The sequence below is a fragment of the Cheilinus undulatus genome, linkage group 3 (genome assembly GCF_018320785.1).
Source record: "Cheilinus undulatus linkage group 3, ASM1832078v1, whole genome shotgun sequence".
In the NCBI taxonomy this organism is placed as follows: domain Eukaryota; kingdom Metazoa; phylum Chordata; class Actinopteri; order Labriformes; family Labridae; genus Cheilinus; species Cheilinus undulatus.
In genome coordinates this window covers 47,815,079-48,810,338 of record NC_054867.1, presented here as the reverse complement: position 1 = coordinate 48,810,338, position 995,260 = coordinate 47,815,079, and the positions used below count along the sequence as shown (strand labels likewise).

The 995,260-nt window shown below is 39.5% G+C and overlaps 5 protein-coding genes across 7 annotated transcripts; 3 read left to right on the top strand and 2 right to left on the bottom strand.

The window, feature by feature from the left end:
- Positions 1-362,150: 362,150 nt before the first annotated feature.
- igsf21a (immunoglobin superfamily, member 21a) lies at positions 362,151-883,190 on the top strand. Of its 3 annotated transcripts, XM_041783290.1 has the most exons (11): positions 362,151-362,188; positions 372,691-372,813; positions 548,810-548,922; positions 669,066-669,187; positions 694,952-695,070; positions 785,658-785,773; positions 821,087-821,570; positions 847,483-847,583; positions 858,737-858,929; positions 866,407-866,445; positions 882,125-883,190. In XM_041783290.1, the coding sequence occupies exons 4-11, from the start codon at positions 669,114-669,116 to the stop codon at positions 882,199-882,201; spliced, it is 1,203 nt and encodes a 400-aa protein (XP_041639224.1). In that variant the 5' UTR covers positions 362,151-362,188; positions 372,691-372,813; positions 548,810-548,922; positions 669,066-669,113; the 3' UTR covers positions 882,202-883,190. The 3 variants fall into 3 exon arrangements, with proteins under 3 accessions (XP_041639224.1, XP_041639222.1, XP_041639221.1); XM_041783288.1 differs by lacking the exons at positions 362,151-362,188; positions 372,691-372,813 and adding an exon at positions 384,240-384,427 and having other exon boundaries at positions 847,483-847,568; XM_041783287.1 differs by lacking the exons at positions 362,151-362,188; positions 372,691-372,813 and adding an exon at positions 384,240-384,427.
- An 11,224-nt stretch (positions 883,191-894,414) lies between these two features.
- On the top strand, positions 894,415-897,385 carry klhdc7a (kelch domain containing 7A). The gene has a single exon (XM_041783692.1). It carries the CDS (start codon positions 894,415-894,417, stop codon positions 896,662-896,664), a length of 2,250 nt encoding a protein of 749 aa, XP_041639626.1. The 3' UTR covers positions 896,665-897,385.
- A 10,287-nt stretch (positions 897,386-907,672) lies between these two features.
- On the bottom strand, positions 907,673-916,747 carry c3h1orf158 (chromosome 3 C1orf158 homolog). Its single transcript, XM_041783612.1, has 4 exons — positions 916,637-916,747; positions 912,271-912,381; positions 911,734-911,908; positions 907,673-907,944 (listed from the first exon to the last, which is right to left on the bottom strand). Exons 1-4 carry the CDS (start codon positions 916,745-916,747, stop codon positions 907,673-907,675), a joined length of 669 nt encoding a protein of 222 aa, XP_041639546.1.
- Positions 916,748-917,265: 518 nt separating this feature from the next.
- aadacl4 (arylacetamide deacetylase-like 4) lies at positions 917,266-935,174 on the bottom strand. The gene is given in 5 exon segments (XM_041783610.1): positions 917,266-917,487; positions 920,732-921,173; positions 921,175-921,211; positions 921,318-921,377; positions 934,982-935,174. Coding segments are annotated over 5 exon segments (954 nt in total).
- A 6,385-nt stretch (positions 935,175-941,559) lies between these two features.
- dhrs3b (dehydrogenase/reductase (SDR family) member 3b) lies at positions 941,560-958,984 on the top strand. Its single transcript, XM_041783777.1, has 6 exons — positions 941,560-942,269; positions 953,757-953,900; positions 955,429-955,548; positions 956,006-956,244; positions 958,282-958,407; positions 958,501-958,984. Exons 1-6 carry the CDS (start codon positions 942,075-942,077, stop codon positions 958,583-958,585), a joined length of 909 nt encoding a protein of 302 aa, XP_041639711.1. The 5' UTR covers positions 941,560-942,074; the 3' UTR covers positions 958,586-958,984.
- Positions 958,985-995,260: the final 36,276 nt, after the last annotated feature.

Here is a 995,260-nt window from a genome sequence, read left to right as displayed (position 1 = left end):
GTTTGCTCTCACTTTTAGATGAGAGCTGCACAGCTTATTGAAGTGTCATAATCCTAATATTGCAGAAGTGCAGAATCCAAACAGGAGAAGAAGCATTTAAAAAAAAAAAAGTCAGGGTCAAATGTTTGACAAGACAGTAAAATCGTGAAGTACTGACGTGCTTCAGAGAAGCCTTGGGCAACAAGTTTGTTCAAAAAGCAAAGTAATAGTCCTCAAAACTCCTACATATCTCACATCTTCATGACTTTATCATTTTGGTCTCTGAAAATGGTGATCCAAGAAAAGTTAAATATACAGAAGCCCTAAGAGGACATGCATACGTCAGTTTACACTGTTGTAAAGTACCTTTCAGTTGTTTTCTCAACTTTTTTTATTCTGCTGCCTTTGGATTACAAGCTTGATTTCCTGCATTTACAAGTTAATTTAAGCCATATTTTAAAAATCTTGAAAAGAGCCAGTATTTTTTTCCCAGGACCCAATGTCAGAAAAACAACTGAAATGTACTTGTTTTCATACAAAAACTAATTGAAATGTTATCAGAACCTAATAATGAAGAGTGCAAAATCGACAAAGCAGAGGAAGCAGTTTTTAAAATCAGGGTCAAATGTTTGACAAGAAAAAAAAATCATGCAGTGCTGAAGTGTTGCAGAGAAACCTTGGGCAACAACTCGTGTTCTCTGGATTTGAAAAGAAATATATTTGCTTTAAAACATCTAAATATTTCACACTGGCATGATTTGGATCAAATCTGCTGATGCAAAAACAGTGGAAGCTCTGAGAGGGCAAGCACCCATCTGTTTATCGCTTAGTCAGTGTGGTTGTTTTTTGGAGATTTCAACTCATTTATTCTGTAACACTGAGGTAACTAGTTGTTTTTTCAGCACACACACGGATAAGTTAAATCAAGTTGGAAAATCACAAGAAATTAGCTCATTATCTTTTAAAGCAAGCCTTGTTATCCACACTTAACAAGACAAGTGAGTCAGAATGTCAAGAGAACAACTTGAATTTGCTTGTTTTCACAGGAAACTGTAATCTTGCAGAGCTGATGAACTGGCATGATTCCATGTCTGTCATGAGGCACACTTTTTTCTGCAAAGCTTCAATCTGAAATCTTTGTTCCTGGTAAAAATGATTGGACTAATCAGAGTTTAAGAAGAATGAGGCAGTAGCTATGGACGTGGTTAAGTTGTACTGTAAGCTTGTAAACAATGGTGGACAGTGAAGCATTGCTGGGTTGCAACTAGACACATTTTCTTTATTAAAAAAGAACAAAGAACCACACTGAAAGCTTCTCTTGATGGAAAATAGTTTTTTTCTTTCAGCTTGAATGGTTTCTTTAAGAGTTTATTATACTAACTGGCTCCACTGACGGTGAACAGTGGTAATAGTTTGCACACACAGGACATGCCGACTAGATCTTATGTTCTGTTGGCGTAATGAATCTCACAGACTCAACATTCATCCAGTCACCCTCTGAGAAGGATCTGCCCGTGCATGGGCTGTTGCCCAGATAGATGTGGAATATATCTCATCCAATGGATATGTAAAACAGTCTCTGTGGCGGGTCGGGTTAGGGAACTGGAAAACTCAGTGAAATTGTATCATAATTCCAATATTGTTGAGTACCAGTGTTAATTTTGGCAGCTATTTTTAATGTTAGTCTTAGTTTTAGTCTTTAAATGAAATGCATTTTAGTTTTAGTCACATTTTAGTCATTTCTATCCTTTTTAGTTTTAGTCTAGTTTTAGTTGACAAAAACTCAAAACATTTTAGTCTAGTTTTAGTCCATAAAAAGTCCTCACATTTTAGTCCTTACTTTTAGTCCAAGCATTTCTCTCTGTCAAACTCATTACAGGTCAATCAGAGCAACAGCTAAAAATGATGTGGACCTTGTGGGTGGATAAAACTCATGCAGAGGCTGTTCAAGACTCATCCTTTCCTCAATAAAGGAATGTGCTCCAGTTGTGATAAAACTGCCTTGAAACTATGGCTACATATGAGCTAACTGCTACACAAGAGGCGACCATTACTACCTGCTTCCAGTACAGCTAACCCGACCTGTGGCTACTGCCTTGTTCTACTTACTGATTGGTCAGGTCTCTTCTCAGACCTAGCACTGTAGTTTCAAACTGGGGCTTTGAAAGATGGATTTGCCTGATGACAGACGTGGAATCTGGTTATCCCAACTGCAGTCCATCTGACAGCAAATCAAGTGTTGCAGAGGGCAACAAATCCTGTTCTGCAGTGGGGGGTAAAAGGACATTTTTGTTTTCTTTAGGATCCTAAAATAATCCACATCCACACCCTAGCTACGCATCCTAAAGGCACAAGGATTCCAGATTGGATGCTTGCTGTCCACACAGCTTACACTAAATATCTACATCTTTGACCAGAATGTAAGATGTAGCATTTTTATTTTGATAATGGAGAAACAGAAGCGAAGAGTTTTGTCCTAATGAGCAGAAAGAAGAAAGGAAGAAAGAAACCAGCTTTGCTTTCATGAAAAAATCATTAATGCAACACAGTTCCCCCACGAGTTAAAAAAGCATGTTTGGGGAAAAAAAGTTAAAGAAAATCAAGAAAATCAACCTTCTTTGGCCAAATTTAATCAGGCGACAAATAAGAAAACAGAAAGCAGGTGTTGGGGTGGAAACGTTGCAACTTTTCACCCCATGCTGTTATGTGCTGTGTTGCTTGCAGACTGTTAGTACACCATTTAAAAGAAATCAGTGATGCTGCTGATGCTTACTTCAATCATATGCTGTTAGGACGAGCAACCATGCACCTTATTTAGTACAGTTTTCCTGCAAAAACAAGCTGATTACATTTGTTTCCTTAAGATCCCAGCTTGGTTTTTTTGTTTTAAGCTGGGGTTTTTTTGTGTGAGAACTTAGCTTGTCATAGGAAAATTAGCATAATTATTCACCTATTCTGGGATAAATAAGTGGAGATATCCTTGCTATTGCAGCAAAATAAAGCACAATAAATGCATGTCTTCTAAGGCAAGGGTTGTCAACCTTTTCAGCACATGACCCCCAAAATAAAGGTGCCAGAGACCGGGGACCCCCACTGTACCTGAAGGTGGTTGAAAACAGCCATGCACATTCAAGAATAGTCATGTGCAGACAAGGCTGTCCATAAGGGGGGATAAAAGGGGAGGTTTCTGGGACCCAGTCAAACTGGGGGCCATGGAGGTCAACAAAACCATGCTCCATTGTGAAATTAAAAGGATACTTTAACATTTTGGCAAATTCATCCATTGCCATAATCCCTATAGTCTGAGTAATAGGTTCGTTACCTTTAGTTGTCCGCGCAAGCTATTTTTAGATCAGCGCTGCTGAGTTCGGAGCTGCTGTGTCAACTCAATGGAGACAGGTGGTATTTTTGGCTTCCCCTCATCAAACTCATCAAATACACAATCCAACAACTCCAAAACGCTCTCGTGGACAAGTTGTGACCTGCACATTTACCATTCAAGCTATGAATTTGCCAAAATGTTGAAGTATACCTTTAAGATGTGAAAACCATATTTTATATTTGACCTGAATAATAATAACTCTTATCAACAAACACATCATTCTTTAAATTCAATAAATTTTGTTAAAAACATAATTAAAATGGGTTAAAAATTCCTAAAATTGGTTAATAATGGCAAAAATGTTGGAAAAGGTGGTGAAATTGGATTTTTAAAGAACATAAATGGGTTGAAAGTGGCAAAAATTAGATAAAAGTGGCAAAAAACAGGCACAAAACGGTTAAAGGGGAATAAAAAAGGGCTGAAATGGCGTTAAAGTACAAAAATAATGGTTGAAATTAGGTGGAATGGGATGGAAATTTGATATAACCTGGTAAAAATGGGTTAACTGGTTAAAATGGGCAAAAAAGTGGGGTAAAAAGTGGTTGATAGAGGCAATAATGGGTAACCAGAGGCAACAATAGGCAGAAAGTGGCAAGAATTAGTTTAGATGTGGGTGAAAAAATGGACAAAAAAAGGGTTTTAAGTGGCAAATATGTGCTGTAATTTGCAAAATTGGTGTTAAAAAGTGATGAAAAAGAGTTAAAATGTGCTAAAATTGGTGTAAAGTGGCAACAGTATGATTCAAAAAATATTCTTTGTTTTTTTAGGGTATCTGGTGACCCTCTCTCGGTGTCTCATGACCCCCAAGGGGGTCACGACCCCAAGGTTGAGAACCCCTGCTGTAAGGGCTTCCGTGGATCTCTCACTGAATCCTATGACATTTATATATGTGTTAGAATAATCTTTTTCCCGCACATATAATGCATCCCTTATGCAGGTCATTGAAAGTTTACATACTTCTCTTGAACCACATTAACTAAAACAAAAGAACATTTTCTTCTCACTCTGCAGATGTACTGTTCTTCAGAGAGAGTTTTTTCCCAAATGAACCCTACTGTCTCTGAGCTGGAATGCGAGGCATTCAGTTGTACTTGGTGTATTATCGTCAAGTGTTTGCTTCATAACTTTTGATTCAAAATTAAATCAATTAGCATTGGCAGGCTCTTAAAAATAAACTATTGACATTGGCATCGCTCATCCATCTTTCCAGACAAAGAAAGAAGAACATATTTCAGCAAGCTAACACAGTAGGTGGAGGCCACACAAGTATCCGGCTCCGCACACAGCTTTGTGGGTTTTCAATAAAGCAAGCAATGCTGAAGGTTATTGTATATCATTTTTCTCCACTTCTATTTCTACTTAGCCCTTCCACCACACACGGATTCTCATCTTATCCCTTCATCACGGATGAAGCTGAAAGTTCATGTTTAGTACTTCCCTCAGGCGCATTCATGTTTATTTTCCCTTTTTCTTCTCCTCTTCACAACTGAATCTCAAAAGCATTTAAATATCTGCCGTCTGCCAGAATCAGAAAAAAAGGCTGATTTAAACTGTCCTTGAAAAGCTGTCATCTAAATGTAAATCTCAATGTCATGTATGAAATGTGTACTCGTATTCATGTGAGATTCAATGCTGCTGGGAGCTCAACGGTCACTGTGGAGGTTTTTCATTCAGCCTAAACCAACACATGAACGGGCTGCTGCTTCCACAGACTGACGAAATAAACTTGAATGATTCACAAAAAGATGACAAAGCTCAGAAACCTGCTAACCATTGAGACGTATCCTGTAAGTTTGGTGATCTTTGGTGGACTTTGACTCATTTCATTGGCTTACACTTCATGTGTACAGGTATTAAACATGCACTGAATATTAATGCTCCTAAATGAACGTACTGTACTACTAATGTCAACTGTAACTGTGCTAATTAAACTTTTATTCCCTTTTGTAAAGAGGGCTCTGCTACAGTGTTGATGTTTTCAATCAGGCTCTGTGAGGTCCAACTTTTACATTTATTTTCCTGAGGATGTTTTATAAAATTAATCTGAGTCTTATCACTTACAAAAGCATGAAATATCAGCTTATAGCTGAAATCTCTCTTTGGCAGCACTTTTCACCCCCAGGTTTTCAATTAAACATACAATGTTATACAGAAAAGCCATGCTAGTTATTTAAGGAATGTGTAACAGTGCAATGAATTATGGTACATGAGGTACAACCCCAATTCCAAAAAAGTTGGGGTGCTGGGTAAAATGTAAATTAAAAACAAAACGCAATAAATTTCAAATCTCTTAAACCATATTTTATTGACAATAAAACAAACACAGCACATCAGATGTTGAAATTGAGACATTTTTGTATTTAAAGTCAGCAATCAATCTGAAACAAGTATGGACAGGGCCAACTTTACCATTATGTAGCATCCCCTGTTCTTTTACCGACAGTCTGTGGTGTGCTGCCCAAACCATAAGAACTAATGCAACCCTATACCATCAGAGATGCAGGCTTTAGAACTGTGCAGAGTTGTAGTACTCGAGTCCAGGACTCGAACTAGAGTCCGACCTGAATCCTGATTTGGAGAACTCATGGCTCGACTTGATGACTTGAGGATGAAGAGGAGAACTTGGACCTTTTTTGCTAAAGACTATTTTATTCTGTAATATTTGTTGTTTTTGTGTGAGAAAACCCTCATAACTGATCAGTGTTCACGCAGCACCCAGTGTACATACACCTGCATGCACGTTCACGTGAGTCTAACCTGCTGTCTGTGAAAACAACCAGAGGAGAAAGAGCAGGAGGAGCCGGGGAGCCTGGATAACAGAGAGAGGAGCTGATAGGTTGATAGGTAGCTTAAACTTTTGTCTCTTCTCTGTATTCCCGCAGCAATCTTTACAAGAAATCACACTAAAATGCAGCCAGCCTACCTTTGAATTGCAGAAAATCTCCATCAGCTGTTCAGACTAGTCACATTAGCTGCTGTTGCTGCAGTACAGTAATCCTCCTCAGTCTTGGGCAGAGTGATAAAAAACTCTTTAACCTTGTAGTGGGATCTGTTAGTTAAAAATATCAATCCAATGTTGAAATCTGCGTCAACATCAGTGAGATAATGCTGGTTAGTGAGCTAAACAAGGTGACATACGGAAAAACTATGATGCATTTAATGACAACTCAGACTTCAGAGTATCGAAGGGGGGACGAAGTTAAGACATTTTCAGTCATTTTAAAGTAGGAATATTTAGTATAAGATAGATGTAAAGCATGACTTCAGTTCGGTAAAACGTCTCATTTTTCCACCCTAAATATACAAATAATCCTGTTAATATAACTAATATTATAGATGAAGAGTGTAACAGCTCCTGTAGCCCTTTAGAATAGAAATTTGAAGAAATTCATAAATTAATGAAACACAGCAGTGCAGCCCACCTGAAAAAGCTGGAGTGGCTTGAAAAAATCAGATGATTTAATTTAATTTGGCTCTAGGTTTTAGGTACTGGGGACTCGTCTAAGACTCGAACACTAGGGACTGGGGACTCAGCTCGGACTCGAGGTTTCGTGACTCGACTACAACACTGGAACTGTGCACTGACAAAAGGCTGGATGGTCCCTCTTTTCTTTAGTCTGCAAGACCAATGTCCATAGTTTCTCAAAAGAATTTAAAGTTCTTATTTTTCTGACCACAGAACAGTTTTCCATGTTGCTTCAGTCCTTTTTTTAACGAGCTTTGGTCCAGAGAAGACAGTGGTGTTTCTCAATTCCTGTTCTTCTTTGCATGTTACAGCTTGTGAACTGTGTTGACAGATCATGATTTCTAAAAGTGTTTCAGGTACAAACTGCAGATCATATCCAATCACATAAGGATCAAGAATTATGAATTAAACCTCTCAAAGTAAACTTAATCAAATTTTAAAACCTAGATATATTCAGCATAGAGAAACAACCCGTCAGTCATCATAAAATGTATGAATATTTCTGTATTTCCACTTCACAATGCAGAGAGTCTACATGTAATCATGAAAACATTTTGTTTTATTGCAACACATCTGCAACAGTTGTTTCCCTTACTGAATTAGAGGTTCATTATGGCCACAAGTATCACTATTGCTGAAGTTCATGCATAATTTTAGATGGGATTTTTTGCAAGAGAAAATGTGCAGAAAGTTGATTTTCTTTGCCAACATATTGCATCTTCCAATACAATTCCGCTTTTAAATATTCCCATAGTCTGGATAATCTTTAACTTTCTCAAATGTTGGCGTCACTTTAAAGACCCTGCAAAGTGAAATCCAAAGTTTTTGTCTTAACACTAGATATGTTGGGATATGGTTGCTGTAAACATGTGAACACACTGAGATCTACATGTGACTGAATTTTGGATTTAGACTGTAAGAAAGTTTTTCACCTCTTTCCTGGCTTGGTTTATTTTGGGCGGGGCCAATATGTGGTCTCATGATGTCATAGGCCCACAGTGGGGATAAAGTCCGCCCCTCTAACACTACAATATAAAATCACAGCGCAGTTCATCTCAGTACAGTCTGTTGTTAGCTGATGTCACTGTCTTTACTGAAAGTTAACAATCAGTTAGATGTGGGGTTTTTTTTTTTCTTTTTTCATTGTGAGGTAAATTTGCCAAATCTGTCAGCCACAGTGGCCTATGGGTCATTGAAAGTATCATAACAGAGATTTGAGCCAGAAAACAGACTTTGTCTCTTCTTCTGAGGTTGACAAAAGGTCAAGATACAGGCTGATGGCGTGAGTGCTTACCTCAATTCAGATTGTAACTTTTTTTTTTTAATTGAGAGGATCTTATTTCTCCTGAGTGGGTGTGGCTCCAGCTCATTCAACAGACACGCCCACACCATCCTGGAGCCTCATTTTTCATGATTTTGGTGCTTAATTTCATAAATTTAGAGATGTTTTATTTGACTGAAATTTGACCTGGGGGTTCATAAAACAGTGAACTGTCATACAACAAACCTAAATACAACTTCATTTTCAATTTACGGGGTCTTTAAGGAAAGTCATAAAGTTTCAGGAAAATAAAAGGTGATTTAGGTGAGTTTTGTTGTTAAGGATTTGCTAGGATTATTTTTAATTTTTAAATTTGCAACTAAACTAAGATGACAATTATATTGGCACCCACAATTATAGTGATTTCTTGATTTATAACAGCCTGATTGATTATCGCAGGAAATAGCAGCACTGATAGCATTCCAGGTGTGTAGCCAGGACTCCCTGATGGGGCTCCCAAAAATCCTTAAATTGATTGTTTGTTTCCTTTTCAAGCCACTAACTAGCCATGTGAGCACACTCAATCACTCAGACTATCTTAACCTACATGAGATTGGTTTTACAAACTTTAATATCCTTTAATATCCACATATCCTTTCTATATATAGCCCTCAGTGTAAAAAGTTAGGATACCGCTGCTGTAAGACAACATAAGGGTTAGGAACAGGCCTTTTTAAAACTTTAAACTTCCACTTTTATACTGTCAGACTTCTGGAAACAAACTGCTCAGCCTCTTTGGTACATTTTTTATGTAACACGTCTTTACTTGTCTTACAAGCTTACTCAGAAATAGAGACATCTTCAAATATGACTCATCTTTTTTTATTTGCTTCCAGTTTATGCTGCTGCGTCATAAAACGCTGCTCTGGTTTGGTTTTACTCTGCGACACTCTGTGATACTCGTGGTTCTTTTCTGTGACTCAGCAACACAAACTCCTGTCTGTGATGTATTATTTGGATTATCTGCTCACTCTTTCTGTGTTTGGATATTCATATTCAATGGGCTTATCTCTATGTCTGCTGGAAGCCGGAGCCTAAAAAAACATGAGTCTCTTTGTTGAGTGAAAATAAGAATAGAGGTAGAGTGGAGCCTTTTATAAAGAGCAGCTCCATCCACAGACGGTCCCTGAAGAGGTTACTCTGTCAGTCAGACGGCCGTGTCTCTCTGTCACTGTGAATGGGATATCTGTGTATCAGCGCAGTATTAATGCACAGCGCACTGGAGGACAGGTACAATCTGGCTGCCTTTCACATCATCTGCATAAAGTCCGCTGAGCTTTAATCGTATCCTGATGCCGGGGCTGAGGTCTGGTTTCAGCTGTCTGGAGGAAACCAGGTCTCAGCTGTACTCTAGCTGCTGATACCTATCACCTCCAGTCATTAAACCAGACAAGTCAATGGAATTTTTTCATTACTGAGCTGCTTGTTACAACCCCAATTCCCAAAAAGTTGGAGCGCTGTGAAAAATGTAAAAAGGAGAGAATGCACTGATTGTCAAATCTCATAACCTGACATTATATTCACAATAGAACATAATCAACATATCGGATGTTGAAACTGAGACATTTAACCATTTAATGAAAAAGATTTTTACCTAATTTTTAAATTAGATGACAGAACACATCTCAAAAAAGCTGGGACAGGGCCATGTTTACCATTGTGTAGGATCCTTTCTTTTAGCAAGTCTGTAAATGAGGAGACCAGTTGGTGGTGTTTTGGGAGAGGAATGTTGTCCCATTCTTGTCTGATGGAGGATTCTAGCTGCTCAACAGTACTGGGTCTTCTTTGCTGTATATTTCATTTATGTCGTATAAGGACTGGACTTCAGGTAGGCCAGCTCAGCACCTTGATTCTTCGACTGTGAAGCCATGATTTAGGTTTAGCATTGACATGCTGAAATATGCCATGCCTTCCCTGAAAGAGATGTCTGGGTGAGAGCATATGTTGTCCTTAAACCTCTATAAACTTTTCAGCGTTAATAGAGCCTCTCCAGATGTGTAAGCTGCTCATGTCAGAGGCACTAAAAAACACCATTGAGAGATGGAGGCTTTTGGGCTGTGCACTGATATAAAGCAGCATCTTTAGACCACTGGCCACTGCATCCATAGTTTCCAAAAAGAAATTTAAATTTTGATTCATATGACCACGAAACAGTTCTCCATTTTGCCTAAGTGAATTTTAAATGAGCTTTGGCCCAGAGAAGACGGCAGTGTATAAAGACCCTTTAAAGTGAAAGTAAATCAGTATTTAGGTTGTATGACAAGTTCACTGAGTCATGAACCACCATGTCAAATTTCAGTCAAATAAAACATCTCTAAGTTTTTAAGATTGAGCCTCAAAACCATGAAAACTGAGGCAGTAAAATCTGCTCCAGGATTATGTGGGCATGTCTACTGAATGAGATGAAGCCACGCCCACTCAGGAGAAATAAGATCCTCTCAGATTGAAAAACGCTACAATCTGAATGGAGGAAATCTCCCACACCAGTATCCTGCCCCTTGAACTTTTGTTGACCTCAGAAGAAGACACAAAGTCCATTTTCTGGCTCAAATCTCTGTTATGATACTTTCAATGATCCATAGGCCACTGCGGCTGACAGATTTGGCAAATTTACCTCACGATGAAAAAAAAAAACAGCATTTAACCGACTGTTAACTTTCAATAAAGGCAGTGACATCAGCTAACAACAGACTGTACTGAGATGAACTGCTCTGTGATTTTATATTGTAGTGTTGGAGGGGCGGGGTTATTCTGCACTGTGGGCTTGTGACATCATGAGCCCACATATTGGCCCCGCCCACATTAAACCCAGCCAGGAAAGAGGTGAAAAACTTTCTAACAGTCTAAATCCAGAATTCAGTCACATGTAGCTCTCAGTGCTCTCAGGGTCTTTAAGGATCATGTTCCTGTGACTTTTGGTGATGAGTGTAGGATATTCAAAGTTTTTACAATGTGATGTTGAGGAACATTTTTCTGAAATAGTTCCAGAATTTTAAGACCCAGTTTTTCACAGTTGGTGAACTTTTGCCTATCTTTACAATTTAGACACTCTGCCTCTCTAAAATGTTCCTTTTATACCCAGTCATATCACTGACCTGTTGTCAATTAACCTAATTAGCTTCAAAATGCTCTTCAAGCTGTTTTTCATTTGTACCACTTTTCTGGACTTTTATTACCCCATCCCACCTTTTTTGAGATGGTTTGCTGCCATTAATTCCAGAGCTGAAATTTTCATGAAATCACAAAATTTCAGTTTCAGCATCTAATATGTTGTTTATGTTATTTTGTGAATAAATTATGGGTTTGTGGCATTTTTAATTCATTGCATTTCGTTTTTCTTTTTACTTTTTACACAGCACCACAACTTTAAAGTGGTCTTTGGTTTCTCCCCTGTCATAACTGTTAAAACAATAGCAGGGACAATGGGAATGTTGGTGATTAAAGGTCACAAAAAAAAAAAACACTTTTCAAGGCTTTTCTATCAAAAATATGTGCCCCTGGCCTGTCCACAATCCCCCGAAGAATCAGAAAAATCACCCCCATCCCTTTCGCCACCTTTCAGAAAATGTGTGCTGAAACAAGCTGTTCTCAGATTTTCCCCTCATGATGTCATGTGGGGAGTTAGCACCGCCCCCAGGTTTGGTTGGCTCTCCCTTGTTGGAAGAAAGTCCTGCCCCTCTGAGAGAAGAATCAGGACAGCCACATCTATTTCCTGAGAGAGGTGTGGTCAGAGGCGGAGTCAGGCTGCTCAGTAACATTTAAAGCCACAGACACAGAAACAGCTTGTTCTGAGCAGGGCTGAAACAGAGGGGTTTTTAGACATGCAATACTGGAGTACAAGTAACAAATGTCAAAGGCATGTTTCTGGGACTTCTGGGACCAATATAAACTTATCTTGAAGGGGTAAAATATGTGACCTTTAAGTAGGTTGCAGAAGCCAATATCTAATTTTTCAGTTGTGGAAAAGTGGCGCTGATGAAGCCAAAGCTATTCTATTTTCAACTGAGAGTGCATCAGAGTAGAAACTAAAAATAGCTGTTACTGAGGCTGTTTTATAGGAAGCTGAATGCTATAAATGCTGAACTGTGCTGGTTTTGTACAGAAAACACATTCTGCCAGTACACAAAATAAATGAAATGACAAAAAAAAAAGTGGATTCAGGCCCTAAGTTGGCATTTTAAAAAGTTGATGATATCCAGATCTGGATCAATTCATATTTTCACTTTATTGAACATCCTTTAGAAACAAGGCCTCCTTTTATTAATCATAACATTAATAATAAAGTGGACTACTGCTTATAAATTACAGACTTACTCAGTTTTAACATGTCATTTTGGTTTTTTTGTTGCTCCCTGTTTTCTTTTGTTAGTCGTCACTCCTGTCTGAGGCTTTACTTCCTGCATGCCCACACCTTAACTGTTCCCACCTGTGTTTGATTACCCTCACCCTTTCAGAGCAAATGTCTTCTGCTGCCTTCAAATGGAACATCTAAAGTTCATGTGAGGAAGAGATGAACTCAAAGCTCTGTTAAGACTTAAGCCTGCAATGTTGTGAATACTAGAAGAGGGTACATTCATATGCTCTCTTCTCAGGAATACAATAAACATGACTGTGCTCAAAGGCATCATTTTTGCTCCTTTCAGTAAGAAAACATGAAAACAAAAGACAAGAGCTGATTACCAACTCACAAACAATGGGACACATACTGAAAAATACCAGAATTATATGGAAATTTGGACAGCATTGAGCAGAAAACAAGGGAAACTGCATGAATGCAAAGAGTGTCATCCAAGTTCCTTCCCACAAGTGCCTCTTCAGCTTCTATGGACCCTGTCTGGTTTTGGATGTTTATTTCACCTCCACTTTGGACTACTTCATGAAGGTAAGCTCATTTAAAAACATCTAAAATAACCAGCTCTACAATAAGTCTGCTTTGGGCTCTCTCAGTTGTGTCTCTTTTTTGCTACTGCAACAAAAAAAAAAAAAACATTTTTTTCCTCTTAGTGCGAGTTTATTCATGAAATTTCCCTTTCCAGCCGTGCAGCCCTTAACAGTGTTTAACAAACACACAATTGTGCTTCTTAATTGTGTTTTGGCTGTGTCCCCTCTCTCTGCAGAGGTCACAGTATTCAGTTTATTTTTTCATGTCTTGCTTTCTCAGGGGCTTTTATTTGCGGCAAGTTTACTTGCAACACTCCATTCAAATACAAAGCAATTCAGAGCATGTTTGATTTATGACATTATAAATGTTCAGAGCATTTGCGATGACATATTAAATGCAAGGTATATAGAAATATTAGATAAAATAGAGGGGAATATGTCAAAAGGCAAAGATGAGATAAAAGTAAAGCAATCAAAAGAGAAATATTTAACACGATCCTTGTTTAAACTGTACTCTACTTTGATATTTAAGTCTATGTCCTGCAAAAAATGCAGCACTGCTACATTAATGTGGACCGAAATCATGACTCAGAGATATGAGACAGATTCAATGTGCTTCCTCTGTCTATGTTTCATATTGTTATATATCCAGAAATATGCAGGAGCGCATGTACAAAATGACTCACAGTATTTCCAATCTTTAGAAGTTCATAGTTAGTTACTTTCTCAGTGTGAATAATCTAAATTAGAAGACACTTTTTTCATGCTTTTATTTTGTAATTTGGACTGGTGCACTAACATTAGGCCCAGTCACTTCATACTGCGCTGAAGCACAGCTGTCCCTTCTCTCTCATGCAGCCGGTGTATGGGAAACTTCCATGTTTCTTCTGAGATGAAGGCTCTCTTTTACAGAAGTTTTGTTGAATCTGTTTTAACCTTTGTATTGTTGCATGGTTTGGAAACCTGAACATGGACAATAAGAATTGTCTTAGTAGTCGTGTTAAAACTGCTGGAAAAATCTCAGGAAGACATCAGGCCGGGGTAATGTCCATCTATAACAGACAGGTCCTGAGGAGGGCTCATGCAATTCTGGATTGTCCTTATCATCCAATTCAGAGCAAGTTTGAGCTTTTAGGATGCCTATGAGAAGCACTAAAAGACTACAGGTCTCGTTTACCCCCAGTGCAATTAGCCCTCAGGTTGTGCTTGTTCTTCTTGCACGATTATTGCTCATTTGCACAACCCCACATTGCACTTTTGCAATATTTGGTAGTAATTTTCCATTTTTGGTATGAGCCCCAGACTGAACTTTTGTTGGTGTTTTTGTGTATGTGTATGGTGTTTCTTATATTGTATTGTTTTTTATTATGTGTGACTGTTAGGCTTTAACTGGGTCTTATTCTCACTGCTGATGTTGGCCTTGTGTACCTTGTCTTTTGTGTGCTCCTGCTGCAACACAAATTTCCCTTGGTGGGACAATAAAGAGATTCTGATTCTTCAGTCCTCCACTCAGCTGCAGTTATAATAACCCAAGCCCAATCAGACCTTAGCATGGATATGTCATGACATGTAATGTGATTAGTGGAGAAATAACGAGCCAACATGACAGTAACTTTACTCACCTTGTGTCATTAAGGTCAGATACAGCTCTGTAACACTGCAGGTATATATAGGTTTTCTGAGGGCGCTGGTTTGGCTTGGCTGGTAGAGCAGGCGCCCTTGGGCAGAGCTGATGGACTTGGTGCGCTGGTCGCAGGATCAATTCCCTGTCTTAGCACATGTTTGGTGAGTGCCTTCCTCTTCTCTCTCTCCCCATGTGTCATGTGTCTCTTCAACCGTCCTGTCAAATAAGGGCAAATTCCCCCAAAAAATATTCCTTTAAAAAAGAGATTTTCAAGTGCAGTGGTGTCCAAACTTTTCCCACAGAAATATAGGATGGTGAGGCTCATTTTCCTTGCCTTGAGGATATTTAAGTTACTAAGACTAATCCAATGTAAGCTAACGCATGCTTAGTGACTAAGTACACTGATGGCTGACAAGCAAATAGACGGTCGTTTTCAGGAACCAATCAGATTTCAGGGGGTCCTGTTTGGTCCTGGCTACCATTGGCTTGTAATGTTAATGGTGCTGCTATTTGCTGTGGTGATACATCAAGATGTTATTAATCAAGATACACTATATTCCCAAAAGTATTCACTCATCCATCCAAATAATTGAATCAGGTGTCCCAATCACTTCCATGGCCACAGGTGTATAAAATCAAGCAACTAGGCATGCAGACTGTTTCTACAAACATTTGTGAAAGAATGGGTCGCTCTCAGGAGCTCAGTGAATTCCAGCGTGGTACTGTGATAGGATGCCACCTGTTCAACAAGTCCCGTCATGAAATTTCCTCTCTCCTAAATATTCCACAGTCAACTGTCAGTGGTATTATAACAAAGTGGAAGCGACTGGGTACAACCGCAACTCAGCCACGAAGTGGTAGGCCAGGTAAAATGACAGAGCAGGGTCAGCGGATGCTGAGGCACATAGTGCACTGAGGTCGCCAACTTTCTACAGAGTCAATCGCTACGGACCTCCAAACTTCAAGAACAGTGCGTAGAGAGCTTCATGGGATGGGCTTCCATGGCCGAGCAGCTGCATCCAAGCCATACATCACCAAGTGTAATGCAAAGTGTCGGATGCAGTGGTGTACAGCACGCCACCGCTGGACTCCAGAGCAGTGGAGACTAGTTCTCTGGAGTGATGAATCGCGCTTCTCCATCTGGCAATCTGATGGACGAGTCTGGGTTTGGGGGTTGCCAGAAGAATGGTACTTGTCTGACTGCATTGTGCCAAGTGTAAAGTTTGGTGGAGGGGGGATTATGGTGTTGGGTTGTTTTTGGAGCTCTGAATGCTTCAGCATACCAAGAGATTTTGGACAATTCCATGCTCTCAACTTTGTGGGAACAGTTTGGGGATGGCCCCTTCCTGTTCCAACATGACTGTGCACCAGTGCACAAAGCAAGATCCATAAAGACATGGATGAGAGAGTTTGGTGTGGATGAACTTGACTGGCCTGCACAGAGTCCTGACCTCAACCTGATAGAACACCTTTGGGATGAATTAGTGCGAAAACTGAGAGCCAGCTTTAGCTTCTGCCTACATCCTTTCGGTTAGCTCGGAAATTTAGAAATTGCACCCTGATCCTGTATATTGCTTTATTTGTGCAAGTGAACTGAAATAAATTTCATTCATTTATTCATTCATTCAGCTCCCTTCGTATGTACATAATTCTTTTATTTTGAAAAACTCCCAGCACACTTCCACCATACATGAATCCAGTCACTTGTAGGAGTTTTATTGAGGTAAAATGGAGGAATGACTGCAGGGAGACAAAACCAGCAGCAAACTCGTGTCTCGTGTTTGAAAGCTGCTATGGCAGCAACAGCTGCAAACAGAAAAAATGTCTGAAAACGGTTTCTGCATAGCAACGGCGGCACTGTGACTTCACACCGCCAGCGCAGACCCCAAAATATCTATCCAACAAGATGAACTTGTCTGATCATGCAGGGTTCCTTTTAAGTAGTTTATACAAAGGTCTTTTGCTAAGAAAGCATGCATAGGCCTTTTTTTGTTTTTTGTTTTTTCAGTGAAACAAAATCTATGTTGTGTGTCATTTTTTCTTCTCTCTTGGGTCCTGTGTGGGGGGGGGGCTCCACTTGTCTCAGGTATGATCAGGGGTGGCTCCAAGGAAAAATGGTTGGAAAACACTGGTTTAGACTAGCTTGTGTGAGTGCACCCTTGAGCTAAGGGTACTTCACTTCCTGCTTTGAGTAAAACTATTGCTTTTACTTTGAAAGAAAAAAGAACATCTTGTAGGTAATTAGCCTAAGAGGAAAAAATAACTTTCTGTGGTTAGAAAAGGTAGTGAAAATATCTGTGAAGAATGAGATTTTTAAACCCAAATGAGACATCTACAACTGGAGATGGGATTTATGGCTCTTTGAAGGGAGCCGGATCTTGTGGATCAGTTCCTTTCAAAGAGCCGTTCAAAAAAGTGGCTCTTTTTTATCTTTCTGGGAAATATTCACTGGAAGGAATGATAGGATATGATTTGAGTCAGAATCATTCAAACATAGACATCCCACAAATATATAATCATATATAAATCACTAAAAGCATGCTTAAGAAATGTAGTATTCAAGAGAAAAATATGGATACCACATACTGCAGTAGTTCTGTACTGTTAGTGTTGCATACATTTATGTAGTACACCTGAGTGATTTTAGAGAAAACATTTCACACAAGAATATTTTGATGGAAAAACTCAATACTTTTACAAAACAATATTTCAAGTATTAGAAAAATGTACATCCAGCCTACTGGTACTACTAGTATTAACACTGCAGTGGACTGGTGACCTGTCCTGGAGTGCAGATAGCTGCTTTGTAAAAAAGTTGAACCCTGCAGAGGACTCCTGAACAGTTCTTGGGTGTACTGTCGTCTCACTTTGTGGAGTAGCAAAGGAGGAGCTTGTGTGTGCATCTGTGTGAAACATAGGGATAAAAAATGAACGGCTCACAACTGTGACGCAGTTTCCGTCGTTTGTGTTAAAGAGCCGTTCAAAAGATTCGGCATGTTCACAAACGTCACATCTTTAATAGCAACGCCATCACTGAGTGCAGAAAGATGCTAGAGTAAACAGTATCCAGCTGCTCCCCTGCTACTGCAGCTTAACTACGGTGTGCCTAAAGGTACAAAATAGGGCAGGATTAATATAATTTAAACATTATTGCTGTATTTATTTCTGTCAGTCACACTGTGATTAACGTGGTGATGCTGACAGCCCTAAGTAAATTTAAAATACATCAAAATCATAAATAAAAAACATTTTACTCAAGGTTTCTGTCCGTAAGTGAGATGCATTTAAAACAAAAAGTAAAAGAGAAAAGGGGATGGATTAAAATACTGCGTTTTGTTTGGGATCACTTTGCAGTGAAATAGAAAAAGACAAAATAAAACTAGACAAGAAGTGTTTGAAGTTATTAAGAGCAGCAGTAAATATAAATGTCTAAGACTTTTTGACCAATGTTGAAAAAAGGAAAAAGATTGATTCAGATCTGTTTGAAGCTTCAAAGGTAAAGACAGAAGACGTCGGAGAAGAAAGTCTTTGAAATATCCTTTTAATTGATTCTTTTCTGTCAATTCCTGGCAGAGTGTAGTCTCCGTGTAGAGTATTAGAGCCAAACGCCGTGGTTAAATGATCACCTCTGAGACTCGCTTTTGTCACCTCCTTTATGCCTCTTCACCTTGATTCTAGTTGGAGTGCCAGCAGCTTTTGCACTCACTGGCATGTTAGGGAGACAAGCAGGATTGTAAAGAGCTGGCTTAAACTGTGAATGAAAACACGCTGGGGAGAGACAGCATCCATCCACTCCTCTTCACCTGCATTTAACCCTCTGTCTTACCCTGCGTCTACTTTCTGTTCCAGCGTGTGTCAAAGAGCTCCACGTGGAGTGAAAATGCTCCATCCATCATTGGAGGAAATGAAGCGGTGAGCTGTTTTACTCATGACCAACCATCAGGTCAACGTGTGCTGCTACTCTTTCACCTTAACGTTACACGCATAGCCTTTTCTTCCTCCCAGCTCCATACGGAGCAGTCAGGGCACATAAAGACCCCCATGCTGGGCTGACAATGTCACATAGAGGAGAAAAAGGCAAGTGGAGGGTGCAGGGGAGGCTATACATCCACTCGATTTAGCTTCAGGAGTAACCGACAGAAAGTTAACAGGAAAGGTCAGCGCTAAAGGGAAGTAAAACTAATTGTTTGGGTGTCAGATGGAAGTTCAGGTGTGCAGAACAAAGAAGAAAGTCTGAGTGAGAGCAGCCATTTGTGGCTAAAAGTGGCTTTTGAAGGCAGTAATTTAGGATCGTCAAACTTAAACATTGCCTATAACTGCCTATCAACCTTGTGAGAGAGAGGGGAAGCTGTGAGGCTATAGCCTTACAGGCTAGCCAAACACATGCACCCTGCTGGCTTATAGGCAAATCAGCCTGCTCCTAATGCATGGCTTCTTCAGTCACATGACCAGCGCAGAGGCCTGGAGGGGGGAACTCTAGGAATATTACAGCTAGTCAAGGCCGCCCATGGGGGGGGGGGTTAAAGGGAGAGCGTTCTGTGGCCCAGCCAAACAGAGGGCCCATGGAGGTCAGGTAAATCATGGTCCATCCTAAGTTAAGCTAAGATGACAATATTTTATATTTAACCTGAATAATAACCCCTTATATCAAAGCAAAAAAGTGTTTTTTTTTTGTTTTGTATTGTTTTTTTTTTATTTATGCTGTAGTACAATAAAGCCTTTTTGAAAATGTAAACTCCTTTCCTTGAAACAGAATTAGCTATTTACTGTCGATTGGCACACTGAAGTAAATGATTAGGAAAGTAATGTCAGACTTCATAGCAATATTTACTCTGCTGCTAGACTTCTCACCTGCACCAGACCCTGGCAACACGCCACTCCAACCCTTATCCACCTTCAGGTCCCACATCAACAACAAAATCCTCCTCCTCACATAGAAATCTCTCCATGCCCAGGCTCCTCAGTACCTTTATGATCTCCTCCATCCATACACACAATCTCGCAGACACTGGTCTACTTTCCATACCCTTAACCAAACTCCGAACCTACAGAGCCTTCAGTACTGCAGCCCCCACCTTCTGGAACACTCTGCCTGCAGACATCCATAACGCTCCATCTTTGGACATTTTCAAAAAACATCTCAAGCACCACCTGTCCACCACAGTCTACAGTCTTCACCAAACCACCCTCTACATTCATTCTGTTCCTCACAAAGTCCATGTCTTATGTGTTCTTGTAAAGCATCCTTGGGTTTCTAGAAAGGTGCTATATAAATTCAAGATATTATCAGCTCTTTTTTTGGACAAGAACAAAATAAGTCTTAAAAGAGACAAAAATGGATTAAAAGTGGCAAGAAGGGGCAAACATGGCATAAGGTGGCAACAAGAAATTGCAGAAATATGCAAAAAGTGGCAAAAATAAGAAAAAAATGTTTAGAAGTGGTGAAAATGTGCAGAAATGTGTAAGAGCAGTGGCAAATCATGCATCAAGTGGCAAAAACAGGTTGAAAAGTGGCAAAAATGGGCAACAAAGGGGAAAAATAAGCGAAAAGTGATTAAAAAAGGGCAAAAAACCCAGCAGAAAATCAGTAAATTGGGCAAAAAGTGGCAAAAAGATTCAGCAGAAATTGGAGTAAAGTGGCAAATGACAAAAAAGTTCCAAAAATGGCATATTTGGGGGAAAAAGTGGCAAAGATCTACAAAACTGGTGACCTGACACACCAGATTGATTTTTTATTTTTTTTTTATTTGATTAGGACAGTGCACATCAATCAACATTTTTGCAATCCACGTCAATATAAATATGCTGGAATTAGAACAATAGCTAAATTTCATCCCACATCCATCTGGTAAACCTCCCCTAGACAGCGTTTGAGAAAGGGCAGAGCCTTTGGAAAGAAAAAAAACTCGGAGGGTGATTGGATGAAGGTTCTGTCTGTCACATCTTTATGGGCCAATCAACAAAACACGTGACGTAGCTCCATAGAGAACCACATAACGTGAACTATGGTGACTGTAGACATGTCAGTACCCAACTTTTGTCGTTTTTGAAAAAAAAAAAAAGAAAAACAAAAGAAAACAAATCACTGCTGTTCTTTGTTCTTCTTTTAACAAAGAAATGTCGTCATGTTCTGAAAAAAATTTGGCTCTAGCAGCATCAACATTAATGTCTTCCACCATAATTGCACCGGCCTCTTGTTGCTGCTTGCTTATGTCACAACTCCGCCCACCTGAAATTACTGCCCCTCATCACTGATTGGTCCTGTCACTTTCTAACCGGGCCCAAACGGTTCAGACGGGAGCTTTGCAAGATGGATTTGCCGGTGAGAAACAAGGAAACGGGTGTATCCATCTGCTCCAAACGCTGTGTATGAGTGGTTTACCAGATGGATGTGTGAAACAAATCCATCTGGCGTGTCAGGTTAATCAAATCATCAATAAATTAAAAACTGGGAGGGCCCATTCACTCGGTTTTTCAGGGGTCCAGCCATTTCTGTGGGCAGACCTGCAGCTAGTATTGACTGCTGCATGGAGCGGTTGCACTCTGCTTCTCCACATCTTCAAAATGACACTTCTACATCACCTGAAAACTGGAGAAAAACTGAAACATTAAATCATTCTGCAAGTTTTTGTCATGTTGGACCCACATTGCATGCATATCTGTAACTAAATACGTACTTTTAAACATGTTTTATTGTCTTGTCTTTTTGTTCAGTATGATTTTTTTTTTGTTGTTGTTATTTAGGGCCTAAAATGTTTAATCAACAAATTTGAGTGGTTAAAATGATCAGAAATCTGGGTCGCAATTTCTTTTAGGTGGTTGTGGTGGGCAGAGTTGCTGCTTTAGGGTATTTTACTGTAGCTGGTTTTAGAGCAAAAGGAAAGGATAATAGACATGTAGCAGCAGCAGCAGCAGCCAAGTTTACAGTTTATTTTAAAGCCAGCAGTTAAAGGAGCAGCATTTCAGTTCAATCTGATTTACAGTGCTGATGAACTTCAGACTATATACACTCCATGCTTCTCTGACTCAAAGACACCAGAGTATTAACTGTAGGTGATCATATCAGTGACATCAGTGCTAATTCTGATGTTCTGATCATGTGTGTGATCATCGCCATTGTTAGCAGGTCTGCAGTCGCCTCTAAACCATGCACGTACCAACTACCTTGGTTGAGACATTCTTTGCAGGGCCTTGCAAGGTTATCAAAATGTGTCTAATAAAAAGCAGAACTAATGGAAATGCAGCCGGAATGCACTTCGCTGCAAGTCTCCAGTTTACACGATCACTTATTAATTCATAATTTTTTGAGAATGTGCATAGCAGACATGCAAGCCATCATGCAAGCAAGCAAGTATACCTCCAACCTTAAACACGGAGCAGCTCTCTTTAAATCAACTCCAGGCTGCATATTTAAAAATGTAACATAAATCCAAACAAGCACTGATGTTTGTATTATTAAATGCAGTGATGTCTCCTCCAGTCTTGCATTGATTCAGTCTGATATGCATAATACAAAAAAAATTGCCTCCTCTGCCATTAATATGCCTCCTCGTTCTCTGTGGATGTGTATAATCTAGGCTTTGTTTACTTGTACTCTTTTCAGTTTCGCTGCGAGCTCCAATTTACCCAAAGTTTTTGGCTTGTAGATGTTATCCTGGGAGCACCCAATACACAAACCGGCATCCAGCTACACAATCAGACTCACACGGCAACAGGAAGCTCCTGAACGGGCGTGTAGGACTCCGCTGAGAGCTGAGGATGTAATACAGATCTGATAGAGCGGTGCTGAGTGTGCTTGTACCTGGGTCAGCTGAAGAACACATCCTTACCTTGAAGCAAAATGACAAAATGAGACAGTGGAATGCTTCGCAAAGCAAGACTTAAACAGTATAGGGTATAAATATGAGCGCTTCTTCTGCTGGGACTTCACAAACCCCTTTTCCTTAAACCTTTCTATAGATATTTTCTGCCAATTAACCCTGCTCCAGGAGAGATTTGCCTATCTCCAGCCCCAGCTCCGCGCCTGTGCAGCTAGCGGCGTCACTCTGCTGATGTCTCAGGTATAATTTGCATGCCTCGGTCAAGGCTAAACTGAAGCGGATGAAGCGTTGCGGTTTGAAGGTCTCCCTGCTTTATCAGCTTTCCCCCTAAAAGCCGGGCATATTTGCATTGCTTTTCATTTCCTCAGGCTCGGCGGCACGAACGATAAAGGAAGAAGAGCACACTGTACAAACCTGGCTTAACAAAGGCAGGCAGCAGCTAATGATTTGCATACGGAGAAAGCAGGGATAAGGCCCACACAGGAGCTGCCTGGGATGTTATTATCGCTCTCCATCAATGCTGGGAGCTGATGCCTGTCAACATCCAGAGAGGGCCGTGTGCTGGGTCTCACCTCGGTGTCAGATGTAGCTGTCTCCCCCGGCAAAGTCAGTCCCACATGCACTAAATGATCTATATTTCACAAGAGGATATTGTTTTCGAGTAGAGATGCCCTGGCTGATCGGGAATCAAACATTAGAGGCCAGTTTATATTAAAAATTCATGATCGGCACATCAGAATTAATGCTTTAAGAGCAGTGTAGAGTGAACTGCCAGCCAATAAGTAGTAAATAAAACAGCACTGTGAAACAAATTAAACAGAAATGTAGCATCTTTGGCTGTTGGCTGACTTCATGCAACCTACCTTGGTAGAATCAAGTGATGCTGCTGTGACGTATCTTATCAGCTGGTCTTTTACAGGTTTGATCATCCTATCTTAACAGGACGACCACGCCCCTTTCTTCTTGAGAAATCCCATTGTAATTAATTCTAAGGACAACTGGGCATGTGAAAAGGGGGCTAAGAGGCTCACATATTACCCATACCTGGCATGCTATCATCAAGAAGCTGCCATGTAGCAGGGGGCATGGTTGTCCTGTCATAATTAAGGCCCCTTCCACACGGAGATGAATTCAGGAGTATAGGAAAAAGTTTTTTGTCGCATCGACGTTTCATCCACACGGAAGAGGCGATTTGGGTGACTGTAAACGATACTTTTTGAAAATGGGTCCCAGAGTGCACAAATCCGTAAACTACGACCATTTCGTCTCTGTGTGGACAGCCAATCGCATCTTTCTTGAAAGGATTATGACACACATTGTGTAGCTCTCTTAACCCTTTAAGCGCCAAACTTGCAGAATTGAGACAAGCAACATTGCTGAATTAAACATGCTCTAGCTGCAAATATGGTGCCTTATGTTGTTACAACTTTACACCAGGACATGGCAGACATGAGTAACTTCAATCCCAGCAGTATTTGAGGGTGTGTTTCTATTCAAAGTTTTGGATAGAGAGAGAGTTTTGAAAGACCTACCCCCAGTCGAGGAGACAAGGAAGCGGTGGTTGTAGTCGGAGCGCAATGGAGAGGAAGAGAAGGAATTGTAGCGAGAATACTCACAATGCTGGGAGGAATAGGGGAATATTCAACCTCTGACATGACGTTCAGGCGTCTGGTGATGGTCAAAACACCGCGAATAGTGACTGAGATAGGGAATGAATAACTCAGCAGAGGTAGGGGAAAACGCACAGCCAATAGCGGTGAGGGCCGCCATTTGATGTCAGACTATTTAAATTAGATGAGTGAATTTACTCCCATCACAAACTTTGGGTCATACTGAAGATTTTTCTCATTTACAGTATGCCTTTATCTCTAACCACTTTCAAGCTACAGCCTTTTGAAATCTTGATATCAAAATTGAATATTTTCTTGAAAAAACTCGCCAAAGAATTAAGATGCCTGCGCCGGTCCGACCAAAACAACAATAGAGGAATACAGGGTTGTGTTTTTGCTGCAGAGGCTGCTGAGCTTGTTATGGTTTTTACAGCAAAATCTGATGTTCCTTTACCACCACCATGAAACACATGCGCACACCATATGTTTTTTAATCCAACCTGGAGAACAACCATAAGGGCAACTAGAAGAAAGTTTATGTCAGTTTTCTGTGATTTTCATCTCTCTTCAGTGCATTTCCATAGCAGCTTTACAGCGCCATATACAGGCTTGGTATATGCACTAGAGCGTTTTCAGTCTTTTTCAGAGGTTCTATGCCTACGTGGATATTTCTTCAAACGATCCCATCTTTACAGAAAACATTTTCAAAACGAAACGGCAAGATATCGTTTTTGTCTCCGTGTGGACGGGGCCTAGGACAGATGGGATTACTATACCTGTGTAAGATCAGCTGATAACACATGGTGCTAATTTCACGTGACTCTTCTGGAAAGACTGTGGGAAAATAGCAGTCAAAACATGTCAGCATGACCAAAAATGGCTACTTGTCAATTCACAAAAAAATTTAGATTTTGTGCAGACAGTAAGAACTAGTTTGTAGGGTCATCAAGAGGTGAGAGTTGTTCGTTTAATATGCATGCAGTCATTTAAACTCTAATTCTATGGACAGCTTTAAAAATAGAACCTCACAAAGCCAACGGATGCACCAGATACCATGTTTGTCATCAGGTAGATCCTTCTTGCAAAGCTTCAAGCAGAAGCATTGAAGCCAGAACTGAGAATGACTGGACCAATCAGCATCATTTATAGAGAGGGAAGTGTTACAGACGGGGTTTAGCTGTGCTGCAAACTGGTAAACAAAGCGTTAAGCTCGTATGTAGAAGTGGCAGTTTTATCAGAACTAGACATTTCTTTGTGAAAAAAAAAGAGCAGTGGAAAAGGTGTTCTTACTCGTCTACCGACCAGCTTGGCATGGTTTTAAAACAGGCTCCACTGATGGTGGGGACCAATTACTGCAGCCTGTAAAGCTCTAATATTGTAGTGTGGTTGAAATTTCTAAAATGACAAGGAAATTAAGACACCAACAACCATCGGCAGGACACAGTTCTGGGTTTTAATTTACACCTGCAGGTGGACACACCAACCATGACCACAAAGTGGCCATGGCAGAACGTGCGATCTAGGTCCAGTCCTCTTTTATATCCCTTCACATGCTTAAAAAACAACTTACCAAACAGATAATGAAACAAACTTTGTTCCATATATAACCTAAAAAAAAAAAAAAACTCCAGTGAAAGGGTCCGTTTTAGCCTAACGTGTCTGAACACAAATACAAGCCATAAATATGATGTTATTGACCGCCCTGAGGACCCAAGAGGTGAAGACCCGATCAGACATTGTGTCTCATAGCCCTCAAGACAAGGTAAAGGTTTAGGTTGGGTAAATACAAGGTTACAAGTTTAAAACATAATTTTCCATCACAGTAGTTAACTCCCAGTTGGTCCAGTCATCCTCCAAAATTGTTCTGCCCTTTTCAAACACCAACTATGAGCCGTTTCCCAGATTGATGTGAAATATACACTCTATGTGAAATACACTACCAAGGTCAGCACTCCACTCGTTCCATAGCTAAGGAGTGCCCTAACTTCCTCTGGCATTAATGTTGGCACAAAAACTGTGCGGCGGGAGCTTCATGGAATCACCTCATATCTCACCTCATATCACCAAGTCCAATGCCAAGCATCGGATGGAGAAGTGTTAAGAACACCCACACTGAACTGTAGCAAGGTACAAACGTGTTTTGTGGAGTGACGAATCCCACTGCTCAGTTTGGCAGTCAGATGGGGGAGTCTGGGTTTTGCTGTGAGAGTGTTACCTGCCTGACTGCATTATGCCAGCTGTGAAGTTTGGTGGAGGAGGGATAATGGTATGGGACTTTTTTTGGACTGGGGCCAGTGACAAGCTCTTAATGCTTCAGCATACCAAGACATTTGGACAATGCTATGCTTTCAACTTTGTGGCAATAGTTTGGTGAAGTCCCGTTTCTATTCCAACTTGACAGTGCACTAGTGCACAAAGCAAGGACTACACATGGTTTGATGAGTCTGGTGTGGAAGATCTGGACTGGCCGGTCCAGAGCCTTAAGCTCAACCCCATAAAGAACCTTTGGGATAAACTGGAATGGAGATTGCAATCCAGGCTTTCTCTTCCAACATCAGTGCCTGATTTTATAAATGCTCTGCAGCACGGGCGTCAAACTCAAGGCCCGGGGGCCAGATCTGGCCCGTGGAACAGTTAAATCCGACCCGTAAAATCATCTCATATTTCTGTTATAACTGGCCCATCAGTATGAGGTCTGCAGATTTTCTCAGGTATAAAAATGTAAACTTTTCCTTGATGATTTAAGATATCCTTGTTAAGTCATAAAATCTGAAAAAGGAGTGAAAATATTTAAATAAGAAGTCAGAAATTTGGGAAAAGAAATTAATTTGGGTTTTAATTTCACGTTTTCAATTTAGCATCTCACAATTAGGACTCAAACTTAGGATTTTGACTTTTAATTTCATACTTTGAGCATTTCAACTCAAAGTTTTGACTTCTCATATAATATTTTGAGCTTTAAGATTCATATTTCTACATTTTTAAGTCATATTTTGACCTTTACAACCAATTATTTTGTATTTTACCCCATATTTTCAACTCCAGACCTTGACTGCACAATGCCGTAGTTTGACCTTTCACACTCACAATTTAAAATTTTGAATCATATTTTGACTTTTAATTTCATGATTACAAATTTTATTTCATATTTTGACCTTTCCAACTCATGATTTTGACCTTTCTAATATATTTGCCATTAAAAAAACATTATTTTTCAATTTCAATTTCATGTTTTGACCTTTTTGAACTATAAAATTTACTTTTCTCAGATTGTGAGCCTTTAACCTTATCTTTATACCTTTTTAAATTTCAACATCATTTAAAATTAGTGCTAAGTTTTTTCATATTTTATTACTGGTCAAACAAGGTTTACAGTTTATGGTTAAAAAGGTGACCCTGTTAGGCCCTCAGGTTCATCCTGAATCCAGAATCCGGCCCCTGCTGTGATTGAGTTTGACACCCCTGCTCTACAAAATGAATGGGCTCAAATTTCCACAGAAACATTCCATAGTCTTGTGCAAAGCCCCAAGAAGAGGCTGTTCTAGTCATTCCGCTGTGACAAAATACAACCAGTAACAGATTTCACGCAGATGATCTGTACTGCTGTAGTGCATTACTATGTTCCAGTTCACTAAACTGGTAGATCTGAGGACTAAACTCCTCTGTTGCTCGTTCATCTCTCTAAGCCATCAATCTCACACTTCCTCCTGTCTGTTACAAAACTCTCTCTGCTGCTCACTGATATGTTTTATTTACAACCTTTTAATCATGCAACAGATTAATGAAAAATTAAACAGTGTACATTATTCACCTTGTCCCCTGGGAGAAGGGTCTGCTTAATGGCATGACACCATGCCTGCATTGAATAGTTATCATCTGGTACTGCATTTATCTCCATGTCCATCTATTTGTTTTCATTTTTAGCCTTTAAAATAAATGCAGCCTGCAGGATATCTATAATTCCTTCTTATTCTGCGCATTCCTGCGGCTGTGATATTATTTTTTTGCAGTCTGTAAAATCACAAAAGGTGTAGTGAGCTGGGGAGTTTTATAGGCAATTTCCTGCAAACACATTCTATATAATGTCTCAGAAGCTGCACCCTTATCCTCCACATCTTATTTACTGTTGTATGTGTAAATATGCCAGTTTTACATGCTCTTCACTTCCCTCTGTCCTTCACTGTTTCATTTTCTGCGACTGTTTGGGCCTTTGAAGGGTGACCTTCAATTCATATATCTATTGCTATAACTCTCTGCTACTATCTCAGCGGGGCCTCAATGCTGAAGATAAAATTTTCTTTTTATGTCTCGCAGTGAATCAAGTGACTTCATGCCAACGTTTCTCTTCACTATTCAAACAAAATGAGAGCGTTAGCATGCAGGTCCGCTCCCTCTGCTTTCTGCATTCCTGTTGAATTTGGATGTTAGCCAGGGAACATTTCAGAGAAGTGTTGAATGCTGCTCTAACCTGGCTGCATTTCACCAGAGGAGCATAATTTGTCTTGAATCATTTTCAGAAAAAGAAAAAAACATGCATCTCATCTTTGCTTTCTCTCTCCTGCTGTTTGACTTGCTGATGCAAGGCTTGCATCACCTGCAAACGAGGATTCACAGGAACGCTGAACAATATTCACTTTCACTCTGTTAGATTTCTAATGTCTGTCTCTACTCACTGAAGTTTGGTCCAACTTGATGTTGAGCCCACTCCCTCTCTTTGCTCTACCCCAGCCTTTAATACTGCAGCTATTTTAGTTTAATCTTAGTATTTAGATGCAAATCCTTATCAGTTGCATTTCAACAGGGGTGCAGATTTTTCAGAGAACTCATCCATTTTAATCATATGAAGTTCTTCACAAAAAAGCAGGTGGCTTACCTGATAAGACCCACTTCAGCTCTGCTCTGGATTTAGGCTGACCTATAGGTAGTCGGAGACTGCATTTTCAACGTGACTACCACCATCGATGGGACTCAGAAGTCTCCTTCAGTAATCAGTAGGGGATGTTTGAGCCTTTAGGGTTAGGGGTTCTCAAACTTTTTGGTGCTAAGGACCCCTTACAGGGCAGAAACTTTTCCAAGGACCCCCACATAACCCTCACGCTGATTAAACATGTTAACTGCTATTTTCATTGCCCTTTTGTTGGAAAAAAAAAGTTTTGTCCTTAAACTCTGCATGCTTTGTTATCAGATGACGCTTTAACTTGGTGGGCTTCATGGCTTCATTTGCAAACACAGTCACACAACACATTTTGGTTTTCTGTCACTGTTCTCAATAAATCCAAACTAGAGATGGTGTCATCATATTTTCTCAGTTTATCTGGTTTGGGCCTAGCATCACTTTACGAAGTGGATGCGCTCTAATATTTATCTATTGTTTCTAGCAAAGTGACTGATGTGTGGCAAGTGATAGATTTATGTGATATCTCACAATCATATTTGAGTTTTTATGGGTCCAAAGCTAACTTATGTATGAGTCATTGGTTTAGTATGGTTGTTTCATGGTGCTGTGGTCCCTATATATGTATTTATTTGCTTTTTAATGGCATGGCATTACTTTAACAATTTATTTAGGATTATTTTGCGGACCCCCAGGCTGTGGCTCATGGACCCTGTTTGAAAACCACTGCTTTAGGCTCCGTCCACACGGAGACGAAAAATATATATTGCCAATTAGTTTTGAAAAAGTTTTCTGTAAAGACGGGATCCTTTCCAGAAATATCCGCGTAAGCATGGAACCACTGAAAATGCTGTAGTGCATATGTCAAGCCTGCATGTGGCACCGTATTGCTGCCACAGAAATGGACTAAAAGAGAGAAGAAGATCACAGAAAATGGACACAAACTTTCTTCTAGTTGCCCTTCTGGTTGTTCTCCACCTTGTATTTAAGAACATAAGGTAAATGCGTTTTGCGGTGGTGGTAAAGGAGCATCAGATTTTGCTGTAAAAGCCATAACAAGCTCAGTAGCTTCTGCAGCCATTGTTGTTTTGGCCAGACCCGCCCAGACGTCTTGAGAGAGCTACGCTATGTGTGACGTAATTGTTTCAAGAAAGATGCGTTGGCCGAGCTACATAGAGACGAAACAGTAGTCGTTCACAGATTTGTGCACCCTGGGACCCGTTAGCATAAAGTAGTATTTAGAGTCATCCAAAACACTGTTTCCATGTGGATTAAATGTCGATACAACAAAAAACTTTTGCGTATACTCCTGAATTCGTCTCCATGTGGACGGGGCCTTAGGTAGAGTCAAGCAATCAGGCATTTGCAGGAACAATTTCCCATTTCAGCTGCTGCTGTCATGATAAAATCATCAGATGCATTTGGCTGAAATCATCAGCTAACAGTTATTTATTGAACCATAACATCAGGATTGTTACGTCCATGCACTGAGGACAGTTTTGAAGAGACAGAGGTCAGATGTTTTTCTGTCCACTGGTAGGAGCTGAGCTGATGTTAATCTTAATCAGCCCTTTCCAATCCTGCAGTGATTGAAACATTTTTCCATCTACCAAAACTCAACTGGAAGAAATGACCCAGGGCGGCCGGAGCGAATGGGCAGTTGTCTGTTGAGTAAGTTATTTATCTGGATGCATATCACACAGTGTATAACCATTCTATAGTATAAACAAATTATGTATCACTCTTCAGCTTGTTGCCGCAACATTTCACAATACATGTATAAACCATGATAATGTTAGATGATGCACATTACTCTGCAAACTTTTTCAAACTTTCTGCTACGTCCAGCCGATGATACTCCAGGTGAAATCAAGTAACTACAGCACTGCCTGAGGTGCTCACTGTGCCACTCAGCCCAGTGGTTTACTCGGAAAGTAGTTCAGAGTATTTGCTTCATGTGTCGTAATGTTACAGAATTATACGTTATTATTTCATAGCGTGGTGAATGTGCGTGTCACAGCTTGTCCACGAGAGCGTTTTGGAGTTGTTGGATTGTGTATTTGATGAGTTTAATGAGAGGAAGCAAAAAATACCGTCTGTCTCCATAGCGTTAGCTGAGCAGCTGGTTTATCAGTCCCCCCAGATCTAAAAACAGCTTGCACCAACAACTAAAGCAAACAAACCTATTACTAAGACTTTAGGGATTATGGCAATGGGCGAATTTGCCTAAATGTTGAAGTATCCCTTTAAGCACATGTATTTGAATATAGTACAGTCCCTGTTGGTGTAATGGTCAGGCAGCCAAATGCCTTTGTCCATATAGTGTATTCTGCTGACATGGCAGTAGTTAAAGTTTGTCGACCAACTTTATTAGACCTGCACTTTTAAGCTTGTGGCCTTCATCAGCTTGCAGATAAATCAGTGACTGTGTCCCTCCTCAGTGCTGATGAGTTTGATCACAGCTCAGTGGTGACAGAGCATGCTGACTACTGTAGGTCTTCTCTTCTTATTATGAATGTCTCAGAGACAATAGGAATGGTGTTGGATTTCAGGAAATATCTCATCTTCCCTGTCACTATCAGCAACCAGACTGTTGAGGTGCAGCTCTATAAATACCTGGGCAGCATCACTGACAACAAATTAGCTTTGGAACTTCAAGCAGATGCCGAGTGTAAAAAAGAAAGCCCATCAGCACTTTTTACAGAAACTCTGAAACATGTTGACAACACTTTTATGAAAACGTTTTATTCTTGTTTTATCAAATCTGTTCTCTTTTATCACATGGTACAAGTCCTTCAACATTAAAATTATCACTACAAAGTTCTGTTAAACTTTGTGGGAAACTTGCAGGTTCAGTGCTGAATGATTTGACTTAACTGTACAAAGAGAGGACTATTAAGAACGCCCAGTCAGTCTCTGATCAGTTATCCTTTGTATTTTGAGTTGAAACTGCTCCCATCTGGTTGAAATCCAGTCTTCAGTTTACAGCACAGAAAGAAATAAAAAGTCCCTCCTGCAACAGTTTTCCTTTTGAAAACAGAATAATATAATAAACTGTAAGCTTGCTCTACAGTAATTTATTACAGCTTTATTCTTTTAATTTTTTGTTGCATCTGTTTATTGGCCTGGTGGATGAATAGTCTGCAAATCAAATTGCTAGTGTTGCACCCAAGACCACAGTATGCAAGACCAAGACTTGCACAAGACCAGAGTTCACCAAGACCAAGACTTTTAGGGTGGAGACCGAGACGAGACCAAGACCATAAAAATCTACTTCAAAAACCATGACAAGGTTGAACAGTTAAAATGGATTCTTGCTTTCATTTTAGTTTCCTTTTTAATAAATCTGACAGATGAAAATAAAGTGTCTGCAACTATTTCAAAGCACAACATACAAAAATCTCAAATCTTAACAAATTTGTTCAACTAACTTCTTGTAAAAAATAAATCCTTGTATGTATTTAAAAGCAACTGACAAGTCCGCAATCATTTAAAATACCTGAAAAGGAGACGTTTATCTAGATTTGTCAGGTGAATGAGGCCTAAAGTAAGTGCTCAGATGTATTTCTGACTAGAAATAAGATGGACTGATGTCAGAGTTTTTGCAGGTGAAGCTATTTGTTGGTCTAGCAAGTGCTTCTCCTTATCACATTAATGAAGTTGAAGAACAACAGATCAGCACTGGTCTGGACCGGCCTTGATTGAAAATCCAGAGTTTGGCCAATCCGAGACTGAGAGAAGTCTGTGTAAAAATGCTCTTAAGTCTGAGATGAGACCAAGACATTCAATATGTGGTCTTGAGACCGGTCTCAGTCTGACCTGTGAGTAGGTTACTAACTTCTTCCTTTATCTTCTGTTATATTTTCTGATGGATATCCACATAATACATGGGCAAACCACGGCGTTTACAGTATGAGGGAGGGGTCAGGGGGTTGAGCAAGCGAGAAGAACATAGTAGGTAGGTAGTAACTCACAAGTCACCCAGTTTAATCAGTGGCTCTCAAATGGTCTAGCCTTAGGACCCACCAATATTTCTGATGACAGATCACAACCCAGTCTCACCAGTTTGCGTACAAATAACACAACATTGCACTCCCAAAAGAACGTGCAATGCATACACAAAACTCCAATTTTGCATGCAGTTGATACGCATACTCCTTGGATCTATTTTAATGGCCAGCAGACGCTCTCAGATCCATGCTTCACACTTGGAGCATCATGACGTCACCGGAGACGCTTAGGCTGCCCGCTTTCTCTGGAGCTGCGAGAGCACGTCATCGCTAACCCGGTAAGCATAAAAAACCACTGTTTTAAACTGTTAATGAAGTGAAAGACTTCACAAGTCCAGTTATTTAAATGCTTTTCCGTCCTGTAGCATGGTAGCATGTCCGTTGAGATAAATGTTTGCAAAACACTGGGCTGTCATAGCTAGCATTCGTGAATGTCAACTTCTTCATTCAAATGCTTCATTATCATTTCAGAAAACCCTGTTTTCAATATTTTTCACCCTGGAATTAAGCCAACAAGCTACATGAATACTTGTCTCTATAAGTCATTTAATTGGGTGCAAAACAGCATTGAGGGGAAGGAGATGTGCTTTGGAACAAGTCTTTAAGAGTATTTATTTTTACTCAGAGTTAAGGAACTACGTCTCCCACAGTCCTTTGCGATTTCATTGACGAATACTAGACGATATTTCAACGCTACCCTTTCAAAATGTGCATGGGGTTCTTTGTATGCATATTTTTATTGAATCTTGTATCTTGTGTATGAATAGTGGCTTTTCACAGCAGCAGATTTCGCGAGGGTCATAAACATTACCATGGCAGCAGCAGGCTCTGGCTATCAAAGACGTTGATATGGTGAATAGGATTGTGGGTAGCATAGTATCTTCTTCCCAGGAGACCAAGTAATTCATGTCTATGTTAAAACGAGGTTATCATATGAATTTGTTTGTTCCACATGAGGATATACCATCTTTCCCCACCCAAAAGAATTTTACTGACATAAGATATGTTTGAACTTGGTTCCAAAGCAATACCATGACAGCAAAAGTGTAGTTTTGTGTTGAGCATTTAGGTTCATTGTACAAATCACTGACTGCGATTGGCATTTTGCTCTCTTACACAGCAGATTGGCATCCCATTGGGTACTTTCTTTTTTGTACATAACACTTCTTGCCTGACAGACAGGTTCCTCTTGAAAAGTTATTTTGCATTTGTTTTTTAGAAATAACACACTGTAACAATGCTACAGATTGGACTCTGATTTTATCTATGATGGCGTTTCCCAGCTGTGGTCACTTTGATAATTCAAATCATTTTTGTTTTGATTTCTAAATTAAAGAAAATGTAATCACCCATACGAGTGTATGTAGAATTAGACTTGGTATGAAATGTCTGTGGTGAAATGTATGACCCCGATACAATATTCCAACACTGACATTCATATATTCTGCTGTAACTATGTAGGAATGGTTAGTTTGAGTGAGCGCTGATTCAAACATAACAGAGAAGTAAATTGAAAGCATTTGTAGTAGATTATGGATGATTGTCTGTCAACTGATCTATCCATCTTGCATATATTTGATAGAACCCTAAACCTAACAATGCTGAATCTTTGTTTAATCCTGTCATACTGTTACTCACTCTGTGTTTCTCATGTACTCAGTGTGGTAAACTTCTTGATCTGAAGTTGAGGCAATTCAGAGAAAAGGCTAGTGAATGGGCTCAAAAGGTGAAATCCTCAAGAAACCAGGCCAAAGTATTTGATAATTCTGCTCTCATGGTGAGTAACATTTTATCTGTCTCTTTTTCTCAGTCATGGCAGATTCTTGTTAGACAAAATTGCAGATATGCAACATTTGATATACATTTAACAGGGTAACAACAACTTAAGTAAAGTTATATATTAATGTGCTGTTACCAAATCAAATGCCTTTGCAACACCTAAGACAATAGTGAGTTCTCATTCTATAAATATCAAAACAATTCATTGAATTTTAGCCTGTATTTCTTTTTTTGATGCACTGATCATGTGATAGAGTTGCTAGTAATCCCTTGATTTAGGGGCTAATTATCTTTCAGAGAGAAATTTTAAGTACACATGCCTTAAATGACATAAGTGGTGTTTCAGTGATAGGTCACATTGATATAAACATAACTCAAGTAGAGCCTGATCGATTGATCGGCGGGCCGATTATAGCGTATCACAGATTAATCAACATCAGCCAATATATAGCTGATATATTAACCCTTGGAACTCACGCAGCACAGATCCATGAAAGCTCTCTGTTGTGCCTTTCAAATCATGTCTTCCAAGCATTCGTAGCTCTTACAGAACACTTTCTAGTGAGCCCAGAACTTGGCTGACTTTCCGGAGTCTCTGAGGATGGTGTTGTCCTATACAACAATATGTGACACTGTTTATTAAAACGCTGATACCTTTTGAACTGTAAGTCATAGAAACTCACTCTTTTTTTTCCTCTGAAAGCTGGCCATGTTGCCATTCGTTTGCTACCACTGATATCTCTGTAGTTCTAAAGTTCGCCGTTGTTGTGAGCCTGGGACTTTGGTGACTTTTTGGGGTCTTTGGAGATTGAATCCACCCTGTTACAGCCGATAATAAGCGTCTTTTTATCCATTTTTAATCCATTTGCGATCATGTAGCTACTTTGACTTTCTTCAGTGGGCAGCCATATTTGTTGACATACAAAGCATTGTGGGAGTTGTAGTTGACCAGCTGGGTCTCTACTGCTTAGAGTAGAGACGCAGGAGTCGAGAATAAACAATGATAAATCCAACTGTTAGTTCACATGTCCACCATTATCTAATATAAGACTACTGTACAGCATTTTAAAGTCTGAGTTGCATCTTTGTGAAATAAACAAAGATAATATAAATATAAGAATTTGTGTTCATGTACAGTATATATCCTGTGTATGTCAATGTTCTTCTTTCATATGTCGGCTGATATATCGGATATCGGCGTTTTGGGCTCCAATATCAGTATCGACATCGGCCCCAAAAATCCCATATCGGTCGGGCTCTAATCTCAAGCAGAGGGGACTATAAAATATTTGTTAAAGACAAGAGTGAAGCTTGTACTAAAATTTTTTGCCAGATATATATATCATAAACACGGTGTCATAGAATTTACCTATAATTTCTATTATGCTCTCTTTTTTTGGAGGTTGAAAAACTGAAGGCACTGGGTTACTTTCCCCTGCTGCTATGGGGAAAGTACACTCCCCTCAAAAAACGATGGACCGCCCAGCTTCAGTGCCCTTTTGAGCTGCCAGTTGTTGGCCAGGCAGTCCTTGAGAGAATACTATGCCTTTTTGAGGGCTTGTTAGAAGGTAGATTGTCATTTCACAATATCATTGTATTCTAAGTTGTATAAAATATTTATTCTCTGTTGCTTAACTATCCAGATAGATGTGTATGATTTCTTTATCTGCTTAAGTGTCTCTTTTTACTTCTCTCATCTGGACCTCATACTATAACTTACCTGTCTTATTGTCTTCTGGCCCTTTTTAAAACATGTAATCCAGAAAGGGAGGAAAGGGGACGGGAAGAGAGGACATCAAATGGTAATCAGGCAGGAAGTGAAATGGGTGGAGAGACCCAAAGTTACAAAGTTACTTCACCAGAAAACAATCATCAACAATAAGACAGAATGTAAATTCACCATAATAAATGAATGGAAACTGTGCATAAAAGGCAATTACAATGTCAATAAAAAAGAAGCTCACAGTTTAAGTAGTCATTTAAAAAATACTGAGTTGTCGAGACATCCATATACCACAGCCAGCTCCTTTGTTCAGAGAGAATAGCACAGGTAATCTGTCTGCCTTTTAATTACATTAGGGCCCAAGAAACTGTTTAAAAATTAAGTTTGAAATGGAAAAGGTAGAGAAAAACCCCCCCTTCTCTAATTATTTCACCTATCGATGTAGCACAGGCGCAAGTAGATTGTGCATCTTTCAGCAGTTTTTTATGAATTCTACCAATTGTTTTAACATATATCTGCTGCTATATTCTTTAGAAGGACAGGCCAAGTATTCATCGATACTTTATTTTTGTTTGTTTGTTTTTGGCATGTTTAAAATCAATAAATTTGTGATTAAATGCAGTTCATGAAGTCAGCACGACTTAGGTTGGTTAAGTTTAGATTTACCTAGTTTAGTTTGCTTTTACCATTTTTTTGCACTGCTGTTGGATCTGTTTATTTAGGAGCTGTCATCCGCAGTGAGAACAAGTTATGCTAGATCGGGTGTTTATTACTGGAATTTTCTCCACAGGGTAAATGACTGTACGCCATATAAACAACCAACAAAGCAGGACTTACCACGAGTTAAAACAGCATGAAAAGATGGTATATCCCCATGTAGAACACACAAATTCATGTGATAATCTCGTTTTAACATAGACATGAATTACTCGGTCTCCTGGGAAGAAGGTACTATGCTACCCACAATCCTACATGCCAAATCAACGTCTTTGATAGACAGAGCCTGCTGTTGGCATGGTAATGTTTATGACCCTCGCGAAATCCGCGGCTGTGAAAAGCCACTATTCATACACAAGTTAAAATGAATAACGTCATCATTTTTGATATTTGCACTTCAATAAAGAAAAGCATAAAAAGGGCCCCATGCACATTTTGAAAGGGTAGCGCTGAAATATCGTCTGGTATTCATCAATGAAATCACAAAGGATTGTGGGAGACGTAGTTCCTTAACTTTGAGTAAAAATAAATACTCTGACAGACTTGTTCCTAAGCACATCTCCCCCCTTTCAATGCCGTTTTTGCGCCAAATTAAATGACGTATAGTCACAAGTATTTATGTAGCTTGCTGGCTTAATTCCAGGGTGAAAAATATTGAAAAAAGGATTTTCCGAAATGCTAATGGAGCATTTGAATGAAGAAGTTGACATTTGCGACTGCTAGCTATGTTAGCTATGACAGCCAAGTGTTTTGCAAACATTTATCTCAACAGACATGCCATCATGCTACAGGACGGAAAAGCATTTAAATAACTGGACTTGTGCAGTCTTTCACTTCCTTAACAATTTAAAAGAGTATTTTTTTTTTTTTATGGTTACCGGGTTATCGATGACATGCTCTCGCAGCTCCAGAGAAAGCGGGCAGCCTGAGCGTCTCGGGTGACGTCATGATGCTCCAAGCGTGAAGCATGGATCTGAGGGCATCTGCTGGCCGTTAAAATAGATGCAATGTGTATATGCATATCAACTGCATGCAAATTGTAGTTTTGTGTATTTTTGGGAGTGCAATGTCATATTTGTACGCAAACTGGTGAGACTGGGTTGCAGATCAAGACCTAAATTTTCAAAAATTGTCAACAATCAACATTTTTTAGTAAAATGTTGCACTTGAGATCTTGGATGGAACTGAATTTGTAACAGGAAAAAGACACAGTACAAAACTGACATGTTTTACATCCCCTTTCCCCATGATAATGTGCAAATTTTAGCCAATTTTCTAGTGATCTTGAGGAATTATTTCATTAACAGGGTAAAAGCAGCTTGCAAAAAATGAAAAAATGGAGATAAATGAGTTGAAATATTATTAAAACTTTTAAATTTACCCATTTTCACAATAAAACAGAGTAAAAATAAAAGGTATGGATGCATGTTCTTCATAGATGCCCACACCATTTTTTCAGACACTGAAAACTGCTGTGCAACCCACTTTTGAGTCCTGACCCACATCTTGAGAACCACTGATTTAAATGACATGGACTATTATGATTATTTGCATGAAATTTAACCTGTTTGGGGAAAAAATATTGGTGTCTGTGTGCACACATGAGCAACATGGGCGTAAGTTTCTTTTTAAAAACAAAGAAATTCGTACGTAGAAAACAGACTCAGTGTACTAAGGGAAACCACCACCTCTTTGATACCAAAATGCAACCAAACGGCCAAAAATTATCTATCAAATCCTTTTGAAAAATGGAGCAGTCTAGATTTGAGATGAGACAAAAATATGATGGAGAAAAGAGATGGAGACATTTCTTTCAAAATGTTAGCACATCATTGACTTTTTGCCACACATTTACCTCCAGGCACCCATATGCAACTCATTAGAAATGGCTTTGCAACCCACTTTTCGGTCCTAACCCACCAGTTTGGAATAAAGGATTTAGAAAATCTGTTTGGGGCATTGACACCTGCACAAAAAAACGTAAACACCAGTAACCTCACACAAAGGAGAAATAGGCACACAGTGTGATGTTACAAGCCCAAAACAATATTTTCTTATATATATGGTAGCAGATTTCAATAAGGTGAAATTTCAGTGACCTATAACTACATCTGCATGAGGAAAAAAGGCCAAAATGCACAGAAAAAGCTCAGAAATACCCGTCTGTGTGGAAGAGGCATACGTATCAGGTACATTCACCTCCTACGTATAAATCAGGCCTTATTTCCCTTTTCTGTCTCTTGTTCTCTCCGCTGTCTCGCCTGGAGGAGGGGATCTACAGTATCTCTTGGTACCATTGTACCCACTGTGACAGATGAAGGCTATTAAAAAGCATTTTCATTGTATTATGGTAAATAAAGCAGGCATGTTTTGTATAGTATTACTGTTCCCAAGACAGTGCAGTGACTGGAAGAGGAAGCCATAGAAGTATCTCTTCATGGTTTTACTGTCCTGTGTACTATATCAGGCTGTAGTTATAGAGCTTTTTCACAGATCTACGCTCTCCCATTTGTTGGTTTGATTGCAGCCGTGCGTTCAGGGTGAAGTATGAAAAAGTCTTTGACAGCAGCTCATCAGGCCTGATTTCCAATCTGCTAAAAAGGAAGTGTGACTGAGTAATGGACTTTTTCCACACAGCATCAGCGCTGACAACCGCACACTCGCAGCAGTTAAGATTCTTAGTTTTTCAGAAGGTATAGAAAATCAATATCCTCTGTGGCAGGTATGATATTTATTCAAAAAGCACTCCTCTCGCTTGATAAAAAAAGAGAGGGGGTTTGGCTTTGCAGAAAGCTTGGCAGCTTAGAGGCTGTCTGTTTTATGGGCTGGACATTCACAGTAACCAACAATGACAGTTTCTATTTTTATACTTTGAGTCCTCCAAGAGAGATCCTGAAATCCAACTGTCACCGCGCTCGGCTGGCACACGAGATGTTCTTGTTTAAATTCCAGGAAAATATTTTGATCTGGCATGAGTTCTCAAAATAATTAGCTGCATATGATTGCACATTGGGTTTATGTGCATGTTTTTTTTTTTTTTGAACATCGCAGGGCCTGAAAATTAAGTAAAGCGTTCACAAACTCTGAACTGAAAGGACATCGATGCTTTATTTATCGTGTTTTCTAGGACACACTTGCAGAGGAAACAGGTGACCGTGTTCATAAAACATGCTGCAGTCACTTGGATGATTCAACCTTCAAATGATGGCCATCACATACGGCACCATGGGGAATTTATAGCAACGCTTGCATGTCATAGGAGCGTTGGTCGTGTGAAAGCAAAAGGGCAATGACAGGAGGGGAAAAAACAAGCGCAAGGAGTCTAAACTTTAAAATATGTATTACTTGTTGAGGACAAGGAACGTTTAGAAAAAAAAAACTTGTGGTTTTTGATCGTTTTCCTATAATGAGAGTTAAATGAATGGCTGAGATTTAACATTTTTGGAAGGGTGCATGCTTTTGCTTACATGGATTTTCATTACCAGACAATGACGACGTCAGCTCAGTAAGTGGGGACTCAGTTTGGAAACCATTGCTCTGTTGGTTCAGGTGGCTCAGACCAAGTCTGGAATTTGTCTGCTTGCTGAAGAGGTGCCAGTTTACTCCCTGAGCACTGCTGAGATAACTTTAGCAATGCAACCAACCCCAAAGTAGTGGTGGGAGTACGAAACTTACAAAGTAATGACAGTTTCATGTTTTGATTTCTCTACAAAGTATCAATGCCGAATGAGTACTTTAAAATATGTCTTGCCACACGTCTTTAAACTCTTCTCAATCAATGAGGCCTCTTTCAAAATTGTAAGAAAAGAAAAAAAATAAGTTTTTACTAAAGACCCTGTAAAATTAAATCCAAAATTTGTCTAAACACACTAAATATGTTGGAATATGGTTGCTGCAACCATGTGAAAACATTAAGATCTACATGTGACTGAATTTTGGATTGAGACTGTTAGAAAGTTTTTCATGTCTTTCCTGGCTTGGTTTAATGTGGGCGGGGCCAATATGTGGGCTCATGATGTCACGAGCCCACACATTGGCCCCGCCCCTCTAACTCAACAATGTAAAGTCATAGAGCGGTTCATCTCAGTTCTGTCGTTTGTTAGCTGATGTCACTGCCTTTATTGAAAGTTAACAATCAGTTAAATACCGGGTTTTTCTTCATTGTGAGGTAAATTTGTCAAATCTATCAGCCACAGTGGTCTATGGATCATTTAAAGTATCATAACAGAGATTTGAGTCAGAAAATGGACTTTGTCTTTTCTTCTGAGGTCAACAAAAGGCCAAGAGGCAGGCTAATGGTGTGAGTGCTTTCCTCAATTCAGACTGTAGCTTTTTTTTTTTTTTTTTTTTTTTGAGAGGATTGAATTGACAGAACGGTTCAGACAGGAGCTTTGTAAGATGGATTCGCCAGTGAGAAACAAGGAAACGGGCGTATCCATCTGCTTTGCAAGGTTAGAAATCAAGTGAGTTTTTTTGTCCAATGTACAGAGATACAAAAATCTATCCAATAAGCTGAATTTGTCTGATCATGCAGGGTTCCTTTAAAGATTATCAATTAGAGAAGGAAAGTTTACTCTAGAAGCCATGAATACGTCAGGACATATTTTAGAAGCCATTTAAAAAACATTTAGAATAGGATCCAGTGCATTAAAATATACAAATGTTCCAGATTTAGCAACTGCTGCATTCAGCAAAACACATTATTTGAACTCATAGGTCACTGCAACTTCTTCAGTATTATTTGTAATAAACAATGCAAAATGACAGCAATACATGGATGTAACTTTGTTTACCCTCTACTGTTTCTGTTCTGCTCTAAATATCTTTATTTCTTGATCAGTCTCATTTGTAAACTATAAGAATTTTTTATTCATTTTTTCACCTTGGTGAGCTGAGGTGTCACAGATATCCTCCCACTCGTCTTCACCTCTGAAGGAGACTCCTTGGCCTTTGTGCTCTTGGAACACTCGGAGGAGAAGGTCACACTCGGAATAAAGAAGCAGCACTGAGTCAGTGCTTTGAATGCTTAAACAGTTGGATATACTGTAGTTTTGTTTGCTGAAGTACAAGCAAAAGCTTACAGACATGGCCTTCACTTGGACCCTTTAGTATAATGAGGGAGTTTTTAAAACCCTTTTAATGTAAGACCAGCTGTCAGCTTTATAGAAATAGCCCTTTGGTTCTGCTTTTGCTGTTGAGACATAAACACAATAAATCCTAAGAGCAAACGTATCTTCGAAACATTTTTGAGGCTTTTGTTTGGAAACAGATGGGACCGACTGGTTGTTTCTCATTGCTCGAGGTAGTTGTCACATTCAACATCAAAACGAGCCAAACAGACAAAAAAAACAACGGCTATTCAAGCGATTATGTTGCCTTCACAGTCTGAAGTGTTTCTCTGTTTGCAACACTCGGTGTGATGTGTGGTTTTTGTGTGCGTCTCATCCCTAATGGAGGATTATCCCGTTGGCATTTGTAGAAAGTTGAACTAAACAGTTCAGAGCGCTGGTGTGCGAGCATCACTGAGCATCCACGGGGGTCCTAGCACGCATGGAAAAAATTAGACGGCAAAAAAGAATTGACTCCATTTCCTGAAGGGCTTTCATTGTGAAATCAAGCAGCCAGGTGGCAGAAGGTAGACGTAATCTTAAACAGTCAAAACGCCGGAGACAGAATGTGTAAACACTTCATATTTGTTGGTGTGTCTCAGGTTTTAATGCTCAAACAAGATGAAAAGCTCAGCAAGAGGCTGTCAGGGACGGTTAAAGTGTTTCAGAAACATTATTTAAGACTCACAGCAGACAGGAAACCGATACTGAAGATGGGAATGCACACGCAGAACAAGCTGTAGTGAATAATATCTTTATTTTACAGCAGTTATTTCAAAAGTTAGATCTGGTGTCCTCTGGGGGTGATTATTATTTTGATGGATGGATTAATCATGGGCATTATGGGTAAAATGTCAAGTCTGAAATATCACATCACAGTTTGAAATGTTGACAACCTCCCGACTTTTCATCAATAACTCAAAAATTCTTGAAACTTTCTGGGTAAACAAGAAGTCAACCCAGCTTCAGTAATGTGATCCAGGACTGCTGTTCTGAATCAGTGCATGGGCGACTACAGAGAGCAAACAAAAACCGGTGAATTAAACAGTACTATGTAATTGTTAGTAAATATGCATTACAAAATCACATTAAGCCAAATGTACACTGCATCTTTTTAAAACCTTACCCAACATTTTTAATGTGAGAGGCTCCAATTTGTGCACTGTCAAACAGGACATCAGAGTAAGCATGCTAAATGTGGCAAGGTGTTAGCAACCTGCTACAGTAACTGATATGTAAACAAGTTAACCTGGCTAACTGTTAGCATCCTGTAACATTCATTTAAAAATAGGTACGCTAAATGTTGCAACCTGCTAAATGTGTCTGTTAGCTACCTGCTACATTAACTGATGTGTAAACAAGCCAAATGTGGCTAGCTGTTAGCCACCTGCTACATTCAAAAATAAGGCTAGTCAGCTAACTGCAACATGTCTTGATGTGACAACAAAACAAATGTGACTAGCTGTTAGCTACCTGCTACATCCATCTGAGAGTAGAAAAGTTAATTGTGCCTCACTGTTCACAACTTGCTACATATAGCTTGCTGTTAGCTACCTGTTGCATCCTTGGATGAGTAAACAAGCTAAATAATGCCAGTTTTACTTACCATCCAGGAAGGGGGGCAGCTAAATGTAGCTATAGTTATAAGCTACCTGCTACATTAACTTATGAGTAAACAAGCTAAATATGGCAAGTTGTTAGCTACCTGCTACATCCATTATTGAGTAAATGGGCAAAACTTCACTGGCCATCATCTCCCTGTCACATCCATTGAAGAGTAAACATGCTCTACATGGCTAGCTTTTAGACGCTCCTACTTCCATTAATAAATGTACACCAAGCGGCAACCTCCGGTCCTAAAAAATGAAGCCAACGAAGTGCCAAAAACTGCTATACCGCGACTGTCCGCTTGAGGCTGGCTGCAGGAAAACCAGAAGTTCCGTCTGCACACATAAAACAGCCGGTTTTGAGACTCAACCTGGTTTACAGCCTGGTTCAAAACACCAAACGTGTCTCATTAGCTAGCGTCTTATTGTGCTCCCGCTGTAAAGGGGGAGGAATTTTTTTGTACCAAGATCGTTTGGCTGATATTAAGGATGAAAGCTGATTGGCGCGTCTCATTTGAATGACAACTCGGCAGGCAGAGGCTCTGTTTCTGTCAACCAGAATGCTAGCTAGCAGGCTGACAGGAAGTCGCGCTTAGTGGGCGGGTGTTATGTTCGGCTGAGACCGCGATTTCAATATGGAAGCCTCCACAAATGGGCTTCAAAAGCCGTTTTGGCCCGCCTATTGTAAGCAGACGACAGACGTCACACAGGGTTTGTCCAATTCTTTCTAGTCTATGATGTACACGATAAATATGGCTAGCTACCACTCATTAATGACTTAAGCTTTTTTTTTTTTAGCTACCATCCAGTGGCTAAATGTGGCTAATGGTTAGCTACCATCTATGGATGAGTAAAAGAAACCGTAGCTACCTTACTCATCCATTAGTGAGTAAGCTAAATGGGGCTTCCTGTTATCTACCTGTTGCATCCTCTCATGAGTACAAACAAAATTTGGCTAGTTGTCACACTTTCAAGCCTCGTCCTTTATTCAGTGTTGGGAGTAAAGGTAAAATTTGCCATTCAAATTCTCCATTGAAATTTCTTAAAATCTCTCTATCTACAGTCTTAATCCAGAAACCAGGCTAACATTTGATTCAGTGCAAAAGCAGCACAAAGTAAATGAAGAAAAAGATAACGGTACACAACTGTGCATATTATTCCTTTTTTTCCCCAGGATGTCGGATGTACCGTCTTACTACATTTATCTTGTAGTGTTTACAGTTTAAATGGTTAAGTTGTAATATTTGGTGGTTTGCATATTGCTTCATACTGTCATGAAATTTATTGTGGTCGTCAACAGCCGAGTCATTGTTTGTGGACATGATAAACATTTCCTTGGTTAGGCCTACACCAGACTCCTCTGTTCAGAGATGTAACTGTGACACTCTAGGATTCTGGGTACTGTTGTATCCTTGGCCAAGCAAATTAACTGTATTTTTTATTTATTTTTTTTAATTAGTTGATATTGAATTATCTTTTGTCAGCTACAGGAGCACAGTTTCTTTCTCGGGTAGCTTTTAGTAAGCCTATTTTGGATATTTCTGGCATAATTGTTAATCAAATCCACTATGGAGAAATTGGGTGAATTGGATTTTTTCTTGCAGAACCACAATGTTGAGCTTTGTATTTTCACCTAGAAATGGGTGGAGCATCATTTGGGCAAAATACCTGTAGGGCTTGCTCTCATCAATACCAGGTGAGGGCCATGCCTCACAATATGCCACAAATAAAATACTGTGTTGGTTTACTTAAATAGCACCCAGATGTTGTTCCTCAAGGCTAGTCTCAATCTGTAGAACCATATAGTGAAGATGCTGTTTTCAAGAGGTGTTTTGGTGGTTATGAATATGGTGCCTGGAGTTTTTGGCTTGACTAGGTGTGCCTTGGCAAAAAAAAAGTATGTCTATGCTTTACTCATATTTTGTGGGTCAGTATAAACTTTGCACACCCAAATTTCTGTAAAGAAAACGTTAAAAAGTGTTTCTTTTCATATTAAAGTTTTACCTCTCTCATTCTTGGAAGACATCACAACACATTTTAGCAGCAATACATCAAGGACACTCATTTAGAACATTTTCCAATAACCTCAAGTAACAAACTTTCCTGCTCTCTAAATATTGAATAACTCAATGCATACAATGTCAAAGTATTACTTTGAAGATTTTTCTTCACAGCAATCTGACACTGATGACACTTTCACCACAGGCATATAAAAACTTCTGATTAACTGACTAAAATCTATATCTTTATCTGCACGTTTTTCAACAAAATATACAATCATTTACAAAGCTCCACTGTCCAATACAACCACCTCTTTAGTCGTTTATCCTCAGTAGTCCTATAAAGTAGCTACACCTACACAAAATCCTCCACACTGCCTACAGAGCTGTCTGCAGACCTGCTCCTGCTCTGCCCTGTGTAACTATGACGTGTATTATTGGTGAAACATCATTACAGAGCTGCACTATCTCACACTGACTGTCAGCACAGGTTTCTTCACACTTTGCAGCTCCAGGAATAATGTCTGTGTTCAACAGTCTTTTCTCATCTGTTCCTCATTTTGTTCAATATAATCACATCTGGGTAAACTGTGTGGGTGACTGCAGACTAACCATAGATGGCTCTACAGTCATGATCACTTTATATTCAAAGCCGTCTCAGTATGTACAGTATGGTGACTGTATGATGCATGTAGCATGTTTGATCCTTCCTCTCTATAGGAAGACGTGTTATCACGTTGGTTATTTACATTTCTCTGCAGCCATGATATCTACATCTAAATAAGGTTGCAGTGCCCTCATTGGAAAGCTGTTGCCCTTTAATGTCTCATAATATCCTTGAAAGGCAAATGTACACACAGTGCTAATAAAAACAGCCCTCACAGCAGGTGCTGCAGCCTTGTTTCCTGCATCAAAGTGCTAAAAGAAACACATCTTTGTTCTTCACATGTTCTGAATCCTCTGAGCTCAAATCAATCGAGGTTGCGTGATTTGTGTTAACATAATTTTCCTTCATCTTAAGGTTCATGCTCAGTGCACGCTCGTGATTCTTCGCTGACCTCTCCTTGCACTGTTTGTTGATCATATAATTCAGATGTTTTTTTTTTTTTTGCATACAGTATTTCTTGTCTGTTTGATCTGTGAGGCAATCATATGAAAGATATAAGCATACATGGAGAATTGATTTCCATGCTTTGTCACATGAATATATTCAGTTATCACATAATGTTATTTTGCTCTCGTCCTCAATGTCATTTTGATCTGAAAGAAAATTAGTTCAGTGGAATAAAACAGAATAAGAGCTTTTACATTTAGAATGAAACTGAGGTTGCATACATGATGTCAATCAATGCATGGTGAGTAAGGATGGTGAAGTAAATGCCTCCATGTCTGAGTCATTCCACATAGTCAAGGCTGTACCTACCACTGAGGTCATGACCCTAATCATAGTTTTGACTAGGGCTGAACGATTTGGGAAAATAATTTAATTGCGATTTTTTTTTTTTTTTACTCAATATTGTGACTGATTTAATATGCAATTATTTCTTAAGTTCCTCATGTCATGCATTTTATAGCAAAACAAGCAATAATTCTTTCTTTACTATAAAAAGAAAATATTAGTTTAAACAAGGTGGAACATTTTTTTTTTTTTAAATATCAAACTTTTCTTCTACATAAACAATGAAAAAACACAAAATTTATACTGTCTTGTGGTTTCTGCTCTTGCATTGCGGCATCATGAGCAGCCAGCAAGGTGGTGAGCTGTCCAGCATGTTGTCCTTTCCATGAGACGAATAAATCAGCACGGACTGCGACGTGTTGCCATGGCTACACAGACGTGAAGCGAGGTACCGACATGTATTTGAATGTATTAAATCACATATAAATCGGTACATCATTACAGTACATCACAAGTTGGTCCGCTTTGCTTTCACACCTCTAACGAACTGCACCAGGGTTCGTTTGGAAGCGGACCGAGACCCCCTGTTTTCAAGTGGACCAGAATCTGCTTGTTTGGTCCACACCAGAGTTCTTGTGAGCCTTCACACCACTCCAAATGAACCGGACTATCCGGGGAAATGGACCAGAGTTTGTTTAGAGCGGACCAAACAGCTCTGGTGTGAATGTCTCTTAAAGTCATCTAATGTTCATCCAGCCTTGGTGAGATGGTTTTGAATGGTAGACAAAAAGACAGCTGAAAACAAGGAGACCTAGCAAGGAGTCCATGCAATTGATGTTTTGGCATTTGTGATTGTTGGCACTTTAGTGAGGACATAAACCCGCATTTAAAGCTGACCTTTGATCTGGATTCAGCAGGTTTCTCTCTCAGGCTCTCCTCTCCTCCCTCTTCATCAATGTTTGGCCTCACAGTTGAAAATAACCAGGTCCTGGCTGGGCATTGTCTGTAAAACGCTGTAATTTTAATCAACAACCACTGTGAAAACTAGAGGTATAGGAGTGACTGGTAGCTGTTTGTGTTATTACAGAATCCAGGGAGGTATAATAATTGAAGGTTTTCCTCAGATGTAATGTTAGTGGTTATATATTGATCCAAAAGACACAAAAGAATCTTCAAAACTCACTACAACATAATGAACACATCACATTTTCTAAAGAGGATTTAAAGTTTTTTTTTCTTTGTGTTTCAGTCATTATTGATGCTATTTCCCCTCTAAATAAACACATCTCTTTATGATTTAATGATTTATATTAAGCTTTGGAGGGAAAACATTCCATCCAGGCCTTATTTAAGGAGACGATATAATAGATCACGTGGAATATATGATAAAATAAAATCAAACATGAAGTCAGATTTTATATGTTGTGAAATTGGGATTATTTGGAGTAGTGTGGTAAAACTGGACCCCAGAATGTTAGGTGTACTGCAGGGGTGATTTTGCAACCACTTTAGGGGCGGTCAGCTCGAGTTAAACACAGCTAATAAAGGCCACAATACTTTACTATGTTAGATTAATAACATAAGGTTTCTTTCTGTCTATATTCAGGCTGATAAAACAAACTATCATCACAAAAGAAAACATTTAATTCAGATGTACTGCTCTGTGCGGGGAAACAGAGAAACAGAGTACTCAGCAGTTTCACTAAATACAGTCAGTTTAATCTTCACCAGCTGTATACTACAGTGATTTACACATTAATGCATCAATAGACCTAATTATGATGGGCTACAATAATAAAGCGCTCTTCTCTAATGACTCATCCAGCACAATGGAAGCTTTTATGCCTACCTCATTTTTGGATATATTGGTGCATGATTTTATCATTAAGTTTTGTAAGCATGTATATAATTCCACATTCATGGAAACCAGCCATGCAAAGCATTTTGGAAGAGTAGGACTTTTCTTGGAAGGTGACTGGATGATTGTTAGGGGGCAGCCAGACCAGAAAGACAAAATTAGGTAGTAGGCATTTGCAGCTCCGGTTTTAATCAGAGCTCAATAGACGGTTGCTGTTGTATTTTATGGACGTTGGAGTTTGTTTGTGGATCAAAGTCATGCCAGTGCTGGTCGGGAGAAGTGCAAAGACACCTCTTCCAAGTTAAGATTTCATTGTGGCCCTGTGCCCTTATTCAATAAAGAACTGTGGTCTAGTTCTGATATAACTTCCGCATTTCTACAGCTACATCCGAGCTAATTGCTCCATCAGAAGCCATTGTATTTATCAGTTTACAGTACAACATGGCCAGTGACTATCGCAAACTCATGCCAAACAGGTTGGGCGAAACCATCTTTTTCATCCTGAAAAGCTGCAGTGCAGTTCCTGCTCTTAATTTATAATGAAATGTCGTCCAGTTCTGATAAAACTGGCCCTATACTACAGCTACATCTGAGCTTATCACTATACCAGTGACAGCCATTGCTGTTGGCTTCAAGTACAACTAAACCTCACCATAGGTACCGCCTCATTCTCTTCAAATGATGCTGATTGGACAGGTCCACTTTCATGCCTGTTGCAAATGTTTCATCTTTGCAAGATGGGTTGGCCTAACGACAGTCATGAAATTGGGCCATTCCATCTGCTTTGCAAAGTATTTACCTGAATGTGACGCTACTTTGTGAAGGTTACTACTCCAAAGTAAAATATAACAAGCCCTGTCTTTTGCAACCTCTGTTTTTTCTGCCATTTATAAAAGAAAAATTGTGATTTCCTCTGCATCAGATCAGGAATGGGACCATATGCAAGTTCAGCATGTTGCCATGTTAAACTTTGCCCTGTACTTCTCTGGCCTGCACCAGGCCCATGCCTCATCTCTCCAGGTATCCTTCCAGCTGACCCCTCCATGGTGCATGTGGCTGCCCCCGAGGTCTGGTCCAGCCCACTGCATTCTGGCAACCATTTATGCAAAGAGCTGGATCAGGTCTAGGAAAGCAAGGGCAAGGTGCCCTTAGAAGTGCAGCAGCTGCTCCTGTATCCAGCAGCTGACCCTTACAATCCCCGCTCTCTGTAGCAGGTCAACATTGGACACATGGCTTTGCCAGCAATACAACAGTTGAGTCCAGCCGACATCTCTGGCCTTCAGGCCTCACAAGAGCACAGTAAGACCAGGAGAACCAAGGACAGAAAGACTCTGACTTTTGTCTGCACGCTCAGATCCTCTGCATCCTGATATGAAATATTCAGAATTTAGTGTCTTACCTGTTTTAAAGTGGTGAAAAAACAGACAAGATTACCCCAGCAAAGGTGATATCAGAAGAAAACTGCTGAGTTACTTTATTTTCAGGATGAGGGTTAAATCAGGTGAGCTAATGATAAACACGTCAGGCTCTACTTATCTCCACCAATCACCAGTATTAATGCTGTGAAAGATTTGAATGCAGATTTGAAGCTGCAACAATTTCCCAAACAGATTATCCACTTACTAAACGTCTGACAAATGCTCCACAAACACTCATGAATACTTTTGTACCAGCACATATTTTGTTTTGTGTGCAGTAATTTTCACCACGGCGTCTTTAAAAATAGTTTCACCCCTGCGTTGAGCAGTGAAAGGTATGCAGCTGACACTCAATATTTTAATGACACATTAGACAGAAAGTAGAATTTGAATTGCGTGTCGCAGCGTAGGTTTTTTTTTTGTCTGCACCTGTTCTGAGAGGGTGCGAGCAATCAAAGCACATTCAAACATCTTTTTGATATGTGAGATGGCGCAGAGGACTTGGGGTTCGGTTCCCACAGGCGGAGTAAAGCACCTTTGAGCCCTAATGATGTAAACTGGTGGGAAAGAGAACAGTCTGCAGGGGCATCAACATTAAATTGCTCTTTCAGAGAGACTGCGCTCTCCTGCTGTTCTCATGCTGCAGGAGAAAGCTGCAGCCGGCTCGCCTCTTCACGTGTCACGGCGATGATAATTAGAAATCACTTGGGTGCGTTTTGGTTTGGAGAAGGCCCAAATCAAACCAGCAGACGACATGCATGTGCTGCTCATGTTTGTGGTCACACTGGCTCCAGAAATGAGGCATGAAGAGAGCGGAGTTTCACAACATGCAGCTCACAAACATATATACACATATGCTCCAGTGCACCTGTTGACTACTGATTTTTCACTCTGAATCTCTCTCTTATATTTACATGGGCACACACAAGGCTACCTATAGCCAAGTTGGGCCCTTAGCAGAATTTTTTGCAAACAGCAAGCCTTGGCACACAACATGGAAAATATATAGCCACACACTCTGTATAAAACACAAACTCTTAGGCCCTGAATCATCCAAACAAGTTTTTATTTTCTAAATCTTTGCAGCCCTTTGTTTGTTTATACTTTGCATAAGCTGCCAGCAGCATGATGAGGTGTTGAGTGCTGCATGTTGGAAGTTAACATGTCACTGATTAACAGCCTAATCTCTGTCTATCTAAATTACAAAGAAAAACTGCCTGAAGTTGTTGCAGATGTCTGTCTTTGTACAGCGGCAAATCTGGTCTTCTTGAAATGTCCCTGGGCTTATCAGACACTGAAGGCTGAATATTTTTTTCACAGTTTGTCTCCTTTTCTACAAGCTCTCCTCGGGGTTGCTGTCTGTCCTCCCTTCACTGTCAGGATATTTTTTGGTTTTGCTTTAACATAGACATCTTCTTAGATCGATGGTCAGTGAAGCTTACATTAAAATGGAGACCAAAGAAAGAATCCAAGTCTGGCTGCATGCCAACCTGGAAGCATGAAGACACATGTTGCAACTGAGATGCTGTGATGACGCAGAAAGAGGACAGATGGGGACTCAAACATGTCAACCCTTTGGTGTTGAAGGTAAAGATTGATGCCAGAGTTTCTCCTAGACTTCTTGTCCCCAAGTACTATAGAATTCTGTCCATTTAGAACAACTACCAGACATTTGCTTTAGATAGCCATATGTGACCAATAACCTGCATTTAACAGCAATAAAACATAAAAATAGAAACATTGTGATACAGCTTCAAGTCCGTGCTGAAGTGGGGCTGGAGACGCATTTTTTCAATCCCAACTTGACCCCAGACCAGAACAGTAGAAACTGACACAGCAGTAAACCAGAGTTCTTGTTACTCTCTTACTACAACATGTTTATTTATTCATACTACAGCCCTGCAAGAGAATATTTTCTTAATCCCACTCCCGCTGGATTTCTGACCATCACCATCAACTCCTGCAGCCCATGCTGTCCAACCATGCAAACACACCCACAACAGGTCTGCCTAATTCTGCCTGCATCGTGCATGGATTCTGACTTTCCATGTTGAATATTCAGAATAACAGACAGTGCGTTTAATTAAAAGTATTGCAATATCAATGTGTTCACTCAAGCACCATCTTAAAAAGGTTTCCTCCCTGGATGAAGAATAACTCCAAGAAACCATCCACAACAGCCATGTGTAACGGTGCCACACATGGATTAAAAAAAAAAGAAAAAAAAAAAAGCAGCTAAGGCCGGTCACACACACTACAGGATTTTAAGCATGATTCGGGGGAAGATTTGCCTCCTCTGACAATCATGGGGGCATATCCCGAGAGGAGCCTCGTTGCAAATGACTGTTTGTCTGAGTAGTCTGCATTTGTGTGGTGTCAACATGATTGTTTTACTGCTCCGAATCGCATCGTAGCCTTCATATGACTTCATATGAGCTCAACAGCTCTGCATGCCGATTTATACATGCACAGGTAGGCCAACAAAAAAATAAGAGGAGCATTAAAGCTGTGCTTATTTACAAAGTTTTAGGGCTGCACTTTACTGTGGAGCTTTAACAAAGCATTACACTGTTTGGCTGCACAGAGACACATATTCAAACATGTTTAGGTAGCACTATCAATTACTACTGACAAATAGCAGCAAATAAACTGTGATTTCTAACACCAATGTGTGACACATCTCCTTGTTAAATAGTAGCACAGAGAGAGCTTACTTTAATCAGGGATCATGGAACAGGTGTATCATCTCATCCAGGTTTGCCAAATACATTTCCTTGTGGGTGTGTTGCAACAAAGTCCGGCTATTTGCCAGCTTTTTCGCTTTTTCTCTCAGTTGTAAAGAAAAAAAAACAGACTCATGAGCCTGGTGTACAGTGGTTTCCGTCTGTTAGCATCTGTCTGAGAGCAAAGGCTATCTTCTCTTGGGCATTGTGGCAGAGTAAGCGTATGTGTGGATGATTTTTTTATGGCACCAGTTTTGAACCAGTACACTCGAGAAGTCTTCTGAGAGGTAGTAAGGACATTGGAGCAATGATATGGTGTTCAAATCAAGACATCCAGACAGACAAGCCGACAATTATAGTAGTAAGATTACTGAACCTTAGAAATAACTGCATTGTACATTATTTTATTTGTTCATGTAAGGGGTCTAAACAAACATAATGAGCTGTTCCTTACACACATGCAGTCAGTTGAACTATATACATCTACATTTAACACATACACAGCAACAGCTCCTAGCTTCACATTAGCACCATTAGCTCCAAGTTAGACCATTAGCACTTTAGCTGCTACCATAACATTGCAGCTTACAACAGCAAAACACCATCTTCCACTGAAAACACAAACAAGTCATCCTAACAAATAACATACCAGCGCTCCATTGACTAGAGACCATTATACACTCTGCATTTTTTAATCAAAATTAAGTCCTAACATCAGTTGTCCCATATAAGACTCATAAACTGATTATCTCAACTGTAACTGTCACTAAAATGGTAAAGTCCAACCATCATGGTTTCTTTGGAGTATTCCAAAAGAAATACAAAAGTGGTCACCATGGCTAGTTCAGAAAACTCCTCCTCTCATCGATGGCTCTTAAAAAAACTATTCCTGCTGATTAGCCTGGATGGCCCCTTGCAGAGTTTTCAGTGGCTTCAAACTTTTTCAGAGACAGATTCTGTTTGACGCCATCAACGCTGATCATGTAAATATTCACCACCTAAATTTGCCCAATCGAAGTTACAGAGATAAAAACCCCCCAGAACCCCACAGGATGTAGGTTGTAGTAAGATTAATTTGAGTTCATATATAATGTGTAATAATTCACTATTTACTTGGTAATTTGCATATTTTTTGCCACATATTTTGGCTGTTATTGTCTTTATCTGCCAGACATAGACCCATGAAACTGGCCAAAGTCCATTGTATCCCAGCTTGTGAAAACTCTGATTAATTCAGTATTTCTTTTGAATATAACCAGTTCAAGAAGAAGGAGAAAAAGGTACCAAACCAGTGGGGCCAGTTTTCAAAATGAGCAGGGGCAGGAAGCTACTAAGCATTTGGGAAAATAAGACAGAATAAATAAAATGAAATTTCAGATTCACACCGTCTATGCTGTTACTGTGCATCTCTTTTTCTAAGAATGCAACTATGTTTCCATTACCGTCATGTGAATAGACCCTACTGTAATGCAGTTGCTGGCATTTTAAGTAAAGCAACAAGTAAGTGCTTTTTATACAGTTTTTCTGAAATTGTTACACTATTGTTGAATTAGAGAGGTAACAACATACACAGCTAGTCTTTGTGAATTGTTGTGAAAGTACAACAATGGTGATCAGTCTCCAAATGAGGCTAACATTAAGGATGCAACCCCTTAAATGGGACACAGCTGCTGAAATTTGATGTAAAATCCTTGAAGACGGTATTAGCTGTAAATTGTAGGCTTATGTTTGACTTGTTTTTGAGCCTCAGAGCATCGTTACCCACAGAAAGAACTGGATCCAAAACATATGCATATAGAGGATCTATGGCTGACGGTACAGTGGGGTGTGATCTGACCGATTTTCAACCTTTTTTATCAAGACTCAAAAGCCAAAACAAATCATTGCAGAATGACTCACCTGATGGGACACAGGGCATCCTAATACATGTAAACACACTTAGCACATCACTGTGAACAAACAATCTTTGTTCATCAGTATTGCATGCACTGAGGAAAACCCTGCCTTGATTTTCTGTATCCACCATCAGTGAAGTGAAAATATGTAATCATTTCAAAAGTTTGTGCATGTTAATTACATTTGTGCATGCATAAAATGCCTGTGCTTTAAAACAAAAATCCATGCATATGTTTTTCCTCCAAATAAAAGCTGACAGGGATTTTCAAGCCAAACAATCAAGTCTGTTACCCTGACAAAGCGTCTTTGTCAGTTTTTGCTGTACATTGTAAAGCTTGGTGATTACACTGTTTTAATCGGATTAAAAGCTGCTCAGTGCTACAGAACGCTGTGCAGTTTAAATTCTGTAGTCTGTGAATAATGCAATGTTTAATGAAAGCTTAATTGAGACTACATTTGAAGAGCTGCTTGCATGTTCCTGATTGACAGTAGAAATTAGATTGACACTGAAGAGAAAACAGCATTGCACACCCAGTTTGACTGCACACAATGGGGGGATTGGGGGGTCTTCTCCTGGATTGGGATGATTATGTAGATGCAACATATATACACATTAAAGACCATGCTATCTTGATCCTGCATGCTTTGCCACCAATATTTGTTGCTGTAGCAGAGATGTCACCACCCAGTACAAAGAAACACCTTACATACGTACTGGGCATTCATTCAAAGAAACATGCAGTCTTTACAGTGCAAGAGTGTTTCTTCCTCTCTTTGGAAGTGAATTCCTTCTTCACTGAATCAGAGGGTTTGTTCTTGCAGCTAACTGGTAACTGTCGGTGCTGATGTCTTAGAATAACCTCAGCCAAATGCTTTCACTACAAAAGCATCTTTAGTAACCGTGTTTGTGTGTTGTGTTAAGGTTCTTTTACCTTCAGCTTTTATCAAGCTCATTTCTTACATTCAACCCTCTTAAGTGACTGATATCTCATTTACATTGTGTGTTTTGCTGCTGAATTTCTGATTTTTTAACAAGCAAAGTCTGATATGTTTTATGAGTGTAGCTACTCATTTGCACAGTAAACGACTCATGCATGGATGCATCTTAAAGAGAAAAAATTCTGAAGAATTATCCATCCAAAGATTTTTTTGGTCTGAATCTGAATCTGAATGAGCATTTAAGGTATTTCATTGTTCAAAGTAGGGGTTCTCCATGGGTCTCAGCTCAAGACCGACCAAGTTTTAACCTTCATAGGTCTAAGCACTCACCGGTGCTGTTTCCGCTATGTTTTTATCAATATTGTTGTCATTTTACATCATAGAAATGCAGTTCAAACACTTATGTGAAAGGGAGAATCTCACCTTTCACTTCTGCCTTCATTTGCCATCCCATGTGATTCGCAGCTGGAGTTACAGAGCCAATAAGAGAGGATGAATCCTTTGTCTGCCAACTTGTGCATTCATAGTTGGTTGAATCCTTCTTTTGCCAACCAGTTGACACTATGGAATCCCTAAGGCCCTCCCTATCACAGTTTTTGCAGGAGAGGTAAGGTGAGAGACATGAGTGAGAGGAGGCATCTTACCTGGTCTAAGGACAAAAAGAACTGGACTGTTGCTCAGTGCTACAAAGTCCTCTTTTCAGATGAAAGTTAATTTTGCATATCATTTGTAAATCGAGTTCCCAGAGTCTGGAGGAAGAGAGGAGAGGCACATAATCCATGTCTCTTGGGTCCAGTGTAAAGTTTCCACAGTCAGTGGCAGTTACTTGGCACTGGTACTTGGGGGGATTGAGGACAGGCCAGGGGTGCATATTTTTCTTAGAAAAACCTGAAAAAATGTATTTTGCAAAATATGTCCCTTTTAAATTATAGTTAGTTTTTCCTTAACTTTAATAAACTTGCTTTGAACACATTTATGACAGGATATGGTAGAAAAGCTGTTAAAGAGGTCCTGCCGTCCTCTTAAAACCAGCAGCATCACTGCACACAGGACGAAGGGTTACCTGGCCATGGTAGAGTGTCATGTAAATGATAAATGGGCTGTTGTTTGCAAGTGTGCTCTGATATCAAGTCACCACTGTAGACATATTGTGAATGCTAGTGTTGATACAGGTACTAAAGTTGTCACTTTCTACATGAATCCCCAGAATGCATCGTTATGTTAAATGTAAATGGGGCCATAGTGTCTTCTGGTTGGTTATGATCCAAAGCAACCAGTGCGATTTTTCTGTCTCATAGTGATCACATTATCAGAGCATGAAATTTCATTATGTGTTGATCCAATCTCCCAGAGAAAGTCCAAATTAGAAACAAAGCATCCCTGATCATTTATCGTCCAGGATGTTGAGCCTTTCCCGTGCAGCACCGGAGCATTTCTCTGTCACAGCTCTCTGCATATTGGTACAAACCCCCTCCATCCCACAATGCACTGCCAAAATACAGTCACTTTACTGATGTGTACTGTGGATTTACACTGGAGAATTTATCACCTGACTAGATATCTTTGCATTATTCATTGAGCAGCGAGTGAGACAGCAATCTGAATGCAGACGACGTGGTGTTCGCACTCAGAGCTATATGACAGCGCTGTCTTCTCAACGCCCTTGTTAAAACTCCGCTTTGGGTAACAGGAGGCAAAGACAACCCGTAGCCTCATTACAGCCGCTGCTGCATTTGTTGAACACTAACAGTGGAGAAAAATGTGAACTGTCATTTTAATGCCCTTTGCAAGAGTTTCTCATTCATTTACAAGTAAAGTCAGCATGGTGAAACTTCAGCTCAACAGCCCTTTTGGAAATGAAAACATGTTTCAGTGCAATAACAATGTAGACAGTACCCACACATAAGGTACATAAATTTAACCGTTTGTTAGTCCATCATAAACCAATGCTCTGAGTTTAATGCCCAAAACTTCATGCAATAAAGACGGGCTACATGCTTTTTTTCCTTCTTTAATAAATGTGAAATATTAGAGCTTTTAAAGCAGGCCTGATGTGTTCTTCATTCTCTCTACCTAATTCTTCATTCACCACGTCTGTTTTACAAATGAGCTAAGCTTGTTGTTAATAGTCTCTTCTCTTGAAGTGTCACAGAAACATGTCTTACTAAACTACATGCTGGTAATCTTTCTGAGAGGGGATGTAAAACTCCCCTGCTGCCAAGATTTTCTGTCACATTTGACCAAAAAACAAATCCAAATCCAGGTTTCTTCTTCTACATAACGACAAAGCCTGCTCTCTGAATCAGCAGTTAGATAGCTGCTTTACATTGATGCAACACAACAGATTAATCTTTGCAAAACAGAGCGATAAATCCCATGTGATTTGGTGATGCACTAATGGTTGTCTACATCAGGGGTTCTCAACCTTTTCAGCCTGCAACCCCCAAAATAAAGATGCCGCAGACCTGGGACCCACGCTGTACCTGAAGGTGGCTGAACAGCCCTGCACAATCAAGAATAGTCATGTGCAAACAAGGCTGTCCAAAAGTGGGATAAATGGGAGAGCTTTCTGTGGCCCAGCCAAACTGGGGGCCCATGGAGGTCAGCAAAAATCATGGTCCATTGTATCGTTAAGCTGTGACATCCTGAAAAATTACCACTCTTATAAAAGAAATATATGTTTTAATCATTTGTGTACTAAATAACCTTTTTAAAAATGTAAATCCCTTTTGTTAAAAAAAGGATTTAAATGGGTTAAAAATTGCTAAAATGGGTTAATATTGCAAAAAATGGAGGAAAATGTGGTAAAAGTGGGTTTAAAAGTGGCAAAAATGGATTAGAAGTGGCAATAATTATATGAAAATGGCAGAAAAAAAATGGAAAAAAGGCACATACATAGTGGTAAAAGTGAGTTAAACAGTGGCTGAAATGGCTTTAAACTGGCAAAAAAGTGTGAAAATGTGTGAAAGGGATAACTGAGAAAGAAGACATAGGCAGATATTGGCAGAATTTGGTTAGACTGGCAAAATGGGCATATCAAATAGTGAAATATGGTTAAAATAGGAAAAATTGGGCATAAAAAGTAGTTAAAATGGGTTAATAGTGGCAATAATGGGTCAACAGAGGCAGCATTAGACTTAAGTTGCAAGAATTGGTTTAGAAGTATCAAAAACAGGAAGAAATAGCATGGTGGAAAGGGTTTAAATTAATGAAATAGTTGTTACATGACAAAAACATGTGAAAATGAATGGGAAAGAATGATGAAAAGGGGTTGGAATTTGGCAAAAATGGTTTAGAGAGGCAGCAGTGTAATTTAAAAAAAATATTCTTGTTTTTTTTTAGTGCATCTGGAAACTCTAAGTTTCTCACGACCCCGAAAGGGGTCCTGACCCCAAGGTTAAGGACCACTGGTCTACATGGCCGATACTAGGGCTGTAGTCAACCACAGAGAAACTTGGTTGGCTGAAATTACACCCATACGATGACCAGGTGATTTGCTGTTGTAAAACACAACCTAAATTCCCAAAAAGTTGGGCTGCTGTGTAGAATATAAATAAAAGCAGAACTTAACGATTTACAAATCTCAAAAACCTATATTTTATTCACAACAGACACACATAACATATCAGATGTTGAAACTGAGACATTTTACCATTTCATGAATAACATTAGCTAATTTTGAATTTGATGGCAACAACACATCTCAAAAAAATAGGGACAGGGCCATGTTTACAGTTGTGTAGCATCCCCTCTTCTTTTAACAACAGTCTGTAAATGTCTGGGAAGGGAGGAGACCACCTGCTGGAGTTTTGGGAGAGTAATGTTGTCCCATTCTTGTCTAGCTGCTCAACAATCCTGGGTCCTCTTTGCTGGATTTTTTTGTTTTATGACATGCCAAATTATTTCTATTTGTGAAAGGTCTGGACAACAGCCATGCTGTTGTGATGGATGCTGCATGTGGTTTAGCGTTGTCTTGCTGAAATATGTTAGGTCTTCCTTGAAAGAGATGTTGTCTGGATCAGAGCATATGTTGCTCCAAAACTTCTTAGCATTGATAGTTCCTTTCCAGATGTGTAAACTGCTCACACCATAGGCTCTAATGCAACCCCATACAATCAGAGATGCAGGATTTTGAACTGTAACTTGATAACGAGCTGGATGATCCCTCTCTTTGTTAGCTGGCAGGACAAATTGCCAGAGTTTCCAAAGAGAAATTTAAATTTTGATTCATCTGACCACAGAACAGTTTTCCATTTGGCTGCAGTTAAATGAGCTCTGGCCCAGAGAAGACAGTGGCGTTTCTTGATGGTGTTCACATATAGCTTCTTCTTTGCATGATACAGCTATGACTTTCATTTGTGGATGGCATGATGAACTGTGTTGACAGACAATGGATTCTGGAAAAGTTCCTGAGCTCATGCAGTGATTTCCAGAAGAAAATCAAGCCTGATTTAAATACAGTGCAGCCTGAGGTCCTGAAGATCACAAGTTTCCAATGTGACCTATGGCTTTGTTCCTGGCACACAGAGATTTCTCCAGATTCTCTGAATCTTTTGATGGTGGGATGTTCAAAAACTCTTCAATTTCATTTTAAGGAACATTTTTCTGAATGTGAACCACAAATTTTAGATGATGCCTCCCTTAAATGCTCCTTTTATACCCATTCCTGTATGGGTATAAATATATTCCTGTTACTGACTTGTTGCCAATTGACATATTTATTTGCAAGGTATCCTCATTAGTACCACTTACTTTTCCAGCCTTTTGTTGCCCTGTCCCTAGTTTTCTGAGATGTGTTGCTGCAATCAAATTCGAAACAAACTTATATTTTTCATGAAATGGTGACATGTCTCAGTTTTAACATCTGATATGTTTTTATGTTCTAATGTAAATGAAATTTGAATTTATGAGATCTGCAACTTATTGAATTCTGTTTTTATTTGCATTTAACACAGTGCACAAACTTTTTTTGTTGGGGTTGTATAATGAAGACCCAGCACATTTCCATAATCGCCAGGTGTTCTTGTTGCCCCCTCCTGTATTTTACAACTATCAGTGCAGGATGAAAATTTGACCACTGTTTTGGCTTGAATTACATTTAATCTTGCAAAGCTGATGATTGGCCAGATTCCATGTCTGTCATCAGGCCGATCCTTCTTCAAAGCTTCAGCTGGAAACATCTGTTCCCAGACCAGTTAGCATCATTTGAGGAGAAAGAGGCAGAAGTTATAGATGTGGTTTAGTTAAATGGACTGCAAGCTTGTAACAATGGTGCATGGTGCATGGATGCAGCAACTGACCCAAAGCAATGTACTGACATGAAAGGGCTGCCTGATACGTTTGAATTATGAGGTGTACTCCTAAACCTAATAATCCATGTTTTTGTGGCTCTGAGTGGTTTGGAATCAATGTGACAGAGTGTCGCCCAATCACCATTTTTTAAGGTTGTATGTATGAGGTGTTGCTTCCATGTGAGGTTAGTCTTAAAACTCCACATGGTGAAAACAAATGGTACTTAAGAGAAAGTACACAGCTCATGTGGACTTTGCAGAAGCATTGAGACTGTTTTAAAGGAGGGCAGTTTAACCTGATCCCCTACAGGACATCCTCCATAACAGTTTGTGCCCATTTTATCTCAAATATTTGTTACAGTAGCGCAGATGTCATCAACCAGAACGTTAAAAGAAAACATGGAGTTCAGTTTGGTCACTTTCTGTTCTGAGTGTTCCTCTCTTTGGAAGTGAATTCCTTCTTCACTGAATCAGATGGTTTGTTCTTGCAGCTAACTGGTAACTGGTGGTGCTGATGTCTTAGAATAACATCCAAATGCTTTTAGTCCCTACAAAAGCATCTTTTGTAAGTGCATTCATGTTGTTTTTGTTTTCCTCTTCAGCTTTCATCGAGCTCATTTCTCACAACTAAAGCCACTTAAGTGACTGATATCTTTTTCACTTAGTGTGTTTTTTTCTGCAGAACTGATGCTTTTTGAGTGTGGCAAAGTCGTACGTGTTACAGAGTGTGGCTCCACATCTGCTGTGGCAATGACTCATTCATAGTTAAACCTTCTGGAAAATTTTCCATCCAAAGACATTTAGATGACTGATTCTGAATGAGAATTTTAGGTATGGCATTGTTCAAAGCCATGCATCGCCACTGGTCTCTGCTCAGGACCCACCCACCATCTGAGAACCACTGCTTTAAAGTTTCTCAGAAATATGTAATCCTTCCTGCATTTCTTTATTTCTTCTTAGTATTTGATATAATCACACAGTAAGAATCTGATTAAAGTTTTGCCCCCAAATTTACAGTGATTATAAAATGTAATGATGCTCAGCCACTGGATGCTTAAAGATTAACTTTATCCCCAGGTTTGAGTCCAACAGCATCATTTGATAAATGCTCAAAATGGGCGAGTGGAGGGTAGTGGGTGATGAGCCAATGAATCCCCTTTTTTATCCCAAACAGTGTTATTATTAACGCCTGCACTGATGTGTGTCATCCAGCCAATCCTAAATCCAAAAGAGTTAAATACAGCACCTTGGCACTCTAGCTCAGTTATTACATGTACCATTGAAGGCAGATGATGAGGCACTGAGAGCTGTGTTTCTCAGAGGAAGACATTCATCCAGGCCATGCTTGATTCAAAACAAATGGCTCCATTGATTGGCTTTTTTCCATGTTAAGTCTACTGCATATGCTACATCAGTGTAGCTAGCTAGCTGATGGAGGCTACCTTTCCTATACAGAACTAAAACAGGTTTTTCCTTACATTTAGACCATTAAAATACAGTGCAAAAGCATCAAAATTCCATCCATCCATGTCAACCCAGACGTTCCTCTCCCCAGCAACATTTTCCAGTTTCTCCTGAGGGATTCCTTGTCGCTCCCTGGTCACATGGGATATAGAAACCTTCTAGCAAGTTCTTGATCTGCCTGTGGGTCTCCTCCCATTTGGACGTTCCTGAAAGACCTCAGGGAAGTGACCAGGACTGATCAGATGCCTGAACCAATTCAACTGGCTCCTTCTGACACAAAGGAGCAGCAACTCTACTTCAAGATCCCTCCGGATGTCCAAGCTTCTCACCAGATCTCTAAAGCTGAGCCCAGACACCCTTCTGAGGAATCTCATTTCCACCACTTGAACCCGCGATCGCATTCTTTCGTTCATTACCCATGACTATAGGTAAGTGTATGACCATAGATATAGCGACCTCTAGCAGGAACTGGGAGTAGTAATATCTTATAATTTCTATTTCTAATCTGAAGAGATTTCTTGCCAAACATACCAGTAGGAATCTGACATTTCAGAGCGCTTGATGAGCTCCTGTCTCTTACAGCCTCCATTCATGCACAGTAGTGGATTAGATTGATCATGTTAGTACATACAACCTCCTGAGACCTAGCGTGGGATTTAGGGGTACCATACGCTCATGTCCAGATAGATAAATGCTGATCTCTGCTAGGAATGACCTTACAACCACCTTTCTTTTGTATGCGCCTTTAACAGTCTGTCTCCATCACTGCCATCTTCCATGTTTTTGCTGGGCATTAGACTCCCACCTCCACTGATTCTGTTTCCTGAAGGCTCAGAACTGAGATGTGGCGCTCCAGAATGACATCAGAGTTGCATTCAATACATCTGGCTGTTCAGATTGCTGTTTAGACCAGATATGTGCCTGATTTAGGTGCACAAAGGAAGATGGCCTGGATCTGATGTAAAAATGACATATTCAGTGTGACTGTTTACGCTGTCAGTAAAAAATCAGAAATGAGCCACATATGAGCCATAAAATCAATTCAATTTGGACCACTTTGCCAAGACACACAGATTTATAAATATTTCTCTTTATTAGCAGTTATTAATTAGCAGTTATTGCTGACATTTATATTTGCAGTGTGGGTGTTCTGGGATCCCTCTGCCCTTCCACAAGCCTACAAGCATGAAGCAGGAACAGCACATGTTCCTGGTCTTCCTGTGCAGATAAAGAAAGCCCAAGGCAGTGAGACAAGCGGCGAAAAACCCAGATCAGAGCAGGCATCAATGACATGGATTAAGTAAGAAGCAGGATAAAGGAGGAGCCGGGGTGGTGGAGGGTTGCAAAAGAAAATGTCTTGAAGAGGAGGCAGAAAAGTGAGCCAGGCTAGGGCAGTTTAAATAAGGCACATTTGCCGATAACAGGTTTACCTCCAATTTCCACATACAGTGAACGCCGCAAACTGCTGCGAATCGTACTGCGGAGCACATCGCTCCCTCCCTAGACTATCAGAGCATTTCCACAGCCAGCGCTCCAGACCGGCAGCAGCACGTGCCTGGACTGACATTACGCTCTGCTTCGTTGGAGATACGCTGCAGGTCTATTTTCAGCACCGGTCACTACCAAACTGCGTCAATACCTGTCAATCAGAAAGCTCCAGAAGAAGAAGTCACAAGCGTAGAATATCCGGTTCTTTCAAAATAAAACACAATGCACAGACTCCCAATTGCAAATCTGCACTATATCAACATTACCGTAACATACTATAACATCTCATCCTGTAGCAAGAACAAAGGGTCACCAAAGGTCAGTGGGTCACAGAGCTACAACGGCGCCATTGACAAGGTAAAGTTAACTTTGAGGGATATTTAGCCAAAGAATTTTGCCTAACACCACAGATCCTTTAAGCAAACATTAACCTTTTAACTTCCTAATGTACTAACCCAATGGCGGAAGCAATGATATTGTGGACTTATACCAGAAAAGATGATAAATTAACCCCAAAAGGTTAAAAAAGGGCCGCTATTGACATACTATTCCTGCGTGAACTCACAGTTCTCTCATGATCTCCGCCTGCTGATCAGGACTGCGCGCTGCGGCGCAGAGCTCTAGACTCACCTCCAGTGGGCGAGGTCGCTCGCCTTTAGTTGAGCCAGACCCACAACGCTTTGGTGTGCACTACAGTCGTCCTATGTGGAAATTGCGGGTTCGATGTAACTCGGCTGCCTGCCAGCTGATGAGGGCTTGCGTAAGATCAGACAATCTCAATTATATGGCAGCGCTTGACTCTGTAGCCTGCCTGAACTTATGCTATACGCTAGAAACTTGAGTTACTTTTAACTACACTGTGAATATAGCCTTAGTGGTTTTGTCTGCCTGCTCAATGTAGCGAGGCTGTTGCCCTCAAAGCTGGTGGTCAGGGTTTAAACCTGCCCTGTGGATCCTTTTCCACGTATCATTCCCCACTCTCACTCTCTCACCAATTATCGACACCATCCACTGTGATAACAGCAAAGGCCCTGAAAGTAAATCTTAGAGATAACTGTTACCACAGTCCCATCATATCATTTTATTCCTGCTTTAAGTCTTCTGACACAGTAAAGTGAATTTGAAGAGATGGTGGATATGATCAAGAGAGAAAAATGGGTCATCATGGTGCAGAAATACCTGCAATACCTGTATATTTGTCAAAAAAAAAGAAGCCATTGGTGCCATTTTATTTTCAATCTAATTTTAAATGCAAGCTGTTGTTGTGTCTAGTGTGACTTTCATTGCTCTTGTTGTTGTCATCTCCCTGAGTAAAAGCTCACTATCTTATCATGTCCAAATTAAAGCTATCAGACAAGTGAAGTCATCACGTTTTATCAGCAGTGACAGTCGGTGTAACGAGTCGTCTACAGAACTTATCTTGTTTGAATAACTGTCTCATTATACCTTTGCCGTCTTCCCGGGGGATTCAAGGCTAAAGACTCGTATACATCAGTGAAGAATCAGCCGTCTCTTGCAGTCTTGTTAAAATATAATTGGCTATTCTTGTAAGCTCTATTCATACACTCGCTCTCACTGTACCACCACAGTACCCACTGCCCTCCCAGAGAGCCTGACACACTAACCTTTTCATAGCTGTCTCTAAATGGCAAAAGATCAAAAAATAGAAGGAGTCAGTGAGCAGTCCACCCCTGGGTCTGATTTATATTTTCTCTTTCTAAGTAGATTCCTCTAACCAGAAAATCCATGTTGGGCAATGATACAGTTAAACCAAGAGAGTCAAGTTTAATATGTCTGTCTGAAATAGAAGCAATTGACTAAATGTTGTATTTAATTACAAGAAAACCAATTTAACTGTGACTGGAAATAAACGTGATGGACCCAGTGGAGCTGTAGTGTTTATAATGAATAACTGTCAAGGAACCACCTCAGGGAAATATGGAGCTTAATGGCTGTAGCAGTGCAAGTCCTCCATTTGTTAGAGCAAACACTTTTTTGAAGCTTTGATCCTTTTGTTTGACAGCACTTTGTAAATGATATGACAATGTGTTGCAAGTGGAAATGCAGGGCTGTCAAGACTATTTGTTCCCAAAATCGAGGCTAAAAGAGGAACAGGACTAGCACACACATCAATGGGGGCATGTTTAGAAATGCTTAGTCATAGATCTGGGATCACATTGAGTGAAGTTTTGCTGTTATTTGGTGTAATTAATGCAAAAGTGTCAGAATGAACGAAGATTGCTATGTGCTTGGAAAATGGCGATAATCAGTCTTTAATAGTCAATAAAAATATGTGATGAAGGTTTGTTACATAATAAAAGGCTGTATTATTAACCCCTAGATCAAGTTAAAACAATGAAAAGATGATTTTTTCTCCTAATATTGTACTTTCATAGTGTGATTTTTTTTTTTTTTCAGAAAGCTGAGTAGCTTTCCCTATGTCCTATGTCCTGATACTGCTCTTTCAAAATAAATGTCTTTCACCAACATAAGTGGGGATTTTAACTGTGCCAGCTGTGCTGGAAATACACCGCTCAACAAAGGAAAGGGAACACATAATCATCACAATGTAACTCCAAGTCAGTCACACTTCCTGGATATCAACCTATCCTGTTAGGAAGTGGGATTGTGAATCAATTTCACCTGCTGTTGTGCAAATGGGAAAGACAGCACCGTGCAGCCTGATTGGCATTTGCCAGAGAACACCAGAATTGGCAGATTCACCATTGGCACCCTGTGCTCTTTACAGATGAGAGCAGGCTCACAATGAGCACGTAATCGATGTGAGAGAATCTGGAGATGCCGTGGAGAACATTCTGCTGCCTGCAACATTCTCCAGCATGACCATCACTTTGGCCAGTGATGGTCTGGGGGCAGCATATCCTTGGAGGGCCGCACAGACCTCCATGTGCCCACCACAAGTACCCCGTCTGCCATTAGGTACCGGGATGAGGTCCTCTGACTATATGCTGATGCAGTGGGTCCTGGGTTTCTTCTGTGTGTCAGCAGTTCCTGCCTGATGAAGGCATTGATGCTATGGACTGGCCTGCCCTTTCCCCAGACCTGAATCCAATCAATCACCTTTGGGACTTCATGTCTCGTTCCTTCCACCGCCACCACATCGCAACACAGACTGTCCAGAAGTTGGCTGATGACCTGATGCAGGTCTCTCTGTACCTCCGTACCAGGACTAAAATGTGACCAAACCAATATGTAACCATGTTTTGGAATATGTTGAAGTTAAAATATTAGGGTTAAATGATTTAACAAAGAAAGCAGTAGAAAATGTTAAAAATGAACTGAAACAACAAGGGTCATTAAGGGCAACCCACAACCTTAGGCATCCCTTTAAACAACTACACACAACATATCCTTAGGGGACATTTTCTGCACCTACTTTAAATGCTAAAATTCAAGATTTATAATTTTTTTAAATATTTTTTTTGTTATCACTTCCAGCTCTGATCATGACATAGCAAATCTTCAGTCATTTTCAGGATTTTACGTGTTTTAAACCCTTAAATGCCAGTTTGTTCAATTTTCAATTCAGGAGGAGATATTTTCCATATAAAAAAATGCTAAGTGGATTTTTTTTTCATTATTATCATCAAAGACAGTCACAAGTCATCAATTACCACCAACATTGAGTTTTATGCATTTGAATTTTTTGTGCAGTGTCCAGAAATTGGTGGAAATTATGCAAAAGATGGACCCCTAGGAAACATTTTGACCCCTACTTTATATGGTTATATTCATCTTTGCTTTTTGTTTTTTAAATTGATCAATTGATTTTTTTGTAATCACCTCCAGTTCTAATCATAACATTGCTTGAAATTCCTGACACTCTAAACTTTTGACTTCCTGTTTGGAGATTTCTGACCAATGGGTTTTGATGAGGTTTGGCAGTGCTGGCACTGAACATAGACCTGCAGCGTATCCCCAACTAAGCACATTGGAGTGGCGCTTCAGAGATGCAGTTTCTCATATCCAACATGCAAAACACAAGTTCATATTAGTTCATAGAGCTATAATGAATCCCACTGTAAGTGTGTCTTTGAGGTGCCCTACGGATACACACTTGGCCCAAAAAGGACATTGGCGCCATCTAGTGGTTTGGAGTGAAAATTGCAATCTAAGGTCCCCATTCAAAATTGCAACACAGATAATGGCGGCAACAGTGATACATGGTATTGTAAATTTGCAATCAAAATAAGCAATTATAATGGATTTAAATAGGCAAGTTTTGTCCCCAAAGGACGCCAATGTGAGTATTTCTTTCTATGCACGATACCAAACAGGTCAACATAATGATTTGGCTTGTAAAATGAAAAACAAGCAAAAATACACATCTTTGTGCAGTTTCATGCCAATCGCTAACCTGACACGCCAGATGGATTTGTGAAACACATCTATCTGGGAAAGCTTCCATGGGAAATGTTTTAGAAAAGGCCGAGAATTTGAAAAAAACTCAGAGTGTGATTGGGTGAACGTTCTGTCTGTCACATCTCTATCAGAGCAACAAAACATGTGATGTAGCTGCTATAGAGCTGCGCATGCGCAGCTACTGAGGAATAATGTAAAACATGGCGACTATAGACATGTAAGTACTCGACTTTTGTCATTTTTGAAAAGAAAATAACTCACTGCTGTTCTTTGTTCTTCTTTTAATGAAGAAATGTTGTCAAGTTCTGATAAAACTGGCGCTTTAGCAACATCCACGCTAATCTCTTCCTCCATAACGGCACCAGCTCTTGCTGCTGCTTGTTTACGTCACGACACTACTGCGCCTGAAAGTACTGCCCCTCGTTGCTGATTGATCCTGTCACTTTCTAACCAGGCCCAAACTGTTTTAGAGGGGAGCTTTGCAAGATGGATTTGCCAGTGAAAAACAAGGAAATGGGCGTATCCATCTGCTTTGCAAGGTTAGCCAATTGCATCAACAGAACACATATTGGATCAAGAATTCCAAAACAGAATACATAAAAATGTGCTTAGGTATACCTAAGGATTAAAAATGTTCATTGCAGCTGCAAAACTCAGCAACAAATCCACCAAAACGGTCCAACAGGATTAGAACAGATTTTGATATTTGCCCTATTTTTGCTTATCATCTTTACCATGTTTGCTAGCCTAAACATTTTGGTTTTGTTAATAAGGAAATAAATGATAGATTGTGCTAAAATGTTAAATTATATTTTCAAGGCCCACTTGGTTTTCAAACCCCGCTAATTAGAATTGGATCAGCTTTATTTTTAGCAGGTTACAAATATGAGAAAAATGTTTTGGTGTTTTAAATATTGCAAACCACAGAAGATATAAAAAAAGTATTAGTAGAAGAAGAGATGGGGCTAGTAAGTGCAAAATATGTGCAAAATAAGAAATAAAAACACTACAATTTTCTAGGGAGCAGCAGGATGATGCAAGTGGTATAGTAATACGGACAGTGGCAGGATAAACAAGACTATTAATAGTAATGCTTAAATCTGAATGAAGGGCTTAAAAATGACTTTTTTATACCTCTTAAACTTTGAATCATCAAGGCTCATTGGACTTAACAGTGTGAACTGTCTTCAACATCGTGCCATCAACATCATAATCCACATAAACAGACGCAGAGGAGGATAAATTTCACAAGAGTAAATAAATTAAAAAAGCAAAGCGAGCCCAGGCTCAGTACCTGGTGTGTATCAGCTGAATGACAAGCCAGCTTCTGTTTCCAGAACACCCGTAGTTTGAGTGAGGCCTGGAGAAGATCAGCAGATTGTTCTTTTCTTTTGTTGGATCATTATGACAGCTGTGGTCCCAGGCTGTTCATGGAGAGGCTGACTGACAGGCTGAGCGCTGCGGAGCTGACAGGCTTGGCACGTCTATTGGCAGATACAGATGTCACATGCAGCACAGGTCCAGCTCGCAGCTGGGAACGGAGAACAGAACGGTCATCACCGGAGGGCGGGGAGAGACGCAGGGCAGCCGAACGAAAAACACACAAACTACTTGCTGATCTGAAAGTGAAGTTGGAAAAATTTGGCTCATTTAATTTGACAGGCAGAGATGTACTGTCCTTAAGAATTAAAAAAAGAATAAATGTTAGTAAAAAACAGCTTTTAGCTTCAGGAATAGGAATGGCATTAATTAAACAGCATGATAGAGAGGATAAACACAGGGATGATTAAAATGGACAGAGATAAATAAGGTATTAGCACAATTAAAAAAGAAAATCAACATTTTATTCCCAAATCTCAGCATGAGTTAGGGCTTGTGTCCACAGTCAATACTTCTTCTGCTTGGCAGTTCCCACAACCTCAGATTTTGGGTTTATTGTTGCCAAGTTACAAAAGTTAACTCTTGCTTCTTAGTGGTATTGGGAAGGTTTTCTCCAATAAATAAATAGCTCTGTAAGCTTAAAATTTTCCTTTATTAACAAAAGTATCTCCATGGAAACACTGAAATGATGTAAAGGAATCATGTACAAGTCTTAGCAGCGGCTCTTTGCCTGGATCAGTTTCAACCATTCTTCTTGAGAAATTTGACATCATTCTTGTTTTTTATTTCTCAGTGAAGCAGAAGTGACAAGTATGGCAGTGTTCCAACAGTTGAATTTTATCAACGCGGAGAACCGTAGGAGCAGTGCCGAAAACCGGACTGACACCGAGGGTGGTTTTGAAAACATGATGTACTGCCAGTGCATCATGTATGCAAGTGGTTTGGCAAAAAATTTGTACAAACTTATGTTATCACTATAACTATATAACACACTGAACATGTAGTGATAATTCACGCAAGCCAAGTGCAGCCATTTCATTAAGCAATTTCAATGTTAATTTTGTCGACTAAAATTATGACTAAAAATGTTTGTTGATGGACTTTTTTCCATGACAAAAACTCCACTAAAACTAACAAAACTAGATCAGTGATGACTAAAACTGATGAAAAACTGTGTTTAGTTTTCATCAAGATGACTAAAACTAAACTAAAACGTAATGTAGTTTTTGTCGGACATTCAAAATCTGTGATATTTCTTCACCATGGGTAAATCTATCAAAATATAATGCTGCTGTATCTATTCTGCCTCTCAGCTGTAGAAAGCAGGGACCCCAGGTTTAGCAGGATGTGTAGAACACACTACCATGATTTGGTACCAGATTTAGGCAAGAAAATAAATGCTTGGACTAAAAGTAAGGACTAAAATGTGAGGACTTTTTATAGACTAAAACTAGACTAAAATGTTTTGGGTTTTTGTTGACTAAAACTACACTAAAAGTAAAGGGACAGAAATAACTAAAATGTTACTAAAACTTAAATGCATTTCAATTAAAGGCTAAAACTAAGACTAAAATTAAAAATAGCTGCCAAAATTAACACTGATGCAAGCCCTCATCAGCTGATTCATGCTAAGCTTCCTATTGGCTTAATGCACTCAAGCTGCTTTGGCTGCATACTCTTTGCTGCTCCCTCTGCAAGCTACTTTTGCAACCCTCCTCCACCCCAGCTCCTCCACTATGCTACATCTGACTGATTCAATGCCATTGTGGTGTCATTGATGCCTGCTCTATGCTAGGCTGCTTCTCTCCCTACCTCGGGCTTTCCTTGTAGGAAGGAAGGGCAGGAATGTGTGTTGTTCCTGCTTGATGCTTTCCACAAAGCCTTGTGGAAGGGCAGGGGGATCCTGGGACAGCCAAAACCATCAAATAAACTGTAAATAATGTCAATAAATGCAGAAAAGCTGCTGCTAAAATAAAATTGTTATAATTGGGAAGTACGTATAATTCTCGATTAAGTGGTCCTAACTAAACTAGAGATACTGTTACACGTATTAAAGAGGTTATTCTGATAGAAATGGATATAGGGTGCCTCGAGATTTTGGGCTGATCTGAAAAGTTTGAAGCTGTTTTAACATGAAGAAATTAAAATGAAACATGGAAACAATCAGAAAATAACTGAATTAATACGGAATAATCATTTAGATGACTTCTGCGTATCAGGGGCCTGGTTGCAGTGGCAGCAGGCTTGGCCAGTCAATCCAGACATTTCAAGCGTCATTTTCCAGCTCATAGATGATAGCCAAAGCTTTGATGCAAAATAGTGCCAAACACCGAGGCTTTCTAACGTCGCAAAGCAGATGGATACGCCCGTTTCCATGTTTCTCTGGCAAATCCATCTTGCAGAGCTCCCATCGGAACCATTTGGGCCCAGTTAGAAAGTGACAGGACCAATTAGTGTTGAGGGGCAGTACTTTCAGGCGCAGCGGAGTCGTGATGTAAGCAAGCAGCGATAAGAAGCCGGTGCAATTATGGCGGAAGAGATTAGCATGGATGCTGCTAAAGCGTCAGTTTATCAGAACTTGATGACATTTCTTTGTCAAAAGAAGAACGAAGAACAGCAATGAGTTGTTTTCTTTTCAAAAATGACAAAAGTCGTGTACTGACATGTCTACAGTTGCCATGGTTCGCGTTATGCAGCTCTTTATGGAGTTTACTCCTCGGTAAGGGTGCAGCTTGGCTACGTCACATGTTTTGTTGCTTTGACTGGCCCATAAAGATGTGACACACAGAATGTTCATCCAATCACCCTCTGAGAATTTTTTCAAAGGCTCTGCCCTTTTCCAAACACTGTCTATGAGAGGCTTACCGGATAGATGTGTGAAACAAATCCATCTGGTGTGACAGGTGAAGCTTTCTGGATAAAAAACAAATTGCTTAAAAAATTGTTAGTCTTGCATAGAACTGAACTATTCTTGTTTTTTTCCCCAATTTTTACCTTTAACTTGATAAATTAAGTGGAGCAGCTGTACCTCATCTGTATAATCCAACTCCCCTGCTGGTATGGCCAGCGAGTCTTAAAGTGGCACTGCTCACTGAACTCACTGGTGGCTAATTCCTCTACTATTGCCTCAAATGACCCAACGTCAAAAACACTGAACTATCCCTTTAATGGGATCATGTTCTGGCAGTAGCAGCAGCAATAAACCTGGAAATTATACAGTAGCCTAAAAGATGAGTTAGATCCACATTTCCTCTGTAATTGGCACTGTATTTGTGAAGCTGGTATCATAAGTCCCGCCCCTTCTTGATTATGATTGGTCAGTAAGAGAAAAGTGGCATTGGCAAGTGCAACAAAAGCTGACCTGTTTTCCATTGTGAGCGTGCATAAAAAACAGCTGACCGTTAGGGGTTTTTTAGTACTCAGGTCATTAAAAATCAGTGGTTTTACTTTTGCTTCCTTTATAAATACCTGCTATGGACACAGACTCTATGAAGTGGTTTCTAATTCAATCTAAACCTTCACAGCTTGACTGATTTATCTTGCATGCTGCAGAAAAGCACCATCTCATACACTGCACTATAAACAAGCCTGCACCTGTTTGCTTTAACATACCCTCTCTAACAAGATGTCACACCACCCATGTGTCAATGCTAGAAATGTATAGAGATGTTAATTAGACCCAAGAATGGCACACCAATAATCAGGCATGTAATAGAGGGGATGTAAAAGCTGTCTCAGTGTTGCCCGACTCATGTGACCTAATTAGATGTGACAAAGTTCAGCATCTCTTGGGGGAAGGATTAAGAACACATTGTGGAATGCGGGCCGTTTGGACAAAATCGATTATGACACTAATCCTTGATGAATAATGAATATGGTCATTTACCAAGAACGCTGTGGGGGGAAGTTCATTGTGCGATGATAAAACGATGCTTGGAGAGGTAAGCTGGAGAACAGCAACTGCTAATACATGGAGGAAATGATAGAGACCTTCTCTGTGATGATAATGTGCCGGGCCCTCAGGCACCTGCTTAAAACCTTTTCAACCACGGGTGAAAAGGCCAATCCAGAAAGCCATTTAACTAATACATCGGAATCAGTGTGAAATACCTGATGCGAAATAGTCAGTGACACAGGTAAGTTACCCGGTCCTCCGGGAGGATATAAACTCACTTCCCTCAAGCTGTGGTGCTTAAATAATTTAACACATAAAAGACTACGTGAGGGATGTGTTGACTGAAAATCAATTGGATGTCCACAGCCTCATATGTCTTTTTCCAGGCTTTGGCACCGGCACTTCTTTAAAAAGGTGCAATAGGTTTTTCCCTGCAGGGGCTCTTCTACAAAAGAACTTCAGGAATCTAGTGCATACCGGCAGTATACTCCGCACAATATTTGAAACATTCAGACATCACTGAGACTCGAGATCATTCTGTTATGCCAGTCATTAAAAATTCATCCTCAGCTGTGAAAAAAACGGAGGTAATAGAGATATCAGCGAGTGCCTAACAATCATCCAGCAGTGACAGTTTCCAACAAGAATTTAAATTCCAACAAAGTGAGCTCTAAACTTTTGTTTTGTACAATACTGGCAAATCCTGTAGGATTGTAATTATGGAATCGAAAGTCATTTGAGAACAATGCTATTTTGGATCTTTACAGTCCCTTTAGACGCTTCAACAGCCTCATTATAATCCTAAAAGTCATAGAGACTCTGCTGTTGGGACACAAGTCTCTGAGCAAAACAGAAACAAGTAGCCACAATCATAATCCTGAGAGTGATGAAGCACTTTTCTGTTGAAGATGGGCTGTCTGTCCAAATATGGACCAAAATATTATAACTCATTTCCCTTTTTTCTCTTTGTTTTGCAGAAAGTTGTTGGGATTAAAAGTAGATTTATTATTGTATTGGGTTGATTCTAACTTTTGCATTAATTCTTTATATGGACAAAAGTATTTGGCCACCAGACCTCTACGCCAACATGGACTGTAATGACATTGCATTCAAATACATGTACTTTAGTATGGAGTTGATCCCCTTTTTGAAGCTATAACAGCCTCTACTCTTTTTGCAAGGCATTCCACAAGATTTTGGAGTGCTCTGTGGGAATTTGTGCCCACTCATTCTGCAGAGCATTTATGAGGTCAGGCTCTGATGTTGGATGAGGAGGCCTGGCTTCTGACCTACATTGTAGTTCATTCCAAATGTGCTTAATGGGGCTGAGATAAGGGCTCTTGAGGCAATTCAAGTTCTTCAACACAAAACTCATCAAACCATGTCTTTATAGTCCTTGCTTTGTGCACTGGGGCACAAACTGTATAGCATTATCCAAAATGTCTTGCTATGTTGAAGCATTAAAATTGCCCATCACTGGAGGTAAGAGGCCTAAGCCAAACACGGAAGACAGCCCCATTCCATTATCCTTCCTAGACCTAGACTCATTTGTCACTCCACAGAACACGTTTTCACTGCTCCACAGTCCAGTGTTGGTGTGCTTTGCACCACTCCATCTGACGCGTGGCATTCAGCTGCTTCGCTATGGACACCCATTCCATAAAGCTTCTGCTGCACAGTTTTTGCATTTACATTAATGCCAGTAGAATTTCAGAACCCAGCGTGTTGGCGACTTGTAGCGACTTGTGCCACGTTGCTTAGCAGTGTTAGCTTTGTGATTTTACAGTCTTCCACTGTTCCTAAACACTTCCATCCATTTCTATTCCGCTTATCTGGGGGGCAGGGGTGGGGGTGGGGGTCTGGGCAGGGCTGACATATAGAGACAGACAAACAGGCACGCTCACATTCACACCAACGGCCAATTCAGAGTCACCAATTAATCTAATGAGCATGTTTTTGGTGTTGGGAGGAAACCGGAGTACCCTGGGAGAACTCATGCATGCACGGGAGAACATGCAAACTCCGCACAGAAAGGCCCTGACCGGGAAGCAAACCCAGGACTTTCTTGCTGTAAGGCAACAGCGCTAACCCCTGCGCTGCGGTGCAGCCCTCTAAATGCTTCCATTTTCTAATAATATCACTTACAGTTGACTGTGGAATATCCAGGAGAGTTGAAATTTCACCAACTGTCTTATTGCAAAGGGGGCATCCATCAAACTGCCACACTTGAACTCTTCAGAAAACAGACAAGGCAGTAATGTTAAACTTTACTGAAAGGTTGTTGGCATTGACTTGAGTGGCCATCAGGCCATCCTGGGAAACCCTCAGCATCTCTGTCATGCAGAGTTCAGACTCCACCAGGGATGAGATTTACTTACATCAAAAGGTCCAAATTGAACAGATATCAGAAGTAATTTGTTTGGTTATCAATCACCAAACGCATGAATATCAGCCAATCACCACTACCAGTCATATTTTTTGTTCAGATATGTCAGCTGGTTTAGTGTTTGGTCAGTCAGTTAGGTTTTGTAGTGCTCTCAGACCTCCTACTAGTGAAAGCCTGATAAAAGAAGCACAAAAGCCATCCTTATTCAGTCAGCAGCATGCTTTTACTTCCTTTGTTCAACAGAGCAGTACAAAAACCTCCCAGGGATCAATGCAACAAGTATCCCACAGTAAGGACAACTGAATTACACACTGTGATGATTTATTCATTAGATGTGTTCATTTACAAGAATTAACACAATTATTAATAGGATGACAACATTATTAAGCCTAGTCAGTGGGCTTAACAGTGCAAATAGTCTAATAAATAAGAAGCAATAGGTCTCAGAACATTAACTTTAATGCATTATGCAACTGGTGTAATTATTTTCTATTGCTGACAAAACAAATTTCCCCTCCAAACAACTGGATTTATGTCAGCTTCTCACCAAAACCTTCTTGAAATTACATTTGAACACATCATGAAGACTTTCCTGCATCTAACAGGAATTTTACTGGACATTAAACACATCATAATTTACACTATTGTTAGCAAGCTTGCTTGCAGTAAGTGTAAGTTATCTAACAGGCTTTAATCCCCTATGTGAACTCAGATTTCAACTCTAGATTGATGTTTTTAACAAAAGGGAGTAAAAACAAAGTCTAGGCTATTTTAAAAGCTACTCTAAGTGGAGGACTGAGCAACAACAGGAGAAGAGAGTATTAACCAGGTGATAACGGTGACTCCCAGCATTATTGACAGTACTTTCAATCATGTAGTTCAATAAATATATTGAATGATCAGGACTGGCTGTCAATCATGACCCACTAAAATGGCTCTGTGATCCACCTTTGGCTTGAAAACCACTGCTCAAGCCTATATAAAATACACATGAATTACTCTGATTAATATCATGGTAAAGGAATTGATTTTGTCGTTATCAATGTTGTATTAAAGTATTCAACTAAAAGGTATGTAGACCTGTAAGGATGAGGTGAATTTCACTAAAAGGGCACATATTTTACCCCTAGAAAAGCAGTTTATTTTGGTCTCAGAGGTCCCCAAAACATACCTGTGAAGTCTGTTGCTGAAAAAACACTCCTGTATAGGATTTTTGTTTGTCTAAAAACCACCTCTGTCTCAGCCGGGTTCATAACGAGCTTTTTTTGTGTCTGTGGCTTTAAATGTTACTGAGCTGACTGACTCCGCCCCTTACTCCACCCCTCTTGGGAAATGGATGTGGCTAAATGGATGTGGCTATCCTGATCCTCCTCTCATCTGGCAGCTGAGTGGAGGATCAGGAGAGGAAGGTGGAACTTTCTCCCAAACAGAGATGGCCAACTGGACCTGGGGGCGGGGCTAACTCCCCACATGACATCCTGAGGGGAAAATCTGAGAACAGCTTGTTTCAGCACACATTTTCTGAAAGGGGGGCTCTGGTAATTGAGTGGATTGTGGACAGGCCAGAAGCACATATTTTTGTTAGAAAAGCCTGAAAAAGGGATTTTTGCATAATATGTCCCCTTTATTTTCGCTTTTTATAGAGTCTATCCTTGTTGGGTTGGACTCTTTATCCTGATTTTGATTTTCTAAATACAGTCATTATGCATTTTACATAATATCTCCACCCGAGAAGCATGAAAAAACTAGCTGCTGATATTTCCAGAGGTCTCTTTTGATATTGAAAGGGTTGGTTACAGCTAAGACTGTGGCTGCCACATTAGTTGCTTGCATAAATTGGGGCTGGGTCTGTTGATGTTGGTGACTAAGAGTCACAGAGTAGAGGTTGGATGAGTGGTTTCTCATCTACTTTGAGGTTTTTAGAATTAGCGGCATGGTTTCCAGAAAGAATGAAAAAATTTGATTTATCTGACAACAGAACAGTTTTCCATTTTGCCTCACCCCATTTTAAATGAGCTTTGGCGTAAAGAAGACAGCAGCATATGGCTTCTTCTTTGCATGATGCAGATGTGACTTGCAGTTGTGGATGACACGTCTGACTGTGTTGACAGTCAATGACTTCTGAAAGTGTTCCTCAGACCATGCAATGATTTCCAGTAAAGAATCATGCCTGTTTTTATTGCAGTGCTGCCTGAGGCCCTGAAGATCACAAGCATCCAGAATGGCCTTCAGCCTTGTCCCTTAGACTTCTGTAGATTCTCTCAATCTTGTGATAATATTATGCACTGTAAATGATGGGATATTCAAAGTCTTTAAAGTTATCTTGTGGTTGTTTGTGTTGTTTATCCAAGTGTCAGACAAATAAAGTCTTGCTGTGAGGTTTATCGTTCTCACAGAAGCCCAGAAAGTCTATCCTCCAGTTTCATGGTGAGGCTCTTGTGTTAAGCGTGTCTTAGCATAAATATCATGTTTTTGAGTCTGCCATGGCAGCTCTACCTTGCTAGCTCACACAGGGTTTATCATCTATTCAGCTACATGTAGGAGCTTGTGCGTGGGAGTCTGGATTGTCATTTCACCTCGACTAGATGTGGTTAGAAAAATATACACTACTTTAAGTTTGCTATTTTGTGTCCTTTACTTACTTCCTAGAAGCAAGTTTGAGAAGTACCATACACTTTGAGCTTCTTTAGTATAAACATCTCTGATGAAGCACTCGTCAAGAATCCCACTTTGTTCATTCAACAGCTAAATAATTGCCAAGCACTCACTCCTCTCCAACACCAGCTCTTTGTCAAAAGACGGTCACTTCTGCCTCTTAAACAAACATGGTGACAGCCAAAGGCTTTTAAATGATCCTCCATGGACATATTTTTGACGTTACATTGACTACGTCCATTATTTCTACAGTCTACGTTGTTAACCCAAGAATCAAACCCGCATTATATCATGTCTAGAAAACTGACGTGGAGTAATGACACAGAAATGCACCATGCTCTCCTGTTTGTGTTTCTCCCTCTCTCTTTCCCTACACTCAACTCTGAAGATTCATGGATACAGCAGCTTTAGCTAGATCACTCAATTTGTAACAGCGCCAGGGCCAAACTTCTGATTTATGAACAGTCAAGGGTCTACAAGAAACCATTAACTATAGGGAGTACACAGGAGCGAGACGTATATAAATGACATTAAAATGCAAGATTATAACTCTCAGTAATTTCAGGGTTCTCAGATGATTTTGCAGGTATGAAAAATAGTCATAGCTCAGAAGACCTTGGTCTATAAGTAAATTGCGGTTTAATGCACATGGACTGTACAAATCAATTATTTAGTAAGAAATTAAAATGTGGCCCACACTAAAAATAGACACTGTTTTGATGGTAAAAATACAGTAAATGAATACAAACATTCCCATCTATATACAAAATGTATTTAACATAACCACACAGGAGCAAGGACAACCAGCATGGGCCTTCTGCATATGAAGACATTGTCTGCAAGTGATCCAGAATGCTGCAGTGCATCTGATCCTCAACCAACCCAGGACAGCAAATGTCACAGCACAATCCATCTCTCTCTACTGGTTTCCAGTTGGAGCTTGCATCAAATTCAAAACCTCACTTTTTGCTGAAAAGGCATGGCTTATGTAACGTTCTGCATCACAAACTTTATATAAAAGGTAGAATGTTGCTGCCTCTAACCAACTTCACCTTTCAGAGACCACTCCATCCTCTCCTGCACCTGCACTGGCTCCGCTCTGAAACTGGTAGGACCACCACGGTCCACCGCCACACAACAGCCTGCTTCAGGGGACTCTGGAGGGGAAAAAATCCTCCACCTCAAAAGATCTCTCTGAGGCAGCAGTGCTGCGGGACTCTGTCACTTTCTGGCAAGGGGACGTCATCTGGACAATCCCATCCTTTTCTCCTCCCAGTAGCACTAACAAACTGCCCACTTTCTGTGCATTTTTTGAATTCCTGAAGTGGGCGAAGTTAGCTCTGAGCTGGATGTTTACTTACACTTTGATAGGTTGTTTGCAATCATGTGATTCCGAATGCCTGATTGGGGTCCGGAAGTGAGGAGTGGCCATTAGAAATTGATGGGAACAGAGAAAAGTTAGCACTTTACATGCAGGTTCTTTTAGAGCTGCAGGTGCTGTTAACACCAGAAAATATCTACATACACTGAGATCCAACCCTTAACAAATGAGTTAATTTTTTCCTCAGTTTTACTCATTTACCTGGTGTGAAGGTCATGGATATTTAAAATAACTCAGGCCTACAAACCTTCTAGCTCAGAGGTCAGTTTACATTCTCAGACGTCCTTTTTGACAAAGGTCTGGGATATAGTTTTATCAAACCTATAACTTAATTCAGTCCAGTTCATAAAAAAACTAAATTGTAATCAGCAATATTTTAAGGAACTAGTGGCATTAATGAAATTTTAATAAAACAATACAAACAAAATATCCAGTAACTTTAATTTTACTTTAATCAGTCTGTTTCCGATATCTGCTGCATGGATGTATTTCACATTCATCTGGGAAAGCTTCCAGAGAAAGTGTTTGGGAAGGGCGGGACTTTTCAAAAAAATTCTCTAAAGGTAAATGGAGGAACGTTCTCTCTGTCATATTCATGACAGGCCAATCAGAGCAACAAGACAAACTCACGGCATGCGCTACTCTTTAGCTGATAGGTTACCACTGCCATGGCAGGAGCCATAGGACACACCAAACCTCACCCCTAATGATCGCAAACCCATGCTGGAGGCAGGCCAGGAGAAGAGTGAAAAACATCTTTCACATCATAAAAAGCTTTCAGAGCTGTTTTGATTCTTCATTTCATACAGAAACATGGTCCAGTTCTAGTGAAACTGGAGCTATGCTAAAGCTACATACGAGCTAATCACCACAGTGGAGGCAGCCATTGCAAGCAGCTGTGAGTAAAACTAAACCTCGCCAATGGTGCAGCATACTGTAGGGCTCTGAAAGTATAGTCAGTCAGTCACGTACAGATCTACGTGTAGAGCTGACCCCAGCGTCGGCAAAAGAATCCTCACTTTGTCATCAAGCTTGCTTTTAATTGAAATGTTGATGTAGCCAAATAAGCTTTGTGGGGTGATTCACAAAGTAATCATGTACTGTTCATAAATGAGCCTGTTCTACAAAACAGCTCTTTAGCTAGCTCCCACTGGAATGCAAGTTTCCTTTCTGCCAGGCTTTGTAGTTATTTATTCCGCATTTAAAAAGCCAAACTGGCACCAAAGGACGAGCAGTTTGGGAGCCAAAAACCAGCTCTACTGAGCTGAGCCAAAAAGTCCAGATCTCTTAAAAGTGATGGATTTCCTGTAGCTACGAGAAAGACTGGACGGACATCAGCTGAGAAAAAAAAACAAGGGTTAGGTCTGAATTTAGTGTGCTAAACCATGGCAACCATCGCTTTGTGGAAACGGACTATACAGGAGCGTGTCTGACACCACCTGTCCAGGCTTTAGATTTTCCCTTTCTTCAGCCATTGCTCCATGAGTTTAAAAAAAAAAAAGAAAGTTTGCCTGAATATTTCACAAATTTCAGGACACAAAAGTTGCTTAAGAATATATTTTTCTTCTATGCAGAGCTCACTACTTGCCCCCCATATGGAGTTCCCTGCTGCTGCCTGGTGTCATCTGCAAAGAACCAATTGTTTATTTTGATTTGATCATGCAGGGAGTTTAATAGGATTCTGTTTGTGATTCTGAGGTACAGTTAGATCAACCAGGACACACTGTCTGCCATACTGTTAGTTTACAGTGTTTTGAACACCTCACTGAAATGATGCACACTCTGATGAGTTCCAGTGATGTTGTCTTGTTGTATGTGCACTCATAAAGAAGGTCTTGACCAATTAGAAACCTCAGTCAGAAACATCAGTTGTGTAATGTACTGTGTTTGACCTGATTTTATCACTGCTTGTTTGTTTTCAGACTGGGAATTGCAAAGCAGGCTTATGAGAATCTCTGAGAGTGTTTATGAAATACACCAGGCTTAACTTTGGTTTGTTGGTTTTGATTCAATTCCATGAGTTTGGACAGAAACATTTCACAGAGCAAAAAATCCGTTTTGCAAAGACACCAAAACTCAGCGAGGCGTGCTTTCAGGGCCTGGGAAGTTCCACAACGTCAAAGCGCTGATCCAAGCATTTCCATCTCAACAATGGTTGTAGTAATTTAAATGATTTGACAGGTACATCCTCTCTCCTGACAGACTCGGGGCTATTACAAAGAGCCTCTGATTCACATATGGGCTGAGTAAAGACAGTTTTACCTGCTTCAGAAGCACACAATCCTTCCCCATTCAGGTACTTTCTCCCTGATTCTGCTGTTGAAGCCACAATGAGGATTCTGCTCATGAAAGGAGGCACAGATACTAGAACAGATGCTCACACAAAAACACCGCTTCCTGGTTCAGCCAGCTGCTTAATGAAAATACTATGTTGACCCAAGGATTTACATAACATATTGCAGTTGTCAGGTAAAAATCTGTCATCTGGTATGAATTAAATAGAAGGAAAACTGCTGTAGATTGTGCTCGTACCTCTAAAAAAACAGTGTCTCTTTGCAGTTATACCTGACTATAGCTCGTTAACAAGATAGGGGTATGCTTAAGCTTGCAGCCGATCCACTCCATGCAATACTGATCCTCGTTTGCTTGATGGGAAATAAGAATATTCAAAAGTTGGGGAGAAGTTTCCAATTTTCCAAAATTTCATGAGACCCAATGTTGCATGCTACTAGATAAAGATGTTGCTACATATAATATGTACATAGCCAGGATTTTTTTTTTTAATTACCTTAGCAGGTAACAGTTTTCCCTATTACCATTAGTAGATGTACAGGAAGGTGGAATCCCCTGCTGGGCATTGCTGGCAGTCGCACCGGAGGAGGTGCTTTTGTCACTGCACAGTTTCTGCAAAACAACAGCTGCAGGGTTGTCAGCCAGGAACCACCATTCACCATCATTTCACTCCTTTAATCCTGGAACATCACCTGGTGGCGCAGTGGTGACAGGGACGTCTCCCTGTCACCCCCTGTAGCTGATAGGTGTTTCCCCCTGCGGCTGTTGTCAGGGTTAGTTGTTCTTTCCCCAGACTTGTCTTTCCTCCTCAACCAGAGCCAAAAGCTCCCCTTCTCTGCCTCCTCTGCTAGCTCTTTGGTTGCCTTCTTTAGGTTCCCTCCGATCACTCCTGCTTCCCTCAAAAGGCATGTGGTTGACAGCCCCACGTAGCCTTGGCATTCAACTTCCACTGGATAGATGGTAGTCTTTCAGCCAGCCCCCCGGCACTCAGGAGCCAGCTCTGAGTACTTGGTCTTCTTGTGATTGCTGGTATTGTGAGCTCAATGAGGAGCATGGATTTTACCTTGGTGGACCACACCACTATGTCATGGTGACGAGACGTAGCAGTGATTTTGACCGGGAAATGAAGCTGCCTGTTGAGGACGACTCTCGTGTCCCACTCCTAGTCGGGGGGAAAAGCCAACATGTCTCTCTTGGCGTGATGTTTCTCCCCCCACCTTCTGTGAAGAAGCTAATGTGGTTGTTGTTCTCTCCTAGTGGTAATCCTATGCTCTCCTGTCGACGCCCCTCCAGCAGCTCGACTAGCTTTCTCAGGACCTGGTTGTGGCGCCAACTGTAGCATCCCTGGGAGAGCGCAATCTTACAGCCTGTCAAGGCATTAGGGCTGTTGCAGAGTGTGCAGCATTCCCCACTCCCAAACCACTGGGGAAGGTTTCGAGGACAGGGAAGGGTGTCATATGTTGAGCAGATGAGAAGCTGAGCCTTGCCTGTGGGATCTTCCACAGGTCTGCCCAACTGATGTTTCGGCTGACAACTGCCTCCTAGGTTGTCCATAATCAGAATTACTGCAACTGCAGCCAGGACTCACCATACAGAGACCACAACATCATTTGAATGTGGAGTTGAACTGGATGCATAATTCCAATCTAGCTGTGTCTTTTGGTGGCTCTTTGTTTTATAAGTACCACAAACAATTTCTCACCAGAAGCAGCTATGTTTATTTTCAGAAATTCAACCAAGATTACATTGAACTATTGCCAGTTAAGCTCTCATAAGGAGACACTTCAGAGAGTGCCAGGCCCTCTTGTGCACAGTGCTGGTCTTTTCCTCATGCTTAGGAAAGTTGGATAAAGTACAAGACTATTGTACTCAAGTTAAAGTGCAGTTACTCTAGTTAAAATGTAAGAAGTAGAAGTAAAAGTACTGGTCTATAACTCTACTCAAGTAACAGTAAAACGTTAAACGTTAAAGTTAAATTTATATTGAGTTAAATTTGACACTCTTCAAGCATCTATATTGGTCCAGACTTCATATAGTTAAACTACACTGCACAATAGGCAACATCTAAACACAGCTAAACTTATATTAAAAACATCTAAACACTCACAAATACACCCAAGAGGAAACTCTCCGCTAACATCCCACCAGTTTTAAAATGGCAGTGGGCTGAACTTAACTTTGCAAAGCAGATGGTTACACCCGTTTCCGTGTTTCTCACTGGCGAATCCATCTTGCAAAGCTCCCGTCTGAACTGTTTGAGCCTGGTTAGAAAGTGACAGGACCAATCAGTCAGAATGGAGTTAAAATTACACTTTGGGAGTTAAATGAACTCTGACTCATTCAACCCTTAGATATCAACAATACAGTTTTTGTTGTTTTGGGATGTAATGTGCAAACATTCTCTTTCTACATGTACTTTTTTAGCTGATGCACAGTTACTCTGGATAAAACTTAGTTGAAAAGCATGTCAAAGTACTGATTTTGAAGTCTCAAAAAGTACAAGTTCCAAAAAGAAGAAAAATACTCATTAACAGTAATTTCAGTAAACGTAATTTCAATCAGGAGAAACTTGATGATCATAGGAGCTTGACTCAGACACCAGTGAAATGGCCTGGAGGTGGCGATGAAGGGATATAGGATGTCCTGAAGGAGCTGAACCTGGACACCGATGACATGAAATGGAGGTAGCTGGGAGGAGGAGGGTTGCTGCAGTTGTCCAGAAACAACTGAGTGTGGAGGAGAGAGAATAGATTTTGAAACATGACTGCTGCAGGATGATTGGATCGAGAGAGGACGTGGCTGAAAGGGATTGGCAAAGAGATGGAGTGAGTAGACGCCCACATCAGCTGATTACCAGAGCGGGACACCTGAGTGATTACTAATGAATGAAAGGATGAATGGAGATGAAACAATCTGGTCAGTCTGTCCTCAAAACAGAAACCCAAGAGCAAAGCAGTAAAAAGGTAACTTTTAAAAGTACAGTCCCTCATATCCCTCAATGTTTTAGCTTTATTTAAAATATATACAAATGTTATAGCTGAAAATCTATCCATGCAGTTACTGCAATATAAAAAGTACTTTGCAGAAATTTAAGGCATGTTTGGACAACAACTGCGGCTGAAAAAAGGCATGTAAAGGCGAGGGCACCATCCAGCAGGAAGGAGCATTGATGCACCCCTGGTCACACTCTGGATGTCCTTGCATATTACCAAGAGTATGGGAAAATAATCTGTTGAAAAAATAAAGTTCACACCTTAAGGACAGAGTCAGTGTCAACTGAAAAAGTTGGCTGAGGTTTTAGTCACTCTTTAGACTGCCTTCAACGCCAAGAAAAACTGTATTCATCTGGCAATAAATGGTTAAAAAATGCTGACTGTTCCTGACTGAAAGCCTACTCTCTGCTGTGCTACAGTTGTGTACTGGTGATATTTCAGGGAGACAGAACTCCAGCTTGTTAAGAATTGCATAAAGTGGAAGAGATGATTACTACCCATCTCAGTGGACTAGATGAGCTGTTATCTTGCAGCAGTCTTCTTTTGGTTGCAGTGCTGCTAGAAACCAAACTGCATAGAGTCACATGGACTAAAAATGTCATCTGCTCTGTCAGATAACTATGTAAAGCAACAGGTATCAAACTCAAGGCCCGGGGGCCAAATCTGGCCTGTGGGACGATTTTTATCTGCCCCGCAAGATCATGTCATATTTGTATTATAACTGGCCCACCAGTATGAGGTCTGCAGATTTCTGCGCATTATTTCAAATATCCTTGTTAAGCCATAAAAATCTAAAAAGTAAAGAGTAACAAAGATTTCATAAAAAGTCAAGAATGTGGAAAGAAAAATAATTTGTGTTTTATTTCATATTTTCAATTTTGTATCTCAAGATTATGACTCAAATTTATCATTTTAAATTTTCCTTTCATACTTTGACCTTTTCAACTCATAATTTGGACTTTATATGTCAGATTTTTATGTTTAAAATTTCCATTTTTAAACATTAAGGCATATTTTGATTCTTTCAATTCCTTACTTTAGCTTTTTAATTCTATATTTTGACTTTTAAACATATGGTTTCATTTTTTTCTCTCATATTTTGCCATTTTATATTAATATTTTTCACTGTTTAGAACAAATTTTGACCTTTTACACTCCCAATTTTGAATTTAAGTCATATTTTTAACTTTTTAATTCATCATTTTGAATTCTAGCTCATATTTTGACATTTTCAACTCCTAATTTTGGCTTTTTAGTCAAATATTTTGAACTGTCACACTCACAATTTAAAATTTTAAGTCATATTTTGACTTTTAAACTTATGATTTCAAATGTGAATTCATATCCTGACCCTTCAAACTTATGATTTCAACTTTCTCCTAGTAAATTTGCTCTTTTACAACATTTATTTCTATTTTTTAATATCGTGTTATCGTGTAATAATTTTTTACTTTTTAAATTTCCAAATGATTTATCATCAGTGCTGTTTTTCATATTTTATAATTAGTGAAAATGAGGTTGACATCTATGGTTAAATGTTGACCCTGTTAGGCCCTCAGGTAAGACCTGAATCCAGAATCCAGCCCCTGCTGTGATTGAGTTTGACACCCTTGATGTAGAGTATGCAGTGTAATTCTGCTTTTTTACCGGATCTGTAGCTCTCTAAAATATGGTGTAAAATCAACCTCCTCATGATGTATATTCAGCTATGACTAATACACACAGTCCTACACCCACACCTTCTATTCAGCACAGGTGCATTGGTTAAGGTCTAAGGAAAAAGGGGCATCATGTCTTTCAAATGTGCATGAGTGCACATATGAAGGACTCCACAAATGAGACAGACAATAGCTTCAGGCCCAATATAAAGACCTTGGACTTCTCACAGACGTCCTGTGTATGTTCTCTTTTTGAGGGATGTTTAATTTTTCTGTATAACTAGAAACACAAGTGCAGACCTCGAATTTTGCAGGAACTGTGCAGTGACAAAAACAGCGTGTTTCTGAGAGTTTTTCAAGGGTTATAGGGATTTTCACGTAGCTTTAACATTTGCAAAACCAAAAGGCCTATTCTATAGCTATTATTCCTCATTTTCCAGGGATCTTGTCCTTCTACACATGCTTAGTTTAATGTGCTTGTATAGTTTTCAGAATTTTTGTGCCCAGTGTCCAGTTTGGCTTATCGTTGGGCACCTTTTTTATTTTTCTGTAGAGTTTTAAGTGGCCATAGGGTAGTGGGTTGGTACGTATTGCTCACATCTTGTCCTGGTTAGGAGGTTTGTGTGGCAACTAAATCAGAAAAAGTGTTATTTTCTGCTCAGTCTCAGAGCCCAGTCAGATGATGCTTCAGCACAGCAAATTCATAAAATGCAAAACTGGACACAACTGGATTGGTTCTTGAAATGCTGTACAGTCAGTGCATTTCAATTCTTTTGTTGTCCAAATGGATGGGTATCATAGGGACAACCAAATCCTAGGGTTGTAGTACTCAAGACTGGTCTTGGTCTCCAGACCGGCATGCCAGACCACCTATGCATGCAGTCTGAGCTGTCAAATTCAAACTGTACCCAGTACGCACTTAGCTGTGTCCACACAAAGCATTAAGGACCTTAACATAGTATTTCAGCACCAAGAGTATGTTAAAGGTGGACCAGGTAAGATGTTCCAAGAGTGAATCTTCGGATCTTCATGATTCTTCTCCATGGAGAGTAATACCCGTGTCCCTAAATCAACTTCCATACATCATCATCCTCGCCTTCTTCCTCCTCTGATGTTTCCCCGTAATGCCAAGATGTAGATCCAGTGTGAGTAGAGCTGGGAATATACATTCCCAATTCTAGACCAAAGGGAAGATGGAGTGAGGGATGAATGATGAATCAAAGTCAAATCTCTTGATATGATTTGGCTTTATATGTGGAGTCTTGATGTTCCTCTTGGATTCAACTAAAGCTGGATAACAAAATGCAGCTTCTTCTTGTACATGGAGAGACTGTAAAGTGATTTAAATGTGAGGTGAACCAATCATCTCAGATTTTCATCTTTATGACTGCTTTTTTTTTTCAGAGAGCTTAAAAATAAAAGTATGAGCCAAATCTTTATGATTATAGCCAGAGTCCTTGTAATTTATTTTCTCTGGTGTTTGTTATCATATCAACAAAAATTCTGAGTCATCCACCCACATGAATTTGCTTGATGAATATGCATTAAAGAGTCCTCAGATGCTGGGCAAAGTGTGCATATTTCACAGGGCACTTCTCATTTTGTTCTCAAGTTATGTTACATTTGCATCACTGGAGACGGAGGTACAATTATCCTTTTGATTCAGCAGCACAGGAGTGGGCTGTGTAATGGGAGGTATTGTTCCGTTTTACCATTCATTGTTTTGTCTTAATGCTGGTCTCTTCTTCTTCAGAGTCCAACATGAATTTGCTTCAGGTAATCACAAACTATTCTCTTGGTATTTTTAAGTAAGTTAAAAATGCATCAGTGTGCACGTAAACACAGAGTTGTGTATAACGGAGTGGGCTTTTTAGAGTGTTAGTGGTGGTTATTGATTCTGCAGGGGAAGTTAAGAGATTTAACACATTGACTTTACCTTAGGCTCAAATTAATATTTTCACTTGTACTCAAACGAGGAGTTGTGTAATACCCACCGGTGATATTGTCTCATGTCAGCTGCTGATTTACTTACTAAAAAGTGCATGTTCATTGGTTGTACATTTAAATGGCCTGTACTTCTCTGTTACCCTCCTTTGAGCTGAATTTAAGCCACATAAGTGGGGATGGAATGTACAAATAACCAGAAAGAGCGCTTCAAATAACACAGAAAAGCAGTGATTCAAACAAACACGGATGTTTAAGTGAAGCAGCAGTGGTCTGAGGAGGAAACAAGCAGTCTTGTGGGCCTTAGATATGGCAAAGAGAGCCAGTTGGAGCTACACCATATGGTGTTGCCTTCCCTTTTGCAGCTATAACAGCCTCCAAATTTTCTTGGAAGGCTTTCCAAAAGAATTTGGAGTGTCTCTTTGTGCCCATTCATTCTGTAGAGCATTTACACTATATTGCTTAAAGTATTCCCTCACCTGTCTTGACTCGCATATGAACTTAAGTGACATCCCATTCTAATCCATAGGGTTTAATATGATGTCAGTCCACCCTTTGCTGCTGTAACAGCTTCAACTCTTCTGGGAAGACTTTCCACAAGGTTTACGAGTGTGTTTATGGGAATATTTGACCATTCTTCCAGAAGAAAATATTTGTGAGGTCACACACTGATGTTGGACGAGAAGGCCTGGCTCTCAGTCTCCGCTCTACCAGCACAAAAATAGTAGCTATGGACACAGTTAACTGCCATTGAAGTTAACATCTTTGTGTAGTTTTATAGTTTGACCCACGTCCCATCTGTTAATATAGAGGAGACAGGATTTATGACATTTCCTCCAACCAGTCAGCAGGGAGAGCTCTATATCTTCTAACTTTACTTCCAGGCGACTGTTTCTCCGTCAGCCTTGATAAACAGTGGATGTCGTGTACAGCCTCAGCCAATAATCATTAAGCTTTTATACAGCGTCAGTTACAACAATAACACACTCCAGGCTATAAAAGTTGTGTTGCCATGTCATTCCATTTGTTGAACCCGTCGACCTCTTGGAGATGTGATCTGATCTCTTAATGCACGGGCTTAAACAACCTATGAATATTTAAAATATGGTAGCACGTAGAGTCTTGGAATGAGGCATATGGTTAAATTATGCATCCTTGAGTGGTGATCTCATTAGCCCCCGGGAGGTCCCTCTAAATAGTCCACAGGCCTTCATTTAGAGACTATTGAAAGGAAATAGCTTCTGAGACCTTGCTAATGGGTCACAACCTGACGAAAGGAACCTGATAATGGCACAATAGTCGCATAATGAAATCAAATTAGAGGCCTCTGTCTCTTATTGTACTGTCTGCTTCAAACTGCAGGCTAAGCATCCATCTGTAAGTGATTCATAACAGCTCTTTATGAGTCATCCCCCCAAAGATGGTGTGTAATAAAGACTGCTGAGGAGAATAAAAGTGTTTGATCACGCATCCGTCCGGTGGCATGACAGTCTAATCCAATAAGAGCTCCTTAAGGAGGTCACGCTGAAAACTTCAGGCTACGCGCCGACAACACAGGAAAAATTATGGACGGTTATTTCCCTTATTCACCATTACAGTTATGACTACTGTTACAGCGAAGAAGATATGTCACTCCATAACTGGTAGGAAATTTAATCTCCAGATGAACAGCATGACCCGCCTTTGGGGGATGCTGACATGAACAATCTTTATGATGTAATAAGCAGCAAGAATCCTCACGTCTGCCCTAATAAATACTTGTTCCTGTGTTGGCTGTTGCACTGGAACAAAGCCTCTGATTCTAGGGAAGACCACACGCTACAAGCTCAGGGAAAAACACCAGTGTTTAGTGGATGTGTGGGGTTCCTTGGGGAGCACCATAACTCGTAACAGTGCCACCATCCATGCGTCTCTGCACTCAGGGGGTGGACGCCTGGTGTGATATACACCTTCACATTAGCCTCTGACAAGAAGGGGTTGTTTTTGATGGAGTGCAGTTGTTTGGTGACAGCCTCCTCCCTCATGAAGAATATTTACACAGCCACAAGTGGAGGGCTGTAAATAAATTGGCTTGTGCTCGACCACAAAGTCACCAGACTCTTTCTTTCTTCCCAGGTCAGCCAACATGACAGTGTATATTCTCCATTTTTACAGCCATGGACACTGTGTAACAAGTAAATAAAGACAGAATGCAATGCTTTGCAAAACCCATTTTTGATGGCATCACACATCTCAAAAAAGTAGCCACAGACAACAAAAGGCTGGAAAAGTAAAAGTCATGGTGAAAAAATAGCTAGAGGAGCAGTTTGTAACTAAGTAGGTTAATTAGCAACAGGTTAGAAACACAACTGTGTATAAAAGGAGCATTTTAGACAGACAGAGTCTCTCAGAAGTAAAGATGAGCAGTGGTTAAGGAGTGCCCCATGTATGCGGGCGGCCCAGGTTCAAGTCCAGCCTGTGGCTCATTTCCAGCATGTCTCTCCCCCACTCTTTCAACCCTGTTGCCGATATCCTGTCCTCCTCAACACAGTAAATTTACCTGAGTAAATTCTACTCAAACTGAGTAAAATTTTACTCTGAAAAATATAACGTTTAGTCCCAGTCTATTTGGAGTAAAATTCACTCTGCTTGAAGAATAATGTTTTCAGAATTGTTTTTACTCCAAAACGTGTTTTTATTTAACTCTAAATGATGATTATGTACTCCATGATGAACAAAATAAAAACAACTCTACAGCAATTGCACTCCCTACAGACTAATACAGACCTTAGTTTACTCATTATAGAGCTTTTTTCTTAATACTAAGTGATATTTAGTCCTTTCAGAACTGTTTTTCATTCCTTTTAGAAATGTTTCCCACTCATTACGGAACAATTTCTACTCCATTTACAATTGGGTAACACTTATGTAGAACTGTATCTTATTCTAAATAGATTAATCTTCTTGTATGTAACGAGCTAGATTCTCTCTTAATAGATAATTCTGCCTTTCCACCTACAAAGGGCATGACATCAAAGGAGGTCTTGTTTTGCTTATACATATTTGACATCGTGTTCTAATATTACAGAAACAATTGTGATGAACATGACAAGGACCCAGGAGCAGAGCACGAGATGAGGTAGTAAGGTTAAAGAAGTTTATTTGACAACAACAGTGCAAATGATGGTGAGCTGGCTGGCTAGTAGGCAGAATCACTGGCAGAGAGAGACGGAGACACTGCAAAAACAAAAGGACAAAATGGAATTAAACAATGCAAAAAAGACTCTGAAAAATCACTAGAGTATCAAAGCTTGAAGAGGAGCCAGGTTACCTGATTAGAAGCTGTAGTACACAGGCGTCTGAAGGATCATCACCAGGTGAGGATATCTTGATTGCAATGGATTATCTGCAGTTGGGACAGCTAACAAGCTGCAGCCGTGACCATCCATGACACCAGCTGAGCTGAAACTTACGTGGGTGTGTTTGAAGTTTTACTACAGCAGAATTTACTCTGTTTTTTTACTCCAACTCTGGCAGTGGCTGGTGATAAATACACTCAGAAAAGAGTCAGTTTTACTATTTTTAATAAAATATTCTTCACTCTGGAAAAATTACTCGCCAGATTTTCCTGTGTATGAAATAAAATGCCCAAAATGTATCTTTAAAAAATAATGGGCAGAGGTAGAGGTAAAACTACAAAATCTATGTCTAGAAATTGTTAAAAAATGTTCCTGAAAGAAAATTTGCAAAGACATTAAATAAATCATCAAAAGCTTCAGAGAATCCAGAGAAATCTTTGTGCAATGGTCAAGGCTGATGGTCAATTACTGGATGCTTGTGATCTTTGGGCCCTCAGACAGCACTGCTTTAAGAGCAGGCTGCCATGGCAGATTCAAAAACATGATATTTATGCTTAGACACAAGAGCCTCACCATGAAACTGGAGGATAGACCTCTTGGGCTTCTGTGAGAACAATAAACCTCACAGCAAGACTTTATTTGTCTGATACTTGGATAAACAACAAAAACAACCACAAGATAACTTTAAAGACTTTAAATGTCCCATTATTTTTAGTGCATAATATCATCACAAGATTGAGAGAATCTACAGGAATCTAGGGGTCAAGGCTGAAGGTCAGTCTTGGATGCTTGTGATCTTCAGGGCCTCAGGCAGCACTGCATTAAAAACAGGCATGATTCTGTACTGGAAATCATTGCATGGGCTCAGAAACACTTCCAGAAATCATCGTCTGACTACACAGTTAGCCGTGTCATCTACAAATGCACGTGGAAGCTGCATCAGGCAAAGAAGGAGCCATATGTAAACATGATCCAGAAATGCTGTGATCTTCTCTGGGCCAAATCTCATTTAAAATGTACTAAAGCAGAATTGAAAAATGTTTTGGGGTCAGATTGATCAAATAAGAGGAAATAGGAGGGGCGCATCCAGGTTGTTATCAGTGCACGATTTGAAAGTCTGCATCTCTGCTGGAATGGGATTGCATAAGTGACTAAGGCGTAGGCAGCTTACACATCTGGAAAAGAACTATGTGCTAAAAAAACATATAGAGGTTTGAGAGCAACATACATTATGTTGCCAAAAGTATTCACTCACCCATCCAAATCATTGAAATCAGTAGTTCCAATCACTTCCATGGCCACAGGTGTAGAAAATCAAGCACCTAGGCATGCATACTGTTGCTACAAACATTTGTGAAAGAATGGGTGCCTCTCAGGAGCTCAGTGAATTTCAGGGTGGCACTGTGATAGGATGCCACCTGTGCAACAAGTCCCGTTATGAAATTTCCTCCCTCCTAAATATTCCACAGTCAACTGTCAGTGGTGTTATACAAAGTGGAAGCCATTGGGAATGACAGCAACTCAGCCACAAAGTGGTAGGACATGTAAAATGATGGAGTAGGGTCAGCTGATGCCTAGGCGCATAGTATGCAGAGGTCGCCAACTTTCTACAGAGTCAATCACTACAGACCTCCAAACTTCATGTGGTCTTCAGATTAGCTCACGAACAGTGCGCAATGAGCTTCATGGAATGGGTTTCCATGGCCGAGCAGCTGCATCCAAGCCATACATCACCAAGTGCAATGCAAGGCGTTGGATGCCGTGGTGTAAAGCACACCACTGGACTCTTGAGTAGTGGAGACGCATTCTCTGGAGTGACCAATCGCACTTCTCCGTCTGGCAGGGGAGGGGGGATTATGGTGTGGGGTTGTTTCTCAGGAGCTGGGCTTGGCCCCTTAGTTCCAGTGAAAGGAACTCCGAATGCTTCAGCATTCCAAGAGATTTTGGACAATTCCATGCTCCCAACTTTGCACAAACAGTTTGGGGATGGCCCCTTCCTGTTCCAACATGACTGTGCACCAGTGCACAAAGCAAGGTCCATAAAGACATGGATGAGAGAGTTTGGTGTGGATGAACTTGACTGACCTACACAGAGTCCTGACTTCAACCCGATAGAACACTTTTGGGATGAATTAGACAGGAGACTGAAAGCCAGTCTCCAAGACAGTTAGTGAACAACTTTCCTCTCCCAAACAAGGAACTGGTCACTTCAGTACCCAGACATTTAAAGACTGGTTTTATAAGAGCGGCTGCTATACTATTGTAAACATGGACCTGTCCCTACTTTTTTGAGATGTGTTGCTGCCATCAAATATTTTTCATAAAATGGTAAAATATTTCAGTTTTAACATCTGATATGTTTTCTTTAGTTGTGAAGAAGATATGGGGTTGACAATTGTCGCCTTCTGTTTTATGTACATTTTACACTGTGCCCAAACTTTTTTGGAATCTGGGTTGTTTGTACCTAATGTGGATCAATTACATTCATCGTTGTGCAGAAAAAGAAACGCAGTTTAGCATATTTATGGCTCTCTCAGCTTGACTCCAGCTTGTACTTGTTGCAGAGCCCAGTTTGCTTTAACAAAACAACCTCACGCTGTGTTACCATCTCTTTTCCAATAAATGTGTCTGTGGCTGCTCAGAAAGTTTCTGCAGCCTGTCAGAAGTCAGAGTCGACACGTTTTCAAAAGTGGAAGCAGCTGATGTGTATGTGGGCGGCTGTTCATCAGACATCTTTGGATAAGATGAACAAGTGAGCAAAATGCCTTGAGCTACGGGGAGAACTTGCCAAATAGTAGATGCTCTGGTAAAAAAAAATCAACAACCCTTCTGTTTCTGTGGCACTGTTGAGCACTGGTGCAAAGTTTCTATGATAGTGAGAGACCACAAGAGATAAATTGAGACATTTTGAATCTTTTTTATGTTTCTCTTTTTAAATCATTTTAAATGAATTATGTCTTCTCTGTTCTGAGCAGTTTCAAGCCAGAGTGCTGGGTTTTTTTTTCACGTCAGTTACAATTGTTTTGCGCCCTTCCTGGGTGCGAATGTACTCTACTCCTCCCTCCTCTGCTTTCACATTAGGTAAATCATTCTGCCACCAAGGATACATATGCTACAATTAACCTGTTGACAGTTGGTTCCTAACCTGGGGTCCAGGAACCCCCAGGGAGTCTTAGTGGGGGGTGCAAGGCTTTGTCTGCTCCGAGGCTGCCAAAACTAGATTTTCAAATATTGATTAAAACCATTAAAAGGATGCACAGAGTCCTGACCTCAACCTGATAGAACACCTTTGGGATGAATTAGACAGGAGACTGAGAGCCAGGCCTTCCCGTCTAACATCAGTGGGTGACTTCACAAATGCACTTCTGGAAGAATGGTCAACAGTTCCCATAAACACACTACTAAACCTTGTGTAAAAGCCTTCCCAGAAGAGTGGAAGCTGTTATAGCTGCAAAGGGTGAACCGATGTTATATGGATTAAGAATGGGATATCATTTAAGTTCATACGCGAGTCAAAGCAGGTGAGCGAATACATTTGGCAATATAGTGTATATCATTAATGTCATTGTGCCACTCAACATTCATTAACATTAACAATAACCCCCCAGAAGCATTCACTCACCCATCCAAATCATTGAAATCAGGTGTTCCAATCACTTCCATGGCCACAGGTGTAGAAAATCAAGCACCTAGGCATGCAGACTGTTGCTACAAATATTTGTGAAAGAATGGGTGCCTCTCAGGAGCTCAGTGAATTCCAGCATGGTTCTGTGATAGGATACCATCTATGCAGCAAGTCCCGTCATGAAATGTCCTCGCTCCTAAATATTCCACAGTCAACTGTCAGTGGTGTTAAAACAAAGTGGAAGCCATTGGGAATGACAACAACTCAGCCACAAAGTGGTAGGACATGTAAAATGATGGAGTGGGGTCAGCTGATGCCTAGATGCATAGTGTGCAGAGGTCGCCAACTTTCTGCAGAGTCAATCACTACAGACCTCCAAACTTCATGTGGCCTTCAGATTAGCTCAAGAACAGTGCGCAATGAGCTTCATGGAATGGGTTTCCATGGCCGAGCAGCTGCATCCAAGCCATACGTCACCAAGTGCAATGCAAAGTGTTGGATGCAGTGGCGTAAAGCACGCCTTTTAATGCAAACTGCTCGGCCATGGAAACCCATTCCATGAAGCTCATTGCGCACTGTTCGTGAGCTAATCTGAAGGCCACATGAAGTTTGGAGGTCTGTAGCGATTGACTCTGCAGAAAGTTGGCGACCTCTGCACACTATGTGCCTAGGCATCAGCTGACCCTACTCCATCATTTTACATGTCCTACCACTTTGTGGCTGAGTTGCTGTCATTCCCAATGGCTTCCACTTTGTATAACACCACTGACAGTTGACTGTGGAATATTAAGGAGGGAGGAAATTTCATGACGGGACTTGTTGCACAGGTGGCATCCTATCACAGTGCCACGCTGGAATTCACTGAGCTCCTGAGAGCGACCCATTCTTTCTCAAATGTTTGTAGCAACAGTCTGCATGCCTAGGTGCTTGATTTTTTACACCTGTGGCCATGGAAGTGATTGGAACACCTGATTTCAATGATTTGGATGGGTGAGTGAATACTTTTGGCAACATAGTGTATCATAAAAAATATAAGAAAATATATTTACATCTTTACAACAAGCCTCCAGCTCTTTTTCTAATGAGTAACATCTGAAGGATAAGGTTTTGTATTGGATGATAAGAGAAGTAAAACAGTCTTTATCAAGCAAAATTATGTGAGAAGTAGTGCCCCCCCAACTAAACCCTAGTGCAGGGGTCACCACCTGTTTTCTTTTTAGCTTTGTCTTGACCAACGCTGTGGGGACTGGACATTGAAATAAACTTAAACAAGAAAACACAAAACAATATTTCTGTTTGGTTTAGTTCCAAAATTGATGAAACTTTAAGCCTTAAACAATGAGATAAGTCCCAATCATCTATACTGCAGCCAGCCACGGGGGGGATATTTTAGCTACATATTTCTGGAGCCCTCTTGATGTCTTCCACTCAGTTTGATTCTGATATACAGTGTCTTAAATGCCCAAAACACATGCAGGAAATAGATTTGCTGTGAAGGTTCAGGAAAATTCAATTAATATAATAATATATATGTGTTTAACATGCTAAATGACAGAAATACCAGTGTGCTTCTGGCTGCCAGGTTGAAGGTTTTAGTTGAACCTCATGAAAAAATCTAAACATTTGCGTGCCATATTTTGCCCTCTTTAATTTTCTGAATTTAATAATCATCGGATGGGAAGCCGTGGGGGTCCTGATGTGGCCCCAAGGCCTCCAATTGATGATAATAGCCTTTCTGCTACAGCCATATACTTGTAGCATATTTTGGGAAATAACCACATCTATTCATGCAGTCTCTTTCTCCCTGTATAAATTTAAATACCTACCATGTTTGCATGTGTAGATTTTAATGAAAATATGATGCTCTTCATAATGCTGCCTTCTCCAGAGAGGATATGAAGCCAGTTGATAAAGCAGAGATATGACACACATCAATAAAACATTCTCTACTTAATAAATCAGATCTACATGTCACTTCAACTGCAGTATCTCAACGTACTGTTTAAATGTTGTCTCTGATATTTCTCTGGAGATTTATGCATAATTCTTATCTGAAATCTTGCTCAAACTAAAAATTGGCATGAAAATAATTAAAGATTTTTTATGTACTTCCCTTTGAACAGTCAAATTTAATTTCTGTTTATGACATCTGTCATAGCCCTGGATTTTTCTTTTCAATTTTGTCGGGAACACAGTGTTATTAATATTGTATGACGGCAATTTGAATTCCCCACTGCCATGGTATTCCAATAAAATAAGCTTCATATTGCTAAAACTGTGAGGATTAAAAAGCTGGTGCTCGAGGCGTTCTGAGTTTCCTGCTTTACATCTGATCGCTGCATTGAGGACGTTTGTGCTGGTTAGATGGTTTTAAAGCTGCTGGCTCAATGTGATAAAATATGCAGTGGCATGAGACATTTTATTGAACTCTGCTTGCTTTTTGCACAATTTGGTAGGGACAGTTGTTCAAACTGTTATCAACTGTCATTTACCCCTATCAGATTGATTGGCTTTATTATTTCATAAGATTTCACACTTAACATGCAAAACGAGTTAGCTTACTCACTGATGAAAACCTTCAATGATTAAAGATCATATAAGAAAAAGAATGGAAACAAACACAAGACAGGAAAAATAATAAATAAAAGCGTTCTTTGTTGGGGCCTAAATGCAATAAAGGAAATAAATGAAGCTCTGTACACAATAACAAACGTGGTTAATTGATTCAAAAGCATGGAAGGCATATTTGCAATAATTATATAGGATTGAAATGATTATAACTCATATTTACAGAGAGGCTCTCCACACACCAGATGACTCTAGACCAGATTCGGTGCCCACATTGATCCAGGAGGCATGTCCAGATTCAAGACTTGTTGAGTGAGATCATTTCAGTGCTCTTTATCACCTCAGAGCCTCCTTGAGTCAACAATCTAAGTCAGTGATCCAAGTTCTCTACAGCTTACATTTATAAAGTACATATAGGGATGAACAAAGAGGATGGATGGATGGATTGATGGATGGATGGGTGGATGGATGGATGGATGAAGGATGGATGGATGGATGGATGGATGGATGGATGAAGGATGGATGGATGGATGAAGGATGGATGGATGGATGGATGGATGGATGGATGGATAAATGAAAAGATGCATAAATGGATGGATGGATAGATGGAAAGATACACCGATGGATGGATAGATGGATGGATGAATAGATGGATGGATGATGGATTGATGGATGGATAGATGAAAAGAGGCATGGATGGATGTATAGATGGATGGATAGATGGATGGATGGATGGATGGATGGATGGATGGATGCTGGATGGATGGAAAGATGAACCGATGGATGGATAGATGGATGAATGGATAAATGAAAAGATGGATGGATGGATGGATGGATTAATGAAAAGGTGGATAGATAGATGAATGGATGAATGGATTGATTGATTGACTGATCAATGAACGGATGGATGGATAGCTGGTCAGACATATGCATAAATCGAGACCGATTCAAGAGACCGAAATACCAGGAGCCCAAAACAAAATCTTTATTAAATACTCTAACCATCCATCCATCCATCCATCCAACTTCTTCCTTGTATTTTGGATCGAGTCACAGGGGTAGCAAGCTCAGCAAGTCCACCCAGACATCCCTTTCCCCACTTTCCAACTCTTTCTGGGGGATCCAGTTGGTTACACTGCTGACTTTGCTGTGGGAGATTGATGATTCGAATCCCAGTCAGTCCATGGTCAATGTCCAGCTTGGGCCCTTGGGCAAAGTTCATAACTCCTGAAACATCTGTCTACCTGTCAGATGTAAGTCACTTTGGATAAAAGTGTCATTGTAACACTCAAAAAACAAACCAGACTATCCAGGGAAGAAGGACCAGATTTAATTTAAAGCAGACCAAACAGCTTTGGTGTGAATGTGCCCTTTATCTATCATTAATGAATTGGGGACAGTGTTGTGAAACAGACGTTGTGGACCCAAAAATATCTCTACTGTGGACACAGACCCTTAAACTGTCATTTTGCACTCATACACAGTCTGGGATTGAGTTTTCTTTTGTTGGAAATTGGATTACATTTAAAACTTAACATTATATTTAATGGGAATGCTGCTGGTGAATGTTCAAAATGGTCATAAACTTGTTTACCAGAAAGTTCAATAATATGCTGAGGAGCAGTTTGACAATAATAATCAGGCTGTAAAACCGACATCAAGTCTGAATTTTGATTGCAGCATTAATGCAGCGAGTCAATGAGGCCAAATGCTTGTTTGTGTGTTTGTGCAGCAGCAACGGTGGATTTGTTATTGTCATCATCACTATCTAACTCTTATTAATCAGAGGGAAAATTTCCCTAAAAGGCTTACTGTAGGCCTCCACTATCAGTACAATGATTTTAATAGACCGCACTATCTTCTAATCTTTCAAATCAGAGCGGTTCTCAAATGAGGATGGTAAAAACAAACATGTTCTCCTTCTGCACCCCCAAACAGTAATGTTTATTTAAAAGCCCACACAGAAGTCTAGGAGAGGAACCTTTATGTAAAAACAGTGAGATAGTAGAGATGATGGGAGCCTCACTGTGTCTGCATTAGAGTTTGTGTTTACCTGATAAAACAGTGGTCCACATTTTCCTTGCCTTGACTGAAGAGTTTGGGCTGTTTCTCCCAAAGCTTAAAGCAAAATTTCACGCCAGGTGTGATGTGGTGATATCAAGAGTAATATATGTATGTGCTGTTTCTGCAGGAAGCAGCAGAGTATTCAGTTTGAGTGTTTACAGCGTATAAATTGAGGGGAATAATCTGAGTTTCCTGACATAAATTGTGATTCACTTTGCTTCTTCACCAGCAGCTGTGCTCTCTCTCTCTCTCTCTGTTTCTGTTATGCAATAAAACGTCCCGCTGCCTGTCAGAGCTGTCGTAGACGGGGGCATTTAGAGTGGTCACCCTGAAAGTACATTCTTAAATGAAACACTCCTCTGTCTGAAGTGTCCATGCTTTTTTCTTACTTAGACAGTGGCGCTGTCTTGTGTGAAGCATATCTCCCAAACAGAAGTTCCACAGTCCTTAATTAAACACAGCATTACTTCTGGGGTTGGGTGTGTGTGTGCGTGTGTGTGTGTGTGTGGGGTAATGTGCTGACAATCACACACTGTTTACTTCAATCAGCCAGGTTCACTTGTGCTACTGTGCACATTGTAATTAAACTCTGCCTGGACTCAGAGTAGAGAAGACATCTGTTCATTCAGAAGTTACTCACAGAGCAGGAAGATGCTGTGAAATATTCACATCAGTGAGCGTTGAATTATAAAGCATATATAATCAATGTTTAATCAGAGGATTGCAATATGTTTGAGATTTTGAAGGTGGAACTTGCATTAACATTCTTGCTCTCTGTGGCAGCTTTATGGAGAAGCATCCAGTGGATGATGCATATCGATGCATTTTCATTCCAAGCTGTCAAACACCAGAGAACTTCCAGTCCTGATTGGCTCATCCAGCCTCTGAAGATCTCTTCCTAAAGGTATGGTGGCCTTTGAAGTCAAAATACAACATTTCAGGAACCTAAACTTGAAGCCAACATTACTGGCGGCATATACAATTTTCCAACCTTTTAACACAGTACTATATGGTCTCAATCAAGGGTGGGCAACTGGTGGCCCGGGGGCCACATGCCACCCCCCTTGTCTCCATATGTGGCCCAAGACCAATTTCTCGTATCAGCAAATGAAATCATCAACCATAAAGTCTATCAACCTGCACAGCAGCATGCACAATTTTAAAATATATTTGGTAACACCTAATTTTTGTGGTAATACTGTGGCAATTATTTGGTAATTAGGTGGTATTTCACCCTAACCCCTATCTCTGATGGGAGGTTGATTTTATAATTGTGGGATTTTAAATGGGATATTTCTAGAGTTTAATGGGATTTAATGGGATCACTGGGAATGTATTTGTAAATTTGGGGGATTTTTTATTTATTATTTATTTATTTATTTATTTGTTATTTTCAGGAATTTGGGTCAATTTTTTAAAGACATTTAAAAAAAAAATGTAAATTAAGGATTGCTGATAAAGTTTCATTGAAACATTTTGGGATTATTTGATCAAATTTTGTGCTGTTATTTTATTGAAAAATTAAAGAATTTTTAACATAAATTTTAGCTAGTTTCTTTGAAATTTAAGGGAATTTGTGTTGTTACTGAACTTCATTTTTGATGAAAATTAAATCCCCATCAAAATCTGAGATTCTAACGTATTAGGTCCAAATCAATCCAAATAAGTAGGAGAAACAAAAAATGCATTCCAAACAAAAGCTCAGGTCACAGGAGGTTGAAGTGTAGGATCCTTACAACTCTAGCTTGGACGTTATCTCTACAGCAGCAATTGTCAACTGGTGGGACGGGGGCCTCATCAGGTCCCCAAAAGCTTCCCATCCAGCCACCTAGAACTTGTTTGATTTTAGAATAAGTGAGGGGAGAAAAGATGTTGTGGTTTATAGGCTCTCTGATGTCTTTATACCAACAGCTATCAAATCAATCATCCAAAAAATGAACATTAAAACTGTTTAACCAGGAATGACTTTACATTTGATCTGTTTTTACAGGACTTAACATGATGCATGATTAACACAAACTTATCAGTCTAATCCTAATTAAATCTGCAGTTTTCTGAGTCAACTGTCTAATTTAAGCCAAAATATCTCAATCGCCCCCTTGAGGCCGGCTACAGTATAGGTACTAGGGACTGATCTCACTGATGACTCAAAGTTACAATTTATTTTAAAGGAAATATAAATACTAGTAGAATAATAATTAATAATAGACATAGATAGTCATAGATAGTTAATAGACCAAAAGTTTTTATCTGACACCTGTACGACTCTAGTGGAAGACTCCTGCTCTACAGTAAAGAACAGCTGCTGTTGTGATTTCAGTGCAGGACAGGTTTAATATCCAAAATCACCATGTATTGATATATGTATGTATGTGTGGTATCTAGAGGCTATGGCAAATACACAGCCCTAACCAAGACTCTGCTTTTCAAGTGGTCTCAGTACTGTTGTTTGGTCTGCAGGGTTTGATTTGAAGCTTTCACACTAACTGTACTAACTTCAAAACTGACACGTTTATTTCAATCAGACCAATTAGAAGTGAAAAAATCCTGGCTGCTGCACTTCCTGTGAATGTGACACACCTTGACATGCGTTAAGGTGCAAGGACCTGTTCGTTTATCTTTCATTTATCTTTCTTTTACCCATTATATGTATTGTCCTCTGGGCTTTTACAGTAGTCAGTTCTGCTGTACTTATGGTTGGCTGAATAAATGTCTTTGACTGCTGACTGCAAAACAAATCCCTCTCCCACAGGGATTACAAAGACAACCTTGTACCTTGAACTTTGAATACAAGAGCATCAGATAGTGACAATAAACACCAGCCCCAATAGAGCAATGTTAAATATGCAAACAAAATCACTCACCCTTAAATAGCTGATTATTCAGTCTCACTGTGTAATGTGCATCGTAAAACCTCAGACAAACACTGTACATCTGCTGAATGCGTCGTAAACAAAAGACAAGCCTTTCTAAGCAATAACGCCACCAATATTCCATATATTTCTTTTCATAGGCCAACAGATAAACGGCAATCTAGTGCTTTCAGTGCAAAGAATGGGCTTTGGATGACGGGACCACATGGTGAGCTTGTCTTCATCTGGCCCAGCAGGGGTGCCACTGGCCGTCCTTCCTCATTCTCTGAACCCTCGTCAGAGCGCCACTTATCTGCTCACCCAGAGTGGAGGCTGGCTTCTGTTTAGGTTCATCCTCTCCGTCCCCTCACGCTATTCCTCGGCATTCCTTTTGTGAAGATGAGGGCAGGCTAATACCTGTGCTATTTTGCAATGCTCAGGAGCATCTTATCACTCGCAGGCAAAAAAATCCCTGGCCCTAGGAAGGGAGCAGCAAGGCCAGTGTTGTTGGGAAGGGGCTTGGGCTGTGCTAACCAGTGGCAGGGAGGCAGTCTTATCTCGGTGTGAGCAGCCATGGCTCCCTCCCTATCCGTCTAAACTCCACACAAGCCTCTCAGATTAACAGCACCCGTCTCCTCCCTGCACGCTCACACATGCACAGCCCTCATCCTCCTCCCTCGCTCCCCGGCGCCCTTGAACAGACATCATTATGGTGATTATTACTGTTTATCAGCCTGATGTATGCAGAACAAAGCTTTGGCCTGTTCAGGACTAGCTTTGTTCTGTTTTTTGTGTTCATCGGTTCATGGCTTTGTCATGGAGAGAACAAGGAGGCCTATCAAGTATGTGTTAACAGGCCTTATGGGGAGGAGGCTTCTGTTGGACAATGAGATGTACAACAACCTTGATTTAAAACGGCTTACTGTTTTACCTTTATCCCTACTGTGAGTCAAAGCTTTAGCGGAAAGCTTCCTGTTCTGAGTTGCCCCACCATTATGGATACATGAAAATGCTTCCAAATATAGTAAACCTTTGTTGTTCAGGTTCTGAAAACACAAAAAGACAGTGGGAGACTTTCTGAAACATTTTGTACAGGCACAGAATTATCGACAAACTGTCTTGCTATCCCTAGCAGCTTTCTAGAAGCCTCAGATATGTAGAATAATAACAAGCCTTACCCTCAAATCCACGGTATCCATGTGTGCCGCAATCCATCTGCTCCATGGTTTTAGTCCACCTGACAGCACGCGCCCACGCCTACTGGGTCTCTGAAGCAGAGCACAGCAAAGCCCAGAGCAGCTGGATCACAAGTTCACAAGCTCACACAAGAATACAAAGAACATACAAACCAAAATTCAAAAAAAGTTGGGACAATGTGAAAAATATGGATTAAAATGGAATACAGTGATTTGTAAATCAGTGTCAATGTATTTTCAATTAAAACAGCATTAATTTTAGATTTAAGCTAAATTAATTTTTGATAATATACACTAATTCTGAGTTTGATGCATGCAAAATGTTCCAAAAAAGTTGTGTCAGGCAAAAGAAAATACTAAAATTAAAAAAAAAAAAAAAAAAAAAAAAAAAATGGAATACTATGGAACGCCAGAAACACCTAGGACTGAGTGCACCATCTGGTCCAATGCCTGGACTAACGTCACATCCAAATTAGACCGTGTGCACAACCTGGACTTAAGCTCTGTTTGAGTTACACCTGAGTGTTACCTTAATGTCTGTTTTAGACTGGCAGCATGTTTTACTTCATGCAGCTGCAGGTCGTCATGACAGCATGCACAATCTAGGTTTTCATATGGTGTTGGCCGTGATTTCCTGCCGTCACAGCCCTGTCTTTCGTCACAGGTTTAGGGGTGTTTCACATCTGAAAGTCCAGGCCAAGGTCTGGACCAAAGTTTATGTTTTTATTCCATTGTTTTTATTTAGTTTGGTTGGTTTTGGTTTCACTGTGTAATTATTGTAATTGGACTAATAGACTTTACATGACAAACCTACGCGATATCGTCATCTACTACGTAGTTTGTGTGTCTTTATAGTTTACATTGATTGGTGAGTTAGCTGGTGGGCAGCTGATGTCAGAACGGGGATAATGCATAGTCTGTATGTAAAAAAAAATTAATGAAATAGTTATTCCGCCTTCCAATTATTGATTTACTACCACCAACAGCATCAACTAAAAGATCCTGTAAAGTGAAATTTAAAATTTTTGTCTTGCACACTAGATATGTTGAAATATGGTTGCTGTAAACATATGAAAACACTAGGATCTAGAGTGCCATGAAAAGTATTTGCCCCCTTTCTGATTTCTGAGTTTTTTGCAAGTAAATAGAAATTGCAGTGTCTGAATGATTATTTAATTTTGTAAGGGGGAAAAAAAAATCCAAACCTGTCTGGCCCTATGTGAAAATATAATTTGCCCCCTGAACCTAATAACGTTGTGGCACAGAATTGTTTTAACTCAGCCATATTGGGGCGTTTTCCAGCATGAACTGCCCGTTTAAGGTCACACCACACAGCATCTCAGTTGGATTTAAGTCCAGACCCTGACTGGCCCTCTCCAAAACCTTAATTTTTTTTTTTTGAGCCATTCTGAGGTGGACTTGGTGGTATTTCGGGTTGTTGTCCTGCTGCATAACCCAAGAACCCTTGAGCTTGAGGGCACAAACTGATGACCAGATGTTCACTCTCAGGATTTTATGGTAGACAGCAGAATTCATTGTTCCATCGATCACAGCAAGTGGTCCAGATCCTGAAGCAGCAAAGCAGCCCCAGACCAGCACACTGACACCACCATGTTTGACTGTTGGCAGGATGTTCTTTTTATCAAATGCTGTGTTATTCTTATACCAGATGTAACGGGCCACACACCTTCCAAATAGTTCAACTTTTGTCTCGTCAGTCCACAGAATATTTCTCCAAAAGTCTTGGGGATCATCAGGTTGTTTCTTGACATATGTGAGATGAGCCTTTGTGCTCTTATTGGTCAGCAGTGGTTTTGACCTTAGAACTCTCCCATGGGTGCCATTTTTGCCCAGTGTCTTTCTTATGGTTGAGTCATGAACTTTGACCTTCACTGAGGCCAGTGAGGCCTGCAGTTCTTTGGATGTCATTCTTTTGTGACCTCCTGGATGAGTCGTCTTTGCACTCTTGGAGTCATTTTGGTTGGCTGACCACTCCTGTGAAGGTCACCACTGTTCCCAGTTTTCTCCATTTGTGGGTAATGACTCTGACCATGGTTTGCTGGAATCCCAAAGCCTTGGAAATGGCTTTGTGACCTTTTCCAGACTGATAGATATCAATCACTTTGTTTCTCATTTGTTCTTGAATTTTGTTGGATTGTGGCATGATGCGTTTCTTTTTTGAGATCTTGTAGCCTACTTCACTTTCCAAAAACTGTGGTTAATCACAGTTAACTCATGATTTAACAAGGGGGGGCAAATACTTTTTCACACAGGGCCAGATAGGTTTGGATTTTGTTCCCCCGTTGAAAAATTAAATAAGCATTCTAACACTGCATTTTGTATTTACTTGGGTTGTCTCTGTGTAATCTAAAAATTGGTTTGATGAGCCGAAACATTTAAGTGTGATAAACATGCAAAAACATCAGGAATCAGAAATGGGGCAAATACTTTTTCACGGCACTGTACATATCTAATAAAACAAAGTTTATATGGCCCTCTTTTTACTATAACTCGGTCAACTTTAGCCAAGAACCAAATGCAGCTTGGAGGAAAAATAGGCGAGCCCTCTATTGTCTAGATTCAATGCACAGGCATGTGATACAAGTCAAGTGCTGCAGCTAAAATGCACATCATGCTATAGTCTGAAATGGGCTTTATGCCTAGGATAGAGAATGCACAACTTTTAATAAGTTGGACTCAATCAATGTAATATGAATGGAGAACACTCAGCAATGGTTAGAAAATGTAGCCTTGAAAGAACATGATGACAGACACTGCTTCGTTAATACAGCCGGTTCCAGAAACATTCCATAGCTAAGTGGGTAAACTGCTAGCAGGTGATACTACAATCGGGTAGAAAAGGAGCACTTCTGAAAGGCTCAGTCATTCACATTATATACTTACACAAGGTTCTCCACTTTTGAAAGACTGCATGGGAAAATAGTGATGGACAGCATTCTTCAACATTCAGCTAGAAGTAATTTAGAGGCGTACCATCTGCAGTCCATGATATTAAAATATTCAGAGACTATGGAGAAATGTGTGCACTTAAGAGGCAAGGCTGAAAAGCAACACTTAAAGGCAGTGCCCTTCATTTCCTCATGTGACTATGCATTAATAACCGGCATCATTTATCTGGCATGTAATGATACCTGTTAGTTTCTGTTTCGTATTTAGAGGTGCTTAGTTGACCAAGAATCACAGTCTGCTTCTTTAATAAGCCTTAAGACAAGTGAGTCATCAGCTAAAGCCCACAATTAATTAGAAAGACCTGTTATAATGAACATGCAAAGCCATTCCTTCACTCATCCTTTGTCAAAGCTGCAGACAAAGCAGGGCAAGGCCTGGAACAAAGGTGGTAAAATGCCCCCTAACCTCCCAGCAGAATAAGCTGAAATGTATTTTTTTGTCCTCTTTTACATCTGTATCCATATGCTTTCTTCCACTACTCGTCTGTTAACAATTCTACACTGACTGTGTTTGTTAAAAGCACTTTATAAATAAATCTGGTTGGTCTTGAATTGACTTGATGTGCTTACAGCTCCCAAAACACTGCACGCATGTTGGAAAATCCATTTTTCATTTTTGAGAAATCAGATTTGGGTTTTCATTACTCAGTTATTCTCCACTGAAACTTAACCTCGGGCCCGTCTGTCATCAGTATGCGAGGTGCTTTCCGGGAAGCCTGATACACTGGATTTCCCCTGTCCAAAGCACTAAAATATGCAATTACGTATTTATTGCTGGAGGAGAAAATGTGTGCCAAAGGTTAAGGATGTATATTTAATGTAGAGTGTCTACTCACCTTCCTGGCCTGCTTCTTTTGTTTGGATTCTGTCTGGAGAAAGAAACTTTGAAGAAAGCAGGGTTAATTTCTGAAGACAAACATGCATCTTAATTAAATTGAAGACATTGTTCAAAGCGTACTGTCTGCAGAATTAAGTTGCAGTGCATTTAAAATGTGGAAGTCAAATATACGTGAAAGGGAGGGAAATGGTTTAATTAAATCCCTATAGTTGTCATTAGCATGCGGCCTGCTGCAGCCCTGGTCACAGATTACATATGATGTGCTAAAAAGCTGACGAGCACTTTTATTCAAAAGTTATTAACTTTTTAAGCACCCAATTACGTCTGCTGGATTGCGGGCACACAACTTCTAATCTTCTAAGGCAACTTTGGCTTAGGATCATTGTCCCTCTGAAGTATGGCCAATTAAGCCGTGTAGGGGCTGACAGAGGAAACACAGAGCATGTAATGTCAATAAGATGCTATTTGTCCCTCTTAGACTTAGCATACAGAGATATACCTTCACTCAGTTCAAGACAATTTACATGCACAGAAAAGAGGGGGATGCACTGGCACCATCGCACAATTAGCAAAAGTGATTATTCAGCTTTCCTGTCAGCTTCCTGTGAGGCACAATGCATGAAAGCGTATCAGAGCACAAACAGTGGAGGTGTTTTCCACACACTATCAAAGCTTTCCTATCATAGCACGGTGGATAAAAGATAAAGGGAGAGCGAGATTCACCTGGAGAAAAGGAAAGGGTTTGTTTTTGAGCTGCCTCTGCAGAACTCTATACGGTACACTCTCTCATCTGTCCTTGTACTTATCTTTGGACTACACTTTATTTACTCACTCTGTTCACAGCTTTCGCATTTCTCAATTCCTCCAAGCTCTTTAAAAAACATGGAATATCCTTTTGTTCTTAGTGAGAGGAATGTGCAGACTTATGGTAAAAGACTGATATTTGAAACAAGACTATTTTTTTTGTCTTTTATATACCCACTGAGTTCTGACATAGTGTGCAGAGCTTTCATAGAAAAACAGAAGATGCAGCTCAAACACTAGGAAAAGAAAAGCATTTAACTCAACAACATAAAAAAAGCCAATAACTGTATACATTCAAAACTAGGGATGTCCTGATCATGCGACTGGTTGCTAGACCAAAACTATCATAAATTGTGTTTTATAGCAGATGGTGCAGCAGTTGATCAGTCAAGTGTTTCCCAACCATTTTTCCCTGAACTCTAAGAAAAGCAGAGCACCCCCAGGACACAAGAGAGAGGAAAAAGTGACACATTGCTGCAAAAAAATCAGCATAGATTTTAATTGTTTCAATGGTAAAACCCTAAACATGGCCTATGCATGCTATTCTTATCAAAAGACCTCTGTATAAACTACTTAATAACTGCTTTATCATGGTTTTAGTCATCCATCTAGCCCAGACTTCCCTCTCCCCAGCTACGTTGTCAAGCTCTTCCTGTGGGATCCCAAGGCTGTCCCAGGCCAGCAGGGAGACATAGTCTCTCTAGCGTGTCCTGGATCATCCCCGGGGCATCCTCCCGGTGGGGCCTGCCCAGAACACCTCACCAGGGAGGCGTCCAGGAGGTATCCAGACCAGATACCCGGAGCCACCTCATCTGACTCCTGTCAGTTTGTTTGTTTGTTTATTTGGATCCACTATTAGATACAGCAAATATGCAGTAGCTATTCTTCCTGGGGTCCTCATACTACATTTTCAAACAATATTTTCATCTTAGGGCACATTGACACCAGAGCTGTTTGGTCCGCTTTAAACGAACTCTGGTCTGTTTCCCCGGATAGTCTGGTTCACTTGGAGTGCTGTGATAGCTCACTAAATTCCATGCCACGATTGCTCTAAAATGAACCGTTCCTTTTATCAAATTTGTTCTGCACGAAGGCAGCTGAAATCTACCCTCTGATGCCTGCCGAGTACAATACTGATGTTCATCAGAAAATAACATAATAACGCCACACAGATCTGCCTGTCGATCTCCTGCTCCACTCTTCCCTCACTCATGAACAAGAACCTACATACATACTTGAACCCCTCCACTGCTTCTTGTGTTGTGCTTTGTTTGATGTAAAGCACTTTGTGACCTCTGTCTGTGAAAAGTGCTCTATAAATAAAGTTTACTTACTTACTTACTAACACCACTTCGGGTAGGACCTCATTGCCAACCTGGAGAGGGCATTCCACCTTTTTCCAAGTCAATATTTGCAAATGTAATTTGGCAGCCACACAGCCTCGCACTCCTCCAACCCTGCAAACATGTGGCAAGAATCAGAAAAATCTAGTGTGTAGCTTGCTTGACTGAGACTGATTCTGTTCGCTCCTTTGGCTTATTTGTGACTGTTGACGAATCTAAACTGAAGCAAATCACTCATGCCAATCCGCATCAAGATCCTGGTGTCGTATTCCACATACATCACCAGAGGATCTCTAAAGGACTAGCATGAGGGGAAATTGAAGAAAATGGAGAAGAAACTTGTGGTGTCTGTCTGTGGCTACCCCAAGCTATACAACACAATGTGCCTGTTCTACCGGCACAGAATACAAGGAGCTAACTTGGAGGAAAGTGAGTCAGGAGGTCGGATTTCAGCCATCTACTACCTTCAGTTTTGAGAATTCCACAGCAGATACAAAACGGCAGTTTTCTGAATGTAGTAAAGCTCAGCCATGTTTGACACCTGACTGAAATGCCAGATGTAGGAGAAGGAAGCCCCTCCCCTCTTGTGTGCACTTTGATGTGCAATTGGACTGAGTTATTCCCATGGATTTTAAAAAAATTAATCTAGTAAACTCCCTATATTTGGGCGTTCAGATAAGCATAAATAGGTGATTGTTTGTGTCTGGTGTGGACACATTAGTACGCCAACATTGTCTCTAAAATATCCCCATCAAAACAGATCAGAGTTTGTCTAACTGGTCACTTCTTCTGCCCTCTAAAAAGCCTTTGAGTCAGCAGCTAGATATACCAGATGCAAGGATAAAATGTATTGGACAGAGCAGATAAACATTGGTAATATCTGCTGATATCTGCTTTTACCACATCATTAAGCTGATGCAAGTAAACAGAGCTGATACCGATGTTAAACCAACGCGTCCATGCACCCCTGTTTGCATGCATGGTCTTTGCAGTGCATGTCCAGGCTCCCTGGATTCCTTTCATGAAGTAACAAAGTCTAGAGTAGGTTCATTTGTGCTTATTCTGTTGAGTTTTTGATTGTGCCATTGGCGAGTCCATTAGAAAATTAACATATTTGTCGTCTATAAATGAAATTAAATAATGCAAATGAAGTCCTCAAGTCTGCACACACGCTGCTCCTCCACCAACCATAGGTGATTGGTTTTGTTGATTCATGGCTAAAAATTCTGACATATGGATAACATAATTTCTCTGAAAACTGGCCAATAATAATAGCTGCTGATCATTCGGGGCATCTCTACTTTATACACCAGGGTTTCTTGTTTGCTCTGCTCCAGGAAACACAGCACAAACACACTGTGAGCAGCTTTCTCCAGAGGTCGGTCTCAGTATTTGTCATCTCATTGGAATTCCGTGAGCCAGGTAGCAGAGGGAGCTCATGGTGTGAAATTGTCATTGCACTGACTGCAGAGGACTTGAGGAACGTGGGTCAGTTGCTGACCAAATGAAAGCATATAGTTCAATCCTCTACCGCCTCCCAGGGTGGATGTCTCAGCGGCAAACACTTCCCTGCCAGGAGACGGTGCAGCACGGCTGTTCTAAGATGTTGTGGCTTATGTTAGGATCTATACAGGAGCGTGTTGTGACATCTTTCTCAACTTTTTAACCTGGCTGCTGTGGAAGAAAGTCCAAAACGCTTCCATTGATTTTGCCTTCAGACTGACGTAGGAAACTCTCCAACTGGCTGAATGGACTGACTCGAGGCAAGACCACCTGGTATAACACAGACCTCATACACATCATAATGAATAGGTTTATGCTTCAAGATTAAAGGTACAATACACAACAGTTTAACCTCCAAAGACCCTGCATCCACATATGAGGACATTACATTTTGGCTTTTCTACATTATAGCAATCATTTTTGGTATTAGAATTGTTGTAATCATTGATCAAAATGTCCATTCAAGTTGGAAGTTATCAAAGTATTTTTATTGAAATTAAGAGGATATGCTTGTATATTTTGGAGGGTTTCATGGCTTTAAATTATGCATTTTCATGGGAATATGGGAAAATTATTACCACATTTTTGGAAAGTTTGATTGGGAATTTGGGCTTCAGGATTGTCCTTTGAATTTTTTAGCATTTTTCTTAGAAAACTTGAGGGGGTTTGAAAATGTCTAGAATTTGCCAAGAAATTGAAGGGGGAATTTACTTTAATATTTGGGGAATTTGCTTGAAATTTTCAGGAATTTGCATGGAATTCTTTTATTGGAATTTTTTAGGCTTTATGAGGAATTTTCACTCACAGATTTGAGTACTTTTGAAAGAAATGTTTGGGTATTTTAAAAATATGTTTAAAGTTTTCAAAGACATTTTTTTTTTTAAATTCTGGAATATTTGAGGGTTTTGGAAAGGAAAATTTCCAAGAAATTCCCTTTCAGTGAAGAGACTGATATTTTAACTTATTTGACCGTATTTGTCCCAAATAAGTGGGAGAAAATAAAAATGCTCTCCAAACAAAGGCTCCAGTCTCAGGAGGTTGAACATCAATAAAGCAGAAAGCATGTTTCTTTCCATTGCTATCGCAGGGTAACAGTGCAATTTAAACAAACAAGAAATACCTTTGCTAATATCTTCCTAAAACAGACATTTTTCAAATAACAAATTCAGCTACTGCAGTCTTAAATGTCTCATGTATTGGCTTATATAGAGCCATCCCTCCTGCTCACACACACACCTGACAGCAGAGCAGGGAGTGATTATTGGGCTGAACAAATTCTGCCATAAAAGTTCATTACAAAACAAGACTTTGGCTCAGTTTGCACTCTTTCCCTCAAAACTCTGGAATAGTCTCATTACACCGACTCCAGTATGGACAGGATATGTATGACAGCAAGTGAGCGCTGCAGCAGGATGAAGCATGGCTTTTTTCTCCTGCCAGCCTGTTCCTATTTTCCTCTCTGTTGCACGCTTGAGATTGGAGAGGAACAAAAAGGGAGGGAGATGATAAGGCATCAGGAGTGTTGGACAGGAAGATGTTGCTTGGTTTTCTTTCCCTTTTGTCACTCAACAGAGCTTGCTAGCTTGCTAACTCCTGTGATTCAAAGTTCTGCTCTGACTTGTAGAGGGACCCAACTACAGTCAAGATGGCCGACATGGGCGTCGCTATACATCCAATCCATGTCGGAAGTCCCAAACGGAAGTTTCTTGTTGGTGTTGGACTCAGCTGCCAGTGTTTGTCAGTCTTTTTTGCACCTCAGCCTAACCCTTGGTGCTGGATCTCAAATATTCGCCTTCCCCACTGCCTTACCCTGAACCTAACCACTCGGGTTTTAATGCCTAAGCCTAACCTTAGACGTACAGACTTCTGGTTGAGACTTCCCGTATGTATTGGATGTATGTCGGCCATCTTGTCTGCAGCAAGGTACTCTTGCTGACTTGTGTCAGCACAGAGGCAGAACTATTCATCTCACAGATGTCCACTGCTTGTCAATACAAGACGCCACAGTTCTGTTTGTCTGCACTGAAAAACTAGAAAAGCACTCGGAGAGCGCAGACCTCCGCCATTAGCCCTATCTCCCAATAGTAAAGAATCCTTTAAAAAATTCCTGGATCCAGACAGTGATCTGGATCACTCCCAAAATCTAATCACTTCTTCCTTATGCAATTTCTGACATTTACTGAAAATTTCATCAAAATCCATCCATAACTTTTTGAGTTATGGTGCTAACTAACAAACAAACTAACAAACCCCGCCGATATCATAACCTCCTTGGTGGAGTTAATAAAAAGGGGCACTTGTCACATTTCAAACAGGGCAAAACTGAAATTGACAGAGCAGAGACATGTATTTTTAACCTACATTTTCTGCATATTCCACCTGCCTCTGCTTAATTTTCTCACAATTCAGTGCCTGTCTAGTCCAGTGGTTTCAATCTTTTTTACCAAAGCCATACCGAAGATAAAGCCAAAATTTCAAGGCACGCCAAAGCCTAGCTAAACAAAATAGCCTGTTACAGTTAACCAAGTGTATAACATTAGTTCAGGCAAGCCCCGGGGTCAAGTGCAGCCATATAACTGAGATCATCTTATCTCACACAGGCCCTCATCAGCTGACAGCAAGCTGATTCATACTAAGCACACTATTGGCAAATTGCACTCATGCTGCCATAGTTTAACTGCTATATTTTGTGGCTCTCTTTAAAGCCCGCCTCCTCCCCAGCTCCTCCTCTATTCTGCCTCTGACTTTATCAGTGTCATAACTGCCAGTAAAGAAAAACTACTTCTAACCGCATGTGTTTCTTGACAAAGTGGTCCTAGCAGTCCAGTCAACCCTAAAATTCAACATGCAGCACATCGACTGGAGCCGTGGAAACATTCTTTGGAGTGACAAATCATGCTTCTCTGTTGGAGTCAAATGGGTGAGTCTGAGTTTGGCGGATGGTGGGAAAACATTTCCTGCCTGTCTTCATTGTGCCGACTGTGGAGTTTTGTGGAAGAAGGATAATGGTATGGGGATGTTTGTCAGGGTTTGGGCTAGACCTCTTATCTCCAGTGAGGGCCAATCTTAATGCTTCAGCATGCCAAGACATTTTAGACAATGCTATGCTTCCAATTTTGTGGCAACAGTTAGGGGAAGGTCCCTTTCTATTTCAGCATGATTGTGCCCAAGTTCACAAAGCAAGGGCTCTAAAGACATGGTTTGATGAGTTTGACCTTATAAATGCTCTACGGCTGTGATACTCAACACGTGGCTCTTGAGCCACATGGGGCTCTTTTGTGATGATTTGTGGCTCTCGTATGTCTTAATTTGAAATATTATTCTCCCAGAAAACCTTAAAAGGGGAAACTTTGACCTTAGAATTCATCCATTGCAAGTCACATTAATCAGTTTGTTTCCCACACTTATGCAGTAGGTTTTAGTCGTCAAACTTAATTGTCAACCTTTACTTTTTCTTTGTATATTTCCATTGTCCTTATTTGCAATTTTTTGTCCCTTTTTTTACATTTGTGTCACTTTTCATCAATTTCTTCTATGTTTATCCCATTTTTTGCCCTTTTTCATCAGTTTTAGCCACTTTTCAATCCTGCTTCTTTGCAATAGTTTGCCCATTTAAGCTGCCTTTTGCTAACCTGACCTGACGTGCCAGATGGATGTGTTTCACACATCCATCTCGGAAACGTTTGAGAAAAGGCAGAGGCTTTAAAAAAATCTCAGAGTGTGATTGGATGAACGTTCTGTCACATCTCTACGGGCCAATCAGAGCAACAAAACAGGTGACGTAGCCGCTATCGAGCTGCGCGTGCCCAGCAACCGAGGAATAACGCGAAACATATCGACTATAGACATGTAAGTACTCGACTGTTATCGTTTATGAAAAGAAAACAACTCAGTGCTGTTCTTTGTTCTTCTTTTAAGGAAGAAATGTTGTCAAGTTCTGATAAAATTAGCACTTCAGCAGCATCCATGCTAAGCCCTTCCGCCATAATTGCACCAGCCTCTTGTTGCTGCTTGCTTACGTTACCACTCTGCCTTGCCTGAAAGTACTGCCCCTCATGGCTGATTGGTCCTGTCACTTTCTAACCAGGCCCAAATGGTTCAGATGGGAGCTTTGCAAGATGGATTCGCCAGTGAAAAACAAGGAAAGAGGCATATCCATCTGCTTTGCAAGGATAGCCTTTTGCCACTACATACCACTTTTCCTCCATTTCCCACTGTTTTTACAGTTTTTTTTTAACTTATTTTAGTCACTTTTCACTCATTTTTTGCCACTTTTTGACCACTTGTAACTCAAATTTTTGCCACTTTTCACCCAGTTTTGTCCATTGTATGCCTCTTGTACCCCTTCCCCTTGTGGCTCTTGCAAGGGCATTTTCAACAATTTGTCTCTTTGGTTGAGCAGGGTTGAGTAACATTGCTCTACGGAATGAATGCATCGGACAAATTCTCACAGAAACATGTCTCCTTCCAAGAAAAGTGGAGGCTTTTGTAGCTGCAAAAGGGGGGCAACTCCATTTAAAAGTACATGTATTTGAACACCATGTCATTACAATCCGTACTGGGGTAATGGTTGGACAGTCAAACATGTTTGTCCATATAGTGTATCCACCTTCCTCAGTTTGTCATTGTACCTAGAAAACCAGCCTTCCCCAGTGTTTGGCCTTAATTTTTGGACCTCTTCTTCGTCGTGCTTGACCTTGGCTTTCTTTGTGGACTCTTGATTTCATGCCTAGCCTCGGCTTTGTTTGCCTAAATTGGATTTCTTTTCCAGGTTTCTACCTTGCACTGGCACATACAACATGGGCTGCCTTGGCTCCGTCTGCCTTTTATCATTGCCTGCTTTGCAACTGAGTGTTTTGAACAGCTCTGTAATCACAGCCTGCATCTGGGTTTTCTGTTTCTGTTGGAGGGTAGTTGTTAGGCCTTTCTGTAAAAGCCTTGAATACTACCAAGTGAAGCATGTATACCACCAGCAGTCATGCTCTACAGTTTGGGAATTACTGACCTAGAAAATGCTCATGATTGTCTTCCACTTAAACGCACAGCTACAGTATTAAGGCAAAATTCAGCAAATCCTTTATGTTTTCTTCTTCTGACCTTACAGGAAAGCATTCAAGGCTGCTATTTCCTGTGAAAGCCCAGTGAGTATGTTGTAGAGGCCTTGTCACACGTATCTGCCTTCATTGTAACTGCAGAATAGTGGTCACAACTTTTCTACTTTCTTCATCCCACAGCTCACACTTTAGCGCTGATTTGAAATAACACAGTGCTGGGTTTGTTGAAAGATCCTGGTGCCACGAAGACACTTAAATCCCCGAGTAAGCTACAGTAGCAACCAGGCCTGACAGCAAATCTTGGACTTAAAGCTGACGTGAAAGTGAACAGCCCTCACCCGAGCCCATGGTTTGACAAAACTATATTTGCTTTTAATCTTCTTATTGAGTCTGACGCCGGGCTTTTAAAAGACCAATTGAAAAAATGTAAATCACATACAAATGAGGAGTAATTCTGAATTTCTCAGCCCGCTTGTCCCTCAGTGACCATATCCAATTTTCAGACTTATATTATCAGGCTTGGTGAAGTGGTCAGCATAGTAAAAGGAGCTAATATCTGCCAGACCAGCTGCTCTGCCAGGGCAGGGGAAAGCTTGAATAACAGTCTGCTCTGTTACCCCATTTAAATGGACAGACTGGAGCTAATTTTAAATAAAGTCTAATTACGGACATGCTTTTGAAACGGAGAGAAACATAAGCTGCGGCTACCATCCAGCAGCAATTATTCTGACGCATAAAAAGGAGTGAAACAGACTGCCGAGTGCATTAATCTTTCTTCTAACTTTCTATGAAGTCAAAGTTTAAGGGTCATATAATTATTTCTCCCCTTTGAATTCTTATCGTGTACGCCGTGTGACTGTGAAACAATGATTTCAAAGCGTGTGCGTGTCCCTCATCATAAAGAACTGTCAAGGAAAGACCAACCTCCTGTCTAGTACATCCAAAATTAAATATTGAACCACTGAAATGGGAATAATTCATATATATATGATTTATATAATGTATTCTGCTCGGTGAAACGCTGGCTGATTAGGCTTTCATCTCCTCCATGCAGGTTTCACTTGAAGAAAGACACAAAGGAGGAGACTAACAGTAGATGGGATGTACAGCAGCTAAGACAAACAGTGCACTTTTGATTGTATTTTGACATCTGATTGAAGGTTATCACAACTCTTGCTTATTTAAATTCCCTGACCTTCCACCCAGCAGATGCGCCTCCCTGGCCTGTCAGTCCTCTGGCTCGCTGAAGTAGGATGCGGGGGTGGTGTTGTTATCCTTTGCTCTCACACTGCAAAGTCCTTGCACCTCAAAGGCTTCTGGAAATGTTAAGGGTGAATGCAGCAGTGCTGTGCTTGAAGAAGTATCGGCCATTGTAAACCATAAGATATAGGAGCAGCCATATGATCCTTGTGCGGAAAGTGCTGTAATGTGGTTAGACTAATGGTGTTATGGCTAAAGTAGAGATGATCATTAGCCTTCAGATCCATCTTCTAGAGTGCTCTGAGACCGGAGACAGACCTTTGGAGCATTCATTTCTATTCTTAATGTGTTTCCGATTCAACAGTTGTTCTCAAGAACTTTGAGAATGTACATCATAGTCCGAAAATTAAAATGTTTATCATTAAGTCTATCAAATGGTCAGCTCTGTTCCAGAGAAAGATGTTCATATGCTACAGCAAATAACACTTATGTTAAAGATATATAGCACACAGTATTTCTTCATTGAAATATCAACATTTAGCACAAAAAGTAAGGAAATGTGTGTTTGGTAGAGTATTTCTTTGTGCTTCTTAGCTCTTACACCATTAGAATGCCTGTTTATTTCCCTTTTAAATGGTGCCACATTTGTAAGGAACATGCATTCATGGGATGAGCAGCAGAGCTGACTATGTAGGTTGTGCCCAGAAAAATTGTGCCAGACCTTCTCTGCCAGTACCAAACAGCTTATTCTGCTGTTGACTCTTGTTTTGAGAGTTTTGTCGAGCTTTGGCATCATTGGATGCAATCCCAGTTATATCCCAGAGATGCCAAGATGAGATTCTGCAACCAGGGGCAATCCCATATCTCCACAGCCTTCTAGATCAGGGGTTCTCAATGTTGGGGTCGGGATCCCACTGGGGGTCTTGAGACACTGAGAGGGGGTCTCCAGATGCCTTAAAAAAAACCAAAACAATTTTGAATTACACTGTTCCCACTTTACACCAATTTTTGCCTAATTTTAACACATTTTTGAAACTAAAAACCCATTTTCTGTCAATGTTAAACCCTTCCCACCACTTTTTTTCTGCCTGTTTTTGCCACCTCTAACCCAAATCTTGTAACCCTCTGCCTATTGTTGGCTCTGTTGACACATTATTACTAATATTAACCCCTCTTACCACTTTTTAAGCCACATTTCACAAGTTGATATTCAGATTTTGCCAATTTCTGCCTATTTCTGCCTCTGCTAACCCTTTTTGACAATTTATATAAATTTTAATCCCATTTCACCAAATTTCCACCTATTTTTGCCACTCTAACCCCATTTCAGCCATTTTTTAATCCGTTTTTACCACTTACTCTAACCATTTTTGCCACTTTAACCCATTTTGCCATTTTTGGTTATTTGTTGCCACTTTTATGTCATTTTTTTGCATTTTGAACCCATTTCTGCTACTTTTAAAATCTAACTTCACCACCTTAAGGTACAGTGAGGTCTCCGGTCTCTGGCACATTTATTTTGAAATCACCGGCTGAAAAGGTTGAGAACCCCTGTCCTAGATCATTGGTTACCAACCTGGAGTCTGGACCCCCCCCCCCCCCAGGGGGGGCATCAAAGATCTTAGGGGGGGCGCAAGACTTTGTCTGATCTGAGGCTGCCATAATTTGATTTGCAAATATTGACCATAACCATGATAAAGCAGTTATTAAGTAGTTTATACAAAGGTCTTTTAAAAAGAAAAGCACACACAGGCCTTTTTAAGGGTTTTTATCAATAAAACAATTAAAATCAATGTCATTTTTGATGGCAGTGTGTCACATTTCCTTCTCTCTTGAGTTCTGGGGGGGCTCCACTTGTATTAGATAAATAAAGGGGGGGCTTCAAGAAAAAATGGTTGGGAAACACTGTCCTAGGTGACTCCAAGCTGAAGTCTAGGTGTGCTGTGGGATTTGTATAACCATACGGTGTTACTACAATTATATGACTCTCATTACTCTACTATGTTTCAGAGAGGCTATTTTGTACGATTATGGATGTGGTGTGCCTTGAGATTTTGACTTGATCTTAAGTGTGCCTTTGGCAAAAAATGGTTGAAAACCACTGCTCTACAGAATGAATAGGCAAGATTCCAACAAAAATACTCAAAATCTTGTGGAAAGCCTTCCAAGAAGACTGGAGGCTGTGATAGCTGCAAAAGGGGGACCAACTTCATATTAAAGTGATATGCATTTATTTAAATTAGTGCTGTCAATTGATTAAAAAAATGATGACATCACTATGCTGTGATTAATCATGATTAATCTCAGCATTTCTATAGTTTTAATACTTTTTAGATTTTTAAACGTTCTTATTATCAAGTGTTTGATTTCATCATTTTAACTTTATGTACAGCACTTTGAAAGTGCTTTTTATCTATGAATATTATCCATGAATTAACATTTAAAATACTACTATTGTATTTTTGTTTGAGATAAATTAGCACATGTATGGTGTTTAAACTTACAAATATTAAACAAACTAGAGTTTTTAAACTTGTTTGTGGTTTGTAAATCAGAGTATCCAAGCAATAATATTTATAAACTGCAAACGAGCCCAGCAGACAAACACATCAGGTACAAAATAACTTCTGCTGTAAAGTGAATGATCAGGTGTGCTGTTACCCCGAGGTAGCTGAAGTAGCTGACTGATGTCCAGTGGTCTCTCGTCAGTGTAATGTAGCTCGGGCCAGCTGCTCCACTTTAGTTGCCTTTTTAGCTGTCATACAATTCACTGATTCTTGTGACAGTAGGTGTTCTGTGGTACGCGTCATCCAAGGCGACACGGATGATGTTTTGAAGCCCCTTGTCATCAACGATGTCGATGGTGTGCAGTCTCTGGCAACCCATTAGCCATTGCGTTAATCAGCTTAGATGTTGTTGTTTTGGGGACAAATCTGGGTCTGTTGGACTGCACTGGTTTAGCTTGGCGTTATGGCTTGATCCCGTGTTGTTGTTAGCATCTTTACTAGCATTAGCAATATTAGCCATCATGGCTTGATCCCGTGTTGTTAGTGTCTTTGCTAACATTAGCAAAGATGCGTTTTGCCCGCAGGTAGTACTTCAGACTTGTTGTGCTTCACTGTAAAGACAGTTCATCACCGTAGTATGTACACACAACTCATCCAGACTTCCATTAGGCAGCTTTCTAAATCGAAATTTGCCGTGAAGCAGACCTGGGTCTGTCTCCTCACTCATCACTGCTGGCTGTGTTTGACCCGCCTTTAACCTTTTCACCCCAGAGACATAAAGATATGCACAGGAGGACTACAGGAGGAAGTTGTGGTCAAACTTAATCATTTGATTAAACTGAGTTATTATTTTTTTAACACGTTATGCTTTCTAGATTAATCAAGAGCGTTAATGTGTTTATATTAACAGGCCTAATTTAAATACAATATCATGGCAGTCCTTGTTGGTGTAACAGTAAGGCAGCCAAATATTTTTGTCCATGCAGTGTGTCCCATGCAATGGACAGTAAAGCATTCAATCTGGTGTGTCTGGTTATTCATACCCATCCATATGCACTCAAATGCCAGTGATGCAGCAGTGGGAGCAGTTTTGGGTTGTGTGTCTTACCCAAAGAAACATTGACATCAACTGACTTTATGAGCTGGAGATCAAACCCCTGACCTTCTGGTTGACTAACAACCGATTCCATCCACTGAACCACAGTTGCCCAAATTGCCAAGGGTCAAAGCTGAACCCAGGCTGCCCACTTTAGGGACTATAAATTGGGCATGAGACGTGACAGCTCTGGTGTCTGGCTCTGTTTTCTGTCACTCAATTCAAATCTTCCCTCACCTTTCTATGGAGAAACTCTATAAAGTCATGCCAGTAAAGTCTACTTTCTCGGCTGATAAGTGCTTCCAGTGGTGCCCTGCTGTGTTTTAAAAGCTCTCATAACTGCTTGACTTTGATTGTTCTCTGTGATTTTGCGACTTAACTAGCTGTTACTTCCTTTAGGAGCTTTTAGAAACACGTTCCTCTGTGGCATCGCTGCCGCTCCAGCTGTATGTATCGACTAGAAAAATAAACCGTGACCTCTGTTAAAAAGAAAGGTCAGAATCCCAAATGCTCTTTCCCAAAAGGCGTCCTGTCAGCCGCTATCACAAACAGTATTAACCCAGCTTGGTGGCACTCCTGCGGAAATCCCACCAGCAATTTCCACCATCTAAATGAACTGTCATTCTCTTGTCATAGTTAACTCTAACTGATTCTCAGCCGCTAATCTCCTTAGCAGATATCCCGAAAGGACACCGAGATAAAAAATGAAGAGGAGAAATCTCGTGGAATGATTTCATAACAAATTCACATTAAGGTCATTTGGCAGTCATTGTGGCTCATCCCTGAAGGGTTAAGGCTCTTGACAGTAATGTTATTCATCATTCTGCGGCGTCTTTAATGGACATGTTGACATAATCTGCATTAACCGAGGATTTTAAATGTACTGAGCGGTTAAGTGGTGGACAGTGACGGCCACATTCCTTCGCTATTCAACTGCCATTCAACTTTAATGCTCTGGTCTGCTCTTCTGTGCTGCTCATCGCTAACTTGCTTAACAGTTTAAAATGTCCAATTACACAGTTGGATGACCATTATGACTACATAAGCGGGGGACATGACCAAGCCATTGAAATTGGTTTTGCTGAGAGAAATAATCTAAAATCCAAATGGCATTATGCAAATGATGATAAATATTAAGACAAAGACAGAGATGCTGGAGTTCTTGAGCTGAAAACAGAATAAATCAACTGTAGAGCATGTGAGATGAAATCCCTCGGAGCACGCAGCAGCTTCACACAAACTTTCTCTTTTTTCCTTCTTTTGGCTGTCACAATCATTCAGGCTCTTTGTCGAGCTTATTTTCATCGCCATATCTTGTCAGGAGTCTATTCATCACAGTCCACATCTGTGCCATGTGTGATTGATGCATGTGTTTGATGGCAGCCAACTGCAAAACACCTACATCAACAGTGAGGCTGCTCTTCACAGATCGCCTCCTCTTTTTTCGTCCTGTCTGTGTTTTTTTGCTTGCACAAGCAGTCTCTCCTTTTTTCCCCTCACCTGCCTGCATCAGTCATATCAGAGCAGCCTCAATCTTGTGATGGCTCTGTAAATAATATCCTTTCACACAGGTAAACAACGCCCCCACCCAGGACCAAGCCTATTATTTCTTTTGTAAACTGTTTTTCATTTTGTACGACTCCTGCTGAAGTTCAGTTTGCTTTTTGTTTGTTTTTGCATGTTTTTTCCAGAAAGAGAGGGACATATAATCACAGTGAAGCTTCCTCTGTGACAGCTGTGGTTGGATTTTTTTTCCACCACATATTACACGTCCTTTTGTGCACAGGTGGTAGATGGTAAAAGTACATGATTCATTACAGATGCCATGTTATACAAAAGAGTCCTGTCACATGGTTTACTTTCTGAAGCATTTTAACCCCTTAAAGCCTGTTGTATCATATATTTTAGATATATACTTTTATGATACTGCTATCTAATCAATATGATCATAAATGACTAAAAAACCTTCTGAATACTATATATATATATATGTGTGTGTGTGTGTGTGTGTGGGTGGGGGTGTGTGTGTGTGTGTGTGTTAGATTTTATGGAAATTTAGATTTTTTTTTGTTTCATTACAAATTGAAATAAATATTTCAGTTCCAAAAACGTTAAATTTTCTGGCTATATTTTGTGTTTTTAGGCTTTAATGGGCTAAAGGAACAGTGTTTAATATTTAGCCTAGTAGCATTTAGTAGAACAAACATGATGAAAATGAAATGTGATATTCCTCTTCAGGGCTATAAATTAAGTGACACCTCAACTGAATATCCACTGATCCCTCCATCCATTCATCCATCCATTCATTCATCCAACTACCCTTCCTTTCCTCCATCCATCCATCCATCCATCCACCCATTCATACATCCATCCATCCATCCATCCATCCATCCACTCATTCATCCAACTACCCTTCCTTCCCTCCATCCATCCATCATCCATCCATCCCTTTTTCCTTCCTTCCTCCTTCCTTTCTTCCTTTCTTCCTTCCTTCCTTCCATGTGGGCCATGGTAGCCAGCTACCTGGCTCACATTGAAGGTCCATTTAGAACTTTAAAGGGCCTTCTTTCCTCTGTCTTATTAATGCCTAATGGCTGTCCCCATCTCCCTGACCCCAGACATTTAGAATCACATGGTTGCAAACAACCGATCCTTTACAAAGCCAAAATGGATGGGCTTTTACAAAGTTTAGAGCCAGTAAAGTATTTGCCAATACAGAAATGAAATAATTGGACTGAATTAAATCTCCAGCCAGGGTGTCAACAGGTCTATATTTGCTTTAAAAACTCAGATTTTTGAAAAGATGTGGTTAAGACTTTCAAGGCCTCTATAGCCAGCCTCAAACAGACACTTGAGGAGGGGAATTTATCCATACTGGCTTCAATTTTCAACACCAGACAATGCTGCTTTGTGAACCCTCTTGAGAGAATGTAATTCAGTTTATCCTCTTCTAAAATTCAGTACAGACTTTAACATTTCAGACAAATTGAGTGGCTAAAAGTATTAAAGTTACAGGCTACTTAAGCAGAGATTGTTGGTGAAGTGTCAACTAAACTGTTGTTAATTTTAAACCTCATTTTTCCAACCAAGTTGTGCTGTGTTTTGCCATGCAAACATTTTCTGTGCTTCCTAGAGGGACACTGTAAAATTCCCAGGCATTTTCCTGTATTATGGGTGTAAGACTTGCTAGGATATAATATATTGATATATTGGCCCAGTTTCTGCAGTCTCACACAAAAACTCAGGCTTTGTTTAACTACCTGGGACTTGCAACAACCAAGCCATTTATTTAAACATACCTTGTGGTGGTATATCAGTTGTAGTGGAGAACTGCAAGTTGAGTCAAACCAGCCAGGCACACAGCTGTGAACATCTAACAGCAGCTCTGACACAGGGAGAATGAATTGAGGGTCTTTGGTCAGTGAGTGTGTAGGTGAGCATGGCTTGGCTTATAAAGTCAGTAGGAGCAAGCAGAAAAAAATGGGTAAAATATATGTCATTTACTGTTAAAAATTCCCTCTGTTAGGTTAGGCTACTTATTGATCTGCCCCAGTGTCCAGAAAGTCGAGCTGATTCAATCAACACTGCTCAAAAGTACCTGCATTTGGCTGGTGGTGGGTGATAATTTCCTACCCGGCCCATATCCAAGGCCACCCATAAAGGGGGATAAAGGGGAGAGCTCTCTGGGGCCCAGCCAAATGGGGGGCCCATGGTGGTCAGGAAAATTATGGTAAATTGTAAAGTTAATCTGTGAATATTAATTTTACATCTCATCAAGGCAACAAAAATACAGTTGTATTCATTTATGCTGCAGTACAATATTACCTTTTTCAAAATGGAAACTCTTTTACTTAAAGCAGAATTCCCCTTTTTTTTGGTAATATTAACAATGCGGATGAGCGAACTGAACTAAACCATTTGGAAAGTAATGTCAGACTTCATAACTTAAAATGGTAAAAAGCTGGTAGAAAGAGGTAAAAATGGCTACAGAGTGTTAAAAATGAGTGATTAAGTGGTGAGAGTGGTTAGAGATGCAAAAAAAATGGTCAAAATGGGCAAAAATAAGATAAATCAGCAAATATTGTTTAAAAAGGAAAAAGTGGCAAAAAAAGGGGAGAAGCAGCTAAAAAATGACAAAATGGGTTAAAAGCTGCAAAACTGGCATAAATAAGTGATTACAAGTGGTCACAGGGTGGCAAGACTTGGTTACAAATGACAAAAAATTGGTTAGAAGATGAAACAAAGGAGAAAGTGGCACATTAGGTTCCAGAAAGAAAAAAGGGGAAGAAATTGGCAGAAAATTGGTGAAAAGTGTTTAAAAGTACCAAAAGTGGGTTGGGGGGAGAAAAAAGTTTAAAAACAGCTTCAAAAATACTCTAGAAGTGGCAAAAAAAGATGAAAAGCAGTTTAAAAGTGGCAAAAATAGGTTAAAGGTGGCCCAAATTGCCAAAAATAAATAGTGAACAATGGTTAGAGTGGAACAAACTGGTGAAAAGGGGCAAAAGATAGATAAAGCAGCAAATATGGGTTAAGAAAGGGAAAAAAATATCAAAAATGGCCAGCAAAAATTGTGAAAAATGGCTAAAAAAATGGCAAAAATGGGTTTAAAGTTTCTATAAAGAAGTAAAGTGGGCAGCTAAAGTATTGATAGGGGTTATACTTAGCAAAAGTTGACATCAGCTGTAAAAATGGGATTAATGTGGCCAAAATTGCCAAAAATAAATAGTGAAAAATTGTTAGAATGGCACAAATTACCTAAAAGGGGCAAAAGATAGATAAAGCAGCAAATATGGGTTAAGGAGGGGAAAAATGTCAAAAAAAGCCCCTGCAAAAATGGTGAAAATTGTTAAAAAGTGGCAAAAATGGGTTTAAAGTTTCTACAAAGAGGCAAAATGAGCAGCTAAAGTGGTGATGAGGGTTAAATATGGCTAAACTTGGTCTAAGCGGCAAAAATGGGTTTAATCTGGAAACAAATGTGGTAAAATGGGGGGGAAACAGTTATTTAAAGGGGTTAAAAAGTGTCATGAAAAGATCATTTGAACGTCAGAACTCAAGTTTGACGCACCTTTCTGCTCCAGAATGAAGCAACTATTAGCCACGATGCTAGCACCAATGTTGCTGATCAAACACACATGCATTCATATCATCTATGAATCACAACTGGGAGGGCACATTCACTGGTATTTCAGGGGCCCAGCACATTCTGAGACAGGCCTCCCCACATCTAAAGGGATTCTGAAATAACAGAACCAGGGAATATACAGCTATATTAACATTTTCTATCCAAAATTTTGCCAGTGCATCATTTTGCCAACTTTTTCCACAGGATATTGGGTGTCTCCTTCCTGCTATGTATTCAGTTTTTTGGCTCCAACTGAAGCTGCATCTTCTTCTACAGTTCGTTGAGGCTCTTTGTGCTTTATTCTGGGAGGTTAAAAAAGGTCATCTTGTGCTGATCGCTCTAACACCTGTAAAGCCCACATAAATACATCCTAAGCCTAAATCTTACGTTCCATCCTGCAGAGATATCTGCAGATTCTAACACCTGGTCCAGGTGCTGATAAGACGTTGTTACAGAGCTGCAATAAGTAAAACTTTAACCGCTTCACAGCACAAAATGATCTTAAAACATCTCTGGAGGTTGGATTGATCAATACCAATGACACAATGATTGCGCTGAGGATTTCAAAACTCACTTTCCTGGCCTGTGCTTTGTAGCAAACTCGCTTACCAGCTCATTTTTTTTGGAACAAAATGTCAATGCCAGACGAACTTGCAGCGCTGGACAATTTCTTCTCTAATTAGCTCTCTACTTTATCTGAAAATATTTGCTTTTGTTTGTCAGTTACAGTTAGTGGTGCCAGAGACCTGTCAGTGTCATTGCTCCTCTCTTTCATTGACAGAGGGTGATGATCACTGAGCATTTTTAACCTAATTAATTAAACCTTAATTACAGCGTGTCATCTTATCCCACTTAAGCTTAACATGAACGTCCTATCAGTGACAGAGCTGGATTTCTTCCTGCAGTGTTTGTGTCTCCCTTCAGCTGCTCAGACTCATCTCACCTGTCCTTGCATCAGATATCATTCAAGCACAAATGCATTTTTTTTTCATGTCCTATTAGTGACAAAAGTGTTCCTCAATGAAGGATCTCATTAAAAGACATTTGACAGCCGCTTCCTCCCTGTGGGCTGTGAGGAAAGTCTGTGAGCAAGGATATGGTATCAGTAACATTCACTGTCATACCAGAGCACAAAGGCTGTTTGTACTCAGAAAGCAATCCAAGTTTTGAAAGACTTTCAATGCAGCCCGAGAAAGTTTATTTATCATAAAGTTTGCTACGCCCGAGTGATCTAACTGGATGAGAGGCATCCTATGAGTGCTGCTTTAGAGTAAAACATCACAGGGGCATTTTACAACAGTTTCAAAGAAATCCTTTATTTCTAAAGGTGTAATAGTAGGTGTCTTGTAATGATGGCTGCCTTCACAGAGCTGCCATGCGAAGCAAGGCATGCAGTGGAAATGCTTGATGTGATGTGATGGACTGGAAGCTACTGTTCTGTCGTACCTCAGTCATGTTCTGTGCTGCTTAGCTGTGATTGGCCATTATTATACTCTGCCATCAATTCCCCCCCAGTAATGTGTGACTTCACCCCGCACCCCCTGACCCCCATAAAGGTGTGGCTTCACTAGACATTTCCAGGCTGGGTAGAGACATGCTGCTTACCTCTGCCCAGTGCGTGTTACTGGTTCCAGAATGCTTTAAGCATAGCTTGCAGCAGCATTCATTTTGGCAGCAAATTTAGAACCCAAATTTCCAAAAAGTTGGGGCAGTGTGTCAAATGTAAATCAAACAGATGATTAACAAATCTCATAACCCATATTTCATTTACAATAGAACATAAAACAACATATTGGGTGCTAACACTGAAACATTTTACCATTTCATGATTACCCTTTCAAACCTACCATTGTGCAAGTCCGCCAGGACATATTCTTACATTTTTACATACTGTAGTGCAATTTTTGGGAATATTTTTATTTGCTTTGCATCAATATAACCCTTATATCCAAAGTTTTAATAATATGTATTGTGTCTTAACTACTACAATAAATTGCTTAAAAGTGCAATAAATTTAAAAAAAAAAAAAATGGAAATCATTTTTGTTTTTTTTCACATATATTTTATCCATCCATCCATTCATTTTCTATACCGCTTATTCCGTTCTGGGTCATGGGGGGGGGGGGGGGGGGGGTGCTATCCCAGCTGTCATCGGGCGACAGGCGGGATACACCCTGGAGTGGTCGCCAGTCAATCACAGGGCTGACATATAGAGACAGACAACCAGGCATGCTCACATTCACACCTACGGGCAATTTAGAGTCACCAAAATGTCTATGGGGGATTTAAAAAGTGCATTTTCTTCTGGAACCAGAGAAAGCAAAAAAGTGGGCATGCACTGTTGAGCTCTATTTTTTTTTATACATCATTTTAACCTCCACACAACTGACTAGCTCTGCAGTCCATTTTTAAAAATCACAAAACATGCATCTACACAATTAAAGGACTAGATTTAACAATATCACTTCAACAAAACCCCTTACAGCCTGTTTTTCCTGCCCAACCATCCTATTTCAACTGTCTGATGATTGTTTCCTTCCCAGAGGCATGTAACCAAGGAGGTAGCTCTAGTCTGAGTCTGACACCAGTATAACTGCAATCATCAGTGTATGTATCTTAGCAAATCTAAAACTGGAAAGAAGACATGGTATCAGGACATCTTGAGTTTGCAATAAAAATGGTGAAATAAGGCAGCAGAGATGCAGCATGCTGTGTTACAGTATATTTTATGGATTAGTCTCTACAGTGGGATTCAAGAGTGCATGCAGACTCTGTCCACTCACCCCACTTGACCTTCTCCCACAGGGACTCTTCAGTAAAACAAATGATGAGCATCTGCCTTCCAGTCTGTGTGAGAGGCAGAGATATGAACTCTTCAGGCATCATGGATTGGTGCTGGATTTTACCTGGGGGGGTAAAAGAAACCCCTCGAGACCCTCTTAGCCCCAGTCCTGATCCAACAGATACTAAAGCAAATTCGACTCAAGTGTTCTGACCTTGTTTGGATGATTCCCTGGTTACCTCAGAAATATTCAGGTGCACACAAAGTAGGGCAAGGACCAAATCTCACTATATTCATCCTCCCTGTTTGCACATTTCTATTTATACAGTTTATTAATGCTGCAGGTTTCACAAAACAAATAAACAAACCTTCAATTAGAGAGCAGCACACCTGAATACAGTGAGTTGACCTCCTTAATAATTCCTTTTTTACTCCTCATAATCCCACATGAGTGTCTAATTTACTCCAACATTAAGCAGTACTGTATGTTTATACACGGTAGGAAGCTAAAGCATTATTTTGCCATAATAAGACTGAAGGCCAGAATATTGCACATCAGAGGCTCGGTGAATTCATCCTAAATCATGCATTAGACGCAGTAGGGGCCTCTTAATTTATTTACCAGGGAGAACTGCTGGTTATTCATCTTTCTATCACAGACAATACAGAGTGAAAAACGCTCTGAATAATTCTGAGTGCTAGAAAAGAGAATGAGATTTATTTCCCATCGGTCAATAGGAATATTATCTTTCCACAGAGAAAGGAAAGCTGCCAGTTTCATCAGCAAACACTGAAATGAAGGGAAATCACTGTATCTCCTTTCTGTGGGTGACAGTTTATCTGACGGCTTCATTTGTTTCATTGTAACGCAATTCAGTGTAGATTATAGTCAAATAATAATGTCACCTTCTTTTTAGCAAACATTTGTTTGAGGGATAGCCTTTTGAGATGAGTTATCTTGTTTACAAAGGGTCTTGGCACAAAAATACGGACAAACATGACAAGACTGTAATATTCTCAACAACAGAGAGCTTTGTGGCTCTTTATGGGGAATCAGTTATGTTCATTTGACCTGCCAGATTTAGCAGTGTCATGACATATGATTCATATTTTTGCTGGTATGTTACTCCAATTGTGCTCAGTTTTTTTTTTTTTTTTTTTAATTGAAGAAAATATAATGCTATATCTTTTAATAACATACTGTCCCCCCCAAATCACCTTGCAGGCCAAAGGAAATCTGCTCACTGGTTATTCTGTATGAAACACCTGATATAAAACATTACTGTTATACCATCAAGCTTGTGTCCCTAATGGGAGATGTGCCTGTGAGTGTGTATGTAGAAAATATCATTCCTGCTAATCAATCACATAAACAACATAGGTAAAAATAATGAAAAAAAAAAAAGTAACAATGATACAAACGGCTCTTAAACGAGATCCTGCTCTTCTCGTGCGCAGAAAACAACCGGCTCGTTCATGAATGACCCATCACCAAACTTTCCAGAACATTGTCGCCCAGTAGAAATTTTAGTGGAATCATTAAAGTCTATCAGGCAGGGGCACCACAGGGCCCCAAATGTGGGCTAGGGGACCGGGTAAGCAACATGCATGAAAATTGGTACAAATATGTATCATGATTAGACAAAAAAAAAAAAAAGAGTCTCTTTGGACTTTTCTGTAAAACGTACAGGAAGTGCACTGCAGACAGCTAAATGTCAAGTTTTGGCATTTTTAGGGGATCCACGAGTTTCATATTTTAATGAACTAGTCCTACAGATTTCATTTGATTGACTTCAGGTTTTTTTTTAGCTCATACTAGACAACCTGGAGATCTAAGGTGCTGCGAGCTGTGAGTTTTCACCACAGGGCGATGCCAAAGACTTATCACACATTGGTCTTGAATACTTTCATACATATCATGACTTTGTCAAAGCATCCCCTTCTTGCAATTGAATATTTCTCCTCTGATTTTTTTTTTTTTAATACCACCCACCCCCACCCCCAAACCTATCAGTCTAGGCTTATGATTTTTGGTCTTCGTATGGATCATCATAAGACCTACAGAAAAGCCTCTTGGAGCCATGCCCATATCCCAACAGGAATCCAACCACCTTCATCTCAATTTCAAAATAAGGCATTTTCAAAGAGTGCCAAATGACTTTAACCTATTATAACTTTAACAAACAATATTCTCTGATCTTCTGCTCTTTCTTGCCAGTCAGCAGCATCATACTAAAAAAATAACAAAATAAAGGTTTACAAAAGGCATGACAAGACAGTAACGTTCACAAACACAGAAAGCTGTCCTAACCATGTGCCCTACCTAAGGAAAAGTACTCAATGAAGACACCCCTAAACCCAGTAAGGCCTTTGCTATAGGCCCCCACAAGTCAACTGACCAACGGTCTGCAAAAAAGCCAGAACTTCATCTAGATTTTAAATTGGGAACTCCACTGCAGTTTTGTTCAGTTTCTCCTATGACACCACAGAGGGCTGAATACTGAGCTCCATCATTTCTGTGCCGCCCTCTCCATGCTGGTTCTCACTGCCCACCATACCAACAAGCAGTTCCTCTTTGTCTCTTCTTTTCTTCTATTAGGCCATCACAGCCCAAACAACACTGCCACATTTAGCAGGGCTCTGTACACTCCAGGTAGTGAAGATGCTGATATCTACCCTCATGGACCCTAATTTCCCCAACAAACAAAGCAACTATTCATTTGACAGGAGAAAGTACTGCAAACACAGGAGAAGAGAAAAACGAGACAAAGAAAAGACAAACAAGAGAGCCTGGATAGAGGATTAGAAATGCAGAGCCATGGTGAGAGACCATGACTGGGTTTTGGCTGCTGCTCTACTTCCCCTTTCTCCTTTGCTCTCATTAGAGATGTGAGGAGAGAAAAAAGATACCTAGTAAATATGTAGTTTTGGACTACCTTTATTTTATCCTCCAATTACAGCATTATTCCATTTCACGTGAGTACCAAACTCTGTCCCTGTACTCCCCGCTCTCAGATCTTGCTCTACATCCCACTACTGGAAAAACCCTTTCCATCCTTGATTCTTTTAAGTGTTTTAAACTTAAGCCGTGCGTACACTGTGCGATTTCAAGCCGACCGTACGACGGTCGTGGCAGAATGTCATCTCACACTGTGCATCTGAATCGTTGATGACGCACGACCATCGCCCACGAGTTGTGTGTTCACACTGTGGGATCCGATGGTCATGCACGACCTGATTGCTCACACTGTGCGACTGAAATCGGGACAGACTGTGACAGAAACCCACGGAGTTTCCTTTTTAAAAAGACTCACACACTCAGGGTGAAGTGTCTCCATTCATTTTCTCTCTCTCCCCCCTCTATCTCTCTCGCTCTCTCTCCCTCTCCTGCTATCTCTCCCCATCCCACACACACAAACATCATCACCTCAGGTCCATGGAGAGGAATATTTCCTGCTTGTTTATTTCCTTTATCATAACGAGGGTGCATCAGAAAGTCATTCCAGCCGTTGTCATGGTAATTTAGGATGTTGTCTGGCCGTTTACAAAGGAAAACAACCCCCAGAGTTCTTTATTCTGCTCACGTTTCTGCTCTGACTGTGAAGTGTCTGGAGTCGTACGACCAAAATATCAAACATGCCAGAAATCCTCCCGACCAGTCGGAAGCAGGTTGTGCGGTCCTACGACGGGCTGTGGTCAGCCGACGTACGCCCCTGTACACGGCACGAGAAACGATGCCCGATCCAACTGAGAGTCGCATGACTCCAAAGGGAGGCCTGCGACTCCAAATTCGTGGCTGAATTGCAGGGAAATCGCAGAGTGTCCATCAGGCTTTACGTTATCTTGAGAGGGTTAAAAAAAAATAAGACTAGAAAAACATTACAGGACTTTAATAAAGCTCTCCCAACCCTCCCTCATCCGTCAGCCTGCCTAGAATTACAGAACAGTATTCAGGGACTGTGTGCCTTGAAGAGATGCACACTGATGTCCGTGATGAAGGTAAGAGGTTACTGAGATTAGGGAAGGCTCTGAAATTCTAAAAGCATGAAGTTATTTGAGTGGTTAATATTGTTTAAACCCTTCTCAAGGTCTATAAGCAGCACCTGTGAGGATTTTATTGAGATGAGATTGTAATGTCAGTGATAAGTTTTAGAGCTATGTTTGTAGAAAATCCAGATCTGAAACCAGGTTGTTGTGGAGCTCATAAATGTACTCATTATTCCCTAAGATGTAATCTTCACATGCAGCACAGCTTTATAAGTTTTCCAACTTTTTCCTCCTTATTCATTACAAACACAACTCAATATTTGCTAAATGTAAATTAAAATCTCCATGTAATCATAAGGAAAAAAATGTATTGAGGATGTTTGGTTCCTGTCCTGGAGCAACACTTGCAGCAAAGCTATAAAATGTAGAGTTAAAGTCCAGAGAGGATTTTTTAGCCCAAAGCTTCCCTTAAAACATCAGCTACATTAAGTTTTAACAAGATGGAAAATTTTTAGCTAATGACGCCCTTAGTGTTCATTAAATCCAATTACATCCCAGACCATGCTTTATAAAAATGTGTTTAAAAGAATAAATAACGCAGTGATGATCTTTTTAGGCAGTTTTACCATCCATCAAAAAGATAGTTTTTTTGCAAATCTAGGAAAACTAGATAACCATCCTTCGCTGCACCAATGACACCAATTCACTTTATAATGCTTCTCCAGCATCTATTTTATTCTTCAAGCTCCTGTGACAAGCTTTTAACTTTTTATGCACATCACTTCTGCTGCATGATGGCTGTCAGAGTAGAAATTATGCTTCAAAACCCATTTAGAGTTTTCCATGTTGGGGGTTGCAGAGTGATTGGATATTTTAGGGCACAAAATATTGAGTATCAATATTCAGGATAAATTCATCAAATGGCTAAAATGCTCTGCACCAAAATTCACGCAATAGAAAGTTCCTCTATACACCTGTAACTGGTTTCATTTCGTCAAACACTGTAGATTCAAATTCACCATTGTAATTTGTATGCTGCTTTCCTCTCTATTATTTATCTAATTTTTACTATTTTATAATTACCCACACCAATGAAATCGGCAGGGGTTATGCAAAGAGTTCCGTATCTTTGTTCATTTCTTTGTTTGCTTGTATGTGTACAAGATAACTCGGGAACGGTAAGTCGGAGCTTCACCAAACTTTCACGGAATATTGGGATAATGACAGGGAAGAATCCATTAGATTTTGGTGATGATCTACGCAACCGTTCAGTTTTTCTCGCACTTCAAATTTTGAACACCATAGTAATCAATGGGAGCGTGAGTTCCTTGGTGGTGCTGTTTAGGCGTGGGTCTGCCGCCTCAGACGGCCATTCTAGTTGATTCTACTTTTTATCTTATCAGAGTGGCCCTTTAGTCTTTGCCTTATGTGCATTCACATTTTCATAGAGCACTTTGGATTGCATTTCTTTCACAAAATGCTCTTTGCAGACAACACTTACCACTTAAAAAAATTATTCATCCTAAAGATTCTATACCTGAGAGGGTCTAAGGGTCTGTGTCCAGTGACTTCACTTTAAAATCCGTTTTACGTTCCAGAAATGCACTCCTGTGTTCGCAGTGCTTAGGACCAAAGTCCAGTCACTTTGGCATCATTTTACTATTTGAATGACTTTCTGCAGACCTATGGAGCAGTCAACCTGTGGGAAAAGGTGGCCAGCTAAATGTGTCTAAAGCCTTCCAACCCCTCAACCACAACAGAAGTTGCTATTGACCAAAAATATCAGGATGTTTTGGTTCAAGGAACTTTTATTCAAGTAACTAAGGGTGCTTTCACATTAGGCCAAGTTGTTTCGAACCACGCTGCGACGCGTAGGAGCAGAGTTACAAAGGCTGAGACGATTAGAATGTCCACAATAAGAATTTATTACAAAGACAAATTTAAAAACCCCTCGACCCCACAATCTTTATGGTGGTTCAGCTCCTGAGATGTCCTCTTGTCGCTGGTGGTCTTCCCCAGTCCCTTAAGGGAGGTGAAACAAGACGTCAGACACTTTTCTCTTTTATTTAAATAATAACACACTCTAAGCACAGCAACTTCCCTAAATCGCTGCATTTACAAGTTTACTGTGTTAAATTAACGAACACACTGTGGTTCTGTGTTGTGCCTGAAAATAGTGTCTGTTTAGTTCTAAAACACACCACCTTAAAGAAGCAAACCACCACAAAAAACCCTAAAATACCCCTAAATCAATTAAAAGCTGCTAAGATAAAAGAAAACGGAGATAACAGAGGTCCAATAATAAAAGCAATGAAAAAGGTCCCTTATGCTAATTAAAACAGTGCCTGAGTAATTAATGCTAAGAGTCCATGCAAAAAGGTCCAGTGAGGGTACTTAACTGAAAGAGGGGTGCATCGCAACCACACCCCTCTGTCATCCAACGTTGCTTCCCCTCACGTCTGTCCATCAGCTCTTATCCAAGCGGCCGACCTCGTGGCAGCCCCACGGCGAGTCCCGACGCTGGCTCTCCTCTCACCGAACTCGCAGACAGCTCCCGGCTGCTGCACTTCAGGGCTGTTGGGTCTTCTCAGGCTCAGGGTGGCTCCTCGTGTTGCTGCTGCACTCACCCACGCTCCCCCTCTGCTCCGTGTCTGCTGCGCTGCTGGCCTTTTCAGTGGTGTGCGCCCTGACTGCGCACACCACACCGGTCTCCAGTTAGTCATTAGAGGGATACTTCAGGGGCAGTCGGAAATGTCACTACACTAAAAACACTTGATAAAAACACAGCACGGATAAAAAACTAAAAAACCGACCCCGTCACACAGTGACTCCCAAAGTTGGAATCATGGCCCCTAGCAAGGACCTGAGGTGATGATGGAGGCTCAGCAAAGCTAGTAACAATACAAACCATTTTGAGCAGCAAAGCACTGCAAACTTTGTAAGAGAAATTCCAGGTTAAATCAGGGCTAACACCCAAATTCCACACACTTTGTTTTGCACATCCATAGCTAACAGCTTGCCCTGCACAGTCCGGAGAAAATCACCCCCTTTCTGGTAAATCTCTACAATACCACTTCACACGCTCTGGAAGGTCACTGGCACATCCCTGTGTCGGCCGCTGCCAAACCACATCAGTCTATGTAGATCTGGTGAACTTCAAAACACAACACAATGCATGGAGTCCTGGTAGTGATCTCATCCTGTGGCACAAGCTACAGGTCAATGGTCATTTCATGTGAAACCACACTTACTTCCTTTGTAGGGAATAAAAATCTTTACTTTCAAATGTCTCACCTATGGTGGATGGTATTAAAAGAATGATGAATCAACCCCAGAAAGGCTAAATATTTGTTTGCATACACCTCCCATGGGTGTGGGTCATTAGGGTTGATGGCGAGAGCTCCAGCTCACTTCTGGCTTGGTGCTAGTGCTTGGGACTTCCTGGCTAATCAGCAGTAATAGTGTGGGAAGAGCCATCGATGAGAGGGGGACTGGAGAGAACTATCAACAGTGACCATGCTTGTCTTTCATTGGGACTACTCCAAATAAACCATGTTGGTTGGATTTAATGTTTTAGCATGGGTTAACAGTTGAAATCATCAGTTTATCAGGACTAACACTGGGCAATTTACAGTAAGATTAAATGTTTATTTGTAATGCAGAGTTTTAATGTGGGGTCTTGTTAACAGATGGTTAGTTATCTGACTGGATGGTTGGTACTTTTGGTGATGAATGGTCTTTGGCTGTTGTAAGCTCTTAAGTTATTATAGCTGCTTATGTGCTAATGGTGCTAACATAAGGCTGAGTGTTGGTGTTTATGTGTTAAATGTAAATGTGTATTGTGTGTAAGGAAAAGCTCACACGTTTCAAAATGTTTAATAAACTTTCACATAGACTATTAGAATAATGTCTTTCTGCTGTCGTTTCCAAGGTCTGGCCATAAATGATATGTGTCTAACAGGTTGTAATAACAGGGTTTTACTCTGGTTTACCAACAGAATCGGTTTCTACTGTCTCTGTCTTGTCTCAGTTTTGGTAAGAAAAATGTGTCCCCAGTCCCATTTTAGCACAGTCATGAAATTGTACCACAGTGTTTCTGTTGTTATATGCTTTATTGCTGTTAGATGCAGGCTATTGCTCAAAAATGGCTATTTAGAGAAAATGTTCGGTAGTTGTTCTAAATGGCTGAAATTCTAGAGTACTTCTCATACATACTTCTCACTAATACCTGCTTGCATTGATGCTAATGCACCGTGCTCCTACAGCTGCTGGCAAAGCTTAACCCCCTCCACCCCAGCCTCCTCCTTTATAGCATAAAGCTTGTTGGACACTCATATTGAGATTCATGCTACTATGGATTAATAGCTTTTGAACTAATTTGAATGCACTTAGTATGCATTGTCATAAAAGTATGCACCATATGGGGGTTTCTACCTGCACTCCGTGGAAAGTCAAAGCATTCTGCTTGTCTAAACTAGGGAACATCTTTCTCATGATGAGACTCTCATGATTATTCCATCCAAGGAAGAATCTTAACTGTGTCCATTCACGGTCTGCAGTCTAAACAGATAAAGCCTTGACTCCTTCCCTAGCTTATGTAAAATTATGAGCTTATTGAGGATGGTAGTGCAACTTTGCACAAGGCTGTTGCTCATGTCAACAATCAGACACAAAGACACCTTTATGCTTTAATATGATGGTGGATGAAAGTGATGCACGGTCCAAAGAGCTGTCAGTGTTACCACTGCTCAGCTTAATGAGAATTATTATTCCCACTATTACTTTATTATTGAGCTTTTATAAGGCAGTATAGTAAATTACTCACTTTGTATTATTAAAGGTAGATTCTTAAATACATGTGGGGTGTTTTTTTTTTTTACAGCCAGCAGCCAAGCTCTTCTTGTTTGTACATACTATAAGAAAAAGTTTCCTAAGTATAAAGTAGCTCTGCAGATAAAGGTCAAGAGATCCCTGCCTGTTGAACCACCAAAGACCTTCTAGCTGTATGCATCCTTTAAATGTTAGAACAGGTCAGGGATATGATAGCCAAAGAATAAGCATATCAGAGACACTGGCTGCTGCTTTTCAATAGAAGCTGAGCATAAAATAAGTTTAGAAAGAAGACATTTAACCAAGCTTTCTCTACCATGTAAGCAGGAACTCTCTGACCACTGAAAGACTGCTCAGTAGCACTGATATTAAACAAATATATGTCCTTGGAAAAGAATCCTCTGACTATAGATGGCAGTCTTAACAATGGACAGAAAATAAAAAGTGAATGCAAGCAGAAATTTATCTTTTCCTCCTGTGCCAAATAGTGCAGGATTTAAAATACAAAAGGTTCATCTTATTTGCAAATAGTTCTGTTTTCCTATGGACAATCACATTACAGTAGCTGCTTTGCATCCCAGATAAAGCGTTTGCTTTCTCTTGTCTGGAAGAGAATAAATTTAAATATGAATCTATTACACAGCATCATAAAACTCCTGCTTCATTATTCACCTATGGTAAAGCAGTTTGTAGCTGAGTTCAGTCCTATATTCAAAGGAAAAGGGACTTAAAGTGACAGAGAATGAGGATTATACATATGTAATTATAATTCTAATGCCACAGTCAGCGAACATATTCATGAATATCAAAACGCCTCAACAAAGCAGTTATTCTTTCAGGGCACCGCTACAGAGCAGCTATTGTGCAAATCTAGTGACCCGTTTAAAGCTGCAGGAAATAAAGTTTACAAAGCCAACATGGATTAAAGTGCACATGTAGTCTGAGATGATTACAGGAGACAGAAAAGCAAATAAGACTTGCACAAACTGAAGAGTCTGGGCTCAGATATGTTCTTTTCTTTTTTTTGGTTAATTGTGGCAATTACATCCCAGCTGTCACTGGACAATAGGCAAGCTTCACTCTGGGCTGGTTGCAAGTCAATCGCAAGGCTGACATATAGAGACAAACAACCACACTCACATAGAGGCAATTTAGAGCCACCAATTAACCTAGCGAGCATGTCTTTAGTCTGTGGGAGGAAGTACTTGGAGAGAACCAATGCATGCATGGTGAGAACATGCAAACTACACACAGAAAGGACCTTGCCAGGATTCGAACCAGAACCCTTCTTGCTGTGAAGCAACAGTGCTAACACCTGCTCAGCTGCAATACACCCTAGAATTTTAAATGCAAATCTCTATCGAATATGCCTGCAAATCAATGCATCGTTTCAGCATAAATGATGCTGTTCCATATTTGAAAAAGCTAATTTACAACTAATATTGTTTAATACTTTTGTTCTCAAAGTGTCCTCATCATTCTTAAACCTTTCTCAAAGATCTACCATTTTCTCTTGTCGCCTAAAATAAGGGCAGAAGCCATGAGATGTTCATTTTTTAAAGCTTCATGGGTGCTGTAGGATTTAACAGCACTATTGTAAAAGAAAACAAGGACATTAAAAGCAAAATGTGGAGTTTACAGACATATTTCTAGCTAATGCAGCTGAAGGAGGTTGGCGTGCCTTGCCCCCAGAGCTTTGGGGCACAGATTTGCACCCCCAAGCCCTTAAAGTACATCACACATAAGCACCTACGAATGAAACCTCTCCGCAGGGATAGTACTCTTGACGCTGCAGCTGTTAGATGAGCTGCACGTCACATCAAGGTGGCGGGCAAAGCCCTTGGGACACCTGCTGCTGGATGAGGAGAAATCCCTGCGCAACAGGCATTGATCAGGAAGGTTGAGAGTTGCTGGAGGTGCTTAGGTGTCATCAACTGGTTCGCAACTGTTTCAGCTCAACTGAATACTTTGTACCAGTCAAAAAGATTTTGGGCTTCTCAAAAAAGCCCTGTGAGCCTACCTCTCTCTCCACCTGTGTGGACGAGAATACACCCAACATGCCCGTAGATCATGCCTATCTAACTAGACTAAATCACAGTCCTGCAGTCTTTGTTTTTCGATGCAAAGTTACAATTTCAAGGAGGTACATTTCAGCAATTTATGTACGCCTCTTTGTACAGTCAAGGGTTCTGCAGACCTACAGTGTAAGCTACGGCGCAGCATCAGTGCAGAATCCTAAGTCATGCTTTACTCTGTGCTCTCAAGCTGAAAAAGGACAGTCCTGTGCACAGGAAGATGATGAGCTAGGAGGAAAAGGAGAATGGAGCAAACAAGAGCAACTCTAAGAGTAAAAGGAGGAGAGAAACTGGGATCCTCACCTTTATATTAAAAAGTACCAGACCATCTCCACCTGTGGAAGAAGAGTCAAGCCTTCAACAGCCTCACACTGATTAAACTGCTGTATAGAATATTTAAATACCTTTATTTAAAGTTATTTTAACTCATAATGAGGCAAGACTTTTCCCTTGGAAACTGGAAAGTTTGGGTGTAATGTCTTATTGGCCTACAAAGGCATTGCGCCGGTTCACCTTTAAACACTGCTTTATTTTTTCATGGATCATTGCTATTGGTCATCGTTAACATGTTTGAGTGAGTTTTACAAAACTCAAACCAATAAAAAGTGTCAGAAGACTGCTGACAATTACCACTTATTGTTAAATTATTAGAACAATACAGAATTTTTCTTTCATTTCCCAGAAAAGTGGTGATTTTGGAAATTTGAGAGTATGGATACATGCACAAACAGCACTAATGCAAATATATATATATACCAGTTTTACCTTAAAGGACTGCATAATGACTCACTTGAATATGCATACACAGCACCAGTAAACAGAGATGATGCAGCATGGATAGGGTACATGCAACACTCTGAGTGTTTTGTTGATTGGACAGTGTCTTTTTGAGACTGTTTTTGGCTCAGGTTTAGAGGGAACAGAAGCTGTGCAATCGCTCTGATTTGGGCCCTATATTTTTCCAACACAATTCAACAGACAGTAGGCTAGAGGTCACAGGATGGCTGTGAGCAGAGCCGCAGGTAACAAATATTCAGTTTCTTGGAGGAGCTGAGCTTGTATAGTAACAAAATTCCTCCAGTGTCCATTACTCATAAGGTCCTGAAGACATCTCTGTGTTAGATCAGTAGCATTGGTGCTGGCATCCTAGCAAACAGACGCTCCATGTTGGAACTGAAAAGTATGTCATGCTGTTATTTGGGTTCTCATGTTGAAATTACTTATTTGAGAAACTCTTTTAACCTTTTTCCACCTCTGTTTCTGTCCATTTTTTTCCAAGTTTTTTTTTCCCATTTTTTTCTCAATTTTTTTTCAACTTTTTTAACGGCTTTTCACAATTTTCCAAACACTTTTTGCTTTTCTTGTCCCATTCTTGCCACTTTTTAACCACCTTCACAATTGTTCCACCCATTTTGCCTCTTATTGCTTCTCTTGGCCCCTTTTTTTCCTCTTTTGTCCAGTTTTGGCCACTTCTTGACAACTTTTCAATGTTTTTCCCAACCAGTTTTGCTTTTCTTGCCTTTCTTGGACCATTTTCGCCACATTTCAACCTATTTTTGCCACTTTTTATACCTTTCCCACCATTTTCCAACCCCTTTTGTTTTTCTTGACCCATTCTTGCCACTTTTTAACAACTTTTCATCATATTCCCACCCAGTTTTGCACTTTTTTTGTCTTTCTTGGACCATTTTTGCATATTTTGCCACTTCTTAACTGCTTTTCACAATTTTTCCCACCAATTTTTTGCACCTTTTTGCCTTTCTTGACCCATTTTTCCACTCTAATCCAATTTCTGCCACTTTTTAACAAGTTTTCACCATTTTCTAACCCATAATTTGACACTATTTGCACCCATTTTTGCCCCCCCTTTTTTTTTTTTTTTTTTACAAATTTTAGCAAGTTCTTGACCCCTTTCCATCATTTTTATGCCCCTTTTTGCCCCCTTTTCCCCCATTTTATTGCCTTCTCTAATCCATGATTGCTTTTTTTTTCCAAGTACATCAAGTTATTTTTTTTCAGTTATAACTTTATTCTCTGACATCCTGATGTTTGTGCATCTCATGGCTTAGCTATTAAGTCTGACATTACGTTCCAAATATTTTAGTAGATTTGCCCATCCAAACTGTTAACATTAGCAAAAAGAAAAAAAAAAAAAAAAAAAAAAAGGTAAAATGGTTTAAGAAAAGGGGGTTACATTTTGAATTAGGTTAAATTATACCCCAGCAAAAATAAAGTTTTTTGTTTGTTTCTTTGATAAGGGCGGTTATTTTTCAGGTTAAATAAAGATATGGTTATCACAGCATACATTTTCAATGGACCATGATTTTCCTGGCAACTGTGGACTCCAGAAAGCTCTCCCCTTTGACCCCTTTATGGGCAGCCTTGATAACAGCAGCTCAGTATCACTCACTATTTAGCTTTCTTTTTTTGTTCTTTAACAGCAGTTCAAAAATGCTCTGCAATACTGCAGACTCACAGGAGAAGTAGATGATGACAGCTAAAAGGTTAATGACATAAATTTGATCCTGATAATCTAATAATCCTCCAGCCTAATTAAAAGGCATTTGATCTTACAGCAAATAAGAAGGGGAGAATTTGAAAAGGTATAACTGGTTTCAACATCCTGTGGTGGCTGTAATAAATGATGTAACACATGTTCAGATGAATAAGCAAAGTCACTCAGAGACTCAGAAACCATCCGTTTAGACATTTAGGTCAGACGCATGCTAACTAAAGTCTCAGAGAGAAGTGCTCAGTGTGAAAAAGTCGGCTTGACTTTATTGGTTTAATTAGTCGTTCTTAATGCTATTGACCCGCTCTGTGATGTTAAATAGCTACAGAGCTGCATTAAACAATGTGATGAAACAGCAACAGGGTTGGAGAGACACTGCCAGGTCAATGGATCGCGGGCTGGGGGAGTGAGTGGGAGTGTAATTAGCACTGTGTTGGTAATTTTGCATGCTGTGTGGACATCAATCTAGTTCTGTAATCTAATTACACTTGAAATTGATGGTCACCTTGATTCCTTTCAAGTGTTTTTAACTTGTGGAGCTATCATGATGTGTAGTAGCGAAAGGTGTTACTGTTTATGGAGATCAAGGTTTGGTCTGTACTTCAGTTTAGGGGTCACAGATTGCAGTGAGTTTAATTCAGCAGGAATAAAAAGCAATTAAAGGTCCTAGATATACATTTTTCTGATATTTTTAAATAATAAAAGTCAAAGTTACTGCATTTATTCAAGAGCAATCTTCTGAATCTGAACTACTTAATTTTTTAACATCTTTGTCTCAATTTTGAACTTTTTACCAGACTTTTGTCTGCATCTTTTTTTAACATTCATTTTTTTCATCAGTGTTGCAGATTTAAAACAGAATATGTTAGTCCCATCTTTCAACATTTCTAAAGCATTTTTCTCCACAGTTGTCTGCATCCTTTTAACAACGACAGTCTTGAATTTTGCAGATTTATTTGATATTTGAAACAAAAAGGCAGCATAAAAAAGTGACTGTCTTATCTTAAATCCTAAATTTACAGCCTGTTTGAGGGGTTTAACTCCAGCTTAATCCTTCATGGAAACCATCAGAAAGAGGCGGTTGGATGCAAAACAAATACGACTTAACACAATGTGCATCACTGCAGAATTGTGGGTAAATCATTTTCATTTATGCTTCTGGCAATAAACTAATTGTCATTATTGAACTTTTATCATGCTCCGCTCTGCTTTACAAGGAGTCTGAGTCCTTACAGTGAGTGTAGCTGATGTAGGATTGAAGCTAAATTGAGAAGAAAGGCTTTTCATGAAAAATGTCCCGTACCTGTTGCTTCACATCAGAGGCCATGAGTGAGATGCAGCCCTGGATGGTGTTGGACCAGGGACCAGATCCAGGTTTGCAGCAGCATCTTTTGCCATCTTTACTGACATCATATCTTTAGCAGCAGGAAGGAGTAATGCTTAGATATGTTTTGGGATTTTTTCTCTCTTCCATGCATTGAATATGATTTGGTTGCTTTGGTACTTACAGTGCTCATCTGCTTTTTCTGTGACATCCTAACAGCAGCTGATTGATAAGGGCCTTAGCCATACAGATTGGCATTATGGATCATATATTGGCTTTAAATATCAGCAAAATGCACAAATGTATCATCAGGTATACAGCTCTAAGAAAAAGAACCATCCCCTTTCCTGTTTTTTTTTTCTTTCTGTATGTTTTTGCACATTTCCCACACTTAAATGTTTCAGATTATCAAACTGATTTTATTATCAGACAAAGATAACCCCTAAATATACAAATGCATCTTTTTAGTGATTATTTCATTTATTAGGAGGATAAAGCCACACATAGTGGCTTTAGTGCCATCTAAAGAAATTCAAGAACAGATGAAAAACGATATTATTGCCACTCATCAGTCTTGAAAGGGTTGTCATTTCCAAGGCTTTGGGACCCTAGCACACCATGATGAGAGCCATCATCCACAAATAGAGAAAACTTGAAGCAGTGGTGCACTTTCCCAGGAGTGGCCGGTTAACCAAAAGGACTCCTAGAGCGCATACAAAATAACCCATAACAACATGTAAAGACCTGCAGGCCTCACTTGCCCCATTAAGATCAGAGTTCTTGATTCAACAATTAGAAAGAGGCTGGGCAAAAATGGCATCCAAGGGAGAGTCCCAAGGCCAAGAAGGAACACAAAGGCTGGTCTCATAGTTGACTAAAAACATCCTGATGATCCCAAAGACTTTTGGAAAAATATTCTTTGGACTGACGAGACAGAAGTTGAACTTTTTGGAAAGTCTGTGTCCTGTTACATGTAGAGTAAATCTAACAGAATAAAACTTACAATAATAATTCACAAACTGGATTCTGTATTTACTCATGTTATCTTTGTATGATAATATTTACATGATAATCTGGGACATTGAAGTGTGACAGAGAGGGAAAGAAAAAGAAATCAGGATTGCGGCTAATACTTTTTCAAAGCACTGTAACTGGTTGTCTGTTAAACTTCCAGACTGTCCACCTTCAAGCTCCTCTTTAAGCTACACCTGAAATTGATTGTCTTTGAAGATGAGACACCTGGAATTTTCACATCTAAAAAGAGTGTATAGACCGATGTTGGCTAAAATTCATCCATCCGTGCATCCATCCATCCATCCATCCATCCATCCATCCATCCATCCACGCATCCATGCATCTATACATCCATACATACATACATCTATGCTACCATCCATCCATCCATCCATCCATCCATCCATCCATCAATCCATCTATCCATCCATCAATCCATCTATCCATCCAAGCATCCATCCATCCATGCATCTATACATCCATCCATGCTTATCCAGTGTTCGGTCACAATGGCAGCAGGCTAAGCAAATCCACCCAGACATCTCTCTCCCGAGCAACATTGTCCAGCTCCTCCTGGGGGATACCAAGGCATTCCCAGGCCAGATAAGATGTATAATCCCTCCAGCCAGTTCTGGGTCTGCATAGAAGGTTGTGCATAGAAGACCTCCACAGATAGGCATCCAGAAAGCATCCTAATCAGATGCCTGAACCACCATTGTCCGAGCTCCTTGCCCTATCTCTGAGACTGAGCCCAGCCACCCTCCTGAGGAACCTTATTTCAATTGCTTTAACTCCGCAATATTATTCTTTCGGTCATTACCCACAGTTCATGACCATACGTGAGGGTTGGGATGGCTCAGCTTCCTCTTCACCATGTTGCTTTGGTACAACGTCCTCGATACCGCAAATGCTGCACCTATCTGCCTGTCAATCACGCAGTACCTTCTACCCTCACTCTTGAACAAGAGGGAGCAACCCACTGTTATCCAGCAGAGAGCCATGGCCTCTGACTTGTTGCATAGTCTGACATGGGGCCATTGCAAAAAAAAAAAAAAAAAAAATATATATATATATATAATGAGTTGTGATCCAATCAGAACCAGACTTGTGACCTCAGCCATGGCTGGTAGACTTAGCAAATTTACCCAGCATAGCACAAAAACACATTTAGTAGGGGGTAAATTTCCACCCCTGGTGGAAACTGCCATGTGTGACTGCCTTTTCTCCCCCCAGATGTATTAGCTGTACAACTGCATGCACCAAGCTGTGACGCCTGAATGTTGCCAAACACCGTCACAGCCCTGGTAATGACAAATGTTTATGCATCCTTTCTGCTGCAGGGCACTGACCTTAGAGGACGCAGATTCACTAACAGGAAGCAAAACGAGACGCAATTGTCAAAGAAAATTAAGTTATCCAATGTGAAGTTATCCATGAGTCTGAGCAGCATTCAGATTCTCAGCTAACCCAAGATCCTCTCATTTCTGCATACCTCAACTCAAGTCTATAGCATTTCCATCTACTGCAGCCCATGCATTTAAATAGGATATTTAACTGAACTGCTGCAGCATTTTGGTATATATGGTGGTCACTTGTACAATTCAGGAAAGTCAACCACACATTTTTAGCCGCGGGATATCACATTTTAATATATTTATGCCTGATTCTAAGTGCATATCATGTGTCAGTGAAATACTGTATATCTCATAGGGAGGAAGTAGAAATATGTTTAATCTATAGCTGCATTTAAGGGAAACCTGCAGAATAAGCTGCTTCTGATTCATACAATGCAAAGCTTACAGGCAGCAACCTTTATTCTGTCCCGTCTTGGTCTATGTTGTTAAAAATGTCCTTGATTAGGCACTTAGTCTCTAAATGAACGCAGAACAAAATACTTGATATTGTAGGTAGCCAATTACCTGTAATTTGTTGTTGAGTGCTGCAGAACACCCTCAGGGTTTAAGGTCGTGCTCTTCAGTCGTCTGGTAGAAAAAGCCTGGATACAGTTTGACAGCTGCAGGAAAAAGAAAAATACCTCACAGGCACCATGGAGCCGTGACTGAGCAGAGGAAATTACTTTTTACTAATACCCAGCTTGGACAAAAGCAGACAGAGCACAGTTAGATTTGGTTACACATCTGGGATCTCAGTCTGGGTGGGTTTGACATTGTGTAAACTTGTGACATTTCCCCCAGGCCGTATGCTCCTCACAGTACATTCATTTTAACAACTTACCCTAACTTTTCACATGATACATTTTCATCATCGGATTGAACCAGACGGTTTTATTGTTTCATAGTTTATTTGCAGACATATTGATTCAGCAAGTATGGAGCAGAAATGTAAAACTTTTGGACTCGGTTGAGCCTTGCAGCTGCAGGGTGGATCAATGATGGAGAGGTTATTTTTTTAAGATGACAGCCATGAACAGAGCTGTATTTTATATCTGAAGGGTTACTTAGAGTGCAAACAAGAATCTGACACAGTTTGACATCATGTTCATCAAATAATCGTTCACAGAGTTGAATCAAACATGAACTAATCTGTTCTGATCAGTTTTAACACCCTGCTGTTGAGTTTGTTACCCACGCAGACTGTAAATTATGCACATGCATTAACAGAATCCTATCGACATGCACTTTATATAAGAGATGTCATAGTGAGCGTTGGACGTCTGTGCATTGCTCAAGAGCACCTCACACCAAGGAAGTGAACCTGCACCTCCCTAATCTGGTATGTCAGATAAACTGTTTCAAATAACCATTGCATGGTAAATATTTCACATCTGTCCTGGCAGCAGGCAAGAATAGAAAGGGCTGATGCTTTTAAAAATCATGGAAGATGACTGGATAAGTGATCAGTCAGTTACATTCACTGTGAGCCCACCAGAACAACAAAATCTATGACGTACCAGGCTGGCACATTAACCAAAGAGTACATAATGTGAGTTTGACAGGCAGCGTTCAAATCAAATCAAAGGGTGCAGTGGCATACCATAGTGGCATGTCATAAGTGTTGCCAGGCAACCAGATCAGTTGGCGGCAAGAAAGATGCTCATACTGTACGCTGAAACCTATGACAACAAAGAAGATGAATAGTCCAGGACACCTTTGAGAGAAAGAAAGGAAATATCCATCAAGACAAACAGAAAAAATGGAAAAGATCTCAGTCTCAACTACAACTCTTGGCAAGCTTGAAAGCTAACAGCAGGAGAGGTACGCAAGAGACCGGAGCGAAAAGAAAGAACTAGACCTGTTGAGCTCCAGTAAAGGTGATGTGTTTGAATGCTGCAGAAACCCTGGAACAAATGCTGAGAAGCAGTGATGAAGATGACACAGCTTCGTTTTGGTGAATTTATTTATTTATTTTTTTAAGATTAATTTTGGGCCTTTTCATGCCTTTATTTGATAGAGGAAAGGCAGTGGATAGACTCAGAAACAGAGAGGGGAGAGACATGCGGTGAAGGGCCACAGGCCAGATTTGAACCCAGGCTGCCTGCGTAGATGGGTAGCGCCTTAAACCACTTGACCACCTGCATGCACCCTGTTTTGGTGAAAATTGAATGACTGACAACATCTATGCTCCAAAAAATGATATGAAAAATTGTCATTTTAGACACGTTTTCTGCACTTACCTTTAATTTTGTTCATACTTTCTATTACCTTTTTGTAGCTTAGACTTTGGCATACCTATTTCGAGCACCAAAACAATTCGTCCACATGAGTGGAGGTGTGTTCGCACAGGAGAATCAGAAATTTTCAAAGATTGAATTCCAAAATTCAGCATTTAGGCTAATTTAACTCTTTACACAGTCCTCTAGGACAAAATGGGCCTCAGCACACATGCAGCTGAGATTTTCCTGAAAATTCTGAAAATACCGTTAGACCTCAGAGGGTTAAAGAACAAATTCTTTCGGAACCAATCTGAGCCAATACCATGTCTTTCCTCTTAACTAACTTGATTTTCTTGCCCCCATGGGCCCGTGCACATGTGAGGCCCCTCTTGACTTCAGCCTTGGCATTATTCTATCCCTGAGCTTAATAACAGCTAATGGCCACTGTGGTCATATTCAGTCTTCGGCTAAATAAGTAGTACCAATAATGTTTGTCTTCATGATTTGAGTATTTAGTGTAGCTGTTGGTGGTTGTTTTACAGGTGGTGACAGAGGTTGGTCATGTTTTCTCAGGAAGTCACAACTTTTCTGCAAGTGTTTCACAGTACTTGTTTGTGACGGTTTATCTCTTATTATCCAAACAGTCCCAAATAGCAGTGGAGATATTCCTTTCACCAGCCTTTCCTTACTTGTCTCTCCTTTCTCATCTATCATGGTAGATAAAGCCTCTTTCATACCTCCACCAACCAATAGATTCTCCCCCAGGGTTTGGACTATGGGGTCAGTGTCTTTTCTGGCAGATCCATTTCCTGGTTGAAACCAGACTCAAAAAATGGAGAATCTCTTGTTATTACGTTTTTTTCGTTGTTGACCAAAAAAGGAAAATAAAAGGAAGAATGAGCCATTATTCTGTTTTTCCATTTTTGGCCAAAAATGAAACAAACAAACATACAAACAAAAAAACGGAAAAATGAGCTATTATTCCTTTTTTTTTTTTTTTTTTTTTTTTTTTTTACCACAAATTGAAAAGATGGAAAAACGAGTTGTTTTTCCCTTTTTTTATATTGGTCACAAAACAGAAGAACAAAAAATATTAAAAAAAAAAAGGTTCAAATTTTTGTTTTTTCAATTCAGTTATTTTTTTTCTTCATTTAATTAAATACTTTAAGGAAAAGTTCAAGAGCCATCTATTGTGTTTTACATTATTATAATAGGCCAAAATGCTCTTATATACAATGTATGATAAAAAATGCAAATTGTAAATGTATCAGCGATTTAAGGGACTGTGATGTTATTACCTTTAATTATCTTTTATTCTCATTTCATGTATATATACAGTGCTTAACAAATTTATTAGACCACCTGTCTCAGAGACCATCCAGCATCATGAGGTGCTTTAATGCAGACTTGTTCATTTTCAGTGAGCTCTCCACGTTTTACCATTTTGAACAGGAATGAGGAATTTCAAACTGAATTCACCTTTTTATACCCAAATGTGAGCCGGCTCCCTGGGCCTCTCTGAAAAGTCATTCAACATTCGTAACATTCAACCACTAAAACTAATTTTTCTGTTCAGAAATGCAAGTAAATAACTATAATTTGACATATTAATCAAGAAATATTAATGTGCTTTACTATTTTTTCACTTTTTACGTAAATCAGTTAATTTGAACATTCATGGATAACAATAATAATGATATTTTAGCATTAAAAATATCATTTTAGTTAAAGATCTTCTACATATTGATATATTAACCATTGCAGAAACATAAAAAATGATTTTGGTAATTACCAGTGCTGTTAATTTAGGGCAGCTGTGGCATAAACCTTACTTTGGGTGGTGGTCTAATAAATTTGTTAAGCACTGTATAGATAGATAGATAGATAGATAGATGGATAGATGGATAGATAGAATACTATTATCATACTGTAAAACAAAATAGATGCCTCTTGTTTGACATAGAGGCTTTTATTTGAAAGGCTCACCTTTCCCAGTAGGTCACATGTTTTCTTTTTCCTCAAGTATTTCATTTAATGAAAAAAATAAAATAAAATAACGGAATTAAAAAAGAAAAAAAAGGGACCCCTTTTTTAAAAAAAAAATGTTATTTTTTTTTCCATTTTTGGTCAAAAACAAACAAAAAATAAAAAAATGGAAAACCAAGCTGTTTATCCCAGATTTTTGAGTCTAGTTTCAACCAGGAAATGGATCTGCCAGAAAAGACGCTGACCCTATGGGACAGAACCAGACTAGTCCAGTTAAATGTTGTTATGGAGTTGTGGCAGCAGGTTGACTTCACTGTGCATGTAAATTTATGATCAAACTGCACCCAGTTACATGGTGCAGTATGTTCACCAGCCCTACTCTGATTGGCTGGGGCATCCAGGGTTTCATCTGATTGTGCATTTTCATAGTGACGGTTAAAATGTGCTTAATCATCCAGCTTTATTGTTATAAAACACTAGAAGGGAGACGATATATGATGGCAGTGCAAATCTTTGGTATTGACTTACACATAACTTTGAGGAGTTGACACCACTAAAACAGCAGGACAGAGAGTTGGCACACTTCACCAAAAAGTTGCAGATCGTAGAGAAAGTGCCAGGCACCACTCGTTATGCAGGAGAGACCGTGGACTTCCTATGCTGCCTGAAATGTGGCAGAGAAAAGGAAAGCAGAAGGGCTGGTTGGTCTGTATGCCCTCACACTGGCCTGCTTAATGCTTAATCAGCCACCCAGGGTGACAGACTCAGCTTCAACAGACGCTGTCACACTGGGCTGTGAAGAGCTGGCATGACTGTCTCAAGTCTCTCACACACATTAAAAAAAGAAAAGCTCTGGAGCACCAGGCGGACACACTGAATCACCTTTTAGCTGAGTCTATGTGGAAAAGAACATGGTGTACATTCAGCTGGAATATGACAACCCCAAGGCTGATCTGATAGAAGAGCCCACTGTCATTCTTCAGTTAGACGTAATAAAAGAGGTAAAAAGGAGTCCTGAAATGGGGGTGGATTTTCAGCTAGTACAGATCCTCGGCTTCTAAGAACCACCTGTTAAAGAGCAATGATCTTACTCTAAAGCAGTGGGCCTGAGCCTTTCCTTCCTCTGGAGTACAGCAACAAAAATAAACTTTACTGCAGCCCCTGTTCAGAAATGTTACTTTCTTCCAGGATAACATTTTGCAATATTAGATATATAATGGTTACAGAACATTAAGTAATGAAAAGCAGGATGCAGGGTTGGGGCTACACTAACTCTAGCATAAGTTCCCAACCTGGGGTCCAGACAACACTAATGGGTGTGCCAAAGATCTAAGGGGGGCGTTGGGCCTTGTCTGCTCTGAAATGGTCAAAAGTAGAGGTGCATATGTTTAAAGAAAAATTACGATGCAAAACATAATTTACAGTAGTGTATCAGAGCCACCCTAAACAATAAAAACAAAGATCAATCATTTTTTTGGGGGCAAAAAAAAAAAACAAAAAAAACATCCAAATTTGAATCTGTCGTATAGATATAGAAACTGATCTTAGTCTTAGACTGAGTCAGTGAGAATAGGTTGTTTGCAATCATGTGATCCTAAATGTCCATCGGGGAGCAGGAAGTAGGGGCCAGCCATAAGGTATAAATGACAACAAAAGAAGGTTAGGACTCTGACGCTCTAGATCGAGCTTGTCCCCTGCAAATATCATCCCAAAATTTCAAAACAATGATTTTTTTCCCCACACTTTAACTGATTTACTTGGCATGGAGGTGAACAATGTCGCAGTTAGCGCACCCGCAATTTCCATATCTGCACCGCACTCCCCAGTGCCATGGTTTTGCTCCGACCACAGGGAAGTGACTTCACACACTGGAAGTATGTCTAGAGCACAGATCACAGGAGATCTGCAAGTTCATGCAGGAATAGTACGTCAACAGCAGATTAGTTTACCTTTTTGGCATTAATTTATCATCCCTTCTGGTATGAGTCCATGACATTATTGCTACACCATGGGTGAGCACATTAGGAAGTTTAAAGGTTAATGCTGAAGTAAGGCTGTGTGGTTTTATGTTTTTTTTTTTTTGGCTACATTTCCTCAGAAGTTAACTTTTCCTTGTCAGTGGCGCTGCTCTGTGACCCACTGACCTCCTGATGACTCTTTGTTCTCGCAGGATGAGATGTAATGTTGATACAGTGATGATTTACGACCGAGAGTCTGTATATTGTGTTTTATTTTGAAAGTACCGGATACTCTACACCAGGGCTATTCAATTACAAATTCAACTGGGCCAAATTTAAATCAAGAAATGTAGCTGGGCTGGACATGTTTGGCCCCCCCGTAAGCAGCTGGTAATGTCAAATTTGGAACCAATACAGATCAAACTGATAAAAAATATGCACTTTTATTCATAGTCTCAGTTTTAAATTTGGCAACATGACAAAAGCACATCAAAAAGTACATAAAATCCCAACAACAGAGCTGTATTTGAACATAACCTGAGGTAGTAGAAATGTTTGTTTCACTTGAATATAAATAAAATAAATAGAATGAAAAAATAAAATGATATTCTGTGAATATTTTTTTTCCCACATCTTACCCAGACATATCTTGAAGTGCATAAAATCTAAATTTGCACAGTTGTAGCCACAGTTGAAAAGGACATGTTTTATACTTGGTTTTTGGGGCTACTTCTGTAAGCATCACTAGCCACGCTTCAAAACAACGCAGTGCATTATAGGTAGGCTGTTGCTAGGCTATGCAGAGTGTTGCTTTTATGGTCTGAAATACTGTGGGAATTTATGAAATCTGGCAAAACAGGTTGCCCTCTGCATCTCTGGCATGACCAGACTGGGCCACTCGGGGATTGGTTCCGGGCTGCATGTAGCCCCCGGGCTTCTAATTGAATAGGCCTGCTCTACACTTTTGACTTCCTGTTTGGAGCTTTCTGATTGATGGGGATTGATGTGGTTTGGACGTGGGAGGCACTGAAAATAGACCTGCAGGTTATCTCCAGTAATGTGCAGCAGAGTGGCACTTCAGGGACGTGCTGATGCCAGACTGCAGTGCAGGCAGTGGAACACCACTGACTAACTAGAGAGGGCATGATTTGCTCTGCAGTACAATTAGCCAGAGGATCGCAGCACAGCCGCTGTATGGGGGAATTGCGGGTTAGACTCACAGACTGCCTCACGTCATCTAGCCAGAGGAAGGGAGACAGGAGACTATAGAGGAGTCTAGTTCTGAGCTAAGAGGCTAGATGAGCCTCTTTAACACATGAAAGATTTCTAATTTTGTCATAAACATGATTTTATTTGAAATGATGATGTATTATCACCCAATAAACCATGTGGCGTAAGGGACTGATTGATGATGTTTCACTCATAAACAAGCCTGTGCTACAAAACAGCTCTGTAATGTGAGCCACAGTAGCTAGCTACCACTTGAGTGCCAGTTTCCTTTCCTCCATCCTTTTTCATTATTTTATCCACGTTTAAAAAAAGCCAAACTGGTACTAAATGAAGAGCTGTTTGGGAGCCAAACAACCAACTCTACTGAGCTGATCCTAATGATCTGGATATCTTAAGAAACAGATTTCCAATCACAACAAGCAAAACTGGCAGCTCATCAGCTAAAAAATCTTGCAATATATAATTTTAGAAGACAATCTTACCTTTGAAATACTGTCTAAGTAGAACTTAAAGGAGCAACACGTCACTAGAGAGCTTCTAATGGCTCTGGAGTTGTGGATAGATGCCAGAGCTAGTTAACAGCTATTAATCAACAGGGATCATACTATTGAGCAAAACTATAAACTACCAGGACAAAGAAAATGCCATCAAAACAAAGAAAGTCTCACAAAAGCATCTAAGATAACCAAAACAATTCTCCAAAGACTCAATCAAAGAGGTGGCTCAGCTCTAGATGTACCGCTCGCTTGCCTCCAGCCCCTGCAGGACCTTGGCGGCACAGGCCACAGTTGGGATTATTGGGGGCTGGCACAAACAGGGGAACCAGGGATTAAAGAACACCATCTCAAGGATTTGGACCACTGTCATCGACCACACAAGAGTACGGGGATCATACACCACAGCTGCAAGAAAATCCAGGATAAACAGAGCTAGCAGAGCGTCACGGAGAACAGGGTGAATGAGACAGAGATGTCAGACAGATTCAGAGTCAGAAGACAAGCACAAAGATGCAATTTGATATTATAATGACACTGTTTTCCAAAGCATATGGGTCATATCAATCCAAAGTCAGCAGAGAATCACAAAAAAATGGATCAGTCCTCTGATTGCATTGCTTTCTCTCACCGCTGGTGTTTTCCCTCTCTCACAGCAGATTAACAGATAGGGCCTTGATATTTCTGTGGAAACAAGCACAGTTATGCAGCTAAGTGCAATTTGCTCTTGTGTGAAGGAGATGTCAGAACCTCAGCTTTCTACTGTGAGAGTTTTTCTCTCACACTCAATTCCATCCACATACAGATTACGAGCTGGAAGGAGAGAGGGCAGCTCTTTTTCAAGTTTCTAGACTCTACAGAGATAAATGTCTGTTGCAGTCCCATTGTCAGTAACACAATTTTCTCTCTAGATTAAAAGTGGCTCATTTGTAGGCTATCAGAACCACGGTCAGCGCCATGACTGTGAAAGTTCTGTGACAATCACCTGAGAGCAGAGGAGCTGTCCATTTCACTGTGTTGCTGAAATGATCACAGCCATTAAATTTACAACAACCCTGCTTCTATTGGACACAGAAAAGGAGATTATAAGTTCAGAAGAAAGCTACTTATCAATTAACATCACCACAAGCCAGCGGCATGCAGAGTTCACACAAAATAAAGCACATACATTCAGTGAAACAGGCCATTGTAAAACAGTCCATACTGTCCATACTAAAATTGCATGTGCCCTGAACAAAAAAAGTATGTGCCAAAAATAATTCAGAGTAATGAAACATTATGCATGCAAATCTTAAAGCAATGTGCTCTTTATAAATCCTAATCCGCCCCCTGTTTTACCCTTGACACGCCTACATTCAACCATAAACAGCCCATGAGAAGCTTTTTATGAATAAAAATGGATAGAAAAGAGCCGACAGATGACAAGTTTTCATCCATGAACAATGACAGTAGAAATTATACTAAAACATACAAGACACATTTGATTTTAAACTGTCAGTGGAACATAAAAGAGTCTGTCTATCCTTGTTCAGAACTTTTTTTTTCTCCATTGTCAGCTTTTCTATCACTCATTGACTCGCTCCATCTATCCGTGTTCTTGTCAGCAGGCTGTACCCAGCAAACTCCTGAGTGTTTTTGTGTTGATGAGCCAACCTAGTCTCAATAAAGGAACTGATTGGTTGAGTAACATCACTTGTTGCTAGTGCTTGTAAAAAGACAAGAAAAGCTGCACCATTTAAATTAGACTACTTTTGAAATTTGAATAGCAGGCCTGTTTGAATGGGAAACAGGTTGTTATTTGGGTGTTTATTAAAGAAATCAAACATGCTAAAACTAGCGCTGCTTAAAGAGGGTGTTAGTTCCATTGATTTCACAATAATAGTGCAATAAAATATAATAATATATTTTGTGGTCCTCTAATTTTTATTGTCCAAAGGATGAGTACCATCCAGAGATGATTGATCCATCCCTGCAGAGGGAAAATATACAAGCAGTGTCCGTCTGTATCAGTTATGTTCTGCCTTTGCACTGAAGCAGAACCGGCCACGTCCACATAACAATGCATAGTAGAAATGATTCTTTTCAACAAATCTGTAAGATGTTTACATACAAGTTTCTGCCATTTGTATGCCTATGCTGGACTAGATAGTGTTTTACATCTAGCCCCGACTCAGAGACCAGGGATGGACAACTTTGGTTAGCAAAAGGGCCACATAAATCTCATTATTTTACCAAAGGGCCCAATTGTTACAAATTGTAAGATACTTTCAATTCAACTGCTTTAATTACTAAAATGAATAATGAAAGGAAATACAGTGCTTAACAAATTTATTAGACCACCTGTCATATTTGTCTCAAAGACCATCCAGCATCATGAAGTGCTTTAATGCAGACTCTTTCATTTTCAGTGAGCTCTCCACATTTTACCATTTTGAACAGGAATGAGGAATTTCTGAAAACTGAATTCACCCAAATTTGAGCCGGCTCACTAGGCTTCTCCGAGAAGTCAGAAATTAATCAAGCATAACATTCAACTAGGGCTGGACAATTAATCCAAATTTGATTGCGATTTCAATTTTGGCTTCTCACGATCATAAAAACATTATAATCAAAGAAAAATGATTAATGTGCCGCGCAGCGTGTATGCAAGTTCCTACACTGTAAAAGCATCGTGAATGCACCTGTGTTGCGTGTGCAGCTGCAGCAAGTGTGTGACATATGTGGATCAATAATATGAGGAGCAAGCGATTAAAAACATGACAGAATGGCAGCCTTTGGTTGAGAAGAAGGGTAGGACATGGTAGGACAATTTGCATTTGCAATTTGCAAATTTTACAGGAATGCATGTAGATTGGGTATTTGATTTTATTTATTGTTTTTTTATTGCTATTATTTAATATATTATTGTTATTTTATTTGTTACTAATTTATTTTTCATTGTTCTTTTAAGTTGTGGTTCAATAAATACTCAAGTTTTGAAATCACTGAATAATCGTGTTTATTGATTGTGATTTCAATATCAATCAAAATAATCATGATTATTATTTTTGCCATAATCATCCAGCCCTACATTCAATCACTAAAACTAATTTTTCTGTTCAGGAATGCAAGTAAATAACTATAATTTGGCATAATTATCAAGAAATAATAATGTGCTTTACTATTTTTTCAGTTTTTTTGTAAATCAGTTTATTTGAAAATTCATGGATAACAATAATAATTATTTAGCATTAAAAATATCATTTGGGTTAAAGATCTTCTACATATTGGTGTATTAACCATTGCAGAAACATAAAAAATGATTTTGGAAATTACCAATGCTGTTAATTTAGGGCAGCTGTGGCATAAACCTTACTTTGGATAGGGTTAGGGTTGTCTAATAAATTTGTTAAGCACTGTATATTTAGCTTTCATTTTAATTTATGATACCAACATTTTAATTTTAAACTCTGTTGAAAAAAAATCAATTACATGAGCTAAAAAGAATGAAATCAGTTTGAAACTTCTTTTTCAATGCAGATATATTTTACATGCAGAGCGATTTTTCATAAATACATAGTGATACATGTAGAAATGTTTTACAGACACAATTACAGCCAATAAAATCTTCTTTTTTAAAAGAGCTAATCATATACCAGCAATCAAAGATTTCAAGTGAAATGTTTCTATTTTCCATATTTTCATGGAGATTTTGTCATGTTTCCAACATCACAATAATCACAATATTTATTGGTATTTGAAACTGACTCTGGGGCCTGTAGCGCCACATTGTGTAATAACGCCCCATTATGTAATAACCCTAACCATAGCACTTAGTGTGGGCTCCAAGGTATGCCCTACCCAACTACCTTGCCCTAACTCTAACTGCTTAGTGACTAATGCCTAAACCTAACCCCCTTTCAGGGCTCTAGACTAAATGCCTAACCTTAACCCTTAGGACTTAAGGTGGGCTACAGGGTATACCCTACTACCTTGCCCTCACCCTAAGCGCTTAGTGGCTTACAAAATACGTCGTTATTACATGATGAATTGAAAATGTATTATATTATTACATAATGCGGCGTTGTTACGTAATGTGGTGCTACAGGGCCACTATGAGTGAGGTGGAGGGACAAATAGGCCACCAGGCCAGCAGTTGCCACACCTGTGCTGAGGTTCATCTTTAATTTCAAAGCCTCCACCCATCACTGTTTGTTGTATGAATGTGTTGGATGATCCTCTTTGTCCAGAAGGTAGACTAATACTTTAGCATATTCTGAGTTCCAAGTCTATTCTCAAGCTACTTCATCCATGTCTTCTGACTTGCATCTATCAGCGAGCACAGTAACTCAATATCTTCTGTCCCTTTTGTCTTGTCTGTTTCAAAAGGTTAGAACTGAATGTAGGGAAATATTTATTCAAGTTTGTTGATCACTTTTGCCTGCAGTGACGAGCAAAATGACTTGACCTGACACCCAATGATCTGTTCTCATTGGACACTTCTGTAGAAGGAAGATAAATGACATCCAAAATGTCTCCAAATGCATTTCATTGCTCTTGAATGATGATGCTCATTGGTCCAAACCCAAAAAGTCCTGGTTAAATAAAGGTTAAGTGAGTACACCTGCTTAAACCCTTCACCACACCTCTGGTTCTGTTGATGTTTGTGCTTTGTAAATTATACTGTTATTATATGGCTTACTAGTGCAGGTTTCATGGACAGATAGACTCGGTAATCCTTTAGTGAATTCCCCCTTGGTGTATTTTAACTGTAGACCATGTTGGCACATGCCCAGTTTTGAGAGTGAGCTGAGATAAATGCAAAGCACTGTACTGCTGTGGCACCAGTGAGATATACTACACCAGCTCAAATTGTTGTCCTGTTAAAAAAAAAAAAAAAAAAAAATCAATACGAGTTTTGGTGCTTTTTATAGTTTTCCTTAACCTTGCCTTTCCAGAACCTTTTCAACCTTGGCTAAGGAAAAGTTTGACTAGAAGATATATATTAACTTGTTTCTGTACTGTGCTAGTCCAGGTGTTTTTTGCCTTTTTTTAAATGAAACTTTTCTCCAACTATGACACTTATTTGTAGTTATTTCTCAGTATATTTCCTATTTTCAGCATTTTCTTTAGCACCTCTGGCAGCGGCGTAACTCCCTGAGCTCTTACTAGTTCAGCTCATGTCACTAGATTTGTTTCCTTCCTCGTGAGAGTGGACATTGTTTTAGCTCTGTGTTACAGATCTTTTTGTTCAGGCTCCAACATCGGGCTCAGAGGAGCAGTCTGTGCTCTCACTCATTTAATTATGCCCATGTGATGTACTGGCTGAGAGCTACACCTCGCCTGGCTTCCCTAATCTGATGGCAAATAAGGCTGACATCCATCTCACCATGTCAGAAATAGTAATGGCCACACTTTCTCTTCTCTCTTTGGTCTACATTGATGCAAGACAGCCATTCAGCCTCCCCTCCCCTCTCATCCCTCCTTCACCCTCCCCATTCATCACAGGAAGTCCCAACAGATGAGATCGCTGAACAGTGGGTGTGAATGGTGATGTGCACTTTCTCCTTCTGGTAAAGAAAGCCCTCTGCTATTGGGAGTCAGAGCCCGGCTCCAAAAGGACTCTGTCATTGGGACAGACATTTTAATTGGACCATTAACTTCTGGAAGAAGTCTACTAGATATCTTGATAAACCGCCTTTTTCTCCACTATCCTAAACTCAAACGGGGGCCTTCACACACCTCTGACAACATCTTCATACGCACCATTTCCACCTATTACTGTCTGAGGCTTTTCTCCCCAGAGCATCACACTGGCCCTCTTTCAGCCCTTGTGGCTCAATAAAAGAGATGAGAAAAGATTGGCGAAGATTATTGTGAAAAGGGGACAATGCAGTGAGACTACACTTCTTACAAACCCCTCCTCCGATCCCATTATGTGTTCTCATGCTCTTTAAAGAGTCAGTGAGAAAAATACACACCTAAATCTCACATACTGGCTGGAATACAATTATACAGAAGGCAGCTATTGTTGAATCCTATCTGCAAGTATAAGGATATGAGAGGAGGTTTGCATCTTTAGACAACATTCATAACAATACTGCACTCTTTGTGCACTAATACAATTAATAGAATGATACTAAAGGTAGAGAGGATCTTACTTAGGCAAAAATGAAATACCAGAGATGATAAATGTAGTCCAAAGTTTTGCACCAAAATATATAACAAGGCCAAAGGGATACATGCAGGTTTGGGAGAAAACTAAAAAAAACGATTAAAAACTAGGGCTGCTGCAAGAGTGTGTTAATTTTGATTGCACAAAAAAAGTGCAAATAAGAATATAATAATGTACATTTTTGTGGTCGTCTAATTTTCATTGTATGCATCTAAAGCCGGGTGTACACTGTGCGATTTTCCTGGGATTCAGCCACGAATTTAGAGTTGAACGACTCACTTTGAAGTTGGCCCGACTTTCAGTCGGATCGGGCGTCGTTTGTCATGCTGTGTACAGGGGGGTACGATTGCCGACCACAGCCCGAGTATGACCTGACGACCTGCTGATTTGTGTGTATGGCATAGAGAGAGGTAGCGGGAGAGAGTAGAGAGAGTGGGAGAGATAGAGGGGGGAGAGAGAGAGAATATGACTGGAGACACTTCACCCTGAGTGTGTGACACTTTTACAAAGTAAAACTCCACGGGTTTCTGTCACAGTCCGTCCTAACTTCAGTCACACAGTGCGAGCACTCAGGTGGCGCACGACCGTCGGATCATACAGTGTGAGCACACAACGTGTGCAATGGTTGTGCATCGTAAGCGATTCAGTTGTACAGTATGAGATGATGTTGTTAAAGAGCCAGCAGTGAAAACGAAGCGTTTCAGACGCCAGTATGAGAAACATGAGGCGTTTTTAGAGCAGTAAACCATGTGAAGATACTACGTGGGTATCAAAGAGATGTGTAAAGCCTTGGAAAAAGGCATAATACCCCCACTTTAAGTTTCATAATACAACAGAAAAGTACAATATTTACCTTAAAAAGGGAATATTAGCAGTGAGTAAAGAAGCAGGAAAAACACATGACTGCCTTCTTCACCCGTCTGTATTAAGTGAAGAAACAGAGCGCGAACTCTCCTCACTGCAGCCCCTAGGCTGAAGCAATAGGTCACAGAAAAGTCAACGCATATAAACAGAGATCTAAATGAACTTTAACCATTCTTTTCTTATCAACACTAACAAAATAAACTTAAGACAAACACTAGTGCACATAAACAACTGAAAATTAAACAATTTCTGCTGAAAAAGGGTAAAACTATGACAAATGCGGTACAGGAAAAAGAGATGAATGATTAGTTATGCCTGCCATATACAACCTCTCACAGTGATATTCACGATTGTTGTATGGTCACCTTGAAATCGCACAGTGTATATGGATGAGGATGAGTACCATGCGGAGATGAATGATGCATCACTCCTCCTCCACCTGTGCATTCAGAAAGTATCCAGACCACCTTCACTTCGTTTTATTCTGTTTCAGCCTGATGCTACAGTTAAAAAAAAAAAAAAAAAAATTCTAATTGATCTATACTCAGTCCCCCATCATGTCAAAGTGAAAAAAAGAATTTAAGAAATTTTGGCAAATTTATGACCAATGAAAAAAATGAAATAATACATAGAAATAAGTATTTAGACCCTTTGCAATGCACTTGAAATCTCGCCCAGTTTCCTCCCATTTCTCTGGATCTTTTTGAGATGTTTCTACACCTTGATTGAAGTCCACTTCTGGTGAATGAAATTGACTGGACAGGAGAGGCTTCTGTCTAGCCACTCTGCCATAAGCCCAGGTTGGTGGAAGGCTGCAGTGATGGTTGTTCTTCTGAAAATTTGCCCCATCTCCACACAGGATCTCTGCAGCTCAGTCAGAGTGACCATCAGGTTCTTGGTCACCTTTCTTATTAAGGTCCTTCTCCAGTGATTTCTTAGTTTGACCAGGCGCTCAACTATTGGAAGAGTCCTGGTTGTACCAAACTTCTTCCATTTGAGAATTATGGAGGCCACTGTGCTCTTGGGAAACGTCAGTGCAGCAGAACTTTCCTGTACCTGTCAACAACCCTGTCTCTGAGCAGTTCCTTTGACCTCATGGCTTGGTCTTTGCTCTAATATGTATTGTCAGCTATGAGGCTTTCTATAGAGAGGTGTGTGCCTTTGCAAATGATGTCCAATCAGTTTAATTTACTGCAGGTGGACTCCAATTAAGGTGCAGAAACATCTCAGAAAAATCCAGAGAACTGAGACAAACCTGAGCTAAAGTTCAAGTGTTTTTGCAAAGAGTATGAATATTGATATCAATGTGATATTTCAGTTTTCCAAAATTTTATACAATTGCAAATATTTAAAAACTTTTTAAAAACTCATTTTTTCATGATGGGGTACTGAGAGTAGACTAATGAAAAAATAAAAATTGCGTGTAAAGCAGTAGTTCATGCAGGCCACGGAGCCACGCACAGCCAGATCAGCTGATCTCACACAAGCCCTTATCAGCTGATGGCCAGCTGATTTGATCCAAGCATGCTATTGGTGACTTGCTCTCAGGTTGCCATATTTAAATTGCTCTAGCCTGGCTACACTTTGCCCTTCCCTCTGCAAGCTGCTTTTGGTAACCCTCCTCCACCCCAGCTCCTTCTCAAAACTTATGCTCACATGTGTTGCAAAAGCAGAAAGTGACACATTTGGTATCATCCAATAAGTTATTTCATGTAAATGTATGGGATGTGAGTGTACCTGTTTTGATTTTGAAACCTTTTTTTCTGTAGTGCATAAAGGCTTCATCATACAGTGAAATATTACTGCCAGTTCACATAAATCTCTAATCCAGTTTATACACAATTCTTAAACTGATTCCTCGTGCCTCTGATTAATTTGCCATGATAGATGCTTTTATTTTATTGCCAAATGATGGTAAAAGATACAGTCATATGCCAGCTGCTCTTCTGTTATGCCAGAAATATTTTCACAGAAGAGGTGTTAATTTGTTAAGCAGATAAAACCACGCCACTCCTCAACATACTTCACAGTCCTGTGGACTTCCAATCAGTCCGAAGAAAACAAAAGAATGAACAAAACTTATCTTCCAGGACTTTAAAACACTGCCACACAGCAAGCAATGAAAGTAAGGAGGGGGAGTAGCAGAGAAAGTACCAATTCTCCAGACCTATTGAAAATAACTCTGGCCAGACGGATGAGGAGAGAATGAAAATAGAAGCATACAATAGAGGAAAGACTTTGGTTTCTTTCTCTCGCCTGTGATCAGTAATCACTGAGGCAGACAGGAGAGAGTAATCTCAGAGAGGGTTCAACAATTCTGCCCATCCTGAGATTACATTATTTTCCCAAATTGCAAGTGAAGCCTCTCAATCCACCAGCCAATGAATCAACAGTGAAGCAGGAGGGAGAGAGCAGCGTGTGGTGTCGTCTAAGACGAGGCATGTGTGAGGCATCCCATTAAGGAGAGAAAACAACTGGGAATAGCAAAGCAGTGCAGCGGCAGCGACACATAATTTCACAGAAGTCTATTGAACCGTTTCTTCGGAGGAATTGTAATCTCTGGGAAATAAATATGTGATGGGAAGGTGTCGAAAACGTACATCTAATCTAAAAATGTTTATTCTGACAGCTGCAACTCAAATGACTGACATGGCAAACTTTGTTTTTGAAGCTCTACAGTGGAATTAAAACAGATTGTGATTAAAAATAAATAGATCTACATGGATCTAACAGCTGGACATCAGTGTCCTTGAGCAGGATTTACCTGTTGACCTGTGTCATCTCTTTGCCTTATGATGGAGTAGAATTTTAAGGTCATTTTCACATCTATAGTTCTGTTGATCTGCTGAATCATGGACCAAATTGTTACATTTTTGCATAATTGCATCAATTTTGGTCTGAGACTTTTACCAGCAGACCAAAATGTGTGACACCCCTGACACTGACCAAAATAAACTTGTCTTAAAGGGATAAAATATGTGACCTTTAACAATCTAAGGCAGCTTCAAGAGAAGCGAATGCGCAAGTCATTTTGTCTTGTCGCTCTGATTGGCTCATCATAAATGTGACAGGAAATTCCTCCAATCACCTTATGAGAAGTTTCTGAAAAGTCCTGCCCTTCCCAAACACTTTCTGTTGGAGCTTCACCACATGAAAGTGGAATACATCCATTAGTGATGGGAAGTTCAGCTCTTTTCAGAGAGCCGGCTCTTTTGGCTCAGCTCCCAAAGAAGAGCCAGCTCTTTCGACTCCTGAACGGCTCTTTATTTAGGATTTTTTGTAGCCCTATATTTTACCTTAATTTTGCAAAAAGTAATGGTTAGTGTGTTGAAAACCCTTTTGCATTCAGTGTTTTTATGAGAAGCCTTGTAATTGCCTAATTTTGTACATTTGTTCTGTTACAAAACCATTCTTAGGTTTAGCATTTAAACTCCACTGGTTCGGGTTAGAATTAACGCCGAGCAGATGTAGACGCATGTTTGTGCAGTACAAATTGGGTTTCCGGGACGGATCAGGTAGCTACACCCCCCCCTCTGTTTTCACATAATGGTATAATCCTTTATCCTCACATGTGATTGGCCACATGGCTGCCATGCTGGCCAATCAAAACAAAGTTCTGACCAGAGCTGGGGCTGAGCACTATGAGAGCTAAGCAGTGAAAGGAAAAAAAAACAAACAAACTGTGAGCCGGCTCTCACTCTATGCGAGCCGGCTCTTCTGATTCACTACAAAGCATTGGCTCTCAGAGCCGCAGCTTTGGCTCATGACCCATCACTAACATCCATGCAATGGATATTTGAAACAGTCCATCTGGCATGTCAGCTTTACTGTATTTATCTTTGCTATGTCAGTCTTGCAATATGGATGCTGAAAGCTAGGTTGTCACAGGACACTATAGGGGGTCGAGGAATGCTTTACAAATAAAAAGGACAGATCTAAAATGAGTAAAATAGGTATATTTACTCATTATTGTAAAAAATATATCCTTAAAGTTAGTTCACTTTAAAATTTTACAAAATAAATAAGTGAGTTTTGTGCTTAAATGAAGTAATGCGCACAAAAATGTGAATTTGTATTCTGTCCAGAGTGTATTTGCACTGGATTATGGGGTAAAAAGTTGTTTGAAATGGTCCTGGTGTCAGTGCATTTTTTAACTGCTCCTGATCCAGTCAGGCGCTCACGTTCTGGAAGCAAATACATTAAATTTAAATGAGTTTTAATTCAAACAAAAATAATAATACTGTTTGAGTCATGCCAAAAAGCCATATTGATTTTTATGAGTTAGTTGAAAGCCTGGTGAGTCTCATGCAGATTCTGAGAGGTACTTAGAGCTTTTATGAAACACCAGTATCAAAGCCTTGGTCATAACACAGTGGGAAGAAGAACAGGCTGACCAAGATCACTCCTGTTCATTATGGGTCAGCTAACAAACACTGCCTTACCACCAAATAAAGCCACTAAAGCACCAAATCTGCTGCTAAAAATAGTCTCTAAAAGCACCACTTTCCTCTCTCTGAGTAATGTTTGCTGAAATATTCAGTGCCGAGCTGTTTTGGGAAATTACAAAGCCTTGACGAGAAAAGGAAATATACGTCCCCTCTTTTGTCTTCAGTGGATACAAATGGGCTCGAGGCTGAAAGCTGCAGACTGAGAGTGGGACACAAAGTCTGATACATTGTTTATTTTGATGCTTTCTGGGGATTTACAACAACAAAGATGGAGAATATCATCAGATTTATTTTTTTTAAATCAAAACCTGATGTCACTGTGTGCAATCTTACTTAAGTTCATTACTAAAACAGCAGAGGGAGTTCGTTAACCAATCAGATCGAGCTATTTACACGATTGCCAAATGGGTGCATTCATCCTAACGCTTACGTTAGCCCACATCCGCCATGAGGTTTGGTTTTATTTCAGTTGGGAGTCAGTGCATTGTGTCATTCTTTGAAATGGCCAGATGCTTTGCATGTTCTTCCTCCTGTTCAGATCTGCTCTGGGGCTGCAGAGGGAGCAATCCCTGGTACCCCTGGTAAATCAAAGAAGGCTGTGAAAGTGTCCTGTTGGATGCCTGCCAAATGGAAAACATTTGTCAAAGTTCCCTCTTTGGTGCTTTCTTAGTGAGATCACTTGGCAAAGCTAATTTGGTGCACTCTTAGCCGGCAAATTTAACTAAGTGGCCCTTCCAGTACGTTGTGAATAGGCAGAATTTAACAAAGTTCCATGGTGCCCTCTTAGTTTGCAGAGTTTGACAAAGTGCCCACCTTGGTGACTGTTTAGTGAGGTAGTTTGACGAAGCTATCATTGGTGTCCTCTTAGCAGGCAAAATTTGACAAAGTGGCCCTTTCAGTGCCTTCTTCGTTGGCAAAATTGGACAAAATTCCCTCTTTGGTGCCTTCTTAGTGGGCAGAATTCAAAAAAGTTCCCTCTTTGGTGCCCTCTTAGTTTGCAGAGTTTGACAAAGTGCCCACTTTGGTGCCTTCTTAGTGGGCAGAATTTGAAAAAATTCTCTCTTTGGTGCCCTCTTAGTGAGATAATTACCTCCACCAAGGAGGTTATGTGATCGGTGGGTTTGTTAGTTTGTTAGCAACATAACTCTAAAAGTTGCAGACGTATTTTGATGAAATTTTCAGGAAATGTCAGAAATGGCATCAGGAAGAACTGATTAGATTTTGGGACTGATCCAGATCACCGTCTGGATTCAGGAACTTTTTTAAGGATTCTGTATTATTGGGAGATAGGGCTAATGGCGGAGGTCTGTGCTGTTACTACTTTACACCAGAAGATGGCGGACATGAGTAACTTCAATCCTAGCAGCATTTTGGGTGTGTTTCTATTCAAAGTTTTGGTAGTTTATAGAGTTTGAAAGACGCACACCCGGTCGAGGAGACGAGTCGGAGCGTAACAGAGAGAAAGACAGCGAATTGTAGAATACTCACAATGCTGGGAGGAATAGAGGACTATTCACTCAATGTGATGACTTCCAGTCGTCCAGTGAGACCATGGGTGAGACTGTCAGTGTATCTGTTGGCACCAGCAGACAATGCTTCCACCATGACTGTCCACCAGTAGCGAAGCCAATGCTTTTGCTCACAGTGTTTCCACCCCACCGGGGAGGGAGTAATCGGCGAATGCTGGTGGGGGGCACATGGAAGTTGAGCACCACAGGATTCTAGAAATTCCAAAATAAAAGCATTAAAAAGGAAAAAACCTCTTAGCTTTATTTTATTTTAACTTTTAATCTTTTCCTGTGAAGTGTAAATGTGTCAAGGGGTCATTTTGTACATGCACTCCTGCTTATTTATTTAGGTATAATAATGTGAAACTCTGTTTCAGAGAATAAACAACTGTCTCCAACCTCATGGTTTCAGACCACACTGGTGCAGCTCTCATTTAAATAAACTCAAAGTCTTTTAGTCATCTTAAATACATTTCATTTCTGTGGATTCTTAAATCAATGCACTTGCAAGGACTGGCCCACATTTTCAATATGAACATTAAAGGTTTTTTTGAAAGGCAGAATAATTCCATTTTTGCTATTAATCTCAATTAACAATCAAAATTCAGCGATCTATTTTAATTTAAAAAGTTCTAGTCGGGCAGACCTACTTAAAATGATACAAAACACATACTATATCTTTTAATACAGCAGCTCTAAAATTTTTAAAGGTAACTTCCATTTAAAGGAATCAATTTCAGCTCAGATCCTCGGGGATGACAGGCTTAAACCAGCATGTTTGGTTGGTAAATCAATGAGTCTGAACCACCAAAGGAAAAGAAGCCACAGTACTATTGATTGTGAAAATCTGTGACACCTTTCACAATCCCTGCAGAGCCTAAAGCACATCTCACTGTGAGGCCTGTTAAAACCATCCAATCAGCTCATGCAGGAGACCCTTCTGGTTCTCATATCCTCTTTGTAATTAACTCAAAGCCAGCGCCATAACAATACGCTGGTCAGCTTTTAATATTCAAAGAGACTGGACTAAAATGAACCATGCTGAGGGCAAATATGTATTTGCATAATTAACATAATTACAGTTTCTGTTTTATATGCAGTGATTTGTTCTTTAAATTACAATCATGATGGACTTTGTGTGCAGACAGACAGTAAAATCCCTCATACAACTCCACACGCAGAAAAAAATGGAGCAGTGCATGTACAACCTGAGGCTGTTTTTATAAATAAGTGCAAATTTAATATGGATGCCATTTTCTGTGTTCATTATTGGAGCCTCTGATTAATGAAAATGACTACCCTAATTCAGCAAAACATCCCCAGAGGCAGAAGGGTTGAAAATAAGTAAACATATTTCTAAGACTTGATAAAACCAATTAACATTTGGCAGATTTTAGTCTCTGAGTGAAGCACCTTTGAGATTTCCAATGGTATACAGTAAGAAGACTGTCAAGATTTAACTGGTAGTAAAACTGTATGGGGTGAACAGTAGATCTCTCGATTCCAAAATGAATCAAATGGAACCTGTTTAGACTGAGATTACTAAAAATAAAGGCAGTTAAAAGGTGCTTTGATTCCAAATAAAGCCGATTTTGACATGCAGGTTAAGAAAACTGTAGTTAGTGTGTGTTTGTCTGTATCATTACCCTTTAAATTTAAAACAGGTTCTCTGCTATGCAAATCTACTCCACAGAATATTGGTCCCTCTCTTGCCAATCTTTGCAGTCCCACTGCACATGCTCCAGTCTGTCTTCTGCACATGCCAGGAGCGCCACTCCGCTCTGCTTCGCCGGAGATGCATGTTGATAGAGTGGATCAGCCCAAACATGATTAAAAATGCACAGAAAATCTGGTTAATCTCAAAAAATGACACAATGTACAGACTCCTGACTGTAAATCTCATAATTATCCCAACATCACGTCTCATCATGTGGCATAAGTCAAAGGTGAGCATTTGGACAAAGGTTTAAAAGCAGGGCCTGAGTGGGATTCATTTTCAGCCGTGGAGTTTCACAGCTCAGACCTGCCCACTTTAATTCACAACCTTTCAGCAAAGTTATTCAATTGCACATTAAGAATATTAGTTACATTAATGTTCAATTAAGCAAGGCATGTATATTTGTATAGTAACTTTCAGCAGCAAGACATTTCAGAACGCTTTACACACTGACAAAGGGAAAAAGACACATTAGAAACATTTGAAAAGTAAAAAACATGATAAAAACAGCAAATAAAACCCACAACAGATAAAAACAAAGATCATAACGTGATTTGGATATTATTTATTTATTTATTTTTCTAAGCATTGAAGTTTACTTTTGGCATTCAGGTAGAGATCTTCTCCAACCAGTTTAAGCATGTGTAATTGTTCACACTGTAGGACAGGGGTGTCAAACTCAAGGCTCGGGGGCCAAATCCAGTCTGTGGAATGGTTGAATCCGGCCCGAAATATTATAACACATTTCTGTTATAACTGGCCCATCAGTATGAGGTCTACAGATTCCCTCAAGTATAGATATGTAAACTTATCCTAGATGATTTAAGAGATCCTTGTTAAGTCATAAAATATGAAAAAGTAAGGAGTAAAAATAAATCAATAAAAAGTCAGGAATGTGGGAAAATAAATGTATTTGTGTTTTTATTTCATATTTTCAATTTTGCATCTCAAACTTAGTATTTTTACTTTTTATTTTGTACTTTGAGCATTTCAACTCATAATTTTGACTTCTTTTATTTTTAGACTTTAGATTCATAATTTTAAATTTTAAGTCATATTTTGACCTTATTAACTAATTATTTTGTATTTTATCTAATATTTTCAACTCCAGACTTTGACTTTATGATCCCATGGTTTGATCTTTTAGACTCACAATTAAAAATAATTGAGCGATTTTGACTTTAAATTTCATGAGTACAAATTTTATTTTATTATTTTGACCTTTTAAACCCACGATTTTGACTTTCTTTCTTGTACATTTGCCTTTTAAAAACATTGTTTTTCAATTTTCAATTTCATGTTTTGACCTTTCTGAACTAATAAATTTACTTTTCTCAGATATTGTGCCATTTAACTTATCGTTTTAAGTTTTCAAATTTCAAAATCAGTGTTTAATTTTTTTCTTCATATTTTTTACTGGTGAAATAAGGTTGACAGTTTTTGGTTAAAAAGGTGACCCTGTTAGGCCCTCAGGTTAGACCTGAATCCAGGATCCACCCCCTGCTGTTATTGAGTTTGATACCCCTGCTATAGGACAACAGCTAGCCCTGGCTTAGTGTGTTATCAACAGCAACAATCACACTGAGCTCTATACTGGGGCCTGCTACTGCTGCTGATACAAACATTCAGTTTAAAACTGTAAGAAATACTTTTTCAAGTTAATGAAAGCCATTTCCCACAATTAGAAATGAGTAAAATCTATATTTTTATTTCACAAGTAGTTTCATCATCATGACCTTCTATGCCACTTGACGTCTAAGTACAGGTTTCATAATTGTACGAGTCTTTCACTGTCTTCCCCCTCATAACTTTTTTCCAATTATTTCTTAGTCAAGCAAGCTTTACTGTACTGTTTTTTTACATTAGCATTGACTAAATCCTACCTTTCCATTCTTGTGGCTTGTTCTCATTAGTGGTGAAGGCTCCTCTTTTCAGCAGCAGACTGGTGGAGGGGCTGCAGCTGCAGAGGTGATGTTTAACATTTCATTCTTGTCACACAGCTATTTGCATAGAGCTTATTTGTACTTGTACATTGTCTCACGTGAGCTTCTAAAGCTCTGTGTTTTTTAGTTTAACTTTTCCATTAACTTTGCTCTAGTTATTATCCATCTGCCTTTCTTCATTGAGAACTCCATGACTGTCTTGGGTCGGAGGGATCAACCAGTGACATGGTAAACGTGGAACCAATGTAACGGTTTTGTTTCCAGTCAGAAGGATGACGACAGTCCGCTCAGCTCAACCAACTGCATGGAGAGAGAGAGTGAGGGGAGACAAAACTCGAACAATAATTGTTCCTGCCTGTGTCCATCCTAGCTAGTGTAGCCTGTTTAATGCCACTTTACGGCAACCCTACCGGCCCTGAAAGCAGCCCAGCCCACCAGGAACTCTCCCTGTTCTCCAGATTAGCCACTCCAGTAGTCATAAAGGTGACACGATGCCATGGATGACGAAAAGTTGATTTTTTTTAGGTGAAAAACCACTGGATAACCACAGATTCAGTTTAAAAGGCATACACCTGTAAACTTTTCAATGTACTCATCCATGGTAGAAGCAAAACATTAAAGGATGATATTAAAGTGAAAATAAAATCAACTTTGTAAAGGTGAAGAAATCCATTCTTTACTTAGTAATCCTGCTTAAACCAGTGGTTCTTCTGATTTTGTGATCTCTTGTCTCCAGCTGCTCAGAGCTGTACTTCTTTGATCAAAGCTCCAGTATTTCATCCAGTAGGGGATGTGGTCTATGGCAGGAAACCACTGCGTGCCAGGAACATGGTGCAGGCGGGGTGGGATTTTGGGGTTCGTTCCCAACCTGTGGTCCAGGCGCCATTGAAGTAAGGATCTCTGGGGTGCGAGGCTCTGACTGTTCTGCATAATTTAAACAGTCTGACCAAAATCAACATAGCAAACCCCACTGAATAGTTCAAGAAAAGATATTTTGATAGGAAGTGTTTGTGGGTCTGTTCTATTGCGATCCATCACCGGAAACTAATGGAACTGCTAGTTTCATTCTTTCCGTGTAAAAGTAGAGACAAGTAAATGTGATTGTTTTATTGTTATTGACAGATATGCCACATACAGTGAGTGGTATTGATGAAAACTGCTGGAGTGGCCTGCAGAGAAGCAGCAGGCATAAAATGTGCTGATCCATAGTGTTCAACTCATTTCAAATGGGCTGCATTAACATTACCAGTGATAAAATACAAAATTAAGAACGATGACAGAATAACAAAAAATATGTTGACTAAAACGGAACTGAAAACAAAGATTTGAAATGTTCAATTTGTTCTCAAAATAAATGTGGATAACTAAAAAACTAAGAATTTAACAGGAAAACATGTAAAAAGTTGATGATAGATCATTGGTACTATAAACACACTGACCACTTTATTAGGTACACCTGTCCAGCTGCTTATAACCACACATGCTGCTTCTTTCTTTGGGAATCCTTAAAAGAGATTTCTATATGTTCATGATTATATTTCTGGTTAAATAATACTAACAGATGATTAAATAAAATATTTAATCAGCCAATCAAAAAGCATCCAATGTTTTGGTATGTAGTCATGAAGAAATGACTTGCATCCCATGTCTCTTGAATATAATATGCCTTGTTTTTTGTGGATTTAGAAGTAGTCCCAGACCTGCCCTCTAAAGGACTGTTCAAAATCTCTTAAAATGCTCTGAGGACAGATGATTAGAAGAGAGAAACTACACCTGTTTTCACATTTAACCCATTTTTTTTACACTTTTAGCAAATTTTGGCTATTTTAACCCTTACCACCACTTAAGTCACCCATTTAGCCCCTTTCTGCCACATTTAACCCCTTTTTAACTGCTTTTCACCATTATTATCACATATTTTTACATTTTTTTCCCTTTCTTAACCCATATTTGCCGCTTTATCCTTTATTTTTTTTGCCTTTTAACCATTTGTTGCCACTCTATAACACTTTCCACCACTTAACTATGCCAATTTTTGCAACCTTTAGCCCATTTTGCCACATTTTAACTGCTTTTTACCATTTTTACCATTGTTTTTTGGCACCTAAGCAAATTTGTGATACATTTTAACTGCTTTTTACCAATTTTACCACCCATTCTTGCCACTTTTAGCTTTTTTTTTTTTTTTTTTTTTTTTACCACTTTTAGGACATTTTTCCCTCACAACTCATTTTTTAACCACATTTCACAAATTCTACTGGCCATTTTTGCCATCTTTTCCTTTTTTAACACATATTTGCTGATTAATCCCTTACTTGCCTCCTTTTAACTTATTTTGGACACCCTTTAAGTTCTCATATTACTTATTTATGCCAATTTTTAACACTTTTTACCCATTTATGTTTCTTTTTAACTGCTTTTTGCCTTTTTTAACACTGTCAATTTTGCCTTTTTCAGCCAAATTTTTGGCACTTTTAATATGTTTTTTACCAATCTTAACCTTTCCTTTTGCAATTATTTCATACAGTTTTCCCTTTAGAGCTGCCTGGGTTTTGTTCTACTTTATTATCTGGTATCCTGAGGTTTGTTTACATCTTGGCTTAGCTACGAAGTCTGACATTACTTTCTAAATGTTTAGTTCAGTGTGCCCATCCACATTTTTAACATAAAAAAGGTAATTCTGTTTTAAGAAAATGGGTTTACAATTTAAAAAAGGCAATACTGTACTGCGGCATTTTTAAATTAAATTAATATTTTGTTGCTTTGACAGGAGTGGTTATCTTGGTTGACTGGTTATCTGTCTGGTTAAATGTAAAGTATGATTTTCACAGATTATCGAGGACTATTATCTTTCCTCTTTATCCCCCCTTGTGGGCAGCCTTGCGCTATGGCACCTCAATTGGAGCACACAATAGCATGAACATTATGGTATTAAAACAAGTATTGCATTCATTTCTGAGCTTATTTCCATCCACATAGAACAGATTGACCAGAACAGGAACAAGAGCACATAAAGCCACATGAACTCATATTTATGTAATCTTGTGAGCTCTCATCTCCAGCTGCACAGGGCTGTGCTTCACTATGCTATACTAAAAAAATCATAGGACTGTATCAGAATCAGCCAGTCTATCACAAATGATCAATATCAGCAGCAATAAACGTAATCAGGGCATCCGTAGCACATTGAGAAAATAATAATCATTAAGAAGCATGGTTCAAAATGTCATTATAAAGACTATTAGGCTCATTCTTTTAATCGGACTTGAACTCCTTGGCCTGGCAGTGTTTACCTCACATATAGGCATCTAAACAAATGAGCTTTGCGGTGACCTTCATTGTAATTGGAGTTCAGCATCAAGTAAATGGTGTGAAAAGTTGGTTGTGATCCTGTCTTAATGCACAACTGACCACAATAAGTCACCCTGATTGCATTTTAATGCTGTGTGGAAAGAACAACACCATTAATGGTCCTGTGCTGGCACATGGTACCGGACGTTGACAGAGACGTATCTCGCCCGGCGAGGAGACGAGTCAATCAGTGCCGGAGCCAGTGCCAAGTGCTCGTTGTCGTGTTTTTTGTCTCCGCTGGAAGGGTCACACTCATCATGCTTCGCACTAATACATCCCGTCCCTCACGTCCCCTAATAGCTCACACCTTGACCGTGTCAGCTGATCCGCACCTGTGACTCATCCTCTGCATATGTCGCACCAACAGCTGCTGCCTCACTACAGTGTAATTGCTGCCCTGGACTTTATGTTTAAAGAGGAGGTTAGAACAATGAGTGTAATCTCAGCAGCCTCGTTTTGCAAAATGACCTAAATAGATCCACCGGGGATTGATAGGGGTGTTGATCGATTCCACTGACTCACTGATTACTTCAGCACATTCTCAGACTGCTGATTTCCACAACTCATTTTCCAGCACCTTTTAAAATTTGAAGACACTCTTATCAAAGGCACTTATGAGATGAGATAAATGCTGAAAATTAGCATGTTATTAAAACAGCTGATACCAGGAAATGAGAGCCAGAGATTACTTAAGGACACCAGAAACCTCACCCACTTTACACCTCTTAGTCTCAGGATTTTTTAGATCTTGGTACACAGTAAGAATACAAGATGGATGGATTGATTACATGTGTTATGTGTCTAAAGAGAGACAGGAATTCTCCACGGTCCAGACTCAACCAGCAAACACAATTTAATAGGAAAGTTGGAAAAAATGATTCATGTCAAAATCTCAAATTAGCATTTCTGCGATACTAAATAGATTCATAATGTCCATAAATCAACATTTCTAAATGCACTTCATCCATCTAGCATTTTCAACAGCGGTCAGTGAGACCATAGCAATTCATGCACCATCTTAAACTTGGAGGGCCTTCATAAACTTGGTCCCATCTCCACACAGGATCTATGGAGCTCAGTCAGAGTGGCCGTCAGGTTCTTGGTCACCTCTCTTCGGAAGACCCTTCTCCCAGCTCAGCTTGGCTGTGCGACCAGCTCTTAGAAGAGTCCTGGTTGTGCCAACCTTCTTCCATTTTATGGAATTATGGAGGCTACTGAGCTCTTGGAAACCATCAGTGCAGCATAATTTTTTTTTTTTTTTTTTTGTAGCCTTCACCAAATCTGTGCAACAATCCTGTCACTGAGCTCTTCAGTCAGTTCCTTTGACCCCATGACTTGGTTTTTGCTCTGATACGCATTGTCAGCTGTGAGTCGTGGGCCTTTCTAAATCAAGTCCAATCCATTTAATTAACCACAGATCTAGTCCAATCAAGGTGTACAAACATCTTTGCTAAGACTGAGAAAAATTACAGGAACTCGAGCTAAATTTTGAGTGGTTAAGTAAAGGGTCTGAGCGATTATGTCAATGTGCTATTTCAGTTTTACATTTCTAACAAATTTGCAAAAATTTCTAAAATTCTGTTTTCACCTTTTCATGATGGGGGACTGAGTGTTCATTTATGGGAAAAAAATCAACTGTATCATCAGGCTGCAACATAAAAATGAAAAACTTTAGGGGATCTAAGTACTCTGAATGCACTGAACATTTATCATGCCTGAGTCCACCTGTTGAAGTAGACTTTGGTCAGGTTGCAGCTGAAACCAGACTTTGGGGTAACGTGTCCCAAACCAGGGCTCGAATCCCTACTGTTTACCGTCCTTAAGCCTGTTTTAGACTGAGACACACATCTTGACCATGACATGGCTGGATTTGTTCTCTTGTAAACAAATTTGGGCACATGGCTCCTATGTATGTGTAAGGCATGGGGTCTTTTCTATTTTTTTTCCATGCTCCATGCACTATTATGGACCAAAAGAAATGGGAAAATTATAAATGGAGAGATGTACGATATTTACCCAGTTGTAGCACACATGCACGTCCAGCTTGGTAGAATAAGTTGACAATATGTGTCTTGATGACCCAGATGAAGGCTGCAAGCTTAATAAAATGCCTCTGTGTCATAAGGTCGTTCAATAAACCTCTACTTTTATTGAATCTTTCTGTTTTCACACCGGTAAAATATGTCACAGGAAAGATAAACACAGCATGATTGCACCTGTTTGGTGCTTTTCAAAGTAAAAGCCCATTTCAGCATTTTCTTTAGAGAGGCTCCCTTCATTTGTAGAGAATGCTTTTATTCTGAATAGCTCCTATCACATTTCCACTATACACTGAATAAAGTCATTTGTTGGGGAATGTATGAAAGAAAAACATATGAAGATTGACAGGACTTTGACAGCAGGAAGATGAGGCTAACACGCAGCAAGGTCACGCCAAGTGTGAGAACCGCACCAGCAGGAGCAGAAGCGGACAAACACGGGCGGCAAAACACACGGCCAATCTGAAACAGCCTTTGCACACCAAGTCTGCATTTTTTGTGCCTGAAAATTTTCACACACACACACACACAAAAAACAAAACAAAACAAAATCAGTCTCAACTTATGTTAATCATGCTTCCTTGCTGGCCCTATAACCTTTGTCTATCTTTTTTCTTTTTTTTTGAACAGGTTGTTTGCCTTTTTCATATCAGTCCAAGTCATTCAATTGGATGACTGCTTAACCGCACACCCCTGGTTTCCCTCACACTGAAACCTCACTTTAAACACTGTGATTTGCACGTGTATTATGTGGATCTAAACCATGGAAAATAATCAGTAGTGTGCCAAAATTTGTACTCACAGCCATATGAGAGCGACTGACTAAGAGAGTTGTTCTCCATCTCTCCAACTTGGCACAGCACTGCATGATGCATAAGCTTGTGCCATATGACGATCTCTGTCAGCATGAATGGTCCCAGTATGTTTTTTTTCCAATGGGTGTAAGAGCCACAGAATCATTTAAGTTTTTTTTTTTTTTTACTTTCCAATATAAAAACATTTGGTACAGTCTACAAATTTCTGCAGTTAATAAAAATAAAACACATCAGACTCAAACTTTCCAAAGGTGTGCAGTGTGCAAAGGCCTTTAGAGTAAACGTCGATGCCATGTGTGCAGTTTAATCACAACAAGCAAAGTTCACAGCAGCTTTAAGAACACATTTAATCAGCACTTCTATTAACTTGCTTGACATTCACTTTCACTGGAGTTTGCACAATTCCTGAGTAAATGAGTCTGTTGAAAGAAATAGTATATCCATAAAATCTTTGTCTTATTGTGCAGAACATTTAAAGCAGTGTTACTCAACCCTGCTCAACTAAAGAGCCAAATTGTAGGAAAATACCTTTGCAAGAGCCACAATGTAAGTGGTGAAAAGTGGCAAAAGGGGTTCAGGTAGCAATGAAAATAAGTAAAAGGAGGCAAATATGGCAAAAAAAAAAAAAAAGGTCAAAAATGGGGGAAAGCGCCAATAAAAAATAAGTTAAAGATGGCAAAATGGCAAAAAACTAGCAAAACAGTGGCAAAAATGAGTAAAAAGGGGTGAAGGTGGGCAGAAAGTGACACAAATGGATGAGGAGTGAAAAAAATGAGCTACAGGTGGGTGGCACAAGTGGTTGAAAGGTGGCAAACATGTAGCAAAAAATTAGTAAAAAGTGATTTTAATGGATAAAAATCAGCAAAAGGGTGGCAAAAATGGAAATGGGAAAGAAACAGCAGAGTGGTAACCCAACACGAACCTTTAATACTAAGTGTTTGGGAAAGGGCAGAGGCACTGAAAAAAACACTCAGAGTGAGATTGGATGAACGCTCTCTCTGTCACATCTTTACGGGCCAATCACAGCAACAAAACACGTTACGTAGCCACTAACGAGGTGCATGTGCGCAGCTACTGCGTGAACCATGGCGACTGTAGACATGTCAGTACACGACTCTTGTTGTTTTTGAAAAGAAAACAACTCACTGCAGTTTTTTGTTCTTCTTTTAATGCAGAAATGTCATAAAGTTCTGATAAAACTGACACTTTAGTAGCATCCACATTAAGCTCTTCTGCCATAATTGCATTGGCCTCTTGATGCTGCTTGCGTACGTCATGACTCCGCCCTGCCTGAAAGTACTGCCCCTCAACACTGATTGGCCCTGTCACTTTCTAACCGGGCCTAAACTGTTCAGACGGGAGCTTTGCAAGATGGATTCGCCATTGAGAAACACTGAAAGGGGTGTATCCATCTGCTTTGCAAGGTTAGCAGAGTGGCAAGAATGGGGAAAAAATTGCAAATAGGAAAAAGCAATATAAAAGTGGCAAAAATGGGATAAAAGCAGCAAAGAATGTTTGACAAAATGGGCAAAAAGCAGCAGAAACTGCAAAAACTGCAAACAGCAACAAGCAGGATAAAGTGGTTAAAATGAGATAAAAGTGACAAAAACAGGCTAAAAGCAGCAAAATTGACTGAAAGTGAAAAGGGGCAAGATGATATAAATAAGGGCAATGGGAAAATACAGACAAAAAAATAAAGGTTGATGATCGAGTTTGACAATTAAAGCCTACTTTAGGTATAAGTGTGGGAAACAGACTGATTAATGTGATTTGCAATTTCTGAGGTGAAAGCTTCCCTTTTTAAGGTTTTCTGGGTGAATAATATTTCAAATTAAGACATAAAAGAGTCACAAATCATCAAAAAAGAGCCACATGTGGCCCAAGAGTCACGCGTTGAGTAACACTAATCTAAAGAATTCTGAAAGCTAGTTTGATAGTAGCTAACGACACCAGTGTTATACGGAAATTGTTTGAGTAGCTTGCATAAGCCATTATTGACTTTTTGTGAATGATTACCAAGACACTAAACTTTGATATCGCTCTTGCATATTTACTTTTTCAAGCTGATTTCCAGGTATTTTAGTACCTTCCTAAACTCAAAACTCATAGAGGATGTGTCGGTTTGATTGTTTTCACTTGGTGCAACTGTGCCCTGAACTTGTGTTCAGCAAGTTCTGAATTTGCTCACAGCAACTTTTCTAACCTCGGAGGTCAAAGTCCAGTTCGTGCTTCTCAGCTTGCAGAGGTGAAGTCTGCAGAGTTGACGAAAGGTCGCCGTAGACCTAGGGTTCTGATAGTGGTTGGAGCCTATAGCTTCCACTCCTGAGCAGAGAGTGACGAAGCTTTTCTAACTGTAGCTCTGCATGGGCCGGGCTGCACAAGTCATCAGTCTCACAGGTGCAAAGTGGAGAGGGTGGGCACGGTCCAGACTGGGACTGAGAGCTGAGTGATGGGTAACTGCAGCGAAGCTGTGCCACTGAGGAGAGCCATCTATTAACGTCAGCCCTGCCAAATGGTCTGATGGAAGAACAGTTCAGCTGGGGAGCCTTTGATTTCAGAGCAAATTTAACATCACATTAACTATTTTAACCACACTGCAGCTTGTTTTAAATGATCACTGTATTAGTGCAGGAAGCTTTACTGAGAAGAGGCCCTCATTCACTCATATATTCTTAGTTTTTTTCTTAAATTTGTTCTGAAGAGGTCTAATGATGAGGTGAGACTTTAATCTCTTATGATGATCATATTAGGTGAGCGCAGATAAAACAGTGTCTTACCTGGACTGATGAACTAGACTACATGGTGGTGACTGACCAATCATGCCTGATCTGATTACATTAAAAGGAACGCCCAAAATTGAGAGTGTGAATAAACTATGTAACTTTATCATGAATGATGCACTGGTTTGATGCCAATACTCCCTCACCAGGTCGCTGCTATTTCTTGCCAGTATTTCTCTCTTCACTTTGTTGTAGCTGCTCTACAGCACATCACAAAAGCAGGGATGTTTACTGCCAGAACTCAACAGGCTTTTCCCCTCTCTCGTAGTTCAATCTTGCACTAACTTCATAATTCTTCTTTTGCTTTTTTTTTTGCAAAAGTAGAGCACTCTGTGATCTCTTCAGTCAATGCCACTGAAATAGCCAGACACATGTGTGAAGGCAGAAATAAAAATCCAACATGCTAGACTTCCTCAGCAAATCCAAAGAAGAAACTGCAGCACACGAATCACCTTTTGTACATTCCTGGTCCTCTCTGTGAGCACAGACCTCCACCTGTGGAGTAGCTGAAGCACAAGAGACTCATGTTAGACTTTCTGTCAGGAAGGTTGGGAGGTGTTGTGAAACACTAGACAGAATAAAACAAGCAATTCTGAAAGCAGAAGGGTCCCTACATCTGTTTGCTTCATTTATTATAGATTATTAGGACTGTCAAAATTAATCGCATTAATTGTGATTAACCAGGATCCACAGTCAGTAGAGTATTTTTAAAAATCATGAATAATCACATGTTTTATTGTCCCTTTCAGCATGCTTTGGTTAAGCCTTTAAAAATCAATTTTGATGCATTATTCTTCAGGGGTATTTCCTTATTTTTTTAAGTTAGGTAACATGAGGCACTTGGCGATAGTTGTACTATTATCCTCCAGTGATTTCAGAGAGCGTTGCCTCAAAATGCAGGACAGTCTAGAAGAAGCTAGGCCAGGAGTGTCAAACTCAATCACAGCAGGGACCGGACTCTGAGTTTAAGGTCTAGGCTGAGGGCCTAACAGGGTCAAAATTTAACCATAAACTGTCAACCTCCTTTTTAAAAGTTAGAAATGATTACAGAAAATAGAATTAATGATAAATGATTTTGAGATTTAAAAATGTCTGAATTATAAGTTTAAGAGGTCAAAATCTGAGATTAAAATTCAAACTAAGTAGTTCAAAAGGTCAAAATGCAAAAGTAAAAGTTAACATTATGTTTTCAACAGGCACAGATATGAGATAGAGAGAAATCATAAGTTCTATGTCAAATGTCAAAACATGTGTTAAAGGTCACAGATTATGCCCCCCCCCCCCACCTTTCTCCACCTTCAGAAAATGTGTGCTGCTCTTAGATTTTTTTCCCCTCATGATGTCATGTGGGGAGTTAGCACCGCCCCCAGTTGGCTCTACCTGCTTGGAAGAAAGTTCCATCCCTCCACTCCTGATCCTCCTCAGAAGAGCCACATCCATTTCAGGGGCGGAGTCAAACTGCTCAGTAACATTTAAAGCCACAGACACAGTTGGTTTTTAGACATGCAAAAATTTAATAATGGAGTGTTTTTTTTTTTCAGCAACAACCCTTCCAGGCATGTTTTGGGGACCAACATAAACTTGTCTTAAAAGGGTGAAATATGTGACCTTTAAATAGTCAAAATCAAGAGTTTAAAAGGTCAAAATATGAGATGAAATGTTTAATTGTTAGTCTCAGGTCAAAATCTGACATAAAAGTCAGCATCAAGAGTTTAAAAGATCAAAATATTAGAAAAAAAAGTTCAATTGTGAGTCTATGTGGTCAAAATCTGAGATAAAAGTAAAAATCAGGAGTTTAAAAGTTCAAAATCTGAGATAAATATTGAAATCAGGAGTTTGACAGGTTAACCGATTAAATGTTAAGTTGTGAGTTTTAAAGGTCAAAATGTGGTATTTAAAGTTATTGTTAAGCGTTTTAAAGGTCAGATGTAAGTTACATGTTAAATTGTGTATCTAAAGGGCAAAGGTATGAAGTAGAGTCAAAGATTAAGTTATAATTATGAGATTCAAAATTAATAAACTGAAATGAAAAAAACTAATGTATTCACCCTCATTCCTTACTTTTTTTTTAATCAAGCACATTTCTAATCATCAAGTTTAAGTGTACATTTTTCTATTGGAGGAAATCTGCAGGCCTCATACTGGTGGGCCAGTTATAATAAAAATATCATGCGATCTTGCAGGCCGGTTATGAGTGTATGATGGGCCGGATTTGGCCCCCAGCCTTGAGTTTGCCACCCTTGAGCTGGGCAGTAAAGAACCACAGACGAGGATAGCTGCTCCACGTAATTTAGGGAGTTTGAAATTAAAATGGGCCAAAAAACAACAATGGCTGAATTAAGTTACATTGAAAATGTGTTAATGATTTTATTTTCCCACCCAGAAATCTTCCTTTCTTTGGTTCCCAAGTTTGGTTCGCTTTGTATTTCTCCACTAGATATGTGCACCTTGTTTGAATATGTTCATTTTAGCTACTTCCAGTGCATGTCAACTTTTGCAGATCTGCCCAAACAGGAAGTGGTCAAAATGGGCATTAAATGAACAGAAAATCAGTCTCTGACAGGCTAAGTAGCGAGACCCCATGAGTTGATGGAAAAAATGGCACTAAAGGATGCTGCGGACCCTGAGGAAACTTCTCCTTTGCTGAGACAAGAAAACTTTATCAGAATCTTCTTAAAAACTTCATCAGTGGGTTTTAGGGACAAATTACATCCTCTGAAGAGTCGTTGAATGAAGCCAGCAGTCATTAAAGCTAAAACGACAGAGTGAGAGTGATAGAAATACAGACTTTTTTTTGTTGCAACATAAAGAGTTATCTCCCTCAGCAATTTTAGACATCAATACCTCTGTCCGTCCAAGTTTGTGCTGGAACTATGCTGACTGCAACAGATGAAGATTGAAGTGATTTTCTCTACAGGATTCATTATTTGTGATGACAGCGTGAGCTGACAAGTGAATCTGAAGTTACAGCAGGCTTTAGATTTCTACTGACATGTTCTTATCCTGCTTCCTGTAGCTTACATACATGACAGATAATTACTCTTCCTCCACTATGAAGCCTAAAGGAGACAGAAAAACCAATCAGGGGCTTTTTGGAGGGAGAAATAAAGAAGAGCTGTCACTGAGATTAGTTTAAAACATTCTACCTATGCAAATATGGTATACCTCCAGGTTTCCTCAAACTCATTGATATGATAGTTTAGGCATGATTGGCTGTGCATTTCTTTCTTTTCATTTGCCGGCATTGAAATAGATGAGAAACAAGTGATGGAGATTTGTAAGGTTTTGGGTGTCCAAAAGTGACATTTTCTTGATTTTCTTTGCTTTTCTCACTCACCTGAGTTTGTTAGCTCATTTACGTAGTGTACATAGTACTGCATTGATAATATCCACATCCATGATTGAAAGATTGTGCTTTCACCTGTGTCGACACCTGAGGAAAACTCTATTTATCACCGTGAGTGGTTTACTGATGAAACTTTGAGTCAACCGCACCTGCACCATGCTCTTCTTTTGATTCACTGTTGACAAGTAGCATTGTGGGCTCATTGGGTGACCTGAATAATACCTACCCTGTCACATATGTTACAGACCATTCAATAATATTAGCTTTCATCCATGTCTAATTATGCTATATTAATATAAATCAGAAACTCCCTTTATAATGTCGGCTCTTGTGTTTTTTTTTTTTTTGTATTGCATTGAAGTATTCTTTTTAAAGTGATGTATAAAAAAACAAATCAGCGCTGCTCCTGATGATGATCAGGTCTGCCCACAGAATTGACTGTGCCCCTGGGAAACCCAAAGAATGGGCTCTCCCCAGTTTTGATTTAATGATGATATCAATGCATGCGTGTTGGATTTATAGCATTGCTGCTAGCATCCAGGCTAACCATTATCTCATTTATTTGTGCTGCTTTTTAACCACTTTCACCACTTTTAACATCCATTATTGCCACATTTTTTTAAAGAGTAACCCATTTTGCTGCTTTTTTGCCATTTTTTAAACCATTTTTTTTTGCCCATATTTGCCACCTTTCTATTTGCAACTTGCAAACATGAACTTCTTGAAATAATGACTCAAATTCCCAATGGCTCAAGGACTTTTTTTTTCATAAAAATGTAAATATGTTATAAAATAATTGTCACATAATGCTTTTTTAAAAAAATCCTCAGCCCCAAACACATGGGAGAACAAGTTTGTGCAAAAAAGCTCTTAGTCATTGATATTTGCTGTGTTTAAAATAAAAATATTTTAGAGTTTTAATTTCTGGTTAGTCTTTTCTTTGTCTTTATAGTCCCATAGCTTTCTTAAGACTCATGTGACATTACTGCAGCACACATGTTCTTAAAGCCCAGGTAGTCCTGAAGGAAATGATGTTTAGAGCTTGACTGTGCACCACAGGGTTGAGGTTTAACAAGCTTTAAAAGACAAAAAAGTCCAGGTGAGACCTAATGGTTTAAAAATAGCTGAGGTCTCAGAGGGTTAATGTAATGGCATTACTAAGCTAGCATGTTACACTTCTGTGTTACAGACAAATGTAATCTGATTACAGCAAAGTGTTACTTCATACAGCATTACACCCAACACTGTTGACTATAATGCTGTCCACAGTGTATAAATATTTCTTATTAATGACACTTCCAGAGCGGAGAGTTGTTAACGGATGTAGCATAGCCCATAAGGACCCACCATGGCACAGGTGTCACATGACCTTTAAATGTCCTGTAAGAGACCTTTCATGGCTTTCTTCTTGACTAATCAAGTCCCTGATTGAAACACACTGAACATTCTGATGTGGTCATGTGATTGGTTGAATAATTTTAAAGTGGAACAAATTAAATAGGTGTAGATAAAAGTGGCATAACTTGTGAAAGCAGTGGTGAAAAGGGTTAAAAAGAGGCAACAATAGGATTAAAATGGCAACAAAAAATATTTGAGAAATGCAACAAGAGAAAAGATGAGAGGAAAATTGTGAAAAGTAGTTAAAAGTGACAAAAATGGGTTGAAGAGGTAAAACAGGTAGAAAAAAAGCCAGATAAACTTGTTTAAAAAAAGGCAAAAATGAGTTTAAAGTGGGAAAAAAATGGCAAAATGTAAAATACTGTTGCAGAATTTTTTTTAAATAGACAAAAATGGGGAAAAGTGACAAAAACGGGTTACAGAAAGGCAAAAAAGGGTGCCAAAATGGTAAAAAGCTGTTAAAAAGTGTCAAAAAGGTTATAAAGTGGAAAAAAATTTGCAAAAATTGGCTAGATGAAGCAGGAAAATGGGGTTTAAACATGAATTAAAAGTAGAAAAAATGGGCATAGAGTGGAGAAAAAGTGGCATAAATGAACAGAAACAGTGTTGAAAAGGGGTTAAAAAGCCATGTCATCAATGTCATCAATAATTCATGACTGTGGAGGGCCCATTCACCAGGTTTTGTTTTAAAAAAAAAAAAAGCCCCTGAAAATGATTTTAGTTGTTAAATCTAATTGATTTTGATTTATGCCGTATAAATACAAATGAAAAGATCAAAGTATGTAACTTTGCAACCAAGACTGGAAATTAAATGTTTTTTTCAATTATAGATGATAATAAATTAACCACTAAAGCCCAACGTGACATATAAGTAACATTTTCTATCCTTGACATTGGAGAGAGGTGTATTTTCGTGTTGTTCGTGGTCTACTGAGTCTGTGTAATACCCTGTCAGAATTTTGCTATGAGGAGGAATGGTGTGGGCACTTATGGGATGGACAGTTAGCATCCAGTACTGTGAAACGCTGAGTGATATCTAACCTCACATGCTTAGATAGATTTCCTTTGGGATCAATAAAGTAACAGTCTAATGTTATTTATCAGGATCATGGTGTTACCTCCAGAAGTGAAGCAGCAGGAATTAGCAGACATTTTTGCCCATTCTTAATTGAACTAAGCACATAAGAGTGGTCTTTAATGTCCCTTCACCACTGATGATCATCCAGATAGATTAACCTTTTGCATATGTTTATCAAAAGAGCTTTTGAAGCTTTGAATTCTGCTCTTAATGACCTTATTTAACACTGAACTTAGTAAAAATGCTCTTTGATCTCCCAGTGACTCTAGAAATAAAGGCATTCATAACTACAGGAGACTTTAAAATGTTTTTGTTTTTTATGCACAGAGCTGTGGTTCAAATCTTCCATTGTTTTGTTGAGAACATGACTAACTACTCTCTTTGTTCATATTGATCTCTCTTCTGTATGTAGGGCCTTGTTTTTTCATGTTTTTTCTCCTATATTGAAAAAAATAAACAGACAAAGCTCTGAGAGGCTCTTTAAGGTGAACACTTCATTGTCTTCATATATAAAGTCTATAATAATCCCAGACGAAGCTGTAGCCTCCCACAAGCATTACAAGACCCACTTACAGCACATTAATGCTCTGAAATACAGAGCACTGTGTGCTCCATAAATACAGGATTGTGTACACAAACAAAAGCGGTTCTTTCTGAGAAACTCTTACCCTCATGCACACTTGTGCTCTTCTTCTGTCCTTGAAGGACAGTAGATAATGTTTACCTGATTTAAACTACTAAAAGTGTTTGGAAAATATAGCCACATTTCAAAATGAGTCTCAAAAACACACAGTTCAGATTCAAGCCTCTACAAATCTAATTACTGAAGCCTGAGAACAGTCCTCCTGTGATTTTGTGATCAAATAACCAAGTCTGCTCAACCTGAGACCGGCACTTCTTTCCAACCACTAATCAGAGTAAACCAAAAAATTAAATTCACAAATGATGCCAAGCTGGAGAATTAGATGAATCATACCAAAACTCTAACTTGATTTCCATTGTGTTCAGAACCAGGATTAGGATTTGGCACAGTCTTTATGAAGACATGGACTTAGTGACCACAGAGACGGATTATTACCGGGCTGAGATGTAGCCAAGACAAACCTCTACAGCAGGAGTCATCAACTACATTTGTACAAGGGCCAGTTTTTCCCTAAACAGGTACTTTGGGGACCGAACCTTCCCATAAACCAAAGACATTTCTAAAGTGGTTAGTCAACATATTAAATATATATATATTTTTCTTTCAAATGTTTGTAATTTTAAGGCTTTAACAGTGAGATCAGTCCCTATATCCCAGCCAGCCACAAGGGGGCAACTGAGATATTTTAGCTGAATATTTCTATAGCTGTTCTGGGTCTACCCCAGGGTCTCCTTCCAGTTTGACACACCAGGAAGACCTCCACTGAGAGGTGACCAGAAGGCCTTCTGACCAGATGCCAAAAGGACCTCAACCGGCTCCTTTTGAGGTGAAAGAGTAGCAGCTGTACTTTGAGATCTCTCAAGATATCAGAGTTGCTCACCCTGTCTCTATGGCTGAACCCAAACACCCTCCGGACGAATCGCATGTCGACCACCTGAACTCACAATCTTTTTCTTCCGGTCTTTACCCAAAAGCTCATGACCATAGGTGGGCATCGGAAACGAAGATCGGCATGTAAATGCAAAGTTTTACCTTCCAGCTCAGCTCCCTCTACACCACAATGGCACAGTATAATATCTGCAATACTGCCGGTGCTGCACCAATCCAAACCTGTCAAATAAACAAAGGGCCAAAAAAATGGCCGACACTGTGGGCATTTTTTGCGCTCAGGACACTGAAGACTGAAAATTCTGGACTTCATTGGTTTTGTATTGAACATGTGCGCTACCAGTGGAGAAAAACAGCAGCCATGGACACAGGCTCTAATTGGTATTTGGATTCAAGATGTTCTTAATGCAGCCTTTGAATTGAATTGACATTGTAGTGTCTATAAGAGGGTAGAGGAGTGAGTGGGGAAGAATAATAGTCTGAATAAGAGACAATAGCTGTGTGTTTGAGAATCGGGATAATGATTAGACACCGGTGTGATCTGAGACAAAACAAGAGTGTCTGTGAGAGGATGACAGTGTGTGTGAAGAGAAAATAATTGCATGTTTGACAAAGTAGGATCATCTAAGAGAGGGACAATGATTGTGTGTTTGAGAAATTATGATGGTTTATGTGAGGGGGAGTTGTATTGTGTCTGAGAGGGTATAATTAAAAAGGAAGCTTGTTTGATCAGACAGCAAGACAGTATGTTCCCATGCTTTCATTGACTCGAAACTTTGAAAACAAAGCCTTTATACCTGAGCAGCCATACTGGGGACAAATTCATATAAGCAGTTTAAGAGAGACAATATTTGATTCAATAAATCCTCCCACCATCTAAAATGGCCACTCTCATTGCCATACATCTCATGCTCTACTGCTCTATCATTTGTTTGTTTTTGGTTTGGGACTTCTGAGAAATGCCTGCATGTGTTGGAGGGATGTTGCATGGATACAGATGGCAAATTGGCCCAGTGACCTTCATGAATGTCTGAAGAGGTCTGACTCAGATATCTTTAAAACTAGTCCAGGGGCAGGGGAAAGATTATCTCCATGCACCTGCATCATTAGAACACAATGAATATATAAAGTCGTATTTTCTTTTTCCGCAACTTTACATCCATTTTTGACAATATGAATTCTGGCCAGTATTAACCCGTTTTGACACTTTTAACTGCTTTAGCCATTTTGGCACGATGAGCCATTTTTGGCCATTTAAACTTGTTGACATTTTTATCCCACTTTTGCCTGTATTTTCCATTTTTAACCTACAACTGTGACTTTTAAACTGCTTTCACACCCTTTAAGCCAGTTTTTCTGCCACTCTACATTTATTTTGCCACTATTGGCCCATTTTTGCAACTCTTGTCCCATTTTTGCCACTTTTTTACAACTTTGCATCATTTTTACCACCTATTTTGCCCTTTTCCTTTACTGACCCATACTAATTGCTGTATTGTTAGCACTTAAAACCCCTTTCTGACACTCTTTTGTACACTCATGCCTGCTTTTCACCAATTGTACCAAATGTACTGGCCTGTTTTTACCACCTGTACCCAGTTTTCCCACTTTATAGCCTTAGTGCCATGTTTAACCCATTCTTGCCACTCTTTCACCACTTTCCACCATTGTTTCTCCAAATGTTGCCCCTTTGAACCCATTGTGCCATTTTTTCTTTATTCTCTACCCAATTTATTGTTTATTCCTTAAAGTTTTTTTCAATTCACTCAGACAGAATGTTCATCCAATCACACTCACAATTTTCCAGTGGAAAAACACAGAAACAGGCGAATCCATCTGCTTTACGAGGGTAAAACAGATGGATAAATTCCACAAAATCTATTTTCTTCAACCTTTTATAACTTGAGCATTTCTCATTTTATTTTAACTTTTCCAAGACTCTTCAGCTGTTTCTTCTCCTTTCAGCCGTCTTTAATGCTTCTTTTGCTGTTTATACTTTTTCAACTATTTGACTTTTTCTAAAAACTTTTGAACATTATTTTTAATAGGGAAACTCTTCAAATCCTCTTGAATTCCCCCAACGTCTAAGGCTTATAACTCTAGCTTACCTCATCGTACAGACTTCATTCATGCAGACAAACTCGTCAGCTATGATTTGCATTAATGATGTCATGGAACTATTAAAACTAACAACTTACATGACATTTTTGGCTGTTACTTATACTTTAACAGCTATCTAAGGCAGTGTTTTCCAACCTAATCTCAGCATCCCCACACTTTTTGTACAAGAAAAGGCCTTTTTATCTAGTTATTTAACTTACAGAATGACTGAAAAGTAAGTCCCTCCTCCCAGCCAACTTGTCTGACAAAAGGAAGCTTGGCAGTGAATTAAACAGTGGAAAAAAGGCACTATTTTATCTCTCTGACGAGAGACTACTGGACATGATAATAATAAAATACATTTTTTATTCAAAAGTGCTTTCAAAGTGCTCTACATAAAGTGAAAATAATGAAAAACACTTGATAGACATTTAAAAATCTAAAACTAAAAACTAAAGAAATGCTGCAATTAATCATGATTAATCACAGCATAGTGATGTGATTAACTTGATCATTTTTTTTCATCAATTGACAGCACTAGTCTCTAACCTTAAGCTCATCATTTATTTTCTTTACCTCAGTCTGATGCGTTCCATGTGCTTATCCAAACCTGGGATCGCTGCTGTTTACAGATCTACAGATCTGTAGATGCAGCAGCTACAGATGGATTGGGTTTTGACAGATTTACCCAAAGTGGAGACATATCATGGATTTGGAATTTCTAACCAAAATTGAATTAAATTTAACTCATGATTTAGTCTCCCTGACAAAAAAACAGAACTTTCTTTTTAGAGTTTTTAATCATCAAATATCTATTTATATCTAGTCGTAGTCTTATCTTCATCACAGACAAAGGCAGTTGTACATTTTTATGCACAGTTTTAGTCGACAGAATTTCCACTGGTTTCACACCACACACCAGAAGACTAAACCAGTTAATTCTCTCATTCTACTGTATGATCTAGTGTTCTCTTCAACATTCTTTTAATGATCATAGACGTAAGACTGATGTTAGTCGATGAAGCAGAGGCGGGCTTACAGCAGCAAATCCCTAATGTCCATAGTCAGGGCAATAGAGAGTTTGGTATTTGCTAGAGCAACCATGCTCAATAAAAGCAATGATGAAACAGAAAGTTTTCACCTTGAAATAAGAGATAAATACCACAGGATCACATTTATAACGATGTATTTTGATGACTAAAAATGCTAATTAAATGGAACTTATCTGACTTTGGTTGTAGATAAGAAGTTCTTCAAGTTCACTCTGTGCCTGTCTGCTCCATCCAGATAACAATATGATTTTCTGAAGAGTTATCTCTCCTTTAGTCAAACTATTGTTTCCTATCTTCAGTCTGATTGGTTTGGTCGAGTCAGCCCGTCGAGACCAGAAATACTACTGGCCAGGCAATTAAACTCTGCACCATGCAGTGATAACTTATTGGAATGATGACTGGAGTTCAAGCCATCAAATATGAAACGCAAAACTCACAAAAGTTTAGTATTTTCAAATAAACATACAATTTATTTACTTTTCTAAAGTTCTCATCTGTGTCAACAATGATGTCTGAGAAAAGCTTTATTTGGGATGTACCAGAAAAAATGGGCTTTTGCTGTCCTGGCAGAAAACCACCAAGACTAAGGCTTAGAGCAATGACCAAGCTCATGCCAAAGTAAAAATCTTCTTAAAAAGCAAGACAATAAAACAAAACATTGATTGAAATGGATGGCATGTGATCAGTGTCAAAGCTAAGTCTTACATAATGGGTGTTTTCAGGAAATTAGGACTCCAAATATAGCTTTTACCAGAATTGTTAAGAGCCAAGTCCAATATCACGTCAAGCTCTTCAGCCAGCTTGACCATTCGAGTGGATATGTGAAGCACGTCTAGTGGTTTGTCAGTTGAATTTAGGGTCAGTGAAATGAAACCATCCAGTACTAATGACCTGTTTATACTGAACCTGAATATTTGCTTTCAATTCAGGAAGGGATTTTGCCCTCATTTAGTGCTGGTATGTTTAGATGCTCAGATAGAGGAAAAGAGTTATGGTTACAGTTTCCTGCTTAATTATGGCCTGGTCAAGTGCGTTGAAACCTCCCTAGACTTCATATTGATATCTCAAGCCAAACAGCTTAATGCCAGTTCAACTTCACTTCAAATTATCTCTAGACTTTTATCTGCTTCATTAATCTTGAAGTGAGGAAGCAACAGACCACATCTGGCCATGAAACTGTCAGCTAATTGTTCAAATGCTTAGGAACTCCTGATAATGGAGGTATGGAGGATGAAATGGTTGTAACTCCTAAACGGTAAGGGCTATATTTTTGTGAAACCCTTTAAATTTAAGCTGAAAATCTACACTTAAATCCCAAGGTTTTCAACCCATTATTTTTGTATCTGGTTTTGGTTAATCAAATGTTTTTGTATCAGAGACCATGTTCAAAATCACATAGGCCTAAGTGCCAAGAAGGTGTCTATTTTCTCGACCGAAAATGTGACTAAAATATTCGTCCATTCATTTTAAATTTGGTAGACTAAACATTTCAGGCAAGAATGGACTATGACAAGCTTAAAATGGATCTTTGGTGATAAAATCTCTGATGAAATGTTAGTTTAGTTGTTGAGAGACTAAAATGAGACTGAAATGTGGATTGTCAAGACATTCAAAATCCATATTTCTTCTCTATGTATATAAGCTATGTCTGTATTTTCATCAGTGCATTTTAAACCAATCAAAGTATTGATAGTGTATCATAATGAGTGTTTTACATTGGGCTGATTAAATTGGTTCAAAGTTCATAAACGTGTGAACTAAAAGTAAATGTAAGGACTTTTAACTGAAATTTGATTCAAATATTTTAAGGTTTCGTCAACTAAAACTTGACTAAAATGATAAAAGTCAAACATGACTACAATGTGACATAATTTGTATTATTTATTTATATTATTATTTGTTTATTTGTAATGGACCATGTACAGTAAAAAACATAAATATTTCCATTTGATGCATTGTACCAGAGTTAGCTTAAAGCTAATTTACATCTGCAGTCTCTTGGTACTAGCTTCCAAAATAAACACTGTCATCGACTACACTTTTTCACTCAGGCAGACTGGACTGAAAATAGAACTTTGATCATAAAAACTCTAAAGAAATGCACATTTTTATAAAAGACAATAAGACTGAAATGTTATTGCTAGACTGTCAAGGGTTCACAATCAATGATATCTAGCCACTGTACATATAATTGGTAAAAAGACAGGCAGAGATTTGTTAGAGAGCATCGAAGGTATGTCAGTATTTTCCTCTGAATATTCAAAGGTCTGCTAGTGCATAATGAGTGTTGTACATTTATTCATTTATTTTTTTATTTTACAGAAAGTCGTATACGATTGGGAAAAAATAAGATACCCTAAAAGTAATGACTAAAATGCAAGGATCTTTTTGGGGTCTAAATCTAGACTAAAACTAGTTATGTGTCAACTTAATCAACACTAAAACTAAAGATTTTTGCGCCTCCTTTTTGGTCCATCATGCCATTTTGCAATTGAATGCAGTGCATGCTGGAAAATTGATCATACCCTTTGATTTCAAATGTGGTCCTGAAAAATCTTCATTTCAAGTGCTATGTCGCCCTTGGCCTGTAGTCCTAGCCCTCGATTCAAAAGAGAATTGGGACCGCCTTTCACCTGACGTAAATGCATGAAAACCAAGGGGAAGGGCAAAGATAAAGGGCTAAGGGGTAGAAACAGGATTGACCCTAGGTCAGGTACAAACAAATCTTTGACCTGTTTAATTGATTGATATAAAAGACCAAAAATCTTACCATCAACAGCCCATTAATGAGTGTTTTACATTAATATGAACTTAACCACATGGCTATGTTATTGATTAAGAGTGGACTAAAATGTTTTGAATTTGCATCGACTAAAACTTGATTAAAACTAAAAGGCATTTCAATCTAAAGACTAATACTAAATTATAAATAGCTGCCAAAATACACACAGTATCAAGACGATAGGAATCATACCAGAGTTTACTTACTAGTTAACTTTTCAGTGGTGGTATTTGCTCAACTGCATTAAAGCCTCACTACGAGACCTTTAGAATAAACTTTTAGGCCAAAACAAATTTTCTTTCACATGCTGAAGACGTGACTCAACTCTGCCCAAGTCAAGGTGGACCTAAAGTTCAGTTAAGACGGCATTTCCAGTATGGCAGCAGCCATAGTTAGACTTCAAAACAACTTCAGGAACAAATGGATGACATCACTGAGAGTCTGTCCATGTTTTGTACCTTTTTATGTCTTTTATGGAGCAGCCCTATATAATCATTTTTTAAAATTGTATTACTTCGATTCTGAAATGTGCTGCATAAACTATTCCTGATTTGAAGCACATGTGGCCAGACCCACTTAGACAGAAAATTGAAAGCAAACACATCCAACACCAAAAAAACCTGTCATGTACCTATGATTCTGTGTTCAAGTACATAATTTCCATTCAATCTGTTCATAAGATCAATGCTTTATGAATATGCTGAAGAATTTTTGTATTCCATTGGCTTGTAATGCAGCGTCTGAGTTCTGGTAATGGTCTGATTGGCACTGCTAGTTCTGTATGCGTCAACCTAAGTAGAACATGCAGCTTCACATTATTTAAATGGCTTTCTGGAACAGGAAGAATGCTTTATGGCCCTGAAAATATCTGCTTTCAGTACCACTGCTGCACATAAATCTAAATTACAGTTTGTCACAGGGAAATGCATGCAATACGAGAGATGCCTATGTAAGTATTATTTACGTTTTGGTGCCTTGTTAGACTTGTGGATCAGAATGTTGAAGTGTTAATGGAGTGGGAGGTGAACGCAGGCTGAGGCTGGACTATGCAGTTATGAGCAGTCAGCATTAGTATTGCTTAAGGGGAAACTGAAAATAGCTAATACTGCTGAAAAATATAAAACATTGTTTATTGAGTGACTCTTTTTTTTCCCTTCATTTTCATCCTGCCTTACAAACCCAGGCTTGCCCAGGAAGACTATTGTGGGTTTTATTTTTGAGATATTCTCCCAAGGGGTGCAGAGGAGGTGGTTTGGAGGACTGAAGGAAAATGAAAAATGCTAGCTTCTATGTACTTTATGAGATTTTTTTAAAACCAGGGTTGAAAAAATAAACAAATAAAGGAGCCTTATGGGTAGTCATGAGTTAAGGGTTGGGAGAGAGAATCACAGAGGTCAGGGCCTTGCTTTATCCACAGGTTATGTAACTCATCAGTGTTACTGTAAATGTGTATGAATACAAGCATATTGTAGGAATTAATTTATGTATAATCTACAAGGCTTTTGCCTTCTGTGCCTGCAATCCTAATTTAACATTTAATACTTTAAATGACTCAGATCTGTGATACTGCAGCTCATCCTCTTCACTTCATCGTCTTCCTGTTCTCTGCTATCAAGGATCTGAAGCCTCTTTCATTGAGGCTGACAATGGTTTATAAATCTTGCCCTTTTAGATCAATCCTTGCAGTTCCACTGCACATGATCCAATCCATCTCCAGTGAATAGTAGAAGTGCCACGCCACTCTGCTCCTCTCAAAATACGCCTATGTCTACTTTTGGCTGATGCTCAACAGTCACAGAGTGTCAGAAAATACAACTTTAATGAAAGGGGACATATTATGCAAAAAGTATTTTTCAGGCTTTTCTAACAAAAATATGTGCCCCGGCCTGTCCACAATCCCCCCAAAGTACCAGAAATACACCCCCCCCCCACCACCCTTTCAGGAAATGTGTGCCAAAACAAGCCATTCTCAGATTTTCCCCTAATGATGTGGGGAGTTAGCACCGCCCCCAGGTTTGGCTGGCCCTCTCCGCTTGGAAGAAAGTTCTCCTCTCCTGATCCTCCGGCTGAGAGGAGGATCATGAGAGCTACATCCATTAAGCCACATCTATTTCCTTACAGGGGTGCAGTCAGGGGCGGAGTCAGACAGCTCAGTAAGATTTGAAGCCATGGAACAGAGGGGATTTTAGACACGCAAAAATTAATACTGGAGGGTTTTTTCAGGAACAAACTTCCCAGGCATGTTTTTGGGACCTCTGAGACCGATATAAATGTGTCTTAATGGGGTAATATATGTGACCTTTAAACAAGCACCTTAGCCCTGCTTAATGTAAAATATCACGCACTGTCTCTTACTGCTTTAATGTATCTTAAATACTGTAAGAAAGCTCACTGTGGTAAAATAAATGCCTCACTTCAAATGCATGCATATTTGCCCATATAAATCCACTTACCATACTAAAACATTCCTAGTAAATTATCTACTCACTGTAACTCAATGCTGCACAAAGGCTTTATGTGGTAAAATGCCTCACCTCATATGTACGTTGCACTAATCAACTATCCTAAATTTTCTTATCTCCTTCATGTAAATCTTCCCACATCCTTGCATTAATACTCTGATCTTGTCTAGTCAGCATCCTTGCACCCTTTGCCCACCCTAAAACCATACTATCAATGTTCTTAGACTTGTATATTGTGGAAATAATAGCATCAAAAGCTTGTACATATTTAAATCTTAATTTTAAAACTTTTTTAAATTTATCTTTGCATTTAAAGTTTAATCACTGTACTGGAGTCAAATTCCTTGTTGCGTAAGCGTGCTTGGCCAATAACGCTGACTCTGATGCTGCCGAATGAAATGAAAGTTGCCCTGCTGTTGCCTGACTCACTGACATCCAGTGATCCCCTGGTTAATGTGACGAATTTCCACTTCTCAGGGTTTTCATTAAGTTGCTTTCCCTGTGTAAACGACTAAGTTAAGATTAAAAAGCTGCTGCAAAAATGCATTAAAAGATACAATATGTAGAATTGCTGCACTGATCGATATCTATATCTATCCATCTACATATACACTATATTGCCAAAAGTATTCAGTCACCTATCCAAATCATTGAAATCAGGTGTTCCAATCACTTCCATGGCCACAAGTGCATAAAATCAAGCACCCAGGCATGCAGACTGTTTCTACGAACATTTGTGAAAGAATGGGTCACTCTCAGGAGCTCGGTGAATTCCAGCGTGGTACTGTGATAGGATGCCACCTGTGCAACAAGTCCAGTGGTGAAATTTCCTCGCTCCTAAAGATTCCACAGTCAACTGTCAGTGGTATAACAAAGCGGAAGCGATTAGGAACAACAGCAACTCAGCAACGAAGTGGTAGGCCATGTAAATTGACGGACCGGGGTCAGCGGATGCTGAGGCGCATAGTGCGCAGAGGTCGGCAACTTTCTACAGAGTCAATCACTACAGACCTCCAAACTTCATGTGGCCTTCAGATTAGCTCAAGAACAGTGTGTAGAGAGCTTCATGGAATGGGTTTCCATGGCCGAGCAGCTGCATCCAAGCCATACATCACCAAGTGCAATGCAAAGCTTCGGTTGCAGTGGTGTAAAGCACGTCACCACTGGACTTAAGAGCAGTAAAGATGCGTTCTCTGAAGTAAATTGCACTTCTCCATCTGGCAATCTGATGGACGAGTCTGGGTCTGGCGGTTGCCAGGAGAACGGTACTTGTCTGACTGCACTGTGCCAAGTGTAAAGTTTGGTGGAGGGGGGATTATGGTGTGGGGTTGTTTTCAGGAGCTGGTCGTGGCCCTTTAGTTCCAGTGAAAGGGACTCTGAATGCTTCAGCATACCAAGAGATTTTGGACAATTCCATGCTCCCAACTTTGTGGGAACAGTTTGGGGATGGCCCCTTCCTGTTCCAACATGACTGTGCACCAGTGCACAAAGCAAGGTCCATAAAGACATGGATGAGAGAGTTTGGTGTAGATGAACTTGACTGGCCTGCACAGAGTCCTGACTCCACTGAGCCTTTGGAATGAATCAGAGCAGAAAGATCAGAGTCAGGCCCTCTTGGCCAACATCAGTGTGTGACCTTACAAATGCGCTTCTGGAGGAATGGTCAAAAATTCCCATAAACACACTCCTGAACCTCGTGGAAAGCCTTCCCAGAAGAACTGAAGCTGTTATAGCTGTAAAGGGTGAACTGGCATCATATTAAACCCTATGGATTAAGAATGGGATGTCACTTAGGTTCATATGCGAGTCAAGGCAGGTGAGCGAATACTTTTGGCAACATTGTGTACATATATATATATATATATATATATATAATCAAAATCTTCTGATTGACATGTTTATGTGATGCATTTCTGATCTGATCAGGCTTTTTTCCTGTTATTTGTTTCCATGGAAACCTATAATTTTGAATACACCTCTAGCAGTCTTGACTCTATTTTGATGTGTCCTTCTTCGTGTCATAAACCAGTCTGTAACTGTTCTGATCAAAGCTCTTTCTAATTCAATGTGCAGAAACTCCCTCTGAAAAGGCATTTTGATTATATAGCAGTGGCCTGAATAATTCAAGGTCTTGAAAACACAAATGGATTCTCTGACCAGCTTCTTCAACCTGTTTCATTCAGTAAATTCTCCAGAGAGCAATAGAAAAAAAGAATAATTGAAAAGAAGAGAAAAAAGACGATGTTGAGCACGCTGATTAGCTCTCCCCCACTGTGAGTCTGTCTGTGTGAAATAAACTTAAACATATACGTCCTGGCTCTCTGTGAAGCTCCTTTATACAGAAGAGAAACCTTCAAGTTAGAGGGAAAAATAACATGTTTTTCTTGGATGTTTGTGGCTCATTACACTTAAGCCTGGGGACAGTAATCTATGAGATTACAAATAAGTGGGCTCTACTGCTGGAAGGCAGGATCTGTGCATTTTTGCGTGGGGAGAGGGAATTTGGCAGGCTGCTGTCAAGCCAGTGGATCAAAGTCCTTTTCCCACTGCAGTGGCTCATCACAACAACCCAGACTGAAGGAGAGAGAGAGGGAGAGAAGGGGGAGAGAGATCTGGAGGAAGAAAGCTTACGCCACTCATGGTTGGCTTAGTGAGCACACTTGCTTCACATTTGAGATCCAAGCCCATACTGAGCAGAGCTCAATAAAGCACTCAAGTCAGCAGGGGAGACTAGATGTGCTGTCAGTGTCAGTACATCCAAATGGCTTGTGACAGTGACACATGAGCGAATACAGAAGCAATGCCTTCATGCAAAATATGAAAAGGTTGTCAACATTTGGAAATGTTATAGTTCTAAAAAACCTGAACCAGCTTCAATGATTTTTCACATGAAGGAAATTGTAATAGACCGTACTGATGTTGGCATACTGTAGAATTCACCATGAATATATGTGGCTGTGATGTTCCTCTGATGTGCTCAGGAAGAGAAGCTTGCATAATTCTAAAATGTTGTAGAGCTGTGTTCCAGGTTTGCAGATCCGAACTAAAGAACTGACAACTCTTCAACTCTCCGCTGCGTCTGTTTCAGTAGAAACTGTAAAGGCTAGAGGAAGTGGAATCTACAGGGAAACTGGGCCCACTGAAATCCAAACCACACTATGTTAAGTCCATAAGGTAGCCTACCTTTGACTGTATTTGGCAGTGTTGGAAGAGTAGCAGCTTTATCATAACCTGGAAGGGGTAAAATGCTTTACATATGTCACCGTTTGGTTCCTAAAATCTCGATTACAAGGGAGTCTTAGCCAAGACAGCAGCACAATACAATCCACACATCCAGGTACACCTCATAAAATTAGAATATCATAAAAAAGTTCAACACTTTTTGTCACTCATTTCACAAAGTGAAACTTATATATTATATAGACTCATTACACATAGAGTGAAATATTTCAAGCCTTTATTTCTTGAAATGTTGATAATTATGGCTTACAGATAAAAAAAAAATTACCCAAAATTCAGTGTCTCAGAAAATTAAAATATTACATAAGATCAATTTAAAAAAGGATATAATAAAGAAGAAATGTCAGGCTTCTGTTCATTTCTATGTGCTCAATACTCAGTTGGGCCTCTTTTTGCATGAATTACTGCATCAGTGTGGTGTGGCATGGAGGCGATCAGCCTGTGGCACTGCTCAGGTGTAATGGAAGCCCAGGTTGCTTTGATAGTGGCCTTCAGGTCATTTGCATTGTTGTGTCTGGTGTCTCTCATCTTCCTCTTGACAATACCCCATAGATTCTCTATGGGGTTCAGGTCAGGTGAGTTTACTGGCCAATCAAGCCCAGTAACACCATGGTCATTGAACCAGCTTTTGGTACCTTTGGCAGTGTGGGCAGGTGCCAAATCCTGCTGAAAAATGAAATCAGCATCTCCATAAAGCTTGTCAGCAGAAGGAAGCATGAAGTGCTATAAAATGTCCTGGTAGCTGGCTGCATGGACTGTGGACTTCAGAAAACACAATGGACCAACAGATGCCATGGCAGCCTAAATCCTCACTGACTGTGGAAACTTCACACTGGACTTCAAGCAACGTGGATTCTGTGCCTCTCCACTCTTCCTCCAGACTCTGGGACCTTGATTTCCAAATGATATGTAAAATGTACTTTCATCTGAAAAGAGGACTTTGGACCACTGAGCAGCAGTCCAGTTCTTTTTCTCCAGATCCCAGGTAAGACGCTTCTGACGTTGTCTCTGCCACATTTGTAGCCCTCGTTTAAGATTCATCTGTGTGAAGCAGCTCTTGATGCGCTGACTCCAGCCTCAGTCCACTCCTTGTGAAGCTCCCCCAAATTCTTGAATGGATTTTGCTGACAATCCTCTCAAGGCTGCGGTTCTCCCCTATGCTGCTGCACCTTTTCCTACCACACTTTTTCTTTCCACTCAACTTTCTATGAATATGCTTGGATACAGAACTCTGTGAACAACCAGCTTCTTTAGCAATGACCTTTTGTGGCTTACCCTCCTTGTGGAGGGTGTCAAACACTGCCTTCTGGACATCTGTCAAGTCTGCAGTCTTCCCCATGATTGTGTAGCGTACTGAACCAGACTGAGAGACCATTTAAAGGCTCAGGAAACCTTTGCAGGTGTTTGGAGTTAAACAGCTGATTAGGGTGTGACACCATGACTTTCCCATATTGACCTTTTTCACAATATTCTAATTTTCTGAGACACTGGATTTTGGGTTTTCATGATCTGTAAGCCATAATCATCAACCTTTCAAGAAACAAAGGCTTGAAATATTTCACTCTATGTGTAATGAGTCTATATAATATATGGGTTTCACTTTCTGAATGAGAGACAAAAATTCAACTTTTTCATGATATTCTATTCTGGAGCTGTGGGACAAAAACACAAAAACAGGTTTTATTAACCTCTTGGACATTTCTGCCCAATAGGTTTAACTTTTAAATACATTATTTATATTTAAAAATGCATAAATAACACCATTTCTTTCCAATAATTGTATTGATTAAATCTTTTCTCCAACTTCAGCCCTGTCAAAAACGACTAAATATTTGAATATTTAGGGGGTTTTAATCCTTTAAATGCCAATTTGACTGCAAGAAGTAGTGGTTGTTTTTTTTAATTGAAATATTTAAATATTTCTTTTTTAAAAACACAATACATTTCAGGTGGCTGAGATATTATTCTCAAGCTCGGTCCTGGATATGTCAAAGATCAGCAACAGAATGTATTTCCATGCATTATCAGTTTTTATGTTGGATTTAACACTTTACCCTCCAAGAAGCCAGAATGGTTTGTCCAAAACTACCAAAGTTGGCAGCAGGGTTGTGGTTTGTGTTTTAAAGCAGCTGTGACAGCAGTAGTCTATTCAGGCGCCTCTGTTCATTAACATTGTGGGAGAGCAACTGTTTTGGTGTAAGCATGAACAAAGTACAATTGCGTCTGGCACACAATACAGGATAATTGTACTGATTTTTGGCCCTTTTCCCCTCTTTCCAACAAAGTCTCCAAAGGCCCAATTACTGGATGGTTGTAAAGTTTATCTTAACATGTTGTGTGGGTTATGAGTGATCTTTCCCTCTCCACTCTGCTCAAAAGACAGGCCAGCGAGAGATCGTAAATAGTAGGCATGTTCAATATTTAGATCAGAATTTCTATTTGGTGGGCTGAGCACTTCAGACAGCCAGGATGAAGTCACCTGAGAGTAAAGGTGAGAACATTAATATTGCAATACATGTCCCCCTAGAATTATTTCATATATGTCAGTAATCAATTTATAATCAAGGGAAGGAAAGCCGTTGTATAGGCACCTTGAGATGTGCAACCAACAGTATTACAATATCATGGCAGCGTTTGTGCTCCTATTTAAGCTTGACGTCAGAGGAAGCAGCTCTCTGAATAAGGAAGCTGGTTGCTCTCAGTGTTGCAGTAAAGAATGAGTACTTTAAGGGACAGTAGCCTATAGAAAAATAAAATGTTCCCCTGTGCTACTGTGTCAGATTTTTCATCTAATATGACTCACATTCTCTCTTGAAGGGAGTACTCTTGTAATCCATGTGCTCTCCATCCTACTGCAGCGGCTGCTGTGCTCCCTGACTATTTTTCTTTTCCTAGTTGAACCAAGAAGTGCATGTAAGCATAAAATGTTCTGTCTGGCTACAGGCATTTTTCATGTGACTTGATATCTCTGGACATTAGAATAATGCCACAGCCTGAGAAGGAAAGCAGATTTGTGCAGACAAAAAGGGAACTTCAATTAAAACCGGCTTTGGGATTACTACCGTTACGATCGAGGTGCCCTTGAGCAACTTCCTTTATCCCTGATTGGCTCGCTGGAGCTACACAGTGGTCAGCCTCAATCCTTTGCAAATGGCGGTTTGATGCGTGCTGATTATTCAGCTTCAACTCCTAATCGAAAGAAAGTGAGACGAGCCGGATGAGAAACATCCAGCACAGAAGAGTTGGTAATAATGCAGGAGAAAATGATAGTCTCCCTTGAACACCACAAAGATACATGTTTAAACACGTTTCTTTAACATGGATATTTGGACATTCAGTCTAGAGTTGAGTAATTTTAGCAGTGCCTATCACTGAAAGGGAAATCTCCAGCTCATTCTCTTCCTCTGTCTCTTCCAGCATTCATTATTAATCAGAGAATGTTCTTTTTGGTTTCATAATCGCTTTGATAATCAAGGTTGCTGATGGGAGGGCACACATGCAAAATTGATAGTTTGAGCGTGGCCTACTCAAGGGACAAAAGTGTTAATTAATTAAGCAGTAAGGTGAAAGGAAAGCACCAGGGCTGTGCTCAGAATTCTGGAGCACACCTGGGAATTCACCAGAGGACCCCGCCCCCCCAGATGCATCAGTCATAATGCGTAATCAGCATTCACCACCAGAGTAATTCAAGTGTCTTATATACTGTTTTTCCTATTATTACCAAGTGCAGTGTGCTTTAAAACCTTAACATCAAAACAACGCCTTTTGGGCGTCTTTCAGAAACGAAGACAAATCTACACACAGTAGCCATTTAGGGGAAAAGAAACCATTCTTAACTAGATCTTCACAGTAGGAAGGGATGGTGCCTATAAAATGTATTCATCCTCTTGAATGTTTCGACCTTTTAATGATTTTGTAAACCAATCATGGTAAATATAATTTGGCTTTTTAGACAGTGAAAACAGATTTCTTCAAAGTAATATCAATCAAATATAAAATATGTGATTAAAAAATAAATGACTGCATAAATATTCACCCCCTTTATGTGACTGCATTCAACAGAGGTCCAACCAGTTGGTGCTAGTATTCTCACAATTAGTGAAATGGAGATCACCTGAGTGCAGTGAAAGTGTCTCAAGTGATTATAGCACCATTGTGTGGAAGGTCCAGTCACTATTTAATAAGTATGACTGGCTACCATTACACCATGAAGACAAAAAAACAAATATTGCAAATATTGACTCAAACCATGATAAAGCAGATATTAAGTGGTTTATACAACAGTCTTTAGATACGAAAAGCATGCATATGCCTCTTTTTAGGGTTTTATCTGTGAAATTATTAAAATATATGTTGATTTTTGGCAGCAGTGTGTCACTTTTTCTTCTCTCTTGGGTCGAGGGGGGGGGCTCCACTTTTCTTAGGTACATGTAGGGGAGGCTCCAAGAAAAAATGGTTTAGAAACACTGAGTTAGGGATGGATAAAATAAAAAATAATAAAATCCAAAGCACCAAACATCCCCTGGATGTCAGTTAAATCTATCAGCAAGAAGTGGAAGGAATATGTGTAAGTCTGCTTAGATCAGGCCGTCTTCACAACTGAGTGACCATGCAACAAGGAGACAAGTAAGAGCGGTCACCAAGACACCTATGACTACTCTGAAGGAGTTCCAAGCTTCAGCAGCTGAGACAGGAGAGACTTTGAATGCAAGAACTATTTCCTGGGTTCCTTACCTGTCAAAGCTTTATGGGAGAGTAGCAAAGAGAAAGGGACTGTTGAAGAAAACTCAGATTGAATCTCAACTAGAGCTCAGAAATGCATGTGGGAGACTCCATGGTTATGTGGTAGAAAGTTCTTTGGTCTTATGAGACCACTTTGATGTTTTTTAGCCATCAGTTTGTTTGGCTGACACCAAACACTGGACATCATCACAAACACACCATCCCCACTGTGAAGCAGGTTGGTGGCAGCATCATGCTGTGGGGATGCTTACTGGCACCTGGATTTTTTTTTTTTTTTTTTTTTTTTCCAGCAAGAGAATGACCAAACGTATACAGCAAAAGCAGCACAAAAATGGATTTACGACAATAAGGTAAATGTTGTGTAGTGGCTGAGTCAAAGCCCAGTCCTCTATCCAAAAGAGAATTTGGATACCAACGTTCCAGTTAGAATCACCTAAAGCCTAAGAGGAGAGAAAGCTGAAACTTGGGTTTTATTCCTATTGCATGCCAAACACACCTGTGTGTAATCACACTACTTTATCGAACCTGTTCTTTTGTGGTTTGCAAAGATGCCTTATTTGCTCTCAAAACAATTGACCTGGTAGCCTACTGACACTGGCTTCCATAGACTTTGAGTAGAAAGGATAAAAAACCTCCTTTCACTTTGTATGACTTACAATGAGCTGCAAAAGAAATGCAAAAGAAGGTTACAGGAATGTAAAAAGAAGGCTTTCATAAATTCTTGCTGGCAGTAATCTTTTCTACAAGCATACTTGCAATCATTGAAAACATTGCAGCAAAGAAAACCATAATAGAAAGAAGACATTTCATCTTCACCTCAAGGAAAAAATGCTTTAAGCTAAGCAGCAGAAAACTGCTTTGCTAGTTTAAATCTGCTGATAAGGTTTGAGACATGAAATGAACCTGAAAATGCAAACCCATACACATAAAACTTAAATGCCTTTTTCATCCGTTCAATCAATAACTTCTCAGGTTTTCATGTCAGATTAATTTTACTTATTAGTCACATGAAAAGGCTTCTGTTATAACCTGACATGCCAGATGGATTTGTTCCACACATTCATCTGGAAAACCTTCCATAGACGGTGTTTGGGAAAGGGCAGAGCCTTTGAGGAAAAACTCAGAGGGTGTAAGATGAACGCTCTATTACATCTTTAGAGGCCAATCAGAGCAACAAAACACGTGACGTAGCAGCTACCAAGGTGCACCCCTACCGAGGAGTAAACTCCATAGAGAACTGCATAACATGAACCATGACAACTGAAGACATGTCAGTACATGACTTTTGTCATTTTTGAAAAGAAAGCTACTCAATGCTGTTCTTTGTTCTTATTTTAACAAAGAAATGTCATCAAGTGCTGATAAAACTGGCACTGGAAGCATCCACGCTAATGTTTTCTGCCATAATTGCACCAGTTCTTGTCACTGCTTGCTTATGTCATGACTCCACCACACCTGAAAGTACTGCCCCTCAATTTATCCTGTCACTTTCTAACCGGGCCCAAACTGTTCAGATGGGAGCTTTGCAGGATGGATTCACCATCGAGAAACACGGAAACGGGCGAATCCATCTGATTTGCAAGGTTACTTCTGTTGAGGAGTGTGTCCAATCAAAATTAAGTTAAACAGACTCAAAACACATGCAGAGAATCTTTCTTACAAATAGACAAAAAGACTGTTCTTCTCGTGAATAATGTGGATTTGAATTTGAAGTTAACACATTATACTTGTGCTCTATTTAGGATACATGATCTGTGAATCAATCCCTAAATCCAGTTTGCCCTTCAAGGGATATTTTGGTATTTTTCAATTTGGGCTGTGTCAGGTACATGGCATTATTAACAGCATCAGTCTGTGTTTCCTTTATAAGCAGAACCCACTGCACGCACATGTAAGTAAGCTAGGCTACACAGCAATACAGACAGGCATCGCTGTATCGCCTAGCTAACTTACACTAGGTCCATCCATCCATTTTCTATACCGGTCATCCTGTTGGCAGTCTCGGGGGGCTGGAGCCTATCCCAGCTGTCAATGGGCGAGTGGTGGTCCCCAGTCAATTGCAGGGCTGACATATGACAACCAGGCATGCTTATACTCACACCTACGGCCAATTTAGAGTAATCAGTCTACCTAACAAGCATGTCTTTGGTAGTGGAAGGAAGCCAGAGTTCCCAGAGAGAACCCTCGCATGCTCAGGGAGAACATGCAAACTCCGCACAGAAAGGCCCTGACCAGGTAGCGAACCAGGGACCTTCTGCTGTGAGGCAACAGCGCTAACCCCTGCACTGCGATGCAGCCCTATACACTAGGTCAAAAATAATATTGTGTATTGTCATTTCCAGATCAGCTGTTTGGGCCTGTGGGCTACAGCAGATACAACAGCAACAAACTATACTAAGAGTAGTAATTTCTGCTCAGTTTTCCTCCTCAACAGCTGACATATGGTCTCCATAAAGTAAACATATACATAGAGAAGTGGAGCCAAGTTGAGGTGTCCTGATTGGGCCTATCAAGCTTTGATGGATTGGGCTGTTGCTCTACCTTCCCGTACTCCCATTTTCTTGTAGGAAGACTTTTTAAGAAAATAACATGAAAATATAACATACAGGGGGGGTTGTATTTTTAAAAATTCAAAACTTTTTTGAACAAAAATCCAGAAAATGTCTGCCTCTCTGCTCAATGTGTCAATTAGGGAGACGCTACTGTCCATATTTCTGATCAGAAAGCAAACTCACAGTGTTACCTTTACAAACCAAAACAACTCCATTACTTGGGGCAGTGAAATACATTATTCTGTTCACCTCAGAAAACTCCATAAAGAAACTCTTCTTATCAGGAATACCTTTCTATCTGACAGCCTTAAGAAGTAAAAAGAGACAGAATGCAAACTCAACACACCCAGGAGTTTTGATCAAAAGTTTTTTGTTAACTGGACAAACAAACTAAACCTTGTAACGTGCTGTTTGCTCTGCTTAACTCCTCTTCTACTGCACCTGCTGTTCTGGCATCAAGGTGTAAATTACATTCAGCTAATGGCCTCAGATGAAAAATTTGGAGGTGGGCGTTTGGCGTAAGAGGCGACAGTTGGAGTCACAACTGACAATGATGATGTGGCAAGGACAGCGGGGGTAAACTGTTAAAAAACAGCAAGAGGTCAGAACACATACAGCCTACACAGCCTCTAAAAGCCTGGCTGATGTATTTCATGAACAGTGGGAGAGACGCCTGTGGGCCCAAACAGATAAAGAAAACCGTGAGATTGCACCAAACGTGTGATCGATGGAAGAGAAGCCAATTTCAAGGGTGCTGTCAATGCCCTGAAAAGTATTCTGCATGCAGCTATTTTATGAATAAAAGAGGAAAGAGGCTGTGAACACAACAAAATCCAGGACAGAGGAAGTTATCTGCAAGCTCAGGATGCTATGATAATAAAACAAAAACTCAGACTTAAGTTCATGCTGAGGTATAGGGTCCAGCTGGGGTTTTATATACAGCAGCATCAGACATAGACCTTTCCACCTCTGCAAGATTATACCTGCTCAAAACAACATCAGGCTGGATGTCCTTGGTCAGGAAAATACCAAATAATACACACATTTGAGGAGACGGCGAGCAAAAGTTCAGGGAGTCTGGTGAACCCAGCGTCCTCAACGAATCCAGGTAGTCCAGTAAAGTTGAAATTGAGTGGAAATGACTGAATATTGTGTTGAAACAGTCACTTAACTTTTATGCAATAACAGTGACATTAGCTTATGAAATTAAAACACAATGAATTTCTTTTCTCACATTCTTCTTATTAAAATATTTTTACTCCTTACTTTTTAAGATTTTATGACCGAACAAGGATATCATAAATCATCAAGGATACGTTCACATTTTTATACTTGAGGAAATCTGCAGACCTCATACTGATGGGCCAGTTATAACAGAAAAATGAGATCCTCCTGCGGGCCGGATTTAACTGTTCCATGGGCCGGATTTGGCCCCCAGGCCTTGAGTTTGACACCTGTGTGTTAGATGCTGTGTAATATGGCAACACTACAATAATTTTCTCAAAAATTACCCGAATAAAATCAGTGGTTAAAAAAAAAAAAAAAAAGTAGCAGTAGGCTTACACAAAAAAGCTAAAAAGAGTAGTAATAGTAGGCGGGGCAATGGCCTGCAGTGGCTGTGACCGCAAGGAGTGCTGAGTGTCCCTTATTTTTATGCAGAAAAGTTGGCAACCCTAATAGTAAGATACAGGTTTATAGGCTTTTGTTTCCTGTGCTTCCTCAGAACAACAGCTTGGACCCTCCCTGCAACCTTTCAAAGTATAAGCAAGGAGTTATATGGTTTTTCATGCTGCCAACATTTGCTAAAAAATGCTTGGATTGTTGACCTGTGTCCTTTTATAGCTTGAACAGTTCGGTGTTTGTGAGTCAAACTTAAATGGGTCTCTCATCCAATTGAGGATATAAACTGCTATGATCTCAGACTGAATGCAGGAATAACGTTTAGACTGTAAGGTGATGGTTTCAGAGTTCAAGTGTGTCCATACATCTTTACAGACCTGTTGAGTCCACTTGAAATGGTCTCCACTCAATCATGGTCACAAATACCACACACGAAATGTGCAGTTTGTTCGAGGCTAAAGATGCACTCGACTGTCTTCATGAAGAAGTTTAAAGGTCCAAGAACTCTGATACTTTTTTATTTACAGGTTATAAATTCAGTGTCCTGATTTGGTGCACAGCAGTTGAAAGCAGAATGAAATAGAGGATGGAGAGGGCCGTTCAAGGCGTTTTCAGAGTCGCCCAAAAAATCCAAAAGAAGTTTGAAGCAGGAAATAAAAGGTTTCAGCTTATACAGATGGAAGGGAAAAACATGTCAGTGGAACTGCTTCTCAAATGTTTGTAGTGAATGATAAAAGATGAATAGTTCTCTTGGTACGCATGTACTTTTATACTAAAGGAAAACAGGTTCCACTGCTCCATATCAGTGTGTAAGGCAGCTAAAAGTTTTCCCATCTCACTCCCTAAAAGAAAAGAGAAAGATTAAACCAGAAAAACTCACAACCATGACAAGTAAACAGCACACAAATGTGTTTCAAGTAGTACGGTGGAGGGGTTGTAAACAGAGTCTATACATACTGGTTCTACAGCCACTGATCCATGCCAGAAACAAGAAGACTGTTCAGGCATAAGGGGTTCTCTCATACCTGGATTTATTGGAGGGATGTTCTGTCCTATTTTGCCTAGTTCATTTGGATATACACTAATAATAATAATAATAAGATCAATAATAATAATAGAAATGATAATATTAATAATAATAATAATAATAATACATTTTATTTGGAGGCGCCTTTGAAGTCACCCAAGGTCACCTTACATAAAGTAAAAGCATAATAAAACATAATTAAAACATCAATAAAGACAAGTGAAGTGCACAGTGTGCAGTTAGAGGGAATATGCCAGTTTGAACAGGTGGGTTTTGAGTTGGGATTTGAATGAAGTGATGGAGTCTGACTGTCTGTGTGGGGGGAGGGAGTTTCAGAGTCTGGGTGCTGAGCAGCTGAAGGCTCGGGCACCCATGGTACTGAGGCGTGACGTGGGGATGGTTAGTAGTCCAGCAGAGGTTGAGCGGAGGGTGCTGGAGGGAGTGTATTCATGAAGGAGGTCGCAGAGGTAAGTGGGGGCTAGGTTGTGGAGAGCTTTATAGGTGAGGAGAAGGTTTTTATAGCGGGTGCGGTATTGTACGGGGAGCCAGTGAAGTTGAATGAGAACAGGGGTGATGTGGTCAGAGGATTTGGTGCAGGTAATGATCCGGGTGGCCGAGTTCTGAATGATTTGCAGTCTGTTAATGAGTTTGGCGGGGAGGGCGTTGCAGTAGTCAAGGTGGGATGTGACAAGTGAGTGAACCAGTATTTCAGTGCTGGATTGGGATAGTGATGGGCGGAGTCTGGAGATGTTGTGGAGGTGGAGGAAAGCAGTCTGGGTGATGTTTTGGATATGAGGTGCAAATGAGAGGGTGCTGTCCAAAATGACGCTGAGGCTCTTGACTCGGGGGGAGAAGGGTACAGGGAATCCGTCAGTGACGATGGGTGGAGCTGGGGTGTGTTGTAATTTGATGAGGGTGGATTTGGAGCCGATGAGCAGGGCCTTGGTTTTATTGCTGTTAAGATTCAGGGAGTTCCTGCTCATCCAGCTCCAGATGTCTTCCAGTCAGATGATGAGGGAGGTGGGAGGGAAGGCAGCGGTGGGTTTGGTGGAGATGTTTTTTAGACAAAAGTATTCATATGCCTGACTGTTACACCACCAAGGACTCTGCTGACATTGTATTCAAATATATCTACTTCATATGGAATTGCCCGCCTTTTAGAGCTATAACACCTTCAACTCTTCTTGTAGGTTTTCCACAAGATGTTGGAGTGTTTCTGTGGGAATTTGTGCCCATTCATTCTGTAGTGCATTTATGAGGACAGGCACTGACATTGGACAAAAAGGCCTGGGTTGCAATCTCCATTCCAGTTCATCCCAAAGATGCTCAATGGGGTTGAGTTCTGTGGAGCAATTACTGTTGCAAAACTATTTGCAAATGTGCACAAAGATCTGTACACATATTAAATGTGCAGATAGATTTGCAATTGTGTGCACTAATCCACAAATGTGTGCACAAATCCACAAATGTGAGCAATAATCTGCAAATGCATGCACAAATCTGCAAATGTGTATACAAATCTGCAAATGTGTATACAAATCTGCAAAAGCATCTACATATCTGCAAATGTGTGCAAAGATGTGCAAATATGCAAAAAGGTTTGTATATTAAAAGGTTTGAAAATTTGTTCGAAGATCTGCAAATGCATGCACAAATCTCCAAATGTGCAGACCAGTTGGTAACTGTGGACCCAGGAAACTTATTCTTTCTTGCTTTAATACTCTGTACAATTTTATTTATTTATTTTTTTTTACATATTTGCAAATCTTTGCACACAGTTTAGATCTGTAAGCACATTAGTGCACATATTTGCAGATTTATCTATACTTTTCCAGATTTGTGTACAGATCTTTGTGCACATTTAGAAATAGTTTTGCAACAATAATAGCTCCAAAGAGTTCAGGGATCTTCAGGTGACTCAAGTTCTTCCACACCAAACTCACCAAAGCATGTCTTTATAGTTCTTTCTTTGTGCACTGGGGCACAGCCATATTGGAATGGAAAAGGGCCTTCCTCAAACTGTTGCCACAAAGTGGGAAGCATAGCATTGTCCAAAATATCTCAGTATATCGTTGAGATAAGGGGCCTTGCCCAAACCCTGACAAACAGCCCTATACCATTATCACATCTCCACCAAACTTCACAGTCAGCATAATGCAGTGAGGCTGGTGACGTTCTCCTGGCAACCGCCAAAACCCAGACTCACCTACCGACTGCATTATTTAATTAAGTTACCTTTTCTTAACCAGGAAAACCTACCCTAGATCAAAACCTTGGTCAGTACATTCCTCTTCATTCACAAGTTAAAGCTCATTGTTCTTTTACACAGCAGCCCAGCTTCACATAAAGAATCAGTTAAAAAAGTAGCTCAAGAGTTGTCTTTAGAGATGCAGTCACATGAGGACAAAATTAGCAGGGATGAGTTTGAATTCTTTTTCCTTGGGGTCCTATAGAAAAGGCAAAAAATCGTCTGTAAGTTTCCACAGCTGCTCTAAGTCTTACGAGGACAACATAGTCTTACTCCTCCCAGCTTAAATAACACAGTAGAGTCTGTATCATCATTCTGTGGGATTTACTCATCCGCTGCATATACTCTTAACTGATATAAATGCCTGATTATGGGTTGCCTCTGCGACTACAGCACAAAATGGCCATGAACTCAGAGTTAGAGGTGCTTATTTGCATAAGTCTCTCACAAATTAGTATTCCAGCACTCCCAACGTCAAGAGAAAGTCTCTCAGTATCATGCAGTGCAATTATGTTTGCATAAACATTTAAAGTGTTTGTAGTGTAGGATGGCTACCCACTGTATATGGCAGGAAAATGCTGCAAGGCATAAATAAGGACCCACTAATGTTGCCAGAATATTAGGATTAGGATATTTTGATTAGATGTCAATTTAGAAATATTAATGTGACAGAGTGTGGGCTAATTTAAGCACTCAAAAGTCAAACGGAAGAAGATTAACTCTGTAATTTGCAGATTTGACTTGATGGTTAGACATGGCATTTTTTTTCCTTTAAATTCATAAATATAGGCTTTAATGGTGATTGTAATGAAAGAGTTGGTGGTTTGATTCCAGCTCCTGCTGACCATATGTCCAAGTGTCATTGTGTAGACTGAACCCTCATGGCTCCCTGTGGCATTAACATCAGTCTGTGACTGTGTTTGAACAGAATCAATTCATACCAACAGGCACTTGACACAGCATGGGCTAAACAATGACTCAAATGTTTGCTGCTGTTTTTATTCACCTTTCTGCACCTGTGAGAACCCACTGCTTGGCCACAGATCCCTGAAAAAGAGACTATTATCTCATCCTGTGAACTTTTTTTTCTCTCTTTTCAGCTTAGTTGCATTTGCATTGGACCTCCTCTGCCATTTTTAAAGACTTTCCTCCAGTACAGATGCACCCAAGAGTCACTTTATTGACACCTCAAGTAGATGCAGTTTCACTGGACCTTAAAACACTTTATGTAGTATCCTTTGCCAGGAGACTCTGAGTGTGTGCAAATGGGTACATTTGTTGGGGTATAATATGCTCTGAGTGGTCTAGAGACAACTAAATCCCTGTAAGTACAGTCCACATACCATTAACTAAACAGGATTGTTCTGTCTTTGCTTCTTTCAGACCAAATTGGGGTACACATAATAATCAGGTCAAATTAGGGCCACATTACTGCCCTCCCAACCACAGACAACAAATACATGATTATCTGATTATCTTGCCAGAAATTCCTGTGGTGTGAGCTTTGTTGAGAGTGATTTTACCCTCTTAGATATACTCAGAGGACGATCGAAGACAGCTGAACCCCACTGTATGAATTGCTGTACAGAACAATAACAAATCAGGAAGCTAGCTGACTGAAAAAGGAAGTACAACTAGCACAGCCACGATAAATGTGAAGCATAAAGTCAGATGGACGTCTGAAATACAAGAGAAACTTGTAGATTTTTGGCGAAAGCATGAGTTTTTATTTAACTTGTCCTGTAAAACATAGGCTACCAATTTAAACTGACAAGAGAGTAGTTGTACCAAATTTGTTGCTACTTTTGTCCTATTTTGGTGGATTTTGGTGTTGGTGACAGCTCACAGTAGCCCAGTGGTTCCCAAAATTTTGTTGTCTGGCCTCCCTTTGGCAGATGAAAATATTTTCGGGCCCCCCTACCCCTCACTGTACATATCGACACCTGTAAATGTACAACGAACACACTTGCATTTACAACTCTTGCACACAAATTTCTTTATTTTAATTTACCACAACATAAAACCTTAAAATTTTGATTTTTAAAATAGACTCTGAAATTGTACAGTAACAAACATCTTTAAGATTTACAAGTACAGTAGTAATATCAGTGACTACTATGGGTATTTTTGGTGCTACAGATCTCTTGAGTCTTGGATGCACCTGTGAGACTGACAATCTCAGGCCGTTTTCAATGTCCAGCTTTGATTTTTGTTTTTTTGTCTTAATTGCAGCAACAGCAGAAAAACCGCTGTCTCACACAGGTAGGATGTTGCAAATGGAAAGAGTGTGGCCAAGGCTCTCATTGACATTGTTAAATCTGAGGTGGTATCAACAGGGTATGGAGGGGAAAAGGGTACTAATTACCCGGGCCCACAGAAGGAAGGGGCACTTGAGGAGCCTGCAATGAAAAGTGCGTTTATATCTATTTTTTTCTTAGTAATTAGTGTCATTATTGAATTGAAAGCAACAAAATGAGTGGGTCAACAGACTGATATTTGTATCAAATAGAGTTAAATAAATACTGGGGGGGCCTCAACTCTGCCCTTGAAAATATACAGATGGTATAGCCCAGTAATGTAAGTAAATTCAATTTAACCACAGTAAAAATATTGCTCATAAATAGGAAAATTATGCTTAAAAATACATTAACATGTATAAATATTTATAAAAAATGATGCAACATTTGTTGCTTGGCTAGCCAGTTAAGGGGGGGCCTGCCTAATATTCTTTCTAGGGGCCCAAAATCCCTAGCTACTACCCCGGGTATCAATGACATGCTCCTATTCAGCAGTGCTGAAGTCATCAGCTTGTGTTGCTTAAACCTTCCTTGCAGCGCCCCCTATCATGACCGCGTGCCCCCATTGGGGGGTCCACGGCCCGCTTTGGGAGCCACTGCAGTAGCCTGTGCTGAGTTTGGAAAATAAAGCCCGTGCAAAGTGAGTGAAGGTTTCGTAACTTCATAATGGCAGGACACAATATGGTATATCGTATTTCCAGAGCCTTGGCTTTTTCTTAAAATGTTTCAACAAGGTGTTGGAAACATTCCTTAGAGATTTGATATGTTGTGAGTTCAGAGATGGTATTCTGCATACTGTGGTTATAACCAGTGGTTGAGTTACTGTTGCCTGTCTATCATCTCGAACCAGTCTGCCCATTCTCCTCTGACATCAGCAAGGCATTGTTAGGCTATGGTATAATGATTGTGTCATATTCACATAGGTTCCTAAAGGTTTTAACTTTGACTTTTCCTTTTAATTGATTAATTTGAAGGTAGAAAATAAAACAAAGTGGTCAAATACCTATTTTAGCCATACTGGACCACAGTGGTATAGCACAGAACTTTTAACTTCACTATCCGGAGCCATCTGCCATCAGAAAAATAGCTGTCTGTTGAATATTGTAAACCGCTGACTGTGCATACCTCATAAAAATGAACAAAGTGATCATTTCTTTGTACTAAATGCTGATTAATAAGCAGTATATGATTTCAAGTCATTTTACTGCTAATTTGATGCACTGGCTGCTTCTCTGTGGCCACCTGTGGAGAATGTGCTAATGAGCAGATGTTACGGTGTACCCAGGTGATGTTGGGACAGTACAGTATGTGTGTGTTAACACACTGCTTGAATAAAATTGGCCTCCAACTGCTGTGATGTCCCGGGCCTTGTGATTAATTGATGTATGACTAACAAAGCCTTCAGCCTCAGGTCCCATGAAGCTCAGCTCACGGTGCTGCTCGCTGTTTATTAGAGCGTTTCTGCTGATCAAGGAAATCAGGCTGGAACAGAGGATTCGGTTACGGTAACTTAGGTGCAGTTTGCCTCTTTTATTATCAGAAAGGGTGGCAGTGGCAGTGGCTGAATACACAGGAATATGTAAGAACTACACTTTCTTAAAAAAAAAAAGCTTTAAAATATTCTAAAGACGTTTTTTTGTGGCAAAGTTTCTTCAAGTTTTTATGAGAAAGTAAGAAACTTTTGAATATACTTTTGAAACCCTGTTGTCATAGTTATCAGCTAATTTCAGAACATTTCTTAGTATTCTTTATTGTCAGTTTTGATATTAAGCCAAGACTCCTAGAAAAGAGTTGAAATGGAAAGCCATGGCTTCCTTGCTGAACTCAATCTGTGACAGATTTAAGTTATATAAAGCAGGCTACAGCATCTTTTTAAAACTTCAGACTATGAATATCTTTGAGGAAATGCATGAAACTACATTTTTTGGCAGTGCTCACAATGAATTATATCAAATATATATGTTTATTGAGGAAACAACCTCCATATTCAAAACAAACCCTGCAAAGCAGATGGATTTGACTGAATGAATGTCTGTGATCAAGTGGGTTCATCTTACAAAGCTTGTAGCTCAGGGGTATTCAAAATGTGGGAATGTAACTTCTCTATACACACAATGGCCACTTTATTAGGTACACCTTGGACCACCTTTTGCCTTCAGAACTGCCTTAAATCTTTGTGGCATAGTGTGTTGGAAACATTGCTCAGAGATTTTGGTCCATATTGACATGATGGAATCACGCAGTTGATCGCACATCCATGATTCCAATCTCACATTGCACCACATGTTGTAGCTGAAACTGTGGCTCATTAACCTGACACACCAGATGCATTTGTTCCACACATCTATCTAAACCTCTCATAGACAGCGTTTAGGAAAGGGCAGAGCTTTTGAAAAAAAAAGAAAACTCAGAGAGTGATTGAATGAATGCTCTGTCTGTCACATCTTTACGGGCCAATTAGAGCAACAAAACACATGATGTAGCCCCTACCGAGCAGTAAACTCCATAAAGGACTGCATAATGCGAACCACGTCCACAGTAAACATGTCAGTACACAACTTTTGCCGTGTTTGAAAAGAAAACAACTCAGTGCTGTTCTTTGTTCTTCTTTTAACGAAGAAATGTCATCAAGTTTTGATAAAACTGGTGCTTTAGCAGCATCCACGTTAATCTCCACCGCCATAATTGCACCGGCCTCTTATTGCTGCTTGATTACGTCACGACTCCGCTGCACCTGAAAGTACTGCCCCCCAATGCTGATTGGTCCTGTCACTTTCTAACCATGCCCAGACTGTTCAGCAAGATGGATTCACCAGTGAGAAATACAGAAACAGGTGTATCCAGCTGGTTTGCAAGGTTATGTAACCAGTGGTTATTTGAGTAGCTGTTGTCTTTCTATCATCTTGAACGAGTCTGTCCATTCTCCTCTGATCTCCGTTTTTTAACAGCGTCCGGATGTGAGGGCAGAGAAGCTTGAAGATATTACCACTGCTAAATGAAGTTTTTGTTTTAAAAAAACTAAGTTCAGGAACTAAGACCATGCCTCTGCCTTATCCAATTTCTGCTGCCCAACATATATAAGCACGCCTCACTCATTCATATGCCTCTGACTCTGCTTTCACATGAGCTGCCACTTGAACACCAGAAACACACCCCCCTTTAACATCAACCAGAAGCTCGACAGCGCTGATATTGATCAAATATCATCTCCTGCCAGGATCCTGATCATTGTCTTCTCAAAACAACTTTGCATTACTTCATACAAACGTCACTGCAACTTCGGTTCCACTCTGCTCGTCCACAGTCCTCAGAAGTTCCAGGCTTGCACCCGGTCGGACACACCGCCTTCTCCAGCCCCCGGCAACCATTCATGATTGGCAGATCCATGCCGTCCATCAGCACGAGGTTACAAACCAGCCACCAGAGACCGATTTACTGGCCTCTCGACAAGCATACACCAGAATCGGCTCTTGACCCTCAACCTCATTCCTTCGCCCGTCTACACTTAACCTCATCCCTCCATTACCTTACCATTTCATCATTTCAGTATTAAACTACTCAATTTGACTAGCGTGGTCTTTGTTAGTAAATACATTTTAAAGACTATACACAGATGGGTAGAAGTAGAGAACACTGATGATAAATGTGTTTTTTTTCTAGACTGTGATTCTTCACTGACATACATGAGTCAGAATTTTGCACAGGTAACCACTGCCCCGGCTTTTTATTAGAAATGGTTTTGCAGCACTTCATAAATCATAAGTATGATACATTGCTTTAAAAGACATTTTAACTGCATATTATGTTGTATTTCCTTTTAATTTTTCAAATCCGGAGAATATGGCCTGCTTCTGTTTATATCATTAAACCTAACCTGTACCGAACCATGACCCCAAAACCGAGGTACGGACTGAACCATGACCTCCACTTTTTATCCATGTTGGTGACCCATAACATACAGGAGCTGCCCACCCCTCAGACATCCCAAGTCCGCCACTTCTGAGGACTATTTGTTTTGACCAGATACTGGTGTCCATCTCTTAGAGGCTCCGTACATCAGCACAGCTATTTTTACCTGGAGGATTGTTTATGGGAATGTCTCTTTTAGTGATATACCAAACTTGTCCATATGGATTTGAGGCTCACATCATCCAGCTATACCTCACTGTGCTGATCCTCTGACAAGCTGCGGGTCTTATGGCTGTGCTGAACTTATTGATTCAGTTTCTCTGTGTGGAGGTTCTCAGGCCCTTCCCTGCTGAAGCTGTTCCAAAAGGTCAGAGCCCTTCAAGATATATAAAATCCCAACACTGCAACAAAAAAGGCCAAACCATTTCACATTCAGCAGTATGGAAAAGTTTCTAACTTTTCACCTGAGTAGCTGCTCTCAAGGAAAAACAAGGATCATAATGTTGTTTTCATACTTATTTGCCTTTTTGCACTTGTGTTTTTCACACAGTCGCAACGCTGTCACTCATTTGATTCCTTGGCAGTAATTTATAGCATCGTTCCTGCACTGATTCATCATTATATGTCATATTTATTTATTTATTTCTGCAAAAGTCATAAAGAACTGCCTTCAAAGAGGAATGATCCGAGCATCTCTGTGGCATCTGCAGTCTGGAATGACTGTTTGGTGACGGAGGTGGGAAGCAGGATTGATTTAATGCATGTAAGACTCCACAAAGGAATCAATACGCTCACCGCAAACCACGACTGACTCAACAGCACATGCCAACCACCTCTGAGCAGAGCTGGGAGCAGATGTCGGCTCACTTTATTATAGTCCCTCTGTGCAGACATGATCTCGGAGTGCCGCATTTTAGTTCAGCACATCACCTGCCTGTAGGACACTCGCTCAACTCCTCCCCAGTTATGTCTGAATATTATTACTGAAGTGGCTGGTGAACACCACACTCCCCCCGACAATTTTATTGCTGTCAAGCTCCAGTAAGTGTCAAGCTAAGCTCGTTCTGTGGGCGTGTGGTGAGCAGAGGCTCACCTTCACTACATGCTTGGAGAAATATCACAGATAATCAGATAGCTTTTTTCAGGACCTACCTTCACATATAACCCTCTTTCTGTTCATGTGATGACTATATTTCTTTAATGGCTCATTTCATTGCTCTGTGTATGAAGAATCATATATATTGTATTAAAACCATCAATATAAATAGGATTTCCGTTGATTAAGTTTTATATCTGCCCCCATATGACTGGAGAAAAATCAAATAACATCTCTGAACTTTAGAAGGGTGCCTGCTGGTGTCAAAATGTTTTGCATTTAGCTGAAACTTTAAAAAATGAAAAATTATTCTCTTCAGACATGAGTTTTAATGTAATTCGTTTGTCAATTACTTGAATATTTATAAGAACATTAGCTGAGAGCATGCCACAGTTGTGTTTTGACGATGAAGTGCTAATTATTACTAATGTGAATAAATACATGTCAAAATGATTTTCTTTCAAAAGATGGGGAAAAAACACACAGCATGAAACCAGGAATGAAAGCAAAAAGTAACAGACATGAAGTTCATAAAAGAGACTTTACAGTGCATTCAGGAAGTAATCAGACACTTTTGACTGTTTTTAGTTTTGTTACATCACCTCTGATGCTACAGAATTATATATGTTCATGGACATTTGTAAATGTGGCACGCCATTTAGGAAATAAAATATCTACTATATATAGATCTGAAACAAAATATACTGAATGATGGTTGAAAACACTGACTGCAACTCTAGAGAAACTGAATGCAACTCTGAATATTTTTGATGCAACTCTGGATATATTGAATGCAACCCTGAATATATTGGATGCAACTTTGAATATATTGGATGCAACTCTGAAAATGCTGAACGCAACTGAATATTTTTGATGCGACTCTGATTATATTGAATGCAACTCTAAATATATTGAATGTGAATCTGAATACATTTGATGCAACTTTAAATATATTGGATGCAACTCTGAGAACGCTGAATGCAACTCTGGATATATTGAATGCAACTCTAAATATACTGAATTAAACTCTGAATATATTGAATGTGACTCTAAATATATATGATGCAACTTTGAATAGATTGAATGCAACTCTGAGTAAATTAAATGCAACTTTGAGAATGCTGAATGCAACTCAGAGAATACTGACTGCAGATATACTGAATGCAGCTTCTAATATATTATATGTAACTCTTAATATATTGGATGCAATTTTGAGAAATTTATTGGATGCAACTCTGAGAATACTGAATACAACTCTGAATATATTGTATGCAACTCTGAATATACTAAATGCAACCCTGAATATACTAGATGCAACTTTGAATATACTGAATGCAACTCTGGATATATTGAATGCAACCCTGAATATATTGAATGCAACTCTGAGTATATGAAATGCAACTCTGATCATATTTTTGCCACCAGTTTACACGGTCACTGGTTGAACTGTAACACCAGTCTTTGTGCATCCCTATTAAACCGATACACTGTCAGTGTCACATTCATAAATTCAGTAAAAATGTTGCAGATAAAAGGAGTGCTTATGGTGTGATCAGCCTGAGCTGATCTGGTGTTACTATTGATTATTGATGTTTATATTTTCTAAGTCCTGATCTCAGAATTAACCTCACAGTAATCTCCTCCATTGTTGTGGTTTACTTCATTCACACCAGGTGGATGTGTACCTCCTGAGCTCTCTTGTGCACCTTCTAAAGGGTCCCTCCAGTCACAATTAAGCAAGTATATTTACAAGATCGTTCATGGTGCAATTGCAAGGGGAACAGTGACTATATCTCAGGCCTTAAGCATTCACTTGTGTTACCCATATGTCTAGCTGCCTCTGTTGGACTCCATAATGAAATCATGCTTTTGTATATATAAAGTCATGGATGAAATCTTGATATTTTATGTAACCTTGAAAAAAAGCTTAATTGCTTCAGGTCTATGCTGGTTTAAATTAAACAGACAGAACATCATGAACCAAGCCACAAATTAACGTGGAACTGTTCAAAGCTTTTAGTGCTGGAATCTGTGCAGACATGCCAATCCAAATACCCACACATCTTTGTGCCTATATGTTCAGGTTATAAGGCAATGAGGTACAGTATTACAATAACCGCAGGGGGAAAGTCTTTCATGTCTGATGTTATAGGATTTTGATTTAAGAATGGAGTGGAGCTAGGATGCTCAAAGTACTCTGAACAAAGGAGGAAAAACATAAGAAAAAGAGCCATTTCTTTTACAAATGCACTGCTGAAATGTATGTGTGCTTTCATCCGTTTTCAGAGTGCATGTTTCACAGAGCATAGTACCTTCTGTACCTTTCCTTCCTCATCATTACCGCTCCATTTGGGCATTTCTCTGCTCTCCTCTCTTTAAATACGTGCATTCATTATCTGTTTTTTGCTCTGGCCAAAAACAGCCCATCAACCATTTTGCAGAACAGAGAATCCCCTGAGCCGGAGCTACGTTTACTAATTGCTGAAGATTTAAGGCTAATGATGAGGATTTTTGCTCTGGAGCCCTGTCAGATCTATTTCCTTCACTTGCCAGCAGATTCTTGGTATATCACTGTACTTGTTCCAACTTTCTGTGAGACTTCTAACTCTGTGAAGTACTGCTACAAGACCACGTCTGCTTTTTCCACCAATGTTTCATTCAGCTCGTAACCAAAGGAGGAAGCAAATGTTATCAGCTCTAAATTGAAGGACAGAGCAGTTTTTAGATTGCATGTGGTGAGCCATTCCCTTTTACAATGTTTCATTTGTTTTATATGACAGATATCCTGAAAATGAAAATAACCCATAAGAGTCCACAGATATTTCTCCTGATAGGAAGATTATGGGGGGCATGACACTGACACAGTGGACCTAATACAGCACATTTCTGACATGTTTTTAACGCTAGAACTGCTGTGGATCACTACATACCTAGAACAGCCAATGGGTCAAATTTACCTGTCATTAACGTGCCTTGATTTTCATAAATAGCACTGATCGATGACTGTTAGTTAACGACTGACATTGAACAGCTTATAAACCACAGATAGGAAACTAGATCACTGTTGGAAGATGATCCATCACCTTGAAAATCGTCTTTGGACTGATTGCTAATCCCAAAACTTCCTCATCATCCAAAGCACTGAGATGACCTTTTGACATTTATCAATGGTAAATGTCTTTTGTATCCATGTTGAAGGCTGATCTATGAACTTCTGATCTTCTGATTAGGCATTGCTGCAATAGAGAGATGGTATTTTCATTGTGGCATCTATTTATTGCTGGTGTGAAATAAAACAGTGGGAAATCAAGGCTTTCTTATGGGGTAAATTTGACCTGCACGGCGGTTCTAAATGTCCATCTTAAAAAATCAAGTTTAGGCAAAGATTTTTTTTTTTTTTTTTTTTTTTTAATGACACCAGGTGCTATTTAACAAACCTTTAGGAAAAGTCAAAGACTGACAGCCTTTAAAACTGTATACACATCAAGTAAGATACTATTTAAGAACAGCCTAGGGTAAATTTTACCTGTTGGCAGCTCTAGTGACACCTACTATATCCAATGTCAAAGATATGAAATGTTACATGTTTGTCACATTGGTTTTTATAGTTAATATACTATTATAATAATCTATTATTGGAAAATACATTTACTTTTTAGTCTTGACCGCCCAGTGACACAATTTAATCTTTTTATTTGTATAGCCTACAGTATATGTCAAACTCAATTAGACTTTAAAGGAAAAATCTTTTTCATTTTTTTCCTCAACACGAATTCCCAGTAAATTCCTCCAAACCTCAGTCAGAATTCATTAAGGAGGGGGTATTATACTTTTCCGATTTTAAAACATAAATGTAAAGTCACAATGTTGGGTGTCCATACTTCACATGTGCAAATTTTCAAACCGCAAGATAAACGTACGTGGCAGAAATCTTGGAATTAGAGTGTAAACTGATGACAACAGTTCGTTGGGAATCTCTCTGAGGTCTCTCCGAGATCTTCCCTTCTCTTATGAGATGAAATTAAAAATCACAAGTTTAAAAAGTCAAGATATGAAATCAAATTTAAAATCATGAGTTTAAAAGGTCAAGATATGAGATAAAATTCCAAATAATGAGTTTCAGTCACAATTGTGAGATGCAAAATTGAAACTCTGAAATGAAAACACATATTCATTTGTTTTTCCACATTCTTTATGTAATTATTTTGACTCTTTTTCAAATTTGAATGCCATATATGGCCCCAGGGCCTTGAGTTTGACAGCCCTGCAGTTGAACAATCCAAAATGACACAACAGTTTTAAATGCAAAACAGTGGAATTTCAAAATGCAATGAAGAAGATGTGATTAATCACAAAAGAAAATGTTCAGTGGTTCGACAGCTTTGATTTTTTTTAGACATTTTCTCTGTTTTAAGTCTCGTTAGATTAAGAGATGAAGGCTGTGCCTGTCTCTCTCAAAGCAGCAGCTGTTACTCCCTTCTCTCTGCTAGTGCCATGATCCTGAAGTTCAGTGAAGGATCTGATGATAGACACTTTCCACATTGCCAGATTTGTCAAAATTAAAGTTTCTGCTTCTTATTTTCATTGATGACTTTTACTTTGAAGAGCAATATCGGGGGATAGGGTGGGTTTCAGCAGGAACTTAACAAATCAAATGTCTCAAATATGAGAGAAACAGAACTTCACAGGTGAAGATCTATTTTTATTCAGCAGCATGAAAGTCAGTTGAATCACATGTGAGATCTGACTTCTTGCTGTTAAAGCCCAGAGTGAATGTGAATATATGACACAACATTCATGTAAAACAGCTTCCTTCATTTCAGCCTGAATCACAGAATGACGCTCGTCTCCACTGAGTCACACATATCAACTTTACCCGGATGCAACAAGCTATTTTGTGCCATTTTCTGGCTGTAATTTCTGAGCAGTTGCTCTGCAGGACTGTGGAACCACAAACACATTATGCTGCCTGAAGCAACGAGCGTGTTGTCAGAAAATTTAGCGGGTATTTTTATGTCTTTCTCATTAAATAATTAACTTCAAACAATAACTTCAAAATAAGTGCAACCTGTGGTTTGAACAAAGTGACATGCAAAGCCCTTAAAAATCTCCTAAAATCCATTAACAGGGATGTACCATGACTGCAGCGTTACTCCTGACTTTTATATTTTAAGGCAGTGATGTTTGTTTGCATAAACTGTTGCTGCGTAGTTCTAAAAATAGAGCACATTCTCCTTAAATGCAGTCGAGTGATTTCAGTGCAAAACAGGGAAATATTTAGGCTGAGCGGTTAAGTGTTTACTGGCCTTTGCTCTTCTTTCAGCCATAGATCTTCTGCCAACGTTTCCAGCCATCCTCCATCTTCTGTGCCAGCTCATCAAGCCCCAAGTGACCAGCTCGCTCTGTAGAACCATTCAGTGGATACACACTGCCAACGGGAAGAATTTGCTGTGATTTCTAGTTGGGGCTGCTATTAGGTAAGGTTTTTACTTTCCTCCTAACATCTGCTTTTCATAAATAGAGAACGTTGTAATAGGGATGCATAAATTAACTGATGTAGTGATGACCCGGCTTTTGAGTATCATTTCTTTTCAGAGGCAGTGCCTTAACACTGTCATAACACCTTTAGATATTCATATTGTTTCTACAGTAGAGTGATGGTTATGTGGGTTCACTGTGTTGCATGCTGTTGCAGAAATGCAAGTGAGCACGTTACATCTGCATGGAATTGATTATGCATACAAACACTGCTGGTCACTTTGTTCCCTTGTTATGCCTCATGTGCATTCATATTTTTAATAGTAAAATGGTTATTGAGTTGTTAAGGCTCTGCTGTACTGCATGTACTTGTTCTAACTTTGAAAGAAGAAGCTGGTACTTACATTTATATGTAGCCTGAAAAGAGAAAAAAATAAATAAATAATAGAGTGGCACTCAGCTTGGTGTCCCATGCTTATCAAAAGGCTTTACCATATCAGTCTTATTATGGAAGAAAGGCCAAGCTGTGATGCTTTGTGTCCAGGAGGAGAATGATGGAGCGTGGGGGCATTTTGAGTACACCAAGATTAACTATTGAGTCATTTAAATCTGCAAAATCAATTTGTTGAATCACCACCTTACAGTTAGAACTCCATAATAGGTGAAACTATCGTGCTACAACGGTTGCAATTTACCCGCAATTTCCACATCTGCACCGCACTGACGTACCTAAACAGCAGGAAGAGATCACGGGAGAGCTGCGAGTCCACACAGGAATAGTATGTCAACAGCAGACCATTTTACCTTTTGGAGTTAATTTATCATCCATTCCAGTAAAAGTCCATGATATTATTGCCTTCACCATTGGGTGAGTACATTAGGAAGTTAAAAGGTTCATGTTTGCTTAAAGGATCTGTGGTTTTGTGAAAAATTCTTTGGCTAAATGTCCTCAAAAGTTAACCTTTTTCCTCGTCCATGGTGCCGTTGTAGCTCCGTGATCCACTGACCTCTCAGTGACCCTTTGCTCTCACTGCAGGATGAAACTTAACTTTGATATAGTGATGATTTATGATCAACAGTCCATGCATTTTGTATTGTATCTTTAAAGAACCGGATATTCTATGCTTGAGCAGGCATCAGTGACAACAGAGTGACATTGATTAATGCAGATATAGCGTAAAGGAGGAGCTGGGGTGGAGGAGGAATGCAAAAAATCTGCTTGCAGAGGGAGCAAGCATAGTGCAGTTTAAATATGGCAGCATGAGTGCATACCTGGCGAACCAGCTGGCTATCAGCTGATGAGGGCTTACGTGAGATCAGCTGATCTCAATCCTATCTGTGGCCTGCCTGAATTTATGCAATATGCTTGTTCTGTAAATCCACATTACGCCCCATCCTGTTGCTTAAGAGAAAAGTCATCAGTTGGTCAGAACACAACATGATGGACAAAGAGAAGTTAATCTTTGAGGATTTTGAAGACACTTCACATTCTATGAAGATAAAATAAAACTTTTAATTATCTAAGGTGTTCTCCCATAATAAAAGTTAAAAACATATAAGGAAAGGGAAAAATATTGAAATGAACAGCACATCAACCCCCAGTGAGGCAATTTACACAATCCTCTCACCATGGATTCAATGTTCCCAATGCTACTGTTTGCCATGTTTGGTTCTTCCTCTGTCTCATACTTTACACATGCATGGATACAAGAGAACAGCAGGAACATTTGATTTCAGCCAAGAGTTGTTGTCGTACTGTGACATATGTCTGAAGCCTTTGTGTTGTAGTGAATATTTCTTTCCTGCTGGTCATTCACTCTCCTTGTTTACTATGACATCTTTTTCTTGTTTCATTGTCTTCTGTTCCACAAATGTGTGCATGTTTGTTTGTTCCATGTTTGACCCATGTGTGTTCCTTTTTGCTCACGTTATCTACTCTATATTTATGGGAAAACTGAAGGCTTCGCCATTGCAAGGGCTGTTTGTGCTTTTATGTATGTATTGTCCATGCTTTTAGCAGCCCACCATGAAAAAGCTGTCTGAAAAACCCTCCTCGTAACAATGGAGGAGTGCCTTTTCATCTAATTTATGGCATTGTGTGTGTTTCTTCAAAGAGCATCTTCACCATATTTGTCCAAACTTCTGAGCACTCTAGACTCTTTTGTCTTCCCTGGTCTGTTGGAGGAACAAATTCCCCAGAGGTTGGGGGTTTGGGTCACTAATTAACTGTTGAAGTATCCTCTGTCGGCTGCAGTGATGCTCCACAGGGACGATGTCTCTGGTGGTTTGTCTGACAGGAGATAAGATGAGATGTACTTTTGATGGTATTTCTCATTTCAAGAGTCAGTCAATTTTGCCCAAAGGTGGATTCTGCTGATTTATTTCTGATAACAAAGGCCCAATTTCACATTTTATCTCGATATAAGATATTTATCTGAACTCTTAAGGTTGACATGGCTCAAATTTCAAATCTATATCATGCCTTAAATATATTTTAGTCAGGGCAACTTTGCCAAGAAACACATTGGATTTTTGGCTATAAATATTTCTTTATTGGCAGTTATTAATTTGCATTTGTGGTCGTTATTTATTTTTGTTGGTGTGGTGTGTCATATAAAAAATGAACCATATTCTTATTTCTTTAGCCACTTTACTACTTTGAAGATGGTTTTAAGGGGGATGGGTTAGCAAAGTAAGGTTGTGTGATGCTCCCGGTTTCCAAGCATCTTGCTTGACTTTTACTACAAATCATTATCGGATCAGTGTTTTGTGATGAGGCATTAAAACCCCTGGGTAAACTGTGAAGCGTTCCAAGGTCAATAAGAGGAACCTACAGGGTTTGTGGCCCCACACAAAAAGATACAACTGAGGAGCTGGCTTAAAATAGTGTTGATATGTATGTTGTAAAATCACCCTAGAATACAGTAGCACTTAGGCTTTGGCCTTGTTTGCATTCAACCACTGAGGCAGCTCCTAATCAGTGGTTGAGTTGATTTTCTTTTATTTTTATTTTTCTATCCGTCACATGCAGTCCTCACATGCCAAAGTATCCGTGGACAAGAAGATTAGTTTATATTGAAAGACACTTTGCGCAGCGTCTTTGGCCTGGGTTTGCATCTGGTGTGACTGAGATAATGTGAAATGCAGTTTAAAAGCACGTTGAGTATTTAGAAGCTTATTAAAGTGGTTTCAATAGTTGTATGCATGTAAACTTGTAAACAGTCCAAGGGCCAATGTTATATGGCATATACAGAGTACCGTAAGAGGTTGTTACGGTGTAACCTATGGGGTTAGAGGTCTGAACAAAAGAAAAAGCAACCTTAAGGGAATATTCATGGCTTGATATTTTAGAACATTCAGCTGGTAAACATGTTTTCAAAATGGTATGCATGCAGTAAATGGTTTGAAAGCCCCATAAAATAGAGGTTGTATCGGCTTCAGCCTCAAAAAAATGGGTAATGTGGATAAAACCGACAAGAATGGATAAAAATATATTTGAATAAAAGATTTTGAGATTCTAAATTCTAAAATCCAACCACTTTTGTCAGTTTAGTTTAGTTTCAGTTTTTATGGTGATAAAAACTTAAAAATTGTTGAGTCTGTAGCAAAATTTAGGACTTTTTAAACATGAACATTTCAGGTTTTTCCACCTACTTTGACAGCATATTGAACTCTTCAATTCAGAGTATGTTTTATTGTTAATCTAGACTTTCGTTAACCTTGCAAAGCACATGGATACGCCCGTTTCCTTGTTTTTCACTGGCACATTCATCTTGCAAAGCTCCCATCTGAACCGTTTAGGCCCTGTTAGAAAGTAACAGGACCAATCAGCGATGAGGGGCAGTACGAGTCGTGACATAAGCAAGCAGCAGCAAGAGCTGGTGCAGTTATGGAGGAAGAGATTAGCGTGGATGCTGCTAAAGCGCCAGTTTTATAAGAACTTGATGACATTTCTTAGTTAAAAGAAGAACAAAGAACAGCAGTGAGTTCTTTTCTTCTCAAACACGACAAAAGTTGTGTACTTACATGTCTATAGTCGCCATGTTTCACGTTATTCCTCAGTAGCTGCACATGCACAGCTTGATTGCAGCTACGTCACGTGTTTTATTGCTCTGATTGGCTCTTAGAGATGTGACAGACAGATGTTCACCCAGTCACACTCCGAGCTTTTATCAAAGCCTCTGCCTTTTCTCAAAACAGTTCCTATTGAAGCTTTCCCAGATAGATGTGTGAAACAAATCCATCTGGCGTGTCAGGTTAGACTTTCGTATCTCAAAAATGTATTTTTTTCCATTAAAAAACAAACAAACAAACAAACAAAAAAAACACTTTTCCTCTCAAAATAATAGATCATCTATTTTTTTATCCATCTTCATGGCCCTAATTTTTGGTAGTACAATATGTTTCTAATCACGATTCTAAAAAGACATATATATACATCTTATTTTGACAACATCAGAGCAGACAGGACCACAGGTTGGGAACCACTACTTTAAGGGAAGACCTTTAACTTTAGCTTAAATGTTCACTTTTACTGAAGGATAAAATGAGTAGACCTTAACCTTGCAAAGCTCCTGTCTGAACCGTTTGGGCCTGGCTAGAGAGTGACAGGACCAAACAGCACTGAGCAGCAGAGTCATGAGGTAAACAAGCAGCAACAAGAGGCCGGTGCAATTATGGCAGTAGAGATTAGCATGGATGCTGCTAAAGCATCAGTTTTATCAGAGCTTGATGACATTTCTTTTCTAAAAGAAGAACAAAGAACAGCAGTGAGTTGTTGTCATTTCTTGCCATGGTTTGTGTTATGCAGTTCTCTATGGAGTTTACTCATTGGTAGCGGTGCACCTCAATTTGGGACTATGATGTCATGTGTTTTGTTGCTCTGATTGGCTCATAAAGATGTGACAGATGTAATGTTCATCCAATCACTCTCTGAGTTTTTTTTTCAAAGCCTTTGCCCTTTCTAAAACACCGTCTATGAGAGGTTTACCAGATAGATGTGTTTCACACATCCATCTGGCGTGTCAGGTTTAGTAGACCAAGGAAGTCCAAAAAACAACTCTTGACCCAAAACTTTACTTTCACTGTCATGCAATTATATATCTCTGAGAAGGCATATAATGCCAGGCAGTAGTTCTAGTTGTCATATTATTAGACATTTTAGTCAAAGGTTGTTCGAATGCTGTTTTGTAAGAGTGTAAACAACTTTTAGTTCCTCTGTATATGAATGGTGCTCCTATAAATAAACCTGTCTTGCCTAGCTTTGCTTCAAACTAGCTTTGATTGGATGGCTGCATCCAAACAACACATGAAGGAATAAATAAACCAGACACAGTTCTATTTTCCTTGTCTCAAATGCAATTTAAAGCAGCTGAGACTTGCTTGTCAAAGAGTCACACAACACACGATATCCTCTGAAATTCAAATCAAGTCGGTGGCAGTTGAGGCTCTCACATGTGATTTTGTTCTGTTACCAATGCTTTCCTGTACAGAAGAATGACTAAACTTCACATTCTGATCCTTTCCCACGTTTGTGCACATTCTGAAGCAGCGGACCACAGCTCCCATCTGTCCTGCATACCTTAATCTTACTTTCTAAGAGGTTTATTCAGCTAAAAATAGAAAAGGTATATTTTGCTGAGACAATGCGGTCCCCGAGCCGTCTGTTTCAGGGTGGATTTTTATTTGTCCATCCATGATTTGGCTCTGAGTGTGTGGATATGCATTTGATGATTGCGCCAAATGTTTGCCTGTAAGATTGTTTGTTGCATGGCTTTGTTGTTCGTTAGCTCAGACTCAAAGACAAAAATCTTCCAAAGAGCAAAGAAAATCTTTTCCTGCCATCCTTGGCCACCGGCTAAATAACACAAATAAAAGCTGATTTGTTTTTTAGTTTCAGTGAGTGCATTCAGGTCTTTTGGACTTTGCACAAGTTATTGTTTACCAGCCCCATGGATATAAATAGACAGAAATAAAGAGGTTTCTAACTTAGAACTAAATAATAGTTACTTTTGGTTTCAGATATGTTTGGCATTTAAGATAATTAAAAAAGAAGAAATTAGACTTTAATTAACTATTATGCATGGACAGACCCCTTAAAAAGCAGAAGGATTTTTAAAATTACTTAAAGATAACCCAAGTAAATACAAAATGCAGTTTTTAAATAATTTCATTTTTAAAGGGTAAAAGCAACCCATACCTTCCTTCACTGCAAAAAAAATGGGTGCCTTGATATAAGATAAGAACACTAAATCTGAAAACAAAGGTACTCAAAACTAGTGAAATTATCTGTCCATGCAGCAAGATAATTTGACTTGATAATCTACAGTCGAAATAAGTTAGTTGGCAGAACCCTTCAAAAAGCTAAAAATAAGCAGAAAATGCAGGTTTTAAGCTGAAATTGAATAAAACTGAACTTCCTGCGGCCTAAAAATAAGTGAAATATACTCAATATAAGCAAATATATTTTTAATATTTCAACCTAACATGTATGTTTTTGGTGGTGGGAGGAACTTGGAGTACCAGCAGAGAACCCACACATGCACAGGATGCCATGGATGCCAGACTCCACACAGAAAGGCCCTGACTGGGAAGCGAACCAGGGACATTCTTGTTGTGAGGCAACAGTGCTAACCCCTGTACCACCGTGCAAGCCCAGTCCATGTTAAAACTAAACCATAAAACTTAAACCCAGTCCATATTTTTAGACCATACATCATAATGCTTCGACTGAAATCACAACCAGGATGGCAAGTATGATAACTGTCACCATTTATGAAACTGTCAGCACAATCAACAGTCAGTCAGGGTTGCTGCACATTCTAACAAATCAGTCTGACAACATTCAAGACCTTTTTATGGCTCAAACAAAGTCATTTAACAGAACTTTTGCACCGCAGAGCAAATGGCAATCATCATACAAAAAATAGGTTCTTAATGCCAAGGAAGACAAGACAATCAAAAGAAAAAAAGATTGAATAAAAATTAAAATAAGGCTCTGTTATCTCTTAACCATCTCAGTTCTACACCAACATTTTTCAGTGAAAGTATCTTTTGAAATTCAGGCCACTGTAAAATAATAATTAGACCTAAGATCAACCTGGTGAGTGATTTAAGCAAATAACACAGAAAAACATGGAATAGCAAGCAATCATACTTTCTATTGATGCTTTTTTTGCGATTCCTAAATCAAACAACTTGAGTTTGTTACTGAATCTTGAAACAAGATCTATTTTGATGAGACTGTGAGTGAGAGAACTAATGTAGCTTTCTTTAAGAGTTACTTAGTTTAAGGACCTTGATTGATGCTTGATTATACTTAAAAGTTAGACACTTAAAATAAGAAATTCACTTTTAAAACAAGAAAAGTTATCTAAAACATCTTAATCTAAGTTTTTAATCTTGGTAAGCACCAAATAATTTGCAGTGTTGGCCTATCTGACAAAGCATTTGCCCCTTAAGTTTAATGACTTGTTGTGCAACCCTTGGTGCTAACAACTGCAAGCGAGCGTTTGCTATAATAAAGTCTTTCACATCGCTGTGGAGGAATTTTGGCCCACACTTCTTTGCAGATTTGTTTTGATTCAGCTAAATCTGAGTGTTTTTCGGCCTGTTTAAGGTCATGCCACAGCCCATCAATCAGATTTAAGTCCAGACTTTGACTGGGCCACTCCAAAACCTTCATTTTTTTTTTTTAAAGTCACTCAGAGGTGGACTTGCTGGTGTGTTTTGGATCATTGTCCTGCTGCAGATACCAAATGCATAGCTATCCATCTCTGATGAGTGTTTAACTCCCAAACCGTATCATTCCTCTGTTGAGTCTGGAGCTTTGAACCAGAAAATTCAACCATGTCCCTGGAAAATCAGTGTGCCAGAACTATGCCACAGTCCACCAAGCCTTACCAGTCCAATTTAGGCTTTGGGAGGTGTTGTTGTTGGCACATTGGCTTGTTTCCTTAACTCACTGTTTAGTTTTACAAGGTTTAATGGAAATTCAGTTGTCAATAAAGCAAGACACATACTGGAAACTGACAGAATATGACAAAGAGGGACAGAGAGTAAGCATATAAACAAAGAAAAATCATACCATTCACCATATTTGCATTGCTGCTACATCTTCCTGAGGATGAGAGGCTAAAGTGCTGTTGTTTTAAATCTGCACACTGTATGATAGCCATAGAGTTTGACAAATTGTTGAACAGCAACTTGGAATGCAGTAAAAATCCAAAGGGACATTGTATTATCTACCTTTTTCCTGGGGGCTCTATCTTGATACGATTATGGGTGGAACTTCTTATGATGCAGCAGGAGAGGGGAACATTTTTCTCCCAGTGGCTAAAGATTGGTCGGCTGTTCTGAAAGAAATTCACCCTCAATTTAGAATATACTGCTTCATTTTTGTGATCAGATGTTGACGTTTAAGTAATACTTCCTGGAATGCCAGATACCCATCATGCTGTCTGCATGAAGCTAAAATTGAGTCTTTATCAGGGGTGTTAAAATGATCTCTTCCCTGTGAGACTGCATCAGGGATTTGATTCGTCTAAAATTCATTTTTAGATATTTTTTGGACTGAAATATCTATATTAGATTGAAAAGTGACTATTCTTTTGTTATAGTACAAAAATGTGTAGACCTGTTAGGCCAAAATTGAGGCTGAGGTAAGGCAGGGATGTGGTGAGTTAGTCTCCCTGAGGGATGAGGGATTGACACAACCCCAGGAGTGCTCTAGATATCCTTGCAGAAGCATGGGAAAAAAAATAATATGTCGAAAAAAATTACAACGTCCGCAACTTCAGAGCAGAGTAAGGGGTGGATGTGGCGAATAAGCACAACCTCAGGTACTGTCCTGGGGTTGGTGGGGTTGCCATGAGCACCTGGTTATGCTGTGCATGTCCCCAGGGCCTTAACATGGCCAGCAGTCTCTGGGCATATTACCAGGTCTGAAAAGGCCTGGGTAAATGAGATGCCGTTGAGCTTGACCTTGGCTATCAAGTGAAATACATGTGTATCGACGTGTGTCAACTTGACTCTGGCCATCACCCCTCGCATCTCCAGCCTCAGGTTTTGGCCCCAAAGTAAATCCTTAGCACCCTACACAGATAAAACGTATGCACAGGACTGTGCATATTTCTTTTAATCAAAAATGTCCAAATGTTTTCAAAGTCGGAGAAGTTCTTCATTTTTATCATTGTAATAGGACATGTCTTGCTACTGAGGCTGCCGTCAGTTGCAAACTAACCAAAGTCACCTCCGTAACATAGCAAAGCATTTACGGTGACTTACTACAGCACAGATATTTACTAAACAGACCACTGTTGTTTTGTTTTCATTTATAAATTTCTCACAATAAGGGAAGGATTATTAATGCTTCAAGAGGCTTGTTATGTTCATTTTAGGATAATTTAGAGCACCAAACAGATGCAGTTAGGAACCTGTATGGATTAAACTGGTCCCCAATGAGGTGTTTTTATTTATTTACCTGAACGACCAATCGATTGGTTGGTGCTGAGGTGCAATTTTGGTCGACCAAGTTTTTCTTTGATTGACTCCAGGCCTAGAAATAAATACACTGAAATAAAATTATACAAATAAAAACAAAGTGAAGAAAATACAAGCCACCATAATGCTGAATCAGGGGGCATGTCAGAATCACATGTCACAATAAACCCACATTTTAAGTAGGACTCTTTGTATTCTCTTTTAAATGCCATGTTCATTTTCTTAGCAGTGGTAGGCTCTACTTCTGGTTTCTCAATGAGCCTTTTTCCCTTTTTCCCCATCAATGTTTGCTTCCAACTCTTTGAAGATCACTTTTGGGCTTAATTTTTTGGGTATCATATGACCCACAAGAATCTTGATATGTGTCAAGAGGTCAAAGGGCACACATGGATGATGGAACAGAAAAGAATCTGGTCTTTTTTTTTTTCTTTTTAAATAAATGGTCTTTCAGCCTCTGAAAGTCAATGAAGTAGAGATAGAATGAGTAATCTTTTCTTTTTGGGAGGCTGGTACCAAATAACCCACTGACTGGTACCAGTCCATGGCCCGGTGGTTGGGGATCACTGCAGTACAGAATCATGCCTTATTAAATGTAGTGCTGCTTGAGGGCCTAAAGATCATGGGCATCCAGTTTTGACTTTGGCCTTGTCTCTTTTGCAAAGCGACGTCTCCACATTCTTCTTTTGATGATACAGTAGATAGTGGGATATTCAGTTTTTAAATAAAATATGGGCTTATAATATAATTTGAAAACGGGGTTGTAAACCTGATGGGAGATCAGAAGTCTGTTGAGATATTTGAACTGATGTAAACTACCAGGATTGTTTTGGTCATTATTCCTTGATTCCTGTTGGTACCACTTTTTAGCTACAGGGCAATATCACTGATAGGACAGGCCCATGTATGCTGCCCAAACTAAATGTATATGGATAGAGACTGAGCTTTCTGTCCATACTCTGCATTTATTTAGTCCGTCTTTCATTGCTTAACACTGCTCCCAAGAACACTTGGGGGCAGTGCTAAGCTAAGTCATTAACAGACAGAGAATAATTTGGAAAATGGCAGAGCTTTACTCAATGTCTCTGTGGGAATACTTCCAAATATTGTGTTTTTTTAAACTACACGTATCTATGTGTCTATCTATAAACATGTAACACAGTGGGTTAACTTACTTTTAATGGCAGAGTCAGAGTGTAACAGGTAACTTTTAAAGGCACTGGCTCAGTACCAGGTGGTTTGGCTTAAAAATTCAAGTGCTAGTTTAATCAAATGAGTGTATGAATTTCGTACACCAAAAAACACATTCTTAAATCTCTCAGTGCTTAAGCCTTTGCAAATCTGATTTCAGTTTATTCAGTCACCTCAGGCCCAGACTGTTTGGAACAGGGGGCTGTCAGCTCAGCGGATGGTGTTGCTCCACTGCTGTTGCAGAGAATTTCTCAATTTTCAATCTAGCGCGGGGTTATTGGCACCTGCCCTTGTCGCTCATCTTCCACATGATGCACTGACTAATCTAGCGTCCCCTTCCCTACCTGCAAATGTGTTTAGTGAAGGGCAGATAAGAGCTGTCACATACAAAATCTATTTTTCTCCCCACCTCACCTTACTGGTAATGTCCCAGCTGATGTAATAGCCACAGCTGATGGCGAGACATGTACGGGTGGAGGGAAGTTAATAGATCTTCCAATCTTACTGCAAACCTTGAACTAACTGATTTAGAATTGGGATGCCAATCCTGAGGGGTATTTGCATATTGGTACACTCAGATGATCTGATGTTCACTTTGTTGTTTGGACAATCTGATGCAAATTTAACTTTTAGAAGCTACCTCATTTAGCACATTTCAATATATGATGTGTTAAATTTGCACATATTGTTTTATTACTGTATAACTTGTTGAACTTACTCTTTGTCGAGCACATCTTTAACCACAGTGAAGTTGTGACATTTAATATTAAATTTCACTGATGCTAGAAAACAAGAGAAATCCCTCTGATTGAAGTCAGCTGACCAATCAGAGAGCTGATAAGGTCAATTAAGCAAACTGCAGATTGAATCTGCACACTCATACTTATTTCAATGTATGCAACAGGTTCTTTACCTTTCATTAAAAAAAATCTGCCTACAGCACCGTTAAGTATTTCTGTTGATCCGTTGAGAGGGTTTAATGAAACTCCTTTCTAGCCATCCTTTTGTGTTTCTCTCCCAGAATGAGTACAACCAATTCAAGTAAGAATAAAGAGGTTCTGTAGTTATGTCAAGTTAGTTTTAATCAACGCTAAAAGCTGACCTTTAAAAATTCATTCATTAGGCAACTGTCATTGATTAACACACTTGAAAACGGATTTGGGAGGCCACTCGAAAATTAACAATGCAAAGTGCAGCATGTTGAGCTCTAATGATATTTGTCAATGCCAGAAGTGGAATTTTGTAGAATGAAAGAAAAACAGTCTAAATGATATCCTTTCCATTCTGGGATTCACTTCAGCATTTAAAACCAAAGCATAAAAGAAGTAAAGGAACAAATATCCTTTATATTGAGTAACAGTATGATGATAAAGGCCTTGGATCCAAACTCTTATTTAACTGAGGCATTTATGTTGTCCAGGTTTAACATCTATCTTTAAAATGGTCTGATTTATGACTATTGTGAAAATACAGACTAGCTGAAAGCCTTATTCAGTATGAGCCTCAGCAGAGTTGTCCTTGGAAGAGTTTGCTTTATTTTGCTGTAATGCACTTTTATCTCCTTCTCCAAATGTAAAAAAAAAAAAAACACTTTGCCTGAATTCAACATTTATTTAACATAAATATTTCTGTTTTTAACCTCTTTGCAACCTATTTCAGTACACACAAACCCTAGTTCCAAAAAAGTTAGGACAGTGACGTTAAAGATGCAGTGTGTAATGTTTAGCTTAGTAGCATTTAGTAAAACAAACAAACTTGGTTAAATGAAACGTGATGTCTATAGGTAGGTCTATCCTAATTAGTGCTTATCCACCTGAAAAAATGTGTTTTATTTTTATATTAACTCAGAATAAGCAATCTATTCATACATGGGGAGGGTCCCCTCCACGGATGCCGCCATCTTGAATTTTTGCATTTTGCATGTTTCTATGGCGCCACAGAAGCGCTAGAAGCTTTTTTTTTTTTTTTTTAAATCCACTGGTTGCCATGGTTTTCACCAGAGAAACATGCAAAATGCAAATATTTCAAGATGGCGTCGCCCATGGAGGGGACCCTCCCCCTGTATGAGTAGATTGCTTATTCTGAGTTAATATAAAAATAAAACACATTTTTTCAGGTGGATAAACACTAATTGGGATAGACCTACCTATAGACATCATGTTTCATTTAACCAAGTTTGTTTGTTTTACTAAATGCTACTAGGCTAAATATTACACACTGCACCTTTAAATGTGAAATAAAAAAATACAGTGAATTGCAAACCCATTTCAACCAATGAAATAAGTTTTTTTTTTTTTTTTCAAACTGATATGCTTTTTTGTTATTATTTAAATATACATACTGAGTTTGATGCCTGCAACATGTTCCAAAAAAGTTGAGATGGGAGCAAGAAAGGACTGGAAAAGTTGTTGAACGGTAAAAAACACCTGAGACATTCAAGTAAAGGTTAACTGGCAAAAGGTGATAGTACCTAACCTTGCAAAGCAGATGGATACACCCATTTCTGAGTTTCTCTCTGGCAAATCTATCTTGCAAAGATCCCATCAGAACAGTTTGGGCAAGGTTAGCAAGTGACAGGACCAATCAGCGATGAGGGGCAATACTTTCGGGCACGGCAGAGTGGTGATGTAAGCAAGCAGCAACAAGAGGCCGGTGCAATTATGGCAGAAAAGATTAGCGTGGATGCTGCTAAAGCACCAGTTTTATCAGCACTTGACGACATTCTTCATTAAAAGAAGAATAAAGAACAGCAGTGAGTTGTTTTCTTTTCAAAAATGGCAAAAGTCAAGTACTGACATGTCTACAGTTGCTAGGATTCGTGTTATGCAGTTCTCTATGGATTTTCTCGGTAGCGGCTACGTCACGTGTTTTGTTGCTCTGACTGGCCTGTAAAGATATGATAAACAGAACGTTCATCCAATCACCCTCCGAGGATTTTTCAAAGCCTCTGCCCTTTCTGCCCAAACGCTTAGTATTCAAGGTTTTCTGGCGCGTCAGGTTAGATAGTACCAGGATTTGGTTTAAAAGGAGCTCTCCTGAAAGGCTCAGGAAAAATAGGCCAATAGTTTGGGTTGCATTGAATTTTACCATCTGTCATCCAAAAAATACCATCCAAAGAGTCGCAGAATCTTGAGAAATCTCAGCACATATGGGGCAAGGCCGAAAACCAACATTACATACCTGTGCCCTTCGATCCCTCAGGTGGCACTGCATTGACATCCAACATCATTCTGTGATGGATGTCCTAACATGGGCTCAGGAACACTTCAGAAAAACATTGTCAGTTAACACAGTACATCACTGCATCTATACATGAAAGTTTAGACTCTACCATGCAAAGTGAAAGCATGTATGAAAAATATAAAGAAGCCCTGCAGATTTTTCTGAGCCAGAGCTGATCTGAGATGGACTGACCTCAAGTGGAAAATTGTGCTGAGGTCTAATAAGTCCACATTTCAAATTGTTTTTGAAAATAATGGCCATCCGGGCTGAAGAAAGGTTCAGATTGCTGCATTCGGGCTGGAGCCAGCCTCAAATGTGGAGGTGCCCTTTTAAAGCTGTATCATGCAAAGACAAAGACATATGTGAACACACCACTGACTTGTCTGGGCCAAAGCTTAATAAAAATGGATTGAGGGAAATGTAAAACTGTCCTGTGCTCAGAAGAATCAAACTTTTCAAATCTTTTTGGGAACCATGGTCACCGTCTCGTGTGGACTAAAGAGGAGAGGGACCATCTAGCTCGGTGGTTCTGAAATGGTCCAGCCTCAGGACCCACCAGTCTGTCTTACAAGAGATCGCAACCCAAGTTTGATAAAAAATTCTTTCCCCATCATTATGTGTACATTTTTGCCCATTTTTTTTTTTTTTTTTTTTTTTTTTTTTTTTTTTTAATAGAGAACTTGTGAAATTACTTCATTCTCATAGGTAGCCATTTATTTTGAGGAGGGGAGATAAATTAGTTGAAATATTAATCAAAAATTAAAATTTACCCAATTTCACAGTAAAACAAGATAAGGTGAAAGGTATCCATGCATGTCCAATAGGGACTTCAGGACTTTTATCACCATTTTTTTTTTCAGACACCTAGTCGTGACCCACTGAAAACTGCTCTGTGACCACTTTATGGCCCTGACCCACCAGTTGAGAACCACTGATCTAGCTTGTTATCAGTGCACTGCTCAAAAGCCTGCATCTCTGATGGTACAGGGTTACATAAGTGCCTGTGGTGTGGGCAGCTTCCACATTCGGAAAGGCAATATCAATGCTGAAAAGTAGATAGAGGTTTTTGAGCAATGTCTCTTTCAGGGAGGCCGTTGTTTATTTCTGCAAGACAATTCCTCTCCCAAAACTCCATCAACTGGTCTCCTCACTTCCCAGATATTTATGTTCACTTAATCCCAGCTTGTAACTTTCATAAAATGGTAAAAGTCAGTTTCAACGTCAGATGTGCTGTTGTGAAGAAAATATGGGTTTATGAGATTTGCTAATCGTACACTGTGCCCCAGCTATTTTGGAATTAGGATTATACATGTTGATCTCCCTTCTAAATGTCTTTTTTCATTTACTCAATCATCAGTCCAAAAATTAACTGACCTTTTCCATATTAAATCTCCTCGTGCTTTACCATTGGAATTGGTATGACTATTATTCCTGCCCAGATGCCAAAATTGGTCATTCCATCTTAACAACAGATGATAAAAGTAAAGTCATTCAAAGAGAAGTGAACCAGGCACCCTACTACTTCATATCTATGCTTCTGATGATCCCTGATAACTGTTTAATAAAATGATCAAAACCAAATCAGCTAAACATTTGATAAAAGGAGCCAGAAACTCAGGCACAAACTTACCATCTGCTCATTATTCAAGACTGCAATTCAATTTAGCATTCTATCTGCAGAACCGGATTGCTTTATCTGACAGTCACTTTAAATGATACTTTGAATCATTTACTTCCTGTGATTTATTATTCTCAGAGAAGCCTGATCTTCTCCAAAAACCTTGCAGATAAAATGAAAAACTTGGTTTAGGCAGCATTAATACATGTAGATGTCTACCCTTATCCACATCAGCAAGCTGGATAAATACAGCCCAGCTATAAATCTGTTTTAAAGGGAACATACGTATGAAGCATTTGAGCAAACACTCAAATTATTTAGATGTCTCAGATTTCAACAGGTTTTCATCATCCAGCATGGTCTGCTCCAACACATACAGAACATGAATAACGTACATGTCAGTGTGGCTGTGCAGTGATTCATGGTCTTAAAATAGAATTTATACAAGAACACAACCAGTAAATAAACGGCCTCCACAGTAGAGTTAGCTAAATATAACCCATTCATATGTGTGGCTATTCAGCTGATACACTCCTCTGTTGTATGTGCAGTGAAGGATCTAACAGTAGTAGGTATTGCATGTTCAGAGAGGTTTATAACTCTCCACATTTAAGTGAGAATGAGCTGCAGAAGCATGGAGACTGTGCAGTTTTCCACCTCCATCCAGGAAATCTGAGAGTGTTATTTCAGGGACGTTCTGAGCATTCAGGCCAAAGATATGCTTACTGGTTCACATTACATTTGTTGAGAGCTCTGCTCTCATCTTAAAGTTGATTCCTGACGCAGCAATGCTTTTCACTTGCCGGAGAAACCATGGAAGAACATTAATGGACTAACATCTGCTCACCTCTGGACCTAGTTGGACAATGGCCTCTAACCACACACCATGATCACAAGTAGACTTTCATGTTCATTTAAGCACTGTTTCTGTTATTGGTCCTGCTAATGTGCTGTTGATTTACTTTGCTGTGTCCATTTATATCCAAGAGTGTGCCTTCATCTATGCAAACACCAGTGTGACTGCCATAGAACTACAGACTGGCCACTGGTTTTCTGTGTGGTAAAGTGATCATACTGAGTCCATAGCTACAGTCCTCTCCAAAAGTATTGGAGCAGTGGGCCCAATTCCCTTGTTTGTGTCACTGTAGACTAAAAACATTTGGGTTTGACATCTAAAGCTGAATATGAGCTTGAGATCAACATTTCAGCTTTTATTTCCAAGTATTTACATCTTGATCTGATGCACAACTCAAGAGATCTTTATTTGTAACAGAACACCACCTTTTTAGGTGAGCAACAGTTTTCGAAGTGATAGACTTAAAATAGATTAAAGTGAACAAAACTTGATATTTAGTTTCAAATCCTTTTCTTGCATTAACTGCATCGAGCCCACTGACATCGCCAAACTTTTAGGTTCTTCTTTTGTGATGCTTTACCAGGCTTTCACCACAGCCTCTTTCAGTTGTTGTTTTATTTGAGATGCATGCTCTACAGTAGGGTTTTCAAAGTGTGAGGCAGGCCTCCCCTGGGGGGCGCCACAGAGCTTCAGGGGAGGTGCAGAACCATAAACCTGAAAAAAGGGGATTTGCATTGCTGACCTCTGCTGCACATCAAGCAAAATGGATAGACTTATAGTTACTATAGGGACTATGCTATAGAGCAGTGTTTCTCAACCAACACTTTGAAAACCCCTGCTCTACAGGGTTCAAGTCTGGAGATTGACTTGGCCAGTCCAAAACTTTCCACTTCTCGCCTCTGATGAACTCCTGTGTTTTTTTGGTAGTGTGTTTTGGGTCGTTATCTTTCTGCATGGTGAAGGATCTCCCAATCAGTTCCGTTGCATCTTTCTTTAAACTTGCAAACACAATGTTTCTGTAGACTTCTGAGTTCATTTCTGCTGCCATCATGTGTTGCATCATCAATGAAGATTAATGAGCCCGTTCCAGAAGAGGCCGTAAGTACAAGCCATGACATTACCTCCACTGTGTGTCACAGATGAGCTTGTTTGTTTGGGATTTGTTTGTTTAGCCTTTCCATCACTTTGGTAAAGGTTCATCTTTGTCAGTCCATAAAACTTTGTTCAGAATGTTTGAGGGTGATCTCTGTACTTTTTGGCCAATTCCAGCCTAGCCTTCCTGTTCTTCTTGCTAATGAGTGGTTAGCATTTTCTGGTGTAGCCTCTGTACTTTTTTTTCCATGAAGTCCTCTGTGAAGAGTAGATGGTGATACCTTCACTCCTGCCCTCTGGAGGTTGGTGCTGATGTCACTAACGGTTGTTTTAGAGTCTTTCTACACAATGTTTCTGTCGTCAGCTAATGTTTACCTTGGTCTACCCATTCAGCAACTGCTACTGAGTACACCAGTGGTTTCTTTCTTCTTCAGGACTTTCCTAATGGTTGTACTGGCTATGGTCAATGTTTGTGCGGTGACTCTGATTGATTTTCCATCTTCTCTCAGCTTCACAATCGCTTGATTTTTAACCATAGATAGCTCTCTGTTTTTTTATATCGTTTACACCTCTAACTATAAATACAGTCTGCACAGACAAAACCCAAATCTGAAACTGAGCGTAGACATTTATTTTTTGTGTGAATAATCAATGTAATAGGACACATCCGGGCAACAAAACACACCTGTCAGCCACATGTTCCAATACTTTTGCTCACATGGAAAATGGGTGGGTTCAAACAAATAATGATATCTTCAAAGTGGTCCAGATCCAGACGTAAACACCTGGAAATAAAAGCTGGAATGTTATTTTTTTTTCTCGTTTTTGTATTTGATGTCAAACCCAAATGTTTTTAGTCTACAGCAAAAATGAAGTAATTGGGCCCACTGTTCTAATACTTTTGGAGGGGACTGTATGAGCTAGATTTTCTTTTAATTTCTTTTTATCTTTAATATCACACGTGAAGCCACATGTGATTTGGCCATCTTGACCCCCCCCCGCTATCTCCTTTTTTTGATTGTCATTGATTCTGTTAGATCCTGTTTTGTTGAATAAATTTTATTATATATTTAAAGAGAAGTCGTTCATGATGATTGCACATACACAGTGTAATAATTTGCTGGTTGAGATGGTCAGCGTACAATTTTACACCTTCAATTTATTTAAATGCAAATATTTATTAATCATTGATAATTTTAGTATTTAAGATTTAACTCTGAGACTTATCTTTGCTCCTTCTCGGTTGTTGTTGCTGTCTCCAGGGTGTTGCCCCATTAATGTTCATTTTGAGGAATTATTTTGTCCATTTATATTATTAATTGTAATAAGCATAATTATGTAACTTTAATAACTAGAAAAGCACTCAGAGAGTGCAGACCTTATCTCTCAATAGTGAAGAATCCTTTAAAAACATTCTTGGATTCAGACAGTGATCCGGATCACTCCCAAAATCTAATTCACCAATTACTCCCTTCACAGTGGGGTGGAGACATGGTGAGGCAAAGCATTGGCTTTGCTATGGGTGGACTGTCATGGTGGAAGCATTGCCTGCCGGTGCCAACAGATGCACTGACAGTCTCACCCATGAGCTCACTGGACGACTGAAAGTCATGGCACAGGGTGAATATTCCTCTATTCCTCCCAGCATTGTGAGTATTCTCGCTACAATTCGCTGTCTTTCTCTCTGTTACGCTCTGACTCATCTCTCTGTGTGGGCGTGCGTCTTTTAAACTCTATAAACTCCAAAACTTTGAATAGAAACACCATTAGCCCTATCTCCCAATAGTAAAGAATCCTTTAAAAAATTCCTGGATCCAGACGCTGATCCAGATCACTCCCAAAATATAATCAGTTATTCCTCATGCCATTTCTGATATTTTCTGAAAATTTCATGAAAATCCATCCATGACTTTTTGAGTTATGTTGCTGACAAACGAACAAACCCACCTGATCACAGAACCTCCTTGGCGGAGGTAAAAACCTAAATTTAGCCTTACAGCTCTGTTCTTGTTACTTTTACAGGTGTTAACATCAGTTTGTAAAACAGACTTCCCCTCTCCCAGTCGCTCTGAAAGACATTTCTTTTTGTGCAGTGACAGCAACAGTCACAACATCATAACAACATAGAAAATTGTAGAATTGGATTATCACTTCCTCTTTAAAACTTTCTGCCATTGCTGCTAGGCTGATCGCACATCTCCTCTGCCTCCACACTGCCTCTACCACACATGTGCGTGCCATATGTCACGTCTGTGTTGCGGTAGTTTTTGAGGACATGAACAGCCGGCATGTCAAACCGATGATGCCAGCCGTGATGTGTCCACATCCAAATAACAGCAAGTTTATCTCCAGCCTTTGTGACCTTCCACGACATGTTCAGACTCTAAATTTAGTTCCAGGGACATAATTTGTCCTTAAAGTCTGTGCTCTTTGAAAATGACCGATAAATCTACAATGGCACCACCCACCTCTCTCTGAAAGGTTTCCTTCCTGTGCAATGTATCATCTTTTTCTTCGAATGGATGATTTTGACAAAAGTAGGGGGAAAGCTGCCACAAAATGGTTGTATTCATACTGCTGGGTATCCCAGCAGGCTTTGAGCTGCAAATTGGACAGTTGTTATATTTGCTATATTCAATGAAATAAGGCTTTTTTTTTTTCTTTTTTTTGTCTGTCTTTTTGCTTTCAGTATGTGGAAATCTAACAGGTATTAATCTGTGATGAAAATGCAAACTACTGAAGGCTTAATATAAATAACTGAGGGTTGCTGTAGTCCTGTTTTATGATATCTCCGCAACCATGCACCCTACTCATCAACCAAGCTCTCAACCTGTGAGCTGCTGATGGCAACCTGTTCTTTCTATCCAGTTGTTCCTGGGACTGAAAGCTTTGTTAGAGAATACAGAACTTGTTTTCCTTCTTCCTGCACCTCATACCAGCACTTTTAATGCACCATAAACCTAAACAAAACTGAAGGCCACAGATGATAAACCTTTACATGATGAAGTGACTGGATCTTTTTTTATATTTGCAAGAATCATAATGAAGCTACAGTATATGTTAACATAATGTAACTTGAAGCACAGGTGGTGTGGCCATCCAAATTCTCATTCTTGAACCATTGCACATGTTTTTATCACATTTATTTATAGAGACAATAAAATGAGTAAGAGTTGGGATACTGACTATTGTAAAACAGTGTTTATCCTTTTTCTGGGATTTGATAATGCACTATTTTGCACGCAGCACTAATATATCACAGATATGGACACCATTATGACTGTCACTGTTTTTACTGTATTAAATAAAAGCATATAATTCAGTGCAGCATTTATAGAGCAGTTTTTAACCATTGTTTCAGATTGTTTTGAGGTTTAAGCACTGTGTGGTGCTGGACTTTTTGTACACCTAAAGTAGGACATATATTTGTTCAGCATGGCCTCAAAGTCACTGTAGCTTTCCTTTATTCATAGTGGCAGTAAACAACTTTAGCTGTCCAGTTAAATGCATGCCCATCTCCATTACTGTCCAGTCACATCAGCTGTTTATGTTCTCAGAGGTCAGATGTACCCACAGATCAATAGATGTACCAAAAAAAAACTTAAGGTTGAATCAGTTACGGTTTTATAAATCTAAATACACAGCAGGACACTCAGGAACTGCGAAAGAGCACACAGAATGTTTCACTAAATCACTTCTGAAAAAAGTTTAAAGGAATATTTCAGTCTTACACTGTTTTTGGTGCAGCATTAGCCATACAGCAGGCACTGAATCTGACCGTTACGGTGAAGGGGGAGCTGAAAGCTTTCTGTTTACAGTACAAGTCAATCTTCGTTCTAACCCTCACCCATAGGCATGAGCTTTAGGTAGTGACTGAAAGACTGAGATCATGGCTGAAATGAGATTCCTCAGGAGTGTGGCTGAGCTCAGCCTTTCAGAGAGGGTGAGAGCTGGAGGAGAGCTGCTGCTCCTCCACATCAAAAGGAGCCACTTGGTGGTTCAGGGGTCTGACCAGGATGTCTAATGGTGGCTTTTTAAATATACATTTTTGTTTTTTTATGCCTTTATTTTAGAGAGGAGGACAGGGGATAGAGTCAGAAACAGGGACATAAGAATGGGGGTAAGATATGCAAGAAAGAGGCTGTAGGCAAAACTTAAACCTGGGCCATTTTTAACCCATTTTTGCTCTTTTTTGCAATCTTTTTGCCAATTTCTTGAATTTTTTTCATACATTTGTGCCACTCTATGTCCACTTTGGCCTCAGTTTGGCATCTTTTAACCATTTTTTTTCTGCTTTTGTCCTTTTTGGCCAACTTTTTTTTTCCACTTTAACTCATATTTGGCATTTAAGACCATTTTTGCCACATTAAACCCATTTTTGCAACTGTTTTGCAACATAACCATTTCTACGAGCTTTTTAACACTTTTATCTAATGTTTGCCACATTATGCCAATTTTTGCCACTGTCTTGCAACGTCATAACAATTTTACCTCACTTCTTTGGAATGTTCTGCCATTTTTTGTGCCTTATTTTGACCATTTTTGCCCCTGTTTTGCAACAGTATGACACCTTTTGCTATCTTTGTGGCACTTTTAGCCATTTCTGCCACATCAAGCCATTTTTTTGTCACTGTCTTGCAACATAACAGCCATTTTTGCTCCCTTTTTGGCACTTTCATTCAGTTTTTGGCCTGTACGCCTATTTTTGCCACTGCCTTGCAACATTAGGGCAATTTTTTGTAACTGTTTTGGCACCTTTATCCTTTTCTTGCCATATTTTCACCTATTTTCATCCACTCAACCCCACTTTTGCCAATCTTTGCTGCTTTGTACCAATTCACCCCTTCTTTGCCCTTTATAACCCATTTTTGTTGCTTTTTGCTCCGTTGCAACCTCAACTCTACTTTAAGCAAGGTTTCTGATTTACATGTTTTGCTGCTGTTGAATGCAGGTTTTTAGTCACATGGCTATCAAAAACAAGCGTCCAGTAGTTGTTCTGAAAGGCTGGAAGACAAACAGTCGTTCTGGTCAAAGACTAAAAGGTCTAGCAGAAACTCTGGTCTTCAGTCAGTTTTGCTTTACAAAGGATGAGACGCCACCACACTTTAATGGCAACGTTACATTTTCCAATTTCTTCCAGGGCTCATCAATAAATTGGCTTTTTTTTTTTTTTTGGTAGTATGTCAGTATACAGGGAGGCAAAAAAAATGTTGGTAAATGTATGGTTTGCTTGGCAACAGCCCTGTTTTGGTCAAGTTCTGGAGCCAAAGGTGCTACTGAGGCCAAATGGATGATTAAATAGACCAAAATCAACCACCTGTTTTTACATTCTTATGTTGCTGTATACTGCTTAGAGAACTGTTGTCAAGGGAGTGTTGTCATGTATGAGCAAGTTGATTGAGTCAGGAGGTGGCGATTGGTGGTGCAGGTGGGGATGGCCAAGCCTGGAGATGAAGACAGAGTAAACAGGAAATACATGGTAAGAAAAAACTGAAGGAGCACGGTGGCAAAGGAGCAAAAACCTGAAGCCAAGGCCTGAGCCGTGACAAGCCACACCAATGACTGTGCTAATTGCTATGTTTATCGTTAAGCACTTCAGACTCCTTCTCTTTGAAATCTCCCTAAAAAACAAAGCTGTATTGTTTACTCTTGTTTTGTGGATGTTTCAGAGTGGAACAGAAACAGAGTATGACTCCAGTCGATTGTCTCTATTGCTACCAACACTAACTAAATGTCACAGAGTCAGGATGATGAGCCCAGCTTGTTGTCTGAGCCAAGCACCCTGCTGTGAACACAAGAGCCACTTGACATCTTCCTCAAACGCTCTCCTGGACACAAATATTAGACTGTCAGTGGGATATACATTACACCACTTTATAAATATTTATCTAACCTGCAGATGAGTGTGTTTGGAGCTTTGTCCACACTTTGGTGGGATTCAAATGGATAAAAAGACATTAAAGTGATGTAGTCTTTTGTGTTTCTTCATTTGCAAGCCTGAAATATACATTTCTCTTTTAACAATTCATGAGCAGAAGCCTATTTTTATCCTTAAGAGCTAATGGTCATGACTACATTGACAATAACAGCACTCAGACAAAAGTCTGGCACATTTTAGAAGCACATTATAACATAATATAAAGGACTATTATCTGAGCTAGACTTTACTGGAAAGCCTGATACTATTCTCATCCATGCAAACAAACAGAAGCACATCCCAATTCATCTTCTAGACGACGACTGACGCCGTGTATTTGCTATATCAAACATCCAGAGTCCTCCTGCCTCCTAGCATCTAATTACTGACACAAATCATCCGGAGATAATGCATTCCCTTTTGCGATTAGTATGTAATTGACAATAATGCTATACCTACCATGGGATGCTGTGGCTCTTACAAGATGTCTGCATTTGTCAATAATGATCTGAGCTGACGGTAAACACGAATCAGCAGGGGCTCATATGCAATGAGGCTGCTTGCACTGTAATCTTATGGAGGTGGAATGGCTATTTTCTCCATTACAGTCAAGCTAATGCAGATTTTATGAATGTAGCATAATGTCAGCTGGATGTAAAGAGTCACATATAGACTCTGAGATATTTTCATCTTCAGCAGGGTTGAATTATATCTGTTACATATATCATCAACACAGCTTCTGATTTCTCTATGTTTTCACACTAGTGACAGCCAAGGCCAGAGACACCGTGTTCTCCAGTTTGCCTTTTTTCCAAGAATGCTTTCAGAGATGTTCCTCACAGATGTCCACTCTGACTCAGGAATTTACTCACTAGATTTTAAAACTCACAAAGAAATGTCAAGGTCTTTTGCCTCAGCTACATCCTTTGCTGGTGAATGAAATATCTCAAGGATGCTTTAAGGTAACTGTTCAACCTTTTCTTAAATGTGTTCTCGGACTCAAGGGTAAACTGATTCCATGTTTCTCACAGGTGAATCCATCTTCCAAAGCTCCCATCTGAACCGTTTGGGCCTGGTTAGAAAGCGACAGGACCAATCAGCGTTGAGAGGCAGTACTTTTGGGGACGGCAGTCTTGATGTAAGCAAGCAGCGACAAGAGGCCGGTGCAATTATGGTGGAAGGGCTTGGATGCTGCTAAAGCGCCTGTTTTATCAGAACTTGATGGCATTTCTTAGGGCGCTTTCACATTAGGCCCAGTTGTTTCGAACCGTGCCGCAACCCCGCAAAGGAGGAGAAAGAAGAAGAAGCTACCATGGCATCCACTGGGGTCATGACCTGAGCAAATATTATTTTTGTTTTGACCGAGCAAAAAGGCCATCCTGCAGCTGTGGATGATTTAAAATCATTTTTTAAGATGCTGGCAACTTCGCTCTTCATATGTGCACATCTACATGCAGTTCAGAGGATTACATGGGCTCATGCTGCGCAGATACAGCGGTTTTTGAGGTGACAGGAGACTTTTATGGCCTTTGCCCCTCCTCTCACTGACTCCAACTTGTGTTCATCTGTAAGGTGAGTCACAACAGACCGTTTATTGACTGGATTCTGATGATTTCTGCCCTTTATTGAGGAAAAACGTGAACAAACTGCCGCACTGTGGAAGGAAGTTTAGTTTTTACGATGATGTCATAAAGCTGATAGATGTCCCGTATCCGAGCACAGTTGCATTCACATCTCATCCGAACCGTGCCAGAGTCCACTTGAATCGCACCGAGACCAACTCCCCAAGTGGGCCTGGTGCCCGGATGTGGTTTGTTTGCATTCACACTACCCAAACGAACTGGACTGTGGGCTCAAGTGCACTCAGATCTGGGACTGGGCCCCAAATGTGAAAGCCGCCTGAGTTAAAAGAAGAACAAAGAACAGCAGTGAATTATTTTCTTTTGAAAAAAACAACAAAAGTCCTGTACTGACATGCCAACAGTCGCCATGTTTCACCTTATTCCTTGGTAGCTGCGCACGTGCACCTCGATAGCGGCTACATCACGTGTTTTGACCAATCATCTCAAAGAATTTGGTTTACACTTTGCACAATGTCCACTCTGACTCAAGAATTATCTGAATGTATTATGGAACAAAGCCAAGATTCAAAAATTAATTGAGGGATTTGTTGTCAAAAATGTGCTGCAAACTCTGACTCAGAGTTGAGGGTGAACTGCTCAAAACTTGGCGGTCTTGGGTCACAAAGTTGTAGTTACCCTGTACCTTATGTAGCTTCTTCTGAGCTTTACTTTTTTGAGCCATCACTGTACTTTCACTGTCTGTCAATCACACACGTTGCCTGGTGGTTCTAGTTTCCTTCTGTGCTGCACATTCAGCTTGAGCCGACCTCATTTGAAATTGTTGTCCCTCATTACGCCGCTTGCCGTTCTGTGTGCTATACAGCAGGTGCATCAATATTCAATTCCTTATTACCCTCAAAGTCAACAGCTCAAAGGTTGAGTCACTTTTGGTTTATGTGATAGGAAGGCACCCATCATAAATAATTTCTTCAGTCACACCTTCCAATGAAGGATTTATTCCTCAGGCTGGAGGGAATATGAAGAACAGTTTGTAAAAGAACATAATTCATATAGCACTTTTTAAAAAACATGGTTAACAAATGGTGAGGATGCAGACAAGACAGAAAAGCTGTGGACAAGATGAATGTGTCAGTAACCTATGCAATTTAAAAAAAAAATGATAAAAATAATGAAGAATCAATATAAAGTAAGTACAAAGCATAGCTAAATATGAATGCAGGATGCTGGAGGAAGTTTATGAAAGGAAAAAGCTTAGATATACAATACAATAACTTTATCTATCCCCAGAGGGAAATTCAGTTGTCTGGAGTCTCATCTGTTTATGGAAGAATTATATAGGGAGATATGAAGTGGATGATCCATGTTCCTCAGAATGGCCTCCACCTTCTTCATTGTGTGTCTCTCCACCTCATCCTCCAATGAGTTCAACTTGATTCTGACCACAGAGCCAGCTTTTTTCACCAGTTTGTTCAGATGCCTTGCATCCTTGTGTTTTACACCGCCTCCCCAGCAGACTGCAGCATAAAACAGAACACTTGCCACCACAGACTGATAAAACATCTGCAGCATCTTACTGCAGATGTCTATTGATGGGAGTCTTCTCAGGCAAAAGAGGCGGCTCTGCCCCTTTTTGTGGATGAATTCTAGGTTTTTAGACCAGTCCAACTTATTATCCTATTATGTACACCTAAATATTTATACGATGTCACCACCTCGATGTCCACACCACAAGTGTTCACTGGTTGAAGAGGGGATTTGGATCTGCAGAAATCTATGATCATTTCCTTTGTCTTTGAGGTGTTGAGTAGCAGGCAGTTTTTGTGACTCCAGTCACTGAAGGAACTTATCAGATTCCTGTATTCGGCTTCTTGTCCATTTCTGATACATGCCACGATAGCAGTGTCATCAGAGTATTTCTGGATGTGGCATGACTCAGTGCTGTATTTGAAGTCTGATGTATACAGTGTGAACAGGAATGGAGCCAGGACTGTCCCTTGTGGAGCCCCTGTACTACTCAATAATGTCCCAGAAACACAGTTCCCCATCCTGACAAACTGTGGCCTTCCTGTCAGGTAATCTGTGATCCAAGAAACACAGGAACGATCCACTCCCATCTGCGTGAGCTTGTCTTTGAGTATGGTGGGTTTGATGGAGTTGAATGCATTTGAAAAATCAAAGAACATGATTCTCACATAAACTCCAGGTTCCTCCAGATGAAGCAGGGCACAGTGAAGCATGAAGAGGATGGCATCATCCACTCCAATGTGTTCTTTGTATGCAAACTGCTGGGAATGCAAACAAAGAACACACTGGAGTGGATGCTGCTAAAGTGCCGGTTTTATCAGAACTCGACGACATTTCTTCATTGAAAGAAGAACAAAGAACAGCAGTGAGTTGTTTTCTTCTCAAAAACGACAAGTCGAGTACTTACATGTCTAGTCGCCATGTTTCGCGTTATTCCTCAGTGGCTGTGCACGCGCAGCTTGATAGCTGCTGTGTTACGTGTTTTATTGCTCTGATTGGCTCTTAGAGATGTGACAGACAGAATGTTTATCCAATCATACTCCGAGTGTTTTTTCAAATCCTCTGCCTTTTCCCAAACTTTTCCTTTTGAAGCTTTCCCATGTCAGGTTAGCATTGACCTGCTATTCTTCTACTTCACTGATGTGATAATAAGGAGAAGTACTTGCTAAAACAGCACACAGCTTGTCTCGTTCTCGACTCAGTTTGGACCCCCAAAAGTCTTGGTCTTGTTTTGGTCCTGGTACACCCTGGTCTTGGGCAACACTATAACACTAGAAAAAGTTGCAAAAAGATGTTGCAGAAAGGATCAAAAATGATGCAAATGGATGAAAAAAATGCAAAAACAGGATTAAAGTGGAAAAAAAAAAACTCCTAAGGCAAATGGCACAAATGGACAAAAAGTGGCAAAAAATTAGAGGAAGCAGCAAATAGTGGCAAAAACAGACCAAAAGTTGCAAAAGGATGGACAAAAACATGGCAAATGGGGTAAAAAAAGTTGCAAAAAAAAAAAAAAATGCAAATATGGGCAAAAGTGGTAAAGAAAGTGTCAGAAATGGGTGGAAATAGGGCAAAAATAGAATTTAAGTGACAGGAAATGGAAAAAGTGGTGAAAGGGGTTAGAATGTACCAAAAACAAATATTTCCAACATCAAAACCCCAAACTAGCTTGACACACCTTTCAGCTTCAAAATGAAGTTACTGTTAGCCAGGATGCTAGCACCAATGCTACTGATCCAACACATGCATTGATATCATTTATAAATCAAAAAGGGTGAGGTACCATTCTTTTTATTTTTCAGGGGCCCAGCCAAATCTGTGGGCGGGCCTAGACAGAGAGGCACTACCCAGCTCCACTTTGCACTTTTATCAATAAAACCCACACCATAGGAGGTTTATATACTAAATAACATGTCACAGTTTTCTTTATGAGCATAGTTTTTAGACATGATGAGGGAGCTGGTCTACAGTGTGAACCATCTCATAGCCATGGGTGGCAGCACTGTCATGTAACAGTGTACAAAGAGTATCAGCAGTCTAGACATGATGCATGAATACTTCTGATTGAATCACTAAATGATACAGACAGGAAAAGACAACTTTTTAACAAGGAGGTCTAGTTTTGGGTGGAAGAAATTGAATTATTATTTGGTAATGCTATCACATTGATCATTATTTCAAGCAGGCATAAATAAGCTTCTCTGACAATTTCATTTTTTAAAGTGTATCGACAAAATGACTAAAAAATGACCATAGAAAGCAGAAGACAAACTCTGCCTGCCATAATTCAATACTGATGACTCCAAGCAACCAAAACAAGCTCTTCAGTCTGCATCTTTGACAGCATTATCTTGGCGTTATCATATTTTATGCCTCTTCTCAAAGATCGGGAGGGATGTAAAGCTGACAGACAAAGAGCAAGCGGAGGTCAATCACCATGCTCCAGTTATTTAGTTGGCGAGATCTATTTGTTTGCATGATTTGGAAATATTCAGTGACAAAAGGCACACATCAAAGACAGAAGCAGTTTAAGCGTGTTATGTAAAGTAAATAGAGCAGAGAGAGAGAGATGCAATGTTGCACGCAAAGCTTATTCAATAATAGGATCAGTTTGTTTGTTAAAATGTAGACAAAAATCAAAGACACCAGCGGTGTTTAATTTCAGATGTTTGTGATCGGCATTTTTGGTTATGCTCCTCTGTGGGGCTGATTAGCAATCAAAATTTAGTTTCACAAGAAATTGGCATTGATCTCTCCCAGAAAGAAAAAAAAAAAAAACCCAGACATAATTGATTTTCTTTCAAAACTCTGAAAGAAACACAACTTTCTTTTGTCCATGGCATTGAATCCAGAAGCTGTTTCCAATCACTGTGCACATCTTGGCACACTGTCTGCTCATTGCAGTGTTTTCCTTTCCTTCCAGTGCATATCCCATGGTGCTTTAAAATGCTTTCTATATCTGGACTGAAAAACAGCCTTAAAGTTGGTCTGAATCCATACAGTAAATAGAAATTTAAAATGCTACCAACAAACAGTCCTCTGTAATTACATCCAAGTTTAATGTACATCAATACAGTATCCAGTTTAAAGAAAAAGCACCGTTTTAATTAAACACGAGTACTTAAGCCTCCATTTTTTGGACTAAACCCTAAAGACACACAGTCACACTTTAGTGAGAGTTGCTCAATAAACCATACGGAGCCCTGCTGGAGAATAATGACATTTTAACTCTGCAAATGTGTACTATAATAACTGGGCCAAAGCCAAAGCTTGTCTGTTTGAATGCAACCATTAGCTTAGGCTTAAAGCTGAGCAAGCACAAAAGCATGGCTGCTTTACTTTGTAGTCCAAATACTTCATGTAAATACTGAAAAGCACAGCTGAATTGCCCAGAAAGTATTTGTTGTCTTTGAAATCCAACAAAAAAAAAAAAAAAAAAAAAAAAAAAAAACATTTCTTAGAAAAACTCTGCATGTGCAATAAAGCTTTAGGACTATGGAGTCTTTAATCCAGAACCATCACAGCCTTTATGAATACAGATGTAACGACTGTAGCCAGTCAAATTCCCACCATGAAGCGTCTTTTTATCCAAAGCATTACATTAAAGCCAAGTACTATAACGACAGTTAATTTAGGCCGAGGTCACTCTGCTAGAGTCGGTTATTTTTGTACCGCTAAGTGTTGCAAACTGAAAAAAAGCCCTGTGCAGGTCAGAAGGACAACCTGATTCTACCCGGAGCAGAGCACATGGCACCAGTTAGCAAAGTAACAGAGGAATGAAAAACCTTCCTTTTACCAGCCAGAAACCTTGCACACAACTGACTCGAGTGTCAACATCCTCGGTACAAAGTTGAAGGTGATGCACGAGTTTCCACTTGAGGCTGTAGCTAAAGCCCCCAAACACAACCATGTTCAAATGTCAGCTTTGACAGCAGAACTAAACATGTTTAAAGTCTACTTCTTACAACACATTTGGTCTGAATTGCTCCTGTCTTTATGGGTACGAGCTGTATGGAGTATATTTTTACAGATTCACTGTTTTTGATTGTTTAAAGGCTTAAAGGAGCAGAGACAAACTACAGCAGAGCTGATGGAAGCACTCTCACTGACTAAAACTGAAGCCTATCTGCTCCTTTGCTGAGATGGAGCAGAGATGGACAAAACGTGAATCTGGTGAAATTCAGAGGTGAGAAAACCCACACAGTGTGTACATTAGTGTTGCAGTAGAGGAGAGTGGGGTGAGTTGTGCCAGTTTTTACTCAAAGTGACTTTAAAGTTAGGCCATGATAGTAATGCCTCCAACTTAAGTATGTACACATATTTCAGGATGTGGTGCATCCCTGAGAACAATAACCTTGGATCTGAAATAAACTGTTTAAGAAATACAGCTTTCAGAAAAAAAGTGGTCTCTTGGCACAACTTACCCCCCGGTGGGGGATAAGTTGTGCCTTTGGGGAGAACACATTGGGGTAAATTGTGCCAGTGATTACTGAAGATTATTGAAGTAAAACAGAACATTTTAATGTCATAAACTATAATGCTATATAAAAGCAAGACAAATTCAATACAAAATTACTCATTTAAGTTTTATTTAGATATCATCACCCTATTAAACTAATGGAATAAGTCATATTTTCTAGTTTATGGGAAAATACAAAAAACTTAAAGATATTTGTGAATCATTCAATACAGTGATTTAGACCAATTTCTGATCATCTCATTGTGACTTACGCCGCTTCAAAACTGAATAAAACTGCTCTTTAATAACATAGTGCAAACTCAAAACTGAAATCAGTGTTAGCTAAATTAAACAAATGGCAGGTAAATCAAACACTGATGAGGCATGCCCATCTCCTCACTTCTCCAGCTGTTTTTGGCCCTTCTTTGTTATGGACTAGATGGTTCTAGATGTGTACGTCTCGGTGTGTGGTTGTGTGGATTTGTTAGGGTGGCTGTTTCGGGGTGTGTGGGTCTGCATGTGTGGGTCTGGATTTGTGGGTACTTGGGTCTGGTTGTGTGGGTGTCAGGGTTTGGATGTGTCTTTGGGTCTGGGTTTATGGATGTGCTACTGGCACAACTTAACCCAGGCCCTTTGGCACAAATCACCCCAGCCCCAGTATTTTGGAGAAAACTAGTATGATCCAGCAGTTTAGAGCTAACATCATGCTAACTGTATAGACTCATTGTGTAGCCTAATAAAGCACTAAAACATGTGTGAAACATTTTCAAACTTGTCTATAATTGTTAAGACATAACAATCAAAAAACCTTGATCATTGAAATTTTACTTTGAAAGGCAAAAAACAGTTTTTTGAGCTAAAATGTGCTTACATCTCATGCCATGTGTCTCCCTTTTATGCAGGATGAGTAAAATGGATAGCTCTTCAAAAATATGTGGTCACATGACCAAATTCTTCTATAGTCTTCTATAAACAAGGGGTGGCACAACTTCCCCTTTGGCACAAATCCCCCCACTCTCCCCTACTCGAGAACAGTCTTGGTCTTGAGATCGGTCTCAAGACCACATTTTGAATGTCTTGGTCTTGTCTCAGACTTTAACTTGGACTTGTCCTCGTCTTGGACTGGCCAGACTTGTGATTTCCCATCAAGACCGATCTTGTTGGCTAGAGTCCTGTGGACCTTAAACTTGTGAATAATATGTGCAGCTGTAGTCAGAAGAACATCAAGCTGCTTGGAGATGGTCTAACAGCCTTTTACCTTTAATGTGCTTGTCTATCATTTTCTTCCTAATCCACTGGGACAACTGTCTCCGTAGCTTTCAGTGGCCCATGTTCAGTGTGTACACTCATCAGGCCAGGCCAGTTTTGTAAGTTAGTTTAGTTAAAAAAAAATTGATAAACCACAATTCAAAAGCAAAGTCTGATTTTCATTCGCTACCGAGGAATAACACGAACCATGTTGACTGTAGACGTGTCAGTACATGACTTTTGCCGTTTTTGAAAAGAAAACAACTCACTGCTGTTCTTTGTTTTTCTTGTAACTAAAAAATGTTGTCAAGTTCTGATAAAACTAGTGCTTTAGCAGCATCCACGCTAATCTCTTCCGCCATAACGGCACCAGCCTCTTGCTGCTGCTTGCGTACGTCACGACTCTGTCGTGCCCGAAAGTACTGCCCCTCAACGCTAATTGGTCCTGTCACTTTCTAACCGGGCCCAAACTTTTCAGACGGGAGCTCTGCAAGATGGATTCGCGAGTGAGAAACACGGAAACGGGCGTATCAATCTGCTTTGCAAGGTTAACCTTTGTCAGTTTCAAGTTGTTTCAGTGACCGTTGTTGATTTTTCTTTCTTTAATGGAAGGATTCAAACAAGTTTGTCCTGGTGTGTATACCTTTAATTGGGTGAATTTTACCAGCTTTTCTTTTGAGAATCTGATACACAGTAGCCTACCACTTTTAGCTTTTTAATCAGTAAGTGCTGAATCATGATTCAAACATTCTACCATTTGACAGCCCTTGCATCAATTGATGCATCAAAAATCATTAGCTGAATCTATAAATAATCCAGCCCCTATCTCTTGAAAACTCCCGGTGCTCCTTCTGGGCTCAGCTCCTGAGTATTCTGTCTGTCAGGTAGTGTCGGAGAGCAGCCAGTTACCAGCTGCACTGACATGACAGATCGGCACAGAGAGAGTGTAAAATGTCAGATTATGGAGATCACATCATTGTCATGTCTACAATTTTCCTAACATCTCTCTACAGGTGTAACAGCATTCAAATGATGGATTGATCATTACATGGACAGTTTGTTAAACCTGAGCATTATACAGATTCTGAGATGTACTGACACAAGCCCTCTGTTGTTTTCCAATGAATCTTCTCCTCTAATAAAAGCCAACATATCACTCTGTAGAAACATAGCTTATTCACTCTCAGTTCATGTCCCCCTGAGTGGCTGAGCGAGGCCGAGGCAAAGATTCAGCCTTGGACTGGACTCTGTAACAAGCTGTGCAAGGAGCTGATACAACCTGCCGTCAGTGGGGAATTAAGTTGCTTCTCATAGTGTATTTCCAACTCATTCACTGCTCTTGGTAACCACACATTCACTTCCTACTGTTTCACACCTCTCTGGGAGCACATTTTAATCAGTACAAGCACATTTTCTGCAGCAGTGACAGTGAAAAAGGAAGCGAGCACGCTGCCTCTTATTATACTGCCCTTTTGCATTTTAAACATTTGCTTATTCAAGTGTTAAAAGCCAGAGAGAGAAAGCGCGGCTCTTAGTACAATAGCAGTTGTAGAGGACCATTCGACCCTTTGTCAAGCCTCACCTTCCTTGCTCAAAAGGTTGCTGAGTTTCTATCCATTTGAAACAATTGAGCATACCTCAAGATCTGGCTAAATTGAATTCATGTTAAGTAAATTGACTTCTTTTAAAAATCTTGCCTCAGTTCAAGAATAAAGACAAATATAAAGCGTATGAGCAATATCTCAAAGCCTCTTAAGGCTTGTAAAAATCAATTAAAATGTTGATGTCAGATGCTAATGCTAACATTAGCAGATCAACAAAGTCCTTGTTTTACAGACACATTAAAGAAATGTTACTGATCTTCCTTAGTATGCCAGCTTTTATGTTAAGTTGTAAATTGATGTCAATGCTACTAAGCCATTGTTACAGATCAGCAGTGCCAGTATTACATTATGCTAACATTAAAATCCATATAAAATTAGTTAGTTTAATCCTTTCCCTTACAACCCCGTCTGGATGAGAGGATGAAAACTGACCGATGAATGTGTTTCTTATGTGCCTGACCCTGGATCAATACTGTTGCTGTCTGACAAGCAAAGGGCAGTACATTTTTCATCATTTAAGCTTGGGTGAATTCTAATTTTTAAATATGGGTTAGTTCACTTTACTTAACTATCATGCCTGGGTCATTTTCTACTGTAAATCAGAGTTCTAGTGCTATATAGTGAAAATGCAGTCATATTCTGCTTAGTTTTACATGATATTTGGTGGCTGGACTCAGAAAAGTCTGTTGGACAGCACTGTATTGTTCTTTTAGGAAAAAAACTCCAACAGCATGAATCTTCTATCTACTCTCATTTATTTTTCAAAATAATTAAATGAACAAGTAAAACAGGCTAAAGCACAAACGGTGGTGACCAAAGCTGTCAATTTCCTTACAGTGTACAGCAGTGGGAAACCTTTCCTGCCCTCCATGAACTGAACTACAGAGTCAAGGATATTTTTTACTTTTAACCTTTGTTTTAGGGAACAGGATGAAAAATATTACAGGACTTTGATAAGAATATCTTGAGTCACACTTCTAGACACCCCAGGCACACCTTTCAGCAGAGTTTCCCCACAATGCACTAAAAAGACATAACTGAAAAGAGCACAGCAGCAGATAGCGGACACATCAGAGCGCTACGGGGTTAAATTAAAACCTTTTTTGTATATAGTTTGATTGAGTTAGCTACATAATCAGTAATGTCATCACAAGAAGTTTCCAGGGGTGTAAATACCAAGAGTGCTCAAAGAAAGCCAATTGAATTCAACAAGAACTGTATTTATCACAAACAGCTAGTGTCCACACCTGTGTGCAATTCCAGTGTACCAGCCACTTCCTGAGTCAAGACAGCAACGAGGGCAAGTGGTCTGTGCAGGAGCAAAATCCATTTGCAGAAAACACCGAGAACAGGAGGGATGGATGGAGGGAGGCAGTCTTAAAATCACTACTCTCTACTGTTTCCAGACACATCAAACATTTCCACAAAGCTTTTGGTTTTGTTTAGAACTTAATATAAAAATGCTGCTGGGACTTTTTACCCAAATGTTTGGTGTTGAAAAATGTCAAACCACAAAAGCATTTGGTTTCTGTTTTCTTGCCTGACTTATTTAAATGTACCATCAGCTCTGTCCAAAAGCAGCTACTGTCTATATGTAAAGTTTGCAATTACTGATTACTGAAAATTAGTCATTTAAATAGTCTGTGCCATCTAAAGAGAGAAAATGTAGAAATACAAGTCAGTAAGTCTAATGGAAAATGCATATATTGAATGTTCTCCTTTAAAAAAGTCTACATGAAGAATCTTTGACTAATACAGTGAGTCATTTTCAAAGTTTTTGGAGCAATTCAAATGGCTGAAGCTTTGTGCTTTTGGAGATTCACTTGTACACTCCAGTTCTTTATCCACCTTCTTTCTGGGGGCTTTTTTGTAGATTTGATTACTGCTGTAACTTCCAGTGATGCAGCAGACATCTAAAAAATACATAACTCTTAGTGGTTCATCCTTGTTGCTTACCACCGCCGGCAGCTACTTTAGAAAGAATTCATTCTCAATTTGGCAAATACTGCTTTACTTTTAAAAATCAGATGTTCAGCTAAGTTATATTTGAAGTTCTTGTACAGGTTGTGCTGCTTGAGGTTGTATGAATAACAAAGCTACATTTTTCTCTATAACTATGGTAATGTTTTAAAAATGCTGTTCTCTACGTGGCGGCATCAGTGATTCACTTCTCCTGAAATTAGTCCAGAATAGGTTGTTTGCAGCCGTGTGATCCTGATGACGCACAAATGTCAGAAGTGGGCAGGAAGTGAAGGAGTGGTTATGAATCAACAAGAACGCAGGGAAGTTGATGCAATAAAGCTCTTAATAGACCTGTATGCTGTAGTTATCAGAAGTTTTCTACATACCTTGGTTTGATCTCTGCACTTAAAAAGTGACTTTTCCAATGGGTTAGCAGATTTACCTGGCATGGAGGTGATCAAAATTAAGAGACCAAGCCCATTTTTTTTCTGAAATCAGCATCTCTACATGTATGACAGCCATTCCATTCCAGTGTCTGTTAAATTCCAACACAAGCTGACCTCATTCTACGTAATGAGGCACTGATTAGGTGATCACCTGAACCAAATCTTTTTTAATGAGGTAAAGTATAAAAACCACTGCTGTGGTCATCTTTATCCTCTTGCAGTAGGACCAGCTGGATGGTACAACACAGTGCTATTAGTGCCTCAAAAGTAATTGGAATAAAAGAATAACCATCCACCATGCCAAAACAGTTGAACAGAAAAGTTTTGAGTGAGGACAAGCAGGGTTCAATTCTGGCTTTACTGGCAGAGTGTTAGGGCGTATTCACACCAGAGCTGTTTGGTTCCCTTGAAACGAACTGTAGTCTGTTTTCTCAGAGAGTCCGGTTGGTTTGGAGTGGTGTGAAAGCTCACACGAACTCTGGTGGCGGATTCTGGTCCGCTTGAAAACAGGTGGTCTCGGTCCGCTTCCAAACAAACCCTGGTTCGTTTCCTTTGAGGTGTGACAACAAAGTGGACCAACTTGTGAACCAAAGGCAGGAAGTGGTATAAACTGTAATGATATACATATTTAAATGTGATTAAATAAATTCAAATACATTTTGTTTCCTTGCTTGGCGTCTGTGTAGCCATAGAAGCACTTTGTAGTCCGTGCTGATTTTTTTTGTCTCATGTAAAGAACAACATGCTGGACAGCTCAACGCCTTGCTGGCTGCTCATAATGCCCCAATGCAAAAGCAGAAACCCCAAGACAGTGTAAATTCGGTCCTTTTTCATTGTTTATGTGGAAAAAAAGTCGGACGGAGAAGACCAAAGGACCAAAGGAAAGTGCAACAATGCTTCCAAAACGGACTGAGTCCCCCGGACTATCAGGTGTGAAAATGACCTTACAGTGAGTGTTGGGTTGCTTCCATCCTTAAAATTTCTTGGACGGCTGTTTAAAAGAACAAGGTCAAGCAGCAGACACTGGGGACAGCAAAGCTACAGACGGCAGAGTGCGAAAACGACTCTCCAGTGACCGGGATGACCATCAACTAATTCGAATGTCACTCAGCAACCTTAGGATGACATCAAGTGACCTTCAAAAAGAACAGCAAATGGTAACTTGAGTGAAGTGCTCGATGAGAACAGTGCAGAACAGGCTCCTAGGGGCAGGGCTTGAGTCATGTAGAGTTAGAAAAAATCCCTAGAGCCAGGCTGAGGTTTGCGAAAGACTAAAAGGACTGGACCATAGAGGTCATCTTCTCTGATTAGTCCAGTTTTTAACCCTGAATTTCCATATACAGCGTGTGCGCCGCGGCATGCTGCAGAACGCCGGTGAATCGAACTGCGGAGCACTTCGCTCCCTCTCTAGTCTATCAGAGCATTTCCATAGCCGGCGCTTCAGACTGGCAGCGGCGCGTGCCTGGAGCGCCACTCCACTCCGCTTCGTTTCAAATACGCTGCAGGTCTATTTCAGTGCCGGCCACTGTCAAACCTCGTAAATTCACCGTTGTTCAGAAAGCACCAACCATGGAAGTCACAAGAGTAGAACATCCGGTTCTTTCAAAATAAAACACAATGCACGGACTCCCGACCGCAAATCATCACTATATCAACATTACGTCTCATCCTGCAGCGAGAGCAAAGGGTCATCGAGAGGTCAGTGGGTCACAGAGCTACAGTGGCACCTTTGATGAGGAACAGTTACGTTTTGGGGATACTTAGCCAAAGAATTTTGCATAAAACCACAGATCCTAGAAGCAAACATGAACCTTTTAACTTCCTAATGTACTCACTCAATTGAAGAAGCAATAATATCATGGACTTATACTGGAAAGGATGATAAATTAACCCCAAAATGTAAAATAGTCCGCTGTTGACATGCTATTCCTGCGTGAACTCACAGTTCTCCCGTGATCTTTTCCTGATGATCAGGGCTGCGCGGCGCGGCGTGGCGTGGCGCAGCGCTCTAGATTCGCTTCCGGTGAGTGAGGTCACTCGCCTTCGGTCGGAGCAAACCCGCGGCCCTTCGGTGTGCGGTGCGCACGCTGTATATAGAAATTCGGGGTAACTTTGCCCAACACCTGGTCATCTAATTGTTAGACAGAGATCTGGAGAGGCCTACAAGTCACAGTGCCTCACACCCACTGTGAAATTGGGTGGAGGGTTGCTGATGATCTGGGGGGCTTCAGTAAGGCTGGAATTGGGCAGATTCGTCTTTGCGAAGGATGCATGAACCAAGCCACGTACGCCACATAGATTATCATGGGAGAAAATTTGTTTCCCTCTGCTCTGACGATGTTGCCCAACTCTTGGGACTAGCTATCAGCAGGACAATGCTCCATGACACACCGTTAAATCAATCAAGGTGTGGATGAAGGACCACCAGATCAAGACTCTGTCCTGGCCAGCCCAATCTCCAGATCTGAACCCCATTGAAAACCTCTGGAATGTAATCAAGATGGTCACAAGCCATCAAACGAGGCCAAGCTGCTTGAATTGTTGCGTCAGGAGTGGCATAAGGTCACCAAACAGCAATGTGAAAGACTGGCAGAGAGCACGCCACAATGCACGAAAGCTGTGATTAAAAACCAGGGTTATTCCACCAAATATTAATTTCCGAACTCCTCCTAAGTTAAAACATTAGTATTGTGTTTTTTTTATAGATGAGTTTGAACTTTATTTCTTTGCATTTTTGGACATCCAAAAAAACTGCATCTTTTTTGTTGTTTTGACCAATTTTAATTTTTGCAAACAAATGCTCTAAATCAGTGGTTCTCAAATGGTGTGCCAAGGCCCACTAGTGTGCCTTAAGGCAAGTCCAAGTGTGCCGCGGGAATTTGTACCAAACGTTATTACTACAACTTTATGGCAAGTACTGTAACCAGGCCTGCCCACAGATCTGGACCCCTGAAAAACCCCAGAGAATGGGACCTCCACAGTTGTGATTTACTGACAGTGTAAGTGCATGTGTGTTGGATCATTAGCATTGATGATAGCATCTTGGCTAACAGTTACCTCATTAAGAGCTAAAAAGCATGGCAAACTATTGTTGGCACCCATTGCTACCTATTTTGCCACTATTTTGACAACTTCAACCATTTTGCTGGTTTTTTCTTTTTTTTTCCAATTTGCCACTTCTTATTACTACTTTTGACCATTTTTGCCACTTTTTGGAACTTTTTGCCAAATCTAACCCATTTTTGCCACTTTTCATGCAATTTTGCTATTGTTTGGTCATTTCTTGCCATCATTTTTAACCCTTTTTTACCACCTTTTAACCACTTGAACCCTTTTTTGCCACTTTTCAGCCACTTATGATTTATTTTGCCACCTTATTGATACTTTCAACCCATTTATGCAACCTTTTGCCAACTTTTGCCCACTTTTGCCTTTGTTTGACCATGTTATTGGCCCAGTTTTGCCCTTTTTTAATCACTTTTAACCCATTTTTACCACCTTTTTACAACCTTTGACCCTTATAGACCACTTGTAACCCATTTTTGCCACTATTTTGACACTTTCAACAACTTTCTGCCAATTTTCATGCAATTTATCTATTGTTTAGTCATTTCTTGCCATCACTTGTAACCCCTTTTTACCACCTTTTAGCCACTTGAACCCTTTTCTACCACTTGTGATCTATTTTCCCACTTTATTGACACTTTCAACCCATTTATGCCATCTTTTTGCCAACTTTTGCCTTCGATTGACCATGTTTTTAGCCCAATTTTGCCATTTTTAATCACGTGTAACCCATTTTTGCCGCTATTTTGACACTTTCAACAACTTTTTTTTGCCAATTTCAACCCATTGTTTGGCTACTGTTTACCTACTTCTGCCATCTCCATGATCCCCCAGTCTAACCCCCAGAAAGCTCTCTCCTTTTTCTCCCCTTATAGGCCACCTTGTTTTAAAAAGTCTATCTTGTATCGATTTAAATATGGTGTGCCTTGAGATTTTGGCTTAACGTTAGGTGTGCCTTGGGTGAAAAAGTTTGAAAACCACTGCTCTAAATGACAATATTTGTATTTGAACTTTGGTAGAAATGTTGTCAGTAGTTGACAGAATGAAACAAAACTCTTCATTTCATTCAAACACCTACTTGTAAATAGTAAAATCAAAGAAACTGATAACTTTGCACTGGTCTCTTTATTTTTTCCAGAGCTGTATTTCTTTGGGTCAGTCCCATTTCTACCCCCTAGCTCTTATCTTACCTTTCCCCTTGGTTTTGCGTGATGGTGTAGTAATTAACATGTTTGGTGAAGTACTTCATGTGTGGGGTCTTGCATTAAAAGCTCGGTTAAGATTTCTAAATCCCTTGAAGTGCCAGGCTTTACCTGCTCACTCTGACTGCATCCTCTTCATGTTTTCTTAACAGCCATATTCTAATGGCTCCTGATGTTTGCCACTCATGGTAGACATTTCTGATGGACAGTTGTGTTGCGGTAAAGATGGCAGCTCAGCCTCCTTTCTTTGAGGAGATCACTGAAGAGAACAAATGGCACACGTTTTACCTTGGCTGACAGATTTTGTCAGACATGACGGACAGGCTGCTGCGGGAGACCTGTGCATCACCTCATTGATTTCTCTCTGCGTTAACCCTTTCCTCACTGCCTCCACCTTGATATAATTGCTTGAGCGGGAGTTCTCTCTCTTCCATCCTCTTCATTTTGCTCTGTTTTTTACAGTGTATGGAGCTCATATACACTCAGTCAGGACACTGGACCTGTGTAATTACTGCCCTGGGCTAGTTTATCCCTCTGCTCTCCCACTGTACCATCACTTGAATGATTGGAGCCGCAGGGGGGATCACCAATGTAACAGGTCATTACTCATAAAGGTCTGGACTTGCAATACAGAGTCAAACCTCTACACAGTGGAAAAACGCTTTTGCTTCAATAAAGGAACATGGATTGCTTATCTGAAGCGGTGGCAGGCCCATGGATCATTCTGCTGTGTATCGCTTCAAGTGGCTTTAACTTGCTGGAAGGATTGCTTTGTGTGTGACCGCAAGACCCAGCATGGCTGATAGAAGGGCTAAAAATAAAACTGCATACATTTAATGGTTAGTTAAAGGCTGATGATTCTTGAAAACAGGCTGATATCAGAGCATGAAACACCCCTGAACACTGTGTGTAGTTTTCGTCATTAAACATACTGCATAATCCTACATTTCAGGGGAAATTTGCTGTAGAATTCCTACCATTGATGGGGTTTTTCCACCAGTTTATCAGTTACCCTGGTTCGAAGGTTGCTGAAGGTGGCTGATGACCAAATCAAGAGCTAATGAAATGAGGAAATCCATCTGGAAATGGATAGATTACCCACAATACTGGCAGAAATTCCATTAACATCTGGCAAAGGCATGCTGCAACCCAAAGTGTGAGCCAAAGACATTTGGCATGAAGTCTAAAGTGCCAGAAGTGAAATAGGTGACACATTCATTTTATTTTTGTTTGTTTTTTTTATTTTTACTTTGGCATTTTTTCCTTAACTGAGGGGGATTTTGACAGGATGTCTTTTTTTAAAGCAGAACCTGTGCCAACATTTGTGACAGACAAAATGTTTGTGTGAAAAGACTCAGGGGGTATTCATGCTGATGTTGTTTGATTACCTTGTTTTGTTACAACATGTGCAGAGAATTCATGTTTTCATGCCTCAGCTACCATTATGTTATCAATCAATACAGCAATCAATAGCATTTGTTCAGGCGGGCTTGAAGAGGCTAAACATCTCTTGACATGAAGTGTGCTGCATACAGTCTGTGAATAGTTGGGTTTCCATTCAACACTTTTGAAGGATAATCATTGTGTTTCAATAGCATCCAATATATACCAGCTTTATTTTGAAGTCTGGACTGAACTAAGTTTATTTTTAAGTAGCACCTTATCACACCTAAAACGGTGAAGACTACACTCATCGTTATTGGCTGGGCCTCAGGCCTTGTACTGTACATTACTGATGGTGTAGGCCCAGGCTCCATTGTTTAAAAAAAAAAAAAAAAAAAAAAAAAGCCCTTGCATTCTTGTATTATCTTGTTTTGAGACATTTTTTCAAAGCAGTTCCTGTTTGCAGCGACACAGAGGGCCAAATCACAGATTACATTATGAGCTATTCAGGCCGTCTCTCCAGGATCTCAGTGTAATGACATGCACAGCATTCATGACAAACGGCATAACAGCCTGCCATTGATTGTCACAGCCTGTCACAGTGCACTGTGGCAAAACAATATGGTGGCTAACATGCAAAGCTAGCAGTAGAAATGGTCAGAAATTGATTTAAAAATGAATAAAAAGAAATTCGGTGTTGGAGTTTTTGGTTTGGATTTAATATTCGAATACCCTGGAAAGTCACCCAAGTTCCAGGCTCTCTAAAAAAGCTTCCATAAGGAATTTGAAGGCATGGATAGCACCACTGGGCAGCCCTCCCCCCCTCAGATTTGGCTGGGCCCCTGAAAACTCCAGTGAATGGGCCCTCCCTAGTTGTGATTTATGGACATATAAATGTCATGTGTGTTGGATCAGCGGCATTGGTGCTAGCATCCTGGCTAACAGTTACTTCATTTTGGAGCTGAAAAGCGTGTCGTGGTGTTATTGGGTTCTGATTTTGAAATGACTTATTTATACCACTCTTTAAACCCTTTTTATCTCAGTTTCAGTCCATTTTCTCAAGTTTTTCTCATGTTTGATGTTTTTTCCACATTTAAACATTTTTGCTGCTTTTTCCACCGAGCTTCCACTCATTTTTCTTCCTTTTGGCTTTCCTTACCCATACCTGCCACTTTTTTAACTATTTTTCACCATTTTTCCACCCCTTTTGCCACCATCCCACCCATTTTTCCTACTTTTGTCCCATTTCAGCCACTTTTGAACCACTTCACCATTTTCCCAGCAGATTTTGCCTTTTATTTGCTTTACTTGGCACAATTTGCCACTTTTTAACTGCTTTCACAATATTTCTGCCCATTTTTTGCCTTTCTTGATCTTTTTTCCACTTTGATCCAATTTTTAACCACCTTTTAACCCCTTTTCACTAATTTCCAAAACATTACTTGGTGCTTTTAGCATTTCTTGACCCATTTTTGCCTCTTTTTACCTATTTCTGCCACCTGTTAACCACTTTTCATCATTTCCCTGCAATTTCCCTGTACATTAGAAAGAAAGAAAAAAGAAAGAAAGAAAAGGTTTACATTTTGCTAAATTGTACTACAACAGAAATAAAGTTCATTTATTGTTTATTTGATGAGTGGTTATTATTTAGGTTAAATACAAAATGTGTTTATCACAGCTTAGCTTTACAAAGGACCGTGGTTTTCTTGGCTTTCATGGGCCTCCCATTTGACTGGGCCCCAGAAAGCTCTCCCCTTTATCCCCCTTTATGGGCAGCTTTGCTACTGGGGTGGCACAATGGCAGGCTGCAAAAGTAAAAAAGTAAGTGGCTAAGATTCATGGTGCTAAAGTTGTTGAACTTAAATAACCTGTGTTTCTTGCCATATTTGACAATGTCAGTCTGACAGAGTTAATGGTGTGTCTTTTAAGTGTTGGGGGAAAAGATCTCATATTTCACTGTAAAGAAAATATGGTAAAAAATCACCATGTAGAGTTACAGTGTCAGAAGTAAGTGCTTTCCAAACTTTGCAGGGATAATGGTATGATCATGTTAGCATTAAGACATGGCTAGTTGATGATCAGCAGGCTTTTGGTTTAGTAGTAGGAAAATATGTCTTGTTTTATTGTGAAATGAAGATTAGCAAGAAGATTAAACACTTCAACTAGAGTCACAGCCTATAGAAGCTGAGTAGCCCTAAAGGTCTGAGCCTATAATCCTTCCTGAGTATGAGAGATTTCATAGTGAAACAGTGTCAGACCAGACCAGCTACACACAATCATTATTATTGTTTTCATTAATATAGATATTTAGACAGGAGCCAATGCTTGGATGAAAATAAGTTAAATACAGCCAGTGGAGAAAGGAAATAATGAGAGGTCCTTTAGATAAATACCCTGAGCTGATAGCGACAGCTCAGATGCCACATGTTTTTCTGGCCTGGCCTTGGAGTATCCCTGAGACCACTTTGTAGAGATGCATTATTGGTAACATTGCCTGCTCTGGGTCTGCATATTGAAAGGAAACAATACCTGTCAAAGGAGTCTAAGAAGGAACCGGTCAGTCTTATCAAGCTCCCCTCTCAAAGAGGTTTCCCCTCTCAAAGAGATGTCCAAGGATTTGCATTCATTTATACAAAGGCCAACACTTTCAAAGGCTTCTCTGAAGTGAGAGGCACTGCTGGATATTACTGGTTTAATTTTTTTTTTTTTTAACAGAATTCAGACCTCCGCATTTAAAGCAGAAACTCTTTCAGCAGCAAGAGAACCACAACTGGATCTTTACAAAGCAGGTTCAACAATATGAAGACCTGCTGGATGAACTGGGAGTCAAAGACATTCCATTATCCAAGACCAGTTTTGCTGGAGTAGATGAAGTGGATCTGTCATGTGTAAAGGAAACAGCTGCAGAGACAATCTCTGCCGCCTTCGATGCAGGAGGAACATTCAGTCCAAGAACGGTCACATTCAAAGAAAAGTGACAGAGAAGTGATTGGATTTATGGTTGCTCAGAAAAAGCCTCTGTTAAGATCTCTGACAAAGGCTGCATAAACAGTGACCTTTTCCTGGAGTGGGCCCAGTGCTTTGTTGAACAGCTGCAAAGAGATGATCCAAGGCCACATGTCCTTCTGTTGGATGGCCATAGCAATCATGTCAGCAGTCTAGACTTCATACAACAGATGAAAGGCAAGAATGGACATGAGACTTGCCTTCTAGCCTGCTGACAAAGCATTCTTCAAAGTTTGAAGCACAGCTGGTACAAAGAGAGAGATAAGTGGACCCAAAGGAGAGTTCACTACAGAGTTCATTTCTTGTTTTACCAAGTCTGGGACAGGACTGTATCAGTTCCAAATGCCCAGGCTGAATTCCAGGGTGCAGGGATGTTTCTTGTGATAACATCAATCCTGATGGCGCGTATGCACCCAGCATGACAACAGAGAAGGTCATACCACCTACAATCAAGCTTTCCATGGTAGATTTACAAGTCATGACTTTGGCTGAAGATGTGGTCTCTGAAGCAGGGGTTGTGGTCACATTGGGGACCATTTATTCTCTTTTTACTCTCAAAGAGACCTCGTACTAGGAGCAAGGATAACCCTTAACTTCCTCCAGGTTAAATACTCTGGCCTGTCCTCTCCATCCCTATTTTTGTGGTTTTTCCCTCCTCTGTCTGGCTGCAGCACACCTGAGTGGAATATGCAATCGGAGTGGAGGAGGGTATTAAAGAAGAGCATAACCCCTAAAATACACCAGATACGTTTTCAGTCTCCACTCCAACACAGTCACGGAGCAGATAGGTTTTAGTTTTAGCCAACGAGAATGCTTCCACCAGCTCCGCTGCACTGCATCTCTGCTCCAGCAGAGGTTCGTTAGTCTGGAGCGCTCTGCAGCAGGTATGCTGGACTTCTATTTCTGCCGGAGAAAACCTCCGCATAAAGTCTGCAAGGAGCAGATTGAATGGGGTAGGAAGTGTCGCCGAAACCAAATTAAAATATCTGGTTAAATTTCAAAATGGGGCGTAGCAGAGCTCGCAGTCAACAGGTCAGGAGAAAAAAGAAGAGCATTTATTTAGAAAGAGTTACTGACCCATGATAGAAGCAGAAAAGTCTACATGAAAGGACAAAACAGAGACAAATCAAAGCAAGTTTATCTTATTCATGCAGTTCAGAACAATGGCTTCACATGTGTTTGTTATGTTTCATGGCACTTCAGTAGTTTGTACTCGCATGGCCAGGTGTGATTCTGTAACTACCACAAAACTCCTCGGTCCTGCGGGTGTTGCAGGTCTAGCAGTCCAGCGGTGATGCGCCGTGCTGCACTGCAAACGCAGCCAACACTCTCTCAGCAGCCTTGAATCTCTTCTCTTATGCACCTTTTGCTTCTCTCAGTTATTTCTTTATGTTCTTATGCATGTTTACATTCTGGTTTGGTTGTCTGTCAATCCTTTCTTCTTTTATGCCAGCATCTTCAGCCCCTTTTGTTTCTTTGAGAATGTTTTCCATTAATTACATTTTTATTTAACATATAAAAAGTTTGAAATTTTCTTTCATTCTCAGTCAGTGGTGTCTCTTATCCCTTCATTGTTTGAGCTTTGAGTAATTAGTTAATGCACAGGATACAAATTCCTCCATCATTATAAGAAATTTAACAATAAATCTGAAACATCACTTTCTTATTCATTAAATACAGCTCATGGAGTGCACACCATCACACTGCCTCCACCAATGGATGTTACTCTATTGGTGCAGCAATCAGCATAGTATTCTCTGCATCTTCTTCACACTTTAACCCTACGATTCTGCTGCCACAGACAGAATCTGTACTCATCGCTGAACATAATGTACGCCCACATGTTCGCGTTTAAGTGCACGTGTTGCCAACACCATTGCAAACTAGTCTGACAGTGCAGGGCAGTCATGCCAGGCCTCCTGGCAGCCCTATGACACTAAACATTGGCTGGGTGCTGTCTGTTCTGGATTGCCTGGGCAGAGAGCCATCAGCCATATCATCCTGCAAACTGCAAATCTGTAGAGGACAGCCTACGATTCAAGCCCTCACCATGGGCTGTCAAAAAAACACCAAACAAGAGTCAATGGTAGAATAAGTTGTTTGGCACTGGCAGAGAAGATTTGGCAATTTGTTAACGTTCAACCCACATACTCAGCTCTGCTGCTCATCCCACAAATGCATCGTCCTTATACAGGTACATCTCAAAAAATTAGAATATCATGAAAAAGTTCAAAATTTTTTTGTCACTCATTTCAGAAAGTGAAACCCATATATTATATAGACTCATTAAACATAGAGTGAAATATTTCAAGCCTTTGTTTCTTGAAATGTTGGTTATTGCTTACAGATAATGAAAACTCAAAATTTAGTGTCTCAGAAAATAAGAATATTACATAAGATCAATAAAAAAATAAATGTTTTAAACAGAAATGTCAGGCTTCTGAAAAATATATTTACTTCTATGCACTCAATACTTGGTTGGACCTCCTTTTGCGTGAATTACTGCAACAATGTGGCGTGGCATGGAGGCAATCAGCCTGTGGCACTGCTCAGGTGTAATGGAAGCCCAGGTTGCTTTGATAGCAGCCTTCAGGTCATTTGCATTGTTGAGTCTGGTCTCTCTCATCTTCCTCTTGACAATACCCCATAGATTTTCTGTGGTGTTCAGGTCAGGCCAGTTTGCATGCCAATCAAGCACAGTAATACCATGGTCATTGTACCAGCTTTTGGTACCTTTGGCATTGTGGGCAGGTGCCAAGTCCTGCTGGAAAATGAAATCAGCATCTCCATAAAGCTTGTCAGCAGAAGGAAGCATGAAGGTCTCTAAAATGTCCTGGTAGATGGCTGCGTTGACTGTGGACTTCAGAAAACACAGTGGACCAACACCAGTGCCTCTCCACTCTTCCTCCAGACTCTGGGACCTTGATTTTCAAATGATATGCAAAATATACTTTCATCTGAAAAGAGGACTTTGGACCACTGAGCAACAGTCCAGTTCTTTTTCTCCACAGCCCAGGTAAGACGCTTCTGACGTTGTCTCTGGTTCAGGAGTGGCTTTACTTGAGGAATGCCACATTTGTAGCCCATGTCTAGGATTCGTCTGTGCGTAGTGGCTCTTGATGCGCTGACTCCAGCCTCAGTCCACTCCTTGTGAAGCTCCCCCAAATTCTTGAATGGATTTTGCTAACAATCCTCTCAAGGCTGCAGTTCTCCCTTATGCTGCTGCACCTTTTCCTACCACACTTTTTCCTTCCACTCAACTTTCTATGAATATGCTTGGATACAGAACTCTGTGAACAACCAGCTTCTTTAGCAATGACCCTTTGTGGCTTACCCTCCTTGTGGAGGGTGTCGATGACTGTCTTCTGGACATCGGTCAAGTCTGCAGTCTTCCCCATGATTGTGTAGCCTACTGACCCAGACTGAGAGACCATTTAAAGGCTCAGGAAACCTTTGCAGGTGTTTGGAGTTAATTAGCTGATTAGTGTGTGACACCATGACTTTCCAATATTGAACTTTTTCCACAATATTCTAATTTTCTGAGACACTGAATTTTGGGTTTTCATTATCTGTAAGCCATAATCATCAACATTTCAAGAAATAAAGGCTTGAAATATTTCACTCTATGTGTATTGAGTCTATATAATATATGGGTTTCACTTTCTGAATGAGTGACAAAAAATATTGAACTTTTTCACAATATTCTAATTTTTTGAGATGTACATGTAAATGCGACACCTTTCTCCCTGACCCACCACTGTACTTTCACTGTCTGGTTATTGTGAACCTCATGGAGGAATATAGCTGGGTGGAAACTCTAGACTAGTGATAGAATATTACATTTTTCTGAGGGCTTACTGGAGTTGTCTGTTTACATTAGTTGCATGATTAAATGCAGACAATGTGATCCTCTCCCACACAAGTCAGACTGCATTTCTGTTCCACATATTAAAAAATGTAACTGTATAATGACACAGTTCAGCAATGCATATTTAAACAGTCACAACATGTAATGGAAAAAGACACAGGAGGCATGTGATAACCACATCTAATTATGTGTGGCCCTGTAGAAATATTTGCATTGTCTTGTTTCATAAATTAATTTCATCACCTGTCACATTTTATCAAGACGTAAAGTCACACAGTCCATCAGCCATCTAGGTTACACACCCAACCTCCATTTGGTTTATGATGATGCAAATGCTTGCAAGCATAACAAGATTAATTCAGTTGCAAGATGCTCATTTTACAACATGTCATAACCTTTTCAATAGACTTTGAAATATTCATGAAAGAGCACAATAGCTTGAAAAGCAAATGACATGTTCTGTGAATGAGCATACAATAATTTTAACAGGTAAAGCAGGAAATGGCAGAAATTAAGATGACATTTTGAATGCTGCAACCATTAGTAATTAGAGCAAGGAGAGCTTCGTTAAAGGACATGGCCAAGGGGAACCCCATTAAGGACCTCTTTTAATCTAAGTTTCTCCATTTTAAGGCTATTGTTGCTTGTTTTTTTGTCTGGATTAGACATGTTGGTTGTTTGTGCAAAATTGGTCCATATTTTTCAGCTCCAATAAAACATATTCACCCTCTTGCACATCTGGACACTACCATTTTCTCCATTTTTTGAAAAACTGCTCAAGCTCTATCAGGTTGCACAGGGATCAGGCGTGAACATCCTTTTTCAAGTTCAACCACAAATTCTCTGTTGGATTGAGGTCTGGGCTTTGTATATTCACCTTGTTGTCTTCAAACCATTCCTCTGTAGCTTTTGCTGTATACTTCAGGTCATCGTCTTACTAGAAAATAAACCTTCTCCCAAGCTGTAAAAAAAAGATTGTCTTTTCCTGTTTTTTACCACGTTCATTTTACCCTCAACCTTTCCAAGCCTTCCAGGGCTGATTGCCAAGAAGCATCCCCACAGCATGATCGTGCTTCATGGTGGGGATGGTGTGTTTGTGGTGATGTGCAGTGATTGTAAAACAAAGTCTCCTGTGGCCAAAAAGCACCATTTTGGTCTCATCATATCAAATAACGTTCTTTCACTTGAACATGGAGTCTCCCACATGCCTTTTAGCAATGTCTAGTCAAGGCTTAAGTTAATTAAGCTTTCCTCAACAGCAGCTTTTTCTTTGCCACTCTCCCATAAAGCTTTGACTGGTGAAGAACTCAGACAACAGTCGTAAGCAGAGTCTCTCCCATCTCAGCTGCAGAGTCTTGGTGGTTTCTCACTAGTCTCCTTCTTGCACGGCAACTCAGTTGTGAGTTGTGAGGATGGCCTGATCTCAGTAGATGTGCCATATTGCTGCAGTTTCTTGATGATGGATTTATCTGCACTCTGGGGGATGTTCAGTGCCTTGTCCATTTTTTTTCAGTATCCATTCCAACTTTTCTCTGAGTTGCTTGGCATGTTCTTTTGTCTTCACGGTGTAATGGCAGCCAGGAATACTGATTAGCCAGTGACAGGACCTTGGGGCACATCCAGTTGACTCAGGTGATCCCCATTATACTAACTGTCAGAGTGCTAACACTAATTTGCTAGACCTCTGTTGATTTAGGTCAGTCACTTTAAATAGGGTGATTATTATGCAGTCACTTATATTACCTGACATATTTTTGTTTAATGGACATTATTTTATACAACTCTGTTTTTACTTTGACATTAAAGAAGTTTTACTGTTTTTTTTTTTTTAAATAACAATAGAGCTAAATTATATTGACCATGATTGTTTTTTTTTTAAATCAAAGAAAGGTGAATACTTTTTATAGGCACTGTACAACCAATAAGTTAGAACTTACATATGTGGAGCGCACCTCATGTACAGCCCAGGTTGAAATCCGACCCCCACTCTCATCCCTGTTTTCGAGTCTATCCACTGTCCTCTATCTAATAAAGGCACAAAATGCCTAAAAAATAATCTTAAAGAAATAATAATAATAATAATTTACACATTTACCTATCATTACCGTGCTGAAGACTGTTCTAATCTGAGAGAGTATAGCCCCTCAGCCTTTTTAAGACTTAGTTTTGGGCTTTTGAATGCTTTAATTCAAGTAGGAAACTGAGATTAGAGATGGCAATGTCATGCGGGAAGGGAACTTCACTGGTGGCCCTCTTGCAAATGTTGAGGAACCTTGTGTTTTTTTTTTTAATGATTTTGACCAGGGCTGCTAATGGCTTCTCTTTCTACAGTCCAAAGACATGTTCTTTAGGTCAATTACTGACTCTGGATTGCCAGTGAGTGCAAATGTGAGTGTGAATGGCTGTCTGTATCTGTATATCAGCCCTGTAATTGACTGTCGACTTGTCTAGAAGGAAGCCAATCTCACAGCCAGTGACAGCTGGAATCACCTCCAGTCCTCTTTGACCTGTAAGAAGATAAGAGGCGTGGGCGATTTCTGAAAGTTCTATTTTAGCACGTGTTGCAAATGTAAGACATCAAATAGTCCCTGGAAGACATTGTGTATAAACAACACTTAGCAATTCCTGGAAGTGACTGAATTTTAATGTAAATTAAGCTAAAGTGACTATAGGAGCATCACTGATGTAGAATACGTAGTCATCTGCATAGCGCTTAAATTAAATGGTGGTCTCAGAACTGAGCCTGAGGCATTCCATGTATAAAATTTCATCTGTTAGAGTAATTGTGGGAAAAGTGACAAACTCCATCCATCCTGCCTATACTTTTTGGGATAGTAGGGGGCTGGACCAAGTCCCTGTCATCAAGCAGAAAGCTGCTATTTCTACATTCAATCATTGTGAACTGTTTATATTCACCCCCCTGTAGCACATTGGTTTAATCTCATTGCTGAATATTATATCCCTTGAATTATCAACTATAAGTGTTGCAGTGTTTTGGCAACTAAAGACACCCTCTCTCTTTACAGCTGTCAAAAACATCACTGAGTTTTCTGTTTTTCTTCACAGGTCACAAAGTGAAATCACGTTCCTAGGAGTGATAACAGCTCATTTAAAACATGCCTCACACTGGCACATTCTCACATGTTTTGCTTCACCCTGTCAAACTAATGAAACACTTCAGGAAAGTGGACTGTCTGCTCTCCTACAAAAAAGAAGGGGAAACAGACTGTTGAATGCCACTAATGTTCAATAGTGCCATGACTAGAAATACTTTACTGGCTTCCTGTAGCTACGCCATCTGCGTGCAACTTCTCATCTTCCACTTAACATTACATTTTTAATCTATGCGCTCATTCACTCAATACCTTGTGGTTTAATGAGACTCTCAAGTGTGAATCCAAGAAAAGTTACTCTCAGATGAGCACTGGCATCAATAAGTGTCCCTCCGGCCATGGACACCGTTCATATCTGCCAACATTTAGGTTTCAAAAAATAGCATCACTTTAAGCCCCACCGTGGGATTGGGGGTGGTTGAAGGGATGTAGCTCAATGCCAAACTTGTGCAGATGGGAGCTGGTATGATAGGTCACATAATTTTTGCCCCTGTAATATGGAGTATAATCCAGCTGTGAATGCTTTGTATGGTGACTGTGACGCATGGCAGTAAAATGAAAATTGTTCAGTCTAGCTCTGCCAGCATTTGTAGGCTTTTTTTGTGTGGAATGCTCCTGTCCTTAAAATTTGGGCTAATTTACTGCTGTATCCAGCTTTCATCTCATCCTGCAGTCATGCACTCACCCCATGAATCACACTGATGGTTACTGAGAGCAAGGTTGCCCGAAAAGGGAGGAAAGGGAGCAATTTCTGGAGCCCAGCCACATGCAGGGCCCATGGGTCAGCAAAAACACAGTTTATTGCAACATTAGGCTATGATATTTATAAAACAAATATAGCATGTTTCAACTGAACTAAACCACAATGCCAGGAAGGGAAGGAGAAGAAACGAAGGTAACTGTACCTCCAATACTGAACCAAATACCAACACGTGTTGATATTAATAGATCACATCTGGGGAAGGCCTGGGCTGGGATTTTCATGGCCAGGCAATTCTTGAGGGCAGACCTGGTGGGTAGCAGTTGTATGCAATTGTAGATCACATGTAAACTATATTGCCAAAAGTATTTGCTCAACTGCCTTGACTGGCATATAAACTTAAGTGACATCCCATTCTTAATCCATAGGGTTTAATATGATGCCAGTTCACCCTTTACAGATATAACAGCTCCAACTCTTCTTGGAAGGCTTTCCACAAGGTTTAGGAGTGTGTTTTGGGGAATTTTTGACCATTCTTCCAGAAGTGCATTTGTGAGGTCACACGCTGATGCTGGACGAGAAGGCCTGGCTCTCAGTCTCCGCTCTTATTCATCCCAAAGGTGTTCTATCAGGTTGAGGTCAGGACTCTGTGCAGGCCAGTCAAGTTCATCCACACCAAACTCTCTCATCCATGTCTTTATGGACCTTGCTTTGTGCACTGGTGCACAGTCATGTAGGAACAGGAAGGGGCCATCCCCAAACTGTTCCCACAAAGTTGGGAGCATGGAATTGTCCAAAATCTCTTGGTATGCCAAAGCATTCAGAGTTCCTTTCACTGGAACTAAGGGGCCAAGCCAAGCTCCTGAATAACAAGCCCACACTATAATCTCCCCTCCACCAAACTTTACACTTGGCACAATGCAGTCAGACAAGTACCGTTCTCCTGGCAACCCGCCAAACCCAGACTCGTCCATCAGATTGCCAGATGGAGAAACTTGATTCATCAATCCAGAGAACGCATCTCCATTGCTCTAGAGTCCAGTGGCAGCGTGCTTTACACCATTGCATCTGAAGCTTTGCATTGCACTTGGTGATGTATGGCTTAGATGCAGCTGCTCGGCCATGGAAATCCATTCCATGAAGCTCTCTACGCACTGTTCTTCAGCTAATCTGAAGGCCACATGGAGATCTGTAGTGATTGACAGAAAGTTGGTGACTTCTGCGCACTATGCAACTCAGCATCTGCTGACCCCACTCTGTCATTTTACATGGCCTACCATTTCGTTCGTTCCCAAGGCAAAACAGAAAAAATCTCTAAAGATGATTGGACGAATGTTCTGTTTGTCTCGTTCAACACCAATCAGAGTGAAGAGTCATATGATGTAGCAGACATATGCAGCTCCTGAGTGAACCAGCCACGATAGCAGCTATGGTCACTAACTGTAACTGGAGCCTCCATATTATTCAAAGGGCGTCACATTTGCCCATTTTCCCTACTCAATTTAAACTGGTTTCTCTATGATAATATTACTATGAGATTTAGCATCTAGAAGTTACCCCAGAAACGTATAGATAGGGATTGTCTAGATCAGTGGTTCTCAAACTTTTCCATATCTTTCCAAAATAAAGGTGCCAGAGACCAGGGATCCCCACAGCCATGCAAAATTAAGGATAGTCAGACAAGGCTGTCCATAAAGGGGGATAAATGGGAGAGCTTTCTGGGACCAGTCAAATGGGGGGCCCATGGAAGCCAGGAAAACCATGGTCCATTGTAAAGTTAAGCTGTGATACCCATATTTTATATTTAGCCTGAATAACACCCACTCTTATCAAATAAACAATCATCTTTATTTATTCATGTGTGTAGGAAATAGCCTTCTTAAAAATGTCAAAAAAGAATGAAAATGGTTTGAAAATTGCTAAAAATGATTTAATCATGGCAAAAAATGTTGGAAAAGGTGGTGAAGTTGAATTTTTAAATTAGCAGAAATGGGTTAGAAGTGGCAAAAATGGACATAAACAGTAGTAAAAGGGAGTTAACATTTGACTGAAAAGGCTTTAAATGGGCAAAAACAGATGGAAATTTGATGAAATCTGATGAAGCATTGATATAAACTGGCAAAATAAGTGAGAAAGAAAAATAGGCAGATATTGGCAGAAATTGGTTAAACTACCAAAATTGTGCATATCAAATGGTGAAATGTGGTTAAATTGTGTGTTAAAAGGGTTTAATAGTGGCAATAATGGGTCAACAGAGGCAACATGAAGCTTAAGTTGCCAAGAATTGGTTTAGAAGTGGAAAACAACAGGCAGAAAAAACTGAGAGGAGTTTAAAACTAACAAAAATAGGCTTTAAATGACAAAAATTTGTTAAAATTGGTGGGAAAAAAATGATGAAAAGGGGTAAAAATTGACAAAAATGGTGTGAAGTGGCGACAGTGTAATTAAAAAATATATTCTTAGTTTTTTGGGGGAATCTGGAGACCCCTTCTCAATGTCTTGCAACCCCCAAGGGGGTCCCGACCCCAACGCTGAGAACCACTGGTCGAGACAACAAAATTAATCACATCTGCACATCAGACAATGTTGCTTAAAAACATCACAACCTTTTGTGATGTACCACTCTTTCAAATCCAGGAATAATTATTGAGACAGCCTACCTTGATCTATCCTCTTGTACCTTTGTGCCTTTACTGAGACATTCACACAGAGAAATGCTGAGGTCATGTCAGAACTTTCAGTACTTCTATGATTATGCCTTTTTCACATTGAATCTGAATGTAGCCTTCACCTGTCGCTGTTTTGACTTGTCATTGCAAGCATCCTCTTTATGCAACTTAACTTTATATGAGACTAAGGAAACAATGATGAGAGGCAGAGCGCTGAGCATGGCAAACAGCCTTGTGCAGGGGGAAGAGGTACAGTGTGAACTTGTGTCTGAGTATACAGGTGAATCTCAAAGAAGAATATCATGAAAAAGGTGTTTAATTTTATTTAAATAAAGAAGAGAAGCTTCCATTTATTCTAAATTCATCATCATAAGGTAAAATATTTCAAGACTTCCACCCATTTTCTTCCACTTATCTGGACCGAGTCACGATGGCAGCAGGCTAAGCAAGTGAACCCAGACATCTCTCTTCCCAGCAACATTTTCCAGCTCCTCCTTAGAGACATTCCCAGGCCAGATAATATATAACCCCTCCAACCAGTCCTGGGTCTACCCCCGGAGCCCAAGGTGATTAGGAGGCATCTTGTTCAGATGCTGATGGTGCATTACGTCTTCAGTACCGCAGATGCTGCACCAATCCACTTGTTGATCTCGTGATCAACAGGCAACAGGCATAAAACTACCCTCACCCATGAACAAGACCCCAAGGCACTTAAACTCCTTCACCTGGGGCAAAGACACTCTCCCCATTTGGAGGGAGACATCCACCATTTTGCAGCAAGACATTTTCTTCTTTTAATCTTGATGAAAAATCAACTATCTAAAAATAGCGCAATATCACAAAAAAAGATTTATAACACAGAGATGTTGACCTGGAGAATCTGTACATTTATGCATTCAGTAATTGGTTGAAGTTTCCATCCATGGGACGTGTCATGGAGCCAATCAGTCTGAGGTGTTATGAAGCTGATGTTGAATTGTCTCCTTTTCCGTTTGACAATTCCCCAGAGATTCCCGAATGGTTCAAGTCATACCAGTCGACTGGTGGCAAAACAGTTTTTGGTAGTTTTGGCCTCACTGTGGACAGGTGCCAAGTCCTGCTGGAAAAGGAAATCAGAATCTCATTAAAGCTTCTCAGCAGATGGATAAATGACGGTCTCTAAAATCTCCTGGTAGACAGCTGACAGTGTTGACTCTGGACTTGCACAGTGGACCAACAGCAGTAGAGGACATGGCACCCCAAACCATCACTGGCTGCTGACATCTCTGTTGCTTGTGCATTTTTATCACCACACTTGTCTCCTCTTCCAGTCAGCTTTCCATGAGTATTCTTTGACAGAGTCTGAGAACAGCCTGCCCTTTCAGCAGTGTCCTTCTGTGGCTTACCCTCCTTGTGGAGGATGACTATGATTGTCCTCTGGACATTCGTCATATCAGCAGTCTTCCTCATGATTGTTGTTGTGTGAACTGAGCCCAAGTAAGAGTTAAGGTTCATAAAACTGAACAAAGGAGCTTAAACAACTTTAAAAGGACTTAATACCGTTAATCTGCATGAAAACAAACAGATTAAGGTACTTTATAGACTCCCAGAATGCCTGATTGGGATTTTTAAATTATGGTAGAACTCTCACTCTCAGTTGTTGTAGTGATTTTGTGTCAGCAGAGTTTGTTTTTCTTTTATGCTTATAGCCAGTGGATCATCCTGAAACATCTGCTCTTTAATGATCAAATCACACATCCAGGCTCTTTTTTTCCTCTTTCTGTGAAATAAAACTTGAACTTTCAAAGGTAGACAGAAATATAAAAATGAAAGCCTTTGGGTGATTTGTATAATAATTAGTTTAATTCATTTGTTTTATGTGCTTTCAGACATTTCCAGTGAATACCAGCAGTGATATCTATTATTTAATTAGCTGAACCATTAGGTCTCATAAATGAAAGATGATTGCTCTCATGAATATCTGATTATGTTGAGATTTTAGCCAAACATGCATTGATAATAGTCCTGAATCTCATTCTTGAATCTGTTTATTCTATCACATATTTTCTGATCTCCATGATCAGTTTCTTTTATTTTACCACATGATCAGTATTCGTTGTAAAATTGCTAACTCTTGAATGTAGTTCTCTATCAATATGTTTATTTCTCAGCCCGTTATGACATTATAAAGAGAATACAGTGGGAAATATCTTTCCGAAAATTCAGAAAACATGGACATGAAAAAAGAACTAGAGAGCAATAACAGAAAATAAATTGCTGAGGTTTCAGATTCCCTTAATTGTTGAGCTGAATGAAGTAATACAAACAGAACATTGTGAGCTTTTAAAGAATATTGTTCTTTTCAGTCATAACACTGTTTTTCTTTGCTTTGAATTAAACCACAGTGTTTCCCAAGCTTTCAGATTCCAACAATAAAGTTATAAAATATAAAAAAGTCATGAAAGTTAGTCTGAAATATCTGCTACGTTTTGCAGTCTTGCAGAGAATGAAGCAATGATTACATCTCACATCTTTCTGTTTACAAGGTTCATTCGTTGACTAATAATTGTCTCTCAGTGTTGTTATTGTTCTCTGGGGTTTGTTTGTACGGCAGGGGTGTCCAAATGCAACCCACAGTCCATTTTTGATTGGCCCTCAGCAAATTCTAAACATTAAATGAAGTATGGCCTGCATTTGAACATGAAGCTTGACTGTATTGTACTTCTTCAACTCAGCACAAGGCAGAGCTACCATGCTATTTCTGTAAACAAACATTTTGACAAGAAAACTTTATTGATTTGAGTTTTTTGTGACTAAATGAAGACAACACTGTAACTGAAAAACATATTGGCAACCAACATAATAACAATATTTTGAAATAATAATGCCCTGCTGTATTATGAAGGCTTATAGCAGTACTGATGGTGTTTTAGGGGAAGAACCAGTAGTAGCCAGGGCCAACCAGGGCCCCCTGAAATCTGACTGGCCTTCCTAAAATCCTTAAGATGACTATGGCTATTTGCCTTGTCAGACATTAACTAGCCATTTAAGGATACCCAATAACTAAGCATATCTTAACCATAATAAGATTGGTTTACTAACTTTTCAATCTTAAGGATAAGGCATATGAAGGTGGCCCCACCATCCTTGTATATTTCCCTATGTGGCCCCCAGTGGAAAAAGTCTGGACACCCCTGGTGTACAAGATTGTCTGTAAATTCAGATAAAGCTGAGATTGTAGATTCTTACAAAGAAAAATTACTCCCTCTTTCAAGTGTTTTCTTTTTAGATAATTACATTACAGTGGTCTGGTGTTGCAATTTTTCTGTACTGCTGGTGAACAAATGAAATATGGACTTCTGCCGGCAGATAAATCTTTTATTTCTTGCAAGAAAGGTCGATCAGCACACACACGAGCAGTCAATATACAGCAAAAACTTCCAACATGGGGAGACTTAAACATTTTTAGTTAAGGACCACCCCTAAGTAATACCTCCTGCCCCCTTTGTCTTCTGTGGGAACCTTCACCGATACAGGGCTTTGTTTTCAGGCGGGGGGTTTATGAGGTCTGGACATCACACAGAAGGACCTTTAGATTCAGTCATTAAAAGGTTTCACACCTCCACAGGAAGACACCCAGGAGGCATCCTGATCAGATGCCCAAACCACTTCAACTGGCTCCTTTCCATGTGAAGGAGCAGCGGATCTACTTAGAGATCCTTACAGATGTCCGAGCTCCTCACCCTATCCCTCAGGCTTAGCCAAGCCGTCCGTCTAAGGCTCCGTCCACATGTAAACAGATTCAGGAGTATACGCAAAAGTTTTTTTATCGTATCGGTGTTTCATCCACATGGACACGGCGTTTTGGGTGACTGTAAATGATACTTTTTGAAACCGGGTCCCAGAGTGCACAAATCCGTAAATGACTAGCGTTTCGTCTCTTTCTTGAAACAATTACATCACACATAGTGTAGCTCTCTTAAGACGCCTGCTCGGGTCCAGCCAAAACAACAATGGCGGATTACAGGGTTGTGTTTATGCTGCAGAAGCTACTGAGCTTATTATGGCTTTTATGGCAAAATCTGATGCTTTTTTACCACCATCGCGAAACACACACATCATATGTTCTTAAGTCCAATGCGGGCTCAGTGGTTCTGTGCTAACGCGAGTATTTCCTGAAACGATCCTATCTTTGCTTACTCTCCTGGTAAAATAAAGGTTAAAGGTCACATATTTTACCCTTTTCAAACAGGTTTATGCTGGTCTCAGAGGTCCTCAAAACATGCCTGTGAAGTTTGTTGCTGAAAATACTCCAGTTTTGGATTTTTGTGCATCTAGAAACCCCTCTGTTTCAGCCCTGCTCAAAAGCTGTTTGTTTCTGTAGCTTTAAATGTTAATGAGCTGTCTGACTCCGCCCCTGACCATGCCCCTCTTAGGAAATGGATGTAGCTTAATGAGTGTGGCTCTCCTGATCCTCCTCTCAGCTGGCAGCTGAGAGGAGGATATATATGACAGGAAATGACAGGATAAAGAAGACTGATGAAGAAGACTGGAATGATAGATACGATCAGCATGGGTATATTTTACATGCAAAGAAGCAATTCAACACATCAAATGACCTGACATGATACAAAAGTGTAAGTCAACACAGCAGACATCATGAAGTGTGTTGCTCCGCTGTTGCATGTCTTCTATGTTACACTGCACCAGTGCATCCAGAGTGGATGGGCGTGGTAGCCTTTGTGTATGTATGTGATTCGAAAGATAAGCAGGAAGTAGCTCAAATTAAAGATAATTTCATGTGTTTTAAAAGCAGATCTGCTCCCCATCTGTCAGAGACACTTGATAAACATGTCACTTTATCTGTCTGAGAAGCGGTTCTGCTCCACTAATGACAGTTGCGAGCGTTTTCGCCTCAGCTGGCTCTGTAATTAACCATTTGATTTTCAGGTGCTCCGCTGCAGCATCAATGCTAAATCTGCAGCCATATCTTGACTCATAGGAGAGTAACGGAGGCGTGCCCTTCAGTCAGCATGAGCAGTTTAAGTGTTTATTATGGACCAATTACCGGCTAGTTCTGTTGTCATTAACAGCACTTAATACGCACATGTCGTGTTTATGATTCTCACTGTAATTAAGTGTAATTTAAAGGGTCTTCAGAGAGAGTACTAGTGAGTTACTGGAAACAGCAGTGCAAAGAGGAGAAAGGTTGTGGATGTGAGGCTGTGTTTTTAGTGATACGATGGGCTGAGGAGTGTAATTTAAATTTACAAGTCAAACACTTCCAATTATCCATGAGGATGTCCTAAATTCATGGGCAAAACATTACAACACATGGGATTTGAGATGTATTCTCTAACAGTTTTTATTCCAGGGTGGTGCTGACTTACATGAAAGGCAAATTTATTTATGTGGCACATTTCTGCAACAAGATGATTCACAGCTTTACACAAGACATCAAGACAAAGGAGGGAATAAAACATCATAAGAAAACATTTTAAAAAGTTAATATAGTCGCCAAAGGAGTAGTTCAAATAAAGATATAGAGAAAAAAAAAAACATCTAACAGAGATGCTAAAATATCAGTTTTAAGAGAGTTAAAGGGTGTTATAAGAAAATGGATAAATGACTGTTTTATGGCTACACACTAGAGCACTGGTTCTCAACTGCTGGGTCAGGACCCAAAGGTGGGTCATGGAGAAGTTTTCATCGGGTTGTGGGCCTGGCCCTGGAAAAAAGTGTGGCAGAAATGATGTGAACACAATCTCGCTCACAGAATTGCCTGGGCCCCTGAAAAACCCAGCGAATAGGCCTACCCTAGATGTGTTTTATTGATTCACACAACAGCATTAGCAAATGTCGTGTGTGTGGGATCAGTAACTTTTGCTTCTGTAGTGTACCAGTTACCTAATTTTGGAGCTTAAAAGTGTGTGAAACATTTAAAATAATTTTAAGTTTCTCTTTGTTCTTTTGGAAAGCATCACCTGAACCCTCTTCAGTGTCTCTTGACCCCTTGGGGGTCCCGACTCCCACTATGGGAACCACTGGGCTTAAGGGTCATTGAGGCAACATGCCACCATGGACAAAAAGTAAATTTTGGAGGTGGAACACCATATGATTGTATGATACCTATAGGCCAGGGTCACCCACTGCATTTGAACAAGGGCCAGCTTTGTCCTACTTGGGAACTTTGGGGGCTGCATTTTCAAATAGACAAAAGAAATGTTGTTCCAATTAACATTTTTTTTTTTGTTTGAATATTTTGGGTTTTTTTCTTTTATTTTGAATGTATGTGATATCATACATATATGTGAACAGTGACATGAGTCCCTAAAATGCAGCCAGCCCCAAGGGGGCGATTGAGATGTATTAGCTGAATATTTCATGTTGTCAGTCGATGTGTTTGATGCTAGTATGCTGTGTAGTGACAAGTGAAAAACACAGGCAGAAAAATTGCACTCCCAAATTGCCTGAACTCAAAAGTCCCCATAGAAAATGTTTTTTATCAAGACTGGATTGATAAATATGTGCCTCACATGCATCACATTAACAGCTATAGAGCACAGGTGTCAAACTCAAGGCTCAGGGGCCAAGTCTGGCCAGTGGAACAGTTAAATCCTGCCGGCAAGATGATCTCATATTTCTATTATTACTGGCCCATCAGTTTGAGGTCTGCAGATTTCCTCATGTATAAAAATGTGAACTTTTCCTTGATAATTCAAGATATCCTTAAGTCACAGAATCTGATAAAGTAAGGAGTAAAACTATTAAGATATGAAGTCAGGAGTTTCGGGAAAGAAATTAAATTGTGTTTTAATTTCACATTTTCAATTTTACATCTTACAATAACTTAAACTTAGGGTTTTGACTTTTAATTTCATACTTCATAGCATTTCAACTCATAATTTTGACTTCTCATATTATATTTTGAGCTTTAAGATTTATAATTCTACATTTTAAATCATATGTTGACCTTTTAAACCAATTACTTTGTATTTTACCTCATATTTTCAACTACAAACTTTGACTTCATAATCCCATAGTTTGACCTTTTAGACTCAAATCTTATTTTTTTTTTAATTTTAAATCATATTTTGACTTTTGATTTCATAATTACAAATTAAATGTCATATCTTGACTTTATAAACTCATGATTTTGACCTTCTTTCTAATATATTTGCCATTAAAAACATTATTTTTCAATTCAATTTCATGTTTGGACCTTTTTGGACTAATAAATGTACTTTTCACAGATTGTGAGCCTTCAAACATATTTTTTAAAACTTTTTAAATGTCAAAATCTTTTATCATCAGTGCTAAGTTTTTTTTTTTTTTCTCTTCAAATTTTATCACTGGTGAAATGAGGTTGACAGTTTATGGTTAAAAAGATGCGGCTGTTAGGCCCTCAGGTTAGACCTGAATCCAGAATCCGGCCCCTGCTGTGATTGGGTTTGACACCTCTGCTGTAGAGCGTGTCAGTGTTCTGGGGGCCATATAGGAAGGTCTGGGGGGACTGATGTGGCCCCCGGGCCACCAGTTGATGATCACTGACATAGTTTTTTCTAGAAATAGATAATCTGCACCACACTTGCAACATCACAGGTATGGAATATGAAGAATTTGCAGGTTATGGTGGGGAAAGCTCAGATCTAATCGAGGGCTGTAAAAAGTAGGGATGAACCAATGCATCCATTCAGCATCTGTAAAATCAGCTCTGTTGACAAACATCAGCTCATTTGCTAAAAATAAGGCATGAACAGCTGATCTGTTTTGTCAATTTAATCTTGGTGTCTAGTACAACTTGTACACCTTAATGCTGATTTGATCAGGCAAAAGAAGTGACCTGTTGTGTAAATTCTGATCTGTCTTTGTAGTCATTAGACAGAAGTGGTGAAAAAAAACATCATTGTAATGTGAAAAACGTTAACTTTAGCATGAGCAGGGGTGATAGTATTCCGGCACCGTGCCAGATTTCCGGCGTGGCTGTGTTTGCCTGCTATGAAAAAAAAAACTACTTTTGTGAGCTTGTTTATGCGGGACAGCCTGATGTCAAGTCCCAAGTCAATAAAGATAACTGACACTGTCCATCAACCACACTAGGCCAACTAGCGAATCAGAAGTACAGCGGAGGCAGGTCTTGCAGAAGACAAAGTTTAGGTTGATTTCCTGCTCTGCCGTTCAGAGAATCTACCGCTGATGAATCCCTACCGGTGTTGCCAGCGTAGCAACTTTATCGCTATATTTTGCGAGTTTTCAGACCATCTAGCGACTCTTTTTAAAAAAAGTGACTAGCGACGAATCTAGCGACTGTTTCTGGTGTTACTGAGACTTTTGGAGACTCTGACGTGAAAGCACACATCATTTTTGCTCCGTGGGTGGTGCCGTGCGGCCCCTCCCCGTCCAACAGCACTCACAGGCAGCCCAATCCTCGCGCAGCGTCCCCCTCAGCTTCAGTCGTAGCAGCAGATGCTCACGCCTCTACGTCCAGACTGCAAATTAACCACGCTGTGAAGGCCCCATGACTGTTTCTTCTATTGTCTCTTTTTGGTTAATTGAAAATTGTTAATGAAGACTATGTGTGTGTGTATATATATATATATATATATATATAAACAAATTATAAGTGGTATGGTCAAAAATGTTAATGTTTCACTGGGATTTGGTGTAGGCTTTTAAGTGGACCATAAGGTTTAAACTAAACCAAACATAAGAAAACTAACTTTCTAAGAAAAATAGAACAGTAAATAGAATAATAAACTAAAAATAAAAATTAAAGTAACTCTGCCAGAGTATCTCTACAGTCATTTTTGCCTGTCCCAAGCCCAGATAAAGGAGGAGGGTTGGAATTGTGATGTTTTAAAAACAAGAATCAACAGAAGCCAGTTCATTTGTAGTTCTACACATATTAAAGTTCTGTTAACTCACTTTTTTCTTTCTCTCCTGGGGTTTTTCCTCTCTCCTGCAGCGTCCTTTACAATTAAATGCATACTGCTGATTATGCAAATTAGGCGGTTACGTCATTAAGCGACCATTAACTTTTACTGTATTGCAGTCAGATCCAGTACTTTTGTCGCTATTGGCCTTCCTATATATACGTCCCACACCTGGGAAAAGTTCAGGCTCAGGATTTTTTTTCACCATCAGCCATAAATGAGTATGCATCCTGAATTTCCTAATCAGTTTATTTCTAGTTCCACAACTGTGATGACACCACTCACAGGAGGTATATTTGAACAAATACTTGTTTGGACCAGGGTTTAATAAAGTCTGAGTGCAGCCAGCCTTAATTACTTTAAAAACATTGGAAACAGTGACATAGGGGACAGTTTTAACTGTTGTTAAACCACAAGAACACCCACCTGCCAAATGTAGTAATGATTTCACAGTGGTGTATCCACAGATGTTAGATCTCACAGAAACATGCATGATCAAATGTGACTTCAGAAGAAAAAGCACGCATGGAGGGCCATTAATGTCATAGCAGTTGGTTTCATTTCACAAGCTGGACTTCTTTTCCAGTATTCCACTTGGCTCAGGGCACAGTTGTGTTGTGTTGATGTTTGCTGCCATGTTTGTGAGCAGTAAAATTACACCCATCTGGAACTGTAAATATCAAACATGTTTGATAAACATGGCAAATCGAGGCTCAAATCGCCTTTGTGTGGAGCCAGCCCAAAGAGGACAGCAGACAGTGATGCTTATTTTTCATAATCACATAAAAAAGAAAAGCATGACTGCCAGCACTATTTGTTTTAATCCAAGGAAGAAATGAAGTTATGATTGTTTAGTTTTCTGGAAAATAAAGTTAAGACTGAAAGGGATGCAGACATGTTTTGTGTCTTTTGCACAAGTATGCAGGGCTCTACTTATCTAACTGACTGAAAGATAATATTCTTACAGACAGTAAAATAAAGCATACATTAAGTAAGTTTAAAAGTCAGTTTTGGTCATCATGGTCTCATGTTTGGACACAGAGTGGCGCTCTTTAAGCTGATGAGGCTTAACTCGACGTGGCTGTGTCCTGATGCTACGCTGTCCCACTTTCATGGATGGCCTTAATCTCTGCCCTTAGCTGAGGCAGATTAATCCCGACAGTGCTGACATTATCTCCTGTTCTACACAGTGACACTGGACACAGGAGGAACTCCCTACATCCTCACTTCTCTAAGCCCCAACATCACCTCTGATGCCACACGGATCCTGATCCGGGGCCGAAGAAAAGCCACGAGCGTTGGTCACAACTGTACATCACTAAGCTGTATTTACTCACAGTCCATTAACGCTGCTTTACACAAGTATTTAAATCACAAGTGGCAGAGCGTGACTCCAACACGTGAAGTATTTATGATTTAAGACATAATAAACTATGTATTGTACGGATTATTGTGAGGGATGTTGTCGGACTTTTGAACGTCATTGTTTCCTTTTAGAGTAATGACTCTGCAATTACTCATATAAACATCATAAATATGTCAGACGGAGGCTATAAATGGAATTTACTGCAGAGCCTGATTTATGTTGTGGTGGAACAAGTATTCAGATCTGGTACATAGTAAGGGCAGAAAGACTGAGAGTACTCAGGTACAAGTAGAAGTCTCATAATTCCTGTTAAATCTTTGTGGATCAAATATAAGCTAAAAAATCTGTGTGAATTAAATGTTATTATTCACTTTGAAGCATATCATTGTAACTGTATAAATACCTAAGTGCTGCTGTTACAATGGGGTTATTTGACTTTTTTCATAATCTCCAAAGTAAACATATAGAAAACTTTGAAATCAAGTCCTTTATTATTAATATTACTAGGTATATATGTGCTGCATGTTGGTTGTGTCTCCCTATGGTCACAGCTCTGTCTTCTTCAAAGGTTTTACCTCAATAAATCTCCCTCTGAGGGTCTTGATTTATAGCCAAATCGAGCCAGTAAAATTCAGAATAAAATCATTCTGTCCAAATGAGGCAAGTTGCTCCACAGAAATGCTTAACAGGGCTTTAAAAGCACTAACCCAAAGTGTACTCATACTCTGTTTATCGTGCCTGTGACACATTTTACCAATGTGGAAACAGAAAACTTCACCAATAGTTGAAGTTTGGAGAAGAATTTCATCAGTCTGACAGCCCTGGCTTGTGAAACTTGCAGGCCTGGCGTGCAGACGGCCTTGCCAGGTTAGGTGGCTCAACATGTACGCAGGAGGTCTGGGTTCAAGTCCAGCCTGTGGCTCCTTTCCCCTCTCTCATCCCTGTTTGTGATTCTATCTAGGCTACTGTCCTTCTCAATAAACAAAGGCCCAAAAGTTCTAAAATAAACCTTAAAAAAGAGCATGAAGTACTTGCCAAGTCTGAAACAGGTAGACCCCTTGGAGGACAAGTAAGTGTAATATTTGATGATGTAGTGTGGATCCCCATCTAAATATATCACATTGTATTGTACTGAATAGTACCCTAGTGTGGTGGAGCTGTGAAAGATGAACTGATTTCGATGACAGTCACATCCATCTGGACAAGCTCTGACCTTCAACATTCATCCCAGACCCAAAGACAGTTCTGACTTGTATTAATTTTGTCAACAAAAACTATGACTAAAGATGTTCGTCGACAGCTGTTTTTTCCATGAGAAAAACTCGGCTAAGACCAGACTAAAATGTAATTCAGTTTTTGTCAGATATTCAAAATCCATGATATTTCTCCACTGTGGGTAAATCTGTCAAAAAACAATGCATCTGTATCTCCTCTGCCTCTCAGCTGCAGAGAACACACTACCATGAATTGGTACCAGATTCAGACAAGAGAATAAATGCTTGGACTAAAAGTTTAGACTTAAATGTGAGGACTTTTTATGGACTAAAACTAGACTAACATGTTTTGGAGTTTTCTTAGACAAAAGCTAGACTAAAACTAAAACACATTTTATATAAAGACTAAGACTGAGACTAAAATTAAAAATAGTTGTCATAATGAATACTGGCTCTGACCAATCAGTGTCATTTGAGGAGAATGAGGTGGTAGCTAAGGGCAGGGTTCATTTCTATTGGAAACTGATGACAATGGCTGCCACTGATGTAGCCATAGCGAAGCAGCAGTTTTATCAGAACAGGGCCGCATTTCTTTATGAATTCAAAGAACAGCCCTGTTTTGTTTTGTTGTCTCTCTTGTCCCTTTCCTCTCCTTGCTTTTCCCCAATCCCTACTCCTCCGACTAGCCCTTTCCAACCCTAGCACAGCTTTGGCAGAGGGCTGTCAACATGAGTCTGGCTCTGCTTGACACTTTTGTCGCCACTGCAACGGGGCTAACTGCTAGTGCTGTGCTCATGGTTATTAGTGCACAACAGAGATTAGACCTGCCCTCTTTGTAAAGACTCTTGGGACAACTTTGGTTATAAAATGGGACTATACAAAGATTAATAATGCAGATAACTAATTTATATTTTTAGATTACTTTGGTATGAGGTAAATATCCTTTGGATGATAAACAAGTGTATTTTGTCATATCATTTTGGATCATACAGTTTCATTGTGTTATATGGTGTACTATTGTTTCATATCATAATGTTACTGTGGTAGAACTGTGGCTGTATGGAAAGTTGTCATTGTTTTGTGCTACTCTGTTTATATTATTTTCCACACCTCGTTACTTACGATGGTATCAACTGGCATCACACTGTGTTGTGTTATGTGGTGTCCTGCAGGGGACTTCATGATTTAACTTAAGCTCAGTACTTTTATAAAGTACTCGATCACTGTCATGGGCTTTTCCTTCCTTAAACTCACTACCTTGACCTTTACACCGAGCAGTCAAACAACAGAGTGCATGTCAATGTCTGATTAAAGGCACTGCTCGGTAAATATTTACCACCTTGTGCGACTTGTACGATCACTGCTGTGGCTAAAAACATTGGACGTAAGGGTCCTGCTGGTGCACTCTGACAAACATTTTCCATTAATTATCTTTGTAATTTATAAGCCAGGAGCTGTTTGATGTAGCGTGACAGATTATCATAATAATGATTGAGCACGGTGGATGGCAGCACACTGAAACTATCTTTTATCACAAGACTGAAGGCTCGTCTTCTTCATTTGGCACTCGCCTATAGGAAAGGCAACCTTCCTCATTGTTTCAGCATCGCTGAGGAACAGTATCTCAAGTGCAAATGGTTAGAGATAATACAGCGCTGGACTCAAGGCCTTGAAGAGAGCTCGGATGAAAAACATGAGGAAATAAAGCTTTTCAACACCTAATTCAAAGAAAATGAGAGTGAAAGACATCAGAGAGCACAAGGAGGATTGTGGAATATAGACCCAATGGAATATTTTCATAATTATTGTAAAATACATGCACAAAACTAGCTCGACTGCAAATGACACCATAGTCATCAGGTGAGATTGATGGTGAAATCAGTGTAATGATTGAAACATTAAAGTCTGCACACAACTATTCTTGCATATGCATGGCTGTAACAATGCTTTAACCACCTTCAGGGACTGTTGGGGTCACAGGCTGAAAAGAATGAGGCTCTGTCTGCCCTGAGGTTGTTAAAACTAGATTTTCTCATATTAACAGAAAACATGGTATAACATACATAATTCATACAATGATTGTTGGGTTAACTTATTTATATTGGTTTTACACTAAAAAGAATGAACATTTATGTTAATTTTGGCCACAGCAAGGGCTGACAACATGAGCCTGGTCTGCTTGACATCTCTACACATTAAAAGGAAGTTTTTTGTTTCTGCTGTTACCATACTAAATACTGCTAATGCTGGGTCCATGGTGGTTAACGTAGGCCACAATAGAGAGTAGACCTGCCCTCTTTGTATAGTAGTGTCTTGAGATAACTTTGGTTATGAATTGGCATTACACATACATTGATTAATTGCTTGATGTAGCTTAGTTAGCTTTAGCTACATAGCTATTTTATGCAAATAAAATATGGGTTTATGAGATTTGCAAAACTGTAAAAGGTGAACAGTCTTCAGCTATGTCACCTACATAGTTTAGATTACATAGGTTTTTTTGGCTTTAGACATGTAGCTGCATTACCTATGTAGCTTATGTTGCAACTGCTGCTTCATTAGCTATAGCCTTGGCTACATTAGCTGTGTTTTCATAGAGAGCAAGATTTTTTTTTCCTGTTTGTAGACTAGTTGGCTTTCCTTTTTTAACATTTTGTAATCCAGTATTCCTGGTCAGTTTTTGGACTTTTAACTTTTGGTATCCTAACTTTAACCGGAAGTTTGATCCGATTTTCTTTTGAAAGTTGTAGCATGTGTTTCTGTCCTGACAGAGGTGGCTTCTCACAGTAGTTCTTAGAGCAGTGCTATGCAGCCAGACTGTCTTACATATTGATGATAAAGGATTTTTTTCCCCAGTACATGTAGTTGGTATAGTTAAATGTCATTGCATCTTCTAACTAGTGGCTATTTTACATAGAATACTTTGCCTGATGTTGACCATAAGTGTTCATAACTATAGAGTATTGAGCAATTACTGACTGATACCAAGTTTTGGGCATCCAAATTAGTAGTTTTCAAGTGCTTGAGCCTCATGACGCCCATGACTACTCCCTTAATGAAAAATTTAAGACTAAGGCTGAATCCCAATTCTCCCCTTAACCCTCAATTTTACCCTCAAGCTCAACCCTCAGTCTTAACTCGCCCCTCAAAATCTAGTGTAAGGGCCATCTCGCGACTTAGAAATAGGATACCCCTTAATAGCAGTTACGATTTCAGACTGTAGAGGGCAGTAATGTGCCAAAACTGCATAGTCTGTTGATTCAGAGGAAGAAGAAGAACGAGAATGTGTTGGTATTCAATCAAATAATGTATAAACACCACAAACACGGACACATTCAGCTGAAAGTCACCGTACAACACAGCCATTAGCTAACGTGAAACACCAGTTGTAACTAGTAGGCTTGTCCGTGACGACACGGTTACCGGCTCACGATGGTAAAAATAAAAGTAAATGTTATGCTACAAAAAGGCAAATAATTCATAAAATAACACTGAACTAAGATATTGGAGTGGTTTTTGTAATTTTTTAGATCTCTATTAACAAAGAAATTTACATTTGTAGCTCAATTTCTTCCCCGCATTCGCCGCCATCTTTCTTTGAGTGATAACCGCCAATACCAATGGAGCTCCAGGAACATCTCAAAATTGAGGGAGATAAAGCCCTCAAACTCGCCCCTCAACTGAACTCTCTGGAGAACTAGGACAGCTTTCGCACTTCGGGGGAACGTGCATTTTGAGACTGAGGGGTAAGATTGAGGGTTAAGGGGAGAATTGGCACCATGACAGCCCAAATTTCTGAACAATTTCAACCAATCAGATGTATTCAAAGGAAGATTGTGGAAATTGGAACTCAGAGGGTAAAAACCACATGATAAAGAAGAGAATGGAACAAACTAGACATTTTTTTACAACTCTTCATAGACATTTTGACACTGTTGTTTACAAGGCACACATTCACAACCCTCTGAAAACTACTTCACCATCCACTTTTGGATCCCTATTACCACATGCAAACCTCTGATCTAAATGGATGACAGCTTGTGTCACCAGTCAAAAAAATGACAAATAAATTGATCGTTATTAAGCTGTAATTATGGATCCAGTGTACTGCAGTTATTCTCCATCTAATATTTTATTCATCATATCAGAGACAGCCTCTTGTCAAACATCCCAAGTTACCAAATGCTGTACATATTTTTATTTCCGAGTAATGCACAAGTAAATGTCCAACCAGGTAGGTAATACATGTGCAGTTAGATACAGCCGAGAGCGATATCAATACAAATGGTTACAGTTGAGCTAAAACACCAAAGCTTACAGCAATGGAAGAACATTAGTCTATGAATACCAGGTTAGATTTACAAACTGTCATGTGGATAAACAAATATTTATTTATGAGAGAAGGTCATCATGACAGTTTCCATTTCCATCACTGCTCCTCTATAGTGGGATTTGTTGGCTAACAGGATCATATCAACTAAAAAGCTTATTTTCAGGACAGAAAATGGTCTGCAGCATCAAAATTGACTAGAATTGCTTTCACACCTTCCCACGCTGGAGCATTTCCATTTGCATCATTTTTGGATCAGGCACAAGCAAAGTGTGTGTTTTTTTTTCTCCATCACTTGTTTTGTGATTATGCATGCAGTGCCTGAAGAGCTCATATGCTGGGTGTGATGTGCAAGATATTTGAGATATTTGTATCGTCACGTTCCCCTGGTAAACAATATAAAGGTCATATAGTACAGAATCTGTGATGCGTGGATCACAACATTTGTCATGGTGTCTGGCTCTGAAGGCGGCATCGGAGCATTCATTTGGTTCAATTGTCAAAGAATACAGTGAGGGTCAGGGGTTAGTGTAAAATGTTTCAGGCAGTTAGAGTCCTACTTCTGCTAACTGCCTCCTACTCAGTCCCCTTGGAGGTGGGGTTGTTAGTATACTCACCATTTATTTGAATTTAAATCCACAGTTTGTTAATTCTGCTGCCGGGAAGCTCTCAATCAAAACAGCAAGTGTAGTACAGCTGGCACTGAAGGTAGTGAGGCATCATGGGAGGGATTCGCCAAACTGCAAACCACCCTGAAAACTGATTTTTTTTTCTTATAACCAAACATTTCTATAACTCCAAAAATGTTATTCTACATTATGACTCACAGCACTGCTCTTATTAAGTAATCTTACGTGCTTTCAAGCAATTAGATGAATCTAATCAAATACAGGTGTTCGGATAAATTAACTGCAATTAAATGTAAATGCAAATGGTCGGATGGAAAACCTTAATAAACAAAAACAAAAAGCAATGTAAACACTGCAGGACATAAACTATATATTGTGCATTTAAAGGCTCATTTGTGTCCTTTGTTTGAAAGACATGCAGATGGATCTTTCTGTCAGTATTCTACCTTATTTTCATCCACATTTCATCCATTCTCTCAGTGGTTACAGATATAAATCAAATGTTGCAATAGATTATTTGCAGTTGAAATCACTTTCCAGTAGAAAAACTCCTGTTGGGTGGTAAGTAGTGATTTTAACAAAGAGAAAGTCTATCAGAAGGCCATGTATTCAGCTGTTTATGACTGGGCCAAGCAAAGAGCAGAAAAAGAAACACTCTTAATTCTTAAGCTGTGTTTGAGCCCCAAAAGTAGTGAAATAAACAGATTCTTTCTTTAAAGTTTACATATTTTACCCCTTTGAGACAACTTTAGATCGGTCTCAGAGGTCCCCAAAACACGCCTGTGAAGTTTGTTGCTGAAAAAAACACTCCAGTATTGGATTTTTGCATGCAGCTGAGACGAGAATCAGGAAAGGAGGGCGAAACTTTCTTCCAAGCTGGGAGGGTCAACCAAATCTGGGGGCGGTGCTAAGTCCCCCCATGACATCATGAGGGGAAAATCTGAAAACAGTCTGTTTCGGCACACATTCTCTGAAAGTTCGAGAAATATTTTTCTGATTCTTGGTGGGATTGTGGACAGGCCAGGGGCACATGATTTGTTAGAAAAGGCTGAAAAAATGTGTATTTTGCTTAATATGTAACCTTTAAGATAAAAATCTCACAGAGACAGCAGGTGGAAGTAATTCAAAAAGCCTTAATCTGAAGACTGGCTGATACAAACAATGCTTGTTTATTGTCCGTTTCCATAAAGCAGTATGGTTCGGTTGTTTAGCTTATTAAATTCTGATTTTGCCCATGTTTCCTCAGCTGATTTCAATCTCACCAACCTCCAGCCTCTCTTGTTGTGGTTCTCTTTTAAGAGAACCCGGTCATTTGGTTCAGCTCAGAAGAGCTGGTTGTTTGGCTTTCAAACAACTCCTCATTTGGTACCAGTTTGGGTTGGAGGAAAGGAAACTGGAACTCAAACAGGAGCTAGCTACAAGTATTCACTTTAAAGATATGTTTAAGGCTCATTGTAAACAGCACATCTTTACTTGGTCTCTTACCCCAGTGTTTCCCAACCAGTTTCCATGGAGCCTGTAATGTAACTTTGGCTTCTTTGTCTCGTCTCTTTCCCATGCACCCCCCACTGTTGCTTTTCTGTGGAGCCTGCCGGGGTGTTGACTCTCTCGGTGACATGTATGGAGATACACAAACACGGGGAAACGATAGGGCTAGGAAGGTGTCGACTTTACTGCATATGTAAATACAAGCAACAAAAGGTGACTATGCTAGTTTCTGAGTAAGTGTTAAACATGGAGCCCATGACTGAATCAAAGGGTGCTTTTGTCTTTTAAATTGTGATGTCCAGACCGCCTGGAAACAAACCCTTGTCCGGATGTGGATTCTTCTCAGATAGAGAGGTGTCAAACATACCTTGGGGAGGGGGCACTGCCCAAGCATAAATGTTCTAGTCTCCCCATGTTTGGGCTCTTGTCTCTTGCTGTCTTCTGGCTTGCTCTCTCTCTCTTCTCTCTCTTCTGTTTTCTCTTTCTCACTCTCTTTTGGTCTTCTCTCTTTCTCTCTCTCTTTCTGTTTCTGCTGCATACTGACTGCTCGTGTGTGTGTTGATTGACCTTCTTGCAAGAATAAACCTTTTTGTCAGCCGGCAGATGTCTAATATTTCATTTGTTCACCAGCAACAGAGAAAAATTTCAACAACAAGCCTGGGCATTGACTGATGGCCATAGGCTCTTACTGGACTCTTTTGTGACAACCTCTCTTAAAGGTACAATGTGTAGAATTTGGCATTTTAACGACATCTAGCATTCAGATTTTAGAATGAGCTGATCTGTTACCAAAACGTCACGTCACTAAGCGATAAGAGCCTGTGAAGACCAAAAAGGATCATGAGCCGGACATCATTTCCAGCAGTGACGAGGTGAGGGTTTATTCATTCATTTTTGTAACCATTATTTTTATTGATTATAGGTCAGTCTTCTTCTCCACCTGCCTTCCAGGTAGCTTTCAGGACCGGCGGGCAGGTTCGTATTTAAAAATCACGATTTGCTCTTTAAGTCCCCAAAACGTTGCTGTAGACAACATGGCAGTTCGTTATGTCAGCCTCCGTGAGGGCGACCCGTGGTAATGTAAATTTAAAAAGCTTTTTTCTAATTTTGTAAAAAGAAAACGAAAGTTTAAAGGGGATGATTGTGCACTTATTTTAACATACTTCACATAGATATATAAACATTATATCCCACGTACACCATTTCTGTTCAGCGAAATGCAGCCAAATTCTACACATTGTACCTTCAAACATATCTTTGGGCATCATTGGCAAGACCAATCTAATACTAATCTGCTCAGGAGAACAGGGATGGGTCAACTGCTTGATATGGGAATGCCAGCTGCGTTTTTACAGGTACCCGGTAAGCTTTCCCACTCTGATCCTGGTGCCCAGGACCCAGTGGACTGGTCCGGATGCCAGGGGCAACCACATGCATTGTGGTGGGGGCAGCTGGGAGGATACCTGGAGAGATGGGGCATAGGCCTGGCATAGGCCTGGGGGATGGCCATCAGGGAGTCCAGAGCAGTACAGGACCAAGGTCAAGGCAGGAAAGTGCCAATGTTCCCATACCTGATCTTACTTGCATGTGGCAATACCCTTCCCAAGACTTGATGTAGCACAAAAATTACTGTATTCCTTGCCGTAAACCTTACAACTTGCAAAATCAAAATTTCCAAATTTTGCATGAACCGACAGATTCAAAGACTTCATTCGAATTTTGAGACAGTTGTATTGTGAATATAGATACAAAGTACCTGGACATGGTTTAGGTCCATATGGACCCCAGGTGTACAGATTAATTAGTCCTGGTGAGTGTACTTGTGAGGGTTTAGGTGACAGAGTAGGGAGGGGCTGAACATCCTTCATTAATTAAAACAGTGTTTTTCAGCTGTCATATTATTTCTGTCACCAATTCATGGCAGTTGTTTATTATGCACAACAAATCTTATGCACACCCCTACCAGGTAAAAGAAATGAAATTCCTTTCACTAAATTTAGCCAAACAAAGTAAAAGAAAGTCTATTCACTCAGATAAAAATAGGTTTTCTCTTCCAGTGCTGCCAAAATTAGATTCATTGAATTCTCTGGTATAATCATAATGACAAAATCTCATTCTACTTTCAATTTCTTTGCAAATACAATTCAATTATGAATCTTGTTTGTGGAGGCAGAAATAGGAAAATATTGAAACCAATTTAATTGATAGCTTTGTTATCATGTCTTCACTTAAAAAATGCCTGCTGTACACACAACTCTCTAACTGGATGGACCAAATATCAATTTATATTCAAACACAACAAATAAATATATGTGTTATTAGCTGCTTGTTGAAGTAAAGTTGACATTTGAAGAGGGAAATGGTGAAGACAGAGGGCAGTTCAGACTCACAGAAGGAGAAAAAGGGCAGCTATTGACCTGTAGATTAATAAATAAACACATCTTTCTTGAATGGTTTCAGTGTTTTTTTATTTGTGCTGCAAGGCCAAATATCAATCTGATCCAGGGCTTTTTCATTCAAAAGTCAGCAGAGGGGGAAGGGCACATATGCTCTTTTGTGATATCTATCTAAGCGGCCATATGGAGTAGACCTTAAACCATCCTTCACCAGCGGCAGGCTGTGGGTAATGAAGACACTCATCCCCGGAGGAGCTTCCATCTTTGCTGTCCTGTCTGAGAGCGAATCACAAACACAGCTGAAGGACGCACCCACATCACCTCCCAGCCACACGACCGCTGCTGTCACTGGACTGAGAGATAACTGGCTTTACCAAGCCTGTCCTTTATGTGAATGTCAAAGTGGCCATGCAGGGGGCATGACACACCAGCGAGAGCCAGTGTAGTCTGCTACCAGCCCTTCCTCAGAGGAGGCGAAGGTTGTGCACTTCACCTCCGTAACTGTTATATCCCTGCCACATGCAGAGAGTGAGAGTGAAACAGAGATGTCTTAGTCTGCAAGAAAACAAATCCTGCATCTGAGGCTTCTCCTTATTGTAAAGCCTCAGGGATCAGTAATCCACAGCACAGCCTTTTAACTGTGATCTGCCAAGGCACATCTTAGAGCGATGGAATAAACGGTTTATGTTCTAACCATCTAACCATGTCATTTAGGTAAAAGGGAATAAAAAGAGGACTGATAATCAGTTAAAGACCAGCAGTTAATTCCCTTCAATTTTAACTTAAATTTAAAATCTGTTAAAAGTCCCAGACAGTCAGAGGGTTTCTTACATGACTATTCCTGGCATTCATCAACAGAAATGACCAAGGCCTGTGATTCTCAAAGTATTTCAAGATCTAGCAAACACAGCAGACACAACCTTCACATCCGTCTGACCATCTGTGTTTGTACAGACAAACTAAGCTTGCAAAGCCGACGGACTGCCAGATTCTATGTCTGTCGTCAGGCAGATCCACCTCGCCAGAGTCAAACTGATGCATTTGTTCTCAGTCAGAGCATAACCAGAGTATTCAGCATCAGAAAGAGGCAATAGCTGCAGGTATGGTTGTGTTAAAGAAAGTGCAAGTCTGTAAACAATGGCAGTCAGTGAAGAGATAAGGACAGACCTCTAGTGGTAGTTCCATCTGGACTGGACGACGTTTCTTTATAACAGAAGAGCAAGGAACCTCCCTGAAAGCTTTCATTGGAGGGTTTCAGAAAGTTAACCAACTGGCTCCACTGACAGTTAACAATCCTTTGTTATCATTATAGGGGATGCTTGTCTAGCTTGTGATATGTAGTTTATTTCTTGGTTGCGGCACCTTACATCATATGCATTTCTTTCTCTGACCGACTCCTAATGAGAACATTCATTGGCAACACCCTCCATTTTTGCAAGGTTCTGCCCTTTCCAGACTCTGCCCATGTTGCCCAGATGGATGTGAAATCTATCCCATGCTATGGACAAGTGAAACAGTCTAGACAATCTAGACAATCTAGACCATGATGCTTTTTCAAAAAATAATTAAAAGGGGGCCCCTTTTTTTTTTCAGATCTTTTAATTTGTTCTCTTGTTGAAATTAAATATTTGAGGAAAAGGAAATAATGTGTCCCATTGGGAAAGATGAGCATTTCAAATCAAAACAAGAAAACAGAATAATGGAATTGAAAGAAAAAAAAAACAAGAAAACATTAAAATGGCTCTTTTTATTCAATTACAAAAAAAGTCTATAATTTTTTTCTTTTTTTTCACATTTCTGTCAAAAAAAAAAAAAAAAAAAAAAGACTTGCCCAATTTTTGAGTCTGATTTCAATCAGGAAATGGAGCTGCCAGAAAATGTGAGTTTATCTTGTGTACATGAGATAGCAAATACTAAAGCCATGTCAAATACTTTTTAATGTGTGTAACTGGCTTCAGCTGAGTAGCTGCTAGTACCAATGTTAGAAAAGAAAAGAGGCCTTTAAATTCTGAATCACCTTTAGATTAATGGACAGTGTTTCATGACGTTAGTAATGAGTCATTTTCAAGTGCAGCTGTTGAGGTTGCTGAGTGACGCCAAGAGATAATCCTCCACAGGCCATGCTGTCTCTTTTTATTTGGACCTTGTGGTGTGAACAGGATATGAAAGCTGAGCTCTATGTAGGTAACCTTGCAAAGCAGATAGCTTTTCCCCATGGTGCTGTTTGAGCTATAGACACTTATCCCTCGCAGTTCTTCTGATCTCGAGCTCAGGTTGTTGGTGTTGACTCAGAGTGCTCTGTGAGCAGCAACGCTGTATGTCACTTCATCTAAATTCCTCTGCACAGCCAAGTAAGCCACCAGAGATGGAGTCAGACTTCAGTGGATGAAATTAATTGCTTAACCTCTGCAAAATCAGCTGCCAATAAATTACACAGGGAAGTGACTGATCATAAACATACACTTCATAACAGCAGAGGTGGGTTTGTCATTCCTAAACAAAGAGCTCAGTAAAATGTCTCTGCAATTAAATGCAGCATGGCTGAAACTCGCAGCTGTGTGTTTAAGTACACTGCAGCTGTAGCTGTAATATAACTCCCTGCAGTGAGACATCCATACACCCACTCTCTGACAAAAGGCACTATTTAATTGTTGGCAGTTTGCTGACTTATAGCTGCCAGAAAAGTGTCTATATTCTGCTTTCCTTTCAGTTGTGGATGGAAAAATATATACTTTCAAGTCCAATTGTTGGGATGTTTCAGATTAATCACCACACATTGAACATAAATGTCCAAAATGTTCAGATTAATGTTGCAGAATGACTCCAAGTCTACTTTGTTAAGTTTTGACACAAATACACTTGGTTTAATTGTAGGAACAGGTGCAAGAGTATGTGAGGGATGTAAACAGTCTTAATGATTCCACTTGGCACCATTAGACCTAATTTGCTCATATTTACTACTTTGATCAAGAAAATATTATTTATAATGAGCCCTTATTTGTTTCCAGTAGGAACGCCCTCTGCTGGAGCCCCTGCAGACTTGAATGCCAGTTTGCATTATCCTGCATCCAGGGGTGGACTGGCAACGTGGCATACCGGGCAATTGCCTGATAACCAATGCACCTTGGGGCCGATGCAATTTATTTAGAGCAGGGTCAGCGGCCCATTGGTTGTTTCCTTTATAATGACAGTTGACTGGTCTAATCATGTCTTCCACTAAATGTTCTTATAAGAGTGGTGTAGGAATGAGTCCAAAAATGCGAAAGTAAGTTAGCATTTTAGCACTTCCGGTTTCCTTGTCTGACAGTCTATGGGATTTTTGAATGAGTGTTCGATTAAATGCCTGAAATAAGAGTTTAACGTTTTATCCTACAACATAAAATACAGCTGAAACGTGCCCCACCTTTGAATTGTACATCTTTTCACGTCTTAATAAAGACAATTGCTAAAAGACAGCTAACAAGGACCACAGTGTTTGTCGGGATGACTACCTTAGTGTGTAATTTTTTACCCACAAAAGTTTTTTGCCACTTTTACTGCATAAAGTTTTTAACTAATATCAATTCTTGTCATACCTCCATAATTGTCATTCCTTTTCAATTTTCCAACCCTTCAAATGCCAGTTAGTTTACACAATACACTTGATGATAAACACCTTAAAATGAAAAGTCTCTATATTCTAAGTGCTACTGGTTTTTCATGTGTTATCAGTAGCACAGTCTGAGATATGTAACTGATTAACAGACAAATGAATAATAGTGTATTGTTATTTTTGTGCAGGAAAAGCAAAGTAGCTAAAACTCAAACTCAGCGTGTTCGTGGACAAAAATGGCCACCTCCTGTTTGCAACTTAATATATATTAAAATATTTTTCCACTTCCACCTGCTTAATTTTTTAGATTTGCATTAGTCCTCATCATGAAAACTAAAATTTCATAAGAATTCAGAATTTTAACCCTTCAAGATCACATAGGCTAATGCTAATGATTTATAAAGGGAGAAAAGCATAAAATCACTATTTTTTTATTTTTTTTTACTAAATAATACATTGTAATGGTTGGTTGGTGGTTTTAGGTAGAGAGGCTAGCATCATTAGCCGAAGCTCCAGGATAGCAGGTTAGCTCAGACAAGCAAGAGGACAGTATGGGGATTTTCACACGGTGCTTTATTCTACAACTGAAAACAGACCATACAATGCCAGGTCTCCACAGCGCTATATATGGACTACTCATACATGAGAAGTAAAATATAGACATAACCTTAACCAACTCATCACGTAGTTCTGGGAGTCCTCTTTACTGTTACTGACTGTTGCAACATGAACCTGATTTATTTTTTAACCATCATTGCAGCTAGATTTATGTCACTAATTTGTGATGTCAATTAATTTATTGCATCGTTACGTTTTTGTGCAGTGACAGAAAAACAGAAAAACTCCCACTCAGCGTGTTCATGGACAAAAATGGCCACCTCCTGTTTGCTGCTGCAAAATGTTGCACAAATACTATATACTGCTACTGCCACTGCTTAATTTATTTAATTTGGCATCAGTCCTGATAATGGAGTCCAAAATTGTAGTTTCAGAATTTGAACCCTTAAAATACCAGTTAGATTACATATTATCACTAACTTTTCAGGAACAAAAGAGAAAGTTGTCAATTTTTCACCATATAATTGATCCAAAAATGTATTTTCATTTTATTTGAGAAACAAAGCAGAACTTTTTTACTTTAAACAAGAAAAACTTTTATTTTTGTAGAGAACAAGAGAACTACAACAGTATACAGTATTGGCACCCCTGAAATTTTTCCAGAAATACACCATTTCTCCCAGAAATTGTTGCAGTCTCAAATGTTTTTGGTATACACATGTTTATTTCTTTTATGTACATAGGAGCAACACAAAAAAACAGAAAAAAAAGCCAAAATTGACATAATTTTACACAAAACTCAGAAATGGGCTGGATAAAATTGTTGGCACCCTCAACTTAATATTTGGTAGAACACCCTTGGGAAAAAAATTGTTGAAACCAACGGCTTCCTATAACCATCAACAAGCTTCTTACACCTCTCAACTGAAATTTTGGACCACTCTTCTTCTGCAAACTGCACCAGGTCTCTCAGATTTGAATGGTGGCTTTTTGCAACAGCAATTTTGAGATCTCTCCATAGGTTTTCAATGGGATTTAGATCTGGACTCATTTCTGGCCACTACAGAACTCTCCAGCGCTTTTTCTCCAACCATTTCTTGGTGTTTTTTGAGGTTTGTTTGGGGTTGTTGTCCTGCTGGAACACCCATGACCTCTGACGCAGACCCAGCTTTCTGACACTAGGCCCTACATTGCGGCCCAAAATCTTTTGATAGTCTGTGGATTTCATGATTCTTTGCACACAGTCAAGGCACCCAGTGCCAGAGGCAGCAAAAAAAAAAAAAACATCCTTGAACCTCCTCCATGTTTGACTGTAGGTACTGTGTTCTTTTCTCTGTAGGTCTCATTCCATTTTCTGTAAACAGTAGATGACCTGCTTTTCCAGAAAGCTCTACCTTAGTCTCATCTGTCCACAAAATGTTCTCCCAGAAGGATTGAGGCTTACTCAGGTACATTTTTGCAAACTCCAGTCTGGCTTTTTTATGTCTCTTTGTCAGCAGTGGGGTTCTCCTTGGTCTCCTGCCATAGCGCTTCATCTCATTCAGATGATGATGGTATGGTCCCAGCTGACACTTTTGCACCCTGAGTCTGCAGGACAGCCTGAATTTGTGTGGAAGTTGACTGAGGATGTTTATCCACCATTCCAACTATCCTGCGTTGCATTCTTTTGTCAATTTTTCTCTTCCGTCCACGTCCAGGGAGATTAGCCACAGCTCCATGGGTTATAAACTTCTTGATTATATTACCCACAGTGGACAAAGGAATTTCAAGATCTCTGGAGATGGTCTTGTAACCTTGAGACTGTTCATATTTTTCCACAGTTTTGCTTCTTAAGTCCTCAGACAATTCTGGGCTCTTCTTTCTCTTCTCCATGCTTGATGTGACACACACAGGCACACAACACAAAGCTTGAGTCAACTTTTAGACATTCTAACTGGCTTCAGGTGTGATTTCTACATTGCCAGCACGAGTTACTGCCACAGATGAGTTAAAACACTTCTGAGTAGATTCACTTGGAGTTCAGCGTGGGTAACACAACCATGAAAAGCCATCATCAATGGTGTGTATAGATACAACTATTCACCATGGAAACAAAATGTCCAAGTACTTAACCTTCACAAACTAGAAATCCTCTGTGCTTGTTTAGAGAAAAGGAAGTAAGCTTTAAGAGGGATGATGTAAAGCCCATTAGGGCTGCATAAAAGACAGGATGATTTCAAGGTAAATTTATGATATTCAGAGATTTATGTAAGACATTTAAGAGACTAAAGTCTTACATTGTGAAAGCTAAGTTGTACATTTTCAAGATTTAAGTGATAAATGAATTACTTTATAATTTTGGTCAATGTTAGATGTGATATTTTGAAGCAAGGTAGTTTATATTACGCCTAGTTAGGTAATTTAAGCCGATAGATCGGTCATAAGCTATATTGCTTTCAAAATCAGTTAATGCCTCATGATCTCTTTCAGTTTGAACAGGTTCTATTAGAATCTTCATGGTTTTGTTTTATTTCGTAAATTCATCTATCATCTACTCTTGAAGCTTTAACTAATTAGATTTTCTTTAGAGGACAAGACTTGTGTACTAGTTTTATCCTCAGCATGTTTGTTTATACATTAATGGCATCACCTTTATCCTGTTTTGTTAATTGATGGAGCTAGTTTAAAACTTCATTTACCAATATAAATGTAACTCTAATAGTGCAACCCCTTCATACGTGCTCTTTGACAAAAGAACGTCATGCTCAACAAAATTATGGGGTGTTGTCTTGAGACTTTCTATTTATATAAAGGATATGGAGTTTTTGTAGAGGCAATGTGAATAATCGGCCTAATAAGAAGTGAGTGAATGAAAGAATGCAAAAATGAAACCATGTTTCTGGCTCTGTCAGAGGGAGGAGACAGGGAGTTTACTGAGGAAAACCTGCTTCTTATCAAGTTAGCATTGCAGAATCTACAGTGTTACAATGTCATTTAGATGCTTTTGTCCAAAGCAATGCACATTTGAGACTAAGCACAACACAAGTAAAGATCTAGAGAAGAGGAAACAACATTAGTAGTGCCACAAAGTCCCTTTGGATGCAGGTGCTGCCATGCAGTTTTGACAGTAATGCACAAAGTGTATAAAATATTTTTTTTAATAAACATCAGCAAATATCAACCAAGTTTTCTCACCTTGTGAAACAGGTCTGACTCAGCCCTCATTCTTGGGTTTCCTCTGTTGGGAATCAGCCATGTGGTGGATTTCATGAACAAAGATTAGGCCTACATTGCCGTTTTGAGGCCTGAGCTTTAGTAGTTTTGTAGGTAAAGTTCAGACAAAGAATGAGAAAGCCTGTGAGACTCATTTTCCCAGTATGCTTTGCAGAACATCCCCTCCCTGGTCGGAGAAAACCTAAGATTCTGCAGGGGGTCCACAGATGACAATAAAAGCCAGTGTGACCCCCCACCCCCCCACTGCCATCCAAGCAGCAGAGATCAGTTCTCTTCCGCTGATGCACTGTGTTCCTAGCTTTAGCTCAAGTTTAGTCCAGTCAGCAATCAGCTGGTTGCATATAAGAGTTTCTTTACTTCATCTGATGCATTCTGGACAGGAGTGCTGCTGAAAGCCCTCGAGTATCCATCTTCCTTTCTGTTCTATAATAATGAGAGAACTACCATGCACTCTGATCCTGGTTTTGTTTGAATTCTTGGTGTCATGTAAGCCCATTTGGGCTGGGCATATGATTGTATGTATGACATAATAATAAATTAAAAACTTCAAAACTTCAAACTTCCAAAGAAGGACACAGAAGTCTTCTTTCACCTTAGAAGGACAATACATTCCCTGCCTAAACCTGAAGCTGAATCTTGATGCCACAAGTCTTTTAACTTGCTGGAACCGTGGACTAACAATAATGGACTGACCTGATCTCACTTCTGAATCTGTCAGACATCAGGCTCTAATCTTGATCTTGATCACAAGTAGGAGGCTTTGATCTGAGCAGAACTAGCTATTGAAACCAATGGGTGGAGATACCATGTGACCAGAAGGTCTGTAACTGTGATGTTGCATGGGAAACAGATGCCTCATGGACTGCAAAAATGTATGGTTTCAGAAATAGACACACCAAAACCAAAGCACTGGGTTGGCTTATTTATATTTTGTATGTTGGTAGATAGTCTGGATACCAAAATCTATGTGCAGAAATACTGGAAAAGTGGGTTTTGTTGGTTATTTCTCCTTTAACAAATGGGAAATAAAAAAAACTACACCATGCTCTGTTTCTAAACAGAAAAGGTAAAAACTCATCAGAAAATGATCAAATCTTATTTCCCTTGACTTCTCCATATAAAAGCTCCTTCAGCCGTATTCACTCGATATGGTTAGAGAGGTTTCAGGCTTCATCCGTGCAGCTCTGAACATCACCGCTGACTTAACAATCCATCAAATGAGGGAAATAAAAATAAGCACATCAGTTCACTTCGACACTCGTATTCATGCTAACAACACGCTGCGTGGATGAATGCTGATGAAAATGGGAGCAGTCACACTTGACTGCAGCTGCTTCACATCAGCTCAGTATTGGCTCGGCTTTGGCTGGCCTTCCTATATTCCCACCGTCATTCAGTCAATTTTTTTAAGGCTGTCGCCGGTTTAAAGTAACTGAAGCGATGGTGAAGTAAAAGAGTGGAGGGAGAAGCAAAGATTACAGTAATACTCTGCTGAGAGTCATTTAGAGGAGCTGGAGTATATTCATGGTAAGTGAGGCTGTAAAATCCTCTGACTTCTGCTGACCCCTCTGTCTGCCGATAAATATTTCAAAGTAAGGGCCCTTGAGGTCAACTCCAAAGTATGTATGAATTTACATTGGTTGTGACAGAGTTATGGAGCTCTAACACTCAGCAGCTTCATTGCAGTGTACTGCTGTAGCACTGAGTATGTAATTAGTCAAATGTAATACATGTATTGTCTGTTAAGAGCAGAGAAAACCCTTCTATGCTTTAAAACCATAAAAATGCTAACAGAGTACATTGTTTAATTCTTTATACCTCCATTTGAAATGCAGAGGGGGTCTGTGATCTGCAAAAGGGTCTTAATTTGACCAGTTGAAATCTATTGCTCCTGCCTTTACACACATAATGACTTACATTTTTGCTCACTGTTGCATGACTTTAAATCTCACTGAGGAATATTAACCATTGACTCTCCATTTTTCTGGTACAGGGGCATGTCCAAGTGGGGTCTGGATGGTATCTCTCTCCTCAAATCTGATTGGCTGACCCATTATAGATGGAACTGAAATTCAAACTGACATGAAGCATCTTTTATGGCATATCAGTGAAGCATATCTTCTTCTGTGCCTTATAATGTGACATTTGGAGAAACAGCATTTCTGTGTTTTCTTTATTGTATTCATTAATCGTCACAGTATCTTATATAAACTAAAATGTTCATAAGAATAATGTAAAATTTCAACTAATGAAAATATCCAAATTAAAAATCAGATTCAATTGAAATGAAGAATTGAAGGAAGAAAAATATTCCTTAAAATATACAACACCTATACCAAAAACTGTTTAAAAGGAACCCTGCATGATCAGACACATTCTCCTTATTGGATAGATATTTGTATCTCTCATATTTAAACTGAACTAAAAACCTTACTAGATATCTGCATTTTGAGTAAATTTGAGAGCATGAACTCACCAGGAAGTTGGCATGTTTTGGTCTGTATTGGTCATGTGACGTCACATAGCCAGAGCGCTCCTCGCCATTCCTATGCAGTAACCGCTGTTTCAGACTGGCAGCCAGTGTTAGGGCTTCATCTCAGAGATGCTGCACGTCTCACGCACAGAGAATTTTGAGATTTAAGGGTCTTGTAGATTTTTTATGTACACCAAGAGTGGTTATCGATCAAACTAGACCAAAAAAATAGATAAAAACACAGAGCCATATTTGCCTTGTTCTAGCAAATATGTACATCCACATCGGTAGAATATGTTTGAAATCTGATACTTGATGACCCTGATGAATGCCATGAGCTGAAATGTGTCTATTATTAAAGCTGATCTCCAGATTTCTACTATTTATGAAGCTTTCTGTTTCTACATGGTACAAAATGTTGTAGGTAAAGACAAACACTACATAAAACACTTGTGGTTTGCACTTTTCAAAGTAAAAGTCTGCTTTATCTTTTTTTTAGAGGAAACTCCCTTTGTTTATAATAATGCTTTTATTTTGAAAAGCTCACCGAACACTTCCACTTTACACTGAATCAAGTCACTTGTAGGGAGCTTTATTGAGGTAAAACTCAGGAAGAATGGCAGGGAGACAAAGCCAACTTGCAGAAAACTCACACCTGGAGTGAAAGCTGTGACAGTTTGTGCAGCAGATTTAAGCAGTAAAACATGCAGCCAGTCCAAAACAGGTTACTGCATAGGAACGGTGAAGAGCACCCTGGAAAAGTGACGTCACACTGCTAGTGTGGACCAAAACATGGCAGCCTCCTGGTGGGTTTATAAGTTCAAATTTACTCAAAATCATAGACTGTAGAACATATTGGACAAAGCCTGTGTGATGTTAGCCATCTGCCTCCATATTGAAATTGCTGTCTCAACCAAACTTTGGATCAACCTAACAGCCCGCCCACTGAGCTGGACTTCCTGTCAGCTAGCTAGCCTGGTTGACAGAAGCATCCCTCCATCTCCCTGCACATGTGAATATTTGTTATTGATTTTGCCTTTGCACCGATAAACTACACTGATGTCTTGACAGAAACATTCCTCTGTTAGTCAGTGTTGTAACATGTGCAGCTGTGTGCTGAGTCTACAGAGGAAATGACCTTGCTCTCTATTCAGATTAACATTAAAACCTTGCATGTACACGACTTTACGACAGAAACAAACCCATTCCACAGTTTTAAAGACACATTACTCCAAAGAGCCGAGCCTCCTGAGGGTGGAAACACGAACACAAGGTAAATGGCATCTTTCATTTTACGAGCCCACCTTGAATTAATCCCATTTAAGGGTTTAGCTACACTGTGCACAGCAGTATTCACTCAAACTAATCCATATCACGCCCACATTTTCCAGCTCACAGAGGCCTGTGTGCAGACAAGCACACACATAGAAGCTGTCACACCCACCCTCACACACACATAGGCTTTCTTACAGGTGAATTTCTCTGATGTAACCACAACTTAGGGATGGGAAGAGAAAATTAACACAACATATGGCTGCTTTCCAGTAGTGCAGGGCTGGAGAGGGACTCATTTTTACCCCTGGGGTTTAGTGGCTCAGACCAGCCCACTTTAGTTCACAACCCTTTATTGGAGATGTATAATGTTAGACTTATGCATAGGGATATAGAACACAGAAATACTGCGCTCTTCTTTTTTAGCCTAGTCATTTATTCTGAATGTTATGTAAAAATAAAATATCCACCAATCAGAGATTTGCTCAAGATCTAGAATTAACCTTGTCTTTCTTAAAGCATGGCTGATAATATACTTCTCCTTGATCCTTATGCGGTGAGTGGAGCCTGTATAAGCTACTGTGTTTACTGTCACTCTACGCTTCCTCTTAAACCAGCCCAGCCCTCTGGGAATCTCCCTGATTCTGCAGGACTCAGGCCTACAGTAGCATGACTTTATAAGCAGGTAAAAGGTAATCGCCAGGACCGTATCTGTCATGGAATTTACACCTAATAACAACACCCTCCCAATGGTCCTTACAAACCTAGTCGCACAGCATGCTTCACCTGGACATTACAACATTAAAACATGCCAGCAAAGACTGCTTCCTTCCTCTTTTTATTCTCTCCGCATGAATATTCAGCACTGGAGTCTTAGATGTATCTTCAGTGGGCAGGAAGACACAGGTGGATAAGAATCTGTACATGAAACACAAATGAATGAAAGAGTAGCGTGACTGTCTCTGGGGCTCTACCCCCCCCCCCCCCCCCCAGCATCAACAAGGCCTCGGGGCAAACAGAGCGAGAGCTGAAGACTCGAGGAGTGCAAAGGAAGCTAAGAGGCACTCAGTAAATACTCAAGGTTAGGTTTCATCTCATCCCTTAAACATACATTCCCTCTGAATATAGAGTGGCTGCTGTTGTTACACAAGTCCTCTTCTGAACACTATCAGAGTCATGCATTGTACAACAGTAATCTATTATTAACTGTTAAAGCCGCCATGCTGCATTGATACATGTTATCATTTTCCTCTCTACCACACTTATTAATATTAAAGTGATTTTATAGAGAGCTTCTGTGGGAACTTTTCAGCTTGTTGTGAACAAAACTGTAGAAATGCTGGATGAAGCCTGACTGATGTCAGTTATTTGCTAACTGAGAGGGGCTTTTGAGTCCAAATTGCAATGGCTACCATCGTGAAAATGCTGTTTTAAGCTCTTAGATTAGCCTAGAAAGAAAGAGGAGCAGAGTCCTGATTTAAACAAAACAGATGGGAAATAATTAGAATTTTAAAAACCCTGTTAAGTGTTTGTCCATAAAAGTCTGTTAAAGTTGTCTAAGTCTGGATAAGGACAGTCAAATGGCAAATAGCAGTAGCAAAAATTGATCAAAAGTGGCAAAAAAATACTCAATAAGGAAAAGAGAAAGGTTAAAAGAGGCAAAAATAGTTAAATGTAGCAAAAGAAGTGGCAGAAATGGGTAACAGGCTGCAAAACAGTGGCAAAAATGAGCAAAGAATGGCCTAAAACAGGTTAAAGGGAAGGAATAGAGCAAAAACCTGCAAAAAATGGTGTAAAAGTGACTGAAAGAAATGGTAAGTATGGGTTGAAAGTGGTCAAAAAGCAGCAAAAATAAGCAAAGAGTTTTAAAATGTCAAAAATGGTTTGAAAGTGGCAAAATGGCTTAAAAGTAGCAAAAAAGTGGCAAAATGAAACGAAGCCTGCAAGTTAGTTCTGCCAGTAATCTCAAGCACAATCATTCACACCTGACATGCATCTTAATCAAATCACATGACTCACATCCTCCTTAAGTAGTGGGCTATTTAAGCTGCGAGGTTTCCTTTCTCTTCCTCTGCTGCATCGCTGCGCCTGGACTAACGCTGTGCATCCCTCCTCCACCCCAGCATCCACCTGCTGGCTCCAACTGGGGGTTAAAGCTGTTATATTATCATTCCTCAAATTCTGTATGTAAAATCGTTGGAGCCTGGCACCAAACATAATATGTTGCATAATAAATGGTTAAACAAACTTCTACCAGAGATTATTGGCTAAAATGGGCATCAAGTGGCAAACAGAGGTTGAAAAATGGGCAACATCTTGCAAGAATGAGCAAAGAGTGTCAAAAATAGGTTAAAAGTGACAAAATATGGCAAAAACCTGCATAGTTGGGTTAAAAGCAACAAAAAGAAGTGGCAAGAATTGCTAACAAATAGCAAAAGGTGGCAAAAATATATAAAAGTGGCAAAATGGAGTTGCAAAAAGGGTTGTGAGTGGAAAGAAAAGCTTCAAAAAGGGCAGTTAAGATGTTTAACATGTCAAAAATGGGTTGAAGGTAGCAATGACAGTGGCAAAAATGGGTTAAAAGTGAGAAATAGAAGTGGATAAAATGTGCAACAATTGGCAAAATGAGTGGTGTTGCAAAAGTAGGTTCAAAGTGGCAAACTAGAGCAAAAAATGGCAAAGAAGGTTAAAAACATTGCAAAAGAAGTGGCAAGAATTGGTAACATTTGCTTTATTTTTGAAGCTTCAGCGGGGGTTTAAAAAACGTAAAAGCACCCTATTCCATCTGACAGTTCACTATGAACACATGCAAAAGAGAACAAGAACATGCAACCCGTGAAAAAGTTGAAGAATGGCCTGAAATGTGTACTTTTATTACTGGATTTTATCCAGAAGCAGGACATTTTGGCTACTTCTCCAACAGTAGAAAACCCCCTATCTAGCCTGCTTCCCCTAGTATTAGAAGAAGTGCCAGCCAGTTCCCATCCAGGGTTGTCAAATAGCAGCGCTTTGTCAAAACACTCCAGCATTTTATCCACAGAGTATTCTTCTGAGTGTCATTCAGGCACACATTGCACCACCTGTTGAATTTCACAGGATAAGCACCTGTTTGAGTAAGTTTCGGCAACAGGAAGCTATGTGTTTAAGGAAAACACGGTCGGGTAGGTTTTACAAAACACAGCATTTTGTTCTGGATTCAAACAGGAACTGAAGCAATGTCTCCTGGATGAAGGGCGGATGAAAAGGAAAGAAGCACAACAATCACAGCAAATCAATTTTAACTCCTCCAGCTCATACATGTACAGCCCACTCTCTCTCCACAGTTTTAGTTTCCTATTTTGTTTATTTTCAGTATAAAAAACCATCACCATCCTTTAAAACCCATCTCCAGCCATGTTTTTACTCTAAAGGTACATTTGTGAGAGAAGTTTTCATAGTCAGAACTCTGGGATTTGTTTGTGTTTGCTGTACTTCTCTGGTCATTTTACTGCCAGGTAGCGTTGTTTTCAAGACCACAATTCCAAGATCAAGACTGTTCTCGAGTACTACAACACTACTGCTAGGGATTCCACTTTGAGGCCTTGTCCACACGTGGATGAGTACTTTTGAAAAAGGTTTGTTTCGGCCTTTCATACGGACACAAATGGAATTTTAGGCCACTGGAAATGCTCCTTTTGGAAACTCCTTTCAGTATGGAGATTTTCAGAAACTCAGTTGGAAGTGTTAATGGGAGAAACAAAGCTCTGGCCTCGTAACGTCTCACTGAGTGCTGAGTTCTCTATTTGATGCCACTGTTATGTATTGTTCTCAACTCTGTTATAACTGAGGACTTGGCTAAATGTGCTGGTGTTAACATTACTTACTGGTCTTTCTCAATTTCAATTTCAGTTTCAATTTGCTTTATTGGCATGAACAGATCAGTTGCTGCCAAAGCAGCGTAAAAAAAAAAAAAAAAAAGCATTAGATATTTATACAGAATATAAATTTGCATAATAATTCCAAAAATAATAAATGTGTAATGAAATATATCTGATTATTAGATAAAACTATAAGACTAAAAAAATAAAAATAAAAATAAAGAATGTATAAATAAATAAATGAATGAATAAATAAATACATAAATAAAATTACTACTACTATTATTACTATCTCTACCACTATGTTTATGAACAGAGATGCCTGAATGGATTACGGAGGACAATGCCGCTTCATACAAGACTGTGAAGACACAAATGCCACCACCAGCGTTGGCGGTTTTGCCAAGACCCAGTTCAGGTTGGTGGTATTTCCTTGATAATGAAATGGTCATGGCACAGGAAGAGACAATTTCATGTCAAGAACATGGTTGTTGTCTCTGAGTGAGCTGCTTCCCATGAACAGTGAAGGATGGTTACTGTTGGCATTGAAGTGTCTTTAAGGCATATAACGGTGTTGTAGCATTTTCATGTGTATGAAGATGTTTTTTACAACATAGCGTGAGTGAATGATACTTCTTATCACTATAAAACAGAGTAAAATAAACAGTAGGGTTGCATGTTTTTCATAGACTTTTGAAACCTTTTTTTCCAGACACACATCCTCGACCCGCTGAAAACTACTCCGTGATCCACTTTTGGCTCCTGACCCACCATTTGAGAAACACTGGCCTAGACCGAACCCTGAAAAAACAGCCCCTTACCATTATCCCTCTTCCACCAAACTTTACAGTTGGCACAATGCAGTCTGGCAGGTAATGTTCTACCAGCATCCACCAACCCTGACTCACCCATCTGACTGCCAAACAGAGAAGAGTGATTCATCATTCCTCAGAACATCACCTACTTGACTGTGGAATATCCAGCAGGGATGACTTTTCAAAAACTGTTTTATTGCAAAGATGGCATCCATCACAGTAGCACACGTGAAGTCACTGAGCTCTTTAGAACATTGAACTTTTTCCCTTCTCCAACTCAACATACAACTCAATTTGGTGGTAGATTAGCTTGCTAACTTACATCTTGGAGCGCCCTTCATTGGTTTGTACATTGACTGGCTTTACAAAATTGCATTGTTAACACAAAAGGATGTTCTTGATAAAGGTTGTGTTTTGGTCATGTTTATTGCCTCTGATTGCTTTAATCAGACTTTTTCCATCAGTCCGACACATTAGCAGAGATTCTCTAACTGTTTGGTAACTATCTGCATTTAGAGTGCATTTCCTTTATGGTTGGACGTTTCCATGGTTTCCATGGTTCCATGGTGAAGAATACCCCGTTTATCTATGTCCAATGTAAGGGCAGCCAGTGTTCATTTTTGACATCTTGGGAATAAGCCATCAGGACTCTGGACTCCCTCCCTGTGCTGCCCCCTCTCTTATCTGACACTAAGAGAGGGCACAGACTAGTGAACAATAAATGCACCTGGACTTTCTCAGCATGCGTGCCAGTGCTGAAGCAACCACTGAAGTACATCCTGTTCTGTCTGTGGAGACAGTCTGTCTCATTTATACAAGAAAAACACAAAAACTAAAACGGTGTTGAGTCTCACAGATTCTATAATCCATTAGTGAGACAAAGCCTGACCCGACATGGATGCTTAATGTGCTAAATGAAATTAAGTTGATGTTTCGTTTTGTAACTTTTCTCTGACATAACATCCAAACATTTATTCTGTGCTGACTTATAGTGCTGTCTGGTGCTCTGACATTTTAGCCATAACTTCTTCTGTCTGGTTGTTCAGACAGAGGCTCTGCCGTCTTGAATCACTCCTTTGTGGCTGCTGTTCCTGTTCTGCCTCTGTGTTCTCTCCTTTCTTCAGATACAGGCCTGCCCACAGACATGGCTGAGCCCCTGAAAAACCTGAAGAATGGGCCCTCCCCAGCTGTGATTTATTGACGATATCAGTAAATCGACCAGTAAATGAAAAGTGTGTTGAGCTATTATTGGGTTTTGATGGTACATATTCGCAATACTTTAAGACCCATGTTTATCCCTGTCTCCTTTTTGCCATTTTCTGCCTGTCCTATGGTTATTCCATTCTTGCCTTTTGTTGCCTATTTTTGACACTTTTGTTTTTGTGCTTTTGACAATTTTTTCTCCATCATGCCTCTCAGCCTTTCTTACCTCCAATTTCCACATACAGCAAACAGCGCGAACTGCTGGTGAATCGTACTGCGGCGCACATCGCTCCCTCTGTAGTCTATCAGCATTTCCACAGCTGGCACTCCAGACTGGCAGCAGCACGTGTCTGAACCGACATATCACTCCGCTTCATTCAAGATACGCTTCAAGTCCATTTGCAGCACCGGCCACTGCCAAACCGCGTCAATACCCGTCGATCAGAAACCTTCAGAAGAAGAAGAAGAAGTCGAAAGCATTCTAGACCTGCTTCCAGTGGGTGAGGTCACTCGCCTCCGCCCGTGGCGCTTTGGTGCATGGTGCAGTCGGCCCATATGGAAATTGCGGGTCAGCCCATTTTTGCTTCTTATAACATTTTTGCCTATTTTTGACACTTTTTAACCACTTTTCACCTATTTTTTTCCTCCAACCATTTTTCTCCACTTTCTCAAACCATGTTTCTGCTGTTATACCAGCTTTGCTGTTTTATCCAATTTCACCTTTTTTTTTTTGATTACTGAATTGCCTCTCTTAGTCCATTTTTGCTGCTGCTGCCTGTTTTTGCCTGAATCAACATTTCTTTTTTTCTGCTCATTCTTGCCACTTTTTGCAACTCAAATTTTTTTGCCACTTTTTAACCGCTTTTCACCATTTTGTCCCACCGTTTTTTTTTCACTCTTTTGTCTTTCTTTGCCTATTGTTGCTGCTGTTTTTCCATTTTTGATATTTTTTAAATGATTTTTGCCACCTTCAACCTATTTTTGCCCCACGCCCCCTTTTCAACTACTTTTCACCATTTTTCCTCCTGTTTGCCTTTCTTAGCCCTTTATTGCCCCCTTTTTAACCTTCCATCACTTTAATTTTTGCCATTTTTTCTGCCAGTTGTTTTTCCCACTTTTAGCACATTCATGCCAGTTTTCAGCTTTTGATTTGGCACTTTTTAATTATTAAATCAATTTTACCTTACAGTTATTTCACTTCCTTCTACTTTATCCTATTGCATCTTGACTTTTTTTTCACATCATCATTAGCTTTAGTCTGACATGACTTTACTAATGGCCTATCCACGTTATTATTACCAAAAAAGGTAATTTTGTTTTATGAAATGGGGTTTTCATTTTCAAAAAGGCTATACTGTACTACAGCATGCATATAAATACATGAATTTTTTTTTTATTCTTTGATAAGATTTTTTTTTTTATCTTTCTTGGCAGGTTAAATATAAAATATGATTGTCAGAACTTTGGGCTACAATGGACCAAGATTTTCCTGACTTCCATGGGATCCATTTGGCTGTGCCAAAGAAAGCTCTCCCCTTAACCCTACCTTGTGGGCGGCATTGTGCAGAAACAAATGTTTGTTGCTTGTGTCCTCTTCCATCGCACATTATATTGCCAAAAGTATTCACTCACCCATCCAAATAATTGAAATCAGGTGTTTCAATTACTTCCATGGCCACAGGTGCATAAAATCAAGCACCTAGGCATGCAGACTGTTTTAACAAACATTTGTGAAAGAATGGGTCGCTCTCAGGAGCTCAGAGAATTCCAGCATGGTACTGTGATAGGACACCACCTGTGCAACAAGTCCAGTTGTGAAATTTCCTCACTCCTAAATTTTCAGCAGTCAACTGTCAGTGGTAACAAAGTGGAAATGATTGGGAACGACAGCAACTCAGCCACCAAGTGGTAGGCCACATAAAATGACAGAGGGGGGTCAGCAGATGCTGAGGTGCACAGTGTGCAGAGGTCTCCAACTTTCTGCAGAGTCAATCGCTACAGACCTCCAAACTTCATGTGGCCTTCAGATTAGCTCAAGAACAGTGTGTAGAGATCTTCATGGAATAGGTTTCCATAGCAGTGGTGTAAAGCACGCCGCCACTGGGCTCTAGAGCAGTGGAGGCGTGTCATCTGGAGTGATTAATCACTTTTCTCCATCTGGCAATCTGATGGATGAGTCTAGGTTTGGCGGTTGCCAGGAGAACGATACTTGTCTGACTGCATTGTGCCAAGTGTAAAGTTTGGTGGAGGGGGGATTATAATATGGGGTTGTTTTTCAGGAGCTGGGCTTGGCCCCTTAGTTCCAGTGAAAGGAACTCTGAATGCTTCCACGTACCAAGAGATTTTGGACAATTCCATGCTCCGAACTTTGTGGGAACAGTTTGGGGATGGCCCCTTCCTGTTCCAACATGACTGTGCACCAGTGGACAAAGCAAGGTCCATAAAGACATGGATGAGAGAGTTTGGTGTGGATGAACTTGACTGGCCTGCACAGAGTCCTGACCTCAACCTGTTAGAACACCTTTGGGATGAATTAGAGCAGACACTGAGAGCCAGGCCTTCTCGTCCAACGTCAGTATGTGACCTCAAAAATGGGCTATTGTAAGAATGGTCAAAAATTCCCATAAACACACTCCTAAACCTTGTGGAAAGCATTCCCAGAAGAGCTGAAGCTGTTACAGCTGCAAAGGGTGGACTGACATCATATTAAACCCTGTGGATTAAGAATGGGATGTCACTTAAGTTTATATGCGAGTCAAGGCAGGTGAGCGAATACATTTGGCAATATAGTGTAACTTCTATTGAAGCCAAACTGCTAGAAGTCTGCTGAAGCAACGTAGCACCCAGAAGCAACACAGCTTAACTCAGATGGTTTTCTTCTGTGCAGCTGGCGTAAAGAACAATAATCCCTCCCTTATTGCAAGTGAGTACAAAAACAGGCTGTTCTGAAGCCTTTAGGATTAATCAACTCTGACTTCTTAAACCACGATTAGCTGAGACGTGGAAAAACCTCCTCATTGCTAGTTTTACCTGTGCGGCAACAACAACACTTTCAGCTGTGGTTGAAACATAAAACATAAAGCATAATCAACAGTAAAGGCTTTAGATTATGATTATTTGTCATTTCTGCACAAGTAAATGTATTTGTTTCAGGTCTTCCTCTGTGCGCTTATACTGTTGTAATCAGAAGGTAAAAATGCTACAAATGTAGGCTTTTTAATCATAATTCACAACTCTTCAGTGCACAGCAGACAGTAGATACTGATTATCGATCTGAGTGAATCATTGATTTTGAATCAAAAGATGACCCCAAATTTAGATTAAAACACAAATCAGGAGATATTAAAATATTTACAACTCTAATTCATATGTCGGGTACCAAACAGTTTCAGAGACCACATAAACATATAAGACCCCAGAGAAATACATAAATTAATGCATAGAAACTTGGACAGAACCAACCACATCAACAGAGCCAAATGCCAAATACACCTCCACACCTGTCAAACACTTTTAAACAAAAAAACCAGCACAATCTTTCCTCAAAATACTACAAATTTGAGGACATCTGGGAACAGACTGTGCCTTAAACCCATCAAACAGGCAGCATCCTCCCACACTGATGAAAGGCTTTTAATACAAACTGAGCCAGGTAAAACAGTGCTCAGACAGGTATTGAGGTCTATATTTATCGGACATTGAAATAAATCAGAACACTTGAGAAAAAAAAAAGCCAGTTAAAAATCGGCTTGGTTAAAAATGGAATAGTGCTACAGATGGTAAAAAAATCAAACTCAAACTGACCTTTATGTTTAAAAAGCGACTCATAGCGGTGATAGTTTATTTTCTGAGATATATAAGAGATCTTCCAGGTTACATTCTTGTCCAAGGATTCTTTCTTTCAGTCTTGAAATATTTATTTTTTGTGTGTGCTGCAGTTCACTGCCCTCTCTCATAGGTTTGACATAAGCTTTAAATGCATTGTACTAAAGGAAGGGAATGATTTAGAGACAAATTATTCTTATTGTTACTCTGACAGTTTTCAACACGAGCCTGCGAATGAGTTTAAGTACTTGATGACTGTTCATACGTCTGCAATTCCATTACTTTTTTTCCACCTTCAATTGAATTCCAGTAATGGCACATTGAACGCCATTGAAAAGACACTAAGTGTGCCATGAAACGCCTTTAATGTCGAGATGGATCAGGCAATTAGCCATTGAATCTCACAGCGTGCTATTCAGATTCACTAGAGAGAAATCAAAATGGAGTGTGTCAGAAAACACCATCATTTAATGCCACAGCCTACCTCACTATTCTGCAAAGCGGTAAATCCACTTACAGAGCACAGATCATCACACATCCTCTACTGTGTGCTGAAGGGAGGCAGAGGACGGGTTACATGTGGATGTTACACTTACTGTTTTATAAAAGGACAGAAATGTAGCATTTCATTCAGGCAGGTGTTGTTAATCCAGTTTAACAGTTTGTAATCCAAGCATCTGTAAATAAAGAACGGGTTCTCTGAACCAAACACGCTGCTATACTAAAAAAAGAGAACATCTATAGGGGTGATGCTCAGGTTTCCAACCCTGTCTTATTAGACAGAACATCCTGTATTTAGAATGAAACTGAACCATCCTAAATGAGATGTGTCTTGTCCAAAATATCCATCTTAACTTAAATGTAAAGATCAGATCTGAGACAGTCACAAACCAGTCATGCAATGATCATGTCCGTGAACCAGCACCTGTAATTCAACAACAGTCTCCTTTACAGCATCAGATCTAAGTACTGTAATAAGTTTTGTTCATGGACTTTCTTGTTTAGTAGGATTGTGGCTAAGGATGCAAGATACTGGATTTTGCTGATATCTGATATGCTGGTAACTCCAATCTCATTTTTATAGGTACAAACAAAGTTCTGCCTCAGACTCCATTTCGCTCGCCTTGTAAAGCCGGTTACACACTGCCGCGCGGTAACTACCCTGAAAACCACCTCCCTACTGGAGGAATCCCCCGAAATGCCAAGCGTTTTTTAAAGCGGCTGCTGCTGCCACGGTATGAGGCAGCAATGATGTAGAGGTGCTTCAGTGAACGTCACACCAGAGCCCGCCCACAAGTCCATCACAACCCCCCCCCCGCCAAAAACACGTAGAGTACCTCACAATCTCTGTATATTAATAAGCATAATATACTATAAAATGTAGGGAAAAATACAGTTCTGTCATCAAAATAATCCCCCCTAGAAAATACAATGGTTGGTTCCACAGTTTTTCTTCTGGTTGTCTTTGTACTGCGGTAGAGCCATGTTGTAGAGCTCAGGATATTCTGACACCAACATTATGAGCTCCTCCATTGTTTGCTTTGACTCGCGAAGCCTGCTATTTCCGGGTTCTCTCCCTCCTTTGATGTGATTGGCTGCTGCCAGGCAGCTGCCGCCAGAAAATTGAGCACGCTGAACTGCAAGGTTCTACCGCCAGAACTTGACTGGAGGCGGTGAGTTACCGTGCGGTGGTGTGTAACCGGCTTAAGGTGAACTAAGGGTTAGGAAATGGTTTCTGAACATTAAACCATTATTTTTAAACAAAATCAAAGATTTAATTGGACTATAGTTCAAATTTAAAATCATTATTTTCTCTTGTTTTCAGCAGTGCCTGGTTTTAATTTTGCACCACATGATGGGGAGTGACTCTTTGCCCCAAGTGAGGCAGTTCAAGTATCTCGGGATTCATGAGTGAGGGTAGAATGGACCATGAGATCACCAGGCGGATTGGTGCATCAGCAGTTTTGCAGGTGCTGTGCCATTGTGGTGATGAGGGAGCTGAGCCAGAAGGAAGAGATTTTGATTTAACAGTTGACCTATGTTCTAACCTGCATCTATAGTGATGGACTCTAGGTACTGGCCAAAAGACTGAGATCTTGGATACAAGTGGTCGAAATGAGATTCCTCAGTACAGTGTCTGAGCTCAGCCTTAAGCTGAGATTTTCTTCCATATATTGACCACAACTGGGCAATGTCTGCACCAGTCTGCACAAGTTGGAGACAGCATGGCTAGTTGCTACAAAAACCTTCCAGTGTGTGAGGTGTGACGATGCAAATCTGGAAGTGTGTGAGGGGAACAGAGCCAAACTAACCTCAGTCACAGTCAATATCATGTTAGAATGTTTTTAACCGAATCTGGACGCAATCGGATAGTTTGATCTGATTACCGACCCAACTGCAAACACGTTATGCCAACAGCCAATGAAAAACAGGATGGGACACAGGGAATACTGTCAGAAGATAACAGGAAGTAATGGGAATCCCAAAACAGTGGTGGTGAACTGTGAGAGAGGGAGAGTGGCAGTTAAGCATGATTGCAAAGCCATGTAATCCGTGTTTGTTTACTTCTTCTTACTCTTCTCTTTCCTCTTCTTATTGGTTGTTGGCAAACAACAAATTGATGCATTACCGCCACCAACTGGTATGGTTGTTTACCATTTTGACTGTCACCCTCACAAGAGTTTGTGTGACAGTTTGATGTGTCCAACTGACTTTAATAATTTTGTCCAATCATGTAGTCTGTGATCCCTCATCAGCTGTTGCTGAGGGTGTGATCCCCACTCTTTCAGTCGTCATACAAAAACCTGTTGAAACCAGTCTGTTGGTGCATACTTCTAGTGTGTCCCCAGCTTGAGAGATAAGGGGAGGAGCTTGGACATCCAGAGTTGTCTTGAAGTAGAGCTGCTGCTCCTTCACATTGAAAGGAGCCGGTTGATGTGGTTGGGGCATCTGATCAGGATACCACCTGGCTGCCTCCCTGTGGAGGTGCTCCAGATAGTCCAACAAGGAGGAGACTTCTAACCTTGCAAAGCAGATGGATACGCCTGTTTTCATGTTTCTCATTGGTGAATCCATCTTGCAAAGCTCCTGTCTGAACCGTTTGGGCCCAGTTAGAAAGTGACAGAACCAATCAGCATCAAGGGGCAGTACTTTTGGTCACGGCATAGTCGTGAAGTACAGGCCAGTGCAATTATGGCAGAAGAGCTTAGCGTGAATGCTGCTGAAGCTTTTTTCAGAACTTGATGACATTTCTTCTTTAAAAGAAGAACAAAGAACAGCAGTAAGTTGTTTTCTTTTCAAAAACAACAATAGTTGTGAACTAAAATGTCTACAGTTGCCGTGGTTTGTGTTATGCAGCTCTCTATGGAGTTTACTCCTTTGTGGTGGTGAACATTGTTTTGGGTTTGCATCTCATGTTTTGTTGCTCTGATTGGCCTGTAATGATGTACAGACAGAACGTTCATCCAATCCCCCTCAAGTTTTTTTTCAAAGGCTCTGCCCTTTCCCAAACACTGTGTATGAGAGGTTTACAGGCATGCCAGGTTAGTGGACTAATAAGATGATAGCTGAACGTTTTGGAAGGTGTGTATTCCTTTACACAGCACTCTGTATAAAAAAATGTTATACCAGCGGTCAAACATGGTGGTAGTGGGATGGTCTGGGGCTGCTTTGCTGCTTCAGGACCTGGACGGCTTTCCATAATTAATGGAACCACGAATCCTGCTCTCTACCAGAAAATCTTAAAGGAGAATGTACAGCCATTCATGACCTCAAGCTCAAACACGTTTGGGTTTTGCAGCAGGACAATGATCCAAAAAACACCAGCAAGTCCACCTCCAATGACTTAAAAAAAAAAAATCAAGGTTTTGGAGTGGCCCAGTCAAAAAGATGCTGGAGTATGACCTTAAACAGGCCACTCATGTGGCTGAATGAAAACAATTCTGCAAAGACAAGTGGGCCAAAATTCCTCCACAGGGATGTGAAAGACTCCTTGCCAGTTGTTGCAAATGCTTGCTTGCAGTTGTTGCTGCCAAGAATGGCACAACCAGTCATTAGGTGCAATGACTTTTCACATTGGGCCAGGTAGGTTTGGAAGGCTTTATTCCCTTTATAAATGAAATCATAAATTAAAAACCACATTTTGTATTTACTGGAGCTATCTTTGTTTAATTTCAAATTCTGATCTGAAACATTTAAGTGTGAAAAATGTGAAAAAAAGTAGAGCAATCAGGAAAGGAGTAAATATTTTTCACAAGTGTACACTCACTTGCAAAGTCCAAATAAACATCTTAAAAATAAGGTTTGAGTTTCGTCTTACATGATAAAAAAAAATAGTCAACACAGCAGGACAAAATGTATTAATTGTCTTGAAATGAGATGTCTGCAGCTAAACAATGACATGTCATTGCAAGACCATAAACAAATATGTTTTCTGCTATATGGGCAGGTTTTGTTTCATCATAAGCAATTTGAGCATTTTTTTTTTTTTTTTTTTTTTTTTTTTTTGCTTTTATGCCTTAAAATGAGATGTTTTTCTGGAGTTGTCAGGAAAATGTGGCATGGAATAATTATAATGCTACACCTTTAAATGAAATGAGACAAATCCCCTTGCTAAGTTGTGTCTTTATGCAGTACATTTCATGTAATTACATCATGATATACTTTCTTAAACTCTTATTGAAAGTCCTTGTGCAAAGGCGTTGCATGATGAAACCACAACATTACAAAGTCTCTTTATTTGGAGCCACAATGGGATCAAAACTTCATTTTACTTTCTACATAATGGGGATACTTGAAAACGGAGTTGATTTGAACATCAGACCTCAAACAGACAACTGGAATGGCCTCCAAAGAGCTTTCATAATGGACAATTAGCAGCGTGTGTGCCTGTTTGGTTCGTCTCCCCTACAGTCGTGGAGCTTCAGGACTTGGCATTTGAACACGGGGCCTGGAAGACACGGGCTAATTAGTTCCTGAGGAAGGAGCAATCCATCTTCCTTAGGAAGTGATTGTCCACTTCTGCAGCTGTGGTCAGTGCACTTTAAATTAGAATGTCAGCAGACAGACAGAGAGAGAGAGAGAGAGAGAGCAGAATAAACAATAAACTAAAGGGAACAGTTACATTTTGTTCTTTTGGGCCGCATTATAAACTTTTCTAAGTGTGTTGTTGTGAAAGGAGACAAACAGAACCAGTGGAAAATTCTCAGGAGCTGAAACAGGAGCAAGACTGTTACCTTTTTTAAGATAACTGTTAAGCCGTTCTGTCTATCTAGAGGCATCTAGATAGGAATTTAAGAGAGACAGGAAAAAGGGAAGAGAGTTTGGCTGACATCTTTTGACGTGGGGCAGAGTCGATACATGAAGGACGTAGGCTTTATTTGTGCACAAACTTTGGCTTTAACATCTCAGCAAAACCATTTAAGCGAGACTTTTGCAAATTGAGGCCATTTCTGACCTGCTTTTTTGTCGCTTGATTAATTCTAAAGTCTAAATTTCAGCTCAGTCTTAAGTTTTTAAAGAGGATTTGGCTGCAGACCACAAAAATGATGTGCATTACCTAAGCAGGATGACATACTGAGTGACGTACATTTTCAGCTCAGTGTCAGAGGTTAGAGTAAGTGGCTATTTTTCACAACAGCAGAATTTTATGAATGAAAATCTTAAAGTTTACTGAGGGGGGATAAATTTAGATTAAAAAAAACACAAACTAAGTAATCCAAAGAGGGTTACGGTTAGACACCTTAACCATAAATGTTAGAGTTAGCATAAAGGGGAGAGGGATAAAAATCAAAGTAACACACCAAAAACTAAGGAAACCCCAAAGAGGGTTAGGGTTAGACACCTGAACCATAAGGGTTAGGGTTAGGGTAAGAGGGAGGGGGATAACACTGGAAATTGTAGGGCTGGGCATTATTTCTTTTAACCTGAAATTTGTGTCAAAATACTAGTTTAAGACTTTTTTGCAGCGGAGACGTTATGCATTATATATCATGCAAACATTCTAGTGGCATATTTTTAGAATAATGAACCAAAAAAATCCTATTTTCTTCATATTTTATGTTTTTTTCTTGTTAGATATGAGAATTACATGAAAAAAGCTCGTTCCTTTTAAATACAACTGTTCATATCCAATTTGCAATATGAGTTAAAATCATCACAATTAGATATTTTTTCAAAACTGTTCAGCCCTAGTTTAACCTAACATTGTGCTGGTTATAGTATAGAATTAATTATTGCTTGTTTTTGTAAGAAAAATGCATGAAATGAGGGATGTAAGAAATAATCGCATAGTACATCGCAATCACAATATATGATAAAAAATATAGCAATTAGATTATTTTCCCAAATCGTTCAGCCCTAGGAAATAGCACACCAAAAACTAAGGAAACCCCAAGGAGGGTTAGGGTTTGATACCTGAACCATAAGGGTTAGGGTTAGGGTAAGAGGGAGGGGCTAAAATTGAAAATAACACAACACAAATTAAGGAAAAACCCAATAACGATTAGTTCCTCCCTCCCCTCCCTATTGCAGAGGTCTGCTACAGATTAGCCCAAAACACCCCACCACAGAGGTCTGCAGCCAGATGCCTCTCAAGTTGTTTGCCATGTAGCATACAGAGAAACATGAGGCCCATCACTGCCAGGTCAGCTTTTGTTGTTTGGGATGGGATGAATTTTTCTGACATGTTTGAAATTTCAGTTGTTTGACTGCATCCAGGCCTGTGTCCACAGCTGCAGTTTTCATACCAAACCAATACATTCCAGCATTTTAGGAAATCAGCACAAAAATGCCATCAATGTCAGAATTTTTGTAGCTGTGCTCGCAGCACATGGTTCCCTTTTGGTTCGTCAAAGGCACTTCTGTTTAGCTGGCCAGGACTCATGACATCAAAACTGCCCTGACCCCACCGCTTTTTGAGGATAAAGTTACTAAATGAAAGATGTTCCATCAGTGTCTGGGTAAGCACTTCATGTTTCTAGTGTTTTAAGGTGCCACAAATCAAATCATCTTTATTTATATAGTATTTTACTCACAGCAGTTGATCCAAAGTGCTTTACAGAAGACAACATTAAAAGAATTAAAGGAAACATTGAAGAAAATGAGTAAAACTGTTCATAGTAGTAATTATTATGACAACAACAATAATAGTCACAATAACAGACAACTTTCAGAGAAGAGCCAGAGAGTGTTCAGTTAATAAGGTTACTCCTTATCGATTTCAGATCGCTTTCCTGAAGTCCAAAAGGTCCAAAAATGAAAAGTGTGCCAATCATGTAACTGTGTGGAGCAGATGGATTAGTCAGATTTCATGTCTGTCACCAGGCAGGTTTATCTTGGAATGCCTTGTGCTCAATTGCTTGTTTTCAGGGCAGAGAATGACCTCATCAATCAGTATCAAGCAGTATTGGTCAAGTTTTACTGCAAGCCTGTAAACAATGGCTGCCAGCGAAGATGTCAGCGTGGATGCAATCATTTATCAGAACTGGACATTTCTTTATCAAAAGAAGTGCAAAAATGCCCTGAAAGCTTTTCATGGTGGAAAAAACAAAGTTCTTCTCCTGACTGAGTAGAGTTTAATTCATCACCTGGCTCCACCGAGCATGAACGATCACAGAAGTTTGTTAAGCCCAGATTTTGGTTTGTGTCTGACAGCTCTGCCCTTCAGAGATCTGGACAGTTGCCCAAATAACTGTGAAATATCTCATGCCATGTAAGTTAGAAACAGTCCATCTCGGGGGTCAGACAATGTTAATCATATACTTTTTGTCCTATGGGTGCACCGTAGCAATGGGCAAGCAGCTGGATACTACCCACCAGTGTTTTATTGCAGTGGCAGAAAATAAGGACATCCTAGCGGCTTAAAAAAAAAAAAAAAAAAACTTGTCCAGTACATTTATCTGCACCTTATGATTTCAAAGACATTCTCTGTTTTCAATTCCTTATGAATAATTTAATTCGATTTCCTATCCCAGCAAGATCCTTTTTGATGTGGTTGAGCTAATGATGTTACTTTCCAGAAGGTTCTTATTTTCTTTGGAAATCTCAGCACGTGTTTATCTGATCAGGAAGTGAAATACCCTTAGCTTGGATCTATTTTCAACCGCGGGTAGAATTGTAACCAAATGAGATAAAGCAATAATTCTTTTTACATATAAAACCAGAGGAATAATACCAACATATCACACATTCAGTGTGTTCCAGAGTACCGTTTCCTTCTAGAAATATCTCACTGTCTTTTGTGTAAATTTAGTACAAAGCGCACACATTAAAAAAAAACAATATAATATAATCCAGGCTATAATTGTGTTGTTTTCTTGCAGGTCATGAGTCGCACTCATTTCAACATGGCTTTCTGCAAACATGTATGCCCCAAAGTATCTGGCACACTTAGAGATTTGGTTGCTTACTGTAAATAACTTTTTTTTTTAATATAAAGATGCTGTCTTTTTTGCAAATTGAGCACAATTTCATCTTATTTTCATTTTTTGCCACAGTTCATAATGCTGAGTGTATTTCAAAAATGAAGTTATGAACATACTCAAAATATTTTTTTGTGGTTTGAAATGATCGCGTGCAACTTTTTTACCATCACAGTTTTGAGGGATACAGCTATGACATCTCTGTATTAGGAAAATTTGTAAAAAAAAAAAAAAAATCATTTTTCTTGTGTTTTCTTGCACTTTTGAGCAATTTAATTTGTTACTCTGGACTTATCACATACATATCATTAAAATTTGGGTTCTAAGAGTTGTACTGATGTATAGTCAATTCAAATACTCCAAAAAAATTGCACTACAGCATGTAAAAATGTAAACACATGCTCTGGCAGACTTGTTCGATGGTAGGTCATAAAGCAAGCGCTGATCATCAACTGGTGGCCTGGGGGCCACATCAGGCCCCCCAAGCTTCCTGTCTGGCCCCCGAAATATCATTAAATTCAGAAAAGGAGGAGGAGAAGATTTTAAGAGTATCCTTTTACTTTAAATATCTGCAGCTGTTAAATCCATCCCACAAACAATTAACATTAAAATAGTTTTAGAATGACTAACTATTTGATCTGTTTTTACAGAAATATACTGTCAAAATTAGTCGATATTTAAAAAATGGCAAAAGTTGGCAAAACTGTTGAAAAAAAAAGTTGTGAAAAGAGGTTAAAATGTGTCAGAACTGGTAAAGGATGAAAGAAAGGGCAAAAGGTATCAAAGATTGGTTGCAAATGACAAAAAATAGTGCAAGAAAGTAAAGAAAAGGGGTTAAAAAGTGGCAAAAAATGAAGAAAAGTGGCAAAACTTGATAATAGGGGGCATAAAGGGGATAAAACATGCAGAAAAAGTGGTTCAAATGGGATTAAAATCTTTCAAAAATTGGGCTAATGAGGCAAAAAGGAGCAGAAAGTAACAACAATGGGTTAATAGTGGGAAAAAATGGTTTTAAATTTGCAAATATTGTTGGAAAAATGTAATTAAAGGGGTTAACAAGTGGCAAAAATGGATAAAAGAGTGGGCCAAAGGGGATAAAACATGCAGGAAAAGTGGTTTGAAAGTGGTTAAAGTCATACAAAAAGTGGGTTAAAGAGGCAAAAAATATCAAAAAGGGGTTAAAAGTTTCAAAAGTGAGTTAATATTGGTGCTAAATGTGGGGTCTGGCCAATCCTGTTGTCTGGCCTGCTGCATTATAAATAATAGGGAAAGATCTCACTGCTAATGACTAAAAATGTCCTGTAGTTTCAAGGAAAATGCAAATACAAGTGCAATAATATTTCAGTCAGACCAAAATGTTAATTTAAATTTTGTGTATTTGAAAGTCTGACCCCCAGAGTTTCTGTTAAGACTAAATCTGGCCCTTGTGCAAATGTACTTGATGATCCCTGTCATAAAGGGTTAAAGGAAACAACCAATCCATCCTGTCATCATCATCCTCCAAAACAAATTACAAAGTAAAGTTCTTCAGAAAATGTCTCAGCCTTATCACCACCTGAACTGGGTTACTTATCAAAGAAGAGCAATCAAACTTGAGCTCCTGGAAAGAGTAAAGTCAAGAGCTTCTGCATGTCTTTGCATTTATTTGATTTCCAAATCAAGACTCTGGTAAGAATCCCTTCACATTCTCAATACAGAAAATCCAGCAAAATAAATGAATCAATTAAAAAACGATTGTGATTATAAAAATGGATCATCTGACTTTCCTAGTTTTAACATTCAGTATGTGTTTTTCATTCATTTTGGAGGAATTTTACTTACATTTAACTAATATTTCAACTTCATTAAACTTGGGGTTGTGAACTAAATAATCAAATGAAATCCCGACTATCCATGTCAGCCGTTAATTCCTGCTAATTACCAAAAGCCTTACCTCCTCTTCCAAACTCTCTGACTTTTACAGTCAATTAGGAAATAAAACACGTGTTACAGAGCTGCAGAGAAAATATCTGAGCGAACTGCACCCGAGGAGAGGTCAATGTAAACATCTTCCTAGATTAGAAAACAGTTTGTGGGTGTATTGAAGCATATCTCACAGGTCATGATGCATGAGAATCTAAATCTGAAATAGACTCCTAATATATTCTCTAATGGATCTCATTATGAGAGGCGAGTATGTTTCTCCATATGTTCATCAGCTCTGTGCTGTGCTGGTTAATGAATGTAGGCGGGAGGAGAGTAGCCGCTCGCACAGCTTTACTAAGACTGTTTACGTTTCTGATCGCTTCATTTCTAGACTTTTTGATTGAGGAGATTCTTATTTACTACAGAAATAAGGCTAAAACAGATCCTTCATGTGGGTCCTGGTTATAAATAGAACTATGTGTCACTATTTATTTATTAACGCACATTATAACATGCAATCAAAAAGACAGAAAAAGGTCACGCAGAATGGTATGAATGATGCAGAGTGTGGAGGCCTGCTGTGCCGTTATTAACGTCTCCTCTGTAGGGGAATATGGACTGCAATGTCGAGCTCAGGGCTCAACAATCCAAATGTTGTTCAGGTTCTCAAGTGGCTGGCATTCATGTTTTAGAAAAAAAAAAAAAAAACATCCTTTCAGGTACTTATTGTGTATCCTAAGTTTGTCCTCGTATATAAGATAGCTGCTATTATCCTTCCAGCCTTACTTACGGTGGCCTTGAAGAGCAACTTACACGAACAAAGAAGTAAACAAAAATATATTTTCTTTTGATGGAAATAGTTGGTCCATAACTGCAACCTGAGTGGTCGTCCAACTTGGACAAACACGCTGTAAAGAGACAGCTTCATGTCTTAGGCTAGGGGTGTCAAACTCAAGGCCTGGGGGCCAAATCTGGCCCGTAGAACAGATAAATCTGTCTGGAAGTCTATACCATATTTCTGTTATAACTGGCCCATCAGAATGAGGTCTGCAGATTTCCTCAAGAATAAAAATGTAAAATCTGAAAAACTAAGGAGTAAAAATAATTAGATAAGAAGTCAGGAATGTGGGAAAAGAAATTAAACTTAGGATTCTGACTTTTTTATTTTGCACTTTGAGAATTTCAAAGCATAATTTTGACTTCTTATATAATATTTTGAGCTTTCAGATTTGAAATTTTAAATTTTAAATCATATTTTGACCTTTTTAACCAATTATTTTGCATCTTATCTCACATTTTCAACTCTTAACTTTGACTTCATAATCCCACAGTTTGACATTTTAGAGTCACAATTTAAAACTTTGAATCATATTTTAACTTTTTTTTACATGATTACAAATTTTATTTTATATTTTGACCTTTTAAACTCATGATTTTGACTTTCTTTCTATTAAATTTTTGTTTAAAAAACATCACTTTTCAATTTTAATTTCATGTTCTGACCTTTTTGAACTAATACATTTACTTTTCTCAGGTTGTGAGCCGTTAAACTTATCATTTTTAACTTTTTAATTTTCAACATCATTTATAATCAGTGCTGTTTTTTTTTTTTCATGTTTTATTACTGGTGAAATGAGGTTGACAGTTTATGGTTAAAAAGATGATCCTGTTAGACCCTCAGGTTAGACCTGAATCCAGAATCCGGCCCCTGCTGTGATTTAGACACACCTGTCTTAGGCCAAAGCAGGGTGACACACTTGGAAATTTATTTTGATTGTTACATTTTTATCCCAGTGACACATTTACACCAACCTGTACTGAAAATAGATACATAGGTATGTAAAAACACAAAATTATGTATTTTTGATTGTTGCACTTGACACAGTCTATCATTAATTAATTGATCAAAAATGTCCACTCTGAGTCAAGCATGAAGGGATGAGATTTTTGGTGTCAGAAGTCAAGATTATTTAGCTTCATGGTCGGCCCTACCCATAACATTTGTACACCAGGAAACACCCCAACTCTTCCTGAGTCACGTCTGTACTTTCACTATCTGGCATTCGGAAACTTCACAGCAGACCATAACTCCCTGGAGGTGTTTCTTCTTTCCTTTATAAGGCAGAAAAACCTCCAAACTCAAAGATAAGCAACCTTCAATAGTCAAAAACAAGAAGACACTGAGGGATTATTTCCACCTCAGTGGACATGTGACAAACTGAAAAATATGTCTACTAAGGCAGTGGTAAGCTAAGCAGCACCAGCTGATGACTTCATCCCTGCAGAAGAGGAGCAGTTTAATGAAGTCACCTCAGATTCATCAATGTTACTGCAGTTCAAGTCCAAGCCATTGTTTGCATTTTGGATTGGAGTAGAAAAGGAGTAGCTGTAACAAGGCATGAGAGCCTTTACCACACTTTTTCCTTTTAATAATAATAGTAATATCTTGAATTTATATGGCACCTTTATAGGAACCTAAAGACACTTTACAATAACACATAAGACGTGGACAGACTATGTGAGAGATAGGATGAGTGTAAGTGTGGGTTTAGTGAAGACTGTGGCGAACAGGTGGTGCTTGAGACATTTTTTGAAAATGTCTAAAGATGGAGCGCTACGGATGTTTGCAGGCAGAGTGTTCCAGAGGGTGGGGGCTGCAGCACTGAAGGCTCTGTCTCCATAAGTTCGGAGTTTGGTTATGGGTATGAAAAGTAGGCCAGTGTCTGAAGACTGAAAGCTGAGAGATGCTGTGTATGGTGGAGGAGATCAGAAAGGTACTGAGGAGCCAGGGCATGGAGAGATTTGTATGTGAGGAGGACGATTTTGTAGTTGATGCGGGACCTGATAGGGAGCCAGTGAAGGTAATTGAGAGTTGGAGTGATGTGCTGCCAGGGTCTAGAGCGGGTGAGAACTCTAGCAGCAGAGTTTTGGACAAACTAGAGTCTGTCCAGGGTTTTGCTGGGTACCTCAGACAGGACTCCATTGCAGTAGTCCAAGCAGGAGGTTATGAAGGCGTGAATGAGGGTTTCTGCCACAGGGTAGGGAAGTGATGGTCGGAGTCTGGAGATGTTCCTGAGGTGACAGAAAGTGGATTTGGTTACTGATTTTATGTGGGGCTTGAAGGAAAGGTTAAAGTCCAGGATGATGCCCAGGTTTCAGACCTCGGAGGACAGAAGAATGGAGGCCCCGTCCACATTGAGCATGAGATCTCAAACTTTCCACAGCAGTGCCTTCCTGTGTGAGGATGTTGCAAGAGGCTTTTGCATCTACAATAGAAAATCAAATCATAGCTGGACAATGAAAATGATCTGAGAGTGTCAGTCTCACAGCTAAACCCAGACAAAAAAGATCTGTAGCACCAAATAAGTCCACAGATGTCACTGAAATTATTGCAGAACTGGGTGTATAATTCTCAAGATGTTCATTAAGTTTTCATTTTCAGGGAATTGTTCATCTTCAGAGAGTCAGACTTTTAAAAGTCAACATTTTTTGTTTACATGTTGTGCTGTATTCTAAAATACTGCAAAAATTGTGAATAACGGTATGTTTGTTGTAAATATGCATGCTTTACATGTGGATACGTATAGTGAGGGGAAGGGGGAGGCCTGAAATTATTTCCATCCTGAAAAAGTTTGGCAACCACCGTGTTTAGAGAAATAAATATTAGTTATTAGGGCCAGAGCACTGACCTATGGTCGGCAAGGTCCCTATTGTGTCTGCTCTTTTTAGCAACTCGTGGCCTGTTTTGAAGGCCTTACACGCCCCAAAACTCCTCACCAAACTTTCCCCAAAATTATCCCCCAGCGGAAATAGACATCTGGTGGTGGAACTGTGAGATAGGGCACTGGGTTAGAGCTACGTGCATGAAACTTGGTACACATATGCATCATGATTGTACGGAAAAAAAGTCTCTTGGTGCCATCCTCTGAAATGTACAGGAACCGCACTACAAACAGTTAAAGGTCAAATTTAAAGGTCAAGTTTTCTTCGTGTTTTTCACTGACGGGCACTTTGCACATTTAAACAAACTCCTCAGAGGGATTTCATCTGATTGACTTCAGAATTTTTGTGCTCAAACTACACAACCTGGAGATTTAACACTGTTGGAACTGTGAGTTTTCACCGCAGGGTGGGGTCATTATTAGACCCCAAACCGAAACTACTTTTTCTACATTTTTTTTTGCAGTGAAATGCACCAATAATGCCTTGTAAGTTTTTAATGCTTATGTCAATCATCACCAAACTTCACAGGGATGATCACACATTAATCCTGAATACATTCATACATCAATGTCAGTACTTTGTCACAATGCCCCCTTCTGGCAATTCATCATTTACACCCCTAATTTTTGGAATTTTACCTTTAAATACTCAGCCCCCACACACTATTCAGCATAGGCTTCTGATTTTTGGTCTGCATAGGGGTCATCATCTGACCTACAAAAAGAGCCTCTTGGACCCATGGCCAAACCCAAACAGGAAGACCTGGGTGGGGGTAGCCCTAGTTTGTTCTTGCCCTTTAAAAATACATAGAGTAAAACAAAGTTTTGCACTGCAGCATGTGATACCTTGTCCAGTCAAAATTATGAATAGTTAACTATTAGCTAGACAGAAAATTCTTTATAATTTAATTATTCATGCATTAAAGGGTTAAAAAGACATCAAAATTCATTAATTTATCCCAATAATGCCGTAAAATATAATTCTAACACCAAAAGTATTCTTCATAAATTGTTTAATTTGATTTTAACTCATGCTTTGATGGAGTTTCCATATAATTTGTCACAGCTTGAACACAGTATGGGACCATTTTATGTGAAAACTAGTTTCAGGTATATTTTATGTGGCTTAATTCCATTTTATTTTCGACTTCTCCAAACTTAAACATCCATATCTCTTCTGTTTTAAGTGCAGCTCAGTGAAAGCACATTCCCTTTACTGCTGCTTACAATCAATAAAAAGGTAAAGGGGTCAAATGTGTAGCAGAGGCTCCCTTTGTGAATGCAGCGTAAGATGAAGGGTCCTATCTGCAGAGGAGACGTGAGACGGAGGCGAGCAGCAATCAAATCTGACTAAAGGCATTAGGCAGTAATGAGTCAGTGGGTGGGAGATCTGCCCCCATCTCCACTTATTGGATGAGGACTGTTTGTGTAACTTCTAATCCTCAAAGTGGGAGTTTATTGAGGAGAAAATAAGTTTACTGTAGAGAAACGGCGAGTGTGTATTCCAGGCATGAACTAGAATGGCTTCTAAATGCAGAGAGGGGACGCCAACTCGCCTTATCCAAATTCCATAAAAGTCAACTTATCCATTTAGTAAATAAAGGGATATGCTGCTGGTTTGCCTCAAACTGAGCAAAACAAAATAATGGATTTTCTCAACATGACATTTGATTATGCTGTTTGAAGAAAATATGTCCAATTTAAATGCTGATTTTCCATTTATGCAGGACTCTGGAGTTCTAATCTAAATAACAGGAATTTCTAAATGCTAGAGTAGGGGGTTCAGGCTTTTATTTTTAAAATTCAGTTATGTGCTTATGAAGAAAATCAGCAAGAGAACTGTGATTTATTTAACTGAACCTCTGTGATGACCACATAGTTGCCTGAAAGTGACTCTCTGCAAAGTGTAAAAACCCTCAGGTCACTGTTTCCCACAAGAAGACCTAAATATGCGGATATTCAGTTTTACTGTTCATCAGTTAGGGTCCAAATCTTGACCTTTTAGAACAAAGTATTTAAATTACGCATAATATGTTGAAAAAATATACATGGTGACTGCTTTCTATCGGTTCGAACCATCTGTCCTGACTGGAAGTTTCTGAAAATTTCCAGCTGGGCCTGCAAAAAAAAACAAAAAAAACAAAACAAAAAAAAAAAGTAACAACCATGCAGTATTCATGCCAGGCCAGCTGGTGGCGCTGTGACTTTGTTATGGAACAACAATGCATGCTTTCATCTGCAAAGCAGTGCAGTTAAAACATACTAAAACGGCTTACACACAAAGGTTTGTGTTTTAGCCTTGAATCATTATTATAACTAGGGCAGCAAGCAGCGCTGAAGGACCCTTGCACCCTGGCACATGTTGGGATGCTTCTCAAGCGCGAAAATGTGAGAATAATTGGGTGTAAGCAACCTGCATTGTGTGCTGCAGCAGAACACAGAAAGCATGTCAATCTTTCTAGCATTGTTATCATGTGAAATGGGAAAAAAACAGGACCTTTAATGTCGGAGATGCTTCTGCTTTCTTGCAGTAGGTAGCACATTAGCAACTAGAAAAGCACTCACAGAGTGCAGACCTCCACCAGTAGCCCTATCTCCCCATAGTATAGAATCCTTTAAAACATTCCTGGATCCAGATCCAGTGATCCGGATTACTCCCAAAATGTAATCAGTTCTTCCTTATGCCATTTGTGACATTTCCTGAAAATTTCATCAAAATCCGCCCACAACTGTTGCTAACCAACAAACTAACTAACTAACAAACCCTGCCAATCACATAACCTCCTTGGCGGAGGTAATAACATGTTACACACATTTAAATTCACATTTGAATATGTAGAGGGGCATACCGTGATCATGTGAGGTTTGATGCAAACCGGAAGCCTCATTTAAAGTGTTTCAGCAGTGACTTCCTGTGAAATGGCGAGATAACAACAATTGTGTCACTTCCTGTTGCCAGTGGGGGTGCTGCATCAAAACGCTGAAATTAACCTTTGAATATGTAGAGGGGCAGAGCTTGATCCTGCATGATAAATTTGAAAGCAGTCAGATGTTTGGAGTGAGAGTTGCACATACTCCCTGTCAAATTGGCGAGACATTGAAATTGCCAGTGAGACATCCTTCACTGATTTTCTTTCAAAATCAGAGGTCAACAGGTAAAGCACAGTAAAAGGAATGACGTGACACATTTGTGTCACTTCCTGTTGCTAGGGGGCGCTATGATGAGATTTTTGCATGTCTCATTTTGAAAAGAGATGAAGCTTGTGGACTTCCTTGAGCATATTGCCATTACCTTTTAGTGTTTTTATTCTCATTACAGCATCCTTTTATTATTTTACACTTTAACCTAACCTCCAGTGTTTACTCATTTTAAACCTTCAAGATAGTGTTTCCTCTGTGCGTACTGGGTACATACATTTTTCTGTTCTACTAGTGTCTTATTTATGATGCATTTTTGCCATTACTGAGAATGGATTGTTGGTGTGTATGGGTGTGTGTGGGGTGTGTGTGTGTGTGTGTGTGGGGGGGGGGGGGGGGAGTTTGGGTCAAACCCCCTTTTATCTTCTTTTATTTTATCTGTCTGTGTGTAAAGAACTTTGTGCTACATTTTCTTGTATGAAAAGTGCTATATAAATAAAGTTTGATTGATTGATTGATATGAAACTTGTGAATCACCCAAAAAACACCAACAACTGACATTTAGCTATTTGTAACGTGCTTCCTGTTCATTTAAGAGGCTGGCCCCAAAATATTTTTTTTTTTGTCTTATCATGATGCACATTAACCTGAAAGCTTCAATAGGAAATGTTTGAGAAAAAGCAGAGGCTTTGAAAAAAGTTGGAGTGTGATTGGATGAACGTTCTGTCTGTCACATCTCTACGGGCCAATCAGAGCAAGAAAACACGTAGCAGCCACTGTCCAGCTGTGCGTGCGCAGCTACCGAGGAATAACGCGAAACATGGCAACTGTAGACATGTAAGTACTCGACTTTTGTTGTTTTTGAAAATAAAACAACTCGAGGCTGCTCTTTGTTCTTCTTTTAACGAAGAAATGTCGTCAAGTTCTGATAAAACTGGGGCTTTTGCAGCATCCAAGCTAATCTCTTCCGCCATAATTGCACCAGCCTCTTGCTGCTGCTTGTTTATGTCACGACTCTGCCAAGCCTTAAAGTACTGCCCCGCATCTCTGATTGGTCCTGTCACTTTCCATCCGGGCCCAAACAGTTCAGATGGGAGCTTTGCAAGATGGATTCGCCAGTGAGAAACAAGGAAACGGGTGTATCCATCTGCTTTGCAAGGTTAGATGCACATACTGTATGTATCATTTTTCATGCACATATCTCTCACCCAGTCCCCTATCTTACGTTTAAAAACATTTATCTCATGGTGAAAAAAAAAAAATCCTGCAGCTGTTTTGCACCCCTTGTTCCAAATGATTTTCTGAAGCATCAATTCTGAAGTCAGAGGTTTTAAGTCAAGAAAAAAACAAAAAAATCAATCATTTGTGAGACGGGACAGCAGTCTGACTTGAGAAGCACTGGGGTTTGAAAATAAACATGATCCAGGATGCAATAACATTTCCCATCACAGCATTAATAGAAAGCACAGTAGTAGAAATATGTGTTTCTCTGGAGTTGCATGTTGGTACATTTAAACCCGCATTTACACATCTAAAATCACCAGCCACCAGGACACATTTCCTTCTGAGCTATTACTGCTAGATGTGAAAGTAACATAGTTTTGTATTCCCTGATAGTGCTTCTTGATTAACTCTCTATATGGGTGTGTGCATGTGTGGGAGAGAGGGGACACGGAGAAAGAGATAAAGTGTGATAAAGATGGGGGTGGCAGTGTATTTACATGCCTTCAGGCTGCATGAAGCAAAGTAGTTCCAGTCTAACTTTGGTAGAACTAAATTAAAAATTCTCTCTTTATCCCTCCATCACCAACACGACACACACTAAATGATATTTCCTTCTGAGACGGGCACTGACCCAGATGCTGTGGCAGCCTTGTTTCAGCAACATGATTCAGATGACACATGGAATAGATGGCAGCCAGCCTGTGCGATATGGCCAAAATATTGTGCTAAAGATATTTACCTCCATCTACAAATTAGGTTATATTTTCACTCATTTGTTATCGTCAGTCTGTTTGCAAGCTATCCCTGAAAGTTAATCAGTGGATTTGGATGAAGCGAGGTGGCAGATGGCCCTGGGCCCGAGGTTCAGTTGATCAGATTTGGGTGATGGCTGGCTCTGGGATGACTGCCACTGGACAATTATCATTTTTTAGTCATAGCTGTTATGCTGTATTCACATGTCAGTGGGGATGTTTCTACTTGAAGACTCTCTAGACGGAGCTGTTTGTTTCTAAAAGCAAGCTGATGATAAAATTACATCCAGATGAGGGATTAGTTCTGTTTTTCTGATTCACAACCATCAGGGTTTGGCTTTCAATCAAAAAAAGGTTTAGACTTGATCATTTTCTTAATTAATGGATGGATGTCTTCTGCTACTATGTGTAAGTCTAAGCCTGAGTTGATATGAGGATACTGGAAATCTTGATAAAGTTATTCATGATATCAACAGAACTAATTGGGAAGAGTAAGAACATTTCCTGCTCAAAGTTTTCCTGCCAACTGTCTGCCACTGTGCAGGAGGAAAGATGACTGTACTCACTGATTAGAAAGGTGCAGCTGTGTAAAAACACAAGTTAACATAGACGTGTCAAAGTTCTCAAGAACTGTCAGCTTATTCAAGGGGAATTTTTCTTTTCTTTCAGTGAATATAACAACTAACTATTATGCATCTTTTTTCTAGTGCTGACATTTGATTAAAATATCAAGTCAATTACTCACTTCATCATTAGATAATTGCAATTAATTCAATGTCTTGGTAATGTAAGAAGGTTGGGCATAATACTGCATTCCAAGGCATTTGAAAATAGCCTCAGTATTGCTTTGACAATGGTCATTAACAAAATGCCATGCAGGCCCACCCACTGGATTGACTGGGCCCCCATGAGCAGCTTCAGTGCTTGCATCTTTGCTAACGGTTAGCTTATTTGGAGCTGAAAAATGTGTGAAGCTATTATTGGGTTCTGAAGTTAAACTTTTTAATGCATGCTACTTTTGTAACCCTTTCCACGCATTTTCCATTCAATTTGTGCCTTTTTGTTGTCACTTTTAACCCATTTTTTCGGTTGGACCCCTTTCTTGCCACTTTATTTGGCACCGTTATCTCATTTTTGACATTTCCCACCTATTTTTGCCACTTTAAACCATTATTTTCCCACTGTTTGTGACTTCAAATCCTTTCTTTTCCATTTCCATCCTTTGCGTCACCTTTTTCACCTCTTTTAACCCAACATTGCTGTTTATCACCATTTCCTGCCACTTTTAACATTTTTTTGGTACTTTATTCACATTAATATCAATGTTGTGCCACTTCCTTTAGGCACATGTATCCCATTTTGACAATTTTCACCATTTTTTACTACTGTTAAAGCAAACTTAAGTGCATTTTGCAATTTCCATCCATTTTACTGCTTTTTCATCACTTTGAACCAAGTTTTGCCGTTAGTCACCCTTTCTTGCCACTGTTCTGCCACTTTAGCCATTTTTTTGCCACTTTATGCCCATTAATGTCACTGGTTTAACACTTCTTTTTTGCACTTTTGTCCCACTTTTGACTTCTTTAGTGGGGATGCTGAGCATCCACACTAATTTTTTCTACTGTTATAGCAATTTTAAACCCATTTTTGCCATTTTCCTTGACTTGACCTCTCTTTTGCTACTTCTATCATAGTTTAGCTGTTTATTACCTTTTCTTGCCACTTTTTGGTCACTTTTAACCATTGAGATGTCCTCATATTCTGTTCACTCCCCATGTCTTTGCGGGTCGAAATGACCTGCCTTCACTAAGCTGAAAAATAAAGCAGCTGAATTAGAATCTTATCATCAAATGTATTTTCCTTGAAGAAACAGCTTTCACACATCACCAACTGTGTGAACAGATGAGTTTTTCCTCTTTCCGTGGAGGAAAGACTGCATTTATTCAGGAGACACCACTCATTTCTTTCCCATTTGTGCCACTCTTCACTCCTTTTTGCCAGTGTTATTGCAACTTTAAACTAGGGCTGGGCGATTAATAGAAAATTAGATTAAATCACAATACAGCCTGCTGCAATTTTCAAATCGCTGAAGGTGCAATATTTCTTTAACCCGAAAACTATGTCAAAATAGCAGTTCAAAACATTCTTTGTAGCAGAGGTGTTGTGCATTATACAATCATGCAATCATTGTGCCTTTTTAGAATAGTCAACAAAAATTCCTACTTTCGTCTTTTTTATACTTTCTTATTACTAAATATCAGAATGACAATACAACAATTCAAATCCAGGTTGCAATACAAGTCAAAATCATCACAATTAGGTATTTTCTCAAAATTGCTAGCCCATGTTTAGTCTAATATAGTGTTGGTTGTTAAAAAGAATAATTTATTGTTTGTGTTTGTTGGAAAATACATAAGATGAGTAACTTTAGGAACAAGTGCATTTCAAATCACAATTGAAATATTGGGTAAAAAAAATATAGAAATATCAAAATTAGATGATTTTCCAAAATCGTTCAGCCTTACTTTAAACCCATTTTTGCCATTTTCTATCCTTTTTTTCCACTCTTAAGCCATTTTTATTGTTTATCACTATTTCTTGCCACCTTTTTTCAACCATTTCAACCAATTAATGCAACAGTTTTGCTGCTTTTCTCCAATTTTTGCCACTTCTTTTTAGCCTCCTTTTTTGCCTTTTTTTTTTTTTTTTGCCATTTTTGTCACTTTGTGCCCTTTTGTGCCACTTTTAACCCCTTTTTGCCATTTTCCATCAGTTAACCCAGTCTTGCTATTTGTCAACCTTTCTTGCAACGCTTTACGCCCATTTTTGCCACTTTAGGTCCATAACTGACACTATTTTGCCCCTTTTCTCCAATTTTCGTTACTTCTTTTTGGCACACGTATCCAATTTTTGCCATTTTACCACCGATTTTATGCCACACAACCCGTTTTTTGCTGCGTGTTGCCATTATTAACCCATTATTGCTACTGTTTAGCTTTTGTGCAACTTTATTGCCACTTTCCTCCCACATTTATAGTTTCTCTATGCCCATTTTAACCATTTTTTTGCTTTTTGACATTTTTTGTCCTCTTTTCACAATTATGTTTTTATCTAAAGTGGTCTGACTTTTCATAAGCGTCCTACCGATGTTTATGGCTAAAAAGAGCTTGCCATTGTTGCACAATATGAAACAGAATATTTACATCCTTTCTTTATCCGTTTAAAAGCACTGAAAACATTACAGCATATTCTGTGTAATGAGTTTTGAATTTTATTTCTCAAATGGCCTGTGGAAAAGAGGAGGGAGGAAAAGAGAGCACTTATACAGCTCTAGAAGAGGAAAACAGAGCTAAAAATGTCATTTGATTAATTGTCTGATGGGACTCCAGTGACCAACAATAAAAATAATTCTTCTTCCCAGCATCCCTGTAATAAACATCCTGGTCTTTTTAAGACTTTAAGCTTTTTATAAAAACACTAGATGAAATGTATGTAGTGGAGCATGCTCCGTTTGCCATGCACATGTGTGCATGCTGGTATCTTTTGCAAAATTGCAGACGAAATTCAAAAGTCGGTGTAAAATCTTGAGATTTTTGCTTGGACCGGCCACACACTATAGGATTTTAAGCTCAATTTGGGGCAAGACTTGCCTCCCCCGATGATCGTGGGGGCGTATCCCGAGAGGAGCCTCGTCGCAAACGACTGTTTGTCTGAGTAGTCCGCTTGTGGTGTGAACACGATTGTTTTACTGCTCCAAATCGCATCTTGGCCTCCAAAATCCTGATTCTAGGTTGTAGTGCTGCTGACGGAGTACCCACAACAACCAATGAGAGCGAGCAGACTGTGTAGCGTCACAGCCAGATCATACGTACTTTCACCGCTCACAACCATGTACACAACCTTAACTTAATTTCAGCCATGATTTCATCCTGAGTCTTTCCCTTGTATTATGATTTTTGCTTCACCTGTAACGCATGCCAGGGCAGCCTGTTGTGGAGAGACAGCAAGACGGCAATGACAGACATCAGCATTTTTTTTTTTTTTTTAAGTCACGTGATCACGCGAGGTTGTAGGCAGGTTGGCAGGTGTGTGGTCTCCAGTGATCTGACAGTCTGGCTGAGTCGTCTAGTGTGTGCGTTTAGAGGGTTAAAGATGAAAAATCTTTGGAAATTGTCCTGAAGTCTGTGGTCTCTCACAGTTTAAAAATTGTTCCAGATTAAAAAAAAAAAATCATCTAGTGTGTGGCCGGCCTCAGATAGCAGCACGCATCGTGATCTCGGTGGTTAGTTGTAAGCTGGTCATAAAACTCCAGCTGTGCTGTTTTAAGGCAGTTTTTCTTGAGTTTGGCATCATGACAATAGCAAACATGTCAATATCAAAAGTAGCCTTCCTGGTTCTGTGGAGTAAGCTATCCCAGAGAGCTTTGGGGGTAGCTTGAGGGCACTGATTTTCAGGTTTTGAAAAATACAGAACCAAGTCCTTAGGGACCCATCTTTCATTTTGCATCCCTTTTCATCTGTAAATTTTACTTTAGATAGGAAGTGGGGGGAAGCTGGAGTAACCCACGCATGCACAAGGAGAATGTGCAAAAAAGTCCTGTTTGACAGTAGTTTGAACCAGACACCTTCCCGGCATGAGGCTAGAATGCTAACCACTGTACCATCATGCAGCCCTGGTCTGGACATAGGATGTTTAATTCTGTTACATTTTATTTCCAAATGTAATGAGTGGGATGTTTTAGGAAGAGGAAGAGCTCATTATTTCCCAGACCCGTGCAGTGTTGGTGGAGTTAAAAATAAAGAAGCTGAGATTGATTTGAGCAACAGAGCAGAGAAACCGCAGACCCGAAAAAGCAATGCTTCCTTTATACTCCACAGCCAGCAAAAAGTGAAGCAGTCCAAGAATAATTTTACAATAAATCCTGCCTCCATGAAGTTTATAATGCTCAGATTTTGTTGTAACTACTTGGACAGGTGTTTAATTAACTTTATGATCATTGTGGAGGATGCAGTTTGCAGAGCCGTTAAGCTGATAGCATCATACTGGGAAGTGTTTCTCTTATTCAGCCACATCCTGACACTGGTGCAGAAGACAGAAGCATCACAAGAGCAGATGTTCTGGTGTTCAGCTCTGCTGTGACACAGTGATTCAGACACAGTGTAAATGTTCTCTTGTGTGATGTTTGCAGCCTTAATCTCGTAGCTTTACTGTTTGACTATTAGTCTTAAATGTACTTATTGCAGTCTGCTGGTCCAAAATAACCCCCAGTCTCACAGCTAGCACTGGTTCACGTTCGTAACACCTTTTTTCTATCCACAGAGGAAATAAATAAAACAGACAGAACCAGCAAACAACTGAGCAGACTTGTTTGTCAGAGAGCCAAGAAATGAGGTGTCAGACATGTTTGAGAATCACTGCAGAGAGCAGGTTTATATGAATAAGAAAGACAAAAACAGAATAAAAATACCCGGTAAATCAACCCTAGAACACACAGGACATGATGTGGGTGCATGAGGATTTATTTGAGGTTTACTGAACAAATTACCCTCAGAACGTTGAAAAATTCACTCTCTATACACAGCTGAAAAGATCTTTGTGTCATTATAGCTCATATACCTACTATACCCACCTTTATAAGTTGAATTTTTCCTTAAAATCAATATCATTTTAGTCCAAAAAACAAAATGTAAGTACTGATCATTCTATAAATCTATGTGAAAAACTTTAGGCTGTTTTTTTTTTAATATAACGGTACATTAAGAGATGCACTGATTGTAAAAATCAGGGCTGATTTCTCACCTCTTTTGGTGTAAGACCTTCACAATAGCATAATTTTCTCTCATGTTTGACAATGAAGACAGGTCATATCTTCTTCATATCTAATAAATCTCTTCTCTAAATCAGCAGTTTGGTGTGCAAGATGCTAGCATTAACCATTTAAGCCCTACGCTATTTTATAACCATTTAGTCTCACCTGGACTTGTCATAAAAAAGCTTGTAAAACAGCAAGTCTGTGGTGCAAAGTCAAGCTCCAAACATCTATATTTTTTAGGATAACTTGTTCTTTAAGAATATGTGTGCTGCGGTGACTTTACCTTGCAAAGCAGATTGGGTTTGCAAGTTTCTGTGTTTCTCACTGGCGAATCCATCTTGCAAAGCTCCCGTCTGAACTGTTTGGGCCGGTTAGAAAGTTACAGGACCAATCAGCGACGGGGTGGGGGGTCAGTACTTTTGGGCGCGGCAGATTTGGGATGTATGCAAGCAGCAAGAAGAGGCCAGTTTGAATTATAGCGCAAGACATTAGCGTGGATGCTGCTAGTTTCATCAGGAGTTGACATTTCTTCGTTATAAGAGGAGAAAAGCATTGAGATGTTTTCTTTTCAAAAACGTCAAAAGTCATGTACTGACATGTCTACAGTAATGGATCACGTTATGCAGCTCTCTATGGAGTTTACACGCTGGTAGTGTCGCACCTCGGTTTGGGGCTATGACGTTGCGTGTTTTCTTGCTCTGATTGGCCCGTAAAGATGTGACAGACAGAACATATATCCAATCACCTTCAGAGTTTTTTTTCCAGAGGCTCTGCTCTTTCCCAAATGCCGCCCTTGGGAGCTTTACCAGATAGATGTGTGAACCAACATCCATCTGGTGTGTCAGGTTAATAAATCTTTTCTCTAAATCAGCAGTTTGGTGTGCTAGATGCTAGTATTAACCCTTCAAGGCCTAAGCTATCTTTTAACCATTTAGTCTCCCTGGACTTATTTTCACAAAAGCTTGTAAACCATCAACACTGTGGTGCAAAGTCAAGCTCCAAACACCTTTCTTTTCAGGATAACTTGGGCTTTAAAAATACGTATGCTACAGCAACTTGAATTTTCACTTGAATTTTTTTAAAAAGTCTTTGGACTATAAAGACAAAAAAACAAACAAACAAACAAACAAACAAAAAAACAAAAAAACCTAAACATATGTGTGACACAGTTAAGACTTGTTCTCCCATCTCTTAGGGACCAAAATGATAAGTTTTTGACCAAAAAAAGTCCCCCCTCCCCCTTTTTTCTCCTTAGTCCTTGCAATTTTTGTATTGGCTGTAATCAAGCCATTATGAAAAGCACTTCCTGTCTGCAGGGACGCAGAGGGATACGTCACAGGTTCTCTCTTTTTATTTCTCCATTATGAGCTACTCAGGTCATCTCCAGCATGATCTACAAGTTGAGATGTACCGTTTAACAAAGCATGAAGCAATGATGGAGCAGCCTGCCATTTGTTGTCACAGCCCGTCCCAAAGCATTGTGTGATACAATATTGCAGTTCCAACGCTAAACAGGTTCTAGAAGCAATCAAATATGGACAAAAAGACGTTAAATATTGGATTTACTGTTGTGGATTTAATCTCTAGAGATGCTAGAAAGTCATTCAAATTCCAGGCCCACTAGAAGAGCTTCCATGTCCACACACAAGTCAAAATTTGGTCCCACAGTTATTGTAATTTCTGTAATCCTGCTCACCCACCATTATGCAATATTAACACAAAATCTATGTCACCATTCCCCTCAGGTTAGCACCAGTTGTTGTTGTTTCATAACAAACTCCCCCCAGGCTCCTGAAACATGGTATAACCAGGAAGTATAAATAGACATGAGATCCTCAGAAGGAGTTTTTGCCTGAGGAGCAGGAAGCAGGTAAGCAACAAAAAGTGTTAGTGGTTGTTATCATTATCTTATAAGAAAGCTGCATGCTTTCTTCTTGGATCCATTTGCCTTGTTTGGCTATTTTTCCTCCCTCCCATGCTTTCTTGCTATCAGCAGGCCTTTGACTTTGGCTCAGAGTGGTTATGAAGTTGAAGTTGGACTAATTGACTTAATCCATCATGTCTTCATTAGCCCGTGTTTGCAATCACATTAGGATAATCCAGCCTTTTTAAGTTTATGAGTGGGTTTTGGTTTTGCCTTTGCTTCATGAGCACTTTCACCACCTTCCCCCCTGAATGCGGAGGCTCTGCTATGCTTTGCCAAACCACATCGCTTTGATTTTCTTACCGAATCCAAGATGTGGGCAGGAATTCAGAGGTCGGAATCTCAACTGCTCAGTGAACTTTAAAAGGCAAAAAATTACAGATTTCTTTGCTGTAATTGCTAGATGAAAAGTAGACGTTTCGTTTAGCTTTCATCCTCTTTTTCCTCTCATCAACAATTTTCAAACAGAGCCGCCTTAAGAGGGAAATTAAACCATTATTTCACAAATGTGTCCTTTAACTGAAAGCGTTTGATTTTGGGTGTATTTTATGAAGTTTAATGTGCCTAAATTGAAGGTAATTTTACATTTAGGTAACAATTTGCTAATTAGGGTGCAGTCCTAAAAGCTTTTCTTGTGTAAAATGGGTATTAAAAGTGACCCTTCTCCATCCCTCATGCCAAACTGTGTTCACAGTGGTTTGCCTGTGAGTGCCTGTGTGTGGCATGACTATGCTGCTCTGCAAGGCCATGACAGGCTATAAGTCTTTTGAGTGAATCATATGAGGCCACACAGCTTCAGGAAATACTCGTGGCTGACAAAGATATTTTATTTTTCTTTATCTATGTGAGTTGCAGCAAATAAAGCCAAATTGTGCAGCTAAAGCACGTCCACAGCTGGTTCCAACCTGGTCAACCCCGCAAGCCTGGTCTTGTCCCATTTAAAGAAGTCACCCATAATCTCTGCTGATGGTTCAGGCACACTGCAATGCATTCCCCACCGGCACACTTGTGAGTTGTGTCCCTCTCCCCATGCATAATATCCATGCAATTCTGCCTCTGACAGATATGTGTTGTAATCTCTTTGAAAATGAGCATTTGCAACATGTAAGAGCCTCAGAGCTGCCAGTCTGAGCAGGAAAATGACTGCTATGTTGAGGGGAAAAAAGTCCCTGCCTGGAGTCTGGCCTTTTAACAATGTTTTCAATTTAATTTCTTAAGAGCAGATGGAAATATGTTCAATATATAAACACTCCTACCTTCAAAAACAGACTATGTCAGCTCCACCACCAGGGGGCAATTAATCAAAAGAAAAAACAGGAGATAAGGAATAGAGACATGCTGTTCTGCTCTGCCCACCCCTGATGCTTCATCTTTTTTCCAAACTGACAACTCTGTTCAGTTAAAACTCCCCTCTTAAAGACGTTTTTACCTTCCATAGGCCGTGGTTTTTAACATGACACACCAGATAGACTGTCTCATATATCTGCTGCTGGATTTATTTCACATTCATCTGGGAAAGCTCCCATGGAAAACATTTGGGAAGGACAGGACTTTTCAAAAATTATTGGAAGGTGATTGGAGGAACGTTCTGTCACATTTGTAATCGGCCAATCAGAGCAAAAAGACAACATGAGCTTGTGCGCATGTATTTCTTCTGAGCTGACAGGCTACCGCTGCTGTATTTGTGAAGGGAAGAGCTCCTCTGTGAATAAATTTCATGCCAGGGCTGGTCAGTAGATGTGAAAAAACATTTTCTCCACAAGCAAAAGCTTTCGGTGTGATTCTTAGTACTAGTTTTAAAGGAAAATGAGGTCCAGTTCCGATTAAACAGCCACTTTTGGGGCACTTGAGGCACTGGGGGGCGGCAGTAGTAAGAATCGGGCTGGAAATTGGAAGGTCGTCGGTTCGAGTCCCAGTCGGAGCATATCTGGGCCTTGGCCAGGTAGCTGGAGAGGTGCCTGATTATGTCCTGAGCACTGTCAAAGTGCCCTTGAGCAAGGCACTGAACCCCCAACAGCTCACGGCAGCGCTTCAACGAGAGCAGCAAGGCCATCACTCTGTCTATGTGTGTGTAGCGTGTAAAACAATAGAGTGTAAACTGTGAATTTTCCTTCGGGGATTAATAAAGTAAGACTTTACTTTACTTTGGCACAGCTGCATCTGAACTAATAGCCACCATGGCAGCACCTATAGGACACACCGACAGGCCCCACTCATACCTCGTAACGCAAATTCATGTTGAAGCAGACTGGGAGAAGAGTGAAAACATCTTTTCTGTCATGAAAAGCTTTCAGTGCTGCTCTCTACCTCTCTTTTATTTCTGACAATTGTGCGGCTGTGGCTAAATCTGAGCTAATCACTCCACTAGCCGTCACTGTATATACTCACTCACACAACTAGCTACCACCCTGTAACTCTCACAAACTCATGCTGAAGCAGGTTAGCAAGAATAGCAAAAACATCTTTCCCATTATGAAAAGCTTTTACTGTATTTTACCCTTTATTTCATGCAGTAACATGGTCAAGTCTTAGTTAAACTGATGCTATACTAAAGCTACATCGGAGGTAATCACCGCAGTGGAGGCAGCCATTGCAAATAGCTTTGAGTACAACAAAACCACGCCCTTAGCTACCGACCGACTGGTTCTCCTATAAAGATGCTGATTGGTCCAAAAAGTGTTCAGTTCAGCACAAATGTGATTTGGAGGTTTTCAGGATGGGTTTACCCAGTGACAGAGATGGAGGCTGGCAAATTCATCTGCTTTGCAAGGTTAGCCTGTAGCTGTTTTTATAACCGAAAAGTGAACGAGTCAACAGGTTTTAACACAAAAGTACTCTAATGCATTCGATTTCTCATCCGGCAATGCAGTAATCCAATGAGTTACTTTTAGAAGTAACGATACCTTACACTGTTTATGAGGAACTCAAAGTGCAGTAATATGGTGTAAAAGCCATACTTATGCTACATACTTTTAAGTGCTGTCCAGATTAATGCATTAATCATGATTAATCAAGATCCATAATAACTTTTGAAATCACATGCTTAACTGTACCTTTCTGTGGTTAAACCTCTGCAGCGTCTGCTTGGAGCCACACTGGTGTAAAATAAGTTCCCTCTCCTTTCCATCATGTCATAATCACCATTCTCCCCTATGTTCCTTTCTGTATTTCAATATAACCTCAGGTTAAGACATTACAAAAATCCAAAATGAAACAGAAGCCATTTTAAATGCAAAATAGGGAAATTCCAAAGTGGCATTAAAAGTTAAAGTAATTGCAATTGACTAAAGAAATTTGGAGATTAATCACAATTAAAAAAAATGTAATGGTTTGTTCCATGCATTTTCACCTGCTCTATCCCAAAATACAAACAAGTCAGACTTGATAAAAAGTTGTGTATCTCGTCATTAAAACCACATCATTCTTTGCAGACTACCCTATTTTGCAAAAGGAGCAAAAGCATATCAAATCTGTTCAGTCTGACATATTAGTAGCTTCCAGTTTGAGTTAGAGTTCTGTCGATAAATGTCTATAAATTTCTATCAGACTCATCATTTCATTTGAAGGCCATGCAAAGTAATCCCTTCCTGTTTCCTCTTCTCCAAACATTTATTGAATTCTTGCTTTTAAATTATGACAGTGACGAGAATTTGTTAACTTCAGGACCTCACTGTTGATCATAATCTTTCCCCGTCAGTACTTTGCAGCGCTCAGCCTTTCCCATTTCACTAATGGAAGTGTAAAAGCTTTTTCAGATCTGATTGTCTTGATAAAGATTCCTCACACGAGACTGTGAACACGAGAGCCATTCAGATTGAGTGATAGAGATCATTAAAATCAATCCAATTGTACCTGAGCAATTAGATCGGTCAAAATGGAAACATGTTTAATAGGTGGCAACGCATTAACCATGAAGATAAGACAAGTTTATATTCAGACAGAGGTTTCAGATGATCAGAGGCGCACGTTTGGGTAGTTATTCACCCTGAGCAGCCGTTTGAATAATACATAGAGACTATTGAAGGAGACAGCCATTGTTAAGCTGTGATATCTGATGTTCAACTATAAACATAAAGGGAGCCCTCCCACATGTAATGACTTAAATCCTCTCAGAGACAATGTATATCAGATGTAGAGGTCTATTTCACTGGAACAAAGCTGTCAGGAAGCACACGCATCCAGTGTGGCTGCCTTGTAGAAGGTAGAGTGATGGTTTTAGTAAGGCTCAGAGCACCCAAGGCTACCTAATTTCACTTATATGTGACTTAGCGCAATACTTATTGAGTATCAGGGCCACATTAAAGAAAAACATACATAAAAGATTAGTCATGAGGTTAAAGTTACACATTTACACATAAAATAGTAGTTTCTCTCTGATTTGATGTTTGAATTTGAAAGGTCACTTCAGAAAAACAGCAGATCTTTTGTGCGAAAGTTTGGAAAGTGGATAATCACATTAAACTAACTTTATGAAAAGAATTTACTAACTTCTGTTCAAAGTCATCTGCTTTTGAGATACAGCACTGATTAGATAGAAACACTTAACTTTAACCTTCCACTTGTAACACTTCGTTTATACCTAGACTGTCATTGTGCTTTTATTTTTGTGAAATTACAGTCTGTATCTCCAACAATAACGATACCTTTTTTGATTTACAACATTTATCCATGTATTTATTTATTTTTCCGTTATCAGGGCCCAAGTACCAAGTGGTGCGAGGACCTAATTGTATTTGCTAGGATTGTTTTACTTACGCATTTGCCGTCATTGCATGGACTTTTGAGGCCCTTAACATTTATAATTTGCAGGACACTTTGCACGTACATCTGGGCTCGTGAAAATTTTGATATTTTTTAGGTCTCCAACATGAAAAGTCAGAATTGCAAAAATAGCGCCCCCTAACAGTTTTCAAAGCTCCCTCCTTTGACTTTGTTGTAGATTCATCAAATTTTGTGTGTATTTTTAATTGTAATAATAATAATAATAATAATTGTGTAATTTTGTGTATCTACAAAAAAGCAGGAAAACTGCCATTTTGAATAAATATGCAAAAAAGGGGCTGTTTTTGGCCTTTTCCAGGGGTCATATCTGGATTAACTCCACTGAGGGATTTCACCAGATTGACTTACACTTCGGCACAGAGCTACATGAGACATGGCTGATGAAAAGTTACTCAGGGTTTTCTCATTAGTCGAAAGGTGTGGCCACGGCAAGCCCTCAAATTTGCATATTTCTTTGGTAAACAGGAAGTAGTTTAACTCAGCTGTGCATTGTCCAATTGGACTCATATTGCTCAGGAATATTAACAGTCATGGCCTGCATCCATTCATATGGTCAGATTTTTAACAGATCAGAGTGCCACCTAGTGGTGACAGGAAATTTCAAGGTTAATGGTGCAAGCCACAGTTTAAAAAGTATCCAAGATATCCCCTTCAAAATGGTGTCAGGATGGACTAAAGAAGTGGATTTAGCTATGTGAAAAATAAAATTGACTTTTTGTCAGAGGGCGTGGACTCGGCGGGGCGACAAAGTCAAGAGTCGCCATTTTGTCTCACCAAAAAGTTTTAAACAGTCATAACTCTAGTATACATGGTCATATCTGAGACAGATTTCATTTACTTGATAACAGTCCAGACCAGAACACATCCATACTTGAAATTTAAAAAAATTATGTAGCGCCACCCTCTGGCAACTGGAAAGCCATTACTCCTGAATTTCACATTGCAGTACCTACATGGTTGGGCAGATCATTCTGAAATTCAATCAGGCAGTTCCCAAGGAGTTGGCCTTACACATATACAATGTTCAAACGTCTACGTTAAAGGGAGTGGCCATGGCAATATTTTGCTTGCCATGAAACAGGAGGTAGATTTTTCAAATGGTTATAAGACATCTAAAGCAATGAATCTTGGCAAAACCAAAAAATCTCATTGGCATTCTTATATGATTGATGTTCATTTTGTAGGTGGGCGTGGCCTACTGGCTCAATGGTGCCCCCTAGAACATTTAAAAAATTCAGCCCCCCCCAGCAGGTTTAACTTAGGATTTTGAACATATGTGAGCAGATGTGTCATGTCAGGACCCAAAAAAAAAAAAAAAAAAAAAAGGAAGTCGGCCATTTAAATTTTTTGGTAAAACAAGCCATATTTTAGGGGTTGTATTTGAGCGAACTCGTCTGAGGGCGTTTATCCAAACTACTTGATCTTTGGTGTAGAACAAGAAGAGATGTCTTAGGTCCAAAGTTATTTGGGATTTTCTCAGTAGTTGAAAGGCGTGGCCATGACGGCCCCTTAAATTGAAATGCTTCATCATGTGATAAAAGTGGCTGATGCTCACTAAAAAATTTCCATTTATTACAAGATTGGCCAAATCCTGCTGAAATTAGCCCAGGCACATTCCTCAAGGTTGATATTACTCAAATTTGAAGATCAAGAGTCCTTACCTAAAATGGTGTGGCGGTGACTATTTTTCATTCGCCATGTAACAGGAAGTAGAATTATCTAGTGCTTACAAAAGTTGTAAAGCCATGAAATTTGGCGGAAAAACACCCAGTAGCAAAATGAGGTGAATGATCGGATGATTGTTGGTGGGCATGGCTTTTTGGCTCAGTAATGCCCCCTGCAGTAATTTGAGAATTCAGCCCCTACAGCAGGATTATCCAAGGATTTTGTAAATTCTTGAGCTTATACATCATTTTAAGTTCTACAAAAAAGCCTTTCAGACCCATGCCGTAAAACAAACAGGAAGTCTGCCATTTTTATTTTTGTGGTCAAAAAGCAGCACATTTAGCATGATTATCACTATACAGCCATTTTTACACAATAACTATCCTCTGAGAACAGAATCCCTTTTCTTCTTGTTTTTTTTTTTGTTTTGTTTTGTTTTGTTTTGTTTTTTTTTGTTTTGTTTTGTTTTGTTTTGTTTTGTTTTTCAAGGTTTGGTGTTTAAATGTCAATCAGATCCACTAATGTGCCTGAAACTGCTGTAGTATGCATGCCAGGCCAGTAGTTGGCAGTGTGACTGACAATGAAACACATGCATGCACACCTTTCCTTCCTCCTGGTGGTGTCAACAGACAAACATGGCTGACACACAAATGTTTGTGTGGACAGATGAAGTCGGGTTGCTTCCTAGTGTAAGTAAATAAATAGATATTTAAAAAATGGGAACATATAAACATTGGCAGGAAGTGAGCAGCACAAACAAACAGCACATTTTTGTGTGGTCTGTGCAGCACCAGGCCAAGATCAAGTCTCTGATGGACTACATGCAGAACATGGAGCAGAAGAAGAGACAGCTGGAGGAGAGCCAGGACGCTCTGACCAAGGAGCTCGCTAAGCTGCAGGCTCACGGTTCGCACATTTATATTAACCATTAAAACATCTTCACTCAAGTAAAAACAGGTTAACTTGATGGAATTTTCCTCTTTGTTTTTCATCAGAGAAAACAAATGAGATGTCAGGAGAGGAGAAGGAGAAGGAGGACATCGGCAGACACGATGGGGACAGGGACATAAAGGTGAGGAGGAAACACGTCACTGAGAATCTCTGTCACAGAAATGTGAAATTGCTGAATGTTTTTGTGTCTGTGTGGCACAGAAAACTCTGGAGGAGCAGCTGGAGAACCACAGAGTCTCACCACAAACAGCTGAGCCCACTGAGAGACCAGATCGAAGATGAGCAGAGGATGCTGGACAAGCTCACAGAGTAAGTCTGACTGTTTTAAATCCAACTACATTTTTAAAGACATTAGAGAGAACAGACATAAGAAGAAACACATGGCGTGAGATATTTGAATCAAAGTCTGCAGTAAAATAAGTATACTAATTATTTAGACCAGTAACTGAAAACTGCTCAACCAAAGAGCCAAATTGTTGAAAAATACCTTTGCAATAGCCACAATTAAAGTGGTGAAAAGTGGCAAAAATCAATTAAAAGAGACATAAATGATCAAAAAGCAGAAAAAAATGGTATAAAGTTTCAAAATTGGAATAAACTGGCAAAAACTGGAAGAAAAAGTGTCAAAAAATGAGTAAGAGATAACAAAAATGGTCAGAAAGCAGAAACAGAATTAGTGAAAAGGCGAAAAATAGGCATTAAATTGCAACAACTAGGTGACAAGTAGCAAAAATGGGGGAAAAATGATATAAAACAAGGAGTTTTGGATGATAAAAATAGTCAGAGGCTGCAAAAATGTGGGGGAAAAAAAGTAACAAATGACTGAAACGGGCAAAATGAGGCAAAAATGTGGTAAAAATTAATGAAAAGTGACTAAAATGGTCAAACAGCTGTAAAAATGTGGTATAAAATAGTGAAAAGTGACTAAAACGGCAAAAAGCTGAAAAAATGTGGTTAAAAAATAGTGGATAATGACTTAAATGGGCAAAAAGATGCAGAGATATGGTAAAAATGAATGAATAGTGATTAAAATGACCAAAAGCAGCAAAAAATGGTCACAAGGTGCAAAATTTGAATAAAATGGCAAAAAAACGTGTGTACAGTGGCAAAAGTGGGTGAGAAGTGACATTATAAAAGGAGGTACAGATGATAAAAATGGTCATAAAGTGGAAAAAATATAGTAAAAATGAATGAAAAGTGACTAAAATGGTCAAAAAGCGGCAAAAATGTGGTTAAAAAAAATAGTGAGAAGTGACTGAAAAGTAAAATAGCAGCAAAAGAATTGGTAAGAAGGTGCAAAATTAGAATAGCTCTAACCCATAAAAAATGAGTTACAGATGACAAAAATGGTCAGAAAGCAACAAAAATGTGGTAAAAATAGATAAAAGTAAGTAAATTGGGCAAAAAGCTGCAAAAATGTGGTAAAAATAGTAAAAAGTGACTAAAATAGGCAAAAAGATGCAAAAATGAATGAAAAGTGACTAAAACAGCTATTAGCAGCAAAAAATTGGTGAATAGGCGAAAAAAATAGGCATTAAATGGCAACAACTATGTGAACAGTAGCAACAATGGGTGAGAAGCAACATAAAAAAGGAGTTACAGATGACAAAAATGGTCAGAAAGTGGCAAAAATGTGGTAAAATAATGGTGAAAAGTGACAGAAAGGGGCAAAAAGTGGCAGAATGGGCTAAAAAAACGATGTGAAAAGTGACTTAAATTGTAAAAACTGACAAAAATATGGTACAAAAATGGTGAAAGAAAAGAAAAGAAGAGCTGATTAGATGATCAACTGTAGGACTTATGGAAGGAGAACAGCTTCTACTCTTGTCATTTTCTTTTTCCATGGCTCTTTTGGATTTTATAATGACAAAAAACATTCTACCTTTTAGTTGACGTAAATTTCCAGTTTTCTTTTTCTGGTAAATTTATGACTTGTTAAATTAGAAATGTTTGAGATTTTACTTAAAAACTGACTGAACCTTCACATTTTGGTATTCTTATGGTGGCTCTAAATGCCGTTGTCATGATGGATAGTTTATATGCAGATATTTATGGAGAACTCATTTATGCAGGCCTGTTATGCTGGGATTTAGTCAATAAAACAATTAAAAATGATGTTTAATTTCTCAGAGATTGTCCTGGGGGGCTTTAGAGTGTTTAGAGTAGAGGGGCCCCAAAGAAAAAAGGTTAGGACCCACTGATGTAAAGGTCTGTCATTTCAGAATTTCCAGAAATCAAATGAACAAAATGAATATATGTTGATGTGGTTTGTTGACATTTCTCCAGACAGTTACTCTGCCATTAAAAAGCGCCCAATCAGAGCTTAGCGAGCTTCTCCTCTCAGTCTGAACCAGGGTCTGCTGCTGGAGCAGGAGAGGCTGATGTCAGACTACAACAACCTGAAGACTGAAGAGTAGGAGAAGGACGCAAAGCTGCAGAAACCCATGTGAGTAAAGGACTCATCCATACGTTTATTTATGTGGAATGTGAGTTCATGTGGTTTTTTGTGTGCAGGCTGCTGAATGAGCAGAGGGAGCAGGCCAGAGAGGACCTGGAGAGCCTGGAGGGTCAGGGTACCAAAGTATCATTTATTTTGAAAGGGCATTTGAAAGTACGGAAATCAAGACAACGGACAACTTCACTTGTTTTTGATTCTGGACACAAATCAAAAAACAAGTGAAGTTGTCCGTTGTCTTGATTTCCGTACTTTCAAATGCCCTTTCAGAATAAATGATACTTTGGTACCCTGACCGTGGTAAGTATTTCCTGCTTCTACAGCAGTGGAGATGAAGTCCTCATGAGGGGTTCAGTGATCATCCATGCATGCAAATAAAGACTCCATCCTGTAAAACTCCTGCTGTGTCTGCATTTTTGTTGCATAACCCCCTACTTACATCTCTGATGGCTCCCCAGGGGGGCGCCGCACCGCGCCCCCCCCTTCTCCATCAGGCATGCCTTGATCCAGGTACCGGCCACAGTGGGGTTTGAACCCCAGCATCCCCTGCAGAACTGGTCTAGTCCAGTCCTCTGTGCCACCGCCGCCATACCTTTCACGCTACCATCACTTCTCCTGGCGCATTTATCCTCATTGTTCAGGATGTGGCTTTAAAATTCATTGAGACTAAGATGGGAGTTGAACCTGGAACCTCCAGACTCTGAGTCAGTCTACTATCTCATTAGGCTGTGGATCCAGACATGCAGCAGAGCCTCAGAGGGGCTTTTCCTTCTTTATTTGGACTCAAATCTTGAATACTTAAGGACATTGGTTAGATTTGAAAGGCCAACTCCTGTCCAGGTCTCCTGAAGACTATATTTGGACTCAGACTTTTAAAACAGATGAACCCCTGGTAAGATTTGAACCTGTGAACTCCTGATTTACAGTCAGTTGGCTTTTCCACTAATCCACTGAGACACACACCTGTTCATGTTTCTCAGAGGATCTGATGTCTGCTTCTGGGGACTGGACTTAAAAATGCACCAAGAATCAAACCCACAACCTTCCAACTCTATGGCAGGCCTCTTTCCTCCTGAGACAGCGATTTACACCAGCAGCTTCAAAAATACACAGATTTGAACCAACAACCTCATGACTCAAAGATAGTTACCCACCCAACTGAGCTAAAACACAGGCTCAAACTAGCTGCACTTTCTCTGAGACTTCACATCAGGAGTAGAACATCCCTATGATCCACAATCTTTGCTGCTGGAGACCATTTTCATACTAGAGTAGAACATCTCTACGATCGACAATCTTTGCTACTGGAGACCATTTTCACATTTTGACTTGCACATCTCCAGGGGTGATAATATTTGCTGCTAAAGACCATTTTCATACTAGAATTGCATATCTCCATGAGTGATAATCTTTGCCGCTGAAGACCATTTTTTATACTTGAGTAGAACATCCCCTTCATCAACAATCTTTGCTGCTGGAGACCATTTTCACATCTTGTGTTTCACATCTCAATCTTGAAAACTTAAGGACATTGGTTAGATTTGAAAGGCCAACTCCAATCCAGGTCTCCTGAAGTCTATATTTGGACTCAGAATTTTAAAATAGATGAACCCATGATAAGATTTGAACCTGTGAACTTCTGATTCTCAGTCAGTTGGCTTTTCCACTAAGCCACTGAGACACAGAGGTGATCATGTTTCTCAGAGAATCTGATCCCTGCTTCTGAGGACTGGACTTAAAAATGCACCAAGAATCAAACCCACAACCTTCCAACTCTATGGCAGGCCTCTTTACTCCTGAGTCAGTAATTTAAACCAGCAGCTTCAAAAACCCACAGAAGACTTGAACCAACAACCTTATGACTCCAAGGCAGTTACCTGCCCAACTGAGCTAACACACAGACTTGATTTAGCTGCACTTTCTCTGAGACTTCACATCAGGAGTAGAACATCTCTACGATTGACAATCTTTGATGCTGAAGACCATTTTCATACTAGAATTGCATATCTCCATGAATGATCATCTTTGCTGCTGAAGATCATTTCATTTTCATACTAGAGTAGAACATCTCTACGATTGACAATCTTTGCTACTGGAGACCATTTTCACATCTTGTGTTGCACATCTCCATGAGTTTATCTTTGCTGCTGAAGACCATTTTCATACTTGAGAGGAGGAGTAAATGATAAACAAGCATTGGCGAAAATGATGAAAAAGTCTTGTACACATCTTGAGCTCTCTCTATCTATGCTCCTCTGGTCGATCTTTATCACCAATGATTGGAACATTCAGTTAATGCTTTTAGCCACTCTGTCATTTTTCTCCTGTGGAGTGAGCGTGCACACAAGAGAGAGGGAGTGAGGCTGCATGCAGGAGAGAGAGATAGAGAAACAGTGGCTGAGGCAAGCAAGGCAGAAAGAGGAGCTGTGAAAATGACAATACAGTGATTTGTTCATAATTTGGAGCTGCATTCAAAATTTTCAGGATGCATGCCTCCTTCCCATTAGTTTTACTGCCAAAATAACTGCAAGCTCTGGAAATTAATGACAGGTATCACCCTCTGTTTCTATGACACTGTGAGTGTTGCAAAGCTCACATAACCCATGGGTGCAGCACGCCTTGTTGCTGGCATGCAACGGTTGCTATGTATCCGCTTTCACGTAACACCTTGACATGCAATGGGTTACGCGGGCCCGTTATCGCTGCTTGCAGCTTTAATTTTTATTGATTTTTATCATTATAAACATGGGTCTGGGATGACAGGAGAATATACAGCATCCTTACATAAATTTTATCCCCTCCCTCAGACCTAAACCTTAATCATTTCAGCATCAGTGCCTGGTCAAAAAAACAAAACAAAAAGCAAAAAAAAAAAAAGCAAAAAAAAAAAAAAGAAAAACAAATACAAGACTGGGTAACCTAGTATATGGATGACCATAACTATCTGGGATGCCTGTTGAGATGCCTGACTGGCGGGGTGATTTTGTCATTATTGTTATTTTTTGTTATCCTAATTTATTGTAGCTACTTAAATGTATACAGTAGCTACATGCTGTCCTCTCCCTCTGTCTCTCCTCTTGATAAAGCTCTACTACTTTATTCAGCTGAAATCTCCTGGACTCCTGAGTTACTCATTTACCTGTTAAAAATTCTTATCCATCTGTCTCTGGTTCTCATTGCCTCAACAAACATCACTCAAAGTTTCAGAGCTTCTATCGCCTTTTATATCCGTTAATGATCAATAAACATCATAATTATTGTATTCCCTGCAAATAAAGACGTGTCAAATGTTTAAGTAATGTTCTCTTAGCAACACAAATGCAGAGATTTTAACATTATTTGTTCAACATAATCATACAGTATTAAGGGAATATTTACCGACTAGATTTTTAACATAGGGCACACCCCCAGCTCACGCAGGCGACACCGACACACACAGCTGGAGCGCACACACACAGCGCTGACGCACTGGTCCTCCGTGGTCAGAGAGGAGCTTTAAGAGGAGAAAGCTCTGCTGTTTATCCTCCAGTATTCTGAAAGCTTTTCCCTAAACAGATAGAAGCCTTGAGTCTGCCCTACCAACATGTTAGAGTGCATTTCAGAGTAGGTGTGTGCGTGAGCGTCGTGTTTGTGTGTGTCACTCTTATACAGAATGAAAGCAGACGAGGATGAGAGGAGAGCAGCTGACGCTGCTGCGTAAAAGACGCATGAACGGTCAAAGAGAAAGGGACGATAGGAGAAAGAGTGACAGGGGGACAGGAGATCATGATGGAAAAATTAAAAACCAAAGCTTGTGCAGGAGTCTCAAATGACGAGTCAGAGTCAAGTCTCAAGTCACCAGTGTGTGCGACTTAAGTGCGACTCGAGTCCCTATCTTTGGTTGCTGTCTTCTCTTGTTTTATTAATGTTTAACTAAAAATTAAACAACGACTGCCGGGGAGCTGACTGGGAACTAAGAATACTGGAAAGACTAAGTAATCACTTTTTTCACTTACACACACACTAAAAGATTCTGAAAATGCTTAAGCACATTTTTAAACTCACAAACAAATAAATACCCAAGAAAACCCCACAAGGGATGCTCTCCTTATCTCTGAACGTGAGATAATGATTCAGCAAGGAGCAATGCAGCCCAAGAGTAAATACAAGCTTCCCACACCTGGTCACAATCAAGGCTAACCAGCCACACCTGACTCTACAGGTGAGCTGAACTGGTTACCTCACCTGTCTCAGTGAGCAGCAAGGGTGAGTGCCCTCACACTTGAGTATATTTAAGAATTAATTCTTATAAATTTACAGTTATATTCTCATGGTGCTCAAGACTGTAGTCCTGTTAATGTGCAACTTTATTCTTTAATGGCAATCTTGTTAATCTATGACATGTATCTTGTAAAATCTCTGTTTTTCTTGTAAATGTGTGACTTTTAGCTATTAATCACATGTGTCATGTTAATTTATGTCTTTAATCCTGGTACATAGTGACCCCTTTTGAATGATCCAGTTTTCTGCAATAATCTTCTACTAATTTTCTTAAATATGTAAAGAAAACATAAAAAGATTTGATATTGTTTGAACTCCTGATGTGACTGACAATTAATTTTTTTGGACTATCTCCCCTTTCTGCTCTGTATGAAAAATAAATTATGAGTACTTGAAAGTTAAAACTTGAAACCTAGTAAGTATTAATAGGTTAGGTTATGTTATGGTCAGTGTACTTTCTGGCAGATTCATTTCCTGGATGGAACCAGACTGAAAAATGAGAGAAACTCTCGATAGTCCGTTTTTCTTTTTCTTCGTTTTTTAAAAAATAGAAAGAAAATGAAAAAACAAGCCATTTTTTCCGTTGTTCCGTTTTAAACCAACAATGGAAAAAAATATAAACAAGTTGTTATTCTGTTTTTCCATTCTTGACCAAAAATGAAAAAATGGAAGAACAAGCCGTTTTTGGTCACAAAACTGAAAAATCAATCACAAAATTTTACGAAGCAGGGTCCAATTTTTGTTTTTGTTTTTGTTTTTTTTTCAATTCCATTATTTTGTTTTATTCATTCAGTGGAATTGTTGAGGAAAAGTAAGCCATGTGGCCATTGGGAAAGGTGAGCATAAAAGTCTCCATGTCAAAACTAGCCATCCATTGTGTTCAACAGTATTATAATAGGCCAAAATGCTCTTTATACAATGTATGATAAATAATTTAAATTGTAAAGATACTGACAGTTTAATGGATTGTAATTTAATTGCCTTTTTATTATCTTTATTCTGAATTCAGGTCCATACATAGCAGGCCTTTTACAGCATGCATTTGCTGATAATTACAGTGCTTAACAAATGTACTAGTATTAGACCACCACCCAAAGTAAGGTTTATGCCACAGCTGCATCATAAAGGGCTTTAATGCAGACTCTTTCATTTTCAGTGAGCTCTCCACATTTTACCATTTTGAAAAGGAATGAGGAATTTCAAACTGAATTCACCTTTTTAGACCCAAATTTAAGCCGGCTCACTGGGCTTCTCTGAGAAGTCAGAAATTAATCAAGCATAACATTCAACCACTAAAAATCATTTTTCTCTTCAGGAATGCAAGTAAATAACTATAATTTGACATATTAATCAAGAAATAATAATGTGCTTTACTATTTTTTCAGGTTTTTTTTGTAAATCAGTAAATTTGGAAATTCATGGATAACAATAATAATTATATTTTAGCATTAAAAATATCATTTTAGTTAAAGATCTTCTACATGTTGGTGTATTAACCATTGCAGAAACATAAAAAATGATTTTGGTAATTACCAATGTTGTTAATTTAGGGCAGCTGTGGCATAAACCTTACTTTTGGTTATGGTTAGGGTGGTTTATAAATTTGTTCAGCACTGTATATACAGTACATATACACATATACATATATATATGTACATATACATATATATATGTATATATATATAACTATTTTTATAATGCTAAACAAAATAGATGGCTCTTGATTTGACATGAAGGCTTTTATTTTGAAATGCTCACCTTTCCCAATGGTCACATGACTTACTTTTCCTCAACAATTCCATTAAATAAAGAAAACAAAATAATTGAATTGGAAAAAAACAAAAACTGGACCCCATTTTTTTAAATGTTATTCTTTTTTTGTGACCAAAACTAAAAACGGAAAAAACGGCTTTTTTGTTTGTTTTATTTTGGGTTTTTTTTTTCGGTCAAGAACAGAAAACAGGAGTAACAGCTCGTTTTTCTCATTTTCTCCATTTTTGGTTAAAAAAACAGCTCATTTTTTAATTTATTTCATTTTTGGTCCAAAAAAAAAAAAAAAAAAAAAAAATGGCAGGTCCGTGGAGGGGGGGGGGGTGTGTGTGTTAAAGAGACAGCAGCAAAAACGAAGTGTTTCAGATGGAGGTCAAAATAAGGGTCTTTCAGGACGCCAGTGTGAGAAACATAAGGGTTTTTTTGAGCTGTAAACCACGTAAAGCTACTACGTAGGTATCAGAGAGATGGTGTAAAGCCTTGAAAAAAGGCATAATACCCCCTCTTTAAATTTTGTTATGCTATCAAACTTTTTTAATGGCTAACAGAAAATAATCATTCTTGTGGAAGAAAATAATTGGAGGATATGGGCTTTTACAAATTGCATGAAAGTATCAATGCTAAAATTGATTTCTAAGTGATGAAGACAACAAAAGTTGTCTTCACCATGAAAGAGCTGCTGAAATACTGGGATAAGGCTCAGTCTGGACCTCAGTGTCCATAAGGCCTGAGGTGGACATGATCCTTCCTGTTCGCTCTCTCACATTTCCTAAATATGCCTGAGGTTTTCACCTCGATCCTCCTGGCAGCTCTTCTTATGGTTTAAAAATGTCTCTAGCAACAGTTTAAGCTTGAATTCCCACATGATGGACCAACATGTGTGTCTCAGACACAAAAAAAAGTCACATCAGCTGTCTCTCAGTGGAAAAACCATTCTTACATCTGCTGGTTTACCGCATTTTGCTCAAGAGCTCCAGCAACCATTGGATTTACGACTGGTACACTCTTGTATGTGTGTGCTACGTGCTAAGTGCTATGTGTGTTAAAAATGGCAAAGAGGGGGAAAATCAGTAATGTGTGGGTGTCTAATGCTTTTTGATAAGTCTGACTATCATTTAGACCAAAAAAATCCTCCATGTGCTAAAACTGGCATGATTGTTGCATAAGGCTGGTAAGGAGAGGTATTAGAACACCAACTATGGCGCCTGCTCTTCTTTACTGCTCTCCTGTTGATTTTTACTGCTCCACAAATGCATTTACATGTCATAGAGAGTAGCTCTATAACTGTGGAGTATATTTTTATAGCTCGCTCCAGCTACTTTCTGCAAATTTGCCTACAAGCCAGACTGACTTTGGCTGTTTCTCACTCTGTTATGGTATTTTCTTTGCAGTGTTGCTCATTGTGTGACTTATTTGCCACAGACAGTTTACCGGAGAAAACAAGAGGAAGGGGATTCTTGCCAAATACTCCTGCTGATGTTTGTTAATATTTCTACTCTGCTGCTCCTTGTTTCTGTGGCTTTTTGAATGGGGGTGTCGCATGGCAGCTGTCCAAGGTGCTGATCTCTACACCGCTGAGATTGGCTCCACAGAGAACCTGATTTTTGTCCAGATTTGCCCATACCCCCAAAATGATCAAATGGATGTTTGTGACCTGATGTGAAGCTTGTTCTGAGCAACTAATTGTCAGTTACAATTGTCAATTGTAAGTGTGTGGTGTAGATAGGATTTATTTAGTGCTCCCTAATGTGTCAGAGCCTCCCTAACTTCAAATTGATCAATTTAAGTTTAATCAGGAAAGTCTCTGAAGTCACGTTTCATCGCACAAGTTTCTATGAGATCTCATGTGTATGGAATCTCCTCTGTGACAGCAGGTGTGTGGTCTTGTGATTTGGCCAAATGGCCTTGTTTGTGGACTAGCTCTCAAACTCGCAGCTTAACTTGGCAGGCAGGGATGCCCTCTGGAGGAATCTGGGGCTCCGTGGGATCCCACATTCACTCGTCCAGCTGATGTCTGCCCTATATTCTAGTACAGAGAGTGCTGTGAAGTGCTGGCTCCATCTCTGACTTCTTCCTAGTTGAATCTGGAGCAAGTCAGGGGTGTGTCTTAGCTCCTAGTGCTTTTGTACCTGTGTAGACTGGATAATAGGGTGGGTAACAGGGGCAGTGAACTGAAGAATGTCATTTTTCGATGTCCAGATCACTGGATTTTGCTGATGATGCTGTGATCCTTGTGGAGACTGTACAGTAGATGTCATAGTAGAGGCTCCTACCTTGCTGAGTGAGGAGGCTGGAGCATTGGAAATGCACACCATAACAAAGATCCAGGCATTTGGGGATGCCTTGGATGCTGCCATCAAATCTATGTAAGTGAATGATGAGAGCATGGAAGTGGTGGAGCAGTTCATCAAGCAGCATAATCTATTGTTTTGTTAACTGCAAGGCTAAGATCAACTGCTGACTTGGCCCAGCACATGGGGCAGTTGGTTTACTAGGCAAGACAGTGTGGCGCTCATGGTATCTGATAATGCAGACGAAAGTCAGAGTCTTTTTTTCCTTGGTCCCCCAGGTCTTACTATACTGTTGTGAGGCCTGGACACTAACTGATGGCCACTGCTGCCAGCTGGACTTCTTTGGTGCATTTTTTGTATCATTGGCAAGACGTGTGTTGTATGCTGACTTCATAAGTAGAGTCGAGTTGGGAAGGGTCAGGATACGAGAGCAGCAGCTGCACTTCTAGGGCCACCTGGCAAGTTTTCCCAGGCCTGATCCAGCTCACTGGATACTGGATGACCAGGACCTGATGCTGCACCAGACTTCAGGGGTGGCGAAAATTTGTTAAAAGAAAACTACCTGAAATCCCAATGCTCCTAGCTTTGGCTATCCCTTGTGTGGAGGTGTAATAATCATCTATGATTATTGACTATTAGCTTCAAACCAGCACTGGCAAAAATGCATATTACAAATCTTAAGAGAACAAGTGCCTGCCTTTGAGAGAAATCAAAGACAGATTTGACTTTGACTGAGTCAGATCTGACATGCTTTTGACTTGCAAGAAAAACGTCAGATTTACCACAAGTCTACATAACATTTTATTTCAGGAAAAGCGAAGCAAAAAGTAAGGCCTGAGTTGATCTGATAAAGCAATAATCTGCCAGTGAGAAAATCTAAATTGACTTGTTAAATGTCTTAAAAGGAGTTGAGTCATCAGAATTGGTAAGTCCAGTATATAATTCATTTCAAGACACTGAATAATGCTTTTGCTTACCCACAGGCAGATTTTACTGCCATTTCTTACTTTTGTATCTGAAATTGTAAACCAGATTATCATGTAGTCTTGAAATTCTATGTATAGAGTTGAGCTTTTGCTGTGCTTTTTAATGGTTTGATATCAAAAGTGACCTGAGACTGCTTTTGTGATCTACAACTTGTAACACTATAAAGAATAAAAGTGTGTGTGTGTGGGGGGGGGGTATTTTAGGCCACTTTAGGTGAAGTTATCAAAATTCTATCTTAAAAATGATATTTACTATATCTCCTCCACTGTAAAATATTAAAATAGATCAAATTTGATACAAGCTGTGTGTGCAACCTAAGGTAAGACTTTTTCAGGAAGAGTATGACACAATTTGTATAAAATCGATTGGAGTGAGAAGGGCTTTGGAAAGCAAATAAAATTGGTTGCCTTTTTCCATTTACATCACAGTGCTGCCCAAAATAGAGCAGATTTTATTCTTTGGTACAAAAGCCAAATTGAAGTAAACCACAGCAATGTCAGACCAGTTTGCAATATGAAGTGGAAGGTCTAAATGATGCATAAATGCTGCATAATAAGTCCTTTCTATTTCAGAGTAGAATTGATACACAGGGTTCGTGTTTCCAACATTAATGAGAACTATTCTGGTTTATGTTGGTGTATTTGTAGTCCAAGCTGTACTGAGTAAAGCTGACTGTATACAGGTGGAACCTCATCTACACTAATGACAAACCAGCTGCCAATGGATTGTATTCTAATAATGATTTTAGGTCTTTATATCTGAATGTAAGTAAAGCTAATTAAACATCATAATTCAAACATTTCAATCTGAGCGACAAATCTGCCTAAAACACATTTTAAAGTGTTATTTTTCCTCTTTAATTATCAATCTCTATCTTCAAAACACAAATTTATAACTAATATTATCGCAACACTACAAACAGAGCAGGCCCAGGCTGGCCTCTTTGTTTTTTTATCATTTCTAAAGAGCCAACATTAATCCACCACGGCTCATCACTAAGCAACACTTGGCAAAGTTACAGTGGCCAGGAAAAAACTTGATTTAACCAGGAGGAAATTTCCAATAAAACCAGACTTGTTGAACAGCCATCTGCTAAAGCTGTGCTGATGGTGTGAGTGGGGAGAGAGATGCAGAAAGAGAGAGACGGGTAGAGACGAACAGAGCAATAATGAGTAAGAGAGACCAATGAATGACAGAGTCCCTAAATTTGTCCTGTTTTGTCTATATAACTACGATGCTAATAATAATGGTAACAATACATGTAGATTTAGCAGTGATAGGTATGTTTGATTTTAGACTTATCATTCTAATACTAGCATTAGAAACTACAATCATAACAGAATGACGCCGAGTGATACTGACAATGGCAGTTAAAGGTGCAGTAATAAGTTTACATGAAAAATACACAGACTGTGGTGATATTAATAGAAACTTGACAATGAAAACTGAAAGCAATTTAAGAAAGCTAATGGTTTTATCCCCCAAAGTGCTACTCAGGAATGTTGGAGATCCCCATGCTCCCACATCAAATCTGTTCCTAAATCTGCCTTTTCTGCCTTAAAAACTATCTCATCTCTCCATACCAGTCCATCCCAAACAACAGTATGTCACGGCCCAATTTAAAAACAAACATCTTCTTTAGCCCACAAAGACTCTAACAACCATTAACATGGGATTCAGAGTATTTACCTCTGTATATATATTTCTCAGAGAATTTTAATACAAACACAAAGTTTTCAGAAACATTAACTTTACTAGGAAAGATTTTCACGGCATTTCAATGAGTTGCCAAGTACAATTAACAAGCCACCATTTTTTTTAATCAGGCATCTACAAGGTCACATTGTTTTTCTAATATTAGTTCTTTCACCATCCTTTGTTAGTTTCCTAACTCTTTCCTGGTAATGTTAGTGATTTGCAAGGCTCTGATAAATTAGTATTATTGGGAAGCTAGTGATTTAGAATAATGTTTTTTGTAATGTTTAACCTAGTGTTTTTGTAAATGACTTCTCATGACCCACCTGCAGCACCTCCTGGGCCCACCTGGAGGCCACTGCCCACACTTTGGGAAATATTGCCATCAACAGTTTCCTGTCTGGGGTACCCAGCAAAGCCCTGACCAGATTCAATCAGGATTTAGACCCAGATATAGAACAATTTCTGCAGCAACCCTTTTTAAAGGCAATGTTATCAGTTCAGTTGATAGAGGTAAAAAATATGTAGTTCTCGTCAGTTATTTATCAAATATTTATCAAATATGATGTCTTCCCTTTGTCTTAAGGCAGGGCTGTTCAATTACAAATTCAACTGGGCCAAACTTCGAAATCAAGAAATGTAGCTGGGCCAGACATGTTCGGCACTCAGTAAGCAGGTGGTAATGTCAAATTTTGAACCAACACCGGTCAATGTGAGGACAAATATGCACTTTTTATTCATAGTCTCCCTTTTAAATTTGGCAACATGACAAAAGCACATCAAAAAGGGCATATAAACACAACAACAGAGCTGTGTTTGAACACAACCTGAGTTAATGTTTTTTTTTTTTTTCACTTTAATAAAGATAAAATAAACAGAATGAAAAAAATAAAATGAATTTCTGTAAATAATAGTTTTGACCACATCTTTGACCACAGCTACAGTTGTTTTATACTTGGTATCTTGGGGCTACTTCTGTCAGATTCACTAGCCACGCTTCAAAACAACTCGGTGCGTTGTAGGTAGATTGTTGCTAGGCTACGCGGAGTGTTGCATTCACTGTCAGAAATACTGTTGGAATTCATGAAAACTTGTGAAACAGGTTGCCCTCTGCATTTCTGGCATGACCACAGGCTGGGCCACTTGGGGGTTGGTTCTGGGCCACATGTGGCCCCTGGGCCACTAGTTGAATAGGCCTGTCTTAAGGTATTAGCTTGTAAATGCTACATGCAGGGGCACCTCAGGGCACTCACTTTGGACCACTTCTTTTTTCATGACATTACTGAAACAAATGAAAATTGTGAAAATCAATGTTATGCTGATGATACATATTAATATTCTTATGCACCTTCATACAGCCAAGCTCTCTCACAACTGTGCAGCAAAATCACCAGTGTTAATTCAACTCCAATAGTATTAAATTTCATACTTCTTCTGATTTTATATAATTCTCAGAGGTTCCAGGTTAAATGTACACTTTGGAAAGTGTTAATATTCTAACCATCATAGCAAATTTTTACCACTCACAGTGTTGCTTTTTTACACAGTTAAGTATCCTTCCAACAGAACATTGTGTTATTTTCCGTTACTTTGGGTAACATTACAACATTTTGGACACATTACAATTCACTTTGCATACTTTAGATTGCCAACATGACTTGAAGACTTATTAAACTAGAAAAGCACTCAGAGAACAGACCTCCGTCATTAGCCCTATCTCCCAATAGTGAAGAATCCTTTTAAAACATTCTTGGATCCAGACGGTGATTACTCCCTCCCCGGTGGGGTGGAGACACGGCGAGGCAATGCATTGGCTTCGCTACGTATGAAAGTCATGGCAGAAGCACCCATGGTCTCACCTGATGACTTAAAGTCATGGCAGAGGGTGAATATTCCTCTATTCCTCCCAGTATGGTGAGTCTTCTCGCTACAATTCACTGTCTTTCTCTCTGTTACGCTCCAACTCGTCTCCTCGACCGGGCGTGCGTCTTTCAAACTCTATAAACTCCAAAACTTTAAATAAGTTACTCATGTCTGCCATCTCCTGGCCAAAAGTGGTAACAGCGCAGACCTCTGCCATTAGCCCTATCTCCCAATAGTACAGAATCCTTTCAAAAATCCCTGGATCCAGATGGTGATCCGGATCAGTCCCAAAATCTAATCAGTTCTTCCCTATGCCATTTCTGACATTTCCTGAAAATTTCATGAAAATCCATCCATAACTTTTTGAGTTATGTTGCTAACAAACAAACGAACAAACAAACGAACAAACCTACCTGATCACACAACCTCCTTGGAGGAGGTAAAAAATACAGCCTTCTCTGACAACAATAAAGAAAATCAACACAGGCAGAGCTAAGGACAACTTTCGATTAAGACTTAGCTCACTACCCTTCACGTTACTCGACCTTTTACTACAGAGGGGAGGTCACTAACTCAGTGGATAACTTCACCCTTGGTGAAAAAGTGTCAAATATAACAAAAACATCAACAATCCACCAGAAACATGAGCAAAGTGATCCCAGAAGTGATCACTGTCCAACAAGAAAAATATAAAACACAGATTAACACATTTAAAACATATAACAACACTCTGCCCAAGTCCATGATGGGAAATCGCTTTAGATCAACCCACCCTCTACAGAGGTAGATTAACACTGTAAATTTTATCCAACACTGAAGGGCCATTTAACTCAGAATGAGTTAACCTAAACTTTTGGAGTTCAATCAGTTCTGTAATGTTTAACTCTGAGATTTCAACACTCTAGTTTTTTAAGTTGCTACATGGTTTCCAGTCAGCTCTGATTAATCTGATTAATCTAAAACTCACACTGAATGACACAAAAATAAAACACATGCCTCTCTCAAGACAGAACTTTGCTCCTCCTGATGCACGTTTGTGCATGCTAAACAATTTAAGTATTGAACCTGTTTAAAAATTCAAGTATTTAGGTATTTAGTTAGATCAGAGCCTGTCTTTTAAATCAGACATGTCAAGTTTAAATGAAAAACCCAGATAGGGTTTTTTACAAGAAAAAAAAAAAGAAATCTTGCTTAAAAATGAAACAAAAAAAAAAAAAAATTACCGTAACATTTATAATAGTACCACAGTTGTAAGGTTAACATAGTGTTAGCAGTTGGAGTCGGCCTAGTTCACAGCGGCAGGTCATCCACACAAGTTGATCTATAAGCCATGAGAGCCCATTAGCTCCAAGAAAGATACAAATCTCTACAACAGACCTGACAAAGCAGGTTATAATGTCTGCAAACTTTATTCCACTTCATTGTGAGTAAATCACTTTGAAATTGGTTCATTTTTCAGGCTCTTTCTGCTGGAGTGAGTGTGAATGCAGCAGCTGTGTGACTGATATTCTGCTGCTGAACTGATTCCCAGGCACTGCTATGCAATTTTATGGACAAAGAATTGACAGTGTTTAGATTGTAGACATGAATGCCACATGGAAAAAGAAGCTTTGCCTAGAAGAAGTCCAGTTTCAGCCTCTGGGCTCCCTAGAAATGTGGGTAGAATAACATCAACTCCTAGGGGCATACTGTGTGCTAATGGTGAGAGACTGTGCTATTTTAACATTAGCTCAGTCAAATATAATTTATGCTTTGTTATTCTGTGCATTGTGTAACAACCAGTAGTCCAGTGCTCATGCTAGGTTTTCCAAAGGAGGCATCAGTTGATGTTTGTTCATATTTCTCCTCCTCTTGTCTTCCTTTGTGCTGCTCTCTGTACAGGAGTGTGCCACGGCTGCTGTCCAAGGTGCTGATCTTTAGACTGCTCAGGAAGCAGGATCTGTCTGGGTCGCTCACCATCATTGATGCGCTGACTTTCAAGAATCCCACTGCACTCCACTCACGGTAAATACAGCTTTTTCTTTTTTGTTGTCGTTTATTGTGCCCATTGAGCCGCCTCAGCGGTCAAATGTTGCTTTTAATCCACAGTGGATGAGCATTTACGAAGGAAGGGATCCAGAGAAAGTCAAAAGAAGTACTATAATGGCTATCCAAGGCACAAAACCTTTCAGATGGTCAGACACAATTTTGAAAAATAAGTGGAGTGATAGAAGTTTTGAATTGGAAAAGGCAAAGAAGATCTTTTTTTTTCCTTTTTTTAATAACCACTCTGCCTCAGAAAAGCACCTGATGATCTTCAGTACAAAAAAAGCTGGATTGGGCCAAACCAATCTGTGGAGTCACACCAGTTTTCAAAATTGAGGAAGACAAACCTCAAAATCAGCTGGGTAAAATCCGCATAAACTTTATTTTTGATCCGTGATGTGGAGCTATCCATGGTACTGACACATGCTCCTACTTGATTTTCTATCAGAGGCACCAGGTGTGGCGGAGCAAAACACAGAGCAGCTAATATTTGTTAGGCTGTGGCGCATATGTGCAGCTGTCCCAAACTATTTGAATTGCAATTTTCAGGTGTCTGATGTCAGTTTTTCTTCATGCAAAAAAAAAAAAAAAAAAAAAAAAAATTGGAAAATCCTCCTGTAGGTTTGTCACACATTAAACATGATCATAAATATAGCTGCAGGTCAAAAGATGTAGGTATTTCATTGATGCTGTATATCCACCTAATGTAGCGATCAAGCTTAGCATGTGGCCTGAGGACATAAATGCACATGTGACTGCAAACATGCATCTGTGTCGAGGAAAGGGTCACACTCTTTACCAGCAGTATATCAGACATTTTTTAACATTTAATGAGCACTGTATGTTACTTTTTTTTTAATAAGGTTGCTGCATGACATAAATGTAATACCTAAATTCTCAAAAAGCTGGGGTATAAAATGTGGACAAAAATGGAACGCAAATGCTTTTCAAAACAAATGATTAAATCAATTAAGAAATGTACCATCCTATGATATTACTTTCTGTTCTATGGCTTGTCTCCTGTCTTATTTTGAAAACATGAACAGCCTGAAAAAAAGAAAGAGACTATATATTTCTAGATCTTATATACCACATTTCTGTTTTACTAAAACACCAAAGATCTTAGGGAGGGTTTGTCTGCTCTGAGGCTGCCAAAATTAGCTTAGCAAATATTGACTTAAACCATGAAATATCAGTTAAGTACTTTATGTGAAGGTCTTTTGATGAGAAAAGCATGCATAAGCCTTTTTTAGAGTTTTATCAGTGAAACAATAAAATTCTCTATTGATTTTTGGTGGCAGTTTGTCACTTTTTCTTCTCACTTGGGTCCTGGGGGGCTTTGCTTTTTCTTAGGTACATGTAGAGGGGGCTAAGAAGAAAAATGCATTAATGGACATGTTTTACAACATTTTGTCCATGTTCTCACCCTTACATATAGACAATTACATACCAACTCATAAACTTGCTTAGACTATTACTATAAAAAAGGGTTAGATCTCTTTAAAGGTCAGGAAATGGTTGGCAGAGGGACTTTCAAGGAAAGCAAGGAAAAAGAGAGAGAGAAAGCCAGACAATAGGTCCCGATAAATGCTCTATAACTAATAATAAGTCAAGTGTTGAGGCCTTTTAAGGGGTGCTTAAAAGAAATTTTAAGCACACCCTAGACTGGTAGCCAGTCAATCACAGGGCTGACATATAGAGACAAAAAACAGGCACTCACACTCACACGTACCCCCTATTTAAAATTATCACTTAACCCCATGAGCAGGTGATGGTGGGAGGAAGTCGGAGTTCCAGGAGAGAACCTATGCATGCTGGACCACCTTCTTGCTGTGAGGGAACAGCTCTAACTCCTGCACCACTGTGCAGCCTTTAGTGCAGGGGTGTCCAAACTATGGCCCAGGGGCCAAATGAGGCCCATGAGCCATTTTTGACTGGCCCTCAACAAATTCTAGAAATTAAATGAAATATGGTCCACATAGCTTGTACTAGACTACATTATTCTTCTTAGTTTCTGTACAAAGCAATGCTACCATGCTAATTCTGTAAACAAACATTTTGAAAAGATTAATTTGTTACTGTTTTTTTTTTTTTTTTGTACATGGCTAAATTGAAACAACATCATAAATGGTAAATATATTGGCAACCAAAATAATAAAAATACCTTGAACTATAACAACCTGATAGATCATGACAGCAAGCAGCAGCACCAATGATGTTCCAGGGATAGAGACAGTCAAATCAATAGCTGACCAGAGCCCCTGAAATCTGATTCACCACCTCAAACTCCTTAAAATGATTAGTTATTTGCCTACTAACTTCATATCCTCAAGGTGAGGTGTATGAAAGTGGCCCCACCATCCTTATTTATCTCTGCATGTGGCCCAGAACGGAAAAAGTTTGGACACCCCTGCCTTAGTAGAATTTCAAAGTGCAGTTATCTCTAAGTGCAATTAGAGATTTTAATCTTTTGACAGCCTTACCATAAATGCATGAAAATGTTTTCATTAGGTTTTCCGATTAGATTACACTGAAGTTTCATATGAACAGACCTCTATTGTTTTCGTACCTTGACAGTTTTGGCTGCGCTCTGCTGCCTTCTTCAGACGTGTCTGGTCATGCATCCGAGCCACAAAGCGACAAGCCCAACAGGAACAGCTTAAGTCCGCAACCTCAGACCACTGCAAGAGGAAGAACCATCTCATGGATTGGGATAAGGCAAAGGCCAAAGGCACAGAGAGAAACAAATACATCGCTGGATCAGGGAGGCCATCGAGATCCAAAAACGCGCCCGCCAGACTGTAAATCGGGATGAGGGGGCGTACCAACTTTCTCACATCTGGGATACAGTTCTGAAGAAGTCAGACTGCAGAAGGCGCTGTCATCCTACTGCTTCAAGTATGAAGACAGCGCCAAGAAAACCTGTATAAGTCAGTTGACCAGACACGTCACTGCAACATCACGTGACACTTCTGAAGAAGGCAGCAGAGCGAGTTCATATGAAACTTCAGTATAATGAAAAGTTTTTGTGTGCTGGTGACCCACCACATACAGCAGGTGCCCTTTTTATCATTTTTGCCCCTGTCCCTCAAACACCCTGAGCCCACTGCTGCATGGCAGCACATTTAATTAACCAGTTTGTGTGATTATTTGTGCTTTACTTAAAAGACACTGTTATTATACAAGGTGCTACCCAGCAAGCCACTGAGTATGCTTGGTGATGACTAGAAAATGATGTTCCACCCAGAAGCCACAAATAAATGACAAACCCAAATCCGTCTCTGATAGCAGAGAGGCCGTCTGAGTTCTGGCCACAAATAGCTGGATGGATTGGTGTGAGAATAAATGAAAAGACAACAGGAACGAGAGGAGAAAGAGTTATCCTCACGGTGATGGAGTCTGTTTTATCCACTTGTCAGGGTCCCTTTCCCTCCCAATCCTTCAGATCCTTAATAAAAAGCTTGAAAACATTTTGAAGCTTATTGATTTGTGCCCATGGAACAAAGAGAAGAGTAAGCACATGAAACAGTGCACTCTTAAAAGACTGAGGACCCGTCTGTGTTAGTGGTTTGGACGCCATATTGACAGGAACACGTTCAGCTATGTTAGCCCAATAAATTGTTGTTGACACTGCCCTCTAGAGATGTGCGATGGTGCATTAGCACTGCAGACCTTAACCAAGGAAGCTTCCTCTCCTCTCTGTCTGCAGTGAGAGAGGCTCCAGCACTGCAGCTACATGCATTCTTGAGAGTCTCAGCTTTATATTCGTGACACCTTTTCCTTTTCACGCTGTTGTCTTTTGAGCACAAGCTCATTCAACTTATTATTCAGCTGGGTGTTGTCGCACTGCATGACAAAGTTTCTAATAATGAGCAGAGAGTATGGTCCACCAAATCGCTTCCTGCCAGAAAACTGCTTTCCCCAGGTTCCTGTATAGGTAAAAAGCCTTACTGGGTCACCGCTGCTGAGATCAATACAAGTTTACAGCCTTGATATATTGAGTCGGCTTTGCTGAAAATGGGAAAGCAATGGCTTTATTCAACTGAATTCATATTTTTTGGGAGAATGGATTTGGCATGCTGGTGGCTGTCTTCCTGAATAACTTATTGCCCTGACTTTGAAAGAGAACCCTGAGGACCATTTCACAAAAGGTTTATAGTGCTGCAAACATCATTTCAGAGCAAAAGAGAGCACCGAGCCAGGGCTAGCCTTGCTAAGGTGATGCTGATTAAAATGACATAGCCTGAAGCTCCTGTCAAAGTTTGGCGAGTCTTGACAATACTTGAACTCTTCTTGTGAAAAGGCGACTAGAATGATGGAAAGTACAAAATTTAACTCAATTTAAAGTCTGAATCCATCCATCATTGTGGCTGCAGTGGTGCTGGAATTGGAATTCTTTATAAAAAGTCATTTTTTAAGGATACATTTTGGGGGTAATTTTAATGGACTGATATTTAAATTGTGCCCAACCTGTACTTAGAAAAGACGTCCTGATTTTCAGTGAAATTCTGAAGAAAATGTGGTTAGAGACAGTCATTCACGGCCATTTTCCCATAATTAAATCATACAAGTGACATTCCATCAACTAGAGTGGTTTCCCTGTTCTGATCCCATTTTTTTCCATTACTACCCGTGGCTCAAAGTGTCTTAATATGCAGCTTAAAGTTCATTTAATGTGTCCTTTCTAAACATTGTTCTCTAGCTCATTGTCTTTAAGTAGTATAAAAGTGTGTTCACTTCTAATGGAAGGCTTAAAATCTCCCTCAGAATGGCAGTCAGGGAAAAGAACCAGGTCACATAAGCATGGGACTTTAATCTGAAAGAGCAGTTTTTGATAGCTTGTCCAGTGCAATCCCAAATGGAAATGCCTAGACCAAATTTAGGCTGGTATATTTGGAAACTGAGGTTTTCCTCCTCTGTTTTGCAAATAATCCCATCCACACACGCTAGATTCTCAAAAATGATTTTCATTGGAATAAAAATGCAAAAGCATGCCATTTCAACAGCAGACTGCCCTCCACTATGCAAATAAAGCAGCTCACTCTGATACATCAACAATGTCCATGACATGCAAAAGTGTTCTCACCGTTCCTCTGCAATGACCATTTTATTTTTAAAGTTGTCACACCAACCCAAACCAGGTCAACTGCAGAGAGTCAGTGGAGTTTGGCCATTCAGGCATCTATGTTCATCATCATCATCATTGCAGGAGAGCAACTATGTGGACAATAGTCACATTCGCCAGGACCGAATCCTGAGCGTCATCCTGGACTCTGCCCTATCCTTCTAGTCCCTCATCAAATCTATGACCAAAGCTGCCTTTTCCACCTCAAGAACAAGCCCAGACTCAGACCATCACTTACACATCCAGTGGCAGAAACCCATACATGCATTCATCACCTCCCATCTGGATTACTGTAACAGAGTCCTGTCTGGGGTACCTAGCCCTGGACATGCTCCAATACATCCAAAACTTGGTTGCCAGGGTTCTCACCCACACTTGGCCCTGGCAGCACATCACCCCTAACCTCATCAACCTCCACTGGCCCCCAGTTAGATTCCGAATCAAATACAAAATCCTCCTCCTCACTTTCAAATCCCTTCGTACCCTTGCCCCTCAATACCTCTCTGACCTCCTTAAATTATTTAAGTGGTAGACGACAAAGTGTTAAAGCTGATGGTCAGTTATCCAGCTTTCTAAATGTTCAAAATGGTGTCCCACAAGGATCCATATTGGGCCCAATTTTATTTATTATTTACATAAACAAGTTGTGTATGAATGTTACTGAGGCAGTTTCATTTCTATGCAGACGATACAGTCATGTACGCATCGTCCTCTTCCTTAGAAAGTACAACCAACAAACTACAGGTGGCCTTTAATGTTGTCCAGAGAACCCTCTGTGACCTAAGACTTGTTCTTAATGCCAACAAGACCAAAATGATGCGCTTCTCACGGTCTAAATCACAAGTCCAAGGCAGTGCTCAGATTTTTACCTTAAACGATGAGGCAATTGAATGTGTTGAAACATACAAGTTCCTTGGCTTTTTGTTCGAAGAGAATCTGGCTTTTAACCATCATATTGATTGTCTTGTAAAGAAACTGAGGGTGAAATTGGGTTTCTTCTATCGAAACAAACGCTGTTTTTCTTTTGCTGCAAAGAAGAGACTCATTCAAGTAACATTTTTGTCTGTAATGGATTATGGTGATGTTCTTTACATCCATGCTACCTCATCCTCGCTGAAAATGTTGGACTCAGTCTACCATGCTGCCTTGCGATTTATCACTGATCTGGGTTTTCAGACCCATCATTGTGTTCTATATGAGAAACTTGGTTGGTCATCCTTATACAATAGAAGGATGGAACATTGGTACATCTTTCTTTATAAGGCTATTTTACATGAATTACCTTCTTATCTTTGTTCCTTACTGACTCCAAAAGCTGTCAGTAGCTTTAATCTTCTTTCTCATGGACTCATCATGAATGATGTTCCTCGCACTCACTCTGTCTTTGGTCAAAGAGCTTTTAATGTTTTTGCTCCATCGTCTTGCTCAGAGTTACAGGGTCATCTTAAACTTGAGTGTTGTGTTAGTTTAGGAGATTTCAAAACTAGAGTTAGGGAACATTTGACCAGTGTGTGCACATGTTTTTCTGCTGAAAGCTGCTGATTTTTTAATTTATGTAACCTATGTTCTATGTCCTGTTAAATAAATAAAATAAAATAAATAAATCAATATACACCAACCCGACGCCTACGGTCCTCAGTCACTGACCTTCTCACTAATCCTACCTCCAAACTTCGTACCTTTGGAGACAGAGCCTTCAGGACTATGACCCTCATCCTGTGGAACAACCTACTGCAAACATCCACAATACTCCCTCCTTGGATGTGTTTAAAAAATTCCTCAAGCACCATCTGTTCACCACAGCCTACAATCTCTCCTAAACTTGTCCCCCCAACATACACTTAACTTAGAGTTTGTCTTCTGTGTTATGTCTTTGAGTCTTTGGGCAACAAAGAACACCATGCTGCTGTTTTTATTGATTTAAAAATAAAAAATACAACAAATAATCAAAATAAGCTATAAAACATATTTTTCTATGAGCCGGGTTTCTTTCTGCTGTAAAATGGGCTTGTTAATATGCAACCTAACAGGGATTCCTCAGATTTTGCTTTCAGACTCAAGTGAACACTTCAGGAACTGAAGTGTTTTGTGCTTCTTTGTTGGCTTCATTTTTCAACACTGGAGGCTGCATCTTGATCTAACCACAAGGCTTGATCTTTTAACAGGAGCCAAGTTGTAACATTAACATAATACAATTGTTATCATTTTGCCATGTATTCTACATTTGACGATGATTTCAAAGTCATTACATGTAAAATGAATGTCAGCAGGAAGTTTCGAAAGTCTAACAAAGACAACAGCATTGCTTTAATGTGAAAGCATAACCTTATGATGAATATATTTATCACTAACTTGGCTGCAGCTTCCTGTACATACCAAACTGAAACAGCAGCACCTGCTGTACATAATCATATTTCAAAGCTACGGGCAGCTGAGCATGTTGTCTTATTTGCAGAGCATGCTTACCTTTCATTCCACATAAAGAGGAAGTGTTAAAAGCATCTCCAGTTGAATCCTCCATGGTACTTGAGCCTACACTTGCCTGTCTGCATGATAGATGACCCTTCACCAGACAAATGATTGCAGCCAATTTGGAGCAGAAGAGTGCTTTGAACCTGTCGGATCAGGACCATTACACAGCTGCACATATGGATCAAACAGGTCTTTATGTTGTTTCATGGTTATTCAGGAAAAAGTGTATGTTGTCTTCCCTGCTTTGAGTTGCATACATGGTGTATGGATAAAAGTCTCTATGAAGGAACCCTTACAAATGCCACTGGTTCCACCAGGATTCAATTTGGTGTGCATTTGTGTTTTAGGTTTCATTTGCACATGCATCGTCCCCCAAACTGTGACAAAGAGCGCTCTAAGATAACCTTCCACTTGACCCAAATAAGGTCACTGATATCTAGTCGAATCCTACTCCATTTCCATCCCCCTGACTGCACTCTGACTAAACCCCATCTGCACAGGAATAGCATGACCAAGTCATTAACTTGTGAAGTAAAAATTCCAGAGGAAAACTACCTTACTACAGTGCACACAGCTAACACTGACCACATGTGAAGGTGCAGAGGAGGTGCACTTTTGAGTGGAATGAACATAAGTTGTTTCTCAAAGTCCAGGATCCTTCCTCCGTGGGAAGGATCCTCCTGAGTCAGGACCCTTGGAGGAGAGGCCAGAGTCCTCGCTGGCAACTCTTGAACACACATTTGGAACAGGCTAGTGAGTGTGCGTGATTACGTCATAGAAAGGGTCACGCCCATATACACAGCAGCGGCAGAAATTAAAATGGGAGGGGCACTAACAAGTTTTACCCTGCATGATAATAACATGAACATATAATCATATTTCATGGCGCTACTTTTACCCGTTCAGCTTTACTTTGATGATATGAAATAATGATGACAACATAGTTATGGTGGACATTTAAAAGTGTACTGCACACTGGGACCTGGCTTTGTCCTGATATTATGCCATTTATTACTTTTTAAAGGGAAGGAAAACAATGCACATTGGATTGTGGGTAATTCCTGCAGCGGAGGATACACATGTGCATCCTCAGTCCTTGGAAAAATTTCGAGGATCCTCAAGATTGGAACAGTCCTCCAGTGGCAGTCGATGATGTAGTATCCTTGGAAAACGGCTGTTTGAGGATCCTTCCTGGGCTTTGAGAAACAGCTGTAGTTTTCAATTAAGACGTAGGCAGCCGAGATGGGCAGAGCTGGTCTGTACTCATTGTTTTGACTGAGAGCTTCCTGGTGGCAGGATTTTACATATTGTGTGTTTAACAGTATGTGCAGGTTACATGAAGTAAATGTCACCTGTTAAATACAATATTCCAAAAATAACCTTTTTTGTCTGGAACTTAAAAACAAGAATCCACAGCATGTCCTTCATTGCTGCTTTCATGAGACCCCTCTATGTTGTCTGTCAGAAATGTCAGTGAATTTGAAAACGTTACAAACATGACTTATCTTAAACCAATGTGCCACACGTTAGTGTACTTAGATTATCAGAGCAAAATATCAGAGGTTCTTAGGTAATAATAACTCCATGCCAGTGTTAAAGAGCTTTGGTAAAAGATAATTTTCCAGATGTCATCACTTGTGTATTTTTGTGGAATACATTTTAAAAGGTAAAAATTCCCTATCTCTTTGATTACAGATCTAAACAATCCCACCATCACTTTTTGTCCATTTAGTGGGCATCTATCAGGTTATTTGTCAAATTTTGCCCATTGAGGCCCAAAAGAATGTTTTGCACATTAAGTGGGCAATACAAAGGGCAATCTGCCAAAATTGTGCCCATTCAGATGACAACAAAAAAGAGGGTTATTTGTCAAACCTTGCCCATTTAGATGACAACAAAAACGGCAACTTGTTGAACTTTGCCAACTTTGGCACCAAAGAGGATATATTGTTTAATCCTGGCCACCGGGAATAGACAAAAGAAGGCATTTATCAAATTTTGCCCATATAGAGGACACCAAAGAAGGTATTTTGACAAATGCTGGCCATTGAGAATAGATGAAAGAGGGTGTATTGCCAAATTTTACCCACTTAGATGGCATCAAGGAGGACATTTTTTAAAAATTTTGCTCATTTAGAGCAGTGGTTCCCAACCATTTTTGCTTGGAGCCCCCCTACTCTGTCAAAGACAAGCTGAGCCCCCCTGAGACCCTAACAAAAACATGATATTGTCATATTGCCGCCCAAGATCAACATCCATTTAATTGTTTCATCGATAAACCCTAAGGAATGGCTCTTCACGGGTTTTCTTACCATTGTATAAACTGTTTATTAAGTGCTTTATGATGATTTTACTCAATGCTTGCAAATCTAATTTTTACAACCTCAGAGCAGACAAAGCCTTGTGCCCCCCCGAGATCTTCTGCACCCCCCTGGGGTCCCAGACCCCAGGTTGGGAACCACTGATTTAGAGGGTATCAAAGAAAGTATTTTGCCAGATTCTGGCCCCTGGGAATAGATAAAAGAAGTTCTGCTAAATTTTGCCCATAAGGGGGGCACCAAAGAGGGCAATTTGTTGAATTTTTTTTCCACTACATAGCCATCAAAGAGAGCATTTGTCATATTTACCAACGTAGAGGGTACCAAAAAGGGCATTTTTGTTAAACTTTGCTCATTTAGAGCATAACTATAAGGGTATTTTGAAAAATTCTGGCCTCTTGGAATAGATGAAAGAGGATGTTTTGCCAAATTTTCACCCATTAAGAGGGCACCAAAGAAGGCAGTTTGTTCTATTTTGTCCATTAGGGAGGCATAGAAGACGACATTTGTCAAATTTCACCCACTTAGAGGGCATCAAAGATCGCATTTTGTTAAAATTTGTCAATTTAAAGGGTACCAAATGAGATATTTTGTCACCTTTAGCCCACTAGGAGGGCACTTTGATGGACGCCTTTTTGGTTATCCAAAGAGGCACTCACAGAGCACTTTGGCTGTATTTTTTGAACATTTTGGTACCAGGAGGGGCAATCGCCCCCTTTCCCCCCTTCTGAGTCCACCAGTGCTCTAGTGCCCCATCCCATACAGCAGCTGCCCCTTTTTAATATTTACCCCCCTGCCCCTCACACTTCCTGAGCCCACCACTGCCTGTGGATGACGGCTAGAGGCGCCACTGACCATATAGTAAGATTAAAGCAACAATAAAGTGAATTCAAGGACGTTGTACACACTCAGGAGAGTTTGCCTCTTGAATAAAGCTGCAAAAGGTTAGAAGGTACAGACAAAGTCTCCATCAACACTCTGATTATGCAATAAATGATTTCTGATGGCGTGATTTGCCCTCTCTCACCTCTCTTATGGTATAGATTGTATGGCACACTGGAGCATAAGGAGCTTTAAAAGCCCGTTTTTTAACAAGGAAACAAAAATCCAACAGAAATAAATCGGCTTAATGGACAGAATTAGAGTGGTCTGAATCCAGGGTGGGATTAAGGAAAATTGTGTGAAATAAAAGAGCGAGTGATCGGGAATGACTGTGCGTCTGTCTGGAGGGCGGGAGGAGAGAGAGAGAGAGAGAGAGAGAGAGAGAGAGGAGCACATTTTCATCCAAAGCTGCGTTTTTTTCAGAGCCTATCTGTGTTCTGTTCTCACCGCAGCTCCTTTTGTTTAAACTGGCACGGGGGGAAAAAAACAACACTGGGCTTTTTCTTCAGCCTCACAGTCTTTGATTTTTCGTGATCTGATGCACGATTCTCGCCGCTCTGAATGCCGTATTCATTGTCAACTTCTCCGATTTCTCCACTCAGACTTGAGCTGCATCATGAATAGTTTGGGGGCACCTTTCAATCGCATACCTCTGGAATGGCGGGGATTACACAGCCGAGACCCGGAGAGCATGTAAACGCAAATGGAGTTTGGGATTTATTACAAAATATGGGAAAGATGACCGTCTTCTCGTTGTGCTTGCTCTTGTGCGCGGATCTACTGGATTTAGCCGTGGGTAAGTCTGACCCCCGCATCACAGCCATATCTTCTCCATACGCTCACGCAGCATCTCTTTGCTCCATGCGTGGGCTCTAACAATAGCCCCAAATGTCAAATAAATGAGTGATGCATGTGCGACAGCGAGGCACAAACTGGCAATTAAAGAGGACAGCCGGGTGGAGGCGATCGGTGCCACGCTCGCTTCATGCCAACTTTCCCCCCTCCGTGAAGTCGCGGAGGAGAGAAATCAATGAATAATGGTTCGGATTGAGTTCAGGCTGCACAATGCGTGATGCCCGCGTGCTCAAAGGACATGCAAAAAGATGGGTAGCAGGAGGCCTAGTTATGCACTAAGTCTTAATTCCCCTGCATGACGAGCAACACGCATGACAGCACCTTTTACTTCTGCAACTGAACCGCCGAAGCGCACAGCTCTGCGTCCAGCTCGGGTTGCTTTATCAACTCAGATTGCGCCTGGACTCAACAGATATTAAAGTTGTCGCCTTGAGAGGCGTTAAAGTGCGTCTTTTTTTTTAGGTCTATGCAGATGTCTGATTTGAGAGCGAGCTGCTCTGCACAGCGGTGGCATCCGTGTCGCGTGTTTTCTCTCAGTGCTGCGTTGAGCTGTTGGAGGATGAAAACACCACACTGATCTGCTTTAATGAATTCAGATTCGGAATAGGGCTGGGTGAGATGGATTCAAATTCATATCTCGATGTGTTTCAGTAGAACACCGATATGTAGCTCTAGTTTCTGCAAAGAAATGGTTCTTACAATGCCAGATTTAAGCACTCTGATATGATCTCTTAGAATGGAAACCACAGTGAAACCTTTCTGATGCCACGGCAATAATTACAGAAGTCCTTGACACCCAATATTGAGCCGTTTTAATCTGAAAACATGCAGACAAACTCCTAAACACTGTCAAAATTATAGAAAAATGGCAACATTTCCAAATAAAGCTGCTGTCAACATTTCCTATACTATTAGTTGTGTTGAAAATAGGGCTGTCAGCATGAGTGCATGACTCACAATGCAATTAAGCTCCATAATTAGTGCGTTCATTTTTCTTGAATGCATCCTTTAATGCCCCTTTCTGCACAATTCGGTTGCAACATCTTCCTGCAACCACACCATCCATCCATCCATTTTCTATACCGCTTTGTCTACACCCTGGACTCATCCCCAGTCGATCGCAGGGCTGACATATAGAGACAGACAACCAGGCATGCTCGCATTCACACCTATGGGCAATTTAGAGTCACCAGTTTGCCTAATGAGCATGTTTTTTGGTGGTGGGAGGAAGCAGGAGTACCCGGAGAGAACCCACGTGTGCACAGGGAGAACATGCAAACTCCACACAGAAAGGCCCTGGCCCTGGAAGTGAACCTGTGACCAACAGCGCTAACCTGTGCGCCGCCGTGCCTGCAACTACACCACTGCTGCTTAAAGTCTTATTTCACATTTAAAAACTCAGAAAGCTCAGTGGACAAAGCAAAAGCCATCTGCACTCACTTTTTTTGTTCCTTTAATCCATGACAAGTTTCTTTTTCCCTTAATCCACCCAAAGTCCCTGATTTCAAAATAAAAGCAGGCCTGTATCCAAACAGGAAGTTAATTACCTTTAGTATGAGCTGCCACTGGAGTAAAATATGGAGCAAAAGCTGTTTTACATGCAAATTGTGACACATAAAAGGAGATTAATTGCAATTAACTTTAGAACTTCTGAGGTTAATTGCATCAGAAAAATCAACTGTTTGACAACCATAGTTTAGAAATTATGAAATATCCGATATTTTTTCCTAAATTTGGGATAAAAAAATACAGAAACATTATGATCTAAGGTTAAATTTTAACCAAAAGATGGAGAGAACCATCTAAATTGTGTAAATATGTTTGCACATTTTCGAAAAGTGGTTGGAACTGGCAATTAACCCATGCTAATCACAAGTTTTTCAAGCCTATTTGTGCATTTCTCAACCTTTAAAACATAAATCACCAATTTTTTGGTGTCCAGGACTCCCATGTTTGCAGCTGTGGTGTCAAACAGGAAGTTAATTACCTTTAGTATGAGCTGCCACTGGAATAAAATATGGAGCAAAAGCTGTTTTACATGCAAATTGTGACACATAAAAGGAGATTAATTGCAATTAACTTTAGAACTTCTGAGGTTAATTGCATCAGAAAAATCAACTGTTTGACAACTATAGTTTAGAAATTATGAAATATCTGATATTTTTTCCTAAATTTTGGTATGAAAACATACAGAATCATTATGATCTAAGGTCAAATTTTAACCAAAAGATGGAGAGGACCATCTAAATTGTGTAAATATGTTTGCATGTTTTCAAAAAGTGGTTGAAACTGGTGATTAACCCATGCTAATCACAAGTTTTGCAAGCCTATTTGTGCATTTCTCGACCTTTAAAAACAAAAAGCACCAATTTCTTGGTGTCCAGGACTCCCATATTTGCAGCTGTGGTTTCAAACAGGAATTCATTTAATTAATTTTTGACTCAAAATTTCAAATACTGTTAATCAAATAACATTAATAAATTTATTACATTTTCTTGTGGCCAATAAGCATATAGTAGCTTCTAGCCACAGGCAACCTTTTACCATGCATTAGGCCTAGCATGTTATTTCTTCCAAAGCAACACTGACAAACTATATTGCTATACCTTCCCTAATATCTTATTTGAAAACATATTGATGCATCTTAAAAACTCAGCATATTGCCCAGCCCTAGTTTGAAATGAGTTATACTCTGCACATGCAGCTGCCTCTCTGACTGATCAGATTCAGGATGTTTTGCTGCAGTTTAAACAAAGACAGCACAAAGCAAACATTTCCACTAGATAAGGACCCGGCTGCAGAGGTGTAAGCATGTTCCTTTGCTGTTTTGATCCGGCACGTCTTCACTTATAGTCCGCGTTACAGTCCGTTCTGCAGAGCCATGCGTTTCTCCATGGTGTCATACATCAAAAAGCTTGCATTGCATTGCGAGACTGCACTGCAAGCACTTGATTCCCTGACTGAGAAATAGCCTATAGAAAAAGTATGTGCAGCCTCTTTTCATTCTGCCGGAGTTCAGCTCACACTGCCTGCACTGGTGGGAACATTGTGCCGTTTGAAGGACTTCAGAGGGAGAGCTGACTCCTGGCTGTAACATCAGAGCAGCATGTCTCACAAACTAACCTATTAACCCGCACTGATAGCCCTGGATTCTGTTGTTTTGAAGTGTTTTTGACCTTTGCTGACCCATATAGGAAATCATTATGTCATGTTGTGCTTAACATAATGTTAGGGGATGAAATGCCTCTGGGTGTGCTCTTGCTCGGCTGCACTCACTGTGTAGAGTACTCAAGACGACTTCAATAATGCGGTCCTGCTCATTTGAGATGTTTACGTTTACTCTGCTTCACTACATTGATTCTACAGTCGAGTGAGATTTTCCATGCAGGTGTTAACATTGATCACCATGGTAAACACACAAAGATAGGTAGAACTAAGCAGATCAATGGAAAGTATTGGCATTGTAGTGACTTATGTCCAGGCTGCATGCTTGTTGATGTCACTACTGTTTCAACACATAGATCCAAGCTGTGGTACTCTGTGTGATCTCACTTTTATTGTCACTTTTCTTTAGAGGGTGTGGAAACACTTTACCATATATGACACAAAAACTGGCACCGACTAACTGCTGCTAGTTTACATGGGAATGAATGAGTAGTTAATGAACAGGCACCTATGAGGTAATGATTTAGTATTGAGTGACAATGACCAGCTGGAAGTAATGAATTGCTTTTTTAGCTCTGATGTGGAGTACTTGAATATCTGCTTGTTAAATAAAGGTAGTTAATTCCTCATTAGTTTCCTGGTAAAGCAGCAGTCAGGTATTCATTCATGACCAAGTCACCATGCTAGATTTTTCATGGGTTAACTAGAAGTGGGCAACTCATTCTTCACAAGGTGTTAGTTATTAAACCAGCAGTTACACATTCATCCAGTCCCCAGTTAATGCTGTTGCTTACCCATTTTATTGCCTGATTATCCAGCAGTTATTTGCTCATTTATTCCTTTAATAACTAGCAGTAAGTTATGCTGCCATTCCTGAGTTAACTAGCCGCTTAGTTAGTCATTCTTTCCCTGGTTAATCAGAATTTAGTAACTCATTTGCTTCCAAGTAACTATACCAGGATATCATGCAGTTATTAACTAATTTCATCCTTGGTTAACTAAGTTTAGTTGCTTGTTCTTTCTCTGGTTTACCTGTCATTATTTGTTAAATCATCCAGTAGTTACTATGCAAATTCTAAAGTAAGTTAACCAACAGTCATTCATTCATTCATTCATTCATTCATACAATCCCTTATCAACTTGCAGTTAATTATCCACTTGTTACCTTGTATTTTTGCCAGTTTTGTGCAGTTTATTAGCTTAAAGTTTCTGATTTATCCCTTGATAACGTTCACCTAGTTACTTAATTGATCCTTGGTTAATTAGTAAACACATTCATTCATTCCACTGATAACTTGCTAGTCCTTTATTTATTCCTTGGGTAACCAGTATGTTGTGACTCATAAGTTACACAGTAACTATGTAAATTTTAGTGTTTTAATCATCAGTTCTGCATTCATTCAGTCATTCATTCAGCCTAGCAAGTGGTTAGGAATACATTTTTCCCTGGTTAACTTCCAATTAGTTACTCATTTGGTTCGTGGTTGACTTGCAGCATGTTACGATATCCTCCCTTAGTTAACTTGCTAATGGTTATACATTCATTTCCTGGTTAACCACCACTTAATAAATCATTCCCTTGCTAACAGGCTGTTAGTTACTTGATCATTCAGTGGTCAACCAGCACTTAGTAAGTGATTCATCATGTAGTAACTATGCAAATGTTAGGAGTTAATTAGCCATCATTCATTCATTCAGTCTGTGTTTAACTACAACTAGTAACTAGTAGAAACATCCTCTCCCTGGTTAACTGGCTGCTAGTTATCCATTTTTTGTCCAGTAACCACACCCATTTTTTGGTAGTTTAGATAGCTAAGTTATTTGACCCTGATTTTTCCCTGGTTAACTAGCAACTGGTATTGTGTTTGTTACCTATGGGGCTTTTCCATTACAAGTGACGACTCGGCTCTTGGTTCTCTACAATAAGAACTGCATGCTTTACTAGCGCCAGTCAATACATTGAAGACTGACCCTGTCATGGGCAAAATGGTCTAAACTTCGACGGCATTTTATTTTTATAAAGTCTTGAACTGATTTATCATTAAGAAGGGGAATTGGTTCAAACTTTTGTTACCAGTAGGCGCAGAGAAAATTATATTCCTGACACTGCGCTTGGTCCATCCTGATTTCACCCATCAGTGTGAGAGCATAGGCTGTGCATGACTATCGGACTGTAGTACGAGTACATAAAATCTGGAGTTTTGGTCATGTGTCTTTTATGTTTCAGTTGGACAGCGAATGCCGACATTAGACCACCGCTGTTGCATGGTTGTAGTTTGTCCAGGATAAATGGTATCTCACAGTGGGCTGAAAATGTATCATCAGAGGGCATAATCAGGGGCGTAGCTAGGGGTTTTGGGCACCCAGAAAGAATATTACACAGTGCCTCCTTTAACTGGCTAGCCAAGCAACAAATCTTGCATCAGTTTTACAAATATCTATGCATTTCAATGTTTTTTTGAACCATAATTTCACTATTTATGAGCAGTATTTTTACACTGGTTGAATCAAACTTACTTTCCATTATTTTGCAGTGCTGGACTACAACATTTGGACATTTCTGAGGGAAGAGCAGGAGGCCTCCAGAATTTTATTTCTCTATATTTGATAAAAATTTTAGTCTTTTAGCTGATTTAATTAGTCACTTTTGATTCAATGATGACACTAATTACTAAGAAAAAATACCAGAAAATATACTTTTCATTGCAGGCCCCTCCTGTGGGCCTCGGTAATCAGTACCCTTTTCCCCCCTGTGCTCAAGGGCGTAATATCAGAGAAAAAAACAAAAGCTATTTCCCCTCAGTAAATTGCACCCTTCGAATTGCTTTGCATGCTTGAAGGTGGGACTGGCTCCCTTTGGCCCTGCTCCAGAGCAGGACCATTCTCGGTGGCACTGTCAAACTGGTGAGGTAAAAGTAAACCAGCACAGCTTGGTTTGGCTTACTTAAAGTAGCTGTGAGTCTCTCAGTTCTTCCCTGCCTAACTAGAAGTTAGTTGTTCATTCGTTCATATGTTAAAAATAACCCGCGGCTAGTTACTCATTCATTTCATACCTTTAAACCTGCTGTTAGCAACTCATTCTTTACCTGGTTAACTAAGCTATACTTGTCCATATGTTAGTAACTCTGCCAGATTATGTGCAGTTTGTTGGTTACTTATTTGCTCCCTTGTTAACTTGTAGCAAGCTGCTTAATCTTTCTCTGGTTAACCTGCTGTTATTACTCTTTCCTTCCCTGGTTAATCAGCTGTAGGTAACTCAAGATAATGATATAGTTTTGCATGGGCCAGCTAGAAGTTAGTCACTCACTTCTTCCCTGGTTAACTTTAAGGTTAACTAAGTTAGTAACTCAATCATTAGCTAGTATCCATGCATATTTTGAAAGGCGGTTGACTAGCAGTCATTCCTTCATTCTGTCCTTGGTAAGCCCATTTTTTTTTGTATAGTTTGTTATTCAGTCAGTCCGTCATGCCTAGTTTAAGTATAAGATAGTTAACTAGCTGTATGTTACTCATTTGTGACCTTGTACTTATGTTAATGTTGGTGTAGTTTATTAGCACTTACTCATTTGTTTTCTCTTTAACCAGCACTAAAGTACTCATTTTTCTACCCATTTAAAATGCCAGTTTTACTTTACCTCATTGTAAAGTGTCCCTGAAGTTGCATTCTTTTTTAGACTTGATGTCTTAAACCACATCGGATTCATAACCATACACAATCTCCCTGTGTGTGTTTGTTTGTGTGTCTTCTAACAAGATCAAGGTTTCATCTCTTCGCGTGTGCAGCTCTGTCTTAAAGCAGACTCTTTTCCCCATAGAGAGAGACAGCCGTTGGTCAGTGATTCAACTCTCATCTCTCTGTTGAACTTTTATACTTTTGTATTTTCTTCAACACACTTTGATGTCAACAGAAAATGATACTCACACTATTGCATTCTGGGATGAAACTCCTACTAATATACCGGTAGTTGGTGACTAGCATTGTTTGTGTTGTCACTGCCAGCAGGATGTGTTCCTCTTGTGGAAACTCTTAATCCCTGCATGGTGGTCGAGAGCAGAATTAATATTTGGCTGTAATCCACGTCACAAAGTTGAAGCATACATCTTTTTCCTCTGAGTTTCTGCAGGATTTTCATTTTTTTCATGTTTTATGCATGCACATTTATTTACTACAGCGCTTGTACACAGAAGGTTGTGAACAATCGACGCTCCCCAGACATCCAGTGTCAACGAGGAGCAAACAGAAACTCTTCAGTGTATCATACATGATGGTGCGCTGCATGAATGGGTACATAGAAAGAAATATTTCCCCTTCAAGGCACTGGCACAGTTTCACGTCCATGTTCACAACATGTAACTGCATCTCCAGCCTCCTGTGCTGCTGTTAACATCATATTGACTTTTGCAACATCAGTGCAGACATGCCATTACGAGAATGGAGGAATGCTCCTCCTGTAGGTCAACATTCATATAGAAATCTGATTCAGTCCATGCTGGGCAGGGTTTATGACTTCCTGACAATATCTCATTCTCTGACCTGAGATGTTTCCAGGAACCAGAAAATCCATTCCTATTGGTTTAGTACATGTTTCAGTACTTAGAAGACACATTTTATGTAAAATGTCTGATGGATGATTGAAGCACATCTTATGTACACTATTTTGCCTAAAGTATTCACTCACACATCCAAATAATTGAAATCAGGTGCTCCAGTCAGTTCCATGACCACAGGTGTATAAAATCAAGCCCCTAGGCATGCAGACTGTTTCTACAAACATTTGTGAAAGAATGGGTTGCTCTCAGAAGCTCTGGGAATTCCAGCGTGGTACTGTGATAGGATGCCACCTGTGCAACAAGTCCAGATGTGAAATTTCCTTGCTCCGAAATATTCCACAGTCAACTGTCAGTGGTCTTATGACAAAGTGGAAACGATTGGGAATGACAGCAACTCAGCCACATAAAATGACAGAACGGGGTCAGTGGATGCTGAGGTGCATAGTGCGCAGAGGTTGTCAACTTTCTGCAGAGTCAATCGCTACTGGCCTCCAAACTTCATGTGGCCTTCAGATTAGCTCAAGAACAGTGTGTAGAGAGCTTCATGAAATGGGTTTCCATGGCTGAGCAGCGGCATCCAAGCCATACATCACCAAGTGCAATGCAAAGCGTCGGATGCAGTGGTGTAAAGCACGCCACCACTGGACTCTAGAGCAGTGGAGACGCATTCTCTGGAGTGATGAATCGTGCTTCTCCATCTGGCAATCTGATGGATGAGTCTGGGTTTGGCGGTTGCCAGGAGAACAGTACTTGTCTGACTGCATTGTGCCAAGTGTAAAGTTTGGTGGAGGGGGGATTATGGTGTGGGCTTGTTTTTCAGGAGCTGGGCTTGGCCCCTTAGTTCCAGTGAAAGGAACTCTGAATGCTTCAGCATACCAACCAAGAGATTTTGGACAATTCCATGCTCCCAACTTTATGGGAACAGTTTGGGGATGGCCCCTTCCTGTTCCAACATGACTGTGCACCAGTGCACAAAGCAAGGTCCATAAAGACATGGATGAAAGAGTTTGGTGTGGATGAACTTGACTGGCCTGCACAGAGTCCTGACCTCAATCTGATAGAACACCTTTGGGATGAATTAGAGCGGAGACTGAGAGCCAGGCCTTCTCGTCCAACATCACTGTGTGACCTCACAAATGCATTTTTGGAAGAATGTGAAGAATCCTGTAAAAACACTCCTAAACCTTGTGGAAAACCTTCCCAGAAGAGTTGAAGCTGTTATAGCTGCAAAGGGTGAACGGACATCATATTAAACCCTGTGGATTACGGATGGGATGTCACTTAGGTTCATGTGAGAGTCAAGGCAGGTGAGCGAATACTTTTGGCAATATAGTGTGTGATAAGTAGTTGTTAGGTCATCACTGCAACAATTCAAATGTCATGCTTCTAGAGTGGCTGCATTCTGCAAATCTGTGGTAAAAGTAGTCATTTGCTTTCTCTGAACCACATTTTACTGAAAATTATTTTAAGATCAATTTAGCAAAAATAAAACCTGAATTGCTTTAGACAAGTAAAATAATATCTGAAAATACTGCAAGCAATTTTTGCTAATTTAGGTGTGCACATCTGAGTGCAAGATCCTGACAATTTATTCTTACTTGCAAAGATTTGACTTGTTGCAGTGTATTACCAGCAGCAGCTCAGATTATTTTAGCACTGAGACTTGCATCAAGGACAACAGCAATCCTACCTTTGTCTGTTGGCAACAAAATCCACCTGTAAGCGATCTTTGAAGCTCAGTAATCTGAATCTAATGATCTACTTCCTTACTGCTTTGAAAAGATAATGTGTGCAAGGGTTCAGGAAAGTTTTGAAAAGAAAATAACCAACTTCCGTAACTTTTGCTGGTTATTTGAAGTGATGGTGGCCTTGTTCCCACACCCCAAGTCTTGAAAGCTGTCGTCCTTGAAGCAGTTGGCCTGGGTTTGAAACCAACCAGTGGATCCTTTTCAGAAATTCCTTCCTGACTCTCTCTGTCCCAGTTTCCTACTCTTCCCACTTTACTTCCTCCACAAAAAAGGAACAAAAAGCCCAAAATAAATCTTAAAAAAATGAAATTGCTGGTTGTCTTGCAACGCCTTGACAAGATAAACAGTGACCATAAAACATTATGCTATCCCGTTCTTTAAAATGCATTTTTTTTTAACATTTCAGCATGTTATTTTCCCATAATTTACTTAAACCATACAAAACTGTTTAAATGAGTTAGTGCTAGGCAATTTAGTTTCAGTTTGCAAATAACAGTTCCAATTGCGATTGCAATTTTCACATTCCACGCTCATGCAGTCATGTAAATGGAGGTGACCCTCCATTAAGCCAGGCTTTGTCCACACAAAGACAAAAAATCATGTATTTCTGTTTTGTTTTGGAAAAGTTTTCAGGAAACACGGCATTGTTTCAAGAAATGTCCGCACAAGCCTGAAACCATTCAAAATGACTGAAAACACTGTGCCAGGGTTGTAAGTGGCGCTGTCACACTGTCACAGAATTACTGCAAAAACAGAGAAGATTATGGAACAAGCACACCCAAAACTTCCTCCAGGCTGCCATTCTGGTTGCACCCCGCGATGGATTGAAGAACATGTGGTAATGCTGTTCTCCATGACCAGTTTTTGTTCATGGTGGTAGTAGAGGAGCAGAAGATGTGAACACAATCGTGTAATCTGCCATTATTGTTACTGTTGGCTGGGCCCATGCATGCAGGTTAAGTAGGCTATGATGTAATCATTTCATGAAAGATGTACTTGGTTGTACAAATGGAGACAAAATGGTTGGCATATGCAGATTTGTCCACTCTGAGACCTATTTTAAAAATTGGTGTGTTCAGGCTCTCAAAATGCCAGTTCCATGTGAATAAAATGCCAATGTGATAAATACTTTTGCAGAAATTAATCTCCATAAGGACGGCCCCTGAATCTACTAGATCTGCCACGGCAAGCACTATACACTTGTGCATTGGTGTGTCTGTGTTGTTCTGCTATACCGTTCCTAAAGGTTACTTGACAGGGCAGTTTTTGTGTCAGTTCCTGGTTCTGCCACCACATTTCTTGCTTATGTAACATCAAAGTTGGAGCTAAGAAATATAAGCAGCAACTGAGTTGCTGTGCTCAGGCACAAGACAGCCAAATGTTTTGCACCCATTCAGCCACTGAAAAAGACATAAGAAAATGCACATACTTTCCAACATTTTTGGATCTAGACACAACTCTGAGACTGGCAGTCACCCAATGATACACTATGAACCAATCACAGGGCGTGTGGTTGATATATATCATTTCAATGTATAACTACATTTTTGCAGACTCCATGTGCAGGTCTCTGTAGATTAAGGGACACATGGACCTATAAGGCATAAGCAACAGCATAGATTTGATACAGAAGCATTAATCAGGCTTTCCTTTCCCACCAAAACAGCTCTCACTTTAATTTAAGTGAGGAGCAGAGAGAGCCACACCACAAACTCTGGTTTGGGGAAGCTGAAGAAGATGACAGAAAGGCAGCTGTTGGGCAACAAAAAAGTGAAATTAAACCACTTTGTTTTTGAATTGTCTGACCTGGAACGATGCAAATAACATGCAGAATTTGTCACCTGGGAACAAGACAATTGCATTAAATGTACTAGAATTCATGCACAGATACAGGTGTTGCAAAATCAATGAGAAAAAGCTTTCAGTAATGGTAAAAAATGGAAACAGTCATGGTTATGCTTCTGTCAGTAATCGAGCAATCTTTATAAGATAGTTTCCAACTTTTCCCCAAACTGAGCCTCATATTTCTCAGCCCTAACTGTTTCAGCAGTTGGAACAAAAGCTTTAAACTCGGGAAGCACCACTCAGGTCAAAGCAAGGGTGCAAGTAGCTTTACTTTCCTTCAGAGTGTCACATAAGATAAAAGCAGCACTTTATTTTTGCTGTATTTTGCAGTGGTTCAATGCAGCTGCTGGTGTTGGACTACTTTCAAAAATGGGGCTCAAAGGAATGGATACTTTAAATCAATTTGCCACTTTTGGTGCTTTTTGGGAACTATGTAATGCCAACCTACTGTGGATATGACCACTTGTCTTATTCTGAAAATCTTTCTCCTCAAGTGTGGTAAGGGAAAATGATCTATTGGTGCTGCTTCATTTGGAAAAAACAATCATTATTGCTGCTCCAAGATCACTCGCTGCTGTTCAAGACAGTTTATAGTTCACTGTATTGATTTATGACTTCCTGTTGGGCAGATATTAGTGCTCCCAACACCCGAGAATTAGATTGAGAAAATAGTGCCTTCCTTCTGGAATGGGGTGCTTTTCTTTGCAGGCACATAGTTATGAATATAGAGGTTGATGCTTTCCAATAAGACCTGCTTTATCAGCTTTTCCCTAAATAATTCTGCTTCAAATATAGCCTTAATGCGATGTAACAAGGTGATATCACTGTCTGTTTTACGATTGCTATTTAGGGAGGAACAGACTTGCTTCACAGGATGTCAGATACTCTTCAAGAGATAAAGATGTACAGATTAGGAGTCTTTAGAAGTTGTATTAAGATTATATTAAATCACAGCGTTTTGATGCTTCTTCTCCTGCAAAAGAGTCCAATCAAATTCATCCTCTGGACTATTTTCTAAGATCAGTCCTACCTGGAAATCAAAGCATCTCTAATGCTCTATCTCACTTTGTTCCTTTTTAAGGCAATCTGTGGATGAAGTGTTAAACGGAGTAATTTTAGACACCTCTCTCTGCTGATTTCTTACTGAGAAAAATCCTTCTTTTCAACACCACATGAACACTATCCCTGCTTGTTTTCCCTCACAGCGAGCGACAATTTGCCGTCTGAATCAATCAAATAAGTGCGTCTCCAGATGCTCGTATTTCTATTTCTCATTGGAGTGTTGGCCCTCGTACTGTTGCAGTAAATGAAAGACCATAAGCTCGACGGACGCGCTGAGGTTCGTCCGCTTCGGATGTGTGTCTGAACAGCTGCACGTGGGTTCAAAGAGCAGAGCAGTAAAGTACAATGTGCTCTGATTTTATGTAGATCAGGAAGTGGGGCAGTCAGGCTCCAATGATTTGTTACCAGCACAATCTGGATGGAGTATTTAAGGAGGATGAGGAGTCAAACAATCAACAGCCATGGACTCCTGTTCACAAGGTCAGAAGTCAAAAGGATACTGAGCATTATGGGAAACAGAGCTAAACGGCGTCATGCAGGGCAGGATTGTGGTTGTTAAACATGAAAAATTACACAATGTAGCCAGCCGTGAGTGCATTATTACCAAAGAATTGTATTTTTACTACTACAGGAAGTTGGCCATAACATTTTACACTTTGCTGATTGTTGATTAATATGCAAATATGCCTGATAGTTTAGGGGGCCTTTGGTACACTGGTGAGTATTTTTTTGGACTTCAGTGCAGCTTTCTTTCCCATTTTCACGCTGTAGTTCTCATTTTTATGCAATGGGCTTATGTTGTTTTAATGGCAAATGACCTGCGTACGCTTATGCACATTTAGGTCTCAGCTTTTGATCGGTAAACCATGAAGACTCACTGATAAAAGCTGTTCTCCTCAGTGTCATTTTCATAATTTTTGAGACATCATAGATTTTTCAAGTTTAAAACTGTTCACTGCAAAGTTTGTGATCAATTTCGGCATTCAAAGCAGAGAAATTAGCGTTACATGCACTCTTCAATACAGGCAAATTTCATGTCACTTTAAAATTTCACCCATTATCTAAATGCTTTTGTTTCATCCCATCTTTTGTTTGTGTATGATGCAAAACACATTATCATTGCTGAGTAAATCTTACATCTTACAAGCTCCATTTACATCAGTCTCTTTCTATTAAAATGTCCTCTCTGTCTCTTGCTATCGTAACTTTGCAAAGCTGATGATTTGGCCAGATTCCATGTCTGTCATCAGGCTCATCTGCCTTGCAAAGCTCCAATCTCAAAAGACTGTCCAGGTCTGGTTGGATCTGACCAATCAGCATTAATTGAGGAGAACGAGGTTAAGGCTATGGGTGCAGTTTACATAACTAGATGCTGATTGCAATGGCTGCCACCAGTGTAGCCTTTAATCCAGATTGTATAGTTATGAGCCTGTTTCTTTGGACACATCTTGTTAATCTTATTCTGAACAGTTTTCATCAGAGCAGTTTATATGTGATCTCCTTTTGTAAGTAGGAATGTATAAAATATCAACCACTTGAGATCCTCAATATTTACTTTTTGACACTGCATTTATTGGAAGTTTACAGGCAAATATCAAAGGTAGTGGTGCATTCTATGTGGTTTTAAAGCAAAGATGGTATGTTTTGTTTTCAGTGAAGAATGTTGGTTCCCATAAAGAAGTAAAGGATGTCCCCATTTCTCATTTAGTCAGACATTGCTAAATATGAACAATTACGGAATATATGGAAAATTGAAAAAAATGCAGGCATCTGACCAATCGGCACCATTTGAGGAGAATGAGGCAGAGGCTATGGGTGGGGTTTAGTTGTACTGGATGCTGATAGCAATAGCTGCTGTCAGTGTAGCGTTTAGCCCTGATGTAGCAGCTAGTGGTTTTATTATGAAGTGACTTAACTAGACAAATTGGGAAATTAATCTAAGTTTAAAACACAATGATACAATATATGTAGGGGAATTCATAAGATTTGATTTTGTTGATATCAGTTCTTGTGCAAAAAGATGCATACCTTGCATAAAATCATTATTTGATAGATGTTGCACGTTGCGCTGTTCATGTCAGTTTTTGACAAATGAAGCCACACTTCCAACCACTTTAGCCTGTTTTTGTGACTGTCTGCCATGTTTCCCTCCTCAGCTTCTCTTTTCTTGCCACTTCATTAATGACCTCCTAGGAGCAAGGTTATAATAGTTTTGGATTTTTCATTAGTTTTTATTTTTATTTCGTTGTCAGTTTCTCTGTTCGATTTCAGTTTAGTTTTTATTAGTTTTGACTGCTGGTTTGTTAATGTAGTTCAGTTTTTATTTTGCAAAAATGCTTCATTTTAGTGTTAGTTTTTTAAGGATAGATGTCGAGGCTGAGTGAGAGTCAAACATTTTTAAAAACATATTAAAACAGATTACTCTTCACTTATCATTTTATTTACTTAATTATGATATTTGAATACAACTCCAGACATAAAACTACCACTATGAAGTCTTAGCCAATCAGATCAGGCAATTTTACACTACCCAGACTTGTGTGTTGTTGGTGCCAGTCAGTATTGTGTCAAAGACTTTAATTTTATTTTAGTTAGTTTTGTAAGCCCACTATACAGTTTTTGTTGGGTTTCGTTTTTTTTGGTAAAGATTCGTTTTTATTTAGTTTCAGTTAAATAAAAGGATTTTTGAATTTTAGTTTTAGTTATTTAGTTAGTTTTAGTTAACTATAATAACCTCGTCTACAAGTTTTTCAAGCAATGTGGAAGTAAGGCATTGATAAGGGAATTAAGATAAAATAAATGATGTTGATAGATTGAAACAATTAGAACCAGTTCTCGGTTCCTATCCCTAAAAATCTGCTTATGTTCTGAAAGATTATGCACACAGTTAAGAAATATGTGTTTTGAAATTCTGACAGTACCAACATTTTTGTCTTGTTCTAGTCTCTAATGAAGCCTAAAGTAAACAGTTTTAGTAGTCTCATGTTCCTGAAGGAAATAGGCCGTTGATAAACATGTAATGTCATATTTTAAGTCTAAAAAAATTAACACTGCTCTTGTGGAATAGATTTTAAATCCTATATCAACATATTTGTAGCTGTGTCACCTGTATTCTTCGAGCTCAGTGGAACAGTAAAAGGAGAGGAGTTTAAAGAGCTTCCTGGAGTTCAGTCTGCTAAGGAAAAGACTGAATTCAATAGTGAGAATAGCAATACACCAGCCCATAGTGCAGCTGTATTTCTTGGAAGGGAATGAAAGCTAATGTTTAGATTGATTTTATTCATGTTACTCACATTAGTATCCTTGAAGGGTTAAAAAGTCGGAACTGAAATTTACAAATGAGCTCTATAGCTGTGATGCCATTAAATACTCATACAAGGCTGCACAGTATTTATGTGATTGTTTAAACAAGACAATGGGGAAAATCACTTCACATCAATATGGACTTGACAATATGGAAATGTGTTTTGAAATGCAATTAAAATGTGATTAATGAAATTAACTCAAAATCCAGAGTTAATTATAATCAATTGAACAATAAGAAGTTTGTTTAAATATAAAGTTTACTTTTCTGTTGCTCTAGATTTGAAGATAATGGGATTTGCTGTGAGATGGAGGAGGTGTATCCAAATGGAACATTTATTTTGGTCTGATATTCGCGTACTTAGCCTTTAACCTTTTGTTCCACCGAACTTCAAAGAAGTCTCTCCTCACAGCATCACAGCAAAGCAGGCTGAAAGTTGGCGTGCAGATTTGGTCTCTCAGCAGTGTTGACAGATTAAACAGGCAGTGGATCTCTGTTAGATCACTCCGTCTTGTGTGCACTGGTCTGTGCTGTCTGCTGGCTGCTCCTGACTAACAGGAAAAGAGTGAGTGAGTGAGAGAGAGATATTGGCTGAAAATGGGTTATGGTTATGCCACTATCTAACAATAACTGAGGCTTTGCATCAGCACTGCAGCTCTCAGCAGTTATATAAAATGATTACACAGATTAGAAACTGCCTTATTGTCTAGTGCTGGGCCTGTTTCTTTGGACACCTCTTGTTACACTTTTTCTGAATAGTTTTCATCAGAGCAGCTTATAATATGAGATCCTTCTGGCATGAGGGATGCCAGAAAATATCAAACAATTACCTTCCTCATTATTTCTTTTTAGACAGAAGTTTACTTGCAAATATTCCAGATGGTAGTACATTTTGTTGTTTTATACCCCTAACAGTTTGTGTTGTTACCTTTCTTGTTATTTTATTCTTCCTTCCAAACAGAAAAAGAATGTCCTTGTTGAAAAAATGGGGCCCACACAAGATAAAAAATGTAGACATAACAACAACCGTTAGCTTAAACAGAGTTTTATAAATCTGACTCTCTGAAGATGAACAATTCTTTGAGAGTAAAACACTTGGTGAACATGTTTTAAGCTTTATACTTCCTGTTCATAAAAATTTCAGTGACTACTGTCGGCTTTTTTGTGCCAGAGATCTTCTCAGGTCCCGGGTGCAGCTGTGAGACCGCCACTCTCAGTTCATTTTCAGTGTCTAGTTTTGATCTGTATTTTGTCTTGATTAAGGCAATAGCAGAAAAACTCACCTCACACTGGTAGGATGTTTCAAAAGGGAAGAGTGTGGCCGCTCTCCTGCCTGGTAGTGCATTTCCACTCAAATCCAAAAGGCACACAATGTCTTGGACTTGTGCTACAACTGCATTGCTGAATCCGAGGGAAAGTCAGTGAACTGCTTCTTCTTCAGTGCTGAAGTCATCAACTGGTTTTGCCTTGCCACACCCCCTCTGTCATGACAATTCCATACAATATGGAGCAATACTGTACAGTGCAATATGATACAGTATAAATAAATACAATATGATATAATACAGTACCATAAAATACAGTATGATACCATTCTTACCATACAATATGATATGGTACGATACAATAGGGTACGATGTCATACGGTACGGTTCAATACGATGTGGTGCAATACAACTGTAGCGCAGTAGGTCGGGCCGGTTGTCTCACAATAGGAAGGTTGTGGGTTTGATCCTCAGGTCCTGTAGTCATATGTTAATGTTAATATGTCCTTAGGCAGGACACTTAACCCCAGTCTGTTCCCACTGCTGCATCGCTGTTTTAGTGGTGTCCAACTCTCCATTGCAATCTCTGCCATCAGTGAGTGGATGTGTGAGTGGATGGGTGTGAACAGGTAGGTGTGACCTGCAGTGTGTAAAGTGCTCTAAGTACTTGGATGACTAGAAAAGTGCGTACCAGCTCAAGTCCATGCGTACCATATCATACCTTACAACTGGGGTGTCAAACTCAATCACAGCAGAGGCCGGATTCAGGATTCAGGTCTAACCTGAGAGCCTAACAGGGTCAACATTTAGCCATAACTGTCAACCTCATCTTCAGCAGTAATAAAATATGAAACGAAAAATGAAGCACTGATAATAAAATACTTGGAAATTAAAAAAATAATTCCAACTTATTAGTTCAAAAGATCGGAAGATGATATTAGAAATAGAAAATAATGTTTTTAAAGAGCAAATATATGAGGAGAAAGTTGAAATCATAAGTTTGAAAGGTCAAAATATGAGATCAAATTTGAAATCATGAGTTTAAAAGTCAAAATATGAGGTAAAATTTTAAATTGTGAGTCTGGTAGTTCAAAATATGCGATTAAAAAGCCAAAATTAGGAGTTGACAATGTCAAAATATGAACTACAAATCTAAATGATAACTTAAAAAGTTAAAAATATGACTTAAATTTAAAATTGGGAGTTTAAAAGGTCAAAATAAGATATAAAAAGAAAAATGATTAATTAAAAATGTCAAAATGAGAAAAAAAAAATTGAAATCACAAGTTCAAAAGTCAAAATATGGGATTGAAATGCCAAAGTAAGGAGTTGAAAAGGTCAAAATATGACTTAAAATATAAAATTTGGAATCTAAAAGATAAAAATGTGACATATAAAGTCCAAATTATGAGTTGAAAAGTTCAACATATGAAATGAAACGTCCAAATCACAAGTTTGAGTCGTAATCTTGAGATGCAAAATTGAAAATATTGAAACTCTTTCCCCATATTCTTGACTTTTTATGAAATCTTTCTTACTCTGTGCTTTTTCAGATGTTTATGGTTTAACAAGGATATTTGAATAATAACGTTGAAGTTTACATTATTATACAGGAGGAAATTTGCAGACCTCATACTGGTGGGCCAGTTATAATATGATATGATCTTGTGGGCCAGATATAATCGTTCCACAGGCCGGATTTGGCCCCCAGGCCTTGAATTTGACACCCCTGCCTTACAATATGATACAATACAAAAGGTATGATATGATACCATACCATTCAAAAACATACAATGTGGTCTGATACGATACAGCGTTATTAAGCATGATGCATTTTCTTTCCCCCTTAGGACATTTTTCCCTGAACTACAAGTGCTGTACACATCCAGCTACCAGCACAGTCACATGCTTTCTATCCAACAACAATCCACTAGTTAAGACATAATTCCCATGTAGGTTGTATAACACATACCAAAGAAGAAGCACAGACAATATTTTTGCACATTATCCATATTGCACATTGATTTGCATGGAGGACATGGTTATAATAAAGAAAAAAAGGATAAAATACAACAAGGGAGAAATATAGGGGGCAAAGGGCCTATTTGGATACCACAGCAACAAAAATTAAAGTCCAAGGCAACCCATGTTGTTTCCAATGATCAAATGTTGCAACCTCACATTGCACAAGTATGTTAGTGTAAATGCATTTCTACAGGAGTGTGCCAAAATAGTTTGAAGGCCTCACTCCTCTCCTAAGCATCTTTCACATGGAATATATTTTATTTTTAAAACATTTTGCACTTTTTTGTTCTTTAAATCATAGTAAAGGATGTGTATTTTTGACATATGTTGATTGATGACTGTAAAAGTTAAAAAAAAAAGGCACAAATACATGTTCAACAACTGTCAGATTCTGCTTTAATTTTCTACACTTGAAATTCACATTGTCTTTTATTTATTCATTTATTCTCTTTACTTTTTTGTAAGGGCAGCCTGATGTAGTAGTAGCTATAGTAACGTAAAATTGGAGACAATCACATAATGCCAGAAATGGCACAAATAAGGCCGACCACTCAGTAGTAGATCTCCAGGCTAATCCCCCCCCTTGTACCCGCAAGATCAGAGATGAGGCGTGACCCAAATCATGGCTTGGCACATGATTATATGTCCAAATAGCCTTAAGATTGTAGAGTCCATACATTATTTTATCCTTCCCGTCTGAATCAGAGGCTCCTTCATCTTAAAGTTGTTATATTTGAGTTTACAGACAAGTCCGCTTTTACAAAATACATGCAACAGCCAATGAGAGTGAGGAGAGGCATCAGTAATAAGATGCTTTTTATGTTGGTCAAAATGTACACAATTTTTAATCTTAAATGTTTAAAATAAAACCTGGAAGCTCACAGACATGAGAACAGTTTTAAAGGACTTTACACCTAACGGTCCTCCAAACACAAATCTCAGAAACGTATGTGATCAAATCTGACTTCAGAGAAAAACAAACATGGAGGACTACTGAAATATTCAACTGTCCTGGCATGTGTTTCAGTTCCAGCAAAAATAAAAAGAGGAGTATTTCAGGAATAATCCTGCTGAATAGAGGATATAGTTGTGTTTATGATTGGGTGGCTTAACATCCTGTTGGTGTCACTACCCGCTCTGCTCGCTCTCATTGGTTGTAGCAGGTATTCTGTTGGAAGCAGTCGGACCTAAGTTTGGGCTTAAAAATCATATAGTGTGTGGCCAGCTGAGATGTTCAAATCAAGCATTCTCAGAAAGCTGTTTAGAGCTGGTTTAAACAGGGTCACACACCTCCTCTGGTGCTTGATCCTTATTACATTCAGTCCACAGATGTTTCACTTAGACCTCAGGAGGCTGTGTTCAAAGGTGGAAAGTGTATGATATGTCTCCTTTAAACCTCATTTTAAGGTAATTTATTACTGAAACTAGGAGAGCTCACATCACCTGTACCCTGTAACTCACACCACACTGCTGGAAGTCTCAGTCTGACTTCTCAGACCAGGGAAACATCTCTGCTAAACCATACAATGACACCACATGTAATGATTTCACTGAAGAAGAAGAAAAAAAAATCCAGAATCCCACAGCAATGGTTGTAGATATTCAATGTGACTCCCAATTGTCTCCCTCAGTGATCACCCTCAATTAAAGTCTAATTTTTGTTATGTTCACCTTTAAGTCTGGATCTTTTGTAACCTGAAATCCCATTTAATGGGATGAAAGAAGCGTATTAAAACTTGAAACAGGTTGGTGACCCAGAAATGACAGCTTTTGTTGGAGGGCCTCAGCCAGCATTGTGCATGTGGACCACTGCGCTAAAAATGAAAAAAAAGCTTTCAGTAAGAAATCACAATGACCTCAGAAGGTCTTTGTGGTGGGATGTAGTCCCTGCAGAACCTCAGCGAAGTCTTGGATTTTATTATCTGATTATTAAGTAAATGAGGTGTTACTCCTTGGAGGTTAGAGCGTCTTAGCTTCTGTTCTGCAGTGTATTTTGGATTAAAACATTATTAGTATTTTAATGGTAGATGTCTGTGAGCTTTAATCCGACAAGATTTGAGTAAAACTTGTTCTGATTGGCTCACCCAGCTGTGAACTCGGGAGCCAAAGGATTAACCACAGTTTTCTTGTTACCGTGATATGAAAATGTGTGATTATTAAAAACAGTTTTTTTTAAACGAGCCATGCATGTCATCATCATGCAACATCCGACCAATCAGATGGAGCCCTGGATACACAAGCCAATCAGATGAACATCCAGCAAGCAAGCATACACCATGAGTAAATGGGTGCAAGTCGATAGTGACAGAGATGTTAGCTAGTAAGCTAACATTGAACTTCATTCAACTGTGACCCCAACCCAGCATTTCTAAACTAGGGTGCTGTTGCACCTGAGTTTCCCTCTAATAATCATCAGAGTTGCCTTCAAAATACTTAATTTTAATAAAAGTGCAGATCATATGCTATCCTGGTGAAAATAATCAAACCTGCCACTCTGTATAAGGGGTTTTAACTGTTTTTAGAGTACTTTAGAGCTATGGAGTATTTAAAGCATCATAACAGAGATCTGAGCCAGAAAACAGACTTTGTCTCTTCTTCTGAGGTCAACAAAAGGTCAAAAGTCAGGCTAATGGTGAGAGTGCTGTCCTCCATTCAGGCGGTAATATTTTTAAAACCTGAGAGGACTGTATTTCTCCTGAGTGGGCGTGGCTTCGGCTCATTTAACACACCCACACCATTCTGGAGCAGATCTTACTGCCTCATTTTTCATGATTTTGAAGCTTAATTTATAAACTTAGATGTTTTATTTGACTGAAATTTGACCTGACGATTCATAACACAGTGACCTGTCATACAATGAACCTAAATACAGATCTATGTTCACTTTACAGGGTCTTTAAATGCACGACAAAAGTGTTTCTGACTGAACTGAAGATACTTTTCAAAGTATTAAGGAGGCTGTTTTGTATAGATTTGAATGTGGTGAATCTTGAGATCTTGGCTAGATCTAAGGTGTGCCTTGGACAAAATGAGCATGAAAACCACTGCTTTAGAGATTTATTTTATCCATTCTATTACTGCATGCATCCCTCTGAAGTCAGCATGTTCATCTTTTTTTCAAAATATAAAGAGGTCTCTGGATAGAAAAAGGGGTTGCAAAATGACACATTAAGGGATGCGGAGACGAGCAGGAGTTACTTTTACAGAACCTCAGAAAGAAAACCTGGGGAGGTGAAAATAGCGCTCTGCTGTTCCCTTAGGGAACAATACAGTAGTGCTTAAAAGCCTTCCATAATCCTGCCTACAAATATTTTGTTAACCTGAGCAGAGTATGAATGTCTTTTATCTTATATTACAGCACCAGAACACTGACTGACAGCTGACAGTGATGATCTAGCGTATGTCAGGTAATTAGCATGCACCTATGCTTAAGTCATAATGAATTTCATGCCGTTTACTTCCCAAACAGCAGATTTAGTGACCCAAACATGATTCATCACTGTAGATTTTACCAAAGCTAAGTTCTTGCTGAACCTTTACAAATTTAGCGATTACAAAAGCATCCTTGGAAAACTTTTTCTGTGGTCGTCAGCTGATGTAAACATCTCATTTTATGAAGCATCACATTTCTCTAAGGTGCAGATCCAGGCAGTGATCAGTGTGTCCTAAGCTCTTTGTGTCCTCAAGGTCTATGTGTCAGTCAAAAGAATGAAAGCGGCCCTCCAACCTGAGGCTCCTTCTCCTTCACCCCCCCACTCCCTCTCTTAGGTTTCCAACTCTTACCACTGTCTTATCAAATAAGGCAAGCCCAAAAATTAATCTTTAAAAAAGCCACCAAACAAAAAGCATTCCTTATCTAGCTCTCAAAGGTTTAAGAAAGCCATCAGCAAATCTGCACCCATGGTTTGTTATGTAACGGGGTGAGCAGGTTCTCAGTGGACGCTTAGCTTTAATGTTTTCAGACTTATGCAGACCACAAGGACTGACTTGTCTTATTTCACATTTTGTGGGTCAGTACATATCCGGATACCCAAACCTATGTGCAAACATACTGAAAATCAAAGAAAAAAATAAGACAAGACTACAGCAGGGATAATGAGAAGTAGATTTAGGTTTTAGAGCAGGGGTGTCAAACTCAAAGCCACTTTTTATCCCACAATTTGACCTTTTCAATTGATCATTTCAATCTTGATATTATATTTTGACCTTTAAGGTGCACTATTTTCAATTTTAAGCCATATTTTTGCCTTAAAAACATGATTTTGATGTTCTTAATTTATATATTTGCCTATTAAAAGCATTATTTTAACATCTAATTTTGTGTTTTGACCTTCTGAACAAATAGTTTTGACTTTTTATCTCAGATTTTGAGCTTTAACTTATCATTTTGACTTTTAAAATCTCAAAATTATTTATCATCATTGCTAACTTTTTTCCCCATAATTGATTACTGGTGAAAAATGAGGTTGGCAGTTAAATGTGGACCCTATTAATTCAGGATCCAGCCCCTTCTGTGATTGAGTTTGACACAGAGGTTCCTTGTGCACCATTAAGAAGCACCAGTCTCCTCCATCATTGTGTTGAATGGAGTGTCAGAGATCTCTAAGGATAAACAATCTTCAAACTTCAGTTTAAGCCTCCTTTTGTGAAAAGCAAATTGTGCTTCTTCACAGAGGGCTTGAATAAACTTGTTATGCCATTATTTAACAAAATTCTGACACTCGTGCTTCATTTCTCCAACAGCAGGTCTGAAACACTGTTACACTCCTCAACCGAGCACACTGTGGCTTTCCACATTGAGGCACGGCTGTTGATCTTGAAAGAAATTCTGGCTTTTTAGTTTCTTCAAAGGCATCCATCCCGACAGCGTGACACCTGGAACGTCTGAGACAGTGATAAGCCACATGTGAGAGAATAACAGATCCTGAGCATTAGCATACATGCCAACACTCTGCTTTTCAGGTAAATGTGTGCAACCAAATCATTCTTTGACATTATACATGAGCTGTAAAGCACCGTGTTTGCACTGAGGCTGTCACTGCAAATCCATTTACATATTTTATTACCTACTAGCGTTCTTAGCCAGTGGGGTTTTGCATCCAAGATGACTTGTCGCCTCGTAGCCGGAGGCCCAAGGGGTCGACCTCTGGATGTACGTCTCCCACAGCGCAAATAATGCAACAAAATCTGTTTCCATCATGACAAATCTGTCCTCCCCCGCTGCCACTACAGCAGCAGCCTCTCGCATGGAAAGTGCTTCAGAGGGGAATCGAGGAAAGAAAAACACGCACTTCACTTTGTCTATACAGCTGAAGTACATTTCTCCAAATAATCGCATGATAAAATCTGTGATTAGCGGAGACAACTCGACGCCCGAGGCGATGAAGTTCAAACACAAGTCTTCCTTCCTTGGTTTTTTTTTACCCCTGAAGTCCTTCATACACAGATGTAGGCCGACTTGCTGATGTCTTTGACTTGCGTGGGAGTTCGAAGCAACTTTGATTCCCTGTGCAGCTAGTGGTTTGCAGAGATAGGAGAGAAGAGCCGAGGAGCTTTGCTCAGAAAGGTCTCCCACGACAGGCTATATAGAGAAAGTCTAACATCACTGTTTGTGATCTAAAGTTGGCATGCAGTGTCGTCAAACAGTGTCATTCTGCATGCACTCCTACCAGAAATGTTATCTAAAAACCACATATTTGCATGATTATATAATTTCACACGAGAGCCTTCGTTCTCTCAAATTAGCATCCAGAATAAGCAGGGATTTCTTGTCAGGCTTTATCAGCAAGTTTTATTGTATTCTCCCCTCACTGTTTCCTACATGCTAATGTGGATTATGTGATTTTGCTTATCGTGTTCAAACATGGCTGCTGAGTAATAACAATTGCTCCACCACTGTGTCCCCTACATTAGCGTCCTTATTAGACTTAGAGAAGAGCCTTGTAGAGCATACATGACACTTATCTCTGCATTCATGCTTCATCACAGGGGGCTTAAGCTTGCAGGAGCAACACTGCTGCGCACAGATGATTTTTCATACAAAGACACTGTGATTGCAGTTTGCTTTCTTTTTGCTGGCGATGGGCGGTTTTACCAAGCAAGTGAATTATTCAACATCACCGTGACCTCTGTTTGAAGGGACTCAACATTGGCTGGCCTCGTCGTTTTCTTTTTTTTTTTTATCAAACAGAGAACACGGTTTGTCAAGGTTAGAACATTAAGGAGCACTGAAAGATCAGCATGATTGCAGGAACACCGGGGCAGGGACAAATTATTTGTCACCCTGCCAAGTACAATACAATTATCAAATCACTGTTGCCAAGATTAAACTTTGTATTGAAAATGTGCAACCCCCAATTTCAAAAAAGTTGGTTCACTGTGCAACATGTAACTACATGAATGCAGTGATTTACAAATCTCAAAAATGAAAAAAAAAAAAAGATTTACATTATTCAACATTGCAGAAGTTGAAATTGAGATATTGTTCCATTTCCTGAAAAACAATAGCACATTTTGGAATTGTTAGCTGATTAAACATCTCAAAAAGTGGGAACAGGGCAATAAAAGGCTGGAGAAGTAAGTGGTACTAATAAAAAAAAAACAGCTGGAGAAGTATTTTGAAACTTGTCAGGTTAGTTGGCAATAGTTAAACAAGATGACTTGGTATTAAAGGAGCATTTTAGAGAGGCAGAGTCTCTCAGAAGTAAAGTTGGGCAGAGGTTATCCAATCTGCAAAAAGCTTCGTCTTTGTGGAACAGTTTCAGGAAAATGTTCCTTAGTGTTACTTAGAATATATCATCATCTCCAGAGAATCTAAAGAAATCTTTGTGCACAAAGGGCAAGGTCAAAGGTCAATATTGGATACTTGTTAATTGGAAATTGAACATGGGCTCATTAACACTTCTAGAAATCATCCACAAATGCAAATTAAAGCTGTATCATGCAAATAAGAAGCTATAAATGAACATGATCCAGAAATGCCACTGTCTTCTGTGAGTCAGAGCTCATTGAAAAGGACTGAGGCAAAATGGAAAACTGTTCTGTGGTCAGAAATTCAAAATTTGAAATTCCTATTTGTAAACTACAGATGCAGTGCTCTTGGGAATGAAGAGGAGAGGAGACACAGTTCATAAGCCTCCATCTCTGATGGTATGGGGTTACTGTAAATTAGTGCCTATGGCATTCCCAGATTATACAGCTTATACATTTGGAAAGGCTCTATCAATGCTGTAAATCAACATATTCTCCCTTCCAGACATTGTCTCTTTCAGGGAAGGCCTTGACTATTTCAGCAAGACCATGCTTAACCCACAACAGCATGCCTTCATGGTATGAGAGTGCGGTTGCTGGACTGGCTTGCCTGTAGTCCAGACCTTTCACCAACAGAAAACATTTGAAACATCATAAAAAAATCCCATAAAGAAGACGCAGGAGTGTTGAGCAGTTAGAATCCTACATCAGACAAGAATGGGACAACACTCCTCTTCTAAAAGATAAGATTTAGTAAGATAGATAAAAGAAAGAAAAAAAGATATTCCTTTATGAGTCCCACAAGGGGAAATTCCAATTTACAGCAGCAAAAAGCGTTGCAGAAAAAGCAGGCCATTGGCCACAGTAACACGTTAACACATTTAAAACATTAATTTAAAAAATTATAAATAGTATTTACAAACTGTTATGCACAGGTTGGATATATTACAGATTGGGTGTGGTGGAGATATTTATATGTACACCTATATTCACATATATACTCCAACAACTCCAACAACAACTCCAACAACTGGTCTCCTCTCGTTCCAGACGTTTACTGACTGTTGTTAAAAGAAGATGGGATGCTACACAACGGTAAACATGGCCCTGTCCCTACTTTTTGAGATGTGTAGCTTCCATTTAATTGAAAATGAGCTAATTTTTTTTTTTTTCAGAAAATAGTAAACTCTCTCACATTAAGCATCTGATATGTTGCTTTTAAAATCAAATGTGAGTTTATGAGATTTGCACATCATTACATTCTGTTTTTTTCACATTTTACACAGTGCCCCTACTTTTTTGGAATTGCAGTTGTTTCATTATATGATTATCTTTTAGTTTCAGTTATTGCAGGATTGCTGTGTTTTTACATTATAGTGATCATAGACCTTGGATGTAGTATTGCACCAATGATACAGCAGTCACTGCACTGTAGTGGATTTTAAAATTGTTTGATGGGAAACATGTTTTGAAATGATTGGTGTGCCCTTTGATGCACCATGTCACAGACCTCACCAGTCCAGCTGGTTTAAATTACGTTAATTAAAAGACTTTCCTGGCCTTACTTCCTCTTGGTTGTCCTTTGCTCTGAAGCAGTTTTGTCAATGTGTTTATTTCTTATTACGTTAGTATTATCTCTCTTAGAGAATGAACCATCTGCTATTTATTAGCAATCTCCGCTTGCTTGACTCATCACCTATCTGTTCATTCTGCTCTTGAGAAGGGTCTGCTTTAAAAAAAAAAAAAAAAATCACAACTGAGTGAAACTCTGGCATTATGCCTCTCATGCAGGCTGGTATTTTGCATATAGTGTATTGTTGACTTTTACATGTTTTCAGCATGCAAATGTGCCATGTTGATTCTGTTGAGACATTACAGCATGTGACGAAACTGGTGGAAGTAAATGATGTATGCACTTAGTACTGACAAGTTTCAAATATACATGTCATATCAGTAAAGGAATCCCCTTTTCTTTTAACATCCACTCTTAAGGCAGATTACAATCATGCATTTTTACATAAAACAATAATTCTTTGATCCAGCAGGCTAGAAATCCTTTTCTCTTCATTTTAATTTAGAGCCCTCTTTGACACCCCCCTATAGTCTCAGCGTGTAGTGACTTTAAATATCCCAATTCACTGCTTTGCCTCTCTATTTTGATTCCTCTCCTTTTTGTGACTAAACCTATTCAAAGCCATCTTCCAGGCAGTGAATGCAGCATCGCACAGGTTTAAAAAAAAAAGTCCAGATTAGGCGTGAAAAAAAGGGACGAGATGGTAGAGGCGAGGAGGGGAGGGGGGGAAGCTCTAATCTGCACATTGACGTCACTCTGGATGGGCTGTAGCTGTGCAGATGGGAGTAAAGGAGGATTGTGTGGGCTATGCATCTTATGACAACAGATTATTTCCTTTCATGCAAGCTGACTTCCTCCATATGAGCCACAGAGAGACTTTCTTCCCCCCAGGGGACAGCATCCCTACATTTTTCTATCTCCACCAAAAATCATGGAGACATCAATCTGCAGTCAGAGGAGCAGGTTTCACTGAAGTTCCACAGACAGTCTGTGATAGTGCATGTCTCTGTGTTCCTCCTATAACATCTGTCATTTATGATAACATTTATCAGGGAGCCTTTGATCCACTGCCGAACTTGTCTTCAGAGTTGACAGAATTAATCTCCGGAACACGTGATGTGAATTACACAAAAACAGATTCTGCATCACAGACTGTGTTAGATCATTTGACTTCAGTTTTTCATGGTAATGTGAAACTGCTTCATATTTCTGTCTGATTATGCTTCTGCAGCCTGCTCTTCTGTGCTGAATTTAGTATATAAAGCATAGATGATCAAATTTATTCCTGCCCAATAAAGCTGTCAGCCTTCATTTGACTCCAGAAGTGAGTGTGGATTAAGGCTTTAACCTGGTAACACTGTGATACACCACCAGTTAAATGTGGTCAGGGAGCAGCTGTAATGACTGCTCACTGGTAGTTTCTTGTAATATTGCTTTGCTAAATTTAATCCACAAATGTTCCCCTCAAAATGATGATGATCTGATGAAGAGCAATAAAGTCAAGATGCATTTTTCAGTCTTTTGAATATTTCAGTTTCATCGGTTTACCTGTGAGCAATGCAGGAACAACAGCACAGGGTTGGACTTCTTACCAGTGGTGTTGCCATTCTTAATCTTATACTCACTTTAGGCAGGAAACATGCAGTTTCACCTTGCATTTGCTTATGCATCTGGCTGCAGCATAAGTTTCTTGTAAAATGCATGGCTATATATGTGACACCACTAGAGGGCGCAAAAGAAAGATCAGGCAGTTTACAACTAAATGATGTGTGAGATGTAAACTACAAACATGGAAACACTCAAGGCTACTATACTCTGAGATCAGAGCTAACATATGACTATCAATACTAAAAAGTAACATCAGCTCAGCTTGGACTAATGGATAATGGTCAGCATGCACTGTCTGCACACTGTTTCTACAACATTTTCCTCCAGGGATGGACATAACTCTCCTGGTATATCAATTTTATTAAGTGAGAATATTAACTAATGACACTGAGCCACTGGTTTGTATATGTGGTGTCAGGAAAGACACAAATAGCCCTTTTGAATGAGCCTTTGTTGTTTTTTGTTCATTATTTTGCCTCGATATTCTCATCAGTTACAGTACTATACATAAGTTTTAGGCAACAACCAGAGGCTGGAGAGGAGGGAGGGTAGCCAGAGTCAAGTTCGGCATGTGGACTCACATGTGTCTGTCGGCAGCCAAGGTCCCATCTCTGTTGTGCCAGCCGTTTGCTCAGGATGCGTGCTGTTACATGGTTAAATCTCTTTAGCAAATTAGCCAGTGCGAGATTTACAAGCGTTACACTAATTACCTATAATTTTTTTTTTTACATGGGCTTGAAATAATGCTATTTTAAACTGTGATGAACCTCCCGCCACTAGAAGCCGCAGTAGCTTCAGTGAATGGCCGCTGCCTTCCTGCCTTAGCTCTCCCCTGGCATTCTTTGTCTACTCCATGCATCTGCCATTTTTGTGCTGTAGCTACAATCTAGCAAGCAAGTGGAGCACAAAGCATGGTGGGCTGTTGGAAATTGTATTTCCTATGTCTATTAGCTCTGCTCCACTAAAAAAAAAAAAAAAAAAAAAAAAAAAACTTTCTGCCTTGAAGACGTACCATTTGAAACCGTCACAAGTCCAGGACAGGATTTAGACACTTCTGATACCGAAGTACCGTAATATTACTGATACCGTTACACCCTTAATAAGAAGCTTAAGTTAGCATGTAGTAGGAACAGCGCAGTGTGACATTTTTTAATGAACTGAAGTGAAAAGGCCACATCAAAGCACGATATTAATCTGCAAAGTGGAACAAAGGCTAGCGGAGCTAGCTGCTACTGTTAGCGGGTGGGATGTTAGCCTGATATACTGTGTGTGTGCATGCGTGCGTGTGTGTGTGTGTCTAACACAGTAACGCTGAGAATTTTCCTGTTTTCTGTGATTTTCTTCTCTTTAGACTAGTTAGTTAAACACAATTTAAATGAATGTGTAGCTAAATGTGGAAATAGACGTATAAGAAGTTCCCTACTTTTCACCCCTGGTAAATTGCTGTTTTTTTTTAAGGTTCTGCTCTTCCCTAACACCTGAGATGAGGTGTAGCCCCGATGCATATGAAACATTTCACATGCCATGATTCTGTAAAACAGTCTATGTGACGTGTCATGTTAAAAGTTTGCAGATGTTACAGAGTAATGAGTATCGTCAGTTTGCTAGCTCTGTCTTGTTCACTCACTGTAATGGAGAACCTAAAGGATCAAGGTGTCCTACATGTACTTGAGTGGTTCTTTCTCATGCTACGAAATGAAATCATGGCGGTGCCACTGCTCCTTACTGTTATGTCATTGCTTAATTGAATTCACAAGTGTCCCCCTGTAAAAGCTGATGTTTCAAATGATCACTCAAGAAAAACCTAGTCCACTTTAATTTTGTCAGCCTGTAAATATTTCAGCTAAATCATTCTACCTTGAGCAGTTGAATTTAAAGCTCGATGAGGCTTTAAACTCTGCAACAAAGTCTCACAATGACCCCTCATAGTCGATTTTTCACACAAGGTTTTTGTTGCCGTGAGCTGATTAATCCACAGATGTCTCATCCTCTCTGAAAATAAAGGCAGTGCAACACTGAATAAAGCAGTTCTCAAGTTAATATTTTAGGCTTTTCAGACGCTCTTCAGGCAGCATGAAGAGGATGTCAGCAGTGCTGGAAGCTTTTCAAAGGTGCAAGCTTGTTACAAGGCATTGGGTTCTTTACAGTTCAACATCTATGAGGATGTTCATAAGAGTGGAATGATCTCAAAATGTTCCTCCTACCTAAAACTGTCTGGTTAAGTGAAACTGGAGCTGACTTAAGTGTTTCTATACTAGTACATGGTATATAGCTGCAATACTTACTGCAAAGCTGTTTGAAGGAGCTTAGCTTGTTTGAAAGTAAGATACCTCCAATGGTTACCATTAAGATACTTTATTGGTTATGAAGTATTAGCAAGGGTGTCCAAAAACAAAGACAGGACAGACAAGACAGGGGCTGCTATTAGCCAAGCTGTGGCTAGCTTTTTCATAGGTGCTCAGCCTCTTTGGTTCATGTTTTTCTATTAACCTGGAAGTGGATTTTTCCTGTGTCTCTTGCTTTCTTAAACTATCACACTCAGTGATAAATTGGTGTTTCAAGTGAAAAGAATCAGTGTGACTCTGAGGTTGCAGACATACCTGCAGCTATCAAAGCTCAAAACAAACAATGCTTTCTTTCTTTCTTTCTTTCTTTCTTTCTTTCTTTCTTTCTTTCTTTCTTTCTTTCTTTCAACTGTGATTGTTTATAATCCATACATTCAGTTGCATAATACTGATGGCTGTGGTAGTTTGCAGCATTAAAGAAACAGTCATCTGGAAATGTCTGAATGTCTCCCTGCAATGTGGAGATGTACTGCCTTGCTGAAAAATGATATCGTAATGTGATATATTTGCAGAGGCTACACTGTAAGACCAAACAGTAAAAGGTTGTTAAAGACATTTGAGTTGCAATAACTTAAAAATACAAACTAGCTATTACAGCAGTAGTTCTGATAAGTTTTTTAAACTTTTTGACAATTGACACTTTGCACCATGAGTGAAGTTGCCCACTCAATTGGACAAGTCTTTCCCACTTCCTGGTTCAAGTGCATCTTTCAGTAAAAGCTACTTAAAGTGACTCAAGTTAGGCTACCTTTAGTGGCTCTCATGTTCAAATTTGAAGTATGTGAAAGAACTTAAGTTAAGTTATCCTGACATAAATGTACAAGTAAACCTGTCTTGATATAACTGAAAATGGCTAAGACTTCCACAGTGTCAGTATTTTCTCTCATGTTTGACTACAAATCAGAGTTTGTCCAGCATTGCTGTCACTTCCGCTGCCTGAATGGGAAAAAAAAAAAATGTCTGAATCATCAGTTAAGTTTTCTTGACGGTAGCATCATATTGATAGAACAAAACAGATCTGTCCCTGACATCGGTCAATGCCATGTTATGTCTTGATGGATGGGTTTCTGTCAACAGGGCCAGTATCAGCTCATACTGATGTTAAACCATTGCATTGGTGCATCCCTAATTAATTCAGTTCTCTCTCATTATGCATTTCTAGAGTAAAATATATCATCCCTCATGTTTCAAGCTCTTTCCATTAAAGATTTTGGGCAAAGTGTATCTTAATGGACAATTATCCCCTGTTAGATAATGCTCCCATTACAGGATCACTTTGAAACACTTGCAGCATTTGCACTGTAGAGGAACAGGAAGCATAATGATGTTTAAACAGTGCCTGAATCAATAAATTCAAGAGAAAAAACCCAGCACATTTAAATGATAAAGTTTAAGTTATTTGCATTCACACTTGTGGACAGTAAACCTGTATCAATACTGTCAGTGGTAACATTTCTGCTAGGGGGGTGGATTTTAGCAACCCTGTCATATCAGGTTGTAGTGTACAGACATGTGATATATAATACAGACCCCAGCTCAGACTGAGTCCTGTCATTGGCATGTTTTGCTCCAACTTTAAAGACCAACCAGGTAACAAGCCAAACGTCATCCATTTATATCAGTTTAATTAATGTGAAGCACAGCAATGAGTTACAACACAATCACAGCGACACACAGTGTGTGTCCCCGCTTTGTACAGTCTACTTTTGGCCTTTAACACAAGCTTTGAGCTGCAATGGATCAACTTGTAAGAGTCCATGGTGGTTCAGAGAAGCATACAGAGGGCAGAGAAGCAGCTGTAAACACGGTTGCTCTGTACACTCACCGGCACCTCTGCTGAAGCTAACTTAAATCAATTTTATTTATGCTATTTCTGACAAATTCCTGACTGTATGAATCCTTAGTTATTATTGTACTCAAATGCTTTTTATTCTTAAAGGAAAAAGAGTTTTTAGTGGCAGCTTGACACACCTCAGCAGGAGAGAAATGAAACTTAAACCTACAGTGCAGTTACAAATAAGTGAGGACAGAGAGACTTATAAGTCATTTTCCAGAGATCTTATGCTAAGGCATGAGCTAATATACCTAAGAAAAGCTGAGCCCCCTCCTCCCCCAACCCAGGACCAAAGAGCGAAGACATAGTGACACACTGCCATCAAAAATCAACATAGATTTTAAGTGTTTCACTGATGAAAGTCTCAAAATTGCCTATGCATGATTTTCTTATCAAAATACCTTTGTATAAACTACTTAATAACTGCTTATCAGACCGGACCCCAGACAGGGAACCAGTGAGCTGAGGAATGCCATCAAAGGCTTGACACCTTAATATACGTTGAAATGCAGTATCACTCTTTTCTTAAAATATAGCAATGTAATACTGCACAGGGCAAAAAAATACTGTGACTGTGACATTTTTGATGATATCGCCCAGCCCAAATGCACAAAATTGATGTCACTCCTTTATAATCAGGACCAGGCCACCCCACAAACAGTCTAAATAGCCCCAGTTGAATTTATGTTAGACTAATAGCAATAGCTATTATACACATAGGCTTACAGTACTCAACTCAACCCCATGATCGCAAACTTGTGCCAAAATAGGTTGGCAGATGAGCAAAAAAATAGTTTCCATTATGAAAAGCCTTCAGCGCTGTCCCTTTGTCTTTATATTATAAAGAAATGTGTTCCAGTTCTGCTAAAACTGCCTATTCTGTAGCTACTTGGAACTAACCACTCCGCTGGTGGTGGCCATCGCTATTGGCTCACAGCCCAACTTAACCTCGCCCATAGCTATGGCCTGACACTGATTTGTCATAACCGTTTTCAGTTGTGGATTTGAGATTTGTGAGTTGACATTGTGGTAAATCCATCTGCTCTGCAAGGTTAGAGCAGTCTGTAACTCCTCCAGAAGTTTGTCGCTCTGGAACACAGAGGCCAAAAAGAGAAGGAGAGGGAACAAACTTTCACCCAGGTAACAGTCAGTTATATTTTCCTTCTTTCCTTTGTTGATCTGATCCACAGAGATGCTGTGACACCGCCCTGCTGAGCAGTCTACCTTATAATTATTAATACTGGGACTGACAAGAGCAGCAGACATACACAGACTTACACTTAAACTTTGTCATTCGCATTTACACCAAACAATGCACTTCAGAACAAAATTTTGTTGCTTGGCTTCGGATAGTGCAGAGGTAAAAAGAGCATCAATGTACATAATAAATAAGAAATAAAGAGGTGGAAGGGGTCTCTGCTGATGTTATGGGCCCTGGTCAGGCAGCATTTTTTAGCTGTGTCCTGGATAGAAGTGAGTGCAGTTCCAATGATTTTCTCTGCTGTCCTCACCACCCTCTGCAGGGACTCCCAGTCCGAGAATGCAACACTGAAAGTTCCTTTAAGGTTATAAATGATCTTGCTTTCTGAGTTTACAAATAGGCCGTGCAGCATCCTGCTCACTTATCAAAGGCCAATGCCCATTGATGATCTTGCCCTCCTTCTGCGAACCAATAATAATCCATCCAGAAATGGAAGCAGTTCTGACTTCTTAAGGTACGGCTTAGCCAAAAGTCATAAAAGCTACTGGCACTGCATCACAGACAAATAATGAAGTAAAAGTGTTGGTCAAAGTGTCCGTGTCCTAAAAGGGGGTACACAAGCAGAGCAAACCACAGACATTGCTCCAGTTATTGAGTATTCAGACTGTAGCAAAATGAAAATTAGAAAAAAAAAACAACTGTTATACACTGCCTGGCCAAAGAAAAAGTCGCCACCAAAAAAAAGGTCACCCACTCTAATATTTCGTTGGACCGCCTTTAGCTTTGAGTACAGCACGCATTCGCTGTGGCATTGTTTCCATAAGCTTCTGCAATGTCACAAGATTTATTTCCATCCAGTGTTGCAATAATTTTTCACCAAGATCTTGTATTGATGATGGGAGAGTCTGACCACTGCGCAAAGCCTTCTCCAGCACATCCCAAAGATTCTCAATGGGGTTAAGGTCTGGACTCTGTGGTGGCCAATCCATGCGTGAAAATGATGTCTCATGCTCCCTGAAACACTTTTTTACAATTTGAGCCCGATGAATCCTGGCATTGTCATCTTGGAATATGCCTGTGCCATTAGGGAAGAAAAAATCCATTGATGGAATAACCTGGTCATTCAGTATATTCAGGTAGTCAGCTGACCTCATTCTTTGGGCACATAATGTTGCTGAACCTAGACCTGACCAACTGCAGCAACATCCTTCCAGTTTTTCATAATGCGTTGGACAGTTCTTAACCCAATTTTAGTAGTTTCTGTGGTCTCCTTAGATTTTTTTCTCTGCTTGATGCATGCCAAAGATTTGACCCTTCTTAAACAGACCAACATCTTTTCCACAACCACAGGATGTGTCTTTCGACATGGTTGTTTAAGAAATGAGAAGTTACACATTGCATCAGCTGGGGTTAAGTAACTTGTTGCCAGCTGAAAGATAATCGCCCATGCTGTAATTATCCAATAGGAGGCTCGTACCTATTCGCTTATTTAAATCCAGGTGGCAACTTTTTTTTTGGCCAGGCAGTGTATAAAATTCCAATGTTAAACTCACATTTTCTATTTCACTGAGAACACTCGGAGCTGGTGCAGGCATAAGTTTTACCTTTAATATGAAAGCAGTGTATCTAATGTGAGGTCGAGGTGAGATTCAGCCCTCTCCTGATTGCAATCTCTCGAGGCAAGCATGAACGTCCAAGCTGTTTACTCTAAAAAAAAAAAAAACTGGTGCCAAACCTTAACACAGTTATCTCTGAACTGCACAGCATTTATGCAGAAGGTTATCTGCCCATCAATTTTGTCTTGGAGCCATTTGCTTCTATAACTTGAACTCCAACGAAGCCCTGGAAAGTTATTTTCTTTCAGCTTAAATGCTTTCGAACCAAAAGGTGGAGCAACTAGTCTGTCAGACCTTAAGGCCATTTCTTTGCTTTAGCGTGTCTGCTGCTAAGAGGATATAAATCGTGTGCTACATCCTCTCTGTTTAGCCTCAGCATTAGTGCATGCAAGCTTCACAACTAACGCCTCTGTGTAAAGGTTGTTCATGTGTCGATCCACTCTTTAAAGCATCATTTTAAATTTAACCTCCTGTTTTTAACTGTGACACCAAATGCAAAAATAACCTCTCTTAGCAGTGACCTTTTAGCTCAGATTGCTGCAGAATCCAGATGAGACAGAATCATATAAGCACTGCTGATGTATTTGTCCTATTTTCCAGTGAGCAGAACTTGAATTAAGTTTTTTGGACAAATCATCATGAGCGAAATTAGTCTGACTGCATGATATGGTGATTGTCCATATGAATTAATGTCATCTGTGGCGTTTCATGCGTTCTAGACCTAACATGTACTCGTTTGGAGCCTGAGAGAGAGCCCGGCTCGGGGGTTTTGCCTTAGCGTCTAACAGTTCTGTCACCCTTCATTTATCACGTCTGGAGAGACTTTTATTTTTTTAATTCTTGGATAATAATCCTCAAACCATTTATCTGACAGATGTCCAGTTTTCTGTAAAAACCGACAGTGCTCTAAAGATACTCTGCTGCACACAGATGTCTTTTGAACCCTTTCATAGCATCCAAATCACTCTGTTTAATCTGGTATAAGAGCTAATTTGTCAGTCTCAAAGTGCACTAAAGCATCTTACACAAATTGCCTTTTTCTTATTTACATGCGTAAATTTCCTGGTAATAAGAGGGGGGTGTCAGCATAAAATCTATTCAAAGCACACCATACATCACCTTTTATCCCTCAGAAATATGATAGGCTGCACTTTTTAGTGAACCACTGCCTCCTTTGATTGAGGTCCCAGCAGTCAAAATGAATAATAGTCCCAGTAGTGTCAGTCCTCTTCAGAAAACTGCCTTTATACAATTACTTGCATGACTTATAATACCAGAATACTTTCAGTTACACAACAGTTAGTGCAAGCGAAGACATTTTACCGGACTAGAGGCATGCAGGTTGATGTAGCCTCACTGAGACTCATCACTAGAAGAAGCATGACTGAAATCACTGGTCTCACAAATTTACTTTATTAGGAATATTATGCCAATAATTAAATTAGATTTAATGTAATGATGCATGATGTAATGATGTTGGATTCTCAATTGTCTACATGGCTGCATTCTCACTAATGAAGACAGGCAGTCAGATACAGTGTTGTGAAAAAAAAATTACCCCTTCTGATTCCCTATTTCTTAGTTTCTTGCATATTTTTCTCACTTAAATGTTTCAGATCATGAAAAAAATTCTCATATTTGACAAAGTTAACCTAAGACTTAAGTTTTTTAAGGATGATTTCATTTATTAAGGTGAAAGTCCATCCAATCTACCTAGCCGTGTGTGAAAAAGTCATTGCTGAGCTTAATGATGGTAGCCACACCCAGGCCTGATTACTTCCATATCAGCTGAATCATGAAATCCCTTAACCCTTTACCTACTAAGCCGGCGCCGTCGCTGTTGTTTATATTATATTTTATGGTATTATTACCGTAACTGTGTCAAAGTTTGTCCAATCAGAAAAATTCCAATGGCGTTGGAAAGCTGAGAATTGTGGGCATGCGCACATACATGGTTCATTACAGTACTTGCAACCATATGGCGTGGGCATTCATAGCAAAACACCATAGCAAAACAAAACAAAACTAAACAAAATATTCCAATGCTGACAGAGAGCTGAGAATCTGTGCTTTCTGGAAATATATGATGTGTGGTATATATTTTATGGTAATGTCGAACAGCACTGCGAAAACAGCAGCTTTTGCAGAAGACGAGTGAGAAAGGAGAGTGAAGGAAGAGAGTAAAAGGAGAGCGAGCAAGAGTGGTGTTTTGTTTTCAAAAAATAGCGTTAGATAGTGGCATCTGTGCGTGTCTGTCTTGTGCAATAACAATATGTTACTTGAGAATGTTGAAATGCATTTTTCCAACCTTTATTTGCACTAATTTTCACTTATGTATATAGTTACCTTTTGCACTGTGTTTTGCACACCCAGAGTCCCAGACTCAAAAAATGACTGTTGATTGTTCTAAACATGTATAGGTTCACATTTCAAATGTCAAATCAAACAACAACATTTCTTTTCATAAAAGCCATGAAAAACGTATCCGTTTTTGTGTTTTTCTTCTTTTAAACTGCTGACAATTCCATATAATGTGCAATAATCATTAACCAGATGTTGAAAAGTCAAGTTCAAGTACTCCTGGGAAAAGGGACCAAAGCTCTCAGACTTAGGGCATTTCCTGCCTATTTTACAGCCATAATAACAAAATATGTCCAAATCACCATTTTTAGACTCAATAGGTAAAGGATTAAATTGAACCTGCCAACAAAGTGAAGTAGGCGAAACGACCTCAAAACTCCAGGAGAATGGGTGTATTTACTCAACAGTAACAGTCATATAACCTTGCAAAGAAGATGGATACACCCGATACACCCGTTTCCCTTGTTTCTCACTGGCGAATCCATCTTGCAAAGCTTCCGTCTGAACTGTTTGGGCCCAGTGAGAAAATGACAGGACCAATCAGCGATGAGGGGCAGTACTTTCAGGTGCTGCCGAGTGCAATTATGGCGGAAGACTTTATTGTGGATGCTGCTTAAGCGCCAGTTTTATCAGAACTTGATGAAATTTCTTCATTAAAAGAAGGACAAAGCACAGCAGTGAGCTGTTTTCTTTTCAAAAACGACAAAAGTCGTGTTCTGACATGTCTATAGTCGCCATAGTTCACTGGTTCCTCGGTAGCTGCGCATGCGCACCTCGGCCATGGCTACGTCACTGGTTTTGGCGCTCTGATTTGCCCATAAAGATGTGACAGACAGAACGTTCACCCAATCGCACTCCCAAGTTTATTTTCAAAGGCACTGCGCTTTCCCAAACGCTTAGTACTGAAGCTTTTCCAGATGGATGTGTGAAACAAATCTATCTGGCGTGTCGTGTTAGTCTTATCATTTAATGGACAAAATTTCACTCAATGAGGGAGAAAAGCTGTTAAAAGTGTACTTGGTCAACACAGCAAGTGATTCCAGAATGCTTTGCTAATAGCACACAGTGCAAACCAGGAAGGCCACTTTTGCCAGCTTTTCTCCATTTTAATGGGACATTTCTTCTTAAAACAAAAAAAAAATGGTGGTGTACATTTTAGTAAATAGTCTTATGGGGTGTAGTTTTTGTCTGAAAGGCTCCTCAATTCAAAACAACAGCCAAGCAAAAGAGCAGCACGTCTGTACTTGTCTTCTGTTATTGTTTTGACTGAGAGCCCCAAGGTGGCTGAATTTACATAAAGTGCATTTAAATAGTTCAAACTGTTAATTTGTTTGTTTAAATTGCAGTCTCTGCAGACATTTCATAAAGCTGTGAAAACCAAGTATTAAAAATTTCTTTGTTTATCTCTGGGGATAAGTCTGTAAGTGGTGTAATCCCGTATCCCTCTTGCTGATTGTCCTTTGATAACTGGTGGCAAATCCCAGCAGGCTTTTCTGTGCTGTTCAACCTCGTATCAGGCTGTTATGAAAGTATTGATTATAATGTGGAAAAAGTGAAACGGAACCAGAAAGCGTGTGCAAAATCTTTTGGCTCCGACCAGACGGAGGGAAGTCAGCCCTCGGCCATGGATCGAGTTTGTGCTGAAACACCCACTGGGTCATAGTTAATCAAACCTACAGAGCAGCGTGAGGAAGCCATGGTGGAAGAGAAGGGGAGTGGGCGGGAAACGGCCTGGAGAGCTGTGCACTTTAAGTGTGGCATAAGCAGATTGGCAGACTGGGAATCAGATTGAGGTTACATCATGAACTGAATCTGAACCCTACTGATTAAGCCGAGCCTGTTGATGACCATAACAAACAAACAAACATGAACCCCCCAATTGCTATAAACTGATCTATAAGATCCAGATTCCAACAGATGGAGCCATTTTTAACATTTACTCCCAGGCTTTTTCAAATCTAAGCTGTAAAGCTCCGATCGGTGGAGGGAAGCGTACATGCAGTTATGTTTTCTGTTACATTAGATATGCTACATGCATTCCTGGCTATTGTACACAGCGTTTAAAGCGACATATTTTGATTATTTTTGGAAAGTTTTGCAGGTACAAAGTGGGGCTGATTGTAAAGGATTCTCTTTGAACCTCTGCCGTGGACTTTTTATTTATGGGGAGGAAGAAAAGCTGTCCAAACCTTCCAGCCTCAGACTGACACTTCTGTTTCCATAAATATTACACAAGACACCAAAGGAAACTGTGTTACTCTGCTCTAGCTCTGCAGCTGTTTTATACCAGGGAGAAACAGCAAAACAGGATTTCAATCAGTGCTGACAAATGTTTTTATCTGCATGATTGTATACAGATCCATGCAGCAGTAGGAGGATGTAAGGGTGTCAGATCAAGTCTAATGATCCTTAAATGTTAATCATACAACAGATGAGGCTGCTACTCTTCTTTGTAGGTCTTAAGGTTATTTTCATCATGCATTTTTACCTAAAGCACAACTAACCCCAGAGGTCTTCCCTCCAAAATACAAGCAGCTAAAGCAATTAAAATCAATAAAAACACGATAAATGAAGCAGCATTTTATTTAAAAACAGCTTTTCCTCGACACTTGTTTGTAGGGCTTTAGGGAGTGTGAGCTGAGCTGCTGCTAACTGTATTCAACCAGCAAAAACAGTTTCATTCAGTGAAGTTATTCATTTAAAATGATGGGGATGTGACCTCAGTCGATAGGAACATAGTGGGCTGAAGCTGGCTGGTATACAAATCTCTCATATTCTACTCCATCTGTGCAGCAATCTGCACATGCTGCCCTCTTTTATTCCTTTACTAGTCAGTTTCTTGGTGTTCAGCATGCCCCACAATCCATCTGCAGAGCATGTCAGAAGCACCACCCCACTCTGCTCTGCTTAAGATACATGCAAAGTCTATTTTCCATTGGAGCCTTCTGTTAGCGCTCATCAATCCACGTAGGGCAGACTGACCAAAAAGGAACAAGAATGCACAAGTTATCTGGTCGATTTCAAAATAAAGCACATTGCATGAAGTCCCATTTGCAAGTCTCACCACCATATTAATATTCTATGCAACTGGTGGCATAAGCCACAGGTCATCAGTCGGTCACAGGGTTACAGAGGTAATGCAGCGCTGTGGATGAGCAAAAGTGAATTCAATCTTTTAATTTCCTAATGGACTCAGCCATGGTAGAAGCACAAAAAACATCTTACACTATCAAAATGAACAGAAAACAATCCTCAGAAAGGTAACTTATCATTGTATTTCCTAGTTTGATTGCATCATTTCAAAATTCTCTCATGAATTTGTGATCATGGACTGCTGATCTATTGTCTCCATTCACCTTCGGCATCGCTGCACGCCGCTGCAGAAATGAAAGGGCTGTTAGAAATAGAAGGTGGATGGATGCAAATATCGCAAAGATAACATGTTATACCTGTTGAAATACATTATCAGCCACTTAGTGGAAAATACCAGATGGCTGAACCACTTTGTTCCTGAAAAACCCAGAGACCAGTTTGCCACTTTTAACCCATTTTCGCCACTTTTTCACTGCTTTTCACCATTTTCCCACCTATTTTTCCCCTTTTTGTGATTCTTAGCCAAGTTTTTCTGCTATTAATCTATTTCTTGTCTCTTTTTACCCATTTTTGACATTTTTTCCACTTTTTTTTTTGCCATTTTCCCATTTTTCCCTCCTATTGGCCCATTTTTCTTTCTCTTAGCCCATTTTTGCCACTCTGTAACCACTTTTCACAACATTTTTCTGCCATTTTTTGCCACTTTCAACCAATTTATGCATTTTTTCAGCTTTTTTGGGGCCCCTTTTCACTTTTATTTGGCTTTTTTTTTTTCTTAAAGTCATTGATGTTTTTTGTAATTCATTATTAGCTGAAGTGTGCTATTTATTTCCACCTAGTTTAGTTCAATGTGACATTCACTGTTGTCATGACCTAAAAAGGGAATTCTGTTTTATGAAAAGGGGCTTTTGTTTTTGAAAAAGGCTATACTTTACTATGACATAAATGATACATATTTTTTGTTGTGTTGATAAGAGTGGTTATTATTCAGATTAGATATAAATATAATTATCCAAGATTAACTTTACAATGCACCATAATTTTGCTGACCTCCATGGGCCCCTCCATTTGGCTGCGCCCCAGGAAGCTCTCTCCTTTTCCCCCCCTTATAGGGGGCCTTGCCTAAAATATCTTGCGGCCCCTTGGAGCCTACGGCCCCAAGTAATTACAATGGCAGCATTTTACTAATCTGAATTGAACAAATACCCTACACATGATTTATGGAGGAAGCTGATGTCAAACTTCAAACTGCTTCAGCTCCACCAATAAAGCTCTGGCTCCTGGCCCTTAATGCTAGTGCTTCCTTCACTTTAATGACTCTGTTTCCCTCTGTATTTATGTAGTTATCTTGTCAAGCACGCCCATATATTTTCCCCAGATGTATTAAATGTTTTTAATCTACCTGTTTGGCAAAAGCAGCGCCAAAATTGAAGCGAATTTCCTCATGTCCTTTCAGCAGTTTGATTTACGCCTCCACTCAGCTGCTCAGATTCGTCATGTGGCTCCTTCTTCCAAGGGGAGTTGAATGTAAGAGAAAGCTCACATTAGTCCTCGTTACAGCTGAGTGAACATTGGGCTACATTCTGCAGGATAGTGAGACCTCCATCATGTCGGAGTAACACCCGGGGAGAGAAGACGCCTGTTTCAGGACGCGGTCGGACTGTAGATTTAATAGAGTATGTCATCACTTATGTTTGCCAGTTTATCTAATCCCTTTTTCTCTGCAAACCCGATGAATACGGCCTATTTCTAAGAACAGGCTTTCGTGTAGTGTCTGTGTTTTATCCTTAATGTTTCATTTATCTTTTGTAGCAAAGCATTGTTTTCATTCCGTTCAGCATTTTCTTCTTTTAAAACATTTCTTTGCACATTATTGTTGCTTAATGTTTTTCCAAAGCACTGATTTTCCACAGAAAAAAAAAAAAAAAAAAATTCTTGGTTTTACATATGTGACAAAAGCAATAATTTCCACAATAGCAGTGCTAGAAAGGAGAATAAAAGCAGTCTCTTCTGACTTGAATCAATCCACTGTAATGTCCTTGATATCAGATGTTGGACATCTGATGCCACAACAACAAAACAGATGTTATGTAATTAAAAAAAGACCTCAGGCTGCATGTTATTCCTTTATACACATCTAGGGTCGTTTTGTCAGCGTCGAGTGTGAATTAAAGAGAGATTATGGTGTCACACTGATGCTCTCTGTGTCATTTGGATTGAAGGGAGGAGCAGAGGTCAGCTCTTTACATTCTTACTCTAACACTATCATCACAGTGGGGCTGGGATACAAGAGAAGTGCCATCAGCTGTTTAAGAATATGTAAATCATGTCCCGATGGCGTGATGGATCCTGAATTAGATTGGGGAGATTTTTGCCTTCCTTCTAGAATTAAAGCTTCAGCATCTGCCACCCTCCAGAGACAAGGTCAAGTGCTATATTTACATCCTTTTTATCCCTCCTCTCCATACTCTTCAGCCTCTGTATTGATGATAATCTCAGTTAAGAGTAAGATGTTGCGTGTCAGTTGTAGGTCTTGTCTATTCATAATTCCTTCTTCTGACTTAGAGGTTAATAATATATCTGCAGTTTAAGCTCCGCCCCTGAGGAAAGGCATCAGCTGAAGAGGGGATTATACTACACTGAGCCAGAAAAAGCTTTCTGCTGAAACAACACATTTGTTCTTTTGTTTATGATGGTGCTCGTGGGACGGCAGGTTAGAATAACTCTGGGTGACAACAAGACGCCCACTGGAGATTCAAACAGCACCTGCTCAGGTTAAATACACATCCGAGCACACTTTAAAAATGCAGTTTGAGAGGGAAAACAGAGCTTTAAGGCACTGCTGCTGCAGATAGTGTCTGCAAATCACTTAATGCAGCAATACAACTGGTGTGAAGACAAATCTAAGACAGCAGAGTTCAGAGCTGTAAGGCTGCAAGTCAGTATGTTTCTGCAAAAGCAAAAAGAAATGCTGTAAAGCAGGGGTGTCAAACTCAATCACAGCAGGGGCCAGATTCTGAATTTAGGTCCAACCTGAGGGCCTACCAGGGTCAACATTTAACCAGAAACTGTCAACATAATTTTCACCACTAATGAAATATAGAGAAAAAGAACTGATGATAAATGATTTTGACATTGAAAAAGGTCAAAATTACACATTTACGTCTCAAAATCTGAGATAAAAACCAAACATATTAATTAAAAAGGTCAAAGCATGAAATTAAAATTCAAAATTAAGTTTTTAAAAGGCAAAATATTACATAGAAATTTGAAATCATAAGTTTTAAAGGTCAAAATACGAAATAACATTTGAAATCATGAGTTAAAAGGTAAAAATAAGATATAGAAGTTGAAATAATCAGTTTAAAAGGTCAAAATATGATATAAAAAACATATTTCTGAGTTTAAAGGTAAACATATGAGATAACACATTGAAACCATGAGTTTAAAAGGAAAAAAAGAGATAAAAACCTAAACAATACATTTTAAAGGTCGAAATGTGACATACAATTTTAAACCATGGGTTACAAATGTAAAAATATGAGATAAAATTCAAAGCATAGGTTTTAAATTTTGAACTGAGTTTTTAAGGACAAAATACAGATTAAAAGTCAAGGTTATGAGTTGAAAAGGCCAAAATGTGGGATAAAATTCAAAATCATGAGTTGAAAAGGTCACTTAAATTTTTAAAATGTCATTCTAAAAGGTCCAAATCTGAAATTAAAAGCCAAAAATCATAAGTTTAAGTTCTAATTTTAAGATACAAAATTGAAAATTTGACATGAAAACAAAAATTAATTTAGCTTTTTAACTAATCATTTTTCTCTTTCCTTTTTCAAATTCTGAAGACTTAACAAGGATATGTCAAACCAACAAGGTAAAATTTACATTTTTATACAGGCGGAAATCTGCAGACCTCATACCAGTGGGCCAGTTATAATAAAAATATTATATGATATGATCTTGCAGGCCGTGTATAACTGTACCACTGGCCAGATTTGGCCCCTGGGCCTTGAGTTTGACACCCGTGTTGTAAAGTAAAGCTTGAAACGCCACCAACCTGCATCGAATATTAGTCAGATACACAGACAGACAGCAATAATACAATATGCTCTTTTCTTCAAAAATCAAATCTACCCTCTGTAAACATATGGTGTTGTAATGAATGTCTTAAAAAAGGGAAAGTAAAACTCTCCTGTTTGTTTTTCTCAGCTTTGTGTTTACAGACAGCATGAGGTTTCCTTCTGCTTAAAAGACGTCACTGACAGGTCCAATCATGTTTCATTTTTATTCACACATACACCCATTATTAATACTGCTTGTCCCATTTGGATTGCAGAAGGTTGGAGTCAATCCCAGCTGTCATTGGGCAAGAGGCAGGGTTCTCTCTAGACCGGCCACCAGTCAGTCATGGGGTTGATATACAGAGGCAAACAGCCATAGTTTCACCTATAAACAAAATTAAGAGCCACCATTTATCCTTATAATCATGTCACTGGACTGTGAGAGGAGGCTGAAGTATCACTCAAGTACGTCAGTCAACACCAGCAAGAGCCTGTCCCACTGGGAATAAAACCTGTTGTTGTGAGGCAGTAGCTGTAGCCACTGCACCACCATGTAGCCCCTTTTTGCATGAAACCTTCCATTGCCATTATGTGGGAGAATGCAGATGGCCCCCTTTGACATTTGGAAAGAGTAGTACCTGATGTGTGTTTGGAAACAGTCTGCATGGATGAGCAGGTCATGGTTCAGGAAGATTCCTTATAACCCAATGAGCCTGTTCAGTGGCTCCAGTACATTAACATATTATTTTTGAGCTGCACTTGGGTCTCATTTTCAAACTCTACTGTTGCCTACAGTGGTACATACACCTATGATAGGAGGTACTTTTAACTTATGTAGGTGTCTGCCAATTCTGAACTCTGAAAAAGGCTTTGGAACAGACAGCATGGAAGCAGTGCTGCAGAATCTGGTAATGATGAATGATTATACTGGAGGATATTGTGATTTACAATTATGATTTAATACATAAATGGTATCATGAGTCCACTTGCTTGGTTATCAAGGAAAATACAGGATATAGTGATAGTTTTGAAGAGTATATTTCTCTACTCCACTCCACAACGTACAAATAGTTGGCAGCATTAAATCAAAACCTGGAATTTCTACAGTACTGCTCTTCAAATAAGTTAATGTTCTCTGAAGAGTAAAAGTCTTTCATTTTTTGAAACAAAAGCTACTTCTGCAGAGTGCCATAGTGGCACTATTGTAAAAAATAAAAAAGGCCTCTCTGCAGGCATTTTTATAAACCTTTAAAATACCACTAAATACAACAATAATTGCACAACCTTTTATGCAATTATGTAATTGCACAGCCTGACATTGCGATTACATGAATTGTACAGCACCACAAGGAAGCAGTAAACTAATCTTTGTTTACTTCCGCAATTTTTCTAAAAGAGATTACAACCAAATGGTGAGCTTTTTTCTTGTGCAGCACACATTTTGTCACATGTCCCTCTGTGAATACAGACTACAGGTATTTATGCAACAATGGAAGACGTTGGTACATGACTCAGGTGAACTGTCGGTGGATAAAGGTCCCAAGGTGACATTTTCATATTAAAGGGATACTTCAACATTTTGGCAAATTTGCCCATTGCCATAATCCCTATAGTCTTACTAATTGGTTTGTTACCTTAGTTGTCGGCGCAAGCTGTTTCTAGATCGGTGGTGCCGAGTTAGGAGCTGCTCTGCCAACGCAATGGATTCTTATGGTATCCCGGCTTTCCCTCATCAAACTCATCAAATACACAATCCAACAACTCCAAAACGCTCTTGTGGACAAGTTGTGACCTGTACATTCACCACACTATGAAAAAATAATGCAAAATTATGTAACATTATGACATTTGAAGCAAATACTCAGAACTATTTCTTGAGTAAACCACTGGGTGGAGCGACACAGTGCAGCAGCCATGTCTGGAGTGTGGTACCGGCTTTGCATTTAACTTTAAAACATCTCCGTCTCGTATGTTCCATGATTATTTCATAGTGTGGTGTTATGGCCACAGCCTCACCCCCCCCCCCCCCCCAAAAAAAAAAAAAAACTAGAACAAGAAATAGTTCTGAGTATTTGCTTCAAATGTCGTAATGTTACATAATTTTGCATTATTTTTTCATAGTGTGGTGAATGTGCAGGTCACAACTTGTCCACAAGAGCGTTTTGGAGTTGTTGGATTGTGTATTTGATGAGTTTGATGAGGGAAAGCTGGGATACCATAAGAATCCATTGCGTTGGCAGAGCAGCTCCTAACTCGGCACCACCGATCTAGAAACACCTTGCACCAACAACTAAAGGTAACAAACCTATTAGTAAGACTATAGGGATTATGGCAATGGGCAAATTTGCCAAAATGTTGAAGTATCCCTTTAAACATGGCTAATTTAGTTCTTGTTATGGCATCACTGGGGTATTTGCATGATCAAATTTGGTGTCAGATGTGAAATTTCTTACCAGACCAGCAATATTCAGCCTTACAGCTGACAGAATAGGAGTCTAAGTATGGAGCAGAAAAGGTGAATAGCCCCAGGATTATAACATATGATCACAGCATGCATCCACAGCCCTGTGAAGAGGCTTGAATCCTGCAGTAGATTAAAAACTGCGAGGTTGTGAAGGACGTAAAGTGGAAAATGAAAAAGAAAATAAGTGGATGCAATTATGAAGAGAGTAGCAAAGGCTCTGTCTTCGACTGATTGAGTTCTTTGAGTTTCATCACGTGGTGAGACTTCTCTCAATTGCTACATTTTGAAAAGCTAGGTGATTTCAAGGCAAGGTTAATAGGTGCTTGTATTGCACAGAGTCACTGACAAAAGCCCTTGAGGACACGTTTGTGTTCAGTCAGTCATAAAAACACAGGATGTCTGAGTAAAGTTTTTCAGAATTTTGAAAAATAAAAATGCAAAACTTTCTAAGGAAAGGGATAAATTTAAAAGCACCTTCACTCGCACAAGAAGAACATCCTGATCTACAGCTTTGTCAGTGTCTTCGCTTTTTTAAATCAAAGTCTTTTCACTTCTTTTATTCATTATATGCAGATAGTAAAGGCAAATAGCTTGGGAACTAATCAAATGTGCATTTAAAAAGTGAAACACAGCACCACTTCAAGAGAACAGAAACACTGGGAGTGTATTTCAGAACGGTCTTGGTATAACATGACGTGTATTAAACGCTAAGGATGCACAGCTGTTTGGATTGGAAGTCCTTTAGTGTGCATCATTAACGTCACAAAATAATTACAATCTCCAAGCATAATTTCTCTACAAAATCTGTTCTGTCATTCTCTTTGGACTGTGCCAGTGCAGCCATTGCTCATTCATTACATGCGAACAGCGCATAATAATGACAGCAATTAGAACAAATGTTGGGGCTGGATTCATTATGGAAAAGAAGCTTAGGCATAATTGTTTTCCACGTTTTTATGCCTCTTCAGAAAGGGTTTGGGGCAGGAGATGGTCGCTCTCAGAGGACCTGGACTGAATGGAGGAACATCAGACTGACTAAAGCTGTAAATGTCACATCTTTGAAGAAGCATTCGCTCGCTTATGGGGGCTCTATTTTGGGATATGTGGCAGGAACTGGAGATTTGAAGTTTGGTATGTGATGCATCATTTTCCCCAAGCAAAATCCAAAGAAGTTTTTAATGGTGGGATGTATCAAATATATTATCTAGTTGATATAAAAATGTAATTTCACAGCATCTTCTGACAGTTCTAAGAAAGGAAAGAAAAAGCTGTAAAAGTCCTTAAGAGTTAATTAGCCCATTGATCTTCTGCAGATGTGTGACTCACTTACTAAACCACTACAGTAGACGGCAGAAGTACTGCTATTGACATTAGGCTACAATGCATTGTGGTCTATAGTTACTGTAGCAGTGTGTTTGGAGCCATACAAATAACAGACAGTATTTAACACCAATGTCAGTGGCTCTGTCAAATGAGCTGAGTCTCTTAAAGAGTATTTTAGCCTTTACAGTAAAATCAGTGTTTGCTAGAACTAGCATTAGCCTATTCAGTGTTTCTGATACAAATAAGAAGTTGCTGTGTCATGCTTCATTAAGTGTTTTGCCTGGATCTACAACCCCATTTCCAAAAACGGTGGGACACTTCAAATACCACAAAATCAATTTTTATTCACAATAAAACATAAGCAACATATCAGGTGTTAAACTGAGACAGTTTACCATTTTATGAAGAATTTGCCTGGTAAGTGAGACCAGTTGTTGGAGTTTTTGAAGAGGAATGTTGTCCCATTCTTGTTTGATTTAGGATTCTAATGGCTCAACAGTCCTGTTTGTCTTTGCCAGATTTTTCCTTCTATGATGTGCCAGATCTGTTCCATTAGTGAAAGGTCTCGACTCCAGGCAGGCCAGTTTAGCATCTGGACTCTTCAACTGTAAAACCATGCTGTCATGATGGATGTGGTTTAGCATTGTCTTGCAGAAATATGCAAGGCCTTCCCTGAAAGAGACGCCTGGATGGGAGCATATGTTGCTCTGAAACCTTTATCTACTTTTAGCATTGATAGTTCCTTTTCAGATGTGTAAGCTGCCCACGTCTAGGCACAAATGCAACCCCATACCATCAGGGACGCAGGCTTTTGAACTGTGCACTTACAACAAACTGGATGATCAAACAGAGTCTATATTTTCAAAAAGAATTTCAAATTTGATTCATCTGACCATAGAACAGTTTTCCATTTTGCCTCAGTCCATTGTAGATGAGTTTTAGCCCAGAGAAAATGGTGAGGTTTCTAGATTGTGTTCACATATCCCTTCTTCTTTGCATGATACCACTTTGACTTGCATTTGTGGATGGTGCAGTAAATTGTGTTAAGACAATAATTTCCAGAAGTGTTCCTGGGCTCATGTAATGATTTTCAGCACGGAATCACGCCTGTTTTAAATGTAGTAATGCTTTAGGGCCTGAAGATCATGAGCATCCAGTATTGACCTTTGACAAAATCTTATGCCTCAAGAATGGGTTCTTTTCCTCTGCTGTCTGCCTCATGAGCTATGCTCAGCCCTGTCCTCTCCTTTTAAACATACTTGACAGTTTAACTATATTTTGTTTTGAAGACAGACATTTCAAGCTTTCTCTGCACTGCAAAGATTTATGCAACCAGGTTTTTATTTTTTCATTATTTCCACCTGAAAGATTTTGGTAGCTTTTAAGTTGATTTGTAAATGCTTTAGGTCATATTGAAGATGGAAAGCTCTGATATGATATACCTTTGAATAATACTTACAACAGGGTTGTCTAGACTTCTTGAGCCACTGTAGTTAATGGCACTGATCATCTGCAGACCTTGCAGATACAAGAACCTGCACATGATCTGCAATGATGCAACTTAAAGGTTTAGTCAGACATGTGTAATAATGTTTTTCCATCTAAAAAGCTGAACACTCCGGGCCATAATTACCTGTATACAGAGATGATCATGCCAAAGAAAGATGTTGCACTTGGAATCTGAAGTGGACCTTATGCAGCACACTGCAACAGACAGTATATTCTTAATTTTTACAAATGCATTAACAAGAAATGTGATTTGAGGCATTTGGTTGATTTTTTCCAACTCTCATTGTTAATGAAGATTCAGCTCTCCAAAATAAGTACACATTTTCCCATGAAAGCCTGTGTTTGGGGCTTCAATTTAAGTCTGATTCTGGTTACTGCTGTTTGATTTTCTTTTTTGCAGTAATGATTGGAAAACAAAAATCACAACTGAATAGATTTCGTCAAATTTTCTTGTTCATGTTTTTTCCATTCTAACCACCAAGCTGCCATCCAAGGTGGTTCCACTTTGTCAAAAATGACACCTACAGAACAAGCATGTGTTGTTTGTTTGGGATTTTTCAGCAGCATCAGCTTTATACTGCTTTCTTCTTTCTCCAAAAGGCTCTGGAGTTTCCCCTTAAGCAGACTTTTTTTCCATAGTGCATTTATGTCATTCAATTTTCTTTTTCATTCCCTTAGAGGTGAGTGCAGTAACTTCCACTGCATTAACTTTATGCTCAGTAGAAGCCCAGATAAACTCGCCCAGGTAAAGTAGAACAGCGGCCTTGTAAAAAGTTTGGGTTTGCTTGTGATGAGGATTTCTATTTTGAGTATCGTTAAACAGATTTTCTTTTATTCTCTGTGCTTGTTGATGGTATTTCACCGTTCTGTGGTGTGTTTGAGCTCTGCCTTGCTTTGCCCCAAAGGTAGTCTTAATTAGCTGCTGCATGGGGAAATTAGATGCTAATTTAACACAGACTGTGGGTGCAAATACCTTGAAGACTCCACAGTATGGTAGCATCCTCTATGGAAGATTTTCTTGCAGTTATATCCACTGCAGAGTCTTATGCAAATACTTTTTTCTTTATCATTGTGGAGAAGAAGATCTTTGGTGCATCTGAGTGAAAAGAACTAGTCGGTGGAACTGTTCACAGAATATAGGAATTAAAATCACCATTGAGTCATGCAAGTGTGGCAGTGTCAACTTGACATCATTTTTCTTAATCTGCAATGGCTTACTCATCTGATTTTATTTATGTTATGAGGGTCCACTGGGACAGAGCGCCCTCTGCTGTTGCTGCAGACTTTCACATTGAACCCCATGTCTTGTTGCCAGTCTTAAATGTGCGGTTCCTGTGGTAAACTGAAGTTTAGACTCACCACATTGTTGTGCTCTTAGAGCTAAAATCCTACATTGACCAGCTCCATGGTATCAAGCATTATCAGCAATGATATTTGTTTGTATATTCTAGTGTTTTTGGGGATTATTACCACAAGAGTGGCTGTTAGACCGATGCCTCTTTGGTTAATAGGGTACAGGATGTCCTCCTTTGCACATTAACCCTCTCTGAGTCACTAAAAAATACATTTATAGATATTTTTTATCTTAATCCAACACCTGTTCTGAATCTGGATGTATGCACAGCTTCTTGCATTAGTGATCGCAGTCGTCACACAGGCAGACTCTAGGCTAGCCCTGTGGTCATGGCGAGTTATCCTTATCAAGTAAGCAGAAATAATTAGTCCAAAACCCACTGCTCTTTCATCTCCCTCTCTTCTAAATCTGCTCGCACTGTTCACTCAGCATGACGCAAGCTACAAAGTGCTTCATTTACAGTACAGCTTCCATAGTGGACTAAGAGCAGTGAGGCAATCCTTATAAATGGGTCTATTAAGAGAAAATGAAGAGTTAATGTGTGGTTATTAAATTATCTTTAATTATTATTTCTAATATTAGTTGAAGTGCTAACAAGAGTCTTTAATATACTACACCCACTCATGCACTTGTTTGTCCTTTGAAGGGTTTTGAATCTGGTTTGGTTTAGAGCCAATCCATGCTGACTTTGGCCGAGAGGCGTAGTTCACCCTGGACAGGCCGCCAGTCAATCACATATATTGGCTGACACCTATAGATGGACATCCATTTAAACTAACATTTGCACAGGCAATTTAGATTTGCCAATTAACCCCACCTGCGTGTCTGTGGGCTGTGGGAGATCTAAGAGCAGTGGAAATCTAATGCAGGCACTGACAGAAGGTGTTTGTCACTACTTCAAGGTGGTCAACTTTTCTGATGCTTTGATACCTTTAATGTCATAAAAGCACTCACTTTTAATGATTTTAATGATTGATGGTATCAGAATGTGCCAAAGCTTGAAAGAAACTGCACACTATCAGTCATTTTTTAAATCAAAAGCTTGCAAAAACTGAACAGATTTGTTGGCAGTGCTTTGGTAATGAAATTATGCCAACATGTTTGTTCAATTTGGACAGAATGCAGGAGTTTGCCTGCAATTTTGGCAATTAAAAACAAGAAATTCCCCAATAATGGATGTAGAGGACTTTTGTTGCCAAATGTATATTGATAGAAGCCCTTTTTGCAGTGCTAAAGCACTATTAAAAGGTTCTCCATCACTAAATCTAACATTCATAATCACTCCACCATGGTGTAAAAATCTTGTCCCTATCTGGTAGGTGTCGTGTTGGTGTTATGGTGTTGCAGAAGCATGAGAGAGCAGACATGCTAACACCGACAGTGCCGCACACCTCCACTGCCTCTTTAAATCCTGTCTCGCCCTCATAACACCTCTGTTTTTAAACCTCCGAAGCCAGCAATGATGGAGATAACTTTGTCCCCCAGAATGCTGCAATGACAGGCCCCTAGGCCCTGAAAAACCCAGAGAATGGGCCGTCCAGTATCAGGGGCTTTGGTGCTAGCGTCCTGGATAACAGTTTCCTGATTCTGAAGCTGACAAATGTGTCAAGCTATTGTTGAGTTCTGATGTTGAAGTTATTGAATTTTTTTCTACTATTTAACTCCTTTCCACACATTTTCCACACATTTTAAAACATCTTTTCATCACTTTCAACCCATTATTTCTGATTGTTGCCCTTTTTGGTGCTGTAATCTCATTTTTGCCACTTTAAAACATTTTTTTTTGCCACTTTACACTAATTTTCAACCCTCTTTGCTATCATTATAGCTACTTGAACCCATTTTTGCCAGTTTACTTCCATTGTTTTGCCAATTTAACCCATTTTGCTGTTTATCACCATTTCTTGCCACTTTGTTGCACCTTTATGCCCATTAATGCCAGTGTTTAGCCACTTTTCACCAATTTTTGCCACTTATTCTTCACTCTTTAATCCATTTTTTTTCTATTCTCCAGTCATTGTTCCACTTTTTTTCACTATTAACCCATTTCTGCTGCTATTCATCTTGTTTTGCTACGCTATTGCCACTTAAAACCTTTTTTTTTTTTTTTTGCCATTTTTCATCCATTTTTTTCACTTCTTTCCCACTTTTATTCCAATTTTGCTGTTTGTCACCTTTTCTTACATTTTTTTTCCACATTTTTTTCTCACTTATTTTTTTCCCACTTTTTCCCAGTGTTGCCGTTTTCCACCCGTTCTCACCACCTGATGCCCATTAGTGCCAACTCATACTCATTTTATCTGCATTTTCAATCCATTTGTCTACTTTATTTCTACTTATAACCCAGTTTTGCTGTTTTCAACCTTTCTTGCCACTTTTTCACCAATTTTTGCCACTTATTCTTTACACTTTTATCCTATGTTTTTTTTTCATTTTCCAGCCATTTTTCCATTTTTTTCCCCACTACTAACCCATTTCTGCTGCTATTCATCTTATTTTGCTACGTTATTTCCACCTTAAACCCCCTTTTCTTTGCAATTTTCCATCTCTTTTACTACTTGTTTCCCACTTTTATTCCAATTTTGTTGTTTATCACCCATGCTATGATTTTTTTGCCACTTATTTTTGGCACTTTTTCACATTTTTGCCATTTCCACCCACTGTCACCTCTTTATGCCCATTTGTTCCAAGTCTTTCCCATTTTCTTTGCATTATCCTTCCATTTTTCTGCTTTATTTCTACCTATAACCCAGTATTGCTGTTTTTTAACCTTTCTTGTCGCTTTTATGCCCATTAACACCAGTGTTTTGCCACTTTCTACAATTTTTTTGCCACTTAATATCCCAATAATAACAAATTTTTGTTGCTGTTCTTTCACAATTATGCGGTTATTATCCATTAAAGTTGCCCCAGTTTCCTCTTCTTTATTTACTGACATCCAGATGTTTCTGCATAATGGCTTAGCTATGAAGGCTAACATTTTGTTCTTAATCATTTAGTTCAGTGTGCTCATTCACATTGTTAAGAATAAAAAAGTAATTCTGTTTTAAGAAAAGGGGTTGATATATTTTGTAAAAAGACTGTATTATACAACAGGATCAATACTTTTTTTCATATCTTTGATAAGAATGGTTATTATTCAGGTGTAAAAGAAAATATGGTTATCACAGCTTAACTTTAAAATGGATCATGATTTTGCAGACCTACATGGGCCACTAAAGCTCTCCTCTTTATCCCCCTTATGTGCAACCTTGCTCCATGATGTTCATACTGAAAGTGCACCTTTACAGAGGCGTAAATATCAACATTTGGAACATCAGCATAGACAAGCTCATAGTTTGACTTTCCTGAGTTTCATATCAAACTTTGAAATTCATGTATCCTAACATTTTTGTTGTACCTTAGGAGTTTGTCCCGTCTCTGACAAGCTGACACACCAGTCAGCAGCTGTAAAACTGTAATCTAATATCCCTGTTCCAAGGGCTCAGCTTAGACAACACAGTGATGAAGTCACAGGCGGACAAAAAGGACAGGTGACAAAGCTGAAGGCTGTTTGATATTCAGAGGGTCGGCTCCAACAGACTGTCCTGACTGAGTAAAGGACCTTGCAGTTCAGTCACTGAGGAAACAATCTAAAGCCAGTGAAAACATTCGACAGCAGACCACCAGCTGGCAGCCCTGGCAAGACAGGACATACTCTTTATATTCAACTAAGTAAAAGTGGAAGATTACAGCAATGAAGCTGCTTTTATTCACTGAACAAAATATGCTGACGATATTATATCACCTTACATGTGAAGGCAGCCACGCAAGGGCTTTAATACATAATCCTGTTTGAAATGATCTAAAACTATTCAGGGTTTGGCATAACTAACCCACTTACATAACAGATTTTAGAGATGTAATGCATTTGGAGTTATGCCGAGGGATGACGTCACTCAGGGCCTGTGTCCACTAAAACAGTTTTCATGCTGACAGTTGCCATTCTCTGAACAAAATCTATGCAATTCTGTTTTCATCACTCAGTGTCCAAACATTTCAGACTGGGTGCATGTTTGCTGCATAGCTGTGGTGCATGTTTCCTGGTTTTTTGGCTGTCTCCCTGCTGTTGTAGCCCTTATTTTAAAACCTCATAGTTTTTCCTACAGGTGACTTGATTCATTGTATTACTGAGCCAGACAGAATAAAAGTGTTCTGTATGTCCCAATATGGGCTTTTACTTTGAAAAACAAAGACAGGAAATGTAACTGTACTTCTGTACTTTGTTTTCCTGCGACATATTCTACAGATGTGGACATATAGATCTATTAAAAAAGGCAAATGCAGCTCTCTTTTGGTTTTTTACCTATCTAATTTGGCCGGGATGTGTGCAGCGTGTGGTAAAAAATAGGCGAGCCCTCTGTTCTCTAGATTTTCAGCATGTATTAACCACACAAATTTCTGCATGCATGCAGACAGTCTGAAAGCCCCTTATTTTATCACAGATCAAAAATGTAAATCAAGATGTGATCCTCTCATTACATGGCTGCCATGTCCCTCTCTAGTAGGAATACTTAAATGCAAAAAAGGCACAAAAAAAGCCTTCAAGGCCAGTTTTTTTTTTCTTGTCTTTGTGCCCAAAATGCTCTCAGTTGGATTTAGTTAAACTAAATCAGACTAAATCTGTCGCTTTTCTTTCCCTTTTTAAATAAAAAGAGGTGAGAATTCTGCCATCAGTTTTGAAAGCAACGATGGCAGAGGAGAAACTGACCGGTCTTGTCAGTGGTATAATAAGTGTAAATCTAGAGCAGCTGCCACTGCCAGGGCAGGATTCCTTTACGTTATTTTCATGCTTTCTTGGTCATATCTCCTTAAGTAAAGGAAAATAGCTCATAGAGCTACTTTAAAAAGACTTAATGGTCAATACCGAAGGAATAGAAAGCATAGCAAGCCAACTTTCTAATCTTAGGAACAGTAATCACTGGTAAGATGCGTCTTTGAATTGAGATCATGACTAGCTGTGCACACCAGATACTGTTTTACATACAGTATCTATAGCATGGGGTAGATTTCACATCCATCTAGGCAACACTCTATTGATAGGAACAGTGCAACGTCACTTCCTGAACTCCAGAGTGACCATGCCCCCGTTTGACTGAAAACAAGCCCAGGTTTCAGTAATGGTGGATTATGAAACAACAGAAGCAATGTGATTAAATGCTATTGCATTGAGTTTTAAATGTCAAATAATTAAAAAAGACAGAATTTACCACATGCTTTTTTATCCTCTGTTGACAAAGTGTAAAGAAGAACTTGTCTTTGGACTGAAACTAGAGAGGATTATAGTGGTCAGATGTTGGACCATTAATGTGTTTCTACTGAATGTAAGCCAGCAATCGCTTCATAGTAGCAAGAGCTGTAGTCAGCCTGCCTGTTAACACAGGGGTTCCCAAACTTTTCAGCTTATGACCCCCCCACAAAAAGCGCCTTCGGAGATCAGGGACCCCCTTGAGGGGCATAAAGCACATGACATCGCACAAAGCAACATGTACATAACTTGCATTTTAGGTAGTTTTTATAATTTTTACTTACATTTAAGCATAAATATCCCTTAATGCCTACATTTGATTTTAATTCGAACTCATTTAACAATATTTTGTAAAAAATAATAGATAAAATGTATGATTTTTAAATTGTGATGTTTTTCTTTTTTTTATGGAAAGCATCCTGTGACCCCCCCCCCCCCCCCCCCCCCCTTTACTGTCTTGCGACCCCCTGGGGGTCCTGACCCCCACTTTGAGAAACACTGTGTTAACATATCAATCATATTTTTTAAAAGTTAAGAATCATCTCGTTTAACTTGGTTAAATTACATACAGTACATAAGGTCTGTGATGCCGGCTTTTGACATACCCGGTTACAAGATGGGGCCTTTTGTCTGTTTTAACTGAGCCTGGTCAGACGCTGATATACAGCGTTAACTTTCTTTGTTTGTTTGTTAAGATGCTAACTTTTATTCTGAAGTGTCATAATTTGATGCATAACTCACTTGCTAATGGATTTGGGCTCTTGATAACCATGAAACCGTACCGTTTTTGTATTCTAAGCTTTTAAACCGCGAATGACCCAGTCTTTTCTATTTACCACCATTTATTTTTAGTCTTTTCACCCAGAATGGCATTGTTTGGGCAAAGTCCCGAGGCAGGTTAGACTTATCTATTGATGGTGTAAAGGAACGACAGAATCTTTCAATTAAGAATTCAGAGGGTAGATGTTCTGTCTGTCACAGTCATTATCACCCAATCAGAGCAACAAGACAAATGAAGCAGAAGCTGCAAATTTCATAAAGCAAGCTCAATAGGCAGATGTTATTGCTGACTACTAACAGTGGAGCCAGTTGCTTAATCAAACTCTAGCTTAAGTCAGTCAGGAGAAGAGCAAAAACATATTTTCCATTAAGAAAATCTTTCATTGCAGATCGTTGCTCTTTGTTATTAAAGACGTTATCCTGTTCTTATAAAACTATCACTATAGCGGCATCTATGCTAATGTCACTGGTCACCATTGTTTCCAAGCTTGCAGTATAACTAAATCCCACCCATATCTACCACCTCTTTCGCTTTAAATGATGCTGATTGGTCAGATCATTCTCTGGCAACCTTTGCAAGATGGATAGCCTGACGACTGACATGGAATCTGGCCAATCCATTGGCTTTGGAAGGTTAGGTCCTTAGCACTCCTAGGGTACAAAAATCCAGTTGTAGACACTGGTCATAAAAGCGAAACATAATTGTGTTTCATCTCCAAAATGAGAGCATACCTAAACAAAATGCAAAGATGTGCACATTCACATTGCTTCTATAGTATTAAGAAAGATATTTTACAAATAGAATCATGCAAATTTAGTTTGTCTGAATATTTAGATGCAAGAATAAAAAAGTATAAATGTGGTTTATTAAGATTAACATTTCTTCAAAGTATTTTGTATAGATCCTTGAGGTATAAAGCCTTTAAATGCTCTAAAAGTGTCACCACCATCAGCTTAAATGCCAGCATACTCTCTGAAGGACTCAGTTTAAAGGCTTAAAGAGAACTGCATTTACTCAGAGATACTCTTAGCTTTTTGTTTTTTTTTGAAGGGTAACTATTTATCATTTTTCCACTTCTTCCTAGTGTTAGACTTATCAACACTCAAAGCAGAGCTAAAACGATGAGAAATTGTTGTTATTCTTTGCAATCCACATTATATTGCTGCTTTTTTTATGTGTGACTTTGGCAAACCTCGGCGCCTCTCAAAAGGTAATGTCGCGAAGAATACACATCAGGATGACTACAGAGAAACTGTAGAGGAGCGACTGCAGCACCAGTTGAGTTATCTGTGAAGCACCAAGCATTTACACTCCTTTGAAATCTGCACACGTTCTTACAGTTGGATGTTCTGTGGAAAATTGCATAAGGCACTAGAACAAGTGTTACTTGGAATGATGTGCTCGGAGTACAGGGAACACTCTGGTCTGCAGCCAAGCCCTCCTGCTTGGCTTTGTACTCTGTCCTCCTCGCTGTAAAATGCCATCACGGCTTTGCCACCCCCTTCGACGCCCCTCCATCATCAGATGTATTTCTGCTTTGAACAGCACCCAGACGAAATCCCCCTCTTGCCAAGTGTGCTGCAGCTAAGAGTCAGCAATAGGTAATCGATAGAGATTTACAGAGGAACTTCTCCCAGCTATCAGTGCGTGACATCTTCACTGTCACTCCACTGTACAAGCCGGACAGGCTATGCTCATTTCTATGGGGTCTTTTGGAATTTGAAACTGGGCTGGACAGTACAGCTGCTAAATATCCATAATAGGCATGTTAACAAGGCTGCACATAAAAGTAGCTCAGAAGGGGGAGTTCACTTTGAGCCTCGATGGAGTGCTGCTTAATTACATGTTTCCGGTTATTATAGTGTTCTGCGCGCTCTCATATTATTTCCTTAAAACAGCCTCCATGAACTGGTTGCAGGTTATTGTCGTGACTTGCTTGTAAAACCGAGATAATGGCTTATATTGAGCTAATTATGTTGCTACTTCCAACACTTGGCGTATGAATGAATGTCAAAAACATGTTGCAGGTCTGTTTGCTTTGAAAAGGTCGTCGGATTAAAAACACTGGAGGGAGTGAAAAGAGTTTCCACAGAGCGGTACAGTATGTGGTGAATTGATTAAATGCTTGATTAAACACTAGGCGGAGGAGTCTGGCATGCTGATTCAAAAGCATATGCAAATAATCCTGCTTGGTAGATTATTGCCTTTTATGCATCTTTTCTTTCTTTCTCTCCCTCTCTCTCACAAACATGCCAATCTTGCAAACGAACTGACATTTTCCCCCTTTAGACGTGCAAACTGAATCACATAAACTACTGTAAGTTTATATAAAGCAGAAAGTTTATAACCATCTCGATGCAAATAGAGACAGATTTGCACTTAATCAATTTCATTCCAGGGTAAATATGTATCCTCGAACAGCTCGCATGTGCAATTTAAGCGAATCAAGCTGCGTTCCTATTATCCACAGTTCCATGCAGAAATTGCTTTACAACAAGCCACAGCATATTATGATGAAGATTACAGTTCTTCAGCAAGTACCCAGCCACAGGGAGTGCTTCCAAGCCTTTACTTCTACCATAGTCCTCTTATTATGGTCAAAGGGTAAGAGCACACTGCTAGCATATTAGCTGCATGCATTATATGGACAGAAGATTTGGCTGCCTGACCAACAACAGGGACTGCAGTGTGTTCAAAAATGTGCTTAAATATGAAGTTGGCTCTCCTTTTGCAAGACAGTCTGTCTGCAGACTGCTCAGTGCTCATCTCTGACGGCCATTCTCACAGACCGCACATATGAGACGTTGGCATCTCATAGAAGTGGAAGAAGAAGGAAGCGAATGTCAACCGCATATAAACACCAAAGACGAAAAAGAGGAAGTGAGGTTGTTAGTCATGGTTCTAACAAACAGCACACCTCATACATCTATTTATACTGAGTTAGACAGCCAAAACCTTTGTTTTGCATATGAGGTGTGCTGTTTGTTAGAACTGTTACATGGGAAGTCTACGACTAACGACGTCACTTCCTCTTTTTCTTCGATGGTGTTTATATGCGGTTGGCATTCGCCTCCTTCTTCTTCTTCTATTACCAGTACTTAGCATCTGTCTGAGATATGCGGTTTCTCACATGAGCGGTCTGCTGGAGGGCTGGTTGAGATCAACGGTCTGCAGCCAGACCCCTCTCACCTTTTGCAGCTTCCACAGCCTCTGCCCATTCATTCTGAAGCATTCAAGAGGTCAGCCACTGATATTGGACGAGACGGCCTGGCTCTGGTGATGTGAGGATTGCATGTATCTGCTCAGCCTTAGAATCCTATTCCCTGTGGACAGTTTTTATGCTTACATTAATGCCATTGGAAGTTTAGAACTCTGGAATCAGCAGGAACTTTTAAGCATCATTTACCTTATCAATCCTTGATTTCCCTTTGTGATTTTATGTGGTCTTCCACCACATGGCTGAGTTGCTGTTGTTCCTAAATGCTTCTTCTTTCTAATAACATCACTCACAGTTGACTGTGGAATATCCAGCAGGGATGACATTTCACAAACCATCTAATTGCACAGTTGGCATCCATCACAGCACCATGATGTAAGTCACTGAGCTCTTCAGATCCTCTGTAGTGGTTCATGCATTTGACCAGGATGCCTCTTGGTCCACTCCCTTTGGTGGTCTTCCAGTAGACCCAGAACCTCCTGGATAGATTATACATCCCTTCTGACTTTGGATCTCCCAGGAGGAGTAGGAGAACATCGTTTAGGTTATGAACCTGTGGGTCATCTTGCTTAGCCAGCTGTCACTTTGACCTGACCCCGGATAAGTGGAGGATAGTGGGTGGAAAATGCAAAATACACCCCAAAAGATGTGTGTTTTAAGTGTGACTTGGAAACGGATTGCAGATGTAAATAAGCCTTAAGCTTCTGCCAGAATGCATCAAAAGGCAACATTTACATTTAATATTGAACTCTGTCCTTTTACAAAAAAGGGAAAAATCCAGACTGTCTTTTAAAGGCCATCTATTGTCTTTTGAAATGCTAATCCATCAAGATGTCTTATGAATAAGGTGAATTAAGCATTCATTTTCCTTTGTTGTTCTTGATTTAAACATTTCAATCATGAAGCTAATTTTAAAACAGATGCATTGGTATTCTTTGTTCTCCTAAATATATAATATGGCTAACTCTCTCAACTCTTTGAAGCTGCAGAGTACATCCTCTCACAACTTCACAGCATGAGCATCCCTGAGCTAGAAGTATGTCTTCTTTATTTAAGTGCAAGATGTATCTTTCAGTAGATCTCATCCTGCATCCTGCACAAATTTAACTAGCGTATTTTCTAAGATCTGTGTTTAATGATTAGCCTTGCAGCATCATGTATCGCATTTTTAAAGTCTGTCTCATTAGCCGAGCCTAAATCCATACTGAAAAATCATATACTGTTCATATGATTTATAGACTGTGTTTAATTCTTACTATGTCTACGGCTGTGCTCTGATTGGCTGCTTTGTGTCAAGGCTGGCTGTTCCTTTTTTATAACTCCTTGCCTTTAGCCACCTGCTGTAATGAAACACGTTGGAGCCACACACATTGCTCTGGTGGAGAATCTTTGGAGAATCATTAGTTCTCATTGTGCCGTCTAAACCTTCGTATATGAGGACGTGGAAATGTGATGAGCTCAGCTCCCAGCGGTGCAGCTCCACCCAGAGGAAATCCTCTCATTAAGAAAATCGATAAGCTCCACAGCTTGTGTGTGGTCATGTATGTTCTCACTTTGACTTACTTTGCATACTAAAGGAGGGTGATTTTCCCCTTCAGCAGTTACTGTTCAATTTGAATGTGTCCTGCTGTTTGATGAAGGCATTTTAACCATAGAGAGAACATTTTTAATGGTCTGGTTTCAAGGCTTTTACCAACAGTTAACATGCATTTGATTATGATTATGATCAGTAAGTGCATCTTTGCAAAGTATTCAGGTATAACTTTCAGTTGTTGTCTTTACCCTGCAGCTCAAGTTTTTTTAGGAATGCACACAATTACACTTTTGCCAGTATTCAATATGCTAATATTTCCAAACTCATTTTAGCCACTGCAGCTACCAATACTGATATAAACCCAACTTTGTTATTATAAAGAAGACAGGTAGTTTTTTTATGTTTGGAGCTTCATTCAAATGCACAGGGCTGATGATGGCCTCTCTAACCTGACACATTAGATGGATAGATGGTGTTTGGGAAAGGGCAGAGCCTTTGAAAAAAAAACTCCACGTGACGTCGCAACCCCAAACCGAGGAGCGCTGCTACCTCCATAAACTCCAAAGAGAGCTGCATAACGCGAACCATGGAGAATGTAGACATGTCAGTACACGACTTTTGTCGTTTTTCAAAAGAAAACAACTCACTGCTGTTCTTTGTTCTTCTTTTTACTTAGCGGCATCCACGCTAATCTCTTCCGCCATAATTGTACCGGCCTCTTGTTGCTGCTTGTTTGCGTCATGATTCTGCCGAGCCTGAAAGTACTGCCCCTGGACACCAATTGCCTGTTACTTTCTTACCAGGCCCAAACTGTTCAGATGGGAGCTTTGCAAGATGGATTTGCCAGTAAGAAACACGGAAACAGGCATATCCATCTGCTTTGCAAGGTTAGGGCCTCTCTGAATGTGTGGCTCTTTCAGCAACCGTTTATACCTGATGGCACTGTTGCACATTTTGTCAACATTTAAGGCCGATATATGATTTATACTGCCAATATGTATGGTCAGTACATCAGCTGTAACATTCGGCAGAAAATTTCCCATCGCCAAAACTGAAATTTAACTTTTTACACTAATATCTGCCAATACAGATGAAAATGCCAATAATACAACACATCCCCATTTTCATTTTTTTTTTTCTTGTTTAGGTTTCAGCCAAATCAAACCATGGTCTTGTAAAGGACTCGAGCAAATTTAATCTATTCCTTGTACAGTTATAGCTCTACATTTGACATCAAGATCGCAACTTTTACCTGTGCATGTGTATTGGATATGTACTCTGTCTGATGAATAAGTCATAAACCTTCACCCTACAACTTCACAACATAAGTGCACTCGATGCCTTAATGTCACTCTTGCAGTATTAACCCCCAAAAATTTACGAGGACAGCATGTTGCATGTTGCATAAGATAAATTATCCGATAACAACCTAGGAATATTAGATTTTTCTCTCCTACTTTTTCCCAAAGTCCCAATGTCATATGGCCTATGCCCAAAGCCCCAATAATACTTAGACTTTAAAGCAAATAATTTAGCTAACTTTTGGTTAACAAGTTACACCCTCAAGGTCAGTAGTGAAACTGTGATTTTGGCTAGCACTGAATGACAATGAAGTAAGCCAAGATTACTCGATAACAAATCAAAGTTGTCAAAGTAATATTGACTGTACAGCAGTCCTATTTAATTAGGGGCCCAGGGGAACCAACCCCCAAGTGGTCCAGCCTGTGGTCATGCCAGAATTGCAGAGGGCAACCTGGTTCACAAGTTTTAATAAATTCCCACAGTATTTCAGACCGTGAATGCAACACTCGCAACAGTCTACCTACAGTGCACTGTGTTGTTTTGAAGTGGGGCTAGCGATGCTGACAGAAGTAGCCCCAAAATAGAGTATAAAACATGTCCTTTTCAACTGTGCAAACTTAGTTTTCATGCACTTTTATATTTGCCTGGGTAAGTTGTGACCAAAATTATTATTTACAGAATTAAATTTTTCATTCTATTTATTTTATTTTTATTCAAGTGAAAAAATATTTCTACTACCTCAGGCTCTGTCCACATAGAGCTCTGCTGTTGGGTTTTTATGCACTTTTTGATGTGCTTTTGTCATGTTGCCAAATTTAAAAGGGAGACTATGAATAAAAAGTGCATATTTTTCATCAAATTGATCTGTTTTGGTTTGAAATTCAACATTACCAGCTGCTTACTGGGTGGCGAACATGTCTGGCCTGTCAACATTTCTTGATTTTACAATTTGGCCCAGTTGAATTTGTAATTGAATAGCCCTGCGGTAGAGATTCTCACAAACTTGATTTTGAATTTACATTGATAAACAACACGTTTTCTACAAAAAAACATAAACTAATTTTAAAATTTTCAAGATCTTATTACCAATCAATTTACCAAAGGGACAGCATAATGCAGACTGTTCATTATAAAAGGGGTGCACCACTTAAGGGCTCCTAAGGGTGTTCATGAAACATAGTACCAGCCCTAGTGGAAACTCAAAGGCACAAACTATAAGCAGGATTAACCAGTGCTGTCAGTCATTAAAATAATCTTATCAAGTAGGGTGTTTTTTTCAGTAATATTAGAATGAATTCATTGTTTCATATAAATTTAATAATAGTGATGAAACAATACCAAAGGACAAAATAATTGAATTATTTTCCCCAGCAGGTCGAACACAGTTTAGTCTTATCAAGAGTTTAATCACTTCTACTTTCAGTGATAGTTCAGCTGCTTTTTTATTATCTATTTTTAAATATAAATTGTCTGCTCGTCTTTGAAAGTTGTTTCAAAAAGATAATCTTTTTTCAAATGAAAAACTATTTCATTAGGGTGAACTTTTGAGGACTAAATGATGAATTTCAGCGACTTATTGGCTGCAGCTGTCAAGTGAGCCCACGTGTCTCAGACAATTTCATTCATCTGGCAACAGCCACCAAGAGAGTTCATATCAAATATGTGCTCTCCTTATTATTCTAATGATTGCTGTCAATCTTGATGGATTAGTGTACGCATTATCGACCTGAAAATATGAGGGAGAGACAGTCCCAGCATGCATCACTGAAGGAACGCTTTGGGTTTTTATGGGCAAACCCATTAGGCGCGTTAATCAGGATAAAATGTCTATCTCATCTATTTTCAGTGGCTGGCCGCAATAATGAGCCATTAAACATTGTGTTTCGCAGAAATCCATCTCCATCTTGGCCCAAAGATATTCTGAGATAATTCACATTATCTCTTATTCCTCACCAAAGTATGGCATCATCTGGAATCTTAAAGACACCTGCAGAGGAGGATGGACAGAGTTCAAATGAATTAAATCTGATTTATGAAAAGGTGAATCAGGAGGCACATAATTCTCAGTCTCTTTGGGCAGTGAATCATCTTCTGCAGGACATGAAAAGACTGCAGTTTGTTCTATGTGAGGTGCAGACATATTTGCAGTCATCTGTTTTGACATAGCTTCATATACAGAGTTTCCTGGAGACTATCACATATCCTGTTTGAGGTCATCTTTGAGGAAACTGTTACCATGGATGCTTTTAATACAGCTGTCTGTAGATGTGAGGAAGGAAGGAGATACACAGAGATGATTAGATGAGTGGATGTCTCGTCATGTCAACCAGTAAACCATTCGTCAGTCCTTCCTTCTGTCCTTTTCCAGTCAGCTGTCCTTGTGGTGAATAGATTTGTAATAATCTGCTAGAAACCTTTTAAGATGTTTGCTTTTTCTTAGTAAAAGTTCCATTTAACTGTATCAGATGTTTGCATTAACCCCCTCAATCTATAACAAACATGTCTTTAACTGTAATGATTTCTATAGAGTAATTAATGCTCCCTATGTTTTATTTTGCTAGCTAAAATCATAGCTTCACAATCAATATCCATGGTGTATCTTGTTAACTAATGGTATAGTCAGACAAATCACGTTTGTATTGTTTTAAAAAGCTTACTGAAGAGGCAAAATTGAGCTAGGTGTCCAGGCTCCAACCATCACTCTTCTCAGAGAGCACCACTGGTACAAGACAGCAAGCAGTGGCATAGGGAGTGAGACCCAAAATCCATCCATCTTCTTCCACTTATCCAAGGTCTGGTTGTGATGGCAGCAGCCAAAGCATGTCAACTCAGATATCCCTCTGCCAAGCAACATTTTTTAGCTCCTGCTGAGGCAGTCTGAGATGCTCCCAGGCCACATGAAATATCAAATCCCTCCAGCAAGTTTTGGGCCTGCCCAGGGTCCCCCCTAACCTGACAAGCCAGATGGATGTGTTTCACACATCCATCTGGGAAAGCTTCAATAGGAAACGTTTGAGAAAAGGCAGAGGCTTTGAAAAATCCTCAGAGTATGATTGGGTGAACGTTCTGTCCGTGACATCTCTACGGGTCAATCAGAGCAACAAAGCATGTGACAAAGCCACTAGCAAGCTGCGCGTGCGCAGCTACGGAAGAATAAAGCGAGACATGGAGACTATAGACATGTAAGTACTCAACTTTTGTCGTTTTTGAAAAGAAAACAACTCACTGCTGTTCTTTGTTCTTCTTTTAACGAAGAAATGTCGTCAAGTTCTGATAAAACTGGCGCTTTAGCAGCTAATCTCTTCCTCCATAACTGCATCTGCTGCTGCTTGTTAACGTCACGACTCAGCTGTGCCTGAAAGTACTGCCCATCGTAGCTGATTGGTCCTGTCACTTTCTAACCGGGCCCAAACGGTTCAGATGGGAGTTTTGGAAGATGGATATGCCAGTGAAAAACAAGGAAATGGGCGTGTCCATCTGCTTTGCAAGGTTAGCCCCCCCCTCCCCCACATGCTTAGAAGACCTCCAAAGGGAGGCAACCAGGAGTCATCGATCAGATGCCTGAACCATCTCAACTGTCTCCTTTTGACATGAAGGAGCAGTGATTCTACTTCAAGTCTAAGCTCCTCACTCTTATCTAAGGCTGAGCCCAGATGCCCCCCGAGGAATTTCATTTCGACCGCGTGTATCTGCGATTTTGTGAGGGTTGTGATGTAGACTGACCGGTATTTTTCCCTCGTCTGCAAAACTGGCAACGCTACACCAATCTGCCGGTCAATCTTACGGTCCATTCTACCCTCGCTCGTGACCAAGACCCCGAGATGCCTGAACTCCTTCACTTGGGGCAAAGACTCACTTCCTGATAGGAGGGAGCAATCCACCGTTGGATTGACCTTTGACTGGGAGGTGCTTATTCTCATACGAGCCGCTTCACACTCAGCTGCAAACTGCCCCAATGCCAACAGAGGTCCGGCTACACTATGCATTTCTGACACCCACTCTGACAGATCCTTCATCTGTGACACCGTATGTCTCAGAAAGAAGATCCCCAACTGAGAAAGCCAACAGGACCAAATCATCTGTAAACAGATTATCCTCCAGAGATTAAATGGGGACCCTCCTCTCCCTGACTGCACCTTGAGATCCTGTCTGTGAAAATCACAAAACAGAATCATGACTAGGAGCAGTCCTGGTGGAGACAGTATTGCAGCTTAAATAGACCAAATGGGGAGACAAGTATGAATCAGTGTAGCTCGAGTGAACTGCCTGAACTTGCTTGCAGGTTTTTTATGAACATGTTTTGGTTCTTTTAGGAGCTCAATTGTGCAAAAGTGATTGTGAGAGAGCTAAGATGTTTTGAGAAAAAAAAGACATGCTCAGTTAGTAAATTTTTATTTGAATAATGCCAATTCATAATGTTAATTTAAGACACTTTACAAAAAGTGAGGGTCTAGATTGAACCCAGTGTGCTCATGCCACGGTTGAAGGTTACGCACAACTTCAGTTTCATAGCAGTTCTTCTGGTCTTTACAGTTGCTCAGTTACACAAGCTGCCTAGCAGCTCTTTCATCTTCAATGGTGACCTTTTGGGTTGTTTTAAATTACTCTGTATGCAAAATATTTGTTTTGTTTTAGTACATTTCCCCAAGAAAACATACATAAAACAACTATGCCCTGGCAACTAGAGAAGCTATCATTGTGGAAATGTGCTTTTTAGGGAAAAGAAAAGAAAAAAGAAAAAGAAAAAAAAAAAACATGAACTTTCTCATCTGTATCTTTGGTCAACTATGATGGTCCTGCACTTTATCTGTGAGAAAACATTTCATCATTGTGGGAAATGTTGTCTGTTTTAATTGTTAAACGCTCAGAAAGCAAATCATTTTTGTTGCTACCTACCACAATGCCACCTCAGGGATTGTAGTCACCCAAATGGAGGAACGGTCTTTCTGGAAGTGATGTTTGACTGCTCTCACCCATTGCTGACAAACCGGTTATCAGATACCACCTTCCTTGATTTTGAGTGGTTGGAAAGTGAGAAGTGCCAATGATAAGTGTCCCAAGAGGAAAATTATTGTCAACAGAGAACTCTGAGCCCAATGATGTGAAAGCTCTTTTTGAACTTTGGACAACAAGTGCTGAAAATACAAAACTGCTTTGATTTTGTATTGAAAATAGGTGCTGCCAATGCAGCAACAAATGAATAAAACATGAAGGGACACCAACCCTTCAACCTGTTGGCACAACTGCCAACCAATCTCTTTTAGAAGCCAGAGATTTTGGGGTGACGACCTATCTGCTCTGAAGCTGTTAAAATTAATTTCAGCCAAACTGCCTAAAATAATGATAAAACCCATATGAATGGTTCATACCAAGCCTTTTTTTGCTATTAACAGTTATGGTTATTGCCTATTGTGTTTGATTTTGATTTTGCATTTTTGACAGCAATATGTCACTTCTGCATGCCGTATGTCATATGTTTTGTAGTTCTGTCTGATCCACAGTGAAAGTGTCGGAACATTCATCCAATCACCGATCCCCAGATGGACATGAACTCCATCCAATGCTATGGACATGTGAAACAGTTTAACTGGCATGTCAGATTAACAGTCCCCAGTAAGTCAACCATTGTGCTAATTTTATAGCACACTGGTAATTGACTTGATAGCCACAATGCTTTTTAGGGGTTGTACCGCCACATTATGTAATAACACTGCATTATGTAATAATGTAATAAATTTTCAATTCATTATGTAATAACGCCGCATTTTGTAAGCCACTAAGGGGTTAGGGTTAGGGCAAGGTAGTGGGGTATACCCTGGAGCCCACCTTAAGTCCTAGGGTTAAGGTTAGGTGTTTAGTCCAGAGCCCTGATGGGGGTTAGGTTTAGGCATAAGTCACTAAGCGGTTAGAGTTAGGGCAAGGTAGTTGGGTAGGGCATACCTTGGAGCCCACACTAACTCTTATGGTTAGGGTTATTACATAATGCAGCGTTATTACATAATGTGGTGCTACAGGGATAAATGAAACTTCTAATTTGTCATAATTTAAATGAACTTCATGATTAAGTATCCAAGGATATCTGTTACCACAAATGCAGAATCTCTATTGCAGCTTATTTAAGGAGATGGAAGTTATAATTTCTGGACCAACTGCATTTCACAAGTCACAAAAACATAATGTCCCTTAAAAACTATGTCAGTTAAGACCACTGTCAGAGTGACATTGATTTAGCTGGAAGCAGAATGAAGGAGGAGCTGGGATGGAGGAGTGTTAAAAGTGGTTTGCAGAGGGAGAAGCAAAGTTCAGCCCGGCTAGAACAGTTGAAATATAACTGCAGGAGTGTGATTGGCCAATAGCGTGATTAGAGGAAATCAGCTGGCCATCAGCTGATGAGGGCTTGCATGAGATCAGCTGATATCAAGTATACAGCAGTGGCTTGCTTGAACTAAAGACAAACGCTTGATTTCATTCAAGGATAAAACAATTATTTACTTTTGTATTGATCATTTCAAGTATCACAGCTTAACCTCCTTATTGATTCCTTTCCTAATAATGAGTCAGACATTGCATTTCCTGCATTTCCTGCATTTAGGCACAAATTTTGTTGGTTGTTTAACACTTCCCTGGGCTTTAAAACCACCCACCCTTGTGCTCCAGAAATTGCATTGTAACTCTTATTAGTAATAACCTTGAACAATTAATATTTTCCTTAAATCCTGCACCAGCGTTGAAGCAAAAACACATTTTTTGTAATTCAAGCTGCAAGGGTTAGATATGTGCTTGACTGTATGTGCTCCTTTTGTATATTTGTGTAAATAGGGTTTCAGGTATGAATGTTTGTCTGTTTGTTATGAGCCAGAAAGAGCTACCAAATATTTATATTTCTCTAAGCAAGTTTTATTTTAGCATCTCATTAGAGAGAAGTTTGTTGTTGTGTGCTTGTATCTCTGCTGCAACTCTTAGAAATGTATTCCTCAACCAAATTTAAAATTTATCCACTGGCAATTCTTTAACTGCTAGAATGACCTTAGAGTTCTTTCTGGCTTGATAAATTATTTGCATATTATTTTTTTCTTTATATTATTTATATATAATTCTGGGGGGGATGGCAATTTTTTGGGTTGTAGCATTCAAAGGTGCGTGGGCATATAGCATCTCTCTTTTTAATGCTGCTGCCTTTGAATTGCCCATCACCTGCCCTATATGTGATGTGCGTATAGCCTACTTTCCTGAACTCATACTTCAATATGAATAAGATGAACACATAAAGTGAAAGTCAGGGTTCTATAATTAGATTCAACAAAGCTATTCCAATGCAATATTTAAATATGGCTACATTAAGTCTGATAACAAGACCGATGCTCACTATGTTTGCTGCAGAAAACCTCACAAAGTTATTTTCCAGGGCTTAACTGACTCTCATACTCAGTGTTAAACCCAATCTTTGAGTTCATGCTGAAATTGAGCCATCTCATCATTTCATGACTGAGGTCAGCAGCAGTGACGTTTAGGTCGTATGATGGAACTAATGGAGCTAATGGAAGCAGCTGCCATCCATCTCTCAAGTACTTGTGCTTGAGTTAGAAATGAAGCCCATCATGATACAGATATATTAATGAGCTGCGCTGTAGTGCAGTAAAATACTTTTCCAATGGGGTGTTGAGAATGGAGAGGTGAATCACCCACTGTACCCCAGTTACCCACTCAATAATACTCTAAGTGAGAGTTTTTCACCCTTAAAGAAGGCATACAACACAGTGTCTATGTGCTAAAGTTGCAGTGAAAACATATGAGCGTAATCCATCAGTAACACTACACTGCACCCAAACTCTCACTGAAATCACCTCAGCTAAGCCAAGTACTCAGTGACGGACTCTGGATGTTTGAGGGGCAACAGTGCACAAAAGCTGTCATACATGTAAGGTGAAATAGGTAGAAAGACAGGTTAGGATTTGACATTTTTTGCTAAATCTTAATATCATACATACCTAATACACCTTTATAATTAAAACTGTCGAGAAATTATGAACTTTTTAGCCATTTATTGCTATCAGTTGTTTGCAATCTCATGATCCTGAATGCCTAATGGGAGGCAGGAAGTTGGGGACATTCATTAGGAATGAATGGGAACAGAGGAAAGGTAGTACTTTACAGCTCTAAATGGACATCTATGTGGTAATTATCATCAGAAAATTTCTACATACATTGAGCATGACCCGTACACTTTACAACAAAGTGACTTTCTCCACAGTTTAACAGATTTACCTGGCATGAAGGCGATCAATATCACAAATTACTCAGTCCTACAGGCTCCCTAGTGTCGTTTAGCCAAATGAAGAGAGATAAGAGTCTTGAATAGTCTTGTACTGACCTAAGAGGCTAGCTGAGCCCCTTTAACATATAAAAATTCCTCGTTTGGTCACTTTCTGCTGAATTGGTGATTTACTATCAACCAAAAAGCCTTGTGGGGTAAGCAATTGAGTAATGGTGTACCTGTTCTATGAAACGACTCTTTAACATGAGCTACTGTAGCTAGCTCACAATTGAGTTCCAGTTTCCTTTCCTCTATTCTTTGTTGTTGCTTAATCCAAATTTGAAAGGCCACACTAGCTGCGTTTTTATTACCCGTAGAAATGCACGAAATCTAAAAAGTGCAATAAAAAAATTGAAATGGAAACACCTGAATTTTGAAAAACCTTGCAAAAATCACTATACAAATTTTACACTCTCATGAGGAGGTTTTTCAGATGTTTCGATATAGAAGTATACAGCAAAAGTGCAATGGAAACACTTGTATGCACTTACAAATCACAGGATGTGACGTACGGTGTCACATGACCAGTCACTCGAAGACAACACGGTGCGGTTCGTGTGGACAGAATTGGAGATGAGACTTTTCTTAACATCATATTTATACCCTTATCCCTGGCTTTTGCCATACTTATGGAATTTACCTCTGAACTATTTTATATTTCACTACTTTCATGACAAAAAAGCAGTGTAAGAATCAAGAATGTTTTTCATTTTTTCAAATTAAACACTTGACATAGTCATAAATGGTTTAAGACATGTCCTTTTGGTAGCGTTTCTCTATGCTGACATCAGTTTTTGCCCCCCATCGGGAGCTTCCCACTGGTTCATGACATCATCTGCAAAGAAGCTATTGTTCAACTTAAGCAGTTATCACTAGTGATGTGGCATACACATTTTTTTAACTAGTTTGGTCAGGGAAGGGATAGTTTTGTACACCAGATAGGTACCCTGAAGGGCACATTATCAAATTTTCCAGTGGAAGGGCAATATAAAGGACACTTAAAGATACTTTTTCAACAAGTAGGCCCTGCATGGGTCCACTAGTGCTTGTTTTACAGTCACAGAGCTCCAATTTCAGTGGAATGTAATTAGTGTACAGTTTGAAGTTTTTGAGATTTTACTTCATGATGAATAGTTTTAAGGTCAGTAAGTAATGTTGCATCAACAAATGAAAGATTTAACACATTTTAGTTTATAGTGTGGTGTGCAACCAGATGACCAACACAGCATACAACACAACTAAGTTCATTCATCAAACACCAAAGTCTCCACTCTCAAAACTTGAATTCTAGCAAGGTTGAATGTTACTTTAGAGTAAATGAGCAAAATGTGGCTAGCTGTTAGCTACTTGCTTCACCCGTTGTGGGTGCATTTTCAATCCAGCTGTCCTCCTTTTCAGTTTAGTTGGGATATGTTTGACTGGAGATGTAGCATAAGCTACACAAATCAACAAGTTGCTCCTCCATTTCTAATCTAACTTCATACTTCTTGTAAATTATCAGTGCCATGGCTGTGTTTGTTGTGCTTCCTCCTTCAGCCAGCTTGCCCCTGATTGGCTATTGTTCTGCTCCACATAATGCTCCTGATTGGCTGTCTTTGGCATTCACAACAAGAATTCTCAAGTCTGAATGACAGAGATGAGATTGACTTCTGAGCAGATCAGAACAAAAAGATGTTAACAGCAGCAGACGAGGTGATAAAGTTTAATTAGATTGATAGTTGAAGATTAAACAAAGGTGCTGCAGTTATGATAATCAATCTAGGACCAAGTCTACCATAGGCAACCTTCACAGCACTTTGATGAAAAAATGCTCCTAGATACCAACTTACTCTGTATCAATGAGTCTCCAATAGTAAATGACGATACGCGCAGGCAGCATTATGCCAGCTCAGAAACACCTTCACCGTGTTAGGCCCATTTGCACAAACTGGGTATAAATGGTGTCTATAGCCTTTTGAAAACTGATTTGAACAATTCAGCACTTTGTGGTTGAATTAAGCTTCTAATACACTTTAATTAAAATGACCTTTATGAGAGTTCAGATAGCCTGAAGATATATTTTATCTCAAATTCACAGACCTTCCTTTGCAGGTAAATGCAGAGAATATAGTCTATTTTCAGGACTAAATGCTGCAGCATCCTCAAGATAATATCCTCAACAGATGATGACACAGTGCTATTTTAAACATCCTATGTCTTTGATCATCCAAAATGTCATGGCTTAATGTCCTTAACGATTCCTGCCCCAATAATGAGCTATATGCTGAGAAATAATGTGCCATGGCTGCCCCTAACAATCATTACATTAGCTTGATTTAAGTCATTTAAAGACAGGAACAATCCATTTTTGACACTTTTATGCTTCACTGGATAAAATAATTCATTTTGGATACTGAGATTTATCCTTGTAGCTGTACAATGGTTCAGCCTTGTATAATATAAAGTATTTTATATAGGTTTTAAAAAAAGAAAACAACTTGAGCCATGATTGCTGGTTGTGTTTTCAAGACATCTGTCCATATGGAGGCACTAGCTCATGAACCTTTGGAGGGATTTTCTTCAAACTTCGCACAAACACCCATTCTGACTTAAAGATGACCTGAACACAGTGTGGAGGTCAAGGTCATTGTGATCTCAAGTCTTATGAGCACAATATTACGGGAATGCACAGAGGGTTTTTGTTAGATTCAAAGGTCACTGTGACCTTTTATATTGTGAGGTCACAGTGACCTTGCACCATAGTGTGGCTTCCTTTAAAGTCTTGTCTTTGAAGAGGCTATACCTTTGTCTTTTACAACAACAAGAAGCTTATTTTAGATTTGTAATGCACAGGCTCCCAACCTGGGGTCTGAGACCTCTAAGGAGGTGCCAAAATGGTGCAAATCTTTGTCTGCTCTGAGGCTGTCAAACTTTTATTTGCACATATTTTCTTACTGCAATATAATTGTCATTTCTGATGAAAGGACCATCTGAACCAGTAGTGCCATCCAATAAATATGTTTTTAGCAAATATTTAATATCCACTATTGGTGCTAAAATATATCTTTGTCTTCCAGTGTCATTTGACGCAGCTCTACAACCAGTTAAGAACCATCAAAGCATTTCAGTATTGTGACTGCTTTACAGTTTATTTGAACTTGGCTGTTACTGATATCTGGTGACTTGTTTGCACACTGCCCTGCAGTCTCATGCCCTTATATGGGCATACAAGATGCATGTCTCTATGCTTGTAGATAGCAACGTGCATGTGCCTCCAGCAGTGCTGGGCATTTATCAGTTTAGGATAAAACAATTCAACATGAGAATGTGTCATGAATCCCATGTAGGTTTGTCTGAAAAACCTTGGAAGATATTGATGAATGAAGCCCAATATGTAGATAGATTTTTGTAGGGTTTGTCAAAAAGCAATAAAAATTGATGATGTTTTTTGGGTGGTTGTTCATTGGGACTTAGCTTACAAGTAGGGGGGGCAGTGCTCTAGACCATTGATTCTCATCTGGTTTAGCCTCAGGACCAGCATCTCTTGAATGAGCAATCAGGGGCCAAGTCCCCGAAAGTAACAGTTGCTTAAATTTATAAAACAAAAATATTGAAATTGTATCATATATAATTAACAAAACATGACTAAGCAGAGACACAGGAAAAGTGTGTTATTATAGAAACCCTAAACTAATCTGCATGAACAGATTGTATTTTATCCTTTTCCCTATGATAAGGCATACATTTTGGTTGTTTTCTTGATATTTTGAGTTTTTGTTCTCTGGAAAGGGATTTAGATAGTTTTAGATTTGGAGGAAACTGGAAAATATATTTGATGTCATGTGAAAATAGAGTAAAATAAAATGTGCATCATAAAGTTGATGCCACCATTTTTTTTTCCTGTCACACCTTTGCAACTCTCTAAAAACAGCTCCATGACCCACTTGTGGGTCCCGACCCACCACTTGTGAACCTCTGCCCTAGACCCAGAGATCCCCAAACTTTTTCAGCCCAAGAACCAAGTGGACAGTTTGAACTCTCTTTAGGACCAAATTCCAAAGAAAACTTGATGCATCAATATCTCAATCTTAGGGCTGTGTATTGGCAAGAATCTGGTGATGTGATATGTTTCAGGATACCGGGGGCGCCAATACTGATATTTTTCACTCAACTTCATTTATGTATAATTGGGAACTTATTTTATCTTTTTAATACACTGCAACCAATGTGTACGCTGTATTCTATTTACAAATTCAGGTGTATGATTAAACTCTTTGTTTAAGAAACACTGAAAATAAAAAATGAAGCAAATAAAGGGTTATATATGGCTATAAATATTTTCGTAGGAAACAATTTTTGCAACGCTTTATTTTATGTTTCTGCACTGTCTTGCACTAAAACCTATTTTACCCCTCGTTTGGATAAAAACAGACTTTTATTTTGAAAGAGGAAGAAAGAACTTTAATGAAAGTTGTGGCATCATTTTTCTATGGAAAGATGGGCTGACATAAAGTTGCTGAGTGTATATAAATTAAAAAAAAAGGAATTGTATGCAGTCCAAATGTTTTATGTTTAGTAACTTTGGTTGAGGCATTATGCTCTTACAGTGACTGGTGTTTTTTCTTTCTTTCTCTTTTTCTTTCTTTTTTTTTTTTTTTACTTTTAAGTTGTTTTATGCTTTGAAATAAACCATAAAATCATTCAAAATTCAAAGTTTAAGATTCAGTGTATGCTTCATTTTGCAATGTCTGTCCAAGTTGTTTATTTTGAATCTTTCTTGACCAAGAAACTCCACACTGTCGTGACCATGAGTTTAACAAAGGCTGTTATGGAGTAAAGTGAGCTTTAATAGGCATACAGAACATCACCAACAATAGTGAGCAAGGTTATGGTAACGTTGATGCTTAGAGAACACTGAAGGATATTTCATCAGCGCTTTCTAGGTATTATATTACCTTACAGGTCTGCTTTGGTCACCTTAACATCAAACAATGAAGGCCTATTTTAAACTGTACTTATATCAAACCGAGAGCAGGATGAAGGCCTGGGAAGAGGCATAGCATGCAAGAAATGTAAGAGAAAGAGAGAAAGAGAAAAAAAAAGAAAAGAAAATCCCCTTCTTGTGAGACTCTCAGCTCAGGGTCAAAGCTTGGGCAGTTGAGCAGGACTACACTAGTAGCTCTGCAACAGAAGAATAATGGAGATTGCTTAATTTTAAGCAATGCAGCTGTTTCATTATATTTTATCTTTAAGTAAGACATCTAGCATGAAGAGGAGACCTTCATGTTGATGCATTTTTTTTGAGTCACCCACATTTCTGGATGGGATTTTTAAACTTGTCTTCATTTCCATTGGAAATATTTTCTTCTCTATCCTCTGCCTGCAGGGCAGCCGAGTCAGTGCTGAAGGTAAGGCTTTGAGTGTTGTGCTGAAGGATGTCTCCTCATTTATGGATGCACAGTGCTTCTGGTCTGTCTCCTCATTTGGACCTCACTAACCAGCAGCATTTACAGCTGATGGAGCCAAATTTAGCCAAGACCACAGATAAATAAGCCAACACCAATATAAAAAGGATTTAAAAAGACCTTTTCCAGGGTTATCTGCTGTGACTGGTAAAAATACACAGTCCAGAAAATATCAGACGGTATCCTCAAAGTAGGCGATCTCTGTCATTAGTTCAAACATACCTTGAAGTTTCTGTTATCCATTGCTGCTTCATAAACATTCATTTTCCATTTACAGTAAGTTATGAAGAGAGAGCGATAGAAACTGGATCAGAATTTCAGAAATTAAGAGGTATCTGGCCAAAAATATAAAGGAAAATTCTGAAACTAAGGCTTGAAGTGTTCAGGACCACTTCAGCCTAGTCTGGCCCAGTTCAAGGCCTTTCTTGGTTCTGGGTTCACGGTTCAGTATGGGTTTGGTTCAACGAGATAAAAGCAACAAGACATCCCGGCCGAACTGAACATTTAAAAAGAAAAGTGAAAACAAAAAAAACAGCATTGAAATATATAGGCTACTGACTCCTGATTTGAAATTATGAAATAAACAAAACAGAAAAAATTGAAATAGTTTCTCTATCTTGGAGCAATATATCATATAAATGATTTAGTAATAATCATTCAAATAATCGAAGTGTGCAGTCTTGTGGATGTTAAAAAAACAGTAGTTGTGGGTGCTAAATCACTGCTTGCATGAGCTAACAACAGACTGTTGACTATTTTATTTAATTTACAGTACTGTTCAAACTTTTAGACATGTTTTGGCCAAAAACTGAGGATGAAGTAAGGCGTGAGGGCATCATCAGGTGGGAAGGAGGATTGACACAACCCAGGTAGTGCTCTGGATGTCCTTGCATCTTACCAGGGGCATGGAAAAATGTTCTTTTGGGCACAATAGGGACTGGATGTGGTGATTAAGCACGGCTTAGTATACCTTTGGGTTGCCACGAGCCCCTGGTCCTTCTGTGGATGCCCCCAAAACTGCTGGCATTCTCTTGCTGTATCACCATGGGTGAAAAGGCTCAGACAAAAGAAATGCCATGGAGCTTGACCTTGGCTGCCAAGTAAAACACACTGTACCTGTCTTCTGGAATTATTGCAACAGTTTGTCTATTAAATGTCTCATGCCAAGCATATCATGTTTGATTTGACAAGGAAAAGGCGATGGTGCATATGGTCTTTCATATTTGCTTTTCTTGTACAGTCACGTTTGACCACAAGTTTCTGTGACATTTCATGTCAGTGGAATCACCACTGTGAAATCATCCCATAAACAGAAGTGTTATCACAAACGACATCAACAGAAAAGTCAGATAGTGTCTGCATTTAGAGGACTGGTTGAAACCATGCTTATGTCTGTTTTCTCCTACATTTTTGAAATATGTAGAGATTTGGTAATCAGCAAGTGATGGATGTTTTGAGTCTAATGTGTCACTAATGTTGACTGGCCTCTATGAACTGTATATCTGTGGTGGCCAGATAAGACCTCTTCCTTTTTCAGTGTGGCCAACAAAGAAATTTCAAATATTAAGAAATTGTAAGCACAAGGAAAACGTAAAAACTGCAAGAATTGGTGATACAATTGGCTGTAATAACTGCTGCAAATAAATAAATACCTTTTTTTTGGGGGGGGGGGGGGGGCAATGAGGGTCAGCTGTGATATCCATATTTTAATTTATCTTTTTTAATTTCTAGTTAATTCCTGAATCAAACAGCAAATATTTAATTTATGCTGTAGTTTATGGCATTCTGAAATTTGTAAATCTCTGTCTTTAAACTGAATAAAAATGGATTTAAAGTGACAAAAAAATGGTTGAAGAGGTGGTGGAACAGAATTGTAAAAGTAGCAGAAATGGGTTGAAGTGGCAAAACCGTGTTTAAAGTCTCGAAAATGGATCAAAGTGGCAAAAAAGGCAGAAAAAAGTGGTGCAATAGGATTGAAAAGTAGCAACATGGGTTTAAAGTGGCAAAATTGGGCTTAAAAATAGTGAAAAAAGATAGGCAAAAATGGTCAAAGAGAGTCATGAAATTGGTTAATAGTGGTAAAAAAAAAAAAGAACGGGTGGAAAGAGCTAACTTTTGCTGGAATGTGGCAAAAACGGGCCAGGCTGCTAGCAACACACATGCTATATACTGTCAGTAAATCACAGCCCATTCTCTGGGTTGTCAGACAATTCTGTGGGTGGGTTGTAAGTACCTGCCACTACACAAATACTTTTTAAAGCTATTTAAAATTCTTATGTAATCAGTTGCCTCGAGTGTTTTGAGTTTAATCAACTCATAGGGGATCATACTGAGTCATAATTGAAAAATATATATTTCAACTTTTAAACATTTAAACATACCAGTATCAACAAATATCTTGAGTATTTTCAACGTGTTTGGTTTTACAGTGTTGTAGTAAATGTGTTAATCTGTAATCGTGTTCCTTATGTAAAATTATAAGTAATTTTAAGTGTTTAATCAAGATTATCTTGCGTTTGTAAAGATTTGGCCCTCTGGCAGCAAGGAACCCAAGTTATCCAACCCTGCTTTATAGGGAAGCAAAATGCCCCATGTGATAGAATACAATGAAAAATCTGATATCCAGAGAAGAAAGTCCTCCCTTTCTCCATTTCAATCAGCACTGATCCTATAGGCATGGCTTGGACTGCAGCTTTATATCCTGACTGATTTGAAAAATCTGATTGCATCACAGAAAAGTCTTAGTAATCTTATTCACACACTAAAAGATCTGAAAATAATGGTTTTAGGTTTCTATATGATATTATTATGGTTATGTGGGCCCTAGAGGGAGCAACATATCACCTCCTGATCACACGGGAATAGCGTACTGCTGTGCTGTTGGAAGGGAAAAGTATGTCTTTAAGTCTGGAGGGGATAGGATCAGGGATACATAGATGCATGGATGGCGTGGTTTGTGTATTCAGCCAGAGCTTTAGGTGATGATAATGCATGCCACTTAAGGTTAACCTCAATTTATCATGGCTTTGAAACAACAACAGTTCTGTTGTCTTTGCTTCTTTTGTGCCAAAGGTTGTTCAGAAAGCATTAGCACAGTTTGTTTTTATTCTTATAATAAAACACCTTTTACAATGTGTTTGTTACTATCAGGATGGGGTTATTTCTGCATTAAAGACAGGCGTTTTACATTGGGTTGAAAACAGAGTAACTGCCTTTTTTGCACTTTTTCATTGGCTTCATTTTAAGGCCCAAACCTGAACTCCCAAATCATTATCAAGTTAAAATTGGCCAAAACTCCTCCTGCCCAAACCTAGCCTTATTTCCAAATCCACCATGCAGAAGTTAATTGATGTTCCAGGGTAAGAGTACTGCTAACCAATTCAAGGAAGCCAAACGTATTTTTTTAACTGAGTTAAAAACTCCAAAAAAGTCACTCTCTCTTAAAAAATGCCAGGAAAGGCCGTCCACTGCTCCTCTGTGCCGACTTTCTCCAGCGGGTTCCACATGGTGCTGTTCAGCTGCCTCATTAGACCGTATGAGTGGAGAGGCTGTCATGGCTGACACAGGTATGAAGCGCTCAGCAGGGCAGAATTTGTCCTTGTGTTGGCACCCTGTCCTCACTGTGACTGTGACCCATTTACAATTGTCATGGGGGTAGACTGTAAGAAGACATGCGAGCGCCATGCTGACCTGTAGGGATTTTTCAAATCTTCGACGAGGACTGTCAGCATACGTCAACGTCTGCATGTGCCGTAAACCACGCTGCAGTCTATGAAGAATCCAGAGAATACGAGAGCACATCCTGATTGATTGGCAGATATTTCTGTCTCGTCTCACATCGCTGACTCCCAAAGTGTTCCAACCAATTAGCTTTTAGTTAAGAATGATTTCCTTGGAGGCATGGAGGAAAGGGCTTTTTTATTGGCAAGTGAGCAGGCATGTCAAATGGCCCTAATAATCAATTCTGGTGCTAAATTGCCTGCATTTGGAGTATGTTGTTTTATCATAGCTTTCCTGCTGTTTCTCATTACATTAACTCTCACACCTTGAATTGACACTTCAATCCCACTTATAGGAAGATGTCATTCTGTGCATTTACTAAGGGTCCATTAGACGCTGCCAGTGCAGTCTACCGAGTCCTTGCTACATGTTCTTTCCACGCTATCTCTCAGGTAATTATGATACTCCTCATACTCCTCTCTACACACACATTGAAAAGTCATTGGTTTTTCAATGAATTCTGAGTGGCCTGTAATGCACTGCATCATTGTTTCTGAGCTGCTGCTCTGCAAACACGAGATCTGCAGATTCTATTTGGAATGAGCTCGAGTGCTCCGTTATCTCCTCATTATATTCATTTGTCCATTTTAATGTTAACTTGTGCACACAGGGGCAGGGCTGATGGCATGTTCAATGTACTGAAAAGCAAAACGGTAGCAGTTTCAGGAGAGGCAGGGGGCATATTTTAAAGCCTCTGGAGAACTGGCTTGAAATAGTAAAAATGCATGCTTTATATCAAAGCTGGGAGTCTCATTGAGCATCAAGAGAAATACAGATAAATGTGTGAAACTAACAGAAACTCTAGTTTAAGGTAAAAATAATGATAATTTTGAAATTCAGATTATTTAAAGACTGTTTAGGTGTGGCGGATCAGCACTAACCAGTAGGTTTAATTTGGTTTTAGAATCACAGATTAATAAGAAAATCTCTGCACTCTGTCTACCTTGCAAACATTCATTTACAAGCAATAACAAGAGGTGGATGTGACTCAGAAATAGAGGTTTGAGGTCCAGTCACCACATCCTGCAGCCACATGTCAATGTGGCCTTTGGCAAGACACCTAACCCCATATTACTCCCCATGCTTTGCCAGTGGCATGCAGATGAATGGGATTAGCTAATACTAGCCCTGTCAAGATTACTTGTATTAATCACACTTAATTAAGGTCCATAATCAGTGCATTAATTATTTTAATTGCAATTAATTACATGCTTCATTGTCCCTTTCAACACACTTTGTTTTAGCCACTGTGGTGTCTCATTTCACTTCTCACAATATGTGGGCTCATGTCATCATGAGCCACATATTGGCCCCGCCCACATGAAACCAAGCCAGGAAAGGGGTTAAAAAACTTTCTAACAGTCTAAATCCTAAATTCAGTCACATGTAGATCTCCTTGTTTTCACATGTTCACAGCAGCCATATTCCAACATATCTAGAGTGTTAAGACAAAAAATTTGGATTTCTCTTTACAGGGTCTTTAAACTCAAAGTGCTGTTTTATGTAAATTTATGTCATATTTATTATGACGTGAGGTGCTTACAGCAACACTCAGTGCTGCGGGTCCTGACAATACTATCAGAAAAATCAAGTTTTAAAGTTGTAAGAGCAACTTCTCAAGTCATTGAAAGTCAGTTTCCTCCATTAAAAATAAATAAAAACCTGTCTTACTTTTGACTTTTTACTTTTAATTATAATGACCTACTGTGCCACTCATTAATTCAATGAGAACATGTCTGACAGTTGTACAAGTCTTTTGCAGTTTTAAAAGTCTTCCCTTCATAACAACACTTTTTTTTTACAAGCATTTGTTAGTCAAATTATTTTTATTTACATATTCCTGAACCATTAAGGTGGGCACCTGTGATTTAGAAGAGGTCTATGGTGTATTTAATATTAACAGTGACTGAATCCTACCTGCCCACTGTCATGGCTTATGCTTGTTAGCGTTGGTGGCTCTTCCTCACTTACTCAGCAGGAGACTGGATGAAGGGCTGCAGCTGCAGCACAGGTGTTGTTTCGCACTTAGTTCTTGAAGTAACACAGCTACTATTTTCAAAGAGCTTATTTGTACTGTATACTTGTGTGTTTGTTGTTATAGGCTGTACAATTCATTGATTTGATTCACAAACTTGGAAGCTGGTTTGCATGGTCTGTGTTAAGTGTTGAACATCCAGCACTGCTAGCTACGAGAGGTGTACCTCTCGTCCAATGACAGCTGGGAGAGGGTCCAGCCCCCCCGCGCCCAAAAATGGGATAAGCAGTATAGAAAATGGACGGATGGATGTACACTGGCCCTCCCTGCCTGACTAAATGCAGAAAAAGAGAAAAATAAAAGAGAAAAATAATGAGCATTTTTGTTATCCGGTTCTCCAGATTAGCCATTCCAGGCCTGGATCATTGGCAGAAGTAAATACTGAATCTGAATCAGTCACAGAATTCTAGAAAAAAATCAGACAACAAAAATCATTTTGTTGTTAGTTTGTCTCCTGTGTCCAAAAGATGCAAAAGCAATGCTAATTGTTGACTTATTCCAGAAAGTAGCTATTTTATTGCACTCCAGAATCAATTCCATCATCAGGAAAGTTTACCAACAATTTAAGATGATTCTTTACACTTTTAATGCTTTGTTTTATATTAGTGTTTAGAAGTATTTTGTGTTTTTTAATCCCACTGGCTTAAGACTGCTATTTCATGTTAAAATCTTTAAACATATTTTGACATTTTGCCCAGAAGATTAAACATGCCAAGCATTGTTTTCTCTGTTTCAAGCTATTCAACTTCAACATAAGAGAAACACAAGATGAAATGCCTTCCTGCCATCTTGACTGTTTCTTTTTCCTCTAAAAGAACATATAGAATAACCACGACGACTATGGTTAAAATCAATGATGTTGTGCTGAAGTGGCGTACTGTTTTAGTAATTTTTCAGCATGCAATTGTATTACTCCATGGACTCATGCTCCAAACAATGATTATTCTACATGAGTCATGAGCAGCATCAGACAGCTTAATCCATCACAGAGCTAAAGCAAGCTTTCCCTTCCTCTAGTTTCTGCTGGCCTTGATCAATCTACTCCACATATTCCTCATAACTTTCTGCCTTTACTGTTCAGTTCTCACTTCACAGGCCTTGTTCCTTTCATTCCCATCGCTTTTGGTGTAAAGAATGTACTCTTAACGACACAGCATTCAGCAGCAATAAGTCATAGTTTTTGGATAAAGTGGAGGCTTGGGCTGTTCCTCACACACGTTCACAGCTTCAGCAAGACAATTACTTTTAGAGCTCCATCAATTTTTCTGCCAGAATCCTCTCCAGTCCAAGCGTTATGCAATCTGTAAACTTGTATAATAATCTTGTTGTGTAATAATCCATCACATCATACTCTGGTTCTGTCAAAAACACTGTATGGATAGATAGAGGGGTGGATAGGAAGAGACACTCGCTTTTGTACTTCAAATGTGAGGAATCAAATGAAATCAGTAGTTGACAGACTCTGAGTCCTCTTTATTTCCTTGAGATTCTGAAATATTGGAATGTCTCACAGCAGTCTTCTACTGTATTTTATATTCTAGAATAATTTTTAGGTTGTGCTGTTGTTATATGGTTTATCTGTTCTAACTGCTGTGACTGCAACCCCAAAAAGTTACTGAGGAAAAGTGGAACCCAAATCCCTGATAGGGGATAATCTATTTATAGAATCATTGTCACTGACTACATATAAGAAATTACTTCCAATTTCACTTTTTTTGTGTCACTTTTATCTAAGCTCATTGAGATTAAAAATCTTTTTTTCAAGAGTGTTCTGGCCAAGACATGCAGCAGGACAGCAAATGCAGATTCAGATAGCATAATAGCATACTAGAAAAATAAGAAATGCATGAATATTTTTCAAAGGAGGACAACATTTATAGAGCCCCAACTGACCAGGTAACACATTTGTCCGCCTCCAAGTCATCCAGCATCCTCTTAAAAGTGTCCATTGAGACCCAGTCCTGAAGTTTTAGGCCCTTTTATAATTCATTACAGCCAAAAGGAGCAGCAAATTCCAAGGCATTTTTCCCAGGTCCAGTCCGAACCTTTGAAGCAGACAGTAAGAAAACATCCTGAGAATGAAGATGGTGGGTTCCTGAGCTCCTGGAAATAGCCTTGTAGATAAGAATATGCCAGTATTTAAATCTATGTGAGGACAGAGAAGATTCATTCATACAAGCAGTGATCAGTGAGGGATTTAAAGTTAGCGATGAGCCTCAAAGCTCTGTGATACACAGTGCCTAGAGCATTTAGACAAGACATGCATGTAAATAACATCACTGTAGTCCAACACCGGAATAAAAGCTGCAGCAACAAGCCTCTTTTTGGATTCATAAGAGAGGCAGGATTTGATCTTTAACCTTCTAACCAGCTGCTGAATGTGAGGAGTAAAAGACAAGAGACCCATCGATCAAAACACCAAGATATCTGGAGCTTGAGACAGTCTCAGTCTGTGAACCTCGAGGAGTGGCGATTGAGGGCAGGTTCTGTGGCTTAGCCTTAGGGTTTGAAAACGGCATGACTTTTGTTTTGTCTGCATTTAAAGCAAATTCTAAATTGTAAAAGTTCTGCTGATCATTGTTAAAAGCTAACTGTAGCTGAGTAAGAGCTTGATCTGTACAATACAGGAGTAAAAGAAGTCAGTAGCTTTCATAGCTCTGCTGTGTCTTCTTGCTACTGCAGGTAACGTTTTGCATTTTTGTGCTTTGTTGTGCCTCCTTCTTTCACCGTTTACTTGAGGTTAGCAGACGGTTATGAGATGCTTATTTTGATCCACATGGACTGAATGTGGACACCATGTGTGTTGCTTTTTTTCCTCCATTCAGTTGCATGTATTGTATGACTGGATGCACAGAACATGACATATGTATACACTCTAACACCGCTGTTATTTATTAAAATGTTGACTGTGTGCATGCAGGCATAGATTTTCAGCATGGGAAATGTTCTTTTTCTACTGTAGCAGAATTTTAGTCAAAGGGGTATTGATGGGTTCTGTATCAGCAGGTTTTGGCATGTTCAGGAAAAATAGTCAGCATGGAAACCAAAAGCAGGAAGAGCACGATCTACTGTAATGATGTACCAGCTCTATTGGGTGGTGTTCCAACCACGATTTATTCATCTCCATAAAAAGATGTCTGTTTGTGAGTGCAGAAGACTTTTTGCATTTAGATTTCCTGACTATCTGTGGCACCAGAAGTCATCTGTCCAGCCTCAGCTTCAAAAAGAAGCATTTCTCTAGAGGACATAACTTACATTTGTCCTTTTTGTAAGCCTGCATGATGATGTTTTTCTCAGCAAACTTAAGACCCATTAACTGCAAGAATATTGCTACTGAATCAAAAGAAAAGTGAATTCTGATTAGGCTTCATGCTGCTGAACTGAGCCAGAGAAAAGCCCATGTGTAACTGTTGAGAAACTAAGATCTTTGAGAAGCAAGTATTTGGACACCGCTCTGAGGAAGTCAAGTATAATCCGGCTTCCAAAATAGCTGTGGCACTGTGTAAAATGTAAAATAGAAAAGCAATGATTTGCACGCCTCATAAACCCATATTTAAATCACAACAGAACGTAAATAATATAACAGGTGATGCAACTGAAAAATGTAACTCATTTTGAATTTGAAAGCCGCAACACTTCTCAAAATATAGGGAAAGGGAAAACAGGCTGAAAGAATAAGAGGTACTAATGAAAAAACTACTGGAGGAGCATTTTCAACTACCTACGTTAATTGGAAACAGGTCAGCAAAATGCCTGGGTATAAAATGAGCAGTTTAGAGAGGCAGAGCCACTCAGAAGTAAAGATGGGCAAAGGCGTAAAACAGAAAGAAATGCAACTTAAAAACAAAAAGATTGGCAGAGGTTCACAAATCTATAAAAACTACATTCAGAAATTTTGTTATAGCTTCAGAAAATTGTTCCTCAAAGTACAAATGTGAAGACTTTGACTGTCCCACTGTCTACAGTACATACTATTATAAATTAAGATTCAGAGAATCTGGAGAAATCTCTGTGTTTAAGGGACAAGGCTGAAAGGCAGGATTGGTACTCAAATCTTTGAGCCATCTGGCAGCGGTCCATTAAAAACTGTTCTGGAAATCGGTGCATGGGCTCAGAAACACTTAAAAATCATTGTCAATGCAGATAGCCGTGCCATCCACAAATGCTAGTTAAAGCTGTATCTTGCAAAGAAGAAGCCATAGGTGAACACAATCCAGAATGTCGTCAACTTCTCAGGGCCAATACTCATTTGAAATAGACTGAGGCGAGAAAGAAAACTGTTCTATGGTCAGAGGAATCAAAATTTGAAATTATTTTTGGAAACTATGGGTGCCATGTCCAGCGAGCTAAAGAGGAGAGAGATCGTCCAGCCTGTTAGTCCAAAAGCCTGCATCTGAGATGGTATGGGGTTGCATTAGTACCTAATGCGTTGGCAGATTACACATCTAGAAAGGCACTGTCAATGCTGAAAAGTAGATTGAGGTTTTAGAGCAACATATGCTTCCATCCAGACCACGTCTCTGTCAGGAAGGGCCTTGCATATTTCAACAAGACAATTCTAAACCACTCATGGCATCCATCACATCAGCATGGCTTCACGGTAGAAGAGTCTGGGTGCTGAACTGGCATGCCTGTAATCCAGACCTTTCACCAATAGAAAACATTTGGCGCATCATAAAAGAAGCTTAAAATGACTAAGGACCCATGTGTCAGTTTCAGCATCTGACATGTTGTTATGGGTTTATGAGTTTTGCAAATCACTGCATTCTTTGTTCTTGGGTTTTTTCAAAGGAAAGGAAGTCTTGCACTTACTGCTGGCTACACTAATGACAAATTTACCTCCACTCCCACATTAATTTGTCTTTTTGACAATCATGACTGGGTGGGTGGGTCAAAGGGTCTCAGACATTGTAGGAGAAGTTAACATTCAGCTAAGCAGCTGTTTACATGCAGGGCTTGGGTCTGTTGGCCAAGTATTCATGGCTGCAGTGTCAACTGTTGTCTAATTTTGCCAGGGGGTGTTTTGTGGCTGGAAGGGGTTTTAATCTCTGTAATAATACAGCACTAACTAATTCAACAAAGTGATTATTTAGAATTGCTCTAATAGTTTTGAGAACAAATGGGGATGCAAAGGTTGCATATGTATGCCAAATGCTAACTCTGATTTGGCTGCAAGGCATTTTTAAACCCACCAATCAGCCGCCTGTTTGTATAAATTACAAGCAGACGGGACTCTGCATAATCCCCAGCTTGATTCTGACTCAAAATCTCCGTTTAAAGCTTCACAACATTGATTGATACTTGTGCCATTTCTGTGTTCAGCCAGACAGACGTCAATCAGAAGTTGATTGGCAGCGCCCACACAGTGTTGGAAACTGTCTAAACAGCAAAATGAGCTTAAATATAGTCGAGGTTTTCACACTGAAGTGAATACTTAGTATTGCTCAGATTTTATGGATGCCTCAACTCTGATGCCATATCTGAATTTCATTTTTTTCAAAGCCAACTTCCTCTGGCTTTAAGTAAAACTAAAACAAAAAATGCAATGGCTGAAGTGCAGTTTTTGCCAAGTGGGCAGCAAATAACAGACCCCAGAATTTAAAAAACATTTTCTATACTGTTATGCTAAGGAAATGTTGTTGAAATGTCCACCCTGCAAAAAAGTAAGGAAACTGCCTGAAGTGTTGCCTCCATCTATTTCTAAGTGCTTGTGAAGATCCTGTGCACCATCCCTGTGCTGAACAAAAGGCTTTTAGAGCCGATGGGGGTGAACACGTGAGGAAGAGATGTCACTGCCACACTGTGCCCGATGAAAAAGCTGTGCCATTTGAACAAAAAAAAAAAAAAAAGTAGCATGAAAAGAGATTCACAAGCCAGGCTGCACCATCTTCGTTACTCTCTAGGGTTTGACACTTAAAATAAATTATGTAAAGCTTGTAATGCTCCCTGCTGAGGCTTTGAACTCTGATATTACAGCAGGCTAAAAGATACCCCTGTTTCAAATGTGGGGTGTGGTTTTACAGAATGACAAGTTTAAGCCTCGTGTTTTAGTGACTCCATCATTTGAAAGAAAAATGAAACATTATAACAAATATTTTCAAAGTGCACTTTATGGACAAAAGTATTTGGCCACACCTATTAATTTTTGAATTCAGGTGTTTCAATCAGACCTGTTGCCACTTATGTATAAAATCAGGCAGCTAGCCATGCAGTCTCCATTTGCAAACATTTTTGAGACAAAATTGGTCGCTCTAAAGAGCTCAGTGACGTCAAGCATGGCACTGTGATGGATGCCACCTTTGCACTAAGACAGCCCATGGAATTTCCTCCCTGCTAGATATTCCAGTTAGCTGTTAGAGATATTATAAAAAAGTGGAAAAGATTAGGAACAACAGCAGGGGTTGGGGGGGTGGGTGGGGGGGGGCAGTTGTCCCCCACTCGTGGCCCAATTGTTGAAAATGCGCACTAAAGTGCCCTCTAGGGAGCCAAAACACGTGTGAAAGTGCCCTCGAGAGCCAAAACGCATGCTAAAGTGCCCTCTTTGGAGCCGAAACGTGTGCTAAAGTGCCCTCCTGGTTGGCAAAACACATTAAACTGTCCTCTTGGGTGGAAAAAAACACACTAAACTGCCCCTTGGCTGCTTAAAACATGATAAACTGTCCACTTAGGTGGCAAAAAAGGCATGTTTAAGTACCCTTCTCATTGGCAAAACACACTAAACTGCCCTCTTGGGTGAAAAAAAAAAACACTTAACCAGTTTGGATTATCTGGTGCGTATATGGTGTTAAAATGCACTAGAATACAGGAAATGGAATCTACTTAATTGAAAATGTTTTGGGGGAAGATCCCCAGACCCCCTAGAGACTTATTTATTTATTTATTTCTGTGTGGTCTTCACAGTCCAATGTTGAATCTACACACTTCTTGTGGATGCTGATCCTAACTACAAACTAACTTGAGTAGTCTGTCTCGTTAGTCTGTTTTAAGGCTATAGAATGTGCCATTTGTATAACATATAAACATGTCTAAAGTGCCCTCGAAAACATGCGAAACTTAGTGCCTTCTTCAGTGGCGAGAACACGCTGTATGTGCCCTTTTTTCTTTTCACCCCTGCTCTTGAAAAAGTCTGTGCACGCCACTGCTGTCCATATTGTATGCACAAGTACGTCTTTTGGAAAAGTCCCATCTACAAGTATGCAGGAGCTTAAGCAATAATGATGATAATAACAACATTAAAACCACAACCCAGTACAGAAAACAATTAATATAGAAGTGTTACAGCAAAAAAGTACTCAGTGATCAACTTTAGGATTTCTGCATTTGAAGGGCAAAACATAAAAGTTTACAGTGTGTGATGATTTATCTCTTGCAAATCCAACTATGTTATTGAGGATTCCTTTAGAGGAGTTTAACAAGTCAGTTTTGGCCATTACTACAAGGAGAGCACACAGAATGTTAAATACAACTTAAAGTTTAAATATCACAAGCCAGTCTATCATAGAAATGCTAGATGATGGAACATTGATTTGGATATGTGCAATTTTTCCATGGTATTTCATTTTTTTGTGCTTTGCTGTTGTTTATTTGTTGTTTTCATTTTAACTGTTGTGAAGCACTTTGTGATGTTACTCTGTGAAAGGTGCTATACAAATAAAGTTTACTGACTTACATGGGGAGCCAAAAAAGGCGTAGTAAGCTCTAATTCTGTCCAAATTATGGTGCTGATGCTGGGTGCAATGCAGTCTTTGTGGATGTGGCTCTGTGAGTCTGTTTTGCAATAATGCCACATTAACAGGATGGTTTTAAGATATAGAAAGGAAAGAAAATTATTTATTTTCGTACAGAGACATTGAGTCTGAAGTACTTCTTTTAAGATCAATATGCTGTTTTTATTGTCTTTGAATAACAGTTTTAATTCTCAGATGATGGCACCAGCATAGGATGCAACTTATTGAGAACATAATTCTTATATATATCTTTCTATCAGACATAATTGCACGATTTTACTTGAGCTGAGCTTGTTTTAAAAATACAATCCATATTTCAAGACAATTGTCTGAGCTGTAACCAAAGTTAAAGCCTTATCTTCCAAAGCAAGACAATAACTCAAATGTTTCATGGATGCAGTCTAGTTTAGCTGTTTTTCTCTTGCATTAAGAAAGATTCAGGTGTCAAGTGTCTTGTCCTTTTGGCAGAAGTTTAAGTTTTATTCCTTTTTCTTGGGTCTTAGTGCTTCCCTTTTTACAGAACATGACAACAGCTTTGTAGGTAATTATGTGAACGATGTAATTAGGGCCTCTGAGGGCCCTTTGGTCCTGAAGGACTCAGCAGAATTCTCCCTCCCATGGAGCCCAGGGACAGACACACCTCCCAGCATCAGGCAAGGGAGGGGGTGAAAAGCAGCCTCCTGCATTCATCCATCTTAACACAACACTGAGGCTTTTTCCCGCTCATTAGAGCTGTACTTATGCTCTAATGAGGAAGCAGGAGGGGTGTCAGCCATGGGGTGGAGACACACAGCGGTCATTTTATTTTAGTTTGAAGGTGACCACCGTTTTTAATGGAGCTGCATGTGATGTGTCTCCCCTGAGTTGTTAAACTCGTCATCGCTTTGTCTCTTTAAACTCGTTGTCTCCTTGCTGCTGCTCTTTGGCTCAGCCTTGGCTTCTCTCTCCCTCTGTCTGCCTCCTTCCTACTGTCATTCACTCTCTCAGCATAAAAATACATCTCTGACATGCTAGAGACATTTGGCCCTCAGGACATCTGGTCATCCCAAGAGCTCTAAAAAAGCATGGAGAAGCAGAATTTTTGTTCTCATAGAGCACAGACCTGGAATAATCTCCCCAATGATGTGAGATTAGCCCTGATTCTGACAACTTCTAAATCCAAGATAATAACCCTAATTAGTGATGCACGGATCCAGCTATTTAATCTCCGGTACTGATCTGATACCTTAGTATTAGGTGTGTGCTGATACTGATACCAATCCAATACCAGTATTAAGTCAATAATCTGTATTCCCTATTTGGAGAACTTGTATAAGTACCATGAACCCTGGCTGAGCTGCAATGTTTGTGCAAAGCAGCCAAAGCTGTGACTCATTTGTTGTCCATGGATTTTTGTTATGTTGCTGGCAATGTCTCATAAAAAAGCCTTGCACTGTAGCAAAGTATTTCCTCAATAACAGTTGGACAATGACATGAACACCAAAGCTTTTGTTTAGTCATATCTAAAGGCAGATGACAATGCAACTCCTGGTATGCTTTGCATTTATGCTGTGCCTCCTCCATGTCAAAGAGACATGCAGAGACTGTGGAGCATGTACACAATGCCTTGTAAAGACTAGTATCTTCAGTCACAACACAATAAACCAACTGTTTCTGGTTTCTTGGAAACAGACTTAGTACTGTATGTGTCTTTTACCACCAAAAAAACTCTAAGGTGGGTTTCCAGGACAGCATAGGGTTGTGCTTACCAAAGATGGTGACAACTGTGAGCCTAGATCTTGGAAAGACATTATAGAGTGGATTGTTAAAATAAGCATGGCCATCAGGTTAAAACTTTCTGTAGGAGTGAGCAGTCTTTATTACCACAGTACCTTTAAGGGGGGTTTCCAGGGCAGCTTAGGGTTGTGCTTGACAAAGATGGAGGGAACTGTGAGCAAAGATGGAGGGAACTGTGAGCCTGGATCTTGGAAAGACATTATAGAGTGGATTGTTAAAATAAGCATGGCCACCAGGTAAAACTGTGCCCATCAAAGCGAGTGGGCTTTGTATTCACAGCAATTCACAGGGGGGTTACTAAACAGTGCCCCTCAGGAAAGTTATACTCAAGTCATGGGCATTTTAGTCAAGTTGAGGGGGTTTTATTACCACAGTCCCTGTAAGTGGGTCCCAAAGAATGGTTGTGCTTGACACATATGGAAGAAAATGGTGAGATTAGATCCATGGAAAGACATTCTAGGATTTTCTGGGCAACAATCTAGAGTGGATTGGTAAGGAAAATGAATTTCACATAGGCAAGACTAATAGAAGAATTTTTGGCAGTCAAAAAAGAAAAAAAGACTCCACAGTGGATTTTACTTTACCACAACAGCTCCTCCTCAGGGGATTTCCAGGGCAACCTTTGCTTGCCACACAGAGGAAACTGTGAGCCTATATTCTTGTAAGAGAGTTCTAGTGTTGTCTTTTAAACAGAATCCATTTCTAAGAGGAAGGAGCAATAGATCATTTTAGTCCCCCACGAATGTAAAACTCATGAATTTTTTTAGTCAAGGTTGTCTTAGTGTGACCACCACAGCCCCTCTTTGGGGGTTTCCAGGATGGTTTAGGGTTGTGCTTGACACAGACAGGGGAAAATGCAAGCCTAAATCTTTGGGAAGACACTCTAGGATTGATTGTTAATTAGACAAGACCAGCAGGTAAAACTGTGTCTGTCAGAGCACCTCTAAGGGGGGTTTCTAGGGCAGCTTAGGGTTGTGCTTACCAAAGCCAGAGGAAACTGTGAGCCTAGATTTCTTGGAAGGACATCCTAGGGTTGTTTGGAACAGAATCCTTTTATTTTAAGCAAGACTAGCAAGTAAAACTGTCAGTCAGTGAAGTAACTCAAGTAATAGACTTTGTAGAGCAACACTTTGGGGGTCTTCAGGTCATCTCAGAAAATGAAGGAAACTGTGAGCTTAAGTTTTTGGGACATTCTGGGTGGATTGTTAAACAGATTCCATTCCAATTATGCAAGAGCAATGGATGAGTCTTTTTTTTCTGGAAGGTAAGACTAGAATGCCGAGCATAATAGCACTGTAAGTCACACTGGGCACAAACCCAATTAGGGGATATTTTAGTACATTTTGTACTGAAATGGTTATTTTTGATGGATTTTCTTTTCATTTCTCTATTTGGTCTTATATTTTGATACCTGTTTTATTTCAATGTCTTCATTTACTCATTGTAATCTATCTTTTAATGCTGGTATACTTGTATAAATGCTCTGCTTAACCTCCCCTAAGCCCCTTTAATAGCTTTGTGTATGACTAGAGCTGTATAAATAAGCTTGCCCTGCCTCTTCTGCTTTGGTTTCTCCTTCACCGGAATCGAGGTGCATGTTGGAGCTCTTCCTATCGTGAATAATGCGCATCAACTGCAGAGGTCAAATGGAATGGGTTTTGCTAGATAATGACTGGAGTGATGGTACCTGGGCGCCACCAGATTGTGGAGTGTCTGAGCTTGTCATAAAACGACAGGGGAGGAGGACGCTGGGTGCTCACTGTGTCCTTTAAGCATTATGAATGTCAGAAAAGGCAATGTCAAAATGATCCTGTTTTCATCCCGCCCCTCTCCGGCTCTCTCCACCAACAATCTCTTTGTCATTTTCCTCTTCATCCAAGCAGAAAAAAGCCTCAGTTCATCCATAGGTCACACATCCATGTAAAGCATTTACAAACTCAATCTGGGACCGAGCGACAGCCATATCGTGCAGCTTTGTGTCATCATCCCACATCACATGCCGCTCAAAGCTAATATTTATTGCATCTGTCTTCTTGTCATTGAATGACTTTGATGCCTCTCTCCTGCATCACAAAGTCGAAGTACACTCCCACTTTGTGTCAGCACCGGCGGGATCTTCTGGAGATTTACAGCTCCATTGACTGTTTCCCTTTATCCACGCCTTCCGCCACATTTAAAACTCAAGGAAACATCACAAGTTAAGTGAATCGAGGGCATCGCTCTGCTGTCTCTCTCCACTTTGCTGCTCTAAACACCGAGTTTTAGCTCAAATTGCATCCCATTAAAAGTCAATGAGGCGTTGTCACATTATTACAAACCCTGAACTTGACAGCTCACAAAATAATCTATTAAAAGCGCCTGAGTCACTGTGATGTGTATGGAGCCGAGGATCACAACATTAAAATTGATACTCAGGACACAGGATATCACCTGTCATCCAGAGAGCAGGGCATCAATGAATAATAATTAGATAAAAAATCAGATGAAGAAGTGAAATGAGAGGAGACTTGAAAATTCTGTGCAGTTTTTTTTTTTTTTTTTTTTTTCACAGCTGTGAGTGAACTGTGGCTCTGCAGACAAGTAGAGCAACTTTGGAGAGAAACAGAAACAGGTTGAGAACAAAGGCGATGCATGACAGCGCCTTTGTCTTCTCCAGCACCCCGGCACCATCGTGGAGCTCACACAGTTTCACACTGCTCACACAGCATCATTTTATTTGTGCAACTGATCTGTGCCAGCATGAGGAGGATTTGAAAATACAAAATGTTCCATTTTAGTCCGCAGTGACAACAATTAATGAATGTTAATGCCAGCTAAGGACTAAATCGAAAGATAATCTAAGTCTATTTAAAGTCTGCAATAAACAGCCAAGTATTTGCAACTTCAAAATGGCATCAGAAGTAATTTAAGTGTCTCTTCTTAGTAGTTAATTTGAAAGCAGTACCGTATACACATTAAAATGGCATAAATGTTTTGTTGTAACTCTTCTTAATGATTGGATCCAGCTTTTTCTGCATGATTCATCAACTTTTAGATTACATATGCATAGATGATACAATTTCACCTTTGTTACCTTAACAAACTTTCAAGAGACTGAGCCTAGACTGTGCTGTTATAACAAAGACCACATTTCAATCCACAATGAGCAAAGAGTTACAGTGGCAAGGAAAGTCTGTTTTTTAAATGTGCAGAAACCTAACTTTACAAAGCCAATGACTTGGCGAGATTCCTTGTCTGTCATCAGGCGGATCCTTCTTGCAAAGCTTCAAGATGAGACACTTGTTGACTAATATGGCTACAATGCAGACACTGGCTGTGTCCGAAATCACTCCCTATTCATTATATAGTGCAGGATTCAAAACAGAGTAAGGTTTTCCCCCCATGAGGATTACAAATCTACGAGCCGTTGTTGCTAAACGTTTTAATTATGAGACGCAATGACGTCATTTCCCACGACCGAAAATGACCGAAATCATTTTTGTGTTTTGCAGCTAAGTCCACTATATAGTCCACTATGCTGCTCACTATGTAGTGGATAGGGAGTAGGGAACGTGTGAGTGGTTTCGGATGCAGCCAACGTTGCAGTTGACCAGTCACTGAAACCTCAGTCTCAGACCAAAAACCACTCTCTGCTCAAATAAACATTGATGGTTTTCAGTTGGATGAAATTTAACAATGTTGTGAGTTTGTAGCCAGCTCTCCTTCGACTATGTTTCCTCTCTTTAGACCAAATGTAGATATTCCTCTTGATCTTCTTCACACTGGATTGACCGTGTGGCCTATTAACATAGCTTCATGCAAAGGAGTCATTTTGGTGTATATGTGAGCTTTTTGCAGAGATCTGGTCTAAACAACATAAACAGTGGTGGCTCGTTCATTGTGTTTTGTGGTTAAACCCATAGCTATGGTGCTGCATCTTTGTGGGTCCTTCCTTCTGTAGGCTGTGTCTTCTCTAGTGTTGTACTGATCCAACTCTCTAAGCTCTGATAATGATCCAAACCTTAGCTTCGGGTATCTGCCAATACCGAATAACCTATAAACCTCAATGTAATGATAACACCGGGAATCATTTAGGTGTAAGTTAGTATCAGCTAAACCTGACATGCCAGATAGACTGTTTCATATGTCCTTTGCAGTGCTTACAAAGGGAAGAGACTTTCAAGATAGATTTGAAGGTCGATCTGGCTGTAACATTCATTACAGACCAATCAGAGTAACAGAACATGTGGTGAGCAGCTGTTGTCATGATTCATACATGAGATTTCACTATCAATGGAGCCTGTTCATAAATCAAACTCTTGCGAAAGTCAGTAAGGAGAAGTGCAAAAACATCCTTTCCACAAAAAAACAATGAATATCTAGTGTGAGCCCTTGGGCGAAGTCCTTTACGCCATGAACACCTGTCCCAGATGTATCTCACTTTGGATGAATGGTTTGCTAAATATTATTGTAACATTGTAGCCGATCTAGCTATTTGAGCCAGGAGCAGATTGGTACAGTACATCCACACCTTGTAGCATCTGTTTCTGACCCATCCAAGACTGTTCAGGTTTTAAGGTCTGCTGCTTGATGTGTGTGCAACCTCATGGTAAAGGTGGAGGAAAACTTTTTGGTCATTTACCGGAGCAGCAAACCTTCCTCAGGAGTGAAAATACTTTCTCCTTTGAACCAATGTGAGCCCCAACCACTCCAAAAAAGCTTTATTTCCTTCCTGAGTGGCTTGAATTGCTGTGGGCTGATCTTTGGAATAGTTATTTGAAAGGCAGTCATGATTTAAGTGAACCCTGAAGGGTGCAGTGCCTCGATTTGAGACTGCAAGATAAGTACCCACATCTGTTGTCCTGAGAATTATGCAGACGGGACTTGTAGTCCCAAAGAGGGGCACAAGTGTGACAAGTACCCTGTTGACTGATGTTAACTCTGTAAGTCTATAATTGTGTATTCTAAAATGATCATTATGGTGGGGGAATTAACAACAGTGACCCAAACACATTCTCTAAACTAGATAACTCCTGTAAGCCTTGCAGATTTGTCTCTGAATTTGTCATTGCTCCATTGTTAAACAAGCTGTGCACATCTCTGCTGAGAAGACATTTATATTTCAGCCTAAGTTAAATTTGTTCCCTTCTTCAGGCAGAGAAATGCACATTGCCATGCTTTATTTGTGCAAATATGGTGTATCTGCAGCATCTAAATTAGAGGGAAGAGACAGCGCTCTATTGCAGCTCGACTTTGTGGAATTGGCGAGCTGTTGATTTACATAAAAATGTTGCCTTTTGCAGCTTTGTGAATTGAAGTGCCTTAATAATTCATGTTGTCCAATCTGTTCACTGAAATGATGTATGTGGCTTCTCTTCAGAGGGAAGGTCAATGTTACATTCGTAGAACTGTGCTTTGAATCTGTTGTAATACATCTGTTGCCTCATCAAGGTCTAGAGTAGCTCTCGCTTTTCAAACCTCAGTTTCCTCCGCTCTACCCGTAGTGACGGAGACATACAGAAAATGGAGGCCTCCTTTACTGCAGATGTTCACACCTGATTGCTCCAGTCCCCCGTGACAGTAACCCGGGGCCCTGGTGGGATAGCTGACCTTGTGGACGGGTTCAGGGTTTTGCCAAGGATGCTTCTCCTGTTCCTTATTTAGACCGCTTGGCTAAAGTGGGAAGCTGAGACGGATGAGCATCCTGAGTGAACATGCTGCAGGGACCCTGGGTGACAGCAGGGATTTCCATCATTCAGCTTTATGCCTTCACTGCTCTACCTCCCCAGCACCCATTCCTCTCACCCCTGCTGACTTCTGATTAAACAATCACACTAACTGTTCACTTAAAATTTATTGTGACAATACATCTAAAGTAAATACACACATATAGAACCACACAGTAAATGCAAAGGCATAAATATGTCAGAAATAAGCTCAAATTGTGTCACCCACATTATTCAAGTCAGTCCTAAGACAACAGCGGGAGACAGTCTTTGAGGGGTGAAAAAGAAAGATGTTTTAGAGGTGTGTTAACTAATGGGAAATTATGATGGTAAAAAGTAGATGGTAGAGCATAAAACAGATTTTCGATAATAAATATTTTCATGGAATTTCCCTTTTATTAAAAAGAAAAAAAAAAAGACTGCCACACACTTTTAATCTGCTGAAAGCTGCCATGGTAAATGCTGGGTTCAGGCCACGTTAGTCAACAAAAGTCATCCAGTGTTGAAATCCATGTTATTATTGGCAGAACAAAGTAAATGACCTATAGTTACATGTTAGATTCTCTGCCAGAGCCAGAGACTGGCTTACCATTGACCAAGGCTTGGAACCAGGTCAGGGCAGAAGACCCACCCCTCCAGCCTTGGAACCAGGTTGGGCCAGAATCCCCACCCCTCCTGTTTTGTGTTGGATTTTCAGAATTGTTGTCGTTTTTCATATTGTTTCATGCTATTTTTCCTACTTTTTTACTTCGTAACAACTTCCAGGAGTGCAGACCCCCCTGCACAAATTACGAGATGTGCTGCCCAGGTCCACTGGTCATATTTCTTGCATTAAAAAGACTTTAAAAAATGCCCACCAGGGTTTTTATTTAGTAAATGACACATATGACACATGTCAAAGTTGTTTTTTTTAAATTAAATTGTACACTAACCCTTTCAACCAGCAGATTATTCCAGCAATAATCGCTGACAACTTTTCTCTAAATCTGTGAAGGAATTTATTAAACTAAGCAGCATCAATAATTATGTATGACAACTCAACAAATAACTAATCTGAAAACCTTCCATAGACAGTGTTTGGGAAAGGGCAGAGCCCTTGAAAAAAACTCGGGTGATTGGATGAACGTTCTGTCTGTCACATCTTTACGGGCCAATCAGAGCAGCAAAACACATGACGTAGCCGCTACCGAAGTGCTCTGCTACCGAGGAGTAAACTCCATAGAGAACTGCCAAACGTGAACCGTGGTGACTGTAGACATGTCAGTACACTTTTGTTGTTTTTGAAAAGAAAACAACTCACTGCTGTTCTTTGTTCTACTTTCAACGAAGAAATGTTGTCAAGTTCTGATAAAGCTGGCGCTGACCGCATCCACACTAATCTCTTCCCCCATAATTGCACCGGCTTCTTGTCACTACTTGTCACGCCCAAAAAATACTGCCTCTTGATGCTGATTGGTCCTGTCACTTTCTAACCAGGCTCAGACTGTTCAGATGGGAGCTTTGCATGATGGATTCACCAGTGAGAAACACGGAAATGGGTGAATCCATCTGCTTTGCAAGGTTAACAAATAACTACTATGAAAGTAAACTAGGATGAAAAAATAAGCAAAGTGGAAAAAATAAAAAACTGAGTGTGTGTGTTTTGTGTAGAGAAACAGGATGGCTGAGTCACATCTGGTTTCACCATGTGAATTTAAAGATGGTGAACTTCTAATAGAGAAAACAAACTCAGTAATGATCATTTTACCACACAGAAACCCAGTGGACAGACTTTGATTATACAGTCATACTAATGGATGTGTAGGTGAAGGCACTCTGTATACATACCTAAGAGACATAGGACAACAAACGCAGCTTCACTGAGTGCACATACAGCTAGTTCTGCCCAGATCAAAGCCTCTTACGTGTGATAATAATGTGTGATTTGAGTCTGGTGTCCAACTAGATCCAGACGTGAGCAACGCTCAGTCCATTGATGTTCATTCCACAGTTCCAGCAAGTTAAAAGTCATGTGGCATCAAGATTCAACTTTAGAAGGAGAACAGGGCTCCTGCCATCCATCAGAGGTGGGAGAAGAGTTGTGTGTCCTTTTTGGATACAGGGGGGGCTTTCTGCAGTACTCCAGTCCAGTTGACGTCGAAGGATGGAATAAACTCTTGTACTTGACTTGCTGCCTGTGCTAAAACTTGAGCTCTAGTTGGGGAAACAAAGCAACAGTGGAAGACAACTGGTCTGCAGCTTGGATGGTGGTGGAGTGACCAAGATGGGGTGGTCATACTGGCTTTTACTTTTTCTCCTCAGATCTCCCCTATCAAAGCAGAGTGATGTGCTGCAAAGCATACTGGGAAAAGGAGTCTTTCTACCTTCCTTGTTCTTTGTTTGAACTTTTCTCCAAAAAGCTATGACTCAAGGTTTAACACCGCAATAGGACGAGTCTTTATTTCACGAAATCCACCACACAGATGATCCCCAACATTATTATATTTAGTGTTATCAATATTAAAAGTATTTTCAGATAATGTGGATCTTGGATAAAAGGGGGTTGGGTGCCACTGTGTTAACAGATCTGTCAAAATGCTCTGCATGTTGTGCACAGTGTACAGTGGTGTTTGCATGTTGGCTCATCACCCTCGATACTCTGTTCATCATAAATAATAAATAGGCCACATATGTAGTACATACTCCTCTACACTCATTATAATCCCTCTGAACAGATTATAATGATAATTATAATGCTGATAATTTTGAAATGTTGGGTTTTGATACAGGTAATGGGCCAGACTTGGAGAGAACATAACAACATTTAAATTGTTGGATTTTTCTCCACAAAGCAGGCCACAGTGATGCAAATGCTGATCCTTCAAACTGACCTGCTTTGTCTCTTTTACCGCCAGCTCCCTCTCCCTGTGGAGGTCTTTAACATGACGATGAGTTAGCTAAAAGCTCTTTTTGCCTTTCTACTCCAAGAAATAAACAACTTCAGTCAGCTACCAACCAAAAATAGAATCTCATTGTGTGTGAAACAATGTTGTTTACTATCTCTTAGCCAGATAATGAATTAGCCTTGAGCACAGACAGTAAAACTTTTATAAGTTAGCGTTTGCCAAACCCTCAGTCCTCTGCAGCTCCACCCACTCATCAGAATCACTCCCGGCCCCAAATAAACATCACGTTGATGGCCTAATTACCAAACTGGAGAGTTAAAGCAGCACTCTACAATCTCAAGAATCAAGAATGACTCCAGCTGCCTACTTCTACCTTTATTGACTAGTTGTAGTCATGTGACTGCTGTGTATTTCAGTCGATGACGACATTCAAAGTGCATCTCAGAGCTGTAAAAGTGACATAAAAGAACAAAATTGACTCATCCTACTTTACAAAAATGTCAAAGACTGTCAAAAGAGCCAAGTCATCTCAAGGGTGTTCAAAAAGAAACTTGTAAAGATTGAACTGAAAGAGGTGTTCGTCTGTACACAGTTAGTGATCTTAAAGCATGCAACGGCCCTCTTACTTACTTGGCTTTCCGCACACTTACATCTTTGTTTAGTTTTTCAATAAAATGTCCTCTGCTCATCAGACATGCCTTAGACAGGGAAGTTAAACAAAGAGGCATGTGTAACCTTCTGTCTTTAACATCACATTCAGTTAAAAGTCAAAAGAAAACAGGGTCACTTTTAGGCGATCCATAGTGAACCTAAGCGGTCATGTTCTCCAAAGTCTAGTTTGTTTGACTGTGAGTGCGCCATACTGTGCTCAGGTACAGAACACTTCCTTGGCCTTGGCCTGAATGGAAGAAGGGGGTTATGGTGTGATATGATTAGTCTTGCATGTGCACAAGTGCAGGTGGGCACAGACTTCATGCATAATTGATACAGCCGTTCCACTTTAGCATCATTTTAAACAGTGGTGGATTGTTGTGGGGGTGTGTCTGATGAAAACGACTCCGAACAAGCCACAAAGCAAGTAAAGTTATAATCATGTTGTCTGTGTATTCCATTGTGCTGCCTCTAAGAGACAATGTGCCTTGTAAACTCCTCAAGTTATGTTACATCATGATGGCATATACAGTGCTTAACAAATTTATTAGACCACCTGTCATATTTGTATCAAAGACCATCCAGCATCATGAAGTGCTTTAATGCAGACTCTTTCATTTTCAGTGAGCTCTCCACGTTTTACCATTTTGAACAGGAATGAGGGATTTCAAACTGAATTCACCCAAATTTGAGCTGGCTCACTGGGCTTCTCTGAGAAGTCGGAAATTAATCAAGCATAACATTCAACCACTGAAACTAGTTTTTCTGTTCAGGAATGCAAGGAAATAACTATAATTTGACATATTAATCATTAGTGTGCTTCACTATTTTTTTCAGTTTTTTTTGTAAACCAGTAAATTTGAAAATTCATGGATAACAATAATAATTACATTTTAGCATTAAAAATATAATTGGGGTTAAAGAGCTTCTACATATTGGTGTATTAACCATTGCAGAAACATAAAAAATGATTTTGGTAATTACCAATGCTGTTAATTTAGGGCAGCTGTGGCATAAACCTTACTTTGGTTAGGGTTAGGGTGGTCTAATAAAATTGTTAAGCACCATACATGCTCAGGTCCTGTTGGGCTTAGAGCATTGTAAGTGCAAGCTAGCATGGGCACAAGTATGCGTCAGCATAGTACTAGGCCAATGGCTCTTATGTGAGTGTGCCCATTTAGTGCTTATATTGCAAAGAAGACGTTACTAAAGAATAGGTTGTCCTATTCCATATAAAATGCTTTGCAGGTATTTAATACTAGTATTTAAACTTATAAAACTTTCCATGCATAAAATGTGCACTACACAATTCACTTTGATAACTGTAAGTTTTTACAATGTATGACTGTGGTCCACTACTGCCTTCTTTCCATGCCTTTCACTCAATGAGTTACTCAAAGGGGCAGCAACTGTTGCAAAATTCATGAAATAACTTTGTCAGTGCCTGCCATGCCTAAGACAGAAAAACTAACAACAGCATCAACTTTGGTATTGTTAGCAGACCGTTTAACATCCAACGACTTTAACCATTAAATAACTGTGGCCTGCAAAATTCACACATTGCAAAGTTTAAAGGTCTCTATAGCAGAGCTATAAACAAATATACCTCCATACAGTGGCTGTCCATTAAGGAAGTTTTCTGAGCAAAACTGCTGTCAGTATGTGTGTTTCTGGTGTAAGATTGGGTGTTTTAATATGGGATGTAGATGCACCTTCCAGTGCTATTGCAGCCAGCATCTAGTAGACTATCAAGGAACTATATTTGTTGGTACTTAAACACTGAATTCAATTTTTAACGACAGAGGTTGCTTTCTGGTTAGGACACTACTTCACAACAGGAGATAACCAAGGATTAATAGGGTGACTGAAGCTAACTGCAGGGGACAAGGTCATTTTTTTTAACACTTACATCTAGTAATTAACATGTCCCTTTTTCTTTCTATGCTGTGATGGGACAGGCTCAAAAGGCCTGTATGAACACAGGCAATGAAAACAGTTAACAGATGAATTATCTCTCTGAATTTCTCCACAGCACAAACAAATATCCTGGCTTTCATTTATAGTCTGCATCTGTCCAGTCATAACCACAGTCTGCTTTTGCTCTTAGTGAAGTTTTATGAATAATGAATTTAATGTTTTGATGTTGTGAATATTGATGCACCCCCTGGTCACGCAGGGGGATATTGCCTGTCCGTCACAGCAGTGAGTGACGGCCACATATGGCACTGAGAAGCAGCAATGCCTGACAGGAAGCTGCCACTCTGACCTTCATAGCAATAAGCATGAGTGCAAAATTGCCTGTGTGCTTTTTTGGTGCTTATTTAAAGGGACTTATTGTTGTCCCCCCCCCCCCGCCAAATAAATATATCTGTATATTTTTATTTTGCTTGAAACAAATTCAATTACTTTTGACTCTCACAAAAGGGGAAACAAAAAGACACATAATTGCATTCACAAACACAAGTCAAACAAAAATAGTGGGAGAGTAAGCAGAGAAAGTACCCAAGCGTTTAGCAGCCTCTATCTGTGTGACACATGTACCTGTCTGCTGTGGCTGAAATTCCCTCATTGCACTCGCTACACACAATTATTGCCTTCTCACAGGCGTGAAAGGAGCTGTCAGGAATAATATTGTCTTTTGAAGTTGTTGTAAAGAAAGCTTTAAAAGCTATTTTCTATTGACCAGTTTGCACCTTTGCTCAGCCAAGTATGGGACAGTTGCAGTTTGAGCTGTCCAGACTGTGACGATTTTCTCTTCAATCACAGCATCACGCAATTATTGGATCCAAATCATGACGGCTCAAACTTGCAGCCACATTTTTGTATATTGTGTCTTCACAGCAGTACTTTATTGACTCAGTGAGATTCACCAAAACAGTTCAAAGTCATTCATATATTGGATTCTGGTTCCACAAGACGGGAAATAGATGGTTATATTTTTTACTTGCATTAAAACCAATACCAATACTCCTCTATCCATACCACTATAAATATGTCTCTCTGACATGGTTGAAAAATTAGATATGTTTTTAAAAAATAACATGTATGTAATTTAATTCCACCTTTATTTAACCAGGAAAACCTTGTTGGGATTAAAAATCACTCTTTTAAGTGTCCTGGTGCAAGTCTGCATGTTTAATGCCCATGTTCTCAGGAGAGCAGGGATGGAGCAGGTCAGCTGCTGGATTCAGGAGCGGCAGCTGTGCCTCTAGGAGCACCTGGCCCAGTGGGCTGGTCTAGACATCGGTGCATCGTGGAGGGCTCAGCTGGGAGGATACCTAAAGAGATTTTTTTGATGTTGTGGTCCTGGATGATGACCATCAGGGAGCCAGAGAAGAACAGGGCAAAGGTTGATGGAGTGAAGTGCCAAACCGGCATATGCTCCTAGACCTGACCTTGCATGGCCAACGTTGGCATCAGCACATCTAATGGAGTTACAGACAGGCAATAAGCAGCCATACATGTAAAATAATATTTAAAGCCTACTAAACTTTCCAAGTATAAAATGTGCACTACACAGATTAACACAGGGAATATGTGGAAAGATGTAAGTCTATCTGTATCCAGTGAGTACAATTCCCTTTCTTTCATCTAAGCACGGGCAGGACAGAGCTGGACGGACTGTGTGACGTCACAGGAAAAATGTCTAGAGGTTTCAGGAGACTTGATAATATTGATAAACCCAAACAGAGCTGACTTGGAGGTTTTGATAAATGCGAACCAGATTTTTTTTCTTGAAGATATACTTTTGGGGGTTTTTATGCCTCTATTTGATTGAGGAGGACCATGGATAGAGTTGGAAACATGTACCAGAGTGGGGAAGAGGCATGCAGGAAAGAGGACACAGGCTCGACTTGAAACCAGGCTGCCCACGCACATGGGGAGAGACCCAAATGCTAACCCATCTGCAACCCTAAAACCAGATTCTTTTAACCAGGTTTTCAAACCCATGTAAGATGTCAGGTTTATTGATACTTTAATACAAAAACCACTTAAAATCAAAACATGTTAACAACTGATTGGGTTCAACAGCAAAAAAACCATAAGCCCTAGGCACCCACAATTCAGTAATTTCTTGTGTAATGGAGCTAAAATTTGTAAGCTAACTTTTTACATACAAATTCTGTCAAATTGCATTAATGAATTCAAACATTTTGGCACTAAAAGATTGCAAAGTGTCTCCTCCACTGACACCTCCTCAGCTTTCTGTTTGTAAATGGCGTCAGTGGAATATTGGCACTTTTGTGGGATGCCAAAAGACTTGATAAGCATCTGTATTTACCTACCTGTAAATCTGAATGGACAACAGCTGCTTTTTGTTCTCACTTGTGGTAGTTTTTTGGCTAAAATATGGGCAAAGATGTGTACATTTTTTCATGCTTTGACACTTTCTGTTCACATAAAAGGGCTTATATCATTTTAGAACATATGGTATCAATAATGATAAGCATCGAAACTATTTGCATGTAAATCTGCATTGATTTATTGATGAATTATAGTGATTTCATGACTCATAAACACAGTATACCATTTGAAGTCTGAATTAAATTCAGCTCACAGATCTTGAACTGAAAACATTTCAGTCATCTTATTTCGACAGTCTGCATCAGTTTGCTCATCATTTCTGTTCATCTCCCCTAGGATATCTCGTTTCTTGTAGATCATTACAGTACCAGACATCTGCTGTTTGCAAAGCGCAACCTTTTCAGGACCGTCGCTACTTTTTTTTTTTTTTTTTTTTTTAGCTCTGAGAGGCAGAGAGAGAGAGGGAGAGGTCCTCAGAGAGAGAGAGCAGTTACTCAGCTGCTCTTTTGCTATCAACATAACAGTGCCATTAATTAGTTAATAGCATTATCATTGACAGTAACAGGTTCATTGACTGATTAACATGTAAGTAATTGTTACCGGTTCGGGTTGATTGGCTCCATAAAGCCCCCCACTGAGAGTTAACAAAACATTAATTTGATTTGTACCAATATAAGTCTGTGGAGTGTGGGTGAGAGTGTGGATAGGAGGGACGCCAGCCCACAAATAATGGTACTGTAATAAAGCAGCTGTGTGTGATGGTTGCGTGGCTACACAGGGAGTAAAGATGCCAGGATAGATTTCATATGACTTCTTTATCCGTCTACTGTAGAGGTTTGATAGAGGACTTATTCGGCTTTCCTCGGGATCAGTGATCTACTCGGCATTCAGCAAAGGAGGACAGGATGTTCTACTTCTCCAACAAACAGTTTGATTTAACTTCTAGTGTGTTTCTTCTCTGACACCAGGGTGCTTTACCAATATTTGTTCAAATATAAAGTACTCTTTGAGCACCATTTACATTAAATTTTTCCGATATGTCTACAATTCATTTCCTGTTCTTTTGCTTTCTTTAGGGACAGTGCAGATTTTTTTATGTTGATTTAAGTTATTGAGGAAAAGCCATTCAAACTTACCTGGCTCTTTGCAAAAAAGTTATTGCCCTCTAAAACTAATAACTGGTGGCACAACTCTGAAAACTGGCAAGGAGTCTTTTACATCACTGTGGAGGAATTTTGGCCCATTCTTCTTTGCATAATTGTTTTATTCATGCATGAACGGCCTGTTTCAGGTCATACCACAGCATCTCAATCAGATTTAAGTCCTGAGTTTTTGTTTATTTTTGAGCCATTCAGAGGTGGACTTGCTGGTGTGTTTGGGATCATTGTCCTGCTGCATAACCCGAGTGCGCTTGAGCGCGAGGTCACAGACTGATCGTCGGATATTCTCCTTCAGGATTTTCTGGTATACAGTAAAATTCATGGTTGAATGAAATACAGAAAGTGGTCCAGGTCCTGAAGCAGCAGAGCAGCACCAGACCATCACACTGCCACCACCATGTTTGACTGTTGGTTTGATGTCTTGATGAAATGCTGTGTTAGATTTACTCCAGATGTAACTGGACAGACACCTCCCATAAAGTTTGGCGTTTGCCTCCTCAGTCCACATAATATTTTCCCAGAAGTCTTGGGGATTATCAAGACATCTTTTTGGCCAATATGATATGAGCTTTAAGGTCTTTTTGTTCAGCTGTGGTTTTGGCCTAGGAACTCTCTCATGGATGCCTTTTTGCCCAGTCTCTTTTGTATTGTTGAGTCATGAACTCTGACATTAACTGAGTCAAGTGAGGCCTGCAGGTCTTTAGATGCTGTTCTGGGTTCTTTTGTGATATCCTCGACGAGTTGCCGATGAGTTCTTTAGGTCATTTTGGTGTTCTGGCCAATCCTTTTAAAGTTCACTACTGTTCAAAATTTTCCCCATTTGTGGTAAATGTCTCTGACTGCGCTTCTTTGGAGTCCCCCTAGCCTTAGAAATGGCTTCGTGACCCTTTAAAGACTGATAGATGCTGGAAACCTTGTGTCTAAACTGTTTTTGAATTTCTTTAGATTGTGGCATGATGTAACCTGACACGCCAGATGGATTTGTTTCACACATCCATCTGGAAAACCTCCCATGGACAGTGTCTGTGAAAGGGCAGAGCCTTTGAAAAAAAAAAAAAACTCAGAGGGTGATTGGATGAATTTTCTGTCTGTCACATCTTTATGAGCCAGTCAGAGCAACAAAACACGTGACGTAGCTGCTACCAAGGAGGAAACTCCTTGGAGACAGAATTGCATAACGCGAACCATTGCAGCTGTAGACTTTTGTCGTTTTTGAAAAGAAAACAACTCACAGCTGTTCTTTGTTCTTCTTTTAACGAAGAAATGTCGTCAAGCTTTGATAAAAGTGGCGCTTTAGCAGCATCCATGCTAATCTCTCTCTATAATTGCACCAGCTTCTTGCTGCTGCTTTCTTCCATCACGACTCTGCTGCACCCTAAAGTACTGCCCCTCAATGCTGATTGGTCCTGTCAATTTCTAACCGGGCCCAAGCTGTTCAGATGGGAGCTTTGCAAGATGGATTCACCAGTGAGAAACACATAAACGAGCAAATCCTCCTGCTGTGTGAGGTTAGGCATGATGTGTTGCTTTTTGAGATCTTCTATATTTTACTTTTTGGAGATATTCTAGTTTGATTTCTCATTTTAACAGGTTTGGCAGTAGCTAATCAGGCCTGGGTGTGGCTAGAGCAATTGAACTCAGATTTTAAACAACTGTGGTTAATTACAGATATTTCATTATTTAACTAGGAGTGGCAATGCCTTTTTCAGATAAGGCCAAGTAGGTTTGGATGGCTTTTCCCTTCAATAAACGTAATCATCATCCAGTAACTACATTTTGTATTTACTCCAGTTTTCACTGAATTATATTCAAATATTTTATGATCTTAAACATTTAAGTGTGCCAAATATGCAAAATAAGCCTAACCCTAAAATAACAATGCACATGAAAAATGTATGCAATAAGCAAAAGCTTCAGCCTCCACCTTTTTGGTCCTGTTTTGTTGTTTTTCTGTTTTATCTTTAAATATAAAAAATAGGCTGTATTTGCAAAATCACCCATATATTTGTCATATACTGGTTGATTCACATCAACTCTTAAATTGGCTTTACCTTATCTTAAATATGCTTAAGCTACCATAAGTCCTGATATTATGATGCAGAAGACTTAAAGTCATGTATTAAAGCCTGTTTACAGTCCGTCAGTGCCTTTTGGCTGGCCCTATTTTCCCTTGGCTTTCCTTCATAGTTGTGAATCTTAATGTCTGCAGTTAAAACAAAGAGCTCTGTGTAATTCAACCTGTAAGACGACACAATGGAGAAGACAAGCTGCAGATAGTGTCACTGTTAGAAGTGTGATTAACAATATAAACAGTGCACATGGTTTTCATTCAGCTGCTTGGGCTAAGTAGAGCATGTTGCCCAGCTCACCAGATGTGCTCAGGAAATAAAATACTCAAGACACATGAAGCGTGCGTCTTCTTTGATCTCATAAACCTGACAGATGTGATTCATCCTGGCCTGTTTACGGCAGTGCATTAATTTCCCCTCCCGTCCCTAACACAGTTTAGCCCAATTAACACAGTAGCTCTTTTTACTAACAGTGTGAGGGGGAGATGTGCATGTGTCAGAGCTGCAGTCGGCTGCAGCCAAGTACCCAACGAGATCCAAAATGGAGTGAGTGCTGTGAATACCAATGCTTCCTACTTCCCCTCACTCAAGACGACTGATCGCTTGTGCTCTCTCTCTCTCTCTCTCTCTCTCTCTCTCTCTCTCGCTGTTCTCTTCAGACTGCCATGTTTCTTTCACTCCACTATGGATATACATCAGTTCAAAGAAGAAGATGGGGAAAAAATAACCCATTATGGCATGCAGGAGTGCACAATTAGAGGTATTATCGAGAGGCTTAATGGAGGCTCTGAGATCAGATGAATTTGTGTAATTTTCTAAAAATCTCCCTTTCATTCCTGTGCACTTTCAGAGAAACTACAATTCTCTGCCATTTTCTTCCCCTCATCAGCTTTCCCTTATGGATCTTAAACAAGAATGGTGTCCTCAGGGATAGTTCATTCCAGTTTATGGCAATGTTTCCAACGAATGAGCAACGCCTGCGGACACGAGAACAACTTCAAAATGCTCAACATCAAGGTAGCAGCATCAGACTAATTATCGGGGAGATGTGTTGCTGGGCTTCACCATAAAATATCCCTGCTTGTCATAGTAATGAATGAATTAATTACTCTGTTATTCTGTGGCTTTCATCTTCATCCACTATCATATAAATCCAAAATATGCCTGCACTGATAAGTAGATCCAGCTAACTGCCTCTGCTTGACTTAATGACTCCACATATTCAGCAAGATTTAAACACAACTAAATGGAGATAGACAGCATGGCTCCTTTGACTGTCCTACCTGCCATTAGCAAGCAGTGGGAGGGGATATATAGGCAGGTAAAATGACAGCATTAATCAGTCTTCATTAACTTTGCATTACATGTTTAATTCTGCTAGGTGTCACTGTAACCACGGGGGGGGGGGGTTTAAGATGATCAAACTAGAGGCTTCTAATCAGTAAAAGTGTCCTTGGTTCAGCCAAAGATGACAGAGTGCAGCCTTAGTAAGGGACAGCAGGAGTCTTCTTCTAAAAAACACATATGAAGTCACACTTATGTACAGCATATGTACAGTGGAGTAGAATACAGTCAGATCATCCGCCTAATGAGTCCTTGTGCTGTAAAGCATGGCTGATCCATGCCATTAAAGCCAAGCTGTCTGTTCCTATACCAAGTAAGAGCAGATGCGGGGAGAAGCTAAGAGCCTAATGCTACTATAACTAATGTTTTAGACTGCACCTAAGCAAAGTGGTGCTTTGGTTGAACGCCAACATCAGTTTACCTCCCACCGATAAGGCCATGCCCCCATATGGGCCCTCCCCAGATGCAGGTTGATGATATTAGCACGTGAACATTGGATCTGAAGCATTAGAGCTAGCCTCTTGGGTAGCATTTGCCCCCTGGGCATGGCTCCAGACAGTTTTGGTGTAACCTTGCAGAGCCAATGATTGGTCAGAGTCCATGTCTGTCATCATGCAGATCCATCTTGCAAAACTCTAATCCAAAACAATTATGCCAGGTCTGAGAATAGACAGACCAATCAGCATCATTTGAGGAGAATGAGGCGGGCGATATGGGCATGGTCTAGTTGTACTGCAAGTCTGTAGAAACAATAGCAACCAGTGTAGCAATTAGCTGAGATGTAGCCATGGAAAAGCTGGAGTTTGAATCAGAATTGGACTGTATTTCTGTAAAAAAAAGCAGATGGATTAGCCAGATTACATGGCTGTCATCAGGCAGATCCATCTTGCAAAGCGCCGCTCAGTTATGACTGTGCCAGGTGTGAGAATCTACGCACATATCAGTGTCATCTTAGGGGAAGGCAGTTAGTTATAGGCATGCTTAAGTTGTAATGCGGCATCCAGTGTAGTGAGTAGCTTGATAACTATAGTTTAGCTGCAGTTTTACCAGAATTGGACAGCATTTCTTTATTAAAAAAGAGCAGAGATCTGCACTAAAACATTTTCTTTGCAGAAAATTTGTTTTTGCCCCTCTGCTGACTGACCTTGTCCTGAGTTTGTAAATCTGTTTGCAGTACAAATAAGCCTGTCTTTATATTCCAATGGTTGCCAGTTGAGAAATTAGCTTGGATGCAGCAGCAGTTATTAACAGAACTAGACAGACATGTTTATTGAAAGAACAGTCGAAAATCAAACTGAAAGCTTTTCAGGCAGAAAAGATTTTTTTCACTTCTGTTCAGCTTGAGTTTGTCTCACCAATTGGCTCCACTTATGGCTAGATTGGCAATGATAGCAGCAACTTTGTTGAGTTCACTCTGGAGCCATGCATGCCAAGTATACCATTGATTTGTCCAATCATTTTCTGAGATTTTTTTCAAAGACTCTGCTTCCCATACAAAGACATTTCCAAAGATCACAGCATGGACAGGAATATTCTTCTTTGAACAAATTTATGTTTGCTTTAACAGCCTATCAAAACCAGACTTTTATTTCTCATTTATCTGATTGCAATGCCCTGAAACCAGGTGTCTGCGATTTGAGAAACTGAATCACAGGTAATACCATCAGATGACTTGATTGGAGCTGTGATGGCTGGGTTCGGACAGCTGCAGCTATTGCATAACCTTGCAAAGCTGATGGATTTGCCTGAATCTATCTCTGTTATCAGGCAAATCCATCATGAAAAACTCCAAACCACAACATTTGTGGTTGGTTGATTGGTCCAAACACTGTTCAGACCAATTAGCATCATTTAAGGAGAATGAGACAGCAGCAAAGGGCGGGGTTTAGTTACACTAGCCAATTGCAATTGCTACAGTGTAGTGGTTATCTCCAATATAGCTCTAGTTTAGAATCAGTTTTACCAGAAATGGATGAGGTTTCTGTATAAAATAAAGAATATAAACAAAACTGGAAGTTTGTCATGATGTGAAAGATGTTTTTGCTCTTCTGCCAAACTGCTTTTGGCTTGAGTTTTTAAGAGTTATGGGGGAAAGGGTTAGTTGCTGTGTGAGTGGTTGTGTACGCTGGTTGCTAGTGGAGTGATTAGCTTGGGCATAGCTACAGCAGCAGTTTGGTCAGAACTAGAAAATTTCTTTAGGAAAACAAGGGCAGAGAGCAAGAGTGAAAGTTTTTCATGATGGAAAATGTGTTTTTGCTCTACTCCCGGTCTGCTTTAGCATAAGTTTGTGATCGTTACAGGTGGGATTTTCTGGTGTATCCAATGGCTGCTGCTCCACTAGCAGTTAGCTTAGATGTAGTTTGGCATTATAAGCAGAACTGGACCACATTTCTTTTTAAAACAAGCGCATAGAGCCATGAGGAAAGCTTACTTTGGCATTGAAGGCGTTTAAGCACGTCTGCCAACCAGCCTTGGCATCAATATTCTTCACCAAGAAGCTTCACTATTAACAATCTATGGCAGCAGTGACCTGTCAGCTCAAGGGTAGCACATGCATAGAACATCAGTTTGTTTTGTCATTCTGATTGACCGATTATGAATGTTACAAAAAGTTCCTCCAATCACCTACCAAGATTTTTTTTAAAAGTCCTGCCCTTCCTGAACTCTTTCTTTGGGAGCTTTCCCAGATGAATTTAAAATTCATCCATGCAATGGGTATTTAAAACAGTGTGCGTGTCAATTATTGAAAGCAGTTTTATAAAATGATGACAAATCTCTGGTCTGAACTTGGCGTGACATCACTGCCCTCATCCAATGGGCCCACTCAAAATGATACTGTTAAAAAAAATAAAGACTCAAACCATTTTAAAATGGGCAACATATTGTCTTCATAATAAAGGAAATCATGGCCTCAGTTTGGGATCATTGCTAACTTCAGTGGGCTCATTAATGACTCTGGGCTGAAAGCTTTCATGTTACAGTGTTAAAGTGCTAATACTTGCTAAAAGAGGCTCACACGTCATTTCTCCTTGCAGTGTTTTTTTTTTTTTTTCTACATGCAGAGTTAATGAGTGATGGGTTAGCAACCTCACCCCCCTGTTGGATGCTGGGATGGTGGAGAGGTTGAAGAGAGCAGCCCTGGTACAGGTCAGAGCTGGTAATGACGGCGCAGAGGGAAAGACCTGAGATCTTTTCTGTCAGATAGACAGCCGATGGTGAGGATGTTTGTCAGGTGATTGGATAATGATGCATGTCAAGTGTGAAATCTGTGCAGCTCAAGTTGTCAGCCTAAACTAGCTTGCAGGCATCATGTCGTTTGTTCAAGAAAAGGGCCTCTGAGTTTTCCTGTGTTTAAGGGCACACTCACATTAAGCCCACTTATGGTGTACCACGCTGAAGAACCATTTTCCTCCTCTCCAGTCTCCTGCTGGCCTGCACTCACATTGCTCCAGGCGCAAGCAGACCTGAGCATGGTTACCTATTCTTTATATGCCATCAGGTTGTAAAATGACACATGCGAAGTTAGCACAGTGGAGAACAACAACAACATCGATTTCTTTATAATTCAAGCCAGCACAGTGATTTGTATCCATTTTACATGAAGTCCTTTTTGCACACCCATCTCTTCCAGCCATGTCTACTTGTTGCAGATCCCCAGCTACTCTTATGAGCAAGTAAAAGTGTCTGCCAACAATATTTGTGTTAATGGGTCAGTGTTTGCTTTGAGTTTAAAGCACTTTAAATGGTAAAAACACTCATACAGTGATATATATGAGTGCAGCCCATTTACCAATTGCATACCGAATTGGAGGCTGATGTAAGTGTCATCAGTTTTGAGGGTATTTGGTCATAAAGTTTTGGACAAATTGAAAATTTGACCTGATGATGGTATTAGATGGAGCGTGGGATTAGAGCTCATCCTATTGGGGGCATGTGTGTGTGTCAAAGTCCATGACAAGCCATCCAATCGCTGTTCAGACATTTCAGTCAGAATCACACGGGAGCATTAAGACCCAGGGTGAAAAGATGATTCTGGGAGTATTATGGGCATTTTTAGATTTATGAGATTTCTATTTGTCAATGTCATGACATCAAAAAAAAAAAAAAAAAAAAAAAAAAAAATAAAATCTGTGAAGACACTTTTCACTATTGTTTCCTTGATATTTTCTATAATTCAGAAGAGTATACCAATCTTCCTTACCCAGGTGCATGTCTTGTGCTTAACCTTTCCCATTTTAAAATGCTTGTTTTAAAGGAGATTGGCTTTGTTTAAAAAACATTCATAAACTGAATCAGAAATACTTTTTTTTATTTCCAGGAATATGGGTATTAGAGTTGCTCAGCACTGAGGTTGCAAGGTGACATAGGAGCCCTTTTGAAATGTTACAGCAAGGGTGGGGCCAGCTGCTGACACACACAGGGAATCCTCAATAGACCAGGCTTTAGCAGCCTACGCTTGCTGAAGAAGCCGGATCCTCCACTGGCTGTTTCCTTTGCAGGCCTCTGAATTGAAACACTCAGAAAAGCTGGATGAATGTTGATTGAATGTTGCCAGGCAACCCAAACATTCTCCTCACAGAGCGGCTGTTATTGGCTAGTTACATCCTGCTGACCCTGACTGGTTTTTGGATTCAGCACTGATTAAAATAACAAAAAGGGAGGTTTTAAAAGAGGGAGCTCATACAAATGGAATACACACATTTATATTCAAAAGATAAATCCATTTTAATACATTACTAACTTGCATTGCTCAACTGTGAAAGAAAGGCAAAGAAGGGGTGGGGTGTTTCCTGTGAAATACATGCCCTAGTTAAGCTAACCTCGAGGCCTAATTCCCTTCAGCTTGATCTACAAAATCCAATCAGTTCATCCTTGAGTAAAAGTAAACCTGTGTGCAATGTTTAAAGAACATCACTTAAAGCACCTTTTAAGATACTGTGGTCAAAAGCAAGGGATGCACACAAGCCCTATGACCCTTATTTTTTTTCTTTGACTTTCAAAATTGAATAAGTTTATGCTTAAGTCAGAGTGCACATTTGTGCAAAGTTTGAAGAAAATTTCTCAAAGTGTTTTTGAAGTATCGCTTCAAAAGAAAGGTACATGTGTCTCATGACCTTAATCTACGATAGCCAAGATCAAATCTCTTCCTCCTGGCTTCGTGGACACTTGTGCAAAGTTTACAGAAAGTTGCTCAAAGCATTCTTGAGATATTGCATTCAAAAGCAAGGGATTCTCACAAGCCCCATGATCTGAAACCTCTGACCTCCAAATTTAACCAGTTGAATATTAAGTTTTAGTCAAGCTTTATGCAAAGTATGAAGAAAACTCCTCCTTTTCTCCTTGGAAAATGTTTTACAAGAATGTCCGGGTGAGCAAGCCCAAAGCACACCCCTGTTATTTTCTATAAACAAATCCACACCAGCAGCGGCCAGACGCCTGTTGACACACTGCACTGTGGCACTTTAGGGCACTGTTCTATTCCCCATGCCATCAGCCATGGGTGGCGTAATGTTTCCCCAAGAGAACAGCTGTTCTGTCCATTTCCACTACTACAGTGGCAGCTCAGTTTGAGGGCACAGCGAGAGAAATTTACCATCGTTTTTGTTGGAGGCGTAGAACAAACACAAGGCCTCAGCTGCTGGTGAAATACCACTGCTCCATATTGTTTTTTACTCACCCAGTGAAGTGGGGGAGGCAATCCCCAAGTGGACTTTCAGCTCTGGTATCAAGCATCTGTCCATGCAGTAGCTGGAGGACAGTTTGACTGTTGATGCGCTGCTTTTGGTGTTAGGGACAGCAATATAGGAGTGTCAAATGACACGCCGGTCTAGTGTGGCTTGGACTTTAGGGATGAACATGAGGCCCAGCAACCTTGAATTCTGACCTCTGAGCTTCCTTCCAGGGGCTAGGTTAAAACTTTGTGCAGTGTTTGATGAAAATCCATGAAAGTGTTCTTGAGAAATTGTGTTTACAAGCAAAGGATGTGCACATGTACAGTTAACTCACAAATGACTTTTAACCTCCAAAATTTAATGATTTCATCTGTAAGTTTCAGTGGGCATTGGTGAAATATTTGGTGAAAATCTGTCACAGTGTCTTTAGAGCGCATTCACACCAGAGCTGTTTGGTCTGCTTTAAAACAAGCTCTGGTCCGTTTTCCCGGATAGTCTGGTTTCCTTTGGAGTGGTGTGACAGCTCACATAAACTCTGGTGCAGACCAACATGCGGACTCTGGTCCACTTGAAAACAGGGGGCCTCGGTCCGCTTCCAAACAAACCCTGGTGCGGTTTGTTTGAGGTGTGAAAGCAAAGCGGACCAACTTGTGAACCAAAGGCAGGAAGTGGCATAAAGCGGAATGATATACGCATTTAAATGTCATTTAATACATTTAAATACAAGTCAGTCCCTTCGTTTGGAGTCTGTGTAGCCATAGCAATACATCATAGTTGGTGCTGATTTATTCTTCTTCATGTAAAGAACGGCATGCTGGACAGCTCACCGCCTCGCTGGCTGCTCGTAATGCCCCAACGCACAAGCAGAAACCCAAGACAGTGTAAATTATGTGTTTTTTTTATTGTATATGTGGAAAAAAAGACTGGCGGAAGGAGATTGAGTTCCGGTTTCATCTTCTTCTTCGCCTTCTTTTCTTCTTGGTCACCTTTTGTTTGTGAGGACAGGGCCTCTAATGGGCAGAGGTTGTAGGTTTTCAGATGGTTTGGTCCGCTTGACTAAGAGCAGTGTGAATGTGATCCAAACCAAAGGAAAGTACAACAATGTTCAATATAGAAAGTCCCCCAGACCATTAAGTGTTAAAATGACCTAAGATACTGAGTTCCAAAGAATGGCCTTGGAAGTAAAGGATGAACATGAGGCCCAACAACCCTGATCTTTGACCTCTGATCTCAAGAATGGAATTATTATACCTGAGCATTTGTGTGAAGTTTGATGAAAATCCATCAAAGCGGAATTTGCATTCATAAGAAAGGAATAACCATGAAATCCACTGACAACTTTTGACCTGTGCTCTTCAAAATTCAGTAGTACCATTGCTTGGTTACAATAAGCACTTGTGTTAAGTTTGATCAAAATCAGTTAAAACATCTGGGAAACTGCATCCAAAAGCAAAGGCTGCACACAAGCTGATGACCTTGACCTTTGACTTCTAAAATTAATCAGTTCATGCTTGAGTTGTAGTGAACTTTGGTGCAAACTCTGAAAAATATCCCTCAAACTATTCAATGTTGAGTCCAAAAGAATGGCATCAAAGGGCAGGGATGAACATTGGGCCCAAAGAATTTCACTTTGACCTAGGACCTGCAAAATCTATTGATTTTGTCATTTAGTTAACCCTTTACCTACTGAGTCAAAAAATGGTGATTTGGACATATTTTGTTATTATGGCTGTAAAATAGTTGGGAAGTGCCCTAATGAGAGCTTTGGTCCCTTTTCCCAGAAGTACTTGAACTTAAATTTTCAACATCTGGTTAATGATTATTGCACATCATATGGAACTGCCAGCAGTTTAGAAGAAGAAAAACAAAAACAACCAGATTTGTTTTTCATGGATTTTATGAGAAGAAATTTTGTTAGTGCTCATGAAGTTTTGATTTGACATTTAAATGTGAACCTATATATGTTTAGAACAACCACCAGTCATTTTTTTTGAGTCTAGGACTCTGGGTAGGCCTGTCATGATAACAAATTTTGCTGGACGATAATTGTCCTACAAATTATTGCCGGTAAACGATATTATTATCAACATTATTTTGCATTTTTAAAGCAGACTTAAGGTTTTCTCCCAGGGTGTCAGCAGTGTGGTTCTCTGGAATATACCTGGTCTCTAAACACTTGGAGTGCAGGGTCCAGTCAGCAGTTATGTAGTGTATTGTTAAACTAATGTATGGGGACATATTTGGACCACACATCTGTGGTGGCGGAGTAAAATGCAATGTTTTTGATGTCTGTCAACACGTCTTCTTTCACTTGGTTTTACAGTTCAGGAATTGCTGTTTGTGACATGTACGTTCTCCCAGGCAATTCGTACTGTCTGTCAAACGTTCGAAACATTTCCCGAAATGCTGGCTTTTCAACCGTATTGAAGGGTTGCATTTCTTTTGCAATGTAGCGAACGACACTGTCTGTGAGCACCATTTTGCGCTGTTTATATTTACTTTACCGACCAAAGGCGACGAAGGCTCCACTGCACCTTGAGCGGCAGTTTTTTTTTTCCCAGTTGGGAAAACTGGACAAGATGGTTGTGTTTGAGGTGTGCATGCAAGTTGGTCGTATTCCCCTTCTTCGTTGCCACAACTTTTGAACAAATGCGACATATCGGCTCGTCGGTGTTCATGGGCTCACCTTGTTCATTCTGTTTAAAACCGAAATATTCCCACACTGGGGCTGTGGCGTTCGGCTTAGAAACCATCTCTTTCGTGCCTTCATTCATATTTGCGTTTGCTTGCTTGTTACTCCTCACGACGCTCACTTGCAGCACTCTGTGTGTGCAGGCGCTAGCGGCCCCGCCTCTCCCCACTGGGACAAAGATTGAATGACTGACAGGAGGGTTCACTCACTCCGTTCATTCCGCTATAGAACCAACGCGCCCAGGTGTTGAGACAGATGCACAGAGTGAACCCTCTTGTCATCCAGCCTGTTTGGTAGAGAGAGAGGAGGAAAACAAACACGCATGCACCTCACAATATATCGAGGCCGGCAAAATTATCGAGTTCGTTTTTATTTATTGTGCGGTTAATTGATTTATTGATTATCATGACAGGCCTAACTCTGGGTGTGCAAAACACAGTGCAAAAGATAACTATATACATATAACTATAGCTATAACTATATACCTTTACAAATAAAGGTGGAAAATTGCATTCTCAACATTCGCTAATTAACGCTATTTTTTGAAAACAAAACACCGCTCTCGCTCGCTCTCCTTTTACTCTCTTCCTTCACTCTCCTTTCTCACTCATCTTATGCCAAAGCTGCCATTTTCCCGGTGCTGTTTGACATTACTGTAATATATATAACACATCATATATTGCCGGAAAGCACAGATTTTCAGCTCTCTGTCAGCATTGAAATTTTTTAGATTGAGCAAACTTTCGAGTTACAGTGTTGAGAATCCGTGTAGCGGTCTCGCGTTACTTCTGGTATTTTGCTATATGTGCGAATGCCCACACTTCTCAGCTTTCTAACGCTGTCAGAATTTTTCTGATCGGACAAAATTTGACAGAGTTACGGTGATAATACTCCAGACATATAAAACACAGCGCCGGCGCTGGCTCGGTAGGTAAAGGGTTAAGATCAACATTTGTGCAAATTTTGATGAAATTTAAAGTGTTTTTGTCTTCAAGAGAATGGCCTAGCCAGTCATGCTGACACCCCAAGAAGATAACGCCTCCATCCTTTGTCTGCACAGATGCATGAATGAGACAGAAGATTTGTGCATCCAGTGAAGCTTAAATGTTGAGGAATGGAATGTAACATTATTCAAAATCATTGCATAAGCATCTGTTTAAAAAGCTTTAAAATGGCAATGCAATATCAATTTAAATACAGCTTGATAAGGATGCACATGGCTGCAAACACATGGCTAGATTAAACACTTTAACCATATGTTTCATGGTAATTTTTAAAATCTAATATGAAGCAAAAACAATCTTCAAAAAACTAATCTACTTTAGTGTTTGTCATGTCTTTTTATAAAGTTGTTGTTGCTGCTGCTACACGCTCATCCATTTGCTCAGCTGGTCATGTAATCTCTCTGACCTTTCTACCCTGGCTGTAACATTTTTGCTGAATCCATACTACGACCTGAATGTTTGCTGCGCTGCACCTGTACATGAGGACAGGAAGTCAGACTGAAGGTCACCATTTTGGCCAGCAGGACAATCCACTCCTGTGAACAGAGAGGAGAGGAGAGTAGAGGAGGAGAGAAGCTGCAGTGGCTGCCTCTAATCCTCTTTAATTTGTTTTCAGATGGGGCTTTGGAATAGCAGCCTGCTCCCTAAGCAGAGATCACATAAGAACGTGGGCTGGGACAGCTGTCTCCTCTTCTGGCGGTTTTTAATACAGGTCTGCTCACCAGCCCTCCCCTCGCTGCTATGAATAATTCTGCTGCTGAGCTGAGGAGTTACTTTATGTGAATTTTAGTACCAAAAAATTAGGATGCGATTCCACATAGTACAGAAGCATGGTGGTGCCAGCACAGCTGTGTGGGGGGAAAAAAAGAATGGAAGTGGGTGGAGGTGGGATATGTTTTTATTTTTTTCTATATCAGCAGTCATGTGGCCTCCTCCTCCTCTGCCGCCACCACCTCAGCCTTCTGCACAAACAAAGCTTGTAATTGGGTTTGGGTGTGTCCCCTTTCTCCTCTCCCTAGTGGTAAAGGTTGAGAATAAAAAAAGGATGCTCTGCTTACCTCACATGCATGCCTGTGAAGCGTCTGAGCAGAGGAATGCTCCATCTCTTTTCATCCCCTAATGTTGGTCAGATGGAGGCATGATTCTATTGAAGTGATGGAGCACATCTTGGGAGACAGAGGGGGTTTAAAGCTGCTGAAACAAAGCATGCAGGCAGTAGGTTGGTGATGCTGGCAGGGTGCTGGCAGTCCTTTAATCCTCACCGTGGCGCAGATAAATCGGCATGCGAGTTTCATTTTTATCCCTCTTACCAGTTTGCTTGGCTCTTGAGTGATGAACAAACCCTCACTCCTCTTTTTGAGGCCTTTTGATGTAACATCCAAATGCGGATTACTCCCTCTGCAGCAGGCCGGTATGGTGCTGAGGCACTGGGTTAACAGGTGGATGGATTCTCTTAGTATTCAGACAGAGCTGGGTTATCACTAGGGGAAGGACAGTTCCCAGGCTACTTTTGTAGAGTCCATGTATCTTAGTTTTCTGCACATACAGCCTGCTGATGTTACCAAAATGTCAATATTTTTGGTTCCACAATACAACAGTTGCAGAGCCAAAACAGTTGGGTATCCAGGGCCAAACTCAGGATGATCCAAGGGCATACTTCTCCAGAGTTATATACAATATTTTTCTAGCAATTCTGAGTACAAACTTAGATTTGAAATTGAAATAATTCTAAACATAATTCGGGCAAGATGTTTCAACTGTAGCTGCAACTGTAGCCCAGCTGTGATCAGCTGATGGCCAGCTGATCCCAATTATCACCTCCCAGCTCTCACAGCCAATCACAGCTCTTTCTCTCAACACAGCTGTCCATTTAAATACAATGTACATCTCACTAATCCCTGCTTGCATTAATGCTGATGGACCATGCTGCTGCTGCAGGTTACGCTCAACCTCCTCCACCCCAGCCTCCTCCTGTATAGCATAAGGCTTGTTGCACCCTCATATTTAGATTCACGCTACTATAAATTTATTGCTAATTTGATTGTATTCATTTCGCATTTTTCATGAATGTATCTATCCATATGGGGGTTACAAGTCAAACGCTCCCTGGAAAGTCAAAGCATGCTGCTTGATTAACCCAGAAAGCATCTTTTATCAATTTTGCAATAAAATAGTTAGATGTATGACAAGAGGGACTCAAAGTGTAACTTGACATGCCATATAGCCTGTTTCACATTGCATGGGACGTATCTCACATTTATCTGGGACACCTCCCATACAAGATATTTGGGAAGGGCAGGACTTGTCAAAAAATTCTGTTTGAATGAATTTTCTGTCTGTTACATTCATGACGGGCCAATCAAAGTGGCAAGACAAAATGAGGTTTTAATGAAGAAATGTGGTCCAGTTCTGATTAAACTGCCACTTCACCATAGCAACATCTGAGCTAACCATTACACAGGTGGCAGACATTGTTTTAATAAGCTTACAGTACAACAAAACCCCACCTATAACTATAAAACAGTCATGCTAAAACAGGTCGGTAAAGGCAAGAAAACATATTTTCCATCATGAAAAGCTTTAAAGTGCTGTTTTTTGCTCTCTCTTTTATAAAGAAATGTGGTCCAGTTCTGATGAAACTATGGCTATACTACCGTCTTCCAGTAAAACTCAACCCTACCCTTAGCTACCGCCTTGCTCTTCTCAAATGATACTGATTGGTCTGATCTGTTCTTAGACCTTACTCAGTCCTTTCAGATTAGAGCTTTGCAAGATGCATGAGGTCTGAACAATCCATCTCAAGGTTACTCAAAGTGTCCTTGTAATTTTAAAATCATATTATAACATGTTAAAGATCAATAATTTTTCACATCTACCCTCTAAAAAGAGGAAGACAGCCTTAGCAGACATGCATCAATCCATTTTCTCAAACTCAGTTCTGCAATGATAATGAGTACTTTTAGGTTCTTTTCTCAAGAGTTTGACTTTCTGACTCTTTTTCTCTAAATAACAAAGCTGGTTTTATTATGGTTAGGGAGTAATTTCTCTAAAAGCTTCTGTAATGATGTGCTTTTTAAACATATTTTGTTCAGTCCCATGTTTTGTTCCTTTCACAGTCTAATCTGCAATACTATTCAATGATTTAATTGCTTAAACATTTTCAGAAATTTGGTTTGTGATTAATCTCTAAGAAGGAGGCAGTGGGTCCTGAGCCTGACCAGTTGAGAACCCCTGCCCTAAAGAACACCCTAGATTAGGATTGGGTGGTATTCACTTATTAAAACCAGCATTACCTCCCCAAATTTAAGCAGGATATACAGTATTACTGCCAGGTGTTTAAAAAACCACATTATATAAGCACTTGCTGGTATGTATGTGCAATCACACTGATCATAGCATGCACCACTGCAGGCACTTCATTCATTCCTGTAACAAATTGCTACAAATCTAAAAAAGCATGTTTATGAGGTGCATGTTCATAAATCTTATCATTTCTTCACTGATTTTCACCCAGAATTAAGAATTAAAGTGTTTTGAGGCTCAAGCTGTTGTGGATCACATTACAACCAGCGGTCAGCGTTCATCGGAGGACCAGTGCTGTGCCAGATCATGGCACACGAGTGTAAATGTGCTGGTTTATATGCACACAATCATTCACAAAATTAGCCTGACATCATTAATAGGAGCTCTGTCATCGCTTTTAAAGCATTTTCACACACAGTCAGTGGTGCTGCTGCTGGAAAAGGATACACAATCTAGAGGAATTTATGATAAATATTTACTCATCATATAGCACCATCTTAATGATGGTAATTAAAGCAATACCATGGCTATTTTTCAATACCCCTACATACAGTGTTACCATATTACCTCCCATTCCTACCCTACAACCTTTTCTATTTTATTCTACTAAAAAATTGAAAAAATTGAAAAAAAAAAACAATTATATTGTTTCAAGAAAAGCTGAACATTTCCAATCTTTACCAACAAACCAAATAGGAAAATGAACATCCTCTAAATATGTAGAGATGTTTTTCCCATCAGCCAACTGATGTAAGTTGCCATAGTTAACAGAAATACTATCTACACCTAAAAAGGCAAAGATTTAGAGCTAGAGCAGAGTTTGGCTTCTGTCAGAGCCCTGGATCTACTTCCCTCTGCCTCCTTCTAAGCTCTCCTTTCCATCTTCTCCTGTGCTCACTTTTCTGTTCGTTCTCATGTGTTTCATTGGCAGCAGAAGTAGTTGCATTTTGTTCTTTGGGCAATCAGGCCCCATGCACTAGGTGAGACGTTATCAGCATCTTCACCACCTAGAGCTTACATGTATGGAGCCCGGGTTTGTTAAAGGTGGCAATGTTTGGACTGGGGTGGCACAGGCACGCTGGAGCTCCCCGCCCACTCTCCTTGAGGTGTTGTGGGACTCATTACAGAGAATACCAGGGAAAGGGGTTGTCCCATTTGGCAACCGTGGAGCTGTCTGGCTCTTTGCGCCTATAGATCCTCATAGTTTAGTTGGGGGGTATGTGGGAAACCATGAGTAGATAGTATCCCTATTGGAGTTTGCATGTATTGAGCATGGGTCTGTTGAAGGTGCTAATGCTGTTCGGGCTGTGGTGGTGCTAAGGGCCATGTGATAGGTTATGTAACTCATCAGTAGCATAGAGGGGTTTAACTGTGATAAGGAGTCTTTTTCTCTGAGTCCTTATCCTTTCATTAAAGCACAAGTATCTTGTGTTCATTGTAATTTTGATCATTTGTTATGTCCTATAAGGACATTTAGAGGCTTTCTTTGAATATCTTAAACTTTAACAGATTTAATTGCAACTTACAGAGCATTCAGCAACAAGTACAGTGATTAATTTCCTTTAGCACCAAGTGTAATGCCTGTGTGATTGCTTCATTGATCCTCACTGCAGTTTATGCAACAATCATACCCTGTAAATTTTTACTACAAAACTTGTTCCACTGAGAGAATGGTGGCTATAATTTAAGACATTTACAAAAGGAAATACTGTCAGCCTTTTATGTCCACTAATTCAAACTCTCATTTATACTGTTTTCAGCAAACTCTCTTACCTTAGGGCTGCATTTTGATTGTTTAAGCATAGGTTGAAGATTTGCACTCCAGTTTTTAGTTGCATCATTCTCAACGAGGCTGCTCTGCTCTCACAGGAAGTAAACCAGAACTATATTCTCTCTCCTTTTCCTGAATTTATAAGTGAAAACAAGCTAAACGCCATAAGCAAAAAAATATGAAGATACAGCATCAGCGAGGATCCTGTTAAGGGCCACTAGAGTTAATAGAAATATTTAATTCAATAGCAGAAATCAGCAAAGCCACCATCACAACCCTGCAGGTGGTGTTTGTCAAGCAAACTCAATACACTCAATCGACAGTATCTTAATTGAGGTCACATTGCCAATAGTTTTTCTTCCTTCCCTTTTCTGCTTTTTGGAACATCAATGCGAACAGAATCGTCTCCAAAGTGCAGCCTGTGGGAGATTTTGTTTTCGAGGTGGTTTGAGGAGGCTTCAAAGTGGAGGAGACAAAAGCAAACCAGTGCAGAGATGTTGTGAGTGGACGCTGAAACAACATGAAATAGCCTTTCTGTAACCGCAGCAATTCAGCGATGATGAATGGACTGTGCAGTTGATGTCCCCCCCTTGCACGCTGGATGCGGCCCTCACATCCACCCATTTGACATTCAGAATGGCTATTTCTCCACGCTGCCCCCGTCTCGTCCCTCGTTTCCTGCCATCACTCCTGACCTGTGGTGATGCAGGTCTCCGCAGATTGAATGCACAAACTCTGATTGATACTCCAGTGAGTCTGTCTCTGGGTTACCGGGACAACTCGCCTCATTGGTAACACCGTCATGGCTGCTCTGAGCCCTTTATTAATATGGCACACAGGTCCTGTTTACCTTATTAAAAACAGATTGGAATATCTATTTCCAAGCTCTGTGACATTTGGTTCCTCTGGGCTCCAGATATGTTTGTCTGGTTTTTCACTCTGTGGTGGAAAAATACAAACAAACTGCAGGCAGCTTTTAGGGGAAAGCTTCTGGTCAATTTGTAAATCGTAGATTATTGAACGGGTGCTAATGGATTCAGAATGATTTATCTATGATTTAAATTACACAAATATCATGATTTTTACACATATTCACAGACAGTGGCATGCACACCAAATAAAATTAAGTAAAGCCTCATGAAGCTCACTTTATGGACACAAGTATTCAGCCACACCTGTTAATTATTGAATTGAGGTTTCTGAATCAGACCTGTTGCTAAACTGAAACGCCAGATGGATTTGTTTCACACATCCAACTGGAAAACCTTCGATAGACAGGGTTTGGGAAAGGGCAGAGCCTTTGAAAAAAAACTTGAGGGGTGAGTAGATGAATGTTCTGTCTGTCACATCTTTACAAGCCGATCAGAGCAACCAAACATGTGACGTCGTAGACGCTACCGAGGAGTAAACTCCATAGAGAACTGCATAACATGAACCATGGCGACTGTAGATGTGTCAGTACATGACTTTTTTTATTTTTGAAAAGAAAACAACTTACTGCTGTTTTTTTGTTCTTCTTTTAAGGAAGAAAGGGGGTCAAGTTATGATAAAACTGACGCTTTAGCAGCATCCACGCTAATCTCTTCGGGCATAATTGCGCCAGCCTCTTGTCACTGCTTGCTTACATCGCAACTCCACCGCACCTGAAAGTACTGCCCCTTGACGCTGATTGGTCTTGTCACCTTCTGTTCGGATGGGAGCTTAGCAAGATGGATTCACCAGTGAGAAACATGGAAACAGGTGAATCCATCTGCTTTGCAAGGTTAACCTGTTGCCACAAGTGTATAAAATCAAGCACTTAACCATGACTGTGGTACTTTGATGCAACTATTTTGCATATCCTGCTGGATATTCCACAGTCAACTGTAAGTGATATGTAAGAAAGTGGAAGCATTTAGGAACAACAGCAACTCATCCACAAAGCAGAAGACCTTGTAAAATCATGGAACGGTTTCAAAGATGCACAAAAGTAGCCCACACTCTGCTGATTCCAAAGGTGAAAAGGTCTGAACTTCCACTGCCATGAATGTATGATGACAGCATCTAAAGGTCGGCTCAGCTAACACAAATTCAGACAGATTTTAGCCCGACTGCAACGTCGCAGCTCAAAACTCAGGCCTGATTTAGAGCTTTGGAAACGACAGTCTTGTGGTGTGACGTAATTAACGACGCTTCCAACACGGCCCACGACCATGATTCAACAAGACTAGCATGTCAGAATTTTTCTTACATCGTCGTCTAGTTTGACACCATGACCTGATGTCAACGATGTGAATCCTTACTTCTACCAATCTATCTGAAGGAGAGCCAGTCCATATTGTCCTCCTATTGATACATTCATAACTGTTAGCCATAATCCAATTTTTAGTTTTAGTTTTGTTGTTACGAGTGAAACACTGCTACAATCACAAAGAGCGCTTCTGTTGTAGAGTGATTGACACTCTTTGACCCCCCCCCCCCCCCCGACAACCTGTGAACTCACACTCAGTCGTGGGGACAGTAGTGACGTCAGCTTGCAGTGAGCAGTCATTATCACTCTTGTAGTGTGGCCAGGCTGTCAGCCAAGACGGGACAAGATTTTGGTCGCATAGTCTGACATGGTGCCATCGTGGACGACGTGAACAATCGTGTAGTCTGAGCCGGCTTAAGCCATAACAGATCACGATAGCACAAGTCAAAGCACAACATCAACACCCTTTTTCAAACAAGATTACCAAGCTCTGAGGAAAGTGGAAGCCATGATCTATATCATACAAATGATATTTCAGAAAAGACTTTGAACATTTCTATCTGTGACGGTGCATTATTCAAAGATTTGACCTATAGCTGGTGCTTCACTGCTATTGTATTAACACCCATACTCACAGTAGAGGCTTTAGCAGTCAAACAATAATGAACAAAATCAAAATGGGCTTTTATAAAGTGTACTTTTGAAGGGATGAAGCAGGAGAACAGTCTGTTTCTACTGCAGCTCTCCTTTTTAAATCTTATTTCCTCAGAAAAATAAACACTTCTGACTAAAGCACATACTTAAGCCACCTCATTCTTCATGTGCGAGGCTTATTTATATGCTGCATGGAATTCAAGCAGTCATAAGAAGTCTTCCTTGTAGCCTACTGTCTACCTGTTACTTTGAGCTCAGAAAACCCACCCTTTACTTCAAGAGACAGTTAACACTTTCAACTTCTTTTTGTTGAATTATAATAAAATCCAGTTTCATTCTTAAAACCAAAAACCCTCTTTGTTTTCTGGCATTGTGTGCAGCTTTTAGAATATAAGAGAAATTATCATGGCTTCTTTCAATATGCACTGCACTGTTCTGTTCTTCATTTGTTCCCTCTGACTTTAAAGCTCCAATGATGAGTTTTTACTGTTTTTTAGGATGGATATAAATTAATAGCAATGACTCTTTATGACTCTTTATGCTTTAGGCTAGGTGTGGTCAAGCGCACTGCAGGAGCCTTGCTGTAGATCAGGGGTCATCAACTACAGCTGTGAAGCTTTTTTCTTAGAAGATGTCGAAGGGGCCAGACTTCACAAAAACTGAAACATTTTTCTCCAATAAATATATTATTATTTAGTTATTTTTTCTCCAAAACATTACTTTTTATTTATTTTTTACTTTAGCAGAAAGATCAGTCCCAATTGCCTCGACTGCAACTGCCACTAGGGAGCAATTGTAATATTTTTGTACATATTTCTGGGCCTGGCATGTTGTCCATGCCTGTTTTTGGTGTTAAAATACTGCGTTGTGATTTGTTGGGAAACACGGGTAGGAAAGCGGTCTCTTGTTGTGGTTCTCTGGCAGGAAAAATAGAACTCTCAGAGGGCCTGAAGTGAAAAGTTGATATGGAAAACAGCAGCTTTCACAAAGAACAGTTTGATAAGTTTGTCTTTATCATGCATCCTATTCACTACTAATGACTGATGGTTGGATTTCTGTAAAGTGGATCAAACATTAAGCCAATGATTTAAAGCCTATAACAGGGCTATTCAACTACAAATTCAACTGGGCCAAATTTAAAATCAAGAAATGTTGACGGGCCAGACATGTTCGGTGCCCAGTAAGCAGCTGGCAATGTCAAATTTAGAACCAATACAGATCAATTTGGTGTAAATATGCAATTTTTATTCATAGTCTCCCTTTAAATTTGGGAACATGACAAAAGCACATCAAAAAGTGCATAAAAACACAATAACAGAGCTTTATTTGAACAGCCTGAGGTAGTAGATATGTTTTTTTTTTTTCACTTGAATAAAGATAAAATAAATAGAATTAAAAAAAAATTGAAGTTCTGTATGTAATGACTTTGGTCATATCTTAACCAGGCATATCTTAGGGTGCATTCACACCAGAGCTGTTTGGTCCGCTTTAAATGAGCTCTGGTCCATTTTCCCTGATGAGCGGTTCGTTTGGAGTGGTGCAAAAGCTCACATGGACTCTGGTGCGGACCAAACAAGTGGATTCTGGTCCGCTTGTTTGGACCAGGGGTCTCAGTCCACTTCCAAACGAACCCTGGTGCAGTTCGTTTGAGGTGTGAAAGCAAGGGAGACCGACCTGTGAACCAAAGGCAGTATGTAAAGGGACATAAAGCATAATGATATGCAGAGTTATATATGATTTAATACACTCAAATACATGTCGGTACCTCACTTGGCGTCTGTGTAGCCATAGTAACACGTCATAGTTGGTGCTGATTTACTCATCTCATGTAAAGAACGACATGCTGGACAGCTCACCACCTCACTAGCTGCTCATTTTGCCCCCAGAAACCCCAAGACAGCGTAAATTCTTTTTTTTTTACATTGTTGATGTGGAAAAAAGACAGGCGGAAAGAGTATAGACTTCCTGTTTCGTCTTCTTCTAAGCTTTCTTTTTTCTTGGTCGCCTTTTGTTTGTGATGACAGCACCCCTAGGGGTTAGACGTAGGTTTCAGACGGTTTGGTTCGTTTGACCAAGAGCAGTGTAAATGCAAACCAAACCAAAGGAAAGTGCAACAATGTAGCAATTTCCATTCCAAAATGGGCCAAGTCCCCCAGACTATCAGGTGTGAAAACTACCTCATAGTGAAAAAAAAACTAAATTTGCACAATTTTAGGTACAGTTAAAAAGGACGTTTTATACTCTTTATCTTGGGGCTACTTCTGTCAGCATTGCTAGCCACACTTCATACCAACACAGTGCATTATAGGTAGACTGTTGCTAGGCTACGTGGAGTGTTGCATTCATGGTCTGAAATTCAGTGGGAATTTATGAAAACTTGTGAAACAGGTTGCCCTATGTATCTCTGGCATGACCATAGGCTGGGCCACCTGGGGGTTGGTTCTGAGCCACATGTGGCCTTCAGGCCACTAACTGAATAGGCCTGATCTATAAAATACTCTAAATACCACAACACATTTTCCTCTGCACATTTTCTGATTTTAAAAATTTTCTGGGGACCAAAAGGGAGGCTGTTGGGGGCCTGATGTAGGCCCCGGGCCACCAGCTGATGATCACTGCAGTCACTGCTTTTCTACGTATGTTAAGATAGATAATAATGCTAAAATAAGGTTAGCTTGTTGTGTGTAGGGGTCAGTTCATATTTGGATGTATACTTCTTTCAGTCTTTAACTAGCTGAGGCTTTCTGAGCATGCTCCACATTTTTATTTGGGGCTTTGACCTGGAGTGGAACAGCAAATAGATGTGTAAAATGGCTGGTAAGAAAAAAAAAAACCAGCTAGAACAACATGGTTTTGGCAGAGAAGAAGCCAACAGTGTATGCCATCTATACAAGAAGCTGAAACGATGTCCATGTTTTCAATGTTTGACATGCAACCATTTTGCTGTCTTATTTGTTGATTGTTTGCTATGAGACGTCATAAGTCAGCTGGAGGAAGGTCTACGGTAAGTGAAAGTGGGCATCACCACTTACTTTAGCAGAGTCTGACAGACTTTCATCAACAAATGGATTCTCCCTCAGTCTGTTTATAGTGGCGTGAGGATGTAAGTCCAAATCAAGCTTTAACCATAGCTCCTCTTAACTGAATGAGGACTCCTCCTGCACACTTTGCCAAGACATGACTCACCAGAAGCCAAATCATTTCTAGTTGTGATAGCATGTGTCACTCATGGGTCCCTGCTGCATGGTGCATGTGTCAAACTCATTTCCTGAAAATATCAGGACCTTGACATCTGGCAGTTTTATAGAGGCTGTTGAGGTAATTTTTGGCTTACTAGAAAAACGATACGTAAGGATGCAAAATCCAGATATTTCTATGAATAAAAACTGCATCCTCTGCTTTGAACTCCACATCCCCTCACCTTATTACCTTCTGTATTCACCCTGCTGACTGCTCCTTGTTATGAAAGCTTGGACAGTTGCACACCTCGCTGAGCCTCCCTGCAGCGCTTCTCTCTCTCTCTTTCTCTGAGCAGAGTCTCCAGACATGCAACTTTTCTTCAAACAAACCACTTTTGTTTAACGCATCTGTGGGGAGCGCTGAGATGCGGCTCTGGTGGCAAACTCATTTTTTTGTGTGAAAGAAATATAATTTGCTGGAGTTTACTGGCATACAAAGCTGACACTACAGTCTTGCTTTATGAGCACTTCATTTGCCTTTCCTCATAGCGTTACTCTTAGGCCGTTAAAGGGCACACAAGTGGACTTAGAAACCTGTTATTAACTTCTTATCGTGCCCAAACACATTTTCACTCTTTCGCCAAATGGCATCTTTCACATACTTGCACATGCAAGGCTATTTTGGAGCACAGATGTTTTCAAAAATCAGCGATACAGCTCCTCTGAGCTTAAAATTGGTTGATTTCACTATAAATAATTGTGATCGGCAGCCACAGAACAATGATAGCAAATCATTTCCAGCAGCAATAATGAAGCTAGAAGGCAGCAGAGTCTATATTTAGCCAGCTGGTGTGAAGCAGGTCTGCCTCTGTAAAACTAAAAGAGTATTTTATTCCACTGACGTGTCACAAGGTTAGATATACTCTATTAAAATTTTGCAGATATGTCTTTATAATGGAGAGGAAGATTGCCAGCAGGGTACAGCACCACTTCAGCACCATTTGCAGCATCATTGGCTCTTCATGCATTAATCCAAAAGTCCCAGTTCTGAGTGCCTTTTTCATACTAAAGTCTAAAGTATTGGCTTAATGTAACTGTCTGTACCAATAGTCTGATTTCACATTTGTACACAGTGGTGACAGCTTTTGTGGGTGGAGCCCAACTGATGGGACTTTGTGGGCAACTCACATCATAATGTCCTGGACCATCTGAACACCTTCAACTTTACTTGAAAACTAAGACAGCAGAAGACAAGCTGTCTTACAGAGACAAGGTAACCCACAGCAATGGTGTAGAGCACTTACAATTTATCTAAAAGGACAAACTTACCCAAGTTGGACGTCTTTGTTTTCCTAGTGTGGACACCCTATCTATACTAAAGAAGAAGCCAAGGCATAGAAATGTCTGTCCACATACAGTTCAGTACTTTGTGGTCATATCTACGACATTAAATTCTCAGATTTGTCAGATGTTTTGTGTGTTAAGAACTGACGTACTGCTGAGCTAGCAGCAGGGACATAAAGCACAGCTATACAAGGCATGGGCCATCATAAACAAGTCAAACAACTTTATACTGATGGTGAACTGCATTTATACGGCTGTTTTAGCTCTCTGTTGAGTTTGTATTTATAATAAAATATTAGCTATAGGGCTGTCATAGTTAATGCATTGATGGTGTTTAATAAAGGTCCCTAATCAGTGCATTATTTTTTGTGAATCAGCACTGTTTGTATGCTTTATTGCTGCTCTTAGCACATTTTGGTTAAGCCACTGAAGCATCTCCCTGCAGCCACAGTGATGATAAATAGTGCACGACTGCTCCTTCATGTCACGTTTCACTAGGAAAAAAATAAAAGAAACTCACAGACAGCTCAGTGGACAAGCAAGGCTGCTGATAGGTGGGGTAATGGGGGGTCAAGTGGGGGACCCAAGGAGGATCAGCAAAACCATTATCCATTGTAAAGCTAAGCTATGAGAGCCTTTAGAAAAAATGATTTTATTTATCAATGCTGTAGTAAAATATAGCCGTATTTCTACAGTTATAAAGTGGATTCACAGTAAAATAAAGCATTTGGAAGGTAATGTCAGATGTCAGGATGCAAGAATATAAAGCAAAAGAAACTGAGACAACTGTAATGGAAAAATAATCAATAATTGTGAAATGATGCAAAATGGGAACAAATGGGTTAGTGGTGGTTAAAAAAAGTGGAAAAACCTTAGTTTAAAGTGGCAAACAAACTGTGAAAATGGGTTTAAACTGCCAAAAGTAGCAGAAAATGGTTTGTAATGCAAAAAAAAAAGGCTAAAAATGGCAAAAAATGGTGTGAAACAGGGTGGGAAATTAGCACCTACCACCATCCAAATGCAGGTATTTTTGAGCAGTGTCAGATGTATTTGCTCAGCCTGCAGCCACATGGACAGGTAAAAAAAAAAAAGTAACGTTACAGACGGGTTCTGTAATAGCAAACAGCATGAACTGAATCCACGCATTCTGCTTATTTCCAGAGCCAGGCAGACCTGCACATTGAATGAACAAAGAGCCCAGCTGTAGTCAACACTACTAAGAGAAACTTACAGTCTGTGTTGATTTTGGTGAGCTCTGTAAAGAACATAGTAAATGCCTGAGTAGCTCTAATAACATCCTGCTGTCTTTAAACATAGGACTTATGGAAACAGCATTGTTATATGTGACAACAAAATACCATTTACACTTTCCAGCTTAACATCCATGATTGTGATCACTCACCTCACGTCATAACTCAATTTGTACAGCACTTTTCATCACAATAAATTGGTTATTTCTCCTCTCAGTCAGGGTTTAGGTGCAGTTAGATCTACATTTGAGGACCTGCCTGCAATGGAAACTAACCAGCCTAAAGATAACAATAAAAGTCAACTTCTTTATTAAATTTCCATCTATTTAAACAGCTGATAACATGAATATAATAAGTCCTGATTATTAAACTATACGTCATTACTCTATTTTGTTTGTTCGAATTAAGTGGCTGGTAAAAATGTGAGTGGCTTGTAGATTTTTGAATCAGCGAAAAAATTAATTTCCAACCCTGTTGTGAGAGTGGCAGACAAGTAGCTAAATTAGGCCAAAAGTGGTAAAAATGTATTTAGAGTCACAAAAAAGTGATGAAAATGGGATACAAGAGGCAGAAATGTGTTAAAAGTAGCAGAAAGGTGTTAAAAGCGGTAATAGTCAGCTTAAATTAGTGATAAGGTGTTACAATTAGCAAAAATGGGGTGAAAATACAAGTAACAAAAATGGTTGAAAAAAGTGGTGAAAATGGGTTCAAAAGCATTGACACTGAAAATAAGACACATCAAGTGAGGGCCAGGTTTATCAAGGTCAGAGTGGGGAGGATAGTATTGTCTTACCAATAATGCAAGGGGAATAATTTTTGAGTTATTAACTTTGACAATATGCTGAGTAAATGAATGAATGAATAAATAAATTAATAAGTAAATACCAGTGAAGGTACTACTTTAAAGTAATTGTTTAGAGTGGAGTACACACTATAAGATAATGATGCCTATTTTTGGCCAGGGCCTGCCTTCTGACCCAAGTCAACAAAGGGTAAATTGTCAAATGGTTTTTAAGATTGTCCTGCCAGATTGTCCTTTCCTGCTCTTTAAGGGAAAACAGAATTTCCAAAATTAAAAAAGACAGTCTTCCATTGTTAAATGAAGAGCTTCTATTCAGACAGATTTTTCATAGTGGAATGCTTAAAGCATGGACAATCTATACACAGCAGCACAAACAGCCCTTGTCATGGTGTAGCCTTTCATTTCCCTGTAAATATAGAGCAGATGATGTGAAACGGCAAGAGGAGAATATACAAAACATGGCTACCAGACGGATGTGCACATTTGTAGAAAACAGACCATGGAACTAAGAAGCTAAAGCGGGTTACACGCAAGAAGATAAGATACTGATTTTCAGCCGTACTCCCCCTTTATGACTAAAGTCAGCAAAGGCCTCATTATGTGGGGTTTCTAAAGATTATAGTGACAGATCTCCCTGTGGTGTGAGGTGTGTTTGGAGTGGGAAGACGATTCAGAGCCGCTCTGACCTGATATAATAAATATTAAACATGTTCAATATTTACGATCAGAAATCCTGTTGTGTAGGAGGAGACAGTGGACGGCCAAGCATGCAGGAGCAGGATTATGTGGACCGGCACAGAAGCTAATCAAAACGCAGGCTTGATTAAAGGCCCATTTATACGCCATCTACGTACGAAAATGTATACGACCTTTTCAAACGATGTTATCGTCTCTGCTCACATACTTCCATGTGTTCTTTACGTTGGCATGGATGTTAACCAATACATCCACCAGGGGGGGCAGCCCAGGGTCAAAAGTTTATGACAACAAACTCAAAAACAAACATGGCGACTGTGGAGTAGGTATTGATAATGTACCTTTTGCATAAAAGACAAAAACGGAGGCAGCGTTTCTAACCAACTCGTACGACTTTTCCTCAGAAAGTTCCACCAGTGTTACTTCTTCTGCGTGTCTCACTACAGCTACGTATCGGGTAGTGACAGCAACACTGCCCCCACGGTTTCCATAAGCTTTATCGAAACGTGCAGAATTACGGACGAAATGAACGTGCAGCACGGACAGAAGGCTCCGTCCGTATCCGCATTTAACGTTGAGCATAAATGGGCCTTAAGGAGGAGGCATGACAGACAGCAATGGTATTGATAGGGAAGGTGAAGAACAAAGTTTAGATAGATGTCAGAAATTGAGGAGCAACTTCTTGATTTTTGGCGACAACACGTGTCCTGTAAATATAGAACAATTTAAATGACAAAGTGAGGAGTTAGACTGAAATTACTACCATAATAAAAGATAGCCAGATATAGCTTATTTACTCTATAGAGTCACTCGTAAGACATATAACCTTTTATATCAGTGATCCTGCATACTTTCTCTTCTGTTTTTCCAGTTTTTCCACCGTAATGCATAGGTAACCTTATCATATCATCTGCAACAAATTTATCTATGTTGTCTTGGCTAAGAGCAGAGTTGTCCTTGTTTTTGTTAAGAGTCAGATCACATTTTTCCTCACGTGAATCTGCTTAGTGTCAGCTGTCATGTCGAAACCCTGATTATGCCTCTTCTACGGATTCTGCACCCACTGAAGTAAAAACCACAAAGCTGTCACCTGGTGAGTTGCACGTTTAAGTGCCTGTGCTGGCATCTCCTGAAGTTTTCACATTTCGTCACGCCATCAAACCTGCCTGTTGCAGTCCTCGCTCAGTGATAAAATGCACAGCTCTGCAGACCGAGCAGCTTCCCTGCCAACTGTTTAGCACTGAGAGCAGAGTGCTGCATTTCTTTTTTTTTTTTTTTTTTAAAGTTACATATTTTCATTCCCGTTTGTCACAACGGCAAGTAAATAAACAAATGCACGGCAAACTCCCCACACTGATTACATTATGCTGCACAAATCTCTGGAGGAATCACATGAGCTAAGGGCATATTTATCCCTGCACATACAAGCTCCCGGTTGGATAATCCAGCAGGAGATGACCATATGTGTATGTCTGACATTCTTCCTGATGGTGCAGCCATGGAGGGTCTGGTACTGGGACTCCCTGGGGGCCACTTTCATGCTACAGCAGTGGTCATTCTCTGTCTTTATCATGGAAGCCTTGTGTTGCTGCTGCTCAGCTACAGCCTTATATTCCCCAGCAGAGTGTTCTGATGTTTTTGAGAGGGGAACAAAGGCCTGCTTGTTATTGTTTTATTTTTACAGGTTGAGACCCATTAATCTTTGTACAGGAAATATGTCTGCCCATAGATTTGGGGGTATTTTTTCTCAGTGTGGTGTCATTTCTTTAAAGTATCTCGAAATACGTCATACTCTAAGAATATGTACTTCCTAAGCTCAACAGTGATGTCAGCCAAATTGCTGTAATAATCATTAAATGTAAGTAATTAATACTTTCTTTCAACAACACATTAAAAGACTCTGCTACAAAGGAAGGGCTGATTTAATAGGGCCAGCAGCATTAAGGTCTAAAACTACTGTTTAAAAAAAATCATATCCCATTGCTCCTGTTTGAGTTTGTCCATTTAGAAACACCATGGCTAAGCTACTGTAGTGGCACAGCAGGATAGTACTGACTGCAGCGTCATCCTGCTGTCACAGTGATGGAAAATACGGACCCTGCTGCTCCCTTGAATCTCCCATTTCACTACAGAGAACATGCACACAGTGTAATGGATGGATTAGCGCTATCTGCACCTTGTGATATTAAAAAAATCTTCCATTTAGCTGTTTTGATTTACTTTAATCGACTGTAAACACACAGCAGTTCTTTTTTTTAAATCAATCTTAAAGACAAATGTTTTTTGTTTTTTGTTTTTTTCAAAATGAAAATAGGCTTTTTTTTCTTATCAAGGAAAAATGTACCCATACCTTGTAGAGTTTACAAAATAAAAGCATAAAAAAGAAAAGTTTGTAGGAAAATCTGAGCTTGATTGTTAACCTAAAGTGGGTCACTAGCACTAGGAACTTGACTAAACTACACTTCTAGAAAGTGGAAATGTTGTCACATTAAGTGAGTCATTTTGTACATGCTCCTACATTTTTTAAAGATTTACTTTAGGGGTATTTATGCATTTATTCAGAGATGAAAACAGAGGATGGAGTCTTTAACGGGGATAGGAAAGCGGTAGAGACCTTACCACTAGTCCATCTGTACCCTGACTCCTAAATATCTCTGTAAGTGTTGCAGTGTTAACGGTGTATTTTTTGGAATAAGGACTGTGACGCTGTCTCTTACTTCCAAGTCAGGACTGTCTAAACTACGGCCAAGGGGCCAAATGTGGCCTGTGGCACATTTTGGATCAGCCTGGTGAAAATACTTAAATTAAAATTAAATATGGCCCACATTAGAACATGAAGCTTGTGCTTGACTGTATTGTACATCAAAGTTTCAGCACATAGCGGTGCTACCATGCTAATTTTGTAAACAAACATTTTGACAAGGATCATATGCAACTTTTTTTTCTCTTTTTAAGTGATTAAACTGAATTAACACTATAAACGGTTAAAAATGTTGGCAACCAAAATAATAACAATACCTTAATTCACAACACCCTGATGCATTATGGTAGCAAAAATCAGCATCAACATCATTGTGGCTCTTATTAGAAAAGTTTGGGCACCCCTGCTCTAAGTCAGGGTGTCTGGCCACACTGGTGAAACAGTGCAGCACTCATTTAAACAACAAGTCTAAAAGTTAGTAAAATAACATTAATCTCTTTGCATTGATTCCCAATTGAAGACTCTTATAAGAATTAATTCACGTTGTCAATATGGACTCAGAAAAGTCTGTTTTAAATTTGAAATAAATTAATTATATGCATGAATAAAAATACAATTAATTGTGATTTACTTCAGTGATTGTGTTTTTAAAAAAAGATCATAGACAGTCCTAATAAATAAATTACATCGAACAGGGTAAAAAAAGATCCAGACTTGTCTGTATAAGTAAGTAAGGATCAGAATACTAGTGCTGGAAGGAAAGCTGAACATTTTTTTTCAGTCAGATTCAAAGAAATACACAAAAGATATTGACAATTATTTGAAATGGAGGACCATGATTTAAACAAAAAACATCCTAATACTTAACATCTGCAACATTTGCTCAAACCAGTTATTATCTAATTATTGTTTGAACAGGATTTGGGGAAAACAAAGATTTTCTGAGCTCAAAAAGAAGCTGTTAATTATACATTTTACAGCACACAATACCATTATATCAACCTCTTCAATGACCACCATGATGATAGGAAATACATGAGAAATTAAATCTTTTTTCTTAATTTAGCTTGAATTAACTGAAACAAATTGTCTCCCATGACCATATTTTCAGTGGTCAGTTGGGCTTTGACACTTTTTTAAATGCATGCAAAGCCCAACTGACCACTATGGCAGTAGGGCTATAGCCCAATGGAGCCGAGATATGTTTAGGTTACTGAGCCTCTGCACCACACTGCTGACACAATCTGGAGAAAGCTTGCTGATGTCTGTTCATAATGTGTTCTAATACTGTTTAGCCTTTGAAAGTGATATGTAAGAGTATTTTCATACATTGAAAAAGGACTGAACATTTGGACAAGTGTTCTTGACTTTTTGACTCTTGGATGTTAAAGCCCTGACTGCCCTTATGCTGTTGTTTTTTTTTTACTGCTGATTCTGTGGTAGTAGGGGCATCGTTAGCGGGTTCCTTTGGTAGCAGGTTTCTAGAAAGGCAGTTTAATGTTGCTGACCAGGGGCACTGTGTCATCTGCATGTAGGACAAAAACTAGATTTGTGTTTAATAGATTATTCCTTTGTTGTTACAAAATTTCCTGGCAATAAATCATTTACCTGTTTATTTCCCTTTTAAATGGGGCTATATTTGTAAAGAACATAAATTTGTGGGATGAGCAGCAGAGCTGAGTAATGCTAGTGCCAATCAGCCATTGACTCTTGTTTGGTGTTGTTTGGTGGATTGGATGATTGAAGTGTGAAGAAGACAGATTGGCAAGAACCATACACAGCCACAACTACCTGGCCCCTTTTCCTCATGCTGGTCACACATTGCTGTGGGAAGGCATCCCATTCCTCAACCAGCATTTGCTGTACGTCAGCCAATGCGGTTATGTCGGTAAGAACAGCACGCCCAAGCTGATCCCACAAGTGCTCAGTGAGGTTGAGGCCAGGATTGATGGCAGGCCATTCCATCCTCTCCACTCCCAAATTCTGGAGGCAGTCTCTGATAAACCCTGCTCTGTTGGGACGAGTGTTGTCATCTTGGAGGATAAAGTTTAGTCCCAGACTGAGGAGATATGCGATTGCCTCTGGTTGCAGATTCTCATCTCAGTATCTCTGCATTGACATTGTCTCCAATGATGGCAAACCTTGTTTTATTCAGTTGGGGAGGTTCTGCACTACACCATCACACTGCCTCAACCCAAAGATGTTACTTTATCTGTGCAGCAATCAGCATAGCGCTCCATGTGTCTTCTCCACACTTTGACCCTACGATCCGACTGCCATTGGCCGAATTTGGACTCATCAGAGAACATATTGGCACCTGGGGTTACCAAGCTCAAACAAGAGTGAATAGCGACAGCAGACAAAGCTGTTTGGCTCTGGCAGAGAATCTATGGCAAGTTGTTGATGGGTGCAAGGTTATAATAGTTTTGGATTTTTCATTCGTTTTTATTTATATTTCATTTTCTGTGTTCAATTTCTGTTCATTTTTGCTGCTGGTTTCTTAGTTTAGTTTAGTTTTTATTTTGCTAAAATGCTTTGTTTTAGTTTAGTTTTTATTAGTTTTAGTGTTAGTTTTAGTTTTTTGTTTTTGTTTTTGTTTTTTTTTTCAGATAGATGTTGGGTCTGAGTGAGCGTCATACATTTATTTAAAGCATATTTTAACAGGATACTCTTCACTTATCATTTTATTTATTTATTTATGTTTGAATACAACTACAGAGTTAAACTACCACTATGTGAAGTCTTAACCGATCAGATCAGGCAATTTCACACTCCCCAAACTCGGGTGTAGGTGCCAGTCACTAAGGATATTTTGTCTCAATTTTTATTTTATTTTAGTTAGTTTTGTAAGCACACTATACAGTTTTAGTTAGTTTTCATTTTTTGGTAAAGCTTAGTTTTTATTTAGTTTCAGTTCACTAAAATGATTTTTGAATTTTAGTTTTAGTAATTTAGTTTTAGTTAACTAGAATAACCTTGGATGGGTGCAACACACATACTCAGCTCTGCTGCTCATCCCACAAAGGCATGCTCTTTTCAAAAGTGGCGCCATTTAAAAGGAAATAAACAGGCTTTCCAGTGGTGTAAGATTCATTCCCAAGAACCACTGGAACAACAATGAAATAATCTACCAAACACATTCCTCCTTACTTTTTGTGCTATGTACACATACATAAAGAAATGACACCACAAATAAATGTACAACACAGTAAAACAAAAGTTTTGCTTATGCTGCAAAAAAGAAAAAGTTTATGGATTGACTTAAATAGATGGATGTGATACATGTTTGCTGGATGCCTTTTTCCAAAGAGTTAGCAGGACTTATACAGCAGAGGGTCGGAGAAGTCACTTGTGGGTAAAAGAAAGGGTGAAGTTAGGGCAGGAACAATTCAATTTTGCAGGTGTAGTGGAGGAAAACAAACAGAGGGACCAGAAAGGGAGTGGGATAGATGGATCAGAGATTCATTTCTTCTAGCAGGACAGCTAACTGCGGCAGTGACATGCACACCACTGCCTCTGACTAAGTCCATGTGGGTAGGCTGGCTGCATTTCCTCTTCCTCTCCAACTCGTCTGTTACATTGACATGGAAATCCCTGCAGCCTACGGCCCCTCACAGATACAAGACCCGCTGATGGGGGTGATTGTTATGTGGGAGGGCGTTGGATTACAGTGGACTGGTGCTGACAACACTCTTGAAGCTGAAGCATGTCATTAAACAGTAAATCACTCCGATTGAAAAACGCATCAGCTTTCTGTTTGACAAAAGGAGTCCTTCTCCACAGGCACAGATTGTGTTCTTGGCCAGAATAAATCAACAAGCAGTCATCCAGATTCTCGCTCTAACGTGACGCTCCCTGAGCTCTGCCTGCATGTACAGTTACAAATCATCACCTGAGTCGTGTTGACTCTGTTGAACATTCGTCACCACCAGGGGCATTCATCCACAGAGGCTGTCACAATGTGAGTTTGTTGAAGGTGACACAGAGATAATACTTTATTTTTTTACCCCTTGAATCTCATTAGACAGCTGAATTCCTTTGAGCACAGCAAATAAGAAGGTGTACCACTGAATATGTGACTACAGAGTGAAAAGTCTTTTAGATCCTCGATATTTTTGGAAAGCAATCTGCTAACTTTATAAAGAAAAGATCAGTTCTTTGTGAAACTAACAATCTGGCAATGTCAGAACATTTTTTTATCCCAGGGCAACACAATTACTGCGGGAATATGGAGTCCTGAGGCCATGGTGGCGAGCCATCAGGTCTCTTTATAACCAAAATAAGTTGTGTTTGAATCCTTAGCATAAAGTCGAAAAACATTCTTGGTGTGTGTTGGCCTCCACCAGGGCTGCCCCTTATTTCTGATTCTGATTGTGGTTTTCATGGACAGGATCTCGAGGCGCAGCTAGGGGGTGGAGGCTTTTTTCTGTTTGGTTACCTCAGAATTCCATCTCTACTTTTTGCAGATGATGTGGTTCTGTTGGCTTTGTCAGCCAGGGACCTCCAGCAGGCAGTGGGGTGGTTTGTAGCTGAGTTCTAAGCAGTAAGGATGAGGGTCAGCACCTCCAAGTCTGAGGCCATAGTTCTCTGCTGGAAAACAAAGTGTGTCTTTGACCAAGTGAAGAAGTTCAGCTATCTTTAGGTCTTGTTCATGAGTGAGGGTAGAATGGACTGCGAGATTGACTGGCAGATTTGTGCAGCATCAGCAGTATTGCAGATGTTGTACTGCACCATCGTGGTGAAGAGGAAGCTGAACCGAAAGGCAAAACTCTCAATCTACTGGTCAGTCTTTGTTCCAGCCCTCACCTATGGCCATGAACACTGGGTAATGACCGAAAGACCGAGATCATGGCTTCAAGCAGTTGAAATGAGATTCCTCTGTAGGGTGGCTGAGCTCAGCCTTAGAGATATGGGGAGGAGTTTGGACATCTGGAGGGATCTCAAAGTCGAGCCACTGCTCTTTAGCCTTGAAAGGAGCCAGTTAAGGTGGTTTGGGTATCTGATAAGGAGGCCTTCTGGTTGCCTCCCTGTGGAAGTCTTCCAGGTATGTTCAACTGAAAGACACCAAGGACCCACTGGCAAAATTTTATATCTCATCTGGCCAGGGAACGCCTTGGAACCCCCCAGGAAGAGCTGGAAAATGTTGCTAGGGAGAGGGATGTTTGGGTGGACCTGCTTAGCCTGCTGCTCCTGCAACCAGGCCCTGGATAAGCGAGGGGGATGGAAGGATTGATAGAACAAAAATTAGAAGTTTTAGGAAGCCAATAGTTGTAGTTGATTTCCAAAAAAAATGCAGAAAAACTTCTGCAAGCTATCAAGCTTGCACATTTACAAACCATTACTTGAGTGTTTTGCCTTTTAGGTGGTACTTCCTGTTTTACTTAGGGCAGCCAAATATGCCTAGATATGCAGTAAAGCTTTGGTGCTTTTGGTTACTATTGCTTGTTATAAAACAGAAACTGTATTGTTCATAAGCATGGTATGAAAAATGTAATGCAGTAGTATGTAAGCCTACTAGCTCAGTGGCAAGCAGTTGTTTTAGGTTCAGTATACATCTGAGCTCTTTGCCCTCCTAAATAGTCTTTGGACAGTTGCGAGGGCATTTACTGCCTTGTTTTGGAAGTTTGGACTATGGCTCCGTGGTTTTAACACCGTGACATTTGTGAGATGTGCGGATGCAGCAGCACAGGTAGACAGAGCTTCACAACAGAGACCAATAAGGCAACACAAGCTGTCAAACAAATCGCTGTGTGCCTGCTCGGAGCACTCCGCCTGTAAAGCTCTGACTGCCAGAGATGCCACATGGCCGCATCTCAGAGATGCAGCAACATTTTAACAACACTGAAAGGAAGTGAGGAAGGGTAAAATAAGACAAATAAGAGCAAGGCTGGAAAAGACAAGTTTTACTAGGAATGCTGGTGTGATTTATTCCACTTTTAACAAATGATGCCACATAAAAAGCCTTATAAATCCTCAAGGATTTGATTATCTTCAATGTACAAAAATGTCATCTACTTGCTGAGTTGGACAGATTGGAGGTCCAAGTTTCTGCTGCTGCAGGGGAAAAGAGTGAATAAATACGTGGAGTTCATTCTGTTCTAACAAAGTTTTGCTCAGATGAAAAATATAGTCCTTGTAAACCAACAAGAAATATGTATTTTATTTTTCAACAACTAAATTCTGCTATTAATCACCAGACCAGATGTCAGAATGAAAATAAGACAAGTACTCACTTAAAATTATGTTTCAAATACATGAAAATGAAGCAGTAATCTCTGCCCAGGGATGCAGTGGCCTTGTCCTTTAAACGTGTCAAAATCACGCCCACAAACTTGACAGACATGCCTCTTAGTGTCAAAAACTGCAATAACCTGAAAGTGGTGGGTTTTTCTGCTTTACTGGAGCCTAACATGTTGGAGCAACCAGAGCCAAACTCTAATTTGACACATCAGGACACTGACCTTCTCATGACTGAGCTGTTCTTCAGATTCAGTCAATCAATCTTTTAATACTGGGCTTCTAGCATCCAGAGAAGAGAGTGGAAAATAGGTTGTGAGCAATACTGCAGGTGTAATGTTGAAACCTCTTGTACTTTAGGATCCAAAGGGAGAAGCTAAGATGCTAAAGCAGTGGTTTTTATTGTTGTGCCTGGCGGGATCATGCTAAGGAACCCCATTTGGCCTTGACAAAAAACCCGAAACCTTAACCCTTTAAAGCCTGAATACACAAATTATAGCCAGAAAATTCTAATTTTATGGAACTGAAATGTTTATTTTACTTTCTACTGAAATCCAAAAATAAATAAATAAATAAATAAATAAATAAATAAAATTTCCATAAAATTTAACATATCTATTTTTTGTATCTCATTTGATACATTAAGTGTTATTGGTAACTGATAATCCACTTGAGGGCATTTTTTTCATTTATCAGATTTTATTCAGAATTTTTAGTATCTTATTGATCATATTGTTTAGATAGAGGTATCACAAAAGTTTTTTAAAGGATAAAGGATTTTTGAACCTTTCATGTTTCTACAGTACCACAGAAGGGACAAATAAGGGGTTTTTGCAGTTACCACAGTTAGCACAAGAAGTGAGCACTACAATCTAGAATCCGACTGTAAGATATCACTAATATCACTGAATCTGCACACTTCACCTTAAATCCAGCTGCTGCTTTGCTCCAAGTTTAACCTGGCTGATGATTTTCCATGCTTGCATATAATGTTTAACATGATGTGAAACACATAACAAAGTTGCTGTGGATCTTATGGGTTTAAACTTGATGGTACATATAGAAACAAGGTCTATAAGATATCATAGATATAGAAATATAGGCAGAAGACCAAAAAAGTCTGATAATAATACAATTATACTGATGGATACCTTACAAAGCAGCATTAACTTTCACTGTGTAAATCTGGTGTGAATGAGTAAGTTTGGCTTGCACTCTAAAAGCGCATAGAGAAGTCAGAAGAACAGAAAAAATTCCAAACAAACTAAATTCCAAAATCAAAACTATTGGTGCAGTTTCTGCTGTTGTGAGAAAGAGTGACTTATGGTGATAGAAAATGCGTTCAGTTTACCTGTTGATCAATGTTTCATCATTAAAATGCTTTTATTTTCAAGGCATGGTCATATAGACCTTAAAAACACACTTTGGGGCTCCCATTGAGCTCAGTTGATAGTGCAGCCACCAGTATGGAGAGCTCCTTAATGCACAAATTGTTTTTCAGTCATGGCACAAGTTTGGTAACCTGACACACCTGAAAAACTTCCCATAGACAGTGTTAGGGAAAGGGCAGAGCCTTTGAAAAAAAACCCAGAGGGTGACTGGATGAACGTTCTGTCTGTCACATCTTTATGGGCCAATCAGAGCAACAAAACATGTGATGTCGAAGTCCCTGCAGAGATGATTTTCACCTACTGACAAGTAAACTCTATATAGAAATGCCTAACATGAACCTGGCGACTATAAACATGTCAGTACACAACTTTTGTCGTTTTTGAAAAGAATACTCAATGCTGTTCTCTGTTCTTCTTTTAACAAAGAAATGTTGTCAAGTTCTGATAAAACTTACGCTTTAGCAGCATCCATGCTAATCTCTTCCGTCATAATTGCATCGGCCTCTTGTTGCTGCTTGCTTACGTTATGAGTCTGCCGTGCCCTCGAAGCTGATTGGTCCCGTCACTTTCTAACCAGGCTCAAACTGTTCAGATGGGAGCTTTGCAAGATACAGGCGAATCCATCTGCTTTGCAAGTTTACAAGTTTGGTGCATGTCTTCCCCTTGCCTTTCTTCAGCTTTCCTATCCAATAAAGGGAAAAATCCCAATAATCTTCTAGAAGAACACACTATAACGAAATTTGGCATCAAGCCTTCATCAGGCAGTCAAACAAACAGAATCTGGAAGGCAGCCATGCCACTTTGGACATACTAGTAATGTCCTGAGGAGGGTGTCAACATTAAAACACCTCCAGCAGATGGTGGTCTACAGGTCAACAGAGGTTTTCTTCATTCCTTAAGAAGATGTTTGGGCTCAGAGTTTTGATATTTGGAGGAAGCTTTTGGTAGAACCAGTGCTCCTTTGCATTAAATCAAGCCAGTTGAAGTGGTTCTGGCATCTGGATGCTTCCTGGATGTGTCCCTATGGAGGTCTTCCAGGGAAGACCAACTAGTAGAAAACCCTGTGGTAGACCTGGAGAGATTATGGCAGGATTACATGTACTTTGTGACCTGGGAATGCCTCAGGGTCCCCCAGGAGGACATCTGGGTCAACTTGCTTATCCCACTGCCACTATGACCTGGTCTCAGATGAGTGGAAGAAAAAGAATGGATGGATCTCAGTCTTTTTACCAGCAACTTCTTCCTAACGATTGAGCAACATCTGATGTTCCTTTTCATAGACTTGTGTAGCAGATTTCAGTGAAGACTGTAGCCTAACAGTCTTACATTAAAAAATTTGATGGCTCATTAAATCAGAGAGGAAGCTGATTAAAAATAAAACCAAGCGGCATGATCATAAGGCAGAAAGTTAAACACAATTTATAGTCCTTGTAAAGATAATAATAGAGGAGTTTATAGTTCACTGAAAGCAGCCAACCCTCACTGTCCACTCAAAATGCTCCAAACTTTAACTTTTGGTGCTAAGTCTGCACAGCTTAAAGCTATTTCTGCCATTAGTGGTGACTATTGTGTTCTGATTGTGCCATTTATCACTCAGACTTTTAGCCATTCCTACTCTTGAACAGACCAAAAGAGCTCCTGCCTTGTATAAGAAGACTTCTTATACAAGGCAGGAGCTCTTTTGCATGGGTTTTGTCTATTTAGACAAGACAGCATGTCTTTTTCCTGAGCATTTCATTTTATGAAGGTTATTTCTGATATGACATCAAAAACATTCATTTTTGTCTGTACTTCAGGGCTTTATAATAATCTCACCTGTCTTATTATCTTGCAGTTCTGATGCATGGTCCATTAACAAAGACTCTTTTGTTCTATTCTTCATCCATTTCTTCAAACCTGATGATAGGACTGTAAATGGGCCTTATTTTAATCCCCATTATCTTTGTTTCATAACTTTTGTTCACTCTCTCAGATATTACAGCAGTTAAGGCACCTCTATGGTTTCCATTCTGCTTCTGAAGGGCTCTAATAGCCACTAAGTTCCTCATTTTGAGAATATTTTTTATTGAGAATAATGTGAATAAGATATTAAATGTGCTCCATTTACATAATCTATGGCTGTGTTTGCCTAAGGCTCTGCACTTAAACATTTTTCAAAGGGGACCTGGCGAACATCGACTAAATGCACAGATTACAAATGGAGAGGTTAGTGCTGCAGAAACATGTAAAGCATCGATACATCTCTCTTTAACAGGACATCAATCGCGCACCTGTCTCCCGCCCCCGCCTCCAAATCAGATACGTGGCTTTAGCAGTGCAGTCATTAGCTGATTTATTGATTAGCATGTGTGTCATCACTGCTGGGCCTTGATCCTGTGGTAGATAAGCCTTTTTGCCAGATAAAGCAACCATATATATAATGCGAGTTTTGCATTAAAACAGTCCCATTATCCTCGGACACTGCAGAATAGAATCTAATTAACTCCAGTTGTATTGAGCTTAATGTTGAGGTCAAACTGAATCATCTGTGTCTGTTAGGATGGTCACTGCTTTAGAGTAGGCAGCCAAAGAGCCATTAATGTGTGCCATGACTTGACTGGCAAATGTGCCTAAAGGGTGGTTTCCTGACCAATCAGTATGACCAATGTGATGGCGTTGGCAGGAAGAAGGGCTGGGCGGTACTTGGAAATAAAAGACTATAAAGAAACATACTTTCTTTACTGCACTACACTGTATTTGTTTCTTTTTCAAATTACGATAGCTTGATGCTAATGCTAAAAATAATTACTGAAAGTTACTCCTTTGCATTTGCTATTTCTTGTCAAATCCACTCTGTATCAGTCCCATGACAACATATTGTAAAGGCAGGATGTTGTAGTCAGATTTTGACAAACTTTTCCTGTCTCACACCGTACCCTAACAGCATGCAAGCATCAGAAATCATGTTGTATCACGCAGATCACTGTCTATATGTAACTCTCTGCTCTGTGAATTTCAGTTTCCTCTTGTAATGGTACCACCAGGCACTTTTATTCTAAATGTGGGGAAATTTAAATGTTGTGCTCCATAATGATGAGCCGTTGACTGTGGTGAGCTGCATAGTTTTGCCTCTGTGTTGACACAAATCACAGCATAACTTTTTAAACAACAGTTATCATTAATGCACAACTCTCTCCCTTTGCAAAACATGCAAGCAAGCTCTGTTGAGTGTAGAAAATGAATGCAAAACTCAAGAAAATATTTCTGCCTGATACTCCTCCTCCTCCTCTTCCCTTGTTCCTTCTCTATGTCAATGTAAAATACAGGTATGAAAATTGATAAGGGGGAAATGGTGTACTTTGTATCTCATCTCCTGCCGGGAAGCTACTATAGGGGGCAGTGTAAACAAGCTGATTTTGTCTTTGCTAATGATTTTCATGTGCTGCGAGGACATGCTGTAATAGTTCCATCTTGCAGCACTAGCTTGTAGTGATTGCTTGAACAGCCATTTCCAAGTCCAGCTACAATTTCTCTAATGGATTGAGGTCTGGGCCTTGATTCAGCACCTCCAGAACATTCACCTTGTCTTTAAACCATTACTGTGTGGCCGTATGCTTTGGGTCATTGTCTTGCTGGAAAATAAGTCTTTTCCCGAGTTGTATGTCTCTTGCAGACTGAATAAGACCCTAACCCTTCATTTTACCCTCTATCTTTATAAGCTCCAGGGCTAGCTGCTGAGAAGCATCCCTGCAGCGTGATGCTGCCCCCGCCGTGCTTCACAGTGGGGATGGTGTGATTGTGGTGATGTGCAGCGGTTGATTTCTGCCAGACATTGCAATTTGTTTGATGGTAAAAAAGCACTATTTTGGCCTCAACAGACCAAAAACTTCCTTCCACTTGACCTTAAAGTCTCCCACATGCCCCTTGGTGAAGTCTAGTCCAGATTTTATTCCAGAGTTTTCTTCATCAGTGGATTTCTCTTGCCATTCTCCCATAGAGGTTTGACTGGTGAAGAACTGGGGCAACAGTTGTTGTATGCAGTCTCTCTCCATCTCAGCTGCTGAAGCTTTGAACTGCTTCAGAGTAGTCTGAGGTGTCTTGGTGGTCTCTGACACGTCTTGTTCTTGCACGGTCTCTCAGTTTGTGAGGACGACCTGATCCAGGCAGATTTACACATATTCCTTCCATTTCTTGATGATGGATTTAACTGAACTCTGGGGGATGCCTTGGAAAAATGTATCCATCCCATCCATCTATCCATTTTCTATACCGCGTATTCCGTTTGAGGTTGCAGGTGCTGGAGCCTATCCCAGCTGTCATTGGGCGAGAGGCAGGGTACACCCTGGACTGGCTGCCAGTCGATTGCAGACATATAGAGACAGGCACGCTCACATCTCACATATTATCCTAATGAGCATGTTTTGCTGGCGGGAGGAAACCGGAGTACGTGGGGAGAGCTCACACATGCATGGGGAGAACGTTCAAACTCTGCACAGAAAGGCCCTGACCGGGAAGTGAACCAGGGACCTTCTTGCTGTGAGGCAACAGAACTAACTCCTGTGCTGCTGTGCAGCCCTTCTGTCCATCCCCTGACTTTTTAATAACCTTTTCTCTGAGTTGCTTGGAGTGTTCTTTTTTCTTTATGGTGTAATGGTTGCCAGAAATTGTAGTACTTCCAGCACCAATTAGCTGGACTTCTGTTGAATTAGGGCAGTGAAATTTTCGCAATCACATTTTTTTTTTTTGTACCTGACATATTCCTGGGGAATTGACATTACTTTGTAGAAACATGTTTTAACTTTGACATTGAAGAGGTTTAATGGGATTTTTTTTTGTAAAAAAAAAAAAAAAAAAGACAAATTATATTGACCATGATTGATTTATGAAACCAATACATGGGCAAAACATCCAAGGGGACAAACACTTTTTATGGAAAGTTTTCTATACTTTCTATTTCTGTACATTTATTCATGTACTTCTTTTTTTAAAGAATTTCCCCAATATGCCATAGTGCTGAAGAGGCAAAAGCTATAACCTTGTCTGTTATAACTTTGTGGATACTGCAAGCAATATGTATAAGAAAGCAAGAGAAAGAGAGGGTTAGAAAAAGAGTTGGAGAAAGAGACACTCCACTAGTTGATTGATAGAAGAGGACAGTCTTATATGGATTAAGACAACATGCTCAAATGGTCAGCAAATATACTGTGGCAGGCTGCAGAGGTGCCATCTTTGCATTGGGCACACTTGAGGTGCATCATCCATTCAAAAACCTCACCTTGTTTCAGCCATGTCTGCATGCCTGTGTTCAGATTCAGATGTAAAAGCAGGTGAGGGTCTTCTACAGGAGAAGGCAAAGCAGAAAGATAGGGTCAAAGGTAGATAGCATCCTTTGCTGTTTATATAAGGGGGTTAGTTTTTTATGATCCCCTATGTGAACATATTTTCAACTATCTTGTGAGCTACATCCCTGGTTAAAAGGTCTAAACCTACCTCTTTTTGTGGAGGTGATAATGCCGTAATATGTATTACAAACAGCCAATAATCTCTTTGTTTACGCTGGGATGTGGTAGAGAACCGAGAAACTCTGCCATCCATTTTTCTCATGCATTTAGTTGCTGTGACATCAAGGCAAAGGTAGGCCATAGCCATAAATCACAGAGCACAATAACGGGCACATTTTTGGGCCAGTCTGTCATTGGCTGTGTTTTGTTTTCTCATTGCATCTTGGCAAATTGCTGTTATTAATGGGAGAAAGCATAGTTTGCAGCCCTCATTAGATGTTGCTCCAACAGCGCCACTGATGGATTAAGACAAGCCGGAGGCCTCTTCTGCCTCCACAACCGGCTAATATGAGCCAATTAAATGCCGAGCACTCTCCGGCCACTCCACACTTGCTTATGTGCACTTAACAGCGATATCCAAGGATTGGGCTTCACGGCCAAGTGGATATATAGTTTCAAGACGAGTAGATTTATTTCAAAGTTTTTCTGCTGCATTACCCTCACATTCTAATAAATAACGCCCCTCTGACACATTTGCTTTCTTCGATGGTGATGAGCGTTTCTGTTTGATCAACAACAATTAGAACCGTCATGCATGTTTTTTTAATGTCTCCCCTCTGTAATTGGAGCTGTTTGTGACTCCGGCTCTGTAAGTTGCACTCAAGATGCGAGATCACAGCTGTGTTTGGGAGCGTGTGATTCGGAGGTAACGGCGGCCTGGCAGAGAGTCTGACTCATGCAGAAAAAGGCTCATGGGTAGGTGGCTGTGAGGACTATATAAATAAACCCAGGGCTTCCTTCGAATGCAGAGATTGTGACACAGAAAGAGATCGATATTGTGCAGCGGTAGCATGAAAACAGAGTGTAAGTCTCTGCGTCTGTTGAACTTAAGCTCAGCAGAAACACAGGTGTTCACACCGCCAGACATAACTTGTTAGAGCTTACTGGAGATATCCAGCCTGACACTTAGGTCAGATTTTCTTGGAGAGGCTCAAAATGTAATATATTCAAACAAAACACATGGTATGAATTCAAACAACTTTAAAGACAAACGGTTTTATACTCTGATTTACATAAAATTTCTAGAATAACTTAAAAAAACCTGCTGTATAATTTATTGATTCTGGTTTAATTAACTCAAAGGGGATTTCATCACCACATTAGATTAATCCAAATAAAACAAAGAGGGTTCAGCTTTATCCAAGCCTTCATATAAGACAAATATGCCTGTCAAATGATTAATACTTTAACCCTGATTAATGGCTAAAGTTCAATAGTCAATTGTGATTAATTGCAATTAAACCATATGTCTAAAATTCAGTTATTTTGCATTTCAAAATAACAATTTTAAGTCCACACTAATAATGTGATGCAATTCTTACAAGTGTGCTGATTTAGGAGATAGATGAGTGCAAAGAGAGATAATTTATGATTTTAACTTTTAGATGTTTTATTCAAATAAGAGCTACTCTGCTGTGCTGGCATGTTCTGACACCATGACTCAGAGTTCGGAGATGGCTGCAAAGGGCTTATTATGTTTGTTTAACACAGTTAAACATTACAAAATATGAAGGAGTACAAGTACAAAATGACTCACTGAAGTCCAATGATCCCCAGAGACAGCATTTGGATTTTTCAGTGGTTTAAGTTTTGTTGCTTTTTATCTATGTGTAGGGGCACAGCTGGGGATTTAGGGCCTTTAGAAAGAATGTTACACAGAGCCTCCTTTAACAAGCTAGCCAAGCAACAAAAGTTCTATCATTTTTACATATCTGCATTTTAATGTATTTTTGAACCATATGGATATTCTTAAGGGAGGAGCAGGGCCCCCTTAGTATTTATTTTATTCAATTTGATACAAATTTCAATCTGTTGACCGATTAATTTAGTCGCCCATGTCTACAAGTAACCCAGAACAAGTAGGGGTGGAGCCAGAAGGCTTAAATACTGGAGGCTAAGCAGAACTTCAGAGGATCCGGAGACGTGTAACCCTAAAATTGCTCATGCACCGTTTGAAGCAATTGTACATAGACTTAGATTTAGAGTACCAACAAATCAGCATCATTTGCCTACAAATAATGTGGTTCCTCCTGAGAAAAGTCATCCTTTACAGCCAACATCATTTGTGATATGGGAATGTTCTCAAAGAATTCTGATCCTTTTGAAAGTTTCTCACTGATGAACAATGATTTCCACTTTTGCCTACTTAAAAAGGCTGAAACTGTTTATTTTTAGTTAGCCTATGTAACAAATGTAGATGAATTAATTGTAATTGCTCTGAGCAGAAAACTAATTTTTACCAAGCTAAAAGATTTAGGGCTTCTGAGTCAATATAAAGGGCTAAAGCCCTGTAAGCCAGCCTCTCACTCCACCTATGGTAACAAGCCAAAATGTGTTGTCACCCTTCATAGCTGAGTTATCTGTATTTCCAGAAAACGGCCCTAATTTCTGTGGTCTCCCACTTTTTTTTTAGAATTGCTTCGATCTGAAAATTGTGAAGTCCAATTGATCCATCCATTTTCTACACCGCTCATCCTACTGGGGTTGGGGGGAGGGGGCTGGAGCCTATCTCAGCTGTCATTGAGCGAAGGGCAAGGTAAACCCTGGACTGGGACCTCTACCCAATCCCACTCCATCATAATAAAACACCAAACAATGCTCTACCAGTCACTGGATGGCAGAAGAGCGACAGTTACAGTCATGGCTGCTTGGCCAATTAAAAAAATAAACAACAACTGCAACCCAAAAGGGCCAAAAGAGCCTATGAGACAGAGTGGACCCAGGTAAAGTGTCCCCTTCCAGGTTCATAAAATATAAAGCACCAGGTCAGGACCAGATAGAGTCCTGAATTAACACTATCCAAGCTAGCACTGGCCATCAGCTCAACCAACCAGTCGAGGACGGAGCAGAAGGCAGACCTGATAAGTAATAATATGCAGAAAAAAAAGTCATTGTATCACAATCCCTTTAACCTTCTAAAGAGTGGAGAAAAAACATCTGGTTTTAAAAGACAATGAAATGCTGTTAATGGCTAATTGGAAGTGAGCATTTCACACAGCTGTGTCCCTTGGATAAGTTGGTTAATGATTTTGTTTGTTTGAGTATGACTTGCAAATGAAAGGTCTTAAAATAAAGAGTTTGGTCTTCTAATTAATTTGCTGAAATCATGAAAATGTGAGAAACTGTGATAAATAGCAGAAGAATTGTGCCAGATGTTTTGGGTTTAATTAGAGGAGCATCTTTGTTGGTTGGAGAAACTAATAAGCTGCCTCATTGTTTGAAAGAGTGTGCACAGAAGATTAAATGTTGATTTTTGTTCACTTTTGAGTCGACAAAGGCTGATTGGAGATTTGTGTGTCCACTTAGAGCTGATTCGGCTTCTGGGGGCAGCTGTCTAAACGACCATGAGTGTTGAATTATCTCTGATGGTTGACGACTCCCATAACCACTGGCACGGTGTTGATTTTTCTGTTCGGAGCTGAATTAACACTGGAGATTTTTACAGTCTGAATGCGGGCCATATTAGCTGTGTTTTAACAAGGCCATCGAGAATAACAGGAGATATTTCCTGGTTTGGAACACTTTGAGGAGACAATTGGCAAATAAAATGTGTCTAATTTATGAAGTCATTTGGATTGCAGTCCATGGATATTGAATTGCGTGGGAATTATGCCCTCATGCCACGGTTTGTGCAGCCTGCAACTGCTCCAGTTTCTCGTCAGGGATTATTTGAAATGTGAACTTCTCTGGCACGAGTGCATAACCCATGTAATTTGCTCTTTTAAAACATTCCTCATCCCCCCTGCACGCTCTGGAGCATTTTTCTGTCATTGGCTATGCTTTATTTTCCTCTGTGCCACATAAGCAATGAATTGTTCACAATTAATCCCTGAAACCACACAAGACCGCCCAGCTTCTTAGAGTCAAAGTAATGTGTCCTAATTACCTTTAAATGATGCTGAGTTATTTTCAAATGTTGCATTTTACATTGAAGGCTCTTAGGATGGCACGACTTGCATTTAGAAGGAACATTTAATACCTGAACATGTCCTTCGCTGAAGCAAAACATGCATGTTTCCCCCAGTGAGAGAGAGTGTGAGGGTAACATTATGCTCCTCAGACTCTGTTGGCTTTTTCTTGCCTGTAATCTGCATTTCCACCACCTCCCTGCAAACCTCACACTGAGACATTTACAAGGCCAGGCTGCTCCTCTGGTGGCTTCAAAGTAAGTGGTGAGGATTTTCTCTAAGAGCAGCAGCTCTGTCTTAATGACATGCAGTCTCCGGAAAGGTTTATCCATTCAATTTGACTCTAGAGAGAAGATCTCTTCAGCCTGCTGATTGAATTAAGATTCTTTAATAAGCATATCTAGGTGCACTGACACGAGAGACAGGCCGATCTCTGTCTACCAATGCAGCCAGGACGCTCAACGCTATAAGTTTAAAGGTGAGAAACGCTGAATTCCTGCAGTGAGGTGGGCCTCTGAGTTTGTGAGCAAGGCCGCCCATAAGGGGGGAAAAGGGTGAGCTTCCAGGGTCCCAGCAAAACTGAGGGCCAATAGAGGTCAGCAGAATCATGGCCCATTGTTAAGTTAATCATTGATAACCATATTTTATATTTAAACTGAATAATAACCACTCTTTTCAGAGCAACAAAAACAAATGTTATCGATGTAGTATAATAAAGCTGTGATTAAAATATAAACTCCTGGCCTAAAAACAGTATTACCTTTTTATTACTAATGTTAGCAATGTGGATGGGCACACTGGACTTGCAAAAACTAATGAAAGGGGCAACAAATGGATTAAACATGGCAAAGAGTGGAATAAATGGATGAAAAGTAGCAAAAATTGGTTAAATTTTTAAGAAGAAGCAAATAATGGGTTGAAAGAAGCACAAATGGTCAAAAAGGGGCAAAATGGGATTTAGTGTCAAAAACCAGTGGCAAAAATGGTTAAAAAGCAGCAAAAATTGGTCAAAAGGTGCAAAAAAGTGGCAAAAAGGGCAAAATGGGTTAAAAGTGGCAAATAGAGGAGCGCAGGTGGCAGAGTGGATAAGGCGCGTGCCCCACGTATGTGTGCGGCTCAGGTTCGAATTCGGCCTGGGGCCCTTTGCCGCATGTCTCTCCCCGCTCTCTTCCCTACTTCCGACTCTATCCACTGTCCTCTCCTCTGTCAAATAAAGGCACAAAATGCCCCCAAAAAATAAATAAATTTAAAAAAGTGGCAAATAGAGGTAGCAAAATGGATGAAAAGGGAAACAAATGTGGCAGAAAAGGGGCATAAATGGTCAGAAAGGGGTAAAGTGGGTTAAAATTGTGTATTAAGAAATGACAAAACTGATTAAAAACCAGCAAAAATGGGTTAAAAGTGGCAAAAAGTGGCAAAATGAAGTGGCAAGGTTGGGCAAAAATCAGTCAAAAAGGATTAAAAGTGGTAGAAGGAATGGAAAAATTGGTTAAAATTGCCAAGAAAGTGGCAAAAAGAAGCAGCTAAATGGGTTTAGAGACTCTAAATAATGAAAGGAATAAAAGATACAAGAAAAGCTGCTTTAACATTTTTCTTGTAATATATTCATATTCTCTTTCATATAATTCTGACTTCTGTGTAAGCACTTGAGTCTACTGCTCGCAGAAATTCACATCCATCAGCCTTGTTGTGTAACAGCAGCAAACTATGTCGTGTGCTGAAGTCTGCAGACAGAAAATCTTCAAACAAAGGTCAGACAGAATCCTTTTAATGTCGTCCCTGTGACCTAAGAGGAACAAAAAACACGCTCACTTCAGCAGTATTAGAGAGGAGCCCAAATAATCCAGGTTCAGTGTGGCCTCCGCTGACATTCTCTAACGAGAACGAGGGACAAACAGGCTAATGATGGCTATGTGAGTGAATGAATAAATGAATGGCTGTGTCACTAATGTTAAGGGCTGTTTTTGTTAAAGAACAAGATGGACAGCATGTCCACTCAGAGCTCACAATGTTTTCCTCTTTATACTGCTAACAGCTCAGATGACTCATGCTGAACATCACTGCACTGATGTGTGGAGAGAAGCTCAATTCATGGAAATGAGTAATTTCTTCATGAATTGTGTTGCTAATGACAAAACACACCAGCTGGTTGACACGGACATGGTTGTGCTTTTACAAAGCTGTCCAATTTCTGCAGCATTTGAGCTATAAACAATTTTTAAAATAAAAATCACACTGAAATGGAAATACATTTTATTTTACTCATTCTGTAGGCTTGCAAAATTACAGATGCTCATACATTTTAAAGGCTATGGCCCTCATTTACCAACATCTTCCTTAGATTTTTTCTTAGACTTGTTCTCAAGAGAAACCTACAAGGGATTCATGGCATGTTCTTAAACTGCTGAACTGTTCGCATCGGTGTTCTTAAGTTGATGAATGCTCGTGGACTGGAACCATGTGCACTTTCTCCTAATTCTCCTAATAGAAACACCCTTTCTATGCCTATATTAGGCCATGAAACTTCAGGGCAGTGTGCAAACACAGAAGACGCTCAGGAGTGAGAGGAGAAGAAGCAAGATGTCAAATATTGAAATAACTTTTAAATAAGATCACAGTGTTTTGAATTACTTTGGTAATTCTAACTTGGATGTAGTGCTGCTCCAAATGACACAAAAAGAGGAAGACTTGTTTATATTTTTAACACCATGGTTATTAAATGTCACTTATAAAGCAAAATCCACTTTTTCAGGCTTTTCTAGAGAACATGCAAACATATGTAATCTTGACCTATCCACCCCCCCCCACACACACACACACACACTCCACATTTCAGAAAACGTGTGCTGAAACAAGCTGTTCTCAGATTTCCACCTATGATGTCATGTGGGGAGTTAGCACCGCCCCCAGGTTCAGTTGGCCCTCCCTGCTTGGAAGAAAGTTCCACCCTCTTCTCTTCATCCATTTAGCCACATTCAGCTCCAGAGAGGGGCGGAGTCAGACAGCTCATTAACATTTCAAACTACAGACACAGAAATGGCTCGTTCTGAGCAGGGCTGAAACAGAGCGGTTTTTTTTTTTTTTTTAGACATTCCAAAATCAGATACTGGAGTGTTTTTTTCAGCAGCGAACTTCACAGGCATGTTTTGGGGACCTCTGAAACCAGTATAAACTTGTCTGAAAGGGGTGAAAGATGTGACCTTTGAACATAAGCTAAAAATGCATTATTTGGATGAAAGTACTGGTTCTGGTGATGCTTTCTTCAGAAATGGAATGCATCATGCTGTTAAACATTATCAAATCAGGCATGAGGGTGGGGCGGGGGGAGTATTTTTGTGTTTATTGGCTTTAGGTTGCTTAAAATGTGCATTTATAATAAAATCTTAAAATTATGGAACACCATTTCTAAGCTCAGATGCACACATACCCATGTGTGAATGTAGGTTTTTATCCTTCAAATACTGTAAGACTTTAACCATAAATCTCCTACACATGTGCTCAGTCTATACTCCTAATTTCCCATTTTTCTGCCTCTGTTTTAAGATAGTTTGTAACAATAGGGCTGTCAACATTGATTACATTAACTGTGATTAACTTAGGTTCACAGTTACTCCAGATGTTTATTTTTTAATTGCATCATTTATTGTCCCTTTTAACACACTTTGATTAAGCTACGTCAGTGCCACCCTGCAGCCACAGAGATATAAATGAGTCCACTACTGACGCTTAAGGTCTCACTTCACTCACTCACAGACATCTCAGTGGACGAATCATAGGTCATTAAATATTATCAGACATTTACCTTCTTACTGTCCCAATATTTCTTTTTTCAGTCCATACCAAGTTCCCTTTTCCATGGTTAAGTGTGTGTTATAATCTTCAGTCAGGAAGTAAATTACCCTTAGTTTAAGGCAGTATAAAAATCTCAGGAGTTTTAGGTATGCTGCTCCTGCAGCCTGGAATCTTCTTCAGGAGACCTTATTTCTCTAGGAGATGGTCTCTTTAAATCCTTATAAAGGTAGATTGAAGGTATTGGAGGATGATGTATCAGGTTGTAGATGTTTTGACTGATGACTTTCTGAACTGTGACTCTGGATTTGGTTTTTACTGTGATTGTAATTGCTTGTTTTTTACGTCTATGTCTTTGACTGTGCTGCTGCCTGTCTTGGCCTAACCTAACACACCAGATGGATGTGTTTTACACATCCATCTTGAAACAGTCAATACTAAGCATTTGGGAAAGGGCAGAGGCTTTGAAAATCTTTACAGGCCAATCAGAGCAACAAAACATGCGACGTAGCCGCAACCGAGGTGTGCATGCGCAGCTACAGAGGAATAACACGTGTCAGTACATGTCAGTACATGACTTTTGTCGTTTTTGAAAACAACTCGCTGCTGTTCTTTGTTCTTCTTTTAATGAAGAAATGTCATCAAGTTCTGATAAAACTGTCGCTTTAGCAGCATCCATGCAAATGTTTTCCACCATAATTGCACCGCCTCTTGTTGCTGCTTGCTTACATCACGACTCCGCCGCACCTGAAAGTACTGCGCCTCGTTGCTGATTGGTCCTGTCACTTTCTAACTGGGCCAAAACAGTCCAAACAGGAGCTTTGAAAGATGGATTCGCCAGTGAGAAACACAGAAACAGGTGTATCCATCTGCTTTTCAAGGTTAGTCTTGGCCTGGACACTCTTGTAAATGAGATTCTTGATCTCAATCATTTTTTTTCCTGGTAAAATAAATGTAAATAAGTACAATTCTTAACATTTGAGTTTTTAAGTGTGATACAAAGGGTGTGATTACTCATGACTGACTCATGAATCATGAGATTAATCGTGATAGAGTAAATCTTTCAACAGCTCTAATTTGTGCATATCACATCACAAAATGCAGCACATTGATAAAAATGCAGTGAATTCTGATTAAAAATAAAATATGATATTAAAGATATAAATATAGATTTTTTCACATTCCATACACCACATAGTGCATTAGCTACAAACACAGCACAAGATAGAAGAAAGTGTAGCTATCATGCCTGCCATTTCAAATCATCAAACAGAGCCTGCACTGAACCATGACCTCAAACCGAGGCACTGTGACCTCTGTGAACCGTCAAACTAAGAGTGAAAACAACATAAGGAGGTGTAATCCAGGGACATGCTCATACTTTGATGCTCATGAGGATCTTTTGGGTCACAGACTTTGACAACCACAGAGGGCAGAGGCACAGATGTGGGCTCTGCTGATAAGCTTGTGGCCAATGGTGATGCAGCCATAAACCTTATAGGAGCATTAAGGTCAGCTGATCATTTTATCTCTGTTTGATGGATGTGAAAACAAGTCCAGCTATTGACAGATTCATTATGAGAAGGTTTTTTTCTATAATGCATCACTGAAGTGCATGTTAACATGTCAAATCAGATTACTGTCATCTCCTGATTACTCCCAGTTATCGTATGAATGTGAACTTTTAGAAGCTCTTTCCTCCTGCTTTTGTTCATGAGCAAAGATGTCAGCTGAATAACTGATCCATGTCTGCAGTACTTTAGTGCACAAAGGCATCAGGTTATGCGCAGCATTGTAAAGAACACAAAAGAAAAATAAATCACTGCATTTTTAACCCACACTCCTCTTGTCTTAGTCCTTCAAACTCTGCATGCCCACACTGCTGCAGTCAATGAGCAGAAACATATTTGTTAAGATGCATGGATGGTGAAAACTTTAGTGAAATAAACATAAACAGACTCAGCAGGCGAGTCGAAGAGGATCTTTGAGTGTCAGTGCTTTGGTTATCAGAAACTTCAATAGATTACGTAAGAGTGGATGTGCAAGCTGTGAGTGCATTTTCAAAGAATGTGCTGTTTTTCATCGCCATGAAACTCGACTGTCAAGGTCTTAGCACTCACATTTATTACATAAAAACAAAGTGAAAAAGCCCACACAGAGGACATTCAGATATTTATTATTAACCTTGAAAGAGATCTCTATTACAGCATGTCAGACGGAGGTCACGTCTGTCTTTATCTCTATTCTTCTTCTTTCTGCTGTAATCACCTGCAGAGTTCTGCAAGACCCTCACGCCCTCATAGCGTTTTATGCTCTTTCACTAACATAATTATTGGTCATGAGGTCCTATTCTACTCTGTTTTATATTTTTACTGTCATATCCATCTGGTTTACAAGATACAATTCGCTCATTAAACACCGTGTGCGTTGAAACTGCTATCATGTTGGGCAGAGGGCTGCTGTCTGTCAGTAGAAGTCGGCCTACGCAGCATCCCCGGCTCGCTCTGCTCGCCTGCGCTGCAGCACATAAAAAGATGTTCTCTCCACTCATATGTAAACGAGGTATATTTTACATAGATTTAATAGATGTATTTTTGGAATCTACCACCAGGCTCCCACAGACTTCAGTTAATTTCCTCCCTCCAGTTTTTGGATGCATTTATTTTTACTCCCGGGTCCTCTCATTATCGCCTGGTAATTGCCTTTTGTATCCACCTATTTTGATTTGAGAGATTTTATCTCATTTCTATGCTGATGTGCTGCACTGTTGTGCATCTCACCTTAATGGAAGTACACCTGCAGGCGCACACGGTTGCTGTGCAAAAGAACGAGGATGAGGAATAATACAGCAAGGTCATGACTCCATCAGGAGCTGGCGGTTTACTCTTTAAAGAGCTGAACTTCTTTTTAACATCTAACTTTGTCTCGCCAAAGTTCACCCCTACATTTGACAATTCTTTGTAGGGCTGATTGTTCATATTGAAAGTCATGTTCATTTTGACTGATGTTGAGATCCAATTGGGAAACCTGATCACTTATATAGCACTTTGTGCATGGTTTTTAAATGATCGAATAAATTGGTTTTATAACCTTGAAGGACAGCCCCAATCATGTTACAAATTCTGTTTGCACTTTGGTGATGTGCATGCAATAATCAGCATGCTTTTCTTAGTGCAACACCTGCACAGAGTAGCTAATACTCTTTGTGGCCTGTTTTTCCATTTCTTTTATGCTTTCATTTTTTTTATTAATTTGACCACAAAAGAGAAAATATGGAACATATTGTTTCTCATGAAAAAAATAGGGATTTTCTTTTTTAATTTCTAGTTTCAATTTTTATTGATGCTTAACAAGAACAAAATGAGAGCCTGTTGACTGCACCAAACATTTTTTTTTAAATGATATGAACAACCTCCTCAACCCTGCCTGCCCACATCTCCCCTAAATCCCCAAAAAAGAAAGAATAAATAAAAGGAAATAATAATGATACTAAAATAATTTGAAAAAATAAATTTGTTGAAACAATGGTAATAAAATGAAACTGAATTAAATAATAATAATATCAGTAATGATAATAAAAATAACAACAGCAACAACAACAACAACAACAATAGTAAATACAAAATGATAATAATGATAATGATAATACTGAAAGAAAAAATGTTTATACCACATTGACATCAGTCATAAAGACTATAATTCTTTTTACTGCACATAAAAAAACAGTGGAAAAAATTAGCCCAATAAGGCATGCATCACAGTCTATATCTATTCTTAAATATCTTGTTCATGACTGTGGGAAGCTTTAATTTTAATTTGAAAATGAAACTCTATGAATCACCCACTCTATGCTCTTTGTTGTGTTGTATCGGCCAATTTGCCAATCATTTTGTAAAGGTAATGCTTTAATCAGTGCATGCCTTCATTCACATAACTTTTAAAAGTACTTAAATTATTCAACAACAGGGATGCCCAAGGCTGTTCTTCTTGATGACAATTAGCTGTTTACTGTCTGATAGTTTACCCTGAGCTGTCCTTGTAACAAAAAACATCCCAGCATTAGCCTTTAAGATACATCATAGACCCACAACTTCCACTCTCTTCTTCCTGGCACTGCTGATCTGTTCCTTATTTTTACTCATGATAAATTATTCACAACGATTGTTACAACTGTGAGCAGCTCAGATGTTTTTGCTTTCTCTGAGGTTTAATCACCAAACATGTTTATTCAGGGCCAAACAACCTTCGATAAATAACCGCTGTAAGCTTAGCAGACTTGGCAGGGCTAAAACAGTCCAAGGACAGCTTCAACATCCCTAATTTAACTTGGACAGAGAATCCAAGCTATTGTATAGATTAACCGTTTTATCATTAAAGTCCAAATAGCTGACAGTGGTCTCAGACAGAGAAATGCTCGCTCTAAGACTTGAGTTTGTTTGTTTGGATTCCAGTCCAGATGAAGAAACATCACAAAGTCAATGAGAAATGAATGCTTGAGTAGCTGAAGTGCTATTTAGTGAGATACCTAACCCCCATGTGGGAGGCCAGCTTGTTGTGTAATTACATAAGAATGAATCACAGCAATTTCCCAAAAGTGAGTGTTGACTCAGGCAACCTTAAGCTTTTTTAAAAGGAAGCAGATACTCTAAATTCATGACTGCTTTGGCACTGTTTTCCAGCATTTGCTTCAGCAAGACAAAAAAAAAATGTCTCCTGCAAGGACGAAGTGTTTTTATGGGGTAAGATTGCAATCAAATTCATCTCTTCTTTTCTCTTTTTTTCAGGATATTTGACTGTAACCATAGAGCCCCTGCCTCCGGTCGTTGTGGGGGAGACTGTTACCCTCAAGTGTAACTTCAAAACTGATGGGAGGCTTCGAGAGATTGTTTGGTACAGGGTGAGTAAAGCTTTTTCTACTTCTAGTGCCATCACATTTCCCACAGAACGGCTAGAGGAGTGCAAGTTGATTGTCGATGGAGCTGTTGTGGATACTGTGTCTGCCTCTTTCTCACTTTCCACGCCTAACAGTCTCAGATGGCTGTTCAGTATAAATTTGGTTCTGCTTAAGATGTCTGCTTGTTACAAGGCCATTTAAGAAACAGGGTGCAGAAGGAGTGTTCTGATCACTGGTTATCAGTCCGAGCTGAACCGATGTGCCTATAGGCTTCTGACGTTTTTGTTAGTTTTTAAGCCAGGTGCTCCAGGGACTGAGATCTTACCTGTCAGAGAGATCCCAGCATGTTCTCTGGGTATTGTGTTGTTAGGCATTAGGTGCCGCAGGGGTCTATACTTAGTCCATTGGGTCATTTTACATCAGTTTGAATTGCTTTTCATTGATTACCATCTTAAAAGGAAGGTCTGATACAGCAAAACTACAGGCCTGTCTGGCAGCTTTTTGTGGCTAGTTATTAGAAAATCTTTCTTAGCTCAGTCTCTGGATGAATGTGTTTCAATTGCAAAGACTGAGTCAAGAATCTTGCTTTTTGATCAGACCCTTTCATTTGACGTTCAGAAATCATTGTCATCAACACAGTTTGTTCTGTGATACAAAAATGCTAGCTAAGTGTGTATCATGCAGAGAAGAAGCCGTGTGAACTCTCTGGGCCAAAGCTTATTTTAAATGGACTGAGGCAAAATGGAAAACTGTTCCGTGGTCAGATGGAACGGATGCTGTGTCCTCCATACTGAAGAGGAGAGGGGCCATCCAGCTTATTATCAGCACACAGTTCTGCATCTCTGATGGTATGGGGTTGCATTAGTGCCTATGGTATGGGCAGCTTACACATCTGGAAATGCACTATCAATGCTGAAAAGTACATAGAGGTTTTTTTTAGACAACTTTCATGTAAGGGAGGTGATTAGAGCAGCCTTTTCTCACCTCAGACTTTTGCCTGGATTTGATCAATCCTGTTGTTTAAATGAGGTCCATGTTCATGCCTTTGTTTCATCTGCGTTGGATTATTGTAACATCTTTCTGTCAGGTTTGCCTTCGATGATTGTTTTGTGGTTTGCAGATTGAACAGAACAATTGAACTGAATGCACCAGCTCATGTTCTGACTACAGATAGTTAATTTGAGCACATAGCTCTGGTGTTGGCTCCTCTTCTTCCTGGCTTCCTGTTCAAGTTAGACTTTAAGGTGCTGATGCTCACTTATAAAATAGTTAATGGCATTGTACCATAATACCTGTAGCGGCGATTTGTTCTTGTCAATTAACAAACAATTTTAAAACTCAAAAAATCAAAGCGACTACTGTGGCCCGGGGATAGTAGATCTTACGCAGGATCAAAAATTTCAGTGTCCATACAAAAATTATAACTTTCGAGGCGCTTATTCACAAAAGCTTCTCACAAACAATTGGCGTTCTCCCGGTCTGTCTGACTCATGCCTTCCTGGTAAAAACCATTCACCTTCCCCAGTGCACGCCCATCCTATCCTACCTGCCCATAATATAGACGTCACCTTGTGCCAAACTACCAAATATATCAAAACAAAAGCCCCAATCAATAATTAATTACTCTATACGATAACATTAGCTGTATCAAAATTAATTCTTAAATTCTCCCCAAACAAATAGTGAATAAATGTAAAATTATCAAACAAAATAAATGATGTGAATAGCTACAACAATACCTGTATGACTAGGGGAACCCTTATGTATCTGCATGCAAGGCTGCCCATAAGGGGGTGAAGAGTCAAGCTTTCTGGGGCACAGAATTTGGGAGGGGCCCTTGGAGATTAGCAAAGACACACTCCATCTTTAGGCAATTGTTAACTTTGTTTTTAAATCTAAACGCCCATAATCACTCATTTAAGCAACAAAAAATACACATTTGAGCTGTTATTGTCTGTTTCTAAATGACCGTCTCTTCTTAAATGGCATAAACAGTCCTTTTTGTAAAATGTATGTTGTGGGTGTGCCAGCTGGATCAGGACAGTGATCCCACCCTATATAGCTATGTTATGACCGGCATAAGTTTTTGTGGTCTTTTCCGAAGCTGACTGGAGCCAGGCCCAGAAAGCAAATATTAACCATAACACTTGCATTAACACTAGGGATGCACAATATCATTAGCAGAGATTATCTTAAAGGGTGAATTTTTGGTATGGGCAGATATTTTGGCTTTAAAAGTGAACCTATCAGCTGTAAATATTGGCCCTTCAAACTAATAAGTTAGTGGGGTTTTTGACTGGACCAACAGACCTATGTCAGCTGAAGTATTTTTTCTTAAGATGTGTTTTAGGGCATGAAATTTGTTTATTTGTTCATCCTCAAACCTGATATTGTGTATTCTAAGGGCTGCAGTTTAAGGTCTGAACTATATCTAGATGTTGTTTATCAATATCAGCTAAAATCAAGTTGTAAACAGCATATCAGATATTGTCCAAGTTTGATATTGTGCGTCCTAAGTTAATGCTAAAGATCCAATTCATATACATTGGCATCTGGAGAGGGCCCATTTGGAGTCTATGAAAGATCTAGCCTGCATGTGCTCTACACTCCCAGGTACAGTCATGGATGAAAGTATTGGCACCCCTGGAATTTTTCCAGAAAATTCAACATTTCTCCCAGAAATTGTTGCAATTACAATTTTTTTTTTTTTTTTGGTATTTACATGTTTATTGCCTTTACATGCATTGGAGCAACACAAACAATCTGAAGAAAAAAGGCGAAATTTAAACATAATTTTGCACAAAACTCAAAAAATGGGCCGGACAAAATTATTGGCACCCTTTTAAATTTGTGGGTAAATCATTTTATTTCAAGCATGTGATGCTCATTTAAACTCACCTGTGGCAGTAACAGGTGCTGGCAATCTAGAAATCACACGTGAAGCCAGTTAGAATGTCTAAAAGGTGACTCAACCTTTGTGTTGTGTGCCTGTGTGTGTCACACCAAGCATGGAGAAGAGAAAGAAGAGCCCAGAATTGTCTGAGGACTTAAGAAGCAAAACTGTGGACAATCTCAAGGTTTCAAGACCATCTCCAGAGATCCTGATATCACTTTGTCACTGTGTGTAATATAATCAAGAAGTTTATAACCCATGGCACTGTGGCTAATCTCCCTGGATGTGGACGGAAGAGAAAAATTGACAAAAGAATGCAACGCAGGATAGTTGGAATGGTGGATAAACATCCTCAGTCAACTTCCACACAAATTCAGACTGTCCTGCAGACTCTGGGAGCAAAAATGTCAGCTCGGACCATATGTGGTCATTTGAATGAGACGAAGCACTATGGCAGGAGACCGAGGAGAACCCCACTGCTGACAAAGAGACATAAAAAAGCCAGACTGGAGTTTGCAAAAATGTACCTGAGTAAGCCTCAATCCTTCTGGGAGAACATTTTGTGGACAGATGAGACTAAGGTAGAGCTTTTTGGAAAAGCCCGTCATTCCACTGTTTACTGAAAATGGAATGAAACCTACAAAGAAAAAAACACAGTACCTACAGTCAAACATGGTGGAGGTTCAAAGACGTTTTGGGGTTATTTTGCTGCCTCTGGCACTGGGTGCAAGGAATCATGAAATCTGAGACTATCAAAAGATTTTGGGCCAAAATGTAGGGCCTAGTGTCAGAAAGCTGGGTCTGCGTCAGAGGTCATGGGTGTTCCAGCAGGACAACGACCTGAAACATACCTCAAAAAGTACCAAGAAATGGTTGGAGACAAAGCGTTGGAGAGTTCTGAAGTGGCCAGCAATGAGTCCGGATCTAAATACCATTGAACACCTATGAAGAGATCTTAAAATTGCTGTTGCAAGAAGCACCCTTCAAATCTGAGAAACCTGGAGCAGTTTGCAAAAGAAGAGTGGTTCAAAATTCCGGTTGAGAGGTGTAAGAAGCTTGATGATGGTTATAGGAAGCCGTTGGTTTCAGTTATTTTTTTTCCAAGGGTGTGCGACCAAATATTAAGTTGAGGGTGCCAATAATTTTGTCAGGCCCATTTTTTGAGTTTTGTGTAAAAGTTTGTCAATTTTGTCATTTTTCTTTGGATTTTTTTTGTGTTGTTCCAATGTGCATTTAAAGGAAATGAACATGTGTATACCAAAAACATCTGTAATTGCAACAATTTCTGGGACAATTGGTGCATTTTCTGGAAGAATTCCAGGGGTGCCAATACTTTCTTCCATGACTGTAGCTGAGCTTTTGAGTGTTTCCATTGTGTCTGAAAAGATCCTGGGTAAGCAGGCTTTTTTGTTTACCAGCATTGTAGAACAAGCTTCCATATCCATAGGCAGACATGTGAGGATTTGATAATAAGATTCTATCCTATTGAGCTGTAGTTGCCCCAAATAATCATCATATGCACTGTTGCCACGTTTGTAGTTTACATCCCACACATCAGGTAGTCATATATAAACCGAGCTTTCCAGTCTACCCTCTAGTGATGCCCCCCTAAGCAATAAATGTTGCATACAGGCAAGAACATTTCTGACCCAGCTTGGTGCATACACAAATGCAAGGTGAAACAGCAAGTAGATCTCTTACCTTCATAAAGTTAAAATTGCTGCAACATTAACATGGTGTTTAGGGGCTAAAAGCATTAGAAAGATATTTGTTTAAAAAATACTCCTGAATAAGACCTATACATGTTTTGGTTTTCCAGCAATTGAAAAACTCTGATATCATAAAAACCCTCCTAATCCTTAAACATGTGACTCAATTTCATGGGTGCTAGAGGCACTAGCTTTGAAAGTCATTCATTTCTTTCATTTGTGGTAATTTAGCTTCTCTGGAGTTGAGTGCCAGCATGTGATATCTTGGATTTATTGCTGTTTCTGAAGATGCTCTGTCAGGCTGCAGTTGTTAGGAAACAAGCTATTATTATTTGGAGCAGCTGTATGGGAGGCATCGCTGGCTGTTGCTTGGGATTTTGATTTCTCAATCCGCTGGTCATCACCATCATGTCTTAATAGTTCACAGCTGGCGTCTCAACAGTTATTAAAATCCCAGTTGGGGTACTTCGCTGTCTAAGTGCTGCCAATAATTAGATTGCTGTTGAGAAGAGAAAAATATTATACGTCCAAGATTAAGTTAATTTTCCACCAAACTGTCACGGTTTGAATTTTATATGACAGAATGAATGGGTAAATTTTACAATTCATAGAAGATGTTAATTTAAATCTGAATTCATTGTTTCTCTCTTGAATTTCAAAACAGCTACAGCTACCTCTGTCCCAACTTTTCTTGACCTTTTGGTTTAAACAAGAGCTGTGTTATTATTCTTGAGAGCTGTGCAGATTTAATTTGTTAAAGTTGGCTTTCTCTTCTTCAGGATTTTATTGAGGTTTGGGCAATGGTCATGTTTAATTTTTTTTTTTTTTTGCAGATAAATCAAGCTAGGTTTTTTCCAGCACATGCAAACATGCTCTGCCCCAGTCTTTCAAAATTCTGGTGAGATATATTTAAAAATGAAGTGTTTCCAAAGCAACAAGTCAGCAGCACAGTTTTCACTTTCTGTACAATAGATGTGTAAAAGAGGGATGAGCCTAGATTCCACCATACATGACAGCTCAGTGTCCCTGCTGTGATGAGGTAGCTGGAGCTGATGGCAGACACTCGAGTTAGAGCCTGTGATCCCACCAGATGCGCCACAGCACGCCACAGAAGCATCTCCTGGCACTGCTGCGCTAAAAATATGCACATAGTCTATTTCTAAGGCACTGTATGGCTGCGTCAAGCTGCTCAGAGCAGATGAGCTAGGCAGGAAGATATACATAGGAATGGCAGGAATCCAGGTCAAAATTTTCAAATAAATCACCCTGTAAAGACTCCTGATCGAAGATAACACCATTAAATCAACACCATCACCATAACACATGGTAAAAAGCATAAAACTAATGCAAAAAAAAAGCATATCAATCATGTTTGAACAAGGCTGTTGATGCAAAAATGATGCTGTGCTTCAGAACTGTTTGTCTTTGGGCTTTGAAGTTGTGCTGAGAAGGAATGGGAGGAGTATGTCAAGCACTGTTACTGGTCCAAAGTCACTGTCAGTTCTCTGATTTCTATTAGAATCACCACACCCCCCATTTACAAATAACATGGAGCCTCATTCACCTTCATTAGCTTTAAATCACGAAATGATGACAGATCATGATGCTGCACAGAAGGAGGGTGAAACTTACACTCATAAGTGGTACAGAGTAGTGGATGATGGAAATGAGCTGAAATCATGAAAATATTCTTTCAGCATTTTTAAAATATTGGAAATGATGTTTAACACGTGGATCCATGTTATGAAACATCAGCATATTACTGTGCTGCATTCATTTGAACTATCGGTTCTCAAATGATGTGGCAAGGCAAGCCACAACTCTTGGTGTGCCTTGGGAGTTTGTACAAACATGTGTTATCATTACAACTATGCAACTTAACATACTGTTACATGAGCTCCAGAGGCTATTTTGATGGTGTGCTTAAAGAAATGATCACTTTTTCTTAACAGTGTCAAGTAATTAGGATCAATTGATTGAACATAAAGTGCAGTGCTTTTTAAGTTTTAAGATGCTTGATTTAGGTCAGGAAAAGTAACTTAGTTTAAATGTGAAGTCAGATTTGGTTTACAGTGAGTGAGTCAGCCTCCTATAACACAAAATTGATGGCACAGAACAGGAACGAGCATGATAAAGTTGTAGTGCTCAAAGAGTTACTCTGGTGACCACTCAACAGTTACAGAGTCAGTCTGGTACCCAACAAAAAGTCACAGAGTCACTCTGATGACCATTCAACAGTCACAGAGTTACTCTGATGACCATTCAACAGTCACAGAGTTAGTCTCATGATCACTCAACAGTCACAGAGTTACTCTGATGACCACTCAGCAGTCACAGAGTCACTCTGATGACCACTCAACAGTCACAGAGTTACTCTGATGACCATTCAACAGTCACAGAGTTAGTCTCATGATCACTCAGCAGTCACAGAGTTACTCTGATGACCACTCAGCAGTCACAGAGTCACTCTGATGACCATTTAACAGTCACAGAGTTAGTCTCATGACCACTCAACAGCCACAGAGTTACTATAACAACCACTCAACAGTCACAGAGTTACTCTGATGACCACTCAACAGTCACAGAGTTACTCTGATGACCATTTAACAGTCACAGAGTTTTCTGATGACCATTCAACAGTCACAGAGTTACTCTGATGACCATTCAACAGTCACAGAGTTAGTCTCATGATCACTCAACAGTCACAGAGTTACTCTGATGACCACTCAGCAGTCACAGAGTCACTCTGATGACCACTCAACAGTCACAGAGTTACTCTGATGACCACTCAGCAGTCACAGAGTCACTCTGATGACCATTTAACAGTCACAGAGTTAGTCTCATGACCACTCAACAGCCACAGAGTTACCATAACAACCACTCAACAGTCACAGAGTTACTCTGAGGACCATTTAACAGTCACAGAGTTTTCTGATGACCATTTAACAGTCACAGAGTTTTCTGATGACCATTTAACAGTCACAGAGTTTTCTGATGACCACCTACTATACACAGAGTGTGAGTAAATAGAACAAACTCCTTAGCCTGGCTTAATGTAAATTATCCGGCACTTTTTTATGGCTTTGCTGGGGTTCCAATACTATTAGAAAGTTCACTGTGGTAAAATGCTTCACATCAAAAGCACAATTGCACTTATCAGTGTAAACTATCTTAAGCAATTTTGTCTATCACATGTAAATCTGCCCACCTCCTTACTTATCTTATACTTCTGATCATGTGTAATCAGCATTCTTGTAGCCTTCGCACATCTTGTAACCATACTATTGATGCACAAAGACATGTATACAGTAGAAAATGCCTAACAAGACCTTTATTTATTTTGTATATAATGTTTATTACCTGTACCTGGAGAGCAAAGTCAGATTCCTTGTTATGTAAGCATACCTGGCAAATAAAGCTGATTCTCTTTCCTTAAAAAACTAAAAGCAAGACAAAAACAACTTTATACCCCCAAAAGGTAAAAACATGGTAGGTGAAATCATGATAGATATGTGGCATCATTAAAAACAAGACTACAAGAAAGAAAGGTAAAGTCTGCATAGTACAGTAAATATTCAACAGATTGTACTTTGAATTATTTAGTTAGCATCACCACAGTCTGATGCTAAAGCAGTTTTTCTGCTGATACTTATAGTTTTTTCTTTCATTATTTAATGGCAGGGTACAAACACTTAGGGGAGTACTGCATTGTAACCATATGCTGGTTAACACAAAACTGTAAAAAAAAAAAAAAAAAAAAAAAAATTCAAGATGAGGTAAAATTGTGTGAAATACTCATGTTTTTGATAAATTAATGACTATTCCGATATCAGACCCAGGAGCGCTGTGAACCCTCCTACTCAGGGCATCAAAAAGTTACTCTTGAGAGTGTCAGTAATGAAGAGCTTTGAAAAAAACTGCCAAGGAGATATCCATGCACTAATTTGAGTGATTGTTAAAGCCACACAAATGTCCACAGGCTGAGATAAATTCAGAAATAGTCTCTTTGAGGAGATGTAAGTGGTCACAATTATATGAATGACTGATGGCAATCAATGCTGTTGAGATTCAAGGACAGAAACCTTTGGACTGAAATGTTTTTATTCACCTTTTTCACACAGTGAACGATCATTGTTTTGACCACTTGTGACTTAATTAGAGGAAGTTGTTGCATGTATCTCAGATAAATTGACTTTTTAATGGCTTTTTAGTCCAGTCTGACTGGTGTGTGGATGTCGAACATCTATTCAAGCATTCCAAAATGATGTTTCATCCCTACTATAGAGGCTGACGTACATGTTTGTTTAGACTCGCTGACCACTTTATTAGGTATACCTGTTCAACTTCTCTTTAATCAGCCAACCACATGGCAGAAACCAGTGCATTCCAGCATATAGACATGCTGAGGTTTAAACTGAGCATCAGAACAGAAAAAATTTTGATTTAAGTGACTTTGAACATGCCATGGTTGTTGGTGGTCTGGCAGGCTTTCATTTAAATCTCAAGTATACCATTGGATTGTCACAGCAGAAACAGAGACTCATCAGACAATGCAATGGTTTGCCAATCTTCTCTAGACCAAATATGGTGAGCTCAGAATTTCAACCTCAGAGTTTTTTGTTCTTAGCTACTTCATGGTTGGAAGTGTTCTGCACTGAGTGGTGCTCTTCTGCATTCTTTGGTTGTACTGAGTGGTTATTTTCGTTATTGTTGCCTTTCTGCATGAACCAGTTTTGCCATTCTCCTCTGACCTCTGCCATCAACAACTCACTTTGATTCAGAAAACTGCCACTCTGGATATTTTCTCTTTTTTCTCTCCATTCTCTATAAACCCTGGAGATGGTTGCCCATGAAAATCCCAGGAGATCAGCCGTTTGTGAAATATTCAGACCAGCCCGTCTGGAAACACCAACCAAAAAGTCAAAAGTCAATTACATTCCTTTTTTTTTCCATTCTGATGCTTGGTTTGAACAATGGCACATCCTCTTGACCTTGCCTGCATGCCTAAATGCATTGGTGGCTGCCAAACAATTGACTGAAGTGGTTGGTATAAGTATTTTTGGTCCTGGAGAGAGCCTTCAACAGTGATAAAAGGTTGGATGTTGCTCTGAAGCAGAAGGCAGTGTTGGGTTTGCATCATGGGAAATGCAGGCTTCTTGGAGCCCAGCATGTACTGGACTTCAGGAAAGCATGTTAGCCAATGTTGCATATATTCTAACCAGTATGTCTGTGAAATGCTGACTCTGGAGCATTGAGCTGATTTATGGAAGTCCAATGCTGAATTACCCAGTATCCAATCAGTAATTGACCAGCAGTAATGGTATAATTCAGTTAAAAGGGACAGTTGTGAACATTAGCAACTGATTGCACCGGTCTAAAGCAAGAGGCCTCTGTCAACAAAAGCGAAAATAATGAGCTTCAAAGAAGGGATAATAAACCGGCAAACAGACTGTAAATTGGCTATTGTAGCATTTTAACACCCATCATTAATCTTGGGTCATTGACAACGGAACTGGATGAGGTAAACTGCTTAAAAGCCTTGTCCCAGTGTGCAATCCTTTCTGGTAAATCCTCAGTCTCATTTGATAATTGTTTAAACAGTGCCTGATAATTGTGAGTGTGCAGCGATACGGTGACATTCACCTTGGTTTCACCCTCAGAGCTGTTCATTAATGAGCAAGCACTGCTTTTATTGCTTAGACAGGAAGTCTGTCTTTAGAACAGCGTCTGCTTTCACACTTTTATTATTGTGGAATAAAACAGTGTCTCTGGACTCATCTTAGCAAATGCTGACCTTTCAAGGTAGGACAAAAAGAGATTTATGGCACTTTACACATCCACCTTAGTATCATAGATCACTTTCATTGCTGTGACAATTTCATTTAATCAGGCCAGCATTGCAGAGCGTTGTTTTGCTTATATTCTGTCAGATTTCTCTTCTGTCTATTGATAGCTTTGCCTTAAATAAGCACCAGGAGGCTATAGCTGCCCATACTAAGTGTTCTCATGGGATGGGATAAAGGTTGCCCCAAGTCTCCAGTGAATGCTGCTCAGCACAAACGTTGATAAATTATAAATCAATTACCCACAATCTGCTGCCAAAGTTTCTTTAATCTCTTCCTTTTATTTGACTAAATACCGTTGACTTGTCCTCTTACCTCCCGTTCAAAAGGAAGCGGGGTTGATTCTCACCTGGGGAATCCTCGTTTCTAATCGATGCTTGGCCAATCAGATGCAAGGCTCACTAACTGAATATTTCAGCATGGTCTCATTTGTGATTCGACACTCCTGACGTATTCTGTTTGGGGATCGTCTTAATGCATAACACATCCAGACTGCAGTCAGAAGTAGCATGTCTCACGATGTGCTTAGGATAAATCGGATTATTTTTAAGAGCCTTTAAAATCACGCTGATTCAAATTCTCCCCAAGATGATATTTATAACCAGAAAGTTGAATGTAAATGGTTGATGACCATGCAAATTTTGTTTTGTTTCAGTTTTTGTGAGTCACTACTTTCTACCACTATCACAAGGAGCTATCTTTCCAAGGACTGATGGAATGTATGTGAACACAGTCTTAAGCTGCTTTGCTCCTACCTGAATCGTGGACCTGTATGTTAAATTATTGCTAACTCAACCTAGCTTTCATCAGTGAAGTGGACCTGAGGTGGGCCTCAAGCCTTCTAGCAGACAGCTACAGCTCACCAACTTGGTATTTTGTAGCGGTCCTAATAATGCAAAATTTAGAACAACTCTTCATAAAACCAAAATTTAGGAGTTAGGACAGAAGCCAGCCCCTGTATTGTGTGAACCTAAAAAGAAATGAACTCTAGACACCAAAATAGTGTTTGAGCTAGGCTGTAAATGTTTATTTATACTATAAATACTAACATTGGGAAACTGGACCCAGTTGGGTTTTCCCAGCCAGCCTCAAACTGCTATTTTATTCCACACTTACTGTGGCATTATTTTGTTATGAGGGAGGCTCTCTCTTGATATTACTACTTCACTGTGTGAGGATATGTGTAAAGGGGAATGGTTCATTTACTTTTTCAGTTATTATTATTTTTCTACTGTTTAGCCACACCCTCTCTGTAGAAGGAGATTTTCACTTGGCTTTCCCATGTTCTTTAAAATACAGTATTTCAAACCCAATTAACCCTGAGAATTACACAGCTTTGGTGTGAGGACCTTAAAGGGTTATTAAAGCAGACAAACACTGCAGCTTAATTCAGCTTGCATGAGCTAAAAGCCAAACCTTTGTTTATCTACGTATTCTTTAGAAAAATGTAGAGTCTGTTGGCATAGGACCAGATTTTAGCATCAGAAGTGTCCTAGTTTCCATTTGTTTTACCAGTTGTAGTAGTATCCACATTCTTCCTGGGGAATTTACTGTTCGCAGGGAAGCAGTATGTGTGGACAGCTAAAGGGAAGGAGTGTATCCCATTATGCAATCTTGCCTTCCTATCACTAGTCAGAATGTATACAATGGCCTGAAGTTATCACTGAACACTGTGCATATTTTGGAAGCTCCAAAAAGTAGACTTACACTCCTAGGTGCATTTTTGTCAAATAAAAAACTTAAAATTTGATTTGCCTCCTAGAAATAATATCTTTACGCATCTCTAATCAAGTCTGAAGATGGAATAAGATAATTATGGCTAGTTTTAAAAAGGGATGCAATGGTTTGCATCATTACTGATCAGTATCTGCCCTGTCAACAAGATAAACCATCAGCAAATGATGTATGGAGCTGTTATTGCTGTAAAACTATTTCCAAATGTACACACAGATCCTTACACAGATCTGCAAATGCATAGATAGATTTGCAAATAAATGCATAGATTTGCAAATACATGCACAAATCCACAAATGGGTGTACAGATCTGGAAATGAGTTCAAGGATTTGCAAACATGTAAAATGATTTGCAAATTTGTGCAGAGTATTTTGACAACTCATAGCAAAAAAAGAGTACATTTTCTGAACCAAACTAAATTCAGTTCACAATTACAAATCGGTCTATACATTTGCTGATGTGTGCAAGCATTTGTGGATCTTTGAAAAAGTTTGCAAATCGTTTTACATAACTAAAAATTTTTTGCACCTATTTTTAGATCTGTACATGTATTTGCAGATTTTTGCACACATTTGTGGATTTGTGCATGCATTTGCAAATCTACCTACGCATTTGTAGATTTGTGTAAGGATCAGTTTACACATTTGCAAATAGTTTTGCAACAATAATAGCTCCATAATGATGTGGCATGAACTGATATCTGTGTCCAGTATTCTGTTTTGTATAACCACTTTAATTCTTGCATGTAGGATACCCAACTGCTGAATCAATATGAGATTTTTACTGGGTAGAAGTTGCATGTTAGAAAAGTCTGATCTGTTTTATGGTCAAATATTACATAAACTGTAAGCTCGAGGGCTGTTACACCAAAAGAAATGATAAAAATACACTTGTGTTTGCAGGCCTTATTTCACAATCAGTGCATCTCCAGTACTAAGGCCTTTATAAATAGGCATCATTTAAGCCATGAAGTGGAGTAATAAAGTATAAAAGAAATGTTTGCAAAATGAAAGTGAACCAAATCGTGACATCACATTTTCACATCCTTCAACATTTCTGCCTCCCACTCTTACTCTGATATCAAAGGATAGGATCACCTATTATACCTCTAATCGTAGTTTACTCAAGATGACTCAAGATTCGCTGACAGTGGCTTGGAGTGAATCCATTAGGCTGTACAACCCTGCAGCTAATGCCTCAAGAGCATGCAAATATAAGCCACACAAGTGGATAATGTACGGGCCAGATGCATGTTTTAAGAGCACAGTGAAGACTGGCAAAGCATGGATGAATCATTATGGATATGTAATACCATCAGGCTTTTTTATTACACAGCTGTGTTATAGGATTCTGATTGGCCTATCAAGGCATTTAAGAGAAAACTAATCCACAGAGTTTTGGATGAGATTCATCTACCCTTCAAAATGGCATGGACAGAGCTGGGAGGGGATTAGACAAGCCCACCCACTCCTTCCTACTGTCCCGATACCCACAGCATCATACAGCCTATGCCCATTTTGCAGATTTGGTTCATAGCTATACTACCACAACCATCAATGTCAACCTTTGTGAAGGAAAAACATGCCTTTTGTAAAAAATCAGTTGGAAAAGAACTAAGCTACCTGCAATCCTACAACGTCAACGTGATGTCTCTGATTGATGGAATGCCACCACATAGGATCATTTCCTGCCGACAACACCAGTTCTGTTGTGGAACTTCTTTTTCCAGATTTAAATGAAATTGATGAAACAATAAAAAGGCAGAACTAGTAGATTTGTCATGGGTTTATTTCAATTGAAATCAATGTAGTTCACACAGTACATGTGGCTTAAACAATTAGAACCAGATAGCACAATTTGCCTCTTGATAACAACGAACAGATTGGAGATCACCACATGACTGTTTGCACAAATAGTCCATAAAAACAATAAGGCATCTGAACCCTTGAACCTTGGTCCAACTGTCATATCCTGTCATATCATCACAGAACACAAACATGTTGTCACAGTCACAAGTGTTACAGAGTTCAGAAATATTATAACAGCACTATAGCAAACTGCGTTTTCTGGAGTTCCATCGGCCCAACGTAAGACTTGCCAGCAAGCATGCTTTGATTATTTAGTTTGTTTTGCTTACCAATAGTTCGAGCCTGTCAGTTCTGACATTAACTCAATAAGATCAACCTTTATAAAAGTCTTTATTCATTAACTAAACCATTATTTATTTACAATGTGAAGGAACTATGTGACATAGTGTTAAATCAGGACTTGATGAAGACCAGTGCACCAACAGCATAGCATAGCACCTAAAACAATCACTGAAAATGGAAACTGAAAATACTGGACTTCAAACACTAGATTCTTTTTTTCTCAGATCTTCCTCAGGACTCTTTGACCTCGATTTCCAAATGAATGCAAAATTCAGTTTGATCTGAAAACAGGACTTTGGACTACTGAACAGCAGTCAAGCTTTTCTTTCTTCCTAGCTCTGGTGAGATACTTACAATGTTATCTGTTGTTCAAGATTGGCTCAACACAAGGATTACAACAGTTGTAGCCCATTTTGTATACCCGTCTGTGTGTGGTGGCTCTTGATCTACTGACTCCAGCCTCAAAGCTCCTTTAAAGGTCACATATTTTATTTTGGTCTCAGAGGTCCAAAACATGCCTGTGAAGTTTGTTGCTGAAAAAACACTCCAGTATTGGATTTTTGCATGTCTAAAAACCCCAGCCCTGCTCAGATTGAGCTGTCTCTCTGTCTGTGGCTTTAAATATTAATGAGCTCTCTGACTCCGCCCCTCTTGGCTTACTAGATGTGGCTCTCTTGATCCTCCTGTCAGCTAACAGCTGAATGGAAGATCAGGAGAGGAGGGCGGAACTTTCTTTCAAGCAGGAAGGGCCCACCGAACCATGGGGAGGTGGAAACTCCCCACATGACATCATGTGGGGAAAATCTGAGAATGGCTTGTTTCAGCACACATTTTCTGAAAGGTGGAGAAAGAGAGGGGGGAAATGAATTGATTTTTCTGATTCTTGGGGGCGACTGTGGACACGCCAGGGGCACATATTTTTGCTAGAAAAGCCTGAAAAAGTGGATTTGGCATAATAAGTGACATTTAAGTTCTTGAATCTGCTTTGTTTGACAGTCCTCTGAAGGCACACCTTTCTCTTCCAGTCAACTTGCCATGAATATGCTTTAATACAGCAGTGAACTTCTGTGGCTTACCCTCTCTCTGAAGGGGGACAATTGTCTTCTGGACATTTTTGAATTCAGCAGTCTTCCCCATGATTGTGGTTGTGTGTACTGAACCAGAGTGAGAGAATAAAGCCTATCCACCTATGCTGAGTTATTTTGGTCTCAGTGCACTATGGAATAAAGAGACAAAATTATAAGAGAAAAGCAAAATCAGGCAATAAAACAACATGCACATTGCACATTTCCTTTACATAGGATGCCATGCAAATATGTTAGGTGATTTGACTGTATGGTGCTAATGTGATGCTTGTTGAGGAGAAGAAACACATGCACATATGCTGATCTCACGCTGTGCTTGTTTTAATTCACGTCATTCATATTCACGTATACATATGGGACCTCCACCGATGGTTCCCCAGGTATATGCTAACTGATGATAGTGGAGCAAGCAATGTCTGTTAGCTCGCCTGTTGAGTGCCGCTCTGCACCATGTTTAATTTTAATCACTGGATCACCTGTCTCTGCTAGGCTGTTCTTTCTCCCCCTCCTCCTCTTCCCTCCATCCTCTCCGACATAACTCTTCTGGGATCCTCTTTCTCTCTTGCTCTGAGTGTCTTCTCTGAGACACTTCCCTAATTTACCACCAGCCGGTCTGCTAGCTGAGCTCCTTTTCTGATTTTCCTCTCATCATTCAGCTGTGTCCACCTCCGTCCATTTCATTATTATGACTCCAACTCACCTGTATTTATAATCCTGCTCTCAGCTGAATTGAACACATCTTTTCCCCCTGCACAGGCAGTACAACGCTCCACAAAGTACAAAAACCACTGCTGCATAAAGAGAAAGATAGCAGTCCTGTCCCAGTTGTTCTCTTAAGTTAACAAAATAATCTGCGTGAGCTTGAGAGATTTACAAATGACCAGAATCCAGGTTCTCCATCATGAGGCTATTTTTTATAAGATGTTTTTGCTTATTTTTCTTCCTCTAATTGAATAAATGGAGGCTGAAGGTTAAAGTGCTTTTCATTTTTAGATTTCACATTTAAATTCCAGAAAGAGCTTTGAAAAATATCTATCATTCTTCAAACAGGAAAGCTTTTACTGAATTGTTGGAGGTCATGCAAATGTTTCAGTAATTTCTCTGTTTTTGAGCTGCTTTCTTATTGGAACAACCTCCGGCATTCTCGAATCAGATGAACACAAATTCCTCACTTGAGCTTTTTGTCTTTGATTTGCTGCAAAATGGAGTTTCAGTTGTGATTTGAGTCATTTTGGGTTTAAAGGAACTTTCCTGCAAAATATAGAATAAAGTAAATCAGTCTATTTTTAGGTGTCTGTGTAAGGGGAAAGAGGTCAAAAATGTCTTTCCATTGTGTCAGACAGTGGACTATGCGTTGTATCTGTACAGTTGTGTAGCTATTTCTGTGCCATCTTATTTTTATCATGTATATCCACATTCCTGCAGGCTACTTGTTGGTTTAAGGGTCATCAATGTTTGCTCTAGGGTCAGCTTTTTCCTGCAGATGCAGTGGGTGCTAACCTTGCAAAGCAGATGGATATGCCCATTTCTGTGTTTCTCACCATCTTGCAAAGCTCCCGTCTGAACCATTTGGGCTCGGTTAAAAAGTAACAGGACCAATCAGTGACGTGGGGCAATACTTTCAGGTGCAGTGGAGGCGTGACGTAAGCAAGCAGCAACAAGAGGCCGGTGCAGTTATGGTGGAAGACATAAGTGTGGATGCTGCTAAAGCAGCAGTTTTATCAGAACTTGACAACATTTCTTCATTAAAAGAAGGACAAAGAACAGCAGTGAGTTGTTTTCTTTTAAGAAACGACAAAAGTTGTGTACTGACATGTCTACAGTCGCCATGGTTCCCATTATTCCTCGGTAGCTGCGCACGTGCACCTCAGTCGCAGCTACGTCATGTGTTTTGTTGCCCTGATTGGCCCGTAAAGATGTGACAGACGGAACGTTCATCCAATCACACTCTGAGTTTTTTTCAAAGGATCTGCTCTCTCCCAAACGCTTATTATTAAACGTTTCCCAGATAGATGTGTGAAAAAAAAATCCATCTGGCGTCAGGTTAAGTGTGTGCTGGATTTTGAAACAGATTAAAGTTATATCAGTATACATGTCCAGGTCACAAGTTCTTATTTTAACATGTCCATTTTCTTTTAAAATGTATGTCACTGTTGACTAGAAGCAGTGGCATAACCTCCTATCATAATGCTGCAGTCCACCACATTGTGCTCAACTATAGTCCTGCATCTGTGACAAAGCTTATGAAGCTGCAGAGCTGTTTCTTAGAAGCCCAGTCTCAGCAATGCAAATAGAAAAGAGGAAATGCACGAGTGAGGCTCTGGTATGAGGACCCTCTTCACTGCATGATTACCTCTAACCCCTCAGTCCACCCTTGTCCCAACATACTCACTCATGGCTGGAGTGCAACTCATTTTTAACCCTGGAGTTTCAGGGCTCAGACCAGCCCACAGATATTCAAGTTTATACATTATAATGACATCTAACCATTCATGTTTTTTAAGGTGTAAAAAGTTACTTGTAGCATTCAGGTTTAAATATTGATAGTACTAGAACCAATTCTATCATCTGCAATCGTCCACACACTGGGCCTTGTGTGTTAATGACTGCAACAATTACACTGAGCTCAACACTGGGAACTTTACCTGTGGTAAACCTCTCAGAGACAGTTTTTTAGAGGGTTTCTTTTTTTGAAACATTTTTGTTTATGTGCTGATTGTTAAATTATGAAATCCTTGACTTACCTGCACATCTGTATAGCTGCTCTTTTGCACCTTTTTATGTAATTTTCGTGGTCTATGTGGTATTCTATATTTTGATTCTGCTACTTTATTCTTTTATATTAATCTTTTCGAGTTTCAAGCATCTTAATATTTTTATCAGCCTCTTGATATGTTTCTTTCTCTTCTGTTTCCTCTATTCCTGCACCAAACACCAAGTCAAATTCCTTGCAGATGAAAATGTACTTGGCAATACAACTGTGATTCAATAACTATCAATGGTAGTATTGATAGTCACCTGCAGATCCAAATCTACATCCTCTACCCACTTCCACTGGTTCATTAACTCAACCAACATATCACAGGTTTCATTTAAATGCAGTATCATGACCTCATGAGGGAGAATATGCATGCATTTTTAACAGCAGTCAGTGAGGTGGCAGCAGCAGTTGCAGTCGCGGCGGTGTATGTCATCATTTACATCGGTAAATTGGCTGTTGCGGTGTATGAGACATGTCCAACTTATTTGATGAATAAAAAAGTATTAAAATGTGCCTCAGGGGGACATGCTGAGCTCAGCTAGTGGTGCAGGGGTCCATACTCAGAGCTTATAGTCTTCTATGTGCTGGTCACAGGTGTAGATTCCAATCTTGGTGGTGTTTAGTGATTGTCACAGCAAAAAACCCAAAACAATCTGAAGAAAATATGTTTTAAACACTGGGAGAAATTAGAGGAAATCTCTGAAGCCTGACGATAAATAAAAGGATAATCATATATGTTTGAAATTAAACACAAACAACAAAATCCACAGTAGTTTAGGGTATAATTAGCTTTTGCACTAGTGGTAACATTAGCCTCCTACAGGCTGGAAATTCCCACTGTGATCCTTAGTATAGAGGAGCAGAATGTGTATTTCTTTATTGGCTGTGGTACAAAAACGAATAACAGTCAAGGCTTTTCATCTCTGGCTTAAACTTGAAATGATCCATGGTGCTGGGTTTCCTCCCCTCTCATGTGACTGTGTTGGTATTTGTGTTGAAGCAATAACAAATCAATAGTTTGTAATGTCTCAGAAGGACAATAACCAAAGACAGCCGTAAATCTCAATCATAAGCTTGGTACCATTGAAAGCTTGTCAAATTTTAATGAAGCCATCTGCCTCTCCAGAATCTATTCACAGCATCCCATCTAACAGCTTCACAATCTACACTACAACACATTATAGCACTGGGAATCTGTGTGAGGATGAATGTGGAAGTACAGCTCTCCAATCACTCCTGCCGTGCCTGAAAGAAGCTTTACATTTTCAGCAGAGGTGATGAGTGACAGCCCACAAGGCTTTAAACATCCCCACAGGTCCAGTGGTGCTCTCAAATGTTCCATCTCTTGGTACAAGGCCAGAGCTAAGGCTATCCTTTCATGGAAATTGATGGTACAGCTAACAAAAGCAAGACCTGACATGGTAGTATAACAAAATCAGAAGTAAATGATCTTATGGGGCATGTATTTCATCCCAACTTGTCTCTTGAACATTACATTTTCTAAGCTGCATTCCTACATTTTTGGCGATACTTTAATCGCTGCAAGGATTAATGTTGCCTAGTCATCAAAGGCTGAATGTATGCGCTGGACTGTAGTCACTAGAATGGGCTTGGGTTGCATGGAGGTTGTGCAGAGTTCAGGACTGTCACATTAGTGTCCAGAGTTCTTGTTGGTTCTTGTTGCACTCCTTTCCGTATTAAAGCTCCTATTAGGATATTTTTGCTGGTTGTGAAACATACTCATTGCCTCTGTGGGAGCTACAAAAAGGAAACAAAGGGAAGGGGAAGGTCCATTTAGGGTTTGTAAATCCTGGACTGAAAATCCTGTCATGTTTTGTCTAATGAGAGTGCACTCTGGAGGGCTTTCTAGCATGTTTTTCCTTCAACAGTGCATACAGGAGAGCAGAGCCTATGTGAAAGCCACTTCTGTCTTTTTTTAAATTTTCCTCCTTTTTATCTGTGCACATGGGCACACTGTATGCACGCTTTAGTCCATCATCATTTTAAATGAACTTCAGACATCATTGAACCTTTAAAATAATCAAGAAATCAAATTATTAATACATGATTGTTAAATTTAAAGAATCTGGAGGCAGCAAGTATTGGCAATGAGCCTCCTAAAAACACATTTCCTTCCACTCCATTGTGCATTCGCTTTGAAACCTGAACTGAACCAGCTTGGTCTGTCTTTTATGGAGCATTGGGTGTCTGTGAACCACAAATATCCTTCAGAATTTGATGCGAAAAGCGCACTAGTCAGCTATAAGTTGGGCTTGTTTAGTCTGAAATCCAACACGCATTAAAAAAAGAGCAGAGGATGTCCACTGGTGGTGTATCACTTCAGTAAGTTCATTCAGTGAGGTGTGCAGCCTTGTGTTCAAATCGAAACTTCTTATGCCCTCATTTTAACAGTTTTCTTCAGTCACTTCCTGCTGATAATCTCCGCCACTTGTATTTTTTGATGATGATTGAGGTAAGCATCATACTCAATGTGTCTAACATGCACGATCACATGTTGAGAAAACAACATTTAGTCAAACTTGTTCAAACGTGGGCATTTGATTTGATCTGTAATGTACTATTGATAATAGATACTGTCAAAAGAGCAGAAATATAAGACAAAAGCTACAAAATAAGGCCAGATAGAATGATGTGTCTGGGAGAGCTGCAGGTAAAACTATAATATATATATACATAATATATATACAGTGCTTAAAAAATGTATTAGACCACCCTAACCCTAACCAAAGTAAGGTTTATGCCACAGCTGCCCTAAATTAACAGTATTGGTAATTACCAAAATCATTTTTTATGTTTCTGCAATATTACTACACCAATATGTAGAAGATCTTTAACCCAAATGATATTCTTAATGCTAAAATATAATTATTATTGTTATCCATGAATTTTCAAATTTACTGATTTACAAAAAAATCTGAAAATAGTAAAGCACATTAATATTTCTCGATTGATATGTCAAATTATAGTTATTTGCTCTCATTCCTGAACAGAAAAATGAGTTTTAGTGGTTGAGTGCTATGCTTGATTCATTTCTGACTCTCAGAGAAGCCCAGTGAGCCAGCTCAAACTTGGATGAATTCAGTTTGAAATCCCTCATTCCTGTTCAAAATGGTAAAACGTGGAGAGCTCACTGAAAATGAAAGAGTCTGCATTAAAGCACTTCAGGATGCTGGATGGTCTCTGAGACAAATATGACAGCTGGTCTAATAAATTTGTTAAGCACTGTATATATATATATATATATATATATATATATATATATATATATATATGAAAATATAAAAATTATATGCTTATTGCCAATGGCCTAGGTCTTTCTTCTGACACCATACTGAAATTTTAAGAAGCCTAATGCATCCAATTTAACCACATAATAATAATTAAAAAAATCATTGTTACATTTTTTTTCCACTATGATTGATCCACTGAACTATGGATCAACCTTATATCCCCAGTTTTGAAACATGGCCCTTGCAAAAGTATTTCTAAGACAATGTGGCTCTTGGGTAGAATAAGGTTGAGTACCGCTGCTCTAGAGGATACTTTACCACATTTTGGTCACTGGAAGGGTGCCCAAGCAGGCACTTCGTAACATGTTTCCCATAGGAAAGTCACCCTAGAGGGCCTTTAGTCATTTTTTAAAGTACCGTAGGGCATCCAAGAGGGAACTATTGGGAGATTTTCTGGAACATTGGTGCACCTGGATGGGCAGGCGTGCCACCACTGCATTTTGACCCAACAATGTAGCTCACTATCCACAAATATCATTTTAGATGCATGCAACTGCCGGGTTTTAGTTCTAGTTTTAACCTATGCTTGGCTTTAGTTCTGAACTACATGTACATCCATAAACAATGTCATTAAATCATAGAAATCTTTCACTATCACGTTTCCATCCACACTAATCCACTGTTCTGGATAGGTTGAAGCAGAGGTTAACTTCCAGGAGTCAGGGCAGCTTTTAACTGTATTCCCATCCATGGCTAAGTTTAAAATCACTCTCTTCCTGTTTCATTATGAACTACATTTACCCTATGCCACTTTAGTTCAGTATCTGAACTCTGAGAGTGCACTTTTCTGCACTATGCAAACTTTGAGGGTACTTCTACCTCCCTCTGAAAGCTCACACAAATATATGAGTATTTTCATGGGTTGTTGGAGTAATTTCTTATAAATTATCTCATTGCTAGTTTTTTCCTCAAAATGGCCATGTACTTTATATGTGTCTGGTTGGATTTTATGGTGCATACGTTTCAATCTCATGCTCTAAATTTAAGTTTAAACTTATTCCCCTGCTGATGTTAAGATTTCACAAGCAGACTTGGCCGTCTAGGGACTTTGTTGAAGTTCTTATATCCATGCACACTTCTCTCCTCTTGACATATTGCCATTATCTTAACAGCGCAGTGGTGCCGTACATGTGTATTTCAGTGTTTGCCAGCTGTGTTTGGACACAAGCCAACTGCCTGAGTCGCTTTGAGGGGTATGTGGTGATTAAATTTGGAAATAAGAAAATAGATCAAATAACTTTAAGTTAAACAAATGCCAGACTGCAAATGTAAATTCAAACTTATAGCAAGAACTTATGTGGGATAACAGTGAGATGCATGCCCACACATTCTCTGCACCACTTCTTATTCTAATACCACCAACTCTTACATCGCCTCTGGTGGTTTTCTCAGATTTACTTGTGGCCCACATTTTGACAAATCCCATTAAAGCTCTTGACAGTGTCAAAGCACAATATAACAGCTATGCAAATGACTTATCTCTTGTCACTGTCTGCCAAGAAGTGCATTACCTGGGGGCAGTTCGGTACTGGATTTACTGCTGGTACCGGCCATATGTTGCCTCCAAATGCAGTGACAAAGCCACGTCACCGGACACTCAACCGAAAAAGTGGAGTGTTTTTTCAGTCGGTAATCCTGTTTCTTGTCTGTGGAGAGACACAGGAGGCGTCATATGTTAAATCCAAGTTTAAAATCTTCCAGACAGGGTTGCCTGGGCAACTGGAAATCTGTGAGTGGAGAAGAGAACGGGCTGAGTGTGTACGCACAGCACACTCCTGTGGGGTTTTTGGTGTCTCACTCCCTGCTGTTTAATCCTCAAGTGTAAAAGAGTTGCAACAAAAGGAGAAATAAAAAACTTCCTGCCCTGCTGATACTTTTATAGTCTATATAGCTATATAAAGACTATCTATCTATCTATCTATCTATCTATCTATCTATCTATCTATCTATCTATCTATCTATCTATCTATCTATCTATCTATCTATCTACACCCAATATCCGCTCTTCCGTCTGACTTTTTTTCATTCATAAATGTACACCATATGGTTCATTTACTGAATAGTTTTAGTTCATGGATAATTTTTACATAATGAGGGAGAAAAGCTGTTAAAAGTGCCTTTTGTTGCTCTTTGGCTCCGTGCTTCTCGGGTTAGTGCAGTAAACTTTTGCAGGAATGCACAACCGCACTTGTTACATGGCATTAAGTAACATTATTCCTAAGTTGAGAGGCAAGAGGTCAAATAAGTGCTAGATTAAGGCCTGTGTTCACAGCTGACTTTTTAATGCAGCAGCACCTACAACCCTAATTTTAGAGCACTTCTCACCAGTGTCGCTTATTGGTACGTGAATGAAAACACATGAAACCTGCTTTCCTCTGTAGAATCCATCAGTAACATTGCTTTAAAGTAGGGCTGCAACTAATGATTATTGTTTATGTCGACTAATCTATAATACATTTTCCAATTAGTAGATTTATCATGGTTATTTGACATACTATTTTGGATCCCCATTTTACGTAAATAGTAGCAATTTAAATAGTAGCAGTTCACCTGCCTTGGTTACAAATAACTAAACGATGACTTTCTTTAAAGTGACTGGTATGACCTTTGAGTAGTGAACTGATTAGTAGTAGTATTTGATTTTACCAATATCAAAAACAATAATACGATGCGTCGACACTTGAATTTCCGTGTTGTCTCATTTTTATTGTCGACATAAACGATTATGGCAACTAATCGTTGCAACCCTACTTCAAAGTAATGGTTTGCTTCATATTTTTGTATGTCAAGAAAATTTCACACAGAAAACCTGAAGACAATGTGAAGGATTCAGGACATGGTAGTCATACACCCAGCTGTGATCAACAGATCCCACTTATCACTCCCCAGCTATTTAAGTACACACAGCATTGTATTTAAACATGACATACTTCTCACTAATCCCTGTTTGCAGTAATGTTGATGCACCACACTGCTGCTGACAAAGCTTCCTGTCCTCCACCCCAGCCTCCTCCTTTATAGCATAAAGAGTGCTTTTGAATTAACTGTGCCTACATGGACAGCAGGTGTAGACCTTAAAACTCACCCTCAAAAATGACAAAAATGATCAGATCCCGTTCTCTTCTGCTATTGTGAGAAGTCAGGCCTTTCTTGATTTTGATTGGCAAGTTGGGGAGATGTGACACTGACGGGTGCAGCATCGTTCCAAAAGTTAAACAGTTTTTAACTGAGAGTGGTTTCAGTGCAGTGACAAAAGCAGTTGACACTGAGGCTCGATTTTTTTCCACCCAGGCTGCTGAGCACTCAAAATTCATGTCATAGGATGAAGTGGAGAGGTGATTGAGAGAGACTGCAAATCCTAACCATACACCTTAATCAATTATTTGCTTATGCATCAATAAAGCATTTATAGCTATATTTATGTATGACTTATAAGTCAGTTAATAACGCTTTCTAAGTGTCCAGTAAAGTATTTACTCATGCTCCTCTTGCACTTTAAAATGCTTTACTGATGCCTAATAGTGTTTCCTTGTTATAAAGTTTTTCCCAATTAGGTTTGAATTTTTAGCTCTTGGAAAATCATTTCCTAACTTCTGTGATTTTGGCCAGAGTTATCAATGTGCTTGTCAATGTTATCATTTTGCATACACAGCAGAAATGTTGCAAAAAAAGTAAGGATTTTGACAGCTTCAATTGTCATCTCAGGGTGGTCAAGTCTCTTAAACACTTTCTCATCAACCTCTCTGCATTAATTATCTGCATTGATGCATAAATCACCGCATGCTTAAATCAGAGTGTTTACCATCCAAAAACAGTACCATGGACAGATCCCTAGTGAAAGGCTACTCTTAAACCTTCTCAGCCTCTGTCCATGGTGCTGATCTGTGTTTACAGTGCAATCCCTCATCACCTAGTTTGACTGCACAGAGGTCTGCCTGCCCTGGGGACTCCATGGCATGTTGTTCTCTTTCTAGCTGATCTTTAGATTTCCACAACATGATCTGTCTCCAGCACACACCAGAAAAACACTGCTCTGCTTTCCTGAGATTGCACCACATCTAGTTCAACTTTTTTCAGTTGATGTTAAATAGTGTCTTGCCTAATTAAGTCCTCCTTAAAAATTGATTTAGCATTACCTAACATTTATCTTGGGTTTAAGCCTGTGTTTGACATCCTTAGAGGTAATAACTTTATACTGATGTGAAGGCAGTGAGCAATAAACACTTTAAACAGTTTCACAAATCGGGCCGTGACATAAGACAATGATTGCAATGAAAGTTTAAATATATCCAGCCAAATGTTTCACCAAGTGGTTTAAACACAAGTATTCATTGTTCTTCTTTTGCATTTAACAAAATTTTCTTTCTTTGGGGAAATAACAATTTGCGTTTCAAGTAGGCCCATGAGGGCAATATGCTGTGTAATGATAATCCATTTTACACTCAACAGCCCCAGTAATTACTTCCTGATGTGGTCATTGTCTGCTGTAGTGTGCTGTCCTCCACCAAATCTCATTTTATTGAGAGGATACTTCAGGAATGAGCTCTTTTACACCTTGTTTTAGTTGTAAAATAGTAAAATGTCACATGTTACAGCAGTAATAAGTAGAAGAGAGCATAGACTTTTCCTCAGTTCTTCCGTAAGCTGTAAAGTTAGTGAAAATAAATAAGAAGTTATTTAAGGGTATTTTGTTGGAGCACCTAAAGACAGGTACAAAGACTGGATCCTTACCTTTTTCCCCTCATGTTTGGCAAAGACAGAATTGAAGCCATAAAGTGTCTTTCCATCACTGTCCTCATTTCTATTTTATCATACATGAACATGCAGTGAATATGCAGTGTTGCAGCACAAAAAGCAAAAGTTAAAACTGAAGCACAGAAAGTCATTACTCTGGAAATGATATTAACAGGCTTTCATACTTTTGCAGTGGTAAGCAGTTGCAAGTTTCAACCTGCCAGTGTGAACTGGGTTTATGACTTCAGTCATATCAGGGGCTTGAGCAACAAGCATCCAAAAGCACCTAAGTTTGTAATTCTACATATCTAATATCTGGTTAGATTGTCAAAGCAAAGCTGTACAACTTTCAATCATTTTCTTTTTCCTCATTAAAAGTAAAACTATGTTTTTATCATAACAAGATGTAAAGTAACATTGGCTTAAAACAGAGCAGAAATTAGTCTATGAAAAAAATCAAAAAAATATTTAAACTGTTAGCTTTATGCTTATCTTTAACTGGGTTACCTGGGTTATTACTCTTGGCTTCTATTTCAACATCAGATTTTTCTTTTAACATTTTTCAAACCAAGTATTAACCCACAGACAGTTTATAAGACAATTTTAGGCCTTTTTTTCCCTTTTTTTTAATTTTTTTGACCGTGTCAATGAACGACAAAACTGTTGGAGTGTACTTTTTCAAATAGAATTTGAAATTTGAATGCCAGAACCTTTAACAGGTCTAAAATTAGCTCTTTGCACTTTATGTATAGACTCAGTGTGACCAGAAATGCTCCATTGAAACCCATTAAAACCACAATTTCTGATCCTCCAGCCATCACAGTAAAAAAACTAGAAAAGCACTCGGAGAGCGTAGACCTCCACCATTAGCCCTATCTCCCAATAGAAAAGAATCCTTTCAAAAATTTCTGGATCCAGACAGTGATCCGGATCACTCCCAAAATCTATTCAGTTCTTCCTAATGCCATTTCTAACATTTCCTGAAAATTTCATCATAATCCGTCCAGAACTTTTTGAGTTATATTGCTAACCAACCAACCAACCAACCAACCAACCCTGCCGATCACATAACCCCCTTGGCGGAGGTAAAAAACATGAATTTTATGACATTAGACTATCATCCTGGAGTCATTGCTTCAAATTTTGAGTTTTTTCATGTTCATCACAAAATGTCAGCCTTTTTACAACAATAGTTATGAAGGGAAATTGCATTTTCACCTGTGGATTTCTTTAGGGAACCTATTGTAACAGTTTATTAAAATCATAGAATTAGAAAAAAATACAAGAATGCAGGAAAATCTAAGTTGTTGCTCACTATTAACACATTCAGGACTGTGAAAATCACTTTCAAGGAAATACAATTTTTTCTTGGGTATATAAAAAACTAAAAAAGAAAATAGTTATGTTTTTACGTTACAAATGTACACTTTTTATACTTAAACTGGCAATAAAAGTGTTAAATTCCTAAAACATAATCAATATTTAGTATTTATAATTAGGTGTAATTTTGACTTTTAAAAAATTATTTCAAAAAATGTTTTTGTTTCTTTTATGTATAGCATTTTACTGATATTAATGTATAATGTACTTTTTGACCATTTAAACTCTGAGTGTAAGTATTATTGGCTTTTTTTTTTTTTTTTTTTAAAGCAAAGGGATCACTGTTGTTGCTTATTATTAAAATATTGAAGGCTCGGATGTTTCCCCTCAAGAAAATTAAATTTGCATGCATACAGACAGGGCTTTGCTCTTAAACTTGCATTAAAAGAGATGAATTCACAAAAAATCAATTAATAAATGACATTTACAGCCAGGTCTGATGTTGATTTTTGAAATTCATGCATGAAATAGAAAAAAACATAAACATCAATGTATATCAATTTTATTGTTATTTATATTTGCTGACATTTTTGGCCGTTTTTTCAGTGAGTGTAACAGTTTCTTTAACTCCATCTGTGGCTTGAATACAGTTCTGATTAATACACTTATTTAAAAAAAAAAAAAAAACTCTGATCATTGGATTACTGTAAATTGTAAATTATTAATTTCATCTAATTATGTAACTTCAAAAATGTACATGATGTATTTTTGTAAGTCTGGGTGCCAGGGAGAGTACAAACTTCTCATTTGGGACTCTCTCAAATCCTTTTTCTCAGTGCACAGTCAAAATAATCAAATATGCAGTTCTGACTGCTGTCATCCTTCATGAAAGTAGCTGACAGATATTTGTTTGGGTTTTGAATTTTCAATCGTAGTGATTTCATCTGTTTCTGACTTTCATCTCTCCAGAGCACACAGCTAACCGATCTATCCTCAGCCGATAACCTCCCACAGATGATAACTATCTACTCTGCTGTGTGGGTTAAAGAAAAAAAAAAAGCGCACCAGCCCTTTAAGAAGTGGCACAAACCTCTGTCATCTTTATTAGCCTGCTGCTCCGTGCCGAATGTGCTGCCCCAAGGGGAATGGGAGATAAGGTGATATGGATCACTGCACCGCTACCGTCCTCTTTGAGGATGCCACTAGGGCGAATAAGCAGCCTGTTATACATGGAATGATAATTACACACTTCATGTCAGCAAACTGCAAGATGAGTCCCTGCTTTTTATCCACGAATGCTAATAGCAACAAAGGGACTGATCATTGCCGTGCCCGCCTGAGAGCTCAGCCTGCTAATGGCAGGGGCTCTGATGACAATGGGGTATTTTGTCTCTGTGCTGCTAACAGTGAATAATGCCTCCTCTTTGTTAGCGTCTCCCTGAGATCCCCAGGTATCTATCAAAAGCATCCTCTGTATCTAATTAATTAGGTTATTCAACAAATGATTACGCAGAAAAACTCTCAACGAGATCATTTGCTTTCTCCCCACTGACTCATTTTCTCCTCATGACAATGGGATTACATATACTCCAATAGTTGCGTCATACTTTTTCATCTTTGTGAGCAAAAGGATATTTATCATACACGCATCACTACAGAGTTGCATATTTAGTCATTATTGGCTGGAACACACTCATACTTCTGGGATAAATACTGTAAAATAATCAAACATAATTTAAAGAAGTTTATAATTAAGATTAAAAATGCCTGCTTCATTAACAACAGCCATCTGGGGGAGATTATATTTTCCGAGGGAAAGTTATCACTTCAGCTTTACTCGTTTTTTTTTTTTTTTTTTTTTTTTACAGGCTTACTGTAGCTCCTCCAATTTTCAACATGTCTTGAAAATTCATAATCTCCCGACCAGAATCCTACCAGATTTTTGAAATCCATTCTTACTTTCACAGAAGGATCAAACAAGAAAGTGATTACTTAGCGATTAGGAGTGGATCAGAGCCTCTTTGTGACATTTGCATGAGAGGAAGGAGTCACTCCGATGCCAGCGGAGTCTTTGCCTCAACAGAACACACTGTGCTGTTCTCTAGGGGCATGAAAGAATCACAACAATTACTTATCTAGTCCTTTATATATTTATTTACTTGTTTACTTCCTTGTATGTTTAAATAGACTCCGATATTCCTAAAAGAAGAAAAAAACATCCCACACACAAACAAGTGATAATATAATATGAATGACTGCTTATTAATATATGCATCTATTACAGTGTTAGCTTTGAAGCTGCAGACACAAATACTCAAACAGGATTAGTCTGGCAGTATTTTGTACGTTCTTTTTATCAACAAATCCCTCAACAAGACCAAAATAAACTGAATTGATCCTTTTCACTTGTGCTGTCTGTATAGATGCAGACTGATATAGCTTATTCCTCTTTGCTCAGAGCTCCACATTGGATCAAAAAGTTTCCAAAGCATCAGCAAGCCTTGACCGTGACATGCTTCTTTATCACCGCTGACATGAGGATTGCATTGAATTCTGACTTCAGCCCATATAACATGTTCCTGCTGCTGTAAGTATACTCTAGAGCAGTGGTTTTCACGCTTATTTTGTCCAAGGCATACCTTAGATCAGTGGTTTTCAAACTTCTTTCACCCAAGCCACACCTAAGGTTGAACCAAAATCTCAAGGCACACCATATTTAAATCGATACAAAATAGACTTTTTAAATAATGTTAGACAAGGTGGCCTATGAGGAGGAGAGAAAAGAGAGAGCCTTCTGGGGCCCACCCAACTGGGGGGATCATGGAATTGGCAAAAGGTACCTGAAAGGTGGCCAAAATGAGTTAAAAGTGATGGAAAAACATGGCAAAATTGGGCAAAAAGTGACAAAACAAAGTTAGAAATTGGCAAAAACTTGTTGAAAGCGTCAAAAAGAGGTTTTCACAATTCTTTTCTCCCATTTTTCACACATTTAAGCAGCTATCTTTTACCATTAAATAACACTTTTCCTACTTTTTGCCCATTTTGACACTTTTTTGCAACTTTTTACCCATTTTTTGCTCCTTATCACATTTTTTCTCCCAATTATCACCATTTAAGCTACCTTTTGTCATTAGATGCCACTTTTTCCTAGTTCCTAGAAATTGGTAAAAACATGTTTAAAGTGTCAAAAAGGTAGCAAAATTGGTTACAGGTGGTCAAAAAGAGTTTAATGTTGTATAAAGATGGTAAAAATTGGTTAAAAGTGATAGAAAGGGCAAAATTGGGCAAAAAAAAAAGTGGTCAAACCAAAGCAAAAGTGGGTAAACATTGGCAAAAGGTGGCAAAATAGATCACAAGTGGCAGAAAAGTGGGTTACAGTTGCTAAAAGGTGGTTAAAAAAAGTGTTAAATGTTATGGAAATAATAGCAAAGATAGCCAAACAAATGCAAAAGTGGTCAAAAAGTGGCAAAAAAGGTAGCAATAAAGGGTTAAATGTGGCCAAAAATGTTCAAAAAAAGTGGTAAAATGGGTCAAAAGTAGTAATAAGAAGTGGCAAAAAATGCTATAAAGCAGAAAAAGGGTTAAAGTTGTCAAACAAGTGGGAAGATCAAATTGTCAACTTGGTTAAAAGTTGCATGAATTAATAACTTTAACACTAATTTCAACCCAATAATAGCTTGCCATGCTTTTGAGCTCTAAATGAGGTAACTGTTTATCAGGGTGCTAGCACCAATGCTACTGATCCAATACAATGACTTCATTGATAAATCACAATCAGGGAGGGCCCAAGGGGATCCCGACCCCAAGTTTGAGAACCACTGCTATAAAGGAGGAGGCAGCAGCAGTAGCATGGTGCAGCAGCATTAATGCATGTAGGGATTAGTGAGAAGTACGCCATTTTAAAAGCACCACTATGTTGAGAGAAAGAGCTGTGATTGGCTGTGGGAGCTGGGAGGTGATAATTGAGATCAGCTTGCCATCAGCTGGTCATGGCTGGGCGTACAACTGCCATGCCCTGTATGTCCTAGTCCTAGTCACACTATTAACCAGAGTTTACAATAGAGAGCATCCATCAACATGTGCTCCCTCTATATAGTATTTATATATCTTGATATTTAGATCTGTAGCAAGCTGTCCAGGACTAATGAATAAGTGAAGTTTCTCCTCTTACTCTCCCATTACACATCAAGGTCGCATAAATCACCTGAACATATCTGCAACTGATCAGACAGAGGAACAGAGAGAAAGGTGAGCATCCCTCCTGTGCAGATGATGTGTGAATATTATTCAGCTCTCAGTAAATTTGGAATTTTTACGCAATCCACAACAACCTCCATCCTAGTGTCGATCAGCTGTTGCAACCTAACCACTGGATATTGAGGGACTAGTTTCAAATCATAAACTGTGTTATGCATGAAGTATACAGCTAAAAATACAGATATGAGATCAGACACTTGCAAAGAGAAACCATAGGAAGAAGAGCTGAAGCTATGTGTGAATGAAGAGAGCAGTGGTGCATACAGGCACATTTGGACATAAGGGTTAAAATGAATTTATGAAGTAAAATAAAGCCATTTTAAACATAACAGAGAGGCACTTTTATACAATCTACATCTGTAATAACTCTGATAACAATCTCCTATGCTGCCTCTACACTTGGAATATGGTTGCTGTAAACATGTGAAAACTCTGAGATCTGTGTGACTGAATTCTGAATTTAGGCTGTTAAAAAGTTTTTCACCTCTTCTTGGCTGGGTTTAATTTGGGCGGGGCCAATATGTGGGCTCATGATGTCACGAGCTCACAGTGGGAATGACCCCGCCCCCCTAACACTACAATATAAAATCACAGTGCAGTTTATCTCAGTACAGTCTGTTGTTAGCTGATGTCACTGCCTTTATTGAAAGTTAACAGTCAGTTTTATGCTGTTTTTTTGTTCATTGTGAGGTAAATTTTCCAAATCTAAAAGCCACAGTGGTCTATGGATTATTTAAAGCATCATAACAGAGAGATCTGTACCAGAAAACGGACTCTGCCTCTTCTCTGGCACAGAGCCAGGCAGCTGCACACTGATCATAAAGTCAACATTTAAGGCCTTTGCACAATGGGTCTGTTTATTTCGTCCGAGTTTTTCGCACGTTTTAAAAAAAAACTCAAGCTCATGTTGTTATAATCATGTTTGCACACTGACGCTGAAACAGGCTCGATTTTATGCTAAATTTTGCATCAGTCCAAGTCATTTAAATGGATGACTGATGATTCAAAACTGTGCCCACTGCTTCCTCCTCGCTTGCTCATCCCCACCCGACCTGTCCTCTCTCTCTTCCCTCTCTCTCTGAACTAAACCTCAGTTTAAACACCAAAGTTTGCTTATTTATTATGTGGATATCAGCTATGAAAATATAACAGATAGATGGGTGATTGATGATTCAGATCAGTGCCTGTTGCTTTATTCTCTCATGCTTGCTCATCCCCGCCCAATCCCTCCCTTTCACTCCTTCTCTCACACCAAAACCTCACTGCAAACACTGTAGATTGCCAGTCTATTATGTGGATATCAGGTGTGGAAATATAACAGATAAAGGCAGAAGTTTGTCGCCTACTCACAGGTCGTAACAGAGGCTGAATTAAAACATTGTTGTCCATCTCTCAAACTTGTCTGAGTGCTGTGACGCATGAGTGTGTGCTGTATGAAGCTCTCTGGATCCAGAGATGGATCCAGCAGGATTTTAAGGGAGTGACGGAGACACAGGCTAGTAGTATAAAACAATTTCCCACATTCTACGCATTTTCCGCAGTAAAGGCAAATAAAAATGCATCAGATCCACTGTGCAAGATCCGAGTGTGTGAGGTTTTTTCGGATTATAGCTCCGGCAAAAAAAAACGCATCGGAAAATAACAGACCCAGTGTGTTAACACCTTCAGATTGTAACATTTTCTTAATCTGAAAGGATCATATTTCTCCTGAGTGGGTGTGGCTTCATCGCCCACACCGTCCTGGAGCAGAATTTACTGCTTCAGTTTTCATCATTTTGAAGCTTAATTTTTAAAAGTCAGAGATATTTTATTTGACTGAGATTTGATTTAGGGTTTCATAACACAGTGGCCTGTCATACAACAAGCCTAAATACAGATTAATTTTCACTTTACACAGCCTTTAATGTAGTATCATTATGACTTGTGATAATCATTACATCCCTATCCACAGTACATCCATGTGGTAGACTTGATTTCTCACATTGTAGTCTCAGATCATTTGAGCATTAAAGATTGACTCGAGCATCAAAAACAGCGTCTCAGCCTGGCTATTCTTTATTGTCTATCAGAATAAAAGCTGTCCCAGAAGCTACAGACATCAGATAATTCCTGACGGGCTACAAGATTGGAAGAACTGATGTATGTGTCAAAATTTAATTTAGTTTTTCATTAAAAACTTGTCAAACAAAAAGTACATCTCTGTCAGGTGCTGTCACTGGATTTATTGTCGCTTCATCAAAGTGACCCTAAAGTGAAGAAAGTCTGCTAATGAAACTTTACTGTGTATAATCATGGAGTTGGCATGCTATTAGGAGGGAGGTAATTGTATTTCTGCGTTTTATTGCCTACTAGTGCAGTTGCTTCACATGACTCCAGTGATATATCTCTGCCTCTGAAAATAACGTAATGACTTGTGACAGCCATTTCAAAATTTAGCATACTTACAAACAGAGGTATGTAAAATCTGCTGGCATCTTCCTGCGGCATGCATGCATTCGAACCGAGCATTAATGATGCATGATGTAACAGCAATGTGGGTGCAGAAATCATTGAGCAATATTTAAGATTATATAGAAATAGGTCATTACAGCAGTACTTGCACACGTGAGCAGTTTATTAGCTGTGCAGGCTCTGTAGCATCAAATAAAGTGAGCCTAATAGGGGACCATGAAGTAATCACTCTCTGATTGACACTATCTAAATGAGTCCAGGCTGTGCCAACAAGGCAGAGTTGTCAGAAAATATTGATTGCTTTCTTCAAATTTAGACATCATCACTTAGTACAACACTCATTATCCATCCATCTTTCCATGCCTGTCGGTATCTTTTTTTTAATATTTCAATGCAGTGACATGATGGGGCTATCCCAGCATGCTTTTCACTTTAAAATGCTGTGGATATGTCAGCAGTAATTTATGGAAATAACATAGGCATAAATTATCAGCATCAGAAGAGCGGGAGTTAATTATCACTGATAAGGGTCAATACTACAGCTGCACATGGCTGCTACATTAACTCAACTCAACTACACAACTCAACCCCTTCTTGTTGTACAAAAAGGAAGCCTACAACACTGTCAGATGTGCTGACATTATGCACAAGTCAGAGCTGGCACAGTAGGGATCAGGCAAAAGGCTGGTGCTGAAGCAGGCAATCACAGTTATGGAAAGGATGGCTTTAGTCACTTAGAGGCCCCAGACAAAGACCAGTATGGGCCCACCTTTAGATTAGAATGTGAACCAAAGATTTCAAAGCAGCTCCTTTCAGGTGTCAAAGCCAGAGAACTACAGGGCATACCTGAATATAAAATATATACACGCAAATACCCAACACCTTCACTCATTACATCATGCAAGAGCATCTTAACTCAGCCTCATGTAAGTATTCTAACATGTCTCACGGCCAGGTAACCTTGCAAGATTGGATTTACCAGAATTTCAAATTCAATCTTGAAAATCGTCAATCCGCAATATTCGCACCAAACTGAAAACTGAAGAGAACAAGGCAGTAGCTGTGGGCGGACTCAAGTAATACTGTGAGCAGACAGCAATGGCTGCTGCTGGTGTAGTAGTTAGCTCTGATATAGCATTAGTGTAGTGGCGGTTTTAGCAGAGCTGGGCCACATTTCTGTATGAAAATAGGAAAAAAGTTCCACACGTACAGCTGGTCTTGATGGAAAAGGTGCAGTTTATCTGGCATGCCAGGTAAAACTCACAGAAATAGAAGATATTTACTTTTGATGATATCCTTTCTTCTGTCACTAATCAGATATTTTTTTTAGTTATTGCAAGTCATTTTACCACAAAATAATCTCCTAGGTCATTGTCAATATGTCTGTTGGGAGCTACCTTACTAATTTTCCAACTTGATATAAGGATATTTAAGGGGGTGGGGGTTTGAGCAGCTTGGACTTAGTTTTTGGGTCCTCCCCAGGGACTTTTCTGGAAACTCTATCTGTATTAAGATGTGTTTTTTTTTTTTTTTTCTTTTTCTCTGTTCTTGACTGCTTATTTACATTCTATATACATATTGGAGTCACTGAAAGTAATTTTTAAGACATACATCTCATACTGGATATATCTTGAGGCTCCTTGAAGCATGAGGCCCCAACCTTTAAGAAATGGTGAAACTGCCAATGATTGCAGGCGTTGTTTATTTGTCAGCAGAGTTGTCATTCCTGGTGTTTCACTGCTTTTAGCAACTTCAAGTACCTTGGTATTTTCCAAAAACATATCTGGAAAGAACACAAATCAGAGAGATACTCCTGTAAGCAGCAGGAAACAAGGTTTGACATGTAGTTTGGTTTTGACCAATGTTTGAGTGTTAACAAGATGATGTGGGATTTATGACCTTTTCATAGCTTATGGAACCGCCCACCTGTTTGAAAAAAAGCTTTCTTCTGTTTGATGTTATAATTTAACATCTCACATGCCATCTATTGGCTTTAACCAGTTTTATTTATTTAATTTGGAGTGAGAGATAGTTGTTGTTTAGTTGGATGTACTAACTGATGAGTGAACAAACCTCTTTTTTACTTCTAGTATCTCTTACGAGAAAGAAAACTCAGAGTTGAGGGGATTGTAGATTAATGCTGTTAGACGCTCTTCTGTTCCTGTAGGAACTAAAAGAACAGACTTGGTTGAAGGGGAATGAATAAAGCCTATCAGCAGTGTCTAGCCTTAGCTCAAAAAATGTTTAAAAGTTAAAAAAAAGGCAGCACAAACCAAAATCAAAGCTAGCATTTCACTAGTTTATCTGGCTCATTTCACATACTGTCTTGTGACATGAGCCAAATAAAACAGTGAAATGTAAGCGTTCAATCTTCATGATTTCAGATGTGCTGCCTTTTTTGAAATGTCTTACCGTAAAAAAAAAAAAAAAAAAAAAAAAAAAAACTTCTTCTTATCCTGCTACTAACTAAATACTGTCAAGTTGAGTAAAACATTATTGCTTTGTAACTTTTATTACTGCACCTGAACACTGACTGAAGTGACAGTGGTCCTGATGCTGTCTACATCATGTTAATGGGAGCAATTATTCTCTAAATGTGTTTAAACTTCCCCACAGCAAAGTTACAGAAAAGACTAAGCTGTTTTTAAGGGATTTAAACCCCAACTAAGGTACTGTATGAGGCCTACAAGAGCCCAAAATGTGCCATTTATTTCCATATCCCAGTTTTTCTTTGCTTGTCAAGAGAGGGAAATTTAATAAGCACAGGCTGCAGCTCCACATAGTGGTCAACAATATATGCCACTTTAGTAAGCTGTTTGCCTTCCAGTTCTCTGTGCCACATACTTAAAAAGCTATGAATTCTGGCAGAGCTCTTAATCTTTTGGCTTTTACTTAAGGCAGTGTTTGAATCTGGAAAAAGATTTTTAAAAATCCTCAACATAAGTAAAGTCGAGGTATCTATGACTGAAATTGAGTCATTTTAGGCAGGCAAAGTTCAGACGAACAATTACTGTGAAATAAATTGATTTGTTGTTATTTTCTAGTTTGACTGTTACCATAAATTGACACCAAGCTGCACTGAGTGTGTCTGTTCACAAAATAACCAGGTCAATCTTTGGATTGCTTTTTATTTGTTTGTTTTTTATCCTTTCAAACATGGCTTTGACCCATTTGAAAAGAGGCCTAATGTCAAACTGGCCCTTTAGAAAATCCCTCTGTCTGACAGCCTCTCATAATAAATAGTTCAACAGGCACATCACTTATCTGCAACCTCTTTTCTAAGTATTATTAGAACACTGTAAAAATAGAGCTCAAATCAAATGTAAAGCCACCCAAATTTCAACCAGGAGAGTCAGACTGGTAAAGAACTGTTTAAAACAACAATTATAAAGGAAATACAGTGTCTGTTCTGAGCTGCACCTTCTTGCTAATACAAGAGAAAATCAGGGCTGTAATTGCACATTTTGTCATTGGAAAAGATTTGTTTTTTTCAGCAGATTCGCAGAAGACTGAGCTAGCTGTGCTGTGAAACTGTACATCCTGCTTATGTGCACATCTGAGAGGGAACAGGAGTCTTTGTTAACAGGCTGAAGTTCCTGTGTGAAAATAACACAAATAAAGATGGAATCATCCTCCAAACTCAGCATGATTGAAAGATTCAGCTTGAACAAATACTTGTAGGCTTTTATAGCCTTTCAACGTGAGATTTCCTTTTCCAATTTCCCATTTATCTGCTTGCAACATCAAAAACCAACTGTTTACAATTTGATGACCTGAATCACAGACAGCATCATCACCTAGCCTGATAGGAGTTGCAACCGCTCAGTTCACGCTGCTGCAACTTGACTTTAGGCCATCACTTTGCTGCAGAGCGGCCCATCACAAGCAACTACAAGCTCCAACTGTAAATGTTAATCTTAAGCATCTTATTAAATTGCAAAAGCCTGTGATAACAAGTCCATTGAATCCTCATTTAAACATTTATTGTCCTGTTCTGTAAGCGCTGTCCTCCTTTACTTTTTCCTTTATTAAATATTTATATGTTGAGTTAAACCCTTGATAGCCTACATACCACTTTATTTACATTTATTACTTAAAAAACTGCCATACCACGCTGTTCCTACTTCATGCCAACTGCACTGAAGCTACAGCGGCCTCTAGTGGTGGGAGGTTCATTACAGTTTAAAAGAGCATTTTAGACCGTAGGACCGGAGTGGCTTATCGGAAGGACCTGGAGAATTCCCAGTGGGCTGGGCTGTTTTTAGGGCCTACAGGGCTGGTGTACAGCATCATTGAACAGATTGCACTAGCTAGGATGGACACAGGCAGGAGCGCTTATTGTCGAGTTTCATTTTTCCTCACAAAACCCTCCAGGTCCAGGTGATCATAAAGAGAGGAGGATGGAGAAAACTAGATCAAAGTTTGGGAAAAAGTTAGACTAAAAGTGATGTAAAATGATTAGTGGTCTAATTAAATATTAATATAGTTAAAATTGAATCCCAAATTGAATAACTTTAGTGAAAGGTTATGGACTAAAGTGGGTCATGAAACTCCAGGGCTGAAAATGAGTCTCACTCCAGCCCCAGTAGACCAGGATTTCAAGCCTGTGTTTATAAAAAATGATAGGTAATTAGATTAACTGACTTGTAACTCTGTGCCGTCTGATAAACAAATTGTTTAACTGTATGCATCCCTAGCTGAAATCAGAAATAACATAACCATCAGGCCTCAGTTACAACATATACATATTTTGTATATTAACAGTAGTGTGCAATCATATGCCTAAGTTTTCCAACATCTTACCTGTGCAAGGATGTTGCAAAAGGCTGTTGCCTTGGTAATATGAAATCAAATCAATGCTGGAAATTTAAAAGTAGCTGAGAGTACCAGTCTCACAGCTGCACCCAAGATGCAAAAAGATCTCTGGCACCAAATAAGCCCACAGTTGTCACTGAAATTATTTCAGGGCTGGGTGCATAAATCATAAAGATGTCTGTTAAGTTTTTATTTTCAGGGAATTGTTCATCTTCAGAGAGTCAGATTGTTGAAACTCAAAACTTTAGGGTTTATGTTGTGGTAAATTCTAAAAAATAAAAAAGAGGAATTTTTTGAAAAAAAAAAAAAAAAAGGGACAATGGTGTTTGTCATACATTTACATGTTTTACATGTGCATACGTACCGTGAGGGGTAGGGAGGCCTGAAAATTTTTCATCTGCTGAAGGGGGGCCCGATAGTAAAAGTTTGGAAACCACTGCCCTAGGTCATGCTTACTTACCACATCCACCCCTTACTCTGCCACAAAGGTTGATTTTTTAACATTATCCATGTCCCTGGTAATATGCAAAGACATCCAGAGAAACATCTCATCACCCCCACATCTATCCCCTACTTCAGCCTCAATTTTCAGCCTAAAAGTTTGGCACAGTACCTTGTTTATGCAGAAAAGAAACTTCACGTCTCATCAGCAATCATTGCACTGATACATTCAGTGTAAACATTGTGCAGTCTGCCAGATTACATGAAGTGCTCTCATTTCCTCATTATGTCGAGTAAACATAACCCAGGTGACATTAGTTTTCATACTGAACAAGTTTTGCTTTAAAATGTCAATAAACAGAGTTGGTGCAAGATTTCCTAAAAGTATGCTTCTCATAGTAATTAAAACTAAGGATCAATACTTCCTGGATGATATATTTCTTAGATGTAAGATCACAGGAAGTAAAGACAGCAGAATGCACGACATCTATGGCTCATATAAATGCAGTAATCCACTTGCAAATGTCAACACACAACAACAGCATTATTTCTCCAATTTGAAGGGATTTGTACTCAACAGCAGCTTATCTTCAACGCAGACTTACTTGTGAGTTGAACTCTTTGAAGTTGCAGGATGAGCTTCTTCCACTCCTTCCTTTGAGACGTGGCCTTTGCTTTCAAGTGTTGGTCAGACAATCTCTACACTCGTCCATTCTTTTTTCTGCAGCTCCTTGTTTTTTTGGTTTCCTGAAGCACTCCAGACCTTCCTACGAGTAAACCTCAGAGAAGAACTCCACATAGGTCATATGTGTTATGAGGTTAATCAGTTTTAAAAGGAGATGCTAAAGGGCACTTTGTGTGTCTGTATGAAAAACCAAATGAGTGTAACGAAGCGTCTGGATTTAATGACCTGGAATAAGAGCATGTAATACATCCCCATTTCCTTAAATATCACTTTTTTTTTTTTTTAGATGTGACTAATCCTTATAAAGAGTATAATTGCTGGCTGTTCAACTTTTATCTCTCTTGAGTGTCTCTCACTTTCAAGGTGTGTTTTAATGTTTCAGTGATAGCAGCCATGGCTAGAGGCTTGTATTTTTAAGTTTTCTGTCTGTTTTTCATCCATACATCCAGTTAATATGAACATGATATCTCATGAATGCCCCAGGCAAATCACTTCAGATTTTATTCAAACACCCACTTATACTTTAGGATGATCTGATTTTTTTCCCCCATAAAATATGTATTTTTGTACTGAAATGCCTACATTGTTTCAAAAATGATGAATTCCTTTTGGTATATTTTTTGAGCCAAAGAAATCTTTATTTTTCTACATGAAATGGCACTCGCCATGGCAGTCAGACGTTGCATGTTGGATGACAGGATGTAACATCAAACAATGGTGTATTGAAGTAGGAAGTGCTGCTAAAGCTGCCTTTCTGTTGCTGTGTCTTTATATTTTATGCTGTCACACTCAAACACATCAACACAGCACACCACACACTAACAGATTCCCTCACCAACAGTCGGAGTCTCCAATCTCAAGTCTCCAAACCTCAAAGAGTCAGTATGCTAAATGTGGCTAGTTGTTTGCTGCCTTCTGCACTTTTTATTGGGAGAAATTTCAGTCCATCTCCTCTCCCAGTCGGTTCTATTACGGTATGTTTTACATACACTCGTGCTTTGCCACTTATCAACAAGTTGCTCCTCCAGTTCTGACATTCCTCTAACTTTATGCTTTACATTTACTGTCCTTGCTATGGCTGTGTTTGCTGTGCTTCATCTTTAGGTAAGCTTATTTACTAATTGTCTATTGCTCCATTTCATTCAACAGTCCACAGGGTAGATGCTCACCTGTCTTTGGTGTTCTTCACACACAACAGATTTTTCAGATCTAAATATTGTGAATTTTTAATATTTAGAGTTTCAGGCCATTTCCTGGGTAAGCTGGAGAAGGTAAAGTCACTGTTAAGGCCGGCTCAGACTACACAATTCTTTTGGTCGTTCACAATGGCACTATGTCAGACTATGCGACCAAAATCTTGTCCTGTCTTGGCCGACAGCCTGGCCACACTACAAGAGTGGTCGGGACCGCTCAGCGTATGCTGACGTCACCGCGACTGAGTGCGAGTTCACAGGTTGTCAGGGGGCGGGCCAAAGAGAGTCAATCACTCTATAACAGGAGCGCTCGATTGTAGTGGTCTTTTTGCTCAAAAAGAAAAAAAAAAAAGGAAGATAAGAAACAATTATGGATTGGATTATGGATAATAAGTATAAATGTATCAAAAGGAGGACAATATGGGCTGGTTCTCCTTCAGATAGAACTTAAGGTATGGATGTGATAACATAAATAAAATAAAACAAAATTTACACATTAGTTTTAGGGAATAAAAGGGGATAAAAGTGGTAAATCTTGTAAATGATTATGCAAAGATAATAAGCAAATCTTCTCCTGTTGTTAGACGTCAGGATTCATGCTGTTCATGTCAGGTCAGGGTGTCAAACTAGATGACGATTTACCGAAATTCTTAGTCTTGTTGAATCATGGTCGTGAGGAATCGTAAGGAGTCTTGGATGCGTCGTTAATTATGTCACACTACAAGACGGTTTGTCATTCCTGACTCTCAAAATTGGGCCCGAGTTTTGACGACGAGCTGCGATGTTGCAGTCGGGCTTAAATCTGGCTGAATTCATGTAGTCTGAGCTCGCCTTTAACTGACCTTACATCATTAGAAAATCTGTCAGCATAACCATTAAAACCATAACACCTTTGCTGACTTTTTGTTGGATGGGATAAATCAGGCCAAAAAACCCAAAGTGGCGCTATTATCTTATAGCTTGTACCCTGCTTTAAAGTCTTCAAGGTCACATTAAGTCACTTATTCTACCATGTGGTTTTTGGCTCCATAATCTGTCAGAAGTTATCACACAAACAAAACTTGCACACTGAGCTCGCAGAGTTTATTCGTTGTCCATTCATGTATGTAGTTCAGTTATGAACACTCTCTCATCATACATTTCACCATTTTATTGCCAAATGGATCGACAGTTTTACTTAGTGGAGAAGGCTCGGCACAAAAGTTGCTCCCTGGTTCAGTCAAGTAGTATTCCTTGGCTTCCAGGACATGCACACGACTAGAAACCCCCATATGGATACATACAATGCTTAACAAATTTATTAGACCACCACCTAAAGTAAGGTTTATGCCACAGCTGCCCTAAATTAACAGCATTGGTAATTACCAAAATCATTTTTTATGTTTCTGCAATGGTAAATACACCAATATGTAGAAGCTCTTTAACCCAAATGAAACTTGTCATGCTAAAATATAATAATTATTGCTATCCATGGATTTTCAAATTTACTGATTTACAAAAAAATTGAAAAAATAGTAAAGAACGTTATTATTTCTTGATTAATATGTCAAATTATAGTTATTTATTTGCATTCCTGAACAGAAAAATGAGTTTTAGTGGTTGAATGTTATGCTTGTTTCATTTCTGACTTCTTAGAGAAGCCCAGTGAGCCGGCTCAAATTTGGGTGAATTCAGTTTGAAATTCCTCATCCCTGTTCAAAATGGTAAAACCTGGAGAGCTCACTGAAAATGAAAGAGTCTGCATTAAAGCACTTCATGATGCTAGATGGTCTCTGAGACCAATATGACAGGTGGTCTAATAAATTTGTTAAGCACTGTACATTTATGATAAAGCATATTGAAAACAATACAATCAGTTCAAAAGCAGTGAATCCATAGTAGCATGAATCTAAATATGAGGGTGCTACAAGCTTTGTGCTATAAAGGAGGAGGCTGGGGTGGAGGAGGTTAAGCTTTGCCAGCAGCAGCAGCGTTAATGCAAGCAGGAATAAGTGAGAAGTACATCATGTTTAAATGCACCACTATGTTGAGATAATGAGCTGTGACTGGCTGTGGGAGCTGGGAGGCAATAATTGGGATCAGCTGGCTGTCAGCTGATCATGCCTGGGCGTATTATTGCCTTGTCCTACATGAACTCATGCTAGGCTTCCTTTATTGTGATCAATCCTACCCTTTTATAGCATGTTAAAATTTTTCATGTGGGCTGTGAAAACCAATGGCAGGCTTTTCCATTGCCGGGTCGTGCTTTGCCAAAGTTGTAGTCACAAAAACAATCTTTCAGCCTAATTTCTGTTTATTATTATCTTTTGTCTTTATAGTCCCAAGATTTTTTGATTTTTAAATTTAAGTGGTATTACAGCAGAACACATTCTTAGAGCCCAGGTTGTCCTGGGGAAAAAAGGGTTCTTAAGACTTTGTCCCTGCACCAAAGGGTTGATGTTTTACAAGCTTTTAGGACAAAAAGTCCAGGCGAGACAAAAACGGCACCATGCAGTTTTGTTTTCTAAAAATATAAACAACCATTTTATTGAAGTGTATTTTTTTACATCACTAGGGGGGAAAGCTGTCAGAAGTTGCAAGTGGTCCTAGAATACCCTTGGCACAAACAGGGAAGGCTACTTTTTAACCACTTTTCTCCATCATTATACTCATCCATGAATCCATTAAAAATCCATTGTTTTGTTCAAACTCTCACAGTGAAAGGTTACCTCAGCTCTTGCATCCTTTGACACACTGAGCATAATTTGCTGTAAAAGCGCCCCTCTAGCTTGGCTTACAGAAAAACCTAGGCTTAGTGCCCTTATCTCCATGGGTCCTCCTTTGCTCTGTGTTCTTGTGGGGATTTTTTTTTTTTTATGACAAACTGAGAGAAGCACTGAAATATTCTTATTTGAGATGGAGATAACTTTATCATTTCAAAGGAGCTTTCATTCTTTCCGGGATAAAAGGGTTTTATTGGGAAAAAATAAAGTGTTCTTCTCCACTGCTGCTCATTTCTTCCTCTAGATATTATAGATGATAGAGGAGGCAAAGTTGAGAGTTTGGGGATGTATGAGGACAACAAACCATGGCAAGATCATCTTAGGAAAAATCAGCTACTCTTCATTTTTCCTTTAGAAACGTGTTACTGTACAGACAGAAGTATGCAGGATGGTCAGGCCTGTTTAACACCATTTATCGTTTTACGATGATGAGAAATCAGCCTTTACAATAAACACCGTTGTCCCACCTCTGCGACAAAGCTCGTCCAGCTTTGTTCCTGTTTTCTTGTTCCCAGACTCTGTAAGTGCAGAGAGGAGCTATGAAAGGATATTTCTGTTTCGGTGTCACAATTTGCCACAGAGGAGGCTATCGGCATGGACGTTTGCTCTCTGTTATTTCCCAGGAACAAGTGAGCAGTTTGAGCATTTAGTCGATTCAGAGGGGCTTCAATCCAGCCTGAATATGATCCTTTGTTCCGTGGGAATAAAAGAGACAAGAGGAGGTAAAGATCTGACTGAATGGCCTAACAACTTTTTAGAAGTGACTGAGCCCTCTGTTGTTGTCACTGACATTGGAATTGATTAATGTGCATAGGTTTTGTATTCTCCAGACAACGTGGCCTTCTTGTAAATTTTGAATGTGGCCTTACTGCTCCAGGAAGACTGCTATGATAACACTACAGCACTTCTTTGACAAATTAATGTTATTGAACCTTTTGTTTGGGTTTCTTTTAATCTTTTGTGAGTGATGCTTTTATGTTGTTTTCACCAATATGTATCTGCACCACGCTAAAGCAGGGATGGGAAAGTTGCAGAAACACAGGGAATTGTAGTAAAAAAGTTACTGTTGTGCTACTATTTTCACTCATATGTACATTATTAAGTGTACATTATTTTTCTCTGGCAGTGTAAAAAGAAAAAGCAAACAATTCCATGCAACATTGTAGCCCTTTTTGCTACACTGGTGTGGTTGGATGGAGTGGTTCCTCCTTTGCCTGTAGAGCTAAAGCAAACACTTACTAGGAGCACTGAGTTCTCTGACAACTAAACTTAGCACAAAAAGCAAGGACATTTGTGCCGTCCCGTCACTTCTGACCAGGCCCAAATGGATTAGATGGGAGCTTTGCAAGATGGATTCGCCAGTGAGAAACAAACGGAAACAGGCTTATCCATCTGCTTTGCAAGGTTATCATTGGAGGCAATCTCAATAAAGAGAGATATCGAGATGAGATTCTGCAACCAGTGGCAATCCCATATCTCCACAGTCTGGGACTGAAAGCTATCCTCCAAGATGGCAACGCTCACCACCACAGGGCGGGGTTTATCAGAGACTGCCTCCAGAATTTTGGAGTGGAGAGGATGGAATGGCCTGCCAGCAGTCCTGACCCTAACCCCATTGAACACCTGTAGGATCAGCTTGGGTGTGCTGTTTGTACCAACACAACCACCTTGGCTGACTTGCAACAAATTCTGGTTGAAGAATGGGATGCCATCCCACAGCAGTGTGTGACCAGGCTGGTGACCAGCATGAGGAGGAAGTGCCAGGCTGTTGTAGCTGGTTCTTCCACACACTACTGAGGCTCCTGTGTGTTCAATTAATACATTTCTAAATTGGCAATAGGTCCTGTTTTTTCAAACTTCAATCATCCAATCCACCAAACAAGAGTCATTGGCAGAATAAACTGGTGGTGATGCCAAAAAGCATTTTCACAACATAGAAATAATCTATCAAACACAAATTTCCTTTCTTTTTGCGTAAGTGTAGATTAGCACAGATGTGCTCTTCTGCTACAGTAGCTGCCTTGTGAAAATAGATTTACTCTTCCAAATTTTTCTGGCTGCATACTGGTGAAAACTAATTGCTATGGACCTTTAGCCTGTGATGTCACAGTCTGTCCTACTCAGTCCCACCTCTGCCTGGATGGGACATATTACTAACTGGATATTACTGCTTTTGTCCACAAATTAATTGCAGTTAATTGTTGTAGTGCACATTTTGTAAGAGGAAAGATAATAAAGCTTGAAATGTAAGTATAATGCCCGCAAATCATTTCTTGAAGTGTTAAGGAAGCACTGAATAAGCTAATGCTAGCATTTCCTGTATGGTTTAAATTTGACCCCATTACCAGTGACTTTCAACTGAATGGGATTCGGAAAACAGACTTGCAAATGCCTCTTTGTGTAGTCTGATGAGCATATTTTGATATTATAATGAAATGCTAAACAGATTCACATAGACAGACATAGAGACTTTTGTATGTTTAAAGATCCACGCTGTTCCAATGGCCTCTTTGTCCTCACTCTCATGACATTTTTTCCCCAAGAATGCCATGGTGCTGCTGTTAGTTTAACCTCCTCCCTAACAGTAGACAGACAGTTGAGTAGAATATTAACTTTATCACTGTCATCTGGCTTGAAATAAAGTTTGAGCTGAATGTCATCAGCGTACAAAGGATACAATATACCCTAAAAACTGCTGGTTACATGACCGAAAGGTAGCCTAAACATAAAAAAAATAAAATGCAGCACTGGACAGAGCCTTGTGGCTCACCGCAGGACAGAGCAGAAGACTAAGATAGGTAAGGGCCAACATACACTGAGAAACACCAAGTTTCAGGGTCATTTTCAGGGTCATCAGAAACCTAAAAACATTTTAGTCTTGGATGATCTTGTCATACCCAAATCTGGCCACAAGATACCTCACTCTTATTCCATTTTATTTCAAGGTTGGCTATCTTTTTGGAGACAGAGACCAGATTTCAAACATAAAAGAATAAAATACCTATCCGAGATAACAAATGTAAGATATTTCAGAATTCTGCTGTCTCCTCTGCATAAAAATGTACCTTTCCTTAGTATGGGAAAAAAGTGTGCCTATTTTTCTCTGTACCTGTATGCAAAAATATGAAATATGAAATATCAGCTCTTTAAGCCTTTGAACTCTGGAATAGAAAAGTCTATCAATGCATACAACAGTGTTTTTGAAGTTGCTTCTTTGATCTGAGCTTTAAATGCTGCATATGCTAACAGTCTTTATAACTTGGCTAAAAAGTTAGTCTTTATAGTTCAGTATAAATATTGAAGGAAGTTTTCACATTGTAAAATAATTTTTTTCTAGATGTTTTCTCTCAATTTTTCCAGAACCTGTTTGTAATAGTGCTGATTCACCACTGACCCTTATGGAACCTGCTCCTCGAAATTGATACCCTTAATGTCAAAGAAATCAATCACCATGGCCTGATTTTTGCCTTGCTTTGTTCTTTCTTCATCCTTGGTAACAATGATGTTTTTCTAATGCATTGACTGCTGTTTTGTCTCAGGATTGTATTGGAAGATCCAACTTATCTCTCCTAAAATATGTAGGTTTCTTTTGTTTTGTTCCAGAATGTCTCCACAAATTTGCTTTTGTTTTTTCCTTTTGATCAGGAGTCTGAAGTTTTGCGACAACTTTGGCACACAATGTTGTCATGTTTTAATATTTTAATGCAAAATATGCCGAACTGTCTCCTTATAAATGCAGACCATTTCTGCTATCATTCTTATCAGGAGTCACTTGTCAATTTGTCAGGAGTCAATTTGTTGAATGTTTTCAGAAGTTTCTGATGTGCACGGGCGCCCAGAACATTCATGGTCTTGGACTTCCTCTCTGCCAACACAAAATCTTTTGTGACATCCAAACACTCAACATGCAGTGCTCCTCACACACCTCAGTTAATGTATCGAAGGATTAAGCTGCTGTTTTGTTCAGTTCACCAAAAATGTCGGGTTAATACATTGCTCAACTTTTGAGCTAATCATCTTCTGACACTTTAGTACAGGGGTGTCAAACTCAAGGCCCCAGGGCCAAATTCAGCCTGAAAGATCACATCATATTTTTACTATAACTGGCTCACTGGTACAAGGTCTGCAGATATCCTTCAGTATAAAAATGTAAAATAATCTTCAATTATTTAAAACATTATTGTTAATTCATAGAAATTAGAAAAAGTAAAGACTAAAGATAATTAGATAAAAGGCAAAGTTGGAAATAATTAATTTGTTTTTTCATTACATATTTTCAATTTTGTGTCCCACAGTTAAGACTTAAACTTCAGATTTTGAATTTTAATTCATATTTTGACCTTCTAACTAGTTTTATTCAGATTTTATCTCATTTTTTAGCCATTTCAACTATTGACTTCAACTTTTAATTCCATATTTTGTCCTTTAGAACTCACAAATTGAAAATTAAACTCATATTTTGACATTTTAAACTTGTGATTTCAAATTTTATCTCATGTTTTGACCTTTAAAACAAGATTTTGATTTTCTATTTTCTATTTTTGACTTTTGAATATATTATTTTGACATTTAATGTTATGCTTTGACCTTTTGAACTAACAACTTTGACTTTTTATCTCATATTTTAATCTTTTTGATTCAGTATTTAAGGTCATATTTTGACCTCTTTAACTCTCTCTCTCTCTCTTTTTTTTTTTTTTTTTTTAGATTGAATCTCATGTTTTAACCAATACAACTCTTAAAGACCCTGTAAAGTAAAAATAAAACTGTATTTAGGTTTGTTGTATGATAGATCATGAACCCCCAGGTCAAATTTCAGTCACATAAAGCATCTCCAAGTTTATAAAATAAAGCTTCAAATCATGAAAAATGAGGCAGTGAAATCTGCTCCAGGATGGTGTGGGCGTGTCTGTTGAATGAGCTGAAACCACGCCCACTCAGGACACGGGTAGTCTGCAGCATTAACCCCCTCACTCATGGTGTCATACTTGGAAAAATATTTTCCCCTAAAACATGAACTAATAAACAAAACATGCATAACTATAACTTTGCAATGAAACATGAACATTATAGAATGGTACAAGAGTACAAGACTGAATTCCTTTGCACAAAATGAACCAGAAGTCCCTGCTCCAGGTGACTGCTCCCTTCCACAATATTGTAATGTTAGAGGGGTGGGGTCATTCTCTACTGTGGGCTCATGACATCGTGAGTCCACATATTGGCCCTGCCCACATGAAACCAAGCCAGGGAAGAGATGAAATGGCCTAAATCCAGAATTCAGTCTCATGTAGATCTAAGAGTTTTCACATGTTCACAGCAACCATATTCCAACATTGTGTGTTAAGACAAAAACTTTGGATTTCACTTTACAGGGTCTTCAACTTGGGCTTTCAATCCCATTTTGACCTTTAGCACTCACAAATTGAAATTTGAACTCATATTTTGACATTTTAGACTCGTGATTTCAAATTTTATCTCATGTTTTGACCTTCAAACATGAATGTGGTTTTGTGTTTTATATATTTGACTTTTAAATATATTGTTTTGAAATTTAAATTCACTAACTAGTCTAATAGGTTTGACTTTTGTCTCATATTTTGACTATTTAGGTTCACTATTTTAAATTTTAAGTCATATTTTGACCTTTTTAACTCGTTATTTAAAATTCTATCTCACATTTGGACCTTTTCAATTCCTAACTTTGATTTCAGTCCCAAATTTTGGCCTTGTAAACTAATGAGTTTGACTTTTTATCTCAGACTTTAAGTCTTTAAACTTTTCATTTTGACTTTTTAAAAAATCTCACAGTCATGTATCATCAGTAATAGGTTTTATTCCCCCTATAATTTATTACTGTTGAAAACAAGGTTGACAGTTTTTGGTTAAATGTTGATTGGTTAGGTTAGATTGAAATTCAGAATACGGCCCCTCTGGTGATTGACACCCCTGCCTTAGTAAACACACATGCACTTTAATCAGTAGCTAGCAGTGAACTAAAGACATCACTTATTGGAAACTTACAGTTTTGTGAATACCCAACCTTTAAAATATAACACTCAGTGTGACTGTGAGCCACATGGTTTTAGCCTCATAAGTGCAGTCTCTTTATTTGATAGCTGCGCCTCGTATATGAGTGCTTTTGCATTTTTTGACCGGCTTTTTTAGACAAATTAAACATAAATCCTTTACAGGAGTTCCGTCATCACTTTAAAGCATCTTCAAACACATGCAGTAGTGCTGCCGGTGAAAAAACATGCTCTGAAGACATCTCTTATCTACATGCACTCATTACACAGCAACGTCTTCATGATGGTAATTAAAGCAATACCACTGCTATTTTTAAATGCGACAGGAAACCATGCTAACTCTTGACTTTATGCTGTAGAAAGAGTAAATGTGGCCATGTGTCAAAGCTAATGGGGATCCACATGGACAAAAAACAACAACAAATATATTCTGTTGCAGCTCTCAGTTTTCAAGCTACATCATGTTAGACATGATTAATATAAAAACAATTATTTGCTGACATTTGATGGCCAACTTTACCTCATTAGTTTTATTTTCTTTTTTTCTAGCATGTAACACGACATAATGGCATCATCAGCAAACGTGCAGTCTGGTGACTTGAAGGACAGAGGCCTTAGCTCTCATCAGGACAAAGACTGAGGTCCGATGCTACTGTAGTTTATTATTTCATTTATTTTAAATTGATTCAAACAAAATCAAAGAAAACCACTCCTCCCAGGTCTGTTTTCAAAGGGTTAAATTGCTATACGAAGTCAATGGCTGCACAGGGTCGACGCTGTAATCTTCACAGAATTGCAGTAGTTTTATTAATACAGTTCATTTTCAGTGACTGATGCAGACACACAGGCACAGTACTCTCAGGATGAAGAAAAGACACTTTGTATAATGCCGTTCTGTACATTGCAATGCATAAATGATGTGTCTGAATGACCCGCTCCCCAATCAGAGCCTTAATGTGGACTGGGTTCACTCATAACTGCGGCAGCTCTGCAGCCAAGGAAAAACAATTAGAGAAAAGCCTCTCCTCCCCGGTGGCTTTAATGCGAGTGCAGAGAGATAGGTTTTGTAATAGATTTTTGTCCGTGTAAAATGAGATGCTGACCTCCAGGTCCGAGACACTCAAAGACATCACAAGAGCGGGACAGCACACTCCCAGCGGGGCTAAAGGATATTCATCCAGGACATCATTCTTGGGCTCGCTGTGAGTCATATGAGCGGCCATGACAGCTCCTCCTCATGCTAGTTATCGCTGCAGAGCCTCTGAGGGTGTTCAAAGTCCAGATTGCATCTATGCAATCAAGTTCTTTTTTAAATGCCATGAGAGCGCTGCATCTGACACTGGCTCCCTCAGCTTCTGTGCTGCTCACTTGGTTTTTATTTTAATCATGTCATCGGGATGGATAATGAGGAAGCATTTTTAATGTAAATCTTACTGGATATTCAATTTTGGTATTTTAATATGTTGTCTCTGAGTTTCTATTATAAGATTTAAATAACAAAGATAAGAGCATAAATCTTACATATGCACTCATCAGCCCCTTATTAGGTATACCTGTAAATCTGCTTATTAAATACCTAATTAGTCAGTAACATAGCAGCAACCAATACATTTAGGCATGCACAAGTCCAGATCAAGCATCAGAATGGGTAAGAAAGGTAATTTAAATGATGCCTATGATTTAAATGCTGCAGCAGAAATCAAGACTCTTTAGAAAAAAGCAACTTTTCACATCTTATATTGTCAAAATTTGGTGATCTATATCCTCAGTTTTCTTTTCTTAGCTGACAGGAGTGACACCCAATGTACTCCCTTGCTGCTTCAAGATTTGACATTGAGCATTTAGAGATGCTCCTCTGTGCACTTCAGTAGTTAGTTGAGTCATTGTTGCCTTTCTAAACTAGACCGAGCAGACTCAAATAAGTCTGGTCATCCTGCTCTGACCTCACCCAGGCATTTTGTTCTTGAGAACTGCTGTTCTGTAGATATTTTCCCATTTTATTGCCATTCTTTGTGAAGCTGAGAGATGGTTCACAGTTGTGAAATAGTCCAACAAGCCTGTCTGATCCATTCTGATTCTTATTTGAACATCATCACATCGTCTTATCGATGGCTACATGCCTAAACGCATTGGTTGCTACCCAAATAGATATTTGCAATAATAAGCAGTTTAACAGGTATACCTAATAAAGTGACTGTTGAGTAGAGATGGAGAATCTTTATTGACAGGATACAGGATAAACTGGACACATCCATCTAATGTACTGAAGTTACCTGAACGCATCGCATGTAACTGTTGTTCAGTTCAGTAAGTTCGCTCATGACTACAGTTCTACTGATTCCACCATGAATTTGTACCCTGGAGTTATTTTTTAAACCAATGGGACTACCTACAAAGTTTGGGAGCACTCTGACAGCACTGATCTGTGCATATGAAGAAGAAAATATTTCCTGTAGCATCTGAAGCCAAGGACATTGCATGCAGGCATGTGATTGCATGCACTCAAGTCGAGAGCTAAAGGTACTTCATTTTGGTTAGATTTGAAGCACAGTGCTGATGTGCTTTTAGCTCATGTTCCCCTTGCAAAACTGCTGTTTGTTTTTACACCAGTGATATCATAGAGTGACGTTATGTTACATAGCCTGTCAGACTTGATAGCAGTAGGTTAAACCTGATTTTTCAGGTATTTGAAAAATTCAGATCTGGTTCTTCAGGAACCCAGGTTTTGATCCCCATTGCTCCTGTTAAGTATTAGAGCTCAATGTTACTGCTGCTGTGGACAGATTTATTTTCAGTTCTTTGTATAAAAATTCTGTTTCGTATATTGTGGATAGTTGAAGAGTTTAAACCAGAGGTTGGTGACCAGTCAAGGGCACTACAGTGTAGACTCTTTACTCGACACAAGGAGAACAACAGACCATTGCTGAATGAAATTTGAAATTACTGTTTGAATAAAAGATATATGTACATTTTGAAAGCAGTGATGGCTTCATGGCAAGGCGGCTACTGGTTTAAATCCTGATCGGGGCAGTTTGTATGTTCTCTCTGTGCATGTGTGGGTTCTCTCCAGGTACTCCGGCTTCCTCCCACAGACCAAAAACATGGTAGTTACAACCAGTCCAGGGTGTACCCCACCTCTCGCCCAATGACAGCTGGGATAGGCCCCAGCAACCCTGTGACCCATAAAAGTATAAGCCTAGTAGAATCAGGATGGATATACTCAGATGTTGGATAAATCCGAAGGGGACATCACTAATAAGTATGAAAACACGTGTTGTTTATTAAGTATATTAGTTTTACAGAACAAACATGCTGAATCAGTTAGCCCGTCAATGGCATTTTTCATTGTTTTAGCATCAACAAACAAATGAAGACCTGTGAGAAATTTTGATCGAGCTTTGGAGAATCATGCAGAACATGGTTATTGTGGATTAGGTTTTTTGTAAACGTTGAACATATCAAATTAAAATAAAAATTGGTTGTGTTTTATTTTAATCTTAATTAAAAATAACACAATTAGGGAGAAAAAAGATTAATTTCATAAAGTTGTAATTAATGGGAGAAGAAACCCAGTTTTTTGGTAGCCTGGGGTCAGAGTGTTACACTTGTGCTTTTAACTTTTTTGGGGTCACAGTGAATTACTTAAAGTTGTGTACTAAGCACGTAGTTTGTAGACGTGCTTTTTAAAGTTTAATTTAAGTCTGCACTGTCATAACAAGCCAGTCTGGGAGCGATGGCACAGCACTGTTTTGGTTGCTCAGACGGAGGTTCTTTTTTTTTTTTGTCCAAGTTCATGCAGCAGGATATAAAAAGCACAGAGTGTTTAAATCTGGGCAGTGACTCTCGTCCCCTGCCACCTCCACTTCTTCCTCCACCTGACTGCAATCAGATATGTTTTTATCTTCAATAATTTAAGCGAGTCGTAAGTGCTTTGTGTTGTAAAACTTGTGAAAGTGGACCGGTGAAATGTGCTTGACTTTCATTTTATATCATCTTTAGCAGGGAGCCTGTTGGTGATATTGTTCATTTTAATTTCTCTGTCCTCTTTTAACTGCGAGCTCTTTGTTCCCTTTAGGCTGTCAGTGACATGCTTTATCTAATGAAACCTTCCTGAAGTCCCCAGCTGTTCCACAACTCACTCATTTTATACCTCTACATCTAAATGAATCTGGCTGCTCATGCATGGCAATTTATTTTGTTAGGCACTATAGCAGGTTTAAAAAGGAGGAAATAAATTAGAGCATGCTTGGTTTATTAGTAGGGGTGTCAGGATAGGCTAATTCATGCCTAACTACAGATCTATTTTCACTTTACAGGGTCTTTAATTTGCATTTCCATGGAAATTTTCAAGTATTTTCGTTGATGGGATGAGGGGTTGTTTCTTGTTTGCATATTTATTAAAGTTTCGTTGGAAGTTTTCTGGGAGATTTGCTTCAACTTTTTTATTTTCTTTTTCTTTTTATTATTATTTATTTTTTATTTTTTCATTTCCATGGCAATTTGGGAAATTTGTTCAGATGTTTGCAGGGCTTGTTTTTTTTAATTTAATTAAAATTGTGGGGATTTTGATTGGGTGTTGCAGTGGGCATGTCCTTTGACAAATTTTCAATAATTTTCATGGAAATTTCAGGGAATATGTTATGATGTCTGAGAGAATTTTCCACCATTTTAATGGAATTAACAATCTGGGAATTTGCTAAGAAATTTTAGGGAAAATTTGCTTTGACACTTTGGCTTTTGTCTGAAATTTCTGAATTTTACACGAAACTATTGAGGGAATGCTTAGGCTTTTAGAGTTTCCTGGAAACATCTGGGAAATTTTGGGGTACTTTAAAAATATGTCTGAGAATTTTCAGATAAAAAAATAAAATTAATTCCTGATCAAATGTAGAGCTGAGCTTTTAAAGGTATGAGGTTCTACTTATCCCAATTACACAGTGGAAACAAAAAATGTATTCAAAACAAAAGATCAGAACTCAAGAGATTTTAGCTCCAAACAAAGCAGAAGAAATGTGATGGATTGCATTTTTTCCTTTACTGTACTGAAAAAAGAGCCGTGTCTTCAAAACTGAGAAGTGAACGCAGTTTTTTGCACAGTTACACCTCCAGGTACAGCTGTGTTTGCTTTTGCGTTCTTTGCAGCCGTTCTTTAAGATAATCAGTAACCTCTGTCCTGATTTTGAGTGTTTTTGGAATATATTTCCGTACACTTCCTTATTTTATATTTCAGTCTTAAACTGCTTACTCTTGACCCGTTACATTGTTGATGGAAGATTTCACTAATTATTCCATTGGTTTCAGAGCCTTGACTCTCTTTTAAGAATCCAAATTACACTAAAACTATGTGAAAATCTAACTTCAACATTCTCAGTGTGACAGTGTGTAAATATTGAAAGATTTTAATGGTTCCTACATGGATTGTGAAGGGAACAAATTATTTTTATCCCTCACTTCTTCTTATTCCCACTGCCACTAATCAACAGCAGCTCATTTAGTGAAACCGCCTACATACATGTGATCTTTTCTTCTGAGTTTCACAATTTAAAATCCTAACTCGTCCTCAGAGCCAAAGGTCATGAAAATGCTCGTTTTAAACACTCTTTTGTTCTCAAAGTTGACTCTTTAAAGACTCTGAGGCGATAAATAACGACAGTGTGCTAACAGAACATATGGAGCCCATGTCTAATTACTGCATGCCCTGCAGACTTTTTGTAAAGATGTGTCACAAACTTCCTCACTGATGCTCTTAGCAACCCACCCACCCATTCATATCACACTAAACACAGCTCACCCTTAACCCTACGTACCATCATCCATCTCAATCAACATGTACAGCCAGAGGCAGACATGACATCAAATATGACATTAGCAGTAAAACAACAGTTCCACAACACAGAAGAGATGGAAATGTTATTTAATGCTTTGCTAACAATCAATCTTAATGTAGGAGAATTTGATCAATGAATACATTACATTGATTTATGTTTATGTAAGCTCAGATCAGCACTCCATAATGTGACCCTACATGATGAAGCATGCTCACCTTAACAGACTAACAATGGAAGCTTTTACATGTATTTATGCATCATATCTAAATTATTTATAAAGATGAAAATCTATCTACAGCTCATGAAGCCACAATAGTCACTGAAGTTTGAATACAGCTTTACTGTTTTATTATCACTATTCACACAGCAATTTTTGCAGCATGAGCTGTTTTTTAAAGGGTTTTTTTGGAGGCCGTTTTGCATTTATTGATTAGGACAGCTTATGAAAGACAGGAAATGCTGGAGTGTAGTGAAGTGCCAAAGTCAGTGTTGAACCAACAGCAGCCAAGGTGAGATCTACAATCTCCATGCACCAGGTGCAAACCATAGAATAAAACCTTTGCATCTTCAGTACAAAAAAAAATCCTGTTTGAACTTTCCTAACTGGTGAACTATAACCTTTAAATTAGCAGCTTATATACGTGTTTACATTTACCATTTACATTTGTCATCAACAGACACCATGCATTATTTTTTCTTAAAAGCAAAAGTAAGTATGAAATCATTTTAGTGCATCCATCACTAGAGAACCATGCTGACAATGTTCAGTGTAGGGTTAGTTCATAATCAAAATATGGCTCTTCTAATGTCTACAGCTTGTTGTTTGCAAAATCTTTGCATGTAGAGAATCTGTGTTGCAATGATGTCTGTTGTCTGTGGCTAAATGGCTACGGTTGGAGCAATATACTAGCATCCTTCCCACATGGCACTATTGTTCACCCAGACACATTAAAGGGATACTTCAACATTTTGGCAAATTCGCCCATTGCCATAATCCCTATAGTCTTATTAATAGGTTCATTACCTATAGTTGTCGGTGCAAGCTATTTTTAGATCGGCGGTGCCGAGTTAGAAGCTCGACTGCCAACGCAATGGATGATATCCTGGCTTTCCCTCATCAAACTCATCAAATACACAATCCAACAACTCCAAAACGCTCTCATGGACAAGTTGTTACCTGCACATTCACCACGCTGTGAAATAATTATGGAGCACTACGGGAAGGAGACATTTTAAAGTTAAATGCAAAGCTGGAGCTACACTTCAGACATGGCTGCTGCACTGTGTCACTCCGCCCAGTGGTTCACTCAAGAAATAGTTCAGAGTATTTGGTTCATGTGTCATAATGTTACATCATTGTAAGTTATTTTTTCATAGCGTGGTGAATGTACAGGTCACGACTTGTCCATGAGAGCATTTTGGAGATGTTGAGTTGTTGTGTATTTGATGAGTTTGATGAGGGAAAGCCGGGATACCATAAGAATCCATTGCGTTGGCAGAGCAGCTCCAAACTCGGCACTGCCGATCTAAAAATAGCTTGCAACTAAAGGTAACGAACCTATTAGTAAGACTATAGGGATTATGAAAATAGGCAAATTTACCAAAATGTTTAAGCATCCCTTAAAAAATACCTAAAACTGTCCATACTTTTGCAGACTGATAGTGGTGTAAGAAGATGAACAGTTTCTAGCAGAGACTTTCTTTTTTTAGTAGCTTATAAAGCATGTCTGTGCTGTATACGGGTCAAAAGTTCACAGATTACATTCATATCTTAATTTTACTGAAGTTGACAGATGATGTAATCATGTTGTTTTTAAAAGGTGGAGAATTAGAATAACTGGTGCTTAAGTCCACCATCGTGGTAAACAATAGCTGCTACCAATCTGCACTCTCTTGCCCGACGGCTTTTCCTGTGCTGGTCATGTGACTGAAATGTATGAATACTTGCAGAAGAGCTTAGATCACACCCAAATAGTCCAGTCTGAACCCTACCCAGGGCCGTGCCTTCTATTATTCTCTCCAAGCCTGGCCAAGTCGGTACCATTAATTGTATTTATGGACCTAAGCCAGGCTTATTGGGGGCATTTTTAACAAGTTGTTTTTTATGATTAAAGTTTTCAACTACAATTTAGGGTTGCTTTTATGACAGAAATCTGTTCAGATGAAATTTAAATGAGCACACCCAGGAAGCGGACTTGCAGATATGAGTGTGTACTAAAGATTCATTTCCAGTTTTCTCTGCTCTTCACTCACTTCATTGGTAAACTAAGCTACATTAAACCTTCTGATCAATTGAAGCTTTTGCTTCTCTTTTCCTCCTTTACCTGTGCATAGTAGTGCATAGTTCCCTCTCCTAATTGTCCCACTATTGCACTATTTCCTTATGTGCTATGGAATGGATCAGGCCAGCAGCCACACTTTTTTAACAACTTTTCTCCTTCACTGTGTCAACAAAAGCATTTTAAGGAAAGACTGCCATAATGCTCTGTAAATATATTGCTTGAAGTGAAGTTTTTAAAAAGATTTTAGTTAAAAAAAAAAAAAAAAAGACCACCGTGACTAAGCAGCATGTATAATTTTGGAAGTGGGTCTGCAAAAAGCAAAGCAGTTCTTAAGTTATCATAAATCAAAAACTCTTAAAGGGTTAATATATAGTTGTGCTGCTGGGCAGAAGGGAAGGGTTCTTGATCAGCCTGGTTCCTGTCCGCTTTAGGCCAATCACAGGCTAGCGCAGAACATCTAACATCTTATCTTCAGTGATGTACGCTCTCTGCTGACAGATTACTGCTTCATCTGCAGCTTCTTGCGTGGTCATTCTCTCTTTTTTTCTCCTTAGCTTCATGTGTTATCCTCTTAAGCTTCTTCACCGTAGCCATTGTATAAAATAAAGGGCCCACAGGCTTGTTTTCAAGTAAAACCTGTTGTGTAAGTTAATGCTGTAAATGCCCCTTTCATCAGAGAACTACACTGACAAAGTTACATAGTGCTGAGGGCAGGTGACCGGGGCACTCTGTGGAAATGGGATAGACACCATTCTCATCTTTTGTGGTTATCGTACTTTCAGATTGACCTTGAAACCACTATTTTAAGGCAGAAAAGTTACAAACTATTGCTCTAAATGTGCTCGTCATAGTTCTTTGCCTTATCCTGATCACTAGGCCTGTTAAGAATATTAATAACAGCACGACTAACTCAGCGGTGTCTCCAATATTTAAGCTTTCCAAAACAGTTCAATAGAGCTTTGTTTCTGCAAACACAAAGCTGTTTACATACAGTATCTGCTAGAGCTGAGTGGTTCCATGATTGATGTCCACTTCAATACATTTTTCTATAGCTCATTCAGCCTTTTCTGCTTCAAAAGCACCAAATAGAAAGTGATGGTTATTGTTAAACACTGTGGCGCTGCAGAAAATCCCAAAGAACCCTTTAATTTGACACATTTTTACAAGGCGACTTACAATGAGAGCAGAAATATTAAAGGAAACACAGACACAGCTATTGTGTAGACATGCATACAGTGCATTGGGGCTTTTCTTTAGAGTATTAATAACATGTCAGCATGGTGGAGTCAGTAGTGCTAATACAATATATAACCACAGCATTTTAGGGTTTTATCATCAGAGGCACACACCATCCCCTCCTCATTCTAAACACACTTTGTGCTTCAACACCCTCTCATTTACAAATTAAACACTTTGTTTAATCTCCTTTTATCCTCATATGATCCGACCATTTAGAATCAAAAGCCAACAGCGTTATCTGCGTAATTTAGCATTTCATGCTCTCTGTGTCAGCTGCTGATGCTGCACATGTGCTCGGGCCTGATCGATCGGCTGCAGAGGCAAAGTGTTATGTCAGTGGTCCCATTAAACAAACTGAGTATTGACTAGGCCGTTCACATATGGATTGCAAGCCTGGATAGGCGAGGGCTGCTCAGTAGACGGATGGATAGATGAATAGATGACTGATGCAGAGATGGAAGGGTAGCTTGATGGATGGAAAAGTAGATGGAGTTGAATCCTGTTTTTTTGCTTTTGTATCCCTTTAGAAAAATTAAGTTGTGTCAAACAGATATGGATTGTTTTTTTGGTAATACTGCATCGATGCTAAGGCAGAGAAAAAAAGGGGACAGGAAACGCATGCAAATCCTTAACCACAGCATGGCCAAGGGAAGATTTTATATGTTGAACATGTTTGCACATGTAGAAAATGAGAGTCCCTTTAAAATGATGTAAAAGAAAAGATGTGTTTGTTCAGCTGGTGCACACACCTGAGCAGAAAGGCTGTTAGTTTAAGGTGTGAAAACTGTGCAATGAATAAGGATGACAGATCCTGCTGCTAGTGATAAGTAAGGTTCAGACACCACAGAGTGAGACTACTTTGAGGTGTCCTACTTTAGTTTAAAGCTTGTTTCAAGGCCCTTGATTTTGGATTCACAAAACTCTGGAGAGTCAGTCTTTTCTGTTTGCAGCAACAGAGAAGTCACAAAAAGGAGCCATAGTCTAGTCCCTGGTTTTAGAAGTTACATCCATCCATTTTCTATACTGCTTATCCCAGTATACGGGGGGGGGGGGCCTATCCCAGCTGTCATTGGGTGAGAGGCGGGGTACATCCTGCACTGGTCGCCAGGCTGACAGACAAGAGACCAGGCATGCTCACACTCACACCTATGGCCGATTTAGATTCACCAATTAACCTGATGTTTTTGGTGGTGGGAGAACATGCAAACTCCTCACAGAAAGGCCCTGACTGGGATGCGAACCCGGAACCTTCTTGCTGTGAGGCAGCAGCGCTAACCCCTGTGCTGCTGTGCAGCCATTACAAGATACACAACACAATGTTATAAAGTTTTAGTTTGGCTGGCTACACACCAGAGAAGTAAGGCTCATTTATGCTGAGTATTGACAACGCTTTCTGTCCATATTGGAATTAATGTCACCCTTTCTTCTGCATGTTTTGTCCAAGATTATGAATGCAGACCAAACATTGCAATACCACAGGAGGCAGTGTTGAGCAATGTTGTCAACAGTTCAAGCCAAAGTGACAAAATACAGTTAAGAAGAATGTAGGAAATAGCAGAACATAAATTTTAGAACCCCCATATGCCTTTTATTTTGTCATTTTGCCATGACGGGTAAGGTTTTGCACATTTGTTAGTATACCATTATAACGTTGGTTCCCAGTTTCTTTCTCCTGGGCCACCCTTTGGTAGATCAGAATATTTTCAAGCCCCTCCCAACCCTCACAATCAACACAAATTAATGTATGCATATACAAAGAAATCTTGCTTCTTGGAAGTTTGATTTGGCTTAAAGGAGGAGTGATACCCACCACTGAAGAGTTGAATCCGAGGCAAAGATATGAACCTCCCTCCTCAGAGCCATGGGCCCTATGAAGGAATAGTGTTATTATGTAATGAGGAGATGTCTTGAAAAGGATGCATTTTTGCATCATAATAGATATATTCATGCTAAAGGCTAATTTTCCATGCAACAGGAAACTTATGCATAATGGGCTCCGGTACAGCACAGGAACCAGGGCAGCTGCACAGTCGGCACCATCTGTAGTTATGCTATGACAGGTTATAACATTAATGCTGATGTTTTTTTTTAATATTTACCTCATGTCTGGTTTCCTGTTGTGTTTATGGTACCTATGATGTCAAGTGATGTCTGCACTCTACTGATGTCTATGGTGTCTTAGTTTGCATGGTGTCTTATGATGCCTGCATTCTAATAAAGTCTATGATGTCATAGTTTGCTGGGTATCTTATTACATCTGGGTACTTGTTGTCTAGTGATGCTTAGATTCTGTTGATGTTCCTGGATGTCATTTATTGCATAGTCTCAGTCTTCTGTAAGGGTTTTGTTGATTTGATCCTCTGTTTGCTTCCTCACATTCCAAGCACTTTGAAGTGCTATAAAAATAAAAATAAAGTTATTATTATTATTTTAACCTCTTTTCATTATTGGAAAAATGAACAGTTAAACTGTTATAAAAGCTATATTTTGGTTGATGAAATGTGCCTTCCTTCCTATCCTGGCAAAGCAGATTGATTGGCCAGATTCCCTGTCTGTCATCAGGCAAATCCATCTTTCAACACTCCAATTTGAAATGACTGTGCAAGGTCTGAAAATTTACCTGACCAATCAGCGTCATTCCAGGATAACAATGCAGTAGCTATGGGTGGAGTTTATTTGCACTGGAAGCTGATAGCAATGACTGCCACTGATGTAGCGTTTAGCTTGGATGTAGCTATAGTATAGCGGCTCTTATATCAGACATTTTTCTTCATTAAATAAAGCAAAAAAGCAATGAAATATTTTCATGACCAAAAAAGACTTTGTCCCTCTTCTCATGAACAGCTTCAGCATTAATTTGGGAAATTTACAGGCAGGTTTGGTTGTACTGTGAGCTGCTATACAATTGCTGCTGCTGGTGTGACGATAAGCTTGGAGATAGCCATGGAATAGTTTCAGTTTTATATCAGAACAGGGCCAAATTTCTTCATTAAAACAAGAGCAAAGATTGGCAGAAAAGATATGATTGCACCTCCCCATACGGGCCTTGCCATAAGTTTGATCCACCAACAAGCTCCACTTTTCATAAACGTCTTATGTCTTGTCGCTCTGATTGGCCTGTAATGAATGTGACGCAGAGGATGTTTGTCCAATCAACCACCAAGAACTTTTTGGAAAATTTCTGCCCTTCACACTCTGTATGGGAGGCTTTCCATATTAATGTGAAATATATCCTATGACATGGATTTATGTAGTAGTTTGAGGTGTCAGGTTAGCCTTTCTCTGCATGTAAGACAAATAAAAATGCTATGGCCTGTTTTTTGAAATTGTACTGACTACATTTCTAAAGCCGGGTGTACACTGTGCGATTTCAAGCAGACCATACGACAGTCGTGGCAGAATGTCATCTCAGTGCATCAAAAAGTCATTCCAGCTGTTGTCATGGTAATTTAAGACGTTGTCTGACAGTTTACAAAGGAAAACAATCCCCCAAAGTTGTTTATTCTGCCCTCGTTTCTGCTCTAAATATGAAGTGTCTGGAGTTGTAAGACCAAAATATCAAACATGCCAGAAATCCTTCCGACCAGTCAGGAGCAGGTCGTGGGGTCGTAGTCGAGCCGTGGTCTGCACACAGCATGAGAAATGATGCCGGATCCAACTAACCTTGCAAAGCAGACTGATTCACCTGTTTCCTTATTTTTCACTGCCGAATCCATCTTGCAAAGCTCCTGTCTGAACCATTTGAGCCTGATTAGAAAGTGACAGGACCAGTCAGCAACAAGAGGCCAGTGCAATTATGGTAGAAGACATTAGCGTGGATGCTGCTAAAGCACCAGTTTTATCAGAACTTGACAACATTTCTTAGTTAAAAGAAGAACAAAGAACAGCAGTGAGTTGTTTTCTTTTCAAAAACAACAACAGTCATGTACTGACATGTCTACAGTTGCCATGTTTCGCGTTATTCCTCGGTAGCAGCACACGTGCATCTCGGTAGCGGCTACGTCACATGTTTTGTTGCTCTGATTGGCCCGTAAAGATGTGACAGACAGAACGTTTATCCTATCACACCCTGAGTTTTCTTCAAATCCTCTGCCTTTTCCCAAACGCTTAGCATTGAAGGTTTTCCATTGAAGGTGTCAGGTTAGGATTTGACTGGATGCCGGCCTGACTGCAGAGTGAGTTGTGCAACTCAAAATTTGTGGTTGAATCGCAGGAAAATTGCACAGTGTACACCCGCCTTAACACATTTAGACCCAATCCCAGTTTACCTCTCACCCTTTCCACTTAGCCCCACTGCTACGTTTTGTGCTTTCACGTCTAAGGGGTCAGGTTTCCTGATTCTTGTTGGAATGAAGGGGTGTAGGGTAGACCTTCATATGATCTTCAAACTGAAGTTTTTACCAGAGGCACACTCCACCAGGAAAATTTCAGAGAATGTCATGCATTCTATTATCTTTATGTCATGATGCCTCAATGCATTTTGGTCCTCCTGGTTTGAAGCATTTGAAAAATTGCTAAATGTTAGAAATGTCCAGTATTGCTGCTGTGCTGTTTACATAAATGCCATTGATGACCCATGAGGAACTTGAAGAGTATTCCATTTTGAATAGAACTGGAGTGTGCCTTGGATATCAAAAGAAAGTGTCTTGATTTCATCCTTGTTATGAACAGTCGAGCTTAAATCCCAATCTGTGCAGAATAAACCAAGTGATAACAGCAGACCTTCATTTACATTCACCTCAGTATGACGCACATAGTTCTACGTACCTCAAAAAACCTCCTTGGCATTAAACTACAGCAGACATTTGTTTTTAAGTTTGCTAATTCACCGCACCAATCAACTGTAAAATAAAGTTCTGCTAAATGCCAGAACATCCTCTGAGCCTTAAATTCTTTTAGAGGGGAGAGGAGCTTCAGAACATTGCCAACTGATGCATTTTATAATGTTAATGAAGCTGCCTGAGTCTGAATGATGCTCTCAGTGACATCACAAAGAAACCGTCTCTCCTCCTCTTAACAAGCTCTTCTCTCAAAACACACGGAGCATATTTGTGTGATAAAAATAAGATTGGTTACAACAACAACAAGTGCTCTCATTGTTAGTTGTAACTGAGATAATGAGCTCTCCATGCATCCACAAAAGCTCCTGCTTTCATATTTTATTATCTTTGCTTCGGGCATTGTGCCATTGTCACTGTTTATCCTCAACAACAGCCGACCAAAGGCTTCCGTATCTTATTTTCTTTTAAATTTCAGAGGTAATATCGCCTTTGAAATATGCTAAAAGTCCAAGAGCTCCCTTTCATCTGGGGTCCTTCTCATAATTATTGAGAAAGCTGTGGATCCAGGCTGCATTTGGAAGCCGGCATCTCAGCTGGGATTTTTTATGGTCTGGGTAAACCCTTTTCCTCACCGAGCTAATGACTGAGGCATTCACAGCCAGGCCGCATCATGCAAAATTAAATCCTTCATCTCTCTTTTTTATCCAAAATAAAATAAAAAAAACACAATCTGCCAAACATGTTTAGGGTATTTGCATTTTGTTTTAGCACAGCTCTAATTTGTTAACAATAAAGCTTATCCTTGTTGACCGAGTCACAGCAGAGTGAGCACCGCCACAAGTGCAAAGAGCACAGAAATCAGAGCCAAAAATCATTGGCAGTGATGCACTTTCACTGACAACAGTGTCTGTCTCAATTCAAGGAGATCTCTATTCCCAGTCTTCAAAGAGTTTCTTCTACATCCTGTCATAATATCTGCAACTTTTAAGGACACGAGTGATGAGCATTTAAATGCAAAACAAGATCTACTGATAAGCCTGGCTGGTCTGTTTTACTTGAGATATTTTTCTAATCACTAGAGCCACCATGCAGCCTGTGTTGAGTTTATAAAAGAAGTTTGCCAGGCTCCTGTAAGAATGCCATCACAGGAGTTATCTCAATTAAAAGCTACATGTTCTGATCTTGTTTGATGCAACCCTGACGTAGCTGTCCTGACATGTACACTCGAGCGGTAAATCACTCACAGATAGACTTCCATACATGGCCGACTCTGTGGACTGGGCTCCTGATTACTTTAACAGCTGAAAAGGATGCAGCATTCACTGAAAATACCATGGCTATTGTATAGCTTCACTCAGTGTACAAACTATTCCACTACATTTGGGGGGAGCTGACTTTTTGTGGCAGGCTAGGGGGGCTTGTGCGTACCTCAATAACAGGATTTTCTGACTTATAGAAAAGAGTCACAAGTGTGTGACTGGAAAAGACAGTGCAGCATAGCTAGAAACCCCCTTATAGATAAATACATTTATGGCAATGCATATTAATGCATTAGTTTAGAAGCAGTTAATCAACAGTAGCATGAAACTGGAGGTTCAACAGGCTTTATGCTATAAAGGAGGAGGCTGGGGTGGAGGAGGTTACACTTTGCCAGCGGCAAAAGTGTGATGTATTAGCATTAATGCAAGCATAGATTAGTAAGAAGTACATCGTATTTAAATACACTACTGTGTTGGGAGAAAGAGCTGTGATTGGCTGTGGGTCCTGGGTGGTGGGAATTGGGATCAGCTAGTCAGCAACTGATTATGGCTTGGTGTATGACTATGTTGTCCTGCATGAATTTACACTGAGCTTTATTAATTCCAAAGCAATTTATCCGCATTAGCATGAAACTGAATATGAGGACGCAGCAAGCTTTGTGCTATAAAGGAGGAGGCTGGGGTGGAGGAGGTGAAGTTTTCCAGCAGCAGCAAAAGCGTGATGCATCAGCAGGAATTAGTGAGACGCATTTCATATTTAAATGGAGTGCCATGTTTAGAGAAAGAGCTGTAATTGGAGGTGGGAGGTGATTATTGGATTATTGGCTGGCCATCAGCTGATCCCTGCTTGGCGTATGACTTCTGTGTCCTAAATGGTTAACGCTAAGTTTCATAAAATAATATCTAAAACAAGCCTCCTGGTCAGAGCCTTTCTGTGCACAGTTTGCATGTTCTCCCTGTGCATGCAGGGGTTCTCTTAAGGTGCCCCAGCTCCTTCCCACCACTTCAGACATGCTCATTGGGGTTATTGGTGACTCTAAATTGGCCGTATGTGAGTGAGAGCATGACTAGATGTTTGTCTCTATATGTCAGCCCTGTTATTGAATGCCGACCAGTCCAGGGTGTACCCTTCTTCACACCAATTACAGCTGGGATAGGCTCCAGGCCCCTGCAACCATGAATAGGATAAGCGATGTAGAAAATGGATAGATGGATGAAACATGTAGGTGACCAGGGAGACTATCAACTTCTTTATGGTGCACAGCAGTGGATAAGGAGGTCAATGAGGTCAGGAAAAGCTGTGAATTTGTGTTTTAAAATATTGAAGGTGGCCGGCAACGTCATCAATTGGTCTGATCTGAGCTGTGGCGGCTTAAACCCTGTTACAACTACATTGTTCTGATATATGTGGTCTGAACTGGGCTTATAACGCAAGGATGGCAAATGATTTTTGTGTTTAAATGTGCTGCAGTAAATGAAACTGCAGTGGAATGCTCCAGTGATGATGGCAAGAATTACATGCATGGCAGCATCTTTATGAAAGAGAATTAGTGATGAATCATTCTCATGCAGGGATCATACAGCTTGATGTTACACGTCATAATGATAAACATACAGAAAAATAGGAATTCATGGCAAGAATCATGCTTTCAGGAGAGCTCAGGTCTCATTTAGGGGAGCCAAGCTCCCTCTTCTACCCCATAGTTCACACCCAGGTTTTACTGCAGCATAAACTGAACCATTGAATGGTGCCATTGTTTGGCAGTAAGACGATAAAGTTTGCAATTTGAAATGATTTTATGTTTACTCCGTCCTAGAAAAGCATTAATTTGCAGTCATTTATTCACACCATGCTTTGTGGATTAAGCAATTTGTGCGGGAACCATATTTAAAAGCATAAAGTGTTTATCATGCTTCTTTCAATTCAACAAATAAATGCATCATTGTGGTTTAAAATTACCTGGTGACAACTTGATTCACATGCAGCAGAGTGCTTTGCCAGCACAGATCAGGTATTTAAAATGTCTTGTTGTTTACTGGTTCAATTACACCGTTCAAATGGGCACATAAAAGGCAGGGCTACATAAAAACCAGTTGGAATTTATTGCATTAGATAAATCTGTCACAGGGGTTTCTTTATGCATCTTTTGAAAGCTGTTAAGATATCTCTGAGGCGAGCCATTTTAAGGCGCAGTATCAGAAACACGCGCTGAATGCTGGGCTCAAACGAACTCCCTGATAAATTGAGTTGAGAACAGTGACAGAGAGAGATAAACTGAATTGTAAAGCAGCTGTGATGCATTGATAGAGTGCTCTGACGCCAGCAGCAGCTCCACCAGGACACTATTTAAAAGATAAAAAACATCTGATTGGATCCATCAACCCGGCTTAAACACAGACCCTGTCCCCTCTCACATCCTGGCTTCATGGCAGCCTCACATTTGATTGAAACATTGAGAATGTGTCTGGTTCATTCCTGTAATCAGAAATATAAATATGTATAACATTGCACTGAGTGAAATGAGCTTCACTGCTTTGTGAATCTAGGTAACTGTGTGGGCACCTCCACATGGTTGATGTCCCACGGCGGTTCCTTTGTTTCAGAATTGCTCATCAAACCTGGTGTTGTTGGCAGAAAAAATACTGGTCCTCGATTACAGAAACCCACACCATTGGGGATTTATTTTCTTTGCTTTCATAGCAAAACAATTCTCCGTCTGCCGACAAAGGTCAGAAACATGTAAGGCTGGAAGAAGGAGTGCCATGGAAAGTCTTTCCTTCCTGTTGTGCTGCTTTCTAAAAACTGTGGTGTGTTCAGCTGTGGGAGCTGTCAGCAAAAAGCCATTTTCTCATAAAACTCCACACATGAGAGAATGTTGTACAAAGAAACAGAGACTTTTTTTTTTTAATTCAAGGTGTTTTCTTTGTGAGACTTTTCAAACTGTAACAGCATGTCCTGAAAGCGTGCACCTTGAAAAAGCACCAGCAACAAAATCAACTTAATTTCTTTGCTTCCTGTTACTGTTACAGACCAGCCTAAACAAAGAAGCACCCTGTATTGCACCACTTTTACCCCAACGCCCTGTTTCTATTCTTCTGTCTGTCACTCTAGTTGACATTGACAATGAGAAAGGCAAGAGAGAGCTCAAAAAGGTGCTGGACATGTCCTACAGAAAGACCACTTTACTCAATCACAGAGTTTATTTTACAAAGTGCAGATAGTGGTGAATAATTATTTTCATTATGCACGATTGAAATGTTGTGTTCTGGCATGTTTAAACATGGAGGCAAAACTTTTACAACTTGACACACCAGAAAGACTGTTGCATATATCCATGGTATGGGAGATGTCTTACATCCAACCTGGAAAGCTTTCAGTGTGGCTCTTTCTTCTTGTTTTAATAAAGAAATTTGGCCCTGTTTTAATAAAAGTGTCGCTATGCCATTGCTACATCCAAGCTTATCGCTACCACAGCATCAGCCACTACATATACCAGCTAACAGTGCAGCAAGACCCACCTGTAGCTATTGCAAACCCATGCCAAAGCAGGTCACCTCCCAGTGGCAATTTGCTCTCACTGACGCATGAGACATAGTGTTGATATAGTGATGATTTATGATCAGGAGTATGTGCATTACATTGTATTTTGAAAGCACTGGATTACTCTACACCTTTCTTCCAGTTTGGAGTGGGAATCGACAGGGTTTGACAGCAGCTGGCACTGAAAATAGGCCTGCAAACGTATCCCCAACAAAGCGCAGCGGGGCTCCAAGGATTCGCCGGTGCTGGACTGGAGTGCGGGCAGTGGAACTGCTCTGATTGACTAGAGAGGGAGTGATCTGCTCTGCAGCATAATTCGCCAGCGGATCACAGCACAGCCACTGTATGTAGAAATTGCAGGTTAGATCAGATGATAATGGCATTGTGATGAATCTGGGCGAATGTCACAAGCATGTCCTTATTGCCTTGTCCCAGTATGAAATATGACTTAAAGAGAAAATCAGTTGCAGCACTTCATCTGGTGTGATTTTCTTCCCCATGCTATATTTTTTTTTTACTCCACGTGATGTCAAAAAATCCTGTAACAGTACGACTTTTATACCCAAGATTTTCAAGATTTTTTACTTTTGATTTTACAACTGAATGAACTCAAAGATTCTGAGTTTGGTTTCTCATAAATGAACAACTTTATTATCTCAAAAATGTTTTTGGAACTTAACAGATCTTCATTCTTTCTTTTACTTTTTATTATTTTATTGAGTTGCCCTGATATGGCATTAAAGTTGGCATTGGTATGGGATATATTTCAAATAAATTTCACCCTTGCCACTAATGGGTGAGTGGTTCTGTGCTCTTCTTTTAATAAAGAAGTGTCCAGTTTTGATAACACTGCTTTAGCTGCCTCCTTTACTGAACACAATGTTGCAGTCCAACTGAACCCAACCTGTGGCTACTGCCGCTGTCTGCTCAAACAATGCTAATTAGTCTGGTAATGCTCTGGCTAAAAACGAATGAATCAGCTTGAAGTTTTGCAAGGTGGACTATCATGAGCTACACTATTTTGCCAAAAGTATTCACTCACCCATCCAAATAATTGAAATCAGGTGTTCCAATCACTTCCATGGCCACAAGTGTATAAAATCAAGCACCTAGACATGCAGACTGTTTCTACAAACATTTGTGAAAGAATGGGTCGCTCTCAGGAGCTCAGTGAATTCCAGCGTGGTACTGTGATTGGATGCCACCTGTGCAACAAGTCCAGTCGTGAAATTTCCTCGCTCCTAAATATTCCACAGTCAACTGTCAGTGGCATTATAACAAAGTGGAGGAGTGATGCGATTGGGAACGAAAGCAAATCAGCCATGAAGTGGTAGACCAAGTAAAATGACAGAGCAGGGTCAGCGGATGCCGAGGCGCATAGTGTGCAGAGGTGGCCAACTTTCTGCAGAGTCAATCTCTACAGACCGCAGACATGGATGAGGGAGTCTGGTGTGGATGAACTTGACTGGCCTGCACAGAGTCCTGACCTCAACCAGATAGAACACCTTTGGGATGAATTAGAGCGGAGACTGAGAGCCAGACCTTCTCGTCCAACATCAGTGTGTGACCTCACAGATGCGCTTCTGGAAGAATGGTCAAAAAATCCTCTAAACACACTCCTAAACCTTGTGGAAAGCCTTCCCAGAAGAGTTGAAGCTGTTATAGCTGCAAAGGGTGGACCGACGACATATTAAACCCTGTGGTTTAAGAATGGGATGTCACTTAAGTTCATATGCAAGTCAAGGCAGGCGAGTGAATACTTTTGGCAATATAGTAAATTATGTATTTTAAGAGTGGATGTCTTTTGAATACAACCATATGAATGGGCAATTCAGAGGAGCAATCTTAATACATGTTCCCGGTTACTCTATTTTAAAAGAGGAAGTTTCTATGTCATTTTTTCTTTCACTCATTTGTTTTAGTTTTTTATGTTAATGTTGCTGCTCCAAAACAATAGGCTACAGTTGGATTAATGAATTTAAAATAAAACCATAATAGCCCAAGGCTTCCTTACACTGAATCTGGAGGTTTAGGCTTTTGTCATTGTTTCATTAAGCTGCATAGTCCTTTAAGGCATGCTTAAATAAAGTAAGAAAGAGCTTAATAACATATGGGCAGCCACACAATGGTAACAGATGATTGTATGAAAATGAATCTTAGTGCTCCTTGGAGGAACTTAAAGATTTGTGTGGGTTTTGGCCCCCAGTGGGAACCATTTGAAATAAAGCAGGATTAGTCATATATATATATATATATATATATATATAAATATATATATATGTTACAGGGGCTCATCAAAGGCATATGCTGTATTAAAGCAACCAGTTTATTCCACAGAAGCATAGAAAGTTGTTAAAACCAGCAGCGGTATTTCAGTCTGCATGTTTCTCCTTGTGCTTTTTGTCAATCATTCACATACACGGAATAATATTTTTTCTCACATTCAAAATAAAACACTTATGATTTGACAGAAAGACAGTGAAGTGCATGAACATTATTACATTTTCACAAAAATGACCTCGAGCAGTTCTTCAAGGAAACATTTGCAGTCAAAAAATCTGACATACTGTATTTGGACAATTGTGCCATATCAGTCTGGTCTGTGGATTCCCTGATGTCTGCCTCAGCAGATCCTCAAACAGCACTACGATACACATCTGGAGCTTGTGATTCAAACCTGTAAATAGTTGAAGTGTCAGACAGGGTACATTTTTAATAGCATATGATACATTAACTTCAATTTAGACATCATCTATCACTTCATCCATAAATGCTGGCATGCATTCTCTCACTACTTCAGAGTCTATAAATGACTGCTTCAGCTTCCTCTTTGCCAAAATCCATAACACATGGAGGGAAGCTGCTGGGGTTTGCCGCTGGGCTGCACAACCCAGTGGGTGACATGGGGAGAAGTTTTGAGGGAGCCAAGTAAGATATCTACAAGCATGTTTTCAGAGGAAATGTAATTTTACCAGATATGCTGTTATAGCCTCATTTTGCATGCACCTATACAAATACAGATCTTTCAACATCAGATAACATTCATGACTCTTTGACCTGTCCTTTGATTTGTGTTTATTTTGCTGTTGTGTCATAAGTTGCTTTCCTGAATATCCAGAATCTCCTGCCTTCACAAACCCACTTGTGAATGCCGTTCATTGGTGGTCTGAAGGCAGGTTTCCAAGATTTCATTTCAGTCACGTTGATGTCATGCGTTGATTTGATCGGTGTGAAGAATCCTCACTAGTTACAGTGTAGTAGTGCAATGACTGTAGTCTCATCTCATTGGCTAATTCTCAGCCTTTTTCACCAAGCAATATCAACTCCTGCTGGTTTCCCCTGTGAAAGAAGCACCATAGTTGCACCACACCTCTACCTTCCAACATTCATAAGGAAGTCTTTCACTTGTTATGAAATGAGAACTAGGGAATTTAAAAGATTGCAGCAGGAGAACCGAGGAACACCCTTGACTGTCACCATGTGTTTTATCAGTAAGCAAGAAAACCAAGAGAAAATGCAATGGTAGGACCTCGCATCAAGGTTGTATGTCTCCTTTGAACACAGCAAACAAACTCTGTGATCTGACATCCTCCAGAAATTCTTCGATTTTAAGAGAGATGCCTCCAATTTTATTCATGAATAAATAGTGTTGTTGTATCGATATCTTTTTTTTTTTTTTTTTTTTTTTTTTGCTGTACTGGCCATGCTCATCAGCTGTACATTTTATAGCGATGCTCCAACAGTGCTATGTTGTATTTTGAAATGTTTCACTTGATATTCTGTGATCACAACAAGTACTCCTGTGGGTGATTACATATGCAAATGGAAACTATGGAAGGTTTAAAAAAATAAGAAATATGGTCAGAAAACATACTTGGGTGGCTGTAAGTTATAAAAAGCTGGCCCACCTGAGTATCGTCTATGTGTGGGAAACACTTCAGTCATCTCACCGTAAAAACAGTTATGTTGATTTTGCATTTGAAGTTGTTCTGCAAAGAGATTTTTAAAACAAGGCTACTGAGCATGGTCTGAATGTGTAGAACATAACTACTTCCATGAACCTTCATCCTGAATAGCACTGTGTATGTGCAACTCTGGACAAGATATGAATGATAATGTGGCTCAATTGCAAGCAACTTTCATGCTTATTATATATGCGGTTCAGTTTTTTTCTCAGATATTGGATTAATGTGTTCTAGTACGATTGGGACTACTTTGAGATTGCCTCCAGGCTGTATTTGGCCCCAGGGCCTCCACTGTAAAGGCCCAGGTGTAGGTTGTCTTAATTGTGAGGATGTGAAGCAAGTAAAAGCTCTTGCTGAGGTGATTCCCTAATTAAGACTGATAGAATAATTGATTGATTTAAAAAGGCTTCAAAACAAACACAGGCACTGACATAAAGTCAGGAGCATGTTGGGGTCATTGTTGTCCCTATTAGACATGTCCATCCATCCATCTTCATCCGCTTATCTGGAGCTAGGTCACAGGGGTAACAGCCTAAGCAAGTCCACCCAGTCCCTTTTCCCATTGACACTTTCCAACTCCTACTGGGGGATCCCGAAGAATTCCCAGACCAGACAAGATATGTAATCCCTCCACTGAGTTCTGGGTCTTCCCTGAGGTCTCCTCCCAGCCGGACATACCCGGAACACCTCCATGGAGAGGTGGCCAGGAGTCATCCTGATCAGATGCCTGAACCACCTCAACTGGCTCCTTTAGATGCGAAGGAGCAGCGGCTCTACTCCTAGCTCTCTCTGAATGTCTGAACTTCTTACCCTATCTCTAAGGATGAGCCCAGACACCCTCTGGAGGAAACTCCTTTCGGCAGCTTGTATCCGTGATCTCATTCTTTTGGGCGTTACCCAGAGCTCATGACCATAGGTGAGGGTTGGGAGGTAGATCGACTAGTAAATTGAGAGCTTTGCCTCTCGGCTCAGCTCCTTTTTCACCACAGTGGTCAGGCACAATGCCAGCAGTACTGCCAATGCTGCGCCAATCTGAATGTCAATCTCATGCTCCCTTTTACCCTCACTCGTGAACAAGACCCTAAGATTCTTGAACTCCTTCACTTGGGAGAAGGACTCACACCCCACCTGAAGGAAGCAATCCACTGTTTTCCAGCAGAGAACAATGACCTCAGATTTGGAGTTGCTGACTATTAGACATTTCTGTGTACTGTAATTAAGTCATGAGTTGAAACGACCAAAAATCTGTACAGAATTTTGGATAGAAGGATTAAGAATAATGTGACAAAGTAAAAAAAAAAAAAAAATGATCCCACTGAGTTATCATTATTCTTACTATCTAATTGTCTTTAAACCATCCTCGTTATAACCTAACATGCAGGATAGACAGTTTCATGAATCCATTACATAAGGAGCTCTATAAAATAGGTTTCCATGGCCGAGCAGTTGTATGCAAGGCTCATAACACCAACCCCATTGCTAAGCATCACATAGAATTATGTAAAGCACACCAACACTGGACTGTGGAGCAGTGGAAACATGGAGAAACATGGAGTGACAAATCAACTCTTCTGTTTGGCAGTCAGATGGGTGAGTCTGGGTTTGGAGGATGCTGGGAGAACATTACCTGCCTGACTGCATGGTGAAGTCTGGGGGAGAAGTATGCATGTATTTAATTGTATAGGTTGCTTTTAAAGGTCTAGGCCAGGCCCCTTATCTTCAGTGAAAGCCAGCCTCAGTGTTTCAGTATACCAAGGCATTTTGGACAATGCTATGCTTCCAACTTTGTGGCAACAGTTTGGGAAAGACCCTTTTGTAGTCCAGCATGACTGTGCCCCAGTGCACAAAGCAAGGACTTGAAAGACAAGGACTCTAAAGACATGCTTTCATGAGTTTCATGTGGACAAACTTAACTGACCCCTACAGAGCCCTGACCTTGAAGGAATGGGCACAAATTCCTACAAGAACACTCTTAAATCTTGTAGAAAGCCTTTCGAAAAGAGTGGAGGCTGTTACAGCTGTAAAAGTCCCTGTTCAATGGTGGCAACCATTGTTCACTTGCTTGCAGCAAGTGCAACAAAATGTTGTCCAGTCCTGCTAAAACCTAACTTCATTTGTGCTAATAGCTTCACATGCAGTAGTCATTGTTTACCAGCTTGCAGTATAACTAAACCACGCCCATGGCTATTACCTTGTTCTTTTCAAACAATGCTGATTGGACTGGTAAATTTTCAGACTGTGCAAAAAGATTGGAACTTTGCCTAATGACAGGCATGGAATCTGGGCGGTCCATCTCTTCCCATACAACTTGTTGCATACTCCCATAGGACAGGACAGCAAAGGATGATATTTCCTCTTTCCTGAAATGTTGTTGATTTGCTGGTGTTCAACCAATGAGAGGTTGATGCCACAGAGTTTTAGTTTAATTAATAACCTGAAAGATTCAGGGCTTTGAGGAAACTTTAGTGGCTTAAGCTTTGTAATCCACCTTCTGGCTTTGCACTGATTCTTGTGTTACAGAAATTAAAGGTTAAGTGCCAAACAAAGTAACAGACATAAAATGATATGGAAAGACCTTTGGAGTCATTTATGACATTCTTTGAACTCTTAGCTTTCACAGGAGCTTTTAACTGACATTTAAAGAAATCCAAGCGACTCCACAACTAACAGCAACCTCCACTGAAGAAACATGCAGCAGATTTACTTGTTGAACGTTCGCCTCTAACATCTCTGCGACAACACAGAAATACCTCTCAGTTTTGCTCCTCACTAGGGCTTTTTTTAGCAGAAATGTGTGATTTCACTGTACACTAAAATATTTTCCCTAGGCCTCGCTCAGTAAGGAAACAATAGCTTTTTTTCACACATGCATCTGACAGCTTTTGCTTGCAGCAGACTTGAAGCGATGTGCACAACACAGAGAAACAAACTAATGAGAGGAGATTTGTGTGAAGGGAAGGAGAGGAGGGGGAGAGACAGATATGTTTCTGCTGCAACAGCTCCCTTCTCTTTGTCGTGTTATTATTGTCTGCTGCTTCATTAGCTAGTGATAGTACATCACACAGCCTTGAAATGCCTCTGCCCTCACCAGATGACCAAGAGCTCCTTTTAAACATGCTTCATATGGCTGCAGTCCCCAGATGATAATAAGGTCTCTTTGGCACAAGCGCTCTTTTCCCTTTTGCGTGCCAAGGCTGTGGTTTCTTGTTTCATTGCTACAAGCAAGCAAACATTTATGCATTGACATGCTCACTGTGTTCTCCCTCCTGCATCTTCCCTCTAATTGGAAACCATTGTGTTTGGTGTTTCTAAAGAGCGGCTCTCTTTCAGATGAACTGTGCTAATGAATGCACCTCCTTGGACTGCAGATTTCAGAAGTGGGCAGCGAGTACAAAAGCTTGTGAGGGACACTCTACCTTACAAAGTGCTTTGCCGAGCTGAGCTGTGTCTGGCGCCTGTCATTAGAGGCAGCTGATGGCTCATCGTGAGGAGAATGTGCCCAGGAGGAAGAAGGACAAGAGATCAAATGGGCAGCTAGTGTCCCAAGTCTTGTCTGATTAGTGGTTGTGTCCAGATGCCTCGCTCCGTGGGGCAGTCTCACTCCGGCTTTCGTGTCCATCTCAGAGCCAAGAATGATGCAAGGCAATGACACACACTTCTGGCACCCGCGGGCATCATTTCCCATGCTCTTATCTTCAGATGAATACCCCACATCATGAGCCAGGTTATCTCAGTCGATGATCAAGGCGAGAGGTGTTTCAGTTGTCTGACCCAAAGAGGAAGTGAGGAAGAAACTGGAGTCTTTTCAGTCCAAATAACAGCTGGAGTGGTAGAGAGATGCCGCCGTGAAATGCAAGGGGGAGAAGAGCTGGCTGGCTTTTTAAATTCAACTCAATCGATATTTTGAAATCAACTTTGGCACAATGAAGGTGATAGAAAAGGAATAATCAGAATAGGAACCCAAGGACTCATCAAAAATGTGTTAAATCATGTGAAAATATGAAAAATTTGACCCTGTTTAAAGTCACTTTAATCACATTTTTACCAAAAGCTCCAATAAATAAAGAAATAACCACACATAATAGACAAAAAAATTACAAAACTAGGTAAAGATATGTGGTTATATTCAGCAAAATACATTAGGGTGAATGTTGGTTCAGCCCTGAGACAGTGGTTATTGTAGCTTAAGAAATGTGTTTCATTTGTAAGACAGAACGTTGTTTTCTTATCTCTAAAACCTGTAACTCTACAGTCATGCCAAAAGTTTGAGCATGCCAGGAGTAAATATAGCCTGAATGAGCAGTGAAAAAAAGGGAGCATGCCATACCTTCAATACCTCTACAATGTAGAAATAGCTTCATGGAAGCCGATGCCACAGTGTTCAGGCTGTAAAGAATACTGAATATTGAATATTCGAAGATATCGCGTCCATTCAGTTCTGTAACCCCACTGGATTTCATATAATTCAAAAATAATCTGTTCTAATGAATACTTTGATTGCAAGAATAGGAGGGCTTAGCCCTGCTGGCCTATTTATACCAGCTGTCCCTGGATAAATATGAAAGCAACTATATATATACATATATATATATATATCTATATATATATATATATATATATATATATATATATATATATATACATACATACATACAGTGCAAACAAATAAACATCACATTAGCTTGGTAATTTATTACATTTTCATGCATGTGGACAAGGAAGTATAAAGCATGGACATGTCTAAATAAGGTATAAATAATTTTCAGTATTTATGCCTATTTTTTCAAGGGATGTCCAATGTTAGGATGATATCGTACTGGAAGATAGATTATACAAGTTATAAAAATGGTATCTATGCTGGCAATGAAAGTTAATATTTACAACTGATTGAGGCCTGCATATGTTAACCTATATTGGTTGTAAATATTGGCTTTTAGTGGCTCTAAATATCAGAATAGGTTTTGACCCATTTTAGCTATAATATCAACCTATAATGGCTTTAAATATCTGCTTATATCAGCATATTCTGGCTGTAAATATCTAAATCTTGGCTGTTATATTGGCCTATAGTGGCCATAAATATCAGCATTTATTGTCCATAAAAATCATTCTACATTGGCTATACATATCAGCTTTTTTGTCTTTAAACATTGGTCAATATTGGCTGTAGATATTGGTCAATTTTAGATAAAATATTGGCCTGTATTAGCTGTGTATATCAGTCAATATTGGCTGAAATTATCAGCCTGTATTTGCTGTAAATGTCTGCCTATTTTGTCCACAACAAATGCCTGTGTTGGCTGTTGGCCTTTAATATGTGCCTATATTGGATATAAATATCCGCAAATACTCACCATAAATATTGGCCTTGAAGGTTGGCCTTTTTTATGTGGGCTGTAATTAGTGACCTAAATTGGAATTAAATATCTGCTTATACTGGCCATTAATATCTGCTCAAACTGGTCATTAATATTGGCCATTTTTAGGGGAAAACATCAGTTTATATTGGCGATAGATTTAGGCCTATTTTGACTTTAAGTATCTACTTATAGTTGCAGTAATGTTGGCCTATATTGGCTATAAAAATCAGTTGTTATTGGCTGTAATTATAGGCCTACACTGGTTGGAAATATCAATCTTTAATTTGATGTAAATATCAGTCTACATTTGCTGTAATAACTATCAGCCTATATTTGCTCTAAATTTCTCCCTATTTTGCTGTAGTACTTTCCTGAATTGCCTGTGAATATCAGTTTAATATGGGCTGAAAAGTTGATCTGTATTAGCCATTTGTACAAATAAGTTTGTCAAGTTTATGACAGCACCAATAGACCTACATCAACTGAAGTCTTTCTCAGTACAACCTCTGTAGACTTTAAAATCTGTTTGTGTCTTTCTCTTATATTTGAACTTTAAAGTGTAGCCAAAGGTCTGAACTATATTTATATCATTATTGGTATCGGCTAAAATGAGTGTAAATATGGGCATATCGGATCTGATGTCATGCAGTGTCTTTTTTTCTCATGGTAGGGGATGTTGTAAATTTTGAAGAAAATTCAGGTTTAAAATGGTATAACAATTGATGTTAAATACCATGAGATGATTGGTTACAGATATTATGCTGTAAAACATACAGCTGTCTCTCATATCTCTGTGTGTTAGTCACTATTGAAAGACATAAACTCTTCATTTGTGAAAGATTCCATCCATTTGGCTAGCAAAAGTCTTTCTTATCAAACAATGAGGCCAGTTTCACACAGACCAATGACAGAACAATGGTGTGCTTTCATAATATCAACCCATGTGTGTTGGATCATTAGTGTTGCTACTAGTTCCCTAGCTTACAATTACTTCCTCAGCCTGTCTCCATTTAGCTTTAGGAGCAGCCTGGCCTTGTTAAGATGTCAGGGTCAAGTGCTCAACCAGCTCCCTCATTTTCTTCTTTTTTCTAGCATTTTCTTCTTTAGTTCCTGTGCAAGTTTCAGCATTAAACAATTATACTGTTCACAATGACTAACAGTTTCGTTCAAATGGCCTGCCAATGACATTGACATTTAAAAAGAAAACAGGTTCAAACCTTCTGATAGGACTTATTTAATAAAAGCAGTAACGATGATTAAAATATTTTGCTAGCTAAATGTAAGTATTTAATGTTAATATAGAATTTGTTTTTCATTGCTATAATGGTCATATATATGGAATGTCTTTAACTACAAGCACCAAGACATCGAGGTTGGGCTGAATGGCGGTGAAGTGATTAGCACTGTCGCCACGTAGCAGGAAGGTTCCTGGCTTGAACTCCAGCTGGTCAGGGCCTTTACACGTGGAGTTTGTATGTTCTTATGTGCATACATAGGTTGTCTCCTGGAGCTTCAGCTTTCTCCTACAGTCCAAAAACATGTTCATTGGTTGATTGGTGATACTAAATTGTCCATAGGCACGACTGGTATGGAAGGTTTCCCTTTTTCCCTTAAGGGTGATTTTTGTACACGTGTGTCACTGCTGTGAAGTTAGTTGCACTGTCGCCTTACAGCAAGAAGGTTCCTGGCTGAACTTCAGTTGGTCAGGGCTTTCACATATAGAGTTTTCATGTTCTGCCATGCATGCATGGGTCTGTAGGGGCCCAAGCTTCCACCTATAGTCCAAAAACATGCTCATTAGGTTGACTGGGGACTCTAAATTGCCCATAGGCATGGCTGAGACAAATAATAGCTTAAAATATTTGAGGATTTCTGCAGAAATTTTTCCCTTTTCCCTTAAAGGAGCTTTTTATAGAACAACATCAAAGTAGGGCTGTAAGGCGACCTTACAGCAAGAAGGTTCCTAGCTGCATCTCCTGTTGGTCAGGCTCTTATGGAGCATGCAAACATATGGAGTTTGCATGCTCTTTCAGTGCATAAAATGTCTCTCTCTCGGGGCTCAAGCTTCCTCTTATAGTCAAAAAACATGCTCATTAAGTTGCCTGGTACCCGTAGGTATGACTGGGACAAATAATAGTGGAAAAAAAAGAGAATTTGTGCAGAAAGTTTCCTGTTTTCCCTTAAGGGTGACTTTTGTATAATGGCATCATAGTTGGGCTGAATGGTGAATGGCCACACAGCAAGAAGTTTCCTAGCTTCAACTCCAGTTGGTCAGGGCCTTCACATATGGAGGCTGCATTGGATTCTAGGAGCTCCAGGTGCCTCCTACAATCCCAAAACATGCTCATTAGGTTGATTGGTGACTCTAAATTGCCTGTAGGCATGGCTGAGACAAATAATTGCTTGAAAAATTGGAGGGTTTGAGCAGCTATTATAAATGACATGACATAAATACACCAAAAACTACCAAAACCCAAACTTACTCATGATGTGTTCATAGTCTACACTTTTCTTTCTTGGTTTTGTTTTTTGAGCAGTATTTTCATTGGCTCAGACCTCTGAAACACGCTCGGATAAAACAGGGGAGGATCGCTCTTGAGTTCACACTGCTAAAGCAGGACAAATTATACAAACAGCGGGGATGAATCACAAGTAGATGATTTGGTTTAAAGGCATCACATGTTGCTGAAGTTGTCTAATTAAGCGTTGTCGAGCCAGATACCAAGCCCCTGACTATCATCCCTGCAGATTGTCCACTTAAACAACAAGCTAGAGGAGTTTATTTATTTAAATCGTGGATGTTTCACCCTCTGCGAGTCAGGCCGCCACCTCGTGTCTGACACCGCACCGGGAAAATGCAGAACGAATGCGATGCTTTGGAGAACGGAGCGTTATCACACAGCAGACCGTTTTATGTCAACAGAGCTGGTGTCAACATTCCCACAGGGGAATCATTTCATATTATAATTATTACTGCTAATAATATTTTCAGATGAAGCAACAGCTCTTAATTCAAATGGCTCGGGGGAGATTTATCTCAGGCTGGAGTGTGTGATTGTGTGTGTGTGTGCTGAGGGGTTACATGTTGACGTAGCACTGTGTCATTTATAGCAGTTCTAAGATATAATTGCTCTCTGCTGTGGGTCCTTGATGTCCTCGCTAATAGACACATCATTTATAATTATCTGCACTCTCTGACCTTTTGTTTACGTTGAGCTGATGTTAAGATTAGATTTCCTCTCCTCCAATCAGCTCTTTGTTGTTGTTGTTGTGGTGCACAGGAGGAGATGTTTACCCTTTCTGTAATTACATCCCTTTGCCAGCTTAAATGCAGATATATGGTTAGAAAAAAAGGTTTCTAAGGGGGTAAACAAACAACATTTCAGCATCTCAAGCTTAAAAGTGCATGACCGATTACCCTCTGTAGATAATAACAATTTATTTTATGATTAAGTGTCTGCTCGAACCATTTTTTGTAACCAAATATGAGAAAAAACAGCATTGCACACGCTAGAAACACTTTCTTATAACTACAGCTTTCAGCTATAGCAGAAGTGTAAAAACAGTGAAAAATAAGGATGCTCGTACCAGGTTTTTTTTTTTCAAGATCATATATCAGTGAGACTGGCTAGTTCTAATATAGCTGGCTTAGTTGTTGGTCACTTTCCTTAGCTTCATTGTGCACTGGTACCTCCTACAGGTGGCAACATAATCTGATAAAAGAAGAACAAAAGTCATCCTTATTAGACAACATGCTTTTACTGACTTTGTTCAACAGAGCAGCACAAAAACCTCCCAAAGATTAATGCAATATGTACGCTACAGTGGGGATGACTGCTTTGCACAATTGCTTTGACCAAAACCACACCGCAGTCCTGAAAGAGAACTCTATACCATATTACAATGGTGTTCAAAGTCCAACTGAGCATCTTTATACCCAATATATTGAGCTCATTGTATCCCACAATGCACTACAAAATGTTGTAGCCCACAGTCACTTGCCCAGCAATATTTTACAACTGTTTTCATGAGAAAAAGTCCAGCCTTTTTCAAACTGTAGAACCCTTGGTCACAGTGGTAGCCATGGTCATATAGAGGCAATAATAAAGGCTGCTACTCCTGAATTCTTCAACATACAGACATCAGTTTGGTCTCTATGGAAAGGTTACACATCAAGAATCCCTTCCAAAATCCAAAATCACAATCAGGACTGCTGGCACAGAAATAGAAAAAAGTTAAAATAAAGAGCATTTTTACAACTTTTTGCATAATAAATGTGATTGTGTGGAAAAAAATAAAAGCAACTGTTTTTGTAGAGAAACTGAAATATTTATCTAACACTTACATATCATCATGCCCTCATGTTTATATTACAAAATAGTTAGTGCTCTACATGCCTAAAACTTCTGCACAGCACTGCATGAGAAAAATCAAATCTTAGTTTAAAATATCTTAAATTTTGCAACCAAAGAAAATCAAGTTTTTTTAATTGATAAATCTACAACAGTGTAAAGTCAAAATTAACAAGAAACCAAATGAAAACAGTGGTTGGATTTTTGAATTTTCATCATTATAGTCTCAAAAATTCTAAGTTTTGATTCACATACATTTATGACTTTTAAAGAAAAAATCTGGTTTTTTTTTTTCTCGTAAATTAACAACCTTTTGAACCTGAGAATTGCAAGGGCATTTTTCTTGAAAATTAACAGATCCTCTTTATTATTTTTCTTTCTGGTCCTAATACAACATGTTTATAATGGATCGATTTTTTTTCTCAGGAACAAGTGTATGAATGAGTATTTGAAGGCCTATGATGTTGGGATTTTTTCAATGAAAACAAGTAAAATTTGATTTGTAATGTTTCCAAGTGGGTCTTGGGGGAAAGGAAAAAAGAGTTGGTCCAAAGAAGGGTCCTACACAGCAAATTCAGCTCACTGGAATAAACTCTGTGTGAAATGAAATCAACTCAATCTGAGTGTACATGTGAGACCATCAAATAAACTGTAGAGCCCAGTTAGAGAAACTCTTTTCAGGGAGTTGATTTTACCTCTTATCAGGAGTTAGAATAAACTCGTATGGGAGTTAAAATACTACTCTCCTTAAAGAGTAAAATTAACTCCCATCTTGAGTTACGTGAACTCTTTCTCAGTGTTCTTAGTTAATACTTCACAACGGTATATATTTTCATGCACAGAGGTTGTATTGCAGACCACTTTAAACACCACCAGATAAAGCTCTACCATGCCACTAAAACCTGCCAGTTCCCACTAGCCATTGTAGCTAAGCTGGTGTGCTCTGGTTAGGATGGGGCAAGTCCACCAGAAACATGAGCAAATGAATTCCAGCTGTGATAACTGTACAACAGACAACATCTAAACACATTTAAACATATATAAATACATCTAAAACATCTAAAATACATCTAAACACACAATGCATGATGGGAAAACTCCACTCCTCAGATTTGAAGTGGCAGTGTAGGCGTGGCTACAAAGCTGTTGGGAATGAACTCAGGAACAGAGTTGATTCACTTCTCTCAACACCGTGTGAATGAACTACTTTTTTTCAACACTGCTTAGGAGCATCACTAAACACGAGCTGGAGTTTAAGTGTGTGAATGTACTCTGAAAATCTAACTCTTTCACTCTTTTTTGTTCAACTCCCAATTTTTTCATTCTGGGAATTTGCTAAGTGAGGTGTCCTGAGGTAGGCAGTCATTAAAAAACACGATTTAAAGGTACTTCAGGCTGTGAATATGAATACACGGTCCTGCAGAGATAAAGCATTATTCATTCATAGAGATACAGATGTGCTTGTTTCATTATTTCAATCAAATATTTTCTTTCATTTGCTTTGATAGATGCTCGGTCATTTCCTAAGCTGTGACTGTCTTTTTTAAATTCTCACTTCTATTGTTGCTAATTAACACCTGAATGGAGACTCATCAGGACACTTTGCTCATTTCTCCAAAAGTGTTTGGACCCTTTCCCTGCCTCATCATGGCATAAATAGAAGCATTAAAGTTGTAAATGTATCACAGACTGACTAAAGCGAGAATCTTTTAACTTTAATCACAGATTTGTTGTGTGAAATATCATAAATCAGTTAGAGCCACTGGAGGCAACACAACAGATGTTTGAGAGGAAGTTTTTTTGTTCTCACAATGCATCGATATTAGCGGTGTTTTTCTGCTTAATTAACATCATCTCATCGTGGCCCCTGAGTCCCGTGTTTAAGTTTGGATACAAATTTCAAAAGCAGAGCACAATAAAGGTATCACGCTGGCGTCAAATCCTCTCTGTGCTGCCGACACATCAAGACAAAGAGATAAAGCACTGGAACATGAGATTAGTCATGTAGAGTAAATGAGGAAAATAGAGGGATTTAATATTAAATTAGATTTTTTTTTTTGTTCCTCTGTACTTAGCTCAGTTGAATGAGGAGACAAAGTCACCCTGGAAACAGGCATTAGAAGTAAATAATACCAGCCACTGTCTGCTTCCTCAATTTAACTCAAGCATGTCTTATTAAAAATGGAAAAGCGGCCCGTGCCACATTAAGGATTAGAAATTTGTGTTTAAGCATGAAATGAGCCCGATGCTGCACGCTGTACTGATAAATGTTTCGACCAAACCCTGTTCATATTGTGAGGATTAACATGAAAAAGGAAAATTTGGTTCAAATATGTACTTTTGTCCTTCGTAATGTGTCCTAACGCTTCATCACCTTGAAGAATAAATCTGAAAATATATAAAAAAGGATTAAAACAACCTTTTTATTTCTTTTCTTGTGCTGATGTCATTGAATCCTGTGTCTGCCGGTGAAATTAATCATTGAGCCACTTCTTGCTCTAACCTTTGAAATTCGTCCTACACTATAATCCCAACGTGAATTTCTGCTTTCAACCAATTTCTGTCAGAGTACACTCCCAGTGATAAATTCTCCCCCAGCATGAAGACCGACACTGCTTTATCATAATAAACTCACTCATCAAATTTATGAAGAATCACAGAAACCTTTTGTCTATTGTAGCATCGGGGCCAAAATCAGCATTCTGTTATGTGCTTTATGATTTATGCCTTGAACAACAATCCCCATATATCCATCAACCAGCCCATGCAGATGGTGGCTGCAGTAATCTGGAGGATAAGGAATAAAAAAAAAAGAGAAAAGGCAAAGCGGGAGGAGGGAGAAAACTGTGAAGCTGCAAACATATGCAGACTTGTTATGTCCACAGCGGCCCTGATGTCTTTTAAGACCATCTGTTTTCCTACTTGTGTGCCCTTGTGGGCTAAAGCCATCTGTGGTATAAAGAAAATGGCAGAAATGTTGTTGGACATAGGTTTAAGGGGGAGAAGCTGAATCATAAGTTAGATAATAAAAGAAAATTACTCATACTTCCTTTCTGTCCTTCTTTTTTATTAATTGGCAAGTGTTTTTAGAATCTTGTAACCAATCTTGATGGAAAACACTTCATTTAAAGAGCTCAGTTACTCTTTAGACAACTTTCTTTAGATAATAAACCAAACTCATATCTGTTTGTTTAGCAGGAATGTAACACTCCATCGATCTGCTGATCCTTTGAGAGGCATCTGGCTGCAAACTTTTATAGTGGGATGTTTTGGGCTTATCTGTTGCAGACCTCTACAATGGGGCAGGAGGTGACTTATTTATCCTTGTTGGGTTTTCCCTTAGTTTTTCCTTAGTTAGGCACCCAAACCTTCAGGGTTTGGGTACCTAACCCTCTTTGGGGTCAGGCTTAGGAAATCAAGACTGCAGTAAAATGTTGATTTTTCTTAAAGACGCTGTAAAGTGAAATCCAAAATTTGTGTCTAAGCACACTAGATATGTTGGAATAAGGTTACTGTAAACGTGAAAACTCTGCAATCTACATGGGACTGGATTCTGGATTTAGACTGTTAGAAAGTCAAAACCGTTAACTTTGCTTGTAGCAGCCTTCACCAATCAGAGACACCCCTGTGTTGTCTGGGATTGTGGGAAGTGTAGTGCCTTTGCCCAAAATTGAGGTTAAACCTTGTTTTTTGCCGAAATTGTCGATAACATGCTAGCTTGGTTTTTCTACATAACTGTATTTTATTGTTTTCCAATTTCAATCTCCTTTTTTTTAAACGTTACTGTAAATTTGTTGTTTTGAAACAGCTTTTATACAACGGGTTGTAAGACACTAGTAAAGTAGTGTTGTAGTACTCGAAAATGGTCTTGGTCTTGGGACCTGTCTCAAGATCACACTATGAATGTCCTGGTCTTGTCTCAGACTCAAGAGCATTTTTACTCAGTCTTTCTCGGTCTCAGACTGGCAGATCTTGGGATTTTCCATCAAGACCAGTCGAGACCAGCACTGATCTGCTATTCTTGACTTCATTAATGTGATAATAAGAAAACAACAAACAGCTACACCTGCACAAACTCGGACGTCAGTCCATCTAATTTGTTGTCAGAAACACCTCTGAACACTGCCTTTAGGCCTTATCCACCTATTAAATCTAGAAAAAAAAATCTAATTCGCAGATATTTAAAATAATTCTACACATGAGTTGCTTTTAAATACATAAGATTTGATTTTTACAAGAAGTTAGTTGAACAAATTTGTTAAGATTTCAGATTTTTGCATGTTTTGCTTTGAAAGAGCTGCAAACACCTTGTTTTTATCTGTCAAATTTAATCAAAGGAAACTAAAATTTAAGAGAGAATGCTCTTTAACTGTTCAACCTAGTCATGGTTGTTTAAATTTATTTTTTATGGTCTTGGTCCTGATCTTGTCTTGGTCTCAGTCTTGACACAGTCTCGACCCCCAAAAGTCCTGGTCTTGTCTTGGTCTCGGATAGTGTGGTCCTGAGTACAATATTATAGCAGTTTTTTTGCAAAAATGTTGGAAATATTTCTGCATCTTTTTATGCTGGCTTGGTTGTTTGGCTTTTCAGTTGTGTTCACCTTGAAGTGCATGTTATTAATACATTGAAGCTAGATTTAATGGGTCAAGTTTTAATGGTAGTTAATTTGATTCAACTACGGTGTAGCAGTTTATTGTCTTTTTATGGTCTATTTTATATGTAGACAAGAGTTGATGTTGATTGAAATAGAATGAAATAAAATGTAAAGAAACATAATGACCATCTGTACTTTTGTGTTGTTCTTTAGTAGATAAATAAAGGTATTTAATTACCTTCCTCCTCCGGTGATCCGTCACACTCATGGCAGCATATTTACAGCTGTGTGATTTTAACAGATTGCTCACATCACGAGCAGCACAGCAGCTTTCTTGTAACCAGCTTGTTGACCGATTGTTTTGACGCATGCGGGAATCGCCGGGGGGATTCGTGGCAAAGAAAAGTTCCACACATACACCGTCGCTGTGTATTAACTCCACAACGCTGCTCGAGTTACTAATGACCGCTGACAAGTTCTGCTCAGCAATTACCATCACCCCCACATTTAACATCCATAAGTCACACTCACAGCCACTTAGTTACATGCTGCCACACAGCCTGTGTCTCAGCCCTGTAACTTATACGGACTCGGAAACAATACATTATCAGTGCTGAGCTTAGTCATTCCAAGCAGCGTAAACATACAGCAGCATAGACAAAGCAGAACAAGGTGAAGTGAGGCTGCAGTCGCCTGGAGGTCAGATGGGCAAAACAGTGATTCAGATGGAGGAAAAAAGCAGCTGAGCGAGTGCAGGGAAAGGTTAGAGGAGAGAATCTGTGTAGTCATACAAGACAACACACTTCTATCGAAACTGGCTACAATGAACTCAGACAGACTTCTCTGACATGCGACATTTATGTGCCAGTCAACACTGCTCACATCTCTGCAGAGTTTTCCCTAAAGAAAGATGCATTTTTGTGCTTCTTTTCAAAAAGACTTAGAGTCTTTTTATGGAGAGGAATGAGGGAAACGCATGAAAACACTCAGTAATTATGTCACTAAATGTGCATTCACGGAAAGAAACTAAGATGCACTATTCTTTGTTCTCCAGTTAGGTGGTTCAGTGAGTTGCTTTCTGGGCTTAGTCCACATAGGTGGGTAGTTTTAAAAATAGAGGTTTTCCTGCTCCATTTTCAAAAATAATGCTGTCAACAGGAAAACTCAAAACTGCACTGTTACATTGACTTAAAAAAGAGAACACCATGTCAACAGTAGTCAGTCCTTCACTGTGCAGGAGAAGCAGCTCTCTCAGAGACAGCAGCAATGTCCCTGACATGAAAAATTCTCACTGTTCCTCTTCAATGACCATTTTGATTTCAAAGCTGTCACCCCAACCCCAAACGCATCTTATACAAAACTTCTTATGTTTGCAGCTGGTGTTGTATCTTTGAAGTTTTGTATGACACAGGTGTGACCTCTGTATCCATCCAGCAACCGTGTAAAGCTGCATTTCCATCAGGTGGTCCAGTGTGACCTTGATGACTATCCACAGTCCCATGGAGTTAAATGTGTGCATTAATTCAGAGCAAACAATGAGAAGCTTTGAGTGCAGAAAAATATTTTGTGCAAGCACACTAATCATATTTAGAGGAATAATAATACTTGAGCAAAGAAAAACTTCAGGTTGAGCAAACAAGAATTGGTTTTACTCTGCGCCCTTCACAAACTCTTCCTCTATGCGCTGGCACACCACAATGTGCTCAAACCATCTCCCCCTCTTGCAAAATATGCCTATTATGTCCACGCTCAACTTCCCCCTTCCCCTGTGGGCTTGTGCACAGTGTTACAAATGTGCCACAAAGTCAACCAATCAGAAAACTCGGAGGGTGTTAAACTCTGATTGGCTGCTTTGGCTGCAGTTATATGGGTTTTAAGCATTCAGCTTTTACAAAAAGATCAATTTTACAATAAAACTGGCCTGCACAGAGCACAATTTAGGTTACATGAAAAGAGCAGAGAAGATGGAGATCACATATGAGTTAATACCTCTCATACTCTGATGTTTTTAAATCATTTACACAGAGTAGAAATGAACATGATGGATGAAGGTAAAAACAAAGCAACTTTGCAAGTTATTTCAACAGCAGAAGCATCCTGGAAACATGTCAGAATACTGTCGTGTGAAAAGATGGGTCTCTTACCATGGAAACACAATTGTTTAATTAATTATTTAAAGAAGTAGTGAACACTTTAACATTTTTTTTCAGCTGTACACTGAAGTAACTGACTGAACTATGATAAAACACATCAATGCTGGTGTTATTTATGACATTTGCACCAAACTGATAAATATCTGCATTTTATGACTTTTAATTGGCCCAAACAGACATCCGCTTTGAAAAATCCTTTCTGAAAAGGCGGGGCTTATGTGACCAAACTCTATATAAAAGGTTGAATGTTACCGCCTCTAACTGACTTTATAATTCAGAGACCACTCCCATCCTCTCATGCACCTGCATTGCCACAGATCTGAGAGCTCCAGCTTTAGTAACGCCCGTGCTGGAAACAACAACCCAAACAGGTACGCTCCCTCGGTCATGTGACAGAGACACTTCAAGCTTCATCAGCAATGTGAGCCAGTGGAGGAGACTGTGCCTCGGTAAGTGTTTCAACTTTCTTGAGAGGGGTCCAGCTGCAGACCTCCACTCTCATTCGGCTCCACTCTGAGATCTCCTCCGTCAGAAGTGACGTCAGGGTATGAAGTTAAAAAAATACAAAATAAAATCGAGAGCAATGTCAAGTCAGTTTCATGATAACATAATAAATTCAAAATCCAATTATGATACTAAAAAATTCAGTTTCAAAATTCAAAATCAAACTCAGATGGCACTGATTTACTTCCATATACGGGACTCTGTGTCACTTTCTGGCAAGGGGGCATCACTGTCACTCCCACTTCGTCTGGAAAACCCCGTCCTTTTCCCCATCCTTCCTCTCAGCAACAAACTGCCCAATTTCTGTGCATTTTTTGAAATCCTGAAGTGGGCGGAGTTAGCTTTGAGCTGGGGGTTCACTTCCACTTTTAAGGTTCTTTGTTGAACTTCTGCAAGCTTGATTTTGTAAGAATGTAGGGTGGGCTTATATAAACGTTTGCTTCTGTCTGTTTAGTCTTTATTAAATACATCATTGGCTCCCAACCTGTGGTCCTGGACCCTTCAGGGGGGATGCCAAGGCTTTGTCTGCTCTGAGGCTGCCAGAATTAGATTTTCAAATATTGACCAATCCCACGATAAAGCAGCTAAGTAGCTTATTCAATTGTCTTTTGATAAGAACAGCTGGCATAGGCCTTTTTAAGGTTTTATTGAATCATTTATGAATCTGTGTTGATTCTGGCAGAAGTGTGTCACTTTTTGTTCTCTCTCTTGGGTCCTGGGGGGGACTGTTCCACATTTCTTTTCTACCTGTAGGGGGGGCTACAAGGGAAACACTAAAATGCATGACTGTTGGATCTGTTTAAATGCTCCTTATATGTGTGATGACTAAACAAACACCGCCACTACTGCTTCTACTACTTTACCTTCAAGAAGCAGTCTCTCTTTGGATGAACGTGATCTGGATGACTGAGAACCCACTCAGACGTCACTGTTATTGTTTTCCCTTTAATTCCTGAGTCACCTGGATATATACCTCCAGTTGGCAATACAAAGTGATCACGTCAAAGTCCTCAGAAACAAATTATGCTTTGTTAGTCATTTTGACAAGAAGGTACAGTTTGTTCCAGCAGCTGTCTGACTTTCGAGGCCTTCACGCTTAAAAATTTTATATCAAAGTGTCTGCGTCTGCTACATGTTTGTGTCTAAGCAGATGGAAGTAAATATCTGTTTCAGGAGAGAATTCATTAACATTTAGAAACTTTGAGTGGCTCATACAAGGACTGAATGTTTTTACAGTCTAGCTGCAGCTTCCTGTCTCTACACTTGTGCGTCCTGCAGTAGCTGCTGTACAGCCTGCCAGCTCTCTGATAAAGACGTTGTCAAAGGAAGGTGTGAGCGAGGAGTCACTTAATGCACATTGATCAAACAGATTAAGGACAAGTGCCCACAATGATGTTCTCCCTCCCCAACGCTGCATCTCATTACCTGTGCGTCCTTGATGGAGCTCTTTGATATGTGGTTGAAGTCGCTGGATTGCATAATATGTCACTAATTGCTAAAGTTACGCAATCCTCTTTTGTGCTCCTGTAAGAGCTGCCACTGATTGGATGCTTTTTCCTGCTTCATTTTTAATGACCGTTTTTATACCGACTTTGACTCAGTGTGAAATACCCCTCCTCCTTTGCTGTTGTTTTCTCAGAAACTATAAGGAACAAGATAAATATTAAACAATCAAACATTTTTTTCTGCTTTCAAACTTGAAGGTGGCCGCCTCTGCCTAAATCTGCACTGCCAACTGGGCTCATCAAAGTCTGACACTTGTTTTCATGAAGACCAACGTCTTCTGAGGACAGCATTTGATGAATTTGTCATTTCTAACTGCAATTATGGCAATACGCCGACGTATTGGCTCCAGTGTTTTATTGTAATCAGTGAAGAGTACCAGAAATGTGCTGCCAACAAACAAGGAAGAAAAGTAAAGAGAAAAGAAGAAGATATTCAGATGAAGGCTTGTTTAATTTTTATTTTTTTGTGCTGCAGGCATTACTTTTCCAAACGTCCAGCTAGAACTGAACCTCCCCTGAGAGATATAGACCTTTTGCAGACATGTTACTATTGTAATGGAGGTAAACGGAGGCTATACTCATTTTACCTGACAATTATCCTCTGGATTAACCTGGAACCTGGAAAGCTTCCATAGGAAACGTTTGAGAAAAGGCAGAGGATTTGAAAAAAACTCGGAGTGTGATTGGATGAACGTTCTGTCTGTCACATCTCTACGGGCCAATCAGAGCAACACAACACGTGACATAGCCACTATCAAGATGTGCGTGCGCAGCTACGAGGAATAATGCGAAACATGGCGACTATAGACATGTAAGTACTCAACTTTTGTTGTTTTTGAAAAGAAAACAACTCAATGTTATTCTTTATTCTTCTTTTAATGACGAAATGTCATCAAATCCTGATAATACTGGCGCTTTAGCAGCATCCACGCTAAGCTCCCCCACCGTAACGGCACCGGCCTCTTGCTGCTGCTCATTTACGTCAAGACTCTGCCGAGTCTGAATGTCTCGTTGCTGACTGGTCCTGTCACTTTCTAAAAGGGCCCAAACGGTTCAGATGGGAGCTTTGCAAGATGGATTCGCCAGTGAAAAACAAGGAAACGGCATATCCATCTGCTTTGCAAGGTTAGTTCTGGATGTTTTTAGGAGAAATAAATGAACGGAGTGAAATGTAATAAAATTAGCCTATCAACGTAAATATCAGTGACTTTCTAGGAAAGTGAGGCTCCTCTAGAGTCCTAACATTAAAACTTGTGATGAACGGATTGAAAGAGGCATTATTCTGTGCAGGTGAGGCCTACGCAGCTGTCCTTATGAAAACCAGTTTGTTTAATGCTCTAATAGAATGTAAAAATATTCTGAACAGTCAAAGAGGAATTTGCAAGAAATCTTTATGTTTTCGACTTCTCAGAGAAAGTCGCCAATAAACAGGGTAATGTAAGCGTAATATTTGCTGTTGTTATTATTAGCCCGTCACTTTGGAAAATACTGGGTTTGACGCTTTGTGAAATGATTTGCAGGCATCTTAATCTGGCATTTCAAGCATCCTGGACTTTCCATGTACCAAATGTGCACTACATAACTCACCTAGAAATCTGTTGACTGTGTATTTATTTAGCACTGACATCCAGAGAGTAATATGCACCTTTTGGGTCGGTGTATTTTCTGGGAGAGCCATTTCCTGGTTGAAACAAAACTAAAAATCAGTAGAAGCTCTCGTTATTCTATTTTTATGATATATTTTGACTGAAAAATGGGGGGGTTACAAGCCATTGTTTAGTTTTTGTCAAAAGAATCAAAGAATAGCTGTTTTCTTGTTCTGTCACAAAACAGAAAAATAAAAAAGGGGTCCAATTTTTTTTTTTTTTTTTTTTTTTTTCAATTCCTTTATTTTGTTTTCTTGTATTAGTGAAGTACCTGAGGAAAAGGATACCATGTGATCTTTTGGGAAAGGTGGACATTTCAAAACAAAAGCCCTACAAATTGAAAATCAAGCTATGTTAAGGTCAAGATTAACCTGAAACACCAGATGGATTTGTGTCACACATCCATCTGGTAAACCTTCCATAGACAGTGTTTGGGAAAGGGCAGGAAAAAAAAAACTTGGGAGTGTGATAGGATAAATTTTTTGTCTGTCACATCTTTACAGGCCAATCAGAGCAACAAAACACATGATGTTGTAGCCCCTACTGAGCAGTAAACTCCATAGAGAACTGCATTAAACGAGCCATGGCGACTGAAGACATGTCAGTACATGATGTTTGTCGTTTTTGAAAAGAAAACAACTTAATGGTGTTCTTTGTTCTTCTTTTGATGAAGAAATGTTGACAATTTCTGATTAAACTGGCACTTTAGCAGCATCCATGCTAATCTCTTCTGCCATAAATGCACCGGCCTCTTGTTGCTGCTTCCTTACGCCACGACTCTTGAAAGTTCTCCCCCTCGTCGCTGATTGGTCCTGTCACTTTCTAACCAAACAGTTCAGATGGGAGCTTCGCAAGATGGATTCGCCAGTGAGAAATATGGAAACGGGCAAATCAAACTGCTTTGCAATGTTAGGTCGAGACCACATCTTTCGCATCCAGTCTGAAATGGGCTGAAGGAATCACTACGTACTGGCAGCACAAATGACAACACACTGGGGTTATAATCACAGAAATCGGAGGATAACAACACAAAGGTGCGTGTAATAGGAGCGAGGCAAGAGAAAGGAAACATGAGGAAAAGGACCTTGAAAAGCCTCATTTCAACATTTTAAACAGATACAAGTACAGACAGAGCTGTCTTTTTGTATGCTGCATTCATTTTGACCGTATTTTGTCCGTCCTCTCAAAGCTCACGAATCCAAATCAAATGTTGCAATAAGGGGTGACCTGGAATAGTCTGTGATTCAACGATTCGCTTCGGAGGAGTCTGATTCGACTATGAGCCTCATAGTCGAATCAGACTCCACCCACTGTCCTGCGGTGTTGGGTTTGTTTATCACCTCAGACAGAAAGCACATGGCTAATTATGTATGCATGATGACGTCAAAGCAAGTCTATTTCTCGGCCCAAGCTCATAGTCGCTGGGGACTATGCAGGGAAAGTGGGAAAGTTTGACCAGAGCTTTCTCATAAAGCAGAATTTTAATCTAAGTGAGGTTTTCTCCGTTAACCAAAGGCTTAATATGGAGGTATGGAGGGATGCTGTGTCATCGCTGAGAGTAGTGAAGAGGCTGAAACGAAGGGAACTATGGCTGAGCTGCTGAAACACTGATGCAGCAGCAGAGAGAGAGAGAGGCCTACGCCAGCTAATTAGCAGAAGTAGTCTTGGATAAGCCGTTAATGAGAGGAGGACTGGATTGAACTCGTTGTGGAGCGTTTGTCTTTTCGGGACTAGTCCAAATAAACCAGGATGGTTGGATTTCCAGCTTTAGCAGAGGTTACAGTGGTATCATCATGAGGACTGATATTAGCAGCTAACGGTAAGACTAATTTTTCATTTGAAATGTAGAGTTTTAACGTGGTGTCCAGTTAAGAGAGCACTTTTTGTTATGTGTTTGGATGCTTTGTTGTTGTTGGTGGAGGATGGTATTTAGCTGTTGTAAGCTGTGGCCAAAGTGCTAACAGGCTAATGGTGCTGATGTGAAGCTAACTGTTGTTGTTTATGAGTTTAACGTGGGTGTATATTGTGTATCTGACTGCGTGTGTAAGGAAAAGCATGCAGCTTTCATTTTGAGACTTTAAACCACTTACACAAAAAAATAAGAGAGAGATTAATGGGCTTTGCTGCTGTTAATGCAACAAAATAATGTTAAAGCAGATGTCAGGTAGTTGTTCTAAATGACCAGAATTCTTGAGGACTGCCGGTCTGGGGACAAAAAAGTCTAGCAGAAATGCTGTTCAACTATTAGTCGACTAAAGGCAAAATCTGACAAATCAGATTCGACTATGAAAAACCTTAGTCGTTGACACCCCTGGTTGCAATACTGCTGCCAGTTGTGGGAGCAGTGAAGACCAATGTAGCCTAAAGTTCAGTCAGAGAAGCAAAATTTAACAAAGATGAAAAATGGCAGAACTTGATAGAAAATTGCTGGTGATCTTGTATGAAGCTACGTATATATGTAAGATGATAGCTCACCTGGGTACAGCGATGGAGAACTACAACAAAACGTGGTCGCAGGCTGGACAAAGCAGCAACCATGGAGCTGAGGAGGAACTTGTGGGACTGTGATATCAAGTGGATTTATTTTTCAACCTTCAGGTCAGCAATACAGACACAGATAAGTATGAAAGTAGTGACAGCTGTGATGTTTAAAATGCACTGATCTAATTTTGTACGTACGTAGAGCACAAATAAGACAGACGAGGTTGTGAGTAACTACAAAACAAAACAGGAAATTATTATAAAAGAAAATATGAAACAAAACAAATGGATGTGAAATATGACAAATTAATACCAGGCATGTACACATATTGAAAAATAAAGATTTTGACAAACTGGTGCACAAATCATTTCACCCACAAATTTACTGCATTCCTAATCCTTTAAGCCTAATTTAGTTAAACTGCTGCCCTTTAATTTCTGTAAAGTGACACATTAGCTTTTATCTTGTTTATTACTTATTTTAATCATGCAGATTTAATTAGGCAGGCTTCGATGGGACTTTTTCCTTTCTTCTAGTACACGGTGATTCGATTTCAAAAAGTGTTTAGTTAAGCCAGTATGCACGAAACAATTGGTATGTGAAACGAAAGGCACAATTTCATAATTTTAAGCCAGAAAAATGCCTGTTGTGCATGCTACCTTTCCTTTGACAGAGCTGTGGCAATCAGAGGGTATTTCTTGTGCATGCAGTTTTAGAAGTAGCATCCCTCCCATGGCACAGGTTAAGTTAAAAGTAACAAGAAATGCAGATCTTAATTATTCAGTTTTAAAATCTTTGCAAAGCTACTGTCTTAGAATTGCAGTATGGATACATTTCTTTGTTTCAGTGTCATTTAGCCTTCTCCATCTTCTTCCATCTTCTTTCACCTATTTTCCATTTTAATACTCTTCAATTATACAACTGTGGCCCAGGTGCAGCTGCACTGCTATATTTAGTTACTACAGGACTAAAAAAGATACTGTAGATCAGCAGTCTCCAACGAGTCTGCCCTGCTTTGATCTCATCACCCCCTCACTGTCAGTCCACAGACAGGCCGTCTCCCTCAGAATGACAGCCATAATAACCATCTCTGGATGGCCTTGTCTCAGATGGCTTTAGATAACACGCTTGCATAACGCTTAACTGCTCGAATTTATACCCCGTCTGTGGCTGACCCTCACCCTGCTACCTCCAGGCTGCGGACGGCTGAATGCAGCTGGTCTGTTCCTGTTGGTGGCACAGTTTTCATGAGGTCCGGCTCTAATCCTCCTATGTAATCTGGCAGTTCCAGCAGCAGCCAATCACAACCTGTTTGTTCTCGGGAATATTGGATTGAAAATGCCTGACAGCAGAGGGAGAGCATGTGATGTCAGTGTTATGCCAGATAAAATGTCTGCTGTCATGATGATGCCCTTCTTCACCCCGTGTGTCCATATAAGCAGCAGTAGTCATAACTAGTTAGACTTAAATCCCTACATAGACACATGAGTGCCCCTGAACTTAAAGAAATGCTGCTGGATTTACACTTGTCACAATAATGGACACGTTTGTCCTCTTTCAGTGATTTAAAGGTTCAAAATAGACCATATTCTCACAGCATCCACATTAAAATGACGTCAGGCCTAGGTCGAGGACCCCCAATGTCATAATCATGCTTTTTTATGTTTTTTTGTGATTGAAACAAAAAACAGGGAAACTGCCTGTTTCTCTTTTTTTTCTCTTTTAAAGAAAAGTGACAGTTTTACAATAAAAAGAAATAAACAGATTAACAAGAGTTTCTTCAGATTTTTGAGGCCCGTTTCAACCAGAAATGGAGCTACCGGAAAGTACACTGACTGATGAGGGGATGGAGTTCTGCATCACTGGCTCACCATTGCAATGTTAAGATGCTGCTCCTGGTGTTAAACTTCCATAATGAAATTGAATGCAGCAAAATGACTCAACTTTTTAGCGGTGCACATTATTCCACAGCTGAAAAGCAGGTGCTTGTCCTGGCTATCTAAGTGATTTAACTCATATTGCAGCAGCTATGATTTAAATCAGTGCATGCAGCGGGGCAACTGTGGAGCAGTAGTCAGGCCGGCCACACACTACAGAATTTTAAGCCCGATTTTAGGCAAGATTTCGCCCAGGACGATTGTGGGGGCATATCCCGACTGGAGCCTCATTGCAAACAGTTATTTGTCTGAGTAGTCTGTGTGTGTGTGGTGTCAACATGATTAATTTACTGCTCCAAATCACGTTGTAGCCTCCCAAACCCTGAATCATAAATATCAAACATAGCGCTGCTGACGGAGTACCCACATCAACCAGTGAGAGCCAGCACACCGGGCAGCGTTACCAGACGGATCATACGTACTTTCACCGCTCACAACCATAAACACAACAGTACTTTAATTCCAGCCAGGATTTCATCCTGAGTCTTTCCCTTGTTTTATGATTTTTGCTGCACCTGTAATGCATGCCAGGACAGCCTGTTGTGGAGAGACAGCAAGACTGTATCGACAGACATCCGTGTTTAATTTTTTCTGAAGTCTCGTGATCACGCAAGATTATAGGCAGGTCAGCAGGTGTGTGGTCTTCAGTGATCTGACAATCTGGATGAGTTGTCTAGTGTGTACGCTCAGATGATTAAAGATGAAAAATCTTTGGAAATTGTCCTGATGTCTGTGGTCTCCCATAGTTTTATAATCATTTCAGATTAAAAAAATTGTCAAGTGTGTGCCTGGCCTCAGTTGTCCCGCAGTCATATTGTAGGATCCATCCCCAGCTCCTGTGTCCTTGAGCAAGACACGTAACCCCAGTTTGCTCCCACTGCTGCATAAGTGGCATGTAAATGGGTATGGATGCTGATGAATGGGACCTTAGCCATCATTGTGTGGATGTGGAGTGAAAGGCTGTGATTGGGTAGGTGTGACCTGTGGTGGAAAAGGGCTTTGAGTAGTCTGATGACTAGAAAAGCGCGAAACAAGCTCAAGTCCATTTACCATCCTCCATGCTGTGTTTGTATCAGTAGCCCTTCATATGTGTCACAAGCATCACTGTGTTGAAATGTTTTTAATTTATACCCATGCGTTGCTTTCAGTCATGCTGGTTTGCACATTTTCAGCTGGTTGACCTCCGATGTGTTTTGCTGACTAAACTCTGCACAGAAAATAAACAGGAGTAGTTTGTAGATTAACAAAGCAAATTTATTACATGAAATTTTGACATGCCATGCCACATATCTAGCCATGGTTAAGATCTATAAATTTAATGATGCAGTTACAGTACATGATTTACCTTTTATGTTGTTGGGGAGATTGATTGAAAGTGCAAGCTATTTTCAAAATTGCATCAACAAGTATTAGTAAGTTTTTATTGTAAGAAACGATTGGAGATATGATTCATGTGGAGAAAATAGGCAGATCTATGTAAAAATAGACACAGAGAGTTTCCATTTAGCTGGAATGCAATCCTTGTTTTGTAAGGTGTTTGTTGATATCAGTGCTTCCTGAAGTGTAGGCCTAACCCCCCAGTGGCCTTGTGTGGTACTGCAGGTGGGCTCGGGTGGGGGGGCATTTACAATGACCAAGAAGCATAGTTAATGTTTTATTGCATGTTTATAGAATTTCAAGAGTTCCAGACCTAAAAAGACAAACAAACCAAACTTACATACCACCTTCTTATCTTCTGATGTACAGAACCGGTGTCATGGTGTAACTGGCATTGGGTTAACTGGTGACAGTTCATAAAACATTCCAACTATGCCACTAACTTCTTAGTAATAAGAATTGACCATGTGCCTTTGGGGACTAACATTACAAGGAACAAGTTTGCAGAGTCACAAAGTATATTTTAGAAATCAACTAGAACAAAATTGCAATTTCAGCTGAAATTGCATGGGGATGCTGAGAGCTGAATTGTGGAAGAACTGCTGAAAAAAGCCAAAAGCACAGAAATAGCTGAAAATAGCATAAAATGGCATAAAAGTAGCTGAAAAGGGCATTCAATAGTTAACAAAAGATAAAAACAGCTGAAAGTAGCCTAAAAAGCTGAAAATAGCCTAAAAATTGCTGAAAGTAGCCTAAACATAGGTGAAAATTGCTTAAGAATAGCTGAAAGTAGCCTTGAAGTATCTGAAAATTGCATTCAATAGCTGAAAAAGCATAGAAATAGCTGAAAATAGCATGAAAAAAGCTATATTATAAAAATAATAAAAGTTAGAAATGAGAAAAGTCATAGCAGCTGAATGAAGAAGAAACTGAATTTCTTAAAGTTTAAACGGTGTCGATACGACTAAGTATGAAGGGGGAGATAGGTGGTGCGGAAGAAGAATAATAAACAAAATGGCCAGTGCAAATATCAATAGTGTGGATGGTCAGCATCCCCACTAATAAGAAGAAAATAAAGACAACTTTGCAAATACCTGATAAAAATAATACAAACAGTATGCTTATACTTTCTTCTATAACAGACAAACAAAGTATTTTAGTTCATACCTTTACACGTTTCGACGGAAAGCTTCCGTCTTTGTCAGAAGTGTCATCTGATGGTAGTGTGACGTGTCCTTATCAGCTGATCTTACAAACAGTGGCAGTTTCTTGATCATGCATTGCAGCTCCACAAACACTTTCCTAATGAAGTGTCCAAAGACAACAATACATTATTGTAATTGCTCAGTGAGTGGCAAACCAAGACGTTTAGAGTCATTTTGATAGGCAAAACTTGATTTACAAACTGAAATGCTCCTGATTTTAAAATGAAAATTTAGAAATATATACGCTGAGTTTATTGTGATGTTTGAAGGTTTTGGTGGGCTCCAGGTGATTTCAAAGTTTCAAACTGGGCCATGACACAATAAAAAAAAGTTTGGGAAGGGTTAGTTTATTTAACAGCCTGGTGTGTATCATGATAATTGCATTGGAGCTTCCCACCCTGTGTGTGGTGATTTGGACTTTTGTCTGCATTCCTATTGTGTATGTTAAGCAACTAGTCCTAGGGATTTTTGAGTAAAATAAAACAATTGGAGCTTTAATGATGAAATAAAGACCCCAGTCTCTGCACAGGAACACATTTACTGAGTTGTTTCTGACATTTTTGGTTCTGGGAAAAACATTTCTGCAATGGAAAGACTAAGACTGGAAAGATGAGGGATTTCTAAGAAAAAAATCAGTGCATTAGATATACAGGCAAAAATAATACAAACTTTATGTTAAGATACCTTATTACCAGTCAATGAGCAAAAAGGATGAAGGGTGAAGTTAAATAAAGTTTTATCATCTATCCGTTCTTATCCAAGGCTAAAGCCAGCTATACCTAAATGATGACCTGTGGGCCAGGTCTGGCCCACCAGAGCCAATTATCTGGCCAGCACCAAGTCACACACCACCAAAATTTGTGAGTATATGAGCAGTCTGTAACCATGAAATCTGCAGTATGAATTAATTGGCTGCATTTCTTCTTACATAACCAACACAAAATTTGAAAACCTTAGGTGTAAGCCATTACAATTGCCAGCAGAAATACTAAAGATACAGTACGTGTTATTTTTAAAGGAACACTATCTCCACATAGGACAAATTTTAATCATGCCGTGGGTGGAAAACTGCAGCCCTTTGGCCCTTGGCTTGGTTTCCTCTGCATAATTTGGCGCTTTGGGAAAAGTAATTTAGGAACCCTGGCCAAAGCAAAAGAATACAGATAACTGACAAAGAAACAAAATGCAATATTTTGAAAGTCAAGGACTCTGCGCCCACCATCCACTAAAGCAGTGATACATGACAGACATCTTCTTTTAACAACAAATACACGCATAAGCAAGATGGCAATTACATTAGCACAACTTCATTAGGAAAGCTGTAAAGTAATATGCAGTCATAATTCTTAAGTGACAGGACTGATGTCACACCAAAACCATGAAGAGACCTTGTTACAAGTTCTCAACCTGTTTTTCCTGCAAATGTGTTGCAAATCCCACTTTTTTTCTTGCACATTCAGCATCTGTTTGAATTAGCCTGGCGCTGCGTGATGAGCCAATCTGAGCATCAAAGGTAGTGTCTGCTATCAGTTAGCCGGTGGGATGAATTAGCTGCTGTTCCCCACTGGGAGCGGTGACAGACAGGAGGAGGAGAGGAGCCTGTCATTTGAAGCATGAAATCCCTTTAACCAAGTTCTCTGTCAGTCAGCAGCCAGCGGGGGAGAGCAGCATGCGGGGCTGTAAAAGCACAGGTTAAGAGGCGGCACAGCCACCGATGGCCCGGGATCTGCTTACTGAATGAAGATCTACATTCTGCAGCACATCCACAGACGGAGCCATCACTTACCGTCCTCCTCTGTCAGCAGGCATATCAACACCTCAGCATTCCCCTTGTTTCACTTGGCAGCTCTAAGTGCTGCAGACTAATAAAGTTAACACACGATGCACTTTTATCCTGCTGCATCGTATTTTGTTTGGTTTATTACGCTTCTTTTAGATGCAACATTTTTGCAACACTTTCATCTGTGTTGTCCCGAGTATATATAATGCTTTGTGATCCATAAAAGCAATGACAGCAAATTTAATCTCTTAACTCGCCCGGGCATGCTGCGTTATTGTTGCATCTTAGCACTCCCTTACCTCATATACTGAATATCTCCCAGTGTGCATTGCTTCTGTCTGCCTGTTTGTTACAGCAGCTCAAAGGCTCAGAGGTACCTTTTTGTTCCTCTGTATTTAATGAAAGCAAAGCCCCGTGCTTTAGCAGCTGATGTCTATCATCATATTAAATATGTTTATGCTTTCTTCTTTGCCTTTATTAAAAACATCTGTACGAATCAAGATACTGAACAACATTTGTTGTGCTGCTTTAAATAGAGCATCTGGATCTTATTGGTGCTCAAAAGGACTTCACAAAAAATTATGCACACTGACAGAGCTGGGTTTCCCTGCAAGGAAGCTGAGGACAACAATGCAACTAGTGCGAGAAAATTTAATACTAGAAAAGCCAGAGTTTATGTGTACAAAACATGTTAAGACTCATTCTGAATTTTCAATTAAAACTAAATAGATGCCACATACAATTTTTGTCAATTTTTAATGACATTATTTAGATGTTTTCTGATATTATTTTATCATCACATACAAGAAGACTTAAAAAACAAGTATTTTTCAATAGATAATGTATCTATCATAACAGAAAACAAGAACATAAGTGGCTGTGACAGACATAAATTGTCTGAATTAATGGAAAATTCATTTCTGGCTATAAAGAAATGAAGCTTAGTTCATGCAGGACATGGAAGTTGTATGCCCCGCTGTGATCAGCTGATAGCTAGCTGATCCCAATTACCGCCTCCCAGCTCCCACAGCCAATCAAAGCTCTTTCTCTCCATTCTATTTTTTTTTTAATTTATTTTTTTTTTTAAGATTTATTTTTGGGCCTTTTCATGCCTTTATTTGATAGAGTTAGGACAGTGGATAGACTCGGAAACAGGGAAGAGAGTGGGGAGAGACATGTGGTAAAGGGCCACAGGCCGGATTCAAACCCATGCCGCCCGCATACATGGGGAGCGCCCTAAAACACTCGACCATCTGTGCTCCCCGTTCTCCCCATTCTAATTTGATGCCCTTCTCACTAACCCCTGCTTGCATTAATGCTGATGCACCACTCTGGTGCTGCTGCTGCTAAAGTTTAACCTCCTCCACCCCAGCCCCCTCCTTCATAGCATACAGCTTGTTGCGCTCTCATATTCAGTCATGTGACTTAGATTATACGCTTCTGAAATAACGGTATTGTTTTCAATACACATTGTCATGACCGTATCTATCTTTATAGGGGTTTTTATCTATGTGCTGCCTGTAAAATCAAAGCATGCTGCTTGTCTAACCCAGGGAGCATCTTTAAAGCAGAGCCTTCTCCGCCGAGTAAAACTGTATATTTTGTAATAAAATAGTTAGATGTATGACCAGAGTGTTCCTGACTGAATCTGAATTATTGTCCTGATCACTGTTGAGCTTGAGCGTAACTTCTCATTTAAATACAGCAGTGCATTCCAATGCTCATACATTTTATGAATCCGTTCACTAAAACACAAAGCTTTTTATCCCCCCTTTTTTGTTTCTTGCTATTTGTTAGTAGAAATATGGCAAGTTGAGCCAAAGAAACACCACAACAAATATTTACCTCATCAATATATATATATATATATTTTTTATTTTTTTTTTTTTTTTTTTGATTATTGGGTATTTTAAAATTGTGGATAGATGGATGGATGGATGGACACATGGATGCATGGATGGATGGGTAGTTGGGACCAATAGCAGGGAAAAATCACGGTCCTTAACAAGAAGCATAAAATATGAATGAGATGCAGCGACTTAACAGTGGCTTCTAGTAGCCGTTCCTGCTCCATATATGAGGTTTTTATGATAATATTTAAGTAACATAAATGGAGTGTATTAATGCATCATTTATTTTTGGGCCACAAAAAGTGAAATTATTGTCCTGATCATCGGCAAGTTTGAGCATGCCTTTGCATTTAAATACAGCAGTGCAGCTGTTACCCACTCTAATCCATTTTATAAGTCTTTTCACTATAAAAGTACAAAAGTGTTTACCCTGTATTTTTATTTGTAATTATTTATTTATTTATTGCCATTTGTTGCTGTGGAAAAAAAAAAAAAGTTTTAAAAAACCACACAGGAAATGTTTCAAGCTGAGCCAAACCAGCAACACCTGTGATGCTAGCCACATCAAGGCATATTTTCATTTATTTATTATTTTTCAGGTTTTTGGATGGATGCAATTTTCTGGGGGGCCAAAAAGAAGTTTATTTATTGTCCTGATCACCAGCAAGTTTAAGCGTGACTTTGCATTTATATACAGCAGTATCCATAATTAGTCCATTTATTTTGCAATCGCGATTAATCTTATGATTTATTGTCCCTTTCAGAACACTTTAGTTAAGCCCCATCAGCCTCTCCCTGCAGCCACAGTGATGTAAAATAAGTCCACCACTGTTGTTTAATGTCTCATTTCAATTTCATCTGTTTCTGTCATATCAAACATTTACCTTTCTACTGTTCCCTTATTTCCTTTTCAGTCCATTTTTTGTAGTGAAGGTAATGCCATGATCTCTGATCTACCTACAAAAGCAGGTCTGTATCAGAACAGGAAGCAAATTATGCTTAATACAGAAGAATCCAAAATGACTTTAAATGCATGTAAGTGAAATTTTTAAATGTGTGCAAAAAGGATGTGATTAATTGCAATTAACTACAAAAATTCTGAGATTATTACAATCAAAATTATCATTTGACAGAGTAGTTTGTTCATAACATAGCTGTCATGTTTTCTTGTCTCACTTTAAATCATAAATAAAACTGAGCACCTTATTGCACATCATATATTCTTCTCATACTTTACTGCTCTTCTTTGTCCAACAGAAGGACACAGAAGAAAAAGAATCAATGCCATGAAAGAATATTCATCGTTTAGGTGCAGATAATAGGCCTATAGAAGTCATACCTCCATTTAAATGTCAAAATAGGAGGTTTTATATCAGATAAAAGGTCTGGATTCTGTCTGCGTTTTGTGCTCCAGAACAGCAATTACACTCATTTTTACCAAGTGAGACAATGTCTCCCACTGCTTCAGCCCTGTTCCAAAAAGACCCTCTGTGAGATAATAATATTAGGCAAATTAGCACGGATATGAAGGAAAGCGCCAAGCCGGTTCATGACAATGCTCCGATCATCTCTTTTGTTGCCGCTTGTCTAAGTCTTTAAATGGGAGACTGAATGGGAATAAATCTCATTAAGACATTATTTGAGAACCATGCGGGTGTCCATATTATGATGGGAATACTGTAAAATCAGATCACAAAGAACTGTTAGAGAAATCTGGTTAAACATCTCTTTATAGTCAATACATTCTACTTAAGAGACACCATGTGAGGAACCTGCTGTTATTACTCAACCCTATTTCAGCATTACATTAAACCGCCAGAGGTCTACAATCTCTGTATGCTGGGATTAGAGTATCTTCAGAACTGCATTTCATTTTTCATCTCACCTCCAAACCAGCATGAAAAATACTATAAAAGGGACGTGCTGTTGTGATCCTCCGACTGCTGCCTGAAATTATGAAGCAGCATTCAGGTTGAATCTCTCACAGTTGGCCTGCAGTGTGTTAGCAGAATTTCCTCCAGTGGCTGCTGATGCAGCTGCAACCTATAAATAGGCCCGACCCAGACAGGCAGAGGGAGGAGGGTTTTCGTTAACCCCCGAGACCCAGTCCTAATCTGACCCAATAATACAAGGCATCAGGGCTGAGCTATATATTAAGTTTTAAAGGTATAGCGTGTATTTATATACATAAATGTTGATTTGAAAACTGAAATTATATGAATTATGCTTGGCCCAAATATAGTTTTTTTACAGTAAGAAACACTAACACATGTAGGCTGTATGACCACATCTGTTTGGTACCAGAGAAGTCAACACCAAACGGGGGGGGGGTCGTTGTTCCTAAATTGCCCAAATATGATGGCAACATTTGGAAATGGGGGTGTTTGATGCCATTGTGACAAAAGAAAGGCCTCTTCATTTTGTTTGATTTCACAATTACATTGGCAACATTGGCAAAGTGACCACCTTTGAGACCACAGCAATGAAAATAGAGTTTCTATCCACTGTATTGATTGCAGAAAGTTGTTGGCAACATTCAAAAGGGAGCTATGACACCATTACAACAAAAGGAAAGAAAACTGAGATTTCTATACCAAGAAAACAAAAAAAGAAGTCATGTGAACCGACTAAATTGCAGAAATACATTACCAGCATCTGGAAAAGTGAGTTTGATACCACAGAGAAAAATAGAATATAAAAAATAGAGCAGAATTCAGCATCCATTAGCGTGGATGCTGCTAAAGCACCAGTTTTATCAGAACTTGATAACATTTCTTCATTGAAAGAAGAACAAAGAACAGCAGTGAGTTGTTTCCTTTTCAAAGAAGACAAAAGTCATGTACTGACATGTCTAGTCACCACAGTCACCATAGTTCGTGTTCTATATGGAGTTTACGCCTCGGTAAGGGCTCACCTCGGTTTGGGGCTACAACGTTGCTTGTTTTGTTGCTCTGATTGGCCCCTTAAGATGTGACAGACAGAGCATTCATCCTATCACCCTCCGAATTTTTTTTCGAAGGCTCTGCCCCAAACGCTGTATATTGAAGGTTTCAGGATAGTGTTTGCCATGATGTCCACTAAAATAGAAGACCCTCTCACTGTCTAAACTACAGAAAGATGTTGGCAACATTTAGAACAAAAAATTCCAACTGCAGTCTAATTAAGACAACTATGTTGGCAATGCTTGAAAATGGGGGGATGAGATACTATAGCAGCAAAATATGACCTGTCCACTGGCGTCATTGTAGAAATACATTGTCAATATTTGGAAAGTGGTTGTTTGCTGCAAAGTCAACAAAAATAGAAGTTCTATCCACTGTGTTAATTGTACAAATATGTTGACAATGTTTTATAGTGGTGTTTGGTACAATGCTGACCAAAGCAGAAGTCTGGTCCACCATCTAAGTTGTAGAAATGTTTGGGCAACATTTGGGAAAAGGATTCTTTCATACCTTGGTGACAAAAATACAAATTCTGTCTGCAATCTACTGTAAATTGCAAAAATATGTCAGTAATGTGTGCAAATGTGTGTGTTAGATACTACAGCAACAAAAGCGTGTCCTGCCCATTGGCTTAACTGCAAAAATACAAAGACAATGTTTTGGAGTGGAGTTTGGCACAATGCCATCTAAAGTAGAAATCTCACTCACCATCTAAATTGCAGAAATATGTTGGCAGTCTTTAGGATGTTTTTTTTTCTTTAGGGTTTTAAAAACATGGCAACAAAAATAAAGCTGTAGACTACTGACTAAGTTGCACAAAGAAGTAGGCAGTGTTTGAAAAAGTGAGTGCTTGATGCTTTAGCAACAAAATATACATCCCGCTCACGGTCCAAACTGCAGTAATACTTCTGCAGCATCTTTGGCAATTTAAACAGTGTACTTCCCTTTCAGTTAAAAACATGGTCATTGGGGTTCAGCGATTTTTAATTCCACTGATTTTTTAAATAAAGGACATTTCATCACTTTGACATGAATGGTAGCCTTTTAGTGGTTTTGTACACTTCTGACTTTGAGTAGGATTTGCATGCTATTTGTATTTGGTGTTTAGGACTTCTGTTTTTGTCAGCATGGTATCATGAAAGTATTGATATTGTTTGTTTTTACTAGAATAATATCAAAATTTAGATTTTTTTTTTTTTAACATATACTTTCAGCTAAAAATATCAGTATGAATTTTATTCCACATTGCCCAGCCCTAAGGCAGCATCATTAGAGAGTAGGCTCAGCTGGCTGTCCAGCCCGGATGCGGGCACCCTTACTGTCAAGAAGGATCTTGGCATTATTACATCTCAGGAGAGACACAGCGTCCCATTTTGAGTACCCTCAAATTCACCCCATTGTCAGCTACCTGTCGGGATTTCTCTTTCACCTGCTGGCTTCTCCTTCAGCCAGAATCCACTATCTGCCACAATACAGACAAGGGAGAGGTGTCTGACTCTCTACACTCGTTCCTGTCTTTTCATACCTCCAGATGGCCGTGTGTTGGAGAGGTTTGGTGCCTCTGAGCCTCATATGCATTGCATGGCCTGGATTCAACAAAGCAGTAGTAGCAAAGCCCTGCTTTCCCAATGGTGCTTTTCTGCAATCAAAGAGTATTCATCTCCCTCTTGCCCTCCCTCTTGTACAGCCGTTTTGGCACAGCTTGGCTCTCTTTTCCCCCTCCCACTCTGTCCTTTCTCTCCCTTCCATTCCTTCCTGAGTCGGTCATTTATACCTCAAACTCGACTTCTTGTGGGGAAAGAAAGTTATCCACTGATGCACACAATCTCTCAGATTTATAACTCAGAGGTTGACGGGTCACTTTTAATTAAGAGGTGAAATCATTAAGGTGGGATAGATAAAGAGAGGATGCCACAGAGATGACCCTTCGAAGGCAGAAATCTTCCTCTCTGGTCTTTAAGTCTTTGAGACTTCCAGAAATCTGACACCTGCATTATCCAGCAGCTTTTTCAAGGGGAGGACAGAAGTAAGTGTAATGCTCGTTGGATTAGATGGACTGTGAAAGAGGAGACAGCTAGAAAATGTCTTCGACTCACCTTGTTGCCTCTGGGCCAGTAGAGGATTTTTGCATCGGTTTATGACGGCTTATAGCTCCAAAGTCAGCTGCAGTGTGTTTGTATAGAGGAGAACGTGAGCTTTCCTGCAGAGTTAGAAATTGTTGCTTCGAGTTGCTTAGCTCTGCAAATAAGCACAGACTGCCTCTTTAATTATGCCATATCTTTTTCTGTTCCTTTGTAAAGTGCAATGCCAATTGCTTTTAATTTGAGCGGTCAAACTTTTTTCTCCTCCTTTTAATCATCATATTTTAATAGTTAATCCCAATCAATCCCTTTTCTAATCATGTATTTAATATTCATTTAGTTTATATTTGAAAATAATGTTGGAGTCCTAACTGACAGCGTGGAGCAAATTTTACCAGTGACTTGATTTTGTAGATCAAAATTCATGTAAAGAGATGTATTTAAAGATGTTTATGAGTGCTGCACTGCTACAAGAGTTTGGTCTAAAGCCACAAATGAGTAAAAAACAGTTATATAGTGCTTCTCCCATCACAAACAATGTTTAACACTCATACATGAGGAAAAATGTTGGAGCGCATGTACAAAATGACTGAAGTCCAATGATTCCTGGTTTATACATCAGCATTTGTACTTTTAACTGCATTTTTGTGTCAGAAACTGAGTTGAGATGAACACTTACGCTCTCTTTTATACGCTTTTACTTCATAATTATGTATTTGAGGGTGCTTTACATCCTGGTCAGATAAAAACCTGCTTTTAATTTGAAAGAAAATTTGAAACTTCTGATCAAGCTGTGAAAGTTTTTTTTACATGTTAGCTTAACTGAAAAAAAAGAATTTATGGATAGAATAGTAACTGAAACTTACTTAAGAAAGTGAGTGCTGCACTGCTACAACAGTTTGGTCTAAAGCCACAAAGAAGTAAAAGACAACAGTTAACACTGTCATACATCAAGAAAAATGTCGGCACGCGTGTACAAAATGACACACTGAAGTCCAATCATTCCTGGTTTATACATCAGCATTTGTACTTTTCAGAAGTTTTGGTTTAATTGCTTTCTTTGTGTCAGAAACCCAGTTGAGATGAACATTTACACTTTCTTTGTTACACTTTTACTTTGTAATTAATGTGAGGGCGCCTTATATCCTGTTCAGATAAAAACCTGCTTTTAATTGAAAGAAAATCAGAAACTTTTGTTTGATCGAGCTGTGAAAGATTTTTTTTTTTTAATGTTAGCTTAACTGAAAAAAGAACTTTAGGACAGAAAAGTAATTGAAACTAGAGAATAGTAAAACAGTGAAATGCTTGATACCAAAAGGTAGATTAGTTTGACTTGTCTACCAAGCTGTCCAAGTTTTTTAAGTGAATAAAGATGTTAAAGGGTAAGTGGGTGCCTTATTTTTATCAGCGCTGGAGTAGAACGACACTTCATTTAATAGACTCCGGTACCTGCTACTACTGAAGCTTAATTATTATGTGCCTACAAAAAACTAGAAAGCAAGCCTATCATAATTTTTGACCTTAATCTCATCTAAATGAACAATTAACACTGACAGTCCTAGTTTTAACACTGTACTGTCATAGTCATACAAGTGTTGCTTTCACACCTATAGGCCTTTTGCTTCGTTCTGATTTTGGTGATAAAATCTCGAACTGTTCCAATTCTTTCTTGAACCATATTGTGTTCACACTGCAGCATTGCCAAGCAGGCCAAAGCACAAGGGAGAGGCACATGATGTTAAAGACCTACAGTTATGCGCTAAAGTCTAAGGCATGTAGGGAGCTGAGGATTTGTCTCTGGCCTGATGAGCCACAACCTGAGGCTGGAAAGTTCTGCTAGAGTCTGACTCGACACACGTGTCTCACTCAGTAATGTCAAGCTTGACAGCATTTCTTTCGTCCTAGCCCCCAATGATACGCCCGGAGACTGCCGGTGGTTTTAGGGCCCTGGGGACATACACGACACAACTGCTCAAACTGTGCCCTAGGCCATTGGTTCCCAACGTGGGGTCCAGGACCCCTTTTGAGGGGTTGCCAGAGATTTCTAACTAAAACTCCTACTAACTAAAACACTTGTGAATAGTTCATGCAAAGGTCTCTGGTTAAGAAACCTTTGTGTGGGGCTGTTTTTTTAGATTTATACAATAGAACAATGAAATTTGATGTTCATTTTTGACACCCATGTATCACCTCATGTTTTTGTGAGTCCTAGCGGTCCTCAGCTTCTCTACGATTCAAGGAGGTGGGGCTCAAAGTAACAAAGGTTGGGAATCACTACCCTAGGCTGTGCTGATTTGCCACGTCCACCTCTTACTCCACCCTAAAGGTGTGGACTTTGTTTTTTTTTTTTTGTTTTTTTTTTCAACAGATTATTTTCCCATGCCACTGGTAATATGCACAGACATCCAGAGCGTGACATGGGTTGTGTCAATCCTCAATCCCACCCAATGGTACTTGCCATTACATGCCTTACTTCAATCTCAGTTTTTGGCCCAAACATGCCTAAAAGTTGAGCAAGGTTTAAACTAAACAAAGAGACATTCATGAACTATAGACTATAGGAAGGCAGAAAACCCCCTGGTTTGACAAATCTGGAAAGATTTTCAACCAGACCAGTTGTTGAACCAGTAGATGTCCAGTCCTATGATGCTTTGCTGATGTTGAACTGGATGCATTTTGCATTGGTGCAGAGCATTAGTCTGTCACTATTTTTATGCAGTTTAGCGTCTGAGCACTGAAAGCAGTGCAAGGACCCTATGATTCCTATTTTACTTCTCAAATCACCTGTAATCAAAATTGTTTAGTAGTCATATTACAACTATTGCTGTTGCTTATACCCTTACTGTATTTTGATGAGTCAGCTAGTTATTTGCCCAATTTCTGGCTCAGCTGTGTTCATACTGCAAATCAACCACTACAGGCATGAAAATGGAGGCAAACCAACACCACCTCTCCTAGGCAAACTGGGCTTGTATTGTTCTACACCATGTTGTGACTGCTGTGTTCACTTAAGTCCAAATAATTTGAACCAAAGAGGAAGCCACCCCGTATTTCAGAGCAACTTCTCCTAATAATCCAGGTGTGAAAAGGCCTTCAAGCATGTCTTTTTTTTTTTTAAATCAAATCCAGACCAATTATTACACCAGTTAAATCCCAAAGGGGTACCAATATAGAGTTTCTGAAGTGATGATTCAGTGGCTTCTGTATCCGTCTTAATTCATCCTTTCTACTTTGGTCTTTTTGTCTCTGCACTTCCAGGAGACCTTTTTGCAATTAGCAGCTCTGATGTCTCCTAGATTGTGGTAATGATGTTTGGATTTCCATTTTTGGAGTGTCGTTTTTAGCTGAGGTTATTTTTGCTCACAGTTCTCTCTCTACCTCCAGAAAAGGCTTCACTTCACTATGAATGAACCCAGCTCTCCATACTCTACTGTATGTTCGCTGCTGGGTTTTCAAAAAAGCTAAGCATCTAAGGCGTCTGCTGCGTCTAATGAAAAGCTGCCATGGTGACAAGGTCATTGGATTTAGCTTACAGACACGGACAGGAGGTCAGCTCTGTAGAAGGTTTGCATCATCTGAGACCTAACCAGCGCCCACGTAAGGACTTTGAACTCCTCGCTCCAGGCTAAGGCTTTAGTGCTACTCAGAGATGAAGCTCCAACATGCAATCGTAGTAAAAGCCCAGAGGAACCATTGCTGGTGCTTTTTAAAAAAGGCCACAGGAGAGTTTTCTGTGTGCTTTAAAGCCTAAATATGTAACAGCCTGGCTATAAATAGACAGAGTTTTGATTTGCTCATTACTCACTGAAGGTTAATTTAACAGATGACCCCAGTGTCATTTTCACATCTGAGTTCAGGCTAAATTTGAATCAGTGTACTTTTAGATGTTTAAGTGAGCTGAGGCAACAAGCCGGGCAGACTGTTACCTTCAGTTTAGATTAAACTGAAGTGTTGTCGAACCAAAAACTGATGAAAAGAGTCATTGTTTTACGTTGGCTGAGTGATGAGCTCTTCAGTGTCTGCCTCACAGCTCATGGTGATCTGAAAACATTTAATAAATGCTTTTAATTCATGCCAGGGTTGTCAGAAACACTCAAAATGATGAGTTTAAAGGTTTGAAGTATGAGATGAGTCAAACTTATAAGTGCAAAAGGTTACAACATTACATCAAAAGTCAAAAATATGAGATAAATCGTGAGTTTTAAAGATCAACATGTGAGATACAATTCAATATCATGAATCTAAAGGGTGAAAATATTGGATTAAACTCAATCATAGGAGTTAAAATGATAAAAAAAAAAAAAAACATAAAATAAAATTTAAAATCATGAGTTTCAAGGATCAAGAATAAAACTGAAATTTAAAATTAGGAATCAAAAAGGTGAAAATATGAGATAAAATTCAAAACTGTATAACTTAAGTTTTAAATTGTGGGATTTAAAGTCAAAATTAGGAGTTGAAAAGGTAAAAATCATGTAATAGAATTCAAAAACGAGTCAAAATATGACTTGTAATTGAAAATTCAGAATCTTAAAGGTCAAAATATGAAATGAAAAAGTTTAAAGGGATATTTCAACATTTTGGCAAATTCGCCCATTGCCATAATTCCTATAGTCTTAGTAAAAAGTTTGTTACCTTTAGTTGTCGGTGCAAGCTGTTTTTAGATCGCCGCTGCCAAGTTTGGAGCTGCTGTGGCAACTCAATGTAAGCAGACGGTATTCCGGCTTTCCCTCATCAAACTCATCAAACACACAATCCAACAACTCCAAAACGCTCTTGTGGACAAGTTGTGACCTGTACATTCACCACGCTATGAAATAATAACGTATACTTATGTAACATTACGACACATGAAGCAAATACTTGGAACTATTTCTTGAGTAAACCACTGGGCGGAGTGACACAGTGCAGCAGCCATGTCTGGAGTGTAGTTCCGGCTTTAGCTTTAAAACATCTATAAAACATCTCCATGTTCCATGATTATTTCATAGCGTGGTGAATGTGCAGGTCACAACTTGTCCACGAGAGCGTTTTGGAGTTGTTGGATTGTGTATTTGATGAGTTTGATGAGGGAAAGCCGGAATAACGTCTGCTTACATTGAGTTGGCACAGCAGGTCCGAACTCGGCAGCGGCGATCTAAAAACAGCTTGCACTGACAACTGAAGGTAACGAACCTATTACTAAGACTATAGGAATTATGGCAATGGGCGAATTTGCCAAAATGTTGAAGTATCCCTGTAAGTTGTAATTGGAAGATGCAAACTTGAAAATATGACATGAAAACAGAATATAACTTCTTTTCCCAAATACCTGACTTTTTTCTAATTGTTTTTACTCTTTATCAGATTTTTATGATTTAACAAGGATTTTTTAAATCATCAAGGTTAACTTTACATTTTTATACTGGAGGAAATCTGCAGACCTTGTGGGCGTTGGGCCGGTTATTATGAAAATATGATATGGTCTTACGGGCCAGGTATTTGGCCCCCAGGCCTTGAGTTTGACACCCCTGATTCATGATGATTATTGATTTTGAGAAGCACAAGTATAAGGTAGAGAAACCTTATTCAAATATTAAATCTCAATTTTTATTTGATTCATTTCACTTTGATACACTGAAGTTGAGGTGTATCAAAGAAGCCCTGTTGTCCTTAAGTTTTCTGCATGCGAAGAAAAAAGTCTGGATACCGCAGAGCCTTCCTGTCACTAAAAAGCTTCCCCGAGTTGCAGCTGTGATTAGAATGTAAGAAAAGAATAGGTTAAACTCTCTTCATGCTTGGTGGGTCCTGTTTGCAACAACCCTGCTCATCTCCATTTTTAGTTTCATTTTCGTAATTTTACTGTTATTCAGTTTTTTTTTTAATTTATTTTCCATCACTTGTGTCTGATTTAATCAGGTCTGAATTTGATGTAGATGTTGACCTTGTGTATTCTGTCGTTCTGCGTGCTCCTGCAACAAAACAAATTCCCTCCATGTGGGACAGCAGAAATATTCTGAATTTGAATGTGAGAGCCTGGTGTTGAGGAATAAACAACATCATGTTGACAAAAGTTAGACTAGATGGTTGGAACAAATCAGAACTTTTGTTACCTCTGGGGTTTTTTTCTCCTGTGTGGAACCACAAGTTATTTTACTGACAAAAACAAGATCACACTTGAAGTATAACCAGCATTTTTTCTTATATAATTCCATTGCAGCTCATTAATAGTATCTGCAAACAATACTTGCTTTGGTGCCTAAGCTTTGACCGTTTAATACTGGTAATCTCAGGTTAATAATTTTATATCCTTTTATATCTGAGTGCCCAATAAGCTCATTTATCATCTGTTCCTTCATCATTGTGATTCTTTTTTCTAGCCGTTGTGTGGTTTCAATTCTCTGTAACGTCCATTGTCCTAAGGGTATACTAAAACTATCGCCTGGAGTTAAATGCCTCCATGAAGTTTCCAGATGTTATAAGGAAGGACTGACCATGAGTCCTGATGACCTTTACCACTGACCTTTGAACTACAAAATGTATCGGATAATCTCTGAGTCTTAGTGGACATTTCTACAAAGTTGGAAGTCAAGCCCTCAGCGCACTCTTGAGATACTGCATTCTCAAGCAAGGGAAGCGCACAAGTGCCATGACCTTGGTCTTTGGCCACTGACCTCCAAAATGAAGCTGATTCATTCATGGGTCAGGTTAAACATTTGCTCAAAGTTCAGTAAAAATCCATGTAAGTGTTTGCGAGTAATCGCATTTACAAGAATGATCCAGACAGATGGACAACCTGAAAACACAACACCTCTGGCCTCGGCTGTCACTCAAACAGAGACAAAGAAAAGTTGCATTTCAGACCCTCAATATGTTATGTATGATGACACAACTGCTCATTCACCACAAACTATGTTCATATCTGAGTTTTTGCTCTCCACAGTGCATGAAGACCACATGAAATCACTGCTCTTTGTTAGTACAAGACACCTACAGTATCAAAGGTGATTTCTTCACTAAAATAAAGGCTTACTATTCTGATGATGATTGCTTATTTTGTAGACAGGATTTTTGTCTGTAAGAGATCAGGGCTGTTAGCATTGATGCATTAATTTCACAATGATTAAAAACCATGAACAATGTTTGGTTAAGCCACTGCAGCATCTCTCTGCATCCCCGGTGACATAAAACAAGTCGACCACTGCTACTTAATGTCTCATTTCACTTTAAAAAAAACCTCACAGACAGCTCAGTGGACAAGTCTAACGGCATCTGGACGTCATATTATCAAACACGGTTGTCTTCTTTCCTTTTCAGTCCATAACAAGTTCCTTTTTCTGTGGTTAGGCTTCGGTCTACCTAAAGTTCATCATTTCTTTTCAAAATAAAAGCAGTGATTAATTTTTAATGAGCAACATAAAAACAGGACAAGACAAATGTCATCCAAAAATAATATTAAAAGAATAGAAAAAGAACAGGGAAAAAACAGACAAGACAACCCCCCTTTAAATAATAATAATAATAATCATAATCATAATAATATAATAATAATAAGTTTCTAATGTGGCTCACAGTCAAACTGAGTGTTAAAGGTTGGGTATTCACACACTACCACTGTAAGTTTACAATACGTCACTTCTTCAGTTCACTGCTAGCTACTGATTCAAGTGCACTTGATTAGCTTAAAAGTTGAGCAAAACATTAACTTTAAACTTTTGGTGAAATTGAACAAAACAGCAGTCAGAATCTTTACACATAATCTGAGGTGTATGGGGAACGCTGCATGCAATATGGGAAAAGGGCCACAAGCCAGATTTGAATCCAAACCCCCTTAGAGGACTGGAGCCTAAATACATGGGGCACAACCTAATTGCGAGGCCACCTGAGCCCCCATTGGTCGGCTATTTTTGACCCTAATACAAGACAGAAAATAAGCTTAATGAGTTATATTATCTTCTTTATTTTCTCAATTTTATACTGTATTGTCTTATTTTCCCATCTTAACCTTCACTCCTTTAGTTCTTCATCACCAGCTTGGTTCATCAGTACCTATTTTTACAGAATCCTTTATTTATGACATTTTCTAGACCTTGGATTGTGGGATTGGTATGGGAATTTAATGTTTTTAGTGGCTTTTTTGTATATAAAGAACCTTTTGAGTTATTTTTTAATGGACTGATTGGTTAAAGGGGACATAATATGCAAAAATCACTTTTTCAGGCTCTTCTAACAAAGATTTTCCCCTCATGATGTCATGTGGGGAGTTAGCACCGCCCCCAGGTTCAGTTGGCCCTCCCCACTTGGAATAAAATTCCACCCTCCTCTCCTGAGCCTCCTGCTGAGAGGAGGCTCAGGAGAGCCAGATCCATTACGCAACATCCATTTCCTGAGACGGGCGGAGTCAGGGGTGGAGTCAGACAGCTCATTTACATTTAAAGCCACAGACACAGAAACGGCTTGGTCTGAGCATGGCTGAAAAAGAGGGGGTTTTAGACATGCCAAAATCCAATACTGGAGTGTTTTTTTTAGCAACAAACTTCACAGGCATGTTTTGGAGACCTCTGAGACCAATATAATCTGGTCTTAAAAGGGTAAAATAGGTCCCCTTTAATTGTCACCATGACAAATTTCAGGCAACTGTCCTTCTTTTGCAGATGATGCACTGGTATTAAAAGATGTCTCTTCAAAAGCACTGTAGTGGTGAAAACAATGAATGAAGTGTTAAATAATGCTCTAACTACACCTGTAACCTGCCCACACATCCAGAATGGTTTGTCATTGCTTACACAAATGCACTATTTTTCACTGCTATAGCAATGTTGACTTGGCTCTGCATTCCTTTATATCCTAGTTATATGTGGGTCTTTGTTTTGTATCTAATGATAGTCACTGCTCCTCAAACTCTCAGTATATGCAAATGAAAAAGTTAAAACTTTAACAGCTCCTTACATCCTCATGATACTTCTGCCTAAAACTGAATTTAACTTAAAGTGGGTGTTCCATGCGGTGAAATGGTTTGGGTTGCTCAAAACAAACAAGCGAGGAAATAATGAGCGCCCCTTTAAAAGTTTATATCTAGCTTGCTATCTGACTTTAGTTGTTTACAGTTAATGGGAGCAGAAGGTTATGGGGCTGACAGCTGCCTTGCAAATAGAGGAAGAGTGGAAATATTTAATTTAATCATGTAATCAAACCTTTTCTTCCCGCTGAAATCTAGTAAAATAGAGACAAATAACTGGAATGTATCATTCGAATTTTAGGGACAGTTTCCGGCATAATTTCCCTCAATATTTCCTCCACTTATAACCTAATCTATATATTACTGTGTTTATCTGGTTAAATGAGCTGCCTGTAAGCTTCACATAAAGTATTGTTCTTCTAAAAACTGAGGATGGTTTTCCTTTTAAGTTTCACCATTCTCACTAACAGTGTTGTGCAGCCATGTCAGGCCGAAATGTCTCCAGACTCCCTGTAGTGGTGTTTTAAAAGGTCTATTACTGTACCCAAAGTGGCGGCATAAGTCTGGATGGCCGGAGAGCACCTTTCTCAAACATTGCTTTGCTTTTAGAGGCTGACCTTCTGCTGCGTGCTCTCCTTCTGTAACTCAAACCAACGGAAAATCGTTGCTCAGTGTCTGCAGATAAACTTTTATTCAAATGAGCAGATAGCCACACAACTATGCAGCCAATTAGTGTATTTACATGGTTTTAAGTGTCTCGGTTTTGATAGAACTTATTGAGTATTCGGTTTTGTGTCTGGGCATGGAAACAACTAGGGCTGCCTTTTTTTTTTTTAATCCATTTGATCTCATTTTCTTGCAAGTAGGCGGAGCTTACATCGACAGAGTTGGATTAACATATCCAAGCTTAATTTTACAATGGACCAAGTTTTTTCCAATCTTAATGGGCCCCAAATTATGCTGGTCCCCCGAAAGCTTTCCCCTTTATCCCCCCTCTATCCCCCCTCATGGGCAGACTTGTCTCCCATTGCTTAATACTTGCACCGTGAGTTTGGCATTTAATAGAGCTAAGCCTCGATGAAATAAAGAGGTCGTATTATTCTCAGATTCTGCAACTGCAACAGTGTTGTAAAAAGTAAACATCACAGGAGCCTGCACAGCTGATATGCAGTAACTACACATTGGAATACTAGTACATGTCATATATACATGAGGTTTTTGTGTGTGCATGTAATTGCCATGTCCTGAATATGATCAAAAATGGTATAAGACTCTTAATGAGAATATATTCAAACTCATGTTAATGCACCCTGGCCCAAATAATATCAGTAGAGTCTAAAATCAAATGCTGGCGTGAAGAAATTCTTTAAACAGGATCTTGACCTTTAATATGTAAAGCTCTGAAAATGTGCACAAGCCTGCCTTGTATTGGTTACAGGTAACAAAGGTAATTTATTTCCACGCTCCTGCTTTGGGTTGTTTCAGCATTGTCAAGTCCCTGTGCTGCACCACTTAGCAATCTGAGCCTGAGGCAGTGTGCATTCTCCAGAGGCATGAGGTTATATGAGTTACCCCACATTCACAGAGAACAATTGTTTGTTCACATAAATACAATTTAGCTTTGTCTCCTCATGAGCCAATGTGCACATAATACAGAACATTATGCGGAATAATCGCTGAATTCTTTGACGTTGTTTACCTCACCGAAGGGATTGGATTGGATCAGGACGATAGCATCTTCGCTGGAAGAAGGATCGCCGGCCCACCAACAATTTCCTTCTTCAAAGCAGCATTAGTGGCTCCATTAAAATCCTGTCACCCTCCTTCCTTTATGGCTTCTGAGCAGAGGAGAAATCGCAGTCATTCAAATGCTAAGTGACGTTAGCACTCCTGTGAATATTACAAAAGAAGGAACTACTCCATCATCCACCATGCATGAGGAAAAGAAAAAGAGGAGACCAGTGTTTTGAATATCCCCATCTCCCTACCTCTGCAGTATCTCGTCACAAGCCATTACCTCTGCAGAAAGCAGACTGCTTGACACACTCAGAACACCGTACTGTGTCAGTCTTCATTAAGACTTAACCATGTGCACCAACACATACTGGCAGTCGCCTCAGAGACTGTCTCGCTGATGTTATCGTGTCAGCAGGTTTTCAATCCCTCGCTTTTAGACATCATAAGAAATGAGCTTATCATGGCAGCAAATGATTCGATGAGGTAATTGCAGGGAGAGGCGCATTCTACACCACAGGCCATGGGACAACAGTTGATACGTATAGGAGTTCAAGGGGGCATAAAGGGCTCCACCGTCCCATCCGTCATTAGAGGAACTGTCTTAATAAAGCTCTCTCTCTCTCTTTCTCCACAGGTCACAGATGGAGGAACCATCAAGCAGAAAATCTTCACCTATGATGCTATGTTTAATACCAATTACTCCCACATGGAGGACTACCGCAGGCGTGAGGACCTGGTGTACCAATCAACAGTCCGGTGAGCTTTGGAATCCATTAACTTTAATTTAAACAGGACTAGTGATTCATTTAACTCTGCTTGTAGTGTTCCGCTTAGACTCCATTCATTCCGGTGATTTAAATTATTTTAGCACTATAGCTCCAAAAGCAGTAAATGTTTTGAAATTTGTGTTATTTTATTTATTCAGAAATAAAACAGAGGATGTATTGGTTCATAGAGTCACGGTTTCAGTTCGGACCTTGGGTCACGGTTCGGTATGACTTTGGTTCATCGGGGAAAAAGCAACTTAAAGTCCCTCATCTGTTATTCTAGGTTTCCCCCATTTATTACTTTTGACTGACAGTGCTGCAAAGCTGATGGATTGGCCAGACTCAATGTCTGTCATCATGCAAATCCATCTTGAAAAGCTCCAATCCACAATGTGTGTGCTACACCGAACACAGCTCAGACCAATCAGACCAGCAGGGTTTAGTTGTACTGTGAGCCAGTAGCAATGGCTGCCACCAGTATAGCAGTTAGCTCAGATGTAGTTATAACACAGTGGCAGAACATTACCAAATTTATTAAAACAAGAGCAAAGAACAGTTTTAGATGAAGCAAGATACTTTCGCTATTCTGCCAACCTGCTTCAGTATGAGTTTGTGATTGCTACAGGGTTTGGGGTGTGTGCTGCAAGCTGGGCGATTAGCTCAGACGTAACAGTCAAAAAGCAGCCCTTTAGTTAGACTTCAACCACGCTTCTCTAACAAAACAAGAGCAAAGAGCCACACTGTAACTCCTCTTGGGGGGGTAGATGTTTTTGCTCTCCTCCAAATCTGCCTTAGAACAAGTTTTATTCATATCATGTGGTACTGTTAATTGATACAGCAGCATTTAAGTGTCCAGCTATGTAACTGTATTCCTGGAGCTGTGCATGTCTATTTTTTTTCCAAAGAATCTTGCAAATCTTGTATCCTCTCCATTCAAATACATTCAATACTCATCAGAAAATATATTTTATGGCCTGGTGTTTTATGCTTTCTATGACTTTTGTACCACCGACACTAGGCAAATATTACAGCTCCATGATCTGAGATATTAAACTAATATTTGAATCTTTATTCAGATATTGAACAAGTAGTCAGGATGTTCACCACGGTTTGTCTTGTGTTTATAGAATCGTAGTAGTTTAAATGTTAATCAAATAACCTCATGACACAGTGATAGTACATGCTCTGAGATGAACTCCTGCACAGCCTCTTTCCCTTCAGCCATCTGCTGTTGATCCAACCAGGCCAGGCTGCAGTGACCGAGCTAAAGGGTTAGTGCATTATTACATGAGGAGAGTAGTCATTCTCTCTTTCTCTAATCAGTGACTCAACTCAGGATAAAGAGTTCACTGTTAAAGATTTAGCCAACATCTGGTCAGGCTGCTCCTGTCTCAGTGGTGCAGATATCACCTCTGTAGTCAGGTATTTTATCATGGAGAAGCCTCTATGATATTACACGGACTGAACATGGCAGCACTTTCATCGACAGGCTTTACAAAGAGAGAGGAAGAGACGTAGAATGAGATGGTATTAGGATGAGGAGTCATCTGGCCCCGGTTGGCTTGATTACACGTTTAAGGCATCCTGGGGACTGTCTTCTTTTAGCCCTGGCTCTAACAATACAGCTGGCAGCTGGCAGCCCATCTCCTCATTTCTGTTCCCTCGACGCTTGCTCTTATTCAGCTGCAGATATCCATGCCTGAATGTTAGCTGCACAAAGGAAGCTCTGGCCATGCATCACAACTATCACGCTGCTTAAGCCACCAGGAGATCTGGATGGAACTGAAACAAAGAAAAGCATACATTATTTCAAAGTTCAATCTAAAACATTATGAATACATTTTTGGCAAAAACAGAGCTAGAGCACTTTTCATTTTACTGCCAAGATATTCACACAAGCAGAAGACACGTAAAATTTGCCAACATTTTTAAGGTGAGCTGCATTAATGCAAACAGATGAATTTTTCAGCCCTTTTTCCTGCCAGCCCCGCGATAGAATTTTTCTAAGATGAATGAACGAGAGGGAATGATGGTGTTGATATCAAGCGACTAGTTCCTAACCACTGCATGTCTTAAACTGCATCATTCTCGTTTCTTGAAGTTGGTCCACCCATTTACCAAATATTGCCAATGCATGTTGCCGAGACATTTGTGGAGTTAAGACGGTGCTCTCTTGCTTTTGGTTAAAAAATATGACCTAAGATAGAGTTTCAGTACTTTTGATACCACCAGTCTTTAAAACCCCTTAGAATTTCTGGGTAAAATGAGTCAAAAACTCCTACTCAGGAATACCCAAACTGAATTCCATGCTAGGTTGTAATAACCTTGCAAAGCCAATGGATTCGCTTGTTTCCATGTTTCTCACTGGCCAATCCATCTTGCAAAGCTCCCATCTGAACCGTTTGGGTCCGGTAAGAAAGTGACAGGACCAGTCAGCGTTGAGGGGCAGTGCTTTCCGGTGTAGCGGCAGAGCCGTGACGTAAGCAAGCAGCAACAAGAGGCCGGTGCAACTATGGCAGAAGACATTAGTGTAGATGCTGCTGTCGTATCAGTTTTATTAGAACTTGACGACATTTCTTCCTTAAAAGAACAAAGAACAGCATTGAGTACTGACATGTCTATGGTCGCCATGGTTCACGTTATGCAGTTCTCTATGGAGTTTACTGCTCGGTAGTGGGGCTACATCACTTGTTTTGTTGCTCTGATTGGTCTATAAAGATGTGACAGATGGGACATTCATCCAATCACCCTCTGAGTTTGTTTTTCAAAGGCTCTGCCCTTTCCTAAATGCCATCTATGGAAGGTTTTCTAGATGGATGTGTGAAACACATCCATCTGGTGTGTCAGGTTAACAAAGTAGCCCTAAACACAAATTATTTTACTCAAAAAGTGTTATGCCATGATTTCTATTAATATATGCAAATCTAATTTTAACAACCTCAGGGCAGACAGAGCTTTGCGTCCCCCCGAGACTTCTGGCGCCCCCCCAAGGGGATCCCGGACTCCGGGTTGGGAATCATGGCAATAGAAAATTTGAAAAGCGCTGTTCACACCAAATCCCCTTACAACCTTACATAGCATGAGCAGTTTTGCAAAAAAGAATGGAGTGAAATCACAATGTCTAGATGTGCAAGTATAATTGAGACCTATCCACCCAGACTCAGAGCTGTGATTGCAGCAAAGGTGACTCTACTAAATACTGACTTGATGCAGGTGAATATTTATGCAGTCACTTATTTTTCATTGCATGTTTTATTTAATTGGCATGACTTTGTAGAGATTTGTTTTCACTTTGACATTAACATGGGTTTGTTGTAATTTTTGGTCACATTATGTTGACCATGATTGATTCATAAAATCAATAAAGGGGTCAAATATCTAGTGGGGTGAATACTTTTTATAGGCACTGTAGCATGATGCTGTTAGGAGCTGCTGTGAAATAGTTTCCAGTAGCCATTAAACCAAAGCTGCTCCACTTCTAGCATCTTTTTCTAATGCTCCTACTTGCATCTTTCCATTTCTTCTCCTCTTTGTCCTTTAAATTCTCGGTGACTCCCCTCATGCGCATTGCTTCCTCCTTGTGTTGTTTCTCCTTCTCTCTTTTTCTCTCTTGTGTGGTGCAGCCGCCCAGCTGAGGATGATTTATCTGGACAATCCGAGTATCCCTTTGGGAGAGTCGGCATCATCACAATGGGATGGTGCACACGCTTACATGCACACTGACATGAAAACATGATTGCACACACAAACACCCCCCCACCCCCCCACCAACTCCAAATACAAACACAGAGAGGATGCAGGAAAAAGTGTAGCAGAAAACATCGAGGAGGATTTCAAATGAATCAGCATCAGAACAAAGTGGATTCTACCTGCACTGACCCGTATCCTGGCTTGTATCAGAATGCTTAGCCTGTGTTTGTCAACCAGAGAGAAAATGTGCACTCCTGCCACAGTCACACCTCGCTCTCAGTTAAGGAAAAACTCCCATCGCCTGGTCACAGTCCCACTTTCATGGTGTAACACGGAAGCTCAGCAGGGCTCAGAAATGCAAAAAGCTGAATTTTTACTCCCCATAATCTTCCATTTCCACCTGAGAACGGTAAATCTTCTGTACAAAGCCGTAGCAGGCTGACAAATCCACTTGTACGAGCAAATATGAATGCCTCAATATGCTGTATCTTTCATAAACTCAGAGGAAATATATTTTTAGCTTTGCCTTTTCTTCTTTTTTACAATCCCCTTCTTCTTCTTGCAGAAAAAAATGTGATTGCCACATGATAATAGAGTAGGAATAATCATGGATATTTCCTCCTCACATGCCAGCTTCCAATTATTTGACTTTTTTTCAGCAGTGACGTTAATATTGACTGCATGTGAGATTGCCTAGTTTTTTCAGGGTTTGACAGCTGTTAGTCATAATCTTACAAGAATGGAAGCAGCTGTAACTTTCTGGGTATTAGAGTGCCACTGCTTTGATAAGTCCTTGTAAAACAAATGACAGCCCCAGCAGTGTAGATGACACTCAGAGGCTGAAGGGCCTTCAGTATTCAAGCTTAAATCATGATAGTAGGATTCTACACTCTACTTTTACTAAAACCTTCCATTTAGATAAATTAAATAAGATGAAATAGATGAATGTGGAGCTATGAGAGATATTTTTACACTATTTTTTGGTATGTTATTAAAAATCAGACTGAAAGTGTAAGCAGTTATTTTTAGATCTGCTGCAGCATGCAGTGTGCAATATGCCACTATCATGTGGATTGTTTCTACTTTTATTTACTGATTCTACTGTAAAGAAATAAGAACCAATCAGGTAATCAATCAATCTTTGTTTTTGTAGTACCAATTCATTTCTAGAGTTTAAAGAGAAAGAAAAGCAAAGAAGAAACAATCAAGAAAAGAGGGAAATGAAGACGGGGGTCAGGTAAAAAAAAAGAGATTTGAGATGCTTGAGACAATTCCAACACCAGGGTGTTGGGTATCGGCCAATACCTGTGGTATCTTGTCATCTTATATTGCATGGAATGTGTCTTGTTACCTCCACCAAGGAGATTATGTGATCGGTTGGGTTTGTTCATTCATTTTTTCTTTTAACAACATAACTCAAAAAGTTGTGGACGGATTTTCATGAAATTTTCGGGAAATGTCAGAAATGGCATAAGGAAGAACTGATTCAATTTTGGAAGTGGTCTGAATCACCGTCTGGATCCAGGAATTGTTTAAAGGATTCTGTACTTTTGGGAGATAGGGCGAATGGTAGAGGTCTGCACTGTTACCACTTTACACCAGGAGATGGCAGACATGAGTAACTTCAATCCCAGCATTATTTTGGGTGTGTTTCTGTTCAAAGTTTTGAGGTTTGTAGAGTTTAAAAGATGCATGCCCGGTCGAGGAGACGAGTCGGAGCATAACAGAGAGAAAGACAGCAGATTGTAGCGAGAATACTCATGATGCTGGGAGGAATAGAAGAATATTCACCCTCTGCCATGACTTTCGGCCGTCCGTTGAGACCATGGGTGAGATTGTCAGTGCATCTGTTGGCACCGGCAGGCAATGCTTCCATCATGACAGTCCACATGTAGAGAAGCCAATGCTTTGCCTCACTGTGTTTCCACCCCACCGGGGAGGGAGTAATTGGCGAATGCCGTGGTGGGGGGCACATGGGGATGGATCCAGGAATTTTTTAAAGGATGTTTCACTATTGGGAGATAGGACTAATGGCGGAGGTCTGCGCTCTCTGAGTGCTTTTCTAGTTTTATTGTATCTTTAATATCATCATAGTGTATCATGTCATATTGTTGCTTATTCTGACACATGAAATCCTGCACTCTCAAATGCACACCCACAAAATGGCCCGTTTTCTAAACTGTACATGTCCTGTGACTTTGTTCGATTGACAAGCATGAATTTTCATTCCTTTGAGCAAGAGACCATTTTCTCTGTGAAGTATAAAAGCAGAAGTAGGGTGATGTTATATAGCTCCACAAACCCTCTTATGGGACAGGGTCATCGTGGATGGCTGAGCTTACAGTAAAAGTTTCTGATGTTGACACTGAAGATTGCTGTTCCAGTCCTTTTCCTGCCAACTCTGGACATGTCCACAATTGTTTCTTTAACTTTTTTTTTTTTTTTTTTTTTTTAATACCGTGCTTCTTCACATTGGTATCATCTGCTTTTTGACAGTTGCTTGTTGCAAAGAAACAGTACAGGGACCCCAGGAAAAGACACAGGCAGTCTTGTTTGTGACTTTAATGATTGAATAACTGTCCTGGAAACAAATTAAAAATCAATCCAGTGTGTAAATGCAGGTGAAAAGACAGGAAAAACACAAAGCTTATCAGATGTGTCGCTGTACTTTACATCTTATGCCTGGGATGTTTTATACACGTGTAGTCATGTTTAATCCATGCTACATGCCATGCTATGAAAAATTGTTTGCCCCCTTACTGATACCTTACTTTTTTTTTCATGCTTGGATATTTTACATCATCAAACTAATTTTATATAAAGCAATCCTGAGTAAATGCAAAGTGTAGTTTTTAAATGATTATTCTATTCATCAAGGGGAAAAAGCCAATCAGACCCACCTGGACCCATGTGATCCAGTTTTTGCCCCCTTGTTGAAACATGGCTTAACTTCTATTCACCACATTTTTGCAAAGCTGAGGTCAATTTCCATAGCCATACCCAGGCCTGGTTAGTGCCCGACCTTTTAGATCAAGAAATCACTTTAAAAAAACTGTTTCACAAACTATAAAGACCACAAGAAGCAACACATCATGAAGCAATTGAAAGAAATTCAGATGAGAAACAAAGTCATTGACATATATCAGTCTGGAAAGGGATTACAAAGCCATTTCTAATGCTATAAAACTCCAGTGAACCTCAGTGAGAGCCATTATCCATGAATGGAGAAAACTTGGTCCAGTAGGGAACCTTACCAGGAGTGGCTGTCCTACCAAAATTTCTCCAACAGCACATCGGCGACTCACCCAGGAGGCCAAAGAAGAACCCAGAACAGCATCTAAAGACCTGCAGGCCTCACTTGACCCACTTAGGGTCAGTGTTCATGTTTCTACAATGAGAATGAGACTGGACTTACATGGCATCCATGAGTTCCAAGGCCAAAACCACTGCTGACCAAAAAGAACACAAATACTTGTCTCACATCTGCAGGAAAAAAAAGAAAGGAAAAATAAAAACATCTGCATGGTGGATATTTAGGAAAATATCATGTAGACTGACAAGACAAAGATGAACTTTTTGGAAGACGTCTTTCTCGCTTCATCTGGGAAAAACCAACACAGTGTTTTGAAAAGGAACATCAGACGGTGAATGTCTGGCAATCAGATCATAACCTTAAGATAAAACACACTTGGGATATGCAGCAGGAAAATGGTCCTAAACACAAGTGTTTTGAAGCTGTGGCACAACCTTAAACAGGCCGTTCATGCTTGAAAACTCTCCAGTGTGGCTGGACTGAAACAATTCTGCAAAGAGGAGTGGGGCCAAATTCCTCCACCGTTATGTGAAAGACTCATTGCCATTTATTGCAAATGCTTACTTGCAGATGTTGCTGCCAAAGGTTGCACATTGACCAAAAACATGCATTTTTTAGGCACAGCCCTGCACTTATGCACAGAATTTCTATTGGGGAAAAAGAAGAATATTAGAATCTGTTTATCTTTCCTCTCTTGTCGTGACCAAATAAGCACTCTGTAAATATTAAAACATGTGCTGAAGATGTTTTTGTGGCTCAAAAGATCACCAGGGGGTCTGCTGGTGATGAATGTGGGCAAAAATTAAACCCCCAACGTCTCTCATTGAAAGGTAACAGAAGTCACCTTTCACTGCTTCCTCCATCTTCACAATGACTGCATGTGAATGGATGCTTGTTGACATGTGGTATAAAGCACATTTTATTGATAAAGAGACTTGAAGGAGGCAATCTGACCACAGATCAATGATGAAACACAGTATATCTGCCAGATTTTTTTAACAGCTGTGCTGTTTCCTTTGAAGCATATCTCAAGCGTATAAATGCAAAAATTTGAACACTATGCAGACAAAAGTATTTGTCCACACTTGTTTATTACTGAATTCAGTTGTTTCAATCAGACCTGTTGCCACAGGTGTATAAAGTCTCCATTTTCAAACATTTTTGATACAAAATGGGTTGTTGTGAAGAGCTCATTGATCTCAAGTGTGGTACTGTGATGGATGTCACCTTTGTGAGATGTCATCCCTGCTGCATGTTCCATGGTTAACTGTAAATGAGAGAGTGGAAGAATTTAGGAGCAACAGCAACTCAGCCATGATGAGGAAGATCGCAAATCACAGAGTGGGGTCAATGACTGCAAAGGCGCAATGTTGGCGTAAAAGTGACCAATATTCTGCTGATTCCATAGCTGAACAGTTCCAGACTCCCACTGGCATTAAAGCCTGTGTCCATAGCCGGCTTTCTCAGCGCTGGCAGTGCTTATTTTTAATTCAAAACCAATGCAGCCCAGCGTTGTGAGTGCTCAGCACTTTGGGCAGAAAAAGGGCCCTCAGCATCAGCTGTTTTTGTGGCTGATCTTAAAGCATTTTCTGATGAAAACCTCTCAGCTTTTGGAACAGTGCTGCATTTGTCTATGTCACTACTCCCTAACTTGCCAATTGAACTCAAGAATGGGCGGGACTTTCACCAATATGAGAAGAGAAATCAATCTGACTTGACCCCTGACCCTTTTTCCAAGGGTGGTTTTCAGGTCTGCATCTGCTGCCTGTGTCAGGACAGGATTCCTTTACATTGTCTGCATGTCCTCTCTGTGATACTTCCTTGAAATATGGAAATATGAAGCACAAAGAGCTGTTTTAAAACAATGTGACAGGTTCTACCAAGGAAAGTGGGATTTATTTTTTGTAATGTAGCAACAAAAAGTGCTGGCAAAAGTGCAAATTGAGGTCCTAAGCGCTGCCAGCACAAAAAAGACGGCTATGGACGAGCAGCCTGCAAGCAAATGTAACCACAAAAGTGGAGTGGGTCTCCATGGTCAAACTGCTGCATGCAAGCCTCACAATACCAAGTCAAAGCCAAGCATCGCAAGGTTTGGTGTAAGGCACACCAAGACTGGACTGTGGAGCAGTGGAAACATGTTTTGTGGAGTGACAAATTACTCCTCTGTTTGCCAGTCAGATAGTTGAGTCTAGGTTTGCTGGATCCCGGATCATTACCTGTCTGACTGCATTGTGACAACTGTGAAGTTTAATGGAGTAGGGATAATGGTTTGAAGCTGTTTTTCAGGGTTCAGGCTCGACCCTTTTCTCCAGTGAGGCCAATCTTTTGATGCTTCAGCATACCAAGACATTTTGGACAATGCTATGCTTCCTGCTTTGTGACAACAGTTTGGGGAAGGCCCTTTTCTACTCCAACATGACTGTGCCCCAGAGCACAAAGCAAGGCCTATAAAAACATGGTTTGATGGGTTTGGTGAGGAAGAACTTGACCGGCCAACAAAGAGCCCTGACCTCAACCCCATCGAGCACCTTTGGGATGATCTGGAACTCAGATTGCAAACCAGGCCTTCTTGTCCAACATCAGTCCCTGACCTCATAAGTGCTCTACAGAATGAATGAGCATAAATTCCCACAGAAACACTCCAAATCTCCAAAAGCCTCCCAAGAAGAGTGGAGGCTGTTATAGCTGCAAAAAATGGTCCAGCTCCATATAGTACATGTATTTGAATACAAAGTCATTCCATTCCCTCTTGGTGTAATGAGTAGGAGGCTGAATACTTTTGTCCATGTGGTGTACTTGGTGAGATTTGGTTAACTTATTACAAGCTAAAATGACACAAATTGCTTGAAATTGAAAGAATAGGGCCAAAAATGTCACTAAACACAGGAAGGACCATGTTTCAAATGGCGGTACACAAATGTGCTGCCTGGCAGTAACCACCAAACACAAAGATGAAATTGAAATTCCTTGTTTCTTTTAATTTGCCTTGTGAAAAGATTTTATTACTGAGACGTTTGACAAGTTGAAGGTGATCAAAAAATAATTTTTCAAGCTTAATTGTTCATTCCAGCAATGTCAAGGGAATCAGTCTTTTATATTGTTTTTTTCCTCCTCGCACAAAATTTAAATTTCAGGAGGCGCTGTGGCTCAGTGAGGTGTTCTCAGTAATTGATAAATATTTCCTGTGGGAAGTCGTGTTAAGAATGTCTATTTTAATTTTGTTTTGATTACAGTGGCAAATTAAACCTGTTCTTTCTGATATCTTCCCACTCAATCTCAGTCTGAAGGTGAGGGTCCCCGCTGAGGCGAAGTACGTGTGAAAGAAAGGATCGACTCCTGGTTGGCTGGTTCTCATTCATTTGTGCAAAAAGGTGACAAAACAGGAGAGGTGGTAAAAATTGTTTCTAGTGAAATAAATTGATGTTGAAACAGTTTATTTGCAATTTTATTATGAAAGTGTAACTAAAGTACAGAGTTCAGCCTGAATTTTAAAAGAAAAGAAAATGCCACGGACGAGACTGGGGAGAGGGACGAGACACTCCCACTCACTCCTTTCTTTCTCCACTCTCAGCTGTGACATTAGAGTGATTACCATTGTTAGCTACAGTGTGATGCAAGGCTTTATTGTTATTATGATGAAGTGAAATACAACAATACAACTAAATGGCAATGGTGTTGAACTATAAAATCAATAATGATTAAAGGCTTGGAAGTAATTTAATAATTAACAGTGTATAAGTCAATTAAAAACAGTACATAAGACACTTTAAAACAGTAGAAAAGACAGATTTATAACATTACAGTTAGTAGTGGATGTGCAAATGAGGATAAGACTGCAGTATAACAAACAGATCATAATACTGAAAATGTAATGGCCATGCAGACAAGCATAACACAGCAGCAGTGCAATATGTAAACACAATGGATATGCAAATGTGCCTTAGTCAGCAGTAGAACTGTGTGAACAACTACAGGTGCAAGTCACTTGTAAATATGCATGGAGTGTGGTTCATCCAAAGCAAAGAGTAGACATAAGAGCATATGATGGGGGTGGATTATTTAGAGGTGATTGACAGCCTGAGAAGAAGTAGTGACACTTTGGCGAGACCACAATTAAAAGTTAGCACAGGCAGCAAGGAAGGAGTTGCTGGAGGACCATGGACGTCTTAGGCCTTGTTTTTGGCTCCCTGAAGATCCTCAAAACTATTCCAGCCCCAAACAACCATTACAGTTAAAATAAGAATTAAAATTGTCATTAAAATTTGATTTTAACCCTTTGGGCCCGATAACTGCACATTTTTTTAATATATACATACAATCAGTTAAATGTAAAATAAAAACACGCTCATTTGGTTACATTTGTGCTGAAATCTATGTAATTAAAAAAGCTGTAAAACAAAAGTGCACACAGAAATGTCTGGGCCCCTGACAAACCCAGAGAATGGGCCCTCCCCAGTTGTGATTTATGGATATCAATGCATAACAGTTTCCTCATTTTGAAGCTGAAAATGTGACTGGGTATGAATGCTGAAAGTGTCTATTTTTGCCAATTTTGAAAAGACTTTTCCTACCCAATTTTGCCACAATTATTTGGCACAATTTGGACAATTTTTCCTCTTTTCTCCCCTATTTTGCCAATTTACACCAATTTTGCCAAATTTTAACCCATTATAATCACCTTTCCCTACCAGTTTTATCAATTTAAACACTTTCCACCACTTTTTCTACCTTTTTTTGCCACCTTCTGCCTACTGTTGCCTCTGCTGACCCACTTTTGCCACTATAAACCACTTTTCATCACTTTTTAGCACAAATTTTAACCACACTTCACTATTTTTATGCCAATTTTGCCACTTTAACCCATTTCTTCTTCTTTTAAAATCCAATTTCACCACCTTTCCACCAATTTCTGCCATTTTTAACCCATTTAATTCTGTTTTAAAGAAAGGGGATTTACATTTTTAAGACATCTATTTATACTATGGCAGAAATCAACTAAAAATAAACATTTTTATGCTTTGATAAGAGTGGTTGTTATTCAGGTTAATTCTAACATGTGGTTATCAAAGCTTAACTTTATAGTGGACCAGGATTTTGCAGACCTTCATGGGCCTCCAGTTTGGCTGGGCCCCAGAAACCTCCCCCCTTCCCCCCCCTTATGGACGGCCTTGTCTGCACGTGAATGTGCATGACTGTGTTCAACAACCTGCAGGTACAGTAGGTGGTCCTGGTCTTTGGCACCTTTATTTTTGAGGGGTGGCGGACTAAAAAGGTCGAGAATGTCTGGTATAGAGGGCAAATTTCTAAAAAATAAAAAATAGAGAAATTAAATACCTTGACCTTAAATGTTGAGATTTGGACCATTAGAGTTTGGTAGCATGGCGTTTTAGCTGAAAAAGTGGTTTGGGGGTTTAGTTACTCTTTAAAGTCTAAAACAAAGTTTTTAAGTATATTATGAAGAATATTCTAAGGGTAGGAAAAGTAAAATCTTTGTTTCTTTAATTGGTAATGAATAAGTAAAAGCTAACCCAGTTAATGCACAGTGAATGGGGTTTTCAGAGCTTCTGGAATCAGCAGAAAGTCCTTTTTTTTGCCATGTTTATTTATGCGCTCTTACTTTTCTTCCAGTAATACCTCCATGCTTTCCTTTTTTTCTCCTCTTTGCATTTCCATGGATTTGAATCCATGAATACAGAGCTTAGGAGAGCAAACAACAGAACCACAGCTTTGAGCATAAGAACAGAGAGATGAGCTACATCAGCACTTACTATAATGTAACCAGCCAGCACAAAGCCAATCACACCTCCCTCAGCACTCAGAGAATCACAGCATGATCCTCATCATTTTGTTTCTTGCTCATTCCTTTACGAAACATGGCTGATTACACCGCACTCTTTGCATCCAGAGCTGCAGGCACTTTGTCTGCGCTTCCCATCCAGCGTATACTTCATACAGTCGACCATCCTGACCCATTCAACTGTAATGCTTCAGGCCAGAAAGAGTATCTGACAATGTGCCAGTTAATTTGATGCAGAGATTGACTGGATGAGCTATCAGACGGCACTCTGTCAGGGCTCCTCTTTTTCACCCTCCATCTATCCAGGCAGGGGCGAGCATTTGCTTGCATTTGTAGGCAGGGGGAGTTCTGCAGGAAGGCCTACATAACAGGAAAGAGCTTTCAGATGCAACTCCTCGGGGACAACCGATCTCTCTTTGCGGTACTGTTTTTGCTGCTCCTCCATGGGGGCCCATTGCTATCGATCCTCACCGTGTATGCGCTAGGGTTTTTCTCGTGTACAGGGGAGGTTTTGTGGTGTGTTTAACATGGTTTGCTGGAAATTGCTTGTTTATTCTATTACCTTTTCACTTGGTTGTGTATTACCAAGCTAAATTCTACTAATATTACTTTTAGTTTGAAAAGCAGAGCAAAATGCTTGATTCTTTCTTTTGAGTGTCTTGCTTTTATTACTCCAGTACCCACCTCAGATTTACTCAACAGCTTTGAATACTAGTTTCTGCATCTACCTTTTAAGTTATTTGGCTTCAGTAGTACTTAATTTTATTTCAACTCATTTCAAACCAACTTTTAATTACCTCATTTTGTCTCAGAACCCATCTTTTCATAACTTACTACCTTTAAATATGACTTTTGTTTGTTCTTATGTCCAGCTGGTGTTTGCTCATGAACAGTGCTGGCAGCGTTAATGTTTTGGTAATGATATGAATAACGTAAAAAAATTAACACTCAATTAAAAAAAAAAAAAAATCCTTTCTAATGCCATTCTATTTTGTGCTTTTGGTTGCACTGCATGCTAATGAAACGAACAGAAACTGAATACTATAATGCATTCACATGGAGTTTTTTGTAAACCCCACATGGTTTTCCATGTGTTTTGCACTGAGAGGCTTGCATCTCGCACCTCTGCAACAAAGCCCAGATCTTTTGAGCGCTGCAGTGATGTTTGTTCTTCTAGAACTTTGTCCCATCTCCACACAGGATCTCTGGTCCTCAGTCAGGGTGACCGTCAGGTTCTTGGTCACCTCTCTAACAAATGCCCTTCTCTTTCCTGATTGCTCAGTTTTTCTGGACAACCAGCTCTTGGAAGAGTCCTGGTTGTGCCAAACTTCTACTGTTTGAGAATTGTGGAGGCCACTGTGCTCTTGGTGCAGTACAGCAGAATTTTTTTTACTATAGCCTTCACCAGATCTGTGCCTTGCTACAGTCCTGTCTCTGAGCTCTGCAGTCAGTTCCTTTGACCTCAGGGCTTGGTTTTTATCTGCTGTGAGGCTTTCTATAGAGGTGTGTGCCTTTCCAAATCCTGTCCAATCAGTTTAATTTACCACAGGTGGACTCCAATCAAGGTGTAGAAACATCTCAGCAAAGATCCAGAGAAATGGGAGGAACCTGAACTACATTATGAATGCCTTTGCAATAATCAGAATGCTTATGTCAGTGTGTATATATTAGCTTTGCATTGCAGAAGTTAAAAATGTTTTGTTTTTTTGTTTTTGTTTTTGTTTTTGTTTTTTTAACAGTTGTCTTTTGGGCACTGGTGTATGCACTTATGCAGCATTAAAACGGAAGAAGGTGAAATGAAGTATTTAGAGAAAATTGTTTGCTAAAATGTGACCAAGATAGAGAAAATCATGCATCGCTCTCTGTGGATAAATCCAGTGGTAGTATACATAAGTTACCATGAGACTCCAAATGCATATAAATGTGTCTATTTAACACTTAGCTTTAGAGCTCTCAGAGCTGCCATTTATGGTTAAATTACTGTTTATAACTGTGTGGCACAGTCATTTTGATTTAAAGGACTAAATATAGTAATGATCAAGGAAAGAAATCTCCATTTGATATATTATGGGGTTTTAAACATTGAGTCTAAATGGTGATTTCATTTAGATTCATGTTGAGACGTTAGCTGACCCATGAATAAATGAATGGTACTGTATAGAGCGCTTGAGTACTCTCACAGTCTCATGTGCTGCTTTTTTGTGAACAGATTCTCAATGGGCTTGCACCTCAGAAATGCGCGACATCAAAGATTAGAGGGGTTTTAAAAAATTAATTCCACCAAGTGTTAATATTTAACTAAAGTCTCAATGTTAGAGTACAACCTTTCCTCTTTTTCTCCTCTTAATTCTGATGGATGTGCCGTTTCTGGAGAATGCTCCAGAGGCAGGCAGCCGTTCAGAAATGCTGCGGTGTGGGATTTCTTCATGGCCTCCTCACCTTACACCCAGAAGCCTTGAGCTATCTTATCTCTGGGTTCTTTTATTCTGCACTTGTCCTGGTGTGAATCTGTGCATGCAGCAGTCAGGACTGTGGATAACAGAACTACGGCTTTGTTTGTAAAAACAAAGCAATGGGCTACATCAGCATTTACTATAATGTAGCCATCCAAGACAAAGCCAATTACCTCCCCCAGCTCCCACCACGGAGTGATTCACTGTGCTATTTTCATCAGTCTGGGCTGTGGTGAAATAAAAAGACTTACTTGTTTTGCACTTACTCTCGAGGAAGCGCTGCAGGAGACTAACACACTTTTGTGTCTGGAGCTGCTTACTGTTTTTCATAGTTTGGTTAACTTTTTGAAATGTGTTTTTAGGATTGATTTATTCAGAAAAACTTTGTTACATGCATCAAGATGATGTATAAAAGTTAATCTCAATGATTGCAAATCAGTCCAAAATTGTTGCATAAAACCAGTGGTTCTGTGTTCCAGGAGAAGTGGATGTACTCATAATTTAGCATAATTGTGTGAAAGAGAAACAGCTTTTTCTAAACAGTGGCATTATAATCTTCTCTTGCATGTTAAATTTGCCTAAAAATGGGCTTTTAATGTTTTCACATCACCTCCATATTCAGCAGTCTTTGAGGTCATTGGTAATCAGATTATTTTTATTTTCTTTTGAACGAGTTACATAACACATAACACTTTACAATTTGTGTAATCAATTATTTGGTCATGTTTCTACATTCAGCGGCCACTTTATTAGGTACACCTGTTCAATTACTTGTTAACAAATTAGCTCGTAAGCCAATCAGTGGCAGCAGCTCAATGCATTTAGGCATGTAGACGTGGTCAAGACAACTTGCTGAAGTTCAAACCAATCAGAGAAGATTGAAAAACATTGCCTGGTCTAATGAATCTCAATTTCAGCTGTGACATTCAGATGGTAGGGTCAAAATTTGGGTAAACAACATCAAAGCATAGAAGCAAGGAAGAAAATCCAACCAGTGATTTCAGTATATTTTCTTTTAATTTTTTGACTTTACACCGTTGTAAATTCATGATTTTTAAAATTAGATTTTTTTTTTGTTCTAATGTCAAAATGAAAGATTTTTTCAACTCTGAAATTTCTTTTTTGCTTGTAAATATACAACTTAATAGTCTCAAAAATATGTTTTCCCAAAAAGTTGATTGTTTGTTGATTGTATTCTCTTCATTTTTTCTAAATCTTCTAGGGTGGCTCTAATATTCTGCTCCTACAATTTGTTTATCATCATTGTTAAAAAAATAAAAAAAGTACATCTTATCTTGACATCCAGAGCAGACGAGAAGCCCTGCCCCTCCTGAGACCTTTGGACCATTGGTTGGGAACCACTAAATTAGACCCACTCACTCTAAAACCAATCCCCCCCCCCCCCCCCCCAGCTCTCATAGACTCATGCTGAAGCAGGTCAGCAGAAGAGCACAACACTGCATGGAAACTTCCAGTGCTCTTTGTTTTATACAGAAATGTGGTCCAGTTCTGATAAAACTGTCGCTACTCTATAGCCAAATTCAAACCAATTGCTGCCTCAGCAGCAGCCATTGCCTTCTGCTTTCAGTACAACTGAACCCCCCATAGATACCTCCTCATTCTCCTCAATTGATGCTACTGGTCTGAGCTGTGTCTGGTTCAGTACAAAAGTTGAAGACTGGAGCTTTGTAAGATTTGCCTGAGGACAGATGTGGAGTCTGGCAAATTCATCTGGTTTGCAAGGTTAACATGTCTGAAATGCTCGTTCAAAGACAATCAATACAAAACATGAAAAAAAGAACATTTTTAGTGCATCATGAAAGGTCAAACTTTTAATTTCCACCTCTGATGCTCTCCCCTTTTGGCTTTGACGTTAAGGACTGTTTCTGGTTTTTATTCATTTTAGTCTTCATTTTCTATTAAAAAAAAAAAAAAGTTCCAAAATCAGCTGTTCTCTATTCTAAATTGTCATTTTTAAATTCCTCAGTCCTGTTTTGAATATGAATTGGTAACATAAAATTCTGAACCAGTGACTCATGTGAACATTCAGTTTCTCTAATATAAAATTGTTTGCACATAAAAAAATAGAAAAATAATAAAATCATAGATATTCTAAGTCAGTAGTTCTCAACTGGTGAGTTGGGACCAAAGAGTGGATTGAGGCGTGCTTTTTAGTGGTCACGGGAGTGGGAAAAAATGCAAAAATCATTTAAACTCTTTTAAGATATGCTTGTTTGGTCCAGTCTCTTTGATTTGGAGTTTTGTACTATTTGCGGTCCAAACTGTTATTAATTAAATGCATGGTTTGGTCAAAAAATATCAGAAATTTCAGGAGTTGATGGTGGGCAGTGTTCATTTTGGCAGCTATTTTTAATTTTAGTCTTTCAGTGAAATGCATTTTAGTTTTAGTCACATTTTAGTCATTTCTATCCTTTTTAGTTTTACGAAAACTCTAAAACAGCAGCAGTGTTTTTGACAGTTTTACCCACAGTAGAGAAAAATCACAGATTTTGAATCTGCCGAAAACTACATGACATTTTAGTCTAGTTTTAGCCATCTTGATGAAAACTGAACTTACTTTTTAAAGTTTTAGTCATCACAGATCTATTTTTGTTAGTTTTAGTCTTGTTTTTGTCATGTAAAAAAAGGCTGTCAACGAACATTTTTAGTGATAGTTTTAGCTGAAGAAATAAACACTGATGGTGGGTCCTGAGGCTCGAGCAGCTGAGAACCACTGCTCTAAGTTATACTCAAAATATATCAAATTTCAGCAGTTTAAGGCTTTTATTAGTTTAATTTTAAACAGTAGCAAGAGGCGTTGCTGGCATAAGTATGAGTCCATTCAGTGCTTCTGTTGCAAATGAGACACTGGCCTTCATTTTTTTCCTCTTGAAATTATTTGCTTTATCAAATACTGACTTCAAGGTTTTCTAAACTTTATAGGTAGAAACTATGCCATACAAAGATTACCTTGAAGAATCTGCTGGCAAAAATATTTATGTTGCACAGGTATCCAGTAAACAACTTTAATTTTCCTGTCCAGGCTTGGCAGGGCTGGCATTGGTACACTTAATGCACAAGCTCTATAGAATTCAAATGAATGAAAATAACTCATGATAGCCACCAAAATTACATTGAAATACCTGATGTTTTGTAATTCATGCACACATATTTTGCTTTTAATACCTCTTGTGTAATATTTGATGCACACATTTTCATCATGAATAGAATAAGGTACAAAATGTTTGGATTGCATGCTGGCTCAATCCAGTAAATATGTATTTTAAAATATCATTAAAAATTTGACTACTTGTTCCATGTTCCATGTATGATAAAAATATTCATAAAGATTAAAGTTTTACTGACTGAATGTCTCCAGTTTTGGTGTACCAAATAGGAAGGTAGGTTGTCCCTCTCTTTCCACTGGTAATTGCAGAGGTCTTGATAACTAGTGTTTGATAAATGGTCCATTCTGGTTCATATAGTGGAATGTAAAAGTACAGAGTTTAGGTTTTTCATCACAACTATAAAATGAATAGTCTGCCTTAGCTCCATTTTGTCTTTTAAACTTTTTAGTCTGGGTTAAAGTGCCTTGTTCAAGGGTAATTCAATGAGAGCTGTTGAGTGAGGAAAGTGATATGGTGGAAAGATGATCTGACAGATTTGACTGTTCTCCAAAAGACTGATATCCTCTCTCACTCTCTTATACACACTCAAATACACACACAAACATGCTCACACATAGACACAACGAACCCATTAGAGCTGCTGTTAGCGCTCTGCTGCTGTTCCAACAGAGGTCTATGTTTGAAACACCCGGGGGGCAAGGACAACTGTTCCACTCTTTGTGGGAATAAATCACAGGAGCTAAATGTGACTTATAGTGTCTCACTTTGAGTATCACTGTTGACATGCTGGTCAAGAGCAGAATACAGATGGTGGTTTCTACCTAGTCTGTAAATGGTCATCATTTTTTAAAAATATCATACAACTCCAGCAATAGAAACAGTCTTTCTACTTTTAATGTTCCAAAAACATACTCCTACACTGACTGGACTGACAATTCTCGAACATAACCCACTCACAATATTTGCATACATAACAAAGATGTCACTTAGATACCTCATTACTGGGGTGTAGTTTTACATAAGACCCATTATCCCTCTTTAAACCAACAACACCCCTGATAAAACCACCAGGAATTACTGGGAACCAGTGATAGCACAATATTCAAATCATGATTGTAGGGGCCCTTTCTGTGCAGAGTTGACTTGTTCTCTCCATGCTTATGTGGGTACCAGAAACATCTTTGTTATGTCAGTTGGTGACTCTAAATTGCTGGTAGGTGTGAGTGTGAGCATGCTTGGTTGCATCTCTCCATGCAGTTGACTGGTGGCCAGTCCAGGGTGTACCTTGCCTATGGCCCAGTTTGAGCTGGGATTGGCTTGGATAAGGGCAGTAGAAAATGGGATAGAAGTGCAGAACCTTTTATACCCCTGAAGGGGCTTCTTAAACTAGGCATAGACAGTGCAATTTCAAGCTGACTATAGAAAGTCATGGTGGAATATCATCTCACTCTGTGCAACTGAATCATTGACATTGCATGACCATCACACGATTCATGTGCTCACTCTGTAGAGTTTGGTGGTTGAGTTTTTTTCGAACCTCACACTGTGACAACCGTAAGTCCCACACAGGGAGGTTGAAGTCAGATCAACTTTCTTGTTTTCTTGCTTCAAACAGTGACAAACAGTGACAAAACTGCTCTCTGCGTTTCTCTCACACTCACATAAAACATCAAACACAACTAGCAGTACTCCTGGGCGCGGTGGAGTTGTGACATAAGCAAGCAGCAACAAGAGGCTTGTGCAATAATAGCGGAAGAGATTAGCATGGATGCTGCTATAGCATCAGAGCTTGACGATATTTCTTCGTTAAAAGAAGAACAAAGAACAGCACTGAGTTCTTTTCTTTGCAGAAATGATGTTTTTGGCCTTCCCCCGACCATATTTGGCAAGAATCTAATCATCATGTTTTGTTGCTCTGATTGGCCCGTAGGATGTGACAGATAAAATGTTCATCCAATCACCCTCTGAGTTTTTTTTTTTTTTTTTCAAAGGCTTTGCCCTTTCCCAAACACAGTCTATGGGAGGTTTTCCAGATGGATGTAAGAAACAAATCCATCTGATGTGTCAGGTTATACATCCTGCACATTTATTTCCTTTATTATGGTCAGGGAGGGGACATCTTAAAGGCCACATATTATGCAAAAGAGGGGTGTATTTGAGTGAAGTCAGACAGCTTATTAACATTTAAAGCCATAGACACAGAAACAGCTCGTTCTGAGCAGGACTGAAACAGAGGGGTTTTTAAACATGTAAAAATCCAATACTGGAGTGTTTTTTTCAGCAACAAACTTCACAGGCATGTTTTGGGGACCTCTGAGACCAATATAAACTTGTCTTTAAAGGGTAAAATATTTGACCTTTACAGGCATTCTTTCTGTTTTAGGGGAATTTAAGGTGCAGCCTGATTGTTAACAAAGGGAAAAAAAATGCACCAAAGTTGAGCATTCTGCTCTCGCTATTGTACGACTCAAATGGCAATTATGCTAGAAATCCTTCCAACCACTCGAAGCAGCTGGTCAGGCCTTGATCTATGGTCTATTATTGATATCTTTATTTCAAACATGTACAAGCACAACTTGAAAAATAAACAAATAAAAAAATGATAATACACCAAATGATTACAAAGTTACACCAACTTCCAAGAGAGTTGTGCAACTTAAACTTTGTGTCTGAATTGACTAAAAATTCCAGTGCACACCTAGCATTAATCCTCCCAAAATATCAGATCTACAAATTTAAGTGCTAAGGAAGAATTAGAATATATATCTACACACTCAAAAAAGGACATGTTTTCTTTCAAATCTATTTAAACCAACAAAAACTAATGCATATGCTGATGACATCCTGTTATATCTAGCAATCATCCTAAGTTTATGGTGAGTCTCCGCAGTCATCTTGCATTGTATTAATATATAAATATTTTCCCAATAAGCTTACAATTCCTTTTACCAGCAGCCAGTATGGTTCAATATTGTGTTTGTGCTGGTTTAACAAATTCTATTTTGACAGAACATCAAATCCACTGTTTCCCTAACCGGAAAAGAGTCCAAGCTGGCTCTGGCCTTGGTACATTTTGTTCAAGGGAAGAGCTGGAACTCTTTTTGTGCTTCTTACAAGGACTGGAAAATAGCTCCTGTTGAAAGCCAGTGTTTTGTGCAGGTGAAAGTGTTTAAAACAAAGTGCTCTGAATTTGTTCAGTAGCCAGCTGTGGTGGTGACTGGTGAAATAACCACCTGCACGGTTATTAACACTGATACTTGTAATTCCACTAAAACTTAGCTTAGGGTAGACTGAGTAGGGTTGAGACACTTTTTGCTTCTCCATTTTTGAACAGATATCACACAAAAACTATACGTTGAAAATAAGTGATTTTTCGTATGCAGTTTAATTTGTTTGTATACTAAGTTATTATTGATGAATATCATTTATAAGTTGTTTATTTTTTCCACAATCAGGTCATAAACATGAGGTGTATTTTTACCATGGTACCATCTCAATACCCCATACGTGTACAGTTGAGACGGTACCCTGGTACAGTTGAGACACCTATTGAAACCCATTGATGATGACTGAACATCAATTGTAAATGCAATAAACTTTTAAAAAATGACAATTTTACGAGATATTTCTATATAAATTCATTCCTCTTTATTGGAATTTTAAAAAAATGAATATTATTGTAAACAAGCAATAATAAAACACCAACTGTAGCCTAAATAGACTATATATATATTATATATACTATATTAAACTAGACTAGACAGTCTACCCATCTGTTAATATAACACAGTTCAAGTATCACAAATATTACATTTTTTTTAAATTTTCTTTGTTTGTGGTCTTATTATAACTTGTAACCTGTTGTCTTTATGATGCACAACCTAACAGCATGTGATGTACTATAAATAGAACTCTCACGGGTACAGTTAAGACATTGTGTCTCAACTGTACCTGCTAACCATCTTGTGCATTTCTCTAGAATTACTCAGTGACCTAACATGCTAGGATAGCATGAAATATGTGAGTTTTTAGGGCACAGTATAACGTTTGCAATGATCTAAGTTATGTTTGATGGTCACAAAAGGATAATGAGCTATTCACTGTGGAAGGGACATGGTAAAGTGAAATTCTTACCTTACTAAAAATACTTTTGCTGATATCTTCTGACTGGAGATGCTAACACTCTTCAAATTTCCCACCACCAAAGAGGATGCTAATATGCATGTGCTGAGTAAAAATAACGGCTCAGGCTTGCAGCACAGGCAAAATATTTTGGGTGTTTCAACTGTACACGTCTCAACTATACTCAGTCTACCCTATATCATGATGGACACACTTATTTTTTGACAAATTCTTTACAGTAAAAGTCCCTGTTCTCCATGCACAACTTCAATAAGATCTATGGGCTAATTACTTACCTGCATTTTAACCATCAAGACGTTTTGTTAGATAAGCCAAAGGCTAAGTATCAAAATTACAAAACTCCAAATACCCAAACAATGGGAAGGTTCCAAGATATGACATTTTGGCACCACCTCTTCATCTTTTTGCTTCAGTTTTGCCAGCTCAAGTCAAGCACTCTGTGTTCTGTTAGGGTTAATATTGAACAGGCAATCTGTATGACTCTCCAGTCAGCACACTGAACTCAGATAAACAGTCAAAGCCCAAAGGTGCTTCAGATGTAACAATAGTATAAATGCATTCCCTGCAAGGCAGATGACAAACTTAACCTCAAAGTCTCTCCCTCACCTCTCAACTCCATCTGGAATTACCCCTTTGTTTACAATCAATAAGGACTACCTCAACTTCCCAGCTTGAAAACAGAGTAGAGTAAGCAGCCTGGGGCAGCTTTTCAGTAGCAGCTCTCCAAAGACTTTTGACCTTCTCAAGCAAACAGTAACTAACCTCACTGCTGTCACTGCCTGTTAAAAAAAAAGTTGAAAGAGTGCTTTAAAAAGTACACCATGAGCTATGCTATTCCACTTCATATTATTTATCATTTCAACCCAGAAATACAGTAGATTTCGTTTCTCCCACTGGCAGAGTTCCTCTGTGTATCTGTCTTTTTTTTCTGGCTTTTGCTGCATCTATTTCAAATATCTTAAAAGGCAGAAATAGCAGACTAAAATAGACAGCAACAATCAGATGCATTTCAATATTTACAGCATGTGAGCATCAAACACCACTTAGCATTGCACACACTTGCTGGGATTGGCTCCAGCCCCCCGTGACCCCAAAAGGAATAAGCAGTCTAGACGGAGGATGGACTCGATGGATATCGTCTATTGTTTGTGACAAAATTGGGTTAAAGTGGTTAATTATTAGTATAAGGATTCAGTTCTCATGAGTTCTCTCGCTGTGATGAAGGATTCTTTATTCACTTCTTGTCATTTAGTTTTAGTCGTGTACTTCTCTATGAATTTTAGATTATAGGATTTTCTCTTTGTCTATCTCTGGCAACACAGTAGACAATTTTAGACCAAAGTTTAGGGCTGATTGAATTCTTTTCATATCTGGTTATTCGTCAAAATAATGTGGTATCAATACAACTGTTGACTCATGTCGGAGCTTCCCTCATCTGCAATTTTAAATATCAGGCATGTTTGATTTAAAGATTCCAGATTGAGCTGTGTCCAATGGAATACCTGGAATTCAGTCAGGACCACTTAGACAAAAAACACACTTAGTTGACAGTAATTACTTTAATTTTATCAGCAGCTATTATTATGCATTATTGCTGTCATTTACAGTTGGTGTTATGGCTATTCTGGGATCCCCCTTGCCTTTTCATAAGCCTTCATAGAAAAAAATGTCAAGCAGGAACAGCACATGTCCCAGCTCTTCAATTGCATATAAGGGCAGAACAGAATGGCACTGATTAAAGAGGGGGTATTATACTCTTCCGATTTTTAAAACATAAATATAAAGTCACAATGTTGGGTGTCCATACTTCACGTATGCAAATTTTCAAACCGCCAGATAAACATATGTGGCAATAATCTTGGAATTAGAGTGTAAACTGATGAAAACGGTTCATCGGGAATCTCTCCAAATCTCTCTCTAACCCTCTCTGAGATCTTCCCGAGGTTTCTGAGGTCTTCCTGAGATGAGATTTCAATGGAGCGAACTGATGAGGTCATCGCAATAGGATCTCCTGACTGGTTCATCCGTGCTGCCGGCAAAGTGGAACAGACCACCCCCACAAGGCCTTTTAGCCATTTAGCCATTTAGTTACATGGTAACTGAACACTTACCTCACAGATACGTCCTGCTCTATCCTTTGTTGCTGCTGGTTTTCTTCCCCTTCTCTCTCCAAACTATCAGGGTCAGACTCCAGATCTAACACATACAGACGTATATCAAAATTGACCATATTTTACTAAGTCGGACCGGTTCATTCAAAGTTTACAAGTACTAGCATAGCAACATAGCCACATTGGAGGGGGCAGGCACAAAACATTGAGTCCTGCCCCCGGCCAGCCTCCGGGAAATCTGCCAATCGGAGGAAAGCAGGTCCATGGAGGTGGGGTTGGGTGTTAAAGAGACAGCAGCGAAAACGAAGTGTTTCAGATGGAGGTTAAAATAAGGGTTTTTCAGGACACCAGTGTGAAAAACATGAGGAGTTTTTGAGCTGTAAATCATGTGAAGCTTCGACATGGGTATCAGAGAGATGGTGTAAAGCCTTGAAAAGAGGCATAATACCCCTCAAAGTTTAAGTTGAACAACTCTCTTGGAGGAGCTGGGGTGGAGGAGGGTTGCAAAAGTAGCATGAACAGGGAATAGTAAAGGGGTTAAATATGGGTGCATTTAGCGAGAAGCTAAGCAGGAATCAGCTGACTGTCAGCTGATAAGGGCTCGGATGAGATCAGCTGATCTCAATGAAACGGCAGCACTTAGCATCGTGGCCTGGCTGAACTAATGCTATAATTTGTCAGTAAGAATGAGTACATCATAAGGTGTTAAAAATGGATGTTGCATGCTTTTGCAACTTGATGCATTTAAATTGATTTATCTAGGAGAACCTTATAGAACAGAGAAGCTATTGCAAACACAAATCAGACAAATCCATGTCACAGAGCAATAAGTCATCAGGCAAAACAGCAACAACCAGATGCATATCATCTTCTAGCACCTTTAATTTACTTTTAAAAACATTTATAGCGACCAGTTCCCCCAGGCACAAAGTCTCTTGCAGCTGATATAATAACTGCAACTGTTTTCTGATACCATCTTCCCAGGATAAGGTTTCACCCAAATTGAAATGTATGCCTAGAAAGACGGTGGGATATGCAGATCATTTCTGGTCTTTGAGATCCCTCTCTGTTTGTGTGATCACCACTGAGCATTAACAGAATTCTCTTGTGTTTTTCAGGCTCCCAGAGGTACGGATCTCAGACAACGGGCCTTACGAATGCCACGTCGGTATCTATGACCGGGCAACAAGGGAGAAGGTTGTCCTGGCTTCAGGAAATGTTTTTCTTACTGTTATGTGTGAGTACCAACCCTGCTTTTGTTATATTTTTTAAGCAAGGTAGCATCCTCTCTCTAGTGTCTTGCTTTCAGTGTAAAGCGGGATGCTGGGTCAGAACATGGGTTCATGTCGAGAGACTGTTCAGAGTCAGCACATTGGACAGCATGACAAAGATTGGAAAACCTGATGCTGTGCAGACCTGCAGGTAGGAAACAAAGCTCTCTTGATCACTGAAAAAAGCCTAAGCTTTCAAGTTTTAGGTGAAGTGCTCGAGGAGGGATATTTCAAAAACGATGGAACAACAAAGACAAAAACAAAGATGTGTGTGATGAATAATGCAAAAGAAACTTTTATTCATTGGTAAGTTTAATATCTGGTTGGTTTTTATGTTTAAAATGAGCAAGGATTTCATATTTTTATCACAATTATTAGATGTCAAACAACATTGTCACTATTCTGCAGTGACAATTCACAACTGCAATCTGAATCTGCAGCTCCTGTTGACTTAAAGAGCAGTATTTGGAGTTTCTACTCATTGTTGATCATTATTCATTTGGTGTGCTAATTTGCTAGTGTCCCCATATTGCCTGGTGTTATGTTTAATTGTGGTGGTATGTCATTTTTGTGCTTCTAAGTTGTTTCCCCTGGCCCCAGGAGAGGACAGAAAATGTTTTGCTGGTCTCTCGAAAATCAATGAGTCAGATCCGAGAGGCAAACTTGAAAAATGAAGCCAGTGCAGAAGCTAATATAGCTTTAGTGACATCATGGATTTGCATTAACTTTTGGACAGTTTGTGGCCAGATTTATACTGCAAACTCCAATGCTCACCTCTGATGTTTTAGTTCGAATCTGACTTTTGTGTTTGTCTACTCACATTGTTCAGACTCCTGTCCTGTGTCACCTTCACTGATCTGCATGCGAAAGTAGCTAATTTGAAGAGATCAGATTCTATGTGACTTTAGCTGTCCAGTCCAGATCTGAGTAAAAAAAAAATAGAATCAGGTTGCTTTCTTGTACAGTGTGAATGCAGCCAAAGCATCATCTGCTTGGTTATTGAAGCTGTCATTTGAAGCCTACCTTGGAAGTTGACATCTTTAAAACGCTGCCTTATACTAACTTTTGATTAACCTATGAAACAGAAAATAGAGCTGGAGTTGTGGCAGGTCTTATGCCTCTGGACAAACAACTTCAATGCACTGGCTAGCAGTCATATCAGTCACGCCCATTTTGTGCATTATGAATGGATGAAATGCTAGTAACCTAGAGCAGTGCTTCATAAATGTTGTGGCAAAGCACACTGGTGAACACAAGGTGAAGATGATTTTGACTTGTCTACTGAGCTTTCTGTGAGTAAAAAGTAGTGTTGGACTTTTTTAAATACTCAGTGGCTGCAGGGAGACGCTGCAGTGTCTTAACCAAAATGTGCTGGAAGGGATAATAAAGTATCTAATTAATCATGATTTGAATATTTAACTCTTAGGGGTCCACAAACACACCGGCCTGATTTCATCATGTGCTACTTTTGTCTCATGACAGCATGAAAACAAAGCCACATTTTGCATTGCAATCACTTCATATGGAAAGCATGATCTTTCAGTTTTTGTTTGATGCAGTGGGCCAAGTAAAACAGGAAATACGATCATTTTAATTTGATATAAGAAAAAATAATGTTACACGTAGGGGACAGTGAACCATGCTGTACAGCAGTGGTTCTCAAATAGTGTGGCAAGGCACACTGGTGTGTCTAAGGCAAGTCTGGGTGTGCCTTTAAAATTTGTACAACAATGCATCATTCATTTAACTGTACAACGAGTGAATATACTATAAATTAAGTCTAGTGTTATATATTAATATTAATAAATATGGCGCTCTTCCCACTAATTCCTGCATGCATTACTGCAGATGCACCACGCTGCTGCTGGCAAAGCGTAACCCCCTCCGTCCCAGCCTCCTCTTTGATAGCATGAAGCTTGTTGCACCTGTTCATATTCATGCTTGACCAACCCAGGGAGCATCTTTTGAACACAGCTTCTCCACCAAGTAAAACCGTACATCCATTTTGCAATAAAATGGTTAAATACAAGAGTGTTCCTGACTCAACAAGAGTTAAGAGGACTTTTTCACATGGAAATAGCTATGGTGTGCCATAAGCTTTTGACTCGATCACAGGTGTGCCTTGGGTGAAAAAAGTTTGAAAAACCACTGAGTTACAGGACTGACACTGGTATTTACTCACAATTTCAGCATGTTGTTATTTCTTTTTAAAAATGACAATCTATTGTTTTAAATAACAATTTAAAAAAATATTTTTTGTTGGGTGTTGTGTTTTTTGGAGGCCCTATATCTAATACAGTAAATTAAACTTAAAAAAAAAACATAGTTTTCATTTTAGAAAGTTGAGGGAGTGCAGAAGAAAGATTATAGCAAACATGAGTATGGTTTACATCTTCTGAATGGTTTATTTTGTCAAAAGACAATTAACAAATGGCAAAATAGCCAGTGGACCTTATGCACCTAATGCACTTATTATGGACCTTAATTGATCATCTTTGATACGATTACTTTTGACAGTCAGAATCTCCTGTGCCCAAATTGGAGCTGAGATTCTAACCTAGAAAAAACATGAATTAATTCGACCAAAACGGTTATTGAGCCAGACTCTATGGATGCCTAATCAGACTTTATAAATGGACATCTTAACCTTTGGTGCACATGTGGCTACTGGTGCTTCTACAACCAGCCTCAAATAAACTCCTCAGAAATGGCAGCTTTTGTACTTTTGCATAGCTTCATTTCTCAACACTGCTTGAAGCTTAGAGGTTGAACATCTCTTCTGAAAAGCCAATTTAATAGCAAGGATAAATGCAATTAACAGCCTAGGTTCCTAGGTTGACCAAAAGTTGGTCTAAAACAGCATTGCAGCTGCCATCATTGGGCCTCAAAACAGTGCATTGAGTGCAACAGGTGATATCACTGAGACTAAGTCCTTGTTTTATGTATTCTAGAGCCACATCTCATAGATCTATGCATGCATTATTGAGTGTGGGTGTCTGTGAGTGCTGTGCTAAAACTGCCCCATGTGCCAGTATGTGAAAACAACACCTACCTATCAAATTTTCCATGTGCTGTTTAAAGTGATGATACAGGAAAGGCTGCAGCATGCTTATGTTTCCATAAAATGACTGGCTAATTGATGATTGTTTCATACAAGCCCTGTATGTATGTGATAGCAGCCGTCAGCTCTTTCTGCTACATGTCGAGGTTTTGTGTGAAAACAGAAAAATGACACGCCACTCAGATAGATGATAGCTCGCAGACAGAAACAACGCCACTACAGGCAACAAGCTGATTAATCACATACCATATGAATGCACGGGTTGTTTCACACAGAGGTGATATTTCAGGATGATACAATATCATTATGATTATTTATTTTTGCCTTCCCCACTGGCCACTTTTATTTGCTTCTGCCTCGCTGTGCGCATGACATCAAGAATGGATCACACATTTCCTTAAAATATACTGAACTGATGGTCCTGCTGAATAGAGCCACTGATTGAATTTCATTTTTGATCATCATCCAGAGTGTCTGCTATTAGGTTATTGATTCCTTCAACTCTGAACCCCACAGACAAAGACTCAATGCCAAACCTTAGTGGTTTGGAAGCAGAGTCCAAAGGAAATGCAGGTTGATGGGAGTGTCGTCTTTTGCTGTGCATATCCGCAGAGCAGGATAGTGTGGTTTTAGGAGCCAAGAATGAAGTTGATTCTTTTGTAGCAGCTGTCTAATGAGATTTTATTGACCTTGGTATTTAACTGAAGTGCATGTCAAGTGTTAAACCTAAGCACATTTTATTCTGCATATAATGAATAAATTTAATGCTTACACAAAATGTACAATGATGCAGTCTCCAAGATTGAGGTTCAACCTGTTTGAATTTTGACACTGTTACTTTGCTTATCAATGTTAAGTGCTTTTGTCAGTGTGGATGATATTGAGTCTCTATAATTGATTTAACACAGGACAATGTAGATTTGATTCTTTTGAGAGAGTGTCTTGAGACTACATTTGTTATGAACTGGAACTATAAGTGTAAAACCCAGTTCAGACCAAAAAGCTGTGATGCAAAAGACCGTTTTAGAATGTCGCTAGAATGGTCCCAGTTGTCCGTCGCATCTCGGATCAAGCTGTCTGATGATGTTGCCTGCAATTTAGTTTGTCGAATACTTTGGTGACTTTGCAACAGGAGATTGGTGGTTCGACTCCCCGCCAGTGCAAAATGAGTATCCAGTGTGGGCCCTCGGTCAAGATCCTTAACGCCATGAACACCTGTCCCAGATGTACATTGCTTTGGACAAAAGCATCTGCTAAATAACAGTGTAACATTGTAAAAAAAAAAAAAAAACAACTTGATCAGAACATTGCCAAATTTGGCATGGGACTGTTAGTTTCCTTTTGAAAGGCAGCAAATGTTTTGTTTGTAAAATCATGTGACTTTTATAAATTATTACATCCATCTTTTTCGACATGGAAACTTCATCAGCTGTCTCCTCCATCAGCTGTGCACATATGCAAGATTTGCAGCAGTCTTTGTGCTAAAACACAAGAAATTCAAGGCTTTAAGAGCTAAATCTTTACATGGAAAATTATTTTCAGCAGATTTCTTATGAAACAATACTTAGTTAGCAAAGCATTTTTGTGTTTCTATGTGCTGAGAATTTTTGCTGCCATGCTACAATGGTGTGCAGAGAAATTAGTGATAAGCAGGAGTCATACAGCTTGATTTTATGTATGATTTAAAGGATAAAGATACAGTGTAAAAACAGTTTATGTTCAATGCTATCCCTCTTATATGGGCGGACTTACTATGCAGTAACTTCAGAAATAAACTCAAACTGATTTACGATTAGGGCTGAATGATTTGGGAAAATATGTAATTGCATTTTTTTCTCCAATATTGCAATTTTGATGTGATATGTGATTTTTTGTTCTTGATGTTGTGTTTTTTTGCAACAAACACAAGCAATAAATTATTCTATATTGCCGTAGCCGTATCGAATTTGGAGCACAGGCCTCATTAGACATACAGTATTGTATATCAGTGGTTCTCAGCTGGTCTAACTGAGAAATTGTGACACAAATTTATGATAATCTTCTAAAAATCTGATTGCCCATGCAAAATATTTGCATGAAACAAGCGTGGAAAATTTTGGCACACATTTTTTTTTTCAGGCATACATGCACAGCTCACTAAGGCCTTGTCCACACGGAGAAGAAAACGTTACATATCCGTTTCATTTTTAAAATGTTTTCCTTAAACACAGAATCATTTCAGGAAATGTCCACGCAAGTACAGAACACTTAAACGACTGAAAACACTGTAGTATTTATGCCAAGCCTCTAGGTTGCTCTGTAATGCTGCCACAGAAATGTACCAAAAAGTGAGAGGAAGAGTACAGTGTATGCATAAAAAGCTTTTGCGCTGTACACACACCTGTCCACCTTGCACCTGTAATTTGCCATTGTTGTTTTGGCTGGACCCACACATGCGGCTTAAGTATGACATAATTGTTTCAAGAAGAGGGGGCGGCAGTAGCTCAGTCTGTAAGGACTTGGGCTGGGATTTAGAGGGTTCCCAGTCCAAGACCGTATCTGGACTTTGGCCTGGTAGCTCTAGAGGTGCCTGTTCACATCCTGAGTACTATTGAAGTGCCCTCGAGCAAGGTACTGAACTGGCAGCGCTTCAGCAAGAGCAGCAAGACCATCTCCCTGACACCTCTCTAACATTAATGCATGTCCATGGGGATCCTGTTTGTGCATGTGTGCATGTAGCTCAGCCTATATGTGTGTAGTATGTTCAACAACAGAGTATCAAACTGTGAATTTCCCTTCAGGGCTCAGTCTTTCTTCAAGAAAGATGCGGCTGGCTGTCCACACGGGGAAGAAACGATAGGCGTTTACATATTTGTTCACTCTGGGATCTGGTTTCAAAAAGTAGCTTTTACGACCTCCCAAAACATCATTTCTGTGTGAATGAAATGCCAATACAACAAAAAGTGTTTACATATACTCCTGAATTCATCTCTGTGTGGATAGAGCTTTGTAATCCACTTTTGCATCCTGACCCACCTGTTGAGAACAACTGAAATTTACGATATCAGCTCACCTGGGCACAGACACAGACAAGTAAACAGAGCAGCTGTGCAGCGATTGAAAAGAAGCTGGATGTTAATTGGACAGCAGCATCAGAAAATTGGAGGTCTATGTCAGACTGTGCCCTCTAGTGGGTCGTTTTTGTAACATCCAACCCAATAAAGGGCGTGTTTGAGTTTACGCATGGGTAGTGACAGATATATCATTTAAAATGTAGGGATCTATGCAAAGTGCATACAAAGTGGGCAGATATGGGCCTTTAGACATACTTCATAACATTAATTATAGCTCTATGTGCTACCAGTCTGCCAGTGATACTAACCAGCTGATTAAAGGCACAGGAGGCAGCACAGTTTATCATCAGTGTCCCCTCCAAAAATGAAAAATCTTAATGAAATATTACAAATATTTTGATATCTATAGGGCCTTGAGATTCTCTGTATTCATCTATATCCTTTTCTTCTAATCTCTGTCAGTTTTATGAATTTGTCCCAGAATTCCACCAAGTGCTTTAAACCTTAATGTTCAATTTAAGGACCACTTTTACTGTTATTCAGTCTGTGGAGGAGCTTCTGTGCCTGTAGCCCATTGCTCTGGCTGTGTTGTAATTATTGTATTTAAGTCCCCCCAACGACAGCTGCTTCACTCGCCTCTGATGTATCAATTTCAGCTGAAAAGAGATTCTGAAAAGACTCCATGTGGTCCTATGGCTAATTAGGAATGGTGGAACTTTTCAGTGGAGCACCAGAGAGAAAAGACACTGCGTGACAATGTTGCTCCATTATCACATTTCTTGCCTTGGAGAACTGCCTGTGGTTTTTCATGTTTCTTTCTTGTTGCTTTTAACTTTTTTCTAAACACTCTCTTGACCCTTTTTGTCTTTGCCTTTTAACGACTAAATCCACGCTGCTGTTCAGGGCTCCCTCGCACTGACGTCAGGGAACGACTTTATCAATGGGAAGGGGATTTACTCAGTTAACTGTTTCTCGTTTTAACACTGGGTGGGGAAAAGTGAATGATGTAGCGGTGGGACAGTTGGAGCACCCTTACTCAGCGGGGTCTTAAATCACCACTCCACAAGAGAGGAAGAAGAATGGCCTCTGGCATTGTGGCTAATTGCCGTCTAAACAGAAACAGAATTATTCATAACCTATTAGTGTGTCAAGTTCAGTGGGAAGTAAAGAAAAAACGAGGAGGAGAAAGAAAGAAAATGAGCGTGAAAAAAAGTTAATTAATAGGAAGCAGTACATGGAGAGTATTTTAATTTTTTAAAGGGCTTCATAAATAAGAATTATCATTTTAATGAATCCCCTGCCAAGAAATTCAATCATCCATTTTTAAAGGCTAAACCCTGAACTCTTGCTACCTCAGCTACTGTCCTTCACTGTCTGGAAAGTTTACAAAGTCTTTGCTCTTTCTCTTGGACCTCAGGGGGAAATGTCTGACATTTCTCCACCCAAACGGTCCTGTTATCATGTAATGATGATAAATTTAATAGTTTTGATACTGCTGGCTTTATAAAAAAAAATTTGTTTGCAGTCACATGATGCCCAATGCATTTGAAAGTCAGATCAGGGAAACATTACTATTTAAGAAACAATGAGGTAGACCTGTATGTTACACATGTCAGAAATTTCTTCATACAGTCATGTTCATAGGTTTTAGGCATGTAGGGCGCTAAGGATCCATCATTGAATTGATTTGCCACAACCTGAGGCGAGAAAGATGGGGGAGGGCAGCCAGTCAAGCTTGACAGATGTCGACACATGTCTGTCACTCTGCTGCCAAGGTCAACATGGTCTTTTCACCCCCCTTGTGATATGTCCAGAAACAGCCAGTGGTTTTTGGGCCCCTGGAACGTCCACAGCATGACCAGGAAGTCATGGCAACTCTAATACCTGCCTGGACGGCACCCTGGGCTGTGCTCCCTCACCACATCCACCACTTACTCAGCCCTGAAGGAGTGGACTTTGTCATTTTTTCAACAAGTTATTTTCCCATGCCCCTGGTAATATGCAAGGAGAGCATGACCTGAGCTGTGTCAATCCTCCGTCACGTCCTGAGGCAGGTTTCCTGCCACATTTACACCTTAAGTAGCCTCAGTTTTTAGCCCATCCATGCCTAAAAGTTAGAGTGCTGTACCACACATTGGACACGACTCCTACATAAACGGCTGATTTTTCTGGCCTTTAGGCGATCAATATCACAAATGTTGTAGCCCGGTTGGACTCCTACAATCCGTCTAGCCAGGAGAGGGGAGACAAGATTCAATGTCGGACTACATATTTTCAGCAAGATTATAGCCTAATTTTACAGTTACAGGGTTACAGGTCAAGTTAGTCCTTAAAATCCATTGTTACACCTTGTGTAGTGTAAAAGTGAACAACAATCAAGGACATGTAAAGACTCCACCCGACAAAAAGTCAAGCATTTTTGTCCCACCTCCTACTGCTTGTTTTGAGTCAGTGGGGTTATCAATAGGTGCACACAGCGCTCTGCATGTGCAGCAGTCACAAATGTAAACAAACCAAATGGCAATGCAAAAACTGAGTGATTAAGTTGGTGCTGTGAGATGCAAAAATGAGATCGAGGAACAGCTCTGACATTCACATTCCAGCCTTTATGATGTGTCAGAGGGTGGCAACTAACTTTCTGCTCTGACTGTGAAGTGTCTGGAGTCGTATGACCAAAATATCTAACGTGAGATATCCTCACGACCAGTCGGGAGCTGATCGTAAGCTCGTAGTTGGGCCGTGGTTGGCCGTCGAATGACCCTGTACACAGCACGAGAAACAACGCCCGATCTGACTGAGAGTCGCACAACACCCTTTGGAGTTGTGCGACTCCAAATTCATGGCTGAATCGCAGGAAATTCGTACAGTGTACATCCAGCTTTAAAGGAGACAGAATTTCCATAGCAACATAGCTAGACATTGACTGTGGAAATACAAGCAAGATCGGGGTTTACCTTGAAAAGTAAGAACAAACTGTATTGAGAGCAGTCTGACTATTTACTGGAAACAGTCCATACGAGTGGTTTCATTAAACTTTGGGGCTTGAAAACCTTAAAACAAAGAATGAACATAAAGCCCAATGACACTGACTAGTGTCTAATCAATTTACCCTTCAGTCAAATCTGACATTTGTGCAAAGTTTGAAGAAAGTGCCTCAAAGTGTTCCTGAGATATCACATTCACAACAAAGGGCTGGACAGGAGGGATATAAAACCCAAGGAAATATAATGCTTCCAGCAGCAGCTATGGCTGGCACAGAGGCATAATAATTGTGTGTATTCTCTTTGCTTATTTAGTAGTTTTAATGCACTGTATACATCAAATCCCCCCGATACCTGCAAGCTTTTATCTGGATAATTAGGAACATACTTTACCAACATGCACCCATAAGTAGGGCACTTTATTATGTACTGTGTTAGCAGGATTCTATTAAATAGTATTAACCTCAATGGGCTGTGGATTTGTTGCTCTGTACCTGTAAATGTTATTATGGATACACTGTTGTATGATAATGTGAGAGGAGTCATGCAGTTATCAAAGTTCAAATTCAACATCTAATCTGAATGGTTACAGATGAGACGCTCAATGTGAGAGAATGCTGCAATACTTTGATTGACAGGATCCTTATTAGCGATATTGAATTTCCTGTCAAATCATGTTCAGTGTCAGTCTGCAGCGAATTCATAAAACAAGATGTAAATACACTGACAAGTTGGCCTTTTGACCCTCCTCCTCTCTGTTACGGTTTAATTGAAGAGGACTGAGCTGAATGGCATCAAAGAATGAAAAAGTCTCTGCTTTGACGTCTATCCGAGAAACTTTAATGAGATTATCATGTTTCCAAAAATGCAATAGAATTCTTACAAACTGTGAGCAGTCCTTTGTTTGGAAAGACTCAAAACATCACATTCATGGCAACAATAGGCTTCTGCTGTTGGCTATGGGTCTGACAGTAAAGTGGGACACATACAAGGCTGCAAATTCCTCTTAACAATATGTTCTTTCTCTTTAGCTCACTTAAAGTCTTTTGTAGAAGTTGTACAGAATAGGTAAGGTCTGAAAATGGCCCATTTACAAAGATGATGATCCGGCTGTTTTTAATAGGCCTAGATCCATTTTCTAAAAGTGCAGGAAAAGCATGTCTATTAAAGGTTAAGCAAGTACAATATTCTATATCCCCATTAATATGGGCTTATGGAGAAATGTTCAACTTATTTCTCTTAGACACAGTAAATCACGAAATTCTTCTTAAGAATCTCTCACATCTTAGAGAAGACTTTAGGTAGAGTCAGTCATCTCTCAACCAGGATATTCAGGTTCAGTCCTAGGCTCAAGGGTAGGACACTGAGCCCCACTTTGTTCCCATTACTGTGCCAGTGGTGGGTGTGTTTGAGTGGGGTTAGTTCATTCTGATGGCCACTCTATATAGCAGCCTCAGCCATCAGACAGACACAGTTCTGGTTCTGGTTCTGGCTCTGGCTCTGGTGGAGACTCAGAATCTTGGTGCTTTCTGGCGAACCAGCCCGTGTTCACACCAGTTAAGCAGAAACAAAGTGGGAGGACATGATGGACATGTATCACCATGTCCTGCACCACTTTTGCCCAAGTCTTTCATGCTGTCCTGGTATTCATTCTTCAGTTTCTTTAGTTAATAAAATAGCCTTTGCCATCTCTTCCGCAAGTTCGGCATATAGCGTGCTCCTCCTTGTACAACTCTCCAGCTTCACCTGGAATTCTGTCAGTGCCAAGATCACAACTGAACATTTTGTCTCCCAGACAAAATGTTCAGACCACTTTTTCTCCAATTTATGCTCGTCTTCACAACCTAGAATGTGACACGCCCACTGATGATGTCACAGTTCCCAAGAAAAAAAAAACAACTATTTTTGGTTCCAGCTGAGAACCAGCTTCTCAGGTTCAGAACCAATTTTTTTCCCGGCTTGAAAGTGCCGGTCGGTTCAAATTTAGGTTCAGGAAGCGGAACCGGCACGGAGCCCTACCAGTCTAAGAGGCCTAAGTGTGTGAATGTGGAGTAACTGGGTGTTAATGTGTAAGCAGACCTGCACTGCAAAAAGCACTTTGAGTAGTCAAAAGACAGGAAAAGCACTGTAGATGCTCACGTCCATTTACATCACCTTCATTTCATATCTTTACAGGAGATCAGAGGTCCAAACCTGGTCATGGCTATACAGTATAGGCCTTTGGACAAGGTCCTTAATACCAGGAACACCTGTCTCAGATGCCCGTCGCTTTAGATAAAAGCATCTGCTAAATGGCATTGAAACACTGGAACAAAATAAAGCAGATAACATACAAACTTGTGTCTTCTATATCAGTGGGTCTCAAACTGGGGTCCAGGGACCCCTGGGGGTCCACGAAATAATTCAAAATAAATTACTGAAGTAATGCCATGTCATTAAAAGCAAATAAATACATATATGGACCACAGCGCCATAAAACAACCATACCAAACCAATTACTCCCACATAAGTCAGCTTTGGGCCAATAAAAACTCAGATATGAGACATACCACCTAAATCTATCACTGCTCACCTTTCAGTCATGTTACTCTGTACACATTTGTTGTGCAGGTCCAGCTAGAACCAATGGATAAATATAAAAGCGTATGATAAAAGCGTGTCCACTTCATCAAGTGATGCTAGACCCAAACCAGCTAAACTGAAAATATGATAACAGCTATCTGGAGTTTGGTTTCATTGAGAACAGCGATGGAAAACCAAAATTTGCTGTGTGTCTGTGTTTGCAAATGAAGCCATGAAGCCAACCAAGTTAAAGCGTCATCCAATAACAAAGCATACAGAGTTTAAGGACAAAACAAAAGACTTGTTCTGATGAAAGGGCAACAAAAATGTCAGTTAACATGTTTAATCAGCGTGAGGGTCCTTGGAAAATTTTCTGCGCTGTAAGGGGTCCCTAGCCCCGAAAAGTTGCTGTTAATTTAGGGCAGCTGTGGCATAAACCTTACTTTGGGTGGTGGTCTAATAAATTTGTTAAGCACTGTACATATATTGTTCCACTCTCAGGTAGCTTGTGGTAAATCCACCTTGAATAGTTATGACATTATGAATAAAAATCACATTTAAAGCAGCAGTAACTATATGACGTTGTGGCTGATAAGGGACAATAGGAGGGGGGCAGTGGGCACTTCTTAACCAACTTTCCTACTAACTCTGTCCTTGAAAATCTAAAGGCACTTATTGAAATTCCAGGCTTGGTGCACATCAGCTGAAACTCTGAGGTTTAGTTACTATTTAAATTATACAAACTCCTTGATATCCTTCAAAATTATCAGGTTTTGTACGAATCTAAGTTCAATGCCATAATGAAAACCCTTGAATGCCTGAATTAACTCTTAAGAAGCATGCTTATTAAATCAAAAATTTTAAGCGATTTCAGATGGTAACTTCTTACACTTCATCTTATTTTATTGATTATTTAACTTGTGTGGTACTTCTGTAACAGTCAGGATGACTGTGTAGGAAGCTGGCAGTTTCAAGTACTCAATATGTGATGTTATTACTGACTAATAGGTTGTGTTTTCAACAGTAAGAGGATAGTCTTTCACCTCGTCAACAAACATAAAATAAATATATCATTCTGCAAACGTTGACTTATCCATCCCTGTAAAGCTAAGGTCATAATTTCAAGCTTTGGTGGGTGAAAGAAATCAATATCTCTTTTCCCAATGGCAGAGATAGGGTCATTATTTGTTATTACCCAAAGTGATTCCTATACGACATTCCAAAGATTACAAGGAAAGGTTATTTGTCTCCTCAGAGCGCAGCCTGACCTTGGAGAGCCAGTGGATAGTGTCCGAGACATCTGAGGTTGTTTTGTTGTTGTCTGTATCAGATGACCGTCGGGGTGGTGACTCCTCTACGCTGAATGAGGAACATCTTTATAGCCCTCGTGTTTAAACATCATGTCACGTAAATCCAGGAATCCTTTCTTCTAACCTTTTGTAGAGGATGTAATCTAAAGGATACCCTTCATGAAGGGAAAGGGGCTGATATTTATAACCCCTAGAAACTGAGATGAGTGCTAAGGTGTAGAGGGACTAATTACGTTCTCATCCCATAAAACTGGGATTCGCTTCAATAATGGATGCCCAACTTTAATTAAGCGCTGTGTATATTTAGGCGCTTGTTATAAATGGGTGGGATTAATGGTGTACGAGGCGAGCCCAAAGACGGCAACGCCTGCAGACACAGCAGTTTAGAGCACTGGTGGGGAAACTCTGAGTGACTGAATACATGCAAGCTAGGATGCTTGAGAGTGGAGAGGCTTGTTTGGGTGGCGGGGTTTGATGTTCTGTGTCCTCCACTCGCTCAGGAAGTGATCATCTTGGGGAGAATCGAGTGACTCAAACACACCTCTCTGATTTTGAGCTCTTGAAAAGGATAGCTTTTTTTTCTCACATTCATCAGTTGTACGCTGAAGTGTTTACCGTGTCGTCTGTTAGCGTCCCTCAGGTCACGATGGGGGACTGTTCAAGAGCCCTTGATGTGATTCTTCATTACTCTCTCATTTCTCCTCTGAGTCACCTTCCCGCTCATCACACTTAATGTCTTACCTGCATTGCAGCCAGTTTCTTTGATTGTGTGCAAAAAAGGATGACGTAAAAGGAGTAGTGTTGAATTTTTTAGCAGCACAGTTCATCAACTGTGTCGACATGGGAGGATCTAATTGTTTTTCTGTATCTTTTTCATAACTGACTTTCCTCTTGGATAATTTATCAGGAAATGAACCACTCTTTCTTGTAATGAAATTGCATGACCCCATCCCGCTTCGTCCCACCACAACCATTTAGTGTAGCTGGTTGGGAGCAACTCACAGCGCTAATAAAACATGTTGGCCGGGAGCCCACTGAAGGAAAAAAAAGAATGAAATGAATTCAAAGAGCAGATGAATTATTAAATGTCTGTCTTTGAGCTAAACCCTGGGGTGATAATTGAGGCAAAAATAAACAACCCATGGGCTTCCTCAAGGATTTCTCCACCTAACGTTGAACTTGTAGTCTGTGCATCACTTAGTTGATTTTTAAGAGTTTCTGTCTGATTTTCTCTCTACCTCCTACACTGTGAGAATTTTAGCTTTAAAAATGTCCACTTTGCCTTTACATGATGTTACTTCTTCCAGATGTGGGGTTTGGAAGTGTACTGCCTCATCTCATGCTATAATAACCTTCATGTGGGTGATGGGATAAACTAGTGGTGCGTGGTAAACCACTATCAATACCATCACATTATGGATTTTTTCAGTCCCTTCATTTAAAGGTATAATTCAGTATTTTTAAGGTTGGGTTATAAACTCTGCTTGGTAATAGGAATTACAATTACCACAAATGATTTCTCTCTGTGGTGTCCCTTACAGGGTGCCTTCACATTTCGGTGCTTGGTCCTAGATTCAAATACAATTGTGCCCAAAGTTCAGTTCTGTTTGGTCATTTTAAATGCAAATGCACTGCACGCAGCAGGCCCAGGTCCACCTGGAGAGGTGGTCTTGGCATGATTCATGTGGATTCTGGCCCAGTACACAGGAAATCAAAGCAAGACACTATGACATAGTGGGCATGCACAGCTCCAGTGAGTTAACTATATAACGTGAGCTTGAGAGGCAGCTGCCGTTTACTAACAGTGGAGCCAGTTGGTGAATAAAATGCAGACCAAAGCTGGTCAGGAGAGGTAAAAAAATATATATTTTCTGCCAAGGAAAACCTTTAGTGTGTTTTTTGGTTGTCTTTAAATACAGAAATGTTGTCCCAGTCTGAAAAAACTGAAACTATGGCTGCAGCCAAGCTAATGCCTTCATTAGCATTGTTTACAGTCTTGCAGAACAACTAAATCATACCTGTACTTGCCTCAAACTCCTGCCAAAAGCAGGTCACGAAAGAAAGAAAGCAAAAATGTTTGCAGCTTGGAGAAGATTTCAGTGCAGTCTTGTACTTGTCTTTAGTACAGAAATGTTGTCTAGTTTTTTGTTTTTTTTTTGTTTTTGTTTTTTAATTAGCATAAAGGCTACAGAGTACTATTCTCAGCTGATGGCCAACTGATTGGATAATCACACTCATGCTACCCTAGCTTGCCTACTCTTTGCTTGTTCCTCTATTAGACGCTTTTTGCAACCCTCCTCCACCCCAGCTCCTCCTCTGTTCTTCATCTGACTTAATTAAAGTCATTCTGTTGTCAATGATGCCCGCTCTGCTCTGGGTTTATTGCCCCTTCTCCCTCTGCCTCAGACCTTCTTTGTAGGCACAGGAAAGGCAGGAACATGTACTGTTCCTGCTTGACGCTTCCACGAAGGGTGGGGATTCCAGGGGTGCCACACTGCCAGATATAAAAAACGGCAATAAGTCCACACTAATAATTGCTGGAAAAGAAGCATATTTATAACTGTAAATCATGTGCATTTCTTGACAAAATAGTCCTGACTTCACAGTAAGCTGCTATAGCTGCATCTGAGCTAATTGCTTTGCCTGCAGCCATTGTTTCCCAGCTTGCAGCACAACTGAACCCACACCCACAGTACTGCCTCATTCTCCTCAAAAGATGATGAATTTTTCAGACTGGCGCAATCATTTTTAAAATGCTGCTTTGTCTATTGACAGGCATGGAATATAGCCAGTCCATTACCTTTGAAATGTAAACGTGACGTCCATATAACAATAAAACTTACTGTACAGGTTCAGCAGTTTAAAATGCAAGGTAGATGTGGAAGTAGGAGGAGCAATGCCAGAATGCCTTGTGAGTAGCCTGCAGTTCTACCAGGAAAGACAGTTTTAACAGCTTTTCTCCCTCAAGAGATATTCATAAATGATCCCAAAACATCAGTTAACGTTTTTCAGATCGAAACAAGAAATAAACAGAAGAGTTGTGCAGAGATAGGTAGAGCTGAGCAGCACTGGTTTGTATCGAACTGTGCTAATGTTTTGATTGAGAGCCACCTGATGGCAGAACTTACCCACTTTAAGTTCAAACCTCTGTTGGTCTGGCCGGAGCTTCAATATAACACGCTATGTGCTGGAATGGTGTGATTGGAGCTGAGCGAGGCAGGGCATATGCTGCTCTGTTAACATGGCTGAAACAACTGCTTAAATCACCCCTCAGTTAAATCCAAGACGATTAACAGAAGTTAGCTGTTGCTCTCAAAGAAGTGGTCTTCAATACTCTGTATACTCAATGCTAATCGTATGTTCATTTAACCGAGTTAATTTTGTGATAAACACATTTCTTTCTGGCAAGCTGTCCATGCTAAAAGTCCCAAGGTGTTATGTTTTTGGAGTGCTTTTATTATGAAATAGCCATATCAAGAAATGGGGTGTTTTTCAGTAGCTTATTGCAACTCAGTAGAAGAAAAAACAACACAGATTCAGTAACAAACTGTAGAGTACTGACAACAGAGCACAGAGACTTTATAAAGCACCTTTCTGTGATTTTCTCCATGCATAGTTGAGTATGGCACCACAGGCTTGTTTTAGAGGGAGAAGGGGGGTTGTGCTGAATTAAAAGCTTCACCCCTTTTAATTTGGTAATCCCATGATAGAATACCAACGCCGCAAAGAGAAAAAAGGACATGTTGTGGTCCAATTTTCAGGTCATATTGCTCACCTCTGGCATAAACTTGGAATCATATCAGCTCCAATACTGTATCTTACAAGGCTGCATTAATAAAAAGCCATTTTTACCCTCCAGCTCATCAAGTGCCTCATTCAGTTGACATTCAGCAGGCACTCAACAGCAGGGCAACCAATGCCCACCAAGGCTGCAGCCTCATGAGTAAGCCTGTTTTCATACCAGCAGATTTCACACTGCAAACAACAAACAAGGTGGTTGCATCATATCATCTGCTCATATTCTGTACACTAAAAGGCTCCAGGAGGCGATATTTTGGCCTGGAATACTGTTTATCATCTACGACTTGGATACACTGTATACACCCATGCACGGAATTCTCATGGTGACAAATTATTGGGCCTGATTAATAGTAATGGTGTAAACATTACAAAAATAGACCAAAACAATATAAAAAGAATGAGTGATACATTATTATTCTTACCTGTAAATGGTTTCCTGTCTGCAGGTACTTCCTGAAGAGAAAACAACAGGTTTGGCATCAATTTTTAGTCAGACTTGTCACAGCTGAACTTGTTTGGAAGCTGCATTACCCCTTACCTGAGCAGTTTCCTGAACACTGAGAGAACATGCAGTCTTCAACAAGTACTTTAAAACCAATTCTAATCATCTGTGGCATGCTGTATTTGGCTGAAGTTAAGCAATAAGATGTTCGTAACTTATTGTATTCTAGGAAATATTTAAAATGTTATGTTTTAGACAGTGGGGACCATGCAATCCAGTTTTACTGGGGCAAATCTGTTTTCAAGCTTCAGGCTTGCAACACTGACTTATCTGTTTATAAGTCTATGGTTTTGTGCAGGATGTTTCTGTTACCAATAGAAAAACAGCAAATACACCACAGAAAAAGTTCATAACTGATTTGTCTGACTCCTGTCAGCTGTCGCTTAGAGCCAGCCCAGTTTATCAAACAACAGACCCGGCTGTGTAATGTCAGGCTGGGCTATCATGATGAAAAGGAAGTCATCATTTAACCATAGAGCTCCAGGAGAGTCCTTTAAAGAGGTAGCAGACTACAGATAGGCTAGGTTTTGCACACTTTTATAAAAGTCAGTTTTCAGTCACCCTTGACAGAAATGCCGACTCATAAAGGCATGTTGAAATACACAACACAAATCGCAGGTACAACTGGAAGTAGCACGGTTACTACCACTTTCAGTGAAGCAATAGTCGGCTACCACCAGCTTAAAAAATACTTATCGAGCTTGTGGAAACCTTTTTTTGAGTTTTCTGGTGTAAAATGCTGTGTATAAGGTTTGCTTGAATTGAAAGACATGGTTTTGTTGCAAGGTGAACTGAATAGAAACACAGCCATGAACCCATACATGTGGGATTTTGGTCGAATTAAAGTGTTACTACTCAGCTATTGTTAACTACATTTTATCTTGTTAGATTAAATGAATATTTAATCCTACAGAAATCCCACACTGTGCCTTGAATTGCCTTTATTAAGGAGAGTTACAGACTGAACTTTTTTTGTGAATATCTTTTGATTGAGCTTCTTTCACTTACCCCTACACAGGATTAACTGTTCTTAATGGATGTTTGAAAATATGCTCACCCTAGTATAAGATAAACCATTTTTGAGCCATTAATTTACTTCATGTTATTTGCACTCAACATTGAAGGAAACAAAGGAAATGTTCATTTGAAAATCACATTGCAAACAGTTTGGGCAGTTACAATAGTAGAGTTATAAATGTAATTATTTATTTAAGTCAAATGACCCTTATAACAACAACAAAAATGCAAATCCTTGAATATTTAACTTGGATGTTGGTGTATTTTTGCTGTCGGCTTTTTTCTTTTACATCAACAGAAATTGCTGACAAACTGCTGTCTAAATTGCAAAAAAAAACCGTTGGCAACACAGGAGTCTGTTGTTGCCTGTTAAGAATTATTCCTATGATCCACACCTATCCTATGAAGAAGTGATTTATATATCAGTGAAACATTTAAATTTCGATATGCTATATTGTAATTGTATATTTTATGGTATAGCGTGCCGAAGTATTAAGCATTTCACAAACTTTTTCAATAGTTTAGTGTTTCAATTGTGTTGCTCTTTAAAAAATATGCGTCTTGTAGAATGGTGGTGTGTAGCAGTGCAGCTGCTTCAGAGCTAACAGCAACAGGCATACTCACTAACGTGGGACAAAGTGTAGTGAGATAGGCTTTTGAGGTTATTTATTAGAGGTTTTTAAATTATTTTTTATCTACTTAAACAATGGACCTTGGAGAAGAAATGCTTCCAGTCATGTTTTAACACGTTGAATGACAGAAAATGTACCTTAAACCTTGAATCTCTGCTCCATGCTTCACCTATAAGTTGGGATAACAGGTTTGTTTTCAAGCCTGGTTTATATTTCTGTGTTAAATCCATGTCATAGTTATGCGGCAGTGACCGATGCTGATGTGAGCACAGCCTAGTTGTGCTATCATATGTCCATGTGCTCTGCAAATCACCTAAATGCTACTCAGAAGTGAGATTATTATGCCAGTTCCCCATCCTGACACCACATTTTCTGCTTGTTTGTGTACAGGAAATCAAAGCAGCTGAAACCAAGTATATTATCTTGGAGTTAAAACAGATATAGACAGAGCAGCAGCTGATTATTTAATCGTTTTTGCATCTAATCAAAGAGAGGAGACATTGGAGATACAATATAATATACTGTTATAATACATACAAGGATGTCTGTAGACTTGCTTAGACTTGCAGTCACCTGGTGCTACCTAGTAGACCAGTCACAGGGCTTGTGGTCACTTTCATGCATAGTTACATTTCTGTGGAGATGCATGGTGGACCTCTGAGTGAGTTCATACCTACAGAGTAATCCATGTTGTGAATCAAATGCAAAGGCATGAATCAGGCTTTAGACCTCATTTTGTTGAGCCTATGTGTCCAGTCATGTCCTGTCAGGACACTGTGGATCACATCCTCAGTCTTTTTATCCTTATACACCTAACACACATCAGAGAACACAATATGGTGCTTCACACACAAGTGAGCTGTAGAGAGAGTCTTGTGTTAGCTCCACTTACCCCCTCAGTTGGACAAACCTCTGCTGGGTAATGGAAAACACATCACTTACTGTGTGCCACTTGAGATTTGTCACGTAGTTCACAGGTCACCTTTAGTGGGTTATAGGCTAGAGATGTAATGTGTTAGCTAATTTTAACTGATTATTTATCTTCATAACACATCCCAGTATCAGTGTTAGCATAAAAAGGTGTTTCAAAAACACATCAACAGCCCCCGCTGACAAAAAGTGTGTTTTTTCACTGTTATTTGAAGACATGGATGTATATCTATGGAAAAGTTTAATACGTAACATCTCATAACATCCTGTCCATCCATCTGTCCCATCAGGTATCAGTCCGTTATGTCAGCACCGCTGTAGTCAGAGCTGTACAGCTATGGTACTTAGTCACATTCCATCGTATTACATCCTCTGCTAGGAATGTATGAAACAGACTTTTTAATTTCAATAATCATTTATTTCCTTCTTGTAACCCAATAATGAATATGTGAGCAAAATTATAAAAATAACTGCTTTGTTGAAACAAGTCATACCTGCTGTAAATGGTTAAAAATGGTTAAAATCTATGATAGCCCTGCACGAAAACTGTATGTGTGTATGGCATTAAATATTTTTGCTTTTTGTAACATGTTTTGGCATTACATTAATTATGTTTGGTATTTTCCGACATTATATGCCTTGTATTAACCCTCTGACACCGATGTTGTAAACAGAAAGAAGAGACAGAGGTTATTAGAAATAAAATAACTTTAAAACTTTTATCTGTTGTTTTATTGTACTTGATTTTAACTGTAAGGTGACCTTGATTTTTGAGAAAGGCACTTATAAATGAAATGTATTATTATTGTTATTATTATTATTATTATTATTATTATTATTATTATTAGGCTATTATAAAACCATAAATCATAGCCTCTTACAGTTTTGCCATTCCAGTGATGCTATCCATGCCTTTGAATCCGATGAAGATGATTTTTTTTAGCAAGCCTGGAATTTGGCTGACTTTCCGGGGACTCATAAAATTAAATTCACACCATTAAATCTAATATTAAATGTCTTGTTATCCATTTTATATCCCTTTTTGACAATTTCTGCCTTTAGCAGCTAATTCTAAATGCCATTTCGTACCCCACAATGCTTTTGATGGTCTGTGACAACCAATAGCAAGCTGTTTTGTCAGTGAATCAAAATTTGGCACATGTCTAAACTCTTAGACTATGCAGAGGATGGCTTGAGTAACTTGTAATATAGAGAAAGAGCCATACAAAGCCTGTGATGTGGCCCTCTGTGTCACTGCAGACAGGAACAGATTTGGGAAATGGCACAAACAGAGCCAACATAAAGAAGTGCAAGGACTTTTACATATTTACATGTTCATTATATTTATAACATTGCAATTAATATTTCTCATATTTTGTTATTTGATTTTGCATCCTATCTTTTCTATTTATATTTTCCAAGCATTTCATTCATTTACTTTTTAACTTTAATAAAATATTTGTTAATATTTTCACAGTTGACCTTCAGGGTCACTGTAGATTTTCTTGGACAAACAATCCATAATTCCCGATATTTAACTACATTTAAGTGATAGTTTCTGGGCAGTTTTTTCATGGGATCAGTTTTGTAATAAAATGCGAAATTAACCGGTAATTTGTCAATGAAAAAGGTAATAATGAAACAGAAGCAAAGCAGCCAAATCCATACCTGCTGCATAGAAAATGTCTCAATATTTCTGTACAATAAAAATGCAGTCTTTATTTACTAATCTCATTGACCGCTATGGTGTTTTAAATATGCATTGATAGTTATTGATCACCTATACTTAATCATGTTGCAGGAAACTTAAAGCCCTAAATTAAGCCAGAAACAACTGAATGACAGATGGCATCACACTAAGATTCTAATGCTGAATCCTCCAACTGTGGCTTATATATTTACTTTGGAGCTCCTACCTTCAGAGCACTCTGTACATCCTGTCTGCTGTTTCTTGTTTATTCTAGTGTCTGCTGTGAATGTGGGAAAACAGCAGAGCGCTGCGTCTCCTTTGGGAGCATACGGCACGGTGTATCTGTGAGTGTTTTCAGTGATGAGGGAGAGAGACGACGTGCATGTGCTGCCTTAAAAAGGAGAGTCGTGAGTGTTCGGTATGAGCTGCAGTTGGTCAGAAAATAAAATGTTACTGCTCCCTGAGAGCAACACCGGGCTCGAGAGTTTTGTTTACTAGCAGCTGGGTGTAGTGACACTCTGAAGCTAACTCCAACTGCAACAGTGGAGCCGTGAATCAGTCTCTCTTATTCTCCCTGAACACAGTCTGAAGGATGAGGGGTGTTGTCTCAGAGCAGCCGTTTATTAATTCATAATAATGTGGCGGTTACCTCCACATCCAGCAGAGGAGCACAAGAAACAAGAAACAGACAATTATTATCCTTTTTAATCTAATAATGGTATTATGTAAGATATTTTTATGGAGATGTGGAACAAAGCTCATCTTCCTTTAATTATATATTAATGTGCTTTGTATCCTTTGTGTTTTTATGACAGTCTGAGATCTGGAGACCTTTAAAAAGTTTGAGCTTGTGTGAACAGAATTAAATAGTTTGCAGAAGTGAAATATTCTCAGCTTTGTAACAGAGTGCTATTTATCACTGCAGAGATAAGGTGAACACTTAAAAGGGGAATATCAACAGGTTAGCTTGCATCACTTCAGGTCGCACTAGTTAATCACATGACAGAAACTACAGATGCATTTGCAAAGGTATTTGGTCATGGTGGGTTCTATATTTTTATTTATATAAACAGATTACTAGAGATGCCCTGATTAAATGGCAACCAATTGTTAATATTTTTTTATTAAAATGCATAATCAGCAGATCAGACTTATTGCCTGTAGTTACCAATCCCCTGTGATTACGACTGGCTGTAACTGGTAGAAGTCCTGGGTCAGTGGGTCTCAAACTGGGGTCTGGGCACCCCTGGGGGCCCGTGAAATAATTCAAAATAAATATCTTAAGTATTGCCCTGTCATTAAAAAGCAAATAAATACATATAGGGACCACAGAGCCATAAAACATCCATACTAAACCAATTACTCCCACATAAGTCAGCCTTGGGCCAATAAAAACTCAGAAAAGAGCCCTGGTTGTGCCAGACTTCTCCCATTTGAGAATTATGGAGGTGTATGGTGTAGCAGAACTTTTTTGTAGCCTCTCCTAGATCTGTGCCTTGCAGCAGTCCTGTCTCTGAGCTCTGCAGACAGTTCCTTTGACCTTATGGCTTGGTTTTTGCTCTGATATGCAATTCAATTGACCACAGGTGTCACACTGCAAGCTGTAGAAGAAGTATTTCCTGCTAAAAATGCAATTTTTGCATCTCTGATCTATTCTGTTTATGCTCAGCTTTATTCTGACAACTGTCATTGTTGTTGGCTTTGTTCTATAAATATAACTGCCCATATCAAAGCCTTTCTTGATTAATGGAAAACAATTGTCTGTCATAACTGTCTGTCAGTTTGAAAAAGCTGTAATTCATGTTAACGTACAGTAGCATGTAAGTGGGGTAATTGGCCCTTTGCTGGTTATAAAGCATCAGCTGTGGAGCCAACATGTTCAAACAGATGGGTTAGAAATGGGCATATCAGTTTATCAGAAAACACTGTTGCTATATAGGTCTAAAGAGAGTTAAATGAGGGTATTAGGGCCCATTATGGACCTAGCTTATTAGACCCATGTGGGGCATGGTGTATTACTGGTTAAGTGTTTGATTTAGATATTTAGTGGAAGGTATTTGAGCTTCATTCACACTTGTAGATTATTATATGATGTTATCAGACCTTGCTCCTCCTCAGTGAAGCATTGCATTGCACCACTTGTAATTGTGGCATTTCATTTCAGCCATTATAGTTTAACTGGTTGGGCTGATACACATTCATAGGTCCATGTTTGTTATTTAGTTGTTTAGTATTACATTTTGTACAACAGCTATTGCTGGTACCATGGCACTGCATTGTTGCATTGGTAGCTACATTGCCATATTGTTTGTTATAAGGACAGCATCATAGGGATTGGGATTCTCCCAAGAAAGCAGAATTGTCCAACTTAAAAAATAATCTCTTTCCATCATAACATCATCAGTCTTTTTCATAGGGCCATTCTATTGAAGCACAGTGATTGATTCTCATTTTAATGCGTGGCACTGTATAGCAGAAAAGATTAGCTGCCATCTACAATCCCCATAGATTGCTTCCAAATCCTCAATTTAAGTCCACCAGGCACAAAGCAGCCAAAAAGTCTCACAATGGGGAGTGTTATAAAGACTTTTTTTGAAGATAGGAGCCAGGCTGCTTGCCCCCTACTGGGAGGCCATTTCGTGGTTCTTATTTGCTTTGGGGGCCATTTTCTGGTATGGTTTGGGTCCACTTGTTCTCTTAGAGGAAAGGCTCAGATCAATATAAGTGGTTCTGTGTGATCCCTTTTATTGTACGGTTGTCTTTATCTGTCCTGAGTGGAGGAATGCAGTCGCTGCAGAATAGTGATGACCCATCCATGAGGCAAAAATGGACACAGAATGGTCTGATGGGTAAAAGAAATGTGTGATTGTGAATATGTGAACATATGTGTTAAAGCCTTTGGCGTTATCAGACCTCAACCCAGTTTTGCATACATGAAGCTCTAGGATGGAGATGTAAATGGCACTTTGTAAGAACATTACAACACCAGATGAGGAAATATCTTTCTAAAAGATGATGCTTATTCCCTCTGGGAGAAATCAGAGACTTGTGCAAGCTGTTCTTGATGGCCCAAAACATTATTCTGTCCTTTCCTCTAATTTATAATATGTGTATATAAAACAGGGAAGCATGAAATGTATTTTCACCAGCTTAGGTATGTGCATGCATAACTCAGTTGTAACAAGTCAGAGCCGTTGGTTCTTATTATCTGAGAGAAATTTCAAACAGTTGAGATAAATTACATAATTCTGAGAACTGCTGATTTTCTTTCAACTAATTATTTATTGCATTTCATACCAGATAATTTATTCACACATTTTAGAGAACCTAGGAATTGTATTGTATTATTCTAAATGAAATGCAAATTTAATTTGAAATGAAACTTTAAAATGCTATAACTGTAATTTTCTTATTACTAATGTGCCATTAAGTCATAAACAGAATGTGTTCCAATTGTCCCAGTGTAAGAACTAAAGGCATCCCACTCTGCCAGTAGAGCCTGGAACAAATAGGGTTGGGTCTTGGTGTGTTTGAGGAAGAGTTATCTAAAAAAAAGTCCTCCTGTGATTAATATTTCTTTTTTTTCATTTCTGTATAGTTCAGTCGGGCTCTTGATCTATTCAGAATATTGCCACAAATAGGGCTATAACAGAAGAACCATAGTTAAAACTGAAGCGCAAGGTATACTTTCAATAAATGTCCTATTCTAGCATTATTCACCCCACTTTTTTTTTTTTTTTTTTTTTTTTTTTTTTTTCAGTCAGTGCTACCCCAAAGCAGGAGCAGTCTTTTGGGCTTTCCAAAGCTCCAAGTCTCTTAAGAAACCTCCTGTAGAGGAAATGCACCAACGACAGTAAACTCTTCTGTTGTTGCTTTCTTATAAGATAGCACTTGATGATGTTTCTGCAAGTGTACTTCCGGTTCATTTTCTCCATAGTGGATTTGATAACTAGCCATTATACCATAACAATCCCATTCCTACCCCTTAGCCCTTCCCCTTCGTCTACTCCTTCCTCTTTCCCCTTGAAACAGAGTGATATGGGGTAGGGGTGAAAACATTCCCTTTAGAAATGAGATGCCACCTGATTGCTGTTCAGTATCGCACATTGCCAATAAGCAGTGCATCCGATGTGACAATAAAGCTCATTTACAACTGTAAATACCATAAATACAAAAATTCCTGTCCCCAGTAGCTAAATATTGAATATATGAGAAAACACAACTGGTTTCTATAATCACTGCCAAAACATTTATACGCCTCCTTTGTTGTATCCTGTATCCATTGTGCCATTTTGCAAGTGAACACAGTGCATGGTGGGAAATTCATCATACCCCTCGATTTCAAGTGTGGTCCTGCAAAAACTTCATTTCAAGGGCTATGTAGTCCTTGGCTTTAGCCCATGATTCAAAAGAGAATCGGGACCCCCCTTCACCTGACATGAAAGCGCAAAACCAAGGGGAAGGACTAAGATAAGGGCTAAGGGGTAGAAACGGGATTTAACCTCACTGTACTACCTACTAACCTTGGTGTAAAATAATGGTATACACTCCTGCAGAAGACAGGTAAACATATGAAAAGAACAGCACTACACATAGTCCTGAAGTGTTACATTGCCATATCTGATGTTTTCCTCCACAAATTAGACTGCTGACTGTTGATTATGACTATTCATGGTAGGGATGCTCCAATCAGGATTTTTGCAGATATCACCTAAGCCTGTATCAGTGATACTGATAAAAACCTGAAGAGTCGGCACTCAGATACACTATCTGGACAAGAATATTTGCCCACACTCGTTAGAATTATCGAATTCAGGTGTTTGAATCAGACCCATTGCCACATTTGTCTGAAATCAAGAACCTAGCCATGCAGTCTTCATTTTCAAACATCTGTGGGTTGCTCTAAAAAGCTCAGTGATTTCAAGCTTGGCACTTTGATAGATGCCACCTTTGCAATTAAACAGATCATTGAATTTCAGCCCTGCTGGATATTCCACAGTTAACTGTAAGTGATATTATAAGAGAGTGGAATCGTTTAGGACCAACAGCAACTCATCCACAAAGCAGAAGACCATGTGAAATCACAGAGCAGGGTCAATGACTGCTAAGGCGCATGGTGCGCAAAATTTGCCAATGCTCTGAAGATTTCTGAACATCCATCAGCATTAATGTAAGCATAAAAACTGAGCGGCAGGGCTTCATGTAATGGGTTCCCATGGCCGAGCAGCTGCATGCAAGCCTATTTCACCAAGTCCATTGGTGACAATGCTAGGCTTCCCACTTTGTTGCAAGTGTGTGTTCTATTCCAACATGACTGTGTACAAAGGAAGGACTGCAAAGACATGGTTTGATGAGTCTGGTGTGGAAGGGCTTGACTGGCCCACACAGAGCCCTGACTTAAACCCCATCAAGCAATTTCAGGATAAACTGGAATCGAAGTTACAAGCCAGGCCTCCTCATCTAACATCAGTGCCTGACTTCATGCTCTGCAGAATGAATGGGCTACAGAATCACTTTTCAATCATGTGAAAAGCCTTTCAAGAAGAGCCAAGGCCGTAATAGTTGCAAAAGGAGGGCTAACCCCATATCAAAGTCCGTGCATTTGAATACAGTGTCATTACAATCTCTGTTGGTGTAATGGTCAGGTTGGGCTTTAACATTCATCAAAACAGTTCAAGGGAATTGAACTGATATAGAGAAATATTTTGAAACAGAGCACTCAGGGTTAAACTGTGGGCTTAATTAAGTAAGGAGAATTGAGTGTAATTAAATGTATGCAGATGTAACAAATAGACCATCGGTGACAGAGTTAATCTCACAGCCATGTACAGTTTCTTTCTCTACCTGCAAAAGTATATCACGCAGCTAAAAATAAATCAAATTATATACCTGCTCCTCAGGGCTGAAATGATATTGCAAACTAGGGAGCGATTCCGGCTCTTTTCATCCTCTCTGCGTCTTTTTACTTGACCTCTTTTAAGCTACAGATGCCCTTGGGTTAGTCTCTCGAGAAATGAAATCATCTTAAAATACAACACATCATCTCCTTAAGCGGAGGAATCGATTCATTTATGGAGGAAAAGACAACAGTGCGATAAGTTTTCCAAAGTTGCTCAAATATACGGTGAAGGCAGGAAACTATATTTAGGGAGATCACTCTGTAGGAACGGAGACTTAACAAGCAAGGTGATATTGAGGTAAAAGGTAGCGACAAAGAGGTTTTCACATCCTTTTGTACAATCAGCAGCGTGTCTCTGGGGAGGCGAAGTTGTTTCTCCTCTGTCGCCTCCTCAGTCAACCACGCTCAAAAAGGAGGGACCTTGGTGGGGAGGAGAGCGCAGCGAGTGATGAAGACATCCTTGGTGAGGGGTGAGTGAGAGGAGGGAGGGAGAGAGGGAGAGTGCAACACAAGGAATGAAGCCTCCACTTCAGAGCAAACAGAGAAGCACAAGGAGACATCAGGGGAGGCTCTGTGTTCACGATCAGACGTGCACGTCTCAAGATGAAGGAAGGAAAACAAGAAAGGGCTACAGTGTGAAAGACATCACAAGGTTATTCAAAAGTGATAGTTTAAAGACTCTCGGAGCTATTTGAAGATGTATACTTCTGTGTTATTGTGGCGCTTTGAAAAAAATGCTGATTTGCTGAAAGTTTCCTCTTGTCAAAAATAGTCTCTATGCAACTGACAATTCAACAACTTTTTGCTTATGGATGTAACAACCTTGACCTGAGCATTATTTGATGTAACTCATTATCAAGTTTTTGCAAACACAGACAAACAGGGAAACAGGTAGGAGGGCTCTGAGGCAGACTGATGATGACAGAGCGGGAGGAAATACAAAGAGTCCAGAGCTCAAGGCCATTTTTTCAATGAGTCCGGCTCCAGAAGTGAATTTCTACTTTCAAATCCTCCACTGACATTTCAGAAAGTCCTGGAACTATGCCAACCTGCTACCTAAATATTTGTGATTATAAAACATCTGATTTTGTGCAAATGGGAGGAAATGGCAAAGGTACAAGATAGAGATAGTTTTTCTTAAGGTGTAAGAACTAATCAGCCCACAATCAAATGCAGTTTTGTTCTTAATACATTGCAGATGAGAGCTTTTCCAAAGAGACCCAACAGACTACAGTTTAGTGAGATTTTCTAAAATGTACAGGAACCTTAATTCTACATTCATCTTCATTTTGGTGTTGATATCGTCAACAATAATAACCTGACATGCCAGATAGACTGATTTACAGTATATATTCATTGCATGGGATTTCACATTCATCTTGGAAACCTCCCATAGAAAGCATTTGGGAAGGGCAGGACCTCTGAAAACAGATTTGACCTGTGTTAATTTTGGTGACTAAAATTATGACTAAAAATGTAAAACTGACAGCCTTTTTCCATGACAAAAACTAGACTAAGACTAACAAAAATAGATCTGTGATTAATAAAACTGAACATAATTACGTTTAGTGTTTGCCACGATGACTAAAACCTCATGAAAATAGTATTTAATTTTCATCAGACATTGAAAATCCATGATATTTCTTCACTGTGGGTAAATCCGTCAATTTACGATGCATCTATAGCTATTCTGCCTTTCCGCTGTAGAAAGCAGGGACCTTAGGTTTGGCAGGGTGCACCGAACACAATAACATGACTAGGAACCAGATTTAGGCACGGAGAATACATGCTTGGACAAAAAATACGACTAAAATGTGAGGGATTTTAATGGACTAAAACTGGACTAAAATGTTTGAGGTTTTTGTCGACTAAAACTAGACTAAAACTATAAAAGTTAAAGATGACTAAAATGTGACTAAAACTAAAGGCATTTAATCTAAAGACTAAAACTGAGACAAAGATTTTAAATAGCTATCAAATTAGCACTGGGTTAGATGAATTTTGTCTGTCACTACTGCAACAGGCCAATTAGAGAACCAGGACAAAATGAGATTGTACGTCTGCGCAGCACCATTAGTAACCTGAGCTCGACAGGCAAATGCTGCCGTACATTACTGGAGCTTGTTGGATAAAATTCATGCAGAGGCCAGTCTGGAGAAGTGCAAAATCCAAGCTAAAAGAATCTTTCAGTGGTGCTCTTGATTTAATAAAGAAAAGTGGCCCTGTTCAGATAGAACTGCATCTATACTACAGCTACATCCTAACAATTCGCTACACTTGTTTATTATGGGTGACTGTGGCTCAGTAGGTAGAGTTGCGCAATCTGAAGGTTTCAGATTTAATCCCCATCTCCTGCAATCACATGTTGACGTGTTGGGCAAGGCACTTACTTGCACGATTGCTCCTATTGTTTTGTCGGTGGTGTAAGAATGGATATGGATATGTATCAGTAGGTTTAGTTAATACTGATAGCCAATTCTCCATAGCAACCGCTGCCATCAGTGTAAGAATGTGCTGTGACCCATGGTGATCCGCAGCCAATCACGATCAGCCCATATTGATTAAACATTCAGACAATATTAGAAAATTTCAGTAATTATGCTAGAAGTCATCAGTATGATCACCTGTTCTAGCTGCTGATCACTTTCACTTGAGTAGCCGTGTTAAAATTTCCCACACATTATTTGTTAATCCTTTAGTAAAGAAATGTTAATCCAATGTTGAAATTTATGTTAAAATCCTCATTAAAACCACCAGATTATAGTATTGTAGCTCATTTATAAGACTGTCAGCATTTTTGCATTAATTGCAATTAAGGTTTATAAATAGAGCAATTTATTGTTGTATCAGTCTCATGCTTTATGCCCCTTAAGTTAAGCCACTCCAACTGTTTCTCAGCCACAGTGATTTAGAATAATTCCACCACTGCTCCTTAATGCCTCATTTTACTTTGAAAAACCCAGACAGCTCAGTGGACAAGTTAAAGGTCATTTTCACTTTGTAATACCTAACTTTTACCTTTTTAATGTTCCTTTAATCCATAACAAACCCTTTTGTCCATGGGTAAGCTCATGTCATAATCTTTGGCCTGAAGTTCAGAATTTTCTTTCAAAATTAAAACAGTTCTTCATCCAGCCTTAGTTTAAAGCAGTACAAAAATCCAAAATGAAGCAAACTCATATTTTAATGCAAATAGTCGAATTTTAAATGTGACAGAAATTGGATTAATTACAATCAATAAATCTATTAACAACAAAGATTTTAAGGTTTGATTGCAAATATTTATTAATTGTTAGTTCTTAAGCTAACATGGTAAATTCCAATGTGTTTAAGGTTCAATCAGAAAAATGACTGACAGAGAAAAGTAAAATTACATGATGTGTTCAAATATTACTTCAATAATAGGACATTGGGGTTTTGGTGAGACATTTGAATAAACACAGTTGTGCAACAGTTAAATTTGTTTTCCCAGCGAAATAGAACATTTATATCAGTTAATGTTCTGAGACTTTTTGCTTTTTAATCATTTGATTATTTGCACTATTTGGCCTGTTGTGCTTAATATTTTTTCACTCTATTATTTACTGAGTTACTTAATTCTCGTTAATGAACACGGGAATTAAATGCATCATGATGTTCTGCATTTCAGTCGCCCTTACTATAGGATACTTGCTGCATAGCTTCTACGGATGTTTATACTGCTCTGTTAAACAAAGTCAGTAAAAACATGATATTGCAAAAAAAAAAAAAGGATGACCTTTAAGCTCCTTTCATCAGGTTAGGCTGCCACCTGTGGGAGTTGTTAGGACACTGCAATGCTAAGTAGACTGACCTCTTTACCAGCTGCTATATCAAAACACAGAATGATTCTATCAGTATTTGTTGATCTCACTCAGCAATGATCAGTATTGGTACCACAAAAAATGATCAGGGTATCTTCAGTGTCTTGTTTGTTAAGTATCCTTTTCTGCAGTTCTTAAAGGTCCGTCATTGCTTCCTTTTGTGCGCCTAAGTTTTAATTAACTGATACTCTCTTGTGGTTTGAAGCATCCCCCACACAGACTTGGTTTGTCACTACCATTTACTGTGGTTGATCTCTCCAGTTTAACATTATGTGTGTGGCAAGTGGCAGATATTTCCAAAAGTGGTGCTGAGTACCTTTCACTTTGGTCTTAGCTCTTTGAGATTTGACACTCATCTTTTGCTGCAGCACAAAGGACTGTGAGACAGGCGATAAATTCATGGAGAAAGAAGAAATGCAGGTTTAGGAGCCCCTGAAAGCAGCCCGTGGGCCCGGATCGAATGGATTTCCTCTCACTGTGCCCATTTTTTAAACTTGAATGGGAATCAGAGGAGGGGAAGCTTAGGGGGGAAATTGAAATGGGAAATTTATATTATATCGAGACCCTTACTCCATCCTGTCGAAATCCATCAAATTAGGAGGAGGTGGGGTTGCCTGCATTAACTGTGTAAATGTCTCATCTGAGGTAGTCCTGAAGGGATTTATGGATGCAATGATGACTTTGGGGGAGAGCAGCAAGCCTGCCTCAGTCTCAAGAGTAACCAGACCTGTTAATGAATGTATTAACCTACATAGGTATACGGGCAGGTCTGCCCTGAAAATAGATCTTTGTTCATTCTTCAGAGCTGGAACTTTGGTTTAATTGCTGAATACAGGGGAAATCTAAATTTATTTTAATTGAGGCTGAGGAACAAAAAAAATTTACAACATTGTAGTTTACAGTGCCCTTGTTTACTACATTAGCAAATAGTAGTACCAATAGCTTTCCAGAGCAGGAGTCAGTGGTAGCCAGGACCCACTAGACCTCTTCAACATCCTTACAATGATTGGCTTTTGACTCGTCAGCTACTAACTCGTCATTTTAGCATACTCAATCAATAAGCATATCTTAACTTTTATCTGGTTGGTTTTACTTACTGCAAAAAGCTGACAGAGAGGTGTATGGAGGTGGCAGTTCTGCATGTGGCCCTCAGTGGAAAAAGTTTGGACACCCCTACGAAACTATAAGCTCTTTAACTCTTTCCCTGCCAGCACAGCCAGCACCAGCATTTTTTGACCTAATTTAATGATTTTTTTAAGACCTCACTTATTTATGCCTATATAATTATTTAGACAATGTATACATCATAGGAAAGATTAAACCTTCAGTTTGAATTTAAAAAAAAATCTGTTTAACCCAAGCTTATTCCATTCGTTTTTTATCAACATTTGAAAATCAGTCATTTTCATCAAAATGGCGACTTTTTAGGCAAAAAGCTGATTTCATTTTACTGCAGGAACTTCATTGCAAATTTACATTTTTTTTTTCTTAAAGTGAATAAAATAAACATAAAACACTATAATAACACAAGTAATAACCTGATTCAGGCAATACTATTTTATGTTTCAGCAGCATAGTGTGTTATTATAACATAAAACAGTAAAACATCAGAACCACAAACTTTATAACAGTGAGATTTCCTCTCAATTAAAATTATCCATCAAAGTATACTGCAGCCTGACCGATTTATCGGGGCATAATGTGAATATGTGATATTTTGGGGCATAATGTGAATAATATGTGATATAGCATATCACATACCCCCCCCCCCCACCAAATCCCATGACCAAATCTACACTGTTGTTTGGTATGCTTCTTTCATCTTAACACCAGCTCTACCTATGTATGTAAATGAGTCATTCTGTCATGATTTGGTGAGATGGAGACAGGAGAGTGTGGTGCTCTCAGTACAGCTGTATGCATCACACTCGCAGCAGCCTTGTGTGAAAGAGGATTGACTGTTTATGGAAATGTAGTCACACAATCCATCTCTTTTCTCACATTTACTATGCTGCTGCAGTATGCGCTTTAGCTACAAAATAGCTTCTCTCACGCAGTGGAGAACCGAACTTAATTGACTGCCGTCTCAACCTCACTGGACCTCATAGTGACTGTCACAGCACACCAGGGAGGAAAGTAATGGACGGAAATCAATAGTCAATTAAAAAATGTGCGTTCTGTAATATTTCTTTGAGAAAAAAAGTGGGAAAGAGGCCATGGCTGTCAAAGCCTCGGTATCGGAGAATCTTTGGGTTCATACAGGAAAAGAAAATCAAAAGCTTACCTGCCAGTGAAGGTAGAATTGACACAGCAGACGCCAATTTTAGTCTTTTGGCAGGTTGGGGAATGTTAATTTTAAGCCCTGGTGGCACAACATGCGGCATTGGCATGAGCTGCAGTGGACAGGTGTTCTCTGTGTGGGAGAAAAAAGATCAAAAGTTTCTGACCATAATTAGCTGACCAACCACTGAAAGAAATGGGAGCCTACCTGTTCTGGAAAACGACTTCCTGCACAAAAGAAAGACATGACTGCCATTGAGAAATGGAAAAACTGGAAACAGCGGAGACCTTTTCATACAAGACATAAAGGTAGACTGAAAAAGGAAAACTCTGAACTGTTTGTTTTAAGGCAAATCTGTCTGCAAGTAGAATTACATCACTCCAAATCTGGCAAATTAAGGGATTTGCATTTGGATATTTACATATTTAGAACTACCACCTGGGAATTCTATGCCCCCCTCCCTAAGGTATAAAACTTTTAACAGAAAATGAGGTAGACAGTGCTGGGTTGTTTTGGCCTTGACCTTTTACCTCCAAAATGTATTTAGTTCATCACTGAGTCAGAGCGGACATTCAAGCAAAGCTTGAATAAAATCCCTCCAAGCACTCATGAGATATCTCAGCCACAAGCAAGAGATGAAAATAAGGCCCAATAATCTTGACCTTTGACCTCAAAATCATGCAGTTCATCCTTGAAGCAGAACAGACATTTCTGGCTCGGGTCACCAACCTGTAGACTGAGAAATCCTGGTAGATCTTTTAGGCATTCCAAGTAGATTTTTAACACTAAATGTGCGCTTCACCCTTTAACTTTCCAGTAAGAAAAAACTAGACAGACTATGAAAATGTGCTTTATTCATGCATGCACAGTATCATCTGTATTTGATGTCTGATTCAAAAAGATATTACCAGGGGTATCCAAAATTCACTTGGGACCCCGATATCATTTGCTTTTTGTGGGACCCCACTTTAAAAAATTCTTTAAAGGGGACATGTTTTACCCCTTTAAGACACGTTTATATTTGTCTCAGAGGTCCACAAAACATGCCTGTGAAGTCTGCTGCTAAAAAACAAACACTCCAGTATTAAATTTTTGTATGTCCAAAGCTCCTCTGTAACAATCCTGCTCAGAACAAGCTGTTTCTGTGTCTGTGGCTTTAAATCTTACTGAGCTGTTTGACTCTGCCCCTGACTCCACCCCTCTCAGTAAATGGGTGTGGCTTAATGGAGGGCGGAACTTTCTTCCAAGCGGGGAGGGCTAACCAAACCTAGGGGCGGTGCTAACTCCCCACATGACATCATTAGGGGAAAATCTGAGAACGGCTTGTTTCAGCACACATTTTCTGAAAGGTGGAGAAAGAGAAGGACGGAGGGAATGGATTTTTCTGGTACTTGAGAGGATTGTGGACAGGCCAGAGCACATGTTCTTGTTCCAAAAGCCTGAAAAAGTGTTTTTTGCATAATATGCCCCCTTTAAAATTTCTAGTACATTGTGATAAGAGAACTTAAGAAATGCCTATCTCCTCTAAAAAGCTCTCTTAATTTTAACAGATGTTTAATATTCTTGCCAGTGATTAGATAAATCAAGTATAGAATATATGTAGGATTTTAATGACAAAAGCCTAACTTTTATTTCTGTTCCTTTTTCCTCCATCTTCCCTTTGACTTTTTGTCACCCTTCTTAGCACACTAAGGAGACCCCTGGGATCTGTACTGAAAAAAAAAACAAAATATTAGGCTGCATATATTTTTAAATACCAATTTTATTATTCACAAAAAAAGTATCAATATATAAATGTTTCTTAATAAACTCATGTGGGTAGATCTTGCTTTCTCTGTTAACCTCATAATACATCTTTAGTTGAAAAAGGTTGGTGACCACTGTGCTAGGGATATTAAATACTCAAACACAAGGGGTCAGCTCAACTAACGAACAAAAAAATCTACCCACGCCAGTACGTAAAAAGTAGCTCAACTCAGCTGGAAAATGGAAGATCTGGCAACCCTTGGTGATATCAATCTAGACATGAATGGAGGATCTGCACCAACCCCACACCAAATCTGTACGCACCAGAGTTAATGTCGTCAGCCAAAGCTATGACTAAAAATGTTCGTTGACAGCCATTTTTTCATGACAATAACTAGACTAAGACTAACAAAAATAGATCTGTGATGACTAAAACTAGACTAAAATGTAATGCAGTTTTCGTCGGACATTCAAAATCCATGATATTTCTCTACTGTGGGTTAATCTGTCAAAAAAACAATGTATCTGTATCTCTTCTGCCTCTCATCTGTAGAAAGCAGGGACCGCAGGTTTGGCAGGGTGTATAGAACACACTACCATGATTTGGTACCAGATTTAGGCCAGAAAATAAATGCTTGGAATAAAAGTAAAGAGTAAAATGTGAGGACTTTTTATGGACTAAAACTAGACTAAAACTAAAAAGAGTGGAAATGACTAAAATGTGACTAAAACTAAAATGCATTTCATTAAAGGACAAAAGACTAAGACTAAAATTAAAAATAGCTGCCAAACTGAACACTGGTACTCACCCTTTCAGCTCACTGTGGACTTTGGTAGTATCAGATAAGATATAGCTTAAAAAATTGATCTATTACACTTGACCTTTAAAAATCCCTGTAGGTTTAATTGCTTACTAAATGGTGTGGAGCAGCTCAAGCATTCAGCTGTGTTTTGTTATATGACCTACTTTAAGTCCCTTTAATGTGAAAAAAATCTGCATTTTAAGCCAGTGTGCAGAGCAAATTTCAGTCATTAAAAAACATCTGTTAATTTATAAAATCAAGCTTCAAAATCATGACAAGTTAGGCAGTAAAATCTCTAGATGCTCTGGATGCTGTGGGTGTGTCAAAGCCACACCCACTCCAAAGAAAAGATCCCCTCTCAAATTAAAAAAAGGCCACAACCTGACTTAAGGACTCATCCATCTGCTACATTCACAAGATTTGCCCGGATGGATGTACCAACCTACCGATGAATGGATGGATATCCCAAAAACATAACACCTCCAGCCCTGGCTATAACCATACTGAGGTAAAACATAACAATGTGCATATGAAACCAAACAAGCAGTGTAGTTTTGCTTGGTTTAAATGGATAGATATGTACTTTCTATAGAGGTATTTGTTGTTACTGAAATAGTTCAGTCTAGCAGCAGAATTAAGTGACCGACTACACGGCATAATTTCCCAAATCTAAAATCAACACAAGGTCTATCAAATAAGTAGGCAACAAAAGAACTCCAGGGATTAAATTCTGAGGTAAGTCCATCAATAAACATAATTTTAATAAGGCTAACTAAGTTTGTGTGCAGCTATTACATTCCCTAACCTCTATGACTTTTATTAAATCAACATTATGAATCCACTGTGCAGCTTATATTGCTTTACACAGTGACACACACAAATTGAAAATACAGTCAAATATTATTAAATGAATATATTTTTCTACCATGCACTCTTAACCACAGCTCTGTTTTAAGTGAACAAAACCTGAACTTAATAAACCACATGAATGGCTCTGTGCTCTGCGTCTAAATGCTGCAGTCATTCATCTCCAACAAAAGTGTAATCTGTTCATGTCAATTTGAAAGGTAGCACATTGGCCATATCATGGCCATGCCATTGTCACAGAGATGAATTCAGTCATTCTCACTTTAGTTCACTCTATGATGGGTAGACAGAGAGGCTGACCTTGTCGATTATTCTCTGTTCATGTAGTTTTCAAAGGTAAAAGCACGAATAAAACGTTTAATGAGTCCACAGAGCTGATTTAACAGGTTCATACCATGAGGCATAAAAACGGACAGGCAGGTAACAGTGCTGCTGCTGGATGAGGAGCACAAGCAATGTTCAGCTTTTTAACTCCAAAACCATGCATTGCTGACAAGGTAACGTTAATCATAATTCACTCACTTATCTGCTTACATACATGTCACCTATGGTACAGGAGGAGTTGCTGTAGTCAACAATGTTTGTGACGTCATCAGAAAGTGCAGGATGAAGGCATGGGCCCCCGGACAGATCTGGCAGCCAGGTCACATCTGGTACCTAAATATAAGAAGGTCAGCGGTGGCTTAGTGGTTAGCGTGTTGTAGGAACAGTGTGGTATCACAGATTTTTAAAGTAGTAAATGGAAATAAAGTGGTATGTAGGCTGTCGAGGATTGAACTCATGTGTAACTACTCACCTGAAGTGAAAAGAGGCCACACATCGAAGCACCATATTGATCTGTAAAGACTAATAAGGCTGGCAGCGCTAGCTTTTAATGCTAGCCACACTGTAGAGAGTATATCAGGCTAACATCAAACCTGCGTACACAATGACCCTGTGAGGAATTTGACTGTTTTCTAGGGATTTTCTCCTCTTTGGACTAGTTGGTTAAACCAAATTTAAATCAGCATTTAGTCAAATAGAGAAATAGACGCTTAGGAACATGCTTAGTGAGGATCTGGACTTAATACTGATGAACTGAATGGAGGTAGCTGGGGTGGAGCAGTGTAAAGTGACCACTTTATGTTGGAACAGTCTTCCAGAGGATCTGAGAGGAGCTGAGAATATTGAGATTTTTAAAACTCTTTTATTCAGTCTGGCTTTTCTGCAGTACTTTATGATTTAATGACCACAAGTGTAATCATAGGGCCCTGTGATTTCCGCGTTAATGGAGTCGCGGAATTAGCTAATAAAAAAGGAATTTACAATTTTGTTTTTTCAGAAAGAGGAACGTATATCTGGGAATATGTTCCCGGGGCAACACTAAAGCCAGGCACAACTTGTTCCTTGCTTCACAAACACTCACCCCGCCCCATCCTACAATAACAGCATGTCAAAGCAGCTGCACGAAACACCGGCAAACATCACGTAGCTCAACATGGGGCTGTACTGGCGACATAATGTTGCACCTTCAACAAAACTCACCTGTGCTTCGAGTTATTTTACCTCACCACACCAGAGAGTCACGGGGAGAGAGAGGTGTGTCTGCGCAAGGCAGATGCTCACCTCTCGGAGGATTAAAAATCGAGTCAGACAGACTTGAGATTTTATGAAGTCCCATAGTCTAAATGATGTTAAATTCGAGTAACAGTTAGCTTAATATTTCCTCCCGTAGATACTGTAGTTCCCTTCGGTTGCTTAACAAGCAAATACGTAGCAGTCTGATCTGAGGCAGATGGACAGACAGCAATGTATGGAGAGAGATGGGGAGAGAACCGTTACAGTCAGGAGTAAAACACAATGCAGCATCAAACTGCATGCACTGTTACAGACTGTGAGAGTAAAGAAAAGTTTAGGTAACAGGTTTACTTTAACCATTTAACGTTAATGTGACTTTCTTATTAAGTTACCATAACTGTTTGAGAGAACAGAAAGATTTCTTCATTTACATTAAACATCAGTTAGGATGTGATTATACACGTAAGTGTGTCTTAAAGTGTTGGAAATATCTGACAGTTACACTGGTTATAATTATTTTATATCAGGGTTATCCAAACAATGGCTCCTGGGCCAATTGTGGCCCTTTTCAATTAATTTAAGGTTAATTCAATTTAATTAGTGAACATTTTACTTATTTACATAAACAAGACACTTTTTTATGGTAAAATCAGTGGAAAGGATTAAAAAACGGAATTTTAAAAAATTAAAATGGAATTTGGCAAAAAATAAAACGGATTTCATAGGGCCCTACAAGTGCTATCACACTCATTGTTCTATTTTCTTCATTTTCTTGTTTCTTCACATTTTTATTTTCAACTTATGGCTTTTAGGCTTTTATTTAACTCTAGTTATGATCATCTATTCTTAATTATATGAAGATTAATTATCTGAAATGTTAAATCTTTTATCATTTTTTTATTAGTTTTTACTCATTTTAACGTTTCTTATTTTATAAATTCTTTCTTTTAACGCTTTGTCTTTTATCTCTTTCTCTTTTTTAACATCCACCTCTTTTTATATTATTTTGTTGAATTAATATTGATGTGCATTAGTCTCTTAATTCTTTTTACCATTTTACCTTTTTGTCACATTTGTACTCTCCTGTAAAGCAATTTAAACTGCAATTGAATTTGTTTGAACGGTACAATACAAATAAAGTTTGATTGAATGATTGAGCCATTGCAAACAGCTTTGAGTACAACTGGACCCTGCTCGCAGTTACTGCCTTGCTTTCCTTAAATGACGCTGATTGGTCCCTACAGTTTTTGGTTCAGGACAAACGTTGTGGATTGGAGCTTTTCGAGATGGATTTGGCTAGGGAACAGTCTGGTAGTTTTACATTTGGGGCTTTATTTAAAATGTTAAGGGCTCACAGTGGGTCTCCTTGAGGGAGTGGCGCCTAAGAAAACTACCTATACCTGATGGTACAGTTATATAGTTTGCCAAAATAAGGCTGATTTTAGATTTGTACTGCTGATATGTATGACCCAAACCGAGATTTTACTGTTTAAGCTGTTATCTGCTGATATATCATTTGGATAATATTGTGCATTCCTAGTTGTAACATCTAGCTGGTTTGTGTTGATTGCCTCTGACGATGATTGGATTACTTTTTCTCTGCATGAGTCAGAGCCCAACATTTTAAACCAGGAGTATTGATAATATTAATGCACCACTATCTCAGTTATGTAAAACAAGCTATCAAGCTCTTAAAGTGAGGAAAATTAAAGAAAAATCATCTTCAAGAAATGATAAGACTCTAAAAATCTTCCCACTCTGACAGATTTGTAGTTATATTCAAGTTTCTGTTTATATTGACGAATAAGATCGACCAGATACTATTGAAACAGGGTACATAGAAGTTCTTGAAAACTGTTAACTCTCAAGAATCAACTGTACAGTCACTCAATAAAGATTCTGAACTCCTTAACTAGAATCTGAGCACACACTCTTCCATACTGAATGTTTTTCTAGGTGTGCTTGGAGCTTCCTGGCAAGACGCTATGGTTAAAACTTCTGTGTAATCCCACAGGGGTATGGCATGTACTCTGAACATTACCGCCATCATGGATTTAAAGATTGATTGAATGTGAGGCTGTTTTCGGCAAAGGAATTAGTAGAGATTTAAGATCTTGAGGTAGCCTCAATCTCTGTTCTGATGTAGGATAATTCAATCTTTTGGAGAATGAACTGTTGAAGCGGCTGCGGGCCAAGAGAAGATTTGAGTCTGAAGCTGATATAAAATCTCGGTGTGGGCTGCTGCATGGCTGTCTTTCCAACCAAATACACATTTTTTTTCTCCTTGCAGCAAGTGGACTGCCAAAGACGACACAATATCAATCGAGGCAATTTCTTGAATAATGCATGCTCGAGGATTCTCTCATAATCTCATTATGTGAGCAGTGGTGAAATGCTGATACATAACAAAGTAATGCACATCATACTTTACATATCCAGGAGGTGGGTGCATTGTATAAATAATCATTTTGTTTTTCTCCACAACATGGAAATGTCCTCTTGAAATGCATTGGATCCAACCTTTTATGAGTATGAAAAGTTGCTACAGAGCTAAGGCTACACCTAAATCAAATTATGATATAATGGAAAGTAGGTCCAGAGATATCTGCAACCTCCCGTGTGCCAAAGTCAATATGTTTGTCAGATTGGCCCCGAACACAGTTACACTGCTCCATAAGTGATTCCTTGTTCCATATAATGAAGACTCTTTCAGCTGGCTCTTGCTGCTGGCTGTGACTCTGCCCCGGAGCATATTCTCACTTGTTTCTATCCTATTGTGACTGAAAAACTGTGGAATAGAAACAGGCGCCCAACCTGGCGTACAATTATAGCAGCTGTGTTCCTTTCAGGACACAAGAGGTAGCCTTTTCCCAGTGTTTCTATGAAGACAAACACAGCCAGGTTTGTTTACTTGGTAAAATTATGTCTTTTTCCCTGTCTGAGACAATTGTGCAGGGGTAAATAAAGGAATATCTCTTCTAACACCTTTTTAGTAAGGAGTGAGATTTAATTTCCAATCAACTCCCATTTCCATGGCTAGCTGTAGTGCAAATTTACAAAGCCAGATAGTGTATTTGAAGTAGTGTTCTCCTCTACATGTGGTACATCCTCTTTTTGCAGAGCAGAAGCCTCTATGGCTGCGGTGAATAAGCAGAGCTGTGCTTCTAAAATGTAAACAAACCAATATCTCCACTGGCCTTTGAATGAAAAGGGCAAAGAAATCTAAAAGGATCCAAATGTACCCAGCGTTCAGTGGTGTGTGGACAGAAAAAGTATAGGCAGAAATTCACTTTCCTGACACATACACTCTTTGCCTTGTGTTGCCAGTGGGGAAGTACTCTAAACAAAGCCTGAATGCCTGGTGCAATTTTAAAGTTGGACAGAGTTCAGTCATACACTTCAGTCACATATCTGACAGGCAATGATGATGGAGTCACAAAGCGGATGGGGAAAGTGGGGGAAAAAAACTTTGGAGGTGTAATTTCACTGAAAAAAAAACATTGAAAAAGGTTTCAAACCTTAAACAAATGTATACCACAACATCTGCCAGCTCTGTCACCTAGATTCGCTGACAGGTGGTTTAAACCAGGCCTGGCATTTGCAGCAGACTGCTTCCATTTCAAACTCAATACAAACTTGCCTGAAAAGTCTTGTAAAGATAAAACCAAAACCAGTGACTAGAATATAGAAATTGGCTTCAAGTAAAAGACTATCAAAAGCCATGTAGCATTTATTAGCTCTACTAGAACTAAAATTAAGTCAGTAACACTCCCACCATACATTTTACCATTTTACTGCAAAATAGATGTACAGATTTACTTGGCAGAGAAGGCTCTGCTCTGAAGATGCTCCCTGGGTTAGTCAAGCAGTTAAATTTGACTTTCCAAGGAGCACACAGTTAAAAACCCCCAAATGGACGGACACATTCATGAGAACGCATACTGAATACATTAAAATTAGTTCAAAAGCAATGAATAGTAGCATGAATTGCAACATGAGGGTGCAACTAGCTTTATGCTATAAAAAAGGGAGCTGGGGTGGAGGAGGTTAAGCTCTGCCAGCAGGTGCACCAGCATTGATGCAGGCAGGTTGTAAAAGTAGAAGTAAATATGTCCACTAGTACTACTAATAGAGTGTTTTTGAGTCTGCTAGTAGTACTGGTAAACGTAAAAATGTCCACTAGTAGACTGCTTTTGAGCTTACCAGTAGTACCAGTCAAGCTACGAACACTTCTCTTTACTAGTGATGCCTAGTCATGTACTACTGAGCAAAAGTTGAGTACTTGTACTAAAATTTGAGTCTTAGCAGAGCTACACTAGGGTTAAAATAGTGATATAAAAATTATGCTCAAACAGCTTCCATAAAACACAAAAAAACTGACACCAATACAGAAAGAGTCACTGACAAATGACAACCACTATTTCTGAAAATGATACAGCAGAAGTTGCTGAGAAATTATTTCTAAAAGATCGCAAAAACAGCACAGCAAAGCTCCTTTGAACGTAATAGCTAAATTACATTGTGAAAAGAACACTGCACAAGACCACCTTGATGGACGCTAGACTTGCCTTCAACGCATCTGGAGTGTATGTCACACATAAATCACAGCTGTAGTAATAGTGACGGCAGACAAACATAAGAAAAAAGTGAAGAGAAACAGAAAGGCAAACGAGATCCCTGTCTAAGGGGAAAATGTTTTATAGTGTTGTATGAACATGTATGTTAAAAATACATGACATAAATTTCTATAGAATACCTCGAAACACTCTGCAGCAAAACACAAAGGTTTTTTGTTGTGTTTCAGTGGTAGAACAATATTTATAGTGATTTACACTGTTAAACCTCCATGCTGACAATGGCCAGAGCTGGTGACATTATGTTTTTCCATCTTTCTGTCTGTCCGTTTGTTACTGTGTTCTGGGACATTCTTCTAATATGGGATATGTAATACCACAAAAAGTTTCAACAATGCTTCTTGAAAACAATTTTGAAAGTTGTAGGTCAAAGATTATGGTCATTGGTCTTAGTGGTAACCCCTTGCTTAGTTATGTAATATTTTAAGAATGCTTTATAGAACTTTTTTCAAACTATGCACAAATCTCCACTGCAAAGTCCATGTTAAAAAATAAGATTAATATTGCAACAGTACACTTTGTCACTAGGGGAACCCACTACCAGACAACTCAAATTATTGTAGAAGACATTCAGATGGTTCAGGACTATCTGATCTGCATTGACCCTGAACATATTGTCTAACATGAGTTGAGCTTCACCCAAAAAGCATGTCATCACGTAGCATAAACACCAAAATGGTCTGATGGAACTGCTAGCTGAAGAAAAACTGCCAGTGATGATGATTCACCTCCAGATGCCTCAGCAATAGCCTGTTTCAAAAAAGAGATTTTATTTCTTAAACATTTTCTTTGTCAGCCAGCAGACAGTTCTCTCAGTATTATCTTTTTTTCTTTTTCCCTTTATGAAGGCATATGGTTCAGTGATCTTCTGTAAGTCTTAATTTCTCTAAGAAACAGAAAACGTTTCATCTGCAACAGAGAGGGGGATTCCTGGGAGACAGCATATCAATTCATTTAAAGGATAGTAAATATCTGATGGACTGCATGTGTAAAATAGCTTCTTGAGAGGATATATCAAAGATAAACTTATTTATTATATTTCAAAGTGTGACTGCATGATGAGCCATTGTGCAGTCACAGTGATCCCTGTTTAGGCAGTCTTTTTGGCATTTGCCAAAGTTCCAGATGGCCATTTCGTCATTGACTGGATTCCAACTGTCTCACCAAACTGCACCGGTCTAAATTCTTTGCTGTATTTCCCCTAAATTGTTTGTGAATCTGTTGTGCAACAGGGGTATTTTTTATACAAACTGTCAGTTTGTTATTTTCACAAATTACTGCCTATTTAGTGCAGCAACATGTTGGTGACCGTCTGTATTTTGACAGCGCATGGAAGCGTCCTGCTGTGACATCAGTGACTGGGTTATGGCAAGAAGTGTGTCATGCATGAATATGTGCACCCACAGAGAGCAGCACATAAACAGCCTGGTAGAATTCTGTTTGGATTACAGTTTAAGGCAACAGTGTGTATTTTTTCAGCTAAAATAGCAGAAGCATTAGTTCAAACACCAACCTTCAGCTAAAAAGAAGCCAGTTATCCTGTCTCTCTAGTTTCAAAGTCAATCTTGCATTTTCAAAAAGGAGAATGGTGTCTACCTCATTATCTATGCATTTTCTACACCTCTTATCCTGTTTGAGGTCACATTGTGCTGGGGCCTATCCCAGCTGTATTTGGCCAAAGGCAAGGCACACCCTGGCCAATCAATCCCAGCTAGCTGCAATTCTCTCATGATATATCTAATGCTTTACAGCACTGGTTCACACACCAGCCTTTCACCAACAAGAAGCCAGCCTGTTTCTGTACTGTTTGATGTAACAGCTGAGGCTAAAACACTGGTAAGATGAGGGTAAGATTAGAAAAATAAAGTGACCAAGCAAGAAGCAGGACTGGGGTCAATATTGTACAGGCCACAACCCTCAAATTCCACATACTATGTCTGCTCAGACCTGCTTGCGAAGCTCACTCCTGAGCAAACTGCTCCCTTTGTACTCAGTAATTGCAAATCCACAGTACACACTCAGGTTTGTCTCTGACACATTCTGCTCTGTTCTGTTCCATACTGGGTCTATCTTACTGAAACCACATCAATCCCCATAGACAGGATCAAACAAAACAAGCATGAGAACAAACAAAACATTGGTTTAACTTCAAATTATAACACAAAGCACCGTCTCCAGATAGTAACTCTGATCTCCATATCAACATCACTCCCATGCTGTGGCACAAACCATAAAAAACAGGAAAGTATAATGATCTTAACAGCAAATTAACCTAAAAAGTTGAAGCAGCCTGTTGTTTCCAAGCTGCTCTGACGTTGGGCTCATACAGTGTCGTCATGCAATTTCCGCATGAACTTGTAGCTTTCCTGTGGCCTTGTGATCTCAGGGCTGGGTTCTGCTGTGCATCACTCCAGATATGCGTCCAGTGGGTGAGAGCCATCTGTTGGAGAGAAACCATGGCACCCAGGAACCACTACAGACAAAGAGTATGTGGAATTTAAGGGTCAGAGAGCTGTATATAGCAGTACCTTGCAAGTCTGATTCTGAGCTGCAATTGTGTTGTTGCATAAATGAATAATGCACATACCAACAGTGTGCAAACTACAGGCTGTAGGCACAGATTCAAAATGTGCAAAATCAGGTAGTAACACTGTACCTCAAACATCAACATAGTCCTTTGGGCTTTCAAGATACCTTTGCTAGCACAGCCACCCTCTACTTGTAATTCAGTGCACTACTTGATTTGACTTGATGCTATTTGATGTTTCTTCATGTATAATTTTACATGGATGTATGGGTGCTCATTGTCTTCCAGACACTTGTTAACTCTGCTACAGCCTGTCTTGACCAGCGTGCTCCTGAAAAAAATCACAGTCAGGTGTACCTGGTTAATTAAAAGGTTAATAAAGATAAAAAAAACCATTTAAAAAATAACCAAATTCTTACATGATGTTCTTTTCATGGCTCATTTGCATTTTTGGAACTATGAAACAGACCACTTTTTAAAAACTTTGCTCTTGAGTTTGTTTTGCAGGTTTATGAGTCATTCAGTAATGTGTAATCTTAAGAAAAACTAATACAGTATTTTGATGGAAATAAGACCTTTAACAGCACTATTCACCAATATTTAGAGCTCTAATGAGTTGCATTTAGAATCTTTACAATAAGAAATATGAAGTTTTTTAAGCCATCATTGTTTTAACCATAGTGTCTTCTGTCAATGACATATTGTAATGTTAAAGGCAATAAAAGCTGTTGTCATGTATATCACACTGGAGATGCCATTTGCAGTGTTTTGATCCGTCTATCATCATAAATGAGCTAATGTGATATCACATCTTTTGACAGCTCCAATTATCATAATAATATGAAATTGTTTTAGTGAAAGAAAAGATGTATATTTGTGCATCAGTTTTACAGCTGAGTGACTCTGGAAAACATTGTGCCTCCTCAGCACAGAGTTTCAAATAAATCAGCTGAATATTAAGAAAACACTCAATTCTTCACTGACAGAGACGTTGTAAAAATGTCTGTGGTTTGCATGAGCACATCCGTCAAGAATATGGTGAATGAAGCTTGAGCTTTCCCAGTGAGAAATTACAGTGCAGTTGTGGCACCATAGAAGAGGACTGTTTTATATTTATCCTACAGCACTGCTGACTCCTTCAGCCTCAGTATGGTTGGGGCAAAAGTCCCCACAATACTTAACAACAACCTGGAATCTGACTATTCCTTTGTAAATAAATTCATTTGAAAGTAATTTATTGAGTTACCTAAAATGAAAACACTTTTGCATCTTGCTGCATGTAATGTTTGTGTTGTCTTGTGTATATCCTCCTGAGACCCCATGTGCACACATGAGGACCTTTTTTTTTTTTTTTTTTTTTTTTTTTTATGAATAATTATTTGGATAGAGTTTGACTGAAAGTTGTTTTGCAGGGTTGGGGGGCAATTCGAAATTTGTAACAACTGTTTGGTAAAATTATTTATAAATATGGGGATTTAACTTGACATTTGGCTAGGGAATTTGCATCAAAACTTTTCTAAATTTTCCAGGATTTTTAGGGAATAATTTGGGGGTGTTTTGGAGGGCTATTTATTTTGAAATTTTAGGGAATTTGAATTTAAATGTTGCACAGGATATGCTTTGAAACCCATGAGAATTTGTTTGATTTTTTCCCAGCAATTTGCCATGAATTATCCAGGAATTTTTCATGAATATCTTTTTTCAAGTTTATTAAGACTTTTAGAAAATATCTGAGGACCTTTTGGGGGTATTTTTGAAGGGACATTTGAATTTTTTTTTTTTTTTTTTTTTTTTTTCTTGATGTTTTCAAAATTTTGGGGACTTTTTATGTTTTGTAAATCTCTGTTCATTTTAAAGGGAATTTTCCATGCCTTCCAGAGATTAAATTAGAGATATAATTCATACCTGGCGTTTCTGACTGAAAAGCCCCCTGCCTACCAGCCAAAACTCCCTGAAAATGTAAAACAACAAAAACAAAAAAAAAACAAAAAAAAAAAAAAAGAGATTTCATGAAAAAAACAAATCTGTGTTGGACAGCAAGATAAGGCTGTTTTCCTCATATACAGGCATTTTCCAAGAGGGTCTGCTTGCAGACCTCTGTGGTTATCTGTTGCAGACCTTTACAATGGGGTGAACTCAACCATGGGACTAGAAGTGTTAACATTGCACAAGCTAAAACCAGAATGATGTACTGAATGACGTATATTTTCAGAGGTCACAGTAAGTGACTATTGTTCACAACAGTATTATTTCATGAATTAAAAATTTCAAATTTACAGAGGGGAATACATTTTAATTTAACACACCACAAACAAAGGAAAACTCAAAAAAAGTTAAAGTTATGACCCCAGACCCTAAAGGTTAGGTTAAGGGGTAAGGGGGATAAAAATCAATAATAACCACCACAAACCTAAAAAAAACCCCAACAAGGGTTAGTGCATCACTTCCCACCTCACGGTTGAGGTCACACCATTGTAGAGGTCTGCAACAGATGACTCCGAAACACCCCATCAAAGAGGCCTTAAGCCAGATGCCTCTCTCATTTTTGGGAAAAGTTCTTTGGAACTTTAGAAAAGCACTTGGAGAGCGCAGACCTCCGCCATTAGCCCTATCTCCCAATTGTAAGGAATCCTTTAAAAAAATTCTTGGATCCAGACGGTGATCTGGATCATCCCCAAAATCGAATCAGTTCTTCCTTATGCCATTTCTGACATTTCCCTGAAAATTTCATCAAAATCCGTCCATAACTTTTGGAGTTATGTTGCTGACAAATTAACAAACCCAGCCAATCACAGAACCTCCTTGGAGGAGGTAATAAGTGGGGGTGTAGTACCACATTACGTAATAATGCCGCATTATGTAATAACCCTAAACATAGGACTTAGTGCTGGCTCCAAGGTATGCCCTACCCAACTACCTTGCCCTAACTCTAACAGCTTAGTGACTTATGAATAAACCTAACCCCCATCAGGGCTCTAGACTAAACACCTAACCTTAACCCTAGGACTTGAAGTGGGCTCCAGGGTATACCCTACTACCTTGCCCTAACCCTAACCGCTTAGTGGCTTACAAAATGAGGCGTTATGACATAATGAATTGAAAATGTATTACATTATTAAATAATATGGCATTATTACATAATGTGGTGCTACAGGGAGAAAAAAAATGGCTAAAGAAGTGGAAGAACATGTCATAGCAAACAAAAGATTAATATGAAGGACATCCAGCCTTTCATGTTCTTTCTTCTTGACATGTAAGTGTTTATCCCAAGATGACAACAACCTTTGTTTAAGAGAAGGCTATGTGCTGCTGTGAAAAATGCACCCAAAAATGAAAACAAGAAATATTGGAATATAATACATTGGAGCTTGATGTGAAGGACAGACAGAAAAAACAACATTATTAGTAAAAATATCCCTAAAATTGTGTTCTTAAAATCAATGAAACATTTGATCTGGAGTAGTTGTCCATTATTACTACTGTCATACATGAATCTTTTGACCAATCAGTGGACTTCAGTAAGTCCATTAACACCAAGGAGGGTACAGATCATTTATTTTGTTACCTTTTCCTGTTTTTTTTTTTTTTCCTGTCACAGAATGATTTTTTTCCCCTTTTTGGTCTCCATGAGATGGGAGAACAAATTTGTGCATTTCTTATTTTAGTCTTTTTTCCTCTTGGCTTCATTACATTTTTAAAATTCAAGTGACATTACTGCAGCACACATATTCTCAAAGCCCAGGTTGTCTTGGATGTTTAGAGCTTGATTGTGCTCCACAGGGTTGATGTTTTACAAGCTTTTCAGAGGGATGAAAAAGAGAGCAGTAGGGCACCCGCGTGTGCTTGAATAGTGGAGTTTAAATCAATAAATCAAGCAAAATAAAGTCATTTGTCAACATAAGATGAAATAAGCTGAAAGAAAAGCACTTTAATACCCCATATGTGTCAAAACTTTGTGGACAGTCTCCTATGCAGCCTCCATTATTGTTTGACCAGAAAAAGCCACATGGGCTGGAAAAGAAGACAACATTACTACCACCCTGAGTTACAGACATGCCAGTTTGTCATGGTATAGCTATTACCTGTGGACCTCTGTGTATCTAAATATAGTAGCTGATTTGGCCCAGAATTTTTACACTGCAAATTACAGACACGATTGTTACAAATTACCAGAGGTCTCTAAGTAGTCCTGTGCCAACAGGACTACTTGGGGACTACTCTTTTGTAAAAATAACTCAAAATTGTCTTAAACTTCTGTCTCCTGATTGAGCTTTGAAATCTTTCAAAATGTAATATTTCCTGTCTAATAAATAAAGTCCTACATAGACTAGCATCACCTCCACTAAATGATTACATCGGTCCCTACTGTGAGCCCACACATTTGCCCTGCCAAAATTAAACCAAGCCAGGAAAGAGGTGAAAAACAAAGAAAAAAGGAAAGAGATTTTTTTCCCCCAGTAATGATCTCCTTAATCTAAAAGAAACTAATGCAATAGATTAGTTGATTTGCAAAACTGGTGTTATGTTACTCACTACAGCAAAAAATAATCTGTGTGCCCCAACACAGTGGTTTTCAAATGGTGTGGCAAGGCACACTAGTGTGCCTTAAGGCAAGTCTAGGTATGCCATGGGAATTTGTACAATACGTTATTACTACAACTTTATAGCAAGTACCGTAACCAGGCCTGCGCACAGATCTGGCTGGACCCCTGAAAAACCCCAGAGAACGGACCCTCCACAGTTGGGATTTATTGATGATATCAGTGTGTGTTGGATCAGCATTGGTGCTAGCATCCTGGCTAACAGTTACCTCATTAAGAGCTGAAAAGCATGGCAAGCTATTGTTGGGTTGAAATAGGTGTTTAAATTATTAATTCATGCTATTTTTAACTAAGTTAACCAATTTTTTTTCCCTATTTTTGCCACTTCTTTTGATAGCTTAAACAATTTTGCTGCTTTTTTGGATTTTTTTTTCTTTGCTCTTATTATTACTTTTGACCCATTTTTGCCTTTTTTTTTTAGAACTTTTTGCCACATATAACCCATTTTTGCTACCTTTTTGCCACTTTTCTCCTAATCTTGCTATTGTTTGGCCATTTTTACCCACCACTTTTAACCCCTTTTTTCCATCTTTTAGTTACTTTAACCCCGTTTATTGCTACTTTCCTGCCACTTTTGATCTATTTTGCCACCTTTTTGCCCAATTTTGCCCTCCTTTGTCTGTTTGACCATTTTTTTGTCCCCAATTTTGCCCTTTTTAATCACTTTTAACCCATTTTTACCACCTTTTTACAACATGTATTCTTTAAGGCCACTTGTAACCCATTTCTGCCATTATTTTGACACTTTCAACAAGCTTTTTGTCAATTTCAACCCATTGTTTGGCCAATTTTTACCAATTTTAGCCCATTTTTGACTTTGTTTTGCCACTTTTTGCCCAATTTTGCCATGCTTTTTCATCACTTTTAACCCATATTTGCCACCTTTTTCCCACTTTTGCCATCTACATGATGCCCCAGTTGGCTGGGTCCCAGAAAGCTCTCCCCTTATTGGCCACATTGACTGTAACATTATTTAAAAAGTCTGTTTTGTATCTTTTGTATGATGTGCCTTGAGATTTTGGCATAACCTTAGGTGTGCCTTAGGCGAAAAAAGTTTGAAAACCACCGCCCTAACAGATTATTTTGCAATGCCTTATCCTTAGCACTTGTATTCAGTATCATGGAAACGGTTGCCTCAATGTTTGAACTAGGACTTTCCTCTCATATTTTGGATGTTTGGGGTTTGGAGTCAACCTTTACTCCACAGTGTTTTAGAATAACCTCATCCTGAAATTCCTTGCGTGGAGAAAGCTGCATTCATTATTCAGGAGTTGTATCTTGGACATTAACTGTGGCAAGTTTCGACACTTATTTCAAGTTTGTTTTGGCAGGAAAAGTTAAAAACCTGAGCCTCAAAATAAATCTTTTTAACCCATAACCTCTACCAAACAAGCCAAACATCTCTCTTGCATCTATAAAACATTTGCAGCAAGCTCTCTGCACACTTTCATGCAAATTTACAAGCAAAAATAAAAAGACTGTCTTGAGTCTGAACCAGAGAAATTTACTGGGTGAATCTGAGCACCTTGGTTAAATTAAAAGGTTGCTCTATTCAGATTCATATCGCTACAGTTTGCTGCTGAATTCTAATTGGTTGGCATGAGGGTCAGCCCCACCAAGTCAGAGGCCATGGTTTTCTGCTGGCTAATGGGGGATTGCTCCCTCTGGATGAAGAGTGAGCTTCAGCCTGAAGTGAAGGAGTTAAAGTATTCCAGGGTCATGAATAAGGCAAGGCAAGTTAGTTCCACAGACACAAACATTTTTCCTTGGAGCCCCCCCCCCCAGGACCAAAGAGAGAAGAAAAGTAACACAGTGCCACCAAATATCAATATAGATTTGACCTGTTTTACGGATAAAACCATAAAAAAGGGTCTGTGCATGCTTTTCTTATTAAAAGACTTTTGGATAAACTACGTAATAACAGTGTTATCATGGTTTTAGTCAAAATTTGCCAATCCAATTTTGGCAGCCTCAGAGCAGACAAAGCCTTGTGTGCCCCCAGATATTTGGTGCCCCCTGGGAACCAAGGCTCTGGAGGATGGCAGCCGCAGTACCCCTCCTTTTAGAGGTATTCCAGCCTTGTCCAACTCAAAGAAGACCTCAGGGTAGACCCAGAACTTTGGACAGACCGACATGGATGTCTTTTGGCAGTATGGTTTCATGGCATCTAATGAATTATATTGCTTATATACAGTATATTGTTGAAACAAGAGTCCTCTGGAGGATGACTGAGTCAGAGTCAATGTGAATTTAGATGGTTTGGCCATTTGATCAGGATGTCTCCCAGTCTGACTTGCCTTTACCTTTGGAGGTCTTCCAGGCACATCTACCCAGTAGGGGACCTCAGGGTAGACTTAGAACTCACTAAAAGGATTATATACTCTTCTTTTCTTGTTACACCTAACAATCTTCGAGGAGGAGTTGGGAATTGTCACTGGAGAGAAGGTTGCCTTGGTCATGCTGCCGCCGTGACTCACCCCCAGATGAAAAAAATAGATGGCCAGATGTATGGGTAACTGAAGCCTTGAGAAAAGCTGTAATCCAAACCTTAGCAGGTAGGCTAATGCAGTGAAGTCTCTTTAAACATGTGTTGAATATAGGGCATGAAATAACAACTCCATGGTCCTTGAAGCCAGCGTGCACCAGGCCATGAGGTCTGATTTAGTCATTTCTGCAGATTCCTCCTGTCTATTGGGAACTGGATCATTATACAAAGGCTCTAAGGCAGCAGGTGTACTGCAGCACAGCCCAATTGCTTAACCTGCCTTTAACAAGGGCCACAACGCATAAATCAAACAGTGAGAGCATGACTTTATAGTTCACGCCATTTTGTCCTCATTTTACTTTGGATTTATTGCATAGTGCAAAGCTGAATGGAAAATTACATAGGAATGTGTTTTTATTACAGATAGACCATGCGGGCATAAAACAGAGCATGCATCGACTGTTAACAAGGCTTTTATTTTGTCACTCTCATGAGTGCTTCACATACTCCTCTGCCTGATCTTTCAGCATTGCAATGCCAACCAATTCAATGTCTGTCCTCACCCTTGGAATGTCAGTGAAATTTCCAACTAGTTCAGCAATTAAAGACATCCTTGAAACAAAACGCAGCGTGTCTTGAAGCTAAAACTTCAGATTTAATTGAGAGAGTTTGCCAGGCTGCTGAGCGTGAAGTAGCTTGAGTAGAAAATGGGATTTTTTGGCCGCAGTTATGTGATGAAATGAGCCGCCATGGGATTTTATGACAAATTTTCTAAGCTGCCACGTTGAAAGATTCATTTGTCAAAAGAGAAAACATTTCAAATACTGGACGGGAAAGTTTATAAGGATAGCGAAAGATGCCCTGAGATGGGGACTTTGGTGGTAAAGCATATTCAACACTGGCTTTTTGGGCTACTGATTGAGAAGCTTTGTGGCACAATGAATTTATATTAATGATTTTGGTAGTGGGTTGAAAATGGAATTCTTTATGACACAGAGGGAGGCCGGGATCACCAGGAGGTTATTCATCTTTTCTATTTAGCGAAGAGCTGCAGCACAGCGAGAGTTCAATTTATTTAGAAAATGAAAGATGTTTTCAGCCTCTTTGTTAATGTCATTTTTTTTCTATGGTCAGAATCAGAACCAATCCAACTCATGAATATGAAGGAATAGCAGATGTAATGCAGAATGTCACCATGAAGTAATCAAATGTCATTTCCCTGCTAATGGTACATTTACATTTGTATTACATGCTGAGATGTTTTAAATTGATTTTATACATTTGTAAAGGCATGCATTTGTTTATTCTTCCACCTTTATTCCATCATTTTTCAAATCATGTCAGTGTAGTTATATGTGCATGAGTTTTGAGAAATAAATGCAATAATTTCTTCTTTTTTTTATTCTAACCCAATCAGCAAAGTGACTATTCACTTCTTGGGCTGTTCAACTAAATGTATTATCCTTAAACCTTCTCTGAGTATACAACACACTGTAAATATGGCATATTTATCTTGAGCTTCTGATTTGAATGGTTGTAGTGCCTCGTGTAATTGCCTCTGATAGAGACAAACAAACAAAAAGATAAGATAAACAAAAGTGTCGTACAGAAAGACAAGCAGAGGGAAGTGCCAGGCTCAACAGGCGAGCCTTAGTCCTCTGAGAAATTAAATCAACTTTGGTTTGTGGATTTTATCTTTTCGTCAGGAGGAGTGGGAATGTCAGGCGTAATATTTGCTGGGCACAGTAAATATTGATCCATGCATCACAGTAATGAAGTCGAGGAAAGTACAGGTGCACCAAGTATACCTGTGTCAATGGACGGTAATGAATACAGTCCAAACACAAAGATTCAGTGAAAATTATGATGTATGTATGGATGTATGTATATATGTATGTATGTACTGTATGTATGGATGTATGTATGTATGGATGGATGGATGGATGGATGGATGGATGGAGGGATGTATGTATGTATATATATGGGTGTATGGATGGATGGATGGATGTGTGGATGTGTGGATGTACTGTATGTATGTATGTATGTATGTATGTATGTATGGATGTATGTATGTATGTATGGATGGATGGATGTGTGGATGTGTGGATGTATGTATGTATGTATGGATGGATGGATGGATGGATGGATGGATGTGTGGATGTATGTATGTATGTATGTATGTATGTATGTATGTATGTATGGATGGATGGATGGATGGATGGATGGATGTGTGGATGTGTGGATGTATGTATGTATGTATGGATGGATGGATGGATGGATGGATGGATGGATGGATGTGTGGATGGATGTATGGATGTATGTATGGGTGGATGTATGGATGAATGGATGGATGTGTGGATGTGTGGATGTATGTATGTATGTATGTATGTATGTATGTATGGATGGATGGATGGATGGATGGATGTATGGATGTGTGGATGGATGTATGGATGTATGGATGTATGGATGGATGGATGATATAACCCTTACTAGGATGTGTTGATGGATGGATGGAAGGATGATGGATGGATAATATAATCCTTACTAGGATGTATTGATGGATGGATAGTATGTTGGTTGAATGACTACAGTTATTGATAATTGACATTTTGCTCTTTGGTTTGATTAAATTTAGGATGGATGGTTGCTTTGTTATTCAGTTGCCAGACGGCCAAAACCTTTTCTCCAAAATAACAACTTTTCAGGGAATGGGAAAAAACACTGCATTTTTTGATGTTTTTTTACACTAAATAGTGAAAGTATCTTCTGTTATTATTTATCGGATTTTGGTTTGTAAAACCAACGGACAGATGCAAAAGGTGGCCTAAAGCACTGATTGATGAAAAAAAGATAAAACTCATGAAAAATGGAGACACAAGATTTTGGCAGTATGCCAGGGATATGAATGGATGAATGGCTGATGATGGAATCTAAGGATAGATTATTCCATAAATGGTTAGGTGAATGTTAAATAACTGGTTGTAATTCTATATGGTTCATAAGACAGATTGATATAAATTACAACAGTTTGTGTGATGATGGAAGGTGGACAGAAAGATTGGTTTTCCAGTAGAATGGACACAGGACAGTTGGTAGTATCATCAGAAAAAGGTGGATGGATGAATGGATGACAGTTTGTTGGATGTATGGATGAATTAGTTATTTCATTGGTTAGATAACAATAGTCATGATCAAATGGTTTTTGGTTGAATGGTGGATGGATGGATGGATGGATGGATGGATGGATGGAGGAAAAAAACACATTTGGCACAATGAAGAAGAGGACAAAACCAACCAGACTTCCCTGACAGGGTTATGAAGCACCCTTTTAAGCCTTAAATTTGGCGTTTTGGACAATGCCACCTAGTTTTAATGACATAATTGTTTCTGTTATGACACATTACTGATTGCAATGCCTTCAGATGTGTCTTGTCAATCACAGATACACATTTGATAGCATACCCTGCTTTATAGTTAATTCTGCTTCAATTGCGATGATAACTTCATAATCTTATCATATTCAAACCTACTTTCTTGTCAATCTGTACATGTAATCAGAAATAGGCTCCTTTTTCCATCACATTTTAAACATTCTGCCTTTTTTCAGCTGTTTGGGTGCCACCAATGGATCGTGACAAAGTATAAAGGGATTTTTACATTGGCTTTGCCCTGACATGAAAGGCTACCCCAAATTCTAAAATATAAAAGCACATAGGTAACACAATAATGAACATTTTGACAGTTTTTAAATCACTTTGGCAGTAAAAGCAAATATTTCAGCCCTTTAAATTAACTGTAGTTGCAGCAGCCAGACCATAAAAGCAGTTTAAATCTTTGATTTTAGTTATCTTGTGTCAAAAGCTGAAGTTTACTGTATGAGAAACTTTTTCCTTTGGTTCATTAAAAACCCTGCAGCCATCCAAAGACAGCAGGACAGATATGTTGGCAAGTCTGTAGCTTCTGATTTGAGAATTGCCCAGCCAAAGTGTGCTGCCATTAAACGCAGCCTCTCACTGTGTTTACCTTCATTAAATCACATGCAAATGACCCCCAGGCTGCTACAATGTAACCCTGCAAAATGTGATATACATCAGCCTGCTTGGTTAGTATGCTGACAGATGACTGTGGCTCATCAGTCGATGGACCTTTTCCTGTTTCATCCTCTGGAAAAGTGACATTTGATATTTTAGACTTCAGAAACTAACAGTGGTGGGTCAACTTTTGGATGTGACCATTAATAGTGTTTCATACATATGAATAAGATCTGACAGTTTTAGGCTGAAACTGCTTCTTTATTGGTTTCCTGATATTTAATTCTATTTTATTTTGTGGTCTTATGGACACCATCTAATTTAATGTTGGATGGTTTAGATAAGGGGTGTCAAACTCAGTCACAGCAAGGGCTGGATTCTGAATTGGGTCTAATCTGAGGGCCTAACAGTGTCAATATTTAACCATTGACTGTCAACCTAAATGATTTTGAGATTAAAAGGTCAACATGATAAGTTAAAAACTCAAAATCTGAGATAAAAAGCCAAAAGTCAAAGTTTTAAAGGTACCAACATGACATTTAAAGTCAAAATCATGCTTTTTATCCTCAGGCATCACTTTAATTTATGACCCTTTAAAGCCATTAAGGACAAAAATGTCCACTTCCAAAAATCTGCTATAAAAACTTAACAGATTAATATTTTTTTCTGATATTTTTTGCATAAATCTCTCAAACAACTTCCGCTGTGCTCAAAACTACCAACACCAAACCCTTTAAATCCATTAAGGACAAAAATGTCCACTTCCAAAAATGGCAATAAAAATAGTTTACATTCATATTTTTTTCTGCTTTTTTGGGTCAAATCTTTTGATCAACTTCAGTTCTGATCAAACCAATCAATTATTGAATAATTTTCAGGATTTTAACCCTTTAAATGCCAGTTTGATCACAGGATGGTTTTTTTTTTTTTTTTGCTAAAAACATCCACAAAACATTAATTATTTTCCAGGAAACGTATGTTGGTGGGATGGGGGGTGTTTTTTTTAAATCAGTCCTGGGTATGTCCAACAATAGCCAAAATATTGACTTTGATGCATTATTAGTTTTTGTGTAGCATCCAATTTAAAATTTATGATCCTTTCGAGTAGCTGTTGGACAAAAACGTCCCATTGACTCCCATTCAAACCACATTTTTTTGATCTCATCGCCATTGCATGATATAATCATGCATTCTGTAATAATATGGTGTCATTACTGAGAAAAATAGTAAAATTTGTCATTTTCAATGTTCGTGACTAAACTCAGCCTTTCCCCATTAGTTTAAAATATTAAAATATGAGATTTAATTTCAAATTCTTGAGCTTTGAAAGTCAAAATATGAAACAATGTTGAAAAAAATGGGTTTAAAAGGTAAAAAAAAACTAGATAAAAGTCAAAATTAGGAGTTGTTAAATGTCAAAGCATGAGATAAAAGTCAAAATCATGACTTTAAAAGGTCAGACTAGGATTACATGTAAAATTATGAATCTAAAAGGTTAAAATATGAAATAAAAAGTCAAAAACACAACTTTTAGTCATAACTGTGAGATGCTAAATTGAAAATATAAAGAAAACACAAATTTCTCTTACGTTCCTGACTTTTTATTGAATAATTTTTTCTAACTTTTATGACTCAGCAAGCATGTTATAAATCATCAAAGTTAAGTTTATATTTTTACCCTGGAGGAAATCTGCAGACCTCATACTGGTGGGCCAGTTCTAACAAAATTATGATATAATCTGGTGGGCCAGGTGTAACTGCACCACAGGCCAGATTTGGCTCCCAGGCCTTGATTTGAAACCCCTGGTCTAGATGCTTTGTTATCATTATTGGTTTGACACAACATGATGATACTGTAGCCATTACACAATATAGCAACTGTTGAAAATATGTAGTATTTTACCATGTAGTTAAAAACAGTGTGCATATCGTGACCTGGTTATGTTATTCAGTTTGGTTGTATTTCAGTTAGGTCAAAGTAAAATATTGTGGTATATTGCTGTATTTATTTTTCATTTTTAAGCCTGAGGTTACATCTTTCCTCTCTGGATCAAATATACAAAAATAAGTCCTCCTGGAAAAGTCTTTTCCAATGAGAATCCCCACTGTTGAAAACTCAAACCAGTGCAGGCGTGCAAAACACTTCAGTCCCTGGCGTGTCCCTCTAAGGTTTGCTGCAAAACCCAAGGAATCCCCATTATGTCCTATTTCAGGCTGGAGATACGCTAACTACGTGTATGCATCTTGGCTGCCAAGCATCCCCCTGCATTCATTTGGCTTGTTGCTGGCTGTGCATGTCCTAAAACATTAGCCCAACATGACTGTAAGAAATAGTATACACATGATGGTTGAAGCAGAGCAGAGGTAAAGACTACCCATGGAATCAACACAGCAGCAGGGACAAAAACACCCACATCTAAAGACATTCTGGTAAACAAGTCCACAATTATCCACAGCTAAATGATGGGTTGACACTGAACAAACATGCTCGTCAAGCAACCTGGTGACCAAAGAAATCAATTTGAGATGTCTAATTTTAAACCTGTAAAACTAAAGGAAAAAAGATCAGTGTTTCTGTTCTGCCTTGGGAATCTTAGTTGTGTGCATCCATAGCTGCACTTTGTATAAACTTAGTTTTGTATTAAATATATATGAGTATATATTTTGAAGTATTGAGGGGGGAGTGTGCTGGAACCATCTGCATTTTCAGCAGCTCTTGTAAATCTGACTTCTACTCACTGGGCTGAAAGTCACCAGTTAACACAGTTGCTCTACTAAAACACCAGTACCATTATGTCTGTCCACTGTGGATCAGTAGGTGGAGTTGGTCATCTTTCAACCAGAAGGTTGGGGGTTTGATCCCCAGCTCCATTGTGGTCTTGGGCAAGACACTCTATCCCATTTGAATGGAATTAGTCAATACACTCTATATAGCTGCATTCGCCATCAGTGTGTGAATGTGAAGTGAATGGGTATGAATGGGTACAAGCTTGAACCATTAACCATTTACCACCATCTGTTTCCTGGGCTGATGTAATGCTACTATTACATCCTTCACATCAGGTAATTGTATATGGCCTGAAGTCTTTGGTGCGCCCTCTTGAGCAGTGATCCTCTACACGTCAAGACCCATCTTCATCTCCTTAATGACAAATGGCAACTCAAACTTTTTAGTCATAAACAACAGTTTTTCAGGAAAAATGGGGCAGTTTTGACTCCAGATAGGACAAAAGATGCCACAAAACAAAGAGGTGGAGATATTTCCTTTAAAATAAAAGCACTAGGCTAGACTTTTTTCCACATATTTTCCAGGTACATATCCATGACCCATTGAAAATGGCCCAGTGACACATTTCTGAGTCTTGATCCACCAGTTTGAATCCAACACTATATAGGTACCCCCCAGAAATACTGCATCAACTTGACAGGTCAGTTTCACATATCCATGGCAAAGGATATGTTTAATATTTATCTGGTCAACAGCCTGTAAATGGTGAATGGGAATGGCAGATTATTTCTTAACTAAGACTCTGTACTATAAGCTGTATTGTGTCTGTCATGTCCATCCCAGGCCAATCAGGGCAACGAAACACATGCAGTAGGCATGAGCTACTGAGGGGATTATACCAAACCATTATCATTGCTTACTATCAGTTGGTGAATCAAACTCTTGCGGAAACAGGTTGAGAAAGCACATGTAAACTTTTCCACCAAGAAAAACTCTCATTTCAGGTCTTCTGTTAAAAGTGCTGCCACAGCTGCAGCCATGCTTCTCTTCTATCAGCCATTGCTTACAGGATTGCAGAATAACTAAGGCCTTACGATATATTTCCATTTCATTTTGAAAACACAGGATTGTTTCAGGAAATGTCAGCGTAAGCAGGGAACCACTGAAAACACTGTAGTATGTATGCCAAGGCTGTAAGTGGCGCTGTAATGCTGCCATGGAAATGCACCAAAGGAGAGAAGAAGATCATGGAAAACTGCTCGAAACTTTCTCCTGGTTACCCTTTCTGTTGATCTCCGCGGTGGATTTAAGAACATCTGGTGTATGCTGTTTTCAGTGGTGGTGATGAAGCATCAGATTTTTGCTGTAAAAGCCATAATAAGCTCTGTAGCTTCTGCAGCACAAACACAACCCTGTAATCTGCCATTGTTGTTTTGGCTTGACCTGTGCATGTGCTTAAGTGGGCTATGGTATGGATGACATAATCGTTTCAGGAAAGATGTGGTTGGCTGTTCACACGGAGACGAAACGGTAAGCGTTTAAAGCCTCCCAAAATGTTTCCGTGTGAACGAAATGCGGATACGACAAAAAACTTTTGCATATACTCCTGAATTTGTCTCCATGTGGATGGGGCCTAAACCCAATCTGAAACTGCCGCCTCTGTTGTCTTAAATGACACTGATTTGTCTGGTCATTCATTCTCTGACCAGGAACAATCATTTCAGCTTTAAGCTGTTCAAAGACACACATGGAATCTGGCCAATCCAGGGGTTTTGCAAGGTTAGCATACAAATATATTTACAAGAACGCTTATGAAGCATGTTCATGAAGGCTGCTCTCTGGCTGACAAAAACAGTTCATCTGGTTTGCTAACTTTGTCTGAAAAGCCTATAGCTTTGCATCAGTTTTGATGGCATTTAGGCTAAGAGTTCTGCAAACGTTATAGGGGAACGGTTGAGTTGACTGGCAGAAGGATGGGTTGTAGCTTTTTCTCTCGAGGCTCAGGCATCTCTGTGATTCAGTGGCTCCTTCAACACAATTAGACCACTTGTATGACTGTCTGAGGGTGTATTATTAAATCATTACACCCTGTGTATTATATTCCACTTTGCTCAGCCATTTTGCACTTTGCAACGCTGCACATACATGAACCAAAATAGCAGGTGCCCTTGGAGACGCCCACACTGTCTGTGCACCAAAGCCCTTCAGCTTGACTCTTAAAATAAAGCTCATACAGTTTAAAACCTCCAAGACTTGAACGTATTTTACATGATGGTGTGATTAAAAAGACTTAGATTGGAGATGCTCTTTGTGCTCAGCTGTTTGAAATTGAATTTGGGGATGATACAAAGTAAGTGGGTTTTAATAGTAGAGTGAGCAAGACCTGATATGAAGCAGAGGGGTGGTGGCTCATCCCGAAGAGGTTTTTCTTTCCTTCATTTTTCCTCATAGTTAATGGGCGTACTTCTTTCTGCCACTTGATATAATCAAGGCAGGTTTCTTTGATAAGGTTTCTGTCAGTTGTGTGTTTAGAATAGCTGTGGTATGCTACTGGCAGGCCTTACAATAGCATAATTAACACTTAAAATGTACCATTTAATGTATGTAATCATCATTTCAAATTTTTAGATGATGGAAAAAGAATCTAATGGCATATGTTCGCATTCACATTCTTCAGCTTTACAATGCATGTTCTTTAATGTGCTTTCACACAAAAGAGCAGAACCACATAATCGCCAGCTGTGAGTCAAGTCACACAGCTTGTCTTTTACAGGACTTAATGGTACCACTGTACTCAGATTAGCCCATGTTACAATCATGAAGAAATGTACGGCTCCATTAGGAGCGTTAATGTGCTGCGCTCTTTAATGATCACTGCTGAAACCCACCATCAGCTATAGGTTCCCATTCTTTTCAGCGCAGATTACTCACCAGGAAGAAGCCATCACTCATAGGGGAACACAAGGGACATTATTCACACTTGTTAAACCTTTTCATGCCTTTAATGTGTAAAGTTAGACACTTTAAATGTCCAATTCAGCCCGTGTCCCTGGGGAATAGCCTGACACATTGGAGAGCACTCTGCGTTTGGTAGCTACTTTGCATGTTCAGTTTTTCACAAGTCCTTTTAAACAGGGACTCACTTTAGTCTTGTAGCTGACAAGGTTTAAAATTTACGCTAATGTATTGAACACTCGTACTGGAAAATTCGAAAAAAATAAAACAAACAAAAAGGAAATATTTTCTTGTGTAAGTGCATAGATGATATTGTGACGAGTTTGAGGATGATCATCATAGTGTGATTTCCGGGCATACTTAGATTATGGTTTATTTTGTATGTTTTTTTTTTATTAAGAAACAGGATGTAATGAGTACTTTTCAGAGAGTTCTCATTTGAAATTGATGTCAAACCATGTTAAATTAGTTCTATTGTTGAAGAACATCAGAAAAAAAAAAAACTGGAAAAATACCAAACAGTATAAAGTAAGTGGGGCAAAAGTCTAATATGCACCAAATATATTCTATGAAGATATCGCGTTTGACATCTGGTGTTGCTCGTTGAGATGCCCATGTAATTTTCTTCTGTCAACAGTGGCCATGGATGAGTGAGATCAGCCACTACACATATTGATTCTATGAACCCCATTCCATATAAGTAGGGACACCTTGTAAAATGTAAATAAAAACAGAATGCAATGATTTACATATCTCTTAAACCCATATTTTATTCACAATAGAAAATAAATAACATACGAGTTGTTGAAATTGAGACATTTTACCTTTCAGGAAAAATATTAGCCCGTTTTGAATTTGATGGCAGCAACACATCTAAATGAAATTGGGATAAGGGCTTCTGAACTGTGCTCTGATAACAAGCTGGCTCGGCATCCTGATCCTGAATATCTAATTTTGATTCATCTGACCACAGAATAGTTTTCCATTTCAGTCCATTTTAAATAAGCTTTGGCCCAGAGAATGCAGTGCCACTTGAGGGCTGAAGATCCATGCATCATACAGTGCTTAACAAATGTATTAGACCACCTGCCATATTTGTCTCAGAGACCATCCAGCATCATGAAGTGCTTTAATGCGGACTCTTTCAATTTCAGTGAGCTCTCCACTTTTTACCATTTTGAACAGGAATGAGGGATTCCAAACTGAATTCCCCCAAATTTGTGCCGACTCACTGGGCTTCTCTGAGAAGTCAGAAATGAATCAAGCATAACATTCAACCACTAAAACTCATTTTTCTGTTCAGGAATGCAAGTAAATAACTAAAATTTGCCATATTAATCAAGAAATAATAATGTGCTTTACTATTTTTTCAGATTTTTTTGTAAATCAGTAAATTTGAAAATTCATGGATAACAATAATAATTATATTTTAGCATTAAAAATATCATTTGGGTTAAAAAGCATCTATTTATTAGTGTATTAACCATTGCAGCACCATAAAAAACTAGAATGGCTGTCTGAGGGGGCAGACCCACGCCTAAGCAGCGCCACAGAGGAACTCACACGCCCATTGATTACTATGGTGTTCAAAATTCAAATGCTGAGAAAAACCAAATGGGTGTGTGGATCATTACCAAAATCTAATCGATTCTTCCCTGTTACTATCCTAATATTCCCTGAAAGTTTGGTGAAGATCTGACTTTAAGTTCTCGAGTTATCTTGTACACATACAAACAAAGAAACAAACAAAGATACGGAACCCTTTACATAACCCCCTGCCGATTTCATTGGCATGGGTAATGATTTTGGTAATTACCAATGCTGTTAATTTAGGGCAGCTGTGGCATAAACCTTACTTTGGTTAGGGTTAGGGTGGTCTAATAAATTTGTCAAGCACTGTACGTATATTGATCTTGGGCCTTGTTCCTTGTGCACAAGGATTCTCTTCGATGATGTTATGTGCTGGAGATGGTACAATATTCAAAGTCTTTGCAATCTATATTGAGGAACGTTTTTCCAGAAATTGCTCTACAATTTTAGTCAGTGTTTTCACCATCTTCACCGTTGAGAGACTCTGCCTCAGACTGACTTGTCGCCAATTATCTTTATTATTTGCAAAATGCTCCCCCAGCAGTTTTTCATTGGAACTGCTTACTTTTCCAGCTTTTAGTTGCCCTGGACCTATTTTTTCTATTTTAGATGTGTTGCTGCCATCAAATTCAAAATGAGCTAATATTTCCCATGAAATGGCAAAATCTATCAGTTTCTTATGTGTTGTTGTTATATGTTGTTGTAATATAACCTGATTCAAAGTTGGCCAGCTTACTTAGCATTAGTAACCCATGACCTCCTACAGGGAGCGAAAAAGTCATCTTTGTCAACATCCTTGGCCAACAACATGCTCACTAGCTTACTATAACATACAACACTGGTCATCAACTGGCGGCCCAGGGGCCATATCAAGTCTCCCAGAGCTTCCTGTTCAGTCCCCGAAAGATCATTGAATTCAGAAAAGGGGGAAAAGGAGATGTTGTGGTTTTAAGATTATCCTTTGGCTTTAAATGTCTGCAGCTGTGAAGTCCACCCCACAAACACTTAACATTGAAATAGTTTTAGAATGACTTAACACAAATTTACTGTCATAATTAGTAGATATTTAAGAAACGGTTAAGCTTGGCAGAAGCTCTGCAAAAATGTGCAGATAAAGTGGTGAAAAGGGCTTAGAGAGTAGCAAGAATGGGCAATAAGTGGCAAAAGGGACAAAACTGGCAGAAAAAAAGTGGTGGAAAGAGGTTAAAATGTGGCAAAAAAGGGGAAAAGGTTAAAAAAAAACTTGATACAAAGGACAAAAATAGTGCTAAAAAAGTCATGAAAAGGGGTTAAAAAGTGGCAAGAAATGGATTAAGACTCGACAAGGGGATAAAACATGCAGCAAAGTGGATTAAATGGGTTAAAGGATGGCAAAAATTGGGTTAAAGAGGTAAAAAGTATCAAAAATGGGTTCAAAGGGGAAAAAAAGTTTTTTTTTAATTTTAAAACTTGGTAAAAAAAAAAAAAGTCATTAAAAGGGGATAAAAAGTGGCAAAAATAAAAGTGTGAAAAATGGATAAAAAAGTGGAACAAAGGGGATAAAACATGCAGGAAAAGTGGTTCAAAATGGGTTAATATTTCGAAAAAAATTGGGTTAAAGAGGCAAAAAGGGGTTAAAAGTGTCAAAAATGAGTTAATGCTGGTACTAATTCACAAGTGTGGAGGGCCAGTTTTCTGGGGTTTCAGGTGCCAAGCCAGTTCTTTTGTCTCCTTGTGGCCTGCTGCATTATAGATAATAGGGATAGCCCTCACTGGTAATGCTTAAAATGTCCTGTGTTTTGAAAGAAAATACAAATACTACTAAATTAATATTTCAATCAGACCAAAATATTTGTGCAATTTTTGTGTATTTGAAAGTCCGACCCCCAGAGTTTCTGTCGAGACTAAATCTGGCCCTTGTGCAAATGTACTTGATGACCACTGACATACAAGAACAAAGACCTCCAATGGTGTATCCTATAGCAATGACAACTGCATCACACAATTTGATGATTCATTCATTACATGGGTTGATGTGTGAATAAAAGACACATGGGACATCACTAGGCATTCACTAATTGAGTTGCATTGTGTAACTGCAATTATTTCATTTTGCAAGCAAAACTCACATTATTTACAGCCTTTTATATAGCCTTACATCAATGATCATAACTGTAAATGTAAAAGTGAATATAAGAACTGCTCAACTTAAAGTGCTACAATTACCGTCTCTTTTTATCTGCATTATTGTTGCTAATGTTAATGTTAAACTGTTAATATCAGACTGCAGCCAAATACCAAAGAGCTCTATAAGAAGCTCTTAAGATCCTGAAACATGTATATGCTGCTGGAGTATTTAAATTGACTGTAGTTGGTTTAAATGTGAAAGAGGCACACATTATTTGTGACGGTATTTTTGAGCCCTTTAAGAGCATACGTTCATCAAGTGCTAACTGTTTAGAAGAATAGACGGACCACTGTTGTGTGTTAATCATCTGCCATTCAAACTGATGGGAATAATTGAGGATGCCTGCTGAGATTTACACTTTAAATTGTCACTTGAGATACTCACTGTCAAGTCCCTTTACAAGATTTAAATGGCATTTGACAATCTGGCATTTTCATGGAGGATGCATTAAGAGGTTTGAGTTAAGGGACTGCTTTTACCTCAAAAGACAGCTTTCACCTGGAAAAAGTCACAAATGTAGCCATGTTTTTTTATCGAGTAGTGTGCTCATGGATTTAAAGATGACTGTCCACAGTCAGGTTATGAAGCTCATGTTTTATTAAGCCACTGGACAGCAACATCATGGTTACTATTTAGAGCTTCAAATATCTATTTTATTAAAACATGTGTACATCCATTGTAACATTGAAATGTGGTTTTAAATCAACCCCTTTCATTTATATTTTTCAGAAGATATTTCAGGAAACTATTTTTAAAGGAAATAGAACTGGCTGTGCAGTCCTGCAGAGTGAGAGCTGTTTTCCTCTTAGTCACTGGAACTTAGAAAACCAAGAGGTTCCTTACAAGTGATTCAGAAACATGCTCTCTCAGAGTGCAGCTGATTTTCTTGAGCCAAATGCATTTATGCAAAAACAACAAGCAGATCCCCATTTTGTGAAAACAAAATTCCACATCATTTGAATAGTGCTGTATTTTTATTAACTTATGCAGAATCATACTTTCGCTAGAGCTACCAGACAATTACAGTTCAAAATTGCGATTAATCACTGAAACTGTGTTGTTGTCATTCTTGATCAGGTCTCCCATGGATAAAGAAATCTATGATCTTAAGAGGACTAACCTGGTTCAATTAAGGTTATGGGGGTTATGATTTATTTTGCATTTCAAAACACAAATGTTAAAGTCCATGCTGACAATTTGAAGCAATTCTTACCCCTGCCTTGATTTGATTTGTTATTCAAATTAAGGAGCTTGACTTTTAGATTTATTATTTAAATGATTGTTGCACTGCTACACTAGTGTGGTCTTAATCTTTAATCCTCAACTGGTGGGTCAGGACCCAAAAGTGGGTTGTGAAGCCAATTTTAGTGGGTTGTGGATGTGTGCTTGGGGAAACTATGTGTCCAAAATTCTGTGAAACACTTTTTTTTTGAAAGGACATATCACCGCCTTTTCATTCTATCACGTCATTTGTTTCATCTCAAATTCAAACTGTCACATTTCCAATAAAAATATTTGGTTATTATGAGAAAAATTGAAGTAATTTGGGTTGCAACTTGTTGAGGATGTGGTTGTAGGTCCTGATACAGTGAAACTGGCCCAAGTGCTTATTCTGTTGAATACACTCTTTTTAATACTGAGAAGTATTAAAGAGCCATCCCAAAATGACGGCCTGCAGGCCACTTCTAGCCAGCCATCAGGTGTCATTTGGCCAGCGAGACATTTGGGAAAAAAGATGGAAATTTTTGAAAATATATAAATTTTCAATATTTACCCTCTTAGGTGTTTAAAATACAAATTTTCACTATTTAATCCATCCATCCATCCATCTTCTTCCGCTTATCCCTAATTTATCATGATCTTTATGTAATTATAGCAAAAAAAGGTCATAATACTATGCAAAAATTAGTTAGATATGGTACATTGAACTCTCTTTAGAACAGGGAGGAACATCATAAAAAGACACATGGCAGAGTGCACGCCAGAGTGCACAGCAGCGCAACTGCTTCACCTCAGCTCTGCAAAAATGCTGTCCAGAAAAGCAGCTGATACAGACTGCATGATTTTAAGACTGAAGGAGAATGATTTATTTTTGTCTAATTTTGATTTCTCTCTTTTTGAGATGACGAATTTAACCACCATGCACAGCTGCACACACTCTCATAGTGTGTGCAGCCCGCACCTCTGACTAGTTTTCTCAATCCCAGACCTTAACGAATGTCATAGGTTTTTGCTTTGTAAAACCAAACATCTGTCCCTGTGGGGGATCAAAACAGCTGCTTTCAGGATAGCAAATGCTTTCCCTGAGTCAGCCACAAACGCAGACATCGCATCAGTTCTGGTGAGTGACTAAGTTCAATGTCAGCCTGATTTAATCCCTCATTATAAAGAATCTGTAATGCCAATCTATTATCAATTAAATTTACTCACATACAATTTAATTTTATGTCAATCAGACGTGCAATTATGGTCTTGACCACCAACGTTTAAACGGGACATCGTTTATAAATCATGTGGCGTATTTGACTCCAGGTCGCATAAATGGTAAAAACTACTCTCATAATGATAGGACAAATGTTATATAACTGAAAATGTATTCCTAACCTGGACACAGGCTGTCCTATGACATGAGAGATCGGTATTTTTGGTCTTGATGCAGCGCTCAAAGACATAAATTCACACGAAGATGTGCCACTTCATGATGTGCGCAGGGATGTCAGGGGGGTTCAGAGAGAAGGGACATGCAGAAGAATGACTGTTATGGCTCAGACATGTGGTTATAAGTCAAGTTTTCACTCAGTAGATGAGGGTTTAGAGCTCTTTGAGCAGTAATAGCACAGCAGTTAGGGAAACATCTCTGTGGGATCCTCCTATCTCTCTCCTTCTGGACTCTGCACTGATCCTAGGTCAGCTGAAATAATCTGGGGGTCAGATCAGATATTGTGGACAATAGGTTGCCATTTTAAAGCCATCAACAGTCATGTTGAATGTGTAATGAATATTCCAGTCTTGTAAATTTAGCATCAGTGGGTCTTAAAAACGTTAGATATGCAAAAAAAAAAGAAAAAAGCCACCTGATACAAGGGCCGCACATTTATGACTGACATGTTTAGATTACCTGCAAATAAATCCTCTCTCTAAAGTAGCTAATTAACCCATATATATGTATGTGCAAATTAAAAAAAAAAAATCAATGTCCGGCCCTTGACTTTCTGTCCTTGAAATATTTTGGACCCTGGGAAAAAGTAATTGGGGAACCCTGCTGTACTTGAAGAAATATGCAGGAGTGCATGTACATAATGACTCACTGAAGTCAAATGATCTCTGGTTAACATTACAGCCTTCTAACTTTTCAGCTACTTTTGCTGTGATTAGCCCAACAAAGGTTAACAATTGAGCTAAGAGTTACTCTCTACTAAGGTATTCTTTTTTTTTTTTTTTAATGTATGCTTTTACTTAGTAATTTTTACTGTCTTAAGCTACAGGTAATTCACTTCCTGTTTTAAAAAAACCTGCCTATATTTTGAAAGTAAATGAGGGACTTTAAGTAGATTTAAAGTTAGATGTTGAAACTGAAATATTTTACCATTTCATAAAAAGCACTGGCTCCTTTTTAATTTGATGGCAGCAACATTTCAAAAAGGAAGGGACAGGGCAACAAAAGTAAGTGGTACTAACAAAAAACAACTGGAGGAGTATTTTATGGCTAATTTGGTTTATTGGCAACGAGGTAGTAACATGACTGGGTATCAAAGGAGTATTTTAGAAAGGCAGAAACTCTCAGAATTAAAGATGGGCAGAGATTCACCAATCTGTGAACAAAAAAACAGCATCTAAAATAGTGGAACAACTTTAGAAAGATTAAAGTTGTTTAATTCACATTTAATTACTTATATGTATCATACATAATATCTGCAATGCATAAATATAAACCTAAAGAGCACATGGATTATGTAATGACACTTTATATATGATCTTATAAACCACAGGAGACTCATAAATAACTCCTTTAAAGCTGATTTCACTCTTTGTTTATAGATGGTTAGTCAATGTAACATGAAGGTTTAAAAGAGATCATTAATCACATTTTAATAGATGTGATTAAACAACTTTCAAATTTGTATTTTTGTCAGAACAATGCTTTATAAATGATGAATGAAGTGTCTCCACTAAGTGTTAACTTACCAATAATTAAAGTTCAACTAATACTGAAGTGTGTAGTTACTATTAAGTGTCACTAAGGGCTTTCAGAGTTTAGTTTTTAGTGGCTTATTTTTATAAATGCTTGTTTTTAACACTATAAAGCACTTTGGATTTCTTTGTTATATACGGTGCTCCATAAATAAACATGCCTTGCCTTAGAAAACCCAAACTTGTGTCTACAAAAGCTAAAATGTTCAAATAATGAAAGTCATTCTGTTTTTTTTTTTTTTTTTGTTTGTTTTTTTTTGCCTATTTTAGAAAAAGAGAACCCCCAGGTGCATGGTGGCCCATCCGTCTTGGTCATAACTGCCCCATCAACAACCTTTGCATGTCAGTTTGAAATATGAATTCTCCTCCCTGTCCCTGAGTGCTGTGTATACTACATATCGACCTTTTTTGGAGCGAGTGGCTGTCTGGCTGCATGCATTTGATGTAGATTTTCTCAAAGACTTCTTTGGGGATTGCTGGGATGGTCTTGGACCCGTGCTAAGAATTGAATGATGGATACTTCACCACCTTAGAGTGTCTCTCTTTGGCCTCGTATAACTTTACAGCCTCATTTTACCCCCTTGGTCTGTAAATTAGGTGTCATAAAACAGCAGAAGAAGAAACTATAACAACCAGCCAGACTGATCAGGAAATTTGTCTGCGACACCCAGAGCACTTGGGACCTACAGGTGCATCCATGTCAATGCTTTGTGATTTACTGCGCTGCCAAGGGGAGGGATGGATTGAGGCTGGAGAGGGCTAGAGGTAAAGGGGCCAAATTGTAACAGATTGCCAACCTAAACCCCTGCCCTTAAGCAAAGATGGACTTTAGGGATGAAGGTGCCAGTCACAGCATAATTGATGCTGGGTTGGGTCCAGGGTAAGTCCCATCTGCCACTGTCTGCTATTTGGGAGCTTTCCCTTTTGTCCCGTCTCAACGTCGCCTTCAAACTGTGCTGGCAAAATCCTCGCTGCTGTCCCCCTTGTCCTCATTATAAGCACAAAGCTCTAAGTCCAAGCCCGGTTTACCCTCAGAGAGCGACAGTCAGGGGAGAGACCGGGGTAAAGCCGTATACAGCCACAACATTTTCCTATCATATGGGAACAGAGCGACAGGAAAAAAAGCACAATTGTGCCTAAGCTTCCAAATCATTCTATTTAGATTGTGAATGATTATTTTTTCCTTCTATTTTTACAATGAAAGCTGCAGGAAACTGAAAAACATTTGTATGCGATGAGCTCTGAATAGTGGTGCGTATATATAAAATAGTATGTGGGTGGTTTTGTATTTGTCAGATGCAGGCTACAATATTATGGCCACTTGCAAGAAGGCCACTTGCAAGACAGATGCTATTCCTCAGGAACGCATCAATGAAACCATATGTTTCCACAGACAGCACTGCTCAGACACATTTCTCACTCTCTTAAACACAGACAGACCCGAGCACGCAGACATGTAGTGTATGTGCTCCCTGCGTTTTCAGCAACATCGCTAAGATTAATGGGCTTCGGAACCGGGGAACTTGTTCAATGTGGCACTGGCTTTTGTCTCTCAGTTTCATCCCCTTCCTCTTCCTGACAGCCGGCAGAGTCTCCCTCGCTTCGCTACCAGCCACAGCGAGGTTGGTCTGCTGATTGGGGCGGGAGGATGCGATATGAGCTGACAGCACGGTAATAACCCATGCAAATTAACAGGGAGGGGTGTAAATGCAAATGCTTCAAGCACAATAGAAAAGTGATTAAAAAGCATTTTGATGTCTTCTATCTGCTGGGGAATAAAGGCTTTCAAAAAGAGCAGACTTTAGGTGCCAGTGCTCATTTCAACATGTCCTTTCCCCTCCTCTTGAGAGGACTTAACTTTGATTGTTTTTCAGGCTGCTTTCTATCTCCCCCACTGCCGCAATCACTGCCCATCCAACTGTGTGACTGCTCAAAATGAGGGATGTAAGCACTTTGGCAGTGTTTTATGTTTCACTCAATTCAGTCTGGGATGTATGTTTCTCCTCTCTGCAGGATATAACGCACGTTCACATGCTTGTGCATGTGTCGTTCCACAGATTTAACCAACTGAGCTTTTAAGGAAATAAAGTACAACTGGGGCATATCATATGTTGTGTGCTTTGCCAGGAGCTGCCAGGGTAAATTTGGAGTTTAATTTTCTGGATGCCACCAACCAAGCTTTTTACACTTCCAAGACTTCAATTAGGAAGTCTTAGTCAGTGGCCTGATGCCTAAAAATATGATGCTGCAGGTAATGGAGACATTAAGAGTCATTTTTTGGATGCCATTTTCAAGCTTATGTGCAGCTGAAGTCAGGATATGCAGAATGAAGAGATGTGACGTGGATGAAGGACAGGAGCAATAGATGGGTCAAACCAACACAGGATTTTAAATCAGTGTAGACTTAATTGGAAAGTTTAACTGCTTTAAAGGATGCTCCTAGGTGTAGAATTTAAATCTGGCTGAACATAAATCTTAACTGCATTCTGTCAAGAAGGCTAGGGTTAACAAAACACTTAAAGATAGTTAGGATTGTGACTATTTTCAAGGAGATCCCGGTGCTCATGGGTAGACCTGAATGTGTGAAGTTGGTTTGCAAAGTGTTGCTAATGTTAGCATTGCTATCATTGTCAGGCTTGTTTCCTCCCTGCAGGTCAACATCCCTGCGCTCAATCTGGTGTTACCTGACCATACCTACTTTATCCTCATTTTTTTTTTTTTTTTTTTTACAAAAATTACTACCAACATGCACTATTCCTACCAGATCCTTTTGATGCTATTCATTCAATGTGCTTTGTTTACTTCCGGGAGGCATTATGTGACCAAAGTACAACCAAAGTGAGAGTTGTGTCTGTATTCTCAGCACAAAATCAGACATGTTACCGGTGCATGTTGGCCTTTGCCAGGGTTATCTCTTATCTTCAGCTCTGTTAGTGTTTTTCATGGACGATCTTGAGGAGCATCCAAGGGCTGGAGGGTTTCCGGTTGGGGGACCTAAGAGTTCCATCTCTGTATTTTTTTGCAAATGATGTGGTTCTGCTGGCTTCCTCAGCTGGGGACCTCCAGCAGGAACTGGGATGGTTTGGAGCTGAGTGCAAAACAATCGAGATAAGAAAATGGTGAATTGCTACCTCCTTGTGAGGAGTGAGTCTCAACCTCAGGTGAAGGAGTTCAAGTATCTCAGAGTCTATCTTGAGGTCATGAGAGCGAGTAAAAGAGAGTGTGGGCGGACTGGTTTGTGGTGCTGTGGGTGTTGTGCCAGTCCATTTTGGTGAAGAGGGAGCTGAGTTGAAAGGCAAAGCTTTCGATTTACTGGTCAATCTACCCCCCAGCCCTCACCTAGGCTTATGAACTCTGGGTAATGACCAAAAGAATGTGGATACGAGCAGCCAAAATGAGTTTTCTCAAGAGGGTGGCTGGGCTCTGCTTAGAGATAGATTGAGAAATACAAACATCCAAAGGGAACTGGGAGTAGAGCCACTGCTCTTTCGCATTGAATGGAGCCACTTGAGGTGGTTCGGACATCAGATCAGAATGACTCCTAAGAGTCTCCTTTTGGAGGTCTCCTGGGGACTCTGGCTGGGAGCAGACCTCGGGGTAGACCCAGAAGGTGCTGGAGGGATTATATATCCTGTCTGGCCTGGGAACACCTCAGGATACCCTAGAAGAAGTTGGAAAATGTTGCTGCGGAGAGGGATATCCAGGTTGACTTGCTTAGCCTGCTACCACTGCGACCTGGTCTTGGAAGATAAAAGAAGATGGATGGATGGATGGATGGAAACTGGAGCAAAAGTGACAACTAGTGGCAGAAAGTGGCATTACATCTTAGACATAGCAACTGACTGGGATTGCAAGCCTGCATTGATAAAGATTATCAGCGGCTGGTTGGTTTAGCTGATGGCCAGTGCTAGCTTGGATAATATTGATTCTAGACTCAATCTGGTCCTTACCTGGGGCTTCCTGATTTACAAGTTGAGAGGGGTCACGTCGCCTCTGTCATATAGGCTTTCTTTACATGCTCACCCCCTGGGCCTTCGGTGATTGTCTAGTTGGGAACACTGTGTTTATTTATCATTAGCCAAGCATCTATGACGGTGACCTTAGCTTTTTAGCCATCATGTGGATAGTAGAGCCTTTTGTTGTGTTTTATTACAGCACAGAGGCTGAGTGTTGTAGGGTTGACCCCCACCAGGTAGCTTTAAATGTGTATTGTAGACATACAAATGTCGCACTAAATACTGTAGCAAGGAAATATATTCATATTCATTTGGCTACCCAAAAAATCTCCCATGACCAACTGTGGGTCCTGATCCAGACTTTGCAATTGAGGGGCCTAGAGTACCGTCCAGGCGAATTGCCCCTTATCGTACCATGGATCCAAGGCCCTGAAAACCACCAGTGGTCTCCAGGTGATTTATCAGGTGACATGGTCTGGACAAAAGAGATGCCATTGAGCTTGACCTTGGCTGCCAAACAACAAACTTGTGTGCAGACGTTTGTGGAGATTGATTCTAGCTGCCCCCACCTCCTCCAGCTCTGGGTTGTGGCACAGCACGCCGTGTGGAGTCTTTAGCAGTACATAACACATAAAGGAAAAAAATAAATATAGATTACTCATTTAATTCAGCTGTGAAACACACTGATGTTCCCTTTAGATTAAACTGAACAATTAACGACAACTCTAAACAGTTCACGGTCTATTCATACATTGTTCAAACGGCTCAATGAACAATGAGACAAAACAATAGAATGCTGCACAATTCACAAAAAATGAACCAATTACAGCTGACAAAAAACGAGCCAAATTAATTTCTTCGTTAAACCTGCAAGGCTCCATGCATGCCGTGTTGTTTCCATAAGTTTAACTCATAAAATAGGTAATGTTGTTTATGCTATAGACCAAGCTGTCTTATTAGATGACAGGCTAAGGAATGAACCAATTAACTTCCATTACACCACCCACTATGATGGGTATAGGGTGAAAGAGTCAGTTAAACTGGGATTTTGAATCCAATATATTTTACTTTTTTGCAGTACTGTAACACAGATATGTACTTTGCTTGTTCTTACACTTTCATATTTAACCTCCTACTAATGCTGCTGTGTTCTCGACACAACTCAGTAAGAGCAGATGATTAATATGGAGCTTTAACCCTTCTAAGAGTAGTTGAACACTTGATAAAACAAATGCTATGTTTGTGCAAATTATACATTAGACTAAATGGAAAATTAACCTGTACTGTGAATGAAAAACAGAGGGAAAAGTGAATAATTGTATCCTTGGCAGCTCTGCAAAAGATGCTTTATAGGTGGCTTGGACCTTGCACCTCTTTGTGGAGGTGGAATCTAAAAAAACCCCTGTCTTTAATGGGTTAAAATATCTCTAATGGCTGAAGAGACAATCAAGCAAACTGCAGAAATCAGCCTAACACATGGCGGTCTCTCCTGTCCCTCTGTCTGTATGCTTTCCCAGGCTTTTGTCACACATCTGCGTAACAAAGACACAGTGTGATACTGTCACTCTGGCTCCAAGAATAGAGAATTTTTTTTATGTTCTTTGAGGTCCTCTTATGTTCAGTCTGCACTATTATTTCCAATTTCATCTCGAAAGAACCTCTCCAGATTGTTTTGCATACTGATGATGCCGTGTCACCTCAAGGCCCTCTTTTCAATGTGGTTGCAAATAGAACCATACATCTAGAATTCATGGGAATACGTGGACATACGGCTCCCTGTGCATTCACTTTACCTGATTCAAAGAAGTCGAATCAAATGGTGCCTTTTAAAATTGTGAAAATACATCAAAATAGGTTCGGTAAAAGGCGGCTGGAAAGAAGTGCTTGAAAGCTTTATTAAAAAAAGATGTCTGCAGCGAGGCATTCAGTGTTCAAAGAGTGTTCTTTTGAGGCTAAATACTGTGCATTGATATAGGGTAGTTGTTGACTCAAGCTCAAGTTGTGCATAAAAGCTAAAATGGTTTGAACAAAGCAGTCAGTCTCCTGCCATATTTGCAGTGAATAAAGTCTGGACTTACACCGACATCATTCAATATGTGCCTTGTTCATACTTTGGTAATGAGTCTATATTATAGCTATGCCACAGTGCTCTATGCCATTCTGGCCTATGCTGTTGTGAGCAATATACTTGTGCTTTGGTGTCTGTGCATGCATTTGTATAGGACATTACAGCAACGGAAATCAAGCCTATTACGTTGGAGTTGGAGTTAAAAAAAAAACAAAAAACGAGCAGCAGTTGATTAAACTGCTGTTGTTGCAAAGAATAAAAGAGAGGAGACATCAGAGGAGATGGAAAGTATGGCTGCTGAATCAGCTATGGCAGAGGATAGGAGATTTTCCCTGAGTCTTCAGTCATTGATAGACATTAATGAGAAAATGCACTTCTGATATTTTTGGATGTTGGCAATTAGATTTGACAAATTTGTTTTTCAACTGCAGCCATTTATCTGACACCAGAGTACACTCAATATGCCAGTGGACCTTAGCTGGCAATCACAGAGCTTTCTGTCTGCATTGGTTTGAAATAAACAGTACTGTGCAGAAGTTTTAGTTATGCTTGGGCCAAACATTGAGGCTGAAGGACCGCATAGATGTGGCGAGTAGGCTACATGAGGGCACCATCAGGTGGAAAGGAGGACTGACACAACCCTGGTCATGCTCTGGATGTCTTTGCATGTTACCAGGAGTGGGAAAATAATCTGTTGTCAAAAATACCGAAATCCACACTTTTACAGCAGAGTAAGGGGTGGATGTGACGAACGGTGAAAAGGCCTGGAAAAAGGAGATGCCATTGAGCTTGGCAGCTGAGCGTCATACATGTGTATTGACATGTGTCGAGCTTGAGCCAGGCTTTCCCCCACCTCCAGCCCAGGGTTGTGGCACATTGGGCCTACATGCGTAAAACTGTGCACATGACTGTGTTTGCATTACAATTGCACACCTGCCTCATGTGTAGACTTCTCCATAGGACTCAAGATCAATGGAGGTGATCAGCAGATGAACTAAGGCTGTTGGAACGAACTTTGGGGTTCAAATATAATTTGAATATTAAAAACCTCATTAATATTTGAATGCTTAGGTTACTATTCAAGCGTGTTTTTAAAATATTTTTGCTGTTTATAATCGTTCTCGAGTCTCTCCCCTCTCTCCTTGACCTCTACTTCACTCACATGCGGGTGTAGGAACCAAATGTTTCGTCACATCACACGTGACATGATGAACAATAAAGTTTTCACACCAAAACACAGAGGCACTGCCATTAGGGGTGTTTATTGCTGAGGTGGTGCACACGCTGGTGGTGATTTGGCAAGTGAAGCTTCGCTACGTCAAGAGATGCTGATGTACGAGAGTGAAACCATGTAAAAACCAAGACAAAGGCCAAGATAGTACCAACAGTTTCTTTTTAGATGTTTTGTTCATTAAAAACATGAAGTCATCATTGCCGTGATTCAGTTTGATTTACTTTTGTTTGACATTCAGTTTCTAACCCTTTTCTTCATTTTAAAGTTGACCATCAGTACCAAAAAACCTGTTAAAAGCCTCTAAATGGTGCAGGTGGCTGTGTTTGCACTAAAAAAGTAAATAAAAATGAACATTAACTACTTTTGCTTTTAGCTCATTTCTTCATTGCAATCTGTCTTGTAATATTGGAGGGTCCTCTAGTGGACAAATGTGTAACTACACAGTAATTAAAGCAATTGAACGTTTTACATACATAAGTTGAAATTTGTAAAAAATAATGAATTCGAATGGGACAGTAGATAAATATTGAAACCCCTACACTGTAACACAACATTAGTTGAGCTTACTTAAAAAAATATGGAAACTCCCGCCTCAAAAATAATAAGTAAACTACACTTGACTTTTGTGAGTTAAAAAATGTGTTTATTTTTAGTGTGCAGTACTTGTTCTACATGAACTATTTAAGTATTCACTACTAGTTTAAAATCAGTTATTTTAAGTGCTCAAACTTGAGATTCAAATGTTAATTTAAGTTTGCAGGACTTAGGCTAAATCATCTACTTTGAGTAGGCAATACCATATATTTTTAGTGCACTGTTAACACAGATAAGTTCATAGCACTCAATATATCGTAGTGAACTGATTACCTTAAAACATCAAAGAGAACTCTCTGTAAAAGTTTTAAGTTTTTTTTAAAGTGGACTAACTTGTGCCACCATTTGCAACAATGGCTGTTAGTGTCCCACTGAACCAGTAGTTGCTATTTCATCAATGTCAGTGGCCATCCAACACTCACAGACATTAATAACATTAACATCATCTCCTATCTAATTTAGATAGCAACTTCACTCATGGCGCATTTTATTTATTTATTTTATTTGTTTAACCAGGAGAAAACCTCTTTGAGATTAAAAATCTCTTTTTTAAAAGTATCCTGGCCGAGACAGCAGCAGCAAACAGAGTGCATAAAGGTTTAGTGCCCAAAGGCATTCTGGGAAAACCGCAGATTTTTCATGACTCAAATAATTTGAGTAGTAACAAAAAATACTTTAAAAAATTTTTTTTTTGAGTACTGTTCACTTAAAACTAAAATGAGTTCTATCAGCTCATAAAATAGAGTTAAAATAGCTGTTTTGGATTTTTAAGTAAACACAACTTAATTTTTTTAAACCAAGTAAACTAAAGTAAACTGAGCCCTTTAGCTGTTCTGGCCAAGAAGTAAGTAATTTGTTTATAATAAGTATTTAGAGCACGTCACAAAATACTGAGTTAATTCAACTCAGTGTTTCTGAGTAAAATTGATGTTGCTGTTTAGAGTAAGATGAACTAATGTTTTATGAGTGTTTCCTTTTAGTTAAATGGTAACATATATTTTTATGGTTTAAATACATAGACCTTAAATACACAGGGTTGATCTTAAGATTCAAAACAAAAAAGGAGAAAAAAATAATGGTCAGCCATGTCAGCCATATCATTTATAGCGCATTTCTGTTCTTAATGTGTTTTGTTAATTTTAGCTTGGACATAGAAAAAAACTCTGATGATTCATCAAAATTGATTTGCAGCTAATTTTTGACAGACTAAAACAAAAACAGCCTCCCTTTTATGTATTCTATAGAACAGTGGTGCTGGCAGGATGACAATCCAACGCACGCACAATAACCATTCCAGTGCATAAATGACACCTAAATGTTCCCACATCACACAGAGAGGAAGAGTGAGAGAGAGCGAGCGATGTCCTCCATATAGTGTATCTAACCAAAATATGTCAGTCGCCCCCCTAGTGGTCGGCTGCAGTAAAGGCAGTTCTCTGTATTATTTAAAGTGGTATATTGTGTACATTTTGTAAGAAAATAAAATTGTTTTAACAGTAATCTGGCCCCCACAGTGGCTTTCAAAAAAGCTTGTAAAAATGCACTTGACTCATATATGGCACATGCTCTGGCAAAGATTAGACACAGAAGTATAAATCTGGCTTAACACTAGCACAAAACATAGACATCCCCTCTAACGAATGTGTAGTTGAAGGTTTTTTATTCACATGTTGGAGCAAAGTAGAAAATGTCATAAGTTCAGCTCCTGTCATGGTTCTTTAGCTTTCAGAGAAATAATTTGTCAAGAAACTAATCCTCCAGTGATTTTGATAAGATTACAGTGAGTAGTGAAATGCTCTGAACTATCATTAAGCTTTGGTGAAACCATTCAGAATTCCCACTGATTACTTTGGGACCCCTGGGCACACAATAAAAAAAGTACAGCTTCATCAAATACTTATCTCTGAATTACTGTCAGTGAAAGTAAGCCAAGGATGACCTTGGTGCTTCCTCTCCACCATCCCCCCGCCAACACGCACACACCACCTACCCCCTCTATAAATAACCCCCCAGAGATGTGGACTCCAGGCCAGGGTGCTTAGTACGAGGGGATGTTGGGAGTGTTTCCTGTGAGTCCAGCTGTCTCCGGAGCTCTAAATCCCTTAATTATGAGGCCAGGGAAGGCAGTCTCTCGGGAGCATTAAACATGCTCCTGTTCTGCACATTCACCAATCCCATTTGCAGGTTTTTTTTTTCACTCTTGTTTATTTTTTTTCAGAAAGAAAGCAGGGTAATGGTGCTTGAGGATATAGAACAAGAAGGAGGTGGTAAACGCGAGATAGAGGGAGAGATCATTATTGATGTAACTGGCACAGCAGTACTACGGGGGGACAAAAGGAAGTAAATGCTGCTTTTAATGCAGCGCTGTGCGGGCGGGCTCTGAACAATGGAGAGAGAGGGATGGCTCATGGGACCTCAGGCACATTTTATACATTTCTACACATTTGCAGTGTCCCGCTTTTAAGTTTTGGGATGTGTAGTGACATTATATAATGGGATGTAGCCAGCAGTGAAACCCAATCTTTTGTGTGGTATCAGTTCTAAGTTTCTCCCAGCTATTTGGGATTAGTGGGACCTGATAAGTTTAAAAACTGAGGATTATCTTTGAACAGGAAGTAGATTTTGAAAACACATTAAGTCCTCTTAAAGGGACAATGATACAGTTCATGTGACACAATGAAGTAGCCAGTGTACAATCAATTGTAAGACTATCCTGTACAAGGTCGTCTATTGGGGGGGGGAGCTTTCTGGGGTCCAGCCAAACTGGGGCCAGCAAAATCATGGTCCATTGTAGAGTTAAGCAGTGGTATTTTATATTTAACCTGAATAATAACCACTCTGATCAAAGAAACATTTTATTTAGTTATTGAAATACATTAAAAATAGCTAAAATGGGTTAATAATGGCAAAAAATGGTGGAAAAGGTGCTGAAATTGGATTTTAAAAGGATCAGAAATAGGTTAGAAATGCCAAAAAAAAGATTAACGGGGCAAAAAAAAAAAAAAAAAAATGGCCAAAAAAATTGGTTTAAGTGGCAAAAATGGGAATTTTAAGTGGTAAAAGGGGATTCAACAGTGGCTGAAATGTTGTTAAACTGTCAAAAATAGGTGGTCATTTGGTGAAATGGGATGTAAGTTGATACAAACTGGCAAAAAGAGGTTGGCGGAGGCAGAAATAGTCAGAAACTGGCTAAAATCAGCATATCAAATTGTGAAAAGTGGCTTAAAAAATTGGTTAAAGGGGTTATTATTGGCAATAATGTGTCAACAGAGCCAACAATAGGCAGATAGTGGCAAGATTTGGTTTAGACATGGCAAAAACAGGCAGAAAAAAAGTGGTGAAAAGGATTTAAAATAGACAAAAAATCGGTTTTAAGTTGCAAACATATTAAAATTGGCGGGGAAAAGTGATAAGAAATGGTTAAAATTTGGCAAAATTAGTGTCAAGTAGCAATAGTGTAATTCAAAAATGTTCTTAAATTTTTTTTTAAGGCATCTGGAGACCCCCTCTCAGTGTCTCGCGACCCTATATGGGGTCCTGACCCCAATGTCGAGAACCCCTGCTTTAGGGTTACTAAACCCTGACACTTCAGCTGAAGTGCATTTACCAGTCAGTGAATCAGCATGGACGACCTTCATGCCATCACTATCAGCTGCAGCCCCATGTCATCTCTTCAACCAACAGATGCCATGAGTGGAGCGAGAGACAGTTGCTTAAACAGAGCTATGATAGAGAGAGAAAGCGAAAGAGACTAAGTTATTTTCTGAGTTTTTCACAGCAGTTACTTTCTAAAAAGCTAGAAACACACCAACAATTCTGCAGAGACATGAAGGAAGACTCAGGATTTTGTTTGACAGATTTCAACTTGCCGCGCGTCTCACTGCTCTGTCCTAATTCACTAACCTGACACGTTTCATATATCCACTGAATGAAAACTATCTCACATCTGTCCGGAAAACCTCCCATACAAAGTGTTTAGGAAGGGCAGGACCTTTAGAAAAACTCTCAGAAGGTGATTGGACAAATGTTCTGTCACATCTAATACGTCCAGTCAGAGAGACAAGACGAGACGAGGTGGGAGGCGTGCACAGCTCCCATAAGTAACATGAGCTCGACAGACAGGCCGTTTGAACAGTGGAGCTAGTAGGAGGATAAAATCATGCTGAAGCTGACTGAAACCAGGGAGAAGTGCAAACACACATTCTTCACCAGGAAAGGCTTTCAGTGTGGCTCTTTGCTCTTGTTTCAATAGAGAATTGTGTTCCAGTCTGATGAAACCTGATGTTGTAGCTCAATCTGAGCCATTGTACAGGCGCATCTCATTTTTATACTTTTATTATTTCCTGTGATTTCATTCAATAAGTGAAATTTCAATATTTTCTAGATTCATTTCATAAAAAGTGAAATATATCATAACTTTTGTTGTTTTAATCACAGTGATTATTAACCTGACTTGCCAGATGGATCTGGAAAACCTCTGATAGCCAGCGTTTGGGAGAGGGAGGAGCTTGGAAAAAAACTCGGAGGGTGATTGGGCCAATCAGAGCAACAAAATACGTGACGTTGTAGCCACTACAGAGGAATAAACTCCAGATAAACTCCATATAGAACAACATAATGCAAACCACGGCGACTATAGACGTGTCAGTACACGACTTTTGTTGTTTTTGAATAGAAAACAACTCCCTGCTGTTCTTTGTTCTTCTTTTAATGAAGAAATGTTGTCAGTCCAATAAAACTGGTGCTTTAGCAGCATCCGTGCTAATGTCTTCCATCATAACTTCACCGTCTTCTTGCTGCTGCCTGCTTACGTCAGGACTCCAACGCACCTGAAAGTACTGCCCCTCGACGCTGATTGGTCCTGTCACCAGGTTAGATGATTATGGCTTACAGCTCAAAAAATCTAAAATCTGTTATCTCAAAGTATTTAAATACTACAAAACATCAGTCCAAAAAGAGGAGTTATAAAACAGAAATATTGGCCTTTTGGAAAAAATATGCTTTTTATGCACTCAGTAATTGGCTGGAGCCTCTTTTGCACAAATTACTGCAATGGCGCTAATCAATCTATGGCACTGAAGGGGTGTTATGAAGCCAGTGTTGCTCTGTTAGCAGCCTTCAGCTCGTCTGTATTGTTGAGTCTGGGATCTCACTTTCCTCTTGACATTTCCTCAGAAATTCTCTTAGAGGTTCAGGTCAGGCCAGTTGGCTGGCAAACCAAGCAAAGTAATACCATCGCCAGCAAACCAGTATCTGGTAGTTTTGGTTTCCCTGTGGGCAAGGGCTAACCCCGAATTTCCATATAAAGTGTGTGCGCCGCAGAACGCTGGCAAATCTGCACTGCACTGCAGAGCACTTCGCTCCCTCTCTAGTCTATCAGAGCATTTTCATAACTGGCGCTCTGGACTGGCAGCGGCACGTGCCTGGAGTGCCACTCCGCTCCGCTTCGTTTCGATACACTGCAGGTTTCAGCCCCGGCTGCTGCCAAACCTTGTAAATTCACTGTCATTCAGAAAGCATCAACCATGGAAGTCACAAGCGTAGAACATCTGGTTCTTTCAAAATAAAACACAATGCACCGACTCCCGATAGTAAATCATCACTTTATCAACATTACGTCTCATCCTGCAGCGAGAGCAAAGGGTCACTGAGAGATCAGTGGGTCACAGAGCTTCAATGGCACCATTGATGAGGAAAAGTTAACTTTGGGGGATATTTAGCCAACAACGACAGTTGTTTTCAATGCAGTCTTTTTTTAATAAAGAAATGTGGTGCTATTCTGTTAAAACTTCTGCTATACTTTAACTTATACTAAAGTATAACCACTGCTATACTTCAGCTACATTCGTGATCATCGCTATATGGGTGGCAGCCATCGCTACTGGCTTTCAGTACAACTAGCCCATGCCTATAGCTGCCACCTCCTGATGCAGTTTTGCCCAGTTCATTCCCAAACCAGGAACAACTGTTTCAGGTTGGAGCTTTGCAAGGTGGATTTGCCTGATGATTGCCAGTCCATTTGCTTTGCAAGGATATTAACTCACAGCTTCTATTCCTGCTAACCAACTGATTCAGTGGTCAGTAAGTATGTTATTTGAAGTCCCATCTTTTCAGAGATGTATGCATTCATGTATCTGTTACAGACAATGTAGAGGGATAGAGACTTCATGGGCACACAAGTGTATGGCAGGACTATAAGACATGCCAGCAACCCATTCGATCAGTCAGGGGCAGCTGGATGGGCTGTGGTCGCCTTTTTGAACACTGCTCAACAAACAATGTACGACCAGGTTGAAAGTTGGCCTGGTTCCAGTTGAGTGTATCTCAAAGTTTGTGTCTGAATTGTATAAATAAATGCCCAGGTTTGGTGCATACGGTGCAAGTTGTGTGAGTAAAATAAGATTTTCATGTTTTTAATTCTAAAACCTTTTCCTAAGTCAGGTACAAAAATAAGATTTGAAAGTTTTTACCTTATTTTTTAAGGGTGCCATGTGCCTTGAAGATGTAAAAACTACCCAACCGAGAGGGAGACTAAATCCTTCATGCTCGATGGAAATCACCAAAAACTGGACATGAAAAGTGATATTAAGGCTTTTATTTTGCTTTTCTAAAAAATGATTACCTTCTTTGGAGGAAAAAGCTCTGTGGTAATCAGAATGCCAGGCACAGAGCGTGAACAGTCTTCTGTACACTGTGTATCTGAGCAGTTTACATTATGTAAAGGAAACGGAGCGACGCTGCTGAGAGGATTTGGAATTTTTATACGTGCACTTGAATTTTTCAACTATTCAAAGAAATGTCAAAGCTATCGACACCTTTTTACTTCTTTTCTTAAAGTTTTTCTACTTTTGATATTTTTTCCCCAAGGACTTCTGTTGTTTACCAAACTCAACTGTGGTTGCTTTTTTTGCATTTCAACTCATAAGTTTTGCTCTCAGTGGTTTTGTATGAGGACTGTATCAGAATCAACATACGACACACTGACCTTGACAAGAGAAATGTAAAAGTTCCTTCAAAATATTAGTATGCAGACTTCAGTTAGGCAGAAGCCTCTACTAAATGAAGTATAACATCATGAAAATATTAGCTGAACCTTTAAGACGTGAAGAGATGCAATTAAATGAGGTATGAAAGGCTTACACTCCATCATCATAAACAACTGTCTTAATCCAACAGGGCTGTTATGTTTGCAGATGTGCACGGGAGGTCTTGGTTTTAATCATGTCAAATATTTCACCAAGGCTTACTGCGGTCTTTGGCTTTGACTTCCATTAAGTGAGCCCCAAAACCACAGGGCAGAAAACAACAGAGCAGTGTGATCGATGTCGAGCTCTCCTGAACTAACATGACCTGAAGGTTGTCTTAGTGATTTCATTCCAACTAAACAAAAAATCTCCTTAGTGCTGCTTTGGAGAAGTGCTTTTTTAATGGGCTATAAATACTATTATCAATCTGACTGTAACACTAATTAATGCAATGAGATTTAATTTCAGGAAATTAGCTTTGTCTTAATTAAATGAGGATGTTAAGGTGGAATTACTCCTTACAGATTGCTGCATAATCTTTTGATGTCTTTGTATTTACAGCTGCTAATAATGTTAAAAATGAATCATAATTTTTAACTGCATATTAAAGATTCACTTGGAGGGCTTCATGCAGGAAAAAATTGACAGCAGCTTTGAGAATATATTAACTGGACTCCAGCATGGAGTTTTTATGGTATACAGCAATCGATATTATAAATATATAAAGCTGGATTGTGTTTTTTTTTATTGTATTGTTCATTCCGTGCATATGGGAGCAGCTTCACCACCTCAGAGGCTCTCCAACACTTGCTCCTGAGTGGAGTACTTGAGCATGATTGGTCAGGAACAGACACCTCTGACAGCCTCTCGTATGCCAGGTTGAGGCAGGCTTGTCAGTAAGCTAATTGAGTGTTCTAAGGTTAATTTACTGCCATATGAATCCCATCAATAAGCAATTAAGAGGTGTGGAAACACGGAGGCACCCAGGCTAGCAGCTGAACCCCCACCCCCAGCCCCCTCCCACGTCTTTAATCAATTAATTTCCGTGGCATGTCTGTTAAAGACTGCTTGATAGATATACATGTAAAGTGACGCCAAGAAGCCACGGCTCCCTAAGTGACCTTTCTTTCTGCCTTATCGGCCTTAAAGGGTTGCTGATATATTCAGAGGAGATCTTTAGGGATTCTTAACTGATTTCATAAAGGCTTCTCTCCAAGATAGCAGCTTTTTAACCCTTTGAAGACAGCCTAGGGCCTCTACTTCCTGTTAAAGATTACCTTAAATTGCTGTGATAATTGTATAAGACATTCTTTGTGGAAAAGAAAGCTAAGGCTTTCATCTGTCTTCATAGGGTTTCATTCATAAATGTCTTTATGTTACACTACAGCATGGCGAAAAATGTGAACATTGTGAGCTAAAGCCTTAATCTGGCTTTTTTGAAAATACATCATAGTAAAAAAAGACTATTACAACCTCTAATTGGGGTTGTCAAAATTATCAATTCTTTAAAGTCCCTGTTAAATGAAATCCAATAGTCTTAGCACTGTTGGAATAAGGTTGCTGTAAACATGTGAAAACAGAGATCTATGTGACTGAATTATTGGATTTAGACCGTTGTAAAATTGATCATGTTTTTCCTGGCTAAGCTTGATTTAGTCAGCCCTTGAAGTCGGCTGCTATGCTAAATTACTCACTGCCCCCTGATGCTACAACATTATAAAATCACCAATCACTTCATTTCAGTACAGTCTGTTGTTCCCTGATGTTACTGCCTTCATTGAAAGTTAACAGCTCGTTACATACTGTGTTTTTGTTCGTTGTGAGGTAAATTTACCAAATCTGTCAGCCACAGTGGCCTGCCTGTCATTTAAAGTTACATAATGGAGAGATTTGTACCAGAAAACAGTAAATAAAATCCCCAAGTTTTGTCTCTCTGCTCTGGCACAGAGAACCACATGAAGCAAACACAACCCTAGTAGATACTCAGTACTTAAAGTGAACTTTAAGTTAAATAATTCTTACTTTTACTTGAGTAATTTTACAGACAAGTACTTTTACTTTTACTTAAGTAGATTTAATCCAAGTAATTGGACTTTTACTTACAACAGTTGTGTGCTTTTTCCAACCCTGGCAGCCACCCAAGACAAGAGGGCCCCTGTAGCTGTTTTGTAATGACAGTCTTTCTGGTGCAATGCTATTGAATCCAATGTAAACAACAGTGAACTGCTAGCACTGATAGCATCTCATAGGAACGGCATGGTTTACCACCATTTTGATCTTATAGAATGGGGTTGAAATTGTCCAGAGGCTGTTTCAGGTTATATTCTTGTATAACTAAAGACTTGAATGATGATATTCAGCACAGGAACATGGATGTAAATCCCAATATTGGGGTGGAAGGCCAGCAGTGCTAGCTGCTACCATTAGCCACATTCTGTAAACCAACTTCACACTACCAACAGATTAAAGTTTTTCTGTGTTGCTTTTAATTTTGTTTTGCCCTGATAGACCATACCGAAAAGCATATGTAGTTTATTGTAACATAAGATGGAGCATACTGTAAGTGTCATTATTGCCAGTGCATAATAATAAAGAAATGAAACCTAGCAATATGCTTCCAGGACTTCATGTTGCTTTTTTTTTCCAGCTGGACTGAACCTGTACTGAACCATGTCCTCTGTGACTGTGTTATTTTGAGAGCTTTCTTTAATTTTATTCCGTTCTTGTCTTTAGATCAAATGTCTTTTAGTTTTAGTCACATTTTAGCCATTTCTACCCTTTATAGTTTTAGTCTAGTTTTACTCCACAAAACTCTTTAGTCTTTAAAACGTCCTCACATTTTAGTCTTTACTTTGAGTCCAAGCATTTATTCTTTTGCCTAAATCTGGTACCAAATTATAGTGTGTTCTATGCTCTGTCAAACCTGGGATCCCTGCTTTCTACAGCTGAGAGGCAGAATAATTGTAGATGCATTGTATTTTGACATGTTTACCCACAGTGGAGAGGTATTACAGTTTTTGAATGTCTGAAGAAAACTAAATTACATTTTAGTCTCATTTTAGTCATCTTGACAAAACCAAACAAACTTTTTGTCTCTTTTAGTCATCAGGATCTATGACTAGTCTTGTCTAGTCTTTCTCATGGTAAAAAGAGTGTCAATGAACTTTTTTAGTCATAGTTTTAGTCGACAAGATGAACCATAACATCTCTAATCCAGTTTTAGAATTAAATATTCTGGAGTTATGACATTTTCATTTTATATAAATTGTGCAAAACAAACTGAAACTTAAAGATATGTTGTCTATGTTTCTCTCCTTTGAACTGCTCTGGATCAATATTTGTTACAGCATATGCATTTTCTGGTTCATTTTAGCCTTAGTCTCACAACTTTGATTCAGACTGCACTGTGACTAGCATAACCATTTTGCTCAGCTGTACAGATTCTAGTGGTCTTATGTATGTCAAGCTTCTCCAAGGACAGAAAAATAGCAGACTCTCTCTGCTCAATCTAAAAGTAAAAGCATCGTCCAACTCCGAAAATGAAAGACCCATCTAAGAGCAGAAAACATTTCAAATATGGACATTGTACAGATTCCACTCACCAGTTCCAATAAAACTCAAGTGATGCGTGCAGCTGGCAGTCATTTTCTGCAGTGCCTTCAGTTATAACTTGCTTTGTGATATTTTCCTGAATCAGCCACACTGAGGTCTTAGAAGTATTCTGATTTAAGCCTCAATATGAGGACTAGAAAGCTGCATGTTGAACAGCTGATTTTCTAGGGGATGTGGGAGATTTCCATTCATTAACTCCTCCTCTCAGTGTACCTCTGTAATGCTGTGAAGTCGACTTCACATGTTCTCCCTTTAGGCTGTCATGACATACTATCTGGAATCCCTGGAGGGATTCACGGGGAGGGTTCATGATATGATATGTATGAGATTTTCTACCTTATCAGCCTCATCCGACTCACATGAGCCCAGGGGACTTATGAACATATTGTCACAAACATCCAGTTACCATTCTGAGTGGATTTTCTCTCAGAAGGTACTTCCATTCTTTGGGAAAAAAGGTCAATACCATGCACTGATAAGCTAACCTGGCACACCAGATGGAGTTTGTTCACACAACCATCTGGAAAAACACTCATAGACAAAGGGCTCAAAGGGCAGAGCCTTTGGAAAAAAACTTGGAGGGTGATTGGAGAAACGTTCTGTCTGTCACATCTTTACGGACCAGTCAGAGCAAAAAAACACATGACGTAGCCGCTACCAAGCTGCGCCCCTACCAAAGGAGTAAATCCATAGAATTTTGTTGTTTTTGAAAAGAAAACAACTCACTGCTGTTCTTTGTTCTTCTTTTAACAAAGAAATGTTGTCAAGTTCTGATAAAACTGGCACTTTAGCAGCATCTACGCTAATCTCTTCGGCCTGATGTTGCTGCTCGCTTACGTAACGACTCTGCCGCACCCGAAAGTACTGCCCCTCGTCGCTGATTGGTCCTGTCACTTTCTAGCCAGGCCCAAATGGTCCCCATGGGAGCTTTGCAAGATGGATTTGCCAGTGAGAAACACGGAAATGGGCGTATCCATCTGCTTTGCAAGGTTGTTTGAAATGCATTATCTGTACCAACCTCAGAGTAAGGCCTAGGCTGCTCAGCAGTACTGGGCCCAGGGCTGTTGCTCCACAGCAAGATGGTTCCTGGTTCAAATCCTGGTCAGACAGGACCTTTCTGTGTGCTGTTTGCATGTTCTCCCATATGTGGATTCTTTCTAGGTACTTTCGCCTTCCTCTACAGTCCAAAGACGTGCTTGTTAGGTTAACTGGTGGTTCTAAATTGCCCGTAGATGTGAGTTATGAGTGTGATTGGTTGTTTTTCTCTATATGACCAGCCCATGATACAACATGCCATGTGGCTGAATTGAAAATGGATGATGGATGGACGGACATCCCTACGCAAATCCTTAAAAAATCTGTAATTTAGGTTGCCTGCTTTTGATTAATCCAATTATTTTTATATGCAAATATTTTGAAATACACTTTAATTACTAGGTAGTGGTCTCATCACACTAGTTTAAGGGAAAATTATTGCTATTATGATCTCCACCCACATGGATAACAAGAATGATTGCTTTTATTACAGAAAAGCTTGTGGAGTGTACTGAACAAATAAAGAAGAAGAAGAATATCTGAGGGTGGATAAAGTTTCACAAAGCGTTCTTTCTGTCCTCCACAGCACCTCCAAACAACATATCGGTGGTGGCAGAGAACACTCCAGCCCCATTCAGTCGGTACCAGGCCCAGAATTTCACTCTCGTCTGCACTGCAAAAGGAGGGAAACCAGCCCCATCGGTGAGTTCTTCTTCAAGATATGCACCATGCTGTTTGTCCACAAAGGACCTGCCTTTATAGCACACAGAGCCCAGTTGTTTACAGAGGAAAAGAAACCACATTGCATGTTGCTGCCAGGGTTTTTTTTTTCTTAAGATATCAGCATACAGACCACTTCCAGGAAAAAAGGCGCTTTAAACAGGATTTCAAAAGATGCAAGACAACAGCAAAATCCTTGATCTCGGAGCTTCCCGCAGTGTTATTTGCTTAAAAATGCCGCTGGATACAAGCTCTGCTCAGATTATACCACACACACAAACACAGAAAGATGGTGTATTCCTCCAGTTGTTTAAAGGAGCTTTCAACGGGGCTGCTGTTCCACTCATTACAGCCTGACCTGTGATTGATTAGCAGCACTAATTTAGTCATGCCATGTAGTCATTAAAAAAGGTAGATCAAATTTAGGAAACAGACACATTAGTGTTATTGATGGTCACACGCAGGGCAATTAATCTAACAGCAATGACATGACAGTGATGATTGTACACACAACTGTCGTAGTACACATGCAGCAACACATCAGCATGCACATGTATTCAAACAGGAAACAAATCAAGAGTAAGACCCACACAAACTTTCTTTCTTGACTTTTTGAAGAGCAGAGCAAGGTCTTGCAAATATATCCATGCACACGCTGCTGTACTTGGTGGCGTATAAGCCCACAGTCTCTGTTTGAGAGCGGTCGCTCACTGTTTGTTCCCACTGGGTCATTAATCATCATCCATGGGTGTATGGAAATGGACTCCAGACCCTGAACACACCTTTCTCCTGCAATTATGAGCCCACTGAGAGGTGAATACAAGGTGAATATTATTTCCGTCTCTTGGGTATTTCCTGGTTGACACTGTGATGAGTGAGGTTCAGCCCCGTTGTGATCTCACAGGGGGCCTTAAGCCATTAAAGATGGCACGGCAGGATCCTCAGTCCAACACTTCATGGAGAATAAGAGAGAGATTGATGGGTTTCAGCTGGTTGGTAAGACTTGTTTGTCTCAGTGACAGAGGCCAAGTCATATTACTGATCATTTCCTTTCAGTGGTTCAGCAAATATTCATCCAGGCATGTAACCATGCCAGACAATGATGATGGCTATGGTATACAGCGTTGGGTGGCATTACTTTTGAAACTAACTCGTTAGATTACTGCGTTACATACTGAGAAAAGTAATTTGTGACGTTACTGTGTTTCCTACTTCTAAAACTAACGTGTTACTTCTAATTTCCACATACAGTGAAAGCGCCGCAAACCGTTAGTGAATCATACTGCAGAGCAAATCGCTCCCTCTCTAGTCTATCAGAGCATTTCCACAGCCGGCGCTCCAGATTGGCAGCGGCGCATGCCTGGACCGATACTTTGCTCCGCTTCATTCGAGATATGCTGCAGGTCAGTTTTCAGCACCAGCAACTGCCAAACCGCGTCAATACCCATTGACCAGAAAGCTCCAGAAGAGGAAGTCACAAGCATAGAATATCTGGTTCTTTCAAAATAAAACACAATGCACGGACTCTCGGTCATAAATCATCACTATATCAATATTACATCTCATCCTGCAGCGAGAGCAAAGGCTCACCAAGAGGTCAGTGGGTCACAGAGCTAGAACAGTACCACTGATGAGGAAAAGTTAACTTTTGGGGATATTTAGCCAAAGAATTTGCATTTTTACCTTCCTAATATACTCCCTCAATGGTGGAAGCAATAATATCATGGACTTATACCGGAAAGGATGATAAATTAACCCTAAAAGGTAAAATAGTCTGCTGTTGACATACTATTCCTGCTTGAACTCATACTTCTCCCACGATCTCTTCCTGCTGATCAGGGCTGTGTGCTGTGGCGCTGCGCTCAAGACATGCTTCCAGTAGGCGAGGTCGCTCGCCTTCGGTCGGACCAAACCCGCGGCGCTTCGGTGTGCTGTGCAGTCGTCCTATGTGGAAATTGCGGGTTAGAGTACTTTTGTGTTACTAAATATTAAAACCCTTTAGCCTCTCGTTCCACTTGGCGGTTGTAAAAATTACAGATAACGACCACACGTCTGCATCTGAATGTGCAGACTGTAATGCCAATGTACAGCCGAATTTACAGCCTATAGTCTGTATCTCTGCAGCGTGAGAACACCACTAACAGACAGGAAAATGTTTACAGCTCTTTAACATGCTCACACTCTGACACAAGCTGAGCAGAGGCAGACAGAATCACTGGAACGCTGTGCGTAATAGCAGCTCGTAATTGGAAGGGCTGCACAGCTGATTCAATGAAAGCAAACGGAGCTTTTAAACATACGTTTCACTGTGATGCTGTTCTTGTGCCTTTTATCCAAAGATCCATCATAATGGGGATAATTCCGCAGTGTTATGCTGTCATCTCTGTCATTTTGCTGGTTTAACAAGCCAACAATGCGCACATAATGACACAGAATGTTTACCTTTTGCTGGCACGGCGCTACGTGCCAACGTGACTACAGGAAAAAAGAAGGCCAAACAGAGCAGATGCTTTAAGGAGCTTCCTTTTTTTTCTTTCTCCCTCTTGAAGCCACAGAAGAGAGAGGAAATTTGGGATTTTTCACCCTAACCCTAACCCTTTCATTCAGTAACGGATTACTTTTATGAAAATGTAACTAATAACGGGATTACTTGAATTGTAAAACTAAAGCGTTACGTTCCTCGTTACAACAAAAAAGTAATCTGAGTACTCTAACGGATTACCTTGTAAGGCATTACCCCCAACACTGTTGGTATATGATAATAACAATGAACCACAGCATGTTCTGCTGAAAAATATACACATTTTGAAGGGTGAGAACCCACGCCGTTGTAGAATTGAATAAAAGATGTAGAAAAACATCATTTGTTCAGTGACATCAGTGTTTTGCCAGCTGTACTGAACAATTGTTAGAATATCTACATGTCAAAATGTCTCTAGGATGTGGGCACCCCTAAAGATTTGCATCTAAGCTCACAGCTGAGCTGCATCCATTCCTCCTCTGGTCACCATGTTACAGGCTTACAGTACATCTAATACACGCATGTAGCTACCGCCTCTGTCTCCTCAAAGGGTGCTGACTGGTCTGGGCAAGCAGAAGACTGATCTGTCTGATGACAGACATGGAATCTGGCCAATCCCTCATCCTCCAGACAAAACAACTCTCAAAGGAAAACTTATACAAAACCCTGATCATCCTACACATGTCTCCAGCATCTTCAGAATGTCTCATTTTGTTCACAAACTTTATCTGATTCTGTTCAACTGCAGGGAGACAGAAAACACACTGGGAGCCTTAAAAGGTCCTGCACACCCACACTTGTTCTCACTTATTCTGTTTGAAGTCATGTGTTAGTAAAGTATGCTCAAAGTTCCCTTAAGTCACCAAACTTCACACTGCTTTTCCACACTTTCAGATTAAACAAAACCAAGCGGAGAGTCAGATGTTAGCAAATCATGATTTGTTTACAGCCACTCTGGCCTGAGAGGAGGTTTAATGAGGCGTTCTGAGTGAAAACACCTGTGTTTGAGCACCCTGTGTGAAGGACCTTTAATGTTCCCAGTGCTCTTATAACTGGGGTTATTATAAAAATGAATATGAAATCATATTTGTGAGTCATTGTGTGTGCCAGAAAACTATGAGAGGAAATAAACTTTGAAATTTAGACATGGAGAGAATCTAATTTTAGAGTTGCTTATTGGCTTTTTACTACACCTAACAGGGAAACATGAACTAAGTTAACGCTGGAACGATGCATGATATGAAGTCTGCAGAATCCAAGCAAAGTGAGAAAGGAAATATTTTCAGATTGGAAAGTTGCATTGCCTCCATGGGGAGTCGATTATTGCCCATCACAGTTGCCAGATACTGTCTAACTAAATCAAAACTCAGGAAATTAAATGTGACAGGTTGCACTAATAGATTTTTAAGGCACAGCCTTGGTGCTGGAGTCTTGGAGATCTTGCAATGCAGCCCTTAAACAAAAAAGGAAATATTCCTTTTAAATATAATGAGAATGTCTGAGAAAATTATTGGCTTTTATAGACAATATGAGCCTTTGTCTGAATTGTCACTGAGCTAAGTGCATGAGTTAAAAGTGGGGAAATGATCCGTGATAGCTACAGCCCAAACTAAATTCTCTACCGGGAGAAAATTAGATTTTTAAAGAAGTTGTTGGTTATATTAATGAAAATAACCTATTTCTGTTCTAAAGTAAAAGTATTTAAAAAAAAAAAAAAGTTCAGGCCCTGAAAAGAACCGAGTATGTAACATGAACAAGAAGCAAAGGTTACGGAAGCTGACTTTGCTTCAGTTAACAACTAGGGCTGTCTATACGTTAATGTTTTTAACTGTGATTTATTATTGAATTTTGATGGTTCATCATGATTTTAGTTATTTTAGATTTTTTAAAATTGTAGTCCACATTAAGAATGTAAGAAATTATTGTCCAAAAAGTACAGGTTTGTATATTTGATCATGATGAGTTCATAAATTACACTTGTTTATCACAAGATGTGCACTTATTTGGGACTATGATTAATACTTTGATAGGAAGTATGAGAAGGTACTGGGTTCATGCTCTGAAACCCCAGGGTTCAAATCAGACACTGAGGCCAGTACGATTTTTTGAGAGGGACCTGGATGCATCGGAGGACCTCCACTTCACACTGGAAGATGGATGAGCGCCACCATATCTCGTCTTCTGATACCAGAAGTCACTTGAACTGAACGGCTTCTTTGTTGTTTTCTTCATGCATCACCGCCATATTAATATAGGCAAGTTCATCACATAAGGAAATGTAAATAGATGAAAAATATGTGACTTTTCAGACTGAAAACACAGCGATTACACAACATTAATGTTACGAAATCGATTTATGATCCAAATTCAAGTATCACTTTGCACAGACATAAAATGGGACTTTGGCTTGCTGGACGCTGACATCACCACCATGTTGCCAGAGGCAAGTCCACTACGTCATTCAATACAGTAGACAAGGACTGTGCACGTTTTCAGAATAAAAAGCTCAAACGACAAGATTACATGAATTTTATTAATCATTTAATAAATGATCCATATAGAAATAATAACTGATAGTGAAATATAAGTATATAAATAAGTTATGAATTGTTTTTCTTGCAGACGGCCCATTTTGGCGGAGGTGGTTGGGCGCAATAAACACTGAACCGTGAAAAAGGCCTTGTTGTGCAAGTTATCGGAATAAAAAGGTCAAATGATCAGATTAATATATAAATATGTACAAATTCAAAATAAGAAATATCTATAAATATATGAAACTTTATCATATATAAAATTATTTTATTTTAATTCATGGAGTACGTCTTTTTGTTTAACTGAGAAAACACAAGAAAGTGGATTCTGCTTTTACGTTTCACTGTCAGTAAATATTTTAACACGGATCATTTTTTTAAATGATTTATTAAAATCCATGCAATCTCGTAGTTTCCGAAAACTTGCACAATCCTTGTCTACAGTATCGAATGACGTAGTGGACTTGCCTCTGGCAACATGGCGGCGATGCCGACATCCAGCCAGTCTCCAGTCTCATATTGTGTCTCTGCTCAGTGATACGTGAATTTGGATCATAAATCAGTTCATTAAATTAAATGTAACGTTATGGCTGTGCTTGGTAACCCCAAAACCCGCAAATTTTTCATCTACTTGGATTTCCTTACTTGGCGGAATTGCCTCTGCTAACATGGTAGTGACACATGGAGAAAACAACAAAAAAGACATTCAGTTCAAGTGACTTCCGACGAGATATGGTGGCGATTTTCTGACTTCCGGTGTGAAGTGGAGGTCCTCCGATGCATCCAGGTACTCTTGGATATCTCAGGTGTACCCTTTGATTAACCTGAATTCTATACAGCTTGAAATCCAAGTTGTTCTTATTCAAAATTCACAGTTCACATGACAAGATGAAACCTTATAATGAGTCAAACACCAGTCACTTGATGATAATTTCCTACACACCAGACATTAACACAGTTCCTGGAACAAGGCAGGTATATTTAGTCGAAAAAAAAAGCCCCAAAAAGGTATGCAGAGGAATGTGGTCCTAGGAAGACCGTGGATAGAAACACTCTGACTTTATCCACATGCTCAGATACTGTGAGCGCCACACCGCCCTGCCCACTCATCACCCCATGCACTTCACTAAAGTACGCCTTAAAGGGCAAAACAGCATGTACGTAATAGTGGAACTAAAAAAATGTAATGTGGGGCAGCCTGGGTTCAAGTCCAACCTGTGACCTCTTTCCTGCCTGCCGTTCTCCACTCTCTACCTGATTTCTGATGCTATCTACAGTCCTGTCCTCTCCAATTACAGAAAAAAAAGCCCTTTAAAAAGTGATGTAGTTATTAGTTGCGGACCTTTAATGCATTGTGATTAGCATGTCAGCGCTGACAGCTTCAGTAAAAACCATTTAAGTTGAATCTTTTAAAATAAATTTAAAAAAAAAACTGTATTTGAGAGATCTCAACATTTACTGAGCTCTAGTCTTCAAATCAGTCGGAGAAAATTGCTGACAGTAATGTGTCACTGCAAGTGAAAGCAATTGTAAGCTCATCATAGATAAACATTATCAGAGTTTTTCCTTGAAAAGAAGACCAGATTTGGAAATTTTTTACACACTTTAAGCTGAGGACATATTGGTGGATGCAGCAGGAAGATAACCCGGTGCTGTGAATTCAGTCTTGGTACCTCTGTGAATAAGAACGGTCATTTACTGCCTCCAGAGTGAACAGCATTCTCATTTGTGAGTTGAAAATGGACCTGTTTGGTTCACTGTTCTCCTAAAATGTGCTCATTTAGTTCAGGCACAACGCTGGTAGTGATTTGTTCATATTTACTTCTTGAATGTTGAAAAATAAGTTGTCATATCGTGGCTTAAAGTGTAACTGCTGCTATATTTAATGACAGCTTCGCTTGGGTTCCTGTCAAAGTCGATAATATTTTACAAAAAGTACAATAGCTAGACAGAAATCCCACTGATTTAAACTGCCTACTTATTACATCGTCTACATAGAATTACAGTTGACTTCCGTCCAGCTTTAAAAATGAGTACAAATATCCCAATTAAACTGTGACCATTTGTTCTAATTGTGCTGTTGTCCACGGTCACGCTGCGTAACAAAACCTCATTATTAGCTCTGTAAGTATTTGCTTGCATGTTGCTGCTTTGGCCCAGTTATGTGCTGCAACTTCAAACAGCTCCCTGTGCTTTTTCATGAAACTCATTTAGTCTTTGTCGGAGCTGCTGCCCTGGGGCTCGTTGCAAAATGAGCTGTTGTCAGCTCTATTTTCAATGTCATATCACTGCGAGCCTACTTTCAATAGTGGCTCATAACTTCCCTGAGAAACGTTCGATTTCCTGATTTACCATTTTAACGGCTGCTAAATATGAACATTCAGTGTAGTGTTTCTCATTTAAATTATCTCTGTCCCCACAAGTACTAAAGTTTATTCCCCTTTAGGTTTGTGAGATAGAAACTGATGAAAGTCTTGTAATATTGTTTGGCCACTTGGGGAAACAAACTGTTGGACTATATCAGCATCTCAAAATTCACATGTTGAACTTTTAACAGCAGTGTATCCAAGCTTTTTAACAGGGTACTGATACAATTTTCCTTCATACTAGCTAAAAGAGTGGTTCTCAAATGGTGTGGCATGGCACACTACTGTGCCTTAAGGCAAGTCTAGGTGTGCCATGGGAATTGTACAAAACTTTATTACTACAACTTAATGGCAAGCACTGTAACCAGGCCAGCCCACAGATCTGGCTGGACCCCTGAAAACCCCCAGAGAATGGGCCCACCCCATTTGCGATTTATTAATGATATCAGTGTATTGGATCAGTAGCATTGGTGCTAGCATCCTGGCTAACAGGTATCTCTTTTAAGGCTGAAAAGCATGGCAAGCTGTTATTAGTTTGAAAATGGCCATTTTTGCCACTTCTTTTGATAACTTAAACCATTCCGCTGTCTTTTTTAAAGCCTTTTGCCACTTCTGATTACTACTTTTGACTTATTTTACCTCTTTTTTGCCACTTTTTACCAAATTTTGCTATTGTTTGGTCGTTTTTTCCATCACTTTAAACCCCTTTCTACCACCTTGTAGCAACTTTAACCCTTTTTTGCAACTTTTCCACCACTTGCGATTTATCCTACCACCTTTTTGCCAATTTGTGCCCACTTTTGCCTTTCTTCGACCACTTTTAGCCCATTTTTACCACCTTTTTATAATATTTAATCCTTTTAGGCCACTCGTAACTCATTTTTGCCACTATTTTGACACATTCAACAAGTTTTTGCCAATTTCAGCCCATTTTTTGGCCACTTTTTTTTTTTACCAATTTTCACCCATTTTTGACTGTGTTTTGCCACTTTTTGCTTAATTTTGCCATGCTTTTTCATCACTTTTAACCCATATTTGATCACTTTTGCCATCTCCATGATCCCCCAGTTGGCTGGACCCCAGAAAGTTCTCCTGTTTATCCCCCCTTATTGGCCACCTTGACTGTAACATTTTTTTTTTTTTTTTAAGTCTTTTTGGTATCAATTAAAATATGGTGTGCCTTGAGATTTTGGCTCAACCTTAGGTGTGCCTTGGGGGAAAAAAAGTTTGAAAACCACTGAGCTAAAGCACAATACTTCCTCCTCCTCAGTGCTCTGCTGGCCTGCGCTCACATTGCTTTAACCCTAACTGGCCAATCAGAATCAGCTTAACCAGCCGAGTATGCTTATGCAACAAGAAATCTAGCTCCGAGAAGCTTTGCTCTCAGTGTACAGGAATTAAACATTGTCTAAAACTACAAAGAAATAAAACAACTAAGATTTAGATTTGTACAAGCTCTTGTTAACAACATACGAGTCAATGTGCAATGATCTTTTGGTTGCAAGGTGTGCAAAGGGTGCTTAATAGACATGATTGAAATTGTGATTTGTGTAATGTTATGGCAGGGTTACATGACTTGGAGAAAATAGCTGGAAATTACTCACATTAATTGGTACAAATATGCATACCACAGTTATTTATTCCAGTTCTTGCATCAGAGTGACTACTGAGTGGTCATCATCTACGTCATTGACAGTAGACGTAAATTTAACATGTCTGCAGTTTAATGAAGGTGGAATAGCAGGTTCTTAGAGCATCATAGAGCATTATACATGGTAACGCTTCACATAAAGTTAAATAGTGCTAAAATAATGCCAGACTAATGCTGATTTAATTCATTAATAATTATGGAATGTGGGATTATGGGATGTATCATTAATTCTTGTTGCTCCTCATTAAAACATCATTTGCTTTATTGTTCACATGTAAACAGATTGAGAATGTTTAGTCACAGTTACTTTATTCAGTGATATGCTGCATTATATTAGACTATTTATAAATCTAATCCTTTGTCAAGTCCCACCCTCCTTCATTATTATTACTTGGTTAGAAAAAACCTTTTGTTACCATTTGAGACAACTAAAAATACAGCATACTGTGACTCACTTTTACTATTTGATTCTATTATAAACTATGATAGACTTAGGTGTAGAGCAGGGGTCTCAAACTCAATCACAGTAGGGGCCAAATTCTGGATTCAGGACTAACCTGAGGGCCTAACAGGGTCACCTTTTTAACCATAAACTGTCAGCCTCATTTCACCAGTAATAAAATATGGAAACAAAAACTTAGCACTGATGATAAACGATTTTGACATTTAAAAAGTTAAAAAGATAAGTTTAAAGGTCAGAATCTGAGAAAAGTAAACTTATTAGCTCAAAAGGTCAAAACAAGAAATTAAAATTGAAAAATAATGTATTTTTAATGGCAAATATATTAGAAAGATGTCAAAATAATGAGTTTAAAAGGTCAAAATCTAAAATAAAATTTGTAATCATGAAATGAAAAGTCAAAATATGATTAAAAATGTTTAATTTTAAGTCTAAAAGGTCAAACTATGGGAGTATGAAGTCAAAGCTTGAAGTTGAAAATAGGAGGTAAAAATTAAAATTAGAAATAAAAATTAGAATTATGAATCTTACAGCTCCAAATATTTTGAGAAGTCAAAATTATGAGTTAAAATGCTCAAAGTATGAAGTACAAAGTCAAAATCCTAAGTTTGAGTCCTAAATGTGAGATCCCAAACTGAAAATGTGAAATTAAAACACAAATTAATTTCTTTTCCCACATTCCTGGCTTCTTATTTAAATATTTTTACTCCTTACTTTTTCTGGTTTTATGACATAACAAGGATACGTTCACATTTCTATACTTGAGGAACTCTGCAGACCTTGTACTGATGGACCAGTAATAACAGAAATATGAGATCATCTTGCGGCTGGATTGAACTGTTCCACGGGCCAGATTTGGCCCCCAGGCCTTGAGTTTGACACCTGTGTAAGCCCAACTGAAGGCACCATCGAGCAGAAAGGAGGGTTAACACAACCCAGGTCATGCTCTGGATGTCCTTGCATATTACCAGGGCATGGTAAAATAATGTGTTGAAAAAATAGTCTGCATCTCTAGGGCACAGTAAGGAGTGGATGTGGCAAGGAAGTATGGCCTTGGGTACTGCACTTAGGTGGATAGTAATTTTGCATTGAGCTCCCTGTTGTGCTGTAGATGTCCTAAAACAACACTCTTAATATGTATCACCAGGGGTGAAAAAGCCAGGACTGAAGAATGGCAATGAGCTTGACCTTGGCTGCTGAGTGGCACATGTGTCCACCTGTGTCGAGCTTGACTCTTGCCACCCCCCCAACCTCCTTCAGCTCCTGGTTGGGGCACCCATGAGGAGTCCTTAGCACCCTACATGCCCTAAAATGTAGGCACATGACTGTATGTCTGATGGTTGTTGTGACAACTCATGTTAGTTGTCCTCAACAGCAAAGTGTCTGTCAACAGGTTGACATGTACCTTGCAAAGCCAATGAAATGGCCAGATTCTATGTCTGTCAAGGGTTTACAATTGAAAGTTTGTTCCTGGTCAGAGAATGACCGGACCAGTCCATGTCATTCTAGGGGGAAAAAGGCAGTAGCCAAGGATGTGATTTGGTTGCACTGCAAGCCTGTAAACAGCTGCTGATTAGCCAGGACTCCCCAAGCATGAACGCCCAGCTATGGGAAAGTGAGGTTATGGTCTTGCTGTCTGACCCAAGCGATCCATGCCCATCCCTTTATGACCACAGTGTACCCATCTTCTGAGCGGGATAATGCACAATGTCACAAAGCTCAAATCATCTCAAACTGGTTTCTTGAACATGACAGTTACCTCACTGTACTCCAATGGCCTCCACAGTCACAATATGACAGATCTCAGTCCATTAGAGCACCTTTGGGATGTGGTGGAACGGGAGATTTGAATCACGGATGTGCAGTCGACAAATCTGCAGCAACTGTGTGATGCTTTCATGTCAATATGGACCAAAACCTCTGAGAAATGTTTCCAAAACCTTGTTGAAACCGTGCCACAAAGAACTAGAGGCAAAATGGGTCCTTCCCAGTACTAGCAAGGTGTACCTAATAAAGTGGCCGGTGAGTGTATATCCCAGAGTTAGGTATTGTTTTACACAGCTGCTCCCATGCTGCTATAATTACAAGAGAATGAGGAGTGTTAAAGGAAATCATGAGATTACAGCGTATTAGATAAACAATGGGCTCAACTCTCTCAGTGCACTCTTGTTGGAAAATATGTATTTTCTTTTACCTCCATTGTACAGTCTTGGACACTAAAAGATTCCTATCTTCTGCTACAAGAAACCAACCAAACACAGTGACTGTGTCAAGCACTGTTCAGTGTTCAGCTGAGAGAAAGTGAAGAGAAAAGCTGGTAGGAAAGACAAGAGAGGTTGATTTTGCTGCACATAAACCAGATTCAAGTAATCAAAACCATGCGGCCAGTCTTAGATTGTGGTAAAATTACATGTTTTTTTCCATTGTGTGTTTCAATATTTAACAATAGGCACAGATATTTTAAAAAAATCCCACACAACAGAGGCCCTTAAATACTGAGCAACATCAAAACTGAATGAGTGAGAGTGTTTAAAAAGAGCGAAAACAGAAAAATCACATCCACTTATCGCACCCTCATAACTGCTTTACACTTTCTTGCTAATCACGACTCTACAGGCAGAATAGGCAACTCTTTAAAGCTCTCTTTCTCTTAAATTTGATTATAAATAAAAAAGTCCGCAGCATGGGTTTGGAGGGTTTGAAAGGCCTTTGGAAGGATTTTGAACTCTCCAAACCCTCATAGTCAAAGGTCCAAAATTTGTGTATTACTAGAAAATAATAATTTAATTTTTCCCTTATTTATACAAATAATGGCAGTGTAATAATGCCAGTAATTCTATCTGAATGAAACAAAGAGTTCCTTACCCTCTTAAAAGCACCACTTTGGTGTTTCTTCTTCCATAATGATTGTGAGGGAATGTGCATATGTGACGCAACGTTAAAACTGCATGTAGCTCAAAATATATCTTAAATCAGTGGTTTTTGGTCTAACATCAGGGCCCATCAGAAGCCAGAAGGACATGTTTGCTTACATTTTATTCCACTGTGCTTCCTCTGATAACCTTAAATGTTGGTTATTTTCTATAGCTCCGGAGAAATTACCACACTGTCATGGGATAACCAGCCTTACTATTCAAATATATAACAAGACAAATAAGTCAAGATCTCTCTAAAAAAATCTTCCAGTTTTCACAGCACAGGAGGGTAAAATGAAATATATGGATATGCATCTGCTAGGGCTTCCATACATCAAAGACTCATTGCCACACTTTCCACACATTCGTGACCCACTGAAAGCAGCTCTCTGACCCACTTTTGGGTCCAGATCCATCAACTGAGAACAACTGTTTTGAACTAGAACTACACCTTTGTGGTTATAAGCCTCTGTAAGGTACAGTGAAAGTACAGTGGTAGGTTAAAAGGAAGGGCTGTGGAGTCTTCTGAGTTGTTAGACTCATACAATACCAACAATATAGATGTTATAGGTAAGGGCTGAACATGAAACCTATGACCTTCACCATGAACCTTCAAAATCTAATCAGTTCTTCCTGAGGTTAGAGTGGAAATTTGTGCAAAGTTTGAGGAAAAAACCCTCTAAGCATTCATGAGAGTTTGCATTCACATCAGTGCATTCTAGAGTCAGGGTGACGATGGCCATGGTATGGAGTCTTTGTGTTTGCTAGAAGTTATTTTGCACAAAATTTTAGGAAAACAGCCATCAAGATTTCTACTGGTATCCACTTATAATGTCATTCATGATTTGTTCCAGCTCATTGTGAAAAGCCATGTCTTAAATTCCCAAAAATAATTCAAGTGCTCAAATTCTCTAATGAATAATGTTGCCTTTTTGGACCTGAGCTTGGACAGAATTAACCTGACAGGCCAGACTGTTTCATATCTCCACTGCATGAATATATTTAACAATTACCTGTGAAAGCTCCAATGGGAAATGTTTGGGAAGGGCAGGACTTGTTAAAAGAAATGTCTGAAAACTGGTTGGGCAAATGTTCTATCACCTTCATTGTGGCCAATCAGAGCAACAAGACAAAATGAGTTTCTCCTGAGTTTACAGACGAAGTCAGAGCTAATCATCCCACCAGCAACCGTTGTACTCAACCAGTCACCTAACTGCCATTCCGTTACTCTCACAAACTCAAGGCGAAGCAGGTCAGCAGAAGATTGAAAGCATCTTTGCACATCATAAAAAGCTTGTAGTGTTGTTTTTATTCTGCTACATCCAAGTTAATCACAGCACTGCAGAAAGCCCTTGCAAAGGGCTTCGAGTACAACTAAACCGATTTTCATTGCGTTTTTACATTTTTAACATTCAAAACTTGTAAAAATGCAGCTGTAAGCATACAAAAACAACCATGAAGAAAAATAGGCACGAAGTAGATCTGCATCCACATTACCTGATTATATTAAAAGGGCAAAATACTTTTTTGTGCATACGCACGATGGCCTCATGTCTAAAATCAACATAGGAGGAGAAGAACATTTCTCTGTCATAAAATCCTCTGCTATTATAAAACATATAATCGATTTCTGGGGAAAATATCCCAAAATATGAACTCTCTCTGTGTTTGTCATGCATGGAAGCAGCTAAAAGTCACTTTCTGCTCATTAAAGCTTTGAACCAGGATGCCATGATGGTAAATATGACATGCTAATAACTATCTGATGTTTACTAAATTTCACAGTGTATTGTGGGATAAGTAAATGCACTATATAGTGTAAAATGACGCCCACGTAGAATTTGGATAACACTCCAAAACAGCCTATTCTCTATTTAATACGCCACAGAAGGGATAGGGTGTGATTTCGGACACATCTGTCTTTGACAATGGCTAGTGTTAAGGCATAAAAATAAGAGGAGAAATTGGAAAAAGTGGTAAATAAAGACCAACCCCTCTTCCATTAGGCTAGCTGCAGGCCTGAACCAAACAAGCCACAGGGTTGTATTTTGACACTGCTGTGATTTAAGTACATGCACATGAGCTCAACATCACCTTAATCTCATTCTAAACATCCAATTTGCAACAAAAGCAGCATTTATATATCCTTATCAAGGACATAGGCATTGTGTTTGTCTTCATACATTTGCTTTAGAGAAAAAGAATATTCCCTGCTCATAGACAGCACCACTGCCTGTTTAAATACCTGGTGTACTATCAGACTCTTTACATGGAAGCATTGACTTTAATATGTTGAAATTCATCCACCAGTGCTGCTGTTTCTACTAACATTATTACAAAACAGTTTCAAGGCTTCTGTCATCCTTTGTCTGAACTGTTATGTTCTTTTTAATGGTCCTTTAAATTGTGAATGAATGGAAATGCATATGTGGACATTCTTGTTTGCAGACCTTTGATTTACGGCACATATTTCTGATTTGGTGATAGACTCAAACAGGGCTCTGTTTGTGTCAATTGTCAGCAGTTTCCTTCCACATATCGGCAGAGATTTTTACCATTTTTTAGAGCTAGTTAATTATCTGACTCACTCTTTGATCACTGTGAAAACTGTTTACTTCACCTATGGAAACCGCTGCAGCAGCTTTCATTTTTACCAAAGAATGGCACAGACGGGACAGAAATATCAACCATAACTGAAAAGTTGAGTCAAAACAAAACAAAAGACATAAAATATAAAGACTCTTAACTCAGTGGGGCTCCTAATGCAGTATAGAGAATATTATTTCTCTGCTTCTTGCCCAGGCAGCTCCATGCACTGATTGCACGTGTCGTGAGCGTGCATCTTCCATGGTCCTGACATACTGCAATTTGTGGTATAATGGATGTCATGCTTCAAACATGCATCAGGTAATCTTATTTTCTACAGATGCCACTTTGATAATAGGATGCTTGCTCTTGAATCATACAATGTAATGTTACTTTGGTAACACAGAGGCTGAGCAGAGTATTAAGGCATCATTCTGGAGGAATTTGGTGCAGCAGAGCCCACTGAAGGTTTCTTAGTGCAATGGCATTGTCATATAACAACTATAGTGCTGTTACATCGCGCCCTCACATAATTTACAAGTAAAATGTCTCACGACGTCTTCTGTGAAGCCAGCAAAGACTGCAAGCAGCCAAAGAACCATATGGACTGATAGGGCACAGCAATACCAGATTTTGCGCAGATATGACTCAGCTAGTCACTGCACCCCGTTGTTTGCAAACTGGAGTCACCTATCCAACAGCAACACAGCCAGCTCAGCGTGTAACTTGTACCCTTCTGTCTTTGCAAAAGTCTCAACATGTAAAATCCTGTCCAGTGTTCGCTGTGATCCGGCCTCTTTCTCTGTCACTTTCTTTTTCTTTTCAAACCATTCTCTTCCAACTTTTACCTCAGCCGTAGCCGTTGAGCAGGAGTGAGCTTTTTCAGTAGATCACGAATCTTGCCCAATACACTGACCCAGAAAGTCAATGATGTAGGGAAGCCCCATAACTCCATATTTTTGCCCCATTTTGCTGCAATAGCAATTCATTTTTGGGTGTTTTATGAGATCTTTACTTATTTATCCTGGGATAACACAGCTGTTTTTTTTACATGATAGTGTATTAATTTTGTTAGATCTTTAGAAAACAGTCAAAATAGAGTATAATAGAAAGTATGCAATGCATATCCTAGATGCCTAGACTCTCCTCCCCAGTGTTTTGTTTCTGAGGAGAGGCTGCCGTCTTGCCACTACCATAAAGCCCAGACCAGTGAAGGGCTGCAGAAATGGTTGTCTCTTGGGAACTTTGTTCCATCTCGTCATCTTGGAAGAGTCCTAGTTGTGTCAAACTTCTTCCATTTGACAATTATGGAAGCCGCCATGCTCTTGAGAACCTTTAGCCCTGTAGCCTTCCTCAGATCTGTGCTTTGCAGCAGTCCTATCTCTGAGTTCCTTTGACTTGCTCTGATATGCATCATCAGCTGTGAGGCCCTCTATACAGAGGTATGTGCCATTACAAATCATCCATCCATTTTCTATACCGCTTATCCCATTGGGGTTCACAGGGGGCGCTGGCGAGTGAGGCAGGGGGTTAGCGCTGTTGACTCACAGCAAGAAGGTTCCCAGTTCACTTTCCGGTCGGGGCCTTTCTATGCGGAGTTTGCATGTTTTCCCTGTGCATGCGTGGGTTCTCCCTGAGTACTCTGGCTTCCTCCCATCATCAAAGACATGCTTATTAGGTTAATTGGTTACTCTAAATTGGTCATAGGTGTGATTGTGGGAGTGCTGGGTCGTCTGTTTTAACATGTCAGCCCTTTCCAAATAATGTCCAATCCATTTAATTTTCCAAAGGTGGACTCAAATCAAGATGTAGAAACATCTCAGCATAGGTCAAGAGAATTGGGATGAACCTGAGATACATTTCTAGTGTTTTCTTTATTTTTTTAAGAATCTGAGTACTTATGTCACTGTGATATAATGTGTTTTTTTTTTCATTCTTCTTCATTCAGTTGTTGATTATGACACTTTAAAAGTTGTAAATGTGCATGAGCCAAAATGTAGAATTTTTGAGACTCTACAGTCAAAAATCCAACCACTGTTTTCAGTTTGGTTTCTCCCAGCTTTTTTTTACTTTACTCACTTTATTCCAAGCCCCCAAGATACTTTGTGTGAAATGGGGGCACGGCTTCTTGCCCTTTCTAGCTAAATGGACTTTACATAAAAATGGCATGCTAATCCTGATTGTTGGTGTGGTACAATCAGATACAATGTGGAGCCCAGTCAGAGCTTAACATGACAACAGTTGTAAAACTTATTAGCAAGTCACGGAAAGAATTGCGATTTTGCGATTATTGTTGCTCTACTGGAAGTTCCAACCAAATTTGAAGCCACAGTAGACCCCCCTAGGAATAAAGTGGATACTTAGGGAACTTTCACATTAGGCCCAGTTGTTTCGAACCGCACCGCGACGTGATTCCTCCCCCTCCCCCTTCTCCCCGCCGGCTTGCTTTCAGGCTAGCAACATCGAACTGTGCCCAGGCCCACTTGCAAATTTACTCAGTCTGAAACAGCAGGTGGCGGTATGCACGTAGCTGGTTTACATCCCCACCGAGGAGGAGAAAGAAGAAGAAGCTACCATGGCAACCACTGGGGTCATGACCTGAGCAAAGATTGTTTTGTTTTGACCCGGCAAAAGTCCATCCTGCAGCCATGGATGATTTGAAATCACTTTTTAAGATGCCAGCAACGTTGCTCTTCGTATCTGCACATCTACATGCAGCTCAGAGTATTAAACAGGCTTGCGCTACGCAGATACAGCGGTATTTGAGGTGACAGGAGACTTTTATTGCCTTTGTACCTCCTCTCACTGACTCCAACTTGTGTTCATCTGTAAGGTGGGTCACAACAGACCGTTTATTGACTGGATTCTGATGATTTCCACCATTTATAGATTAAAAATTTGAACAAACTGCCACTATGGAAAAAACTTACGTTTTTACGATAACATCATAAAACTGATACGGCGCTCTGTCCTGTATCAACATCTCATCTGAACCTAGCCAGAGTCCACTTGAATCACGCCCGAGACCACCTCCCCAAGTGGGCCCGGGCCTGGTGCGGTTCGTTTGTGTTCATACTACCAAAATGAACTGGACTTTGGGCTCAAGTGCACTCGGATCTGGGACTGAGCTCCTAGTGTGAAAGCACCCTAAGACACATTTCTGCTTAGATTAACATGATATCTGATGGCAGGATTAGGAGAGGTCTGCTAAGTTGTGCTGTATTGTTCCCTCAAGAAACAGAGCAAGTTTGACCGAATTAATCTGCTTTTAACTGTTTTGCTTTGTATTGTACAGTAGACTAGGAAGCCTTATATCACACATACTTGTGCTGAATAAAATATTATGTGCATCCCTGCATCCAAAGGCAGTTTAATTGGAGCAGGCGTCTTATGCACCGTGGCTCCTGTCCTTCTTTCTCTGCTTAGCCTGTTGCTTTTTATTGCACATGCCCACTTACTCCCTCCAAACACTGTTAACTTCCATCAGATTCTGGAGACACTCAACATGTCAAACTCCCATCATGCCCCTGTGAGAGCATGCTGAATATAATAGCCAGCATGTGTTAAAATTGACGGGTATTATGTTTCAAGATCAGCCCACATGTGATGTCACTGAAACAAGCTGATGAAATATCGATAATAGCTTCCCAGTTCCACTCATGTGAACATCCTCTGAGCACAAGCAAGCTCTGATTGAAAAGGAGAAAGATAATGATGGTTAATAATAATAAGAAAGAAAGCTGATTATGTCATGGCAAGGATCCTTCTCGCTGCCCGGCTCCCCCCAGTTCTCCTGCCTCTGCTCCTTTGCTGAATATTTCTGTCACCCTGGAAATTACAGCCTTGTCCTTTTGACACTGCCGTGATTAATTGCAGCAACATGAAGGTGTATTTGGACCCATTCGTGATTGTTATATTTTCAAAAGGCTTTGATATGATGGTGAGGTGTGGGCAGCTTGGCAGCGTGTTCAATGCAGGTGCTTACATCCTCGTCTCTACAGTGGAAATATGAGAACAAGCTTCTCATGTCATCTCGGTTTAATGTGTTCTTGCTTTGGCATTGTTTATGAGCTGTAGCTAAGAGTTACATCTTTCTTTTTAAATGAAGGAAGTGGTTTGTTTTGGACTATATTGTCTGCATATATTGGACGATGAAGTGTTTGTGGATTTATAACAGAGGTGTGATTGATAATCACTTTACTTCATGCAGTAAAAAATGTCTGTAAGAGAACAATAAAACAGCAATGCCAACAACAATCAAAATTTCCATCTAACATGACACCAAGTAGACGGCTTTCAAATCCTGCAGCTGCAAATTATACATAGTTAAAAGCCAGTGTGCTGATTAAAGAAAATATCTCCACTTTACTAAAGCTGCTGCATACTAAACTGGAGATTTATGATTTGTGGATTTCTTATGGGCCATGTTTGGAAAAACCAAGGTAGCATTCAAAGTCTTGATATCATCCCTATTATAACATGGAAAAGATTGAAACTGACAAACACAAATGAAAACTTTTAGAGTTCATGAACCCTGTGGCTACAAGCAGAACGGAGCAAGGACAATGAAGTTCATTCTCCAAAGGCCCAAATGCATCATTCTCATCTTTGAGTTATCTGATGTATGTAGGAAACCATTCCTGTTATAAAAAGATACACTGGGGCAGATCTGCTAAAGAATTTCACAGCTTTTTGCACATTCTTTAGCTCCAAAAATTGCAAAAAAAAAAAAAAAAAAAAAAAATACTGCACCATATCAACAGAGCACATGCAAATGAAAAATTATAATAATAATTGTATTTTTTATTCATAAGTGCCTTTCTAAACACTCAAGTACCCTACAGATTCAACTCTTTGGGTGCCAGAGTTATTTCAAGAAACCTTGAATTTGATATCAAGTGTATGACCCAAAGTTTGTGATGGGAGTAAATTCACTCATTTAATTTGCATATTCTGACATCACCAGGTGGCCTCCACCGCCATTGGCTGTGTTTTCTCCCACAGCTTCTGACATTGCTGCCCCTACCTCCATGGTGTGTTTCATTCCCTACCTTCGTCACGGTGTTTTGACCACCCCAATACCCCCACCACGTCCCCTCCCTCCCCAGTCATGGTGAGGCAAAGCATCAGCCTAGGTAGGGGCTGCTTGTGGACTATCATGGCGCACGGACGCGCTGTCTGTGCTCACAGACATACCGTCAGTCTCACCCATGGTTTCCCTGGATGACTGAACGTCATGTCAGAGGGTGAATATTTCCCTATTCCTCCCAGCATTGTGAGTATTCTCGCTACAATTCACTCTCTTTCTCTCCATTACGCTCCGACTACAACCACTACTTCCTCGTCTCCCTGACCAGGGGTGGGTCTTTCAAAACTCTCTCTCTCCAAAGATTTGAATAGAAACACACCCACAAATGCTGCTGGGATTGAAGTTACTCATGTCTGCCATCTCCTGGTGTGAAGTGGTAACAACATTAGGCACCATATTTGCAGCTAGAGTCTGTTTAATTCAGCAATGCTGCTTGTCGCAATTTTGAAACTTAGGCGCTTAAAGAGCTAAGAACAAATGCAGTAAAACAACGGATTAAAGCATAACACAGTGTAAATTGGAACAATGTAATTATAATGATTAAGCTATCCTGAAATGGTGGGTTTCAAGTTTGGATTGGAAAAGAGGGAAATCAATGCTAACTGCACACAAAATACACAAAATCTGCTTAAATTAGCAAACAGCACTTGGTCCCATTTCCATGTGCAGTACTGTGCAGAAGTTTAAGGCATGTTTGGGCCAAAATTTTGGGCTGAAGTAAGGCGTGTAATGGCGAGTACGCCCACCTGAGGGCCCCATCGGGCAGGAAGGAGGATTGACACAACCCAGGTCATGCTCTGGATGTCTTTGTCCATTACCAAAGGCATGGGAAAATAATCTGATGAAAACAAAACAAAAACCACAGCCTTAGGGTGGAGTTATGGGTAGACGTGGTGCTTAAACAGCCTAGGGTACTGTTAGGGTGGCTAGGGGGGTTGCCACAACTCCCTGGTTGTCGTGTGTATGTTTGAAGCACCTGAAAACTGTTGGTGGTTGCTGGGCGTATTACCAGGGCGAAATGCTGTTAAGCTTGACTTTGGCTGCTGAGCAACACACATACATGTCAAAGGTGTCGACACTGACTCTGGCCGCCCTCCCTCTTCTCTTCAGCCTGGGGATATGGAACATCAGGACTTCTGAAGAACTGTTAGTGCTCTACATGCCTTAAACTTTTACACAGTACTGTATGTAAATGAGGAGTTGGGGGAGGAATATTCAAAATTCAGCTTTTTTTATGGGATTTAGTAATAACAGCAGGGGTAAAGATGTGTGTGCACTGCAATTTTCCTTTTTTTCCAGTCTCTAAATCACATGTATCAAGTAAAAGGTGCGTGTTTTGCTGCCTGTCTCTGCAGGAATAACATCTCTGTCTGAAAACTGTGTTTCTCTTTTTTCCAGCTCACTATGCAGTTCCAAATGAGGAGCGGTTGCAAAAAATCTTAGTGGATCTGCCCCTTAATTTGCTGTCAGCATGTCTGTATGAGTTTGGTGTTAAATTTGTCCTGTTTTCGTCCCGCTGCTTGTGAAGAAAGAGAAAAATGGCCTCTCCTATAGCTACAGGTAGTTTCTTTCAGGATTCTATCCGTGCAAAAAGAAACTATTTCCTTGAATTGGACACTAGGAGGTCTCATCCGTATTTCAACAGATCTAAAGACACCAGTCACTTGTGTTGGTGGAAATGAGCTGTGAGGAGTTATAAATCAAAGAGGACCGACATGGTGCAACAATCTGGTCGTGATGACTTTCTGTGTTAGGCTGAACATGTTTGAATGAGAGAACAGTAGTAGGGCCATGGTCAGCTCTGTTCTTTAGGAGGAGCTGGAGGTGAGATCTGAACTGTCAGTTTAGATTTCTGTCAAACACAGTATGCTAGCTAAGGTAACATTTGCCTCAAGGGCCAAAGTGTTAAATGTTGCTTGGCAAATTGTCAGAAGCTTTACTTTCTTGTTAACTTTTGGTCCTGTTTCGGAACAAAAAGAGAGAAAAAACTGGCTCATAATGAAATTTCAAATCTTAGAATAAAAACTTACATGAGTTCAGCCTGGATCCATAAAGTCCTCACATTATCTGATAATCTCAGTCATGCCTCGAGGGATGGTCCTGGGTGATTATGTCAAATCCAGTTAAATGCACATTTTAATAGAAGTCCAAAAAACAACCAGAAAACGGTTAACATTTGACACAACTTATTTCACTCCCATGCCTGCAGTTTGATGGTATGAAATCGGTTTGCAGAATCTGGCTAACATTTTGACTCTTTGACTGTTTTTGTATGTTAATATCCGCATGCCTGTGCTGGATTTAAATGGACTTTAGTTTGTATTATCCTTTTCTAGTCATCTGATAACTCAAAGCACATTTACAATCTATTTACACACTGATGGTGGAGGCGGCTATGTAAAGCATCCATCAGTATTGACTAATTCTATTTATAGACATTCACACATAACTGGTGCAGCAGTGGAAGCAATGTTGGGGTTCAGTGTCTTGACCAAGGATATTTCAACATGTTACTGCAGGAGCTAAGGGGCCACACCCCTGACTTTCTGGTTTACAGATGATCAACTCTACCTTTGAATGAAAGCCACACTGCTCTCACAGTTTAACCAGGTTATTTCACTTTGATTGTGGGTCCGAATTGATTGAAGAAAAAAAGGTAATAGGTCTCAGGCTTAGACCAAAAAGCACCAGTTTGGTCACATCAGACCAAATAACTTTCCTCAACTTGACCATGGAGTCTCTCACATGCCTTTTGGTGAACTCTAGTCCAGATTTAATCTGAGTTTTCTTCAACAGTGGCATTCTCTTTGCCACTCTCCGATAAAGCTTTGACTGGTGAAGAACCTGGTCAACAGTTTTCTGCAGAGTCTCCCCCATCTCAGCTGCTGAAGCTTGTAACTCCTTCAGAGTAGTTTTAAATATTTTCGGGGGCCTCTCTCACTAGTCTCCTTCTTGCATGGTCACTCAGTTTGTGAGGATGGCCTGATTTAGGTAGATTTATACAGTGTAATGGTAGCCAGGAATCCTGATCAGCCAGTGACTGGACCTTCCAGACACAGGCATATTTATACTACAACCACTTGAGGGACATTCACTGCACAAAGGTGATCCCCTTTTCACTAATTGTGAGACTGTTAGCACCAATTTGCTGGACCTTTTGTTGAATTAGGTCAGTCACTTAAAAGGGGGTGAATGTTTATTCAGTCACTTACTTTACCTTACATAATTCTAGTTTAGTTGACATTACTTTGTAGAAATCTGTTAAAGAAAGCCACTGTTGAGGAAAACTCAGTAAATCTCGACTAGAATTCACCAAATGGCATGTGGGAGACGCCATGGTCAAGTGAAATAAGGTTCTTTGGTCTAATGAGACCAAAATTGGGCTTTTTGGTCATCAGTTGTATATTTGGTGGACACAAACAAGCACATCACTACAAACAGACCATCCCCCCCTGTGAAGCATGGTGGTGGCAGCATCATGTCATGGGGATGCTTCTTAGAAGCAGGCCCTTGAAGGCTAGTAAAGGTAGAGAGTATGAAAGGGGCAAAATACAGGGAAATCCTGGAGGACAATCTTATTCAGCCTGTAGGAGAACTATGACTTAGGAGATTTATTTTCCAGTAAGACAATGACCCAAAGCACAGAACTGGTTTAAAGACAACAAGGGAAATGTTCTGGAGGGGCCGAGTCAAAACAATTTGTGGCTGGATTTGAAAAGAGTTTTTCACGCTTGATCCCCATGCAACCTGACGGAGCTTTAGTAGCTTTGCAAGTTAAAATGGAGAACTATGTCAGTGTCCAGATGTGCAATCCTGATTGAGACCTACCCACATAGACTCAGAGCTGTGACTGCAGCCAAAGGTGACTCTACTAAATTGACTTGGAGGGGGTGAATATTGATGCATCCATATTTTTATTTAATTGACATTACTTTGTAAAAATCTGTTTTAACTTTGTCATTGAAGACATTTTTTGGACATTCAGTTTCGTTATTCATTAAATTAACAAAGTAAAACTGTTGGCTCTACCCCTGAACACTATCACAATGATGCCTGCTGGTATCACAGCCACTTGTCTGTATTCTTAAGGTTCAGAAATATGGCTGAGGTGACCACAGACACAGGATGTATCTGAACTGAATGCAGAGCATTAAGGAGCCTTGAGTCCTGTTGTCTAGGCTTTAAGGCTTTAAAGGACAATAATCTGCTTTTATCTATCCACGGTGAATGCAGGGAAATTACACAAAAGACAACTTCTTAAAAGTGGTAGCCAACTAAAATGTCGCTTTGTGCAATAAAACTTTTTTATTGGAGAAGTGTATCACAGTGAGAGACATCCCCTGTGTTATTTTGGCAGCTTTATAATCACTTGTGGAAAATGAATCAGTGTTTGCTCTTCCATTTGAACGCTCTGAAAGAAGTGATGTGTTTTCTGTTATCTCTGCCTGTCAGACAAAGAAAAATGGGAAATAAGTCTGTAGTAAATTAAAAGGTGGTTTAAAGTAATGCAGATTAAGTTTACAGTGATGACAGATGTCTCCTTAATCGTTCTTTGATTTTTGACGGAGTGTGAATTAATTCAAATTAACATTTAGAAACATCCAGAGTCCTGGTGCCTCATTTTATTCAGGCACATTACAGCTTGTCTGAAAGAGACCTTGTCATGTCTCTTTCTCTCCACTTATGTAGCTGCTGCGTGCTGTCCAGAACATTCAGAAATGTCATCAAAAAGATTTCAAAACACATTTCAACACTTTTGCAAGATGTCACAGTTTGGCCTTGAAGAGTTCCACTCTGAAAAAAAGTCTTTGAATTGCTCGTCACGAATTGTCAGTGAGACTTCTCTTTCACTTTGGCATTTTGAAGCCTAATTTATGAAGTAAAAGTGTTCACATTTTCTAAATTATGAAACGAGACTTTGTCAGAGCTCTATTAAAGCAAACTAAAGCTGATTGACATTCAATTAGATGTGTTTCATTTGTATTTCGGAGCAGCTGCTCATGCACAAGGGCTGCATCAATGCACAACGTGTCATTGTAAAAAGACTCTAAAATGAAGTGTTTGACTAAAGGAGAACAGGTCAAACGTCATAACCTATGACTTTCAGATTACACTTAACAGGTATTCATTTTTACCTTTTTGGCCTTAAGTCCCTCCCCACAGATATTTTCACAAACTTATCACTGCTGATTTTATGAGTACATTTTGTCACAATCATTTTGATCCAAGGATATCTCAAGGATAAATTATGGAAATGAACATTCAGTCCTAGCAAGGAGATAAGACATACTAGTCTTAATAATGCTATAAAAGTGGGGGAAACCTTGGTAATATCCAAGAAGAGCCCTTCAGTGGTGATACTGAAAAAAAAAAAACCCAAACCAAAGATTTGCAATGCAGTGAGACCATTTTAGATCATTGCAGGTGCAGCTGCAGCTCGAACTGGGCTGGATGACTGTGTTCTCTGTGATTTAGTTCATCAAAAGATAAATCAGAAAAGGAAATATTGTTATCAAAGGCTTGACACCAACAGATTTTTGTTCAAACTAAACAATCATATCAATCTTTATTCAAACAAACTGTCACATGGAAACTTCAGCCTAAAAAACACTCCTCCCCTCCATTAGCTGTGCACTGATGTGCAGCACAATGCTAATACAAGAGAAAGTCAAGGCTGCAGTAGCCACATTTTACCGCAGAAACTGCAGATATAGTTATAACAAAACTGAGCTAGCAAAGCATTTTTGTATTTATATGTTCAGTTTAATTGTGCTGTCATGCTGTGATGATGGTGGCAAGAAACATGCATGCAGGAATCATACAGCCTGATGTTGCATATCACCATGATGATATAGATAAGTAAAAAAAATCATGGCAAAACACTAACAGAGAGAGAGAGAGAGAGAGCAGTGGTATCTCTAGTTTGTTTTTTGAGATTTATTTTGGGATTTTCGTGTCTTTATTCTATAGAGGAGGACTGTGGATAGAGTTGAAAATGGGAGAGAGAGTGGGGAGACATGCGGCAAAGGGCCACAGGCCAGATTCAAACCCATATATGGGTAGGCCATCTGTGCGCCTCAAGTGGGGCTTTTTTAATTATGACTTGTGACTATGATTCCCTGTCTTTGTCGCGCCCACCTGGCGACCTATAAACTTGCACATGGTTGAGTATTTGTAGTGTGTCCAGGCTGATAGTCAAGACAGGACAAGAAACAGATTTCAAACATTTTCTACCCATGTGGACGTATATATTTGCTACAACAAGGTAAATATGGCTCTGTATTTATCATTTTCCTGTCTAGATGGACAGATAATTGCTTGTTAGGGCTGTCGCGATATACCGATATTGACGATAATCGTGGTATTAAAAAATAAAATTTAAATATGATAATATCGTGTAAATGATCCAGTGCCACTTGAACACAGTTTGTTTTCTACATCCGCCCCTGTTTTCTTCCGCCCTGCTTGGTCTCCCTCCTGTAGCACCCCAACAACCCTCCCCCTTCCTCCTCACACACAAACACTGACTCTCCGCAATGACACAGCAGCTGCAGTACCTCCTTAGACAGGTATTTTGAGTGTAATTCATCTGCCAAAAAGAGAATACAACATAAATAAAGTTAAAGATAAATTTGATTAATTGTCCCGTTATTATCTAATTTTTTACTGAAATCTTGATAATATCGTTATCGTGACATTTTTTGCCCACGATAATCGTGAAATGAAAATCTGATATCGTTACAGCCCTACTGCTCGTGGTGCACATATAAAATAGAACAGACCTCAAATTTTAGAACTGTCTGTGCATGAGATGTGCTGCGTTTCTGAGATGCAGTCCTAACACTGGCTGCCAGTCTGAAACGGCTTACCGCAGAGGAACAGTGAGGATCACCGCGGAACTGGGACGTCACGGCACCAGCGCAGCTCAAGACATGTCTCCTGGTGAATTTATAAACTGAAATGACTCAAAATGCAGATATCTTGTGAATTTTTTTGTTCAATATGTATATGAGAGATACAAATATCTATAAAACAAGATGAACTGGTCTGATCATGCAGGGTTCCTTTCAATAACATAACAGAGTTTAATGCCATATTTGACAGGAGAAGGACTCTGAAACCGGCTGCTACTTGTAAGGCAGTTGTCCCCCAATATTTTGTCTTGTTGTCCCCCTTACTCACATCTAAGATAAGTCTCCTCCAGCCCCTGATACGTTGGTGTCTCAGTAGTCATTCATAGTATTTTTTTTTATTGATATACCCCCCAACATAATTAAACACACCTTTTCTTAACAAAAGTTCATTGTAAAAACTATCCATTAAGTGTGTCAGGTGATTTTTAATATGAGCAAAACTGATTATGATCACAAGTTTCAAAAAAGCAGCACATCTTGGAATCCAGGTTGTGGATGACAAAACAATAACATTTCACTAGTTTATTTGGCTCACATCACATAACAAACACTTGTGCGTTTCGGCACAAGTCCTTTATCAGAGCATTTAGACCCCATGTTAATGTTTAGTCCTCCATAATTTGGATTCTGAAATGCGCTGCCTTTTTTGAAAGTTTTGAACAACTTTTGAGCTCTGGCTAAGCCCTCCGCTGATGATCTACGTCGCTGTGAAGTGCAGCTTTCCCCTCTAACTGATTGTGGTCAGAAAGAGCTCCGCACGTCCGGGATCTTGTGTTGCCCACATCAGACCCCAGGCTGGAATCATTGCCTTAAGTCATGGTTTCAGACCACAGTAGTAAAGCAGTGCAGCACTCATTAAGATAATAAATTATCATAAAATGCCTCTTTTTGCATTCATTTGATTCACAAATCAAGACACTGGTAGGACTTGCCAATACATTTGTGATTTGAACTGCAAAATAATAACATTTTTAGCAACTAAAATTCTGATCAGTCATGGCTAACTTTTCTAATTCAATGAATAATCATGATTAAAATATATGCAAGTTGGATTTTTTGTTATTGCTTAATTGACCAGAAGCTGAAGCCCTGCACACTCAAAACCTGCACAAGGGTTCTCTAGATTGTCAGATTTGAAGCTAATATTACCTGACATAAATTCTGTGGGGTTTTTTTTTTTGGAACCAAATCAAATCCCCTTTTTCACAACATGTTGTAGCTTCTACAATTTTTCCACGTGGCCTCTGGCAAATAAACAGCCCTTGTTGACACGTAATTCTGACTGGATGTGCAATAAACATCATTAACCAAAAAGCTAAAGTCAAAAACTTCAGTCAAGTCCCCTAAAGTATTTTTTTTAAATATCTGTTTCTTCTCTTTTCTTGCAAAGATTTGAGAAACAAAAAGTAAGTCTGATAACGATTTATCTTTGCAGCTACATATCTGTTTTTTTTCTATTTATTCATGTCTTTGATGAATTCTCTTTCTTATATTTCAAGTGGACAGGTGGCAAAGAGAGCTATTTAATCATACTAATATCACTATAAATAGCTAAAGTGAGGCTGTGCCGGGGGAAACGCTTCAGTGAAGGTTTTATTTCTGTCTCCTTTAGAGCACACGCTGCACACAGCTCACGTTAAGTCATGTAGATGTTTAATCAATATTTCCTCAATGCCTATAAATTGACTCATCTGTTAATGTTTATAGAAACAAATCGGCTATCCAGGCTTACAGAATTCATTCCCCATTATAACAGATTAATTGGTAACACAGGTGCTTTTGTGTACCCACACCATTTTGCCCAACAAAAGCACCAGAACAGGTGCATGGACGGCTCTAATCCACGCCGCTCTCCCTCCACCTGCTGAGATAATTAATGAGGTGTTTTATTGTACGCTGAAAACGCTTCCTTTCGTGGAGAGTTGGTCGAATAGTTGTAGGTGTTAGCAGCAGCAGCGGTGGGGTTATTGTGGATGTTAGGTTAATGCTTCCTGTTGTGTTATTGGATTTGAAGCTCAGGCTCTACAGGGCACGTCAGGTAAACACAGATAACAGTGATGGGTATTGAATTCTCCCAAATGACAAAAATAAACAGAAGAAAATGTGTTCATTTCCTGAGGAACGTTTTTTGAAATTAGCTGCTGGGCCAAAGTCAATATCCTGGGATTGATTCATGCATTTAAATGCCCAGGAAACAAACATAGTGATAACTTAACAATAGTTATAAAATGCATGAATGATAGCAGAGTTTAAAATCTCTTGAAGCACCCAAGAATTTAGAGAAAATACTTATTTAGGAAGTCTTGATCAAGAACAGCACATTTTGTTGGTTTAACCATTTCTCAAACCTTATTTGTTCTATTAGATATGATATCAGCTCCCTGCTGATCTGCACAGCAGCACTATTGGTGTTGATGGGCAGAGCAACAGCAGCTAAGGGCTGAAGCAAGAATATAAAGAGCTCCCCCTGCTGACTGGCTGCAGTATAGGCCATAATCCTCCTCCTCCTTGTTAATAAATGGGAAATCAGTCCAAATATGAAGTCAAAGTACACCTCAGATTTTAGTAAAACATGGAATCTAATGTGTTTGATTAGTTCATTTGCTGTTTTATGTCCATGTGGTCGATTTTGTTTTTAAAGGACTGAAACCAGCAAGTGAGCTCTCATCTGACCAGGACCCCATTGGTCCAATGAAAGCTTGGGCGTGAGCCCAGGTAAGAGGCGGTTAAGCAATGGCTTGGGCACGCAGCCGAGTGGATGTGACAGATAAGAGACAGAAGGCAGGAGGGGAGCGTGCAGCGCTATGCAGTCCGAGTAAAGAGAGGCACTTAAAGCCACAAACGTGGCAGTTTTCTGATTTTTTTCACACCTTTAAGTGTGTCACATTCATCTAAATCATCAAAATATATACAGCAAACATATTCTCCTAATGCAGACATACATTTTTGCTACAACAAGATTAATATTGCTCTCTCATTTTTCTGTTTTGCCACAGAGCACAAAGAGAATAGGTGAGCCCTCTATTCTCTAGATTCTCCATGAAGACATGCATATCAGGGGCATGAGATGTAATGCTCATGCAGGAAGTCTGTAACCTGACACGCCAGATGGATTTGTTTCTGACGTCCATCTGGAAAAACTTCAATAAAAAGCGTTTGGGAAAGGGCAGAGGATTTGAAAGAAACTCTGAGGGTGATTGGATGAACGTTCTGCTTGTCACATCTTTACGGGCCAATCAGAGCAACAAAACACGTGACGTAGCCACGACCGAGGTGCGTGTGCGCAGCTACCAAGGGATAACATGAACCACAGTGACTATAGACATGTCAGTACACAACTTTTGTCATTTTTGAAAAGAAAACAACTCACTGCTGTTCTTTGTTCTTCTTTTAACGAAGAAATGTCGTCAAGTTCTGATAAAACTGGCACTTTAGCAGCATCCACGAGAAGCTCTTCCGCCATAATTGCACTGGTCTCTTGTTGCTGCTTGCTTACGCCATAACTCCGCCATGCCTGAAAGTACTACCCCTCATCACTGATTGGTCCTGTCGCTTTCTAACCGGGCCCAAATGGTTCAGACTGGAGCTTTGCAAGATGGATTCACCAGTGAGAAACAAGGAAGCTGGCATATCCATCTGCTTTGCAAGGTTAGGAAGTCTGAAAGCCTTGGCAACTTGGTAAAATACCGGGTTTAAGCTGTCACAGCCAAGATGCACGTCTCACGTTCCCAGTCTCAAACAGGCTTTATAATATCAGGGAGATGGGCCAGGGCCAAGTTCATATGACCCCAAAGTCTGGTTCAGTTGGTGCATGCAAGTGTACCATACTTAGGCACCATGCCTTGGACTGAAATTGTTAAGTCAACCCTAAATGTCTCCTGTCTCTTCACCTCTGTATCTGCACAGCATGGGGGCCATTTCAATCTCTCAGCTGCACAGTAGATGTGGAAGTAGGAAAAAGGGTATTGTTAGAGAACTGAAAAATAAATTTCAAAAAAGAAACATCCATGATGAACTGCAGGATGGACTCTGTTGTCCATACAGAGCATACACAAATGCCCACCCAAGTGGTTACCATGTTTGTCTCTTCCTTTTTCTTGGTGGATTTGCAAATGAACTACAGCCTGCACTTCCACAATTACACAGGTATGCTGGGAAATGGAAATGGAAGGTGAAAGCAGGCTGGAGGGCGAAGCAATTGAACCATGTCACAGTCTATTACAATCATGCTTTATGTGGAAACACACTCAGTCTGACTGTACTGGCTTATAAATGAGCAGATTTCCTAAGGAGTGCATTGAATACACAACCCCAACACTTAATCTTATATTTGGCTTGAAATGAACATTAAGAAGGAGTGTGCTTAACTTTCCTACCCTGTGCTCATGTCATGTAAACACACCCTTGGGGCGATTATTTACCTGTTGACACCGTCTCATACTTGCCTCAGTCGTCATTAAACTATGGCTTCAATCATTGGCTCATTCATCAATCTTCTTTAAGAACCATTTGCACTTATCCTCACATTTCTTCATACAAGGACATTATTAGATAAAACATGCTGTGTATATAAAATGAAAATCTAATTAAAAATAACATCTGTAAACCAACCTAAAGGTTACACACTGAAAGAAATACTAAACACTAAGGAAAGGGTTTGAAATTGATGAATGAACTTATGTACTAAAAATGTGGCACAGGTAGATGGGGCCAAAGATCAACTGAAGGTTAACAAACAGGAGCAGCAGTTTAGTCAGGAGGAAGTGTGGTTGAATATTAACATTAGTATCCATAGCAATAACAACCACCATGCTGCCTTTGGGCGAGGTCACCTTCCCCTGCGTGATGATGTGTAGCAGCCGGCTCTGACGGCAGGCCCTGGCAAGTTTTAACGTTGGCTATAAATACTTATACATGATACAACCCAGTGGCACTTCACAGCTTGTTATCTAATGACGGTACATCTGTCTTTACAAACACAACATCATCAACAGACAGATCCCATTTGTCAGGGTTTTAAAATAAAGTTATTGAAATGAAGTTCTGGATAAAACTCAGAGGGGCTACCAAACACCAGGGGGCTTGATTATGTCATAACAAAACTCTTTGAGTGTGAATTAAATCTAAATTATATTTAGTTGTTTATAAAAACAAATAGAAAGAGTTAGGGATGGGACAGTTTTTGGAGATAATGTCCCTGCCAGCATGTCCATGTGGGCCCTATGTGGGTGGTAGGTGGGCTGCAAATATAGCTCCCATTGGTTTGTCCATGGTGGTCCCACCTGTGATGGCCCACGTGGACCAGTGTTAATTTCGTCGACTAAAACTATGACTAAAAATGTTCGTCACCATCCTTTTTTCCATGACAAAAACTAGGCTAAGACTAACAAAAATAGATCTGTGATGACTAAAACTGACAAAAAGTAAGTTCGGTTTTCGCCAAGATGACTAAAACTAGACTAAAATGTAATTTAGTGTTTGTCTGACATTCAAAATCCATATTTCTCTACTGTGGGTAAATCTGTCAAAAAAACAATGCATCAGTATCTCTTCTGCCTCTCAGCTAACGAAAGCAGGGACCCCAGGTTTGACAACGTGCATAGAACGCACTACCATGCTTTGGTACCAGATTTAGACAAGGGAATAAATGCTTGGACTAAAAGTAGAGACTAAAACATGAGGACTTCTTCTGGACTAAAACTAGACTAAAATATTAGTTTCCATTGACTAAAACTAGAATAAGGCTGAATCCCAATTCTCCCCATAACCCTCAATCTTACCCTCAAGCTCAACCCTCAGTCTACACCTGCCCCTCAAAACCAAGTGTAAGGGCCTTCTTGCGACTTAGAAATGGGACACCCCTTAATAACAGTTACGATTTCAGACTGTACAGGGCAGTAATGTGCCACAACTGCGTAGTCTGTCAATTCAGAGGAAGAAAAAGAAGAATGAGAATGCGTTAATATTCAACCAAATAACATGTATAAACACCACAACCACGGACATATTCAGCTAAAAGTCACTGTATAACACGGCCATTAGCTAGCACGAAACACCAGTTGTAACTAAGCTTGTCCACAGTGGCACAGTTACTGGCTTACCATTGTAAAAATTAAAGTAAATGTGATGCTACAAAAAGGCAAAGAAATCATAAAATTTGTAGCTCAATTTCTTCCCCGCATTCGCCGCCATTTTTCTTTAAGTAGTAACCCTCAATACAAAGGAAGCTCCAGGAACATATCAAAAATTGATGGAGATAAAGCCCTCAAATCCGCCCCTCAACTCAACCCTCAGGAGAATTGGGACAGCCTTTGCTCTTCGCGGGAATTCACATTTTGAGACTGAGGGTTAAGATTGAGGGTTAAGGGGAGAATTGGGATTCAGCCTAAAATTAAAAAAGGGTTAATCTGGCACACCAGATGGGAACCCCCCCCATAATAAGCATTTGGGAAAGGGAAGAGGCTTCGAAAAAACTCGGAGTGTGATTGGATGAACGTTCTGTGTGTCACATCTTTACAGGGCCAATCAGAGCAACAAAACACGTGACAACAAAACGTGTGCACAGCTACACAAACCATGGCGAGTGTAGACATATCAGTACACGACTTTTGTCGTTTTTGAAAAGAAAACAACTCACTGCTGTTCTTTGTTTTTCTTTTAACAAAGAAATGTGGACAAGCTCTTCCGCCATAACTGCAGCGGCCTCTTGTTGCTGCTTGCTTACATCACGACCCTGCCACGTCTCAAAGTACTGCCCCTCATTGCTGATTGGTCCTGTCACTTTCTAATTGGGCTCAAATGGATGGATTTGCCAGTGAGAAACAAGGAACCGTTCGTATCTATCTGCTTTTCAAGGTTAAAAAAGGGTGGAAATGACTAAAATGTGACAAAAACTAAAAGACATTTCATCTAAAGAATAAGACTAAAACTAAAATCAAAAATAGCTGCCAAAATTAACACTGGTTTCTAGCAGTGTGCTCCCTGGAAAGTCAACGCATGCTACTTTAATAACCCAGGGAGCACCTTTTGAGCAGAGCCTTCTCCGCCAAGTAAAACTGTATATCCATTTTAAAATAAAATGGTTAAATGTATGAGTGTTCTTGACTGACTTGATGAAAAACCTCACAAAACCATCTTTGCTGCTTCATTTTCTCAGCAGGACCAGACTATTTTTCCATATTTTTTACCTTATAAATAGGAAAAATAAACATATCAGACTCTGTGTGGCAGTTTCTATTGGATTGTTGATTACAAAAAGACATCCAAAAATAATGGGCTCAAGACCTTAAGAGTTTCTGAATACTGACACTTGCTGTGTCTGTACATATAAACTGAATTTGAAAATGTTGTTGAGATTAGCCTTGATGATACCTTTGTACTGCGGCACGTGGGTTGTTGCATTATTGTTCATGACTCTTCACCATGAAGCAGTTTTCTAACCAAGGACTTTTACTTTATTCCAGCATCACTGTGGTCTTTTGTTATCTCCTTTTCTTGCTTTTGCCCAACAAAGAGCTCCTTCATAAATTGTTTAAACTTCTAAAGACTTCTCCAGCACTGTTAGAAATAAACATACTTCATACAGAAGGCTATAGATTGTGAAGCTGTGTTTTCATCCAGGGATTAAAGGTTTAATCTCTTTTGTTAATGTTGCTCTGTGTTGTGCTGTTATTCCTCCGGAGCTCGGCCTTCTCCTTTCTTGTTTACATCCATTAATGTTGTTTACCCACTCCATATATCAGCCCTAGAGGTGGCAGCGAATCAAAGCTGGCTTTAACCCTTTCTGCGTTACTGTACACTGATATACGATGTTGGAAAAATGACTCTTTCATCTTCAGCAAATTGAATTTAGATGACCAAAGGTTTCCTAAATGGTGCTGCAAGTTAAGTTTTCTTTTAAAATAAAAATCAAGCGTTTCTGTTAACAAAAGATCAGAAAATCAAGGCTACACATGCAGGCATCGATTACATAAGCTCATTTCATTACTAGTATTTGAAGGTTATAGGCTGTAAAGGGAGTATACTGTGCATTTCCAGCCTTATGTGAAGACACAAAGGGAACGTAAATGCTCATAAAAGCAGAGGAAAACTGTAAATGAAAAGGACCTTCATTAATGCTACCTACCAGGAATAAAACCAGGAAGGTTCTCCTGGTTTTGTAAGATGATTGATTGGAATTGTTTCAAACTTAGAATGTGAACCCAGTGTAATGTTTCTGTTCCTCCTCTTGATCTGCCTTCCTCTCCTTTTTCATCCCCTCAGGTGTACTTTAAGCGTGATGGTGAGCTGATCGAGGTGATCTCCTACACTCAGACTTCCACCCCAGAGCAGGCAGGAGGTTCAGCAGGAGTGAGAGGAGCTAGGCCGCTCATCAGCAGGGACCTGGATGACACTAAACTGCAGCGTTCCCTCTCCCTCCTGGACCCCGAGGGGCGGTCGTCGTCTCGTCTGAACACGGAGAGCCCGCCGCGTTTCCACACTCAGGGCCAGCAGGCCCACGAGCCCAGTCCGGCCACGGAGGTCATCCCAGAGACTGTGGTGAGCCGAGAGTTCCCCCGCTGGGTACACAGCACGGACCCGCTGTACTACTTTAGCCACACTCACATCCCTCAGAGCGACGGCTCTGTGGTGGTGCAGGCCCGACTCACCTGGACCCTGAACCCTCAGCTGGATAATGACGCTTTGTTTAGCTGTGAAGTCAAGCACCCAGCACTGTCCATGCCCATGCAGACAGAGGTCACACTGTGTAAGTAGAATGCAGATGAGTCATTGTTTTTGCATGCATTTCTCATTTTACGGCCCCCTTTTCCCTACCTCTCTGGAATAAAAGCAGTGGTGATGCATTGATATTCAGCACAAATATGAACAATATATGCAGGATTACACACTGGATCTCTTAGGGATTGTGTTTTGAAATGCATCACACTAATGCATTAGGAGTAATGCTGTCATATATGTAAATAAAATAGAGCATGCATAACATACTAAATATCACATAGGAGAATGCATTAATAAGGCAGAAAGCAAAGCATTCTGGTTGTTTTAGATGGTTTCAGAAAATATAATTACTAAAGGAAAAGGTTTGAAGCAAACACAAGATACTTGCACCCAACTAAGTGTGTAAGAGCTCAGTGAAGACATCCCTAAACCCAGTGATGCCCTTAATACTGGCCCCCACAAGTCAACTGTAGACCAATGGGCAGCAACCAGCCAACACTTCCCAGAATTGTCAAGTGGGATGCCACTTTGCCAGTGTTTCATTTAATTAGTCCCGTGACACTGCAGGAGGACTAATCAGTGACTTTAGTAGAGCCAACCTCCTCCATGCTAGCTCTCACCATGTACCGTGCCAATGTGGAGGCATTCTTTATCTTACTTCCCTTACCACATGGCAATTACAGCCGAAACAGCAGCGGCACTTTCAGCAGACCCAGGCTCCGTACATTCAAGGTCCATGTAGAGACAACACTACCTGACTTATAGTTAGCACCACAAACAGAAAAATATTTCTTTTATTGACATTAGGCTGCAAAAAGAACACTGCCCTGACTGGGGCTGGCCCTCATCTAGGCTGATGCTCAACATCCCCCTACTCTTTTATTTTCATGAGAGAAAAGAAAACCAGATGAGTTGAACAGTTCTGCTAAATTTTATTTCGGCCCCATTTTGCATTGCTCCTCCTCAGCCAGAATCACTGACTGGTTTTGAAATGCTTTATCTGAGATCTCCTTTGCTATCTTTCACAAACTCTGTCACTGCACTCGCACAATAAAACTGCTGACCTCGCTCTACATCCCACTTCTTGACAGAATTTACAGAATCGAAAGATTTTAGCGAAATTAAACAACTTCTTATGGGATTAAACACAATCACATTTCAGTGAATTGAATGCATAGACAGCTGGACTGGCAAAACAAAATATAGAGGTATAAAACTTACATAGCTTTCAGTCACATGACCAGAGTGGAGGGCAAAGAGCATGTAGGACAGTAGCAGCTAGTTGTGGTAGCCAGTATTTTAACCATAGACTGTAAAAAGGACTAGACAAAGCCTGTGTGAAAGCCGTTAGATTACAACAAGTGGACTCAAACAGCTTTTGCAGCCAGTCCGTAGTGGCTTCCATATTTAAATCATTGTCTCAATGGAATTTTTAGATCAACCTAAGGGCAGACAAGAGCCCGCCCACTGAGCTCAACTTCCTGTCAGCTAAGCTATTACTAAAGCTAGCCCTCTGGTTGACAGATAGGTAGTGTCTACCTGTCAAGCTATCTGTCAATTAAATGAGACACACCAATCAGTGTGCAGTGAGGTTATTCCCAAATATAATCAAAATGATGGGCTCTATGCACGTATCGCTTTCACATTTGACATAAGGCGGCTCCCAAACTTCCAGTCGGGAAATTAAACACAGAGGAGAACAGAGTATTATGGCAGATTCATTGCAGTTAATTTGCTGTTTGCATGAATTACCCAAGCTGACTGCCAATGACCAGTTAATTTAGCTGAAGATGTACATTGCAGCACACAGCAATGATGTCCAGAAGTGCTATTAAGTGTTTGAAACATCATTTTAGCCCGTTTGGATGCCATTATGATAAAGAGTAAATACAATCAACAATCAAAACAAACAAACAAAAAACTGACTAATAAATGCAGTACAGGACGGTTTAGATTCTGTTTTGGCTTAGCACATATCATTGGGTGGATGTTGTAAAGCGGCCTTATTTTCCATGCATCATACCCTTCCGTGCATCGAGTCTATTATGTTAAAAAAAAATTTACTTATGTACAGTTTGTCCTCATGAAGACATTAGCTTATGAGACAACTTTTGTTTTTTGAACCAAGCAGTAAACCAGTTTATTTCCTGACAGCCAGCCCCTAGTGGACGCTCATGGTATTACTTTTTTTTTGTTTGTTTGTTTTGCACTTCCACATTGGCTTCATTTTTCAGGACTGGAAGTCATTGCTTGATTTTAACTCTCCATCTCCTCAAAACAACAAGTTTACATCAGCTTTAATCCACACTGGAAACAGAGATAGACCAGTTCATGTTACGCTTATTCCTCTTATGGCTGATAATATAACTTACCAGAACTTACTGATCCCATGTCAGTGGGAGAAACTAAAAATGCACTCAGGAGGTTTAAGGAACAGCTGCCAGAACAGCAGAAGTTTTCTTTTTCAGATGGTGTTCTGTAGCCTAGAAGTAGAACCTGAGCTTGTCCCCTCATTAGTAAGCCCATGCAGTAAAACAACTTTATTTCATGGACAGCCAACACATATCATGCTTATTTGCTGCTACTTGGTCTTTTTCTCATGCTCTTTCTTCAGCTTGTTTTTCCTGCACCTCTGCTGGCTTGGCCCTTCTTGTGCATCCCAGTAGCACCCTGCCTCTTTCAGGCGGTTGTCACTGACCAGTTAAACCCAAATCTTCTTCGCTTCCCATTCCTTGTTGTAGCTGCAGAATCCACATTTATGCATGAACCAAACTAAACCACACATTAACAAATTTTATTCCATGAGAATCTGGCGCTTTGGTTGTGGAGCTGGATGTTCACAAGGGGAGCATTTTTTGATGACAGACATAAATCTGATCTTGGGTCAGTGGAGTGTCGCCTAGTGATTTCAGACATCAATAGGAGCAGGGGTGTCCTGCTTGGGACAAACAAATTTAGCTCAGAAAATGAGACATCCTGGCTAGTATGGGACACTTGGAAACCCAAATATAAAATGATAAATCATCGGTTCACCATTTCAGATTGGAGTTGGTTTGTCATTAGTGTGGATAATGTTCCGCCTGTTTATTGTTGTGGGCTGCTTTTCCTGCACACGCCAAGGCCTGCTGATATAATTGGTCATTACTACTAGACTACAAATGCACAACCAATGTAAACCAGAACAATTTCTATGCTCAAAAATCCAGACTACTGTGTACAGGCTCCAAATTATATGGTTCAGAATTCTTTGTATTGCTTCCTTTAACATGATTTAGATATGGCAGGTCCATGACCATATTCAGACGGATCACTGCAGTACTTTCTCCCTGTTTCAGTTGCATCTTTTAAGGTTAAAGTTGACCTCATATGCTCTATTTGCCTTAACCAAGTCATCCACCCAATGACAGAGACAGGTCCCATTACACGGGCTCGTTTTTGGCAGAAAAGCGCGAAGCACAATTTCCCACCACCTACACACTAACAGAAGAGTATTTTTAAATACTGGTGTCATGGCGTCACATAGAGCTCATGGGGCATATGGCCGGGCTGGATGATGGCTGATTTCTGGGATTTGCTCCAGCAGTGACAGTTGGCGTCCTACGTCACCACCTTTTGATTAGGGGCAGCATGCGGCGTGATGGACACAACACCGCCTCTCTCTCTGAGGGTGAGGGGCCGCACAGGAGGAATGAGCTTCCGTCCCATGAGACCCCTCACCTCAGACTTGACTTCTTCAGTTTGCCGGAAAAGAAGTGTTGTGACTTGAGGAAGGGTCAGTGAATAAACAGGTTATGCAGAAAAAAAAAAAAATAGTGTGCATCAGGTGTGCTTTGATTCCAAGCCAAGACATCAACAGGTCTGCCCAGATGCACGGCAGACTTAAGCAGTTGAAGGGGAAGTGTCATATTTTCGGGGTGGCTGGTTTCATTGAAAACATGAAGCTTGGGAGGCATGCAACCGTATTTGAAAAGCCTGACTGGCTGCTGGATCGCTCTGTCGGGGTGAATCCTGTGCTGTGTAATAAGTTGTCCCCAGCTAAACTTTTTTTCCTTTTTTTCAGCCATTATTCAAAGCAGGTAGATGATAAGTCTGTGGAAATCTTTGATTTTAGTTTAATTTTTCCAAGGACATATCTTTCCAGGGCTGCACGAAGCAGTTGTTAGTTATTTTCTTGACACTGTGCTACATTATGGGTAATTAAAAAGCTATAATAAGCCTCTGAAATATAAATCTAAGGACATATGCATGACACAAGCTGCCAAAAAATGCTAACGGTACACTAAAGAAAATTAAATTTGTTGGCAAAACAGCAAACAGACTGAACATTATTTTAACAGTCTCATCCATCCCCAGTCATGGTCCTTTAGCTATAAAATCTCTGTATTCTTTAGGATGATTCAGTTAGCTTCTGTCTATCTTCAGCTGCTTAATTAAGAAGGGAAGAATGGTTGTGGAAGATTATGGTAATATCAAAATGTGCACTGTGAACCAAGTGCTCGAACACACACATGTCATACAAGGCCACCTTCCTTTAAGTTGAGACCCATTTAGCATACAGATTTACCAAGCAGATACAACAGCTCCTAGATCGGTGGCAAAGATAGTTATTACTTCCGCCAAGGAGGGTTTGTTAGTTAGTGTGTTAGTTAGTTTGTTTGTTAGTTAGTTAGTTTGTTAGCAACATAACTTGAAAACTTATGGACAGATTTTGATGAAATTTTCAGGAAATGTCAGAAATGGCATAAGGAAGAACTGATTAGATTTTGGGAGTGATCCGGATCACTGTCTGGATCCAGGAATTTTTTAAAGGATTCTTTACTATTGGGAGATAGGGCTGATGGCGGAGGTCTGTGCTCTCCGAGTGCTTTTCTACTGTTGTTACCACTTTACACCAGGAGATGGCGGACATGAGTAACTTCAATCCCAGCAGCATTTTTGGGTGTGTTTCTATTCAAAGTTTTGGAGTTTATAGAGTTTGAAAGATGCACACCCGGTCAAGGAGATGAGTCAGGGCGTAATAGAGAGAAAGACAGCGAATTGTAGTGAGAATACTCACACGGCCGGGAGGAATAGAGGAATATTCCCCCTCTGCCATGACTTTCAGTCGTCTGGTGAGACCATGGGTGAGACTGTCAGTGCATGTGTTGGCACCAGCAGGCAATGCGTTCACCATGACAGTCCACACGTAGAGAAACCAATTTTTGGCCTCACCTTACTTCCACCCCACCGGGGAGGGAGTAATCAGCAATGCCATGGTGGGGGGCACATGGGGACGTGGTGGGGGTATCTTAGGGAGGGTTCAAAACACCCTGAATAGTGACGGACATCAGGAATGACAAACACCATGGAGGTAGACATGTGGTAGAAGCCTAGAGTAGCAGCCATGGGAGAAAACGCACAGCCAATGGTAATGGAGGCTGCCTGGTGATGTCAGAATATGCAAATTAGATGAGTAAATTTACTCCCATCACAAAGTTTGGGTCACATTGAAGATTTTTTAAAGGATTCTTTACTGTTGGGAGATCGGGCCAATGGCGGAGGTTTTTGCTCTCTGAGTGCTTTTATAGTTTATTTATTTATGTGGCTAAACAATCAACAAAACTTTGCCATCAGTGACACTGCAATGCTTGCCTACGTGGAGGAAGCTATTCTTTACCTTTTTTGTCATCAGCCTTTGTTACGTTCCTGAACTCCTGTCATATTCTAGATAATTCCAAGACATTCAGACCCATGTATTTCCCACATGCACATCTCAGCGGCAGATATTCTGCATTAACTGCAAAAAAAATCAAGGTCAGAAATCAACAGATTACATCTGTAGCAGACCCAGGACATGACAAATAGGGCACATATGCAAAGCCCCCCATAAGGGGGCATAAAGGCGAGAGCTTTCGGGGGCCCAGTTAAATGGGGGGCCCATGGAAGTCAGCAAAATCATGGTTAAAGAGTGGCAGAAATAGGTTTAGAAGGGAAAAAAGGCAAAAAAAAATAAAAAATAAAAAATAAATTGGGGTAAAAATGGTGAAAAGTGGTTAAAAAGGGATAAAAATGGGTTGAAAGTGGTAAGATGTATATTATGAGGGAACAATTCAGTAAAAGTGGCAAAATATGGTAAAAATGGTGAAAAGTGGTTGAAAATAGGCAAAAATATGTTGGAAGTTGATTTTTTTTTTTACATGTGGCAAAAATTGGTGGTTCAAACAGTGAAAGTGGTTTAAAAATGGCAAAAGTTGGTTAGAAGTGGCAAAAGGTGCAAAATGGTTGGTTAAAGTAGGGAAAAGTTTTAAAAGTATAGCAAAAATTGGCAAAAGTTCATTTTATGTGAAATCAAATGAGTCAGAATGGGTGGTAACAGTGATGAAAAGGGATAGAAAATGACATGAAGTAAATAATTTGAACATCAGAACTCAATAACAGTTTAACACATTTTTCAGGTCCAGAATGAGGGAACTGTTAGCCAGGACGCTAGCACCAGTGTTACTGATCCGACACACATGCATTGATATTGTCAGTAAAACACATCTGAGGGGGGACGGCCATTCTCTGGGTTTGTCGGGGGTCCAGACATTCCTGAGGGTGGGCCTGTCTATAAGTAGTGCTTACTGTACTTTTTTGAGTTTTCAAAACCAGATATTTAATTTTGCATAATTTTAGGGAAGTATTGTAGAGAAAAAGCATAATGACAAAAGCAGGAGGTCCAAGCTTTCTTTTAACCACGTGAGAGTGGTCAGTTGTTTGTTTTATGTGTACCGAATGGCATTTAGAAACACTTAGTGGGAGGAAGGCTTAAGGGCCGGGTTGTTCTGATTCTTTGTAGAATGGAGGTGAAGTCCTGGGGCTACATCGACCTTCAAACAGAGATTTCCTAGAGGCACACTCCAAACTAAGCGGAAAATCTCCCAGAATGCCTTGCGAATCATCAGCAAAATTTGACATTTACAACACTCTGATATTACAGTTTGATGTTGTTTCAAGGCATTATGGTCCTTTTGATATCAACCAAGCGTTTAAAAAAATGCCCCAAGTAGAAAAGTCCGGTGTTGTTGTCACATCTGTTTATGTAAATGCCATCAGTGACGTATCAGGAACTCGAAGTGTCGTCTCATTATGTAAAGGAGATTTCACCACTACCCTTCATTGTAAGGGGCGACCAAAACTTCCACATTACAGCCAGTTGAACACTAACTTAGTCAAAAATATCTGCTTTTAATTAAATAATATGGTCAAGGAATCATTGTTTATTTTTTGTTGTATAAATAAAAACAACGATTTTACTTTTTAACCCCCTTTGGTTGTAAAAAGAATTAGTACTTTAAATAAACTTTAAATTAGCTGGTTTTTACTTTAATTTGAGTGGATTTATAGATCAGTAATTTTACTTCTGCTCTAGTAAATTTTAGTCAGAATAAATACTTTTACTTGAATACAATATTCTTGTACTGTTTCCACCCTTTTCACCCTAACGCCTTGTTTCCACGTACATATGGTTACAAAGGTAAGTCAACTAGAATTCAAAACTCCTTCCCTCATAATTTCATCCAGAATGTACCATAAGTAGGCTGTAAGGCGATGTGCAAACTAGCCAACCTGCAAACTAGCTAACAGGCTATGAGTCATATTTGTCAGCTTGATTTAATGCGTAGTTGTTTTAATCACTTTGATAAGAAATATATCAGGATTTATCAGTCAATATGAAATGCTGTGTGATTTTTTTGGTAGTGTCAGGTATGTATAAACATTTAAGTGAAAATTCAGGTAGGCATGACTAGATTTAGTTTAGCTTAGCTTAGTTCATTGGGTTGTTCATATGCCCTCATATGAAATATATGATACTTTCCTGGTTGGTAAACATCTTCAATTATTTGTTGATATGCAATATTAGTCCTGTTTTATCTCAGTATTTCAAGTAAACTCAGGTGACACAGTAAACCTGCTTGATGGCCAAAACCTGGACAATATCCTCTCCCCACTGGCTACGGGTAATTTATCAGCTTTTAATCCAGCTGTTAAAAGCAACAGTTCCTTGCATTGGACACTGGGAGGCATTTTATGTAGCTATATACAGACAACAGACTCATAAGTATGTGGACACGAGGCGTAAAGCCCCATAGAGGGCACTTACTCCTCTCACTTCAAATTTTGTCCATATGATGGGCACCCTTAAGAACAGGACTTAGAGGGCACTTTGACAAATGTTTTTGCTTCCACATTAAGCAGGGACATCAGATGCAGTGAGTCATTTTGTACATGCACTCCTGCATGTTTCTTTACTTGTTTAGCAGTGTTACCCACCAAATTTGACAGAATGAGCCGTCTCCTGCCTCTGAGTCATGATTTTACTAAATCTAACTTCATGAAATGCACCTTTACAATCGATTGATTCCCAAATGAAGACATTGGTCAGAATTTCATTACAGTGGCGATAAAGTTTCTTTAAAGTTGCGTTATGATACCCCAAATAGTCACCCCAAATGTTGTCTTTGTGAGGTTTAATGGAGCCGTTGCAAAGGAGTCAAACACCACAGAGTACAGCAGCAGTCTGACCAAGAACAAATGGAAGAAGTGCATCAAACAGAGAAGTGAAACACTCCAAGGTAACAGAGAGAGGCCAGGATATGGACTGATGTGGAGACCTTGTGGTGGTTTCCCACAAGGACAGATGATTATAAAGCACTAAACATGACATATGGACAGTCATACATTCCCAGTCTGGTCCCTCACACAGTTGCAAGAATTCAGTACAATAAATACGTTTGAATTATGGGATTAATCATGATTACCTTTTAAAATTTAGCAATTAATTTAAAGAATCAACCGCTGACAGCCTTTTTACACACTATTAATTGCTACATTCACACATCAACTCACCCCAACTTCTCACAGACATTTTACTTCAAGGGCTGACAGGAAAACGTTAACATAATGTCAGGGTGAGAAGATTCAATTGTTTGTGTTCACAAAAGCAGCCCACTTGGAAAACATTAGGGGATTTCAGCAGTGAAATACGTGTAAAAAGAGCTATTCAAAGACTGACAGGCTGACCAACGCAGGGAAATAAGATAGATTAATAAATGTGGAGGCGAGCTGGAGGCAAACATGGACACAAATAACATGCAAGGCACACATATTCTATTTGCATGCACGGGAAGAGGCACTGTCACACGCATTTACATAGAAATAACCATACATGTATATCCGTCCACAAACAACCCTTCAAGTAGGCACAGAGCCGCACACTCAGAGATCACAGACAGCTTCCTGAAGCTGAGCAGCTGCTGTTTGATAATCACGATCTGGAGACCAAATGAGATGTGAGGAAAACCTGGATCTCTTCTCACAGCTGTACACTGTAGAACATGAAGAATCTCACTGCTTTCCTTATAATGGTAACTAATGAACATCATCTGAATCCAAAGCAGCATGCTGCATACATTATTGAGCTCTGCTTTGGTCGTGAATACAGTGGAGGATAAAACAGACCAGGTGATGGGACTTTTGGAGTATAAATGCAATGCATCAGCTACAGGTGCATTAGTATGGTGAGCACGGAGCCATTGTTGAATATTCATTTAGTGTAATGCAACATTGGTCGATTGTCAGACTGTCGCTCATGTGGCAATATTAAATCTGTGAAAGATTTATTACCTGTGGGCACTACAAAGACCTGCTTTTCATTTCCTGACCAAACACACCTGAAGAAGAGGGAATTAGTGTGTACAGTACTGTGGAAAAGGATAACCCTCCCTTCCTGATTTCTTTTTTCTTTTTTTGAATGTTTGTCACACTTAAATGTCTCAGATCATAAACAAATTTTAATGTTAGACGAAAAGAGCCTGAGATATTACAAGATGCATTTTTAAATGATGGTTTATACTTTTGCCGCTTTTAACTTGATTTTGCAGCTTTTTTCTGCCAATACTCTCCCATTTCTTTTTACCTATTTTTGGCACTTTTTAGCAATTTTGAACAAATTAACACCACATTTGGCCTTTTCAACAGCCTTATTGCTACTTTGGATGTATTTTGACCAAGTTTTTTTGCAATATTAAAACTTTTTTTGCCACTTTTCATCCAGTTTCACCACTTTTGCCACTATAAGCTCATTGTTCTCAGTTGTTAGTGCCTTTAGACATCTTTTGCCAATTTTTTGTCACTTTCTGTTTTGCTCAACCTATTAAAACCACTTTTTATAGCCTCTGATAACCAGTTTCAGCCACTTTAGATCAATGTTCACCACATTTCTTTTGCTTTTCTGCCATTTTCAACCAATTTCTGCCACTATTAGCCCATTTTCTCCCCTTTTTTGCCCCCTTTAACAACATCTTTGCTACTTTTAATGAACTTTTCTCCCCTCTTTGGCTCCTTCAACATAATCAGCTTAATTATGCCACTTTTTTGCCAGTTTTTCCTTTTTCTTTCACAAGTTATGTCATTTTTTTATGCCAATTTTAACCACTTTTGCTCTTTTTGCCATTTTCAACCCATTTTGCAGCTTTTTTGTCACTATTTTCAGCAAATTTGAATCCATTTTTGTCACGTTAAATCCATGTTAACCACTTTCTGCCACTTATTTCTGCCACTATTGGCCCATTTTCTCCCCTTTTTCCCCTTTAACACCTTATTGCTACTTTCTATCAACAGACCAAATTTTGCCTTTTTTAACCATTTTTGACCCAGTTTGCCAGTTTTTTATTCCAATGATAAGCTCATTTATGTCGCTTTATTTGCAACATTTTTTCTCTCTCAACCTCTTTTTTATGTCACTTTTAACCAATTTTAGCTACTTTTTCTTCCACTTTTGGCATTTTTTGCCTCTTTCAACACCTTTTTTTTACTTTTCACAAACTTTAAATCCATTTTCACCACTTTTTGGCCACTTTCAACCTCTTTGTGCTACTTTTTTAAGCAACTTTCAATGCACTTACACCACTTTTTGGCCCTTTAAACACATTTCACTATTTTTTGCCACTTCAAACCAAGTTTCCTTATTTTTTTACCACTTTAACTCATTACCACCACTTATCACTCATTTTTGCATCATTTTGCAAATATTTTTCCACTAAAGATGTCACACTTTCTTCCACTTTGTTTTTGGCATCCTGACGTCTGGCATTACTTTCCAAATGGTTGAACTCAGTGAGCCCGTCCATGTTGTTGACATTATTTATATATAAAAGTAATTCCCTTTTAGTAAAGAGGTATACTTTTTGAAAATGGCTTTATTGTACTACAGCATAAATAAATAATAGTTTTGTGTTTTGAGTGATTATTATTCAGGTTAAAATAAAATACGATTATCACAGCTTGACTTTATAATAGACCATGATTTTGATGACCTCCATGGACCCCCGTTTAGCAGGATCCCAGAAAGCTCTCCCCTTCATCCCTCCTGATGTGCTTGCCTTGCCTGATGGTGCACTCAGGTGGGTTTACCTGCCACATCTACGCCCTCCTTCAGCCTCAGTTTTTGACACAAACATGCCCAAAAGTTCTGCACAGTACTGCATTTTAAAATGGACCATTCTTAATAAAGCCTGTCTGACATCTTTATCCCAACATTTCTGAAAACAACACACTCTTCTCAATATTTTTATGCAAATTTAAACTCAGATTTATGTTTAGATGAGTCTTTATTGAGCAACTTAACACATGGCACAGACATCTGTGTGCACTTCTACAAATCTATCAACATGTGAAAATACATCAATAAAATGAGTTTACATTGCATCAGTGACTTTCATCTAATGTGTAAATGTTTTTATTCTCACTGTGATGTTTAAAGAATCATGCTTTTGAAGCTGATTTTTATTTTTTATTTTTGTATTGTTGTAAGGAGGGTTCGGAGTCAGGAGTCAGAGGTTGAGGCTCCTGAACGTCTTCTGAAACAACTCAGAAACGCTCCCCTCTTCTTTTCCTTTTTCTTCTTCTCCTCCTCCAGCTGGAGCTCCAGTTGGTCCATCCTCTGCTGCAGACTTTCTGACGTCCTGGCTCTCTCGTCTTGCTTTTACTCCAGAGTTTGCGTGAGGATGGTCACAGACTCCAGAAGAGAGGCTTTTTCTCTCAGCCAGTCCAGCTTCTCTGTCTCCATCTGCTGCAGAGAGTCTTTCAGGCTGGCACTTTCTCTGAGGAGTCCTGATCTTTCCTCCTCCCACTTGGATTTCTGGTTGACCAGATCGTTAGTGGCTTTTGCCAATTCCTCCTCCAGCATTGCTGTTTTCCCCCTCTCTTTGCCCAGGAGCCTTGACGTTTCTTCCTCCCACTGGCGTTCAACTCTTGCCTGGTCCTCTCTGGCCTTACGCAGAGCAGCCTTCATCCTTGCAGAGTCCTCCTCATGTTCTGCCAGGAGACGGGATCGCTCCTCGTCATACTGGCTTCTAAGGATCTCTAACCGGTCTCGGACCTGGTCTATTGCTGCTTTGGCTTTGGCCCTTTCGTCCATCTGAGAGATAAGGAACTCAAATTGTTGTTTCTCCCATGAGCTCTTGCTGTTTTTGAGCTCATTTCCGCTGTCTTCGAGTTCCCTCTCTAACCTGCAGACAGATTCCTGGTGGCTTGTGATGAGGCGGGATCATTCCTCCTTCCACACCTTACGTTGCCTCTTCTGGTCTGCTCTGGCCTGCTCCATGGAGGCCTTAATCTTGGAGGTCTCCTCCTCCCATTGGCGGCTCTTCTTCGCCAGGTCTTCTTTGGCCTGGCTGAGGGCCGCCTGAAGGGTGATGACTTCTCTTGAGACCTCGTCCTTCCTCAGATGTTCCTGATTTGGAGCAGCCATGTTGATCTCTGCCAGGGGGAGCAATTTTTCCTTTTGTGCCAGGTCTTCTTTAGCCTGGCTGAGTTCCACCTTCAGTTTGGAGTTTTCTGCAGAGTTCTCCATCCAACAGGACCTCTCCTCCTCTAATTCCCTCCTCATTTTCTCCAGGTTATCATGGGCCTGCTTGAGCTCACCCTTTAACGCACAGTTCTCGTTGCCCAACCTCTCATTTTCCAAATTTGCGTTCTTCAGCTGGTGGTCCTGGTCCTGGTTTGATGAAGACACGATGGACCCAGCCAGAAGGCGAGACTTCTCCTCTGCCCACTGTCTCTTCAGGTCCTCGTGTTCGATGTTTGCCTGGTGGTTTGCAGCTTTCAGTGCTTCTACTTTTCCCACCAGCCTCGTCTTATTACGCTCCGACCTCTGCCTTTGGCTCTGCAGGGCCATGTTAGCCTGGGACAGCGAACCCTTCAGTCCAAGGTTCTCCTTCCTGAGTTTGGCAAGGCAGTCCTCCATCCCCTCCTTCACTCCTTCTGCCCGTGCTGTGGCCTGTTTGTCAGGACCTCAGCATGGAGCAGACGCAGGTCTGAGGAGTCTTTGGCTGCCTGCCCCTCTGGCTGCTGCTCACGCTCCTTGGTCCCCATTTTCACCACTTCTGCCCATGCTTTGGCTAGTTTTGTCTGGACAGCATGGAGCATTTTCAAATTAAAATGCAGTAAATAGCAGAAATGTTCCAATTGGTTGTTTGCAGTCCTGAATGTCCACTGGGGGTCAGGAAGTGACGGACAGCCTTAGGAATGAATGGGAACGTAGGAAAGTTAGCACTTTAAACTTCGCAATGGAGCTGTACTCTACAGGTAACATCAGAGAATGCCTACAAGGTTAAGATAGTTTTATTTTTGCAAAAATGCTTCATTTTAGTTTAGTCTTTATTAGTTTTAATGTTAGTTTTAGTTTTTTGGCAATATCAGAAACCTGTCAGGGGCGAGACCCTAGACAGGGTCCTAGACTAAAGACAAAGATGACCATTGTGTGGAGTCTTCTCCAATCAAATCAGGGGATTTTACTCTCTTCAGGCTTGGGCATACATGTCAGTCAGTCTGCTGCTGTCAAAGACTTAAACTAAGGAGATTTGTCTTTAATAGTATTTCATTTAGTTAATTTCTTAGCACAGAATTTAGTTTTTGTTAGTTTTTGTTTGTTTTAAAAGCTTCATTTTTATTTAGTTTCAGTTGACTAAAATGATTTTTATATTTTAGTTTTAGTTAGTTTTAGTTGACTATAATAATCTTGGTCTAAATACACTGAATACGACCCCTGCACTTTACAAAACAGATTTACCTGGCGTTGAGGAAATCAGGAAAGTGGGGAAACTGTGTATGGTACAATAGATCTTGAGTGCAATTATCCCATTAGAGCTGTATTTATAAATGAATGAGGATTGAAGGAGATAGGAGTCATTAAGTGAGCGGTGTTTAAAGAGAAATATTCAATCAGAGATTTTTAAAGAGCTGAGATATTTTACAGAACCAGTGTGCTGCATAATCTATATTATGAGCCAAATAAAATCTCCCCTAGATTAACTTCTGACCTGAGAGACAGCCCTTTTACTTTTATATACTATTTCACTCCAAAAAGAATCAGGCCCAAAGCAGGTCAGCTAATGCCTTGAATTTTAAGTGCTCTCTAATTAGAATCAACAAACGCACGTTTTCTGTTTTTCCTTCAGGTGGTGGGAGGAAAAACGAGCGTCTGGTGATGCACCTTCCATATCTTAAAAAGAACAAAGATGAATTAATGACTTCAAACACAGCGGAGGGGAAAGGCTTGTCAAAACATTAGCGCCTTTGACATTTAGCAGGAGCTTCACAGGGCCTGCTCCCCTCAGGGTGTGTCATCTGTTTTATCATCAACATGTGAAAAAGGCAAAGAGCTGCTGGATCATTTCACTTTTTCTTAGACAGCTCCATGTCATTATAGATTTCAGTGACACTGTGGTCGGTCTCTGTCCTGTTTTCATGCTCCCACGATTTAACAATGACAGTCACAACATTTGAATAATAAATGTCTTGTGTGAGATATTTCCCTTTTAAAAGGGAACAGTACTAATTGGTGCCAGGCACTTTTTAAAGTAAGGGCTTTTGACTGTTTCCCCTTTTTTCTCATGCGAGAGCCTCTCCCTTTGGCTTCCACTGGAATAAACAGTATAATTAAGAAAAGGGGGTGCGTGTTTATATGTTTGGCATCAGCATTACAGCACACTTGTGCTGAGCCCCCATGCAAATATAAAACCTTTGTCCAAAGTCTGCATAAAGAGGGCCAGACAATGTTTGAGTATTCTGCAAACACTTTGTTCTGCAGGCTTTTTTTGCAGCTGGATAAATTCAGTTTAAAAAACAGAAATTCTCATGCAGGCATTATGCACATGGGAAAAAACAAGACGGCAATCATTCCATGCTGTTCTTGATTTGAGGTCACTGACCCAGACACACATTAAATAGTTTAAAGCCTCAAGAGTCTCCCACTCCTTCATTTGGCTGGACCTGTACGGGTCTGCAGGTCTGGCTAATTGGGGATATCAATCGGCTCCACACCAGGCACACTGGTCAGCCCATGGCGAAACTCGCATGATCAGCATGAAGAATTTTTCTGTCATACCTGCTGTGTGCATGTCCATCTAGACCTTTAGCATGCTTACTTTCTTCTATTTACAACATTTCCACTTCCTGAACCCTATCTGACTTTCACACATGATCAGGATCATATGACTGCAAACAACTTATCTGCATGTTAAACTCGACAGCCTAGCTAAAACCCCAGAAAAAAACATGGATTAATGAGCTTTATTCTGGTCTTCAAACCATTTCTATAAACAGGAAGAATTTTTGAGTCTGTCTCAGCCAGTCAAATTTTAGCATCAGTTCATTATTGCAGCATTAATGCAGGGTATTATTTTTTATCTTTCAGTTTAATGTTGTATTGTAAGGCGATGTTGTGCAGTCTAGAATGCTAGATTAAATTTTAATTTTTCATTGATAAAATCCCAAAATAATATGCCCAAGCACACATTTCACTCCAACATACATTTATGTGAACTATCCTTCCAGTGTATCATCCAAAAGTCTTGGGGATCATCAGGATGTTTCTTGGCAAATACGAGATGAGCCTTTGTGTTCTTTTTTTTCAGCAGTGGTTTTGGCCTTGGATCTCTCCCATGGGTGCCCAGTGTACTTCTTATGGTTGAGTCATGAACTCTGACCTTATGGATGTGGTTCTGCGTTCTTTTGTGACCTCCTGGATGAGTCGTTTTTGCACTCTTGGAGTAATTTTGGTTGGCCAACCACTCCTGGGAAGGTTCACCACTGTTCCCAGTTTTCTCCATATGTGGATAATGGCTCTGACTGTGGTTCGCTGGAGTCCCAAAGCCTTGGAAAAATGGCTTTGTATAACCTTTTCCAGACTGATAGATTTCAATCACTTTGTTTCTCATTTGTTCTTGAATTTCTTTGGGTGGTGGCATGATGCGTTTCTCTTTGAGATCTTGTAGTTTACTTCACTTTGTCTGACAGTTTCTATTAAAGTGATTTCTTGATTCACTAAAGCTGGTGGTAATCAGGCCTGGGTGTAGCCAGTGAAATTGAACTCAGCTTTCCAAAAACTGTGGTTAATCACAGTTAACTCATGATTTAACAAGGGGGGCAATTACTTTTTCACATAGGGCCAGATAGCTTTGGATTTTTCCCCCCTTAAGAAATTGAATAATCATCCAAACACTGCATTTTCTATTTACTTGAGTTGTCTTTGTGAAATATAAAAATTGGTTTGATGATCTGAAACATTTAAGTGTGATAAATATGCAAAAAACCTAGGAATCGGACGGGGCAAATACTTTATCACGGCACTGTACTGGCAAATCGAAACTGAAAACCTCATAGCCAACAGACTGTTTATTTAATCCTGTGCATGCAGTAGTGGTGTTTTCTGTCAAAAAAATCTCACCCTGCTTGTTTTGAACAGTCAACATTGTCCGTCTCTGAATGGATACTTGAAATATAAAAACAGAGTGTTGTAAATCATCTGCTCTGACATCTACCCTACAGCCACGGCTCCAGGCATTAAAAATTACAACATAGAAGTAGTCGATCTTGTCTCTGATGGTCTCATTTGCTTCCATAGATCATATAAAGGCATCAGTTTTAATTTCGCTCAGTTTCATAACCACCTTAAAACTACTCACAGAAGCTGTGGAGCTTTTTACAGATTCTCATGCAGAAGTAATTAGTAGAGATAATTCAGATTTCACTTTAGCATGGACAGTTAATGGACCTGGTGGTTCCCATGATACTCAGCTCCCTTTACAACCATTACACTGTTTCTAAATGCTGATCTGATACAGGAGGATCTACTTATACATGCAGCAGAGAACCTTTGTTTTGTATGAAACACGCTTTTTCAAGTAATATGCACAACACTCTTACACTAAATGTGAAGCCCTAACAGCTAGATCTTGTGTTAAACAAAAACTCACTCAATAATGACTCTTTGATTTTAGAAATCCACTCAGATGTAATGTAAAACTTCTGTAGAAAGCATATTAGCCTGCTTGGGCTTTGTAGCCAATAAGATGCATAAAGGAGACTGCCAACTTTTGCTGTTTCACACTGTTTGTGTCCAGAAATTTCCCTTCTCTCATCAGTCTCAACTGAAAACTGGCTGAAAAGCTACAACAGAAAGGAGTGTCCCTTCCTCACTAATTGAGACCCTGTAGATCCATCCTATTTACCCAGATAAGCATATGGATTCTGGCAGCTTGTCTTCTTGGCACACAAAAAGTGAAGTTCACTCAAAATCTAAAACTATTGTTTACCAGGAGAAAATCTGTGCGAGCTATTAAACAAAAGTGGTCAAATTTGTATTTCAACCTGCTGCAGGAATGTCATTTAGATCCTGGGTCAAATCAGACACTTAGCAGTGGATGAGAAAACAGTGAGAGCAACATGATTGCAGGTTATTGCATAGCTTTTTCTGCTTCAAATCATTTAAAGGACATAATCTATGCTATATTCTCTATTCTTAAAGGATAAAGGAGTGTAGAAGAAGGGCCCCGTGGTGTTGGCCTGAAACTAGAGAGGAGGAGAGTGGTCAAATGTGGCAGCAGTGTGGCGTTCCAACTGTCTTTAAGCCAGCGATCGCTCTGTACTGCCGCACATAAAGAGTTTCAGAACCTTAGCTAATTTTTTCAATGTGATTGACTCCACATATGGCTACAAATAATCACAGATTTTACAGTTTTGTTTTTATAGTGTGTGGTGTAAAACCAGAGAAGCTACACATCACACCACAGATCCTGTTCACGAACTACCAGAGTCTCTACCTGGTCTTGAATCTTGCACAGTCAAATTCAGGTTGAGAGTAAGCAAGCTAATGTGGCTAGCTGTTAGCTACCTGCTTTATCCACTGTGGAAGTGACTTTGGTTCAGCTCCCTCCCTTTTCAGCTCATCTTTGCTATTTCTAATCGTACATGTTGATGATCACTGCCACAAATCAAAGCACTGGGCCTCCATTTCTGATGTCCATCTAACTTCACGTTTCATTTTTACTATCCTCGCCATGGCTGTGCTCTGTTTCGCTTCCTCCTTTGGTCAGCTAGCTTGCTAATAGGCAGCTGAGAACCGCTGTTGTGGTTTTCCAGTGATGGAGTCTGATTGTTGATAAAACTTATACAGATGTTGGTTGAGAGAAGTGCAAAAACATTTTCTCTGCCAAGAGAAGCTTTCAATGCTCTTGGTTTTACAAAGAAATGTTGTCCAGTTCTGATGAAACTGGTGCTGTGGCTACATCCGAGCTAATTGGTCCATAAACCATATACCATACACTGACTCACACGACCTCTAACCCCACCACCACCCTTCCTTAACTATCCCTTGATGGAAAGCATCAAGCAGGAACAGCACACGTTCCTGCCTTCTGCCTTTAAGGCAGGGGTGTCAAACTCATACTGAGTCCGGGGCCAGATTTGCTCCGATGAGAAGTCCTGAAGGCCAGACTATTTAGGCCAGGATTGTGAAAGTCAATCGCAGATTCTGAATTTCGGCCAGCATTTAAACATGTAAACATACAGTACATTTAAACATAAACTGTCAACCTCATTGTCACCATTAGTAGAATGTGAAAAAAATATAAATAACACTGATAATAAAACATTCTGAGATTAAAAAAAGAAAGTAAAAATGATAAGTTTAAAGGCTCAAAGTCTGATATAAAAAGTCAAACTCATTAGTTCAAAAGGTCAAAACATGAAATTTAATGGCAAAATAATGTCTTAAAGGCAAAATAAGCGAGATAGAAATTTTAAATCACAAGTTTAAAAGGTAAAAATATGATTTAGAAATTTGAATTGTGAATCTTGAAGGTCAAAACATGAAAAAGTCAAATCATAAGCTTAAGTCAGAACTGTGAGATGAAAAATTGAAAATATGAAATCACAACATTAATTTATTTTCCCACTTTCCTGACTTTTTATCTAACTTCTTTTACTTTTTAATTTTTCAGATTTTTACAATTTAACAAGGATTTTTTGAATAATCAAGGTTACATTTAAGTATTTACTGAAGGAAATCTGCAGACCTCATACTGGTGGGCCAGTTAGAAAGATTGTATGATCTTGCGGGCTGTACCAAGGGCCGGATTTGGCCCCCAGGCCTTGAGTTTGATGCCTGTGCTTAAAGGGAAGCCTGAGGCAGAGAGAGAAGCAGCGAAACCCAAAGCAGAGAAGGCATCAATGAAAAGAGAACAGCACTGATTAATCCAGGAGTAGAATAAAGGAGTAGCTGGGGGGGAGGAGGGTTGCTAGAGCAGCTTGCAGAAAGAGTGGCAGAGTGTAGCCATGCAGGAGCAGTTTAAATAAGGCAGTGTGACTGTGATTAGCCAATAGCATGCTTAGAGGCATGAGGCAAAGTAAAAAAAAAAAAAAAAAATCTTATTAATTGACGAAATTACATACTTGAAAATTAACATTCAAAAAAGAAAACTTAACAGATCCTCTTTATCATTTTATTTTTTATAGTGTATAATGAAAAGTTTACTCATATATCTCCAGAAAGAAAATTTTAAGTGAGTAGGCCCTCTATGTTGGGACTCTGTCAATGAAAACAGTTAAAAACTAGTAAGATCAAGTGTGGCCCCTGGAATTGGTTCAAAACACTGAAACTAATCTATTAAAAATGGTCAATTTTCTGTTCGCAGTAGACATGTCATCCCACTGTTTTCTTGTAGCGCTCCAAAAGCCTAACCTGACATGCCAAATGGATTTGTTTCACACATCCATCTGCAAAACCTTCAATACAAAGCGTTTGGGAAAGGGCAGAGACTATGAAAAAAACTCGTTCTGTCAGAGCAACAAATCACGTGACGTAGCCGTGACCAAGGTAAGTGTGCCCACGCAGCTACCGAAGAATAATGCGAACCATAGCGACTATAGACATGTCAGTACAGCTGTGAGTTGTTTTTGAAAAGAAAACAACTCACAGCTGCTCTTTGTTCTTCTTTTAATGAAGAAATGTCATCAAGCTCTGATAAAACTGGCGCTTTAGCAGCATCCACGCCAAGCACTTCCGCCATAATTGCACCGGCCTCTATTTGCTGCTTGCTTACGTCACGACTCCGCCGCTCTCGAAAGTACTGCCCCCCATCGCTGATTGGTCTTCTCACTTTCTTACCGGACCCAAACGGTTCAGACGAGAGTTTTGCAAGATGGATTCGCCAGTGAGAAACAAGGAAATGGGAGTATCTGTATCATAAATCTAGATAAAACCGTCTTTTGGTAGTGTTACATAAAAGCATGGAAGGTGGTGCTGAGGCAGTTCCTTGGGGCCATTTTTGAAACCTAACCTTGCATTTTTTTTAGTTTATGATCTTTGTTTGTTTTCATGAGAGTCATTGCATATTCAATGCCTCAAAACTGGCCTTGAATGGGGAAAAAAACAAATGCCTACAGTTAGGATAATGATGTCTAATTTTTCCAAAAGTATCTGTGGGGGCTTAGCTTTCCTTGGATAGAAGAAGGGGGCCCCAAAGGAAAAAAGGCTGTGAACCACTGTTCTTTGCCACAAAAAATAAGTTACTTTGCCTTTGTTTTAAAAACCGTGTTTGCATTGAAATTCTCTTTTTATGAAACAAGAACATGAAAGCAAACATTTGAGTCTCATGTTAGGGTTGTGCAACTTTTTCAGGTCTTAAATTGGGCCTCAGGTTTGGTAAAGGCTGCTCTAGACAGATTTTGATTGAGCATATTTCCCCCAAAGGAGTATGCAGCTGCTACTTTATGCTTTATATTAGAAAGTGTGTCCTTTTTTTTAAAGAAAATGCCAGATTGCCCCTTTAATTACGAGTAAAGAAAGAAAAGCGAGAGTGTGACTTGTTTACAGGAGCTTTTAAATCCCTCCTTGTCCTTTATTAAACCTATTACAGACATCCCACTTCACCATAATGATGACAGCTTCTGTATGTGGACTCAGAGTGACCACAGCTGCTCAGCAGAATAATAATACGGACTCTTTTAATTAGATGGAGGGTGGCGATGTGAGATAAAATACTGACAGCGTCACACAGTACAGAAAGCAAATATGTAGCGCCTTCAGTCTCCTCATTCAGTGTCTCCATCTGCCTTCCGCCATTGCTAGCATCTCGTGGAAGATAATGTCTCTGTTTATCATGTCAGGATTGCGTGGCTCGTCTCCAGGAAGACCATGCCAACATATTGCCTTTGAAGTGTTAATTGGATGCGCTGGAAGCCATCTTTGTATTAGATAAAAAATATTAGAAAGTGTGTGTGTTTCTTAGATCACACACATCCAAACTTAAAACAAACTTTTCCCTTTAAGTACGACTCCTGCTCTCACAACTCAGCATTTGAATCACCGCATGTTCTGCTTTGATAATTTGCACATGAGCAAACAAATAATCCCTCTGCCACAGTGTTCATCTCCTTGATAGATGCTGATGAAATTTACAGGCTTTGTTCCTGCTAAAAAAAACACTCAGAGCGGCTGAGGAGCGTAAAGGAGAGGCTCATTGAAGTTGGAAGACGAGCAGCAATTCTGAGATTGTCTTCCTGGTGATATAACACCGGTCAGTGTGTCTAAATTCTCATCTGACTTCTCTAATTTAGGTTGACTTTTTCAATAACGCCACTGAGTTAACTCAATCTAGCGACAGACAGCTCCATGAATTGCCCTGTCAGTCACTTGGAGTTTTGCATTCGGCGCTAAACTCGCAATCCGCTCGGCTGTAACGCAATTAAGTGGCATCAAATGAGAATCAGTGTTGTTCTGAGTACATTTGCAAAGGAGACATAAGGGAGCCTGGTCAGTTTCAAGGGGATACAAAGAGAGAAGAGGTGGATTAAAAGGAAAAAGAAAGGGTAAGTTAGTGTCAAGGTGTGTTTGGGATGCAGTGGGAGGTGGAAGAGGAGACAGCCGTGGTACCAAACAGACCTCTGCCCAGAATAATCAAACACAGCCAGTCTTTGTGGAGAGAAAAAGGGCATTTGCATCAGTCAAAGATCATATCTTTTCAAATATTATCTGTCCTGTATACTATACTCCATTCTATGTCACTGGCACTTTAGATACAAAATTGTCTTTGCTATGTTTTCTCGAAAAGCATATTCTGAAAGACACAAACTTATTTGCAAAAGATCTAATAAATAACACTGGCTTATGGCTGCATTTTTGGCCTTTTTTAGGGATGCCACCATCTGTTGAATGAAATGTCACTCAAAGACCCCTATGGGATATCACACACCTGCAAACCTGCCCCAAAATATCCTCAATCATGCACTTCAAAAATGCACTGAAAATATGAAAACATGACAGAGAAGGAGGTATCTAATTTGAGATTATACAAGGTCAAATTTGATCAATTTATGAATTTATTCATGAAGTCAGTCCCTCAAAGATCTAAGGCCCTTTTAACCCCAGGTACAAAGCATGCTGTTGTGCAGTGCAGGTGTCTTCTATGTTCTCCATATGATGCAGTTGTCATTTTTTCCTTATTTTGCAGAGAGCTTGTGCAAGTTCTATAGCAAAACCTCCAATTAGCACCCAGGGGTGTGTTTGTTTTTAAATAAGGAGTGGTCAGTTGCAAAGCCACAGTTCTCCCGTCTTGAGGACACAGAAAATGACTGCTCTGGACCAAATTCTAAAGACTGTGGCTCAGTGTTTTCCTGATATTTAGGGGCTTCATAAGAAAGATGGATGTAAAGGCTATCAATGAGTTCTTAACACACTTCTACTGAGCTTGTTCCACACACTGAGATTAAAATCAATCTTATTTTTAGCTTTCAGAACATTGCTAAACAGATTCTGCCCAATCTCTAGCTACAGCTAACATAGCTACACAAGCTACGTACATAATGTTGCAAATGTTAGCTCAGTAGCTTTGTCAGTATAGATACCCAAGAGCTTAGGTGCGTCTTACCTCCTACGCTTTTCAGTACCTGTATGGACTAGTTAATGGGGCGGGTAACAGGGGTAGCAAACTGTGGAGTGTCATTTGGTGATGTCCAGATCACTGATCTGGGCTTCGCTGAGGATGCTGGGATCCTTGCAGAGATGGCAGAAGTCCTTGTGGGGCCTCTTAACTTCCTGAGTGAGGAGGCTGAAGTGTTGGGACTGCACTCTGCTTCCTGGGCCAAAAAAAAAGATCCAGACATTTGAGGAAGGCTTGGATGCTGCCATCGAATCTGTGTCTGTGAATGTTCACCAACTTTGGCAGCGTAATCCATCGATCTACTGACTTGAGGCTAAGCTCAGTCGCAGACTTGAACTCACACACAGGGTGATGGATTAGCTGAGCAAGACAGAGTGGCTTTCCTGGTATCTGACATACAGATGAAAGTCAGAGTCTTGTAGTCTTGATCCTTCTGGTCTTACTATATTCTTGTCAGGCCTGGTCGTTGACTGATGGCCAAGGGTGCCAACAACTCCCTTTGTGGTAGATTCTATATCTGGCGTGTCTTTGGCAAGACCATGTGTCTAATGCTGATGTGCTCAAGAGAGCAGGGGTGAGAAGGGTCAGCTGCCTCATACGGGAACGGCAGCTATGCTTTTACAGGCACCAGGTGTGGTTTCCTTGGCCTGATCCAGCTTGCCGCACACTGGGTGCCCAGGACCAAGGGCTGGTCTAGACGCCGGGGGCAGCCAGAAGGCTGGGGGTGACCACGTCCATCGTGGAGGGGGCAGCTGGGAGGAGAGCTTGAGAAATGGGGTATGGGCCTGGCACATGCCTGGAGGATGGCCAGAGCAGTGCAGGACCTGAATTTTGCAAGCTTTGGGTTTAGCTACGTAGCTATGTTATCTATGTAGCTATATAATATATGTAGCTGAGGGAGCTACATAAGCTACCTATGCTACGTAGGAATGCTTTGATGAAGAATAAGCTTACTTGGCTTCATGAAATGTATTGTAATCAGGTTTTGCAGGTTTTAGCACATATGTTCTAACAGAGACAATGTCATAGATTAACAGTCTGCGAGAGGGGCAGTCTGAGATCTACAGTCCGCAGTCAGATCCTTCTTGTGTCTGATATTCTTCAGTATTTGAGTACTAAGGCTTGGTATCTGCACTGATATCCAATACTGGTATCTGTACATCCCAGAGTGTGACTATTGCACATCCACACATCATCTTCTGTGGTTTTGAAATGATATGGCATTCAGCCTGTTCTTGAGATGTTGTATTCACAAGAACACCTTGGAAGGATGGACATGCAGCCAGGAAAATAATGCCTCTGACCCTGGCTATTACAGGCACAGAGGCATAACAACAAGTTAAAGCATTTGTCTTGGTCTAGATCGCCCACATTCATAAATTTATCGGACAGAACATCTACAACCAGAAGGTTTGATGAATACAAAATTACTACCACTTTGCAAGTCTGTCATTTCTGTGCATTTACTCCAGTTTAAAGATTTCCCATGAGAGTTTTTCTCTCTTTTTTTAAAGTCCGGGCAGCTATGCATTTCCTCTCTGGTGAAATAAATCCGTGCATGCAGTTTAACGGTGCTGAAAGCTTTGCCAGTTCTTGCCAGTCTTTGCGAGTAATTTTTCTCTCTCTTCCTCCCCCCCCCGGTGTATTCATTTATTCTCTTTAACCATTTCATGCAAATTCAGAAGCTTTTACTTCTGCTTCATAAATTTATCCCTAGATATGATAACAATACATGGGCACTCCCACACGCTCTGTCTCATTACCATACATGACAGTTTAACTCCTAATTCATTAGTCTGATGCAGGCTTGTAGTCAATGGAGGCTTAGAAGAGGCCGTGCTTCATTAGCCACTGTGGACACTTTGTAGCCAGATTAATGGCTGAATACTGAGGTCATTTGTCTATTTATTTATTTATCCTTAGTTTAACTCATCAATGAACACGGGCACCCAGCGTGATTTATATTGAGAGTTCAAACCAAATTAATTGAAGGACTCCTAGGGTGGACTTGTACGGGGGTTATTGATGGGACACCCTGAGCTTTACTCTCATTGCATGTTCTGCTCAGTCCATTTGTCTAACATATGGAGGCACGCAGCGTGTGAAGCACTTATCTTTAAGGGAATTGTTAATCATCTCAAATCGTGCAGAACCTGCTTATAAAGGCCTAATGTGGTATACTGTGCAGTTTAGCTGTAATGAAATGACTTAGCTTTTTATAATATTATGCAAATCAGTCATTTTATCTCAACACTACATACACAGGACTCTCAGTGGCTCGTCATATTCAAAGCATATTAGAACCCGCCTCTTCTCTCTCCTGCCTGCACCCCATTGTTTTAGAGGGTCCATATGAAAGCCATCTGGGTGCTGCTGTCCACACCAAGACAAGGGAATTAGCTCTCTGAGTGTCCCTTATCTCACTGCCTCCACACTCCACCTCTTGCACTCCCATTCTCCTCTAGTAATGAGTATCTACCCAATTTAGTTCCTTTTCTCTCCAAGGGGGAATAAATCCAGCATAGTCCTTTAGATGAAAGAGCCCGCAGGTCCCTCGCCTCTCGCCCCATGACCTTAATTGACAGGAAATTGTATTTGTCTCTCTGCCTCTGTGACAAAACAGGTTTCCAACAGGATTTGTCTTCATGCTCAGTACGATGACCTTTGTCTCTTTGTCCTTTTTTTTTCTCTTTACAGCTGCTCCAAAGGGTCCTAAACTCTTTATGACCCCCACAAGGGCAAAGGTGGGGGATACAGTGCGTATCACTGTGCAAGGATTCCAGGTAGGATCGTCCGGGGTAAGTGCATGGGGTGTAAAAAAATGAATGACCGTCTAGTAAAGTAGACTGGTGCATTTATTTGAATACGTTTTCTTTTTATTTTGCCATCAGAGCGCCCGCTCCGATGGGCAAAGACATCTTTTCCTCAGTCTGTTCAAGTTTCATTGCCAAACACTAATTTGTGGAACTTTTGATTCACTTTTGACTTTTATTTTTTCACTCAAATAAAAAGACTTGAAATTATGTACAAAAATGCTTTTCAGGCTGTAAAAGGAATAGTTCAATTTAGTGAAGCCTTAGGCAGTGAAATTCAATATTAAAATGAGGAAAACAAAAACATTAATTTGTTTATGAAATGACTGTATCTGATGTCTGGTGTCTTTTCTATTAGCCATTCTGTTCTTATTCCAAAACTCTCGAATACAGAAGCTCTTTCATGGCCTTCTCGTACTAATACGCTCACTAAAATCTGGATTCTACATGAGCTCCACTGGGCTTTTAATGAACTACACTGTAAACGAATATCTTTATAATCCCTAAGAGGCAATTTTCTCCACAATCATTTCAAAAACCACATGAATGAATGGAATAAAATGTATTTTTAGGGCTGTCAGCTTTATTTCATTAACTGGATTAATTAAGGTCCATAATAAGTGTATTATGTTTTTAATTACCTTTAATTGCATGCTTTATTGTCCCTTTCAACACACTTTGATTGAGTTACTGTAACGTCTCCCTGCAGCCAAAGTGATAAAAATAACACCACCTCAGCTCCTCAATGTCTCATTTCACTTCATAAAAAAATCACAGACAGCCCAAACATTAAATTTCTACTGTGCCCTGATTCCTTTAATCATGGTTAAAGCAAGGGGTGTTAGAAAATATCGATACACTGATATATCGTGATATTTTACAGTGCAATACTGTATCTTTATTTTAAAATGCAGTATCAATATACTTTTTATTTAATAATTTATTTTATTTGTGTGGTAGTTTGTGGTGTAATTTCACCACCCTGGCCGCTAGTTGGCTGCAGGCATCGCCAGCTGGCAGCAAGCAGTTGACCCTTCCCTCTTCTCCTCTGCTTGGGCAACAAGATCATGTAAGACTTCCGGTCTGAGCGAGCCGGTTGCTCGTGCCTACCCAGCAGTTTTGCATTGCATTCGTAGTGGATATGTGGACTTTTTTTGGCTTCCAAAAGATTAAAGACAGAACAGACTTATACAGGAGTTAAGTCGTTTGTAAGATATGCCACGCCAGAGTGAAATACTCGAAGACATGATGAACCCGAGTGCAAGACATCATAGTGATAGTTTAGCAGCTAACAGCTAATGTGAAAAAAGCCTGCTGAAGCTTATGATGTTTTTTACTCATGCAACCATAATTACCCAGTCAATACTTTGTTTTTTTTTGTTTTTTTTGTAAGGACCTGTGCCATCGTAGTGTCGTTAATAATGAATATCACTGAGGGTCATGGTCTAAGGATGCACCAATCAAATCCAGGTGTCCAAGATCAGGCCAATCCTGACTCTGATAGCTGGGTTTGATATGACAATGAGCCAATCCTCATCCAACTGTTGCAGAGCAAAAATACAGTATTGAAAGCTAGCTAATGTCAAGGTTGCCCATAAAGGGGGATAAAGGGGAGAGCTTTCTGGGGCCCAGCCAAACTGGGGGCCCATGGCGGTCAGCCTTTTTCAAACCCCAAATGTAAACCCCTTTTCTTAAAACAGAATAACCATTTTATTAGTGATGTTAACAATGTTAACGTTTATGTTACGTCATGCCCTTCTCACAACACAGTCCATCAGTCCTTAAAGCTGGACGTGAGGATCAATCTTCCTCCACTGGCACCTTGTCATTACATTAAGACATACAAGCTGATGTACCATGAAATATAAAAAATTTTAGTACATTATTCTATAGTGATTTATTTTTCCACTTTTCTTTTAGAAATCCTGAAAGTATTTCAATTCATGACAATGAATGGGAAAAATCCTCATCTTCAAATTGCACAAAAAGAGTTGAAACAATACAAGATGCAGGACCATATATTTTATAATACACCATATAGTTTTCAATATACATACAATGCATATAATTTTAATAGATTTCTGTTAATAGTTGCAGGACTTTTATTCCGCGGAGTCACCTATACCATAATCCTTTTCTTCAGCCATGTAGCTTCTTTGCTTAATCTTATCCATGTGAAAGAAAGACTGAAAACAAACACAACCTTTAGCATCGGTTTAAGACTCTGAAGGCCGACACAGTGTCTGTATTTGACGCCTTGGGATAAGAACTTGTTGATTGAGCTGAATGATGTGTTTTGCTTGCTGCTGTAGTCTCTGTTGTTTCAAGACTTCCTGCTCAAAATCCCCAAAAGGGAGGGGGTGGGGGTGGTTAAAGGTAACAGCAAAGAGATTGTCTTTTTGTCACTTTTATCCCCTGCCAAAAGAAATACTGTTTCCCTGGTGTTGAGGGCCCGTGGATGGTCCTGATCTCTCTGACAGAAGTGACACATTGACGCCCGGCAGCTGGAGTCAGTCAGGTGAAGAGGAGAGGGCAAATCCTGAAACAGGACCTATTAACGGCCCACCGCACACATCGCCTTTGTTACTGCTCTGTCACCGCCTCAGGAACCTCTAAAAATCAGACGGCAGATTATTTTTTCGATCGTATTTCACTCTTCTGAGCCACCTGAAATACGGCTCCTGCATTGTTTTTGGGTTAGTGCACCAAGATATTGACTTTCTCAGATGTGTTTACGGCTGCCTGATGACCGCAGGAATCATTTGAACTTTTTCTTTGAACAGGGTTGAGACTGGTTATTATAAACAGGCTCGACTGTGGCGTAAAGCCACCCAGGCCCTTTGGCAGTGTGCAGAATAATCAGAAAGCAAATTTCCCTTTCTCTTCTACAGGACTGAGCTTTAGGGTTCCACATGTAGATAAGATTGTGTGTCAAGACTGATAATTTTACCTCCTGCCTTTTGGATAAGAAAAGACCCCAGCTTCCCCTCAGGTTTATTGTTTTAGGAATTTATTATGGATGATTATCCTACAGTGAGCTTTTCACTTTGCATCCATTTTTCATGTGGTATTATGTATGAGATTAAATGTGAAATTGATGGTTAAAGCAGCTGAGACCTTTTCCATTTAGACTCTCCGGGTTATGTGACAGGACAGTCACACTTAAACCCATTTAGAGTTTTTTTTTTTTTTTCCTTAATGTGACCTTTTCCCAACAGCCTGTCTCCATCTGCTAACTCATTTAACCTCCGTCATGATTTAAACACAGACCTTCAAGAACTCTTTTGTTAACATTTATTTTGAAAGGTTAAACAATTCACAACAGTTTTGTCACTATGCAAACAACAATATTGTTAAAATATTTCTTTCTAACACATTATTAAAGCAGATCGCTTCAAGCTGAGCTCTTCTGAAAGCATGTTTGTCTGAACTCTGAAGTGTTTGGTTTGTTTTGTGCATGTGAGCATGATATTCAGATTTGGGAGCATGCCAGCCAAATGCATCATCATTGCCTGCTGCAGGGTAGGATCCCGAAATGTGCTCTTTTCAATGTCAGTGCAGAGGGGGGCTGAAAGTGAGGAGACACTTCTGCTTGAAAAGCCATGAAGGAAGGGCAAACTGCTGTCTGCACTGAGGGTCATGGTCTAAGGATGCACCAATCATATCCTGATGTCCAAGATCAGGACGATTCTGACCTGATCTGTTAGCTGGGTTTGATATGACTATGAGCCAATACTTGTCCAACTGTTGAAGTCAAAAAGATGATATGATGAGCTAGTGTCAAGGCCACCCACATAGGGGAGAGCTTTCTGGGGCCCGGCCAAACTGGGGGCCCATTGAGGTCAGCAAAGTCATGGTCAGCTGTAAAGTTTAGCTTTTATAACTGTATTTCATTTTTAACCTGAATAACAACCACTTTGATCAAAGCATCAAAAAAAAAAAAAAATATATTTTTTTTCATGCTTTTGTGCAGTAAAGCTTTTTTCAAAATGCAAACCCCTTTACTTAAAAGCGAATTACATTTTTATTTGTGATGTTAACAATGTGGATGGGCACATTAAACCCAATTAGCAAAGTAATGTAAGGCTTCATCGCTAATAATGTGCATAAATGTCAGGACGAATAAAATAGAAGAAACTGAGGCACCTCTTATTTTAAAAAATAGAATAAATGAAAAAAGACAACAAAATGGCTGAAAAATTGTGAAAATTGGTTGAAAATTGGCAAAAATGTGTTAAAAGTGGCAGAAATGAGGTAAGGCAAATGGCAAAGAGAAATGGCCTTAATTGCAAAATACAGTATACAAAGTGGTAAATGTGGCAAAAATGGCAAAAAAGTCTCAAGAAATGGGTGAAAAGCAACAAAAATGGCATGAATAAGTGAAAAAATAGAAAAAATAAAATAGGAAAAATTTGCTAAGAGATGTGGCAAAAGGTTGATATATTGGCAAAAGCGGTTTAAAAAGGAGCAAAATCGGGGAGAAAACAGGAAAAGTGGGATAACCATGGTGAACAGGTTCCTAAAAAGAGGAAAAATTAAAAAACAAGGGTGAAAAATAGGATAGATTGGCAGCAATGGGCATTAAGTGGTAAGAAAATGGGTTAAATGGAGGAAAACTGTCCAAATGTTGGTTAAAATGAGTAAACAACAACTACAACAAAAAAAATAGCCAAAGGCAGCAAAAAGTTTCATAAACATGTTGCAGAATTGTACAATGTTGCAAAAAAGTGGCAAGAATCTGTGAAAAAAGGACGAAAACGGGACAAAAGTGGCAAATAAGTTCCAAAGAGTGGGCAAAAACAGGTCAAAATTGTCTGAAAGAGGTTGCAATAATGGATGAAAAAAGTAGTGAAAGGGTTAAAAAGTAGCACAGATAAATAGTACCAACAAATTCTCTGGGTTTATCAGAGATCCAGTCAAATCTGTGGGAGTGCCTAGCTAGCATTAAAAAGCTAAAGAGCGCTGTAACATCAGCTGCAATTAGTGAACCCTCTGAGGTGTTAGCTGTGTTTCTATTGATATCTTTGTCATTTTATGTCATAGAAATTCGGTTCAAACACTTCTGTGAATGGGAGAACCTCATCTTTCACTTTGCTCCTCACTTGCCCTCCCACATGATTCACAGTCTGGGTGAATTTTTTGTATCAAATTCAAGAGCTAAAGCAGGTTAAACTGTCTATCATTTTTGTAAATGCAGGCCTGACACACGAGTCAAATGCAAACAGCTGCTGTGGCTTCATTTAATGGTCTGAGAGCTCTGCACCGTCTCTGCTGGACGTAACTGTGCAGCTTAGTGGTTAGCATCTCTTAAGAACAGCACGATATAGCAGTATTTTATTTTGAACAAGAAAATGGAATTAAAATTATATAGGCTGTTGAGGTTTATACTCATATATAACTAGTCAGCTGAAGTGATGAATAACCACATTCAGTATGATAATCATCTGCAAAAAGGAATGACGAATGGCAAAGCTAGCCACTAACTTTAGCCACACTCTACACAACATACCAGTCTTCATATTGAACTCAACAGTGTGGTTCCTGAAGTAAAATTCCCATTCATTTTCTCCACAGCAGATTTCATTATTAGCCATGATGTAACAAATATCCAAGTAAGAGTTACCACAAGCTACCTGAGTGTAAAACGATGGTATACGCTCCCATAGAAGACAAAGGTTCGTAAGGTTTCACTCTCTTTTTGAGAAAAACAGTAAATTCACAATCTCCGCCAAGAATACTACAGTACCCACAATCCTAGAGTGTGACAAGGATGCCTCTTATTGGCTGAGTCTCTGTTAGTCTTGGAAGTGTCTTCCACACCCAAGGATGACTGGTGATGACATCCATTCATGCCGCCATAGTATGAAGAACTTTATGCACAGCTTAGGATGTATTAAGACATTATTTAAATTGTAAGCACTAAAATAAAAATAAAAATGAAAATAAGTGTACAAAAATTCAGTTTAAAATCTTGAAAAACTGTCTGAACAATGAATGAAAGATATTGCAATGGATTATTGGGTACACATTGTCTTCAGCCTCATAAAAAACTATGTTCACAGTCTTGTGGCTTTGCCTTTCTCTCTGTTTTTGAATGTTGTTTTAGCGCCAAATAAAATGTTGAAGTCAAGAGAATGCAGGTAGCTGGTTAGCTTAGTTCATGTATTAAAATCTTTATAATAAGGATTTTGCAAAATGTCTACGGGGGTGGGGAGATTGAATGGTGAATTTTTACTCCTGGAACCAGTGCCGCCAAAAAATGGGCAGGCAATATTGAGCTCTAAATCCACTAACAAACTGACCCTGTGATGAATTTAAGTGTTTCTTAAGGTTTTCTTCACTTTGGACTAGTTGGTTAATGCAATCTCAGTGCACATTTAGCGTGAAAAAGGAAATTTGTTGCTTGAGAACATCATCACTTTATGCATATTTTTTAAGCTTGGTTGAAAAAAATAGGTCTAAACAAAAAGAAGAAGGCAGAAGAAGAGATGTTTGCTGCATCACAAAGTTGGGAAGACTTCCAGTGATGGTTAAAGAGAGACAAAACACTTTAAATCACAGCACAGTTTGTCACCGTTAAGTCAGAAACAGTTATACATTTAACCATGTATTGCAAAATGGATGTACAGTTAAAATTGGTAATGCTGGCTTTGCTAAGATACACCCTGGGTTAGCTGAGCAGCATGCCACAGCATGCCAAGCTCTAGGCTAGGAAGGTAGAGATTAGGGTGGTGAAGGTGAAGCTTGGTGATCTGTGTTTGAGTATCAGCGATCAATTAGAAGGAAGTCATATTTAAATAGGAAAGCATGTTGTGGGAATAGCGTGTCTCGTTTGACAGAGGACCATGATCTCTGCTGTCTGGCAGCTTGTAGAGAACAGCAGGTATGGGGCAACATATACGCCCCCTTATCCTGGTTTACACTCCTTTTGGCCAGAAAAACAACAATGTCAGAGATCAACAAGTTCCACTGAATGTTCAGGGGTGGCATCAAGATCCAGAGACAGGCCCAAAGTCATGTGAACTGGGATGAGGGGGCTTATATGTTGCACCACACCTGGGATGCTATCTTCAAGAAGCCACAGGGGTTGTGATTGTCCTGCCAGACCAGACAGGACAACTGAGCTGAATCAGATCAGCTGATAAAAACTCAGTCACATCATGTGACTTGTCTGAGGAAAGCTGCAGGAAGTTAGCAGTGAAACACATCAACTTTACTTGTGTGCCGATAAGAAAACAAGGATAGAAAGGTGTTGTTGAGACAGTATCAGCCTTTTTGGACCATCACATTCTACTTTTCTTCCAAGGCTTGTAACAAACAAGTGACAAAAGCTGAAATAAATGACTCTATGGTTTGGCCATCTTTTTAAATTTATTAAATTGTATCATTGAAAGTTAATGGGGCAAGTAAAACAAAATGTTTCAAGCTGTGGAGCAAAGATTTTCAATTTCCTTTAATATTTAATTTAACACGCACTTCACTTGCTGTTTTTCTACCAGAGAGTTAGTCGGATTGCTGTTCTCTTTGAAAACAGTTACTAAGGTCAGGACTGCAGTCTTTATAAGAACTAATTTCCCTTTGACTATATGCACCGTCGTGTCAAGTACCTTTAAAGTGCTCTTTCCTTTGGCATAAAGCTGTGAGTGCTGAAAACCTCTCTGCATGTAGAGCCAGATAAATGTATTTGAGGGGCTTTTATTCCAAGAATGTATCAAATGAAAAATGTTGTCAGTTTGTGGGTGTCCAGCATGTCTGTGCATCTACTGGTGGGAAATTTGCAAATATAACTTGCCAAAAGTGCCAGATTAAGGCTCATCCATGCTCCCTGAAAGTAGATATGTGCATTTCAAACAATTTCGCCATTATTTCTTCCTTTAAACGGGGGTAGGTGTTGAAAATCATCCACTAGAGGCCACAGTCCTTCATTGCAATCTAACTGACTTTCACTTCCTGTCAGTTCCCTTCCTAGCTGCTCTGTTTATTTTTTTTAAATTTCATATACAAAGTGTTTACCATTCCTAGCCAGTTTCTTTTTCAAGACCCTTCTTTTTCTATGTTTCATCATATATTTGTGCCTTCACTGACTACATTTAACAGAGCAGGAAACCAAAGACTAGAGAATAATTTGCAAATAGTCAGATCCGAATCTTACTTGGACTGCCCACCTTTAATAATATGGTTGCATTTGAATATGTCCAACTGCATCATGAGCCTAACTGTAAATAAACTTGACCATGAACAGAGCACGCTGTTGGAGGATACCACAAGACCCTTGGTGTTCGACTTGTGGGTCGGGACCCATCCATTTAGAGTGGGTTGCAGCTGTATGCTTTGGAGAACAAGTCTTAATTTGTTAATGAGGTGTTGCAGGGTCTTGATGTTAGACTAGTTGAGAAGCACTGCACCAGTGACATATAAGAGAGCTCACACTGTGTACCAATATCACGTGTGGGCTGTAAACTACAAACATGGCAACACTTAAGGAGGCTATTGTGATGCTAATTCCGAATTTAGAACTTACATAATAACTAGCACAACATGTACAGGTGAAAGCACAAAACTTTTGTCGTATTTTGGCCATCTGTCTACACGACAACTGCGTTTTAGATGCCTGAAAAAGAAACAATTTCGAAACGAGCTCCAGAGTGAAGAGTTTTCATGTAGACAGGCAAAAGGTAACTTTCTGAAAATGCACATGTGCACAACTGTTGCAGTCAATTACCATGCATGTGAAGGGTTTTTCACACATGTGCAGGTAGGGAAGGAAGGATCTCTAGCACATGCACATTTTGATTCATTGCAAAACCACATCGCTAATACTGGCCTGCATTTTTGGTGTTTCCTGTGGTCTTGTCTCATGCAAGGAGATTGTTTTCAAAACATTGCCGTCTGCATGTGGAACTACTTGCAAACAAAGATGGAGAACTGAGCAGAGAATTGTTATGTCAGCGCTAATTCATTTATTGCAGTTTTTAAGATCCATTATTAGTGCATTACTTCTTTTAAATTGCAATAAATCAAACTATTTATTGTAGATTTTGGCATATTTTGGTCAAGCCACTGCAATGTCTTCCTGTAGCCACAGCCAGAAGTAGTCCACCACTGCTCCTTAAAGTGAAATGAGGTTTCACTTTAAAAACTCACAGACAGCTCAGAGGACAAGTTCAAAGTCAGCTACACTTTGAGTTATCAAAAATTTACACTTTTACTGTTCCCTTATTTCCTTTTCAGTCCATAAAAAGTTTCTTTTCTGTGGTTAAGCTCATGTTATAATGTTCAATCTAGTTCTTCATTCCGTTTTAAAATAAAAGCACGTCTTTATCAAAGTAAGTTATCAACCCATAGTTTACGAGAGAACAACAATCCAAAATTAAACAAAACTGTTTTAAATGAATTAAGTGGAATTCTGAAATGGGACAAAAAAGGAGGTTGTAATTATTATAAGTGGGATTATGATTTTTAAAAAGTCATCATAATCATTGATAATCAACGGGTACATCAACTTAGCTCAAGAAGCTAATGACTTAAAATGAGCATTGCCTATAATTGAGAAAGAGTTGCAAAAATGGGCTAAAGGTAGGAAAAAGATGGTTAAAAGTGGCAACAAAGTGACAACTAGAAAAGCATTCGAATAGTAAGGAAGTTGTAAAATGTGCAGAAAGTGGCAACAATAAGTGAAAAGTGTTAAAAAAAAAAAAAAAAAAGCAAAATAGCAGCAAAAATTGGTTAAAACTGTTAGCCAGGATGCTAGAACCAATGTTACTAATTTAACATACATACATTGATTTCATCAATCAATCACAACTGGGCCCGTTCTCTGGGGTTATCAGAGGCCGAGCTTATCCCGTGGGCAGGCCTGGCTGCATCTGGGTTTATCACTTTACCAGCAGCCATTGTATATACTCACTCACACTCTAGCTAACAACTTTCCACCCATAACGATCACAAACTCATGCTGAAGCAGGTCAGCAGAGGAGTGAAAACATCTTTTCTGGAAAGCTTTCAGCGTTGATTTGGCTCTTTTTTCATACAGAAACATGGTCCTGTTGTGACAGAACATCTGCTATCCTTCAGCTATATCCAAGTTATTTGCTGCATTAGCAGCAGCCATTGCTATCAGCTTCCAATGCAACTAAGTCCCGCCCATAGCTACCAACTAATGCCCCTGAAATGTGCTGATTGGTTTAAAAGATGAATTTGCCTGATTACAGACATGGAGGCTAACAAATCCGTCTGCTTTGCAAGACTACTGTCAGTCTTTAAGCTAAAACATCAATAAGCAAAGGTGGACTTATTTTACATCACTGTGTCTGCAGTGGCTAACCAAAGTGTGTTAAAGGAACAATAATAGTGCACTAATTCTGGACCTCATTTAAATCCCTGCAATTGATCCTAACAGCCCTAGCTTTTATATGTAGTGCAAGAGATGCACCTATAAGCTCTCTGTGGCCTCATCCCACCAGTTTTTTGTACCTTTTGATGACCCTCTCATGTCATATTGATGCTGTAGAGGCCTCTTTTTTGATTGGTTGATTGTCCATGGGTCAAGGTCCCATCCTGAATGTTTTAAAAAAGTAATTTAGTGAGCTGTTTTGCACTGGAATAAATGAACCCCCTTAAAAGTGTATTCTAAAACGACATTGTGGACTTCTTCATGAGCTGATGTAGGTATGTCTTTGTACGGTGTGCTGTTGTGTGTCTGTGTAGTGTGGTGAATGTGTCAGCGAGGGGATTATGATGTGAAAGAGGACTCAGAGAAGCAGAGGCAGAGGTGGAATCTAACATGAGATTCCCCCGCTTTCCTGTGTCCTCTCATTATCTGTGAACATGTCAGCGCACTGACATGAATGAAATCCCGCTTCGTGGAGGGTTATATTTTTAAAATGGAAATGGGGGGACTGATCTCTGGAGGGCTCAAAAAGAAAAAAAGCAGTTGTAAAGTGAAGTGTTGATTATTAATGCATGTTGTTAACTCGCCTTTGCATTACGGGATAAAATTGGAGCTTGTATTATTCATGTATCCTTTGCTTTTAATCTCTTGGCTGAGACTCGCCGACTAACTCTGCACCACCCTCTCTTCCTCTCTTTTTCCCTCTCGTTTCTCCCCCTTTTTCTCCCCTCCTCCTTGGCTTTGATAGAATGAGGTGTTCCCAGAGCCTCTCTTCACCTGGACGCGGGTGGGGGGCCGCCTGCTGGACGGCAGCCTCGAGCGAGAGGGGAAGGAGCTGATTCTGGAGCGGGTGCCAGCGGAGCTCAATGGCTCCATGTACCGCTGCACGGCCCAGAATCCTTTGGGCTCAACGGATACCCACACTCGCCTCATAGTCTTTGGTATGTATTCATGTCCCTGAGCACACCCACGCCCTGGTTGTGGAGTGTCCACTACACCAACAGAGTAAAGTCACATTTAAGCTGGATGAATAATTGAAACGGCGATGAATATGAAACATCTCTTTTTTTAATCTATTCCTCTAGATTTATCTGGAACACTTTTGCAATTACACAATTAAATGTCACAGAAAATTACATAATTCAGCAAAATCCATTTCATGTATCTACAGTATCTTTGAAAAAGACTTTAGAGAGTTATGTGGCCGCTTTGAGGTATGAATCATTAATGCAGCTAAGTGTGTGATTAATAAGAGATTGTATCCCTAATTGGCTCAACAACACGTTCTTTTTAAGGCTGCACTTAGCGAGGATAACTATTCTCCAGCAGGGGATTTAGTGATTTCCATCAATGGCACATCTTGTTCAGCTCGCACTAAAGCGGCAGCATCAAACGGCCCTGATGAAATCAAAAGACCTTTGTTGTTGTCAGTGTTAGAAAAGCACTTTGTTCGACGTCCAAGCTAAGGTAACGTGTTCATCACAACCTGGAAGTGCTTCATTTACTGGTGTTGCAGTGGGAGCTGGATCGCTGACAGGGTCTATTATATCTGTGTGTAGTGCTCCTCTGGATCTGTTTACTCTGGGAACACTTGGAGGAAGAGGGGAATGCCAACAAGAGCTTCTTCATAGAGCTCTATTGATGAGGTGGGAGGGTTAAATCAAATAAGTTCTGCCATGGAGACAAAGCGCAATGCGTCATACTCTAATAGCCACACCTACCTGAAAGGAAAATCAGAGACTAGCACAGCAGCATGGCGGTGAAACTGTAGAGAGTACTGGATGAAGCCTTAATGTTTAAGGAGGCCCTTGAAGCCAGTCCACTGTGGTGGCAGCCCAATTCAAAACACTCTCAGATAGTGATGGGCATTCCAGCTCTTTTCAGTGTTCCGGATCATTTGGATCAGCTCAGCACAAAGATTTGGCCCTTTCAGCTCCCAAAGGCTCTACATTTGGTGCCATTTTAGCTTTTCAATCAAAATTATGCTATGTGTGTCTGTCTCTTTTTGCCTGAATTGTTGTAATAATCTGCAGAGTTTGGCACCTTCCTGGCCTGTGTGTTTAAGTCATCACATCTGATAGGTAAGACGGTGCACTCCTGACACAGCAATCAGGCTATTTGAGGGTGTGTGCAGGGTGTTGCTGGGGGGGTGAGATGGGGATTGGTGGATTTCCCCCCCTTCCCGAATGATATGTTTCATCCCTGCCTCACCTCTGACTGGATGCATCCGACTCTTTAACAGTGGCGGTCTAATCTTAGAACTCACCGTGTGACAGAAACATTTACAACACATGACTAAAACTTGAGAATTATGCACTCATAACGTGGTCCAATCGTCGTGCACATCCTGAGTTCTCACACTGATAAGTAAGATTGGGACGGACCAGAACAGACCAGGTTCAGTGCCAGACTTACAACTTTGGCTGGTCCTGTTTTAATCAATATTTGAAACCGTTTACCTTTCTAATAGACCAGGGGCTCCAAAACTTTTCAGCCTATGACTCCCAAAATAACACCAGCATAGCCCTGGGACCCCTACCTTCCCTGAGGGTGGTTAAAGCGTACAATTTTGCACAAAGCATCATGTTTAAATTTACATTTTAAGTATAGTTTTGTACATTTGACTTACATTCAAGCATAAATCTCACATAACTATTTTTTTATTTTAATTAAACTTATTTTAGCATTTTTTTGTACAATAATGAATAAAATGTACCACTTTGAATCATATAAAATTTCTCTTTGATTTCTGGAAGGCACCCTGCTACCCCACTTCAGTCTCTCTTTTGTTATGCTGTTCTTAATGACTTTAAATTAGTGATCACTCTGTGACAGCAGGAGCTGTAGTCTGTAGTCTGTAGTCACAGCTTTTTCACACATTAACTTATTAACCACATTCAGGAGATAAGATCCAACAAAAATGATGTCTGATTATAACATCTCCAGTCACAAGATGGGACTTGTTGTCCAGTTTATTGGAGGGAGCCTGAACACACCCTCATGTACATTGATAATTTTATTTATTCCATTTTGTTATGATGCAAGTATTTTTTCATAAATGTCCTGTTAATGTTAATCACACTGGCCATTGGATTTTGGTGCTCAATAACCGTTTAACCGTACAGTTTTCATATGTAAGCTTTTAAATCCCTGATGATTCGATCTCTCCCACGGACTGCCATACATTCTTTTGAAATGTTTTCCCCCAGAAAGGGGCGGGGCTTGCATCATTTGGGCAAAGAACCCAGATGAGTTGCTCTTATCCATTGTCTTACTGTTTGGGTTTAGAGCCCCCTGGTGGTGGTATTTTGAAAACTGTTTCACTTTCAACTAGTTGTATGAATGTGTTACTTTTTAAAATCAAAACTGAAAAAAGAGATTCAGATTCAGTGTGGGTCATCTTCATGCAAAAATGGCCTTATAAGAAACCCTGCATGGTCAGACAAGCTCATCTTGTGGAATATTTGTAACTCTTGTATGTACATTGAACAAAAAAAACTCACTGGATATCTGCATTTTGAGTAATTTGAGTTTATAAATTCACCAGGAGGCCGCCATGTTTGGTCCGCGCTGGCACTGTGATGTCACAGTGCCGCAGGGCACCTCACCGTTCCTATGCAGTAACCGCTGTTTCAGACTGGCAGCCAGTGTTAGGGCTGCATCTCACAGATGCTACACGTCTCACGCACGCAGAATTTCAAAATTTGAGGTCTCTTCAATTTTTTACCTACACCACCAGCGGTCATCAGTCACACTAACAGGAAAATGATAAATACAGAGCCTTATTTACCTTGTTGTATCAAATATTTATGTCCACATCAGTAGAATATGTTTGAAATCTGTTTCTTGATGAACTAGATGAGGGCCACAAGCTAAAATGTGTCTGTTTAATAAAGTTGTTCCCTTAAACTTCTACTATTTGCGTTTTTTAAAGTAAAAGCCCACTCAAGAATTTCTCAGGAGAAACTCCCTTCATATGTACATAATGCTTTTATTTTGAAAAGCTCCTGGCATGCTTCCACTATACACTGAATCAAGTCACTTGTAGGGAGGTTTATTGAGGTAAAACTTAGGAGGAATGACAGAGCTTTGACAGCAGGGAGACAAAACCAGCACGCAGCAAACTTGTGTCTGGTATAAAAGCTGTTATGGCAGCAACAAGCAGCAAAACCATCTGAAAAACAGTTACTGCATAGCAACAGCGAGGAGCGCTGCAGCACTGTGACATCACACTACCAGCGTGGACCAAAACATGGCAGCCTCCTGCTGAGTTTATAAGCTCAAATTTACTTAAAATGCAGATATCTAGTGAGTTTTTTAGTCCAATATACATATAAGTGATAAAAAGATCTATTCAACAAGATGAGCTTGTTGAATAAATATTTCAATAGACATTTGATCATGCCGGGTTCCTTTTAAAAAAGCAGATGGCATGTTAGCCTAATTATTGATTTACCCTCCAAGGCCTTGAAATGATTTGAAATAGTCTGCATCTGCATAGTCTGCAGATTTTTTAATCTGTCCATCAGTTCTCAAACAGAAAATGGCCTGTACGCACTCACAAAGGCTAATAGTTAAAAGCTCTGACTCCGAAAGGGCGTTAAGATCTGTCCTTGGTTTAAACTGTGGCAGAGCATCTCATCCTCGATGACATTTCCTTCCACCATTGTCCATCCTACCAGATGTAAAATATCGTGCAAGCCGCACAAGCTCTTTCCGTAATGGCTCTGTCATGTCTGTGAGCCATTACTAAACATTTACATAACAGAGGCCTGTGTTTAAAGCCCTGAAGACATGCCTGGGCTATGTATAGATAAAAACAGCAGTGTCACAGTGTAGGTACTATATAGAATGCATGTCACGTAACAAGAAACAAGAGATATTTTTAAAGAAATGTTTCACACATGTATGCACTTCAGCCCTGAAGTGCTCTGTTAATGTGAAGCAGGTCAACACGATTTTCCCACTTCATCAAGTATGAGACAAAGAACTATGTATCCATCATTTTATTTTAAGTCATCGTTCTAACTCACTCCATGAGAAGGGTTTGAAGCGTGTCACAAATGTACAAATTACTCTGCAGGCTTAATAGGAAACCCTCTTTAGGGGGAAACAGGCACTTCAGAGAGGCGTTACCTTGGGAGGCGTTTTGCTACGAAGAGCACTAATGTCTATTTAACACCCCGATGCACCCTCAGGTGTCATCGGCTACGTGCCTACTATTGCCCATCTGTCTGCCTGCTCCTTGTAGATTGCTTTCACTCATGCTTAGGGGAAGTAAATGGTGATTAAGTGACCTTGGCTACCATCCCTGGTGGCCTTGAGATGAGACACTTCTCTCCCTGCCCGGGGGCGAGGAGAGAGTATTTGGGGGCTCTGCTCGCTTGGCAACCTGTTCAATATACATCATCAGGAATAATAGAGTATAATGACTGCGTGGTATAGAGACTCTCCATTGACTAGGAGAAGCACTCATGTCTTGATGATGCACGTCTTTAGCCACCCTCAGCGATAATACCCCCAGAGATTACCGTGAAGTGAGTCAGCACCGACAAAACGTGCCGTGTCTCTCACTCACTCACTCACACCCAAACTGCACACACATGCAGAAACTCACAGGTATGTGTGCTTATGCAAATGTGCCAGGGCAGGCAAACACAGGCGTGCATATGCAGAGAGCACACACTAATTTCCCTGCATCTCTCAGAGGAGCTGCTATGTTAATGCGGTAGCATGGAGACCAGAAAAAGCTTCACACCGAGCTGTATATGTAGCTTCCACCTGCTCGTATGTGAAGTCAATAAATAGCTCACAAAGTGGAATTCAGCGCTGTTGCTAATACTCTTCATGCCCTTCTGCTTCCTCCTTTGCAATTACTTTATCCCTCTGAGAACTTTGAAAACACATCGTCAGAGTGTATTGTGCAGGGTAGACATCGGCGCAGCTTATTAAAGGTCGAGACAATTTCTCTCTTCTGGAGGTGGCAAAAAATACACTCGATCTTTACTCAAGAAGAAGAAGAGGTAGTTGTTTTTAAAGATACGCTTGTAAAAATAGTAGCACTAGTTCAAACACTTAGCTGAAGACAAAGTAAAGGCTCTGAAAATACAGAAAGGCGCTTTACAATACGTTTTGGCATTCGGATACCACCTGTCTGCACTCATATTATACATTTACCATACATCTAAAGCAAACAGCAGCCCATACATCATTTCCACGGCTCTCCCACTAGGCTTAGTATCCCTGCATGCTGAGAGAAGTGAAGCTGCTGGTGAGAAGAATGAATGGAGACTCATTAGCCACAAGCTAAGAGGTTAGCAGCGCCTTTTTAACAGCTTTTCTCCCCCGTGAACATGCTTAGAAAGGACATAGTGATGTTTCATTTGGCAAATAAATCTTGTTAGATTTATCATCAACTTAAGTCATGATAAAAATTGACAAGTTTGCTCTTAGAGCTAGCTCTTTATGGGAACAAGAAGAGCCAGCTCCTGTTTTAAAGGTTTTTTTCTCAGTTTTGTTGTTTTAAAGATATGAGAAGGTCAAATGGTACCAGTCGAGATGAAGGCATCCTAGACCATTGGTTCCCACCTGCCCCAACCTGCCCCCCACCTGGGGGTGCAAGGCTATGTCTGCTCTAAGGCTGCCAAAATGAGATTTGCAAATATTGACTAAAATCATGATAAAGTCGTTGTTAAGTAGTTTATACAAAGGTATTTTGATAAGAAAATCATGCATAGGTCTTTCTTAAGGTTTTAAGAGTAAAACAATTAAAAATTTATGTTGATTTCTGATGGCAATTTGTCACTTTTTCTTCTCTCTTTGGTCCTGGGGGGGGGGGTTCATGTAGGGGCAGCTCCAAGGAAAAATAGTTGTGAAACACTGCCCTAGACCCCTATTAGCCTGAGCCATCACATATCAAACCTTTCTCAGTACCCACTGAGGTTCACCCGCATAAAACATTAAGAACTATCCAAATGCCCACATTTTAATGCACTGTCTAGATTAAGTATTTAAGTGGTCCTTGATGGACTGTCCCTCCAGCTTATGTCATATCTGGGAGACTATATAAATTAAATGTACAGTATGTTAATTGTCCCCTCCAGGAGGCTCTTACTAAAAAGATGATAATAGATAAACTGCTCAGCTTTGCCCACCTCTGTTGCTTACTTTTTGTTTTCACTTGACTTATTGATAAATCCTAATTAATCAAATACAAAAATGTTGTGTGAAGAAATGCATTACATTTAGACTAAGTGTTTTCTTGTTGGTCATTTCTAACATCCACTTTCCACAGCACAGTCATCATTTTTAATTTTCATCAATCTTACAAAGCTGTTATGGACCAAGATTGTAATTGACTAAAACTAACGGAATAACAAAAACTAAATTTCAAAAACCATTTCTGGTAACTGAAAATAAATGAAAACCAAGCTAAACCTAAAATGAAAATTAACTAAAACTGTAAAGTGTGCTTGCAAAAGTAAGTGAAAAAATAGAGACACATTATCGTTAGTTTTAATCTTTGACCTACAACCAAGACTGGGGAGAGTAAAATGGCCTGATTTGATTGGTTAAGACTTCACACAGTGGTGGTTTTATGTTTGGAGTGGTATTCAAACATCATCTTTAAATAAATGAAATGATAAGTGAAGAGCGGCCTGTTTGAACATGTTTTGGAAAATGTATGATGTACACTCAACCTTGGCATATATCTGAAGTAAACTATAACTATTAATAACTAAACTAAAATGAAGCATTGTTGCAAGATAGAAAATAAGCTAAACTTACAAACCGGCAGTAAAAACGAATTAGAATGAAACTGAAATTGAACACAGAAAGTGAAAACGAAATAAAAATAAAAACTGAAAAAAAAAGAAAAATCCAAAGCTATTGTAACCTTGTCCATATCAACCAAACTCAACAGGATATACAAACTCTTGAAAAAACATCTTAAATTCACTCGTTATCATGGGACAGTGGCATAAAATTACGTGCATTGATGAATGTCTGCTTAAAAGACTTGTTTCACAACCTTAAACTCTGTTAAAATAATTACTGAAGTATTTCTAAGTCTGAACTTCCATCTCTATAAAACTGAGCAGCTTCCTGATCTCTGTGCTGCTAATAGTGTCCTGGTTGTTCTGGTGCAGCGCTCTGTGTTCCCAGTTCCATTAACAGGCCTGTCTCCCTCACCGGGGATGTGCCATTTAACGTGTGCTGCAGGAACCTCAGTTCAGCTTCATTAGAAAAGCCACAACCTCTGTCAGACATGACTATTTGTCTTTTTCTCAGTCTTTCTCCATCTCCTGCTCTTTATCCTCCTTTTAATTCCCTCCCTTTATTCACTCAGTGTCTCAGTAACAGCTACATTTTTTGATCGTCTCACAGTTGATCTTTTTTCTCCTTTGTTTCCTGCAGAGAATCCAAGCATGATGAAAAACACACAGAACCCGAACAGTAAGTATCCCAGCAGCACAAATGACTGGCTTTGAGTGTGTTTCCATTACAATACATCTCATGGTTCCTGCTGTATCGCTTGATCATCGTGTTTGCAGAGACGGCGGTGCGTGTGATATGAGAACAAACTGTGACACGTTGCCGTCTGCTCAGAGAGAGGATGTGTGCAGGAATCTGGTGCTGATCAGAGAGGCAAATTCTTTGGCAGACTGTGGCTTTCACATTCAAGTATTGACAGGTGGATGTTTTTTCATTCTGCCCTGAATGCATTTTCCCTGATAGAGAGCGTGAGAGTGATTCAGTCAGGATTAATCTTCAGCCGCAGCAGCAGCGAGCGTCTTCCAGTGACTAACCGAGCCTGTCACTTTTGGTTGAGTGCGAGATTATTGGTGTTTCGTATGTGGAGCAGTGGCTCATTTGCGGCTTCGAGATTATCATATGTAAAGATGAGGGATTGTCAGGAGAAGCCGCAGGGCTGTGACAACAACCTCTCCATCTCTCCTCCTTTTTTTCTGCCACTCCCTCTCTCTTTCTGATTCAATCTTTCTGTCTGTCTTTCCTCGCCACCTCTCTGACTTTTCATACTCACTTTGTGTCTACTTTTCTGTGCCAATAGCTCCTCAGGCATTTCTGGATGTTCGTTTCCCTGTTTCCACCACCTTATTTCTCTCTCCCTCACCCCAACATCATATTTTAATTTCCTGCTGCTTTTCAGAGCCAAGTGTACAATTATGATGCAGATTTTTGGACATTTAGGCCACAAGGTCAGAACAGATTTTACTGCAGTGCAAAAAAGACAAAGTTTGGATTCTTTTCAGATGTCTATCTATGGTATTACATGGTCTATTGCACTGCTCACATAGGATTAGTATTACCAAGGGAGCTCTGATAATTTGTGAATTGTCCCCATAACATCAGTGTTTGGTCCAGCGCGTTCACTCCAGATAAGCAAAGTCAGTTATTTACTGACATATCTTTTTTTTTTTTTATGAAGATTTTGGGGCTTCTTTGTGCCTTTATTTTTGCTAGAATCTGGAATATAAGTCACACCTGTATATAAGCTGCAGGCTGTTTTTAAAATCTCTAAAAGTGGAGAATTGTTTTAAGCCTTCCTATTTCGTTAAGCAAAGGCCACAACATGCAGATTCTGTGCAGCTGTGTCACTCTTTTAGTGCCATCTGTTTCCACTGTATGGAGTATTTGCATCTTCTAGCTATGGTGCAGTAGTTAAGCTCTCAGCCTGCAGTGATGAAACAGACTCAAAGTCCTGAAAAGCAGTTAGAATGGCACCGAATCGACAACAATTGTTGGAAGTGCAAAAAAAAGAACTGGGTACATATTTACACATGATCTGGGAGTGTACTTTGGTGCACCCGTTACGGATGGAGGTTTTGGAGATTCTAGGAGGCTGGCTTGGTTTTACACTGCCCATACATCCAAAACTCTGTCTTCTTGGGGATAAAAAAATGGTGCCAAGGGTACCTAATGATAAGTTCAGTATTCTCAAGATTGGGTTTAACACAGCTGCAATACTCATATTACAAAACTGGAAATAACCAAGATGCCCTACAGCAAAGGAATGGACTGATGAAATAGTAAAGATTTCATCATATGAACATATGCTTGGAGGACTGAATGCTGGGGGTAAGACAGCAGAGATATGGAGTCATTTTTTTGGCAACAAGTGTAACTGAAATTACAGTAGATGACAAAATAATCATACTATCCTAGGCTTTATTTTCTGTTTGTGAATGGATGTCACTTTTTAATGTCTTGTGCAATATTTGGATCAGAATGCTGCACTGTTTTAAGTTGTTTAAAATTGTCTAAAAGTTAATAAAAAATTTTGAATTAAAAAAAAAAGAAAAAAACAGAATGGCACGAAATCCTTGTCAGTGTGATCTGTGTCTATATGCACTGTATGCAGTCCGCACATCTACTAGTTATGGTACGGTAGTCAAGCCCTCAACCTGCATTGATGAGATAGACTCAAAGTTGCAAAAAGCGGTTAAAAAGTGACAGCAGACCTCTGCCAGTGTGGTCTGTGTCATGATACGCTGTATGGAGTCTGCACATCTACTAGCTATAGTACTGTAGTTAAGTTCCCAGCCTGCAGTGATGAGACGGACTCAAAGTTGCGAAAAGTGGTTAAAAAGTGGCACCAAATCCCCACTGGTGTAGTTTGTGCCATGATATACTCCACCATGTTCTGCTTAGTGAAACCAGAGCAGATGCTTGTAATTCAGAAAGTTTTCAGACCCCCTTCACTTTTTTCGGTTTTGTTATGTTGCAGCCTGATGCTACAGTCGATAAAATTTATTTTGTCCTCATTAATCTACACTCAGTACCCCATTATGACAAAGTGAAAGCAGACTTTTTTGGTAAATATTTAAAAAACTGAGATATCACATTGACATGAGTATTCAGACCCCTTGAAAAAACACTTATAATGTACACCTGTGGTAAATTAAACTGATTAGACAGGATTTGGTAAGGCACACACCTCTCTATAGAAGTCTCACAGCTGACAAAGACAAAGCCATTAGGTCAGAGGAACTGCCTGTAGAGCTCAGAGTAGGGGTGTACGATAGGATGATTGTGAAGAAATGGAATCAATCTGCAAGCTGCTAAAGCTGTTTTATCGTAGAATCAGCTCTTTTACTTTTAGCTCTTTTCTCTCACCCCCTCCCCTTCTGCTTCCCAACACAGCAGTGATTCATGGCTGCAAATGAAACTGAAACTTAAGACATGGTCCTCAAGAAGATTTTAACTGTCTTATTCAACACTGTGCCATGTTCTTCTAAACCATCAGTGTGCAAACAATATTTATTTGCAAAACCTGCACAAAGTTTATGAATTTTTTTGAGCTTGGAAGACAGTGTCCTTAACCATCCTCCAAGGTTCGAACAGAGAAGAAAGAAAGTGTGGCAACTGGCATTGTGTTGCTTTCCATTTTTTTCCTGAGATATTTAGGCTACAAGCCTTTCTACCTGACAGGTAAATGTCAGGAAGATGGAGTCACGAGTGAAACTTTATAATATCAGCGTCTTTTTGAGGCGGCGATGACCACATTGATCATTACTAGAAAATGATTTAAACCAAATCATTGATTTCCATGTATTAATGAAGCCTGCATGCATGCTGCACCATCTCATCACAGCCTAATTTACCACTGTGAATAAGACAGTATTGTTGCAAGGCACAGATCTGGGGAAAGCTACAGAGAATTCTGCTGTACTGAAGGTTCCCAAGAGCACAGTGGCCTTTATAATTCTTACATGGAAGAAGTTTGGTACAACCAGGACTCTTCCAAGAACTGGTCACCGGGCTAATCAGGGGAGAAGGGCCTTAGTAAGAGGGTAAACCAAGAACCTGATGGTCAATCTGACCGAGATCCAGAGATCCTGTGTGGAGATGGGATAAAGTTCCAGAGGGACAACCATCACTGCAGCCCTCCACTGGTCTCTGCTTAATTTGCAGACTTGCAAAAAACTCCATGTGAAAGCAAAGTGGGTTTCCATGTGTTTTACATGAGGAGAGGATTATGAATATGAGTCAAAGAGTTGGTTTACAATCCGCAGCATTTTTCAACCAGAAAAATGTGCAGAAAATATGTTGAAATTAAATGTCAGTTCAGCCTTGATAACTATTATCAGAGGGGCTCTTTGGGTGCCAAATTATGGCGTGTAATTGACCAAAATTTTTACTTTACAAACACAAACGTCCTCTGAAATTATTACCAACTATCTGACATCCCCAGGTAATACAAATCCTGCGTAAATAGGGTTTGAATGAGAGCCTGGCCCTGATAAGGTAGCTTTTAGGTTTTGAATAGAGATGTAAAACATGCTGAATGATTTTCAGAGGAGACTCTTCAATGCCTCATTTTGATTTGTTGAAAAAGTCAGGGTCCCAGCCTTAGAGCTTGCATAACTGCTATACATATAGTGTAATACTGGACCATGTCCAGGTGTGCAGCAACAAGTTTTAAGTCAAAACAGTTATTTTTTCAAGTAATGTGCACTGAATGTGAAAAAAAAATGCACCTGCTGTATTCAACCAGAGTCAGTGAAACACCTGTATTGTTATGGCTGCACAATGCTGACGAACTGTAAAATACATTTGGATGGTTTAACTGCACAGTGTGTAATCCCTGTGCATGTGTGTGACACTCATGTTCCAGTGTACAGCGTGAGCAGCTTCCACAGCAGATGGCAGGGAGAGCTGTCTTTAAGCTGAACTGCCCCATTCACATGAGATTTGAACAGTCTTGTAGCCAGACGCAGGCTTCACTCTCTCTATCTCCCTTCTTGTTTCCTGCTTTAAAAACATCTCATTATTTGTCCCTCGTCCTCTCCCGAGCTCAATTTATCTGCCTCTCCCTGCCTTTTGCACTTTGTTTCCCCCCCTCTCTCTCTCTCTTATCCCCTACCTTTTTTTCTGTAGCTGCTAGCCGTATCTTAGGGATGCAAATCTGAATATGCAAATGCTCTGGTAAGCACAAGAGCAGGTGTGTCAAAGCAAGGACAGAATCAGGTCAGCATGGACGCGCAGTCATGCCTTGCATGCAATTCAAATTGGTGTACAACACAGCCCCAAGAGGTCACTGCACGTGTGCCTGATGGCTTAATGGATGAATACACAACTTCTTGCCTGGTGCAAGTGGGAGGGGCAACCACTGTCAGTCAAAAACAGGAAATTACTCCTCCAGTGAGGGCTTCATATTCATTCATCTTTGTCAGATCCCAGTCCCCATACAACATGTTCAGTAATTCAACTACAACATGCTTAGTTAAAGCCCATGGTAATCCAAACCTCCAGTAGTGTTCTAACCAGAAGCAGTTGGTCACTAGGGGGCTCCAGAGTGCTAAACCCCCACTCTTTAGAGTGCAGCAGCTGTTTCCTGGATAAAGAATTAGAATATTTGTCTAAAACAGTGGTTCTCAAATGTGTGGCACGGCACACTACTGTGCCTTAAGGCAAGTCTAGGTGTGCCATGGGAATTGTACAAAACTTTATTACTACAACTTCATGGCAATTACTGTAACCAGGCCTGCCCACAGATCAGGCTGGACCCCTGAAAACCTCAGAGAATGGGCCCTCCCCAGTTGGGATTTATTGATGATAATGGTGTATGTGTGTTGGATCAGTAGCATCGGTGCTAGCATCCTGGCTAACAGTTATCTTATTTAGAGCTGAAAAGCGTGGCAAGCTATTATTGGTTTGAAATTGGTGTTGAAATTATTAATTCATGTTGTTTTTAACCAAGTTAACCAATTTTTCTACAATTTTTGTCACTTCTTTTGACAACTTAAACCATTTTGCTGTCTTTTTTAGCCTTTTTACCACTTCTTATTACTACTTTTGACCCATTTTGCCACTTTTCACCCAATTTTGCTATTGTTTAGCCATTTTTTCCATCACTTTAAACACCTTTTTACCACCTTTTAGCGTCTTTAAACCTTTATGCCACTTTCCCACCACTTGTGATCTAACTTGCCACCTTTTTCACCTTTCAACCCATTTATGCCACCTTTTTGCCAATTTTTGCCCACTTTTGCCTTTGTTGACCACTTTTTTTGCCCAATTTGCCCTTTTTCAGTTTTAGCCAATTTTTACCACCTTTTTATAACATTTAATCCTTTTAGGCCACTTGTAACTCATTTTTGCCACTAATTTGACATGTTCAACAGGTTTTGGCCAATTTCAGACCATGTGCCACTTTTTTTTTCTTTTTTTACCAATTTTCACCCATTTTTGACTTTGTTTTGCCACTTTTTGCTCAATTTTGCCATGCTTTTTCATCACTTTTAACTCATTTTTGCCCCTTTTTGCCATCTCCATGATCCCCCAGTTGGCTGGGCCCCAGAAAGCTCTCCTGTTTATCCCCCCTTATAGGCCACCTTGACTGCAACATTTTTTTTTTTTTTTAAGTCCATTCTGTATCGATTAAAATATGGTGTGCCTTGAGATTTTGGCTCAACCTTAAGTGTGCCTTGGGGGAAAAAAAGTTTGAAAACCACTGGTCTAAAATATCAATTTATAAAAATCTTTAGAGTAAGCATTAAAAGTGCAGATTAAACACTGCAAGTTTGAACTTACTTCCTGCTCATGTTTCTGTCTTGGCTCTGTGCTCCTTTGCCTCATTGTCAGTTGCACTTTTGCATCTTTTGGCATATAATTGTAGCTTGCACTTTCTAGAGAGGTTTTTTTTTTTTTAATTTCTGTCTCAGTTGAGAAGATCCTACTACTTAACTATCAGTGTTTTTTTTATCAGCTGTTTTTATCTACAGAAATGATTTTACTGCATTGGCAGCCTGTCTTGGCTCATGGTCACGCTTGAAAATGAAACCAATCCCACTCCAGCATGTTAATGGTGGCCTAAGACTTTTGCACAGTACTGTACATCACATGACACTGAGACATAAAGAGCAGTGTCACAGGTTCATAGTACTGATGGACAGCAAACCAAACATGTCAAGGCAGCATTTTTTAATATTTGTGTCTACACAGTTTTAAAATACACAACTGCAATTACAATTACATACAATCTGTAAGTATGTTAGTGCCTGTTTTAGCCTGGGTGTGAGTTTGCTGCAAGTGTAACAGTTTTCTGTGCTCCATGTTGGCCTTGCCCTGTATATATTTTAAGGTTTTACTGCAAGAAAACTTCCTACAAGTGACTATTCATTGAACTGAGTCAAAAAAAAATCTGAATCAAAGCATTCTGTGCTTAAAAGATATTATCTCCACAGAAAAGGCAAAGTAAGTCTTACAAAAACCCAAACTGGAGGTGTACCCACACTGCCTGTGACATATTATAGTCATGTGGACATACATATCTCCCAACACAAGGGAAATGCAGCCTCCTATTTATCATCCCCCTGTCTATTTTAGCTCAGAGATGCACACAAATTGCCCTAAAAATACACAAGCATTGTATTCTGTATGTTCTAGATGTTTATATCAGCCACATGAGATCTGGTGTACATGTAGGAAAGTTAAAAGTGGTTGTAAGCACGCACGCCGAAATAAAAATGAAACAATGGCACTGCCATTACATAGCAGCTATGCACCCAGTGTATAACTAAAAAAGTCAGACCACACAATTCTTATGTCTCATATGATCAGGGAAAGGTGGCATGACTTTTAAAACTAATTCTTTAGAACACAGGACTCCATTCTCAGAAAAGTAACTTGTTGTGTTACTGTATTATCTGCTGAGAAAACACAGAGTACTTTAACAAAACCTAAAACCCTTAAACCACTGCTTCTACTTGGTTTAAAAAAAAATGGCAGTTTGTCTGTTGTTGAATGTGCTGCCATCTGTACTGCTGAGTATAGGGCCAATAATGTTAAGTCCTTTAATGTGCTTACAGGAAGGAGAGAAACAGAAACAGTGCAGAAGCATCCTGGATGTTTTGTTTCTTTCTTTCCTTATTGTAGACACAGGAGAGAAAGGGAATAATGGAGTTTTCTTTTAGAACAGATTACTTTTGAGGAAAAGGCAACTGAAAATGATCTCTTGGGTTAAAATACTACAACATTTTTCCTCTAGAATTTTTCATCTGCACATATTTTGAGTTTGATTATGTTCCGGAGATGGATGGGAAGATATTGGGTGACTTATGTGGCCCCTGGGCTGCAAGTTGATGATCACTGATTTACATAATGTAATGTAAACATGTTAGCCCTAGCTCTAGCAGCATGAGAAATGGCACAGTGCAACACAGTAGCAGCAGCACAACAGAAAGTGATGCCATTTGCTAACTGTATCAGTGGCATCCATGCATAAGTGTTGATTGGCTGGTACACATCTAGCCAATCAGGTTGTGTAGTAAGCAGGACACTAGGTGAGAATGGGGAGAGTGAAAATAAAGCTAGAGGGGAAGACAACCTTGCAGCAAAGCCAAGGTAGCACACTTTTTGGTTAATTAATTTATTGATTATCGGTAAAATTAAATGCCAGTACTGCTAACTGGCTAAATATCGGCTTCAAGAATCAGTTAGGACAATAATCTGTTGACTCCTATTTAACAAACTGTATTTACTGTACTGAACTTTATTTGTAGTTTTTTAATGTTATCCTCAATGATACACCAGCTCGATGCGATTGCTAACAGCTATTTCTTGCCAAACTTCCTCAGCTGTGGTCACTCCTCTACTGTACATCTTAAAGGCAGGGAGCTTGACAAACTTTCCTCTGGCCCATGGTTCCATCTCACAGCACCAACTTCATCACTCTCCCTTTGCTTTACCATTTGGTTTGTTTACATTTGGGCCTGCTGCACAGGCAGAGCCCTCTTCTCTCTTATTGGTCAACGTCACTGATGTCAGGGGACAGTTCCTAGAAGGCAGGACAAAAATTTAACAAGCAAGACTCTCTAAGAGGTTGAGAGGTGTCGCTGATGTGTCATAGATTACTGTTCACTATAAAACCATGCACAAGATAATAGTGATGCACGATAAGTTTTTTTTTTTTTAATCGATACGGATAACCGATAATTTCAACTGACTTATGTCAAATCAGACATGAAACCAAATGACAGCAGGCTGTCATGCTAAACAAATGGAGATGTTTTGGGGTCTTTTGTTTTGCTGCTTAAGTCATAAATAAAGAGAGCTGATGCTTTACATAAAGATTAAAAATATGCAGTGACATAAGCCATATCAGAAATAGGTTAAAAATGTAAAGTCCACCATGGTCTGTGGCTAAACTTCTGTTCCTAATGTCAATCAGACTGAATGAAACCACATCAAACAGAGCAGGCAGGTATACGTCTATGAAAGTACTGTTGGATCAGGAGACTGTCAGATTGATTTTGTCATTATTAGCGTTGCTTTTTGGCTCTGGAAAACTTTCTGTAGTTTCCAATTCCTGCTGATTCAGTGCTCTGCCTGGTATTAGCAGTTGGCTCTCAGTCCTAATGCCCGCAACTGGCAAGCAGCTGCTACCACTTCATTTTAACGTAGTTAGGATGATGACTTTTATTACTTAAGATCCGTCGAGGACTTCTTTCCACTCTTCGGGACCTTTGAAGGGCAAATTCTACAAACACTGTCCTGTTATCCTTGAACAACTCCACCAGTACCACCATGTTGTTAACCTCTATTAGCCTCTTAGCACTGAGGCTGCTTCCTCTTCTTCTCTGGTGCTTAACACCAGGTCTCGTACTGCGGCGCCACCTGCTATTTTGGAATGTGTAGTCCCAGGAGAAAGTAAACGCCTTTATTATCGGTGGATTTTATCAGTTAATATTTTATTATCGGGATATAAAATATGTAAAATATATGCAATATCAGCCGATAATTTATCTCGGTACCGATAATTATCGTGCATCCCTACAAGATGAAACAACAGATTTGGGGGTTAAAGATTCTCAAAACTCTATGACTATGACTATCAGTTTGGTTTTATAATCATGCCAAAAACATGTAGTCTGACCTTGGCTCAAGTAAAAACAAAGATTATTCCCCAGTTACACTTCCATGTAAACCTACTTTGAATGTTAACCTGGGATCCTATTGGGTTTTGCAGCCACTTTTGAGTGGACACTGGAGGAACTTCAGTTTGTTGCACTTTGGTTTTCTATACTGTTTGTTGCTGTTTTGTTTTTTAAGAATTTGAGAGATGAGGGACAAAGACATACCATATATTCTTTACCAAATACTATCATTGCTGACAGACTGGGCAAAGTAAACTTCTAAAGTTTAGAGTTGTCACCTTATCTTTGGCACTCATCATATTGGCTCAGACACGGTTGTACAATCACAGAGGAAAATTTATCACATCAACAAAGTATCAGCTAATGGACTCTGCACAGAAAAATAACAGTAACATACGTGCCAGCAGCTATAATCAAGTAATCTGCATTTTTTTTTTTTTTGGCAGACATGCTGCAGGCAAGCTGTCTTTTCCCATAGTGCCTTGCAAAATTCAACTGAAAATCCTCTTTTAGTGGAGAGGTCAGATCATAGACAGGGAGCAGAGCGGTATGGTACGGACAGATGTGTCACCCCCACTGTCTGAAATATAGAGTAGGTCTGTAAAGGCAGCTAACTCGACTTAAACCTTCTCTGGAGTGAAAGCAGTCAGTGCTAAGAGAATGTGAAATGTTTTCCGCTGGCATTTCCAGTCCAGCACCACTGAGGTGGAGTGATCCTTATTAAAAAGAGCACGCTGCCACAGAAATGAGTCCCAGTTGATATTCAGGTTGGCAGAAATGCACTGAGGTCTGAGCCAAAAACTGAAGGCAAACAGATGGCTAGGCGACTTGCATCTCTGATTGTAGACTGAGAGGGGACCTCAGATGATGATCTTATGGCTGGATGAGCCCATTACACAATGAGATGAAGTACTTATTGAGAAGATCTAGTTGTTGTTGTCTAATGTTGTACGACTCCCATAAACAGAGTGTAATACACAGAATACAAAATGTCACTTCTGTGGAGATTAGCTGAGTTTAGAGATCGTGATGAAACCCTGAGAGTTTGATTTAAACAATCCTGAGGAACATATGATCCAATTCGTTATAATCAAAGTGCTAAAAAACAACATTTCCCAGTGTGCACACAATAAAATAACACCACCGGCACAGACTGTATAACAAGTGGATGCAGACGCTTGGTTTTTACAAAATTAAGTCAGAGAGAAAGTGCCATAAATTGCATTTCTTGGCCAGCAAGTTGCAAAAAGAAGTGAGATGCAGAAGGGAAAATGATCATACTTTTTGGTGGATGATACAAAGACTTTTATGATTTAAGACTTCAACTACTCTTCATTTCAAGTCTTCATTTTGCATATCGTTGTTCCATTTAGCATTACCCTGCTGCTCTTGGTTAAAGAAAAATTCCCTTAGGGGCAATACAAGTTTCATTCATTCATTGGTTGTGGCTGTCTATTATTGACAAGCGCAACCATAGGATAGAGATGTAGTGATTGCATCCACAGTACTGTGCAAGTTTGACTACATTTGGCCCCAAAAAGGCGATATCATAACAGCTATAAAGCCAGTCTAATTAAGTGAAATGAGATCTTTTCTGATTGGTCACACCTGTAAATCTCCAAAGACCTTAGAAACAAGTTGACGCCTCAGCACAAACGTGCAGGAAGATACAGGCTTTTTTTCATTGCTGCTGAAATGGCTCTCCACTATTACTTTTGGCCAACCCAATCCAAACCAAGCTGTGCTGATTTACTTTTCCATCACCAGTTTGGCTATGCTCTGCTACGCAAAGCTGAGCTCTGGAGCATGGCCCAAGTTTGCCTGCCCCGCCACCAAGCATGCCATGGTGATGTCACAGCAGTTTGTCATCATTCAGGGACACCTTGCAGATGTATTTAAATATCAACTGTTGTACCAAAGTTTGAAATACCACTTAAGTTGAAACATAACAGTGCTTCTTCTTTTAAACAATGCATACTGATGCACAGCTATTTAACATCATGGACTCTAAACACAGCATCATCAGCTCTAGACAAGCCATCAAACTGGTAGCTCGGTTGTGGTGGAAAGCAAATCTCTGCCTGGCTGGACTGCTGTGGCGAGTTGAACCAAGTAGAGCCAAGCTGCTTAATGTAATGGAAAAGCCCCACTTGTCATTGTTCTGCACTTTATCATAGACACTACACCATTACCTCTTTTATTCACAGGTCAGAAAATATGTTTCATCAAGTCCCCTTAGCAGATAATGAAAATGCAATGTTAATGTTAGGGCCTGTTCAGACAGACACACATGGCTGTCTCTGTCTTTTGTCTGTTCAGACAGACAAAAGACAGAGACAGCCATGTCACTTTGTCCCTAAAAGTTTCGTCATATGTCCAGACTGATTGATGGCTGATGGTTGAATATGAGAGTCACACTGCAACACTTCATCTGGGTTATTTATGATTGTTCAAAGGAAATATACTATTTTGATGATAGATATAGTGTGAGGGGGGAATTTTCATCTATTTTGCATTTCATCACTTTTAACAGCCTGTCTAATTTGGAGACCCTTTGGGTTCAGAGACCCTTCTATGATCTACATATTAGAAATTAAAATCTAACTAACATGGGAAGATATTTATTGTCAGCTAGGCCTGCAAAGCAAAAGTGGTGTGATCTGCAATTCTGCCTTGTTCAAAGAAACCCCTGCATGTTTGGACTTGTTGACTTCATTAGAGCTAGCATTGGTGAGTTTTCTATGTGCAGTACTCTGCAGAACTTTTAGGCATGTTTCGGCAAAAAACTGAGGCTGAAGTGAGGCTTGTAAGCCCACCTGAGGGCGCCCTCAGGCAGGAAAGAGGATTGACATAACCCCAGTCATGCTCTGGATGTCTTTGCATAACCAGGGTCATGGAAAAAAACAATCCATTAAACAAAAACTAAGTCCACACCTTTAGGGAAAGGGTTGATGTAACAAGTAAGCAGGGCCTAGGGTACCGTCCGAGTGGGTAGTAGGGTTGCGACAAGCCCCTAGTCATGCTGTGGATGTCCCAAGGACCCACAAAAACGCCAGTGGTCTCTGGATATATTACGATAAGGTCCAGTCAAAAGAGATGCCATCGAGCTTGACCTTGGCTGCCAAACACATGTTTCGACATGTGTCAAGCTTGACCCTGACTGCTGCCCTCCTCTTCTCCAGACCTGGGTCATGGCATGTTTGGCTCTGCTGTGAATCCTTAGCATCCTACATGCCAAAAAAGTATGCGTTGTACGAAAAGAACAACAACATTTTGAGGAAATATTTTAAAAGTAGATTCACATGTGGGCTTACATGTTTTTTAATTGTTTCTGGGTAGTGATGTAATTTGGCTGTCTTGTTTTTTGTCCAATGTTGTGCCATCCTTACCTCCTTGTTTAATTCAAACCCTAGTACAGCTTAGTAAAATGGACAGCAAGGAAAGTAACTTTGATGTAGATTAAGGTGACTACAATCAGAGAGATATGGAAAAAAGATCAATGCAACCATAAAACACCACTACCCAGAGTACTTTGCACAAAGTTGCAGCTAACATATGTTTAAATTTTACTCAAAATGTAGAAATCTTGTGAGTGTGTATCTACCACATGCATATAAAAGACAAACGAAACACAAATGTAAATCTAATGAGGTTAATTTTTTTAATATGCATGGTCCCTTTTAAAAGTATGGCTGCTATATTTTACATAAGGTCATTTTCAGGCCTTGGTCAAATGGTGGACTGATACAGCATTACTTCCTTCTCTTTGATATAGCTTTTCTGATGTACTGCAATAGATAATACATGGGTGGTTTGTTTAATATGACTGTTTGTATTACAATAATGTCAATAATATGATGACTTATGCAGCCCTAGTCTCCTGTTGACAGCCACCGAAGCCAAACTGTGGACTCTAAAAGAAAAGTAAATTCACGATCTTGTGGGCAAAGTCACAAGTGGCGACCTTCGTTTATTTAATGCAGTCTGTGTGATCGCAGGGCTTAATCATATGAGTCTAACTCATACAACATCACATCTGAGTTTTCTGAGCCCAGCCACACCTAAATGTGGTCATGCATGTCCTTGTTTTATCAACCACAGCCAAACACGTTGTTGATATTGTCAGCACAGCCACACCCGCTCACAACGCTCCATCCTGCATTAGCTCCGGGTTTCCACCTCGCTTTCCACCAGAAAGCTGCAGGAAAACAATCACAGAATGAAGCTGAACACTCTTTTATAATCTAGTAGACACACTGTGGGTCCTACAACAACCAATCCAAAATAAAGTGAAATAAAGTTAGAGCTTCACCCTTCATATCTCAGTTTTTTTATATCTTCAAATATTTGGAGAGAAAGATTATATTTGTGTTGGTCTGGATTGCACCAAAGGCCATGTGGGGACACCTTCCAGCTCTGATGTAGTGGTGTCCATGTACTCAATGTCAATATCCTTAGAGACACATATTCATACATACACATATTCATGTTTACAATCAGTCTCTTTTGTACACATGGCATGTACTGCTTGTCTGTAGGAGCTGGTTTCCTTCTCTCATTGCCCTCAACCCTTCTTTTTTATACCAATTGAAAACAGGTTCAGAGTTTTAACCTCATCCCAGTCAAGGCTGTCCTATCTTGGACTTTAAAAATAACAAGTTATGAAATGTACTTACCATTATATATTTCCATCTTCAGCAGTATTTTACCAAAATAGCATACAGCTTATTCAGGATTAAACCAATTTAATATGGTTTACCTTAACTGATAAAGAATTAAAGGGTTATATCATAAAACACTGAACTCATTCTGTTTAATACAGTTGATCTTTTTGCTGTCTATTTCCTCCCTGCTGAAGTTCTTTTTCTAAGGTGGTATCCCATCTGAAAATCAGTTTTCTGTTCATTACAATAAAAAAAAGGCATCTAGGGACTCCTAAACTAGATCAGCTACACTCACCATTGAAATCAGGAGAGCCTTAAATACAAGTGAACTTTGATTTATGTTACAAATTTTGATAAGAGATAAATGTGAAACATCTTTGAAATTTGACTCTGACTTCATGTTCTTAAAGGGGTAGTGATGCTACGGTAGGGATGGGATACCCCCCATGTAGTCTATCCACTGGTGGTGGTGTTGATAAAGGATGCAGGATTGAGAAGGGTCTAAGTGCAGACCGTATATCTCTGACGGCCTCACCCACAGACTGTTCATCTGAGATGCTGTCTCTGTCAGAACAGAAATACACACTTGGACATTTGTCCTTCATAAAAATTGTTTAAACTTCTGTTTAGGGTCAAGGGAATGGTTAAGATACCAAAAGGTAAAGGTTAACCTAACCTGATTAGTAAGCATTTGATAAAGCCGAGTTAGCAGCCTACTTAGTCTGGAAAAAAGCTTGTCGTTTATTAAAACATTTTAACACAGCCAGTGTAACTTACATAGCTCTGTTAGCTGCATAAGCTATGTTAATAATGTAGCTATGTAACTAATGTAGCTTAAGCTTAGCGCACAAAGCAGCTATATATTCTTCACAGCTACCTTATCTGCATAGCTATGTAGCTAAAGCTCCCATTGCCAAAGCTAATTTAGCTACATTGCCCCATGTATTGACGTTAATTATGAAGCTAGCATATCTATGTTGGCTTTAGCTAAAGCTAAACTCACAAAGCAGCTGTGTAATGAGTGGTTGAACTTCTGCTGAGCTCCATGAGTGGCTGTAGTGTTGCACAGTGTTGCTGACATCATATTCAAAATGGGCTGATATTTTTCATGATGCTAAAATGTCTCAGCTTCACTTTTGATATGTTATTTATATTCTATTGTCAATAACGTGTTAATGAGATTTGCAAATCATTACATTCTGTTTTTGGCTACATTTACACAGCGTCCCAGTGTTTTTGGAGTTGGGGTTGTGCAAATCCAACATGGAGTCCTCCAGTTGCTTTAACTTCAGAAATAATTAATAATGCATGCATCACATAACATGGATTTTTAAACTGATTATTTCTGCAGGGCTAAATAAGTACATCTGGGTCTCCCTGAAAAGAGTCAATGAAATGAAAACCCTTACGTCACATAAAAGCATATTCATCAGATTTTAGCAGGTTAGGGGGTAATGAAAAGTGGGGATTTATGTAATACTGCACTATTTTAAATAAATGCCTTCAGTGATGATGGAGAGAATCCACGCTGTCCCTGTCTGACCCACTCTCCCTTTGATTTTTCCACAGATGGAGCCTCTCGCATTGACATGCTCGGACTTACGTCGATGGCACTCGTCCTCACAGTGACAGTGGAACTGACGTGAAACCCCTCATCCGAGACGCTCGCACACATACACAGATACACACATACACATACTTGCCCTTCTTACACAACATCCGCACACACGAATCCTGCAAGCCTTCTCCAGTCACCAACGGGCCCTCCATGCGTCAGTCGATGAGGAAACAGTGCCACCAGGATGGCGCTCCACTGTTTTTGTTTTTGTTCTTTTTTTTCTCTTTTTGTATTGAAATAATAACCAAGATAATGACAAAAAAAGACCGACATGATGAACATGACAATAACCACCTCCTATATAGCCCCGCCCAGTTACACCTTTTTTTGTTTCTTGTCCCACGTCTGCCTGTTGATCAATAAAATCAGTTGATTGAAAACGGAAAAAGAACAAAGCATTTTATTTTGATGAGTCAAAATGTGATTGAAGTGTGAAAAGTGGAACTGGCTTAGGCTTCATATCAGCCACACCCGTCTCTTTCATGTCCTGGGATGCACCTGATTATAGCAACAAGCTGATAAACCCACGGGGGAACAAACACAGATGCTCCAAGAGAACATTCTTTTTTTATTAATATACAAGTTTTCCTTTTTTTCCTGAAGGCTCGGAATGTACCAGAGGATTTAAACGTATTGAGAAACTAGAAAAAAAATCTCCTTTTTGAGTGTATTTTGTGTACATCAGTGTAAATATTGAAAATAATTAAAGAGGTTATATGGGTTTTGGTGAGGGCTGGTTGTGAGAATCGCTGGGAGTTTACACTTCTCCTCCACCTTTGTTTGTACTTCATTCAACACTGTTTTCAGAGATCATTCTTGGCTGAAAGGACAGAAACATTAACAGCCTTTCTGTTTCTCATTTGGGCTTTTTATATCTTCATGGCAGGTCTCCAAGGACAGAGTGAAAAAATTACCTAACATATGTCTGCTGTTTTGGGGTTGTGGTGCATGTGACGTTTGAAGATTCTTTCTCCTTTTATTTCTTTTTTTTCTTTTTTTTCTTTTTGGTGTGTTGCAATTGACGGAGCTGCAACTCATTGTCACTGGCCTGTAACCGAGTTATTTACTTGTGACATACTATCTTAAGTGACCTACATTGTGTACGATACGTAACTCTTACCCAGACATTTACAGTACTAGTAGGATCATTTTAGCCGCCATTCCAGGGAGGTGCTCGCCTGAGGCAGCGTGTGTAAACAGGGTTGTTGCATTTGTTTCATTTCACGTGTATTAAAAATGGAGAGATGATAAAACTTACAAGCCTTGACTTTACTTATAACACTGTGTTTGATCATTGAACAGATGCTTGGTAGTAGGAAGTCCCATCTGCAGACTTTGTTTCTGCTTGTTGCAAGTGATACACAACATCTAAAGTGCCATGTACGGGTGTAATCATTGGTTCTGATTGGCTGCAAGGTGTCATTTAGGTGGCTCGGGTAAAATGTGTATCTACACACAAGAGTTTGCCTCATATCAGGCAATGATTTTGGTCTAATTTAACACTGGTAACACTTTACAATATGGTACAAAGAATGGCAAAGTTACAGGAGAATGGACAAGTAAATACTGCTAGTTTACAATGGAATAAAAAGTAATTAACTGCATGTTAACCACGAGTTAACACAACTAATCAGCAGGTAACTTAAAATAAGTAACCATTGAACAGATTATCATTTAGAAATGATTCAGTAGTGAGTAACTACCCAGGATGATGATCAACTGAAAGGACTCTGTTACTTCATAAAATCTGATGAGGAGTTACTCACTATCTGCTCATTAACTAGGAGTAAAATCCTCATTAATTCCTTAACCCAAGAGCTCTCAGCTATTTTTTTAACCATTTTGTCTCATGTGGACTTTTTTTCCTGAAAAGCTTGTAAAACATCAACCCTGTGGTGCACAATCAAGCTCTACACATCCCATTTCTCAAGACAAGCTGGGCTTTAAGAGTATGTGTGCTGCAATAATGTCACTTTTATTTATAAAAAAGTTATGGGACTATAAAGACAAAAGAAAAATCTAATCAGAAATTTAAAGTCAAAGATTTTTATGTATTACATGCAGTAAACATCAGTGATTAAGGGGTTACACAAACTTGTTCTCCCGTCTCTTTGGGACTAAAGAATTGAAAAATAATTCTGTGGTTAAAACAGTCTTCAAAATATTCACATAAAAAAGGTCCTTTCACTTTTGGGAATTTGAGATACTTTTTAAAGTGCAGTGATTCTAAGGGAGACATCACGGCCTCTCTGTGTCTCTTTCTCTCTATTATTAGCCATTCAGGCTCTCTTCTTCAGTTTATAAGTCTGTCCACATGCGATGTTCAGCACAGCATGATGTTATGATACAACAGCTTGCCATTTGTAATTACTCATATGTTGCCTTGTAAACATACCTTCCTGTGTACCTTGTTGTAAAGTGTTGACCCTGAAATCCAAATGACTAGCTAACATCTGATTACAAAGAGTGACATCAAAATGTATTTTTATCTGATGCTATTTCTGAGCTACATTGAGGACTAGAACTATCTTATCGGACTTTAGCTGAAAATTTAGCTGCTGAAGAAACTGGATTAACATTAAATTTATAAAAATCCTATTAATACAATTTGATAAACTCTTACAATGCATACATACATAAAAAAAAGTGAAGCATGATTGGGCTAGTTAATTGGACCACCATCCTTGTCCTATTTTACAAGTACCAGGGAAGAATTTATTATTGATAAACTATTTCCAACTCCACTAAGGTTTAGGTGGCGATAAGTGATAAACTGCAAGCTATCTGATTTTCCTGCAGTTGACCTATTATATCACCTAACAGACAATGAAAGCTGTTTTAACTCTTGTACTCACCTGTGTGTTGTTTTTTTTTCTCTGCTTTCGTCTAAGTATTTACGCCTTTGGACTTCTATGTCAAAACTGGATAAGCTCCAAAAGACTGGGTCAGTTTAGAGGAATGTTGAGGCAGTTATGCAAAAGAAATTCAACCTCCAGCTGCACCAGTGTTAAAGTGGACATATTTGACCCTTTTAACACAAGTTTATATCATTCTCAGAGGCTCCCCAAACATGTCTGTGAAGTTTGTTGCTGAAAAAAAACACTCCAGTATTGGATTTTTGAATGTTTTAAAACATCTCGGTTTCAGCCCTTCTCAGAACGAGCCGTTTCTGTGTCTGTGGCTTTAAATGGTAATTAACTCTCTGTCTCCGCCCCTGACCACATCCCTCTCAGGAAATGGTTGTGGCACTCCTGATGTTACAGTGTTAGAGACACTTTTATCCAAAGTTTATGGTCTAACTGGGAATTAAACTACCAATCTCCCAGACAAAAGTCAGCAGGGTAACCTGCTGAGCTATCCAGCATCTCAGCTGGTAGCTGAGAGGAGGACCAGAGAGGAGCATGGAACTTTCTTCCAAGCGGGGAGGGCCAACCAAATCTGGGCGCGGATGCTTACTCCCCATGTGACATTATGAGGGTAAAATCTGAGAAGGGCTTGTTTCAGCACACATTTTCTGAAGGTAGAGAAGGAGATGGTGGAAGGGAATGGATTTTTCTGGTATCTGAGGGAACTGTGGACAGGCCAGGGACACATATTTTTCTTACAAAAGCCTAAAAAAGGGATTTTTGCATATGTCCCTTTTAAGGCCTCTGCACAATGACTGTTATTTTCAGATGCACTTTTTTCGAATCCATAATCTATAAAAAAAACATCACACACTTGAACCTTGCACACCTGGTCCATTGCATTTTATTTTTCACTCACTGCAAAAATTTGTCAAATGTGATAAATTGTTTTGTACTGCGACTAAAATAATCACTCTGGATCCATCCATCCTGCCAGAGAGCTTCAAACAGCACCAGCTCGTACCTCAGCGCTGGGCCAAGTCAGAGAGATGGAGGGCAACTGGTTGATACCCACATAAATACACGGCAAACTACAGAGTTTAAAGTGAGGTTTCGGTGTGAGGGAGGGAGAGGAGGGGTAAGTTGGGTAAGAAGTCGCACACGCTAATCTGAATTATCAATCGCCCATTGAAATGACTTGGCCTGATGCGAAAATTCACATAAAATCAGACCTGTTCCAAAAAGATTATGGCGGATGAAAATTTTGGCGTCGGTGTGCAAACATACTTACAGCAGCATGTGATTAATTTTCTTTTTTAACATGCAAAAATTCGAACAAATAAATGGACTCACTGTGCAAAGGCCTTGAATCCAATTTTTAAAAAATCAGCTTGTGTCATTTTCATTCCAACCAACATGTTTGCATGAGTTTTACAGTCTAGTTTTAGTCAACTAACCTCATAAATAGAGTTTTGTTCAACTGCATGTAAAAGTATTAGGTGTGCCCCTGCACAAAGACAGAAACTTTGGCCTACTCAGTGCAAATGAATGTCTTTCAGATGTTTTTGATTGTACTGACCCCAAAATGACTTCAAGAAAATTCCCATGTTGCTTTTAACCCATTGCAATTTGCACTCTTAATGCAACTTATCCTGCTTTTTCTAGACTTCACAAGAATTGCAGTTTAAGCTTTTCTAAGGACACAAAATGTATTAAGAGATTAGGGTTTAAACCAGGTTGGAGCTAAGGGGAGTTTCTCTTAAAGCTCAGTCGAATAAAAAGGATAGACCTTTTCGTTTGGGACATTGGCTCACCTTGCCAAAGTACAGTCCATATTCCTGCATTCTGTAGATGAGAGCTGCATAGCACAAACATTATTAGTAGTCAGCGGTATGCACTTAGAATTTATTATTTTCCAGTGAGGAAAGCACAGGGCGTGAATCCTTGTCCACCCACTGAATGGCATTATAACTCAACATGGTTTTTAATTTTGATTCAAGAGGCATTTCCAAGCTTTTTTACCTGTTTTGCTCGCTTCACATTCAAGAGTTGAGAAGAGGTCTGCTGCCATTTCTGAACACATTAGAAGGTGTACAAATGGTCTTTATAAAATCATCATGCCAGCAGGAGAGGTATCATTACATTGTATGTGCCAGAATTTTTGTGGAACAAAATCATGACGTGTAAAAATCCCATGTATTTTAAAAATGTGTTCAAAGTTGATCTTGACAAGATCAGAGAAAAAGTGAAACTAACCTTGTTTTTGAATCAATGACTTTTCGTCTCTTCACTCATGGGTAACTTTTTACAGTAAGGTTATTTGCATAGTTACTGGGCATGGAATAGAGCAGGGCAATTAATCAAAAATGAGATTCGATCGCAATATGGTCAGCTGCAATTTTCAAATTGCAAAATTTCTGCAATATTTGCTTGAAATGAAATTTGTGTCAAAATACCAGTTTTAAACTTTTTTTTGCAGCAGAGATGTTATGCATTACATATGCAATCATTCAGGTGCCATTTTTTCGAATAGTCTACAAAAAATCCTACCTTCTTCCTTTTTTTTTTTTTTATACTTTTTTCTGATTAAATATAAGAATGACAAAAACCCTTCAATGCAATAATTCATTTCCAATTTGCAATACGAGTCAAAATCATCAGAATTGGACACTTTCAAAGAATTGTTCAGCACTTGTTTAGGAATAAAAAAAAAGTTAAGGAGTAATAGCATATCGAAGCGCAACTGCAATGTTGGGGACAAAAATTGCAATTAGATTATTTTCCAAAATCGTTCAGCCCTAGTATGGAATGAGGAAATAATTGCTACTTATCCAATGAATTAATGTCTAGTAAAGTTACTAGGTTCTAAGTAATTACCTAGTATGATGCTGTGTTACTTACAGTTAGTGACTCGTTCATTTTCAGATGAACAAGCACTTGGTTACCTGTGTGTTTCCTGGTCAACTAGCAACGAGTCACTCATACATTTCCTTGTTAAATAGCAGTTAATAACTGTCACTTTTATTAGTAATTTACTGATAAGTGCCTGGAAAAATGAGCGTTGAGTAGGTTATTTTTTTCCTAGCTAACTTGCATTAAGTTACCCATATTTTTCTCTTAAATTATGTCAATAAATTCTAAGATTACTAGCAGTTATATACTCGATTCATCACATTCATTCTCTAGTTAAGCAGCAGTTCAGTTTCCATTAGCTATCTGATTACAGGCAGAAATGTATTTATTTGTTTCCTAGTTAACTACCAGTTATTTTCCTGGTTTACTAGCAGCCATTTATGTCTTGGTCAACTAGCGGTCAGTTACCTGGTGATGAAGCAGTTTGTGTTTTGATACCTGGTTATGAATCAGTTAGTTACTCATTATTCTACTAATTAATAACCCATAAGTGACTTGTTCCCTTTTTAACCTTGCAGCTTGTAACCCATTTATGTCCTGGTTAACCAGCAGTTAGTTACCCATACATTTAATTTTTAATCAGCAGATATTTACTGTTTAATTTATTGGTATACTAGACGTTATTGACTAATTTGTTTTCAGATTAACTAGCAGTTAGTTACTGGTTCATAGCCTTTTGAACAAGATGTTAGTCTTTCATTTGTTTCCAGATTAACTTGCTGGTAGAAAGTCAATTTCCTTGTTAACAAGGCCTTAGTTACTCTCTTATTTTCCTATGAAGTGGTTTAATAGCTGTTAGTTAGTTGTTTCCTTGGTAACTAGCAGTTAGGTGTTAGTTAGTTTGTTAGCAACATAACTCAAAGTTATGGACGGATGTTGATGAAATTTTCAGGAAATGTCAGAAATGGCATAAGGAAGAACTGATTAGATTTTGGGACTGATCCGGATCACCATCTGGATCCAGGATTTTTTTTCAAGGATTCTTCACTCTTTGGAGATAGGGCTAATGGCGGAGGTCTGCGCTGTGACCACATTACACCAGGACATGGTGGACATGAGTAACTTCAATCCCAGCAGCATTTGTGGGTGTGTTTCTATTCAAAGTTTTGGCGTTTATAGAGTTTGAAAGAGCAGGCCCAGTTGAGGAGATGAGTCAGAGCGTAACTGAGAGAAAGACAGCAAATTGTAGTGAGAATGCTCACAATGCTGGGAGGAACAGAGGACTATTCACCCTCTGCAATGGCTTCCAGCTGTCTGGTGAGACCATGGGTGAGACTGTCAGTGCATCTGTTGGCACCAGCAGGCAATGCTTCCGCCATGACAGTCAACCCGTAGTGAAGACAATGCTTTGCCTCACCATGTCGCCACCCCACTGAGGAGGGAGTGATTGGCAAATGCCATGATGGGGGGGCATGGGGATGGATCCAGGAATTTTTTAAAGGATTCTTCACTATTATTGGGAGATAGAACTAATGGTGGAGGTCTGCGCTCTCTGGGTGCTTTGCTATTTTCATATAAATTTACGGGTGCACCTGCAAATTCATATTAAAGTCCATTTCCTGGTTAATAAGTCCATAGTTACCTGATTATTTCCAGGCTAAGAAGCCATTAGTTACTATTTTTTTTGGGTTAACAATAGTTTCCTGATAAGCTACATTCAAATAGCTGTTCATTTGTTGTCTGGTTATGTAGCATTTACTTATTTATTATCTGATTAAGAAGCCACTACTTACTTATTCATTTCCTGGTTTAGTAGCAGTTTTACTCACTTGTTATCCAGTGACTATGCAATTTTCTCTGTATTTTATTGTGAAAAGTTGCCAATTATTTTGCTTAACAGACAAACATCACAACTTTTGGGGAGCATTTTTTACCACTAAACTATTAAAATGATAAAACACCCTTTGCACTTCATGAAAAATTGTTCAAAGATTTTCTTTACCCAGAAGATTGAACAGGTAAATGAAATGACACATTTAGAATAAATGACTTACTTTTCAGCTTCTTTTCACACATGAAGGAAATGTTCCTTTTGCTCATTTTGAGTCAAGGCTGTTTGGGCTTTTTCAGTGTCTTGGCTTTATCAGTTTTTCTTTTATTTCTTCCACAAATTGAGCGCTGAAATGTGATGGTCAGAAAATATTGGAAGTTATTTTTTGTGTTTAACCGCCTACATCCGTTTCCTGCCAGTGCTTTACTAATCTGCATATTTATTACAGGAAAAAAAAGCTGGAAACACCTGTGGAAAAATGACTTTTTGGCCTTCTGTTCTTGTTCAACCGCATGTTGCACACCAATCATGGATGGCACAAGCAAGAGGAGGTGAAAGTGGCTCCATGCAACAATGCACATGGCTGGCAATCACGTTGTATGTGTTTTTTTCCCCTCAGCCGTGTGCTGAATGGTTCACCTGAGCTGGGAGCAATGGTTAGGATAAGACGCAGCCTCTTCGGCCCGTCTGTGAATTATTCAGCAGTCAGCCATGCTTGCAGAATCCAGTTTCCTTTATGTCGTCTGCTGGCTCAGCTATCAGATAACCAAACAGCACCCATGGACACCAAACACAGCCTCTGTATGTCTCTCCATACGATCAACCACACAGAGTGCTTTCAGCATAAACGCTGCTCTCTTGTTGACCGCAGCCTTGCTTGAGTGTGTTATCAACAGCACAAATGACAGGCTGACAGCAGCCACTGAGTGACAAGACTCCCGTGTGACAGCAGAAGAGGGTTTGCATCTCAGTGTAGTGTATAGAAATGAATGACACTTTCAGGTTTCTCTGTAGACATCTTTCCATCTGGCATCCTTCAGACGCTTATCTATACTATTTTCTCTTCTGTGTGCTCATCATATCAAGTGGCTGCCATTATATAAACCCATAACAGGAATCTTCAGTTTCTCTTCAGAGACTGTGAGTATATAGAGTGAGAATGAAGACATATATTTTCCTTTTGGACCTAGAGAAAAGCCTAAATGATATATTGAGAGAAAATACTAAAGGAATGGAAAAAAGAGAAATATCCAGATAGAAGGTACAAGGTTAAAACTGATGTTAAAGTAGTTTTTCTGAATCAACTGTTTCATTAACCTTTCTGCTTAGTTTTTCAGAACTTTGACTTTTTGAATATTTTAAACTTTTTTTCTCAAGTTTGATATTTCTGTCACTTTGAAACAAACTACTTTTTTAAACATTTCAGCTTTTAACAGTTTGAATTTTTTCATCAAAATTTCTACTTTTGGCACAACATTCAGACTGTTTTAAACATTTTTTCAATATTGAAAAATATTTTGACTTTTCAATTAACATCCCAGATTTTTAACAATTTAATATTTTAATCAATAATTTGACTTTTATCAAAGGTCTGATTTTGTTTTAACATTTCAATTTTTCTCTCACTATTCTGGCTTTTTTCTACCTTTTTTAAAGTAACTTCTATTACAACATTAAGACCATTTTTCAGGATTTCAACTCTTTTGAAATTTTGACTTTTTGATCAACTTTCTACTTTTATCACAACACTGATCTCTTTCAATGTTTCGATTTGTATATGAATATATATTACCTTTTTTAAATCAAATTTTCATTATAATCAGAACATTTTGACTTATAAAAATTTCAGTTTCATAAACATTTTAATTATTTTTCACCATTTCAACATGAAATCTTTTATTTTCAAAATTTAATCTCAGTTTCTTGGCAGATAAAATTTAAGGGGAAAAAAACCTCAAAATTTCAACTTTGTTCTTAACTTTAAAACTTTTCTTTCAGATTTGCTCTTTTCCAGAATATAGATGTTTTTACATTCAGACTTTTTCTCAAGATTTCAACTGTATAAAAATTAAAACTTTTAATCAACCTTTCTACTTCTTTCTAAATATTTTGGGCTTTTTATACCACTTTTAAAATCAAATTTTAACGAATCACAACATTATATACATAGTTATTATTTTTCAAAATGTACAATATTATCTTAACATTTTACTAATTTTACAATTTGACTTTTTCAAAAGTTAAACATTGTAAATGTTTTAGTATTTTTTTTTCTTACCAAATTTCTTTTTCTAAGTATATTGGTTTGTTTCCAAACAGTTATATTTTCCCCATCATTTCATTTTTTTCCACTTTATTTTCAACCTTTTTTCAAAATTTAAACTGTTTCTCAGTGTTTTGTCCCTTTTCTCAACATTTTGACTTTGTTCTCAACATTCAACTTTCTTTTCCAACATCTCAACCTTTTAACCCTTCAACTTTTCTTCCAATTTCATTCTTTTTACAAACCTTAACATTTTTTACATTCAGACTTTTCACAGCATTTCAACTTCTGAATGTTCCAAACGTTATCTGGATTTCTTATGTTATGTTGATATACTTTTCTTATATGTAACATATTTTTTCTTTTCACATTATCTTTTTAAATTTAAAATTTCTTTTACATTTCTTTCCTTTTCTTTTACTTTTTTTTTACATTTCGACCTATTTCTGAACAGACCGACTTTGTTCTGAACATTTTGACTTTATTGCTCAATATTTCAAGCTTTGGACTTTTTCAAGGTGTCAGAAGGGTATCAGAGCTAATCTTTGTGGTTAAATCAATGCAAAAATCTCAAGTCTACCCAAAGTTTCTTATTTTCTTTCCAAATAAAAGCAGGATTGTTACCAACAGTAAGACAATTACCCTTTGCCTGAGACCAGAACAAAACAAATTAAACAAAATTAAACCTTGAAAGATTTGACAGCTTCAATCATTTTTTAGCATTTGAACTTTTTTGTAACATTTTGAGATTTAAGATTTATTTCTTTTTATCAAAATGGGACAATATGCATTAATGGACATTTACATGTAAATACATGGGATTATAGCCGGTGGCTAATTTCCAGATAGATGTATAATTAATTAATTAACTAATTCCCAGTCTTACAACTTGGTCTTGACATGGCAACGTTCTTATTTACAACCTCTCAATTTTCCTTTGAATATCAATCCTTTTCTATTAATTCAACACTTTGACTTTTTTTTCTCAATATTTCAACCTTTAAGACCTTTTTACATCAATATATGCTCAGTTTTACCAGTATTTTGTTTTTTCTTAACATTTCATTTTTTCCAATCAATCACCTTGTTTCCTCAGCATTTCTACTATTTTATCATTATGACATTACTTTTTTTAATATTTAACCTTTATTTAACCAGGATAAAACCTCATTGAGATTAAAAATCTCTTTTTCAAGAGTGTCGACACTCATCAGTCTCCATATTTCAACTTTCTATTCTCAAATTTCAGCTTTATTTCAACCTTTCAAAATTATTTGAACATACAGTGTATTCTTTTTTAACCTTTTAGACATCTTGGCTTTATCCAGGATTTTTTCTTTCAGGAATAAAGACTAGTTTTTCAACATTTCTACTATTTTATCATTTGAATATTTTTGTAATTTTTTTTAACCTTTTAATCAGTGAATGTTTAGGATATTTTTCCTTTTTTTACATCAATTTGACTTTTTTTTTTTTACTTTTTCAATATGACACATTTTTCTGTGTTTCAGCTTTTTAAAACTATTTCTATATCATTTCAACTTTTTTCTCCACATTTCAACAGAAACTTTGAGTTTTTTGTCGATATTCTGCTTTCTTCAACTTCTAAACTAGTTCCTCAGTTTTTAACTTTTTGCCACCAAAAGTTCCTTTTCCCCCAACATTCAAGTATTTTATCAACATTTGGACTATGTCCTGTAGTGAATAATGAAAAATATTTTCTCCTCTCCAATACCTGATGCGTTTGCTCTTCCAGAGTAATCTAAACATCTGTGCTGTCACAGAAAAGGACCTTTAATCTTTGTCATCGCTGTGCAAACAGATGTATCCTGGTTATTAAGTATTTGATAAATGTCACCTCTCATCTCTCTCCACCCCTTATTCAAACCATGTTTTCCTCCTGCAGCTCCAGCCATGTGTGTGAACAAGTAAAGGTGTGTGATCTGTCATAATGTTTGTGTGGATATTTTCAGATAGTTTCACGACATAATTTGACCTTGGACCATTCTGTTTGTGAAAACACCAAGAAAAAAGATGCAACAACAACTTAGCTTAAAGAAATAAGGATTAGAGAGCATTCAGGAAGTTATTGACCAAGGTTCTTAGGTGACATTCATGGGAAATGCCTGGGTGAGTCAGCAAATTGCATAAGCAAATATTGATCTTTTTGTTATTTACATATCCTGTGTATGGATTCTAAATGTGCATCTGACTTGCCACAGGTGGTGCATGACCAGTGCCCCGCCTCTTCAGAGCCAGGGATGCAAATAGTACCTGTGCAGGTATCATTTTACACCTGATCCTTCGAGCAGAGAGGCGCAGTCATCAGATCACAGCAGCTCTTTTACAATGAAAGCCAGACAGCATGCTCCGGTCAGCTGAGACACATCGGCAGTAACATTCAATAGGACCAGCCAACCGATCATTGCCACCATCACTGCTTCAGCTATGCCCATAGCAGAGCTTTTGGGAGTCCAGTTCGACATGCAGCTGCTGTTGAAACTGAGTCTCTCTGTGGCCACCGTGCTGCTGGTTTCGTGGGCCTACAAGTTTTACAACTCCAGGGATGCAAAGAAGACTCAGATCTGCACTGAAGACAAAAAAGAGCCAGGAAAGGCGAAATGTCAAAACTGCAAGACGACGCTACGACGTCGCAGCTCATCAAACCACGACACAAATGACGGGGGCGAGCAATTCAAGCCTTTGGACAAAGACTCTAATGACCTGACATCTGACAGCACTGACGAAACACCAACAGAGGCTCATCCGTGCGAAGCCGAACAGAACGAGGATGCATTTAGAGTGTCAAAAAGTGACCAAAATACCAGCATGAAAGAAGAGATACTCACTCTTCAAAAGGAGGCAGAGGATGCCACCAGAAATATTTCATTTGGTTCTGCTTTGAACCTTCCTCATCCAACAGAGAGTGGGACGGCCAGTACAACGGGACGCCGCTCTCCTTGCTTTCTGCAAAAGCTGGAGGGTAGTGTGGGTGTGGGCAGGGAGTTGAGGCAGGACTTGGAGCGCCAGGGGGCCTACTCCAGCTTCCTCTCTAAGGCAGAGATCAAAGTGGAGGATGCTAACGTTGTGCTGGAAGGAAAAGAAGAGCCGGTTGTGCGCGGAAAGATATATGATTACTATGTCGAGTCTTCCTCTCACTCTATTACAGACTCGGATACAGCACTGGGTCAGTTTGAGAGGAACTGTGAGTCACAGCCGGTGGAGTTTCGAAGCTGCAGCACAGACTCTCCCTCCTCTCTGAGCCCCATTATTATGCGTGATCTAGTTGTAGCACAAAACACCACAGAGGATCCTTTTACGCCCCGAAGCCCCGAGCTGCAGCACCCTACAAGGCCTGCACTCCTACGCAAGGAAAGCTATCTGTCTGCAGCTGAGCAGTCTGAACTCCCCGTCCCCTCTCTGGCATCAACTCGCATGACTCACTCTCTGACCTCAGCCAGCGATGAGTCCATCACTGTTTACCATATGATCCTTTCTTCAACAGAGAGAGATAAGAGAGAGGCAGCAGATCTAGAGACAGTTGCTGGGGCTCCATTTTTACACCTCCCGGCACTTGACAGTGCAGATTTGGAAAGCTTAAAGGGTAAACTTGATCTGGGTAACTGTTTGGAGACTCTGTGCCTGGCCAAGAAGCACGGCCAGGCCTCTGTTCAGCAAGCAGCCCTGGGAGTTATGTCAGACAACTACCTCCAGGTTCTTATGGACCCAAACCTTTACGGGAGGCTGATGGCTGGCGAGCGAGAGCAAATCAGGAAGCAGAGAATGAAAGGGAGGAGATTTGTGATGGTGGCAGATATGGATCCTCAAGACTGGGCGCAGAGCACAGCACAAACAGAGCAGAGACGGACATCCAGCGCAGTGTACTATTATGATGACTACAAAGACGCCTGGCACACGCTCTGCCCGATCCCTCAGGAGGTCATCTCTAAAGCTTGTGCCATGTGCACAATGGATAACTACTTATTTGTGGCAGTGGGCTGCCAAGGCACAGACAGAGAAATGACACCCTCAAAGCGAGTGTTTTGCTACAATCCTTTGACATCCATTTGGAAGGAGATCAGCCCTATGAATGAAGCCAGGCCCCGCTGCAAACTGGCAGCTCTGGAGGGCTACATTTACGCCATCGGAGGGGAGTGCCTCTCCTCGGTGGAGCGCTACGACCCACGTTTGGACAGATGGACGTTTGTGGCGCCGCTGCCAAATGATACATTTGCTGTAGCTCATCACGTCACAGTGAGCAACGGGGAGCTCTTTGTTTCTGGAGGGACTCTGAGGTATATGCTTCTGCGCTACAGCCCCAAAACCAACACCTGGAGGCCGAGTCTGTTAGTATCAAGCAAAGACAGAACAACAGACATGATAGCAGTGGGGAGATTTCTGTACCGGTTTGATGTGAACCCGCTGCTGGGTATCAGCGTGTATCGCTACCATACGGTGGCTCGGCTCTGGTACGAGTGCAGCTCCAAACGCCTTCAGCACTGCCCCGCCTTCCAGTGTGTCACAGTGAACGACACGATCTACTGTGTCAGCCGCCAGTTCACCATGAAGTTTGACGCTGATGAGATCTCTCCGTCTTTCATAGATGAGCATTTGAGTGTCCTCTCTGCAGCAAAGGGCATACTTTTTCCTTTTGTCCTCTCCCTTCCTGATAAGAAGCCTCGGCAAACCAGTGTGTAACAAGGACTCCACTGATGATAAGATTAGGGAGTGATGGAGTATTCCCACAAGAGAACACTTTACGGTGCTGTGAAAACTATTTTCTCCTTTCTGTATTTCTTATTTTTATTCATATTTGTCACACCTAAATGCATCAGATTATCAGACAAATTTTACTATTATAACCTGAGTGAATACAAATGTCTGTTTTTAAATGATGAGTTCATTTATTATGGAAAAAATATCCAAACCTGCCTATGTGGAAAAGTAATTGCCACCCCTTCATGAATTAACTCATTGATATCTACCAGCCTGGAAAGGGGTACAAAGCCATTTGTAAAGCTTTGGGATTTTAGCAAACCACAGTGAGAGTCATTACCCACAAATGGAGAAAACTTGTAACAGTATTGAACCTAAACTGAATCTAAAATGAAAAAGTATGCTATAACCAAAAGTTGAATTGAAAAATTAAAAAACTGAAAAATTAAAAGCCTTTGCAGAAATTAACCCTTTATACAAACGTACCTAGCTACTTTTATGAGAGCAAAAACTGCCAAAAAAAAACCCTTTAAATATGTACACGCTTTTGTTTATGCATCAAATTATGACTGCATCTGCCTGCAGACCTCAAACTTCAACCCAAGCTACAGTAAACCCCAGTGAGAGCCATTACCCACAAATAGAGAAAACTTGGAACAGTGTCAAACATTCTCAGGAGTGGCCGGCCTACCAAAATTACTCCGAGAGCACATCTATGACTTATCCAGGAGGTCACAAAAGAACCTAAAACATCTGATGACCTGCAGGCCTCACTTGACTCAGTTAAGGTCAGGGTTCATGATTCAACAATAAGAAAGAGACTGGGCAAAAATGGCATCCATGGGCGAGTTCCAAGGCCAAAACCACTGCAGAAAAAAGAACACAAAGTCTCATCTGCAGTTTGCAGTTGTTGCCACCAAGGGTTGTACAAATAGTTACTAGGTTTAGGCGGCCATTACTTTTACATAGGGTCAGGTAGGTTTGGATCATTTTTTACCTTGATAACTGAAATAAACACTTAAAAACCGCCTTTTGTAGGTACTCAGGTTATCTTTGTCTCATATTAAAATGTGTTTGATGATCTGAAACATTTCAGAGTGACAAATATGCAAAGAAAGTGAATCAGGAAGGGGGCCAATACTTTTTCACAGCTCTGTACGTCATGTCTCCTGGAGTAGATTTTACTCAACTTTAGTTTATTTTTTCTCCACAGAATATTATTGCAAAAAATGTAACCACTGTGTTGTCATTTCTTTGAGGTGTTACAAGGGTAACCTTTCCACAAAAAGACAAAGCTCCTGCTTCTTAGGCAGCTTTGTTTTCTTGGATCAGGAATTGCACAAAGAAAATGTGTGTTGTTAATGCCTCACTCCCTGGCAGCAGATGTAAAATATTAGACTCTTAAACCACTGTTTGCTTGGATTTACGCAGGATATGCTGCCATGTAAATTGTTGCTTCTTTGATTTGCCACTTCTTCTTGCCATTAAGTTACTTTTATTTCATTCCAGATGCTTAACCTCTTTAGCTGTAAAGATAACTCATAAGTAAGTCTCAGACTAAAGGAGTTCATTCAACTCTAACATATTATAGAGAATGGGCAATGTAGTCATAATCTATCACTGTGCTGCACTGTGTAGGCAGCCTATATAACTTACCTAGTGGCCTGGATACAATGCAGTTATCTACACTTGCTCTTTAAATGTGACAGAGTGTAAATGGGTTGGGCATACTGTATAAATAGAGGAGCTTCTAAAAACATTTGTCACTACTTTTGAAACTCTTTTAGAATACTTTTTTTAAATTAAAATCACTGTGTGGGTGGATGGAAGGAAATGTATGTTTATATATTGACTCATCCATTATTTTGTATACTGTAAAAAGCGATGTCTTTTGTTGTGTTACTCATTGTTTTATATATAAATTCAAAGACACAAATGAATTTGTCTTTTATTGCACAATTCTCCATTATTTCACAATAATAGTAACTTAAATATGTAGAAGTAGGGCTGTCAAGATTAATTGCATTAATCATGATTATATAACACACTTTGCCACTGCAGAATCTCCCTGCTGACACAGTGATTTACAAAAAAAGGCTCCACCACTGCTCCTTATTTATTTAAAGGTCACATATTTTACCCCTTTAAGACAAGTTTATATTGGTCTCAGAGTTCCCTAAAACATGGCTGTGAAGTTTGTTGCTGAAAAAACACTCCAGTATTGGATTTTTGCATGTCTAAAACCCCCTTTGTTTCAGCCCTCCTTAGAACAAGCTGTTTCTTTACCTGTGGCTTTAAATGTTACTGACTCCGCCCTTACTCCGCTCCTCTCAGGAAATGGATGTGGCTCCTCATCCTCCCCTCAGCTGGCAGCTGAAGGGAGGATCTGGAGAGGAGGGCGGAGCTTTCGTCCAAGTGGGGAGGGCCAACCGAACGTGGGGGCGGTGCTAACTCCCCATATGACATCATGGGGGGAAAATCTGAGAGCGGCTTGTTTAAGCAAACATTTTCTGAAAGGTGCAGAAAAATATTTTTTTAGAAAAGCTTGAAAAAGTGTGACCTGTAGTTTTACAAAACTTACAGACCACTTAGTGGACAAGTCAAACTTTACCCTTTTACTGTTCCCTTATTTCCTTTATAATCTATTACTTTTTTGTCTGTGATTAGGTTCATATTTTAATCTTCAGTCTGTCTATGAAAGCAGGTCTGTATCGAAACAGGAAGTCAAATACCACTGACAAATCCAAAAATGGCACAAAAGTTGTTTTAAATGCAAAATGATGGAATTCCAAAATCAGGAGATGAAAATGATGCAATTAATTGAGACAGAAATTCTAAGATAAACCAAGCTTAAGATTTTTAGTCTCTTGACAGGCCTACTTTAAAGCACACTATCACTGGTCTTAGGTGTCTGAGGCGTGTGTTGCATGTAGTGAAGGAGGGAAATAATTCAGAAAGTGAACGTAGCAGAATGCACTCATACCTAATAAAGGGTTCAGAGCATTTTTAATAAGTTTGCCGACAAAGCAAAAATATTTATGATCACTTTTTTGACATTTTTTTTTTTAATAAAAAGCCTATGAGCTGAAAAGACTTTGATTTTTTGTGTGTGTGTGTGAAAACAGTTCACACTGTCCATTTTTCATGGACAGTGTGAAATTATTCTTGCTAGATTATTGATTTGTATCAAAAGAATGGAAAGAGATGAATTTATGATCTAAATTTAAGATTTACAATGAAAATAATGACACACTGCTTTGCTACTTAACACAATTACACAAGAAAAATGTACAAGTGCATGTAGAAAATGACTCACTGACCCCCAGTGGTCAGTGAGTCATTTTGGGAGCTATTTTTAATTTTAGTCTAGTTTCAGTCTTTAAATAAAATGTGTTTTAGTTTGTCACATTTTAGTCATTTCTACTCTTTTTAGTTTTAGTCTAGTTTTAGTCCATTAAGAGTCCTCACATTTTAGTCTTTACTTTTAGTCCTAGCATTTATTCTCTTGCCTGAATCTGGTACCAAATCATGGTAGTGTGTTTTATGCATGCTGCTAAATGTGGAGTCCCTGCTTTCTACAGCCGAGAGGCAGAATGGCTATAGATGCATTGTTTTTTGACAGATTTACCTACAGTGGAGAATTATCACGGATTTTGAACGTATGACGAAAACTACATTACATTTCAGTCTAGTTTTAGTCATCTTGATGAAAACTAAACTAGTTTTTGTCAGTTTTTGTCATCACAGATCTATTTTTATTAGTTTTAGTCTAGTTTTTTCATGGAAAAAAAGGCTGTGGACAAACATTTTTTGTCATAGTTTTAGTCGACAAAACTAACACTGGATCAAACGTAATTAAATTAACCTAACCTTGGATAAAAGAGCATGCCACTGATAGCACTGAGGGCACAGTGGGGTCTATATTTCTCTCCACTGTGACAGCAGGACGTCGCTAGAGTGAGTAGTATTCATCTGCTGCCCCTAACTTCACTAGAATGCATCTAAATAATGAACTACTGTAGTGTGTACCGTTAATTTTTAGACCCTAATCTCATTTTTTTAGTGATTAAAAAGTGAGAAAAGTTAACACTATGATTTCATGTTATGCACAGGGTTCATATTGTCCACTTTGTTTTTTGTGGAAAAAGGTCATTATAGACACCATTGTGAGTGACATAAATATACACTTCTACAGAGTATTTACACATAAATCAGGGGTGAAAAACAAGTTTTTGGATCTAAATATGTGAAACCCATAACATTAATAATCTTTTTAATATATAATGCAGACTGTACAGCAGGAAGACAAGCAGATAGAAAGAAACAGGAAAAGAGAGGAAAAGGACAACAAAACCAGTAGATAAAGAATATAGAGAACGATGATATCAGTGAGTTCCACAAGATAAGAGAGAGTAGGCTGATATCAAATGTTTGCTTTTCAGCAAAGACTTGGAATATTACAGAGTCCACTTTGGAAAGCATGGTAGCAGAAAGTTGCTTTCACGGGCTGTTTGGGCATTCTCAGTTCCTGGTCAAAATTTTTATTTTCAAGAAAATATTTAACAAATAATCCCCACATGCATGCACAGTCACATACAACAGAAACAAAGACGCCAACGCTCAGAAATATCCAACTACATCATCAGTTAGTGTTAGAGTTTTATATTTGTTCAGCTTTATATTGGGTGAAATGTCACTGTGCTGTGGCACATTAAAGACAAAAAGTTTGGTTGAGTTGCTGAAAAATTGAAAGAATTTTTATAGATAATGTCAGAGTAACGCCCAGAAAACATCACATCATCTGAGTAGAAGAACACTGTGGCTGTAAGCAGAGGTGGGTTTTAACGCATTACATTTACTCTGTTACATGTACAAAGCTTAACAAATTTATTAGACCACCTGTCATATTTGTCTCAAAGACCATCCAGCATCATGAAGTGCTTTAATGTGGACTCTTTCATTTCCAGTGAGCTCTCCACGTTTTACCATTTTGAACAGGAATGAGGAATTTCAAACTGAATTCACCCAAATTTGAGCTGGCAAACTGGGCTTCTCTGAGAAGTCAGAATCAAGCATAACATTCATCCACTAAAACTAATTTTTCTGTTCAGGAATGCAAGTAAACAACTATAATTTGACATATTAATCAAGAAATATTAATGTGCTTTACTATTTTACAGTCTTTTTGTAAATCAGTAAATTTGAAAATTTATGGATGAAAATAATAATTATATTTTAGCATTAAAAATGTCATTTGGGTTAAAGAGCTTCTACATATTGGTGTATTAACCATTGCAGAAACATAAAAAATGATTTTGGTAATTACCAATTCTGTTAATTTAGGGCAGCTGTGGCATAAACCTTACTTTGGTTAGGGTTAGGGTAGTCTAATAAATTTGTTAAGCACTGTACTTGAGTATTTTTTTTTTTAAATCCTACTTCTGAGAGTAGTTATTGAGCAGAATACTTTTTACTCCTACTCTGTTAAATTTGCGATTAAAATACAATTCTTCTACTCTGTTACATTGGGCATCCACTGGTCGCTACTTTGACTTGTCTATAAATTTTCATTAAATATTTTTTTACTCTCAGCTGAGTTCTCACAGCAGCGTGAGAATGAAGTTAAATTCATCATATCTACAGAGAGTGTGATACTATATCCTACCAGGCGATTCAACCAGGTAACAAGAGATATAATGGAACGACAGTGGAGTGCAGTGTTCATTTTTAAAACTATGGCTAAAAATGTTCTTCAACAACCATTCTCCATAAGAACGACAAGACAGCTAAAAATAAAGATCTGCTAATAAAAACTAACAGAAAGTACAATCAGTTTTCCTCAAGAAGACTAAAATTGGATTATGGGGCATTAAAAATTAATTCTGTTTTTCCACTTTGCATACCAAGTACGTTATTTGTAATCAGTTAAATCCTTGGTAGAATGTTGATACAAGTGTGTGCATACAGTACTGCGCAGAACTTTAAGGCATATTTGTGCCTAAAATTGAAGCCGAAGTAAGGCAGGTAGGAAGGAGGATTTACCTCTGTAGTGCCCTGGATATCTTTGCATAACCAGAAGCATGGTAAAATAATCAGCTGTGGAAATAACAAAGTCCTAACCTTTGGGGCATAGTTCCGTGGGTGTGGTGAGTTAGCATGGCCTAGCGTACAGTTCTGGCGGGTTGTAGGGTTGCCCCAAGCCTTTGGTTGTGTCCTGGATGTCCCAAGGACCCAAAAACTGCCAGCGGTCTCTGTGTATGACCAGCCTGGACAAAAGAGATGCCATCAAGCTTTAGCTTGGCGGCCAAGGGACACGTGTGACTCTGGCCACCCTCCCCTGTCCTCTCCAGCCCTGTTGTTTGGCACATCAGCCCTGTGATGAATCCTTACCGCCCTACATGCCTTAACATATGCACATGACTAAAATGACTGTTTTCTGGATATTTGAGCTTTTAATCAGAGTGCAGAAAAACAAGTCAGAAACAGGGATGAGAGTGTGCAGGAGAGACATACAGGAAAGGAGCCACAGTCCAGAACTGAACCCAGGCTGCCCACTAGAGATAGAATTTAAGATTTGGCTAAATTTCTTCAAATGCTGTGTCTTAAAGACTGTGGTGGAGTTTTCATTGGCTAAATCATGAGTAACATTTTTTAAGTTTGTGTCCAGAAAAATAGACTAAAACTACAAAGGGTAAAAATGACTAAATTGTGACTAAAACTAACAAACATTGTAATACAAAGACTAAGACCACATTTTTACTTAGTGCCAAAATAGACGCTGCTTGAGTGGGATAATTTGGATAACACAGATGGAGCATGGTGCAACAAATTGGACCTCAGTGGTGCTGTATGCATGGACAAGAGACAAAATGAATAAAAGTGTTCCTTTAAATCAAAAACAACAAAAAAAAAAGAACTATAATGATAAAGCTTTTATTAAAAAAAGGAATATTGTACATTGCATATTGCACATGACCCATGTTGTGCCTTGTACTGTGCAATGTTGTCCAATTGCACACTAAGAATTCATACTGCATGGTATTCTTGTATAAGTGTCCCTGCTTACTGCAGCCAGGCTATGGCGCACAAAATTTTTTTAGCCTTTCTGTCTGTGCATTAATCACTGAAAAACACCTACCAGAGGGCAGCAGTTCAAAGCCGTGGTGTCCAGGCCGGGATAGATCATTAAGAATGCTGTTCGCCCTTTTAGGGCAGCATGGCCTGCCTCAGACCTTCGATCCTCTTCTGTTCAGGTTATTTATGTATCGTTCTTTGTTAATCGACAGCAATGACTCAGTTTAGGTTATGACGGCTTGGTAGCATTAGCATCCAAGTTCAAAATCTCTGTGTCTGCAGTATTGCAGGCTGTAGGGAAGGATTCTTTTCCCCTGCAGGATGTCCTGCCCCTTAGTATGATGCGACATCAAATCACTAGTGGTCTATTTTATCTGAACATTGTGACATTGCTCAAAAACAGTCTTTTGCTCTGATCATTCTTAAATTAATTTAGTTTTTCCACATTTTTATAAGACATCACCCATATGAAACTATAGGAATGGTAATGGCAGGAAATATTGTAGAAAAACAGAAGCAATCCTCCAGTGTTGGGGTTATTGTTTGAGTGTAAATCAATTATTAGGAGTGGAAATAGACATAAGAGTGATACAAGTATCATCCCCTTCATTGTTTGCTCATTTCTCCATACCACAGTACTGATGCCTTCAAAGACACTTTGACAAGTTCCAGAGAGTGACGTGCTGCTATAGCACCATCAAGTGGCTCACAACGCAAACACAGCAGCTCTTCAAGTGAGACATGTCAGGTTTAACATCTCCCCCAGCACAGAGGCGTGGTGTGACATGCGAGCTTCAGCGGCACACACAAGCAGAGTGACTGACTTGCAAATAGCGTGTGAAACAGAAGACTTGAGCTGTACCTGAAGGCAGCAGGCTGGCGGGGAAAGCGGGGAGGCAGACACAGATGGTTGACCATCAAACATAAGCATCTTTGATTCTTTCTAATTAAACACTTTGATTCCCTGTAACTAAACACCGACTGGAAGGGGACTTAGGCATGTCCCTTCAGATGCTACCTTGGATGACTCATGGCAGCTTTACTCAACTCAGTTCTGGCATCAACACTTGTTTTATTATGTTCTTCACTCCCTTTTTTCCTCTTTTCTCCATGGAGTATCTAGGTAACACTTACAGCCATTTCTGAGTTACAGATACGAACCGTGCAGGGAGGAAGAATTTGCATATAATTATCCTCTGGAAAAGAGGACATAATTTATGGCCCCCTCCTTTCTCCTTCCTCTTTGTAGATTCAAACATTGCAACACTGAAACTACTCACATCCCAACCCAGTTAACCTACAGTCATCCTCACAGCCATGTAATGAGAATTAAAGCACATTTTGATTACTTCTGATTTCCCAGTGGTTTGCTCCATTCAAGTTTTTCACATCTGACAAATTAAAAAAGGACCACAATGCAGCAACACATCCATTCAAGCTTTTATAATATCATAAACACAGTCTAAAATAGTGACTGTGTTGGAATTAACATCACCAGTATTTGTAACCTTTAGTTAGTACCACTCTAAACTTTATCTCTCACTTCAGTTTAGGGACATTTTTACTGTATCTGCAAAGGGAAAATTATGTATTCATCATATGTGTAGCCACACCAATTATATAAAAAATATAAAAGGTAAGGAAGACAATATGTTTCACAAAATAAAAAGTATATTTAGTTATTTAAAACTTCACTACTAAACAAACCACAAGGCTCAGATCAGGACTGATAAGCTGAATTATGAATGCTTTGTCAAAATAGAATTATTTTGCTTTTGCAAACTCTTTTTTTTAAGTTTGTTCTAACAAAATGAGACAGTTGCTAACAGGGTTTTGATTTGTGAGTCATATCAATGCAAAGACATACAGTATATTCCATGTTCTTTGCATTTTCTATTCAAATAAGTGCACCAGTGTAGTCAGCTTCATTGCATTTATTCTGTTAAACACAAAGTTTAACACTAACCTTGCAAAGATGATGGACTGCCCAAATTCCATGTCTGTCATCAAGGCCACCCACAATGGGGAGAAAAAGCCAAGCTAGGTCATGGAAGGGCAGCAAAGTAATCTATGGGCATGTTCAACCAAGAATAAAGGGCCAGTTCGCACACAAAACAAGGTGCGAAGGCCAAATTTTCTTTTAAGCCTAGCAGTGTTAGCTACCCTATTAATTTTGGACCTTAAAGACCATGTAAAGTGAAAATAATCTGTATTTAGCTTTGTTGTATGACATGCAAATGAGGCAGTAAAATCTGCTCCAGGATGGTGTGGGCGTGTCTGTTGAATGAGCTGAAACCACGCCCACTCAGGAGAAATACGATCTTCTCTAAAAAAACGTTACAATCTGAATGTTGACCTCATGAGCAGAATGCAGCTTCCTGGCTCTGTGCCAGAGAAGAGACAAAGTCAGTTTTCTGTCTCAAATCTCTGTTATGATACTTTAAATGATCCATAGACTACTGTGGCTGATACACTTGGCAAATTTACCTCACAATGAACAAAAAACAGCATTTAACTGACTGTTAACTTTCAGTAAAGGCAGTGACATCAGCTAACAGCAGACTGTACAGAGATGAACTGCTCTGTGATTTTATATTGTAGTGTTAGAGGGGTGGGGTTATTCCCTACTGTGGGCTCATGACATCATAAGCCCACGTATTGGCCACGCCCACATGAAACCAAGCCAGAAAAGAGGTGAAAAACTTTCTAACAGTCCAAACCCAGAATTCAGTCACATGTAGATCTCACTGTTTTCACATGTTTACAGCAACCATATTCCAACATATTTAGTGTTAAGACAAAAACTTTGGATTTCACTTTACAGGGTCTTTAATATCAATGCAGTTAATGCATTAACACTGACAGCCCTAGTATACAATTCTTTTTTTTTTTTTTTTCTTTTTTTTACTTGTTATTGATTAAAAAGTGGGGAAACTTGAGAGTATGATTTCAGCTTGTAAACAGGGTTCTGGCCTAAAAAGTCAGATTGATGCCCTTTTGATGAAAGCTGAGTAAAATCTATCCACCTTATTCCTGTGGGTGGAACATCCGCTACAGTAACAATAATAGCAAAAATGTGATTCTTCCAAGGGATTATTAAAGGGATTTAGCATCAACAGCAGTTGTTTTGGAATAAATGAATATTCACTGTAGTAAATCTTATTCATTTTTGTTGAATCAAACATCTTGCTAAAGTTATCAGCAACCGAAAGTTAAACATGATACTTTCTGTAATGCTCAGTAATTTCTTCATGTTTATGTCACATTTAACATCTTGTTTCTTTGCAAAGTCCCGTTTACACAGTAAGGACTGGAAGTTGCGCCCACATTTCCCGCAAAGTATCATGGGAGCTAGGAATAAGGTGGATATGTCTTTAAAAAAGGGATATGTGATTTGTAATGGTATTGTAGCCGCATCTTATGTACAAAAGACATCAAGATGGAAAAATGCAAATTCAAGGACGTTTGGCTTGCAAGATGAGAGATGAAAAATCATAGGGAATGAATGGCAGGGGATTCAAAATCAGCTTGCAAGACATGCAAAAGTTAGATCCTCCCGTTCAAACTTGGGAACGGGAATCAAAGAGCATTATACCCCTGATGAAATCCTAGAAGCACCTGAAAGCAAAGTCTTTTCTTTAACTTTAGATAGTGTGCTGCAACCCTGACCAATCAAAAACACACTCAAAGACTATTTTCTTTCAGTTTCCACATTAAAATCGACATTATTAGGTTTGCCCTGTATAATAATGCTCTCTGTATTTAATGGTACATGATTAACCATTTAAGTATGCCCCCTTTATTTTATTTTACCCCCAAAATAAGGAGAAGCTGCCTCTCCTTCTTCACTCTAGGAAAATGCTCTTAAAATCATCCTGTTCACAACAAAATCATCACCAGTTCCACAGCAACAGTTCTATCTGTAAACCTGTTGTATGTATTGACTTTGACCAGAAAAATGATCTGGGACTTGCAGCAGCAAGCGCCGCCTCAGATCCAGGTCCTTGTTGTTGTGATTGGCTGCGTGGAGGTGGCTGGAGTGCACGCGTGAGGTCCTGGCAGAGCGGCTCTGGCAGAAGGCACTAAGTGGGTGCCTCTGGTACGCTGACCTGTACACAGTCAGCGATGGGAGGCGTGACTGCTGCTTTTCCAAACGGTGCTTTGTGGACTGCAGCGCGCCAGAGTTGGCTGTGAATGAACAGAGAGAGGAGAAAGTTAACTGCCATGTTACTGCAGCCATTAATTACACTGGTGACTGATCTGGAACAAGGAAAGGCATCTGGGGCCACACAGATTTAATTGTTCATGAGCACAACTGCCGATGTGTCTGGTCCATGCAAAATTTAATTCGCTAAAGTGTGTTTGCTCTGCACTCACAGCGCTGGTGCCTGCATGGTTTAATATATCATTTCCTGTGTATAATGTGCACCTTCAGGCAATGGTGGCGTGGCATTTAAACTATGCTCTTACACTCTGAGTTAATTTACTGCAATTGGCAGCAAGGAGAGAAGAATAACAGTTAATACTGGGCTCGATTTCAGGGCTTCAAAAACCAAAGCCCAGTTATAAAATCTCTCACAGACTAAGATATGAGCTCCAGCAGCTAAATCTGCAATTTAACATGTCAAATAATTTACAAGAATCAATTCAATTCATTTCAGACAAGATTTAGAGAAACTCATTCATGCCTCAGATGACCATTATGGTCTCTTGTCTGTTTTTCCTAAAAAGAAGAGCAGAAAATCTCAGCTCATTTATAACACCGAGTTCTGAACCAAGAGACCCTCACTCGTTAATACTGTTTTAAATTTTCACACTGCCTTCAAGTTACAGACAAGATTGATTTTAAAGTACTCTTCTGACTGATTGGTTTCTGAAAACTCAGACTAAAATACATTTCTGATGGCCTTGAACAATCTAAACCTAGAAAGAGATGAAGATCTTTAGGAAGAAATCCAACATCAGCCAATTAAAAATGTATGTTAAACTCTGTTTGTCCATGCCTTTAATCAAATCACATAAGCCCACTCCAAGGAGTGATCACCGCATATGAACCAGACTTTATCTAAAAGATGAATCTTGATATGATCTATAGGAGCATCAGTGAAAAGACTGACTAGTTATCAGGGGATATATTACTAATGCCTGTAACTCCAGACACCAGGCTGGATCCCAATAAAGTGATCAACAGCACAACAACCAAAAGAGACTTGTTTAGATTTTCTTGGCAAATTGAGAAGAATGCTAGCTTGTTGGAGGGAATGAGTGGGAGATATTTCATTGGAGAATACGACAAGCAACATACACGATTTCATCAGCAGAAGGCACAGAAAACAAGACTAGCATAGTCCTTTAGAGTCAACAAAATGCACACAAGAATTCCAAACATCCTCATCCTCATTATAGCTTTGACTTATAAGTTCTGCAATCATTCTTCATCATTTTAAAGTAACTTTATGTAATGATTACCTTTAATTTTTTGCACGAGATCAGAGAGTTGCTACCTCAAATTCATTGTACTTGTGTAATGACAATAAAGATTGATTGATTGATTGATTGATTGATTGATTCAGTTTGGTGTGCTTTGGCGTCCACTGAATGTATCTTCACCCATTGACAAGTCATAGCATTATCAGTTTTTGTTGCAGCTCCAATCCATGACAGTCTGGCTGCAGACCATAGATCTCAGCTGGCCCCTTATGCAGAACATTAATCTGAGACGCTGTCTCTGTCAGAACAGAAGCGCTGAGGTTCCCCAGTTAAACATACCTCCGGTATTTTAAATGAGCTTAACTCATAGACAAATACTTGCAGTTACATCCATGAAGTAACTACATTGCAAATATCACAGACTAAGCAACATTTCATCGCTACACTACCTACATAGTTGATGTTGCTGTGTAAGCCAATGTAGCTAAGCTTTCTTTAGCAACAGAAGCATTAGCAACATGAGTTTAAGCAAATGTAGCCACAGCAAAAGCAGCTACCACTATCGTAGCTACATAAGTTATGAATATAATGTAGCTACATAGCTTATATTGATTAGATTAGCTTTGTAGCTTAATTTGTAGAGATATCCATGAGTTCTGTGATCTTAAGTTTGAGCTTTAGTTTTAGATAAGTAAGTTATGCAGCTAAAACGAAAGTTATGTTAGCTTTAGCTACAGCTGACATAGCTATGCTAGCTACAAAGTTAACATTATTATGTAAGCCTATGTAGCTAAGTTGGCCTAAGCAAGAGGGGCTTGAGCAAATATAGCTACAGAAAACTTAGCTATAGCAAACATAGCTACAGCTAAAGTGGCTACAGCTTATGTGGCTAATTAAGCTATGAACATAATGTAGTTACATAACTTATATTAGTTAGATTTGCTTTGTAGCTTCATTTGTATAGATATCCATGAGCTTTGTGAGCTTAAGTTTTAGCTGAGTTTATGTACCTAAAATAAAAGCTATGTTAGCCTTTGCTAAAGCTAACATAGCTATGCTAGCTACATTGTTTATGTTAATATGTAAGCCAATGTAGCTAAGTTACCTTTAGCAACAGAAGCTTTAGCAAATGTTGCTACAGCAAATGTAGCTACATAAGCTATGAACATAATGTAGCTATGTAGCTTACATTGCTTTATTTGTGTAGATATCCATGAGCTTTGTGAGCTTTAGTTTTAGCTAAGTTATGTAGCTAAAATGAAAGCTGTTAGCTTAAGCTAACATAGCTACACCAGCTACATGGTTAGCGTTACTATATAAGCCAACATAGCTAAGTTAGCTTAAGCAACAGAGCTTTAAAAAGAGGAGCTGCGTAGCTACAGTTAACATAACTACAGCTAACATAGCAATTTAAGTTATGAACACAATATAGATATGTAGCTTACATTATATTAGTCTCGTAGCGTCATTAGTATAGATATCCATGGGCTTTGAGCGGTCTAGTTTTAGCTCCATTTGCTACTTAGATCTCTTAGCCATGTAACTTATGCAGCTAACAGAGCTATGTAGGCTACGTTTCATGCATCAGAATGTTTTCATGGAGGATGAGCTTTTTATGTAAGCAGACTGCTTACTCAGCTTTATTATGTATGCATGTTTGCATGTATCTCAGTTCAAAAATGGAGTGTAAACTATGAATTTCAATTCAGGGGTTAATAAAGTATGTCTTTCATACGTTTCATTAGGTTTTGCAGGTTTTTGTTTACTTGTGGTTTCCTAACCCTTACCTTAACCCTTACTCTACCCTAGGCGAAAGTTTAATCCAATTTTGTTTTGAAAGTTTGAGTGTGTATATCTGTTTTGACAGATGCAGTGCCAGCAATTCAGTTTGTCATGTCTCACACACCCAGTTTTAGCATGGCTGTGTTTCAACAGCCCGTCAGCACCTTGGAGCCTAGAGGGGAATCAGCTAATCACACTTCTTACAAAGCTGGAAGCAATCTGCTGCTTACAGTGGTGGATTTGTGGATGGGGAAGAAAAGTTTTATTGATCCCTTTATTTCAGGAACAGCCCCTGCCTTTTTTACACAAGCAAGAAAGTAGAGGTTTTTTGCAATCATGTGTGTCCACACAGGGTCATGAATTGTGGGACAGCTGTAAGAATGAAGGCAAATGAAGGTGCACTCTACAGTCAGATTGCTGTATTTCCCAAGGTTCTTACTTGCTCACTCTTTTTTTCTCTTGTTAGCATCATCTGTTACCATCCTTGACTGTCTCTAAGCATAAGCCAGTGAATTCAACAGTACTGAGATAGGCTATCTGGTTTCTTTTAAGCTGAAGGCTGGTGTATGAACTAGTGCTGTAAAGCTCCACACACTTCTTGCAAGAGGAGTACAACTTTTATCAACTAAAAAGACGGAAAAATTACATATCGTTGCCTTAAATTGTATCATATCATGACTCTCTGCATATGTAAAGCAGTTTGAATTCCCTCTATGTTTGAAATGTCTTGTATAAATAAATCTGGGTTGCATTGCTGTTTCTTACCAGAAATTGGCCGTTCAGCCCTTCCATGCTGCCATGTCAAGCTGCCGGGATGGCAGGGTCGCAGAGTGGGCAAAGCATTGTTGTGCCTCCACCCGTAGCTCTCTCCATACTGTGTGACAGCGTAATGAGAGGGTGGTGGGGCATCATGGGCGAATAGCAGCTTGGATGGAAGCCCCTAGAAGACAATACAGTCATCTCAGCATAGCTTGTACAGTATGCATTGGCCTCCAGTGGATTAAGATATAGAGGGCATGACCTACTCCTTTACAATAATCTTCAAAGGCTCACTATGTGACAGCAGCAAATTGCTCTAACTGGCCTTTAAATGCCCGGTAGGAGAGATGATTTTACATATTTTTCACGAGTGTCGAGTGCGAACAGAAGCTTGCTTCATAAAGAGTTTTATCACAAGTCCTTATCTCGGTCGTCAATATTATGCAGAAGTGTCGGGGATCTGAAAAAGAAAGCCCTGACTTGCAGGCCTGTGACAGGCATTCAATGGGTGTTAATGCCATGAATGAGCAGTTAGAGGCTGACCTCAGCTCTCAGCAGGGCAGATCTTCTCTCAGAAACGTCTGGCTTGAAGTCCCAGTGGGGCTTGTAGTCTACACGACTGGTGCTGTTGGCTGTCGTTGGCTCCTGAGTGAACTGTGTCAGGCAGAAAAAAAACAGACATGGCAGAGAGGAGCGAAGAAGAAGAGAGGGGGATATACAGGGGACTAGAGCAATGAGCCCTGTGCGAAGGATCAGCAAAGCTCACACTTCACTATCGATCGGCTCTGTTGTACAGTATTTCTGAAGTCATTTCTCCCTCTGATCCTGAACCAGCAGCCCGTGGCTGCACCTCACGTCAATGCAATTAGTCTCCAGCTCGAGCCTCTCTCACCAGGAGGCTGTGCTGATGTAGCTCAACTCAGGCTGCCTAATCACTCTGCTATAGATTTGACTACCAGCTGAGGTGCTACAAAACCCTTGGCAGGCTGCCACTGGTGTGCCATTATGTTTTGGATCCGCTGAATGTTAAAGCTTGGATTGCCTGTGCTCTCACTATCAATTGAAGCTGTATACTTTGACGTACTGTGAGGAGTTTTTAAGTGGTTATAAAACACACTCGCTTTCATACTGAAGCCTTTATATGACCTGCTAAAGCAAAACAAACCATCAGCTATGAGACTGACATTATCTTTAAAGTTATTTTTAATGCCTGTCACTGCCGCCACCCGGTCAGACTCAGTCAAAGTGATACATCATGCACACCAAAGGAGTCTTTCTTTACATTTTCCCCAGCAAAGTTTAACAATAGTGGCATGTGGAGATATTTTTAGGGAACATTACATATGCATAGACAGATCAGCTAAGAACGAAGATGTTTTGTCCACAAAGGCTGACTGAAGAGACAGAAGAGGGCTGGAGGGAGTTTAGGAGGCTTAGATGTCTGAGGTAAAAGTGACATCAATGTTTGATTAAGAAGAAATAATACAAACATATAGTTTTTCACATGGCAAGTTTTTTTTCATCCTTTTACTGAGCTTATTGGCAGTCTACCCCTAAATGGAGTCATTATAACACTCTAACTTAACACTTTGTCAAAACAGAGATGCTGTGATTGAACAGGAACCAATCATCATCAGGAGATTTTGATTAAAACTCATGATTGGTAGATTAGAATGAATAATAAATGTGTCATTGTATATGTCATCAAATACCAGCCAATACATATCAAGCACATCGGCATTGTGAATCAAATAAAGTGCTTTTGACTACTGAAAAAAACTCAAATTGCTGCTGCTGCTGCAGGTCAGTCATCCTCCTCAACTCATAACAGTTAGTTAAAAATAGTAATCCTAGTTGGAATTTTTATTAAATTAAAGCTACTTAGCTGACTAAACAAGGGGGTCATAAGGTTACATCAAATAAAATGATTATGCAGCTCATCTGGCAAACAGGGTAAGAACAGTGGTTCCATACTTTTTCTCCTCAGGGCACCAACTTGTATCTAAGAAACGAAGATCGAGTTGGAAAATTAGTTATGAATTTGATCATTTTCAGTGGCAAAATCCCATTATAACAGGCCTACACATAGTTGTTCTTCATTACAGTGGCATAGTATGGGCACTCCTCACCATTTAAAGCTAACTGCATCATATTTGATACACATTTTGTCTGACCTCCATCTAATAAACATGATCAATAATTTCTTTCAAAAACTTTAGTAAATGATCTGATAAATGTTTTTTTTTAAATGCTCTCCAGTAGATTATCAGTTGGCAAAAATGCCTCTTGTATCAAATTTGATACAAAAAAAAAACAAAACAAAAAAAAAATTATGTAAGATGTTATGGCAATTTTTTCAGTTTTCTTCAAAAGTCTCCATTCCTAAAAATATAAATTTTCTGGCTGTTATTTGAGGCTTTAAAGGGCAAAAAAAAAAAAAGAAATAGAATAGAATAGTTTTTTAAAAATGGAATTTTAAAAAATCAAATCAAATAAAAAGAGGATCCACAAATTTTGAGACAAAAAACAATTTTTTTGTGGATAGAAACTTGAAATTTTGGAGATTGTAAAGTTGAAAAAAGTTGATTGGATTGGAAAAAGATCATATAAGATGAAGCTGTTCTGCAGTTTAGAGCCTTGTCAAATAATAATTCTCACTGGGACTGGGCAGTAAGGAAATATTTGTGATTTAATCCCAGAATCCTCACATGATCATTATCACCTGGATTTAGAGGAGACATTTCTGTAAACTGGGGTTGCTTTCAACTTTACACTAATGTTGACATTTCCGAGTTGATAATCTCAACATTTGCAACTTTTCAACCTTGAAAATTTTAATTTTTTCTCAGAATTTACATTTTGTTTGAAACTCTGAAATTTGTGTGGTTTCTTGTAAATCATATGCCTTTAATAATCCCAAAAATGTCAAGTTTTTTCTATAACTTACAGCCCTTTTTATTTCTTTATTTCGTAGGGTAGCCCTAAAACATAATTGTACATCATGATTTTAACCATGATTTTAAAAAATAAATGCACATGCAATTATTACAATGTCAGAGCAGACAGGGCCCTATGCCCCGCTGCAATCTGTGGCACCACTCTTGGGGTGCTTGGACCCCAGGTTGGGAACCAATATGTCGGAACACATCATCAAGGTTGCCAGTGAAATTACCGGTACTAAATCAACTGATTTGTCTTAAACCTTTTACAAGATGATAAAACCTAAGGCTCAAGTTCTTGTATGTTCAAGGACAAAATGCACCAGGTTGAAAAAGTCTTCTATGTATACAGCCGTTACACAACTACATTTAAAAAAGATCCACTTTGACATATTTCACTTGCACAACAAAAGTCCTTAAAGAAGAGTTTTTTTTCAGTTCTTCTTTAAGGGATTCTTGTATTTCAGTGTTGCCTGCAGCTGAGTCTGTGATATTGTGTTTTCTATGTTTATGGTTTTACCTGGCTGTGAAGCAAATTTCCCTCAGGGGATAATAAAGCTGAAGACGAACTTAGAGTTTAGGTATTAAACAAAGGTAAATAAAACCTCATCAAATGCAACATCAAGAAAATAAAATGTAGATCTTTGCAGTGAATATAAATAACACAGATGTTTGGAGGTGAAATTAGTCTGTTATGTGCAGACACTTACTGCTTTTTAATCTCAAAATGCATTTTAAATTGCACTGCTCCTTTAGAGGATGTGAATGACTGTTTTCAAAGTTGACTGCATGAAGATGACAATTGTTCTCCTTTTTCAGGCTGTGCTGCCACCTGTAGTCCAAACTTTCATCAAGGGGGAGACTGGACTTGATCGAGGTTCTTGAAGAAGTTTCACCGCTCTTCCAGTCTTCTTCAGTTCTAAAGAGACTGGGGCCAAAGCCAGAAATGATGGCCTCTGCTACTCTGCTCTGTCTGCTACCAGCTACTATATCACAGCACAAAACATGATCAGTATCAGCCAATCTCACTCATACATGAACAGGAGTGGTATATGTTGTTTGCAAGTAAGTGATCCTGAATGTCCGTTGAGGACAGCAGGTGGGGGATCGGCATTAACAACGAATGGGGATAGAGGAAAGTTGCAGCTCTCAGTGGACCTGTATGCTGCAATTATCATCAGAAAATTTCTACATCCTACACGTTACAATAAAGAGGTTTTTACCACAGCTTAACAGATTTGCCTGGCTTGAAGGCGATCAACATCACAAATTACTAAGCCCTGCAGACCTGCTAACATCTAGCGTTGTCTAGCCAGATGAAGGGAAACAAGAGTCTTGGGGAGTCTAGTACAGAGCTAACAGGCTAGCTGAGTCCCTTTAATGTATAAAAATTTGTATTTGTACTATTAATCCTTGTGGGGTAAACAACTGAGTAAAGATGTGCCATTCACACAGCCTGTTCTTCAAAACAGCTCTTTTATGTGAGCTACTGTAGCTAGTCGTAATTTAAATCACATTTAAAAAGCCAACCTGGTACCAAATGAAGAAATTTTTTTTGCCTGAGTATTTCACTATTTTCGAGACAAGCATAGCCCAAGAATGAAAAAATGTTATATTTTTGCACTTTGAACCTTTTGCATAGTTATAAGCAGCTTAAAACACGGCCTTTCTGGCCATGTAGAAATCACTCCTTGCCCCCCCATTAAGAGTTCTCTACTGCTGCGTGAGGTCATCTGCAAAGAACCTAACAGAAGCAAAAAAGGAAAACTTGACCAGGGCATTTATTATGTAAATGACCCTGTTATCGTATGCCATTGCCTCCCAGAAGAAGAACAGCTTTAACAGACATCTCATGGTCGTCTGCTCCACCTGTGAGAGTGGAACTAACCTCGGTTCACTGTCAGTTAAACTCAACACCCTGATGAAGAAAAATCCTTTCCAAAATTTTAATATGCAGATTAAATTCCTACCTTTAGTCTATCCTCTGCCCAGTTCCCTACCAGCACCTTGTTTGCATACTTCTTTTCTATCTTCCAGCCGCTCTGCTTCCATTTATCCTCCACCGTGCCTGTTCCCTTCATGCTTTACCTGGTGTCAAACGTCCCTAGCTGGGGATATCAGCGGGTCTGCCGGAGCATGCTCAGCTTGTCAAGTGGATAACATGTAGGTGCCTTCACCTGGCCACACAACAGCACAAGCAGCGGCGAGGAAACAGAGAAGTCTGTTGCTATGGAGACTGCAAACACAGAAAGAGAGAGCAGGCTGAGTATCCTGAAACCAAATGGGAGATGTCTTACATCTGTGTTAAAAAGGCATGCTTTCCTTAAGGCGAGGGCATGACATTTGCCTTTTAGCAGTAGATTCTATATTGTTAAACTGATGCCAGAAATTGTTTTCAGACTTTTTGTCCTTAGGCTGCCTTCACTTTCAGAATAAATCAGGTTCTGTTTAAAGATTTGTATGGGGTTTTATTCCTGTGTGAACAATATACTTTTAATAAAGAAGAAAACTCTGCCACAGGAGGCCAGCTATGTTTATTAAAATGTAAAATAAGGTAGAAAGCAGAATACAGTGCATTGTGTGATCCTGTTTATGATCCTTACAGTGTTTCTATAAAGTGAGCAAAGCTTTTAACAACCTGCACAGCAGAGGATGAAGAGAGCCAGCCCTGGTCAAAGATGTTCATCATGCTACGAAAGCCTTCCATCATAAACTACCTGGCAACTTCCATTTCCAAGTCCAGGAGCTGTTTTCTGTAAAGAACCCGGTCATCCATCAGGATATCAGATTCTGAGGTGAGGCTAAAGGAAGGTGGGTTTTTGAGTCATTGCATGTTCCATTAAATACACCTCAAGTTCTAAATTGATGGTTCTCCCACTTTTTCTGTCCAACCCTCCTTTGGCAGATGAAAATATTTTAAGCCCCCTAACCTCTCAAAACACACATTAACACAAATATCTATAGATAAATACTGAAAGAGTCCTTGGTGATTAGACATTGGTGATAGTATTAGGAAGCTGACCCAGGAACCAATGAGGTGGTGTGGAGGAGGAGACTGAGGTATGCAGAGTGAGATGAGAAGGAGACCTGTGCGGATCTGGACTAGACGCTGATTAACTGAATGGAGGTGACTGGGGTGGAGGGTTGCAGTATCCACCCAGAACGACAAGAGAGAGAATGACAGATTTAAAATCTGACAGGTGGTGACTAAAGAATGAGCAGAAGCACTCTTCCTGCTTGAATTTTCACTTAAGCCCATAAACATTTAAAGTAATCAAAAAAAAAACAGTATTTTTAAAGTTGCAGGTACTGTGCCACTTTAACTCAATTTTACTTGTATATTTCTGTATATGTATATGTATATGGTTTACATAAACAAGAAACCCAGCATATATTTATGTTTGGATAACATAACTTTTTATCAGTTAAACTACACTGTGGAAACTTTCCTTCTCTTAAAAGTTCTGTTTAAATCTGACTAAGAACAACATGTTTTAGTACTTTTCCTATAGCTTTAATTAATTCATTCTTTTCCACAGGCAGGATCTCCCTAACTGAGTCGGTAACTTCACTCAGGGTGCAAAAACGTGTCTAATGCCAAAATGCATACTGGGAAAACTGCCAGGTGAGGAATGATTTCATATAATTTAAGTGCAGTTATTAAAAAAAATACTTCAAGTGACTGAGGACTGTTTACCTAAAACTAAAAGATGCATCCTATCAAGGTAGAGAAATAGAAAGGAAGCTGTTTCAGATATTAATTTTTTTTAAACAACACGCCAGATGGATACGTAAAGCACATCCATCTGGAAACCTTCAATACTAAGTGTTTGGGAAAAGGCAGAGGCTTTGGAAAAAAATCAGAGTGTGACTGGATGAACGTTCTGTCTGTCACATCTTTACGGGTCAATCAGAGCAACAAAACACATGACGTAGCCACGACCGAGCTGCACGTGCGCAGCTACCGAGGAATAACGCAAACCATGGCAACCATAGACATGCCTTTGCCAGCTGCATTACTGACAACTTTGAATTGCTGATACTGATATATAAGATTCAAATCAAGGCAGTGCATTATATCAAGTATCATTGATATTTTAGATTTGAGGTTAGGGAAGCTCCTAACTTAGTCAGGGACATAATCATGCTAGGCTTTATGTCAGAACAGGAATGCACGACATTCACACTTACTCTGGTGATATACAGTGTGATTTAGAATTAATTCTAAATCACCTTTCTCCCAGCTACATCTCTAACCTTTTACTAAAAGGTTATCATTATACTGACACCCAGGGCCGTTTCTCGCCATTTTGGTGCCCTAGGCGAACTTAAAATTTGGTGACCCCCCCGGCCAAATGTGTGGTTAAAGATGCATATTTATTTAAAAATGCAGAAATATTAACTGTAAGGTTGTTATTTATTCTGTAGCATGTGCTTCAAAGATAAAAAAAAAAAAAAAAAACATCTGATTTGGGGGTTTTGGCAACAAGAATGAAATTTCCATGTTGTGATCAGCAGGGTCAATCTGTTTATCAAAACCTGAGATAGTTCTTTTTACATTCATCAGTCAGAGATAACGTACTTTTACCAGAGTTAAAGGCTTCATGTTTTGAGAAAACATTAGAAGCAGAGATCCTACAAGCCCCCCCATGGCTCCACCTCTGACTGATAAACTTATCCACCACACAGGATTTACACATCATATCAGCACAGTGTCAGAAACGTAGGGTTATAAACATACAGTATTAGGAAATAATTACTTACAGACATATTTCAAGAGCACTTGCAGCAGTTTTTAATGAGAATTATTCTGTTAGCTCCATTAATGAATGAAGTATGATTTTACTTTACTTTGAAAGAACAAAGTTAGAGAGCTGCGTTGGGATCAGGTCTGAATTTAATTTTTGCTTGCACTAAAACTGTTTAAATTAGTAAACAAGGCACAGTCTACTTTCTTTAAATGCGCACAAAAGCTTTAATGCTCCTCATAGCGCTGCAGACCTATGAGCATCTCCACTGCTCAGATGCGCGTCATGACACACAGGAAGGGACACTGGCACAGAGATACTGAGCCAACATTCTGTTATTTGAGGAAAACTTAAGCAGTGCTTAAGTGAACGTAATACTATAATTTCTTAAACTGAACGCAGCTTCTGTCATTCTGTGTTTTACGTGGCTGGTCAGACTTTAGGAGGAATTGGACGCGCATGTTGCGGGTGCAAGTGGGATGACACCCACTGCACGCGCAGGTGTTAATGGTCAGGAAATCAGGGGGGGATGGGCAGGTAGGGTGTTAGCTGTCCGACGCAGGGCTCTATCTCTGCATCCTGTCCGTCCAGCGCTGTTTGAACGAGTAAAAAGAAAACTTATTTTCTCTAAACATCTTGCTCAGCTCCCAGTGTGCATGTGCTGGGGGCGCGCATGGAGAGAGAGAGAGAGAGAGAGAGAGCGAGAGAGAAAGTGTGGCAGAGATGAGGCTAGACTGTTTCACAAATGAGGGACGCAGAGGTTACAGGTGTGCAGAAGATGATGATCTGTTACTTTGGTGGAACAATTCAAAATGTACAGGTCTCATGACGGCGCCCCCGTCAGCGTGGCGCCCTAGGCAACCGCCTATATCGCCTATGCCCAGAAACGGCCCTGCTGACACCATACACTTGAGGATTATTCAGACATAGGTTGCAACAAGACTTGAATTGGGTCGCCCTCCATAAAGTCAGAAAATCCAGCCTATCTGTACCCATTTTAAATAAACAACTCATGCCAGCTTCTACCACAAATAAAAACCTCAGTCTGTCTAAAACTATGGTTATCTCATCAGGCTAATGAGTTACTCCCAGTCCCAGACAGTACAGCTTTGATAACTTTATCAAACTCTTGTTCCTTGAGGGCCTCTCAGTAGTTCAAATAAATTTTCCTCTGGCATTTAAAACAAACTTAGTGGTGGCCAAATCCCAGAGTCAAAGCTTTAAAAGGCAGTCAACAAACCAATAGGTGATGTCACGTTGGCTGGACCTGTTATTTATTCAGTCAATGTTCTAAAGAAGCTTTGATAGCTAGCACACCTCCCCATTATATTCTGGGGTTTTCTGCTCTCAGTAACCCCTTGTGTGACACCCAGGAGGCAGGTTGGAAGGGGAGAGCCACCTTTCATAGCATGGCCTGAGCTCGGCAGGGGCATGATAGCCTTCCAACACATCTTGGCTCACAGAAAAGTCTCCATTGAGGTTCTGCAGGAAGCAGAATGCCATCCGGGCACGAAACAATATGGGCTCAGCATGATTTTGCTGGTATGAGTGCAGGTTGAAATCTGCCTTCTGCAGGGCTGGGTGGATGAGGACCTGAGCGCAGGGGAACAGCAGATGTCGCTCCTCACTGCTTGCCAGCCGTTGGCACATTGCTGCTGCCAGGTTAGCCCCAGTGCTGTCCCCTCCAAGTGCCGCTCTATGAGAGTCCACGCTGAACTCAGCCTCAGCATTAGACAGGAAGTGAAGAGTCGCCAATCTAAGTGGGGTACCTGGGCTCAGGGGCTAATCGATAGCTAAGAGGGATGAGAGGGAAGAAGGAGGGACAATATGTTCAGCTCAGGCTCTCTGGGTGACAAATAAGTTTGGGTTATTTATGAGCAATCTGGAAAAAGTTGGCATCTCTCAGAAACCACAGACGTGTCAGACTCTTTGGCAAAGAGCCGGCAGACTTCATCAACAAAATCTGTTCAGGATTAGCACAACATCAGAGTGGGCAGAAGATATATAAAGGTCTTTATTAGTAGTAATCAACAACAACAGTTGTGATGCATGGCAGTTTTGGTCTCTCTCTACTCATACACTTTAGTATCATCAGCCCAGATAGTACTGAAAACTAAACGTGACACTTCACTGCCACTACATGAGACAATATGCAGTTTTTTTAAACTAAGAAAATAAGGAAAATAAGCTATGCAATAAAAAAAATAAAAACTGTGGCAAATGGAGCAATCTGACTCTTTTCTTATCCTATTTTGCAGTATCTTTATTACAATTCCATGATTTATACAGTAAGATACTATACAATCATGGTGTCTAAAGTTTTTTTTAATTAGGGCCCGAGCACCGAGAGGTGCAAGGACCCAATTGTATTTGCTAGAATTATCTTACTTACGTATTTGCCGTCATTGTTTGGACTTTTGAGACCCTTAACATTTCTGAATTCAAGGGAAACTTTGCACGTACATCCGGTCTTGTGAAAATTTTTATATTTTTTAGGTCTCCAACATGAAAATTCAGAATTGCAAAAATAGCGCCCCCTAACAGTTTTCAAAGTTAAAGCCCCCTCCTTTGACTTTGTAATAGATTCATGAAATTTTGTGTGCAGGTGCGGCTTGGGGAGATCTACAAAAAAGCCTCTTTGGCCTACACTCTATCTCCAACAGGAAATCCACCATTTTGAATAAATATGCAAAAAAGGGGCTGTTTTTGGCCTTTTTCAGGGGTCATATCTGGATTAACTCTGCTGAGGGATTTCATCCGATCGACTTGTACTTCAGCACAGAGCTACATGAGACATGGATGATAAAAAGTTATCTGGGGTTTTCTCATTAGTCGAAAAGTGCGGCCATGGCGAGCCCTCAAATTTGCATTTTCTTTGGTAAACAGGAAGTAGTTTATAACTCAGCTGTGTATTGTCCAAATGGACTAACATCACTCAGGAATATTGATGGTCATTGCCTGCACCCATTCATATGGTCAGATTTTGAACAGATCAAAGCGCCACCTAGTGGTGACAGGAAATGTCAAGGTTTATGGGGCAAGCTACAGTGAAAAAAACTATCCAAGATATCCACTTCAAATTTGTGTCAGGAAGGACTAAAGAAGTGGATTAAGCTTTGTAAAAAATATAATTGACTTTTCGTCACAGGGCGTTGACTCGGCGGGGCGACTAAGTCAAGAATCACCATTTTGTCTCACAAAAATTTTTTAAACAGTCATAACTCTAGTATACATGGTCATATCTGAGACAGATTTCATGTGCTTGATAACAGTCCAGGCCAGAACACATCCATACTTGAAATTTTAAAAAATTATGTAGCGCCACCCTCTGGCAACAGAAAGTCACTACTCCTGAATTTCACATTGCAGTACCTACATGGTTGGACAAATCATTCTGAAATTCAGTCAGGCTGTTCCCAAGGAGTTGGCCTTACACATATACAATGTTCACATGTCTACATTAAAGGGCGTGGCCATGGTGAATTTTGTTTGCCATGAAACAGGAAGTAGATTTTTCAAATGGTTGTAAGACATCTAGAGCAATGAGACTTGGCAAAAAAAAAAAAAAATCTCATTGGCATTCTTAGATGATTGTTGTTCATTTTTTAGGTGGGCATGGCCTATTGGCTCAGTGGTACCCCCTAGGACATTTATAAAATTCAGCCCCCCCAAGTAGGTTTAACCTAGGATTTTGAACATGTGTGGGCAGATGTGTCATGTCAGGATGCAAAAAAAAAAATCCTTTTGGACCCATTTCGTAAGTCAAACAGGAAGTTGTCCATTTTGAATTTTTTGGTAAAACAAGCCATATTTTAGAGGTCGTATTTGAACGAACTTGTCTGAGGGCCTTCATCCAAACTACTTGATCTTTGGTGTAGAACAAGAAGAAATGTCTTAGGTCCAAAGTTATTTGGGATTTTCTCAGTAGTCAAAAGGCGTGGCCATGGCGGCCCCTTAAATTGTGATATCATGAGATAAAAGTGGCTGATGCTCACTAAAAAATTTCCATTTATTACAAGATTGGCCAAATCCTGCTGAAATTAGCCCAGGCACATTCCTCAAGGTTGATATTACTCAAATTTGAAGGTCAAGAGTCCTTACCTAAAATGGGGTGGCGGTGACAAGTTTTCATTCGCCATGTAACAGGAAGTAGAATTATCTAGTGCTTACAAAACTTGTAAAGCCATGAAACTTGGCAGAAAAACACCCAGTAGCAAAATGAGGTGAATGATTGGATGATTTTCGGTGGGCATGGCTTTTTGGCTCAGTAACGCCCCCTTCAGTAATTTGAGAATTCAGCCCCTACAGCAGAATTATCCGAGGATTTTGTTAATTCTTGAGCTTATACATCATTTTAAGTTCTACAAAAAAGCCTTTCAGACCCATGCCTTAAAACAAACAGGAAGTCTGCCATTTTTATTTTTGTGGTCAAAAAGCAGCACATTTAGCATGATTATCACTATACAGCCATTTTTACACAATAACTATCCTCTGAGAACAGAATCCCTTGTCTTCTTGTTTTTTTTTTTTTTGTTTGTTTGTTTTTTTTTGTTTTTGTTTTTTTTTTTTGTTTTGTTTTGTTTTGTTTTGTTTTGTTTTTCAAGGTTTGGTGTTTAAATGTCAATCAGATCCACTAATGTGCCTGAAACTGCTGTAGTATGCATGCCAGGCCAGTAGTTGGCAGTGTGACTGACAATGAAACACATGCATGCACACCTTTCCTTCCTCCTGGTGGTGTCAACAGACAAACATGGCTGACACACAAATGTTTGTGTGGACAGATGAAGTCGGGTTGCTTCCTAGTGTAAGTAAATAAATAGATATTTAAAAAATGGGAACATATAAACATTGGCAGGAAGTGAGCAGCACAAACAAACAGCACATTTTTGTGTGGTCTGTGCAGCACCAGGCCAAGATCAAGTCTCTGATGGACTACATGCAGAACATGGAGCAGAAGAAGAGACAGCTGGAGGAGAGCCAGGACGCTCTTATCGAGGAGCTCGCTAAGCTGCAGGCTCACGGTTCGCACATTTATATTAACCATTAAAACATCTTCGCTCAAGTAAAAACAGGTTAACTTGATGGAATTTTCCTCTTTGTTTTTCATCAGAGAAAACACACGAGATGTCAGGAGAGGAGAAGGAGAAGGAGGACATCGGCAGACACGATGGGGACAGGGATATAAAGGTGAGGAGGAAACATGTCACTGAGAATCTCTGTCACAGAAATGTGAAATAGCTTAATGTTTTTTGTGTCTGTGTGGCACAGAAAACTCTGGAGGAGCAGCTGGAGAACCACAGAGAGTCTCACCACAAACAGCTGAGCCCACTGAGAGACCAGATCGAAGACGAGCAGAGGATGCTGGACAAGCTCACAGAGTAAGTCTGACTGTTTTAAATCCAACTACATTTTTAAAGACATTAGAGAGAACAGACATAAGAAGAAACACATGGCGTGAAATATTTGAATCAAAGTCAGCAGTAAAATAAGTATACTAATTATTTAGACCAGTGTTACTGAAAACTGCTCAACCAAAGAGCCAAATTGTTAAAAAAAAAAAAAAAACTTTGCAATAGCCACAATTAAAGTGGTTAAAAGTGGCAAAAATGGATTGAAAGAGACATAAATGATCAAAAAGCAGAAAAAAATGGTATAAAGTTTCAAAATTGGAATAAAATGGCAAAAACTGGGTGAAAAGTGTCAAAAAAGGAGTTACAGATAACAAAAATGGTCAGAAAGCAGCAAAAAATGTGCTAAAAATAGTGAAAAGTGACTAAAATGGCCAACAAGCGGAAACAAATTAGTGAAAAGGCGAAAAATAGGCATTAAATGGCAACAACAGGTGACAAGTAGCAAAAATGGGGGAAAAGTGATATAAAAAAGGAGTTATGATGATAAAAATAGTCAGAAGCTGCAAAAATGTGGTAAAAAAAATAGTAACAAGTGACTAAACTGGGCAAAAAGCAGCAAAAATTTGGTATAAAATATTGAAAAGTGACTAAAATGGCAAAAAGCTGAAAAAATGTGGTTAAAAAATAGTAGATGATAACTAAAATGGGCAAAAAGATGCAGAAATATGGTAAAAATGAATGAATAGTTATTAAAATGGCCAAAAGCAGCCAAAAATGGTGAAAAGGCGCAAAATTGGATTAAAATGGCAAAAAACAGGTGTAAAATGGCAAAAATGGGTGAGAAGTGACATTAAAAAAGGAGTTACAGATGAAAAAAAGGTCAGAAAGCAGCAAAAATATGTAAAAAAAAATGGATAAAAGAAAGTAAATTGGGCAAAAAGCTGCAAAAATATGGTAAAATTAGTGAAAAATGGGCAAAAAGATGCAAAAATGAATGAAAAGTGACAAACGGCTAAAAGCAGCAAAAAATTGGTGAATAGGCGAAAAATAGGCATTAAATATTAAAAACTATGTGAACAGTAGCAACAATGGGTGAGAAGCGACATAAAAAAGGAGCAACAGATGATAAAAATGGTCAGAAAGTTGCAAAAATGTGGTAAAATCGTGGTGAAAAGTGACTGAAAGGGGCAAAAAGTGGCAAAACGGGCTAAAAAATGATGTGAAAAGTGACTTAAATTGTAAAAAGCAACAAAAAATGTATAAATATGGTGAAAATTGAGTTAAATAGTCAAAAAGTGGCAAAAATGTGGTAAATTATTGGTAAAAAGTGACTAAATGGGCAAAATGCTGCAGAGAGTGACAAAAATGTAAAAAGTGTCATTTAATGTCAAAAAGCAGCTTAAATTGGGTGAAAAGTGGCCAAAAAATTGCCAGAAAGGGGAAATAATTACAAATAGCAAAAAGCAGGATGAAAATAGCAAAAACTACAAAACTGGCAGGAAGAAGTGGCACAAATGGGCTTAAAGAGGCAAAAATGGATTAAAAGTGTCAAAAAAAGGAAAAAAGGGAGAAGAATGAGAAATAAGGGTAATGAAAAAAGTAAGAGAAAAAATAAAGGTTGACAATTAAAGCCTCCCATATAAGAGTGGGAAAAAAACTGATTAATGTGACTTGATATGGATCATTCCTGAGGTGAAAGTTTTTTAAGGTTTTCTGGGGAAAAATATTTGTAATGAAGACATTAAAGAGCCACAAACCATCCCAATGAAGCCACACGTTGAGTTTTACTCATTTAGACTAATAACTGTTTGTGACAAGACTTGAACTGGATCTGGAATTTAGTCTAAAACTGTCTAAACCGGGCCTAAAAGGTTGACTTCAAGTCCACAGAGACGAATGAAGCAGTAGAAAAATCAACAAACCTATTCATGTTTGATGTTTTTTAGATCTATATTTCCACAGATTTGATTGGTTCTCACTGAACCTCTTTATGCTGGTTTAAATGATCCTAAAGTTGCATTACGACTGTCTATTGTATGTGATCCTCATGAGGAAGGATGTAAAATCCTTGTACCACTCCTCTTTACTGAGTCAGGAACTTTGAGCTGCATACGACTGTAGTCTGGCTTTACACTGGCTCTAAAAGTCTACACACACCTGTTACATTGTTGTCATGTGAAGGTTCCCTACCTGGGGTCCAGGAACCCCTAGGGGGGGCGCCTATAATGAACTTTTATTTATATAGTCATGATCGAAAATGTCATGTAAGAGGAAGTATTAGAGCCCTCTAAAAGGTTGAACAAAATAAAGAGCATCTGTACATTTCTTGGAAAAAGGTGACATTTAAAAGTACATTTTTGAGATGATAAAGTCGTATTTTTTCAAGAACCTGAACTCAGAATTTTCTAGTTCAAAAGTCCTAAATTATTACATCATGCACTTTAAAATTTCAAATTTCTAATGTCAGAACTGAACATTGTAAACTAGTGAATTTACAAGGATCCAAACTGAAAACAGTGAACAGAAATGTCTCTTCAGAGTCTGGGGAATAATGATATTGTGATCATTCTTGGATCATTTCCTCACTGATCAATCCTACCAAGAAAAATCTGCTGATTAGATGATCAACTGTAGGACTTATGGAAGGAAAACAGCTTCTACTCTTGTCATTTTCTTTTTCCATGGCTCTTTTGGATTTTATAATGACAAAAAAAAAATCTACCTTTTAGTTGACGTAAATTTCCAGTTTTCTTTTTCTGGTAAATTTATGACTTGTTAGTCATATGACTTGTTAGACAGTTACTCTGCCGTTAAAAAGCGCCCAATCAGAGCTTAGCGAGCGTCTCCTCTCAGTCTGAACCAGGGTCTGCTGCTGGAGCAGGAGAGGCTGATGTCAGACTACGACAACCTGAAGACTGAAGAGCAGGAGAAGGACGCAAAGCTGCAGAAACTCATGTGAGTAAAGGACTCATCCATACGTTTATTTATGTGGGATGTGAGTTCATGTGGTTTTTGTTTGCAGGCTGCTGAATGAGCAGAGGGAGCAGGCCAGAGAGGACCTGGAGAGCCTGGAGGGTCAGGGTACCAAAGTATCATTTATTTTGAAAGGGCATTTGAAAGTACGGAAATCAAGAAAACGGACAACTTCACTCGTTTTTCGATTCTGGACACGAATCGAAAAACGAGTGAAATTGTCCGTTTTCTTGATTTCCGTACTTTCAAATGCCCTTTCAAAATAAATGATACTTTGGTACCCTGACCGTGGTAAGTATTTCCTGCTTCTACAGCAGCGGCGATGAAGTCCTCATGAGGGGCTCAGTGATCATCTGTGCACGCAAATAAAGACTCCATCCTGTAAAACTCCTGCTGTGTCTGCATTTTTGTTGCATAACCCCCTACTTACATCTCTGATGACTCCCCAGGGGGGCGCCGCACCGCGTCCCCCCTTCTCCATCAGGCATGCCTTGATCCAGGTACCGGCCACAGTGGGGTTTGAACCCCAGCATCCCCTGCAGAACTAGTCTAGTCCAGTCCTCTGTGTCACCGCCGCCATACCCTTCACACTACCATCTCTTCTCCTGGCGCATTTATCCTCGTTGTTCAGGATGTGGCTTTAAAATTCACTGAGACCAAGATGGGAGTTGAACCTGGAACCTCCAGACTCTGAGTCAGTCTACTATCTCATTAGGCTGTGGATCCAGACATGCAGCAGAGCCTCAGGGGGGCTTTTCCTTCTTTATTTTGACTCAAATCTTGAATGCTTAAGGACATTGGTTAGATTTGAAAGGCCAAGTCCTGTCCAGGTCTCCTGAAGTCTATATTTGGACTCAGACTTTTAAAAAAGATGAACCCCTGGTAAGATTTGAACCTGTGAACTCCTGATTCACAGTCAGTTGGCTTTTCCACTAATCCACTGAGACACACACCTGTTCATGTTTCTCAGAGGATCTGATCCCTGCTTCTGGGACTGGACTTAAAAATGCACCAAGAATCAAACCCACAACCTTCCAACTTTATGGCAGGCCTCTTTACTCCTGAGACAGCGATTTACACCAGCAGCTTCAAAAATACACAGATTTGAACCAACAACCTCATGACTCAAAGATAGTTACCCACCCAACTTAGCTAAAACAAAGGCTCAAACTAGCTGCACTTTCTCTGAGACTTCACATCTGCAGTAGAACATCCCTATGAGCTACAATTGTTGCTGCTAGAGACCATTTTCATACTTAAGTTGCACATCTCCATGAGTGATAATCTTTGCTGCTGAGGACCATATTCATACTAGAGTAGAACATCTCTATGATCGATAATCTTTGCTGCTGGAGACCATTTTCACATCTTGAGTTGCACATCTCCATGATTGATGATCTTTCCTGCTGAGGACAATTTTCACATCTTGTGTTTCACATCTCAATCTTGAAAACTTATGGACATTGGTTAGATTTGAAAGGCCAAGTCCTGTCCAGGTCTCCTGAAGTCTATATTTGGACTGAGACTTTTAAAATAGATGAACCCATGATAAGATTTGAACCTGTGAACTCCTGATTCACAGTCAGTTGGCTTTTCCACTAATCCACTGAGATACAAATCTGTTCATGTTTCTCAGAGGATCTGATCCCTGCTTCTGGGGACTGGACTTAAAAATGCACCAAGAATCAAAGCCACAACCTTCCAACTCTATAGCAGGCCTCTTTACTCCTGAGTCAGCGATTTACACCAGCAGCTTCAAAAATCCAGAAAAGATTTGAACCAACAACCTCATGATTCTAAGATAGTTACCTACCCAACTGAGCTAAAACACAGACTTAATGTAGCTGCACTTTCTCTGAGACTTCACATCTGGATTAGAACATCTCTATGATCTACAATCTTTGCTGCCGGAGACCATTTTCACATCTTGAGTTGCACATCTCCATAAGTGATAATCTTTGCTGCTGAAGACCATATTCATACTAGAGTAGAACATCTCCATAAGTGATAATCTTTGCTGCTGAAGACCATTTTATACTAGAGTTGCACATCTCAATGACTGATAATCTTTGCTGCTGAAAACCATTTTCACATCTTCAGTAGAACATCCCCTTCATCGACAATCTTTGCTGCTGAAGACAGATTTCGTACTTGAGTTGCATATCTCCATGAGTGCTAATCTTTGCTGCTGAAGACTGTTTTTACATCTTGAGTTGCACATCTCCATGAATGATGATCTTCGCTGCTGAAGACCGTTTTCACATCTTGAGTTGCACATCTCCATGAGGGATGATCTTTGCTGCTGAAGACCATATTCATACTTGAGTAGAACTTCTCCTTCATCGACAATCTTTGCTGCTGGAGACAATTTTCATACTAGAGTTGCTCATCTCCATGAGTGATAATCTTTGCTGCTGAAGACCATTTTCATACTAGAGTTGCACATCTCCATGAGTGATTATCTTTGCTGCTGAGGACCATTTTCACATCTTGTGTTTCACATCTCAATCTTGGAAACTTAAAGACATTGGTTAGATTTGAAAGGCCAACTCCTGTCCAGGTCTCCTGAAGTCTATATTTGGACTCAGACTTTTAAAACAGATGAACCCCTGGTAAGATTTGAACCTGTGAACTCCTGATTTACAGTCAGTTGGCTTTTCCACTAATCCACTGAGATACACATCTGTTCATGTTTCTCAGAGGATCTGATCCCTGCTTCTGGGGACTGGACTTAAAAATGCACCAAGAATCAAAGCCACAACCTTCCAACTTTATGGCAGGCCTCTTTACTCCTGAGTCAGCGATTTACACCAGCAGCTTCAAAAATCCAGAAAAGATTTGAACCAACAACCTCATGATTCTAAGATAGTTACCTACCCAACTGAGCTAAAACACAGACTCAATGTAGCTGCACTTTCTCTGAGAATTCACATCTGGATTAGAACATCTCTATGATCTACAATCTTTGCTGCTGGAGACCATTTTCATACCAGAGTAGCACATCTCCATGAGTGATAATCTTTGCTGCTGACGACCATATTTACATCTTGAGTAGAACATCTCTACGATCGATGATCTTTGCTGCTGAAGGCCATTTTCATACTTGAGTTGCACATCTCCATGAGTGATGATCTTTCCTGCTGAGGACTATTTTCACATCTTGTGTTTCACATCTCAATCTTGAAAACTTAAAGACATTGGTTAGATTTGAAAGGCCAAGTCCTGTCCAGGTCTCTTGAAGTCTATATTGAGACTCAGACTTTTAAAATAGATGAACCCATGGTAAGATTTGAACCTGTGAACTTCTGATTCTCAGTCAGTTGGCTTTTCCACTAAGCCACTGAGATATAGACCTGAGCAAGTTTCTCAGAGAATCTGATCCCTGCCTCTGAGGACTGGACTTAAAAATGCACCAAGAATAAAACCCACAACTTTCCAACTCTATGGCAGTCCTCTTTACTCCTGAGTCAGTAATTTACACCAGCAGCTTCAAAAATCCAGAAAAGATTTGAACCAACAACCTCATGACTCCAAGGCAGTTACCTGCCCAACTGAGCTAACACACAGACTTGATTTAGCTGTACTTTCTCTGAGACTTTAAATCTGGAGTAGAACATCTTTATGATCTAAAATCTTTCCTGCTGGAGACCATTTTCATACCAGAGTAGCACATCACCATGAGTGACAATCTTTGCTGCTGAAGACCACTTTCACATCTTGAGTAGAACATCTCTACGATCGATGATCTTTGCTGCTGAAGGCCACTTTCAAATCTTGAGTTGCACATCTCCATGAGTGATAATCTTTGCTGCTGGAGACCATTTTCGAATCTTGAGTTGCACATCTCAATCTTGAAAACTTAAAGACATTGGTAAGTTTTGAAAGGCCAACTCCTGTCCAGGGGTCTTGAAGTCTATATTGAGACTCAGACTTTTAAAATAGATGAACCCATGATAAGATTTGAACCTGTGAACTTCTGATTCATAGTCAGTTGGCTTTTCCACTAATCCACTGAGATACACACCTGTCCATGTTTCTTAGAGGATCTGATCCCTGCTTCTGGGGACGGGACTTAAAAATGCACCAAGAATCAAAGCCACAACCTTCCAACTCTATGGCAGTCCTCTTTACTCCTGAGACAGTAATTTACACCAGCAGCTTCAAAAATCCACAGAAGATTTGAACTAACAACCTCATGACTACAAGGCAGTTACCTGCCCATCTGAGCTAACACACAGACTTGATTTAGCTGCACTTTCTCTGACACTTTAAATCTGGATTAGAACATCTCTATGATCTACAATCTTTGCTGCTGGAGACCATTTTCATACTAGATTAGAACATCTCTGCAATTGACAATCTTTGCTGCTGAAGACCATATTCATACTAGAGTAGAACATCTCTATGATCGACAACATTTGTGCTGAAGACCATATTCACATCTTGAGTTGCACATCTCCATGAGTGATAATCTTTCCTGCTGAAGACCATATTTATACTAGAGTAGAACATCTCTACGATTGGCAATCTTTGCTTCTGGAGACCATTTTAACATCTTGAGTTGCACATCTCCACGAGTGATAATCTTTGCTGCTGAAGACCATTTTCATACTTGAGTTGCACATCTCCATGAGTGATGATGAAAATGATGAAACAATCTTGTACACATCTTGAGCTCTCTATTTGCTCCTCTGGTCGATCTTTATCACCAATGATTTGAACATTCAGTCAATGCTTTTAGCCACTCTGTCATTTTTCTTCTGTGGAGTGAGTGTTCACACAAAAGAGAGGGAGTGAGGCTGCAAGCATGCAGGAGAGAGAGATAGAGAAACAGTGGCTGAGGCAAGCAGAGCAGAAAGAGGAGCTGTGAAAATGACAATACAGTGATTTATTCATAATTTGGAGCTGCCTTCAAAATTTTCAGGGTGCATGCCTCCTTCCTATTAGTTTTACTGCCAAAATAATGGCAAGCTCGGGAAATTAATGACGGGTATCACCCTCTGTTTCTGTGACAGTGTGAGTGTTGCAAAGCTCACATAACCAATGGGTGCAGTGCGCCTTGTTGCTGGCATGCAACGGTTGCTACGTATCCGCTTTCACGCAACACCTCGACATGCAACAGGTTGCGAGGGCCCGTTATCGCTGCTTGCAGCTTTAATTTTCTTTCTTTTATGATGTGCAAATGAATAAACTAAATAACTTACAGTATGATACCATACCATATGCAATGGTACAATGATGGTACACTCAAAGCTCTTGTGGTCTAAAAAATGTACCTCTAATTTTTTTTAGAGATTTTCAAAACATAAAATAATAATACATTTTATTTATAAAGCACTTTTCAAGAACTCGAAGACGCTGTACAAAAATAACAAAATACATTGCACACAAGCCAAGACAGGGCAATATCACAATCAAACAAACAAACAAGCAATTAAAGTGACAAGACAACAACAGAATCAAACATTAAAAGCATTTTAAAAAGGTGTGTTTTGAGCAGTGATTTGAATGTGGATGAGTCTGTACAGTCCTGGATATGTTTAGGATAAAAATACCCTAAAATTCCCAAGACATTACAAAAAAATTCTGTAAGAATTCTTAAACATCTTTTGAAAAAAAAAAAAAAAACACACAACTTCATTTTCTTAAACATTCCCTAATTGTTTCAGTTAAACTCTCTCATAAAAGCCTAAAGATTTCTATAAAAATTTATCAAGCAAGCTCCCAAAATGCATAATCCATCCAAAAATTCAAAATTCAAATTCCCCAAATCCATGGAAAACTATGGATAATTTCCAAACAAATTCCTCAAAATGATCATGAGAATTCAGGGGAAAAAATCAAGGAAATTCCACCAAAAACTTCCACCTAAATAAAGAATTAATACATTACCAAAATTCCCATGAAAGTTCCTCAAATTTTCAAAGCAACCCTCCTCCTAAACTTTAAATCAAACTCCCAAGAATATACAGACTTATCTCCTAAAATACAATAACAATTTTCAAGCAAAGTCCCCAAAATTAAAAGCAATTTCCACCCAAATTTCCACCTAAATAAAAGAATAAATAAATTACCAAAATTCCTATGAAAGTACCTAAAATTTCAGACGTCAAATCAAACTCCCAAGAATATACAGACTCCTCCCCAAAAAAATCAATAAACATTTTCAAGCAAAGACCCCAAAATTTCCAGTCAAATTCTGACAAAAATATAAATAAATTTACCCAAAGATACCAGGAATATTATGGAAAATTTTCCAACAAATACCCCCAAACACCAGATTTTTTTTCCAATTATTAAAAAAATCTGCAAATTGTTCCATAAACTCTCTTTGATTAAATTAAAAAAAAAATACAAAGAAATTCCCAAAATTTCCATTAAAATACCTACAAATTTCAAAGCAGCCCCCTTTTCAAAACTTGAATTCCACCCAAAATTTCCAATTAAATTCTGAAAGAAAAAAAAAAACCATAAGTAAATTTCCCCCAAACCTTTGGGAAAATTATGGAAAATTACCAAACATTCCTTCAAAAATACACTTTCATAAAAATACATTAAAAAAAAGTCCTCCCATAAATTGTAACTGTGTTCTAGGAGAGGTTAAATGCAATGTCCTCAGTAAATGAGCCCTCCCTATATGCAATCTAACAGTATCAACACGTGCACCTTGGATCAGTAGTGTCATGGTTAGCCTATCGGCTCAGTTCAGAAAAATGCGCATTAAGTTTTCTACTGGTGAGAAATTAAGGAACTATACTTTTGCTTCCATCCATGGGTCCCTTTTTCACTCCGGGCCACAGAAAGCTTTATAGTATCTTTATAATAGCACAAGACCTCTCAAGTGTAAAGACTCAGACTTGGGCTAAGATGTGGAAAAATACTGAAGACGAATAAAAAATATATTTTATTTCGGGAAGAGTCAAAGTGAAAGTTATTCTCTCTCACAAACTATATTTACTATGACAACATCAAAGACAGGAAATACATAACCTTGCCTTTTTCTGCACCTTTGTCTGCTTTGATATCTTATCTAAAATGTCTCTGATCAAAGCTTTATCTGTGCTGGAGGACAAAGAAAGGACAGCCGTGTCTGACAAGGGCATAGAAGAGCAGAGCTGTTTTTATTTCATGCACAGCTAGATTCAATTTCTTTAACGGGGATGCGTAATGTTGAGACGATGATTAAAAAGTTAATTATAACAGATACAAGACATAAAACAATAAAGCGTGAACACTCCCCAACGATGCTGCGCTTCCACAACAATTGCTATGCTGACAAACAAGCCATGAACCATGTGCTATTTCCCACTATTTGCAGCCCCGCCAGGAATGTCTGAGTTCATCAGCTCTGAGTACACAAGTCCAATTACCAGGAGGAGGAAGGCTGCAACAAGAGCGGCCGAGCCAATTATTAAAATAGTTGAGCTCGTGTCCATGATGCTGCCGGTGTGCTCTGCTGAAGGTAAGTCATTAGGAGTAAATGTTTTATCTACCTGCTCTCCGCTTCTTCCCAACACTCCCACCTTTGTGTGCAGTGCAGTCTGGCCTTGGCTTCTTTCAATAACATGTTTAGCTGCATGGAAGTATGTTTTTCTACATGTTTGATGAATGTGCAATCAAAGTACACATGCTTCTCAAAGGAAAACACTGCATATTTGTACGCTAATACATCAGATTTGATTACTCTTTAACATCTCAATGATACTCTTTATGTTGCCTTGAATTCCTTGCAATAATTTCACACATCTTTAGTCTATATGTGCTTTCTTTGATCATACAGAAAGCACTGCTGCTTTCAGCTCCCCGTGCCACAGAATGGCATTTGCTTTGTTTGGTGTCTGCAAGAAAATGTTCAAAGATGCTCCTTTACACTGGAGGCAGGCTTAGGAAATCCTTATCTGAACTTTCACTGTTGATCTGTAGATGGCAGTGATAGCATGAAGATGAATAAACAGTGTCCTCTGAAATATACTCTATTTACATTTCTTGCTTTTGGCGTGCAGCCTGAACCCATTTGACCTCCACTGAAATGTAAATCTTTGGTTTTTCGTCTCTTTTTTTGAGGCCTAATTCATTTAAATTCAATTACACTCAGGCTGGGGATATTTAAGCTCAAGCCTCCGATGCAGCTTGACTTTGGGTTCACATTTGGTAAATCTCAGTAAATTTTCCAAAATGAAGACAGCATCTGGAGTCGTGTTGTCTCTGTGTTCTCTAGCAGCCCCCGAGAGCCTCTCTGCCTTCTCTAAGTAGCTGAGCCCTGCACAAAGCAACCATTGTGAGGCTGCTCTTTAAACCCATCCCAGTTGCTGAAAAAGCCCTGCATTCAGCAATACCCGGTAAAAAACACAGTGCCAGGGCCAAAAATCACAGACTGGAATCTTGTCTGAGGCCCATGAATTCACGGGATTTGTTTAGGAGGTATCCATGCACTTTTTTTTTTTTGTTTTTCCTGTTTGTCACACTGCCGAGCGTCTGAGACTGGGCTGACCTATTTCTCTAATTGCACTGTCACACACAGAACCATATAGTGTGCCTCAAAAAATACTGTTTCCACAACAAATTGGGTTCACACAACGGATGTGGGTTTTGCACAGAGAAGACCGTTGCAAATGTGGGACAGAGTGTGCTGCAGCACATTCAGCTCCATATAAACCCCATTGTGCACATAAAACAATACAAAATGTTTGCTGAATGGAGATTGTACAAGCTAGACTTACTTTCACTTGTGCTCTAAAGCTATGTTTGCAGCATCTGTATAATGAGGCAGAGATGCACAGTATGTTTCCATCCACAGTTAAGTCAAGTATGGTTATCCTTAGGCTGTTTAACTGGACGACTGTCCTTGTCCCAGCAATTTTTCTGATGGGAACCAGCTCGCCTCTGTGACAGTAGATAGTAATACACCCCTTTTTAGCTAGTTATTATGGGCCTTCTCCCTGTTTACTATGCTAACAATTTAGTAACAGGCTGGCAGCCAGCCTTGTGGAAGGAGTTTTTTTTTTTTTTTTTTTCAGTTTTTTTGCAGTTTCTCTTTTTTAATTTTTTGGGCTTCAAACTAGAGGGCTGCATCCAGAGTAAAATGCAAATCTTGCAGGAGTGGGTGGTTATACCATAGCTATGGGTGCAGGTGATTCTATCAGATAGCAAGTACAGTCATGGGTGAAAGTATTGGTACCCCTGGATTTTTTCCAGAAAATACACAATTTCTCCCAGAAATTGTTGCAATTACAAATGTTTTTGGTATAAGCATGTTTATTTCCTTCATGTGCATTGGAACAACACAAAAAAGCAGGAGAAAAAAGTCAAAATTGACATAGTTTTACAAAGAAACTCAAAAAAGTTAGGTTTTTACAACACATGATGCTTTTTGTGGCTCCAACTCTTACTTCTTCCCAGTCGAGTCTGGGGTGATGCAAAGGTGCATCATAGCCCCTATGCTCCTTAAGAACCTGTATGGACTGGATAATGGGGCGGGTAAAAGGGGTATTGAACTGTGAAGTGTCATTTGGTGATGTCTAGATCTGGACTTTTGCTGCTGATGCTGTTATCCTTGATACTGCAGATTTCCTTATAGGGGCTCTTAACTTGCTGAATGAGGAGGCTGGGACATTGGGAATGCATGAAAGGAGGCCAGAGCAGTGCAGGACCAAGGTGCACAACCATCTCTCATACCTGACCTGACCTGTAGACCGCACAGCATGTTCAGAACAACTTGTCCTGCCTGGTCTGATTGAGGGTTGTATAGAAGAGGTTCCTAATCTCAATTAGGTCTTTTCTAGCACAGTGAGTTGCATAAAAGTCCAGCTTTAGCCAGACACAAAAATTCAACTTTTTTTTAGCTGCATGTAAATGTACTGACTGGCTCAGTGGTGTAACAGCAGATCTACTTGTCATCATCAGATCTAAACCCACATAACCCTCTAAATACAAATGTCATAAATTTCAATTCTACATTTATTGTGCTTTTAACAGAACTAAACCTAAGCCAATCATTCTGTTTTAATGTGTTACTTATTTGGGTTGGGGGTTACTGTTGTGGTTCCAACTGGCAAGATTCTCAGTTGTGTGTTTGTTTTAGTGATAAGCTAATAATTTGTGTGTTTGTTTGTGTGCTTATTTGCTCTTCTTAATTAAAAGAGGGGCGGAGAAAGGATTAGTGGATGAAGCCTCTCACTCAGCATGAAGCCACTGACCAAATATCCCCATCTGTGCTGGGGTAAAAAGGGCCAGACATGAGGGAAATTAAGTTAAAATGTGTTGAAAATCAACTTTTAGTATAGGTAGCCCATACAAATTAACTCAGAGCACAGTTTTGTATAGGTGTAGGAAGACTTTCTGACCTTTAGACTTAAATTTAAAAAACAAAAGGAATACCAAGCTGATTTATGATTTCCAACCCACAGACCCCAGAGCATCCGTGCGTACAGACTGACCCAGATTGGAGGTCAGACAAGGAAACACATAAAGTATCTGTCTGATTTCAAAATAAAACTCCATATGCAGAGTGTCAGTCATCTATCCATCATCCTAACAACATTATGACAAAATTAAGTCATCCTCAAGGAAGGCAAAGTATTAGCTTTGCTGAAGCTTTCTGGACATCTCTTTATGTCTATGAATCTTTTGTACTTGTGAATCTAACTGCTGTTGCTGCAAGAACAGCCCCAATAGGGTTGGGTGCACCCCCTCAAACAGGGCCCCCCCAAAGCATTTCATTTCTCCCTAGAAGATCATGAATTCAGAAAATATGCAAAGGAAAATTATTTTGTGGTTCTAAGGGTATCTTTTGGTTTTAAATCTCTGCAGACATCAACCTCTCAGGAATCATTAGTAAATATGATGCATGATGAACATATATCTACCGTTCCAATCCTGATAAAATCTACAGTTTTCTGTGTCAACCTCCTTCTGCAAACTCTTACAAAGGGAAGTTTTTCCTGCCTGAGAATCAGAACAAAAGACCTTTCTTCTGCAAATGTTTTTCACCAATCGAGATGCAAAACGTAACCGTCAAAACCGGTGATGGATCACATGACAACCCCTGTAATATGTAGATAAAATTTCTCAATTGCCACCTTGTGGCTGGCTGCAGTAATAGAGACAGATCTCACTGTTAACGGCTAAAAATTATGTGCATTTTGAAAGAAAATGCAAATTCTAATATCATGATGTGTTAATTAGACTGAGATATTAATTTTATTTCGGTTTATTTAAAAGCCCAGCCCCCACAATCTCTGTCAAGACTAAATCTGAGCCTTGTACAACTGTAGTTGATGACCCCTATGTTAAACGGTCTCTGTGTTATTTTTGCTACTAATACTTAAAGGTCCAACATTTTGCCCTTTAAAGACAAGTTTATATTGGTCTCAGAGGTCCCCAAAACATGCCTGTGAAGTTTGCTGCTGAAAAAAAAACACCCCAGCATTGGATTCAACCCCTCAGTTTCAGCCCTGCTCAGAACAAGCTGTTAATGTGTCTGTAGCTGTAAATGTTAATGAGCTCACTGACTCCGCCCCTCTTGGGAAATGGATGTGGTTCAGGAGAGGAGGGCGGAACTTTGCTCCAAGCGGGGAGGGCCAACCGAACCTGGGGGCGGGGCTAACTGAGGAAAAAATCTGAGAATGGCTTGTTTCAGCACACATTTTCTGAAAGGTGGAGTAAAGGTGGAGAGGGGAGAGGAGATGGATTTTTCTGATTCTTGGGGGATTGTGGACGGTCCAGGGGTACATATTTTTGCTAGAAAAGCCTGAAAATAATGTATTTTGCATAACATATGACCTTTAAAACTACATCAACATTTCTGACATTTAACTCTTGCACCATCCAAAGGTGGTAAGCTCAAATCCCATCCTATCTAAGTTTTGCTTAACTCAATGATAAAATCATGGAATAAGTGGGAAGATGGCAAGTCCCTTTTACCACCATTTTACCTGGACTGAAAACCAAGATAGCAATAATTAGCAAAAATCATGAGAAACATCAGGCCATGTGTCACTTATTTGACACCCATTTCCCACCTTAAAGATCCAGCTAGCTTGTAATGCACATAATAAGAATGTAAAAGGCGATTTAACTTGGAGATGACTCAGTGCTGATTTTAGCTGCTGTGCTATGCTTGCTGACTAAACGCAGTGTTTGAACTTAAAGGTCGGGGGTTCAATAAAAGAGGAAATAAAGTATCTAAAAGAGGCAGATAGATGCAGTATTGAACTAACACGAACTATATAACCTGAGTATAAAGCTCATCTTCAAATGCTTGTGACTCTCCAGAGATAAAGCCTGCAGACTCATTCATGCTAAACCTGTGCAAATGAGTCAGGAAGACACTGTCTTATTTATAAAAACTTACACAAATGTAAAATGACTCCCCCAGCAGACAGCGTCAGTGCTCCCGTTCTGTCTGCATTTATATAAATGAGTCACCATGCAGTCATTTTGGGCTTAACCGGCCTTTTGCTGTGCAGCTGAACCTCACTGTGAAGCATTTCTATATTCACAAACACCTACGCCAACAACAGTGCACAGTTAGAGTTTTCTATTACTTTCACTCTTGCTTGGTTTACAGTACTGCTGCCAGAGAAAAGACTATATCACATCTAAATTCTGTTTACAAGCTGACATTAAGTCAAGTCAAAAGATTGTTTTTTTAAGATAGATTTTTGGGCGGACAGTAGATCAGGTTGGAAACAGTGATGAGAAAGGAGGGGGTGAGACATGCATGAAAGGGGCCACAGGTTGGACTTGAACCTGTGCTGCCTGTGCACATGGTGCACCTTGTCCACTAGGCCTTCTGCGCTCTTAGTAAAAAAAAAATATTTTTGACACTTTCAACCCATGTTTGCTACCTTTTTTGAACATTTAACCCTTTTAGACCACTTGTAACCCATTTTTTGCCACTATTTTGCCACTTTCAACATGACTTTGCCCATTTTAAACCATTGTTTTGCCACTTTTTGCCCAATTTTGCCATCTTCATGATTCCACAGTTGGCCCCAGAAAGCTCTCCCCCTTTGAGGCCACCTTGACTGTAACATTATTTAAAAAGTCTATTTTGTATCGATTTAAATATGGTGTGCCTGGAGATTTTGGCTTAACCTTAGGCATGCCTTGGGCAAAAAATGTTTGAAAATCACTGTTTTAAAGGCTAGCTAAATGAGAGGTGATGCAGTTACGTGACTTTATTAGAGGAATTGCCAGTGATTTTCAATCCATAGTCCTCTCAATTTACAGATCAAAAGCTGAGACCAAAATGTGCAAGCACTTACAGATATGCCAACTATGCATGTGTTTGCAGATGTCCAACATCTGCAGACAGGTTCTCTTTGGATCAGGAGGCATTTCAATGAAAATTTTAATAATAACTTCTATTATAGATCATGCCACTAGGATGAAATGATATCTTGTGCGTAGCGGAGTTTGAACTTCCCTCTAGTTCCACTGAAACACAGATGTTCTAAAGAAAGTCTTTTTTGTTTCTGAAATTCAAAAGAAAAAAACTTCCCTCTCACTCTTTTTCTCTATGACAGCCCCACATAATCCCCATAACCCTCTGCTTTTCTTATGCAAGCATAGTTTGGTTGTTTTGCATTAACTTCTATCTCTCAGTGAAACCTGTGATTGCAACATCATTGTTTTCCTGCACGTTACGCAACGAGGTGAAGCACAGGTCGTCTGAATTAAAATAAACCCTCCTCAAACAAGAATTGGACACCCACCTGGGACAGAGTTTGAGCGACCACTGGGGGGCCCTGGACCACAGATTGAGAAGCACCTCTGTAGAGACATGAAAGGGGGTGGAGAAGGGGGAAGTACGCAGCCAGTCAGGGCAGACGGGCACTGTGGAGCTAAATATTCATCCCCACTTAACATGTCAATCAGGATTAATGCCCTTACAAACCTCTCCTTTAGCTTCATGCAGGTCCTTGCACTGCTGGCAGAAGCAGAGCGCTGATATATAAGGAGGCAGAGCGGGACAGCTCAGCAACACAACAACTCCAAAGCTGAGCGAGCTTTCAGTAGCGCACAGCGGAGCGTCGCCTGGACTTGTGTTTCACGTCTGTGCGTCCTGACAGGCGTAATGACTGATCACTCACACATTTGAGAGCGTGATCCATACCGACTAACATGTCAGAGCATTTTAAACTCTCACTCTTCCGCTCTTTGTAATATTTCCTCTTTACGCGGATGGATTTCTCATGCAGCACTTTTCCACCCTGCATGTGATTTTTAGTCCTGAACTCACAGGAGCTTTTAACTCTCTGTTTGGAGCCTTTCAGTGAACTCGCTGCAGCGTAAACAGTCTATCTGCCGTGAGCGCGTGAGCACTTCCCGAGATGGAGTTGAAGAGCGCGTGTCGTATGTTTCTCTTCCCCGTGCAAATGCTCTTTTATATCGTCAGAGCGAGTTTGTCTGCGCTGCTGCCCGGCAAGAGGAAAGATCTGACCAGGGAGGTGGTGTTGATCACCGGAGGGGGACGAGGCATCGGGCGTCACCTGGCCAAAGAGTTCGCCAGGCAGGGGGCCAGAAAGGTAAGTCAGCCTAACCTACAACCTGTTGCACTGGTAGGACTGGAACCAAAAACATGTAACAGTGTTGTTTAGCTGAATGCTGGTGCAGGATGTTGATCTTGCTCTGTGAAAATGAGGTTGCAACAATACTAAAAGTGTAAAGTTGGACATGATTCTAGCTAAACTCAAACATTAAAGCCTGATTGATATACTGCAACAAAAATGAAGTCCTACAAGTTTGCAAAAAATGCTGAAATCATGCAAAATTTCAATTTGATTGAGACCAGTGAAACACAGATGATTGGACTTTTTTCCAGTTTTGATCATCGACATTGCAGAAAACTACTTGAAATAGTCTAACTTGTGCAAAAACCTTTGGCTATATTTTCATAACATGAGGTTGTGTTTATATTCCTTTAAGATAATGTTCTAAAATGATGCATCTCCATGATGATATATGCAGAGAGAGAGAACAACGTTGCACAGTTATGTTGGCAACATGTAGGGTGGTGTGTAGAGCTGCAGTGACCTCATCAGTTCCATGAACTTTACCAGATGTAAACAATATTGTCTTACCTATCATCTCGTATGAAACTATATCAATATATCACAAAAATCTCACATTATTCTCCGTTCATTCCACAAAACTGCAGTTACCAATCAGTTAATTGATCACTAAGGAGGTTAACTTATCCCCAGCTGTTGAGGTAACTGGTTTATATGGAGATGCCATACCAGAACTACCAGAACTCATCTGTTACTCTTATGATGATTGTTTTGACTGTCTGTTTGCTTCAGAAAGAGACAAAACAGGGCAAACAATGTTTGATTCCATCTTAAATGATGGGTGTTCTTTTCCTAATACAGACATCCAGTGATGGAACACTGAAAGATATTTCTTGTAATAATAAAAGTAAGGCAAAGCTTTCTGTGCATCTATGAGAGCTCAAACAGCCTGCTGACAGAGAGTGAATACAGCAGAGCCATGGCTCTCAACTAGGGGGTCTCAACCAGAGGTGGGAAAAGTTCATGACAACAATCACTTAAGTTGTCTATATTGGTTCAACTACACTTTTGAAAGTGTTAGATATTTACAATATGCAGTAACTCTTGAAACACTTTGGTAAGGTGGGTCTCCTCTGATAAGTACTGATGGGAATTTAGGCTTTTTTCAGTGATCCAGATCATTTGGTTCGATCAGCAAGAGGAGTCGGCTCTTTTGGCTCCCAAACGGCTCTTCATTAGGGTACCAGTTATTAGGGCTGAACAATTTGCAAAAGTAATCTAATTGCAATTATTTCTCAAATATTGCAATTTAATATGCCATTATTCTTGGGTTAATTTTGTGTATTTTTCAACAAATTCAAGCAATAATTCCATTAATAAGACGATGTGTATTGAAAATAATGAAATTATTTCTGAAGCAATTAATCCATAGTAGCATGAATCTAAATATGGGGGTGCAACAAGCTTTAAGCTATAAAGGAGGCGGCTGGGGTGGAGGAGGTGAGGCTGGCTACCAGCTGATCACAGCTGGGATATGACTTTCGTGAAGTAACGCTAGGCTTCATCAGTTTTAGATAGAGTGAGCTAACTATTTTTGCTCGTATTGCAAATGTAACATCATTTGCTTTGTTAAAGGGAATTATCATTTTTATTTCACTCATTTTGATTAAGGAAAAAAACAGAAAACACCAAAAGCAGGATTTTTGTAATCAGTAAAAACATGACACTTGAATGTTTGCATAATGTGCATAAAATTTCTGCCACTGCAAAAAATTGATTTATTAAACTGGTATTTTGTAACATTTCAAGTTAAAGAAATATCCCACCTTTTGGGATTTGAAAATTACAGCAGGTCATATTGCGATTTAATCTAATTTGCAATGCATTTCCCAGCCCTACCAGTTATGTCCATTAGACCTGCCAGATTTATCAATGCCATAACATATGATTGAGCACAGTTGGACTAACATACCAGCACAAATAACAGTTTTTTAAATTAATGAAAATATAATACTATTATTTTTAAATATAAAAAATTTACATATACTGATTAGTTACTTTCCATCTTTGGTCTGGACCCACTTGGAGCCTCTTTCAGGGAGTCACTCATGTGCTTGGGAAGAACAAAAGCTGAGGTAAAGAGTCTGCTGGACAGTCGTTTAGGGATTATGGGGAGGCGGTTGTGTAGCTGGCGCTTGTTGCCGTCAAAGTCAGATGCAGCTGATGTGTTAGGGCTGATTTTATGGTGGCAGTTAAGCAAATCGGGACATAAATATGGCACAAAACACATGAAAGTATTGGCTCTCTTTGGGACATATGGGACTATGGTGAGCCATGAAGCCATTAAAGACATGCAGTGATATTTCGTTCTATCTTGGGTCCAAACTGCTACATTTTCATCATGAATTTGTGAGGGGGTTGAGATTTTCAAAACTTTTTTTATCATAAAGGTGGGGTTGGAGCCAGAGGCTTTATCCTGAGGTGTACCCCTTATTTATGAAGCTTTTACATCTGAAATGAACAGCATCTCTCCTAACTCAACATGAGGTTTGACAGTGGGGTGGTTCCTTAAGACAATCCTGAGAAAGAGCTTGGATGTGATGAAATGTGATGAGCTTTTTTCAGATTGTTTATATCTTAGTGTGCCAGTTAACTGATAAATGTGTTCACAAAGTAGCAGATGAACTAGACATACTGTGAGTTATAGATCTGAGTCAGTTGTTTTGCAGGCTACTTGGCAAACACATTGCTTTGGTAGGGCATGATTGATTCCAGTCCAGACCAGCAGTAGTATTTGCTCAGTCTGACCACCCTCCCTCCTCCCAGTGGTCCTGTCCACCCTCTCCCAGGTGAATTGTTGTTCCACTGTTCTCTAAAAGCAGGGATCATAACCTTTAAGGAGGCTTGTTGGTCCAGGGAGACAAGAGGCACTGCCCTTCATTTCGGTTCAAATATTGCACAACAACTTTGGGTCAACATGAGGTCGCCTCTGCACAGCCTGGATGCCTGATTGAAGTGATTAAATGCTGGACTGCACTGACGGTCGTTCTGCTCGGGGTCTCTGCTGATTCTGGGACGACTGATATTTCCAGGAGGTGTATTATTGACAGATTTAGAGTCTGGAAAACACATCAACTCCCAGTTTTTTTTTTTTTTTACATATGTGATGGGACAAGGGGGCTATCTACCCAATGCTAATGTGACCACATTAGATGGTCTTGCTATTTTGTGAGCAGTCTTAGCACTGTTGTAAAATTTGCCAACTTATCAGAACACAAACAAAGGGTCCTTAATGCTTTAATAAAAGCCAGATTAGGTTTTCATTTTAACAAGAGGACATATGATGCCTTTTATGGCTGCATGTGTAGCACTTGTAGTTAAAGGATTGACTTTATTAGACTGATACATTTGGCCTTCACAAGGTCCTCGATGAAAGCTGCAATGCAAAACATGATGTTCTAATAAAGTTCACTTAACTAGAAGTGTTGCTGGAGTTGTGTAGACTTATTCATCCTCCATGCACTTTGAAAGTTGTGGCAGAAAACCTTGCTTTGACTCTACAAAGATGCAGATGCTACATGAACTCAACTAAAAGGCTAATCTGAAGAATAAATAACCCAAGGTTATGATGCATTAGTTGAAAAACATATGGCATTTCTGCACTAAAGAGTACTGAAGAACAGACATATGGGGTAAAAGGTCTGAAACAATACCGAGTGTTATTTACTGAGCGTTTATTGTGGTTATGATTCATATTTGTTTTCCCAGATGGGGGTTGATGTGAATTCTTTGTGCTGTTACCAGCTGTTTTACTGCTCCCTGGAAAAGATCCAGAGTGTAACACCCTGTCGTATAGATCTTAAAGTGAACTCAACTCAGATGAACTCAACTTCACAGATTTCATGTAAACATGCAACCACAAGTCCCTCTCATTGGGGGTTTGATCAGAAATCAAACTATTGATAGATTTTTCATCTTCACAGTAACAAAATCAAAAGTTCCAAACCCCAGATGCTTAATTTTCTACTTTTAATTTACATAACATAGAGTCAACTTTGTGTAATTTGTCAAATTTTCCCAGTTTTTGTTTTGCGATACTAACTTAGACCGTTTCAGGAGCAGGACCACATCTCAACCACAGGATGGTCTTGACCATCTCTTCTCATTTTCTTCTATCTGTAGGACCCTAAGGGGGGTTGATGTGCCCAGGAGCTGTGGCTGACCCCCGAAGCTTCCTCAAACCGATGTGTGCAATTTTTTCATGTAGCTGTTGTAAAAGAATTGTTCCAGTATCTTGTAAATAACTGTCAAATTGCATTATGGTTGAGGTGTGCTGCCTTTCTTTCGGAGGCAACATGCCAAAACATTGCAAGCTCATTGCAAGTTCATTGGTGTTGTTGCCTTTTTTAATTTGCTGCAGCTTTTCCTTAAATATGACTTAAGATCATGATTTTTAAACTTCAGTACTTTTTGATAAGGTGGATCTTTAAAACAATGGACTAGGGGTAGACCGATTATCGGCCTGGTTCATTACTGATTGAGATATTTGGCATTTAGCCGACTATTTGTGTCTGCATTTATTTTTAGGGTTGTTCTGATTCCGATACCAGTATCAGAAATAGTCTGATACCGCTTAACACGCAGGTATTGGTTTTAGCAAAATGGTTTTGGAACATCTCCACTGATAATCGGTATCGATATCGGCCCTAAAAAACAGTACTCAACCCTTATAACACAGCGTTGTGTTGTTTCAAAACTGATGGTATCAAAAACTACTTCGTAAAGATGGCGTCACAGCTGGATTTTCTTTTCAGCGTGCATGTTCACAAGTAAGGGGTTTCAGACTGCCTGCAAAAGAGGCGCATGGTATGTGACTGATACATGCATCTCACCTGCTGACCATCTTGTGAACAGAAGGCTCACCTATTTTACAACGAGACGCATCTCTTGGCTAGAAATGATAGGAAAACAATAGAGAGCCGTTATTACCTTTTAGCAGATATGCATGTCTGCATCATTACAATATATGATGGGGGTAATAAACACAGTAATGTGAGCTTTTTAAAGTCAAAGCCCGATGAAGCATTTCTGTGGAGAAACTTGCCTCGTTTGTCCCAGCTTAGCTATACAGTGGTTCAAGTCAGTTGTAGGGATATTTATTGAGGTAAAACTCTAGAAGAAAGAAGCCTGTGACAGCAGGGAAACATTGTGACTCAGTGCACTGCTGTCTGTATGAAAGTCGCGACAGCATGAGCTGGAGCTGAAGCGTCACAGCCATCACGCAGCCACTATGTAGCCAGTCTGCAACGGCCATCGGGGTAGCTGACAGCTGTCTCTGACTTCATGTGGCTGCATGAAAATGATGTGAGAGTGTGCAAAATGCCCATGTGCTTAATGAAAAAGCACTCCTTGTTAGCATGAAATAATTTTTTATATTATTTATGATCAATTCAGACTTTCTTGATCTGTTTACTGTCACTCATATTGCACCAATTAGACATGCACAGATTGTGCAAATTAGGGCTTATACCGATACCAATGTTTACCGATGGTCTTTGGTAATAATTATCTCTCATATTTTGGCCATGAAGTCAGATCATTTTGTCCAGCTGGTTACTTTGCTTACCTCTTAAAAAATCTCTCATTTAACAGCATAAAAGATGCCAGCATAAATATTATTGGACCCAACAGAAGAAGAGGACTGATATCTGTTCATGCCACACAAATTGAGCCGATATTAGATCGATGCATCTGTGCATCCCTAGCATAAATGAGAAAATTGCATATTTTTTGTGCAGCCTTAGCAATGAAAATACATAAATAAGTCTTGAGTTATACATCAGATTTCATGTTTTTCTCCTCTTCAGTGCAAAACAACTTTCTCTCTTGAAACCAGTTCAGAACAACTCTTTCAGCCTCTCCATTTCCAGAAAACCCCCCTATGCATACCCACCCATCAAACTCCCGCCCCGCCCCCACCCCCCCCACCATCCCTCAGCCCTCTAACAAGCAGCCGTCACCGGGGTGTGTGATGCCTCAGTGGCTGCATAGACAGCTCCTTACTGCCGCAGGTCCTTCTCTGATCCCATCATCATTCCCGGCTACGGTTTGTCAACCAGTCCAGTGGGCGAACATTACATAGCTGAGTGCCTGATGAACCGCTGGTGTCCCTTTTAGCCGTAATGCGCTAATACAGAGCAGCTCGATTTTTGATCACCTCAGATGGGAGTCATCATTACACATGGAAGGACGAGGTGGTAATTTCCCTGCTAGAAAGCTTTAAGCAGCCCGGCTAAAAGCTGCGGGTTATAATTATCCCTGCATGTGTGACACGGGCTCCACGTCTCCAATACGCACTTGAGGCGCAATTGTAGCAGCTTGAAAACATTGCTAAAAGCTTGGTGAAACACTAACTGCCTCCCTCTGTCTTTCAATGCCATCTCCTTAGGGAATGAGCAAGAAGAAACCGGTGGGTTTTAAAAGCTTTACTCTGCAGCTGCACAACAAAGGATGTCACCACGCTTCTCAGCACCTCATTGTTGGGTATTATCAAGGTGTGAAGGCTTTGAAAACAACACCTGGGGTAATGTGTATGACAATTACTCCCTGCCTAAAGAGATGCTAAAAGGAGACAGGGTTGTAATTATGAATAGGGATAACCTCTACGAACTCCCGCTCACCCCTTTTCGAGCCCCTTTGTGAGTGGCAGCCGGAATTTCCTTTTCCCTCTCCTTTACTCAGGCTTTGCTGTTTTCACGGTGTGAGGAAGGCTAACTACAGTGCTGATGAAAGAATTCGGCGAGACTCAGGAGGGGAGCCAGGTCTTCTTGCTTGAGAGGAAGCGTTGCAGAACGAAGCTCAGAAACAATAAACCAGACCAACGTGTGTTCAAAACAGCATCCAAGTTCAGAGCGCAGCGAGAGGTCTTTCAGAACAATACAAGTAAATAGCTGACATGTTAGAGCAGCATTCTTCTTCAAAGCTCCTTTTATTGTATATTTCAGTACCATGGAAACAACTCCAAAAGAAAGTGTTTGCAGAAACATTGATTTTTATGTGGTTGTTAAGATTACATAAGGCGACCACAGCATGGGAGATGAACCAAAGCGAGGAGGCACTGACAACAGGTTTTCTGTGGGTGTGCGTGTTGTGTTGGAGGCGGGAAGCACACCGCTCCCAGCTGGGTATTGCCCTGCAACTGACCTTGCTGTCTCCGCAGTAATTAGACAGCGGCAGGCGACTGCCTCCTGAACTCCTGCTGCCCCCTCTGTGTGCCGCCTCTCTGCTGGCCCATACAATGGGTGTGAAAAGGAGGGTTCATACCCACCCATACATCCAGATCCGGGAGATAGAGTATCACTGTAATTCAGCAGGAGGTACGGAGAGACCGGGGACTCACAGACTGACCCTATATTCGCCTTGTGTCAGAACAATCCAGACAATGGCTGGGAAAAATCATATTAAAGCTTCCTCGACTCACAAAATGGTAGCAGATTTGAAACCACAGCATGCCATATTGCTATGTTAGAGGTCATGTCATGCAAAAAGAGTGGCAGACCTAATTAAATGTTCACTTGGAGGTTTAAAGAGGTGCATTATTTCACATTTTGCATTTTAGTTTTTGGGTCTTTTTCTTCTTTGGGTCTGTCTTTCTTACAAGGGCTGATATAAATTGTAATTAGGTTTAGATATTCATTTATTAAAATCGCTTTGATTTATTTTAGGCACGCCATCCTCCACCCTATTCCCCCTACAGCCACCTAAAGTAACACCCTTTAGAAATGAAGTATTGTTTGAGAACAACCTCCAAAAACCAGACAGTTTTACGAAAGACTGCACACAATTTCTAACCTTGCAAAGCAGATGGATACACCCGTCTCCGTGTTTCTCACTGGTGAATCCATCTTGCAAAACTGTAGACCGTTTGGGCCCAGTTAGAAAGTGAGAGGACCAATCAGCGACGAGGGACAGTATTTTCATGTCGTGACGTAAGCAAGCAGCAACAAGAGGCCGGTGCAAATATGGCGGAAGAGCTTAGCGTGGAAGTGCCAGTTTTATCAGAACTTGATGACATTTCTTTGTTAAAAGAAGAACAAAGAGCAGCATTGAGTTGTTTTCTTTTCAAAAACGACAAAAGTCGTGTACTGACATGTCTACAGCTGCCACGTTTCCGTTACTCCTTGGTAGCTGCACACACGCACCTCGGTCGCGGCTACGTCACGTGTTTTGTTGCTCTGATTGGCCCGTAAAGATGTAACACACAGAACGTTCATACAATCACACTCCGAGTGTTTTTTCAAAGCCTCTGCTCTTTCCCAAACGCTTAGTATTGAAGGTCAGGTTAGAGAATTTCAGCATTTTACTTAAATCTTTATTCCTCAGCCTCTGTCATAGATGGAGACATAAACCCTCATTGTTAACTGTAAATGACGTCCTTTGCCCTGAGGTTTGCGGACAATTTTAAAGTCATCAACCAGTCAAATCAAAGTCATAGGCCCATGGGCCAAATGTGGCCCCCAGGCTTTGAGTACGGTCCGCCCCACAAGATCATTTCATATTTTAATTAGAAGTGGCTCATCCCAAGAGGTCTGCAGATTTTCTCCAATATAAAAATGCAAATTTAACTTTGAAGATTTGAAAAAAAAAAACAAAAAACCTTGTTAAGTCATAAAAATCTGAAAAAGCAGAGAGTAGAAATGGTCAGGAATGACTTTCATTTCATGTTTTCATTTTGCATCCCAAGATTATGACCTAAACTTACAATTTTGACTTTCATTTCACATTTTACCCTTTACAATTCATAATTTTGACCTTTTCTATCATATTGGGACCTTTTAGGTTCCCAAATTTTCATTTTAGATTATATTGTGACCTTCTAAACTCCTAACTTTGACTTTTAATCCCATATTTTCACTTTTTAAACCCCTGATCTAGAATCTTATCTCATATTTTGAACTTTAAGAGTCACAGTTTTGAAATTTATCTTCTATTCTGACCTTTTAAACTCTTGATTTTATATTTTGTCATACCTTGACCTTTAAACTCATGATTTAAACTCTCTGATATATTTGCCTTTTAAAACCTTATTTTGACTTTTAATTTTGTATTTTGACCTTTAGGACTTATAAAGTTAACTTTTTATCACAGATTTTGAGCCTTTAACTAATTTAATTATTTAGCATTTATTTGACGTGGACACACAGTAACATTGATGCTGTGATATTTCATCATTTTGACTTTTGTTCTGTTTAATTTTCCCTATAAATCATTACCTGTAAAAACACGGTTGACAGTTTTTGGTGAAATCTTGACCCTGTTAGGCCAAGAGGTTAAACCTAAATTCAGATTTCGGCCCCTGCTGTGTTTGAGTTTGACACCCCTCAACTAAACAGAGTTAATGCTTTCACATTAACTTGGGATGACTGGAAGTCACAGAGTCATTTTGTACATGCACTCCTACATATTTTTTACATACCACTGCATTTGTTAGAATAAGCCATTTGAAGCTGGTTCCTACCTCTACATTGTATTCAAACCACACTGGTGCAGCATTCAGTAAAATAATAAAGTGACAGTCAAGGTCATGTATTGCATATCTCTGCATATTTGATTACCAAATCAAAACAGAAAAAACAGGTTAGAAAATGGTTCATGATCCATCGCTTTAAAATGCAAATCAAATCAATTTTAAACATGATTGGCTCTAATTACATGGACAAATTTTGATTAATCAAAATTTGTCGATGTAATTATTTGAAAGGCATAATTCTGGCATATAATGTAGCATATTTAATTAATAGTGTCCTATTCCTTAATACAGCTTGAGGATTTTACTCTCCAAAGTTGAAGGAACAGCCTCCAAACTGATGAAACTGAAGTAGCAAAAAAAAAAAAGCAGGAAAGCAGCAGTGAGAGTCAGTTTTTAGCTACATTTGCACCGTCCTCTCCAAGGTTAAGCATTGCATTTGTAATTTTCTCATCAGAGCTTTTAGTTGCGGCACATGTTCATGCTAAGACTTGTTCAACACGCCTTGTTAGAACAATCGATGGTCTATCTCTGACACTGAAAGCAGCCTGTGTGAGGTCAATTTAAGCTGTTTTCTTACTGTTTCTATCCAGACAGCAATTTGAGTGGTGCTTGTTTGTTCTGAGGGTCTTGTGTGTTGTGACGGGTGATAAACCTAATGAATTAAATAACATTTAAGCAGGAGAGCACAGTTTGAGTGCTGACTTTTAATGAGAGCTGTCAGCTTTGTTTGTAAGGCTCAAATCCTATTAAAAGCTTTCGCTTATTTATCAAGACCTGTCTGCCTCTGCTGATTACTTAAATGGGGCTGCAAATGAAGCAAACAGAAAACCCAATCAAAGGCAAGTCAAACAAGGGTAGTTCACAGAGTGAGCCAAACCCTTATTGCTTCAGATCTGATAAAGAAATAAAGGACAGATTCCAGACTGCAATCAGCGGCGTCCCTGGAGCTTTAAAGTGTCAGTGTTTCCGTGTTTGCTCTGCTTCTGATGCTATTACCATCAGACACATGAACGCGGCAAAGTAACACATTAATTTTATGATTTTAAGTGTTGTGACTGTGCAAATTAACAAACTGTCATTGGCAGTTTGTAATGTTTGGCTGTAAAAAAAAAAGGCAGAGCATGTTTTAAAAGATTGGCAGGGTTTGAAAGTGTCCTGTTACTGCAACATGACTGCTTCAGTCCTCGCTAAAAGCCCATGTGTGATCATCTGAAGCAACGCAAGAGGCTACAGACACGCTCTCTTTTGTCTGTGTATGCATGCACACACAGTATTTCTTCCTCTCACATACACAATATCACTTTCCAAAAGACTTTTTGCTCAAATATTAACCTTGGTCACGGGCGACTGGCCAAATCCCACGCTGGCGTCCTCAGCACTTCACACACGCACTGTTTTCAGACTCCCTGACCAGAAATGACGGGGCTCATCTGCCCAACAGGCCGTGTAATCTCTTTGAGAATTTGTGTTTGAGAGATGAGGAGGGCTCACCCCCTGATTTCATTACCTTTCCCTGACCCCAAAGACTGACAGATCTAATTGCCCAATCACTAGTCCCCCCCTCCTCCTCCTCCCCCACCACCCCCACCTAGTTCCATCCAACCCTCCATGTTCCCTGCTCAAATGACCGGCCTTCATTTAGTCTCCGGGTGGATGAAGAGACAGTTCTTTCACACAGCAACCCCCACGCCTTTAATCTTGCTAGAAAACTATTTGTTGGAGTGAAAATGGCCTCTCTGTTCTCTGAATGAAAAGACCATCGCTGCCCAAAGACCTCCAAAGTTAGGCCAGGTCTCTCTGCCAGAAATATTGCGCAAAACATACGTAATGTTTTTGTTGAGGCCTGACTTCAAAAACGACCCCTTTTTGTTCCATTTTTAGGCTTCGGTTCACTTCATCTGCTTCTGATCTTGGAGGAGATTCAATGCCGAGTGTTTATCTAACCGCTTTAAAACTGTTTTTCTTTCTGATAGGTAATCTTGTGGGGCCGAACAGAGAAGTGCCTGAAAGAAACAGCAGAAGAGATCGCTCTGTCAGGAACAGAGTGCCATTACTTCCTGTGTGATGTGGCAAATCGGGAGGAAGTTTACAAGCAAGCCAAGGTGGTTAGAGAAAAGGTAAACCAGCTTAAAACTTCTTTGGATATTTACACATTATAAGGTCCACGTAAATGGTATGTCTACTTGTTAAACTAGAAAAGCACTCGGAGGGTGCAGACCTTCGCCATTAGCCCTGTCTCCCAATAGTACGGAATCCTTTAAAAAAAACTCCTGGCTGATTTCAACAAAATCCGTCCACAACTTTTTGAGTTATGTTGCTAACAAACAAACTAACAAACTAACAAACCCTGCCGATCTCATAACCTCCTTGCCGGGGGTAAAAATCAGCACATAGATGTTAGTTACTCACTTGCTCCTTGGTTACTACCTGCTAGTTAATGAGGAACAATGTACAAACAAATTAATAACTTGCTGCTAAATAACAGAAAACAAATGCAGTTAACCCTCACTAACATTGTATATTTACTTGGTAATGACTTGCTTGGTAGCAAATAAGCAGCTAACTTCTAGTTAACCATTACAACTAGCATAGTTAACAGGTGACAAATGTGCAGCTGACATCTTGTTAACTCACACTACAATTGCCAGTTATAGGCCACAAAATAAGTAAATCAAATGCTAGTTAACCTGGCAACAAATGAGTTACTAAATGGCAGCTAAGCAATATACAAATAGTAATGAACTGCACATTAACCAGGGAAAAATGCACAAGTATTTGACTGTTAATTAAGGGTCTAATGAGTAACTAACTGCTAGTAAACCAACATAATGATTTGGATAGTTAGCAGGTTACAAAAGAGAAGGTAAGTTCAGGTTAACCTTGACTAGAATTGGCACAGGTAAGTTGTGAATGAGAACTATGGACTAGTTAACCTACATTAAAACTGGTAGTTACTCGGTAACCAATGAGTTACTAACTCCTAGTTAACCTTCATTAAATAACCCACTAAATTGCCCATTTGTTACCTTCACTAGGTAACAAATGGACAACTGACAGCAAGCCAACCGTGAAACAAAGAACTAACCTTCAAGATTTCGAACCAAGCAACAATATGAATTTCATATACATCAACTAGCAATTTTTCTCTATTTATTCCCTGGTTAAGTAGCAGTTATTTCCTCATCTATTTCTTGGTTTAGCAGCATTTGTTTACTCATTAATTCCCTGGTTAAGTAGGAGTTGTTTTCCTATATATTCCCTTTTTAAGTAGCAGTTAGTGTCCCATATCCCTGGTTAAGTAGCAGTAAGTTACTGATCTTTACTGAGTAACTATGATGAGTTTTATATTCTTCATTGTAAAGCGTTGCTTACAGAGAATACCACTTGCAGAGAGTGAAACATTACATTACATATTTCTGCGCTGCCTCCCTGTCTGTTCTGTATGTACATTGGCTCTGAGCTGCTCTGTCTCCCATCTGGTGTATAGATTACACTCCATCTGAAATGTCTGCATAAGTGAGGGGAATACAGCAAAGAGCTCTGGAGAAACTCAACTGTATCATATTATGAAAGCAAACAGAAAACACACAAGAGCTCTGACAGGGTTCAATCTTTCTCTCTTTCTTCTTTTTTTTCTAACCTCAGGTTGGAGATGTGACCATATTAGTGAACAACGCAGCTGTAGTCCACGGTAAAAGTTTGATGGACAGCGATGACGACGCCCTCCTGAAATCCCAACACATCAACACCATGGGACAGTTCTGGGTGAGACTTGCAGAGACTAAACCAGAGGCAGTTTTCAGGCAGAAGGAGGGGAATTCCTTGGAGCTGATTACCCTTATCATTTTCCCTTTCTGATTACACCATGGCAGCATTTATAGCAGACAAACACCGACTTGTCAATCATGCCTGTTATTGTGGCAGGTTAAGTGGGGTATTTCCAAGTCTCTTCCCAGCTCCTGAAACATCAGAGGGGTCTAGAAAGTTGTGGCATTTTTATTTTGTATAGAGATGAAAAGACTGTGTGGTATGCAGACAGAAATGCAATTATCAACTAAATGGAAATGGAAATTTAATCTGTGGTTACACTGAGGGCCTGTTTCTCTTGTCTCTTCTTCTTTTTACTCTGCTGAATATAATTCACCTTCTGTTACCACGCTTTTTTCCTTCTTGTCTTTATTCTCCCGTTTCATTCTCTTATTTTTGTCTTTCTTTATTCCAGACAACAAAAGCCTTCCTTCCTCGGATGCTGGAGCTGCAGCATGGCCATGTAGTGTGCATAAACTCCATCCTGTCCCAGTCGCCCATCCCTGGGGCCATAGACTACTGCACCTCCAAGGCCTCTTCGCTGGCCTTCATGGAGAGTCTGACGCTGGGGCTGCTGGACTGTCCCGGTGTCAGCTGCACCACTGTGCTGCCATTCCACACCAACACAGAGATGTTCCAGGGCATGAGAGTCAGGTACACAGATTCTTTAGGATATCATTTACTTTAGTAGGCATCATGTGTCCTTCAAAACAGAGTCACTTACACACCCAGACAAGTACTTGATGGATGGCAGTGAAGTGTACCATGCCAGAATTGACTGGGGTCGCATTAGGTTAACTTTTAAAGTGTTTAGACCTCCAACAAATTAAAGGAGACATATCATACCCCTTTTCCACCTTTATCACAGTCCCTTGTGGTCTATGTTTTAAGGTGCCATGCTTTGGACATAGTATAATATGGACCGTGCACCTGAGGAGGTTTTTGTCCTCGTTGAGACCAGCTTGAAACTTTGAGTGGAGATCATTTTAAGGAGGAGCATCAGGGCTACATCAAACCCAGGGGGAAGACTTTAAACAAACATATTGCGTTTACTTGACTATACTGTGTATATTTGTCTATCCAAACTCTGTGATGAATGATAAGCTAGCTTAATGCTAATGCTAATGGCAGTTAGTCACTGGTTGCAACGTCCAACATGGTGGCACATATAGTGTCTACAAAAAGTATTTTCACCTTTGATGTTTTACCCTTTTTTGGTTTTATAAATCAATCATGGTCAATATAATTTTGCTTTTTTGACAAGGAAAAAAAATCCCTCTTTAATGTCAAAGTGGAAACGTGTTTCCACAAAGTAAGGTCATTTAAATAAGAATATGTAATATAAAATGAGTCATCCCTTTCACATCAGTATTTAGCAGATGCACTTTTGGCTGCAATCACAGCACTGAGTCTGTGTGGATAGGTCTCATTTAGGCTTTAACATCTGGACTTGCTCCATTCTTTTTTGAAGAACAGTTCAAGCTCTGTCAGGTTGCATGGGGATCAGGCATTAACAGCCCTTTTCAAGTCCAGCCACAAATACTCTTGTTTGACTGAGGTCTGGGCTTTGACTCCAGAACACTCGCTATCGCTGGGAAATGTATGAAAAAATAATCAAAACTGACATGTGGAGCCTCTAACCAACATAAACCTGCCATGTCTATTATTTCAATTTTTTTTTTCCTTGCAATTCTCTCTCCATAACCACAGATTGCTAATAAACCACATGTTCCTTTAAGTTATTTGTTTTAAAATCATACAAATACTTACAGCACAAACAGAATAGGGGGGATGGGATTATCGTTCATCAATCATAACCAAGGTTTAAAGTTCAATTAATCATGATTTTGATTTTTGCCGTAATCGCCCAGACCTAACATTCTCCTTGTTGTCTTCAAACCATTTCTGTGCAGCTTTCACTGTATGTTTCAGCTCATTGTCTTGCTGGTCAATAAATCTCCTCCCGAGCTGTAGTTCTCTTGCAGGCTGAGTAAGATTGTCCTCCAGGATTTTCCTACATTTTGCCAAATTAATCTTACCCTCTACCTTTACGAGCCTTCCAACCAGGGCTAGCAGCATCCCCACAGCATGATGCTGCCACCACTGTGCTTCACAGCAGGGATGCTGTGGTTGTGGTTATTTGCTGTATTCCCGCCAGATGTAGTGTCTTGCCTGACGGCCAAAAGACAACAAACAAACCCAGCCAAACAAGAAAAGCAACATGAAATAACAAAATTCTCCCTGTAGGGGAGCCCTTTTGGATCTCTTTTGCTCCTCATTCCTCATCCATGTCTATGCAAGCAACAGAACAGATAATAGGGGCGCTGAGTAAAAACATTGCACTAGATCACTTGTGGGCTGCCAGGGCACCTCAGTTGGAAATAACTGAACTAAGCTGATGTTATTGCTGATGCTATGAAGCTCTGATAGTGCTGAACTGTGTAAGGTTCTTTAAACTGTGACACAGAATATTCTTGTGCATGTATCATCAATCAGTTTTTTGTGCACTTCTTCAAACAAGCATATTGTTGGTGTGCTGCTATAGAAGTTATGTCAAGCCAGCTAAACCCTAGTCTAATGCTCTGTAAATTCCCCAGAATACTTGACAAATAGCATGTAACTAACAATGGATTCCATTTCTGTGCACTCATTTTATCATTATACTCAAATGTACCATCTTTTCTCTGTTAGGTTTCCTCAGCTCTTTCCACCTCTCAAACCGGAGGTAGTCGCCCAGCGGACTGTGGATGCGGTCCGGGCTGACAAAGCCTTCCTCTACCTGCCCTGGACTATGCATGCTCTTGTTATTTTAAAAAGGTATTGCAAAAGTCATAATATTTTATGTCTTTGGTTTTCATCAGCATTTTTGCTCCATGTCTAACATTATCCTGTTTTCCTTTTCCATTTTAGCTTCATGCCTCAAGTTGCACTTGAAGAAATCCACAAGTTTTCTGGAAGTTATACCTGCATGAACACATTCAAAGGGAGGACATGAGCCTGGACTGAGTAAATGAGAGCAATCTGAGCAGCTCTCGGGTTTAATGAAGGGAATATGGACCTGAAGACATGTGGAAGTGGAGGAGGCCCCATTACAGGGCGAAGACAAACACTTAGGGGACATGCAAGGTGGTAGCGTCTGCAGGTAGAATTAATCGATAAACTGCAGGACACACCCTGGTCCTATTTGTATGCATGTGTGCAGGCGTATGTGTATAGTATGAAGGACTGAATGCCATTCTTACTTCGAACAGAAGCCATGCATAGTTCTGAACCAGTAGTTATTCTGGGAGTTTTTGTGACACTTGTTTTAGTCTGTTTTTACACTTCTTTTTTTTTATCCTCCTTTTAACTTGTTTTTGAATCAAAGCAGATAATAAAATGGGAGTTTTAGAGACGCGCTGTGATTCTTTGTGCATGATGAAAAAGAAAAAGTGAACTCATGGGAGGTGCATATTGTTCTGTGTCTGGGTTTTGACTCCCACGGCAGTGTGAAACACCTTTGATTTATTCCAAGAATGAGATCAGTGACTGTGACAGACGATGTTGTCAAAACATAAAACACACGCTTGGGGGGCATAATTGTGTTATTGTTTGTTCTCTGCTGTCACAAAATGGTGCAGAGGGATGGAAGAATTCTCCATGAATGTAATAAATTCATACTAGGCTGGTTAGGGTCTTGTCCTTGGGAATGCAGAAGGATCTAGACCCAAAGGTTTGGATAGTTATAATCAAAAATGTAAGAAGAAGTTAAATTCAGTAGCAGATGTGTCAATGCAACCTAACATTGATGTTAAAACCTGTTGAAAGGCCAGCCTGCCCTTGGTCTGAATGTGTTTTTCCCCATGATCCCAATTAATTAATTAATTAACACAATTGCTGTGTACAAGTATTACTCATGCCATACGTGACTAGAAAGATTTTTTTAAGATTTATTTTGGGCGTTTTTGCACCTTTATTTAATAGAGGAGGACAGTGGATAGAGTCGGAAACAGGAATGAGAGCGGGGGACAGACATGTGGTAAAGGTCCTCAGGCCGTCTGCTGTTCTCTCCTGATCATAATATTCCAACAAAAACAGCATCAGAAATGGTCCCTAAGATCCACATCCAATAAGGATTTGATCTAATTACATCCATAAAGATCCATGGACTGTTTCAAATGTACAGTATATTAATGTATTAGCAGTCTTTGCTCTTGCTCAGCGGAGCTCCAGAAGTATGCCAATTCATAAAGGCAAAGTAGCATTTCACAATAAGAGTGCCTGGGGTATTTTGGCTTTTGCTTAGCAAATGGCATGAACAAATATTTATTTAACAGAAGCTAATAGGTACCTTAAGTAAGATTGTAGATATTAGCAACATCCAACAATCGAATACAAGATTGTGATGCAGTTTTAAAAAGTGCATATCTGTTTTTGGTCACTTCTTTTCTACTCTAGAAACATGCCAGATACAAAAATCAAAGACGATGGAGTTGGGTTAATTGGAGACTCTAAATTCACCGTGGGTGTGAGATTTCCAGGTTATTGCCTGAACTATAAAAAAAAAAAAAAAAATGTGGGAGCCCACACACACGAGGACGATTTCAAATTATTTTTCATCTTAAAATCCCCTAAGTGTAAATACTGGACTACTCAGCCAGATCATCAGACCACTGGAGACCAACAACCTCACAGTGAAGATTCCCCACACATGGGATTTCACACAATCTTCCATGATCAAATGTGACTTTAGAATAAAAATATACATGGATGATTATCAACATCCGTAGCTGACGGTCCCTCAGGCTGTCCTGGAATATGTTACAGTTACAGATGATAAAATGATAAAACAAGGGAAGAGTACGGATGAAATTCTGCGTGGAATTATGGTACAGTTGGGTTTTATGAAAGAATAAAACGTCTCACTGGTGATGCTACCCTGCCTGCTAGCTTTTATTGGCTGGCTTTAAATCCGGCTTAAAATCCTTGAGTGTGTGGCCAGACTTTGCCCTCCCTGTGATTGGCTGGCAACCAGTCCAGGGTGTTCTCCTTATTTACCCAATGGAAGCTGGGATTTTTTTTTCCAACAACTAAACAGTATGACCACTGTAGATAATGATGGATGAATATTTTACCAAAAGGCCTTTAGATCAACTATTTATCAAGTGTTTTATTATGACTTGTGCAAATCTATTTATGATAACCTCAGGGAGGACAAAGCCTCATGACCCACTGAGATCTTGGGCCCCCCTACTAGGGGGTCCTGGACCCCAGGACAGGAACCATGGCTTTACTTGACACATATTAACACTAATGTTGTTGACACAGACAACAAGTTGGTCATCTATTTCTTACACAATCTAACTTTATGCTTCATGTCTACTATTATTGCCATGGCTGTGTTTGTTGTGCTTCCTCCTCGGTCAGCTTTCATCTCAATTGGTTATTTTTCCATTTTACATAACAATCATGCTAATGCCTGCTTGGCTGCCCTCAGTTTTCCCCCATACAACAGGATTTCTAATTCTAAATATTGAGTGTTTAATACTTAAAGTCTCAAGTTAGAATGCCACCACTTGTGTCCCAAGCAGAATGAAGGAGGAATGATCTCTTAACACACAACAAAACAGAAGAAAATCTGTCAAAATAATCTTTTGAAACTTTCAGATAATTGGGCTTTTAGTCAGAAGAGTGGAATTTGGACAAAACTGGCATAGTTATCTTGTAATGTGTACCAAGCTCTATCCATTCACTCCTCTGCCATTCATACACCTCCAAACACCTTTACACACCACCGATGCAACAGTAGGAGCAACTTGAGTCACATTTCTTGCCCAAAGACAAACTGAGATGTGACTGCAGGAGCTGGGGAACCAATCCACAACCTTCCAGCTGAGAGATAGCTGATTCTACCTGCTGAACCTCTAACTCTAACACATTTGGGATGTTAGAGCATTCAAAAATGATATACATCAGCAAATCCTGAGGCTATTATGCCATAAAATATAACAACAGCAAATGATGAGATGATCAAGGCCAGGGTTTCAAAAATGTCTTTTGATCAAGAAAATGATTACAGGAATTAAACAGACATTTGTTAAATTTAGCAAGAGCAAAGTGTATGAGCAGCATTTCAAAGATAGTTGACAAAAAGCTTGAAACTCACATTCCAAAAGGTCTTCTCAGCAAGAATTGATGGAAGTTTATGATCTAGCATTTGCTAATGAGCATTGTTAACAAGGGACCAGTCCTGAGCTCAATAAAAATCTTTAACTGCTAAGAGGAAAAGTTCATGTTTGGTAAGTGGTATTTTCTTGAAAAGTAAGATAAAAAATACCTTAAAACATGAACTAAAAGCTAGAAGATGATTAATTTATCTACAATAGAGACTTGAACTTCAGGGGAAATGATAACCCTGGAGAAAAAAGCATCTTAAAAGATGTGCTGGTCATGGTGTTGTTTTTCATCTAACAAGTTCCAGGGAATAAGAGGTCAAATTAAGCTCGAAGTGTTGAGCAATGCTTCAAATGGAAACAACTAGGGGAACAACAGCACTGCACACTAAAAACAGTCACACAGTGAGATGCTGGTGTTAAGACTCAAGGTAAATGCTCAGTTCATATTCTTCCATTTCTCTTTCCCAGCTTTTTTGCAATGTTGAATGTTAAGCATAAAATTCTACAGCATGCATGTGTTACAGCTGTTGGTCCTGGCCTTAAAACTGCAGGTTCTTCCTTTTCATAAAGTATCAGAGGCTCATGAAGAAGACTTGCTGAAGAAAGTATGTTTAAGGTTGTGATTATCAGTGGTTTACTAATCTCAGAATCCATGGGTCATCCAAGTCTGGTAGATGATTTTACGAGTCTGGGTCAGTTGCATAATTGTCAGACATTCTTAAGTAGACTTCCAGGAAAGTCTTCCCTGTGTTTTCACTTCTTTGTCTGTAATATTTATACCAAAGTAGTGTTTATCTGATGCCTCAGTTCAACGACAGATAATAGTATGAGTTGTACACTTTCAATTCAGCTTTATCTGACAGTATAAGCCCAAAAAAGTTGCAGATTTTCTGTGAAATTTTAAGGAGATAAAATTTGCTGCATAATCACAATGCAGATTTGTAAAAAGTAAAACATCAAGCATCAGCACAGTTCAGTGACATTTACAGCTATATTTACACACCTGTGATGTTCAGCTTCACTGTGAATACTGCAGAGGCCCAAAGGATGGTGGACTAGGTGATCCCCCTCTGTGCCATCTTTGGAGGTCGTAACAGAGGTGAAACCAGGATCAGCAGAGCCAGCGGGGAGTGCAGTACCAGGTGTGTGAATGTCTGATTGAGTGTAGATATGTGGATTTTCCTTTGTGCTCTGCTCTCTTGCCGAGCCATAAGTCATAAACACTAAAAATTGATGGAAAGGGACACCAAACAGTTCACTGCTGTGGTTTCAGTATGAATTTCTCAAGGTGTAGCCCTTTAAGGCCTACGGGAACACTGGCACTCCCAATGCATTTCTATCTTTAACCATGGGTAGAATTGCAACCAAATGAGATAGAGCAATAATTCTTTTTGCATATTAAACCAGAAGACTAGCACTAACATATCACACATTCAAAGAGTCACAGAGTACTGTTTCCTTCCAGAAATATCTGTCCTTCTGCAGAAATGTAGTAAAAAGTGCACACAAAAACAATATACTATAATGTAATTTGGACTATTGCCTTTCACAGCACTTCCTACTTTACATGTACATTTTGTCTGCACGAACCCTATCGCATTGTTTTCTTGCAGGTCACAAGTCGCACTTGTTATTGTTTCAACATGGTCTTCTGCAAACATATGTATGCTCAAAAGTATCTGGCAGACTTAGAGATTTGATTGCACTACTGTGAATAGTTTACCTTCTATAAACATGCTGTCTTTTTGCAAATTGAGCACAGTTTTATTTTATTTTCATTTTTGCTTTCTATGGTGGGTCATAAAGGGTTAAAAATGGCAGGGCTTTGTAAGGGCGCTGTTGCAGATTTGTAAAGTGTAAACACTAATAGTTCACTAACTGGGGGTCTTTGATTGCACCTTAACTGTATAATATGAAGAAAACAACAATCCAGAGTTGAAGTACACAACTGAGACAGTGTTGGCACAGTCGTCAGTCACAACAACACAAAGGAATAGCACTTCCATTTTCCCCCTTCAAAATAAAAGTGTCCGACAAACTTTACTGTTTAGCAAGACACTGAAATCCCTGTTACCTTTCAACAAAATAGCCAACAGTTCTAACTTCAAGAAGAGAAAAAAAAAAGTTTTTTAAATCAAGTAAGGATGAGGTTTTTTTTTTTATGTGTTTCAGTTCTAATTGGCTGTTGTGACACAGCAGCAAGCAGATTTTTGGTTCAAGTTAAAATCTCAGATCTATGATGGACTGCCGCCAGGGCCATCAGTGTTAATGCACTGATCACAATTTTATTAAGGTCAACACATTTAGTGATTCTTTTTATTATTATTATTAGGGCTGGGACTTTATCGCATTAATTAAGATGAATTACAGAAAAAATAACGAGATAAAAAAAAATAACGCATTTAATCGCAATTTATTTTTGCACTCCAAACAGCGCGGAACGTTTCTCATTGCACGAGTTCCCAGTATACCTGTAATACTGATGCACAGGACACAACACGACAAACACCATGGAAACCAATGAGAAGTCATTGCTGGATTTGGTGGGCGGAAAATTTAGTTTTAAAACCTACCGAATGGACACCTGGATAAAAGCACAGTTGTGTGCAAATTGTACAAGAAAGAATTTGCCTATCACCGGAGCTCTTCTAGCCTCTGCTGCCACCTCAATGCCAAACATGCTGCACCTAGCACAGACAACATTCCTAGTTCGAGGAGGCAGTGTCGCCAATCCACACTTGACAAGATGACTGGGTTCAGAGCCAAAATGAGTAAGTCTACGACTGACAAATTAACAAACTCACTGGCAAAATGGATTGAAGTGGACTGTCGACCACTCTTGGTGGTAGAAGACAAGGGGCTAGAAGCGGTGCTACAGATAGCGTCGTCTGACCCAAATTATGAACTACCATGCAGAAAGAAAATTTCAAACAATGCAATCATAATATTCTTTATTCATATTTTACTTTATGTTAACACTCAATGATGAAAATCAACACAATTTTGTTGTTTAAGCTCATTTATGTGTCTATTCATTGATTTATATACCAAAATCAATTTCAGTTGAAAAATGTTGCTTCTTGTGTCAAATATTGATATACAATTAATTGAGATGAATTAATTACAAAGCCTCTAATTAATAAGATAATTTTTTTTAATCAAGTCCCACCACTATTTATTATTATTAATTGCATTAAAGGCATGTTCCCTGTCCTATTCAGCTCACTTTGGTTAAACTACTGCAGAGTCTCCCTGCAGCCACACTGACGTAAAATAAGTCCACTTCTGCTCTTCAGTGTCTCATTTCACTTAAAAAAAACTCACAGACAGCTCAGTGGACAAGTCACCTGAACCATGTGTTATCAAACACTTGCCTTTTTACTGTTCACTTATTTCCTTTACAAGCAATAACAAGTTCCTTTTTCTGTGGTTAAATGGAGAGTGACCCTGAACCAAAACATTAACACAGTATGATGATTTCAGACCAGCTCTGCCCAGCTCTTGTCCCAGAATAAGCATGTCGCCTTGCTCTAGTGTTACTTCCAGTAAACATGGAAGTGCATTTCTTCCTCATTATGAGAACTGTATGAACAAGATCAAATGTTGATTTTCTGTTTAGTAAATACGCCTTATGAGGTGCCTTTTTATTGAACAGAGTCCTCAGTTCAAAACAAGAACTAGTACTGAGAAGGAGGCCATGGAGAAGAGCAGGGCTGAGCAGTGCTGGTCTCAACTCCAAAAAAATGCAGAGTGGAGGTTCTCCATGTTACAGAGTCAGAATGACACTGATAAAGTCAGCGCCAGAATACAGGAGGAGATGGGGTGGAGGAGGGCTGTACAAAGCAGCATGCAGAGGGAGCAGCAAAGTGTAGCCAGGCAAGAGCAGTTTAAAACATGGCAGCATGAGTTTGATTTGCCAATAGCATGCTTAGAATGAATCAGCCAGCCTTCAGCTGATGAGAACTTATGTGAGATCAGCTGATCTCAGTTATATGGCCTTGAATCTGTGCATGGCCTGCCTGAACTATCACTATAGACTTGATTTACTGTAACATGTAAAAGGCTGTTTTGGCTTAATCATAGGTGTGCCTTGGGCAAAAAAAGAGTGAAAACCACTGATCTAGATGTAAATCTAACTTTGAGAAGTTTAATTTAGTAGGATTTCTGTGTGTGATATGTTTGCATGTCTTTCAAAAGTCCAGCTTTGTGAGATTGAACAATCTGACTTCTTCTAACTGCATGTTAACTCTGAGTGATTGCACACTTTGCAGTAATGGTTCCCATCCTTCATTGTGCTTTTGTGCCTCGCTTGTGTTTGTGTTTTTGCTTGTTTTTCAGCAATAGTTGATCTCCTCACTGAACAAAGCATTATTTTCCCCACTGAGCCTCAGTTTCACAAGGTCGATTATTCATTAAGCTGTTGAAAGACCTGAGTGTGCACCACCCAGTTTTCTCCCAGTCTCTCTCTCATTATCTGACAAACCAAGTCAATAAGACGCTTGCTGTTATGTTTGACACCTGTAATGTCAGAAATGATTATCTGCATTTAGGTGGTGCATGAAGAAAAACACAACCAGCATGGATAAAAGAGAAAATGGAAAGTTCAGATTATACTGCTCTACCATAACACAAGATCATTAGGGATCATGGGCTGCAATAAAATAACTAATGAGGTTAAGAAGGGTTCATGCTTTTTTTTAATATCACAGATGGTGCAGAGTGAATCGGAACTTGTAAATGTTTAATGAGATGAGGCTAAAAATCTGACCGCATTGTGGTTTATTATTATGAGAGATGGGGCTGTGGTTAAAAGGGGAAATACCGCACTCAGCTGAACTTTTTCAAACCTCATTTGGAGCCTGTTTTGGACATTTTAAACTCCCTTCATGATGTGGAAACTGTATGTTTGTGAAAGGAAAATAAACATGGAGAACGTAGCAGTCACTCAGCTGGCGAAAAACTGAAATATTGACGCATCATTTAGAAACAGAGCAGTCTATTATGTTCCAGCTTGGTGTTTTACTGCATTTGGTAAGACAATCATCCTTCTAACCACTCTCTTCTACATCACTTTAAATGGCTGTTAATGATATTTGGCCTCCAAATATAGTATTTGCTTTCAAATATTACTGGATTGTCATCTTTATCAGCAGACCTGAAACATAAGCTCATATATTCATTGCCTTTGTTTGCTTAGGGAGATGCTCTGATTGTTTCTCCTGAGACTGGAGCGAGTATATTTAGATCAGAGCAAAGAGCAATGTTCAGTAAAAATGCAACCGAGCACAAATTTGTGCTTATCCACAGGCCATGCTCTTTCCTTTCTAGTTGTGAGGTTAATCATGAAGCCAAGGCTTTTATTATAAAAGGTAACGTACAGTATGTGGATACTCCTCTTATTGTTGAGGACTATAAAAAACAGCCATATGCAAAGGCCACGAGTAATATGTTGACAACATGAAAGGGAAATGAAATCCATGTGGTCTTACATTATGCGAGAGGAACAGAGGACAAACATGCAGTACTTTGACCTTGCAGTCCTAAGAGTTAGACTTCAACCTCTACTGATAACAGAGTTAAGTATACGTGCTATTTTTTTCAACATCTGTTTAAGCTGCATTTTGCAATATTTTGCTCATACTTCAATTGTATTTTGGTTTTTGGAGCAATTACAGGGTAGTTTATTGTCGTCTTTGCCATGTTTTTAGACTACTGCTCCATTAACAACTTTAGGACAATGAAGAAAAGGATGCTTTTGATAAGTATGTCTAGATTTTCACAAGGGCTGTCACAGAAATACATTTATCAGTCACAACCAGTTGCTTAGGTTCATTAATAAATGATAATTACTCTGAAAAGGCAATCTGAAAATAGATTTTTAAGCCCATGTTAAAAATGTGTAAAGTGCATTATATTCTTATGGACTGCAAGTGGACTGAGACCCCGTGTTTTCAAGTGGACCAGAGTCTGCTTGTTTGGTCCGCACCAGAGTTCGTGTGAGCTTTCACAACCCTTCAAACAAACCGTCTATCCGGGAAAACAGATCAGAGTTTGATTTAAACCAGACCAAACTGCTCTGGTGTTAATGAGCCCTAAAAGGTATTATTCTATTGAGTGGTGCAATGTAACACCCGTGTGCTCTGAAACCCTAACTTAGAGGTAGGAGGAAGCTTTGACATGCTCATTCTCTTAAACACACTGTTTTACTTTACAAATATGCAGGAGTGCATGTACAAAATGACTCACTGATGTCCACTGTTAATGTGACTGTGTTTACACTTTTCAGGAGTTCCAGTTAAGCTGCTTTCTCTATATAAGTAACCCAATTTAAGTTAACAATTAAGCCAATATATTTATCAAAGAAACTTCATAATGTGAACTCCCTTCAACTTAATGTGCTTTATTTCCTGTTTGGATACAAGATTTTATTTTGAAGGAAAATCAGGAACTTCAAATCGACTGAAAGTCATATTGGCTTAACCCCAGGAAAAACTACTGGGGGAAAAAAACATCCAGAAAGAAAAGTAAAATTGCAAAAGAAAAATGGTGGAAGAAAAAAACTAGAACACATATCATAACAAATACTTTTCACTTGTCCATTGAGATGTCTTGATTGGGTATTAAAAGAAACAAAGTTCCTTGAGATCTTCATGTTAAAATTGTTTACTTAAACAAATACCGCACTGCTCCAACAGTGTGGTCTGAGTCTTGGGTATATACCTAATAGAAAATGTGTATAAAATCATTTTTTTGTTCGTTTGCTTTTAAGACAAGACAAGAGCCAAGACAAGCTAAGATTAGTTCAAAGAAGTCGAGATGGTACACCATAGTTTAAAGGTGCCATAAGGGTACTTTACTTCCTATTTGGCTCAAACCTGCTTCTATTTTGAAAGAAAAAGGAACTTACAGTAGATCTAAAGCCAAGACATTAGCTTAACCGCTGCTTAAAATAACTTGGGATAGAAAAATAGCTAAGGAGAATTTTAAAAAATGAAAGGAGGTGTATAATATTGCACATTGCTGATCAGTTTTGACTTGTCTACTTAAAGTTTTTAAATTAAAATGAGACATTAAAATGCCTAGTGCTTTCATTATTTTCCTTCACTGTAGGAGTAGAATCTTAAGATGAGGAGAATGCTAAGGTAGTATCCAGCTACCTGCTATGGTAGCTATGGTGCATGTAATACGCCAAAATACAACACAAGTAATGCAATTCCAAAATTGAATGCTTTATATTTAGATTTAAATCTCATTATAATCAATGCATTAATACTGACAGCCCTAATTTTTCCTGTTGCAGTAGTGAAACAGTTTTGCCAAGTTTAATTGATCAGTTCTGCACAAAGCACATGCATATACTTGCACATAAGCATGATGACATATGCCTGCGTGTATGAATTCTAGTCATGGCATGTTTCAACATCACATGCAAACTGCATAATTACAATAGTATAAACTGTATAAAACCACAAGAAAAACTCCCACGAGAATTGCTCCAAAATCTTTTTAACAACAGAAGTAAAACACTTCAGACACTAATGGGTACTTGGGTAGTTTGCAGAGCAATGCATTTAGTATAGTTTTCATCAGCACTTGTAATAAACATTTGAAAAATATGTAGATCTATGAACCCCTACAAAGCAAGAGAGACACCCCACATCAGAGCACATGTCAAAGCAAGCAAACAACCAGAGGCAAGCCCAGGAGAGTGGCTGTAAAATCTGGGATGGTGCCTGCCCTTTGGCTGCTAGACAAGGTCCATAAAGATTCATTTGAATCCCGGCGAACCATAAATGCCCTCCTGTACACTCACGATAGGGCCGCACATTGTGATCAGTGGGTGACCCACACTGGGTGGGGAGGGCTGACGGGCTGTGCAGAGAGTGAACCCGAGCCCCCTTCAAGGGCCTGTTTCTCATTCTCGCAGCGAGCTGTTGCGAAAGCGGAGAGAGAAGCAGCATGTTGGGATGGAACTAGGTCGAGGAGGCATGTAGTTCACGTATGCTGGAAGAGGAGGGCCAGAATGGTTGGGAATCTCATGGGGCAGGTTCAGAGCAAGGTTAGCCAAATACTGAATAAATCAAAAGGAGCATTGGAAAGCCTTCTCTCTGCTGAAGGCACTCAGCTCCACGGTGACTGACCAGGCGCAGGTGGAGGCAGAGGACCTGAGGTTTGGTCACATGGGGAGAAATCTGAGAGTGTAGCTGTCTCAGCTGTGACCACATCCCCTGGGGCCCGGTTTCCCAAAGAAAGACTTGAAAGAGACTTAGATCTTCGTTAAATTTCAGTCAGATGTCTGAATTTTATTGTCCTATTTTATTATAGCAGGTGATAGCCAGGACCAGAGGCATTATGTTTTTGAGGTTTTCCATCCAGCCTGACCTTTTGGAGACAATATCTCAAGAATGCTGTGAGAGAATTTCTTCTAACTTCCCATGACAGTTCATTTTTACTCTGAGCTGAAGGGATTTGATTGAAAGGTCAAGGTCATTGGGACTCATGATCAAGCTCCTCTTGTGAACACAGTATCTTAAGACTACTTTGAGAGATTTTCTTCAACTATCCAATCTAACTTAAAGATGAATGGATCTGATTTTTAAGATTGCAGGTCAGACCTCAAGGTCATTGACCCTCGCATTTATCCCTAGTTTGTGAACAAAACATCTAGTGAATGCTGTAAGAGATTTCCCCAGACTTTGCCCAGATGTCCACTCTGACTCAAGGTTGAACTGAATCAATTCTTAAGGTTTTGGGTCAAAGGTTAAGGTCACTGGGCCTAATTTTGTCAAACTTTACACAGATGTTCACTCTGACTCAAGAATAAACTGGGTACATTTTGGAGGTACACAATCAAGGTCATAAACCACTCCTGCCTTTTTGTCTATGTCCCACTGTGCTTTCAATGCCCAGCAATTGATCCTTTGAGCCCCTTCCTAAATCAGCCATTGTCTAGCAATTGCATCCCTCATAAAGACATAATGTTTAGAGTGTAGACTGTCCATTGCACTGATATATTTCACATTCACCTGTGAAACCTCCTGTACAGAGCATTTGGGTAGAGAAGGACTATTCAAAAAATTCCCATGAGGTAATTGGATGAATATCACATTTATAATGGGTCAATCAGAGCAAAAGGGAAAAAAAGAGGTAGTGGACATGCACAGCTTCCATGGTAGCCTGAGCTATACAGGCTAACACTGCTTTAGTTTATGAATGGCAAAGCTTGCAGTGGATAATAGTCATTAAACCCTATCGGGACACATGCAAAAATATCTCTGCTAAGAGTAGCTGTCGGTGTGGCACTGTGTTCTTGTTTTTAATAAAGTAATTAGGTTGAGGGCTGATTAATCTGCTGATTTTCTACAGCTACAGTGCTTAACAAGTTTATTAGACCACCACCCAAAGTAAGGCTTATGCCACAGCTGCCCTAAATTAACAGCATTGGTAATTACCAAAATCATTTTTTATGTTTCTGCAATGGTTAATACACCAATATGTAGAAGCTCTTTAACCAAAATAATATTTTTAATGCTAAAATATAATTATTATTATTGTTATCCATGAATTTCCAAATTTACTGATTTACAAAAAAACTGAAAAAATAGTAAAGCACATTGATATTTCTTGATGAATATGTCAAATTATGGTTATTTACCTGGATTCCTGAACAGAAAAGTTAGTCTTAGTGGTTGAATGTTATGCTTGATTAATTTCTGTCTTCTTAGAGAAGCCCAGTGAGCCGGCTCAAATTTGGATATAAAAAGGTAAATTCAGTTTGAAATCCCCCACATACCTGTTCAAAATGGTAAAGCGTGAAGAGCTCACTGAATATGCAAGAGTCATTAAAGCACTTCATGATGCTGGATGGTCTCTGAGACAAATATGACAGGTGGTCTAATAAATTTGTTAAGCACTGTACATCCAAGCTAATAGCCACTGTGGCGGTAGCCATTGAATACAGTACAACCCAACCCCACCTGCTGTAATTGTAAACTCATGCAAAGAAGAGTGAAAATGTCTTTTCCATTATAAAAATCCTTAAGTGTGGCTCCTTGCTCTTGGCTTAATAATAGAACTATGGTCCAGTTCTGATAAAACTTCTGCTACAGCTACATTTAAGCTAAACGCCACACCAGTGGCAGCCATTGCTATTGGCTTACTGGACAGCTTTACCCCACCTGTAGCTACTGCCTTGTTCTCTCCTCTAACGGTGCTGATTGGTTTGAACTGTTTTGGGTTTGGCACAAAGGTTGTGGTTTGGAACTTTGCAAGATAGGTTTGTCTGACAACAGTCCAGCAGATCCATATATTTTGCAGGTTTAAGTATAGGCAGTACCTTAGTATGTCTGAAACAGCCATGTAATTGTTACACTTGCTTGGTTTTTAGATGTTTCAACTGATTTGGAATTGTACAAATTTATGCTTACAATGCTGGCATGAATCCAGTTCTTTCAACACTCCCAGCAGTTTTTATAAGAGTAATGTGACCTCTTTTTCTAACTTTAATGAGCACACATGCTGCAGCATTTTGGACCAGCTAGAGCAGAGGTGTCCAAACTTTTCCTACAGAGGGCCACATACAGAAATTAACAATGATGACAGGGCCACTTTTATATAACTCACCATGAGGATATTAAAGTTAGTAAAACCAATCTAATGTAGGTTAAGGTATGCTTAGTTATGCCTAAATGGCTTGTTAACAGCTGACAATGCAAAGAGTCATTTCCAGGATTTTTGGGAAGCCAATCAGGTTTCAGGGGGGCCTGTTTGGCCCTGGCTACCATTGGCTCTGCCCCTGAAATACTATTGGTACTGCTATTTGCTGCCATAATGCATCAGGGTGTTATAAATTGAGATATTATTATTTTGGTTGCCAATATCTTTATCATTTACAGTTTATGAATTTAGTTACAAAAAGTTTTTATGTATGTTTGTGTTTTTATGTATGTTTTGTGTCAGTTTTATGTGGGACAACAGATGGAAATTAGTGACTCGCTACATCTGGTGCAACCATGTTTTCATTTACTTTGTATGAATGATCAATGCCATTGCACACTGTCCCTGGATAAAAATAAACATTAAACATCTCCCTGTCAGAGTGTTTGTTTACAACATTATCATGGTAGCACTGCCTTGTGCTGAAACTACAAAGTACAATACAGTCAAGCTTTTTTGAAATACGACCACATTTCCTGGGGAAATAAGAAAGGAAGTATACAGTGGAAAAATGTGATCATGGCAGTCATTCGAGAGTCTTCTTGATGAATGGTTAACACTGCCATGGGTAATTTACCTATACATCTTTAATTATATAAACTACAAAAATTAACCATTGACTCAATGCAACAGGCTAGCATAATTTTATAGGGGTGGCCATAAAGTCAATGCCTTTGTTGGCAAGTAGTTCAATTCACATGAGACTAATATGCTCCAGTTAATCTTGGAATTTGGAAATTCCTCGTAGCAACTGGATTGCATTCAAATATGTGTGATGTCATCCCCAGCCTTCACATACAAGGTCTGAGTCAGATGGAAGGCAGCAAAATTGTAGGTCCCTAAGTCAGTCTCTGCCCTTTGGGATCTGTCGATCGATCATCAATAAGACCGGCCCAAAAACTGCAACCATATCTTTACACAACTGGACCTTTGTGTCTGCAGAGCATTTCAGTCTAATTCAGGATTGATCAATAGTTTTTAACTCTACAAGCACAAACTTTTCTTCCCTTCTTACATTATAGGTCATCTAAAAAATATGAAACTGTTTTCTTTTCCAACCATGCACTTTCTAATGCATCTTATCATAACTTTTTAAGAGGGCTCATTAACTGTTACTGCACTTTAATGTCAATGCCAAACAACTTTTCTATTTCTATCCCTTAAAACACTGCAAAAAGCCTGAGTTTTCTTTTTCCAATATGCCATCCAAGTATTTGTAATCCTAACACAGGGGCTCTGAAAGTCAGCCTCCAATGATCCATTAAATACATTATAGGCGCCCCGGATCTGGAGTCCATTTGGTTTGTTGTTCAGTGATGCCGAACGCATGTAAAACCTCAGCCTGCGAAGGCTTCTGTCGTTATTCACATCACACACACTCACAGATCCTGTGACTCCCAGTTTCCTGGCAGATGGCTCGCTGTGACTTTGAGGCACAGAACAGCTCTGCTGCAGAAGATAAATGCATCTCTGAAACACTTTGGATCCATTTTTGCTTTTACAGTCATTTGAAACCTGTAAAATGAAGAAAATGTGTGTTTACTTCTATCCTTGACCAAACTATACTTTATAACATCAGAAGCATGATTTAGAACATTTGCACCTTGGCTGAGCTGAAAAAACCCTTTCCACCATGTTCATCTTACAGTGTTTTTTTCTGGCATCACACAATATCTTTCAATGATGTTAACGAAGTCACCATACTGTGTAAGTCCTACCTAAACTGAACTTTTAAAACGCATGGAAATTATTAGTCTAACATGTTTGGGATGATTTCCTTTACATGTATAAACTTCATTCAGCCCCTAACTGGCAAAGGCATTCTGAGCATGCTCCATAGTTCCCACTGGGCTTTTTAGGCCTGAAGTCCAACAGTGTACATTGGTAGAAAAAAGCTGGGAGGCAGTAAGATGTCCAGCATGTTGTTCTTAACATGAGACGAACAAATCAGGTCCTAAGAAGAAGGCAAGCCAAAATGAGAGCAAAAGATTGTGACGAGTTGCTTTGGTCAAGCGAGGTATGAGGTAGACGATCTCAGCGTCCAGGGTGTTAATAACGCCATGAGATTTCTAAAACTCTGTCTCCAGGGAAACAGACCAGGGTTTGCCAAACGGCTCTGGTATGAAAAAGGCCTAAACAAGCTTAACTTACCCTAGCTAGCAGCATACGTCATTCTTACTTAACTTATCAAGCAAAAAGACTATCTTAAACGATAGCTCAGAATTTTTTTAAGGTGCTTGGCTATAGTAGTGGCATTAGTCTCCAGTGATTTCTGTGAAAGTTGCTCTGGTGGTTATTACAAGTTCAGAGAGATCCCAGCATAATGACTGTAGATGGGATCATTTTATTCACGTAGTTGAATGAGTTTTACATAAAAAGAGGAAAAGAAAGTATGTTGGCTTGCCTGTGCGTTGGATTGAAAACGTAAAAAGCGATTCATTTCTCCCAAAAAAGCCCTCTGTGTCAGGCAATAATTTACGATGCAGCTTTCACCATTTAGTCATCCATCTGCCACGCACTGATCTTCTGATGAGCTGTGTAGGTCTGCAGGCTTCTACAGGACTAATAACACCTCACCAAGCTGAAACAAAGATAATATGGGCGATTTTGATTCGAATGATGTGGTGTGCCGTTTACTGTGGATGTGAGCATATTTGTATGAACCGGAGTACACAGAAGAAGAACTTACACAGATGGAGAGTCAGCAGTTGAAAGACAGAGCAGAGAAACTTCATTTGAAAGTTTTGAGTGGAAGAGATCCTGAGCATTAACCTGACATGCCACATGACATCCATCTGGAAAACCTTCAATAGTAAGCATTTGGGAAAGGGCAGAGGCTTTGAAAAATAAGTTGGAGGGTGATTGGATGAATGTTGTCGCATCTTTACGGGCCAATCAAAGCAACAAAACACTTGACGTAGCTGCGACCGAGGTGCGTGTGCGCAGCTACCGAGGAATAACATGAACCATGGCAGGAACCATGACGACTACAGACATGTCAGTACATGACTTTTGTCGTTTTTGAAAAGAAAACAACTCACTGCTGTTCTTTGTTCTTCTGTTAACAAAGAAATGTTGTCAAGTTCTGATAAAACTGGTGTTTTAGCAGCATCCACGCTAACGTCTTCCACCATAGCTGCACCAGCCTCTTGTCGCTGCTTGCTTACGTCACGACTCCACCACGCCCGAAAGTACTGCCCCTTGTCACTGATTGGTCCTGACACTTTCTAACCGGGTCCAAACAGTTCAGACAGGAGCTTTGCAAGATGGATTCACCAGTGAGAAACAAGAAAACAGGCGTATCCATCTGCTTTGCAAGGTTACCTGAGCATGGGTTTGCATTTTCCCCTTCTACACCACCAGGTAAGTCAAAATCGCTCAAATTATCTTTGTTTAGCTTGGTGTGGTGTTACTATGCTTGTGGAAGTCTGCAGTTCCACACAGCAGATCAGAGGATATCAGTGCACAGTGGAAGGTGACAAAATGCTGAAAGTTTTAGTACATTCTCACTGTATTTTTTCCAAACTCTTAAAATTTAAAGCATGTTACAAGACTTGAAAGAAGGCTCTAAATCTCCATCCAACTGCCCAGTATATACACCACTTATTTTACAGGAGGCTTGGAAACGAAAGTGTGTAAGAGGGGATGGAAGATTTAAAAAAAATTGAGAACAGGAAACAAAAGAGATAAAAATAGGGAAAACAAGGAGACCAAGCAACAAGGATGAAAAAGAGGGAGTTTTTTAAGAGTTACAAAGCTGCTTCATGAAGTAAATGACATCTCACTGCTATAACTTTAGCTCTGGGAAGATTGACTTATCAGTGGTTCTTTGGTTCAATTCTTAGAAAAAAACTAAAGACCCTAAAATGAAGTGTTTGTTTCTGAGCTGTATGAAATAACGTTCCTCTTGTTTATTCAGTATGGAAATTCAAATACAGCAGGGACAGGTGTTTTAATTATTTATGTTACCATTGCTTTTAAAACCAAATTTCTTGACTCTTCTCTGTTCCAGTAATTTATACAATTTCATCATCATTTCTATCGTCATCAGTATTTAATGTTCTTATACATGAGGTATGACATTAAAAATATACATCACACTCTGTTACCATTATATCAGAGGGAATGATCATTGCATTGATGAGTTAAATAAGTCTGCGGTCTTTAAAAAGCTTCCTGAAGCTAAAAAAGCCCAGAGCCTGTGGCAATGAGAAGGTGGTGTAGTGGAGTTCAGTGAGGTGTTATTTGTTACAGTGCCTTATCCGCTTCCTCTGAACAATGCTGTTAGCCCCCTCGCCTGTTTGCTGCGGGGTTCATCCATCACAGGGTCAGTAGTATGATAAAAAGGCTCAGCCCTAACCCACAGCAAGGGGCCAGCCGTGACGCCTCAGTTGACCTGTCAGACTGTAAGAGTTATTATACACTGTGGTGTTAAAGGTCAGAGGGAGCAGCAAGCTCAGGGGGTGTCAGTCCTCCAAAACACACACAAAGACAAAGACATGCAGGAGATAAATGTAGGAAATTAGCAGCAATCCATTAATGAATGAACAAATTGTGTCAGACATTTGACTCACAGGGACATGTTAAGTGCCAAAACCGAGCTGTCCCTGTCTGCAGGAACCGTTTGACTCTTTTTCATCCTTACACTGGTAGTTAGAGGCAGTGAATGCATCAAAAACATGGCCGAGAGAATATTTAAAGCGCATAAATTACCACGATGAAATACTCAGTTACTACAGCCACTGTTTGCCGAAGGAAGTGACCTTTACAGTAAGATGCATTATGCATATGCATTAGCTGGATTGGGCTGTAGATCTACAACACAAGGTCAAACTCTTACCACACTTTGGTAGTTTGGAGCATAACTCTCCATAAATTCTATTCATCACTGGCTGTCGGCCATATCTGCCCCGTTCTTTCTCTGCGGAGTGCAGAGACGCATAGAATATCTCTGTGGTGATCTTTGTGGGGGGGAAAGGTTTGGGAGCTACATCCACAGAAAAATGTGTCTCTGTTATCTCCTCTTGTTCATTAAGGTCTGTTTGAAACATCATAGCATGCCAGGAGACGTGATCAGAAACAATACAGCCTCACTGGGGGGGCCGCTCACTCACAATAATGTATTAAAACAATAAAAGCAATTCTTAGGCCTAATTTTTATGCACATTTCACATAGAAATACACAAAAAGTGAAAAAAACATACAGTCAGAACAATCAAAATCGGAGCAAATATTGCACTGTAAAGCTATGCAATCAATTTTAATCAGTGTAAAGATGAAAAATTAACAAATACCATGCAAAAACTTGAATCATAGCAAGTTTATTTGCCTGATTTCTTTGTCAACTGGCAGCCCTTGAGCCACATGTGGCTCTTTTGTGATGATTTGTGGCTCTTTTATGCGTTCATTTGAAATATTATTCCCCCAGAAAATCTTAAAAAAACAAAACTTTGACTGCAGAAATGATCAATCACAAGTCATATTAATCAGTATGTTTCCCACATTTATACACACATCAGGTGTCTTGGTCTAATCATGCCCTAAACTGCAACATATTATATCATACGTTGTTGATTTTTTGGGGGGGAAATTTGGGTCAAGATCTGTCGTAAGACTGGTGGGTCCTGAGGGCCGGACCAGTTGAGAATCACTGACTTAGACTGTGGCTCTTGCAAAACTTTTTTCCAACTATTTGGCTCTTGAGCAGGGTTCAGTAACACTGATCTAATGTCTCAAGCACAATTGCTACCCTCCTCCGATCACCCCTGCTGGTCTGGTTTTGCATCAGTAACACTGTTCTGTGCCCGAGCACAGTCTGATGAGATGGTTGCAAATCTACCAAGAAGAAGAAAGAGACAATCACTGTAGAGAGACAAGTTGACATTTGTTTAAACTCCTTGCTGACAATGGAGTCCACCTGGGGACACAAACAGCAATCCTCTTGCTACTTCCACATCTACTGTACAGCTCAGAGGATGAAATGGGCAGTACTGTGATACAGCAGTATTTGAAGAGACAAGAGATATTACCAATTGCCTTTGTGACTCTACCTGCTGATGAGTACCTTGTACTCGGGTGTGGCTGCATTCATATCTACCATGGACTGAGTCTTCATGCACCAGACCATCTCTATAAGGAGCCATAATAATTTACTATTCCCTTCCTCATTGTTACACTGTTCATGCTTGGATTGCCTGGTTTGCACTTATTTAGTCTTATAAAATCTAGAGAGGTCTGGCTTCAGACTGCAGATCTCATACACCTCCTCTGTCAGAGCAGAAGGGAGGCAATTTGCCAGTATATTTCAATTCCACTTTATTCATAAAAAAATACTGGCGGTTACACTTATGAAGCAACCACATTACATACGGTACAGACTAAGCAACATTTCATGAATAAAACAAAAAAAGTCAGGGGTCTAATCCAGTATTACTTTATGTTTAGACGGCTTTAAGAAGTATTTACACAAACTCACTCTAGCTTCATCAGCTTTAGCTGAAGCTAACAAAGCTAAAACTAGCCATAGTTCACATATCTACATCCAAAAAGGGGCAAGCTTTATCAAACGTAACTTTATGTAACATAGCAAAGGTGGCTTTGTTTGCTTTAGTTACATTAGTAATGTAGAGGTCACAGCCTGGTTCAAAAAACAGAGCATGTCTCGTTAGCTAACGTTTACATATCCTGACTGTACAGGGTTGAACTTTTTTGGACCACAGTCATTTGGATTATATTTAGGAGAAACCTCACTGTGCACTGATTGGCATATCTCATTTGATTGACAGATAGCTTGATAGGCAGACGCTACCACCAGAATGCTGGTTTTAGTGCTAGCTTTGCTGACAGGAAGTTGAGCTCTGCGGGCGGGCTCTTGTGTGCCATTAGGTTGATCCAAAGTTCGGTTACGACAACTATTTCAATATGGAGGCCACTTGGAATTGGCTTCCAAAGCTGTTTGAGTCCACCTAATCAAACAGCCAAAGTCATACAGGCTTTGTCCAATTCTTTTTACAGTCTATGGTTTTAATGGAGGACAAGCTTTTCCCCCGTGATCATACTGTTAACTCAGCTTTATTAAATGTTTAATGATTAAGTTTTATAGATCAGGTTCATGACATCTAAATTTTGGTAGCCTAACCCGGCTTAACCCTTAACTAACCATAACCGAAAGTTTGATTATGATCTATTTTGACAGTTTTAGCGTGTACTTCTGCACTGACAGAAGCGGCGTCTCATGGTAGTGGTGTGCAGGTGGGGCGATCTACAGCCAGACTGTCTTGATAAAATGTGCTCATTATTTAGATTGGATCTGTTTTATTTCTCTTCCAAAGACCAAAACAGCCAATCAGTGCACTGCAAGTAAAGAATTAGGTGCTTAATAGCGCAAAAATAAAGAGACTTGATACATAAGTCAAGCTCGAAAACGTACGCTTACCCCACCCTTTTAGTTTTAATTTATTCTATTTTTATTTTATCAATCAATTGAGCAAAATAGAGGGTACAAATGGCCCAATCTGATAGCTGGCCTCTCCTTAAAAGGGGCTGAGATGACCAGTGTCTCTTGTGGCTAGTATTCCTACTTTTGACAAGTGACTCAAATAACCCGTAAAAAAAAAAACGGAACTATGCCTTTATGTTTTTGAAGTGCATACAGACAGGGATATGGACAGAACAACAATACGTTTGAAAGGATCGAGTAGCAGCCTACAGTGTTAAGAAATGAAGCTAATGCAGATGTGTAAGAAAACTGCAGTATTTCAAATGAACACCTGAGACTGGCTACAGGAGCACCAGAAGCCACATGTGCACGCCATGAGGAACATCGTCTGTTAGTTGCATCGGATATAGTCCCTCCAGTGAGCCTTGGGTCTACACCAGGGTCTCCTTCTAGTGTGATGCCCTCAGAAGTCCCTCACCAGGAGGCAACCTGATCAGATGTCCGAACCATCTCAACTGGCCAATACCTAAGCTCCTCACCATATGTCTAAGACTGAGCCCAGCCAGAGAAATCTCATTTCTACTGCTTGAACCTGCAATTTCATTCTTTCAGTCATTACCTAAAGCCCATGACCATAGGTGAGTGTCGGAACAAAAATCATCCAGTAGATTGAGAGCTTTGCCATCTCAGCCCTCTCTTCACCACAATGGTTGGGTACTCCATTTGTAATACTGCAGATGCTGCATCAGTCTGCCTGCCAATCTTACAGTCCATTTTACCCTCACTTATGAACAAGACCCCAAGATACTCAAACTCCTTCACTTTGGGCAAGGAAACTCTCCCTACCTAGAGGAAGCAATCCACCGTTTTCTGGCAGGGAACCATGGCTTCAGACTTGGAGGTGCTGACCCTCATCCCAACCACTTTACACTTGGCTACAAACCCCACAGCACATGTTGGAGGTCTCCGACTGAAAAGGCAACAGAACCACATCATCTGCAAAAAAGCAGAGATGAAATTCTGAGGTCAACCCTCCTCCCCCAAGCTGTGCTTCAAGATCCTGTCCATTAAAATCCCGCAAAGAATTGGAGATAAGGGGTCTGTTATAGGTTGACTGAAAGTTAAGTTTGTTAAAGCATTTTCAACATTACAATCACAAGCTGGGCTTTATAAGGTGGCATGAGGTCATTCAGATTTCTTCAACCACTTTATATAGTCCATGGGAACAATGCCAGTTAGTCAAAAGCTGCAATGCATTAATGCATTTCTGATTGTTTCCAAACAGATACGGAGTTTGCATCCCTAAAGCCTTGGGAAAAGACTTCCACAGTTTTGGGCCAAAGTTTAAAAAGGCTGAGCTGCAGATTTTCTTCTTCGAGAGCCAGGTTGTGTATAAAAAATGGCTTTAAAGGATGTACGAGACCATAAAGGATTATAAAATGACAAAGACTTTGTAAAGTTGGCTGCTTCAGCGCTATAAAAAGCCTTGTAAACAAGTTAAAGTGCTTAAAAATCGCTCCTTAAAGACAATAGGAGCCAGTGCATGTAAGGTAAAGCTTGCTTTATATGCTTCTTCTTGCTTTAGTTACGGCTGGCAGGGGAGATTTAGATTATTTTTCACTTTTTCAAAGGCTTGTTTGGGAAGCTTGCTGAAAAGGGCTTTGATAAGTCTATTCTACTCCAGATAAATGCATGGAGCAGTTTTCAGGCTTATTATTCTGATACCCCCGGCTGAACATTTCCATAATTTCTTGTTGGAAAGATAATGGTGGTCTTGTATGGTGTTCTGGTGTTAATGAAAAGTACCATACATACATGATGTTACTGAGCATCTACCACAGGTTTTAAAGCAGAGAATTCACAGATATGATCTCGCTGAGCTCCTACATGACATAAAAAAAATCCCTCCAGGTCATTCACCTACATTGTGCAGCCAAGAGAGTTCTGTTTCACATGTGGTTTCCAGTGTTCTGCTTTTGAACACTGACAGTTAACAGGGGGAAAGTGGGAGGTAAGCGCTGAGGGACAAACAAAGCAGAGTAAAGCCTGCTTTTCACTGCGAGCAGAAGGCAAACACTCCAACGGGAAGGGTGTGTGGGGGTGAAACACAGTTCACACAGCGCGGATGGGCTCAGGATATTTATAAAGCCCACTAGGCATCACGTCAGGAGATCTCTGCAGAAAAAATGTTGTTCCCAGATGGACCGCCTCAGCCAGAATTATTTATTACAGAGCAGCTTCGTGGGATTACGCAACAGTGTCGCAGCACGGCTGAACTCTGTGGCTCGGTGTGTGTTGCCAGCAGCCTGCCTTGCTCAAGGTGAATCAGATGTGGGTCAGATGGAGGGCAGTGTCCTCTCAGCGCCCTCATCTGAAAAACAGAGCAGAAGGTTATACAACCGTTTTAACTTGCTGGTGCTCTTTTCATGACAAAGAGAGACACGAGATGAGTGGGTCATAGACTCGAACTAAACCACAGACTCTGATAAGACTGACAGGAATAAAAATAGAGCAGATACCGTGCATATTTTCTTGGCTTATGTAAAATAGCTGACACTCTTTAAGAGTTCATTTGGCTCAGAAGATACAGATCTATCACTCGGCTGTATTACACAGAAAAAAAGGCCTCAAAAGTGTGCAGGGAAGCCATATGACGAGAGTCAGCGGCCTCTGTGAACTACACCTGAACTTAGCTAAATGGAAACAGACCAAACGCAGAGTGTGCGTCAGGATGAAAGCATCCCTCTGGAGAGCTGTTAGTGAGGGTTTTGAGGAGAGGATGTGGGTTATCAAGCAGTGCGGGAGAGCTGAAAAGCACTTTTTTAAACGATTGAGTCAGCATGGGGCTTAGTTATATGTCTGAGCAAAAATCACACTCAAAAAGCCTCACATCTCCCGAGTACAATTTGTTCTTCATTCTTAGCTTTACTAAAGTGGAAAATCTACTTTTGCCAGAGGCCTAACACATATGGATCCCTCATTATTGCATTTTTTAAAAGCTTCTTCCATGCGCATTGCTTCATATCTGCATGTAAAGCTGGTATCAAAAATAGGTGAGAAGAATGGGAAAGGTTTGCATCTGCTGCTGACTGAACATTCACTTTCATACCATCACTTCTCTGACTTCTCTCGAGGTGTGTTTCCTCTAAAAGGTGGCACCAACATAAGAAGCTGAAAGATTCTTTAACCCTCTCAAGTCAGAGATATTTTCAACAAAAACATACACACAAAGTCAAGGTAAAAGTGAATGCAGAGGTTGTGTGAGGCAAAAACAGCAGCGGCAGCCGTCCTCCCACGCGTGACACGCTACTGAACCGAAAGGTGGGCGCGAGTGTTTATATTGCACTTGTATGTTGTCCAAGTGCAACGAATTCTCCACAGTTTGAGGGAAGAGTGAGAAATGAGAGATGGAGAGAAAAAAAGAGAGAAGGCAATAGCTAGTTTGTGTTTGTACCCTTCACACAGAAGCCAAGAAGAGTAATTGCCCGCTCAACACCTTGGAGGTGAAAGGTTGGCGGGGAATGCGGGGGGTGGTCGCACAGCCTGCTGTAATTAGCCTTGCAAAAGGACAAATGAGTTTCCCGCTAGATCGCTCTGAGCATGTCAGATATAAGACCTTACAAGATAATATCGTGGCCTCTTGGTGAAGCTGATTGCACGATAGGCCGAGCTTCAGAAGAGGAAGGAAAACTCAGCTTGGACTGAGTAAGAAGTTCTGAAAGTATGGAGTCATTATTGTTGCAGAAAACTCTACGGCATTGTAAAGTTTCTTATCAATTTTGGGCAGAGAGTTTTATTTAAACTTTACATTTCAATCTGCTTCTGTGTTCACAACTGCCTCTTTGTACTAAGATTTTCTCCATTTGTGCTCAAATTATCTCCTTGCTCTTAAATATTAAGTTGATTGCTTAAGATTTGTATGCTTATGCTTAAGATATTCTCCTGTCATTCAGGCTGCTTCCACTTGTTTGTGAAACTGCCTTTTACTGACTCTCGTGCGCATGTAAAAAACTTTTATTTGTGCACATACAAAATTTTCCCTGTGTCGACTCACAACTTCCTTTTTGCACGTACGAAACTTTCTCTGCAAACTCAATCTTTCCTCGCTCGCTCAAAACTTTATCTCCATGTATGCAAAACTTTCTCTACGTGTTTAGAACTTATTCTGTATGACAAAAAAAAAAACTTCCGGCAGAACAAAACTTTATCTTTGAGAAACTTTCTCCACAACACATATGAAACTTCACTTCTGCAAGCCCAAAACGATGCTTGCACATGTACAAAACTTTCTCTGCACACGCTCAAATCTTATTTTGTATGCCAAAAAATTTCTTCCGGATGTGCGAAACTTTCTTCACACATATATGAAACTTTTTACTCTACAAGCTCAATCTTTCTTCCGTCATGTAGGAAACGTTCTTCATGCATGCTTAAAACTTTGCTTGCACATGTACAAAACCTTCTCTGCACACGCTCAAAACTTTATCCACATGTATCCAAAACTTTCTTTGCGCATTTTCGAAACTTGTCCCATGTGCTATAGAAAAATTTCTTTTGGCAGTACAAAACTTTCACTTTTCACGCTCTAAACTGTCTTCGCACATGAAAGAAACTTCCGCTAATATGCTCAACACTGTCTCTGCATGTGCATGAAACTTTCCTTGCATTCCTGCAAAACTTTCTCCGTACATGCGCAAAACTTTCTTTGAGTATGTATGAAAATTTACCTGGGCGCGCTCAAAATGTTCTTTGGATGTACACAAAACTTTCTCTGCGTATAAAACCTCCTTTGCACAAATACTAAATCTTCTTTGCCCATGCTCAACACTTTATGCACATGCTCAAATCTTACTTTGCGCACAAAAAATTCTCTGCACATGTGCCATCAGGCTAACCTGACATGCCAGATGGTTTTGTTTTACACATCCATCTGGAAAACCTTCCATAGACGGCGTTTGGGAAAGGGCAGAGCCTTTGAAAAAAAATACTCGGAGGATGATTGGATGAACGTTCTGTCTGTCACGTCTTTACGGGCCAATCCGCACATGACGTTGTCGTCCCAAGCTGAGGTGTGCCCCTACCGATGAGTAAACTCCATAGAAAACTGCATAACATAAACCATGGTGACTGTAGACATGTCAGTATACGACTTTTGTCGTTTTTGAAAAGAAAACAGCTCAATGCTGTTCTTTGTTCTTTTTACAAAGAAATATCATCAAGTTCTGATAAAACTGGCGTTTTAGCAGCATCTATGCTAACATCTTCTGCCATAATTGCACTGGCATCTTGCTGCTGCTTGCTTACGTCACAACTCTGCTGCACCCAAAGGTACTGCCCCTGGACACTGATTGGTCCAGTCAAATGTGTTCATATACAAAACTGTCTTTACAAAGTACAAAACTTTATCTGCGTGCGTACGAAACTCTCTCAGTGCCGGAACTAAACATCCTCTGCACATGTATGGAAAGTGCTCTGCTCGTTTGCCGTCAGTCTCTGATTTCTGTACTTGAAATCAGGTTGATGTGTATTTTAGGATTTTGATTTATGTCAATGTCCAGTGTCCACTGTGTCTTTAGTAAACAGTATCAATCTTTGTAAGTCTATATATTCCCAACATAAGCAGATATTACTCTATTTTCTCCCTGTATCTGTTTCCCTTTTTGGTTGGTTGAACAAAAACTCCAAGCTACCTAAATGAGAGAATGTTTTATGTACAAGTGCATTAAATTAGAGCCAGCAACTAAAGATTTGAAAACAAAGACATTTTGAGCATAAACAGAGAAAATCTAGGTGCAGAGAGGCAGTTCTGAGCACTAAGGCAAGTTTAAATGGAAAGTTTGAAGAAAAGTCTGAGCCCACTATCAATAAGTCAAGCTTTCAAAACTTGGAAAAAAATGCTTTTCTGAGTTTTGCAACAATAATGACTCCATATGAAAACATGCTCGTTGTGCACATTAAGTTATCTAACTCACACGGACAGGAAGCCATTTTTTCACGCAGCCTCGAGTGGCAAAACAGTTTTGATGCTTTCCTAACTCGACCCATAAAGTATGCAGATGGGGGCATCTGGGGGTAATTTGGTTGAAAGAAGGAATTATACATTGAGTAATGTGCAACACAGCTGTCCTCATGAGACTCGACTGGGGTTTTGTGCAGCATTTCATCAAAATGATGAAAACTACACTGCGGCCTGTTTTGAATTGTCACAAAGCCTCGAATAAAAGAGCAGCAATCTTTCAATTAGACAGCTCTACCGTACTTTGAGGACTAAAAAGCCATCTCCAGTTCGAGTCGACTGGGTTTCATATGACAGAGCGATCCAAACTTTCGCCCACTTTCCTGCCACCGGGCTTGGATGAGCCAGGCTGGACTGAGATTGAACTGAGCCGAGGAATTCCAACATCTGGCTTGTATCTACAGCTTACGGTCATTTGGATGCAGTTGATGGTTTCCAGTAGATCCACAAAGACTGGATTGTTCTGGGTTTTTGGGCCTTGTCTGCCTTGGACTCGGAGGGCGTGGTGCTCTGGCGCCTGACTGCCACAGCTGGGCCTGTCTGTCAAATCCTCCTGTGACACACAAGACTGAGTTCTCCCCCAGCGTGAGAACTGGGAGAAGGATTGGGGTGGTCACCACATGACTAGAGGGGCTTGGATGAAATGTGAGAAAGAACTACAAGTCAGGGTTAAATCACCGCATTAATTCTATAATTTAAAAAGGACGGGAAATTCCACTTTTCACAGCTTTTTTCTTCATTAACCGAGCCGTATGAAATCATTCTGCTTTCAGGGACTGAGAGATGACAAACACTTGCCTCAGTCAGCTAAAACCACACTCCTCCCTCCCCCACCAAGGTCCCACACTACACTGCAAGTTTGACAATTGGGTTCAACACCAGGTCAAGCTCTGGGTTTGACAATGGGCCAACCAGTCTTCAATGGGAGTAAAGCAGACAGCTTTCCCACAAAGAGCTCAGTCACACAGAGGGGATTCTGGCTTAGTGGCCTCTCCTATTTAAACCACACTGACTGGAATTAAAGAAAATCTTTCTCACTGGGTTGCAACGTTGCTGCTGCCGTTGCTGGTTGTTGTTGCTGGCTATGGACACTATCAGTGACCGTCTCTGAGGTTCACAGTAGTTTTAATTTAGGCAGCTGTAAGTCTTAGTCTTAAGATTCAAATGTTCTTAAGTTTTAGTCACATATAAGACAATTTTTACCTTTGTAGTTTTTGTCTAGATTAGTCGACGAAACAGAGAAACACCAGTTTTACGTAATAGAAAGTCCTGACACTTAGTCGTTTATTCCCTATGAACTAACCAAATCTGCCAATTGTAAAATTATTATACAAGTAAAAGGCTCAAATGAATGCACTATCAATACTTTAATTGATTTAAAAAACACTGATGAAAACACTGACATATGTTTTGTGCACAGTGGAGAAATGACATTGATTGTTCAGTAGTCTGTTGATCTATTTTTGTTAGTTTTAGGGCGCCTTCACACTAGGGGCCCGGTCTTAGATCCGAGTACACTTAAGCCAAAAGTCCAGTTCGTTTTGGTCAGTTTAAATGCAAATGAACAGGCCCACTTGGACAAGTGGATTTGGGCGCCATTCAAGTGGACTCTGGTGCTGTTTGAATGAGATGTGAATGCAATCCTGATACAGGACAGAGTTGTGTCAGCTAAATGACATCAAAAAAGCAAAAAATGTTTGCCCTGGCATGGTACTTTATTTACATTTTACTTATGGTGGAATTCGTCAGAATCAAGTCAACTAATGGTCTGTCATGACTCACCTTACGGATGACCACAAGTTGGAGTTTGCAAGGTGACTTGCAAAGTCAATAAATGTCTCCTGTCAATTCCATTATATCTGCATAGCACAAGCCCATTTAATCATACTTGCTGTATCAGACTAAGTACGTGCACAAGTGGGCCCGGGCATGGAACAATTCTCCTCATGCAAAAGCAGGCCAGCAGGGGAGAGGGGAGGGGGAGAAATCACACCATGGTGTGGTTCGAGACATTTGTGTCTAATGCAAGCAACAACCTCTGGTCCTGAAAAATGAGGTCGATGTGGAAGTGCAAAATTTTCAAAATGGAGAGTGTCCACTTGAGGGTGGCTGCAGGAACACCAGAAGTCTTGTCTGAACACGTTGAAAAGACACTTTTTTATACACAAGAAATAAACTGGTTTACAGCCCGGTTCAAAAACCAAATGTGTCTCATTAGCTAATGTCTTCATGTGCTCTCACTGTACAGGAGGTGAGTTTTTTGTACCACAATCGTTTCGATCATATTTAAGAAAAACCTCACTGCGCACTATTTGGCACATCTCATTTGATTGACAGATAGCTTGACAGATAGAAGCCACGTTTCTGTCAACCAGAATGCTAGCTGACAGGGAGTCAAACTTAGTTGGCTGGCTGTAGGTTGAGCCAAAGTTCGGTTGAGACAGCAATTGTCAATATGCTGATATTTTCAAGTAATTCTAGCCAACAGCAGTACAGGTACTGAAGTATGTATTTTACACCTAAAATTTAAGTCCTTTGAACACATTTTAATTTATAAGGATGAACAAAGAAACACACTTGTGTACTTAAAACACACTTTGAAGTTCAAAGACTGAAAATGAACAAAGAAAAAGACCTCAACTGGCGTAGGTCTGTCGGACCAGCCTAAAACTTTACAAATGTATTAGTACAAAAGGCAAAAATTTAAAGCGGATATACTGATATTCACAGCCAAAATACTGACAGACATTGCCAATACTAAAGTCAGGTAGATAGTATCGTTCATCCGTAGAAAGCGCCCTTTGGGGCCTGTCAACAAGGAAACGGGTTTAGGAGTACCCACTAAAGTTTTTTATTGTTTTGGCATTTCTTCCACATGGAAAAGACGTTTGGGGAGCTTGAAAATGCAACTTGTTGTTAGCGGGTCCCAGAGAGAACAAATCAGGATACGCCACCCTTGCATCTCCGTGTGTGCAACCAAGCACTTCTTTTCTGTAATGATCACATCATAGCCCTTTTAACCTGCATGCACAAACCGTGCCAGCAACAACGATGGCAGATTACAGGATTGTGTTTGGAATGCAGAAGCTACTGAGCTTATAATGGCTCTTACAGCGAAATCTTCTGCTCTTGTACTACCACCGTGAGCAACAAATGGTCATGTAGACGAGCGTACACCACATGTTCTTGGATTTACTGCAGAATGCAACCAGGGGGGCAGCAAGGAGAAAGTTTTTGATGCACTTGCTCCATAATCTTCTTTTTTTTTTTTCGGTGTATTTCTGAAGCAGCTTTACAGCACCACTTACATGCCTGGCAGATTTAGTACAGTATTTCCAATCCTTTTTAGTGGTTTCATCCTTATGTGGACATGTCTTGAAATGATGTCAAGTTTACAGACAACTTTTTTTTAAAAGAAAAGGAAAAGATCATTTTCATCTCCATGTGGACTGTTTCGTATATATTAATCTATGAAACCTCCCATAGAAAGTGTTTGAGAAGGTCAGGACTTTTTAAAAAATTCTCAGAAGGCGACTGGATGAACGCTCTGTCTCTCACATTCATTACGAGCCAATCAGAGCAACAAGACAAAATGAGGTAGTAGACATGAGCAGCTCCAGTACTAATCTGAGCTCTATAGGCTAGGGATGCAGTATGCATGGCGTAGCTTGTTGGTGGATAAAATTCACACCAAAGCCAGGCAGGACATATGCTAAAGAATGAGAAGAGAATAGAAGCCTTAAGTGCTGTTCTTTGCTTTTTATTTCATAAAGAAATGTGTTCCAGTTCTGATAAAACTGCCACTATACTTTAGCTACATCTGAGCTAATTGCTACACCAGGGGCAGCCACAGCAATCAGCTTTCAGTACAACCAAACCCCATCCATAGGTATTACCTCTTTCTCCTCAAATGATGCTGATTGGCTAGATCCATTTTCAAATATTGATAAGGGCTTTGCAAGATGGATTTGCCTGATGACAGACATGGAGTCTTGCCAGTCCATCTGCTTTGCAAGGTTAGTCTAGTCTTCCTCATGGAAAAAGGCAGTCACAAACATTTTTAGTCATAGTTTTAGTTGACAAATTCAACCCTGGTTCACAGAGAGGCGAGGCTTTTCACTTTCCTCCTTGCGTGTTTGTTTTGCATATGTCTCCTCTTGAAAAAGTGCCTGTACTGATATGAAAACAATATGTCAGCATGCATGTAGAGGCACTGAGTGAGACTGTTCGCTCAGGCCGAGAAGATTGATGATATTTTAAACATCCCGCACATTTCGCAGGTGCACCTGTGTTTGTTTGTTGTTGCTTTGGACTCATCTTTGTGCATGTGTGTGTAAGGTTACACTGGATTTTTCCCTGCGTTGCTGTGTCTATGCTGGTGAACGGCTGGCGAGCGCTGACTGAGGGACATGGATCTCGCACACTGAGTGTGTGAACTCTGGCTGAACCCCTGGGTGTACTGTTTCAGGCACGCTCTGACAACCTCGCCCCAATGACCCGGCTCGCGACTGCACAGTTCACGGGGAGGTCCTCTACTCACGCACAGCCCACCCCCCTTCTCCACCTCCCACTCCTACCTCCTCCCTCCTCTCTCTGTTCCCCCTGCACCCTCCTTCACCTCTCTCCTCTCAACTTTTCTCAATCTCTCCCTTCATGCTGTGTTTTTTCACAACCCCTCCTGCTTTCTCTTCTCTCTCCCCGTTTCTATCACCCTGTTGTCAACAAGACAGAAACTGTGTGCCGGCATCAAGGAGAGACAGGACAGGCCCTGCAGACCTGCCAATGGAGACAAAATGTCTTTAAATACCAGAGGCTTTAACAGCCTTATCGGGCCATTGGAATGGGTTTTCTTCTGACAACAACAAAATGTTCTCTAACAGAGGCATGGTGGCTTTTCAGGACAACAAGTTGTGCTCTGGAGAGTGAAAAGGATTGAGAAAAAAATCCTTACAAAAATGTCTAGAAAAAAAGTGGCCTAGAAGGGGTTGTTTTAAATCTGACTTTAAACTCTGCCTATTGTGGGACTGAATGGCCACAGTAGTGCACATTATGGGTATTAGTACAATTCTCAGTCCTTGTACAACCCCAATTCCAAAAAAAAACCTGGGACAACATGTAAAATGAAAATAAAAACAGAATGCAATGATTTCAAATTCTCATAAACCCACATTTTATTCAAAATAGAACATAAATAACAAATCAGATGTAAAAACATTTTATTTCATTTTATCTCATTTTAAAATTGATGGCAGCAACACATCTTAAAAAAGTGGGACAGGGTCATGTTTACTGTGGAGCATTATTTTACAATAGTCTGTAACTGTTTTAGAATCAGAGAGACCAGTTTCTGGAGTTCTGGGAGAGGAATGTTTTCCCATTCTTGTCTGATGTACCTGCTCAACAATCCTGGGTTGTCTTTGCTGGATTTTTTGTTTAATGATGCACCAAGTGTTTTACATTGGTGAAAGGTCTGCACTGCAGATTGGCCAGTTCAGAGCCCAGACTCTTCCATTGTGAAGCCATGCCGTTGTGATGGATGTGGTATGTGGTTTAGCATTGTCTTGTTGAAATATGCAAGGCCTTCCATGATAGAAACATTGTCTGGATAGGAGCACTTCTTCTAAAAACGAGTAAGCTGTCCCACGCCTTAGGCACTAATGCAACACTACACCATCAGAGATGCAGACTTTGAAAGTGTTCACTGATGAAAAGCTGGACGGTCCCTCTCCTCTTAAGTCCACAGGACATGGTTTCCAAAAGGAATGTCCTATTTGAATTTTTCTGACCACAGAACAGTTTTACATTTTGCCTCAGCCTATTTTAAAGACCTTTGACCCAGAGTCTCTGGACCATGTTCACAAAGGGCTTCTTCTTTGCATGCTACACTTTTAACTTGCCTTTTTTTGGATGGCACAGTGACCTGTATTGGCAGACAGGGATTTCTAAAAGTCGTCCTGAGCCCATGCAGTGATCACAGGCATCCAGTGTTGGGGCTTGGCTCTTGAACACAGACATTTCTCCAGATTCTCAGAATCTTTTGACAATATTACATGCTATAGATTATGGGACATTCTAAGCTATTTTACACTGAGGGAAAATTTTCAGAAATTGTTCAACAATACATGTTCACCAATAGACACAATTTCTCCCAGATTTGCAAACCTCTGCCCATCTTTACTTCTGAGAGACTCTGCCCCACTAAAATGCTCCTTTTATACCCAGTCATATTACTAGCCTGTTGCTAGTTAACCCAAATAGTTGTGAAATGTTCCTCCAGCTGTTTTTTATTAGTCCCATTTATTTTTCCAGCATTTTTTGCACATAAAGCCAAAAAAACATATCAAATTTTCAACCCAATAAATTTAGTGGGGATGATTTTAAAAATTCTGCCCCAGTTCAATAACGTCCTATTTTGTTTACTATTAAATTCAACATGCAAAATTAAATTGTATTGCATCTTTGCTAAACAGTTAAACAAGGCACAAGTATATAAATCAGCTAAAACGAGCTCCATCTTCATTACAGAGTTAGAGAACTTTTTTGTATCTGCCTTTTATTTATAAGGGCTGAACCTTGGAGCAAGGACCCAAATGGATTGCAAGGCATTCTTTGACTTTATTATCATTCTTCAGGCAAATGAATCATTTAAAAAACCTCACCAAAATTAACATAAAAATTCAGCCCCAGTGGAAATTCTCAGATCATTGTGGTTTCGTGCAGGTCACCCGATAGCTCCACAGAACACCCACAAGTCAACCATGGTACTGGGCTAAGGCTACGTGTATGGTGCTCATGGATCATGACCAGATGAAAAAAACCTTCCTATGAAATGCACAGGAAGTAAGCTTTAAACAGTAAAATTTTCCTGTTTCGCCAGTTGACAGGTTTGTTACAAGCCCAGCATGTACTTGGGTACAAGGGCTGTTCATCGCCATTTATGGGTTTATTTCATTCTTTTTTTTTATTTTGTTGCTCTTTACAGATCAATTTTAGCCTTTGTACTGTGCATCATGTCAGTTTTAGCTCAAAATATAAACTGGTACAGAAACCAAAAGTAGAGAAAAAAATATGACAGAAGAATTAATCATTCAAGTATTGCTCAATGCCTTAATTTCAAGGAGACTACTTTCAAAATAAATCCAACCAACACTTGAAGGAGAAAAAGAAGAAGTAAGAAGAAGACTTCATTAGTCATTGGGAAATCTCAGTGTTTGTTTTCAGTGCCAGTGCAAAGACGAGAAGACTTGGTGACCCAGTCTGCTCCGGATAACGTTACTGTTTTTCCTCAGTCAGTGAGTCACAGTCAGATGCTGCATCATTTTGATCAGGCTCAGAAAATCAGATTCCTATACTGAGCATATTGAGCCATGACTACTTCTCTTCTACAGAAGAGGACATCTATTCTGGACCTTTGGATACCAAGTAGACTGCACTGAGTGCTTGCAATCTGAACTCACATAACAGCCTCTTAAACATTTTACACCCAGCCTCCATGGTCAGTCGTCTAGAATTGCATTGCCTTTTTAATAAAACCAGTACACCAAAAGTTTTATCTGCCAAATGAAACATTGGCATCTCCTGTTTAAGGTGTTAATGACACAATGAAGGAGAAAGGAGGGGTTGATATCTGATAGTTTAGCCTTCAAACAGAGGTGGTCTAGGATGCCTTCATCTGGACTGGTTTGGTAATGTGGATTCTATAGGTGATGGAATGCAACAAAGGCCATCCCATCAACTAGTGTAATCTGCGGTAGTCCACCACTAATCAAAAAGCACGGCTTATCCAGATCATTGGTGCAGCTCAGTAATAAGAAACAGTCCTTCAGAACAATACATCACTGCTTATTTGTCACTTGTCATCTTGAATAAGTTGTCGTTTCAGCAACAGTACCCACAAGATTTCTTTGCTACGTAGTTTATCACGGTTTCATCTAAAAGCATGTTGATCAGAAAACGAAGAGGAGAGGCTTTCCAAGGGGATATTTCAGTAGTCAAAGTTGGGTTATTTAAAGTGCTTGGTAATTGTGATTATAGTAGCCCTAAGAGATTTCAGGCTATGTTTAAGGAAAGCACGCTGAGGGCATGGTTACATTTGCACTGTGTAACTTAGTGAATTTTAAGGTCAGAACAGGCCACACTGTGTGTTAATTTAATTGTACACTACGTAAGGCCTTTGAAATAGACCACAGCTACAAACTTGACTAAAAATGAGTGATTCTCACTCAAGTGACAATGGCATGCCATTCTTTGTGAAACTTTTGAAAACTAAAACCCAAAAACCAGAAGAACCAGCAGCCCATTTGTTGCATTTCAAAATGGTCAGATCAGATGTGAGTGTATGCCAGTTTGACAGTTTGCCACGTCAGCCTTGGCCCTGCACTGCTCCTGCCTTCTGATGGCCATCATCCAGGCCTGCACCAGGCACATGTCCCAACCCTCCAGGTATTTACCCAGCTGACCACAGGTATGCCAGAGTCCTCCTGAGGAGAATTCACATCCCAGGTGCCAGCTTGGACTGACTGCCACGGGCTGAGCAGTTGAGAACTAGTAGTTGACACCTCATCACCACCAGCAATGGTCCATCAGGCCATTTTTGCTGCTACAAGAGTTTTTAATCCGGCACCTTCATATTACACGCAAATTGTCTGGTGCTTGTAAAATCAAGAACACTCCCTACATGGGTCTTTTAATCTAAAGTGTTTAAGTGTAAAGTGTAAGCCCTTACATGCAGTTTAAGGGCTTGGGGGTGCAAACCCTGTGCCTCGAGGCTCCGTAGGAAAGGGACACCAACCTCTTTTAAGCTATGTTGGCAACTAACATAACCAACATCACAACATAGTGTCAAACACAGAGGCTTTCTTGAGGGAAAACTCAAACTATTTTTTTTTCTGTGCAGCGAACATTTCAGTACACATGTCCCTGTAATAGGCGGAACTTGCCTCTTGGCGTGTGGGTAATTCAGCCAAAGCCATTCTCATGACAGCAGCAATAAACCATGGCAAGCCTGAGAGCTATGCAACGTGATGTATGGGACATTATTTGAATGCTTTTGAAATTGTAAGTTAAATTTGTCGTAGTCGAACCAACAAAGCTAAAAAATGCACTTTGAGACTGGTGTACTCTTGCATGCATAAATGCATAGCATAGCAGGAGCCTCTTTGCTGTCTACCTTTGGAAAGCATCAGCTAACAAAAACAGCATGCACTGTATTTGTACCAAAAGTAAATCTTAGAACTGAACTGATCTAGCATCAGAACCCACCATCAACTCTTAGACAGCAAATCACGACACAGGTTTTTCTAGATTCTTTTTTCATTATTATTACCAAATGTTTCTAATAAGGAA

What these genes read in the sequence shown, in the direction of transcription:
- c3h1orf158 (XM_041783612.1), bottom strand. Translation starts at nt 916,747, where the DNA reads ATGAAGGGAACAGGCACGGTGGAGGATAAATGGAAGCAGAGCGGCTGG. An exon ending in CTGCCCTGCTGAGAGCTGAG is followed by an intron (nt 911,909 to 912,270) that starts GTCAGCCTCTAA and finishes ATTGTCTTCTAG; the next exon opens with GGGCTTCCATCCAAGCTGCT. An exon ending in GGCTGAACGGCCAATTTCTG is followed by an intron (nt 907,945 to 911,733) that starts GTAAGAAACAGC and finishes GTTCATTCACAG; the next exon opens with CCAACTCTGGCGCGCTGCAG.
- klhdc7a (XM_041783692.1), top strand. Translation starts at nt 894,415, where the DNA reads ATGCCCATAGCAGAGCTTTTGGGAGTCCAGTTCGACATGCAGCTGCTG.
- dhrs3b (XM_041783777.1), top strand. Translation starts at nt 942,075, where the DNA reads ATGGAGTTGAAGAGCGCGTGTCGTATGTTTCTCTTCCCCGTGCAAATG. An exon ending in TTCCAGGGCATGAGAGTCAG is followed by an intron (nt 956,245 to 958,281) that starts GTACACAGATTC and finishes TTTCTCTGTTAG; the next exon opens with GTTTCCTCAGCTCTTTCCAC. An exon ending in GCTCTTGTTATTTTAAAAAG is followed by an intron (nt 958,408 to 958,500) that starts GTATTGCAAAAG and finishes TTTCCATTTTAG; the next exon opens with CTTCATGCCTCAAGTTGCAC.
- igsf21a (XM_041783287.1), top strand. Translation starts at nt 384,289, where the DNA reads ATGGCGGGGATTACACAGCCGAGACCCGGAGAGCATGTAAACGCAAAT. An exon ending in TCTACTGGATTTAGCCGTGG is followed by an intron (nt 384,428 to 548,809) that starts GTAAGTCTGACC and finishes TCTTTTTTTCAG; the next exon opens with GATATTTGACTGTAACCATA. An exon ending in AAACACACAGAACCCGAACA is followed by an intron (nt 866,446 to 882,124) that starts GTAAGTATCCCA and finishes ATTTTTCCACAG; the next exon opens with ATGGAGCCTCTCGCATTGAC.